The sequence below is a fragment of the Bubalus bubalis genome, chromosome 2, assembly GCF_019923935.1.
Source record: "Bubalus bubalis isolate 160015118507 breed Murrah chromosome 2, NDDB_SH_1, whole genome shotgun sequence".
Lineage (NCBI taxonomy): Eukaryota > Metazoa > Chordata > Mammalia > Artiodactyla > Bovidae > Bubalus > Bubalus bubalis.
In genome coordinates, this window is record NC_059158.1 from 69,069,997 (window position 1) to 70,187,287 (window position 1,117,291).

At 38.8% G+C, this 1,117,291-nt stretch overlaps 3 protein-coding genes, 4 long non-coding RNA genes, 3 other non-coding genes and 1 pseudogene across 37 annotated transcripts; 6 read left to right on the top strand and 5 right to left on the bottom strand.

Annotated features, from left to right (window-relative positions):
- Positions 1-16,659: 16,659 nt before the first annotated feature.
- Positions 16,660-32,216, bottom strand: LOC123330765. The gene is made up of 4 exons (XR_006546879.2): positions 31,564-32,216; positions 26,177-26,260; positions 17,723-17,841; positions 16,660-17,364 (listed from the first exon to the last, which is right to left on the bottom strand). It is a non-coding gene; the product is annotated as an uncharacterized LOC123330765 (long non-coding RNA).
- A 718-nt stretch (positions 32,217-32,934) lies between these two features.
- Positions 32,935-521,197, top strand: ZNF385B (zinc finger protein 385B). 6 transcript variants are annotated; one of them, XM_025274001.3, is made up of 11 exons: positions 32,935-33,056; positions 149,834-149,985; positions 150,685-151,005; positions 419,227-419,369; positions 440,230-440,268; positions 444,581-444,691; positions 483,075-483,237; positions 515,671-515,916; positions 516,944-517,122; positions 518,207-518,308; positions 519,705-521,197. In XM_025274001.3, the coding sequence occupies exons 3-11, from the start codon at positions 150,687-150,689 to the stop codon at positions 519,921-519,923; spliced, it is 1,521 nt and encodes a 506-aa protein (XP_025129786.1). In that variant the 5' UTR covers positions 32,935-33,056; positions 149,834-149,985; positions 150,685-150,686; the 3' UTR covers positions 519,924-521,197. The 6 variants fall into 6 exon arrangements, with proteins under 6 accessions (XP_025129786.1, XP_025129793.1, XP_025129794.1 ...); XM_025274008.3 differs by lacking the exon at positions 440,230-440,268; XM_025274009.3 differs by lacking the exons at positions 440,230-440,268; positions 444,581-444,691.
- On the bottom strand, positions 33,470-35,682 carry LOC123330764. The gene is made up of 3 exons (XR_006546878.1): positions 35,557-35,682; positions 33,945-34,173; positions 33,470-33,611 (listed from the first exon to the last, which is right to left on the bottom strand). It is a non-coding gene; the product is annotated as an uncharacterized LOC123330764 (long non-coding RNA).
- Positions 40,644-40,742, top strand: LOC112583074. Its single transcript, XR_003107430.3, has one exon. It is a non-coding gene; the product is annotated as a U8 small nucleolar RNA (small nucleolar RNA).
- Positions 284,428-406,453, bottom strand: LOC102401179 (annotated as a pseudogene).
- A 19,433-nt stretch (positions 521,198-540,630) lies between the features above and the next one.
- On the top strand, positions 540,631-685,561 carry LOC112581569. Of its 6 annotated transcripts, none has more exons than XR_006546887.1 (9): positions 540,631-540,923; positions 541,753-541,910; positions 547,257-547,384; positions 548,231-548,408; positions 627,682-627,906; positions 628,628-628,774; positions 642,011-642,072; positions 680,121-680,243; positions 685,501-685,561. It is a non-coding gene; the product is annotated as an uncharacterized LOC112581569 (long non-coding RNA). The 6 variants fall into 6 exon arrangements; XR_006546884.1 differs by having other exon boundaries at positions 540,909-541,039; XR_006546885.1 differs by lacking the exon at positions 541,753-541,910.
- LOC123330768 lies at positions 540,703-542,467 on the bottom strand. The gene is made up of 2 exons (XR_006546889.1): positions 541,106-542,467; positions 540,703-541,013 (listed from the first exon to the last, which is right to left on the bottom strand). It is a non-coding gene; the product is annotated as an uncharacterized LOC123330768 (long non-coding RNA).
- A 16,899-nt stretch (positions 685,562-702,460) lies between the features above and the next one.
- SESTD1 (SEC14 and spectrin domain containing 1) lies at positions 702,461-854,762 on the top strand. Of its 8 annotated transcripts, XM_044932899.2 has the most exons (19): positions 703,504-703,781; positions 705,303-705,362; positions 752,008-752,099; positions 755,990-756,098; positions 767,826-767,916; positions 775,688-775,801; positions 797,003-797,116; positions 798,236-798,333; positions 803,317-803,372; positions 806,394-806,605; positions 820,670-820,792; positions 828,957-829,151; positions 829,680-829,794; positions 831,253-831,412; positions 836,209-836,290; positions 837,005-837,127; positions 837,961-838,152; positions 840,827-840,948; positions 843,445-851,399. In XM_044932899.2, exons 2-19 carry the CDS (start codon positions 705,319-705,321, stop codon positions 843,572-843,574), a joined length of 2,172 nt encoding a protein of 723 aa, XP_044788834.1. In that variant the 5' UTR covers positions 703,504-703,781; positions 705,303-705,318; the 3' UTR covers positions 843,575-851,399. The 8 variants fall into 8 exon arrangements, with proteins under 8 accessions (XP_045019652.1, XP_006059652.1, XP_044788834.1 ...); XM_045163717.1 differs by lacking the exons at positions 703,504-703,781; positions 705,303-705,362 and adding an exon at positions 702,461-702,567; XM_006059590.4 differs by lacking the exons at positions 703,504-703,781; positions 705,303-705,362 and adding an exon at positions 702,463-703,299.
- On the bottom strand, positions 810,877-810,949 carry TRNAS-GGA. The gene has a single exon. It is a non-coding gene; the product is annotated as a tRNA-Ser (tRNA).
- Positions 854,763-879,126: 24,364 nt separating the features above from the next.
- CCDC141 (coiled-coil domain containing 141) lies at positions 879,127-1,092,817 on the top strand. 11 transcript variants are annotated; one of them, XM_044932921.2, is made up of 25 exons: positions 879,128-879,444; positions 881,797-881,919; positions 932,627-932,818; positions 936,460-936,568; positions 951,328-951,581; positions 970,898-971,014; positions 997,937-998,131; positions 1,015,441-1,015,613; positions 1,029,272-1,029,413; positions 1,031,495-1,031,614; positions 1,034,694-1,034,885; positions 1,040,346-1,040,525; positions 1,046,842-1,047,021; positions 1,047,592-1,047,717; positions 1,050,824-1,051,012; positions 1,052,267-1,052,446; positions 1,054,445-1,054,594; positions 1,066,152-1,066,292; positions 1,067,017-1,067,205; positions 1,068,554-1,068,737; positions 1,073,294-1,073,406; positions 1,078,366-1,078,482; positions 1,087,966-1,088,816; positions 1,090,957-1,091,041; positions 1,091,110-1,092,817. In XM_044932921.2, the coding sequence occupies exons 1-25, from the start codon at positions 879,343-879,345 to the stop codon at positions 1,091,131-1,091,133; spliced, it is 4,428 nt and encodes a 1,475-aa protein (XP_044788856.2). In that variant the 5' UTR covers positions 879,128-879,342; the 3' UTR covers positions 1,091,134-1,092,817. The 11 variants fall into 11 exon arrangements, with proteins under 11 accessions (XP_044788849.2, XP_044788855.2, XP_044788861.2 ...); XM_044932936.2 differs by having other exon boundaries at positions 879,129-879,444; positions 1,087,966-1,088,277; XM_044932914.2 differs by having other exon boundaries at positions 879,127-879,444; positions 1,078,369-1,078,482; positions 1,090,957-1,092,817.
- Positions 1,092,818-1,101,399: 8,582 nt separating this feature from the next.
- LOC112583169 lies at positions 1,101,400-1,101,503 on the top strand. The gene has a single exon (XR_003107512.1). It is a non-coding gene; the product is annotated as a U6 spliceosomal RNA (small nuclear RNA).
- Positions 1,101,504-1,117,291: the final 15,788 nt, after the last annotated feature.

Sequence of the window (1,117,291 nt, forward strand, 5' to 3'; positions counted from 1 at the left end):
GCCTTAACTGCTCCTCACCACACACATAGTATAATTTTGTTGTGTTGCTACAGGGGGTAATCAAGTGTGTCCTCCTTCCAACAATGGAAATGCTTACCATTGTTTCCTTATTCCAGTCTATGGATTTATCTGCATACTATTTGACATGCGTAATTGAAACGTTTATATATCTGCATGTTGCTTGTGAAAATGCAGTGCCACTGTCATTATATATCCCAGAGAGTTATTAAACTTTAATGAGCTTCAGTTAATGATAAATCTTATAGCCATAACATAAAATATGATGGTGAAGTAAGGCAATTATCTAGGTAATTTGGGAAAATGCACAGACGTACTTCACTTAATGCTTCTAGATATTTTTTAAATGTCCCTCTAGAATTTAATTTAAGATTTATACCACTGAGTGATTGGAGCGGGGCTGAATTTTAGCAACCCTATCCATGACTGCTTTTGTTCTAAACTGGCAATTAAATCACATGTATTGAAGGAAGCCTCTCTCATTTTACACGACTCTTTGGCTAAAGGTTGAAAGCCAGTAATCACTTCATAATGCTTATTCAATTCAACTCAAAAATATTGAGTTCTTAGCATCTTTGCTAGATACAGAGATTACTGAGTCTCTAGTTTCATGGAGTTTATGATCTAGTGAGGAACACTGAAATAATATAACTTATAATGTGATATATTCTAAAAGTAATGTCTAAACAATATTCCATGGGTATAAAGCAAGTAAAGTGATTTGCTCTGAGAAGTCTTTGTAGAAAATGTAGCTTTTAAGGCTAGCCTTAAAGGATGAGGTGGTTTTTCAATAGGCAAAGATGTTGGGGGTTAATTTTCTGAAGAAAGAATACAGAGAGAGGAAAACACAAGACGTCCTTGGAGAATTGTGAAATGTCCTGTGGGACTAAAACCTAGGCTATGGGAATATGGTATTTGGAAATATGATCTGGGACCAGAATTATAGGGTTTGGCAACATAAGACAAAACTGAACCTTCCTAATTGGCTGTGATAGCTGGGGAAAGGTTTTGAACGTAGATGGTTCCGTTTAAGGAAGGTAACTCTTAGACCAGTTTGTGGGATTAGAAGGGACAGAAACTGGAGTGTTGGAGATCAAACAGAAGACTCTTGCGCTTGCCTAATGAGAAGCAAATGAGGCTCTGAATTGTGTAGGAGCAATGGGAATGGAAAGAGAGGGTGGTTTCTAGATTTTACCAGGGTAGGATTGTGATAACCTAGTGACAGACGGGGTAGCACGGGAGTAGGGGTGATGCAGAAACCTCCCACATTTATGCAGAGGAAGAGAAAGAAATATGATAAGGAGCAAGTTTGGAGGAAAGCTCCACAGTATCTCAGAAACCAGATGAGGAGAGGATTTCAAGAAGGAGGGCAACAGAAACAAATGATTCAGGGAAATACAGTTAAGACTGAGATAAAGAAGTATGTCGATTTAACAATCAGAAAGTTGCTGTTAGTTTTTATTAAGGTGATGAAATTGGAAACCAATAAAGGAGAGTTGTTATCTTGGAGGAAACAAGAGTAGAGAATTATTTTTTGAGAAGAGGTGAAGTGTAAAGGGGAGAGGAGTATCTCTTTGGGGAGAACAAGATTGGAAAGGAAATTGTATTAGAATAAGGAAAGCTGATTCTAAGGAGAATTGGTGAGCCCCAGTGAGCTATGTCTCTCAGCATTCATGTCCTTGTGTGGTCTCTTCTCCTCAAATCTGGGATGGCCTCGTGACCAACAGAATGTGATGTCCTTGGATAGGCTTCCAAGTCCAGGAATTAAGGAGACCTGGCATCTTCTGCTTTTAGACACTGGAGAAGCCAGCCTGCTGTGTAAGAGGTCTGAATCCGAAACCATCCTGCTGGGCGGGAAGCCCACACTATCCACGTGAAAATGTCAAAAGGGCAGAGAGAGATGTCCAGCCAGCTGACGCACCAGACGTAAGTGTAGAAGCCATCTGGGGATTTCCTGCCCCAGAAGACGCCACAGGGATCACTGAGCACCCCTGCTCTGCTCAAACTAGACTTGTGCGTAAGTAAATGACTGGCTATTTTAAGCCACTAAAGTTTGTGAGTGATTATTATGCAACAATAAATGACTGCAACAGGTGGCTTTTTTTTTCCCCTTTAATGTTAGAGAGGTTTGAGAGATGGAATAAGGCCCTAAAGAAGATGAAAGGAGACAGGATCAAGTGGAAGAATTGATCTTGGAAGTGAATGAAGACATTGCTTTTTTGAGGCAGAAAGAGTTGAGGAAAGGATGGGTAAAATTAAAGTTTGACATGAATGGGAAGGAAATGGGACCAATTCAAGTTAGACAGTGAGGTATCATGTTGAGAATGAGGACTGAATGAGGGGGCTGAGCGCTAAAGAAGGGGAGAAGAAGTTTCACTGTAATGGGAACAGGATTTATCCTGGCAGGAGTAGACCAGGGGCAGACTTATGGGTGCCCTGGTGAATGTGGTGGTCATGAGCTTGTAATGAGGCCAAGAGGTTTGTGGTATTTTGTACCCACCCTTACTGAGATTGTCTTCCATCAGCAATCAAAAAGCGTACTGTCTAGGTGGGTAGAAGTTTATTTACTTTAGAAGATTTTGGACGCTACTTGTAAACAAATGGAAATTTTCTTTATTTGTTTACAATAATTGTAAACAAATGGAAAAAAATTAGAATTTGTTTCAAGTGTTTTCAAATCTTTTTGAGACCCTCCCACTTTTATAAAAGAATCCATGGACCTGTTGCAAATGATATTTCCATTTGCAATACCGGAAATGACTTCATTAACAATTGCTGAATCATACACCTGAGACTACAGACAATGCTATTTATACTAAAGAAATGTACGCATCTGTTTTAGCTTCCTGGCCTATTTTCATGCTTCCATCCATTTGGATTTCTGTCCCATATGTTGTCCTCGGCACTCTGTCTAAACCTGCTGTCTAGTTATAGTTCAAAAAACAAAAAAGCTGCTGTTCCAAATGGGACTTTATTTCAGTAGGGGGCTGTACTTTCTTTTAAGCGATTACTTAACTGACAGATACTGTGAAGCTTAATTAGTCAGTTTTAAAAGCTCTCTGTGATGGCAGAAAAAAAAAAAAAAGATTAGTTCTTATATCCTTGAATTGTACAGAGTGACTCTTCTTTGTAACTCCTTATACAAAAGGTAAACCACTGGAGGGATTTGGAATAAGGTTGGTTGTAGAAGCCAAAGTTAAATGAGCCGATGACGTTGAGACACTAAAAAGGAGTTTATGACGTGCCATAAAGTCTCCTTGCTTCCACTTCCTCCCTCAGCTTGATTTGACCCCCAGAGACTCCCTCTTCCCTGACCTCTCATTCCCCTAAGCCTCAAATTCATGGTTGGCTTTGAACTTCTGATCCTACTTATTCTTGTGCTAGGACCTAACTGTGTCGTTTCTCTCAGTTCTAGCTGTTCAGCCTGACTTAGTGACCCACTGCAATCAAAGGGCCTGGAGTTTGACACTTTGACATCCCTCCCACTGACTAGATTGTGCCTGCACAGTAAGGAAAGAACTTGCCACGATGCAACATCCACTGACCTGTGCCAGGCAATGCCTAGTGTTATGGTTGACCAGAGAGGTTACCCAGTGGCATTCAGGTAATTCTAACAGCTACTAAAATAGGTTTGTTCACCAGAAAATTTCAAGCAGGCCCTTTAAAATATGATAAGATAATGTGGGTTGTCATGTCAGGGTTGCTAATTAAAGTTCCAGACATTCAGTGAGAAGATCTAAGTTAGCATTCATGGTTCTTTCAATCATTAGCTGGGAAGCAATTTAGGACTCCTTTATGTTCATATCTATATGCTGGAAGTTAATACATATTAGGACAAGCATGGACTCACTGCTAAATGAATATCAGGCTGAAGGAAATTGAGGTTATAGTCCGTGGTATGTACCATTGACAAGTAAAATAAGTATTTCAACTGAAACAAAAATACATTTTTGCTATCCCAGTCAAACTACATGCTAAATAGATTGGGAAGGAGAAAATAGAATCAAACAAATCTATGGATTGGAGACAGGATTGGCATCAACATAACCAGGGAAATTCAAGCCAGATTGGAGATGTGCTGAAAACCAAATTTTCTAAAGGCCCTGGAGACTTTGGCATATAGTATTGAGCAGTTAAATTCTAGAGCTGTTTCATTTGTGCCAGCTACTTACCATCACCAACATCAAACTTACATAACGACACTGCAGTTTTACTGCTGAAAATGAACTGTTTTTGGCTTGAAAATGTGGAGAAGGTAAATGGCAAAAAGAGATCTGAACTGCTGTGCAGAAAGCTAAAGGGAAACATTTATAGGAGGAGGCTTGAGCATAAAGAACTTCCCAAAGACATTTGACAGAACGATTTCCATGTAAGGGATTGCCATTACCTGGTTTGAAACAACAGACTAAGGAAACTCATTTCATATGAGGCCTTCCAAAACAATAATTAGGAACAAGATGTCCCAAAGATCATAATGAAAAGAATGATGATCATAGAAAGCCACAGAAAGACAGATATTTCCTGTTACCTGATATAAAAACTTTCATACAATGCTTTTCATACAACGATTGCCGTGGATACTGCTATTTGCCACCTTGATGCCCTCTTCAGGGCTGAGGTGTTCTTCTCCTCAGCTGTGTGGGACACTGGCTGCTGTTAGCTTATAGCTGATTACCCAACCCTCTGCTAAGAAAGCTGTCTTTCTCCAGGTCATGCTCCCTTCCTGGTGCAACCTGTATCTACTGACTGTCCGTTAGTGGGTACAAAGGCCTGGGCCCCTGGTCCCGATTCAGGACAACCCTGAAGGACCATCACACTTTCAAAGCTCCATTGGAGGACAACAGGGGGCCTCCCTTCACATTGCTTCTCACTGTTCTGTTACCCTGCTTTCCTCCTTCTCTAACAGGGGTTCTTCCAAAGAGCTCTCCTCAGTAAACCTCTTCCAGTCACATCTCTGCCTTAGAGTCTCTTTCTCCAGGAATCCATGATGATTGGATGAGGCTAATCTGATATCAACACTGTGTTGGCAAATTGCCAACATATGCTTGTTCCCAGCCTTCCTTTCCCCTATTCCTTGAAAGAGGAGTCAGATGTTGTTCATTTCATTTCTCCCCCTTCAGCCTACTCCAGACACCATACTTCTTTACAGAGTTTTGATAAAGTGGAACACAACCAGGTAAAGAAACAGAACAAAGCCAGTGCTCAGAAGATTCCTCTGCCTCCTTTTCCAGTCACTGCTGTCTATCAAAGATCCTCACTTCTTAACTTTGTACTCCTTGGGTTTTCCTGCTTTTTTGTAGTATATGTAACTGGATGCATAGCTCTATAACTTTTGTATCTGGTTTCTTTTACTATATGTTTTATTTGTATGACTCTTCCTTACTGTTGCATGTATTTGTAAGCCTTTCATTCTTATTGCATAGCATTCCATTGTACGAATATTTCACAACTTGCACATAATTCTTTTGGAAGCACTGTTACTATAACTGGTAAAAATCTAACTTCCATTGCTTTGTCTGAATCTCTAGGGCCAGTAGTTATGTACGGATGTGAGAGCTGGACCATAAGGAAGACCAAGTGCCAAAGAATTGATGCTTTCAAACTATGGTGCTGGAGAACACTCTTGAGAGTCCCTTGGACAGCAAGGAGATCAAGTTAGTCAGTCCCAAAGGAAATCAACCCTGAATGTTCTTTGGAAGGACTGATGCTGAAGCTCCAGTACTTTGGCCACCTGATGCAAAGAGCCAACTCATTAGAAAAGACTCTGATGCTGGGAAAGATTGAAGGGAAAAGGAGAAGCAGGGAGAACAGAGGAACCTGGCAAGTTGCAGTCCATGGGGTCACAAAGAGTGATACAGGACTTAGCGACTGCACAACAACAAAAACTGGGGCCAAACAGTGCTTTCTGAAGGGAGAGGCTACCTTTTCCCAGGCTTTGCATCCCTTCAATGCCAAAAAGCCATCCTGGCCCACTTTGATAGCACAGAGCTACACTGTTAACACAGGAGCTCCTAGCAGACATGTGACTACTGAATATTTGAAATGTGGCTGGTACAAATTGAGAAAAACATCTACTTCTCCTTCATTGACTATGCTAAAGCCTTTGTCTGTGTGGATCACAACAAATCGTAGAAAATTCTGAAAGAGATGGGACTACCAGACACCCTTACCTGCCTCCTAAGAAATCTGTATGCAGGTCAAGAAGCAACATTTAGAACTGGACATGGAACTAATTGGGAAAGGAGTATGTCAAGGCTGTATACTGTCACCCTGCTTATTTAACATATATGCAGAGTCCATCATGTGAAATGTTGGGTTGGATGAAGCACAAGCTAGAATCAAAACTGCTGGAAGAAATATCAATAACCTCAGATATGCAGATGACACCACCCTTATGGCAGAAAGTGAAGAAGAACTAAAGAGCCTCTTGATGAAAGTGAAAGAGGAGTGAAAAAGCTGGCTTAAATATCAACATTCAAAAACTAAGATCATGACATCCAGTCCCATCACATCATGGCAAAATAGATGGAGAAACAATGGAAACAGTGGCTAACTTTATTGTCTTGGGCTCCCAAATTACTGCAGATGGTGACTGCAGTCATGAAATTAAAAGATGCTTGCTCCTTGGAAGAAAAGCTATGACCAACCTAGACAACATATTAAAAAGCAGAGACATTACTTTGCTGACAAAATTCTGTCTAGTCAGAGCTATGGTTTTTTCCAGTAGTCACGTATGGATGTGAGAGTTGGACCATAAAGAAAGCTGAGTGCCAAAGAATTGATGCTTTTGAACTGTGGTGTTAGAGAAGACTCTTTAGAGTCCCTTGGACTACAGGGAGATCAAACCAGTCAATCCTAAAGGAAATCAATCCTGAATATTGGAAAAGCTCCAATACTTTGGCCACCTGATCTGAAGAACTGACTCATTGAAAAAGACCCTGATGCTGGGAAAGAGTGAAGGCAGAAGGAGAAAGGGGTGGCAGAGGATGAGATGGTTGGATGGTATCACTGACTCAATGGACATGAGTTTAAGCAAACTCTGTAAGTTGGTGATGGACAGGGAAGCCTGGCGTGTTGCAGTCCTTGGGGTCGCAAAGTGTCAGACACGACTGAGTGACTGAACTGACTGACAAATTGAGACGTGCTGTATGTGTAAAATACATATGAAATTTCAAAGATTTGGCATGAAAAAATAAAATATTTCAATAATTTTATATTACTTGTTGAAATATGATTTTGACTGAATGAAATACACTATTAGAATTAATTTTGCCTTCTTTTACTTTTAAAAATGTGGCTATTAGAAAAATCTAAGTTCCATGGATGCCTTTTATTATATTTTTATTGGGCTATAGGGATCCAGATCACTATCTTACACAGATAGCTTCATTACTTTTCTGCCTGAAGTCAGATGTTGGACCAAGTGCTTTTCCAAGTGTTTTTGTTCATAAAATTTCCAAAGGTCCAAGTGCCCATTGGAACCAGTACATGGATGCTCAAGTCCCATCAGCAATTTGAGGTCTGTCCAAGTGAGAACTAAAAAGCTTGCTGCCTTGGAATGTGAGGTCTGTGTCTATGCCTCGGTAGCCAACAAGCTTGGGTATTGCATTAAACACTGATACCACTTTAATTAAAAACGTGACAAAATGTTGATTATGAAAGCATACGAGGCTAAAAATCATGAGAGGCTCCACATTTCCTGCTTCCATAGGGAAACCAGTTCTCGCTTCAGTTCACACTGTTTATAGCTGCTGTTGGTTTATATGGAAAATGTGGCAGCTAAAGTTCAAACGATTTATATACGGCAATATAATTCATATGGAGTCATTTTGGAGGCCAGCTGAATAATGAGAATGTCAATTAATTTTAAAGTTTTCAACCACGTGTCTAGGTTTTATCATCCATAGACCGCATTTTAGATCAATTCCAAGAATTCAGATTAAGATGGTCCCACAAGTCCCACAGCAATAAAGAAATTAAGATGATCCTGCTGAAATAGGAATATAAAATGTAAGAATTTCTTTTAATGAAGATATGGTTCCTAAGAACTTTACTGAATTACACGTTCTACTTACACATGAAGTTTTATTTGGACTTACTGCTTTTAACCTGGAAGAATTCAGGACTGTTGAACATTTTACCAGGCAGATTTTAAAATTTCTCAGCACAGCTGAGTTTTCTTATTTTTAATGCACATCTTCCTATTCTTCTCCAGTGTCATTATTACTCACTGTTGGCAAATACATCCACATACTTCTCCTCTTTAAAGTCATAAGAGCTTTAAATTATTTAAAACCTATAGGAATATGACCTCTTGATTGTGTATTGTATTACGTTTCTAATCCCAAATTGCCTTAATCCTGTAATTAAAACTGGAGCAATTTAAATCATTGCACTGATGTTTTTGTGATTCTGTATTTTAATTGCATTTAAATGATGAATATTTGATGCTGTATATTTGTCAGGCAAATAGGAGTAAGCACTCCAATTTCCCCCAAAACACTTAGCTACAATTTAAAACTAGGAAAGCCTTGATTAAAAGAATTAAGAAATTAGACACAGCATGTGAATGTGTCCAAGGGGCAGATTCAAGAACTTCATTCTAAACATCTTTCTGAGAAAAAGAAAAACCATGCTGATTTCAGAAAGGATTAAAAATTGAACAGGCCTAGAGTTTTCATCAGGAAACGATCTGGTTTTAGAATTGCTATTATTTTTTAAGCTACTTTGGGGACTATTTTAGAAACAGCTCAGCTTCTGTGGAATGATCCTCTGAGTAAAGCACTGACTAGAATCTGTTTTTCTATCATTGGATCCTCACATAAAATCAGCCCCATTAAAGTCCCTCTCACATAATCTTGAGGAGGAATATAAAGCGTTTCTTGAGAGCAAGAACGCGAGGTGAGGAATGAATGTCCAGGGCACTCAGGGCTCGCCACCCACAGAGCAGCCTGCTGTGGTAATGAGTTCGCACAAGGCCGCTGAAGACAGCAGAGGATGCAGGCATTTGGCAGCCTTCTGCAGGCATGGAATGAATGTTGACACAGAATCCAGAAATGTTAGAGCTGGAAAGGGGCCTTAGAGATCACTGAATCCAACTCTCTTTGTGAGGAAGCTGAGGTCCAAAGGGGAGGTGACACGCTCAGTACTGATTCAAAGGCGTGCACACCACACACACACACACACACACACACTCACTCACCCACATGCTCACACACTGCTGGCCCTCTGTCCTCAGTAAATTCTCCCAGGGTGATAGTCTCGTCAGGAGAAGAGGGAGCTCTTCTCTTTATATTTGTATTTTATCTTATTTTTTCCCAGCTTCATCAAAGTCTGATTGACAAAAATTGTATATATGTTTCAGGTGTACAACATGATGTTTTGATATATGGATATGTTGTGAAATGACTACAGTCAAGCTACTTAACATGTCCATTAGCTCACATAGTTACTTTTCTGTGTGTGTGTGATGGGAATACTAAAGGTGTATTCTCTCAGCAAGTTTCAAGTACTCACTGTATTATTAACCGCAGTCACTATCCTGTCCATTAGGTCCGTAGACCTTATTCATCCTATAACTGAAAGTCTATATCCTTTGACTGGGGGGAATTTTTCATTTCTTCACCCCCAGTAACCATTCTGCTACTCTCTGAGTTTGACTTGTTTATATTTCACATATAAGTGAGATCACAAAATATTTGTCTATTTTTGTTAAGCATAGTTCAGTTAGTGTAATGTCCTCCAGGTTCATCCATGTTGTCACCAAATGACATGATTTCCTTCTTTCTTAAGGGTAGATAATGTTTTCTTATATATATGTTGTTGTTATTGTTCTGTAGCTCAGTCATGTCTGACTCTTTGCAACCCTATGGACTACAGCTTGCCAGGTTTCCCTGCCCTTCACCATCTCCTAGCCATCCAGCCATCTCATCCTCTGTCATCCCCTTCTCCTATATTCAATTTTTTCCAGGATCAGACCCACTGGATCTTTTCCAATGAGCCAGCTCTTCATATCAGGTGGCCAAAGTATCGGAGCTTCAGCTTCAACATCCATTCTTACAATGAACATTCAGGATTGATTTCCTTTAGGATTGATTGGTTTAATCCCCTTGCAATCCAAGGGACTTTTAAAAGTCTTCTCCATCACCATAGTTCAAAAGCATCAATAATCTTCTCTGTATATATGTTCCAGAGAATATTATTTTTGGTAAGGATGTAGAGAAAAGGAAAACCTTATAGACTGTTGGTAGAGATGTAAATTGGTACAGTCATTGTGGAAAATAGTATGGAGGTTCCTCAAAAAGTTAAAAATAAAACTACCATATGATCCAGCAATCCAACCTTTGGGTATATATACAAAAGAAATAAAATCACTTAGAGAGATATCTGCATTGTCATGCTCATTGCAGCATTATTCACAACAGCCACAGTATGACCACAATGTAAGTGTCTGTTGATAGAGGTGAGAATGCATTACATGGACCTGCACCCATCTTTGAAAAGTCACTCCTGAGAAATCCTTGAGGCATTTTTTCAGGTCCAGTGTTTTCGGTCTTGAGGGACAGGAGACAGCTCATTTATCTTAAGCCCACGGTTGTCAATAACGTGTCAGATGCAAAGAGAAGCACAAAGGACCTAGGTGGCATTCATGCCTCCTGCCTCCTTCTAGGTGTGCGTGTCTGCATCTGTATTGTCCCGCTCCTTACACACGTGCACACACAGAAAAGGAAGGCTTCACCAGGAGGGTGAGGTTGTTAACTTCAAGCAGGAGAATACTCCTATTTTATACTCTTGTCTGATTCCAAAGTGAAATATCCAGCCAAAAATATTCCACTCTATTTTGAAGTTTTGAAAGCCTTTGAGGTTCGCTTGAGAAGTCCAAGTTTCGGCCACCTATAGGGCCCTCTGCTGCGTTCACCTCTCCTGTCTCCCAAAGCGGCCCACCCTCATTCTCACTAGCAGTGTTTCTCAGCCTCGGCACTGTGGACGGACTCCTTGGGCCAAGTCAGTCTCTGTTGGGGGTGAGGTGGGGGGTGGGGCTGTCCTGAGCATTAGAGGATGTTTAGTGGCATTCCTGGCCTCTACCTCTAGATGCACCCCCTATCGGAGTCATACTAATGCAAACTGGCTCCATACATGGCCCCCACTCCAGACCCACTGCTCTAGTGTGATCATTCTGAGGGCAGGGGCTGACTGTACAATCTATAGTGTCTGCCTGCTCTTATCCCATCCTCAGGCACAGTACCTGGGCAACACCTTACAGAGGTCTGCAGCAAGGCCAGACCCTCTCCCTATGCACAGTGCGGAACTTAACAAGTTCCTATCCTGGTCGCTTGGCTGCCGCATTTTCCTGTAGTGTGCTTAGAATTTCTCTGAATGAAGATGCCCTTATTAAATACAAGAAGATTCTCCACAGAGCTGGGGAGTAGGGAAGATTGGAGCCCTGGCTGCCCTTCTCAGAGGATCCCCTGCTCTCTCGCCACTGGCGAGCACTTTTCTCCAAGGCTGAGCCCTGGCTCCCCAATAAAGGAGAGGTAGACTTCTTTTTGCCTAAGAGCCTAGCCTCTGATTGGCAGGGGCTGCCTCTGATTTTCAGGGGCTGCCTGCTGATGACACTTCCCTCCCAGAAGGCACAGTGTCCCCACGCCCCCGGTGCCATGGGTTACAAACGTGTCTCATGCTGAATGAGTTAGGGTTAGGGATGTGGCTTTGTTAAAGCGGTGTTGATTTCAGTCATCCTCCACAAATTATCCAGTTCTTTCTGAGCTAACTCCTTGGGTGAGAACAACAAGTTCACAAACCAATCGAGTTAAGAGGAGTGTGTGGGAACAGGAAAAGAGTGGGAGAAGCATTTTACACTTTATTAAAATAAAGATCTCAGCACCTCTTTTTTTCATACAAAAACAAAAAGCAATGCATATATACCTGCTTAAACTCTTCCTTCTTCTGGACCATTTCCTAGCAGCAAAGATGTATCATTTTATAGTTTTGTTTTTCTTTAACCTCAGAGTTTATGCTCAAATTCATAGGGCTGTTGGTAGGTTCGCAGGTATACAGATGAGAAAAATATCAGCAAGCAGAATATTTCTCCTCCTCTCTCCTTAATATCCTCCTTTATATGCTGGAACAGACCTTCGTGCTTACAAAGAGATTTGAGAGGCCATTCCAGGTGAGTGCAGTGAATAAATGGTAGAACAGAGGAACACCCACTGATACAAAGATGGGGCGGAAAAAACCCTACTTTCCAACATTGCTAAATCTGTTTGTTTAACTCAGTGCTTCTCCGGGAGCTAGAGCGCATTGCTGGGTCACAGAGAGGCTGCCATGGGGTCATGGATCCCGTGCCCAGAGGATGCTGCTTGTGGCATCTCCAAAGGCAGATGGTTGAACGGGATGAACCCTCTCCCTAATGCTGAATTCTGTTGCTAGCTGTGTTTCCCAGCTCCAGTCTTATGTCTGCTCTCTTGTCAGGAGGGAGATTAGATTCTGATTACTGACAGGTAAACTACAGTGTGTTTATAGTAAATGGAGATGGTGGAGCCCGAACTCTCAAGTTTTAAGGAATGTTAATGAATCTAAAGATGCGAAATGTTTTTTGAGAAAGAAAGAATTTTTCCTTTCAAAGCAGATATTCTGAATCCCAATTCTATAGAGTCATCCATGGCTAGGCTTCCCCCCCTTACAATTGAATGTGTATCCATTTTCCTGAGACAGAGTATATCTTTCATCTGATTCTACAAGATCCATAATTGATGAAAGGTTAAGAAGCACTGTTTCAGAGGCAGTCATGAAGGTGTTGTTTCTTTGTTTTGTCTAGAATTTTGACTTGTCTTTTGCTGGGTGTGTGGGTGTTTTGATATTGAATTTTCTGAGGCCAGATAGTTTCTATGATGTTTTCCTAGATGGTGAGCCAATTTGGGGTTGAAAGATCTCTGGAGATTCAACTCTTAACTGTAATTTATTTAGGTCTTATAGAAAGTTTTTCCATTCGAGTTTAACAGTGACTCTCTGTGTCAGATGATGTCAGGTTAAGAAAGGTCCTTGGCGGGAGGTGGCCGTGTGGTGGAGGGGCAGATGCACGTGGGGAGGAAGAAAACTAAATACTCGGGCTGCACCGTGCCTTTTGTACCTTTCCTTAAATATACCTGAGGTGATTGAGTTCATTCTTGTCCGTTAAGATTACTGCCCACATTTATCTTCCCTGGAAGAAATGTGACATCAAATGCTCTACCGAGAGCAAGGTGTGAGGAGGACTGAAGATCACAGGGGTGACTCCAGGCCTGGGAAACAGGACCCTGTCCTCCCGCACAGATGCCCTCGAGAACCAGTTTACTCCTCCAAATGCTGCGTCTTTTCATGAAGTCCTGAAACTGGGCTGGGGAGCGAGTTCATCTTCTCTTCTTTAAAAGGAGAGGCATTCCTCACTAATCCATTCTCTGATCTCAAGCCACAAGGGCTTCCTTACTGTTTTTAGACACCCCAGACATTTCCCAAAGATCAAGCAGCCAAATGGTTTAAGTGGCCCAGAAGCCCCTGTGTTTACATCTATCAAAGCACTTGTCATCTGTGTACCATAATCTATTTATAAGCTGACTGTTCTCTTCACCAGGTTAAACTCTGCAGGGGGAATGAAGATTATGTCTTTAACTCAGAGATGAGGCCTGGGACATATAGCAGATGCTCAATAAATGTGGAGAACAACGAGTGAATGAAAGGAAATACAAAAACACTAAGACCAGCTAGTAAGGCAGATGTGAATAGCCAATCACAGAATAAAGAATTTCTCTGTGAAGATGTATTTGCTATTATTCAAGAAATTTTATTTAAGAAATCCTCCGGAGAGTGATGAGCAGGGTAGGAAAGAAGTCTCTAAAGATATCTCTGGAAGCAAAATTCAGCAGGGAATGTAAGCTGCTTTGGATCAAGTGCAGACAGACGTGTCCAGGTAACAGAATGGGGCAGGGTCATTACAGGAGCCAGAGTGACAGGGGGATGAAAGTTCAGGGATGTGGCGAACGCAGACCATCTTGAAGCAGAGTGCTGAGTTATGGGAAGCAACAACTAGGGTGAGAGTCTTAGGAAAAACAGTGAGAGTGACTCCAGGTTGGTGTTCTGACAGCCCCACAGGTTCACAGTGGCTTCAGGCTTTTGCATGGGGCTTTGGATATGCCGTCTTTCTCAGCTACACAGTCGTTCTTCAACCCCAGTTGAAGCCACTGTGACCCGATAGAGCCTTGTTGGCACATTCTCTCCAACCAGTTTACTCTGTGGCCTCAACCATCTTCTAATTCAGTTTTGCAGTCCTCCAAAACTGGTTTTATCTAACCAAAATTTCATGACGATTTTATTATAAAAGCACAGCCACCAATTAGCACATTTACTTGCCCTGACTTTCCTCAGCACTATAGCTTTGCAAATGGCATTTCCTTTATGAAAGTATGGGGCTGTATCACTTTCTTTCTATAAAATTGTTACTTGTGTTTAAGAAGCTAGTACTTTTAACCCGGCTCTCTTGATAAAGAAACTATCTACCATATACAGAACCCCTATGATCAAAATTTAGAAATCAGAAGATGGGTATATCAATCAAGAAGTTTCTGACCCACTGCAGAAGGCTTTATTTTTTCCTTCATAGTCTTCTTCTAAGCTTTCTCTTTTCATTAAATCACAATGCCAGGCTAAGTCAGGGTCACGCTGTGCTTGTCATTGTGGTTTATAGATCAAATGAAAGCCAGTATTAATCATCTTGCTTGATTTTTGGAACCTATTAATTTCCCAAGAACAGTCCCCCCAATGACACAAGTCCTTTATTCTGTGATCTGACGTGGTGTCATTTGCCTTTCCTCCTCTTAGAGTAAAACTCAGAAAATGTTAGTTACATAAAATCATTTTAAAATTAATCTTTACTTTTCCACTGGCCAAGCAGATGAAAGCTCAGCTCAACAAAAGTCTACTTGGCTTCTATGTTCCTCAGGAATCTCTAGGTTTGGCCTCCTGACTAGAGAGAAACAGGAGTCCCTTTTTATTGTAAAGGATTTTCTGGAGAATAGATTAAGATATATTCTCATATCTAGGTTACTCGAATTTTTTGGTGATGAAAAAATTTTTTTAAGTTCTTCAGAGTCTTAAGGCTATCTAAAGAAAGGGATGCTTACAATAAAGTCCTCATGATATTAAAGTTCTTAGGAGAAACTGTGTATATGGTAGACCTTCCATAAATACTGTTTGGTGAATCAGTGGAGTTGAGGTTGGGACACGGTCTCTGTCCTCATCCTATCCCCAGAAAGAAGAGGATGGTTAAGGGGCAGGGGATACTCAGGTAAGGCCACAATACGTCCTGATTAGAACCATTGTGTAGCTAGATTAACACAGGGTCATTTTGTTAAAGCTTATTTCTGTATAGCATATCACCAGTGTATTCTCTGGTAACAGCATATGCACCCTTTGACTTGACTCCAAATAATGTAATTTAAGTAAAGATTGCATGTTGTGGCTTCAGAAATATATCAAATGTTTGTTCATTACAAGGTTAGTACAGGTGTTAAGCTGTAAAAAGAATTAAGTTACAACTAGACAAACAGGTTTGAAGTCTACAACTAGTATTTTTAACCCAAGGGCAATTCTGTATGCATACATTATCATATAAAGTCTAATTTATGGAAGTTGAGGTGACCGAGAACAAAATTAATCTAATTATGCACCTGGTTTTCATTTCAGCTTTTCTTTGCCTCTTTATTTACTGTTATGTTTAATGCCAGCTTCCGTTTTTAGCCTTAAGGGAGACCTGTAGAAGATACTTGTAACATCTGTAGCAATGGACAGAAGAGTGAATAATAATAGGAAATGTCTACGTGCCATCTGGTATAAACACAGATGTGTGTTTTCTTTAAAAATAACAACCCTGCACTCTAAATAAGGAAGATTTACAACACTCTACAGAAAGTGAAGAACCCATTCTTGAGTGGCTCTTAATTAACGAGAAGCTAACCTGCCTGTTAGTTGCCAGTTTACTTCTAAAACTGCCCTGGTAGGCACTGCTTCTTTCGCCTTTGGATTCTGAGCACAGAGGTCACGACACTCTCCAGCACTAATAGCAACACCAGACCAATTTTTTCATGCCAGGTATTACATTACTTTACATCTTCATGCACTTAATATGGTAAATCCCAAATTAGGATAGCTTGTGTTTCCTCTGAAACATCATCATGGAATTCAAAAGCTTCAGAGAAAAGGGTATAAAGTAGACTGAAGGAGATAAGGCATATTTTATGATATCACATAATTTTAATTCTTAACTATACAATAATCTCTACATAATAAGAGAAGATACTCTGTAAAACCAACAAAGCACATATAGGGAAGGTTGTCCTTTCTTTAAGCCATTATGCATTTAGTGCCAATAACAAATTTACCAAACCTACTTCATTTTGTGGAGAACTGAATTTGTGTTTTTGCTAGGCATCCCACACTTCTCAAATTCAGATGGGCCACCGTGTGTCTTAACATAATAAAAGGCTCAGGGGGTATGTCCTTTGAGAGATTGCTGACAAGTTAAATTTCTCCAGAAATGAAAGTGTAAATGTAGTTACAAATATTGGTATTTTGAGACCATCCCAAGGCAATGTGGAGGACTTCCAGGGGCACCTCTCTTTGAAAATCACCATATGATGAAATGTCTGATGAGCACGGAAAACAATAAAAAAGAATTATGAAATACCTTCTGTCGTGAATGTTCATAAGCTTCACCCCCCGAAGGAAAGGACAGGACCCAACCTCCATGGATGAAATGTATGCTTAGAAAGAAGCAGTCTCTGTTTTGAACTTCAAAATGTTACCTTTCGATGCAGTGAATCCATTTGGCTTGGCTAAAATAAATATAATATTTTCAGAGCCTCCTGGTTTTCTCCGTTTCTTTCTATGAAAAACAAATCAAATTGAAAAAGCACATTTTTGCTACTCGGGAATATTAGCCTTGGTTAAGAGCCATTATCTTTTGTCCTGTTTACTTCTGGCATTGTCACGATAGCAGATAAGTGACATACTGCAGCTTCAAGTTGTGCTTGTCACCTACAGGCGCAGTTTCTCTCTCGTATGGGAGCACAGGAAATCTGCTGGTACTTAAAATTCACAGCGAAGTTAGAAGACATTCAACAATAGCAAAAATTGGGTACTCAGTCTATAACCTATTGGCCTACTACTTTTTGTTGGCTGTTTTCTAACTCTGATTCTTTTCTAGGCTATTCTTCACTTGGTAGTTTCCTGTTATGTGCTCATTTGATGTATTCAGAATTGAGCTGTAAAACTGACCTTTTCTTCATTCTTGGATTGTCTCGAAAAAAAATGACACTAAAAAAAAAAACAAAACAAAAAGCTCACACAATTGGTCTCCATAGATAGAATCCATTTATCCTGTTGCTTTCAAGATGTAGTTTTCATTGTTTCAAGCACTTTTGACAAATGAGTGCTAGAGGAAAAGTGCTGACAATTTCAACTTTATTAGTTCAAATGTTATTTTCTCAGTTTCAAAAACTTATAGAGCTTATCTGGAAAATAAATGATGCAAGGCAGTTGTTACAGAATAATTACATAATTACAGATTTACTCTTAGAAAAAGGATAGCAAATTGCCCATGCATTACATTAAATGATATTAACTCCTTCTATATAATATAGTTAAGGCAAACCATATGCTGTTTGGAACTTACAGTGTGAGATTCACTTGTCTGTAGGCTCATCGTGACACTGCTCTGCTAGACTGGGGATAAATGAACTGGCTGGAGCAATAGGATCCACACATTATTGCTGAAGAGCATTGCCCTGTTGCCTAGGTAGATAAAGATTTGGAAGATGTAACAACTTCTAAACCAATGCACATGCGGTCAGTTACTAAGTTGTGTCCAGCTGTTTGCAACCCCATGGACTGTAGCCCACAGGCTCCTCTGTCCATGGGATCCTCCAGGCAAGAATACTGGAGTAGATTGCCAGTTCCTCCTCCAGGCGATTGTCCCAACCCAGGGATCAAACACATGTCTCCTATGTCTCTTGCATTGGCAGGCAATTCTTTACCTCTGAGCCACTGGGAAGACTCTAAACTGATGACAAAGTTATAAATATCAGGCAAGCACTACCAGGATTCCTAGCCTTGCAAGTAACTGTTAGAAATGGGGTAAGTTCTTTTAAACAAAGATTGCTGCCTGGCTGCAAATCTGAGAAGACAAGGTAACAAAATTTATGCCTATCATAGAGTGAGTGACTAGTGCCTGGTCTTGTAGAGTCATTACTGTGTGTGGACAGGACAAAAGCCAGTGGTTTTTCTTAAACTGGCTTTTCAGCTGGCTGCACAGACACTTTTGCTGATCCATTTTCTGGGTAAAAAATTATGACCCAGCACTCACCTATATGGGCTTCCCTGGTGGCTCAGTGGTAAAAGAATCTGCCTTCAGTGCAGCAGATATGGGAGATGTGGGTTTGATCCCTGCGTTGGGAAGATCCTCTAGAGAAGGGAATGGCAACCCACTCCAGTATTATCGCCTGAAAAATCCCATGTACTGAGGATCCTGGCAGGCTACAGTCTATACCATCCCAAAGGATAGGACACAACTGAAGCAACTGAGCACTTGCACACACATACACAAACACACACTCACCTACACGTATAAAACCATAAGGGTCATCGAAATAAAAGCTTATAAGCTGACACTTATTTTCTATTTTCAGCATATGCCATGGATGCACTCTACTTGAAATTATTCTTTTTGAAAGTATCAGATCAGATCAGTCGCTGAGTCATGTCTGACTCTTTGCGACCCCAGGAATCGCAGCACGCCAGGCCTCCCTGTCCATCACCAACTCCCGGAGTTCACTCAGACTCACGTCCATCGAGTCAGAGATGCCATCCAGCCATCTCATCCTCTGTCGTCCCCTTCTCCTCCTGCCCCCAATTCCTCCCAGCATCAGAGTCCCCTCCAATGAGTCAACTCTTCGCATGAGGTGGCCAAAGTACTGGAGTTTCAGCTTTAGCATCATTCCTTCCAAAGAAATCCCAGGGCTGATCTCCTTCAGAATGGACTGGTTGGATCTCCTTGAAGTCCAAGGGACTCTCAAGAGTCTTCTCCAACACCACAGTTCAAAAGCATCAATTCTTCGGCACTCAGCCTTCTTCACAGTCCAACTCTCACATCCATACATGACCACAGGAAAAACCATAGCCTTGACTAGACGAACATTTGTTGGCAAAGTAATGTCTCTGCTTTTGAATATGCTATCTAGGTTGGTCATAACTTTCCTTCCAAGGAGTAAGTGTCTTTTAATTTCATGGCTGCAGTCACCATCTGCAGTGATTTTGGAGCCCAGAAAAATAAAGTCTGACACTGTTTCCACTGTTTCCCCATCTATTTCCCATGAAGTGATGGGACCGGATGCCATGATCTTCGCTTTCTGAATGTTGAGCTTTAAGCCAACTTTTTCACTCTGCACTTTCACTTTCATCAAGAGGCTTTTTAGTTCCTCCCTAACTTTAAAAAAAAAAAATACCAAAAATGCAATTAGTGGCATCTCATTTACTCCCCACCGAAGGCAACTTTTGGACCTCAAGTGCATAGAGTTAATCATAATTCTGGGTTCATGAAAACTGTCATAATTGGCCCATTGAAGATTCATCCATCTATCTACCTACCTACCATATCCCAGTTGATCTATAGACTGAATATTGTACCAAATATAAAACATCAATTGCAAAGTTATTGTAATTGAGGCAGCATTTTAAAATGTCTATGGTAAGGAAAATTACTTGTTAATTGATCAGAGGAATAGAGCAGAAAAACTGAAATAGACTAGTACAACTTTTTGTGTATGTCAGAAGGGATATGGTGGATCACTGGGGAAAGGAAAGACAATTGAATCAATTGAGCTAGGAAAAAATATGCATCACCAACATTACCTGTACATGGATTAAGAACTTAAATGTCAAAAGCCTACTTAAAAACTTTTTGAAGAAAACATAGGCGGGTATTTTTCTAACCTCAGGTAGAGAAGTATTTCTTAAACAAGATATAGATGTAATAACCATAAAGGAGGAGACTGATAAATTTGACTACTCTAAAATTAAGAACATGTGCTCATCAGGTCATCTTTAAAAAAGATAGAAGACAAGCTAGGGAACGGGGTGGAAATATTTGCAGCTCACATAACTGACAAAGATCAGAATCAAAATCATGTGAAGCAGTCCTTCTAATTAAAATTGATAAACATGCCCCTTTCCTTCTAGTCTTTCCAGCTTTCCACTGATATCTCATTTTCCCCTGACTCTGATTCCCTCATCCAGCCAGCAACAACTAGATGTGGTCTGAATGAGTTGTTCATTTCTACCTCAGTGCCATTTCCTTCAGCTGGAATACGGCCGCCACCAGCTGGACCACTGACAGCCTATACACTTCCCTGAGCAAAGTCCATCACTCCCAAGAACCTTCCTTGATGATTCCAGCTCACCATCGCTTATTCCTTCAGAATTTACAGAGTCCATTTATACTTGGTTGCCTTACTTAAATGTATCTTTTTGGATTCTGATTTTTTGAGGTCCTTTTATCCTGTCAAAGTTTATACCTTTATACTTTCCCTGAATTTAAGAACTCTTGTCTTCCACTCTTCATGGCCTTCCTTCTGCCTGGCTTTTCCATCCCACAGCTTAGCACAATGCTGTGCACGTGATGGATACCCAGCAAGTGGCTGGCTGATTGAAAACATAAAGATTTTACTCAATTTCATCATAAGTCCTTCCAAAAAAAGAACAAAAGGTGGTTTTATCCAAGGAAATAAAAAGAAAAGACAGCAGTTCACACAAATAAAAGCCTAACAGGGATCTTAAACCAGTTATAGAGACATATGGAAGAGATCTTAAAATACCCATTTATGAAAAAATTGTGAAGGAGGAATAAAACAATGTAAGCAAGTCAAATTAAGGAAAAATTACATATTGGAGTAGAGAAAGAAAATAAGCAGCAAGTTTCAGAAAACACTTCGAATGGCAAATAAACGTTCAAATAGGATAGCAACAGATAAAAGTAAATGACTAGGCTAATTAGGACTATAAGCAAGCGATTGTTCAGAAGATAAAAACCCAGATGTGTTTATATCTCTTACTTTAGAAAAAGCAGGTGGAGAGCTACCTTTATCAGACAACATTTTTTTCCCCTGGGACAACAGATGTAGGCAGTTTAAAAAAAGTTACCTGCAAACAAATTAGATGAGACAGCAATTCTAGATAGGCTGTGTTCATAATTTTTTATAAGAAAAGAAGAAAGTGACGAATCATTCATTTAGATATTTTTAGACGGTACCAGGATCATAACAGTTTCAGAATGATTAGAATATAACAATGTGGGAATGAATCCATTAATTAAAGATCATATAGGTTGAGAAGGGGGCTTCCCTGGTGGCAGGCGGTAAAGTATCTGCCTGCAACGCCGGAGAATGGTGTTCAATCCCTGGGTCAGGAAGATCCCCTGGAGAAGGAAATGGCAACCCACTCTAGTATTCTTGCCTGGGGAAGAATTCCATGGACAGAGGAGCTTGGAAGTTTACAGTCCATGAGGTTGAGAAGAGTGACATGACTGAGTGACTAACACTTTATAGGCTGAGAAATCAACAATGAAATTAGTTTGAGTATTTAAGATGTTCCAATTTCTTTGATTACTTGAAAATATTTGAATAAAGGTGATTATTTGTAAATTGAAACTTTACTAAAGCATTATCTTTTAGTAGTGAAATATAATAAAAGGGGAGTTCATCTGCTCTTAAGCCTAGGGCTGTTGAGTTAGGCACCAAAAGATCTTATTGCCAAACTGGTTCAGGTATAAGGCACTTCCGTGACAGGAATCCTGAGGACAGCACTTCAGTAAAACCAGGCAACGTCTTTCCCATCCAGGTACCTAAGGTCAGCATGTATTTTGTGTTGAAACCTAGACAGCAACAATTACTGGGCAGTAATTCTATGCCTAGAGCTGCGTGACAAGCTGTCAAGTTAAGATAGTTAGAGAAAGAAAAAGGTTTTCAAACATTCTGCGTTCTCTATGGCACACAGTTGATTAATATAGATGCTTCCAGTCATCCATTAAGTCATCCACAGAAGGTATGGGGTTAAAGAAGCATGCCAGCTTTAGAATCTAACAATATGGGGTCAAGTCCAGGCTCTGTCATGTACTTGCTGGGTGATCCTGGACTGGTGGCTTTCTCTTCCTGAGCCTCATCTGATGAATGAGGGTGGGAGTTTGGGGTTGTGATGGAATATCTCTCTTTTAGGGTTATTGTGAGAATTAACTTTGAACATGCCTGTGAAAATATGTTTGCAATCATTAGCATCATCTTAAATTAGAAAAATCAAAGCACATGAGAACTGGAAATCCTTGAGATCTGGGAATCGATAAACCACTGATTTTATTGGAAGTGGAACTTTGAGGAGATAATGGATCTGACTGAGGAGAAGGTAAGAAAGTTTAAACAGCAACTGGACTCTATGTTTTCCAAGGAGGTTTTTGGGTATTTGCCTCCTGAAATAGATTAGACTTTGAAATCAGAGATATGTATCTTATTTACTTCTATATCCCTAACTCTAAACAGCGGAGAAGGCAATGGCACCCCACTCCAGTACTCTTGCCTGGAAAATCCCATGGGCGGAGGAGCCTGGTAGGCTGCAGTCCATGGGGTAGCTAAGAGTCAGACACGACTGAGCGACTTCACTTTTACTTTTCACTTGTATGCATTGGAGAAGGAAATGGCAACCCACTCCAGTGTTCTTGCCTGGAGAATCCCAGGGATGGGGGAGCCTGGTGGGCTGCCGTCTATGGGGTCGCACAGAGTCGGACACGACTGAAGTGACTTAGCATTAGCAACTCTAAACAGAGCTAAGTAGCAGGGTATCTTGTACACATAGTCACTTAAATTATTAAATGTATGTTGATGAAAAAGTAAAAATGAAAGAAGACAATAGCTTTAGGTGAAACAAAGTCAAGAAAATTAACCTTTCTGTTTCTTAGTTCTTTTTATTTTGAAAACAGGAACCCCATGAATACATTAATTGTAAGAAGGAAGTGTGAATAAAGTAGGAAAGATCAAATATTATCTCCAGTGATGGAGACAGGCGAAAGGAAATGAGATGAAGACTCTAGAGGGGATCACACTGAAGAAAGGAAGAGAAATTGGCATCAAGTGTGCATGGAGGAGGCCTTACCCCAGAGAGATAAATTTAGAGAAATTCTGAAGCGTTCCTTGTGGTGATGAAGAAAGTTGACATGCTCAAGTCGGAGGGTTTCTCCCTTCCAGGAATGCAAGAGTTAAGCTTCTCCTTCTGGATAAGAGAGTGGGTTTTGAAATGGTTGAATGTTCCGTAAGAATTTAGTATGAGATAAGTAATGGATAGTTGAAAAGGACCTGGTGTAAGGGTATCAGTATACCAGGAGTGATGAAAAGGAAGACTGGGTGTGAATTACAGGTTAGCAAAAATGGACCGGGAGGGCTTAGTGACTGGATATTTAGTTGTTATTATTGGTGTATATGCAGGGCAAGAGCGGTATGCTGGTGCCTTGCCCAATTTTCCCCTTGGATGGACCAACCCAAACATTATTTTTTTTCTTTCAATGGAAGAGGATAAGCAGGAAACCTGTGTGCAACTTAAAACTTGCTTAGAAGTAAGCTTTTGAAATAGAAATGAGGAAAATGTATATATAAATTTAGAATTGTGCTAAAGAAGAAATATTTCATAATTGGACCTCTAGAGGTAGCAGGGTTGTTTTGAGAACGAGTTCCCAGCAGTACAGAAGCTCATCTAGGTCAAAGGATGCAGTGATTGGATTAAAACAAATGAAATTTAACTTCATGATTCTTGGGATAAGCTTGAATGGCATTCTTGAGCATTATCATTGCTAAAAATGAGTGTATGCTACTTCATGCCCAGCCAACTAATTTTTGAAAAGCATTTATTACTTTTATAATAAGTTAATATGTGAATACTTTATGCTTATAAAATGTTTAGTTAATGTATAACAAGGCAATTTATTTTAGATTCCTCTGTTATTAGTTTTGATTACTCAGTCATGTCTGATTCTTTGTGACCCCATGGATTGTAGCCTGCCAGGCTCCTCCATCCATGGGATTTCCCAGGCAAGAATACTGGAGTGGGTTGCCATTCCCAATTTTTTCTTATTCAAAGTACAATGTAACAAACATCTTTGTACATGCTGCTTTGCTTGGATATGTCTCTAGAATAATGAAGGACCTCTGTGTTGAAGGATGAGCACACGAATCAGGTAGCTTCCTGAGAGGTTATATCAACTTACAGTACCATCAATGGTGCATGAGAGCAAGCATGGCTGTTTGATAGTCTCATATAACATGTAACCACATCTTTAGTATGATGTAGAGAATCAAAAGCAAACTCTTTGTCTCAGGCTTCTAAACAAGGAAAACTTAACACATTGAAAGGAAAATCAGATGGTACAAACCGCAAAATACAATAATGAAGATATATCCAAGTATATATTGTGTGACATATAATGTGCTTGAACTGTTGCGTCAACCATAACTTTTATAAATCAATTGCTACGGATGGGTTTTGCTTTTCCTTCAACCTTGCCATGCATTGACTTATCTTGCTTAGTTGTGATCATGCTATGTTACATTTCTTTTCTCCTTTCCTCTTTATAGCACAATCAATAATTTCTCATGTTACTAATACAAAGTCCTAACAAATATCATTAAAAATAACTGCATAATATTCCTTTAATGGGATATGTTTAACTACTCCCTTTAGGTTGTCTTCAGTTCTTCTTATCATTAGTAAGGCCCTGATAAACATTTTTTTTTTTTTTGTGGCTCATTTTCTCCACATTTAGCATTATTTCATTAAACTATAGTTCTAGATTAAAATTACCAAACCAACGGGAATAATCATTTTAAGAGTTTGATAAATATGACAAAACACTGCTTGTAGAAAAAGTTGCACCAATGCATAAGACATCCATTTCAACATACCTTTGCCATATTGCTTTACCTTTGTATAACCTCTGAAAAACAAGTAATCTGATGTTATGGGATGCTGTTTTAAATAAATGTTTTTAATTTTTAGTGAGCATGAACATTGCATATCCCTGCCCTTTGTCCACACAAAAATTGTCCCTTAATTTACCAAACTTGGTTATTGTTGGATAAACCTTTGCTGTGGGCTATGACCTGTGAATTACAGATTGTTTAGCAGCATTCCAGGCTTCCCAGGTGGCATTAGTGATAAAGAACCCACTTTTTGTCAATGCAGGAGATGCAAGAGACATGTGTCCGATCCCTGGGTTGGGAACATTCCCTGAAATAGGAAATGACAACCTGTTCCAGTATTCTTGTCTGGGAAATTCTATGGACAGAGGAGCCTGGCAGGCTACAGTCCGTGGGGCTGCAAAGAGTCAGACACGACTGAGCGACTAAGCACACACTAGCAGCACTCCTGTCCTCTACATACTAGATGCCCGCAACCCCCTAACTCATAACAACTAAAAATGTCTCCAGACACTGTGAATCATACAACTGGGAAAAAATCAGACCTTCTGAAGAATCTTATTTTTAGCAAATAAATGTTCAATAATGTAGTAAACTGCCTATTTAGTTGATCTGTTTTGGAAGTCCAAATGTTTGTATCTAAAGTGAGAAACCTTTACTCAAAAATATGAAGTAAGTGCAATGAGTTCAAGCTAGAGAGCAAAGTGTTAATAGGCTCATGGAGGTCAATTTAGAAGATTTCAAGATAGTGCTAAAGCAGAACAGATAAGGAAACAAAAGCAGCTCAGGGAATTTAATTCAACTGCCCAAGCTTGCTTTGCAAGTAACTGGGACTATAATAGAATTCAAGTCTTTTTTTTTTTCAAGCTAAAGTATAGTTGAGGTACTTGAAAGAATTCAAATCTTTCCACTCCTACTCATAATGTCCACACCCCACCCCCCACCCCCTGAATCTGTCTGCAATGTGGGAGACCTGGGTTTGACTCCTGGGTTGGGAAGATCCCCTGGAGAAGGGAAAGGCTACCCACTCCAGTATTCTGGCCAGGAGAATTCCATGGGCTGTACAGTCCATGGGGTCACAAAGAGTCCAACACAACTGAGTGAATTTCACCTTCACTTACTGAAATGATTGAGTGAAAGTGTGAATCTGGCTTCTTGAGCATCACTTCCTCTGTGCAGCAGAGAGTCAGGTCTTGCTCTTTGCACTGTGAATGTGAGAATAAGAATGGAAAATCACTGGCTGCATTCAAGCTTGCATAGAGTGCCTACAACTGGTTTGATTCAGTCCTAGGCAACCCCTAGGACTGGGGTTGGGGTGGGGGAGGGGGTGAATGCAAAATATCAGAAACAGTCTTGGGCTCTAAGAATCAGACAATAGTATGGAAAAGATAAGAGATAGCAACCATTTGCAAGGAGTTTGTTTAGAGAGGTTCAGATGGTTGTCCAAACCAGAAGGATATTGAGAGCTCAAAGACTACAATGTGTTTGGAATTTGGGAAGAAATAGGGTATTTCTCCTCAGCTCTCTCAATTCCTTTCCTGAAAATTTTCCTGCCTTAAGTTTCCTAAGCTGAAAATTGCTTCAGAAGATGGAGAGATGGCAGTTATAGTCAGTGAAAAGCAGAAATGAGAAACCGTTTACTCTGCACACAGATTTTGAGCTTCTCTTTGTAAGGAACTATATGTTAGGTCTTATACGGGACTACAGAGCAAGGAGGATATGATTTCTGCTCCCAGTGGAGCTTACAGTCGAATCAATACTTTTGATGAACCTCAAGAAGCAGCATATAAAGAGCTTTTTAAAGATAAGAAGAACTTGAACTAGAACTTTAGCTCTGCCAATGTGTGACCTTGTGTATATTGCAAATGTATGGTTTATTGCTCTTCCCATCTGTAAAATGACATCAATATTTCCCCCTTATAGGATTCTTACTACAATAAATGGGACAATGCGTTTATAGTATATGGGACACAGTATTCCTCAGTAAGCTCTGTGTTGGCTATTTAGACACTGAAGGCTTTTGAAAATTATTCTACACAGTAAGTTCAACACTCATAATTTATCTAAAATTATGACATAGGTTAAAGTCAGAAACTCGTGAAACCATTCAACTTTAAATCAAAAAGTTTTAATCATCAGGGAGCTTCCCCAGTTATCAGGTGGTTATGAGTTAAATGCACAAGGGCACGGATGAAAAGCTAAAACTAAGAAATAGATCAACGTTTTTGAAAGGAGTATCACATCTTCAGATTTACAAAAAGTGGAGGGAAATTATAATTGCAAATGCAGTCCAAAGAAGATTAATTATTTTATATCCATTTCAGAGCAAAGAGTCAAAGGGGAATATGTGCTAACTGAGGTAATAATCTTGCAACGTCATCAGGGAAGGATTTGGGAGTAACGTGAAGTCATGCAACCTTTATCTCGGGTCCCAAGGCAGTGCTGGATTAAGTTTCAGAGGGACAGATGCATAAGGAGAGTCACAGTTACTTCCTCAAATCTGGGGTTAGGGTGCAGGAGGAACACTTTTACAGTATAGATCACTTCTGGACATAAAAATGTTATTTCCTCAGAGAAGGGGGCACAGTGCCACAGCAAAGCACCAATCCCACTAGATATCAAGAAAATAAGCTTTTATGAGGAAAAGGTAAAAACAGACAGATCTTGGTCACACATAGGAAAAATAATTAATTTTAAAATATCAAGATAAATCATAATGTGCTCAATGTGAAAAGGGAGGATGCATATTAGTGAGAAAGGAATTTCAATACATGGCTATTCTCTGCTAAGAATATTCAGGTAGAAAAGAAAGATGAAAGGGAACTCAATCTTTAATTAAAAAATAATTGTAGGCTAAAAAGACAATTCTTTCTCACAGAATAGAACACTAGTGAGTCACATAAAACAATTCCCTAGAAGAGGGAGAAAAAAAGGCTAGCATATCTCCTCAAGGATGTCTGAGATTTAGCAATGAGTTTTATATCCCTTCTTCTAAAGGCAGATACTTCAATTAGATTTAAAAGATAATACAGTTAGGTTTAGAAATGGGATAAATGTAAAACACAAATTCACAATTCAGAAATAGCCTTAAGATTTTCATTTAAAACAACTTCCTCCACTTTTTTATACTCATTTTTTTAGATATAAATGTCTGGGTCAAATGTGGAATTTCTGCATGAAACCAATTCATTAGCCTTAAAGAGCTATCTGTCCCATCTCATATGTTTCATCAAATGTTTGAGAAAATGAGAATGAAAATTATCTGATAAAAACAACCTCAACATTTTGTGTTTCAACTCACTGTTATCTATCTTGAGTAGGCAGACATCTTAAGGTAAGTCACATCAGTGGTTTTGAACAAAAACAGAATTTTTTGTTGAACGTGAGTTGGAGCTTTTAAGAACAAATGTCACATTCATTCCATTAATTTCTGATAATATGTGGAAGCTGAAAGATTTTATGGTATTTGCAATATTCATGTACCTTTGTATATAAATATAATTTAGCAGCCTATTTTTTTAAAACATTGCATAATCTTCAATCTAGTTGTAAGTTGCTCTGAAAATCCCATATATATATATATACACACACACACACACACAAATATACAATTTTTCTGGTATTTCTAAGACATTTTAGATCTTATTGCCTAATATGGAGATAAATCTATTTACTTCCCAAATAGCAGTTAAAATAAATCACAATGAACATTTGTCAGGTGTTTTTATAGTTTGAAAAATACTTTCCTGTTTGCTTTGATCCTCAGGATAACTCCTAAGATGAAGATATATTTATTTTCCCACGTTACAGATGAGGAAATGGAAGGTTAGAAGGAATGAAGAATATCAGGCAGCTAGTGGGTCAGTACTAAGCCAGAGCTTAAGTCATACTCATTTAGCACTAGAACTTGTTCTATCTCCATTATATGACCCTGGAGCCACCTTCAAGTAGAGTTATCAGGAAAGATTCATAGTGGAGATTATTGAAGAGCTCAACAGGAGTTATAAGGCACTTTGAAGGAAAGTTTGCAGAATACCTCAAAAGCAGTAGAAGAAAAGCAAACTATGAGGAAGACAGTTCTCAACCAATGGTACCCGTGTAGTTTTCAGAGTGTTTCATATACATTACATCTTTACAGCAGCCCATTGAGACAAGGCTGTTATAACTAGCCCCGTCTTGTGTGCTCAATCATGTCTGACTTTTTGCAGCCCCATGGATGGTAGCTCGCCAGGCTCCTCTGTTCATGGAATTTTCCAGGCAAGAATCCTGGAGCAGAGGCTTCCCTGGTGGTCAGTGGTAAAGAATCTGCCTGCCAATGCAGGACCTACGGGTTCGATCCTGATCCAGGAAGGTCCTACATGCCACAGAACAACTAAGCCCAGGTGCCACATCTACTGAGCCTATGCTCTAAAGCCTGAAAGCCACAACTACTGAGCCTATGTGCCACAGCTCCTGAAGCCCACACAGCTAGAGCCTATGCTCTGCAACAGGAAAGGCACTGCAAGAAAGAGCAGCCCCTACTCACTGCACCAGAGAAAGGTCCGAGCAGCAGGGAAGACCCAGCACAGCCAAAATAAATGGCTAACATTATTAAAGAAGAAAAAAAGAATATTGGAGCAGATTGCCATCTCCTACTCCAGGGTATCTTCCTGACCCAGGGATTGAACCCACATCTCCTGCATTGGCAAGTAGCTTTTTTACCACTAGTACCACCTGGGAAGCCCTGTCTTATGGATGAAGAAACTAAGGTTTCTAGGTTTGAAAGTGAGAGCTGAATTTGGAATTTGAAACTTCTGGGCTTCCTTGGTGGCTCAGATGGTAAAAAATCTGCCCACGATACGGGAGACCTGGGTTCAATCCCTGGGTTGGGAAGATCTCTTGGAAAAGGGAATGGCAACCCACTCCAGTATTCCTGCCTGGAGAATTCCACGGACAGAGGAGCCTGGCGGGCTACAGTCCATGGGGTCGCAAAGAGTCGGACATGACTGAGTGACTAACACACACACACACTCTTCCTTCAGTTTTTTTGTGTGTCCATCATGTGGTTTTCAAAATACGGCCCCCAGTTCTGAGACCAGAAAATTGCTGATGGCTGCAAAGCAATCTCAATAAAATGTCTATAGGGCCTTGTTTTATAACATCTTATTTATTCATTTCTTAGAAAGTAAAACTATGTGATTGATGAAGTCTTCAAATGTGTTGATACATTTCTTGCTAATACCAAGTTCTGTATCCACTGGAAAGTATAGATTTATAAACAGTTAAAAGGAGTTTGTCTGCATAAGTTCATCAATGTATAGGAAGCAATGCATCACACACCTCATTGACACAAACAGTAGAAACAGGCTCAAATTAATCCCTTTCTGCTATATTTCTTCTCAAGGTTTAGGGACCACTTCTTGCTGCACAATCCCTCTGTGTTGCAGCTATCCTAGGGCTAACACTCTCTGAGTTGGTTTACTTCACTGCTGCCAGGAATGGGCAATAACGGTTCTAGGAAAATGATGGTGAGAGAGTTTGAGGATAGCAGGACCCCCTACATCAGATCTCACTGGAAAGGCATAGGCAATGCCAAGATATGCAGTAGGCACAAACATGCAATCAGAAAATCTCTAGAGAGCTGTTGTTTTTATGTATTTAAATCTTGTGTTTTTTTTTTTGTTTGTTTGTTTTTTTTTTTAGTTTACTGTTGTTTCCAGTTGAAGTACATTTCGAAAGGAGGCATTGCAATTATTTAGGCCAGAGGCCTAAATCCTGCTCTGGCTAAGGACATTAAGGCACAGCTTTTAGTTACGTCACAGGTGAAAAATTGAGAGTTATCTGTACATATTTTATGCTTCTTTCAGCTGTTGTTAGGAAATGCAGTCCTCAAACTGTTCTCCACCATAAGTCTTTGCTCTAGGTCTAGATTAAAAATAGACAGGGAGGAGAGAAGGATATCCTTGCAGTTTGCAGGACATAAAAAAGGCACATGCTGCTAAATTGCACAAACCGCAGGGAACACTTCTCACAGGTGTTCCATTCTGCAGAGGTTACTCATTTGCCTCCAAGTGCAATCTCAGGTGTTGGCTTAAGGTTTCAAAGGCCCCCTCCCCCTTGCCCTATGCTTGAGGTACCTGGAGACACCAATACTTATCTAGGCTCAGTAGAAACCACACTGTTCCCGGCTCTGAAGTGCAGGGCGTTGGAAACTGGGTGTTTTCCTCATGGAAGGCTTTTGCCTCTGGAATTTCCTGCCAGTCCCAGTTTGCCAGAACCCCACCTTACTGACCTTCAGGGACTCATGAAAGACTTGTTTTCTATATATCCTTCACAACAAGGAGAGACTTTACAACCATGATTTTGTAAGAATCAGTTTAAGGAATTAGCATAGCTCACCGTCTTCTGGGTTACAATGGTTTAATTTTGGTGCTGGCTTCCTGTTGCAATTTCAAATAGGGTAAAATTTTCAGAATAAACATACCAAATAAGTGCCTGCTCTTAGTAATGAGGAAGTGAGAATGCCTACCTGGACGTGAAGATATTTAGAATTCTAAAAATAGAAAAACTTCTGTCAGATCATGCTCCTTCTCACACTGGTACCTCAGGTTCCTGCAATAACCCTTAATTCCGAGGCAGGCATAAACCGCTCCTTAAAAGCTCGAAGATGATGCGCATGTGTGCTTGTCAAATCCCAAACCCACCCTGGAGAATAGCACTGATTTGACTGGACGTTCACATATTTACCCTGTGCTGTTACGCCAAGGCATTAACAGCTGCTGGCTTAATTATTGATGGAGTTAGTGTCAATCATCTGAGAAGAGAATTAAAGAATAATATTTTAAAATCATCTGGTCCAAAAAAGAAAAAAAAAATCTGTTGTAAAACACAACTCTCTTGTCATTTATTCCTCTTGAACTTCTCCAGCCAAAGGATTAATCTCAGAAAACCGCTCTTCTAAAATTATTTTTCCTATCCCCTTAAACGTTTTCTGTCCTAGCGCTCTCCCTTTCAGAACCCAGCACTTGCTATGTTCGCATTCTTTTCGCAAGATGCCCTACATCAGGGGAACCGATGATACTGTATAGTTTTGATAACTCTAGCACGGAAGAGAAATACAGAGGAGCAAGAGCCCCCCTTTTAAGAAAAGAGCCCTTTAGATCCGCGGCGAGCCTGCGATGACTTTAGCCCTGCGGGCCTTCCCGGCTCCGCCAAAAACGCGGAGGCTGCTCGGTGTGTCTTACAGCCGAGAGCAGGTCAAAGAGGGAAAACAAATAGTTGTTCTGATGATCTCCAAGAAGAGAGTTTCACTCTGGTAGTATTTGAAAGATCCCGGCCCCCACTCCCACCGCGCCGCTGGATGCCCCGGTTTTGGGACCTCTGCAGTTGTCAAGAAATTTTTTTCAGGGACCAGGGCCCCGAGGCCGAAAACCGCGAGGACCCCCCTCATCGGGACCGGGACTCCTCTCCCTCGCGGTGCGCGCACGCCTGGAAAGGCGGGATTTAAAGGCGGCGATGCTGCGGGAGACTCTGCAGTGTCAACGAACCCCCGAATGGTCCCGCCTTATTCGCCCCAGGGTGTGTGCCTCGCAAGTCCCCGCCTGGTGAACCGTCGCCAGCTCCGGTGCGCGGGAGAGGCGTTGGCGGGTCCGACCCCGGGGGTCCGCGGCCAGGCCGGACGCCCGGCGTCTGCCGAGCCAGGCCCGAGCCCAGCCCCGGCCCGGCGCGTTCCGCGGGCTCCGGGCACACGCCCCTCACCTGGGCGAGGCAGGGCGCGCAGGCGCTCAGCGCGGGGGCCGCGGCGGGAGCCTCAGCCCCGCGCCCGCCCGAGTTGGACAGTTCCGGGGCCGCACCCGGCCGAGCTGTCGCTGCCGCCGCCTGGGCTGCCGCAGACCGCGGGAGAGCGTCTGCGCGAAGCCCCAGCGCAGCCCCGGCGGGACCGCCGCCGCCGCCCGAGAGCGAGCAACAGCTTCTGGGCTGGAAGAGCCACTGCCCCCACGCACCAGCGGCCCGCGCGCGAAGGTAAGCTCCGGGCGCCCAGCCCAGCCGGGCCGGGAGCCCCCCGAACGGGCACCGCCTTCCCACGGGTCCCCGCCCGCCTCCACTGGGCGAGCCGGCACCTGGGCGCGCCGCCCGAGGGAAGGGCCGCCGGGAGCCCCCCTCCCGATGGAGTTTGCACTTTGTCCCGCGGTCCCACTTGTAGAGGAGGATGCCCAGCCGCCGCTTGCCTGGGCTGTAGGCTGAGGCTCCAGTGAGCTTCTGGAGTTAGGACTGGGTCGTGGAAGCCGGAGGAGTGGAGGCGTCCCCAGTGTGGGCTCTTGGGCTCCAGTGCACCCAGACGGAAGGAGGATGGAGCAGGGCAGAGGAGAGCACCCTTCTGTGGTTAGCCGCAGTGCCTCCGCCACCTGGGCTGGACGCCTCTCCCTTTAGTACAGGGAAATGGGTAGTTTGGGGACAGAGGTGTGGGAGGAAGATAGCAATTGAAGCTTGGGATCCAGAAAGAGTTCTCCAGATGAATGAAGGTGAAATGGGGGCGGCGAAGCAGAAGGTCTCCAAAGTTTGTACTTGCTGGGAGCCCTAGGAAGAGTGGGGGTGGGGAGGTTCGGTTACCAAGCTGTAGGTGAAGGTGTCAGCACGGGATGGGAGGACACTGTGGGACTGCGGAAGGGACAAGGAGAAGGGGAGGGGGAGGACCATCTGCTTTGCCACGGTTGTTTGCGGGGACCCGTGGGGAGAAGGAGAGCTGGCAGGACCCTGATTCCCTGACTCCTTCCACAGGCTCTGGAGGACATACAGTTTTTATGATGAACCTGGTGGTGGGGTGGGCGGGGATGCTGTGGTCCTTCAAGGAAAATAAATTGCCTTCAAGCCCCTACGCCCATAAATGCAAAATAAACAGTTTTGGAATACCCTCAAAAGTTCTTGGATTAGGGAATGCGTCTTCATTTTCTTCATTTTCATGCAGAAATGTGGTTTGCAGTTCTCTTTGGTTTTGCTTTGCTCAAGAGCATCTCACCAAGGTGAATGCAAACTTAGTTAAGATGTGGCAAAAGATGCTCAAACAGAAGAAATAAAACATTTGTGTTGCAGGGCCCAGCTTAAAGCTTAGAAACTGGCAGCTACAGAATAGTGCAAGAAGCTGTAAAAAAAAAAAAATGCATTTGTCAAATTAAAAAGGAGGGTTTTTCACAAAGTAAACTATGTGTTAGATAAAGGATTTGGCTGGAAAGAACTCCCTTGAGTATTTCAGGGCCCAATTTCTCAGGTTTTCAGAGTCCTTTCGTCTAATTTTGATGCCATATGTGCAGTGAGTGTATGGGCTACCTCTTCTCTTCCCTGTAACAGATAAATGCCCTTAGCATGCAAATAGGCATTGAAAGTTACGTTGTTACCTTAGGTTCTTAAGGTGTAAAAAATATTTGACTAAAGTGTTGGCTGCAGTTCAAATTTTATATTCTTATAAATCAAGTATTTGTAGATTTATAATTTACACTCCTACTAGTTTCCAGAAGTGATTTGAGGAAGCTTGGAATGAAAACCACAAATCAAAAAGCTGTTCTTATAGATCTGCTTGACCTCCCTTGGGTACATTTGTAGTAAAAACACGTTTGAGAAGGTGAATTCTCCTAATAAAGTAAAAATTACTGTTCTCTCTGGAGCCATCCTCGTGATATAAATGTTTTGCAGTATAATTCCTTATGTATTCCATTTGCATTGTATTGTTTTACATTATGTAAGTGATGATCTCTTTAAAGAAATTTAATAACCATTAAGTAGCATCTATATTAAAATAATGTTGATATTTTGCAGTATTTTACCAATATATAGATTCACATAGCAAACAGAAAAAAAAAAGAACAGTGAATTTTATGTGTTCCTCTTGAATTGAGGCAATCAAGGGAGGTGTCTCCTCTACAGTCAAACCAGAGAAGGAACTGTCGTTAGTACTTGTCACCCAAACATGGCCAATTAGTGAGACCTGTCAGCAGTTGGAGGGTAACTGTATAAAGTGCAACTATTATTTGAGGATTTATTAAAGTATATCAGGTGTTCTCAGCACTTTTTTTCCTCTCATTCTGGTGACCTGGCTCGGAGACAAGAAAACCAAAAAAAAAATCCTCCAAAACAAACACAATTCCAAAAGGTGAAATGTCTACATAGATAATGCTTTGTGGAGCTCCCACCATGGAAGAATATAAAATCCATGGACTACCTCCCCAGCTTTAGATTTTTTTTTTCTTCCAGCTGAGTTTAAAGATATCATTGCTCAGTTTTAAACAGGAACAATTTATATTTTAAAAAAATGAGCAATGAGTTTACTTCTCACTGGAGTGACTGCTTTATTTGTGAAAATCTTTGTTCACAGAAATAAAGAGCAAAATTGGCTTTCTGCTGTGCCTATAAAATCCCATGTCTTTGAAGAGCTAAAGAGGGAGGAGAGTTTGTCCCACTGCTTATTATTTGCTTCTGGGTTTTTATTGGGACCCCCCCACCACCCCACCATTTCACTATATTTTATCACCTTCCCGACTCCGTCTCTGTTCCTGAGCGTCTCACACAGACTTTTTATCCTCCTTTTTCTGTTTTTTTCTTCTGCAGATTTTTCTTGATCTTCTTTTCCGTATAGATGACCTCTTTTTACTCTTTTGCATGTGACTTTTTATTCAGTGGTGTCCTCTTATTAGTGCTAGGTTATTTCCACTTTCTCTCCTAAATTTCATATTGACATTTGAACCACCCAGGTGGGGCCTTTATATTATTCTCAGGTGCTTCAAATCTAACAGGTGTAGCTCTAATCAACATGGTTCTCCTTACATGAACAAGGGTGACTCTGTCAATTTCTATACTTCTCAGTCACCTAGAACCTTTCCAATTTATTTTCTTCCCATACATAATTCACAGACAAATGCGGTCTCCACGATGCCTCGCAATGCCAACTTCTCTACCTTTTTATTGCCACTGTGACTGTCTTTGTTCAGACTTCACTTATCTCCTTCTAGAGACTACCAGGATGTCTTCCTGACTAGTTTCCCGTCTCCAGCCTCTCTCATTTTCAATCCATTTTACACTCGGTTTGCAGAATAAGCTCCTTAAAGCAGAGCCAAGCTCAGTCACTGGCTAATAAACTTCTCTACCAAGTGATATATAAACCTCTCTCTTGTCTGACATTTCAGGTCATTTGCAGTCTAGCCCCAGAGTAGCTCCACATTTTTTACTTTGATCTCATAGATTCATTCATTATTTAATTTATTCAGTAGATATTTGAGTACTGACTACATGCCAGGCAGAGCTATAGGTAATAATTTTAGAAGCAATACAGTATACCTTGTATATTGCTCAGTGATATGCTTCATATTTTATTTTTCACTGGTGGGGTCCACTGTAAGAATATCTTACGTGGTTGATAAGGGGCCCCGGTAATCCCACTGGCCTCCCTTCCCTTAGTCTCTGAGGCATCATCACAGACTCGTGAGTCTCTGTGAAGTAATTGGAGAATCCCTTTCTAGATGAAGGCAGTGTTCCCTCAGTACACAGCCATCTTCTGAGTTCTGCATCTTTGCTTGTGCTGTTTTTCTGCCTGAAACAGACCTTTCCGCTTCCCCATTACCATTTCCATCTGTCAGAGAGCCCGTGCAATTGCTACATGGTTCCTGATCTCCCTCTAAACTTCAGCTTCTGCTCTTCCAAACCTAGTTACACTTTGCTTGGTCTCCCCTTGGAGCACAAGTCCTGGTCTTCCTTAGGCGCAAGCCTTTTTGTTTTCTGCCCTAAGGGCATCAGGCTAACCATACCTGGCCTCAATCCTTCATTTCCAGAAAAACCCAGCTCAGGGGGCCGCAACAAATAATTTAGTCAGATTGATGTCTGCTTGGCTACTTAGTTCTTTAGTCCGTCTTCTGCCTGTAACAGTTGTTTGTTTTTTATGCGTCAGTTTGCTTCTTACAGTAGAGCCAGTGCTTTGCAAACTTAAATATGCGTCTAAATCATGAGGGGATCTAATTAAAATGCAGCTTTTGGTTCAGCAGATTTGGCAGGGCCGAGAGGCTGCATATCGACACATTTCTCGATGATATTGAAAGAGCTGATCCTCAAATCACACTTTGAGTAGCAAGGTAGTAGTTCATGCTTCCTGAGTTTGGGGGTTTCTGGCCCTCCCTCCCTGCCAAGTGATTTTGCTGCAGCTACTGTTTGCTTTGATATTAGATGATTTTGAAAATACTTTAGGTCTCGCCATGCTTCTCATAGCTGAATGGAAGGTGCCACTATTCCCTTGTATTTCCCCCTTATTGTGTTGATAAAATGTCACGGTGGCTAGTTCTCCCTATTTTATTTTTTCTGGCCAGTTCCTTTGCTTTGTTATATATTTCTTCTCATTTTCCATTGTTTTCAGCTTATGCCTGTTCTCCTTTCTCATTCCGCTATGCTTTTTATTGTTGTTGTTCCTTTGCTCTCCCTGGTGCTTGAAATTCTCCTTGGATGCCTTGGCTGACTCCCTGCCCCAACTGTTTTCCAACTGCTTCCAATTTTTTTTTTTTTTTTCCTATGAAAGGAGCACTGACACAGGGGGGCAGATTCCAGCTCTTGGTCTGCCTTTACTGCTCACACGAGACGTTGGCAAAGCTGTTTCTTTCTGGACTCCTCCCTGTGGATGGACTGTGTGGGTTACACAGCTTCCTAGGTCTGCTTCAGCACCAGATGCCATGTGGGATCCTCACGTGGGGCAGAAGCGCAGGTTGAGGGAGGAAATAAGGATATTCTGGTGATGCTGGTGCTGGTGCCTGCTCCCAGCCAGTGTTTCTGTTCCAGATAAACAATTTGAACTTGTGTCGTTCTCTCACTACTCAGAGAAAGACTCATATTAAGAAAATAACTATTCTCTGGCCTTTGCTAATCCAGTTGTTTTCAACTGTGGCTTCACACTAAACGGAGAAGTCCTTGAAAAAAAAAAGTACTGGCGTTCTTAGCCTACCTCAAGGGAATGATTTAATTTATCAGTATTTTTTTTTTTAAGTCTCCCCAAGTGATTCCAATCTGCAGCCTGGGTGGAGAACTACAGGATCTGAGGGCAGTGAGGAGTGGCGCTCAAGAACATAGCGTCGTGCTGAGTCAAACCCTGGCTTTGTTCCTCACCAGCTTTGAGAGCGTGGGAATGTTACTTAAACTCAGGTCCTTGATTTCTGGATCTGTGAAGTGGGTTGACTTGGTTCTTGTGAGGAATATGTGAGAGTCAGAGCTGCAGTACTGTGTGATTGTGGTGGCTTGTCATGCCAGTTATTCTATTACTTTTCTATCTGTTGAATCACTAAGGGTCAGTCATCTTGCCTTAACAGTTAATACTCTCACCCTCTGCTCAACTTTAGGATACTCAGCACAGTATAATCACTTTGAAAGGAAATTTATGAGCATATTTTTCAGAAGTGGAAAAAAATACAGCAGAAGGCATACATATTAATAAAACCAACCACTTTTTTATATTTGATGCATTTGGTATGCCACATCAACTGTATGATCTCATAAATAGTAGAGCTGAACTAAAATACATACAAACTGATACAAAAAGATGACCAGGCTTTCATACATACTTCCTGAAAAATGACTTAGCCCTTTAATAAAGACAGTTCTATCATCAACAAATAGAAAGGATTGAATATCATGAGTCTTAGAGAGCATTTTATTTTAGAAATAAATATGAATGTGCTAAACGTTTACATGTCTAAGTTTATAATGCAAAATGAAATTTAAAAATAAAAGCACACACAGAGAGAGCCTGTCTTATGCAAGCTGAAGCTAGTCAACTTTTTCTTCTCTTTTTGGCTGAGATTCTGAAATAGCCAGAATATACTGTTGTGTCATCAGCCAATCAAAATTGGACATAACCAATATTAATTGAGAACCTATATCCCCCCTTTTTTCCTGGACACATCTGAAAATAAATGGGGTATTCACTAGTTCCAGTGGGCCTGGCATAGGGACTCAATCATGAATATCAGCAGTGGTTAGGCTAATGGACTTTGGGTTTGAAAGAGATGTAGATGGGTACTATTTTTCATCTTTTTCTCTTGGAATAGAATGTTTTATCTCTGCATTATTTGCTTTTTGATCAGTAAGAGCATTTTTCAATGAAATCTTCACTAATGTTTATTCTCCATGTTGTCATTGTACTTTAGAAAATAACACAAGTTAGAAGATACTATGAAATTTTTAAAAGAACTTTTGAGTCACTCTAGGGAAAGGACCATTGTGAGAAATGATTAGCTAATTCTTTTAAATCTTTGTTTTAATATACTCATGTTAAAATTGTATAAAATTCTACATAGAGTTGTGATTTTTGATGTGTGTTAAAGTATTTGGTCTATTACATATGGTATTCAGAATCTATAGACCTGGACTCTTAGTCAACTTAAACTGTTCACTAATCATTAGAGTTCAGATTCTAATTCATCTCAGGCTTAATACATTGCTATTTCTGTGAAATATTAGGGATGTGGAAATGACTACTGTTCAGTCAGAGAAAATTATTGTGTGTCTTGGGTTAAAAGGAATTTTTTTGCAATATTTATCCTTGATAAATTAGAGAAGTGAGACCTGTATAGAATCTAGGAAATTTAAAATCTGAGCCTAGGAAAGATAAAGGTTACAAATAAAGGTAGAAAACTTATGCTGATATTAACACTAGAATTTAAATTTCACCCAGAAATTGTGTGGACTCTATGATGTCCTTCCATTTGATACTTTCAGTTCAGTTCAGTTGCTTAGTCGTGTCCAACCCTGAGCGACCCCATGGACTGCAGCACGCCAGGCTTCTCTGTCCATCACTAACTCCTGGAGCTTATTTAAACTCATGTTCATCGAGCTGGTGATGCCATCCAACCATCTCATCCTTTGTCATCCCCTTCTCCTCCTGCCTTCAATCTTTCCCAGAATCAGATGGCCAAAGTATTGGAGCTTCAGCTTTAGCATCAGTCCTTCCAATGAATATTCAGGACTGATTTCCTTTAGGATGGACTGGTTGGATCTCCTTGCAGTCCAAGGGACTCTCAAGAGTCTTCTCCAACACCACAGTTCAAAAGCATCAATTATTTGGCACTTGGGTTTCTTTCTAATCTAACTCTCACATCCATGCATGACTGCTGGAAAAACCATAGCTTTGACTAGACAGACCTTTGTTGGCAAAGTAATGTCTCTGCTTTTAATATGCTGTTTAGGTTGGGCATAGCTTTTCTTCTAAGGAGCAAGCGTCTTTTAATTTCAGGGCTGCAGTCACCAGCTGCAGTAATTTTGGAGCCCAAGAAAAGAAATTCTCTCACTGTTTCCATTGTTTCCCTATGTATTTGGCATGAAGTGATGGGACCAGATGCCATGATCTTCATTTTCTGAATGTTGAGCTTTAAGCCAACTTTTTCACTCTCCTCTTTCACTTTCATCAAGAGGCTCTTTAGTTCTTCTTTACTTTCTGCCATAAAGGTGGTGTCATCTGCATATCTGAGGTTATTGATATTTCGCCCAGCAATCTTGATTCCAGCCTGTGCTTCATCCAGCCCCAGCATTTCTCATGATGTGCTCTGCATGTAAGTTAAATAAGCACCAGGTAGAATATAAGTTAAATAAGCGTCAGGTAGGATAATCCTTACCTGTTCCTCCTCTTGGAGGGCAGAATAGAATGTTATTTGATACTTTAGAGGTGGGAAAGCTCCCTCGCAGTCTTAGGGAGAGGTATTATCTTGTATGTCATGAAAATTATGGTACTGAGAATAGGAATAGCATAAAATGCTATTGGTTGTGTATACCTAAACATACCTGTATATAAGCACCAGTATATTTTGGTTATATATATATGAGATGATTTTACCTTAATCAGTTGGTTGTTATGCATGGTCTTGAATAATATTTGGAGATGCTGATGATTAAACAAAGCTTCCCACCCTTGTTACACTATTGAAGGTGGGGGGTAGTCTAGCACAATGGTTAAGTTCAGCTTCTGGAGTCAGGCTTTGTGAACGCAAATTCCAGCTTCTCCAGTCATTAGCTGTGTGATTTTTGACCAAGTTAATCAACGTATCTGTGCTTTAGTTTCCCAAGTCTAGGAGACAATAAAGGAAACTTTAAAGGGATTATTGTCAGGTAAAAATGGGATAATACACATAACACACTTAGCAAAGTTCTTTGCTACAGAACTACATGAAGTTCTACAGCACTCACAAAGCTAGCCATTATTATAAATTATAGAGTTTAATATTAATATCAACTACTTCATAGATACACTAATTTCTTTGCCAAGAGAATTTTTGCGACTCTGATTTTTGAGCCTTCTGTTTGAAACTGACTTCTTATTTTTAAAATTATATATGTCTTTGTTCACTTGTCTATTTTTCCTTGTTGACTTTAGGAGAACAATGAAATGGAAGGGAGAACAGAGGTGGAATTGTAAGCACTACAGGAACTCTTGAAATCATGTAACCGTGTGAAATGCAGGCAGATTTTTAACAGCAAAATATATAACTTGGGTTTTAGATTTTTGGAAAGACCAAGTGACTTAAAACGTTGCTTCTGCATGAATGTGCTTTGTGAACCCTGTATGCATGTATAAACCTGGAATGTTTGGAAGTGACCCAAATCAGACCGAGATCCAGGTACAGGAGCCAGGTTATGTAACCAGTGTCTGTGTAACCAGGGCGGACTCATTCAAGGACAGTCTCTTCTCAGGCACCCGAGTTGTAGTTGAATAGTCACCTGGATCCTCCTAGGTTCACAGACATTGATTTTAAGACCTGAATTGGATTTTCTGTATTGGAATTTAGACAACAAAATAATTAGCAAGAAAAAGACATAATTGGTGAACTACATAGCCTTACCGAAGAGTTTAAGTCTGTATATACCTAATTACTACATGTATGATTCTTCATGCTCAGTCTCACTTCCACAGAAATAAGTGTCAGGACTCAGAATGTGGAAGGTAAAATCTTAGTCTTGTTTCAGGACTTGTTTCAGGACTGATTTCCTTTAGGATGGACTGGTTGGATCTCCTTGCAGTCCAAGGGACTCTCAAGAGTCTTCTCCAACACCACAGTTCAAAAGCATCAATTATTTGGCACTCAGGTTTCTTTATAGTCCAACTCTCACATCCATACATGACTAAAAAACCATAACTTTGACTAGACAGACCTTTGTTGGCAAAGTAATGTTTCTGCTTTTTAATATGCTGTCTATGTTGGTCATAGCTTTTCTTCCAAGGAGCAAGCCCAACATGTAGCCACCAGGCTGGTCCTAAGACCTCTCTATTGCAGTGACTTTTGGACTTCTAGCATGAAAGAAAGCCTGGAGAGCTTGCAAAAAATGCAGATTCCTGGAATTCATCCTTGAAGTTTCTGACTCAGAAGTCGGAGGGTAGGATCCAGGAATACAAATATTTTTTTAAGTTGAAGTGCAGTTAATTTACAATGTTATATTAATTTCAAGTATACATCAAAGCGATTCAGTTTATATATATATATATATATATAATATACACACACATATTTTTTTTTCAGATTCTTATATAAGATATTGAGTATAGTTCCCTATGCTATACAGTAGATCCTTATTGTTTACCTGTTTTACATATAGTAGTGTGTATATATTAATCCCAAACTCTTGAATCTAAACTTTTTATCCAAATATTTTATAAGAATCACAGTTGACTCACAGACCACACTTGGAAATCAGTACTACTTTTCTAGAGGAGCACTAGTTTCAACCTGGGATGCATATCAGAATTACTGTGGCTCTAAGTGAAGTCCAGTGCAATATGCTCAGCTCTGTCCCTCCACGCTGCATTAACCATTGCTGTGAGCCATCCGTGTGGAGTCTGTCATGTGTGAATTCTAGAGAACCAGGCTGTGTTCTCTCATCGGCTACCTACTGGCCTTTACCCACAGGTTTTCATCCACTGTGATTCTCCATGGTGATATGGACCACTGGCAACCACCTCAGTATCCCTGTGAGCTCACTTGTAATAATCAGATTCCAGGGTCCAAACGTAACCCTCCAAAGTCCAAAAAGAAATGATGGGAGGTAAGGTGCTGGAGCCAGAATTTCTCCCCTGTTCCCCAGATGACAGTCGTGCTTTGGTGGAGTTCTCTAGCCAGGTCTCTATGGCGCTCCAGACAACCCCAGGGGCTGTGGTAACCACCTGGAGTGTGGTGACCGTGTGGTCGATACAGAGACCACCACGACTGCTGAATGTCAGCAGTCTCTCTCCCCTTGCACAGCTCCAGGCCTCTCCCTTCTTTGCCTCCTGGGAATGCCGCTTCCCTTGTCCTTGTGGTTTTCTGGTGGGAAACACAGGCTCCTTCTCTCTGGTCTCTTCTTGTCCACCACCCTCTTCCACAACTGCCAGGTAGAGGCCAGATGACTATGCCAAGTATGCGGACGTGATGGCACATGTTCAAACTACCGGACAAGGGCCCCTGTAAGCCCTTTATACCCTTGAAGTCTTTCTTGCCTCCTTGTATAGAGCTTACCTAAGTAAGGTTTAAATTTGTTGAGAATTCCACAGGCTCTCGGATCTACTGTCTTCTTCTTACACTGCATTGGCAAAGGAACAGTATAACGTACCCTTGGCTGGCAGGGGGATGAGGCAATCTGGTCTTTAGAAATATCTGATTTTTTTGAAATGTTTCTGAATTATCAAGAATTAAAGCAAGAAAAATGTTTACTGTGTTTGGGTAGTAGTTTTGAGTCTTCAGTGTGTGTACTTCAATAGACCCATTTAAAAATGCAAATTATAGAATGTTTTAATGTTGCTGTATAAAATAATAAAGAAACTGTATAAAATAGTGAAAGGAGGGAGGGGGCATATGTATACCTATGGCTAATTCATATTGCTGTATGACAGAAACCAGCACCATATTGCAAAGCAACTATCCTCTAATTAAAAATAAATAAATTTTTAGAAAGTGACATTAAAGATGATGAACAACTCTATTGCTGGTTATTTTAAAAGCCAGCAATAGTGTTCTGTCTTGTTAAATAGCTTTTTAATTTTAATTTTATTTATTTAATTTTTGGCTGTGCTGGGTCTTCGTTGCTTCAGACTTTCTCTGTTTGCAGCGAGCAGGGGCTACTCCTTGTGCAGTTTGGGCTTCTCATTGTAGTTCCACAACAAGTTCTCTTATTGTGGAACATGAGCTCTGGGGCTTCAGTGGTTGTGGCACATGGGCTCTGTAGCTGCCGCACACAGGCTTAGTTGCTCCTCAGCCTGTGTGATCTTCCTGGATCAAACCCACCTACTCTGCATTGGCAGGCATATTCTTAATCGCTGGGCCACCAGGGAAGTCCCAAATAACCTGTTTTTTGTTTGTTTGTTTGTTTGTTTTAGAAAAACAAAATCTATAGAACCCCAGGGAGTGATTGAGGGTTAGGTTTAACATCTTCTCATTGCAAGATCGTGTTATGATGGAGCCCTGCATCCAGCCTGACGCAGCGCTCCTAGATGACCACTTCTTTCCTCAACGATAGGACAAGCTCACTGGTAACTTAAGGGAGCAAGGTTTGTTGAAGGTGAGTGATTGGCGAAAAGATATACCTACCTGGAAAATGATATCACCAAAGTAGATGAGAAAGGGAATTATGCGTATGGGAGAGCGCAGTGTTATAGGTCTTCTCCAGAGGTAATTATTGGTCTTCTGGCAGTTTATTTTCTAACACTAGGGGAAAAGAATTAACAGGTAACCTCTGAACTGTTCCGTCTGGCTAATCGTGGTGGTTGTTGGAGAGGCGCTCCCTCTGCATGATGGAGTTTTAACTGTCTCTGGGGCGCGTGCTTAGTTGGGAAGGTGGTGCCGCACCGAGGCCTCTCAGACTAGCCCAGTTCTTTCTGTCAGGTTCTTATGAGGACACTAGGAGCACGATTTCAGCACTGGTGAAGCCACTCTCAGCAGCCCAGCATGAAGAAAGGCACGGAGCAGAATCTCTGTGAGCCCCTCGCCCCACCCCCATGACCGCTGTTTCCCAACCTCCTTTAGCGCCGGCTGGCTCCAGAATAGGCGGCTTTGAACAAACTTGGCGGCTGTCTGCAAACACTTGAAGGGATGACGTGCACAGAGTAGATTCATTGTTCCAAAGTTCCAGCAGCCACGACCAGATTCAGTGGGCAGGACGGTAAGGAGGCAGGTTTGAAATTAACACGGGAAGAACTTTCCAAGGATTCCAACTGTCCCGTAATGGCCTTGAAGTGTCATGCTCGCTCCAGCTGTCAGTGTGCAGTGGGTGAGAAGACCAGCCACCAGAAACAACAACAACAAAAAAATGGGAACGTCTTTGGTGGTCCAGTGGCTAAGACTCTGTGCTTCCGGTGCAGGGGGCATGGGTTCGATTCCTAGTCAAGGAACTAGGTCTCACATGCCTCAACTAAGAGTTCATACGTTACAAGTAAAAAGATCCCACGTGCTGCAGCTAAGACCCACTTGCCATTATGAACATTGAGGATTTCATGTGCTGCAGCTAAGACCCAGCACAGCCAAATAAGTAAATAAAAGACATACCTAAGGGTAGCTGCAAGGAGCATTTTTTTTAAAAAGAAAGAAACAGCAGTAAAGGAGATCTGGCACTGCACGGAAACTGGAATGGGTTGATCACTGCCATCAGTACCCTTCTTGGCACTATTGATAAACCATTTAACTATAGGCAGTGGAGGGGGACATATAAGAAAAAAGGTAGAAGAGATGGGAAAGAATCGTTACGATGTCTTTTTGCCCCAGATTATTAAGCACATTACTTGTATTGAGCATCTGCTATGTGCCAGGGCTTCCCTGGTGGCTCAGCTGGTAAAGAATCCACCTGCAATGCTGGAGACCTTCATTCAACCCCTCGGGTTGGGAAGATCCCCTGGAGAAGGGAAGAGCTACATACTTCAGTAGTCTGGCTTGGAGAATTCCATGGGCTCTGTAGTCCATGGGGTCACCAAGAGTCGGACTCCACTGAGAGACTTTCACTTTCACCATGTGCCAGAACACTGTATCATTTAAGAGCCAAAAGGCCCAAGATCCCTGTGTGTCCCCTCTTAGCTAGAGTTCTGCAATTGTTTTTCTGCCTCTCACGTGAAGGTCAAGCCCTGTGGTCATCCTCAGTGACTTCCCATGGGCTGCCCTGAGTACTCAGCATATCTGAGCTAAACTCCTTGATGATCTTTTCATGTTCTCATATCGTATTTTCTGTGTCTCTCGTGGTGCTTGCAACATTAGATTTTAACAGTCAGTTTGTACTGATTGTATTGATTTTTTCCTCACTAGACAGTAAGCTCTTTGAAAGCAGATCCTTAGTCATCCAATTAATGACTGATTATCTAGAAATAGTGAATTCTAGTATCTGTTGACTGAGTATTTGATTACTCCTCTTATTTCATCCTGTTCCCAAAAGAAATATCTAGGAGGAATTTTATCCTCAAGTTAAGGACCTAAGAGGAAAAATACCAGAATACGCTTGATTCTCCTGGCCCTTCCTTTCCAGTTCTAATCACATCCTAAGTGCCTATCCCATTCATTCTATTCCAGGGGAAGAGCAGAAGGTACTAAAGAGAATGAGGTAGAAAAATATGCCCAAGATTAGAGATGGGGAAAATCACTTTTTGTGTAACTCCTATATCAACTCAACTATGTGTATTGCCTTCAGCAGCACTAGCGGTAGGTAGGATGGGGAGAAAATCCTGCTCCTGATGTTAACCGGCTGTGTGACCCAGCACTAGTCCTGTGACCACCTTGCTATTTCTTCTCAGTAAAATGAAGAGTTTGCCCAGGCAGTTTTCAGGGGCTCATTCTGGTCCATGCCTGCACGCAAAGTTGCTTCAGTTGTGCTCTGACTCTTTGAGACCCAGTGGCCTGTAGCCCGCCAGGCTCCGCTGTCCATGGGATTCTCCAGGCAAGAATGCTGGAGTGGGCTGCCATGCTGTCCGCCAGGGGATCTTCCCGACCCAGGGATCGAACCCCTGTCTCCTGCATTGCAGGTGGGTTCTCGACCACTAGTGCCACCTGGGAAGCCCCTATTCCACTCCAATACACTGTAAATCATAATGTCTTTTCCCTTCCAAGGTTTTCTGAAGTTCTTTTCCTCTTCATAGTATTCTCCTGAATAATCAAGAATACAGAATGATATTGATGAAAAACAATATTGAGAGAGCTGACGCATCTAAATTGAATCCCTGCTGTGTGACTTTGGGCAAATTATAATCATCTCCAAGCTGAAGATTCGTGTCCTATAAAATAGGCATGCTATTCTACATTTCCTAGGATTGCAGGACTCAGTGAAATAATGGATATGAAGTGCTGATTCTATACCACAAACATAACGAGCTCTTGGAAGATGATAGTAGTTCTTATTCGAAAGTAGCCACCTCTCTTTCTTCCTCTTCTGTCCAACCCCTGAAAGATACCCACACACAAGTCCTAAAGAAGTTACTGGGCATAGGTTTTCTGTGTGTGTGTGTGTGTGTGTTCCTAAGCATCATTTCTCTTCCGTCTAGAATTAGTAGAGGACGGTCAAGGTCCCTTCCTGCTGGGGCAGCCTGCTCCTACGTGTATAATGGCCAAATGAATAACCCATTTCACAGTGATGGGGAATATATTTATTTTAACATTTGCATAGAAGACAGGAATGTTGCTGGAATTAGGTGTGGGGTCAGCTATCGTAATATCAGGTATAATATCACACTCAGGTTGAGATTCTTTTATTTTAAAAAGCTTTGACTGAGCAACAGTGACACAGCAGCTCCAAAGTCTGACAATAAAGAGACACCTTATAAAAATTTATGAAGTTCAGGTTGTAAAAAACAAACCACACACAGCGAGCAGTAGCATTTCTTATTAAAATAATTTTAAGTTCGTTGTCTTCATGTCGCCTATAATAGAAGCTTGTGCCATGGCTAGATACCTCAACAGCCTGTAAACTTTTATATGGGCTTTTGAAAAGGGATGATAGTTTTATGAGATATGATTTTCTCATCTCACCAAATTAGATTATTTGAGATAGTGTCCCAGGATGTAAAATTTCAATCCTGAGTAAATCTGTACCTCAGAGACTCTGTGCAGCCTGCTAGCAGAGTGGAAATGGAGTGTAATAAATCTGCCCTGATCCCATTTCTCTCCACACAGCCCCATAATTCATTCTCTGCTTGGTACCCATGACCACTTTTTCACGGCTAATCGGTCTGTATTCAGGCTGGCTTCTCTCAAGTGCAGGGTGCATGCATGCTGTCGCTCAGTCGTGTCCGATTCTTTGTGATTCCATGGACTGTAGCTCCCCAGGCTCCTCTGTCCATGGGATTCTCCAGGCAAGAATACTGGAGCGGGTTGCCATGTCCTCCTCCAGGGGATCTTTCCAACTCAGGGATCAAACCCGTATCTCTTACATCTCCTGCACTGGGAGGTGGGTTCTTTACCACTAGCGCCACCTCAAGTCCAGTACCTCCTCCTCGATCCAGACTGCATCTCTCTCTCGGCATGCTCTACCACTTCTGGGTGTTTTTCGAGAGCCGTGTGCCATCAGGAGCCCAAGATGTTCCTAATCGTGCTCTGGCTATAAGGTGGCCTGTTTGTTTACAGTATACTTTTTAATTTTATTCTTCTAGTGTTTTTGGCTGTGCTGGGTCTTCATCGCTGTTGGACTTTTCTCTAGTTGTAGCAAGCAGGGGCTACCGTCTAGTTGCTTTATGTGGACTTCTCAGTAGAGCAACTTCTCTTGTTGCAAAGCATGAGCTCTAGGGTGCGAGGGCTTCAGTAGCTGTGGCACATGGGTTCAGTAGTTGTGACTCCTGGGTCCTACAGGCTCAGTAGCTGTGGCTCATGGGCGTGGTTGCTCCGTAGTGTGTGGGATCTTCCCAGATCAGGGATCAAACCTGTGTCTCCTGCATTGTCAGGCAGATTCTTTACCACTGAGCCACCAGGGAAGCCCTGCTGCAATATACTTTCAAAAAGATATTCTGTTTAAAATAGATTAAAATAGATAACATCTCTGAGGACACCTCAGAGATGGGTCCAGTAGGTCCAGTGAGTATTTCAGCTGGGCTTTCCTGAGTCTTCTCCGAGGGGACGGAGGAGCTGCGACTAACACAGCTGGTTTCTTTATTCCGGTCCCTTCCACCTCATCTATGAGGAATGCCTCTCCATCACTCCCAGGCTGTCTCTCTTTCCTTCACCTCAGCATTGTATTGGTTCAGTGGCACCACCATCAAATGCTGCTGCAAAACCAAGAATGGCTGCAGGTAACTTTTAAGGAGCTTAGGAAAAAAAAAATGTGTAGGAAAATTTCCTCCAAGGTGGAGTTGAGGTTATCAGATTGAACTGGGAATTAAGCACATCATTTCCAGTCCCGATTCCACTCTTAATTATTTTTGTGATATTGACCAAGGGATTTATTTTCATTGGCCCTCACTTCTGTCATGTATAAAACAAGCAGTAGCAACGGCACCTTTTAGGAGAGAAAATTCTATGAATTATAAATTATACAGACATGGAAAATTGTCTTCTCTTCCTCCCTACAATTTAACAACTTATTGTTACAAGATTATGTTAATGGACCTGGGACTTTGGGAGAAGAGTTATCAAGGGCATTATGCCACCCCGCAGGATGTAGGTTGAGCGTCACTCAGAAGTGAGGTTGTATAGAAGGCTGGTTCACAGTTGTAACAGCCTGGACAAGGAGCAGGGATCTAGAGTAGCAGTTTGATGCAGGATACAAAAATCGAATGCTCTGTGGGACAGGAAACTGGCGACGTCAATGGCATCCAGTTTGTTAGTTTTAGGGGAAGAGTTATCTTCATGTCCTTCAGTGATTTTTAAAGACAGTTCATCACGGAGCTCCTTAAACTTTTTTTTCAGAATGCTTTCACCTGAATGTATTCATTCACCTTCTCTTCAACTCTTGAATTTGTTAATAGCCTCTATTTCTTTCTTTTTTTCAGTTACAAACATATATATATATATTTCCAGGTTATTTTCCATTATAGGTTATTATAAGATATTGAACACTGTTCCTTGTGTTATACAGTAAATGCTGTTGTTTATCTATTTCTTGTCTAGCTTCATAGGGGAGGAAGCTGAAGCCCTGAGAAAAGCACAGCGTGGTCCCGCCCGGTAGAGGAGGAGCCGCACAGGGCAGTCAGCGAGGACAGGGCTCCCAGAGGCTTCAGGTTGGGCCGTCGACCAGCAGCCTTACTCAGATCTGCTGAACCTGAATCTCCGTCTTAAACCTCTGGTTTGCTGCATTTGCACATTAAAGTCGGAGAAGGACAGTCATGAACTGTAATCTTCCTGTCTACCGAAAGTTCTTTTTTAGCTCCCCGCTTCTGAACCCGGCACAGGCCCTCAGGGTTCATGGAGAAGCCAATCGATAAAGGGAGAAGCATGCCCAAGGTGCCATGGGACAGCTTCCTGGATTTTATATGTGAAATAAAATAGAGGTATTTAGCCCTCACCGTCATTTTGAGGGCTTATTTAGACAAATATAAATAGATAAGCAGGATATGAAATACTTATATTTCAGTTTAAGGCTTTCTAAGTTGGTCCCTGAGCAAACTCCCTTCTAATACCTTATATCTACAGAGTCCCATGTGAAAGTATGTAAATATAACAGGACAAGTAAGCAGCATATCTGATTAGACATCTGAGTGATTAGAGTGATTTAAGTTAAATCTTGTATCTCTGTCTCTAAAATGACTATAGGATTCTAAAGCTGTTAGACCGCCTAGTTTCCAAATTCTGGAAATAGCCATTCTAGATGTTTTACAAGAATATGGCTTTAAAGTGCAAACATCAGAGTAACCGATTAACACCAAATTTGGGAAATAAACATGTTCTCATTACTGTTTTGGTAGTCAGCAAGTCATTAACTCATCCAAGAAGATGACTTTCCACAGTCAAATAAAAGAATGTATTTAGTTTCAACTGAGTGCAGTCAATGGAGAAGATACTGTCTAAGAGGAAAATCTTTGAGCTCTTCTCTTTGTCTTTCACCATCTTGCAAAAGAACCGCTGACTTTGAAAAAGTCCTGCCAGGCACACGACATGACAACTCTTGATACTGCCAAGATAATTGAATGGGGCAGATGAGAGTGAGTCATTTGTTCTGAGATATCCAGGACCAACCACCTTAACATTTTTTGAATTCTGGGGCACCGTCATAAATATGGGATAATGGATGCCTCAGTTCTTGCGTTCCTCAGGAGGTCTCTAGGATTACCCCCCACAGGGAAACTCTTGCCAGTTCCCTAGTGTGACCATCTGAAAGGGTCACTTGTGCACATGTTACATCATTCATGGAAGCCTAGGAAATGGAACAGGGCTGTAAATCTTTACAAATCTGATGTGAAAGATATGGTGTGTGTGATCCATATAGTTCTTTTATGTGAGAGGCAGATGTGACATGCCCTTTGTGTGATGGCTTTATCTTTGATTCCTGTCCCTGTCATTTTTTGTGGCACTTGCTCCCAGCTTTACAGGTAGAATGACATTGTTGTTTTGGCTGGAGTATGCTGGGTTGACAGCCTTCGCTGACTGCAGCCCCTCCCCTGCTGAGATTTCCTATCTCTTGAGGCTGGCATTATATTATGCCACAGTATGCAGCCCTGGTTCCTTTATTATTTTTGTTTTTCTCTCTTACCTGTCTTATATTCTCTCTCATCGTTCTTTAGATTGCATGGTACCCAGTCAGATAATGTGACTCCCCAAAGAAATAGACTCTATGTCAGTCAGTGGCTGCCAGAGCATACCGTTCATGTAGACAAAAATATTCTATAATAGACATCCTAGTTTATTCCTTGAGAGTTTCAAAATATTACCACCTTTAAGGGTGTTAGGGTGGTTTCTAGATTGAGATAATCAGAGTGGAGATAATTAATCATGTGTGGTGTTGGAGTAGTTAGTATACTTTTGACATAAAAAAGGAATATCTCAGGTGTATAGATATTGTACATGTCACTAAAAGAAGGTTATAAAGAAAGACTGTGGAATATATGTCTTCAATATGGTTCTTCAAGTTGAATAGTTTACAGACTCTCTCATTCGTGAGAGTTATAATTTTACCCAGTGCTGTTTGTATTTGGAGTATTCTTTGTTATCACATTTTTATTTAAATTCTGAGAGTGAAAAGGCTTGGCATAAATAGTGTTACATTCTTTAAGACCATAATTGAACATCCTGTACATGTTTGCATGCTAAGTCGCTTCAGTCGTGTCTGACTCTTTGCAACCCTATGGACCCTAGCCTGCCAGGCTCTTCTGTCCATGGGATTCTCCAGGCAAAATTACTGGAGTGGGTTGCCATGCCCTCCTCCAGGGCTGTACGTGTTTACATGCCTGTGAAGTCATATTGATTCTTTGTCCTTTCTCCCCTCACTTCTTTGCACTGCTGCTGCTAAGTCACTTTAGTCGTGTCTGACTCTTTGTGACCCCCATGGACTATAGCCTACCAGGATCCTCTTTCCATGGGATTCTCCAGGCACGAATACTAGAGTGGGTTGCTGTTTCCTTGTCCTCTTTGCACTGATATTAAGCCATATAGTTTGATCTTCTTATTCAAACCATTCCTTTAACTGAATAATTATGATGTTTTCACCTTGGTTTGCTTCCTTTTTCTTCTTTCCCTCCTTTTTTTTTTTTTTTTTTTTTAAAGAAATTCACTTTATATTCTATGTAGGAATAACAATAGCTATAGCAACCAGAGGCCGGAGTCTGCTTTACTTTGTGTGATAGCTTTTAAGCACTTTACATGCACTATTTTGCTTAACACCAAGAAAGGCACTAGCATCATCCCCATTTTACAGATGATGAAACTCATGCTTAGAATTCCAGGAACTTTTCTAGGTCATAAGGCTCGTGACTGATAGAACATGGTCTTGAATCCAGGCCTCAGTGACTCTAGAATCTACCTTCTTTATGACAACCATAATGCAAGAGCAGAAAGGAAATCAAAAATCATCTAGTTCAAATTATTCTTTACGCAGATGAAGAAATAGGTCAAGAGAGGTTACATGCCCCACGCTAGGTCATACAGCTAGCAAGTGAAAGAGGCAGCTTCAGTTGGTGTCCATTTTCAAGGAGGCTATGTAAGCATATTCCACTCTATCTGATAGGATAGCTTGGACCACGTCCTCTCTGGACCAATGCACGGTAGCAAGGAGTATGGGCTCACTGATCAGAATGGTTCAACGTGGCTGCTCCCTCATGCTCCTCTTGCTGCCGGGTTAAGAGGAGTCCTTACAGCTGGGAAGATACATAAATAGTATCACTGTTTATGTTGTCTTCTAGGCTGTAAGCCTGTTTCTAGCCAGATTCCCTCAAAGTCAGGAAGCAAGTCCCCACTAAGGAATATTCTATGTTATTAGGACCCCCCCTTCTCCATTCTGGGCTTCCTAGGTGGTGCTAGTGCTAACGAACCTTCCTGCCAATACAGGAGACATAATGGGATGCCAATTCGATCCCTGGGTTGGAAAGATCCCCTGGAGGAGGAAATGGCAACCCACTCTAGAATACTTGCCTGGAGAATCCCATGGACAGAGGAGCCTGGCAGGTTACCGTCCATGGGGTCGCGAGCAGTCGGACATGACTGAGGCGACTTAGCATGCGCTTCTCCATTCAAAGCAGAGCAAATCCAGGGGCAAACCAATCTGCCTTCGTTGTTCTTTGCTCAGTCCACCCTCCATGCCCTGCCTCTAGGTTGAAGGTAGATTGAGTTTGACAGATGGAAAACCAGCAGCAGTCCTGAGACTGGCTGCCAAATGGGACAGAAGAGGCAGTGATCTGATGGGTTGTGGCATTAAACTGAAAGTGTAGAACATCGATGCACAAATGAAGGCAATGAATGGTGACCCTCTGAGGAAAGAGTGCTATTTTTCACTACTGAAGGAACCATCTTGAAGGTTTGGAAAAGGGAAAAGACAGCTACTGGGTAAGGTATTGCTTTCTAGATCATGATTTAACTTGTAGAAGGGTCTTCAGCATAGATGTGTGTCCCAGTTGGACTTGTTTTTAACAGTATATTTTTCTGACCACAAAACTAAACTGATTCAAGAAAAGTATGAGGAAAGAAGTTGCGATTCACTGAGACACACATCTAGATGGAATGGTGGTTCACTTGATCCATTGGTGGATCACTTGTTTTACTCTAGACATACATTTCCCTTCCCTTTCCAGACCTCTGTGCTGTCTTTGCCTCAGGGCACAGTTGTACAGTAGAAAGCAGAAGTTGCCCAAACTAGAGGAGAGACTGGCTCCAGTGTTCTAAAAGCTCTTAGAAGGGACTAGATCCTCTAAGGAAGAGTGTAGGGACCTTGGGAAAGGATAAGCAGGACAATGTAAAAGAACAGAAAAAGAGAGGTTGATTTCTAAGGTTAGTGGGTTCAATGCTCTGTTTTTTTTTTTTTTTTTTTTTTTTGGAGCACTCCAGGACTTTGTAGTGGAATTTGATCATAGGGAAGCTAAGTATTTTCCTTGCTGTGTGCTGTATTTAGTTGCTCACTCATGTCCAACTCTTTGAGACCCCTTAGACTGTAGCCTGCCAGGCTTCTCTGTCCATGGGGATTCTCCAGGCAAGAATACTGAAGTGGATTGCCATGCTCTCCTCCAAGGGATCTTCCCAACCCGGGGATCGAACCCAGGTCTTGTGCATTGCAGGCAAATTCTTTACTGCCTGAGCCACCAGGGAAGCCCAAGGTATTTTCCTTACCAGCCTTATAAGGAATCCTGAAGTATGTGAAGCAGGTCCCCCAGCACCAGAGTTCTTGAGTGAAAGTGAAAATGAAGTCGCCCAGTCGTGTGTGTCTCTTTGCGACCCCATGGACTGTAGCCTATCAGGCTCCTCCGTCCATGGGATTTTCCAGGCAAGAGTGCTGGAGTGGATTGCCATTTCCTTCTCCAGGTGGTTTTCCTGACCCAGGAATTGAACCCGGGTCTCCTGCATTGCGGGCAGATGCTTTACCGTCTGAGCCACCAGGGAAACCCATGAGACTTCTTTCAAAAATGCAAATCTAAGCATGTTTCCCAGAAAAAAGTTCCTTCAGTGACTTCCTGTCTGTAGGAGACGCAGAAAATTATTCCAGGCAGTCAAAATTGCCTGTGTAAAACTATGAAGTTGATGGCACATGTACTCTGCACAGGTGACTTTCTTCATCTGGATAGCAAGGTTGTTGAGCAGCTGGAGGGATGGGCGAGGGCCTTCATGGGTGGTCTTGACTGCCATCTGGTGGAGTCTCCATAGGCCAGTGTTTTCAAATGTTTTCTTAGGAGCATACATAATTTTTAATATAATACAAATCTTGCACAGAAACCATGAACTCTCAAGCCATGCCCTCCCCTACATAGCCTTGAACTCTTGAGGTGTCTCTGTGTGACCATGACTATGGATAATTGGGAACCCAGTATCTGATCAGATTTGGGATTTAAAATGATGACCATAATGGTGGTATGAATATGCATCGAGCGGTAGAGATGGAGAATGTCAGACTGGATGCAAAGAAACCAAGGTAGTGAGAAGAAATTTGTGAATGCAAATCGGTAGGTCCAGTGGTTAAGACTCTGTGTTCCTGAAGCAGGGGGCCAGGGTTTGATCCTTTGTCAGGGAATTACATCCCACATGCTGCAACTGAGACCTGGCACAGCCAAACAAATAAATAAAAATAAATTAAAAAAAACAAATTGGAAATGTAAAAATAGCTTCATTTACCTATGAATTTCAGCTTTTATTGTGAACCTTATTTGATTTGATGGTCGAAATTTAGTTTTAATTCATGGTTACTCTCCTACTCTGAATTAGATCAAATTTCAGGGGAGTGTTTTTATACATAATAAAAACCACTTCTTACTCAATGCTTAATTATGGAGAGAGCAGGACTTTTAATCATTTCACGCATTTAATTACTGTAGTAATCCTGTATAACCTGTACCATTATTATCTCTATCTTATGTATTAGGTCTATAAAATTGAGCACTTTGCCAGAGTCAAATAGCTCTTAATGATTAGAGCTAGGAGTGGAACCCGGAGAAGGCAATGGCACCCCACTCCAGTGTTCTTGCCTGGAGAATCCCAGGGATGGGGAAGCCTGGTGGGCCGCCATCTATGGGGTCGCACAGAGTCAGGCATGACTGAAGCAACTTAGCAGCAGCGGCAGCAGGAGTGGAACCCAGACAGCCTGCCTCCTAGGGTGTGCCAGTATCTTTGTTCTTAACCAGTGAAGTTATGATGTGGAAGCATCCATGGGGAGGGTGCCATTTTGTCCTTGAGTATGATCAGTCCTCTCTGGCAACTCTTGCTGTTGCATGAGTTGCATTTTTCCTTCATCCCATCTGGTTCTCGGACATCATTCATGCAGGTTGCTCTGGATCTTCCGGAAGGATTCATCCAGCTATTCACAATCTGTACCACACTTGTAAGAGACTCGTTGAGGCTGTCTAGGACTGCATCTACTGAGAGCAGTGGTCTCAACTGCAGTTTTGCCCCCAGGGACATTTGGCAGGGCCTGGAAACGTTGTTGGTTGCCCAAACTGAGGGTGGGGATTACATTCCTGGAATCTAGTGGGTAGAGGCCAGGGATGCTAATAAACATCCCACCATACACAGGACAGTCCCCACAACAAAGAATTAGTGGGGACAAAATGTTCATAGTACCAAGGTTGAGAAACTGCAGCATAGATGTGAAATTACATTTCAGCCATTTCGTTTAAAGTCATGCTTTATTCCCAACCCTCCATCTTCCCAGTAAGGCATAGACTCCCTTGGTTCTTAGGTCCTCCAAACCTTCTGTGTCTGTTGTGACTTTCCCCTCCACCATGGCTCAGTTTGGGGTTGTTAAGTGGGCTGGGACGTGGCCCCCTTTTCAGGTACCCACTTAAGTTGAAACACTCTGCTTACCTTTTGGCTGTTTCCCTCTCCCTTCCTTTTATCTAGTCTGAATGTAAGAAGTTTTGCTCTTATTCATCATATTTTTCCAAATCTGTTGCCCATGAGTTCCCCTAACATTTGAAACAAACTGTGAGAATTGATTACCTTTTCCTCTGCTTTATGCTGTGTGATCTCTGTCCTGGGGGCAATAAATACAGAAAAGTCAGCAGGCTGAATGAAATTTTACAGAAATGCAAGGAAAACCTTCGTTTGTCCATGTCAGCATTTTGCAGTCTATATTCTGAGGTATCCCACTGTCCCTGGAGAGAAGTCACTAGATTTTTTATGAAAAGGAAGAACTAATGCATGTATTCCCTCCTCTCTAAGAATCCACACGTGGGTATAAACAAACCATTTACATTTGTTTATTCCACAACTTCCACAAAGCATTTCACCAGAAAGCTTTTCTTTTTCATGAAGTCCCTAAGAACGGCTTACATAATTTTGAGAAGTGCTAGTCTGTGTGATAAGTGTGACCTTTATCTCAAAGCATTGGTGGAGAAAAGAGGACAGTCCTAGAGATGTTAGAAGTTAGACTCAACAAGACTTGATAAATGAATGGTCCTGGGAGGTAAAGAAGCAGGAGAAATCATTGAGAGAATGATAGAAATTTCAAGACTGAAGGAACAAATTTTGTATCATTCTTTATATATCACCAAGTACTAGGCACCAGAGATTTTAAAAAGTGCAAATCACAAAATGACAGTCCTGGACTTATCTCCCTCCTGAATTCCTGTAATGGCTTTCTAAATGGTCCCCTACATTTCTTTCAGCGTGTCTTCTAATCTCAACATCACAAAATGACCAAAGGAGCCTTTCTAAACACAGATGTAATCATGGCATTGCTCTGATCAAAAAACCTCTATGACTCAGTTTTGCACAGAGACAACCCAGATTCCTTTTCATAGTGTTCAGAGGCCCTTGTTAAAATCTTCTTGAATATGGATTTACCATGGAGTGGTGAGAAATGAGCAGCAGCTCTTATTAAACAGATCTTGCCTTGCACAGCCAGTACCTATGTGCTGTGTGCTTTTGGGGACTCTGGGGGACAAGGCAGGCTGTCCTGGGGCCCTTGCATCTGCTCCTGCCTCATGTGGATGCCTCACTTCTGTATGTTTTATACATCTATCATGAAAAGTGAAAGTGAAAGTCGTTCAGTTGTGTCTGACTCTTTGCAACCCCATGGACTCTATAGTCCATGGAATTCTCCAGGCCAGAAGACTGGAGTGGGTAGCCTTTCCTTTTCCAGGGGATCGTCCCAACCCAGAGATCGCACCCAGGTCTCCTGCATTGCAGGCGGATTCTTTACCAACTGAGCTATCAGGGAAGCCCTATAAATATATCATAATTTAATCTTAGAGTGGGAGCATGTGTGTTCCCGTCTCTGCCCATGTGGGAGTCTTCTCTTTGTCCCTCCAGATCCACTTTCACCCTTATTCACTTGTTTCTCTACACTGGGAGGCTGACCTGAGTGGACTGAATCTATGGTATCCCTTGGCTTTCTGTCTTACAGTTGGGCTTTGTTAGTGGAAAATCCCAACAGGAGACAGGAGAGAGGGAGTAGAGTGACATGAGAGTGCACATCCCCTGGATCCCTCTCTCAAGGGCCCCACAGTCTGGCTGTGTCCTGTGCTGGCCAGTGCTTCTCTCCAGGCGGTCTACCCCATGGTCTTCCTCTCCAGGCTGGGGAAGCTGCTCTCTCCCTGGTGGGGGTAACATCCCTTCTGCTTTAACTCCTGCTTCCTGCATATCCTTATGGTTCCACTATGCCCAGATTATATACTTATAAGTAGTCCCTTAAAAGTGAATCTTCTTCAAATATTTTCCCAAACTAAAAGGTGCATTTCTGTCCCATTGGGACCCTAATTGATGCAGTTGACCATCTGAAACACTTAGATTTTTGAGTGTCTGTGAATGGTAAAGATTTACGTGGTAAGGAATTAGACAAAGACATATCATAAAATGTCCATTTTTTGTATTTTACCTCATCATTTCAAATGGTACCATAAATTATAAAATGGAATATTAAATTTAAAAGTAACTTTGAATAAGGATAATATTCATTTTCTGGTCAAGAAAGGCCATTTCTTTTTTAAAATTTATTTATTTTTTATTGAAGGATAATTGCTTTACAGAATTTTGCTGTTTTCTGTCAAACCTCAACATGAGTCAGCCATAGGTATACATATATCCCCTCCCTTTTGGACCTCCCTCCCATCTCCCTCCCCATAGCACCCCTCTAGGTTGGTACAGAGCCCCTGTGTGAGTTTCCTGAGCTGTACAGCAAATTCCCGTTGACTATCTATTTTACACATGGTAATGTAAGTTTCCATGTTACTCTTTCTATACATCTTACCCTCTCCCTGTGTCCATGAGTCTATTTTCTATGTCTGTTTTTCCGTTATTGCCCTGTAAATAAATTCTTCAGTTCCATTTTTCGAGATTCTGTATATATGCATTAGAATACAGTGTTTATCTTTCTCTTTCTGACTCACTTCACTCTGTGTAATAGGTTCTAGGTTCATCCACCTCTGACTCAAATGCATTCCTTTTTGTGGCTGAGTAATATTCCATTGTGTATATGTACCACACCTTCTTTATCCAGTCATCTGTCGATGGTCATCTAGGTTGCTTCCATGTTCTAGCTATTATAGTGCTGCAATGAACAATGGGATGCATGTGTCTTTTTCAATTTTGGTTTCCTCAGGGTATATGCCTAGGAGTGGGATTCCTGGGCATATGGTGGTTTTATTCCTAGTTTTTTAAGGAATCTCCATACTGTCTTCCATAGTGGCTGTATCCATTTACATTCCCACTAACAGTGCAAGAGCGTTCCCTTTACTCCACAGCCTCCCCGGCATTTATTGTTTGTAGACTTTTTGATGATGGCCATTCTGACCAGTGTGAGGTGATATCTCATTGTGGTTTTGCTTTGCATTTCTCTGATAATGAACGATGTTGAGCATCTTTTCATGTGTTTGTTAGCCATCTGTATGTCTTCTTTGGAGAAATGTCTGTTTAGGTCTTTTTCCCACTGTTTGATTGGGTTGTTTGTTTTTCTGGTATTGAGTTGTTGAGCTGCTTGTATATTTTGGAAATTAATGCTTTGTCAGTTGTTTCATTTGCTATCATTTTCTCCTATTCTGAGGGTTGTCTTTTCACCTTGCTTATAGTTTTCTTTGCTGTGCAAAAAGCATTTAAGTTTAATCAGGTCCCACTTGAAATTTAGTTTTATTTTTATTTCCGTTACTCTAGGAGGTGGGTTATATAGGATCTTGCTTTGATTTATGTCATCGAGTGTTCTGCCTATGTTTTCCTCTAAGAGTTTTATAGTTTCTGGTCTTCCATTTAGGTCTTTAATCCATTTTGAGTTTATCTTTGTGTATGGTGTTAGGAAGTGTTCTGATTTCATTCTTTTACATGTAGCTGTCCAGTTTTTCCAGCACCATTTATTGAAGAGGCTGTCTTTGCCCCATTATATATTCTTGCCTCTTTTGTCAAAAATAAGGTACCCATAGGTGCATGGGTTTATTTATGGGCTTTCTATCTTGTTCCATTGGTCTATATTTCTGTTTTTGTGCCAGTACCATACTGCCTTGATGACTGTAGCTTTGTAGTATAATCTGAAGTCAGGAAGGTTGATTCCTCCAGCTCCATTCTTCTTTTTCAAGACTGCTTTGGCTATTTGGGGTCTTTTGTATTTCAATATGAATTGTGAAATTTTTTGTTCTAGTTCTGTGAAAAAGGCCATGGGTAATTTGATAGGGATCACATTGAATCTGTAGATTATTCCTAGATATTTAATTCTTTTTTGTTGCAATGTTGAATGGGATTGATTCCTTAATTTCCCTTTCTAATTTTACATTGTTAGTAAATAGAAATGCAAGTGATTTCTGTGTATTGATTTTGTATCCTGCAACTTTGCAAAATTCACTGATTAGCTCTAGTAATTTTCTGATACTATCTTTAGGGTTTTCAATGTACAGTATCATGTCATCTGTGAACAGTGAGAGCTTTACTTCTTTTCCAATCTAGATTCCTTTTATTTCTTTTTCTTCTCTGAGTGCTGCAGCTAGGACTTCCAGAACTATGTTGAATAATAGTGGCAAAAATGGACACCCTCATCTTATTTCTGATCTTAGAGGGAATGCTTTCGATTTTTTACCATTGAGAATAATGTTTGCTGTGTGTGTGTGTGATAGCCGCTCAGTCATGTTCGACTGTTTGTGACCCCATGGACTATATAGCCTGCTAGGCTCCTCTGTCCATGAATTCTCCAGGCAAGAATACTGGAGTGGGTTGCCATTTCCTTCTCCGAATGTTTGCTGTAGGCTTATCATATATGGCCTTTACTATGTTGCAGTAGGTTCCTTCTATGCCCATTTTTTGAAGTTTTAATCATAAATGGGTGCTGAATTTTGTCAAAGGCTTTTTTTGCATCTATTGAGATTATCATATAGTTTTTATCTTTTGATTTGTTAATATGGTGTATCACATTGATTGATTTCTGTATATTGAAGAATCCTTGCGTCCGTGGAATAAACCCAACTAGATCATGGTGTATGAGTTTTTTGATGTGTTGCTGAATTCTGTTTGCTAAAATTTTGTTGAGGATTTTTGCATCTATGTTCATCAGTGATATTGGCCTGTAGTTTTCTTTTTTTGTGTTGTCTTTGTCTGGTTTTGGTGACAGGGTGATGGTGGCCTCATAGAATGAGTTTTGAAGTGTTCCTTCCTCTGAAATTTTTTGAAAGCATTTTAGAAGGATAGGCATTAGCTCTTCTCTAAATGTTTGAAAGAATTGTTCTGTGAAGCCATCTGGTCTTGGGTTTTTCTTTTTTTGGAGATTTTTGATCACAGCTTCAATTTCAGTGCTTGTAATTGGGTATTTCTTCCTGGTTCAGTCTTGGAAGAGTGAACTTTTCTAAGGATCTGTCCATTTCTTCCAGGTTATCTGTTTTATTGCCATATAGTTGTTCATAATAGTCTCTTATAATCCTTTGTATTTTTGCGTTGTCTGTTGTAACCTCCCCTTTTTCATTTCTAATTTTGTTGATTTGATTCTTCTCTCTCTTTTTCTTGATGAGTCTGGCTAAAGGTTTGTCAATTTTGTTTATCTTCTCCAAGAACCAGCTTTTAGTTTTATTAATCTTTACTGTTGTTTCTTTCATTTCTTTTTCATTTATTTCTGCTCAGATCTTTTTGATTTCTTTCCTTCTATTGATTTTGGGGTTTTTCTGTTTTTCTTTTTCCAGTTGTTTTAGGTGTAAAGTTAGGCTGTCTATTCAATGTTTCTCTTGTTTCTTGAGGTAGGATTGTATTGCTATAAACTTCCCTCTTAGAACTGCTTTTGCTGCATCCCATAGGTTTTGAGTTGTCATTTTTTTCATTGTCATTTGTTTCTAGAAATTTTTTGATTTCCCTTTTGATATCTTCAGTACCCTGTTGGTTATTTAGAAATGTGTTGTTCAGTCTCCATGTATTTGTGTTTCTTACACTTTTTTTCCTATAATTGGTATCTAGTTTCATAGCATTATGGTCCCAGAAGATGCTTGATATGATTTCAGTTTTCTTAAATTTACTGAGGTTTGATTTGTGACCCAAGATGTGGTCTGTCCTGGAGAATGTTCCATGTGCACTTGAGAATAAGGTGTATTCTTCTGGATTTGGATGGAATGTTCTGAAGATATCAATGAAATCGATCTCATCTCATGTATCATTTAAGACTTGTGTTTCTTTATTTTCTGTTTTGATGATCTGTCCATTGGTGTGAGTGGGGTGTTAAAGTCTCCTACTATTATTGTGTGACTGTCCATTTCTCCTTTTATGTCTGTTAGTGTTTGTCTTATGTATTGAGGTGCTCCTATGTTGGGTGCATATGTTTACAATTGTTATGTCTTCCTCTTGGGTTGATCCCTTGATCATTATGAAATGTCCTTCTTATCTCTTGTAATCTTTATTTTAAGGTCTATTTTGTCTGACATGAGGATTGCTACTCCAGCTTTCTTTTGCTTCCCATTTGCATGGAGTATATTTTTCCATCCTCTCACTTTCAGTTTGTATGTGTCTTGAGGTCTGAAGTGGGTTTCTTGTAGACAGCATATATATAGGTATTGTTTTTGTAGCCATTCAGCCAGTCTGTGTCTTTTGGTTGGAGCATTTAATCTATTTACATTTAAAGTAATTATTGATATATGTGTTCCTATTGCCATTTTTTTAATTGTTTGGGATTGATTTTGTAGATCTCTTTTCTTCTCTTGTATTTCTTGACTATGTAAGTCCCTTTAACATTTGTTGTAAAGCTGATTTGGTGGTACTGAATTCTCTTAACTTTTGCTTGTGTGTTGAATGACATCCTTCCAGGGTACAGTAATCTTGGTTGTAGATTTTCCCTTTTCCATACTTTAAATATATCCTGCCATTCCCTTCTGGCCTGCAGAGTTTCTGCTGAAAGATCAGCTGTTAAGTGTATGAAGTTTTCCTTGTATGTCACTTGTTGTTTCTTCCTTGCTGCTTTTAACAATCTTTCTTTGTGTTTCAGTTCATTTCAGTTCAGTCACTCAGTCATGTCTGACTCTTTGCAACCGCATGGACTGCAGCATGCCAGGGCTCCCTGTCTGTCACCAACTCCCAGAGTTTACTCAAACTCATGTCCATTGAGTCGGTGATGCCATCCAACCATCTCATCCTCTGTTGTCCCCTTCTCCTCCTGCCTTCAATCTTTCCCCACATAAGGGTCTTTTCAAATGAGTCCGTTCTTCGCATCAGGTGGCCAAAATGTTGGAGTTTCAGCTTCAGCATCAGTCCTTCCAATGAACATTCAGAACTGATTTCCTTTAGGATGGACTGGTTTAGTTTTTGTTAGTTTGATTAGTATGTGTTTTGGTGTGTTTCTCCTTGGGTTTATCCTGTATGGGACTCTTTGTGCCTCTTGGACTTGATTGACTATTTCCTTTTCCATGTTGGGGAAATTTTCACCTATAATCTCTTCAAAAATTTTCTCATACCCTTTTTTTTTCTCTTCTTCTTCTGGGACCCCTATAATTCGAATGTTGGTGCATTTGATATGGTCCCAGAAGTCTCTGAGACTGTCCTCAGTTCTTTTCATTCTTTTACTTTTTCTGTTCTTCAGAAGTTATTTCTAACATTTTATCTTCCAGCTCACTGATTCTTTCTTCTGCTTCAGATATTCTGCTATTGATTCCTTCTAGAGTATTTTTAATTTCAGTAATTGTGTTTTTTGCTTCTGTATGTTTATTCTTTAACTCTTCTCAGTCTTTGTTAATTGATTCTTGCATTTCCTCCATTTTTTTTTCAATGTTTTGATCATTTTTACTATCATTATTGTGAATTCTTTTGCAGGTAGTTTGCCTATTTCCTCTTCATTTATTTGGACTTCTGTTTTTCTCATTTGTTCCTTCATTTGTGCAGTATTTCTCTGCCTTTTCTTTTCTTTTCTTTTTAGCTTATTGTTTGAAATCTCCTTTTCCCAGTCTTCAAGAAAAGTTGAATTCTTTCCTTGAAGAAGGTTGAATTCTTTCTTCCTTTTGGTTTCTGCCCTCCTAAGGTTGGTCCAGTGGTTTGTGTGAGCTTCCTATAGGGTGAGATTTGTGCTGAGTTTTCATTTGTTTGTTTGTTTTTCCTCTGATGGGCAAGGCTGAGTGAAGTGGTAATCCTGTGTACAAACCCTGATGGTTTGGTTTGTATTTTTGTTTTGTTTGTTGTTTAGATGAGGCATCCTGCACAGGGTGCTGCTGGTAGTTGGGTGATGCTGGGTCTTTTTTTTTTTTCTTTTACATTTTTTTTTATTTTTATTTTATTTTTAAACTTGACAATATTGTATTAGTTTTGCCAAATCTCGAAATGAGTCCGCCACAGGTATACCTGTGTTCCCCATCCTGAACCCTCCTCCCTCCTGCCTCCCCATACCATCCCTCTGGGTCGTCCCAGTGCACCAGCCCCAAGCATCCAGTATTGTGCATCGAACCTGGACTGGCGACTCGTTTCATACATGATATTATACATGTTTCAATGCCATTCTCCCAAATCTCCCCACCCTCTCCCTCTCCCACAGAGTCCATAAGACTGATCTATACATCAGTGTCTCTTTTGCTGTCTCGAACACAGGGTTATTGTTACCATCTTTCTAAATTCCATATATATGCATTAGTATACTGTATTGGTGTTTTTCTTTCTGGCTTACTTCACTCTGTATAATAGGCTCCAGTTTCATCCACCTCATTAGAACTGATTCAAATGTATTCTTTTTAATGGCTGAGTAATACTGCATTGTGTATATGTACCATAGCTTTCTTATCCATTCATCTGCTGATGGACATCTAGGTTGCTTCCATGTCCTGGCTATTATAAACAGTGCTGTGATGAACATTGGGGTACACGTGTCTCTTTCCCTTCTGGTTTCCTCAGTGTGTATGCTCAGCAGTGGGATTGCTGGATCATAAGGCAGTTTTATTTCCAGTTTTTTAAGGAATCTCCACACTGTTCTCCATAGTGGCTGTACTAGTTTGCATTCCCACCAACAGTGTAAGAGGGTTCCCTTTTCTCCACACCCTCTCCAGCATTTATTGCTTGTAGACTTTTGGATCGCAGCCATTGTGACTGGCGTGAAATGGTACCTCATAGTGGTTTTGATTTGCATTTCTCTGATAATGAGTGATGTTGAGCATCTTTTCATGTGTTTGTTAGCCATCTGGATGTCTTCTTTGGAGAAATGTCTATTTAGTTCTTTGGCCCATTTTTTGATTGGGTCATTTATTTTTCTGGAGTTGAGCTGCAAGAGTTGCTTGTATATTTTTGAGATTAGTTGTTTGTCAGTTGCTTCATTTGCTATTATTTTCTCCCATTCTGAAGGCTGCCTTTTCACCTTGCTAATAGTTTCCTTTGTTGTGCAGAAGCTTTTAAGTTTAATTAGGTCCCATTTTATTTTTGCTTTTCTTTCCAATATTCTGGGAGGTGGGTCATAGAGGATCCTGCTGTGATGTATGTCAGAGAGTGTTTTGCCTATGTTCTCCTCTAGTTTTATAGTTTCTGGTCTTTCGTTGAGATCTTTAATCCATTTTGAGTTTATTTTTGTGTACGGTGTTAGAAAGTGTTCTAGTTTCATTCTTTTACAAGTGGTTGACCAGTTTTCGATGCTGGGTCTTGTATTTAAGTGGTTTCTTTTGTGTGAGTTCTCATATCTGATACTCCCTAGGGTTAGTTCTCTGGTAGTCTAGGCTCTTGGAGTCAGTGCTCCCACTCCAAAGGCTCAGGGCTTGATCTAGTTGAAGACTTTTCCTGCCTCATTCTCTGTTCTCCTCAAAGACAGCGATTTTTCTGAAGCTGTTATTGTTTCATTCCTTTTTGAACCTCCCATCTTCAGACTTCCTCAAGAAAGGCCATTTCTTTTGTGACTTATTGTGTGGAAAAATTTCCATTTCATTGGCTAATGATTTTCCATAAAAGTTAATGGACAAGAGCTTTGAGTTGGTTTGGGTGGTGGGAAAAACTCCATCTACACATGGTTCTCTCTGGTGAGGTCCACAGGGTTAGGTGTGTTGAAAGGTTAATAGTGGCAACAGAGGTAAGAATCTTTAGATGGCTCAGTGACTATAGCTTTGGCAGCTGGTCTTTAATGAGCCCACCCGCACCCCCCAGATTTTCAAGTAAAAGAATCTTTTAACTGACTGCAAGGTAAGCAGTTCTCTTCTAGAGTCAGGGGAGAATCTTCTCTAGGAGAAGGAGTCTTCATGAAGAATCCAGGTAGAAATGTCATTTCTAGAAAGCCTTCCTCCTCCAGTTGGTTTATAGTACACTGTGTTCTTTAAATTAGGGCAGAATATGTTGCACTGAAGCTAAAAAGGACTTCAGTGTGAAATTCGCAAAGAACAGCAAAATGCTATTTTTTCTATTTACAATAATAACTTATATTTAGTTCAGTCTGTTTCTTTTTGGTTAATATTCTTTGAAGCAAAAACATGTATACATAAATATGTGTGTGTTTATATATATATATATATATATATACTTTAAAGGTAAGTTTATATAAGTTAATTTTACTTTCCATAATTTAGCCATGAAAAAAAAATCAAATTACTGATTCTTTGTTAGGAAAGAGTGAATAGTGCTCAAATGTGATAGACTAGAGATATCTTGAAGCTCCCAGTATTCTTGTTTGCTATTTTTTGCTTGTAGATCTAGCCATATAGATATTTATACATCTATCTATATATAGCTTTACATCCCATGGAAGCATGTGCTTTTCTTTTCCTGAGGAATCTTCTTTTGAAAATGGCAGAGCAATAAGCATTTCCTTTGTAGTTGCAGACGGGATGGGACCTTATGAATTATAACAGTGATGCTGGGGTGAGGAGTAGCAAAGAATACTTGCCACACTTTCCATGTGATCAGAAGTGAGGTACTCCATATACTTGAAGACTGAGGTGAAAAAGACGCACTATTGTGCAAGCAGGGTTTGCTGTGAGGTTTTTCTTGTTTTGTACATACTGAAGTACCAATGTTGTTGTAATTAGTGGTTCATGGTGGAGCATAAGATTAGAAAAGATCCAAGTAATCTTTTGAATATGTTGTCCAAGCTACGTTTTTCTTTCTTCCTTTTTGGTGCTTATTTGATCACAGAGAGAAATGTGTATCATGTTATTTGGAAAGAGGATTGAAAAACAGGTACAGCTGTGAAACCTCGAACTGTATACCTCATCAGTTCCCACCTGTTTGCCTCTGTATTCACAGAGGGAAACTTTTTTTTCTACTCTGGGACTTGAATAGGAAATATTGGAGATTTATATTGTTAAAGAATTAGTAAATAAACTGTTGGTCTATTTAACATTTTAGTTTCTTTTAGCTGTGATTCTGAAGTAGACTTAAAAGTTGGCAAAGTCCTAATCATAATGCAAGACTGTCAAAAAGTACCTTATTTTTATAGGTTTTAAATTATTGTACTGATAGAAGGTTAGTACCTTTCTTCTTTTAAAAACTGTAGCCTACTATTTATACCTGACTGTGCTGTCTCAGTGTGTTAGAGCTGAAGGTCTATTTTATAACCATGAAGATCTTTAAAAGTAGGAAAATAGTCTTGATGTTTATCACAGTGGTTAAGTAAGATAGTGAGATTTTTTCTAATGTGGAAGTTCTCTGTTGTAAGGAATGCAAATGTAAAATGCATAAAACTTGAACACCCTCACCGTTTAGGTGAAGCTGTGTATTTGGAGGAGGGAAAACCACTGTAAGCCATGTGTCTCTTCAGGTTCTACTCTCAGAATGGCTTCTGACTTGTTTAGTGACCTTGGCCATCGTGGTCTAACTCCATTTTCATTTTCCCTCTTGACACATGGAATTTCTTTATACTAACCTGCTTTCCCTGAACATACTTTGGAGGAAAGATGTTGTATAAATATCAATTAACAATAATATTGCTTATCTCAGGAGTGAACTTCAATCTGAAATGAGAATGCAATTCACTGGTATTTTCTGACCTTGTAATCCTTACCAAAAAAAAAATAAATAAATAAAATCTAAGTATATTTTAATGAAGTACTCCGGATAAATGAAAGTTCATTACCATATAAGACTTACATTCAATATGGAGTTTTTTAAATATGAAAATTTGTTATAGGAAGTTGGCAGCTTGAAAATCCTTGCTTTATTACTTAGCAAATGATTCAGGGTTTCATCATATTTATTGTCAATCTCAGTTTTTGGGTACCTAGGAATTCAAAATTATATGCTCAGCTGACCCTTTAATTAGCTCTCATTCTGTCTTACATGATTTATAGCCTGGTGGCTCACATATAAAAATGATGTATGATTTAATGAAGTGAAAAGGCAGAATAGATTCCCACCTTCAATTGTTTAATGATCTCCTCTGGCTGGTGACTAGAGTGCTGTGGACAGATGAAGCAGCAGTTACATCCCCTCATTCATTTATCCTTGCAAGGACTGGAAGATTCATTTCTGCTATGATATGTGATTGCTTGCAAATATTCTTATGTTTCATTAGAAAGCAAGAGCATTGATTCAGGTATCTTGAATTAGTCTTAAGAGAAATATGAGAGAGGCTATCAACTCAAATTTTCATTTTGCATTTTTATTTTATTGCTCTAAATGCAGATACTGTGGGGAAGGAATACAGTGTTTAATCCACAGGGTTGTGCAGTGTGTTAGCACCACCGGTCCATTAAGTCCCTAAGTGTTTATGGAGTACACTAGGTACTGATAGAGGCCCTGGGTTACAGCAGTAGCCAGGAGAGATGAGGCTGCTTCATGGGAGGATGGCTAACAAACCAATAAATAAATGCATAAGTATGATCATTTCTAACTTGTGCCATGGGGTGAGTGAATGCAGAGAAACTTTAAAAAGATGCTCTCAGGGTGCATGCAGGGAGTGCAGGGTCACCCTAGAGCTGGTGATGGCGGGAAGGATGCTCCGGCTAAGACCTGCATGATACGATGTTTACAGCGCATGAGGGTCTGGAGGCAGCGCTCCTGAGCAGGGAGCACGGAGAACACAAGTCCAAGGAGTAGGGAGCTCGGTGGTCATGAGGAATAGAAAAAGGGAAGTAGGGATGAGGAACATGTACATGAGCAGGAGAAGTAGGAGCTGAGAACTGAAGGGGGCAGGTGGTGCAGGGCCCGGCAGGGCACAGTAAGGAAGGCCCTGCGTTCCAGCAAGTGTCACACTCCGAAGGCTCTTCTGAGGTTCTCCCAGCCTCTGTGCTCACCAGCACCCCACAGGCACTGTCGTGCCCCTGTTATTTCTGCATACCCCAAGAAGACGTGGTCCTACTTGAATAACAGAGTATAGACTTCTGGGGTCAAAGCATGTAGCAAAGTATCCCATTAAATACATTAAGGATTCCCACCCTCTCCCAATAATTTTTTATTTTGAAAAATTGCAATATGCAGAAAAGTTGCAAAACCACTCATGTAGAGTCACCGGTTGGCAGTAATTTGTCACTTTCACTTTATCCCTTTCTCTTTGTGTGCACACTTGGGTTTTGTTTGGTTTGCTGAAGCATTTCAATGTTTGTTGGGGACATTATAACTTTTCACCATGAACTTAAATACTTCAGCATCTATCTGATCATGTCCAAGAAATTTAACAATATAATACTTTTACCTACTATGTAGCCTATATTGAAAATTTTCAGATTGTTCCAATCATGGCCTTTGTAGCTGATTTTTAGAACAGTATCGATATTTTTGAAGAGTATAAGCCAGTTCTTCAGAATCTCTCTCAATTGGATTTGTCTGGTGTTTCCTCATGATTAGATTCAGGTTAAATATATTTGTCGAGAATGCTCCATAGGTGTGTATCAAGTGGCTCATGATGGTGGTTTGTCCTAATGTTGATGACATCAAACTCAATCACTGGTAAAGGTGTCTCTGCCAGATTTCTGCACTGTAAGGGTATCTTTTCCCTTTGCAATCAATAAGTAATCTGTGGCAAGATACTTTGAGACTCTATGACTATCTTGTTTCCTAATTGCCTTTCACTTAATGATATTAGCATCTTCAGATGCATCTTTCTCGAACTGGTTGTTACTATGGTGATTGTGAAAATGATGACTTTCTCTTGTTCATTCTATAGTCATTAGTTGGCTTCTGTAAAGAAAACTTTTCCTCCTCCTATCCCCATTAAAAAAAAAAATCAGTATGGATTCCAGGATTTTTTTTTTTTTAAATCACATTATAATCCAGTCATGTCATTAGACATCTTGATGCTATAATTGTCCCAAATTTAACTAGTGATCGCCCCTTCAAGCTAACAATTTTGATCCATTTTTGAGTACTTTTTTTTTCTCCAGTATAGAAACAGATTTTAGGCAATACTTTGTGCATTTTCTTCCCTAGACTAAGAATCAGTGATTTCTCCCAAATGTCCTGGTTTATTTTAGTGGAGAATGATATTTAGAAACCGGTATCTTGGAACTAGACGTGTTTATTGCTACCAGCGTATCATTGTTTTCAGAGGGAGGGTGTTTTTGCTTCTGGAAGCATTCAGTGGACAGAGCTAGTAGATACATGCAGAGAATCGTAAGTTCTTACTAATACCTTGAATTCCAATCCAACATGACAGCATATTTTCTCCTTCTCCCATTCTGTTTCTGTATCTCCTTTCTCCCACAGAGAAATTCCTGGTTCCCAACAATATCAATGTATTAATATTTACTAATTTGTAGTTACATTAACCCCTTCCCCCAAATTTTAAAATTGTGATATCAATCCCAGTACCAGCAATAAACTCATTAAGTCCAAGGTCATGCCACTCTTCTTTTTGCCCACAGAAAATATATCATTGAGGATGTAAGTCATATACTGCATTCAGAAGTTACCTCCATTCTTTCGTATGGTTATCTTGTCTGTCTGACATACAATTAGATTTATTTGTGTTTCAAACCAAATTCAGTTTCTTCCATCCTTATTTAAATTTAAATTATTAATATATAAAGCATTAACATGGTTTAAAAGTCAAAACTGTATAGAAAGATGTATTCAGTACTTCCAAGCTTTAAAAACACCATTAGTCATCTTTAACTTTAAGCTCTTATGAGACAGCAGGGTAGGTACTTACCATTAGTAAATAGGGCAGCTTCATCAATGTGACATAATGGGCATCGATACACTCAGAGAACTTTAAAGGACCATGCAATAATAATTCTTCTTGCTTTGATTCTAGCATTAGTACTTTCCCCTCTTGTTAATCTTCTAACTTTATAGCTGAGAATTATATATATATATTTTTATCAGGATACCGTGTGTGTGTCTGTGTCTGTGTGTGTGTGAGAGAGAGAGAGAGAGAGAGAGAATATTGATGTGTGTGTTTTCATTGTTTTTTTTTTTTTTTTTTTTTTGGTAGTCATCTTCTATAGAGCAGTGGTTTTCATGTGTCTTATTTGTGAGGTCTAAAATAGTTGCAAAGAAAAAGAAAAAGATCATTTTATTTATATGATTCTCCTTTGTGTTCTCCTGAAATACTTAAAATATGAGCACATTTGGGGAAACAAAAGGGTGAAAAAGTGAAAAGGGTATGTTCAATTGGGTCTAAATTAATTAAAATTACACCAAGTGGTTGTTTAATATTTTTGTACATATATGTAAATATACATGTATATTTCAGTTTTTTGTCCAGCGTGATATACTTAGAGAAATGTGAAATAATGGATTGTACAGACTTTAGAGAAGCCGTATAGTAACTTTGAAAAACTTTTTATATAACATTGTTATTTGGGGCCCAAGCCAGAGAAACTTCAAATGAATAAAAAGTTTCTTGTTGAAGGTAATGGCAGCAAAATCACTTCTCTTGGCATGGTTTGTTTACTCATGAAACAAAAATTAATTGCAATTATGTCTTGAATATTTTCTCTCAGCATATCTGTAATTCTTGGATGCTTTGATTATTAGTGTTGAGTGTGATGGTCATCATAAAATGTATATTTGACAATTTAGGTGAGCAATTTCAGTGTTAGCCCACAGAACATGTACTTCCTGGCATCTTGTGGAGTGGATTGGGTTTGAATTAGCAGTCTTTCAGAAGTGGAGCGCTGGGTTGCTTGGGGTCTCCTTTTGTTTTTCTGATTTGCTAATCTAAAGTCCAATCGGTGATAAAGACAGGAGGTCCCAGAATGGCATGATTTCCTCTCCTAAAAATTAATCAATTTTAAAAGCCCACAAAACTTCCTCTTATCCAAATTTCACTTTTGAAAGGTTTATGTATATTAAAAGATTCGAATACTGACTCTGGAAGGGTTAAGCTCCTTTCAGCCATTTATACTGTAGTCTGATTCATTTTAATCTGTTTATTTTCCTTCTAAATCCTAGAGGAGCTGCAGCAAGACTGCAGTTTTAGAAGAAGAGGTGAATATCTTGTAGCACCTAGGGAACTTCAAGGACTATCCTGGGAGGAATGCCCCGTGAGGTGTGGAAATGAAGAGGGGCAGGGATTTGGCAGTGGAGGGGTAGAGTGCATTGTTACGAGGAGGGAGATTCCTTTGTAAACATAGCACAGGCCAGAATTTTTTTTCTATTTTTCAGTTTTGCACAGGGGCCTGGTTATCCAGAATCCAGCAGGAACTGATCTTCCTACTACAGACACAGTGTAATTAATCTGACTATTCTGCTCCTTTGAGATTTGCCTATGGAAAGAGGCTATTCCACCGAACCTCAGATCCACCTCTGGATGCTGCTACACTAAGGCAGGCTTGCCTAAATTGAGATGAAACTCTATGCTAACTGCTAAGTCACTTCAGTCGTGTCCAACTCTGTGCGACCCCATAGACGGCAGCCCACCAGGCTCCCCGGTCTATCATAATTTCTTCATGCCTTATGACTGAGTTTTTCCATCAGAAGAATTAATAATCTTCAAGGTCACATGTACATGAATCAGAGCACTAGAAGGTACCCAGAGATTTTCATTATTAATCTCTTTAAGTCCAGTTCCCAAGAGACAGACATGTTTGGCACAGGAGTGACAGGGCTTGGACCACAATTCAGGTCTCTCCCCTCTCAGCCCAGGGCTTACTTCCTTGCCCACACACCTATGATTTACTGTAACTGAACTGACCTCTCTTTTTCTCTTGAAAGGAACATTTGAGGAAATTTCTGGGCCATGAAAGCATTGGTATCTGCTTTCAAGAAAGACTACTTGTAGAAAATTAGAGATCATAGTTTCATTTTATGCAAGTATGGTTAAGTATATGTAGGTCACAGGTTTTTTTTTAAAAAAATACACACAATTTAGATGATAAGCCCATTTTTTACCCTGTGTTTTTTCACATGACCTAATCTGATAAATTTGGAAACTTGGGTGCACATTCATATAATTTCATTGCCTCTTCCCTTTGCAGTAAAATGTGAAGTAGCCCTGTGGTTAAGAGTGCACAGTGGGATGTGTGCCTGCTCACCGTTTACTAGCTATGTGAACTGGAAAAGCTCCTCCTTCCTTATTTGAAAAACCAGGGTAACAGTACATATCTCATCAGGTTATGTGAGGATTACATTAGAAAATGCATAAAATGTATAGCATAGTGCCTGGCACTTTGTAAATGTAAAATAACTGTTATTCACTACTGCCGCCATCATCGTCATTATTCTCATTATTATTATTATTATTATTGACAGTGCCTGGAAAAGAAAGTCTGTACAGACCAGGCCTCTTAAATTCAGGACTCAAGTGCTATTCTCTTGTTTTCTATTTCATCATGTCATACTATATTTTCAGATATTTAAACTGCATTAAAGCTTAAATCAGTTCATTTAATTTTCTTCTATCAACAGACTATTTTTATAAAGTTTTAGGCTTATAGAAAAATCAAGGAGAAATTAGAGTTCCCTAAATATACTTTCACTCCTCAGTTTCCCCATTCCTAACACCTTGCATTTGTATGGTATATTTCTTACAATTGATAAGCCAATATTGATACATTACTATTAACTAAGGTTCATAGTATACATTAGGGTTGACAGTTTGTATTGTACTGTTCTATGGGTTTTGCCAAATGCATATTGTTATCCACCTTTGCCATATCAAATATAATAGTTACACTGACCTAAAAATCTTCTGTGCTCTACCAATTCATCTCTCTCTCCCCTTCCCAACCACTGAAAACCACTGATTTTTTTTTACTGTTTCCATAGTTTTGCCTTTTCTAGAATATCTTATAGTTGGAGTCATAGAATATGTGGCCTTTTCAGACTATTTTTTTTTCCCATTTAACAGTATTCATTTAAAATTCCTGCATGTCTTTTTGTGGCTTAGTAGCACATTTCTTTTTGTTGCCAAATAATACTCCATTGTGTGGATATGCCCCAGTTTCTTTATCCATTCACTAATTGAAAGACATCTTAGTTGTGTCCAAGTTTTGGCAATTATGCATAAAGCTGCTACAATCATCTATATACAGGTTTTGGGGTGAACATAAGTTTTCAACTTATTTGGGCAAATACCCAGAAGCACAAATACTGCATCATATGGTAAGACTGTGTTTGACTGTGCAAGAACTGTCTGTGTTTTTCAGTAGCTTACCATTTTATATCGGAGAAGGCAATGGCACCCCACTCCAGCACTCTTGCCTGGAAAATCCCATGGATGGAGGAGCCTGGTAGGCTGCAGTCCATGGGGTCGCTAAGAGTCGGATACTGGCAATGAATGAGAGTTCCTATCGTTCTACATCCTCACCAGCATTTGATATTGTCAGTGTTCCAGATCTGGCCATTCTAATAGGTATCTTGTAGTTTTAATTTGCAATTCCCTGGTTACATATGCTGTGGAGCATCATTTCATATTCGTATTTGCCATCCGTATATCTTCTTGGTTGAGAGTGTCTATTCAGATCTTTTACCCTTTTTTAAATTGTGTTGTTTCTTATTGTTGAGTTTTAAGAGAGTTTTTAGTACATTTTAGATACAAATTCTTTATTAGATAAGTGTTTTGCAAATATTTTCTCCCAATCCGTGACTTGCTTTTTATTCCCTTAACAGTATTTTCACAGAGAAGACTTTTTTTTCAGTTCGATGAAGTTCCACTTATCAGGTTTTTCCCTCAAGGATCCTGCTTCTGGTGCTGCATCTAAGAACTACCGTCAAATCCGTGATCACTGGGATTTTCTCTTATCTGCTAGAAGTCTCATTGTTCTGTGATTTACAGTTACATCTATGATACCTTTTGAGTTAATTTTTGTGAAAGGTATCATCTAGATTTATTTTTTTAACATGGATTTCCAGTTGCTAGTTCATTTAATTTTTCTCTAGTAAGTAAATTATCATTATTCCTAAGAAATATATTTTAATCACTGAAAACCAGGGAGAATATTTTATTCCTTTTCAGCAAACAGTCTCTTAACCTATCTGGAGCAATATTATCAACAATACAGAATTGTTTATCAGCGAAGTGTTTTGGTATTTGGTCTTTTATTATATTTTAGGATGCTTTGGAAAGACAATGGAATGGTGCATATGATTTAAAGCTGGTTGTATTTCTTAAGTAAAACCTAGTTATTCAATAGAATGTTTGTATAGTTATTGTTGAAGTGCTTTCACTCTTTTGCAACTTCTTCTTTTTTTTTTTTTTAATCTATTTATCTTTTGAGTTACTGGTTTGGGGATTGTTGAAATGCCTCCCACCTTCCCTCCCTCCCTTTTCTTCTTTCCTTCCTGCTCTCACCTTCCCTTTCTTCCTCTTCCCCGTCCTTTCTCTTTCTTTCGTTCTAAGTCGCTGTACTCGGCTAACACGCCTTAACATCATCTGACATTATTGATCCTAGGAATAAAAACGTGAGATGATCACTGGGAAAAATTCCAGGCACAGAGTCCAGACAATCCACAAAACCCATATATTTCAAATCATGCAAGCTTTGTGAAACATTTTCAGAAATATAGTTGCCAGTGATTTGGTTATGTAGGCCCATTTAAAGGACAGGTTTTCAAGTACTTGATGTGTTTTTAAAACTCTCAGACTTCATGAAAACTAAGAGCCATTTCTTCTCCAAATGTTTCCTCTTAGGTTCTTTTCTACCTTCTTTTTAGCATTACTGTAGCCACTCACAGTATGATGGTTTGCTTAATGTTAAAGAAATCATCTGAAAGATAAAATTAAATAAAGGGTTTATTCTTTTTAAAATTTTACTTAAACTGCAAAGTAGAAATAGGTTTATGTTGTACTTTTAATAAAGAGTTTTTAGTGAGAAGGCCTTTGTTCCTAAATGGAATGTGGTATGATGGTATGATGCACTCACAGTGAAAGAATTAATAATCAATTTAATAAATAATGTTTGCATTTGGTCCAGCTGTGGATGTATTTTTACTCTGTTCTTTTGTGATTTCCTACCTAGACCTATCTTAAATATGCTTTGTTTGAAAGTATCTATGTTACAAACAATAAGTATATAAGTCAGACCTGGCAATTCCACAAGTGTATGTACCTTTGTCTCCAGTACATAGGGTGTTCATTGTAGCATCATTTGTAGTAGAGTGAACTGAAAAGTACTCAAATGTCAATTTATAGTAGACTAGATAAATAAGCTGTGAGGTATTCATAGAATACCATAGATCAATAGAAATGAATGATTTATAAATACACACAACAAAATCAACAAAACTCACAAAAGAATAAATACTGCATAATTTCACTTTTAGGAAGCTTAAAAACAGGCACATCTAACAGGCTGTTAATAAATTAAGGGTGGCTTGAAGCATTTATCAGGCTCTCAGAGTGTGCATGCATGCTTGGCTGTGTTCAACTCTGCGACCCCATGGACTCTAGTCCTCTAGACGCCTCTATCTTTGGAGTTCTCCAGGCAAGAATCCTGTAATAGGTTGCCATTTCCTTCCCAGGGGATCTTCCCAACACTAGAGTCAAACTGCATTTCCTGCATTGGCCGGTGGGTTCTTTACCACTGAGCCACCTGGGAAGCCCCACTTATGGTATGCTGTATCATTTTATCACCTTAATTAGATGTCTCTCTATTAGCTTTTCATATCAATAAAGGTAGGGTGAGTTTCCAATTTGTGTTGTCCACTGTAGTGCTTCGAACATGAGGGGAACATAATAAGTGTTGAATGGTTGAAGGATTTGAATGTTTTGAATTGATCCATAAACCAGAAGTCAACTAAAATTTTCTTTGATGTATATCTTATGAATTTCTAGCTTCAAAATTTACCTTTCTTATTGCATTATTTATAGATACAAGAGCAGTTGATATTTATTTTTAGTATACAATTTTTGAGTAGGTGCTAGCCAGTGAGAGGAATCAAGGCAGAGATTTTATTCTCAATAATTTTTAAAGTGGATTAAAACAAAACAAAACTAACCATCAGCTTATTGTAGATACGGATCTCTTGTTTGCATTGGAGAAATATTTTGCAGCTGACCCCCTGTTTTAAGGAAGGGTGCTGCATATTCTAAAGGCACCTTGCAAGAGTATTTTTGCTTTTCAGCAGAGCTCTCCGTAGAACCTTTGCTTCGTAGAGATGGTTGGGGCTGGGGAATGGATGTCTGAGTATTTTAGCAGGAGTGAAATCAGTCATCAAGTTAGAGTTGAAGTGCCATCTTTTTGTTGTTGTTAACAAGCCTGTCTTTCACATCCAACCCTGAAGAAAACCCAGGAGTACATCAAAGCCCTTGCCTGTTTTGTTGTTATATTTGTGGCTTCACAGAGTTGCATTAAGAGCTAGTGTGCTATCAGCCTTGGTGGAAACACTCTTTCCCTTCCTAATGCCTTTAGAAAACATTATTCCCATATTAATTTAAACATTGAACTCTATTCCTGTGAGACAATTCCAAACTCCAAACTCTGTCATATGTGAGGGTGGTAGCTACCTTTTGGATAGCTGGGTTTTGTTCTTCAGTTACTTCTTTATCTACCTATCCTTTACTAACTTTAGGCTCGCATTTCCAGGTCATGTGACTGACTCACAGAGACAAGGTAAAATTTAGAAAGGAACGTTCCCCCAAATGTAGTCTCACTGAAGTCTCACAAAGCTGTGAGAGGAGATGGCATCGGGATTTTGACAGTGAATTCTGGGATCCAGGGAGGAAGGGGATGAAAAAAAAGAAGTGAAAAAAAAGAAAGTTGGGCTGGCAGATGGTGAAAGCCGTGCGTTAAGGAAGGGACGGAATGTCGCCTTCAGTTGCACTTTATCCCCCGCTCCCCTGCACTTCCTTGAAAATGACAGCAGATCTCAAAAGGCTCCTGGGAAGGCAGGACTGGACTACAGTGTAATAAAATGGCAAAGGGCTCATTTCAGAATGGTTTGGTGAGTCATCTTGTGGGGACTTCTGCTTTAAAACATCATTACCGTTTAACTGATAAAGTATGGCTAACTAATCTGAGCTTCAAGATTAACTCTCATGTGATTTAGAAGAGGAAATAAGATGCGTTTTAAGCTTTCTTTATTGTTTTAGAATAGTAGGAGTAGTTTATTTTTTTAATCTACATTCTTTAGAAGGAAAAGAATTGTGTTTTTGTAATAACATATGTTAGGCTAGCAAAACAGCGCTTGAACTGATGCTCAAAACTTCCAAATACTTATTTTTAGACTAATTTAAACTAGTGAATTTAAAATTTATTTTAACTTCCATCACTTCAATTTTTTTTTTTTTTTTTTAAAGAGGAAAAAATGAATAGCTAACCATCAGAGACTGGACTGGCTTTGCTTTTGTAAATGGGGGATTAGGATTTGTCTGTCCTATAAAGGACACACAGCATTTAGATTAAGCATAATCTGATTGTATTGCAATACAAAGGCCATTCAAGACAGCTCAGTGTCCAGCGTCTGTAAATACCATATGACCACTGACTGGTCTGGGGAAGGATATTAATAGAAAGATAATGATGAGTTTTAATCCAGATCCCTAAAGCACAGCAGTTGTGGCTGAAAATGAGTTTCCTTTCAGACTTTAGAAGTGATGCTGTATTTCTAACAACATGATAAATTGAAGTCTTTTTTCCTTTTTTAACTCCCACAAAGAATGCCTATTTAACTTTACTGTTATTTAATTAGGTAGTTTTCTTGTCCCAGATTTCTTTAGAATATAATATAGATGTTTGACTTTTATTTAAAATTAAACTGACTATATAATTTATTATCCAGAGCAGGACATATGGAGGATAAAAGTGGGTATTATTAATAGTTACCCAGGGAAAAGGCATAAACCAGGATTCTTCTGGGTAAATCAGCATGGATGACCACCCTACTTAAAAGTCATATTTTTTAACTTTTATTTTATATCCTCCAATAAAATTGTAAAATCACAATTAGGGTATTAGAGAACCAAATGTCCTTTCCAAATGTCATTCAAAATGTATGGTTCTTTAGTAGTGAAAAAAAAGAATATAAAATAAACAATAACAAAAAGCAAAATATGGGTCTGTGGTCACAATCAGTTTCTCTAAATGTGAAACTTGCTTAAATCTGATGCATAAACTGTATTTTCTTCTCACTTTGTGATTCTCAAGTGTATTGTTTAGCAAGCACATACTCATCATTTATACTCTGTATGTTTGTGTTTCACTGATATCACTATTCATATTTCACCTATGGTATGGAGACTGTCTATGGTACAACAGACTGGTTCCAAATAGGGAAAGGAGTACGTCAAGGCTGTGTATTGTCACCCTGCTTATTTAACTTATATGCAGAGTACATCATGAGAAACGCTGGGCTGGATGAAGCACAAGCTGGAATCAAGGAGAACTATCAATAACCTTAGATATGCAGATGACACCACCCTTATGGCAGAAAGTGAAGAAGAACTAAAGAGCCTCTTGATGAACGTGAAAGAGGAGAGTGAAAAAGTTGGCTTAAAGCTCAACATTCAGAAAACGAAGATCATGGCATCCGGTCCCATCACTTCATGGGAAATAGATGGGGAAACAGTGGAAACAGTGACAGACTTTATTTTTTGGGGCTCCAAAATCACTGCAGATAGTGACTGCAGACATGAAATTAAAAGATGCTTGGCCCTTGGAAGGAAAGTTATAACCAACCTAGACAGCATATTAAAAAGCAGAGACATTACTTTGCCAGCAAAGGTCCATCTAGTCAAGGCTATGGTTTTTCCAGTAGTCATATATAGATGTGAGAGTTGGACTATAAAGAAAGCTGAGTGCTGAAGAATTGATGCTTTTGGACTGTGGTGTTGGAGAAGACTTTGACAGTCCCTTGGACTGTGAGGAGATACAACCAGTCCATCCTAAAGGAAATCAGTCCTGAATATTCATTGGAAGAAATGATGCTGAAGCTGAAACTCCAATACTTTGGCCACCTGATGCAAAGAGCTGACTCATTTGAAAAGACCCTGATACTGGGAAAGATTGAAGACAGGAGGAGAAGGGGATGACAGAGGATGAGATGGTTGGATGGTATCACTGACTCAATGGACATGAGTTTGAGTAAGCTCCGGGAATTGGTGATGGACAGGGAGGCCTGATGTGCTGCAGTCCATAGGGTTGCAGAGTTGGATATGACTGAGCAACTGAATTGAACTGAACTGACAGAGACTGTCATGCTGTTCTGTGTAGGATAAGAAGAACTTGATAACTATGAAAGATTTAATTTTAGAGTCAACATTTGTTGGTTGACTCTTCTCTCTTCCAAACACAGTGCCCCTAGTTCCCTAACCATAAAGTTTGATTAACATAGACCAAAGTAGAGCTCTACATCAGCTTCCAAAAAGGGCCTTGATTAGCTTAAACAATCAGTGTTTCCCATCCCATTAGCCACATTGTTATCATTATTTTTATTAGTGATCCTCTCATGGCGCAGGCATGAACAACTGGATTGGGTACTGGCATTTTAACTGAGCTACTGGAAACAGACTCTGACTTTCCTACTAGAAGTAATTGAAGCTGTAGCTTTAGGAGGTACTGCAGATCCTCTGAATATCAGATCAAGCCTTAGAGTGAGTACAACACCCTAAAGTGCTGATGTAAACACAGTATTAGTGATATTGTTCAGCTTCTGGATAAAGCCAAATTCTGTCCCTGGGGTTTTTGGTCCCAGAAAGCAATAACTTTTCTTTGTAGAAAATAATTCTTGCTGCAGTAACTTTTATTAATAACTTCCGTTGCTTAAGAAGTTGGAGTTGGAGTTTCAGTTACTTGCAACCAAAGGCTTCCTAACTAATACTAGATTTAAAGTTAATTGAAAACCATTTAATTTGCAAATATTTGGGACCATTAGTTGAGAAGAGGACTGGCAGGCTATTTTTGTGATTGATATAGGAAGGTCTTTGAGTCTGCATATTGGTTTAGGGAAGAAGAGACAAGATGAAGAGTGAAAACTGCAAGAAAAATTGCCCTAGTCAGGATAATTCAGTACAAAGAGAAACAATGGGAACAAAGAGAAAGGCGTGTTACAAGGAGAAAGGAGTGTTAAGAAAAATGTTACAGACATACTTGATAGTGAACCAATTTTGACAAAAAGCTAAGAAGTAGTTAAAAATTGAACTCACCTTTGCGGCTTTGGGTGGCCTAGACAAGATAGTCAGATATAAAAGGTGTAGTCCCTCATCTTTTTATCTGTAATTAGCAAGTCCCTCATCTTTTTATCTGTAATTGTGAAGTGTTAGTTGCTCAGTCGGGCCCGACTCTTTGGGACCTCATGGACTGCAGCCCACCAGGCTCCTCTGTTCATGGGATTTTCCATGCAAGGATACTGGAATGGTTTGCCATTTCCTTCTCCAGGGGGTCCTCCCAACCAAGGGATCAAACCTGGGTCTCCTGCACTGCAGGCAGATTCTCTACAGACGGAGCTACAAGAGAAGCCCCTTTATCTGTAATTAAAATTCACCTATTTGTGAGGCTTGCCCTGCAGCCGTGCAATGGAGCATTGCAGTTGTATCCAGTATTCTATGGTAACTGAAGAATTTGATTTGTGGGGACAAGATCCAGGCAGAAGAATGGGTTTTACTCTCGTTACCTCAACTACTTTATCTCTCTTATGAAGTCAACGTTAGTAAATTGAAATACTTCTTTGGCTAGGGCTTTATGACCAGTGCACAGTTATCTTTTGATTCACTGTGAATTTTGAGTTCTTGAACACTAGATTATTTTTATTGTCTTTTTTTTTCCCCTTCCCAAATGGAGAGAACCCATCTGTAGAGGAAATTTTCCATATACAGGCTAGAACTTGCTTTTTCCTCTTCTTCTAACATTATGTAACCACAAAACTTCACAGTCCTTTTCTCAGAGACTTTTTACCAAAAGTCTAAGATTGGTGTCATGCTTTATAGATAATAGATGGTTTGCTCCTAGAAGTCTAGAATTCCTATTTTGATGTGTTCATTTTTGTGTGCAAGAGAATAATCATTTAGAATGGAAAACATATTCCAATGACCTGATCTTTTTAAGGATTAATGATTTGGGATCTTTGGGCTCTTACTTCAGGAGAAGGTGTCTAGCACTCTGTTGTATATTAATAGCCATGTGGTATTCACTTGTGAGCTTCAATTATTGATTAAAGTTAAAAAAACTACAAAAGTTGGGTTCAGTAGGTAGAAATGACATTCAGAACACAAATATCCTTCGTGACTTAAGAATGGTACCTTCCATGAGTACAGGACTCCACCAATGTCTATGTTGCTGCTTCTGCTAATTAGGATTACACTAATGAGACAGAATATGTTTCCATGTTACTCGATCCATTTATTCCTCCCTCTCCTTCCTCCCTGCTCCCCACCATGTCTGTCAGTCTGTTCTATATGTCTGCCTGAATGAGACAGAATATTTTGATTTCCATCAATATCTCTATGCTATTTTTGGACTTTAAAGTACAGTGCCAAAAGAAAGTGGTTTTCCATGGTAGTCTGTTGCCTTTATTGAAAAGCTAGTTTTGAATAAACTGGTATCCAGATCTCTTAATAACTATGAATCATGCAATGGCCTCACACTTGGAAGATACATGATTAACAGGAGTGACAGGCAATCCTCTTTGAGGAAGGGACATAAGAAAGACGGAGAAGGACAAAATCGTATTGACCCACCCTCCTACACTGTCCTTAGTGAATCACTGTGCTCAGTCAATTTTTATTTAACTCATTTGTTGTTGTTTACTCAGTCATCTCCAGCTCTTCTGTGACCCCATGGATTATAGCCCTCAGCTCCTCTGTCCGTGGGATTGTCCAGGCAAGAGTATTGGAGTGGGTTGCCACTTCCTTTTTACAGGGGATCTTCTCGACTCAAGGATGGAACCCACATTTCCTGCATTGCCGGAGGATTCTTTACTGCTTAGTCATTGGGAAAGCATATAATATGCATTTCATAAATCCATTGTTTAGGAAATTTTCTTTCATGGCAACCCAGAATATTAACTACTTAATAGAATCATATAGGCTTCTTTGGAGGTGACCATTTTCCTCAAAAAGAGGAATTTAATATGTGTACTGCTGTTATTTTTCTACAGGAAACCTGTATTATCCAGCAGAACGTAGTGAATTTTGAGCATATGTTATCAGTGATGAATTATCTCAGCTTCATCTCTTTGGACACAATAGAGGCACTGTTTTTTCCTTGCAGTCTGTTTTGTCACTCCCGTCAGATTAATGAATTATGAACTATGCCATTTCATTAGGATAGTAAGAATTAAGAGAAGATGTTTTCCTTGGGGACTTCTGCTTGGAATATATCATTAATCATATTCTATAAGAACTATAGTTACGGCTGAACTGAGAAGGCTAGCTTATCTGACACATACCCAGGGGGAAAACAAGTTGTCATTTAGTCTATCTCAGCTAAAGTATATCTTAATAAAATTCCTGGTTAAGGAATGACATCTTAAAATTGCTCTTTATTTCTATCTCTGTCAGGGGGCTGAAGAATCATGTGTGAAGCTGTGACATGTTCTCACAAAAAGTAGAAGTCATTTGACAAGAGTATTGTTTTTAGAGTGGTTTTTAAGTCAAGGGGTATAAGATGTAAAAATAACTGGCCACTGAGTTGGAGACTTTGCTTATTTTCTCAGTGGTCCTGACCCTGTTCACCCTCCTAAACTCCCCATTCTTCTTTGGTGGAGGAAACACAAAAACCTAACAGGATATTTTAAATGATTAACATGAAGATTTCTAATATTAAATAGCATTAAATTACCCCAAATTTTATTAATCTTATTAATTACCCCAATTATCCCATGAGGATCTTATTAATTACCCCAAATGACTCAGCTTGTGGTCATTGCTTTAAACGATAGATGGAAAAAGAAGGAGGGTGTTCCAGGGGGTGAGAATGGTATTCTCTGACGAGCTGGAGTTGGATCTACTTGCCAGTTATGGCACCATGCAGGAGCTTCCAGCAAAGATGAACAGTCTTTCATTCAATAAGTACTTTGAGTGAAAAAGAAAAAAAAATGTAGAAATCTTGTGCTAAAAGTTCTGTTTAAGATCTTCTATTTGTTTTGATAGATTGGACTGAAGTGCACAAATAGGAAATTTTGTATTTATTTCTAGGTTGCGCGCCTGCTAAGTTGCTTCAGTCGAGTCTGACTCTTCGGCTCCTCTGTCCATGGGATTCTCCAGGCAAGAATACTGGAGTGGGTTGCCATTCCCTCCTCCAGGGGAATCTTCCTGACCCAGTGATCAAAACCCAAGTCTCTCATATCTCCTGCATTGACAGGAGGTTCTTTACCACTAACACCATGTGGGAAGCCCAATTTCTAGGTTAGAAATATGAAAAGAGACATGGGTTAATAAATTGAGGCTTATCAATGGCTAATCATATCATTAAGGTTTTAATATTTTAGATGGAGCTGCTGCTGCTGCTACTAAGTCACTTCAGTCGTGTCCAACCCTGTGCGACCCCATAGACGGCAGCCCACCAGGCTCCCCCGTCCCTGGGATTCTCCAGGCAAGAATACTGGAGTGGGTTGCCATTTCCTCTCCAATGCATGAAAGTGAAAAGTGAAAGTGAAGTCGCTCAGTCGTGTCTGACTCTTAGCGACCCCATGGCTGCAGCCTATCAGGCTCCTCCATCCATGGGATTTTCCAGGCAAGAGTACTGGAGTGGGGTGCCATTTAGATGGAGACTCCCCCTCAATTCACAAAACTCTTTTCCAAACTTAAAATATTCACAGAATAAGAAAACATTCCCCTATATCAAAGAAAAAATTAAAAACACAACTACAGACTTTTAAGAAAGTAATTAAAAAAGAAAATTGTGCATCGGTTATGCTGTAAGCCAAAAACATATTTATAGATAATTTCATAAAACCTAAGAAATTTTGAAAATATATGAGTGAAACATTTAACTCTAGATATTTGGGAGGGGAAAGTCTGGAAGCAGAGACAATAATAAACTGAAATTATTCAGTAAAAATAAATTACTAATAAATAAAAACATAGAATTTAATGTCAGAAAACAGGGAAATAGTAGCATTGGTGAATCTAAGACTTAAAATCAAACAATGAAATAAATGTTTAGTCAATGGAGTAAAAAGGAGTGAGTGAGAAAAACAAATAAATACATTTAAGAATAATGAAAAGACAGTGACTACAGTCCAAAGAGATTAAGAGTTATGCCAATACCCTGTGTAACTTTATACAGATATACTTGAAAATCTTGGTGAAGCTTTCTGCATATTAATTCTCATTAACAAAATCAAAGCTACATAGTAAAGTGGAAAAGATACTTTAAGTAAATATTATAGAAAAATATCAAAGTTTTTATAACATAGCTCTTGCACCTCAGGAAAACACATTAGTGGAAAATTTTGAGTGATATATAAACATACTTACACACATTCACATACATATAATTCACATACATATACAGGTATTTATTCTCTCAGGATGTTTGAAAAGTCTAGAGACATGAAGTAAACTTGTTTTCAACAATATGCTAGTTACACTTAAAAAAATATTTTCAGTACGTTTTTCCTTAACCTCTAGATACATTTTCAGGGTAAGTACCTGAAGCAACATGTCTAATTGTTAATTTGAAAACAGTACAATTAGTATACTACAGAGTATCCATACATCTGTAAACACAGGCAAAAATAGTAGATTAATAGAATCTCAGAAATTTTGGCTGCTGTTGACAAAACATTCCTATTTTCCGTTTTTTCCCGGGAAGGGGAGGCCAAAATTATTTTTTGAAAAGCGTCTGAGCATCTCATATTTCTCCTTTCCAGGGGGACTACTAAAGAACCTTTGGATTTTACCCTCAGAGAGAGCATTAAGTTAGGTTGCCCAAGAGAGAATGAGCTTTTGAGACCTGAAAGAATCTGAAGGGTCCCACCTTAGAGTTATGGGTTATGAAACAGAAAGGAAAGTGACAGGGGTCCACTCTTGCTCCCATGGGGGAAATCCTCAGAGGTGATAAGACCTTGCTGGGTGATGGCTAGATGATGTGGTGGAGGGGGAAGTGGTATCACGAGGGAGGCCATTGTGTTTTAGGCACTTAGAGATGCCAGGATCTACACTGGCATGGAAGGAGTGCAGCTCACCTGCCTTTGTCTTTGAGATTTATGTGTGTGTGTTAGTCGCTCAGTCATGGCCGACTCTTTGCAACCCCATGGACTGAAGCCCACCAGGCTTCTCTGTCCATGGAATTCTCCAGGCAAGAATACTAGAGTGGGTTGCCATTCCCTTCTCCAGAGGAACTTCCCAACCCAGGGATCGAACTGTGGTCTCCTGCATCGCAGGCAGATTCTGCAGCCCCTGCATAGCCACAGGAAAGTCTGTGGTTTAGACACCAGCATCTCAATAGTGTGCACATAGAATGAAAGCCTTCATTTCAGTTCAGTTCAGTCACTCAGTCATGTCAGACTCTTTGCAACCCCATGAATCGCAGCATGCCAGGCCTCCCTGTCCATCACCAAATCCCGGAGTTTACTCAAACTCATGTCCATCAAGCCAGTGATGCCATCCAACCATCTCATCCTCTGTCATCCCCTCCTCCTCCCACCTTCAATCTTTCCCAGAATCAGGGTCTTTTCAAATGAGTCAGCTCTTCGCATGAGGTGGCCAAAGTATTGGAGTTTCAGCTTCAACATCAGTCCTTCCAATGAACACTTAGGACTGACCTTTAGGATGGACTGGTTGGATCTCCTTGCAGTCCAAGGGACTCTCAAGAGTCTTCTCCAACACCACAGTTCAAAAGCATCAATTTTTCAGTGCTCAGCTTTCTTTATGGTTCAACTCTCACATCCATACATGACTAATGGAAAAACCATAGCCTTGACTAGATAGACCTTTGTTGGCAAAGTAATGTCTCTGCTTTTTAATATGCTGTCTACGTTGGTCATAACTTTCCTTCCAAGGAGTAAGCCCATCCATAAATTTGCTGAATTTCTTGGTGCTCTTGTAAGACCAGGGCAGGAAGAAGTATGAAATAACAAATATTGTTAGTAAATACCTACTTGGAACTAGGCTTTATTTGATTGAGAAAAATAAAACAATGTGGCATTAGATGACATTAGATCATGGAGACAATTTTTACATGTGTGTGCGTGTATTTATAAATGTGCATATAGTTATGTAGTGTGTGTATGAGATGCTGGCAGAAAACGCACTGAAATAGTAGCTGAGTTCTAAAAAGGAAACCTACCTTTGTTACCTTTCATCTACTGAAGAACTGAAATCTTGGGGAAGAGCAGTTCCCCTGGATGAGTTTGATGTTCTTCCGGGTTTATCTCGGGATGTTTGAGACCTGACAAACATGAGGCCAGAGTTGAAGATGAAACATTTCTATCTTTTCCATTGGCCTGTGTGTGTATGTCCCCTTCCAGTCAGCCCTGGGGAGCCAGGCAGAGTGAACTGACCTGAAGCGTGCTGGGCTAATCAAAATTCAGTAATAACCCAGCATACTGCGTCAGTGCTATGTGGTACCCAGTTTTAAACGTTGAAATATTTCTGGCAAGGGTGCATTTTATGTTTACGTATAAAACGCTAACATACTACCAAGGGATTTCATTGTGACCATTCAGAAATAATTTATCTGTTAAACCCTAATTTAAAATAAAGTGATGTTTAATCAAGAGACATTAATCAATTGTTATACGGATTTAAAGAGCCATTAAGGGAAGGAAAAATTAGTTCATTATATTGGGTTATTTTAAACGGAAAGAAAAATAGCACTCTGTTAGCTTATAAAGTGGTAATGTTTAAAATGACTGAATTTTTCATGTCTTTCCACTAGATTGTTTTAGGATATTCTTCACATCTAATTTCTATTAATTTAGACATTTGAAGGTACCTGCCCTTATGTAAAAAAGTTTTATCTGTGCTTTCATGATTTTAGGAAAATATTTCTATTACACAGTATATAAGGAAATGAAAAGATTCTAGTTCTTCCTGCCTATCACACACACTCACATACTCACACATACTCATTTATTCTGCCACACATGTATACCATTCTTTCCTTGCCTCCCATATACATTTGCTTCCTCGGGCACAAACAGACATTCATGCTCAGGTAGATAAACACATACATTTTCTTTCTCTTGCTTGGTGGACACATGTATACATAGTCTCCTTTTTTTGCTCAGGCCAAAAGGTACACAGACATATCGGTTCAGTTCAGTTCAGTCGCTCAGTCGTGTCTGACTCCTTGTGACCCCATGAACCACAGCACGCCAGGCCTCCCTGTCCATCACCAACTCCCAGAGTTAACTCAAACTCATGTCCATTGAGTCGGTGATGCCATCCAACCATCTCATCCTCTGTCATCCCCTTCTCCTCCTGCCCTCAATCTTTCCCAGCATCAGAGTCTTTTCAAATGAGTCAGCTCTTCTCATCTGGTGGCCAAAGTATTGGAGTTTCAGCTTCAACATCAGTCCTTCCAATGAACACCCAGGACTGATCTCGTTTAGGATGGACTGGTCGGATCTCCTTGCATTCCAAGGCACTCCCAAGAGTCTTCTCCAACACCTCAGTTCAAAAGCATCAATTCTTCAGTGCTCAGCTTTCTTTATAGTCCAACTGTCACATCCATACATGACCACTGGAAAAACCATAGCCTTGACTAGACGGACCTTTGTTGACACAGTAATGTCTCTGCTTTTCAATATGCTGTCTAGGTTGGTCATAACTTTCCTTCCAAGGAGTAAGCGTCTTTTAATTTCATGGCTGCAATCACCATCTGACATATAGACCCGTTCAAATTCACATGCACATATATACATACACAAATACAGGGTAATGCTTGTGTATATATATAGTTAAGCTCTCATTCTCTTTCTCTCCACTGCTAATGTCTGACTTTTCTGTCTTCAGTTTATATTCTCTTGATCTTTGACTTAGATGTGGGTGACTCAAACCAATTACTTCACATAATTGCATTTGGAGTGAGACTGATGATTTTGATATGGGCTGATTTTTATTATTTGCATGTAAGTTTAAGAGAAGGCACTTCATGAACTTACTGTGATTTCACATGCAAAAGTGAATATTGAGGAGATTATGTAAGTAGATGAGAAAATTGCCTTTCATACATATTTCTTTTTTTTTTCATACATATTTCTTGAGTCGACAGGGTCAGATGAGAAGCTGGCAAAGAATATATCATGAAATTCAAGAAACAACTTTTTATTTTGCTGTGTTGAAGGGAAATGTTCTTTCTGTGCACTTTGTACTACTTTTTATTATTTTCAGCAATTGTGATAGTTGACCAATTATTAAATAATGTGCAACCAAATAGGAAAAAAAATTAGTATTTTGATGGAAAACTGAATGGAAAGGTGGGAAGTTGACTTGTCATTTTGACATTGAGAGCTTTCTGTTTGTGAATCTAGAAGGACAGATATGTGTCATTATGCTTTCAACAGAGTTGGAAATGCCCACTGTTCTTCACAGCGAAGGCTTCATTTTTGTGCGTAAAAGATTGGAAAGTGCCATCTGGGACACATCATATGTTCATGTTTCTCCAAGAGAATCTGGAAATTATACTTCTGAGATTTTGTTACTAATGAAGAAGAGAAAGAAAAAGAAAATCTTCCATAAATTATACCTGGTCCATTTCTTGTAAAAATGGAAATCAGAGAATGACAAATAGAGTATAATATATTATATCTGGGGTTCCCTGGTGGCTAAGTTGGTAAAGAATCTGCCTGCAGTGCAGGAGACCTGGGTTCATCCCTGGGTTTGGAAGATCCCGTGGAGGAAGGCATGGCAACCCACTCTAGTATTCTGGCCTGGAGAATTCTCATGGACAGAGGAGCCTGGCAGGCTGCAGTCCATGGGGTCACAAAGAGTTGGACATGACTAAGTGACTAAGCACAGCACAGCACATATATCTGGAAGGTATCAGTATTTCATATTTAAAAAATATGAAATTTCATATTTAAAAAGTATGAACTTTTATTTAGATATGTATTAATATTTTGTTTGGTCACTTTCTTGGTATTGGTAGTTAGATAAGAAACATTTGGGAAAATGTGCCTTGGACAGACATTGAACTTGTACTTGGGGACGTTCTTACTTAGTATGGTCTTTTGAGAAATTATTCATCTCCCATATAGAAACCTAAGCAGAGGGAAGTACCTCTTGCTCTCTGCCTCTCTTTCCCCATTCAGACTGGCAAACTCTCCTTGACCATGCCAATAACTTCCTTTTTAAAAAAGTTACACCAGCTTGGTTCCTGTTATTTACAACTAAGAACCCTGAGTTACATAGAAAATTTCAGAGTGAAATCCTTAATTTCCTATTTCAGCACCCAGTACAGTAACCTGGCACATAGTTGGTATTAAAAAATACTTTATTCACTGCTTCATCTAAATATTCAGATATTTATGAACACCTGCTACATAATAGGCCTTGAGATTATCATAGTAAATAAAACAAATATATCTGGTTCTGAGGCTTTTATTTGGGTGTGAAAATAGACAAATACTCAAATGCATATTAGGTGGGTATGTGTGCTATGGAAAAAAATACATTAAAGTAAATAAAGCAAGATGGGGGATGGGTTGCTAGGCTTTTCTATAGGGCAGTCATGGAAGACCTCTCAGAGGAGGCCTTCCTTCTCAGAGGCTGATGTGGGGACTCCTGGGAAAACCTGGGAAAAGAGTGCTCCAAATAGAAGGAATAGCAGATGCAAATACTCAGAGGGTGAATAGCAGAAAGATGCTTGGCATGTTAAGTGAAGGAGAGAAATGTGGAAGATTGAAGGTCTGTAGACATTTGCAGGGGTTTGGTAGACCTTGGACTTTATGGCCTTAGTCATAAGGATTTTAGTTTTTACTTTCAAAGAAATGGGGAATCATCAGAGAATTGTGAGCAGAGGAGAGGTATGATCTGATGTTCATGTTTTAAAGAATCACTCTGGTTACTATGGGGAGAACAGACTGAGGGGGTTAGGAGATGAGAGAGAATGTTCCTTGGGAAACCAAGGCATTCCAGGTAAAAGACCTGCTTGAACTAGAATGAAATTGGTGAGATATGATCAGATCCTGGTATGATTTGAAAATAGAGTAAATAGGATTTGTAGATCTATTAGTAGAAGGCAAAAAGATGGAGACCCTAATGATGACTTCTAAGTTTTTAGCTTGAACAACTAGACAAATGGAATTTACGTTTAGTTAAATGGGCAAGTAATTGGGGATAAAGAATAATTTGGAATTTGCTTGTGGACAACTTGATAGAGGTTTATGTAGAATAAGCAGGTCTGCATGAGTTTGAAGTTCAGGTAAATGATTGAGTGTGTGTAATTTAATATATAGGTAAGTTGTTGGTGTATGAAAAGTGCTTAAAGCCAAGAACCTGCATGGGATTATCCTGCAAATGAGTGCATAAAGGGAAGAGGCACAAAGTTTGAGCCTTGGAGCACTTTAATATTTTCAAAGTCTATGAAAGGTTAACCCTTACAGTAGAAATAAGGGAATGTGGTGTCCTACAAGCCAATGAATTATAATTTTTAAGAATGAGGATTTCCTAAATGTGTCATAGGCTTCCCTGGTGCTCAGATGGTAAAGAATCTGCCTGCAATGCGGGAGACCTGGTTTTAATCCCTGGGTCAGGAAGATCCCCTGGAGAAGAGAATGGCTACCCACTCCAATATTTTTGCCTGGAGAATTACTTGGACAGAGGAGCCTAGTGGGCTATATAGTTCATAGCATCACAAAGAGTCAGACATGACTGAGTGACTAACACTTCGCAGCCCTATGGACTGTAACCTCCCAGGCTCCTCTGTCCATGGAATTCTCCAGGCCAGAATACTGGAATCAGTAGCTGTTCCCTTCTTCAGGGGATCTTTCCAACCCAGGGATTGAACCCAGGTCTCCTACATTACAGGTGGATTCTTTAAGGTCTGAGCTACCTGGAAAGCCCAAGAATACTGGAGTGGGTAGCCTATCCCTTCTCCAGCAGATCTTCCTGACCCAGGAATCAAACCAGGGTCTCCTGCATTGCAGGTGGGCTCTTTACCAGCTGAGCTACCAGGGAACCCCCTGAATGTGTCATAAACTGATAAAATGTCAAACAACCTGAGGACTGTGAATTGATCACTGAATTTGCAAATGTGCAGGGCATTCGTGATTTGGTTGGTTAAGGGCTTATTGCTGTTCAGTTGCTCAGTCGTGTCTGACTCTTTATGACCCTATGGACTGCAGCACACCAGGCTTCTCTGTCCTTCACTATTTCCTGGAGTTTGCTCAAACTTCTGTCTGTTGAGTCAGTGATGCTACCTAACCATCTCATCTTCTGTTGCCCCCTTCTCCTCCTGCCCTCCATCTTTCCTCACATCAGGTGGCCAAAGTATTGGAGCTTCAGCTTCAGCATCAGTCCTTCTGGTGAATATTCAGGCCTGATTTCCTTGCTGTTCAAGGGACTTTCGAGTCTTCTCCAGCACCACAATTCAAAAGCATCACTTCTTCAGTGCTCAGCCTTCTTTATGGTCAAGCTCTCACATCTGTACATGACTACTGGAAAAATGATTGCTTTGACTATATGGACCTTTGTTGGAAAAGTGATGTCTCTACTTTTTAATACTCAGTCTAGGTTTTTCACAGCTTTCCTTCCAAGGAGCAATTGTCTTTTAATTACATGACTGCAGTCACTGTCTGCAGTGATTTTGGAGCCCAAGAAAAGAAAATCTATCACTGTTTCTACTTCTTCCCCTGTTTGCCATGAAGTGATGGGACCAGATGCCATAATCTTAGTTTTTTGAATGTTAAGTTTTGAGTGATATTAAATGGATAACAAAATCAGAATCAATCAGTGAAGATATAGCATGCTGCTGCTGCTGCTGCTAAGTCGCTTCAGTCGTGTCCGACTCTGTGCAACCCCATAGATGGCAGCCCACCAGGCTCCCCCCGTCCCTGGGATTCTCCAGGCAAGAACACTGGAGTGGGTTGCCATTTCCTTCTCCAATGCATGAAAGTGAAAAGTGAAAGTGAAGTCGCTCAGTCGTGTCTGACTCTTAGCGACCCCATAAACTGCAGGGGCTCCTCCGTTAATAGATTTTTTTTCTCTGATGAACAAATAGAACTAAATAATTTGATGATCACAGCACGTTTTTAGGTATTCACAGAAATACCAGGGCAGTTCTTCTCACTATTTTTAATTAGCTCCCTCTCCCCTTGTGCTTTCATAACCCTTATCATTCTTCTCAAGGAGGGCATGGCAACCCATGGCGGTATTCTTGCCTGGAGAATCCCGTGGACAGAGAAGCCTGGTCCATTGGGTTGAAAAGAATTGGACATGACTGAAGTGACTTAGCATGCACGCATGCATGCATCATTCATCTCAAGTTCCCTAACCACCTTCCATCCATTTCAGTTTCAGTTTATGAGCTTGCCTTGTGCTTCACTTAGGTGGTCACAGTCCCTGAATGTTCTTTCCCTGTTCCCTGCTTGTAAGTCCATTTGTCTTTGCTCCAGTCGGGTAATTCTTCCTGACAAGCATCAGTACAAAGATGCTTCTCTTAGGTAATTCTCTTCACCTATAGTGAAGTCGCTCAGTTGTGTCTGACTTTTAGCGACCCCGTGAACTGTAGCCCGCCAGGCTCCTCTGTCCATGGGATTCTCCAGGCAAGAATACTGGAGTGGGTTGCCATTTCCTTCTCCAGGGGATCTTCCAACCCAGGGATAGGTCCCTCCCTATATGGATCCTTATAGCATCCATCCCCTTCTTTTAGACCTTCATTCTCTCCTTCTCTCTACCACTTCTTACAGCTCATAAATCTTTGTTCATAGTTTTTCCATCTCAAAAATACCGGGCATTGTCAAGTTTATGGTTTCACCTAGCTTGATAAAAACAGGAGATGTATTATAAAGTATTTTGGAAATAAGGAAATGAAGAAAATAATAATCACTGGTAATCTGACTTCTCAGAGGAGATCATCATGTGTGTTTACATTCTGTTTTTCTATATGTGTTTTTGCTGATTAGAATCCAAAAAATATATAAAATCTTCCTTTTTATTTGCCCAATGATGTATTTTAAGACTTTCTACATGCCATTAAACCAGTTTGAGAGATAACTACTTTAAGTAGCTAGAGTATTCAATACTATGGTTATGTTGTGATTTATATATTCATTATTTTCTTGGATTTTTTTACCTAGTTTCTATTTTTGATATAAATAAAATAAAGGTGAATATCTTTGTACATAAATTTTGTACTGCATTTCAAATTACCTTCAAGGCTAGAGTGTAAAAGAAACTGGGGCATCAAAGGATATACTCTGTTTTATGACTCTTGTTAGATATTGCCAAATTGTTTTTAAAAAATGATTCTGTCCATTTATATGTCTACTGGGAAGTTTAAGTGCCTGTGTCCTCAGATTCTTTTCAACTTTCAGGACATTTGAACAACTTATTTGTGAAACAGTCTTTGCTAATTGAGTAGCTTAATAAATGTTACCTCATTTCTTAAACTTTGAATACTAGTGAGGTGAAAATCACTTTTTAATGTTTACATTAGTGATTTTTTTTCTTCTATGACATTTTCTTTCATATTCTTTGCTTAATTTCCATTCCCAACCTTGGAATTTTGGTAGTTTTTTGTTGATTCATATGACTTATCATACTGATGCTATAAATTACCTGTCATATTTGCTGCAGTATTTTTTTCTAATTTTTTGCCTTTTACTTGTATGCTTTTATTCAAGTGCATAAATTAAATCATAATTTATGATTTAATGCAAAATAAATGTATAATTAAATCATTTAATTAAATTAAATAATTAATTTAGTTAAATAAATGTCAGAAGATAAGAGCCAAACAGACCCAAGTAGATTTAAGAATTTGGTTTATGTTCAAGGTATTTAATTCATAGGGAATAAATATCTAAATTTGGTGGTAAACATTGTTGGAATTTTTCTCATACTTCATAAATTTCATGTAACCTACAGATTCAAAAATTAAAAACACACACAAAAAACATAGGATCATGTGAAAGTTGAAATTTATATAATCATGAAGTAGTGATGATCCATGTAAGCATGACAATAAAGGTAGAAACCAGCAGGGTAAATATTTTAAAATGTGACTAATTTGAAACCTGGCACTTGGCAAAAAAAATTAACAAAGATAAAATACAAATGACAAACAGGCAAAGTTATATATAACTATATTGAAACTATTAATTTTTAAAATATTTTTGGAGTACTCTGTTAACAAATCAATAGAAAGATTCCAGGTAGGACCTCGATCAAAGAACATAAAGGGATAACTTAGAAAAGAAGAAATACTGATAAACCATGACTGATACATTAAAAAAAAATTCAAGTTCACTAATTTTCAAGGAAAGTAAAATAAATGCATAGATATAATATTTGAAAATATATAAATTTAGTTTGCTTTCTAGTACTTTCAGAATATGAGTTACCCTCTGAGCCAGAGTCATCTATTAATTAAAAGAATTTTTACATCATTAAAAACAGTAGAAGAAAAAAAGATTTCCAAAGTTGGCTTTTTTTTGTTAGTTTTCTTTTTTTTTATTCTATTTTTTAACTTTACAATATTGTATTGCTTTTGCCATATATCAAAATGAATCCGCCACAGGTATACATGTGTTTGAAGCCAGATAGTTGAAAGAGGAAAATTTTGTTTGTTTTTAATTCCAAAAAGTTTCCTTTTAATGGAATGAGATATATTAAAACCATTTCAAATGGATGACAATAAGCATCAATATTGTCACAGAAAGTTCTGTTCAGTACAAAAATGAAAAACTTTAAATTACAAAACAGCTGTGATCCCACTTGTACAGTAGTAAAAAAGAAAGTCTCACATAAAAATATAGAATCTCACTAAAAATATAAAAAACATTCTCTAAAATGTAGCAGCACTTTCCCTGGATGGTGAGGAGAATCAACAAGCTTTCTTGTTTATCTTTTTCATGTATTTTTGTATTTCTGAATTTCCCACATATTACTTTTATGATTATAAAATAAAGATATTTACATTTTGGAAAAAACCTGCCCTTCTGTTTTTAGTCATTTTTCTCTATACTTTGTTTTTAATTTAAATAAATAGTGACCTTTCTTTGAAGTATTTTTTTTTAACTTTTGCTGTCTGAAATTTATTTAATATATTGGAGTGACACTATAAATCCTTCTAAGTAGCCAGTATTCTAAATAGCTGAGTAACTGTTTTAGTACCGTGTATTAGGTAATTATTGATTTTACTGATGCTCCCCTAATCAAAGATCACTAACTTCTATTCCATGTTATGTATTTGGAGATAGTTCTGATCCATTAATCTGGCTGTCTGTTCTTGTGATATTATCTCACTCTCTTAATTATTATTTTTTTACATTCACTGTGTCTTAATACAGATAGGACACATCTTGCTACTTTTTTCTGGAACATTCTTACATACGTGTTTTACCAGATTATTTTATTTTGTTTTCTTTTCCCTTAGTATTTTATATCTTAAAAAAATTTTTTATTGAAGTATAGTTGCTTTCCAATGTTGTTAGTTTTCTGCTGTACAGCAAAGTGAATCAGTTATAAATATACATCAATCCACTCTTTTTTAGGTTTCCTTCCCATTTAGGTCACCACAGAGCACTGAGTAGAGTTCCCTGTGCTCTACAGTAGATTCTCATTAGTTATCTATTTTATCAATAGTATATTCCAATCTCCCACCCCATGCATGCCATGTTCCACTCCCTCCCTTAGTAACTATAAGCTTATTCTCTACATACTAGGAGCTTAAAATTCATTTCCACATGCTTTTTAATCAAATGTATACTTAATAAATGACTTCTTTTTCTTGAAAATTCAAAGCCATGATTCTGAATCATCATAAATACTGTAGCCTTCATGATTGATTCTTTGCTCATGTTGTAAGTAGCTCTTGATTATTAGGTTTTCTAAAATTTCTATGACAAATTTGTATTTTCCCCCCACATTTTAATAAAACTTCCAGATGTTATATCTATGCCTTTTTAAACAGGTCCCATCTGTAGCAGTCTGGGATTTCATATGATTAATTTTTTTAGCACTCTTGAGTATAATAAGACTAAATGACTTCTTTGCTTTGTATTTTCTTACTCTTGGACTTTTTAATGTATGTTTCCTTCCTTGACCATGTTTTCATGCGATTTAAATTGCTATTTTAATGGCTGGTAAGCGTGGTGTTACAGTGTTTGCATGGGGATACCTCAGTGACAAGAAATACAAAGATAGAAAAGAGTTTTTCTGAAATCTTGAGTTATCTTCCTGAGACAAATCTGCTTGTGTGTCATATTTTAAAATCTGTTGATCTCAGAATTTGTAACTAGATCACTGTGTATTCTAGAATTTAGATGATAGGAACGAAATGTGCAGAGTAATAGGCCAGTAAACTCATAGCTAAACACAAGCACCTTTTTTTTTTTTTTTTTTTTTAAATCCCTGAGCTCTTTAGCTTTTGGTGTTCCAGAGGCCTTAATACATAGTTTGACAGTTGATCTATTTGATTTAAATTATTAACCCTAAATGTTTTCTCTTCTTGTGCCCTTTCTTGTGGAAGAAAAACTACCAACACCATAAAAAGATGGTGAAACATATTTTATTCTTGTAAATATTTCACCTGCTATTATCTGTCCTGTCGTATTTTGCCAGGTGAGGACAAAGACATTGCTGATATTTTCATAAACATTTTGCCACTCATTTTATTTTCTTGTTAATTATAATACATATCTTACTTTGTTGTTTTGTGTAAAACTATGTTATTTCTATAGTAGAAACACTTTATTTTGTTAAATGTCTAAAGGGAGGCAGGATCCAGGAATGTTTAAGGACCTAGACTCAGAGCCATAGTTGCTCCTATAAAGCAATGCATTTCTCAAAAAAGGACTTTGATGAAATATATGTGAATCACCTGTTTTGCTATTTACTTTTGGAATGGTCTCTGTTATGCCACATTTCATTTGTCTGTGTATTTTTATTATGTGATACTTTAAATGTAGAAACAAGTATACAAACTAGTTTACCACCCTGCACCTGCCACCAATTTTATTAAATCTAAACACATTTGCCTTAGTTTTTTTAAAGCCAGCATTACATTACAGATATAGTTGAAATTACTGTGTGCCCTTGACTCATCTCTTTCTCCCCAGAGGTAACCATGCCTTGGAATTTAGCATTGGTCATCTCCATTCATCATTGTGTACTTTACTAAATACTCATACCTCATTCAAGAACATATATGATATTCTTCATGTTCAGTTCAGTCTCTTGGTCGTGTCTGACTCCTTGTGACCCTATGGACTGCACCATGCCAGGATTTCCTGTTCATCACCAACTCCCAGAACTTGCTCAAACTCATGTGCATTGAGTCAGTGATGCCATTCAACCATCTCATCCACTGTCAACCCCTTCTCCACCTGCCCTCAATCTTTCCCAGCATCAGGGTCTTTTCCAATGAGTCAGTTCTTCCCACAAGGTAGCCAAAAGTTTTGGAGCTTCAGCTTTAGCATCAGTCCTTCCAATGAATATTCAGGATTGATTTCCTTTAGGATTGACTGGTTTCATCTCCTTGCAGTCCAAGGGACTCTCAAGAGTCTTCTCCAACACCACAGTTCAAAAGCATCAATTCCTCAGTGCTCAGCTTTCTTTATGGTCCAACTTTCACATCCACACATGACTACTGGAAAAACCATAGCTTTGACTAGACGGACCTTTGTTGGCAAAGTAATGTCTCTGCTTTTTAATACGCTGTCTAGATTTGTCATAGCTTTTCTACAAGGAGCAAGCGTCTTTAATTTCATGGCTGCAGTCACCATATGCAGCGATTTTGGAGCCCAAGAAGATAAAGTCTGCCACTGTTTCCCCATCTATTTGCCATGAAGTGATGGGACCAGATGCCATGATCTTAGTTTTCTGAATGTTGAGTTTTAAACCAACTTTTTCACTCTCCTCTCACTTTCATCAAGAGGCTCTTTAGTTCCTCTTTGCTTTCTGCCATAAGGGTGGTGTCATATGCGTATTTAAGGTTATTGATGTTTCTCCCAGCAATCTTGATTCCACCTTCTGCTTCATCCAGTCTGGCATTTCTCATGATGTACTCTGCATCTAAGTTAAATAAGCAGGGTGACAATATATAGCCTTGATGCACTCCTTTCCCAATTTGGAACCAGTCCATTGTTCCACGTCTGGTATTTTAACTGTTGCTTCTTGACCTGCATTCAGGTTTCTCAGGAGGCAGGTAAGATGGTCTAGTATTCCCATCTCTTGAAGAATTTTCCACAGTTTGTTGTGATCCACACAGTCAAAGGCTTTAGTGTAGTCAGTGAAGCAAATGTTTTTCTGGAATTCCTTTGCTTTTTCTATGATCCAGTGGATGTTTGCAATTTGTTCTCTGGTTCTTCTGCCTTTTCTAAATCCAGCTTGAACATCTGGAAGTTCTTGGTTCACATACTGTTGAATCATAGCTGGGAGAATTTTGAGCATTACTTTGCTAGCATGTGAGATGAATGCAATTGTGTGGTAGTTTGAGCATTCTTTGGCATTGCCTTTCTTTGGGATTGGAATGAAAACTGACCTCTCCCAGTCCTGTGGCCACTGCTGAATTTTCCAATTTGATTTAGGTCATACCTGACTGGTCTAATGGTTTTCCCTACTTTCTTCAATTTAAGTCTGAATTATGCAATAAGTAGTTCATGATTTGAGTCATAGTCAGCTCCTGGTCTTGTTTTTGTTGACCATATAGAGCTTCTCCATCTTCAGCTGCAAACCATATAATCAATCTGATTTCACTATTGATCATCTGGTCATGTCCATGTGTAGAGTCATCTCTTGTGTTGTGGAAGAGGATGTTTGCTATGACCAGTGCATTCTGGGAAAACTCTGTTAAGCCTTTGCCCTGCTTCATTTTGTACTCCAAGGTCAAACTTGCTTGATACTCCAGGTATCTCTTGACTACCTACTTTTGCATTTCAGTTCCCTACGATGAAAAGGATATCTTTTTTGGTGTTAGCTTTAGAAGGTTTGTAGGTCTTCATAGAACCATTCAACTTAAGCTTCATCAGCATTAGTGGTTGGGGCAATGACTTGGATTACTGTGATATTGAATGGTTTGCCTTGGAAACGAACAGAGATCATTCTGTCATTTTGGGGATTGCACCCAAGTACTACATTTCGGACTCTTTTGTTGACTATGGGGGCTACTCCATTTCTTGTAAGGGATTCTTGCCCACAGTAGTAGATATAATGGTCATCTGAGTTAAATTCACCCATTCCAGTCCATTTTAGTTTGCTGATTCCTAGAATGTCGATGTTCACTCTTGCCATCTCCTATTTGACCACTTTGATTTACCTTTATTCATGGACCTATCATTCCAGGTTCCTAGGCAATATTGCTCTTTATCGAGCTTTACTTTTGTCACCAGTCACATCCACAATTGGATGTTGTTTTCACTTTGGCTTAGCCTCCTCATACTTTCTGGAGCTGTTTCTCCACTCTTCTCCAGTAGCATATTGGGTACCTACCGACCTGGGGAGTTCATCTTTCAGTGTCCTATCTTTTTGCTTTTTCATATAGTTCATGGGGTTCTCTATGGCAACTAAATATATTCTTGCCAGGTTCTCAAGGCAAGAATACTGAACTGGTTTGCCTTGCCCTTCTACAGTGGACCACGTTTTGTCAGAACTCTCCACCATGATTTATATGAAAGCAGTTCACCACATCATTCTTCAGCTTCATTTTAAATTTAATATTATCTTCAGATTTTCTCTTATGAAGCTAGTACTTCTAATTTATTCCTCTCAACTGCTGAACAGTATTCCATTTTATGACTATCCCAAATTTTATGGATGGAGATAAATCTGTGTATATATTTGCTATTACAAACATGATTGAAATGGACATTTCTCTACTTATTTCCTTGGCAAATATTTTCTCTACCATACATATCTAGAAGTGAAACTGCTATATCATAGAAAATACACATCTTCCATTTTAGTAGATATTGGCAAATGCCCCGAAAGTGTTTGCACAAATTTATAAGCCCTCTAGAAGATTAAGTCACTACTGCTCCATATCCTCATAGTGCTTATTGTTGTCAGACTTTTAAATAGTTGCTCTTCTGCATATAGTGTGAAATGGTATGTTGCAAGTTTGTATGGCCCTGATGACTAGCAAGATGGATTGAGCACCTTTTCATATGTCATATATTTAGGGGCAATAATAACATGGTTAAGACCTGAAAGTTAGGTCCAGATGACTTGGATTTGGGTCCTAACTCTTCTGGGTGACCTTGGGCTCATTACCATTTTGTGTCTTATTGGTACAATTGGGATAATAATCATACCCACATCATGGGGTTGTTCTGAATTGATACGTGAGAATCTCTCACAGCTGTGTCCAGCCTAAATAAGGATGATGATGTTGAAATAAAACAGCATGGAGACGTGATAAGTGTAGTTCAAAGAATTTGATTACATTAACTGTCAGGTTGCATAATTGAAAGGTTAATGGCTCTAATCAGCCTGATTATGGAAAGATTGGAATGGAAAAATTCTGGAGCTTGGGGGACATCCCCTTCTCTTCATCTTCTTGATTCACTCACACTATCCTCTTCCTCTTCAGGAGATAACTTTAGCTCAGAGTCCAGATCGAGGATGAGGAGCCAATTACCAAGCATGTAACATCCAATTTTTTAAAAAAGTGATGGATGTGTTATCTTGGAGTTTTATTGGATTATGTAGTTGACCATTTGTGTTTCCCTTATGCAAGCTGCTTTATTATCTTTCCCATGTTGTATTGGGTTATTTGCTTTTTCTGATTAATTAGCAGTTCTCTATATTTTGAACACTAATTCTGACAAATTTCTTTTCCCAATCTCTGATTTGTCTGTCAACTTTATGATATATTTTTTATTTGTTTACACAGATTTTTAAAGATTCGGTGTGATTAAGTGGAGCAATTATTTCCATAATGATTTATATTTTTCTCAGACAGTAAAGTCTCTGCCTACAATGTGGGAGACCTGGGTTCGATTCCTGGGTCTGAAGATCCTCTGGAGAAGGAAATGGCAATCCACTCCAGCACTCTTGCCTGGAAAATCCCATGGACGGAGGAGCCTGATAGGCTACAGTCCATGGTGTTGCAAAGAGTTGGACACGACTGAGTGACTTCACTTTCACTTTTATAGCTAGTTTGAGGTTTTTCCCTCCATAAACAATTGCTAAGGACATTCTCCTGTATTTTATTCTGTTATGAAGGTTTTGTCCTTCATAACAAAATTCTCTCTGGAATTTATTTTTGTGTCTAGTAAAAGTTGGAAAGCTAATCGTCAATCACTGCTTATGTCTAGTTTCAGTGGTCTCTTTGTCTGGCCATGATCTAAAATGATAGTCTCTTGGTTACTATGTATTTATAATAGTGGAAGTAAGAGGAGGAGGAGCAGGAAGAAGAGCAGGAGGAACAGTGGGCTCAGTTAACCAGTCTTACCATTCTCTGTGCTTTGCATGTATTGACTCATTTAATCCTTAACAGAGCCCCATGCAGTGAGTGACTCTCGTGATCTCCATTTTATCTTTAAGGAAACTGAGTCACAGACAAGTTAAGTGACTTGCCACAAAAATGTGTAGGTGGAATTCAAACCCACTGAAGCTGAAATCAAAACACAGGCCACCTGCTTCTGACTCCATATTTATAACCACCTTCTTGCCCAGCTTCCAAAACACCGTGTTGGCTGATAAAACAAGTTCCCTCTCCTCCTTGTTCTTAAAAAATAAACAGGGGAAGTCTTGGCTGACTTTGGCCACTTTCTCTGTTTCCTTTGTTTTTATTTTCTTTTTCTTTCAATTATCAGAAGAATATGGTATATACACAGGGTTCTAGGTAGAAATTATAATAGTAAATCATCTGATCATTATTTTGAGGGTACCAAAATTATAATGCTACCTTTCTATAACTTACTTCAAATCACAAAGGGTTAGAGATGGCCAAGATGACAGGCTGGGGTTGACTTTTGAATTTACACCTTTGTTTTAGTGATTGTAAATTGTTCCTTTTCTTGGAATTTATTCTGGAAAAAAAAAAAAAAGATTTTTCCTTAAGGCCATAGTTACTAGTCTTGAGACTCTCAATAGAGGAAACCAATATAAAAATAAATGATTACAATACAAATTGACAATTTGTTAAATTACAGAATAGAATTATGAGAGCTTAACCCAAGAAATAGCTGTCTAGGAGTTTAATGAATGATGTTTTGATGTTTCTGTAATAAACAACCTGTATTATTGATATAATAAAACAAAAACACAGTGGCTTGAAACCACTTTATTGTCATTTCAAGCCACTACAATTTGTTATTTTATGATTTCTTATGTTTCACTGGGCTTACTAAGCTCAGCTGGGAACATGGTGAGGCCTAGGCCTTCAGTTTTCTGGGGCTTGACTGGGCTGGACCACCTAACATGGCTCATTCACATGGCTGAGGGTTCACCTGGCATCAGCTGGGAGCTAAGCTGGGATACTAAACAGCGTGCCTTGGTCCCCCTCTGCAACATCTCCGTGTGGCATGGGCTTCTCATAGCATGGTGGCAGCGTTCCCAGAGCAGGAGGAAAAGGCCTGGGTTTGAGAGCTCCGGTATGTTCTTCTACCATATTCTAGATTCCAAGCCAGTCCTAGTGTAAACGCAGACTCAAAAGTAGGGCATTGAATCAGCCACCCTTAATGTGAGAAGTTGCATAAGCATACAAAGCTAGAGGAATTGTCGGAGGCCCCCTCTGGAGACTATCAACCAGAGAGGCCTTGCTCAGAAAAGGAAATTTATGCTGAATTTTTAGGGAGGAGGGAGCCTTTATCAGGGAGAATTAGAGGAAGAAAATCCACAGAAGGTAAGAGTAGAGACATGAAAGAGTATGTATGGATAGAATTTTTGTGCTGTGGAGTTATAAGGGATAAAATTGGTAAGGTGTGTTAGAAATAAGAAAATAATAACTAAAATTCATGAAGAGGTTATGGTACGCCAGGCACATCTCAAGGATCTTTGAATGACTTATTTATCCTCATGACAACCCTGTGAAGTCAGGAGTACTACTACCTTAATTTTAAGATAGCTTGCACGTTGTCATATATCCTGTAAACATTAGAGCTAAATTTAAACACAGGTGGTGTCATTAGAGATTACCCTCTCAACCACCATACCTGTAAATTATTTTTAAAAATGTGTGTGACATATTGTATGTTGTCTCCCATAGATTGTATATATCATATTAAGAGAATTGGGTTATAAGTGAGAAACCAGAGTGTGATCCCACTGGTATTTAAATTGCTGTATTTCTAACACTGGTCCAGATGTCTCAGAAGCAGTTGAGTCTAGGAGTTCCTCAGATGTTGATAGTGCTCCATGGTTTCAGGAGGTCTAGGTCAAGCAGAGAGGCCTTCTCTCATCTTAGGTGTATCTTTTGGTAATACCAAAGGTGGTCTTGGTGGGAAAGCTGAGCCCAGCAAAGCAGTGGTCACACACTCGATGGTCAGAGCCTTGAAGTCTTTGAATGAAATTCACAGAGAGAAGGAAGAAGTGGAAACAGAAAGAGACCAATGGCAGAGAGAAACAGAGACGGCAATAAGTGGAGTAAGGATTAGCAGACTCAGGGTGATTATCTTGTTTTCATTGCTCTTTTGAATCCCAAATGACTTTCCAGTTTTGAACTAATTTTTGTCCCTCGAAGCTTGAGCTTGGACATCATTCCTGAATATTCATTGGAAGGACTGATGCTGAAGTGAAACTCCAATACTTTGACCACCTGACATGAAGAACTGACTCATTGGAAAAGACCCTGATGCTGGGAGGGATTGAAGGCAGGAGGAGAAGGGGATGACAGAGGATGTAATGGCTGGATGGCATCACTGACTCAATGGACATGAGTTTGGGCAGGCTCCAGGAATTGGTGATGGACAGGGAGGCCTGGTGTGCTGTAGTCCATGAGGGTCACAAAGAGTTGAACACGACTGAGCGACTAAACTGAAATGAAACTTGAGCTGAATGGTTCCTAGGTTTCTGTACCATTCAACTGAATGGTGGGAAAACACCTATCTTCCTAATTTTTGAATACAGCTTATAGTCAATCCCTATTACGTGACATAACCCAAGTGAACCTCTATTCTTATAATCAAAAGAGCCCAACTAACACCACTAGACCATTCAGGTATGACCTAAATCAAATCCCTTATGATTATACAGTGGAAGTGAGAAATAGATTTAAGGGCCTAGATCTGATAGATAGAGTGCCTGATGAACAATGGAATGAGGTTTGTGACATTGTACAGGAGACAGGGATTAAGGCCATCCCCATAGAAAAGAAATGCAAAAAAGCAGAATGGCTGTCTGGGGAGGCCTTACAAATAGCTGTGAAAAGAAGAGAAGTGAAAGGCAAAGGAGAAAAGGAAAGATATAAACATCTGAATGCACAGTTCCAAAGAATAGCAAGAAGAGATAAGAAAGCCTTCTTCAGCAATCAATGCAAAGAAATAGAGGAAAACAAGAGAATGGGAAAGACTAGAGATCTCTTCAAGAAAATCAGAGATACCAAAGGAACATTTCATGCAAAGATGGGCTCGATAAAGGACAGAAATGGTATGGACCTAACAGAAGCAGAAGATATTAAGAAGAGGTGGCAAGAATACACAGAAGAACTGTACAAAAAAGATCTTCACGACCCAGATAATCATGATGGTGTGATCACTGACCTAGAGCTAGACATCCTGGAATGTGAAGTCAAGTGGGCCTTAGAAAGCATCACTATGAACAAAGCTAGTGGAGGTGATAGAATTCCAGTTGAGCTATTCCAAATCCTGAAAGATGATGCTGTGAAAGTGCTGCACTCAATATGCCAGCAAATTTGGAAAACGCAGCAGTGGCCACAGGACTGGAAAAGGTCAGTTTTCATTCCAATCCCAAAGAAAGGCAATGCCAAAGAATGCTCAAACTATTGCACAATTGCACTCATCTCACACACTAGTAAAATAATGCTCAAAATTCTCCAAGCCAGGCTTCAGCAATAGTGAACCGTGAACTTCCTGATGTTCAAGCTGATTTTAGAAAAGGCAGAGGAACCAGAGATCAAATTGCCAACATCCACTGGATCATGGAAAAAGCAAGAAACATCTATTTCTGCTTTATTGACTATGCCAAAGCCTTTGACTGTGTGGATCACAATAAACTGTGGAAAATTCTGAAAGAGATGGGAATACCAGACCACCTGATCAAATTTGTATGCAGGTCAGGCAGCAACAGTTAGAACTGGACATGGAACAACAGACTGGTTCCAAATAGGAAAAGGAGTACGTCAAGGCTGTATATTGTCACCCTGTTTATTTAACTTACATGCAGAGTACATCATGAGAAACGCTGGACTGGAAGAAACACAAGCTGGAATCAAGATTGCTGGGAGAAACATCAATAACCTCAGATATGCAGATGACACCACCCTTATGGCAGAAAGTGAAGAGGAACTAAAAAGCCTCTTGAAAGTGAAAGTGAAAGTGGAGAGTGAAAAAGTTGGGTTAAAGCTCAACATTCAGAAAACGAAGATCATGGCATCTGGTCCCATCACTTCATGGGAAATAGATGGTGGAACAGTGGAAACAGTGTCACACTTTATTTTTCTGGGCTCCAAAATCACTGCAGATGGTGACTGCAGCCATGAAATTAAAAGACACTTACTCCTTGGAAGGAAAGTTATGACCAACCTAGATAGCATATTCAAAAGCAGAGACATTACTTTGCCAACAAAGATTCATCTAGTCAAGGATATGGTTTTCCCTTTGGTCATGTATGGATGTGAGAGTTGGACTGTGAAGAAGGCTGAGTGCTGAAGAATTGATGCTTTTGAACTGTGGTGTTGGAGAAGACTCTTGAGAGTCCCTTGGACTGCAAGGAGATCCAACCAGTCCATTCTGAAGTAGATCAGCCCTGGGATTTCTTTGGAAGGAATGATGCTAAAGCTGAAACTCCAGTACTTTGGCCACCTTATGCGAAGAGTTGACTCATTGGAATAGACTCTGATGCTGGGAGGGATTGGGGCAGGAGGAAAAGGGGACGACAGAGGATGAGATGGCTGGATGGCATCACTGACTTGATGGATGTGAGTCTGAGTGAACTCCGAGAGTTGGTGATGGACAGGGAGGCCTGGCGTGCTGCGATTCATGGGGTCGCAAAGAGTCGGACATGACTGAGCGACTGATCTGATCTGATCTGATCTGAACATGGATATTTAGTTTTTATCAGATGCTCTCTTACTGGTTATTTTTTTGAGGATCGAGACTGACTGTATTTACATCAGGACTGTCCTTTATACAGTATCTAGACCAAAGCTTTGCACTCATTAAATGCTAAAAAGTTGATACTTGATCCTTTTTTCTGTCCATTGGGATTTTGAATATGTTTGTTGTTCATGGGGTCATGATGATCTCTAAATTATCATATATAGTTTATAAAACTTGTGAGATTTATGCTTCCCTCTCTGAACTGCTCCATTCATTAGAACAAAGCATTTGTCTAAACACAATTTGAGTTTTAAAAATAATTTCAAACAAACAGCTGATGTTTTATCTTTTTTTATATTTAGGGAGATCTTTAAGTATCAGGCAGACACATTCATGTACTGGTAGAATGTTCTCGACAGCCTATCACCACTGTAGGTGGAAAGACTAGCCACTTTGTAAGTTCATTAACAGCATGTTGATTTTTTTTTCTATTTTTTGTTAAGTAAGATAAAATATTATTTCAAAAATGTTCATTCTTACTAACTATGTATTACCTTAGCAGACAAATGTCCTGTGTCACAAAAATGGATATTCTGAACATCATAGATCCTGATTAACAACACAAACTCTGGGTCCAGATACCTTGAATTTAAATCCTAGGAAAATCATGCATGGCTTTGGGAAAGTCACTTAAACTCTTGTGATCACAGTTTCTTCATCTTAAAATGAGGATGATAAAAGTATCTCCCTCACAAGAATATTCCAAAAATTGAATAAGTTAATACATGTGAGGTACTTATATCAGTACCAGCACATGATCATAAGACTTAGATACTGTGTTGTTGTTTTGTTATTCACTCTTAGTTTTTAAGGCTAAAAAAGGCTTTTTCATTTTAGCTCTCTTTTACAGTAGGTTGATCTGTCAGAACTTTTGGATGGCAGTAATAAAAGCAGAATCACAAACCTCCTAATAAGCAGTGTTGTATAGTAGAGAACACTATTTCTGGCCTCTTTGCCTGGGACCAGTCATTTGTCAGATTTGCAAGTTGTAAGCAGGGTAGTTTGAATCCATATGATTCAGCTTCACAACGGCTCTACTTTCCAAAGTGTCAGAGGTGACATGATGGCAAAACACGCTAGGGAGGACTTGTGGAAATACTTGAGGACTGATTTTGTGAGGTTTAATTTGTGCTAAAAATTCATCAACACATCTCCAGGAAGGCAAATCCTCCCAAGACATATGGAGACTGTTTTAAGATTGGTTTCATGATTCTCATTGGGACTGTTTTAATTTTATCATTGGCCACTTCAAAAGGAGGAGAGAAATGTAAGGTAAATAAACTAAAATAAGTCCTTCTGTTAAGATGTAGAAAGCAGAATGCCAATTTGAGAGGGGAAGGAATTAATGTAGTAAATTGAACTAGAGACATTAACAGAAGGGCTTAGGGAGAGGTGAAGTTACGGAATGTAGCATGAAAGAAAAAATGGATGATTTAAAAGGATGAATTACATAAAGAAACATTCCCAACAGGATGCATAAGGAAGGGTGTGAAGAGAGCTGCATATTTTAGAGACTGGAATAAGCAGTACATATTTGGAGGGTCTTGGAGTATATAAAGAGATCTGCTTAGCATGGCAGCCAGCTGCTCACCTCTCATGAAAGGAAATAAGAAATGTGCTTCAGCTGAAATGTAAGGGATTTTGGTTTGACTTTCTAAACAATGTTTTCTAACGATTGTTAAACGTTGATCTGAATTGTATTATCTCAACGCTGGTAATACTGAAAAATGGCTTAACTGCTAATCATGCAGAGATGTTTCCTTGCAAAGACAAAGTGTGGATCCAGGACTTCTTATTAGCTGCAATTTTGTTTGCTTTGTGTTTTAGCGTTTCAGAGAAGTTTCTTGCTTCAAGCTTGCAATCTTCTCTTGGACTCTTTTCCCCCACCACTCTTACCTTTTGTATTTTTCACATGCTCTATAATTTTGTGTATCACCATTTCCATGCCTTAGTTTCTATACAGTGCTGTGATTTTGTTGTGACTGCATTAGATGGCTTCCTCTTGCATAAATGATATACCTGCCTCCTAAATACCTTCTGAAAGTGGGATGTGTAACCGATGCTCATTTTTTTTTTTATTCCACAAATTGTTATGTATGAATCCTGGAGGTTCAAAGTTGAATGAGGCATAATTTCTATCCTGTTGGGATTTACTGTGTAGGAAGTTGAAGACAGACATAACTCCAGTTAAAATTCAAGAAGTGACGTAACAGAAACTTGACACAGAGGAAGGAGTTAAGAGCTCTGCCTTGGGAAGATGTGTCTATCAACAGATATACCTGTAAGGCACGTTGCAGGGAGAATCTTGAGGGGAAGTTACTGGGGCATGTGTCACTGGGAAATTGACAGACCAGCCCTGATCTGCAGGGATCAAATGGCCACTCCTTTGATAAGTGATCACTCCTCTGTTGGCGGCTGCTTCCTAGGTATTAACCATGCAGGAGAAAGTCCAAATTTGGGGAGACTAGTACCTGTGTCTGTCGCTTTACTTCCCGAAGATATTTTGAGATTAAAATAGGTGATAAATGCAAAAGCATCTAGCAAAACTAGGCACTTAAGAAATGTACATTTAATGAGTTTCTTCAACAAGAGAAACCCATTGTCAGTGGTATGGGGGAAAAGTAGAGGGAGCACATTTCTCAATTAATACAGGCTTTGGAGATGTAACAACCAGATGTAATCTGTAGATTTTACTTGATCCTAATTTAAACATAGCAACTCTAAGATAATATTATGAAGCAATAGGGAAAATGTTGATTAAGAACCAGGTAGCATATAAAATCAAAATGCTTACTGGCAGTTTTGCTGGGGTGAAAGTGCTACTGTGGTTATGTGAGATGTCCATCCTTTTTAGAGATGTATGCTGAAGTGAGATTTGCTTTAAATAGATTCCACAAAGAACTGAAGGGGGAGTGCTATAAATATAGCGACCCATGGACTGTAGCCTACTACACTCCTCCATCCATGGGATTTTCCAGGCAAGAGTACTGGAGTGGGTTGCCATTTCCTTCTCCAGAGGATCTTCCCTACCCAGGGATTGAACCCGAGTCTCCCGCGTTGTAGGTAGATGCTTTAACCATCTGAGCTACCAGGGAAGTCGATAAATATAGCAGGTTCTTGATGTTGTTAAATCTGGTTGATGGAAATGTGGAGGCTCATTGACCTATTACCACTGTTTTTGTGTATGTTTGGAAATTTCATAACTAATTCCACTGTCCTCTTTCCCCCAGTCAGCTCTTCATTGTTTAGACATGATTGGCAGCATGCAGGATTTAAGTGAAAAGAGGAAAATAACATCTAACCTGGAAGTTTAGAGCTAAAAAAAATTATATACAATATTGTTTTTAAAAATGTTAACATATTAACTTAGGCATAACCCTTCTTGAGCACCGCATAAGGTAGATTGCTGTTTGAAAGGAGAGAGGCAGATTTCTCTCACTTCAATTATAAATAGGAACCATCCTCAGAGTTCATTGACAGGAATGAATGATTTCAGTGAGTAGGATTTGTAATGACCAAAAAAAGCAACTACAAACATAGTTGATTTTTAATACAGTATCACAATCTCCTATTTATTCCTGTTGCTTTATCATTTGCTGAATAACATTCAAAAGGTTAAACCATATAATTTTCTCTATTTAATGAGAAAAGTTTTACAAGTTTAAGAGAAAAACTGATTCATTTTAGTGTTTTATTTTCCCTTAACACAAAATGTACATATATTTCCTTTCCAACTTAGATAATGTAAGAGCTTTGAAGATGAATTTTCAAAAATAAATTTCTATCTGAAGATGTATTTCCTATATTGAATAATCAGAGTTGGAATTAACAGTCACTTGAGATTAACAGATTGCCTTTTTAAAAAATATTTTATCTGTTTTCAGAGTTTCAGCTCTTGGGTGTCAGATTAAAATTCTGAATCATGTTTGATTCCTCTCAGAATTGAATGTCAAATCCAAAGACAGATATTTATAACAGCATTCTGTTCAGGCAAAAAGTCAGTTTTCAGGCTGCAACATGGATGCTTATAAAGCTCTTATTCACAATTGGGTGTTGTGATCATTTTAAACAAACAAATTAAAGCTTTAAGATTGAATTTTAGTAAACCAGGCATTTAATTTCCTGTTTTATTATGCTTTTACATTTGCAGAGTGCTGGGTGGTTTATATTGCATTGAAATAATTATTTCTTTCTCACAACAACATTACCACACTGGTGCTACTATTTCTGCTTGACTGATAATACTATTGAAATTCTAAGTGGTGAAGTGACTTGTCCTAAGTCATCCAGCTAGTTAGCAGCTTAAATAAAACTTCTATGCATTTTTTTCTGGTTCCAAATTTTTCCATTATAAAATTCCTGTTCTAAATGTCTACAAACAAGAATCTGGTTAAAAAAATAACTTACATGGATTATAGAGCTCCTTATAAATATTTCAATATTTTATTAATGGGATATGTCTTCTTACAAATGCCAAGAGGACTGAAGCGAATTCATGTACTAATTTTCAGCAGATTTTTATACGAAGAAATACAACACTGGCTCAAACAGAAACAGCCAGCTTTTAAGAGAAATAGCTTTATAATTATTCCTTTTTAATATTGACACCTTAAGTGAGGGTATAAGGTATGCTTGTAAGACTGATCTTACTTTTAAACATGAAACAGGATGCCTTTTCACTAGACTACCATGCTGAATCTTGTGTGTGACAGTAACATAATCATTACATTATTTTTAGGCAGCATATGCAGTTGTTTAAATCTCATAAGTTAGGAAAAGAATAAGTTTCAGGAGCTGTCGGAGAAGGCAATGGCACCCCACTCCAGTACTCTTGCCTGGAAAATCCCATGGACAGAGGAGCATGGTAGGCTGCAGTCCATGGGGTTGCTAAGAGTCGGACAGACTGAGTGACTTCACTTTCACTTTTCACTTTCATGCATTGGAGAAGGAAATGGCAACCCACTCCAGTGTTCTTGCCTGGAGAATCCCAGGGACGGGGGAGCCTGATGGGCTGCCATCTATGGGGTCAACAGAGTTGAACATGACTGACGTGACTTAGTAGTAGTAGTAGGAGCTGTTGAGTGAAATAAAGATGGTAGATGTATACACAGTATCTGGAGTAGGAAATGACAACCCACTCCAGTATTCTTGCCTGGAAAATTTCATGGAGAGAGGAGTCTGATGGGCTGCAGTCCATGGGGGTCACAAAGAGTTGGACACGACGGAGTACACACACAAAAACACACACACACACAGAGTATAGCACCATTATCATTCTTCTAAGAGAGAGGTATATTTGCTTATTGGAGAAGGAAATGACAACCCACTCCAGTATTCTTGCCTGGAGAAGTCCGTGGACAGGAGAGCCTGGTGGTTTGCAGTCCATGGGGTCGCAGAGAGTCGGACACTACGGTGTGACTAACACACAATATTTGCTTATATTAAAAATAGAATGGAGACATTATTAAATATAAAATATTACTGTAAAGGAAGAAGGGGACAAGTATATAGGTTAAAATTTCCTGAATATACATTTTTTATGGATATGATCTTGGAACAATATAAGTATTTTCAATAATTATAAAACACAATTAAATATAAGAAATAATCCCTAGAAGTCAAAAGCAAAGTGAAATACCCTAATTGTAACAAATTTGTGGCATAGCCACATAGAAGAACTTCCTACAACTTTAAACCACAGTAATTTTACTATATATACCTATAGATACATATTTTAATAACAAAATACATGCAGAAATTATTTATTGTGAATATATTGCTCAGTTCAGTTCAATTGCTCAGTTGGGTCCGACTCTTTGCAAGTCCATGAACTGCAGCATGCCAGGCTTCCCTGTTCATTGCCAACTCCCAAAGCCTGATCAAACTCATGTTCATCAAGTCAGTGATGCCATCCAACCTTATCATCCTCTGTTGTCCCCTTTTCCTCCTGCCTCAATCTTTTTCCATCAGGGTCTTTTCAAATAAGTCAGTTCTTCACATCAGGTGGCCAAACTATTGGAGTTTCAACTTCAACATCAGTCCTTCCAATGAACACCCAGGACTGATCTCCTTTAGGATGGACTGGTTAGATCTCCTTGCAGTCCAAGGGACTCTCAGGAGTCTTCTCCAACAACCACAGTTCAAAAGCATCAGTTCTTCTGTGCTCAGCTTTCTTTATAGTCCAAAACTCATATCCATACATGACCACTGGAAAAACCATAGCTTTGACCAGGTGGACCTTTATTGGCAAAGTGATGTCTCTGCTTTTTAACATGCTGTCTAGGTTGGTCATAGCTTTTCTTCCAAGGAGGAAGCATCTTTTAATTTCATGGCTGCGGTCACCATTTGCAGTGATTTTGGAGGTCAAAAATGTATCTCATTGTTTCCATTGTTTCCCTATCTATATACTATGAAGTGATGGGAACAAATGCCATGATTTTACTTTTCTGTATGTTGAGTTTTAAGCCAACTTTTTTACTCTCTTTCACTTTCATCAAGAGGACCCTCAGTTCTTCTTTGCTTTCTGCCATAAGGATGGTGTCATCTGCATATCTGAGGTTATTGATCTTTCTCTCGGCAATCTTAATTCCATCTTGTGCTTCATCCACCCCAACATTTTGCATAATGTACTCTGCATATAAGTTAAATAAGCAGGGTGACAGTATACACCCTTGACATACTCCTTTCCCAATTTGGAAACAATCTGTTGTTCCATGTCCAGTTCTAACTGTTGCTTCTTGACCTGCATACAGATTTCTCAGGAGGCAGGTCAGGTGGTCTGGTATTCACATCTCTTTCAGAATTTTCCACAGTTTGTTGTGATGCACACAGTCAAAGGCTTTGGCATAGTCAATAAAGCAGAAGCAGATGTTTTTCTGGAATGCTCTTGCTTTTTCAATGATCCAGCAGATGTTGGCAATTTGATCTCTGGTTCCTCTGCCTTTTCTAAATCCAGCTTGAACATCTGGAAGTTTATAGCTCACATACTGTTGAAGCCTGGCTGGGAGAATTTTGAGCATTAGTTTGCTAGTTTATGAGATGAGTGCAATTGTGTGGTAATTTGAGCATTCTTTGGCATTGCCTTTCTTTGGGATTGGAATGAAAACTGACCTCTTCCAGTCCTGTGGCCACTGCTGAGTTTTCCAAAATTGCTGGCTTATTGGGTACAGCACTTTAATAGCATCGTCTTTTAGGATTTGAAATAGCTCAACTGGAATTCCATTACCTCCACTATCTTTATTTGTAGTGATGCTTCCTAAGGCCCACTTGACTTCGCATTCCAGGATGTCTGGTTCTAGGTGAGTGATCACACCATCATGGTTATCTGGGTCATGATGATCTTTTTTGTATAGTTCTTCTGTGTATTCCAGCTCTTCTTTTTTTTTTTTTTCTTTTTTTCTTTTTCAGCTTTTTATTTGTGATTTGTTGCAATTTCCTCTCTCCCTCCAATGAATATTCATTTTTGTACCTATTTTGTATTTTTTTTTTCCCTAAGAGGGCTCTTAAAGTTAATTAAACTTCAGGTCACTCAAAACCTGGATGCCAGCCCTTTATTAATAGGTGCAGAAACTCAGCCACCCATAGCTCTACAAGATGTAGGAATTCTGTTCCCAAGCAGGCTGTGCAGTTTCAAGGGAACTCACTGCTGACTCCTCCACACCTCTCTGCCCAGACTCACAGGTCTTTGGTCCTCCTCTGAGATGCCCTTCTATTCTCACCCTCATTCTGCCACTGCTTCTTCCAGCTCTTCTTAATACCTTCTACTTCTGTTAAATACATACCGTTTCTGTCCTTTATTGTGCCCATCTTTGCATGAAATGTTCCCTTGGTATGCCTAATTTTTTTGATGAGATCTCTAGTCTTTCACATTCTATTGTTTTCCTCTATTTCTTTGCATTGATTACTGAGGAAGGCTTTCTTATCTCTTCATGCTCTATATTGGAACTTGCATTCTAATGGTACATCTTTCCTTTTCTCCTTTGCCTTTTGCTTCTCTTCTTTTCTCAGATATTTGTAAGGCCTCCTTGCCAACTATTTTGCCTTTTTGCATTTCTTTTTCCTGGGGATGTTCTTGATCCCTGCTTCCTGTACAGTGTCATAAACCTCCATCCATAGTTCTTCAGGCACTGTCTATCAGATCTAATCCCTTGAATATATTTGTCACGTCCACTGTATAATTGTAAGGGATTTGATTTAGGTCATACCTGAATGGTCTAGTGGATTTCTCTACTTTATTCAATTTAAGTCTGAATTTGGCAATCAGGAGTTCATGATTTGAGCCACAGTAGACTCCCAGTCTTGTTTTTGCTGACTGTGTAGAACTTCTCCATCTTTAGCTGCAAAGTATATAATCAATCTGATTTTGGTATTGACCATCTGTTGATGTCCATGTGTAGAGTCTTCTCTTGTGTTGTTGGAAGAGGGTATTTGCTATGACCAGTGCATTCTCTTGGCAAAACTCTGTTAGCTTTTGCCCTGCTTCATTTTGTACTCCAAGGCCAAATTTGCCTATTACTCCAGGTATCTCTTGAATTCTGATTTTTGCATTCCAGTCCCCTATGATGAAAAAGACGTCTTTTTTTTGGTGTTAGTTCTAGAAGGTCTTGTAGGTCTTCATAGAACCGTTCAATTTCAGCTTCTTCAGTATTAGTGGCTGGGGAATTGACTTGGATTACTGTGAAACTGAATGGTTTGCCTTGGAAACGAACAGAGATCATTTTGTCATTTTTGAGATTGCACCCAAGTACTGCATTTAAGACTCTTTTGTTGACTATGAAGGCTACTCCATTACCTCTAAGGGATTCTCGCCCACAGTAGTATATATAATGATCATCTTAATTAAATTAGCCTATTCCAGTCCATTTTAGTTTACTGATTTCAGTTCAGGTCAGTTCAGTTGCTCAGTCATGTCTGACTCTTTGTGATCCCCATGAACTGGAGCATGCCAGGCCTCCCTGTCCATCACCATCTCCTGGAGTTTACTTAAATCCATGTCCATTGAGTCGGTGATGCCATCCAGCCATCTCTGTCGTCCCCTTCTCCTCCTGCCCCCAATCCCTTCCAGCATCAGGGTCTTTTCCAATGAGTCAATTCTTGCATGAGGTGGCCAAAGTATTGGAGTTTCAGCTTCAGCATCACTCCCTCCAATGAACACCCAGGACTGATCTCCTTTAGAATGGACTGATTGGATCTCCTTGAAGTCCAAGGGACTCTCAAGAGTCTTCTCCAACACCACAGTTCAAAAACATCAATTCTTTGGCGCTCAGCTTTCTTCACAGTCCAACTCTCACATCCATACATGACTGGAAAACATAGCCTTGACTAGACGGACCTTTGTTGGCAAAGTAATGTCTCTGCTTTTTAGTATGCTATCTATGTTGGTCATAACTTTCCTTCCAAGGAGTAAGCATCTTTTAATTTCATGGCTTCAGTCACCATCGGCAGTGATTTTGGAGCCCCAAAACATAAAGTCTGACACTGTTTCTACTGTTTCCCCATTTGTTTCCCATGAAGTGATGGGACCAGATGCCATAATCTTAGTTTTCTGAATGTTGAGCTTTAGGCCAACTTTTTCACTCTCCTCTTTCATTTTCATCAAGAGGCTCTTTAATTCCTCTTCACTTTCTGCCATAAGGGTGGTGTCATCTGCATATCTGAGGTTATTAATATTTCTCCTGGCAATCTTGATTCCAGCTTGTGCTTCTTCCAGCCCAGCGTTTCTCATGATGTACTCTGCATATAAGTTAAATAAGCAGTGTGACAATATACAGCCTTGATGTACTCCTTTTCCTATTTGGAACCAGTCTGTTGTTCCATGTCCAGTTCTAACTGTTGCTTCCTGACCTGCATATAGATTTCTCAAGAGGCAGGTCAGGTGGTCTGGTATTCCCATCTCTTTCAGAATTTTCCAGTTTCTTGTGATCCACACAGCCAAAGGCTTTGGCATAGTCAATAAAGCAGAAATAGATGTTTTTCTGATTTAGAAGGGGGCGAAATCACATGTAGAATCAAACCCTATGCCTGCCAGAGATGCTCAGAGCCCTCAAACAAAAGTTGTGCTCACCAGGACCCAGAGACCCCACAGAGACTGAGCCATACTTGCCTTTGAGTGTTTGAGTGTCTCCTGTGGAGCTACTGGTCAGCAGTAGCCTTCCACAGGGGCAGGGACTCTGCGTTCAGCAGACCTGGGTTTCACAGCATGTGGCATAAGCCCTCTTGGAGGAGGTCACCATTAACCCTACCATAGATCCACTGAACAGATGACCCACAAACTGTGTAACAATTATAATAAATAAATTCTTGCACTGTTAGGAAAGCTCTAGGACCCAAACCAACCTGGAGGTCTGGCAAAGGGACTGAGAACCCCAAGGGAATTTACCTTTGGAGGCCAGTGGGTTTTGATTATAGAACTTACACAGGAATGGTGAAACAGACTCTTGGAGGGCACAAACAAAAGTTTGTGCATACAAGGAACCAGGAGAAAGGGGCAGTGACCCATGAGAGACTGGCCCAGACTTGCCTGTGAGTGTTCAGGATTCTCCTGCAGAGATGTGGATCGGCGGCGGCCTGCTGCAGGGTCAGGGGCACTGAGTGATGCAGTGAGTACACGGGCCCTTTTGAAGGAGGTTGCCATTATCTTCATTAGCTCCACCATAGTTTGGTCTCAGGTCAAACAATAGGGAGGGAGCACAGCCCTTCCCATCAACAGAAAATTGGGTTAAAGATTTACTGAGCACAGCCCTGCCCATCAGAACAGGACCCAGTTTGCCCCACAGTCAATGTCTTCTATCTGGAAGCTTCCATAAGCCTCTTATCCTTATTCAGCAGAGGGCAGACAGAATGAAAACCACAATCACAAAAAATGAATCAAACTAATCACATGGACCACAGCCTTGTCTAACTCAATGAAACTATGAGCCATGCCACATAGTGCCACCTAAGATGGACGGGTCATGGTGGAGAGTTCTGACAGAAAGTGGTCCACTGGAGAAGGAAATGGCAAAGCACTTCAGCATTCTTGCCTTGAGAACCTCGTGAACATTATCAAAAGGCAAAAAGATATGACACTGAAAGATGAACTGCCCAGTTTGGTAGGCTCCCAATATGCTACTGGAGGAGAGTAGAGAAATAACTCCAGAAAGAATGAAGAGACAGAGCCAAAGCAAAAACAATTACCAGTTGTGGATATGAGTGGTGATGGAATTAAAGTTTGGTGCTGTAAAGAACACTATTTCATAGGAACCAGGAGTGTTAGGTCCATGATTCAAGGTAAATTGGAAGTGGTCAAACAGGAGATGGAGAGAGTGAACATCGACATTTTAGGAATCAGTGAACTAGACTCACTGAACTAAAATGGACTGGAATGGGGAAATTTAATTCAGAATCAGTTGCAGTGTATGGACTTTATTCAGATACAGATTCAACGACAACAGCAAAAACCTGTTGGGGAAAAAAAAACATGCATATGGCAATTGGGGAACTCTGAATGTTGGCTGGATATTCGATGATATTACAGAATTATTAATTTTAAAAGTGTGATAACAGTAGTGTTATATTTTTTAATCCACATTTTTTAGAGACGTACTAAAATATTTATGGATGAAATGATATTATTTTAGAGATTTGCTTCAAAATAATCTTGGAGGGGGAGAAATGGCAGTGAGTACAGATGAAATGCAAGATGATAATTTTCAAAATTGAGGGTGAACTATAACATTCTCTCTACTTTTGTGTATGCTTAAAATTTTTTAACAATAAGATAAAAAAGGAATGTCACTTAAGATCAATCTCAGAGATCATATTGTCGTAATAAGTGCTCATTCCTGTGAAATGATTAGTAAGAAGGGCCTCAGGTTAGGGATATTTTTTTACCCCATTCTCCAAAATGCACATACATTCACATGATAGGATGTACTCACGCGGTGCTGTGCTAAGTTGCTTCAGTTGTGTCTGACTCTGCGACCCCGTTAACCTTAATACCAAGTTATGTGACAGACAGCTGTTCCAGTCAGTTTGCATGTATTTTTTTTTTTTTTTGCTCCATATTTACCAGAATTTTATGAGGAAATTCTGCTGTCTTCATTTTTCAGATCATGCTAAGAGATCAAATATTTTAAACCAAGACACAGCTAGTAGAGGAAAGAGCCAGGCTTGCAATGCATCCCTTTTGGCTTTCTATATCAGCATGCTCCCCCTACTCTGTTCAGTCTGAGCAGATAACAGGAATGGAGATTTTGAATGACAGTGTCTGCTGTTATCTTTTTTTCCATTTTCTAGATCAGCATTTTTTTTTTTTAAACCCAATTTCAAATCTTTTGCATTTTAGCTAAATAAGAGACTCAAAAGCTAGTCAGCCTGCTCAAAGGCAATCCTAGCCACAATTTGGATCTTTAATTAATAAATGAATCTTCAATTAATTCAATTATTGAGGCAAGCTGTTCCCCTTCCCCCCAAGATGGGAACAAGCACAATTTTGGCTTAATATTCTTAGTCAGTTGCTCCAAGGCAGTTTTCCCTGGTGTGGGGGTATGAACGGTATGCTGCTGTTAGGGAAGGATGGTACAGTGCGTCCAAAGGTGAGACCTCATTATCATGCATGTATGCAAAGGAGAGGGGACCAGTGGCAGAGAAGACGTGGCATTTTCAGTACTAAGAAATGAAAATAGCCCCTGGATAAAACTCTGATTTCACCAGGGCAATGGCTCCCTCATCTAGGATCCAGGGGAGCTTTTAAAATCTTTTTAAAAGGTGAATGCTCAGGTCATCTCTAGATTGTCAGAAGGTTTTGCATAAGCCATCTGTTGATGAGTAAATTAAAACCTCAAGTGAGTAAAATCCTCTCCATTACTTGGAGCAATTATAAAATTTGTGATCATTGAAGCTTTATTGGTAAAGTAGCAGCCCAGCACAATGACAAAATAAGTTTTTATGCTTCAAGCAGATCAATGACTAATTCCAGACACAATGAGTAAGACATCTTTTATCTCTCACTTCACTGAAATGGAGGCAGCTTAGACGTTATTCCTGAAACTCATAATACATATGAAATATGTAGTAAAGCAATCCTTTAAGGATGGTAAAAGAGATACTAGGAAGTTCGATTCCTAGTTGACCAATAAATATTTAGAAATTTACTACAAATTACCTCAAGATTGGTATAAGAGTACATGCCCTTCAAAACTTAAAATTAGTTTTCCCCCCCTTTTTTGTGAGTGGATTACCTTATACCACCAGGAGGGATAGCTAAGTTAGACCCTTCATAGCTTCAGTTTCATGGGGAAAACAGGGAAATAAGTCAGCATGGTGTATAGTAGTCTGTTATTTGATTCAAATCTAAAATTTACCTTTATGCCTGGAGACACTTCTGACTTTACTATATAGTTGTTGAATAGCTTCCTCGTATATGGAAGGTCATAGATATTTTCAGTTAAATTAGGAACTTACTCTGTCAATCCAAGTTGCTATCACCACTGCTCTTTCATTTCAAAACATTATGTAATAACAATCCAAATTAGAAACAAATTGAAATTGGTTGACTCATAGGATATAAAAAATGATAAAAGAAGGAAAACTGAAATTTTCTTCTAGATATTTAAACATATCTAAACTTTTAAAATTAGTTGCACTTTATAATCTTGAGAGAGAAGCTGTAGCTTTATACAAGATTTATATTTTTCCCTATATATGAATACTCTACATAAGGTTTAGCACACACACCATAATGCAACCATACATAGTGAAAATACACCAACACCTTATAAAACTCACCACCACAGTTAATCACAACATTCTTATCTACCCCCACTCCATTTTTGCCTGTAGGAACTGGATCTTACCGTCCATACATTGAAAAATGATGGAAACCATCTGGGGTGAAGTCCCTCCTGTGCCTCTGACATTTTCCAGCAGTTCTCTGTATCCACATCTTCCTTCAAAGGGCTTTTCTTCCCTCTATAGCTTTCTCTGAAGAAGGGCATGGCAATCCACTCCAGTACTCTTGCCTGAGAATCCCATGGACAGAGGAGCTTGGCAACCTATAGTCCATGGGGTTGCAAAGAGTCAGACATGACTGAGCAACTGAGCAGGCAAGCGTACCTTTCTCATCCACTGTATTCTACATCCCATCTCTACCTCCTCCTCCTAGAAACTCACTGCCATAGTTACCTTTCTCTTTTTAAACTATAGGTTCTTTGTATTCTATCTTAAAAGTCATTCAAGTTTCTTCTTTCTACAAAACAGATTCAATTGTCCCTAATGGCCTCCTCCTCTCTTAGAATCTTTTGATGTGAGCTCTATAACTATTCCCTCTTAGTCTTTATTCTCTCATTCATTTCTTTTTAAAAGCCCTCTCCACATGTAATCTTTCCATTACATGCTTTCATGACTCTTATCTTGGCTGTATCTTTACCCTTCACTTCTCTCTGTGTTTTATGTCATTTTTTTCTCCTTTACATCTGATCAGATCCTGACTAGTAGCATTTCCATGTCATCCAAGAAAACTTGAAGTCAGCTTGATCCTTCTTTCCTCTATTCTGGTTTCAGATTCAAAATATTAATATCTTGGCCTAAAATTGTAGACAAAGTGTGTTGGGTTTTTCCCCTCCATACAATTTTAAATTTCTTAAGACTATGGCTTATACTTCTCTCCTCCACCCCTACTCCCAACAGATCTAGAGAAATACTGAGAGTCTAATAGTTATTAAATATTAGAGGTGTATTCTTTGGGGGAGAAAAACTCACTTCAGTGGCAGGTGAATGACAGCATTTCAGAGCTATTGACCTACGAATATGCAACTATTTTATTAGCATTCTCTTCATTATATGCTCATTGACCCTTTTCATGGTATACAGCATTTTATTAGGTAATACAGTTTTTGTAATAAGGTTTTATAAATTTTAGACACCTCCAGAAATTGAAAATCTGTTTACAAATTGAGCCATGGCCTAGATACATTTTTAGACCTAAACAACACAGGCATGGATGCATAAATAGTAAGTATCGTCTAGTTAACTGTATAAACACAAGTGAAGATTGGGTGGGCATGATGGTGAGATGTCACTTACAGGATGGTATTGAGTTGAGCAAGCTCCAGAAAATGATGAAGATCAGGGAAGCCTGGCTTGCTGCTGTCCATGGGGTGACAAAGAGTCAGACACGACTGAGCGACTGACAACAATAATTGAGTTAACCAGACTGATTTCTCTGGGGAGACGATTTCAAGTTTCTTCTGACTTACAATTATACAAACTGAAGACTGGCCCAGTAAGAACAGCTTGAGTTCAGGATCAGAGACAGAAGGCGCAGAAAGGCAGAGTGGAGATAAATCCAGAGATGCAGGTTTAAACTAGGAAACAGGTTCAATCCAAGATTTGGTTCTTCCCTCATCAAACTAAGTTATTGTTGTATCTATAAATATATTATGTGATTTGCTTGTATGATAGCTAGCATTGGCATAATGGTTACACTTCTCATTTTGAGTTTTAAAATGGAAAGTAAAATCATCACATGTGCAAAACACTACTTTCTTCCTATTTTCTGAATTGTTCTCCCTCACTCCCCACCCCCAACATTTCCACCACCCTTTCTTTTCACCTTATCATCCACCCCAGTTACCTGCCATCGTGGCTATTGACGACCAACTCTTATGCTGTAGCTGGATTCCTTGGTACAGTTCAGTGTCCCTGGGTTGTTCGGTATTGGTGGAGGAGGAGGGTTGGAGTTGAGAAAATGTGTTCCAGATACATAGCCTGCTGCTGCTGCTAAGTTGCTTCAGTCGTGTCCGCCTCTGTGCGACCCGACAGAGGGCAGCCCACCAGGCTCCCCCGTCCCTGGGATTCTCCAGGCAAGAATCCTGGAGTGGGTTGCCATTTCCTTCTCCAATGCATGAAAGTGAAAAGTGAAAGGGAAGTCGCTCAGTCGTGTCTGACTCTCAGCGACCCCATGGACTGCAGCCTACCAGGCTCCTCCGTCCATGGGATTTTCCAGGCGAGAGTACTGGAGTGGGGTGCCATTGCCTTCTCTGGATACAAACCTAGTTTCTGCTAAAATGGGAGCTCCCAATCAGTGTTTCTCAACACGTGGTCCTTAGAACACCTGCATCAGAATCACTTAAAAATGCAGATTCTGGGACATGCCCCAGGCCTTATTTCATTTATGTCAATGAGAATCAGCCGGAGAATCTACATTTTAAGCAAATATGCCAGATGAGTCTTACAGAAACTGAAATTTGAAACTTTCTGGGACATGTTTTCATCTTCCTATCTTCTTTCCTATATTTCTTCCTCTTTTATTTTTTTACCCCCCGCCCCCAATCTCATTTAACAAGACAGTGTGCATATGGTGTAAAATTTTTCAGCTATTAATTGCATTATATCCCTTGTCAGGTTATTTGCACCTTTCAGGGTTTCATTTTTCTCTTATGTAAAAAGAAAGTTGCCTACTTCTCCATTCACTGCTTAGAATAAATTATCAAAATGGCATTAACCACTTGGTAAAGACAGACACACAAATAGTAACTATGATAGAAATAATTAGAGTTGCAGAACTCCCTCTTTATTAAGAACAAGATGCAGTAATGTTGGTGTATGGCTTATAACAGAAGGTAAGTTATTCTAGGGCAGGACTAAGGTAAAGTGAAGACACTTGCCTTGGATGCAGACTTTAAGTTTTAAGGGGACCCAGAAGTTCAGCAATCAAGATAAATATTTTATTTCAACATTTCAAAAAAATCAAAGTTAATTAAAAAAATACACAGTTAACAAAATACCAAATTTTAAGTAAAGATCAGTATCATGATATTTCCTTTTGCATTTGGGTCTATATGGCTTGCCATGGCAATGTTACTGACCTAAAATATTGCATTAAAACATTGTTTATGTTGATTATTCAGTTTTTTTATGCCTCCTTAAATTTAACATCTGAGGCAAGTGCCTCATTCCACCTCACTGTGGTCCTGGCCCTGGCTTATCTCTAAGCTGAGCCGTTTCAATGTTTAATTAATTAAAACAGAAAAGTCCATTTTTATCTACTTTCTGCAAAAATCTCCATTTAAACTTTTAAATGACATTTTTACAAATACTCTATTGTTGATACAAATATTGGGAAATGTCCAGATTTTGAAAATGTCATTATAGATGTCAGGGATTCAGATAAGTCTCAGAAAGAAACTTCCTTTTGTAAATAACAGTGTCACCTAAAGATTCTAAGAGGTAAAAGAAGAATTAACAAGACTATAAATCTAGTGTTTGAGGCTCATTTGTTCTTCACATGAACACTAGAAAACTAGGAGTCAACAAAAAAGGAAAAACGTTCAAATACATCAGAGTTGGCCTGGCAAAACAAGGGATTGTGAAAGGGGATTTTTGTATAATTAAATGTCAGTTTGCATTTTGAAATATTGCCGGCTGCCTCCCACTCAATCACCAAGTGAGAAGAGCGGGAATAGTCTGTGAAACCCAGAACTGAGAGCCGCACTTGGCTTCTCTATGAGGGGTGAGCTGCAGGTTGGAAGGGTCAGAGCACATCATTTTTCCCAAGGCAGTACAGTATTGCCAGTAAATTCAGTTGGACATTATAATTTCCCATTTTAAGAAGAATAAATAGCAGTAGCCAAGATGAAGTTGTGTAAAGTTCTGGATTTTAGAAGATGGAGAAATTTTAGAGGTCATCTAGTTCATTCTCCTCCCTTTACAGAAGAGGAATCTGATGCCCAGGCAAATGAGTGGCTTCTCAAGGTTACTCAACTATCAAGTGACTGATGGAGCTGTCACTTTCTTCCACACGATGCTGGGAGCAATTGTTAGGCTGAGAAACAGGGGAATGGTGCAACAGAGAGTGGTACTGGTCTCCTGTTTCTTGTACATTAGTGGCTTAGAAATCGTTGGGGGAAGAGTGGAAGGAGAGAGTGTGACAAATTAACAGAGTAGCACTACCATGTGCAAAATAGATAGCTAGTGGGAAGCTGCTGTCACACAGGGAGTTCAACTCCGTGTTCTGTGATGACCTACAGGGGTAGGATGTGGGGTGGAGTGGGAGCAAGACTCAAGAGGGAGGGGATATATGTATACTTATAGCAGGTCAGGAAGCAACAGTTAGAACTGGACGTGGAACAACAAACTGGTTCCAAATAGGAAAAGGAGTACGTCAAGGCTGTATACTGTCACCCTGCTAATTTAACTTGTATGCAGAGTACATCATGAGAAACGCTGGGCTGGATGAAGCACAAGCTGGAATCAAGATTGCTGGGAGAAATATCAACAACCTCAGATATGCAGATGACACCACCCTTATGGCAGAAAGTGAAGAGGAACTCAAAAGCCTCTTGATGAAAGTGAAAGAGGAGAGTGAAAAAGTTGGCTTAAAGCTCAACATTCAGAACACTAAGATTATGGCATCTGGTCCCATCACTTCATGGGAAACAGATGGGGAAACAGTGGAAACAGTGTCAGACTTTATTTTTTTGGGCTCCAAAATCACTGCCGATGGTGATTGCAGCTGTGAAATTAAGACGCTTACTCCTTGGAAGGAAAGTTATGACCAACCTAGATAGCATATTAAAAAGCAGAGACATTACTTTGCCAACAAAGGTCCGTCTAGTCAAGGCTATGGTTTTTCCAGTGGTCATGTATGGATGTGAGAATTGGACTGTGAAGAAAGCTGAGCACCAAAGAAATGATGCTTTTGAACTGTGGTGTTGGAGAAGACTCTTGAGAGTCCCTTGGACTGCAAGGAGATCCAACCAGTCCATCCTAAAGGAGATCAGTCCTGGGTGTTCTTTGGAAGGACTGATGCTGAAGCTGAAACTCCAGTACTTTGGCTACCTCATGAGAAGAGTTGACTCATTGGAAAAGACCCTGATGCTGGGAGGGATTGGGGGCAGGAGGAGAAGGGGACGACAGAGAATGAGATGGTTGGATGGCATCACTGACTCAATGGACATGAGTTTGGGTAAACTGCAGGAGTTGGTGATGGACAGGGAGGCCTGGCGTGTTGCAATTCATGGGGTCGCAAATAGTTGGACACGACTGAGCGACTGAACTGAACTGATAGCTGATTCACATTACTGTACAGCAGAAATTAACACAACCTTGTAAAGCAGTTATACTCCAATTAAGTAATCCAGAAAGAAAAACACCAGTACAGTATACTAATGCATATATATGGAATTTAGAAAGATGGTAACAATAACCCTGTATGCGAGACAGCAAAAGAGACACAGATATATAGAACAGTCTTTTGGACTCTGTGGCGGGGGGTGGGGGGGGATGATTTGGGAGAATGGCATTGAAACATGTATAATATCATATAAGAAATGAATTTCCAGTCCAGGTTCAATGCAGGATACAGAATGCTTGGGGCTGGTGCACTGGGATGACCCAGAAGGATGGTATGGGGAGGGAGGTAGGAGGGGTGTTCAGGACTGGGAACACGTATACACCCGAGGCAGATTCATGTTGATGTATGGCAAAACCAATACAGTATTGTAAAGTTGTATTTATTGCAATACAATATTAGCCTCCAATTAAAATTTTAAAAAATCTAAAAAAAATAAATTAGAAAAAGAAAAAAGCCAACCCCCCACCAAAATAAAAGACAGTTGTAAAAAACAAGGCTTTACACCTGATGTCATGGGACTCTGAAGTGGGGGAGACATCCTTGTATAAATGCTCAGGACCAGCTGAACATGTAAGTTTCTTAGTATTCCAAGAAATACTTTATTTCTTTCTTCCCCATTCTTCCAATTATACAAATGCCAAATTTATTGAATTAGAGTCTACAGGGATAGAGCTTGGACACAGGGATTTGGAAACACACTCCCCAGGTGTTTTTGATGTTAGGCTGCATTAAACATAGTGGTATTAGAGATTCATTTCTTTTTGACAAATATATCTTTATCATCCAATAGCAACTTAGAATTAATTCAAGGGAAGGCTTGAATGAGGATGCAAAATGAAGCATAAGAGTCCTAGAAAACAGTTTATAAAAGGCAAAACAGGGGAATTCTTCAAAAGCAAATACTGACTTTTCAGTTTTGTTCAGTCAGTGTAAGAATGGGAGGAGCTTAGATCCATTATTAGCAGTCCTACAAGGAATTTTCTTTCTCTGTTCATAATCAGACTAAGCTTCTGAATGCCCCACTTCGAGCTACTTGAGAATCTTATTTATATGATTTTATTGTCATGAAGCATAATACTACTTTATTTATCATCATGGAGTGGTTTCAAGAAAAAAAAATTAGTTTTTATCTTTATTCCAAACTCAGATGTAGAGAGTTGAATTAATCACCCTCAAGTCACAGCATATAATATTTATTCCTGGATCCTGAGAGGCTCCTTTATTGTATTTATTTCTTTTGTTTCCATTTCCCCTCTTCCTGTCACCAAAAAGGCATACATTCTTCTGTGTTTGGCCTGAGTCCTTTTAAAACTGTTCCACCATACTATGAATATATAGCTTTCTGTTTTAGTATATCTTACATTCCTCAACTGGGTCATTGAGGTGAGAGAAGAAAGAAGAGCTTATTAGATGCTCCAATACATCTTTCAACAGACAGACATATATGAGGATTATTGGATGCTGCCTTTCAAAATATTTATACCCTCCTTTAATATTACTTCTGTGTGTAATACCATATGAGTTTCACTTGTTGATGTGAACATAGTGCTCCAAGAATTCACATGAGCAGTTCTCATCTAGCCTAGGTGGTTGGTTCCTACCCTGCATTGCCCCAGATTGCCAGATACTTATGAATCAAAAATACCTAGTACTCATGTATGTAGTTTGAAAACATGAAGTTGGTCTACATCCTGATGTAGTCACCAGTAAATAAAAGTGTATTTGAGTGGCTATACAAACTGTATGCTGGCTGTTCTTTTTTGAGTCTTTCATGGTTGTCAATCAGAGTGATTTTAACAACTTCGTAACTTTGAAATTAAGAATCCATCCTGCTACAATCATCAAGACAGTGTCATACTGGCACAGAAACAAAACTATAGATCAATGAAACAAGACATAAAGCCCAGAGATAAATCTACGCATGTATGGGCATCGTATCTTTGACAAAGGAGGCAAGAATATACAATAAAGAAAAGATATTCTCTTAAATAAGGGGTGCTGGGAAAACTAGACAGCTACATGTAAAAGAATAAAATTAGAACACTTCTTAACACCATACACAAAGATAAACTCAAAATGGATTAAAGACCTAAATGTAAGACCAGAACTATAGAACTCTTAGAGGAAAACATAAACAGAACACTTCATGACATAAATCACAGGAAGATCCTTTATGACCCACCTTCTAGAGTAATGGAGATGAAAACAAAAATAAACAAGTGGGACCTAATTAAACTTAAAAGTTTTGCACAGCAAAGGAAACTATAAACAAGGTGAAAAGACAATCCTTAGAATGAGAAAAAATAATATCAAATGGAACAACTGACAAAGGAATAATTTCCAAAATACGTAAGCAGCTCATGCAACTCAATACCAGAAAAACAAATAATCCAATCAAAAAGTGGGCAGAGGACCTAAAGAGACATTTCTCCAAAGAAGACATACAGATGGCTAATAAACACATGAAAAGATGATTTAACATCGCTCATTATTAGAGAAATGCAATTCCAAACTACAGTGAGATACCACCTCACACCAGTCAGAATGACCATCATCCAAAATCTACAAACAATAAATGCTGGAGAGGGTGTGGAGAAAAGGGAACCCTCTTGCACTGTTGGTGGGAATGTAAATTGATACAGCCACTATGGAGAACTGTATGGAGATTCCTTAAAAACTAGGAATAAATCTACCATGTGACCCCACATTCCCACTATTGGGCATATACCCTGAGGGAAACTGTAATTGAAAAAGACACATGTACCCCACTGTCCACTGCAGTACTATTTACAATAGCTAGGACATGGAAGCCACCTAGATGTCCATTGACAGATGAATGGAAAATGAAGCTTTGGTACATGTATACAATGGAATATTACTCAACCTTAAAAAGCAATGCACTTGATGACGTGGATGAACCTAGAACCTATTATACAGAGTGAAGTAAGTCAGAAAAAGAAAAACAAGCATTATATTTGAAACATACGTACGTAATCTAGAAAGATGGTACTAATAAGCCTATTTGGAGGATAGCCATGGAGACACATGGAGAAAGCAATGGCAACCTACTTCAGTACTCTCGCCTGGAGCATCCCATGGGTGGAGGAGCCTGGTGGGCTGCAGTCCATGGGGTCGCTGGGAGTCGGACACAACTGAGCGACTTCACTTTCACTTTTCCCTTTCACACATTGGAGAAGGAAATGGCACCCCACTCCAGTGTTCTTGCCTGGAGAATTCCAGGGACGGGGGAGCCTGGTGGGCTGCTGTCTCTGGGGTCGCACAAAGTCAGACACGACTGGAGCGACTTAGCAGCAGCAACAGCAGCAATGGAGACACAGACATAGAGAACAGGCTTGTGGACACGAAAAGGGGAAGAAGACAGTGGGGTGAATGGAGAGAGTAGCATGGAAACATACACACTACCATATGTAAAATAGGTACTCAGTGGGAATTTGTTATATGACTTAGGAAGCTGAAACCAGTACTCTGTAACAACCTAGAGGGGTGGGATGGGGTGGGAGATGGGAGGGAGGTTCAAGAGGAGGGGCATGTGTATACCTTTGCCTGGTTCATGTTGATGTATGGTGGAAACCAACACAATATTGTAAAGCAATTACCCTTCAATTTAAAAACTCCATCTAAAAATAGTTTGGGGAATGTACTGCATGAAAATTTTATAGAGTAAAATTAGCAATTACGCTTGGGGGCAACTAATAAATTTGGTTTTCACTATTTTTCTAGTTTTTCCTTAGAATAGAATTAAGTCAAAGCTACCCTTTCTTTCAGGGGGAAAGGGAGAATATAAAGATTTTAAATGTCATCAAATGTAACATAAGAAGCAGTGGAGATATTTGGCAAAGAAACACTGTAAAAAATCAATTTTAAAAGGGCAAAAGACCATTTAAAAGAAAATCAATATGGAAAGAACAGGTAGTCAGAAGTAACAATAGATTAAAAGTTCAAGCAAAATCAACTTTCTTGCCATCAGAATGTTATTCTGCACATTTCTTTTCTAGGTCATCTTTACCTGCCTTCTCTGTTTTATATCAATTCCAACTAGTAATGGGGTGATAACATTATGAACCTGGACATTCCTACTCCATTTAAAACCTGAAGAGTTGGTCTTGCTCCCAGCAACATCAGGACACTGATTTTTCAACAGGACATTTTTTCCTTTTCACTTATGAGTAGTTTCTGGCTTTGACTCTCACAATCAAAATCTGACAATCTTGATTGCTCTGATATTTGAGTCTTTGTGGTCTGTTCTTCTCATCATGGTCTTTTATAAACCTGACTTTCTTCTCAGTAATTGGGTCATCTTCTTCCTATGGTACCTTTGGGATTAATTTCTCCAGCAGGGCTTGCAAGGTCATTTCCTGGCAGCCATATCACACCCACCGAAGCTATCAGCTTTGGATCTTGATCTGGTGTTCTAAGTTCTTAATGGAGCTTTGGGATTGCTATTTTCTTTTCATGTTACTCTTAAGTCTGTTATGTTCTCTGTGTGCTTTGTCCCAATACAACACAATCCCTTGTCTAAATCTATCTTTGTTCCCTATTAGTGGCGGTAGCTTGTAGGTTAGCTACAAGGGCAAGATAAGAACCTGTCAAAAGACCAGATACAATTACTCAGGGAAAGTACTAGCTTCAAACTCACCAGTGTCTCCATATTAATTATTACTTATGCGTGTGTGTGTGTGTGTGTGTGTATACACACATAGAGAATTGAATTTTCAAATATTCCAGACTAAATTTTAAAATATATCAGAAGATAAAAATTAAAATCACATTATTGTCAAAAGTTATACTTTCTGATGTTCAAAAGCAATCATCAGGGTCGGAATCTTAAAGTTTATATTCTCTCTAATTTTGAGTACTCACAGATGTGAAAGCTGCATCTGCTACACAATTAATGCAACTTCTTTGACTTTTTGAAATTAAAAATGATACCTAAGCTTTGCTCAGTGCATTAATTATAGCAGCATTCCTTTATCTGACAGTTGTTCAGGGTTTCACAGCAGTTCATCTTTTGGCTTTCAGAACAGTCATTGGAACACATCTCTAGTATCCAGATTTTGTAGTTGAAAAGAGAATTGTTTGGTAAAGCTCAATGGAGGTTGTTTACTGGATGTGTGTTCTACTTCTCTAGAGAAAGAAAGGGAAGCTGGGCAGCTCTGCCCTCCTGTCTCTGGCAAGATTACACTGGAGTGGCCTCCAAAACAGAGCCCAGTCCCTCTCAACAAGTTGAAGAGAAGGATGGTTCATCACCAAGGTCTTTAGGAACAAATGTTTTACTGATGTTTAGCAAGAACCTTTCTTGCTTTACCTCCTCCTCTTCCTTGACTTTCAATGTAACCACCTAATAGCGGCCACAGCCATTGACACAATTGTCATGTATGCCCTTACCTATATTAAGAGAAATCGTACTGGTTTTTAGGCTTCTTTTGTTCTTTCTTCTTTTATGTATCCTGCTTAAAATGATGACACCTACAAAATCATTTTTAAAAATTAAGAACTTCTGTAATGTTGGCCTGGGAAGGATTTTTCTAAGCAAAAGACAATGATCATAAATGAAAAGATGAGTAGATTTGATGACATGAAAAATAAAAACTTAAGCACATTTGAAAATCATCATAGACCAAATGAAAAGATAAGTTAAATGGAAAAGTATTTGCAATATATGAGAGAGAGAGTTATGAGAGAGTCATTTCCTAGGCAGGTTGATAAGGAGTCTAGGGTTCCCCAAGGAGAGAGGGGTCTGGAATTCTCAAGGAGGAAGAAAGGACAAACTTTTTTTTCCTCTACATTCCTTAGGATTATATAACAATAATGTATCCTGCCTGAGGACAGTCTCTGGATTAAACCTTCTAGCTAATTCTGTTGTCTTAAAATGTAAATTATGGGAGTAGGTCTGGTGAGGTCATTACAACCTCCAGACATTCTTTGGATTCATTGGAGAGTATATAACTTCATTGTTAACACTAGCAAGTGGGTACTCTTTCTGCCCCCTTCTGATGCCTATGTCAGAAGCTTTCTCTATCTCCTTTATACTTTAATTAAAACTTTATTACACAAAAGCTCTGAGCGATCAAGCCTCATCTCGGGCCCCGGATTGAATTCTTCTCCTCTGGGGGCCAAGAATCCCGGTGTTTTCGTGTGATTCAACAACAACCTTTCAGTTAGTTTGTTTAATATACAAGAATATCTTTTAAAACCAGTGAACTTCCATTGAAAAAGAAAAAAGGAAAGGTCATGAATAGGAAATTTACAAATAAAAGCTATAATACATGATTAATATGTGTATGAAACACTGCCCAATTATGCTAGTAATCACATAAGTGCATTTGAGAACATGCTGTGCTTATCAAATGGACTAAGAGTTGTTTAAACAGCTTTCTAGGTGCTGTTGAGGGTGCAGGGAAATAGACATTGTCATGCACTATTGAGAGAAATTTGAATTGGTAAAGCTTATTTAGAAGTCAAATTGGCAATACATAGAAGCGCACCAGCTGCGATGGACTGCGCAGAAGCATGGCCGAGAGGAGCTACCCCTCGTCCAAAGTCAGAGGCGGTGGCCGGGAGGAGTTACCCCACGTCCAAGGTCAGGGGTGGTGGCCGAAAGTGCCAGGCTGTGACGGTGCAGGAGCTGCTGAGAGAAGCTACCCCGTGTCCGAGGTCAGGGGCGGCAGCCAAGAGAAGCAGCCCCATGTCCAAGGAGCAGTGGCTGCGTGGGTGCAGGAGGGCCGAGAAGAGCTACTCCACTTTCAAGGTCAGGAGGGGTGGCCAGCGAGGAGATACCCCCTCGTCCAAGGTAAGGAGCAGTGGCTGTGCTTTGCTGGAGCAGCCATGAAGAGATACCCCATGTCCAAGGTAAGAGAAACCCAAGTAAGACAGTAGGTGTTGCAAGAGGGCATCAGAGGGAAGACACACTGAAACCATAATCACAGAAAACTAGTCAATCTAATCACACTAGGACCACAGCCTTGTCTAACTCAATGAAACTAAGCAATGCCCTGTGGGGCCACCCAAGATGGGTGAGTCATGGTGGAGAGGTCTGACAGAATGTGGTCCACTGGAGAAGGAAATGGCAAACCACTTCAGTATTCTTCCCTTGAGAACACCATGAACAGTATGAAAAGGCAAAATGATAGGATACTGAAAGAGGAACTCCCCAGGTCAGTAGGTGCCCAATATGCTACTGGAGATCAGTGGAGAAATAACTCCAGAAAGAATGAAAGGATGGAGCCAAAACAAAAACAATACCCAGTTGTGGATGTGACTGGTGATAGAAATAAGGTCCGATGCTGTAAAGAGCAATATTGCATAGGAACCTGGAATGTTAGGTCCCTAAATCAAGACAAATTGGAAGTGATCAAACAGGAGATGGCAAGAGTGAACGTCGACATTCTAGGAATCAGCAAACTAAAATAGACTGGAATGAGTGAATTTAACTCAGTTGACCATTATATCTACTACTGTGGGCAGGAATCCCTCAGAAGAAATGGAATAACCATCATGGTCAACAAAAGAATCTGAAATGCAGTACTTGGATGCAATCTCATAAATGACAAAATGATCTCTGTTCCTTTCCAAGGAAAATCATTCAATAACACAGTAATCCAAGTCTATGCCCCAACCAGTAATGCTGAAGAAGCTGAAGTTGAACAGTTCTATGAAGACCTACAAGACCTTTTAGAACTAACACCCCAAAAAGATGTCCTTTTCATTATAGGGGACTGGAATGCAAAAGTAGGAAATCAAGAAACATCTGGGGTAACAAGCAAATTTGGCCTTGGAATATGGAATGAAGCAGGGCAAAGGCTAATAGAGTTTTGCCAAGAGAACGCACTGGTCATAGCAAACACCCTCTTCCAACAACACAAGAGAAGATTCTACTCATGGACATCACCAGATGGTCAACACTAAAATCAGATTGATTATGTTCCTTGCAGCCAAAGATGGAGAGGCTCTATACAGTCAACAAAAACAAGACCGGGAGCTGACTGTAGCTCAGATCATGAACTCCTTATTGCCAAATTCAGACTTAAATTGAAGGAAGTAGGGAAAACCACTAGACCATTCAGGAATGACCTAAATCAAATTCCTTATGATTATACAGTGGAAATGAGGAATAGATTTAAGGGACTAGATCTGATAGAGTGCCTGATGATCTATGGACTGAGGTTCATGACATTGTACAGGAGACAGGGATCAAGACCATCCCCATGGAAAAGAAATGCAAAAGAGCAAAATGGCTGTCTGGGGAGGCCTTACAAATAGCTGTGAAAAGAAGAGAAGCAAAAAGCAAAGGAGAAAAGGAAAGATATAACCATCTGAATGCAGAGTTCCAAAGAATAGCAAGAAGAGATAAGAAAGCCTTCATCAGAGATCAATTCAAAGATATAGAGGAAAACAACAGAATAGGAAAGACTAGAGATCTCTTCAAGAAAACTAGAGATACCAAGGGAACATTTCATGCCAAGATGGGCTCGATAAAGGACAGAAATGGTATGGACCTAACAGAAGCAGAAGATATTAAGAAGAGGTGGCAAGAATACACAGAAGAACTGTACAAAAAAGATCTTCATGACCAAGATAGTCACGATGGTGTGATCGCTCACCTTGAGCCAGATATCCTAGAATGTGAAGGCAAGTGGGCCCTAGAAAGCATCACCACAAACAAAGCTAGTGGGGGTGATGGAATTCCAGTTAAGCTATTCCAAATCCTGAAAGATGATGCTGTGAAAGTGCTGCACTCAATATTCCAGCAAATTTGGAAAACTCAGCAGTGGCCACAGGACTGGAAAAGGTCAGTTTCATTCCAATCCCAAAGAAAGGCAATGCCAAAGAATGCTCAAACTACCGCACAATTGCGCTCATCTCACACGGTAGTACAGTAATGCTCAAAATTCTTCAAGCCAGGCTTCAGGAATACATGAACCATGAACTTCCAGATGTTCAAGCTGGTTTTAGAAAAGGCAGAGGAACCAGAGATCAAATTGCTAACATCTGTTGGATCCTCCAAAAAGCAAGAAAGTTCCAGAAAGTCATCTATTTCTGCTTTATTGACTATGCCAAAGCCTTTGACTGTGTGGATCACAATAAACTGTGGAAAATTCTGGAAGAGATGGGAATATCAGACTGCCTGACCTGCCTCTTGAGAAACTTGTATGCAGATCAGGAAGCAACAGTTAGAACTGGACATGGAACAACAGACTGGTTCCAAATAGGAAAAGGAGTATGTCAAGGATGTATATTGTCACCCTGCTTATTTAATTTCTATGCAGAGTACATCGTGAGAAACGCTGGCCTGGAAGAATCACAAGCTGGAATCACGATTGCCGGGAGAAATATCAATAACCTCAGATATGCAGATGACACCACCCTTATGGCAGAAAGTGAAGAGGAACTAAAAAGCCTCTTGTTGAAAGTGAAAGAGGAGAGTGAAAACGTTGGCTTAAAGCTCAACATTCAGAAAACTAAGATCATGGGATCTAGTCCCATCATTTCATGGGAAATAGATGGGGAAACGGTGGCAGACTATTTTGGGGGGCTCCAAAATCACTGCAGATGGTGATTGCAGCAATGAAATTAAAAGATGCTTACTCCTTGGAAGGAAAGTTATGACCAACCTAGACAGTATATTAAAAAGAAGAGACATTACTTTGCCAACAAAGGTCCATCTAGTCAAGGCTATGGTTTTTCCTGTGGTCATGTATGGATGTGAGAGTTGGACTGTGAAGAAAGCTGAGTGCTGAAGAATTGATGCTTTTGAACTGTGGTGTTGGAGAAGACTCTTGAGAGTCCCTTGGATCATGAGGAGATCCAACCAGTCCATCCTAAAGGAGATCAGTCCTGGGTGTTCTTTGGAAGGACTGATGCTAAAGCTGAAACTTCAATACTTTGGCCAACTGATGTGAAGAGTTGACTCATTGGAAAAGACCCTGATGTTGGGAGGGATTGGGGGCATGAGGAGAAGGGGACGACAGAAGATGAGATGGCTGGATGGCATCTCCGACTCAGTGGACATGAGTTTGAGTGAACTCTGGTTGTTGGTAATGAATAGGGAGGCCTGGTGTGCTGTAATTCATGGGGTCGCAAAGAGTCGGACACAACTGAGTGACTGAACTGAACTGAACTGAATCAAAAATGGACTTGGGAACTCTGCTTCCTAAGGAAATAACCATGGATATGCATAAAGACACAGATTTTAAAAAGGCATGTTTAACATAGTTTAAAAAAAAAAAGTGAAAAAAACTGTCATACCACCATCCATAGGTTCCAGGGGAAATGAAATGGTTCCAGTGATTCTTAATTCCCTAGAATTTGAAAGTGTTTGCAAGAAATGGCTACAAAGGCCTTAGGGGTACTTTAGATTCCCTGGTCATACTCTTGTCCTTATATCTCAGGAATGAGACTCCAGTTTGGCTAAATTATCTCTGTAGGGGGAATATTTTGCTGTCATTAGGACTGATATTAAATAAAAATGTTTAATGCAGAGAAAAATGTTTATGATCTATTAAATGGAGAAGCAAGTTATAAATCGTGTACAGTAATCACGTTTTTCTAAATATTTAGATAGATTTTTAAAAATCTAGGGTAGTGTACTCTAAAATGCAAATCTCTGGTGGTGGGTGTGAGGGAACTTTAATTTTCCTTCTTCTTATGATATTTCTCAAAAATTCTGTGTTGATCATATTACCTTTAAAAACATTAACTGAAATAGATATACAACTCAGAACATATTATAAATGTATAGCTTGATGAATTTATATATACAGCTGGTTACACACCTGTGTAACCAGTACTGAGCTAAAGACAGAACCGTTGGTCCATTTTGTATTCACTTTAAGGCCTTCACCTCTTTCCTCACCACCACTAACACCTCCAAAGTGATGACTACCTTGACTTCTAACAGCATGGATTAGTTCTACGTGGTTTTGTACTTCGTATAGAGAGATGAAATCATACTAGTTAGACTTTTGATCTGGCTTCCTTTGCTCATTATCATATTGAGATACATCCTTCTTGTTGCATGTAATTGTAAATCATTAATTCTCATTGCCATATGTTATTCCTTTGTGGGAATTAATATATTCTCCAAGCTTCCCTGGTGGCTCAGATGATAAAGAATCCACCTGCAATGAGGGAGACATGGGTCCCATCCCTGGGTTGGGAAGATCTCTTGGAGGAGGAGGGCATGGAAACCCACTCCAGTATTCTTGCCTGGAGAACCCCCATGAGTGGAGGAGGCTGGTGGGCTACAGTCCATGGGGTTGCAAAGAGTCAGACATGACTGAGTGACTAAGCACAGCACATTCCTTCGTGGGAATTAATGTAATACAATGTATTTACTCATTATATTCTTGATGAGCATTTGTATACTTTTTAAATTTAGGCCTATTATAAATAGTGCTTCTAGGAAGGAACATTTTAATGAATATTGTACATTTGGTGAACGTATCTGTATATTTCTGTTGGATATATACCTGCAAGTAGAACTGCTGGATCTTAGGGGTCGCTAAGAGTCAGACACGACTGAGCAACTTCACTTTCACTTTTCACTTTCATGCATTGGAGAAGGAAAGGGCAACCCTCTCCAGTGTTCTTGCCTGGAGAATCCCAGGGACGGGGGAGCCTGGTGGGCTGCCATCTATGGGGTCGCACAGAGTCGGACACGACTGAAGCGACTTAGCAGCAGCAGCAGCAGCAGACTATGCTTATGCCCAGCTTTAGTAGATACTAGCAGTTTTCCAAAGTAGTTGTACTAGCCTGTGCGGGAGCCCTTTAGGAGAAGTTCCTCAGTTTGCCATAGCTCCTCAGGTCTCTTGGGTGTGAGCCCCATTGGTCTTCAAAGCCAGATGTTTTGGAGGCTTGTCTACCAAATGCTGATCCTAAAAGTTGGAGTGCCTGATACAGGGTATGAATCTTTAACTCCGAGCTCTGTGTTTTGAGTTCGCTCTTCATTGTACGTTGCTGTACCTGCCTGTGACGAGATTGAATCTCTACCATTTCTACTCGATTTGTTGTCCTTTTCGTCTTGTTTGCCCAATGTGAAGGGGTTGCTCTGCTGATAAGATCATTTTCAGAGGGAATTGTCCCATATGTAGCTATAGATTCAGTTTGTCCATAGGAGAAGTAAGTTAAGGATCTTCCTAAAAGATGAAGTTATTAAGTGCTGCACTCAATATGCCAGCAAATTTGGAAGACTCAGCAGTGGCCACAGGACTAGAAAAGGTCAATTTTCATTCCAATCCCAAAGAAAGGCAATGCCAAAGAGTGAATGTTCAAACTACTGCACAATTGCACTCGTCTCACATGCTAGCAATAGCAAAGTAATGCTCAAAATTCTCCAAGCCAGGCTTCAACAGTACATGAACCATGAACTTCCAGATGGTCAAGCTGTATTTAGAAAAGGCAGAGGAACCAGATATCAAATTGTCAACATCTGTTGGATCATAGAAAAGGCAAGAGTGTTCCAAGAAAAATCTACTTCTGCTTTATTGACTATGCTAAAGCCTTTGACTGTGTGGATCACAACAAACTGTGGAAAATTCTTCAAGAGATGTGAATACCAGACCACCTGACCTGCCTCCTGAGAAACCTGTATGCAGGTCAAGAAGCAACAGTTAGAACTGGACATGGAACAATGGACTGGTTCCAAATAGGGAAAGGAGTTCATCAAGGCTGTATATTGTCACCCAGCTTATTTAACTTATATGCAGAGTACATCATGCAGAATGATGGGCTGGATGAAGCACAAGTTGGAATCAACATTGCCAGGAGAAATGCCAATAACTTCAGATATGCAGACGACACCACCTGTATGGCAGAAAGTTAAGAAGAACTGAAGATCCTCTTGGTGAAAGACAAAGAGGAGAGTGAAAAATGTTGGCTTAAAATTCAACATTCAGAAAACTAACATAATGGCATCTGGTCCCATCATTTCATGACAAATAGATGGGGAAATAACAGAAACAGTGAGAAACTTTATTTCCTAGGGCTCCAAAATCACTGCAGATGGTGACTTCAGCCCTGAAATTAAAAGACACTTGCTCCTTGGAAGAAAAGTTATGACCAACCTACACAGCATATTAAAAAGCAGAGACATTACTTTGCCAACAAAGGTCCATCTAGTCGAAGCTATGGTCTTTCCAGTAGTCATGTATGGATGTGAGAGTTGGACTATAAAGAAAGCTGAGCGCTGAAGAATTGATGCTTTTGAACTGTGGTATTGGAGAAGACTCTTGAGAGTCCCTTGGACATCCAACCAGTCAATTCTAAAGGAAATAAGTCTTGAATATTCATTAGAAGTACTGATGCTTCAAGCTGAAACTAATACTTTGGCCTCCTGATGCAAAGTACTGACTCATTGGAAAAGACCCTGATGCCGGGAAAGATTGAAGGCAGGAGGAGTAGGGGACAACAGAGGATGAGATGTTTGGATGGCATCACTGACTTGATGGACATGAGTCTGAGCAAGCTCTGGGAGTTGGTGATGGACAGGGAAGCCAGTGTGTTGTAATCCATGGGGTCTCAAAGAGTTGGACACAACTGAGTGACTGAACTAAACTGAAGGCGATTTTGAACCAGATATTTTTAATACAGATCAGGGTTTAGAACCATGGAGTTATCCTTGGCACCAATCACTCTCTTGTTCCCCAGTCGCATTCAAGCAATCACCAGGTCCTCTTGATTTTTTTTCTCAAGGTTTTTGAATCTATCCACTTATCCCCTCTGGGGTCACCATCAGTATCCACCAACCATTTTCTCTTGAATGATTTCTCAATGTATCCATATTCATGTGACCACCTCCTTACTTTGCACCACATCTTGTATCCACTCTGAAGGCCAAGTGATCTTTTCACAAGGCAAATCTGTTCATCCCAGTCCTCTAGTTTAAAATGCTCTGCCCCTTCCCTAGACCAGCACCTCTGTTTGCTGTGCAAGGATTCTCTTTACCTGGCCCCAGCTTAGCTCATTTCATCCCCCCCCTCGCTCTTTCTGCTCTAGATGGACTGGGCTGCTTCAGTTTGTCACACCTGCCATATTTCCTCCTTCTTCTGGACCTTTGCACTTGCGATCTCCTTTATCTGGAATGTTCTTCCATTTATTCCTGTTCGTCTTTTAGTTCTTACCTCAGACATTACCTCCTCTGAGACTGCATGGACCAGGGCAGTTCCCTATTAAAGATGTTAACTGCACTGTTTCTCTTCTCTGTACCAGAGGGGGGAAATTTAACTCTTTGTTAATCAATATGTATGTAAATATAGTCAATCTAAGAGCTCAGCTTTTAACATATTTACATATTTGAATAAGTGTCTGTTATCCAACCATAGCTCTTTGAAACCAATATATGCATTTTAAAAGGCTGGAAATAAACAACAAAGGTAGTTCACCTTGAATGATAAGAATGTGGAAGATTTTCTCCCAGTCTTTTCTGATCTTTGTTTTTTCCAAAATTTTTAGAATTGATGTAACTTACTTTTAATGGGTGAAAAGTGCAATAAATTTAAAACTGTCTAGATAGTACGTATAGAGATTATGACTGGAAAGGAACTGCCGTGTGTTATGTGGTCCCTTTAATTTTACTCTACACCCTCCCATGTGGCAAAAGCCAGAGAATACCATTCTAGCTTGTAAGCTTTTTAAGATGACCTGAGAGTTCAATGAATGGAGATATTTCTTTCGTGATGGGCAGGTCTGACTCATGTTGGGTCATCTCTTGAATTGCTTGCATTCCCTTCCATTTCTGGATGGTGTCTTGGCAAGAATCTCGAGGAGCCAGGAGAGCTGCTTCCAGCTTCATGCACAGACTCAGATGTTGAGCTGCTGGAATGATTCCAAGGACTGCTCAGGAAAATGTTTAAGGTAGCATTCCTGCCCTGGCAATGCCAGGGGAGGAATGGGGCTGCAATGTCTGCCTTTGCCCAGGTCATTGTGATTTGAAGTTCCCTCTCCTGAGTTCTGTTGCTGTCTCAGGCCAGACAGAAGGAGAATGGAATCCAGGCTTTCTCACTATAAAGACTGTGTAGCCAAGTCAATAAGTACTTCTCTCTCTAGAGCTTGAAATGTATACCTTTTCGTGCATCAGTTCAGTTCAGTTCAGTCACTCAGTCGGGTCCAACTCTTGGGACCCCGTGAACCGCAGCACTCTAGGCCTCCCTGTCCATCACCAACTACTGGAGTTCACCCAAACCCATGTCCATTGAGTCGGTGATGCCATCCAACCATCTCATCCTCTGTTGTGCCCTTCTCCTCCTGCCCTCAATCTTTCCCAGCATCAGGGTCTTTTCAAATGAGTCAGCTCTTTGTGTCAGGTGGCCAAAGTATTGGAGTTTCAGCTTCAACATCAGTCCTTCCAATGAACACCCAGGACTGATCTCCTTTAGGATGGACTAGTTGGATCTCCTTGCAGTCCAAGGGACTCTCAAGAGTCTTCTCCAAAACCACAGTTCAAAAGCATCATTTCTTTGGTGCTCAGCTTTCTTTATAGTCCAGCTCTCACATCCATACATGACTACTGGAAAAACCATAGCCTTGACTAGATGGACCTTTGTTGGCAAAGCAATGTCTCTTCTTTTTAATATACTGTCTAGGTTGGTCATAACTTTCCTTCCAAGGAGTAAGCATCTTTTAATTTAATGGCTGCAATCACCATCTCCAGTGATTTTGGAGCCCAGGAAAATAAAGTCAGCCACTGTTTCCCATCTATTTGCCATGAAGTGATGGGACCAGATGCCATGATCTTAGTTTTCTGAACTTTAAACTTAGTTTTCTTGAGCTTTAAGCCAACTTTCTCACTATCCTCTTTCACTTTCATCCAGAGCCTCTTTAGTTCTTTGCTTTGTGCCATAAGGGTGGTGTCATCTGCATATCTGAGATTATTGATATTTCTTCTGGCAATCTTGATTGCATCTTGTGCTTCCTCCAGGCCAGTGTTTCTCATGATGTACTCTGCAAATAAGTTAAATAAGCAGGGTGACAACATACAGCCTTGACGAACTGCTTTCCCTATTTGGAACAGTCTGTTGTTCCATGTCTAGTTCTAACTGTTGCTTCTTGAGCTGCATACAGATTTCTCAAGAGGCATGTCAGGTGGTCTGGTATTCCCATCTCTTTCAGAATTTTCCACAGTTTATTGTGATCCACACAGTCAAAGGCATTGGCATAGTCCATAAAGCAGAAATAGATGTTTTTCTGGAACTCTTCTGCTTTTTCGACGATCCAGTGGATTTTGACAATTTGATCTCTGGTTCCTCTGCCTTTTCTAAAACTGGTTTGAACATCTGGAAGTTCATGGTTCACGTATTGCTGAAGCCTGGCTTGGAGAATTTTGAGCATTACTTTACTAGTGTCTGAGACCAGTGCAATTGTGTGGTAGTTTGAGCATTCTTTGGCATTGCCTTTCTTTGGGATTGGAGTGAAAACTGACCTTTTCCAATCCTCTGGCCCCTGCTGAGTTTTCTAATTTTGCTGACATATTGAGTGCAGCACTTTCATAGCATCATCTTTCAGGATTTGAAATAGCTCAACTGGAATTCCATCACCTCCACTAGCTTTGTTCGTAGTGATGCCTTCTAAGGCCCACTTGACTTCACATTCCAGGATGTCTGGCTCTAGGTCAGTGATCACACCACCCTGATTATCTTGGTTGTGAAGATCTTTTTTATACAGTTCTTCTGTGTATTCTTGCCACCTCTTCTTAATATCTTCTGCTTCTGTTAGGTCCCTACCATTTCTGTCCTTTATCGAGCCCATCTTTGCATGAAATATTCCCTTGGTATGTCTAATTTTCTTGAAGAGATCTCTAGTCTTTCTCATTCTATTGTTTTCCTCTATTTCTTTGCATTGATCGCTGAGGAAGGCTTTTTAATCTCTCCTTGCTATTCTTTGGAACTCTGCATTCAGATGCTTATATCTTTCCTTTTCTCCTTTGCTTTTCGCTTCTCTTCTTTTCACAGGTATTTGTAAGGCCTCCTCAGATGGCCATTTTGCCTTTTTTCATTTCTTTTTCTTGGGGATGTTCTTGATCCCTGTCTCCTGTACAGTGTCATGAACCTCCATCCATAGTTCATCAGGCACTCTATCTGTCAGATCTAGTCCCTTAAATCTATTTCTCACTTCCACTGTATAATCATAAGGGATTTGATTTAGGTCATTCCTGAATGGTCTAGTGGTTTTCCCTACTTTCTTCAATTTAAGTCTGAATTTGGCAATAAGGAGTTCATGATCTGAGCCATAGTCAGCTCCCGGTCTTGTTTTTGCTGACTGTATAGAGCTTCTCCATCTTTGGCTGCAAAGAACATAATCAATCTGATTTTAGTGTTGGCCATCTGGTGATGTCCATGTGTAGAGTCTCCTCTTGTGTTGGTGCATCACCAAAAACCAAATGTTAAAATCAGTCTTTCCCTAAGGTTAAAGCCCAATACCCTCATTCAAAATGACTTTTGAGATATGGAAGCAGAAAATTGTATCACTTAATGACTTTAAGTATTAGTGAACTACTATCTCTTTGAGGTAATAATTTTGATCTCTCCAACCTAGAGTTTGAACTCAAGTCTCCTGCATTGCAGGCAGGTCTTTGCCAGCTGAGCCACAAGGAAAGCCCAAGAATACTGGAGTGGGTAGCCTATCCCTTCTCCAGCAGATCTTCCCAACCCAGGAGTTGAACCAGATTCTTCTGCATTGTGGGTAAATTCTTTCCCAGCTGAGCTATCAGGGAAGCCCATCATATAATAAATTTAAATATTATTTAATTATTATCTCCTTGAGGTAATAGTTTTGAGGTAACAATGCTGGCCTTTTGCTTTATTCTCAGAAAGTGAGAAGAATCCAAAGTAGGATTTTTTTCCCAAAATGATTCATTCCCTAATGGAATTAAATAAATAAAAGCTAAATATTGTGCTTAAAGATGATTAGTTTTACATCATGAAAGCAAATACAGCACATATCTACAAAGTTTAGAATCATGATATAATCTAATTTCTATCATTATTTGATTTATCAGATAATAAATATTTATACCTCCAAATAAGTACGTATTCTTATTGTTCATATTGTTCTTATTGTTCATATTCTTATTGTACATATTCTATATTTTTATAGAACTAGTGCTGGATTTAGTTGTCAATTTCTCTATTTAACTGATTGAAATATTTCAGTAATTATTTTTGTATAAAATTAACAGTTTCATTATTAACACTAATTATTGTAACTTTTTATTCTTGCAATAAGAAACATGCATTTTTTACTTCTGATAGAATCTCAGTGTATTAAGCATATAAGGATATTTTCAATTCTAGTTTCATTTGAAATGCAAATATATATATTTGGAATTGATCTTCTGGCACTAAGAGTAAAATACAATCCTTGTTCTCATTATTGACATTGTGATACTATTTGTGCATAATGGTAACTTGAACATCTCAGAAGATTAGTGATGTCAGCAAAGATATTGATCTACATAGACATACAACTATTGGGTCTTCTAAAAGCCAAGACCAGTTTAAGTAGCAGGTCTTGTTTGAAGCTGTACTTCAGCTGAATTAATCATAGCAACTCTTTCATTTTACTAAAGGTTTATGGAGCATCTTCTAAGTGCTAGGCTTCTAGCTGGTTTAAGATACAGCAATAATGAATGAGCATAAACTAACCTTGTTTTACTTAACTTTAGGTAACTCAAATGCCCCAGTCTATTTACCCTTCACATTAGCTTATCCAAAATAGTTCAAATCTCTACTCTACTTGGGGTAAGAATTCCAGTATTTTACCAGCTTGCCCTTCTTGCATGATTTTTTTTTGAATTCCTGAGATATCCCAAGCTAGTGGTTAATTGACATCTTAACTAGCTGTCTGGTTCTAGACCATGCATCATTCTTTTACCAGTCACTGACATCCTTAAGCCCCTTGCTGCTGTTCTCCCATGGATGTCTTTAACCTCAGGTGTCATTCCAGACTCTCACACAATTTCCTCATCAGCTGTGATGTTTGCATGATTTCACTGATGACTTCAGATTTTTTTTTTTAAATGCAACACAGATAGAGAATTTGACAGTTGTTCCTGGATATTAAAATTCTCTGAGTTCACAGACCAAAGCCCTCCATAGGCATTCTCTCTTGTTCAGCCTTCTCTGCCTAGTCTCGGGCTTGTCTCTGTCTCAGGAATCAGTTTACCTCCCCACAAATGGAACATCTGAAACAAGTTTCTCATACCTGCGTACAGGTCCCCTGTTCCCCAGGCCCAGAGACAGTCACAGGCTGTATCTACTTCCTGCTCCCATCAATCTTGTAGTAAGACTCACAGTGGAACAATATTTTCCTTTTGTGGTAATCCTACCCTTCAAAGAAGTGTGGTCTCTCCATAAAATATTCATGACAAGAGCAGTAAGCAGTACTTTCCCTAAAGATGAGCTTATGAACCTGAGATGATCCCCAGTTCGGTATAGTGCAACAGTATAGTACAATTTGAAATTCAGCAATCTCAGGCCATTCTTGTTTCTAAGGTAAGATGTATTTACATTCTTCCTGTGGCCTCCAGTCTTTACCTCTGAATCAGCTGCTTTTTGTTTAAATGTATTACAAAAGACAATTGGATAGCTACACAGGTTAGGGCCAGTTTTAGAGAAAGTTGTTAAGTATAAAATTTCCTGACATGCTGCATCTTGGTTATTTAAAAATCACTTTTTAATTGCAACCCACTCCAGTATTCTTGCCTGGAAAATCCCATGGACGGAGGAGCCTGGTAGGCTACAGTCCATGGGCTCGCAGAGAGTCAGACACTACTGAGTGACTTCACTTCACTTTTAGATAGTCACTGACTATCCCATCAAGGCTTCCACGATGGCTCAGCAGCAAAGAATCTGCCTGCAGTGCAGGAGACGCAGGATGCGGCATGGGTTTGATCCCTGGGTTGAGAAGATCCCCTGGAGGAAGAAATGACAACCCACTCCAGTATTCTTGCTTGGAAATTCCATGGACAGAGGAGCCTGGTGGGCTACAGTCCATAAAGTTGCAAAGAGTCGGACACGACCAAAGCGACTGATCATGCACACGCGACTATCCCATCCTGTCTTTTCCCCCAAAGCAGTAACTCAAGGAACAACTTTCTTATTCCTTGTCCTGTACCAAAATATCTTACTCTGTCATGGATGTTAAATGCTTGGACAGCTAACCTGATAAAATAGTACAAAAAAGACATAGAATACTTGGTCTGATTGTCTTGGCCTCTCTCACCTTCCGTGCAAGCCTGCTAAACTATCCAGAACAGAGCACTGCCCACAGCTGTTTAAAATTGGATAGCTCTCAAGGTCCTTCTCCCCTATGCAAGTGAAGCATGTAATTTAAGATAGTCTGATAAAAACACTTTAAAATAGAAAGTGGGATTTTTTTTCTTTTCTTTTACTTAAACTATTACCTTCCCCTTAGCCCAAAAGATGACATTATAAATGTTTTCACCACACGTAGCTCAGAAATTATATCATCTCAGACCAAAAGTAGATGCTGAGACTCTGATATCTTGCTTCAATACTCCCTCTAGGTCCTTTTTCCCAAACCTCTGGAATTAAATATATTCTGGTTGCAAGTGGCTGTTAACAGGGGCTGAACTTATTTTTCTCCTAAGAGGGAAGAAGTGTGGTGAAGCCAGCACAGGACTAATCAACTGGGACTTGATGGACAGAATGCACACTCTACCCCCAGGCATTGTGTCCTCCCTAGAGCGGTCCACAGACATGGTGTTGGAGGCTTGGGAGATGGTCTGTAAATGAGAAAGTAAAGTAGGGATCAAAGTTATGCAGTGTTCTGGCATTATGCAGAGGTTACAAGGGAATTCTAGAACAGCCATTTATTTCATTTTAAAGGTACCTTTCTTGCCACTTAAAACATATGTAAATAAATCTAAAGCACAACTTATTTCTTGGACAAATGACAATCAGAAAGCATTGGTATCTTTTATAATACAAAGAAGTCATTTTTTAGATTTCAGATTTAAAAGGGAGCATATGATGTATGTCCTGTTTCTGTGAAATACCATGCGTTAATTAGGAACATGGGCAAGTCCACCGACCTCCAGATAAGTTAAACTTTCAGATGGAAGTGTCATCATTCCCCAGCTGAGTCAAAGATATTCATTGCTTGAGGTGAAATTTAACACTTAGATTTCAATGATTCAATGAAATGATGCCTGACCTCACTTGGCAGAGTTAAAAAGTTATTGGTTTTCCTTATGTTTTACAATAGATTAGTTTTCTAAGCAAGGCATAATATTTTAATGACAAGTTTATTTTCAAAATTATTTTTTTTTATCATTTAGTTCAGTAATTCTTATGATAAATTTTGATATTTTAGGACAGGGTACAAAGTAATATGTTTGAACATAACTTTTATATGGCACTAATATTTTCTAAAGTTTTATGTGGAAAACGGCTTTGTGACACCATAGCATTTTTGATTTAAGGACTAAAGCAAAAAATATTGATATATGGGCAATTCAAATCACATTTCAGTTATAACGGAATTATTTTTTGTAACTCAGTTATAGGAATTGCTTAAACCTGATTTTTGTGTAGTCTGAATAGATTTTAAGGAAGAAAATGGTCTATTTGGAGAGCTGAAAGGAATAGATTCATTTGGAAAGTTTTGTGAAATAGAGTTCCTTAAATTGGTGGCATCAGGGTAAAGTATTTATGAACCAAAGAGGTTTGACACATCAAAATTAGTAACATTTTAACAGTTCTCTGAAGGTTATGGTTTGGCATATGGTATAATGCATATGCTGCTAAGTCACTTCAGTCGTGTCCGACTCTGTGCGACCCCATAGACGGCAGCCCACCAGGCTCCCCTGTCCCTGGGATTCTCAAGGCAATAACACTGGAGTGGGAAAGTGAAGTCTCTCAGTCGTATCTGAAAGGTGTGTGAGTGTAAAGAAGTTCTTGGCATACTGTTTACATGGAATCAATATCTCTGTGGTCATACCTTGAACTATAATTTATTTTCTGAATTTTAAACATTTAACTGGTGAATGCTCCAAACATGGACTAGTTTTTAGTTGCTTCCCCCTAGAGCTGCAAGCCAAATTGGATCCATCAGCTGCTTAGACCAGTATCTTGGGAGTTTTTCCCACAGGCAGACTCCCTCACAAGCTATGATCCTCCCTTTGTCTGAACACTTCATCCCTCATAGCACGCTAAGGTCCACCTCAGCCATTTCTTTTTCATGGATACCCCTTTCCCTTAGTTTTTGCCCAAATATTCTTGAATATTGTTCTTCTCTTTCCTCTATGAGAGTATCTTTTTCTTTATTTTAGTTGAGAACCGAAAACATTGTAATAGTCACACTGATATGTACAAAACACGGGTAATATTGGTATTAACTAAAAGGAAAAAATTGCATATGTTAAAGTGGAACTGAACAAAATAAAAAGCCAAGGCTATCTTCATTACCCAAGGTTCTTTAGGTACGGGAAAGGCTCCTTTAAAATCTTTACTTAGATTATAATTTATCATTTTATCCTTATCTAGATAAATGAAAATCAGCACTTAAACCAAATTTTATCTTAGTCTGTTTTACTTTTTTCTATTTTTCAATTATTGGATTACCATATATCATATTTCTATTATTTTGTATTTCAGATGTTCTGCATTTCAGCCTCATCAAAGACTAAATTGATGTTTATGGGCTAATCTGGACACCTAAAAACAATTTGTTTCACTTCATCTATAAGAAAATATGTTCAAATTCTCACTGGCTGACTTATAAAGGGGCTTTTGGAATACAACCCAATGTAAGTTTCAGACATAATGTGTGTTAGCCTTTGTTGTTCACCTCCTCCCCAAGTTAGAGCATGTATTTGTTGGCAGGTGTGGAGGGGTGTGTGTGTACTATATATGCCTCTGTGTCTACACATATCCTTTCTGACAGTATGGATTCATAGCATCCTTTATCCTTTCCTTAAACAGGTATTTGAATGTCTGTTATGTGAAAGGTGCAGTTCTAGGCCCAAGGGATATCCAGAAATGAGGTTTATGCCCCGCCACCCCCAGAGTTCACACTCTGTTGGGGAAACAAACTTAAACCAAATAAGTGCACACATACATATGAAGTGCACAGGGTGAGAGGTGTTCTGCAGGGGGGTCACATAGCACATGTAGCCAGGAATCTGCTTATTTCCAGGGTCAGATAACTTTCCCGGAGAGAGTAATGCACCAGCTAAGGTTTCTGGGTAGGCAGGAGTTAAAAGGGCAAAAGAGTTGAGAGGTGATGGGAGAAGGAGACAAGGATGGAGAGGAAAATGCTCCAGACAGAGGGAGCACATGTGCAAAGATCATGTCTGCTCAGTTAACTACTTTGGGTGATTTTTCCCAAGCATGACTAATGAGTAGCTGGGATACTTTAGCTTAAACCATACCATGAAAACTAATCATAATCATGCTAGAAAATAAGAAGGCATCTATTTTACAAGCATTTGTACTTTTTTTTTAAGGTATGAAGTATTCCTTAAGCCCTGACAACTACTCTGAAGATGGAATTATGAATATGGCAAATTTTCTAAGGGGCTTTGAAGAAAAAGGGATAAAGAACGACAGGCCTGAGGACCAGCTGAGTAAAGAGAAAAAGAAAATTCTCTTCTCCTTCTGTGAGGTGTGCAACATCCAGCTAAACTCTGCAGCCCAGGCCCAGGTCCATTACAATGGCAAATCTCACCGCAAGCGAGTCAAGCAGCTGAGTGATGGACAGCCCTCATCCCCAGCCCAGGGCTCCGGGCCGCCACCCCCAGCCAGCCCCAGTACCCACACCAGCACAGGTAGGTAGGGGCTTGGGGCCCCATTTCCTGCTGGGAGAAATGCTTCCACTCTAGAAAATGAAGGATTTAGAGCATGGCTTATCTTTCACCTTAAAACTACCGCCACAATGCATATTCTTCTTCCTACAGGTAAAATCCAAGAGCTGTTTGTTACTTCTCAGAATACATTTTAAAATTGCTATTAATCTATATTATACTAGGCACAAATATATAATATATATATATATACACACACATACACACAAATATATATATACACACACACTCAATTTGTATGTTGGATTGTAGGCTTCATTTTATATCTCCATAGTATGAAAAATTTCCTTGACATATTTTGAAATGTGTTTCAAATGGATGGTGATGTCCATTTTTTCTCCTCTCTGCAAAATGAGGCTTTCTTTCGTCTCCTTCCTCTGCTTTCCATTGAGTAGCATACTATTAGATTGTATATAAAAAGCTGCAGCTTTATTTATAACAGCCTGCGATGCAGGAAAGGAACATCATCTTGTGTGCTACAAGCCTTATATTCTTTTTGGGAGTTGGCAGAAGCATGCTGGCCGTGTTCTAACAATGGGAACAGGCATTGCCAAAACCAGCAAGGCTTACCTCTGAGGTCCAGTGCCATGGCAAGCTCTTTCCCTCCTCTTGCCTCTCACCCTTTCCTGTGGGCTGGGCAGAGGTGGAGGCTTAGGGATTTTCTCATTCCTGAATCTGCCCAGATTTCTTCACAGTCTTACAAATCCTTTGTCCTCAGGCAAGGCTGCCTCCTCCCCATTGCTGGTCTTTGGGTAGCCTCATGTGTGACACAGCTAAAGAAAATGTGAAGTGTACTGTTTTCCATGGTGAAGATTTCTACAGAAAGTAGGTACCCTCCACAGGATTACCTGGGAGGCCAGAATAATCCTCCTCCTAAAAGTGGGAGAAAGCTCCAAATTCCTCTCTAGCGAGTGTTTGCTTTGGTAATGAGGCTTCAACTTGAAGAGAGGTGCTGGGGTACCGCCCTTTGTTGGAATTTCACCTGGTGCTGTTACATAGTGTTTGATTTCATGAAGTTATATCATGATCCACATTGAGCTCCAGCAAAAATGGCTTGTGTGTGTGTTTGCTGTAAAGTAATCCGTTTTGTATTTGGAGCTAAACCTAACTGCTATTTACCCAGTATACGATTTAATTTCATTATTTTCCTCAGTCAATATTTATCATATTGTGAAAGAACTTATAGGAACGTACAGGATTACACATTTATTATAATGTGCTGTGCTTAGTTGCTCAGTCGTGTCTGACTCTTTGTGACCCCCATGAACTGTAGCCCACCAGGCTCCTCTGTCCATAGGGATTCTCCAGGCAAGAATATTAGAGTGGGTTGCCATGCCCTCCTCCAGGGGATCTTCCCAACCCAGGGATCAAATCCAGGTCTCCCATACTGCAGGTGGAACCTTTACCATTTGAGCCACCAGGAAAGCCCCTTATTATAATTGGGAAAGATTACTTTTCTGTTTTCTATTTACTTATTATGATGATAATTTTTATAAGTATTTGCAGATGCATTAATGTATCTGTACTTACTTATTAAAAATATAGTTGGTATTGTTGAAGCTGAAACTCCAATACTTTGGCCACCTGAAGCGAAGAGCTGACTCATTGGAAAAGACCCTGATGCTGGGAAAGATTGAGGGCAGGAGGAGAAGGGGACAACAAAGGATGAGAAGGTTAGATGGCATCACCGACTCAAAGGACATGAGTTTGAGTAAACTCCAGGAGTTGGTGATGGACAGGGAGGCCTGGCGTGCTGCGGTTCATGGGGCAAAGAGTTGGACATGACTGAGTGACTGAACTGAACTGAACTGAGGGTAAAAACTGATGACTCTCTTGTATCTAAATCAGAGGGTAAATAACCCTGAATCCAATATCTATGTTTAAATGAGAGTTAACCTGTGGTTTCTAAAAGACGTAATATTAGTAGATAACATTCATGGAACATTTTCTGTGGAGTATATTTTGTCCCTAAGATAAGAACCTTATAGGAATTTTCTCATTTAATCTTCTCATGAACCCTGAGGTAGGTACTAAGATTATTCCTAATTTATAGAATAGGAACAGAGGTGCAGAGATAAAATTTATTCAGGTTTTTACAGCATGGAAATGGAAGATCAGAGTTCCAACCATATTTAAGGAATAGTGAGGCCATAATTCTTCATCACTACTTTGCTGCTGTCTTCTACCACGTGATAAACTCAAATTAAATTCAGACCCATGTGCTGTAATATATTTGTGGTCACAAATGGTTACTATCATGGTAAACTACCTCTCTAATGGGTTTTGAAAACAGATATTTAAAGCTCCAATTCATGAATTTTTCCATCTTTCTCTCATGCTAATGAAATTATCCAGCTGATATAAAATACATTTAGTTAAGACGTGTACAGATTATGGATAATATTCTATAAATAAAACATAGCTCATTATCTAGTATAACACAGTATATTAATATATAGTAAAATGGGTGAGAAAATGAGATAGCTTTTCAAGTTTTACATAGGCAGAAAGGAGTGTTTTCATTTACTGATAATATAGTCAGTGATTCAGAAGACTTGGGTTTAGCATGTGATGAAGGCAAGTCACTTAACATCTGAAATTGGTTAGCATTAATCCTTCCATCTGAAAAAAAGTGAGGATAATAATGTCTCCTCTTTGAAATAGAAATTGGACATAGATGTATGTACAAAGATGATTATGATGCTCTATAATTCAAAAATACAAACTGTATCCTGAATGTCTAATAGAAAAAAGGTTAAATACATATTATTACATTATAAGATGATTGGTAGAAGCCATAGTCATTAAAAGTCATATTTAATGTAACCCAGTGAAAGGGGAAACTGCCCATGGTCTCATGCCAAGTGAAACAACAGGCTGTAGAGTGGCATATACCTTAGTGCTGCTGTGTGTGCACATTATTGTTTAGAGTCTCAACTCAATGAAGAGCAAGCCTGGCATGGTTTATTTCCAGGCCCTTTCCTCAGCTTTGACCAATTGACTATCTGTTTCCCACTGGAATTATGGAGGTGTGGGGGAGGTGGCCTTGCCCTACAGCCTTGACAAAGTTGTGGGCTATTCTTGGTGCACGCGTGCGTGCATGTGTAGTTGCTCAGTCGTGTCCGACTCTTTGTGACCACATGGACTGCCGCCCTCCAGGCTACTCATCTAGGTAATTGCTATTCTGGTCGTGGGTCACAGATGCTCCTCGCAGAACCTGTGGGTGAAGAGCTCCCTTCGGTCCCATAGACATGGGGAGTCCCTGAGATTTAGCTGTATCTTCTATCTTACCTTAAGTTGGTAGCAAAAGACTATTCCCCCACTGTGTGTGGCTCTTTCTCTCACACTGAGTTATCCCTGGCAAGGTTGTATCCTCCTCTGTCATCTGTGTGCCAGTTCTTGGGACTTGAGGTCGTGGGCAGAATCCACCTGACAACTAACATTCTTCTTCAAAACCTAGAGCTACTGGGGCCCAGGCAGGTAGAGGTGGAGTAGCTAGAGGTGGGGGGCTTCTCTCCACATTTCTCTTACCTTTTCAGGTAGCACAGGGGAAGCTGGCAAGTCCACTGCCAAATCAGGTACTTCATCAGGGAACAAAATGCCAAGCTCCCCTTTGTGCTCGTCTCTTGGCTTTAGGGACTTACACTTATCCCTCAAAAAGAAAAGATACACTGGAGTCCTAATCCCTAGTACTTCAGGATGTGACCTTATTTGGAGATAGAAATCTTTACAAAGGAAATTAAATTAAAACAAGTTCATTAGTGTTGACTCTAATCCAGTATGACTGGTGTCCTTATAAAAAGGGGAAATCTGGGTTGAGAGACAGGTGCATACATAGGGAAGATGATGTGAAAACACAGGGAGAAGGGAATCTTCTTCACACTGAGGGGCCTGGAACCGGCCCTTCCGTCAACAAGAACCCATCCTGCAGTACCTTCATTTTAGATTCCTGGCCTCCAGAACTGTGAGATGATAAATCTGTATTGTTGAGCCACCCAGTCTGTGGTACTTTGTTAAAACAGCCCAAGCAGATTAACACAGGGAGGAAAACAGAAGCATGTCTCTTCCCCAGAGGAGAGTTGTACACATAGCCTTCCAACAACTGTTAACTTCAAAGGAAGCTTCCTCTTCCCTCTGTTGCTCTTGTTATGGTTTTGGGGTTGGCAAGTTAGGTGTGGGGTGCACAGGGTGGCTAGCTGGGACCTGAGCCATTTTTCTGAATAAGAGGTGACTGACCCTCAACCACTGGCCGTTCTTTCACTAAATTTAGAATTTAGTGTGTTCCTTTTGGAAGAATAGGAAGATGCTTAAAGTGTACCTAAAACTATTTTAGAACACTCTGGGCTACAGAAGGAAGAATTAGAGGGGAAGCAAAAGAGCTTAAATAACTTTGTGTGAGAAGGATCCCTACGCCTTTTCCCTTCCAGAACCAAGGAGAGGTGGAAATAAGAGAGAACCACAGATAACTCTTGGTTTTGGACAAAATAGTTTCAGGCTTCTGTCCCTCCAATGGTCCACAAAGACTGGTGTTCCTGGTCCCTAGCAAGGTGAGCAGATGGACCTGAAGCAGTCTTCTGACTGCCTGTGAGTTTAGTGAGCCCAGAGGCTGCTGGATGAGCCTGGGAACCACAGAGGAGCTCCTGAGAGGAGCAAGGAAGCAGCTTTTCCAGCGTCTGAGATTGGAGTAGTGGCAGTGGAATGTTTTCCACGTGCCATGAGCAAAGTGCAGGCCTACCTGAAGGCCCCTCATAGTTGTTAACAAGGGAACACCCTCACAGGGCCAGAAGATAAATACCAGACAGAAAGCAAAATCTCTCAGCAGATGCCTGTGTGCAGAAGTGACAACTAGGCCATAACCTCTCCTATCTGAGCCTTCGCACTATGTAATCCTCTAAGCACCCTCTGTTCCCGACTCCAAATCCAGATGGGACTTCCGGGAAAGAGGTACCCGATACTGCCTGAGAGTCAGTTTCTGTTACCACATGTGATAAGTTTTGTAAGAAAGTGAAAACCCCATGGACTGTAGCCTACCAGGCTCCTCCATCCATGGGAGTTTCCAGGCAAGAGTACTGGAGTGGGTTGCCATTTCCTTCTCCAAATCTTCCCAACCCAGGGATCGAACCTGGGTCTCCTGCATTGTAGGCAGACGCTTTACCATCTGAGCCACCAGGCAATTTATCATTAGCTGGTTTACATTTAAAGGTTGACCAAAGGAAGTTTTTCAAATAGAAAGGACATGATAAAAGAATAAACCTTAGAGCTTCAGGAAGGAAGAAATGACTGAAAAAGCAGAAATAAACATTGTAAAGCAATTATACGTCAATAAAAATTAAACAAACAAAAAGCAAAAATATAGGCACATACAATAACTGTATCAGTAAGGGTTCTCCATAGAAGCAGAATCAATAGGGTGTGTGTGTGTGTGTGTGTGTGTGTGTGTGTATGTATGTGTATGTGTGCACACATACATATATAAGAATATTTATTAAAGGAATTGGCTCAAGTGATCATGGAGGCTGACAAGTCCCAAGATGCACAATCAAAAAGCGAGAGACCCAATAGGTCTGATGGTGTAGTTCCAGTCCAAAAACTGGCAGGCTTGAGATCAGGAAAAACTGCTGTTTCAGTTTAAGTTGGAAGGCAAGAAAAAATTGATAGCCCAGGTTGAAGGCAGTCAGGCATGAGGAATTCCCTCTTACTCAGGGGAGGGTCAGCCTTTTGTCCTATTCAGGCCTGCAACTGACTGGATGAGACCCATCCATAAAGAAGGAGGAATTTGTTTTACTCAGTCTATAGATTCAAATGTGAAATTCAACATGAATTGTAGTAATATCATTTTAGATCTATCTCCTAGAGTAATGGAAATAAAAACAAAAATAAACAAATGGGACCTAATTAAACTTAAAAGCTTTTGCATAGCAAAGGAAACCATAAATAAAATGAAAAGACAACCTACAGAATGGGTTGCAAATGATGTGATTGATAAGGGATTAATTTCCAAAATAGCTCATACAGCTCAGTTAAAAAACAAAACAAAACAAATAACCCAATCAAAACATGGGCAGAAGACCTAAATAGACATTTCTTAAAGAAAACATACAGATGACAAAAAGACATATGAAGAGATGCTAAACCTCACTGATTATTAGAGAAATGTAAATCAAAGCTACCTCACACCAGTCAGGATGGCCATCATCAAAAAGTTTGCAAATAATAAATATCAGAGAAGACATGGAGAGAAAGGAACCCTCCTATACTGTTGGTAGAAATGTGTATTAGTACAACCATGATGGAGAACATTATGGAGGTTCCTTAAAAAACTAAAAATAAAGCTACCATATGATACTGCAGTCTCATTCATGGACATATATCTGGAGAAAACCATAATTTGAAAAGATACATGCACCTCAGTGTTCATTGCAGCATTGTTTATGGCAGCCAAGACATGGAGGCAAACTAAAAGTTTCAGGTGATTGTGCTGTTACACGATACCTGAAATTTACATGATATTGTAATCAGCTATACTTTAATAAAAAATTTAAAAAATTATATTCAGTACAGCCTTAATTTTAAAATAACTGATTCTTTTAAAAAATATGGCTAGCCTCAAGTTTCTTGTGTTTATTTCTCCAACATTTTGAGATAACGTTAACTTTTTTAGACAAAAAGAAGTCATGGAGAACTACTTTCACATTTTTTTCATAATTCTAGGTCTTTCCATAAGTTCCCAAAGGGAATCCATTGGATAAATCTCAGTCTAATTCCATGTTTTGTTTTGTTTTTAATTTGGGGAATTATTTTTTTCTAAGCTACTCCCTATGTTCTCTTTTCTCTGCTTAAAATTAATGCAAATGTGGACTTGTTTAATAATCCTTCAAAATTCATCAATCAACAGATTTGTGGGTAGTATATTTTACTGAAGGTTTGAAATCATGATGGAATTGGGTAGATATAGTATTATTAAATCATTTATATAACAAATCAATAAGAATTTATGCAGTTACATATGCATACACATATGAGTGTATATATGTTCATCCTAACTAAAGACATTCCTATAATGAAAATTTCTTATTTGTTAGCTTTTTCCAACATATTTCATGAGCCTTCTTTATTACTCTGTGATTCCTCTGTCATCGTGGTAAACACTAACTGCACAATGCAAGGAAATACAATCTGTTATGCAAGTCCCTTCATATAATTCTTGTTCAAAATGCTTCAGTGTTCTTCATTGCTTTCAGAATAAAATCTACATCTTACCTAACACAATGCGAAATTCATCCAAAGACAAACTCACAGAAATAACGTTTGACCAAATATCTGGGCATACTGTGACCCAGTCACATAAAATTAATCCTCACATTATTGTTTTCCTCATAAGCTTCTTAAATCATGTTTGATGACTGAAACAAAACTGATGATGCTCAATAAATTAATAATTAAAAGTGGGTAAATTAAAGGAGCCTAATGGAAGTAAAGTTTCTATACTTTCATTTGAAGTAGTTAAATGGTGATATTGATAGGTTGTCATAATTACAGGTATTAAAATACCCATACTTATGATGGGTTGTAATATAATCAACCAGTATGAAAATTTTAGAAAGCAATACAGTCAGAGAGAATATAAATAAATTAAGGTGGAGTCCTAAAAAATGTTCAAATAACCCACAGGATGACCAAAAAAAAAAAAAAAAAAAAAACCAAGAAACATAAATGAGAACCAGAGGACATGAATAGAAAACAAATAATAAGATGTCAGACTTCACACTAACATATGAATAATTACTTTATTATTTTTTTTAATTTATTTATTTTAATTAGAGGCTAATTACTTTACAATATTGTATTGGTTTTACCATACATCAACATGAATAATTACTTTAAACCCAGCTATATGCTGCTACAAGAAACTCACTTTACAGCCAATGATGTAAGTAGGCTGAAAGTAAAATAATGGAAAAGAATATGCCATGCAAACAGTAATTTTAAAAAGGCAGAATTACCTATATTAATATGTGATAAGGTAGACTTCAGAGCAAAGAAAAGTACTAGCCACAAAGGTAGATATTACTTTGTGATAAAAGATTCAATCTGGTAGGAAGATATAATGATTCTAAATGTTCATATACCAAACAAAAGTTATAAAAATACTTGAAACAAAAACTTATAGAGCTGAAAGAAGAAATGCATAAATCCTCAACTGAAGACTTCAACACCTCTCTCACAACAACTGATAGAATTACTAGAAAGAAAATCATCAAGGGTATATAAGATCTGAACAACTCGACTAACCAACAGCATCTAATTAATTTATATAGCACTCTCAGTTCAGTTCCCAACAATAATAGAATACATTTTTTAAACCTCAAATTCCCATGGATTATTCACCAATAGACACCATATTCTGGGCCATAAGACAAACCTTAACATATTGAAAAGAACTGTAATCATGCACAGTATGTTCCCTGTCCATAATGAAATTAAACTGGAAATCTATAATAGAAAACCAACAGGAAAATTAAACAACATATTTCTTAAGTAATTCATGAGTGAAAGAATAAGACCCAAAGGAAATAAAATTATTTAAAATAATTTAAAAATATTTAATAAAAATTTTTGAAAATTAAAAACATTTTTAAATATAAAAAATATTAGGATGTTAATAAAGTAGCATTGAGAGGGAAATTTATAGTGCTCAATGCTTATTTTAGAAAATGAGAGAAGGGCTCCAATAAGTAAGCCTCTATTGTAAGGACCTAGAAAAGAAGAGAAAATATATCCCAAAGCAAGTAGAAAGAAATGATAAAAATCAAGAGCAGAAACCTCTGAAGTGAAAATAAGAGAGCGTCAGAGAAAAATCAATAAAACAAAAAATTGGCTCTTTGAAAAAGGTCAATGAAGTTTACAAGCCTCTAATAAGACTGACGGAAGAAGGCGATGGCACCCCACTCCAGCGCTCTTGCCTGGAAAATCCCACGGACGGAGGAGCCTGGTGGCCTGCAGTCCATGGGGTCGCGAAGAGTCATATGTGACTGAGCGACTTCACTTTCACTTTTCACTTTCATGCATTGGAGAAGGAAATGGCAACCCACTCCAGGATTCTTGCCTGGAGAATCCCAGGGACAGGGGAGACTGATGGGCTACCGTCTATGGGGTCTCACAGAGTTGGACACGACTGAAGCGACTTAGCAGCAGCAGCAATAAGGCTGACAAAGATGAAAATGAAAGAAAACACAGAATAGATGATATTACTACAGAATCTGCAGCTGTAGGATTCATAATTACAAAGCTCCCCAAAGGAAAGTTCTAGATCCACATGGATTTACTGGAAAATCATACTAAAATCCTACCTTTAAATAAAAGAACACCAATTATGCACAGTTTCTTTCAGAAAATAGAAGAGGAATAAACACTTCCCAATTTATTTTATGAGCAGAATTACCCTGATATCAAAACCAGACAAATAAAATATAGAAAAAGAAAACTACAGACTAGTATCTCTGATGAACTTAGACTGAAAAATTCTCAACAAAATATAAACAAACTGAATCCATCAATGCATAAATATAATTGTTTACCATGACCAAGTGAGATTTATTCTACATGTGCATGACTGGTTCAACATTCGAAACTCAACAAATATGAAATACCATATCAACAGCTAAATAAGAAAATCATGTGGTTATATTGATTGTTGCAGTAAAAGCATTTGAGAAAACCCAACTCATTTTTGATAAAAACTCTCAGCAAGTTAAGAACAGAGGGGAATTGCCTCAATTTAATAAAAAACATTTACAAAAAGTCACAGCTAACATCATTTTTATGGTGAAAGATGGTTTTTTTCCTGAGATCAAGAGCAAGGTAATGATGTCCACTTACCCTTCTTTTATTCACCTTAGTACCTGAAATTCTGGGCACCATAGTAAGGCAAGAAAAAAATAAAAGACATACAGATTGGAAAGGAAGAAATAAATTTTTCTCTCTTTGCAGATGACATGATGGTCTATATATAAATGCCAAAGAATCTATGAAAGTTTACATGATAGACAACTAATAAAAACCAGTTGCATGTCTTTGTATATCACTAAAAATGAACATATAAAAACTTAAAAGTACAGTATCATTTATAATCACCCCCCAAATAAAATACCAGTACTTAGATATATACTTAAAAAAAAAATGTACAGAATCCATGTGCTGAAAATCACAAAATATTAGGAAAAAGAAATCAAAGACCTAAATGAGTAGAGAAATATACCATGTTCATGGATTGGAAAACTCACCATAGTTAAAGTGGCAGTTCTCCCTAAGTTGATCTATATGTTTCATGCACTTTCTATCAGAACCCAGCAGGATTTATTGTAGACACAGGAGAGCTTAACCTAAAATAATATAGCAAAGCACAGCTGTACAGCTAAAACAATCTTGACAAAGAAAGAAAGTAGGAAAAAACCTCTGTCCAATATCAAGGCTTACTGTATAGCTGAAGTAATCAAAAGAGTGGTGGGGTTTTTTTGGTTGTTTACTTTGTTTTGTGGAGGAATAGGATCTTTCCTGGTGGCTCAAATGGTAAAGAATATGCCTATGATGCAGGAGACCCAGGTTCGATCCCTGGGTCAGGAAGTTCCCCTGGAGAAGTAAATGACAGAGCACTCCAGTATACTTGCCTGGAGAATTCCCAGGACAGAGGAGCCTGGTGGGCTACAGTCCAGGGGGGTGCAGAGAGTCGGACATGATGGAGCGACTAATACATACATATACTGTGGAGTTATAGACACGTAGATCAATGGAAAAAACAAAAGTACAGAACCCAGAACTGTAGATCAACACAGATATGCTCGATTGACTCTTGACAATTCAAAATCAATTCAATGAAGGAAAAATAGTCTTTTCAACAAATGATGCTGGAGCAATAGCACATCTATAAGCAAAACAAAAACAACTCCTAAGACAAACATTTACACCATATATAAAAATTAACCAAAATGGATCATAGATTTAAAGTAAAGCATAAAAATATCAAAACTTTTACAGAAAAAATGGAAGAAGTTCTCTGGGACCTAGGGTTAGTCAAAGAGTTGTGACTTGATACCAAAAGCATGATCCAAAAAAGGGAAATTGATTAATTAGACTTCATTCAGAATTAAGAACTTCTGCTTGGTAAAATACCATGGGAAGATAGTGAAAATATAAGCTACAGATGGTAGAAAATATTCGCAAACTGCACATCCAACAAAGGATCTAGTCACATGAAGAACTCTCAAAACACAACAGTTGGGGGGGGGCGGGGGGGGAAGGCAATCCAATAAGAAAATGGGCAAAAGATAGGAAGACAAAGTTCACTGAAGATTAACAGATAGAAATAAGTGCATGAAAAGCTGTTCAACAGCATTAGTCATCAACGGAAGTGTGAAAATAAAACTACTAGATGAATAATAAACTATTGATACTTGCAACAACTTGGATGAATCTCGAGGGAATTACGCTAGTGAAAAAAATCAATCGCACAAATTTATCAGTACATACTATGAATGCATTTATTTGTATAACATTCTTGGCATGACAAAAGTTTAAAGGATAATTAGTGCTTCCTGAGTGTTATGGCTTCCCTTCCCTGATGGAGGGAAATGGATATGATTATAAAAGGTCAACGTGAGGGATCCTGTGGTGGTGGATTCAGGAATCTACACAGGTGATAAACACACACATATACATACACACATACACATGAATACAAATTGTTGTTGCTCAGTCCCTCAGTCATGTCTGACTCTTTGAGACACCAAGGACTGCAGCATGCCTGGCTTCCTTGTCCTTTACCATCTTCTGGAGCTTGCTCACACTCATGTCCATTGAATCGGTGATGCCACCCAACTATCTCATCTTCTGTTGTCCCCTTCTCCTGCCTTCCATCTTTCTCAGCATCAGGGTCTTTTCCAATGAGTCAATCTTTGCATCAGGTGGTCAAAGTATTGGAGTTTCAGCTTTAGCATCAGTCCTTGCAATGAACACCCAGGACTGATCTCCTTTAGAATGGAGTGGTTGGATCTCCTTGCAGTCCAGGGACTCTCAAGAGTCTTCTCCAACACCACAGTTTGAAAGCATTAATTCTTCAGCACTCAGCCTTCTTAATGGTCCAATTCTCATATCCATACATGACTACTGGAAAAATAATAGCTTTGATTAGACAGACCTTTGTTGGCAAAGTCATGTCTCTTCTTTTTAATATTCTGTCTAGGTTGGTCATAGCTTTTCTTCCAAGGAGCAAGCGTCTTTTAATTTCATGGCTGCAGTCACCATGTGCAGTGATTCTGGAGCCCCCCAAAATAAAGTTTCTCACTCTTTCCATTGTTTCTCCATCTATTTGCCATGAAGTGATGGGACTGGATGCCATGATCTTCATTTTTTGAATGTTGAGTTTTAAGCTGGCTTTTTCATTCTCCTCTTTCACTTTCATCAAGAGGCTATTTAGTTCCTCTTTGCTTTCTGCCGTGAGGGTGGTGTCTTCTGCATATCTGAAGTTATTGATATTTCTCCCAGCAATCTTGATTCTAGCTTGTGCTTCATCCAGCTTGGCCTTTCACATGATGTACTCTGCATGTAAGTTAAATAAGCAGAGTGACAATATACAGCCTTGATGTACTCCTTTCCAAATTTTGAACTATTTTTACTTGAAGTAAAACTGGGGAAATCTGCATAGGATTGGTAGATTGTATCCATGTCAGCATCCTGATTGTGATGTTATTCTAAAGTTTTATAAAATTTTACATTCAGTGGTAGTGAGACAAAATGCTCAAAGGAACTCCCTGTATTATTTCATATAACAGCATATGAATCTTTAATTATCTCAATAAAAATTTCAGTTAAAAATTGTAATAAAGATATTACAATTCTAGTAGTATCATCAGACATAATAATGAACACAGATTTTGGGGGGTTTATTTTTAAAAATTATCAAGTAGCTACAGAGATTAATAAAATACAATCCCTTAAGTGTCAAGAGAGGTCAGATAAGGGAATGACAATGTGATATGCTGAGAACAATGACGATCTACAGATAATGTAAATGTGGCACAGAGAAAGGAATGGTCAACTTTGTAACAATCAGAGAAGGCTTCCTAGAGGATGTGATATTTGCAGTAAATTTTATAAAATGAGTTTCAGGTTATTCAAGGAAAAACAGCATTCCAGGTAGAGAGGGCAGCAATGTGAGTGCATATTGGGTGAGCTATAAATAGTTTTTTATTATTGGAATGAAGTATGTGTAGGGGGAAGGAAGGAACACCCATCTGGCAAAGTATAAAATAGTTGAAACAGGGAGAAGAGTCATCCTTGTCGTGTGGGGTCAGAGGCATAGGAAAAACATAGTTGCCCAAACACACATGTAAAGAAATCAGGGACAACTGGTGGAATTCAGAGCTTTTCTGAGTTCTCTTTTTATCCCACTCTGGTTTACATCAACCAGAAGCTTTCCCAACAAGTTCAGATATCCTAGCTTAGGTGTCATTTCCCCAGGACCTGCTGAATGCACAGACACCTTCCCAATGTCAGACAAAATTGACCACCTTTATTTCCTGTCCAGAGTGGCTAGTGACCCTCATCCTGCCCTCTGCTGTCAAAGACTGAGACCTGTTCTTCATCCTGAGTGCCCATCGCTGTAATATTTCCTCTACCATCTCTATTCCAGTCACCATTCTCATCCTCTGAGGTGAATCTGAACTTAAGAAATATAAGTATGTTGATGCATTGATAACTGATCGTTTAACCCAGTGATTCTCGAGTTTTAGCATGCATCAGAATTACCTGGACAGTGTGTTCTAATGCGGGATGCTGGGCTCCATCTGTAGAGTTCCTGATTCAGTAGGCTGGGGATGGAGCCTGAGAACTTGCATTTCTAACAAGTTCCCAGATGATACGGAAGCTACTTGTCCAAAATCACACTCTCAGAACACTAACCCAACAAGGAGGATTTACACCCAGAAACGCAGCTTCTTACTTTAAATAAATTTGTAATTGGGAAATGGTCAGAAAAGAGAAAGGTGGCCTCTTCGTTCCTTGTCTTTCTCTGGGGCATCCACTCACCCATGGGAAAAAGAGGGATGATGTCATAGAAATAGAGTGATGTACCCCACCAACCCCTCAACCAATCTCCACCCCTCACTGGGAGTTGTCTGAGTAACTCTGTGCCTCCTCCAGTATCATAAAAACAGTGACGGCAGCCTAAAAGACTGCAGTTAGGTGGGCGAATGCAGCTATGTCAGATACTTATGCCAGATACTGTGCTAAGGAGGTTATGTCAGTTGAAGCCTCTCAACAGATTTTCAAGGAAGACGCTTATTATAATGGACAATGCAAACCAGGAATAAAGAGGTTGGGTAGTAGCCAAAAGAGGCAAGGCTGGAACTTGGAACAAGACAGCCTGATTCTTCACCATGGTGTTACTGCCTCTCATCTATGGAGATCAGCTGCTGCTGCTGCTGCTAAGTCGCTTCAGTCGTGTCCGACTCTGTGCGACCCCATAGACGGCAGCCCACCAGGCTCCACTGTCCCTGGGATTCTCCAGGCAAGAACACTGGAGTGGGTTGCCATTTCCTTCTCCAATGCATGAAAGTGAAAAGTGAAAGTGAAGTTGCTCAGTTGTGTCCGACTCTTAGCGACCCCATGGACTGCAGCCCACCAGGCTCCTCCATCCATGGAATTTTCCAGGCAAGAGTACTGGAGTGGGGTGCCATTGCCTTCTCCAGCTGAACTGGGCAGAATTAGCCTAGCATGTGCTCATAGGTTACTCCTGCTCAGAGAATTTACCTGATGTGCAAGTTCAGTCAGAAAATAGGGGCCCTATGTTCTCTCTGGCTGCATCCTGTCTGTGTGGTAAGGCTGGGTTTCACTGTTCAGAGGACTTCCCTCCTTCTCATTCACTGATACATGAGACTCTGACACTCTCCCCTTTCCAGTTGTTGTTTGGTCACTAAGTTGCGTCCGACTCATGGCGACCTCATGGACTGCAGTATGCTAGGCTTTCCTTCACCATCTCCTGGAGTTTCCGCAAATTCATGTCCACTGAGTTGGTGATATCATCCAATAATCTCATCTCCATTTGCAAATTAGAAGTGAGTAAATCACCAGATAGACTAATAAACGTTAACTTCACATTCTATTCTCCTTGTGTCCGTGGGGAGGGTATGTGTCTGTCATGGAGAATCCAGTTGCCCCAAAGATTATGTTGGGGAGGATTGATTTCATTCTGGTGCTTTAAGAATCCATATTTCCTCAGAATGGCAAGGGATTCTCTCTTAGGGGGTGACCTGTGATCCTGCCTTTGACAATGGATGGTACCTGTGAGATCAGACCAAAACACGGAGGTTCTGCTGAATTGTGGGTAGAGAGACACACCAGTACTTGATCTGAGGTGCACTGGAGATAGAGTTATCAAGAAAAGATTGAAATAATGGCTTTAGGCCTCACAACCAACAAGACAAATATGAACATCTTCATGTTCTGTCAGTTCAGTCACTCAGTCGTGTCTGACTCTTTGCGACCCCATGAATCGCAGCACGCCACGCCTCCCAGTACATCACCAACTCCCAGAGTTTACCCAAACTCATGTCTATCAAGTTGGTGATGCCATCCAACCATCTCATCTTCTGTCATCCCCTTCTCCTCCTGCTCAATCCCTCCCAGCATCAGGGTCTTTTCAAATGAGTCTGCTCTTCGCATGAGGTGGCCAAAGTATTGGAGTTTCAGCTTCAGCATCAGTCCTTCCAATGAACACCCAGGACTGATCTCCTTTAGGATGGACTGGTTGGATCTCCTTGCAGTCCATGGGACTCACAAGAGTCTTCTCCAACACCACAGTTCAAGAGCATCAATTCTTCAGTGCTCAGCTTTCTTTATAGTCCAACTCTTGCATCCATATGACCACTGGAAAAACCATAGCCTTGACTAGATGGACCTTTGTTGGCAAAGTAATGACTCTGCTTTTTAATATGCTATCTAGGTTGGTCATAACTTTCCTTACAAGAAGCAAGTGTCTTTTAATTTCATGGCTGCAATCACCATTGGCAGTGATTTTGGAGCCCCCAAAAATAAAGTCAGCCACTGTTTCCCCATCTATTTCCCATGAAGTGATGGGACCAGATGCCATGATTTCATTTTCTGAATGTTGAGCTTTAAGCCAATTTTTTTATTCTCCTCTTTCACTATTATCAAGAGACATTTTAGTTCCTCTTCATTTTCTGCCATAAGGGTGGTGCCATCTGCATATATGAGATTATTGATATTTCTCCTGGAAATCTTGATTCCAGCTTATGCTTCTTCCAGCCCAACATTTCTCATGATGTACTCTGCATATAAGTGAAATAAGCAGGATGACAATATACAGCCTTGATGTACTCCTTTTCCTATTTGGAACCAGTCTGTTGTTCCATGTCCAGTTCTAACTGTTGCTGCCTGACCTGCATATAGGTTTCTCAAGAGGCAGGTCAGGTGGTCTGGTATTCCCATCTCTTTCAGAATTTTCCACAGTTTATTGTGATCCACACAGTCAAAGGCTTTTGGCATAGTAAATAAAGCAGAAATAGATGGTTTTCTGGAACTCTCTTGCTTTTTTTGGTGATCCAGCGGGTGTTGGCAATTTGATCTCTGGTTCCTCTGCCTTTTCTAAAACAAGCTTGAACATCTGGAAGTTCACAGTTCACGTATCACTGAAGCCTGGCTTGGAGAATTTTAAGCATTACTTTACTAGTGTGTGAGATGAGTGCAATTGTGTGGTAGTTTGAGCATTCTTTGGCATTGCCTTTCTTTGGGATTGGAATGAAAACGGACCTTTTCCAGTCCTGTGGCCACTGCTGAGTTTCCCAAACTTGCGGGCACATTAGTGCAACACTTTCACAGCATCATCTTTCAGGATCTGAAATAGCTCAGCTGGAATTCCATCACCTCCACTGGCTTTGTTCGTAGTGATGATTTCCAAGGCCCACTTGACTTCACATTCCAGGATATCTGGCTCTAGGTGAGTGATCACACCATCGTGATTATCTGGGTCGTGAAGATCTTTTTTGTACAGTTCTTCTGTGTATTCTTACCACCTCTTCTTAATATCTTCTGCTTCTGTTAGGACCATAGCATTACTATCCTTCATCGAGCCCATCGTTGCATGAAATGTTCCCTTGGTATCTCTAATTTTCTTGAAGAGATCTCTAGTCTTTCCCATTCTGTTGTTTTCCTCTATTTCTTTGCATTGGTTGCTGAGGAAGGCTTTCTTACCTCTCCTTGCTATTCTTTGGAACTCGGCATTCAGATGCTTATATCTTTCCTTTTCTCCTTTGCTTTTTACTTCCCTTCTTTTCACAGCTATTTGTAAGGCCTGCTCAGACAGCCATTTTGCTTTTTTGCATTTCTTTTCCATGGGAATGGTCTTGATCCCTGTCTCCTGTACAATGTCACTAACCTCCGTCCATAGTTCATCTTGCAGTCTGTCTATCAGATCTAGTCCCTTAAATCTATTTCTCGCTTCTACTGTTTAATCATAAGGGATTTGATTTAAGTCTTACCTGAATGGTCTACTGGTTTTCCCTACTTTCTTCAATTTAAGTCTGAATTTGGCAATAAGGAGTTCATCTGAGACACAGTCAGCTCCCAGTCTTGTTTTTGCTGATTGTATAGAGCTTTTCCATCTTTGGCTGCAAAGAATATAATCAATCTGATTTTAGTGTTGACCATCTGGTGATGTCCATGTGTAGAGTCTTCTCTTGTGTTATTGGAAGAGGGTGTTTGCTATGACCAGTGCATTCTCTTGGCAAAACTCTATTAGCCTTTGCCCCGCTTCATTCTGTACTCCACGGCCAAATTTGCCTGTTACTCCAGGTTTTTCTTGACTTCTACTTTTGCATTCCAGTCCCCAATAATAAAAAAGACATCTGTTTTGATGTTAGTTCTAAAAGGTCTTCTAAGTTCATAGAACCATTCAATTTCAGCTTCTTCAGCATTACTGGTTGGGGCAAAGGCTTGGATTACTGTGATATAGAATGGTTTGCCTTGGAAACTAACAGAGATCATTCTGCCGTTTTTGAGATTGCATCCAAGTACTGCATTTTGGACTCTTTTGTTGAGCATGATGGCTTCTCCATTTCTTCTGAGGGATTCCCGCCCGCAGTAGTAGATATAATGGTCATCTGTGTTAAATTCATCCATTCCAGTCCATTTTAGTTCACTGATTCCTAGAATGTTGATATTCACTCTTGCCATCTCATGTTTGAGAACTTCTAATTTGCCTTGATTCATGGACCTGACATTCCAGGTTCCTATGCAATATTGCTCTTTACAGCATCGGACCTTGCTTCTATCACCAGTCACATCCACAACTGGGTATTGTTTTTGCTTTGGCTCCATCCCTTCATTCTTTCTGGAGTTATTTCTCCACTGATCTCCAGTAGCATATTGGGCCCCTACTGACCTGGGGAGTTCCTCTTTCAGTATCCTATCATTTTGCCTTTTCATACTGTTCATGGGGTTCTCAAGGCAAGAATACTGAAGAGGCCATTTCCTTCTCCAGTGGACCACATTCTGTCAGACCACATCCTCATGTTACAGATAAGTAAATCCAGAGGGAGAGAGATCTGGAGCCTTTTCCTAAGGCCACACAAAAAGATTCAAACTGTAAGATCCATCTCTCTTTCTACATTACCTCTTGTCATTTTTTTACAGCAAATTTTTCACAAACTAAAAATGAAAAGAATTCAGCACTATTTTCTTATCATCAGTGTTTACTTCCCCCCTGTTGTTTACTAACTAAAATGCCCATTTTCTCTCCCACCTTCAATTAAGTCCCAAAGAATTTCTACTCTCATTTAAGGTTAAGCTTTTAAGACTAGACAGGAGTTAGTCAAGCAAAGAGAGTGGGGAGAAGTGATTCAAAGGGAGTAAAGAGAATGTTTAGAATCATAAATTGAGAAAAAGCTTGACATGTGTGAAAAGCTGAGATGTGCCTGAAATTGAGTGTTAGGATTAGAAAGAAAGGTCAGAGGTTTGGGGCAGATTGCAAGAAGACTTTATCATTATTATTATTATTATTATTATTATTTTACATTTAAAAACTTTAATCATGATTCTGGGGGCCAGAGACCGGGGCTGGTTTGGCTCGGTGGTTCTCACCTGGGACTCACTGGAGGCTGCAGGAGCTGACACACCACCTGGGTTTGGTGGCCTCAGATGGCCTCAGCACATGTCCAGCAGTTGATGCTGGCTGCAGGCTGGGTCCCTCTCATCAGCAGACCCTTCTCTTGGAGGTTAGGCTAGGCTTTATCACACGTAGGTCTCAGAGTCACACTGCCGGATAGCTAGAGTGGAAGCTGCAACCACAGGGTTCTTTTGGTCAAAACCAGTCACAAGGCCACAGCAGATTCAACTGGTAGAAAGGAGACTCTGCCTCTTGGTCTGAGAGGTGGCATCTTTCATCTGGCTGAACTGAGTAGATTTTAAGTTGAGGATGCTGTGGGGGCCGAGGGGAGAGTGTCAGGATGGATTTTATAACAGGACGTGGAGGTAATGGTTTGGAGGTGGAAATGGAGGGCAAGGTCTGAAAATGGGTTGCCAGCTGGAGCATTTTGTACTGTGTTCTTTTCTTTGCTGCCATATTCTGTGCTTCTCTTTGATGCTTCCAGGAGCTTCGATTGTTTTTTTTTGTTTTTTTGTTTTTTTTTCCTTTCCTTCTTTTTTTCCAAAGAGAATTTATTTTTAATCTGAGAGGAAGTTATTTTAGCCATAAAATATAAGAAAGACTAAACAAAGAATGTGTAAAACGTAGGCCCTGTGCGCTTGTTATTGATGATCCCTTACTCTCATTGCTGTCTACATTCAAGAAACAGCTTCTAGGGTCAGCGCACTGGGATAGGTATCATGACTATTACTATGTGTGTGTGGGCTTTTAAAGTACATAAGTCACATTTCTTACACTGAAGCGCATACATACTTAAAATGTAAAATTTATCCTCAAAAGCATTTTCTCAGACGTTGTTGAACTTTGGAAATTAAACTCAAATCTGTAACACTCTAGAATTACCACAAGATGGTGCCACAAGTATACTGAAAATAAGATATTTGCCTTATTCCTCATCCCAGCACATTTGCTGGAACTTATCAATGAATATGGAAAGCGAAGTACAAAGAGATGAGGATGTACGTGGGTCGGGACATGCTCATTGGACAGACATTTTTTTTTTTTTGAGCATCTTCTGTGCTTTAGGTAGAATCTGTAGGAGGAATCAGGGTGTGTGTGTGTGAGAGAGAGAGAAATGGAGGAAGGGGTAGGGGAGATTTTTATCCAATTTTCAGAAATTAAACAGACTACTTAAGTATCTTAATCTCTTTGTCTGTAAAAAATTGCAATCTATTTTAAAAGATATTAACTACAAACATAAAGTGTTGTGTGATAGATGCAGAGATAGGATTAGATTCATCAATATGATAATATCTTTTACTTTTGCAGTAGAAATATATGGTTTTGAATACGTTCCTTTTCTTCATTTTTGATGAATCAGTGTGCCATTTATAACTTAACTATGAAATCTTTTGCAAAATGTAAGTGCCGTAGTGAATGTATATCAAATTATCAGTGTGTCCATGAGTATCAGTGAGTTTCTGTCAATAAATGCACTAGGTAGATAAAGCATTTTGGTGTGTAGGTAGGTGGGTTAATTATTTTCAATGCACCTATTTCCTTAGACCTTTTAGTTATAAGTCCATAAAATCTTTTCATGGAGGAATTACTGTGTAACTCATTTATTAGATAGAGCCCATGTAATTTCTATAGTTTTGCAGGAAGGGACAGACTTGGAAGGGGAAAAAGTCTTGGTCAAACTATCACAAATGAGATCATTGAAAATAGAGCATATGATTTCTTTGGTATAAATCCCAGATTCTTATGAGAGAGTACAGGAATTATCTCTTGGAATAATTCAGACCCAATGATGACGCAGTAGAGAGAATATTTATCTATTTTTCTGACTCTTTGTCTTATCCAGTATTGATCAGTATAAGTTTCTAAGAATTTTGCAAAATTGTAATTCTTCCAAACAAGAATAGAGTTAGTGGCCCATATCTGTACTCCCCAGGTAAATTCAATTGAGTTTTATATTGCAGGACTTATTGAGGTAGAAATTGCTTATGAGTGAGAGTACAGCAATTTGGAATAGGATGAAGGCTCAAGGTATAATTCCAGACCTCCAAAATGTTTTGAGATAGAGCCTAGCCATTACAGATTGTGTCAGAAATCTAGAACTATACCTCAGGTTACCTTTAAAAGTCCTTATAAAACAGTTCTATATTCTGTACATGTGGTATAAGAAATGTTAAAGAAGGATGTCGATTATATAAGTACAGAGCCCTAAGGAATTGATATGTAAAGGAGTTTGGAACTTTTTTAAAAAAAGAATTAATAGGAGTGATTGGCCCTATTTTAGTGAAGGACAGTCTTTTGCTTTAAGAATACTTTGAACTATGAACTTTTACATGTATCATATTTATTAACAGACAACTTGTTTTACATCATCTTGGGTTTCAGTCCTTAAGTAATTAAGATTTAAAATTTTTAGATTTTGAAATTTAAAGACTGTCATGCTAAGTCTGGGTGGCTGAGTGATCTGAATCATCAAAGGCACCCTAAATATGGGTGTCTCACAATAGAATACATTTATGATCTATTTTAGCTTATCTAAGGAGAAAGGTTTTCAGTAGCTGGCTCAATAGGAACTAAAGTTATTGAGTTCAGATTCTCACTGGGGGATGAGCGTATGGTCACCCTGACTGACGGCCTTTCTTCACACAGATGTTCTCCTTTCATAGCTTGTTGGCATCAGAGCCAAGGAGGCTGTTGGACATTGTTCCAGGCTAGACAACCTTGTACAATGGTACCGCTGACCACGGGGGTGCTGTTCCTCCTCGGTCATCACAGGTTTTCTAGATCCGGTTCTTAAGGCGAGTTGAGAAACATGTTTGCACTTCTCCTGATCGCATGAGGAGTCTGGAGGAACTGGGTGGTCTGGGTATAGTATTTTTTAGGGGCTGCATATGATGGCATTTTCCATCACGTTGGCCCCCTTCATTTCAAGAGATTGTCTCTGGTGAGCCTGTCCTGCAAGCTCAGAGATGTTGGCCCACAGATTCTTAAAAGTTTTTCTTTTCTTATGTGGACATGATGTAAAGAGATGTTGACTTTATTCCTGGGCAGTTACTGGCTCCAAATAATCAGTTACTTTTAGAAATTGCAAGGATTTCATCATACCACCAGGGCACTATTTTGGTTGCTAAAGAAGGATTTGGCCAAATTATGTGGTACTGTCAGAAATGAATAAATGCTATTGCCTTTTTTCACAGGCACATGACTTGGGATCGTATTCTAGATACTAACATTAGAGCCACATATTCCATTATACTTTGTATAGTGAATAGGAAGACCATTTTTCTCCCAAACACCCTTAGGATTCCTCCCCACTGCAAGTCTGGTTCCCAAAAAGGCACTCAGGAAAGGCTTTTATTTGAGGGGGTAACTATAGTTTTGGAGGACTTCCCAGGTGGTGCTAGTGGTAAAAAACCTGCCTACCAATGCAGGAGACATAAGAGACACGGGTTTGATCCCTGGGTCAGGAAGATCCCCTGGAGGAGGGTTTGGTGACCCACTCCATTATTCTTACCTTGAGACTCCTAAGAACAGAGGAGCCTGGAGGGCTACAGTCCAAATGGTCACAAAGAGTCAAGACACGACTGAAGCGACTTAGTAGCACACACCTATAGTTGTTAATTTTTTAAAAATAAAAGTTGTATATATTTAAGGTGTTCAACATAATGATTGGATAAACACATAGTGAAGTGATTACTACGGTCAAGCTAATTAAATATATTTGTCTCTTCATATATCGCTTCTTTTGTGTGTAATGGGAGCACCTGAAATCTAGCTTTCAGCAAATTTCCAGTTCATTTGACCCTTGAACACTATAGGTCTGAACTGCATAGGCCCACTGATGTTGTTCAGTTGCTCAGTCGTGTCTGACTTTGTGACCCCATGGACTGCAGTACGCCAGGCTTCCCTGTCCATCACCAACTCCCAGAGCTTCCTCAAACTCATGACCATTGAGTCGGTGATGCCATCCATCCATCTCATCCTCTGTCGTCCCCTTCTCCTCCTGCTTTTGATCTTAGCATCAGGGTCTTTTCCAGTGAGTCAGCTCTTCGCATCAGGTGGCCAAATTATTGGAGCTTCAGCTTCAGCATTAGGCCTTCCAATGAATATTCAGGATTGATTTCCTTTAGGATTGACTGGTTTGATCTCCTTGCAGTCCACTTATACGCAGGATCTTTTTGCTAGTAAACCCTACAGTACTAGACAATCTGCAATTAGTTGAGTCTGTGGATACAGAGAAACTGAATATGAGGAGCCTTGAATATGGAGGAGCTTCAGATAAGGAAGACCGACTATATAAATTATATTTGGGTTTTCCACTGTGAGGAGGGTCAGACTCCTCTCCCTGGCAATGTTCAAGGATCAGTTGTGTTCAATACAGTATTATTTCCATCATCATGCTGTACATTAGAACTCTAGACTTGTCCTTCCTATGTGTTATAACTGAAACTTTTTATTTTTTGAAGAGATCTCATAGAAGATGATGAATATTCTGTAGGTCTAAAGTCTTAAGTCCAGTGTCAATGCTTTGCTGTGTTAATACTCTTCAGTTTACTTAGTATAAAAAAGTCTCTATTTGAGAAATAGACTCATAGGAAAACTCCAAGTAAACACAACATAATATTCATGTGTCTTAAGAATCTATTTTTTAAATGGGCTTTAATGTTATGCAGTTTGAATATAGATTGTAGAGTGTTACTTTTTTTCTGTAAGTGACTTTAAGGAACTCCTATCCCAAATAGTGTATAAAATAAAATATGGACCTTTACTTCAGAAGATAAAGCTTATTTTTTTTGTTTGTTGTTTTTTCTGACATTCTCACATGTGATGTTTAATACTGTGGATGTTTTGTTTTGGGGTACAATGAGAAAAGGGTGAGATAAACCAACATCTTATGCCTCATTCTGAAAACACATTTTCCTTTTAAAATTTCCTTTTGAAAATTATAAAGTATTATGTCAAGTTCCTTTCACATTACTGAGTATAGAGTAGGTGATCAATGAGTGGTTGGTTATCATCGTTTTATTTCATAATTTCTTGGCACAGTAATTCTGAATGGCTTCTTCTTGCCTTCTGTTCCCACGTTCTAGTTTTGTTGTCTTGCATTATAGCGACATCTCTGCTCCCCTTTGTGTCTCAGTCTTAATAGCACCTTCTCGTATTTTTTCCTTATCCTGTTAAAGCAGTACTCATCTCCAAATCTCTTGCCTGAGCCAGAAAATACTGCTGAGGTACCACTTTCCAACCCATAACCTTCTAGTAGTTTAGGTGAACATTTGTACACATCCATAATCTCTTACCTGCAGTTCCCCAAAACTAAGAAACTCTGAAAATTAGAAGGTTTTGTAATTTATACTGATGGCAAATCCTGACCTGAACTGATGTGAGGTTAACAGTAGTCTTTATTTATCCTGTCTAGTATTAATATGCACATATTGTGCTGCAGAATTGTTATTATGTCTGATTATAGACTGTTGCCCTCTACTCTACTGGAGTATTATATAATTCACAGTAAAGCAGAGTGTTATCTTTATAAAATCTGAAAGCATTTGAATTCTGAAATGCATCTGGCACTAGGGGTTTTAGATAAGGGACTGAGGACCTATAATTAAATATTTTGGTTTTTATTTTAAGCTATTTTCTTACTACCAGGGAGTTGCATGTATTATAATAATAATATGAGTTCTAGGGACACAATATCTCATAGACTATCTTCTAAGACAAGAAAAGTACAGAATACCAGAGAGAGATGACATGAAATCATTTCTGAATCAGTGATACCCAATGCCATTTCTCATAGTCCATTCAGTTGTTGTCCTAGGGGATTCATGAGACACTAAATGAATGGAATTCAGGCGGCAAAAGTGATCATAAAGATTTAGTACATTTTCTCCCCCTTCAACACACACGTGCATCTCCATTCATATATGTCTGTCACTATTTTCAAGGAAGAACATGCAGCTGGTGTCCTGTCAGGAGTCAATTCCACACTAGGGACATGAGACTACTCATGGGAGTTTAATGTTTAATGTTGCTCCAGCAGCTGTGTTCTGTAAATATGTGCTGTGGCGTAGTTTTTATTTTTATACAGATGTTTTAGATTAGATACTACTAAATATATCTACACCTAAGAGCTGTGAGTATTATAACAATTGAATGCAGTTATCTGTAGAAGATCTGCAAATCAGGAATTGCACTTACTAGATCCTGATTTGCTCTGCCTTAGAGTCTCAATGAGAACCTAAAACTCATTTTTAAAAATTTGAATAGAACCTTAAATATGTGCTTTGTCAATGCTGCCTACTAGGAATTTCTCCCAGTCATTTTAATTATTTTTTTGATAGATGTTTTATGTCCCTTTTACTTTGCACTTTGCATGCACATGTCAAAGCTCTGTATTTTGTTATCTCAAATCATTGCTGCTATTTTCTGGGATTTAGCCACCTTGTGCCTTTTTAAAACTATGTCAACTGGCTCTTGCATCTTATATTTTACTAATAAAAGAGGAAGGCTGGTGAAAGGTAAAGGTATAAATTTGAGGGTGGCTGGGTTAGGGATGTATGGATTTAATGAGCTGTAGATTTAAAAAACGTAATAAGCAATGACAGACTATGGGGTTAAAAATATTCTCTACCTTGTACGTATATTTTCTCATTACACAGACTAAATATATTTAAATGTTTATTGTTTAAAAATTCATCTTGGAGTAAAATTGATAGTATTTTGCCCTGGCATAACCCTGCACATTTTTACTATTATTATTTTAATTTAGGGACAGGCACTCGGGGGTTAATGGATATTTAACTTGCTTTTTAACGACATCTGTGTCAAATATATTAAAAAAATTTTTTTGTTACAGTTGTAATAGCCTCTAGTGATTTCATTTGTCTGTAGAAAAGTCCCAGGGATCTACAGCTATTTTGTTTTTTTGTAGCTTTTATGATAGGTCCTTATAATATAGACTACTGATTTCTTCTCTGTATTTTGCTCATTGTTGAAAAGCCAGAGCTATTTTTAACATTTACACAATTGCAATAGACGATTTCTTCATTCCACAAGGTTTGGTGCTAAATCTGTGGAGCCTTTCATAATCATATCCTTTTCGTGGTTTGCTTGAATTTGATCACAGTGGCTGATTTCATGCATTGATAATGAAGGCTTAGGTTGCCTGTTTCTCGGCATAAACCCACCTCAGACTTGCAGGTTGACAGTGCTTCTGGTTGCAGCACGCATGGAGATACAGAATTGAAATTGCTCTGTTTTCTTTACAAATGACTCAGAGTGTGCTTGTCCTTCCCTAAAACGTTGCCAGCGTGTAAAGGATTTTCAATGAGCAGTGCAATAAGCCGGCATCTGGGAAGGTTTGGAGCCGCACTGATAGAGCGTGGTGCTGTCGCACAGATCATCGGGGCTGGAGCCGAGTCTCCGTAGCCCCGTGTTACACTGGTCACATCCTGGAAGTTTTGTTTATCCAGCTTGGTGGTTCTTGAAGCTGGTGAAAGCCCTGCCAAGATGTGGAGTGGACTTCCTAGCAGAGGTGAGCATTTTTATTCTAAAACTTGGACGTTGGGCTCTGGGGTGTCAGCAGATTCTTTTGAATGCTGTGTTGAATCCTGTGGAGTTGTCAGTTGTTTATCATGTCGTGCTGACAGATCTGAAGGGGTAGCAGTGAAGAGCCATATATATGATTCTATAATTTGGGGGGAAGTAACTCCTTAAATGGATGTAACAGTGTTCTTTTTATTCTGTGCTAGCTGTTTGCCGAGGACATCTTACCCGTAGGTGACTTCCTTTGCATTTTAAACATTCGGAACAAGTCAGTGATATTATGTTATTTGCTGTCATTACTAAAAGTAGGCAATTAGCAGTGTTATTATGTACTTCAGTTGTAGATAATAAGGCTATGAACTAAATGTACTTTGTAGAATCTTTGATGTGAAAAATGTATAGCAGGAAACATCGGATATTTATGAGATAACTAAGAAAGTAAGTGAAATAGATTGCATGCTGGAGTTGACACCTTGTTAAGCTTGACATTATTAATAATTAAAAGTTATGACCTGTCATGCACTGGACAATCTAAAGTAATTGATTTTCAGAGATGTTATATTCAATGAGAGGAGGAGAAAATTAGCAGCATTTCTTCATAAAGCATGTTTTAATTAGATGTGACATTTTAAATGTAGCAGATTTTATCATTTAAATGTAAATAAAGGGCTGACACTCATGTGAGGAGTTAAATGAGTAGATAATCACGCCGAGACAGGTCTGATGTGGCTTTATCAGTATAGAGTATTTGAACACCAGCCTGATAAGGGCAAACTCAAAGTTAGCTTCCAAGTAGATGGAGTCCTCTTGCTTAGGCTCTTCTAAACTCTAATTCCTATGTGATGAGAAGCTGTTTCTAAAGAAGAAAGGACTGTGACAGTTATGATGTATTCAATAGCAGTATGCTTATTAAGTGCCTGTTTAGTATGTTAGGTCTGCAGAGAAATCTATTTTTATTTGATTGGAAGCTAGCATGGCCCATGGGGTATACATATATGTGTGTGTGTGTGTTCCTGCTAAATTTATTCAAGGCAGCTGTTTTATAGCTTTCAGCTCTAAAGTTATAGATAAGTGTGTATTTGTTTGACGGAAGATTCGAGAACCCCGTTTACTGCCAGTACATGTAAAGCTTGGCTAAGCACACACATCAGGAGCAAACCGTTTGTGTTCGCCAATCTGTCTCAGCAAGTCCCAGGGCCACTATCTTGCTTGAAGCCACTGTGTGCTTTTGAAAGCATGAAATTAGTTTTATACTGAGCACATGGTTTCTCATTTAGCAGCTCTTTTTATGGTAATGGTCAATTTATGGTTCACTGCCAGGATTTCGGTGTTCTGTCAAAGCTGATAGCTTCTGCTAAGGTGTCTCTAGGAGATAAATTTTTGTGAAGCAGAGGGAGGGGAAGACCTCATTAGACTCTCAAGAAGAGACTCTTACCTTCAACCCAGTCTACCTTCTAGAATGCATTGTCATTCCTCCAAAGTTCCTTTATGCTGTTTGATCCAGGACCTACAGATTTAAAGTTGCTAACATTTACCACTTTGTACCTTACTTGACATGTGACATCAAAATGGCCATGTTCCGAAATGTAAAGTATTTGTTCATCTTTTCTCAATGCATTTGTAGAAAACCACTCTATTAGTGCTGACTATATCGTGTCATTCATCATTAGGCTTATCTGCTTCTTTGTTAACACATTCTAGAGCACTGTGGGAGAGGGTAAGGCTTTTATATATTTTATAGTTGATATAAACTACCCATACTTCATTATACATATATGTGCTATGAAGAGGTTTAGTTAAGGAACAAAATTACATTGTCTGAAGATACATTAAAATGTTAAAAAAAATATCTTCTTTCATACAACTGCCTCATCTTAAACAGCAAAAGTTCTCAGATGCTAAAATTATAGAAATATTAAAAATAGTTTTTGTTCTCACAGAGTGATAAAAGATGAAATGTATAAGCAAATATTGTGAGAATGATTTCCTTAGCATTTTCTTTCCATCAGAAAATAACCCTTGTTGAAAGTTTTGCTGGTAATAATGCATTTAGAAACAGAGGTGATCAAAATTAACTACTAAGACATTTAATAAAATGTTTATTCTTGGGTTTATTCTTTGCATGGTAGAAATAAAGCTAAACAGGTAAATTTGGATACATTGAAATGGAGCTATTATACTTTTTCTTTCATTTGATTTTGACCATGGAACTGCAAATGCTTTTAATATCTTGCACTTCCTGATTTTCTTTTCTTGTTAATCCTTGGATCATTGCCTAGGTTAAGTGATCTCACATGATTAAGGATTCAAGATAAAGTGTTATTTATTGAAATGCAGGGACATATTATGTGCCATTACAATTAGATTTTCTGTTTTTAGATGAAGCCTAATTTTAAACTGTTTTTCTTCTGTCCTTTTGGGAATGTCATGTCACAAGTCATCATCAGATAGTCAAGGGTATTTCATTTTAGATTTTGACTTACAAATAAGTCTTATATTTCTCACTTCCCCAAAGCCCATGAAACAAATTGGGTTTGTGAGTTGAGAATTAGAAGGTTAAAAGGGCATTGAGATTTTTTTCTCTGAAATTCCTGATGATGTAATGTGTTTAGTACACGAAACCTTTAAAGATGTTTTAGAACGTCAGAATTCTCTTAGAATAGTGAAATTTGTCATATTACACAGATCATGGAAAATTCATTAGAGGAAGTGAAGGATAATTTAGCATATCTGCCTGGAGTCTTAGTAGCAATTTCTCTTCACAAGAAGGATTTAGAAAGTTATGATGAGTTATGATGAATCTCAGTGATGTACCTGCATCTTTTCACTTTTCTATCAAGAGATAGCAATCTGGAATTTCCTTTAGCAGATTTTAAAAATGATTAGTTATGAAATACAGCAGATGAAGTCAGCCTTCAAGTACTCTTCAAGTTCATTGAGTTTTCCTGTTGTATACATTCAGTAATTAGTTTGGACTATCTATATACTCTGATTTCCCTGGTGGCTCAGTGGTAAAGAATCCACCTGCCAATGCAGGAGATGTGGGTTCAATCCCTGGGTCAGGGAAGAGCCCCTGGAGGAGGAAATGGCAACCTTCCCCAGTATTCTTCTTTGGGAAATCCCATAGATGGAGGAGGAGCCTGGTGGGCCACAGTCCATGGGGTCACAAAAGAGTTAGACATGACTTAGCAACTAAACAACAAATCTATATACTCTGTTGTTTATTTTGAGGTATGTTGCTGTGGTGATGAATAATTTTTAATATAAGTATGTCCCATAAAATATTTAGGACATACATGTGCTACAAATTATTTGTTGTTTAGCTGAAATGCAAATTTGAGTTACTGCCCTGTATTTATTGGAGAAGGAAATGGCAGCCCACTCCAGTATTCTTGTCTAGAGAATCCTGTGGACGGAGGATCCTGGTGGGCTGCTGTCCTTAGGGTCACACAGAGTCGGACACGACTGAAGCAACATTGCATGCATGCATTCATTGGAGAAGGAAATGGCAACCCACTCCAGTATTCTTGCCTGGAGAATCCCAGGGACAGAGGAGCCTGGCAGGCTGCCGTCTATGGGGTTGCACGGAGTCGGACGCGACTGAAGCGACTTAGCAGCAGCAGCAGCAGCCCTGTATTTAATATGGGAACCCTACCTGGTTCTATATAAGAAGTTGAGTTTCTAATTATTACCTGGAAAACTGGGTCTGAAGCTCTAAAGCTCAAGTGGAGGTTTCTCTTTTCTGTAAAAGCAATCAGTTTCTACAGTTAGAGTTTATGCCAGGAAACTCCTATAATAAAGTTTCTGTTTGAGAAACTTCAAATGGTATAAAAAATAGGATTGTTGGAGCAGAAATCATGAGTAAGGCTATGAAAGCTTGTCATTACTGAGATAAAATAATAAAGATAGCACATTGAATAATAGCTGTCAGTAAGATTTTAAATAAATAACGAGAATTGTACAATTAATTTCTGATTGTTGAAATCCTTTGCCAACCAGGACATTTTCAGGATTTTCTCACTCAACAGGTTTGAGATACTTATAAATTAATTTTATTTTGTTGCATAATGAGAGGTCCCCCCTTCAAGGCCCTTCCACCCTCCATCTGAATTTTATTCTGTATTAATTGTCCTTTTGATTTTAAGGCTCATATTTTGGACTGCTATTTCCTAGGTTTCTCAGGGAAGCAGTGTATCTTGAAAACTTGACTTAGAAGGATCCTTGGATTATTCAATGTACCAAAGCTGAGTAAAATAGAATAAACATAATATTTATTGTGTACCTACTATATGCCTTATACAATATCAAAATATTTATAGGCAGGTTTTATTGAATTCTTATTACAACTTTATATTAGTGCACTATCCATTGTACAGATGCTGAATTATTTATCAAAAATCCTACTCCCAGCCTAGAGTTATTCTATCTCAGCTCTGAATGTCACTCTTACATAGCTGGGCAACCTCCCTAGAGGAGAATAAAGGCTCATCTTGCTAGATCTCACCTAAGACTGTATTGCAAAATTCTCTCTGTTCACTTAGCCTTTTCCATTACTTTTCTTCTCTCTTTTCACTTCTTAATATCTCCCTTCCCCTACCACTATTTTTGTAAATATCCCCAACAGGAGTGACTAGACATCAGTATCTAATTTGATTCTCAAAATGAGAGAAAATATATGGAGAACTGAATCCTATATACTGTAACAGAATGTTGTGTTAGAATATCTTTCAGTTGCTTAGTCAGTAATGTAGAGGCAAATGTTCAGAATAATTTCTTCAAGCTACACTTTTTATACCCAGTCTAAGATGCCACCCCAGTTCTGTAGTCATGTGACATGTCAGACCAGGAAGCCTGTTTTGAGCCCAGATGGATCAGTTGAGTCTGAGAGCAATTAACACAGGTTTAGAAATGGATTAACACTACCAGCCCAATAAGGAACTGCTCAGTAAATCATATCTTCTTTCAGTTCAATGGTAACCCCCTCACCTCCATGATCTAGTTAATTTCTCAATGTCTATTGTCCTAGGACAAATTATATTTGACTTCCAATTTTTCATGCCTATTAATGGTATATGACTATTTCAATTTTGTTATTTTGGATATCAGAAGATAGTATTTTTGGCCTCCCATCATCAGTCTCTTTTCTACTTTTGCCTAGTCACAAATGTTACTGTAATGTTACACATTACTTCTAATTGTTTAGAATAATATTGGTGGCCTTTTCTGGCATCTAAACTGTACCATTTGGGAAAAGATTCTGATTCCTCCTTACCTTAAATATCATTCTATTCTTGGCTCCATATCAGCTCCAATGTCCTCCTACTTACGTCAGTCCTATTTGGCCGTGTGGTACTTTTGTTGACCAAATGCCAATGTGAATCAGTAATCTAAATTTCTATCACTAAATACCATCAAAAAACTTTTTTTTTCCTATGAAATTGTTCTCAAATTATTAGAAAAGGCACTGGTGGTTAAGTAAAAGTTGCCAGTAGTTTGGCAGACTCCATATCTATTAATTTCCTAAAAGATGATATTATTCAATAGCTGTATTTTCTTGGCACATGGCAGTTGAATAATAAATTCATGCCTCCCACAGGGAATGCCTATTCTGTCAGAGTGAGGAGACTTCTGTCTTATTTCATCCAGGGAGTCTGCAATACCACTGGGGCATTTAGCTGAACATCATTTTGCTGACATTTCAGAACTGGCGTGTGAATTTCACTTGGAGATCTATGGTAATTCTAGTTCTATTTTTTTCTCTGATTCATTCTTTGGTAGTGTTGATTTTTTACAAGATGATAGAGGAAATGGCTTTATATCTAGAAATGTTGTGTTTATTTCAGTAAGTTAAAGTGGTGTTTCTTCACTCAAGTTTTTTTTTTTTTTGGTGGGGGAGATACTGGGAAAGGGCGCCTGAGTTTTGAGTAATTTCAAAATATTCAGGAGGTAGCAAATTCAGAAATGAATCCACAGGGGCTTCTGTTTCTGATATCTGTGTGCATTTTATGTACTTCTATTATTGTACAATGGATAATACTGCATCCATAATAAATTAGTTAACTCTTGCTTAACTGGAGCTTTTGGATTTTGTACACTTGAGGTACACTTTTTTTTTTTTGAGGCAAGGAATATTACTTTATTCAGAAAGCCAATTGGCCAAGAAGATGGAAGACTAATATGTCAAAAAACCCCCATCTTATTGGGGTCAGGATGTCAGGTTCTTTTATAGAGAAGGAGAAGAGTTGAGGAAGTATCGTGTCTGGTGTCTGACTCTTGTGACCCTATTGGCTGTAGCCCACCAGGCTCCGTTGTCCATGAAATTATCTAGGCAAGAATACTAGAGTGAGGTGCCATTTCCTATTGCAGGGGATCCTCCCCACACAGGGATACAAAGTGCACCTCTGTGTCTCCTGCATCAGCAGGCAGATTCTTTACCATTGGGCCACCGGCGCCACAGTTGGGGCATTGTTGCAGGAATGAGCCAATTCTGACTCATAGATCTGTTTCTTTGACTTTAACCTTTGTTTTCCCCTGGAGAAGGAAATGTCAACCCACTCCAGAATTCTCGCCTGGAAAATCCCATGGACAGAGGCTACAGTCCATGGGGTCGCAAAGAGTCGGATACGACTGAGACACTTCACTTCACTTTTGTTATTATAGTGATGCATGGTGACCTGCCTCAGGGAACCTTGCCCCTCTGCCTGAAGAGATTAACACATTCCCTCCCTGAGGTTGGTCATTCCAGGAGATATTTGCAAGCTAATGTTTTTCACTTGGGCTTCCCTGGTGGCTCAGTCTGTAAAGAGCCCACCGGCAATTCAGTAGACCCAAGTTCAGTCAGGGTCAGGAAGATCCTCTGGAGAAGCCCATGGAGTACAAAAGAGTCACACAGGACAGCGCACGCATGCGCAACAATGATGCAACAATTCCCCGCTGTCAGTGTCTAAGTCACAATCTTGTGGTGACAGCTGGTTCCTCTAACTGCTTCATCGATGACTCTTTCTGGGAGTGCCTTCTGTTGGTGGCAGTGTTCCAAATGTTGAGATTTATTTTCCTTTGTTCCTATTTGGAAAGTGTCTACTTTACATCTGTAGACTTAGAAATATTGGACCTCAAACCTAGGAGGAAGCATCTCAAGGAATTTAGTGCTTTTCTATGTATGGGAAGATGGGAGAGTCAGGGCTCATTAAAATTATTTCCTTGGTATGAGGTTGGAAAGAATGATGCTAAAGCTGAAACTCCAGTACTTTGGCCACCTCATGCGAAGAGTTGACTCATTGGAAAAGACTGTGATGATGGGAGGGTTGAGGGTAGGAGGAGAAGGGGACGACAGAGGATGAGATGGCTGGATGGCATCACTGACTCGATGGACGTGAGTCTGGTGAACTCCGGGAGTTGGTGATGGACAGTGAGGCCTGGCGTGCTGCGATTCATGGGGTTGCAAAGAGTGGGACACGACTGAGTGACTGAACTGAACTAGTAAGAGGTACACAATCATCTTTATGCAAATAAGGAGAACAAGCAGTGGATGTCATGTGTACCCAATAGTTAGAAACCTTGTACTGGGTTGTGAATCATGCTTTAATTGGGGTAAGGAGAAACATGAATGGCTTGGAAATTATCTCTAACACCTATTTCTTGCTTCAGAACCTTTACATGTTTATACTCTTTTAATCTGTATAGCAACCCTCTAAGTAAGTACTATTATACCTATTTACAACTACAGAAACTGAAGTATGGAGAGGTTAGGTTACCTGCCCAAAGTCATGCAAATAACTCAGCTGGAATTTGAACCCAGGAAGCTGGACTCTAGAATCCATGCTTTTAACCATGTCCTAGACTAGCTTTTCTATAAGATATTTAACAAAATCTTTCTTGATGTCATTTTGTGAATAAAATAGAAAGCTGTTGTCTGAATAATAGTGTACTTTAGTGGATTTATAACTGCTTGAATGCCTGTACCCAAGTGTGCTGTGCTTAGTCGCTCAGTCATGTCTGACTCTTTGAGACCCTATGGACTGTAGCCTGTCAGGCACCTCTGTCTGTGAACCTGGCCAATATTAACTTAAAGTAAAGCTCCAGGACTCTGCAGTGACTTGGTGAGAACATTGGTTACCATGTCTTTAAATTTATGGATGATATAAAACTGATAGTAATAAAAACATAGGAAAATACAGTTAATATAAATCTTGATATCGAGGCCATGTCCCATACCATATACATTAGAATCTCTGACCGCAACCCAGAAATCAGTATTTTTAAAGCTCCCAAGGTGACTCTATAATAATGTGCAGACCTACTTAGAACCGTTGTTTTAAAAAGATGAACCAACTTCAACATGATCAGTTTCAACTACAGTACATGGAAAAGGGAGTGAAAAAAGATGTAGGAGATGTAAACTCATACAAAAGTCAAAACCATGATAGGATTACCCCCACCCCAATCTTAATGGTGTCTTGGGTAGGACTAGAAGAACTAGAGTATCTATAACAATGAAGTTTGCTCAACTGGCCAGAGCATGCCTGGAGTTTGAGAGAAATGAAGAGTTTAGGTGCTTTCATTTGAGAGGGACCACCATGGCCAAGGTGCACTGAATACTTTATCAGGGAGAAGAGATCATTAGAGGATTTACTGTATTAAAACATATGAATTATAGTTTTTAAATGAAGCTTTCAGGTAAAATTAAGATCAGTGAAATGGACTTTTCAGGAAGGAAGATTTTCACAAATGGACTTTTCAGGAAGGAAGATTTTCACTTGATATAAAGGACTTTACAATAGAGCTGTCTGAATATGAAGGGATTCCTTTTGGGTATATAGAATACATTCCTCATTGGTGATATTGAAGCAAAAAACACAGAATGTGACTCAGGTGTGTGATAAATGAGGATAAGGATTGGATGGATGGTTAATTTAGATGAGCTTCCAAATTCAGGCTGTATAGTTCAATGCCCATGTTTAAATTAATATATATGAGTGACCATTGGTTGATTGCATTAGTTCTGCATCTAAGAAGAGCAGCAGAGCACAGTGATAATGGAAGGAATTCCTGTGAGGTTCAAAGCCCAGTTTCACCACAGCTTAGCTGCATGAGTGTGGGTAAATTACTTCACTTTCCAAGCCTCGGTTTCCTGATCTTTAAAACAAGAATAATGATAAACTCTACTACATGGATTTGTAGTACAGATTGAGTGAGAATACTGTATATAGAGGCCTTTGCATGACAAGTTGAAGGAAAATAGGAGAAATATGAGATAATCAGAAGTTATTGTAGGAAAAGCTGAAAGGTTGCCTAGTGATGACTTTATGATTGGCATGTGGCAAGTGCTTTAATAAATGTAGTCCATTATTATTTACCAATTATTCTTTCCTGTGGTATAGCTGTCTTCTAGTAAAAATTAGGGTCTGAGAGATAAAACCTAAAGAAGGTGAATATTGGTGGGAGACAGTGATGAGAGTAGAGAGATCCAGATGGAGTAGCACAGCATAGAAGATTTTGGGTAGGTAGGTGCTACATGAAGAATTGGGATTGAGTGTGAAAGAAAGGGTTATTTTTAAAGGGAATCAGAGAACCTTATTGTTTATGACTCCTCATCTATTTCCATCCATTGTTTCATTTGGTCATTACCGTAACTCTGGGAAGTAGATAGTAGAAGTAGTATTTGCTCATCGTACTAATAATACATCAGAATCAACAAAAGGATAAGCAGCTTGCTAAAGAGAACAGAACTGAAAGCCAGACATAGACCTTCACTCCACAGCTTCTGTGCACCACACCAACTCCTTCTGTCTAGTTCTGTGTGGGCCCAGCCTGAACGTTTGCATTTCACTGAGAACTTACCAGTTGACTATAACCAATGTGTTGAGGTTTGGAAATTAAGGGAATGTGATCAGTGAGTTGAATTTAGTCCAGAGATAAAGTTTTAAAGCTTTCCTGTTGATTGGAAGACAGCTTCTAAAGGTTAGAATGATAATTAAAAAATCAAGTCGTAGCTTTACCAGTCAATGATGTTAACATTATTATCACATTTTATGGGATCTGAATACTTAAAGGACTTTCTGTGTAATATAATTAACTATCCTTAACACACCTCATACTAAAAGGTGAGCATCTTTAGCATGGTATAACAAATTCAACAGTTAATAGAAATCACCATGTATTAAATGTTGAATAGTTCAGTGAGTCGAGAGAGGAGAAAAGGTAGCAGACTAAAGTTTGTGCTTTGATTTCAAAAGAGCTAAACAATATCTGCAAAATGGACAGAGAGAAAATATGCTGACTTATTTTTTAGACAATGTTGTAAGTCCCCAAAACATTGTTGTATCAAGCAAGACAAAATTTTATAAACTATTCTGCATACTCTTATTTCAGTATGTAGATTATAAGCATAGATGTGCCAGTTAAAATAATTTTTCAACTAATCAGAACCTTTAATTATTAGCTGTAATTGCCACAGTTATGCTTCTTGCTGACTAAGGTGTTATGTTTATTATTCTTATCACAATTGAATATGTTTATAAAATGCAAAAATAGTTAAGGTACATTTCAGAAATAAGCTCTTTACCCAGAGTTAAGTATTTCTATATCTAAACAGTATACATGTTCTATTAATGTACTTACCACAATGTGTATTAATTATTATTTTAATCCAAACAGTAAACATGTTCTATTGTTGTACTTACCACAATGTATATTATTATTTTAATACAAACAGTATACATGTTCTATTGTTGTACTTACTACAGTGTATATTAATTATTATTTTAATGTCTTCCTTTTCTGCTGGACTGCCTTGGGGATAGGAACTATGTCCTAATTTAAGTAGTGACTCTCAGAGCAACACTTGGCACATAGTAAATAATATCCTTTCAACACTGATTAAAGGATAGGATAATTGAATACGGAATCTGTGAATTCTTGTGGCGAACTCTATAAATTACATGATATTGCTGCTCATAAAAATATTCATTCTTGAATTAAAATTACAGTGAGATACTATTTTTCTTACCTCTCAGATGGGCAAAATCAAACCTTATAATATCACAGTGAATTAGCAAGTATGAGGGCATGGGAACATTCTCATGCACTGGTGATTGAGGTGTAAGTTGGCTCCTGTATTTGCAGGGCCACGTGGCCATAACTGCCGAAACTTAAAATATACATATCTTTGGCCTATCAGTTCTACTACCCCAGATCTGTTCAGCATGTATGCTTGCATATGCATACAAAGATACACAGAGCAATACATTGTTTGCATGTATCTGTATACAAATACAAGATTTTATTGTAACATTATTTATAATAAGATAATACAGAAAAAAAAACCCAGTGGTAGGTGATGATAATTATGGTTCATCCATGTTGTTTGATATTGTCTTAGCCTGGGTACCATATAGACTGGCTAGCTTATGAAGAACAGAAATTTATTTCTCACAGTTTTAGAATCCCAAAGTCTGAGAAGAGGGTGCCAACAAGATTGAGTGAGGGCCCTCTTCCAGATCCCAGATTTCTCATTGTGTCTTCACATGGCAAAAAGGTGAGATCCCCGTTTCTTTTATAAGAACATGAATCCCATTCATGAGGACTCTACCCTCATGACCTAAGCACCTCCCAAAGGTTTCACCTTTGAATACCATCACACTAGGTGTTAGGATTTCAGCATATGAATTTTGGAATCACACAAACATTCAAAGCTTAGCAGATATTATGTAGTAATTTAAAATAAGGCACCTCTACCTACTGTATAGCATACGGAACTATATCTAATCTCCTGGGATAAAAGATAATGGAAAGGAATGTATATGTGTGCATAACAGAGTCACTTTGCTATACAGCAGAAATTAGCACAACATTGTCAATCAACTATACTTCAATTTTTAAAAATTAAATGAATAGAACAAAGTACATAGTAAAATAATTATTGATATGGAATAGTGTACAAATATAAGTAAAACAAGCAATATGTGTGAAAGATATGTGTGTGCTTCCCAGATGACATTGGTGGGAAAGAATGTGCCTGCCAGGGAAGGAGATGCAAAAGGCACCAGTCTGATCCCTGAGTCAGGAAGAGAAGAATGAAATGGCAGACCCACTCCAGTATCCTTGCCTGGAAAATTCCATGGAGAGAGGAGTCTGGTGGGCTATTGTTCATGGGATCACAAAGAGTCAGGCATGACTGAATGACTGAGCACACACATACATACATATACTTACAGAGGGTGGGAGGATAGAGCAAGGAGGAGGAAAGGAGGAAAAAGGAAGAGCGAAAAGAAAGATGAGATAAATGATTTCATGAGATAAATGATTGCATAGAGAGACTGCAGACTGAATTCAAAGTGGAATTACTTTTAACAATAGTCCCTTTTGTATGGTTTGAAGTAGACTTTATTATACCCTTTTGTACATTTGAACTGTTTAACATATATATAGTTTACTTTTGAGAATTAGAGATCTATTCATATAAAAATAAAAGATGGTAGAAGTGAAGGGGAAATGGAAGAGATATGATATGATCAGAAATTATCACAGTAAAAGCTTACAGGGCTGCCAGATGATGACTTCACGGTTTCTAGCTACAGTTATTGTGTGGGAAAAGATGTAAAGCAGGAGCCATTTCACCAAGTAATTGGATGATGATCCAGTATGTTGCCCTTCCCCTTAACCCCCAGTCAAGGTGAAAAATTGGTGTTTGGTCAAGTTCTGAGCAGGTATTGCATTGACTCTCTATGATTATTCCTAGTGCCTGACTGACGGTTTGTTTTTCCTTCCAGAACTTGCTAGAATACACTTCTCAAGGATTCATGCTTTGAACACAAATCACTTGAGTGTCCCTCTTATAAGATCCTTCCACACATCTTACTCCTGAGTGTTCATTTACAACACCAGGGCCTTATGGGATTTCAGCTTTGTGAAATAAAAACTTCAAAAATATCCCAATGCAAGTCACACAACCATATTAAAAGGAATGGAAGAGAGAGAAAGACCACTTTAAAATATTAGTAAGGCATGCCTTAAATCCCCAAATAACAGTATTCAGTGCTGCACTGAGCTAACCCTGTTTTGTAATGGGTTGGTTTTTAAATGTCATACGTTTTGTTCTCTGAGAAACTCACAACTCTGGGTGATCTTACCTTTGGCATTGAATACAAAGTCATGATAAAATGATAGGCAGTTTATTATGAATTCCCTTGCTTCTAGGGGTTTAATGCTGAATTTGAATGTTAATTTAACACATTTTCAAAATCCCAGCTGAGCTAAAGTGGGAGTGATTTTATCTTATATTCACTATCAGCTTGCAGAAATGTGGCATGACTTGATTAATATTGTGATCAGCCGACTATTGATTAGACATTTTTCCTTCTATCTTCTAGTTGGCCTAAATTTGGCTGTACTGCTACTTGCTAAAATATACTCTTAAAAAAAATAAAATATACTCTTGTTTTCATTTGAAGATGATACTACTGGATTTTCACAGAGCTGTAATATGTTGATCATATATATATATATAATGATCCACAGATAATGACTGGCATTTATGCATTGCCTACCCAAGATTAAGGGTAAAGTTTGTGTTTGTGAATCTATACTAGAGCCAATTAGACAACAGGAAGGCCATGATATTAGTCTCATTAGTCCATGCTCTAATTGGCTGAAATAGCTAGACACAATCCTAGTTGACCTATGCTAATATTCTATGAATTTTCATCTTTCTCTGTCTCATAAAAATTACAGCAGATACAGAGAAGGGAAAGATGAGTTCCAAACTCCACATTAGACAGTTTTAAGAAATTTAAAAACATATCCAAGAATCAGCATGGGGATGAGAATACTCAAACCACAAAAGCTGAGCATTTTTAAGAGGAAAGAGAGATCTTAATCCAAATAAGTAAGTTTCATTCCTCAATAGGCGTTATCTCCTTATGTAAATATTAGTGCCTAATGGTGGCCTGCTTGTGGTGTCTGGAGGTTAGGGTGGCTGGAATAACTTTCAGGAAATAGCATTTTGGAAATCAAGCAAGCTATTTGCAGAGGGCCAGGTGTCCAGGTCTCCATGCATCCCTAAGAATCAGTTGGGGAGCTTTTAAATAGTACCAATCCCCAGGCTCTGCCTTGATTAAATCAGAATCACTGGCATGGGGGTGTTTTTAAAAGCTCTTCAGTTTGTTTTTCTAAAGCTGTGAGAATCAGTCGTTAATGGGGTTTGTGCTCGACTGTGCAGGTAATGCAGTCTTTAAACAACGACCACGAATGAGTTAAATGTGAAGGGAATATTTAGAGTTTGTGATTTGGCATCAGGCTGTCACAGGTTCAAACCTTGACTCTTGACTCTCATTAGTTATGTGGGAATGTTCTATAACCTGTATAAAGTCAGTTTTTGTATCTGTAAAGTGTACCTCATCGGGCAGGAGTTAATGGTCAAATGAAGTCACTAATGCTTCAGAGCCTGGCACAATGCTTGAAAACGTGGTAATTGTGAAACAAATAAAAGCAGGGGTACACCCTTCTAAGTTTTTACTCTTGACTCTTTTGTACAAAATGGGAACAGCATTAGCCAGGTCCGAACATTACAGGTTGAAAGCAAATGGATGCATGTTTTCTTGAAGAAATGGATGTATTTTGGTTTCCTAAATGTATTTCTAAAAATTTATTTTAAATAGTAATGACTTCCATCCTAAAGTCCAAGTTACATTTTTACAGTAAAAAGAAGAGAAATGATCCAGTAGACTGAGTTATAAATATTGGTGCCTTAGGACATGCTGATTGTTGTGGGAAACCATGGGGTGGCGGGATTCTTTCAAACATAATTACACATTTGAATTTATTTGCTTCCCTTTTATCTTGTTATCATCCTCTTTCTTTTTGTAGCATCAAATTGTTTCTATTACTTCATACCAAACATCTTGTCTATAAATGACTTTCCTAAACATTTATTTACTCATTCAAGTGTTTATTCAATAGTATTTTTTAAGCATAAATTTTGACTTAATTCTTTTATCAGCATAAGGGGTGTATCCAACTGACAAATGAACTGGGTTGCAATAATTGATTTGTAAGTTAATTAGTAGCTTTCAAGTATTTTTTATTAGATTTAATATTTCAAATTAGGTCTGTGCTTGCAAGTCAGCTAAGCACTAAGTGGGTAAGAGGGGAGAGGAGATTATCAGAAGAATAACACATGATGTGCATAGGAAGAAGTGAAATTTAAACTAGTAATAGAAAGTAGTAAGGAAGAGGGACAGAAGGTAGGGTCCCAAAAGTCAAGGTGTGTACTTTAAGGTTTCTGTTATAGCAAGATCAGTATTTAACTGCTTTTCTAACCTTGAGTTTGCATGGAAGAAAGTCCTCTTGGAGCCTAGGAAACTAAGAGAAGAAGCTGTTTAAAATTCTTTATAGGTGATATTTATATGATATATCATCAAAACGGAACCCTTTTAAGAGTCATTAATGATTAAGCCAGAACCCAGGCATAAACTTGGGTTGCCTCATACTGGGATGTGTGGTCATTCTCATAAGAGTGTGGCCATTCTCATAAGAGTGTGGCCAAACTTAGAATTTTCCCAGTACAATTTTAAATAGATGAAACAAGAATCCAGATGTAGTTAGATTTAACAATTTAGAATTAACAATTTAAGCAGTCTTAACCTTGGAACACTTCAGTATTCAATCTCCTGCCTTCCTGATTGCTAATAGTTATGTGACCCTTTAGGAGATTAATTTGGGAGATTAGAGAAGACAAGTTTTCATATAAACACAATGTAACTTGAAAAATAAGAATGAAGTTGGATAAGGAAATGTACTGGTTAATATCTCTTAACTTGAAAACACAAGGCTTATCCTCTTGGTTTTTTATTCAGATGTTGTCCCTATAGTCTTGAAAAATGCTGAAAGGTTTACAACTGTTGACATATTTCATTTTTTAAGACCATTTTTCACTTTTAAGATGCTTTTCCCATGGAATTTCCAACTAGATTTGGTCTACCTCCAGCTATCTCAAACTGAGTTTAATCACCAGGAAAGTTCTATTGATTGTCAATGATGTTTGCTTGATTAATTCAGTTCTAGCTGTGTTGCCTTTTTACCTATGTCTTTCAGCATGTCCTAGAAAATTAAATGTTTCCTTTGGGATTTTCAGTGAATTTGAACTGAAAAGAAGGTTGTTTTCCTTTTTTTTTAGTAGAGAAGAATATTCTCATTAGTTTTCTTGAATCTAATTTTGACCCCAGTATATATATTTAAATGAACTACACTTTTTGAAGACATGTTTTAACTCCACTGTGTTTTTTAGGATTTAGTCTATTCTCTGTCTGATACTTGAAAGTGTTAACTACCTGAATCTTTTCAGAAGACATTGAGGGTTAGATTTAAGAAAAATTTGAAAACTATTTGTGCTACCCTTGTTTTAATGATCTTCAATAATTTTCTAACTTGATCTTTTATCAGGAATTTGTAAGTGGGTTTTAAAGATATAAATACATAAAATGATATGACTGTTTTTGAAGCATGCATGTTTAGTCACTCAGTGTGTCTGACTCTTTGCGACCCCATGGACTGTAGACTACCAGGCTCCTTTGTCCATGGGATTTACCAGGCAAGAATACTAGAGTGGGTTGCCATTTCCTTCTCCAGAGCATCTTCCTGACTCAGGGCTCCAACCCACATCTCCTGTGTCTTCTGCATTGGAGGTGAATTCTTTACTTGCTGAGCCATGGGGGAAGCCCATTTTTGAAGAGTATATATATCAATTGATTTCTTTCAGTCTTGCAATAAATTATCGTTGATCTTTTTGTTGTTGTTGCCCCAAAGTCTTTCCAATTGAGTTTACAGATGTTGTCTTTTGCAATTTGCTAACCAGTAATAAGGATTTCTGATGACATCAGTTTTGGGAGAAGAAAGTATGACATTTTGAGACCAGGTAACAGTAGACTTAAAACAAAATTATTTTAAAAAGTATTTATACATACAATAATGCTATTTTGTTTTGGGCAAAAAAATGATTGACTATAATAAAGATAAATTTTTAGTCTTAAGAAAAATTTATAAATGTGGCTCTTTCACACTGACTGCTCCCTTCTGTATGAAAGAGATCATCATGTGGTGAGAAAAAAACAGATGAGTGTTGAGTTTTTTGGAACCTTATCATGAGGCTGCTACCACTTGTCTGTGAGACCTTGGGTAAGTCGTATAACTCTCTGGGCTCCTAAGTTCTTCTCTCAACAATGAGAAGTTCAGGCTACATTTTTAATATCCTTTGGCTCAGTGATAAAGAATCCTCCTGCCAACTCGGGAGATAGAGGAGATGTGGGTTTGATCCCTGGTTTGATAAGATCCCCTGCAGGAGGAAATGACAACCCACTCCAGTATTCTTGCCTGGAAAATTCCATGGACAGGGGAGCCTGGTGTGCTATAATCCATGGGGTTGTCAAAGAGTCAGACGTGATGGAGCACACACACACACACACAAGAACTTAAGCTGGAAAAGCCTAAGGATATGTTTCATGTAACATTTCATTGCCAATTTTTTTACGCTTCACATAGATTTCTAAAGATTTACTGCATTTGTAGTTTTAAAAAAGAGAAGAAAATGTGTAATGTGTTTTCAGTTTCTCTAATGGGCTGCCCTAATAGCTCAGATGGTAAAGCATCCACCTGCAATGCAGGAGACCGGGATTCAGTCCCTTTGTTGGGAAGATTCCCTGGAGAAGGAAATGACGACCCACTCCAGTATTCTTGCCTGGAGAATTCCATTGACAGAGGAGTCTGGCGAGCTATAGTCTGTGGGATCACAAAGAGTCTGACATGACTGAATGACTCACACACATATACACAATATGTCTGCTGCTGCTAAGTTGCATCAGTTGTGTCCAATTTTGTGCGACCCCATAGATGGCAGCCCACTAGGCTCCACTGTCCCTGGGATTCTCCAGACAAGAACACTGGAGTGGGTTGCCACTTCCTTCAATGCATGAAAGTGAAAAGTGAAAGTGAAGTCACTCAGTCATGTCCGACTCTGCGCGACCCCATGGACTGCAGCCCCCCAGGCTCCTCTGTCCATGGGATTTTCCAGGCAAGAGTACTGGAGTGGGTTGCCATTGCCTTCTCCGCACAATATGTCTAGCTGCTCTAAAAATATGAATAATTAAGTGAAAGATTATTAGTCAGGGAGCTAAGTTGCAAGAGTTTAATCATGTGCATTTTGTTCAGGCAAATATCTCACTAATTTTTTTCTGAAAGAGTTAAGCATGACAAAAGAACATTTGCTCTCTGAGAAATGGGGATAAACAGTCTTTGTTTTAAGATCTAGAGCATTTATTGTGATTGCGATGTCCTTCAGAAATATCTTGAAGTGCCTGTATTGTATGTTGTCATCAATATGCAGGCATCTTACTACTAAATATCCTATTCTAGACTTCATAAAAAATGCCCCAGTGCTGTGATCAGTCACCCAGTGAAAACCTGCTGCCTCTAAGCTAGACTAAGCATCTGCTCACAAGTAAGATTTCCTCAGTGTTCAAAATAAATCTTTTTAGTCACTTTATGGTAGCTCTGATATGTTCCATATGGCTTAAATACGTTCATTTAGGTGTGACATGATGTTTTTCCATGATGGTTATTCAAATAAATTTTTATTTAGATGTGTTCATTGGTTACATTTTTAATCATATAATTCCCAATTTATCCTTGTTCTGCATGTAATTATAAATTTATGTAAACAATATATCTATGTAGAAAGACTACATGATGATAGTCTACTTCAGATCAGATCAGTTGCTCAGTTGTGTCCGACTCTTTGCGACCCCCCTACTTAGGTAGAGTATAAATATTTTTGAGTGGTGAGTATGATTAATCCTTCTGCCTCTGTTAGGTCCATATTGTTTCTGTCCTTTATTGTGCCCATCTTTGCATGAAATGTTCCCTTGGTATCACTAATTTTCTTGAAGAGATCTCTAGTCTTCCCCATTCTATTGTTTTCCTTTATTTCTTTGTATTGTTCCCTTATAAAGACTTTCTTATCTCTCCTTGTTATTCTTTGGAACTCCGCTTTCAGACGAGTATATCTTTCCTTTTCTCCTTGACCTCTTGCTTTTCTTCTTTTCTCAGCTATTTGTAAGGCCTCCTCAGACAACCATTTTCCCTTTTCCCATTTCTTTCTCTTGGGGATGGTTTTGACCACCACCTCCTGTACAATGTTATGAACCTCCGTCCATAGTTCTTCAGGCACTCTGTCTATCAGATCTAATCCCTTGAATCTATCTGTCACTTCCACTGTAAAATCGTAAGTGATTTGATTTGGGTCATACCTGAATGGCCAAGTGGTTTTCCCTACTTTCTTTAATTTAAATCTGAATTTTGCAATAAAAAGTTCTCGATCTGAGCCACAGTCAGCTCTCAGTCTTGTTTTTGTTGACTGTATAGAGCTTCTCCATCTTCATCTACAAAGAATATAATCAGTCTAATTTCGTTATTGACCATTTGGTAATGTCCTTGTGTAGAGTCATCTCTTGTGTTGTTGGAAGAGGGTGCTTGCTATGACCAGTGTGTTCTCTTGGCAAAACTTTGTTAGCCTTTGCCCTGCTTCATTTTGTACTGTAAGGCCAAACTTGCCTGTTACTTCAGATATCTCTTGACTTCCTGTTTTTGCATTTCAGTCCCCTATGATGAAAAGGACATCTATTTTTGGTGTTAGTTCTAGAAGGTCTTGTAGGTCATCATAGAATCATTCAACTTCAGCTTCTTCAGCCTTAGTATTGGGGCTTAGACTTGGATTACTGTGATATTGATTGGTTTGCCTTGGAAACAAACTGAGATCATTAGTTAGCATTACTCTGCTGACAAACGTCCATCTAGTCAAAGCTATGGTTTTTCCAGTAGTCATGAATGGATGTGAGAATTGGACTATAAAGAAAGCTGAGCATTGAAGAATTGATGCTTTTGAATTGTGGTGTTGGAGAAGGCTCTTGAGAGTCCCTTGGACTGCAAGGAGATCCAAGCAGTCCATCCTAAAGGAGATCAGTCCTGAATATTCATTGGAAGGACTGATGCTGAAGCTGAAACTCCAATCCTTTGGCCACCTGATGCGAAAAGCTGACTCATTAGAATAGACCCTGATGTTGGGGAAGATTGAAGGCAGGAGCAGAAGGGTATGGCAGAGGATGAGATGGTTGGATGACATCACTCAGTGGACATGAATTTGAGCAAACTCCGGGAGATGGTAAAGGACGTGGAAGCCTGGCATGCTGCAGTCCATGGGGCTGCAAAGAGTTGGAACCAACTGAGTGACTGAACAACAAATGATTAATCCTTAAAAGGCCAGAAGTAATTATTTAAAACTGTAGCAGTCATATATTTTCAGATATTATTTTCCCAATTATATAGGACCTTTCCCAAGAGTTTTATTATAAAATGGTTCATTCTGTAGGATCCTAATATTGCTTAGCTAACACAACTTTCCTTGAAAGTTCTGTGGACCAGAAAATAAATCATTTGTGTTTTACATTGTTTGGAATGTTAATTTTGGAAGGATAATAGGGATGAATATATTAAGTAGGATAATTCAAGTTAGAGTTTAATATATTTTGAATTTATAAAAGTAAAGTCATAGAAATTGAAGGATTACCTGAAAAATTTCTTTTGTTCTATACTCACCATCTTAACAGCTGTGATCTATTTTTAATGTTGAACATTTGTTCATTTCATTTGCACTGATCACTATAGCCTGAGTGTTCCATGAAACATACACATGAAACTTTATGGCCACCAGAAGATTAATATTTCAAAGTAGAATGGCATGCTTGTTTAAGTCACACATTGTGGGGTACACGGGCATGTTCTAGTCTTTATTTTGTATTGACTGTCTCAGTGTTCAATGTTCAGTTGACTTATTCAACCTCTCTGTGGTTTAATTTTTCACCCTTAAAGTGATAAAAATGATATCTGCTTTACAAAGCTTCCAGAGATGCTATGTTTATTACATAAAATGATGTCTGTGAAAGATATTTATAAAGCACAAAACAATATTTTACTAATATTATTTGTTCTTCCTTCTAATCATAATTGCAAGTCAATTATTAAATAGAAATATAGCCCATAATTTTCTGATATGCAGGAGTGTAATGCATGTTTTAAGAAGGTGAAGAGAGATAGTATTCTACCTCTTAGAACCCAAATGACGGTAACTAACATTGGGGCAATGAACCGACAAAATATTTTAATAAAGGAAAGATATAGAATATTATTTTAAGCTGACTTTCAATACCATTTCTTTAACTTATTTCATGCTTGTTGTAAAAAATGTTGAAAAGATTGCTGTGGAGAGAGAGTTTGAAATGACCATAGCCTTATCCACAAGAATACAAAAGTGGGAATTACAATTTAATTCTAGGGAGACAAGCAGGCATTATGACTATAAGATTTCATTTTAAGAACACAATACATCTTTGCCTATAGGTAGTATGCTATTGTCTAGATTATTCTTTCATTTTCAAACATTTGTACATAGATAAAAACTTATACATTTAGAAAAATCTAGAGTTCTTTATCTGAAACATCTGGTTAAATTGAAACATATTATAGTTCTTGCTATCAAATTTTGTTTTAGCCTTTTTCAAAGAATGTTCACAGTAATTTCGTGTTAAATTTCTGTGCTCCCAGTTGTCTGTTTTGCACCATTTCTTGTCAATTTCACACTGTAGAGCAGTGTGAAACTGACAGAGCTAAAGAAATGGAGGACATTATGACTACACACCAAAAATACATTGTGTAAAAAGCCAACACCCTAATTTATAGCAACCAGGGGAGGAAAAATGTTTAAAATCATCTTCTTATGTATGTGTATCTCAAAGGAAAATGGAAACGTGTATATGCTTACATACATATATGTACACATATGCATAAACACACATACACACAGACATTCACATATATGGTAGGTAATTTTAAGGTAACTGAATCTTTTGATATGGACTACCTGAAGTATGTCCTAGGAAAATGTATTTAAAGCAGTCTTTCATTTATGAGTAACCTTTTCACTGAAAATTGACAACTCTAGAGTAATTTCATTTGACATTTCTAAATACTTAGGTGTTTAGAAATTAGATTATTTGATTGAACATTATGCACTGAACCTTTAGTCACAGAAACCTTTTTTCCTTACCATACCAAAATTTTGAAAAATATGTTTGTATAGTTTGTGATGATAGGTAAAATTAAATACTCATTCTTTAAGTTTGATTAATGTTGCATAGTTTACTGTATACAGTAGTGATATGAATTCATTAATTAATATTAATATCATTAAATTAATTATTAAAATTTAACATTATTAAAAACAATATTAATTCATTGTAATATTCATTTGCTTACATATATTGTGAAAATTTCCTCAAATTATATATGTATATATGCCTACAAATAGTGACATAAATTTTGAATTCATTTTTAAGATATATGTTGACTGTTAAAGATATTAAATTTTTTAATGATTTAGAGTACAAAAATCTCAGGTTAAGAATTTTCTGTAAAAATAATACATTTTTATGCACAAGCACTGTTCTGTGTGTTAAGGACAATAGATACCGTCCCTTCCTCCCTTAACATCCCAGTTATGTCTAAGAAGAGTTATTTATTAGAATTTGGCTTAAAGGGTCAAAATAATTATTGGCCTTTAAGAAACAGCCTTCACTTTGATATTTCTGTTTGGAAAAGCATTGCCTTAGCCTCATCTGCTAGTCTTAAGCTGAAATATGTTTGAATAATGTTCATTAAGTATGATCTCTAATATTATAAATATTATGATGAATCAATTTATATGAATGCGTTTCTATTTTATAAAGTCTTAAACATTATTTTCTATATTTGTTAACTATTTTCAAGGCTTATTACTTAATGGAGAAAATTATAGAGTGATTCTACTGTGGTAGGTATTTCTATGAAGTAATCTAGATATATAAATATTTTTTTTTTTTCTTTTTTTTTTTTTTTTTAATTTTATTTTATTTTTAAACTTTACATAACTGTATTAGATTTGCCAAATATCAAAATGAATCCGCCACAGGTATACATGTGTTCCCCATCCTGAACCCTCCTCCCTCCTCCCTCCCCATTCCATCCCTCTGGGTCGTCCCAGTGCACCAGCCCAAGCATCCAGTATCGTGCATCGAATTGAGTGCTAATTCAATTGAGCCTTCAAAAAACTTTATATTATATAATTTATCTCATGATAACTAAATTAATATATATATTTGTTCAGTTTTCTCATGACTTAAAGTTGCATTTTTAATTTTCACTGAGACAAGATTACATTAATGGTCATGCTGCTGCTAAGTTGCTTCAGTCGTGTCCAACTCTGTGCGACCCCATAGACGGCAGCCCACTAGGTTCCTCTGTCCCTGGGATTCTCCAGGCAAGAATACTGGAGTGGGTTGCCATTTCCTTCTCCAATGCATAAAAGTGAGAAGTGAAAAGTGAAAGTGAAGTCGCTGAGTCGTGCTTGACTCTTAGCGACCCCATGGGCTAGAGCCTAAAAGGCTCCTCTGTCCATGGAATTTTCCAGGCAAGAGTACTGGAGTGGGGTGGCATTGCCTTCTCCAACTAATGGTCATGCTGCTGCTGCTGCTGCTAAGTCGCTTCAGTCGTGTCCGACTCTGTGCGACCCCATACACTGCAGCCCACCAGGCTCCCCCGTCCCTGGAATTCTCCCTGGAATTCTCCAGGCAAGAACACTGGAGTGGGCTGCCATTTCCTTCTCCAACTAATGGTCATAGAGTATATGGTCATAGAGTATACTAATTTTTCACATAATGTATAAGCAGTGACATTTGTGAGTCCTTGATTTTACTACTTTATTGTTTTGGTCTAAATTGATAACCAAGCAAAGAAACTTAGCTTAATTAATAAATTAAGGACATAGAGTATTTATAAATATAAAATATCTTCAAAATATATGTAAAACATAGATGTAGTTTTAAAAAAATACTCCCATATACCTATCACCTATTTCAGAAATAAAACCCTACCTCAGAAGCCCCCTACTTTTTTCTTACTTCCCAGAGGTAATTCTTCTCTGGAACTGTGTATTAACTATTACCTTGCTTTTCTTTATAATTTACTACTAAATATGTATATGACTTCAGAAGATGCTTATTTTTTTTATCTGTTACGTAATCTTCCACTAACATAGTTTCTGAATTTCATATTGTTTTGATATGTATCCATAGTTAATTCACCTTCAGTGCTTTTTTTTGTCTTCTTTTATATTCAACACTCCAATTTGTTTATCCATTCAACTGACGATGCACGTTTGGTTACCATCTTTCTCAGTTTACTTAGAAGCAGTACTGTTTTGAACATTTACATATATACAAATATACAGATTTGTCTAGGTTATATATTTATCTTCTGTAGGGTATGTTCTCTCCAGGAAGTGGAATTTAGGTTATATGAGGTTTGCATGCTCAACTTAAAATGATCATTTCTATGTTTTTTTTTTTTTCATGCTGAAGCACAAGAATAGTACCACATGCATAGTAGTCAATTACCATACATTAAATGAATGAATGAATGCCAAAGTAATTCCCTAAGTTGAGATATCAATTTATACTCCAGTCAAGAGAAAATGAGCATTCTATTGCATCACATCCTTGGCAACACTTGAGACTGACTTTTTAAAATTGTTGACAATCTGGTGGTTATGAAATGCTCTCCTATTGGGGATTTAATTTGCATATCCCTCATAACTAATGAGGTTGAACATCTATTCATGTTTATTGACCATTTATGTTTACTCTTTTGTGAAATACCTATTAATATTCAATGACCATTTGAGTTATTTAAATACTTATTTATTATAGTTATTCATGTGATATAGATACTAGGACTCCCTGTAGCTCAACGGTAAAGAATCTGCCTGCGATGCAGGAGACCAGGGTTCAATCCCTGGGTTGGGAAGTTCTTCTGGAGAAGGGAATGGCAATCCACTCAAGTATTCTTGCCTGGAGAATTCCATGGACAGAGAAGGCTGGTGGGCTACAGTCTGTGGCGTCACAAAGAGTCGGACACAACTGAGCGACTAACATACACACACAGATACTAATTCCTTTTCAGTTTTATATGTTGCAGATATAGTTTCAGTTTATAGCTTGAGTTTTCACTGGTTTTATCTCTTGAAAAAATCCTTAACTTTAATATAATCATATGTTTCTTTGCCTTTATGATTTGTGCTTTTAAAATTTTTCCCTACCCCAAGGTCATATAGGTTGTAAACATATTAATCTTCTGCAAATGTACATTTAGCTTTAAATCTTTTATCTACCTGGAATTGCTTTTACACAATCAACTTTATGCAGTTTTCTTTCTTCTATATAGATGACCAATTGTTCCAGAGTTCTCAGTGAATATTTTCTTTTCCTCACTAGTTTTTAATATCGATTGTGTTAAAAATCAAGTTAGTTTGTCTGTCCTTACCCCTACCCTGCACTATCTTAAAATCTACAGACTTCTAAAATGTATTTACAGCTGCCAAAAATCCCTCCTTACTTTTCTTCTTCAGGAATTATATCTGTCTTGGCCATTTGGCCTTCTGTACAACTGTTAAGCATAATCTTAATGGGATCTGGGAGGGAGTGCCTGGACAGCTTTAAGAACTTCTGCTGGAGATGTATTTGATGCTATCATGCGGACATGCTGTATTTCCTCTGCTGTATCTTTCTAAGTAAACCTGGTGGTATTAAAGACTTTTATGTCCTGTAAGTGTGAACATCAGTCTAAACCCAAGCTGATCATGTAGAGTTGGCATTGCAACCCATTTATCAGTAGCTTGGCTCATCCCTTCTTCTTGATGCTCAGATGGCAGTAAGATAACATTGTACTTCATCTGCCATTATGACCTCTGGAGAAAAGACAGTACAACATGCCACCTTAAGGAAAAGGATGTGAAATATTTATAATGGATATATAATGAAAAAGGAGGAGGAAAGCCTGCCTCTTTTATTTGGGTACAGTAAGGGTTGGCCAGAGGCTTCCCTGATGGCTCACTGGGTAAAGAATCTGCCTGCAATACAGAAGACAGAGACATGGGTTCAGTTCCTGGATTGGGAAGATCCCCTGGAGAATGGCATGGTAACCCACTCCAGTATTCTTGCCTGGAGAATCCCATGAACTGAAGAGCCTGGCGAGCTACAATCCATAGAGTAGCACATGCACACAAGGACTGGAAGAGACAGGCAGAGTTAGAGGAGGTCAGAGGTTTGTGAACATAATGGTTGCCTCCTTCTCATCTTGGTTGACTCATGGAATCAGAGTCATAGTGTTCAAATATGTAAATGGAAAAGTCAAAACAAGGGTCTTTTATCTTTGATTTCCTTTGAAACATGGGGTCAGATCATGGATGGAAACAGGAAGAGGAGACCCACTGGACTACACTGTATGTAGGCAACATGTAGAAGCCCAAGAAAGTGGAAGTGATGGACAGTGTGGTTACGTGTGAGAGCCACGCAGCCAGGAGTTCCTGGAAGTTCATGGTAAGCTGCTCAGTGAAGAAGATGCCTGAAGAATATTAGACCAGTTTTTAAAAAGGTACAGTTTTTAAAACACATTGAGTTGCAAAGTGTAAGTAAATTTGTAACCTTCCTAAATTTGTAATAGAATCATCTCCTGGTTCTGTTACTGTATGATTCTATGATTGATTATCTTTAAAATGAAAACAGTGATTTATAAAGAAACAATATACCAAAACAGTTATTTAAGAGTTAGAAATTCATAATCCTCAGTGTTTATTTTGATGATTTAGTGTGTAATGAAATGTAAAAGTACACTTAAGTATAACTCAAAGTACAGATGTTGGAATTGTTCTATAACAAGAAATATATATTTTTTGATCATAAAGTCAGGGACACACTTTTAAAATCTACTGTTCAAAACAAGTGAAGCTAAAAGTCTTATTATTTCAGAGTTAACATGCTGTGGATAAATAAAAATTTAGATAGATGCATTCTGCATTAAAAAACAATACCTTTTGTGTTAGTAAAGATTGTTCTTTAGAAATGCTTGCACTTCTTATCATATTATACTTAAAATATTGCTATAATAATGAAGTCTCATTAATTCAGCCTTTACTAATGAAGACATTATGAATGTCACTGGCTTAGCATAGCATAAACATTAGGCTACCTATCAAGAAACCTATTTACCAAGTAATTTAATAGCAAAAATAAGTCTTCAGATGACAGTATTAATCTGTGTGATGAAAAGTTGCTTTCAAGGATTTTGATACATGTATGCAAATAACTCGTGATAAATTAGACATTTAAAAGCATATTCAGTTAATGTCCTTTTAGGAACAGTGCTTTAACTGGAAGTTCTGAATAGTTGTGAAAATTTCTAATTTAATATAATCAAAGATTTGGTAGTACTGCTTCCCAGGCTCAGTGAAAAAGAATCTGCCTGCCAATGCAGGAGACACAAAAGACATGGGTTCGATTCCTGGGTCAGGAAGATCCTCTGGAGTAGGAAATGGCAACCCGCTCCAATGTTCTTGCTTGGAGAGTCCCATGGACAGAGGAGCCTGGTGGGCTACAGTCTATGGAGTTGCAATGAGTTGGACGTGACTGAGCCTGCATGCAAACTTCTCTTGATAGTACTGGTTTCACTTGGACATTCCTTTAGTCTGAATCAGTCATGGAAATGGCAACCCACCCTAGTATTGTTGCCTGGAGAAGTCCATGGACAGAGGAGCCTAGAGGGCTACAGTCCATGGGATTGCAGAGTCGGACATGACTAAAGCGACTTAGCATGCACAAATTAGTCTTGACCATGGTTTTATATTAACTATCTGAGAAAATTTCTAATTTTTTTCATAAACATCATATGTTTCCATACATTGGGCTTCCCAGGTGGCACTAGTGGTAAAGAACCAGCCTGCCAGAGCAGGAGACATAAGAAATGAGGGTTTGATCCCTAGATCAGGAAGATCCCCTGGAGTAGGAAATGGCAACCCACTCCAGTATTCTTGCCTGGAGAATCCCGTGGACAGAGGAGCCTGGTGGGCTGCAGTCATCCATTAAATGACTAAAATCTCACAGTTTGCTTGTTTCTTTTTTGGGTATGTGAACCAAATGAAAATTAATGGGGAAACATAAGTGACTCAAAGTAAATTAATAAATGAACTTTCATGAAATACTTAACCATGTAAAGGGCCACACAGTGACTAATTGACTCTGATTTACCATCTCTTGCTGGATCAGGGTTCACAGTCAGAGCAGCATAGTTTAATTCTGTTGGACTAATAAACTATTGAGCACTTCTGTGATTGGGCCCCGATCTAGAGCCTGGGCCTATAGAGATAAAATATGCCCTTTTGAGGCACCAACCGACCTTCATAGGGGGAAATTATAGTTGGCAACACTGATAATCTGAATCCAATGTGGAGTGCTAAGATGATGGTCCAGACTGGAGTCCGTGACACCACAGATAAAGGACTTAGGTGCATGTAATAAAATACTTAGATTATAAAGGGTTTTATGATTGATTAGTTTTGTTTCTTTTTTTTAATATTTTATTTTTTAACTTTACAATATTGTATTGGTTTTGCCATATATCAACATGCATCCACCACAGGTATACACGTGTTCCCCATCCTGAACCCTCCTCCCTCCTCCCTCCTCCCTCCTCATACCATCCCTCTGGGTCGTCCCAGTGCACCAGCCCCAAGCATCCAGTATCATTCATCGAACCTGGACTGGCGACTCGTTTCATATATGATATTATACATGTTTCAATGCCATTCTCCCAAATCATCCCACCCTCTCCCTCTCCCACAGAGTCCAAAAGACTGTTCTATACATCAGTGTCTCTTTTGCTGTCTCGTACACAGGGTTATTGTTACCATCTTTCTAAATTCCATATATATGTGTTAGTATACTGTATTGGTGTTTTTCTTTCTGGCTTACTTCACTCTGTATAATAGGCTCCAGTTTCATCCACCTCATTAGAACAGTTTCAAATGTATTCTTTTGAATGGCTGAGTAATACTCCATTGTGTATATGTACCACAGCTTTCTTATCCATTCAGTTTTGTTTCTAAAGCACAACGTGAGCCAGAAACAAATGGTTTCATGGAAAGTGACATCCTGGTTAGGATTGGGCCTTATCCTCTGCAGTAAATTTTCTATAGATTATTTTTCCTCTAAAGTTTAATGTTTTAGGTTACATAGCCATTGCTTACTTTTTCTAATTACAGAAGGAACACATGCTCCATCTTGAAAAACACAAAATAGTAAATAAAAATTTCTTGTAATTCTACTGTTCAGATCTAGCTGTTGTCAACATGCTGATGCATGTCATGTGTCTTCTCTAGTATTGGAGCAGGGATTTCAAACCTTTTATCTACATCTGTACTTGAGGACTGACTTTTTTTCCTTATTGATTTGCAAGAGTTCTTTATATATTATCTTTACTCTGTCAAGCATATATAAAATATAACCTTTCAGCTTGTCATTTGCATTCTGATTTTATATTTCTGTCTTATATATTTTATTTTAAATTTATGCTTTGATATTTCAATTTCATATAAGATATATGAAATTGAATTCTATTTTTTCATTTATGAAATTCTATATCTGGTGTTATATTTTACCACTCAATGACCACATAAATATCTCTCTATATTTTCTTCTGGTCATTATTTTTTACATGTAAAGCTTTAAATCACAAGGAATTAATTTTACTTTGGCTATGAGTTTGGTTTCTCTTTTCAGCACAATTGTTCAAGTAATCTTTGCTTTTCTCATTGATCTTAAATACTTCCTCTACCATATAATTTTATATTTTTGATTCTATTTGGGGGACTTCCAACTATTTTTCTTTGATATTTTGTCTGATAGCTGGTATTATGCATTTGAAAATTATGATATTTTCGCATAATTCACATATAGTCACATATGATATTTCACATAATTTCATATATCACAAAAATTATGATATTTTTTGTTGGATTAGAGAATATAGATACCCTATAGAAATGATTTGCAGTTAATAAGATTTGTATTTTATTCTGCCAGGCCTATTTTAGTATGAATTATTCTTTGTATTTTGTCTTATTTAAAATGTATTAGTTTAACACAATTACTAGTTTTGTGTGTGTGTGTTTTTCCCCCTCTCCTGAGTGCATGGTATTTTCATATTGATTATGTTATCAGATCTGAGAAATTGTCAAAATGATAGAGATGTTTATGAATTCATTGTTATTAAAATTTACATTTTGTATAGTTGCTACATAAAATCTGAAGCAAGCACTCTAATGTAGCAAAAGAAAGAATGTATCACTCAAATCTGTTTGGGTCCCTAAATGCTAAGATTCAATTCAGTAAGTAAGAAGGGAATTTATTATCTAACAACAGGGAGGAGTTAGGCAGGGTGCACAGCTGGCTCAAGAAGATCAAATAATGTTTTTAGCCTCTATCTCCCAGGAATGTTTTTAAATGCTTGTTTGATTCTCAAACAAGGTCTTTTCATGTAGGAAAAAGCTGATCGCAGCAGCCTCAAACTCCTTTTCTGTTTAGCAGCCCCAGTAGAAAGAAGATTTCTTTCCCTTAACAGCCATATATAAATCCTAGGAAATTCTCATTGGCCTCTCTTGAATTATGTGATCTTTTCTGCGTTCCATTGGCCTTTCATGGGTTACATAAGATCTGAACATCAGTAACTCTGAGTAGTAACATTGATTAGATCTTCTCTTAGGGATAGCCAGGCATGAATGACAGCCCCTGTAACTTGGCCTAGAATGGGGAAATCCCCCAAGTGACCTTAAGATACTCCAGTGGGGGTGGAAAAATATATAGACTCATAGGTAAGGTAGATTTGCTATGAACCCAGTGAAGCCTCAGCTTTAAAGCCTTTTATGTGCATGGACTCCTTCCAAAACTCTGGGACAGCCTTTCAGTATGGTCACATGAGCATATATTTTATGGATATTTTAACCACAGTCAGTTAAGAACACTGTTTTCTTCATCTCTTAACTTCCCTTCCATCTTCCCTTATGATAGGTGGCCCAGGAGTGGCCATACAGCATGTTTGGGATCTAGGTAAGGAGAAGTTGAGTTGGGGATACGTTATAGTTTAGGGGGATATATTTATGTGTTTCTTAGTCACCTCCTTGCATAACTAAATTATTGAGTAAAATAAATTAGCTATTGTGGTATAGCAATGACTTCTAAAAATACTCATATTGCATACTGGGCCAAATTGTTTGGTGGAGCAATATTACACTATGAATATCTCTTAAAGCAACACATTATATGTAAAATAGAAGGTTAAGTTTTAAATGTATAAAGGTAGAAGCTGGTTGGTAGAACAGTCTTTAGTCATCTGAAGTGCAGCTTTCAAATGGAGAATTTGGTTCTTAGCGTATACATACATACACACACATAACATATATGTATATATTCAATAATGCAGCCTATATGATTTTAACTGTATCATACAACTTATAAGCTATTGATAATTAAAATATTCATTTCAACAAATCATGCTAGAGGAATGACTTTTGTTTTTTAATTTGTAAAATGTAATCATTGTTATTTGAAGTAATCAGTGAATAAATACAGCCCCCAAATATAGTTTAGAAGTATTACAGATATATGTCAGGTGGTTAATTAATATAAATACTTTTTTTGTGAATATTGGTGATGGTAGAATTTGTTAGCTTTTCAAAATTTGGTTTTTGTTGTAATTTCTCTTCTCAGTCTAATACTTATTTCCATAGTTAATTTTATATTTTTAATTTTATATTCCTTTTCTTAAAGAGAATCTCCAACTTTGTGTGAGTTTCTGTCTCCATAAAACATGGATTGCAATCATAGCTACAGCACTCCACCATAGAGGGTATGATTTGAAATTATAAAGCATTAAAAAACACAACAGATACATAATGTCCCGTGCTCGTCTCTTTCCTACTCTCAAAATTATTTTTGTAAGCATAATGAGAATTAGGAAATGATTCAGTAAAAGTGAAGCAGACAACCTTTTCATGACATGGTAGATAATGCAATTCCTTTCAAATTTGTATCAGTTATGTCATTTTCCTACCCATTCTCCCCACCTCTCTCAATACCCACCCCTTCCCATCATCTAATCCATCTATTTCTTTGTCTTGGCAGAATAAGATAAAAGTGATGTTCTTAGGCAAAGGATAATATTTAAGGAAAATCTAAAGAAAATTGGTAATTTTCCCCTCAAAAGTTTTAAATTTTGTAAATATTTCTTTAACTCCATTCACTTTCATGGAGACAAAAATGGGAACTTCTTTGCTTTGAGGAAATAGGTGAAAGATCACTTGGAAGTAATCTTTTCTAATTGTATATAAATATTAATGCTTTTAGTCTATTTTTTTTAATATTGAGAGCCTAAAAATTTTTAACAGTTTGTACCTATTACTGTGCTGCATAACAAATCACCCCAAAACTTAGTAGCTTAATATACAGTAGTCATTTTAGTTCTGTCTCAGAGTTTTTAAGGGCTTCCCTTATAGCTCAGTTGGTAAAGAGTCTGCCTGCAACTCAGGAGACCCCATTTCGATTCCTGGGTCGGGAAAATCTGCTGGAGAAGGGGCAGGCTACCCACTCCAGTGTTCTTGGGCTTCCCTTGTGGCTCAGGTGGTAAACAATCCGCCTGCAATGTGGGAAATGTCAGTTCGATCCCTGGGTTGGGAAGATCCCCTGGAGAAGGGAAAGCCTACCCACTCCAGTATTCTGGCTGTATAGTCCATGGGGTCGCAAAGAGTTGAACACGACTGAGCAACTTTCACTTCACAGAATTTTTATGGTTCAGTAATTTGGGAAAAGCTTGGCTGGGCAGTTTGGCCTCATAGACTCTCATGTGGTTGCAATTAGGCAGTAACTGGAACTGGAGCAAATGGACATAGGCCGAGCATCTTTATGCGTCCATCAGTGTAGTCTCAAGGATTCTCGGCGTGGTCTCTTCAGGAGGACTAGTTTGGGCTTCCTCACTGCATGGCAGCCTTAGGGGAATCTCATTGTTTATGCTGTGGTTTAGGGGGCCAAGTCTAAGTGTTTTAGTTTTTATCTCATCTGTATCACCTTTTATGACATAGGCATTCATTGTCACTTGTTGTGTTCTATTGGTTAAAAGCAAGTCACAAACTCACCCAGAATCATAAGGAAGGGAATTAGGCTCTAGCTTTTGATGGGGGGATGGGAAGTTCCTAGAAGAGCATATGGAAGTAAAGATATCTTTGGAATACGTGATTTGCTATGCATTTTTATATAAATCAGATATATAATTTGTAGGCAGTATTTTAAGCATAGTCTAACTCAAGGATTTTTAATGCTCCCATTTTCTCAACAAAATATGGAGACTGTCCAGATGACCTTGCAATAGAACTATATTATGACATAAAATGGAAAAACAATCAAGGATTACATGTAGCTTTATAAGCATGTGAGATTTATTGAAGACATATTTCTTCATAACTGAGATTTTACAAATGGAAAAATATGACCTATTTAATTATTAAGACCATTATTCAAGCCCAAATGATACTTTCAGAATGCCTGTCCCCAAACCTAAACCTTCCCTATTTGTATGTTGTCACTGGAACACTGACTGGGCAGTTCTTTATATTAATTCTGTAGAGATAAAATTATGACTGTTCTCCCCAAATGACTATAAAGAAAGCTGAGCATCAAAGAATTGATGCTTTTGAACTGTGGTGTTGGAGAAGACTCTTGAGAGTCCCTTGAACTGCAGGGAGATTCAACCAGTCCATCCTAAAGGAAATCAGTCCTAAATATTCATTGGAAGGACTGGTGCTGAAGCTGAAACTCCAATACTTTGGCCACCTGATGTGAAGAACTGACTCACTGGAAAAGACCCTGATGCTGGGAAAGATTGAAGACGGAAGGAGAAGGGGATGACAGAGGATGAAATGGTTGGATGGCATCACCAACTCAATGGACATGAGTTTGAGTAAGCTCTGGGAGTTGGTGATGGACAGGAAAGCCTGGCGTACTGCAGTCCATGGGGTCACAAACAGTTGGATACACCTGAGCAACTGAACTGAACTAAACTATACATCACAAACATTACCCACTGAACTTAGCAAAATCATGGGTAATTAGGATTGATGGAGCAGTGTGTCAAAGTATCTGAGTTGATTCTTAGGCCTTGCATTGCATCATAAAGTATAGGGCACAGAATTCAACAATATTGAAAAGCAGACATAATGTGTGTGTGCCAGTTGCTCAGTTGTGTTGACTCTGTGCAACAGTATGGACTGCAGCCTGCCAGGCTTCTCTGTCCATGGGATTCTCCAGGCAAGAATACCGGAGTGGGTTGTCGTGCCCTCCTCCAGGGGATCTTCCCCACCTAGGGATCTAACCTAAGACTCTTATATTTACCTGCATTGGCAGATGGGGTCTTTACCACTAGCACCACCTGGGAAACCCAGACAAAATATGGGCATAAATTATTTAAATGTGCACACCACTGCAACATTTTTAGTGAAGGCAAGACAAAAGCGGAACAGTAATAATTAACTCATTATTTACCCATCATAAACTAAAAGGAGATTTTGCATATATCAACATCAATTTAGTGCATTATCATGCAGAACAGAGAAATTTTGTTTCTGTGTTCTAGCTTTTATGATGTGCAACTGTGAAAGACTCTGAACTAAATTATTTCAGAGAGTTCTAGGTGCCAGGAATACATTAGTTTTCATTCTTAACTCAAGGAACCAGCTATAAATGTGATTTTGGTCCTAATGTGTTCTTAGAAGTTCCCTCTGTTTAGAGCCATCTACAGTCCCCCTGCAAACACTTTACCTCCTTGTTAAAGAGGCATTATTGCATGGTTGAGAATAAAATAGATTGCTGTGTTCAAAGCCCTGATCCATCATCTACTTATTGGACATCCTTGAGTAAGTGACATAAAAGGTCTTTGCTTCAGTTTCCTTATACATAAAGTTGGAACACTTTTTATATGTAGCTAATATGGAAAATGTAAAATAGTCTTTACTTTATGACCTTGTCATGGAATCAGCTGAGATACTGTTACTAAAGTAACACGCATTGGCACATGTGCTTAATAAATGTTAATTATGATCACTGTTATTATTGTTACTTTAGCCACTCACTTCTTCCCTGATGCCTCCAGCCTCTCCTTTGCCTTATTCTTTCTAAGTTTAATCCTCATCAGGTTTGCTTGACGAGCCGTGGCTCCATGCAGGCCAGAGTAAACTGACTTGCCATTTCACTTGATTTTCCATGTTTAGCTCATTCAGTAAATCATCTGCCTGCAATGCAGGAGACCCAGGTTCAATTCCTAGGTTGGGAAGATCCCCTGGAGAAGAAAATGGCAATGCACTTCAGTATTCTTGTCTGGAGAATCCCATGGACAGAGGAGCTTGGCAGAAACAGTCCATGGGGTTGCAAGAGTCAGACACGACTTAGCGACTAAACCCAACCAACCAACCAACCAATGTATTTATCACTCTGTTCCTGTGACTTGGAACCTTTCCTGACATTACAAATATTTATCAAAGTGTGTTGTTTTTATAATGTCTATTCTGGAGGCTAGATTGTCAAGAAAATGAATACGTTTTAATCTTACCTAACGTAGGTAGGAACGACTAGAATTTTAAAAGATTCTTATACGTTGAGTGGGCCAACGTGAACATTTATGAATCAAATAAGAAACAGAGCCACACAGCTCAGGATTTTAGTAACCCTTAGAGAGGGCATGGCAACCCTCTCCAGTATTCTTGCCTAGAGAATCCCAAGGACAGAGGAGCCTGGTGGGCTGCAGTCCACAGAGTCACACAGAGTTGGACACGACTGAAGCAACTAAGCAGCAGCAGCAGCAGAGCTCATCTAGTCCCATCCCTCACCCAAATGGGGGCATTCCTTTTATAATATTTATTTATTCGGTTAGACAGTAATTAATATTTATCAAGCACCTATTCTGTGTCAAGCTCTCTGTGTTAGGCACTGAATTACCTGATAAGCAAATTTGAACTCTGTCTTCATAGAGCTTACAGTGAAATGGGTAAGATCAGTATTAATTAAATAGTAACATTTACTTTTTCACTGTGGAGGAGATGCTTAAGGAAAAATAAGAGTAAATGGCAGGAAGGATGGTTCTAATTGGGGGTGGGGGAGCAGTTATGGTGATCAGAGAAGAAGCTGGCTGAGATGAAAAATTAAATAGGAGTTAACTGGTTAAAGAAGGAAATGAGCATTTTAAACAAAGGCAGAGAGTGTAATGATGCATTTGAAGAGCTAAAAGAAGCCCACTGATGCTAGAGCCAAGAGGAGGCATCACAGGAATTAGAAAGCATGTTGAAGAGGTAGATATAGTTGAAGAACTACTTCTCTTTCTTCCAACCCTGTCATTCTGTTTCCCACTTCTGAAAATATAATGGATTAGGAGGGCAATAAGAGTTTATAGGGAGATCATTAGGAATACAATGTTTCCCAAATGTTAACGTTCATGTAAACCCCTGGAGAGGTCTTGTTAAAATGCAATCTGATGCATTATTTCCGGTTGGGGTTGAGAATGCGTTTCTAATAAACTCCAGTGATGCTGGTGCTTCTTGTTCAGAAATCTTTGAATAGTAAGGACTAGATAAAAAATATATACGTGTGTGTGTGTGTGTGTGTGTGTATTTTAATCTAGGTCCTTACTACTCAAAGATTTCTGAACAAGAAGCACCAGCATCACTTGGAGTCCACTCCAGTACTCTTGCCTGGCAAATCCCATGGACAGAGGAGCCTGGTAGGCTGCAGTCCATGGGGTCGCTAAGAGTCGGACCGACTGAACGTCTTCACTTTCACTTTTCCCTTTCATGCATTGGAGAAAGAAATGGCAACCCACTCCAGTGTTCTTGCCTGGAGAATCCCAGGGACGGGGAGCCTGGTGGGCTGCTGTCTATGGGGTCGCACAGAGTTGGACACAACTGAAGTGACTTAGCAGCATGCATATATATATATATGTATGTACATATATTGCTAATCACTGCATATATATATACACATACACACACACACACACACACACACACACACACATACACATATGCCTGCATGCTAAGTTGCTTCAGTTGTGTCCAACTCTTTGTGACCTCATGGACTGTAGCTTGCCAGGCTCCTCTGTCCATGGGATTCTCCAGGCAGGAATACTGGAGTACTGGAGCGGGTAGCCATTTAGTTAATAACTACAAAGACCTTGGAGGAGTATCAAGTTGGAGTTTTGCTTTGGCACTTTGAAGCTGGAGTGCTTTAGAAAGTTCCACATGGAAAAGTCACCTAGAAGTGATTCTATAGCTCAGTGAAGAGATCTGGACTGGAAATACAAACTTGAGTCACCAACACATAGACGACAAATTAAACCTTGTATGAAGATCTCCTAGGAAGGGGATATAGAGTGAAAAAAAATTAGGAGCCATGGATGTGAGCTTTTAAGAGCATGAACATTTACTAAGTAGTTTAATATGTTTATCTTCTACACCATTAGCATATTCTTCATGAAATGGTTTAAATGTTTAAAATAACATAGAATAATGTAATAACACCATGTACCTACCACACAGATTTTTTGTATATTAATATTCACCATATTTATTCATATATTCAAGAAATAAGACACCACTGGTAGACCTCACCCTGGAGGCAGACACTATTTTGAATTTGTTATTTGTTACTTTTATGTATATTTTTATACTTGAGATATGCGTGTATCTCCATCTGTCCATGCAACCATGAAATATATAGCATTGCTTTGCATGTTGTCAAATTTTATAAATGTTATTCATCATGGATTGAATATTTGTATGCCCCCCACCTCCCACCCCAAATTTATGTTGAAGCTCTAACCCCTAAGGTGATAGTAACAGGAGGTGGGGCTTTGGGGAAGGCATTTATTTTTAGATGAGATCATGAGGGTAGAGCGGCTATAATGGAATTAGTATCCTTAAAAGAAGACTGAGAGAATGCAAAGAAGAGGGCACGCACACAGCAAGATGGCAGCCAGCTACAAGCCAGGAATGGGACAGTCATCAAGAATTCAATCTGTAGCACCTTGATCTTGGTCTTCCTTGCCTCCAGAACTGTGAGAAATAAATGTTGCTTAAGCCTCCCACTCTATGGTGTTATGTATAGTCAGCCTGAGCTGTCTAAGACACTTGAGGTGCTGCTGTAACGAATTCCAAAAAATGTGGAAACAGCTTTGAAACTGGGTAATGGATAGAGGCTGGAAGACTTTTCAGGTGCATGCTAGGAAAAACAGAAGTTGCCATGAAGGGACTGCAAAAGGCAATTCTGGTAAGAGCTCAGAATAAGAGTTCAGAAAGAAAGAACTGAAGACATCTTCTTAGAAAATACCTACATAACCATGAACAGAATGTTGTTAGAAACTTCAGTGATGAAGCCTGACTTCTTCTGTTGAAGTCTCAGGTGGAAACCAGGAACATGTTATTGGACAGTGGAGGAAAAGCAACACTTGCTATAAACTGGCAAAGAACTTGTGTGAATCGTGTTAGTTCTACAGAGAACACGCAGGTGTACACACGTTTGTGTACAGAGAACAGGCAAGTGATGAAATTGGTTATTTAGCTGAGAAGATTCCTGAGAAAAGTATTGAAGGAGCAGCTTGATTCCTCCTAACTGCTGGGGGAAGAGAGAAATGTACGGAAGAAGACATTGCTAAGCAAAAAGGAATCAGAATTTAAAGATCTGGAAAATTCTCACCCTGCCCATATTGCAAAAAATGAGAACGTGTGTTTGGAAGAGAACACCAAGGCTGTGGCTGAGTGACCCTTTTATAAGGATATTAGCATGGGTGTGAAACATGGCCTAATCAGTCATTTCCACCATGACCAGGAATAGAAAATAAATTATCAGCAAAGACACTGCCACTTTGAACTAAAAGGGGAGGGGAAAGCAGGATGAACATAAGGAAGCCTGTCAATTTAGATCCTATAGGACCAAATCACGGAACTCTTGGTTGTGAACATTCACTAGTCTTCAAAACAAGGGGAAAATGATGCCAAAGGCAATTTACAGATCATCAGAGCTCCCTCTTCAGTTTCAAAACGGAAGCGGTCATGTTGGTTCCAACAGGCCAGGCAGGGGCCACTTGGCCACGCCCCCAGGGAGCACAGTCCCCGCCAGCGGGAGCCATGAGTGCAGTGCAGCTCCCACTGTAGTGGGTCCTGAAGGCAGAGCTGCTGCCCCATTAAGTCTAAAAGGCAGCGCATCAAACCAAAGAGGATTATTCTTGAGCATTAAGATCTGATGGCATTTACCTTGAGCACTTTTAGGCTTACTTGTGGTCCATCATCGCTTCTTTCTTTCCTGTTTCTCACACTTGGAATGTGAATGCCTATTATAGGCCTGTCCCATCACTGTATTTAGGAAACACTTAACTTGTCTAGTTTCACAGGTTCAGAGCTGGAGAGGAAATTTCCAAGGGGGTGAATCATCCCTCAGTCTCACCCACATCTGATTTCAGTGGTATTTAGATGAGACTTTGGACTTAGGCTTCAGCATTGATGTTGAAACTAGTTAAAACTCTTGGTTCTATTGGGGTGGAATGACTGTATTTCACATGCAAGAAGGACATGTATCTGAAAGAGACCAGGGAAAAATATTATAGATTGAATGTGTACCCTCAAAATTCATATACTGAAGCCCTTAACTCCTAATGTGATGGTATTTGGAAGTAGGGCCTTTGGGAGGTATTAACACAATATTATAGTTTTACTTCTGCAATTTTTTTTAATCAACCAATATTTTGTCTTTGAGGTGTAACTATGCTTGTACAGGTAACAGCAGTTATTATTTGCTATGTAGTATTTCATAGGAGAAGGCAATGGCACCCCACTCCAGTGCTCTTGCCTGGAGAATCCCATGGATGGAGGAGCCTGGTGGGCTGCAGTCCATGGGGTCGCTGGGAATCGGATACGACTGAGCGACTTCACTTTCACTTTTCACTTTCATGCATTGGAGAAGGAAATGGCAACCCACTCCAGTGTTCTTGCCTGGAGAATCCCAGGGACAGGGGAGCCTGGTGGGCTGCCATCTATGATGTCACACAGAGTCAGACACGACTGAAGTGACTTAGCATAGTATTTCATATGAGGTGCATACAATAATTTATATATCCATTCTTGTGTTGATGACAATTTAAATTATTCTCCTTTTTGCTACTGCAGCGAACCTGGCAATATGAATTCTTATGCATGTCTCCTTTTGCCCATATGAACTTTGTTTTTTCAGGTAGATGCATTAATTGTGAAATCAATAGAGAGAGTCTTGGCCAACATATAGGAAAAAATGAAATATTATAGAATAGGTGATATTAAGTATAATACATGTATTAATGTGATATAATACCGTTTCATGAAATTTTGGTTCACCCACCTATCAAGATCTTTTCTTTTCTGAGAAATCTGATTAACATTAAGCATTAAAATGCTGGTGGAAACAGCCACAACAGACAAAGAAGAAAGCAGATGCATAGGAGGGAGCTGGGGGTGGAAGTAGAAGGAAACAAATATCTTCCAGTAAGACAGGAAGGAAGGAAATATAGGTTTGGATGACAGTACATTTGTACTTAAATTGAAGACAGTAGGGAAAACCACTAGACCATAAAGGTATGACCTAAGTCAAATCCCTTACAATTATACAGTGGAAGTGACAAATAAATTCAAGGGATGAGATCTGATAAGAGTGCCTGAAGAACTATGGACAGAGGTTCATGACCTTGTACAGGAGACAGTGATCAAGACCATCCCCAAGGAAAAGAAATGTAAAAAGAGAAAATGTTTGTCTGAGGAGGACTTACAAATAGCTGAGAAAAGAACAGAGGCTAAAGGCAAAGGGGAAAAGGAAAGATATACCCATTGGAATGCAGAGTTCAAAAAAATAGCAGGAGAGATAAGAAAGCCTTCCTCAGTGATAAATGCAAAGACATAGAGAAGACAATAAAATGGGAAAGACTAGAGACCTCTTCAAGAAAATTAGAGATACCAAGGGAATATTTCATGCAAAGATGGCATGATAAAGGACAGAAATGATATGGAGCTAACAGAAGCAAAAGATATTAAGAAGAGGTGGCAAGAATACACAGAAGAACTGTACAAAAATATCTTAATGACCCAGATAACCACAATGGTGTGATCACTCACCTTGAGCCAGACATCCTGGAATGTGAAGTCAAGTGGGCCTTAGGAAGCATCACTACGAGCAAAGCTAGTGGAGGTGATAGAATTCCAGCTGAGCTATTTCAAATCCTAAAAGATGATGCTGTGAAAATGCTGCACTCAAGATGCCAGAAAATTTGGAAAACTCAGCAGTGGCCTCAGGACTGGAAAAGGTCAGTTTTCATTCCAATCCCAAAGAAAGGCAGTGCCAAAGAATGTTCAAACTACCGCACAATTGCTCATCTCATACAGTAGCAAAGAAATGCTCAAAATTCTCCAAGCCAGGCTTCAACAGTATGTGAACTGTGAACTTACAGATGTTCAAGCTGGACTTAGAAAAGGCAGAGGAGCCAGAGATCAAATTGCCAACATCCATTGGATCATAGAAAAAAGCAAGAGAGTTCCAGAAAAACATCTAGTTCTGCTTCATTGACTAGGCTAAAGCCTTTGAATGTGTGAATCACAACAATCTGTGGAAAATTCTTAAAGAGATGGGAATACCAGACACCTTACCTGCCTGCTGAGAAACCTGTATGCAGGTCAAGAAGCATACAACAGTTAAAACTGGACATGGAACAACAGACTGGGTCCAAATTGGAAAAGGAGTGCGTCAAGGCTGTATATTGTCACGTTGCTTATTTTACTTATATGCAGATTACACCATGCAAAATGCTGGGCTGGATGAAGCACAAGTTGGAATCAAGATTGCTGGGAGAAATATCAATAACCTCAGATGTGCAGATGATACCACCCTTACAGCAGAAAGTGAAGAGGAACTGAAGAGCCTCTTGATAAAAGTGAAAGAGGAAAATGAAAACCCTGCCTTAAAACTCAACATTCAGAAAACTAAGATCACTGGTATCTGGTCCCATCACTTCATGGCAAATAGATAGGGAAATAATGGAAACAGTAACAGACTTTATTTTTTGGACTCCAAAATCACTGCAGATGGTGACTGTAGCCATGAAATTAAAAGATGCTTGCTCCTTGGAAGAAAAGCTATGACCAACCTAGACAGCATATTAAAAAGCAGAGACATTACTTTGCCAAGAAAAGTCTTTCTAGTCAGAGCTATGGTTTTTTCAGTAGTCATGTATGAATGTGAGAGTTAGGCCATAAAGAAAGTTGAGCACTGAAGAATTGATGCTTGAACTGTGGTGTTGGAGAAGACTCTTGCAAATCCCTAGGACTGTAAGGAGATCAAAGCAGTCAATCCTAAAGGAAATCAACCCTGAATATTAATTGGGAAGACTGATGTTGAAACTCCAATACTCTGGCCACCTGATGTGAAGAACTGACTCATTGGAACAGACCCTGATGCTCGGCAAGATTGAAGGCAGGAGGCGAAGAGGATGGCAGCAGACGAGGTTGTTGGATGACATCACCAGCTTGATGGACATGAGTTTGAGCAAGCTCCAGGAGTTGGTGATGGACAGGGAAGCCTTGCATCCTGCAGACCATAGTGTTGCAAAGAGTCGGACATGACCGAGCAACTCAACTGAACTGAACATTTACAGGTGGGAGAGGGAAATGTCTAAGTTTTCTTTTGACATGTTCTCTTTTCTTTATGAAGTAAAATAAATGATATATGCTGGAAACTAGGATGCTAGTGGGGTAGATTTCTTGAGAAGAGTAAAATAGTCTTAAAGTTGCTAATGGAGAGAATAAAAGAGAAAACTTATTAAGCAAATGTAAAAGTTTACTAGGAAGTGTGAAAGTTGGGGATTGAAGACTTAGAATTATGGTTTTAATTATCAGCAGGAGGAAGAATGATTTTCTCTGTAATCATTTAGCAACCCAGGAGTAGGGAATGCAGATAGTTGAATTAATTTAAGATTAGAGTTTTTCTGGCAAAGACAACTGAAACAGTATATTAGTGGAAGTGTCAATGTTAATCAAGTGAAGTTAAGGTCACTTGGTAGTGTTCAACGCTTTGCGACCCAATGGACTATAGAGTCCATGGAATTCTCCAGGCCAGAATATTGAAGTGGGTAGCGTTTCCCTTCTCCAGGGGATCATCTCAACCCAGGGATTGAACCCAGGTCTCCCGCATTGTGGGAGGATTCTTGACCAGCTGAGCCACAAGGGAAGCCAAGAATACTGGAGTGGGTAGCCTATCCCTTCTCCAGCAGATCTTCCCGACCCAGGAATCAAACTAGGGTCTCCTGCATTGCAGGCATATTCTTTACCAACTGAGCTATCAGGGAAGCCCCAATGAAAGAATGGTGAAATTAGGAACTAAAAGGAGGATTCAGATCAGATCAGATCAGCCGCTCAGTCATGTCTGACTCTTTGCGACCCCATGAATCGCAGCACGCCAGGCCTCCCTGTCCATCACCAACTTTCGGAGTTCACTCAGACTCACGTCCATCGAGTCAGTGATGCCATCCAGCCATCTCATCCTCTGTCGTCCCCTTCTCCTCCTGCCCCCAATCCCTCCCAGCATCAGAGTCCCCTCCAATGAGTCAACTCTTCGCATGAGGTGGCCAAAGTACTGGAGTTTCAGCTTTAGCATCATTCCTTCCAAAGAAATCCCAGGGCTGATCTCCTTCAGAATGGACTGGTTGGATCTCCTTGCAGTCCAAGGGACTCTCAAGAGTCTTCTCGATTAGGCACCAGCAAAAAGAGGAAGAAAAGGAAATGAGAAAGACAAGAGAATGATGATCCATTTCAGGGGTCAGCAAACTTCCTTCTCTCTCTCTCTCTCTCTCTCTCTCTCTCTCTCTCTCTCTCTCTCTCTCTCTCTCTCTCCCTCCCTTCCTAACTATGGAATGGAAATTCTGGAAGGAAAAATAGAATAATAGAATGATTGAAGAGCAAGGCAAATAAACTCTATAGATTTAGGTCACAGAAAAGGGGAAAGCAGTAGTACAGGAATGAGAGTGAAGGAAAGAACAGGTGGCAGGAGGCGTTTCCTTTGTAGAGTGAACAGGGGTTAGGTGGCCATCAGTATTTTAAATAATTGGCACCAAGTGTCATCTGGTAGATAGAAAGGAACAGAATGCTCCTCTGAAAATACCGTATTCAATAATACCTGGAATGATGGCCCCATGTTGAAATTCCAGCCAGATGAGCTCACAGGCCATGGTGTTAGTTAATGCCCAGTATTCCAACCAAGTGTTACAAATTGACTACAGGCCCCGGTGGATAAGAGATTTCAGGCTTCCTCAGAGTACCTTTGGACCCTGGCATCTGCTTATTAGTCAATGACTCTACCAAGTCAAGGCTTCTTGGATGCTCAAGAAGCTAGAACCTGGAGGTCATCTGCATTCTATCTTCTATACTTCTCTCCATTCCTTTCTTGCATTCCCCTGGATGTCTGCCATCTAGTCTGGTAGGCTCTCTCCTTCAATCTGGTCCCCCAGAGTTGTCTCCTTTTTCATTCCTTCAAAATGTTTTAAAGTTTTTTCTTTTTTTCTCATAAAAAAGCCATACGTACTCATTGTAACATTAATTCAGATAACGTAGAAGGCATAATAAAGAATGTAAAATTATCTTAAATCTACAACCTAAAAGATTACTACTATTAACATATTACTATATGTCTTCACAGACTTTACACAGATAACTTTTAATTTAGTGAGGCCATGTAATATGTGTTCTCTTAAAATATATTACTTTCTAACAATATATCTTGGAACTTTTCTATCAACTTATCTAAGTCATATTTTAGTGCAGACTTAGTATTCTGTTATATGGATTTTCTCTGATTTATTATCCAATTCCATATTGTTGGATAGGGTTTCTATTTGTTTGTTACTATGTATAACAATGTAATGAACATCCTTACATAAGTGGCTTTCATAAAACAAAAATCTGATCATGTCATAATTTTGTGCTGGAAGTTCTCCATCCTATGACCTTTAGGATTAAATCCAAATGTTTAGCATGACAGAAGAGGGTCATTTTTAATCTGGTTTAAGCCAACTTGCCCTCCATCCTGATTTTTCAATACAGCTCTGCCTGGGTGCCCACAAAATATCTCCATCACAGTGTATTATTAGTGTGTTATTGACTTGTTCATCTTCCCAGTTGTGTAAACTCCATGAGGCACTGTGTGCTTTGCCCTCTGGGTAAAGTTAATGTATGCAGTCAATACTTGTTTGTTTGCCTGAAAGACTAAATGACTAGCATGCTTGTGTATTTCCTTTCTTCCTTTTCATTCCTCTTCACTGTAAGTATTTTCATGAGTATTCTCTTTTCTTTGTCAAAGTTTATATTTCTATTGATCTTGAAAATCATTGATTCATCCATTCCATTTCACAAAAGCTGACTGAATGCCTGTGTATGCCAGTTACTCTTACAGGTGATGGGAAGTAGTAAACAAAACCTCCTGGAATTTACATTACAATGAGGAAACACACACAAAATAGGGTAAATAAGTCAATTCTATGCTGTGTTAGAGTGGTAAGTGCTAAGAAGAGAAAATAACCTAGGGGAGGGGTTTTTGAAGTATGTGGATGTTGTGGGTGGTGAGGATGAGTATTGATATTGGTTAGATGGGAGGGAGAACCTGTCTCCTTAAAAAGGGAAGGAGCTAGTCACACTGTTTCTGGGGGAAGGAGCCTTCTAAGCTAAGGAAGGAGCAAGTGCAAAGGCCCTGAGGCAAGAACACACCAGACATATTTGAGGAGGAGCAAGGAGGCCAGTGATTCTGTCAGGAAGAACTAGAGGAAAATAGATGAGGTAAGAGTGGGAATAGCAAAGCAGATGGTCATGGCATTGTCTGAACTTCGGAATTTGCCCTGAATGAAAAGAGAAGAAGCCATGGGGTGGGGGGAGTGGGAGGGCTTTGTAATATGATTTGTTTTGCTTTCTGCCTCCTGTGTTGAAAACAGGCTGAAGGGGAACATTAGGTGGCTACTGCAATAATTCAGACAAATTGTTGTTTAGACAGAATGGTGACAGTGAGCGTTTAACAGTAAGTGATTAAATTGTGGATTTCTTTTGAATGTGGTTTGCTCATGGACAAGATATGGAATGTGAGAGAAAGAGCACAATCACAGATAACACCAAGATTTTCAATCTCTCAAAACATGAAACCAATAAAAAATCTATTCTATTGACCCAGCAAATTTGATTTTGTCCCATTGGCCTAATTTCAGACTCACACTTAACTCATCCTAGCTATGTTTAACTGAAATTGTCTCAGAGAGTTCTGTGTATGTGAACATTTTTGTGTTTATTTACATGGTGTCACTATAAATTAAGGAGACTCATTTGTATATGTGTGCCTTACAGGAACCAGTCTCATAATTTAATAAGCACATCACATACAATACCCAAATCCAGTTGTAATATTGATCATAAAATTTCTTGGAGCATGGTGCTCTAGTAATAAAATTTCCCTGAATTTTGCAAATGCATTTTCTTAGCACCTGGATCACTCTTCGGTAAATGAGTCCAGATGACTCTAAATGAATTAATAAATAAAGCAATCCTGCCTTTTACTCACAGATTTTCTAGTGACCTTGTTAGTAGTTATAAATGGCAGTAAAGTACTTACAATAAATCAATTGTTTTCTATTTTGATTTAATTATTCAAAGCAGTCACAGAGTTACAAATCTTAATATATTATTATCAGTTGATTTGCACTAGCATGAATTTTTAAATATTTGAATATGATATATGTACAAAATAATGACAAAAGTCTATTAATTCAGGGAGCATCACTTTTTCATAAAAATGTAAAAAATGTAAAAAGTCTCTTGAAACAGAAGACTGGTCTCTTTTAGACTGTTAGATACACCTGGAATTTGATCCTTTCTGCTCTCGTTTATAATGGCACCCCACTCCAGTACTCTTGCCTGGAAAATCCCATGGATGAGGGACCCTGGTAGGCTGTAGTCCACGGGGTCGCTAAGAATCGGACAGGACTGAGCGACTTCACTTTCACTTTTCACTTTCATGCACCAGAGAAGGAAATGGCAACCCGCTCCAGTGTTCTTGCCTGGAGAATCCTAGGGATGGGGGAGCCTGGTGGGCTTCCGTCTGTGGGGTCACACAGAGTCGGACACGACTGAAGTGACTTAGCAGCAGCAGCAGCTCTCGTTATTTGGCAAAACTAATACAATTATGTAAAGTTTAAAAATAAAATAAAATTAAAAAAAATAATAATCTTTAGGTCCAACAAAAAAAAATATAAAATAAACTAAGAATGCATCTCTAGGAGGCTGATGAAAGAATCTATTTTTTTTTAATCTGCCTAACTTCTTTTTATTTATTTATTTTAAATGAAACAAAGATGAATATTTTTAATGATAAAAGGTACAATTTCAAAAAGAAGATAAACATCATAAACCATTAGACACATTAACAACAAAGAAGCAAAGATTAATAAAGCAAAAATCAGAAGAAATAAAAGGGAAAAGAAAAAATATATAATCACAGTGAGACATGTTAATATTTCTCTGAGAATATTTTATCAAGTGCAGAAAAAATAAGGATAGGAGCATCTTGAATGATGTCATTAATAATTTATAATAGCTTTTATATTTAATTCATTAATCATATCCTACACAGATATTTTTAAAATTTTGTATCCATACATTGTTAGTAGATGTCCATAGGACATTTAGAAAAACTGACAAAAAGATAAACATTACTAAATTTCAAAAAGTAGAATTCTTTTTTGTATGTGTGATTGATTTATACAAATACATATATTATTTTTAAAATTATTTTCCATTATAGGTTATTATAAGATATTGACTATCATTCCCTGTGCTATACAGTAAACCTTTGTTGTTTGTTGCATATCTATTTTTTAAATTAGAAATCTAGCATTCTATTCATACTAAGTCAAACAAGTGGAATAAAACTGTCATGAATTTTTTAGTTAGGCAAAAATTCATAGGTTTTCTAAAATATATATATTATGTATATATGTGTATACAAAAGCTTTTCTATGCTTAATAAAGGCTTGAGAAAGAACATCAAATAGAAAAAAAAGAAGAGATGGAGAAATTGGAAAGCATACATTAAACGAGATGGGAGCACTGAATATGAAATAGAAAAAGTGAAACAAACTAGATAATAGTAAAAGATCCTCATATAGTCCAGTTGTTTTTAAACATAGCTGCTCATTAGAAATATATCTGGTGTGTGTGTTAGTCGCTCAGTCATGTCCGACTCTTTTGCGACCCCCTGTATTGCAGCCTGACAGGCTCCTCTGTCCAGGGGATTCTCCAGACAAGAATACTGGAGTGGGTTGCCATTTCCTTCTCCAAGAAATATATCTGGAGCTCTGGCAAAAAAAAAAAAAAAAAAAAAGCAATACCAGGACATTTGTATTTTTAAAAAATTCCAAGATAATTTTGATATGCTTAATGGATTTTATTTTTTTTTAATTTTATTTTATTTTTAAACTTTACAAAATTGTATTAGTTTTGCCAAATATCAAAATGAATCCGCCACAGATATACATGTGTTCCCCACCCTGAACCCTGCTCCCTCCTCCCTCCCCATACCATCCCTCTGGGTCATCCCAGTGCACTAGCCCCAAGCATCCAGTATCGTGCATCGAACCTGGACTGGCAACTCGTTTCATACATGATATTATACATGTTTCAATGCCATTCTCCCAAATCTTCCCACCCTCTCCCTCTCCAACAGAGTCCAAAAGACTGTTCTATACATCAGTGTCTCTTTTGCTGTCTCGTACACAGGGTTATTGTTACCATCTTTCTAAATTCCATATATATGCGTTAGTATACTGTATTGGTGATTTTCTTTCTGTCTTACTTCACTCTGTATAATAGGCTCCAGTTTCATCCACCTCATTAGAACTGATTCAAATGTATTCTTTTTAATGGCTGAGTAATACTCCATTGTGTATATGTACCACAGCTTTCTTATCCATTCATCTGCTTAATGGATTTTAAAAAGTGATTACAGATGTTTATATTAAATGGTAGTTTTTGTGATACAGAATTCTATAATTTTTCTGTTGACCAATCATTATACAATGGTATTGAGTAATAATTACATCATCACAGTAGTGAAAGATGTTGATCACTGTTCACAATCAATAGCCAGACCACAGAAAATGATAATTCCAATTACAAGCAATAATGGGAATATGATTAACCTAAGAATTTAAAATAATTACATACAATTTGGGGGGTCAAGAAGACTGATGTGGTAAGTGGAAGTGTATACAGGCACATGCTTTCATCTGCTCAGCCAGTTGTCTTTGGGTTGGTGCATTTAATCCATTGCATTTATGGTAATTATCAGTATGTATGACCCTCTGGTTTTTGCTTTGGCTCTATCCCTTCATTCTTTCTGGAGTTATTTCTCCACTGAACTCCAGTAGCATATTGGGCACCTACTGACCTGGGGAGTCCCTCTTTCAGTATCCTATCATTTTGCCTTTTCATACTGTTCATGGGGTTCTCAAGGCAAGCATACTGAAGTGGTTTGCCATTCCCTTCTCCAGTGGACCACATTCTGCCAGACCTCTCCACCATGACCTGCCCGTCTTGGGTAGCCCCACACAGCATGGCTTAGTTTCATTGAGTTAGACAAGGCTGTGGTCCGTGTGATCAGATTCACTAGTTTTCTGTGATTATGGTTTGTGTGTCTTCCCTCTGATGCCTCTCGCAACACCTACCCTCTTACCTGGGTTTCTTTTACCCTGGACGTGGGGTAGCTCTTCATGGCTGCTCCAGCAAAGCGCAGCCGCTGCTCCTTACCTTGGACGAGGGGTATCTCCTTGTATCTCCTCACCACTGCCCCTCCTGACCTTGAACATGGACTAGCTCCTCTCGGCCCTCCTGTGCCCACGCAGCCACTGCTCCTTGGACGTGGGGTTGCTCCTCTCGGCCACCGCCCCTGACCTCTGGCATGGGGTAGCTCCTCCCAGCCACCGCCCCTGACCTCAGACGTAGGGTAGCTCCTCCCGGCCACCGCCCCTGACCTCGGGTGAGGGGTAGCTCCTCTCGGCCACGCTGCTGCTGCGCTGTCCGTCACAGCAGGCGCGCTTCTGCTGCACTATTTCAAATCCTGGAAGATGATGCTGTGAAAGTGCTGCACTCAATATGCCAGCAAATTTGGAAAACTCAGCAGTGGACACAGGACTGGAAAAGGTCAGTTTTCATTCCAATCCCAAAGAAAGGCAATGCCAAAGAATGCTCAAACTACCTCATAATTGCACTCATCTCACATGCTAGTAAAGTAATGCTCAAAATTCTCTAAGCCAGGCTTCAGCAATACGTGAACCATGAACTTCCAGATGTTCAAGCTGGTTTTCAAAAAGGAACCAGAGATCAAATCGCCAACATCCGCTGGATCATCGAAAAAACAAGAGAGTTCCAGAAAAACATCTATTTCTGCTTTATTGACTATGCCAAAGCCTTTGATGTGTTGATCACAATAGACTATGGGAAATTATGAAAGAGATGGAAATACCAGACCACCTGTCCTGCCTCTTGAGAAATCTAATGGAGGTTAGGAAGCAACAGTTAGAACTGGACATAGAACAACAGACTGGTTCCAAATAGGAAAAGGAGTACGTCAAGGCTGTATATTGTCACCCTGCTTGTTTAACTTAGATGCAGAGTACATCATGAGAAATGCTGGGCTGGAAGAAGCATAAGCTGGAATCAAGATTGCCGGGAGAAATATCAATAACCTCAGATATGCAGATGACACCACCCTTATGGCAGAAAGTGAAGAGAAACTAAAAAGCCTCTTGTTGAAAGTGAAAGAGGAGAGTGAAAAAGTTGGCTTAAAGCTCAACATTCAGAACACTAAGATTATGGCATCTGGTCCCAACAGTTCATGGAAAATAGATGGGGAAACAGTGGAAACAGTGTCAGACTTTATTTTCTGGGGCTCCAAAATCACTGCAGATGGTGATTGCAGCCATGAAATTAAAAGACACTTACTCCTTGGAAAGGAAGTTATGACCAACCTAGATAGCATATTCAGAAGCAGTGACATTACTTTGCCAACAAAGATCCGTCTAGTCAAGGCTATGGTTTTTCCAGTGGTCATGTATGGATGTGAGAGTTGGACTATAAAGAAAGCTGAGCACCGAAGCATTGATGCTTTTGAACTGTGGTGTTGGAGAAGACTCTTGAGAGTCCCTTGGACTACAAGGAGATCCAACCAGTCCATTCTAATGGAGATCAGTCCTGGGTGTTCTTTGGAAGGACTGATGCTAAAGCTGAAACTCCAATACTTTGGCCACCTCATGCGAAGAGTTGACTCATTGGAAAAGACTGTGATGCTGGGAGGGATTGGGGGCAGGAGGAGAAGGGGACAACAGAGGATGAGATGGCTGGATGGAATCACCGACTAGATGGACATGAATTTGGGTGAACTCTGGGAGTTGGTGATGGACAGGGAGGCCTGGCATGCTGCAATTCATGGGGTCGCAAAGAGTTGGACACGACTGAGCAACTAAACTGAACTGATGATCCTATTGGGCTTTCTTGGTGGCTCAGATGGTAAAGAATCCGCCTGCAATGCCAAGACCTGAGCTTAATTTCTGGGTTGGGAAGATCCCCTAGAGAAGGGCTTGGCAACCCACTCCAGTATTCTTGCCTGGAGAATCCTTATGGATTGAGGAGCCTGGCTGGCTGCAGCCTATGGGGTCGCAAAGAGTCGGACACAACTGACTAAACACAGCACATGATACTATTACTGTTTTCTTAATTGTTTTGAGTTTACTTTGTGTAGTTCTTTTCCTTTGTGTTCTTGCCTTGAGAAGTTCCTTTAGCATTTGTTGTAAGGCTGATTTGGCGGTGCTGAATTCTCTTAACTTTTGCTTGTCTGGAAAGCTTTTGCTTTCTCCATCAAATCTGAAGGAGAGTCTTGCTGGGTAGAGTATTCTTCATTATGGGTTCTTCCCTTTCATCACTTTAAATATATGATGCCATTCCCTTCTGGCTTGTAGAGGTTCTCTTGAGAAATCAGCTGATAGCCTGATGGGAGTTCCCTTGTATGTTATTTGTCATTTTTCCTTTGTTGCTTTTAATATTTTATGTCTTTAATTTTTGTCTGTTTGATTACTATGTGTCTGAGTGTGTTCCTCTTTGACTTTATCCTGCCTGGGACTATGTGCTTCCTGGACTTGGTTGATTATTTCCTTTCCCATGTTAGGGAAGTTTTCATTTATTATCTCTTCAAATATTTTCTCAGGTCCTTTCTCTCTCTCTTCTCCTTCTGGGACCCCTATAATGTGAATGTTCATGCATTTAATGTTGTCACAGAGGACTCTTAGGCTGTCATTTCTTTTCATATATATTTATTTTTCTATATTCATTATATATTTATATTTCTATATTTTATATTTATATATTCATTAAATATTATATATTTCATATATATTTTCTTTTTTTCTATATTCTGTTCTGTGGCAGTCATTTCCACCATTCTGTCCTCCAGGTCATTTATCCATGCTTCTGCTTCAGTTATTCTGCTCTGGATTCCTTCTAGTGTATTATTCATCTCTGTTTGTTTGTTCTTTAGTCCTTGTAGGTCTTTCGTAAACATTTCCCGCATCTTCTCTATCCTTGTCTCCATTCTTTTTCCTGAATCATATTCACTATCATTATTCTGAATTCTTTTTCTGGAGATTGCCTATCTCCACTTCATTTAGTTGTTTTCCTGGGGTTTTATCTTATCCCTTCATCTGGGATGTAACTTTTTGCTTTTTCATGCCTATTAACTTTCTGTAATGAAAGTTTTGTTTTACTTGCTGTGGGGTTGTGGTTCTTCTTGCTTCTTCTGTCTGCCCTCTGATGGAGGAAGCTAAGAGGCTTGTATAAGCTTCCTGATGGGAGGGACCTGCAATGGGAAAAACCTGGGTCTTACTATGGTGGGCAGGGCCTTGCTCAGTAAAACTTTAATTAACTGCTGATGGGTGGGGTTGCACTCCCTGGTAGTTGTTTGGCCTGAGGCGACCCAGCCCTGGGGTCTATGGGCTCTATGGTCTGGTTAAGGGCGACCTCCAAGAGGGTTTACCTGAAAGGGACCTTCCCAGACAGCTACTGCCAGTCCCCCTGTCCCTGTGGTCAGCCCCTGCTGACCCACGCCTCTACAGGAAGCCCTCCAACACTAGCAGGTAGTTTTGGTTCAGTTTCCTGTGGAGTCACTGCACCTTTCCTCTGAGTCTTGGTGCATGCAAAGTTTTGTTTGTGCCCTCCAAGACTGGAGTCTCTGTTTCCCCCAGTCTTGTGGAAGTCTTATCATCAAGTCCCACTGGCCTGCAAGGTCAGATTCCCTGGGGATTCCTAGTCCCTTTGTCAGATCCCCAGTCTGGGAAGCCTGATGAGGGATTCAGAGCCTTCGCAACAGTGCGAGACTTCTTTGGTATTATTCTCCAGCCTGTGGGTCACCCACCCAGTGAGTATGGGATTTGATTTTATCATGATTATGCGCCTCCTACTGTCTTGCTGTAGCTTGTTCTTTGTCTTTTGACATGGGGTACCTTTTTTTGGTAGGTTCCGGCATCCTCCTGTCAAGGGATGTACAACAACTAGTTGTCGAAAGAATCTGTTTTTATTTGGAGCAGTGCCTGTTCCTTTCCGTGGGATACTTTTATAACAATACATGGAGGAGTAAAACATACACCCATTTTCTAGGTGATAGAATATCTACCTTGTATTTTTCCAGGTTTTTCTCAGTTTTGGCTTTCAACCTTGAGAAGTCATTTAGGTAGGACTGTGACTTAGCAACTATACAAGTTAAGAAACCCTTATATGAAATTCAGCAGTGAATTTCTTATAAAAATGTATGCTAAAAAATTATTAAGTTGCTAGTTACTCAATGGAAATGTCCACAGTGCCCAGCAGAGGCCATTGGCCTAAGATTGCAGAAATCTCAGACGTGTCTAACAAATGCCAGAGCTTGGAGAGAAGCAATGTGTACTGCCTTTTCCTCTAAAATCTTTTTATGAATAGATAAAACTAGAAAATGAAGATAAGTTACATGTGGAAAAACAATATTGGCATCTAAAACCGGTGGTTAAGTATGATCTGGCATCTCCAGTGACCTTGCATGAGATCGGAGTGACTTTGGCCAAATTTCTTAATCACTGTTTTACTTTCTTTGCACAGTGTATCAAATGGGGATAATAATTTGTTGCTACCTGATACAATTGCTATGAGGATTAAATGAATCAGTTCAGTTCAGTTCAGTCTCTCAGTCGTGTCTGACTCTGTGACCCCATGAATCGCAGCACGCCAGGCCTCCCTGTCCATCACCAACTCCCAGAGTTCACCTAAACCCACGTCAAGTCGGTGATGCCATCCAGCCATCCCATCCTCTGTCATCCCCTTTTCCTCCTGCCGCAATCCCTCCCAGCATCAGAGACTTTTCCAATGAGTCAACTCTTCACATCAGGTGGCCAAAATACTGGAGCTTCAGCTTTAGCATCATTCCTTCCAAAGAACATCCAGGACTGATCTCCTTTGGGATGGACTGGTTGGATCTCCTTGCAGTCCAAGGGACTTTCAAGAGTCTTCTCCAACACCACAGTTCAAAAGCATCAATTCTTCAGCGCTCAGCCTTCTTCGCAGTCCAACTCTCACATCCATACATGACCACAGGAAAAACCATAGCCTTGACTAGACAGACCTTTGTTGGCAAAGTAATGTCTCTGCTTTTGAATATGCTATCTAGGTTGGTCATAACTTTCCTTCCAAGGAGTAAGCGTCTTTTAATTTCATGGCTGCAATCACCATCTGCAGTGATTTTGGAGCCCCAAAAGGTAAAGTCTGACACTGTTTCCACTGTTTCCCTATCTATTTCCCATGAAGTGATGGGACTGGAGGCCATGATCTTAGCTTTCTCAATGTTGAGCTTTAAGCCAACATTTTCACTCTCCTCTTTCACTTTCATCAAAAGGCTTTTTAGTTCTTCTTCACTTTCTGCCATAAGGGTGGTGTCATCTGCATATATGAGGTTATTGATATTTCTCCCGGCAGTCTTGATTCCAGCTTGTGCTTCTTCCAGCCCAGCGTTTCTCATGATGTACTCTGCATATAAGTTAAATAAGCAGGGTGATGATATACAGCCTTGATGTCCCCTTTTTCCTATTTGGAACCAGTCTATTGTTCCATGTCCAGTTCTAACTGTTGCTTCCTGACCTGCATATAGATTTCTCAAGGGGCAGGTCAGGTGGTCTGGTATTCCCATCTCTTTCAGAATTTTTTTTTTTTTAGAGAAATGCAAATCAAAACTACAATGGGACATCACCAGACACCAATCAGAACTGCAATCATTAAAAAGTCTACATAGACGCTGGAGAAGGTGTAGAGAAAAGGGAACCTGGGAATGCAAATTGGTAAAACCACTATGGAGAACAATACAAAGGTTAATTAAAAAACTAAAAACAGAGTTACCATATGATCCAGCAATTCCACACTTGGGCATGTATCTGGAGAAAACTTAGTTCAAAAGGATACATACATCCCATTGCTCATTACAGCAGTATTTACAATAGCTAAGACATGGATCAACCTAAATGTCCATCAACAGATGAATGGATAAAGAAAATGTGGTACATGTATAATGGACTATGACTCAGCCATTAAAAAGAATGAAATAATGCCATTTGTAGCACCATGGATGGACCTGGATATTATCATAATAAGTGAAGTAAGTCAGGCAGAGAGAGACAGATATCATATGATATTGCTTATATGGGGAATCTAAAAGAAATGAAACAGATGAACTTATTTACAAACAAGAAAAAGACTCATAGTCTTAGAGAATCAACCATAAAGTTACCAGAGGGAAAGAGGGAGAGGGAAGGATACAGAGGGAGTTTGGGGTTGACATGCATACACTGCTATATTTAAAATAGATAACCAACAAGGACCTACTGTATACTGCAGGGACCTCTGCTCATATTCTGTAATAACCTAAATGGGAAAAGAATTTGGAAAAAGAATAGACATATGTATAACTGAATCACTTCGCTATCCACTTGAAACTAATGTAACATTGTTAATCAACTATGCTCCAATATAAAAAAAAATTTTTTTTAAGAACAACATCCAAGCTTAACATAGCCACAGACAGGAGAGCTACAGCAAGGACCAGTGGAAACCAAAGACCAAAGCAGCACCCCCATCCCTCACCGTTCTGGTCATGAAAGAACTTCATATTGTGAGATGACCCTTGGGGTAGGGGGTGCCCAATTAACTGAGATTAAATGTGCCACTATCTTGGAATGAGATTTAATTTTGCTTACCAAAATAAACATATGTGCCACTTTTTTTTTTTTTTTTTTTTTGCACAACTGATTTTGTAGGGTAAAACTCATGCTCACCTCACTACCTGTGTCCATTAACAGCTGTGAGTTAAGCCTTTGGCTTCTCTGCAGTACAGCTGGTGATTACAATGCAAGATCTCTACCAGTGCTAAGGTTTTAAGATGATGCTAGTCACAAAAATTTATGTGCTCTTTTCCTTTTTCAGTAAATTGAAACAATATTTGCGTGTGACTTGTACAGCTGAATTCTGTAAGAAATTAAATCACTAAAAAGAACTTGCTAACTAGAAACAATTTATATATGTGAAGAGAGCTTTCTGTTAATATTTTAATAAGGAAACATAGTTATTAGGAGACATAGATATCTTTTAATAAATCATGGCTATGGCGATAGATATGGTAAAAATTATTTATGTCACAAAGATTTTAAACTGGATATTAAAATAACCATAATATATATTAAAAATTCTTGAAGGCAATTATTATTTATCCAACTTTGGCATTGCAGAAAGGCAATTCCCCATCTGAGAGGACAGGATAACTTAGAGTAACACATAAATTCCAGGATCATTTATTCAAATCAAATATCCATTTTTACATCAAGGGCAACTACCTCTTCATAAAATAATAGTGTCATATATTATCTAGAAATGAATGTTACATATTTATAACTCTGGCTGGTAAATCCCAGTCATACTATTATTATGCCATTAAACTGGAAATAGAGAGAGTTGAAAAGAGGAGCGATCATAATAAACACACTTTATTCTGCACATAATACCTGAAATTCAATCTACTACAATTTCCAAATACCAGAAGTTTAATGTTTATGGTCTTCACCGAATAATTTTCTTTTCCTTTGACTAAAGTCAATAAAAAGTCATCTTTAAACTTTTCATTGAAGCTAGAAACCATTCCACTAAACTACAAGGTCATAAAGATTAGAATAAAATCAAGATCATCCTTATGCTGTCTGCAAGCTAATGCTTTAATGTGCTTCTTCTCCACCCCAAAACCAGTTTATTTAAATAATTTTACCATATTGAAGTTGATAAATGTCTCATGTTCATGCATTTTTACTTGCATGTTCATATTCATTTTAGAGTTATTTTAAGGAAAATAATGTTATCAAGCAACATTATAAATATGCTGGGAAGGCCTTTAGTTTTGGAAAAGACACCTTTAAAAACTTTTAATGTGGTAAGTATACATAAAAGTTACCATTTTAAAATGTATAGTTCAGTGGCATTGAGTACATTCACACTGTTGTACAATCATCAGTCTTTAGAACTTGTTTATCTTCCCAAACTGAAACTCAATATCCATTAAACTTCTATTTCCCTTACCCCTCTATGGAGCAAACAATTTTAAATAATATGTTTTTCAAAAACATACATTTGCAAGTTGGACTTATACTCTTAAGCAGAGACTTCAATTAAAAAGCTCTAGATTATGTCAAGCATCTGAATGCAGAGTTCCAAAGAATAGCAAGAAGAGATAAGAAAGCCGCCTTCAGCGATCAATGCAAAGAAATAGAGGAAAACAATAGAATGGGAAAGACCAGAGATCTCTTCAAGAAAATTAGAGATACCAAGGGAACATTTCATGCAAAGATGGGCATGATAAAGGACAGAAATGGTATGGACCTAACAGAAGCAGAAGATATTAAGAAGAGGTGGCAAGAATACACAGAAGAACTGTACAAAAAATATCTTCATGACCAAGATAATAACGATGGTGTGTTCACTCACCTAGAGCCAGACATCCTGGAATGTGAAGTCAAGTGGGCCTTAGAAAGCATCACTACAAACAAACAAAGCTAGTGGAGGTGATGGAATTCCAGTTGAGCTATTTCAAATCCTGAAAGATGATGCTGTGAAAGTGCTGCACTCAATATGCCATCAAATTTGGAGAAGAGTTGACTCATTGGAAAAGACTCTGATGTTGGGAGGGATTGGGGGCATGAGGAGAAGGGGACAACAGAGGATGAGATGGCTGGATGACATCACTGACTTGATGGACGTGAGTCTGAGTGAACTCCGGGAGTTGGTGATGGACAGGGAGGCCTGGTGTGCTGCGATTCATGGGGTCGCAAAGAGTCGGACGTGACTGAGAGACTGAACTGAACTGAACTGACTGAGATTATGTCCCACTCTTCAGAAGCAACTGAACACTGTCATCTGTTGGAATATGGCTGGCATTAGTACCTATGCTATTACAGACACATTGATTGATGTTATGTAAGCGACATATATTTTGGACTTGGGCTATGCAATTATTTTAAAACATCAGTGGAAAGACTACAAATATTATAGAATAGTAAGTTCTTACATGATTGAATAATTCTTGCTTTTAACAAAAGGTTCAGAATACATATGGGAAACACGAATATCAAACAGCATGTTGCATTTATATACCCACATGATAACCCTGATCTACTTAACAGGGAAGTGTTTTGTGTAATTGTCCTAAGGATGGCTATGGATTTATAAGGATCCTTCTGTGCTTTCATATACTATATACTCTATGCGCAGGTGATGACACACATTTGTGAACAGCGAGATACATAAAATGGTGTGTAAGTTGGGAAATTCTAGAATTAGCATTGAAATTAACTTAAAAATAAATGAGGTAGAAAGAATTGCTTTTAAAAGTCAGTGTTGCCGCTGCTGCTATTAAGTCGCTTCAGTTGTGTCTGACTCTGTGTGACCCCATAGACGGCAGCCCACCAGGCTCCCCCGTCCCTGGGATTCTCCAGGCAAGAACACTGGAGTGGGTTGCCATTTCCTTCTCCAGTGCATGAAAGTGAAAAGTGAAAGTGAATTCGTTCAGTCGTGTCCAACCCTCAGCGACCCCACGGACTACAGCCTTCCAGGCTCCTCTGTCCATGGGATTTTCCAGGCAGAAGTACTGGAGTGGGGTGCCATTGCCTTCTCCGATACCCTGAGGAAACCAAAATTGAAAAAGACACATGTATCCCATTGTTCATTGCAGCACTATTTCCAATATCCAGAACATGGAAGCCAGAGAAGGCAATGGCACCCCACTGCAGTACTCTTGCCTGGAAAATCCCATGGACGGAGGAGCCTGGTAGGCTGCAGTCCATGGGGTCGCTGAGGGTCAGACACGACTAAGCAACTTCACTTTCTGCCGGGGTCCAGCCCCGGCTGAGCCAGGGTATTCGAAGCGGGGACGGCGTCGGCGACCTATTTAATTATTTATTCATCAAAGATATAAAGAGTAATAGAATAAGGATAGCTCAGTGAGGAAATTCAGTGAAGAAAAGCAGCTGAAATAAAGATAGCTCAGTAGGAAAATTCAGTGGAGAAAAGAAGCTGAGTGGCTTGGTTTACGCGGAAAATCAATATAACCCGTGACACCAGGTTAGCTCTGACCACGGAGGCCACAGGCGCCCTCTCGAATAGCGGAAGGTGCCCCACCTTAGACACCTTCTCGAGTGGGTCTTAGAAGCCCAGGCAAATAAATGGTCGCAGAGGACATCCGCGCTCCAGATGGACACTCAGCTGGAAGTTAAAGGGAAGAATGACATGGGGAGACCAAATTTCAGTGAACAAGGCCCGCACTTTATTTTCCAAAGTAGTTTTTATACCTTAAGTTATGCATAGAGGATAATGGGGGAAGGGGTAGAGTCATGCAGCAAGCCAGGCTTTTTTCCTGTAAACTTATCATATGCAAAAGTTCAGGTGATAGACATCATCTTCTGGCCAGGAGGCCTGTTAACATTTTAAGAAACTTATCTTTCTCTAAAGGTGATTATTCCGAAGTCAGGCGCCAGCCTTCCAAAAAGCATTGGACAAAGCTGCATTTTACATTTCTATACACCCATTATATCAATCAATACACTGCCAAGGACACAGTAGGTAAGGAGTATGGAGACTTAGCAGCAAACATTGGCCCAACAAGTGAAAAACCCTTCACCAATACAATTTCTAATCAATCTTTTAACTACTCAAAGGAATCTGTGTTTAGGCAGTTTAGAACATCTCCTGCCTCTCACAGTTGGGAGGCTCTGAACAATCACATGTGGCCGGAAAAACCCATTCAGGCAGGCTAGAGGATTTCCAAAGGAGTTTGTAGGTTGAAACACTGTCACACCCAGGAATTATTAACTGGAGCTGTAAGCTAACTCTTTTTTCAGAGAGAGGTAGTGGGAGACAGCCCCCTGTAAAGTCAGAGGTGTAGGTGAAAGCACAAAGCAGAAAGTAGGCAGACTCTGGTTTTGGGGGTAGATGCTCGAGAATTTCCAGGGGGACTCCTGAGGCTCGATCCCGCCTTTGCGTATGCCGAGCCTCATTCCTCATGACCTTTGTCATGGGCGGAGTTCCTCACGCTGGCTCCAGGCAGTGATAGAATTCCAGTTGAGCTATTCCAGATCCTCACTCAATATGCAATATGCCGGCTCCCGGCAACTTTCACTTTTCACTTTCATGCATTGGAGAAGGAAATGGCAACCCACTCCAGGATTCTTGCCTGGAGAATCCCAGGGACGGGCGAGCCTGGTGGGCTGCCATCTATGGGGTCACACAGAGTCGGACATGACTGAAGTGACTTAGCAGCAGCAGCAGAACATAGAAGCAACCTAGATGTCCATTGACAGATGAATGGATAAAGAAGTGTGGTACATATACACAATGGAATATTACTCAACCATAAAAAGGAATGCATTTGAGTCAGTTCTGATGAGATGGATGAACCTAGAGCCTATTATACAGAGTGAAGTAAGTCAGAAAGAGAAAGAGAAATATTGTATTCTAATGCATGTATACAGAATCTAGAAAAATGGTAGTGAAGAATTTATTTTCAGGGCAGCAGTGGAGAAACAGACATAGACAACAGACTTATGGACAATGGGGAGAGGGAAGGAGAGGGTGAGATACATGGAGAAAGCAACATGGAAACTTACATTACCATATGTAAAATAGATAGCCAATGGGAATAGACAGCCAATGAGAATTTGCTGTATGTCTAGGAAACCCAAACAGGGGCTCTGAATCAACCTAGAGGGATGGCATGGGGAGGGAGATGGGAGGGAGGTTCAGAAGGGAGGGGATATATGTATACCTGTAGCTGATTCATGTTGAGGTTCGAACATGGGTTCGATCCCTGGGTCAGGAAGATCCTCTCGAAAAGGAAATGGCAACGCACTCCAGTACCCTTGCCTGGAAAATCCCATGGACGGAGGAGTGTGGTAGACTACAGTCCATGGGGTTGCAAAGAGTCGGATACGACTGAGCGACTTCACTTCACTTCATATAGCTGATTCATGTTGAGGTTTGACAGAAAACAACAAAATTCTGTAAAGCAATTATGTTTCAATTAAAAATAAATAAATTTAATTTTTAAAAATGAAAGAAAAAAAGTCAATGAGTAGAAAATAAACTAGATCTCACACACACAAAAAGTTACCATTTTAGGCAAAGAAACTTTGAAAAGGCCCCTGATTCTGATGACCTGACCAAACTGGAAGGAAGCATATAACTGTCTGCTGTAAGCAACCCTTCTCTGTTTTCATTTACTCTTCAAGTTCTACAGCCCATGACTATAAAGTGTAGCTTTGTATAATAAACAGATACTTGCTGACTGCATCCTTACAGGCCATATTTGTTCCACCCAATCCACATTCCACTGCTGGCATGTTACAGATCCCTTTCCACCAAAACTTTTCTGTGCCTGAGGTTACTGTACTCATTCACCCTGGCTTTTTCATCTTTACTTTCAAATTCAAACTGCCACATCAATATGCCGCAGGCCACAAACTCCCTGTCCCCATGCAAATTCTGCTCTTTTCTAGTGTGAGCTCTTGACCTTCAGGTTATATTTATATAACTGTGCCTACAAAATTTAGAAACCCTCAGTGATAATGGTAAATAGCAATCAGTTTTCATGGGATGCTGAATAAATTCAGTTTGAAGGAAGATGGGGCTGGGAAAGCAGACAGTGTGGCCTGGGTGGGTCTTCATGGTCATCATGAATCGTTTCTCTTGGCATCGTCTGATAGTGTGTCATGTTTATCTCATTTATGGTAACTGAAAAGAACTGCAACACTGGCCACTTTCTTCCCTTTTGAATATGTTACTAATACTGACAAGATTGCATGGCTCAAACCCTTTGAAAATCTCACATGCAGTTTAGAAATTCTCCCCATTTGACTTCTGACAGGATTTTACTCACTCATTGATGAAAATAACAGTACTGTGGTGTTGGAGAAGACTCTTGAGAGTCCCTTGGACTGCAAGGAGATCCAGCCAGTCCATTCTGAAGGAGATCAGCCCTGGAAGGAATGATGCTAAAGCTGAAACTCCAGTACTTTGGCCACCTCATGCGAAGAGTTGACTCATTGGAAAAGACCCTGATGCTGGGAGGGATTGGGGGCAGGAGGAGAAGGGGATGAACAGAGGATGAGATGGCTGGATGGCATCACTGACTCGATGGACAGTGAGTCTGAGTGAACTCCGGGAGTTGGTGATGGACAGGGAGGCCTGGCGTGCTGCGATTCATGGGGTCGCAAAGAGTCGGACACGACTGAGCGACTGAACTGAACTGAACTGAATAAAAGCCAGAGTAAAGATTCCCCTGGAATTATTTTTTTCATCTCTTCATATGCAATTTATATGTAAACTCAAGAGTTCCATTACATGCTTAGAAATAATAACAGTTAACATTTTTTTTAAAGTTTATGGCATTGAAATATGTATAATATCATATATGAAATGAGTCGCCAATCCAGGTTCAATGCATGATACTGGATGCTTGGGACTGGTGCACTGGGACGATCCAGAGGGTTGGTATGGGGAGGGAGGAGGGAGGAGGGAGGAGGGAGGAGGGCTCAGGATGGGGAACACATCCTGTATACCTGTGGCAGATTCATTTTGATATATGGCAAAACCAATACAATAGTGTAAAGTTAAATAAAATAAAATTAAGAGAAAAAAATAAACTAAAGTTTATAATATGCTAGGAGCTGTCCTAAGAGTTTTACATTAAACTATTATTTAATAGTTGGAAAATTCTGAAAGAGATGGGAATACCAGACCACCTGACCTGCCTCTTGAGAAATCTATATGCAGGTCAGGAAGCAACAGTTAGAACTGGACATGGAACAACAGACTGGTTCCAAATAGGAAAAGGAGTATGTCAAGGCTGTATATTGTCACCCTGCTTATTTAACTTAGATGCAGAGTACATCATGAGAAACGCTGGGCTGGAAGAAGCACAAGCTGGAATCAAGAGTGCTGGGAGAAATATCAATAACCTCAGATATGCAGATGACACCACCCTTATGGCAGAAAGTGAAGAGGAATGAAAAAGCCTCTTGATGAAAGTGAAAGAGGAGAGTGAAAAAGTTGGCTTAAAGCTCAACATTCAGAAAACCAAGATCATGGCATCTAGTCCCATCAGTTCATGGGAAATAGATGGGGAAACAGTGTCAGACTTTATTTTTTGGGGCTCCAAAATCACTGCAGATGGTGACTGCAGCCATGAAATTAAAAGACGCTTACTCCTTGGAAGGAAAGTTATGACCAACCTAGATAGCATATTCAAAAGCAGAGACATTACTTTGCCAACAAAGGTCCGTCTAGTCAAGGCTATGGTTTTTCCAGTGGTCATGTATGGATGTGAGAGTTGGACTGTGAAGAAAGCTGAGTGCCGAAGAATGGATGCTTTTGAACTGTGGTGTTGGAGAAGACTCTTGAGAGTCCCTTGGACTGCAAGGAGATCCAACCAGTCCATCCCAAAGGAGATCAGTCCTGGGTGTTCTTTGGAAAGACTGATGCTAAAGCTGAAACTCCAATACTTTGGCCACCTCATGCGAAGAGTTGACTCATTGGAAAAGACTCTATTGCTGGGAGGGATTAGGGGCAGGAGGAGAAGGGGACGATAGAGCATGAGATGGCTGGATGGCATCACCGACTTGATGGACATGAGTTTGGGTGAACTCCGGGAGTTGGTGATGGACAGGGAGGCCTGGCGTGCTGCAATTCATGGGGTCACAAAGAGTCGGACATGACTGAGGGACTGAACTGAACTTAATAATTAATGATGAGCATCTTTTCATGTGCCTCTTGGTTATCTGTATGTAGATCAATGGAACTTTACATTGTTCTTTGACTATTGCTGGCCACAGTTTCGTCTCTCTGAGGTTATATTAGGACCTGTAGATAGTTTCAGCACTGAGAATATTATCATTCCTAATAAAAGTCACACTGAACTTTCAAAGCCTGTATGTGGATTTTGAATTCCATTGGATTTCAGGCTTTATATGCATAGTTTGTATGTTGTAATGAAAACAGCTTCTTTCTATATTTTCTAAATTGAAAGTTTTTGAAAGTTTCACTATAGCTGAACTTATTTAAAGGGAGGGCCCTGGATTTGTGTGTGCCCTAAGCATATGCTTACCCTACTATAAAACACAGTACTGATGATCCAGGCTTATTGAAAAGTACAGAAACCATTGTGCATAATATTTCTAAATGAGTCAATTTTTTTCTAATTATCTGGAAATTCTTTCCTAACCACTTCATAGACTTTCAAGGGACTTGTGATCTATACTGTTACTGTGTACTGTGGTTTAGGTCCCAAACTTGGATTGGTAGTCAAGAAAGCGCCTAGCCTCACTAGGAATCGAAAGTTCAGAAGCTAGATGGAGCTCTAGCTCCAAGAACATCTCTGAGGTTAAAGGTTACTCAGATTGGGACTGCAATGGGTTTACAGGCACTCAGGTGACAAATGTTTTCCCCAGTGGTCTTAGCTTGGAAGGCATTTCAGAAGGTTACTCTGATTGCATCCCGGGTGGCTTCAGAGGCAAGCAAGGTTAAGGGTGAAGAGCTGGACGTCAAGTAGGGGTGCTATCAAGTCTACCCCTGGTACATCCCCACCCCATCTCGGTGGTAGAACCTGGAGGGACGCAGACGGTGCCTGTGTCGGTAAGGGACATGCTAAGTCTGACTGGGAAGGAAAATCTTTTGGTGTAAAGTCTGTCTACACCCCCATCTAGAGCAGGGAGGGACGCCTCCGGTAGAAAAACGGCACTGGTCGCTTTTTTTCTCTCTTATAGATGGGAGCTAACAATTCCAGCCTCACTCCTTTGAACTGTATCCTGAAAAACTGGGATAGATTTGATCCCCAGGGCTTAAAGGAGACACACCTGGTCTTCCTATGTGATGCTGCATGGCCACAGTATCCATTGGAGGATGGCGAACGGTGGCCAGTTGGAGGGTCTCTTAAGTATAATACTGTTCTACAATTAGACCAGTTCTGTAAGGAACAAGGGAAATGGGTAGAAGCAATGGCAACCCACTCCAGTACTCTTGCCTGGAAAATCCCATGAATGGAGGAGCCTGGTGGGCTGCAGTCCATGGGGTCGCTAAGAGTCGGGCACGACTGAGCGACTTCACTTTCACTTTTCACTTTCATGCACTGGAGAGGGAAATGGCAACCCACTCCAGTGTTCTTGCCTGGAGGATCCCAGGGACAGAGGAGCCTACTGGGCTGCCATCTATGGGGTCGCACAGAGTCGGACATGACTGAAGCTACTTAGGAGTAGCAGCAGCAGCCACTTTATTATTAGGATATAATTTTTGACTTGTGTTTTCAAACAGTGTCAGTGTAAGTGTGAAACTGATCAAATTATTTTACCAGTCCTTTGCTGGAAAGTGAGTTGGTCAGATAAGCTGGTAAGATGAGAGGTAGGTGACCGAACTCAAAATCATGAAGACTTACTCCTATGTTTTCTTTTAATAGTTTTTTTTTTTTAAAGTTTTGCTTATTCAACTATTAATTGCACTTCCTTCCACTCTCAAAATGTCCCTCAGATCAGATCAGATCAGTCGCTCAGTTGTGTCCGACTCTTTGCGACCCCATGAATCGCAGCACGCCAAAATGTCCCTAGTTGGATGGTAAATTATATGATCACCCTAGTCAGAGGTGCAGTCAATGAAACAGAGTAAAGCTCCCTGTCCTATGAGAATATTGTCACTCTAGCTGTGATCTCATCATTCCCTAGCACAGTCAGCCAACCCAGATCGTCCACATACAAAAGCAAGAATCATATGGCCTTCAAAAAATACAGAAAAAAGCAATTTTTTAAAAAAGATAGAATGAGTCATGGGGTAAGAAGATAAGCTAAAGCTCACAAATGTCTTCTTTCAAAAGTCTATAACTACTGTACTTTAAAAACTCTGAACTCCAATTTCTTTTCCATTCCTAAAATATTTTATTCAATTCCTGCTGTGGAAACACTGTGGCTATATGCCAACATGCTCAGTAGGATTTCTCTTAACTTTAAAATATCAATTCATGGGCAATTTTGTATTTTCTCTTAAATTAAATACATATTTTACAAGTGAATTTTATAACTTACTGGAATTGGTGACTAGTATTTGCACAGCCACTTCAGTGATATAAATCCAGGGTTTTAAAAAAAGCATTACTGAAACTAAGCTGAGGCTGTTCCACTTTCTTTATAGTCCAGCAATGAATCTGTCATCCCTTTACCAGTTTGTTGTTGTTCAGTCGCTAAGTTGTGTCTGACTCTTTGCAACCCCAAGGACTGCAGCATGCCAGGCCTCCCTGTCCCTCACTATCTCCTGGAATCTGCCCAAGTTTATGTTCATTGAATCGGTGATACCATCCAACCATCTCATGCTCTTTCTCCCTCTTCTTTTACCTTCAATCTTGCCCAGCATCAGGGTCTTTTTCAGTCAGCTGACTCTTAGCATCAGGTGGCCAAACTATTGGTGCTTCATCTTCAGCATCACTCCTTCCATTGAGTATTCAGGGTTGATTTCCTTTAGGATGAACTGATTTGATCTCCTTGCTGTCCAAGGGACTCTCAAGAGTCTTCTCCAGCACTACAGCTTGAAAGCATCCATTCTTCAGTGCTCTGCCTTCTTTATGGTTCAACTGTCACATCCATACATGACTACTGGAAAGGCCATAGCTTTGACTATATGCACCTCTGTTAGCAAAGTGATGTCTTTGCTTTTTAATATGCTGTCTAGGTTTTTCATAGGTTTGTCATTTTAAGGATACCACTTTAATCATCCTGAGCATAATGCGGTTTAAACCTGATAAAAGATCTGCATGGCTATGAGTTCACAAAGATTCATAGTAAACTCTTGTGTAAAATTTAATAATAATAATACTGAATTTGAACCTTAAGAAATTATTTTCTCTTGTATCTCTCTTAACAATTGGCTATTTCTTTGAGTTTCAATCCTTGAGTGTAACACTAAACTTCTATATTTTAATGTAAATGTGTCTATTAATCATTATCTTGATTTTTTAGCCCCCAAATATACTTGGGCCACTGATATTTATTTTCTTGACATTGCTCTTATAGGGAAAAACTGTAATGTATTTTAACTTCTGATTCCATAAAACTGAGTTATTTGAGAATTCAGCATATGGAAGAATTCTTTTTCTGCCTTTTAGTATCTTATTACTCCAAGACTAATACTATAGTCAGATAAAAACCTGGTTTCTCTACATTTGTCTGGCTTTGTTCCTTGTAGTAGAAGAAGCTATAATGACCAAATGTCTGTTTACCAAGACGGGCAGTTACTGCTTTGTTGGTCCTGTCTATCTTTCTGTACCTTGTGATTATTTCATAAGAATTATTTGGAATGACATTATATGTTTATCAGTTCCAAGAATAGCTCTGCAGAGCAGAACACGAATGTAAAAAAAAAGCCATTGGAACTCTGGATCATTTTTATTAGTTATTAAGCTCTGAGGACTCTGAAGTTGTAAAGTGCTTTTAAATTATTCATTAAGCATCTCTGTATCAGAAATAATTCATTACTGCATTACTCTCCCCATTTTCAAAATGAGTCAATTTATTTGGTCATATCAGCAGCCTGTAAAGGATGGAAGATCATAATTCATCTGTTCCTATTGCGCATGTACATAGGCGACAGTGGTATAGTTACTGAGACTGGAGGGGTTGTTTCTTCCTGCCACCCCACAGCAGTCATTCTGTGTACATAGTAGCTGATGCTAAAGCGTGACTTGCAAAAGACATGTGTGGGGTGGGCAGGATGAGAATCACTGCAGAGGTGAGCCTCTCTTCTTTCCGGCAGTTTGTGTCATTCTGTGGATATACCTTGGCAGAAACAAAGTTAGGAACCATTGCTCTTGGTTCAGTCTAATAAATAGAAACCAAATTATCTTCTTCAGATATCCCGGGAAGATATGGAAAGATCACACCTGACTAGAGGTGTTCTGATCCAGTGCTTCTCAAACCTAAAAAGGCAAATTCCGCTTCAGTACTCTCAGGCAGGGTCCAAGGGTGTGTTTGCTAACAAGCTCACGGGAAGTGGGATGCTGCTGATGCAGGAACCCCTCTGAGTGGCCAGGGCCTTGGTGGTCCAGGCTTACAGTGGCCCCTCAGGGGACTGGAGTTGAAGGAGAAAGAACAGGGCCTGTCATGGGAGGAGGCAAGAAGTCCCTCCTGTGAACAGAAAGAGCTACAGAGGAAGCTCCAGTGACCGCCGAGGAAGAGGCACTGAGCATACAGCACTGATACAGCCAGGAGCCCTGGAAAGATCTTCAAAGGTGAAGCAGACTTATTTGAGAGGAAGTCCCTCAGAAGGTTGCTAATGCCTGCAGAGGTGGATAAGAAAGATTATACAGCAGCATGAAAGACGACTTCAGCAAAACTTTTTGGATGGCATGTAGGAGAGAAATTGGTTTATCAAAAATACAGTACTATGTGTGAAAATACTTTGTGCAATGTAAAATGTTAGGGCATTTGGCATTAATTCTTAGTTGAGTCAACCGGCATGGAGCTGGGGATTTCAAGGGATACTGAGGAAAGAAGAGATTGTTGTGGTAGGGTCAGAGAATGGACAGCCAATTTTAAAGTGGATGAAGGGAGGAGAGGGGGTGGTTGTATGTGATAACAATATCTCTTGCTTAGAGAATAACTGGAGTCAGGGAGTTGAAAGGGACCTTAAATGTCCCTTGGATCAGCTCCTTCATTTAATATACGAGCAAACCTAGGTCTAGAAACAGAAGTGCACAAAAGTCACTTAGTAAGCAGAGCAGAGGCCCTTTGGGGGCTGCCAGACTTAGCTAAATTTAGATTTCAGATCAACAAAAATACTTTTTCGTATAAATATGTCCAAAGAGTACCTTAGGTCAGGTGTAATATTTGTGACATTCTTAAAAAAAATAATTGTTGTTGATCTGATATCCAAAGTTAAGTGGATATCCTATATTTTATCTGGAAACACAAGATTCATTGAAAATTCAGTACATTTTGGTAAACAGAGATATAGGAAAGATGAGGAAAATATATCAGTCTTGTGTTTAGAGTATACACTTCATCAGAGTGTGAGTTTCAGTGTGTTTTATTTCCTGGAGATTCCCCAGAGACTAGGTCAGTGCATAGCACTCAGCAAGTATTTATTGAATGAGTGAATAAAAGTATGGGAATGTTCCAAATATTGTGGCTTGTAGGATGCTTCACAAAAGAACATAACTCAGATTAAGACATTCTCTGTGGCCAACGTTTCACTTTTCCAGCAGAGCAGATCTTGAGCAAATGTCTCAAGAATGTTTGCTATGGAAAACATGGTATGAAAGAAAGATAAGATTGTGAAACAACTTTTGAGTCATATTAGGGTATGAAAGTTCTGTATCACTAGTTTATTAGAATTTTCAAGAGTAATTCCCAGGACTTTGATTAATTTAAAAATTTAAAGTGTGGGGTGTGACATAAATGGATCTGATTTGGAATGTATTTCTGAAAAAAATAAATACTTTGAAGCGCATTTTTCTCCAAAGAGAAGTGTGACAGAGGTATTGATTGCTGGATCTCGGCCACAGCATCTGTGCCAGCAGTGTGGATGCAGGTGCAGTTGAGCAGAATCATCTTCATCTAGTTCTAAATCAGGGCGGAAGGGACTGATCAGTTTTGCCCAGATTTAAGCACCTTTGATCAAACCACAATCTTGTTAGATTTCTTCAACTGAGACTTGAAGCAAATCTAATACAGTTATGTAAAGTTTAAAAATAAAATAATATTAAAAAAAAATAAAATTCATTTAATACTTAATATATTTCAGAATATTTTAATATTATTATGCCGTTAAAATTAAACTGTGCCTACACTGTTAAAAAAAAAAAAAAAAGAAAAGGAAATGAAGTATAAGAATAAGAAGAACAACTGTCATTTGTTGGAACCTATTATACAGAGTGAAGTCAGACAGACAGATACTATATATTAACACATATATATAGAATTTAGAAAGATGCTAGTGGTCATCCTACATGCGGGGCAGCAAAGGAGACACAGATGTAAAGAACAGACTTTGGACTCAGCAGGAGATGGAGAGGGTGGGATGATTTGAGAGAACACCCCTGAAACATGTACATTACCATATCTAAAATATGACCAGTGCAAGTTCAATGCATGACACAGGGGACCCAAAGCTGGTGCTCTGTGACAACCCAGAGGGAGAGGGTGGGGAGGGTGTTAGGGTTCAGGATGGGGGGGCACATGTATACCTGCGGTCAATTCATGTTGATATGGCAAAACCATCAAAGTATTGTCATTTTTCTCCAATTAAAATTAATTAATTAATCTAAAAATAAAAATAATTTACTGTGAAGAAGCTATTATGACCCCCATTTTTCAGATGTGAAAACTGAGGCATAGAAAAGTAAAGTAACTTAGCATAATAAGTGGTGAAAAGGGGTTTGAACCTAAGTCTCCCTCTTTGGTGTGATCATGCATATCAACTCATTCGAAGAATGAAGATTCCTGTGAACTATAATACTGGCTTATTTTACAAAAGAAAAATTCATCACTGACAATAATTACAAATAGATCATATTATCATGAATCTTACTGTATTAACATGAAGTTAATAAACACCCTCTAACCCAAGGTCATTGGTCCAGTGTTTCACTTCTGCTTTCATATTTTTCTCTCCTGCTCTGCCTTCTGCAGGAGGTTGATACACTCCTTCTGCATTTTCTCACTGTGCAGTTATTATCTTACCTGCATCTGTCAGATGGAGTCTGGGAAGGGAGCAGATGGTATACTCTAGCCAAGTAATTGAAGAGGGATTAATTAAGGGTGTACCTTCAAACGTATGGGCAGGCTTAAGAAAACCAACAGGAGAGCAGGACCAGGAAACAGCAACAATTGGAGTCACTTTCTGTCCCTGGGCCCTGAAGCAGCAGGGAAGGCAGCGGGTACCAGAAGCAGCTGCAGGAAGGGGACAGCCAACAGGTAAGGTGCTGCTGTCTTCCAGGAAGGACACAGCCAACCTGTTGCCACCAGAGGGGAGCAAAACCAAACATAGTCTAAGGTCAGAATAGACAAAGGAGCAAACCGCCGCTCTCCCTCTCTTCTTGCAGCCCAAGCTTTTGCTGGTTGCCAGCATTAACTCAACTCAGCCAGAAGCCTGAGGACAAGAGAGTCAGCAATGTAGCCCACAGACTCCCAGGACACAGAGCAGGGTGGAGAATGGAGCATGTTGGCTCTGGAAGGGCAGATGGAAAATACCCATTGCACAGCCCTTTCCTGCCTTGGTGACACAGCTCAGTAAGCTAACTTCCCTTCTCCTGCACTCTTGTTTTCCACGTCGCTTCCTTTGCTCTCCCAAGCTCTGTCTCCTGCAGTCACCGGCTCCGTCCACTGCTCTGCACTGGGGTGACTAGTGCTCAGTTCACGTTATCCTGGCACTGGGTCCAGTAGCCATGAAGCTCCTGGTGCTCCCAAGTCAGTCTCCAGGTGCACCAAGGGACATGTATTCTGAGGCCCAACCCACTAAAAGGTCCCTTCCTGGTTATCTGATTCTTTGGTTTTCTGATTTTACTTGTGAGGCCTTTCTTCCTTGTCACACCCATTGGCAAACTAGTTGTCTGCCTCTGGTTGCTCCAGAGTGTTGAGTTCTAAAGTTATTTTCCTCAAATGGCCACCCACTTAGGAGATCAAGTAGCCCCTGTCTCTATGCTGAGCTTGATTTCCTCTGGCATTTCTGCCCTTAGGAGCAGGGGAAGTTTTCAGTCCCTAGTATTTATTGCGCAGTAGAAGCCCATGACTCAGCAGTAAAGAATTCGGCTGCCGTGCAGGAGCCACAGGAGACACGGGTTCCATCCCTGGGTCTGGAAGATCCCATGGAGGAGAGCATGGCAGCCCACGCCAGTATTCTTGCCTGGAGAATCCCATGGATAGAGGAGCCTGGTGGACTACAGTCCAGGGGGACACAAAGAGTTAGACACGACTGAAGGGGCCTAGCCTGCATGCACACAGAAGCCACAACTCATTTGGCCCAGCCTCAGAGCACTGGCACTCAAAGGGCATGATCCAACAATGGGAGAGTCTTCTTTTCTCCTTCTTATTCTTCCCGTTCTTCTTTTTTAATTGAGGTGGTTACTTTCCTTGAGTATTCAGAAGATGATACATAAAACATTATTTCAGGAAATTCTCTCCCCACTTCATCTCCTTCCCCACCATCCTTCAGCTCCTCGAGTATGTTTTCTCTAAAGTCTTCCCCACACCCCTCCCCCAACTCTAACTCATGCATCTTCCTTCTTTCTTTCATTTCGAGACTACAAAATTCCCTGAGACCTTGCCTGGCAACAGAACCCTGCTCTGAGACAGAGAAGGAAAGAGAACTGAGCTGATAGAGGCAGAGCCTTGTTAGAAGATAGAGGATGAGAGAGGCTGCATGCACTCTTGACTAAATTCTCCTCCGCAGCTCTCAGATCGTGTTGGAGTGAGAACAGCGGCACTGAAAGGTGTCAAAAGTCTTTTAAACTTTTAACAACTTGATACTTGTGGCATATGTCTCACAACCAAAGTCACTTTCTACGTGTAATTTTTGCAGTGGCTGCCATCCATGGAGCACTTGCTCTTCACCAGGCATTTTACCAAGGATTTTAATATATTTATCTGTAATGTTCATACCAAATCTGTATGCGAGTCGGTCTCAGCCCCACTTTACAAATGAAGCTGAAATGCAGAGCCATGATCTGAACTAATGATGCCTCTAAAGCATGTATCCTTTTCATTAACAATCGTACTAAGCACCCAGCAGTTGGACAGCTGCTTCCACCAGTCCTGTACTATGATACACGCAGCGTTTTCAATCTTCACATACACCTGGTGAGTAGTAGTGTTGTTTGCACCGCTCTATGGTTGAGGACGGGCTTCCCCGCTAGCTCAGTGGTGAAGAATCCACCTGCAATGCCGGAGACATGGGTTTGATCCCTGTGTTGGGAAGATCCCCTGGAGAAGGAAATGGCAACCTGCTCCAGTATTCTCACCTGGGAAATCCCATGGACAGAGGAGCCCAGCAGGCTACAGTCCGTGGAGTCACGAAAGAGTCGGACACAACTTAGTGACTAAACAAAAGCAATGAATGAGGGTCAGAGAGGCTAAGGCACCCTATTGTCGTCACAGCTAGTGTTCATCAGAGTCACGATTTGAATCCAGGTGCATCAGACTCCAGATGTGTTCTTTTTATCATTGGTCTATAGTCCCGTGATGCCCGTTTTATAACATTGTATGACAGGAACATCTTCTATATTAATATAATAGCTTCTTAGCAAATTTCTGGAGAGTTAGGTGGAAAGAGGGGTGATATTTCTAAGAGGCGAGAAAGAATCAACTTGGCAGGACCTGCTGGGATATGGCCTGAAGCAGTGCAGGGCAGTCACTGAATGCTGGGGTGGAACAGTGCATTGCGTGCCAGTCAGCTTGAAATAGAGAAATCTGGAGTTCATGAGGTGAGTCTGGAGAATACAAATAGCGACTGATCCTATGAAACAGGAACCAAGGGACAGATTACAGTACTCAGATGTCTTAAATTGATGTTTATTAGTTAGCCCTTAAAAGGTAATCCTGTAATAGTCATCTTTCCTGAAGGGAGTCCCAATGGATTGGATTATTTCCTTTGTGATTGGTTCCCACTTAATGTAGGACTCAAGCAATAATAGATAGTCTTGATAGCTCTTAATTATGCCAAATTATATTGGAATGGGAAATGAAGGAAGTGTACTGGAACTAGTTTAAAATAGGGCTTTGATAGTTTTTGTGTTGATTCATCTGAAATGAATAAAAATGTGGAGATGTTTTGATAAAATTATACAAATTTTGGCATGACTAGTTGTCTCATGAAAATCAGCAATAAATAGTTGTGAAGTAATTCTCAGAAGCCCACAGATTAACTGTTCTACGGGCTTCAGGTAATTTTTTGTGTTGTATGTTTTCAAATAAAATATCAGTTGTGTTGGGTGAAAGCCATCCAGTCTTTAGCAAATTAAGATGAGTTTTAATGTTAAAATATAAATGTTCTATCTGTTGGGTGAATTCTGATATGATTTAGTGGAGTATTTTTTTCTTTCCTGTCTTTAGGGGAGGGCAAGTTGAGGAGATTGTGCTTTTGAGATCAAAGAAAGTTGTCCTACATTATACATTCAAAATATTGTCCTGCGTACCAACCGCCTCTTCTCCTACAGCCAGACTCTACAGGTGAAAAAGTTGAGACTCAGGGATAGAAGTGTGTAAAAGGGAATTTAACAGGAACCAAATCTTGAGCCTTCCTTTCCCCAAGTTAGTTTCTAATATAAACCCTGCTTTTTCCAGGCTAACATTTCTTCAGTGTTATCATGAATTTTTATCACATCTGAGGATCCATGCCGACCTCTCAGAGACCATGAAGTACCCTAGAAGCTCACAGTGTGAGGCAGTGTTTCGCCCTAAGACCATACCTTATTGGTGCTCTGGCTATGGGTGAAAAGTTCAGCTTCCTTGGTCCCAGAGGGGGCCTGTGGGATCAGAAACCTCTGAGGCTGGCAGGGGAGGAGAGGCGTCTCTCGCTGGAGCCACTGAAGGAAACGCCAACATGAACAGAACCGATGGTAACACAGTGAGAGGTGGAAACAGTAGTGCTGAAGAGGAGGAGAAGGGAATGTGAGGAGGAAGAATTCTCTGCTCCCTTTTCAATTACTAGAAGGCAACTAGGCGCTGCATCCTGTTGACCTCTGATGACAAATAGCTTAGCAGTACACACGATGATGCTGTGTGCAGGTCATACGGGTTATCTACATTTGGTTTGTTATCTACCAGATCTATTTCTTGATAAATACAGACTGCTATTCAAAAACGTGTTATGTTTAACATCAGAGGACAGACGAAATTTAAGCAATATAGGCTAAGCCTAAGTGCTTTAAATTGACTCATTTGTAGGTAGTGAAAGATTGTGCTGTCCACACAGTCAGGATGATTGCAGTTACTTCACTTGAAGTATATCGTCAATGAATGGGTATTGACTTCCATTTCTCCTTTTGCAGGATTATATAACCATTGCACTTTTAATTAGGAAGGCAATGATGCTGATACCAAGAAATTCAATGCAATGAACTTTTTATTATTAGAGATAAAAATTAATCCTGAATTCCTTTGGCCTTTTAATTGTTAACTGTGGAATCAGTCAAATGTGGAGGCTGAAGAAGCACCAAGGGATAATGTAATTGCAACTCTTCAAACAATTGTATCTGTCTGGAGAATGAAGATTGATGATCTGGAAAATAGATCTCATTGTTTCAATTGTAGAATTATGGGCTTGGCCAGTAGCTATTAAGAGAGATTCTCTGGGAAACTTTTTACCAAAAGGAAAAAGAAAGATACTTGTTAGATGAGGAAAATTTAATTCAGCCACTTTTCATTAAGCAAGGCCAAAAACTCTAATTCCCAAGTTCATAGTTGATGAGAGGCCCCAGAGCAGTAATTATCCATTTTTCAAGTTTTCTGATAGAAAGCTCTTCAATTAGATATAGACAAGGAGGAAATTATGGTAAAAGGAAGGGTATTTTATCCTTTCTAAAGAGCACTGGGAAAATAGAGACTGTATCACAATGTTAAGAGATAATCATATTAAATGGGTTAAGCACTTTGAATTGTCTTAAAAGATGTTAAATTACTTTCAGTATTACCATTCCATTTACAGTGCTTGAAATTTTAATTCAGAAAATAAACTTACATCCAGTATTCATTTATGTTTTCTAAATTCTCAGGGAGGATAGGATAGGTTGCCCTGGGCATCCTTGGACATCCTTTGGAAAAATAGGTCATTCTGTGTTGAAGTAGGTAGTGTGTTTTTTGTTCAAATTGACATTGAATCTTTGAAATGTGATTCAGTCTATTTGTCCATGCTGTTAGGAAGATCGATTAGTTGTCTCACTTGTCAATTCTAATGTGATTTGACAAGGATTGTTTGCATGGCCGTTGTTTTTTTCTGCCTTCCTCATTCATATATGGGGTAGATATAGGTATAAACGATTGACTTGGTATAGCCTGTAGGCAGTCATGGATTAATTTAAGTAAGAGGAAATGCCTCCTTCTTTGTTCAACCTTATAATGGTAACACATGAATATTTTATTTTACCATTTTAAAGTGGGAGAAGCTTAGAAAGTGAATCGAAGTGACCTCAGACTCCCATTTGTTTGTGGCATAGTGTTTCTTGTGATTTTCTGCTAAGCAGAGAGTGAAGATGTAACTGTTTACCTCAGCAGGGTAAATGGAAGCAGCTCTACAACCATGGTCCACCAGCTTGCTGAACTCTGAGTATATATCTGTCCAGGACTTATTTCAAGTCTGAGCACAAAGGTGATACAGAGCAGTTGGGATGCTTAGAAATAGTCCCTGGCCCTGTGTATGGTTTAAATCTGCTAATGTGCCAGAGTCCAGCTCCAGCAGCCAGGGATTCAACCTGAAGAGGTGAACGGTGTTGGCCAATGAGACAGCGTCTCAGTTTTCTTGGACTGCCTGTTTATTTCAAGTTTATATTCTCTTTTATACTTTTACAAAAACATTAGTCCAGAGGTTTGACATTTTCAGTTCCCCCTCTCCCAGATTTATTGTCTCCACAAATCATTGTTGCTCTTCAAACAGAGTTCCTGCTTCAGTGATTCTCCCTGAATCAGACTTATCATCTATCATCTACCTTCTCTAATGTGTCCTATAGTTAACTTGTGATGACATTGTAACTCATGCTACATTCCTCAGTTTACTACTTATCTTCCTAAATCCTGTTTGCCCCTAACATCCTGAGCTCAGTTCAGTTCAGTTCAGTCACTCAGTCGTGTCCGACTCTTTGCGACCCCATGAATTGCAGCACGCCAGGCCTCCCTGTCCGTCACCAACTCCCGGAGTTCACTCAGACTCATGTCCATCGAGTCAGTGATGCCATCCAGCCATCTCATCCTCTGTCGTCCCCTTCTCCTCCTGCCCCCAATCCCTCCCAGCATCAGAGACTTTTCCAATGAGTCAACTTTTTGCATGAGGTGGCCAAAGTACTGGAGTTTCAGCTTTAGCATCATTCCTTCCAAAGAAATCCCAGGGCTGATCTCCTTCAGAATGGACTGGTTGGACCTCCTTGCAGTCCAAGGGACTCTCAAGAGTCTTCTCCAACACCACAGTTCAAAAGCATCAATTCTTCGGTGCACAGCTTTCTTCATGGTCCAACTCTCACATTCATACAGGACCACTGGAAAAACCATAGCCTTGACTAGACGGACCTTTGTTGGCAAAGTAATGTCTCTGCTTTTGAATATGCCATCTAGGTTGGTCATAATGTTCCTTCCAAGGAGTAAGCGTCTTTTAATTTCATGGCTGTAGTCACCATCTGCAGTGAATTAGGAGCCCCCCAAAATAAAGTCTGACACTGTTTCCACTGTTTCCCCATCTATTTCCCATGAACTGATGGGACCAGATGCCATGATCTTGGTTTTCTGAATGTTGAGCTTTAAGCCAACTTTTTCACTCTCCACTTTCACTTTCATCAAGAGGCTTTTTCGTTCCTCTTCACTTTCTGCCATAAGGGTGGTGTCATCTGCATATCTGAGGTTATTGAGATTTCTCCCGGCAATCTTGATTCCAGCTTGTGCTTCTTCCAGCCCAGCATTTCTCATGAGGTGCTCTGCATCTAAGTTAAATAAGCAGAGTAACAATATACAGCCTTGACGTACTCCTTTTCCTATTTGGAGCCAGTCTGTTGTTCCATGTCTGGTTCTAATGTTGCTTCCTGACCTGCATAAAGGTTTCTCAAGAGGCAGGTCAGGTGGTCTGGTATTCCCATCTCTTTCAGAATTTTCCACAGTTTCTTGTGATCCACACAGTCAAAGGCTTTGGCATAGTCAGTAAAGCAGAAATAGATGTTTTTTCTGGAACTCTCTTGCTATTTCAATGATCCAGCGGATGTTGGCAATTTGATCTCTGGTTCCTCTGCCTTTTCTAAAACCAGCTTGAACATCTGGAAGTTCACGGTTCACGTATTGCTGAAGCCTGGCTTGGAGAATTTTGAGCATTACTTTACTAGCGTGTGAGATGAGTGCAATTGTGTGGTAGTTTGAGCATTCTTTGGCATTGCCTGTCTTTGGGATTGGAATGAAAACTGACCTTTTCCAGTCCTGTGGCCACTGCTGAGTTTTCCAAATGTGCTGGCATATTGAGTGCAGCACTTTCACAGCATCATCTTTCAGGATTTGAAATAGCTCAACTGGAATTCCATCACCTCCTCTAGCTTTGTTCGTAGTGATGCTTTCTAAGGCCCACTTGACTTCACATTCCAGGATGTCTGGCTCTAGGTGAGTGATCACACCATCGTGATTATCTTGGTCATGAAGATCTTTTTTGTACAGTTCCTCTGTGTATTCTTGCCACCTCTTCTTAATATCTTCTGCTTCTGTTAGGTCCATACCATTTCTGTCCTTTATCGAGCCCATCTGTGCATGAAGTGTTCCCTTGGTATCTCTAATTTTTTTGAAGAGATCTCTAGTCTTTCCCATTCTGCTGTTTTCCTCTATTTCTTTGCATTGATTGCTGAGGAAGGCTTTCTTACCTCTCCTTGCTATTCTTTGGAACTCTGCATTCAGATACTTATATCCTTCCTTTTCTCCTTTGCTTTTTGCTTCTCTTCTTTAACAGCTATTTGTAAGGCCTGCTCAGACAGCCATTTTGCTTTTTTGCATTTCTTTTCCATGGGAATGGTCTTGATCCCTGTCTCCTGAACAGTGTCAGAACCTCATTCCATAGTTCATCAGGCACTCTGTCTATCAGATCTAGTCCCTTAAATCTATTTCTCACTTCCACTGTATAATCATAAGGGATTTGATTTAGGTCATACCTGAATGGTCTAGTGGTTTTCCCTGCTTTCTTCAATTTCAGTCTGAATTTGGCAATAAGGAGTTCATGATCTGAGCCACAGTCAGCTCCCGGTCTTGTTTTTGTTGACTGTTTAGAGCTTCTCCATCTTTGGCTGCAAAGAATATGATCAGTCTGATTTCGGTGTTGACCATCTGGTGATGTCCATGTGTAGAGTCTCCTCTTGTGTTGTTGGAAGAGGGTGTTTGCTATGACCAGTGCATTTTCTTGGCAAAACTCTATTAGTCTTTGCCCTGCTTCATTCCGTGTTCCAAGGCCAAATTTGCCTGTTACTCCAGGTGTTTGTTGACTTCCTACTTTTGCATTCCAGTCCCCTATAATGAAAAGGACATCTTTTTGGGGTGTTAGTTCTAAAAGGTCTTGTAGGTCTTCATAGAACCGTTCAACTTCAGCTTCTTCAGCGTTACTGGTTGGGGCATAGACTTGGATTACTGTGATATTGAATGGTTTGCCTTGGAAACGAACAGAGATCATTCTATCGTTTTTGAGATTGCATCCAAGTACTGCATTTCGGACTCTTTTGTTGACCATGATGGGCTACTCCATTTCTTCTAAGGGATTCCTGCCCGCAGTAGTAGATATAATGGTCATCTGAGTTAAATTCACACATTGCAGTCCATTTCAGTTCGCTGATTCCTAGAATGTCAACATTCACTCTTGCCATCTCCTGTTTGACCACTTCCAATTTGCCTTGATTCATGGACCTGACATTCCAGGTTCCTATGCAATATAGCTCTTTACAGCATCAGACCTTGCTTCTATCACCAGTCACATCCACAGCTGGGTATTGTTTTTGCTTTGGCTCCATCCCTTCATTCTTTCTGGAGTTATTTCTCCACTGATCTCCAGTAGCATATTGGGCACCTACTGACCTGGGGAGATCCTCTTTCAGTATCCTCTCATTTTGCCTTTTCATACTGTTCATGGGGTTCTCAAGGCAAGCATACTGAAGTGGTTTGCCATTCCCTTCTCCAGTGGACCACATTCTGTCAGACCTCTCCCATCTGTCATGACCTGCCCGTCTTGGGTTGCCCCACATGGCATGGCTTAGTTTCATTGAGTTAGACAAGGCTGTGGTCCGTGTGATTAGATTGACTAGTTTTCTGTGATTATGGTTTCAGTGTGTCTGCCCTCTGATGCCCTCTTGCAATACCTACCATCTTACTTGGGTTTCTCTTACCTTGGACGTGGGGTGTCTCTTCACGGCTGCTCCAGCAAAGCGCAGCCACTGCTCCTTATCTTGGACGAGGGCTATCTCTTCACCACCACCCCTCCCGACCTTGAACATGGAATAGCTCCTCTAGGTCCTCCTGCACCGAGCAGCCACAGCTCCTTGGACGTGGGGTTGCTCTTCCCGGCCGCCGCCCCTGGCCTCGGGTGGGAGTAGCTCCTCTTGGTCGTTCCTGCGCTGTTGCAGCCTGGCACTCTAGGCCGCCACCCCTGACCTTGGATGTGGGGTAGCTCTTCTCGGTCGTGCTCTGGGCGCCATCGCAGCCGCCCACGCTCACTATCTCTTAAAAAGGCTGCTAGCTATAGTGTCTCTAAGAATTCCTAACTTCTTTAAGCTATAGTAAAATATGCTAACTTTACAACATTCCTTACATCTTTAACTTCTGTTTTAATTATTTCTAAGCCCTAAATTCCATAAACTCCTTTGCCATAAACACTCTCCTCACAAATAGGCTTCAGATAGCAATCCCTCCCACGGCCTCAAGCTACGGCCTATGTGCTCATCCTGGAACACTCTTTTGTAAAAGTCCTTGAACAAATGTCAATGATATACTTTATGAATTATTTTCTGAGCACAGCTGCAGAAGGCTTTGTGCCTTCTCATGCTCCTCTCAAGAACAATAAGCACCTTAATATTCCTTTTCAGTCAACTCAGCCGAGGAGAGGAAAAGACAAGTCAGAATTACAAGGCCTAACTCCTTCATCCCGGGTCCGTGCCTGCGAAATGAGGGGAGGAGGCAGGCGCCGTGCCTCCATTTTGTCAGTAATGCCTAACGCAGCTCCCGACCCTAATGGGGACTCCTGTTAGCAGACAGTGAAAGTGAATGGCTTGAAAACCAGAGTGTACATGCCTTATCATTATTATTAGACGGTCATAAGGTCGTGCCTCATGAAACATGAAAACTATTGTTTTTAAAATCTTGAACATTTATTTATTTTTATTTGTAATTGGTGGATAACTGCTTTACAATATTGTGTTGGTTTCTGCTGTACAACAATGTGACTCAGCTATAAGTATACATATATCCCCTCCCTCTTGAGCCTCCCCCCCAACCCCCCATCCCACCCTTCTAGGTCACCACAGAGCCCCGACATGAGTTCCCTGTGCTATACAGCAGCTTCTGCTAGCTAGCTATTTCACACACAGTAGTATGTATATATGTGTGTGTGTATGTATGTGTGTGTGTGTGTATATATATATATATATATATATGATCTTCCCTGGTGGCTCAGATGGTAAAGCGTCTGCCTACAATGCGGGAGACCTGGGTTCAATCCCTGGGCGGGAAGATCTCCTGAAGAAGGAAATGGCAACCTACTCCAGTATTCTTGCCTAGAAAATCCCATGGACGGAGGAACCTGGTTAGGCTACAGTCCATGGGGTAGCAAGGAGTCGGACATGACTGAGCGACTTCACTCACTCACTCACTCATATATATATATATATATATATATATATACACATATATATATGTATATGTATATGTGTGTGTATATATATATATATATATATATATATATATCAATGCTACTCTAAAATCTATAACATTTCTTGTTTTTAAGTTAAAAATAAGAAATGTCATATGAGAATGGTAGTAGAAGATGAAGAAGTTGGGGAACCTGGGAAAACTGGAAATTGATAAAGCACTTATAGCCTTAACATGGTTTATTCAGGGCATTCAGGATAAGGTAGCCACATTAAAAAAAGAAATGAACATTACTATTCTTTAATGGTAAAGTAATAAATATTTGTGGGGTTTTTTTTTGTTTGTTTGTTTTTTTACAAATCATGTGAGAAATAGAGAAATGAAAAGATAAGAAAATTAAACTGAAGCAACTACTCCAGCCATGCGGCTTCTACCACTCACAGGTGGCTGCCATTAGCCTCTGGTGCTTCCCATCTCATTCTGTGTGTGGCTGTGGGTGACATTTTTTTTTAATATGAAAATGGGATATTTTTGTACTTACTATTTGGAAGGTACTTTTAGTCTCAATTATTTGTCATTTTTTGTTTTACATTTTAAGTCATTGAAAGACATTCAAAAAGAGAGAATGAGAGAGAAGGCAGCTGAGATTCTGCACTGAAGCCTGCTTCTCCAGCACCTGGTTGCTCTCTACCACTGTAGGGAGGACTTTGCTTCCTGATCACGGGCCCATAGCCTCCAGCACATGAGCTCTGACCTTGGCTATGAACTTCAGAGACCCAAAGCATTGATTCAACCTCATGGGGGCAGTAGAGTTAATGATATGAAAAAAATAGGTAATAGGACTGGGGACCTCTTCCAAATGTGGGTATATTTTCTTCTTGAGTTGAGGACAATAAAAACTCAGTGAAATTATCACAAATCTTAAGGGCTAAAAAAGAGACTGTACAGATCTGTTCTGTAATCCATCTAAGTTCTAATAAATAGGCTTGTTCAGACATAGAGTTAAACCACAGTGAGAAAGCAGGAATGCTTCAGAATGTGGTAAAGGAACATGAAAACTATTGCTTGGATTTGGAATCAGAACACAAGGATTCAGAAGTAAAGGATAAAAGAGATCCATTTTTAATAAATAAAGGATGTTTTCTTTGTAGTTACAAGAATAGTAGGAAATAGAAAGAAACCAGGAGAAGGACACAAAGATCTAACAAATCATATTAGCCTTGTACGTGGAAATAGAGGGAAAAAATCATCCAATAAAGTGGGGCAGACGTTGAGAAATTCTGTTCTGAATCTGCTTATAGGGAGTGGAGTCACAAGAGGGAAGAGGGGGGTCAAGTCAGCTTCTGCTAGTGCAGGAAAAATATGTCAGCCTTTTCTGCTGTCATTGAAGTATTTCACCATGATGCCCTTGCTTGACCTTGTCCTGTATGCATCGATGTCCTTTGATAGCATCACAGGTAAAAGGTGACTGGTTGAGGTCGGCATTTGAATATTACTGATTTGCCCAGCCAAGTATCATTTCACAACAATTCTTCATTTACAGTGTTATTTTTAATGGCTCCAGAGTGTGCCATTTTGTTAATATACTATGAGTGATTTAGTATTCTTTTATTATTTGACATTTATGTTACAGCACATTTTTCACCATTATAAATTATGCCACAGCAAATGTCCTCATAGGTAAAGCTTTGAGTGTCACTGGTTACTTTCCTTGTATAACTGCTGTAAATTGAGTTAAGGCCTTAGGGAATGTGCATGTTAGGCTGTTAATACCACTTGCCAAACTTTCTTCCATAAAGTTTGTAGCAATGTACACTACCAACAAAAATGGAACTGCAACCATCTCCCACATTCAAGGGTGAGACTCTTAATACATCATCAGTTTTATAAACCTCCTGATTATGTATTTTCCAATAGTGTATATGAATTCAATTAAGTCATATGAACTTGTTTCCCTGATTCTCATTTTGATCAAAGGTATGCAATTTTAAAATACCTGCTAGAAGTTAGAGCAGTATTATGTGGTGATCAAAGAATATTTAAACTATACACAGTGATCATACTCATTGTTGTATTAGCAAAATATTCTAATCTACTTCTCTAACCATATCTAAAATATTTCTTTGTCTTTCATTCTTCTAATTGTATAACCACTAGATAGGAGGCTAGTAGTTCTTCCTTTCCTGAAGACTAGAAAAATCAAGTAGAGAACTTTAGAACATGGAGCCCCTGAACAGATCAGGCATATTACTACAGGTTAGTTTTAAAAGAGTATCTAAAACAATCCTATCCGCATTTGAAATTTCTATATTTAAGAAGGTATGACATATTTCATGTACATTAATTGATGTGGAAAAATATGAATAAGTAGAAGATGTTATCCTTCTGTTATTGACCTCAAAAAATGCATTAAAAAAAAAACAAAGAGGTATGGGAGAGAATAGCAATGGTAGTTTTGAAGACTTAAAATGAGTCTAGTGAGATTCAAATAAAAAATACAGTTATTTGAATCATATATTATTTATCATGTTATATATTATTTTAAATGACTACATGTGGAGTAGAAAGAGCAACAATCTTGTGATTAAGAACCAAAGTCTTAGACTGAACTCTGCCACCTTGTAAATATATGAACTAGGGAACAAAATTTAACCACCTCTGAATCACAGTTTATCCATCAATTTTAAAAAAGCATTTATTGCCTATCTCTCATAGGGTTGTGATGATTGTTCAGATACTAGATATGAAAATGTGTGTCCTGCTACATACTTGTAACATTACTTACTACTTTTAATAATTATAGCAGTTTGTCTTCTCTCAGGACCTCAAGACCTAACGTTTTAACACTCTAAAGTAAAAAGCAGGATAGATGAAGGGAAACAAAGGAAGAATATTAACAAAAGATGAATACTTCAAGAAAAATTATTGAGGTATCACATAGCTCAGAAGAGTTCAGAAAGTGTTTATCTTAATGAATTACAACAGTTAATACACTTAAGTAACTGCTCCCCAGACCAAGAAATAGAACGTTATCAGCACCCAGAAGGCCTCCTTGTGCTCATCTTGAAACAATAACCACCCCCTCCTTCCCAAAGATAACTGCCATCTGACTTCTAATAATATAGTTCAGTGATGCCTGTTTTTTAATTTTATAAATAGAATCATATTTTTAATATCAGACTTTTTTGAGATGTTGTGTGTAGTTATAATTGAGTCATCTTTGTTTCTGAAAGAGTATTCCACATTCCATATATACCAAAATTTATCTATTGAGAAATGTTTGAGTTGTTTCCAGTTTGAAACTATTACAAATAATACTACTATAAAGAAAAAAAGTCTCTATTAGACTGATATATACCCATGCATATGTACACACAGACTAATATCTTAATACATGCACGTACCCTCAGAGTAGAATTACTTGATCAAAAGGTATGCATGTGTTCAGCAATACAAGATTTCCTCACAAGTTTTTCCAAATCAAACAATTTAGTGTTTGAGAATCCTAGTTTTTCTACACCCTTACCAACATTTGGTACTGCTAGACTTTTATATAGCATGCTGGTCACCACATTATATATTAGATTGCCAGAATTTATTCATCTTATTACTGAAAGTTTATATATTTTGACCAATGTATCCCTATTTTTCCCACTCCCCAGCCCTTGATAATCATGATTCTATTCTCTGGTTCTATGAGATAGACTTTTTTAGATTGCATGTATAAATGAAATCATGCAGTATTTGCATTCTCTGTTGATTTCACTTAGCAACATGTCCTCCAGATTCATCCATGTTGTCATAAAGAGCAGGATTTCCTTCTTTTTTTTGTTGAGTGATTTTCCATTGGGTATATGTATATATATATATACACACATATGGGGTTTCCTAGGTGGTACTAGTGGTAAAGAAGCCACCTGCTAATGCAGGAGACTTAAGAAATGTGGGTTCGATCCCTGGGTCAGGAAGATCCCCTGGAGGAGGGCATGGCAACCCACTCCAGTATTCTTGCCTGGAGAATCCCATGGACAAGGGAGCCTGGTAGGCTACAGTCCATCAGGTCGCAAAGAGTCAGACACGACTGAAGCGACTTAGCACACACACATACTTTTATTTATCCATCCAGCCATTGATGGACACTTAAGTAGTTTCTATATCTTGGCTTTTGTGAATAATGCTGAAATAAAATGGGAGGGCAAATGTCTCTTTAAGATACTCACTTTACTGGTTTAATTTCCTTTGGTTATATACCCAGAAATGGGACTGCTGAATCGTGTTTTAACTTCTTGAGAAATCTCTATGTTAATTTCCATAATGGTTATACCAGTTCACCTTCCTACCACCAGTGTACAAGGGTTCCTGTTTCTCCACATCCTCACCAATATTTACTTCTTATCTTTTTGAAAATAACTATTCTAACAGATATTAGCTAATATCATTGTGGTTTTAATTTGCATTTCCCTGATGGTTGATGCTGTTGAGCTCCTTTTCATGTACCTGTTGGCCATTTGTATGTTTTTTTTAATATCTATTCAACTCTTTACTTATGTTTAATTCAGGTTATTTGTTTCTTTGCTATTGAGTCATAGAAGTTCCCTAAATATTTTTAATATTAACCTCTTATTGGATATATGGTTTGCAAATATTTTCTTCCATTCTGTAGGTTACCTTTTCTATTTTGTTGATTATTTTCTTTGCTGTGCAGTAAGTAGCTTTTCATTTTGATATAGTGCCACTTACTTATTTTAACTTTTGGTGCCTATGCTTTTGATGTCATCCAGAAAAATCATTGTCAAGGCCTATATCAAGTAACTTCGTTTTCTTCTTGGAGTTTTGTGGTTTCAAGTCTTATGTTTAAATCTTTAATTCTTTTTGAGTTGATTTTTATATACAGTGTAAAGGTCCAACTTCGTTTTTTGCACATGTGGATATTTCGTTTTCTCAGTACTGTTTATTAAAGAGACTATTCTTTCCCATTGTGTATTCTTGGTGCCTTTGTCATAGATTCTTTACCTTTATATGTGTGGTTTTATTTCTGGTCTTTCTACCCTGGTTCATTGGTCTGTGTGTGTCTTTTTATGCTAGTACCATACTGTTTTAATTATAATCTTTTTTCAAGTTAAGGAACTTTCATCTATCTATAGTTTACTAAGATTTCTTGTCAAGAATGGATGTTTTATTTTTTCAAATGCTTATATGAATATTATATTGGCTATAGATTTATTGTACATGACTTTTATTATGTTGAGATATGTTCCCTCTATATCCACTTTGATGAGAGTTTTTATCATGAATGGACATTGAATTTTGTCAAATGTATTTTTCTGCATCTCCTGAGATGTTCATGTGGTTTTGTCTTTCCTTTTGTTAATGTGATGTATCACAATGATTGATTTACGTATGTTGAACCATCCTTGTGTGACCCTGGAATGACTCCCAACTTGATCATGGTATATGATCCTTTTTATGTATTGCTGGATTCAGTTCGCTAAGGTTTTGTTGAGGATTTTTGCATCTACATTTACCAAAGATCTTGACCTATAATTTATTTTGGTAGTGGCTTTGATTTCGGTATCAAGGTGATGGTAGCTTCATAGAATGAATTTGAGAGTGTTCCCTCCTCTTCAGGTTTTTGGAATAAATATAAGTTACTTGCATGTTTGAAAGAATTCACCAGTGAAGCTGTTAGTCAGTCAGTCATGAACTTTTGTTTGCAGGGAGGTTTTTTACAGATTCTATTTCACTTCCAGTAATCAGTCTGTTCAAATGTTCTGTTTCTTCCTGATTCAGTTTTGGCAGCCTGAATGTTTCTAGAAACTTGTCCATATCTTCTAGGTTGTCCAGTTTGTTGGCGTATATCTGTTCATAGTATTCTCTTGTAATTTTTTGTATTTCTGTGATATCAGTGGTTATTTCTCCTCTTTCATTTCTTATTTTGTTTATTTGGGCCCTTCTCTAAATTTCTTGGTGAGGCTTGGCCCAGTTTTGTTTATCTTTTCAAAAAAGCAGCTCTTGGTTTTATTGATCATTTCTATTGTTTTCTATCTCTATTTTAATTATCTCCTCTCTGGTCTTTATTGTTTCCATCCTTCTTCTTTTTTCTAATTCTTTTAGATGGTAGTTTAGATTCTGTGAGATTTTCTGGTTTCTTGTAGAAGGACTTTATCACTGTGAATTTCCCTTTTAGAATCACTTTTGCTGCATACCATGGATTTTGAAAGGTTGTCTTTTCATTTTAATTTGTCTCAAGTTATTCTCTGATATCTTTATTTGATTTCATTGTTACCTATTGGGTTTTCAGTAGATTGTTGCTTGGTCTGCATGTATTTGTTCTTTTCCTGTTTTTCTTTCTGTGATTGATTTCTAGTTTCGTATGGTTTTGGTGAAAGAAAATACCTTCTCTGTTTTTGGTCCTCTCTCTCCCTTTCTCCTTTTCTGTCTGCTTCCTTTCTTGTTCATTTTTGTTCCATTTCTTCCACGTTCTATATATTTAACTACAGAAGATCGATATGTTAGCATCTATTAAATCTTTCAAAGTATTGAGAATAAAAAGAGAACAATTTCTAAACTTAAATAATTTATCATATAGTTGAGGGGGTGTAGGGTATATTCAAATTAGTAACTTTTTATACACAAGATTATTAAAGCTCAAGATCACATGGAAATGTGTGGACAAGTCTTATTTTGATGTAGAGACTGCTGCCAAGTCGCTTCAGTTGTGTCCGATTCCGTGCGACCCCATGGACTGCAGCCTACCAGGCTTCTCCGTCCATGGGATTCTCCAGGCAAGAACACTGGAGTGGGTTGCCATTTCCTTCTCCAATGCATGAAAGTGGAAAGTGAAAGTGAAGTTACTCAGTCGTGTCTGACTCTTAGCAACCCCATGGACTGCAGCCCACCAGGCTCCTCCATCCATGGGATTTTCCAGGCAACAGTACTAGAGTGGGGTGCCATTGCCTTCTCCCGATGTAGAGCATAGTTTCTATAAGAATGTGCAATTGGAAGTGTTCCTTAAAAACACATACCATAAACTACTTTAAGAGAGAGACTACAGCTGGTCAGAAAAGAAAGGTTTTGAAAATACTGTATTAGTTTGAATTAAAATCATGTTTTAGACAAAATAGCAGTGGTTAAAGAAAAATAAAAATATATTTCTTGTTAACTTAAACATAGCTTGTAGGTCATCCGTGTCTGGTACAGTATCCATGGTGTCAAGGAACCAGGCTCCTCCTTTCTTTTATGCTGACATCCCAACACACAGCTTTCACCTTGATGTCCTCTGTGGCCACTGGGGCATCCGTCAATATATCTATATCCCAGACAACGGGAAGAGAGAAGCAGAGTGACTTCCTCTCCCATTATGGAAATACCCAGAACTCTCACTTGATCTGGCTTTTTGTCCCATGGCCACACCTAGCTGCAAGAGAGGCTAGGGAAGGTAGACTTTTTTCCAGGTAGCCATGAACTTAGCTTAAAAAGTTTATATAGTCATAGGGATGAGTGCGTAAGCATGAAGAGGGTAGCCTAAGTGTGAGGAGAGTGATTCAAGCAGATACGTTTTGTATCTCATGTATCTAACACAGGAAAAGAACCTGCCACAAGAGGGGGCATTATATATAGGTTGCTTAACAGAGAAATCTAGCATTATTTAATTTTACTTTGTGAAACAGCTGATTTCTGAGTCATAGCCCCTTAGAAGAAAAAAAGCCTTCATCATCCTTGCTGTAGGACATTAATTCTGAACACTTTCTAGGTTTGTTCTTCTCGTGGTATGCATCTGCTTAGGTGAGTCTAGATTGCAACAGTTGAGAGTGCTTTACTACAAGGAATATATTTTGAGCTACAATTTCAGAAAATGAAGCAATTTTTTAAAAATAGCAAACTACATTTTAGAAGCTCCTCTAAAGTGGAATGAAAAAAAAAGAAATATCTTTGAGTTAGTCCATCTGGTTTTTGTTTGTTTCAATAGAAGAGAGAGTAAACAGATAAATTAAGGTACCAAGACACAATCTTGATCACTTCCCATTTTCAGTAGTAGGCTTGTCTCAGCCTTTCCCCCGTTCAACTTGTATCCAAGTCAGATTATAGGCAGTTAATATTATAGGTCTTCTGTTCGACTAAAAATGTTCGTTTGCTTCACTCATTTACCATTGTGACGCTGGAACTCTGAAAGAAAGCATTTTTACTTTCATGGTAACCAGTAAAAAAGCCTCATAAAGTTTCTCACAAAACTTTGAAAGTTAAAGTATATTCTCTATGAATGCTTTACATCATGATATTTGTGTTCCAATTATTTTATGTAGAATCAGTCCTTTAACTCCATTTCCTGGTTTATGGGAGAAGTTTGCAAAGAATATGTTTTTAATAGACTGTAATCAAACAGGCAACAGGGATCTCTGGCAAGTAGCTATTAACCGTATAGACAGAAACTTGGAGTGTGATGGTTTTAGACTTCCTGAGCTTCTTGATGCTATTTTAATACACTAAGAGTATAACCTAAATTTAGATCCTGCTGACTATTACCGGAGTGAAGTGCATACCTCTTTTGCAGACAATGCTAGATTTAGTCACCATGTATTTCTGTCAAGCTGGGAATGTAGTTTACAGCTCTCATCCCTTCTAAACACTTTAGTAAATATACATAAATATTTAATGACTGCTTTGATTTGCACCTGTTTATTTCAATTTTGTGATCTCTAAAGCAGTTATGTTGTCTTTCTGGTGGTCATGTCATTTTATTTGAATAAATCTGGCATTGAACTTAAAGTTAATATCTAAAGTGAAGTCCATGTTGCTCCCTAAATATTTCTGTAGTCTATAGTTTCTCAGCCTGAGCACCATTGGCATTTTGAGTCAGATAATTCTCTTATGGGGGGCTATCCTGTACATCCTAGGATGTTCAGCAGCGTCTCTGACCTGTACACATTACATGCTGGTAGTTCTTTCCTCCATCCCAGCTGTGACAACTAAAAATGTCTCAGTTCAGTTCAGTCGCTCAGTCGTGTTTGACTCTTTGTGACCCCATGAACTGCAGCACTCCAGGCCTCCCTGTCCATCACCAACTCCCAGAATTCACCCAAACTCACGTCCATCGAGTCGATGATGCCATCCAGCCATCTCATCCTCTGTCGTCCCCTTCTCCTCCTGCCCCCAATCCCTCCCAGCATCAGAGTCTTTTCCAATGAGTCAACTCTTCTCATGAGGTGGCCAAAGTACTGGAGTTTCAGCTTTAGCATCATTCCTTCCAAAGAACACCCAGGACTGATCTCCTTTAGAATGGACTGGTTGGATCTCCTTGCAGTCCAAGGGACTCTCAAGAGTCTTCTCCAACACCGCAGTTCAAAAGCATCAATTCTTCGGCACTCAGCTTTCTTCACAGTCCAACTCTTGCATCCATACATGACCACTGGAAAAACCATAGCCTTGACTAGATGGACCTTTGTTGGCAAAGTAATGTCTCTGCTTTTGAATATGCTTATCTAGGTTGGTCATAACTTTGCTTCCAAGGAGTAAGCGTCTTTTCATTTCATGACTGCAATCACCATCTGCAGTGATTTTGGAGCCCCCCAAAATAAAGTCTGACACTGTTTCCACTGTTTCCCCATCTATTTCCCATGAAGTGATGGGACCAGATGCCATGATCTTGGTTTTCTGAATGTTGAACTTTAAGCCAACTTTTTCACTCTCCTCTTTCCCTTTCATCAAGAGGATTTTTAGTTCCTCTTCCCCTTTCATCAAGAGGTTTTTTAGTTCCTTTTCACTTTCTGCCATAAGGGTGGTGTCATCTGCATATCTGAGGTTATTGAGATTTCTCCCGGCAATCTTGATTCCAGCTTGTGCTTCTTCCAGCCCAGCGTTTCTCATGATGTACTCTGCATCTAAGTTAAATAAGCAGGGTGACAATATACAGCCTTGACATACTCCTTTTCCTATTTGGAACCAGTCTGTTGTTCCATGTCCGGTTCTAACTGTTGCTTCCTGATCTGCATATAGGTTTCTTAAGAGGCAGGTTAGGTAGTCTGGTATTCCCATCTCGAAGAATTTTCCAGTTTATTGTGATCCACACAGTCAAAGTCTTTGGCATAGTCAGTAAAGCAGAAATAGATGTTTTTCTGGAACTCTCTTGCTTTTTCGATGATCTAGCTGATGTTGGCAATTTGATCTCTGGTTCCTCTGCCTTTTCTAAAACCAGTTTGAACATCTAAAAATGTCTAGACATTGCTAAATAGCCGCTGAGGAGTAAAATCATGCCCAGCTGAGGACCACTGCTCTTCATCTCCTTCACTGCTAGACAGTCCTCTGCTTATTTTCTAATTGGGTAGTTTTTGTTGTTGTTGATTTGTATGAGTGCTTTGTACTTTTTGGATATTAACCCCTTATTGGATATACGATTTGCAAATATGATCTCTCATTCAGCAGGTTGCTTTTTTCTTTTGATGATGTTTTCCTTTGTTGTATTAGTTTGGTATACGTTCATTTGTTTAATTTCCCTTTTGTTTCCCTTGCCTTTGGGGCACATCCACAAAAACAGAGCTAAGACCAATGTCAATTATAATTCTATATTTAAAGATATGGTTCCTCAAAAAAAGAAAAGAATTTCCCAGCCCTCTCTCCTTTTCTTTTTTCCTTTTCTCTTCTGCACTCCCTCTGTCCCTTTCTTTCTTCATTTCTTCCTTCATCATTCCACTTGTCTATATAAGATAATTGATAATTTAAATAAAATTCCACATCTACTCTTAGAAGAAAAAGAGTCTTTATAGTCACGTAGCTTCCTTCATTATACAAACGATATTCAACTAACAGCAGACACCAAGGCTATTCTTTACCTAAACTTTGAATTTTTCAGTGAGTGTAGCAACTAATTACAGTCCCCATGGACTGACTCCTTCTCTCCTTGGGATTTCCCAGGTGAGAATACTGGCGTAGGTTGCCATTCCCTTCTCCAGGAGGGCCCACATTCTTAACCCCTGTGTTCTGTTGTTCAAAATGAAGGTCGGATTTATGCTGGAGGAGTGATCAGAAGTTTTCATTCCTGAGAAAGCTGAATAAATTAAGAATGTTTGTTTTCTTCCCTTTATTCAATTTATCAAATTAAATATTGCCTTTCTCCAAGAAAAATGTGTGATTGAATGGATGCCTTTTCGGTGATATGCTTGCAAGAGGTGGTTATTACATTTTCAGGAATTTGGCAAGCCAGTTATTAAATACAGCATCGTTAACATTTAAATCATAGAAACATACACCAAATGAATTCTATTTAAGACAAAGGTTATAAATACTCAAAATTCACACTACTATATAATTTTTAAACTACATTTTCCTATTACCTGTGCTCTTGAGGGTGTTTACATCTGTGTGTGTATATGAAGGAAGTGCTATATAATGGTGTGCTGCTGAGTAGTCTTCCCAGTTCTACATTCAGTAATGCCCATCACATTGGCAGCTTGAAAGTAGCAATGGTGGGTTCTTGGCATCATGATTTGGTAAACACTACAAATAAGGCTTTCTTCCCCAGAGATCTAGTTATTTAGCATTTACTACACCATCCCCTTTATCGTTTCTTTAACAACATTTTTGCCTTGAGTTGATTTTAAGGAAAACTCTGTATTATATTGAGAGTTTAAATTGTATAGCAAAGATCTCTGGTGTCTAAATTATGTTAGTGCTGCAATACCTAATAAAGGGACTTTGAAAATGTTCATCAGTTTCTCATTAACATATTTGTTATTTCAGAAATTTGAGAATCCATCTTCATTTTAATAACCACTAAAAGAAATACCGTCCTTGTTTTTCATGATCTCCACTGAACCAATGGTTTTTGGTTTATCAAATTCAAATTTGTCACTCCAGAGTAAAAACCTATTTTCTCCCTCAATTTGCTGTAGATAGGAGCTACTGTAACATACAGGAAAAAGTCAAGACACTTGGATTCCACTCCTGTCTCAACCACTAAAAAGGTGACCGGGGCTTAGTGGTCTTGCCTCTCTGCATCTGAAATCACCTAGGCACTTTAAATACATTTTAAAAATGTCTACCACACAGAACTATCCTGTGAGAATCTCCAGGGGTAGAGCCTAGGTGTTGCTATGCTTTGAGATGCCCTTGAGATGGTTGTAACATACAACGGATTTAAAACCTGGTCAGAATATTTACAGAGAGGGCAAACTGCCTGTGATCATGGGTTCTGGCTGCAGGGCCAGAGCCCTTTCAAATTCCCTCTCTTCACTGTCCCAGCTGTGTAACCTCAGATACGTGACTTTCTGTCTCCATGCCTCAATTCCATCTTGTATAAAATTAGAGTAATATTATATTAGTAAATACAGGTAAACATTTAGAAAAGGATGTGGCACTGAAATGTTTGTGGCTGGTATTGTTCCTACAAAGAACACTTTCTTAGTAGTTCTATTTGTCATTTCCATGCTTGGTAATGTATAGCCATTTATATATTGGGTTGACCAAAAAGCTTATTTGGGTTTTTCCATTACAACACGCATACTTGCTCAGTTGCTTCAGCTGTGTCCAACTCTTTGTGACCCCATTGGCCCGGATGGAGGAGCCTGGCAGGCTGCAGTCCATGGGGTCGCTAGAGTAGGACACGACTGAGTGACTTCACTTTCACTTTTCACTTTCATGCATTGGAGAAGGAAATGGCAACCCACTCCAGTGCTCTTGCCTGGAGAATCCCAGGGACGGGGAAGCTGGTGGGCTGCCATCTATGGGATCGCACAGAGTCGGACACGACTGAAGTGACTTAGCAGCAGCAGGCCCTAGCCGGGCAAGCTCCTCTGTCCATGGGATTCTCCAGGCAAGAATACTGGAGTGGATTGCCATTTCCTCCTCCAGTCTTCCTGACCCAGGGATTAAACCCATATCACCTATGTCTCCTGCATTGCAAGTGGATTCTTTACCCACTGGGAAGGTTGCATTCTGAGCCACCTGGGAAGTTACAGTCTATGGAAAAACCCAAATGAACTTATTGACCAACCCAATACTTGAAGGCTATATTTTGATTTTCTTTCTTCTATACTTTTTATCTTTAATATTCTTCTCTAGCTTTTAATCATATTAATATTTCCCCTTCTAACTGTCCAAAATTTTTCATTTTTCCTGAAATTGGCAAATCCCAGACAAAGTAAAGTCCTTTAGATGGCTCAAAGCCATAGCTGAACAATAGCTGCTTTGTCGTTTTAATAAATCTTTTGAATTAAAGCATTTGTGTTGGCTGAAAATGATGTTTTCTTTACATTATAAAGAATAAAGCTTTGAGGTGGTAACAATAATTTTTATAGACCCCATTCCCAACAAGAACAGAACAAATACAGAAGAAGAAAAGACTTGTATTTGCTATAGGAACTGTGTGATAAAGATGAACAAGTAGTGAAAAATACTTCGATCAAATCTTTAAAAGTAAAACACAGGACAAAATATGTTTTCTCATCCATTCAGTTTAAGGAGAATCAATGACTAATTAGATGGAGAATAAAGGAAAAAGTCCTCCTGAATATGCTACTTTAGGAGCAAAATGCACTAGGAAAAACAGCCAGCAAGCAACATTTTGATACAGAAGAGTATCAGAACCATGGCAAACCAGACTACTCTCACTGGGTTTCCTTGGGTTCTTTTTTCCAATGTCTTTGATAGAGAACAGGGAAGAGGTGGCGAAAGTAGATACTATGAGCATCATCAAAAACTATTTGGACTGTATAGAACAGTCTTATGGACTCTGTGGGAGAGGGAGAGGGTGGGAAGATTTGGGAGAATGGCATTGAAACATGTAAAATATCATGTATGAAATGAGTTGCCAGTCCAGGTTCGATGCACGATACTGGATGCTTGGGGCTGGTGCACTGGGACGACCCAGAGGGATGGAATGGGGAGGGAGGAGGGAGGAGGGTTCAGGATGGGGAACACATGTATACCTGTGGCGGATTCATTTTGATATTTGGCAAAACTAATACAGTCATGTAAAGTTTAAAAATAAAATAAAATTAAAAAAAAAAACTATTTGGAAGTTGAAAATTGGAAAAGATCAGTTCAGTACTATGTTAACCCTCATATGATTTTATATTTAGAAGGTTGTAGAAATTATTAAATACCACCACGTCATTAAAAATTAATGACATAGGAATCAGTGCCCCAAATTGACTTACAGTTAGATGATCCTTCAGAGATCTAAGCAGAATTGAGTCTGTCACCTGTGACTGACTTTTGCTCTTTTCCTGTTGTGGTAAAAACTCAGTGCAGATCCATAAAAGGCTATTTCTCTCGGCCAGGATGTATTTGGTTGCAAGCGAGACTCAGGCTAACTTAAGAAAGAGGAGATTTGTTGTGAGGGTACAACTGCCAGTCTCAGGAAACACAAAGCCAATCATTGGAACAAACTGGAGCTCATGGAAACTGGTGTCAACTGGAAAAGATGGGGAACCATCTTTTCTCTCAGAGGCAATCTCTAACTCCCACTGGCTTCTGCCTTTTCAGCCCTTTATGCTGTCTTTTTTTTCTCTTTAGTTCTCTGTCCTTCATCACAAACTTAGGCTTGAGTATGACCCCAGCGAACCTGGTCTCCCACACTTATGTCACCAGTTTCTCATCTTCCCAACTCCTGACAATGGCTTGTCATGTTTTGAACCAGACCTCCAAAAATGTCTTTGATGATTAGCTGCCCCTAAATCAGTTATCTGGTCCTGGTTTATCCAGCTGTGGCTGGAATAGGATACAGTCATGTGACACTAAGGGGGTTCGTATTAGGCAGAAGAGGCTGGACTCCAGCAAGCATGCTTTGGAAACATGGAAACATGTTTTGTATTCGGCCTTAATTACGAAATGGGTTACCTAAGGCTTTTCCTGCTAAAGGTTGCAGTACATGTGCAGAACATGATTTCTGCAGACTCCTACTGGATAAAATGAGAAGTTAGAATTCTTCCTGATTTACCCTGTAGTTGTAGACTAATACAAGATTGTTCGAAATTATATAGGTATTTTTCTAAATCATTCACTTGAATCATAATATGATAAATGCTGAATGTTAATAGAAATGCCTAAAATTAAATTGAAAAAGAAATAGCGTATCATCTCTGAATCTCAGAATTTTTCTCTTTCTGGAAGACCCAAGGAAAAAAATTGAAATACTGCCAGTTATATTATGCAATTATATCTCAAATATGTTATATTTATACAATAAAAAAACATAAAACAAATCTTATTATGCAAGTTGCCCACTGAAAGACACAAAAAGATCTGCTGGTTTTCTTTGTAATATGAATAAAGGTTTAATATGGATAAATCTTTAAGAAAGATTATATATGATAGATGAATCTAGGTGGAGGAAAAAAACCAGGCATTTTTATCAGACATGGGAGTTTCTTTGTAAATTGTATAGATTAGCCTGTTTGGTGAGAGAAATATGTGATCAAATGAAAAAGAGCTTTGAGATCAGGATCAGGAACATTAGTCTAACGTAAGTTCCCTGAGAGCAGGGCTCCTATAGCCTCTGCACTCAGAACAGTGCTTTGGGCAGAAAGGTACTCAACAAAGGTTTGGAGGATGAATAAATATTCTTATGATTTTTCTCTCCACAAGCTATCTGACCTGTATTCAAAATTTCTAGACATTTGTTAAATCTTTCCTAGGATGGGGAACACATGTATACCTGTGGCAGATTCATTTTGATATTTGGCAAAACTAATACAATTATGTAAAGTTTAAAAATAAAATAAAAAAAAAACTGCATTTTATTTTTCCTTCTAAAACTGCTTTTATATTTTTTTACTTTTCAAAATTGAAGTATAGTTGATTTACAATGTTGTGTTGATTTCTATTGTATAGCAAAGTGACTCGGTTATACACATGTATACATTCTTTTTTATATTCTTTTCCATTATGGTTTATCCCAGGACACTGAATATAATTCCCTGTGCTATGCAATAGGACCTTATTGTCCATCCATTCTATATGTAATAGTTTGCATCTACTAACCCCAAATTCCCAGTCCATTCCCTCTCTCATCCTCCTTCCCCTTTGACAACCACAAGCCTCTTTTCTGTGTCTTTGAGTCTGTTTTTGCCTCATAGATAGATTCGTTTGTGTCATATTTCAGATTCCACATGTAAGAGATATGATGTAATATTTGTCTTTCTCTTTATGACTTAATTCATTAAGGATGATAATATCTAGTTTCATCCATGTTGCTGCAAATGGCAGTATCTCATTCCTTTTCATTGCTGAGTAGTATTCCAGTGTATGTATGCACCACCTCTTCTTTATCAGTTCATCTGCTGATGGACGTTTAGGTTGTCTCCATGTCTTGGCTATTGTGACCTAGTGCTGCTTTGAACACAGAGGTGCATGTATGTTTTTGAATTATAGTTTTGTCTGGGTATATGCTCAGGAATGAGATTACTGGATCATATGGTAATTGATCTGAGGAACCTCCATACTGTTTTCTATTTTAAAGCAAGTGGACTCAGCCCCTGGACAAAGCAGAATCCTTTATCTTTTCCTCATTAAAATGGTTTAGAGTTTATATATGTAAATTATATTGGAAAAGTATATTACTGATAAAAATATTTCTACAGCTAATTTAATAACAGGTCAGATGTGGGGAAGCCATACTCATTTGTCTCTAAAACTATATTTTAGCCATTTTGATTTCAGTGAATTCACCTTTTATAGAATGTTCTAAGTGGTTTTCAATCTTGTTTCCAAGGGCTTCCCTGGAGGCTCAGACGGTAATTTACGTCTGCCTGCAGCACGGGAGACCGGGGTTCGATCCCTGGGTTGGAAAGATCCCCTGGAGAAGGAAATGGCAACCCACTCCAGTACTCTTGCCTGGAAAATTCCATGGACTGAGGAGCCTGGTAGGCTACAGTCCATGGGGTCGCAAAGAGTCAGACACAACTGAGCGACTTCACTTTCTTTCACTGAGCGACTTCACTTTCTTCCAAACACTAACTGTAAGCAACTCTTGAAAGAGAGCAAAGCACATTGGTGATATTTATTTATTTATATTCTATGTTTATGGAGAACAGACCTTAAAATCCCTTTTGGTTTCATCTCCTGAAGTTAGATGTACCCAAACACTTTTTGTTTGCTGAACAATCATCTCATTTCAAAATTGTCCAACTTGTCCAAAGTTTTATGGTCTTGTCCATCTCTTTCCAAATATATGCTGTAGGTACACTAGAAAAAGTGCATTGTTCCCAGCTGGTGATCACTCACATGGGCTTAACAGTCACAGAGCATTTTGTTGCCCTAGGCAAACCCCATGGATGGAGGAGCTTGGTAGGCCGAAGTCCATGGGGTCGCGAAGAGTTGGATACAACTGAGCGACTTCACTTTCACTTTTCACTTTCATGCATTGGAGAAGGAAATGGCAACCTACTCCAGTGTTCTTGCCTGGAGAACCCCAGGGATGGCAGAGCCTGGTGGGCTGCCGTCTATGGGGTCACATAGAGTTGGACACAACTGAAGCGACTTAGCAGCAGCAGCAGCAGCAGGCAAACCCCACCTCTAAGAGGACAAGCTGCCTTTACATAAAAATAAGCTATGTAGGGTGGGCACCTATTAGGTAGGTAGAGAATTTTTTTTAAGGAAAAGAAAAAGTTGTGACATTTCTGATTTAACCATGGTGAAAACCTTGACAGATCTCAGGATACAGCTTAAGAAAATCTATGTGGTATTATTTAAACATCTGCTGTCTAATGTGAGAGGGGAGCAGGTGCTCTGTCTGGTAGCATCACTGATGATATCATAATTCTTTTGATGTTTCCAGTTGTGCAGAGATCTGATATGTCTGAACCATGTTAATTATTATATGTCACTATATTGTCATGGAAGTCTTCTGTGGACATTGATAGAGAATAAATAGTTTAATGAGAGCCATGTTATCTAAGGGCATATAAATCATTCCCTTCATATAAGTTAAACACTGGAGTAAAAATAGCAATGCTACTATAGTAGTTAAAAAGATTTAATGCCTTGGAAGAAATCATGTATGTAAGTGATTCTTACATACTATCCGTGGGCTGGATTCCTGCCATCACCTCTCTGCAGGCTCTTGACACTCATCTGTATGGATGCAGATACTACAGACCAAGACGTTGAATCACTGGGGAGTTCTGGGAATTGATGGCTCAAGCCTCTTATAAATATTGTATTACCATTACCCTCATTCCCTTTTCTCTTGCTTATTTCACTCCAATTACTATGCATTTGCACTGTTACAGTGATCAAGGAGAGCCTCCTGCGTGTGTTTAGTCCTGTGCTTGCCCTTACTCCAGTTGAATCAGAGGATCATTAAGACCCATAAGAAACTTGAGAACATAACTAGTTCTTGACATTAACTTACTATAAATTTTTAAAGAGAGATTATCTAAATTAGCTAGTTCTGCCTCCCTATTTTTAGAAATTATATACATTTTCTCTTTTGTAGTGAAATCCCTCCCACTGTAATGTTTAAGATGAAGGTTTTTTTTTTTTTCTTCTTTCAGTTTAGTACAAAAATGTAACAATACAGAAAAAAAAAAAAGTAAAATTTTCAATAAACCTGCAGTATTTAACATATTTTGGGGTATTTTCTTCTAGATGTGTTTCTATAGATATGCACATAAACATTCATATGCATGTGCAATATGCTTTTTTATTTACATGTGTGACATCTACTGTACATCCAGTTCTACATATTTTCTCCCACTTGTTATATAGTGAACATTTTCCTATGTCACTGAATATATTTTGTAATATTTCACACTATCAACATAACCATTCCTCTGCTATTGAGCTTTAAGACTGTTTCTATATGTTTGTGATTATATATAATGTAATGAACATCTTCATTAATACAGCAATTTTAATCATTTCTTCTTATTCTCTATTTCTCTTTTCTGGGAACATTCTGGATTCTGATACTCAGAACTCATATAATTCTGTAAATGTTCACTCTTTTCAAAGCAGTGCCAGTCTAGTTTGTAGTAATGATCTTTCATCTACAGAGAACTGTACTTGTAGAAAATTGCAAAGCTGATTAGGCTACAATTTTTCCTCAGTTAAGTATAATTTCATCAGAAATAATAGTAGTTAATGCCTTTAGGTAGTTTTAAGCAAAAAACTAAATATTACAAATGAATGCTACTGAAGAATTCTACATGTATTTTAGATACTACATATAAGAACTCTTGAATTAATACATAAGATGAACTTAATATTTAGCCTGATAGAAAATTCTGAAGTAATGGTGTAGTTCAAAGTAAATGATTGCTTTCAGATACTTTCATTCTCCCCTAAAGGAAACAAAAAGGAAAAATAAAAGTCTCTTCTGAAGAAAAAAAGATTCAAAGAGAAACAAAAGGACCACTGCCTTTTAAAACCACATTTACTTTTATTTAATCATGATTTATATTTTCAATTTTAAAAAAGAACTAATTTACATTCTCTGAAAATTGTTAGAGAAAAACTTTAACCCTGCTATCTTTATAGACTCATTTTATAGGGAGGGAGCCGGGAAGGGCTGGATCAGAAGGTTTATAACTTTGGGCAGTTGCTTATGCTTTCCTAGTATCCTCATCTGTGCAATGGTTGTTAAAAGAATTGAATGCAAAACACCTAAAAAAGTGCTTGACACATAACTGAATTTAGATAATGCTAGTTCGTTTTGTTCCCACTCTTAAATGATAATGACAGATTATTTCAAGAGGTGAGTTTTTAAAATGGTTTCTCTCCTTCAAATAACTTCATCAACTAATATATAAAAAAATAAATAAAACTGAGCTAGTAGGTGAATTCTTGCTATTTTACCATAAAATTATAAACTTACAGGCAATTTGAGAGATGATTACTAATACCACAAGCAGAAATGAAGTTAAAACTATAAAGTTAAGCAATTCTGATATCCCCAGGGTTATCCTAATTTCTTTGTGAATAGTGAGTTGGTCAAAAATAATTAAAACATTGACTTAAATGACTTAAATTTGTATAGCAATTTATGGTCTCAAATATTATCATATTTAGTTGGTTTGATTCTCACACAGGCAATATCACAGAAGCCCATGGGAGGTGAGTGACTGGCCCAAGGCCAAGCTAAATTAATTAATAATGAAGCTAGAATAAAAGATAACATGTTATTTCTATCTCTCGGTCCTGTTAACCATCAAGTAAAGAGAGAAGAGAAAAATCTAAACTAAAAGTGACAGATTATCTAAAAGTTAATGGAAGGGAAAATATTAAAAATCGTACTCCTAAATGGGACTTCATATTAAAAAACCAAAATGAAAATAAATGAGGCATGTATACATCTTAAAACCTAGAAAACATGTATCAAAATTAGTCAAAAGATGTTAGGAAGCAGACATTAATAAAAACAGAAGCAAATATTAGTGGAATAGAGTAAAGCAAGTATATATAAAAAAAGATGAAACAGCTACTTAAAATCTACTTAAATAGACAAATGCACAACCAACCTGATTAAAGAAACATTAAACAAGAACAAATATAAAACATCTGAGTTCTAACTTTCAAAAATAGTACCCCAACTACTACTCAGACTTCTGAAAAGTTAGCATGTACTTAGCATGCTAAGTACCTAGTAACAGGTAACATGCTGAGTACCTAGTAACAAGGACCTAGTAACACTGCCAATTTGTTTTGCTAAACCTGCTGTAATAAAGTACTACAGACTAGATGGCTTAAACAACAAAAATTTATCCTGTCACAGTCTTTGAGGCTAGAATTCTGAATTCAAGGTGTCAGAAGGGTGGGTTCCCTTCTGAGAGCTCAGAGGAAAGTATCTGTTTCAGGCGCCTCTCCTTGGCTGGCAGACGGCTGTCTGTCCCCTGTGTCTCTACAAAGTCTCTCTCCGTACCAGTCTGCATCCAAATTTCTCGGTTTTTATAAATACACCTGACATATTGGATGAACGCCCACCCTAGCAACCTCATCTTAACTTGATTACCTCTGGAAAGAATCTTCCTCCAAACAAGATCACATTTTGAGAAACTGGGCATTAGTATCTTCAAATATGAATGGAGGACTGGGAAGAGACATAATTCAAACCATCACAAATGTCTTTTATCTTGGGTTTATCAGTCATTCACTTTTATAAGGTTTTTTCCTAATAAAACTATGAAAGAGCCACACCCTTTTAAATGCTTTTGAATGTTATGTAATTTTAGAGCTAGGATGGACCATAGAAATCTATTCTAACCATACCTTTATTCTTTTATTAAGGAAACAGACTCACTGATATTGGGCAACTTTCAGTTCAGTTCAGTTCAGTTGCTCAGTCGTGTCCAACTCATTGTGACTGCATGGACGGCAGCATGACAGGCCTCCCTGTCCATCACCAACTCCTGGAGCTTGCGCAAACTCATGTCCATCAAGTCGGTGATGCCATCCAACCATCTCATCCTCTGTGGTCCCCTTCTCCTCCTGTCTTAAACCTTTCCCAGCATCAGGGTCTTCTGCAATGAGTCAGTTCTTTGTATAAGGTGGCCAAAATATTGGACTTTCAGCCTCAGCATCAGTCCTTCCAATGACTGTTCAGGACTGATTTCTTTAGGATGGACTGGTTGGATCTTCTTGCAGTCCAAGGGCCTCTCGAGTCTTCTCCAACAACACAGTTCAAAAACATCTTTTCTTCAGTGCTCAGCTTTCTTTATAGTCAAACTCTCACATCCATACATAACTACCGGAAAAACCACAGCTTTGACTAGACGGACCTTTGTCGGCAAAGTAATGTCTCTGCTTTTTAATATGCTGTCTAGGTTGGTCCTAACTTTTCTTCCAAGGAGCAAGCGTCTTTTAATTTCATGGCTATAGTCACCGTCTGCAGTGATTTTGGAGCCCCCCAAAATAAAGTCTCTCACCATTTCCATTGTTTCCCCATCTATTTGCCATGAAGTGATGGGACCAGGTGCCATGACCTTAGTTTTCTGAATGTTGAGTTTTAAGCCAACTTTTTCACTCTCATGTTTCACCATCAAGAGGCTCTTTAGTTCCTCTTTGCTTTCTGCTGTAAAGGTGGTATCTGAATATCTGAGGTTATTAATATTTCTCCCAGCAATCTTGATTCCAGCTTGTGCTTCATCCAGCCTGGCATTTCACATGATGTACTCTGCATATAAGTTAAATAAGCAGGGTGACAACATACATCCTTGATGTATCCTTCCCAATTTGGAACCAGTCTATTGTTCCATGTCAGGCTCTAACTGTTGCTTCTTGACCTGCATACAGATTTCTTAGGAGGCAGGTAAGGTGGTCTGGTATTCCCATCTCTTTAAGAATTTTCCAGTTTTTTGTGATCCACACAAAGGCTTTGGCCAATCAATAAATCAGAAATAGACATTTTTTCTGAACTCTCTTGCTTTTTCAATGATCTATCGGATGTTGGCAAATTGATCTCTGGCTCCTCTGCCTTCTCTTAATCCAGCTTAAACATCTGGAGTTCTCTGTTCATGAACTACTGAAGCCTGACTTGGAGAATTTTGAGCTTTACTTTATTAGCATGTGAGATTAGTGCAATTGTACAGTAGTTTGAACATTCTTTGGCATTGCCTTTTTTTGAGATTAGAATGAAAACTGACCTTTTCCAGTCCTGAGACCATTGCTGAGTTTTCCAAATTTGCTGGCATATTGAGTGCAGCACTTTCACAGCATTAGAATTTGATATAGCTCAACTGGGATTCCATCACCTCCACTACCTTTACAACTGGTCACTTTACAGTGACTAGTTTTACAACTAGTGACCAGCTTTAAAACTGCCAACATAACAGCTGGTCAGTTTCATCCTGGTTATTTTATCATTTCTTTCAAATGCTTCACACCACTGGAGGCTTATATAGAGACCCCACTCAGTACTGGGCCAGAGGTTGGAGTCTTATTGGAGATGTGGTGCTGCTGTGTATTTATCCTTCTTAGTATCATGCCCTCCTATCAAGCATTACTTGCTTTGTGTCTGGTCAGATGAGCATGCACCTTTGTTTCTGGCTTTTTCTCTTCTGCCTTCACAAAGGGCCATTGAGATACATATGCAGTTTGGTATTTCAGTTTTTAAAAGTTCCTGTGGGGATAAACTGTCACAGAGGCATCCATACGTAGCTTTACTCATTTAGGCAATACCCAAGGTTTATTGTAATTGATTTGGAATCAAAGGTAGCTTGCTTGCTTTTCAGAAATACATTATTACCACAAACATTTAAGAGTCCTCCAGTATTGCTATTCTTATTAAATTGCTATTTACTTAGAGGTGAAATGGTCAGTCTTCAGACCAAAGATATTTGAGTCAGTGGATCTCTGGTAGTCCCAGATATATGTGTTTTTAGCAGACATCCTGGGTGGTTCTTTAGGTTTTTCCACACCACATTTTGAATAACAACAACAAAAACCTGCTTTAAATCAACTTATTATTCATTAATTTGTAAATAGCTTCTCCCAAGAGTAATTGTTTTATTTCCAAATAATATCACATGTTATCAAACCTCAGATTTTCTTAATTTTTTTTTGACTGTACTCCTTGGCATGTGGAATTTCCCCCAACTGCAAATGGAACCTGTGTCTCCTGCAGTGGAAGCATGGAGTCTTACCTACTGGACCACCACAGAAGTCTAGATTGTCCATTCACATCATTACTTTACGTATCACTAGGAAAGAAAAAAAAATTTTTTTAATAACTAAGGACTTTATTTCAAACAAAAATTAAAAATAAAAAATTGAGAGCTATCTCCCTGGGTGTGGGGAAGGGATCAGGACAAGGAATTCCCCGAGGCTAGGCCAGTACCCTCAGACTAGAGGGGCCATGATCATTCCCTTCCTCACTTCTGGGATGGGGGACCTCAGCAAGTGCAGGACCCTATGCCAAAGCCCACCTACCCAGGGGAACTCGGACTAGGGCTCAGTCCCTGGGAGGGGACAGTCAGGCAGCAGCATGGCCAAAGGCCAGCCACAGGATCAAGTCCTAAGTACCAAGAACCTACGCTCTTCTCCTTCCTGGGACCCAGATTACATGCAGAGATGGCCTGTGGAAAGATCCTCTCGGACCCTGGTGGGGAGAAGCGAGGCCCCAGCGTCCCCCACATTTATCACTTCTGTCCCCTCTAGGGCAGTGAGTCCTGGAGTCCATCAGGTGGTAATACTGACACAGCTGGGGTGGCGGCAAGGAAGCCCCAGTCAGTCTGGACCCCATAGCTGGCTCTCCCCACCCGCCCTGGCAAGCTCTAGGGTTACCACATGAGCCTTTGTATGTTTTGCCTTCTGTTTCCCTTTGTGGATGGCCGGGTGGGTGGGCCTTCCTGGCTTAGGGTTTCTCCAAGGGCCTTCCCAGGGAGGGTCCCCTGAACCCCCACCCCTATTTGCGCTGGAGCCTGAGGAGGAGGGTGTCACATGATGCCGTTGGTGAGGCACTGGAAGCCTTCATAGAGTTTGGTGGTAATAGACCGCATGCCGCCGTCCAGCATCTGCTCCACCAGCAGCTGGAGCTGCTCCTCAGTCATGCTCACGTGGAACCTCTCCTTGAGGTTGCAGATGGTGCTGGAGCCATGGAAGCAAGGAAGCTGAGAACCTTGCTGCATGATCTCTACTACCTGCACCACCTTAGCCCTTTATTTCCGAGCTTTGATCAGCCCCTGCAGCATCAACATCTTGTAATAGTTGAACATGTTGCCATCCAGGCCGCCCATCACATCCACAAACTCTGTGGTCAGCTTAAAGGCCAATGTCTCAAAGCCCAGGTTTCAGAGTGAGCCTGGATAGGATGAAGCCAAAGTCGACGTGGATGATGTGGCCTTCTGCATCCAACAGGATGTTCCATTGTGTCTGTCCTTGACCTGCAGCAGGTAGCAGACCAAGCAGTAGCCAGTCCAACTCTGCACAGAATTGCGCTGGGATCTGAGGAATGCCTCTGTGGTGTAACTGCCATGCTCCTGGAGGAAGTAATCGAGCAGGGAGAGCTGTGACTGCTTCTTCACCTGGTGTATGGATACAGCGTTGTTGACCACTGGTTCAATCATGCTGCTGTCAGCCAAAATCACGAGAGTCTTATATGGCTTGATCTACAGGGCTACTCGCTCCTGTTCCCAAATGGACTGCGGTTGCTTTTAACACCTGGAAGGCCAACAGCTCCTGCCAAAGGTCATCCCCACACTTGACAATGACTGACAGGAGCCTCCAGCTGGGGAGAAGGCCATAGGGGGAACCCTCTCTAAGGCACCACGCTTTCTCCTGCCAGGGCTCTTTGAGAGCAACTGCAGAAGGGTCTTCTGGGTCTCGTTTGAAGGCTGTGGGGGTGTGAGCCAACTGCTCCCAAAGGCGCTGTCAGATGTTACCTGCTGCAATGAACACAGACTCCTTGCTTTCCTGGCTGGTGATGCTGTCCATGGAGAACTGGGAGATGTTGTCAGAGCTGTTGGTGTGCACTTCAGGGAGCCCCACCTGCAGCTCACCTATGTCATCCACCGGCCAGGCCTCATCATCGCTGTCATAGTTGGGCACAATGCTGAAGCTGCCTGCCCGCTGCTCGTGGGTGATGCCGCATTTGGGCAGGTTCTCTACAGATTGGGTGCTCCGAATTCGGTTCTCGGGGATCTGGGCGGGGACCCTAGATCTGTGGTGTCGAAGTTTTCACATTCGAGGACCTCCACATAGATCAGGTGGGGAGCCTTGTCCTTAGAGTTGAGGACGACAGCCTGGGTGTGGGGCATGCAGACCATGTGGTGGTCAAAGCCAGCAGTGGGCAGCCAGACTCCAGCGGGGAGCTTGTGGTTGAGCAGGGAGAGCTCTGAGATCCTCCGCTGTGTCTTCTGCTCCTTGGTGGGGAGCGTGGCCCTCCACTTGCCAGTCACCATCAGGAACTTGATGAATTCTCGCTCAGGAGCCAGTCTGATGGGGGAACTGAATGAATTATCAATACTCTCGATGCTGGAGGAGAGCTCCTTATCCTCATTCTCCACTTTAGGGTGGCTGGCTGTTCGTTTCAGGTTGCTGCTGAGATTTATGCTGGTGGTGGCATCTGACTTAGAGCACTGGCGGGTCCTTTTAGAGGGAGACAGCCCTGTGTCAGAGACTGGGCTCAAGGAGGGCCGCTCCCTCTTTTGGTGAGCCGGCTTCAGCTCATCTGAGAGGATCAGCTTCCATAGCTTGGTCCCACGGGAGCCCCCAGCAACAGCAACTGTAAATAAACTATGATGCAGAGTTTTAAAGAGATTCCCTCTGTACCTGTGAATTATTCACACTAGCAAATCACATTTAAATTTCTGTTCAGAGGGATTTGGTGATTCCGTCTAGCTTCAGCTGCATTTCTGGGCCTGTGATAGGCAAAACTTCACATGTACCATAGTTTCTTCCACTAGTGATTACCATTCTTATATCCTCTAATGGAATAAATGCTACTTTCCAAGAAAGTCTGAAGTTGCTGTCATTTCTCCAGTAATTAACATCTGCTTCACCAACAACAAATACACACACCACACCTGTTTGTATTTCATCTTTGTATGCAGTGACTTATTTTTAAAATTATAGTGTGCTTTTTAAAGCATTGGTTTAAAAAAATTATTTTTAAATGGCAAACTCAACATTTGATATCATTCAAAAATGATATCACTCAACTGAAGAGACAATATGAACAGCTGTGACCAAGTCCATGCAGACACTGACACTGAGTGTTGTGGGCGCTGCCCTCTGCATAGCTTCTGTAAGTTGTGATTAATTATAGACACATCCTGATTCAGAGCTGTGAAAATGTGCGGGTGAATAAGCCCTTGGAATCTATGTAATATAGTAATAAGCAATTCACACTGGAAATGTCTTCATGCTAGATTATAGGATAACATAATGAGCTAAAGCAATGGTTCTCAAAGTGTGGTCCCAGGACCAGAAACTTCAGCCTCGCCTGAGAATGTGCTATAATATAAATTCTCAGGCCCCACCCTAGACAGACTGAATCAGAAACTCTAGGGCTTGGGCCCAGCAGTCTGTTTTAACAAGCCCTTCAGGGAATTCTGGTGTCGCTCAAGCGTGACAGCCACTCGGTAAAAGTGAATGGAGTCTCAAGGGCAGGGAGAGAGTCTTCCTTCCACATTTATAGAAAAACGTTTATTAGTATAAACATACACACATGCATACACCTGTCCCTCTTGAAACTTAGTTTACCCCCTATGGGAATTAATATGCATAATCCTTCAGGTCACTACATCCAAATATATATATTTGATATATGCAAGGCCTACATTCTACAATGACCGAAGAACCCCAGATGTTAGTCTGTTGTATCATCATCATCCTTGACCACCTCTCCTTTTGTTCTCTTTATTCCTAGCTTTGTTTCCCATTTACCTCTTTCTCAGACACTCATTTTTCTTAAACTTTTCAGCCTATTTTAATCAAAATAAAAGTAGCTGATCATGTAAAAGTTGAATCCCAAAATTATCTTTAATAGGGAAATACAGAAACATGAATGAATACCAGGAAAACTTTACTGCTCAAGGATCTGGATCCCAGGAAGGTATACATAGTTTAATTTCTGTCCACTGTCATTATAATATGTAAAAAGAAATATCTGCTGCAGGATAATTTAAAAATAATTGCTAAAATGTGTAATATTTGGATGTATCATTTTATTTTCTACTTCAAAAAACATAGTCTCAGAAATCACATTCAACTTACTGGCTTTAGTGTTAGCTGGAGTGCAATGTATTCTTCTTTTGAGGTCAGATAGATTTTTCTGCTTTTAAATTGTTAATTCACAGCCAGTAGAAACATACAAAGAAATGAGATATTCCTTTGTTAAATATGCACTGCAATATCCTTATTGCTTTAAAACTGTAAGGTTTGTTCTCTCAAGAGAAACCTATTTCAGAAATAATTACCTTTGTATTGGAATCAAACAAACAATCTTTTGTGAAACTGAAATCTCATTGGAGGCTCAAGCTCATAACACCAAATAATAAAAATATTTGCATTCTCTGATTCTTGATGAGTGATATAATTTTAATATACAGTCTTCCCTAAAAACATGTATATTATACAGAGCTTATTTTGCCGCAGAATTTCTTTTTAGTTTAGAGTTAAATGTATTTTAAATTAAAAAAAAAAAAGCATTGGGGGAAAATTGGGTAGTTTGATTTTTTAAATATGATTTTATAAGCTTGTTTGCATGAGTTTCACTTGTTTTATTTGTTAATTTAGTAGAAAATGCTCCTCGGAATTTTAAAGAAATAGCATGATCAATTCAAAATTTATATCTCCAACCCAGTGAAATAACCTACTTTTCCATAATTTTTTTTGGCTCTGTGGGCTGAGGACGCAGCATCTACTGACAGTCTCTGCATTGTTTGTTAGTTTCCACCAAGGTCCACAGCGAGTGAGTGGAGTCAGTCCAGTACTCCAGCAGGCTTAGGATACAAGGAAGAGTTTGTGAGGGCTCCCACTCTCACTGTAATAAAACCTGTGGCAGATTAGCATACTTCTCAGCTCCTGATACCTTTATTATACAGAGTTTGCAGACTGGCTGAATTGACTACTGCTGAGAAACATGCTTCTAGGTAAGTAACAAGACTTACAAATGGTGTTTTTGTTTGAAAGTGATAGGCAATACATATGGAAGTATACTTGGTTTTAGCTGTAATTTTCCAGATTGGTACAGATTTCATACAGTGCTGAGCAATGCCATGATTAGTATTATCTGTCATCCTAGGATTTGGGATGATGAGGTTTGGCAATTTAGAATAGTGTTGTAAATGTGTGTCTAAGTTAAGGAGGCACTCATGACTCATGTAACTGTATGTTTTTGCTTCTATTAAGATAAGCACAACATTTGGGGGTTTAATCAGTAGTTGTTATAGACAACAGAGTCTTCATGAACTAAGTGCTAACATGACTTCTGGTTTAAAAACATACTGGACTTCCATGTGTTGTTAAAATGCTATGATGAGTCTTCTAGAAAGGGATGATTCTACATGATTGTTTTATTAATGTTTAAAATATATAGAAAATGCCTAGATTCTCAGCTATAAAATTAGTTTTAAGTAATAGAACATTGAAAAGGTAAAGTTTGTATGCTGCATCTGTTTAGTAATGTTCATAATTATATCTTATACAGTGTATTTTAAAATATAGCATTTGCATGCATTAGTCTTAAGGGAAATCTAGTAAAATCTTCCAAAGATCTGATATAGGAAGCTTTCTCAGAGGAGCATAATTAAGTTAGTAAGAATTTCTAAACTCTAAATTAGTAAGAATTTCATTGGTGGCTACATAAACATTTAAAAAATGTTTTATTGATAAAATACTTTATTGTCAAGTTAATATTGTGAAATACTGGCTGAATTTTGTGGCTTGGATTATTTCTTTGGAAAACAAACATTTTCCTAATAGAATATGTCAGTAAGTGTACAATGAGTAGAGGAATTTTCCAGTTAATAAAGGCTAAACAAACATCTGAAATCTCCAGGAAATTAAGTGAAAACATCTTTTATTGCAGTGGTTATACTTTGACCAGTTGCACACATTACTTCACATGTGAGAACAATTTCAGCCTTTATTTTGGAGCTACTCATACTATCACTATATAGGGATGTTTGATTATCCATTTGGTACATAGTAAGCATAATCATGTTAGTAGTTTAAAAGATAAATTATATTTCTCCTTTGTTGTCCATGTGTTTAAGATATTTAATTAGGTCAGTCTGCATGGAGAAGCTTATAATTGATGATGTATATTTAGGTCAATTTTTGCTATAATTTCAAGCCTATTTATTATCCTACTTGGTAACGGTGTACTGTTATGAAAAATTACTGGTCTAGGAATTAGGAGACCTAAGTTTGAGTTCTGGCTCATTAACATGGCTCCTAACCACTGTGTATCCTCCTCCATAAAATGATTTCTTAGAGCCTGACTATTTTTTTGCAATTCCACTTCTGCCTTCCTAGTTTTCATTAGCCTGTCTTGTCAGAGACTCTAATACAAAATGTAAAGTATGCTGAAAATTTTAAACAAGGACCATCCTTTCACATGGCCAGTCCTTTCAAATCATAAGGTCCAATGCCATGAATAGGGAATGGGTGATACAGACAATTTAGGACAATAGTCCCAGCCTCTGGGAAGTGTACCTGTGCTCCTGTGAAATAGCCGCCATTTTGTTTGTCATTTACAAGGGTAAACATATACACAAGTATATGTTTTACAACCCTCAAAGTCAGAAAATTCTAACCAATACCTGTCTTAAAGACATTTATTTTTTAAAAAATGATACTTCATTTGAAATCATCTGCACGAGTGGCTTCTCACATGCAAAATCTCAAAACATACTATACAGCATATTTATTACCTCTTCACTTGCCCAAGATTCCTCCATTTGATTGGATATTAAGTTTGCAGACATGAATCTTTCTGTCATTTCACTGAGATAATTTCACTGTGGCTAAAGTAGCAAAGCATGAGCTTCAGATGGCAGAAGTTTGACTTCTTCCCTCACTTGGTAAGTGGTTCAAGGAAAATCATCCATCCTTTCTGAACTCATTTCCTCTGAAAATGACAATACAAATGTTTATCTCATAGGATTGCTGGAGGAATTAAATCGGTAGTATTTATAAAGGATCGAGTATAGCATTTTAGCATTTAAGTTGGCAACCAATAAATGGTAGATAATTATTATTGTTGTCTTATTAAATTATCAACCATTGATTTCTATTTAGATTCACCATACTGTCTAGAGTTGCTGAAACTATATAGGTTTTATATGGTTATTTACTGCAGTGTTCCAACAAGACGAGTGAATTATTTTCCTGTGTGAATGTAGAGTCAACCAGAACTCACTCTAAATTATAGTTGTGAGCTATAATTACTTCAATGGTTAAGACCATTTTGGCCTCTGGGAGTGAAAAGTTATATTTGACAGTGCATGTGAAAGAAGTATTTGTGAATTCATCTCTGTCTGCTATTCATACCTGGGTTAAAATGAGCCATGGTGTCAAGAGGTTTCTTTGGAACGTTACACAAACTGTCTTGTTCCTGGCCACGTAGCAGTTGGGAATATGCAAACAGGCCTGAATGGGACCAAAGAGAAAATTCTTGTCAGGCAGGAAACCTAATGTTTACACATTAATCAATAAGGTGACGGTCACTAAGGTGGCTATGACTAAGATTTCTTGTTCATGATGAATGGAAGCTCGCATCTCTCCTTACAGTCCTTACTTCACATCAACATGTTCAACAGGACTGCACTGAAGCTCAGTGGTGACACAGGCATTCTGGCACCAGAGGCTCTCTGTCTCCCCTCCTCTCCCCGACTCCCCACCCCCGCCCCCTGCTCCAGTAAGGGAGGACCCTTACATTCACCTATCAGACTGGCTTTCTGCTTTTCTTTTTTTTTTTTAATTTTTTTTTTTACTTGGAGGCTAATTACTTTCCAATATGGTGGTGGTTTTCACCATGCATTGACATGAATCAGCCACGGGTGTACAGGTGTCCCCCCATCCTGAACTCCCCACCCACAACCCTCCCTACCCCATCCCTTTGGTTTGTCCCAGAGCCATCAGCTTTGAGTGCCCTGCTTCATGACTCGAACTTGCACTGGTCATCCATTTTACATACAGTAATATACATGTTTCAATGCTATTCTCTCATATCGTCCCACCCTTGCCTTTTCCCACATAGTCCAAAAGTCTCTTCTTTACATCTGTGTCTCTTTTGCTGTCTTGCATGTAGGGTCATCATTACTGTCTTTCTAAATTCCATATATATGTGTTGATATACTGCATTGCTGTTTCTCTTTCTGGCTTACTTCACTCTGTATAATAGGCTTCAGTTTCATCCACCTCATTAGAACTGACTCAAATGTGTTCTTTTTTATAGCTGAGTAATATTCCATTGTGTATATTTACCACAACTTCCTTATCCATTCATCTGCTGGTGGACATCTAGGTTGCTTCCATGTCCTGGCTATTGTAAACCGTGCTGCGATGAACATTGGGGTACATGTGTCTCTTTCAATTCTGGCTTCCTCAGTGTGTATGCCCAGCAGTGGAATTACTGGGTTGTATGGCAGTCTATTTCAAGTTTTTTAAGGAATCTCCACACTGTTCTCCATAGTGGCTGTACCAGTTTGCATTCCCACCAGCATTGTAGGAGGGTTCCCTTTTCTCCACATCCTCTCCAACATTTATTGTTTGTAGACTTTTTGATGGTGGCCATTCTGACCTGCGTGAGATGGTACCTCATTATGGTTTTGATTTGCATTTCTTTTTTAATGAGTGATGTTGAGCATCTTTTCATGTTTGTTGGCCATCTGAATGTCTTCTTTGGAGAAATGTCTGTTTAGTTCTTTGGCCCATTCTTTGATTGGGTCATTTATTTTTCTTGTATTGAGCTGCTGCTTGTATATTTTGGAGATTAATTCTTTGTCAGTTGTTTCATTTGCTATTATTTTCTCCCATTCTGAAGGCTGCCTTTTCACCTTGCTTTACACCTTCCTGCAGTGTGCAAAAGGTTTTAAGTTTAATTAGGTCCCGTTTGTTTATTTTTGTGTTTAGTTCAACGTTATTCTGGGAGGTGGGTCATAGAGAATCTTGCTGTTATTTATATCAGAGAGTGTTCTGCCTATGTTTTCCTCTAAGTTTTATAGTTTCTACTCTGGTCTTAACATTTAGACCTTTAATCCATTTTGAGTTTGTTTTTGTGTATGGTGTTAGAAAGTTTTCTAGTTTCATTCATTTCCAGGTGGTTGACCAGTTTTCCCAGCAACACTTTTTAAAGGGATTGTCTTTTCTCCATTGTATATTTTGGCTTTCTGTTCTTCTATTCACATTAAGGTATAAATGGCTCAACATAGTCTATGAGTTTGCATTTTAACTCACTGAAAAACTTCAAGCTAAAACTTTAAAACCCTAACCCCATGCAATGCTAAGTAATAGCTAGTGGGTTGAAAGATTTGGGATAAACAGATATAACCTCTAGATTAGCCATTCTCACTGCTCGCCAAGGGGCAAAAATTCATTCTCAGAAGCAAAAAAGTAAAAAAAAAAAATTGTACTACTTTTATGAAGTATTAATATAGTACATAAACAGACATGCAGTATATCTGTGGCATTAAAATTTCATGAAGCACCCCATTAAAGACAACATTGTAAATAAAACTCATTAAACAGGGGGAAAATGAAAAAAAAAAGTCTTGAGAAACAGTGCTCTAGGTGAAGATCTCAAAGGACTCCATAAGCCTGTAGAGTATGAATTTTATTGTATTCTTTTTTCTTTTTTTTTTTTTTAGTATAATGTAACTTATGTCTGGCTTAGTTCAGTTTAGTTGCTCAGTCGTATTCCACTCTTTGCAACCCCATGGACTACAGCACTCCAGGCTTCCCTGTCCAACACCAACTCTCAGAGCTTGCTCAAACTCATGCCCATGGAATCAGTGATGCCTTCCAGTCATCTCATCCTCTGTCGTCCCCTTCTCTTCCCACCTTCAATCTTTTCCAGCATCAGAGTCTTTTCTAATGACTCAGCTCTTTGTGTCAAGTGGTCAAAGTATTGGAACTTCAGCTTCAGCATCAGGCCTTCCAATGAATATTCAGGATTGATTTTCTTTAGGATTAACGGGTTGGATCTCCTTGCAGTTCAAGGGACTCTCAAGAGTCTTTTCCAACACCACAGTTCAAAAGCATCAATTCTTCAATGACCAGCTTTCTTTATGGTCCAGCTCTCACATCCATACATGACTAGTAGAAAAATCATAGCTTTGACTATACAGACCTTTGTCAGCAAAGTCTGGCTTAGTACTTATATTTGAAACTAGTATTTATGTTCTAGTAAGTCAAATACGAGAGTTCCAGAAAAACATCTATTTCTGCTTTATTGACTATGCCAAAGCCTTTGACTGTGTGGATCACAATAAACTGTGGAAAATTCTGAAAGAGATGGAAATACCAGACCACCTGACCTGCCTCTTGAGAAACCTGTATGCAGGTCAGGAAGCAACAGTTAGAACTGGAATTGGAACAACAGACTGGTTCCAAATAGGAAAAAGAATACATCAAGGCTGTATATTGTCACCCTGCTTATTTAGCTTATATGCAGAGTACATCATGAGAAACCCTGGGCTGGAAGAAGCACAAGCTGGAATCAAGAGTGCCGGGAGAAATATCAATAACCTCAGATATGCAGATGACACCACCCTTATGGCAGAAAGTGAAGAGGAGCTAAAGAGCCTCTTGATAAAAGTGAAAGAGGAGAGTGAAAAAGTTGGCTTAAAACTCAACATTCAGAAAACGAAGATCATGGCATCTGGTCCCATCACTTCATTGGAAATAGGTGGGGAAACAGCGGAAACAGTGGCAGACTTTATTTTTGGGGGCTCCAAAATCACTGCAGATGGTGACTGCAGCCATGAAATGAAAAGACGCTTATTCCTTGGAAGGAAAGTTATGACCAACCTAGATAGCATATTGAAAAGCAGAGACATTACTTTGCCAACAAAGGTCCATCTAGTCAAGGCTATGATTTTTCCAGCGATCATGTATGAATGTGAGAGTTGGACTGTGAAGAAGGCTGAGTGCCAAAGAATTGATGCTTTTGAACTGTGGTATTGGAGAAGACTCTTGAGAGTCCCTTGGACTGCAAGGAGATCCAACCAGTCCATTCTGAAGGAGATCATCCCTGGGATTTCTTTGGAAGGAATGATGCTAAAGCTGAAACTCCAGTACTTTGGCCACCTCATGAGAAGAGTTGACTCATTGGAAAAGACTCTGATGCTGGGAGCGATTGGGAGCAGAAGGAGAAGGGGACGACAGAGGATGAGATGGCTGGATGGCATCACTGACTCGATGGACATGAGTCTGAGTGAACTCCGGGAGTTGGTGATGGACAGGGAGGCCTGGCGTGCTGCGATTCATGGGGTCACAAAGAGTCAGACATGACTGAGCGACTGAACTGAACTGAAGTCAAATATGGTTATTTGTTGTAGCTTTTATTCTTTTTAATTATGAAAAAAAAATGAAGAGGAAAAGAAAAGAACAAAATGTGCTTGGATTTGAATTCCAGCTCCATCTCTTCTTTGTTCTATGACCCTTGGCAAATTGCATACCCTCTTTAAGCCTCAGTTTCCTTGTCTTTGAGCTTCCCTGGTGGCTCAAACTGGAAAGAACCTGCCTGCAATGCGGGAGACCTGGGTTCAATCCCTGGATTGGGAAGATCCCTGGGTTAGGAAGATCCCCTGGAGAAGGGAATGGCTACCCACTCTAGTACTCTTGCCTGGAGAATCCCATGGACAGAGGAGCCTGGTGGGCTCCAGTCCATGGGGTCACAAAGAGTCAGACATAACTGAGTGACTGACACTCTCACTTCCTTTGTCTTTAGCTAACTTGAAGTACAATGCCCACCTTGTGGAATTCCAGTATCATAAGGATTAATCGAATTAATGTACATAAAACCTTCAGCACATTGCCTAGGGAATAAATGCATGCCAATTAGTAGCTATAACTTTATGTGTTGTGCCTTTTTATGTCAATCACTGTCTTTTTAAATTATTATAGAAAGCATTTTTTTAAATTTAGGAGATAGAAGTATCATCATCCATAAAATGATATTTTTATCATTTGTCTTTTAACATTTGTCTTTCTGGGACAAATGTTAATACTATCTATAAAAAAAGCTAAACTTCTGGTTTTCCTTTAAACCAGTGACCACACCCATTGACATAAATCCAAACAAAATAAAATCTAAATTAAACTGTTTTTCTGTTTTACTCAGAGGCAGTCCTTTGCTAAACTAAACATTAACATCTCTAGATACTAATATAGTCTATGAAATGTAGAGTGATTCACTTCTCTGTCAGTTCTGTTGAAATATGTTTTCTTTTTAAATACTACATTGGACTTTCTCAGATGTAAATTCATTGTTTTATTTCCACTAATACCTGTAGAACTCAGTATATTTGAAATTCAGGTCTGTTTGTGATTTCATTTTTACGTGGAATATCATCATTCCCTTTCTCTGTGTGGTATTTGCTTTTAAGTATTCATTAACATGTATGGAATTATAGGATAGAGAAGTTAGTTGAAAGGATATAGAATCAGCCAGTGAGAATCAAACTTGAGAATTCATGCAGTGTTGGGTGAATTTCTGCATTGATATAACTCAGTGGAAGATTTTTGTTTCCTTTAAAGGAGGATCTACAATCCATTCTCTCTCCTTTCTCTCTTCTCTCTGTTCTCTCTTTCCAAAGTAGAGTTGTCCTGCTTTTGTGACCTGTTAAAATTTTTACCTGCTGACCTTATTCCCAGGTTACCTTGCTTTTATGTTGCAAGACTAATACTCACCTCTACAGATGGACAGCCAATGGAGAAGAAAGAAGGCTATCATTGTGATGTGGTGAGATAGGCTATATGAACAATTTGGAAATGCATGTACAGTCCCCCTTGCCTTTCAGGTTAACTTCTTTTAAGTTGGGGCTGGGTCAAAGATCCCCTGGAGAAGGGATATGCTACACACTCCAGTATTCTTGGGCTTCCCTTATGGCCCAGTTGGTAAAGAATCTGCCTGCAGTGTGGGAGACCTGGGTTCGATCCCTGGGTTGGGAAGATCCCCTGGAGAGGGGAAAGGCTACCCACTCCAGTATTCTGGCCTGGAGGATTCCATGGACTGTATAGCCCATGGGGTCACAAAGAGTTGGACATGACTTAGCAACTTTCACTTTCTTTTAAGGTAATTGATCTTGTCACCCATGTTTCCTCTTTTCTGTGAGAGAAGTCCTCTAATACAGAACAGTCATGTAGCAATGTTTTCCATTCCTGAGACTGGCTTTGTAATTCTTGGCTTTGACAGCAGAAAACACAAATGTGAGGATCCGAGAGTGCTTTAGGTGGACATCATGTTTCCACTAGCAGTGGAATTCAGAGAATATTGAAGATACAATTATTTAAAAGTCTTCCTAGCTTTCCAGGGAGCTAGAGAGAACAGGTAGGCAAACACCATATTTCAAAAGCATATGACAAATCAAAGAGCCTGATTTAAAATATATTGGGTCAGATTCCGTATCTATATGCTTTAAAAATCATATTCCCAAGAGAATTTTGGAAGAAGCTTTGATTTTAAAAAGCCATTAGGCTTCAAAGTTGATTTAAGAATATATATGTAATAGCATGGAAGTTCTGGTGCCCAACAGATATTCTCTAATCCATGTAGAATTATCTTAAGTCTACTTACTGCCATTCCAATGGAAAAGTCTGAGAGTTATCAAGACAGTAGGAGGCAAATATTTTGGCAGAAATGGTGAGATCTTAATATAGCTCTTTTGAGGAGTGACTAGTGAAATTTCCCCAAACCTAGACTTCTAAAAGTGACATTCCCAAGAAGTTAGAATAATCTTCACATATTTGGAACCACTGCATCATGAGGAATTAATAAGGCTTTTTCATGATCTCTGTTTCAGATAAGAGAGCCAAAGTGACTTAACCAAGATGTTTCATCCAGGAATGTTGCAATTAGAGCTCAATCCAGTTCTTCTTCCCATCCACTTTCTATGCTTACTATTAACTATGTTCCAGGTAGGGCAGGTAAGAGCCCTCACCCAAGGCTTCAGTCCACCTATGGTGAGAGGTCATGAAATGCCCCTTACTTCATCCCTTACATCACCAAATCCAAGGTCTTCTTCTGTAATCTGCTTGAACTTTAGCTGAACCAGATCCATTATATTTCTCTGTTAAAACTGTCCTTGTTTCCTCTTACTCATGTTAATTTCTCTGTTTCTTTCTATGGAAATATTTCAAAATAACTTGGAGAATCATCATCAATTATTTTCCATCCCTTCAGGAAGGTTAAAGTGGCCTTGGCCAATGTGGAGAAGTCACACAGGCCAGTCTGGATTTGTTCACTAGCAGGGATATTGTTGAAATTAGATAATGCTTGCCTTGCTGATCACATGCTGTGTTTTGAGCCTCTTGGGGTATTTTCATGTGGTAGGTGTAAATAGGGACAATTTGCTTTGATAATTGACTTGTGCCTAATATATTTGATCTAAGTCTCATGCAAAGGAAGATGGACCATAGTGTATCAATCAATAAATTCTGATTGAACACTGAAAGTGTAATCAATTGGTATTTTCAAAAAGAATTGAGCAAGGGACCTGTTTGCACAGGAGTGGTAAAGGTTTAAGGAGTCAACAGTAGATGTCAGGGTTCCTGCTGACCAAATGTAAGTGTCTGCGTTCTTGAAGAGGAAGGGGAGGTAATGGAGGTGTCTAAATTTGGTGGGCTAAGTTGGAGACAGAAAGGGAGACTGCTCAGTGAGAGTGGTTAGCATAGAAGGAAGCCTCTGCTAGAAAGCACGCAAGGAAGGAATACTCCAGTGTCTCCAATGTCTGACTCTCTTTTTCCCACACAGAATGGGCAACAAATAGAGAAAAGATCTGCAAGCACAGAACAAGCGGTACACATGGTCTTCTGAACTCATTTCAGAACATCTTCCCCACCCAGTATTTAATTTAAACAGCAATTTATGGGAATTTTCCTTTACTGTATCATATTCCTCTGTGCTTTCTATAATGTTCTAGACATTGATTGGTTTTTAAATTTTTATGTTAACTTGGGATCCTTAATGCACATGTAAACTATTGTGCTGTGCAGCCGTGGTGCATGGGGCTAGTGAGGGACTGAGATCTGTTTGCCCCTAAAAAGAAATCATGCCGACTTGTCGTGCTTTTGCATTCCTGACCATGCTTTTTTATGGCCTCCTGGTATTCTGTAGTGTCAGGAGGCATGTATCACAGCAGTGCATGTTCATAGCAGCTCCAGATCCTTGTTCTGAATTCTATTATTTTCATTCTTCTGTGCATTTAGGAAAGAGATAACCATTACTGTAGCCATTCACCCAATACATTTTTATTGAGCATTTATTATGCTCCTTAAAGGCCCTGAGGATATCAGGGTAAGCAAAGGATAAAAGGTTCCTTCCCTTAAGGAGTGTATGCCTCCGTTATTTTTCTAAACTAACTATTTGAGACCTTAGGAATTCTCTTAAGAATTGTTAATCTTCTGATGCTTTTGGAGGTGGTGATGGGAGACAGTTTCTGGTGCTTTGCTGAACTCTGAACTGTTGAGTTTACCAAGAAAATAAGTGAGGTGTTTATGGTACACTATTTAGTGGTGGTGTTCATACATTTAAAGAATAATTTCTGCGTATCTACTATATGCTAGTATATGTAGCAATTGAGAAATTAAGAAAATATCTCAGTGTCCAGAGTACTGCTCATCTAGTGGGAAGCAAATATGCAAATACCTGCAAATGGCACCGTGTCAAGGGCTGTGGGCCTAGCAAACAATTCCACAGTTTTGGATGAGAGTATCTATGAGAGTTGCCATAATAACCATAACGTCTAGTTTCCTGGCTGCTCAGGCAAGTCCTTTAAAGCCTCTCTGTTAGTAACTTGTGCTTTTATTTATAGAAATCCCATAGTACTGACTTGTAAAAGCAGCATTTCCCAGAATCCATGGGCACAAACTGTTCAACTCTTTGAAACACACATGAAACAGGTCCAGGCACAGTGTTAACACTGTTTCAGGATAAACCACGTGACTCAGAATTAGGAGGCTCGGTAGAAAGTACAGTTTTAGAGATCACTGAACATGTATTTTATATGAATAGCTTATACCTGTACTCTGGAAAAATACTCATTGAAATTGAAAAATGAAACCACATAATTTTTTTAAAATGCCCTAATAATGGTTGGCTTTATTTTTCTATTTTACCAGTTTAACCTTGGACTCTCTAGCAATATTGGTCATAGCTAGCCTTTGTCACGTTTCCAAATCTATACCTTAAAATGCTCGGTCTAAGCCAAGGTTAGCTGATCCTCTAACATGCTGAAAAAAAGAAGCTCAGAATTCTAGTTTTAATCTAAGACTGAAACTTTTTCCTGGCAGTACAGTTTTGGCATGCCCAATGAGGCTCTTCCTTTTTTTCTAAATGATTGAAAGAAACACTCCTATGAAACGATTTTTGTTGCTTCCTAACTCTTTTTTCCCACATTTTTTTAAAAAGCCCCTGATAAAGAGAAGAGAAACCAGTGTTAGCCACTTCCCACGAGGAGGACAGTCTTCAGGTTCCCCACAGTATTCACGGGGTGGGTTCATGTCTCAGTTCCTACTCTACCACCAGTCTGTGTGGTACCCTGCTGATGCTTTTGCACTTGAAGACCTTGGAGGCCCCTACAGAGCAGCAGTCACATCTTCCTTTATTAGCCTATAGATTTAAAGATCATATTTGAAGTTCTTATAAAGAGCAGTCTCAGGGGCTGTCTTATTGGGATTTTAGTTTTGTTTTTGTACTCATGTGTGACGAAAGGGGTTGAGTGGTTTATGTGGACTGTATAATATAGTGTGTCCATGAGTTTAGGAAAGAGTATAAACTTAATTTTATAGTATACATTAGCTACATTTAAAAATATTACACTCGGTGCACTTCTCTTCAGCCACATTTAAGGCAATGTACCTATAATGGAAGGCAATATGCCCAATTATTCATCTAAAAAAGTACAAATATTTTATTTTCTCTATGTTTATAAACTTTTTTGGACTTTTGTTAGTGTGTTTGTTGAGTAGCTTTTTTTATTTTTTAAAGATTAACCATTGCATTGCTTTACATTTATTAATAGATGGAGGTCCTTCACCAAAAAACACATTAATGAACATAGTGTTTCAAAATATAACTTACATAATATTTTTTAAAAAATTGATACTTAAAAATATTAAATCATTATGTTGTATACTGAAAACTAAAATGATGATATATGTCAATTATATTGCAATAAAATTGATAATAATAGTTAATAATTTTATCCTGTGTTAGTTACCTAACTTTGCAGAAAACCTGTATAATTTGACCCTTTTGCCAGATTTTCCTGAAATGGTAAAAAAAAATCTTAGGATAAAACATGTACTCTGAAGATATTAAAGTCAAAATAATTTAAGCAAGTCTATGTCTTTGTTGTATATTATGCAGCTAAATCACTGTGTGTATATTTGTGTTTTCATCCTTGAGTAATGTCAGTGGCAAAGGGTAATCAGTAGGCATTGTTTCCAAATGTTTGCCATTTTGATGCTGAAATCACTGTTATGCTGCTATTTTGCTTTAATCAATTCTTGTTTATACGTATGACTTTATCAGTTGTCCAGTGGATTTAATGCCTCTTAACTCTCTAGTAAGACAGGGAAAGGTTTAACTGTCAGTCAGGCAAGTCTTGTGCTGTGATGATACATCAAGTCAAAGAAAATTCGTAATGTTATATAGATAACCACAGAGTTTTTTGTGTCTTGATTTCTCACCTCTCTACTTTATTGATTTGTTTTTCTTCTACTTCTGATAAAGGCAATGAAATAGCTACCCTGTGTGGAATAAATGTGAGTTACTGATAGAGCCAAAAGACTGAAAGAAGCACAATGTCACTCTCAAAATGACAGCTTGTTACAGGATTCCTCTTTCAACAACAAAACCCCAAAGCCTTTGCACCAAGCTCAAGCAGGAAGGATAGCATGTTATGCTTTTAGCATTTAGCAGTATCTAGTAGTTGGGCTTTCATTCGTCTTCAAGCATCCCTTATTTTGAATAACGTATGTCACCTTCTCTCATATATGTTATTCTTTGTGAGTGCCCCTGAGTATGTTTTGCTCTTTGTAAAGCAAAACTTCTCTAAAGACAAGTGTCCTGAACTTGGAGCTTTGGATTAATAGAGCAAAATGTGAATCAGAATTTATTTCTTTTCTAATACTTAAAACACACTCCTTTTTTCCAAAACATATTACATACACGTAATCTCTCTGAGTAAGATTTCTCTGCGGCTTCTTTAGTTTTCTGAGTCTTCATAAAGAGGAACTTTGTTACTCTAAGCGTAGTCTACATATTACAGACATAACAGTAAACGCAGACCTTCTATACCTCAAAAAATGATGAAATCATCTATTATAGGTGAAATGCCTATGTATTTGAGTTTCTGCCTCATGCATTTATTCAGCAATATGCTAATAATTTGGAGAATGAAATGGCAACCCACTCCAGTTACTCTTGACTCTAGTACTCTTGTCCAAGGAGAATCCCTTGGACAGAGGAGCCTGGTGGGCTACAGTTCATGGGGTCACAGAGTCAGACATGACCGAGTGACTGACACACACACATGCTAATAATTGTCTGCTATGGACCAGGATTTGTGCTACATACTAAGTCTCCAGTGGTGCCATTTCTTTTCTCTTAGCCTTGCAAAATGGAAAGAAAGGATACTGGTATCTGGAAATGCAAACAGGTATTATGATTAGAATTATGTTTTTAAATTTATTTGGTACTGATTTTACTTAATTAAGCTGAACACTGAGATTTTTTAAAGTAAAACATTACATGGCAAAACAAGAATATAGAAAAGTATGCAATAAAAAGTAAAAAAAAAAAAAAAAAAAATTCCCCAAACCTCTAATCCTATTCCTTCAAACAAAGTTTGCTAAGGGATTTTGTGCTTTGTTTCAGAGTAAAACAAAGCAAAAAACTAAAATAAAACATGCACACACACAAACATATATACGTTTATGTATGTATGCATATATGTCTGCATGAACACAAATAGTATCATATGATACATTCTATACCTTAATACTTTTACTTAGTGTTATATCTAGTGTATGTCTTGTGGATTTTCCATAGAAGAATTTATATATTTACCTCTTTCTTTCTTTAAAGACAGTTTTTAAATTTTTAAACAAAATCAAATTTACAAAAATTTACAATATAGTACGAAGAACATTTTTTTAACTGATTTCCCTAGAATATCTTACTGTTTATTTACTGTAAAATACTACTCCTATATTGGCTTCTCTGGGGGCTCAGATGGTAAAGAATCCACCTGCAGTGCAGGAGACCCAGGTTCAATCGCTGGTTCTGGAAGATCCCCTGGAGAAGGGAATGACTACCGACTCCAGTATTCTTGCCTAGAGAATTCCATGGACAGAGAAGCTTGGCAAGCCACATACAGTTCATAGGGTCACAAATAGGCATGACTGAGTGACTGGGAAACTCAAATAGATGTACTCCTGTGTCTCCTCCTCATATACCATTAAGGTTTTGGCAGTTGTCCTAATATTGTGCTTTATTTCAACCTTTTTCACTTGATTTAGTTGCCATGTAGATTTGGTCTCCTGTCTGAAATAGTTAGAGGGCTTCCCTGGTGGCTCAGAGGTTAAAGTGTCTGCCTGCAATGTGGGAGACCTGGGTTCAATCCTGGGTCGGGAAGATCCTCTGGAGAAGGAAATGGCAACCCACTCCAGTATTCTTGCCTGGAGAATCCCATGGACAGAGGAGCCTAGTGGGCTATAGTCCACGAGGTTGCAAAGAGTCGAGCACGACTGAGCGACCTCACTTTCACTTTCTGAAATAGTTGCTCGGTGTTTTTGTGTTTTTTTTTTAATTTTCAAGATCTGATTCTTTTGAAGATTACTGGCCACTTTGGATTTTCTGATGCTTCCTCTTGATTAACTTCAGGTTCTAGGTCTTGTACAGGAATATCATGATATCAATGCTATCTTCCTCTAATTGTGTCCCGTCAAGTCTCAGATAATTTTAATTTCTTGCATCAGTGATGATGTTCTTAATAAGTACTGTCCAGGCAGTCTTTCCCACCATAAAGTACTCTTTTACCCTTTCCAACTAACAAGCCTTTTGTGGGGAGGTGCTTAAAAACCATAAAAAGTTCATTTCTTATCCGATTCTCCATGTACTCTTAGGTATCCATATAGGTCATGGTTTCCTAGTTTATCTAGTGAGTTACAGCCCTTACAATCATTTATTTTGATTCTCAGATTATCCCAAATCAGGCCAGAGGTGCTCTTTCAAGCTGACTCCTGTGTCCTTTTGACTTAGGAGATTTGTCATGTTTTTAACACCTCCTTGCTGCCTGGTATAGTAAAATATTTTGGGCTCATCTTATATTCCTTACTCTATCCCTTATGTTAGTCTTTTCTCAAGGAGTTCTGTTCCTTTCCAGTGGAGATTGGTATTAGAAACCCAGATCTGGGTACTAAATGAGCACTGCCTTTGGGGATGTTTCTGCTCTCAAGCCCTCTCAGTGGACAGTTCTAAGGACCATATAAATGTACACACACACACACACACATACATTTCCACTTATGTTTATATCTCCCCTTCCCTATTTGTAGCTCACGTGTCCAGTGAGAAATTGGCTCTCATCGTTCTTGCTGTATTTACATATCTGATCACTTCCTCTGTGTGTAATCCCTCTCTCGTTCTGCGCCCACCTGTCCCTCATGCAGATGCCTTCCTCAACCCACCTGGGCTCTGACCTACCACAGGGGGCTGCCAATCATCCCACCCCTACTCTTCCTGCCCATGTGAAAGTCCTCCTCACCCCAGTCACTCCCCGTGACCCGCCTCCTCCCCCCAGCAGGCTGGGGTTCATGCACCAGTGTAGATACCATCCTCGCCCACTCAGGCTACCACACTAGGTGCTGGGATGCTGCCATGGGGGAACCTTCATTACCCTACTGGGGCTTGACTTCCCATACCGGATAATCCCCGGCCACAGGAGCCTTGCTCACCTGTTCTGTTCTGACACCCTGTTCTGAGTTGCAAATTTCCCCCAGTCCCACTTTGATGCAGACTCTACCTTGCCCTGCCCCATCTAATAAAGTTCAAAAAAAAATTATTCAAGAAGGTGGAAGAGTAAATTTTTAAAAAATTATCTGCCAATATTTAAACTTAAATAACTATAAAGGAAGAATAAAAAATGTGATCACTAAATATTTTAGTTAATATTATAGACTATGTCACCTCTCTTCTCCGAGTCTATCCTTGCTCCTCCCCACCACATCTGTGATTACTGATGCTCTTATCCCATATTTTGTCTCTTTAATGTAGGTAGTCCTTAACTTACAAGCTTTATACAAACATTCATATACCTAAATATCTTCTTCTGGTTTCCTCCATCCCTGGCATCTCCTCAATCACATGTTCTTTCTTGTCTCCGGTATATTGAAGGAAACCTCACTTCAGTACCACAGCCACTAAAGTAGATTATAGTCCTCTTTGATCACCTCTTGTTGATTTAGAGCTCATACACATACACATATCTACTCACCTGACTGTGAATTAAGAGCATGTTTTTATATGTACTCATTTCACAAATTGGAGATTGTGATTTTAATTTTGCATGTTAGAGTATGTTTTATTATACCTAATACAGTGCCAGACCCTTAGGCTCAAAGGTCCTAGGGTGTTGCATGAAGCAAGTCGGGGTTTATTTTGGGGTCCTAGGATGAGGATGTGGGCTGTCAGCAGGAGCTCATTTATCAATGCATTTATTCAATGGATATTTATTGAACACCTCCTGTATTCAACCTACTGTTAAGTGTTTTTGGAATGGGGAGGGAGGAGGGAGGAGGGTTCAGGATGGGGAACACATGTATACCTGTGGCGGATTCATTTTGATATTTGGCAAAACTAATACAATTATGTAAAGTTTAAAAATAAAATAAAAAAAAAAAAAAAAAAGGATATGTTACAGGAAGTGGAACCCCTTTTCCAGGGTCTGGGCTTTTGTCTTAACACTTGGAAATGAATTGTGTGAGGAGACGCATGAGCTGACAAAGCAAGAGCCTTTACTGGGAAGGGGCACCCGGGCGGAGAGCAGTAGGGTAAGGGAACCCAGGAGAACTGTTCTGCCACATGGCTCGCAGTCTCAGATTTTATGGTGATGGGAGTCCAGGCTGTCTTTGGCCAATCATTCTGACTCAGAGTCCTTCCTGGTGGCTCATGCATTGCTCAGCCAAGATGGACGCCAGCGAGAAGGATTCTGGGAGGTACTAGGACACATAGTATCTCTTTTTGACCTTTCCCAAATTCTTCTGGTTGTTGGTGGCTTGTTAGTTCTATGTTCCTTACTATGACCTCCTGTTGTAAAATTAGTCCTGCAAATAGTTACTATGGTGCCTAGCCAGAGCAGGCAGTTTCAGTCAGTGTGTTTCCCCAACAGATACAAAGTTGAATATGACATCAGGTTAATGTTTTAAGATTGCTGGCAGCTTTGTGGGAGATGGAATACAGGACAGGAAGAAAAAGGCAGGAAAGCAGACCAGAGAAAACCACAGTAATCAGTGGGCAGGTGCTGACATGGGGTGGAGGCAGTGGGGTGGAAAGAGGGAGGGATGAGACCCAGTGTAGTTCTTAAACGTCTCAGAACTGGGATCCCTTTATCATGAAATGAAAACCTTTGCTCTTCTTCACAGAGAGAGGAATGTACGTGGGCATGAATACAAACAGTTTCACAAGGTCTGTCACGTGGTCTTCAGGAAGGCGGGGTGCAGGCCTGGGGCCTTAGAGTTCTCAGGAGATACTTGTGCAGCACTCCTGCTCTAAGGATCTTCAGCAAGGGGCTGAACCCAATTTGGGCTCCTGAACCCAATTCCAAAGTGTGTGCATGGAGGCGTCCCTCACAAACAATTCAGAGACACCAGCAGAATGTCCTGTAACTTAATTCAGGACACCTTATTCTGACACTGTCTACCCAGAGATAGCATCAGATCCCACTGGTTAACAGCTCAGTCCCACAAGACCACCCTCCACTTCAGATACTAATCACCAACCTAGGTTGTTACCTGTACTTCTGACCAGCTCGCTATAAACTGGAGGTTCCCACAGTCCCCTCTTTGGGTACGATTAATATGGTAGAATGGCTGACATAACTCAGAAAACTCGTTTATTCACTGGATTACCAATGTATTACAAAAAAATATTAAAGGATGTAAATCAAAATCCAGGTGAAGAGATACATAGGACAAGTTCAGTTCTGTTCAGTTCAGTCGCTCAGTGGTGACTGACTCTTTGCAACCCCATGGACTGCAGCATGCCAGGCCTCCCTAGCCCTCACCAACTCCCAGAGCTGATTCAAACTCATGTCTGTGATGCCATCCATCCATCCATCTCATCCTCTGTCATCCCCTTCTCCTCCCACCTTCAATCTTTCCCAGGATCAGGGTCTTTTCAAATGAGTCAGTTCTTCACGTCAGTTGGCCAAAGTATCAGAGTTTCAGCTTCAGCATCAGTCCTTCCAATGAATATTCAGGACTGATTTCCTTTAGGATGGACTGGTTTGATCTCCTTGCAGTCCAAGAGAACCTCAAAGTCTTCTCCAATGCCACAGTTCGGAAGAATCAATTCTTTGGCACTCAGCTTTCTCTATATTCCAATGCTCACATCTATACATGACTACTGGAAAACCATAGCTTTGACTAGACAGACATTTGTTGACAAAGTAACATCGCTGCTTTTCAATATGCTGTCGAGGTTGGTCACAACTTTTCTTCCAAGGAGCAAGTGTCTTTTAATTTCATGACTACAGTCACCATCTGCAATGACTTTGGAGTCCCCCAAAATAAATTCTGTCACCGTTTTCACTTTTTCCCCATCTGTTTGCCATGAACTGACAAATAGATGAGTCCAGATGCCATGATCTTAGTTTTCTGAATGTTGAGTTTTAAGCCAACTTTTTCACTCTCCTCTTTCACTTTCATCCAGAGCGTCTTTAGTTCTTCTTTGCTTTCTGCCATAAGGATGGTGTCATCAGTATATCTGGTTATTGATATTTCTCCCAGGAATCTTGATTCCAGCTTGTGCTTCATCCAGCTCAGTGTTTCTCGTGATGTACTCTGCATATAAGTTAAATAAGCATGATGACAATATGCAGCCTTCAAGTCCTCCTTTCCTGATTTGGAACCAGTCTGTTGTTCCATGTCCAGTTCTAACTGTTGCTTCCTGGCCTGCATACAGATTTCTCAAGAGGTAGGTCAGGTTGTCTGATGTTCTTTGTAAGTCTTAAAAAGAATCTTTTTAAGAATTTTCCACAGTTTGTGGTGATACCCAAAGTCAAAGGCTTTGGCATAGTTAGTTAAGCAGAAGTAGATGCTTTTCTGGCAATCTTGCTTTTTTGATGATCCAGTGGATGTTGGCAATTTGATCTCTGGTTCCTCTGCCTTTTCTAAAACCAGCTTGAACATATGGAAGTTCACAGTTCACATACTGTTGAAGCCTGGCTTGGAGAATTTTGATCAATTGTGCAGTAGTTTGAGCATTCTTTGACATTGCCTTTCTTTGGTATTGGAATGAAAACTAACCTTTTACAGTCCTGTGGCCACTGCTGAGTTTTCCAAATTTGCTGGAGCAGCGGCTGTGCTGTGCTGGGGCGACTTTGAGGAGATATCCCACGTCCAAGGGCAAAGGAGAAGCCCCAGCAAGACAGTAGGACAGGTGAAATTGATTTAGAATCAAACCCAATACCCTCCAAAGAGGCTTAGCGGGCTCAAACAAAACTTGTACGCACCAGGACCCAGACCCACAGACTGAGATATAGGACAAGGTCCCAAACAAAGTGGTTGCATGCTCAAGGAGCTTGTGGAGTTTGGCATGTGGAAGCATTCTGGTTCCCCAACCTAGAAGCTCCTCCTTTTGGATTTTCATGGAGGTTTCATAACACAGGCAAGATTAACTCATTGGCCACTGGTGATAGATTCAAACTCTAGAGACTTTCCCTTCTCCAAAAATCAAGGGGTGGGACTGAAAGTTCCAAACCGCTAACCACATGATTGAAGAAAGTAGGGAAAACCACTAGACAATTCAGGTATGGCCTAAGTCAAACCCATAAGATTATAAAGTGGAAGTCAGAAATAGATTTGAGGGATTAGATCTGATAGACAGAGTGCCTGAAGAACTATGGACAGAGGTTCATGACCTTGTACAGGAGACAGGGATCAAGACCATCCCCGAGAAAAAGAAATGCAAAAAAGCAAAATGGCTGGCTGAGGAGGACTTACAAATAGCTGTGAAAAGAAGAGAAGCAGAAAGCAAAGGAGAAAAGGAAAGATATAAGCATCTGAATGCAGAGTTCCAAAGAATACCAAGGAGAGATAAGACAGCTTTCCTCAGTGATCAGTGTAAAGAAATAGAGGAAAAAATAGAATGGGAAAAACTAGAGATCTCTTCAGGAAAAAATTAGAGATATCAAGGGAACAGTTCATGCAAAGATAGGCTCAATAAAGGACAGAAATGGTAGGGACCTAGCAGAAGCAGAAGATATTAAGAGGTGGCAAAAATACACAGAAGAGCTATCCAAAAAAGATCTTCATGACCCAGATAATCACAATGGTATGATCACTCACCTAGAGCCAGACATCCTGGAATGTGAAGTCAAGTGGGCCTTAGGAAGCATCACTACAAACAAAGCTAGTGGAGGTGATGGAATTCCAGTTGAGCTATTTCAAATCCTGAAAGATGATCCTGTGAAAGTGCTACACTCAATATGCCAGCAAATTTGGAAAACTCAGCAGTGGCCACAGGACTGGAAAAAGGCATTTTTCATTCTAATCCCAAAGGAAAGCAATGCCAAAGAATGGTCAAACTACCACACAGTTGCACTCATCTCACACGCTAGTAAAGTAATGCTCAAAATTCTCCAGGCCAGGCTTTAACAGTATGTGAACTGTGAACTTCCATATGTTCAAGCTGGTTTTAGAAAATACAGAGGAACCAGAGATCAAATTGCCAACATCCATTGGATCATCAAAAAAGCAAGAGAGTTCCAAAAAAGCATCTACTTCTGCTTAACTGACTATGCCAAAGCCTTTGACTCTGGGTATCACCACAAACTGTGGAAAATTCTTAAAAAAATGGGAATACCAGACAACCTGACTTACCTCTTGAGAAATCTGTATGCAGGCCAGGAAGCAACAGTTAGAACTGGACATGGAACAACAGACTGATTCCAAATCAGGAAAGGAGGACATCAAAGCTGTATATTGTCACCCTGCTTATTTAACTTATATGCAGAGTACATCATGAGAAACACTGGGCTGGATGAAGCACAAGCTGAAATCAAGGTTGCCGGGAGAAATATCAATAACCAGATATTCCACTGATACCACCCTTATGGCAGAAAGCAAAGAAGAACTAAAGAGGATCTGGATGAAAGTGAAAGAGGAGAGTGAAAAAGTTGGCTTAAAACTCAACATTCAGAAAACTAAGATCATGGCATCTGGTCCTATCAGTTCATGGCAAATAGATGGGGAAAAAATGAAAACGGTGACAGAATTTATTTGGGGGGCTCCAAAATCACTGCAGATAGTGACTGTAGCTATGAAATTAAAAGACACTTGCTCCTTGGAAGAAAAGTTATGACCAACTTAGATGGCACATTAAAAAGCAGAGACATTGCTTTGAAAACAAAGGTCCATTGCCGGGGTCCAGCCCCGGCTGATCCAGGGTATTCAAAGCAGGGACGGTGTCGGCGAGGATCAGGATACAATAGCTTCAATTAGATATTAATTAAAGATATAAAGAGTAATAGAATAAGGATAGCTCAGTAGGAAAATTCAGTGGAGAAAAGAGGCTGAGTAGCTTGGTTTACGCGGGAGACCAATAAAACTTCAAGACAAGAAGTTTTCACCACTTACGGAGGCCGCAGGCGTGCTTCCGTTCTCCCAAAGGAGAGGAGACACTGAGGCCTCCCCGGTCGGATCTTAGAAGCCCAGGCATAATTAGTAAGCATGGCGGGTTCCGCGCTCCAGATGGAGACTCAGCCAGGGTGAGAGAGAGAGCAACATGGGGAGACCAGTATTTCGAGAAACTGATCCCAATTCTTTATTTTCCATGGTCTACTTTTATACACTGAGATGTTATGCAAAAGTCATGCGGGGTCAGCAGTCCTGACTTTTATCAAAGTCAGGTGCTTCATACAAATGTATACAAAGGTCTTGGCCTGCTGACAATTTATGACCCTCTCCTTGTGACAGCGGTCAGTCAACCAGGACACTTATTTCTCCAGGGGTGATTATTCTTAAAACAGATTCCACTCAAATAAAGTTACATTCCTATAGGGTGAGGGTGTAGTGGGTTTTAGTTAAGGAAAGAATTTACTTAGCCTAAGGTCTAGCATGATTAATATCAAAGGTTAATACTTATTTCTTCTATATATTCATTAATGTGTGTAAGGGCAGGGGATATGGAGACTTAGCAACAAGCATTGGCTCAACAAATGAAAAACCCTTCACCAATACAATTTCTAATCAGCCCATTATACTTATACTAATAGTTTTCTAACTTTTCTAAGGAACCTGTTTTTAGAAGGTTTAAAGCATCTCGTGCCTCTCACGGTTGGGAGGCTGTGAGCAATCACATGTGGCCGGACAAACCTGTCAGGCAGGCTAGAGAACCTTCAGAGGAGTTTGTAGGTTAAAACACTCTTGTCATGCCCAGGACTTTTTATTAACTGGAGCTCTAGGTTAACTCCTCCTCCGAAAGAGGTGGTGGGGGACAGCCCCCAGTAAAGTCAGAGGTGAAGGTGAGAGCACAAAGTAGTAAAGTAGGCAGGCTCTGGTTATGGGGGTAGATGCTCGAGGATTTCCAGGGGGACTCCTGAGGCTTGATCCCGCCTTTGCGTATGTCGAGCCTTCTTCCTCATGACCTTTGCCACGGGCGGAGTGCCTCACTCTGGCCCCCAACAGTCCATCTAGTCTAGGCTATGGTTTTTCCATTAGTTATGTATGGATGTGAGAGTTGGACTATAAAGAAAGCTGAGCACCAAAGAATTGATTCTTTTGAATTGTGGTGTTGGAGAAGATCTTGAGAGTCCCTTGGACTGCAAGGAGATCAAACCAATCAATCCTAAAGGAAATCAGTCCTGAATATTTGTTGGAATGACTGATGCTGAAGCTGAAACTCCAATATTTTGGCCACGTGATGTGAAGAACTGACTCATTTGAAAAACATCATGAGAACTGCTGGACTGGAAGAAACACAAGCTGGAATCAAGATTGCCGGGAGAAATATCAATAACCTCAGATATGCAGATGACACCGCCCTTATGGCAGAAAGTGAAGAGGAACTAAAAAGCCTCTTGATGAAAGTGAAAGTGGAGAGTGAAAAAGTTGGCTTAAAGCTCAACATTCAGAAAACGAAGATCATGGCATCTGGTCCCATCACTTCATGGGAAATAGATAGGGAAACAGTGGGAACAGTGTCAGACTTTATTTTTCTGGGCTCCAAAATCACTACAGATGGTGACTGCAGCCATGAAATGAAAAGACGCTTACTCCTTGGAAGGAACATTATGACCAACCTAGATAGCATATTCAAAAGCAGAGACATTACTTTGCCAACAAAGGTCCGTCTAGTCAAGGCTATGGTTTTTCCAGCGGTCATGTATGGATGTGAGAGTTGGACTGTGAAGAAGGTTGAGCGCCGAAGAATGGATGCTTTTGAACTGTGGTGTTGGAGAAGACTCTTGAGAGTCCCCTGGACTGCAAGGAGATCCAACCAGTCCATTCTGAAGGAGATCAGCCCCGGGATTTCTTTGGAGGGAATGATGCTGAAGCTGAAACTCCAGTACTTTGGCCACCTCATGTGAAGAATTGACTCATTGGAAAAGACTCTGATGCTGGGAGGGATTGGGGGCAGGAGGAGAAGGGGACGACAGAGCATGAGATGGCTGGATGGCATCACCGACTCAATGGACGTGAGTTTGAGTGAACTCCGGGAGTTGGTGATGGACAGGGAGGCCTGGCGTGCTGCGATTCATGGAGTCGCAAAGAGTTGGACACGACTGAGTGACTCAACTGAACTGACCTGAACTGATGCTGGGAAAGATTGAAGGTGGGAGGAGAAGGGGATGCCTGAGGATTAGATGGTTGGATGGCATCACTGACTTAATGAGTTTGAGTAAACTCTGGGAGTTGGTGATGTACAGGGAGGCCTGGTGTGCTGCAGTCCATGGGGTCACAAAGAGTCGGACATGACTGAGCAACTGAACTGAACTACGTGATTGATTCCCCTGGCACCTGGCCCCCACCTATTGGTGCTTATCAAAGACCACCTTCTTTACAGCAACCCAGTTGCACTGGAAACGAGCTTATTAGGAATTAATCACAGACACCCATTTCACCTTTATGGGCTCTGAAGTATTTTCAAAGGACAAGAGAGCAATTTTTTTTTTTAATTTACGGAGCTTTATTAATTTGATGGTATCAATTCATGCATGATGTCCGATACAGGTTTGCTCTTCCCAGTAGATAAGTGGACATATAATGCCGTTGGTACTGCATGCAATCGAGCCATACATTGATATGGATCTGCCACGGGTATACATGTGTTCCCCATCCTGAACCCCCCTCCCACCTCCCTCCCCATCCCATCCCTCAGGTTCATCCCAGTGCACCAGCCCTGAGCATCCTGTCTCATGCATTGAACCTGGACTGGCAATTCATTTCACATATGATAATATACATGTTTCAATGCCATTCTCCCAAATCATTGTTATGCAAAGATGTTCCTCTTGTTCTCATAGCTCAGGAAATTCCGTGCAATTTGAGAGCTGTGAATCACAAACAGTGGATGAAGACCAAATATTGGGTTTGCCAAAAAGTTTGTAGAATGTTATGGAAAAAATTGATCAAACTTTTTGGCCAACCTAATATGTGAGAAATATATTTTGGCCATCTGAATGATCAATATAGTCACATTATATTGTGATTTGTTATGATCTGAAAGGAAGAGGGAGTTTCAACAGGTGAGGGTGGGGAATAAACAGATGGCATAAACAGTCTCCAGGCTTTTAGCACTTAATGGGTCTTCATGAACTGTGTTTGGAGAACTATTAAGACTTGAGTCTCAAAAGTGACTAGTACTCAGGAGCTATCTTAAAACTCTTCCTCTTATGTCATGATGTTCTGTTTGGGGGCAAATTATGCTCAGAGACTCAGATTGTCTTTGCCAATGATTTATTTAGCACAGGTTCACTGTGGGAATTGTAATTTCACAAGCCAATAACATGCAGGATAATGTCTCTTAAGAAACCAATAAAGAATTAACATACTCCAAAACAGTAAGAGATTAATCACACTATTGTTCCAGGCAAGGGGAAGATGAAAGGAATAGTGAGAAAAACAAAATTCAGTCAAGTAAATGTAAAGATCTAATTCCCTCTACCAGCTGATTCATGAATTGGGCCATATCCATCTAGCAACTAGAAGGATGCTTTGAGGGGTTGTACAAGATGGGAGGGTTTTGTAGGAAGAAGAACTGGGCGAATGAACTATTATCCAAGAAAAGAAAGGATTACTTTTAGGTCAGGACATTTTCTCTTGGGAGGACTGGGTGCAGCAAGTGTTTTATCATGCAGACGGCCTCTTCTTCCTGGGGGATGGAGAGGACCCTCATTGGTGCTGACCAGAAAATTTCAGACTGGTTGATTAAGATTGCATTTCTGGTGAAGGTTGAAACTGCAAGTAGGTTAGGTATTAAATCTAGGTTTGGTGTCATGGGCTTTTTTAGCACAAGTGACACCATTTTGGACCTGTGGTTTTTCTCTTTAACAGAATAAAATCCAGATTTACTGGAAGTAGATATTTCTACAAGTTTGTTTTCAGAAGAGTGGGCTTAGCTAACCCTGAGCTAATGTCCAGCAGCCTAGCAAGAAAATGAAAGTCTCTGGTTGCTAGAGCACATTACTGGGGAACAAAGACACTGGCAGGCAAAATATTCCCTTCTTGGAGCTACTATGGTTTCTACAACTGCTGGGCTAAGAGCCACCTTGCCCGGACCAAACACTCTTGAGGTGCAGGTCAAACCTCTTGGTGTTGAAAGCTTAAAAGTCCCCTGACCCCTGAGGAGGGTCCTTCCACCACCCATTCTTATCGATAAGCCCCCAGCAGTACTTGCCAATAGCTGAGCTTTTTTTTAAATTTATTTTTAATTGGAGAGCAATTGCTTTACAATGTTGTGTTGGTTTCTGCTGTACAGCAACTCAGATCAACCATAATTTTATATATATATACATATATATGTATATATATATATATGTGTGTGTATATATATTTATTTATTTATTTATTTATCTATCCCCTCTCTCTTGAGCCTCTGATTGCTTGTCTACAACAATAGATGCTAATAACAACATCCTGACACAGCTTCCTCAAGGTAAACAACTTCACTCTTAGAACAAACCAGTCTCATTCTTAGGTCAAAATGAAAAAAAGAAGTGGATTTGAAATCACAGTAAACAAATACTCAACAGATGGTGCTTATGAAACCCTTAGCATTTTGCCTGTTTGATACATAGACCTCAGTCAATATAAGTTGTTAACTATTATTAAGTACAACAAAATACATAAAAGACAATGAGATGTGTTAAGGTTCCCCCAGATTGTTAGAGGGTCATTTGGTAGGATAGCTCACCGGTATTACCAGTGTAAGATTTAGAACTAAAATCTGTTTAAGAGCCACCTTTAAAAAGTAGCATTTCTCACGCTGTCAGTTTTTCCATAGAAAGATTAGATGTCACAGTAAACATCTCCTAGAGGTAGCAGAAGTCATTAGAGCTGCCATGCTGAGCCACATTAAAATTGGAGAATCCTCCCATTTATTTTGTAGATTTTAGTTCAGTTCAGTTCAGTCACACAGTCGTGTCCGATTCTTTGCGACCCCATGGACTGCAGCACGCCAGGCCTCCCTGTCCATCACCAACTCCGGGAGTTTACTCAGATTCATGCCCATTGAGTTGGTGATGCCATTCAACCATCTTATTCTCTGTCTTCCCCTTCTCCCACCTTCAATCTTTCCCAGCATCAGGGTCTTTTCAAATGAGCCAGTTCTTTGCATCAGGTGTTCAAAATATTGGAGTTTTGGCTTCAGCATCAGTCGTTTCAATGAATATTCAGGAATGATTTCCTTTAGGATAGGCTGATTGGATCTCCTTGCAGTTCAAGGGACTCTCAAGAGTCTTCTCCAACACCACAGTTTGAAAGAATCAATTCTTTGGCACTTAGCTTTCTTTATAGTCTAACTCTCATATCCATATATGACTACTGGAAAAACCATAGCTTTGACTAGATGGATCTTTGTTGGCAAAGCAATGTCTCTGCTTTTGAATATGCTGTCTAGTTTGGTCATAACTTTTCCTCCAAGAAGTAAGCATCTTTTAATTTCATGTCTGAAATCACCATCTGTACTGATTATGGAGCCCCCAAAAATAAAGTCAGCCACAGTTTCCACTGTTTATCCATCTATTTGCCATGAAGTGATGGGAGCAGATGCCATGATCTTACTTTCCTGAATGTTGAGCTTTAAGCCAACTTTTAAACACTCCTTTCACTTTCATCAAGAGGCTCTTTAGTTCTTTTTCACTTTCTGCCATAGGGTGAGGTCATCTGCATATCTGACTTTATTGATTCCAGCTTGTGCTTCATCCAGCCCAGTGTTTCTTACAATGTACTCTGCATGTAAGTTAAATAAGCAGGGTGACAATATACAGCCTTGACGTCTTTTCCTGAATTGAAACCAATATGTTGTACCATGTCCAGTTCTAACTGTTGCTTCCTGACCTGTATACAGATTTCTCAGGAGGCAGGTCAGGTGGTCTGGTATTCCCATCTCTTTCAGAATTTTCCACAGTTTGTGGTGATACACAGAGTCAAAGGCTTTGGCATAGTCAATAAAGCAGAAGTAGATGTTTTTCTGGAACTCTCTTGCTTTTTCGATGATCCAACAGATGTTGGCAATTTGATCTCTGGTTCCTCTGTATTTTCTTTTCTTTCTTTTTTTTTTTTTTTGCTTTTTATTTTTTTTTAAATTTTATTTTATTTTTAAACTTTACAAAATTGTATTAGTTTTGCCAAATATCAAAATAAATCCGCCACAGGTATACATGTGTTCCCCATACTGAACCCTCCTCCCTCCCCATACCATCCCTCTGGGTCGTCCCAGTGCACCAGCCCCAAGCATCCAGTATCGTGCATCGAACCTGGACTGGCAACTCGTTTCATACATGATATTTTACATGTTTAAATGCCATTCTCCCAAATCCTCCCACCCTCTCCCTCTCCCACAGAGTCCATAAGACTGATCTATACATCAGTGTCTCTTTTGCTGTCTCGTACACAGGGTTATTGTTACCATCTTTCTAAATTCCATATATATGCATTAGTATACTGTATTGGTGTTTTTCTTTCTGGCTTACTTCACTCTGTATAGTAGGCTCCAGTTTCATCCACCTCATTAGAACTGATTCAAATGTATTCTTTTTAATGGCTGAGTAATACTCCATTGTGTATATGTACCACAGCTTTCTTATCCATTCATCTGCTGATGGGCATCTAGGTTGCTTCCATGTCCTGGCTATTATAAACAGTGCTGCAATGAACATTGGGGTACACGTGTCTCTTTCCCTTCTGGTTTCCTCAGTGTGTATGCCCAACAGTGGGATTGCTGGATCATAAGGCATGTCTATTTCCAGTTTTTTAAGGAATCTCCACACTGTTCTCCATAGTGGCTGTACTAGTTTGCATTCCCACCAACAGTGTAAGAGGGTTCCCTTTTCTCCACACCCTCTCCAGCATTTATTACTTGTAGACTTTTGGATCGCAGCCATTCTGACTGGTGTGAAATGGTACCTCACAGTGGTTTTGATTTGCATTTCTCTGATAATGAGTGATGTTGAGCGTCTTTTCATATGTTTGTTAGCCATCTGTATGTCTTCTTTGGAGAAATGTCTATTTAGTTCTTTGGCCCATTTTTTGATTGGGTCATTTATTTTTCTGGAGTTGAGCTGGAGGAGTTGCTTGTATATTCTCGAGATTAGTTGTTTGTCAGTTGCTTCATTTGCTATTATCTTCTCCCATTCTGAAGGCTGCCTTTTCACCTTGCTAATAGTTTCCTTTGATGTGCAGAAGCTTTTAAGGTTAATTAGGTCCCATTTGTTTATTTTTGCTTTTATTTCCAATATTCTGGGAGGTGGGTCATAGAGGATCCTGCTGTGATGTATGTCAGAGAGTGTTTTGCCTATGTTCTCCTCTAGAAGTTTTATAGTTTCTGGTCTTACGTTGAGATCTTTAATCCATTTTGAGTCTATTTTTGTGTACGGTGTTAGAAAGTGTTCTAGTTTCATTCTTTTACAAGTGGTTGACCAGAGTTCCCAGCACCACTTGTTAAAGAGATTGTCTTTAATCCATTGTATATTCTTGCCTCCTTTGTCAAAGATAAGGTGTCCATATGTGCGTGGATTTATCTCTGGGCTTTCTGTTTTGTTCCATTGATCTATATTTCTGTCTTTGTGCCAGTACCATACTGTCTTGATAACTGTGGCTTTGTAGTAGAGCCTAAAGTCTGGTAGGTTGATTCCTCCAGTTCCATTCTTCTTTCTCAAGATTGCTTTGGCTATTCGAGGTTTTTTGTATTTCCATACAAATTGTGAAATTATTTGTTCTAGCTCTGTGAAGAATATCGTTGGTAGCTTGATAGGGATTGCATTGAATCTATAGATTGCTTTGGGTAGTATACTCATTTTCACTATATTGATTCTTCCGATCCACGAACATGGTATATTTCTCCATCTATTAGTGTCCTCTTTGATTTCTTTCACCAGTGTTTTAGTTTTCTATATATAGGTCTTTAGTTTCTTTAGGTAGATATATTCCTAAGTATTTTATTCTTTCCGTTGCAATGGTGAATGGAATTGTTTCCTGAATTTCTCTTTCTGTTTTCTCATTATTAGTGTATAGGAATGCAAGGGATTTCTGTGTGTTGATTTTATATCTTGCAACTTTACTATAGTCATTGATTAGTTCTAGTAGTTTTCTGGTGGAGTCTTTAGGGTTTTCTATGTAGAGGATCATGTCATCTGCAAATAGTGAGAGTTTTACTTCTTCTTTTCCAATTTGGATTCCTTTTATTTCTTTTTCTGCTCTGATTGCTGTGGCCAAAACTTCCAAAACTATGTTGAATAGTAATGGTGAAAGTGGGCACCCTTGTCTTGTTCCTGACTTTAGAGGAAATGCTTTCAATTTTTCACCATTGAGGATAATGTTTGCTGTGGGTTTGTCATATATAGCTTTGATTATGTTGAGGTATGTTCCTTCTATTCCTGCTTTCTGGAGAGTTTTGATCATAAATGGATGTTGAATTTTGTCAAAGGCTTTCTCTGCATCTATGGAGATAATCATATAGTTTTTATTTTTCAATTTGTTAATGTGGTGTATTACATTGATTTATTTGTGGATATTGAAGAATCCTTGCATCCCTGGGATAAAGCCCACTTGGTCATGGTGTATGATCTTTTTAATGTGTTGTTGGATTCTGATTGCTAGAATTTTGTTAAGGATTTTTGCATCTATGTTCATCAGTGATAAAAGCAGTCCTAAGGGGAAAGTTCATAGCAATACAGGCATACCTCAAGAAACAAGAAAAAAGTCAAATAAATAACCTAACTCTACACCTAAAGCAACTAGAAAAGGAAGAAATGAAGAACCTCAGGGTTAGTAGAAGGAAAGAAATCTTAAAAATTAGAGCAGAAATAAATGCAAAAGAAACCATCGCAAAAATCAACAAAGCCAAAATCTGGTTCTTTGAAAGGATAAATAAAATTGACAAACCATTAGCCAGACTCATCAAGAAACAAAGGGAGAAAAATCAAATCAATAAAATTAGAAATGAAAATGGAGAGATCACAACAGACAACACAGAAATACAAAAGATCATAAGAGACTACTATCAACAATTATATGCCAATAAAATGGACAACGTGGAAGAAATGGACAAATTCTTAGAAAAGTACAACTTTCCAAAACTGGACCAGGAAGAAATAGAAAATCTTAACATACCCATCACAAGCATGGAAATTGAAATTGTAATCAAAAATCTTCCAGCAAACAAAAGCCCAGGTCCAGACGGCTTCGCAGCTGAATTCTACCAAAAATTTAGAGAAGAGCTAACACCTATCCTGCTCAAACTCTTCCAGAAAATTGCAGAGGATGGTAAACTTCCAAACTCATTCTATGAGGCCACCATCACCCTAATACCAAAACCTGACAAAGATTCCTCTGTATTTTCTAAAACCAGCTTGAATATATGGAAGTTCACAGTTCACGTATTGCTGAAACCCGGCTTGGAGAATTTTGAGCATTACTTTACTAGCGTGTGAGATGAGTGCAATTGTGCTGTAGGTTGAACATTCTTTGGCATTGTCTTTGGGGTTGGAATGAAAACTGACCTTTTCCAGTCCCGTGGCCAGTGCTGAGTTTTCCAAATCTGCTGGCATATTGAGTACAGCACTTTCACAGCATCATCTTTCAGGATTTGAAATAGCTCAACTGGAATTCCATCACCTCTACTAACTTTGTTCATAGTGATACTTATAAGGCCCCTTGACTTCACATTCCAGGATGTTTGGCTCTAGGTGGGTGATCATACCGTCGTGATAATCTGGCTTGTGAAGATCGTTTTTGTATAGCTCTTCTGTGTATTCTTGCCACCTCTTTTTAATATCTTCTGCTTCTGTTAGGTCCATACCATTTCTGTCCTTTATTGAACCCATCTTTACATGAAATGTTCCTTTGGTATCTCTCATTTTCTTGACAAGATCTCTAGTCTTTCCCATTCTATTGTTTTCCTCTATTTCTTTGCTTTGATCACTGAGGAGAGCTTTCTTATCTCTCCTTGCTATTCTTTGGAACTCTGCATTCAAATGCATATATCTTTCCTTTTCTCATTTGCTTTTTGTAGATTTAATAAAGTAATAATGTGGAATGTAGCCCATAGTGTTGTAAAATTTTTCACAAACTTCTCAGCCATTAAAATTATGACATCTTATTCTCTGATAGTAGTTATACAGAAAGATGACACTGTTTCAGATGAAACCATTCTCTTGACAGTAAATACTGATGGGAAATCATACTATATTTATTACATTTTTTTAAAATTGCATTAAAAAATCTGTGGTCTATATAAGCTGCGAAAGTATATACAAATTGAGACTTTAAGTCAGGAAGTGTAGATAGTGAGGTTCTAAATTACCATTTCAAACATATTATGAGAAAGATGCCAAAAGGGATAACTTTTAGGAAAATAAGACAAGAAATGTAGAGGATGGTGGAATCCATTAGTAATGAGTGAATTTGATCAGATGATGGGCTTGGGCTTTTTTCATGTTTTATTTTAGTCCAGTGTTCCAACCCTATCACCATAATCCAGGAAATGATAGGAATACAAAGTTGCCAAAATTTCTTTGGATAATTTGGCATCTGGATTTGAATTTTCATAATGGAAGTAAATCTTTCTCCAGAAATTATTTGAAATAGAAATCTCTCTTAAGTTTTGAAACATTTATGGCTTTTAGGATATAGGAAAAATGGCAGCTTTCCTGTTACATGCCTATTTGGTAAATATTGGGCATTGATAACTTAGATGTAGAGGTTCCTCTGCACAGCAGCTATGTCTGCATTTTGTGATCTGACTGTGAGCTCCATGATCATGCAACGATACCGCCTAACTAGTAAGACTGTTCTGAGATTTAAGTGAGAACTGAGTATAAATCTCTACACAGGTCCTGAAGATAGCAATCACTCAATAAAAGTTAACAGTTATTGTTACCTTCATCCCCTTCATCCAATGTTGGCAACACTAGCAAATAGATCTTCGTAGTATCTAGGGCAGTGGTAAAAGAATGGATTATATCTCCTTTCCTATACAGATGGTCCCTGACTTACTATGGTTCAATTTACGATTTTGACTTTATGAGGGTGCAAAAGCAGTAGACATTCAGTAGAAACTGTACTTTGAATTTTGATCTTTTCCCAGGCCAGTGATATGTGACACAGTAGTCTCTTGTGATGCAAGGCAGCAGCAGCAAGCCCCAGCTCCCCGTCAGCTACACAATCCCAAGGGTACACTAGCAATTCACTTACCGCCACTCTGTACGCATACAACCATTCTGTTCTTCACTTTCAGTTCATCAGTCCACAAATTACATGAGCTATTCAATTCTTTATTATAAAACAGGCTTTGTGTTAGATGATTTTGCCCAACCTTGGGCTAGTAGAAGTGTTCTGAACACGTTTAAGTTAGGCTAGGCCAAGCTATGATATTCAGTAGGTGAAGTGAATTAAATGCATTTCAACATACAATAAATTCAACTTATAAAGGGTTTATTGGGACATAACTTCATTATAAGTCAAGGAAGATCTATAATTAGAAGGAGAACTGGGAGCAAGCTCCAGGATTTTGGCTTTCATATTATTTTCATAAGAGCATGGGTATCGTCAGGAGAAATATTTGGGGGTGTAGAATCTTTTCAAAGAATCAAATTATATAAGCAGATTGCAAGTGGTTTCGGGATTTTGAGTTTTATAAATATATAAGGCTAACATTTATTGTCTTCTGTGAACTAACATTGCTTGTGCTGTAAGATTTTTTCTTTCATTTTTTTGAGTATTGCACTGTTTTATTTTTGTTTATTTAGGTAGAGTTGATTTACAATGTTGTGTTTAATTTCTGCTATATAGAAAAGCAACATTGTTATACATATATATGTTATTTTTCATATTCTTTTCCACTATGGCTTATCATATAATATTGAATATAGTCCCCTGTGCTATACAGTAGGATATTGTTTATTCATCCTATGTATATTGATTTGGATATGTTAATCCAAACTCCTGATTCTTTCTTTTTCCATCCCCTTTTCCCCTTGGCAGTCACAGGAATGTTCTCTATGTCTGTGAGTCTGTTTCTATTTTTTAGATATGTCTATTTGTGTTGTAGTTTAGATTCCATGTATAAGTGATACCATACGGTATTTGTCTTTCTCTTTCTGACTTCCTTCGTTTAGTATGATAACCTCTAGGCCCATCCATGTTGCTGCAAATGGAATTATTTTATCTTTTTATGGCTAATATTCCATTGTGATTCCAAACCACATCTTTATCTGTTCACCTGTCAAGGACATTTAGGTTGTTTCCATGTCTTGGCTCATGTAAGTAGTGCTGCGCTGAACATAGGGGTGTGTGTATGTTTTCAAATTATAGTTTGTTATATATGCCCAAGAGTAGGATTGATAGATCATATGGCAACTCTATTTTTAGATTTTGAAGACACTCCATACTGTTTTTCATAATGGCTGCACCAATTTACATTCCCATCAACAGTGTAAGAGGGTTCCCTTTTCTCCATACCCTCTCCAACATTATTTATAGACTGTTTAATGATGGCCATTCTGACAAGTGTGAGGTCATTCCTCATTGTAGTTTTTTTTTTTTTTTTTTTCACTTTTTATTTTGTATTGGGGTATAGCCGATTAACAATATGACAGTTTCAGGTGACCAGCAAAGGGGCTTAGCCATACATATATATCTCTCCATTCTGCACCCCCTCCAGGCTGTCACGTAACACCAAGCAGCGTTCCCTGCACTACACAGTAGTTCCTTGTTGGTTATCCGTTTTAAACATAGCAGCGTGTACTTGTCCATCCCAGACTCCCTAATTATCAGCCTACAAGTTTCTGTACAGTAGAGGAAACCATAAACAAAACAAAGACTGGGAGAAAATATGCAAATGATGAGACTAACATGGATTTAATTTCCAAAATATGCAAACAGCTCATACAACTCAGTAATAAAAATTCCAAACAACCCAATCAAAAAATGGGCAGAAGACCTCCATAGATAATTTTCCCAAGAAGACATACAGAAGGTCAATAGGCACATGAAAAGAAGCTCATCATTGCCAATTATTAGAGAAATGCAAATCAAAACCACATCATTGTATTTTTGATTTGCATTTCTCTAATAAACTGTACCATTGTTGTTTTGATTTTCATGCTATTGTGAGAAATACATTGATTTGACTGTAATTTCAGTGGGTCTTTTAACTATGAATGGTTTTGGTAACATCTGCATTAGTCATTTGAAGAATATTGGTTTCCTGAGATGTGTAGATCCTTCAAATGTAGATACATGTCTTTATATAATACTTAAAAAATCACATTTGTTAATATCATTATAAATTCCATCAGAAGTCTAAGTATTAGAAAGCTGTCAAGCTCACACTAGTAAATACTAGTTTTCAAAAAAATCTTACTTTTTTACTTGAAATCGTGAATTTTATAATTGGCAAAAAAATTCTATCAATTTTCCTTGAAGTAATAAGTTCATTTCATTTGTTATTAAGAAAATGTCTGCTAGATGGCCAAGTGTGAATAACTATAGTTTATCTGCCAGTCACTCTTTCAAATGAAATGATATTGTCTGAAAAAAGTGGCCAGTTCAGCTTGCAACTCAATCACCCAGAGGTGATTCTATGCATATTTTTCATTTTGTCACACAAGCTATTCAAAATCTTAACCAAAGGGTTGAGATCTAATAAAATTAACCAATTTTTACTGCTTTATCAAAGACATTCTCAAGATAATTTTTTTCTTTTTATTTCTTTCATTTTTTAAACTTTGAATGTATGCTCATGAAGATAAGAACCCCTGGTAGAGTTTGGTATCACTGTCTTTACTCATCAGCAAATTTACACACTATTTGCTGAAGTACCAGCAGTACAAATGTCAGTGAAGTGAAAAAGGCAGGAAAAAAAAAGTCTTAATGTTATTATGAAAACAGTTCTGACCTTACAGACCCCCAAATGTATTTTGGGACCCATAGTGTCTATAGACCATGCTTAGAGAGTTGCCAGTTAAATTATACTTCCTATTGGTTCAAAGAAGAATAACTGAGGTCATTATGGAATACAGTTTCTGTGAGGAGACAAAAAGAGGGATAGGATTGGCTTAGGCACAAAAAGACACGGGTGAAAGGGAAGAAACTTACTGACCTTTGGAAGGGAGGATAATGGGTCTCATGCCCTAGAGATCTTCAAAACAGAATCCTATTTTCTCTCTTACAACTTCTCTGATTTCACATATCTGAAGGTGGATGGCCAGATCAAATGATTTCTTGATGTTCCTCCAAATTAAATGTTATGATTTTGTGGTCCCAAAGAATGTGTAGCTTTTTTCAGACTAAAGTTTTTCATACCTCTGAAAACTCAATTTCATTCTAAATCAGTCTTCAGTTTTGTGTGGTTTCTTAGAGAGCTTTTTGCAAGATGCTGTTCTTAGTAACTTGCAGCTTAGAATCGAATCAAATTCTTTAAGATTGTCAGTGCTGCTAAGGGAGCCAGATGGTGCTCATGCGCATGCCCAGGATGAATGGAGGCCAATAGTCATTGACAGTTATGCCTTTTCTCACCTATGTTAAAAACATCTAAGGGAAGGGTGGCCTCTGATCACTATCCATTCTACTTGTGGCTCCTGGGATGAAAGTCTTGACCTTCATTTGGCTCACCAACTGCGAAGAACTGGAACATTCCCTGCAAAATACCTGGCAGGCCTAGCAGAGCAGTATTATATCACACACAGTCCATTCACATTTCCTCAGTTGTCCTGCTAATATCATTTATAGTCATTTTCTTTGTTTTTCAATCTAAGATCCAATCCAGGATTATACACTGTGTTAGTGTTCCTATCTCCTTATTCTTCTTTAAACAAAACAGATATCCAGCTTTCTTTGGTGGCGTTTGCTGTTCTACATCATGTTGATGTTTTAGGAAAGTTCAGTTAGTCTAGATGTTTTACAGAATGCCCTTCATTTTGGATTTGATTGTTTCCTTGTGATTAGATTCAGATTAAGAATTTTGGAAGACTTATCTTCCTAGGTGTTCTTCCCAGTGTCCTCAGGAGAACTAGGATCTCAGTGTACTCTATTACTGCCTATGTTAAGGTAAAGGTAGTGTCTGCACGATTTTTCTATTATAAAGCAACTTTTCCCCTTTTTAATCCAAATACAGTCTGCACGGGGATACTTTGAGATTGCATGAATAGTTCACTACCGACTTGTGAACCTAGTGGTTTTCGTATCCACTGATGATTGTTACCTGAATTCATTATTGCTATATGGTTGTGAAATTCTGGTTTTCCATTTCTGTCAATACTTTTACATTTATAAGTTGATTTTCTTTTTCTTCTCCTCCTTTGGATTAAAAAAATTTTAGGCATCACTATGTACTTATGAACATATTCTTTCAGTTCAGTATTATTATTATCTATTCTTCTTACCATTCCTTTGATACTCAGATTGTTCCAAATTTGAGTAATGGGAGCTCTTCAGAGTTGGGTGCTGTTTCTTTTTGATGTGTCCTCATCACTATGAACTCATTCTCAGTGGCACATCCAGACGCTTCAGGCTTGTATTTTCCTGTTCTGAGAGTCTTATTTCTTTTTAGAACTAGATCTAGTTCGAAACCCTAGATCTGGACATGAGGTTTTCTCATCAGCACAGGAGTAGCCTTACTTCTAGGCCTTTTCAGTAGATGCTAGAATGTTTACCAACTTTCACATCCATGCTCATGAGCACGCGCGCACGTGCACACACACACACACACACACACACACACACCCTTATATGTATATGGTACTGCCATAGCTATGCAGTGTAATGCTGCTATACTACTACGACTACCATTAATTTCATTCCAACCTCATTGGGTTCTTCCTCTCCTTCCCCCATTGTATATTTCTGTTTCTCTTTTCCCAAGTGAGAATCCTCACACCCCACAATACCAATGTATTTATGTACTTTTTTCTTCAGCCCCACAATGCCCAAAATTGTTTCAGATCTGCTGCATCAGTACCTCTAACCAACAACAAACTTCCTGTGGCATGTTCAAAATTCCCTACAGCTCTTTTTGTCCTTATAATATATGTCTATTTAGTCAGAATATTTTTACAAATCAGCTTTTATGTAAATTAGTTTTATTTTTTCTTCTCTTATCAACTTGATAAAAATTGATAAAACTTTTAAAAGTCAATAGAAGTTTAGGTTTACTTCTTTTTGTTAATATAATAGATTTAAGAATTTATTTTCCAGTGTTGTTAATACATTTTTGAATATACAGAAGCTAGTGTTTTAAACACTAAATTCAAATGTTACTAATGATATGCAAAATTTGGTCATCATATATAAGATCAGTTTAGAAACTAAAAGAGGAAAAGCATTAATATTCTTCTTTTTTGTAATAATAAGATTTAAATTTTTATTACGTCTAAAAGTTCAGGATCAAGAGAAGTTTTTTTCAAGTAGAGGAAACTGCAAGGCGGTATTGAGCAGGATTAAGAAATTGTATCCGGAATTAGATTGTCTGGGGACAAATCCTGGTCCCCACCCCACACTTACAACCAGGTTCTTTCCCTGTCTTGTATAAAATCAGGATTCTGCCAAGTGTAATACAAGGCACTTAGCTCAGAGTCTGATGAACAGTGCAAAAATGAGTATTACCTATGATTTTTCCGGTGCTGATGGTGATGCTGGTGTTCAGTTTGAAACAGTGTATTCTGGATATCCAGAGTTCCTAATACTAAATTTAAAGGCTTATGTTCTTGGTAATGGGTTTTCTTTTTTTTTTTTTTTTTTTGGTATTTTATTCCTTTCTCTCCGTAGTTTTGACACACAAGGAAAAGTTATGACTTAGCTAGAAGTTCTGGCCTTGGGAATGACCTTGTCCTTGTTTTGAAGTATCTGAAAAATAAAAATAAAGATTCCTCCTGCAAAACCCCGGTCGGTTGCTGCTGCTAGTCCTGGGGCGGAATGTCTGTCGGGATGCCCAGCTTTACTGTCACTATCATCACCAAGGCATCTGCCAGAGGACTCAGGGCTGAAAACTGCGAGGAAAGTCTTCAGTGTTCTATCTAATAATAGCTCTGGAAACTTTTATGAAATGCCTGCAGGCAACTCCCTGGCTTGAGAAGTACTGCATACTGTAACTAAAGCAAGTGCATTGTTTCTACTCTTGCTACTAGGTACACTGTAGTAGGAACCAAAATAATAACTAGAAATCATTTGTTACAACTTCTTATGTTTTACTTGTAGTACTCTTGGTTACTGCCAACAGTGGCTAGATATATTTCTGTAAACGACCTGTATTTTTAATCTGCAAACAGCTTCTTATAAACTAAAGATTTGTATAAACTACTGATTCCACCAGTGAAGAGTTTGGATAAGAGAAAAATGATAAGTGTTCACGTTCTCATCTAATTTTGTTTCTGTAATTTCATACTCATTTTCTAAAAGAGAGATCCCTCCTGATTGTTTAGACTTCAGGTTCTACAAAAGCTGATCTGCCCATTTCTCTACTAATATATAGTGTGATGGTGGTGATTTAGTTACTAAGTGATGTCTGACTCTTGTGATTCCATGGACTGTAGCCCACCAGGCTCCTCTGTCCATGAAATTCTCCAGGCAAGAATACTAGAGTCGGTTGCCATTCCCTTCTCCAAGAGATCTTCCCAACCCAGGAATTGAACTCGGGTCTCCTGCATTGCAAGCAGATTCTTTACCGACTGAGCCACCAGGAAAGCCCTCAGTTCAGTTCAGTTCAGTCACTCAGTCGTGTCTGACTCTTTGTGACCCCATGAATCACAGCACGCCAGGCCTCCCTGTCCATCACCAACTCCCGGAGTTCACTCAGACTCACGTCCATCGAGTCAGTGATGCCATCCAGCCATCTCATCCTCTGTCATCTCCTTCTCCTCCTGCCCCCAATCCCTCCCAGCATCAGAGTCTTTTCCAATGAGTCAACTCTTCACATGAGGTGGCCAAAGGACTGGAGTTTCAGCTTCAGCATCATTCCTTCCAAAGAACACCCAGGGCTGATCTCCTTCAGAATGGACTGGTTGGATCTCCTTGCAGTCCAAGGGACTCTCAAGAGTCTTCTACAACACCACAGTTCAAAAGCATCCATTCTTCGGTGCTCAGCCTTCTTCACAGTCCAACTCTCACATCCATACATGACCACAGGATAAACCATAGCCTTGACTAGACGGACCTTTGTTAGCAAAGTAACGTCTCTGCTTTTGAATATGCTATCTAGGTTGGTCATAACTTTCCTTCCAAGGAGTAAGCGTCTTTTAATTTCATGGCTGCAGTCACCATCTGCAGTGATTTTGGAAGCCAAAAAAATAAAGTCTGACACTGTTTCCCCTGTTTCCCCATCTATTTCCCATGAAGTGATGGGACCGCCCTAAATAAAATGTAATCTTATAAATATTCTCATTCACATTCTTAACTCATTATTCAATCAATGATTAGGTTATGGTAAAGATAAAATTGTATACATTTAACCTAATAGATCCTATAATAACGTGGCAACTTTTTCTCTAAGAAGTAAAATTTTTTATGCTGTCTGCCAGTTTTTTGTACTTCTTCTGTATCCCATGAGTGCTCAGAGTGTTCTGATTGAGAATTTCTCTTGAATGAGACAGAATCAGTTTATATGGCAGGCAGAACCATTTCCCACAATAAATAATCAAGCCCCTCAGAAAAATGTCTGTTTCTACAACTGGTGCAGGAAATGTACAAGAGCCTGGAATATACCAGAAAGCAAGGAAGCAATCAAAAATCTATGGGGTTATATTTAAAAAAAGATGTAATAGCTAATTTGGATGGATTTTTTAAAGTTGAATGAAATTATTATAACACATAAAATGTATTAAAATCCATGAGTACATTAATGATAGGAAAAAGTAAAATCCAAAAAGCTTGATCACTTTTTAAGGGTATGAGGGCATAAACTCATTCTAAACATTAGTTGATAAAGAGAAAGGAACAACCTATCCTGCCTTTCCTGACAAACTGTAATTCAGACTAGCATCTCTATGAACAAAGCTAGCAAACTTAGGAAATCCATAGTGATGGATTTCCAGTTGAGCTATTGCAAATCCTGAAAGATAATGCTGTGAAAGTGCTGCACTCAATATGCCAGCAAATTTGGAAAACTCAGCAGTGGCCACAGGACTGGAAAAGGTCAGTTTTCATTCCAATCCCAAAGAAAGGCAATGCCAAAGAATGCTCAAACTACTGCACAATTGCACTCATCTCACACGCTAGTAAAGTAACACTCAAAATGCTCCAAGCCAGGCTTTAGCAATACGTGACCCGTGAACTTCCAGATGTTCAAGCTGGTTTTAGAAAAGGCAGAGGAACCAGAGATCAAATTGCCAACATCTGCTGAATCATCGAAAAAGCAAGAGAGTTCCAGAAAAACATCTATTTCTACTTTATTGACTATGCCAAAGTCTTTGACTGTGTGGATCATCACAAACTGTGGAAAATTCTGAAAGAGATGGGAATACCAGACCACCTGACCTGCCTCTTGAAAAACCTATATGCAGGTCAGGAAGCAAGCAGTTAGAACTGGACATGGAACAACAGACTGGTTCCAAATAGGAAAAGGAAGACGTCAAGGCTATATGTTGTCACCCTGCTTATTTAACTTATATGCAGAGTACATCATGAGAAACGCTGGGCTGGAGGAAGCACAAAGCTGGAATCAAGATTGCCTGGAGAAATATCAATAACCTCAGATATGCAGATGACACCACCCTTACAGCAGAAAGTGAAGAAGGACTAAAGAGCCTCTTGATGAAAGTGAAAGAGGAGAGTGAAAAAGTAGGCTTAAAGCTCAACATTCAGAAAACTAAGATCATGGCATCCGGTCACATCACTTCATGGCAAATAGATGGGTAAAGAGTGGAAACAGTGGCTGACTTTATTTTTCTGGGCTCCAAAATCACTGCAGATGGTGATTGCAGCCATGAAATTAAAAGACGCTTACTCCTTGGAAGGAAAATTATGACCAACCTAGATAGCATATTCAAAAGCAGAGACATTACTTTGCCAACAAAGGTCCATCTAGTCAAGGCTATGGTTTTTCCAGTGGTCACGTATGGATGTGAGAGTTGGAATATAAAGAAAGCTGAGTACTTAAGAATTGATGTTTTTGAACTGTGGTGTTGGAGAAGACTCTTGAGAGTCCCTTGGACTGCAAGGAGATCCAACCAGTCCATCCTGAAGGAGATCAGTCCTGGGTGTTCATTGGAAGGACTGATGCTGAAGCTGAAACTGCAATACTTTGGCCACCTGATGCGAAGAGCTGACTCATTTGAAAAGACCCTGATGCTGGGAAAGACTGAGGGCAGGAGGAGAAGGTGATGACAGAGGATGAGATGGTTGGATGGCATCACCAACTCAATGGACATGGGTTTGGGTGGACTCCGGGAATTGGTGATGGACAGGGAGGCCCGGCGTGCTGCAGTTCATGGGGTTGCAAAGAGTTGTACACAACTGACTTAACTGAGCTGAACTGAATAGTTATGAGAAAAATGTCTGCTTTTTAGATGCATTTCAGTCAATAAATGCAGAAGGAAATAAAGAACTAAACCATTACTGTTTTGCAACCCCTACTGAAATAATGAATCTAGGGAATGATCATCAAAACTGCCTAAAACATTTGGTGAAGGGTTGATAGAGGATCTACCTAAGAGATGGATTAGACTGGGAACACCAAAACCCACTGATAATAAAAATAGAGATAGTAGATATTATGTACCTTCTAATGGTACATAGGAAGTGCACCATCCTACCCATGAAATATACTTGCCAAAGTGTAGAAAATGAATCTGTTCAAGCCTTTAAACCTAACTACCAATTTTTAAGAAATATAGAAGAGGAACATGTTATATTAAACCATGGAATCAATGAGCAAATTCCAAAATGTAAGATATTCTGTAGAACAAATGACTCAATTTTTATTATAAACAAACATCAAGAGAAAAAAGGCAGGTAAAACTATAAAAATTAAATTATTTAGCATATGGTGATGAATTAATATTTGGGAGACATTTCATCCATATGTAATATGTCAACTTCAGTTCTTGATTTGAACAAAGCAACTTTTTAAAATACAGCTTTGTGGCAATTGGAGAAACTTGAATGTAGACAAGAGTATTAGATAATATTAAGGAATTATGGACAATTTTAATGTATGATCATGGTATTATTAAAATGAACTTGTTTCACAGAGATACAAATGATGTGTTTATAAATATATGGCCCAGCAATCCCATTGCTGGGCATATACATATACACCAAGGAAACCAGAATTGAAAGAGACACATGTACCCCAATGTTCATCGCAGCACTGTTTACAATAGCCAGGACATAGAAGCAACCTAGATGCCCATCGGCAGATGATTGGATAAGAAAGCTGTGGTACATATACATAATGGAATATTTCCCAGCTATTAAAAAGAATGCATTTAAATCAGTTCTAATGAGGTGGATGACCCTGAAGCCTATTATACAGAGTGAAATAAGTCAGAAAGAAAAACACCAATACAGTATATTAACGCATATATATGGAATTTATAAAAATGGTAACAATGACCCTATATATGAGACAGCAAAAGAGACACAGATGTAAAGAACAGACTTTTAGACTCTGGGAGAAAGTGAGAGTGGGATGATTTGAGAGAATAACATTGAAACATGTATATTATCATATGTGAAATAGATCACCAGTCCAGACTTGATGCATGAGACTGGGTGCTCAGGGCTGGTGCACTGGGATGACCCAGAGGCATGGGATGGGGAGGGAGGTGGGAGGGAGGTTCAGGATGCAGAACACATGTACACCCATGTCTGATTCATGTCAATGTATGGCAAAAACCACTACAATATTGTAAACCAATTAGCCTTCAATTAAAATAAATAAATTTTTAAAAGTATATAATATCTGAGATTTATTTAAAAATAATATAGCTGGGGATGAAAAAGTGGAGAGTATAAATGATATAAAGTTGGTATATGTTGATTGTTGTTAAATCTGGATGTGGAGATTTTTTAAACCTTTCCCTGAAGTTTTTCCTTAATGGTAGGAAAATGTACACAGGAAATAAATGTGGGAAATATATACTGGAAGATATTATACCTATACTCTTATTGACTGTTTCAGAAAATGAAAAAACTGACCAATAGAATGACATTTGTGAAATATTAAATGTGTTACATACAGATAGTGGTGTGCTGGTAAATGGCTTTCTTCTAAAGAAGAAAACCCTGATTTGTAGTGTTGGCCAGTTTGCACAGTGTAAATCTGCCCATCGTGGCTGATTTCAAGCTATTGTGTAACATCACTGAATGTGGACTTTGAAAGAGATAAGTTGTCTCTATGGCCAGCTGCATGCCTCCCACTACTAGGATAGATGCCAGAAAAGCATTAGTTTCTGGAGTCAGACTCTCGGTCAGATGCCAACACGGACATGCACTGTCTGTGGTTATCTTACTAGTCTATCGGAGCCTGGGTTTCCCCTTTGTTAAATGAAGATGGTAATTCCTGCTGCATTCAGAAAAGAGATCACACATGTAATGGACCTGGTGCGGTTCCAGTTACACAGTGAGAGATCCTTCGTGTTATTATCCTTTCTTCTCTTCAAGCTAAAATAGAACAGAGGACTCCTGACTTGGGGTAGTTTCACAGTTTCCAAAGAAAGGAATGAAGCGGATCATCTTTTCAGAGGGCTTCCTGCCCAGAATTTCTATAATTAGTTAAAACTGCAGATTTCAGGTGCAGTGTCACAAACCTGCCGGAAGTTCACCAAGCTCTAATTTGGTTGAATATTATTAGGTAGGCTGGCAAGTTGATGTGACACAATCGTGACTAGAATAGAACTATCCGTTATAGGTAGTTCTGTCCACTGTAATCTGGCACTGCAGATCCATGGGAAGAATTAAGTATTATCTTAGAACTGGCATGGTAAAAAGTCTATAACCTGCTTAATCTTCTCTTAGGGAATGTTAAGACATCCTGAGATGCTTTGGCATGAATAAGCATAAGGGTTATGTTGGCAAATTGGAAATGTTTCCATTCACAATTTTGATGACTGTTTGTTATTAATAATAGTAGCATTTTACTTTCCAAAATCTTCATTTAAATTGGTGATTAACCATGGTATCAGTTACTGAAAGAGGAATTTTTCCATTGTTTCCTAAAATCCTAATTTTTTGTGTGTAGAGACCTAAGGTTAAGGTCATCACTGATTAGACAGTACTGATGCAGTTTTCAGAACTAGTGAATTATATGCATATATAAAAATCTTTTTTGAGTTCATTATAACAAAGGCTAGAGAGAAACTGAATTATGAATCAAGCCCATATTTAGAATGTGGAGACAAGAATACCAAAGGCATTTGAAATGAGATTTATGTGGGTAGGGTGATGTGTTTCTAATGGGAATACAACTTGGGGGTATGTTTTTCCCTCTGAAGGAGAGTTGCATGAATCATAACTTTACATTTTTCAGATTTCTGAGCAAATACTTATGAGATAAGAAGCAGTATATTGTATTATCCATCTGAAATGGACTCAGTCTCCTTTGATCTTGAAAAGAATAGTTTTCTTCCAGTAAATTAAAACCTTTGCCCCTTGGAAATTTGAACTTCCTCTTTGTTTAAAATAATGTTATTTATACTAAATTTAATTTAATAGATCATAATAAGAATGCTTTTAGAAATAAAATGGAACAAAATAGAGTAGAAAATAGTGTGTGAATAGTGTTCTCTGAAACTGAGGACTCCATTATATATGTGTGTGTGCCTAAATTCTAAGTCATGAAGTAAAATTTCTTTTTCAGTGTGCTGTGGTAAAAAAGAGAACATTTTTAAATGTTTTAAAATGTACAATAAAAAAATCCTGAAAATCAAATAATTCCTCTTATAGTACATATCAAAATTTATCTAGATTAACAGATCTTCTTGGAATGTTGCTGTTGCTTTAAATAGAGTCACCCTGGACTTAGTGGGGTCTGGGGCAGTTGTGACCCTGCCCGGGTCTCACTGGGAACAACACAGGTCAGTAAGGAGAGGGGAGTTGCGCTCTTGTGGGGGAGTGCTTATGGAGATGAACCTTCTGTCCGCTTTCATTTCTTTCTCTCTTAAGCGGGAAGGATACTATTACTTGGCCTGTCCATATATACACACATATACATGTATATATGTATATGTAATTTACTAAAGTAGAGTGCATTTATTATATTATAGTCTTGTGCACCAGACCTATTATCTCAATTAGATTTCAAGACTTATGAGGTCAGGAGTTTTGCCTTAAGCTTTCTTTACCTTCTCACCCAGCATGTGTCTTGCACACACAGTAGCAGATGCTTCCTAAGTAATAACTGTTAATAGTGGAAATGGCTAAAGTTCATCCTAACATGGTATTTGACCATATTTATTTATATGTTTATATATTTATTCATATTGTATCTTCCACAAAATGTACTGCAATTTATGGCATGAACAGAAAAATAGTGGCTGAATTATAAATTAAAAATCATATACCATATACACATTTGTAAATACATATTTATACACACACATACATATGCATTCTTATTATCATAAATGAAAGTAAAGTCAGAAGAAAAATGTAAATAATCAGACTCTCTGGGTTCCTTCATAATTCTCTCTTTGAACTTCATTCTTGCATCTGAACTACCCGGTTGGTGAAGTGAAAAAGAATGTATGTCATTTGCATGCATGCTCAGTCATGTCTGACTCTGGGACCCCATGGACTGTAGCCTGCCAGGCTCCTCTGTCCATGGGATTCTCCAGGTGAGAATACTGGAGTAGGTTGCCATTTCCCCCTCCAGGGCATCTTCTCAACCCAGGTATCAAACCTGCATTGTCAGACAGATTCTTTACCTCTGCAACCTGGGAAGCACCATGTCAGTTACTTAATTTTATTGTTAAAGAAAAAGAGACACCCTCAGAGGAGACAAAGGTTTCTTTGTATACACAAGAACATAACTAAAAGGCATTTCTCACATGAAGTTTCACATAGGAGACAATATGTGTAGGCTAGAAAATATCCACACCACCACTCCTAAAGAAACTGTGGTAATAGATTTTATTTCTGTTACTTCTGCTCCACCATAAAGATGGAGGGCTCAGTGATAAAACCCAGCAAAAGTTAAATCTGTAAAAAGATGGGAAAGTGTGGTCCAATAAGTTAATCTTTTTTCTGTTCTAAAGATATTTAGAATATTTATTTATAAGAAGATTATTTAAGCAGTCTCCCTGAGTAGCATTTACCCCAGACAGATTTTTTTAACTAGATGGGATTGTAGAGAGTGTACAATTACATTTTCTGGCAAACATGGAGCTCATAGGCAATTAGGGTTGTTGGCTGAAAAAAATCCATCTGCTTTAGAAAAAGTTATGATTAAGAGATCAAATCAATATTCTCTGATGGAAATTGGTAACTTTACCAAGGTTCTTATCTCGAGTCAGGCACTTCATCTCCACACAATAATGGGCTGTTCTGTGCAATGTTTTCAAGGCTGAAATCCACAGTATCATTCCAAAGTAGTTTCAAAATATGTGGGAATAGTTTTTGTCTACGCTTTGCTTGTTTTTTCTTTATGGCACTGCTAATCACCAGCTTTTGTTCAATCTAGCAGTAATATTATTTTGTTAGGCTTTGTGTATGTCACAGAGTCCTGTTAGTTTTCATACTAAAGTGGACAAGAAATCTGGAAGTGAATTTGAAACACCAAGGACCTAGTGTTTGGGGGCACCAAATAGGATTGTTAGAATGTTCAGATATTTATGAATCATCTACTTCATACAGTGGTAGAAGAATCATTTCTACAACTTAAAGTCCATAATAAACATTATCTCAAGTAGAGGTGGGCTGCAAACATGGGAGTAACAAGGAAGAGTTCAGGCAGCTCTGGGAGGACTCATATGAAACCTGTGATTAAACACAGGGGATGGAATAGAGGGAGTTAGACTGGGGCTTCCGAGCAGTTTGGGGAAGCAAAAGAATGGCGATAGGAATGAAAAAATATGTCTAGGAATGATCAGGGAAATGTTACTCCTCATTTACATGGAGGGAAAGTAGGCTCTTAAAAATGAGAGGTGGAAGAGTAAGGAAGAGATGATGAAATAGAATATCTTTGGGCTGGTTCTACTGAACCTAAGGAAAGGTCATTTTCAGGAAAACATGAAACAGCTACCAGACTGCCATTTTATTTTTTAAATATGGGTGCATGTGAATCATTTGGAAGGAAATAAAAGTTGTTTAATTGTGTATGGGGGAGGAGAAGTCTAACAGACAACTGTTTTGAAAAATTAAGTTTTTGACTCTAATTTGTTTTATAATAATCAGGGGACTTAGTTGCTAGTCATGAAACTGACTGTTTACAGCAGAAAAGAAACCTATTGGAAAAGCATCGTGGAGCTCACAGGCTTGCCACAAAGTCTGCAGAACCATGTTCAGGACAAATGGAAGAAGCTAGAAACAGAGCTTAGTTTCATGCCATGGAATCTACATGGTCTTAGCCTCAAAGAAGGCTAAGAAAATGAAAATCGGGCCTTTTGGGCTGTTAGTCCATTTGGGCTACTATAGCAGAAACACTTCAGACACTCCTTTCTCATAGTTCTAGAGGCTGGAAGTCTGAGATCAGAGTGCAAACATAGTAAGACTCTGGTGAGAGACCTCTTCTGGGCTGCAGACTGCAGATTTCTCCTTGTATCTTCACATGGCAGAGACCAGAGAGAGGAAGCAAGCTCTCCTGTGACCCTTATAAAACCTCCAGACCTGTTCATGAGGACTCTACTGCCATGACTTCATCTAATCCTAATTACTTCCCAAAGATCTTACCTACTGATCAGTTCAGTTCAGTTCAGTTGCTCAGTCATGTCTGACTCTTTGTGACCCCATGGACTGCAGCACACTAGGCTTCCAAGTCCATCAGCAGTTCTTAGAGCTTGCTCAAACTCATGTTCATCAAGTTGGTGATGCATCCAACCATCTCTCCTCTATCGTTCCCTTCTCCTCCTGCCTTCAATCTTTCCCAGCATCAGGGTCTTTTCCAATGAGTCAGTTCCTTGCATCAGGTGGCCAAAGTATTGAAGCTTCCACTTTAGCATCAGTCCTTCCAATGAATATTCAGGACTGATTTCCTTTAGGATCGACTGGTTTGATCTCGCAGTCCAAGGGACTCTCAAAAGTCTTCTCCAACACCACAGTTCAAAAGCATCAATTCTTTAGTGCTCAGCTTTCTTTATGGTCCAGCTCTCACATCCATACGTGACTACTAGAAAAACTATAACTTTGACTATACGGACATTTGACGATATGATACCTATTGATACCATTGCATTAAATGGTACAGTTTCAACATATGACTTTTGGAGTGACATAAACATTCAATCCATAGCAAGTGCTTATAGGGAAGAGCAAACTTTGCCTCCAGCCAACACTAGTAAGGTGTGAACTCCTCAAAGAGACATAAGGTTTAGATTCTGGGCTCCCTTATCCCCCTAGAGAAGACAACTGTACTAAATCTTTCAAACCCTCATATATTCTTGAGTTCTGGAATGGTTTTTACAGCTAAATTCTTCAGGTCACTCTAGAAAAGGCAACCCAATGAGTCTTGATTTTGTGGTCCAATTTAAAAGATGAGATTCAGACCTTCCCAGAATGTTGCCAATTTGAGGATCTAGTTAAGCCTCATGCATCACAACTTCTTGGTGTTGAGTGCCAATGTTTTACATTTTGACATCAAATTCCTTCTGTTGCTGGTGACTGTATTTTAAATGGAATAGTTGAAAATAAATCTAGATGTTTGGGGGTTTCCCATGTGTATGCCTGTCTGTGGACTCCCAGGGAAGCCCTTGACAGTGATGCTAGCGTGTAAAATGGCCCTTGCAGGCGCCAACTACATAGGCAGATGGCTCTTCATGGGTGCTCTGCCAGCCACCCAGTCCTTTGTACTGCTGCTCTTCTAGACCAGTCTTCCTTCTGCATCCTGTTAGTTGACATGCTAGTTACAGACAATCATGCCAGGCCACACTCTGGTGTGACAGTTACACAAGCAAGGACGTGGAAAAATTATCCTACCAGTTGTTTTCAAAAATTCTTATTCCTGTGTATGTAGTTTAAAATGATACAAGGTTCTGAAAATGCAGAATAAGAACATAAATAACTCCTGTAAAATTCTATAATATGGGGTTGGGGCCAAAATAACTTCTTTATTCCTCCTTAGGAGCATGCCCTCCCAAGTCTTTCTAGCCTAAATTTAGAAAGCAAGACTTATATTTGATTTTAGTGCCTCTCAGTTATTCCAGGATTTTTTTTTTTAAGGGATGTTTCAGCATCATTAATGCCACAAAGTATATGCTGCAAAAAGCTGGATTTCCTCTGCATGTCCTTGAAGATAAATCCAGGAAACTCTGTGGGCTTATTGTTTCAATCAGCCCAAGCTAGGCTGAAAGATGTCCGGGTGATGATACGTCTGATAGTGATGACCCTGAATAAGTTCCACGAAGGGTTTTTATATTACATTTTCTTTTTTTTTTCTTTTTTTTTTTTAATATTACTTTCATTAGTAGTTGCACATCTTGAGATCTGATTCATTCCTATCTGTGGGTCTTTGAGCTTCTACTTATTTGCATATGTGCTCAGAACCATGCTAATTTTATTTCAGCATTTTGTGTGTGTGTGTGTTAAGAGAAAACAAGCACATAGATTTTTGATAAGCAAATGTTGGCTCAACTGATGAGCTGTAGCTTGTAGCTAGAAAGTTACAGCTTAGTGTAAGTGGAGAAGCAAAAAACAGATAATTCAGTGATTTAAATCTTTTTCATGTATAATTTTATAGCTTCTGTAAGAGACAGAGAAACTAAATCACATATTGTCAAATTGAGAGTAACATTTGTCATGAAGCAAGTCTTTCTAACATTTTCATCTATGGCCTAAAATAAGATGGTAGGTTTTCATTTTATTTCTGAAGAGATTCTTGGAATTCCAGGTTCCACTGAAAAGTGAGATGGAGGGTATGAATTGGAGGTGATACAAAACAGAATCCCAAAGAGGAAACCAAGGAGCAAAACTCCATGTGGAGCTCTGTTCCTTGGCTGTCCTTCGCACTACATCTGTTGTAACTTCTTTTCCTCATCATTAGAAGGAAGTAAAAGAAGGAAGGGGAAGAGAAAGGGAGCTGGCAGTAGTGTGATGGCATCGGCTCTCACTCGCTTGGAAGAGCCAATTGTGTGCATCTCTTCCCACACTTACATTCAAGTAATATGTTGATAGCTTAAAATCAGCCATGGTGGAGATATTTAAATCAGAGAAACTGGCAATGCTGCCAATCAGGGCTCCGTCTCCCCCAAGAATAGCTTGTTAACATTTGCTAGCTTTCCTCTGGTGACCTGCTGTTGAAGGGAACATTATTCATCTCAACCTTACGATTATGATCACTTCCTGATTCTGACTTGTCTGTATACCTGCTATTTCTAACAACCTTGACTATAGTCTGTCTTACCCAGACCTTTGTGCACTAGAGATACGTAGGACTGGAATAAAGTGTTCCATTTAAAATTAGTTAGGATGGATCTGTTTCCTATGTTTTTACCTCGTTGAATTTCTCAATGCATTGTAAGTTATCTCTTCACACCTACTCATCTTTTTTTACTCTGTTTTCTATTATCCTGCCTTGATTAGTCTTCTCAGCATAGAAATGTAATGAAGTATTCAGATGCACAGTGCCTAGTTACTGTGATCCAAGCAAAGAGTATTATAGACTCAATTAGCAATCACTAATTGAATATCTCCTTTGCCTAAGACATCACAGATGTCTTAGACATTGTCAGAGAAAATAAGGCACAGTACCTAGATTCAAACATATAAAATCTAGGGAGAAAATCAGATATATATGTGTGTGTGTGTGTGTGTGTGTGTGTGTGTGTGTATACAGTTTAGACTAATGTAAAGAATAATGTTAAAGATGATATTAGAAAAGGCAAAGAAAAATGCAAGCCAGACCACAGAGACTAGAGATTATTTCTGACTGCAGAAATTAGAGAAGGCTTCATGGAGACAGAGACTTTTTTAACCATGTCTTAAAGAACTGATATGCATTTTAAAGCTCAGCTCTATTTATAGCTCTTATGAGCAGATGACTATAACATTCACACCAAAGTAATTTGTAAGTTAGTTCATGTTGTTTACCAATCTGCCAAAATTAGCTTACTGTCATGGGAGTCAGGAAAACTTAAAAATAAGATTTTAATGACATAGATGTATGGAATTGTTACTAGATTTAGCAGATGCCAATGCAGAAGATGCATTCTGGTTATCTGTGTGCCGTCCATAGGTTATATGCAGAGCACTGTTTATAGAAGGCCCTTAATAAAAGCTGCCAATTACTGAGGACCAGTTCACTTTAACATGTATGATATCATCAAAGACAAAAACCAGAAAAGTAAGAAAACTGATTTTATTCAGGCTACTGCAGTAGGGAGAGGACTCCAGATCAGAATATGTCTCTGCAGAGGGGTTTTCACTTAGTCTTTATAGGAAGGAACAGACGAGTTAGAGATGGGGGGAGAGACCATCGGGGTCTGCAGCCAGGGAAAATATCAGAATCTTAGAGGAATGGAAAATGTTTTTCTCTGTGTCTAGCCAGAGTCTAGGGGAAAGCAACTCTAATCTTAGCTAATCATTCATAAGTGTAGAACAAGAAATTGACTAGCCAAAACCTCATAGTTTACTACTCTGAAATACACTATTATCAGCATTTTTTAAATTCTTTTTATTTTTTAAATTTTATTTTTTTATTTATTTATTTTTTTAAACTTTACAATATTGTATTAGTTTTGCCAAATATTGAAATGAATCCGCCACAGGTATACCTATGTTCCCCATCCTGAAACCTCCTCTCTCCTCCCTCCCCATACCCTCCCTCTGGGTCGTCCCAGTGCACCAGCCCCAAGCATCCAGTATCGTGCATCGAACCTGGACTGGCGACTCGTTTCATACATGATATTATACATGTTTCAATGCCATTCTCTCAAATCTCCCCACCCTCTCCATCTCCCACAGAGTCCATAAGACTGATCTATACATCAGTGTCTCTTTTGCTGTCTCGTACACAGGGTTATTGTTACCATCTTTCTAAATTCCATATATATGCGTTAGTATACTGTATTGGTGTTTTTCTTTCTGGCTTACTTCACTCTGTATAATAGGCTCCTATTTTTAAACTTAACAAAATTGTATTAGTTTTGCCAAATATCGAAATGAATCCGCCACAGGAATACCTGTGTTCCCCATCCTGAACCCTCCTCCCTCCTCCCTCCCCATACCCTCCCTCTGGGTCGTCCCAGTGCACCAGCTCCAGGCATCCAGTATCATGCAGTATCGTGCATCGAACCTGGACTGGCAACTCGTTTCATACATGATATTATACATGTTTCAATGCCATTCTCCCAAATCCTCCCACCCTCTCCCTCTCCCACAGAGTCCATAAGACTGTTCTATACATCAGTGTCTCTTTTGCTGTCTCGTACACAGGGTTATTGTTAAAAATCAAAACTGACATTCAGAAAGATTGAGTGACTTGCCAAGGCTACATATCTGGTAAATAAAGAACCAGAACTTCATTCCATAGCTTTCTTTTGACTTTCCTTTTATTATGCTGCAATACACATTGTGCTCAATAAATGCTTTAATAGTAATTTCTAAGGTTAATGGAACTTTCACTTTTTTCTATATTTTCATTCGTACTATTTAGAATCTGTAGAGAATAGCCTTCAAAGAACCAGGTCTAAATGTTTAGAATTGATAAAAATCTGTTCAAAGTGATTCATAATAAGAGTGTGCCTCCTTCCCTATAAATAAATCTACCTTTCAAGTGAATGAGTAGAGAAAAATTTGAGATTATATCTGGTGGCTCAGATGGTAAAAAATCTGCCTGCAGTGCAGGAGACCCAGTTTTGATCCCTGGGTTGGAAAGATCCCCTGGAGAAGGGAATGGCAACCTACTCAAGGATTCTTGCCTGGAAAATCCCATGGACAGAGGAGCCTGGTGGACTATAGTCCATGGGGTCTCAAAGAGTCAGACATGACTGAGTGACTGACACTTTCACTTGCTGTGAATCAATGAGGTTATCACTGTTGTTTTTTCACTTCTGCTTTGTGGGGCCATAACAGTTTGAAGGAGGTGCTTCAAGAGCCTCACAGAGTTCTTGGCTGAATTGATGGTCAGGACAGAAATGAGGTAAAGCTTGGTTACCCAGCTTCTGCCAGAGTTCCCTTTGGGTTACACACATTGAACATCAGAGTAAAGGTCACTAAAAAACATAGTTAAAATGTGAAAACCAACTGACCTAATAGAATAAATTGCTTCTCTAAAACAAACGCTAAATATATGCTGTTCCTGGAAACCTATGGATCTCTTGAGTTTACTGGCTGTTGCCGGCTTCCTGGGCCCCTCACTGTGCTTTTCAGACTCACAGCAATGCACTGTTAAGATGCACCTGGAATGTTGCTGGCGCAGCAGGGGAATCTAACCTAGCCGGCCTGAATCATTTGGCATCTATTCCACGCTCAGATCATTGCAGTAATTATGAGTGTGATGTGATAATTTGCGGTTGAGTTTTGTCCTGGGGCCCAGCCATTCAGTTCTTCTTTTTTTTTCTTTTTTAAATGATGTTGTACTTTCATAATATCTTGTTGATAAACAGACCAGGTGCTGTTTCACAGTAGCTGCATGATATATTCTCTGAACAGCAAAGTACAAATTAAGCATAAAACAAAAGCCACTGCCCTTCTGGCTGCCCAGCCTTCGTGAGCATGGTTATTGTGACCGCTCTCGGTGGAAGTGAAGAATGAGCAGGTTACTTTTAGGGTCTGGGGACCAATGAAGCCAACATATTTAGGGGCCTTGTCATGGCTGGCAGTGAGAGTGTGGACTTTGTGACTTAGAGGCAAGAAACCCAAGTCCAGGCTTTCCTGTGCCCACCCACCCCTCTCCCGTTCCAGCATAACCTGGCCGTCCCCTGCCTCCTGAGCTGTTTGTAGAGCGGCTCAGGCAATGAAAGGAGATTCTATCATTAGTTTTGATTCCCTGTCATCTCCTGGGTTTAGGGGAAGAGTGCCATGGTCAGAGGAAGATAGCAAAATAAAAAATAAGGAGACAAATTGGCCAGAAGATACTGGAAAATAATAGAAAATACATATAGGAGCTATGAACTGTATTTATCCCCTGGAAAGCAAGTGAATTATTTGCGTGAGTCAAAATTTCTAAAAAAGGTATTTTGGCGGCATTGAATCTTAGGGAACTGGTTTAAAAGAAGTTGTGGACATGGAGAGACAGGAAATGATGTGACACTCAGGTCAGTGGAAGCTCCATGTACAAAAGCTTAAGGTAGGAATGAACCACAGATAATGAACCATGTACAAAAGCTTAAGGTAGGAATGAACCACAGACTATAGAAAGGTATGCTCAGATGATAAATATGTAGGCAAAAGTATAGACGTTGGCATCAGGAGAGCTAAATTTTAAATTTTGCTATTAAAATTATAATCATTGGTAAGCTGGTATCAGGCTTCCCAGATGGCTCAGAGGGTAAAGAATTTACGTGCAATGCAGGAGACACAGGAGATTCAGGTTTGATCCCTGGGTTGGGAAGATCCTCTGGAGGAGGAAAAGAGCAACCCACTCTGGTATTCTTGCCTGAAAAATCCCACAGACAGAGGAGCTTGGTGGGTTACAGTCCAAAGGATCACAAAAAAGTCAGACATAAGTAAGCACACACACACCTGAAATAAAAAGTCACTTTGCTTCCCTGGTGGCTCAGACAATAAAGAATCTGACTTCAATGCAGCAGAACTGGGTTTGATCCCTGGGTCAGAAAGATCCCCTGGAGACAGAAATGGCTACCCACTCCAGTATCCTTACCTGGAGAATTCCATGCACAGAGGCTGCAGTGCATGGTGTGGCAAAGAGTTGGACTTGACTGAGCGACTAACATTTACACTTACTGAAACTGGTATCAGCTTTCTAAGGCAAAGGTTAAAAATTTCTATGATTTTTCTTTGATAAGGTTCTCTGGAATTTACTGAGTATCAATAGGACTGCTCACTTTTGCAGGTTGGAGTGGCTAAATCTGAGGAATATTCAGTAAGCAAGAGGAAGAAATACGGTGGCTATTCCTGGTGGCTCAGACAATAAAGAATCTGCCTGCAATGCAGGAGACCTGGGTTTGATCCTTGGGTCAGGAAGATCCCCTGGAGAAGGGAATGGCAACCCACTCCAGTATTCTTGCCTGGAGAATCCCATGGACAGAGGAACCTGGCAGGCTACAGTCCATGGGGTCACAAACAGTTGGACATGGCTGAGTGGCTGACACACACAACGGGAGGAAGAAAAGAAAAAGAGAAAGAGAAAAATGTTTTATTAAGTCCTTGTCTCAGTCCATTAGGTCCACTATAGCAAAAGCACCCTTAGTTAGGTGGCTTTTAAACAGGAGGAATTTATTTCTCATAATTCTGGAGGCTGAGAAGTCCAGGATCCCTGGTGGACTCAGTGGCTGGGGAGGGTTCACTTCCTCACAGACTGGAGCCTCACAAGACAGAAAGGACTGGGGAGCTTCAGGAGTGGGGGTCTCTCTTATAAGGGCACTGATCCCAGTCAGGAGGGCGCTGTCTTCATGACCTAACCGCCCAAAGGCCCTACCTCCTTACACCCTCACCTTAGAGGCTAAGATTTCAAAATATGAATTTTGGGAAAGGAAGGACACACCATCTCATATATAGCAACCCTCCAGGTGATTTTCCCGGAGAAGGCAATGGCACCCCACTCCAGTACTCTTGCCTGGAAAATCCCATGGATGGAGGAGCCTGGAAGGCTGCAGTCCATGGGGTCGCTGAGGGTCGGGCACGACTGAGCGACTTCGCTTTCACTTTTCACTTTCATGCATTGGAGAAGGAAATGGCAACCCACTCCAGTGTTCTTGCCTGGAGAAGCCCAGGGATGGCGGAGCCTGGTGGGCTGCCATCTATGGGGTCTCACGGAGTCAGACACAACTGAAGCGACTTAGCAGCAGCAGCAGCAGCAGCAGCAGCAGGTGATTCTCCAAAGTTTGGAAACTACTGGCTTAAAGTATTTGTTTTGAATATGAAAAGAACTCCAGAAAGGAGAAGGTTGGTGGATTTCTCTCCTAAACCCCCTTTCTCAATGATTTACAATTCTCTGATGAGCTCTGGGAGAAACTGTCCCAACAGGTGCTATGCCTTTGACACATACAGATCTCTGTTTGAAAAAGAGAAGTGTGGCTTTGACCTTACAGAACAGCAGCTGCAGGAGCACCCAGCTGGGCTGCATCAGCACCACATCAGCCCCTGCCCTGGACGTACAAACTCAGGAATGATTTTTTAAAAACCAATTCTTAATCCAAGGCTCAGAAATGTTCTATTTGACAGAGTTTCAGACACCCAAATCGTTATGTACAAAATGAAAAAAAAACAAAACTAGTGATGCAGAACTTTAATAAAATTTAGTAAACATTTATTAAATGCATGGAGATAACTGGCAATTACAACCTTTAGGGGTCAAATAAATTTGACGGTAAAGATAACAGACACCGTGCTGAAAAGGGAAAAATAGAAATGTGAAGATGTTTGGCACTGGATGGGAGAAGAGCTAAGATACAGCTTTTTGTCAAGAGGATGGAACGTGAGAGATGAGAGTCATGGCAGTGGACAAGAGTCAGATGAGAGGAGGGGGAGTCCAGGGTGAGGCAGAAGAGTTACTATCCATGAAGAGGGATATCTTCCACTTGAAGTCATGGTCAGTTTTTTAATTTAAGCATTATAATAAAAATGGATTAATTAATTGATTGATTAACATGTGACTCTTAGAGCAAAACCAATACAATATTGTAAAGTAAAAAAAAAATAATAAAAAAAATAATAAAATATCAAAAAAAAGAGAAAATAGAGCTAAGAATAACTATGAAACATAGACATCCTTGCATTACTAATAGCTAACGGTTGGAGCTTTCATTATGTGCTAAGCACTGTACTAAGTATTCTCATTTGATTTTCACCACAATCCTAGGAAAGAGACACTGCTCTTACTATCTCATCACAAGAGGTGAGGAAGCTAAGGCTTTGGGCCAAAGTTGCACGGCTAATAACCAAGCCTCTAGGATTTGAACTCGAAAAGTTCTAATTCAGAATCTGAGCTCTTCACTACTCTGTTGTGTGTAATACAAGGAAAATGCATACATTCCCCAAGTTCTTGGGTCTTCAAGATGCCTCAGTGCTAGCCTGTTTGCATCCATCCTTTTTAAATAATTTTCTTGCAATTTTATGATTATAAAAGTAAAATATAATCATTGCATCCAACTCAAAAACTTTAAAAAGTATTTGAAAATATATATTAGTGTTGGTCCCATCACCTAGAGATTACTGACGTTAGCATAAGCTACTCTTGATTCTTGTGTTTATCATACCTGAAGCCAAAGAACTAGCTGGAGGGCCCTGTAAAAGGCAGTGAGCTCTGACCCAGACACTCTGATTCACTAGATCTGGGTAGGGTTAAGACTTGCCTATTTTTAAGAAATCCTCTCCCATGGTATTGTATAGTATATATAGTATAGTATAATCTCACTTCTAAAAATACTATTCTATACCTTCGATTTTAAAATACCCCTAAGTAGAACATCGTTTATTCTGTTTGCCTCTGAATTATTGAGTGCTTTTGTATTTCTCATCAAAACTATCTTTTAGAGACAGGAAGATAGCTAGTAGAGAAATGGTTCTCCAACCTCAGCATGCATTGTAAACACCTGAAGTATTTGTTAAAACACAGAGTTTCTGATGTAATGGGACTGGGATGGGGCTTCTATTAGTCAGGGTTCTCTCCAAAAAATAGAACCAATAGGATATATATGGATCTATTTGAGGAGATTTATTATAGGAATCGGCTCACAGAGGTATGGAGACTAAGAAGTCCCACTATCTGCCATCTTCAAGCTGGAAAACCAGGACAGCTGGTGATATAATTCAGTCCAAGTCTGAGAACCTGAGAACCAGGAGCTCTAGTGTCCGAGGGTAGGAGAGGATGAATGTCCCAGCTCAGGAAGAGAGAGAGAATGCTCCCTCCCTCCAGCTTTTGTTCTGTGCAGGCTCTCAACAGATTGGATGATGCCTGCCCATATTGGTGAAGGCAGATTTTCTTTACTCAGTCTGCTGATTCAAATGCTAATCTCTTGCAGAAACACGCTCACAGATACACCTCAAAATAATGTTTTGCCAGCTGACTGGGCTGGTGAAACATTACAGGGCTCCAAAATTTTCTAACAAATTCAAGCGTGATGCAAATGCCACTGGTTCAGGACCACACTTTGAGAACTACTGTAATAGAGAGTACTTCCAAACAAGAGTTCCTGGTTTAAAAAAAAACTGTCGTGGTCTCTGGAAATTCCTTAAAATTCAAGGGCAAGCATCTAACCTTGCCTGTTTAGAAACAAATTCAGTGACATATAGTAGCCTGCTTAGTATCACCCCATCAGGAATTCCATATATGAAAACTATTTAGCTGTTTCTGTGCCTCTATGACAACAGTAAAACTGTAACATGAGAATAATAATTGCTGAGGTTGTCAGCTAAAAAATCTTAAATGTCTAAATGACCGTTGGTAGCCACAGAAGGAACAGTCGGACAAGGACAGTTACATCCAATAATAGGCATCACACCTATCACTGAAGGCTAATGTCTGACATTTCTTAAGTAGGACAAATACCAGAGGAGGATGTTGATGCTACTGGCAGTTTTTATGAATTATACATGATGCACCATTTTGAAATTCGGTGGAAAACTGCCATTTACCCTCTCTAATAGAAGGCATTGTATGAAAAGTGAAGTACTGGGTGAGTAACCATGAGAAGCAACCAATATAATGGATCTGAAGCACACTTCTCTTTGCTCTCTAGCACCTAACAGAAGACAATCAGGCTTTAAAAGGAAGGCTGGCCTCTGGGAACCCAATAGCAGCTTTCCTGAACTGGATACCTCAGCACTGTCCATCCAGGCTTCCAAATCAGCAACCAGTTTCTGACACGTACCTCGTAGATCTCATGGCTTTTAGCTTTAACCCCTCGATGCTGGGGCAATATAAGTGTATATCTGTATTTGGCATTCAATATTGTCTTGGTCCATTTGAGCTGTTAAAATACCACAGAACACCATGTAACTTTTAGCAGTAAGACAAATTTATTTCTCACAGTTCTAGAAGCCAGGAAGTTCAGGGTCAAGGTGCTTGAAGATTTGGTGTCTGGTAAGAGCCATGTCCTAAATGGCTGTCTTTTTGCTATAATCTCACATGGTTGAAGGAGCTAGGAATGTCCCTGGGGTCCCTTTGATAAGGGTACTAATTCCATTCATGAGGGCTTTACCCTCATGACCTATTCACCTCCCAAAGGCCCCATCTCCTAACACTATTACCTGCATTCCAGGGTATATAAAATTCATTTGTCAGTAAAAAGAAATACAGAAAACCACTACCAAACAATGTAATCTACCCTAGAATTTTGCATGTTAAAATTAGAAATTTTTACCATAACTGGGAATTACTAAAGTCACCTGGGAGAATTCATTCATTTATTACTCAGTCAATAGATACCTATCGAGCACTTCTGATATCCCAGGCATTGTCATAGGTTCAGGGGATAAAACAATGAAAAGAGAGAGACAGAGAGACACAGCTTTGACCATCAAGGAGTGTCCTTTACAGTTGTGATGAGTTTTGTCTTACTCTATGTCTTCTAGTGGAGAAGGCGATGGCACCCCATTCCAGTACTCTTGCCTGGAAAATCCCATGGACAGAGGAGCGTGGTAGGCTGCAGTCCATGGGGTTGCTAGGAGTCAGACACGACTGAGCGACTTCCCTTTCACTTTTCACTTTCATGCATGGGAGAAGGAAATAGCAACCCACTCCAGTGTTCTTGCCTGGAGAACCCCAGGGACGGGGGAGCCTGGTGGGCTGCCGTCTATGGGGTCGCACAGAGTCGGACGAGACTGAAGCGACTTAGCAGCAGCGGCAGCAGCATGTCTTCTAGAACCTTGCTGTGTCAAGGACCAGCAATGCAGGTGGCACTTGAGAAGTGCTGAGAAACGCTGCTTCCCAGTCTACACCCCAAATCTCCCAACACGGAATCTGTATTTTATTTTACAAGATCCCCAGGTGATTTGTATCCACGTTAAAATTTGAGAATCACTGCTTTAGAAAACAGAGCCTGAGGCAAGGATTAAAGTTCTGATTTTATTTGAGAGTTCAAGCCCAGGGGAGCACAAGTAAGGGGAAAGGGAAGACAGGCAAGGGTGGCTGCAAAGCCATGGGGTGCCGGGCTGGCTGCTGAGTCTGGAAGGGGCACATCAGCCCAGTCAGCAGGTATTATAGGCTTACTTGGCATGTGCACGTGGAATTTCTTCTCCAGAAAGATTCACACGAGGATCCCTCCTGACTCTTGCGTACTTCTGATTGAGGTTCATGCTACTGGGCTTCCCAGGTGGTGCTAGTGGTAAAGGACCCACCTTCCCGCAACGGGAAGATCCCCTAGAGGAGGGCATCACAACCCACTCCAGTATTCTTGCCTGGAGAATCCCATGGACAGAGGAGCCTGATGGGCTATGGTCCATAGAGTCCCAAAGAGTCAGACACGACTGAAGTGATTTAGCATGCATGCACCCCTGGCAGGTGCCATGCCTGTACTTCTTGATTACAGTGTAGAAGCCTGAAAGTGGAGGCATGGAAGCAGACCAAGAAAGAGAAAAAAGAAAGGAGCGGTTGAGTTTTAATAAGACATGAAGTTGGTGTCTTAAGACAATGCATTTAGAAAATTCAGTAATAGAAGAGAATAGAAGTGACATTGTCAGTCAGGAGAAACACAGAAACTTGAATGTTGGAAGTTTGAATGTCAGATTTTGTCAGCATGAGTAACAGTTACTGAAGTCTTTTTTAATGTTTACTAGTCACTCTCTGCTTCCATGTTTTATGACCTTCTATTGCTCTGGCAGCACTCAGGATCTCCACGTACCTATTATTTTATTAGTTCCTTCCTCTCCCTGGATTTTTGGTCACTCTTCTCCACTTTTATTGATCCTTGTGGTTTGTTTATCAATACCTTCTGGGTCTCAAATGTTCAGGTCTGTTGCTTCTCATCCAGCATATTGGCCCACACCACATATATGTCTGTTTGATATCATTGTGCCCATATCCTAATCCTTGAACAAGCTATAAACCAAGTCTAAATAGAACCAAATAATCTGGGCCAGTAAATCTAGACTAGGTATCAAAGGAGAAACCACAGACCCCAGAGTAAGACAGACCCAAGACCCATGAGACACCCGGGTGCCTGGTGTACATGCTCTGGTAGGTGGTAGGTGTGTGCCTTCCATGAGTGCTCCCAGTATGGGAAGCTTTCATCCAGGTCAACCAGATTCTACTCTGCAACCTATAGAAACTGTGAAAATGTGGCCAGTACCTAAATGCCATAGGTAGTTATCCCCAAATAATGGAAATATAAGTTTTCATTTTTATCATTCCTTATGCTTTACAAAATTTCTCTGCTAAAGTTGTATTGCTGTTATAATAAGAAAGAAACTCAATTATTTTTATAAATTAATCTGTTTTGTCAAGGCAACTCTTTTAAGAACAGATTAACGAAAAACCAGAATGACACAGCAGCCATTAAATTTTAAATTATTTGAATATTTTATAGCCATTCAGTAAATGTCCTAAACTCCAGTCTAGAGTTTAAAGCAATCTAGATTCCACAGCTCTCAAAATCCAAAGGAGGAATGTCTTTTTCTCACCACAAAAAAGAAGAAATAGATGAAGACTCAGAGAGCAGAAATTGTCCTTTCTGAAGGCAATACTGAACTAATGAAGCATTTCTTAAATGTCTGTGACTCTCATGTACTGGTGAAAATACTGCCCAGTCCTACAGTAAGAAGAGCCTTAAAAAAAAGTCAGGGTGTGATGGTGGTCAGCACTAAAGTCCAAACACCTCTTAAGGAGGTGCCCAGTGTCCCAGGATACTCTTAACCGTTTTATTTGTTCTGTTGTGTTTTGTTTGTTTGTTTGAGCAAGAAGAGTCCTTATCAAATTTCTGCTTCACACTCTAACTTCAACTTATAGGCTCCACAATTAGCTGAAATATGCTTTCTACTAGTTGAACATTTGGTCAGTTTTGTTCAGCACATCAGAAGTAATTTTGTATACATGTAAACAAATATGATTGTGCTTAATTACTCAGTTGTATCCAACTCTTTGCAACCCCATGGACTGCAGTCTACCAGGCTCCTCTGTCCATGGGATTTTCCAGGCAAGTCTACTGGAGTGAGTTGCCATTTCCTTCTCCAGGGGCTCTTCCCAACCTGAGGATCAAACCCATGTCTCCCACAATGCAGGCAGATTCTTTACCAACTATGTAATCAGCAAAGCCCTTAACAGATATATTAGTTTATTTCTAAGAATTTATTGACTCCCAGCTACTACTTATACTTCTTATGCTATTATAAAAAAACTATCGTCTCTACTCAGACTTAACAAAATAATAGATCCTTATTTTGTAAAGGGGATTTACAAATCAGTTCAAAATTCATTGGTACTAAAAAGCCTCCTGACCCAAATATCAATGTTCTCTTTAGAAGATTTCACAGATCTTGAGCTGAAATTCCTGTGAAGAAGGAAAAGTTGGCTTTCTCACTGTTTTGCTGCCCTTGTTTCCTGGGACACTAGAGGCTTCGGGCCTCTAATACTGTTGATGTTTACTAGGTATAAACAGTTATTCCTCTTGAGAATACTATGCTTAAGGACATAAATTTGTAATGGCCATTTGTACTCCCTGTAATAATTAAGCTTATTTAATAATGTATGAAAATAAATGCATCTTAAGGGATAAGGAGTAGATTCCTGATTTTTCACATTGAACCAAATCACTCGATAAGTATTTATATAGGTACTTGCCAGTGCACACATTTTTTAAGCATTGGGACCAGCTGTCACCCTGGTTAAAAAATGGAGTATGATATCCCACCTTCATGCCTGACTGCCCATAAATACACTTCAAATCCAAGACCATTTCTTGGTCTCTTCCATTTGGGGGGGGGGGGGGGGGGGGGGGGGGGAAGAAGCTACTTAGTAACAATTGGTTGAGGAGGCCTTATAAATAGCTGAGAAGTGAAGACAAAGGAGAAAAGGAGAGATATACTCATCTGAATGCAGAGTTCCAAAGAATAGCAAGGAGAGATCTTCCCAAGTGAACAATGCAAAGAAACAGGAAAACAATAGAATGGGAAGGACTAAAGATCTCTTCAAGAAAATTAGAGGCACGAAGGGGACATTTCATGCAAAGATGGGCTCAATAAAGGACAGAAATGGTAGGGACCTAACAGAAGCAGAAGAGATTTAGGAGAGGAGGCAAGAATACACAGAAGAACTATGCAAAAAAGATCTTAATGACCTGGATAAACACAATGGTGTGATCACTTACCTGGTGCCAGACATTCTGGAATCTGAAGTCAAGTGGGCCTTAAGAAGGATCACTACAAACCAGGCTAGTGGAGAAGATGGGATTCTAGCTGAGCTATTTCAAATCCTGAAAGATGATGCTGTGAAAGTGCTGCACTCAATATGCCAACACATTTGGAAAACTCAGCACTGGTCACAGAACTGGAAAAGGTCAGTTTTCATTCCAATTCCAAAGAAAGGCAATGCCAAAGAATATTCAAACTACCAAGCGATTGCACTCATTTCACATACTAGCAAGGAAATGCTCAAAATTCTTCAAGGTAGGCTTTAACAATACATGAACCAAGAACTTCCAATGTACAAGCTAGACTTAGAAAAGTCAGAGGAACCAGAGATCAAATTGCCAACATCCTCTGGATCATAGAAAAAGCAATAGAATTCCAGAAAAACATCTGCTTCATTGACTATGCAAAATCCTTTGACTGTGTGGATCACAACAAACTGTGGAAAATTCTGAGAGATGAGAATACCAGACCACCTGACTGCCTCCTGAGAAATCTGTATGCAGGTCAAGAAGCAATAGTTAGAACCGGACATAGAACAACAGACTGGTTCCAAATTGGTAAAGGAGTACATCAAGGCTGTATATTGTCACCCTGCTTATTTAACTTATATGCAGACTACATCATATGAAATGCCAGGCTGGATGAAGCTCAAGCTGGAATAAAGAGTTCTGGGAGAAATATCAGTAACTTCAGATATGCAGATGATACCACCCTAATGGCAGAAAGTGAAGAGGAACTAAAAAGCTAAAGAGCCTCTTGATGAAGGTGAAAGAGGAGAGTGAAAAAGTTGGCTTAAAACTCAACATTCAGAAAACTTAGATCATGGCATCCAGTCCCATCACTTCATGGCAAATAGATGGGGAAACAATGGAAACAGTGACAGATTTTCTTGGGCTCCAAAATGACTGCAGTTGGTGACTGCAGCCGTGAAATTAAAAGATGCTTGCTCCTTGGAAGAAAAGGAATGTCAAACCTAGACAGCATATTAAAAAGCAGAGACGTTTTTTGCCAACTGAGGTCCATCTAGTTAGTGCTATGGTTTTTCCAATAGTCATGTATGGATGTGAAAGTTGGATCATAAAGATGGTTGAGAGCCAAAGAATTGATTCTTTTGAACTGTTGTGCTGGAGAAGACTCTTGAGAGTCCCTTGAAATGCAAGGAGATCAGACCAGTTAATCCTAAAGGAAATCAACCCTGAATATTCATTGGAAGGACTGATACTGAAGCTGAAGCTCCAATATTTTTGCCAGTTGATGCAAAGAACTGACTCATTGGAAAAGACCCTGATAATGGGAAAGATTGAAGGCAGGAGAAGGGGATGACAGAAGATGAGATGGTTGGTTGGCATCACTGACTCAGTGGACATGAGTTTGAGCAAGCTCTAGGAGATGCTGAAGGACAGGGAAGCCTGGTACACTGCAGTCCATGAGGTCATAAAGAGTCAGACACTACTTAGCAACTGCACAGCACTAGCAATTGGTGGTTCTAATGACATTTTAAGTTGTTTCATGTTTATAAAATATCTCTTCAATAGGTAGTTAAGTTGTTTTATAAACCAAAGCACTATGACAGATGAAAAAGCACAGGAAGAGTCTGTCTTGATGTCCTATTTTAATCAGAATTAAAAGAAAAAATAAAAGGAAAGTGGACACTGAAGAATTAAGAATCATAAAGTATTTCTAGCCTGCCTAAGAGTGGTAAGTAAAATAGTATGTGCTGGAATTAAAAGATTTACATATTTGAAATAACTATGTCTAACATGTCAAACTGAACTGAACATGTCAAAATAGATTGTATTTTTAAAAAATTAATACTGTGTGCTTTAAACATACTTCTGTCAGGCACTTGCCATGGGGAAGGGGCTTTGTTACATAAAAGATATAAAGAACACTTTCAACAGACATGGAGTTGGAAACAGAATATGATTACTTCTTAAAATATGCAATGTAGAAAACAAATCACTTCACAATTATGTACCTTATCCAAGAAGAAAATATTATTTCCCTTTTGCTGCAGAATATAAACTGCTTTGAATTGAGTTTTAAAATGGGTGCAGGCTCAGCGACATTTTACAATTTTAAATGTTAGAATACTCTTTGGAAATTTTGAGACATTCCCTCCAGTAACCACTTTGACAAGGAGAGCAGACAAGAAAAGTTTCCTCAAAAACAATCTTGCTGTTTTGCTGCTGCTAAGTCGCGTCAGTCATGTCCAACTCTGTGCGACCCCATGGACTGTAGCCTACCAGGCTCCTCCATCCATGGGAGTCTCCAGGCAAGAGTACTGGAGTGGGGTGCCATTGCCTTCTCCCTTGCTGTTCTACTTTGCAACAAATTAAAATATGTATAGAATAAACCCTATAGTATAGTTATATATTTTTCATATATAGAATAGTTGTAGTAATAAATTTTTACCACATATAATAATGTTTACTTTGTAAAAACTCTCTGGATGCTATGACTTACTGTAGGAGAAGCAGGCAACAGAGATTAGATGGTTGGGTGTCATCACTGACTCAATGGACATGAGTTTGAGCAAACTCTGGGAGATAGTGAAGGACAAGGAAGCCTGGTGTACTGCCGTCCCTGGGGTCACAAAGAGGTGGACACAACTGAGTGACTGAACAACAACAGCTAGTTTATTATTTGCATTTGAATTTATATGATGAACAGAATTCAAAAATTATTACCAACATAAATACTTCGTAGTTATAGGAAGAGTTGATGGAAGTGGATTCTAACTAGTTATTTCTTGTCAATTAATTCAAAATTTCTAGCTAATAGGGCAGTTCTTTTATTGGGATAGAATTACTTTTATTATTTCTTTCAGTTCTACCATTTATTTAGATTACATCTTTTTCCTACTCATAATTAACCCCTTCTTAGAAATCCACTTTTTTCATTTACATTTTTATAATCTGCCCTACACCTTTAGGATTTTTTTAATTTTTAAACTTAGAAGTCTCTGTGAGTTCACATTGATATCTCCCACAGTGTCAATCCTTAGAGAAAGCTTTCAATAAAAGAGTTCTGAATGGACTCATCTTTAAAATGGATCACAAATTACCAAAGAGGCATTTTCTGAAGAAAGACTTGCATTTAACCTCTGATAAATATTGGTGTATATTGTAGAATTTTTTTAAAAGAGAGTTGTTGTAGTTCAGGTAGGGAGGGAGTAAGGAAGAAGTACCGGACTAAGAAGAACTGAACTCCAGTAGGCTCCATCAGAAAATAGTCCTGTGAGCTTTCCCAAGTAACCAACTGCTGTTACCCCACCTTTACTTGGCCTCCTTCATGGGATTCTTACTTACAGTCGCATGAGATAATGTATGAGATCACACGTTGAGTACTAAAAAGTACCATAAAAATAGGCAGAATTATTACACTATGTCTTTTTTTTTTTTTTTTAATTTTATTTTATTTTTAAACTTTACATAACTGTATTAGATTTGCCAAATATCAAAATGAATCCGCCACAGGTTTGGCACACTGAACATTATAAAATAATATTGTCGTTCTAAGGTCCTTGGCCATTGCATTATGTTGGAATGGAAAAATTTTTTTTTTTAGAAAAATTGAGACCCTAGAAAAAAAATTTTTAAATAAAAGATCTAGGATTTACCAATGCTTATACTTTGATCGGTGGGCTTCCCTGGTGGCTCAGTGGTAAAGAATTCACCTGCCAGTGTAGGAGACACAGGTTTGATCCTTGGGTCAGAAAGATCCCTTGAAGAAGGAAAAGGCAACCCACTCCAGTATTCTTGCCTGGAAAATCCCGCGGACAGAGGAGCCTGGTGAGCTGTAGTCCATGGGGTTGCAAAAGAGTTGGAGACGACTTAGCTACTGCTGCTGCTGCTGCTGCATCACTTCAGTCGTGTCCAACTCTGTGCAACCCCATAGACAGCAGCCCGCCAGGCTCCTCTGTCCCTAGGATTCTCCAAGCAAGAATACTGGAGTGGGTTGCCATTTCCTTCTCCAATGCATGCACGCATGCGTGCTAAGTCGCTTCAGACATGTCTGACTCTGTGTGACCCCATGGACAGCAGCCCACCAGGCTCCTCTGTCCACGGGATTCTCCAGGCAAGAATACTGGAGTGGGTTGCCATTGCCTTCTCCGACTTAGCTACTAAACAACAACAAACTTTGAACTAGACTGCAGCATACCCAGATTGTTTTAGGAAGTTGCTTTGGAAGATTGTACTAACATCAGCTAACCCATACAGAGTATGTGCACTCTCTTAAGCCCTGGGTTGACAGCGTAGGGCACATTGTCTCATTTAATCCTCAATACCGCCCAATAAAGGTGGGCAGTATTATTGAATTCAATATGTAGGTGAGGAAATTGTAGCTTAGATAGACCAATGTGTTTAAGGCTATACAGATCAAAAGGTGCAGAACCAAACCTGACTCCACAATTGTTTTACTCCTGAGCCAATGCTCATTTGTTCTTTTTTGGCCTGGTAATGCTATTAGCTAATGCCCAATCAATTTTCTAGCAATCCAAATCCATGAGGAAGTAAATTAAATAGTAAGAATTATATTATTTAATATCAAATTAATTTGAAGATACCTAAGGAATCACATGGATCTTTAGAGGTAGTTAAGGGAAATTTTGGCATCTTTAAAATAAAGAGTTTTAAAAATAATAATGAGGAAAATTAAATAGCAAAATAAACTTATTTAATGAGTTATTGCTTAAGGCATGCCTGTTAGCAATACATGAATTTTCCAAATATGTAATTTATGTCATAATATCAGGATTTTGTTCTCTAATGTAACATTTGAATTATGATAACTTCCATTAAGAAAATAATAATACGCCAATTGAAAAATCATTCTGGTTTTCCAGACTCTCATATATTGGCAATATGCTTGATATTTTCTCTTGAAAAAGTGCAGAGTAGTTATCATTATAGAGAAGGCAAAAATTTCAATTTACAACTAGGTGGTCTAAAAGAGAAATGTATTCTAACATTTAAAATTGCAAGCCCAAGTTGGTAGCCAGGTGATTTGCTAAGTAGAATATTTATAATTATTGTAACACTTTTAAAAAATATTAAAAAGCTTGCATGTTTTATTTTGGCTAACGAGACTGAATACATAATTGTCCAATGTCTTAAAAATAAGCACATAAAAATGCCGTGATCCTAATTGCTCAATTTATTAGTGGACACTTTTAAGTATCGCATAAATATCTTCTCAGGATGTTTCCTAATGAAGTCTCAGTTTACAAAATAAAATTACTACTACTAAAGTGAGCCTAGGCAGTATGTCAGTGGAAGTAATCCTATAAATCCTTATATACAATACTTGTATTATATTTCTTCTTTGTTTTAGAACTTACTGTAAAGAGACAGTTTTATTGGTTGCTATAGACTTACGTATACCTCTCATCAATGTGATGAGAATTGTAGGTAAAAAAAAAAGTGGTAAAAATGGGAATCATTTTGATCCTGCCCATCAATCTGTTTCTTATTGACTCCTTGGACCTTGTCATCATAACAGATATAGCAGTTCATAGCTTTAAGTGGAGAAATAGATAATGAAAAAGCAAATTGTCCCAATAGCATATTTGAGAGAAAAGATGTTTAAAAACTTTTTTCTTTTGATTATGACATTTTAGTATAACAATATTGATGGCTCTGTTGATTCTAAGGGACCTTGTAGCAGTTGATCCCAAGAAACATTTGTAATGGATGTATTTCAATTAATACAACATGTCAAGTAACTCAGAATTATGCACATCTGTCATAACTGTGTCATAAATTCAAGTGGTGAATGCGAGTTTGAAGATTCTTCAAATCACTTAGATACAAGGCAAAATTACATTTCTACATCAGATTCTTTTTTTTTACATAATGCCAGAGCTTTTAAAAAAACAGAATAAGCAATATAAAACTGTTATCATACATAGATTTAGAAACTTTATGTACAACTTACGTTAGAAGTCAGAAAATTGTTTATTCCATACCTGTTATCTAGTTTCATAAAGGCTTAAAAATGGCCATCCTAGATAATAACCAAGAATTTTATACATGAAATGAATATTTTATTATTGCTTTGGGATAGTTTCAGAACTTACTTAGTGAACTTCAAAATCTTTTTCTTGCTTTATCTAGACTGAAACCTAACCCTTCCTCACCACAAAGTTATCAAATGAGTTGGCAGCATCCCCAAACCTAAATGTAGTTTCTAAATGTTGCCAAAGGATTATGCCCAGAATCTCTAATGCTCTCAGAGGACCGTAACACTGTGCTGTTTTATCTTGTGTATTCAAAGAAAATGGTGCTGACTGGAATACTCAAGTGGGTTATATGCCTTCGTTCATCCAAGAATGACTGTGTTTATAATTTACCTTCACCTTGTCATTTATTTTTTTTCTTTCTATCCACATACAGTCCTGAATCTTTTGAGAGACCTAGCTGCACTTCACCATTTCCTTCTCCAATGGGAGTTTAACTGCTGTTATTATGTAGGGACAGTGAAAGTTGGAAACATTTTCCCTAAATGGAATGTGGGTCTTTTCTATGAGAGTGGTATAATTCTGAAAACTTTTGTCGGGCATTCTCCACATGCTGGTTTCAGTGATGGAGAAGAAAAAGAAATAATACAAGATTGGTTCTTGCCTTAAAGTATCTCCTGGTATAGTCATCAAGATTGCTATAAAAACAAGCAGCATCCTACAAAACAAGAAATGCACGATAGTCACTTTAGTTAAGCAATTTAAATGGCTCTGCCCCTTTGTAGGAGAAGGCGATGGCACCCCACTCCAGCACTCTTGCCTGGAAAATCCCATGGACGGAGGAGCCTGGTGGGCCGCAGTCCATGGGGTCGCAAAGAGTCGGACAAGACAGAGCAACTTCACTTTCACTTTTCACTTTCATGCATTGGAGAAGGAAATGGCAACCCACTCCAGTGTTCTTGCCTGGAGAATCCCAGGGACGGGGGAGCCTGGTGGGCTGCCGTCTATGGGGTCACACAGAGTCGGACACAACTGAAGTGACTTATCAGCAGCAGCCCCTTTGTAGAACCAACATAAAAAATTATGTTACTGATGCTTTCAATTTAAAGGAGTATTCCTGGGCAAAGATTTGAGAGAGAAAATGTTTGATTTAAAAGATACAGAAATAGATACATAATTCACCAAACTCCCATATTCAGATAAATATTTTTCTGATTCAGAATAGCTACCTAAGGAAACTTTGCAATACTTCTTTGATTAGAACATTTTAAAATGTCCTCTGGTTGACTTTTCTTTAATTTCATATTAAAATAGTATGTTAAAGAAATGCCACAGAGTTTTCAAGTGCTGTTTTTGGTTTCTGATATGTGGAGTTAGTTTCTTTCTTGAGATCAATATTAGAGTTCAGAATAACAGATTGGATCTGTTATTCCTTGACCCTTAGGTTGGAAGGCATTCATTAGTGACACTGGCTGGGTCTTGCAATAAATCTACTCTAGGCTGGAAGATTGGCACAAATGAAGACAGATTCTGTTTAGAATTGTTTTCACTTAAGGTTTCTAATGAACCAGCAAACAGCACAACAAACGTGAGACTGAGATACAGGTCAGTGGAGACATTTTCTGATGCTTCCCCTTATCCAAAGAGGTCGGGGCAGTCCACACACCATGAGGAATCTGTTTAGACAGACCAGGTCAGAACTTCTCTCATAGGTTGTGAGGCTAGGAGAAGGATGTTTATCTGTCATGATAGCAGGAATTTCTTCCTGAATCACCATCATTTACTCTTTTTTTTTACTGAGTCATCAAACAGCTGCCGTCAGTCTTCAGAATGGTATTTAAATTTCCAAAGAGGCCACTTTGCTGAATTCTGTGGTTGATTTAAATCACTACCTGGATAGTTGTTTGTGGTTTAATAACTGAGTTGATTTTGTCATCCAAAGTAGTTATTGGATACCCAGTTTGGAGAAAATACTATACTGACATGTAATGCCATAATATTTAAATAATATAGAATCTCCTTTAGTGGAGGTATTTTAACAGAAAAGAAAGTTTAGGTAGAAAACAGTTCCATGCAAAACTATAAAAAGTATTCCTATTTTTTAATTATTTGGGGAAAATACTAGGTAGAGAAGTTTAAAAAGAATTGCTTTGAGTTCTGCCCATTAGTTTAGCTGCGACTAAGAAATTTTAGCTATTAGTTGAACTCAAACATCTGGATGTTCTGTCTTTGATAAGACAGCATGTAATATAATCTTATCAGGAATTCTCATTTCATTGCTATTAATTTTTGTTATTTTAAATACTTTCCATCCACATGTACTTGGCACTAAGATATATAAAGGAGTGAATACCTTAGGTTTTTTAAAATCAGAAAATCTGAGTTTAGTCTCAGCTTTGAAATAGCATAGTTTTGAGCAAGTCCCTTAACCTTCCTGGAGCTCAGTTTCTCAATTTATAAAGTGGGTATTTTTGGACCACAAACCAGTTTACCAGTAATTAGATCACTCAAGAGATTCTATAGAAGATAGACATGTAATAGCAAAGCGGTTGGTTGGAAAAGTCAAATACCATCTGTTACTCAAAAGGTCTAAATACCTGTTCATTCCTATGGAGGTGTTTCGTTATCTGTCAACACACACATGCACAGTAGTTGCTAATACAATTATTAAAACATTCTTTTACTCATTTACTTTCTACCTTTTGTCAAATAATGTGCTTCCCCATAATCCAGATAAACAATGATTCCTCGTATCTTTTAGAATTCTTCACAACAGTATTCTCAGGAATCATTTCCTTCTTTACACTCTAAATACTAAAGGCATTTAACATAAAAATCTATTTCTTATAGCAATGTGTACTCACTCACTCATTCTTGTCTGACTCTTTGCAACCCTTTGGACTATAGCCCTGCTAGTTTCTCTATCCATGGAATTTTCCAGGCAAGACTATCGAAGGAGTTGCCATTTCCTCCTCCAGGGGATCATCACTACCCAGGGATCAAACCCGTGTATCTTATATCTCCTGCATTGCCAACAGATTCTTTATTGCTAAGCCATCAGGGAAGCCCTGCTTATATCTATATGTCTTTTTTTTTTTTCCAAAATAAAGATTGTGAACCATAAGAATTAATAAACTCTTTTTAGAAGGATGAACACTAATTCTAAGCCTAGTTTTTCAAAGTGCCAAACAGCTCAATATTAGAAGATACCAGTTATTATGCAGACAGAGCCTTAAGTACATGGAATTCATTATGGCATTTATTACAACTTGAAGCTATTTTTACAAACCAAATTCAAAACTATGGTAATGTGTAATATCATGAGCTTCATAGTATAACAACTATTGGCATCTCTCATGAAAAAAATCAGCCAGTACTGCACCCAAGGTGCCATCACCAGGAACAGGTGAGTCAGTCATGGCAGAGGAGACAGTTGAGTTAGTTGTAGGCATGTCAAGAAAACAAGCTCATGGTAATGGATTTTAGATTTTGTTGTATTTTTAAGATATCTTCTTGAAAACATTGTAAGATTTACTGATATTATTTTGAGTTCTTATAATTTAGATTTATAGAATACCTTCCATCCTAAAGAATCTAATACAGTCTAAACAGAAGCACTTTACTAACCACATACTAGTTTGCAACAGGGTAATACTGCAGTTACCATGGCAACTACATTATAACTCTTTCTTTTACTAACTTGGATCTTTTTTTAAGATTCTCTCTTCGTACTGACATTTTCAGTGCTTGAGCTCTAGTGAAGATGATTTTTACCTTTTCACACTGTGAAAAGTTGAATTAATTTTTTCAAAGGGTTTTGTACTTGTTGAATTCTTTGTATCAGGATACTTAAATTTAGAACTTGCTGGTCAAATCAAGAAACAAAGGCACATGGGGGACTTCCCTGATAGTCTAGTGGCCAAGATTCCAGGCTCCCAATGCAGGAGGCCCAGGTTCGATCCCTGGTCCGGGAACTGGGTCGTACATGCTGCAGCTTGGGGTTCGCATGCCACAACTGCAGCTCCCGCAGGCTGCAATGAAGATCCTTAGTGCCGCAACTAACACCTAGCACACCAAATAAATACATAAATATTTTTTAAAAGGCTTATGAAGCAATAATGTTATCTAGTTTTTCCCCTAACTGTAAGACACAAACATAATATTTTTTAAAAATTATTTAAAAAAAAACCACAAACATGTTTTTTTAATGAAAAATTTCAGTGTGCCCAAGCTGTTGGGATTTAGTTTTTATCAAGAGGACCCATGAAAGACTGGCACAAAAATAGCTTTATACTAGTTGTGTGATAAGCTGAGATGAAGTGGCCACAGGAAAAGTAATGGAGGAAACATGAAAGGCTAATAGAAGCTTATTTTCAAGAGTGTAGTACTGACTTTTGCGAGATAACTGTGAAGGATACAGATTGACGTTGCATTTTCTGTCATCAGCATCATATTAAGCCATGCCCATATCCAGCATAGGTGCTAATGTATACATTTTATCTGTAAAATACAAACATAGTAGTACATGCTTTATAGCTACTACTACTGAACCATGTTAGTGTTGCTGCGCCGTTTAAGATAAGACGATGCACTGAACCCACAATAAAAATACTAAGCACCAGATGTGGTTAAAAACACAAGAACCAAGAAAAGTCAAGAACAAAACCCAAGGGAAATAGGATCTTTCTGAAAGGATAGATTAGGGTTTCCTGGGTGGATCTAGTGATAAAGAACCTGCCTGCCAATGTAGGAGACCTAAGAGATGTGAGTTCAATTCCTGGGTCAGGAATATCCCCTGGAAGAGGGGATAAAAATCCACTCCAGTATTCTTGCCTGGAGAATCCCATGGACAGAGGAACCTGGCAGGCTACAGTCCATAGGGTTGCAAAGAGTCAGACACGACTGAAGTGACTTAGTACAAAGGGATAGATTAGATGCCTGGAAATGGGGTACTGCCATTACAATTAAATGAAAATGTAGAAATGGAATTGGAATAAGAAAGTGGCTGGAGGTTGGAAGAATTTTGAGGAACATGATAGAAAAATCTTAGATTGCCTTGAACAGACTCTTAGAAATACGGACTTTGAAGATGTTGCTAGTGGGGGTACAGTAGGAAGTGAGAACATATTATTGGGAACTAGAAGACAGGAGATCTTTGTTATATAATGGCAAAGCTCAATGGAATTGTGCCCTCAGTTACATTAAAAACTTGTAAAAGGTGAGTAGGTACATCTTATTAAGGAGAATTCCGAGCAAAATGTTGAAGATGTGCCATGTTTCTTGCTGATTAAAGCAAAATGCAAGAAGAGAAATATAAGTTAAAAGAAGAACTTAAATAAAAAGGAACCAGGGCATGATGATTTGGGATATTCTCATCCTATTCAGATAAAAAAAAAAGCTAAAATTAAGGGATTACCTCTGAAAGCATGGCATATTTTAAAAAAAGGCCAAAGGTATGGCTATACCACCATATACAACCATCTTTGCTGTAACCTTTGAAAGATTAAAAGATCAGAGTGTTCAGTCATAAGAGATTAACGTTATACATCAGAGATCTTCTAGAAATCTGTTTGGTCCTCGGTCATCTCAACAAGAGCCAAAGATAGAGAAAGGATTATCTCAAAAAAATGTTGTGGATGTAGCTTCTTTCTAATGGAGAGAATTGCTGTGCCATCCACAAGAAATCCACAACGTTCTTAAGAAAATTATATCAGCAGAGACACTACCAATTTGCATGGAAAGAAACAAGAGAGTACAAAATGCAAAGAGGCTATTGGACTCCAAAATTATACCTATAGGAAGTAGGTTGATAAGACTGCAGTTGCACACATATGCTACTGTTCATGAAAAAGGGAGGATGACTCAGAGGGCAAAACCAGTAATCCAGGCACCAGAACTGAGAGCCTCTAGATAAGAAACTACATCTTGATTCTGGCCTTGTCAGATCCCGAGCACAGAATCCAGTCAAGCTCACGCAAACTTCTTACCTGTGGAACCATGAGATAATAAATAAGTGTTGTTCTAAGCCCATAAGTTTGTTGATAATTTGGTATGTAGCAATAGAAACCTAATACAGATATTAATCACTAGATTCTCTAAAAGATTCTAAAGAGTTTAGCTCATATAGTTCAAAAGAGAGGAAAAATGGTTCCTAGAGATTTTATGTATACTCCTAAACTATTTACAAAAGATTTGCTCTGAAAATGTCTTTTAAATGCTATACTATCTATATGGTTTCTATAGAAATGCAGTTTTTAAGCTTTCTAGGACGGAATAAAGGAAATTTACACAGCTGTTAAACAGCCCACAGTTTCCCACACAGAGGCCTAACTATTTAAACTAAAAAGGCCGAGGAAAGCTTTTTTACTTAAAAAAGCCAAATTCTTTGTTTTGAAAGTAGTAACAATGATCAGATAGTTAAAGGATGATTTTTCCTTTGAACTGTCCTAATTTCAGATTTAAATTTTTTTAAATGGTAGTTTTCACTTTTACAATATAAGTTCTCTGTTTAGTGATTAACGCTAAATGAAGGTAAAAATCAGGTTATTATTTTTCATTGACATTTATGTTATGCTTGTATAAAATGTGTTTTATTGTGAGATCATAAATCTGCAGTCTGTGAGTCATTTCTAACTTATAGTAAGAGTTCACCTTTATCACTTCAGACAAGGGCTTTGTATCACGGTTTAAATAAGATATTGTTGTCCTGAGATGAGAGTGCTACTTAACAAGCATGTTTTGGCATCGCACCTCCTCTTTATCTGAACTAGCTCAAAATAATGTCAAAAATAGTAATGTCAAAAATAACATCAAAAAATACTAATGTCAAAAATAACATCAGCTTACAATGGCCTTGCAGCAATGATGGCAGTTTTAGTAACTGAATCAACCGTAGGCCAAGTGCCAGTAGCTGGCTCAAGTCATATTTTAGGATATTATCTTCTGTGACTTACACTCAGAACACTGGGGCTTAGATGTGGGCAGTCACAAAGAAGACTAGAAGCCAGTGGTGGCGAACAGTCTCTCCCCTGCTGTACCATACACAAAAAAGTAGGTATGATAAAGTGTATGTTGATGAGATGACAATGACTAAGTGAGCAGAGCTGCCTTTGGAGAGCGGTGGACCCTTTACAATAGCTTTGAGCTCTATTCATTAATGAAACCTGACAATTAACCACCTCTTATTCTAATAGTTATTCAGATTTATTTGTGCTACTGCCAAATGAAGTTGAAATTAGAATTGCTTAATAACAATAATAAATAGACTACTAACCTATACTAGTAGGCAATGGGCTCAAAAGTAAATAAGAAGTAAGTCACTCAAGCAGCAAAGTGACTTTTTTTTAACCTTTACTTTCTTCTAGTAAATGGTCTTACTTTCTGTGGTCTTTTTGTCCTTTTTTGCCAGCTTTTTCTTTTCAAAGTTGAAATACATCTGGTTGTTTTACTTCCACCCTCCCTTTCCGTCATCACTTATATGACCTGGTAGTGGAAATTATATTTGGAGAAATGACAACTACACATGTGCTCTTTAACTTAATGATATTAGAAAGATTTTGAAGGCAGATTGCTATAACTAAGGTGACCATTTATCCCAGTTCGCTTAGGACAGTCCCAGTCTATGCCTATTAATAGCCTCTCCTTTCATTCTCAAAACTCTCCTGGTTTAAATGGTAAATTACATAGTCACCTAGCTGTAACTAAGCTGGGCTAAATGACGGTATATAAAAATGTATGAACTTAATAGTTGAAATTTTGGTAGAACCAAGTTATTAATAATAGCAAGGACAGAGTTGCCTTCCTTGGCACTGGGGTCTCTGTGTACTCTACAGAACTTTGTCATCTTTTAGGAGTGTTTTCAAGTATTTAAGCACTTTTTTCTTGTTTATATGCAAGAAAATTGAACTACCAGGTTCTTATAGAATTATAATAAATGAGAGGATATTTTTCCATTCAATAATTTTAAAAAATATTCCTAACAAAAATTCTTATTGAAATTATATTTTAGAAATATAAATGGAATTTTAATAAAGTGAAATCATGGATTTGAAAAAAATTTAGAGGACACTATCGTTGCTGATAATTTGGAGTGAAGAAAAAGTGTTTAAATGCAAAATATTTAAAATGCTACAGCAAACAGAATAAAATTAATAGAGTGGTGTCTTTTTCAGATAGTTTAATATTCTTTGTCATATATAATATTTGAAGGCTATTTTTGTTATGTTTCAGTGTTTATTATAGTTTAAAGAAAATGTTTCTTATCCCAGACAGGGCTTTCATTCCTACTAATAGCAAATAACTTATTTTTTATCATAATTTATAGTAACATTTTGGAGAAATTTAATTGAACCCAGACAAGTTATGTCCTTTGTCTCTCCATCTAATGATAACTATTTATGGTGAGTTGAATAAATAAAGCTTACTGCAAATAATTGATTTTAGGATCCCCATGTAGGTTGCAACAGACAGTATTCCCGTTTGAAGATTCACAATGTTTACTTAAAATATACTTAGTATAAGGTTTTAGGGAGTTTTGAGAGGGCATTAGAGTCTGCTACCAACAAAAATAAAGACATAGCGGAGTAAAATATCTGGTGATTAGACTGCCAAAACCCTTCCATAAGTAGTTTAGACATACAGCTTTCAGTTAGAGCCAACATACTTTCAGTTTAACATTTTGTTACCATGTTAATAATTAATGTAATGCAACAACCCCATCTGGACCATGAAATAATAAGACATAATTCCAAAGAATTTTATATTTTGTATGTGAAAAAATTATCCAACAATCTTACAGTGTACTTTCATTCAGTATTTTTTTCCCCAGTTACCAAATAGTAGCACTTTTCCAGGATGAAACTTGCTATGGGGTTCTGCTGCTGTAAGCTTAACAGGGAGTTAATCGCAATGTCATACTTCCATTCTCAGTTTTTTAATGAGGTATACTTATTGCCAAAGTAAAGCGTTCTATAAAAATGTGGAGATGGTGTAATGATTGTTATGATTGAATTGTGTGTTTTAGCCGTCCAACTTACTGAGACTATTAAATTACAGTGGCCAGTACTATACTTATGAGTTAATAAAATGGCAGTTATTTAAGGAAACAGGTTTTTTGGTTTGTTTTTTTTTTTCCTACGTAGACATTATGTTTGCCTGTATGAACAACTAGAGAATGTAGAGCGCTCTTAACTACATCACTGCTGGAAGGTCTACGTGTTTTCCAGAAAAAAAAAAAAAAAAAAGAAAAAGGGAGGAAGAGCAGGTAAAGAAAGAGAGATCTGCCAGCCTCAGATTTGCCTCATTTTTGAGAGCATTCATAACTGTTTATTCTTCATAAATGGAGTGTGCTCAGATTTCAGTGATTTAATTTTTGAAAAGATTCTGTTCCTACATAATTTTTAATCTCAAAATAACTAACCACACTACTGCTAACATGACTACATTTTCTCATTATGAAGCATGAGATAGGCTCTTGGACTTGTTTTCCACTGAGGATAAAGAAAAGAAGCTGCATGACACTTAGAGTCGCTGGAGCAGAAGGGACCTTGGGGTCCCTTATGGCCTTATGGAATAGACTTGGAGGGAGACCCTCAGCTTCAGCCTAACAGCTCTGATGCTTGATAAATCACTGAAGGGCTTTGCCTGTGCCTCAGTTTATCTATTAAGGATAATCAACGCATTCCATCATGTCCAATTTACGAGTACAAGAGAGAGAATCTATGTTAACCCCAAGGAGAACACATTCCTAGTGTAAAGTATACAGAACAACGGACAAGTCACAGCAGAAGGAGAAGGGCCAGTTGCTTTTATTCTCTACTCTGAAGCCATAGCAGGTGCTGAGGTCACCATTGGGCAGAACAGTCTTGAGGTGCTTCTAAGAAATTAACCCAGCTTAGAAGGGATTAAGTTAAAGGTTCACTAGGGGAGCAATTTTCTAGGGATGATCATTATACAAAGTCTTTTAAGAAGGTTTGTAGGAAAAGCATTAGCCAGCCCAATCCCCTGTATCCCACCGGGTTCTATCTGCTTGCTTGAGAGTCATGTCCCTCTAAGCACTTTAATTGCAGTCTGTATTTTCCTAGACAACAAAAGTATGTTCTACTCAAAGTAAAACATCTTCTAATAGAAATGTTCTCATTTTTCCTTAATCCAAGAACCACAGGGAAGCTGAAGAAATTTCATTTTAGAGCTACAGTATACAGATAATACAGAAAGGACTGAGTGAGCATTTTTTATTATATGGAACAAATAGGAAATATACAGTGAAAAGAATAAAAAAATACTAGCATAAAAATTCATATGATTACAAAAAGAGTTTCTAAGAGCTTGAATATATATAGATATATATGTGTCTGTATATATAGGTATAATTTATATTGAAATATTAAATATATAAAGTATATGTTCATATATTGTTTCTTGTGAGGAATGAGCCACTTTGGGACTGAGATGTTTTATCTTTGCAATAAGTAGCTGGATAATTAGAAACTCTCCAAAGTCTCAGTAAACCTTTACCTTCTAGGTTGTGGTTACCATCAGTCATCACAAGTGTGTGTGTCCGGTAAAGCATGTATCTAAAGTGAAAGCTGAAACCATCAAATGATATTTATGTAGTGGTAACCATGTAAAATTCTTCAAAGGGGACAGAAAGAGGATTTTAAAAGGAGAAATAAAGCTACTATTTATTGAGCACTACCACATTCTGGATGGAAAAATAATTGAGATAATAATAGCAACAGCAGTCACAGATAAAACAAGTAAATGGATGCAGGTAGAAGTCTCAGATGCCAGGCTTTGTGCTAAACACCCACGGATACATTGTCTCATATTATATCATGAAATATTAATAAATCCTAACATAATCCCCATCTTACAAATGAGAGACCTGAAACACAGATTCATTCATTTGCCAGACTCTCCTGAGGCTGTGAAGCTTGTGTTCAAACCCCAGCTGTCTGTCCTCAGAGTCTGTTCCCTCTCTCACTCAGTTCTGACAACCCTGGAATATGGCATCAGCTACTGATGTAGATATTAGTTTCCCTGTTTAGAGGAAGTTTAGGTGACTTCTCTAGGGTCACACACAGATTCTACCGCAAGGAAGTTAACCCAGCCCTTTTTAAACGTGTGCTTTCTGCTATACTAGTCTACATTTCCCCCTTTTAGAACTTTTGTCCTTATGGTGAAAGTTTAATGAATCTTGAATTAGATATCTGACTATATTTTATCTGCCTCCCAAAAGAAAAATCAGCAGATCAACACTAGCAATAAATATTTATATCACAGTAACATCTGTTTTTTGGTGTTTTTTTCCAAATTGGCCTGTTACATAGGTTTCCATAGGAATCAGTTCCTATCACTGACACAGGACAGTCTCACAATTCTAAACTTGCTTGCATTCCAGTGATTAAACAGATGATGTCTCAGTGACATTTTCCTGTTTGTTCATGGAGCTAGTAAGGTAGAGTAAGGCTTGGTTGATTATTTCTAAATTCTTGGACCCCATAGAAAACATTCTTTATGTATCAGATTCAGTTTCAGTGGAAATAAACAAATAGGAAATAGACATGTAATCTGGACTTTAATTGGGGTGGAAGAGAACTGCTATTTCTCTCCCCTTTTCTGGAGTGCTGGAAATTGCTATGGATTAAAGAAGTGCCAATACCACCTCCCATTTAGCCCACTTTAGAAATGTACACATGCTCTCTCTTTCTTTAATCTTCTCTTCTTTACTGGTCTCTTTTCCCTGTGGAATGTGTGTATTTGGGCAGCTCTGACTTCTTTGGATTTGATGGAAGAATGAACTGGAAGCTGGGTCATTCAGTGCTGGGCTGTCTGCTAATACAAGCAGAAATTAACACAGTTAGAGCAGACTCAAGCCCACTGTTCACTTCGTGTAAGCCATTGAGCAATTCGAGAGTAATGATAGTTTTTTATTTCCTCCTGGCATTAAGACTGAAGAGCAAACTAACAAGTAACAAGAAAATTCAAAATTAGAGCTGACATATCTTCCTTAATTTTCCCAAAAGTGTGAGTATGATTATTATTTAATGCTACTTTGTCCCTTAAATATAGGGTGTACCAGTCAACATATGAAATCGTTTTAGATAATAGAAGTTTGCCTGAAAGCTAAGACCAAAATACGAAAAATATACCAGAGTGGCTGAAAGTGGGGAGTTCTAAAATCCTGAAGTGCAGACTAACGCAGAGCTTTCTCTGAGATGCTAGGTAGGGTTTTTCAAGAGTTTCTGTCATTTTGTGACGCTTTCCTTCTTTGTCTACCCCTCAAGCTCAGCCCTACTGTATCATCACATTTTGCTGTTCAGATTCACCACCATTGATGGTGGGTCAGGAACATCATCCATGTGCAGAAAGGACAGTGCCCTATAACATTTATATGGAAAAGAAAAGAGGCTTCAGTCACTAGGCATGCTGAACTCAGAGCTGTCAAGCAAATTATGCCAGCCCAGGATGTCTGCTCAAAGAATCACTGGTGTGGCAGGTGATGAATGAGTGGTTTTCATGCCCTCAGGCTCCTTCCCAAGAGAGAGAGACTAAATTGGAAGATGATTTTAGGAATCATGGTGGGGAAGTCTGACAGAACTCAGATCCCACCTCTTATCTCTACATGCATAAGGAATGATGGCAGGACTGGGTCTCAACTTGTGGGATGTTCAATACAGAGATGAGAAAAACCATCTTCCTTATTCATTCTGCCTCTTTGAAATGAAAATTTGCTCAAACAGAACAAGATTTCTGATTTAAATCAGAAGCATTGTGGATCCAAAGAAAAGGGGCTGCAAAGTGCTCACCTTTCCAATGGTGGTTAGAGATGGGCATTGAGAAAATGGCACCCAGCTTTTGACCTCACCCCAGAAAGTCAGGGCTTCCCTCACAGCTCGGTTGGTGAAGAATCTGCCTGCAATGCAGGAGACCCAGGTTCAATTCTTGGGTCAGGAAGATCGCCTAGAGAAGGAAATGGCAACCTACTCCAGTATTCTTGCCTGGAGAATCCCATGGACAGAGGAGCCTGGCAGGCTACTGTCCATGGGGTAGCAAGAGTTGGACACGACTTAGCGACTACACCACCACCACCAGAAAGTCAAGTCTTATCGTGTTCAAGCCCCACCAGCTCCCAAAGGGATATGCAAGACCACTTTATCTTTTGAGAGAAAGCAAATATAGGGCAAGTTTGTTTTACTTCATATTAATAGATTTAGAAATGGAATTTATTATTAGAAGAACTAGACATTGAATATTCATTAGTACCCTTGATCCTCTTTTGAGCAGAAGACTTGAAAGAAAAGCTGGGTTTGGAAGGAATCTTTTTTAATCTTCTCTTTTTCCTGTGCTTTTGGGGCCAATGTTAAGTTCTGCCATCTGTAGAACATGTTCATTTTAAGTGTCTTACTTATAAGCTTCAGCTCTTTCAGGAAATTGTTTTTTGCTAATGTTACCTAAATGGCAGAAATTGGCTTTCATCTCACATCATCTCTGCATTATTAAAATGCAGCTTGTTGTGCAGAGTTTTAATGGGCTCTTTAGGGCCTTTACATATTAATGTTACATACTAAGAAACTATTAAAGCATTCCAAATAAAACATATTCACCAGTTAAATGTTCTGTTTTGTTTGTGATCATGAATGAAAAGGGCAAGCTCGTTATTTCCATGGCCATTTAGAAAAAAGTTGTCATCTAATACAAACTTAGTTTCCTCATATAAGGCAATGTAATCATATAATTCCAAGGAAGTCTAGAATTTATTTAGTAAATACAAACAAAAACAATTTCAAACTACTCTTGATTATTTTACTATGGAGTACTTACAGAAAATTCTTAATCTAAGACAAATTTTTCTTCTGTCAACAAGAAGAATGAGGGTAATCCTTAATTTTTCTTCAGCTGGTATGTACTTAGGGATTCTGAACACTTTAAAAATATGTAAATGATGTTAACTGATCAACCAGGTAGACAGGGCAGAGAGTAGGAAAGAAAATGAGAAAGAATACATCCCTTTAAAATTGTCTCACTTTCCTCTCTCAATCTGAAAGGAGTACCATTTTCTCATCAAATAATTACTCAAATATTTGGTATTAAAACATGGTTCAATAAAGGTAGAAACCTATAAATTTGGGCCCTGGGTACCTACTTTTTAAACAGATGACATGGTGTCCCAGTATAATGCTGAGAGCTCTAGTTTCAGTTCAGTTCAGTCGTTCAGTCGTGTCTGACTCTTTGCGACCCCATGAATCGCAGAACACCATGCCTCCCTGTCCATCACCAACTCCCTGAGTTCACCCAAACTCATGTGCATTGAGTTGGTGATGCCATCCAGCCAACTCATCCTCTGTCATCGCCTTCTCCACTGGCCCCCAATCCCTCCCAGCATCAGGGTCTTTTCCAATGAGTCAACTCTTCGCATGAGGTGGCCAAAGTATTGGCGTTTCAGCCTCAGCATCAGTCCTTCCAGTGAATATTCAGGGTTGATTTCCTTTATGATTGACTGGTTTGATCTCCTTGCTGTCCAAGGAACTCTCAAGTGTCTTCTCCAGCACCAGAGTTTGAAGGCATCAATTCTTTGGTGCTCAGCCTTTTTTATTGTCCAGTTTTCACATCCATACATGACTACTGGAAAAACCATAGCTTCGACTAGATGGAGCTTTGTTGGCAAAGTAATATCTCTGCTTTTTAATATGCTGTCAAGGTTTGACATTGCTTTTCTTCCAAGGAGTGAGTGTCTTTTAAATTCATGGCTGAAGTCACTGTCCACAGTGATTTTGGAGCCAAAGGAAGTCTGTCACTCTTTCCATTGCTTCCCCATCTATTTGCCATGAAGTGATGGGACCAGATGCTGTGATCTTCATTTTTTGAATATTGAGTTTTAGGCCAACTTTTTCACTCTCCTCTTTCACCTTGCAAATCTAATACAGTTATGTAAAGTTTAAAAATAAAATAAAATTAAAAAAAAAAAAAAAAGAGGCTCTTTAATTCTTCTTTGCTTTCTACCATAAGGGTGGCATAATCTGCATAGCTGAAGTTATTGATATTTCTCCTGGAAGTCTTTTTTTCAGCTTGTGCTTCATCCGGCCTGGCATTTTGCATGATGTACTCTGCATATAGGTTAAATAAGCAGAGTGACAATATACAGCCTTGACCTACCCCTTTCCCGATTTGGAACTAGTCTGTTGTTCCATGTCCTGTTCTAACTTGCTTCTTGACCTGCATACAGATTTCTCAGGAGGCAGGTAAGATGGTATGGAATTCCTATCTCTTTAAGAATTTTCCACAGTTTGTTCTGATCCACACAGTCAAAGGCTTTAGCGTAGTCAATGAAGAAGTAAATGTTTTTCTGGAATTCTATTGCTTTTTCTATGATCCAGAGGATGTTGGCAATTTGATCTCTGGCTCCTATGCCTTTTCTAAATCCAGCTTGTACATCTGGAAGTGCTTTGCTTAGTATGGCCATTTTAATAACATTGATTCCTCCGATCCAAGAGCATGGGATATCTTTCCATATCTTTGATCATTTTCAATTTCCTTTATTAGTGTTTCATAGTTCTCAGCATAGAAGTCTTTCACCTCCTTGGTCAAATTTATTCCTAAGTATTTTTATGTAATTTTTAAGGGATTTTTTTTTTTTTACTTTCCTTCTTTATATTTCACTTTTAAAGTAAAGAAATGCAACAGATTTCTGCACATTAATCTTATATCCTGCTAACTTGCTGAATTAGTTTATCAGTTTTAGCAGCTTTTGTTGAAGTCTTTAAGGTTTTCTCTATGTAGTATCATGTCATCTCTATATGGTAGAAGTTCCACCTCTTCTCTTCCAATTTGAATACCCTTTATTTCTGTTTCTTGTCTGACTGCTGCGGCTAGGATTTCCAATACTATATTGATAGACATGGTGAGAGTGAATATCCTTGTCTTATTCCAGATTTTAGTGGGGAGGCTTACAGCTTTTTATCATTGAGTATTATGTAGGCTATAGGTTTGTCATAAAGTTGAAATATGTTCCCACTATGCCTACTTTGGTAAGAACTTTTATCATGAATGGATGTTGAATTTTACCAAATACTTTTTCTGTATCTTGCAGTAAAGTGGTTTTGATAGTAATAACAGATATTTATGTAAGGTACAAGTTTTTGGTCTTGGGGTGGGTTACCGAAAGAAGAATAGTTAGTTCTGTCTGGGTTTAGGGGAAATAAAGGAGATTGACAAAGACTCTACAGAGAAGAACAGAACTGAACTTGAATATTATTTGACCTAAATAATAAATAATATAAATTTGAACTGAATTTGGATGTTAAACACCAGATGAACAAGATATAGAAGGTATAAGAGCACAGGACTATAGGACTAAATCAGCATAAAGCCTCAAGACCTACAGAGAGCCTGTGTGGGTAGAATTGCAAGCATGAGATAAAACATGCAAGAAATAGCTAGAACAAGTGGGAAAGGCTTTACTTGACACAAAAGTTTGGATTTTTATGAGAAGCCATGACAGTTTCAAGTAGAGTTTGTCAGCTGTTCATAAATGTGTTCTAGGAAGACCACTCTATTCAAATATGAAAAAGATTAGATGCAAGAAATCCACTTAGAAGGTTATGACAGAGGCACAGGGAGAGGTGATGAGAGTAGTGGCTATGGAGTGGAAGGGAAAAAACTAAGACATGAGGAAAGGGGTTTGTCTAAAATCACTGAATGGATGAAGGATGAAGAAAGAAGATGAAGGTCTCTATAATCCTGTTAGCTTTTGCCTCCTATGAGTCAGTTATTCAAGACTGCTAGGTCAAGACCTCTTGATTCAAAAGAAGATTTTCATAAACATACTTAATGTAAATATATTTTAGAGCTTGATAAAATGGCTTATTGTCTTGCTTTTAAACTATTAGAATCATTGTGTTTTTGAAGGGAACTTAATAATATTGGTGCCGAATGAGTAGGGTTTAAAAAATTGATTCTTTATTCAGAAGACATACCATAGACAAGTAAATGGGCACTGTTAAGTCACCCTGAATCATGTAGCATATTGTGAAAAGGCAAAAACAGTCCAGTTAAGTGCTCACATTCAGAAATTCTATGAGATAGCTTAATATGAATACCCAGGAGACTCAGAAAGCCAGAAACAAGAGCAGAGCCTGTAAGCAGCAGCCACAGCTGACCTGAAGTCAGAATTCATGCTGAAAACTCCTCCTACCCATCCCCACCCACCTTCCATTTGCTTTTGTTTTTTCAATGTTTGTCCCTTAGCAAATTTCTTGAGGGTATCTCTCCCTGATCCCACCCCATTCACTCCAGCCCACTGTAAGAACACACCTTGGTTCTCACAAAGGCTACCGTGTCTTCTCCATTGCCAGCTCCAGGCGAGTGTCTCCCTCCTCAGCCTACTTGATCTTTATGTCGTGATTATGAAATGCTCTCATTTTCCCTCTGTGACATCATGATCACCCTTGCTGTCACTCACCTCTGTCCACTTTGCCACTGTCGGGTCATGGGCTCCTCCTCCCTGGAACTCTACTCTCCCTGGGCCATTCATCCACATATACAACTTTTGTGTGTAGCTAGTGTCTCTTCTGGTCATGTCCTTATGTTCCAGAAACAAAAATCTAACTTTATACTAAACATCTTCACCTGTTTGTCCCTCAGGCAACTCAAATTTAACACATCCCAATGTGAACACCTTCTTCCTCAAATGTTTGCTTTTTCTGATTACAATCTCTCATCTTGTCATGACTACATCTCTGCATTCATCTGCTCGCGTTTAACCTGCTTGCCATGCTAAGCAGGTTAAACCTCATTTTTCTCACAGATATATTGTACTCTATAAATTCTGAGTCTTTGCACATGCTTAGAAGACCTTGTTACACATAACTAAATATATGCATTCAGTCATTTACTTTACCTGTCTTTTACTGAACATTCAAACCTCTGTGCAAGACGGACTTCCTCCAGAAAAATTTTTGACCTCAGGCCTCCATTATTAAATACCCATCTTTTGTAGTTTTATGGTGGATTATACTCTATTATAGCAGTTCTCAATTAGGGTGGGAGGGAGAAGGGTGGGAGTGGGAGGTAGGAGGGTAATTTTTTGTCCTTAGGGGACATTTGACAATGTCTAGAGGCAATGGCACCCCACTCCAGTACTCTTGCCTGGAACATCCCATGGACGGAGGAGCCTGGAAGGCTGCAGTCCATGGGGTCGCTGAGGGTCGGACACGACTGAGCGACTTCACTTTCACTTTTCACTTTGATGCATTGGAGAAGGAGATGGCAACCCACTCCAGTGTTCTTGCCTGGAGAATCCCAGGGACAGGGGAGCCTGGTGGGCTGCCGTCTATGGGGTCGCACAGAGTCGGACACGACTGAAGTGACTTAGCAGTAGCAGAGATACTTGGTTGTAATCAAGCACTGGGGTGCTCCCAGCACCTGGTGAGTAGAAGCCAGGATGCTGCTAAATAGCCTACGATGTAAAGCCCCTACAACAAAGAATCATTCAGTCCTAAATGTCAGTACTGCTGAGGATGAGAAAACCCATTGTATTGTACTTGCATACTATTTCTTTTTCTATTTCTCTCACTAAACTATAAGGTTTAGAGAAGAGGAATTGTGTCTTATCTGACATTGTACATACAATAGCTAATAGCTATATACAGGAGGTAAAAGCTTCTTGGCAAATGGTAAATGCTCAGTAAACCTAAGTGCATAAGCAGGTGGGAAAGATTGATGGATGGTTTGAATGGTGTCACATTCAGACCCAGAGAGAAAAACTACATATGTGGACCGAGGGCAATAGGTTCTGAGGTTATACTTCTAAAATAGCCTTGATGCCACTTCTGCTGTTTGAAGTCTGATCATGGAGAGCAGTAGGAGGGCTCAGACTATGCATTCATGTTTCTGTCTTGTTGCATATTTAAATAGATTTGATTTTACTTATTTAAATATTGTGCTATACTACTTGTTGAGTGAGATATAAAAATGTATATGTTTGTACCCATTACTAGCAACTGACATAGTTCTAGGTACCTACTGTAAGCAAGATGTTTTAGCATATTGTGGTGGGAGAATAGGGCTTGGTTTAAATTCTGGCTTAGTTTCAATACTGAGTTTTATATACCTAAGCAAGTGTAATAGTGTCATTTTCTCAGTTATAAGCATGGTGTTGTTTTGATAATCTCTTGGACTAAAGTCCTTGTTATGGAAAACATTTCCTTCTGCCTCTTCTAAAAACTACCTGTATTAGTTAGGAATTGCACTTCACTCTGATAGTAATGGCTTAGGAAGGTAGTTTATTTTTCTCCCACACAAAAGAAGTCTGGAGGTCTACAATCCAACATTTGTATTATGCCTCCAAAAATTCATTAAGGAAACCAGGCTCTTTTAGCTCAACATTTTGCCAGTCCTAAATATGGCCCTGGTACTTAGAATGTCTGCTAGAGCTCCACTCACCACTTCTGTTCTCCAGGCAGCAGTCTAGAGGGTAGGGTGAAGAAAGTCATGCCCTCTTTCTTTTAAGGAGCCTTCCAAAACACATTTCTGCTAACAGTAACAGTGTTCTTGTGTAAATTCCTTAAGACCTAGTATCTTAGAATTTAAAGGACAGAAATGTAGCATTTAAAGAGTTAATTTATCATTCTATAACATTATTTTACCACCTCCAAATTAGTATGTGTACATACATATGAATGTATTCCCAAATAAGTTTACTAGTTTTGATGCAGACATTTAGAAATGGAGATCATTAGTTCTGACATTCAAAACGTATTTAATTTTTTACAATCATATTATTTACTAAGAAAAGGGTAGAAACAGTGATGCCTCAGTAGCACTGAGCACACCTGGTGTCCAGAGCTGAATTTCTAAATACCTTCTCTAGGAAACAGAAGTAGGCGTCCTTGGAGATCAGCGTTAACATCACCAGGAATAAGTCATCACTATCATCTATTCCTTGATATGAAGTGATGAAAAGGACACTTTACCTCTGTGGTATTCTTTCAAGAAACTCATAACTCCAGATCAACCATGAAAAAAACATGTAAACAAACCCAAATTGAGGGAAATGTACAAAATACCAGTACTTCTCAAACTTTTCAAGTTCGAGATAAAAAAAAAAAAGAAAGAAATAAGAAAACTGTCAGGGACTAGAGGAGACTAAGGAAGCTTGTTAAGTAAAGGTAATGTATTTGGGGATTGTATTCTGGATGAGGAAAGAATATTAGTGCAATATAAACGAAGTCTGGACTTCTGTTAATAGAAATATACCAATATTTATTTCTCAGTTTTGACAAATGTACCATGTAATAAGGCGTTCATATTAGAGGAAGTTGGGTGAGGAATATACAGGAACCCTCTGTATTAACTTCATAATTTTTCTATAAAGTCAAATTTATTCCAAAATATAGTTTATTTTAAAAATACAAATTTCTGACACATATTGAAAGGCTGTCCTACTCACATGTATAGGACATTGTTCCCAGTATATTTGATTGAGTATATTTTCCAAGCTTGCATAGACTTTGTCTAGTTTGTTTTCTAAAATACCTGACATGGAGTAGGCACTCAATAATGCTTGTTAAGTGTTGAATGAATACAAGCATATTACCTTCTGAGAACAAATTTATGTGTTAGCCTAAGGATAACACTAGGGAAGAAAATGCACATCAAAAATCCCTCTCATCTGTTTCTGAGTCATTGTGATTTCCCAATGTATTATTTTGTAAATTATTAGGGCATTCTGATTAGCCCTCCACTGCACAGTCCAGGAATAGTTTGTTCCATTAGGAAAACAAGAGAGAAAGATCCTGGAGGGATTGGTAACTGTCAGGTTCTTTATTAGAAAAATAGAGGTTTGTGCCACAGATTCTAATTCAAGGAAACTGAAGCCTTTTTATAATCCTATGAGATTAATAGATCAGGTATTAGAAAGTGGCCAGTACTAATTTTCTATAGATTAATCATTTTATCTCTATTACTATAAAAAAAAAGTCTAATGAGTAAGGCACGTGATTAAAATCCTGGCCTCACCACTTCCTACGTATGTGATTATAAGAAAGTTTTAAAATCTCTCTAACCCTCAATCTCTAGTAAAAGTGAGGTAGTGTACCTCACAAAGTATATGTACAATCCTTTACTAATGAAAATACAAGATAGATTACTATAACAAATGCTCAAGAATACAGTGACTCTCACAAACCAGAGGCTTGTTTCTTCTTACCTAACAACCCATGAATGGAATAACAGCTTTTCGGAAACTCAGGCTACCCCATCTTTGTTGCTTAGCCACCTCTGATCTGCATTCCATTTTTTTTCTCCCCACATGTTCAACTTGCCCTGACTTCCACATTCCAGGTCACAGGAAGGAGAAACTGAAGGAAACATATCTTTCCTTCCAAGGTTGTGACCCGGAAGTTATCACTTCCACTTACATCTCATTGGGCAGAACCTAGTCATGTGGCCCCAGCTAACTGCAATGGAAGCTGGGAAATGTTTTCTTTTAGCTGGGAAGCAATTTGGCCAAACTAGTATTTTGTTATTGTGGAGACTGACAAGAAAATTAGCAGGGCCTGCCATAAGCACTTGGAGTAGTTCCTTACATGGAGTGAATGCTCTCCAAATGACATTCTCTTTAACTCATCTGAAAGAGGAGGAGAGTAAAAAGATAAGATAGGTGGCAACATTTTATCAACTATGACTTTTGCCATTAGTCAGAATTTAGGATGGACCTTTCTGGGAAGCTATGTTTGCATTTGAAAACTTGTTTATCTTCTTCAAATTAAGACACAGCTCCCAAGAAATGATTTATATTCATCCTAAGGAAAATAAGAGGCAGAATTATTTCAAAGTGTACTTGTTTTATATGTAATGGTCTCAGCTAGCTTTTCCTCTAGCTCAGGAAACTGAGAGATTAATTTAGGAACAGTGTCCTGGTGGAAAAAGAAAGATACAAAGTAGAATTATGTTACTTATTTTTATATAGAAATTATTTTATTTGTTCAGTTGTAATTTTGTTAATTGGAATTCTACATTCTACTTTTAGCATGGGTTCACTTTTAAACTTTTAACAATTTATACTTACAGATGTGGGACTGCATCTTTAGGAACTTTTTTTCCATTTTTCTATTGATTTAGTTTGATTGGTTTCCTAAGGATATTTATTTTAACATGCTAAACTTGGACAGTTTGGTTCCAGGCAACGCAGTTTATACAGAGCCCCATTCATGCTAAGCTTACCTAGGACATTCTTACATTCATGGGTTCAAAGTGTATGTTGTCAGACCCTCATGTGATCTCTCAGACCACACTGCTCTCCAGTTGGTACCTGGACACGGCTTGGTTGGCCCTGCCCTTGAGTTGACATCAGCAGTATGAAGGATGAACATGATACTGATGGGTTTGAGCTTGGGTTGCTATGAGAAAATGCTATAGCCACTTAAAAACAACAGCCATTTATTTCCCACAGTTCTGCAGACTAGAAAGTCCAAGGTCAAGGTTCCCACAGATTCTGTTTCTGGTGAGAACTCTCTTCCTGGCTTGTGAGTAGTTGCCTTCTCTGTGTGTCCTTCCAAGGCAGATAGATAGTGCTCTGGTGTTTACCCTTTGTTAGAAGGGGATCGGGGCTTCCTATGGCACTAGTGGGAAAGAACCTGCCTGCCAGTGCAGGAGACACAGAGACACTTGGGTTCAATCCCTGCTCGGGAGGATCCCCTGGAGGAGGGTGTGGCAACCCACTCCAGTATTCTTGCCTAGAGAATCCCCATGGACAGAGGAGTCTGGTGGGCTACAGTCCATGGGGTCACAAAGAGTCGGACAGAACTGAAGCAACTTAGCACAGCACGCATAAGGGCATCAGCCCTATTGGATTATGGCCCCACCTTTATGCCCTCATTTAACTATCACCTCTCCATAGGCCCTGTCTCCAACTATAGTCACACTGAGAAATAAAGCTTCAACATATGAATTTTGGGAGAATACAAGTATCAGTCCATAACACTGATCTCTCTTTCATTTATCATGACACATACAAAGGGTGAATGTTTTTTCAAATACTTGTCTTGTGTCATCCTAGGTTATCTACCTAAAATTTCCTATAGCAGAATAAAGATTGTTCCAGTGGCTTCCTTAAGTCTCTCTCTCTAATGAGATAACCAGTTTAATATCGGATTGGCACCACAAAATGCTTTAGGAGTTATAAAATGTTAAGATATTGCAATGTAATAAAATATTTACAAAGCACTCTACAAGGCACAAATTTCTTGCTTACATTAGTTCTTGAATCGTCATAGTAACTCTGTGAGAATGGTTGGAACATTTTATTGACTCTGTCTTATGTACTAGAAAATAGAAGTTTGGGGAAGTTCAGTGATTTTCCTAAGGTCTCAGAGCTAATAATTAATTGACACTGAGACTTTATTCCAGGCCTTCTCATTTATAGTCCACAGTAGGCCAAATAAAAGTTTGAATTTGGCTCTAGAGTCACTTAGATTTGGCTTCAATCCAAAATTTGTCACTTAATAACAGTAAGTTGGCAAGTTACTTAACTCACTAGAATACCTCAATCTTCTCTGTGACATGGAAATAAGAGAGTCCACCTCATAGGGTTCTAATGAAAATTAAATTATGTAATGCCCAGAAATCACTTAGCATAGCACCTGCTGCATAGAAAATTGTTCTAAATTGTTGATTATTATTTTTAAGCACACATTAAATCCTGTCGCATTGAATTTAACTCAAACCCGATTTATACATTTTACTAGACTTTAGAATAAAATGTTATTCAAACTATGTAGGCTATTGACTAATCTTGAAATACTTTACAAACTTATAAGTGTTAAAATTCATAATAAGGATTTTATTGAGGTGTGAGCATCTGAATTGTGACCTCAATATCTGTGTGTAAGGGGACAACAGAGGATGAGATGGGTGGGTGGCATCACCGACTGGATGGACATGAGTTTGAGCAAGCTCCAGGAGCTGGTGATGGACAGGGAAACCTGTAATGCTGCAGTCCATGGGGTCACAAAGAGTCGGACACGACTGAGCAACTGACCTGAACTGATACTTATTCTTGATTGGTCAAGCAACATATTAAAACAGTTAACAATTAGCAGATATTTTAAACTCTACCAGTTATACTTTAAACAAACCAGTGGGATGTTTTTAGTTATCTGACTTTGGTTTCAGGTCATTTGGTGCTCATTAATAAAGGGAACTGAGTTTGGAATTCTCATTTTTCATTTCACACCAGTAGTAGTCAATATAGTCTAATAACTGTGATCAGAGAAACATTCAAGAAGCAAAGATTTAGTTGCTTGAAATTTGCTGTACAGGAAAGTCAGATTATTTGTGATTATTCTCCACATTGTCCAGGATTTCATCCATTGAAATGTATACTTTTTTCTATTTGTCTTGATTCTACAAGCCTAAGGTAAGAAGTCATAATCACATCGACTTAGGTCAACCATATTGCCTGAAAGGTACTCCTCTAATATGCCCCGATTTTTCAAGTAATTTAATGTGTATATATGGGTAAATTAATAACACAAACTTTAATTTGTTCTGCCCATTAGTTCTGTTTCTCATGGACTAGGAATACAGAATAGGTAATTAGAGAATTTCATACATTTCTCTATTTAATATGTATGCATGTTTGTGGTTGTATGAGTATGGGAATGTTCTTGTTCAGATAATTAGTTCTAGTTAAAGTTTCATGCAGAAGGTCAAATAAGCTTTTCTCAAGTAGAAGAAAGTACACCAAACCAGGAGTTAACACAGTTAACAGTTGGAGCAAAGTCAATTAGCAATGTAAATGTCATTACCTCTGATTTGTGATCAGCTGAACAAACAGTGAAGGGCCAGTGTGACTTTCAGGCTTCAGGAACAGAATAAATGACTTCGAAATGTAAAACAACTGCTTTGCCTTGGGTACAAAGGTTAGTCAGTTCTGAATCATCTTGATTGAGAATTAATAATACTGATGCTTGAGTTCTTCCTAAATGGGTCTCAGTTCTGGTCAGGGCAACTATGAATACATGGATGAGTAAGGTGGATGAGAGCATGAAATTATTTTCTTTCTTTGCCTCATAGATGACCTCAGAGTGACTGTACACACAGACAGCCACACATCCCCCCATGGTTTTGATTTGAGAAAGCAAGATAGATAAACCTATGACATCAGCTTGTTTGTGTGTTCAATTGTCACAGTTTTAAGATATGGTTTAATCTGTGGTATGTACCCAGAAAGGATGTATGTAACTCACTCATTGCCCTTGTAACATATGCTCATTGTACTTTCCCTACTAGCTTCTTGAGAGCAGAGACCATGTCTTACTCAGGATGAACATGCAGCCTGGTTCATAGTAGATGCTTAAAGAGTGTTTGAGTGAATGTATAAATGGCTTTGAGCTTGTGAATGGAAGTTATGGTCCTTAAATTTGCAACATACATAAATAAAAACATAAAATGAAGAATATATCAGTGTGTATGGATGTGTATACATGCACAAACTTATACCATAGTCCAAGAATTGTCACTAGTTAAGCAATTAATATCTAAGGTGTTTAGCTAGCAATTACAACCTATCAATATGTAATTAAATAATGAAGCAGGAAAAAAATTTGAACTTGCTAGTTTCTTAATGTGATAACAATAGACATATGTCAGTTGAAAAACATTATGAGTGTTAAATATATCATCCCAAGAAAGTTGACAGAAATTCAAGCCCACTGACATATTTATTCATGACACAAGTTTTGGGGGTGTTTTTGGAAGAAAGACAGACTTAGTTCAAACCGCAAAGCAATTATTTTGTTTATTGTTTCCGCTACTGTGGTCAGAAATACTATTCATTTTAGTAATTTATGAGAAATACTGAAATCTAATTATCCACACATATGTTAAAAATCAATTATGGCTTTTCTCTGATATGAAGTTATAAAACTTATAAGGATTTAATAAACTCTTAAATTACCCTGATTCCCACCCCTCAAGATTAGTATTATAAATGAATACAGGTCTAGTTGCCACATTTTATACTAGAAATATACTGATGTAGCATGGGCAGAGAGACTATTTAAAGTAGACACCAGCTCTGTGTAATTAGACATTCACAGTTGTAGGTCTTACAGATGGAAAAAGAGCTACATTCATGTATACTTTGTGGTATATTATTAGAGAAACTCTATGTTTCACTGTGAAATTATGTGTCTTATATAGAATTAACTTTATATTATCTACTAAAATTAGAACTAGAAGTAGCTTAAATGGAAAAAAAATATTCTAATATCTCATCTGAGGAGAGAGCTTTGGCTTACTAATCCTGACCTTAAAAAACAGGATCCCTTTGGTCCAACGGGGAGTGAATAGCCTGCTCATTGTTTCATGGAGTGTTCTGAAGGCCTCAAAGTCTTAATTTTATTTTAGTAGCCCAATGGTATAAGACTTCTTCATGTCATATTTGTGCATTTATAGGTAATGATTAGTTTCTACTGCCTCAATATATTTTCATATGGACTTCTTATATCTCATATGAAGAATGCTTGAAGTCATCTGTTAAAGAGTTCTTCCTCAATTTCTTTTTCTCTGGCAAAAGGACAAGTCTTTATTACCACAAGCTTGTCTTAATACCTCCATCAGGAAGGCAAACATGCTAGTATAGCAGAGATTACTGGATCCAGTCAGTTGGATTTAATCTGTATTTGTTGAACTGCCAGAGTTTTTTAACCCATCATGGATATGGGATTGGAGCTGAGATCCAAACACCTTCTGCCTCCTGTCCTCTTCTCCAAGTTATAACTCTCTATTACTAACATTTCTTTGTCATTGATTGTCTCTGAAATCATTATATTTGAGTTTGGTGGTTGTTAAATATTTGTACAGAGCTATGTTGTACCTACCACGATTGTGGATGGACAGATAGATAGAGGCATGTTAGAGGACAGATAGATAGAGGTAGGTACGGTGATGTGGAATGAAGTGTTACAGGAACACAGTGGAAGGATACTTCACCCAGCCTTTCTTGTTCAAAGAGGGATTTCCTTTCTAAAAATGGATAGAAATACGCAGATTAAAGCGAAGAGAGCAAAGGGTCAGTGGGAGACAATCACACAGGTGAGAAATATTTAGCATGATGGATACAAAGGATGAGAAACAGACGTGTGTTGCTGATGTAATGTTTGAGACAGGCATGCTACAAAATGAAGCTCAGATGATAGAAGTCTCACCATGGAGGACCATTTAAGCCCTATTAGTGTAAATCACATGCGAAGGCAAAGGTCTATGGGCATAGAGATCCGTTGGTATTGTTCATGCCACAGTCCCAACATTGTCCATTGTTCTGACACACAGGTCCTGGTCCTCAGCAAGTATTTCTTAAATAGATGAACTTATAAAGATTTTAAGCAGAAGAGTTGTGTGTTTCAATTTATATTGTTCTGGCAGCAGCCTGGGAGATGGATCTAAGAAGAATAAAAGTGGAATGAAGGTGACTAGTAATGATGGGAAGAGGTGAGAGTCTGAACTAGAGTCAGAGATGAATTTGGTGGATTCGTATTGGAGGGCTGAACATCTAGGAGCTCGTGGTTGTGTGGCTGTGAGAAGAAAAGAAGAGATAAGAGGTAAGTGTTACCATAGAGAGGCCATCATTTAACTTGAAGAATATAAGGAGAGGAGTTGTTTAGGGGAAGAATCAAGTTCAAGTTTTTCTGAAAACCTATCATAATTCAGTTGTTTCAACTTTTACTTTAAAAATGAACCCAGGATGAAACTCTTACATGTTTTCAATGAAAATATGGTAGCTCTTAAACATTTTTAAATATCCTATGGGCATTACATTAGCATTAGATGGAGAACATAATCTGAAAACATGAACACTTCACCTTTAAAAATTTCTTTTTTATTTTAATGACACCAAAGCACTTTGATAAAACTAATTGCTACTTATTTTTCACACAGAAATTCTGGTAGAGAAATATGTTAATTCTGTCCTCTTTTTTCTGTTGTTTGTTTGTTTGGCATTATTCCCCTGGGTTGACCCCATAGAAGATGGGGGCGGAATCAGCTGCCACCTTGGAGCCTCACTCCCAGACAAGTGGCCTTTGAAAACTTCTCCACGTTGCATAGAAAAGGAACAATGCTTGGAGGCCAGGGAAAATTCCAAATGAACACCATTTCTATTTCTGTTTCTCAATCGGATTTTAACATTTGATGAGGAGCGAAACAAACTCACCAGAACAAAGAATCATCCTTCATTTGAACTTAAAGTTCAAATAACGTTAAGTTTAACTTGTACTCAGATGGTTAAAGGTATTGTTAAAATATATAATTCTTGTTCAGTGAAGGTTTGTAAGAAACATTTAATTTTTTTTTTTCTTACACTTTGGCACTAGCTCTCTTCCTCTTCTAAACAGGTCTTTTATTATCTCAGGATATTCCTTCAGGGGGCTTCCCAGGTGGCGCTAGTGTTAAAGAACCTGCCTACAAATGCAGAAGACATAAGAGACGTGGGTTCAATCCTTGGGTCGGGAAGATCCCCTGGAGGAGGAAATGGCAATCCACTCCAGTATTCTTGCCTGGAAAATCCCATGGACAGAGGAGCCTGGTGAGCTGCAGTCCGTGGGGTCACCAAGAGTCGGGCTGGACTGAGCATACACGTGCACATTCCTTTAGGATGAGTAACTTCATCCTCTCCCATTTCAGAGTAATCTCTCTCAGCCCAAATAAGTTTGGTTCTAGACATGGCTAAGGGGCATCCAGTTGGCAATAGCCAGTGGATATCTGGATATAAAGAGCTGAGGCTTGGGCAGAGGGGCTCTGAGTAGCAGTTATTGGCAGAGACAGTGCCCTGCGAGGCGAGGATGACCCAGTGAGAGGGTGTAGAGGGCCACCAGCAGAAAACCAATGGTAGAACACAAACATCCACATCCACAGAATCAGAAGAGGAAGAGGAAGCCTCAGAGAAAGGGCAACTTGAACAGAGAGACCAGAGGAGGCCAGGAGAGTCATGTCCCAGAAAGCAGAGCTAAAGAGAAGTTAAAGAAGGAAAGAGAGAGAGAGCAAGAGAAGCAAAGAGCTCTGGGCAAAATGCATTTCTCTCTCTTATCAACCTGCTTCCTTAACCTGCTTCCTGCACCATCCTCCATTCTTACCCAGCTCTTCTGCACCATAAAAGAAGATGATGGTTCTTTGTTGCTGTGCATATGTGTTAATGATTTCTGCCATGTGAAAAGAAATTTTCCACTATGTGCAAGTATAACTCTATATTAGCTCCTTTTAGTATCACTTCCATCTATTTTGTTTATAGGTTTTGTGGCTTTTAATGGTATTCTCCTGTAAGTAGCTATATAATTAATTTAACTCTAATGCGAGTGTTGCAATGGTTCTTATTTTTGTGGTTATCCAGCAGATTTTACCATTGTTTACTAAGGGATATTTTTCAGTCCACTCTGCTCCTTGTGCAGGACGAAACAGATAAATACATTGCTCAGAGCCAAATAGAAACAGTTTAGATTCTGCTTCTATGAACTTTCTGCTTTGTTGTTTGCACTAAGAGAACTCCTAACAATTTGAGAAGAGTAAACAGAGAAGTTCATTTTATTGTACCGCATTCTGAACAAGGACAATGTTGCGTGTCCAATTTGCATCAGTTTTGGTCTTTATTTTATCCACAAAAAGGTGCAGTGGTTTTTCCCTGAGTGGATTGTGGTGTAGCTATGTTCCATCCACTGCCTGATACAGTTTATATGTAGGATTAAAACCCCTTAACCTAGGCAAGGGTAGTATTTCTATGAAGGACCTTCGTTTTATTCATCTGTATTTGTGCCTTTGGGGCTTCCCTGGTGGCGCAGTGGTAAAGAATCTGCCTGCCAGTGCAGGAGATAGAGATAGTGGTAGTGAAGTCGCTCAGTCGTGTCCGACTCTTTGCGACCCCATGGACAGTAGCCAAGCAAGCTCCTCCATCCATGGGATTTTCCAGGCAAGAATACTGGAGTGGGCTGCCATTTCCTTCTCCAGCGGACCTTCCCAACCCAGGGTTTGAACCCGGGTCTCCTGCATTGCAGACAGACGCTTTACCATCTGAGCCACCAGGGAAGCCCTACCAGTGCAGGAGAGGCAGGTTCAATCCCTGGGTCAGGAAGATCCCCTGGAGAAGAAAATGGCAACCCACTTCAGTATTCTTGAAGGGAGAATCCCATGGACAGAGGAGCCTGGTGGGCTCAGTCCTTGAGGTCACAAAAGAGTCAGACACGACCGAGCAGCTAAACAACAAATTTGCACATATATCCTGGGGAAAGGCTTTGTGATCAATCTTAAAGATCATTAAAGTAAAGAAGTGATTTTTAAAATCATTCCTTTTGGTTTACAAGGACATAGGAGTAAAAAGTAAGTAAGATGGATCTGATAAGAATGTTATACTTTTTATCAAGTGAATGTTAGATTTCACTATAAACTTTCTTTTCTATGGCATTTGGTGAGTTTGTTTTGATTGTTTCTTTTCTGTCTGAAGAAAGTGAAACATAAAGAAATTAAATATTTTATCCAAAGTCATATAGACATTAGCTCTGAGTGACCTTGGTACTGCTGACACAGCTTGGTTTTCCTCCAAGCTTATTTAAAATATTGATGGAGCCCTTGAAAGCTTTCTCATTTGTTTTTCTTTTTTTTCCTTACATAGTATTGAGTTCTCTTTTTGTAACTTCAAAAATTCACACAGCACAGTTGTTAAAAAGTTCAAAATTAGCTTTCTTAAATTTGGCTTTAAACCTAAAATTTAGATTTTTAAAAAAGACCCAGCTATATGGCCTATGATATAGCTAATGAGTAATGAAGAGTAATATCCATTAGTACTGAGAAAACTGATATAATTTACTTTTAAGTTTTCTTTTTTTTTTTTTTTTTTCAAAAACTGAACCCATCATTTAGAGGTTGTTTGGTTTTGTTTATATTTCTCCTGATATCTGCTACCTTGGCAAAGGTTGGCATATCAACTTGACATTTATCCTTGCAAAAAATAAAAATAAAAATTATATTTTTTATCTGAGTGCTATTGCTTAAAATGTTTACTTCTGGTATTGATAGCCCATTATAAACTTGAAGATTGAGAAAAGACTTTAACTCAAATATAGTGATAAGGATTAATTCCTGGTGTAGATATACTATAAGTTGCATGTGTAAAGTCTGAGAAGATATATTAGGAAAGGATATGAATTAGTCATTGTCTCATTTTCTTTGTCTATAAAGGATCAACACTTACTGGGTTAACATCAATGTTTGAGGGCAACACCTTGAAATATTGACTAAATCTAAATCCTTGCCGTAACATTTGAGACAACCCCAAATCAAATATAATTATAGAAATTCAGACACATTGCCGTTTACTGAGTTGTCCTGGGCACTTTTATGATGGCTGACTATTTTAAACAAATGATTACCTTTGACAGAGGGAATATAAATGAGAGCCTCATTCAAGAATCTCCTTTTTCATGCCATAATTGGATACCAGACGATGTTCTGATAGGTCATACCAGATCACCAGTAAAGACAGGCAAGGGAAAATAGGAAGGAAAGCAGGTATGGAATCACACAAAGGGGAAAGAAGGACCAGGAAAGCTGAGAGAGAGCAGAGCGGCAACGAGGGGATCAAGCAAGCCTGCCCTGGCCTCCCATTCGTGAGGCCTCGGACAAGAATATAGATTGAGGCCCACCTATATCTATCATAAAGTTAAAGATCAGGCCATTGTGCTGCTAAATGAAGTATATTCTGTCCTCCTACCTTCACAAATGTATATGCATAAAAACCTGAGAAGACCAGGTATTATTTTAGAATTCCCGACGTGTCAAAGTTCTGTACCAGAACATGGGAGTATGAAGTGGCTCTGGAGTGTTCACGCCACAGTCCCCATGGCCAAGCTCCATCTACATTTCCTGAAAATGAATCTACATGTCCTTAAAGCAGCCATCCAGAGGCCACCTCGTGGGGCCCACATATTGTTGTCCATGACAGAGAGAGACACGGTGGGAAGTTGCTCCAAGGCCAGAGCGTGGATATAAGGAATCCCAGGTGCCCAGCGTGTGGCCTAGAAGAGGCAGTGGGAGAGCGTAGGCTCCATCTGGGCTCATCTCCTTGCCCCACAGACTTGGGAGAAGCATGGCCGGAGAGGTTGTGTCTGAGGCTGACGTAAGCAGGGGATGACCTGGATGTATTCCAGTACATATACTCCTGCTGTATACATCTGTGAGGGGGTAGCATTGGCAAGGACTATCTAATACTGTATTCTTAAAACTCCGTTCAAGTATATAAACATACTTTCAAGGTCATAGATACATATTTCCTACATAACCTTTTAATTGTCTATACAAGACCACGTGACTCTCTGTTCTGTTATATTCTGGGAAGCAGTTTAGTGCCTAAGAGCATAGTCTTTCAAGCTAAAACAAGGCTCTGAGTTGTGCGTTGGTTTGAATCCTGTGTTGTCCCTTTCCTGGTGTGGAGCCCTGGGCAGAATGCTTCATCTGCTGAGTAGAGGTAATAAAATCTTCCTCTAGGATCGTGGTGAAAGTACATGAGGTTAAAGTCTTTAAAAGGCTTAGATCAAGTAAGTGCTCAATAGATCACAGTGCTCTCATCATCGTCGTAATCACTGTCGTTATTTTTACAGCTGTTATTTCTTACAGTGTATAACTATTGAGATGACCTTGGGCAAGTCATGTAACCTCAGAACCTCAATTTCTTCATACATAAAATGAGGTCTTTGGAGCGGAGGATACCTAACGTTCTGTCTAGTTAAGACAAGGGACTTTTTGGAGTTCTTTCTTCTTCAGTTTACATTAAACCTGAACTTGACTTCCAGGCTACATTGTAAATTGTTAACAGATGCTATCTACTCTGCATATAATATCACGATATAAGCTATTTTAAATAGTCTGATATTGAAAATGTGAATCTTTTGTAAAATCTGCAAAACCCTGGATTCAGTGTATAGTTTATGAAACAAGTACTTATGATTCATTGTAGCATTCCTTTATTCACTGGCTCTTCTAGTACATTAAAAATCACATTTGATTTACAAAAGACATTGAGTTTGCCTGCAACTTTTCAGGAACATATGCAGATATTTTAAATCTCTTTGAATCACAGAAGCCTTTGAGAATTGATTAGCTCTGATTCCATTCTCCCAAAAAGGAGCATGGTTGCAAATATTTGCATATAATTTTTGGAGAGAGGGTCCATGGATCCTAATTTAAGAATCTCTGGCATAAAGCCAAAATAAGAACAAAGTGGAATGTGCTAAGGACATTGGAGGCATTTTTGAAATTGGACCTAAAGACACCTGGCCCTTTCCAGGATGAGAGCAAGAGAGGACTAACATTTATTGAAGGCATCCTCCATGACAGACACTGTGCTAAGCATTTTATGTGTGTTGTGTTGTTCTTCCCTTTCCAAATGTAAAAAAGATAGGTATTATTTCTGATGAGAAAATTGAGGTTCAGATAGTATGCAATTCTCCAAAGTCACATTGCTAGTAAGTAGCAGAAGCAAAATCTAAACTGGAGTCTGACTCTAAAGCTACTGGGCATGCTCATTTGCTTCAGTCGTGTCTGACTCTTTGCAACTCCATGGACTGTAGCCTGCCAGGCTCCACTGTCCATAGGATTTTCCTGACAAGAATACTGGAGTGGGTTGCTATGCTGTCCTCCAGGGGATCTTCCCAACCCAGAGATCAAACCTGTGTCTCCTGTGTCAGTGCATTGCACGTGGATTCTTGACCCACTGAGCTATCAGGGAAGCCCAGCACCGTGATAAAGGCCCTAAATTCCATCACATCTCTCCCCAAGCTCCTAAATCTTTTTGAAAGAGAAGATCACAAAAATGCAGAGATTTGTCTTCCTTGGTGAACGTGTTAGAAGGGAACTCCCTAAAACAGCTCCATGTTGACAGCCAATTCTTCCCTCTCCCATGCTTCTGTGCTGGCTCACTGGAGCTGGGCTGACTGGCAGGAGTGCTGCGCTGCTATTGAGAAGGGGTGGGGCCTGTGAAGAGCTGAGCATTCTCTTGACTGGATGTGACTCAAAAGTTCTGATCCCCTACGTGCCCCAGCAAAGGTTTCAGCTGACATCCTGTAAAAGAGTTGTCAGCCCAAGAGCAGAGAAGTGGCCTGTCAGGCTCAAAATGTCCCACTTGCCAAGTCTCACATGAGAAAAGTGAAGACAGGCCCCATTTGGAAAAGAAGAGCTGCTTTCCAAGAGATTTATTACATAAGGGTCATGTTGCAAAACATGTGCTGTGCTCAGGAGACTCAACTCCTCCTTGATTCATTCACATTTCACAAGATAGCTAATTAATCTCTTAAAAGCAGAGGGACTAGATGGCAGAATAAATGAAAGGCCTTGTATGAATGCCAAAACAACCTGAGGCTTATTGGAATCCTGCCTTGGTTCTATAACCTGGTGTTGAACTTTCTTCATAAACAGCCTGACCCTACACTGTACAGAAATCACTGAGATTTGTACACTTAAAATCTTTATGTATCAGGGTGAGATCTGTATCCTCATTTCTAACCTGTCAAAATAGAACATTCTTGGTAAGGTGAAAAGCACACTGGCAAATCCATTTTTGGTTTCAAGTCATTTTAAGATAGGCTGTCTTATCACCTCTGACTTCACAGTATGTCCTAGAAAATCATGCTGTTTTCACAGTGATACTAGAAGCACAATGAGATTTGGTATTTGATTTAGATTTTCCTTATGATTTTCCACATGATATGGAATTGCTTCATGAAATCACTTGCTGCTAAGCATTTCAGAACTTTATTTGGCAGTAATGAGAAAAAAAAACCTATAAAATGTTTGGGAGTGAAATGGGCATAGTTAGAAGTAGCTTCATCTAATATGTTATTTTTCTGACTTGGCATGTATGGTACAAGAGGTTTTCTACTAGTGTAAAGAAGGTACCTCCTCTTTACATCAGTGAAGCAGCATAGCTTAGAGGTTAAAATAGCAACTCTGGAACCAGACTCAGAGGGTCTGAGTCCCAGCTATGCTGCTCACCTGCTTTGTGACCTTAAGCGAGACACTTGAACTAGGATGGCTACCATTCTTCTCTCTTAACATCGTCTCCATATCAATCAGTGGGTCCCCTAATATTTGTGGACTGAAGATCCTTGTGTCCCAATAAATGGAATGTGTACCAAGTATTTGGTAGATTAAATAAATGCCATGTCTCATGCATATCCAACATATTCTTGCCAAATATATATCAGCCCTGTGGTGATCATGAAATACGGGCAGACCTTGTTTTATTGCACTTGGCTTTATTGTGCTTCAAACATAATATTGTTTTCACAAATTGAAGGTTTGTGGCAACCCTGTGTCAAGCAAGTCTGTCCATGCCATTTTCCCAATAGCATTTGCTTACTTGGTGTCTCTGTGCCACATTTTGGTACTTCTCACAATATTTCAATCTTCTTAAATTATTATTACGATTTATTATGATGACCTGTGATCAGTGATCTTTGATGTCACCACTCTGACTCACTGAAGGCCCAGGTGATGGTTTGCATTTTTTAGGAATAAAGTATTTTTATTTTTATTTATTTTGTGTGTGTGTGTGTGTAATAAAGTTTTATTAAAGTATAAAGGAGATAGAGAAAGCTTCTGACATAGGCATCAGAAGGGGGCAGAAAGAGTACCCGCTTGCTAGTGTTAACAATGAGGTTATATAATCCAAAGAATGTCTGGAGGTTGCAAAGACCTCATCAGACCCACTCCCATAATTTACATCTTAAGGTAACACTGTCCTCAGGCAAGATACATTCTTGTAAAGACCAGGTCTACTCCCATAATTAACATTTTAAGATAACAAAAGGTTGAATCCAAAGACTGTCCTTAGGCAGGATACATTATTGTTAAATAATCCTAAGGAATGTGGAGAAAGAAAAAAAGCTTGTCCTTTCTTCCTCCTTGAGAATTCCAGACCCCTCTTTCCTTGGGGACCTCTAGACTCCCTATCAACTTGCCTAGGAACTGACTCTCTCATTCCCCCCTTTTCTTTTAGGAGAATTATGTTGCCTAGGGAAAAGGGGCGTCGTTCTCATTCCATAACTACTTCCGAGCTGACAAGGGGCATTGTCCCTAAATTGGTGAGGCAACATATTCTCCTAATCCTTATATTGAGGATATCTGATCCAGGGGCCCCAAATAGTAGCTGGAGGAAGCTACAGCAGTAGCAGGAGTTTGAGCAACCATTTGTAACTTAAAAGCTTTCATGCGGCTAGAAACAAAGTATTTTTAATTAAGGTATATACATTGTTTCTTTAGACATAAGACTTTCACACTTAATAGACTAAATATTGTGTGAACATAACTTGTATATGCATTGGGGAACCAAAAATATCATGTGACTCACTTTATTGAGAAATTTGCTTTATTGTGGTAGCCTGGAGCTCAACCTCGGAGAAGGCAATGGCACCCCACTCCAGTACTCTTGCCTGGAAAATCCCATGGACGGAGGAGCCTCGTAGGCTGCAGTCCATCGGGTCGCTAGGAGTCGGACACGACTGTGTAACTTTCAAGTAGACAACCTGAGTGGCTTCACTTTCACTTTTCACTTGCATGCTTTGGAGAAGGAAATGGCAAGCCACTCCAGTGTTTTTGCCTGGAGAATCCCAGGGACGGGGGAGCCTGGTGGGCTGCCGTCTCTGGGGTCGCACAGAGTCAGACACGACTGAAGCGACTTAGCAGCAATAGCAGCAGGAGCTCAACCTGCTGTATCTCTGAAGAACGTCTGTGCCTTTATTTAAATGTTACTGACTTCATGATAGTACTGAATATAATCAATGAATACTAAGGGGAAAATGTGGTAATAATATGTGAGGAGTTCTTCAAACCATTTGGTTCTTGAAAAGTGTGATCATACTTGAAAAGGCTGGAGAAATATAGCCATTCATTCATTTAAGATATGTATTAGATGCCTACCACAGGCCTGGCACTGCTCTAGAAGCTGGGAATAGAGCCCCTAGAATACAGTTGTTGCTCTCACGGCGACTATATTCTAGTGAAAGGAGACACTGAACCAGAACCCAAATAGGATGAGATCATCTTAGAGACGTAAGTGAATGGAGTAAATAGAACAGAACAGCGTAACTGAGGGAAGGCCTTGCTGAAGTCCTCAGTCATGTCTCTGCTGCACTGAGACATAACTGAGTTGGAAGAAGAGAGCTCCACACTGAGAGAACAGAAGAGGTAGAAGCTTTGAGATAAGAATGAGTTTGCCATGTCTGGGAAAGAGAACGGAAGTTTAGAGATGGGGGAGAGGGGTGGTAAAGAGAGGTGATACAGGTTGGTTTTAGAAATAAATAGGGGCTTAATCGTACAGTAACTGCCGGCCATGGTAAGGTGTTTATTTTATTCATAGTGCAGTGAGGAACCATTATACACTAGGTAACACAATTTGAAGTTTTAAATATTTGTTTGGCTGTTGTGTAGAGAACCAAGTATAGGCATACCTAAGTTGTCTCAGAAAGATCTGTTAAGAGCCCTTAGTTGTAGTCCAGATAAATGTTGATGACTTGGACTAGAATGAGGCAGCAACATGTAGAAAGATTTGCAGTACATGCTGGAGGTAGGAGTAACAAAACTTGTTAATAGTTTGGATGTAGTTAGTGAGTGAAAGGAAGAACCAAGAAATCAAATGCAGTCAGCCCTCCATATCCCTGGGTTCCACATCTGTGGATTCAACCAACCACTGGTCAGAAATATTCTTAAAAAAAAAAAAATTACAGAAAGTTCCAAAAGCAGAATTTGAATTTGTTGTGGGCTGTCAACTATTTACATAGCATTTACATTGTTTTAGATTTTATAAGTAATCTAGAGATGATTCAACGGAGAAGGCAATGGCACCCCACTCCAGTACTCTTGCCTGGAAAATCCCTTGGATGGAGGAGTCTAGTAGACTGCAGTCCATGGGGTCACTAAGAGTTGGACACGACTGAGTGACTTCACTTTCACTTTTCACTTTCATGCATTGGAGAAGGAAATGGCAACCCACTCCAGTGTTCTTGCCTGGAGAATCCCAGGGACAGGGGAGCCTGGTGGGCTGCTGTCCATGGGGTCACACAGAGTCGCACACGACTAAAGCAACTTAGCAGGAGCAGCAGCAGAGATAATTCAAAGTTTACAGGAGGGTGTACATGCAGGTTATATGAAAATAGTACAGCATTATAAAGAGTACCCATGGATTTTGGTATCAAGCAGAGCAGGTACCAAGAGACAGCTATATTTTAAGGTCTTGCTAATGTCCTGTCTTCACAATGAAACTGTCTGCAGCCATTCTAACCCCTGTTTGTCTCTCCTTTCTGTATCACAGTTGTTTTTTTTGAGCTCATAATCAGCTCCAGGTGCCTAGGATACATTGTTGTTCAGTCACTAAGTCCTGTCCAACTCTTTGCGATCCCATGGACCGCACGCAGCACACCCATCTTCCCTGTCCTTCACCATCTCCTGGAGTTTGCTCAAACTCCTGTCTATTGAGTCAGTGATGCTATCTAACCATTTCTTCTTCTGCCGCCCCTTCTCCTTTTACCTTCAGTCTTTCCCAGCATCATTGTCCTTCCCAATGAGTCAGCTTTTCACATCAGGTGACCAAAATATTGGAACTTCACCTTCACCATCAGTCGTTCCAATGAATATTCACGGTTGACTTCTTTTAGGATTGACCAGTTTGATCTCCTTGTAAACAGAACAAAGACCCGTGCCCTGTATCTCTTCTGTACTTCTCTATCAGCGCTTGTAATTAACACTAAATGTTTTGTGTCTTTGCATTAGTCTAATTATTTAAGATACATTATTTTTGCTTTCCAAATAGATGGTCAACTTCTTAAGGACCAGGGACCCCAAGAACGTCTAGCTCAGTGCTGGAGGCAGCAAAAAGGAAGAGTGAAAATGTCTTTTTTCATAGGCAACTTCTTGTTTATAAGCTGCCTACTTTAAATAAATTTGTGGGAATCCAAAATTACCATTCAGATAATTGGAAAAGCAATCATTTTTCCATTAAAAAGGAATTATTTACTCACTCAAGAGTTAATTTAAAATAACTGACTCCCCTAATGAATGTAATTAAAAGTTTGTTAACAGGTCATTATGTATTTGTTAGGAGATGTGGTAAAGGAACTGAAGCTAGAGTATCAGGGGCCACAGTCAATTTTAAGTTATGTGAAATGAAGACAAAGGAGCTGAAATTTAGAGCTGTAAGTAAAAAAATAAGTTCTGATTTCTAAAACTTCAAGCGTATAGACAGATTTATAGAGAGGACTTCCATTTTCTAAATTTACAGTTTATAATTGACAGTTAAAATTTGTCTCGAACCAGATCACATTCATTCTAGCAATGAAGGCTAATCATTTGAATACACAAGAAAACAGGCTTTTGGTTACAGCTTTCTGAGTATAAGAATGAAACAAAATTCATGGTTTTCTATTTTGCATGGAATAATGAGCATTTTCATAAACACAGGAGAGTGACTGTTTTTCAAGACTCCTTATAATATTGATGGCATTGAGTCGCTATTGCTGGTGTAATATTCTAACACCTTTGTGGGTTAATCAGCCTTTTGAGAACTATCCCAGGAATCCAGTGACCATCTATCACTTTGTTTCTATGAAAAATGCTTCTGAGTTCTGGAATACTAACTTGAAACACAAGGTCAGGAACACACCCCAGTTATTAGGAGTCCTCTTATTTCTGTAATTTTCATAATCCATTTACTCTTTGGCGACCATAATAATTATCAATGAGAAAGAAAACTTTTAATCAGGTGGTATACCGTAGCACAGTTCTTATAATGAGAATGTAGGTATTCCTTTTACCTCATTCATTCATTTAACACATTTATTGAGTGCTTCTGTGGACAAGGAACTATAGGCAAACAGCAGTGAGTGAAGCCTGCTCTCTAACCAAGAAGAGCTTATAGCTCCTTGGGGAAGAAGACGCATGTACAATGCGTCTTAAATGTAGAATGTAGAATGTCTTAAATATCATTAGGAAAGTGTAGATGAAACATATTGCAGGTTCAGAGGAGAGCAAGATATTTTCCTCGTATGGAAGTGGGAAGACTTCCTGAAAGAGAGTATTTAAAACGCCACTTGAAAATGGAGAGGATTTGAAAGGGGACAGTGAAGAAAGGGCATCCGGGGAAGCATGGCAGCATAAACAAAGCAATGGAACTAAGAAAGTGTGTTTGTACAAGGCCAGTGCTTCATGCAGTGGACACTTCTGGAGCGATTACCAGGTATAAGACACTGCCTGAGGAGCCAGAGATAGAAAACTGGGACTTAGTGTTTGTCCTTAAAGAATAATTCAGTTTAACATTAAAAGTGTGAGTAAGGAATTGGTTTTCAGTTAAGCTTGAGGATGCCACTGAATGCTGAACTGAGGTGCTGGGATTGTATTCTGCAGCAATGGCTTTGGGGATGTTGATAATAATGCTTATTATTCACTAAGTCCTTCAGGGTTCTTTGCACTTTAAGAATTTACATGCATTATTCCTTCTGGTCTCCTCATGAGATATGATTACTCTTTTATTCCTACTTGTCAGCTGAGAAAACTGGGGCTTAGCCAGTTAATTCCTTTAATGTTGCCAGCTGGTAAGTAGCAGAGTAGGGATTTGAACAGGTGTATTGGATTTCAAAGCCCATAACTCACTGAATTGAGTCATGGAAGATATTTGAATAGAAAAATGATTGATTTGAACTACCCTTCTTAAGAATTCAGTTGACTTAGTGGGACCACAATGATTAAAGGATTGTACTAGTGAACAGCTTATGAGAACCTAAATGGAGGTATTAAGTAATGGGTATAAAAAGGGGAAGGAAGTGAGAGAGCTCATAAAGATAACTACTTAATTCAGAAGCAGTGAAGAGGAAAAAGTCAAATAGAGCCTCAAGTTTTAGCATCTGTGGTACCTGGAAGACTCATGGTGCCAGGCAGTGAAATAAAGACCACCAAAGGAGAGAAATCTCTTGGGGAGGTAATAGGGATTTGTGAAGTGAAGGAATAGTAAGAAAAAGAAAAAGTGAAAATGGAAGTGTAGGCTGCTCTAAAAGAAGTTAAAAATTAAGGGGAAAGAGAGTAGTTGGTAGACTAAGCAGCTAACAAGAATGAGGAACGTCTTTGTTTTCCTAAAGAATGGATTGACTAAAGAAAAATGGTGACTGATGAACTAAGACCTTGGAATTGCTGCAGCTGCATTAACTCAAGGGCACAAACAATGGGTTAGCAGATGAGGGATCCTTGGTGCCTCCTTCAGATTCATCCAGACCCTTCCAATCCTTTAGATCACCACTGAAACACTATCTCTGTGTTAATAAATAAGTCTGTATGTCTCCCATGGGCTTTCCTGGTGGCTCGGTGGTAAAGAATCCACCTGCCAAGCACGAGATATGTGTTTGATCCCTGGGCCGAGACGATCCCCTGGAGAAGGAAACAGCAGCCTCTCGAAGTATTCTCACCTGGGAAATTTCCATGGACAGAGGAGCCTGGCAGGCTACAGTCCAAGGGGTCACAAAAGAGTTGGACACTACTTGGTGACTAAACAATAATCTCTCCTATAGTTTTCCCTACAGAGGCTTAGATGTTCCTTATCTCTTTTTCCTGTTGCTTTTGGTACCTATGTGTATGGATCAGTGGATCTCAAACATCAGAGTGCTTCCAGATCACTTGGAGGGCTGGTTAGAACACAGATTGCTGGATCCCTCACCAAGAGTTTGTGACTCTGCAGGTCTGGGATGAAGTCAGGGTTTGCTCTGTTTACAAATTCTCAGATGATACTGATGTTGCTGATCTAGGGACCACATTTTATATTACTACTACTGAACTAAATTAAGGACCTGTGAGAGGTACAAATGAAGAATTTGGGGAACCTTACAGTGGACTAGAGTGCAAGATCTGGAAATGTTCTAGAAAAATACTCTTACAGGTATGATTTGTTGTTGTTCAGTCGTGTCTAACTCTTTGTGACCCCATGGACTGTAGCATGCCAGGCTTTCTTGTTCTTCACTATCTCCTGGAGTTTGCTGAAACTCATGTCTATTAAGTCAATAATACTATTCAACTATTTCATCCTCTGTCACCCCCTTCTCCTCCTGCCCTCAATCTTCCCCAGCATCAGTCTTTTCCAGTGAGTCGGCTTTTCACATCAGGTGGCCAAAGTATTGGAGCTTCAGCTTCAGCATCAGTCCTTCCAATGAATATTCAGGGTTGATTTCCTTTAGGATTGACTGGTTTGATCTCCTTGCAGTCCAAGGGACTCTCAAGAGTCTTCTCCAGCACCACAGTTGAAAAGGATCAATTCTTCAATGCTCAGCCTTCTTCATGGTGCAACTCTCACATCCATACCTGACTACTGGAAAAACCCTAGCTTTGGCTATAGGGACCTTTGTTGGCAAAGCGATTGTCTCTGCTTTTGAATACACTGTCAGGCATGATTTAAGATTAGGCAGAAAAAGAATGAAATATTTTGTTTAGCTTCATTAAAGAAAAATAATTTAAATGAAGCATCAACATAATTGCTACAAGTAAAGAGTTTTCTTTGGAGAGGTATATCATAAAATAAAAAATAAAGTGAAAACCACAGCAGTGACTATAATTTTATTTTAATCCTAAAGAACTAAGTATTATCTGAGTAAGAAGTCCACAATTATTATTTAGGAGAAAGTAAGTATAGGGCTAGCATACTGTGTTCCATTTAGAGTCCTATGTTGTTGTTATTCATAACAACTGAGGCCAAGAGATATGTGCCATTTCCAAGAGCTGGTTTGATAATTACCAACTTGATTGCCACGTCTAATTATTCCCTTGGGTTTACCTGTCCCTGATCGTTACCGTGCACATCTGACTCAAGTAGATACACCAAATCTCTGAATTTGGGTAGGTGTAATTTGTCCTGTACATCATTACTAAAGTATTCGCCATGGTTGGCAAATGTGCTACAAGTTGCACAATGAAAGGTGCAAAATCCTTCCTGACGTTTGCAAACATCAGTCATTTTTAGTTTCTTTCATTCAGCCAAACGCTCACTAAGCTAAGGAAACACTATCAATGACCATCACCTTGCTGCTGCTGCTAAGTCACTTCAGTCGTGTCCGACTCTGTGTGACCCCATCCCTGGGATTCTCTAGGCAAGAATACTGGAGTGGGTTGCCATTTCCTTCTCCAATGCATGAAAGTGAAAGTGAAGTTGCTCAGTCGTGTCCGACTCTTAGCGACCGCATGGACTGCAGCCTACCAGGCTCCTCTGTCCATGGGATTTTCCAGACGAGAGTACTGGAGTGGGGTGCCGAAGCAAAATAACCATTTGGTCATAGCCACACTGGGTAGCCTGGACATATCAGAAGCCTTATTCTTCTGATCGTATGGTCAGAGGTCACTAGAGGGAGAGTAGAGTTAGTTAGATATATGAATAAATATATCATTTTAGTTTCAAGCCTACACAACTGTTAGTTTCATTATGATAATTCTCCCATATAAGTGAAATTAGATTTTTGAGTTGAAATGCATAAATATCCCTATTAATGGCATCCACATCAAATTATCTGCTTTAGTCTTTTTAAATTATACACTGTGAATATTTAGTTTAAACCTAAAATTCCACAGAAAAGAAAACAAATTGTCTAGATCTAATGGTATGCAAATAAATTATTCAGGACTGGCAGAATATAAATAAAGTTCATATTTTGAGAACATTTTCCTTTTTTAAATAAAAAGCAATTTCAAAAAAAAGATTTAGTTGCCCACCTAGAAAAGAAAAAAAAACAAAAAACAGTCCTTTCAAGTCAAAGTGATACTAAAAATTCCAAATTGTTGCAATAAGTACATATTCTAAGAGAATTAAATTGCTTTGTTGGAAAGGATAGGTGGGTGTCAGCTTATTTGGTTTAATTTTTACCATAGCAGAGTGGTAGTTACTAAGTAGCTGGGAGATACTCAGAAAAATTACAGGAAAGAAAGTAAGTGTGAGTCTTTTAGGATATATTTGGTTCAGTGTCGTCAGAAGATAGTCTGCCCTCTCCCTGGAATCAAGTTGCAAACCTCAATAGTAATTAGAGCTAAGCGGCAATTACAGGACGTATGATTTGTCCAGACGCACTGTGTGTTGGCTGTTTCCTAGCACCATATTTCATGGGAGCACAGGTTGAAATGATGGAATTATTTCTCTCTCAGTCTACTACCTCTTACAGTGCTCGAGTGCAGAAGTGAAAGTGAATTGTAATCTTAAAAACCAAGGTAAGCATTGCCGACTGATCTGCCTTTACACCTTTGGGAACTTTTTCATGAAAAATATGGCCAAAAAATGTAAAACAGTTAAAACCAACTTTAGAAAAGGAAAAAATGTATCAGAGTAATGTGCTAATTTTGTGACTCCCCCAACCAACATCACCCTGGCATATCTAACTTGTTTTATTTAAATTGTTGTACAGGGTCACATTGATAAGTAAAATAAAGACGTGACAGACTTCCCACACTTCCTTTGTGCTGATGAACTATGCTTTCTTTTTCTTTTGATGTTGGTTTCACATTTTTACTAGGTAAAAATATGATCCATATTATGTTAGAACCCTTTCTCTCTCTCTTTCCTATTATCTTCAAGAAGTATATTTAAGCAGATGATTGTACATGCTCAAGAATTCACATTGCGATTGATAGAATAGTGTCTGGTAGCCTGTAATAAAATTGAGTAACGTGGGTGATTTGTATGTTGTCACAACATTTTTATGATAGGCACATTTCAAACTTTTAATGTTCCATCTCGTTTAAATATAAACTCAATGGCTTCATGCTTATTTAGACCATTGAGCATAGAAATCTCTCTGGAAACCAGGTAAGTTTAACTCCTCAGGAGGCACTGTTGTCTGTCATGAGAATAAATGTATTTTGTATGGATACAATAGACATTTGTGAAATTCTCCTTTTTGTTTTAATCTTACCACTTCAGTCTGCCTCACCTAAAAAATCCTTTTTCTTTCAGTTTCGTCATGTTTTCAACATGAATTAATACTACTATTAGGAAAGAGCTTAGAACCTCTTGGTGGGAGGAAGGTGTTTTTATCTCATTGTCCCCAGCGGGATTTCAAGTGGTTTGGGAAATAGTAAAAGACCATCAGCTTCTTTTATTCTACCTCACTGATAGATTAGGGGTATAAACACTGAGGGTTCCATAGACTCTTGCTAAAAAATGAGTGGATTAAGACCAACGTGCATTAATCTTTCCAAGGTCCTAGAGACTCTGTGTTATAGGAACTCTTAGTAGATACTATTGCTCAGTGTCCCTTTTGCTATTATGTTAGTACCTGGTTTGGGAAGAAAATTTTTTCTAGCTCTGGGTCCATAATTGACTTTGTTTTGTATATTTGCTTTGTCATGGAATTATTTATCCCTGAGGATCATTTTTTTCATCAGGAAAACATGGGATCATTGTAATCCATGTAACAGTTTATAAGTCTACTTGATATACTTAAAAGTACTTTGTCCCTCTCAATGAAAAGTTATAGTATTTGTATAACCCAAGGCACATGGTGAATTTCCATAAAAATGTATCATTAAATTCTGCGTTAGATTTAAGTTCTCAACTTGCGCCATTCTGTCATGTGGGTGGCAGATAATATCGTGTGAGCACATGTAAAAAAATCCTCAGTTGTTGCAACTGACACGACGGCTTTTGACATAGTTGGAGATACAGCCTTAATTGTTTTGTCTTGTTATGGACAAATTCATCCTGATATTGACAACATCTTGCTATTAATCTTTTGATTTATAGAAGCAAATATTGAAAATGAAATTAATGTGCTTCAGCTGCAAAATAAGGCAAATGACAAATTTTATGAGCTCTTTCTAGTTTTCTGGCAGTATTGCGGTGAAAGAGAGAGACAGATATGAGAGAGAGAGATAGGCACATACATACACAGAGACAGAGAAAATTTCAGAGACATTAGAGAGCTAAGAGAGATGATGTGAGAGGCAGAAGAGATAAACAGATGGGATGGGGGTGGCTGGAGTGACAGAGCAAAGTCAGAGAAGAGAACAACAGAGGAAGTGGGTGTTAGAGAAAAAACGAGACTCAAGTCAACCAAGGTTTGCAAATAGAGATTGTGCAATTGGGGAACTTTGGATTCTTTTGTCTTTTCTTTAACTAAAATTTCAACATGCTTTGTCGTATTGAATGCATGGAGCACCAGATCCATTTTTAGGAATGTTTACTTTCCATTTGTGTCCTTTAAAGCAAAGGGAGCTTTATAAGGCTGTTTGAAGTTCAGAAGCAACCAAGAGTCAAAACAAATATTCTTCTAAAAGAAAATATTTCCATTCCTTTGTTGCCTTAGAAAGCAAATCATTGAAAAGGAAAGTGATGAGTGCTGTAATTAAATTCCCTCCTTTCCATGTGGCTCCTTATTAAAAGAGCGTTATGTCTTTGACTTTTGGTGTTCACTGGGGGAGTGAGAAGGAGTCCTTTGGAAGCCAGAAAGAAATTCCAAAGAATGAAAGCAGTATAAAGGTACAGGATAAACATAATACCCAGGGACAGTCAGAGTCATTTACGATGAATCACTGCCAGTGCAGAAACTCCTTGGGCTCTCACCAGAGGACCTTATCTGATGCTGTTTTGCATATCACTTGTGCCCCAAAAGCTGCCTGCATGACTGTAGCAAGTAGCATCAATCTCTAGGATGTCCAGACAGTGGCACAGTTCCAAGAAATCAGGCCAGGGGTTTGCCATTCTGTTCAGTACTAGAGATGCTTTGGAGAGCGAGCATCCCCTGGGTCAGAGGATTCCCTGTGTTTCTCGGGATAAGGGTCTCTCCCAGTTGCCCAGCTCCTTTGTTTGAAGGACTGAGATGCCCTGCTTAATTAGGTTGTTCCTGCTCACTCAGTTTTGGCCTTGATCTCCTTCATTCTTTACAGATTTCTGCCAAATAATTGAAGATGACAAAGAAGTAAATCATTTTAGGGGTGAGATGTTGGGAAATTCCAAATACGGCATTGGTGCCAATTCTAGTCCACTTGGCAAAATTCAGCCAGACTTACCACTCTTCCTTCCCTGTCCAAATCCCCCTCATCCTTTTCCCTATGCTAACCTCACTGTTGCCACATTGCCCTGTTTCTGCTCACCCTATCCTTTGCACGGCCAGGTTTAGTCACCCCATACCGGTTTCCACAGGGATAGAACGGTGGCTTTCATAACTGCTTACACAGGTGGAATACTTATACCGCCAGGTGGAAGCCATCTCTTCTGCGCCTGGATAAAAATGGCTTCTGGCTGATAGAGGACCAAGAGTGGCCTCGTCCATGATGGTCACCATGATTATAATCCTCCACTAGAATTTTTTTTCTGAATTCTCTTCAGTGTATTATAATTATGGCAGCCATGACATGCATGCAAAAAGAGAACAAGATTTTAGTGCAGTTTTTACTGTTCTCTTTATTCCCAAATTGTGTTTTCTAGGGGCCTGTTAACTTTTTTTTTTTTTTTTTAATATGGTCACTGGGTTTTGAATAGCTTTGAAATGTTTGGTTAATAGTTAAGCTAAGGAAACCTTTTTTTTTTTTTCCTACCAAGGTGGAAGTAGAGAACACCGGCAGAACAAATATTAACTCTGTTTCTTTAAATCAAGCAAGCTTCTGGGAGAAAAATATCTTTTAAAAAGGGCAATTAAGTAAATCATTATTCTTTTCTTTTCCCCTCTTTGGCTCTTACATGTCCATAGCCTAAACACTGAATGCAAGAACTGAAATTCTCTGAAACTGGAGGGCAAAACGTTTTGTGTCCTGGAGCTATAGAATTTGTAGCAGCAGCTCGGTGTGTGGACCCTCCTGAGTTGCTGTTTGCAGCCCCTTCAGGTGGGCCCATCCTGCGAGCTGCAGAGGAGAGGCCTAAAGATAGAGCCAGAGGCCGCAAGGCCCCGCTGCTTTGATCTGTTCCAATAGAAGGTTAGTTGCCACTCTGGAAAAATGTGTCTTTTCAGACAGAATTTTTGTAGCAATTCTGCTAGAAATGCAGTATAAAAACCACCAGCAGAAATGTGTGTACCTCCTATATGAAGCTATTTTAATTAGTTATATTGATCCAAGCAGTATGATTTAAAGCATAGTTTGAATGGGTTTTGTTGTTCGCTTCTTTCCCACTCATTGGGAATATTAAAATAATTATTTAAAATTAGGTGTTGTAACCAATCTTCTGCTGCTCTTTAAAAGAGGAAGAAATGTTGGCTCTTGGCCACACTGGCTTTTCTCTTTCACTTAATTTCTTCCATTATTCATACTAATAAAGCCATTAAAATTAAAATCTCATTTAAAAATGAGTGCTTCTACATTTCAGTCTATATACAAAAACAAAACAGCCTGAATACTAATCTATTCTAATTTGTAAAAAATGTAAAGACTTCAGTATATGATTCCTGTACATCTTTGTACAGACAAATATTCAAAACAGTGTCTCTGGGCAATGAGCTCTAAATTCTACCATTAAACAGTTACCATGCTGGATTAATTGCTCCTAATCCCATTTTCCTCATATAAGATGAAGGATAGACTCCTAAATTGTTTCCTGCTAAGAATTTATGGAATATAGTTCCTCTAGAAATATTCAGCAGTTCGAGAAACATAAGTTGTCTTTCCTAGGAAAGTTTGTATTTTTAGGAAAGTTTCTAAAATAAGTCATATTGCCAGTAGGTCCCTAGCATGCCATAAAGGGAGAGCAAGGAGTTCCTTGGTATCCTGTAACCGAAAAAGGCATCAGACCTCATGAAAGCATCTTGACGCCATAGACAGGAGTCACTGGGCAAATGGAGCTCAGGACCATCTCTCTACGTCTTTTTTTGCCAGAAAATTTCGTCAGGCTACTGACCTCCCAATCCAGTCTCGACCTCAGACAATTTTAGTAAAGCCCTGTCTGGAGATAATTTTGGCTTCTCTAAAGACTTAGTAATTTAGGAATGAAGCATATGACATTCCCTTTTGATAAGTCAGGTGTATTAAAAACTATTTCAAAAAACTTGACAAAGCACCTGTCAGAACTCTGTTTTCCTTTGTGTTTCCTTTTTTGTGTGGTCAGGCTAATCATAGTGGGTTACAATGGAAGAGCACTATCACCTGGGCAAAACTTATTTAAGTTAGCTTAAGAAGACAATTGGTTTTTAAGACTTTTTTTTGTGAATTAGTTGTCTTCTTTACTTAAATTCTGTAGTTCTCAGATTTTTTGATACTGCTTTGAAAAAGGATTGCAGCTAATGAAGTATGTCACTCGTTTAATCAAATTATATTTTGTACTATGTAGTACATAAATCTTCCTGATTTTTTTTCAGTGTTTAAATATAAGATGTTCAGTGCATGGACAAAATACTCAGATATAAATGAACCACCCCGAGCTGTACGTCTTGTTTTGCTACACATCCAAAAAGCCATCCGTTGTATCTCAGTACAAGATTCATCATCTTGTGTAGAAGCTGGCGTATTACTGCTAAACCCAGAGGACGCTGTGGCTTAAAATCTATCATGATGTGGCTTCACTGCTGTTTTGTGATGCAGCACTTCATTATTGCTTATAAACTTCAAGGTGGTACTTAGAAGGATTTATTTTTAAACTCACCGTTCTGCCAGGATGCTGCTACTATTGAAGCACTTTGGAGGGAACCCTGAGCGGCCCCAAGGGAGATTCAGGCAGAAAACTGCCAACTGTCAGGATTTTAAAGACCCAGCGTTCTAAGATACACATTTTTTCTCTTTGGCATCACTGGATTCTATGTCAGTCTCCTCTCTCCACTTATGAAATTCATCAAGGAAGCATCGATATTAAAGGGAACTTTTATTTTCTCACAAACCATTTTGAGCAAAATCAAGCTGGTGGTAGAAAAAAATAACTAAAAAAAACTTATTTATCCTAAAAGTATACAGACTTGACAGTATTTGAAGATGTTCTTATTGAGGAATTTTTCCTGTATGTATCAAAGTAGTTTACTAAAATAACATTGAACACATTACTTTTTAAAAATTTCTATTGAAATGTAACATATACAAAAGTGCACATACTACAAATGTGCAGTTGAATGAATGTATACAGACATGCACACCTGGGAAACAGAACTACAAACCGAACATCTCCAGCATCCCCAAAGTCCCTTTCATGCTCCTATCCAGTCACCACACCCTAACCTCATCCTACTCTTCCTACAAGAGTAGCCAGGACTCTAACAAACAGCATAGACTAGTGTTGCCTGATTGTGTACTTTAAATAAATGCTACCATACAGCATGTTGATATGCTTCTTTATTTTAGTTCTTTTTCTCAGCATGACATTTACAAGGTTTATTTGTTGTTTCATATCACCATGTACCATTTTTTTCTAATTTTTTCTTATTGCTATATTCCATTATGTGAATGTTAGGTTATGTGAAGATACCAGAATCATTCTTTTTATTGTTAATGGGTTAATTGGTGAATTTTCAGTTTGGGACTATTATATACAGTATTGCTATGAATATTCTTGTACAGATCATTTCTATTAGGTATATACTTAGAATTGCTGAGCCATAGCGTAAGCGTGTATTCAGTTTTAGTAGACATTGCTAAATCATTTTTCAGCATAATTATAACAATTTACACATCAAATAAGAGTTCTAGTTGTACCATATCCTCCTCAGAACTTGATAATCTTCTTTCTTAATTGTAACCATTGAAACAATGGTTACAACAAACATTGAAACAATGGTTACAATGAGGTATGAATAAATATCTCATAGTTTAATGAATATCCCTAAGGTCAGGAAGCAACAGTTAGAACTGAACATGGAACAACAGACTGGTTCCAAATAGGAAAAGGAGGACGTCAAGGCTGTATATTGTCACCCTGCTTATTTAACTTATATGCAGAGTACATCATGAGAAACGCTGGGCTGGAAGAAGCACAAGCTGGAATCAAGATTGCTGGGAGAAATATCAATAACCTCAGATATGCAGATGACACCACCCTTATGGCAGAAAGTGAACAGGAACTAAAAAGCCTCTTGATGAAAGTGAAAGAGGAGAGTGAAAAAGTTGGCTTAAAGCTCAACATTCAGAAAACGAAGATCATGGCATCTGGTCCCATCACTTCATGGGAAATAGATGGGGAAACAGTGGAAACAGTGTCAGACTTTATTTTGGGGGGCTCCAAAATCACTGCAGATGGTGATTGCAGCCATGAAATTAAAAGATGCTTACTCCTTGGAAGGAAAGTTAGGACCCCTAGATAGCATATTCAAAGCAGAGACATTACTTTGCCAACAAAGGTCCGTCTAGTCAAGGTTATGGTTTTTCCAGTGGTCATGTATGGATGTGAGAGTTGGACTGTGAAGAAAGATGATCACCGAAGAATTGATGCTTTTGAACTGTGGTGTTGGAGAAGACTCTTGAGAGTCCCTTGGACTGCAAGGAGATCCAACCAGTCCATTCTAAAGGAATCAGCCCTGGGTGTTCTTTGGAAGGAATGATGCTAAAGCTGAAACTCCAGTACTTTGGCCATCTCATGCGAAGAGTTGACTCTTTGGAAAAGACTCTGATGCTGGGAGGGATTGGGGGCAGGAGGAGAAGGGGACGACAGAGGATGAGATGGCTGGATGGCATCACTGACTCGATGAACATGAGTCTGAATGAACTCCAGGAGTTGGTGACGGACAGGGAGGCCTGGCATGCTGCGATTCATGGGGTCGCAAAGAGTTGGACACGACTGAGTGACTGAAGTGAACTGAACTGAATGACTAATAAAGTCAGGTGCTTTTTGTATGTTTATAGGCTGTTTTAGTGTCTACTTTTGTGAAATGTCCATTCAAGTCTTATGCCCAGCTTTCCAACTGTGTTCTTTTTCTTACTGATCTATAGGAGTTCTTTATTCTAGATTCAAGTCTTTTGTCAAAATGTGTATATTGTCAATATTATCTCACACTCTCTGAATGGTCTTCCCATTCCCTTGATTGTGTCTTATCCTTACACTCTTATTCTTAATAAACTATACTTATCATGTTTTTCATTCATAATTATCACTTTTTTGTTTACTGTTTAAGAAACTTTTGCTTACTCCAAGGTCACAAAGATGTTCTGCTTTTCTCTTTACTGTTGACCTTCTGATCCAGAAACAGTAAGAATTCCTGAGTGCCTAAGCAAGTTTTAAATTTTAACACATATTTCTATGCTTTTTGTTTATGCGGTCCCTTTCACCATTCTCCCATACCCACCTCTCAAAATATTAACCATTCCTCAGGTTTATCTTAAGAGATAGTTCATCTATGGAAATATTTATGAACCCAGGTCCTAACCAGATCTAATTTCTTTCTCACTGGAGCCTCCTTAAAATTTTGTTAATAATATATGACCACTGACATATCTCGCCTTTTATAAGTATTGATGGATTTAACTGTTTATGCTCTCCAGAGATATGGCATAGTGTCAGAGGGATAGGAATGGTTCCTAACTACAGTAACTGAAGCTTAATGAACACTTGATTGGTGTTAGGCACAGGGTTAAGTCCCTTGTATAGAAGGATCTCCATTAGTTCTCCTACCAGTCCTTCAATGCAGGTATAGGGGTCTACAGAAATAAAATCACTTGTCTAAGGTCATATAGCAAGAAAATGGTAGACCTGAAAGTCATCAGTGCTCTCCTGAATAGATGCTTTTAGTGTATACAAAACAGCGTTGCCTAAAGGATTTGCCATAGTATCATGGTTATCCCAGACCCCTGTGAAAATAAAAAGGGTTGATTCATTCTCAAATTGAGGGGAGAAGCTATATCTCCCTAGACATTCATAGTACCTATTGGTGTATTAAAAACTCCAAAATGTTTTCTAGCAAAGAACCATTTCAGATTTTGTTGAAACCAGCATCTTCTCTATGTATTTGATGACAAGAATCTTTTCCACATAACTTTATAAATAGCCTACTTTTTGGAATAATGGCATGGGCTTTAGAGTTAAACAAACAAGAGTTTGGACTCTGGCCCTACCACATATTTAATGATCTTAATCACTCTAAGCCTTACCTTTCTCAACTGTATAATGGAGATAATAATGCCAACCTCATAGAGTTGTGTTATAATTTCATAAAATAAGGACCACAAATCACTAGAATAGTACCCAGCATAGAGTAGAATCTCATTAAAAGGTAGTTGTTATTTTTTTTTATTATCTCTTAGCAATTAAAATAAATTCTGACTCAATTTATACTTCCTATCAACATTATGCCTGTACAGTTGATCTTCTATAAGTATTTACTGAATTAAATAATGCTGTTATTTGGGGAAAGTTATTTTTAGATAAATGTGTGATGGACAGGGAAGCCTAGCATGCTGCAATCCATGGGGTTGCAAAGAATTGGACATGATTGAGTGACTGAACTGATAGAACATTAAAAAATCTTATATATTTTAGTTATTTCAGTATTAATACTACATTGAGCTCAAATAAAAGTTTTAAATAATTCCTAGATGCAAAGGAAATCCTAGATTTTAAATCTCATAGTTTGCTGATAAGATGTTTCTATCTACAACTAGAGAATGTGTCTATACAACTGAGATATCCTCAGATATTCAATTCTGTTACCATAGCATAGTAGTAAAAACAGAATTAAGTAGTCAACTTTCCTGGGTCTGAATCCTGGCTCCTTTTTGTACAAACTATGTGAGATTGGTCTTAACCTCTTTGTACCTCAGTTTCCCATCTATAAAATAGGGCTTAGTAACAGTAGTTTGTTTACTGGATTATTGTAAGTTCCTTTGTGAACATAGTTGTGCATATATTCATTTAATATACATTAAGTATATATTTAATAATATTAATATATAAGTGATATGTGATATGATATAAATACATAATTTTATATTGAGTATAATGAGTATATTGAGTAAATGAGTATATATGGATATGGTATACACTTATATGTAAAAACACATATGTAATGTGCTAAGGATAGTGCCTAGTATATACACTGTAAAAATGTGATCTCTGTTACTACGCTGTGTGGCCTTTTCAGAAGCAGAATCATTTATCAGTCACATACACTATTCACATTGTTCCCTCCTCCACCCTTTGTTTCTTGTTTTTCTTACATGGCAGAATGATAAAACAATGGAAATGATGAGGAAAGGAGAGGAGGAGCTGTTGATTGGTGATTGTCCTGGCAAAAGGGAAAATTACTCAACATAAGGGGCAACAAAGCTAGAAAGGAGATGAAAAGAAAAATCTGAGTTTAGTGGAAAATCTGAAATGCCGCTCATTTTAATTTCTTTAAAGAAATCTTTGTGAATTCTATAATCAACATTGTCTCTACCTAATAGATTTTTATAGTACATGAACTCTTTTATTTCAGTACTAAAGCAAACATACATATTGATAATAACGGCATCAGAGGGAACTCCTGCTACAGGTTACAGATGTAGATTTGATTTCATTCTGTATATGTTTCTCCATGCAGATCTTCTTTGTCTCTGGCATACCCTCTAAAAATTAGGTGTTTTGTTTGTTTGTATTTTGTTATATAAAGAAGAACCTCTAGCTAAAACCTGAAAAGACCTTCAGAGGTTTGTTTCTAAAGGTCAAAGATTAAAGCAGCATTTCCAGTATTACCTGGTCCTCAACTGAGCTTTTATTGTGCTGGATTAAAGCATAATCCATTGACATAATAAGGCGCCTATTATGTTACAGAGGCAGTAGTGAGTTGATTTTCACATATTATCGGTTTCACAGTACGATGAATACAACTTGGCTTTTACCATCAAAATGAAATTTATGAGAGAGAGCTAACTGCATTCTTATGGGAGAATATATGGATGTGCGGAATTTCTACAGTGAGAGTGGTGACTGTTAGATCTTTGGGGTGTTCAAAGGAATTTGATATAAATAAATGTATATTTATAGTGTGATATAAAAAGCCTTATTTTCAAATAAGGTGGATCCCTATTATGACTCGATTTATTATGATGTATGTAAGATTATATCCTAAACTTTGAGACAGAAATACACATAGGAAGTATTTTACATAAATGCCAAATTGTTGGTATAGTAGACAGTATTGGCTCTGTCCCATGAGAATAGCATCATAATAGGAACATTATACCACCCTTTGTGTTGAAATACCTGCTCATTATATTTTCAATCTTTTTGTTCCTCAGTGAGTCCTTGAGTTTTAGAAAAATTAAGCACTTTCTTGCAGGGTGCAATGCATTTTGGCCCAATTGCTGCTTGTGTCTCCCACTGACTTTTGGGCATCCTGAGGTGAGGAGAAATGTTTCCCAGCAATAGCAGCAGCAGCAAAATCTGGAATAAGATGACAGAGGGGTCAAAACTCAAACTAACTTGTGTAAAATGTGCAGTTTATTCTACTCATTTTCCATTTGCAGAAACATCCTTTGAAGCAATCAGTTTTGGTAAAGTGATATTCAAGAGCAGGTTTTAAAAGTGAAAACAGCAAGGTTGAGGTGAGGGAATTGATGAAAGCATAGTTAATATTTATTCAGAAGATCTACCAGTACTTTAAAACAATCTGTGTTTAACATGGCAAATGGTCTGTCATTAAAATGCTAATGAAATGGTAAACAACTGCTAAGTTTTTTATGCTAATGAATGGTGGCAGCTAAGTAGTTCTCAAGCCCTGTCTTTATCAGCACAGAGATTTGATGGGATAAGGGGGATCATTGTGCATTCTGACCTTTGTTGATGCAGCAATCTGTTTGTCAGGTTCCATGCTGCAGTCTATTTGATTTGAGTTTGTTAGTACAAAGTGACTCTTGCAGGCTCTCGGGGGCCATGTATCACTCTGTTATCAGAGCCACCATTGTGGGCTTAGAGAAAGCATTTTGCTTCCCTTTGCGAGACCCACAGTGGCAAAATAATTATACATTTGTTCATTGGGCATGTTAAAAGACAGAAGTCGACTGAGTAAATGTTGAAGATCTAATTGGTTTTATTGAACGATTCATGCATCAGACAGCATCCCCACAGTGAACAGGCAAAAGAACGGGAAGATTTTGCCAACCTAAAAATAACACACAATGTGAGAGTTGTGGGTTAACTTTTATTTGGGGCAAAATGAAGACTATAGCCCCGGAGACAGCGATTCGGATAGCTCTGAGAAACTACTTCAAAGAGGTATGGGGGAAAGTCGGTGTGTATGTCCTTTTGGTGAAGGGGGAGTGCATGCAGTCAAATAAATATTTTTTGCAGAAGGTTTCTACTAGTCATGAGGAATCAACATCACCATGAAGGATTTTAGTGCTTTTCTAGTTATGAGGAGATGCAAGAATTGGCCTTATAAAAAATCAGGTCCTGAAAATATCTGTCTGAAGACCTGTTCTGGCAGATTTTCTCAGAGCACAGAGCACGTCACTTCTACTCTCTACTCTGAGCTCCTTTCAGGGGGATGCTGCAAGTTAGCACCGACAGCCAGCACCTGATTTAATCCTTGTAGAGGAGGATGGCAAGTTCCAATGGCAAATGACAATTTGTAGTTGATGATTTTTAAAGGCATGGCAAGAAAAGCATAAACAAAAGGGATTATTTCAAACCTAAATAACCTATCTATGGGGGACAGAAGGGGTCTGTGTGAAAGATTACCACATCTGCCTTTGGTTGATGGAGAGGGCCCATGTGACCAGTTGCCTCACTGGTGCTCACCAGAAGATCCCACCTTAACTGGTTAGGATTACATTCTTGGGTAGGTTTACATTCCTAGGTTGTAACTGCAGTTAGGTTAGGTACTAGCACAAGTGACTCCATTTTAGGTCTTTTCTTTTTTAACAGGCAGCTATAAGTATACTGTATACTTTTATACTTTAGGCTTTTGACAACTATAATAGCTATAAATTGTAAAAGGCCATTGATCTAATATAAGAAATATCTGTCTTTCAACTTAGCTAAGATTTTGAAGCAAAGCTTTTAAGATAAATATTTTAGTAAATGCTTCTGTAGCATTTGACACATTGATATAATACATCATCTTGGATCTACAAGCTCTGAAGTTAGCAAGGAATGTAACATTACCTAATCAGAAGAATGATGCGTAATTAAATGCAAGGTGGTTATGTGAATGCCCGGTTGAGATCGAAGTATTTACTTTGTAGGGCCTTGCACATCACAGACAGTCAAATATATATCAAATAAAGAAGGAAATTTTTTTTAAGTGAAAAAAATATAGAGAGTATGTACTTTGACGTTAGGGGAAAAAAGAACATCTCTGTTTGATCTATACTTTTAGCTGATTCTCTTTTTGCTGAGTCCTACTCTATATTCCCTAATGCATGGATTGACCTAAAGACTTGCCATTAGGGATAAATGCTTTAGATGCCCTTCTCATTTTTCCTGTTTTTAGGATCAATGTAAATAAGGTATGACAGTCTTTTAACACTATTGCCAATAATGTTCTGCAATGATTTGAAAAATGATGCAGAGTTTATTAAGGAAATTCATTACCAAAAAAAAAAAAAAAAAAAATCACTGAAATAAAAATTTTAGCTATTCTGAGACACTATGAAAAAAGACTGATGGAAATTTTAATAGTCAGAGGATTTTCCCATGTTGTTCATTTCTCCTTGAAGTCAATGGGCAATTTTAGGCATGTAATTATTTGTGGTCCTATAGGACTTCCCTCGGAGAAGGCAATGGCACCCCACTCCAGTACTCTTGCCTGGAAAATCCCATGGATGGGGAAGTCTGGTGGGCTACAGTCCATGGGGTCTCTAAGAGTCGGACACGACTGAGCGACTTCCCTTTCACTTTTCACTTTCATGCATTGGAGAAGGAAATGGCAACCCACTCCAGTGTTCTTGCCTGGAGAATCCCAGGGATGGGGGAGCCCGGTGGGCTGCCGTCTATGGGGTCGCACAGAGTCAGACACGACTGAAGCGACTTAGCAGCAGCAGCAGCAGCAGCAGGACTTCCCTGGTAGCTCAGCTGATAAAGAATCTGCCTGCAATGCAGGAGACCCCGGTTCAATTCCTGGGTTGGGAATATGCCCTGGAGAAGGGATAGGCTATTCAGACCAGTATTCTTGGGCTTCCCTGGTGGCTCAGATGGTAAAAAATCTGCCCACAATGCGGGATACCTAGGTTCAATCCCTGGGTTGGGAAGAGTCCCTGGAAGAGGGCATGGCAACCCACCCAGTGTTCTTGCCTGGAGAATCTCCATGGACAGAGGAGCCTCGTGGGCTACAGTCCATGGAGTTCCAAAGAGTCAGACATGACTGAGTGACTAAGCACAGCACATTATCAGCATGTCAGAGAAAACTGGAACCTTCATACACTGCTGCTGCTGCTGCTAAGTTGCTTCAGTCGTGTCCAACTCTGTGTGACCCCAGAGATGGCAGCCCACCAGGCTCCCCCGTCCCTGGGATTCTCCAGGCAAGAACACTGGAGTGGGTTGCCATTTCCTTCTCCAATGCATGAAAGTGAAAAGTGAAAGTGAAGTCGCTCAGTCGTGTCCAACTCCTGGTGACCCCATGGACTGTAGCCTACCAGGCTCCTCCGTCCATGGGATTTTCCAGGCAAGAGTACTGGAGTGGGGTGCCATTGCCTTCTCCCATACACTGCTAGTGGTAGTATAAAATGGTTTGGCCATTTTTCAAGACAGCCTGAAAGTTCTCAAAATGTTAAACCATTTGACTATCATAAGACCCAACAATCCCCGGTTCCACTCTTAGATGTATATCTAAGTGAACTAAAAACATTGTCACACAAAAATTTATAAGCAAATGTTCATATCAGCATTATTCATAATGGCCCCAAAGTGGAAACAGCCCAAATATCCATCAACTGATGACTAAATAATAAAAAATGGTACATCTACAATAGAATATTATTAATCATTAAAAAGGAATGACATTCTGATACATGCTACAACATGAATGCATCTTAAAAGCATGCCAAGTAAAAGAAAATAGTCACAAAAGACCTCATATCATGTGATTTCATTTATGTGAAATGTCCAGAAAAGACAAATCTGTAGAGACAGAAAGTAGATCAGTGGCTACCAAGAGCTGGAGGCGTTGGGAGAAAGTGAGAGTGACTGCTAATAGATATGGAGTTTCTTTTAGGGATCATGAAAATCTAATATTGATTATGGTCCTGGTTGCACAGGACTCTGAATATCTGAAAATCATTAAATTGTGCACTCTAAGTGTGTGAATTTTATCTTCATATGCCTGTCATATTTTGTTTAAAAAGGGCATATCAGAGCCTGTCTCCCAGAGAGCCACCTGCACCAGCAGTTACTGATCTACAGTATGTAGAGACTACAGACTAAAGAAAAACATGTTACGGTGGAAAGGAGTGTTTTAAGTCTCCTACAGACAGGTTATACCAGCTATATAAAGACAACTAATACAATTGTTAAAGGGATAGTTACTAAAATAATACAAGGCTGATTAGAAATAAAAGATGAAATAAAAAATTTGGTTCCAACTCCTGTGTGTCCCTCCAAAACCCTGCCACATCATCACCCTGTTTGGATTCTCTAACTCTCCAGTGTCTAGACTAAGGACAACCTTCTAATTGTTTTTTTAGAGAACAAATTGTCCAAGTGATAACTTTCTTGGAAGTAGACCATAACTATGAGTCCAGGGTTTCTTCCTTGGGTGAAAACCCTATGCCTATCTCTGATTTGCATAAAACACTCCCACTGGCCAGTCAATAATTATGAACAATAAAGAGCATCCGGCTTCAAGAGGCTCCTCCCCTCCTCTCGCCTACATTTTTTGGCCAGTTGGAGGCAAGAGTTGAACAAGAGGATGATATTCTGCCCCACATGCCAGCAGGGTCTCTGTACTGTGTGTCTCAGCAGAGTCTGAGCAGCCCTGGCCTTTACCATAGGGAAGCATCCTGTATCACTGTCTTAGACATTGAGCAAGAAGACCCTTTTTAACAGTATTTTCTCCTCCTGTGCCATTTGCTGACTGCCAGCATAACTCTGTAGTGGTTTAGTTGCTAAGTCATGTCCAGTGACTTAGCATAACTCTTGCTTGCAGGTTGCAGCTCAGCGGTCTTCTTTTTGTGCTTTAAGTTGGGGAGGGAGATGGATGTGAGCAAGAGGTTACATTCATTTTTGTTTTGTTCTTGGCAGGCAGTACATGCCATACTACTACCCTTCCTGCTCTTGTGCGCACACCTACCCTGATGATGCAGCCTTCACTGGATATCAAACCGTTTATGTCATTTCCAGTGGACAGTAATTCTGCTGTTGGGCTCTTTCCAAATTTTAACACAGTGAGTACATGCATTTTTATTTTATTAATCTCCTCCTCAATCTCTTTCATTACAGTTGTGAATAAGCAGTAGATGTGACCTGTGCCCAAGTGTGTAATTTTATACCATATATTGGTTATACAACTCAGCTGTATTATGCAAGATAATGCTTCACCCATGAGAATTAGTCCAAACAAAGCCAGCATATTTACTTTACAAATATTTATTCAGGCAACTTTCACCTGTTGCTTTGTGCAATTTTGATAGACTTTTCAGGGACTTCAGAACCTATGTTATTTCTGGGATGCTGTTCCCATGCTCAGGAGCACAATTTAGAGATCTCAAGTCATATTGATTTTTTCCTTGCTAGTAGAAGGAAAAAAAAAGTGTATGTTTCAGCTCTCTGGGGACATTTTTATTTGGAAGATTTTTTTAGATAAAGACTCTTACACAAACAAAAATTTTATTTGGACGCTATCGTAGATTATGTGAATCTGAGGCTGTTAGTAAAAAGAAAAAATTCACTTTATATCTACAAGTTAGTTGTCCACGTGATAAATATTAGTGAATTACCTGTAATTGCCAATGTTCTTTATTCAGGGCAGCTAATCTTTTATCTGAATGAAAGACAGTTTTTATAGATATGCCATGTGGAGCATGACACCCTTCAACAATAGAATTCCGCCCAAAATCTGCCCATAGCCAACTTCTAAGCTTACAGTAAAAGAACAGGTTAACCAGTTCAGATAATTGCATAAATTATGTCTGTTCAGTCAATGAATACAGCCGGTTGGGGCATGATGGTCTACATGAATGATCCAGCATTGTAGAATAGAAGCTACCATCATCAAGAAAAAGAACTGCATTATCAGCATCACCAGACAGGGGACATCTGAAGCACTGCCAAATATTTCCTTCTGCAGATTTATCTTCTGTATGAAGTGAAAACAGCAACAGGACTTTTCCTCAAGGATTGTAAATAAAATCTGCTGACAGGCCTTCTGTCGTAACTTAGGCCTTCTAACGTAATTAAAGGGTCATTGGTCAGCCAGCTTTTTAAAGAGCACCGGCCTTGACTTAGCAAGTAAATGGTTGAATGTTTTCATCTTCTTGGGGTTTTTCAGACACAAGTCACACAATTTTTTTTAAAGGCCTAAAACGGTGAACACTGTTTCTGGTGAAGTGGAGCAGCTCAGTAAGATAAATCACCCCTGGCCTGCTCACATTAATCCATCAGGAGTGACCATGCCAAAGCAACACGTTGTGCCATTTTAGAGAATGAACTGAAGCATGCCTGTTCTATCCTCTGTCTAAACATGGGTGATGCATTCCAGGCATAATTGAATTAAGCTGTACTTCTGAAAACATTTATTAGATATTCGTGTTTTGATTACTGTACTTTTGAAAGACAGCATTTATAACCACTGCAGAAGTCCAGTCACTGTCAGAAAGCAGAATTGAAAATGTGAGTAAGCATAAATGTGTCCTATGGTGGTTTACCTCTCTGTATTTTTTTTTTTTTTAACACAAGTAGTCCTTATTTCAAAAATTCAAATAAAACATTAACGTTCAAAGCAAAATGTCAAAGTCACCATTCCTTATTGCTGTAGACACACTCCCTTTACTAGAGAAAAGTGCTCTCTGCAGCTGGCATGCATTCTTCCAGCCCCTTCTAGAAGTATGTTATTTACATATATAACAGGAACCTACTATCTAATTAGCGCTATTCTCTAAGTCACTTTTAGAGAACTTCTAAATGCCTTACATATACTTCTCTGTTTTTAATGGCTGTAAAGCAACAGTGGAAAGAATATTTTATAAGTTAAAAAAAAAAACAGCAGCCTTATAGTGGCTTGTTAATGTTGTGTAGGACTTACAGATGCACTGATGTTAGTCACAGTCGTGCCCAGCTCTTTGCAGCCCCATAGATCCCACCAGGCTTCTCTGTCCATGGGATTCTCCAGGCAAGAATACTGAGTGGATTGCCATGCCCTCCTCCAGGAGAATCTTCCGGACCCAGGGATCGAATTCAGGTCTCCTGCATTGCAGGCAGATTCTTTACCATCTGAGCTACCACAGCAATTAACCATATGATATATTAATATTTGGGAGGAGGCAATGGCACCCCACTCCAGTACTATTGCCTGCAAAATGCCATGGACGAAGGAGCCTGGTAAGCTGCAGTCCATGGGGTCACACAGAGTCGGACACGACTGAAGTGACTTAGCAGCAGCATGTTAATATTTGAGAAAATCCAAGGAATAATTCTACTAGTAGAATTTCATTGTTTTTTCTTCTTGCTGCTGCTACTGCTGCTAAGTCGCTTCAGTCGTGTCCGACTCTGTGCAACCCCATAGATGGCAGCCCACCATGCTCCCCCGTCTCTGGGATTCTCAAGGCAATCACACTGGAGTGGGTTACCATTTCCTTCTCCAACTTTCAAATGAAAGTATTTTTTCATGAAAGTGAAGAATATAGCAAAGAACTGCCTGATATAATCATTTTATTCTCTCTATATTATATCCAAGGCATTTATTGGATAGAGAGTTCTTCTGGTAATGTATTAAAAATTAAGTCATTTAATTTTTAAGTCAGACCCGCTATCATCTTGCAAAAAAAACTGAATTTATGGGATCATTGGGTTACCTATGATTTTTCACTGATTTGAAGTTTCAGTTACTCTGATCCTTTTCCTATGGTCTCTTCCATTCCAATGTCTAATTCACCCAACAAACTTCCCAGGGCAATTTCACAGAAGTCACTGTCCACACTTTCCTAGGAAAATAGTTTTACATCACTACTAATAATTATACTGGATTATTGTATTTTGAGGTGTTTTACATTCTTCGAAGGACTCAGAACATTTTAATCGACCATGATTATTATTCCTATTGTCTACATGAGGCAAAGGCATTAGTGAAGGAAGAACTGAGTCTTGAATTAGAATCTTCTAACTTCAAAATTGATGTTCTGGCTCTTCCGTGTCCTTGATTCTTTTGGTCCATGTCACCTCCCACCTCATTCAGTGTGAACAATGCTCAATCAGAAATCTTCTGTGCTCTTTTTGGCAGCTTGGTAGACAATTTTCAGCAGAATCATTAAGCAGAAAGAGGAAAGAATTTTTTTGAATGTGTAAAATAGACCTCTGCAAACAATATCTATGAAGCAGGATGTATTTTAAAAAGTTGTAATTTCTTATTAGCAAATTTTAAAAGTATATTCTACTCAGTAGTCTATGCGCTCTTTGAGAACCAACACGAATGCTACCATAATCACTTCATTTTTAAATCAAGAATAATATTAGTAAATATAAGAAATATATTTTAACCCATAACTATTATCAGAAGAATGAACACTGTACTCTGAGACCATAGCTGAAAGCTTTTTAAGTTCCAAGTTTTGCTATTTTCTCTAAGTGGATTTAAAATACATATGTGAAGTAATGATTTCCTCCTGTTTTTATAGTGGAGTAGGATACTGTTACACAATAAACACAGCAAGAATGAAATGGGATTCTGTCATACTGAAAGCAGAATAGGTGGCTATTCTATGCTAAATTGTGTGCAAAGAAGATGCATGCTTCACAGGATTCATTTAGTGGCCATCTTCCCTTACAACTGACAAAATCTCTCTCAGTGTTTATAGGTGAGAATAAGCAAAAGCTTCAAGAACACTTTTGGAGGAGAGTTCTGAGGAGACATGCTAGGGAAAATGGGGTTTGGCTCACTGATGTTTTGTGGTGGACTGTATGTCAAGGGTGCGTGTCTGGAGAATAAGGACGTTAACTCTGCTCTTCAGGAGTTGGACTTCACAGAGGGACTGTTTGAGCCTCTGACGGGTGAAAGACTGAGCAAACCAAAATGTAAATTTTTAAAGGTCTTGATCTTTTTATCTAAGTCCTGTTAGGCTTTCCCGCCAGGCAAGTCACCGAGGCTCACTTCCGCCATGCTACCCAACCTCCGTTTATTTGTCATTCAGGGCCCAACATAGATAGCACCTCCTTCACAGGAAACTTTCTATGACTCTTCCAGTCTGACTTAAGTGCCCATCCTCTGTAGTCCCAAGATCAGATCAGATCAGATCAGTCACTCAGTTGTGTCCAACTCTTTGCGACCCCATGAATCGCAGCACGCCAGGCCTCCCTGTCCATCACCAACTCCCGGAGTTCACTGAGACTCACGTCCATCGAGTCAGTAGTCCCAAAGTAACTCCCAATTGCACCATATTCTCCCTGATTAACCATCAGTCTTCACTGGATCGTCAAATTCTTGAGAACAGGGGCTATTTTTGTTTATCTTTGTATGCTTGGTGTCTTGCACAGCTGCTCAATAAAACTTTTTTGAAGGAAGGATAGAGGAAAGGGCGCTAGTTCCTCAGTTTTCAGTGTCCCTGGTACCCCACCTGGCAAAGGGAATTTCAGCATTTCTGAGCCCTAAGGACAAGGTGATAAGAGTAGGTGTTTACTTTTATTTTCCTGAGAATTGTCATCCTTTTTTAGTTTAAAAGGAGTAATTAGATATAAACTTTTCTCTAGCTATAGTTCTGGCTTTCTCTGTGTGGATGGTATGGAAACTCTACAAATATCAACTGCATTCTTTGTCCTAGGTCCTAGTCTTAGGAGCATTTAGTTTAAAATCAAGGTCATTAGTTATGGAATTAACATTCCATATGAAAACATAATATATGAACTAAGGAGTACTGGGTTTGGGGAAGGAGATAAACAAAAAATTAAAATAAGAGTACCATAGTGCCCAAGAAACTTATAAGAAATAGAATTAATAAGTAAGAAGAGGCAAGATAATATAATGCTGCTGCTGCTGCTAAGTCACTTCAGTCGTGTCTGACTCTGTGCGACCCCATAGACGGCAGCCCACCAGGCTCCCCTGTCCCTGGGATTCTCCAGGCAAGAACACTGGAGTGGGTTGCCATTTCCTTCTCAATGCATGAAAGTGAAAAGTGAAAGTGAAGTCGCTCAGTCATGTCTGACTCTTAGCGACCCCATGGACTGTAACCCACCAGGCTCCTCCATCCATGGGATTTTCCAGGCAAGAGTACTGGAGTGGGGTGCCGTTTCCTTTTCCAAGATAATATAATATCCCCCCCAAAAAAATAGATAAAGCTAAAATAGTTACTGAACTTTATAGTGTTCAAGAAAGGCCAGAAAGAATGAATTTTTGCATCCCAATAGAACTATTTTCTTTATTTTGTTATTCACTTTACTTCAATTTGCAAAGTACTTCATGGCCATCCTTTAATTTTTGTGCATGATTTTTTTTAGCTGCCAAATGTATATAATTATTTCTTCCTATTAGAATCAGAATCTCCCAATCATTTATTGTGGATTCCATTTTTATCTTCCTCTTACCTGGATAATACTTGGTATTTAATACTTGGTATTCTATACCTGGATAATACATGGTTATCCTTAATAAGCGACATCTTCAAATTTTAAATAAGTTGCATACTTACCATGATGGATCATGTCAACTTAATATGATAAAATAGGTCCATTTTGTAGGCATACCTATATACATGCTATTATCGACTGAATATGTCCTCCTCCCCAAATTCACATATTGAAGCTCTAACACCTGATAATACTTAGAAATTGGGCCTTTGAGAGATGATTAGTTAGATGAGGTCTTGAGGGTGGTGCCCTCATAATGTGATTAGTGCCCTTTTAGGTAGCGACACCAGAAAGCTATTCCTTTATCTACCATGTGAGAACATAGTGAAAAGGAAGCCATCTGCAAGCAGAAAGACAGCTCTTACCATAACCTGACTGTGCTGGTGGCCTTGATCTTGGGCTTTTAGCCTCCAAGATTGTGAGAAATTTATTTCTGTTGTTTCAGCCACCCAGTCCGTGGTATTTTGTTATGGCAGCTCAAGCAGACTAAGACACATATGCAGCCTATATATTGTTTTTGTTTTTGTTATTATTCATTTGCTAAATCATGTCCAACTTTTTCAAGTTTCTTTTTGACAGTCACATATTAGATATATGCACAGATATATTTGTGTGATGCTCCAGAGCTATAGCTATAATCAAGAGCCCCTGTAAGACCACAGTCGTCTGTCAGTTTCCCTACTGACTGGCAGTATTTTCCATGCCTGTTTATTTCAAATGTCTTTGTGAGTCCTGCCATGTTTTTGCATCTCCTCCAGGAAAGGATACGCGCAATGAGGGTCACTGATACTTTATTGCAAGAGGCTCAATTATCTTATTTTTGTGGAAAAAAATGGATTTTTATTACCTACCTTGAATTTATTTTTTTCCTGACTCATGAACAAACATGTGGAGAAGAAGAAAGATTATTTCTATTGTATAAAGTCCCAAATTGCTATATGATTCTTTGAACCATCCATAACAAGTTGTAGAATGAGAAATATGTTTACCATTTATTTTATCGTTCTAATTTCTTTGAGATTCTGGATCATTCATAGTTTGTGATTTCAACGACTATTTAAATTTTTTCTTTCTTTTAGTAGAAATAATCATATATTTATCAAGGAGGTCCAAAATAAAGAAATCAGGAATCAAACTCACATTCACTTTGCTGTGAACTCATGCCATGCTTCTCATGAGATGTTACTGTAAGGAAACCTGAAGTAAGCTAGAACATTCCATTTTTACCTGCCTTTAAAATCTATATCAATTTAATGAAGTCCTTAGATTGTGTTCAAATATCCCATGTCTCTTTTCACTCTTGAAATCCTTTTAGAATATATAGATATTATTGATATGGTATGTATATTTGCATGTATGCTTACATAATATGTGGCCATATATGTACTCTGTCCTTAATGAAATTATTTGTTCAAGGCATCCAGGAAAAAACATGCATTCACAACCACTTGTAGAATGTCTACATGTGCCAGTCTTTGTGCTAAGGAGGAGTAATAGTGAATAAGATAGAAGCTGCTTTCACTATCTGGTAGATATTACTTCTTCCTCTTGTTTAATTTGTCATCAGATAACAGAGGATTCTGCTTATAATGAATAGTGAAGTCAGTTGATAAAAGCTGCCAAGAAACATCAGGTTAAGACCTTGATGGACCTTTACAGGGTCAGGAATCACAAGGTTTCAGGAGCATGTGAAAAGAGGGACCCATAGTTCCACCATGCTGTGTCCTCTTTCGTGTCCCTTTCATTATCCTAGCCTCAACCTCACATGGCTCTGGAGCCTCATCTTCAGTGCTAGAGTTTCAAGGATTATGTGTACTTGGAGGGCACATCAGATTTTCTGGCAAGACAGATCTTCAGTCTTGGAGCTGTCCCAGGTCAGCATTTTTTAGAGTAGAGTCAACTTGGCAAAAGTGTCTGTGTCAGGCCCTCTTTTTAAAAAATGTGTCTTATTCTTAACTAATCTCCAGCTAAATCAAAGAAGAAACCAACAACAACCTTGTTCCTAGGTTCTTGCAGTGACCAAGCCTTTTTAATGCCTGTGGTAAAGTAGGAGAGCTTAATAAATATAAAATGTGGCAGAATATTATTGTACAAAACATTGCTTCCAGCCCAGAAACAGTATTTCTAAATCAGTTACTCTATAAACAATCATTGATGGTGGTGTTCCTTGAGAAACCTTTATCAAAAGCTTGGGAACCCATCAATAGCACAGACTTTTTTTTCTTCTCTCTAGATTCTTATATTCAGAATTAGATCTCAAATCTCTTTGGGGAAGGGAAAAACATGTTTTAGAATATTCTAATCCCTATATTTTTTATAGTGGCTTTTGAGGGTGCTAAAGATGAATTGGAGTGCTATTTAGCAATCGGTGAAGTTTCAACATCTTTGCGGAGATCAGTAGGGATCTTGGAAAAATACTTTTTTTCCCACAGGTTTAGCTGTCAATTTAAGTTTTCTTACCTTCCTTTGTATATTCTGATGCTTGAGACAACGTGAAAGAACATAAATTATGTGAATGATACCTTATTTTCATAGAATTCTAGTATCAGAGGGCTTTAGTGTATTTTAAAGGCATTCTACAATGAATTTTTTTTTTTTACTTTACAATATTGAATGAAATTTTTTTAACACACCTATGTTTAAAATAGGCTACATGTGTCTTTGTGGTACCCTTTTTGCGGAGCAGAAGGTTGTAGAATATAATCTAGTCTACTTATTTCTTCCTATAGACAGCTCTGCCAATGAAAAGAGGGCAAGTAAAAACTATCAGACAGGCAAGAGCTGGTTCTCCACCCTACGGTATCCTGAATTTAAATGTGTGTATTTCTCACAGGTTGTTCATATGGGGCATACTATTTAAAGTATCCAATAAATCCTCATGGCTCCTAACATCGGGCTTTGCAGGATATTCTATTCAGAAGATGAATTTGTCTTGTCAGTCTCGTAGGGACAGTTTCTAGAGCCAAGTGAAGATCTGAGAGGTAGAGCAGGAAATATATGTGTTCTCTTTCACAGGCTTGTGATTTACAGATAATTAGATATATACAGAAAGTCTCCAACAATTCAAAACTTGTATCTGGGTCTAATTTCTTTGTTTTCCTTATGTAGACATCAAGTTTCCATAATATGTAAAAGGGTTAATTGTCATGATAATCAAATCCACAAAATTTCCATTTCCAAAATGAGCTGAAGCTATTAGATGCTAAAATGATTACTAATAGCCATTATCACATGATACATACTTAAGTTTCAACTTTGAAGTACTTACCTTCTAAAGGAGTCAGTGGCATTCATTCATTTAGTCAGTCAGTCGGTCAGCATTGATATCCCACTTCCTCCCCAAAACCACTTGCAACATCCCCTCTGATCTGAGGAATAAGGCTTCTTGACATGTTCCAAAGTGAGTCTTCTAACAGTCCTGCCTGGCCTTGGACTCTACTTTGTGCCACCCTGGGGAGCAGGAACCAGAGTGGAGGGGAGAAAAAGGAAGAGCGGTCTATTTCATTACATAGGGAAGGAGCACTTGACAAGAGTCAGACCACCACAATGGACTTGTTTTCTTTGATCTTGAAAAAAGCAACTTGGTTCTACTTTTCCTCAATCTAAAACTAGGGGATGATTAATAACCTTCCTAGTCTATATCATGACATCATGAAAATTTGAGTTATTATATTTATGGAGTATTGAGGATATGACTGACAATTTAGAAAATTTCTGGAATTTAGTGAATGTGAAAAAATGGAAGCAATATAACATACCACCATCCTATTTTTAGTAATTTAAAATACCCATCAATTTCAAATGAGATGTTTATGAGGTGATTCCCAAACAGAAAAACTGTATTCTTATAAGTAATATAAATATTTTTATTAATATTTCTATCTCTTTGATCTCATCTTCTTAGCCAGTTACCTTAAACAAATCAAGATATGTTTATCCCTGGGGCTAGAATTGTGTATTAGAGCAATCCTAACTAAGGTCGATGCTAAGAATATGGCTGAGACCTCATTCGTGAGTTTTAAATTTACAGTCAGCTTGAAGAAGTCATGTCTGGCACTAAGCAGGTGCTCGATTTACGTTAGCTCGAATGATGTAAAAGTAGTGCAAGCTAAAGACCAGAATCACCTGACCTGAAAACAAGGAAGAGGAATAATGGATTTTGAGCAGTGCTGGGGAGAAGGTATATTGAGTGGAGGTTGGGAATAACCACAGCTAGTTTGGCTGGATTCCTTTTTTTCTCCATTTATCTTCAATAATATTTAGATTTTAAAGGCCACGTATAAAGATATTTTGAGCCCAAAAGCTTTGCACCTGTGACACATGGGCATTGACACCAAAGACACAAAGATGTTTTCTGCTATATTTTCACACTGCTCTAGACTTCCAAATATAGAACCTTTATTCTCACATTATTTATTCATCAAATTGATGTTAGTTAAAATGGAAAGTAAAAATATTTTAAACTCAAAATAGTCCACATGTTCATTTATCCTTCTTGTATTGATAAAGGAAGTATATTCTAAACATTCTTTGGATCTTTGACCGTTACAGAACTCTCTTCACCATACTGCCTTCTTTTTTTATTTAATTTGCCAATTTAATTTGAATTTAATTTGCCAGTCATGCGAGAAGAACCCATGCAACCTGTGCAGTAATACCTAATTGTAAATTCAGTGTGACATCTACTTGTAAACTCAAAGCTTCCTCAAAAATGACCAGTGGGTTTATACTCTATTCCCAAATATTATATAGCCCTTAAAGATATGTACATATGTATGAAAACTGTTCTTTCTTAGAATATAAACAGTAGCCTAAATAAAACTTTAAAAATATACAAGCCAAGATATTCTATCTCCATAGCTGTCAGGGATAGCAGAGAAATGTATCAATCTGTAGACTTCTGGGGCAGGAAGGGAGGGATTAGAACAGATACATTTTAAATCAGTTCCTTCATAAAAGAACTTTCTAGAAAGAGCCTATGGCACATAGCTCATCACTCCTTGTGCAATCAGACCCTTCATTGTCTTCTGAGAGAGCTGCTACTTCACAAGACCGGCCCCTTTAATGGATGAGTAGCCTCTGAAGAAGAATTGTGATAGCCAGATGTGGAGTTCTTTGAAGCTACACTTTCTGGGGAACCATCATTTTGGTTATAAGCAAGAGTAATATCAGAATTTCCTGGGAATCAGTCATCACAGGAAATTATCAGCAATTCATAGACTTTCCTTTTTGTATTTGCTTCAGCCTCAAGGATAATCACAAAAGATTATAGTCTGCATTTCGGCTTCCATATCACTGAAATATTCTTCTCTGCTGAGAACAATTGATTTCCAGAGGCCAGCTTTTAACCCCAGCTTCAGGAGGCCACTCAGGCTGCAATGGTTTGATAACCGCCAACAGTTGTTTCAGTGATATGGTTCTGATGTGAGGCAGAGATTCAGTGATTCCTGACTAATTATAAGAATCCTTTTAAATAAAGTGACATATCAACTTCTCGTGCTATTGGATATCATTATTTTTTTCCATTTTAATAAGTGTTAGAAGTTGAGGGAGACAGAAGGGTAAATAAAAATTTTCAAATGACTTGTGAAGATTTTGAAGCCAGCATCCTGAAAGACCGAATTTCAGAATGGAAAACAGAATAATTCAGAAATGTTTGTGAAAGTCTTCAGAGATAGATTAAAAATACCAGTGATTTTTGCTTCATATTAAGATTCTTCATGAACATTACGAAGGGATTTTGTGATTCATGACAACTTGCTATGTAATTCATATAGGTCTTCCTCCTTTGCTTGATTAGGAAATATTGATGCCATGTCCATGGTCAAAATGTAAGGACGTTTTTAACTGATTATTTTATTTTATTTGCATATTCATTTTTCTCTTACATATGATGCTCTTACTCTGAACACACGGGGACAGAAAAAACTTTCTTTATATTTGAAATAAATTTGGTGGATAAAATAGTTTTACGTAGAAGTAAATGTTCCTTCATTACAAATTCAAAACACTACATTTCCTTACAAATTCAAAAGAAAGGAAGGCAGTTCAGTTTAAACTACTTTTGGTGTTAAATGTAGCCTCCTTGCATCTCATAAAAATAACTATAAATCAAATGAATAAATATTAATGTCAAGCTGTACTTATTTAATAAAGTGATTATCACCCCAGAAAGCAGAGGAAGGCACTTTATTAAAATTCTTTATTTTAGTTTGCATGTATGGTGTATTTTGTATTATATAAATGCAGAGTTGAATCAAAATTTTTTTTTTGCTGAGGAGAGTAAATATGTATATACATATCCATCCATACAAAAAGGTACTAGCAAGATGACTGTATAATATATAATAGTTTTTATGTCACCCATCCACAAAACCACTCAGGGACCACTTTCCTAACTAAAGTCCTAAAATGTTAAGTGTGGCAGGTAAGCCTGCATGAAGAAGGACCAGTAGAATCAACATTGGTTTAGCCATGACATCCTTGGAAAGGAATGCGAGAAGGGAATGGATAAAATGCAAGATGCCCAGTTAAAGTTGATTTCCAGGTAAACAATGAAGTATTTTTAATATAAGAATATCCTGTGTAATATTTGGCACATCATTTATATTTTTAAAAAAAGGATTTTTATTTCAAGCTTGGTAACCAGAGCAGGAGATCTGGGTTCTGGTCTTAGCTGTAGAGGTTCAAGCAAGTTACTAAAATTCTCCAAATCTTTTCTCATTTTCAAGTGAGAAAGTTGGAGTAAAATAATACTGGTGAGACTGGGACCTCACCTACATGCTTTAACCAGACCTGTTTTCCATGTTTTATTATCCTGTGTTTCCAGTTAGGATTCTGTTTGGGGGTAGAGTGGGGGGAAGGTTCTGAAACTCAAAGCAAATTAAAAGTTTGAAAGTATAGATGCTCCCTGACATTTTACTGCTCTCCTGTGAGAGTGTGACATGGGACAGCCCACAGTGATGCTTAGGATTGGAACGTTCCAGATACGCTGCCTTGCATTGAGCCTTGTGGTCCTCGCCTGTCAGGCTCCTTCTGAGTGCAAGAGTAAGGAATGTGTTGGCCTCTATTTGGGGGAAAAAGCACTTCATTTCCACTTTGCTTTACAGAATGAATACATTCAAACAGGTCCAGATTTCTGATTTTGCAATTCTTCCAGCCTGGTGGGGTTTTCTTTTCATCTTCAGCCTTTTTAATTTGTGTCATGGACCTGTTTTGCCTCCGTGTCAGGAGGTATCTGATAGTTACTGAACATCCTTTCAAGCTTAGCTTTGACAGAAGGGTTTTGAAAGGATGTCAGTCAGTGCGTTTGGCTGTTGAGGAGGGATATTTGTTTTTAAATCAAGAAAGCTCATTATATCACTAGTCATTGAGAAAGGCCTTGTGATGTTTTTTTAGGCCATTTACCAGAAAAATAGGCAAATATATCACTATTATTTCATTCAGAGACTTAGCACCAGTAATTTTTTTTAATTGCATTTATAATCATGAGCAAGTATTGTTTGGTTATTTGTATGCCTTTTTTTAATAAGAATAAAAAGTTCTGCTTTCTTTTTTTTTAAGTTCTATTAAAAAAAAAAGATATTTCTCAGACTTATTTTTGGCCCTGAATTTTATGTTGCTGCTGCTGCTGCTAAGTCGCTTCAGTCGTGTCCGACTCTGTGCGATCCTAGAGATGGCAGCCCACCAGGCTCCCCTGTCCCTGGGATTCTCCAGGCAAGAACACTGGAGTGGGTTGCCATTTCCATCTCCAATGCATGAAAGTGAAAAGTGAAAGTGAAGTCGCTCAGTCATGTCCGACTCTTAGCGACCCCATGGACTGCAGCCTACCAGGCTCCTCCGTCCATGGGATTTTCCAGGCAAGAGTACTGGAGTGGGGTGCCATTGCCTTCTCTGGAATTTTATGTTATAGAAGCTTAATCCTTGAGCCAAGTTTGGAGTGTTCTCAAGCCACTATTTTAAAAAGAAAAGCAGGAAAGGCCGGAAGGCAGGTGACCATCTTCTATCTCGGATACCAGCCTGTTCTTCCAAACAAAGCTGGGTAGCTTCTTTCAATGTCCTGTGGAATAATCACTTCTCATAAGCTATCCTCAAGGAACCCCTATCTTGTTTAGTACTTTAACATCTATTGAAAACCTATTCTTTAGCCCAGATTCCTGAAATGGTTTATTTCTTGTTGTATTTCACCCTGAGGAGACAAAATAGTAAATAAAACATAGCTAACAGGTGACTTATTTATTTTAGTTTCTCTTGGTGAATCCAGTTGCTGTTCCCATAACTCTGAATGGTGTGTTTCTTTGGATAAGATAGTTCATTGTCAACTATGTATAATGTATACCTTGGGCTCTTTGTGGTTGTTGTTTGAAATATGAGTATACCTTATTGAGAAATATAAAGTATAATACTTTGAAGGTAGTAACTTTTCCACATAAAATATTAATGGCATTTGTCATCATTTCATTTCTTCTTCTGTGCTATTATAAAATTCAGAATAGAGCTAAATTCTTATTCATACTCTACGAGGTAGTTTTTCCTTTTTCTTAAATATTTTATAACTTTTCTCATAAATTCTCTCAACAGTGCATCTAATAATTTCATGGAAACTTTTTGTTACCTTGTCTTTGACAGTTGTTACTGAACTTTCAAATCTGTATGCATGCATTGGCCAAAAATTATTTTAGTTATAGGAACATGAGATAATAAGGATAAAATGAAAGCCTTTCAAGAACTTTCTTTGTGTCTTGATGGAAAAACACCTCTCTCTTCTCATGGTTTCTAGTCATGTCTAACCATTCATTTGTTCAAGAATGAAAACAAAGAAAAACACTGGATTTCCTTAAAAGACGTAATTTAGATCATTACCTAAATGCCATTTCCCTACATTGAAAGGAGCAGCTGAATTGGAATTGAGCATGGTCCAGGCTTCCTTAATACATCATATCAGCCAATTAGATTTTCCAAAATGCATTTTTAATCTGAATATGGGTACATACGCCATTGAATTTCAGTTCTTAAGTTTACTCATCTAATGTTTGAATAGAAACGTCAGCACCTGAAGCATTGCTGGGCATGTATGTGTCCATGCAATGAGGTATGAGTAAACCTTCAATTAAATCTCATACTCATTGCAGATGTAAATTGAAAGTCTTATTTGTTAAACTGAACTTTTGAAATGCTCTTTGAAGAGGCTTCTTAAATTACCCAGCGGCATAACTACAGCTTTGCTGCAACTCTCTTGATCCCTGGCAGTGTGGAAAATCACCAGGCATGCGGAGCCAGCCAGGAAAATGGAACATTTTACATTTGCACTGACCATATGATTGCAGACAAGGATCTACTGTCAGAGTTAGACATTCAGCTTCAGCAAGGTGCAGAGATGCCTTAGGGCATCTCCCATTAACAAAATAACTACTGTCTGGAAAAGAACTCAAAATTTATTCCTTCAACCTAGAACCATTTAAAAATTATCCACCAGAGTGTTAAGCTGGTTTACCACTAAGGAGAAGGAGATGGTAAAAACACCCATTCCTTTCCTTTTAGCTTTTTCACTTGTACCATTTGGAAACTCCAAAGTTCTAAAAGTGTTAACAATGTAAAACATTATTTTCTTGTAATACCTTCACAAAAAAACTGTTAGAGTTTAGCCAAAATATGTGTTGTTGTTCAGTCACTCAGTTGTGTCCGATTCTGCAACCCTATGAACTGTAGCACATCAGGCTTCCCTGTCCTTCATCTCCCAGAGATTGCTCAAACTCATGTCCACTGAGTCAGTGATGCCGTCCAACCATCTCACTGTTTTTCGTCCCCTTCTCCTCCTGCCTTCAATCTTTCCCAGCATCAGGGTCTTTTCCAAGGAGTCATTTCTACCCATCAGGTGGCCATAGTATTGGAGCTTCAGCTTCAGCATCAGTCCTTCTAATGAATATTCGGGACTGATTTCCTTTAGGACTGACTGATTTGATCTCCTTGTTGTAAGGGACTCTCAAGAGTCTTCTCCAACACTACAGTTTGAAAGCATCAATTCTTTGGCATTCAACTTTCTTTATGGTCCATCTCTCACATCTGTACATGACTACTGGAAAAACCATAGCTTTGACTCGATGGACCTTTGTTGGCAAAGTAACGTCTCTGCTTTTCAATATGCTGTCTAGGTTTGACATAGCTTTTCTTCCAAGGAGCAGGCATCTTTTAATTTCATGGCTGCAGTCCCCATCTGCAGTGATTAGGAGTAACTCGTGGTCATTTTGTTATTCACTAGGAAGTACCAGGCCAACCACACTGTACCAGAAACCCACGAGGAAGGTCTCCAGGTGAGATGCATCCATCACTTAGCTCTCGTCCTTAGAGAACTTCTGAAAGCAAATCACTGTAGTTTCCCTTTCTCTTTGAGGGTACGATGACAGTCATGGCTCTGAGATCCCGCTGTTGTCTTGGGACTTGGGAGCGGAAGAAAATTCTCTGTGGAGATCTCACAGATGGCTGTGAAAGCCAAAGAACATGTGCTTTGCCGTTTTCACCAGTTGTATGGTTCTGAATTCTGTATGAACTTCCCTAAATCATGGGATAATGTCCTTGTCCTTACATATTTGGTATGATTTTACATGTGAAATTATCAGAATCACAGTTGTATCAAGGCAGTGAAAATGTATTTAGGAATTATCCATGGTAAAATTGTGTTTCTTCCCCATTCTCCTGTTTTATTTTTTTCATAGTAAAACACTCTGAAAGTACCATAATTATAACTTTAGAAATACTTGTTCCCCTATCTGAAAGTAGAGAATTACTATAAAATCTTCCCTAAGTTGAAATGTAAAGTGAAGAAGCAGTTTCCTTAGGGACACATCTCGTTAATGGATGCGCAGAATAAATCCAGATAAAGCACAGAAGCCCAGACACAAGTCAGAGCTCGGGCAGCTGAGCGCTGAGATGCTGAGTGTAGTTCCTGGGGAAGGAGCTTAGTGGGGCTACTGTCCCTGCTTGAGATGCCCACTGCCTCTCTCTATAAAAGCGTTTCAAAAGAAATGCTAAACGCTATTTTCAATTTTCAGATTTTATCATAAAAGCAAAAATCCTGTTGGGATTTCTTTCAGTTAGTGAAAACAGGTACTAATACAGGTCTTTCTTAAAACCAAGTGGTGCAAAGCAAACTTTCAAAAGCAGGGAGTACCTGTATAGGCCTCCCTAGCTAGAATGTTGTATTTTTGAAGGCTTTCTCTACTGTATGTCCAGCTCCCAAAACAGTGCATGATGGTTATTTAATAAACTATTGTCAAATGAATCAATTTTCAAGAAAATACAGTGTGTGTGTGCAAACTAAAAATTATACATTTATAAAAGTGTGATGTGTTGGAAAGGAGCAAAAATTCCCAAGGACAGAAATGTCTACATTGATATGAAACACTTAATCTCTGAAAAGTTTGCATTTTTTTTGTTATCAGAGTGCTCTAGAAAGAGGACATTATTTTATGGCAGAAATAGACATCTCTAACATTCTATATATGTTTCTTTTTTTGTTCTTTTAGAAATGAAACCAAGGTGGAATTTCTCAAAAAAAACAAACTCTTAAAATGCAGTTTAGTTTACTTTCAAAATAGATCCCAGGGTGTTTTTTCCTTACTCTAGCCATCCTTTTCGTCATGGAATGTTGTTGTTCAGTCACTCAGTCGTGACTGACTCTTTGTGACCCCATGAACTGTCTGGGGGTCACTGTCTCCCTGAGTTTGCTCAAACTCATGTCCATTGAGTCAGTGATGCCATCCAACCACCTTATCTTCTGCGCCTCCTTCTCCTCTTGCCCTCAGTCTTTCCCAGCATCAGAGTCTTTTCTAACGAGTCAACTCTTCGCATCAGGTGGCCAAAGTATTGGAGCTTCAGCTTCAGCATCAGTCCTTCTAATGAATATTCAGGACTGATTTCCTTTAGGATGGACTGGTTTGATCTCCTTGCGGTCCAAGGCACTCTCAAGAGTCTTCTCCAGCACCATAATTCAAAAGCAAACTGTGTTATGGAATAGATAATTCTTATTTGATGAATTCCAGAGCTTTTCAAAGAGGGCCTAACAATATGGAATTTAAGTGAAAGATGTCAGACTGTCTAAATTCATTTTAAGGGGAAAAAGAAAGGAAAGAAAAAAAAAAATGTATTCTGGTCTATACTCTGGTTGCTTCCAGTCTCTGGACTGGCTCCACATTTTCTACAAGGAATGTTGACCACCACTAGGGAGGCTCTGGAAAGGGCCCTTAATTTCTGCAGCTATCAAAATACTGCTAATTGTCAACCAGCGTCAAAAACTGCAAAGGTCTACAACATTTTGATAAAATAGTAGTAGTAGTACTAGTAGTCGTAGTAATAGCTTTAGTGGGTCTGAGACTTAGATCAGTGTGACCTATTATTTTCTTAAGTGTGTTATTTTAGCCTTTATACCAATTCTGGTTGACTTTCTGGTGGAGTAATGGTATCCCTGTGGTACAAGAGCACAGCTGATTTTGTTTGCCAGTCACAGTGTGTGGTTTTAGCAAAGAACTAAATATGGCTCTGGGTTGAATCAACAGTCTGGGGAGAGTGCGGTGTGCCATTTGTCTTCCTTCCAGTGACACGGATAGCATTCGGGTGGACCCGTCAGGATGCTCAGGGCAGGAGAAGCAGCGACAGGACGGCACGTCTCAACTGTTACACATCCCAGATGCAAAAATGCAGGTCTCAAAAAAAAAAAAAAAAAAAAAAAATGCAGGTCTCAAAAAAAAAAAAAAAAAAATTGCAGGTCTCAAAAAAAAAAAATGCACGTCTCACAGCATGCTGTGCCAGGGTAACGTTCCATGGGGCTTATTTTTACTGAGACTTCTGATTTGAAATCCAAAGCAGTACTGAGTTGTGTAGTTGAAATAAGGCTGCCCATGATGTGTTTGTATTTCCTGATCTTTGAGAAAAGGAATTTGTCTTGCAGTAGTTGTGTCTGCTGTGTTTCTAATTAAGTTTTTAAGGATTTGAAACAAGTAGAACAGTAATAATAAAGGCATATGGTCAGAGTATTTAAATATAAAAGGCAAAACCTTTTTCGTAGTAACTTCATAGAAATAAATTGCTCTTCAGTGACATAAGCTATTTCTTTTAGAAGCGTCAGTTCCTGAATATTTGAAGTTCTAATGAGACCCTATTGTCTCATTCTTTTCCATAAATCCAATAATGGGAAAGGAAAGGATGAAAAATAGTCATTCTTTTTGTGCTCCTGTAATTTGACAATATTGCGATTAAAACACTGATCCTTTGCCAAACTTGTGGAAAGCCGTAAGTCACAAGGGTTTAGTAGCTGAGGTCTGCTTTGTAGCAAATCAAAGACAGGTGCAAAGGATGGCCGTCGCCTGCTCTGTGTGATCTCTAAGTATTTCTGGAGCTTTATTTTTTTTTCTGTATGCAAGCCCAACAGTTACAATGGGGAAAGAGAACAGGGCAGCCCCAATTTTTATTTATGGATTTCCTGAAGTAGCCCAAGAAGAAATGGGCTTATCCTTAGAAAGGCATATATTGGTCAGAAAGAAAAAAGCTGAGACTCACTTCTCCAGGAAACTTACTTAAACACCAAGCAGGCCTTCTGTGTAGCTTGACTGGCCTGCAGGGAATTCTAGAAACAGTCCTCCTTTCTTCGCAAATCTTAGCAGTGCTACATACGATGTCCATAACCCTGCTTGGTGGTCCGTTAGCGGGGAAGAGTAGGGGGAGAGACTCCTGCCTGAGTTTGAATCTTGACTTCAAACCTACAAACTCAAGGGTGACCAGTTATTAAGCTTCTCAAAGCTTCAGATTCGTCATTTGTAAAAGGAGGGTAACAGTGATATCTGTCTCACATGACGGTGGAGACTGCACGAGAGAATCCCTCAGTAGAGTTCCTGGCACATGCTAAGAGTTCTGTAAATCTAAGCTGCTCTTATTATGATGTTTATTATTATTCTTACAGCTTAAAGTATTAGTCATGCAGTCGTGTCTGACTCTTTGTGACCTCATGGACTGAAGCCCGCCAGGCTCCTCTATCCATGGGATTCTCCAGGCAAGAATATTGAAGTGGGCTGCCATTCTGTTCTCCAGGATAACAGCTTAGAGAAAAAAAATTAAAAGGCAAATAGAGCAGGAGTATAAACACATTGATGTCACTGTTAAAGGGAGGATCCTGGATGCTTAAAGTGTGAGAAAATTAGAAAAGGGGGAAAAAGTTCAAAGTAAGGGTGGGGCAAGAGGGGACAGACCTTCATGGGCCTTCTCTTGCCTCACTGATTTGCTTAATCATCACCCTTTTTCACTTTTACAATGTCCTTTCTTGGGTTTGGCTCATCCTACCACATCTAATTTGAGACAACATCTGGAACATATTAGACCTCCAGAATGTTTGTTGAATGACTGATCTTTAACTTTTTAAAGTCAAAAACCTGATTTCTGCTCCTGTTTAGTAGAAAAGCTAGTACTGCCTGCTAGACTGTATAAGTGTTTACCAAATGCTTCATAGAACATAGGTTAAAGCAGTTAGCTACGTTTAAGATGAAATGTCCTCATCTTCAAGAAGAGTATGGATACCCAGCCACATATGAGAAACCCTGGTATAATTCTTGAGCAGTCTTTTTTGCTATTTAATTAAGTAGTGCTTGGTTTGCTTCCCTACCCAGCCCCATGTGATGGCTGGTGAAGTCATTGTAAGACTCATTGTAAGTTCATACAATTTGAACTTCATCCCTTGAAAATTATTGAGATAGGTGAAAGGTTTGTAATTTTATTTTATTTGCCTAAAATTCCACCCAGGAAAATTATCTCGAATGTAAATGTCATCTAGTACTAAGTTATTTGTTCATGTCTTCCCTACCCTGGCTTCTTTGCCCTCCCCTAGACTTCATCCTGCCTTTAGTGAAGTGCTGTGGTGTGTTTTTTTCCCCTTGGCTAGGTTTTATTTGCAACTGCATGTGTTTTTATATGATTGCTTACACTGTGTGGATATAAATTACTTTTTGGAATAATCAGTGAAAGTAATGATCTTTTAAAAAAAAACTCATACAAATACAGATTTGTAGTTCCATAAACTTTGTGAATACCCCCAAAGATGCCTGTTTATTCTTATTTTGATATTGAAAATATAATAGATGGTGTGATAAGACTAGCTTCATGAATTCCTTTTATAAGTACTGTAATAAAATGGTTAATTTGTCCATACATACCCTCCAATTATCTCCTCAATTCCTGGCAACAGCCACAACCCAATCTTTCATTTTTATTGCCTACCAGTTAATTGCACTAATAGGTTTTACTTTTCATTTCTGCATGACTTTCATTATAAAAAGTGGCAAGTGCTAACTCTTGCTGCTTTTTAGTTAGTACATATTTCAGACTTTTTAATCAGAGATGAGCAAAGCAAATGGATTTTTTTTTTAATTTCATGTGAATATGCTTGCTAGCCTCAAAATTCCAGATGACTACTTCTGACTTTTACTCTTTTAGAAAAGAAGAGGCTTATTTGGGACCAATAAATTCTGCCAGGTAAGGAATATTGGTAGCTAGAGCTATGTGGTAGTTTGTTGTTTTTTTTTTTCTCTAGAAAAGCTCTTTTTAGTACTGTTTACCAGTGAATCAGTCTTCTCAATTCACAGACCGGTTTCTTGTGCAAAGTGAACTAACATGAGCTAATTTAATGAGTATTTAACAAGGCATTTGTTCATTTAAAAGTGATGTAAACATTTTAATAAAGGTGTTTGAAAATATTTGTGCATTTTTAATAATCAAATGTGAATGAAATCCAATTGAATCTTTAAAAATAAGAGTTTGTTTTATAATTTCAGTACCTTAAATAATTTTCCTGAGTACTCTACATATGAAATGATTATGATATAGATATATAGTATTGACTATACTAAATTGAATCATTTTCATTTATCATATTTTATGATTTATGAGAATGTTTTTATTCAGCCTGATTGTTTTATTCATCTTGAAAATTGGTGATTGGATAAAAGACTTGCCATTGATTTAGTTATACATATCTCTTTATGAAATATGAAATATCTCTGGTGGCTAAGACAGTTAAGAATCCACCTGCAATGCAGGAGATCTGGGTTCTATCCCTGGGTTGGGAAGATCCCCTGGAGGAGGGCATGGCAACCCACTCCAGTATTCTTGCCTGGAGAATCCCCAAGGACAGAGGAGCTTGTTGGGCTACAGTCCATGGGATCACAACGAGTCGAACATGACTGGGACTAAGGACAAATCATTATGATTAGAGAGAAATGAATTTGCATTAGGGGAAGAAAACATTTAAGTTGATATAAATTAACATTATAATTATTATTTTTACCTAATGTATACCTGTGGTGGATTCATTTTGATATTTGGCAAAACTAATACAGTTATGTAAAGTTTAAAAATAAAATAAATTAAAAAAATAAATAAATAAATAAAGTATTTTAGGAATACTACAAGAAAAAATTCAGGATTTTACTACTCTATACTTTAAAGAAAGAGAAAGATGTAAAAGCGTTTTCTATGTTGTTGCTAAATCTGGATCCTGCTGAAATGACCCAGATATTTGTAGTTACTGCGTGCTAAGTCACTTCAGCTGTGTCTGACTCTTTGCAACCCCATGGACTGTAGCCCGCCACACTCCTCTCTGTGGGATTTTACAGGCAAGAATGCTGGAGTGGGTTGCCATTTCCTTCTCCAGGGGATCTTCTCTACTCAGGGATCAAACCTGAATCTCTTACGTCTCCTGCATTGGCAGACAGATTCTTTACTACTAGCACAACCGATAGCCCTTCAGATGGCAAATACTGAAAATATCAGATAAGCAGTGTCTGTTTCAAAATATCGGATGAACTGGCAAGTTTCTTTCTTATACCATTTAAAGTCTTCTTTCAACTAAATTATGTCCTCCCAAGTGACCTATGAATAAGAAATATAATTATAGAATTCTATGATAAACGGGGGAAAAGAAACAAGATACAGAAAAAAAAAAAGTGGACTTTTTCTTGAAATACCTATAACAAAATAGAGAATCAAGTGGAAAATAGAGAAAATTTGTTCCAAGTGAGAAATATGAAAGATAAAATTTTCATGTGATTAGTAGTTAAGCCATTCAAAGGATGGAAAGAAAGCCAGAGTTAATGACAGATGCAAAGGAATCGAGCAAAAGGACTGTTTTATGAGGATAAATAGGATTATATGTATAAATTAGAGAAGTCGATTCTAGCTAATTTCTTGAAGGAACCTCTTTAGTTTGCTTCTCATGAAACAGATGGGTGGGAACTCATCTGCCTTTATATGGGGGTGCTTAGCCACAACTCACCTTTCAGGAAGAGAGCACTCAGCCTTGGGAACATAAACAGTATTTTCAGGTTATAGGGTATAAATATGAGATTTGAGTAGAATGCATTTGTATTAGGAGTCACTTGAAAAATTATGTAGGCAGCTAACAGTTTCAAAAATTCAAAGGGAATGTTTATATCCAAGGTTGTATTGGAAATCTCAACAGATATCTTGTTTTACTAAAAATTTGGAACTAGGTTTTTGTAGATGTATCTTTTGTCTATGTTTCTATATTGAAGTATGAGAACCACTAGGATGTGCAGATTTCTTTTAGATGATGGAAGTTTTAATTTTTAACTTTCAATATATTTTTTGAAGTGAAACTATGATTTCATAAGTATCATTGCTGCATTCTTAAAAAGTCTATTTTAATATGATTTAAATAAAAATGTTAGAATAATAATATATATAATAGTATACACATATTACAAAAATGATGAAATTGTTTTATTCTAGATAGTTTACATGTCACTAGATGTATTTTTTTAGAACCTTAGAACAGAAAATATCTCAATAAAATTATCTTATTTTCTTAGCTTTGCAAAATAGTGCAAAGTTTTCCATCCTGCCAATACAGATTGGCTGTTTTATTTTTAAGCCTGTCTAAAACTGTTTTGCCCAGAAAAGTCAATGGCACCCCACTTCAGTACTCTTGCCTGGAAAATCCCATGGACGGAGGCGCCTGATAGGCTGCAGTCCATGTGCTTGCGAGAAGTCCGACACGACTGAGCAACTTCCCTTTCACTTTCCACTTTAATGCATTGGAGAAGAAAATGGCAACCCAGTCCAGTGTTCTTGCCTGGAGAATCCCAGAGACAGAGGAGCCTGGTAGGAGGCCCTCTATGGAGTCTCACAGAGTCAGACACGACTGCAGCGACTTAGCAGCAGCAGCAGTAATAATCAGAAAGTTACAGGTTCATGTTTTGCAAATTGATGAGACTTAAGTATTTATACTGTGAGTATACTAAGGAAGTGGACTAGGGTTTAATTTTCTGATATTTTAAGATTTTTGCCTATAGAGGATTTTTTTTTAATTTTTGTTAAATGAATTTTAATACAATCAGTTTTGCTACAACCTTGAGCAAAACAAATCCCCAGATTTTCCAGTAATGATATTTTACATTAAATAGTTAAATGTAATACTCTTAACAGTTTTTTTTCCTCTTTTACTTTTTAAGTTATCATAAATAAAATTGACTTTTGGAGAATGCCCACGTCCTGTAAATTTCCATACATGTATAAGTTTGTGTAACCATCACTTCAGTCAAGGTATAAAATAATTCTATTACTCTCTTCTTTGAATTTCTAAGTGTTTCAAACCATATAACTTATCTTTATAGTAGGAATACATTATCCTAAACTTGTAGCAAAAAAAAAAAAAAAAAAAAAAACCTACTTTGCTATACTGTTCAATAAATCTGTGTTCCACTCTCCTTTCTAATGAATTTAAGTTCTTCTAATTGCTAATTGTACACTTGGTTGATTTATAGTCCTCATCAGGGATAGCATTCATTTTTCCTTTCTACCGAATATCATCAACTAATCCAGGCCTAAGCTCTAACCTCTGGAGATTTCCTAGATGATGGTATCAGTAGATCTGTCTTTGTTCACATTACATCTGTTGATAAGTTATGCTTTGTTCATCATCCGCATTGTTTTTTGAACTGCCAGTTGTCTGACGTTAATGCTGGATTATTATCTGGAGTACACAGGAGAATCACTGCTGCATTTCTTTTTATAGGCTCTGCAGATAGTGTTCTTTCTTTTTCCAAGTGTTTTCATGGCTTTGTGCCATGCTTTTTCTACACTATCATTGCATATTTCTCTATCTATGTATGGTACATGCAAACCAAAGAGAGCAAAGTCACAAGCTATAAGTCAAAACTTTCCTTGAATATTTAAACAAGTTTTGCACCTTAACCATTCCGTTATGGACATTTGAGTAGCATGCATTTCCAGTAAAATGAATATCTAGAGTCCATAAACAATAATAAATTATTTTAAAATAAAGATCAACATTTGTCTAACTGTCTGTAATATAAGTCTATCATTTATGACTTTACCACAGATAGAAAATTAAGAAATTTAAATATATCTGTAACAGTCATCACTGAGGTCATTTCAGACCATCTTAAGTATTATTACCTCACGTAGAGAAAACATTAACAAGTTAATTTTAACCCTGATATTTGGATCTTAAGTTTTCTTGTTCTATTAATCTTTTAAGGTTTTTCAAGGTTTCTTATATAAATATAAGATATCTTGAAATGTGATTCTCCTGTGATTGTTTTATGTGTGTTTTTATTTGAAAAAAATTTTTTTTGCTTTTAATTCTTGGAAATAAGCATATTACTAATGAATGAGATTCTTTATGATCCTTGTTTGGGAACTAAAAGATAAAAACCTCAAGGAATAATACAGCTACTTTTACTTGTACACACTATTGTCTGTCCTTTGAAGCTATAAATTGACTGTTTTGTCATTTGCTCCTCAGATGGATCCTGTGCAAAAAGCAGTCATTAACCACACATTTGGAGTGTCCATTCCCCCAAAGAAGAAACAAGTTATTTCTTGTAATGTCTGTCAGCTTCGCTTTAACTCGGATGTGAGTATCACCTTTTCATTGCTCTCTGTAGCCTGTCAGCTTGGAGTCTGATTGTTCTGAACGTGTACATCTCTTCATATTACATATTCTCTAGAAGCACATTTATTGTGCGCTGTCGGTGGCCCATTTATTTCAGTGTGCTCAATTTTAAAGGGATTCAGATTCAACATTAGAAACTTGAACCACAGAGTGGCTAATATCAAAAATCAAGAATTTCTCTATGCAATCAGTCTCATCTGTATCATTTTATACTTAATTCTACCAGTTATATTTACTTTTCAGAAATACTTGAATAGCAGAAAATATTTTTTAAAAGTTTAAAATGCAATGAAAATATGAAAAACTGCACTGAATGTTGAAGAAAACCATTGTTATTATTCTTGATAGCAAGTATCACATTTAAGTGTGTGTGCCAAATCATATTAAACACCGGAAAGAATAATTGATTGCACAGTTTATATTTTCTGGGAAGATAGAAATACAGGGAGAGCTTTGTAAAGTATCTTATCTGGCAAGCATAACCATCCTGTTTTAAAAAAATGATAATAAAAAGATACACATTAATATTTTTTGAAAGTCAATTTTAGAATGTACAAATAAAATAACAATATCACAATAAATAATATTAGAATGTTTATAATATTCAATTATCAAGTAAAGCCAATGACCAATGCAAATCTGAATCTGGCAACTATATATTATATGTGGTTTTTCCCAAGATATTTTACCATCAAAGTTATTTTGCAAAGAGTATGTTATTAGATTCATGAGTTTCAGAAATACTAAAATAGTAAATACCTTTCTTTGCATGTACCAGTAAATGATATTTTCATAATTCTATTTAGGAAACATAATGAAAATTATAGTCATTGGAAAAGAGGAGATATGCCTATCATGACTTATAAAAGTATATTTAATGAAATTTCAACCAAAAATCCAATGAATTTTTTTGGCACCTGATAAAATCTTTCTCAAATTCCATTTTCAAGAATTAAAATGTTCCCAAATAAATTGAGAGATATATAGTACCAATTCACTAGAAAATCTCGGTATTGTTAAGATGTCATTTCTTCCCCGATTGATCCATACACCTAACACAACTTCGATAAAAATCCTAGAAGGCTTTTTTTCATAGAAAATACGAATACATTTGTTAAATGTAACAGAAAAGGCCTATGATAGTCAAAATGTTTTTTAGGAAAGAGCAAAGTTTGAGTACTTATACTTTTTGATTTTAATACTTACCATAAAATCTATAGTAATCAAGACCATATGATTGGTGAGAGAGTAGTAGACACATTGATCAATAGAACAAAATAGACCCACACCTGTACCTGTCCAGTCAGTTGATCTTCAACAAAGTTGCAAAGATAGTTCAATGGAGAAAGGTCAGTCTTTGCAACAAATAGTGCAATTGGATATCTACGTGTAAATTTTTTTAAAAGAACCTTGTGTGCTATTTCCCACAAAATACAAAAATTAATTCAAATAGATCATATGCATAACTATAAACTTAAAACTCTAAAACTTCTAGAAAAAAAATGAGAAAATTTATGTGACCTTGAGTTAGACAAAGATTTTTTGTCTAAAAAAATATGAAATAAAAAATGTGAATTATAAAAATGCTCATTATTGGACTTCATCAAAATTAAAAATGTCTCCTCTTCAAATGACACTATTAAACTGTTAAGAAATTGAAAAGAAAAACTACAGACTGAGAGACAATATTTGTAAGACACATGCCTTGTATGCAGATATTTAAATAACTTACAATTCAACAATAAATAATAAATAGGCAAAAGATTTAAATAAGCACTTTACCATGACAGATAAATATGCAAAACAATTCTCAACATCATTAGCTGTTAGGGAAGCAAACCACAATCAGATACCACTATACTAATTAAAATGATAAAAATTAAACCAATTGATATTATCAAATGCAAAAATGAGGACCAACTGGAACTCTCATTAACTGTTGTTGGAAATAAAAGAGAGTGCAGATCTTTTAGAAAACAGTTTGATGGCTATTTATAAGAATTTTTATAAAGTGATAGATACATTTCTCATACAGCCCATCAATCCCACTTCGAGGAATTTATCCAAGAGAAATGAAAACAGGTGGCTCAGATGGTAAGTCTGCCTGCAATGTGGAAGACCCGGGTTCGATCCCTGGGTCGGAAAGATCCTCTGGAGAAGGAAATGGCAACTCGCTCCAGTATTCTTGCCTGGAAAATCTCATGGATGGAGCCTGGTAGGCTACAGTCCATGGGGTCGCAAAGAGTTGGACACGACTAAGCGACTTCACTTCATAGGAGCTTTATTCATAATTGCCCAAAACTGAAATTGATCCTAATGTCTATCAACTGATGATGAAATAAACTAAAATATAGCCCTACAATGGACTCAGCAGTGAAAGAAGTGATATACCAATGCCTCCCACAGTGTGGATGAATTTCAAAGGCAGTATGCTAAATAAAGTAAGTTACACACAAAAACGATACACTGTATGGTTACACTTATATAACTTTTTCCAAAGACAAAACTGTGGGGACAGAAATCTGACCCATAATTAATAGGGACTGAAGTTGGGGTTGAGAAATTCATCACCAAGGGGCATGAGAGAATTTTTTTGGGTGATGGAAATACTCTAAATCTTCGTTGCTGTGGGCGTTACAAAACTGTTTTGTTTTGTTTTGTTTTTTTCTTCAAAACTCATAGAACTCAATACCTAAAAAGAATTTTACTGTATGTAAAGTATACCTCAGTAAACCTGACTAGGAAAACAAAATCAATGTGATAGGAATCATGAAATATTTTGTAAATTGAAGACTAATTATAGAAACATACCTACTAGATATATTAAACTACAATATTGCTACTAGATTTAAGATGTAATAATTAAAGGAATTTTTTAAAGAAAAGACAGAATAAGAAATACTGAAAATAGATCCAAGTATATTTAACATTTTTGCCCAGTTATTATCCAAATTTATGTAGCCATGTAGGGAAATTAACATCTTTGTAACTTTACTAATATAAAATGAAAATGTTCACTACTCAACTGGCCACTGACAAAATGAATGCCCAGGTGAAGACATGCTCCATATTTAATTCTAGCATTCCCACTGCAGTGATGCCAGATGTTGAAGCATCTCATAATACAAAGCAAAGAGATTGTAAAGTAAAATTGCAAAAATCTTGCAAAAGATGCAGATTTTCATGAACTCATGATTGTCATGTTGGAGAACTGTTGAATACAAAGTCACTGACAAATGAGGATCTGCCTGTTAGAAGTATTAATTTAACAAGAGAAAAATTAAAAGGTTGATGATAGGCTGCTCAAAGTAAAATGTTTTAACTATTAAGTGAATAGTAAAAATTTTTGCAATTACGAATCCCTTGAATTAAAAAAAAGAAAACATTTATTTATGTGGTCCAAAAAGAAAAGTAATTTTAAAAGAATCATTGAAGAATATTGTTTCATCGTATTCCCATCCTCCCACTCTCCATGCCTTTCTCTCTCTGTCTATCATAACTACATTAATATTTCTTGCCTGTCTTTCCTGGGTTTGTTTATGCAGATATAACCAAGTATGAATATATACTCAATCTCCTTCCTTTTCTACATACAAGGTAGTATACTATTTATGCTTTACTTTTACCTTGCATTTTTCTAACATAACAATATATCCTGGAGAATTTTCCCTATCAGAACCTAGCAAGCCCCCTCACTGTTTTTTCATAGGTGTGATAGGCAAAGATGTCCACATCCTAGTCTCTGGACTCTCTTACTATATTACCTTGTAAGGCAAAGGGGAATTAAGGTAGTAAATGGAATTAAGAGCACTAATCAGCTGACCTGAAAATAACTGTCCTGGATTATCCCTCAGGCCCAAAGGCCCTTAAAGGTAGAAGAGGGAGGCAAAATAAAAGGTTAGAGTGACACGATGTAAGAACAAATTGAGTGGCCATTGTTTGTTTGAAGGTGAAAAAAGAGACCACATGCCAAGGAATGTGGAAAGTTTCTAGAAGTGAAAAGTCAAGGAAATTGACTCAGAGCCTCCAAAAGAGAATGCAGTCCTGCTGACACCTTGGTTTCAGCCCAATGAAACCCATGTTGGACTTCCAACCTCAAGAACTGTAAGATAATAAATATGTGTTGTTTAAGTCACTGAGTTTGTGGTAATTTTCTACAACAGCGATAGAATACTGATACAGTAGTCTATGTGTAGATGTTCCATGGTTTCTTTAACTAGTCCCTTATTGGTGGACACTTAGGTTTTTTCTTATCTTTGGAGTTAACATAGATTTTCATAACCAATACATGGCAGATCTTCAAAAGAGACGTGGGTTCAATCCCTGGGTCAGTAAGATACCCTGAAGAAGAAAATGGCAACACAGTCCAGTTTTCTTGCCTGGAGAATCTCATGGACAGAGGAGCCTGGCAGACTACTGTCCATGGGGACACAAAGAGTTGGACACGACTGAAGTGATTTTGCATAGCATGCTAATACATAAATTTGGGTCTCTTGCCTATAAGTCCACAACTCTCCCATTATCTTATGTTGCCCTAAAAATTAACTCATTTTCTTAGCACTTGCTGTGCTGTTTTATTTTATGCCAAGCACTATACATACTAGGGGCTTCCCTGGTAGCTCAGCTGGTAAAGAATCCGGCTGTGATTCAGGAGATCCCAGTTTGACTCCTGGGTTGGGAAGATCCCCTGGATAAGGGATAGGCTACCCCATCCAGTATTCTTGGACTTCCCTGGTGACTCAGATGGTAAAGAATTGCCTGCAATGCGGGAGACCTGGGTTCGATCTCCTGGGTTGGGAAGAATCCCTGGAGGAGGATACGGCTATCCACTCCAGTATTCTTACCTGGAGAATTCCATGGACAGAGGAGCCTGGTGGGCCACAGTCAGTGGGGTCGCAAAGAGTCAGACGTGACTAAGCACAGCACAGCATACATACTAGACTCCAGAATCCAACAGCAACTTTTACTAGTAAACAGGGTGCATGAAAGCTTTCAAGGATTAACCTTATTGGATCCTCTCAGAACATGTTCTGAATTTTCAGCTCTATATGTTCATTATTCTATACATAGAAATGCTGCACAGTGTAAAACATGGAAGTAAGAGTCCTTGAATGTGATTTAACCCCTAACTTTGAACTTTGATAAACCATTTCACCACTGTGTGCCTCAGTTTCCTCCTCTGTAGCATAACCTAAAATGGACTACATGGTCTTTGAGAGGATCATTCCAGCACAATGATTAAAAATCATTTCATGGTATTTCTTTAGAAGGACGGGATTTAAACACTTCCATCTTACAGGTGGAATGGCTAAGACCTAGAAAGAATGACTATGCACTTTATTTGTTATTTGTGTCATGGGTTGAGTGAGGGGAGGTATGTCAGTCTTCTTTCTACAGCCTAGAATTGCTCTGGGAGCAGATTCGTCTTTGACATGAGCTTCATTCAATGTCAGTAATTTTCTTTGTATTTGCTAACAGAGACATGGACAGATGTACCCATGAGCACGTGACCACTGGCTTTCTTGTCATCACTAAAGCTCTGTTGATAATGGAGAATGAAAGTAAATTTCTGAGTCATGCTTAGACTCTGGGCAGGAAAGCCACAAAGTCTGGATGGCAAATTCACAAGTGTGACATATACATGTTCTCAGTGTTTAGTAATGGTGCTATAATCTGCATAACTGAGCTCTGAAACTGAGCGTTCTTTATTTGGGGGAGAGTTTATTATTTTATAATTACCCTATTTACATTTTAATGTAAGAATTAAGAAGATGCTCATCCTTATTTTCTTTAATAACATTTCTAAATCAGCCTAAGACTGAATTGGCTTTCCTCTTCAGTGTAGAAAATATGTTTATTGAAAAATCTGGAAGGCAGATTTGCACAGTTAAACAGACTGCATTCTGCCATTCTCCATTACCCGTATAAACTGTACCAGGGCAGACTTCATGCATAAAAATTCAATGTGACCTAGTTTAAGTGTCCAGTAACCCCCTTTGTTCAGCTTTTATCATCTCGGTAGAACTCCACTGTTGGAAAGCAAAATGCTACAGCTTTATTTACACAATACAGCATTATGCAAATGAACAAGCATTAATCACAAACATTTCCCAAGTGAACCTTTGCAAATTGACACCATTAACTTTGCCAAGGGGCAGGTGTTGCAGTCCAGGAATAATATGTCTTTCCAACTGAGTCCTAGACATTTGCTCAAATGTGTACATCCCTATTTCTTCTTGACCACCTTTTCCCTGTGTAACATGGTTTAGGCTGAGCACTGAATGAAATTGTCCTGGGCTTGAATGCCCCCTTCTTCTCCAGTGAACAAGTACACTGCAACTCTAGTGTGGCTATAAATTGATAAGCTTAAATCTGAATCATTCCCATTAGCTGGGAAATATGTTTCTAGAGTTAAGCCTTGCCAGGGAAATAGGTCTTCCATATGTTCCATAGTCAGTTTTTAAAAAGACTCTCAAAATTATTGGACTTTTGGTTTTCATATGAAAAGCAAGAAACTAGAACTTTCAACAAAATCTTTTAAAATATTTTTGAGGCCGACATTTCTTTTTTGGCTACGTTGAAAGCTGGCAGATCCCAAATAATTTCTAATTTTCATATTAATTTTAACTTCTTAGAGAATAGTAGCAGAAGGATAAAGAAAACTGACCCTTAAAGAGATTTTTACATAAAATCAAGGCAACTTAATACTCTTGAATGCTTAAAAATAGAGATGATCTTCTTTTACTGTTGTTATTTCAGAGCAGAGTTAATCATAAATACCCTAAACATGTGACTGAGCCCTTTATACTTCATGGGCAAATCGAAATGAGAGCATAATGATCTTTTTAATCAAGTTTTATATACTCTAATTCAGGAACTGACCCTGAAATTTTGGTACTCAGCATTAATATCACAATTGATTAAGCATGAGATGCAGGGTCCCTAACTGCTAACCCCACTCATTTGGAGCTAACTCATTTGACTTTTTTAATTTACAGCATTACTTTTTGAATAGAATTATAAATCAAATCATCTATCATTCATTTTTATACAAATTTTACCTGTGGCTCCTCTAAGTTTTTACTTTTGTTATGTTGTTTTTGTCTTTGTTTTGGATTTTGATTATCTAGTATCTCCTCTCTCTCATTCTAGCCCACTGTTCTTTTCCCTTGCTGTGTTCTATTTCCTCATGTCTTAAGTCATAAGGAGATAGATGACCTCATGCCATTTCATTAATTTACATTAGACTGATAGGGTACAAATGGACAGAAAATTAAGGATTTGCTCAAAAGTTAAAATGGCAAGGTGACCAAGCGTTCGTGTGAACATTCCTGTAAGTGACCTGACTCTCTTATTCTTTACTATAAATACCTCTGAGATTTCAGGAAGTGCAATCATCCAACAATCACCCTCGCTTCATGTGTAATTGATACATCTGCAATGCTTCTTTGCTCTGCATTTTGCATCTCTGTCAATTTAGCAGTTTTCATTTGGACAAGGTTATTTAAATATGCTCTCCTGGGCCTTTCTGCCTGTATCTCTTTTTGAAATTTTAATCTTATGCCCACTTCCTGATTTCTTTAGCAGTTTATATAATACAGTACAAATTCTCTGTCTTGTATAAACAAACTGCCCCCATCTACCATCTGCCACTCAAGAGGCTTTAGTGTATTTTCTGCTGGAGGCCCTGGCATTCCCTGTCATCCAGCAGGGATTTCAGCAGTCATGAGATGAGGGAGAAAACAACGATTTCGGGTCCCATATAAATGCCCTTTCCACGTGCTCTTGGCTGACCCTCCATCTCCTTTGGCCCCCAGGCCTTACTGCATCTCTCCACCAGCTGCCAGGAGGCAGCAAGTCCCTACAGCAGCTGTGATTCCTTCCCTGGGAGGTCAGAGCAGCAGGGAGACAGGAACCCCTTACACACCTTCTTGGAAGACCTTTCTTGAAGCAACAGCGGAATAAGCACCCAACTGCAAGGGCACCTGCTTAAATTTTCTGAAGGATCAAGCTTTTTGTTTGAAAAATGCTCTTCTAGCGAACTTGCATTTCGCTCTTGGCTGCCTAGCTCTGGTTTTAACTCTAGAAATTCTGTCCGCAGTCATTCGTGTTTGTCTTTCCTCATCAAAACATGTTCTCTTGGCATCATGTCCCTCCTTCCTGTATTCTCTCTTCTATTCCTTTCTCCCTCTCCTCTAGCTCTTCTCTGGCACAAAGGTACAACAAATGCACTATTCTTTCCTTCTCTCCTGGACATAATGTCTTTATTAAGCTTTTTCAAGTTTAATAACTGGATTCATTGCTTTAAATTCTGAGGCACTTTTCACTTGGAAAGCCCCTAAAAGGTATTTTTTAAATTTATTTTTTAATTAAAGGATAATTGCTTTACAGAATTGTGTTCATTTCTGCCTAGAAGATAGTTTTGTTTAAAGTGTGTTGAACATAGTATTTAAATTCCAACCAGTGTAGTGTTTAAAACAATTTTTCCTATATTTCCTGAACTTTCAGGCCCTTTGATAACTGATATGTCAAGGAAAACCTTGAACAGTCATTTTCTAATATTTGGCCCTCTTTATCACCACTGGACTTCCTTGATAGCTCAGACAGTAAAGAATCTGCCTACAGTACAGGATACCTGGGTTCAATCCCTGGGTTGGAAAGATCCCCTGGAGAAGGGAATGACTACCCACTCCAGTATTCTTGCCTGGAGAATTTCATGGACAGAGTAGCCTGGCAGGCTACAGTCCATGAGGTCACAGAGTCAGACACAACTGAGCAAGTAGTGCACACATCACCACCATCAGATATGTCCAACAAATATCTACATATGTTAGGTCCACAGATCAACTTACCTCTTCCCCGCTCTCATACATACGTATACAGTCACTGCCTGCTCCCTATGCACACCTACTCCATTTCTCTTGAAGCCCTTGAGATGGACAACAGCTCCTTTAGTCTATTAATTTAGGCTATATTTATATAGTCACATATAAACTGAGTATACACAATTATGTATAAGTATATATGTGTAACTTGTGTTTTTTAAGAATCGATGCTGATAAAATGTGAGCAGCAGAGTTTTAAGAATACTGGAACTTAGCCTGCTAAGTTTCACCTATGCTAATAGTGGCCTTCCATTCAGAAATTAAATAAGCCATGGAAGGTGGTCCTCATAAAAAGTGAGTTTATGATGAAGGGATTTGGAGAAAGTCACACTCAAACTAAACTCTGCAGTTGGTCATTAAATAAAGAAATGATAATCTCATTGCTGGGTTGGAAAGTGAAAGCTAGTTGTAAAGTTTACATCTGCTGCTAAACAGTACAAATTATTAGATAAATGAATAATTGTATAAGTTTGAAAAACCAAGTGATTCTGTCAAGAAAGAAGGTACTGACGATGCAAAGAATCAATAGCATCAAATGGAAGTCTAGAAAATGATAGCCTGCTTTTGTCAAACATTTTACATTTTTCCCATAAATAAGACTATTTATTATTGATTCTAAGGTGTGGAGGGTAGTGAAGCAGATAGTAGGTAATTAAAAGCATAAATCTCAGGAGCTTGGGAAGGTAATTCTCGCTTTGCAGGCAGAGCTGCCAAAATGATGAACATTTTTTGCTTCAACATGACAGAAATATAGTGTGGTTACAGGGAGAAGGAACATAGTGAACTAAAAGTTTACTTCAATAGCTGCTGCTTAAGAAAGCTCTTTAAGAAATTTAGTCAGCCTTTTGGAGGCATATAGTAGTTACTTATTCATTTTTTTTAATTGCCTTAAATTAGCACTGTAACATTACCAAAATGTTATAGCCTTTCTCAGAACTACCTTATTATAAATGGGCGTTTGATCATTTAGAACTGATTTTAAATTCATCACTGAAAATAAAAGGAAGATCAGGATAAAGAGAATCTTTTATTTTTTTTTCTGGTTCTTTTTTATTATTATAAATTTATTTATTTTAATTGGAGGCTAATTACTTTACAGTATTGTATTGGTTTTGCCATATATCAACATGAATCCACCACGGGTATACACGTGTTCCCCATCTTGAACCCCCCTCCCACCTCCCTCCCCGTACCATCCCTCTGGGTCATCTCAGTGTACCAGCCCCAAGCATCCTGTATCCTGCATCGAACCTGGACTGGTGATCCATTTCATATATGATATTATACATGTTTCAATGCCATTCTCCCAAATCATCCCACCCTCGCCCTCTCCCACAGAGTCCAAAAGACTGTTCTATACATCTGTGTCTCTTTTGCTATCTTGCATACAGGGTTTTCGTTATCATCTTTCTAAATTCCATATGTATGTGTTAGTATACTGTATTGGTGTTTTTCTTTCTGGCTTACTTCACTCTGTATAATAGGCTCCAGTTTCATCCACCTCATTAGAACTGATTCAAATGTATTCTTTTTAATGGCTGAGTAATACTCCATTAAGTGAGCATTATGACTTACAAAGACTCATCAAAACATATATTTAACTAATGGGGAAATTATACAACAAATAATTCAATCATTTGGGGTGCTCTAAGAACATATAGGTGCCTTGTATGACATGTTACTTTAGAGATTTGTATGTGTTTAATAATATTCAAAGTTCTGATGACCTACTTAATATGATGTGAAGAACAGAAAATATGAAAGTTTTGACAAGGAAAGTACCAAAACTCACTGTCCCACATAAGAAAAAGTTTTCAACAGAAAAACATTAAGCTTCTGTTGCTTGTTGTTCAGTCCAACTCTTTGCAACCTCATGAACTGCAACATGCCAGGCTTCCCTGTACCTTCACCATCTCCCAGAGATTGCTCAAACTCATGTCCATTGAGTCAGTGATGCCATGCAACCATCTCATCCTCTGTCATCTCCTTATCCTGCCTTCAATCTTTCCCAGAATCAGGGTCTTTTCCTATGAGTCGGCTCTTCATATCAGATGGACCAAAGTATTGGAGCTTCAGTTTCAGCATTATACCTTCCAGTGAAAAATCAGGGTTGATTTCCTTTAGGATTGACTAGTTTAATCTCATGCTGTCCAAGGGACTCTCAAGAGTCTTCTCCATCATCAAAGCTCAAAATCTTCAATTCTTCAGCACTCAGCCTTTTTCATGGTCCAACTCTCACATCCATACATGACTACTGGAAAAACCAGTTTTGACTGTATGGACCTTTGCCAGAAAAGTGTGTCTCTATGTTTTGAATACTGTCTAGGTTTATCATAGCTTTTCTTCCAGGGAGCAAGCATCTTTTAATTTCATGGCTACAGTCACCATCTGCAGTGATTTTGGAAAACAAGAAAGTAAAATCTGTCACTGTTTCCATTGTTTCCCCGTCTATTTGACATGAAGTGATGAGACCAGATGTCATGATCTTAGTTTTCTGAATGCTGAATTTTAAGCCAGCTTTTTCACTCTCCTCTTTCACTTTCATCAAGAGGCTCTTTAGTTCCTCTTCATTTTCTGCCATCAGATCAGATCAGTCGCTCAGTCATGTCCAACTCTTTGTGACCCCATGAATTGCAGCACACCAGGCCTCCCTGTCCATCACCAACTCCCAGAGTTCACTGAGACTCACGTCCATCGAGTCAGTGATGCCATCCAGCCATCTCATCCTCTGTCATCCCCTTTTTCTCCTGCCCACAATCCCTCCCAGCATCAGGGTCTTTTCCAATGAGTCAACTCTTCGCATAAGGTGGCCAAAGTATTGGAGTTTCAGCTTTAGCATCATTTCCTCCAAAGAAATCCCGGGGCTGATCTCCTTCAGAATGGACTGGTTGGATCTCCTTGCAGTCCAAGGGACTCTCAAGAGTCTTCTCCAACACCACAGTTCAAAAGCATCAATTCTTCGGCACTCAGCCTTCTTCACAGTCCAACTCTCACATCCATACATGACCACAGGAAAAACCATAGCCTTGACTAGACGGACCTTTGTTGGCAAAGTAATGTCTCTGCTTTTGAATATGCTATCTAGGTTGGTCATAACTTTCCTTCCAAGGAGTAAGCGTCTTTTAATTTCATGGCCGCAGTCACCATCTGCAGTGATTTTGGAGCCCCAAAAAATAAAGTCTGACACTGTTTCCACTGTTTCCCCTCTATTTCCCATGAAGTGACTGGACTGGATGCCATGATCTTCGTTTTCTGAATGTTGAGTTTTAAGCCAACTTTTTCACTCTCCTCTTTCACTTTCATCAAGAGGCTCTTTAGTTCCTCTTCACTTTATGCCATAAGGGTGGTGTCATCTGCGTATCTGAGGTTATTGATATTTCTCCCGGCAATCTTGATTCCAGTTTGTGTTTCTTCCAGTCCAGTGTTTCTCATGATGTACTCTGCATATAAGTTAATTATCTGCATATCTGAGGTTATTAATATTTCTCCTAACAATCTCGATTCCAGCTTGTGCTTCATCCAGCCTGGCATTTTGCATGATGTATTTTGCATATAAGTTAAATGAGCAGAGTGACAATATACAGCCTTGACATACTCCTTTCCCAATTTGGAACCAGTTCATTGTTCCATGTCCGGTTCTAACTGTTGCTTCTTGACCAGCATATGGGTTTCTCAGGAGGCAGATAAAGTGGTCTAGTATTCTCACCTCTTTAAGAATTTTCCACAGTTTGTTGTGATCCACACAGCCAAAGGCTTTAATGTAGTCAATGAAGCAGAAGTAGAAGTTTTTCTGGAATTCTCTTTCTTTTTCTATGATCCAATGGATGTTGGCAATTTGATCTCTGGTTCCTCTGCCTTTTCTAAATCCAGTTTGAACATCTGCAAATTCTTGGTTCACATACTACTGAAGCCTAGCTTAGAGAATTTTGAGCATTACTTTGCTAGCATGTGAAATGAGTGCAATTGTACAGTAGTTTGCACATATTTTAGCATTTCCCTTCTTTGGGATTGGAATGAAGACTGACCATTTCCAGTCCTGTGGCCATTGCTGAGTTTTCCAAATTTTCTGGCATATTGAGTGCAGCACTTTCACAGCATCATCTTTTAGGATTTGAAATAGCTCAACTGGAATTCCATCACCTCCACACCTCCACTAGCTTTGTTCATAGTGATGCTTCCTAAGGCCCACTTGACTTCGCATTCCAGGATGTCTGTCTCTAGGTGAGTGATCACACCATCATGGTTATCTGGGTCATGAAGATCTTTTTTGTATAGTTCTTCTGTGTATTCTTGCCACCTCTTCTTAATAACCCTGCTTCTGTTAGGTCTATACCATTTCTATCCTTTATTGTGCCTGTCTTTGCATGAAATGTTCCCTTGGTATCTCTGATTTTATTGAAAAGATCTCTTGTCTTTCCCATTTTATTGTTTTCCTCTATTTCTTTGCATTGATCACTTAGGAAGGCTTTCTTAGCTCTTTGCTATTCTTTGGAAATATGCATTCAGATGTGTATATCTTTCCTTTTCTCCTTTGCCTTTCACTTCTGTTCTTAGCCCTCCTCAGATAACCATTTTGCCTTTTTGCATTTTTTTTCTTGGGGATGGTTTTGATCACCACCTCCTGTACAATATTACAAACCTCTGTTATAGTTCTTCAAGCACTCTATCAGATCTAATCCCTTGAATTTATTTATTACTTCTACTGTATAATTTTAAGGGATTTAATTCAGGTTATACCTGAATGGCCTAGTCATTTTCCCTACTTTCTTCAACTTAAGTCTGAACTTTGCAATAAGTTTGTGATCTAAGCCACAGTCAGCTCCCAGTCTTGTTTTTGCTGACTATGTGGAGTTTCTCCATCTTTGGCTGCATAGAATATAATCAATCTGATTTCAGATGGTATTGACCATCTGGTGATGTCCATGTGTAGAGTCTTCTCTTGCGTTGTTGGAAGAGGGTGTTTGCTATGACCAGTGCGTTCTCTTGGCAAAACTCTGTGAGCCTTTGCCCTGCTTCATTTTGTACTCCAAGGCCAGACTTTCCTGGACTCCAGGTATCTCTTGATTTCCTACTTTTGCATTCCAGTCTCCTATGATGAAAAGGACATCTTTTTTTGGCATTAGTTCTAGAAGATCCTGTAGGTCTTCATAGAAGTGTTCAACTTTACCTTCTTTGGCATTAGTGGTTAGGGCATAGACTTGTATTACTGTGATACTAAATGGCTTGCCTTGGAAACGAACAGAGATCATTCTGCCATTTTAGAAATTGCACCCAATGCTGCATTTTGGACTCTTTTGTTGACTTTGAGGGCTACTCCATTTCTCTAAGGGATTCATTAAATGTTGCTTAGCTGATCAAACATTAATAACACCTTTTAAAAAATATTATGGGTCTTCTTTTTTCCCTGTGTAAAATTCCTTTGTTAATAACTATTTTGACAAAAGTAAAAGATTTCTGAAACAATTTCCAAAGCATTTTATTGCTGATTTTTGTCATCTTCCCACTTTGGGGTTGGGGAAAACTTTGAAGGCTTGTGTATTTTTCTCTTTTTTTGGTACAGATTTCTTTAGTTAAGATTGGGTGTGGAATCCTTAACAATAAGATAATGTTTCACTCAATTTTTGTTGTTTAGATTCTTAAGCTAAAAAATATATGCAGCATACAATTGGAAATCAGATAGAATTTCTTGGCTGAATACCTGTAGGGTTCCTGAATGATTTAATTCCTGGTTTAAAGTTTATATTCAGGTGTTATTTAGTATGTGTTTGATTTCCCATAGCTTATCATTTGTATGCTTGAGTGGGCAATTGGCTATAATTTTCACAGTCTTTACAACAAGGAAAAAAAGCATTACTTATGTAAGACAGAAGCAGAAAAGCTGGATGTAACAAGAAATAATCTTGCCTACTCTATTGCTTTCAAGCAAGTGGATGAATTAATACAATTCAAAACATTGTGTGAAAGGGATAACTTTTAGCCACTTTTACTTCTCAAGCAACTTTTTAAATAAAGTGACAACATTTGCCCTGGAGGCTAGAGAATTTTAGATATGGTGAAAGTGAAAGTCGCTTAGTCGTGTCCGACTCTTTGGGACCCCATAGATATACAGTCCATGGAATTCTCCAGGCCAGAATACTGGAGTGGGTAGCCTTTCCCTTCTCCAGGGGATCTTCCCAACCAAGGATCAAACCCAGGTCTTCTGCATCACAGGCGGATTCTTTACCAGCTAAGCCACAAGGGAAGCCCTCTAGATATGATAGGTCAGCATTAAGATAATTTTTTGGAGTGTCGGGGGTAGGGTAGGCAGGAGTGCCTGACCAGCTATAAGGAGCTTTATGAAGCATGGCTAGTCGCTGGGGAGAAGATAGCATATGAAGAAGTATTGCTCTAGCCAATGTCTAAGATTTCAAGCTAGGAATTTTTGTTGAGAAAAAATAGTGTTGCTACTCAATTTAGTTCTTCAAGGAGAGTAAAGAAGCTGTCAAATTAGCCAGAGACAGAAGAAGAGGGTCAAAATAGTTCATGCCTAGAAAGGAAAATTCAAGAAATATAAGACAGGTTCCCTCTCTCATAGACCTGATTAGCTAGGGAAACAAAACAAATATACTTAGAAACCTTATTGAACTGTGTGGTGTTAACTGCTGTAAGGTGATATTAATATAAATTTAGGAAAGCAGACAGCACATAGGCTAGAAGTATCATGGGCAGAAAGCTAGCATTTGACAGATGCCTCTTCTTCCACCAGGCTCTATATCAGATTCTTTCCACATATATTATTTCTGTATTTGTACCGAGTGAGGTTCAAGGAGGAAATGAAACTGAAAGGCTTGAGAGATGGTCAGCATTTGACAAGGAGAGAATTGAAGAATTACTAAGTAGTAGAGCTGAAACAAATAGGGCTTCTTGAGGATGTGGTCTACGGATAGGCTGCAGGGGGTCCATGAACTGTGTAAAATTATGCACAATTTTGTCTGTCTGTGTATCTGAAACCGTAATCACTTAGAAAGATGTTGAAGTGATTGAATCTTCCATTTCCTGAGAGAAATGTTCCACAGCTTCCTTTGGCAACATGTTCTAGTATTTGATCATTTTTAGTATTTCGTCTTACCTAAATCTTTATTTAAAAAAAAAAAAAAAAAAAGAAAGAGAAAAAGAACCATGGTCTTTTTCCCCTCTCACTTTCGTTCTGTCTTCTAGGGTACATGGGAAACAAATGTGGTATTCACTACTCAGAAAATAGATCTCATGAACAAGAACTCCCAAGAATTCTTCATTCTGTTTAGGTTCTGATTTGGGGGGACTGAGAATATGATTCAGCTTTTATTTATGTGTATTTCCTTCAGGTATAATGTATTTCAGCTCTTATCAGTGGCATACCTAATATTTCTGACACCAAGAGCAGATCATTTTTAACATCTCCTCTATAGGACAAAGTCATTTTCAGAAATAATTGTGAAATTACATGAATAGTAAGAAAAACCAGGAAAGAAACTCAGAGACTTTTTATTAAAGTTTCAATACATTATTATACCACAAATATAACAGTATAAAAAGGGAAGAAAAGTAAAGGATTGATCCTTTTTAAGTATATTCATGTGTTTTTAAATGAGAGAAACATAAGCCTATATATTATTCTATCACAGAAATGATCATAACATTATAGTAACAAGTAAATTTTAATAAAATAAAAATTATATAAAAAGTACAATTTATGTACCCACTGACTTGTACCACTGATATTTTCTTCTTCATTCCTTAGTTTTAAAGCACAGAAGAACCTAAAAAGAAGCATGAATTTTTATTTCAAAGATATTAACAAAAGTCAGTAAAATCCATCACATAAAAGCAAAAATTTTTATTTACCAAACAGTAGTACATGTCATAGTTAGCACTCTCATCCTTAAAGTTCAAACACAAATAAAAATTCTAATCAGTCATGGAAAATGAGAGAATTGAAGAATTTCAAGTTCTGTTTTCTTTATCTTTAGTAATCACTGTGCTATCATTGTTTACTTCAAAATCTGTTATTGAAATGCTAAAATATGAGTGGCACAGAGCTTGCAAACTTAATTCTTAAGCATTAGGAATTTACTTTCAAAATGAGTAAGTATAGCAGAGCCATTGTGAATTGGGTATTTGATAATATAACTACAAGTTCTGTATATTAACTCCATGTAGTTAATTAAAAGACAAGTAAAAATATGTGCTACTTTTAAGTTTACATACATATTACTATAATTCAGCTATAATCACAACAATTGTTTAAAACAGACCAACACTTTTCTTTTCAGGGTAGAGTATTTTATTACTGTTTAGAATTACCACCTGTAATGATAATAAAAAGCAGACCTGTTTTCAGTTAGTTTTATTACTGTTTTCAAATTATCTACACACAGTTCAACTCCATATTTCCTGTGCTGAAATGGACATCTCCTCTCTCCCCTCCAATATACCATGTATGGCGTGTGTGCTAAGTTGCTTCAGTCATGTCTGACTTTTTGCACCCTAGGGACCATAGCCACCAGGCTCCTCTGTCCATGGGATTGTCCAGGCAAGAATATGGAGTGGGTTGCCATGCCCAACGCAGGGATCAAACCAGTGTCTTTTATGTCTCCTGCATTGGCAGGCGGATTCTTTACCGCTAGCGCCACCTGGGAAGCACAGACTCTAGTTAAACTTAGCATGGAGATAAAGTTGTGCTGATTTATACTTGTAATCTCCAAATAGTTTCCTTTTTTATCTTTAACAGTGCCCACTGCATATTCTCTGACATGTAGCTTTCATAATCTCTGACCTGTGAACTTGAGGCGACCTGGTTTTTGCTCTGGAAAGAAATAACATTCTATATTATTTGAAAAACACGTATGGAATCCTTTTTTTGTGATGATTTATTTGTTCATGTCATGAATTTTTGGCTTTTTCTTATACCATTTGAGAGGAATGGGAAAGACTAGATTTATTAAAGGGGACTTAGGTTATTAATTAGTTTTGTAAATTAAATCGCGTACGCCAAAAAAATAACCTATATGCACTTTTAAACTAAAAATACCAACAATCTCTTTTAAAGATCTAATTTATACAGATGGTCATAGAAAGGGGTATTCACTAACATCTGTAAATGTTTAGGAAATGATGGATGTCTCTATTTGTACAATGTCAAAAAGAATTACTGAATGTGCAGATATAGATTAAAAAATACAAAATTTGAATATCTGAAAGGCATTCTTTTCAAGCTAGTTTTCTGAAGATCTAGACATTGAATAATTGTTTTTTGCATAAATTTCCATTTTTATAAATGCAGTAAATTCTTATTAATTTGGACAACACTAATTAGGGATTTGTGATAATTCAGGTATGGGCTAAATTGTACTTTTGTTTGGTCCAAATTTGTTCTTCAAAGATAATGCAATTGAGTATTACAAAGAAGGATGAAGCATAGAGATTTAGAATACCAATAGAACCAATTCTTTCGTGATTATGTAAGCACTTTAAGGGCACTGATTAAAATGCAAACAATGATATAATTTAAAATAATTCTTATATACTTTAACACATCACCTAAGAATCTCTGGTAGCTAACAGCATTTCTTCCAAAATGTTCAACTTTTCTATTTTTTTTTTACCATTCATTATGCCCTTACCCAGATTATTCCACATTGTTGAGGTTTTTCCAAAATTATAATCATCTAGTAATACCTAATCCCATTCTCTTTTTTAAAAAGCAAATGATAGTTCTATGACTTGGTTAGTATTTTCCCAGGAACTCTTTTGAGTCAAGTGTTTGAACTTACATGCTATCTAGGTTTTATAGTTCAGACCAAATAAGCATTGTTTTGAAGGATGACTTATCCAGTTTAGTTACCTGCACTGATCAAATTGACTGAATGATCCATAAGTCACTGATTTTATGTTCTGACCTGGGGCAATCTTGATAAACAAGCAAGTGAGCCACTGTATATAAGAATTGTCTTTACAATAATTGTGGAATTACTCTGTTAGGAATCTGTTCATCAAGCAGCCAGATCCCAAAAATCATACCAACTGGTAACCCCTGCTTCAGTCCACAGTTTCTCACCATAGGCAGAAGTCAGTCAGGAATTTGAAGTAAGTTCGGTTCAGTTCAGCCGCTCAGTCGTGTCCAACTCTTTGCGACCCCATAGACGGCAGCACACCAGGCCTCCCTGTCTAACACCAACTCCCAGAGCCTGCTAAACTCATGTCCATTGATTCGGTGATGCCATCCAACCATCTCATCCTCTTCTCCTTCCTTCTTCAATCTCGCCTTCAATCTTTCCCAGGATCAGGGTCTTTACCAATGAGTCAGTTCTTCACATCAGGTGGCCAAAGGATTGTAGTTTCAGCTTCAGCATCAGTCCTTCCAATGAATATTCAGGACTGATTTCCTTTAGGATGAACTGGCTGGATCTCCTTGCAGTCCAAGGGACTCTCAAGAGTCTTCTTCAACACCACAGTTCAAAAGCATCAATCTTTCTTCTCCTCCCGCCTTCAATCTTTCCCAGGATCAGGGTCTTTACCAATGAGTCAGTTCTTCACATCAGGTGGCCAAAGGATTGTAGTTTCAGCTTCAGCATCAGTCCTTCCAATGAATATTCAGGACTGATTTCCTTTAGGATGAACTGGCTGGATCTCCTTGCAGTCCAAGGGACTCTCAAGAGTCTTCTTCAACACCACAGTTCAAAAGCATCAACTCTTCGGCGTTCAGCTTTCTTTATAGTCCAACTCTCGCATCCATACATGACCACTGGAAAAACCATAGCCTTGACTAGACGGACCTTTTATGGCAAAGTAATGTCTCTGCTTTTTAATATGCTGTCTAGGTTGGTCATAGCTTTTCTTCCAAGGAGCAAGCATCTTTTAATTTCATGGCTGCAGTCACCATCTGCAGTGATTTTGGAGTTCAAAAAAATAAAGTCTGTCACTGGTTCCATTGTTTCCTCATCTATTTGCCATGAAGTGGTGGGACCAGATGCCATGATCTTAATTTTCTGAATGTTCAGTTTTAATTGAAGTAAGTAGGAGATACTTATTTGATTATGACCACTCCTGATACCAAAAATCTTTACTCTCTTAGTCACTTAACATCCTCAGAATTCAGGTTTCTAACCAGTATTCACATCTTTAGTCCAGCTCTTATCACTCACCCCATTGTTGGCCAGCCTTCAGCCACAATGGCTTTCTTTTATTTTGTTAAAGCTGCAAAGCTACGTCTTCGCCCTCCCTTTTGGCCTAATCTTAATGAAAGTTGTTGTCTAGTGGTGGAAAACAATTATTATAAAATTTAATAATTTTTAAATTATGAGCAGTACTATAGAGAAGACCATCCAGAAAGTTAAGATGTGACCTAATCTGGGGGATCATGGAAGGCTCCTTAAGAATATAGTATTTGGGCTGTGTTCTGAAAGGTAAATAGGGATTAACTAGGAAAAGAGATAAGATTATAGGCATGTGCAAAAGACAATACTATGCTTCTACTCCAGCCACACACTCTTTCAGTTCCTCTGAGAAAAACAAAGAGCCTGCTGTCAAATGAAACTAGAGGTAGGTAGGGAGTAGGACATATAGGTCTTGAATATGATGATTTTAGATTTTCAACCAAGAACAGTGAAAAGATGTCAAGAATTTTAAACAGAGGAATGACATGTTAAGATTTGCATTTTTAAAATACCACTTTGGCCGCCGTGTGGAGAACAGATCGTAAGTGCGCAGGAAGGGGCCTTTGGGCGATCACTAAAGAGGCTGTTGCAGCAGTCCAGGTAAAAGATAATGGCAGTTGGGACCAAGGTGGTTGTCCTTGTTCAGTCACTCAGTCATGCCCGACTCTTTGCGACCCCATGGACTGCAGCATGCCAGGCTTCCCTGTCCTTCACATCTCTCGGAATTTGCTCAATCTCATGTCCATTGGGTAGGTGATGCCATCCAACCATCTCATCTTCTGTTGCCCCCTTCTCCTCTTGCCTTCAGCCTTTCCCAGCTTCAGGGTCTTTTTCTATGAGTTTGCTCTTTGCATCAGGTGGCCAAAGTATTGGAACTTCAGCTTCAGCATCAGTCCTTCCAATGAATATTCAGGACTGATGTCCTTTAGAATAGACTGGTTGGATCTCCTTGCTGTCCAAGGAACTCTCAAGAGTCTTCTCCAACACCACAATTCAAAAGCATCAATTCTTCAGTGCTCAGCCTTTGTTATTGTCCAACTCTTACATCCATACTTGACTACTGGAAAAAACCATAGCTTTGATTATACGGACTTTTGTAGGCAAAGTAATGTCTCTGGTTTTTAATACACTTTATAGGTTTGTCATTGCTTTTCTACCAAGTTGTGGTGTGATTGTATTTGAGATATTAAGAATTGTCTTGATTAGACAAGTATCAAGGAGGTAAAATCTATAGGACTTAGTGATTAAACGTGGAGTGGAGATAGAGTGTGACAATGAGAATGATCCCTAGGTTTGGCTCCTACAAAACATGTAGAGTGATGCCATTAGCAGAAAAGGAATGCTAGAAGGAGTAGGTGATTTTGGCAATAAAGCAGAAACAAATGATACAAGGAGTTTGATTTTGAACTTATGTCTAAAGTGCTTTGAGATATGATGGTGGATATGATTAATCTAGAGCTCAGGAGAGCAATCTGGACCAGAAACGTAGAAACCAGGAAATTATTGGTGTAGATCTAGATGCCTGGGAAAGTTGTATGGGTAAAACTGAATGGAATTAGACAGTAAAGTTTGGAATGAGAAGACAAGAAGGCTTAAAACTGAGCTTTGGGGTATAATAACAATTGAATGACTGGACAGGGGAAGATGAGCCTGCAAATTGTTCCCAAATGTAGATGAGGGAACACCAAACAAAGAGCTAAGTCAAAAGTGCCTTCCAGAAGTGAGAGATCAGGAGGGTCATGGATCACTGGTTGATCAAGCCAGGTGAGGAATAAACAATGTTCTTGGTTTAGGACTCAGGGCACTGGTGTCTTCGTGATGTCTGTTTCAGTGGATTGAGGTGGACTAGATTAGAGAAGAGAAATTGGAGATGCACCTACAATTAATTGAACAGATTTGTCTGCGAAAGGAAGCTGAAAGTTTGAAAAGCTCATGTTGAAAGTCAGTTGAGGGACAGTCTCTTCTGGGTTGGAGAGATCAGGCCTTGTTTAAAAATATGGATGGCAATGATAAGGATTTGGTTTGGGAAGGGGGAGTCCAGTATAAATATTAAAAAAGAGAAGGGGTGATAGACATTGAGGAAGGCAAAAGGAAACAGAATATCTAGACAGAGACTTGCCTTGATAGGAGAAATAGCTCCTTCTCTATTAAAGCTCTGACTGTTGGTTTATAGAACCTCCTGAGATTTGAAATCTGTGTGTTTAGGAACCCCATTTGTCTTTGACTTGCTGTGATAAGAACCTTCTAGTTACTCTACTGTGTTTGTTTTTTTTTCTTTTCCTAGGTCTTAGCTGGATCAGATTGTGCTAGAACAAAAGCCCTCAATGGCTTCTCATTAGCTACCTAATTAAGTATGGTGTTTGTTAGCTACCTTCCTACTATCTAGTATTTAAGACCCAAATAATAAGGCACTTGTCTTTCTAATAATTTTCCATTCCTGTTCCACACACATTGCACTCAAACTGAATTATTCACATTTCCCTAAACAAAAATTGATTTTCCATATATTTCTTTCCTTATAGCTTTATTATTAGTAGTATATATCTCTTGTCTTTGGAATTCTTTCCATTATTGAAGGCCCATCTCAAAACTCTTTCTTTTTGCAAACTTTAATACCATTTTATTAAGCCCCAGGAAAAGGTATGTGCACATTTTGTTGCCTGATTCCCAGAAATAGGTTTAGGAAAACAGATAATTATAATATATCCATAATGACAAATTAGGGTATAGAAAATAATTAGGAAATTTTTAAATGTCTGGTTTGATTGAATTAAAGCATTTTAAAATCATTTCTAGTTATAAAAAGAAGAAAAATAATCTTTTGAAGCATCTAATGCCTGTTTTTGCATCATGAGTGACAGGACAACTTTGAAAAGCAACCTATATATCTATAAATAAGGTACAGTTGAGATATCAGTTCAGTTCAATCACTCAGTGGTGTCCGACTCTTTGAGACCTGTGGACTGCAGCAACCCAGGCTTCCCTGTCCATCACCAACTCATGAAGCTTGCTCAAACTCATCCATCAAGTCAGTGATGCCATCTAGCCATCTCATCCTCTATCGTCCCCTTCCCCTCCTGCCCTCAATCTTTCTGAGCATCGGGGTCTTTTCCAGTGAGTCAGTTCTTTGCATCACCTGGTCAAAGTATTGGAGTTTCAGTTTCAGCATCAGTCCTTCCAATGAATATTCAGGACTGATTTCCTTTAGAATGGACTGGCTGGATCTCCTTGCAGTCCAAGGGACTCTCAAGAGTCTTGTCCAACACCACAGTTCAAAAGCATCAATTCTTCAGTGCTCAGCTTTCTTTATAGTCCAACTGTCACATCCATACATGACCACAGGAAAAACCATAGCCTTGACTAGACAGACCTTTGTCAGCAAAGTAATGTCTCTGCTTTTTAATATGCTGTCTAGGTTGATCATAACTTTTCTTCCAAGGAGCAAGTGTCTTTTAATTTCATGGCTACAGTCACCATCTGCATTGATTTTGGAACCCCAAAACATAAAGTTTGTCACTGTTTCCATTGTGTCCCCATATATTTGCCATAAAGTGACAGGACCAGATGCCATGATTTTAGTTTTCTGAATGTTGAGTTTTAGCCAGCTTTTTCACTCTCTTCTTTCACTTTCATCAAGAGGCTCTTTAGTTCCTCTTCACTTTCTGTCATAAGGGTGGGGTCATCTGCATATCTGAGGTTATTGATATTTCTCCTGGCAGTCTTGATTCCAGCTTGTGCTTCATCCAGCCCAACATTTCACATGATATACTCTTCATATAAGTTAAATAAGTAGGGTGACAATATACAGGCTTGACATACTCCTTTCCTGATTTGGAACCAGTCTGTTGTTCTATGTCCAGTTCTAACTGTTGCTTCTTGACCCACATACAGATTTCTCAGGAGGCAGGTAAGGTGACCTGGTATTCCTATCACTTCCCACAGTTTGTTGTGATCTACACAGTCAAAGGCCTTGGTGTAGTCAATAAAGCAGAAGTAGATGTTTTTTTGGAACTCTCTTGCTTTTTTGATGATCCAACCAATGTTGGCAATTTGCTCTCTGGTTCCTCTGCCTTTTCTAAATCCAGCTTGAACATCTGGAAGTTCATGATTCATGTACTGTTGAAGCCTGGCTTGGAGAATTTTGAGCATTACTTTGCTAGCATGTGAGATGAATGCAATTGTGCAGTAGTTTGAACATTCTTTGGCATTGCCTTTCTTTGGGAATTAGTAAACTAAAATGAACTGGCATGGGTGAATTTAACTCAGATGACCATTATATCTACTACTGTGGCAGGAATCCCTTAGAAGAAATGGAGTAGCCCTCATAGTCAACAAAAGAGTCCAAAATGCAATACTTGCGTGCAGTCACAGAAACAACAGAATGATCTCTGTTCATTTCCAAAGCAAGCCATTCAGTATCACAGTTCAGTTCAGTTCCGTTCAGTCACTCAGTCGTGTCCAACTCTTTGTGACCCTATGAATCACAGCATGCCAGGCCTCCCTGTCTGTCACCAACTCCCGGAGTTTACTCAAACTCATGTCCATCGAGTCGGTGATGCCATCCAGCCATCTCATCCTCTGTCACCCCCTAATCCAAGTCTATTCCCCAACGACTAATGCCGAAGAAGCTGAAGCTGAACAATTCTTGAAGACCTACAGACCTTCTAGAACTAATACCCAAAAAGGATATCCTTTTCATTATAGGGGACCAGAATTCAAAAGTAGGAAATCAAGAGATACCTGGAGTAACAGGCAAATTTGGCCTTGGAGTACAAAATGAAGCATGGCAAAGCCTAACAGAGTTTTGCCAAGAGAATGCCATAGCAAACACCCTGTTGCAACAACACAAGAGAAGACTCTACACATGGACATCACCAGATGGTCAACACTGAAATCAGATTGATTATATTCTTTGCAGCCACAGATGGAGAAGCTCTATACAGTCAGCAAAAACAAGACCTGGAGATGACTGTGGCTCAGATCATGAACTCCTTATTGCCAAATTCAGACTTAAATTGAAGAAAGTGGGGAAAACCACAAGACCATTCTTGTATGACCTAAATCAAATCCCCTACGATTATACAGTGGAAGTAACAAGTAGATTCAAGGGATTAGATCTGATAGAATGCCTGAAGAATTATGGACAGAGGTTCTTGACTTTGCTCAAGAGGAAGTGATCAAGACCATCCCCAAGATAAAGAAATGCAAAAAGGCAAAATGGTTGTCTGAGGAGGCCTTACAAATAGCTGTGGAAAGAAGAGAAGCAAAAGGCAAAGGAAAAAAAGGAAAGATATACCCATCTGAATGCAGAGTTCCAAAGAATAGCCAGGAGAGATAAGAAAGACTTCCTCAGTGATCAGTGCAAAGAAATAGAGGAAAACAATAGAAAGGGATAGACTAGAGATCTCTTCAAGAAAATTAATGATTCCAAGGGAACATTTCATGCAAAGTTGGGCACAATGAAGGACAGAAATGGTATGGACCTACCAGAAGCAGGGTTATTAAGAAGAGGTGGCAAGAATAAACAGAAGAACTATACAAAAAAGATCTTCATGACCCAAATAACCACAGTGGTGTGATAACTCCCTTAGAGACAGACATCCTGGAATGAGAAGTCAAGTGGGCCTTAGGAAGCATCACTACGAACAAAGCTAGTGGAGGTGATGGAATTCCAGCTGAGCTATGTCAAATCCTAAAAGATGATGCTGTGAAAGTGCTGCACTCAATATACCAGCAAATTTAGAAAACTCAACAGTGGCCATAGGACTGGAAAAGGTCAGTTTTCATCCCAATCCCAAAGAAAGGGAAGGCCAAATATCAGTTGAGATATATTATGGTTCATTCATATAAGGGGGTAAATATACACACTTATTTTAAAAATTAGAAAACTTTCTAATTAATGACTTTTTAAAAAATCTCTAAGATATATTGCTAAATAGAAAAAACAAAATGCAAAACAACATATGTGGTGTGTAGGCATTTGTCTAAAAATAGAAGAAAGGAAAAATACATACATATATATTTTCTTGATAGGCATGTCAGTTATCTCTGGCAGGATACACAAAGTGACAGCAATTAATTGCTAAGTCTGAAAGGTAGACTTTTCACTGTGTAGGTTCTTTTGTTTTATACTTTTCAACTGTGTGATTATATTACTTGGATAAAAAATAGATACAATTTAAATATAAAAAAATAAAGTAATAGCTAATTGGACAAAAATGAAATTCAGTAGAAATCATGGCTGATTCAAGTTCAAAGGATTGAAAAGAATAGAAAATCATCCTTTTAAAGCCTTTCTGATACTATATATATATATATATATATATATAATATTCAATTCAGAACTTTTTATTGAGTCTATACTATGTAGACAGCATATTCAAAAGCAGAGACATTACTTTGTCAACAAAGGTCCATCTAGTCAAGGCTATGGTTTTTCCAGTGGTTATGTATGGATGTGAGAGTTGGACTATAAAGAGGGCTGAGAGCAGAAGAATTGATGCTTTTGAACTGTGGTGTTGGAGAAGACTCTTGAGAGTCCCTTGAACTGCAAGAAGATCCAATCAGTCCATCCTAAGGGAAATCAGTCCTTGGTGTTCACTGGAAGGACTGATGTTGAAGCTGAAACTCCAATACTTTGGCCACCTGATGCAAAGAGCTGACTCATTTGAAAAGACCCTGATGCAGGGAAAGATTGAGGGCAGGAAGAGAAGGGAATGACAGAGGATGAGATGGTTGGATGGCATCACCTATTCAATGGACATGGGTTTGGGTGGATTCTGGGAGTTGGTGATGGACAGGGAGGCCTGGTGTGCTGCGGTTCATGGGGTCGCAAAGAGTTGTACACAACTGAGCGACTGAACTGAACTGATATCATGTAATAGGTGCTTCAGAAGATTCAAAGATGAGTAAGACACGGTTCACGTTGATCTTATCATATATGAACGACTTTTGTTGTGATTCTTATTGGTGAGCAGAACTTTTAAAACAATATTGCATGGCATCAGAAATGAAAGGCCACTTAGCATTCATTGATTATATTGAAATATTTTGGTATTTATCAATGAATCAAAAGTATGGGCATTTTTATTTTAGTTTTTCCTCTGGCAAACCAGTTTCTTATATGTGAGGAAGGTTGACCAGCTTAATCTGGAGTAGCAACTTCTAGCGCAATCTGATACTTTAATGTAAAAATAGCATTAACATGACTCAGGTTAGCTAAGTGACTACTAAAGATGTACAGTTTAATTATTTTCTCTTACTTGTATTTGTATGTTTTGAAAAGGGTATGGTATTAATCTTAATATTTACATATTTTACTTAATTTTAAATTATAAAATGTCTACTGGGCTTTAAAAATTGGTTTAGTGCTTTGGGATAGGGGTTTTACAAAAACCTATTTTGCAAAAGAGGTTTTCAATGACTAATGCTTGCTAAATAAATAATATATGAAACATATTATAAAACATCACTAAAGCCATTCTTCAGCCAATTTTCCAAGCATAGCATTTTCAAACTTATTTTCCCACTTTTGTCTACATTAAGGATATTATATACCAAATATAAGGAGACACATTGCAAATCCTAATTTTAAATTTATTTTGTATCATTTATGTAAATTTATTTAATATGTAAATGGAAGTAAATGTAATACCTTCTAGACTGATTAAAAATTAATGTGTGGAAGCCTGGGAGCCTAATTTAAAGGACCATCAGAAGACTTGAATTAGTTAGCTGTAGAGTCACAGCTTTAATGTGGAGACTTGAATTATATTGCATTACTTATTATTGAGTAACAAAAATCACTCTTAGAAAGCACACAGTGGCAATCCATTTCCTCAGTGAAAGATAGCAGCACTCTCAAACCCTTTAGGAACTTGGGATGTAACTCTGAAATCACTGTAAACTCTTCTTTATATTTCAAGGTAGTAGAAAATTATTAACTAAAATGTGCCAGTTTAATATAGAATTTGAAATTAGTTTGAGAGAAGTGGATAATTTTGAGAGCTTTGGGGTAAATCATAAAATAAGATACTCAAGAATATTAAGTAATTATTAGTAAATCCTTAATGTTTTATATTGTATTATAAAGATAGAAGATGATATCCATGTATTTCATAAAAATTCTAATATTTAGAAGTTCTAACAGATGAGGTCCTCTATGCAAAAGTCTTTGAGACAATTAGGTATTTTCATAAGTTATAAATGTTCCTGTTATTACATATTCAAGATTATGTTCATATATAGAGAGCTAATTTTCTCATTTGAGTATAATAACTCAGAGAATATGCTTCATCAGTATTCTGTGTGAAGTTCATGATTTACTCCCCTTACAATTTGGAAGAGAGGTTAAAGGCATATTTTGCCTGTGTTCATTTACTTCCATCTTGCCTTAGTTAAACCCTAGTGTACATACTAGGAGTTGGCACACACCTTATCATTAAATTGACTCAAATATTGACCCCCAGCCCAAAATACAAAGTAAATAAACCTTTCAAAATAGTAATGTAAATGAATCAGAGAGGTAAGCAGCCTTATTTTCTTAGGGTAAGCATCTCGGATACTTTTTGCTTAATTCTTAACTAAATTGTGATGATGTTAAAGAAATCGTGACATTAAATAAGACTCATTTTATTATCCATTATCTATATTGAAAAAAAAATTACCTAAACCTACTTCCAGGGCTTCCTGGTGTCTCAGACAGTAAAGAATCCACCTGCAATGCAGGAGACCTGGGTTCAATCCCTGGGTTGGGAAGATCCCAGGAGAAGGAAACAGCAACCCAGTCTAGTATTATTGCCTGGAGAATCCCATGGACAGAGGAGCCTGGCAGACTACAGTCCATTGGGGTCACAAAGAGTGAGACACAACTGAGCAACTAACACTTTCATTTTCACTTAAAACCTATTTCCATTAGGTTGATGGAGGGAAAAAAATCTTTTTCAAAATACAGTCTCTACAAGTGTACCCCAGTGTTCACTGCAGCACTGTTTACAGTAGCCAGGACAGGAAGCAACCTAGCTGTCCATCAGCAGACAAATGGATAAGAAAGCTGTGGTACATATACACAATGGAATATTTGGTTCAGTTCGGTTCAGTCGCTCAGTTGTGTCCGACTCTTTGCGACCCCATGAACTGCAACATGCCAGGCCTCCCTGTCCATCACCAACTCCCGGAGTTCACCCAAACTCAAGTCCATCGAATCGGTGATGCCATCCAACCATCTCATCCTCTGTCGTCCCCTTCTCCTCCTGCCCCCAATCCCTCCCAGCATCAGAGTCTTTTCCAATGGGGCAACTCTTCACATGAGGTGGCCAAAGTATTACAGTTTCAGCTTTAGCATCAGTCCTTCCAAAGAATAAGGCCCAGGACTGATCTCCTTTAGGATGGACTGGTTGGATCTCCTTGCAGTCCAAGGGACTCTCAGTAGTCTTCTCCAACACCACAGTTCAAAAGCATCAATTCTTCAGTGCTCAGCTTTCTTCATAGTCCAAGTTTCACATCCATACACGACAACTGGAAAAACCATAGCCTTGACCAGATGGACCTTTGTTGGCAAAGTAATGTCTCTGCTTTTGAATATGCTATCTAGGTTGGTCATAACTTTCCTTCCAAGGAGTAAGCGGCTTTTAATTTCATGGCTGCAATCACCATCTGCAGTGATTTTGAAGCCCCCCCCAAAAAAGTCTGACACTGTTTCCCCATCTATTTGCCATGAAGTGATGGGACCAGATGCCATGATCTTCGTTTTCTGAATGTTGAGCTTTAAGCCAACTTTTCCACTCTCCTCTTTCACTTTCATCAAGAGGCTTTTTAGTTCCTCTTCACTTTCTGCCATAAGGGTGGTGTCATCTGCATATCTAAGGTTATTGATATTTATCCCGGCAGTCTTGATTCCAGCTTGTGCTTCTTCCAGCCCAGCGTTCTCATGATGTACTCTGCATCTAAGTTAAATAAGTAGGGTGACAATATATAGCCTTGACGTACTCCTTTTCCTATTTGGAACCAGTCCGTTGTTCCATGTCCAGTTCTAACTGTTGCTTCCTGACCTGCATATAGGTTTCTCAAGAGGCAGGTCAGGTGGTCTGGTAGTCCCATCTCTTTCATAATTTTCCACAGTTTATTGTGATCCACACAGTCAAAGGCTTTGGCATAGTCAATAAAGCAGAAATATTACTCAGCTATTAAGAAGAATGCATTTGAATCAGTTCTAATGAAGTGGATGAAACTGGAGCCTATTATTACAGAGCTAAGTAAGTCAGAAAGAAATATACCAATACAGTATACTAACACATATATATGGAATTTAGAAAGATGGTAATGATGACCCTATATGCGAGACAGCGAAAGAGACACAGATGTAAAGAACAGACTTTTGGACTCTGTGGGAGAAGGCGGGGGTGGGATGATTTGAGAGAATAGCATTGAAACATGTATATTATCATATGTGAAATAGATTGCCAGTCCAGACTTGATGCATGAGACAGGGTGCTCAGGGCTGGTGCACTGGGATGACCCAGAGGCATGGGATGGGGAGGGAGGTAGGCGGGGGGTTCAGGATGGGGAACACATGTACACCCATGACTGATTCGTGTGAATGTATGGCAAAAACCACCACAATATTATAAGGTAATTCAGTTCAGTTCAGTTCAGTTGCTCAGTCGTGTCCGATTCTTTGCGACCCCGTGAACCGCAGCATGCCAGGCCTCCCTGTCCATCAACAACTGCCGGAGTCTACCCAAACCCATGTCCATTGAGTCGGTGATGCCATCCAGCCATCTCATCCTCTGTCGTCCCCTTCTCCTCCTGCCTTCAATCTTTCCCAGCATCAGGGTCTTTTCAAATGAGTCAGTTCTTTGCATCAGGCGGCCAAAGTATTGGAGTTTCAGCTTCAACATCAGTCCTTCCAATGAACACCCAGGGCTGATCTCCTTTAGAATGGACTGGTTGGATCTCCTTGCAGTCCAAGGGACTCTCAAGAGTCTTCTCCAACACCACAGTTCAAAAGCATCAATTTTTTGGCGCTCAGCTTTCTTCACAGTCCAACTCGCACATCCATACATGACTACTGGAAAAACCATAACCTCGACTAGATAGACCTTTGTTGGCAAAGTAATGTCTCTGCTTTTGAATATGCTATCTAGGTTGGTCATGACTTTCCTTCCAAGGAGTAAGCATCTTTTAATTTCATGGCTGCAGTCACCATCTGCAGTGATTTTGGAGCCCCCAAAAATAAAGTCAGCCACTGTTTCCACTGTTTCCCCATCTATTTGCCATGAAGTGATGGGACCAGATGCCATGATCTTAGTTTTCTGAGTGTTGAGCTTTAAGCCAACTTTTTCACTCTCTTCTTTCACTTTCAACAGAAAGCTTTTTAGTTCCTCTTCACTTTCTGCCATTTGGGTGGTGTCATCTGCATATCTGAGGTTATTGATATTTCTCCCGGCAATCTTGATTCCAGCTTCTGCTTCTTCCAGCCCAGCATTTTTCATGATGTACTCTGCATATAAGTTAAATAAGCCGGGTGACAATATACAGCCTTGATGTACTCCTTTTCCTAATTACTATAAAGTAATTAGCCTCCAATTAAAATAAATAAATTTAAAAAATATAGTCTCTATAATTTACAGTATTCATGATAGAATTAAGAAATTAATTTTCTGGGATGAACTTTACCTTGACCCATATATATGATTAAATTGTTTTCAAAAGGAGATTATTTTTAATTTTGGCCTACTTTGAAAGAAAGGAAATAACAGGAAGAGAGCAGAATTCAGCAAATGAAAGGATTTGGAGCTCAGATCACAATTGATATAGTCAGTCTCCAATAACTGTCTCTTTTATGCCCCATTCTACTCAACTCTAAACTGGAAATACAGAGTATAGTTGGATAATCAGGGGCAGAACTTTGGATTGCGGGGATCATCTAAATGTAATAATCTGCCTTCACATAGTTGAAATATAAAACTCACTGGAAAGATGAGGCCAATTTTTGTTCACTTGGAATTGTACATAAACAATTTTATTTAAAAGATTAAAGCCCCTTCTTTAAAAAGCCACTTTTCACTATATTCTAGGTAATTTTAAACTCAAACTTTTTTTTTTAATTCATCATGTAAATTCTGTTGTGGCTGTTAGGTCCATTTATAGCTTCTCCATATTTCAATGTGTAAAGTAATTCCACCAGTGAATTATGCACCAGAAGCCTGAACATCAGTACTCTTAGCTAAGAGAGTGCATTTGAAAAACTACCTTGAAGCCCACCAAAAATCTTAGCATTTTTAAGAAATGGCTTAATTTACCTATATGGAAAAGTTTGGAAAACATAAACAAATACATGTATAATGCTCATATATTCACATAGTGGCATTAAAAGCAGCTATAATCCAGCATCTCTACTTCTGTTTCGTGATATTTTGAAAGAATCTGAATTAGGCCCACAGGGAATCAGCAATCTAGAGTGTACATTATTTTCTTCCTGGAGTAACCACTTTTCTGTTTAATAATATAGAAATATTTGGAGTTGATGGCCTTTATACATATATACTACAAAGCCAGTAAATATGAAACACCATAGCCAGAGTTCTGGCCTTGAAGGAACCCAGAGGACCCTATTCACATTAAAGTCTGTGTGACGGTAGCCCCCCTCACCCCACCAGCATACACAGTGCACAGCGTGGCGACCCTGGACAGGCTATAGCCCCCTGGAGTGTTTCACTTAGCTATAACTTATGAATTAGCTAAGTCATTGCATCTTTTTAAGCTGAAAATCTCCTAATGGTTATAATTGTGTTTGGACTTTGTTTTCAACAAAGTAGAATGTAGATGAGGACTAAACAAAGTGAATATCAAAGCCAGTAGTACATCATTACTGATATTGCAGGCCTTAAAATTGCAAATATCAGCAGAAAGACTTATCTTTGGATTAAGTAAGCCTTTCTCTTGGGTGTATTTTATGTTTCTTATGTTGTATCATTGTCTCTGAGAGGATGTGATCTTATCAATGCAACAAATGTGCAAAAAAATAAAGCATTTTTAGAGTTGAATGTAGCATTATGTTAAAGCAAAGATTCAGGTAATTATCTAGCTGCTCCTGCTGCTACTGCTGCTAAGTCGCTTCAGTCGTGTCCGACTCTGTGCAACCCCACCAACGGAAGCCCACAAGGCTCCCCTGTCCCTGGGATTCTCCAGGCAAGAACAGGAGTGGGTTGCCATTTCCTGCTCCAATGCGTGAAAGTGAAAAGTGAAAGTGAAGTCGCTCAGTCGTGTCCTACTTTTAGCGACCCCATGGGCTGCAGCCTACCAGGCTCCTCCATCCATGGGATTTTCCAGGCAAGAGTACCGGAGTGAGGTGCTATTGCCTTCTCTGAATTATGTAGCTACTATTCAGTAAACTCTAATATATCTAACTATGGTATTTTAAGTGTCATGCTTTTATCTCAAATTATTAAATCTTCTATATAAATAATTTAGTTGTGCTTTGAGTATAGGATTATAGTTTGCCCCAGAGGATAAAATCTGTGATGTAAAAGCAACAACGTTCTTATAGCCATCTATATAAAAGATGCCTACAAGTAGAACATTGTTTTTTACTTGTAGAACACTATGCTATATTTTCTGTTTTACACTGGATAATAATGTTGGATGCGGCAGCCTTTCCCTGTTGTTCCTTTTATATGTCTGTGTTCTAGTGATACTGAAAAGCAGCTATGCCCAGGAAACGCTGCACAATTCACAGGACTTCACTTCCCCAGCACATGCTGGTCCCTCTACCTGAAATGCCTCTGCCTCCACACTGCCTCTTCAGAGCTCCACCCTAGAAGTAGGGCACAGCTCTGATATTCCTTCTCCTTGAAGCCTCCACAGTCCTCCTCCAATCCAAAGAGATTTACCTCTCCTCTGACTCCCAGACTTCTTTGTTCCAGTTTATCTTCCATTTTATAGTTTCACTCTCTGTTTGGGTTATAGTTATTTATATGTCCGTCTTTTCTTCCAACTACCATTCTTGTGAGCAAGGGGCCTTTGTTTTTAATCTTTCACAATGTCTAGCATATGGCAGGTGTAATTCCCTGTGGAATAATCAGGGTTTTTTTTTCCCCCTTGTTAGTTTAGGCTGTTTTATGGTAGTTTGTTTGACATCTGTTTTATTTGGCATTTTCGTATATAGAGTATATACATTTTTTTTCTGAAAAGTAACTGGCCTCTGCTACTTCCCAGCTAACACTGCTTGATGCATTGAAATCTAAGGTCTCAGAAAAATCAGATGCCAACAGTTTTAATGATACACTTTCTGTAATTAAGGGAACAGTTCCAATTACATTTTAAGATGCAAAACAATTGGGTCTCTTAGTAAATAAATAGTTGAGGACTTCCTCCAGTGACTTTACTCTGCTCCAGCCACCTGCCAGTTTGTGTTTGGGCTGTTCGTTCTGCCCAAATAAAACATAGTTCAGTGTCTTCTTTCAAGATCCTATCTACCTCTCTGAAATCCAAACTAGAAATAAGGTAAAAAACAGATATGGGAGCTCAGCGAATTATCGAATTTCTCATTATAGCATTTTTATTTGTAAAGTAATGCATTATCTCATTATTTATCTTTTTTCTTTGGACCAGTAGGGTCCTAAGAGAAGTGGAGATTTCAGAAAGTGAGGGGCCTTAGTAATAAAGATAGAGATGAATGGAAGGAAAAAAACATCCCAGGATGTCATCTCCTGTCCAAGCTATTCCTCTACCATTGGGTGGTCAGGTAGCTACTGGAGTGACCTCTGTAAGAGCCTAGATATCAGTGAATTCCTGTGTGAAAGTCAGTATGATGCTCTGGGTAACTCGCTGATTTTGACAATTCTTGGCAAGGGGTTTATTTGATTACTGCCAGTTTAGGGTGTATAGAAGTACTTTTGGAAGGGAATCAGAAAGCAAGCCATTAGTGCTAGACAAATAGGTTGCTGATTACTCGCTGAGGTATAAAATAAGTTCATTTGGTTAGCCAAGTCTCTCAGAAATGATACAAGAACCATTGCTGATCAGGCTTAATCGTCTTGCCTCATTCATAGGTTCTCTGGCTCTTGTCCTTGTTGCTTTCATTCCTCAATTAAGGCGATTCCCAGATAATGAAGTCAGGTTAATCATGTTGCTATTTAACAATGTCTCAGTTTCACTTGAAGATTTGCCCACGATTTAGAAGCTGTTGACACTTCAGATACAGTACTGAGGACAGCAAAGTGCTACTACCAAGAATATCACAGGGAATTGGAAAGATGCCAAGCATGAGTGAGTGGTGTCTGCCACTGTCTTAACTCGGGATCTTTCACAAACAGCAGCAAACAGAGGCTAAGAAGGCTTGTTTCGCTTTTCTTAAGGCCCCAGAACTCAAAAGGAAGGTGAATCACGGCTCAAGAGAGCTCTTTCTATCTTGGCATCCAGTGAGGTGTCACTTAGCTGGCTCTTTAATCCCAAGTGCTAATTGATGCTGTTAGCTTTCTGCAAGGGTGCCAGGAAATAATAATGAGGAAGTGACACTCCACTTATCTTGTGCTAGGAGGTTTTATTTAGAGAACTTGATGTTTCTTTAGCCAAAGGACACTAAAGTAACATCTCACTATTTAGTATACTTGGAAAGATGAATTAACTAGGCGGTCTCCTGATGTCTTGTAGAAATTGTTATATACCAAAGAAGCGGGCCTTTCTTAGCTACTCAACAGAAGGTTCAGGCCTAACGTACTATGTTAGTGTTGGTTTGGCCAAAAAGTTCGTTTGAGTTTTTCCATAGCATCATACATAAAAGTCCAAATGAACTTTTTCAATCCAATAAATTTATTTCCATGAATTAAGAAGATAGTCCCTACTCATAGAAACTTCTACTAAAGTATAATCCTTCACTTAGTCATTAAAAGCAGTGGGCTTTGTATGTAATTTTTTTACTTCTAATAAAATTATATTGTTAATTTAGTGTATGTGTATGTTTAAAATGAGGATACATAGTTATTTGGGCTCCTTTGGTGGCTCACCATTAAAGAATCTACCTGCCAACCAGGAGATGTGGGTTTGATCCCTGGGTCAGGAAGATCCCCTGGAGAAGAAAATGGCAACCCATTCCAGTATTCTTGCCTGGCAAATCCCATGGCAGAGGAGCCTGGTGGGCAAAAGAGTTGGACAAGACTTAGTGACTGAAGCAACAACAATAATGTATAGTTAAATAGGGGTACACGTGGACGCATTTCAGATCCACAAAGTGCCTTCTGTACCAACCTGTGTGACTTTTGATAAAGTATTTAACTTCTTGTGCCCAGTGTTCTATTTGTAAAGTCTTGATCAATAATTGTACCTACCTTACAGGGTATTATGATAATTATATGAGCAAACACACATAATACATTTAGAAATGTTCTTGGCAGAGGCTCAATAATATTGGTCATTGTTGTTATTTCTTCATGTTATCAATTTTTAGTTTTATTTGTGTATTTTCTTAATTTATGCCCACCCAACAGTATTTGCTGGATTTAACCATTCTCAGATGTTAATAAAACTTAATATTACACTTTTTCCTCCCTTAGGATTGGATTTTTTTCAACTTGACAGAGAACAGCATGAGAAGTCCTTGAGCAAACCAACTAAGAACAATGATAAGTCAATGATAGTCTAAAATAATATTTATGAAAACATATTCAGAAAGTTAGGGACTAAGTATAGTCAATTCAAATCTGTTGACCTTGGGGGATCCAGGTTATGTGCTAGGAAAATCACATGTATTTAGTTGAAATGTAGAAGTAAAACCTGACTCCTGTCCATTGCCACATCTACCTACACACATACACACACACACACACACACACACACACACTACCTATATTCTGCTTGCTGAGGAAAATGGATGAAAACATGAGTATTACCATCTTCAAACACACACAAGTGTATATAAGGAAAACTGAAGTTAAAAAAGTTATTATTTTAGGAATCTTCGAACAGAAACTTTTGCTTTCGCTTCTTATTTTATATAACAGGCTTATCAGCATCTTTACCTTTCTAACCAAGCTAATACACCATATAATATATGTTTTAGTTTGTTTATATTTTGGGGGTCTGTTTTAAATGAAATTAGAGCTGCTGCTGCTAAGTCGCGTCAGTCATGTCCAACTCTGTGCGACCCCATAGACGGCAGCTCACCAGGCTCCGCTGTCCCTGGGATTCTCCAGGCAAGAACATTGGAGTGGGTTGCCATTTCCTTCTCCAATGCATGAAAGTGAAAAAGGAAAGTGAAGTCGCTCAGTCGTGTCTGACTCCTAGCAACCCCGTGGACTGCAGCCCCCCAGGCTCCTCCGTCCATGGGATTTTCCAGGCAAGAGTACTGGAGTGGGGTGCCATTGCCTTCTCTGAAATTGGAGCAAATATACTTAATTCTTCAGTTAACATGTGTATTATACTAGAAGCCAAAAAGATAAAATCCTTGTTCTTTAGGTAGAGGAAAATTTTCCAAATATCAGCAAATTCACTAAATGTTTTCTTGTTTTTCCATAACTTGGTTTTTGTCTTTTGAAAATTTTTAATAATCACTTGCCTTGATCACTCTTCTTCTCTTTTTTTTTTTTTGATCTAGTATTGAAGTCACAGTTTCACCTATGCTTTGAGTATACGTGAATGTAGTACTAACTGCTTTGACTTCAGAATCACATCTGAGATCAGAAGCAAGCGTTGTCCCTAATTCCTTTGTGGCTTCTATTGTCTATTCTTAGAATTGGGGTCATCAGAATGACACGTTAAGCACATAGAGATGACTCCACCATGTATTGCCATTTCCACTCTCTAGCTGGTTGCTTTGTCACATCACTTGCTCTCAGAGCAGAGCCAAGAGAAATATAGGTGCAGGGAAGACAGATTTGTAGCTAAAAGGAAACTAAATGAAGTGGTCGTGTAAGGTCTTACCCGGGTAGGACACTCAAGGTGCTTGTTGCCGGCCAAACATTCAACAAGTAACCCCGATGGGCAGTGGTGGGAAGACATTAATGACAAAGTTCACCTTCATCCCAGTTTTGCCCTAACCCTTTTGTCCACTTGTATAATGTCTGGTTTTGAAAAACACAGGTCCTCTGTGTTGTATAAAAAAAGGTCTCAGTATGCAGAAATCTCTTAGATACTGGTCTGCTACTCATTAAATGCCAAAAACGTAGTTGAGTGCTGAGCTATAAATGTCTGTGGTGCCTATGACTGAATGTACTTTTTCCTGCATGATCATCCATTGTGGTGTTTGTAAGTAGCAAAACAATGAGCCTGATTTGTTCTCCTTTGTAGAGCCAGGCCGAGGCCCACTACAAAGGAAGTAAACATGCCAAGAAGGTCAAAGCACTAGAGGCAACGAAAAATAAACCCAAAATGGTTTCTTCCAAGGACAGCGCAAAGGCTAATCCCAGCTGCTCCATCACTCCAATCCCAGGCAACAACTCTGACAAATCAGGTCAATGACACTTTTTGTTCTTTACATTCTTTGTGTTCCTCCTGGTCCTCTGTCCCTACCTCGTTCTCTTCCCCTCCACTGTTGCATGTTACTCTCCATGATTCGTTTTTATATTATGAATATATTTCCTTCACAGGAAAGGTTATGTGTTTGCACGGAATCTAAGCATTTGATATGTTACCATTCCATGTTTTTAAATATATACCTTTAAGTATATATGTGTGTGTATAAAAAAATATATATATATATAATATATGCATGAAAATAAGTGGAAGCTTCTTGGTCACATTGTGTTTATACAAAAATCAAGAAATGGGTCTAAAATACTGAGTTTATTATTCCCCTCTATTCTTTTTATGTTTGGTTTTTGCAATGGATCTTTCAGCCAAGGAATTCTTAAACTTGTTTATTAACAGACATTTTTATATTTTCTTACCCCAGTGAAGAGGAGTTGAAGGGCAAGAGAGTCAAGTTTTTTGAGAGAGTAACACTATTAAGTGAATCTAGAAATGTGTCCAATAATAAAAGCTATTGATTTTTTAAGGTCTTTGCAGACTTCCCCTCAGAGTTATAAATGAACTCAAAGATTTTAAAGGAACTTTTCACAGTTATGAGCTGACTAAAAGAACTTTATATAATCGGAAATGGGCTACTCATGGAAGGGCCTCTTAAGAGTCTCTATTTCATAGTCCCAGTGAATCAGCAGTTTTTCTGAGTAGGTTCAAACTGAATGACTCAGGAAGAGGAGAAAAAAATTGTATTTCTAGTGGGTATGCCATGAAATGGGATGTTGAATAGGCTTCCACACGTTCACAGCCACCCGTCAGCACCCAAGATGGATGAGTCTCCTTGTTGCAGTGACCGTCTATGAAGGAAAGCTGAGAGAGGGGTCCTTTTCTCCTATGTTCGACTCTCTCTTTAGGCACCTCTCTGTTGTTGGAAGCACACAGACACACACTGCTCTTCTGATTTTCTTCTCCTCTCCAAATCATTATAGAATTTGAGGAGGAGACTTAAGAATGCTTTCCTGTGGTTGCCCAGGGGCTTGGGAGAAAAACAAATCCATTTGTAAAAGGAGGATTCAGAAAACCCTCGTCGGACAGAGACTATGTAAAAAGTGACCATTATTGGTGAGGTCCCATAGCTGCTGGTGCCCAAAGCTCTGAAGCCTGGAATGAATGAGCTGATTCAAACTTGGTGATAAAAGACTTTTGTTCTCTGTGTGATAGGATCACTAAATCGTGATACCTGATGAACAGATAATAAATACTAAATTACTACATCACACTTCTCCCCTTCCAAAGAACAAAACCTTTTTCTGCTTTTAGCAAGTTAATCTTTAACCCAGACTTATCAGTTGTTAGAGTCAAATATTATCTCCCGTTTATAAAACAGCAAGCCACAGTGAGGTCCACATTGCATCCGCTATCTGCCCAATGTTACCCAGTGTTTGGAAGACCAGGATCCGTCATCTCTGACTTCCTGCCTGATTTCATTTTCTACAGGATATTGTTGCCTCTATGAAATAATATTCTGAGAAAGGTTTTCTTACCTGACTTGTGCTACATATGCACAGAAGTCCTTATAAGCAAAATGATAAAAAGCAGTGGAGGTTATTGTCACTCCATTCCTTCAGCTTATTTAAGACTTTACAAATAATCATGTTTGCCTAGCGGGTAATAGGAACACACCAAGATCAAGTACAGTAGTGGTATAAACAAGGAAAGAGAACTGAGATCTAGAAGAACCCTAGGAGATGACAGTGGGGAGAGAAAAACAAATCTCAAGCCCAGAGTCTCTTCTCCAGTAGCTATGTGGTTGTCTTTAATCCTATATCCTCTGCTGCTTCTGCCACTCCCCTATGTACTCCCCAAAATACCTGTGGTCCAGCAGTATTGACCTCACTCACCATGTCATTGTCCAGACTTGGATTAGAAATCATGGAAGCTATATGTATTTGAGGGTTACCTCAGTTTTCCATGTTCTTCGTACTCAAAATCTTCATAAATTAGTAGGCAAGTCATTGGTTAGGTCATTCAAATTACTTTTTTGTTTCTCCATGTTTTAAATATTAATACTAGTGAAACATTTAATTTGTCCTATTATATCTATAAAAGCAATACCAAAGCTGTTGGAAAATGGCACTATTTAAAAATAAAGGTTATATTTGCTAAATAGATATATGGTTTTTTTTTTCCACCTTCAACTAAATGTTGGCTTCTAAGCAAGAATTTACACATATGTTTTGTACAATTTTCAAGTTAGAAAATTAGAAAGTTTGCCCAGATGGGAAATCTGGTCTAAATAATGTAATACAAAACCTATTGTTGACCACCTATTTCTAAATCCTTAAAAAGTTCCTTTTGTCATAACATTATTATGAGAGATGGTCATGACATTTTGGTAACTGGTTTTGATTTTGTTTAAAACCCCACTTACTTTAGGAGAATAGGAGACACAGGGACCACACCTTCATAAACAGTCTAAGTGGGTCACAGAGGGAAGGGGGAGGGAATAGGAAGGAGTGTGGTACTTAATTAACTGAAGTGTTTTATTTCAGACAACGCTGCCTCTAAGGAGTCAGCCAAAAAGGAGAGTAACAGTCACAGTGAGAAGTCATGGTTGACTGATAATTCTTACAAGACTGAAATTCACTAGCATTGATCTTTTTGTTTTGAATGAAGAGTTCCTATCAAGTGAGTTTAAGCAGTGTCTATGTGATTCTGAGATATTTGAGTAAAAAGGGAATATGCTAGTAACATGGTATCTCAGCTAGCATTTCAAAATCCAGGCATTCAGAGCATCCAAAAGATTTAGTAATTCAATTTCCTTTCTCATATTTTAGCATCAATAACTTAGCAATAGAGTATTGTCCAATGAGGGCAAATCCTGAGGAAGAGGAAATAGCCAACTTTTAAGGGAGGGAGCTTCTGGGAGTACAGCATCTGGGGATTCACTGAAAATCAGTCGAGAAAAAAATGTCATTTCAAAGAATCTGACAAGTATGGGACTGACAGATGATCTCACTTTACTCCCTGAGAACACAGATTATTTATTCTAAGCAGTGACCTAACAATCTTCTAAGAGCTAGAAAAGCCTTTTTACCTGCTATTTTAACAACTGGGGCAACCATTTTTTATGATGCATTTGGAGACATAATTTGATCATGTTGTGTCTGGATCTGAGATTTGTTATAATGAAACTATCAGATATAAAAAGTTCAGGGTATTATTGGAAGCTTTCTCTCTCTTCTTTTTTTCTTTCAAATCTGTAAAGAAAATGAGTTTAAACTACAGTAACAGGAATTTCATTTATTATAAGAAGCTCTGACCACATGATTGAAAAAAACTAAATATGTTTTATTTCAGGCAAGGATAGCTGTCCTATTCACTTTTTAGAAGTTAGAATAGAATTAAACATAAAATCCAAAGAAATAGCTTTCTAGTCGTCTAGGATCTATCCCCACTTTTCATGATGTATCAGTGGGAGTTCAAAACTTTGCAGGAGGGAGGATAAATGTGCTTTGGGAAAATTGGGGTCAAGACACAGCAAGCATTAGGCAGCTTCAGGAAGATGGCTAGAACATATTGGCCAGACACTCTACCCAAATTTCTCCCTGGAGTTCAAGTGTCATAATGCCATATGACAGTACCCTTCCCTGTGATAATATGCCCCATACATCACGTTGAATGCTCTTTGTGACAGCATTTAACCACTCGAATCAGACTCAAAAAACAGAGCCTTTGGAAAACCTTATTTTGTGAAAATAATGAAATATTTTGATAATTAACCTAGAGATAAAATATTGTGATAGTTCAATCTAATGGTCCATATGCCTAGTCTTTAGCACAAGATTTTTTTAATTAATTAGGTATCAAGATGGGGAAAATACACGTCTAACTCAAAGTATATAAAGCTATTTAAAGCTAAACAGCTTTTAATCAGTTGCTGTCTAAAAAGATGATAGCAGATAGAATGATTCAAAATGCTATAGATATATTTATAAATGCAATTAAGAGCAAAAGATGATGGAACCAACATGTTCTGCTTAAAATGTAACAATAGGAATACCTTGGGTTTGTTCAGTTTGTAAAATCCAGTCACATAACTATTTTTGTATGACCCCCTCAACAACCCTGTGACTGGTCAGGCTGAGACTAGTATCCCTCTTTCATACATGCACACAATAAACTCTATATCCGCTTATTCACTCAGCAAGTATTTATTATCTATGCTAACTAGCATAGTGCATCTATAACATTTGCCATTTCTAGGGTACAGCAATGAACAGAAAGACACTTTCTTGCTCCCAAGGAGCTTCCAAAGTAGTGGGGTTTTGTTCGTTTTACTGTATTGTCTCTTAGGACTACAGAGAAAAATAGCATACAGTAGCCACCTTCAAGCTGCTCCCAAAAATATGGCAGCATTGAAGGACCTGGGTCTTAGAAAAATGAAATGGCTTTGTGAGCTTGCACCACTCATATCCCAGTAGAGTCAGAGCAGGAACTTGGGGCTTCTGGTCCCATGCAGATTCCACTGTTCCCATTACTTCTAAACTTTCCTTACTTGGAAAAATTAATACAAGTGTCCCAGTGGGCAATGTCAGAAACCACTAACCCATTTTTTTAAGGACTATTGAGTAGGATTATGTATTACTTTTAAATTGTTTGCTATCTCGCGGTATTTTTCAGTAGGAGATGTGGCAGTGAAAGGGCCATTAAGGCTTTGTTTTATTGATAATCCTTCGTTTCTGTGCAATATGTTGTCTTTCATTTAACTGCAAGAGACCAAAGCTTTAGGAGTTAGAGATTTTTTCAAGGACAAGTTTGAATGGAAACACTCATTTCACGTAAATGACAAGTTGTTCTCAAAGCTCCTGCTTGACAGATGTTGACTTTATGTAACTGGAGGCAGACACACTCCTTGAGATAGAGGTCAGCAGAGGGCAAGAGCATCACCAATATGGCAGAGCCTTGGCTGCCTCCTCAGAGGTCCAGTGGATTTTCCTGAATGTTGTCCACAATTTCAGTAGCATTTGGATCACCCCTCTAAAAGATTTCCACTGGGCACAGAAACACTGTTTTGTTTATCCCCTATGTGTATGCGTGTGTGCAAGTCACTTCAGTCCTGTCTGACTCTTTGCAATCCTATGGACCATAGCCCACCAGCCTCCTCTGTCCATGGGGTTCTCCAGGCAAGAATAGTGGAGTGGGTTGCCATGCCCTCCTCCATGGGATCTTCCCAACCCAGGGACTGAACCCACGTCTCTTATGTCTCCTGCATTGGCAGGCCGATTCCTTACCACCAGCGCCACCTGGGAAGCCCTGTTTATCCTATACCCATGACCATAACATGGAGATAGAGATGACAGTACCAGAAAATACCTAAGAAGGAAGGAAAGAAGTGAGGACATCTCAAAACCTGTTTTAGTTTCCAGCATAATGTGCTTTTGCATGGTGGGAATTCCTCAGGTGTGAACCCAGAGCAGTTATCAACTAGTACATCAGTACGATTTGCCTGGAAAGGCTACAGTTCAGCTTTTTATGGTCATCCCATTACCTTATGAAACTGCATTTTTCAATTTTGCCGAAGAGTTTTTCTGCCAAAGATACAAATGGAGACCCTCGCCTCGTCATTTTTATGGGTTCCCCTGTGTGTTTCACAATTTTTATGTGTTGTTACAAATGGGGCTAAGTTTCCCAACTGACAGCTTCTCATTTCCACAGACTGCTGCAGGACTCCATTGATTAGCCAGCAAGGTCTTTGTAAATGCCTCTTTCCCCCATTTCTGTCTCTCACACCAAGACCTTGTGCTGTTGAGTAGAAGAAAATGATAGTTTTCTGCTTTGGCAGCATCTGTCATTTTTAGACAAGCGCCATCATAAATTTGGCATGCATCTACCCAAATTCAGGAGGCCAAGATTTAGTAGCCCTCATAAAATAATAGATTAACTATATTATGACAAACATCTTAAGGCTGAAATTCTGGGATACAATCATGTAGAACATAAATTGAGTCCCATCTGTCTAAAGAGAACAGACCATTATACTAAAGCTCATATTTCCATGAAATGTACATATATCATTAAGACGTTCAAAGTCAATTTAAAAAATGAAACTGCCTCCATCTTTGTCTGCGCACCTTGAATTTGACAGCACCATCCTGCCAGGCAAGGCTGATGACTCTTGTGTATTAGTCATCCTCTGGAAACTAACTTCTGAAACTTCTGAGCATTTTATATTGCTTTGAAGCAATACTGAGCACTTATTGTCAGGCTCTCCACTTCTGAAAGTTATTTCCTAGTGTTGCTCTAAGAAAATGAACCAAAAGTTAAGACCAACTTATGATTTACTGAGGATCTGTTAACTTATGACTTACTGGGGATATGTTATAAACCATTATTTTAAGGCTTATATCATTATTAAAAATTTTTCTCATCTTCAGACATTTATTTTAACTGGCATCATCTCTTTTGATTACATTTATTTACAACTTTTCTGCATCAAATAGATATTGAAATATAAAACAACTTTGTATGGACACTAAATTTTATAAATGTACAAACATAAATTCCTTCGAGATTTTAACAAAGATTATTACATTTTTATGACATTCAATTTATTTGTTTCGGGAAGAATTCTCTTACACTGACATATTTTCCTGAAATGAGTCAATCATGAAATAGAACTACTAAATAACTATTTGTAGATTCTGTGTGCAGAGCACTGGTTCTAGGTACTTTGGCGGATTCTGGGCAGTTCTGATGATGCTTATAGCCTGCTGCTGCTGCTGCTGCTGCTGCTAAGTCACTTCAGTCGTGTCCGACTCTGTGTGACCCCATAGACGGCAGCCCACCAGGCTCCCCCATCCCTGGGATTCTCCAGGCAAGAACACTGGAGTGGGTTCCCGTTTCCTTCTCCAATGCATGAAAGTGAAAAGGGAAAGTGAAGTCACTCAGTCGTGTCAGACTCTTTGCGACCCCATGGACTGCAGCCTACCAGGCTCCTCCGTCCACGGGATTTTCCAGGCAAGAGTACTGGAGTGGGGTGCCATTGCCTTCTCCGGCTTATAGCCTAGTGCCACACAAATTTAACTCTAGAGTTAAAAGTTTAGTGTTTTTCATAAAAACATTTCTAAAGTATTTTCCTTTTCCCTGACATCTTTCTCTGAGAATCAGGTTCACTCTCATGGACACTGGGCATAGTATTATGCAGTAATGGTTTGGTGCTCTCATTTCTATAGACCAGTATAACTCAATAAAACCTTCTATGGTGAAGAAGATGATCTGTAATCTGGGTTGTCCAACACGAGTGCCATGAACTATTCAGCTCTTGAAATGTGGTTTGTGCTCCTGAGGAGCTGCATATTTAATTTTATTTAAGTAGCCACATATGGCTACCATATTGCACAGCACATCTATAGACTGTGGTACTCTTTACTCTTTTGACTAGCTATGATTCTAGAGAAGGCATTCCATTCTCTGAGACTCTTTTTTCTCATTGGTAAAGTGGGAGTAATGCCCTCCCTACAATCAGTAGCGTTGTGTGAATCAAAGGAAATGATTGCAAAAGGACTTTGCAAAGTGTAAAGCATAATTAAAACTATTATTGGTGTTCTTACAGTTTTGGAGGGGTTGTTCGTTTGTTTTTGGTCCTCCTGTGGGGTCTTATTTCAGCTACTTTCAATGAGGTGACAGCTGGCCCTTGTGGTAGTCAGCTTTCATCATCTTTTATATGCTGCACCTAATATAGTATATTCTAGAAAACAGATAAAACAGATCCAAGCTTATTAGACTTATATGCAAAAAATAACTTTAACAGCAGTACAACTGATAATTAATGTATATCATTATATGCCTGGTTCAATTCAGTTCAGTCGCTCAGTCGTATCTGACTCTTTGCGACCCCATGGACTACAGAGCACCAGGCTTCTCCGTCCATCACCAACTCCCAGAGCCTGCTAAACTCATGTCCATTGAGTCAGTGATGCCATCCAACAATCTCATCCTGTGTCATCTCCTTCTCCTCCTGCCTTCAATCTTTCCTAGCATCAGGGTCTTTTCCAATGAGTCAGTTCTTCACATCAGTGGCCAAAATATTGGAGTTTCAGCTTTAGCATCAGTCTTTCCAATGAATCTTCAGGACTAACTTCCTTTAGGATGGACTGTTTGGATCTCCTTGCAGTCCAAGGGCCTCTCAAGAGTCTTCTCCAACACCACAGTTCAAAAGCATCAATTCTTTGATGCTCAGCTTTCTTTATAGTCCAACTCTCACATCCATACATGACTACTGGAAAAACCATAGCTTTGACTAGATGGGCCTTGGTCGGCAAAGTAGTATCTCTGCTTTTTAAAATGCTGTCTAGGTTGGTTATAGTTTTTCTTCCAAGGAGCAAGCGTCTTTTAATTTCATGGCTGCAGTCACCATCTGCAGTAATTTTGGAGCCAAAAAAAATAGTCTCTCACTGTTTCCATTGCTTCCCCATCATTTGCCATGAAGTGATGGGACCAGATGCCATGATCTTAGTTTTCTGAATGTTGAGTTTTAAGCCAACTTTTTCATCTCTTTAAGAATGAAACTGGAGCCTATTATACAGAGTGAAGTAAGCCAGAAAGAAAAACACCAATACAGTATACTAACACATATATATGGAATTTAGAAAGATGGTAACAATAACCCTGTGTACGAGACAGCAAAAGAGACACTGATGTATAGAACAGTCTTATGGACTCTGTGGGAGAGGGAGAGGGTGGGAAGATTTGGGAGAATGGCATTGAAACATGTAAAATATCATGTATGAAACGAGTTGCCAGTCCAGGTTCAATGCACAATACTGGATGCTTGGGGCTGGTGCACTGGGACGACCCAGAGGGATGGTATGGGGAGGGAGGAGGGAGGAGGGTTCAGGATGGGGAACACATGTATACCTGTGGCGGATTCATTTTGATATTTGGCAAAACTAATACAACTTTTTAAAGTTTAAAAAAAAATTATATATCAACTATACAATAAAATTTTTTAAAAAACTAAAAAAAAAGAAAAGAAAAGAATTTTCCACAGTTTGTTGTGATCTGCACAAAGTACCAATGTCTAAACATTTTATATAGATTATCTTATTTAATTATAAAAAATCCTTTGAGGGATACTAGAACATGAGGCCTAGAGAGGGGAAATAATGGCTCAGAGTCATTCAGATGAAAAGTAGTTTCAAGGTCTCACCCAGGTGATCCCTCAAATTCGCTACCATGATACACTGCCTTTAGATGAAGGTTCATGAACTTTCCTGTACATGCTTTTTGAAGACTGTTTGAAATTCTTTTTCACTGGGTCTGACATCTCAGAAATGTGTATTATTTCTTTCCCCATTCTATTTTACAACTGTTTTTTAAAAATCAATTTTTGAGTAGCTTTGGATAAAGATATATTAACCAAGGTATGATTCTTGAGTGCTTTTACCTACCTAGCATGTAGTAGAAAGAGCATAGGCTTGATTATTTCCACCTCTCACTGAATGTTTTACTCTGACTAAGTAATGTTCATTGACCTTCTCTTTCCCCATCTATAAAATGGGGGAGCTGATATCTACCTCCCATGATTGTTGTCAGAATACTGAGTCAATAAATGTGCCTGGCTCACTGAAGACACTGTCCTTTTGAGTTTATGACCACTTCACGCCATGCAACAGTGACCTACACTTACATCCGTTCATGTGCTTCTTTTATTGTTGTTATTGTTTAGTCTGACTCTTTGCAACCCCATGGACTGTAGCCTACCAGGCTCCTCTGTCCATGGGATTTCCCAAGCAAGAATACTGGAGTGGGTTGCCATTTCCTTCTCCAGGGGATCTTCCCAACCTAGGGATCAAACCCGAGTCTCACTGCAGGCAGATTCTTTACCACTAAGCCACAGCAAAGCACTTGATTTATTAGCTCAGTTCAATTATTTGCATTTTTGTCTTCATTCCAGGACATTAGGGTCTGATGAACCTGAACTCTCCCAGTGGGACATTTAAAGCTGTGGAAGGACCCGTCTTGCTCTTCTGTGCATATTTGTGTAATGCAGGAAATGTCTTCCTACTTGTCTCCCACTGGTTAACGTATCATCCATTATGTTCCCTGCGGATGCTGGCATTGCATCCTGCACACAGCAGTCACACAGTCAGCATATATTAGACTACTATCATTAAGAAGAATTTAATGGGGTAAGCTCTGGTACCCTCCCTAGAATATGAACAGGGCAGCAAGACACTGGCTAGCTCTCTCTCTTCATATTCAATAAGACGGATGCCCCACCTCCTAAGTCAACAGTCTGTTCTGTGTGTAGCTAGGGTATTAAAACAAGGGACAACCCAAAACAACTTCATTTATTGAGGGAGAAATTGGGTACTACTCGTGAAGCAGCAGCCCAGCCTGAAGCCCAGGTTGGCTACTGAGATGACAGGAGTAGGAGGGAACATGTAATCAGAAGGAGAAACATGGCCCTGCCTGACAAGTCCCTGATGGCATGTATGTCCGTAAATAAGGAGAAATTTGTCAGTCCATACATTTTATTTCTAACAGCTTGCATAATATTCTTAGTATTTAATTTTTTGTTTCTTGTAAGCTGTTAATATATTAATTACTAAGCCTCTAGAAATTATGTTCTTTTTCTTTTCAATATGAAATGACATAATTCTTGTCATAATAGAGATTATTTTATTCCTTGCTTTCAAATATTTGAACTTCAGATAGAGTCTTCAATGAATTTTGCCCATTTAACTAACAAAATGGCCATGTCTAAGGTAAAACAATTTGTCTTCCCTAGCACAATATCTTTGTCCTTAGTTCTCTGTTAACAAATAAAATATTTTCCTCAATGTGGAAATTAGTGTACTACATTTTGAGTTAAAGTTTTTTATGTTATCCTTTTCAACAAAAATTTTACCCCATTATTAACCAATCCAGTGATGACTATCTAGCAAATGTTATTTTAAGTACTTTGAAAAATCATTAGCAGATGTTCTATTTATGTTATTTATGGCATTTTAAATTGAGAGAATCCTTTTGGAAAGCAATGTCATAGAATAAATCAAGAACCATAAAAATGTTAATTCCAATAGGTGAATTAACTCCTCTTCCTGTAATTTATACTAAGGAAATAATCCTACATACAAAGCAAGAAAAATAAAATGATACACATGAAGACATTCATCACAGCATTAGTAAAAATTGAAAACAGTATGATCAGCTAGGGAAATTATTTTTAAAAAGTACTTACACCCCATAGAACATTATGCCGCTTTAAATAAAAGTAACAACATGAAACAAGAGTACAATACATTAAATCAAAAAGTTACAAAATATATTAAAGCATAAGTTACAGAATGGTTTTCTGGGGCATGTATTTACACATATTTATTGAGCTCCCATAGGTACCCAGCCTGACAGTACACACTGGATACATGATAGTGAACCAGGCCACTGTGGGCTTTGCCCTCATTAGAGCATATCAGCTGGAAGGGTAATACTGAACAGATGATGACAAGGTTGATAGAAAGAAAGGGATCTGATCTAGTCTAGGAATGAAGGAAGAGCTTAAGCAGGAGACTGAAGCTGTCTCTTGGAGAAGGCAATGGCACCCCACTCCAGTACTCTTGCCTGGAAAATCCCATGGACGGAGGAGCCTGGTAGGCTGCAGTCCATGTGGTCACTAAGAGTCAGAGAGGACTGAGCGACTTCACTTTGACTTTTCACTTTCATGCATTGGAGAAGGAAATGGCAACCCACCCTATTGTTCTTGCCTGGAGGATCCCATGGACAGAGGAGCCTGGTGGCTGCAGTCCATGGGGTCGCACAGAGTCGGACACGACTGAAGCGACTTAGCAGCAGCAGCAGAAGCTGTCTCTGTCTGTTGGGAGAGACACAGAGGCTCTGGTTAGGGGTGGAGGGAAGAGGATTCTCAGAAAAAGGACCAGTACTGCATACAATGGAAGATGTGAAAGACTGCCCTATGTAAACATCTGAGACAATGAAAGAACACTTGGGGACAAGAGAAGGAATTCAGGATGTTGGTGAGAAAGTAGTTGCAATGATGGCTAGGGACAGAAATGAAGGTGGTATGGGCATAATGAAGTCATGGGCCTAGACACAATGGTTCTTTTTCTAATCTTTTAATTTTTTATTTTATTATTAACTTATTTATTTGGCTGCTTTCAGGCTTAGTGTGGCATGCAGGATCTTTAGTTGCAGTATGCAAACTCTTAGTTGTAGCATGTGGGATCTAGTTCCCTTATCAGGGGTTGAACCCGGGCTCCCTGCATTGGGAGTGCAGAGTCTTAGCCACTGTATTCCTGTGGCTGACTAGTGAAGCCTGTTCTCTGAATGGTGTTTTTAAATCCATAAAATGAAATTGATAGTTTTACAAAGGAAACCACTTGTATTAAAATACCATTGTCAATGTTTGTTATGATACAGTAGTATACCAATAATGCATTAAATAAGATCTAACAGCTGGTCTCATATCTGCCATAATTTTGAAGTGTTGCTAAACAGTATTTAACCTTTCTATGACAACTGTAATATCTCATTTAAAAATACCTGACATGTGTGGGTGACAAAGGTAAATGTATTACCCAGACTGCTGTAGTTTGTTGCCTTCATTTATAATTGAAGGATATGGTGAATTTCAGTTAGAGATAAATGAAAATATCTATATCTTTTTGTCATCCAAGTTCATGGATCCTGAGAACTCATGGACCCCTTGGAAGTCCACAGACTCCAGGTTAAAAACTCCTGTTTAGTGTTTAAGAGGATTGTGGGTTTTTTTTTTTTTTTTCTCTCTCTCTCTCTGTTCTTCACATACCATATTCCTTGCAAAAGAATTTCTTCTAATGAGTTGATGCAGCGTCCTTGGTGGCTCAGTAGTAAAGAATCTGCCTGCAGTGCAGGAGACGCGGGTTTAAGATGCTGGTTCAAACCCTGGATGGGGAAGATGCCCTGGGGAAGGAAATGGCAACTTATTCCACTATTCTTGCTTGGGAAATCCCATGGACAGAGGAGCCTGGTGGACTACAGTCCATGGGGTTGCAAGAGTAGGATGCAACTTAGAGCTAAACCACCACCACAACCAATGACTTAATGAGGTTTATATACCTTGGGGCAAAGCTGGGCAAGAAAGAAACTCTTAGCCATTTGTTTTGTATTATAGTTGGGAAGCTCACAGTCTGCAGTACAATGTCATATCTCTTGCTCAATTTCATCATGGTCACAGTCATAAGCCCCCATGTTGCAGTACCCCTAAGCATGATGAGACACCCTAGACAAACCCCTTTAGAGATCAGGCTTCTTAAATCAATCTCACCTTTTTAAAGGAGACTTTCTTTGGTCGACAGACTTTTTCCTGCAACCTGTATGTCTGAAGTATAAAGCTGGTTTTGACAACTTTGCAATAAAGCAGCAGATTGAATTTAGGTACAAATGCTAGATTTGAAATGGAGAAGTATGATTGCCTTTTAGCGATGTATTTTTAAGGGGTTGGTAGTTTTCTTATACCTGGGCAGTCCAGCCCCTGAAAGTCTACACAGTCTCCTTAGGGCAGGCAGTACCCAGTTAAGTCCATGAAGAGTAAAAGCCTGTACCTATCTCTTGGAACAGCCTAAGGCAATAAACTTGTTGGCTGACAATGTTTTATACATTCTCTATTAGGTAAAGATATACATTTTAGGTGAGGACTCAGTTTCCTCAGTACCTCTCAGGCTGACCTTTCCATCATCAGCGTGCTCCTCACCCTGCCTGGAGCCTCAAAGCTAAGCCTAAAGTCTGCATCTAGAAAGGGAGAAGATGGGGGGAGGAGAATTCAAATATCCCCTTTGTACCTTGTGAATGTTTCCTCTGTGAAGGGCCATTAGTTTAGAAGAAAAAGAACCTGTTCCTCATCCCACCTAGAAAATTAGTTTTTAATCTTACTCCTGGCTTTTAAATCGCTACTGGACCTATTCCCCGAGGGATTTGATTTGAGTGACATGAGTTACTTATTCTGTTTTCCATAATAAAGCTGCCTCAGAAATAACTGTGTCACATCTCTTGGTGACAAATCAGAAAAGGGGCAATTTTTCAACCTGAAGAAGTCGAAATATGATTTCTCTCTTGTATAAGTCAAATGACTGGGAAACTATACAAAATAGGAGAAAGCTGTTCATTAGATTCAAGGTCTAGCAAATAAGCCCTCTTTTGTGCTCACTTAGAAGTGACAAGTTCACTATATCAGTGCCAGCTCATTGATACAGAGTGTAAGCTGCCAGCTTCCAACATGGAGATATTTGGAGATGCCACTGTTTTATCTGAGTGCGAGATTGGCAGCTTCTGCTCTCAAACAAAGTGGCACAAGGGACGATGGAGCAGGTGTCATATGGTGCTCAGACAAGGAGGGCAGTGACTATCATTTCACTGGGTCACAAAATCACTGAGGGGGGTGTAGCCCATTGGCCAGAACCTGATTGACACAGGCTTTCAAATGGAAAGGGCAGGGATGTCCTCAGTCACTATTGAGCCTGGCAGAAAATTACATCACAGGACCTGTTTTGAACTTATAAAATTAGCCACCTGACTGATGGGTCCTAAGTTACTTAAATACGCTTTTTTGTTTTTTAATCGTAAGTGCATGCACATTCCAATTCAGTAGAGTCACTTTTATTTATAGATAATTTCCCGTGCTTCCAGGATTAGTCTAAAGGCCAAGATATGAAAATTAGACATAAACACAGTTAATTAGGAATTAGCAAGCATCATAGTGATAAACCATGCTTGAAGAGACAAGATTTCTGGAATTTAGCTAGAGCCATGGTAACATGGCATTAGGTGGAAAGGGCCCGCAAGCATCATATTGACCCACTGTATAATATTTTAGTGCTATGAGAATTTCATAAACTAGCTTTCATTTCCATGTTGGTACTTAGCTTTTTGGTGTTTCTGAGCTTGTCATGCAAGTCCTTTACTTCGTTTTACATATCATAAGCCATATGGAAAATTCTATATGGCTTATTCTTTCCACTTTCAAAGTGGTCCAGCGATTCACCCTCAAGTGGAGCACTGAGATCAACATTTTCCAACGAGAAGTCTTGTGACTGTCTAAGCAGGTGAGCTAACTGGCAGGTGTTGTGAAATAAGTTGGACAATACTATACTACATGGGTAACCCTTGTGGACATTTGGAATTAGATCAAGTCCAAATGAGGCTCCTAGGTGGAGGAGGCACAAATGGGCGACTATAGGACTCAGAATATACTGGGTCAGTCTCAGGCCACCTGCTAAAGATGATGTGTCTTAGGGGTTTGGGTTGGTCATGAGTGGTATCCTCACTAGGATACAAAACCTGCATCTGATATCTAAAAGGGTGAGGAAAGTTAAATAATACCACAAGACATAGTACTTGGAATTTCTTAAAGAGCATTGTTGCATAAGTTTATCAATCATTTAATTGTTGATAACTCAGATGAGTATCAGTTCAGTTCAGTCACTCAGTCATGCCAGACTCTTTGTGACCCCATGAATCGCAGCACGCCAGGCCTCCCTGTCCATCACCAACTCCCGGAGTCCACCCAAACTCATATCCATTGAGTCAGTGATGCCATCTCATCCTCTGTCGTCCCCTTCTCCTCCTGACCTCAATCTTTCCCAGCATCAGGATCTTTTCAAATGGGTCAGCTCTTCACATAAGGTGGCCAAAGTATTGGAGTTTCACCTTCAACATCAGCCTTTCCAATGAACACCCAGGACTGATTCCTTTAGAATGGACTGGTTGGATCTCCTTGCAGTCCAAGGGACTCTTAAGAGTCTTCTCCAACACCACAGCTCAAAAGCATCAATTCTTTGGTGCTCAGCTCTCTTCACAGTCCAGCTCTCACATCCATACATGACCACTGGAAAAACCATAGCCTGGACTAGACGGACCTTTGTTGGCAAAGTAATGTCTCTGCTTTTTAGAATGCTGTCTAGGTTGGTCATAACTTTCCTTCCAAGGAGTAAGCGTTTTTTAATTTCATGGCTGCAGTCACCATCTGCAGTGATTTTGGAGCCCCAAAAAATGAAATCTGACACTGTTTCCACTGTTTCCCCATCTATTTCCCATGAAGTGATGGGACTGGATGCCATGATCTTCATTTTCTGAATGTTGAGCTTTAAGACAACTTTTTCACTCTCCACTTTCACTTTCATCAAGAGGCTTTTTAGTTCCTCTATTGAGTTAGATGAGTATAGTGAGATGATGTAATTTGTTACTGACTCCTTACGGTTACTGATTGGTCAGGTGGGTTGTTGGGCTACAAACCTCTGATGAGTTTCCAAACACAAAGAGCCCATGAGAAACCTTCCTGAGACCCAGACACCAGTTAAGTTGCAAAGAGGTCTGGCTATATTTTTGTGATATTTGTGTTTTCACATGTACTTTAGATTTTCTGGCAAAGGTACCTGCTTATTATTTATATGTAAGTTTGTGTAGGATTTGTAAAGATATATATGCATTGATATTTGATATGCATATATAAACATATATATATAACCTTTGGAAATAATTATTCAAGTACTTTACATAATCAATGGCTAAAATGTATTTATCCATTCTATCTATATTCATTTCACTAGTTATGATTTGGCTGTTAACTGTGGATTTTTCTAGTATTTTTACTTGTGAGGCTAGAAAACACTGCAATGAGTTAAATATTCCTTACCTCAACAAACTTATTGTCCACCTATGATTTTCTGAATATTGGACACAAAGATTAATTAAAACATTGTTCTAGAGCATAAGAATATCTCTATCCTGGTAATGAATTTAAGTGTAAAACATTGCAGTTAGTGTGAGATCAAAATATAATTATATGAAGAGGATTATGAGAACATAGAGCAGGGGTTGAGAGGGAAAGACTTGGAGAGTAGAGTGGAAGTAACAATATCTCTAAAGAAGTTTTATGATGATCCAAGGAGGATAAATGGGGGCCTGAAATGAGACAGTGGCAGATGGTAGATGCTGAATAAATGTCTATGGGATGAAAAGGTGAATAAGGCTGACAGAAGAGGTATTTAGGAGGTAGTATCAATAAATTTTGGTCATTCATTAAATGTAGAGGATAAAAGAGGGAAGAATTCAGGAGTCTTTGCTGACAATTCTAATATACAACTGTAAGGTCATCAGTTGATGTGGGCACTTCTTGGAAGGGTCCCTATGTGGAGCAGCTCATTCATTCAGTATCTGGCATGTTGAGTTGGAAATACCCAGAAATATATGTCCACAGACTATTAGGGAAAGGGAGGGGGGGCGGTTCATGAACCTGTAGAACTTTCACCTGTGGTTTTAGGAATCTCTATCAGTGTGGTAGAGGAAGTCATTGGAGTGAATTAGATTACATAATGCACAAAGAGGACAATAAATGACCTTGAATAATGCCAACACTTAGAGGCAGGCAGAAGAATAGGAACTGATGAACAAGCCCTGGAATGAGCTTTTGTTGAGGCTGAAGGAGAACCAGGCAAGGGCAGGGTAGTGGACATCAAGTGGGTAGAGCATTTCAGGAAGGAACTTGTATGCCCAGTGCAAGAGAATACTACAGAGAGACCATTGGCTTTTGCAGGTGGGTAAGGATGGCCAGGGAGAAAGGAATGGGAAAGAGCAACTGCACAGGACCACTGCAAGTTCAGTGCCAAAGAAAAGATAAATGGAAAGCGCCATGAGTGAACCAAGTCAGAGAATGGCTTTGGAACATGAAAATGTTAGCATTTTGTAAACAGAAAGAACCTAACAGAAACAAAATAGAGCTATAGGAAAGAGAGAAGAGATTTAAAAGATAGATAGTCCAGGTGGAAAGCACTTACCTTTCCTCAGAGATGCAAACAAAATAGGTACAGAGGGAAGAAACTGTAACATCAGTGGGAAATTCATCCAGCTGGGCCATTTTTCTCAGGAATGGAAGGCCAGACATTTGCTCATGAGAGATTTGCAGTATTGATAGAGGACTTAAGAAAAAGGGTAAAGCTGCCTTGGGCAAGCTGACTGGTTGTGTATATTTCCTTTGTAGAATCACTTGTTTTCCCACTTGTCTGATTTATTGACATGTTCTCCAGGTATATAACTTTTCTACTATATATGTTTCTAGTTAAGCAAATCTAATCTGTAAGTTCGGAGAAGGCAATGGCAAGCCACTCCAGTACTCTTGCCTAGAAAATCTCATGGATGGAGGAGCTTGGTAGGCTGCAGTCCATGGGGTCACTACTAGTCGGACACGACTGAGTGACTTCATTTTCACTTTTTACTTTCATGCATTGGAGAAGGAAATGGCAACCCACTCCAGTGTTCTTGCCTGGAGAATCCCAGGGACGGCAGAGCCTGGTGGGCTGCCATCTATGGGGTTGCACAGAATCAGACACAACTGAAGCGACTTAGCAGCAGCAGCAGCAGCAGCAATCTGTAAGTTTACAGAATTTAAAAATGTGTGTGTGGTTATTCCATTACCAAAAGAGCTCTACTTAAAAAAAAAAAATCTTTTAAATAGTGCATTCAAATTATTACTAGATTTTCCAAGATCTTTTTGCACGTCACCTTCTAAGAAAACATCTAATAAATAGAGGCAAACTGTTATATCCAAACATTATCTACAATGTAGGTCTTCTCTTCCTGCTCTTTTAACAGCTGCAGTCCTGTTAGACTACAAATGAATCCTCATTTCTTTGTGCATCTACCGATACAGTGATGATGCTCCAGCATCTGTACATCTCTAATTACATTTTGTTTTGCAAAGAACTCCAAGGTAACAAATTGGCTTCTTCATCTTGCAGTTCATATGCTGCTGCTTCCTCCCCTCCCTCACACATCCATTAACTGTCTTAATGGAATTCTATCTTAAACTTTAAAACGTGTCATCAGTTGGTGGTTTCTATCATCTGTACTGTGTCAGAGCATAGATAAGAAGTGGACAAGTGGGGCAGAGGCTTAAGAAGTCTTCTGCAGCACACGAGTTGACATACATACGGTCCGCCATGTTTCTTTGTCTGGTGCAGAGTCCCATGGGCTTTTCAGTTTCATTCCTCACAAGACCACACGAAGAAAGTAGGTCCTCTGACTGACACCCATTCATTTCTCATCATTGAGAAATGGATAAAATGAAGAGAATGATTTCAGAATTCTGTTTCAAAGTGAACTAATTTGCTTTCATGAGTGTTAAGCTATAATCCGGGCATTTATTTTGTTTTGTTTTGTTTTGTTTTTTTTTTTGAAATAAAAATGAGATGTTGGACAAGGCACTTGTGAAAACAGGAAACAGTATGACCAGCCATCCTTTCACTGCATGCTTCTGGTGCCTAATCTTTTTTGTGCAGAATCAAGTGTTAAAAGGGAAATTATTGTAAAAACTGACAAGCAGTATCCTTCAGTGACCTCAGAAAGCACAAAGTATGATTCTATTGAAATTGTAGTCTTCTTTTCCTGAGCACTTTTCTGAATTTGGAACTCCTTTGCTATTCTGGAAAGCTTGGCTTGGAAAGACATTGGTAGGTGTGAGTGAGCAAGGGCTCATAGTTTTTCAAAAACTCTCTGACAAATGGTAAATGACTGCACAATAAACAGAGAACCTGTTGCATTTTCACTGAAAGCAAAATTCATATATTAAAATTCTATCCAAAATTTAAGTCTTTTGAAGCCATAATGATAAAAATACTATGTAACTGAATGAATACTATTGCTCCTAAAAACTCATTGCTTTGGGGTCTGGGGTGTGAGCTGGCATTGTCCACTTGCAGTGCTTTACTTCCAAAGACTGGTTCACATTTTTTTTCAGTACTCATTTTTTCGGTACTCAACACAAGACACAGATTTAGATATCCACAGCCCTTAAATGTGAAACAGAGCATGACCTTGATCTCATTAACTGTGAATCACTTGAGCATAGGCCCCAAAACTATTAACTCTTCATCGTGTCTTCCGCCTGAAGCCCTTGCCTTACCTTTACAATCTTATTGTTTCTTAGAGCCCAAGGAGAAAATGATGGTATTTTGCACATGTTCAGATTAAGGCACCAATCACTTAAGTCACTTGCTTTAGGTTTATTCATCAGTAAACAGAACTAAAAATACCCAAGTTTTCCTGGCTGAGAGACCAGGAAGTTTGGTCACCCTCCTAAATACCATTATCTCTAATCTCAGTGAATGATACTACCCACCATTCACCAAGTGTTCATGCTGAAATCTTGGTAGTAATCCTTGATTCCTTTCTCTGATACCCTACATCTAATCAGCCAGTAAGTCTGGTTGTTTCTACCCATAAATATATCCTAAACATACTGCTCAATTCTCTACTACCACCCTGGTCCAAGCAACCATCGGCTCCCTTTTGGACAGCTCCAGTAGTCTCCTAACTCACCTCCCTGTGTTATCATTTCATAAATTCTTCTCCACATAGCAGTGAGAATGAGCCTAGGAAAACATGGCTCAGATCACCCCTCAGGAGACTCAGAAATCACACTTAGATCACATCCAAATTTCTCTCATGCTCTATCAGACTATATGGCCTCTGATCAGCTCCTTCACCTCACAGCCTGCATTCACTCTTCTCATTCACCTTGATCTTGCTCATTTCAAGGTTTTTGTACTTGCTATTCTTTCTTCCTGGAATGCTCTTCTTCCCAGAATTCCTGCTATTTTATTCAAGGGTCTGTCAATATTACCTCTTTAGACAGGCTTGAAATGACTCTATTACCATGCCATGCTTTATTTTTCATATATATATATATATATATATATATATACACACACACACACACACATTATACATATATATGCATATATATGTATATATTATACACATTTTTATATATGCTTATATATATATAATATAAACATGCTGTATACCGGCTTGTATGTATTTAACATACATTTTATAAATATATACACATGTAATAAAAGTATATGTGTATTTGTATAAATATATATATATATATATATATATATATATACACACACACACACACACACTTTTCTGGCTCCACCACTAGATAATTAATTTTATTGATTCAAAGATCTGGTCTTTTTACCTCTAACTTTAGTGCCTAGGATAATGTCACAGGTAGTCAATAATTATTAAATTAGGTGGATGGGTAGATGGTTATTTCCTTATGATGTATTCTTAGGTGGGACTCACTTGTAGAGTGGTGTGAACTTCACATCTGTCTCAGAATGGTTCTGCTGCTCCACATTTCAGTCAAGCAGGTATTATATCTTATCTTTCCCTCTCCGATAATCTTTAAATCTTTGCCATTTCTCAGTGGCAGAAAATATTTTTAGTTGTTATTTGTGCAACTTGATAAACCAATACATGTGTTATCAAAAACAAAAATGCAAGGACATTTTTACTTCACATAGAGCCTCAGAACCTTCTTGTGGCAGTCCATTAACGCTTCTGGGAAATTAGTCAAGAAGTAGAACTCAGAGAAGAAAACACAGGAGCAAAAGATATGCCTTTAAGAAGGTTTCCTAGGTTTCATGCAAATTTGCAACCTTAAAGAAACTTTATTAAAACAGACTTATTTGTCTGGTTCTCAGCAAATTTTGCCTATAATGTGCTATGCTTATATGGTATCATGTAACTAAGATATACAAAGATATTTCCATCCACTCACTTACCTTTATTCAACAATGTCAGGCCTTCAAAAAAGTATTACTGAGACTGAACATTCTTAATCTCTACTCCCTCAAAACAGAAGAGCAATAAGAAGCACTGGCTTAGGATTCAGAAGCCTGTAGTTGAATCCATGCTCTACCATTTTAGTAACTGGATGAATGTGGGAAGTTATTTAGTCTGTCTAAGACTTGGTTATTTTTTATTTATGAACAATTGTAATTATAACACAACATTAGAGAGAGGGAAGCATACCACTCTCTGGGGAGATAATCTATAATATATGTATCTGAAAAAGGACTCCTGTTCCTATAAATCATTAAGAAAAAAGCTTACAATCTATTTTTTTTTAATGAGGGAAATATTTGACCAAGCAATTCACAAAAGAAGATATACAATTAGCCTATAATATGCAAAGATGTTCCACATCATTAGTCACCCACCAGTACAGCTAAAGTCAAAAGGACTGAAAACAGTGATACTATTTCTTAGAGAGAATGTAGAACAATTGGAATTCTCATACATTGCTGGTAGAAATATAAATCAGTACTGCCATTTTGGAAAACTCTTAAGAATCTACTAAAGATAAATATATATGTAGAGAGATAGATAGAAAACATAAATGAGTATTTTTGGCTACCAAAAACATGTCTAAGAATGTTTATTGTAGCATTACTCAAAATAGCCAAAAATTGAAACATTTCAAATGCTCATTAATACTAACATAGATAAATAAACTATGGCATAGTCATACAATGAATACTATCCAACCATCAGAAAAAGTACAAACTTCTATAATATGTGCAACAATATGGGTGAATCTCAGACATAATGTTGTATGAAAGAAGACAAGTATAAAATAATATGTATTGGGCAATTCCATTTATATGAAGTTCGAAAACAGGCAAAACAGATCTAAGTTGATAGAGATGAGAATGGTGGTTATCTTTGAAGGCAAGGGGAGTATCAACTAATTGGGGATTCAATGGACCTTTCCACGGTGGTGGAAACATCCTATATCTCTATATCTTATATATTAATATCTTATATCTTGTGTATATCTTAGGTTAACATAAATGTATTTGTTCTTGTTGTTCAGTCACTAAGTCATATCCGACTATGTGACCCCGTGGACTGTAGCACACCAGGCCTCCCTGTACTGACTCCCCAAGTTTACCCAGATTCATGTCCATTGAGTCGGTGGTGCTATCCAACCATCTCATCCTCTGCCACCCTCTTCTTTTACTCTTTCTGGAGCTATTAGTAACTCTCCTCTGCTCTTCCCCCATAGTATATTGGACACCTGCCAACCCGGGGGCTCATCTTTCTGTGTTATATCTTTTTGCTTTTTTATACAGTTGATGGGGTTCTCACGGCAAGAAAACCGGAGTGGTTTGCCATTCCCTCCCCCAGTGGACCATGTTTTGTCAGAACTCTCCACCACGACCCATGCGTCTTAGGTGGCCCTGCACAGCATGGCTCATAGCTTCATTGAGTTATGCAAGCCCCTTCACCACGACAAGGCTGTGATCCATGAAGGGGACACAAATTTATACATAGGTATAAATTCATTAAACTTTGTGTACTTTACAGTGTATAAGTTATACCTCAATAAAAAAGAAATAAAAAGGTACAGATAGTTACCAGTATCTCATTAGAGGATATAAAAAATAAATGAGATAATGAACATAAGTTCTTACCATACTGCTTGGTCTATAGAGAGTATTCAACTAGTATTGGCTATTAATTTGTGATTATTATGGCTGCTTTTGCTATCACTCTAAGCTATAACTGCCAGGAACATCTACTAGATCATTTTTTGTTTGTTTTACATAAAAGTAAACTTCTTGAAATAAGGATTGAGCCTCTGAATTCAGCTTCTAAGAACACTGCTCCAACCAACTTAACAATATTAGTTACGTATACAGACATAGGAAACAAACTAATGGCTACCAAAGTGGAAAGAAAGGTGGGGGGATAAATGAGGAGTTTGAGATTAACACATACACACTACTACATGTAAAATAGACAACCAACAAGGACCTACTGTCTAACACAGGGAACTATGCTCAATATTTTGTAACATCCTATAAGGGAAAAGAATCTGAAAAAGAATAGATATATATGTAAGTATAACTAAATCACTTTGCTATACACCTGAAACTAACACAACCTTGTAAATCAACAAGCTTCTATATATATATATATATATATATTAATTATATATATTATATAATATATATATAGCCTATATATATATATGCTACCCAGAGGTAAAAGTATCTGCCTGCCAGTGCAGGAGACCTAGGAGACCTGGGTTCGATCCCTGGGTCAGGAAGATCCCCTGGAGTAGGAAATGACAACCCACTTCAGTATTCTTGCCTGGAAAATTCCAGGACAGCGGGACCTGGCAGGCTATAGTCCATAGCGTTGCAAAGAGTTAGACATGAATCAGCGACTGAGCACACAGATATGTATATATATTGGTTGTATATAAAAGGAGGCTTGTTATTATGGTAAAGTTTACTTATTTAGTGTAAAAATTTTAACTCCTAAAAATGCATTTAGCTCAAGAGTTTTGTTCCCTTTTAGAATTAAGGATTTTTTAAAAAATTACTTTGCAATGCAAATCATTAATTTTATGAAAACATATTCAACCTGTTTAGTATAAAAAGAAATGAAAATCAAATTGACAATGAGGTACTGTATTACATCTGTCATATTGGCAAAAAACAATGGATGCTTAGGCTGGTAAAGGTACAGGGAAGCCAGCAATTTCTTACAAAGCTCTAAGAGTATTAATTTGTATAACCATCTGGAGGGCAATTTGGCAATGTGCATCACAAGCTTTTTGTCTCAACAATTTCTCTTCAAAGTTTAGGTCCTGAGGAAACTATAATACAAGTATACAGAGCTGTCTGTACACAGTGCTATTTATTGAGTATATGCGAATTCAGTGGCATACAAACATGATTGCCTATATACTCTGTTGAATCTTCCTTTCTCATTCCTCAAAGGCACTGTCAGATATCAGAAGAAAGTCTGGTCTTACCTGCAACTTTAGGCTCTTATCCAACTGAACACTGCCTTCACCTGGCTCAGATTGGACCACGGGAAGAGGCATAGCTTGCCCTTTCCTTCTTCCCCATCATATCATTTCTGATTCTTGCCCTTTCCAATCTTTAGGGATGGGAGAAGGAATGGAAGGGAGGGCATACTCTGGTACTTAAGGACAACTATTGATCTCTTCTGCATGGTAGGTATCCAGATGCTTCTTAAAGACCATGAATAAGGTCTCCACGTGGTTCAATTCTTCCTCAGTCCTGACCACTAACGGTCCACTCCTCAGGCTCTTACTGCCAGGGTCCTAATGATCAGCCCTCTTGTGTCTGTACCAATAGCAAGGCTCAAGCCTGGCCACCTTTTCTCAGCTTCATCTCTGTCCAGCCTTCCTTTCCTCTACCTCACCTGGCATGAGCGACAGATCACCAAGGCCTAGAGTCGTTTGATGGGGGAATGAAATACCAATGTCCCCTTGTTACATGCATATCTAGCTCTACTTATTTGTCTGGATTCAGAAGCCTCCAACCAGACAAGAAACTTACAATGCCAGCAAGTCCTCCAATCCTTATACAGTCCAAGTGGTAGGTGATAGGGTGTTGGTAACAGGATAAGTCTACTATCTTTTTTTCAAATGCTACCAGTATGTGTCTGGGGGTTCTTTGAGGACTTTCTCTAAGGTACTGAATTACTTGACACCAGTTGCTTTCAGTTTGGGGTTGTGGGCTTCATTCCCAGGTAAAAGAATTCCTACTCAGTATCTTTTTAACAATAGTAAAAGTGCAAACCAGAAATAACCTAAATATCAAAAGATTTGTTAAATATAGTATATCCATGTAAGTATACATCATTTGGTGTTATAAATCATGATCTAATTCTATCTATATTTATTGAAATGGAAAGATATTCTTGATACATTGCTAAGCAACAAATGTTAATAATAGAACATTATGTTTCTGTCTATTCATGCTGCTGCTGCTGCTGCTGCGTCGCTTCAGTCGTGTCCGACTCTGTGCGACCCCATAGACGGCATCTCACCAGGCTCCCCCGTCCCTGGGATTCTCCAGGCAAGAACACTGGAGTGGGTTGCCATTTCCTTCTCCAACACATGAAAGTGAAAAGTGAAAGTGAAGTCGCTCAGTCATGTCCGACTCTTAGCGACCCCATGGACTGCAGCCTACCAGGCTCCTCCGTCCATGGGATTTTCCAGGCAAGAGTACTGGAGTGGGGTGCCATTGCTTTCTCTGCTGTCTATTCATATACACTATTATATACAATAATATGGAGTAAAAGATATCGAAGTATAACCATCCAAGTCAAGGATCAGCAAACTGCTACCTGCAGGCTAAATCTAGCCTGCTGCCTCTTTTTCTGAGTTTGTTCAATCACACATGCTGCTGCTGCTAAGTCACATCAGTCGTATCCGACTCTGTGCGACCCCACAGACGGCAGCCCACCAGGTTCCCCTGTCCCTGGGATTCTCCAGGCAAGAACACTGGAGTGGGTTGCCATAATCACATGTTCAGGTGGCTACTTTCCTGCTATTACAGCAAAGTTTAGCACAAGTTGAAACAGAGACTGTGTGGCCTAAAAGCCCACTATGTTTATTATCCGGTGCTTTACAGAAAAAAGTTTGTTGCCTTTTTTTTTTGATAATAGAATCATGGGCGATTTTAATTTTTTTTAATGTTTGTCTAACTTTATTTTCTATATCAAGCATTTATCATATAAAATACTGCATGTATCTGTTATTGCTATCTACTATCTGTTATTGAAGCCATTGACACCTGATTAGAAAAAAACTTTTATTTATAACATTAAACTCAAGAGTAAACCTTGTGTGAAATCAAAAGTTGATTATAGCTTCCAAAGTTCTACTTCAAAATAAGATCTACAATATAGTTAGAATATTATTTTGTTTTTAAAATCAAGACCTGTAAATGGACATGACTCTTCTAATATCTTCAACAGTATTAGTTTCTGAAAACTTTTTTTTTTTTTAATTTCAGAATTCTTACATGTTCTTTTCATCTTCCATGTCAGAGTATTTGTGCTCTGAGGCTGTACATAAGTAAAATAGTGTTAAGCTGGGTCAATTCGAGTAAAATTTTTGGAGTAAAAAAAATAGTGATACATAAATATTGAAAACTGATTTCTTTCACCTGGTTTATCAACTGGAAATTAAAACATTCCAAAAAGAGAGATTTCCAAAATGTTTTGAGCTTTGGAAAATAAGTAAATCAGAGTGGGACCTTTCAATAAAGCTACTTTGAAAAACTAAATTCATTTGGATGCATAAATTATGGATATTTGTTATAAAGGGCAATTCTGATGCAGCTCAGCAAATTTTACTTCAAAATCCTGCAGGATAAAACCTTAAGAAAGGAGTTTGAGTAATCAGGAAATAATTAAGACAGTCAGAAAACCTGCTAATTAACATTAGGTGAGGGAATACTTGAAACTGGAATTCATATTAACCAGAAGTTCCAGATGACATGCATCTTTATTAAAAGAAACAGAAGTAAACAGTTCATTAATTAAACTTTCAAATACACAAAATAAGAAGGCTGTAAAAATGTCAGTAAGGGAAGAGAAATAACACACTTTGATAAAAATATCTAACAATTAAAATGAGAATAATAAAATTAGGCTTTGATGCTTATAAGTATACATATCCAAAAAGAAAGTCAGAATTTAAACTATTGCATCAGAGACTTTCCTGCCGCACAATCCCCTGAATATGATGACACCATTTACACATTTCCAAAGTCAATATGTTCCTAATATTCTCAAAGTTTAAGACTCTGATCTATCTAGGGCATGCAAACTAAAACATAAATTATCTAAATGTGAACCGTGTAAATCTTAAACACTCCATAACTTTTTAAAAGGGAAACAGCTATCCATAGTATCTACTTTCAGAGAAGGTGATGGCACCCCACTCCAGTACTCTTGCCTGGAGAATCCCATGGACAGAGGAGCCTGGTGGGCTGCAGTCCATGGGGTCGCTAAGAGTCGGACCCGACTGAGCGACTTGACTTTCCACTTTCATGCATTGGAGAGGGAAATGGCAACCCACTCCAGTGTTCTTGCCTGGAGAATCCCAGGGACTGGGGAGTCTGGTGGGCTGCCATCTATGGGGTTGCACAGAGTCGGAGACGACTGACGCGACTTAGCAGCAGTATCTACTTTAATAGTTTTAAAATATTCTCTGCCTTCTGACTCAATCCATCCTTATATCTCCCATTACACCTGTTGCCCTTTTCTGTACTGACCTACCAGGTACTCACCAGGAAACTCCACGCTTTCCAACAGCTAAACATTCACTCACAATTCCACTTCTAACCATTCACTCCCTGCTCCTTTCCACTCCATTCCATGCTTATCTAAATCTGATCTTCAAAACTCATCTTCAAAACCTAGACAGAATGCCACTTCCTTAATGAAAAATTCATTCCTAACCAAACATGCTGCTGCTGTTAAGTCACTTCAGTCGTGTCTGACTCTGTGAGACCCCATAGACGGCAGCCCACCAGGCTCCCCCGTCCCTGGGATTCTTCAGGCAAGAACGCTGGAGTGGGTTGCCATTTCCTTCTCCAATTAACCAAACATAATTACTTTCAATTCTAGATTCTCATGCCTCTTGCCAGTTTCTGTCATAAATTAGAGATCTCTGAGTGAATTTCTTATATCCTCTGCTAAGCTATTACTTTTTTAAAGTCTGTGCTATGCTTGAAGTTCAGTTGCTCAGTCAGGTCCGACTCTTTTTGACTCCATGGACTGTAGCCCACCAGGCTCCTCTGTTCAGGGGGATTCTCCAGGCAAGAATACTGGAGTGGGTTGCCATGACCTCCTCCAGGGAATCTTCCCAACTCAGGGATCGAACTCAGGTCTCCCACATTGCAGGCAGATTCTTTATCATCTGAGCCACCAGCAAAGCCCAAGAATACTAAAGTGGGTAGCCTCTCCCTTCTCCAGTGGATCTTCCCGACCCAGGAATCAAACCAGGGTCTCCTGCATTGCAGGCAGATTCTTGACCAGATGAGCTACCAGGGAAGCTCTTTTTAAAGTCTGTACCTACTTTATTTATCAGAACTATGCTCTTCAGTAACTAACACATTGTCAGCAGTTAGCATATTATAAATATGCACTTGTTAATGAGTAAATGACCTCTTTTGAAAAGGAGATGTAAAAAGGAAATCTGTGTACTTTTTTCTTAAAGAAATAGGGACACAGAGGAAAAAGATATAGTTTTGTCCATCTTCTCAATGTACCTTGAATCAGATGATTGTTGAATACCATAAATATTTTTAAGGCAAACATGCTTTAAAACTAACCTATAATTGTAAAACAAAGAAACAGCTTTTTCACACCTCCAGGTGACTAATGTATGCCTCTTATAATGTTAATGCCACGTGAAGTCCTCTCTGTGCAGGAAGATTAATACATTACATGGTGAATAGTTACAGAAAAGATCATGCTCATTGATGCTACCTACTAATCTGTGGGGCATTTTTGAACATTAATGAGCCCCCATTGCCACATTTTTAAGGTAGAAATAATCTTTAGCCTTACGTTTTTCACAAGTTTGTTGTAAGAGATTAAAAGATAATATAAGTGATTGTACTTAGTAAATTATAAAGTTCTATGTAAGAATATAGGAGGGAAGTCAACATAAGGGAAATTAAAATAATATGAATAAAAGACAGAATGAGTGACGACTAAATGACTAAAACACGTCAGATTCTTTAGGAATTTATATAAATATTTTATGAATTGCTTGAAGCCAAGAAGGATTTTGCTACACGCAATAACTTAAGCTCCCATCACAAGAAACTGAGTAATACCATAGGAACAAATCTTAAAAGATTACTGAATTATTTCACTGCTTTGTATCATTCAGTCACTAAGTCATGTCTGACTCTATGCAGCCCCATGGACTGCAGCACACCAGGCTTCCCCGTCCTTCACTATCTCCTGGAGTTTGCTCCAGCTCATGTCCATTGAGTTGATGAAGCCAGGCAACCATCTCATCCTTTGTTGCCCCCCTTCTCCTCCTACCTTCAATCTTTCCCAGCATCAGTGTCTTTTCCAATGACTCTGCTCTTCACATCAGGTGACCAAAGTATTGGAGCTTCAGCATCAGTCCTTCCAGTGAATATTTAGTCCTGATTTCCTTTAGGATTGACTGGTTGATCTCCTTGCTGTCCAAGGGACTCTCAAGAATCTTCTCCAATACCACAGTTCAAAAGCATTGATTCTTTGGCACTCAGCCTTCTTTATGCCCCAACTCTCACACTGATACATGACTACTGGAAAAAGCATAGCTTTGACTCGATGGACCTTTGTTGGCAAAGTAATGTCTCTGCTTTTTCATATGCTGGTCAAGGTTTGTCATAGCTTTTCTTCCAAAGAGCAAGCATCTTTTAATTTCATGGCTTCAGTAACCATCCACATTGATTTTGGAGTCCAGGAAAATAAAGTCTGTCACTGTTTCCCCATCCATTTGCCATGAAGTGATGGGACTGGATGCTATGATCTTAGTTTTTTGAATGTTGAGTTTTAAGCCAGGTTTTTTCATTCTCTTTCACATTCATCAAGAGGCTCTTTAGTTCCTCTTCGCTTTCTGCCATTATTATCTGCATATCTGCTTTGTGAGTTCTAGAAAATTGCAAATTCAATCTGAGGGATCCTTATAGACAAGAGAATACCAGACTTGAAGTAATCTTCAATCTAACTTACTTACTATTACCATTTAGGAAGACTGATTTACTTCCTTCACTCATACTATTTGAGGTCAGTTTAGTAAAAGCCTGAGATCTTTTCCATCATACTTCGTGGTATCCTGAAGTTTTAATAAACTTTCTAAAAAGGACTAGAGATTGTGGAAACCAAGGATTAAAAGGGATCTGAGCATTCCTTTATTCCAAACACCACCCAGGTGTTGAAATTTATCTACAGTATCCCTGCTGTGTCTAGTCTTGACCTTGATGAATCCAACTCGGGAAAAGGGATGGAAATCAACTGCTGATCCCTAAATCAATTAAGCAGAAATACCATCTCCCCTCATTTTTGATGTGTGTGGAAGTGTTGGTTTGCCCCAAATACAGAAGAGACACCCAGAACCTTATCATTCCTTCATCCTTCCTTCCTTCCTTCTTGGTCATCCAAGTCCGTGGTACATGGTTAGGGCAATTACATAAATTTTCAGTTTTAATTCCCTTTCTCTCTTAATGAGAGTTTATCAGCATATCTACAGACATTTTCTAAGAGCAAGGCTCTACTAGGATTAAACTTGTGATGAATTTTGTATTTGCCTTAGAAGCTCCACCTTCTTTCTCAAAGGAGCCACTGAACAGAGTCTGTCTTGAATAACAAATGAACCCCAAAGTGTCAGACTCTGTTAAAGTCACTTTGACCCCTCTTATAGCCTGCACGTGGGCCTTGAGGATTATAAACATTAAGTAGCTACATGATCAAAATTCCAAGACATCTATAAATGATTTGGCTAATCCTCATACTGTGCTTGTGGTTAATGTCATTATTTAAAACTTATGATTCAGACTGGCAGTAGTTAATAAGTATAATGAGTAGAATCTTTGAATCTTTTATTTTGGGTAAACTGCATTGCTATTCAAAGAGCAGCAAAAACTTAACCAATCATAACCAAAATTAACTATGTTTCTTCCCTCCCCTCTGCCCTGTTCCCTAAGGTTAAAATTTTAACTTGGTATAAAAATTGAATTTTAACTTTATGTTCTCCATGTCATAATTAAAACATGAGTAGTCAAATGAAACTGCTATTGCATGTCTTATTTCATGTTACCATCATATCATTTAATCAGATTGGAAGGTAGCTGGTTTCCCTATATATTAAAGGGACAAAATTTATAACTCAGGGGTATCAGACAGAAAGTTACCTGCTGCAAGTGGGAGAACAAAGTCATGTTTCAGGAGTCATCATGACCTTGGAGTGATCTGATATGGGAACTGAAGCCATGGAGTTCTTTCTTCAATCAATCTCAACGAAAATCTGCACCACACACACACACACACACAAACTACATATAGAAAACAAACTTCTGCCTGCCAAAGGGAAAGGTGGGGGGTAGGGAAGAATAAATTAGGAGTTTGGGATTAACATATACACAAACTACCATAGATAAAAGAGATAAACAACAAGGATCTACTGTATGGCACAGGAAACTCTACTCAGTATTCTGTAATAACCTATATGGAAAAGAACCTGAAAAAGAATGGATATATGTGTATGTATAACTGAATCACTTTGCTGTATGCTGCTGCTGCTGCTAAGTCACTTCAGTCGTGTCCGACTCTGTGCGACCCCACAGACGGCAGCCCACCAGGCTCCCCCGTCCCTGGGATTCTCCAGGCAAGAACACTGGAGTGGGTTGCCATTTCCTTCTCCAGTGCATGAAAGTGAAAACTGAAAGTGAAGTCGCTCAGTCATGTCTGACCCTCAGTGACCCCATGGACTGCGGCCCACCAGGCTCCTCCATCCATGGGATTTTCCAGGCAAGAGTACTGGCGTGGGGTGCCACTTGCTATATACTTGAAACGAAAACAACATTGTAAATCAACTATACTCCAATATAAAATAAAATTTTTTCAAAAACTACTTGCAGAAATCAGATTTTTATTTTTAATTCCTTTATGTCAATTTGTCTGTCCTTATGGTATATGAGGCCTTAACATTGTCTCTGTGTGTCTCTCTTAGAAGAAAAAGGGAAGTTAAAAGGCAGCGTTTCCAATCAAGTATCAAGCTCTGAAGGTGGCTCATTTCTTCCCAAGCCTGGCACAGCAGCCCTGCCACCTGCAGCAGCCACTTCTCCCTCCAAGAGCACGAATGGCGCGCCTGGTACTGTTTCTGAATCAGAAGAAGAAAAAGCCAAAAAACTGCTTTATTGTTCACTGTGCAAAGTGGCTGTGAACTCCCTGTCACAGCTAGAGGCACACAACACAGGTTAGCAGCTACTGTTTGAATGTAAATAATGTTCATAACAAGATCCAGCTGTTCCCATCAGAACACCTTACCCTTTGTTGTTCAGACATTAGGTTTGTTCGGTCTTCTCTACTTTTTTGATTCCAAGGAGTGATTTTAAGAAAGTATGGTATAACAACTTTAGAAACAGCAAGGCAGAAGCAGCTTGGAGATAAAATTTGTTCTCTTCTTTACTTTCTCAAAAGCATCTAGTACTTCCCCAAACTCATTATGATGAAATGACAGAAATGAAGACAAATCTCTCTCTATGCACAAGGTTCACTGCAACACACTCCTAAGAGGAAAAAAAAAATGGAAGCAACCTAAAAGTCCCTCAGCAGGGAAATGTTGAACGAATTATAGTAACCCAGGATGATAGAATATATTACTCAGCCATTACAGTAAAATTACAAGAAAATATGATTTGATGTGTGAAGTTTTCAGGATATTTAATTTGCATGATCCCAATTTTGAAAATATATTTTTTTTAGTATACTAAAAAAAGAAACTGAAAAGAAATACACTAAAATTATAACAGTGGTTATCTCTGGGTGGTGAAAATAGAGGTAATGTTTATTTTCTTATACTTCTCTATATTTTCATATTCTCTTTATTATATACTCATGGTTTCCTTTTTTTTTTTTTCAATGAAAATATGTTAAATCTACGTGCATGCTAAGTCACTTCAGTCATGTCCAACTCTTTGCGACCGTAGGGACCTAGCCCATGAGGCTCCTCTGTCCATGGGATTCTCCAGGCAAGAATACTGGAATGGGTTGCCATGCCCTCCTCCAGGGGATCTTCCCAACCCAGGGATGGAACCTGAGTCTCCTGCATCTCCTGCATTGGCAGGCAGTTTCTTTACCACTAGCACCACCTGGGAAGCACCAGATTAGCATTAAAAAGGTCATTTCAAAAAGTTTTGGGAAATGCAACCTAAAGATAAACTTTTCAAGAGCTTCATATAGTTCTTAAATAGCTATTTACTATATGTTTCTTTCTGTCTTAGGATCAAAACACAAGACTATGGTTGAAGCTCGTAATGGGGCTGGTCCAATTAAGTCCTATCCAAGACCTGGATCAAGATTAAAGATGCAGAATGGCAGTAAGGGGTCAGGACTACAGAACAAGACATTTCATTGTGAAATCTGTGATGTTCACGTTAATTCAGAAATTCAACTCAAACAGGTAACGTACCCTGAATTAGAAGTCACTGTCGCTTGGGTATCCTTTTGACTGTATCCCTAGTCTATATTAATGGTTCTCACTGTGCTCACAGTTAAATTTCCTGACCTTATAGGATGCCTATGATATACAACATGCAAGTGCTATGTGGAAGAAAAAGCTAGTACTAAATATCTGTGCCTACTAATACTACAGGCTTCCCTGGTGGCTCAGATGGTAAATAATCTTCCTGCAATGAGGGAGACCCAAGTTTGATCTCTCTCTTGGGAAGATCCCCTAGAGGAGGGCATGGGAACCCATTCCAATATTCTTGCCAGAAGAATCCTGTGGACAGAGGAGCCTGGTGGGTTACAGTCCATGGGGTCGCCAAGAGTCGGACACAACTGAGCAACTAACGCTTTTACTTTTCACTTACTATTACCACATGTCAGATTCCAGGCTTGGTGTTAGAGACCAAGGAGCACCGCGGTCACTTGGAGCTTACAGCTGAACAGGGACTTCGAAGATAGTAGAGGTTCAGTCTGTCTTCCAAGGACCCAAAATCTGCTTAGGGAGACAGATTCATCAGTCGCTGTGGTGCATGCATGCCTGTTCAGTCCCATCCAACTCTTTGCAACCCTATGGACTGTAGCCCGCCAGGCTCCTCTGTCCATGGGATTCTCCAGGCAAGAAAACTGGAGTGGGTTGCCATGTCCTCCTCCAGGGGATCTTCCCAACCCAGGGATCAAACCTGTGTCTCTTACATCACCTACATTGGCAGGCATATTCTTTACCACTAGTGCCACCTGGGAAACCCCTAGTCACAGCGGTCATACCAGGCAAAGTTCAAGGAGTGCCACAGAGAAAGGAAAGGGAGAGAGGCGTTGCAATATAATGGGGAGCAAATCTTAATTCAGAGAGTGTGGTCATCTTACCCACACCACCACAGAACCAGGGACCTGGAACTGGGAATGGAGGAACCAGCTCTTCACCTGATCTCAGCATGTCCTATTTCCAGGAACCAGACATATTTTTCTGTCTAGGCAATACATTTTACATAGCATAAGATTCACACATCGATTCAGCTAATGCATCAAACTTTTTTCAGCACATTTCTAGCCGAAGGCATAAGGATCGAGTTGCTGGGAAGCCATTAAAGCCGAAATACAGCCCTTACAACAAACTCCAGCGGAGCCCAAGCATTTTAGCAGTAAGTTCACCTTGCCTGCTCACCTGTCTTGTGGGGCAGCCTTGCTGGGTAAGGAGGGTCTAGGGACTAATTGGTCCTGAAAGCGTTTTGACTTTAAATAGCCCTCATAGAGAGGAAATTTAGAAGGAACTCAGTCCCTTCTGTAGGACACCTTGAAGATAGATTGCTTAGAAGAAAGAAACTGAACCTGTATAAGGGCCAGTACCTTACTGTTCACGGGACCTTTTCTGAAGATTCCCTCCTTTAGCATATTTAGAAAAGTCAAGTCTTGGGAAGAAGGGCAGTGATGCCTGAGGAATCTTGGAGCATGTTAGGGGAAAGGGACTGCTTTCCAAAAACGAAGTGCATCTATTTAATATCCTCCTCCTTTCTGGGGTGTTTTTCTCTTTTTCCAGAAAGCACACGGGTTGTGTATATTCCTCTCTCTTTCCCTGTCTAGCAGGCATGTTGAGAGTCAGCCTGTCTTACCTGCTCTCAATATGTGCTATTTTCAGTTTCTTTGCAAAAATATCCATGGGTTCCACCAATAGATGTCATATAAATACCCAGATGGAAGGATTTCCTAGTCTCCCTGGGACTTAGCCCAATGTGGTGTTCCGTCTGAGGCTGAAAGCTGGGATTGGCCAGCTGGAGGTGATACTGACATTACCCCCAGCTTTTCCAAAGCTCCATGGATGCTGCAAGCAGGTGTTATGAGCATTAAGCAAATCCAGCTTGCAGAGCTCCTCCTGATTGCAAAAGAGACAGATTAAGAATTGATTTCTTACTTCACAGAAGAGTCCACCTGGGATTCCTTTTAAATAGAGAGAGTTTCTAGCCCACTTACAATCATTACCAATGACAACTCTGAGTTAGCTGCAGATTTTCAGGGAATAGTTTTTAAGTAGCCAGAGAGGTATAAACTGACTGTATCTTCTTGACTCCTCATGGGTCCCCAGTGTCCCGAACTCCAGTTACCTAAACCCAGTGCAGCTTTTTTAATGTGAGGTGAAGGGTAAGGCACATTCTCTTAAAAGCCTCATTGTGGGTTAAGACAAACCAGAATTTTGAATGGAGCTCCTCCACACTCTACACAGGAAACCTTCTGGGCATGTTTGGTTTTTCCTTGTGAGCAGCAGCATAAAATAGCTTCAGTATCTATTCATAGAGGCTTCCCACCCGCCCCCCAACCTAGTGCCCAGGGGCAAGGACCACCAGACAAAAGTTGAAATGTAAACAAATTATAGTTAAGGTATGCCAAGAGACTTTGAAACCAGCTTTGTGAAAATAATCTAGACAGGTCAAGATTTTTAAATTTTGACTTCTGAATGTTGGTTTTTACTTACGAAAATATATCAGCGCTGCCATCATTCAAAACTCTCTCCCCACCCCACTCCTGGTTTTCTCCCTCTCCTAGGCAAAACTTGCATTCCAGAAGGATATGATGAAGCCCCTGGCCCCGGCCTTCCTGTCCTCGCCCCTGGCGGCGGCGGCGGCCGTGTCCTCTGCGCTGTCTCTGCCGCCCCGGCCGTCGGCCTCGCTCTTCCAGGCTGCAGCCATCCCTCCCGCTCTGCTGAGGCCGGGCCACGGCCCCATCCGCGCGACCCCCGCCTCCATCCTCTTCGCCCCGTACTGATGTTCCTGATGTTCCGCAAGCCCCCAGACGGTTGAGGCAGTAGGGAAGTAGAGCAGGAAACCCAAAAAAGGATTCAGCAATTCGAGCATTTTGAGTTGCAGTGCCGCACCCAGCTGCAAAAGGCAGCATCTGACTCCAAAGAGAAAGTCACTGAGATTCAAAATTGTTTTTTGGGGGGCGCTCCTGTAATTTCGGAATCTGAGCAGCACAAGCTTTGTCTCCCTCTTTCCTCCCCCTGCCCTAACCCATTCAATTTGTGTATCTGAAATACTGAGTTTCTTGCAAATGTGTTTGTCAGAAAAAAATATATATGTGCATATATATATCATTCTCTGACAATTTTTCCATGGGTGTGATCTGGCTTAGAAACAATATGGAATATTTTCCTGACAGACTTGAAAAACTAGGGTCTTCCTCACACGTCTGTAAATAATCCTGGAATCCAACTGGGCACATTCTAGTGTGGAACAAAAATAGATGAACACAAGTGCTTGCTTGTGGATACCATCTTACCAACGGATCACCGCGTTTTCCTTCTGGGGTACTCTTGTTGACAGGGATCGTGTACTGTTTTAGACCCAAGTGCTGTTGTATCCTGTGTAGTACTAGATCTGTATTTCTTGTCTGAATTAACACTTTTAGTTGCTGTGTAAATGTTAGGAGGCAAAGTAGCTTTGAATTTTCTCTTTGAGAGAACAAAAGATAATGTATTTTCTTTGTTTTACATTTTATTTCGTGATATTTAAACAAAATAGAAAGCCATATAACATAGCTCTGATTACTACCTGTCTGCTATTTTTGTTTAACTTATTTTGGAGCTTCCTCACCAGTTTTGAGTTGCTAAGCAAATGTATACAAACAGAAAAAGAGCTTCCTAAATTGCACATTTTTGCACCTCTCGTGCACTCTGCAAGAAGACAATAAATCTATGTATTTCTATGTCATTATCTTCATTTTTAACCTGTTTTCATTTGTAATGATGCTACATAATTTTGTGGCTCCCTAATGCAATAATGTACAGACGATAAAAAAAAATTTATAATTGAACAATCTGTATTTCTGTTCACTGAATCTGTTGCAGGTTATGCTCCCATGCCCCCGTTTCTAAGCTGATATCAACAAGACTGGAATGTTTGTGATATCAGGGGCAAGAGGTATAAGACAGCAAAATAAAATGAACTCTTTTAGAGCATCTATATCTGCAATCTGTAAATGGTAAAATGTCTGTGTATTTTTTTAAATGTACCTTTTCAATAAAAGTACAAAAAATAAAATCTGTTTGTATTTTCAAAGTTATTTTCTCCTGAGACACCTCCAATTTGAACTCATCTGATGAAGGATTTTCAGTAGGTGTAAAGATTGCTTCTAATGTATTTAGCATTTTCACTTCTTATTTTCAGCATATTTATTTGTCATGTTTATTCATTACTGTTCACAGCATCTGCATGAAGTGAGACTTTACTGCTGTTTTCCCTCTGAATCTCTAAGAAGTTGGACCAGAGTTGTAAATGTGACCCAAAATCACAGTAGCAGCCTGCCAAAAATTTTGACATAGTTTTTAAACATTCCCTGAGTCTTCTAAATCCCAAACTCATCTTTTATTCAAGTCCAACACGATAATGATCTCCTTTTAGAGCAACTGATTCCACTCTCCCCTTTGACCTTCTCTAATCAGCCAACCCTTCTTTTCTTCCACTTCATTCCGTTTTTAAGTGTAAAGAGCAATACATCCTTGTTTTTTCTGGTTATCTGCTTAATGAGCTACTCTAATACATAGTGGCTTAAGATAAAACCATTTTATCATATCACAGTCTCGGGGGTCAGTAATTCTAGCAAGGCTCGGCTGGGCTGTTCTGTTCCTGAGTCCTCAATAAAAGATCCCTGGATAGTATTTGGCTGGTAGATGGGCTGGTATGGAGGCCAAAATAGCTTTGCTTGTATGTCTGCCTAGATGGAGGGACTGGGAAGCTAGACTCTACTGGAACAGTTCAAGGGCCTTTGGATGGTCTTCCCAGCTAAGTGGTCTCAGGTAGTTATCTAGTAATTCAGGGCTCCCAGAGAGAGCATTTGAAGAAGTTCTAGGTGGAAGTCAAAAGGCTTCTTATAAAATTGTCTCAAAATTCCCAGCATGTCACTTATGCTGCATTCTATTGATCAAGCAAGTCCCTGAGATCAATCTAGATTCAAAGGGAGGGAGATTATTCACTTTGAGAAAAGAATTTTTAGCCATCTTTAATCTACTAATCTGTTATAGAATTTTGAGGGAAGTGGTAGTAGCATGGTGATCCAACCAGTCCATCCTAAAGGAAATCAGTCCTGGGTGTTCATTGGAAGGACTGATGTTGAAGCTGAAACTCCAATACTTTGGCCACCTGATGCGAAGAGCTGACTCATTTGAAAAGACCCTGATGTTGGGAAAGATTGAAGGCAGGAGGAGAAGGGGACGACAGAGGATGCGATGGTTAGATGGCATCACCGACTCAATGGACATGAGTTTGGGTAAACTCAGGGAGTTGGTGATGGACAGGGAGGCCTGGTGTGCTGCAGTTCATGGGGACACAAAGAGTCGGACACAACTGAGCAACTGAACTGAAACTGAACTGGTAGTAGCTTTATAGCTATTGTTCTCAGTCATGTCTGACTCTCTGCGGCCCCATGGACTGTAGCCCGCCAGGCTCCTCTGTCCATGAAATTTTCCAGGCAAGAATACTGGAATGGGTTGCCACTTCCTACCAAGGGATCTTCCCAACCCAGGGATTGAAACCGCATCTCTTGTGCCTTCTGCATTGGTGGATTCTTTACCACTAATGCCACATTGTGGCTATTATAGATTCTGTTTTCCTCCATCTTAAGTCCAGACTGTATCAGTTTTTTAAGTTGAGAAAAATAGGGGTTGAAGTAGGAGCTAAATTCTCATTTCTAAGATATTAAGGCCAGTGGATGACTGTGCGGCTCTGAAATGTGGCAACAGACTTCCTCTATCAAAGAGTTATTCCACTGTTTGAAAATTGTTGACCTCAATATTCTAGACTTAAAATCAGGTCAGTGTTAGTGTCTATTAAGATTCCAGTTTTACATTCAGAATTTGAAAGTGAAAATGAAAGTTGCTCAGTCGTGTCAGACTCTTTACTATCACATGGACTATACAGTCCCTGGAATTCTCCAGTCCAGAATACTGGAGTGGGTAGCCTTTCCCTTCTCCAGGCGATCTATCCAACCCAAGGATCAAACCCAGGTCTCCCGCATTGCAGGCAGATTCTTCACCCGCTGAGCCACAGGGAAGCCCATTTTCAATATGACTTTTTCGAATTCTCACCATGGTAGTTGCATTAAACCTTTGTTGGACCCTCAGACATATTTTGAAGGAACTGTGTTTTAGTTCAAGTCTAGAGAAGCTTTTTTTTTAATAGACACCATTGACAATTACATTTCATTTCTCTTGTATCATTCTAAATCTCATTAAATCTTACCAATCCTCAAAAAATTTTAAATATCTACATACAAATAGACCTAGGAATTTACTGATTATTATAGAGTCTAAGTTTTTAAAAATCACCTCAGGCAGGAAGTATGAAAGCATAATAATTAATTTAAATGCAAAAGAAGCCAAGGATAGCTTCAAGCAATGATTTATAAAACACTATCAAGCAGATATATCTTATCATCCACCCTGATTCTGAGGTGGCAGAATGGATCAATCCTGAGGGGTATATTAATTTGAACTAGTACCCCTTCCTATGCCATTTCTAGTGGGAAAAGACTACTATTCTACCCCCTACTTATTCAGAAAGTTAAAAAATGTGCTGCTTACTCTGACATGGTCCACCTCTGGTCTCTATAGAATCTAAAAACTGGTCTCACATAGGATTGCCAGATAAAATATAAAAATACCTCATTAAATTTTCAGATAGGTAATGAATAATTTTTAGCATAAATTTTTATAATTTTTATTATGACATTACACATAGACTAGTATGTTCCACAAATAAGTATCTGGAACATATGTATACCAAACAATATTTGTTGTCTATCTGAAATTCATATTTAAGTGGACAGCTTGTATTTTTATTTGCTAAATCTGGCAACACTTGTCTCAGGAGTATTCCTCTTCTTCTCAAGTACCATAATTGTTCAGGAGAGAAGTGACCTCCTGGGTGTTAAAAGCTAAATGGTGAGATTCTTAAAGGCACACTGTGAAACGCAGTCACAAATAGACAGAGGAAGGAACTTGCGGTAAGTAAATGTCAATGATATATTGACATTGATAGGTCCAGGACAGGGGAATATGTAGCTGCAGATGCCTCTAACTTAAAGCTGTTTTGATACCTGTTTAACAAAATTAAAGTATTATGAAAACAAACAAAAAAATCCTTTTATATTATGCACAAAACATATCACCCTTGAGTTGTTCCTTCTCTGCCCTAAGAGAATTCTTATTTTCTGAAGCAGAAATGGTTGTGGTGGTGTAAATATTTCTCTCAGAAAGTGCTTTAAGGCAAATTACACTACAGTTAATGTAGCTGAGACAGAGAACCAAGGGATTCCCATTGGGGGGGGGGGGAAGGAGAAAGAACTGATAGAACATCAGGTAAAAATCCTGTTGTGCTGTCTCCTTTTGGGAGTCTAAATAGATTAACTGAGGAGAATGAGTCCGGGGGGGGGTGTTTTGAGGAATGGGTGCCCACTGCCTGAGCTGCCATCAGAGAAAGGGATCATGGCAAGAGAGGGAAGATGAGCAGGAACTCTTAATAGATAAGTCAGCATCAAGACATACACGTTTGGGACTTCCTGGTGGTCCAGTAGTTGACACTTTCTGAGCTTCCAAAGCAGGGACATGGATTCGATCCCTGGTTGGGGAACTAGGATCCTGCATGGCGCATGGCATGGCACCCAAAACAAAGAGCAACCAAAGAAACTCACATAAAGATATACCCCCTTGATAATCACAAGCATCTTCAGGTAACAGGCAGAAGAATTTCATTTCACCTCTCTAGGTCTGCTGTGTGGATTCTGGTCTCTGCTGATAGTTTTCTTTCTACCAGATATTTATTTTGTTAATCTGTTGGCTCTCAATTAATATTACAGGTGACATGGCCTCTCTGAGAAAATGCCAGTTTCTGGTACCTTGGTGGGTTGAGGAGAATATGAGTATTGCAAGAGAAAAGTCCACAGGGGATGCTCATCTTTGCCTCCTTCCTTCCTCCAGGTAATTAGCTCCCCAGGAGCATTCATCAGGGATATGATGCAGGTTTTCAGCAACTATGAAAAGGGACTGTCGGGAACTGCCCCGGTTTCTTTGGCTAAAATTTCTAAAGCCAGAATGAAAATATAATGTGTTCTTCTACTCCTCACTAAATGCTCAGACTATATCAAACCTCAGGTTGTCAGATCAATCCCTTCTGTGGATGCAATGAAAATATCTTTATGTCACATTATTCATTTTAAAGAAGTCACTTATCTACAGATGATTGGACAAGCTTGTCATTAAGCACCTGTTTTTCATTTTTATTATAGTAGAAAAGTAAAGTTAGACTAGAGGAGAATTAAAAAGAATAATACATATTCTGCACTCAAAAGACCTGAACTGAAGCTCTGGTCATTTCATGCACTCGTTAGTTCTATGACCTTATGTCAGAAAATTATCTTAAGTAATTTCCCAACACCTCAGTATTTCACATATATAAAACAGACATAATGATAACCAACTCACAGGGTAATTCTGAGAAGCAAATAAAATTAAACATGTAAAAATGTTTCTGTAAATTACAGTTTGCTAAACAAGGTTTCATAGTAAGTAGATAAATGAAATTAATTTTTTCACTTTAAATTTCTAAATTTTAATTAAGATTTTCTCAAATTAGCCAATTTTTGAGTTTTTAGTGTTAACCTAGACTCAGAGGAAAATACATCTGTAATGGAGAATAGCAAATCCATTCATTGTAAGTTGATGCTTTTATTCACAAGAGTATAATGCAAATAGAAATAGTACTAAAATAATAGAGCCAAAATAAATGCAAAGTGTTTATATATCACAGAGCTTGAAGTTTATAAATCTTGTATTCCGTATAACAAAAACAGAATTTCAGGTTGTAGAAAATTTATTAAAAAATTACTACTGTTACAAAAATAAGCTTATTTCTGATATAGAAAATTAAAAGACACTATAAGGAGGATTTAAACATGCAAGACAAATTAAAATATTTATAATAAATGTGACATATAATTTCATATCTTTATTATACAGAGAAGTCATAAAATGAAGTGAGGAAACTCTTTCAGAGAAGAAAGATGAGAAGTTCAATAGCAAAACAGGCAATAAGGCAACCCAGAAAAGGCAAAATATATACCAATGCTTATTAAATATGAAGAGATGTTTATCATCATTAAAAAATGAAAATTACATCAATATTTTTTTGATCTAGCATATTGACAAATTATAAATTCTCTAAACCTTATGTCAGTGAGAGTGGGGAAACAGATGCATTCATGCACTGTTTGTAGTAATAAAAATTGCTTTGACTTTTCTGGAATTATATGTATCATTATGTCAATTACCCATAATCTTGGGCCCAGGAATTCCATGTCCAAGGCTTTATTTTAGGACATTAACCCTGTAAATTTAAGAAGATTTGTGTCTACAGTGTTTCTTAATTGTTTGTTTATCAAGAGAAAGATATTCATAGTTTCATAGTTCAGGAACATGGGTAAGTTACAAACTTCAGTGAAACTCAACTCAAGGAAATTCTTTACATTTCAAAAACACTTTGCGCTCTGAAAGATACCAGCCTTCTTCATCTCCTCAAAATATCTGCCTCAGTAATTTCACTCAGATGAAAAATAATGGGATAATGATAGTTTAAGTCTGGTTCAACACAAATTTACAACCTTATTTATCAAGGCTGAAAATAGAAGACTATTAAAAATAGCTGAAGAAATAGCATGTGTCATAGTGCTTAATGTTACTGTAACTGTTGGTTAAGGCTTACATCTAAATCTGATGCAGAGTTCTTTTTTTTTTTTTGTATAGGCATTTCCATTACTCTGTGCCTTTTTTGTAACTTAGCCTTTCTGAGACTCGGTTTGCTAATCTGATTCTGAGTTCTTTAAATAGCATTGAAATTCTTTTTTCAGCTACCTGATATATAGAGAGTGGTGCTATGAGTCTGGAAGTATGTTTCAAAATAGCAGAAAAAAGTTCATTTATAGAGACGAGTAAATAAATTACAGAACTTACAGAGTGGGAAACCGCATAATGACATAATTCTATACTTATGAAAAGATGTTGATGATATGTGTCCTAATGGGGGAAATAAAAGGTTAGAACAACATGTTGAGTTTATCACATTTGCATTAAACTTTAAAACTATCTGTTCATTTGTATATATACTTGGAGAAATGTCTGATAAAAGAGTTATCCAGACTGATAGATATTACCCCTGAGTTGTAGATTTTCATGTGAATTTATATTTTATTCATAAGTTTTGGTAAATTTTTGCACTTTTTTTTACAAGGAACACATGTTGCTATTTCAGGATCATGTAAATATAATCAGTTACCCTGTTACAACCAAAATAGACCTCCACTATATAACGACAGAGGGACAATTTTAAAAGACCCCAAGAAATTATAATTGGAGAATAAATGCATAATAAATGTCAAATAAAAATAATGATAAAAAGCAAAAAAGGAGTTTTACCGTTACTTCAGATTTCTTTTCTGCCTTGAGAAAGACTATTTTGCTGACATATTGAGAAACTGTAATAAGATTACTTTAAAAAAGGAAACACCCAATAATTTTTTTAATTTTATTTTATTTTTAAACTTTACAATATTGTATTAGCTCTGCCAAACATCAAAATGAATCCGCCATAGGTACACCCGTGCCCCCATCCTGAACCCCCCTCCCTCCCCCCTCCCTACACCCTCCCCCTGGGTCGTCCCAGTGCACCAGCCCCAAGCATCCAGTATCGTGCATCGAACCTGGACTGGCAACTCGTTTCATATATGATATTATACATGTTTCAATGCCATTCTCCCAAATCTCCCCACCTTCTCCCTCTCCCGCAGAGTCCATAAGACTGATCTATACATCAGTGTCTCTTTTGCTGTCTCGTACAGAGGGTTATTGTTACCATCTTTCTAAATTCCATATATATGCGTTAGTATACTGTATTGGTGTTTTTCTTTCTGGCTTACTTCACTCTGTATAATAGGCTCCAGTTTCATCCACCTCATTAGAACTGATTCAAATGTATTCTTTTTAATGGCTGAGTAATACTCCATTGTGTATATGTACCACAGCTTTCTTATCCATTCATCTGCTGATGGGCATCTAGGTTGCTTCCATGTCCTGGCTATTATAAACAGTGCTGCGATGAACATTGGGGTACATGTGTCTCTTTCCCTTCTGGTTTCCTCAGTGTGTATGCCCAGCAGTGGGATTGCTGGATCATAAGGCAGTTCTATTTCCAGTTTTTTAAGGAATCTCCACACTGTTCTCCATAGTGGCTGTACTAGTTTGCATTCCCACCAACAGTGTAAGAGGGTTCCCTTTTCTCCACACCCTCTCCAGCATTTATTGCTTGTAGACCTTTGGATTGCAGCCAATCTGACTGGCGTGAAATGGTACCTCATAGTGGTTTTGATTTGCATTTCTCTGATAATGAGTGATGTTGAGCATCTTTTCATGTGTTTGTTAGCCATCTGGATGTCTTCTTTGGAGAAATGTCTATTTAGTTCTTTGGCCCATTTTTTTGATTGGGTCATTTATTTTTCTGGAGTTGAGCTGTAGGAGTTGCTTGTATATTTTTGAGATTAGTTGCTTGTTAATTTAAATAATGTAAATAGCCTCTTCAGATCTATGATTCTCAATGCCTCTCATATAGATTCTTCTCATCTATCTCATGTTCTAAGTTCTGTTGTTCAACCAATTCTGTCTTTTATTACTAAACACCAATTCTACGGCAATTGCATAAACAATGCCTAGATTCATGGCACCCCACTCCAGTACTCTTGCCTGGAAAATCCCATGGATGGAGGAGCCTGGTGGGCTGCAGTCCATGGGGTCGCTAAGAGTTGGACATGACTGAACGACTTCACTTTCACTTTTCACTTTCATGCATTGGAGAAGGAAATGGCAACCCACTCCAGTGTTCTTGCCTGGAGAATCCCAGAGATGGGGGAGCCTGGTGGGCTGCCGTCTATGGGGTCGCGCAGAGTCGGACATGACTGAAGCGACTTAGCAGCAGCAGCAGCAGCAGATTCATACAACTCCATGACATTATTATAAGATCAAAATGAATTCACCTTTCACTGTTGACTGGAAGTGCATTTTTATTATAAAATACATAATCTAGTCAATAGGCCACCAACTGAAAAAAGGCAGTCTCCTTTTTCCTTCTCTGAGATGACAGCCGTTTTAGGCATATCATCTGATGTTTCATCTTCTATAACTTAGGCAGAGGGGAAGAATCAAATGCATAAAAAGCGCAAACTACGTAAGAACTAAGAGCAAAGAGCTAGTAAAATTTCCTTGAAGAGCAGCTGACAGCATTTAACCTACAGAACCCAGAAGTTTTAAATGATAAAAGGATAATGTAAAACACAAACTCTCCTTCCTGTCAGGCGGTTGGAATCCCATGCAGGCACTTCCCTTAAGAGAATTCATTATTTGGATGCCAAAACCATTTCACTTTCCACTGCATATAAACTCATGGCACGTATGGGACTAAACGTTAAAAATCAAAGCTTGCATGATAAATAGGAAAACCATGTAGTGAAGGAACACGTTGCACTTTGATTTCTGTCTTTCTAAGATAGAGATCAGTAGGCTTCTCTGTGTAGCTCCAGGTAATAGAAGGCTCTCCTGAGGTGCATTGTCATTACTGATAGCTTGGAGTCAAGTTCACACCTTCTTTAAAACAAAACGCTGGCTTTAATTCTCACTCACAATTCACAACATGGCTGAGCCCATTTTAAATCAATATATTGAGCAGTTAAGCACTGAAATTGGTTTGAATACAGAACACCAAGCAAGAGTAGAAAAGTAGCACTGGTCTCAAGCCAGAAAGCAGTGCTTTTGTAATAGGGTGGTTGCTTTCTTTTGTTGTTGTTCAGTCACTCAGTCATGTCCGACCCTTTGCAGCCCCATGAACTGCAGCATGCCAGGCTTCCCTGTCCTTCACCATCTCCTGGCGTTTGCTCACACCCATGTCCATTGAGTCGGTGATGTCATCCAACCATCTCATTTTTTGTCATCCCCTTCTCCTCCTGCCTTCAATCTTTCCCAGCATTAGGGTCTTTTCCAATGAGTCAGCTCTTTGCATCAGGTGGCCAAAGTATTGGAGCTTCAGCATCAGTTCTTCCAATGAACATTCAGGGTTGACTTCCTTTAGGATCAACTTGTTTGATCTCCTTGCAGTCCAAGGGACTCTCAAGAGTCTTTGCCAACACCACAGTTCAAAAGCATCAATTCTTCGGTACTCAGCTTTATGGTCCAACTCTCACATCTGTACATGACTACTGGAAAGACCATAGCTTTGACTAGATGGACCTTTGCCGGCAAAGTGATGTCTCTGCTTTTTAATACACTGTCTAGGTTTATCAAACTTTTCTTCCAAAAAGCAAGTGTCTTTTAATTTCATGGCCACTTTGCTTTGTCTGTAGGAAAAAAATTTGAACTGACTGCTGAGCCTTCACTGAGGTACAAAGGACCACCTGGATCATGGATCCTCAAAGAGTAATGTTAGAAGAATCACCTGGAAAGTTTGTTAAAATGCATATTCCTGGGCACCACACCCCTCCCTCTAGAGAATATTATTCCAGAGGGCAGGAGTGATGCCCAGTAATCTGCATCTTAACAGGTACCCACTCCCACCCCACCCCCAGTGTAACATGGAGAAGATAGAAGACAGACAGGTTCATAACACTGAGAAAAGCATTATTGGCCTCAGGATACATATATGACTCATGGATCTAGGCAGTGTTGCATATCAAGTCCAGAAAAGTAAGTGTTAATCACTCGGTCTTGTCCAACTCTTTGTGACTCTTTGGACTTCAGTCTTCCAGCCTCCTCTGTCCATGGAATTTCCCAGGCAGGAATACTGGAGTGGGTTGCTATTTCCTTCTCCAGGGGATCTTCCCAACCCAGAGTTCGAACCTTGGTCTCCTGCATCACAGGTGATTCTTTACCATCTGAGCCAGATTAAAGCAATAAATATTTCCAAAGATTACACTGAGTAGACCAGACCTGTGGCTTCCCTGGTGGCTTGGACGGTAAAGAATCTGTCTGCAATACAGGAGACCTGGATTTGATCCCTAGGTTGGGTAGATACCCTAGAGAAGGGAATGGCTACCCACTCCAGTATTGCCTGGAGAATCCCATGGACCAGAGGAGCCTGGTGGGCTACAGCCCATAGGGTTACAAAGAGTTGAACATGACTGACTAACACTTCCACTTCTTTTCAGACCAGACTTCAGATTAAGACTCCAAGAGGACCATCTTCAAACAATCAAATACTTTTAATGAAACAAAGATTTTAAATGCCCTAGGAATCAATTCACTTGTTTTTCTCCTTGCAAACAAAAAAGCAAAACAAAACAGAAGTCATTTGTAATATGGAAGAGGACCTAGCGATTCAAGACAAATAAAGGAACCAAGTTACTTCTGATTTAAGAAGAGAAATAAGAGAAAAGAGGTTTTAGGTGTTTATGGAAGATTGTTCCTAGATCTTCAGTAGCAATTCTAGAAAAGTAAGAGGATATTTTAAGGTGGCTTTTAAAGAACAATCTCTAAAATTTATCCATTATTGTTGTGGACTAGGAAAAGCATGGCTTTAAGCAAACATAGGGGAATACTCTAGGATACATCTCAAGGAAACTCTATCCCTTGATACTAAAATTTAGCTAATATAATGCTTGACTTATAAACCAGGGGATAAGATGTCCAAATAAATTTATTTTTTACATATGCATATCTTAGTCCCTTCAGAACCACATTTTCTTGGTTTTATTTGAACTTTTGGATAGAACCTTTTCTAAAAGTTATAATCTATTGTCCTGCCTTCTTAAACATGATATATTGTCTGTAATATTTCCTTGATGATTCAAGCTCATCATTAAAGCCATCATTTGTGGCACATATGCAGAAGATGTCATATAGTTATGGAAAGAAAAATGGACAGAAATCAGAATCTCCAAATTCCAGTCCCCAGAGCCTACCCTTACTGGCACTTTATCTTAAGCAACTTTGAGACTCAATAACCTCATCTATAAAATGAGGATGATACTACTTGCCCTGCAAATATCAAAATGTATTGTGAAGACCTGATAAAAACAATAAATAATAAATGCTCAATGAATTTTTAGCTAATATATTGTTGACATGATAACCACTGCACACACCCAGGAAACAGATGAGGAAACAAAGCTCCAGAGATGAAGTAACTCACACATTCATCCCAGACAGCCTCCAAGATTGCTCACTACTTTCAGAGCTTTAGACTCCTCATCTAAATCCTGGGAACCATATGTAGCAACACAGGGCTTGTGAACTACTTACAGAAGTTCCTGCTGAGACATGACATCCGAGTAATAAAAATGGGGAAATGGATGGGAAAGATCTTTCAGTTTAATCTCCTGTAGCAGTCATTTATTGCTGATGTCAGACTCTGGAAAGACAGTGAAATTATAAGAACAGTTCCTGACTTCAGGTTACTTAAAATGCTGGGAAGCCGGGGGACGGTAGAGGGAGGAGTTGGTTTTGAAGACAACACTCGTGAACATTATTTCAGTGTATAATAAAAGCACATGGAAGACAATGAGCCCAGTGGGTGGGAGTGGCACATATGCAGAGTGAGTAGATGTCAAGGAAGACTTTCTGGAGAACAGGATAGCTAAAGTGGGGAAAAGAAAAAGCTTTCCGAAAAGAAGGAATGGTGTGAGCAAAGGCACAGAAGTGGGAAATACAGTGTATGGAGGGAATCGTGAGCAGGTCATAGAACCTGAACATGAGAAACATGGTAATAGTAATACTATTACTATTACTAAAAACCGGGTAATAGCTGGGAGACAGTTGTGGATCAGTCATGAAGAGCCTCATGCAGAAGTCTCAGTGAAGTCGTGTGGCCTGTGGTATCATTCGAGGATTTTAACTGGGAGTCATATGATCAGATTTGCATTTAGAGAGATCTTTTTGGTAGAAATATAAAGTATGGGTTAGAGAAGGCTATGTAGACCAGAGAGACAGTTATGTGGTCACAGGATGACCTGAACTAGGGCCTCAGTAATAAAAAATTATGAAATGCTCTGGACAGCAAAAAATGCTATGTGAAAACTAAGCAGCGGCAGCTTGACACTCCTGTGTTTTAAGCAACTCAAGAGCAAGAATAATGAAGCTGCAGCCAAGGTAAATACTCACTCCTACTCAATGAAAGGGTTCACCTTTGTCATCCCCATACATCCAGCATGGTACCTGGTACTAGTGAATCCCAATAAACACATGAATTATGGGCACCAAATCAGGGCTGCTGGATATGTAAAGCTATTTGCCTTCATCCTAAATAGTCCCCCAACTATCATATCCTCTGAGTTCCATTATTTACTTTTGTGATGTGTCATTTTCCTTAGTCACTCCTCTAAGTTTCTGTGAATGAAGAACCAGAGAAGCAAGACCAGTAGAACTGTGTGTAAAATAAGAACAGAGCTCACCGAGCAGCCTGAAGGATGCTCCCAGAAATAAAGTGTATTACAACCATTTTTAGTTTTTTGGCATATGTTTTAGCTGCTCAACTGCAGCATTTTTTTTCATTTTTCTTTTTTTTTACTTTCAGATGTTCCATAGTGTTTATAAGTTGAGGTTGTCAAGAAATGACTTCTGAAACATATAAACCACTATTGCACAATAGGAATAAATAATCATCTTCATTCTACAAGCCATGAGGTGCCAGACACTAGTGCTAAGAATACTAAAATAAAGAGAGTCTCACCAGGCCCTAAAGGAGCTTATTAAGCCCTTCAAGGAAAGTAAAAATTGGGTAGTAGATTCCTTTTCACATGTGCCTATTTATTTTAACTTGATTTATTTTGTTTCTGATAATACTGAAATGAATCAGGCTGAGGATCACCTGCTATGCTATGCTATGCTAAGTCGCTTCAGTCGTGTCTGACTCTGTGTGACCCCATAGACGGCAGCCCACCAGGCTCCCCCGTCCCTGGGATTTTCCAGGCAAGGAGGATCACCTGAGGAGCATTCAAAAAATAGCAAAGCCATGACATCATGACCCGTCCCTGGGATTCTCCAGGCAAGGAGGATCACCTGAGGAGCTTTCAAAAATAGCAAAGCCTTACATCAACTGAAGCAGAATGTAGGTGATGAGCCCTGGGCATTGACAGGAAAACAAACTCTCTAGGTGACCTGAATGAGAAGCCAGGTGTAGGTACACTATTATTAATTACTTATTATTATTAGATACATTAATTGATTACTAATTATTTAAAGCTAAAGAGGGACCACACCTATGACTGTGAGAGGAAATTAGTGTCCTGATCACTACTGAAGGCAAATGTATTTTGTACGTCTGAGGAACAACAAACAAAAAAACCAGCTTTCTAAGTGGGGGATGGAAGAATATTTGGTTAAGTGATGTATTTTTTTCCTTAATCAAACCATCATCTAACCCACTTAGGTATGGACCTACAGAGCGTTTGAGCTGTCATCTGGCACTATGTTCATGGAGATTTGGGGAGAAAACTGTTATCATTTACTGCCAAACTTCTGATGGAAAAGAATTAAACTCTGGAAGTAAACTTCCTAAAATTATTTATCTACATTAGAAATTCCTTAAGAGACACAGAATAATCTGTTAGACCGTTCATGCTAGAGTAAATAATATTAATTACTTAATTGCCCACAATCTACACAAATTCCTGTATGACTGACTCCAAAAATCCATGTAGGATATTGGGCTATATCATGATGATAATGAGGGTGGGGAAAGATGATCCCACATACTTAATAAATAATAACAATAAATAATAGCTAGAGACATGAATGCTTGAAAAGTCTTGGATGCTTCAGAACCATGGCATATGTTGAACAGTGTTTAGAAGGTTATAAATGATCTTTATCTGCTACAAGCTTGAATTTTGCCGGCCTTCATCTTTGGCTGCTGCTGCTGCTAAATGGCTTCAGTCGTGTCCGACCCATCGAGGGCAGCCCACCAGGCTCTTCCGTGTGCTAATGTCATCTAATTTCCCCTCTGAGATCTCATATGTCATTATGATCAGAATCTGTAAACTGAGCCAGATGGGGATCCTCACAGAGTCAAGTGCTCCTGCTACAGCTGAAGACGGCAACAGAACCAGAATCATATTTTCCATGACAGAGAGAAAAGAAGAGAGGCTCTCTCTAATTTCTCTTTCCTCCTTTTGAATTTTGCCCCACTTTGCTAGCCAAGTGGTGTGGCTTTCTTATTTAGGGGTGCCATTGATGAATACTAGCATGTGCTCCAACCATGAACATCTCAGAGAAAAAAGCATAGCTCCCTTTTCTGCATCTTTTACAACACTTACCAGAGCAAAGCTGGAAAACTTCCATTACAGGCAGAAAAGCAATCGTGTTCACCAAATTTCCCATTGCGTAGCTCTGCCTCAATTAGCCATTGAAGAGAGAAACCAGCAGGTAATGGAAGGCCTCCTGCACATGTTTTCATTGCTGCACACCTGGAAACTAAGCCCTGCCATCTGTGAGTGTGGAGGAGGTGAACCGGGTTTGCACAATAAGGTCAGTGGGTGTGACCAGCTGGGTAGAGCTGCAGCTCTGGGACTGACTTCTGAGGCCTGAAGTAGTGGCCCACAGCCCTCCACACTTGGAGTTCAATTCTCGTGGCCTGCTTACCCCTTCTCAGCATCTCAGAAAGTAGGTAAAATGCTGCTTGTTACAAGCAAACAGAGCGAGTGGAGCCAAGCTCTTAGGCAATGCGGAAACTTGATAGTTTAGAATGAGTCAAAACCCTTAAGGACAGGAGCAATCTGGCATTTAGGGGGGCCAGAAGTGAAGTCTGAGGAGCAAATGCTGCTTCAGCTGCAAGGGCTCCAAGGCTGGGAAGCCTGCCCAGTCCACACAGCCCCATTTTCAGGGCACTTCTGTCAAGAACGGGAGCAGTCTGGAGTGACTGCAGACATGCTCGGCTCCATTCGAAAGCGCAGTGGGAAACACTGACCCACCGTGTGCCCAGCGCAGCGCAGTTTTTAACTTCCTTCTCTGGGGAGCAGAGGGGAACCATGACAACAAACTGATGCAAAGGAAGAAGAAAGTCTGCAGTTTTGCTGCTCCCACAAGTAAGTGGGAGCTATCCCCAAAGACACTTAGAAGAAAATGGAATGTTCTAGGAAAGATATACAGGCCACTTGTTAATTAATTGAACCACTTTGGAGCAAAAAGAAAAAAAAAAAAAAAAGGAAACGTATGGAATAAAGTGTGAATCAACACATGTTAAAGAAGTATGAGGTTCCCCTGGAGATAAAACCTCCTCCCAAATGCCCTACTGGCTACCCTGGTCCCCTCCCGCCACCATGCTTAACCTGAGGGTACCCTCTCCTAGGTGAGGGCCATTCCCTTGCTTTAAGCCAGTGCACACAATCCCACTTGAGCTCAGTTTTAGGAGACCCAAGTTGCCTCTGAATGCTGGGACCTCCCCATCTCATTCGTATTCTTTGAACCATGCCTTCCACTGCAGCTTCTGCAGTTTAGTAAGTTCCCCCTGAACTTAACTGCAGGGATCATGAAAATGAAATGTTGCCATTTTATTTGGTTATTTTACCTCTTCCTGAGCAATGCAGATAGGCAGTAAAATTAATTAAATCAACACTCTCCATTACCACTCCTACTATTTCCCCAGAATAAGTTGTCACTCTCTCTAAGAGGTTTTTCACCCCCAAGGCTGTTTTAAAATGGTAATACAACCTCTACTACAAATGCAGGAGGACTGGCAATAAGATGTGCAAACTTACCTTTTCTAAATTTAATTAAACTCATGTAGCAAGGATGTCTTTCAGAACCATAGTCTTGAACATAGTCATATCTCATATTTGAGCGTGTTTAGAGAGTTTTGCAGGGGGTGAGGCGTGAGAAAAGTCTATTTGCAGAGCAGAGCAAACAGACTTCTCTCCCTGCAGCCTGCCTCAAGTGGAGGGGGCCTAAAGAGTCCCCTGGGAGGCTCTATGACACTCTAGAAGGGTGGGATGGGGAGGGAGATGGGAGGAAGTTTCAGGAGGGAGGGGACATGGGTGTACCTATGGCTGATTCTTGTTGATGTATGGCAAAAAACACACAAAATTATGTAAAGCAATTATCCTTCAATTAAAAAAATAAAGGGAAAAAAAAAGAGTCTTCTGGGAAAGAGGACAGAGCAATGGGGTAAGGAGTATAACCTTATAACAAAGTTTGGACAAGGGAGATAGTTCTTAGTCTTTCAGCTTCTGGACCCCTTTGAGGATCTGCTGAAAGTACTGGACCCTCTCCATAGAAAAAATTCCATTTGCCCCTACAACACTCAATTTCTTACACCATTCCAGAGGCATTCTCAGAGTCCTGAAAACCTATCTATGATTTCATGGACTCGGGGAGGCATTCCTTAAAATTCCTGCTTCTTGAGAATTGACCAAAAATGGCACTGCACCCAATACCCTATGCACTGGATGTAGGCCTGCTCTTGAGCAGAGGAGGCTAACCATCCTCAATTCTGTAACATGCTGGCCATCAAGTGACCCTGCTTTGACTTCCTGTGTCTGTATTTCATTCCAAGGGGAAAGTGTTTCACCCACTCCACCCTAGGCACTTGAAGGACAGCCACGAGCACTGGACTCTGTGCCCAGCAGAGATGCTATGGAAGTGCCACCCATGAGAGTGCCTACCAAAGTGTTATTGGCCCTCCCAAGTCCAGCCCTAACAGGGGGCCTCCTCCTCAGTGTCACTTGCATCAATAGAACCAGATGCAGTTTGGTTCAGAAGCACAGGACAGATTTACTCATTAATCAAAGAATAGAAAGGTATGAGCAAAGGCTTTCCTGACAGGACATGGATAGGGCTGCTTTATAGGGATCTGGAATGGGTGAATTTAACTCAGATGACCATTATATCTTCTACTGCGGCAGGAATCCCTCAGAAGAAGTGGAGTAGCCATCATGGCCAACAAAAGAGTCCGAAATGCAGTATTTGGATGCAATCTCAAAAACGACAGAATGATCTCTGTTCGTTTCCAAGGCAAACCATTCAATATCACATTAATCCAAGTCTATGCCCCAACCAGTAATGCTGAAGAAGCTGAAGTTGAAAGGTTCTATGAAAACCTACAAGACCTTTTAGAACTAACACCCCAAAAAGATGTCCTTTTCATTATAGGGGACTGGAATGCAAAAGTAGGAAGTCAACAAACACCTGGAGTAACAGGCAAATTTGGCCTTAGAATATGGAATGAAGCAGGGAAAGACTAATAGAGTTTTGCCAAGAAAATGCACTGGTCATAGGAAACACTCTCTTCCAACAACACAAGAGAAGACTCTATACATGGACATTGCCAGATGGCCAACACTGAAATCAGATTGATTATATTCTTTGCAGCCAAAAATGGAGAAGCTCTATACAGTCAGCAAAAACAAGACCAGGAGCTGACTGTGGCTCAGACCATGAACTCCTTATTGCCAAATTCAGACTTAAATTGAAGAAAGTAGGGAAAACCACTTGACCATTCAGGTATGACCTAAATCAAATCCCTTATGGTTATACAGTGGAAGTGAGAAATAGATTTAAGGGCCTAGATCTGATAAATAGAGTGCCTGATGAACTATGGAATGAGGTTCATGACATTGTACAGGAGACAGGGATCAAGACCATCCCCATGGAAAAGAAATGCAAAAAAGCAAAATGGCTGTCTGGGGAGGCCTTACAAATAGCTGTGAAAAGAAGAGAAGCGAAAAGCAAAGGAGAAAAGGAAAGATATAAGCATCTGTATGCAGAGTTCCAAAGAATAGCAAGAAGAGATAAGAAAGCCTTCAGTGATCAATGCAAAGAAATAGAGGAAAACAACAGAATGGGAAAGACTAGAGATCTCTTCAAGAAAATCAGAGATACCAAAGGAACATTTCATGCAAAGATGGGCTCGATAAAGGACAGAAATGGTATGGATCTAACAGAAGCAGAAGATATTAAGAAGAGATGGCAAGAATACACAGAAGAACTGTACAAAAAAGATCTTCATGACCCAGATAATCACAATGGTGTGATCACTGACCTAGAGCCAGACATCCTGGAATGTGAAGTCAAGTGGGCCTTAGAAAGCATCACTACGAACAAAGCTAGTGGAGGTGATAGAATTCCAGTTGAGCTATTCCAAATCCTGAAAGATGATGCTGTGAAAGTGCTGCACTCAATATGCCAGCAAATTTGGAAAACTCAGCAGTGGCCACAGGACTGGAAAAGGTCAGTTTTCATTCCAATCCCAAAGAAAGGCAATGCCAAAGAATGCTCAAATTACCGCACAATTGCACTCATCTCACACGCTAGTAAAGTAATGCTCAAAATTCTCCAAGCCAGGCTTCAGTAATATGTGAACCGTGAACTTCCTGATGTTCAAGCTGATTTTAGAAAAGGCAGAGGAACCAGAGATCAAATTGCCAACATCCACTGGATCATGGAAAAAGCAAGAGAGTTCCAGAAAAACATCTATTTCTGCTTTATTGACTATGCCAAAGCCTTTGACTGTGTGGATCACAATAAACTGTGGAAAATTATGAAAGAGATGGGAATACCAGACCACCTGACCTGCCTCTTGAGAAACCTATATGCAGGTCAGGAAGCAACAGTTAGAACTGGACATGGAACAACAGACTGGTTCCAAATAGGAAAAGGAGTACGTCAAGGCTGTATATTGTCACCCTGTTTATTTAACTTATATGCAGAGTACATCATGAGAAACGCTGGACTGGAAGAAACACAAGCTGGAATCAAGATTGCCGAGAGAAATATCAGTAACCTCAGATATGCAGATGACACCAGCCTTATGGCAGAAAGTGAAGAGGAACTCAAAAGCCTCTTGATGAAAGTGGAAGAGGAGAGTGAAAAAGTTGGCTTTAAGCTCAACATTCAGAAAATGAAGATCATGGTATCCGGTCCCATCATTTCATGGGAAATAGATGGGGAAACAGTGGAAACAGTGTCAGACTTTATTTTGGGGGGCTCCAAAATCACTGCAGATGGTGACTGCAGCCATGAAATGAAAAGACGTTTACTCCTTGGAAGGAAAGTTATGACCAACCTAGATAGCATATTCAAAAGCAGAGACATTACTTTGCCAACAAAGGTTCGTCTAGTCAAGGCTATGGTTTTTCCTGTGTTCATGTATGGATGTGAGAGTTGGACTGTGAAGAAGGCTGAGCGCTGAAGAATTGATGCTTTTGAACTGTGGTGTTGGAGAAGACTCTTGAGAGTCCCTTGGACTGCAAGGAGATCCAACCAGTCCATTCTGAAGGAGATCAGCCCTGGGATTTCTTTGGAAGGAATGATGCTAAAGCTGAAACTCCAGTACTTTGGCCAGCTCATGCGAAGAGTTGACTCATTGGAAAGACTCTGATGCTGGGAGGTATTTGGGGGCAAAGAGGAGAAGGGGACAACAGAGGATGAGATGGCTGGATGGCATCACCTACTCGATGGACGTGAGTCTGAGTGAACTCCGGGAGTTGGTGATGGACAGACAGGGAGGCCTGGCGTGCTGCTATTCATGGGGTCGCAAAGAGTCGGACACGACTGAGTGACTGATCTGATCTGATCTGGGCAGGCAGTGGGGAGAGTTCTCGCGGTACTAGCAGAGTTCTCGCCGGGCCAGCAGAGTTCTCGCAGGGCTAGCAGAGTTCTCGTGAGGTGACGGAGCTCTCGAGAGACAGGCACAGCTGTGCAGTTGGGTCCAGGTCTCAGCAGAGGGCAGGTCACCAACATCTTGAATTGAGGTATAGTGGGTGTCTTTTTCACACTGGGAACTTTAGCCCAAAGTTCTTGGGGCAAGGCCTCTGCATGCAGCACCTCGTGAGCAACTGAAACTAAATTAAGCACAAAGGGAAAAAAGGTTAGACACTTATTTTATTACCCAGATTCAATTTGTATTCCCTGAGAATTGTTAATGCTGCTTTACTGGTTATCTTGTCCTGCTCCTGATTTTTGAGGGGCGCCGAGTGGCACAGGTCCTTCTTCAGTAACTACTCCTTGCTGATTTGTGGGTAATAATAGTCCCCGGGTAGAGGAGCAAAACTTCTCCCCAGCTTCCTTTAGATGTGTTTGATTGTCATCAGGCCTCAGCCCTAACTGTTCACATCCCTGAGCAACCACCATTTGGAGTTTTATGGATTCTAAGCTTTTGGAGACCATTTAGCATGCATCGCCCAAATATTATCAAGAGAATAATGGTCATTAAGGGGCCCAGGAAGAGTAGAAACAAAGTGACGCTAGGGAGGGCCTGTTTTGCCCCGCTCCAGATTTATCCAGCCAGATTAGGCTGCTGGATTTCTGCTAGATAAGTGGCTTCTTCCAGTAGTCGGTACTTTATTTAATTAGGCCATGTAAGGAAAGAGCAAATTAGCCAATATGGCAGTGGTCAGGCTCTCTGGGTCCCTATCAGCTCAGCTCTTGACCCACGTTTTGTAAATAATGATTATGTAACAGCTGAGATCATTTGTAGCACTGCGCATAACCTAAATAAGCACCACCTGAAAAGCTCTTGTAATCAAGTTTAGGCGAGTCGCCTTAAGTCCGGTTGCCTAATTGTTGTTTCTGCTCTGTCAGCCATAGAGAGTAAAGCATGTCTGCCTTGCTGCTGTGAATAAAGAATATCTGCAGTTTCTACGTCTCCTCACATCTTCTTCCAGCTTCCACACTCTCGCCTTGCCTATCCTGGGTTCTGCCAACAGTGAGATACAGCAAGACGGGCCAGTTTCATTGAAGTACAAACAGCACTTTGTATTGGCTAATGTATAGATCCTCATCTGGTCAGCTGATCTAGGGCAATTTTGTTTTCCATGACAATCCTGAACAGTGAGTCAACAGACTTTTATAACGGATTGAAATCAAGACTAATTGGCCATTGTCTCCATGGGGGCTGTTACCTTTTTATGGTGACACGTGTTATATTTGTTTTCCTGGGCCAAGGTCACTAGCATGCCCATGAGTACAGTGATTCCTGAAAGGAGTACTGCTGCTCTTTTGGAACATTGTGGCTTCCCCTTTTTGTTAATGGTCTGATTGTAAACTTCAGTCAGCCTCGGATCTGGCCCCACTGTTCCAATGGTGATATAGCCCCTTTCCTTGGTATTGTCCAAGCATTGGGATACCCAGCCTCCTGTTGAGTTTGGGTGCTTACCTAAGAACATGTACTACTACTAAGCCACTTCAGTGGTGTCCAACTCTACGCAACCCCATAGACGGCAGCCCACCAGGCTCCCCCATCCCTGGGATTCTCCAGGCAAGAATACTGGAGTGGGTTGCCATTTCCTTCTCCAATACATGAAAGTGAAAAGTGAAAGTGAAGTCACTCAGTCATGTCCGACCCTCAGCGACCTCATGGACTGCAGTCTTCCAGGCTCCTCCATCCATGGGATTTTCCAGGCAAGAGTACTGGAGTGGGCTGCCATTGCCTTCTCCGAAGAACATGTAACCTTCTTATAAACCCACCAACCCTGTGCCATTAACTTGAGTTCTTGAAGGACTCGTATTCTGGCATTCTAACTACATATCTGGGGTCTTACTGGGACATCTAGATATCCTACTTAGCTGTGTTTTTCTCTTTTGGACTGTCTAAGTGTCATAACTGGGGCCACTTTTGACATCAGTCTATTTACAGTTTGGAACTTGGACATGGTTTCCATTGCAGGTTGCAAGTTGTACTGTCCAGTTGTAAGGGTAACGTTGCCTATCAGGTAGGATTGACACCAGGGTATGCAACAATTATTGAGTGGCTTTAAAGACCTGCAAATTTTTCCTAAAATTGAAGGTATCTAGGTGTGCCCTGATGCTGAGGCTCACTGCTGTGGTTGGGTTTATATTGGGATTGCCTGCTAGGAGGAGAGTAGTATTTAGTGCTTTATTTTCAGTTTTTGAGGTTCGTCTTAAATACAGTTCATCTGATGGTCCTTTCCTGTTTCAGGTTGGAAGTGATAGATCCAATAATCAGTGAAGTTCCATCCTTAAATATCCCTGGTCACACTTTTACTGGTTTTCTGCTTGGGGCATGAATCTACCATACATAAGTTCATATACACTTTACTTTTGATATTTTTTTTTTTAGGAATCAAAACTTTATGCAAATTATTACCTGCATTCCCACATTGAGCAAGGCAGTATTTTATGTGATTTTTAGAAGCTCAAATATGGGCCTAATGCCTCTGCGTTACCCCCTACACTTTTAGCTTTTATTGTTTTTTCTTTCTTTATTTTTAATTGAAGGATAATTACAATATCGTGTTGGTTTCTTCCATACGTCAACATGGATGAGCCATAGATATACATATGTCCCCTCTCTCTTGAGCCTCCCTTCCATCTCCTAGCTCATCCCACCACACTTAACTTTAACTTATCTCTTCGAGCTAACTACATGCAGAGTAGGGCAAACTGCGGGTAACTTAATTCAGTTTTCTTGAGTCTCCTGGCATAGCTTGGCTAAGGTTCATTTTAAGGTCTGATCATATCTCTCTACTAGGCTAAGTGCAAGGTCCATTTTATGCCCAGGGCACTTGTTATCTCCTTGGTCAGTTGGGACACAATGCTGGGCCATTATCACTTTGCAGAGCTCCTAGGAGCCCACAGTTGGATATGATCTCTTTTAGTAATGGCCTTAGCCACTTTGGCTGCAATTTCAGTTCTAGGGGGAGTGTTTCTACTCAACCTGAAAACATATGCAGGGGCAGCATCTTTCTACCTGAAGCTGCCTGATGATCCAGGCATGACAGTGAAATCAGCCTATCTTCCCCGGTATATGTCCCTCTGGTACGATTGGGCCTTGTCTGGGGGCTTCTGGGGGCCTGGTGTTAGGGTTATTCATTGTGTAGATGGGGACTGTGTCAACTCTCTGACTGATGATACTTTTAATGCCAGGAGTTACCATGACATCAACTAACCAATTATGTAAGGCTTCACTCCCTTAGTGAGTTCCTTGATGAGTTTTCCTGATGGCTTGATAAGCCACAGTTTGGGGAAAGAAGCATGGCTCATGTTTACTAAGTAGCCACACATGACCTCCTAGATCTCTACTGAAGCCCCGTTTGGGGACTTTGAACAACTGGATGGTCTGGCCTTCAAGGTATGAGGGGTAGTTGCGAGGTTAGCCATTCTAGGGCTTTGTTTCCCTTTATTAACTCTGCCATCCCCCTTGTGGTGATCCTTACAATTAATCACTGCCACCTTTTTTGGAAGCTGTGCTGCTTCTAAGAACTTCAATGTGCTCAAGCCATGTTTCACCTGTTTATTTTCACAGTAAGCATACCTCTGTCCTTTCAAATAGCCCTATGTATATGTAGAATGGCATACCAGGAGTCTTTATAAGCATTTAAGATCTTCCCTGCAATCAGCTACAAGGCTTGGGTGAGGGCTGTAAGTTTGGCCTTTTGAACAGAAGTCCCTGGGATTAGGTCGCGTGCTTCAACGACTTGGGCCTGGGAGGTGACTGTATATCCTGCCAGCCTTTTTTGCTCTCACAAAACTGGTTCCATCTGTGAATCATTCCTATTCAGTATTTCGGAGAGGCTCATTTCTTAGGCTGGGGCAATTGGAATAGATCACGTCGATGGTTTCTATACAATCATACTCTTGGGACCCCCATTTCTATGGGCAGAGGGGTGGCAAGATTTATCTTGTGACAGGTGTTTATAGTTGCCTCTAGGTTGTCTAAAAGCATAACCTGAACTTGAATCAACATTATGGAAAATAGCCATCCTGCTCCCTTAGAACTCACTAAAGCCTGAACCTGGTGGGGAGTCCATATAGTGACTGGCTAACCAGATGTTAACTTTTCAGCCTCTTTTATCAGGGCTATAGTAGCAGCTACTTCCCATAGGCAAGGAGGCCATCCTTTAGCAGTTTGACCTAAGTGTTTAAAGAAATAAGCACCACTCAAGTAAGCAGCCCCAGTTTTTGAGCTAATACCTCAAGGGCGATATACCTCAAGGCTAATACCCTTCTGTCTTGAATATAAAGGTCAAAGGGTTTAGCTAAATCTGGGGATGCCAGGGCAGGGACCTGAAGTAATTGCTTTTTCAATTCTTAAAAGACTCCTCTGCATTCTGAATTCCATTCAAAAGGATCATCATCTTTCCTTTCAACTTTTCATATAGAGACCTAACTATTAGATCACAGCTACAGATCCAGATGCAGAGAAAGCCGTCCACCCCCAGGGAACCCCTAAGCTGTCTACACATAGTTATGCCACCGCCATCTTGAATTGCTGCAGCCCTTCTGCACACGGCCCACTAAGCTGAAGTGTCAGGCACAATCATTTCCCACTAAGAACTCTGGTCTGAAGAGTGCTGTGTGCATGGCCTCTGCACACAGCACCCTAGGAGCAAGTGAAACTAGGCTAAGCATAAAGGGAAAAAAGGTTAGACTTTATCTTTATTCCTTGAATATTGTTAATAGGCTTTTCTGGTGGCAAAAGCCTTAGGAGGTGGGACTCAAGCACCGCACCAGTGAAAAGTGGGTATAAACACTTCAGTGATCTCATTTGTTCCCACAGGCTGGTGAGGCTGGGAACCTTCAAGTTATACCTAATAATTACATTCCTTAAATTATTATCTGGGGTTTGTTCCTGGAAAATGTGAGTCTAAAAGACAGGAACATTTCTGGAGTAAAGGGAAGCTTTCAAAACTCCACTTTATTGAACTAATTTATTTTTAGTGCTTGCATATTTAATACTGTCAAAATGATTAAAATAAGTATTGAAGGCAATCTTTGAAGGAGACATCTTTGAACACAACTCTCAGGAAGGAGATCTGTCGTGAGATAGATAAATGTTTTCAACTCCAGAATTCTGTGTGGGATTGGACACATAGGTGTGTAAGTGGTGAAAGTTGGAGAGGCAGTCACTTAATATGCAGACATTCATTCAAGTGTCAGAAAGTCATGGGGACTTGCTGAATCTTAGGAATAAATCTGCCCCTAAAAGAGTGTAATTGAGATGTTATTGTCTTTTTGCTACTATTTTAATTTATTTAACTCCCTACTCCAGTTTGCCATCATTTTTTTCTTTCAATGCACTGAACTATCTTAAGATAGCATTGGCAAAGCCAGAATTGCAACCCAATTATTAGAATCCACACTCTCAAAGTAATGGGGAAGGGTGATGCAGGGTGCTGACAGTATTGATGTCTAAAATAGAGCAAATTTAGCTTCTGCTTGAGTTCACCTGTGAACTTGAACAGAGTAGTTAACAAGGCCTGTTCCCTCAGATGCAAGAGGAGGGGCTCTGATAGATTATCTTAAATGAACCTTCTAACCATAGTCATGACTATAATACTTTGAATTTTATATGGATCTTTGATAGTCACACTGTATGGATCTTTGATAATTGCTTTCTCTCATTTAATCTAGCCTGATCAATAAGAACACAGGCTCTGGAATCAGACTGCCTGCTTGGGTTCAACTTTTGGCTGTACCTTTTACCAGCTGTGTGACCTAGGGCAAAGTAGTAACCTCTCTGTGCATCTTTCTTCATCTGTAAAATAGAAATGATAATTCTTCATATGACTGCTATGACGATTAAATGATTTGTCACATATAATAAGCTTAAAACCATGTTTGTTTGGTATAGCATAACTGCTCAATGAATATAGTGTTAATTGTATTTATTTTTAAATTTAATCCATAACTGGGTCAGTGCCTCCTTTTAATTTTTAGTTTTATTTCTTTCCTTTACTGTTTTATTATCCTTCTCTTGAGGGCTCTATTTTATCACTTGTGTAATTATTTAATATGGCTAATAAATTTGAGTTTGTAATAGCCAGCTTAATTGCATCTTTAGCTAAGGGCTGAGAGATAATTTGAAGCTGATACTTATTGTGATATCATTTGCAACTGTTCTTTTGTCCCATTTATACCACTCAAATGTCCATAATATCTTAAGTAGTTTATTTTGCTCATAAATAGAATCCAGCCAATAGATCAGCATATACATAGAACAAAGTCACTCTTCCATGAAAATGAAATTGCTGAGCACTTATAAAGTAACATTTAGGAGGTACTAAGAGTCCTACCTGAAAATAACTAACCACCTATAACCTCTAACCACCTCATCCTCTTGCCAGGGTCAGTGTTTCCTTCTGCATGGTCTGAAATACCTACCGTGGCTGTTTTGATGAACAAGGTATAAGTCACTCTTTGGAGCCACAAGAGAAGAACTACTTCTAGAAGTTACAAATATCTCACACACAGTGTAAGTTTACTTTTCAAGGCATTTTAATATAAATGTTCTCATGTGTATCTCCTAACCCTAACCCCTAACCCACACCCTAACCCGACATAGAACATGGTAGTATTATCACAATGTTACAAAGGTGGAAACAGAGAAGCTAAGAAAGTTTGCCATCAATTTGCTGAGCAACCTATAAGTAACCAGTATGATCTCCAGAGGGACTTAAAATAGAAGACCTAAATTTAAAAGAGCTAACAATTTAGCTTTGCTTCCTTGGAAGTTAGGAATTGCATTTAGAATTTCAGGATGTGCTGCATTAGTTACCTTGAAAAGTACAGAGAACCAACTATGGAGATCAGGAAACCAAAGACAGGTGAGTTTCAGAGGGGAGTTCAGATGAAGGAAGGTATCAATACATGATTCTGATGACGAAGATAGTCCACAATGAAGGTCTTCAGTAACCCAGAGCTATGACAGAAGAAGAGTCGAGGGAGGGTGGACCCTGACTTCAGGGTCAGATCTCCAGCCCACTCAAGATAGCAAAGTCAACAGCGGACAGTGTGTCCTGGCACCTGCCCTGTATCTCACACAGCCCACAAGGTTATAAAAGGAGGTTCTAGGTACTGATTTATACAGAAACTGAAATCTCTGTCCCCTTCTGACTAGAGGATCAGATAACAGCTTATTAATCATCAGAAAAACTTCCCTGATACTGTCTGTCATGATTAGTCTTGCATGTCGACTTGGCTAGATCACGGTACCCAGACACCTGATCAAACCCTCTGGATGTTTCAGTGAATGTGTTTTTTGGACAACAGCAACATTTAAATTGGTAGATTTTGTTAAAGCAGATTACTCTCCCTAAAGTAGGTCAACCTCATCTGGTGAGTTGAAGGCCTTAATAGAACAAAGACTGACCTCCCTCACCAAGAAGGAATTCTGCCAAAACACTGCCTTTGGACTCAGATTGCAGCTTTTTCCTGGCCTCCAGCCTGCCAGATTAAAGATATGGGACTTACCAAAGACCAAAAGCCTCCACAATCATGTAAGCCAGTTTCCTTAAAACCAATCTCTTTATATATTTTTTTAATTTTTTATTAATATTTATAGATTTATAGTCATGCACATCCTGTTGGTTCTATTTCTCTGCAGAATATCAATTAATACACTGATACACACTTTTGTATGTTTCAGAGCAAAATGGCTGCTTTCTCTGAAACCACTAAGCTTTAATATGTTTAAAACACAAGACCTTCTGTTATGTTGAGAGGCAATGTCATGCAAGGACCTAGCACATGGACTCTGGCTGGTTTGAATCCTGTTTCCATCATTTACTATAAATTGACAGCAATAACAACCTCTCTGGTCCTCAGTTGTTCTACCTGATAAAAACAGCTTCCACCTCATAGAATTTGTAAGGTGAAACATACATTCAAACTGATACATACAAAGCATTTAGTACAGAGTTGAGAACTTAATAAACTCTCAATAATACTAGCTATGATGTTTCTTGCTCTCCCTCTCTGGGGAATTCTTACTAAGTCAGGAATGAACAGGCCAAAGACTCAGATTCTGAAGAATTCCCTATTAAGCTGCTGTACAACATATTGTGTGATTTCCATGATGCCTCTGTTTCTCTGCTATAAAATGAAGTAAAACAGATGGGTTGTGAGTTGATGAGTCTATAAAGCCCTGTGAAGTCCTTAGATAAAAGGTGCCCCTGAGCATTGCTATCACATGGCAGGCAATTGAGTGTTATTATAGGGCAGGTTTTATATTTTTAATATATTTTAAATGGTTTTTTGGTCAACAGGAGTGAGGTAAACAAAGTGGTGTTAGAACAGAAACTCAGAAACAGTGGTATAATCACCTCTTGGCTTGTGCTACCTCTTTATATGCAATTCACCGCCCAAAGAGTTTGAAAGATAAAAAACCTAATTTTTCTGGGTTTACATTTTCTGGAATCTGACTCTGATAAACAAGGCCATGCCAAATCTTTTCTGTGACTTGGATAAGCTCAAGCATTTGTAAGTAAATCATAGAATATCTATTCACAGCTATTCACTTTTTAATAAGCATCGAGCTAGAATCAGCATCTTTTCTCAACTGAGCCATTTTTAGAGTATTTCAGAATTCCATGGGCTTCCCTGGTGGCTCAGACAGTAAACAAACTGCCTGCAATGCAGGAGACCTGAGTTCAGTCCCTGGGTTGTGACGGTCCTTTAGAGAAAGGAGTGGCTAGTCACTCTAGTATTCTTGCCTAGAAAATCCCATGGACAGATGAGCCTGGTGGGCTAAAGTCCATGGGGTCTCAAAGAATCAGACACGACTGAGCAACTAACACTTTTACTTTCACTTTCCAAAATTCCATAATACGTCCAAGGATACCAAACCTAATCTGTGAATTGCAAAGATAACCTACTTTAGTCACTAAAGGAAATATAAAAATAACCATAATATGTCCAATGTGTAATAGGTATTTCCAGAGGTAGATTGGTTTAGAACTACACCTGGATTTTAGTTCTGTTTCTAGCACTAAGTATGTGACCTTAGCAAATCACTAACCTGTTTTTGGGTTTTTGTTTGTTTGCTTGTAAAATATAGTAATATACAATTTATAAGATATTATGTGAAAAGAATCTAACCCAATGCCTGCTGCTGCTGCTGCTAAGTCGATTCAGTCATGTCCAACTCTGCACGACCCCATAGACGGCAGCCCACCAGGCTCCCCCGTCCCTGGGATTCTCCAGGCAAGAACACTGGAGTGGGTTGCCATTTCCTTCTCCAGTGCATGAAAGTGAAAAGTGAAAGTGAAGACACTCAGTTGTATCCGACTCAGCGACCCCATGGACTGCAGCCTACCAGGCTCCTCCGTCCATGGGGTTTTCCAGGCAGGAGTACTGGAGTGGGGTGCCATTGCCTTCTCCGCCCAATACCTGCTGCTGCTGCTGAGTCACTTCAGTCGTGTCCGACTCTGTGTGACCCCATAGACGGCAGCCCACCAGGCTCCCCTGTCCCTGGGATTCTCCAGGCAAGAACACTGGAGTGGGTTGCCATTTCCTTCTCCAATGCATGAAAGTAAAAAGTGAAAGTGAAGTTGCTCAGTCATGTATGACCCTCAGCGACCCCATGGACTGCAGCCTTCCAGGCTCCTCCATCCATGGGATTTTCCAAGCAAGAGTACTGGAGTAGGGCTGCCCAATGCCTAGCACTTATTAAATATTTCTTCTCCTATGGCCCTGTGGTGAAAACTCAGATAGCTTTGATGTGATTCAAGAGTCCTCAGTTTTTCATGTCATTTTCTTGAGGGTTAAACTGAGTTCACATAATATAAGAGAGTTATAATTTTGGTTGCTGCCCCCAAACATCCTAGCAGAATTAACAGGATTCTCTGAAACTGTTTTTTAACTCAAATTCCCCAGCTTCGAGTTTTATGTAGTAATGAGAATCAATGAGACCAAAAGCAGAACCCAGATAGCCTACTATTCCTGAACCCACTGCCAAGGATGGCAGACCAGGGCCTGAGACAATCAAACCCACAGCCTTCTGGTGTTCTCTGGAGGCTGCCAGTAGCATACTTCTTCATGCAAGGATCTTTAATCTCTGAAGGGCTATAAAGAGAAACTCAGAGCCTCGCTCTTACTTGTGTTATATATATATATATATAGTGTTCACCATCAGACACCAACATCCATTTTGCTTTTCTCATATAGAGGCATTATCTTTCTATGCTCATTAACTTTCTCTGCCTTGAGATGTCTGACTCCTTTAAAAGAATAATGTTAAATATTAGAAAGAAGGTCATAAAAACCAACTACCAGGGAAATGCAAATCAGAATCACAAGTTAACACTTCAGATTTTTAGGATGGCATGAATGCATACTTAGTCACTCAGACATGTCCAAGTCTTGCACAACTCTATGGACTGTAGCCAACCAGGCTCCTCTGTCCATGAAATTATCCAGGCAGGAATACGGGAGTGGGTTGCCATGCCCTCCTCCAGGGGATCCTCTCAACCTAGGGATCTAACCCAGGTCTTCCACATTGCAGGCAGATTCTTTGCCATCTGATCCACCAGGGAAGCCCAAGATTTCTGGATTTGGTAGTCTACCCCTTCTCCAGGGATCTTGCTGATGCAAGAATTGAACTGGGGTCTCCTGCATTGCAGGCAGATTCTTTACAGCTGAGCTACCAGGGAAGCCCTTTAGGATGGCTACTATATTTTAAAAACATAAATAAACACAGAATAACTAGTGTTGGTAAGGATATGGAGAAATTGGAACCCTAGTGCATTGCTGGTAAGAATGTAAAAGGGTACAGCCACTATGGAAAATGGTTTTTCTTCAAAAAATTGCATATAGCATTATCATGTCATCCAGCAATTATACTTCTGGGTATATACCCAAAGAACTGAAAGCAGGAACTTGAACAAATATCTGCACACCCATGCTTATATAGCAGCATTATTAACAATAGCCAAAAGGTTGAAACAACCTAAATGTCCATCAATGAGTAAATCAGTAAATAAAATGTGGTATATAATATAATGGAACATTATTCAAACTTAAAAATATAGGCAATTCTTTTTTTTAATTTATTTATTTTTTATTGAATAATAATTGCTTTACAGAATTTTGTTGTTTTCTGTCAAACCTCAACATGAATCAGCCATAGGTATACATATAACCCCTCCCTTTTGAACCTCCCTCCCATCTCCCTCCCCATCCCAGCCCTCTAGTTTGAAACAGAGCCCCTGTTTGAGTTTCCTGAGCCATGCAGCAAATTCTCGTTGGCTATCTATTTTACATATGGTAATATAAGATTCCGTGTTACTCTTTCCATACATCTCACCCTCTCCTCCCCTCACCCCATGTCCATAAGCCTATTCTCTATGTCTGTTTCTCCATTGTTGCCTTGTAAATAAATTCTTCAGTACCATTTTTCTAGATTCCATACAAATGCGTTAGAATACAATATTTATCTTTATCTTTCTGACTTACTTCACTCTGTATAATAAGTTCTAGGTTCATCCACCTCATTAGAACTGAATTGAATGAGTTCCTTTTTATGGCGGAGTAATATTCCATTATGTATATGTACCACAAGTTCTTTATCCATTCATTCGTTGTTGGTCATCTAGGTTGCTTCCATGTTCTAGCTATTGTAAATAGGGTAAACAATGGGATACATGTGTCTTTCAGTTTTGGTTTGATTCTCAGGGTATATGCCTAGGGGTGGGATTCTTGGGTCATGATGTGGTTTTATTTCTAGTTTTTCAAAGAATCTCCATACCTTCTTCCATAGTGACTGTATCAATTTACATTCCCACCAACAGTACTAGAATGTTCCCTTTTCTCCATACCCTCTGCAGCATTTATTGTTTGTAGACTTTTCAATGATGCCTGTTCTGACCAGTGTGAGGTGATATCTCATTGTAGTTTTAATTTGCATTTGTCTAATAATGAGCAATGTTGAGCATATTTTCATGTGTTTGTTAGCCATCTGTATGTCTTATTTGGAGAAACGTCTGTTTAGGTCTTTTTCCCACTTTTTGAATAAGTTGTTTGTTTCTCTGGTATTGAGTTGTATGAGCTGCTTATATATTTTGGAAATTAATGCTTTGTCAGTTGTTTCATTTGCTGTTATTTTCTCCCATTCCTTTGCTGTGCATAAGCTTTTAAGTTTAATCCAGTCCCACTTGTTTACTTTTGTTTTTATTTCTGTTACTCTAGGAGATGGATCATAGTAGATCTTGCTTTGATTTATGTCATCAAGTGTTCTGCCTATGTTTTCCTCTAAGTTTTATAGTTTCTGGTCTTACATTTAGGTCTTTAATCCATTTTGAGTTTATCTTTGTGTTTAATGTTAGGAAGTGTTATAGTTTCATTCTTTTACATATAACTGTCCAGCTTTCCCAGCACCATTTATTGAAGAGGCTGTCTTTGCCCCATTGTATATTCTTACCTCCTTTGTCAAAAATACGGTACCCATAGGTGCATGTGTTTATTTATGGGCTTTCTATCTTGTTCCATTGGTCTGTGTTTCTGTTTTTGTGCCAGTACCATACTGTCTTAATGACTGTAGCTTTGTAGTATAATCTGAAGTCAGGAAGGTTGATTCCTCCAGCTGCCTTCTTCTTTCTCAAGACTCCTTTAGCTATTCAGAGTCTTTTGTGTTTCCATATGAATTGTTAATTTTTTTATCTAGGTCTGTGAAAAATGGCATTGGTGATTTGATAGGGATCACATTGAATCTGTAGATTGCCTTTGGTAGTATAGTCATTTTTACAATATTGATTCTTCCTACCCAGGAATATGGAATATCTCTCCATCTGTTTATGCTGTCTTTGATTTCTTTCATTCAGTTCAGTTCAGTTGCTCAATCATGTCCAACTCTTTGTGACCCCATGAACCACAGCACGCCAGGCCTCCCTGTCCATCACCAACTCCCAGAGTTTACTCAAACTCATGTCCATTCAGTCGGTGATGCCATCCAACCATCTCATCCTCTGTTGTCCCCTTCTCCTCCTGCCTTCAATCCTTCCCAGCATCAGGGTCTTTTCAAATGAGTCAGCTCTTTGCATCAGGTGGCCAACATATTGGAGTTTCAGCTTCAACATCAGTCCTTCCAAAGAACACCCAGGACTGATTTTGTTTAGGATGGACTGGTTGGATCTCCTTGCAGTTCAAGCGACTCTCAACGGTCTTCTCCAACACCATAGTTCAAAAGCATCAATTCTTTCTTTCATTAATGTCATATAGTTTTCTGTGTACAGTTCTTTTGTCTCCATAGGTAGGTTTATTCCTAGATATCTAATTCTTTTTGTTGCAATGATGAATGGGATTGATTCCTGAATTTCTCTTTCTGATGTTTCATTGTTAGTATATAGAAATGCAAGTGATTTCTGTGTATTGATTTTGTATCTTGCAACTTTGCTAAATTCACTGATTAGCTCTAGTAATTTTTTGAGACTATCTTTAGAGTTTTATATGTACAGTATCATGTTGTCTGCAAACAGTGAGAGCTTTACTTCTTTTCTGATCTGGATTTCTTTTATTTCTTTTTCTTCTCTGATTGCTATAGCTAGGATTTCCAGAACTATGTTGCATAATAGTGGTGAAAATGGACACCCTTGTCTTGTTCCTGATCTTAGAGGGAATGCTTTCAGTTTTTCACCACTGAGAATAATGTTTGCTGTAGGCTTATCATACCTGGCCTTTACTATGTTGAGGTAGATTCCTTATATGCCCATTTTTCAAAGTGTTTTAATCATAAATGGGTGCTGAATTTTGTCAAAGGCTTTTTCTGCATCTAATAAGATTATCATGTGGTTTTTATCTATCAATTTGTTAATATGGAGTATCACATTGATTGATTTGCATTTATTGAAGAATCCTTGCATCCCTGGAATAAACCCAACTTGATCATGGTGTATGAGCTTTTCGATGTGTTGCTGAATTCTGTTTGCTAAAATTTTGTTGAGGACTTTTGCATCTATATTCATCAGTGGTATTGACCTGTACTTTTCTTTTTGTGTGTTGTCTTTGTCTGGTTTTGGTATCAGGATGATGGTGGCCTCGTAGAATGAGTTTGGATTGTTCCTCCCTCTGAAATTTTTTGAAAGTGTTTTAGAAGGATAAGCATTAAACTCTTCTTTAAATGTTTGATAGAATTCTCCTGTGAAGCCATCTGGTCCCGGGCTTTTGTTTTTTGGGAGATTTTTAATCACAGCTTCACATTCAGTGCTTGTAATTGGGTTGGTCATAATTTCTATTTCTTCCTGGTTAAGTTTTGGAAGATTGAACTTTTCTAAGAATCTGCCATTTTTTCCAGGTTATCTATTTTATTGCCATATAGTTGTTCGTAATAGTCTCTTATAATCCTTTGTATTTCTGCATGTCTGTTGTAACATCTCCTTTTTCATTTCTAATTTTGTTGATTTGATTCTTCTTTCTTTTTTTCTTAATGAGTCTGGCTAAAGGCTTGTCAATTTTGTTTATCTTCTCAAAGAACCAGCTTTTAGTTTTATTAATCTTTACTACTGTTTCTTTCATTTCTTTTTCATTTATTTCTGCTTGGATCATTATGATTTCTTTCCTTCTACTAATTTTGGGGTTTTTTTGTTCTTCTTTTTCCAGTTGTTTTAGGTGTAAAATTAGGTTGTCTATTCGATGTTTTTCTTGTTTCGTGAGGTAGGATGGTATTGCTATAAACTTCCCTCTTAGAACTGCTTTTTCTGCATCCCATAGGTTTTGATTGTCATTTGTTTCTAGAAATTTTTTGATTTCTCTTTTGATTTCTTCAGTAACCTGTTGGTTATTTAGAAATGTGTTATTTAATCTCCATGTGTTTGTGTTTCTTATAGTTTTTTCCTTTTAATTGATATCTAGTCTCATAGCATTGTGGTCAAAGAAGATGCTTGATACGATTTCAATTTTCTTAAATTTACTGAGGTTTGATTTGTGATCCAAAATTGGGTCTATCCGGGAGAATGTTCCATGTGCACTTGAGAAGAAGGTGTATTCTTCTGCATTTGGATGGAATTTCCTGAAGATATCAATAAGATCCATTTCATCTCATGTATCATTTAAGACTTGTGTTTCCTTATTAATTTTCTGTTTTGATGATCTGTCCATTGGTGTGAGTGGGATGTTAAAGTTTCCTACTATTATTGTGTGACTGTCAATTTCTTCATTTATGTCTGTTAGTATTTGTCTTATGTATTGAGGTGCTCCTATGTTGGGTGCATAGATATTTACAATTGTTATATCTTCCTCTTGGATTGATCCCTTGATCATTATGTAGTATCCTTCCTTATCTCTTGTAATCTTTTTTTTAATTTAAATTTATTTATTTTAATTAGAGGCTAATTACTTTACAATATTGTATTGGTTTTGCCATACATCAACATGAAATTTTAAGGTCTCTTTTGTCTGACATGAGGATTGCTACTCCAGCTTTCTTTTGCTTCCCATTTGCATGGAGTATGTTTTTCGATCCTCTCACTTTCAGTCTATATGTGTCTTGAGGTCTGAAGTGGGTTTCTTGTAGACAGCATATATATGGGTCTTGTTTTTATATTCATTCAGCCACTCTCTGTCTTTTGGTTGGAGCATTCAGTCTATTTACATTTAAAGTAATTATTGATGTATATGTTCCTATTGCCATTTTTGTAACTGTTTGGGGTTGATTTTGTAGATCTTTTTTTTTTTTTTTTTTTTTTTCTGTTGTATTTCTTGACTATATAAGTCCCTTTAACATTTGTTGTAAAGCTGATTTGGTGGTACTGAATTCTCTTAACTTTTGCTTGTTTGAAAAGCTTTTTATTTTTCTATAAATTTTGAATGAGATCCTTTCCAGGTACAGTAATCTTGGTTGTAGATTTTTCCTTTTCAGTACTTTAAATATATCCTGCCATTCCCTTCTGGCCTGCAGAGTTTCTGCTGAAAGATCAGCTGTTAAGCATATGGGGTTTCCCTTGTATGTTACTTGTTGCTTCTCCCTTGCTGCTTTTAATATTCTTTCTTTGTGTTTAGTCTTTGTCAGTTTGATTAGTATGTGTCTTGCATGTTTCTCCTTGGGTTTATATTGTATGGGACTCTTTGTGCCTCTTGGACTTGATTGACTATTTCCTTTTCCATGTTGGAGAAATTTTCACCTACAATCTCCTCAAAAATTTTTTTCATACCCTTTCCTTTTTTCTTCTTCTTCTGGGACCCCTATAAGTTGAATGTTGGTTCATTTGATATGGTCCCAGAGGTCTCTGAGACTGTCCTGAGTTCTTTTCATTCTTTTTACTTTATTCTGTTCTTCAGAAGTTATTTCCACCATTTTGTCTTCCAGCTCACTAATTTGTTCTTCTGCTTCAGATATTCTGCTATTGATTCCTTCTAGAGTATTTTTAACTTCAGTAACTGTGTTGTTTGTCTCTGTATGTTTATTCTTTAATTCTTCTAGGTCTTTTTTAATTGATTCTTGCATTTTCTCCATTATGTTTTCAAGGTGTTTTTTTTTTTTTTTATCATCTTTTCTATCATTATTCTGAACTCTTTTTCAGGTAGTTTGCATATTTCCTCTTCATTTATTTGGACTTCTGTATTTCTAGTTTGTTCCTTCATTTGTGTAGTATTTCTCTGCCTTTTCATTATTTTTTTAAACTTATGTTTGAGTTCTCCTTTTTCCAGCCTTCAAGGAAAGATTGAATTCTTTCTGTGAAGAAGGTTGAACTATTTCTTCCTTCTGGTTTCTGTCCTCCTAAGGTTGGTCCAGTGTTCTGTGTAAGCTTCCCAGGTGGTTTTGTTTGTGTGAGTTCTCTCTACTCCCTAGAGTTAGTTCTCTGGTAGTCTAGGGTCTTGGAGTCAGTGCTCCCACTCCAAAGCCTTGGGGCTTGATCTCTGGTCAGGAACAAAGATTCCACAAGTGGTTTGTTATGGCATTAAGTGAGATTTAAACAAATATCCAAAGTGAGAAACCAAAGATGAATGCCAGACAAATGGCAGTTACAAAATCAGGCAAATAATAATTAAAATAATGGAATATTCGCATATACATATACACCCATAAGCAAAATCAAAACAGTCCAACAAAAATAAAGTACAATGGGTTGACCTGGAAAACAAAGGAAACCAAAAATTAATATCTACCAGAACAAAACTAACTAAAGCACAAACTGGAAAACAAAACTAAAGCAAAGTGTCAGTTGGGAAATAAAGCAAAGAAAATAAAACTAACAAATATGTTGAGAGGAAAGGATAGAAAGAAAAGAAAGAAAAAAATAGATATGTAAAGTTAAATATTTGAGGTAGATGCAGAAGATTTATATACATTAAAGATTAACTGCAAGGGGAAAGAACAGTATGAAAAGCAAACAAAGGAATAAATGTAGAAAAAAATAATAGGTTTTAAAACTTAAAGAGAAAAACAAAAGAGGAAAACTCCACATAACTGCAAAAGCCCAATGTAGAGACAAGTTTCTAACAAAAATAAAAAATGTGACTGAGGAAAAAAAAGAAAAACTTAATCGGATTTCATAGTGCCAATAAAATCGACGACTAGAGGAGGGGAAGAGGAAAAAAGAAAAGAAAAATCCTAAAGATTCTACAGGACAAGTCAAAAAATAGGAATAGTAAATGTTTTTCTTGAGTCACTGCTTTCAGAGTCCTTTCCCTCGCTGGGAGTCACAGTCCACCTCACCTCCCTAGGATGCCCTCCAACACTCTGCTGATCTCAGGACCTGCTGTGGGGGCAGCTCAGATTCTAATCTGGTCCTACTCCTGTGTGTTCTTGCCTCCAATGTCCACAGCTATCATGACTAGTGCTTTCTCTTTTGTGGGTGCTCTCAATGACCTTTTATATATTCCACAGACACAGAGTCTGCCTAGTTGATCTTGTGGATTTAATCTGCAACTTATACAGCTGGTGGAAAGGTTTGAGGTCTTCTTTCTTAGCCAAACTGCCCCTGGGTTTCAATTGTGGTTTTATTTCCATCTCTACAATATGGGTTGTCCACTGGGGTTTGCTCCTGGGGCTGCCCTGGAGGACTTGGGTTTGCCCCTGTGAGGCAGGTGTGGAGGTGGTGCAGCTGCTTGAGTCATAGGGTTCTGGCAGCACCAGGTACTCAGGGGAGTTGGCAGCTGGGGAAGAAGGAAATATAGTGCTCTAGAAGGGTATGGCAACCAGTATTGACCAATACACTCCAATATTCCTGCCTGGAGAACCCCCCTCCCCAACAGAGAAGCCTGGCAAGCCACAGTCTACAGGGTCACAAAGAGTTGGACACGACCAAAGTGACCCTGCACACATAGACACAAGACATTGTTTGCCTGTGGCAGCTCTGTTCCAGTGACAGTTGAGCATGAAGGTGGCACAGCTGCTTGGCATGTGGGCACCCTAGTGGCGCCAAGTGTGCAGGGACATGGACTGCCTCTGTTGCAGGAATTATGGCCCTATCAGTCTTTTTTCCAGCTTCTTGTACCTGACAATCAGAAGGCCTCTTGGGCCAGTCTTTCTCTTTAGCTCTGTCCATTCAGGCACTTAGAGGGTTCCCTTGCCTGGGGTCCTTCTCTGTTGTTCGGTGTATCAGGCACACAGAGGGGCCCCCTGGCTGGGGTCCTACTGTATAGATTGGCACATCAGTCCTTTAAAGGGGCACCCTGGGTGGGACCCTACTCTGTAGTTCAGCGCGTCAGTCACTTAACGGAGAACCCTGGGTGGGGTCCTACTCTGTAGTTCAGTGCGTCAGACGTTTGATGGGCCAGCCTCTCTATTGTTCAGCTGCCTATGCTGGCATGTGGGGAGAGAGGCTATGGTGATGGATCCACCCCCTATGCATGACTCAGCAGTATTGCCTTGCTTCCATGGCTGCCTGGCGTTCCTCCACAGGCACTTCCCCCCAGAATCTCCTCCCCACATCCCCTCAGTCCCTCTCTCTGCAGTCAACAGCAGTCCTTGCTCTGGGATTGTTCCACTATCCCTAAACCCCAGCTCCCAGACACTGTGCCTTCCAGGGGACCAGCATTCCTGTCCCAGGTATGTATGGCTGCGGCAACTATCTGATTCTCATTCCATTTAGGCTGCCACAGATCAGCTGTTTCACTCTCAGCCTTAAATGTTTCTCCTCTGACTCAGACAACCGCCCTGATGTGGGGATCATACCCCCTCATTCAGTTCCCCTACCCACAGAGGGCAGGCCCAGTCCTAACACTCCTGTTTTTCCCCCTAGTTCCGTCATCCTACAAGTTTTGAGTGATGCTATATATTCTTTTCTATTGGTCAGGTACTCCTGTCTGCTCTCAGCTGGTGTTCTGCATGCACTTCTTTGTTTGAAGCTGTATTCCTGATGTATCCATGGAGAACAATGTACTCCATGTCCACCTGCTCCTTCACCATCTTGTTCTCTCCCAAAAAATATAGGCAATTCTGACACATGCCACAGCATGGATGAAATTTGAAGACATGCAAAGTGAAATAAACTAGTCATTCAGTTCAGTCACAGTCGTGTCTGACTCTTTGTGGCCCCATGGACTGCAGCATGCCAGGCTTCGCTGTCCATCACCAAATCCTGGAGCTTATTCAAATTCATGTCCGTAAAGTCGGTGATACCATCCAGCCATCTCATCCTCTATCGTCCCCTACTCCTCCTGCCTTCAATCTTTCCCAGCATCACGGTCTTTTCCAATGAGTCAGTTCTTCGCATGAGGTGGCCAAAGTATTGGAGTTTCAGCTTCAGCATCAGTCCTTCCAATGAATATTCAGGACTAACGTCCCTTAAGATTGACTAGTTGGATCTCCTTGCTGTCCAAGGGAAGAGTCTCTCAAGAGTCTCCTCCAAAACCACAGTTCAAAGCACCGATTCTTCAGCACTCAGCTTTCTTTATAGTCCAACTCTCACATCTATACATGACTACTGGAAAAACCACAAATTGACTAACGGACCTTTGTTGGCAAAGTAATGTCTCTGCTTTTTAATATGCTGTCTAGGTTGGTCATAGCTTTTCTTCCAAGGATCAAGCGTCTTTTAATTTCATGGCAGCAGTCACCATCTGCAGTGATTTTGGAGCCCCACAAAATAAAGTCTCTCACTGTTTCTGTTGTTTGCCCATCTATTTGGCATGAAGTGATGAGACCAGATGCCATGATCTTCGTTTTTTGAATGTTGAATTTTAAGCCAGCTTTTTCATTCTCCTTTTTCACTTTCATCAAGAGGCTCTTTAGTTCTTCTTCACTTTCTACCATAAGGATGGTGTCATCTGTGTATCTGAGGCTACTGATATTTCTCCCAGCAATCTTGATTCCAGCTTGTGCTTCATCCAGCTGGGCATTTTGTATGATGTACTCTGCATATAAGTTAAAGAAGCCGATTGACACTATACAGCCTTAATGTACTCCTTTCTCAATTTGGAACCAGTCTGTTGTAGCATGTCTGGTTCTAACTGTTGTTCCTTGACCAACAGTTAATAGTTAATAAACAGTTTGTAGTTAGTAAAGCAGAAGTAGATGTTTTTCTGGAATTCTCTTGCTTTTTCTATGATCCAATGGATGTTGGAAATTTGATCTCTGCCTTTTCTAAATCCAGCTTGAACATCTGGATGTTCTTGGTTCACGGACTGTTGAAATCTGGCTTGGAGAATTTTGAGCATTACCTTGCTAGCATGTGAAATGAGTGCCATTGTGCGGTAGTTTGAACATTCTTTGGCATTGCCTTTCTTTGGGATTGGAATGAAAACTGACCTTTTCCAGTCCTGTGGTCACTGCTGAGTTTTCCAAATTTGTTGGCATATTGAGTGCAGCACTTTCACAGCATCATCTTTTAGGATTTGCAATAGCTCAACTGGAACTCCATCACCTCCGCTAGCTTTGTTCATAGTGATGCTTCCTAAGGCCCACTTGACTTCACATTCCAGGTTGTCTGGCTCTAGGTGAGTGATCACACCATCTTGGTTATCTGGCTCATGAAGGTCTTTTTTGTATAGTTCTTCTGTGTATTCCCTGATGGTAAAGAGCCAGCTTGCAGTGTGGGAGACCTGGGTTCAATCCCTGGGTTGGGAAGATCCCCTGGAGAAAGAAATGGCAACCCACTCCAATATCCTTGCCTGGAAAATTCCATGGACTGAGAAGCTTGGCAGGCTATAGTCCGCGGGGTCACAAAGAGTTGGACACGACTGAGTGACTTAACTTTCTTTCTTTCTTCTTTTCTGTGTATTCTTGTCACCTCTTCTTAGTATCTTTTGCTTCTGTCAGATCCATATGTTTTCTGTCCTTTATTGTGCCCATCTCTGCATGAAATGTTCCCTTGGTATCACTAAATTTCTTGAAGGGATCTCTAGTCTTGCCCATTCTATTGTTTTTCTCTATTTCTTTGCATTGATCACTGAGGAAGGCTTTCTTAAGTCTCCTTGCTGTTCTTTGGAATTCTGCATTCAGATGGATATATCTTTTCTTTTCTCCTTTGCCTTTAGCTTCTCTTCTTTTCTCAGCTATTTGCAAAGCCTCCTCAGACAACCATTTTGCCATTTTTGCATTTCTTTATCTTGGGGATGGTCTTGATCACTGCCTCCTGTATAATGTCATGAACCTCCATCCATAGTTCTTCAGGTACTCTATTAGATCTAATCCTTTGAATCTATTTGTCACTTCCACTGTATAATTGTAAGGGATTTGATTTAGGTCATACCTGAATAGGTTCATACCTGAAGTCAAGTGGGCCTTAGGAAGCATCACTACAAACAAAGCTAGTGGAGGTGATGGAATTCCAGTTGAGCTATTCCAAATCCTAAAAGATGATGCTGTGAAAGTGCTGCATTCAATATGGCAGCAAATTTGGAAAATTCGGCAGGGGCCACAGGACTCGAAAAGGTCAGTTTTCATTCCAATCCCAAAGAAGGGCAATGCCAAAGAATGCTCAAACTACCACACAATTGCACTCATCTCACACACTAGTAAAATAATGCTCAAAATTCTCCAAGCCTGGCTTCAGCAATATGTGAACTGTGAACTTCCAGATGTTCAAGCTGGTTTTAGAAAGACAGAGGAACCAGAGATCAAATTGCCAACATCTGATGGATCATCAAAAAAGCAAGAGAGTTTCAGAAAAATATCTATTTCTGCTTTATTGACTATGCCAAAGCCTTTGACTATGTGGATCACAAGAAACTGTGGAAAATTCTTAAAGAGATGGGTATACCAGACCACCTGACCTGCCTCTTGAAAAACCTATATACAGATCAGGAAGCAACAGTTAGAACTGGACATGGAACAAGACTGGTTCCAAATAGGAAAAGGAGTATGTCAAGGCTGTATATTGTCATCCTGCTTATTTAACTTCTATGCAGAGTACATCATGAGAAATGCTGGGCTGGATGAAGCACAAGCTGGAATCAAGATTGCCAGGAGAAATATCAATAACCTCAGATATGCAGATGATACCACCCTTATGGAAGAAAGTGAAGAAGAACTAAGGAGCCTCTTGATGAAAGTGAAAGAGGAGAGTGAAAAAGTTGGCTTAAAGCTCAACATTCAGAGAACTAAGATCATGGCATCCAGTCCCATCACTTCATGGCAAATAGATGGGGAAACAGTGGCTGACTTTATTTTTGGGGGCTCCAAAATCACTGCAGATGGTGACTGCAGCCATGAAATTATAAGATGCTTACTCCTTGGAAGCAAAATTATGACCAACCTACACTGCATATTAAAAAGCAGAGACATTACTTTGCCAATAAAGGTCCGTCTAGTCAAGGCTATGGTTTTTCCAGTGGTCATGTATGGATGTGACAATTGGACTGTAAAGAAAGCTGAGTGCTTGTTTATAATAGCCAGGACATGGAAGCAACCTAGATGTCCATCAGCAGATGAATGGATAAGAAAGCTATGGTACATATACACAATGGAGTATTACTCAGCCATTAAAAAGAATACATTTGAATCAGTTCTAATGAGGTGGATGAAACTGGAGCCTATTATACAGAGTGAAGTAAGCCAGAAAGAAAAACACCAATACAGTATACTAACGCATATATATGGAATTTAGAAAGATGGTAACAATAACCCTGTGTACGAGACAGCAAAAGAGACACTGATGTATAGAACAGTCTTATGGACTCTGTGGGAGACGGAGAGGGTGGGAAGATTTGGGAGAATGGCATTGAAACATGTAAAATATCATGTATGAAACGAGTTGCCAGTCCAGGTTCGATGCACGATACTGGATGCTTGGGGCTGGTGCACTGGGACGACCCAGAGGGATGGAATGGGGAGGGAGGAGGGTGGAGGGTTCAGGATGGGGAACACATGTATACCTGTGGCGGATTCATTTTGATATTTGGCAAAACTAATACAATTATGTAAAGTTTAAAAATAAAATAAAATTTAAAAAATAAAAAAATTAAAAAAAATTAAAAAAAAAAAAAGATAGAAAGCTGAGTGCTAAAGAATTGATGCTTTTGAACTGTGGTGTTGGAGAAGACTCTTGAGAGTTCCTTGGACTGCAAGGAGATCCAACCAGTCCATCCTAGAGATCAGTCCTGGGTGTTCATTGGAAGGACTGATGTTGAAGCTGAAACTCCAATACTTTGGCCACCTGATGCAAAGAACTGACTCATTTGAAAAGACCCTTATGCTGGGAAAGATTGAGGGCAGGAGGAGAAGGGGATAACAGAGGATGAGATGGAGAAGGGGATGACAGAGGATGAGATGGTTGGATGGCATCACCAACTCAATGGACATGAGTTTGGGTAAACTCTGGGAGTTGGTGATGTATAGGGAGGCCTGGCGTGCTGCAGTTCATGGGGTCACAAAGAGTTGGACACGACTATGCATCTAACTGAACTGAACTAATTGTCTAGTGGTTTTACCTACTTTCTTCAATTTAAGTCTGAATTTAGCAATAAGGAGTTCATGATCTGAGCCAGTCATCTCCCAGTCTTGTTTTTGCTGACTCTATAGAGCTTCTCCATCTTTGTCTGCAAAAAATATATAATCAACCTGATTTCAGTATTGACCATCTGGTGATGTCCATGTGTAGAGTCATCTCTTGTGTTGTTGGAAAAGAATGTTTGCTATGACCAGTGCGTTCTCTTGGCACGACTCTCTTAGCCTTTGCCCTGCTTTATTTTTTACTCCAAGGCCAAACTTGGCCTGTTAACTCCAGGTATCTCTTGACTTCCTGTTTTTTCAAACCTGTCATAAAAGGACAAATACTGTATGATGCTACTCATAAGGTATTTAGAGTAGTAAAATTCAGAGACAGAAATTAGAATGGTGGTTGGAAGGGGCTAGGAGAGGGAAAACCAGGAATCATTATATAAAGGGTGCAGAGTTTCAGTTCTGCAAGATGAAAAAGGTTCTGGAAATGAACGGTGTTGATGGTTGCACAATAATGTGAATGTACTTAATGCCAACAAACTGTACACTTAAAATGGTAAGTTTTATGTTGTATGTTTTATCATAATTTCTTTAAAACATTAATTCATTTAAAATAATTTTTTGAAAAATTAGCCTACCAAGAACTATGAAAGAGTATAGGGAGTACTTTTTAACAAAATAGTAGATTTTAACACCTAGGAGAAATGAGTATTCTGTCCTTTGTTTGGACAAATGTGTGGGTATATACAGTGTGACAATATACATTGCCTTTCTATTATTTTTCTGTTTTATTTTTAAAAAGAGGAGCAGACCATTTTCTCAGCTTAATGGTAAGTGGGCAATGATCATTTTTAGTAGTTCCCTTTAGATCCTAAAATTTCCTCTGCCTCTTTTTTCCATTCAAGTAACCTCTCTGGAAAGATATAAAACCCATTCATACTGGGGGAAGATAACTCATCATAGTTTAATGTGAGTGACACTCTCCCCCTGGCAATAGAGGGGTAGATTTCAGCTAGCCTGAAAGAACTTAGCTAAAGGAATAGCATACTTACATTGTAATCTGAGCCTCCAGCCAGAGGATGAGAACGAGTGCAAGGGGTTTAATTTCATAAGGCACTTGACATCACACCATGTCACTATTCAGTTATGGCTGGTCAGGCTCTGAGTCATGGAAAATTTCTTTTAATGCTCTATCAATTGTATACCCTTAGTAAATTGAGATTAGGAACAATGTGATTTACATGCTTTTCCAAATTAGACCACATTAGTTCACTCACCAATTATATGCCAACTATGTGACCAAAACTATAATAGGCTGTAGACATTCAAAAATGATGCAACATAGTAATTTGTCCAAAAAGAACAGGAAAATTAGTCTAACATGAGATTGTTAATAACTATATATAAATGACCCCCTTTTCCCCTCTGCCAGAGCTGGCTTGGATGAGCCTCATAGTAGTATTGTGCGTGCTTTTATTATAGTATTTATTGACTCATATTTAAATTACATGTGCTCATGTCTGTCTTTTCCACTATACTATGGGTATGAAATGCATCAAAACATAATATGTTAGATTTGCATGTTAGAATGATCCTTCATATTTTCTGGTAAGTAGCTCTGTCTCATTATCCATTGTTGTGGAACAAATGACCTTAAAATTTAATGGCTTAAAGCAAGAATTTATTTTTCATGATCCTGTGAGTCAAGAATTTGGCATGGCTTAGTTATTTTGTTCTGCTTCACATGATGTCAGTTAGGGTTACTAATGTACCTGCGTTTAGCTGGGAACTGGGCCAGAGTTGGAACATCCAGAGATGCGCTCTCCTTCCCCAGGGCTTCTCTGACTGTGGTCACTAGTCATTCATTAGTCTAGCCTAGATGTCCTTGTAACATGGTGGCCGGACTCCAAGAAAAAGAAAGTAAAAGTTGCCAGAACACTTAAGACCTTGGCTCAGAGGTCCCAGAATATTCTTCCTACAACATCCTACTGGTAAGATTCAAGAGAGGGAAAATAAACTCAGCTTATTGATGTAAGAGGCAGCATGAGCATGCAAGAATGGGAGGAATTGTAGCCTGCTGTATTTGGAGGCTATGTGCCACAATAACATTTTAAAAACTCTCTTAATTACTATAAATACCTAGAAATACATAGTAATATATAAGAAACATCTATTAAATAATGATCTGAGCTCTCTACAAAGTATTGAAACCCTAGAGGCCAAAAATAAGGAAGGTACTGAAAAGTACTGTAATGATTCTAGTGCCATAGGGGAAAGGAATAATGAGTCCCAGCAACATGGAGCTTGGGTCTGATAACAACATGAACATAGGAGATAATGTCTGAGTTTCATCAAGGTAGGGAGTTGCAAGTGAGATCCCACAGAAAGCTGTGATTCGTGAAGGGCTTCACTCTCAGGATAGACCGGAAGATACCCATCCTCTAAGAGGATGGCAAAGTGGGTTTATTGTCTCTTCCTAGTATCTCCAAGGAATAAAATCTCTCCCAAGAGTTTTTAACTTCAGGCCAGCCCTAATATGAATTTGAGGTTAAACACATATTCTCTGTAATGTTCAGACACCCAGACAAGGAGTTTGAAAACAAAAGTGGTCCCTACCCAGTAACATCCTGAGGAATCTGGCATTAAAAGTTATAAAACCTCTATAAAAGGAAAAGTAAATAAACCAAGTTATATAGAATTCTTGCAGTTAAGGTTTTGTGGTATAGATCACGATCCAAACTTATAAACAGAGTAACAACAGACCCTGAGTGAGATTCAGCAAACAAATTTAAGGATAGGTAGAGACTTAAAAATAGACACCCTCAGAAAGATAGACTTTTTGAATACAGAAAGCAGAAGAAAAGGAGTCAAAATAAGAGAAAACTGAATGGATAAGTTACATAACAAATTAGATACAGTTGAATAAAAAACTAGTTAACTAGAAGATAGATTTCAGGACATTTCCTAGAACGTAGTATAGAGATATAAAGAATTTGAAAATGTGAAGAAAACATTTATACTTGTGGAATAGGATAAAAAATGTCAACATACATCTAAGGGTCCCAAAGGAAAGCTGTGGGAGGTAGGAAAGAAACAATATTTGAAGAGCTAAGGACAAAATTTGCACAATTGATGAAAGGTTTGTCTTCAGATTGAAAAAGCCCAGCAAGTTCTGAATAAGACAAAGTAAATATAAAACCCACTTGATTACAGTCCTTAGAATGGCCAAAATTGAAAAGACTGACAATATCAAATATTGACAAGGATGTGGAATAACTCAAAACCTTAAACAAAATGAAAAGACAAAGACAGAAGATACTTGCAATGCATACACCTAAAAAAAAAAACCTTACAAATTTCTACAAACCAATAAGTTTAAAAAAAGCAATGCCACTAAACAGGTAGTTTAGAGAAAATAACACTTGAATGATCCATAAGCATAAGAAAAGAAGGTATATATTTAATAATCAGAGAAAATAATTAAAATGTCAATAATATACACTTTGACAAAAAGAAATGTAACTCGACAGTTCTACTTATAAACAGAAATGTTGAGGAAAGGAGTGAAAAGTGCTAAAGAAAAATGTGTATCAGTGCAATTACTTTGGAGTGCAATTACTTTAAAGAGCAATTTGGCAACATGGGGTAAAGTGAAACATTTAGTTCCATTTTTAGGACTGTACTTTAGAAAAATTCTTAAATTTCCACAAGAAAATATGGGTCAGAATACAAGAACTGTCATATCACTAGTAAAAGTGAAAACTAACCTGAATATGACCATAAATTCTGGATAACCAAATTTTGGTACATTCAGATAATGAAATACTAAGTGACAAAAATTGAAATTGAAATGCTGAAATAATGACTGAAAGGGAAGCTTTGATATGATTAAATTAAAAAATACAATAGTCAATGAAATATGAAAGTTGAATATGTACAGTACGATAACATCTATGTATAATTTTTTAAATTTATGTTAATATGTTATGGCCACTTGATGCAAAGAATCAACTCATTGGAAATGACCTTGATTCCGGGAAAGAATGAGGGCAGCAGGAGAAGGAGGTGACAGGATGAGACAGTTGGCTAGGGTCATCAACTCCACGGACCTAAGTGTGAGCAAGCTCCAAGAGATAGTGAAGGTCAGGGAAGCCTGGCATGCTGTAGTCCATGGGGCCACATGGACTGTAGACACGACCGAGCAACTGAACAACCACCATAATGTGTTACAGAAAAAAATCCATTTACAATAAACATATGAAAACCAAAACAGGAAGGATAAGCACCAAATGTAGTGATCATTGGCGGTGGGGGGAGGTGGAATGGACAGGACTGGAGTAGAAGGAAGTACACAAGTGACTACTACCATATTTGCAAAGCTTTATTTCTTTTTTAAAAATAGCAAATTTGACAAGTTAAGATTTAGCAAAGCTTGATGGGTATATGCTGCTGCTGCTAAGTCACTTCAGTCGTGTCCGACTCTGTGTGACCCCATAAACGGCAGCCCACCAGGCTCCCCCGTCCCTGGGATTCTCCAGGCAAGAACACTGGAGTGGGTTGCCATTTCCTTCTCCAATGCATCAAAGTGAAAAGTGAAAGTATATAGGTTATACTATAAACTACTTTAGAATTCTTCAATGTTTGAACCGATTCATAAATTTTATATTTTTCTAAGATAAATTCTTCTGGAAGTCTAGGGGATATTTGGGAAGGGATGAGTCTGGAGGCAGGGAGAAAGCTAAGGAAGAACTGAATTATGCTGGGGCATTGAAAATGGAGAGCAGATCCTGGATGCAAGAGATGATTAAAAGCTGGTTTCACCAAAATTGTTCATTGCAGCCCTATTTACAATAGCTAGAACGTGGAAGCAACCTAGATGACCATCAACAGATGAATGGATAAAGAACTTGTGGTACATATACATAATGGAATATTGCTCAGCCATAAAAAGGAACTCATTCAAGTCGGTTCTAATGAGGTGGATGAACCTAGAACCTATTAGACAGAGTGAAGTAAGTCAGAAAGAGAAAGGTAAATATCATATTCTAATGCATATATATGGAATTTAGAAAAATGGTACTAAAAAATTTATTTACAAGGCAACAATGGAGAAACAGACATAAAGAATAGACTTATGGACCCAGGGAGAGGGGAGGAGAGAATGAGATGTATGGAAAGAGTAACCTGGAAACTTATATTACCATATTTAAAATAGATAGCCAACAGGAACTTGTTCTATGGCTCCGGAAACTCAAACAGGGGCTCTGTATCAACCTAGAGGGGTGGGATGGGGAGGGAGATGGGAGGGAGGTTCAAAAGAGGGGATATACATATATATATATGATTGATTCATGTTGAGGTTTGACAAAAACAACATAATTTTGTAAAGCAATTATCCTTCAATAAAAAAAAAACTTTTTAAGCTGGTTACAATATACTTGGTGACCAACTGAATATGAGTGCTGTAAAGACAGAGGGGATACTGGGATTGTGTTCAGTTCAGTTCAGTTGCTCAGTCATGTCTGACTCTTTGCAACCCCATGGACTGCAGCATGCCAGGCTTCCCTGTCCATCACCAACTCCCAGAGTTTACTCAAACTCATGTCCATTCAGTCGGTGATGTCATCCAACCATCTCATCCTCTGTCGTCCTCTTCTCCTCCTGCCCTCAATCTTTACCAGCATTATGGTCTTTTCCAATAAGTCAGCTCTTAGCATCAGGTGGCCAAAATATTGGAGTTTCAGCTTCATCATCAGTCCTTCCAATGAACATTTAGGACTGATTTCCTTTAGGATAGACTGGTTGGATATCCTTGCAGTCCAAGGGACTCTCAACAGTCTTCTCCAACACCACAGTTCAAGAGCATCAATTCTTCAGTGCTCAGCTTTCTTCACAGTCCAACTCTCACAACCATACATGACCACTGGAAAAACCATAGCCTTGACTACACGGACCTTTGTTGGCGAAGTAATGTCTCTGCTTTTGAATATGCTGTTTAGGTTGGTCACAACTTTTATTCCAAGGAGTAAGCATCTTTTAATTTAATGGCTGCAATCACCATCTGCAGTGATTTTGGAGCCAAAAAATAAATAAATAAAGTCTGACACTGTTTCTCCATCTGGTATGGGTCAGCAGTGGTCTGCCGCAGGGACAGGGGCTCTGGGTGTGGGTATGGCATAAGTCCTCTTGGAGGAGGCCACCATTAACCCCACCATAGAGCTGCCAGAACTTACATAGGCCTGGGAAATAGACTCTTGGAGGACGCAACAGAACCTTGTGCACTAGGACCAAGGAGGAAGGAACAGTGACCCCACAGGAGACTTGCCTGCGGGTGTCCGGGAGTCTCCGGTGAATGCGTGGGTCAGTGGTGACCTGCTGCAGGGTTGGGGGCACAGTCTATAGCACTACATGCATGGGATCTTTTGAGGGAGGTCACCATTCTTTTCATTACCTCCACCATAGCTTGGGATTGTGTCCATTCAGTTCAGTTGCTCAGTCGTGTCCGACTCTTTGCGACCCCATGAATCGCAGCACGCCAGGCCTCCCTGTCCATCACCAACTCCCGGAGTTCACTCAGACTCACGTCCATCGAGTCAGTGATGCCATCCAGCCATCTCATCCTCTGTCGTCCCCTTCTCCTCCTGCCCCCAATCCCTCCCAGCATCAGAGTCTTTTCCAATGAGTCAACTCTTCACATGAGGTGGCCAAAGTACTGGAGTTTCAGCTTCAGCATCATTCCTTCCAAAGAAATCCTAGGGCTGATCTCCTTTAGAATGGACTGGTTGGATCTGCTTGCAGTCCAAGGGACTCTCAAGAGTCTTCTACAACACCACAGTTCAAAAGCATCAATTCTTCCGCGCTCAGCCTTCTTCATAGTCCAACTCTCACATCCATACATGACCACAGGAAAAAGCATTGCCTTGACTAGATGGACCTTTGTTGGGAAAGTGATGTCTCTGCTTTTGAATATGCTATCTAGGTTGGTCATAACTTTCCTTCCAAGGAGTAAGCGTCTTTTAATTACATGGCTGCAATCACCATCTGCAGTGATTTTGGAGTCCCAAAAAATGAAGTCTGACACTGTTTCCACTGTTTCCCTATCTATTTCCCATGAAGTGATGGGACCGGATGCCATTATCTTTGTTTTCTGAATGTTGAGCTTTAAGCCAACTTTTTCACTCTCCACTTTCACTTTCATCAAGAGGCTTTTGAGTTCCTCTTCACTTTCTGCCATAAGGGTGGTGTCATCTGCATATCTGAGGTTATTGATATTTCTCCTTGCAATCTTGATTCCAGCTTGTGTTTCTTCCAGTCCAGCATTTCTCAGGATGTACTCTGCATATAAGTTAAATAAGCAGGGTGACATTATACAGCCTTGACATACTCCTTTTCCTATTTGGAAGCAGTCTGTTGTCCTATGCCCAGTTCTAACTGTTGCTTCCTGACCTGCATATAGGTTTCTCAAGAGGCAGGTCAGGTGGTCTGGTATCCCCATCTCTTTCAGAAATTTCCACAGTTTATTGTGATCCACACAGTCAAAGACTTTGGCATAGTCAATAAAGCAGAAATAGATGTTTTTCTGGAACTCTCTTGCTTTTTCCATGATCCAGCGGATGTTAGCAATTTGATCTCTGGTTCCTCTGCCTTTTCTAAAACTAGCTTGAACATCAGGAAGTTCATGGTTCACATATTGCTGAAGCCTGGCTTGGAGAATTTTGAGTATTACTTTACTAGCGTGTGAGATGAGTGCAATTGTGTGATAGTTTGAGCATTCTTTGGCATTGCCTTTCTTTGGGATTGGAATGAAAACTGACCTTTTCCAGTCCTGTGGCCACTGCAAAGTTTTCCAAATTTGCTGGCATATTGAGTGCAGCACTTTCACAGCATCATCTCTCAGGATTGGAAATAGCTCGACTGGAATTTCATCACCTCCACTAGCTTTGTTCGTAGTGATGCTTTCTAAGACCCACTTGACTTTACATTCCAGGATGTCTGCCTCTAGGTGAGTGATCACACCATCGTGATTATCTTGGTCGTGAAGATCTTTTTTGTACAGTTCTTCTGTGTATTCTTGCCATCTCTTCTTAATCTCTTCTGCTTCTGTTAGGTCCATACCATTTCTGTTCTTTATCGAGCCCATCTTTGCATGAAATGTTTCCTTGGTGTCTCTAATTCTCCTGAAGAGATCTCTAGTCTTTCCCATTCTGTTGTTTTCCTCTATTTCTTTGCATTGATCGCTGAGGAAGGCTTTCTTATCTCTTCTTGCTATTCTTTGGAACTCTGCATACAGATGCTTATATCTTTCCTTTTCTCCTTTGCTCTTCACTTCTCTTCTTTTCACAGCTATTTGTAAGGCCTCCCTAGACAGCCATTTTGCTTTTTTGCATTTCTTTTCCATGGGGATGGTCTTGATCCCTGTCTCCTGTACAATGTCACGAACCTCCATTCATAGTTCATCAGGCACTCTATCTATCAGATCTAGGCCCTTAAATCTATTTCTCACTTCCACTGTATAATCATAAGGGATTTGATTTAGGTCATACCTGAATGGTCTACTGGTTTTCCCTAGTTTTTTCAATTTAAGTCTGAATTTGGCAATAAGGAGTTCATGGTCTGAGCCACAGTCAGCTCCTGGTCTTGTTTTGGTTGACTGTATAGAGCTTCTCCATTTTTGGCTGCAAAGAATATAATCAATCTGATTTCGGTGTTGACCATCTGGTGATGTCCATGTATAGAGTCTTCTCTTGTGTTGTTGGAAGAGGGTGTTTCCTATGACCAGTGCATTTTCTTGGCAAAACTCTATTAGTCTTTGCCCTGCTTCATTCCATATTCCAAGGCCAAATTTGCCTGTTACTCCAGGTGTTTGTTGACTTCCTACTTTTGCATTCCAGTCCCCTATAATGAAAAGGACATCTTTTTTGGGTGTTAGTTCTAAAAGGTCTTGTAGGTCTTCATAGAACCGTTCAACTTCAGCTTCTTCAGGGTTACTGGTTGGGGCATAGACTTGGATTACTGTGATATTGAATGGGATTGTGTAGCTGCTACCAAAATGGGAATTTCTGAAGAAGGAGCCGGAGAACATTTGGGGAATAGTGCAATAAATTGGGACTTCCCTAGTGCCTCAGTGGTAAAGAATCTGACTACCAGTGCAGTAGATGTGGATTGGATCCCTGGTTCAGAAAGATGCCCTCCTGGTTCAGGAGAAGGAAATGACAAACACTCCAATGTTCTTTCCTGGGAAATCCCATGGACAGAGAAGCCTGGTAGGCTACAGTCCATGGGGTCACAAAGAGTTGGACACGACTTAGTGACTGAACACACACACACACAATAAACTGAGTTGGATATTTTGAGTCTGAGGTGTCAGTGAAGCATTCCAATGGAGAGTCACATATGTGGTTAGAATTGTGGGTTTGAAGTTCAAACAGAAAGTCCCTGGGCTTGAGATACAGAATTAGAAGTCATCATAAAAATGATAGTCAAGGTCACAAAAGTTCCAAATCTTCGGTGAGACTTGTATGATATTCCAGAAAAGTTCAGCTCTGTCTCATTGGCAGGCAGTTCCTGGTAAATGGAGGACATCAATTGTGCACAGGGGACAATGGGTTATCTACAAGACCTCTTCCATGTTTTAGACCTTTTTCTGGGCTGAGAGAAGCAAGGCACCCCTAAGTGGAGCATCCCCCAAATTCCAGGAAGAATCTGGTCTACGGGCTTTCTTCATCTGTGCTCGCCCTAAGGACACCAATGCCAAGAGCCAGGTCTGAAAGCAGCTTAACTTTTAGTAGCCCACATACATAGGAACTTCCCAGGTGGTGCAACTGGTAAAGAACCCACCTGCCAACGCAGGAGACATAAGAGACGTGGGTTTGAAACCTGGGAAGAGGCCCTGAAGCAGGAAATGGCAACCCACTCCAGTATTCTTGCCTGGAGAATTTCATGGATAGAGGAGCCTGGAGGGTTACAGTCCATAGAGTCACAAATAGTTAGACTCAACTGAAACGACTTAGCATGCATACATAGTAAAGCCAGGATGGAATCCATAGGCATCAGATAAGGAAAGGACGACATGGGGCCTGGATCTGTAGCTTCCAGGGCCAGTTCAGACATGCAACAAATGCAGTTACACAGAGCCCCACGCTCAGAAGTGCCCTGCACTTGCTGAAAAGCTCTGAATTCTTAGCAATTTTATCTTTGAATTTGTACTTTGCGAGTGAAGTTCAAAGAGACACTGGAGCAGAGGAGATAGATACAAGTGGGTCCACAGTACTTTGCCAACCATTTCCATATAGTATTAGTAACTATTATTAACCTTTCACAACAGATTTAACATGTACTGACTTTGGCTCTCACTCAACTCCCATGCATCCTAAGTCCACTAGAACTGCATGCTCGTTTTATCTTCATACATCCAAGACTGAATAAGTGGGTACTTTGACAGCCCCAAGAGTTCATGCTTTTCATTTGAACCAGAACTTGGTTCAGAGAAAGAAAGTAATGGGATTCTAGGAGACACAAATATATATATATTTTTTAAAAAGACCTATTACATTCTTATTCATGCCACTTAACTAGAAGCTACAACATACAAGAAAAGAAAGTCTAAGACAACCCAGAGTCCCTTTTCCTTTCAAGTCTTCCTTACTAATTAGTGAACGAAAGACAGTGAGTATTGATATAATGTGTGGGTAATAAGAAATGAATTAAGCAGTTTGTGATTTCAATTGTTCATGAAAGAACAAAATACATATTTAAGTATGAACTATAAAATATGATTCCACATATGAGTTTAAAACATAAAAATTGGCACTGTACAATATAATGATTAATGATAAAATTCATGCTAATAAATAAAAATTTTTATTTTTTACTTAGAATGATGATTATCCCTATTATGTCAAATAAGTAATAAAATACTTTTTAAAAGGGAAAGCTTTTATATCAGTACTTTCTTACACTTTTTTCCTCCTTTATGAACAACAGGATCTAAATTTTCATGTTGCACTAAGCCTTTTTTCCTTATTTATTTACTAATCCAGGGTTCTTTATCCTTCTACAATCACCCAGTTTCAACTTGTTACTGATGAACTGAAAAAGACAGAAGGAATATTCATAACCAAGTGAAAATGAAAGTCTCTCAGTTGTGTCCCACTCTTTGCGAGTCCATGGAATTCTCCAGGCCAGAATACTGGAGTAGACATTATAACACAAAATTAATTTCAAAATGCTAAAGTAATTGACATGTTTTAAAGAATGAGTTTGTTAAATGCCTTCACATTTACATTTTAAGATTATTCTAACAAGAATATGAACAGACCCTTTGATCTCGTACCCATAGTACACTTGAAAAATAAACAAAATACTTGGGGTGCTTCTGTTTCTGCCCTTTGGGTTGCGCCATCCCACCCCATCTACAGGTGTGTCCTGCCTCACACCTAGTGCAGGGATTAACAGAGAAACAACCTTCAGAACTCTCAGTCTAAAACTAACATCTGGTGAATTAAATACTGTGTCCCAGTTAAATTGTGGTTCTTTTCAGAAAGGGACGTTCAACCTATATGTTTATGTTCCTCTCTTTTTTCTTCCTCAGGTTTCTTGAATTCTTTCAGGATTCTTCTCCAGTACACCCCACCAACTCACAAACTTTGGAGCTGGGAGAAAAGGAACTTCCCAGGAAGCAGTCATGAAGCTGCAATCCTGGTGCCCTACAAGCCCTGTCTAGAAAGTTATTTGGTTGTTTCCTTAGAGTTGTTGTGCTTCCCTGGTGGCTCAGGCTGTAGAGAATCTGCCTGCAATGTGGCAGACCCAGGTTCAATCCCTGGGTCAGGAAGATCCCCTAGAGAAGGGAATGGCTACCCAGTCCAGTATTCTTGCCTGGAGAATCCCATGGACAGAGGAGCCTGGCGGGCTACAGGTCATGGGGTCACAAAGAGTAGGACATGACTGAGCGACTAACACTTTCACTTATAGGTCATGTTTCTCTTCACAGTTAAAACCAGCGTGGGACTGTTTTCCCATCTCCAAAGTTCTGGGCAGCCTGAGTGGTTAATGAATCTGTTCCACCCTCACGAGGGTTTGAAAGATGCCTCGTAAGGAGTGGAGAGGAAATTTACGATCCCCAGTGACCCATCTTGCCCCACTGTCAGCCTGATGGAGGCTGACACTATTTTCTGGGAGCCTCATGTCAAGTGTTGTTGTTTTTCAGTCGCTCAGTCGTGCTCGACTCTTTGTGACCCCATGCAACGCAGCACGCCAGGCTTCCCTGTCATGTCAAGTGGAGGGAAGGAAAACCAGCCTTATTTGTGCTCCAGAGTGCACTGTTGTTTGGATCCCAGTTCGTTTTCCTCATAGGCATTCAGAAACTTCAGAACTCCAAACATCACACTATTGCCCCCTGGTGGATGACGATGTAACAGTTTCTCCTTGCTAACACCTAGGTCGGGTATTTCTCTGAGCTTGGATATTCATTTGATATATGAATCTCAGTAAATGACCACCCTAACATATATACTCTCTCTAGAGCAGTAAAGTATTTTGCTGTAAATTGGGCAGTTTAGACTCTCACTTATCTGTCAATGTATCTTAATCATCAGGGTTTTCTACCACCATGTTTTTTATTGACGTTTCTATTGCCCACAGAAAGACCAACTCTCTAGTCCCTGGCAAGCTACTTGCAAAAATTTCTGAGCAGCAATTACTGGGGACAACAGCAACCACTGAGGGTCTAGAGGATCCTGTCCTCAGCAGTGAGACTGGCCAGAGACTTCACATTACAAGAGCAGTTCAGTCGCTGACCTCCTTAACCCTTACACGAATGACTCCCTTAAGAACTGGATGGTGGTGTTTGGGTAATAAAAAAATGAATATCCAAGTGTTTTGACTAAAGCCCACCCTCTACACCACTAGAATAAACCAGATACTAGAAAATTCTTATTTAAAAAATTGTTCTCCCTTATCTGATACAGGGTATCTACCCAAAACTACAGCAATGTCATTCTTAATGGAGAAATTTTAGAAATTTTCCTTGAAAAATCAGCATTGGGAAAAAGACAACTATAACTACTTACATTCAACGTGGTACTTCTGTTCTTGCACATTGGCATACCCCATCCTAGCCCACACGTATTTTGTTTATCCCATTCAGCAAGTAAAGGTAAAAAATTAAAAGATAAGGACTGTAAAAGAAGAAACCTATTTATTCACAGATGATATTAAAATATAAGAAGCTCTTAAATCATTCAAATTAATAAGAATATAGCAAAATGAATGGATAAAGAATCAATTGTTTTTCTGTATGCCACCAAAACCCAAAATTTTAGAAAGTGTGCATTTTTAGAAGAGACTAATTTTTGTAGCAATTAGTCTTTCAAACATATTAGACCTTTAAGCAATTAAGTACCTAGTAATTAATCTAATAAAGTATGTTTAAAACTTTCATGGAGAAAATTATAAAACTTTATTACAAATCATTAAAGAACATCTAAATAAGTAAAGAGGATACCTTAGTAGATAGGAAAACTCAAATCCTAAAGTCCCAACAGTATCTAACTAATGTATAGATTCCATTCATTACAAATTTCCCTAAAGATTTTTCTAGAAAGTTTTCAAATCTTAAAATTCCAAGGATAAGTCAAACCAGGGATCACCTAGATGTTCTAAGGAAAGGAGGAGAAAGGGAGGCAGTAGAAGACTTGCCATTTCAAAATTTATCAGGAAGCCAAAGAATGATTGGCAAATTGACAATGTAACAGAGAAGAGCCCAGAAAGAGACCTCTAACATATATTTGAAAGTGATGTGACAGATTTAGAACTGCAGATGACTGGGGAAGGAATAAACCATTCAGTAAATGGTACTGGGATGACTGGATATCCACTATAAAAGAAATTTTATCTCTACCTCTCAGTGCACACAAAAATCCATTAAAATGAATTAAAGACTTGAATGTGAAAGGTAATTAAGATAGACACGGTGAAATTGTATTCTTGCTTTGGGATTCAGTAATGATTTTAATCCAAAGGGCAGCCTAAGTCCAAAATCTCAGATGAGAGCTTTTAAAATGTAGTACAAATAAATCAAGGATCCCAAGGAAAAGCAGTCAAGATGCAATGTTACATTCAAGTAAATAGTTAGGAAATAAAAAGTAATTAAGCATCAGTTCAGTTCAGTCACTCAGTTGTGTCTGACTCTTTGCGACCCCATGAATCGCAGCACGCCAGGCCTCCCTGTCCATCACCAACTCCCAGAGTTCACTCAGACTCACATCCATCGAGTCAGTCATGCCATCCAGCCATCTCATCCTCTGTCATCCCCTTTTCCTCCTGCCCCCAATCCCTCCCAGCATCAGAGTCTTTTCCAATGAGTCAACTCTTCGCATGAGGTGGCCAAAGTACTGGAGTTTCAGCTTTAGCATCAGTCCTTCCAAAGAAATCCCAGGACTGATCTCCTTTAGAATGGACTGGTTGGATCTCCTTGCAGTCCATGGGACTCTCAAGAGTCTTCTCCAACGTGAAAAGTATACCAAAGTAGAGTGGCATTCCTAGGTCCACACAGTCTTCTTAGGTATCTTATAACTTCTTGAGAAAATCTTCCTTTTATTATAAAATAGTAACCTTCTTTTATGAATCTTAAACACATACAAAATGATACTATGTGAGGTGATAAATGTGCTAATTCGTGGTAATCATTTCACATTGTATATGCATATTAAATCATCACATTTTATACCTTTAAAAATCATATTGTACAACCAAATGCATAGATAAAATTATTTTTTTTTAACTAATAACCCTATTGGCCCTAAAAATAGATTTTGGTCTTAGTTTATTTAGTGTGACCCCATTACTTCACAGTAAAGAGATGGGAAAAAAGTGGAAACGGTGGCAGATTTTATTTTCTTAGGCTCCAAAATCACTGTGGATAGTGACTGCAGACATGGAATTAAAAGACACTTGCTCCTTGGAAGAAAAGCTATGACAAACCTAGACAGCAAATCAAAAAGCAGAGACATCACTTTGCCAATAAAGGTCTGTCTAGTCAAAGCTATGGTTTTTCCAGTAGTCATATACGGATGTGACAGTTGGACCATGAAGAAAGCTGAGCACTGAAGAATTGATACTTTTGAACTGTGGTGCTGGAGAAGACTTTTGAGAGTCCCTTGGACAGCAAGGAGATCGAACCAGGCAATCCTAAAGAAAATCAACCCTGAATAGTCACTGGAAGGACTGATGCTGAAGCTCCAGTCCTTTGGCCACCTGATGTAAAGACCTGACTCATTGGAAAAGACCCTGATGTTGGGGAAGATTGAAGGTGGGAGAAGAGGGTGACAGAGGATGAGATGGTTGGATGGTATCACCAACTCAATGGACATGAGTTTGAGTAAACTCCAGGAGACACTGAAGGACAGGGCTGCAGTCCATGGGGTGGCAAAGAGTCCACCATGATTTAGCAACTGAACGACAACAACAGAGTGTGATGCTGATATCACTAGTGTCCTTTCCTTCTGGATTTATTTGGTGTATTTTTTTCCATCCATTTACTTTCAACTTCCCTGTTTTATTTTGCCTCAGATGTGTCTCTTATAAGAGCATACATTTTAAAACTAAATCAAGAGCTCTAGCTTCTTAAATGGAGAAGGCGATGGCACCCCACTCCAGTACTCTTGCCTGGAAAATCCCATGGACGGAGGAGCCTGGTGGGCTGCAGTCCATGGGGTTGCTGGGAGTCGGACACGACTGAGCAACTTCACTTTCACTTTTCGCTTTCATGCATTGGAGAAGGAAATGGCAACCCACTCCAGTGTTCTTGCCTGGAGAATCCCAGGGACTGGGGAGCCTGGTAGGCTGCCATCTATGGGGTTGCACAGAGTCGGACACGACTGAAGCAACTTAGCAGCAGCAGCAGCTTCTTAAAAGTTATGCTATACAGTTCTTGCATTAACAGATACATTTGAATTTACTTCTGCCATCTTATTTTTTCTGTTACTCATGTTTTTTAGTTTTTGGTTTCTTTTTGTTTGTTTGTTTCTTCTCTCTCTCAAAATTTCTTTCTTGCAAAGAAAAGAAATCCTGTCACACTGATAACTGCCCCTCCATTTTGTTGTTATCTAGTATTTAAATTATTCTTTTCATTGTTGATTTCTAGTTGAAGATGTTTTAGAATTACTACTGTATTTGCTAACCATTGCTTCTTCATTCCGCTCCTTTTTGAGTTTAATTTCTTTCTCTTGAAATAGATTTTCTATGTATTTATTTCTCTTGAATGGTAGTTTAGCTGAGTGTGGAATTCTAGGCTGACAGTTCTCCTCAGAACTTTGAAAGTGTTGTTTCATCTTCTATCATTTTTTATTGCTGATGAGAACCTGCTGTCAACTTTTTATCTCTTTATGAATAATCTGTTTTCTCTCAGCTGAATTTTCTGTTTGTATTCTGTAGTTTCAAGATGTGTTTAAATGAATTTGTTCTATTCTGCTCACAACCTGGGTATATTTAATCTTGGGATATCATGTTTTTTATCACTTCAGAATAATTTTTAATATTCAATATGAAAGTGAAAATGCAAGTTGCTCAGTCATGTCCAACTCTTTGCAACCCCATGGACTTTACAGTCCATGGAATTGTCCAGGCCAGAATACCAGAGTGGGTAGCCTTTCCCTTCTCCAGGGGATTTTCCCAACCCAGGGATTGGACCCAGGTATCCCACATTGCAGGCGGATTCTTTACCAGCTGAGCCACAAGGGAAGCCCAAAATTCAATATAGTTGTACTTTATTCTATTCTCTATTTACCTTAGTTTCCATTTGATACTTTTCTCCCTTTCTGCTTCTATTTGAAAAATTTCCTTACGTTTCATCTCCAGATTACCATTATCACTTCACTTGTGTCTAACCTGATATTTTATTCCATGTTTTGAGTTTTCCATTTATATGGCTATGTTTTTAATTTCTAGATGTTGAAATTGGTTCTTTTTTTAAATTACAACCTCTTCTCTTTTTCATGATACCCGTATTCATGATAGTTCCAATTCCTTTTTTTAAAATCTCTTTATACAATTTGAATAATTCTATTTTAATTTTTTAGATTGTTCTATGTTGTCTGCAATTCTCATTTGTTGATGTTTACTCAGCTTATTTTCTGTGTGATGTGCGTTTCTTATTGTGAATTAATTTCCAGAGAAATTTTTATTGTTATTTTGGAGTTTCTTTTGTCATGAAAGTATCTTACAAAATAGTTTTATATCTGGTTCTCCTGAAATCCAACGGGTTTCAAAGATCCTAAATACAATGTTATGGCATTTCTATTTGTGAGTTCCTGAACCATGAAGTATTATAATTTATATTCCATGTCTGGGTGTGGTACAAGCTTAGAATTATCATTTCTCATGTATGCCTTTTCTTTTCCACTTGAGGTACTGGACAGTTAGAAACACCTTTACTATTTCACCTCAATCAGTGGGCAGCAGTTTGATCTTCTTTTCACAAATGGATCCGTTTATCCAAGGTCCAAACTTTACCCCGCAGTCTCAGTTGCATTTTCTGTATGTTCTCAGGACTGAGGCCACTCATGTTCCAACAGGTCAGTAGAAGCCAGCTGAAGGCTCCAGTTTCACTCCAGCCTTTGCTCACTGCTTTAACTTGTATTTTTTTTCCCTTCATGTCTGGCACCTGAAGACTTCCTTTTCTTTGTGTTGAGCTTGATTATATACTCACAAATTCTTAAAATGTACCTTTTTATGAGTTATATTATGGTGACTTGTCTATGTTAACTTAGTCCACAAAGTTGTTAAAAATATCACCAAAGAATTCCATTTTTTTTCTTTTTTTCCTTTTTAATTCTCATTCATTCTTATGGTGCTGCTAGTTTATCTTTAATTTTCCTTACAAAATAAGTAATGAATAGATAAAGGAACAAAGACTGATACAAAAAACCAAAATGTGCCCACTCTTCATCTTAAGAAAAAACTACTAATAAAGCGGAAGCTACCTGTGCACTTATCACTGATGGAATATCCTTCCTCCCTCCCAGAGGAAACCCCTTTCATGAATTTATGCTGACTGTTCACATGCTTTTCTTTGTTCCTTTAAATTCAGTTCAGTCTCAGATCAGATCAGATCAGTCGCTCAGTCGTGTCCAACTCTTTGTGACCCCATGAATCGCAGCACGTCAGGCCTCCCTGTCCATCACCAACTCCCGGAGTTCACTGAGACTCACATCCATCAAGTCAGTGATGCCATCCAGCCATCTCATCCTCTGTCGTCCCCTTCTCCTCCTGCCTCCAATCCCTCCCAGCATCAGAGTCTTTGCCAATGAGTCAACTCTTCGCATGAGGTGGCCAAAGTACTGGAGTTTCAGCTTTAGCATCATTCCTTCCAAAGAAATCCCAGGGCTGATTGCCTTCGGAATGGACTGGTTGGATCTCCTTGCAGACCAAGGGACTCAAGAGTCTTCTCCAACACCACAGTTCAAAAGCATCAATTCTTCGGTGCTCAGCCTTCTTCACAGTCCAACTCTCACATCCATACATGACCACAGGAAAAACCATTGCCTTGACTAGACGAACCTTTGTTGGCAAAGTAATGTCTCTGCTTTTGAATATGCTATTTAGGTTGGTCATAACTTTCCTTCCAAGGAGTAAGTGTCTTTTAATTTCATGGCTGCAGTCACCATCTGCAGTGATTTTGGAGCCCAGAAAAATAAAGTCTGACACTGTTTCCACAGTTCAGTCTCAGTCGTATCTAACTCTTTGCGACCTCAAGGACTGCAGCACGCCAGGCTTCCCTGTCCATCACCAACTCCCAGAGTTTACTCAAATTCATGTCCATCAAGTCGATGATGCCATCCAACCATCTCATCCTCTGTCGTCCCCTTCTCCTCCTGCCCTCAATCTTTCCTAGCACTGGGGTCTTTTCAATGAGTCAGTTCTTCGCATGAGGTGGCCAAAGTATTGGAGTTTCAGCTTCAACATCAGTCCTTCCAATGAACACTCAGGACTGATTTCCTTTGGGATGAGCTGGTTGGATCTCCTTGCAGTCCAAGGGACTCAAGAGTCTTCTCCAACACCACAGCTCAAAAGCATCAATTCTTTGGTGCTTGGCTTTCTTTATAGTCCAACAAACAATAGCTTTGACTACATGGACCGTTGTTGGCAAAGTCGTGTCTCTGCTTTTAAATATGCTGTCTAGATTGGTCATAGTTTTTCTTCCAAGGAGAAAGTGTCTTTTAATTTCATGGCAGGAGTCAGAATCTGAAATGATTTTGGAGCCCCAGAAAATGAAGTCTCTCACTGTTTCCATTGTTTCCCCATTGTTTGTTCCTTTACTACATACTTAAGTATCCCTAATGACAAAGTTGTGTGGATTTTAAGCTTAATATATGTGTGTATGTATATTAAGTTGCTGTTTTTGCTCAATTCTTTGTTTTCAGATTGTGTCATGTTAATATATATATAGTTCCATTTTATTAATTTTCACTGGTATGTAGTGTTCCTTTTTGTGACCATCACAATTTATGTTCACCGATATTGATGGATATTTATCTTTCCACTTTTTTGCCACTATCGACAATGTTGCTCTAAACATTTTTCTGTGTATGTTCACAAGACTTTCCATAGGACTAGCTGTGCTAAGCTATAGAGCCTTTGTCGTTCAGTCGCTCAGTCTTGTCTGACTTTGTAACCTCATGGACTGTAGTCCACCAGGCTCCTCTGTCCATGGGATTTTCCAGGCAAGAATATTGGACTCTCCAGGGGATCTCCCTGACCCAGGGACTTAACCCATGTCTCCTGGGTCTCCTGCATTGGCAAGTGGATTCTTCACTGCTGAACCACCAGGGAATCCATAGAATCCTTACATTTTTAGAATTATTAAACGTTGAAAATTTTTTTCAAAGTTATATAAAATTTACAGGTAGTGCGTCCTTTATGCACAATAAACACCAATTCTCTCTCACCTTTGCTTCCCTCCCAGTAGTTTCCACATGGACTGCAGACTTTCCCCAGATAATCTCTCCTACTCTCGAGCCCCAACCCCTAAGTCTCCACACAGCCTTGTCACCATCCTCCAAGTCTTCTACTTCTCCAGGCTGGAACCATCTAGCGTAGGAGGGGTACGTGGTCAGCTCTGCTCCCTCCAATTTTCCCTTGACTCTATGGTGGAAAATGTCACAACCACTAAATAAATGTGGTTTCCCTGCCTCCCCCCGCTGCTCCTTTCTGGCTCTTTTTATTAAAGGGAATTCTCTTGTGAATAAAATTATTCAAATTTTTACAGAAGTGACTTCCCAAATAAAATAGGTATATTAATCTACGTGTCCTCTTTGGTCTATTTTACATGTTCATTTCAACACATATTCTAAAGGAAATATCTATTTTTTGGTTCTGCACATGAAAAAATTTAGTCTAATCCCAAAATTCTGGGCCTCCTAGCTGACTTTCAGAAATTATATATGCCATGTGTGTATATATGATGGCATCACTGACTCAATGGACATGAGTTTGAGCAAGCTTTGGGAGTTTGTGATGGACAGGGTAGCCTGGCGTGCTGCAGTCCATGGGGTTGCAAAGAGTCAGACACGACTGAGCAACTGAAGTGACCTGATGTGTGAGGTGTGTGAAGTGACCTGAAGTGACCATATGTGTATTATACTAGATGGACTGTCTGTGATGTCCATTAGATTCTCAGAGAATTTCATGACCCTTTAATAATCATATAACCAACTTTTTGCTTATGGGATAAATGTCAGGTGCTTATGGATTAGGTCAGCTCCAGTGGAGCTGGATGGGCAGGAAGGTTCCTTAATACCTCTCCCTCACAGTAGAGCCCCCTTTCAGACTACTTGCAGACTACTGCATCTATTTATTCAAGGAAACACTATCAGTTCAGTTCAGTCACTCAGTCATGTCCGACTCTTTGTGATCCCATAATCGCAGCACACCAGGCCTCCCTGTCCATCACCATCTCCTGGAGTCCACTCAAACTCACGTCCATCACGTCGGTGATGCCATCCAGCCATCTCATCCTCTGTCATCCCCTTCTCCTCCTGCCCCCAATCCCTCCCAGCATCAGAGTCTTTTCCAAAGAGTCAACTCTTCACATGAGGTGGCCAAAGTACTGGAGTTTCAGCTTTAGCATCATTCCTTCCAAAGAACACCCAGGGCTGATCTCCTTTAGAATGGACTGGTAGGATTTCCTTGCAGTCCAAGGGACTCTCAAGAGTCTTCTCCAACACCACAGTTCAAAAGCATCAATTCTTCGGCGCTCAGCTTTCTTCACAGTCCAACTCTCTAATCCATACAAGACCACTGGAAAAATCATAGCCTTGACTAGATGGACCTTTCTTGGCAAAGTAATGTCTCTGCTTTTGAATATGCTATCTAGGTTGGTCATAACTTTCTTCCAAGGAGTAAGCGTCTTTTAATTTCATGGCTGCAGTCACCATCTGCAGTGATTTTGGAGCCCCCAAAAATAAAGTCTGACACTGTTTCCACTGTTTCCCCATATATTTCCCATGAAGTGATGGGACCCAATGCCATGATCTTCGTTTTCTGAATGTTGAGCTTTAAGCCAACTTTTTCACTCCCTTCTTTCACTTTCATCAAGAGGCTTTTTAGTTCCTCTTCACTTTCGGCCATAAACAACTATAGAACATAAATGAAACATATTTCTGCTCTATAATTTTAAATGTAAATTATAAATTAATAACCTTATCTGCCTTTGTCAGTTTTCTGGTAAAAACCACAGATACATAAAATATCTAATAAATGGACACTTCTATATGCTTCCTCTAGTCAACTGACATGATTATAAATGGTGAAACATTAACTCCTTTAAATATAATGTTCTGGAGATTTTTTTTTTTACATTTTTAATTAATTTAATTTTTTGCTGCCCCAGGTCTTCGTTGTGGCATGTGGGATCATCATTGCTGCATACAGGATCTTCACTGTGGCATGTATAATGACCAGGGATCAAACCTCTGCATTGGGAGTGTAGAGTCTTAACCACTGGACCACCAGGGAAGTCCCCTTAGGGTTTTTTTTTTTAATAATTATATATATATATATATATATATATATGGAATTTCAAATAAATTATTTAACATTATAGAAAATTTTTTAAACTTCAGCTGATTACTAAGTGTATGCCTTTTAACTTACTATAGAGAATGCATTTATAAAGATCTAACAAGTGTATTCATGGAACATGAGGCATGTAGCCACCCAAATTCATGGCTAAACCTCTCAATTGATAGAGTAAATTGCTGACAAAAGAAACATTTGTACTGGCCAAGCACTGTGGCTTGATTAAATTTGCTCTTTTATTTTATAAATCTGTTGTAAAGCCGTTAGAAGAGTTTTATTGCTCAAATTATGAGGCTAAGTCAGAGTGGCCTTTTAAATCTGTAAATTAATTAGAACTCTATTTCCAGAGCACTGAAAATATTCACCCCTTTCTTTCAAAGAATATATTTCCTTTCTCTATTACAAATAAAGTGTGGTTTAGATCTCAATTCCCCAAGTAGCCATCATTCTTGTGTATGCCCCTTGGATAGACCAGCAAATAAAAATTCCCTTCACTATTCATTTCTTGGCAGGTAAGAGAAGCATCTTATAAAAGAAATTAACCTTAATCAAAGCATTGTCTACATTCAAAATATGGCCTAGACACAAGTCAAAGAAAGAATGACCTATCTTTATTCTCTACTCAAAATTCATTTTCCTTCAGCATGAAAGTTCCATTGGCCCAGCATTTCTACTTTTTGCCATTGCTTTCTTCTTTCTACTACTTTATCAACACTTTCTTTTTGCTGTTGTTTAACTTTTATTTTGTATTGGAATAGGGCTTCCAAGGTGACTCAGGGGTAAAAAGAATCCAACTGCCAATGCAGGAGCCACAGGAGATGTAGTTTCGATCCCTGGGTCGGGAAGATCCCTGGGAGGAAGGCATGATAACCCACTGCAGTATTGTTGCCTGGAGAATCCCACGGACAGAGAGAAGCCTGGTGGACTACAGTCCATGGGGTCACAAAGAGCTGGACACGACTGAGCAACTAAGCAGTCACACATGCATAGTTGATTCATGATGCTGTGTTAGTTTCAAGTGTACAGCAAAGTAATTCAGTTATGTATATATACACACACATCCATTCTTTTTCAGTCTTTTCCCTTGTAGGTCAATACAGAGTACTGAATGGAGTTCACTATTCTATACAGTAGGTCCTTGGTAATTATCTATTTTATATATAGTAGTGTGTCTGTGTTAACCCAAATTCCTAAATTATCCCTCCTCCTCACTTTCCCCCTTTGGTAAACATACATTTGTTTCCTAAGCCTGTCAGTCTTTTTCTGTTTTGTAAATAAGTTCATTCATATCATTCTCTTTAGATTCCACCGATCACATGATATTTGTCTTCCTCCATATGACTTACTTCATTTAGTATGATATCTCTAGGTCCAGGCATGTTGCTGAAGATGGCATTATGTCATTCCTTTTATGGCCGGGTAATATCCCATTGTATATATGTACCACATCTTCCTTACCCATTCTTTCCATTGTATATATGTGCCACATCTTCCCTACCCATTCCTCTGGCAATGGACATTTAGGTTGCATCCATGTCTTGGCTATTGTAAATAATGCTGCAATAAACATTGGGGTACATGTGTATTTTTGAATCATAGTTTTCTCTGAATATATGCCCAAGAGTAGGACTGCTGGATCATAGGGTAGTTCTATTTTTAGTTTTGTAAGGAAACTGCATGATATTCTCTACTATGATTGTACCAATTTACATTACCATCAACAGCATAAGAGCGTTCACTTTTCTCCACACCCTCTCTAGCATTTACTGCTTGTACAATTTTTGATGATGGCCATTCTCACTGGTGTGAGGCAACCATTATTGTAGTTTTGATTTGCATTTCTCTAGTAATTAGTGACATTGAATATCTTTTCATGTGCTTTTGGTCTTCTATGTTTTCTTTGGATCCATGTCTATTTAGGTGTTCGGCCCATTTTTGATTGGATTGTTTGATAAAAACCTGCCAAAAGATAATGCCCACAATTTTAGAATCTTTTAGTCAGATTTTGTAATGTTTCACTCTTAAATAGGAATGTAAACTAAAAGATAACCAGATGGTTAAGACATTTCCAAAGTAAAACAAAAAAAAATTAAATTAAAATAAAACATTTTTTTAATTGTATAAAGAAAACAGTATGCAGAGAACAACGACAACAAAAACAACAACTGTAATTAGAATCTTCCAAAAATAAGAAATCAAGACACGCGTAAAACAACAAAGAATCATAAGAAAAAAGAAACAAAGACAAAAATACTGGAAATTATAAATATTATTATCAAAATTTGAGGAAGAGAAATATAAAGTAATTGAAAACTCTCAGAACCTTAAACAAGCAAAAACACTGAAAACATTTTAAAAAGAAGTAAATACAGCAGTTCAAGCTAGAAATGTCTATATCCAACAGAGATAAATTCCTGAGAGATCAGAGGAAACTGTGAAAGAAATACTCTAAGAAACAATATAAGAGTATTTCCTGCAATGGAAGGATATGAGTCTTCATTTTAAAGAGGTCACCAAACACATGGCACATTAAATGGAAAATGACTCACAACAATGCACCAGGAATAGAGAAGATAGTAAAAGTTTTCCATGTACAAACTTTGCTGCCAAGTCACTTCAGTCGTGTCCGACTCTGTGTGACCCCATAGACGGCAACCCACCAGGCTCCCCCATTCCTGGAATTCTCCAGGCAAAAACACTGCAGCGGGTTGCCATTTCCTTCTCCAATGCATGAAAGTGAAAAGACTTTGAGTCACATATAAAAGACTGGGGCCGAGAGTGGCATTGACTTCTCAATAGATAGCATCCTAAATTAAAAGACAATGGAGCAACACCTTCAGTGATGAAGCAAAATAATTTTCAGTCTCAAATTATCATTCAAAAATGAGAATAAGAATAAAGACAAATTCGGATATACAGAGGACAAGGCATTTTACCTTCCATGCTCTCTTTCAAAAATGAGTCACTGAAGAATGATACCCAGCCAAAAAAAAAAGGGGGGGTTGGGGGGACAAAATGAAAAAGAAGAAAATATGAACTATGCAGGGAAATGGAAACAATCAATAAAGCATCAAAGAGGACTCCCAGGTAACTGACCCTTCAGCACATACTGGCGTGAGAGAATAGAGACTGCAATCAAGTGTCTTCTGGAAAAAACTATTCAATAGCTTAGTTTTTGCTATGGAGCATTTTGGTTTGGGGCAGATACATAGGTAGCAAGTGCTACAAGTGAAAAATTTGACAGGGAAAAAAAACTGCTGCAAAATGGGAAAATGAATCACAGCATATGTTTTAGCTCTACAGTAAATGGTATTTATAAGGTTATAATGATTTTACACTAAATATTGATTTAATTTAAAATAGTAGCTTGTAAGAGAAGATGGGTAGGAGGAAGGTAGTATAACATCTGTCACAACAGGATGCCTAAAATTAATGACTTGAAGAAACAGGAGCATAAGTGTGTCATGTAGAAATATGGACTTAAGAACAGAAGAAACAGCTTAAAAAGTCAAAAGATTATATTTGAGTAGCAAATAATGAATGTTGGCCAGGGTCTTACTTTTCAAGTTTAATGGTACTTTTTTTATTTTTAAACCAACTGCATATATTATTGATTTTGACTTTCTCAGTAAATATTTTTAAAATAACAAGGTTTTAAAGCAAAATGATGCCCAGATCTTTTGATACCTATCTTGCTAACTTGAGCTTCATTTGTTTACTAGTGTTCTGGAGATGAGCCATGTTGTCGGACTCCTTTGGTTTATGGCTAAGCAAGCAAAATACTATTTAAAGACAAGATGCTTCTGTTGATTCCATCAGCGTAATCTATTTATGTCTCACTTAATTTCCTCTGGTCCTTTACTGAGTGTCTATGACAGGATTGTAATATAAGATTTGTACAGCTGCTGGCTCTGTTAGCAAAGCACTTGGTACCCCACAGTTATGAGGCCCTGAGAATTTGTTAGCTCCTTGAAGTCTTGTGGGTTTTTAGACTCACAAATCCTAAATGTAAGAAATTGTCAAAGTAATCTCCCATAGACCAGGAATTTAGGTCAGAAAATACTCCAAATCCCTCAGACAGAAAAAGCTATAAATCTTTTAGGTTTCTTTGGAGGGTCTGAAGAGAGGTGATGTATTTAAATCTGAGGATTACATGGCAAAAGTATATTAGCTTGGCAAATTCCTGCCATGATGCTACCCTCCTGGGGAGAGCAAGTCCATCTATGATACATTATATCTCTGGGAAAACACAAAACTGCTGATTCCTTTCCATTACCCTGGCCCCTTTCAAGGCTCCTCCAAAGCCTCTGCAGAAATATCCAGTTGCCTTGGGTAGAAAAAACAGACCAAAAAGATTTAGCCAAAAAGGTTATGAGATTGAAACTTTTTATCTTTTTACCTTCAACTCTTTGGTGATGGGGTATACTTTACATTCCTCATGGGTAAATCATTCACACCCTTCTGTGTGCCCATCCTCTCTGCCCAAGGTCAGAAAAAGGGATCTTCTTATTAAAAAAAAAAACAAACACACTTTATCTAACAGTAGATTATTCACATTAAATCTTCAGCATAACCCAGTTGTTAAACAGATAAACCAAAATATTTCTAAGGAGTAATCTGGCATTTCTCAGGGAATCTGCCAGATTCTGCTTCTCTGCACCCTAGCCTAGCATTCTCAGGGCAGAAGCTGGGTGGTCAAAGGGCTGGACAACTTTTATTTTCTGTCTCAGGGATCACTGAGTTTCAGTGCCTCATCTCTAACATCTTGGAAACTGAAACCTGGTTTTTATAAATTGTTTGTCTGTTTTTCTTTGATTTGTTCTTTCTTCCTTCTTTACTCCCCCCCCCCCCCCCCCCTTTTTTTTTTTTTTTTTTTTTTTTTTTCAGTTGTTTCAAACAGAGAATAAATCTGGCTGGAAGCAGAATTCCTTCTTTTGGTTTAGGCTTTCCTGATAGCGCAGCTGGTAAAGAATTCACCTGTAATGAATAAGACCCTGGTTTGGTCCCTGGGTCAGGAAGATCCCCTGGGGAAGGGATAGGCTACCCACTCCAGTATTCTTGAGCTTCCCTGGTGGCTCAGACGGTAAAGATTCCACCTGCAATGCGAGAGACCTGGGTTGAATCCCTGGGTTGGGAAGAGCCCCTGGAAGAGGGCATGGCAACCCACTCCTGTATTCTTGCCTGGAAAATCCCCATGGACAGAGGAGCCTGGCAGGCTACAGTTCATGCAGTAGCAAAGAATCGGACATGACTGAGTGACTTTCACTTCACTAAATATCTTGTAGGAAATCTCATCAAAGTGAGATTAAATAGCATGAAAAAGTGAAGGACCAAGACTGGTAGATTTCTGGTGAAACCTACCTGTTCTACATGAAATAAAAATTATGCATGTACTCAGGGCTTCCCTGGTGGCTCAGCTGGTAAAGAATCCACCCGCAGTGCGGAAGAACTGGGTTCGATTCCTGGGTTGGGAAGATCCCCTGGAGAAAGGAAAGGCTACCCACTCCAGTATTCTGGCCTGGAAAATTCCATGGACTGTATAGTCTATGGGGTCACAAAGAGTCAGATACAACTGAGCAACTTTCACTTTCAGTCAATGTTTATTTAAAATAATCATACTCTGAGACTTATCTTATCAAATTACATAATACGTAATATAATCTGAGTCTGGGTGACAGACAAGGCCTATGTGACTTGAAGCTATTTACTCATTTATTCATTCAACAACCAACAATTCAATCAATAAGTATTTATTGATCACCTAGCATATGCTGGGCTCTACTCAAGGTCCTGGGAATAAGGCAAAATAAAACAGGCTGTCAGATTCTTTGTGTTCACGTAGTTGACATAATAATGAGGAGATATGCAGAAAATACTCACATAGGGAAACAAATAAATAAGATCACTGCTGCTGCTGCTAAGTCGCTTCAGTCGTGTCCGACTCTGTGCGACCCCATAGACGGCAGCCCACCAGGTTCCCCCGTCCCTGGGATTCTTCAGGCAAGAACACTGGAGTGGGTTGCCATTTCTTTCTCCAATGCATGAAAGTGAAAAATGAAAGTGAAGTCGCTCAGTCGAGTCCAACTCTTAGCAACCCCATGGACTGCAGCGTTCCAGGCTCCTCCGTCCATGGGATTTTCCAGGCAAGAGTTCTGGAGTGGGATGCCATTGCCTTCTCCTAAGATCACTGCAGATAGTGTTAAGTGCCATGAAGAAGATGTAACAGTGCAGTGAGACAGAAAGTGACTGGTGGTAGGGATGAGAGGAAGTTCTACTTTGGCTGGCTCCTCAGGAAAGTCCTCTCTGAAGAGTTGGCATTTGAGTTTAGACTTGAAATACCAAAGGAAAAACCATGTGACAGTGTGGAATGGGTTAGAGATAAGGGAGATATTCCAAACAAAGGGAAGAGCAAATGCAGAAACCCCAGGAGGGGATAGAGCCATGTGCATTTGTGGGGTATAGCAAAGGCCAACGTGATTGGTGGCAGGGGAAGAGAGGAAGAGTGGTATGAGATGAGTCTAAGAGCTAGCAAGGAGGCCTCTTTGGCCATGGCAAGGCACTTGAAAATTACAGTCATTCCAACAGGAAACCAGTAGAAAGTTGTGGTATAATCAGATTTATGCTTTAAAAAATCAACTCTGGCTGCTGTGTGAGACCAGCAGGGTCCAAGTGAGATATGATGAAAGCCTAGACCACAATTGTATCATTGGAATAGATGAGAAGTGATCATGTTTAGAATATATTTTACAGATAGAGCTTATAGTACTTGATAAAGGATGGGTTGTGAGACATGAAAGAAAACCAGGATTCAGAAATGTTTGTGGCCTGACATACTGGCATGATGGAGGTAGCATTTTCTGAGTGGGGAAAATCTGGTGGATGAGCAGCCTTTTAGAAGTTGCCCAATGCCCAGATGAGTATATCAGTTTAGTAGTTGGATATGCAAGTTTGGAGCTGATGAGAGAGGCCCCAGTTAGAGAAAGAGATTTAGGGTAACTAGCACATTTGGAGATTGCCTACTGAAAAAACTATATAAAAAGAAGAGAACTGAGGACAAGGCTTAAGTCACTCCACTTTTAGAAATCAAGAGGAGAAGAAGCTGGGCCAGCTAAAGGCATTCAGAAATAGCAACAATTAAGGTGGAAAAAAAATTCCAAAAACAAAGTATTTCCAGAAAGAAGTGATGTTCATCTGTGGTAGGAGCCACAGAGAGATCAAATACCATGAAATCAGAGAAACAACCATTGAACTTGGCAAGATGGAAATTGTGATCTTGATATGAGTTACTCAGTGGAGTGGTGGGGAATTCAGACTAAGAAGTTAGAATGGAATAGTAAGAAAGCAGAAACAGTAAGTATAGAAATCCTGTTTGCTCTGGCTTTCATATCCCTCTACTTGAGGATCCAGACATATGTGCATTTTGTGTTTTAAATAAATTGTGTCCACAAGAAAGTCAGTCAGCTTGTGTCAGCCATCTCCAATGGTACCTTGTGCAACCTCTTTAGTAGATATTAAACTAAAAAAGAGTCTTGTTTAGAGTTCAAATATATAGGGTTTGGAAATTGAATGGAATCGTGTTTCTCTTATGAATGTCCTTTATTTAAAGTGCTGGAGTGTTTTTTCCAAATTTATTTCATTATTATTTTGTTTTTATTCAATACTTGATTCAATCAAAAGGTATATGTAATTGTATTATTTATATGTTAGAATTTATGAAGAAAATAAATACTCATGTGTCCTCCACCCAGTTTAAGAACTATATGGTTATTAATATTTTTGCATCTATAATAACTGAGATCCCCCCTCTGTCATTATCCTGACTTACCCTCTCCATACTGATGATTACTATCCCAAATTTAATTTTTCCCTTGATTAAAAAACTAGCTTTATCATATACATATATATCCCTAAACAACATATTATTTAATATTTAGTCGATCTCTGTGGGATATGGGAGTATTATAAGCCATTTTCCTTCGTAGAAATAGCAAGTTAGGTGACTGTATGATTTACCCAAGGCCAAGAAAACCAACTGAAACCAGGGCCAAATATAGTTACTCTTTCTTGATTCAGAACATGTGTACACGTGTGCTCAGTCGCTTCAATTGTGTCCAACACTTTGCGACCCTATGGATCATAGTCCCTCAGGCTCCTCTGTCCCGGGGATTCTCCAGGCAAAAATACTGGAATGAGTTGTCATGCCCTCCTCCAGAGGATCTTCCCGACTCAGTGATCAAAGCCGTGTTCCCTGTGTCTCCTGCATTGCAGGCAGATTCTTTAGCACTGAGCTACTGGAGAAACTCAATTCAGAACATGTCATGTTAATACTCACAAGAGCTAGTACTACAACAAAACGTCACAGTGGAAGAGTCATTCTTTCCAGCATAGTCCAAACACAACCTCAGAATCCTTTTACTCAATACATCAGGCATTCACTGCTAATTTCTTAGAGTTTTTAAAGAAAAGCTATATTTGATCAGAAAGTTCTGTTGAATAATAAGGAATACAATTATTAACCCCATTCCTAAGGGTGAGATTTCTAACTCATTTTAATATTTAAAATTATTTTTAATAACCAATTTATTTGATGTAAATCAACTCATATTGCAAGACGAGAATGATGTCTTTCTCTCATTTGAAAATCAGTAATAACATTTCACCTATGAGAATTTATATGCCCTAGTTTGCTAATGAAAGTAGTATTTCTATATTTTGTTGTAACAGAATTATAGAGTCTTAGTATTAAAAGTGAAAATATGCTATTCCTGCTCTTTTCATAGATGAGATTTCCTGACTTCAATTAGTAGACTTCACCACACCCAAGATTCTTTGACCTATCTATTCTCAGTCCAAGAGATTTAAGCTTTAATTCAATAGTTCAATTGATACATTCACCTTGAGGCAAATCTCTATGTTGTGTACTAGATGTAGTATTGGGTTTCTACATCATTCCCAAAATGAAACTGCTGCTTTATCCCCCAGCTCATGGGCATCCTTGTCTTACACATGGTCTCATCAATTTCTTCTGAAAATAGAACCCACTTTCCTATGGATAACCCATTATATATGATAACTGGAGGCCACATGACTTGTCCTGGCCAATGAAAAAAACTCTTGCCCCAGGAAAAAGTGCTTGGATCAAAAATGATTAAGTGACCCAAGGTTGGTTAATCTAACCCAACATGAAAGCTTTTCTATTAATAAAAGTGCTACCAAAAAAAAAAAAGATATTGTCTTTCTTTGAGAGGTTTTAAACTCATAAGATATGTGTTGTGAAGTAGTTAACAGCTAGGATATAAGTTTTCTAATGCTGACGGACATTCTGCCTGCCTTTGAGAGTCATTTGAGAGAAAATTTCCAAAAACTAGAAATATAGAACCTTTATAATATCATTGAAATTTCCTATCTTATCATGCCTAAAATTATTCTTGTTCTATGGACTTTTAGCTAAATAACCTAAAAGAATTTTTCCCTTCTATGGTTTGAGTGGAATTTCTTTTACTGTCACGGAAACAGCCATGGCTAATACATAAATTTGTACATGAAAATGGAATGTGGCAGGCAATAGGCCTTAAATTGAGGAGTTGACTGAGTCCAGGTGCAATGATATGTGGTCATGAAACAGTTGATTAAACTTGTGTGCGTTTTGTTTGGGGATATAAATCATGTGCTTACCCAGGCTGTAGCTTCTGGGACCTTTGTAAAAAAGATACCTGGGACTTCTGCTTCTGGCCACAATGAAATACTGTACACTGGAATTGTCCTCTTGCCTCATATAAATGAAAAATAAGAAAAGAAACAATACGTTTCATGCCTTGAACAGCAGGCAACAGAGGATAGTAATTCCAAAAGAAAAAAAAACTCAGTGAAGTAAATTGTAAGGCTGCTGTGGTATACTGCCTAGAGAGAGTTTCCAGGATGCGCTGTGGAGAGGGAGAAGAACCCAGCATTCTCCTGAGTTAGAAACCCAAAACGGGGTTCTCAGAGGCCAAGGAAGCTCGAGTTTTGGCAGAGCATTGGAGATAAGGAGAACTGCAATTAAAAAAGAGCTCCCCCCTGATACCAAAACTTCACCTGAGTCCTGATCATTATATGTATATGAGGAAATTCCCTAATGTCCTGAAAAAAGAAAAAAAAAAAACCTTAAGGGAGCAAGTAGACCCAGTGATAGGACCTTGCACCAAGAAGAGCTGGTGTCTCCTCCAGTCAGAGCAGACAAACGGCAAAACGCATGGGGCATCAGACATAATACTCAAAAAAACCCTGACCCACTAGTGGGAAAAATTTAGCCCTGAATTACATGCTAATCTGTTTCTACCTAATAGAGTTTAAAAACAAGCCTCTGAAGATGACAGTGTTACAACGTTCATCTATTAAAAATTAACCTGACCCAGTAAAATCAAGAATATTTTTAACTATATATATATGAATATTCAGCAGCCAGCAAAGTAAAATTTCATTCAGAGAAGCAGGAATAGGACCTTTAATAAACAGAAAATCAAGAAATCAATCAAAATGGAAACAGAAATGTCACAAATGATAGAATTAGTAAACATGAACGTGAAAATGACTGTCACATCTATGAGCTTCCCTGGTGGCTCAGTGGGTAAAGAATCCACCTGCAATGCAGGAGACACAAGAGACACAGGTTCAATCCCGGGGTTGGGAAGACACCCTGGAGAAGGAAATGGCCAGTATTTCCATGCCAGTATTTTTGCCTGGAAAATCCCACGAACAGAGGAGGCTTGTGGGCTATAGGCCAAAGGGTCACAAAGAGTCAGACACAACTGATGACTAAGCAGAGCACATCACAGCTATATTCCATTTGTTCACAAATGTAGTTCAGTTCAGTCGTTCAGTTGTCTCTGACTCTTTGCAACCCCATGAACCGTAGTACACCAGGCCTCCCTGTCCATCACCAACTCCCAGAGTCCACACAAACCCATGTCCATTGAGTTGGTGATGCCGTCTAACCATCTCATCCTCTGTCATCCCCTTCTCCTCCTGCCCTCAATCTTTCCCAGCATAAGGGTCTTTTCAAATGAGTCAGCTCTTCGCATTAGGTGGCCAAAGTATTGGAGTTTCAGCTTCAACATCAGTCCTACCAATGAACACCTAGGACTCATCTCCTTTAGGATGGAGTGGTTGGATCTCCTTGCAGTCCAAGGGACTCTCAAGAGTCTTCTCCAACACCACAGTTCAAAAGCATCAATTCTTCGGCACTCAGCTTTCTTCACAGTCCAACTCTCACATCCATACATGACTACTGGAAAAACCATAGCCTTGACTAGACGGACCTTTGTTGGCAAAGTACTGTCTCTGCTTTTTAATATGCTGTCACAAATGTAGAGAAAACATAAATATGTTAAGGGAAAACATGAAAGATATTACAATGAGCCAAACTGATCTTTTAGATATAAACAATACAGCATCAGAGATTAAACATACCTGAAAGAAATTGCAACCCAAAGTAATGTGACAAATAATACCTTTATATGGAATCAGTTTCCACCATTCTCCACATTAACTCCATTTCCTCATAATGTGCCCATTAGTAGTATCCACTATATTGAGTGTTTTAACAATTAAGTGAGCTAATAAATGTAACTCAAAGCAACCCTTCCCATCTAAAAATAACTCATTAATATTAGCTACTAATAATAGTGTAGGGGAGCAAAATTTGCCACCTCAAAGTGTTTCGCTCTGGCATGAGGATTAATTTAGACTGATTATTTTTAAAAAACAGAAGACTCAGAAAGTTTTTCTTGTTACCTCCCCCTTAACTGCCTAAAAGAATTTAAAGAGTCCCTTCTAGGAATAGAGTTATCATCAGAGAGAGCTATGAAAGATATGGACTAGATGTGGTTGGGAGAAAAACTTGGCAAGGTCCACTCTGTGTCCCATTGTCTCTACATGGCATAGTGAACATTTGTTTACCGAACATTTGTTTACCAATCATTTGCATTTCCATCTCCATGTGAATTACCTTCCTCACCTTTAAACTCTTAAACCACTACCCCAGCGTTTTTGTCTTTAGCTGAAGATGGTCTTTAAGGTGAGGGCTTTGGCCATGTTGGCAAGGGCAAGTTTCTCAGTTTTCCTGGGTCTTTCCCATGTATACATATTATTAAACTTGTTTTTTTCCTGTTAATCTGTCTCAGGTCAATTTAATTCTTCATCCATCTATAAGAACCTAGAAAGATAGAGGAAAATTTCTTCCTCTCTGACAACATAATATATCTTATTTACATATTTCCCCCAGTTGCTTTGCTGTGTTCCAACTCTCTTGATTTCTTAGCTACTATCTGCCTACTTAGACCAATTACCTATCATCATTCTCACCAACACCTCCATCTTGATTGAACTTCCTTTTGTCATTTGCAGCTAGATATGATAATAATGCTTATCCTTCCCAAAGGCCAGTCTAGTTTCTGCTTTTTTTCCTACTTGGTTTAGTCTGTCCTGCTGTTTATCAAATTCACTGTTCTCTCTCTGACAACAGGGAACCTTAAAAGTCATCCAATTCAATCACTAAAATTCCCATTGTGATAGGTATTATAAAGAGCTTATTTTATTTTTCTAAATTTAAAAGTTTATTTCAGGCAAGATACACTATGCACAAGTCAGTTTTGCAGTTGTTTTCTTTTTCACTGACATAATGAGTTTGACTAAACCCTGAAATACAAACTGCTCTATTTTAGTTTGTTATTTAATATTCATAATATATAACATATCAATAATATGTAAAATAGTGTATTACATAATTTAACTTTGCATGGTATTAAGTATCCAACGTCTACCTTGGATTTATAAATGTAAACTCTGCTAATGAAGAATAATAAGTTACTTACTCATTATTACTTACTCATAAGCTGTATACTTACAGCTATACTTTTTGAGCTAAAATTTTATGTGCCCAGAAAGATTTTTATATGGTATCTCATTTCATAATCACCACAACTCTGCATGTTACTTACTATTGATATCTCTATTTTATAGATGAGAAAATTAAGGTTGAGAAAGGTTAAGTGACATGAAAGTCACATATTCAGGAAGCTGGTGACCCTGGATTCCAATCTGTATCTTTCTGATGCAAAAACCTGAGTTCTTAAACACTCTGCTATATGGGACAAAAATGAGGTAAATACCTTGAATAGAACTAGTACTTTTTATTCCATTTTGAAAAATATGTTACTAAAGCACAAAATAGAAAGATCTGTAAGATTAAGGTTGAGAGAGTTCTGGAAATCTATAGATAGAAATAAATCCTGGAGAGAGAGGACAGCTATACTGTACCTTGAATCATCCATGAAGTCAAAACAAGTATGAGGGCTAACTGTAGTTAGAAATCAATTTTCCTTCTAGTTTTTCATAGTTTCTCTTTCCCCATACTTTAAAGTATCCTAATCTGCTCTCCTACTGTGACTTATTTCTGGTAATGTACAGTTGGAATAACAGCATCCTCGCACCTAGTGGGCTGTGTAGCAGTGCATGCTGGGAATAGTAAGGATCATGAGGAACTCTGGAGGTAGAACACAAGCCATCATCGCTTCAAAACGAAGACATCAGCTCTGCTGATGGTGGGAACTAACCAAAGGCAACAACATCAAAGCCACAGGAGCGCCTTCACATGTAAAAGCAAACTCAGTCAGTAGCAGACTAGCAGTGTACTTTGATGAGAAATAGTATGTTTTATTAAAGCAGCTTCTACTGTTTGTTAAAATGTATGCCTTCAACCATAAAATACACATTCATTTGTTTAGCCTGTAAACATGTACTTAGTATCTAGATAGGTACTATACTTTGTACAAGGATGCCTAGAAAGACATAGATAAAAGTCTGAGATCTTTAAATCTTTAGAGTCTAGTATAAAGATCAAATATGTAAATGATCTTTACATTTACAACTATACTTTTTGAGCTAAAATTTTACGTGCCAAGAAAGATTTTTATATGCTACTTCATTTCATAATCACAACTCTACATGCAAAACACTACCAGGAATATACCTACATTTAAACAAAATGGAGTGTATTATTTACCGCAGCAAGGGAGATCTCAACCTCACACCATGTGTAACAAAGGAGAGTCTTACAGGATGTTAGGGAGACTAGATATAGGATGTTGGCCATGTTCATTGAGGGGAAGACTCAGGGAATCAGGTGATTGTTCTGGATTGCATGCTGCCAAAAAAGGGAGCAATTCTATGGTTGGTTATCTTCATACTCTTTAGGAGCAGAAAGGAATGGAATGAGATTAAACCTATAATTGGTTAAGAAGCAGCAGCAAGTCACAGTAGCTGGGAAAGAGAGAGATGTGGCCATTTTTGTGTTTAACATGGTGGTGTTGTTTTTGTTTGTGCTTAGATGTGCTTATGGAGGGATCATGTTTTTGTTTCAACCCATTAAGTGGATTCGCCACAAAGTAACCTCAAACGATCCGGGTGTTCTGTGCAAAAGTTATGTTCAGCAGGAAAACACCATGGCCTGCTGGGGGATAAGGCTGGTTTTTTTCTTTCTCATTACTAACTTACACTATGCCTCTATAAGTGCTAAACTTGAGAAGAATATACAGATGTGGGAGTTAAAAGACTGATAAATTCTGCTTGCAAATGGATGTTCTTGAGAAAAGTGGTTAATGTGAACAGGGTCTTGAAGGATGCACAGGAATTTACTTGGTAAAAGAGAGGTCAGAGGTCATTTCCAAGCAGAAGCAAAATGTGCAGGCAGATGTGGGCACACGCAGCATGATGGGGAACTTTGAGCACTGCAGTATGCTAGAGTGAACTGAGTGGGTGAAATTGAGGTTGTCAGATGGCAGCAGTCAAGTCATGAAAAAGCCTGGACTTTATGCAGCTGGTACTATGGATCCATCAAAAATTATTTGAGTCAGAGAATACCATAATCAGATCTGAGTTTCAAAAGGGAGATTCTGGCAGCCATATGGAGAACAAACTAGTCTGAGGAAAGAAAAGGACAGCGACCAATTAGAACATCAGGTGAAGCAAGAAATGATGACTGCGTAAACTGAATCAGTAGCAATGAGAATGGAAGACATAAGGGACACAAGATACATGTCCAGCATAGAACGACCAGACTCAGAGACTGTATCCTCCACTAAAATATGGAGGATGCGTAAGGCAAGGAGTCGGGTGTAACTACCCAGCACTGTACACCTAACACTAGTACAATATCTGGCATGTGGTAGTTCCTCAATGAATGTTAGTTGAGTGAATAAACAAATTGTGAGAAATGGGTTGGGGAGGATATCAATGAAGGAGAAGCAGATACTTCTAGGTCATGGTGTTGGGTAAATGGTGACTTAATAAACTCAGCTAAAGGAGCATATTTTTGGAGGAAGAAATTAGTTTGATTTTGGACAAATGCACAAAGCAAAATAGTTACTCTTGGCTTTATAAAAATTCTTCAAGGAGTATTTTAAAGATGAAAATAACCTGAAGTGTGTTGATTAGCCAAATAAGAACCCAGAGTCCCAAAAGTATTACCATATGTTAAAAGAAGTTAATAAGTTCCTTCCTTGCTGAGAACTATCTTGCAGTAGATAAAAGTTCCAGACTTATTTATTATATTTGGTTACTAAAGCATCAGAATTGAAAAGTAATGGAAAATATAACTGGCTTATGAATGAAAAATTTTTCTTATCTTTATAATAGATTGGAGAAGGCAATGGCACCCCACTCCAGTACTCTTGCCTGGAAAATCCCATGGGCGGAGGAGCCTGGTGGGCTGCAATCCGTGGGGTTGCAAAGAGTCGGACACGACTGAGTGACTTCACTTTCACTTTTCACTTTCATGCATTGAAGAAGGAAATGGCAACCCACTCCAGAGTTCTTGCCTGGAGAATCCCAGGGACAGGGGAGCCTGGTGGGCTGCTGTCTATGGGGTCGCACAGAGTCGGACATGACTGAAGTGACTTAGCAGCAGCACCACCGCAATAGATTTTTTGAGCTTTATTAAGGTATAATTGACATACAATAAATTGCACAAATTTAAAATCTACAATTTGATGTGTTTAGAGATATTTATACATCTGTAAAATTGTCACCACAAATAAGATGAGTATACCCATCTCCTCCAAAAGTTTCTTTGATTCCATTGAAATCCCTCCCTCCCCGACTTCATCACTCCATCCCCCCAAACCCAGTCCCCAGGCAACCACTGATTTACTTTCTCTATATAGAGCAACTTTTAGAATTCAGTGCAGCTTTTAGAATTTTATGTAAATGAAATCCTACAGTATGTCCTCTTTTGTGTCTTACTTCTTTGACATTTACCCATGTTGCATGTATCAAAACTTCACTTATTTTTATTGCTGTGCACTATTTCATTGTGTGATATGCACACAATTTATAGATTCTCTTGTTGATGGACACTTAGGTTGTGTGATGGTTTTAAAATATGTCCACAAATTCTTTGACACTGTTGTCTTCAAGACATAGAGCCTAATTTCACTTTCCTTTCCAACGTGAACTGAATTTAGTGACTCATTTCTATTTAATAGAATAAAGCAGAAGTAATGGCCTATAGCTTTGGAAACTGGGTTTTATAAGAATTTTGGACTTCCACCTTCCTCTCTCTTGGATCACCTGCTCTGGGGGAAGCCAGTTGCCATGCTGTGAAGCAACTCAAACAGCCCTATAGAGAAACCTATGTAATAAGAAACTGTAGTCTTCTGACAACAGCCATAAGTAAGCCATGTTGGAAGCTAATCCAATTTCAGCCCAGACTTCAGATGACTGTAACCCCTTGACACTTTGGCTGCAACCTCACAGGTGACCCAGAACCAGAACTACCTGGTGAAGCTGCTCCCAAATTCCTGACCCACATAAACTGTGAGACAATAAATGTTTGTTGTTTGAAGTCACTAAAATTATGGGTATTCTGTTACATAGCAACAGGAAACTAATATAAGTTGTTTCAGCCTTGGGGCTATTGCAAGTCAAGCTGCTATGAATATTTGTATAGAAGCATTTGTGTGTGTATATACATATATATGTGAGCTTGTGCTCAGTCATGTGTGACTCTTTGTGACCCCATAAACTATAGCCCTCCTGGCTCCTCTGTCTATGGGATTATCTGGGCAAGAACACTGCAGTAAGTTGCCATTTTCCTCCTCCAGATATATATATATTTTTTTCATTTCTTTTGGTTTACTATATGTTTCACTACAATTGTTAATTTGTATTGTTTTCCATTCAAGTGTCAAGTTGACGCAACAAGTTTATAAGCTCCAGGTATTTATTTAATATTCTACACCATGCTCAGACCATGCTAATTGGCTAGTAAATGATCAATATTTTGAACTGAGATAAATTGAGAACAATAATAACTACTCAAATGACTTTCAGTGAAGAAGGGAGAAAGTGATTCAATGTTGTCGGTAGACATACTGACTGACCGCCCTTATTTTCACCTTGTGAAAAAATGCATTGATTTGCTTTAGGTCTAGGGAAAGGATGCAGTGTGGAGCCCATAAAAAAAATTTCAGTCCCAGGTGATGTGACTTCTAGTTTGAATGATACACATGAAATGGGGAAAATGAGTCTAACTTCATCCTGATGAAAATCTGAGGTGACGCCTTTCTGAAACCAGAAATAAAATGTACTTTATCACTTTGCCAGAGAGTTTCCTTTCTCTTTCAACTGCTTTTCAACCAGTCTAAGCTGTGCTTAAGGAAACTTACCATGGCATTGAGAATTTAGGTAAGATTTCTCTTCCAGCTCTCAGATACAGCAGGAGAGACCACCTATGTGGAATGCCTTTGTAATGCTCAAAAAGTTTCTACAAGTTGAGTTCCTTTATATGGCATGGAAGACACTGAGATTTTTTTAAAGGGTGGAAATGTAAGATTTGAAATAGCCAACTGCCAAAAAAAAAAAAGTATAGGGGCTGCTACCAAATTTAACCACAATGTACTGAATGACTGTGTTACTAGGAAGTGAGATTCACTCCATTGCAATTCTTGAGAGCTAGTAATAATGGGAACTTACAAAAAATATTCATGAGATTTTCTGTTTTGATTTTCTTGTCCTAATCTTGCTTCCATTCTGCCAAAAATTTGCCTAGGGGAGATTTAGAATTGTTAAAACAGAAATGGAAAGAGGAAAAAATAGTGTTACTATTCAGTTTTTGACACCAAAATTCAGCAAGATTTTTTAGTGCAAACAGTCTCTACACTGCTTTATCTCCTCTTTTAGAAAGCCAAGATTGATAATCCTAGTCATGGTGTTTTGTATAATGGAGTTGCCATCAACACAAGGAGAGGAAGATGGAGAAAACCAAACCCATTCTAGACCTGGCTGATCAGAAGTACTGTAGACAGTAGGAAGAAGAGGGAGCGAGAGAAGCATCAAGCCTGACACCCTCCCTGCCTCACAGACCCCTAGATTAGAAGAAAAAGACTTATTAATCACAGCAATAGCATTAACCAAAATTTCGGTATTTGCATAAACACCTCAAGCCTGAATGCCCACAGTGTGACAGGAATGGCCACCTCATTCCAGCAATGTAACTGACTGTGCTTCCAAGCTTAGGAAACCAGAATCCTTTATAATGGACAGTGGACCTGTCTGACCTTCACCCAGGAGATAAACATTGTCTTACTATCCCAGATGTACAAAGATGTATAACAACATGGAACCCATAGTGGACTGTGGACCAATAATCAGTACTTGACTGAAAAACAAACCTTCAAGATAGGCACATTTCATTCACTTTCCAGAGAATTAAAGTCAGGGTCAAAGAAGCGAAGGAATTCACACTAGGCCCCACAGTGGTACAGTTAGAATTTATACCCAAACCTGACTCCTTCCATGCCTTCTGCCTATCAAACCACTCCCAAGACCCATGCCTGATTATGGTCAATGTTTATGACAAGCCAAAAGTCATGATTGAATTCTTCCAGAGGAAAATTTATATCTTTTTACCATGTTCCCCAGGATGACAAACATTATTTCCTGAAAGATACTTCAGAAGAACTAAACCAAAACTTTATAAATGAATTTAGCATGCCTCCCCTAAATTAGATGTCTCTACAGTAGGACCCCAAATTTTACTTGTCATCAAAAGGCAGAGGGAAAAGAAAGAGCCGTTGTCCAGAGTGAAGGAATATCCTAGGAATCCAAATGGAGCATTTGTCTTTTCACAAAATCGAATTGCCACAAACCTGTGAAGAGTAGAAAAACCTATCCTGGAAGGATGGAAAAGAAGAGAGCATTTTGCTTTAACCTAGGCAGATTTTGTAAACTTGTTTCTAAGAGGGCTGCCATCAATTTCTTCCCTCCCTGTATACGTATTTCACTGCTCCTATTTCACTGCTCGCAAGGGAAGTGGTGTCTATTCCTCTTTTTCTACCCTCCCCCTTGAGTCTGAGCTGAACTTACTGAATTCTTTTATAGAAAAATGCAACAGGGACCTCCCTGGTTTCCAATGGCTAAGACTCTGGACTCCCAAAGCAGGGGGATGAAGTTTAATCCCAGGTCAGGGAACTATATCCCAAATGCTTCACCTAAGACCTGACACAGCCAAATAAATAAATAATTGTGTATGTATGGCTGAGTCCCTTTGCTACTCACTTGAAATTTTACAACATTGTGAATTGGCTATACCCCAATACAAAATAAGAAGTTTTAAAAAACAAATATAAAAAAGAAAAGTGCCGCAAAAATGACATTCCAGTACTTCTAAGACTAGGTCATAATAAGTGTTACAGCTTCTGTTCAGGTCTCTTGAAATACCTGCTCTGGGGAAAATGTAAAACGTCTGGCTACTCCAAGATTCTCATGCTGCAAGGAGGCACACACTGGCCTCATGTAGAGACAGATGCCCAGCCATCCACCCACTTCCAGCCATACCAGCCCATGAAGTGTTAGTTGCTCAGTTGTGTCTGACTCTTTGCAACCCCATGGACTGGGGCTTGCCAGGCTCTTCTGTCCATGGGATTGTCCAGACAAGAATACTGGAGTGGGTTGCCATTTTCTTCTCCATACCAGCCCATACACCAGTCATATAAGCTAAGGAACCATTGTTTACATTGTGAGTTGGAAGTTTAAAGGGGCAATTAAAACTTAAAAATGAATATTTTGCGAAGTTAATAAGATTATAGGGTTACATTTCCAATAATATTTGACGTCTCTGAAGTTGGTAAACTCATCATTCTAGGGTGGTACATCTCAACTAAGGGCTATTTGCCCTCCAGAGGACACTTGGCCATGTCTAGAGATATGTTTATTGTCACAACTGGGCTTAGGGGTGCTATTGGCTTCTAGTGGGTAGAGACTAGGGATGCTACTAAACATCTTAAGATGCACAGGACCAGTCCCCCGTAACACAGAATTTTCAAGCCCAAATTGTCAATAGTCCCAGAGCTCAAGAACTGTGTTCTAAGATACCACAGGCGATTACATTGAAAAAGTGGTTGGCAATACATTTCTCAAGCAAATATAACTTCTTACCTTTGAAGAGAAATGTTTCTTGTACAAAACAAAAGTTTAAATGTTTATGTCGATTGGAACGGGTGGGTTTGAGTCTGATTCATTAAGATATATTTTTTTCATGTATTTATTTGGCATTTTATATGCAATAGGCAATGTCCTAGGCACTGGGGATTTCAAAGTAAGTTCACTGCCTTCTCCGAGCTACTATCTAACTTGGAGATAGACTGGTCAACAATCACATTACCATAGGATAATTGTAGGACTAGATACTGGAAAACAGGACAAGGAACACTGAAGTCAGCAAAGAATTTAAAATTCAGTCACAGGAGAGAATTTAAAAGAAAAGAGCTCCGGGATGAAACTGTATGGCTAAGTAGAAATATTTTAGACTGGATGCTGGAGAGTAACAGACTTCATAGCAGGGACACCATGAAAAAGCATAGTTGGTGTACAAATCTAATTAGTTTTGGAAAATAAATTGTGATTTCTTTTAATAGTATATGGAACAATTAGGACTTAAATCATATCTAAAGTCATTACAGGCTTCTGAAATTTTGTTTGGAAAAAGTATGGCTGATAATATATATCTCCAAGGAGAAAATCAAGGAAAAGAAGTTCAGAATCGAACTTTCTTCATGGTCTAGAGAAATAAAAAGCATGAAAACAATATAGGATATGGCTAAGAAGAGATTTAAAGCATTGCATTAAAACGCTTTAAATCTTTTTAAGGACCCCAAACCAGCATTAAATGTAAGGGTACAGAATAAAGGAGCATTGCAACCAGCATGTAGGAAGCATTAGATGTAAAAGCACAGATTTAACTCTGGAAAATAAGTTTGCCTTTGTTGTTGTTAAATTCTTTTTCAGGTTGGAACAATCATTTTTAAAATTCCACTTAGAACCCAGGGGATCTTTATGATAAACAACCTAAAGCCTCTTATGCTATCACATGCCTTCAATTTCCTCACATTTTCCCTTTAGAGATACAAAAAACCCCCTGTGGACTTCAGAATATCTTAAGGACTTTAGTCATACAATATTCAATTTGAAGTGGTATCACTAGTACATTTTTATGATTCAAAAATCATATGCTATGACATTTTTAAATAGGCCCAAAGACTATCATCACATTTTTATAATCATTTGCTGCCGTGATGTATTCTAACACCCAAGAAAATGTACTCGATTTCAAAAGACACATTTCCCTTGGCAAAACACCTGTTTCAAAGTGGAACAAAGCTTCTTTCTTCACAGCATATTCTGAAAGCATGGAATATCCCTGAAGTGGTATATGATAAAGGGTTGTGGACTAACACAGAACCAACACCAGAAACCCACTGCAACCAGGTTGGCCCGGTTATGCTTAACTAGTAGGATCCAGGATCTCTCCCTAGGCACCAAGAAACCCTGTTTTTGAAAAATCGTTGTTATATAATGATTTCAAAGTAGGTAAGTGGGACTTATGCAAATAAAACTAGTACTTGAGTGTCCCAAATACAAAGTACATGATGTGATGATCTCTGCAGAAAGCAGAAACCAGATCATGCTCCAAAGAGTTCATCTAGATTCCTCAAAAATGTTTCTCAAAGTCTGGTTCTCAGACCACTTGCACTCATAAAATCTGGGTGCAAGACTTTATTAAAAGTTTCTTTTGTGCTGTCTCAGACCTAGTGGATAGGTATATTTAAGTTGATTCTTAGGCATGTTAAAGTTTAAGACCCATATCTTAATGTCAAAAGTCCAGAAAAAAGTTGCATAAGAAAGTTACTTATTTTGCATTGAATTCACTCAATATATATAAAATAATACTGAAAAAATGAATATTTGCTTCTTTAACTAATGGTATTAGAACCCCGCAGCACAGCGCTCCCACCCTCCCACCCCACCCTCATATGAAGGCCTTTTGTGTCCCCTGCCTCTTGTTTGTAGAAAAGCTGAAGTCTCCCAGGCCTCCTGAGTCCCAAAAGAGTAGACTCAAGCAATTAATAATTAGGACAATAGAGTCACAGTCTCTGTCTGATGCACATTCCTGAGCTGTTTTACAAATATTATAACTGCCACCAGAGGGAGAAAAATAACTGCATGATGACCAGACTGCAGCCATGACATCAGCTGCTCATCTTGAGCTGTACTGAATCTACAGCTAGAACAGTTCCAAGAACTGGGTTTTACAGAATGAGATTAACACTATTGCCCATAATAATTTCTGTCTTTTTTGAGCATCAAAATAACTCTAAGTTGCTCTGCCTATATATGTAAACGGGCAACTAAAACTGCCAGCAAAGAGATGCTACAGACCCATATCACAGCATCTTCCAGTCTAAAAGTAAGGCGCTATATGTCAGCGTGAAGAAATTACGGAAGATGAATCTTTGTCCATAGCCCCATAGTAATGGGATGGTGCTGACAAGTGGGGATTTGTAAGGAGTGTGCGTGCGCGTGCTCAGTTGTGTTTGCAACCCCATGGACTGTAACAGACTCCTCTGTCCATGGGATTTTCCAGGCAAGAATACTGGAGGAGTGGGTTCCCATTTCCTACTCCAGGGGATCTTCCCAACCCAGGGATCAAACCTGAGTCTCCTATGTCTCTTATGCCTCTTGCAGATTCTTCACCACTAGCGCCACCTGGGAAGCCCCTTGAAAGCAACATTTAGCAGGAAAGAGCTCTTTATGGGAAAGAGTTCTCTGCAGGAGAACCATTTGTTTTGTGACTTGAGCAAAGCTGTATTGTAACTAACCTTCAGCTTAGTTACAGGCACCCCCATGTTTCACTCATCTCTAACCCACGCACATCTTCCAAATCTTTCAATCATACAATACCTTGCCTGACTTTTCATTGATCAAAGAAGTAGAAATGAAGAATAAGTAATTAACAGATAATCAGACCTCTTCCCTAGCTTCCCCTTCCGTTACCTCACAAATTGTGTGGACAAGATGGCAGCTAAAGAAACATCATAAAAGACTGACAAGCTTGCACTCAGTAAAGGATGGTGATGACTTTGACCCCTTATTGCAATGATTCACTGAGATTACTTCTCTTTTCTCTTTAAAAACGTTCATGACTGAGCAGATTATCTGGAGTTCATTTTGAGGAACATGGAGTCCTCCTTCTTTGGAACACCTTCTTTCCAAACTGCTGGCTTTATGATTAAGAGCAGTGGTTTCTGTTTTCACTAGCACTTGCCTCTAGGATATTGATTTTCAAGCAACAAGCAGCCAGACCTCGGTTTGGTAACAATACTGAGTGTTATTAGCTATGTTTACACGATGGAACATCAACATTTGGCAGAGGGAAACAACTACTGATTCTTTGCTTAAGAAATAAAATATTTCATTATAACATTTGGCAAAGCCAGGAGCCATCATGGTGGGTTTTAATACTATTTCTTCAGTTCCCTTTAGAAGAGTTTGGTGGGGGTGTGTTTCTCTAGACAGAGAAATCTGATTCACAAATATGGTTCCTCTGGAAAACTTTTTTTTTCCTTTTAAAGTAGGAATGTGTCCTGACCCAGGAAAGGATTCTTGATTTAACTTGAGATCCAAAACAACCTGGGGTAACATCATTAAAAAGAGTAAAGTATGATATACTGACAGGATATTTTTCCAGACATGTGAGGTATCATATAAAAACACCAATCTTAAAAGCCATGCTCTCCTATAGGTCTTTTTATCATGCCCCATGACTCCTGGCAAGATGTTATTAATTCTTTGGGCAGCAGGGGTGCATAGTGAAAGGAATTTATATATTCATGACTGAATAAATGAAGTAGATTTCTCTTCCCTCCCAAACTCATTGTTACTGAAGTGGATTCCCGGAAGTGTTGATCCGTTGGTTAGCCAAAAATCTCTGGCTTCATGGATATACATAAGCTCGAACAGATTGTACTTAGTGCCAATTTGGGGTCATGAGAAAAATGAGTGAGCAGAAGAAACTGCAATGAGAAAAAGCCCCAAGAGAGCAGACATGAGGTAGAGACAGAGAAGAGACCACAAAGCCTCTGAAAGACTTAGGTTGATTTTCTAGCGCTAGTTGACATGAGACCCAGCTGAATGCCAGTAGGTGTTCTTGTGTTCCATGAGACCTCTGAGTAGCCCCATTCCCCTTTTGTTCCTTTGATGTGAGCTATTTATTGGGTCTCTGTTCTTACAACCTGGAAAAGAAAAATAGGGTCCCTTACAGAATATGATGAATAATTGTGTTACAAACTATTTACAATGGGAATCTGCCACTTTACTCTGCTTCATGAATAGCCTGGCCTCTCTGACCTATCTCCTGGGCCTTTTATCCACATTTTGTTGCTTTTCTTGTGGATAAGAATTACACAGAGAAGAAGGTATTTGAACTCAAATCACACTGTTTTAACTTGAGCAAATATTGTCTTTAATCAGTTGAACTCCCTTTAAGGAATGGAAACTAACATTTAAGTACAATTGCATGTGCAAAGATCTTTACATCATTAGTTCTTTAGTCCTCACGACTTTGTAAGGTTCAGACTCAGGGAGGTCTATTGGCTTGTTCAATGATCCAAGTTAGAAAATGTTAATGTTTACATTGTAATCTACGTCTCTATTTCTTAATTCAAAACTCTTTCAACGAGATGAGTGACTCACAAAATACAGTACGTTGATTAAATATATGCTATCCAAGATTATTTTAAATATATTATGAATAAATATTTTATAAAGTTACACATTTACTTTAATATATTAGAAAAATAATTAGAATCAGATCTTAGTGAATATATATATACATGTATATAGTAAATAATAGTACAGATGGCATGTATATATGACAAAAATCTTAAAGAGATGATTGAAATTTCAAACTTTCATCAAGTTCATATCAAGTTCCTGTGAAATTATAAACATCTTGAAAATCCATTCAAAAGTGATCCAGTGGCCATATTAAATTCAGATCTGGATGTAAACTAAATATGTCAGGAAAGAAGTCTGTCTCCATATTATGTTGAAATGGTTCATGTATAGAAAGCATTGTTGCATTTTTTTCAAAATTTCATTAGTGTCATTGCTATTAAAGATATTAAAATATAAAAATACAATATTTCTCTGCATCTAATACATGTGCATCAAAATTTTTGAGTAATAATATAAGCAAACATTATAAACTGTTCTAAAGTTTTAGCAGATATTAAAAACACTTAAGCATACACTCAACAACTTTGAACATTTTGAGAAGGGTTTCCAGGTAAATGATAAGACAGGGAGCTTCGTGACATTGTACAGGAGACAGAGATCAAGACCATCCCCATGGAAAAGAAATGCAAAAAAGCAAAATGGCTGTCTGGGGACAGCCTTACAAATAGCTGTGAAAAGAAGAGAAGCGAAAAGCAAAGGAGAAAAGGAAAGATACAAGCATCTGAATGCAGAGTTCCAAAGAATAGCAAGAAGAGATAAGAAAGCCTTCCTCAGCATTCAATGCAAAGAAATAGAGGAAAACAACAGAATGGGAAAGACTAGAGATCTCTTCAAGAAAATTAGAGATACCGAGGGAACATTTCATGCAAAGATGGGCTCGATAAAGGACAGAAATGGTGTGGACCTAACAGAAGCAGAAGATGTCAAGAAGAGGTGGCAAGAATACACAGAAGAACTGTACAAAAAAGATCTTCATGACCCAGATAATCACGATGGTGTGATCACTGACCTAGAGCCAGACATCCTGGAATGTGAAGTCAAGTGGACCTTAGAAAGCATCACTACAAACAAAGCTAGTGGAGGTGATGGAATTCCAGTTGAGCTATTTCAAATCCTGAAAGATGATGCTGTGAAAGTGCTGCACTCAATATGCCAGCAAATTTGGAAAACTCAGCAGTGGCCACAGGACTGGAAAAGGTCAGTTTTCATTCCAATCCCAAAGAAAGGCAATGCGAAAGAATGCTCAAACTACCACACAATTGCACTCATCTCACACACTAGTAAAGTAATGCTCAAAATTCTCCAAGCCAGTCTTCAGCAATACGTGAACCGTATACATGAACTTCCTCATGTTCAAGCTGGTTTTAGAAAAGGCAAAGGAACCAGAGATCAAATTGCTAACATCCGCTGGATCATGCAAAAAGCAAGAGAGTTCCAGAAAAACATCTATTTCTGCTTTATTGCCTATGCCAAAGCCTTTGGCTGTGTGGATCACAATAAACTGTGGAAAATTCTGAAAGAGATGGGAATACCAGACCACCTGACCTGCCTCTTGAGAAATCTGTATGCAGATCAGGAAACAACAGTTAGAACTGGACAGGGAACAACAGACTGGTTCCAAATAGGAAAAGGAGTACATCAAGGCTGTATATTGTCACCCTGCTTATTTAACTTAGATACAGAGTACATCATGAGAAACGCTGGACTGGAAGAAACACAAGCTGGAATCAAGATTGCTGGGAGAAATATCAATAACCTCAGATATGCAGATGACACCAGCCTTATGGCAGAAAGTGAAGAGGAACTAAAAAGCCTCTTGATGAAAGTGAAAGTGGAGAGTGAAAAAGTTGGCTTAAAGCTCAACATTCAGAAAACAAAGATCATGGCATCCGGTCCCATCACTTCATGGGAAATAGGGAAACAGTGGAAACAGGGTCAGACTTTATTTTTGGGGGCTCTAAAATCACTACAGATGGTGATTGCAGCCATGAAATTAAAAGACGCTTACTCCTTGGGAGGAAAGTTATGACCAACCTAGATAGCATATTCAAAAGCAGAGACATCACTTTGCCAACAAAGGTGCATCTAGTCAAGGCTATGCTTTTTCCTGTGGTCATGTATGGATGTGAGAGTTGGACTGTGAAGAAGGCTGAGCACCAAAGAATTGATGCTTTTGAACTGTGGTGTTGGAGAAGACTCTTGAGAGTCCCTTGGACTACAAGAAGATCCAACCAGTCCATTCTGAAGGCGATCAGCCCTGGGATTTCTTTGGAAGGAATGATGCTAAAGCTGAAACTCCAGTACTTTGGCCACCTTATGCGAAGAGTTGACTCATTGGAAAAGACTCTGATGCTGGGAGGGATTGGAGGCAGGAGGAGAAGGGGACGACAGAGGATGAGATGGCTGGATGGCATCACTGACTCAATGGACGTGAGTCTGAGTGAACTCCGGGAGTTGGTGATGGACAGGGAGGCCTTGCGTGCTGCGATTCATGGGATCGTAAAGAGTTGGACATGACTGAGCGACTGAACTAACTAACTAACTAATGTTATAATGAAGGTCAAGGGACTTCAACTTCTAAAGAAATATAATAATCCTTCAGTGATATGCCTGGTGTGTCATACTCAAATGATGAAATGGATCTGGGAAACTAAAATGACCAAGAAATCAAAATGGTTAGTTACCAAACTCTCTGAACACAAACCACAGGAACATTCTCAGCCAAATAGAATATCCTTCTCATATTAAGTCTGAATATCCTTCAGACTGAAATGTGCCATTAAGGGGATTTCTGACACTGAATACTTATAGATGCATGGGGGCCAGAGTATAGTGGCATAGGACTGGATTAAGAAGCAGTCCTGATTCTATTCTCCTAGTTCTATCCTCTATTGAGAGTCTTTGGGTAAAGCTTTCATCATCCGAAGTCTCCATTTCATTGTATCAGAAGCCATGAATAAAAATATCTATATGCTTAGGTCAAAAGATTATTGTTAAGGTTCATTTTACATTGTGATGTGCTACCTGGTAAGCAATGTTATAAAAAAAAAAAAGAAAAATAGTTTAAAAGAAGGCTTACATTTTCTTCCTTATAATGAGCTTTACTTGCCTTACTTTCTCCTATTGGTGTATTTCTTTTAAGAAGGGCAATTATTCTGGAACACAGAATAGCATTCAAAATTTGAAAGTTGGGAGAGTAGCACTGAAGCTTATACGTTATCATATGTAAAGTAGGCAAAAGCTTTTGACTGTGCAGATCATAACAAACTGCGGAACATTGTTAAAGTGATGGGAATACCACACCACCTTACATGTCTCCTAAAGCTGAGCGCCAAAGAATTGATGCTTTTGAACTGTGGTGATGGAGAAGACGCTTGACTGTCCCTTGGACTGCAAGGAGATCCAACCAGTCCATCCTAAAGGAAATTAGTTCTGAATATTCATTGGAAGGACTGGTGCTGAAGCTGAAACTCCAATACTTTGGCCACCTGATGTGAAGAACTGACTCACTGGAAAAGACCCTGATGCTGGGAAAGATTGAAGGCAGTAGGAGAAGGGACAATAGAGGATGAGATGGCTGGATGGCATCACCGACTCGATGGACATGAGTTTGAGTAAGCTCTGGGAGTTGGTGGTGGACAGGGAAGTCCGGCATGCTGCAGTCCATGGGGTCACAGAGAGTAGGACACGAACGAATGAGTGACTGAACTGAACTGAACTGAGAAACCTGTATGCGGGTCAAAAAGCAACAGAACCAGACATAGAACAGAGGACTGGCTCAAAATTGGGAGAGGAGTAAGACAAGGCTGTATCTCGTCACCCTGTTGATTTAACTTATATGCAGAGTACATCATATGAAAGGCCAGACTGGATGAATTACAAGCTGGAATCAAGATTGCCAGGAAAAATACCAACAACCTCAGATATGCAGATGATACCAGTCTACTGGCAGAAAGCAAAGAGGAACTAAAGAGCCTCTTGATGAGGGTGAAAGAGGAGAGTGAAAATGCTGGTTTAAAACTCAACATTTGAAAACCTAAGATCATGGCATCTGGTCCCATCATGTCATGGAAAAGCAGAAGGGGAAAAAGTAGAAACAGAGACAGATTTTAGTTACTTGGTTCCCAAAATCACCCCTGCAGTGAGTGCAGCCATGAAATTAAAAGATGGTTGCTCCTTGGAAAGAAAACTATGACAAACCTACACAGTGCATTGAAAAGCAAAGACATCACTTTACTGACAAAGGTCCATGTAGTCAAAGCTATGATTTTTCCAGTAGTCATGTACAGATGTGAGAGTTGGACCATAAAGAAGGCTAAGCACTGAGGAATTGATGATTTTGAACTGTGGTGCTGGAAAAGAGTTGAGAGTCCCTTGGACTGCAAGGAAATCAAAACAGTCAATCCTAAAGGAAATCAGTCCTGAATACTTATTGGAATGACTGATGCTGAAGCTCCAAAACTTTGGCCACCTGATGGGAAAAGCTGACTCATTAGAAAAGACCCTGTTGCTGGGAAAGATTGAGGGCATGAGGAGAAGGGGACAACAGAGGATAAGATGGTTGGATGTCATCACTGATTCAATGGACATGAATTTGAGCAAACCCCAGGAGATATTGAAGGGCAAAGAAGCCTGGCATGCTGCAGTTCACAGGGTTGCAAAGAGTTGCACATGAATTAGCAGCTACACAACAACAACAAAATAGATAGCTAGTGGGAAGTTTGCAACAGCCTGATGGGGTGGGTTGCGGTGAGAGGTGAGGAGAGGTTCAAGAGGGAGGAAATATATGTATTATGGCTGATTCTCATTGTTGTATGGAAGAAGCCAACACAATATTGTAAAATAATTATCCTCCAATTAAAAATAAATTTGTAAAAAATTTAAGGTTGGGGACATGTTTACAATGGGAGATAGGGAAATCCTATATTAAAGAAGGGATTGTTTTTTCAAAGACCCATTACAGCAGATTAGGTGGTTTACTGGATGAGATGGTCCAGCTTAAAAAACTGCACTTGGAATTCTAAGCAGAAATGTGTTTATCTTTCACAACATAGGCTCCACTAGCCTAGTGAACTATTTGAAGTAAGGAATTCATGCTCTGCATCTGGCTCATGCCAGTCATCACTAGCTAGTTTGAAAATGCTGCCTCTCCTTTCTTTTTATTGACAACGTGGATCTTGCTGAGGTTCTGAAAATCTGTGTAATTGTTTTGTTTTCTAAGTCCTCATAGAGTATTTTTTCAAGGTAATATCATTCTAGAAGAAGCTTTAATCAACAGGCTTGCCAAGTGAGATGGATGCTCAGTTACATGTAAATATAAAAGGACTTTTTTTTTCTGTTTAATTACCTTAGAAATAGTTCTGTATGCCTTGATAAACTGACTTCACTTTTACCTAAGATAAACACTGCCCTTGAAAATCACTTGATACCTTTTGCCCTTGGTTAGAAGTCAAATCTGATGAACATTTCTAAAAGCCATTTCTCTTTCAAATGACCTATGGAGGTTGCTTCCAGTACTGAGATTCTAAATTGCCTTTTATTTCTCGGTAATATGCTTCTGCTCCACTATATGGAAGAAATGTTGCTTATTATACCCTCTAGTGGTGATTGTGACATTCTTAAAAATATTTTTATTGCATTCTTTGGCCTTTTCCTATAAACTTGCTATATATTTACTTTAAAATATATGTATATGATTCTTTGACTTTATACTGTAAATTGTACAGTATAAAAGAAATTTATCAATCTATGCTGCTGCTGCTGCTGCTAAGTCACTTCAGTCGTATCTGACTCTGTGAGACCCCATAGACAGCAGCCCACCAGGCTCCCCTGTAAAGATACAAAAAATGTAAATCATTTGCATTACATTTAGTGTTTATAAATACATCACAAATAGGTTTATAGATTGATCCATTTTCCTCACATTTCATATACTGCAGTTTTATTCCAATTTTAAAAATATGTCTTATTCTTCTCTTCCATTTGGAATAGTCAGTAAGCAGTTATTCACACCACTGGAGGAAGTATATATAGACTTCTACATATCCCAAAATGTCATTATATTTTGGTTTAGAGTCCTTCTTTACTCATACTTAGTCATGAGTACATCTCATTTTCTAAGAATTCACAACATTTGAAATAAAATAAGGAAGCCACCCATGGAACTTCTGATTCTACAGGAACTAGGAATTTGTCACTCCTTCCTTTTTCACTCTGCATTCTCCACCCCAAGAAGGACAAGGGAACATTTTTTAAATAGAGGATAAATACACATTTTGAAAGAACATCTGCCAAGATTGTTGCTATGTCTCTGTCTACATTCTTCTCAGGTAAAAATTTAATTAGGTATTTTCTTCTAAACTTCTTGCTTTCAAATTCCTAATCAGTTACAGTCTGTATATAGATGATGAGAATAAAGACAGTTAAGAAAAATAAAGGAGACAAGCAGAACAGGTGGTTCTCAACAAAAACTTGAAATTAAGAGTTGTCTGCAACTGAGAGTAATCAAGAGATAACCATAAATTAAAATGACTTTAATAAATAGATAAAAATGTCTTGTTTCTGGATAAAAAAGACTCAGTATTTTTAGATATCAATTTTCCTAGATTAATCCATAAATTAATTGACAATCCAGTAGAATGTTAATATACTTTGATCAAAGTATATTTTGACCAAAGTATTTATGTATGTTTCTAAAGTTTATCTGAAAGAATATGCAAATGAAAATAGCGAAGAAGAGCAAAATTAAAATAAGGATACTAGAGGGAAGGACTAGATTTAATGTGTTTGAATACGATATGAAGCTGTAATAAAAAAAAGCATGTTATGAGCCTGCTAAAAGAGACGTGTATCAGTGGAATAGGAAAACAAACAGTGATATTTTAGTAAATGCTAATACTGACATTTTGAATCGGTGAACAAAGAAGGATTAAAACAACTATTTGGAGAAAAACTACAAAATCTTCCTTCTTTTCTCTTCACATCAAAATATATTCCCGTTAGATCTATGAGTTAAATTTTGAAAGACAAAATACTAGAAATAAATAAGAATTAGTATGTTAGTAAGTCTTGGAGTTAGGAAGGCATTTATAAGCATGTGAAACCCAGAGACCATAAAGAAAAATATCTGTAAATATACTACTGCATATATTTAAATGTTGGACTTATTCATTAAAATATTTCATAATTATAGTCAGAAGTCCAAAACTGGAGAAACATTAATGTTTGTGAAGACAAAGTGCTAATTTTCTAATTTACAAAGAGCTCTCTTATGTTACTAAGAGAAAGAAAACCCAATAGAAAAATTGGCAAAGTATGTAAATCAGAAAACCACAGATGAACAAATATAAATGAACAGAAATCAATGAAAAATCTTGCACCACCTCACTAATGAATACAGAAACAGAAATCTAAATAAGCTTAACAATCTCATCTGATCAACTGGGAAAAGATGAAAAGAGTTGGTAATACAGAATGTTTAACGTAGTGAATTTCGGCACTGTAGGTAGGAATGTAAATTAATATAATATTTTGGGGGGTAAAGTTGGCAATATTTATTACAATGTTTCTGACTCAGTTATTTCACTTCTACAATTTTAGGACTTTATTCTACAGAAATACTTCACATGAATATTCAGAGATATATGTATAAAGCTGTCTTTATATTATTAAAAAATGACCCAAATACCACTGTGGAAGAAAGTATAGCATGCCCTCCTAAAGATAAATAAATAAACATAGTAACTTAATATAACATGGTAATTTCACATGATCTAGCAATTCCACTTCTGGGCATATACCCAAAAAAAACATGAAAGCAGGGACTCAGATGCTTGTACACACATGTTCAAGCATTATTCTCAACTGCCAAAGGTAAAAACAATCCAAGTGTCCATCTGTGAATGGATAAATAAAATATATTACAGTTTGACCCTGAACAACACAGATTTGAATTGCCTGGGTCCATTTATCAGAGAAGGCAATGGCACCCCACTCCAGTACTCTTGCCTGGAAAATCCCATGGACAGAGGAGCCTGGTAGGCTGCAGTCCATGGGGTCGCGAAGAGTCGGACACGACTGAGCGACTTCACTTTCACTTTTCACTTTCATGCATTGGAGAAGGAAATGGCAACCCACTCCAGTGTTCTTGCCTGGGGAATCCCAGGGACGGGGGAGCCTGGTAGCTGCCGTCTATGGGGTCACACAGAGTCGGACACGACTGAAGTGACTTAGCAGCAGTAGCAGGGTCCATTTATACATGAATTTTTTTTCAGTAGTAAATACTGCAGTACTGCATGATCTGCGGTTGGTTAAATCTGTGGATGTGAAATGGCAATATGGAGGAAACTTGAATATCAGATCAGATCAGTGGCTCAGTCGTGTCCGACTCTTTGCGACCCCATGAATCGCAGCACGCCAGGCCTCCCTGTCCATCACCAACTCCCGGAGTTCACTGAGACTCACGAGGGCCAAATATAAGTTACACGTGGATTTTTGACTGCATATAGAGTGTTGCTACTTGGAATGATGTACAAAATGCATTGTGAAGTGAAATGAAGAAATAGAAGTGGAAATTGCATTATAGTTGTTTTATATATTTCTTTTATAAAATAATGATACATCCAGTTAACCAAGGGTAAGTCTATCTAAACTATATGATAGAAAAATCACCTTTGTGATTGTCTTCTTGGAAATATGGAGTCAGATTGCACTCTTGTACCTATGAGTTGGGTTTCCTGTAAGCAATGAATATTCTCTGCTGTCAATCATACTAGGAAGAGATTGATTCATCCAGGGACAGAAAATGGGGACATAGTGAGCAAGAATTAATTCGACTGAGATAAGGAAAAGATTTTCCTCCTTTCTCTGGGCTTGAGAATTGCCAGACTAGGAGCCCTGCCCTCTGCTCTATCATATGGAGACAATTTGATGACAAGTTAGGAAGGTGTCTTCTCTGGTGCCTCAGAGGGTAAAGCATCTGCCTGCAATGTGGGAGACCTGGGTTCGATCCCTGGGTCAGGAAGATCCCCTGGAGAAGGAAATGGCAACCCACTCTGGTACTTTTGCCTGGAAAATCCCATGGACAGAGAAGCCTGATAGGCTACAGTCCATGGGATCACAAAGAGTCAGACACAGCTGAGCAAATTCACTTCACTTCACTTCACTTCACTTAGGAAGGTGGTTCAACCCATAGAGGACCCAAAGAAGGCTGGACACGAGCTGTAGCAGCAATTTATTTTTCATATCGGACTTCCCTTCCATTTGTCCCTGTCCTTCTATAAGGTCAGCAGGCTGAAGAAAAATTATTGGAGAGGCTGTGTCCATGCTAGTGGACAGTGGTAACTGCCAAAGAGCTCCCATGTCCTGTGGAGTAAAGATGGTGAGTTTCATCTCCAGAGCAAAGAGGGGCAGTTTAACAGGAAGAGAGGACCAGAAGGGAAGAACCTCAGGGACATGTTCCTTAGAAGATGTTAGGTACCGAAAACCATTAGAAACATATGAGAAACAGTCTTTGCAGGAGATTCTTCTTCATCACTGAGAAACTTGGGGAGAGGTCCCACCATCAGGGTTTGGATTAGAATAATTTTAATCCAGATATTATCTTGGGTCTTTCTGACCTTTAAAGATGGTTCAACACCCAGCTTCAATGTCAAGTCCGGTAGATTTCAAAACTGTCCCAAAGGTTCTGTGAATTCAAGGGGATAAGGCAGGAAAGAAGGGACTTACAACTCATGGCTCCCTCTAGTGGGGATTCCCTCTGCTGCTGCTGCTAAGCCGCTTCAGTCGTGTCCGACTCTGTGTGACCCCATGGACGGCAGCCCACCAGGCTCCCCCATCCCTGGGATTCTCCAGGCAAGAACACTGGAGTGGGTTGCCATCTCCTTCTCCAATGCATGAAAGTGAAAAGTGAAAGTGAAGTCGCTCAGTCGTGTCCGACTCTTTGCAACTCCATGGACTGCAGCCTACCAGGCTCCTCTGTCCATGGGATTTTCTAGGCAAGAGTACTGGAGTGGCTTGCCATTGGACTCCCTCTACCTAGCCTCAACATGGCTTTGACACTCAGCCCCAGGACCTATTCTCACAAGGAAAGCTGATTCACACCAAGCATTCTGTGGATCTAACAATCTTTACTATACCACTGGGGGTCATGGAAGAGGTGGCATCACCACTGCATACAAATGACATGAAGCCCCCATGAGAGACCCTGGTCTCTGTGCTTCTTGGTACCTCAGCACCATGGATTCTCTTAACTCCTCCTCGTACATTCTCACAGTCTCCTTTCTCCTCCCCCTCATTTATTTCCTCCTGATTATTTCTTCTCCACTCTTCCCTCTGCCAATGTTTAAATGAAAAAAGAACTCCTCTCCTTGTCTCACACAGAGCAGTTCTTCCCTATTCTCTGTGTATCACATCTTGGCCAATCACTTTAAGGGTTCACCTTTCAACTCAGTCATTAATTAAGGTCTTAGGCATCTTTTCATGTGATTTTTGGCCATCAATATGTCTTCTCTGGAGAAATGTTTATTTAGCTCTTGTATCCATTTGTTGATTGAGTTGTTTGCTTTTTTGATATTGAGTGGCATGAGCTGTTTGTGTATATTAGAGATTAATCCCTTGTCAATTGCCTCATTTGCAAATATTTTTTCCCATTCTGTGGGTTATGCTTTTGTTTTGTTTATGATTTCCTTTGCCCTGTAAAAGCTTCTAAGTTTAATTAGGTCCCGTTTGTTTATTTTTGCTTTTATTTTCGTTACTCTAGGAGGTGGATTCAAAAAACATTGCTGCAATTAATGTCAAAGAGTATGCTGCCCATGTTTTTCTCTAATGGCTTTATAGTATCAAGTCTTACATTTAGGCCTTTAATGCATTTTGAGTTTATTTTTGTGTATGGTGTCAGAGAATGCTCAGATTTCATTCTGTTACATGTGGTTATCCAGTTTTTCCAGCACCACTTACTCAGTGTTAGTCACTCAGTCACATCCGACTTTTTGACCCTATGGAGTGTATTGCCTGCCAGGCTCCTCAGTCCATGGAATTCTCCAGGCAAGAATACTGGAGTGGGTAGCCATGCCCTTCTCCAAAGGTCTTTCTGACCCAGGTATCAAACCCAGGCCTCGTTCATTGCAGGCATTCTTTACCATCTGAACCAGAGACTGTTTTTTTCCATTGTATATTCTCACCTCCTTTGTCATAGATTAATTGATGGTGAGTATGTGGGTTTACTTCCAGGCTTTCTGTCCTGTTCTTGAATTTTCACAAAAAAAAGGATATATTTCTTTCCTCTGGAACTTCAGAAATCTACCTCTTGCCCTTGGGGAGCTCACAGTGCACAGAACGAAGGTATGAACCCCAGTGTGAAACAACTGATCAGTACAGCTTGTTTCACTAGCAATCCAAAGAACGGAGATGTCTAATTGCATTATCTGTGCTTGTCGAATTAATTTTATATGGCTGTGAAATATTTTCCAAGTGACAGTAGACCTACTTCCTGTCTCCCTAGAACCATAAGTTGCCAGAAGTTCCTAGTTTTGATGGATCTTCCTAATGGGATCCTTCTAATAAAACTGGCATTTGATTTTCTCTGTCATTCATGCTGCAATTTATTTTTTGTTAGGTTTTAATTGAAAACATCCACATATTTCCTCTGGAGTTATAATGCCAAGGAGCCGGTTATAGTAGTAGACATACTTTCCTGCTCATCCTGATAAGAAAATACAGGGAATTTTAATTCTACCTGTTTTTCCCCCTAGATTTAGAATGTAAATTCTTTCTACGTATTTATGAAACAAGACAAGCTGATAGCAAGAGCGGTACTCAGTAATTGGAAAGTCAGCTACTTTTTATCTCTTGGTTAAAAAGAGGAAGTAGGTCAGTTCTTTCTTAATATTATTAGCAAATACTATTTAGGATGATACATCATCATGCTGCTGCTGCTGCTTCTGCTGCTAAGTCGCTTCAGTCGTGTCCGACTCTGTGCGACCCCATAGATGGCAGCCCACCAGGCTCCTCTGTCCATGGGATTCTCCAGGCAAGAACACTGGAGTGGGTTGCCATTTCCTCCTCCAATGCATGAAAGTGAAAAGTCAAAGTGAAGTCGCTCAGTCGTGTCCAACTCTTAGCAACCCCATGGACTGCAGCCTACCAGGCTCATCTGTCCATGGGATTTTCCAGGCAAGAGTACTGGAGTGGGGTGCCATTGCCTTCTCCGATACATCATCATAGGATGATACAAATTACTAGGGGAAAGACATTGTAAAGTTGATTTTCAAGCAAGAGGCAATAGCTAACTTATTTTTCTTAAATATATTAAGAATGCAGTGACCAGTTTTTCAGTAATCAAAGTCTGAATCCTTTTTTGTTCAAACTAATTTTTTAATTAGTTTTTTTTTGATACCTTACCAAAAAAACTAACAAAAACTAAACTAACTCAGCAAGCCATTTTCACTACTCAGATCAAGCACCTGCTAGAAGGGTTTGTTCAGATGCATTTGTTGCTATTCAGTTGCTAAGTCGTGTCCATGCATCTGAACATATTTCAGCCATATACCACAAGTGTATGTGATGGAGAGAGAAATATAAATGTGAGAATAAAATATTTATGGCATGGAATTACTCATGCCCATTTGTTTATATAGCCTTCTGTGTGTGTTTCTATCACAGACGTGAAACTAAAATTCGAGTAGATCCCTCTGCATTTGAGTCTTCTGGTGAGGAAATTTAAATTGCCCATCTACTAATTTTTTTTGCATTTGAGATAAATCATGAGGTATTTATAAATATCATTTCAAAGGCTAAGAGATGGTATCTGTGTATTTGGCTTATTACTAAACCAAGAAGAAGTTTGTTTTAGAAGCAATATGATTCTCCAACAGCCTCCATGTTTGCATACATCAGAATTGATGGCAGTTTGGAAGCCAAATACAAAAGCAAACATTTCTCAGGAAGAACTACAATTTGCTGCCATCCATGTCTATCAAACTCTGGGTGAAACATTTCCGAAAACCTACTTCTCAGCCTTGATCCTAAATGGCTTAGAAGGCTGGTGACCTCATCCTTTGATGTTTAAAAAAGAAGGAAACTATATTTCAACCAAAGAGGCTAGAAAACATTAAAACTGCTCAAACTGGAAATTTCCACAACATCTGACAACCCACCAAAAGCCACTGAGACAAACATGCTCTCAAGTGCTGTCCTGCTTCCAGTTTCCTGTGCTTTCTGCAAGTACTTCAGTTTTTCAATCTGCTTCTGGAGAATGCTGGCCACTGTTTCAGGGGAAATGCTTCCGTGACTATTGTAACGAGCTGAATTCTTGCCCAGACCAGGGAGATCCTAGACACTAGCCTGTGGACAACTGCTGCAAGTGAAGTCAGGAATCTGATCCGCAGGAGCGGCTTTTAGGTCTGTCATTGTTTCAGAGTCCATGAGCTTTAAGACTGGGAATTAAAGCAAGAACACTAGAGGCTGAGTGCCTAACTCCTATCAGTGCCTAACCATCTTCAAAGATGCGAGAACTCAGCTCTGAGCACATTTTCAGTAGTTCTTTGCTTGCTGTTTCCACAATTAATGAACGCCCCTTTTGATTCTGCAGTTCTGTAAATCCGTGGATGATTTAACCTGAATCATGACCCTATTACTTGGTAGTTAAGAAGAATGACTACGAATAGAATAGACTCAGTAAAGTTGAGTCTCCCAAGGATATTTGTCAGTTATTGCGGATCCATTGGACTTCCATGGCTCTCAACCCTCAGTTGTTTATATTCCTGAAACATTTGAATCCTTTACGTGATCTATTTTCAGAATGCTGCTGCTAAGTCGCTTCAGTCGTGTCCGACTCTGTGCGACCCCATAGACGGCAGCCCACCAGGCTCCCCCGTCCCTGGGATTCTCCAGGCAAGAACACTGGAGTGGGTTGCCATTTCCTTCTCCAATTTTCAGAATAGATCAGCCAATTTAATTTGTAGTTACATTAGTTACATTGCAACCTGAACTTCGATTTTTGATGTCGCAACTCTTGGTAGACTCCTCTGGAAGATGATCATAATAATAACTAGCATTCGGTGAGCTCTTCCTATGTGGTAGCTCTTTTACAGCCATCATTTGTCACAGAAATTCTGGGAGACAGGCACTAATATTAGCCCCACTATACAGATGATTAAACAGAATCAGAGAGATTAAGTTACTATCCCAAGGTCACACAGTGGTTGAACTGAGACTTGAACCCAAGCAGTGTAACTGCAGAAACTGTATCTCTGTAAAAGTCAAGTAAGGTGTAATCCCCTGACCAGAATGTCTGGGAAAAAATTAAATGCTCCAAGTAGTAGGATGACTGAATAAATTATGGTTTACCCATGCAATGAAATATCAGGTAATAATAAAACAAAATAATAGTTTTATGAATATGCAATGGTATGAGAAAATGCTAAAATGTAACATTAAATGAAAAGGTGCTGCACAGTAAAATCTCAATTTTGTACTTAAGAAAAATAGATAATAGAATGCCAATGTTGATTATCTCTAGAAATTGGATGAAAGGTGATTTTAGTTTTTTCTTTATGCTTCTCTGTATCTTCTAAATTTTTGGAAGTGGCCATCATCAGGAAAGTGAGTTCAGTCATGTCTGACTCTTTGCAACCCCATGGACTATACAGTCCATGGAATTCTCCAGACCAGAAACTGGAGTGGGTAGCCACTCCTTCTCCAGGGGATCTTCCCAACCCTGTGGAAGTGGCCATATATTACCTTAAATTCCAAAAATTAAGGTATAGTGAAGCATGAAAATGTCTGAAATTCACTTCTTCTAATTTCTAGCATTGAAGAAAAAGGAGTCTGTTTCTGTTTTGTCTGAGACAGTGATGTCCACCTGTACCCAGACGTATGTGGCCTCTTATCCAGACCTTTGACTGGATTAGACTCCTTAATTTTCATAAGAAAATGTCAATTCTACCACCAGCTCAGCTGACACTGATAGATGTGTCCTTCATTGTCCTCATAGATTATCTATACTCGAGCATCTCTCCACAGAGGATAACCTTGAACTCTGCTGTCCCAGAGAGCTTGATTACTTTATATATGTTTATATATTATATTCATGTGTATTATTATATCTGAATATATATTATATATTCAGATAAAACTCCCAGATGGCCATATTGTCTATTTCTCTGGGACTTAACATTTTATCATTGATCCTTACATCTGTATCCTACAACCACCTTGCCGAGCTCCTCACAAAATTATGTTTGCTGAGCTGAGTTTAGCCCCAAAACCATGAGCTTGCAGTGAAGAATCTTATAAGTAAGAGCCCTATTGCATTAAATGTAGAAGAACTGTTGAAACAGTTGTTCACCATATCATTACACTATAAAAGGGAATTTTTCCTAAGTCAAAAGTCATCATGATCTTTCTAAGCAATAGATTTGTTTTAATCTTATGGACACTATAATGTGTATCATCAACTTAAAAATTACAGATCACAAATAAACCTCTGTCTTAGCTGCTGTAAAGTCCTGGGCCAGATACATGGTGTTCCTCCAACAAATGTCCAGATGCTTGTTTGTTGAACTGATCTCTGATTTTCTTCTGGCATTGACTTTCTCCTTTTTTTTTTTTTTTTTTCATTTTTATGTGCTCCTTCAAACCATATGAGGAAGGGGAGAGTAGAAATAAATGGATAGATAAATGAATTAAAGCAAATTTGTGTTGGAAACTTAAGGCTATGATTTCAAATCAGCACAATGAGCATGAGAGTTTTATTCCTTCATCTGTTTTCCTAGAACAATTTACAGAGATTCAAGAGTTGGTGACATGATGATGACATGGAAAATGGAAGATTTTCCCCACTGCTATTTGTTTTAAAGAAAAATGACAGAGGTCAAGTCCTGGGTTGATGTACTGCTCTGACAAGATCCACTGTGACACTGGGAACACCCTAACATGAACTGTTTTCTCAGGAAACAGGCCAACTGCTTTGATCTCAAGTGGACAAATCAGAAAGGCAGGTAGGAATGACTTGTTCCTCTGTAATTTTACAAGCTCAAATTCTACATTGCATCCAGTTGTTTCACAAGCTCCTGTACTTACAAACTTTCAACTTCAGAAAAGCGAACACAAAGCCCCAAATGAGAACAAAGGCGTGCAGGCTCTGCCTTCCCCACAACAACAGTCTGATCACTTGAGCAGAGCACTCTTGCTCCCGGTACCAATAAATTTACCTGCTCACACGTGAGAGAGCTTCTGCAGTTGCTTTCCCCATTACCTTGTCCTCGCAGGATTTCCATCATCTGTTGTTTTTTTCCATTCAGTCTTTAAGTAAGGTGTTTCACCTTCCCCTGGAGGCAGCACTTGATCTCTTTCTTTCCTGTAAACAGCAGTGTGGCCTGTCTTAACATTCTCTCCAGAACAATTTTTCCTCTCTAAAGTGCTGAGTCACTGAAGGGAGGAAGAGACATTCTGTGGGCAGCAGTAGTCAACTGAGAAAACAATCATTTCCCAGGACTTAAAGAGTGAGCAAATTCGAAAAGTGGGCAAGAAGTCTGTTCAGGGTGAAAGGTACAAAGTCCTTTTCACATAGTCTGTGGAAGATCATCTTTCATAAATGAAAAAGGTGTGAGTGGAAAATTCTTTTATTTTGCAGCAGCGGGGTAGTGCATCAGCCCTGGGCTGGGATTTCAGAGAGTTCTCTTGAGTTCTTAGCCTTCCTTCCTGGGCTCTGCCTTTCAGTTTTTCACCAGTTCAATGGGAAGATGACCTCTGCTCCTACTGCAAGAGAAGGGTACCGACAGACTGAGTGTATGGGAGTTCTGAGTTTTGGGACACCTGGATTTGACTGTTGATCTTCAAATATCCACTGCTTCAAAATCAGTCTAGGTACATTTGAACTTTTTATTTTGTATTTCTCAAAGGCTACTGAATTAAACTGTTTGAGAATGAAATGGGCAGGATATACAGGAAAATTCTGACACTATAAAGCTTTTAAAATGGAGACTGATGGCAATTTCTTGTGAATCAAAAATATCACAAAATAAAAACAGTTTAAAAATGATTATTAGCCCTACCCAAACTCAGGGTGGCTTCCCATACAGTAATGTGTGTGATATTTCCACAGCCTCCTTTTCAAACCTTGAGGCTGCTGCTGTTGCTAAGTCGCTTCAGTCGTGTCCAATTCTGTGCGACCCTAGATACGGCCTCCTACCAGGCTCCCCTGTCCCTGGGATTCTCCAGGCAAGAACACTGGAGTGGGTTGCCATTTCCTTCTCCAATGCATGAAAGTGAAAAGTGAAAGTGAAGTCGCTCAGTCTTGTCCGACTCTTAGAGACCTCATGGACTGCAGCCTACCAGGCTCCTCCATCCATGGATTTTCCAGGCGAGAGTACTGGAGTGGGGTGCCATTGCCTTCTCCGTTTCAAACCCTTCCCGTATCCAAATCATCACACAGCTACCATTTGAGTACATGGTCTCATTATAAATATATTATCTTACCCATCCTGGTTAGAACCATATGAGGTAGGTATAATTATCCCATATTTCCAATAGGAAAACTGAGGCTCATAAAAGTTAGGTAATTTGTCTAAAATTACGAGACAGTAGAAATGGATGCCTGGCCTAGCTGAACTCAAAGCCACTCTATTTCCACTGTTTGGCTGGCTAATCTGCTACACTGATCTCTGTCTAACTTCCTACTTGCACTCATTCTATGGAAAAAGTGTAAAGTTTGGAGCTGTATTCCTTAATCATTCACTGTATAACTGGTGATGGTACACAGCTGTCCAGGCTTTAATTTCCTCAGGTCTAAAATATGGATAACAATGCCTACCTAATGTTAAAACCATTAAATGAGATAATATATTTAAAACATGAGCCAGTATCTGGCTCATACTAGTTGCTTAATAAGTATAAGAATATGGCCATATCATCCTTTACTTACACTAAAATGCTCCAGTATTAAAATTCTTAAAAAAATAAAATTCTTTATATATGTTCTAGTTCCCCCACCCCCAAAAAAAAAAAAAATCTATGGCTCATATTCCTTTATAACCTCCTTGTGTCAGCATGCTATTGATTACATGTTCTGGAAACTAAATTTATGCTGAGTTAAACAGGAAGGAAATCAATTACCTCACATAGGTGGATGGTCAGGGCAGCCTTGAGGGCTGGCTGATTCAACAGTTGACAATGTCATTAAAGAGCTGGAATCTTTCTGCTCCATGATGGACAGAATCTGCTTCACCCTAAGGCTTGTTACCCTCCCTGGTGAAAAGGCCTATGGTTGCCTACAGTACCCAGAAGTAATCACATTTCATTTATATCTGAGAGGAAAGAAAGGCCATCTCACTATGGTTCTACAGCCGTCAATCAGCTAATCTTTCCTTGCTGAACCAGTCACTGGTAAAGGGAGGTGAATTTTCAGGATTGATTTGATTTATCACCTGAAGGGAAGTAGAATTTGTCCACTCCCCTCCCCAAATTTTATACTGTAAATCTCAGTGAGTGAAAGAACAAGCTTATTTATGAGTACAGGTGGAAACTCTAGTAATATCCAGAAAAGAGATGGTGAATTGTCACAGAAGTAAACTAAGTCTATTTGATTTCAGAGCCCAAAATGCCTCCATGCCATTGGTTATGCAGAAAGGAGTGGTAAGAATAAGCTCTTTAACACATTTTTGCTTTAGATCAATTCTGTTGTGACACTGATTAACTTAGACCTCTAAATATACTTCTCAAGGACGGATGACACAGACGAAAAACAGTACCCTTAACACATTATCTATAGCTGGTTCCCCACAAGATGATTTAGGTGGTACACATTTACCGCCTTAAATAACATTGAATTACAGAGGACTGAATCCTTCTGATACTATCAGAGCAAAAGCCAGTTTAATGCTCTGAGTCTTCAACACTTTCTAACAGGTGTAAATCTCCCTTTAACAAAGACAGGCTTAGAGCTTTGAAGGACATCACCTGGACTTTTAAACATTGTTTTGTCTTCCTTTCAAATAGTTTTTCAGTTACTTTGTATTTGTGATAAACAATATTGGTCCTGGGGCTTCCCTGGTGGCTCAGTGGTAAAGAAACCACCTGCCAATACAGGAGACAGGGGTTCGTTCCTGATCTGGGGTTCGTTCGAGATCCCACATGCCATGAAGCAACTAAACCCATGTGCCACAACTACTGAACTTGTGTTCTAGAGTCTGGGAGTCGCAACTACTGAGCCCACGTGCTACAATCGCTGAAGTCCTAAAGCCTGTGCTCTGCAACAAGAGAAGCCTCTGCAATGAGAAGCCCATTCACTGAAACTGGAGAGTAACCTCTGCTTTCAATAACTAAAGAAAAGCCTGTGCAGCAATGGAGACCCAGCACAGCCAAAAATGAACTAATTGATTTTTTAAAAATTGGTCTTTCCATTTTAGGTAATGATAATTAGGAAATAATATGAAATTTCCTTTGAAAGCAAATCTATTTAAAGAAAACAAAATCAAGCCAAAGAGTAATTAGTTTGGAGAAAGGATTATGCATGGATGTTAAAAATTATGAGGCAATATGTAGTGGTATACGAATAAGGAAAAAATATGAAAGTGTTTTGAGAAGACTAAAGCTTGAAAAGCATTTACCTGCAGTAACTAGGAATGATTACAAGAATAATTTAAATTCAAGACTGAAGAAATTGCTAGCACAGAGGGTAATTACTTTAGGAGCCACAAGAGGGCAGTGGATCAGTGGCTATAAAGCCAGTTTGGTCAGTATGTCTTCCTTACCCAAGCCCTTGTTCCTCAAAGTGTGGTCCACAGACCAGCAGCATAAACATCACCTGAGAGCTAATTGGAAAGGTAGTGTCTCTGGCCTCATCCCTGGACTACTGAATCAGCTATGCATTCTAATGAGATTCCTACTTAATTCTTATGCGCATTCAGTTCAGTTCAGTTGCTCTGTTGTGTCCAACTCTGCAACCCCATGGGCTGCAGCACGCCAGACTTCCCTGTCCATCACCAACTCCTGGAGCTTGTTCACATTCATGCCCATCGAATTGGTGAAGCCATCCAACCATCTCTTCCTGTCATCCCCCTCTTCTGGCTTCAATCTTTCCCTGCCTCAGGGTCTTTTCCAATGAGTCAGCTCTTCGCATCAAGTGGCCAAAGTATTGGAGCTTCAGCTTCGACATCAGTCCTTCCAAAGAACATTCAGGGTTGATTTCCTTTAGAATTGACTTGTTTGATTTCCTTGCAGTGCAAGGGACTCTCAAGAGTCTTCTCCAACACCACAGTTTAAAAGCATGGATTCTTTGGCACTCAGCCTTCTTTATGCACATTAGAGTTTGAAAAGTACTGACTTTGGCTCAGTTTTGGGTCTCTTTTGGCTACTCTTCCTGCTGTGGAACAGGGCTGACCTGGTTATAATTTTGAAGAAGTACATTTGCTATGGAGTCTACTATGATGTTGTCAGATTATTTATGTTTGAATCTCAGTTCCTTCTCTCACAGTAGCATTTGGGTGAAAAACTGCATTTCCAATACTTATAACATTTCTTTAATGAACAGATGCTCAACAAATGGATGGATAAATGAATAAACCATTCAGACACAGAGAAATCATATTTCCTAACAGTGTTTCTGTGTTCCTGCCATCCTTTATTTTGTCAGTTTAATGGAAGATGAGGGTTTATTTGTGTATTTTAGTGTCAACTGCTTTATATCTTTTTGTAATGAGACAGGAAGTAAATGTTCCCACATGTACACATATCTGTTCAAAGGTTTCTGGCACATTCGGATGAGCTTTCCCAGGGCTTTCCTCCATATTCTGATATCTGCTCCTGCTAATATAAGACCCTGGGTGTGCAAGCCATGTGCAGCTTGAGACAAGTAGAGTTTGAAAGAAAGGGTTCACATTCTGATCATGTTATAGGTTTCAGACCATCTAGGCCTTAGGGAAATTGAAGTAAAAGAATAAAACCCACTTGTGTTTCCTTGCCTAAAAATCAATAGGTTATTCCAGAAAAATATTAAAAATGACTTGTATACTTTGGGGAGTAGAGCTTTTAGTAAAATACTAAAAGAATACTTTCAGTATTTTCCCTTTTAATAGGTACAAGTGCAGGATATTGAGAAAGCAGTAGAATGCTTCAAAAAGTCTAAAATATAAGGCCTCTTGCCTCTATAGGCTTTGTGTGTTTTCCAATCATTCACCCACTACAAATCAATTTACAGTTGAATGGTTTCTCCATTAGTTCTGGTGCCAGAATATATTGAGAGGAAAGAGAAGTCTAATTGATGGGGTTATTCCTGGACTGAGGTGAAACTCCCAAGCTCCATCCTTGAAACTTTACAGAGTAACTAGCCAGCAACTCAAGAGGGAGGTTTTCATAACCCCAACCATAAAACCAGTGCATAAAACTGTCCCTACTATTAAAGCCTAAGTAATGTGGTACCGGAGAAGGCAATGGCACCCCACTCCAGTACTCTTGCCTGGAAAATCCCATGGATGGAGGAACCTGGTGGGCTGCCGTCTATGGGGTCGCACATAGTCAGACACAACTGAAGCGACTTAGCAGCAGTAGCAACAGCAATGTGGTACCCCTTCCTCCTTTCTAAAGCTGCAACCCTGTGATTTTTCTTTCATTTCATTTTTGCATTCATCCACTCATTCATTCAACAAATATTTTTGAGTACCTGCTAAATGCTAGGGATATAGAACAAAAAAGACAAAGTCTCTGCTCTGGGGAAACTGACATCTAGAATGCGAAAGAGGAGAGAGACAACAGCCAAAGAAACAAAGATTAATTCTATTAGTTACAGAAGAAGGAAAAGCGGGGTAATGTGATTGTACATGTGGAACATGTGCAAACTTAGAATGAACCAACAGGCAAAGACTCTGAGAATGTGACATTTGCTCCAAGACTGGAATGGGAGTTAGCAGAGCAAGCCTTGCTGGAAGAGTCTCCTAGTAGAAATCAGCTACAAAGAATTCCCAAGGCAAGAAGATCCTGTTCAGCATGTTTGAGGAAGAAAAAGAATATCAAACTATGTCTGTATCAAATCGATTAAGGTCAAGAGTGGTATGTATAAAAATATACTCACGAAAGTTCAATGAACAGATACATTTATGTATAGTGGAGGGTATAGGGAATGTGGAGATACTTGATAGCACAGTGTAATGAGCCCAGAAAGCCCAGGCTCTGCTGTGATTCTACTTGTTCATACTCCTGTGCTTAATTAGTGGTTGTAGGGAAATAAAGATGCTTTGCATTATTGGAGCTGGGTTGACTTGAATTTTGTTGATGCTCAGAAGTGGACCTATTGGAATAGTCTTCATCATGAGCCGCACTGGTGTCTTATCCTATCAATTTATGTTGTTACTTTGCACACTGAGTTATTTTGGAAGCTGCTCAATCATGGTGGCTCTTAAAGAGAAAACTGCAATATAAAATTCCAACCCACCCATGAAAAGTTTTGGATATTAAATTTTTGAGACCTATCAGTAACTGTTATAATTAGCTTCTGCTGAAAATCTGTATTTTTTCAGAGCATCATTACTCTTCATAATTAGTTCTATAATTTCCCCATAGAATATGATCCATTTTATCTGAAGTGCTAAAATCAAACACAAGTAGTTGATCACTGTCTATCTGTAATTTGCATTGCTCTTTATCCAAGAAAATATTAGTTTTTGTTAGCCAGATAGAGATCTATTATGAATGTCAATGTAACTTAATTAAAGCATAATATTAATCATAAGACTATCTTCCAGACTCAAATACTTCCTCAATGATGTTTACTTGTCTAGAACTTAGCTGATGAAATGCAAAAATAAAATTGGATAAAGGCATTTAGGTGAGTAGGGAGATTTAACAAAAGCCTTTCTTAATGAAAAAATAATGTAATAGAAAGTACAAAAAGAATTGTACCTACTAAATTACATTCAAAAGAATATGACAGTAAAATAAGTTGTTTTGCTCTTTATATCTAAACATTAAATAATATTTATTAAATTTCTGCATTTCATTGCAATGTTCTGTAAGTTAGTCAACAAGACATAGGTCATACCCTCTATTAGTTTTTGCAAATTTTATTCATTTTAAATTAAAATGCCTGAGATGTTTTAGGCATTAGAAAACGTTCTGCCATAATCACTATTTTTTGCATAATTTTAATGTATGTAATAGCGTAAAAAACTGAAGTGTATTCTCTATTAATGAGGGTGAGTGCAACTTCTTTGGGGAAAATTGTCCATTTCTTTAGAGAAATATTTTAATGGATCTCTGGTTATGCAAGATAAGGCCCAAAACTTGGTGCTAATGTGGTACTTTTGAGGTCGTGGGTGTATTCAGGTAATGAGGTATTACGGAGAGACAGTAATTCTCTCTGTAATTAAATAAAAGGCTGTCTTCCACAAATGTAAAGATTGTTATAGTAACTAATTTGGAACTTCCTGGCTGGGGTTGTAGTTGTCCTAGAAACAGAGTTGTCATCGTGAAACTAAAGAGGGAAAGAGAAAATTTAGATAATGAGAGGGGCCCCAACCATGAGAGAGACAGTGACGAGAGCACCCCACAGAGAACCATTTCCTAGCCATCCTCAGAGCATTCGGCACTTCTAGCAGCCTCCCGGACGAGGGCGGGAATTATGTATTAAAGGAAAGAATGCCTCCAGAAGGTAGGAGAAGTTTGTGTGCACTCCGATTGCACCCTAAATTGTGTCAGCTGAAATGCTTTTGGATGGAGACAGCAAAAAACCCCAACCCAAACTGAATTAAACAGTAAATGGGAATTTGGAGCTCAAAAGGCTAAATCTTCATCCAGAGATTGTGTGGGGGTTGAGGCAAGATTCAGGGTACAGGAACTTTCGCGAGATGGTTCTTCAAGTTCCTGCCTTCCTTCAGGTTGGCTGCTAGCCTCAGCTGCTGCTCCTCGTTCACACCCAAGGTAAGGGAAGAGGCAGGCTTCCCCAGCCACTTAACAAGACAAAGGTCATGTGCTGATCACCTAGGCCTGAGTTACGTGAACTAATAAAGGTGTCAAGGGAACAAGATTACTCCAATTGGTTTAGCTGCTGCTGCTGCTGCTGCTGAGTCGCTTCAGTCGTGTCCGACTCTGTGCGACCCCATAGACGGCATCTAACCAGGCTTCCCCATCCCTGGGATTCTCCAGGCAAGAACACTGGAGTGGGTTGCCATTTCCTTCTCCAATGCATGAAAGTGAAAAGTGAAAGTGAAGTTGCTCAGTCGTTCCGACTCGTAGCGACCCCATGGACTGCAACCTACCAGGCTCCTCTGTCCATGGATTTTCCAGGCAAGAGTACTGGAGTGGGGTGCCATTGCCTTCTCCAAATTGGTTTAGCTATATCAGGTCTAAGCCCTGTACCTGGAAATGGAGTCAAGCCTGAAAGAGAAAAGTGAAAGTCGCTCAACTGTTTCTGACTCTTTGCAATCCCATGGACGGTAGCCCGCCAGATTCCTCCGTCCATGGAATTCTCCAGGCAGGAATACTGGAGTGGGTAGCCATCCCCTTTCCCAGGGGATCTTCCTGACCCAGGGATTGAACCTGGTCTTTTGCATTGTAGGCAGATTCTTTACCATCTGAACCAACAGGGAAACCCAGGAGTCAAGCCTACTGAGGCAGAATAGTATTAAGGGAGCCAGGGAGGATGTTTGGAAGACAACTTTGGTATTCTTTATAAGATCTAACAAGCTTCCTGAACTTTGGCTTCTGGAAGAGTTTCAGGAATGAATTTTAGGTCCACTCAAATTTCGGTGACTAGTCAAGAAAGTTTAGTTTTAATTCTCTTTCCATAGCTGGTATATAATAAAATCATCTTAAATTTAACAATTCCATTTTCTCAGAGTTAAATAATACCAATTTAAGCTATAGTATTTTTTTTTAGTGAAATCTACTATACTTAGAACTATGTGTTAATGAGCAATTTGAAAGCATTTGAGAACCAGTAAACTCAAGAATTCTCATGAAGACAGCAGGTGGGTGCTGAAGAGTTTGACAGTCTTGGGACAGCACAGGGGGCTGGCTTCTCATCCCCACAGACAGAAGCTAAGGCACACTGCCCACATATACCAGCTGTACAGCCTGAAAAGGGAGCCCAGCTGGGGAGCTGCAAAGGAATCTCCAGGACTCCCTCTGGGCATCCTTGCACCCATACCTGGGGCTCTCCCAATGAAATAGCAAAGTCGGAGCAGCAGGAAGCCTCCCAGCAGTGCACAGCTGGAGTGATGCTTCAAGCAGCAAGCAATATTTTCCAGATGTAGAGATTCAGTGTGCTTAGAGATTTGCATGGGGACTATAGAGTAGCTGTCTGTTGCTGCTGACTAAAGAGCATACATATGTGGCTGGAGCCCTTCTAGACGTGAGTGAGAGGATTTGGTTTGTATTTGCTTTAGCACAGTGAAGAAAACTAAAGAATAATAAAGGTGAAGTTTTTAAGACTCAGGAGACCCTGGACTCGATAACAGGGGGCTGCTGCTGCTGCTGCTAAGTCGCTTCAGTCATGTCCAACTCTGTGCGACCCCATAAACGGCAGCCCACCAGGCTCCCCCGTCCCTGGGATTCTCCAGGCAAGAATTCTGGAGTGGGTCGCCATTTCCTCCTCCAATGCATGAAAGCAGGGGGAGATGGAGAATATTTCACTTTTGTGAAAGATCTCCTTTTGACTTACACTGAAATCTGGCCAATGCTCTCCTTCTAAAGTCTTCCGTGAACTACACCTGGTAGAAATTTATTGTCTATTTAGCAAGGTCTCCAAAGATTAAAGACATGAGTTTTTGCATTTTAAAGAATGTTAACTCCCTTGATTATGAACTCAGCCAGAAAAACAGGACAAAGTTGGGTGGCAAATGCATTATGTATGTGAGTTTGTTTTTAATTGATTGATTTGAATAATCTTCATCATGCTGGTTCATATTGACAGCACATGCTATTCTGTAGCTGCTGCTTTAAACCGTATTAGCCTTCTCTGAAAGAAAAGGAAATGGCAACCCACTCCAGTATTCTTGCCTAGAAAATCCTGTGGACAGAGGAGCCTGGTGCGCTGCTGTCCATGTGGTCACACAGAGTCGGACACAACTGAAGCGACTTAGCAGAAGCAGCAGCCTTTTCTGAAAGAAGTCAGTTTTTCACCTGACACCCTGACCTTTGACAGAAGAATAGACTGGGCTGTAAATTCATCTCAGCTGTTGCAGAGATTCTCTACTTCAAAAATGCCTGCCTTGCAGGTGCTAAAATCACTACCCATATTCCTCACAGCTTTGGAGAAGGCAATGGCACCCCACTCCAGTACTCTTGCCTGGAAAATCCCATGGACGGAGGAGCCTGGTAGGCTGCAGTCCATAGCGTCTCTAAGAGTCGGACACGACTGAGTGACTTCACTTTCACTTTTCACTTTCATGCATTGGAGAAGGAAATGGAAACCCACTCCAGTGTTCTTGCCTGGAGAATCCCAGGGACGGGGGAGCCTGGTGGGCTGCTGTCTGTGGGGTCGCACAGAGTTGGACATTGGACATGAGTGAAATGACTTAGCAGTAGCATACCTCACAGCTTAGAAGAATTAATTTTCTTTTAAGAAAATGAAGGCAACTTCTAAGAGTTGCCTTCTAAAATGCAAATATTACTAGCAAAATTCTTATATTTAGCCAACTCACATCTGGTTTATATAGAATGTCTCGAGTTTTCATTTGTTGTGTTACACATTCCATCTGGGGGTGGTACCTAAGATTTTTTTTCCCCCATTCTATCTGAATTCTTTATATTTGAGTTGTTCCTCCTTCCTATGGGCTTCCCTTGTGGCACAGCAGGTAAAGAATCTCCCTGAAATATGGGAGATCTGGGTTCAATCCCTGGGTTGGGAAGATCCCCTGGAGGAGGGCATGGCAACCCACTCCAGTATTCTGGCCTGGAGAATTCTATGGCCTGTATAGTCCATGGGGTTGCAAAGAGCCGGACGTGACTGAGCAAGTTTCACTTTCACTGCTTCCTATAGACTTGCCTGTAAAATTTTAACACACATTCACACACACCTGTTCATGCAATCAATCCCCTGAAGGGTGTGCCATAAAGCACCATTTTATACTGATGTAATTATAAACTCATTGATAACAGTCATGCATTTTAGCCCTCCTGAGATCAGTGTCACATCCTATTCTTGCTATTCTATTTTGCCATTTTCTAACAAGAACAATGTTACTCTGTTGCTAGGTAACCTTGGCAATTTTGTATGTAGCCCTCTACTTTCATCATTCTTCCCGCTTCCTTCTTGTGGTCAAAATATAATTGCTTTTCTTCTGAAACTTTTTTCCCATTCCTGGCTGCCATTGTCATCGGATAACTGTCATCCTGTTATTCTCACTATTGAATTCAGTGATGAGAAGCCACAATTTGCTCATCCTTCCACAGAATAGAAAATTGACATGTTCTTATGATGCATCTGTGTGCTTTCAGAGAAAGAGTTCCTCTCTTAGAGGTCACGCTCCAAACGAAGGCTTTCAGCACTTGGCAACCCTCCCTCTCTAATCTGCCTCCTCTTTACAACCCCTCTCATAATCCCTTTCTTTCAATAAGTAGGTTTGTGGCTAGAGTATGGTCATGTTTTGTGTACAGTGATTCCATTCTGACAGAAAGTGAAGTTATTTTGTAGATGCTTCACCATGAATGATGCTCAGTCTGTGAATTGATATACATCAGCAACAATAAAAATGGCAATAACTGTGACTTCAGCTGTGGGCCTATTGTGTGCCAGGCACTGCTCAGTGACTGATATACATTATCTGGTAAATCTCCATAAACTCGATGAGATACAATCACTCCTGTTGTGTAGATGAGGAAGCTGAGATGAAACTCAGGGAGCCCAGATCATATGCTTAGTGGGTAGCAGAACCAAGGTTTCTTCATCAACGATGTCATTGATTATGAGAAGTAACGTCAACTTAATAACAGCTTAAGTGTAGATGATAACTGGAAGATGAATCTTGAATTCAGAAATATTAAACTGGAAAAACATGCAGATTAGAACCAAGAAAATACTACACATATGTGTGTACTTAGACGCTCAGTTGTGTCTGACTCTTTGAGACCCCATGGACTGGAGCCAGCCAGGCTCCTCTGTCCATGGGGATTCTCCAGGCAAGAAAACTGGAGTGGATTGACATGCCCTCTTCCAGGAGATCTTCCCAACTCAGGGAAAGAACCCAGGTCTCCCACATTGCAGGCAGATTCTTTACTGTCTGAGCCACCAGGAAAGCCAAATATATATATGAGTGCATATATATATATATATATATGCATATATATATATACATATATATACACACACGTATATATCCCTGGAGTAGGACATGGCAACCCACTCCAGTATTCTTGCCTGCAGAATCCCTTGGACAGAGGAGCCTGGCTGGCTGCTGTCCATAGGGTAGCAAAGAGTCAGACACTCCTGAAGCCACTTAGCACACATAGTAAATATACACACGTGTATAATGTACTACCATTCTCTTGCTTACAAACTGGGATTTTCCCCCCCTAATTATTGTTCCAAGTAAATCACATAACAGTGTCATCTAATTTCATTGTTTCCCTCCCCCACACCTCCACTCCCATCTCCCTGCTACCATTTAATGGGGTTCTTTCCAATACATGCATGCCTAATGAGTATTTTTTAAGTTGTGAAGAGGTGCCTTTACAATTAGTAAATCTGGAGTCAACACCCACCTCTACCACGCGCCAAATAAATCACCTTAAGGAAGATAATTCTCTGACCTTATGCCTCTGGGTATATTTTGTTTATCCTTATCAAAGTTTTGATAGAGATGGATAAATCTATGTGAGTGGTTAAGTCTCCCACTAGCCATGATTTCTTTGATAACAAAGTCTTTCTTTTATTTATCCAGGTATTTCTCTATAGTATCTTGCGCACACTGAAGTAGGTATTCAATAAATATTTATTTAATCACATTCGTTAATATACTTCTTTTCCCCAAATGGTTAATCACAGCATGTTGGTATTATGAGAACTAATCAAGTAATTTGGGGAGACTTTTCCATATCTTCCCTAAGAAGTATCATCTCAGAGCTGTGTTTTTACTTGTCCCTTGAGGATTTGCTTCAAGAGGCAAAGACCCTGCCCTTTCTGAAACAAACCTGCCTTCTCAAAAGTTGGATTTCTACCTTCTTCCTTAAAGAAGAGAGAAGGCACAAATCAATGATGTAGAGAAAGGTTGAGCACAGAGTTAATTTTACTAAGCTTGACTCTTTAGTTAATTGACTTTTTAGAAAGTTTCATGGAATGAAAAGAATAGATTATGTCTGAGTTCTAGAAAAGACTTGAAATTTTATTTATCAAAATGGCGCATTAAAACCCTTTAAGAAAAAAAAAGTTTTAAGAAAATAGACATTTTCTTTTCCCCATTTTAAGAAAATAGCCAGTTCAAATGCGTAAATTAAGCCACATAAAATGTGGTAGGAGACATCTATTTCCTAGATGCTTCTACTTAGCCAGCAGTGAAATAAACGGAATAGCTTAATTGTGGCATTATTGTTTTGCAAAGGTGCCAGCCAACTAGAAGGAAAGAGATAGGAGATAAGCCTTTAAGTAGGTGACTAGTCATTTAATTTCCTTTGTCTTTTCTTTGTTTTCTATTACATTTCATCTCAGAGTTGTATATAAAATAAACCTAATTAAACTGAAAGAGAAAAGTAGAGAGATAGCCTGATTGACAAGTTGGGAGAAACGCTCTACTTTGAATCAGCATTAAAATAAAGACAAACTAGAAGAAGAACCTGAACATCAAGTATTTGTTTAAACTTTGGGCTTATGTTTTGAATGTTAGGTTTAGTGGAACGAATCAGTGATGTTTAGGTCATGCATCTCTGGATGATAGGAATGTGCATTTTCCTTGTTTTGATACCTAGATTCTCTGTTCCTTATTTGATAATTTACCTCTTATATCATTCTATTTCAACAATATCAATGTTCACAAATCCCAGCCATTACTAAAATGTAGCATTTCCTTCAAGGGCTATTAATTATCTCTTTCCATGGCAGACATTGTCTTTTATCTAATCAATGTTTTACCTATTTTGTGGGGGTTGTAAAATAAGTCTTTTTCCTTCCATTTTCAGGAATCATGTTTACATCCCAAGCACCAGACTGCCTTTCAGCATGATGATGCCCTTAAACTCAGGTTGGTAAATACATGGGTGGGTGCTATCAATCCTCAGCTCCACACCCAAAGCAAGCATCACTCATTGATCCTTCCTGTTCAGCCTGTTTTTAAACTTGGAATTCAATGCCACAAAACAGCATCTGCTACTAAAGCAATCTCAGCATAAATCTTTTTGCCAATCTATACTAGACATTAATCTATCCCCTTCCATTTCTATAATTTTTCTAAGTACTGTCTTCTTGACTAAATTGTTTTAGTATTCCTTCTCTACCTGATCAAATGTCTCCTGCCTTAATATATTTTCTCCTGAATTACAAAGTAATATTCATTTACTAGGACAAAGAGGATTCCTTCATGGAATTTCCAATAGAAATTCTAGTCTTGTGGTTTGTTTTGCACCTTGAAAGGAATGGGCAAAAGTTTAATCTAAGAATTTTGTAAGTGAAAACATGGAATGAGAAGTACAAGGTAAACATGCAGTCTTAGATCTTTCTATCCTTTGTATGTACCTGATTCATGCATTCTTAGAACATTTTGAAAGCAATCGAATCACTGTCCCTCTGATGTTCTTATAATGTGCTCATTGCTCAGGTCAGAATATATGGAAACTTCTTCAGAGTTCATTTAGCAATGATGCAAACCATGTAAATTTTCCCTCATAACAAATTGTGGTGGGAAAAGGACAAATATTTCCAGCACTTAATTTGGAGTTTTATATGTGTTCTTTTCCTCTACATCAATTTTATCAAAGTTCCAACTAGTTTTATTAATTTTGGCAAAGTCCAGCAGATCCTACTGGAATTGTTGCTGATTCTTTTCTTCCCTTCTTTTTTATTTTTTAAATTTTATTTTATTTTTAACTTTACAATATTGTATTGGTTTTGCCATATATCAAAATGAATCCGCCACAGGTATACACATGTTCCCCGCCCTGAACCCTCCTCCCTCCTCCCTCCCCATACCATCCCTCTGGGTCGTCCCAGTGCACCAGCCCCAAGCATCCAGTATCATGCATTGAACCTGGATTGGTGACTCATTTTATATATGATATTATACATGTTTCAATGCCATTCTCCCAAATCATCCCACCCTCTCCCTCTCCCACAGAGTCCAAAAGACTGTTCTATACATCAGTGTCTCTTTGGCTGTCTCGTATACAGGGTTATTGTTACCATCTTTCTAAATTCCATATATATGCATTAGTGTACTGTATTGGTGTTTTTCTTTCTGGCTTACTTCACTCTGTATAATAGGCTCCAGTTTCATCCACCTCATTAGAACTGATTCAAATGTATTCTTTTTAATGGCTGAGTAATACTCCATTGTGTATATGTACCACAGCTTTCTTATCCATTCATCTGCTGATGGACATCTAGGTTGCTTCCATGTCCTGGCTATTATAAACAGTGCTGTGATGAACATTGGGGTACACATGTCTCTTTCATTTCTCGTTTCCTCAGTGTGTATGCCCAGCAGTGGGATTGCTGGATCATAAGGCAGTTCTATTTCCAGTTTTTAAAGGAATCTCCACACTGTTCTCCATAGTGGCTGTACTAGTTTGCATTCCCACCAACAATGTAAGAGGGTTCCCTTTTCTCCACACCCTCTCCAGCATTTATTGCTTGTAGACTTTTGGATCGCAGCCATTCTGACTGGTGTGAAATGGTACCTCATAGTGGTTTTGATTTGCATTTCTCTGATAATGAGTGATGTTGAGCATCTTTTCATGTGTTTGTTAGCTATCTGTATGTCTTCTTTGGAGAAATGTCTATTTAGTTCTTTGGCCCATTTTTTGATTGGGTCATTTATTTTTCTGGAATTGAGCTGTAGGAGTTGCTTGTATATTTTTGAGATTAGTTGTTTGTTGCTTCATTTGCTATTATTTTCTCCCATTCTGAAGGCTGTCTTTTCACCTTGCTTATAGTTTCCTTTGTTGTGCAGAAGCTTTTAAGTTTAATTGGGTCCCATTTGTTTATTTTTGCTTTTATTTCCAATATTCTGGGAGGTGGGTCATAGAGGATCCTGCTGTGATGTATGTCAGAGAGTGTTTTGCCTATGTTCTCCTCTAGGAGTTTTATAGTTTCTGGTCTTACGTTGAGATCTTTAATCCATTTTGAGTTTATTTTTGTGTATGGTGTTAGAAAGTGTTCTAGTTTCATTCTTTTACAAGTGGTTGACCAGTTTTCCCAGCACCACTTGTTAAAGAGACTGTCTTTAATCCATTGTATATTCTTGCCTCCTTTGTCAAAGATAAGGTGTCCATAGGTGCGTGGATTTATCTCTGGGCTTTCTATTTTGTTCCATTGATCTATATTTCTGTCTTTGTGCCAGTACCATACTGTCTTGATGACTGTGGCTTTGTAGTAGAGCCTGAAGTAAGGCAGGTTGATTCCTCCAGTTCCTTTCTTCTTTCTCAAGATAGCTTTGGTTATTCGAGGTTTTTTGTATTTCCATACAAATTGTGAAATTATTTGTTCTAGCTCTGTGAAGAATACCGTTGTAGCTTGATAGGGATTGCATTGAATCTATAAATTGCTTTGGGTAGTATATTCATTTTCACTATATTGATTCTTCCAATCTATGAATATGGTATATTTCTCCATCTATTTGGGAAATAGATGGGAAAACAGTGGAAACAGTGTCAGACTTTATTTTTCTGGGCTCCAAAATCATTACAGATGGTGACTGCAGCTACAGATGGTGACTGCAGCCATGGAATTAAAAGACGCTTACTCCTTGGAAGGAAAGTTATGACCAACCTAGATAGCATATTCAAAAGCAGAGATGTTACTTTGCCAACAAAGGTTCATCTAGTCAAGGCTATGCTTTTTCCTGTGGTCATGTATGGATGTGAGAGTTGGACTGTGAAGAAAGCTGAGCACCAGAGAATTGATGCTTTTGAACTGTGGTGTTGGAGAAGACTCTTGAGAGTCCCTTGGACTGCAAGGAGATCCAACCAGTCCATTCTGAAGGAGATCAGCCCTGGGATTTCTTTGGAAGGAATGATGCTAAAGCTGAAACTCCAGTACTTTGGCCACCTCATGCAAAGAGTTGACACATTGGAAAAGACTCTGATGCTGGGAGGGACTGGGGGCAAGAGGAGAAGGGGATGACAGAGGATGAGATGGCTGGATGGCATCACTGACTTGATGGAGGTGAGTCTGGGTGAACTCCAGGAGTTGGTGATGGACAGGGAGGCCTGGCGTGCTGCAATTCATGGGGTCGCAAAGAGTCGGACATGACTGAGTGACTGATCTGATCTGATCTGATTAGTGTCCTCTTTGATTTCTTTCACCAGTGTTTTATAGTTTTCTATATAAAGGTCTTTAGTTTCTTTAGGTATATATATTCCTAAGTATTTTATTCTTTTCGTTGCAATGGGAATGGAATTGTTTCCTTAATTTCTCTTTCTGTTTTCTCATTATTAGTGTATAGGAATGCAAGGGATTTCTGGGTGTTGATTTTATATCCTGCAACTTTACTATATTCATTGATTAGCTCTAGTAATTTTCTGGTGGCGTCTTTAGGGTTTTCTACATAGAGGATCATGTCATCTGCAAATAGTGAGAGTTTTACTTCTTCTTTTCCAATTTGGATTCCTTTTATTTCTTTTTCTGCTCTGATTGCTGTGGCCAAAACTTCTAAAACTATGTTGAATAGTAATGGTGAAAGTGGGCACCCTTGTCTTGTTCCTGACTTTAGAGGAAATGCTTTCAATTTTTCACCATTGAGGATAATGTTTGCTGTGGGTTTGTCATATATAGCTTTTATTATGTTGAGATATGTTCCTTCTATTCCTGCTTTCTGGAGAGTTTTTATCATATATGGATGTTGAATTTTGTCAAAGGCTTTCTCTGCATCTATTGAGATAATCATATGGTTTTTATTTTTCAATTTGTTAATGTGGTGTATTACATTGATTGATTTGCAGATATTGAAGAATCCTTGCATCCCTGGGATAAAGCCCACTTGGTCATGGTGTATGATTTTTTTAATGTGTTGTTGGATTCTGATTGCTAGAATTTTGTTAAGGATTTTTGCATCTATGTTCATCAGTGATATTGGCCTGTAGTTTTCTTTTTTTGTGGCATCTTTGTCAGGTTTTGGTATGAGGGTGATGGTGGCCTCATAGAATGAGTTTGGAAGTTTACCTTCCTCTGCAATTTTCTGGAAGAGTTTGAGTAGGATAGGTGTTAGCTCTTCTCTAAATTTTTGGTAGAATTCAGCTGTGAAGCCGTCTGGACCTGGGCTTTTGTTTGCTGGAAGATTTTTGATTACAGTTTCAATTTCCGTGCTTGTGATGGGTCTGTTAAGATTTTCTATTTCTTCCTGGTGCAGTTTTGGAAAGTTGTACTTTTCTAAGAATTTGTCCATTTCTTCCACGTTGTCCATTTTATTGGCATATAATTGTTGATAGTAGTCTATTATGATCCTTTGTATTTCTGTGTTGTCTGTTGTGATCTCCGCATTTTCATTTCTAATTTTATTGATTTGATTTTTCTCCCTTTGTTTTTTCTTCCCTTCTTTCCTCCTTTCTTCCTTGTTTCCTTCCTTTCCTTCTTATTTTTATTGGGGTATGGTTGATTTACAATATTATATAAATTTCAAGTGTACAACATAGTGATTCACAATTTTTAAAGGTTATACTTCATGTATACTTATGTACTATATGTTGGCTATATTCTTTGTGTTGTATAATATATCCTGTAGCTTATTTAAGTAAAAGATGTATATCCAGGAAAATCTCAGTAAGATGTGGTCAAAATAGTGCTTTGAGTGGCCAATTACCATGTGATAAGCAGACCTGTCCTGTAACTATGTGGTTGGAAATCTAAATATGAAGTTCAGATAGAAATATGAGAGCTGAAAGTATAGCTTGATCACCTTCACATCCCTGCAGGAGATATGGACCACACCTATAAGTATTATGCTAAGATATAGAATGAGTAAGATTGAAGACAGAGAGAGTGTGTGTATGTTAAACATTGGGAAATGGCAACATCGTCATCTCAGAGTGAAATGTTTTCATAGGTAGATTAGCTCAGAGAAAGAGTCTGAGACGTGGTCTGAGAGGTAAGAAGAAAGGCTGTAGGCAATGGAGAAAGGGAACTCAAGGGAAAAAGAGTTCCAAGAAGGAGAAAGGGACTCACCCTATGAAAACATCTTTTTAATAGAAAACTTAATGTATAACAGGCTCAAATTGAGACTATAAAGAAAGGAAATACCAAAGAAAATAGGGACACTTATAGTTAGAATTGTGGGAAGCTGAGAAATTATTTATTGCAATGCATCCATTTTCATGAGAAATTGAAGGTAAAGTCATTTAATAAATATTCTTGGGGTGAATTCAGACGTTTTTATCTTTCCTTTTCTCCTTTGCTTTTCGCTTCTCTTCTTTTCACAGCTATTTGTAAGGCCTCCCCAGACAGCCATTTTGCTTTTTGCATTTCTTTTCTATGGGAATGGTCTTAATCCCTGTCTCCTGTACAGTGTCACGAACCTCATTCCATAGTTCATCAGGCACTCTATCTATCAGATCTAGGCCCTTAAATCTATTTCTCACGTCCACTGTATAATCATAAGGGATTTGATTTAGGTCATACCTGAATGGTCTAGTGGTTTTCCCTACTTTCTTCAATTTAAGTCTGAATTTGGCAATAAGGAGTTCATGGTCTGAGCCACAGTCAGCTCCTGGTCTTATTTTTGCTGACTGTACAGAGCTTGTCCATCTTTGGCTGCAAAGAATATAATCAATCTGATTTCGGTGTTGACCATCTGGTGATGTCCATGTACAGAGTCTTCTCTTGTGTTGTTGGAAGAGGGTGTTTGTTATGACCAGTGCATTTTCTTGGCAAAATTCTATTAGTCTTTGCCCTGCTTCATTCCATATTCCAAGGCCAAATTTGCCTGTTACTTCAGGTGTTTCTTGACTTCCTACTTTTCATTCCAGTCCCCTATAATGAAAAGGACATCTTTTTTGGGTGTTAGTTCTAAAAGGTCTTGTAGGTCTTCATAGAACCATTCAACTTCAGCTTCTTCAGCATTACTGGTTAGGGCATAGACTTGGATTACTGTAATATTGAATGGTTTGCCTTGGAAACAAACAGAGATCATTCTGTTGTTTTTGAGGTGCATCCAAGTACTGCATCTCGGACTCTTTTGTTGACCATGATGGCTACTCCATTTCTTCTGAGGGATTCCTGCCCGCAGTAGTAGATATAATGGTCATCTGAGTTAAATTCACCCATTCCAGTCCATTTCAGTTCGCTGATTCCTAGAATGTCGACATTCACTCTTGCCATCTCCTGTTTGACCACTTCCAATTTGCCTTGATTCATGGACCTGACATTCCAGGTTCCTATGCAATATTGCTCTTTACAGCATCAGACCTTGCTTCTATCACCAGTCACATCCACAGCTGGGTATTCATTTTGCTTTGGCTCCATCCCTTCATTCTTTCTGGAGTTATTTCTCCAATGATCTCCAATAGCATATTGGGCACCTACTGACCTGGGGAGTTCCTCTTTCATTATCCTATCATTTTGCCTTTTCATACTGTTCATGGGGTTCTCAAGGCAAGAATACTGAAGTGGTTTGCAATTCCCTTCTCCAGTGGACCACATTCTGTCAAATCTCTCCACCATGACCCGCCCGTCTTGGGTTGCCCCACAGCATGGCTTAGTTTCATTGAGTTAGACAAGACTGTGGTCCAAAGGATAGAAATGGTATGGACTTAACAGAAGCAGAAGATATTAAGAAGAGATGGCAAGAATACACAGAAGAACTGTACAAAAAAGATCTTCATGACCCAGATAATCACGATGGTGTGATCACTGACCTAGAGCCAGCCATCCTGGAATGTGAAGTCAAGTGGGCCTTAGAAAGCATCACTATGAACAAAGCTAGTGGAGGTGATGGAATTCCAGTTGAGCTATTCCAAATCCTGAAAGATGATGCTGTGAAAGTGCTGCACTCAATATGCCAGCAAATTTGGAAAACTCAGCAGTGACCACAGGACTGGAAAAGGTCAGTTTTCATTCCAGTCCCAAAGAAAGGCAATGCCAAAGAATGCTCAAACTACCACACAATTGCACTCATCTCACACACTAGTAAAGTAATGCTCAAAATTCTCCAAGCCAGGCTTCAGCTGTATGTGAACCGTGAACTTCCTGATGTTCAAGCCGGTTTTAGAAAAGGCAGAGGAACCAGAGATCAAATTGCTAACATCTGCTGGATCATGGAAAAAGCAAGAGAGTTCCAGAAAAACATCTATTTCTGCTTTATGGACTATGCCAAAGCCTTTGACTGTGTGGATCACAATAAACTGTGGAAAATTCTGAAAGAGATGGGAATACCAGAACACTTGATCTGCCTCTTGAGAAATTTGTATGCAGGTCAGGAAGCAACAGTTAGAACTGGACATGGAACAACAGACTGGTTCCAAATAGGAAAAGGAGTACGTCAAGGCTGTATATTGTCACCCTGTTTATTTAACTTATATGCAGAGTACATCATGAGAAACGCTGGACTGGAAGAAACACAAACTGGAATCAAGATTGCGGGAGAAATATCAATAACCTCAGATATGCAGATGACACCACCCTTATGGCAGAAAGTGAAGAGGAACTCATAAGCCTCTTTATGAAAGTGAAAGAGGAGAGTGAAAAAGTTGGCTTAAAGCATCTGGTCCCACCACTTCGTGGGAAATAGATGGGGAAACAGTGGAAACAGTGTCAGACTTTATTTTTCTGGGCTCCAAAATCATTACAGATGGTGACTGCAGCCATGAAATTAAAAGACGCTTACTCCTTGGAAGGAAAGTTATGACCAACCTAGATAGCATATTCAAAAGCAGAGGCATTACTTTTCCAACAAAGGTTCATCTAGTCAAGGCTATGGTTTTCCCTGTGGTCATGTATGGATGTGAGAGCTGGACTGTGAAGAAGGCTGAGCGCCGAAGAATTGATGCTTTTGAACTGTGGCGTTGGAGAAGACTCTTGAGAGTCCCTTGGACTGCAAGGAGATCCAACCAGTCCATTCTGAAGGAGATCAGCCCTGGGATTTCTTTGGAAGGAATGATGCTAAAGCTGAAACTCCAGTACTTTGGCCAGCTCATGCAAAGAGTTGACTCATTGGAAAAGACTCTGATGCTGGGAGGGATTGGAGGCAGGAGGAGAAGGGGATGACAGAGGATGAGATGGCTGGATGGCATCACTGACTCGATGGTCGTGAGTCTGGGTGAACTCCGGGAGTTGGTGATGGACAGGGAGGCCTGGCGTGCTGCGATTCATGGGGTCGCAAAGAGTCGGACATGACTGAGCGACTGATCTGATCTGATCTGGGCTGAATTATGAAAGCTTGGGACAGCTGCAGTGCAGATGGAAAAAAAGAGACAAGTAGGAATAAGCAGAAATATTTTAGAGAGCTTTGAAACCCAGGTAAGGCTAGAGACAAATTGCAGTGGCACCAATTATGTTGCTACACCAATTTCTCTAACAGCTCGGGGGCACACAACAGGCAAAGATCAGAATGAATTCATCCTTACTTATAACACACTGACTTCAAAAAATGGATTGAAGGGGCTTCCCTGATGGCCCAGTGGTAAAGAATCTGCCTGCCAGTGTAGGAGACACAGGTTCAATCCCTAGTCTGGGAAGATCCCACATGCCACGGAGCAACTAAGCCCATGCTCTGTAACTACAGAGCCTGTGCTCTAGAGCCCAGAACTACAACTACTGAAGCCCATGTGCCCTAGAGCCCGTGGTCCGCAGCAAGAGAAACCATGGCAGTGAGAGAAGCCCATCCACCGCACTGAAGAGCAGCTCCTATTCCTGCAGCAAGAAAAACCCAGCACAGCTAAATCAAATAAAAAATAATTTTAAAAAAATGGATTGGAAACCAGTTACAGCCAAAGTCAAAACTAAAATTCTATTCAAAAATATCAAAGAAGTATGGAGTATACTTTAAACTATAAATCAGGTAACCTGGATTCTATCACTGACTCTGCCACTAACTAGCTATGTGACTGACTAGGTTAAGTGACTAGCTTGCCTGCCCTTCACCTTTCTGGAACTTAAGGTAAGGTAAGGTAAGTCACTTCAGTCGTGTCTGACTCTGTGAGACCCCATAGACGGCAGCCCACCAGGCTCCCCCGTCCCTGGGATTCTCCAGGCAAGAACACTGGAGTGGGTTGCCATTTCCTTCTCCAATGCATGAAAGTGAAAAGTGAAAGTGAAGTCGCTCAGTCGTTCCAACTCTTAGCGACCCCATGGACTGCAGCCTACCAGGCTCCTCCGTCCATGGGATTTTCCAGGCAAGAATACTGGAGTAGGGTGCCATTGCCTTCTCCGGAACTTAACCCATCTATAATATGCAGAAGTAGAAATGATTAAAGTCTCTTAAAACTCCAAAGTCTGAGATCTATGTGTCTTTGTGATATTCATTTATTTACTTAACAACTATTAATTATCAATATGTGCCAAACACTGTTTAAGATATGGATTATAATAAGGAACAAGTTGTTGAGTTACATTCTAGAAGGAGAAATCAACAATAAACAAGTTAAATATATATAATTGAAAATAGTAACAGGTAAGATGAAAGGAAAAGAAAAATAAAATACAGTTGACCCTTGAACAACCTGTGGGTTAGAAGTGCTGACCCTCCTCACAGTTGAAAATCTGCGCATAACGTATAGTTGGCCCTCTGGATCCATAGTTCCTTTGTATCCTGGGTTCCTCTGCATCTGCAGATTCAACCAACCAGGCATTGTGTGGTACTGTTCTATTTACTATTGAAAAAAATTCTGTGTAAGTAAGAACTCACAATTTAAACCCCTGTTGTTCTTGTCAACTGCAAGGTGAATGGAAGGTAATCTGAGAGAAATAAGGGATAAACTATACAGGCAATGACACTTGAGCAGTTATACCAATGACAAGCCAGAGTCAGCCATACATATACTTAAGGGAATAAACACTCTAGGCTGAACAAGCAGCTAGTACGTAAGCCCTGAGTAGAACTGAGCTTAGTATATTTGGAGAATAAGAAGACCAAGTGTGCTTCACTCCCGTGATAGCCTTCCTCCAAATTCATAGAACTCCAGTCTAATCATGAGAAATATGAAACACTCAAATTGAGGGCCATGGGACATTTCACCAAACAGCTGACTTAGTTCACTTGCCCAGTCGTGTCTGACTGTTTGTGACCCCATGGACTGCAACACACCAGGCATCCCTGTCCTTCACTAACTCCCAGAGTTTACTCAAACTCACGTAGTAGTCTTGCTTGGAAAATCCCATGGATGGAGGAGCCTGGTAGGCTGCAGTCCATGGGGTTGCAAAGAGTCGGACACGACAGAGTGACTTCACTTTCACTTTTCACTTTCATGCATTGGAGAAGGAAATGGCAACCCACTCCAGTGTTCTTGCCTGGAGAATCCCAGGGATGGCAGAGCCTGGTGGGCTGCCATCTATGGGGTCGCACAGAGTCAGACTCAACAAGCGACTTAGCAGCAGTAGCAGCAGCATGTCTATTGAGTCGGTGATGCCATCCAACCATCTCATCCTCTGTCGTCCCCTTCTCCTCCCACCTTCAATCTTTCCCAGCATTAGGGTCTTTTCAAATGAGTCAGTTCTTCACATCAGGTGGCCAAAGTATTGGAGTTTCAGCTTCAGCATCAGTCCTTCCAATGAATATTCAGGACTGATTTCCTTTAGGATGTACTGGTTGGATCTCCTTGCAGTCCAAGGGACTTTCAAGAGTCTTCTCCAACACCACAGTTCAAGAGCATCAATTCTTCAGCATTCACTTTTCTTTATGGTCCAACTCTCATATCCATATATGACTACTGGAAAAAACCATAGCTTTGACTAGACGGACTTTGTTGACAAAGCAATGTTTCTGCTTGTTAATATGCTTTCTAGGTTGGTCATAACTTTTCTTCCAAGGAGCAAGCACCTTTTAATTTCATGGCTGCAGTCACCATCTGCAGTGATTTTGGACCCCCCCAAAATAAAGTCTGTCACTGTTTCTACTGTTTCCCCATCTATTTGCCATGAAGTGATGGGACCAGATGCCGTGATCTTAGTTTTCTGAATCTTAAGTTTTAAGCCAACTTTTTCACTCTCCACTTTCACTTTCATCAAGAGGCTCTTTGGTTCTTCACTTTCTGTCATAAGGATGGGGTCATCTGCATATCTGAGTTTATTGATATTTCTCCCAGCAATCTTGATTCCAGCTTGTGCTTCATCCAGTCCAGCATTTCTCATGATGTGATTTGCATATAACTTAAATAATCAGGTGACAATATACAGCCTTGACGTACTCTTTTTCCTATTTGGAACCAGTCTGTTGTTCCACATCCAGTTCTAACTGTTGCTTCTTGACCTGCATACAGATTTCTCAAGAGGCAGGTCAGATGTTCTGGTATTCCCGTCTCTTTAGAATTTCCTACAGTTTGTTGTGATCCACACACTCAAAGGCTTTGGCATAGTCAGTAAAGCAGAAATAGATGTTTTTCTGGAACTCTCTCACTTTTCCAATGATCCAACACCTGACTAACATTCTTTAAAAGTGTCAAAGTCATTAAAAGTCAGACAGGACTGTGAAAATATGTCTCAGATATATGTCAGAAAAGATTTGAGGAGACTGAGGTGATGTGATGACTAAATACAGGGTGATACTCTGGATAGGAGCCTGGAATAGAAACTGGTGAAATCTGAGTAAAGTCTGTAGTTTAGTAAAATAGTCTTGCATCAAGGTTGATTTCTCAGTTTTGATAAATGTATTAGGGTTATGTATAAGATGCTGACATTAGGAAATGCTGAGTGAAGTGTAGAGGAACTCTGTCTACTCTTTTTGCAACTCATCTGTAAATAAAGTATTTCAAAATAAATTTTTTAAGTTGACATATTAATAACTTATTTCTTGGCAATAAGACATGGAGGAATTAAAATATGTTGAGTATGACCCACAGTTCAAGAAACTAATAAAAATTTGAACTTTTCAATGAAAAAACAATTACTTGGATTGATAAGTATAGAAGCAGGGAAACCAGTTGGGTTATTCCTTATCCCATGTGAAAGATGAGGTGGCTTGAACATTAAAAGTATGGTCATAGTGAAGATGAAGGGACATCAATGAATTTGGGATATATTTTGGAGGTAGAACTGGGCAGGACTAGATGAAAGATTAGGCAGGAAGGGATTGTATAGTCAAGAGTTTTTGGTTTGGTTTGGTTTGGTTAAAATGCATGTCCTACAAACTCAACTCAAGCATAGTGCAGCCAAGTTGCTATGGATTGCTATTTATGCCTTCTGTCTGGCTTCTAATTCTTGGCAGCAAATGCTCTATGCCATTTCCTTTCTTTCTGCTTATCATAGTTCCTTGATTATTTTCACCCTAGAACTTGTTGTTATTCAGTTCATATCAGGCAGGTGAATAAACCAACTTCTTCCCATTTTAAAATTCTTGAACTAAATTCTAGAGATTTTAAATATTTAGTCCAATTATATTGTTTATAGAAGAGGAAACTGAAGCATCAAGAGCCCAAGTAGAATGCTTCCGTGATGGATCCAGAAATGATAGCCAATATTTTTATTGTCAGGCAAGACATACATTTCTCCTCCTTGAATTTACCTCAATACATCTCAACAGTTTTCTAGTCCTAGGTGCAGTAACTGGCACATCTGAATGCAGTAAAGCATCTTACCCTTAACCACTGAGACTGGAAAGTTGTCATTTTATACCACACCCAAAGCAACTGCTATGAACACTTGATATGTTTTTGTTAATATGGTTAAGAAATCTTTTGAAACTTTGAATTGGGCAATAAGAAGTATTTCATTACAAATGGTAGGAGATGCCTTGTTCTTATAGATTAGGAGCTCTCGTTTAGTCATGAGCCCATGAAGGGCAACATGTGACTCTGAAATTCCAGTGCCTCGCTCAGGGTAGATGTCCAAGAAATCCTTATTTCTTGATGGAAAGAAGAAATAGAATGGTTGCTGTTCAGTTTGCTACTTAGAAAAACACACTGCAGTTAGGACTCACAAATCTAGTTCTTGCCTGCCTTTCACTGGTTTAGTCTTCAGATTAACACTAATATTTTAGGTCATGTTGCTCATCTCCATGTTTCTTTGGTTAGTTCTACATAACAGTTTCCTCTCTTCCCTAAGTTTTGTAAAGTTAGGTATCTGTGTATCAAATTCTCTTATCCTTGATCTAGTAAGAGGCTTAATATCTAATCATTTTGTGAATCTGGAGATATATTTGAATATTAATACTAGTGCTAATTTATGAATTAAAAATTGAGAACTTTGTCTTTTATACAGGCATTAGAGAAATATCAGAAGTATTTAAGGAAACTACTTTACTATGTACATCATTTTCTATATTCTTTACAGGACTATATGGTTCAGTGATCTAAGCTTTGAGTATAAGAACTGACTTTTAAGTCTGTTTCTGAAGCTCATGCTGTATAATTGACTTCATCTGAAAAATGAAAAGTGACTCCTGTTGAATAGTTGATGTAATGGTGAACATTTCCAAAACCATCTGAAATATCATTTTAAATAGAAGATAAGAGGAAAATAGTCAAATTCCAATTGAGGAAACTATACTTAAGAGGATATCCTTTAAGGTAAAAGATGAAAATTTAGTATAAAACTTAAAGAGGAAAAAAATTTCTACTATTTATAGCAGTGTTTTTGAAATGTTCTGTAATGTCCAGAGAGATTAGACTCAGCCTTAAGGAAAATCTATTTAACTTAACAATAATTTAAAGTGATTTTTAAAATCTAAATGGGGAAAAACTCAAAGGAATAAGCAAAATATTCAAATTCAAGGAACCTATGTTTCCCTGACAACTTTTAGGAAAGTTACTTTATTTTCCTGTGATACATTGCACATCTGTAAAATTATTTGCCAGTAAGGACTTTAATAAAGGTAAGCTTCAGTGTCCGATAAAGTGTTTTGTGGAAAACTATGGAAATCTGGAATTTTAAATCTAACTTTCCTTTAGAAAGGAAATTAATATCCCACTGGAGACTAGATCAGTTTTTTATTGGCATGATCCTAGTCATAGCTAAGCCAGAAACGAAGAGAATTGAAACAATTAGACTCAACAAAGCAAATACAAAATATCTAATTGGAAGCATGCAAGGAAATTTATGATGTTTGAGATTTTTCCACTAGAATTAAACTCAAGATTTTTTGACTCCAAAACCACCAAGTCACACCTAATGGCTCCTTTACCACATAGGAACATGTGGAGCCCAGCCCAAATTCAAACTAGTCACTTTATACTCACACTTAATATGTATAGGAGTTTCCACTTTACAATTCATGGTAAAATCATAAAAGAGGAGCCAAGATTTTGCCACCACTGAGAAAGCATCTAGTTCTTAGCAAGCACCCACATGTGGTGTCTAGAGGCTGCTGCAAACCTTAAGTTCCCAGAGGTAAAGGGAGCAAATAAACCATCCATGGTTTGAAGTTCAGCCCCTGGTTTGTAGTTCAAACCATGCTCAAGAGATTTTTGAGTTAAACAATGGCTGAAGCAGAGTACAGAAGAGAGGAAAGGCTGGTCAAGAAGACAGACTCCAGAGTAATGACTAAAAGGGTTGTTTTCTACCATTTTTAAATTTTATAAATTTGAAAATTCAGTGTACAATTGAGCCTTGAACGACACGAGTTTGGACGGCATGGGCCCACTTACATGAGGGTTCTTTTTTCCATTAGTAGGCACTACATTTACCATTAGTGGGTACAATTATATAATTCACAGTTGATCGAACCCACAGATAAGGAGGGCAGACTATAAATTGCACTTGGATTTTCGAGTGGGCAGAGAGTCTGCACCTCTAACCCCTATGCTGTTGAAAGGTCAACTCTGCTTCATGGATACCAATGGCTTCTCTGACACTTGGAGAAATATCTTTGTAAGGTGGTAGCTAGAGGCCTTTAAGGGTTCCACTGATGGTTTTGAAGTAAGAACCAGATGATAATATTCTTTTAGTTTCAACTTGTGCTTTTCAGTGTGCATGGGCGAGAGTGGGTGGATGAAAATTTCATAGATGCTTTTGTATCATCTTACAGTTCTTCATTTTATGTGCTAAATTGTGGGAAAGCTGTTTGCAAACCAAATTATACTTTAAATGCACTCACTGAGCATGTTGAACAAAGAGATACAAGCATGTATTCGCCAGTAAAGTCAGCAATCACTCTGCAGTCTCCTTTGTGGGAATCTAGACATTCCTAATTGGGTTTGATTAAAGCTAGGTCCATGTGCCTTATTAAATTCTGCATTTGTGTAGAAATTTTACTTCTTTGATGGAAAATCGCTAATTACTTGGTCCAGTTCTCCTTTGAGGTTGCGATAGAAGCATTATTAATCCAATTTTGTTTCTATATATGATTAACATAAACCACTTTGACTCCAATGAAAGATAGTTATTTTCTCTCTATCATCCTGATACACGGTGAATACATATAAATAGGTGAATTAAAAACTGTCAAAAGCATGCCTATGAAATGAGATTTCTGTCTGCTAACACTGTGAAGTTCATTCTTTCCCAATAGGAATGAACAGAAACATTATGTTGAAAATATTTAGAGTATGTATGTATGTCATAGTATTAATATATGAGTTGTCAAAACTATGGCCTGCCAGTCAAATCCAGCCCGTCATTTGTTTTTGTATGGCTCACAAATGTGTCCATATACTTTTTAATGCTTGAGAAAATTTGACAGAAGAGTAATATTTTGTCACATATAAAAAAATTATATGAAATTTAAATTTAATTGTCCATAAAAATGTTTTGTTGGCATAGAGCCATTGTCCTTGTTTATATAATGTTTCCATGGCTGCTTTCATGCTACAAAAGTAGAAATGAATAATTTTGACAGAAACTGTATGACTCGTAAAACCTAAAATATTTACCAGCTGACCCTTTACCAAAAATGTTTGCTGAAACCTTATATATAATATGTGAGGTGATTTGCATCCCAATAGTAAATAGTCCAACAATGAAAAACAGTGTTCATGTTTGATTAAAATAAAATGTAAAATATAATAAAGTTGTCTGAGATTGAAATATGTTTAAATTATATAGACATAGAAAATCTAATATTCTAAAGAGAAAAGATACATGTTGAGATAGTAAGTGATTTAAAATGAAGTTAATTCACCTTTTAATAAAATAAAAATACTTTATAAATAGATGTGGATTGAATCTATATATCATTTTCATTTTGGAACACTTTAATTTATGATACAAATTTCTTTTAGCTGTAACTCAAGCAAAGGACAGAAAAAAATCAGTAAAGAAATAACTCCAAAATATGGAGAGAGAAATGATAATACAATCAGAAACCCAATTAGTGAGTTATAGTAGAGGAAACATATTTAGTTAAGTTATTAAATGCCTCCTGAATTTCATTCATCTACACAGTTTTTCATTCTTTGGTTCTATTTTGGAAGTGTTGGCATTCTTTTTGATGACTAAAGACTAAAGAAATAATTTTGTATTCTGCTAAGTGTAGAGGGATTTTACAGTGCTACCTGGATAATTGGTGTGATTCCTTAGCCTATTTAATGAGACTGACATTAGGCTGAGGCCACACTTGGGCTTCTGAAGAGCAGTATGAGATAACAGAGTTTAGAATTATATGTATTTTAATGCAAGGAAGGTTAGTGAATCAGGAGGGGAAATAAGATCACTTCTTGTTCATTGACTATACTTGCTTGAAAATAAATGTTAGCATTTCATCAGTCACACCATAACTGATCCTTTCGTTCTAAATGTCTTGTGCGTGTTCTGGTCTTTTGTTGTTGTTCAGTGGCTAAGTTGTGTCTGACTCTTTGCCCCCCAACAGACTGTGTCATGCCAGGCTTCCCTGTCCTCTACTATCTCCTGGAGTTGGCTCAAGTTCATATCCATTGAGCCAATGAGGCTATCTAACTGTCTCATCCTCTGCCACCCTCTTCTCCTTTTGCCTTCAGTCTTTCCCAGCATCAGGGTCTTTTCCAATGAGTCAGCTCTTTGCATCAGGTGGCCAAAGGATTGCAGCTTCAGCTTCAGCATCAGTCCTTCCAATGAATATTCAGGGTTGATTTCCTTTAGGATTGACTGGTTTGATCTCCTTGCAGTCCAAGGGACTCTCAAGAGTCTTCTCCAGCACAGTTCAAAAACATCAGTTCTTTGGCACTCAGCTTTCTTTATGGTCCAACTCTTACATCCATACATGACTACTGGCAAAACCACACCTTTGACTATACAGACCTTTGTCAGACAAGTGATATCTCTGCTTTTTAATATGCTGTCTAGGTTTGTCATAGCTTTCCATCCAAGGAGCAAACATCTTTTAATTTCATGGCTGCAGTCACCATCTGCAGTGATTTTGGAGCCCAAGAAAAATAAAATCTGTCACTGTTTCAACTCTTTCCCCCTTCTGTATGCCATGAAGTGATGGGGCCAGATGCCATGAACTTAGTTTTTTGAATGTTGAGTTTTAAGCCAGCCTTTTCACTCTTCTCTTTCACCCTTATCAAGAGGCTCTTTAGTTTCCCTTTGCTTTCTGCCATTACAGTGGTACCATCTGCACATCTGAAATTGTTGATATTTCTCCTGGCAATCTTGATTCCAGCTTGTGACTCATCCAGCCTGGTATTGTGCATGATGTACTCTTCATATACTTTAAATAAACTGGGTGACAGTATATTGCCTTGATGTACTCCTTTCCCCATTTGGAACCAGTCCATTATCCCATGTAAGGTTCAAATTGTTGCTTTTTGACCTGCATGCAGCTTTTTCAGGAGACAGGTAATATGGTCTAGTATTCCTGTCTCTTTAAGAATTTTCCACAGATTGCTGTGATCCACACAGTCAAAGGCTTTCTTGTAGTCAATGAAGCAGAAGTAGACATTTTTCTGGAACTCCCTTGCTTTCTGTATAATCCAACAAATGTTGGCAATTTGGTCTCTGGTTCCTCTGCCTTTTCTAAACCCAGCCTGTACATCTGGAAGTTCTTGGAATACATACTGTTGAATACTAGCTTGAAGGATTTTAAGCGTAACCTCACTAGCATGGGAAATGAGAGCACCTGTCCAGGAGTTTGAACATTCTTTGACACTGCCCTTTTCTGGTATTGAAACGAAAACTGACCTTTTCTGGTCTTCAGACATACTCAGATTACCTTCAATAATTTACAGTAAGGTAACATATGGCAATAGAGAACAGGACTCTCACTGAAGGAATAAGAGCAGTATCACAGGAGGGCCTCAAAGAGACAAGAGAGGCTTGGCTAACCAGAACACCCACAGTAACTAATATACTAATAAACAACAAATATACTAGTATATAAATAAGTATAACATGTAAATATTTACTAACAGGCAAACATATAATATGTAAGTATATAAAATATCAATATACATAAATATATTTAATATGCAAATATATTAAGCATGTGAAAATAATCTCTACCTGATTATATAATAAAAAAGACATTAAAAGAAAGCAAAAACAAAATAAATGTCAAAGTAATTTTGAAAATTAAATAGAATTATATAAATATCTAATATTTGAGATTATTATTCTTAAAACTTCAAAATGCACCTAGAATTAATTGCCTGCTCAATGCAGAAATCTTTCATTTACTTTACATTGCTGTTGTCAAATTGCTAAAAGTGTGTGCAAAAGTGTCCTCAAATTGGGTACTTCTGTTTCATAAAATTTGTTTAATGGCGTTAATATTTTATCTTCTTGCCTTGGTTTTGGCTTTGCTGTTGAAATCAATATTGCTTTTGATAATTCAGATCTTAGATCTTTTTCTAATTTCATACTAGTATTCCACAACATATACATCTTTTTCTCACTGTATTTTTCTCTTATAGAATTTGCAAAGATCTGTGAAAGTTGCTCGGTCATGTCTGACTCTTTGAGACCCCATGGACCATATAATCCATGGAATTCTCCAGGCCAGAATACTGGAGTGGGTAGCCTTTCCCTTCTCCAGGGGATCTTCCCAATCCAGTGATTGAACCCAGGTCTCCCACATTGCAGGTGGATTCTTTACCAGCTGAGCCACCAGGGTAGCCCAAGAATACTGGAGTGGGTAACCTATCCTTTCACCAGCAGATCTTCCCAACCCAGATATCAAACTGAGGTCTCCAGCATTGCAGGTGAATTATTTACCAACTGAGCTACCAGGGAAGCCCCTGTAGCTTATGGTAAATATTCTAACACCAATGAGCAAATAATTTGAGGCTTCCTGATGGTTCTATGGTAAAAGAATCTGCCTATAATACAGGAGACACGGGAGATTCAGTTTTGATCGCTGGGTCGGGAAGATCCCCTGGAGGAGGAAATGCAACCCACTCCAGTATTCTAGCCTGGAAAATCCCATGGACAGAAGAGCCTGGTGGACTACAGTCCAAAGGGTCCCAGGAGTCAGATATGACTGAGCGACTGAGCACAACAGCACATTTAAATAATTTAGCATTCAGATCTCCTAGCAAAGTTCATAACACTTCATTGGATTATGCATGAAAATTGCCAATTTAAGGACTCATTTTGCTTCCAAAACTTATTTTTTGGAATGCTATTCACAGAATTTTTATTGAGTGTACTATACACGTAAACTTCTTAATTTCTTTCTATTTGCAATAATAACTCATCATGAACAAGAAATGGGGTCACAGAAATACACTCACAACATAGCCACAGCAGCAAGCAGAGGTGACTGGCTGGATTGTAACCATGCCACTTCTGTATGTTCCTGTCCTATTCTTATGCTAACCTAAACCTTTGTTTCCTCATGTCAGCATTTCCTGTTCCTTTTATTCACCTTGACCTCACTGGCTTGTATGGATCCAATGATGTTTCCAGGTTGAGTTCTCTGCTTTAATTCTCACAGCATAATTGTAGTGCCTGTCCCTGTTTTCTCAGTTCTCAGGTGATTTTTCTTGGGACTCAGCATTAAGAAAAATACAGATTTCCTCAGAAATGCTGGGTAGGAATTTCCAGAAGGAAATATGAAATCAGCCAGTCTTCCTCTTTCTATTGATGCATCTTTATTGGACCTCATGACTTCCTTACTTAGGGCTTTCTGCTTGCCTTCACAATGTTTTCCTACTGGCCCAGCTCACATTGATTATCACCTCTTTGGGCTGTACTATTATCTCCAGGCTGTTCTTAGATCAGATGCTTATCTCTGGTCCAACTGGTTGCGACTTGGAAGAAATGGGGTCCAAGACCTATAAACTGCTGCCTCAGCTCCAGGTGAGCAGCAGGACGGTTTCCTCAAACACAGTTTGTAGGTAAACTGGGCTCAGTGAGTAATGGGTGTCATACCACCCCTGTGACTTGCCATAAGCTTCCTTTTAGGGAAAATACTGTCTGTAGACTTAAATAACAAAATGCCATTGCCTTGTGAAGACAGTTACATGAATTCCCTTGTAAATTCCCTTACCGTCTAGCTCTTTTTGTTGTTCAGCTCCTGTATACGTACTGAGGGCCAAACCCAAGGCAGAGCTTAATTTCTGTGCCAAATAAAAGAGAGGAGAAGGCACACAGGATTTGAGTATTTAGGGAGGGAAACCCAGAAGACGGGAACTAGAGAAGGTAAGGACAGTGTGAAGAGAAGGATGCAAGAAAGAGGAACTCTTCTTGGCAGCACAACAAAGGAAGGAACTTCAAAATCAACAAACAAAAAAAGCAAAAGTAGGAATTGAGTGTCTTGTTTTTGTCAGTGACAAACTCTCTTCTATTGGTTCATTTCCTTCCATTCTTTTCACTCTGTTTTTTTACTTTTTTTTAAAGTGAAAGTGAAGTCGTTCAGTCGTGTTCAACTCTTTACGACCTCGTGGACTGTAGCCCACCAGGCTCCTCCGTCCATGGGATTGTCCAGGCAAGAATACTGGAGTGGGTTGCCATTTCCTTCTTCAGGGCATCTTCCCGACCCAGGGATCAAACCCAGGTCTCCCACATTGCAGGCAGAGGCTTTAACCTCTGAGCCATCAAGATGATGTTAAAATGTAGACTTTTTGTTGTCCTCCAAAATCTCTTTTCTTTCTTCTATGGTGATAGAGCCCCTGACTTTTGGCTACACATATGGCCGTCTAGATTAGAAACACTTCCCACCTTTCCTTGCAGTGAGGAGGGGTCATTTGACAGACAGTTCAGGACGGAGGGATCTAAGCAGGAGGAAGAGTCATGTGACAACTTCTGGGAATCATGCCTCAGAGACAGCATGAGTGCACTCTCCTTTTATTCCCCTTCATCTCTTTCTTCATCCTACTGCCTGAGATAGAGACATTTCCACCTTCAGCTTTGAGGTTGAGTCCATGCATAGCAGAACAACAGCAGTAATATCTGTGTAGTCTCATAAATTATATACTAAAATATTATATATTATGCCATACCAGCCTTAAACAGCCAAATAGACTTTCATTTAACAGAAAAATCGGCTTCTACTTACTTTAACCCATGGTATTTAGAAGTTTCTTCACACACATTTGTACTTAAGTAATGTAGTTACATAGATTTTGCTATAATCCACCCTTTTCACTTAACAATGTATCATACATTTTTATTGCCAATATTGTTTGTAACTGCTATAGACTGAATGGCGGTGTCCCCCACAACTCATCTGCTGAAATCCTAACCCCAGTGTGATGCATTAAAAGGTGGGGCTTTGGGGATGTGATTAGGTCACAAGCAATTCTCATGAATGGGATTAGTGCCATTATAAAAGGGACCCCAGAGAGTGCCTTCACCACTTCCATCATTGACCTTGGTGGCATCTGGAATTGTGAGAAATAAATTTCTGATGTTTATAAACCATTCAATCTATAGTATTTTGTTATAGCAGCCTGAACAGATTAAGACAGTAATCATAATTTTTGATGGCTGTTTATAATTTCATCTCATAAATGTGCCACAGTTTATATAAGCAATTCCCCCTTATTAAATGTTTAAGTTGGCATTAATTAATTTATATATTTAGCTCTTAAAACGCCTTAGTTTTAATTCAATCATCCATACTAGAAACAATACTATATAGTACAAGATGAGGATAATTAATTTTATGGCTATCCAGTAACCATGATACTAATTATTTAATTTATTTCCCATCCCATTTAGATTTGTGCTGCTGCTGGTATCTGATATTAAATTCTGATATCATTGATTTCTGTTTTATTTATTCTGTTCCCTTAATCTATATATCCTTAGGCCAGTGCCCTATGTTAATTATCATACCTATAAAGCAACCTAACTACAAATATGTTAAAATACTTATGACTTCCTTTTTTCACTTGGGTCAATCTATTTTTACCCATGTGTCTTATAACCATGATATCCTTTTTAGAGCTGAGTCTGTTATTCAAAAACAATACTACTAATAGTGAAATCTTGCTTTGAAACAGCATTTATTTCTCAGCTCCTTCAAATGTATTGTTTCAGTTGAGTTCTATACAGAACTATTATGACATTCATTATTCAGATTACTCACATTCAACTACTCTGTCTCCAAAAATTTGAAACCAGAGGATTTTTAAAAAGAGGTTACAATCAGGCTCTCTGAAATTTTTCTGAAATGCTCCCAAGGAGACAGCTGTCCACTCCTCTGGCTGAGGCCCTCAGTGTTTGCTGCTGATTATTGATGATGTTCTGCAGTCAGGTCAGAGCCGGTTAGCCTCTTGCTAACTTTGGTTGCAGCTGTCTGCAGTCACGCTGAGCATGTGAGGTCCAGCAGCACAGACCATCAAAAAGCTGTTCTCTGCCTGCTTTAAAAATAAATCCCTATAAAGTAGAACAAGTAATTGATGTTTTGCAATTTTTCTACTTGGGGACTCGAATCAGATCTTAAGTTGATGAAGCATTAGTAGATCTGCTTAGAAAAGAAGTGAAAAGCTGTTGTTTGAATAATAAAACATGAGAGAGACGTTTTAAAAGATTTTCAGTCTGTACTGCTGACATCTGGATGATATACCATACTCAGAGTTCAATGGACTTCTCAGAATAGCATCTGTTATGTGCAAAGAGATATGGAAAGAATATATTCCATACTTTAAGTGCTTTAACTACCAATAAGATATGGTTCAAGTGTGATAAGGCAAGAAATTCAAGCAATTTCTAAGATCATGTATTTTTTAGAAAAGCTTAAGTGCCAACTAGATTAGCTTGGAAATGTTCCATAACTATACATCTATAAAAATGTGTTTTAAAATATTGTAAAGTTATAGCCACTCTAATCAGTAGCAAGAAAGTAAAATGGAAGACTTAAGAAGTGTTGTGCAGCTAACTTTGAGAAATTCCATAGAAATTAACTTTTACATTAAGGCAGCCCCAAACAGAAAAATGGATTATGTGGGGATAACAATCAGATTGGAAAGGAATCGTCAAGGGCATTCTTTGAGCCATGAAATAGTTGTAGCTTAAGTCAAGCTGCTTAATATACTTAATGTCAATATATTTATGCATATTATATATGCTTAGTCCTGTGCTTATATTATAAAGTCACAGGAACTTTATGAAAAAAAAAGCAAAAATAAGCAGTAGAAAGGTTGCTGTAAGTCAGTTTCCCAAGTTGGTTCCATCAGAACAAATTGCCACAGGATATGAGCACATGTGACATGAAAAAAGTGTTTCATGCTAATGTATCTAGAGAAATGCTAAAGTGAAAGAAAGTGAAGCTGCTTGGTCATGTCTTACTCTTTGCGACCCCATGGACTGTAATCGACCAGCCTCCTCTGTCCATGGGATTTTCCAGGCAAGAGTACTGGAGCGGGTTGCCGTTTCCTTCTCCAGGGGATCTTCCCAACCCAGGGATTGAACCTGAGTCTCCTGCATTGCAGGCAGACACTTTACCATCTGAGCCACCAGGGAAGCCCTAAGTGCCTATTTATATTGCTAAGCACATAGCTATATTGCAGGACTCCTCTGAGCCTTCAATAGTCCATGATAGATTGTGCACGTCAAAAAGAGTTTTAGGAGGCAACAATTTCCCAAACTTAATCTCTACTGAGGTGACCTATTTCAATCTCCTGGAACACTGGTTTGGAGAATGAATCTAAAATTTGGCAAAACTAATACAGTTATGTAAAGTTTAAAAATAAAATAAAATTAAAAAACAAACAAAAAAAAATAAAAAGAAACATGTAGTCATTCAGACATTTTTCCCCAAAAAGTCAAGCATGCCACGAGAACAAATGAAAACTTTCTTTGATACCTTGCAGACAGAAATTTTGGGACGCTGATTCTAGGAAATTGTGGAATAACTTTATAATATCCAAAGAGCATATAAAAATTAAAACAGAAAAAGGGAACTCAGGTTTCCATAATAAAGTAGTTCATTTTTTCCATTTGTAAAATTGAATTTTTAACCTCAGAAAGATCTTAAAATAACACATTTAGCCAATCATCTTATTTTACAGATGAGGAAATTGAGGCCCAGATCAGTAAAGTGGTTTGTCCAGGATTATTCAGTTAGTTAGAACTCTAGTGTGGGATGAGAGCTTGGTTCTGATTGCACTCATTTCATGTTCCCTTCGTCTGATAACTTCCACACAACAGGTCGGTTTTCTTTTTTTTTTTTTTTAATTAAAACACATAAAGAGAAAAATTAAAATTCTTTCTTTCAGTTCAGGTCAGTTCAGTCACTCAGTCATGTCTGACTTTTTGCGACCCCATGGACCGCAGCACACCAGGCTTCCCTGTCCATCACCAATTCCCAGAGCTTGCTCAAACTCATGTCCACTGAATCAGTGATGCCATCCAACCATCTCATCCTCTATCATCCCCTTCTCCTGCCTTCAATCTTTCCCAGCATCAGGGTCTTTTCCAAGGAGTCAGTTCTTGAATAAGGTGGCCAAAGTATTGGAGTTTCAGCTTCAGCATCAGTCCTTCCAATGAATATTAAGAACTAATTTCCTTTGGGATTGACTGGTCAGATCTCCTTTGCAGTCCAAGGGACTCTCAAGAGTCTTCTCCAACACCACAGTTCAAAAGCATCAATTCTTCAGTGCTCGGCTTTCTTTATGGTGCAACTCTCACATCATCACATGACTACTGCTGCTGCTGCTGCTAAGTTGCTTCAGTCGTGTCCGACTCTGTGCGAGCCCATAGACGGCAGCCCACCAGGCTCCCCCGTCCCTGGGATTCTCCAGGCAAGAACACTGGAGTGGGTTGCCATTTCCTTCTCCAATGCATGAAAGTGAAAAGTGAAAGGGAAGTCGCTCAGTCGTGTCCGACTCTTAGCAACCCCATGGACTGCAGCCTACCAGGCTCCTCCATCCATGGGATTTTCCAGGCAAGAGTACTGGAGTGGGGTGCCATTGCCTTCTCCGCACATGACTACTAGAAAAAGGAAAACTTTGACTATACAGACCTTTGTTGGCAAAATAATGTCTCTGCTTTTTAATATGCTGTCTAGGTTGGTCATAGCTTTTGTCCCAAGGAGCAAGCATCTTTTAATTTCATGGCTGCAGTCACCATCTGCAGTGATTTTGGAGCTCAAGAAAATAAAATTTGTCACTGTTCCCATTATTTCCCCATCTATTTGCCATGAAGTGATGGGACCAGATGCCATGATCTTAGTTTTTTGAATGTTAAGTTTTAAACTAGCTTTTTCACTCTCCTCTTTCACTTTCATCAAAGATGCTTTCTTTACTCAGTCCTTTATTCCACAGCTCTCTCCAGAGTTAATAGTTTTGTTGCCTTTTTATTTTGTGCCCAGGTTTCTGTACTTCTCTAATTTATCCAAAAGTATATTGTTCATCTGTAAATTTATTCAGTAAACATTCAGTGAGCACACACTCTATTCCAGCCATACACAGTTGAAGTTTCTGCTCTCAGATTGCTCAGTCTAATGTGAGAGATAGAACATTCTATGATAAATGCCATGACAGAAGCCAGATAAAAACTTAAGGACCACATTTCTTGAATTGTGAGAAGTAAAGAGAGATTTTCTAGAAGGGACGAAACCTTAACTGAATCTCTTTGGGGGCAGATAGGTGTAAGGTAGATAAATAATGGATGGTTGTTCTGAAAGCAACACAGCTAATGTAGGGAAAGTGTGTAGTGTGTCTGCTGATAGGAGTGTAGCAGGGAAATAAGTTTGGACACACAGAGAAACACCAGATCATGGAAGGCCTTGTATCCAATGCTAATGATCTGGATCTCACATGTTAGAAAGATCCAGCTGGCAGCAATGAAGAGAAAGGATTAGAGTGAAAGAAGGCAAGAGGCTATGGCAGGGGTCCAAGGAAAAAGTGATGAGGGCCTGAAATATGACATGCAAGTAAGAATAGAAAGAGAGCCTCTCCTCTCAAGAGAATGAATGTGGCCTGGAACTAGGAGACGAAAGTGCAAACAGAGAGTGGATTGGTGTGCAACTTGTCTTGGAGATGGCTATTGGACTAGATGATGTGGGCGTGGGCCCAGAGAAGGGGGAGTTGAAGATAACTTACAGTGCTGGCCTAAACATCGAAGTAGAATGGCCCTGATCTGAGTTACAGAAATAGGAGACAAGCAGGATTAGGAGAAAATGTTTGGACATGTTAAGTAAGACACTTAAGAGTGTGGCAAGTTGACAATTGGATATATGTGTGTTGGATGCAGAGGAGAGGTTTGGCCCAGAGATATTAATCTGGAAATCCTAAGTATATAGGATACGTACTGTGTTTAAGCTTATTAAATGGATGAGATTCTTTCCAGAGAACATGCACCGGAAAAAGAGTAAGTTCAAGATACAGAATATGGAGGGCAGGAAAAGAAGAAGGCACAACCGAGAAACCTAAGAATGAGCCAAGAGATGACAGTGATGTAGGATGAGAGCTGAAAGGTCTGTGGATGTATAAACTAAAAGCTCTGGAATTGAGGTATAAACAGGTGAAGAAAGCAGAGATTTAGGAAGTGCAGGAGAAAGGTACAATTCTGGAGTTGGCTGGGAAATAGGGAAAGATTCAAAGTGGTAGGGTCACACATAAAGTTGACTTTATGTGTCAACTTTATGTGTAGGCAGAAAATTGAGGAATTTTTCCCCCTGAAAATTATATTTTTTCCTCTATAAAATAGAAGCAAGTTTATTTTCTGAAACAAAGAGGGGGCATTGTACTTGAGAGGATTTAACTAGACTAGGGAAGAGTTACAGATAAATGTTGAGGGGAATGAATGAGGGAGTCATCCACAGTGGTCTCAGGGAATGACTGGCATGCACCATTAGTGGTCCAGCTAAAACGGAACTCCAAGATGCTAAGGGGGCACTGATTCATTCTTTTTATTTATTTATTTATTTGGCTGTAGGGTCTTAGCTGCAGTGCATGGGATCCTCCCTGGGGCTCATGGGTTTCTTTCCAGTTGTGGCACACAGGCTCAGTTGCCCCACAGCATATGGGATCTTCCCAGACCAGGGATTGGACCTGCATCCCCTGCATTGAAAAGTGGATTCTTATTGGTTCATTCTTTTCAAATGTATAAGAGACAAACATTGGCATTTAAGAAAAGAGCTCATTTTTATAGAGAACTGATGAGCTTCTGGACTAGTCTTCCTTTTGGTTAATTACCCACATCACAGGTAAGCCTGGACAATAGAGTCAAGCAATCATAACTCAAAACAGCACTATTCACTTGATACTCCTGTTACCTGAACTGTGGTCTGAGTGCAGAGCAGGAAGTATGTAGACTAAATCCTGTGAACTTGGAGATCAAAGTTAGCCAAGGGTCATAATCTCAGGATAATATATTTCATTGGATTGTGACATTATCTGATCAGATGATTGAAAGTTTTACTTTCCTTGTTGAATACTATAAACCTGAAAGTTAATCATGTGAAAATTATTTTCTGATAAGAAAGATTGTTTTGTTTTTTCAGCTGTAACTAGACTCCAAAATATAAAATGGAAACATAAAAGAATGTATTAAAGCTTTAGACATGATTACGTTTGTGGGGGAATTAAAGCAATGAAGAATAAGAAAGTCCACTTAAGGGGGAAACTTGAGACTAAATGAAAGAAATTTTCAAATAAGGCATTAATTATACTCCCATTAAAATAAGAATCTATTGTTTATTATTAATTTAAATAAACAATGTGTGTATATATATATATATATATAGGAGAAGGCAATGGCACCCCACTCCAGTACTCTTGCCTGGAAAATCCCATGAACGGAGGAGGCTGGTGGGCTGCAGTCCATGGGGTCGCTAAGAGTCAGAGACGACTGAGCGTCTTCACTTCACTTTTCACTTTCATGCATTGGAGAAGGAAATGGCAACCCACTCCAGCGTTCTTGCCTGGAGAATCCCAGGGACAGGGGAGCCTGGTGGACTGCTGTCTATGGGGTCGCACAGAGTCAGGACATGACTGAAGCGACTTAACATAGCATATATATATATACATATGTATATATATACACATCCTACTGCAACTTTGGGGATCTTAAAAAAGTTGAGATGAGAGGCCAGTTGCTTATGGGGCTGTAACACAGTGGCTTGAAAATCAATATTCATCTAAAAGACTATATAAGATAGCAGTTATGAGAACAGGCTGTGGGGTCAGATTGCCTGGGTTCACATTCTGTTCATCATTTCTAGAACAAGAACCTCGAACAAGTTATTGAATTTCTTTGTCATTCTGTTTTCTAATCTGTAAAATGTAATTTAAATAGCATATATCTCATTGGGTTTTATGGAAATTAAATAAGATAATCCATGATACTTTGTAAGTACTCGATAAATGCTAGAATAAACTTCTGAATTTTTTTCCAATTTCTGGACTAAACAATACAGATATTCTTATGGGATAGGAGATACATTTTCAAACAGATAAAATTTTAGAACATACATTGTTTATTAAAAAATATACTGTGAGCTATCAATGAGAGGCAAAAATCCTATTTCATTTAGTCATTCAATATTCAACAAATATTTATTGACTAGCTATTATGAATCAAATATATTCCAAATGTTTGGCACAGAGGATAAATCAGAGAGTAACAAAAACAAAAACAAACAAACAAAAAAACCCCCCAAATACCCCTGTTGTTATGGAGCTTAAATTCTATCTGGGAGAGATAGTAAATAAAAATTGAACACAGTAAATGAGTACTTTTAGAGTGTGTTGGAAGGTGATTAATATTATTAAAGTAAAAAACAATGTAGGGTATAGGGGATTATGAGTGGGGATTAGAAGATTGAGAACAAACAGGGAACAAAGGAAAGTTGTAATTTCAAGTAGAATTAAAAAATGGGGAGAGGAACTGAATATTTTTCCAAAGCAGACACACAAACAGCAAGCAGACATGAAAAGTTGCTCAGCATCACTAATCATCAAGGAAATGCAAATTAAGACCACAGTAAGATACTGCCTCACACTTATCAGGAGGACTATCATCAGAAAGACAGGAGATATATGTTGAAAGGATGTGGAGAAAAGGAAAGCTTTGTGCAGTATTGGTGGGGTTGTAAGTTGGTGCATCCACTATATGGAAAACAGTGTGGAGGGTCCCTGAAAGATCAAAAATAGAACTGCCATATGATCTAGCAATTTCACTTCTGGGCATTTGCCCCCCAAAGCACCAAAAACACTAGTACTAAAAGATATTTGCACTTTAGCACATATATGCAGCATCATTATAATAGCCAACCCAAGTGTCCATCCATAGGTGAATGGATAGAGAAGATGTGGAGCATGCTTGCACACACACACACACACACACACACACACACACAGGAATATTACTCAGCTATAAAAAATGAAATTTGCTGTTTGGGACGATACCGATGAATCTAGAGGATACTAGGTTAAGGAAAATTAGTCAGATAGAGAAAGACAAATATTTCATGATCTCACTTATAAGTGGGATCTAAAAACAAAACAGATAAACCAAAATGAAAATAGACTCATAGAGAGAACAAATAGGTGGTTGCCAGAAGAGAGGGGAATTGGAGAGTGGGCAAAGTAGGTCAAGGAGATGAAGGTGTACAAACTTCCAGTTGCATAATAAATAACTCATGGGGACGTAATATAAACATAAGTAATGTGTATGGTCTAAACTTACTACAGTGATCATTTCATAAAGTGTATGTGCATTCTCAGTCACCTCAGTCGTGTCTGACTCTCTGCGATCGCATGGACTGTAGCCCACCAGGCTCCTCTGTCCATGGAATTTCCCAGGCAAGAATACTGGAGTGGGTTGCCATTTCCTTCTCCAGGGGGTCTTCCTGACCCAGGGATCGAATCTGGGTCTCCTGTGGCTCTTGCATTGGCAGGCAGATTCTTTACCACTGAGCCACTAGGAAACTCCATTTCATAATGATTGTATGCAAATGTCAAATCATTATGGAGTATACCTGAAACTAAATAATATCAAATATCCACTTTATTCAATTTTTAAGATACCCAAAACTAAGCTCTATATAGCTTTTTAAAAAAATTAAGTAATCAGAGTATGTCTTATTGAAATGGTAACATTAAAAAGAAAAAAAACAAACAAACCATGAGAAAGTGAGCCTTGGGGATTATATGGATTGCTAGCAGTGCCAAAACAAAGTACCACAGACTAAGCCACTCAAACTACAGAAATTTATTTTCTCACAATTCAGGAGGTTAGAAGTCCAAGATCAAAGTGTCTGCAGAGTTGTTTTTTCTAGGCCTCTCTGCTCGGCTTATAGATGGCCATGTTCTCCCCACGCTCTGACATAGGCCTTCATTTGCCTGTGTCCAAATGTCCTCTCATGGGTGGATTAGTGTCCACCTTATTTGCCTCATTTTAACTTAATCAGGTCTTTAAAGGTCCTATCTCCAGTCACATTTTGAGGTACTTTAGGGGGCTAGGAGGCTTCCCAGGTGGCGCTAGTAGTAAAGAACCCACTTGCCAGTGCAGGAGACCTAAGAGAGGCGGGTTCAATCCCTGGGTTGGGAAGATCCCCTGGAGGAGGGCATGGAAACCTACCCCAGTATTCTTGCCTGGAGAATCCCTTGGGCAGACGAGCCTGGAGGGCTACAGTCCAGAGGGTCGCACCAAGTCAGACATGACTGAAGCGGCTTAGCGTGCACACATGCACGGGGCCTTAGAACTTAACACATGAATTTGAGAGAGACACAAATTCAGTCCATAGGAGGGATATTCCACAAAGGAAACAGCTAGTTCAAAGGCTCTAAAGTAGGGATTTACAAGAGGTCCTCGAGGAACAGCAGGGACCAGCATGGAGTGGAATGGGTGAGGGTGAGGGAAAGGCAGCTTGCGTGAGGCATTGCACACCATTTTAAGATCTTTGTGTGTTACTCTGAGTGAAATGGAAAATCGTGACCGCACTTCCAGTGAGATAGTGACACATTTACTTTATTTTTTTAATTAATTTATTTTTAAATTGAAGGATAATTGCTTTACAGAATTTTGTTGTTTTCTGTCAAACCTCAACATGAATCAGCCATAGGTATACATATATCCCCTCCCTTTTGAACCTTCCTCCCATCTCCCTCCCCATCGCACCCTTCTAGGTTGGTACAGAGCCCCTGTGTGAGTTTCCTGAGTCATACAGCAAATTCCTGTTGGCTATCTATTTTACATATGGTAATGTAAGTTTCCATGTTACTCTTTCCATACGTCTCACCCTCTCCTCCCCTCTCCCCATGTCCATAAGCCTATTCTCTATGTCTGTTTGACACATTTACTTTATATTCCAAGTCACCGGCTGCTGTGTTGAAAACAGACAATCAGGAATAAGAGGAGAAGGGTGACCAGCTGAAAGCCTCCACCATGAGCCAGAAGAGAGATGATGAGGCTCAGAGCAGGAGTACAGCAGTACGGATGGTGGGGAATGTCAGGATGCATTTTGATATTTGTAAATTCATTTATCAAGCACACATTGAGTGTCTTCTATTTGTCATGGCTGCCAATGGGGCAGAAATGGTCAGAAATGTGTCTAGAAAGATTCATAGGGAAAAATGAGGTATGAAAGGAAAAACTGAATTGCCTTCTTCAAAGAGAAGGAAATAAGAGACAGAAACACTTATAAAGATAGCAAAATGTAAAATCATTAAGTGGTTATTAAAAAGGTCTTTTAATTAAATGTCTATTTTATTCAATATCAAGAAATTTGTGTATAAGATGGTGGAGAATGCCATCCCAGTTCATTTAAGAGCTCTGTTCCATCTATTTTCCCTTACCTTCTCTCTACATTCCATGTAAAATAAGACTTGACCTTTACCCTTTTCATAATCCAGACATCTGGTTGCAGCATGTGGGGCATTTTTAAGGCACGAGAAGGGGAAGCGCTGATGTGAAACAAAGGGCAAGATGAAAAGGAGGGAAGAATGGGCGGGAGGAAAGAAACAAGGGAGGTTTGGTGAAGGGGATGGACAAACAAGACTCATCCCGCCCTCACGCCAGGGTCCACAAACAAGCAAGCAAACACTGACTTCAGATTGCATTTAATCAGGAACTAAACGGAAAGGGACGTAGCTGTTACAATCAGGGTTAACAACTACCGCACTTTAAAAGTATAATGTATTAATTTGCTAGGACAGCCATTACAAAGTACCACAGACTATATAATTAAACAAGAGAAATTCATTTTCTCTCAGTTCTGGAGGCTGGAAGTCTTAAGATCAAGATGCTGGCCAGGCTGACTTCCGGGCTTTGCTCTTTGGCTTGCAAGTGACTGTCTTACTGGGTCCTCATGTGGTGTTTCCTTTGACTCATGCATCTTTCGTGGCCTTCTGTGTGTCAAAACTGCCTCTTCTTATGAAGACACAATTCAGTCTGTGACAATACTTATGCAATTTCATTTAATATTTAAAAAATTCTTCATATATTCCTTTAATCCATATTGGAGTTTAAAACTTTAAAAAGAATGCAGAGAATGAGACGGTTAGATAACGTCACCGACCCAGTGGACATGAATTTGAACAAACTCTCAGAGATAGTGAAGGACAGAGGAGCCTAGCGTGCTGCAGTCCGTGGTGTTGCTAAGGGCTGGACATGACAGCAGCTGAACAACACCAGCAAAGCTTATTAATTAAATATACAGTAAAATAGTCTTTTTATTTTTTCTTGGCTTTATTTTTTTTTAATTTTATTTTATTTTTAAACTTTACAATATTGTATTAGTTTTGCCAAATATCGAAATGAATCCGCCACAGGTATACCTGTGTTCCCCATCCTGAACCCTCCTCCCTCCTCCCTCCCTATACCCTCCCTCTGGGTCGTCCCAGTGCACCAGCCCCAAGCATCCAGTATCGTGCATCGAACCTGGACTGGCGACTCGTTTCATACATGATATTATACAGGTTTCAATGCCATTCTCCCACATCTCCCCACCCTCTCCCTCTCCCACAGAGTCCATAAGACTGATCTATACATCAGTGTCTCTTTTGCTGTCTCGTACACAGGGTTATTGTTACCATCTTTCTAAATTCCATATATATGCATTAGTATACTGTATTGGTGTTTTTCTTTCTGGCTTACTTCACTCTGTATAAGAGGTTCCAGTTTCATCCACCTCATTAGAACTGATTTAAATGTATTCTTTTTAATGGCTGAGTAATACTCCATTGTGTATATATACCACAGCTTTATTATGCATTCATCTGCTGATGGGCATCTAGGTTGCTTCCATGTCCTGGCTATTATAAACAGTGCTGCAAATAGTCTTTAGTGGAGTTGCAGCAAATATACAATAAACATTATTTGAACTTACTACCTTTTCATCACTAGGAAACAGAAGTTTGATTAGCAAAATGAGCCTGATTCAGGCCATGTGTTATAACCATAGGTTTTTCAAGTAAAGTACTTAGGTTAATTAATACCTTCTATTATTCCCATAGAAAAGAAATTCAAAAAAGCAAAATGGCTGTCTGGGGAGGCCTTACAAATAGCTGTGAAAAGAAGAGAAGCGGAAAGCAAAGGAGAAAAGGAAAGATATAAATATCTGAATGCAGAGTTCCAAAGAATAGCAAGAAGAGATAAGAAAGCCTTCCTCAGTGATCAATGCAAAGAAATAGAGGACAACAACAAAATGGGAAAGACTAGGGATCTCTTCAAGAAAATCAGAGATACCAAAGGAATATTTCATGCAAAGATGAGCTCGATAAAGGACAGAAATGGTATGGACCTAACAGAAGCAGAAGATATTAAGAAGAGATGGCAAGAATACACAGAAGAACTGTACAAAAAAGATCTTCATGACCCAGATAATCACGATGGTGTGATCACTGACCTAGAGCCAGCCATCCTGGAATGTGAAGTCAAGTGGGCCTTAGAAAGCATCACTACGAACAAAGCTAGTGGAGGTGATGGAATTCCAGCTGAGCTATTTCAAATCCTGAAAGATGATGCTGTGAAAGTGCTGCACTCAATATGCCAGCAAATTTGGAAAACTCAGCAGTGGCCTCAGGACTGGAAAAGGTCAGTTTTCATTCCAATCCCAAAGAAAGGCAATGCCAAGGAATGCTCAAACTACCACACAATTGCACTCATCTCACACACTAGTAAAGTAATGCTCAAAATTCTCCAAGCCAGGCTTCAGCAATATGTGAACCATGAACTTCCTGATGTTCAAGCTGGTTTTAGAAAAGGCAGAGGAACCAGAGATCAAATTGCCAACATCCGCTGGATCATGGAAAAAGCAAGAGAGTTCCAGAAAAACATCTATTTCTGTTTTATGGACTATGCCAAAGCCTTTGACTGTGTGGATCACAATAAACTGTGGAAAATTCTGAAAGAGATGGGAATACCAGAACACCTGACCTGCCTCTTGAGAAATTTGTATGCAGTTCAGAAAGCAACAGTTAGAACTGGACATGGAACAACAGACTGGTTCCAAGTAGGAAAAGGAGTATGTCAAGGCTGTATATAGTCACCCTGTTTATTTAACTTCTATGCAGAGTACATCATGAGAAACGCTGAACTGGAAGAAACACAAGCTGGAATCAAGATTGCTGGGAGAAATATCAATAACCTCAGATATGCAGATGACACCACCCTTATGGCAGAAAGTGAAGAGGAACTCAAAAGCCTCTTGATGAAAGTGAAAGTGGAGAGTGAAAAAGTTGGCTTAAAGCTCAACATTCAGAAAACGAAGATCATGGCATCTGGTCGCATCACTTCATGGGAAATAGATGGGGAAACAGTGGAAACAGTGTCAGACTTTATTTTTCTGGTCTCCAAAATCACTACAGATGGTGACTGCAGGCATGAAATTAAAAGACTTTTACTCCTTGGAAGGAAAGTTATGACCAACCTAGATAGCATATTCAAAAGCAGAGACATTACTTTGCCAACAAAAGTTCATCTAGTCAAGGCTATGGTTTTTCCTGTGGTCATGTATGGATGTGAGAGTTGGACTGTGAAGAAGGCTGAGCGCCGAAGAATTGATGCTTTTGAACTGTGGTGTTGGAGAAGACTCTTGAGAGTCCCTTGGACTGCAAGGAGATCCAACCAGTCCATTCTGAAGGAGATCAGCCCTGGGATTTCTTTGGAAGGAATGATGCTAAAGCTGAAACTCCAGAACTTTGGCCACCTCATGCGAAGAGTTGACTCATTGGAAAAGACTGATGCTGGGAGGCATTGGGGGCAGGAGGAGAAGGGGATGACAGAAGATGAGATGGCTGCATGGCATCACTGACTTGATGGACGTGAGTCTCAGTGAACTCCGGGAGTTGGTGATGGACAGGGAGGCCTGGTGTGCTGCGATTCATGGGGTCGCAAAGAGTCAGACAGGACTGAGCAACTGATCTGATCTGATTGTTCTGTAAACAGAACAAAGATACAGAATATACTTTAAATCCACAATATTATATGTGAATACGTGTATAAATCATGGCAAACTAAATGCATAAATAATTCCTATCATGATACAGTGAGTTCAGTTAGATCTCATTTATTACGTGGTCTTAAGATAAAATGTTTCAGAAATAAAATTAAAAGAGAATTTTCTACATATTTGGTTTTAAAAATTCTTCACAGGTTGAGAATAATAATTATGTCTATATCAAAGATAGGCTGATAAACTAATTTGGAAGGATCTTAATTCTTTACTAAAACCAGAAGTAAAAAAAAAAAAAGCTCATTTAAAATACTGTGTGAAACCAATTCATATTTCTTATCATATTTCACTTTTTTGTGGAGCAGAAGAAACTATAATTTGGGCTAAGTTCTTAGGAATAGAAGTCAAAACATTTATTACATTTTATGGAAATAGAAATGTGTGTTTGAGTATTATATTTTCTAAAATTTTTTCTTTCAAGTACAAATAAATATTTATCTCTCCAAAAGGTACTGTTAATTTTCCTCTGCCCTTCTCTTTGAAGAAACCTATGGCTCACTGCAAAATCTGATGCTTTGACTTTGGAATTTCAGTCTCATAGCTATCCTGTGTCGGAGAAGGCAATGGCACCCCACTCCAGTACTCTTGCCTGGAAAATCCCATGGATGGAGGAGCCTGGTAGGCTGCAGTCCATGGGGTCGCAAAGAGTCAGATATGACTGAGTGACTTCACTTTCACTTTTCACTTTCATGCATTGGAGAAAGAAATGGCAACCCACTCCAGTGTTCTTGCCTGGAGAATCCCAGGGATGGCGGAGCCTGGTGGGCTGCTGTCTATGGGGTCGCACAGAGTCAGACACGACTGAAGCAACTTAGCAGGAGCAGCAGTAGCAGCAACTATCCTGCGTGCTTGTTTAAACACTTGTTTATAAAGATGTTTGGCTGCTACCATATGTTAACTTCACAGTGGGCAAAGCTGTCAGTCAGTTAGACTGCCCTATTTTTTTCCAGTCTATTTTTTCAAGTTGCAAATTCTAAATAAGTAGTCTGTTAAATTATTTCACATAATTTAAAAATAGCATGTCATTACCATCAACCACCAAGTAGAATGATTTAATTTTAAATCCCTTCTCCATTCACTTACTGAAGAAATGATTCTGTGATCAATTTGACCTTTCACCAGCATAATTGCCAAGTAATTAACAATGATAAATGATTACCATCTACATTTTAAGTAATCATTAAAGGATGGCATACACTTGGTACAAGCCAGGAACTGTTTTTCTACTTATTTCACCCATTCAGTGCATACTTTTGAAATGTCTATTATGTGCCAAAATCGTCCTCAAGTTTATTTTCCTAAGCTAAATGATAGAAATAAGTGATATATTAGAAGGTATTAAGTGGTACAGAAAATAATAAAAGTTGGAAAGGGGAACTTGGAATATGTATGTGAGATTTAGAGGGTACAATTATAAGTAGGATGCTCAGAAAAGATGAGTGAGATATGTGGGCTTCTGGAGGAGGTACAGCTGACCTACCATCCTGACTTGTCTGGGACTAATGGTTTCCCAGGATGCATCCTGTTGCTAAAACCAGGGCCGTCCCAGCCTAGGCAAACCAGACAATTGACTACCTGAGGTGTGTTCCAGATAGAGGAAGAAGACAAAGGTCCTGAGAGGAGGGCATGTCTGGCAGTTTCAGCGACTAGTAAGGAGGCCAGTGTGGCTAGAGAGATGAGTTCTGTCATGGGAAGGGATCTCATCGTTCAGGGCCTGGTCATGGATGCCATGCCACCTGAACCCACTCCTCAGCCTTGATGCACTCAACCCCAGATGCTGCTGATAGGCTTGCCCATGTTCTTTTCAGGGGTCTTGCCATCAGCTGTAAAGACTTGCCTCCTCCAAGTTGGTGTTTCTTTGAGGGAGCAGCCCATGACTAATGATAACTGGCTAAGATGGGACTACAATGGCCTGGCCCCCTGTCCTCAACCTGGCTCAACTCAGCCTAGACTTCCCCCTAAAATTGATTGAGGGCTCATCTGTAACCAACTGCAATTCAGCTTTTCCCTTCACCTCAGTTCCTTACCCTGGTGCCTCCAATGGTAAAGAATCTGCCTACAGTGCAGGAGATGCATGTTCGATCCCTGAGTAAGGAAGATGCCCTGGAGAGGAAAATGGCTACCCCTCCCATATTCTTGCCTGAGGAATCCCATGGACAGAGGAGTCTGGTGGGCTACAGTCCATGGGGTCACAAAGAGTCGAACACAACTAACAATTTCACTTTTCTTTTCAGTTCCTTACAGGTGGGTTTCCTGAGAGCACTCCTCAGTAAGCTTTCCAGCTGCGTCTGCATTGTAGTATCTGTGTCGAACAAACCCAAGCTAAGACGGGACTTGAAAGTGATTTTGAGAGACAGGTAAAACCTCTGAAGGCTTTTGAAAGAAACTGAAACTGGAAATAGTTTCTCTTCTCTCTCTCTCATTAGTCATAAAAGAGTACAGAACTTTCTTAGTTGCCTATTTCAGATTTTTCTTCTGAACTTTGTTGTGGTTATTGCAGAGGGTGGGAGAACTGGGCTATAACCCAAGTGGAAATTGTAGATTTGCTGAATGGTTGGCTTTCCCCCTTTGTTTCAACATGTGAGCAGTGGGAGGACCAACTCCTCAGCTGATGCAGAGAATCCATATATTCCTATAGATGAGTTACATCACACATTGAATTCCATTGTGTTGTTGGGACTGCGGTGGCTGTTTTAAATAAAGTAGGTACACCAAAGTGAAACAAGCAAAAGGGAAATCTTTGCCCTCAAGGATTTTATTCTACTCTCTCTGATCCACTTTATTGAAACTGTTCAATAATAAATGGCTTACTCCAGCATACCTCAGGACCTTAATTTCCTGCGGGGCCAGCAGTAGTAGGTTGTGGTTGGGGAGATGAGGAAATATCAAATGGGAAAACAATGATCTCCTTTCTAGTCACACACAGCCACTTAAATGTCCAGCTACCCAGGACATGTATTAGGTGTATTTATTATGTCCAGCATTTCATATTTCAGGCTTCACTGTAGAGTTTCTAGGCCAATAATAGGCTCCAAATTCATATTGCGTAGGAAAACAATGACTAGGAAAATATTAAGTAGATGGTAGCTCCATTCTTCATCTTGTGTATGAAGAGGCCCTTTGTCCCACAGTTCAAATGTTGTTTTTAACAAACTTGTTCAGTGTAAAAGTCTTCCTGACATATGAATTTTTCCTGAGGATGTGTGAATTTTCCATATGATTAAAATTTTTTAGAGATGGACTACGGTTAATTGTGTTTATGGTCTGTGTGTACAGTCTTAGCTATTCAGATTCAGAAATGAAAAAAAAAGGGATGTTTTGCTTGATAAACATTTATAAAGCTGTGAAAAGTACAGTTCTTTGAAAGTAGATCTGAATGTATTCCTGACTCTAAAACTGCTTCAGATGTGACAGGCCTTAGAGGGGAGAGGTCCTGTAACACAATGAAGTTCTAAAAAAATCAAGCAGGTTTTGAATGAATCTTTCACGTGCATTTTTAAAAAACAATTGTATTTATTTGTTTTTGACTGTGCTGCATTGTCATTGCTGTGCAGGCTTCCCTCTAGTTTGGGCAAGCGAGGGCCACTCTCTTGCGCTGCATGGGCTTCTCACTATGGGGTTTCTCTTGTTGCAGAGCGGGAGCTCTAGGGTGCATGAGTTTCATCAGTTATGGCTCCAGGGCTTATTTGCTCTGCAGCAAGTGGGAGCCTCCTGGATGAGGGATTGAACTTGTGTCTCCTGCATTGGCAGGCAGACTCTTTACCACTGAGTGACCAGGGAATCCCCTCTTCCACATGAATTGAATTTAAAAAGTGGGCGGTGGTGGGGACCCAACTGTGGATTCTGGGGCTCACTAAACAGATCTACAGTCTCTAATAAATCCCTTAATCCTTCAGAGCCTTGGCTACCTTATCAATTTAATAGGACTGGTTCCTACTCTGTCTGTCTCTAAGAGAGAACCCTAAGAGATGCAGATTCTATCCCTGGGTCAGAAAAATCCCCTGGAGGAGGACATGACTCCCCACTCCAGTATTCTTGCCTGGAGAATCCCAGGGACCAAGGAGCCTGGTGGGCTACAGTCCATAGGGTCGCAAAGAGTTATATACGACTGCAGCGACTTAGCATGTATGCCTGCTGTCTATCTCAGAACTGGGTACACGTATTCATAGATGTGAGCATGACTTGGAAACCATTCTTATTCCCATTATTTGCCTTATTAACCAACTACTTCAGCTGAAAATGATGATGTAGAAGGAAAGGCGAAGACAGGGTAATCCGTAGTTCTTTTCCTTTTTACTCCTTCCTTACATATCAGTACGCCCAGAGTACACAGTGGGGGAAGGATGCATGAGTATCAAGAAGTGAAGTAAAAACAGTTGAGTTAGCTTTGTGCAGTATTTCCACTGTCCTGTTAAGAATAGAATGTGCAAATTGTGTCATTTCTGTGATTCTGCATACATTAAATGCTCTATTTCTGTTTGAAACTGACATTGCACAACATAAGATGAATGGTAAAATGCACACTAATTATTAAAAGTTTTGATTTTTCTTTCTGTTGGATGATGTTAAATGTCAAACAAAAACATACAAATTAAAAGAGAGAGCAAGGGAAAAAAGGAAAAACTTTATTTTAGCAACCTTAATAGTACTTTTTTCCTGCTTTCCAACAAAGAATCCTTCATTTTTATTTTGCACTAGGCCCCACAAATTATGTAGCTGGCTTTCAGTATGTGTGTGTCTGTATGACAAAGAGAAAGAGAAGTAGGGAAAGATAAAGAGAGAAAGCACATATGCAAGTGTGTCCACTCAGAAGCTGTATATAAACCTACTATGTGCCAGGCATGTGCCTCTGTGTTAGGCTCTGATGCAGAAGTGAAGAACACAGACTACATTTAGCTGCTGGAGAGTGATGAACCAGATTTGACACTTGTTGAAATAACAGGAGAACCTTCAAGTGAAAACAGTCTAAAAAACAGCTGGCCATGTATGTGTGGTGTTTTTAAAAGACATGTAGGTAAACATATCAATTTGAAAGTCATTTGCATAGAACCTGGGTCTCCCGCATGGTAGTCAGATGGTTTACCGTCTGAGCCACCAGGGAAGTCATAGAAACAATAGATGTTATAATAACAGTGAAAAGATAAAACATATAAGGATAAACTTTAAAATAACTGTGTACCATTTACATGAAAAACACTACTGAAAGACACAAAAGAAGACTTTAAATCAAAAACATTCTATGTTCTTGATGGAAATAATCAGCATAATAAAAATGTCAAATCTTCCTAAATTAATCTGTAAATTAAACCTGATCCCAATCTGTATAACAATAAGAATGTTTAAATTTTAGAACTAGACAAGCTGATTCTAAACTTTCTATGTAAAAATACATAAGCAAGAATAAAGAGGAAAATTTCAGAAAACAAGGAAAATGAGAGAGGATTCCCTATTATATAAAAGTACTCCCTGTTTAAAAGTACACTAATTAAACTAGGTTGGAGCATGTTCATCAGTAAAACACAATAGAATGTCCAGAAATAGACCAAAAAATGCAAGGAAGTGATTTAAAAAAAAAACCCAGCATTTCAAATTAAGGAGGAAAGTAAAATTATTCAACAAATGGTTTTGCGGTGAGTGGATAGCAGTTGGGAAAAAATAAAACTTGGATTCCTACCTTACACTTGGCATGTAAATGAGTTCAAAATAGATCAAAGATCTAGACATAAAAATAAACCCATAAAAGTACAAATGTAAAACTTGGGAAATTTTGCTTTAAATATCAGCATGGGAAGGGTTTTACAAGTATAACATAAAACACAGAAGCCATAAAGCAATGATCGGTGAATTTGTTTCCATAATAATCAGAAATTTTATAGGAAACAAAACACAACATATCTAACACAAACTAAAATTTGAGAATATATGCAACACATATTAGAAGCAAATTCCTATAATTCGTAGGAAAAAAGGCCAACTATTCATACAAAATAGGAGTAAGGGGGGGAAAGGAATGAAAAAGTAGTTTATTAAGAAGGAAATACAAATTGCTCTTAAATGTATACCAATCCTCACCCAGTTATATACTACCTTAGAAGCTACATTTCACTTATCAGACTGGCGAAAAAAAAAAAAAAAATTATAATAGAGTTACCAAGCATTGCTGGAGGGGTTATAATTGGAATAACCTCAATAAAAGGCAGTCAGTTTCACAGGAGTCAGTTAAAATAACAAATGCACATACTCTTACTCTTCATAGAGAAAGCAAGGGAATTCCAGAAAATCCTCTACTTGGGCTTCATTAAATACACTAAAGCCTTTGACTGTATGGATCACAATAAACTGTGGAAAATTCAAAAAGAGATAGAAATACCAGACCACCTTACCTGTCTCCTGAGAAATCTGTATGCAGATCATGAAGCAACTGTTAGAACTGGACATGGAACAACAGACTGGTTCAAAATTGGGAAAATCAAAGCTATATATTGTCATCCTGTTTATTTAACTTATATGCAGAGTACATCATGCAAAATGCTAGGCTGGATGAATCCCAAGCTGGAATCTAGATTGCAGGGAGAAATATCAATAACCTCAGATATGCAGATGATACCACTGTAATGGAAGAAAGCAAAGAGAAACTAAAGAGCCTCTTGATGAGGATGAGAGAGGAGAGGGGAAAAGCTGGTTTAAAACTCAACACTCAAAAAACTAAGATCATGGCACAGTGACAGATATTATTTTCTTGGGCTCCAAAATCATTGAAGATTGTGATTGCAGCCATGAAATTAAAAGGCGTTTGCTCCTTGGAAGGAAAGCTATGACAAACCTAGACAGCATATTAAAAAGCAAAGACATTACTTTGCAAACAAAGGTCTGTCTACTCAAAGTTTTGGTTTTTCTAATAGTCATGTACAGATGTGAGAGCTGGACCATGAAGAAGGCTGAACACCGAAGAATCAATGTTTTTGAACTGTGGTGCTGGAGAAGACCCTTGAGAGTCCCTTGGACTGCAAGGAGATCCAACCAGTCAGACCTAAAGGAAATCATCCCTGAATATTCATTGAAAAGACTTATGCTAAAACTTCAGCTCCAATACTTTGGCCACCTGGATGGGGAAGGGGTTAATCATTGGGAAAGACCTTGATGCTGGGAAAGATTGAAGGCAGGAGAAGTGGGTGACAGAGCATAAGATAGTTGGACGGCATCATTGATACAATGGACATGGATTTGAGCAAATTCAGGGAGACAGTGAAAGCCAGAAAAGTCTGGCGTGCTGCCATCTGTGGGGTCCCGAAGAGTTAGACACAACTGAGTGACTGAACAGCAATACTCTTAGCAATTCTAGTCCTAAGTACCTATTCTGTAAGCACAAAATGATGTTTATAAAAGATTGTAGTATACTTAAAGCAGACTAAATGTTTAGCATTTGAAGACTGGTTTGAAAAATATATATTTAAATAATTAAATTCAATGTGTCTCATGTATACTGGTAAAAGATCTCCAAAATCTATTAAGTGCAAAAAGTAATGTGTAGAACAGGGTACACAGCATATTAACATGTGGGGGGAAATTATATGTATTATATATATAATATAATTATACATATTATAATTACAGGCTTTCCTGATGGCCCAGCAGTAAAATATCTGCCTGCAATGCAGGAGATGCACGAGACACAGGTTTGATCCCTGGGTCAGGAAGATTCCCTGGGTCAGGAAGATTCCCTGGAGGAGGAAATGGAAACCCACTCCAGTATTCTTGCCTGGAGAATCCCATGGAGAGAGGAGCCTGGTGGACTACAGTCCATATGTTGATAACACACACAGCCTATTCCGAGAAGGTTCTGCAAGAGACTATAATCATGGTTGCCTCCTAGGAGATAAATTGGATGAGTTTGGGTCAAGGAGAAAAATAGATTTTTTTTTCCCACTTAAAATTACTTTGTACTTTTGAATTTGATACTATGTACATTACTCAGAAAAAAAAAATGTAGATTAAGAGAGTCAATGTTTAAAACCAGTGAAAGATTTGAAATAGGTTAGATCTCTGAGTGTAACGATATTAACATAAGAAAGCAAAAGGCCGTGACAAATACCTATTTGAAGGAGGGAGATGTATCAGCTAGACACTATAGCAAAATGGACTAAGAAATAGAAAACAATAAAACAGTGTCACAGACAATGAAAGAATAGTGTTTGAAAAGGAAAAGATCTATATATTTAACTATAAAATAGCTATAATACTTTGTATATTAATATATGCAAAAAAGGATGGCGTATTAGAAAAGATCAGTATACTTAACATAGATCAAGAAAAAACAATATTCTAATAGAAAAATGATCAAAGAACATGAATGGATAATTCCTAAAACAAGAAAATACAAATTTCCAGTAAATGTATTAACTTGTAATTCTGGAAATTCAAATTAAACATAGAGGAAATGTTTGACTATACACTTAGAAAATTTTTCTTAAATTTAATGCAATTCTCAGTGCTAATGGAAACATCTACTGAGACACTTATTTGGAAAGCAGTTTGTCAATATGTATCAAGCAACTTTGTAATTGTTAACAAATTTGATACTGCAGTTTCTACTTCCAGGAATTTCTACCAAGGAAATAATCAGAGTGATATAATGCTAATGTTATTTTACAACATTATATCAGATGGCAAAACGGAAGTTAATCTCAATGTTCATCAGCGGGTCAATATTCTCGATGTCTCCTTCCTCCAGTTTTACAGCCTTCCAGTTAAGCCTCCTTCTTCCTGCTAGGGTGTTCTTTCTAAATTATACACATAGTAAAAAGAAGAAAAAAGAAGGAGGAGAATCCTTCAGCACTTTGTTGAATGCTGGTAACAGTCCAGACTCCTTGGAAAGTTTAGAGTCTTCTGTGATTTTGTATTGCTTTTCATTCTGGCCTTAATGGTCAACTTGTGTTTTCTGTCTCATGCAAACTGACCTGTTTTTAGTACCCTCGACTCACTTGAATGTTTAATGCTCATGTGTTTAGCCTGCCTTGAATGATGCCTGAGTCTGCACACAGTCACCTAATCAACATACACTGTCTTTCAAAAACTCAAGTGTAGAATCTTTCCTGATTCCCCTTCTCCTACTTCCAACCCCCTCCTCCCCCACCCCCACCAGACAGAAGTGATCACTCCCTCATTAGTGCTTTATTTCATTTTGTTGTGTGTCTTCTTTGATAAGTAAACTGTAAACCACTTGACATCAGAGAATTCTCTTTTTATTTTCAGGACCTAGTTTAACATTTGTAGATTTTAAAAAAAGAAGGGAATGAGTTATCAAATACTACATAGAGGGAAAAGAGGAAGAAAATTCATTGAATATAAGCAGTCATTGTTAACTCTGAAAGAACTGTTTCAGTTGATTAGCTGAAAGGCAGCAAGTAGTGAATGAATAGAGAACAAATAATCATTTCAAGTCTAGATGATTTCATTTTTTCCCAAGAGATTTATTATTGAATGGAAGGGGAAAGAAAGATAATAACTTAAAAAAATTATTTGAATTTTGTTTTTTATAAATAAATAGAAATGTAAGTACGTTTGCAGGCAAAGAAGAAGAAACTACAGCCAAATGAAAGTTCTGTCACATGGCAAGATTAGTCTGATATTAAAATACGAGTATAGTGAGTGACCAGAGAAGGCAATGGCACCCCACTCCAGTACTCTTGCCTGGAAAATCCCATGGACAGAGGAGCCTGGTAGGCTGCAGTCCATGGGGTCGCTGAGAGTCGGACACGACTGAGCGACTTCACTTTCACTTTTCACTTTCATACATTGGAGATGGAAATGGCAACCCACTGCAGTGTTCTTGCCTGGAGAATCCCAGGGACGGGGGAGCCTGGTGGGCTGCCATCTATGGGGTCACACAGAGTCGGACACAACTGAGGTGACTTAGTAGTAGTAGTATAGTGAGTGACTCCATAGTTTGTGCATTACATTTATTATTGGTAAGTAGGATGAGGAACTCTTGTTGGCTCTGTCATTTTCCCAACCCTACTCCCAGCCGCCCCCAAAGGAAGAACTACTAATCAGATCAGTCTAACATTTGATAGTACCAGTCAGGTTCAGAGTCAGTGATTATGAACCCTGCGGGTTTTATGTATCTTCTTGTCTACTTGGTGCTAGGTATGTGGAACAAACAAGCTTTCTCTTCCTTTCTTCCTAGCAATATCATATGACTATTTCTATATCTGTTAACCTTTTATATTTTCCATCTGCTTATCTTCTGTAAAATTTCTTCAGATCTGTCCTTTAAATTTACCAATATTTTTATTCCACTGTGCATAATATGTGTTTTAACTAATCAATTGAGACTTTTTTAACAGTTGTATTTTTAAAAATTTGTATTGGAATATAGCTGAATTATAATGTTGTGTTAGTTTCTGCTGTAGAGCAAAGTGAATCAGTTGTATGTATGCATGTACCTTTTTTTAAGATTCTTTTCCCACATAGGTTATTATAGAGCATTGCGTACAGTTCTATTTCTATCTCGTAAAGTTTTGTCTGTTTTTTTCCCCCCAAATGTTTCTGGTTTTAGATGTGAAGCCTCTGATTACTTACTCACCTTATTTATCATTTTTTAATTTTTCAACATGTTATAGTAAATTTTTTGTTTGTTCGGTAACATGAATATTTGAAACTTTTGGGAGACTAGATCTGATGTTTGCTGCTTCTGATTCTCTTATGCATTTGTTTGATTATATGTTTCTTATACTGATTGATTTAGTTGATATTAATTTGTGGGATTCTCAAAGTTTTAAACAAAAGATGTGTTTCTCCAAAAATCCTCTTCTGTGTCAAACCACATGTGCCACTGACCTGGGACCACTGGAACTCCTTTTTAGGTCTCCAGCTTCAGGAGAGAGCTGATCTCCTTTAGGTCCCTGTTTTGTCCCTAGGTTGCTCCTCTGGGTGCTGGCAACCAGCACCAGGTGCTGTGTTTTCTTTCCCCCATGTCCAGTGAACCCAGAAGTACATGACATCCCCCCTCCTGTTTTCTTGTAGACTCCTTCCAATCAAGCTTTCTCCCATCATTCTATCAAACCTGCTCTTCCTTGGGTTGCCAATAGCCTGGTTGTTGCTCATTACACCTGCCATTTCTCAGCCTCATCTCTGTTGCAGTAACAATTTTATGTGTCGCCTTCTCTGGGTCATAGTACCCAGATATTTGGTCACACATTTATTTAGATATTTTGATGAAAGCATTTTGGGAAAAGATTTACACTTAAATTGGTGGACTTTGAGTAAAGCAGATTGCCCTCCATAATGTGGGTGGGCTTCATCCATTCAGCTGAACCCCTGAACAGAGCAAAAGACTGACATTTCCCCCAACAAGAGGGATTCCATAGCGGAAGGCCCAGGGACTTGAACTGCTGCATCAATGCTGCTTGGGTCTCTAAATTATCAGTTCCCTCTGCAAATTTTGGACATGCCAAACTCTGTAATTGTATAAGCCAATTTTTTAAAAAACAAACACAATACTTAACATCTATCCTACCTATGGGTTCTCGTTCTCTGAAAACCCCAACTAATACACTCACCCTATTAATAGTATTAGATTGATTGGTCATTCTCCTCTTTTAAAAATATTTCTTTACTTGATTTCCATAATAATACATGCTCCTGATATATATATATATATATATATATATATTTTTTTTTTTTTTTAGAGCCTCGTGGTGGTTAAGTTTCCTTTGTTGATTTTGGCTCATCTTCCCAGTCTCTAAATGTTGGTGCTCCAGAATGGACAGCGGAGGCTTTAGATCTCTTCTCTACACTTGTTCTCATTAACTTCATCAAGTCTCACAGTTGTGACCTTACCTTTACACTGATATACCAACATATTCCAAATGTATGTTTCTAGTCCAGACCTCTTAACTCATATTTCCAGCTGCTTAATTCTAAATTTATGCTTATTATCTGATATGTATCTCAAAGTTAACATTTTCAAAACCAAATTATTAAGCACTCCTACCTTTCCATCCCCCTCAAGCCAAACTGCTTCTCCCTAAAATTTCTACATAGTAAATATAGAATATTACTGTTCTAATTGCTCAGGCCCCAAACCCATGAGTTATTGCTGGATTCTTTTCTTCCTAAACCCCTACATCTAATCTGTTGTGGAATCCTGGTGTCCTGCTTTTATCTTATAACCAGAATCTAACCACTACTTACCACCTGCTTTCCCCACACTGTGACAAGCCACAGTCATATCAGTCCCGAGTGTTGGGTAGGCCAAAAAAGTTTGCTTGGGTTTTTCCATCAGATATTACCAAAAAATCCAAAGGAACTCTTTTTTTTTTTCTTTTTTAAGATTTATTTATTTGTATGTATTTTTGGCTGTGCTGGATCTTTGTTGCTCTGGGATTTCTGTAGTTTCAGTGAGCAGGGGCTACTTTTGGTTGCTGTGTGCAGCTTCTCATTGCGGTGATTCTCTTGTTGCAGAGAGTGGACTCTACGAGCTGCTGCTGCTGCTGCTGCGTCGCTTCAGTCGTGTCTGACTCTGTGCGACCCCATAGACAGCAGCCCACCAGGCTCCCCCGTCCCTGGGATTCTCCAGGCAAGAATACTGGAGTGGACTGCCATTTCCTTCTCCAATGCATGAAAGTGGAAAGTGAAAGTCAAGTTGCTCAGTCGTGTCTGACTCTTAGCAACCCCATGGACTGCAGCCCACCAGGCTCCTCCGCCCATGGGATTTTCCAGGCAAGAGTACTGGAGTGGGGTGCCATTGCCTTCTCCGGGACTCTAGGTGCAGGCTTCAGTAGTTGTGGCACACAGGCTTAATTGCCCCATAGCATGTGGGATCTTCCCAGACCAGGGATGGAAGCCATGTCCCCGGCATTAGCAGGTAGATTCTTAACCACTGGGCCACCAGGGAAGCTGGAAAATCAACTTTTTAACAACATACAACAAAAAAACTCCCCAGTAAAGGAATACCTTCTAACTTATACATTATATCTTTCCTTTCCTCTCCTCCCTTCTCCCCCCAAAGGAACTTTTTGACCAACCCAGTAGTTCTGGTCTCTCAGCTGATCTCTGGGCTTATCCCTGTCCCTTCAAGGCACTCTACACTCAGCAGCCAGAATGAGTCTTTAAAAGTACAAACCCCACCTGTCACTCCTCTGCTCAAAATTTTGAAGCTTTTGCAATTTGCTCAAAGAGCCACAATCAATTCCCTGAAAGTCCCAGCACAATCTCCCTCTCACGTTATTCCCTTCCCTCTCTGCTCTGGCAGGTGCTTTGTTGTTTGTGCCGCTTGAAACGCTTTTCCTGCAGATTTCTGCAGTGCCCTCTTTCAACTTTTCCAGTCTTTCTTTCATGGCCACCTCCTTGGTGACACGCCTTCCTGGTTATCCATCTAAAATCCACCATATCTCCCATCCTCTCTTTGTCATCCTTCCTTTATTTTCCTCCATAGCATTCATCTAGCAACTACACATTTTACTTTATTTCGTCTGTCTGCCCTTCAACTAGAGCATCAGTTCAATGAGGATAAGAATTTTGCTTTATTCACTGCTGTATCCTCAGTTTCTAAATACCATCCCTCATAATAGGAGGCACTCAATAAATATTTGTTGAATGAATGAAAAATATTGCCGTAAATACCCATTCTTGGCAAAGGTATGGGGCAAGATGCAATCTGTCACATTTGGGGAGGTAAGTATAACTTGGTGCCATATTTTTAGAGGTTTTTCGTTCTGCAGTGAGCCGTTCACTCACAGTGAATACATTTGCACCTAGACCTGCTCAGCTTCTATCATTTTCATTACCTGCCTGGCCTGTGCAGTTGTTGCATTCGCCCCCCTCGGCCCACAGTTGTTTCTCATTTCCATCTTCCCTTAATTGACTGTCTCTCTGCTCAATTACATTCTTACATGTAGCCACAGTAAGAATACTCAAAATTCCTCAAGTAGCATGCTCTTTAGTGCCTCTTAGCCACTGTATATGGGGCTTCCTCAGTGGCTCAGTGGTAAAGAACCCACCTGCAATGCAGGAGACACAGGTTTGATCTCTGCGTCCAGAAGATCCTCTGGAGAAGGAAATGGCAACACACTCCAGTATGCTTGCCTGGGAAATCTCATGGACAGAGGAGCTGGCGGGTTACAGTCAGCTTTTGCAACCCTTTAGGGTTGCAAAGAATCAGACACAACTGAGCATGAGCCACTGAATTTGTTGTTTCTTCTGCTTTTTTTTTTTCTGTTTCCAGCCTAGACACTGCCCACTCTTTCTTCTAGACTTAGTTCAGGTGTCAAAGCCTCCTGAAGCATTCACTAGACACCTTGGCAGCGGCTCTTTTCTGGATCCGTATAACGTTTGTGTAGAATTTAATGATAACTCTAGCATGTGTTGCATTGCATTGAGATCTTGGTTGGGTTCCTGTCTCCCCGTGAGACTGTGCACAAACTTATGTTTTCAACCTCATCTCCAGGACTCTAAAGCAGGGTTGTTGCTGTTGTTCAATCGCTAAGTCTTGTCTGCCTTTTTGCGACTCCATGGGCTACAGCAAACCCGGCTTCCCTGTCCTTCCCTGAGGTTGGCACTACAGATTTGGTTGCCTGAAAAAACATCATTGAACTTTTCGCGTATTTCTGTTCATGCCCACCTTTTTTCCACCTAAAATGCTTGAAAGTTGCTTGTATGACATTAAAATGACCATGGAAGCATCTTAGCATAATTTCAATACAGATCAGATACCTAGGGTTGTTTCTCAGAAGCGTAAGCTGAGTGCCAGAAACGGCTCCTGTGCCAGATTTGCTGCCATACTTTGATTGAAAAAGTATAAACTGTAATTGTTTTCATCTTCAGAACAGTGATAAGATATCTTATCGGTATCTTACAGTAATCAGATTTATTGGCTTATTTGCATATTTTTATATAAATAGTTGACCAGTACTTTGGCCACCTCTTGCAAAGAGTTGACTCATTGGAAAAGACTCTGATGTTGGGAGGGATTGGGGGCAGGAGGAGAAGGGGACGACAGAGGATGAGATGGCTGGATGGCATCACTGACTCAATGGACGTGAGTTTGAGTGAACTCCAGGAGATGGTGATGGACAGGAAGGCCCGGCGTGCTGCGATTCATGGGGTCGCAAAGAGTTGGACACAACTGAGTGACTGAACTGAACTGATACAAAAAGTTAAGGTTTCAGAATAAAATGGTCAACTAGAATTGTGTGGCTCCCTTTCTTCAAGTCCCCAAAGGGAAACATGCCTTTTATTCTTTTCTTCTAAATCTAAGACAATATTAATGAGGCACGAACCTAGATTGTGTAACATGTTTTGAGCACTGATCCACAGTGCCGGAATCAAGTAACTCCACACCCTAAGAAGTGGCTGTAACCCAGGATGACACAATCTGTATTTGTCAACTTGCCAATTAAAAAAAAAAGAAATTGTTTAAAGGCCCTTTGTTATATAATAATGTTTTATTCAGAAGGAGAGCCAGAAGGAGAGGAAAAGTTGGATTGATACAAAAGGCAATTCTTTCCATTTCCCACTTTATCCCACAAGCAAATCAATCCTTTGCTTTAGTATTGCTAGTGCCTCCTCCAACTTTATGCAATGGGCCTTCTCCCAAGCTGCCATTCAGATGCTAAAGTCACAGCCGAGTTTCTCCACCTCTCCAGACCAACTGGACAGTAACAGAGTGGAAGGATCCTGGACAATGGCTGGAGATTATTTTTAAATGTGTTTTGTCCCTATTTTGTTCAAGAACACAGAATTAAAACACACACATACACAAGAAGCAAACACACAGGCAAGAGAGCCTTTTCTGATCATGGAAGAACTGAAACTCGGAGGGAACACTCTGGTCTCTGGCCTCAGATTTTGAGAGTCCAGAGCAAAACACATTACTTGATTGCTGAGGTAAATGTTGACGTTTGTAGTCAGGCTGATGACTGAAACACACTGAAAAACAAAAGTAAATCTTATGACTTGGACCAAGCTTGTTTTTAACATTCTTTTCTGTCTTACTAATAAGTAGGACCTAGCCCCATACTGAAATACCATGTAACGGAAACTAAAGAACTTTCTCCATAACTTAAATAATAATGCCATCTAAATGAGACCTGATTCTTTCACTATGCAGATTAAACTTGACAATCAAGTGCTTTTACCTCTTCAGCTTTGAATAAAATATTTTTAGATGTAAATTTTTTACCTTATAATGTACATAATAAGTAAAAATATTCTGAACAAGCAAAATTGTATTTTTCTATCCTAATCATGAATAATCATGAATCCTAAACATTCAAAAAACTAAGATCATGGCATCTGGTCCCATCACTTCATGGCAAATAGATGGGGAAACAGTGACAGACTTTCTTTTCTTGGGCTCCAAAATTACTGCAGATGGTGATTGCAGCCATGAAATTAAAAGACATTTGCTCCTTCAAAGAAAAGCTATGACCAACCTAGACAGCATATTAAAAAGCAGAGACATTACTTTGCCAACAAAGGTCCATCTAGTCAAAGCTATGGTTTTTCCAGTAGTCATGTGTGGTTGTGAGAGTTGGACCATAAAGAAAGCTGAGCGCCGAAGAATTGATGGTTTGGAACTGTGGTGCTGGAGAAGACTCTTGAGAGTCCCTTGGACTAAATCAGTCAATCATAAAGGAAATCAGTCCTGAATATTCATTGGAAGGACTGATGCTGAAGCTCCAATACTTTGGCCACCTGGCTAATACTTTGGCCATGTGAAGAACTGATTCATGGAAAAAGACCCTGATGCTGGGAAAGATTGAAGGCAGAAGGAGAAGGGGACAACTGAGGATGAGATGGTTGGATGGCATCACTGACTTGATGGACATGAGTTTGAGCAAGCTCCGGGAGCTGGTGATGGACAGGTAAGCCTGGCGTGCTGCAGTCCATGGGGTTGCAAAGAGTCAGACATGAACTGAACTGAATCATGAATAAACTGAAGAATTATTACAGGGTAGGGTTTTAAAGGTGCATCAACAAACCAGAAAATAAGGTACTTGAATGTGTTTTTAATATACAGTGATGAGACTAGAAGTGATTAACATTATAATTTAGTATTTGGGTGGGTAATAAGATATTTCACAAAAACTGCCCTTTTAGTCTGAGGTTTAGAGAAGCACACATCCTGCAGTGACTATTCTTTTTTGTCAGCCTGCTTCCCCATTCTCCCCTTTTACTGGTAAAGCCTCATCTTTTTTTGAAGGAGACTTCCTCCCATGATGGGAGCTGCCTGTGATGATACCCAGGCCTCCACCCTCTAGGAGGTTGTTCTACTGTTCAGTGTTTTACCATTCATATGACCCCAAATTTTCACCCCCCTGATATTATTCTACATGAACAATCCATCAGAAGGATGCCCACTCAGTGCAATAGTAGCTCTTCTCCTCGTAACCTAAAACAAACTAGTTTGAAGCTGTACAGACTGAAGACAGGCCAGAAAGAAACTGGATTGGGAGAAGGGGCTCTGAGAAAGATGTTGACTTTGATTTGGTTCCTGGTTCTGGCTCAGAAGTCCTCAGAAATGCTGTTCTTCTATCCGTGCCCTTAAGCTATACCCAGAAAATCCATCATGCCTCCACCCCAATCCAGTTCAGATTGGCTCTGATACTTGCAGCCAAAGAGTTCTGACACCTATTGGAGCGTATACTGTGCTGACATTTAATGGTACTGATCGGAAGGAAATTTATTGGACAGAACTATAAAAATTTCATAGCCAGTTTACTGTACTCTAGTATGGAATGTATTGTATATTGCCAGAAGCATTTAAAACAATTTGCCTTTAACTTGACCTCCTCTGTTAATTGCTATTACAAAGTTTATATTAATTAGGATTGACAGTAAATTGATTGCTAAAATTAGGGACTTTTCCTTCTGAAATTTTATTTCATTTTCTATTACTCAGAATACTTTGAAAGCACTATTGATATTCAAGAAATAAACTTGTATCACGCCTCAATTATGTACCACATCTATTTACACACATACAGATGGTATTGCACATATTCATACACTTTTAGCTTATAGCAGCTAGTAGTCCAGAGGCCTGGACTCTAGATGTTTCGTTAACTAAGTCTAGTATTAGGTATGTTGCTTAATTTGTCCAGGTCACAGGAAAATGAGGATGTTGGGACAGATGGGGCGGGGGTGGGGTGAGGGTGTCTTCCAGCTTTAAAATCCTAAGATCTCACTAGAAGAAGAAACAGTCCTATTAGAAAGAAAAAAACCTGCTGATTTCATAAAAAAAAAAAAAAATCACTTTTTACTCTTTCCTTTGGTCTGTTTACTAAAAACATTGTATGAAAGTGTCATTGGGGGAAAAAGTCCTACCTGGTACAAATGAATACAAACTATGCTGGCCTTGGAAAAAGTTCTGTTGTCTAAAGGACTCGAAATACATTGGCCTAGATGATGGACTAATAGGTGGCAAAACAAAACAAAACAAAGCAACAAACCAAAACAAACAAACAAACAACAACAACAAAAAACAACTCCACTCTTTAAAGTGTTATTTTTATAATTTCAGAAACATGAAAGTACATTTTTCAAAAGCCATATCTTTTTAACTTTCTCAGTAAAAGACAGAAGTCTTGCGCTTGGAATTAAACTGCCAAAAGCTGATGAAATAAGTACTCATAGGAGGAGGGAGGAGGGTTCAGGATAGGGAACACATGTATACCTGTGGCGGATTCATTTTGATATATGGCAAAACCAATACAATATTGTAAAGTTTAAAAATAAAATTAAATTAAATTAAAAGAAAAGAAAATTATTAAAGATCTTTCCTAAAAATTCACTCATGTATTAAATGTACATTATTAAAAATAAATGTTATATTCCTTTAGATTTAAAAATACAATACCTTGATAATTTTTCTAATATTGATTTTGAAATGCTAAATACTCCCAAAGGTAAGAGTTGCAGAATGAATACAAGCTCATTGCTACAACTCTGGCACCATCTCACAGCTTTGTGAGTGTGGTTTGTTAGGCAATTCTACTTGCAAGATATGGAAACTCAAACATGTGACCTCAGGGAATAGGGTGCTAAGGTTTGGTTCTTGTCTGTTGGGTTTGTGAAGAATACATATGTTAATAAGAAAAACTGAAATCTCAGCCATGATATTAGCTTTCCTTCCTAGGAATAACAGGAAGGTTCAACAACAAAGCCTCTTAGGAGGAGAGGGGTGCAGATTGAGTTGAGCTTTTTGGAACACAGAATTTGAAGGAGATTCAGAACCCAGTGTATCAGTAGGAATTTTGTGGATTTTAAGAGCCAGAGTTCTCATCCTGCTGGAACATCCCAATCACCTGAGGACTGTTTTAAAAAATACAGATTTAGAGGCCCCCTCTGCCAAGATCTGGTCCAATATACCTGGGAAAGTGATGGGAATGTTTTGTATTTAAAAAGACCCCAGCTAGAAATAGCTGAGAAAGGAAGAGAAGTAAAGGAGAAAAGGAAAGATATATACAATTGAATGCATCATTCCAGACAATAGCAAGGAGAGATAAGAAGGCCTTCCTAAGTGAACAGTGCAAAGAAATAGAGGAAAACAATAGAACAGGAAAAACTAGAGATCTCTTTAAGAAAACTGACAATATCAAGGGAACATTTCATGCAAGGATGGGCCTAATAAAAGACAGAAAAGGAAAGGACCTAATAAAAGCAGAAGATATTAACAGGAGGTAGCAAGAATACACAGAAGAACTGTGCAAGAAAGGTCTTAATGACCTGGATAACCACAATGGTGTGATCACTCACTTAGAGCCAGACATCCTGGAGTGTGAAGTCAAGTGGGCCTTAGGAAGCATTACTAACTCAGTATTGGCCACAGGACTGGAAAAAGGTCAGTTTTCATTCCAGTCCCAAGGAAAGGCATCTCCAAAGAATGTTCAAACTACTATACAGTTGCACTCATCTCACATGCTAGCAAGGTAATACTCAAAGTCCTTCAAGTTAGGCTTCAACAGAATGTGAACCAAGAACTTCCAGATGTACAAGCTGGATTTAGAAATGGCAGAGGAACCAGAGATCAAATTGCCAACATAGAAAAAGCAAAGGAATTGCAGAAAAACATCTGCTTCATTGACTACACTAAAGCTTTTGACTGTGTGGATCACAACAAACTGTGCAAGATTCTTAGAGATGGGAATACCAGACCACTTTACCTGTCTCCTGAGAAAATTGTATGCAGGTCAAGAAGGCACAGTTAGAATTGGACATGGAACAATGGACTGATTCAAAATTGGGAAAGGAGTACGTCAAGACTGCATATTGTCACCCTGCTTATTAACTTCTATGTAGAGTACATCATGTGAAATGCCAGGCTAGATGAAGCTGGAATCAAGATTGCCGGGAGAAATATCAACAATCTCAAAATGCAGATGATACCACTGTAATGGCAGAAAGTGAAGAGGAGTGGAAACTGTGACAGATTGTATTTTCTTGGGGTCCAAATCACTGTGGATGGTGACTGCAGCCATGAAATTAAGACTCTTGCTCCTTGGAAGGAAAGCTATGGCAAACCTAGACAGTGCATTAAAAAGCAGAGACATCACTTTGCCCACAAAGGTCCATATAGTCAAAGCTATGGTTTTTCCAGTAGTCATGTACATGAGTTGAACCATAAATAATGCTGACTGACAAAGAATTAATGCTTTTGATTGTGGTGCTGGAGAAGACTCTTGAGAGTCTCTTGGACAGCAGTGTATCCTAAAGGAAATCAACCCTGATATTCATTGTAAGGTCTGATACTGAAGCTCCAATACTTTGACCACTTGATACAAAGAGCAGACTCAATGGAAAAGACCATGAAGCTGAGAAAGACTGAGAGCAGGAGGAGGAGGGGGCAACAGACGATAAGATGGTTGGAAGGCATCACTAACTAAATGGACATAAGTTTGAGCAAACTCTGGGAGTTACTGAAGGACAGGGAAGCCTGGCCTGCTGGAGTCCATGGGGTTGCAAAGAAGATTTTGAATGCCCTGCTCTCTGGCTTGCCTAGTTTTGTCCTGCACTTGGTGTCTGCTTCCTGATTAGCACACTACCTGTTGACTCCCCCAGCTTCTTTACTAAGTGCTCAGTGCCTCACTTTCTTCAAGCCTTAGCTCCAGGAGAAGACTCTTGAGAGTCCCTTGGACTGCAAGGAGATGCAACCAGTACATTCTAAAGGAGATCAGCCCTGGGATTTCTTTGGAAGGAATGATGCTAAAGCTGAAACTCTAGTACTTTGGCCACCTCATGCGAAGAGCTGACTCATTGGAAAAGACTGATGCTGGGAGCGAGTGGGGGCAGGAGGAGAAGGGGACGACAGAGGATGAGATGGCTGGATGGCATCACTGACTTGATGGACGTGAGTTTGAGTGAACTCTGGGAGATGGTGATGGACAGGGAGGCCTGGCGTGCTGCGATTCATGGGGTCGCAAAGTATCGGACATGACTGAGTGACTGAACTGAACCGAACTGAACCTTCTACTGAGACTTTATTCCTGTGATAGAAAGTTGCACCCCAGCCTCTGGCACTTTCTAGTTCTCTCCCCTGCATGTTTATCCAACATTTGCCACATTCTAATACAGTGTTTGGAGAAGGCAATGGCAACCCACTCCAGTACTCTTGCCTGGAAAATCCCATGGACGAAGGAAGGAGCCTGGTAGGCTGCAGTCCATGGGGTCTCGAAGAGTCGAACACGACTGAGTGACTTCACTTTCACTTTTCACTTTCATGCATTGGAGAAGGAAATGGCAACCCACTCTAGTATTCTTGCCTGGACGGGGGAGCCTGGTGGGCTGGCGTCTACGGGGTCACACAGAGTCGGACACGACTGAAGCGACTTAGCTTAGCAGGAATACAGTGTTTGGTATTTTAATTTTTTTATTGCTGTCCCATCCACCAAAATGCATAATCCTTGCAGAATTTTTGTGTATTTTCTCCCTACATACAGTATTCCCAGCACCTAAAATAGGAAACTCTTGATAAATATTCCTTGTGCAAATGAGTGAACGGATGTGTGAATGGATGTTTTCTGCGTAGTCATTGGCTGATGTTATCTTCTGTTCACTGGAGATGTGTCAGTGCCCTTCTCACATGTGGCTACCCTCTCTGCCTCTTTTTGAATCCAGCTTCCCCAGTTGATTGTCTGATTGGACTGGTTTTTTGGATTGAGTTTTTTCCCAGGTCATTTTGAATGAGTGTGCATTGACTGTTTACAGGTCAGGTACCCTCCCAGGGGTAATCCACAGTGATTCAGGGATTACAGGGCAGGAAAGAGTACTGCCTGGGGCCATCCCTTCAACAGGGCCTGTGGGTGGAGCAGTTTCTCCAAGAAGCCTATTTTGAGGCAGTGAGTGTTCAGCAATTACCTGACTCAGCTGAGCTTCAGTGTAGGTCTGCCTTATCTCAGTGAGTTCTTCAGAAGTTCCAGAGAATGATGTTTGGGAAACATATGCACATAAAATACTAGCTTATAATGAAGCAAAATGAATGTGAGAAGTTATATAATTTTAGGGGAGAAGTTATATAATTTATAATTAAGTTGTAGGGGAGAAATTAGGATTTTAGGAACAAGTTGCTTAAAGTGCTTTGGGGATTCTCCCTGCCCCTCCACTCCTGAATGCCTTTCAAATGTTATTCTTATTTCACATTATTCTCTGTTTGGCAGGGGATCCTGATACATAACTTCCAAAGTGATATTTAAGATGAATACATGCAAAAGTGCACACTCAGTCTCCAAAAACAAATTGCACAAATTCAGTTTTGAGGAGTATGCTTAAATAGGTATGTATGTGTTAAAGTCCTAGAAAAGGTTTGAGTTTTTGTTTTTAGTTGGCAAAAAAGAACATGATATTTATGAATAGTGCAGGTTGGTAGAAAAATATAAATGTGATATCAAGTTGAATTTTGAAACATCATCATAAGAATGTATAAAGTTGTATTTCTCTCTTTTCTCTTTATACCTGGAAGGCTGGACTCAGTTCTAGATGCCACCTTTTAAGAGGCACTAGGGTATGTTTAGAGGTGAGTGTGTGGAGGAGATGCAAAGGGCATGTGCGTCAAGGCTGTGTGAGAAGGCACACCCTGTTTGCTGACTTAGGTGGTATAAAAGGTTATGTATGGAAGGGGAATTAGACTCTTCTGTACTCAGTACATCTAAGTACTACATTTACACTCACTGGATGTTTTAATTCAATTGTATTCCTATGAATGCTAATGATTTAACATGTTATTATTTTCCTCTTTTAAAGTCAAGCAAACTAATACTTGGAGCTGTTTTGTGCTTGTCCAAGGTCATACAGATGGAAGTTATAGAACTAGGACCTGACCACACTACTTCAGAGTTTAAATCCAGTGGTGTTTTCTGCTAATTCCATTGTTACCTACCAAGTTTACAGGGAGACACATTTCAGTTCAAAGTAGGGACTAGCAGGGCTGTTCAAGGATGAACACTATTGTGAGGTAGCAGTGGTTCCCTGTCATTCAGAGTTCAAGCATGTGCTGGATAGCTGCTTTGCAAGGATCCGGCTGTCCCTTCACTTTATAGATATATAAAGAAGGATATGTTTACCTTAACAAAATACTAAAAACGAATAGAGCCAAAGGAACTCCAGAGGTGAGGCCTAGTGGATTTAAGTGATTGAGCTATGTTCAATCTGTTGTCATTGGAAAATACATCACCCAAACACCAGCATTTATAGTCTAATGTGTTTCCTGTTGCAATAGTTGTCCTTTATCTAAAAACTGGGTCCCCACTGTTGTGGAACTAGTGGGTATGGAAAGAGGAAGGGCAGGGATGTTTGGTGACTTACTATAATAGATTGTTTGGCATGATCCTGCTTTATTAAAACAAGCAAAGAATGCTAGTGGTAGTGGGAGAGGGTTTGAAATGATAAACAGAGAATGCCATATGGTAAAGGAAAGAATACTGTGGAAGGTTAAGTAAGGAAGGCAGGGACTGTGGATTGCACTGTATTTCCCTCTTGTTGAGTAGATGCTCAACATGTATTTATCAGAATGAATAGTGACATCAGTACTTGAACAAATATTTAAAGAGAACTTTCCTAGTGCTGAGTATTGCTCCATGTCCAGGAGCCAAAAATGAACTAGACAAAAATCTATACCCTTTTAAGGAATTCCCAGTGTAGTAAGAAAAGACCACCAATCAAAGCAATAGGAAAAATAGAAAGCGCTAAGGATTATTGTAGAGAATAGATCAAAATTTCCATGAAAGCAGAAAGGAAAGAGTAATTCAGTGTAAGTGTGTCGGGTGAGGATGTGGTTGTGGAAAAAGAACAGGATGTCAGGGAAGACTCTAAGAGGAAAAGACGCACTATCTTTATTATCCTGAAGGACAGTAGACGTTCACTGGTTAAATGAGGGATGAATTTCAGATGGAGGAAAGCATATAAAGGCACAAAAATGGAGCCTGAACGTGAGATGTGGTGGGAATTAAAGCTGGAGTTGAAAAGGTCTGGGGATCAGATCATAAATGACCTTGGATATCACAGTAATTGCTTGAACCTGATTATCCACGTGACAAGCCTTTGAAAGACTTTAAAGCAGGAAGTTCTGTGTTTTTGAAGCATTCCTAGTGGTCCTTTGGAATAGAAGCAGAAACAGTTGACAAGGCTTGACCTAAAGGGTGGCAAAGAGGCTAAAGTCATGGAGACAGATTATCAGTCACAGAAGTAAGAGGAAATATTAATCCTTGGGACTTTCAATCAGAGAACTTTAGTAGAGAGATTTAGTTGCCTAGTTGTTGGAATGGTACTTTTTTTTTTTCCCCAGTGGAATTAGGTGATACTGAAGTGAGTGGCACAGTGAGTAATAAGTAAGGCCTGAGATTGGGACCACATGGCTGCCCTGAGCTTGTATTAGCTGATGACTCTCTTGAACTGAATTCAGGAAATGACATAAAAACAATTTGCGCAAGAAAACTGGAAGAACAAGGACTCTGAAGTCATTACATTTGGAGAAAAATAACTAGGGGTGGTGAAGATGGGCAAGTAGCCATTGTCAGAGGGCCATTTGTGGATAAATTCTGGACTGCCCAAAGGAAAGCTCCCCAAAGAAAACCAAATGCCCTGAATCCAGCCCTTTCTCACTACAACCCATTCCCTCCAACTGCCTTACCCTTCAGCTACATCACACGCCTCTGTGTGGGAGAGTCGTCTCCTGGCAGTGGGTACTTGGAACTAAAGGAATCCCAACAAACCTAGGATGACAGTGTCAGAATTTTGAAAATCTTGGATACCATATTCATATTTCCGTATGAGGGCAGAGACAACAAATGACTTGCGAGGCGTCAAGTGGTCGTGGGGGTGTCCTTCCTTAAGCCCAGGCTTCCCGACTCTAGGCCCAGTCCTCCTTCCACCACCCCGCGGTGCCTGTGGGCTTGGGAGGCGGGAGCTCCGCGCCTGGTAAGGATCACCGGGTGGGCCTGGTGGCGGGGGAGGCCCCCTCCTCGCCCAGCCCCCAACCCCCTCCTCGCCCAGCCCCCAACCCCCCCCCCCAGCCCCCACCCCCCCCCCCCCCACCCCCCCACCCCCCCCCCCACCCCCCCCAGCCCCCGCCCCCGCCCCAGCCCCAGCCCCGCCCCCTTCCCGTGCCGGGCGGGGTCGCCGCGCCGCCGCTCCCCGGGCGCGCGCTGGGCAGCGCGGACTCGGGTCGGGCCGAGGGTTCCGGGAGGTCTCGCCAGGCCGCCCGCGCCGCAGCCCCTGGCCTGACGCACAGAGGGGCTGGGACGCAGTTTGCCACGGGTGACCGGAGCCACCGCCGCCCGGGCCCGCTCCGCCCCCAGCCCGCCTTCCTCCCGCCTCGCCCTCCGCCTCCGCCCGCGCCTCACTCGCGTCCCCGCGTCCTTCCCACCGCCCCGGAGCCGCCGGCCCCCAGCGCCAGCCAGGTGAGTGTGGCCGCCGCGCGGCCCGGGCTGCCCGGGCGGGAGGACCGCGCAGGCCCCGGGGCCAGGCGGGGAGCGTGGGCGGGTGGAGGCGGCGGTGGGCCCAGCTTTCTAACCCTCGCGCGGCCGCGCGACTGCGGGAGGGGGGCCCCCGCCCCGTCGCCCCCGCCGCCACCGCAGACAAAGCGCCCGAGGTGGGAGTCCCGCGGGCACCCTTGCCTCCGCGCCGCCTGCCGGGTGCGGCCGCGGCCCGCCGAGTCTGGGCGGCCCGCGTCTCGCCTCCCGGGCGCCCTTGTTCATTTCTGGGTGAAAGGGACCCGAAACGTGCAACAGGTACGGGCGTTAATCATTATTTTCCGGCGGGTCCGGTCCGCCCTGCGTGCGGGGACCAGATGTGGCGGCCGGCTCCGGGGCGAGTCCCCGCGTCCAGCGCCCGCGGCTGGCTCCTTTGTGTGGCTGGTGACCGGCCCTGGCCGGCGGGTGGGGGACGCCGGCCAGAGACCCCCGGGCTGCAGGAGCCTTCTGGACGGCTCTCTTGGGGCGTGGGGGCTTGGCTTACCCCGGGTATGCTGGCCGGTAACATCCCTCCAGCCTTTGCAGGAGTCACAAAGGGAAGGGAGAGCGGGTTGGCAGGGATATCTGGATGTGTATTTATTTTTATATGTGAGGTAGACTTGTATTGGAAAGGAACCGCAGTCTGGCAGGCTCTTGAGGGTTTCTGTGGCATTTCACCCCGCGATGCACCATTTGGACATGGCAGCTGCTGCGACTCCCCCGTGGTTCTCCTCTTGGTGCTTTGACATCGTTCTTAAACAGACATCACCTGAGAAGTTGGAAATGCTGTTGAATAACTCGATACAGCTGTTTGACAGGTCTTCCGTCTCTTCACGTTTTGTCTGCGCCAAGTAAACCCACCGTGTATGCTAGCATAGGTTGGCAAACCCTCAAATTGAGATCACCGCTCAAAAATACCCCCATATTGGGAAATATTAACCTGTATGGTTTACTTTGGCTTGATGAACCTCATTTTCTTAGTTGTGAGAAACTTTTTTTTTTTTTTACCCCCAAAGAAAGAATCCAAAGTAAAGAACAATTTATCTTTGTTTACATACCTTGGGTCCTGCTGTTACCTAGCTGGTTTCATTGGTATGCTATTTTAGTATAACAATACTAAATGGAAGGAAAATATCTTCCTTTTGCTTTGAGCAATAAAATACTTCTTTGTTCTAGAACCAGGAAGCTTTTATACATAATACTTTGTGTGGCCAAAAGTTAGTGACTGTCTTTACCCCGTGACCAAATTCGTGAAAAAATACCCAAAGGACTTAGAAAGCATTACCCAGCTCTATAGATTGTTTTTATATTCCAAATTCCAGGAAATCATTTTGTTGTATATTTATTCAAACAAGCTAGACTAAATTTAACCTTAAAAATTGGGCCTACTCTGTAAATTCCCCAGCATTAGGGAATGAATTGACTGCATTTAAAGAATTTACCAAGCATTTTGATCTCTGTGTATAATAGTTGGAAGGAGCTGGTGATGGACCTAGAAATACGACAGCAGACTGCAGAACATGGAAACAGGTAGATCAAGCTTGCGAAATTCCATCTACTTGGGTTTTAGTTGATTGATGGGTATATCTGAAAGCTAAATGTCCACTAATTTAAAAACAAAATACTACATTTTGACCTATTTTTTAAAATGTACTGTATAAAGATTCCTTCACACTTGTCTCTACTCCCTAAAAACAAATGCTACTAATAAGGATTTTCTTTTGAAGAAATAAACTAATACCAAATTAATCTGATCTGTAAAAAGTTTTTCTGACATAATTAGTAGTTTCACTTTACTAAAACTACCATTCATCTGTGTAACATCTAACTTCAAAGAGCTTTTGTAGCTGTTACAAGCAACAGGAATAATCTCCTGAAAAAAGTAATGTCTTTACTATCAAAAAGTAGGAGAAACTTAAATTTCTACAATAGTTTTATTAAAATATAACTCATATACTGTAGAATTCACCCTTTTAACATGTACAATTCAGTGGTTTTAGTTTATTCATAAGGGAGTGCAAACATCATCACTAATCAAGGAGCATTTTCAACATCCTAACAGGAAAACCCTCACACCATTAATTGCCACTCCCATTCCCCCTCATTGACACTTGGCAGGCACGGTCTACTTTCTGTCTCTGTGGATTTGCTGACTTAGGACATTTCCTATAAATGGAATCACATAATACGTGTCCTTTTGTGTCTTTCACTAAGTGTAGTGTTTCCAGAGTTCATGCATATTATGCATGTATTAAGATACCTCCTTTTTATGGCTCAATAATATTCCACTGTATGGATATGCCACATTTTGTTTATCTGTTCATCAGTTGATGGAAATTTAGATTGTTTCCACTTCTTGGCTATTATGAGTAATGCTGCTATGACTTCATTTATAGGTTTTTGTGTGGACTTATGTTTTCAGTGATCTTGAGTATATAGTTAGATGTGGAGTTGCTTGGTTCTAAGGTAACTCTTAACTATTTGAGGAACTGCCAAATTATTTTCTGTAGTGACTTCATTGTACATTCTCATCATTAAAGTATGAGTGTTACACTTTCTCCAGCCTTGTTGTCTTTTTGATGATAGCTATTCCAGTGTGTGTGAGGTGGTATCTTACGGTTTTTGTTTGCATTTCTGTAATGGCTAATAATGTTGAGCATCTTTAAATTCTTATTGGCCATTTATATATCTTTGGAAAAAATGTTTGATTTATAATTTTTCAGTTTATGTTTTCACATGTATTTTTCCTCATTTAGTCTTTGAAATAACCCAGTTAAATAGGTTTACTCCTATTTTGCTGCTGGGACACTGAGGTTTAAAGAGGTTAAATAATTTGTTCATTTTTTAATCTTATGAAGTTAGTAAGAGTCAAGGTCTGAATGTATACTCAGATCTTCTGACTCTGCTTCCTGCATTCTTTCCACTTTATGAGGCATACAGAAGTTAAATTGTGTTTGCAGCTTTGCTTGGTTAATCATCGACAAGAGTAGGGGTAAAATAAATAAATCAATGAAACCAAACAACAAAAAGGAGGTGTTGCGTCCACACTGCCTCATGTTCTCCAGATTTTGTTATGCTTTTTAAAATAAATTCTTTGATTTCTCCTATCCTAATAAGGTAGATATCATTTCCATATTTTCTTTGGGGAAACAAACCTAAAAACAGCTTCTTAGTGGCACTGCTAAACCTAGAACTTGTTCACTGAGACATTGCACTTTCTGTTCCCCTGGAGCTTCCATGTTCTCTATTTTGCCACTAATTTATACCCTCTAACCATAGAGTAATTGAATAATTTCACAGTTTTCATAAACATGAAGTTATTTCTAGGTTACATTGAAATTAATTTTTATTTTTGAACAGGGCAGTTTGCCAGATTCACTTTGAAGTGTAGGATTACTAAGGTGTGTATTTCAGTTTTTATGTGTTACTTACTCTGAAATTCTTGTCTCCCTAGAGGGTAGGTAGAGGCCATATGTAATTTGTCTTTGCATATCCATTGTCTACCATTGTGCCCAGACATGTAAGAAGGACTCTAACCTTTGTTGGACGAATGAATACAAATATATTTTTTCCACTTGCCCCCCCACCAAAAAAAAGCCAATTAAAGTCATTCTTAGAATAAAGGCAGTACAAATTCTAAAGACTTTCTTATCCCTCGCGTATGACCTGAAAAATAATAAATGATAATTAAAACTTGACTTAAAACAGCACTATCTGATGGAAGAAAGTAAATGTTCAATGCTGGGCTTAAAAAAATTGGCTGCAGGTATCTGGAGGCAGGCACAAATGCTCAGTGCCCACACATAGGGTTATACCTTGCATGTGTGTTAGATAAATGAATGCCCAGTGAGTGAATAAAATAATTAGTTTTGACTGTGATAGCTAGAGGAGGTACGTCAAATGGCTATCAGGTCCTGCTTTTCATTTGTATATTTAAATTGTCAAATATGATACATGTTAATTATAAAAAATTCAAATAATATACAGGGGTATAGAGTAAAGGCCTTTCCTGGTGGCTCAGATGGTAAAGAATCCACCTGCAGTGTGGGAGACCTGGGTTCAATTCCTGGATGGGGAGAATCCCCTGGAGGCAGGCATGATAACCCACTCCAGTAATCTTGCCTGGAGAATCCTCACGGGCAGAGGAGCCTGGCGGGCTATAGTCAGTCCATGTGGTCACAAAGAGTCGGACATGACTGAGCAACTAAGCACGTGTAGAGTAAAAGGCAAAAATGTCACTTCACTATTTGTCCACATCCATTCCTTCACCCCAAAGACTACTCCTGTCACAGGTCACCTTGTTAGCAGTTTGGGGTTTATATTTCCAAATGTACACGTTTGCATTTATGTGTATCAGTTCAGTTCAGTCGCTCAGTCGTGTCCGACTCTTTGCGACCCCATGAATCGCAGCATGCCAGGCCTCCCCGTCCATCACCAACTCCCGGAGTTCACCCAAACTCTTGTCCATTGAGTCGGTGATGCCATCCAGCCATCTCATCCTCTGTCGTCCCCTTCTCCTCCTGCCCCCAATGCCTCCCAGCATCAGAGTCTTTTCCAATGAGTCAACTCTTCACATGAGGTGGCCAAAGTATTGCAGTTTCAGCTTTAGCATCAGTCCTTCTAAAGAACACCCAGGACTGATCTCCTTTAGGATGGACTGGTTGGATCTTGCAGTCCAAGGGACTTTCAAGAGTCTTCTCCAACACCACAGTTCAAAAGCATCAAGTCTTCGGTGCTCAGCTTTCTTCACAGTCCAGCTTTCACATCCATACATGACTACTGGAAGAAGCATAGCCTTGACTAGATGGACCTTTGTTGGCAAAGTAATGTCTCTGCTTTTGAATATGCTATCTAGGTTGGTCATAACTTTGCTTCCAGGGAACAAATGTCATTTAATTTCATGGCTGCAATCACCATCTGTAGTGATTTTGGAGCCCAGAAAAATAAAGTCTGCCACTGTTTCCACTGTTTTCCCATCTATTTCCCATGAAGTGATGGGACCAGATGCCATGATCCTAGTTTTCTGAATGTTGAGCTTTAAGCCAACTTTTTCACTCTCCTCTTTTACCTTCATTGAGATGCTTTTTTGTTCCTCTTCACTTTCTGCCATAAGGGTGGTGTCATCTGCATATCTGAGGTTATTGATATTTCTCCCGGCAATCTTGATTCCAGCTTGTGGTTCATCCAGCCCAGCATTTCTCATGACATACTGTGCATAGAAGTTAAATAAGCAGGGTGACAATATACAGCCTTGACGTACTCCTTTTCCTTTTTGGAACCAGTCTGTTGTTCCATGTCCAGTTCTAACTGTTGCTTCCTGACCTGCATACAGGTTCTCAAGAGGCAGGTCAGGTGTTCTGATATTCCCATCTCTTTCAGAATTTCCCACAGTTTATTGTGATCCACACAGTCAAAGGCTTTGGCATCAATAAAGCAGAAATAGATGTTTTTTTGGAACTCTCTTGCTTTTTTGATGATCCAGCAGATGTTGGCAATTTGATCACTGGTTCCTCTGCCTTTTCTAAAACCAGCTTGAACATCTGGAAGTTCACGGTTCATGTATTGCTGAAGCCTGGCTTGGAGAATTTTGAGCATTACTTTACTGGCGTGTGAGATGAGTATTTGTATGTACAAATACATATTTACTTACCCAGCCATACTTAGTACATGCACGTATATTCAGTGGTTTTTCTTACACAAAAGAGATCATACTACACATAGTTTTTCACTCAACCTATTAAAGACATTTGCATATGTGATCACAAAAGGTAAGCATAATATTTATGTTTCACTTTTAGTTTGCTTTTCTTGACTCATTTGGTATCAAGATTAAGCTAGTCTCTGAGCATGAATTGGGAAACTTTTTTTTCCTCTCTGCTCTGGAATATTTGCCCTATAAACATTTATTGACAATCACCTAACAGTCTTGCAGGGAGGCAAGAGAGCTCTAGGGCAACCTTTCTGTGATATTTTTCTGTTTTTATTATCAGGTTTTGGCCCTTATTTTCTGTTCCATTTTTGGTTAAAGAAGTCCTTCTCCCCAACCCCCTCTTCCCCCAGCTCTGATGAGTAAATTGACAAAAGCAAACACAAATGATTACATGAATCATTGCATGCAGGAGTATGTGTGCTTTTCTCTTAGAAAGATCCAAGGTAGAGTCCTGCTGTTAGTAATTGTATAACCTAAGCAACTTACCTTTTTAAAACTTGTTTCTTTATCTGTAAAATGGTGATAATCCCTATATCACAGAAATCTTAGAAGTATTAAATGAGATGTGAGCTAATATGTGAAAAATTTCAGTGGTTGAATGCAATAAGAATGAAAAAATTTATAATACTAACCTATAGCATGCTACACAAATGTAAATTTGTCACTGTGGTTATTATAAATTGTTTTAGCCTAATACAGATAAATTTAAGGAGACTAGATGATGGTGTTAGAGACAATTTCCACTAATACATTGGAAAGATCTATAAAAATTTCCAGGCCATTTAGAATTTAATTTTGGTAGACAGTTATTTCTAAACACTTGTATGCTTTTGAGGCAGGATAGTAGGAGAAAGTAGTAGACTAAATAGACCTGGATTAGTTTTGTATTATCACATGTGACTTTGATAAATTAATTTCTCTCAGTGAAACTGGATGAATGTACCTACTTTGCAGGGTGGTCATGAGGAAAGAGGTTAAGATAGTGCTTGGCATCTAATAGATGTACAACTGGTTAGTTTTTTCTTTGCATGTAATGAGTGCCCAACAGTGATGAACATGAAGTGTTGGGTGCTGCTATTTTAAGACTGCTTGATGTAGTGGCAAGAACCTTAGTCCCTAAATTAGAGCCTTGGTCCCTAAATTTAGCCTGTATATCACACTGACTAGGCATTGACCTTGGACAAGGCACCTGCTAAGCTTCTGTTTCCTTACCTGTAAGAAAAGAGCAAGAAAACTGACACTTACTGAGGACCTGTTTTACATACAGTGTACTAAAGTGAAAGTCGCTCAGTCACGTCCGACTCTTTGCAACCCCATGGACTGTGTAGTCCACGGAATTCTCCAGGCCAGAATACTGGAGTGGGTGGCCTTTCCCTTCTCCAGGGGATCTTCCCAACCCAGGGATCAAACCCAGGTCTCCCGCATTGCAGGCGGATTCTTGACCCTCTGAGTCATAAGGGCGTACAGTTTACTGAATAGATTACAAATAATATTTAATCCTCCCAATAATCTTATAGAGATTACTGTCATTTCTCAAGTTTTATAGGTGAAGAAACAAAGGCACAGGGATTAGACTTTCTGAGGTCCACTTGGTGGACTCCCCAACCCCTACCCCCAGTCCTGCCCACGTTCCTTCACTCATTACAGCTATTTCCTTCTGGGGTGGTAGGGTGTTCCCCTGCATACAGGGAATACCAAATGAGGAACTTTCTGCAAACTGAAATACTAGATGTATTAAAGAGCTAGGCCAGTGTAGGATGAAACTACTTATTTATTAATGATTTCCATTAATAAAATACAAACAGAATTGTTAATGTGTCCTAATGCCTCTGCTTAAGAATAGTAATTTAAGTTTTATAATACTTGCGTTGCTCATAATCGCTTTACCTAAATAATTTATTAGGCTTCATTCATTTCCAATTTGACCAGGTAAAGAAGAGTGGGTGGGGAGTAGTTGTAAAGGAGAAGATAACCGCTGTTTGATAGTGGCGTGTATGTCTGTATTTATGCATGGATGCATGTATGGAAGAATTGGGAAGTACAGTTCCCTGGCAGTTTGGCATTTACAGAAACTCCAGGTTCTTGGAAAGAAGTAGAGAGAATTTGCATTATAATTCATTGTCTGCTAGAGGACTTGCAGAGTCATTTAAAATATGAACCTGCCTTTCTCAGCTGGTTTGTAAAGAGCTATTGATTATATTCTTGAAAGATAGTAATGTCTTTCCTTTTATAGGAGTTGCCATTTTATTTGATAGATTCAGTGATATTGATTTGGCATTTCTGCAAGCCTTGTGCCAGGGATATGCAAAAGAAAAAATGATGTTGGAACATCACAAATAAATTGTGATTCAGTAATAGTATAGAAGGTTATAGAGATTATCTCTTGAGGCTTCAGATATCATTTTTATTCTATTTGGTAGGAGTGGGAATTCCTATGTTTAGATTAGAGAATTTTTCAGAGTGGGCTTGAATTGCACTTGGTAAATCTCACTGTTACTGAATGCTTGCTATTTTGCAGAATACGAAGCATTGTGGGCTGTGTAAGAGTTACCGAACATGGTTCTTGTCTTCAAAGAGTTTATATTTAGTCAGGGAGGCAGTGAAGGAGGAAACCAAGCAAAAGGACACAGAGTTCTTAAAGCTTGTATCTGCTCCTTGTAAAATCAGTTACGCTGCAGTGAGCTTTGGTGAGATGTCATAGATTCTAGTGGATACTGTAAGAAACACCCCAGCCCTTGAAAACTGATAGTTGTGTATCGTGTTCTTTCTCTGTATAGTTTTCTCTTTGCTTTGCAAAAATTACTGTTTGATCTTAGTACCAAGAATAGTTCCCCTTCTGAGTGCTTTTCTGTTTATCTCCTGAACTGGGGACTGGATTTTCCCTTAGGTGATGGCTGTTAGAAAGCCAGACCATATTTGTAGCCTACCCCAGAGCAGCCTTATAGATTTTATGCTGTATATTTTTTCAACTTTTTTCCTGGCATCATTTTTGGTGTTTTCCTTATTCTTTTCTACTATTTTATATCTATTGATTTTTTATAGTTCATGTATTCCTGTAAGTTTCATTAATCCTTTCAGAACAAAGTAGGAGTAAATGTAATAAATATATGTGAAATTCATGGAGGAACTTATCAAGGCAAACAAATCAATATGACAAATAGGTTTTATTTCATGGGCCTGCTGAGATTGATAATGATGGCTGCCTGGAGCCCTGCATTAAGAAGTATCAGTAGCTGGAGTCTGTTTCTGTTTTGTAAATAAGTGCATTTGTGTCATTTCTTTTTAGATTCCTCACATCAGCGATATTTCTCTTTCTCTGACTTCACTCTGTATAACAATCTCTAGGTCCATCAGTGTTGCTGCAGATGGCATTATTTCATTGTTTTTAATGGCTGAGTAATAGCCCATTGTATATGTGTACCACATATTCTTTATCCAGTCATCTGTTGATGGTCATTTAGGTTGATTCCATGTCCTGATTACTGTAAAGTGAAAAGTGAAGTCGCTCAGTCGTGTCCGACTCTTCGCGACCCCATGGACTATAGCCTACCAGGTTCCTCCATCCATGGGATTTTCCAGGCAAGAATACTGGAGTGGGTTGCCATTTCCTTCTCCAGGATTACTGTAAACAGTGCTGCATGAACATTGGGGTGCATGTATTCTTTCAGACGATGTTTTTCTTTGGGTATATACCTAGGGATTGCAGAACTATATGGTAGCTCTATTTTTAGTTTTTTTTTCTTTTTTAAGGAACCTCCATACTGTTCTCCATAGTGGGTGTACCAATTTACATTCCCACCAACAGTGTAGGAGGGTTGCCTTATCTCTATATGCTTTCCAGCATTTATTGTTTGCAGATTTTTGATGATGGTCATCCTGAAGGTGTGAGATGATAACTCCTCGTAGTTCTGATTTGCATTTCTTTAATAATTAGACTTGGGGATTCCTAGGTGGCACAGTGCTAAAGAATCCGTCTGTCAATGCAGGAGACACAAGAGGTGCAGGCTTATTTCCTGAGTCCGGAAGATCCCCTGGAGTAGGATATGGTACCCGCACTCCAGTATTCTTGCCTGGGAAATCCCACAGGCAGAGGAGCCTGGCAGGCTAGAGTTGGACACGACTGAGCAACTAAGCACCCAATAATCAGAGAACTGACTTAATGGTCGTGAGGTGGGGGAGGGGAAGATAGGGAGTTTGGGATTGACGTGTTCAGAGTGTTATGTTTAAAAATGGATAACCACCTATACGTACTGTATAGCATAGGAAACTGCTAAAATATTATGTAACAACATAAATGGGAAAATAATTTGAACAAAAATAGATACAAGTATAACTGAATCACTTTGCTGTACACCTGAAACTAACATAACATTGTTAATCAACTATACTCCAGTATAAAATGAGTGAATAAGCCCCGAACAAACAGGAAGCATTTACAAATGCAACAAAAAAATTTAAATACTTAGAATATAAAGTACATTCGTGATCTTATAACCAAAATTTTAAAGGCGAGTGGGAAAGGCTACTGGGTTCGTGCTGTCAGGCGTGTAGGAGTAGTGATGGCCTGAGTGCCTGTATTTGCATCTCTGTTACAAAGTGTACGGGGTGCTGAGGAGCTCAATAGGTGGGTGGCTTTGAAGTTTATAGCTTGGTTTTGCTAGGAGGGATGCGAAATTGGGGAAGAAGCTGACTTGTTGGGGTTGGTTTGGTTAGAATAAAATGTTTGCATAAAGGAGAAACGAGGCTGGTGGGAAAAGTGAGGACGGGGATGTGGGAAGCTTTAACTGGTAGATGGATGAGATCAGATGTTTTTAAATCTTCTAAAATTCTAATTATTCCCCTATGTTATTTCCAGGGCTTTGCCTGAGTTCAAGTCCATGTCATACTTGTAATTTTAAAAGTTAATTGAAAAAAAAAGTTAATTGAGTAGGTAATTCACTCGTTTCAAAATTTAAAAAGTGTAAGAGAACACAGTAAAAAGTCTTTTATTTCTGTTCCTCAGCTACTGAGCTCTCTCTACAAAGTCAACCATTGTTATTAGATTCTTATGTATCCTTCCAGAAATAGTTTTTGTATGTATATGCGCTTTCCCAACTGTTTTACACAAATGATATTTCTATACCTATGCGTATACTGCTCCTTCCATACTAGACACTCTATTCTTTACCTTAATCTTTCACTTCTTAGAGGGTTTTTTTTTTTTTTTTTTCATAGCAGTGCACAAAGAGCTTTATTCCTTCTTTTAAAAACATTTTTAAATTGACTGTTTTGGCCCCACTACTCCGCATGGTGTGAGGGATCTTAGTTGCCTGCCCAGGGGTGGAATTTGTGCCCCCTGCTGTGGAAGTGCAGAGTCTTAACCACTACACTGCTGGGGAAGTCCTTTGTTCCTTTTCTGTTTTAAATAAACTTTTTACTTTGGAATAATTTTAGACTTACAGAAAAATTGCAAAAAAGTTTCCATATACACCTCACCCAGTTTCATTTCCCTTTAATGCTGTCATCTTATTGTGGTACATAGTCAAAACTAAGAAACTGACGGTGTGTTACTGTTCACAGAGTTTATTAGATATCACCAGTTTTTCCATTATTTTTCTGTTCCATGATCCCATCCAGAATACTATAATTGCATTTAGTTGTCATCTCTCCTTAGTCTCCTCTGACAGCTTTTCAAAGCTTTTTATGACCTTGACAGTTTTTGGGAGTACTGGTCTTTAGACTGTCTCTTAACATGGGTTTGTCTGATGTTTTCCTCATTAGCATGGGGCTATGGACTTTTGGAAATACTGCAAAGTTGAGTTGTCTTACTCATGTCTCCGTGAGGGAGTACTACGTGATATTTACAAGACGTCACTGGTGGTGTTTAACTTGGATCCTTTGGCTATCGTAGTGTTTGCCAGATTTCTGCACTGTAAAATTGCTGTTTTTCCCTTTCAATTATAGGTGAATTACTAAGCTTTAGCCTACCCTCAAAGTGAGAGAGGGAATTAAAGGAACTAAAAAAAAAAAATGTAATATTCCTTTGGATGTGTTGAGAGAGTGTGTAATTTCCTCAGAACTGTCTCGCTGCAACAAAGATTTGAAACGGTGGACCAGTGTTACAGCAATGTTAGAGCTCAGAGTTTTATTCAGTAAACAAAGGATAGTATACCCTTGAGATGTGAGGGCAGGCCGACCCCAAAGGAGAGGCCCCAACTCATCTTGGCTCCCTCTTTTTTTATGTTTTGTCTCCTTCCCCCTGAGCCTGTCCTATGCAAATTAGGGCTAGCCAGGAAGGGGGTGTGCTTGTTTTACCTGAGGTTCTCACTCAGATCCACGGATTTTTCCTTTGTTCCCTTTTTTGGGCTTTTCCCTTTGTCTTTTAGCCACCACCATTTTGGACTCCTTTTTCCTACCTACCTAACAACAGATGGATGTATCCTATGGTCTGCTCTTCTCCTTGTTGATGTTTTAGGTTGGCCAAAAAGTTTGTTTGGGTTTTCCCATAACATCTTATGGGACGATGAGAACAAACTTTTTGCCCAACCCAGTATTTAGATGATTTAGTATATCGTAATAGTTATGAGAACAGGCTCTGGAGCTACACCGCCTAGGTTCAAGCCTTGGCTCACACTAGCTATGCCGTCTTGGGCTACTTTTATTTGGCTTCTTAGTTTTTCCATCTGTACGATATGAATGTTAATAGCACCTGCCTCAGGGTTGTTCCGAAGATTAAAGAGCATATGTGTTAAGTGCTTGGAACAGTGTTTGGTACTGTACTAAGTGCTAGATAATTTTTTGCTATCATCATTATTAATTTTTTTTGTTCTTATAATAATATTGCAATGAGTAACTTGTTATTTCAGTGCAGTGGTGGGACAGGCAAGTATACTATAAGATAAATCCCTAGAAATGAGTACTTGTGTTTGCAATTTTGATAGATATTGCCAAATTTCTCTCCATAGAGGTTGTACCATTCTGCACATTCACCCAGAATATATGAAAACATCTGTTTCTATCTCCCTTTTACCATATTATTTAATCTTTGCCAGTCCATTTTACAGGATATATTATGAATTCATTTGACCATCTTTTTGTTGTGAAACAACTTGTGCTCCGTTGACTAGGAAGTGATAAAAGTTGTTTGGAGGAAATATAGCAACTAGAAAAGGAGTATTTTGGCCCTGGGAGAGACTAGAGGAAGTACTGCTGTTGAAAGGTGGACAGTGTGTGAAGTAGAATACCACACGGCTGGCCTCTCTTCTGGTGTGACAGCAGGGTGTCTTGGTAATTGTTGTGGAAGGAATCACCATCTTACATTTGTAGCCAGTGATGAATGAAAGTGCACGGGTGGAGGTTGGAAGGAAAGACTATAGTTGCATTAAAATAAAATTGAAAGTTAATCTGACACATTGTTTTATGATATGCATGCTTATTGTATAATGATGGGGCAGAAATTAAAAGCAGGTCACACATATAATTGTAATTAACATGTTTTAGAGGCTTTTCTTTCTCAGTCTGTTCTTCAGTATGTAGTCATTGCTTGTTGGTAGTTTTTTCCTAATATCATGTATTGTGTACTCTTGTTTTTATTAAAATGCTTCCCCTTCCCCCACAACTGCAGTGTGAAAAACAGAAGTGTTAAATCTTAGCTTTACATGAGCTGGATGCGCTGTGCTGTGCTTAGTCGCTCAGTTGTGTCCAACTCTTTGCAACCCCATGGGGTGTAGCCTGCCAGGCTCCTCTGTCCATGGGGTTGTCCAGGCAAGAATACTGGATTGGGTTGCCATGCCCTCCCCTAGGGGATCTTCCCAACCCAGGGATCAAACCTAGGTCTCCCACGTTGCAGGCGGATTCTTTACTGTCTGAGCCACCAGGGAAGGCCTTACATGAGCTGGATAGGGGATGGTAGTGCCGTGATGGTCCTTAGCTGTTTTCCTTAGTTTGAGTTTCCTGTTTTGGAGTCCATCAGCCCAGCCTACCCATTCCAGATTAATAATTTCTTTACCTCTCATGCACTGGAGGCTGCTAGAACTCTGGGGTGTGAAAGCAGATTGCTGGGAGGTGGAGGGCAGGAGAAAATGACCACTGTTCTGAAAGAAAGAAGGGATATTAAACCAGGAGAAGGAAGTAGTGGACACCTTGAAAATGGAATCTGAATCATTGGAATTTGAGATTCTTGGACTCTGAATAATTAAGGTTAGTAGAGTGAGCAGGGCAAAGGGAGCTCAAGTAACCTGTTAACTCTTTTGACTCGGTTCCCCCAGGCATGTTGTCAGCCTTGATTCCATGATATCATAAGTCAGGAAGACTCAAGCAGTCTTCCTAGTGGCCTCTGCAAAATAAAAACAAAGCTCTCCAGCCCTCAGTCAGCCCAGGTCAACCGAAAGGTGAACATTTCTCCTGACTGCCTTAAACTGTAAACAAGGCTCTTGAAAGGCTGAGCTCAGTGCTTGCTGAAGTCCTTCACCGTGTTGGGGCAGCTGAAAGAGGCGGCCTCTGGAAGGAAGGATACCCGGGAATGTAGAGAAGTTGGAAGGCAGGAGAAAGGAACACTTAAAGGCAGCTGTGAAGACAGATGTGGATTGTTACAAGTTTCATTGGTCCTGGGTTATCTTTACTCAAAGACAAAAAAAGCTGTTAGAAATATTTTCTCCTTCTAGGCCAAGCAGCCAACAGACAGGCATCTTGAGTTGTGGTGAGATGGAAACTATTACTACTACTTAGAATTTGTATCCAGTTAACCTCCAGAATACCTAAAAACTCCATGATTAGGATGGGGAGTGATGCTTTAGGGCATCTGAATTAAACAGATGACAACACTTGGTCTACAGTTTAATTCTGTCTTAAACATACAATTTTTGTTAAAATCCCGTTTGAGTTAACCTTGTTTTGTACATTGCGATGATACTTAAATCTCTCAGTTACTTATACCTTAAGTGTGAAACATTTAAGCAGATGATTATTGCTTTTCTCATTAATACTTGACTGAGATCAGATAGAAAATAACAGTGTTGGTAGGACAGGCAATTTTATAATCTACATCTTTTGTCCTGGATCATGCTGGACATTGCAGTTGTTATCTTTGGGTGACATTTAACAGTTGAGTGTAGCTTGATGAAGTCAAGCACAGTGTTGGAGCCAGCCTAAGTCTGAGTTAGCACAGAGCCTGGCACTCCTTGAGAAGGCAATGGCAACCCATTCCAGTACTCTTGCCTGGAAAATCCCATGGATAGAGGAGCCTGGTGGGCTGCAGTCCATGGGGTTGCTAAGAGTTGGACATGACTGAGCGACTTCACTTTCACTTTCATGCATTGGAAAAGGAAATGGCAACCCACTCCAGTGTTCTTGCCTGGAGAATCCCAGGGACAGGGGAGCCTGGTGGGCTGCCGTCTATGGGGTCACACAGAGTTGGACACGACTGAAGCAACTTAGCAGCAACCATGGTTCATTTGTCAAAACTAGAAAATTAACATTGGTAGTGTTATTAATTATAGACTTTTTTCTGATATCACTCCATTTTCACCCCATGAATCGCAGCATGCCAGGCCTCCCTGTCCATCACCAACTCCCGGAGTTCACTCAAACTTGTGTCCATCGAGTCAGTGATGCCATCCAGCCATCTCATCCTCTGTCGTCCCTTCTCCTCCTGCCCCCAATCCCTCCCAGCATCAGAGTCTTTTCCAATGAGTCAACTCTTCGCATGACGTGACCAAAGTATTGCAGTTTCAGCTTTAGCATCATTCCTTCCAAAGAACACCCAGGGCTGATCTCCTTTAGAATGGACTGGTTGGATCTCCTTGCAGTCCAAGGGACTCTCAAGAGTCTTCTCCAACACCACAGTTCAAAAGCATCAATTCTTCTGCTCTCAGCTTTCTTCACAGTCCAACTCTCACATCCATACATGACCACTGGAAACACCGTAGCCTTGACTAGATAGACCTTTGTTGGCAAAGTGATGTCTCTGCTTTTTAATATGCTATCTAGGTTGGTCATAACTTTCCTTCCAAGGAGTAAGCGTCTTTTAATTTCATGGCTGCAATCACCATCTGCAGTGATTTTGGAGCCCCCAAAAATAAAGTCTGAAATTGTTTCCACTGTTTCCCCATCTATTTGCCATGAAGTGATGGGACCAGATGCCATGATCCTAGTAGAATGTTGAGCTTTAAGCCAACTTTTTCACTCTCCTCTTTCACTTTCCTCAAGAGACTTTTTATAGTTCCTCTTCACTTTCTACCATAAGGGTGGTGTCATCTGCATATCTGAGGTTATTGATATTTCTCCCGGCAATCTTGATTCCAGCTTGTGCTTCCTCCAGCCCAGCGTTTCTCATGATGTACTCTGCATAGAAGTTAAATAAACAGGGTGACAATATACAGCCTTGACGTATTCCTTTTCCTATTTGGAACCAGTCTGTTGTTGCATGTCCAGTTCTAACTGTTGCTTCCTGACCTGCATATAGGTTTCTCAAGAGGCAGGTCAGGTGGTCTGGTATTCCCCTCTCTTGAAGAATTTTCCACAGTTTATTGTGATCCACACAGTCAAAGGCTTTGGCGTAGTCAATAAAACAGAAATAGATGTTTTTCTGGAACTCTCTTGCTTTTTCCATGATCCAGCGGATGTTGGCAATTTGATCTCTGGTTCCTCTGCCTTTTCTAAAACCAGCTTGAACATCTGGAAGTTTATGGTTCACGTATTGCTGAAGCCTGGCTTGAAGAATTTTGAGCATTACTTTACTAGCGTGTGAGATGAGTGTAATTGTGTGGTAGGTTGAGCATTCTTTGGCATTGCCTTTCTTTGGGATTGGAATGAAAACTGACCTTTTCCAGTCCTGTGGCCACTGCTGAGTTTTCCAAACTTGCTGGCATATTGAGTGCAGCACTTTCACAGCATCATCTTTCAGGATTTGAAATAGCTCAACTGGAATTCCATCACCTCCACTAGCTTTGTTCATAGTGATGCTTTCTAAGGCCCACTTGACTTCACATTCCAGGATGTCTGGCTCAGGTGAGTGATCACACCATCATGATTATCTGGGTCGTGAAGATCATTTTTGTACAGTTCTGTGTATTCTTACCACCTCTTCTTAATATCTTCTGCTTCTGTTAGGTTCATACCATTTCTGTCCTTTATCGAGCCCATCTTTGCATGAAATGTTCCCTTGATATCTCTAATTTTCTTGAGGAGATCCCTAGTCTTTCCCATTCTGTTGTTTTCCTCTATTTCTTTGCATTGATCGCTGAGGAAGACTTTCTTATGTCTCCTAGATATTCTTTGGAACTCTGCATTAAGATGCTTATATCATTCCTTTTCTCCTTTGCTTTTCGCTTCTCTTCTTTTCACAGCTATTTGTAAGGCCTCCCCAGACAGCAATTTTGCTTTTTTGCATTTCTTTTCCATGGGGATGGTCTTAATCCCTGTCTCCTGTACAGTGTCAGGAACCTCAGTCCCTAGTTCATCAGGCACTCTATCAGATCTAGTCCCTTAAATCTATTTCTCACGTCCACTGTATAATCATAAGGGATTTGATTTAGGTCATACCTGAGTGGTCTAGTGGTTTTCCCTACTTTCTTCAATTTAAGTCTGAATTTGGTAATAAGGAGTTCATGATCTGAGCCACAGTCAGCTTCCAGTCTTGTTTTTGCTGACTGGTGCTTCTCCATCTATGGCTGCTATAGTTGTATAATAAATCTTGAAATCTGGTAGATTGATTCCTCCTGTTTTATTCTTTATAAGATTATTTTAGCTATTCTAGTTTGTTTACCTTTCTATATAAATTTTAGGATAATCTCTGTATCTACAAAGAATCTTAATGGGAAGGATTTTGTTAGAAAGTGCATGAAAACTCAGTATCAGTTGGCTTCCCCCATGGCTCAACTGGTAAAGAACCCACCTGCCAATGCAGGAGACACAAGAGGCTGGTTTCATCCCTGGGTTGGGAAGATCCCCTGGAGAAGGAAATGGCAACCACTCCAGTATTCTTGTCTGGAAAGTTCCACGGACAGAGGAGCCTGGCAGGCTATAGTCCATGAGGTCACAAAGAGTTGGACATGACTGAGCATGCACAGGCACAGTATCAATTTGGGGAGAATTGATATCTTTATGCGGAGAAGGCAATGGCACCCCACTCCAGTACTCTTGCCTGGAAAATCCCATGGACAGAGGAGCCTGGTAGGCTGCAGTCCATGGGGTCGCGAAGAGTCGAAATGAGCCACTTGACTTTCACTTTCATGCATTGGAGAAGGAAGTGGCAACCCACTCCAGTGTTCTTGCCTGGAGAGTCCCAGCAACGGCGCAGCCTGGTGGACTGCCGTCTATGGGGTTGCACAGAGTCGGACACAACTGAAGCGACTTAGCAGCAGCAGCAGATATCTTTATTGGGCTTCCCTTGTGGCTCAGCTGGTAGAGAATCTGCCTGCAGTACGGTTGGATCCCTGGGTTGGGAAGATCCCCTGGAGAAGGGAAAGGATAAAGGGATATCTTAATTATATTGAGTTGTCCAGTCAGTGAATAGTGGTAAATTTCTCCATGTCTTGTAGATCTTCTTTGATTTCTCTCATCAGTGTTCAGCATGAAAGTATTATATGTGTTTTTTTTTTCAGATTTATACCTAAGTATTCCATTTTGAGGGCTTCCCTGGTGGCTCAGAGGTTAAAGCCTCTGCCTCCAATGCAGGAGACCTGGGTTTGATCCCTGGATCGGGAAGATCCCCGGGAGAAGGAAATGGTAACCCACTCCAGTATTCTTGCCTGGAGAATCCCATGGACAGAGAAGCCTGGTAGGCTACAGTCCATGGGGTTGCAAAGAGTCGGACACAACTGAGCGACTTCACTGTACTATACACTATGCCATTTTGGGGGTCATTATAAATGGTGTTGTTTTTCAGTGTTCTGTGTTACTGCTAGTATATAGAATATAGTTGGTTTTTGTGTGTTAATCTTGTACCCCAGAACCTTGCTGGACTCATTTATTAGTCCTCGGAATTTTCAGTAGATTCCTTGGAATTTCCTACATAGATTCATCTTCAGAGAGGGGCAGTCTTTTTTCCTTTTTGATCTGAATGCTTTTTCTTTTTCTTGTCTTGCACTGATTGGAGCTTTCAGTGCAGTATTGAATAAGATTGGTGAGAGTAGGCATACTTGCCTTCTTCCTTATCTTAGGGAAGAACTTATTCAGTGTTCCTCCGTAAGTATGTTAGTTGTAAGTTTTATTGTATAAGCTCTTTATCAAGTTGAGTGTGTTCTGCTCTTTTCATCGTTTTTAGAGTTTTATCATGTATCATATTGAAATTTGCCAGTTGTGTTTCTTGCAACAATTGGTATGATTCTGTGATGTGTTCATGGTATTCCCTTATTCTTTTTGCTCTCTACAGTCTATAGTGATATTCCTGATTCACTCCTGATACAGGTAATTTGTGATTTTTCTGTTTTTGCTCATTTTTACTGTTTTTTAAAGTTTTTGGTCTTCTTTTGAGATATCTTCTTTTGAGCTTAGATTATTGATGGGATTTTTCCTCTTCTAATTTATGCATTTAATAATTTTCCCTTCAACACTTCTTTAGTGTGGTGTTCAGCGTTTTTGATACATTGTATTTTTGTTTTCATTTAGTTCAGTGTATTTTTTTTCTTTAATTTCCCTTGTGACTTCCTGTTGACCCCATGGGTTATTTAGAGATGTGTTGTGTAGTTTCCAAGTGGTCAAGAGTTTTCCTTTTATCTGTTATTTCCAGTTTGATGTCTGTTGTGATCAGAGAAGATATTAGGTTGTTAAAAAAGTAATTACAGTTTCCACCTGTGAATTTTAAATCTTGCAAACACATCTTTATTAATCGAAGTAGGAGCCATTATAATCAACACATTGTTCCCAATGAGAAATAAGTTTGTTTATTCTTGTAGCATAAAAATCTGTGCTTCAGGATTCCAGGAACTCTTGGAAAGTATTTTCTGCCTCCTGCTGGCTGTGGAAGCCTTTTTCCCTGCAAAAGTGTTGAGATGCTTGAAGAAGTGGTAGTCGGTTGGCTAGAGGTCAGGTTAATACGGCGAATGATGCAAAACTTCCTAGATTTATTATTTTGAAGCGTTGGTTGTGTGATGTGCTGTCCGACGTTCTGTTGAGGCCCATTCTCTTGATCAGTATTGGCTGCAGGTGTTGCAGTTTTTGGTGCATCTCATTGACTTGCTGAGCATACTCCTCAGATACTGTGGTATCGCTGGGATTCAGAAAGCTGTAGGGGATCAGAGTGGCACCAGACCACCAAACAGTAACCATGGTCTCTTTTTGGTGCAGGTTAGGCTTTGGGAAGTGCTTTGGAGGTTCTTGGTCCAGCCACCGAGCTTGTTGTCCCTGATTGTTGTATAAAATCCACTTTTCATCTCAGGTCACAATCGGATCGAGAAATAGTTCGTTATTGCATAGAATAAGAGAAGACAACTCTTCAAAACGATTTTTTGATTTGCAGTCAGCTCATTAGGCACCCACTTTTCATGCCTTTTCACTTTTCCAGTCTGCTTCACATGCTGAATGTCTGTAGAATGGTCAATGTTGAGTTCTTTGGCAACTTCTCATGTAGTTGGAAGAGGACCAGCTTTGATGATCCTCTGGGTTGTTGTCAACTTCCTAAGGCTGACCACTGTGCTCCTTACTTAACTTCAAGGCTCTCATCGTCTTTGCAAAACTTCTTGATCCAACACTGCACTATATGTTCTTTAGCAATTCCTGGACCAAATGTGTTATTGATGTTATAAGTTGTCTCTGCTGCTTACAACCCATTTTGAACTTCAATAAGAATATTACTGGAATTTGCTTTTTGTTAGCATCATTTCCCTAGTCTAAAATAAATATAAAATAGACATCAAGTAGTAAGTCATTAGCAAAAAAAGCAAGAAATGCACATTAAAATGATATATGACATAACCGCATTTATTTAAGAATGTATTTGAATCAAACAGCAAAATTCAACAATGCCAAATCGCAGTTACTTTTGCACCAACATAATACTTTGTGTGATTTCAGTTACATTTTAATTTGTTGGGATGTGTTCTGTGGCCCAGGATCTACATTAATACGGTTTATCTTAGTACACATTCCATACGGTTTTGGAAAGAGATATGTGTTCTGTTACTGTTTGGTGGAGTGTTCTGTACACGTGACTGAGTCCTGTTGGTTGGTAGTGCTGTTGAGTTCTGTAGCCTTGCTGAGTTCTCTCTAGTTCTACCCGTTGTTGAGAGAAGGATGTCAGTCGCCAACTAAGACGGTAGAGTTATCTGTCTTTTCAGTTCTTTTAGTTTTTGCTTCACATATTTTTTAATTCTTCAGTTGATACATTTAGGATTGTTGTGTCTTCTTGATGGATTGACTCTTTTGTCATTCAATAACATGCTTGTCCTTCTCTGATCATTTTCTTTGCTCCAAAGTCTACTTTATCTGATGCTAATATAGCAATTCCTGTTTTCCTTTGATTACTGTTTATATGATTTATCTTTTTCAGTCCTTTTACTTTCAGTCTGCCTTTATAGTTATATTTGAAGTGAGTTCCCTATAGACATACATAGTTCCTTGTAGACATCATATAGTTGGATCATGTTTTTTAATTCACTCTGCTAATATGTCTTAATATATTTAGGCTTTTATGTTTTATGTAGCTTTAGATTTATTAGGGCTTACGTATGCCATTTTATTTTTTGTTTTCTCTTTATCTCTGTATTTTTACTTTATTTCATTCTCTTTCTGTGGGTTAACATATTTTAGAATTCCATTTTGATTTATCTGTTGTGTTTTGGATTTATCTCTTTATATATTGGATGTTTGGTGTTTGTTATAGGTATTATAGATGCATAACTTATTACATTCTGCTGTTATGATTTTACCAGTGAAGTATTAAAACCTTAAATTCCTTTGTATCCCTGTACACCCTCCCTTTTATTATATAATTGTCTTAAAGTGTTTCCTGTATGTTCATTTAGAACATCAGATGGTTATAACTTTTCTTTCAACTATCAAGCATAATTTAGGAAACTCAAGAGGATAAGGAAAGCCTATTGTATCTACCCACATATACATATATGTATGTGTGTGTGTATTTTTTTTTTTTTATATTTGCCCTGCTGCATGGCATGTGGGATCCCTTGACAAGGGATCAAACCTTTGCCCCCTGCAGTGGAACCATAGAGTCTTAACAACTGGACTGCCAGGGAAATCCACTACCATAGTTTTGGTTACTATTTTCCCTTTCCTAATATTTGGAAGTTCCTTCTTTTATTATTTTCTTCTCTTCAGAGAACTTATTGTAGTTATTATCTTAGGGTTCATTTGTGGGGGATGAATTGGCTTAGTTTTTTCATATCAAAAGCTCTTGATTTCTTCCTCATGACTAAAGGACTTGTGACTTGGTGTGTACTTCTTTAGGTTTATCCACCTTAGGGTTCACTCAGCTTCTTGAACCTGTAGGTTTCTGTCTCTTGCCATATTTCTTCAAAGATTGGTTAGGCCAAAATTTTGTTGGGTTTTTCCATATCTTTCCAATCTTCCATGAGATTTCCATAAATTTCCATAAGATTATGGAAAAACCCAAACATACTTTTGGAAAAAGTACTTTATATATATAAAAAAAAAAAGTACTTTATGTAAAAGTACTTTCATACTTTATGGAAAAACCCAAACATACTTTTTGGGCAACCCAATACTATTTCAGTCACCTCTTGTCCCTTTTTTCCTTTACTTCTGGGATTCCAGTGACACAAATATCTTTTGTTGTAGTCCCACATATCCTTGAGGATCCCTTCATTTATTTTATATTCTGCTTTATTTCTGTTGTTAAGATTGGGTCATTTCTACTCTCTTCTAGTTTATTGATTCTTCCTTCTGTCCCCACCATTCTGCTTTGAGTCCATATACTTAGCTTTTTTATTCAGTTATTGTATTTTTCTGTTCTAAAATTTCTGTTCGGTTTTTTATATCTTCTATTTCTTTGCTGAGCTTTTCTGTTTCTTTTTTTGCAGCTTTCTGTTTTTCCATTACTTTTGTGCATAGTTGCTTGTTGAAGCCTTTTCCTCATGGCTGCTCTAAGATCTTTGTCAGATAATTCTGGCAGCTTTCCACGTGGCCTCCAGTGACACAGCAAGGATGAGGGGCACTGGAATACAGGGGCTCATTATGAGGTGACAGTCTTGAATCCCTCCTTGACCTTCCATGACACTAGTACTGAATATGCCTCATTACAGCCTGGGGAGGGTGGGAGCCTGGGCTTCCCATTCAGCCTTTGCTGGCATGAGTGGGGATGGGGTCATGGGTTTTTGCATAGTGGTTAGCTGGAGTAGTACTGTTATTGCCTAAAAGTTTTCTGTCTTACTAGACTGTCCCTACCTGGTCTTTTGGCTAAAGAGAACAGACTTTTTTGCGTTTCTTTTTGTCTTTGCCTGTTGATATTTCTACATTGTCAGATTTTCAGCTGTGAGTCTAAGATACATGGGGCAAAAAGAAAACTCAGAGATCTCACCATATGACTTGTTCCTCAGGTCTTGAGGTTTCTGGGCAGTCTTCCTTCTTCTCTTTACCTTTTACAGATTTCTAATAGTAGTTTTATGTGTAATGTTTGTAATGTCTAGGGCTTTCAATTGCCCTAGAAGAATAGAGGAAAGTACTTTATTCCATCGTCTTGGAAGTGAAACATCCTGTCATTTCTTTTTAAAAACTTGCAATGACTCCATTGCCTTTTATTTATTTTTTTTTCCATTGCCTTTTAGATGAATATTTAAGTTTCTTCTTTGGTCAGAGACCTTTCCAGTCCATACACAGTCATAGCTTTTCTTTCCATTTCCAACCACTCCTGTTTGTCTCCAGCACACCATCATATTGAATTCTCCCCTCCATTATAAACAGATTCTGCACCTACTGTTTTTATGCCAGGAAAGTGAAAGTATTAGTCACTCAGTCCTGTCTCGACGCTTTGTGACCCCTTGGACTGTAGCCAGGCTCCTCTGTCATTGGAATTTTCCAGGCAAGAATACTGGAGTTAGTAGCCATTCCCTTCACTAGGGGATCTTCCTGACCCAGGGATCAAACCCCAGTCTCCGATATTGCAGGCAGATTCTTTACCATCTGAGCCACCAGCAATGGCTTATACCATGGTCTTCACCAGTTTGTTCTCAACCTGAAATGCCCCAATCTTTCATCTCATGGCTACTTTGTAACTTGCAAACTCTGCTAGGTGGTTGACTGCATCATCAGTTCTTTGAGGATTTGAAGCTGGAATGATTATAAAACGTTGTATGTTCTATGTTATACTAATTATGTATTCCTTCTAAAGTAAGGTAATTGTTATGATTTTAATTGTTAAAAATATCTGCAACACCAGCAAATGATTGTGAGAGACTTACTCTTTGTTGAATAATGGACTTAAATAATTGGTATATTTTGAATGATGTTTCTTTTAAAATACAATATTATTAGTGCTGAATGATACTTTATATTTTAGTCTGTGTTAATAATTATAAAGACCTGGCCAATGGTTTTGAATTTTAGCTGCATATTATGGTCAGCTGGGGAGGTTTGTAAACCTTTTTCCTATGAACAAAGTCTGCTGCTGCTGCTGCTAAGTCGCTTCAGTCGTGTCCGACTCTGTGCGACCCCATGGACTGCAGCCTACCAGGCTCCTCCGTCCATGGGATTTTCCAGGCAAGAGTACTGGAGTGGGGTGCCATTGCCTACTCCAAAGTCTAGAGATTCTGATTCAGTTAGCTTGGAGTGGATATTTTTTAAAAGGTCCCATAGTGGTCCTAATACATAGCTGTGTTGAGAACCACTGGTCTGGTCTAGAATTAGATTATCAAAAAATATAAGTGGACGTCAGTGATTTCAGTCACTGTTAAGGTTTTGTCCTGGGATGTTTCCAGTTATGTAGCTTTGAACCTTGTCTTTCAGTGTTTTAACCTTAGCAGAGTTTTAAAAAGCATGTTGTATATCCTACAAATGACTCATGGATGTGATTACGGTATAAAACATTATATGAAATATCTAGTTTACAAAGAGAGGATGATACTTTGTGAAAATATTTCCTTAAGGCACTTAGAATTACTAGGTCTAAGATGTTTTTGAAGATTTAATTCACTTTTTTTTTTTTAAACAAAGGATTGTTTTAAGAACAGTGAGATAATGTAGCATCCTGTTATACAGTCCATTTAAACTAGAGTTGTTTGTTAAATTAATAGTATTAATCTGACTTTGAGTTTTTGGGTTTTTTTGGGGGGGGGATCAAACTAAGATACATAGAAAGAATATAGTATCTTAGCCTGATTGTAAACAAGGAATTTGTACTAGAACTGACAAATCAGACATTGGTAGTGATTGGGAAGCATAGCACTCTTGAATGTCCTATGTTAAAATTGATGTAGACATTTGACATTTAGGTAGTTAGTATGCTTGACTAAAATGGTTAACAGGGCTTTTAATTTCAATAATAAAAGTGGTTACAACTAAGGAAAAGAAAAGCAACTCAAAGGAAGGAAAAAAAAAAAGAGGTCAGTTAATAGAGAATACAGAGGAAAAAATAGGATCAAAGACAAGAATTCAATTAACTTTTGTGACAACAAAGCCTTTTCTCTGAGGAAGAAGAAATTAGGTGCTCTAGTTCATTCTTTATTTTAAGGACACTTACGCAGTTTGGCTTATTATGTATGACATCTATAAGAAGAATACAGGCCTTCCCTTGTAGCTCAGTCAATAAAGAATCTGCCTGCAGTGCAGGAGACCAGGGTTTGATCCCTGGATTGGGAAGATCCCCTGGAGAAGGAAACGGCAACCGACTCCAGTATCCTTGCCTGGAAAATCTCATGGACAGAGGAGCCTGGTGGGCTGCAGTCCATGGGGTCGCAAAGAGTTGGGCACGACTGAGTGACTAACACTTACTTACACTTACTCTATAAGAAGAATATCAAAAGAATTATAAAATAACATTGAGTTTTCTCCTACAGTTAGTAATTTATTAAGTAATAAATTTGCAGTTTCATATAGGAACTGGTGTGACTGAGGGCACTACTGCAAAAGAACTTATACTTTATTAAGTTAATTTAATGAATGATGGTGACGAAGTTATTGGTTCATTTTCAAATTAGTACCTGTCAGGTCTGTTTTTCTAAATGTAGTTTATTCTGTAAATGTAATGTCTTATTTAGTGTATATTTTAATGGGATCTAAGAATTATGAAGGAAAATAATGAAGGATTCTAGGATATCTAAGGGAAAATCAAGAGAAGATACTAGTCTTTATCATTATGCCAACAGTTCTAGAGGCTTGTTAATATCATTATACATATAGATTCACTTCAAAATCTATTTACCATGGTTGTATCTTGATTCTTTCTGGTAGGAAATAAAGATGCCAGCTCCCATGGACACTTGTCTGGTGAGCAGGCCTGGGGGACATCTTTGTACTCCTAAGCCCTGGGGGAGATTGAAGATTTATTCCTTATAGCCTGTTTCCATTTTTGGCATATATGTCTGATTACCAGTGCTTGTTATCCTTCCAGACTAACTCAGCCATTTGTCTTCCATTTACTGAGTTCCTTTGTGCTCTAGATGCTGTACTTGGTACTTGTAGAAAAGGGGTGGTTGCATAACAGAAAGTTAAACTGCCTCAGTCCCTGACATTCTGGAATATATACTTTTAGTAGATGTTAAATTTTATATTTGGAAATGCAGGCTATGATAGAAACATGTAGGAATGGCAAGGCAATCAAGGGTTGGTCACATGCTAGGTCTCCAATACAAAGTGATTGCTATTAGAAAAACCAGGAGGGTGAGGTATTGAAGACATCAGTAACAGTCATGATTTTGCATATTTGTACATGAGATTTTCTTCATGGAAGCTTTCACATGTATTATTATATGATTAAGGATCCATTTCTTAAGAAAGTAATTTTATTTATCCCTGTAATGTTTATATTGGAAAGGAGGACGAATGAACCAATCTTCTGTAATATTTTCCTTTAAACTTTCTGATAGAAAATTATGTAATTGGCTTAGTTTCATATCAGGAAAAGTAAGATTAGGCAGTGATTAGATTTTTTATAGAATTCAGTTTAAATCAGAAACTACTGCATTTAAAGCACTTTGACCAAAACGATATTTCTTGTACTTAAGTATTATAAAGTGAAACTATTTTTGGTTTTGTACTGTTTTATATCTATAACTTTATTTTAGTCACAGTTCATAACTTAAAAGGCTGTGAACAACATGTGTTCTTTATCATCAAACTACAGAAAAGAAAAAATTGGAAAATTGTGTCAGATTATTTGTTTTCCGGAGATGACTGCATAAAAGTTAAGTCTAGGGCTTGTTCTAATTTATATAACAAGCAAAAACATATGTCATCTCCCTGTGAAAGGTATATTAGTCTTAAAATTTCATTTTCTTTTTTTTTAGCTTTTACTTTTCAACATGTAGATAGAGACTTTCTTAACATTTCCTACTCTTGAGGACCTAGTCTAGTCTAAGTAGTTCAGCAAATAAATATGACTTGGTCCCTCTGTCAGTGAATCCCCACTCACCTCAGAATGGGAGTTCTACTCTGTGATAAGTGTAATAGAGATTTGCTGTTGTTCAGTCATAAGTAGTGTCCAGTTCTTTGCAGACCCCACAGACTTCATTACACCACACTGCTCTGTCCTCAGTTTGCTCAAATTCGTGTCTATTGAGTCGGTGATTGTGTCTAATCATCTCATCCTCTGCTGCCCTCTTCTCCTTTTGCCTTCAGTCTTTCCCAGCATCAGGATCTTTTCCATTGAGTCAGCTCTTCGCATCAGGTGGCCAAAGTATTGAAACTTCAGCTTCAGCATCAGTCCTTCTGATGAATATTCAGGGTTGATTTCCTTGAGGATTGACTGGTTTGATCTCCTTGCAATCCAAGGGACTCTCAAGAGTCTTCTCCAGCACCGCAGTTCAGAAGCATCAAGTCTTTGGTGCTCAGCCTTTTTTGTGGTCCAACTCTCACATCCAAACATGACTACTGGAAAAATCATAGTTTTGACTGTATGCACGTTTGTCAGCAAAGTGATGTCTGTGCTTTTTAATATACTGTCTAGGTTTGTCATAGCTTTCCTTCCAAGGAGCAAGTAAATGTCTTTGAATTCCATGGCTATAGTCGCCCTCCACAGTGATTCTGGAACCCAATAAAATGAATTCTTGGTGGAGCTATTAGTAATAGAGATATTATAGTATAAGATTAAATATTAGCACTAAGGAACCAGAGAGTGGTTATATCTTCACACTGTGTATTGTGTCAGGGAAGGTTTAACAGGGAAGGGAAGCTAAGATAAGGTTTAAAGAATAAATAGGAATTTCTTTGATTGGATAGATAAGGATATTTCAGCATAGAGAGCATATACCAAAGCACAAACAGTGCAAGTGCATTGCAGGTTCAAAGAACTGCATTTGCTTTCTTCCACGTGAGAAGGGCACAAAATAGAGAGGCAAGGGCATGATCTGCAGAAAACTTAAGTCTATGTAGAAGAGTTGCCATGGAGACCATTTAAGATTTAAAAGTAGAGAAGTGAGATGGAGAAGGCAATGGCACCCCACTCCAGTACTCTTGCCTGGAAAATCCCATGGGCAGAGGAGCCTGGTAGGCTGTGGTCCATTGGGTCGCGAAGAGTAAGACACGACTAAGCGACTTCACTTTGACTTTTCACTTTCCTGCATTGGAGAAGAAAATGGCAACCCACACCAGTACTCTTGCCTGGAGAATCCCAGGGTCAGCGGAGCCTGGTGGGTTGCCGTCTATAGGATCGCACAGAGTCGGACATGACTGAAGCGACTTAGCAGCAGCAGCAGTGAGGTGGTTTATTTTGCAAGTGTGTGAAAGTGGAGAGTGCAGAGTCAGGAAATCATTTAGAGGTTATATGATAATTCAATCAATAGTGCTGTTGAAAAGAAGAGGAGATGGATTCAGCAGATTATGTGGCCATTTGGATAGAGGTTATAAGAAGAGAAAAACCTCTCAGGTTTTTGGCTTTGGCTTTAATATGTGTGTGTGGGTGCACACATATGGTTGGGGAATAATGTAAAAAAGCATTATTATCAAATACTACTGTATTTTTACCCAAATAAAAATATTTAGGTAATTTCAAACTTGGAGAAAAGTTGCAAAAATAATTCAAAGAATTGCCATGTACTCTTTCTTCACCATAGATTCCCCAAGTGTTAACTTTTTGCCACAGTTGCTTTTCATAAAGCAATAAGTAGTTTTTTTTTTTTTTCTGGACCATTTGAGAGCAATTTGCAACTTTATGGCTCTTTGCCCCTAAATTCTTCAATTTACACTTTACAAAAAACAAGGATATTTTCTTACATAATCACAGTACCATCATCAAAATTGGGAAATTGACATTGATATAACACTATGTCAGTTTTATTAAAAATTTTTTGAATTTCTTAATGTCCTTTTGATTAAAAGAGAAAAAAACTTGTTTTCTGGGTAAATGGTTCAGTCTAGGATCATTTGTTGCTTTTAATTGCCATATCTCTTTAATCTCCTTTAATCTAGAACACTTCCTTGGTCTTTGTTTCTTGATAAAAAAATTTTTGAAGAATACAGTTTAATTATTTTGTAAAAAATATCCCACCATTTGGATTTGTCTGATGTCTCCTCCTGATTAGATTTAGGCTGTGCATTTTTGACTGGAATATTACACAGTTGAGAGCTTTGCAGGTGGCTCAGTGGTAAAGAATTCACCTGCTAATGCACGAGATGCAGATTTGATCTCCAGTTGAGAAGATCCCCTGGAGTAGGAAATGGCAACCCGCTGGAGTATTCTTGCCTGGAAAATTCCATATACAGAGGAGCCTGGTGGGGCTACACAGTCCATGGGGTTGCAAAGAGTCGAACATGACTGAGCAGTTGAGCATGAGCTACACAAGTGTATCAGCGTACAGTATCTGAAGGTCCGTACTATTGTTTCATTACTGGTAATGTAATTTTCAGTCACCTGGTGTGGTGTCCTCCAGGTTTTTCCACTAAAAAATCAGTTTTTTTCTTTGTAACTAATAGGCATCTTTTGGGGAAATACTTTGAGACTCTGTAAATACCCTGTGTCTCATAAAATCTTGCTTAATAATTTTAACAAATGACAATATTTTTTACCTGAATCATTCTATGTCCTTCTGATGTGTACTCATAAATCAAGATGTTTCAGGGTTCTTTTGTACTCTGTGCAGATTCCTGCCTTGGAATTTGCCATTTTTCAAGGAAGCTTGATTCTTTATAGTAGCAGTAGTAAATAGAAATCATGATCTAGACATTTGTGCTCATTGCTACTGAGAGGTCATAGATTTTAGGCCCCTGTTAGGATTTTCCAGAGGAACAGAACTCATAGGAAAGAGGTATAAGGAGATTTATCACCAGGAATTGGTTCATGTGATTAAATTGGCAAATCTAACCTGTAGGGTGAGCTGGCAGCTAAGAGACCCAGGGAGAACTAATGTTTGCTGGTCCATTGAACTAATGTTCCAAGGCCATTAGGCAAGAAGAGATGATGTTGCAAGTTAAGTCCAAAGGCAGTCTAATTGGAGAATTCTTTCATGTTAGGAGAGAGTCAATCTCTTTGTTCTGTTTAGGCCTTCAGCTGGTTGTATGAGGCCCACTGGTGATATGAAGGGCAGTCTGCTTTACATTATTGATTGAAATGTTAATCACATCTAAAAACATCCATGCAGAAACAAAATAATGTTTTATCAAACATCTGGCCACTCTGGGCCAATTGACACATAAAGTCAACTGTCAGAGCCTTCCCAGTGGGTAGAGCTAGGGGACACACATAGACATCCCCTATATTAAGTGAAAACTATGAGTACATACTACTTTTTTCCAGCCGTCATTATGAGGTTCATTGTAATCTCCCTCCCTGCTGCTACTGCTACTGCTGCTAAGTCGCTTCAGTCATGTCCGACTCTATGCGACCCCATAGATGGCAGCCCACCAGGCTTCCCCGTCCCTGGGATTCTCCAGGCAAGAATAATGGAGTGGGTTGCCATTTCCTTCTCCAATGCATGAAAGTGAAAAGTGAAAGGGAAGTCGCTCAGTCGTGTCCGACTCTAGCGACCCCATGGACTGTGGCCTACCAGGCTCCTCCATCCATGGGATTTTCCAGGCAAGAGTACTGGAGTGGGGTGCCATTGCCTTCTCCGAATCTCCCTCACTAGTTTCCATATTTGTAACTCCCTTCTTTGACAGTGAAAATTCTAGGTCCTGTTATCCACAATTTACTTACTTATTTGTTCCATCTTGGAATACACATCAAGCAATTCAGAATTGTTGATCTTTTTTTTTTTTTTTTAAATATTCATTTGGCTGTGTGAGGTTTAAGATTAGGGTTAGTTGTTGGGTCTCAGTTGCAGCACACAGGATCTTCATTGCAACTTGTGGGGTTTTTTGTTGCTGCCCATAGACTCTCTAGTTGTGGTGCAAGGGCTTAGTTGCTCAGAGGCATGTGGTAGTTCTCTGACCAGGGAGTGGACCACATCCTTTGCACTGCAGGGCAGATCCTTAACTACTGGACCACCAGGGAAGTCCCCAGAATTGCTTATCTTTAACACAGTGAAAAAACATTTATTGGAATTCAGTGTTCATTTGGGTGTTTTGTTTGTTTTCTTTATAACCTGAGAGTGTTTAGCCTTAAAGTTACTTGGATTAGTTCTCCCTGCCCCGTTTCCTCTGTAGTGTGATGGTCATCATTTCAAATGCCATTAGAGACATCTCTTTGTTCAGTTTCTCTTTTAGGGGGTTTTTTTCTGTCATTGTTATTAATTTTGTTACTGCTGCTGCTGCTGCTGCTAAGTCACTTCAGTCGTGTCCGACTCTGTGTGACCCCATAGACAGCAGCCCACCGGGCTCCCCCGTCCCTGGGATTCTCCAGGCAAGAACACTGGAGTGGGTTGCCATTTTCTTCTCCAATGCATGAAAGTGAAAAGTGAAAGTGAAGGCGCTCAGTCGTGTCCGACCGTCAGCGACCCCATGGACTGCAGCCCACCAGGCTCCTCCATCCATGGGATCTTCCAGGCAAGAGTACTGGAGTGGGGTGCCATTGCCTTCTCCAAATTTTGTTATTTGAGTATGCAAATTTAGAACTTATACACATTTAGAACTATACAGAAAGAGGGGTGTTAGTTTTCCCTCCATTCTCTTCTGCTCCTTTTCCAGTCCCCCATCCTTTCTACTCATTCTCTCTTCCTTCCCATAGGCAGTTAGTCTAAATTTGTCTTTGCACAAGATGAGCATGTACGTGTATATATTCTTCTTTTCTCTTTGTACAAAAAGTAGCACACTGCAGTTATTCTTTTGCACTTTGTTTCTTCCACTTAGACTGGGTATCTGTATTATTTCATGGGGATCTCCGTTCATTTTTAGAGTGTGACTGTTGTACGACTTCACTTTCACTTTTCACTTTCATGCATTGGAGAAGGAAATGGCAACCCACTCCACTGTTCTTGCCTGGAGAATCCCAGGGACGGGGGAGCCTTTTGGGTGCCGTCTGTGGGGTCGCACAGAGTCGGACACGACTGAAGCGACTTAGCAGGTAGCAGGTTGTATGGCTTTAACAACTGTTTACTTAGTTGTTCTTACACTGTGGAAGTTCATGTTATTTCTAACTGTATTTTCTAATGACAAGTAATATTGAAATGAATAATCTTGGAAAACGTGTTGAAAGTGTATCATCCCAGTTATTTTGTATATTTATGTTTTCTCCTTTTTTCCCCTGTATGTATTTTGTCTGTTTCCTTAATTTAAAGAAGTCTAAGGTTTTGATTTATTTAGAAATTACCTCATTAATTTCTTTTTTAATCTTTATTGTTTCTATCATTGTGTTTTGCTTTGGTTTATTGTTCTTGTTGAATGAGGAATTTATTTTTATTATTGTGAATGTTTATTTTAAATGTAATAGGTTTTCCTTTTTTCAGTGAATTAAATGTATAATTGTTTAGAAAATTATAATTTTGGTTTGTATTTTGCTGTGTCAATCAAAAGTTTTAATAGTAGACAATTAAAAATTTTTGGAGTGGAATGACCTTTTGTTTTTCGATTCTGTTAGTAATGTTTGATTTTATTAGACTTGTGATCTGCCTTTGCATTATTTCTTCCTCATTTCTTTGACAAGAGTATATGATTCCCTCCCCCTTTTTTTGGTCATTATTCAGATCCACCTGAGAATGAGTTTATTATCAAGGTATAAAGTTTGATGGGCTTTCCTGGTGGCTCACTGGTAAAGAATCTACCTGCCAATGCAGGAGACATGGGTTCCATCCCTGGGTTGGGAAGATCCCCTGGAGAAGGAAATGGTAACCCACTCCAGTATTCTTGGGTTGGGAAATCCCAGGGACAGAGGAGCCTGCAGGGCTACAGTCCAAGGAGTTGCAAAGAGTCAGAAATGACTTAGCAACTAAACAACACCAATAACAAAGTGTAATATATAAGATTTATCTTTTTATGTTATGTCAGTTGTTTGTATTCTCAACTAAACTCATGAGCGTTAGTTTTACATATTACTCAAGTTATTTTTCTGAGTTTTACTGCATTACTTGTAGTTTTTGCCTTTGAAGGTGGTTGCTGTGGTATTTGATGCGTAAGCATTCTTAATTTTATATTTTAATTGTATAATATGGCTGCTAACATTATATGTTTTTTTTTTGTCATGTTTCAGCTGCCTTTTTGACTTGAATTATTCAGTATCAGGATTACTACTTTTGCTTTTTTTTTCTCTTTCTTTTTTACTCTATTTTTTTTGATATGCCGTGGCCTCTCTTTAATTTTTAGTCTTTTTGATTTACTTTGTTTCAGGTTATCTTTTTTTTTTAATTGAGGTATGCTGCTGCTAAGTCACTTCAGTCATGTCCTACTCTGTGCGACCCCAGAGACGGCAGCCCACCAGGCTCCCCCGTCCCTGGGATTCTCCAGGCAAGAACACTGGAGTGGGTTGCCGTTTCCTTCTCCAATGCGTGAAAGTGAAAAGTGAAAGTGAAGTCACTCAGTCATGTCCAACTCTTAGCGAGCCCGTGAACTGCAGCCTACCAGGCTCCTCCATCCATGGTATTTTCCAGGCAAGAGTACTGGAGTGGGGTGCCATTGCCTTCTCCGTTAATTGAGGTATAGTTGATGTATAATATTATGTAAATTTTAGATGTAGAACAGTGAGTCACAATTTTTAAAGGTTATATTCCATTTATGGTTGTTAAAAAATAATGGTATAGTCTTTGTGCTATACAATATATCCTTGTAGCTTATTTTATACATAATAGTTTGTACCTTTTAATCCTCCACCCTTATTTTACCCCACCTTTCTTAGGTTATCTCTTGCATAAAGCATTAGTTCCTTTTTAGGAGCTGTATTAAAAAATGATTTTCTGTTAGTGATTGTTGAATTCGATCTGTTTTGTCATTGCATGTTATGTACTCTCGTGTGCATTGAGCCTGGCATGGGGTCATGAAGACTCAAACGCCACTGAGTGCGTTTCACGTGCATTGCTGTATTTTCTTTGTGATGTGCTTTACTTGCATTTCTGTTTTAAAAATGTCTTTGGACATTTTGGATTTTTTGTTTTTGTTATAGAAGCTACTTGTGTGCTTACTCCTTTTAAAAACACTCTCTTCCTTGTTTTCATGTTTAACTTTCTACTGTCCTTTATTTTAGTTTTTAATGGTGTGCTTTGATCCTTACCTTATTGCTGTTTCAGTAATCAATGAGTTTATTCTGTGCTTTTCTTTTTTTCTTTTCTCCCATGTTTTTAGTTGAACTATACCTAGTTTGCCTTCAAACCTAACCGCAGATTTGTTTTTGCACTTAGGTTTACAGTTAAATTTGTTAAATCCTCACTATCATCTTTGGCTGAAGTTTCCCAGTCACCTACTGGTTAGATCTATCTCAATTTTTAGTAGATTTTTAAAGAAGAGCTTGTGAACACAATTTCCCTGTTCTTACATATTTAAAGTTGTTTTTCTGTAGCCTTGACACTGGAAGGACAGCTCGGTTCACACTTTGTTTCCTTGCTTACAAATGTGGTCTTGTTCTTTATGTCGTTTTTTTGAGAAATCTGATCCCAGTCTTAATTTTCTTGCACTTACAAGTCATTCGATCCTTTTGTTTGAAATTCCTGGTTTTATTTTCCCTTTTATTTTTACAGTCTGAATAATTTCATTGTGATTGTTGTCTTGGAGTTCCCTGTAGCAGGTCAGTCTTCTACCTACTGGATTCTTTTATTATGTATTGTTGGGCCTTTTGTTTCTGAGACACTTTCATTTGGATTATAGGTTTAAATATTCTAATGTTTTGTTTTTCTTCTATTGGTACTCTAGTTACACATAATTATATCTTCTTTGTCTATCTTTCATTTCAAAAGCTTTCTGTTTTTTACTTCATCATGTCATTTTCAGTCTCCTCTTTTACTGTTTTCTTCAATGCCTTTTATAGGTTTTATTTGTATTTATTCTTGAGCACCTTGTGATTTGATCTTCAATTCTGATAGAATTTTATCTTCTTCACCTTTTTTTTCATTTCTGTTAGCTTTTGTTCATTCTGTTTTTCAGCTTTAAATTTGTGGTCCAAAGTGGTTTTTTTTTGTTGTTGTTGTATATCAAATTCGTGTTTAAGGAGATACAGTTGAGCCTGGAATGTTTATTAACGTTTTTTACTTTTTACTGATTTGGAGAGGTATTTTTCATCAGCATAATTGTTCTGATTTAATTTTGTAGTAGTTTTATATAGATGATGATTGCTCATGGTTCTGCATTTCTATAAGCAAGGCTGATGTCTTAGGGACTTAGGAGAATCCTACTTTAAGAATACTCCCTCTGTTACTGTTGCAAAGCGTGCTTTTTTCCCTCTGTCTTAGTTCCTCTTGTAGGGGAAAGGATTGTCCGTCCCTCAGTTTGCCTCGGTGTTCAGTTGATGGGTATCAAGGGAGATTCCTGGGAGTGGGGAGGCTCTTAGGAGGGAGTTCAGGAGGGTGATTGTCTTAGTTTTAGTCCCTGTAATTTTAAGGATTGAAGCCATTGTAATGAATGTAAGCTAAAAGGATTTATTGAAAGAATTCTGGGATTTCGCCTTATACAGAATGGCAGCTGGGCCCTCTTGAGGTATGAAGCCAGGGTGAGTGGTGAAGCCACCTGCTTAAGGTCACACAGCTAATAAGGAGCAGAGTTAGGATTTGACCCCAGCTCAGTCTGACTCTAGTTCTTCCTCATGATACCCTGCTGCCTCTGCTTGTTTTCAGGGCTTCCACACACACAGTGCAGAAGTCATTAAAAATGGGAAGTGGCTGCTTTGTTGCCTCCTTACCTAACTTTGTACTAGAAGTAGCGGGCAGTTCAAGAAAGCCCTTTTAAACTTACATCTTTTTTCTGTAAAGTAAATAATTGATATAGCTTCTCACTTTAAAAAAATTAATTTTGTATGTTGTGTGTCCCAACAGAAAAATAGTATTCTTTCTAATTGCTGTTGCCATCATCTCCCTTCCAGAATATAGTATTCGTTGATGGCAGACATGATATTGTTTCAATTATTAGAAATACTTGCTGTCAAAAGCTTCTTCTTTGGCTATCCAGAGGAGTCTGAAGTTTCTTCTGTGGTTGTTTTGTGGATTCTACAGATCAGATGATCTGCCAGGTGAGATGTGGATGCCAAGTCAGGAGCCATTTAAATATAGCAAAAAAGAACTAGGAATTGCGAAGTATTTTATAGATGTTAAAGGGAGAAGGTAAGGTGGAGGAGGGGCTGATGATGAATGCTGTGATTAAAGTGGTGATGCAACTTCCGAAAATGAAAAAGTGTTCATGTTAAATAGTAACTTTTCCCAAGTGTTGAAAATAGATAATGAAAACTCACTTGGACTATAAATGTAGTAAAGTCAAACAAGCCATTTCTAAAAGCCAAAATTAAGAGTTGGCTCAGCATAAAGAAGGCTTTATAAAATGCCTCTCTTCATTCATGATCCCGATGGGCCAGGCCCCAAGATGTTTCAGTAAAGGTCCCTGAACTATGTAATTTAATATTCTCTACAGAGCAAATGCATGCTCTGTTCATAGTGCTTTGTCAGGTAAAATTATTAAGCTTGTTTTTCCCTTGCTGCTTCTCCTCCTTCCTAATTATTCTGCCCAGTGACACCTAAATGAGAAAGCTGGCAGGACTGTAAGAAGGGAGTTTATTCAATGAATATTTATTGTGCGTTGGTCATGTGCCAGGCTTTGTCCTGGGCAAACAAGTAGACACATTCAAACGGCTGAGCTAGCTAATACCTACTTTAGATTTTAGAAGTAAGTTTTTTGGCTCTATTGACTGTATAGGTAAAACAAATTGTTATTAAATTTGAAATATGCTCTTATGTGTTAATATGTTATACGCAAAACCTTTGGACTCTCATTCTTTTCTGAGTCAAACAATATGGTAGTTAATTGAGTCTCCACCAAAGAGTTCTTCCTGTCTTCTGACCAGCCATTCTGTTCATCCATTACAGCAAATGCCTATTGTGGACATAAATTTTGCTTTTCTTAATAATTTAATTACTTATAAAAGAGTATGATACAGTGAGAGGGAGACTTCTGAATAAAATGCCTCCAGTCACAAAGTGAGACAGATGTATAGGGACAGGAAGTAAGTCTGCAGTGCCAACGCAGTGGTGAAAGTAGGCATTCTGCCTGCCTACCGTCTTCTTTTTATCTTCTGGTTATTGCATGTGTCAGAATTGGTCTCTTCCTCCTCAGCAGTCTTAGCTGGAGACCAAATACTCAGATCTTTCTACATGAAGAACTTTAGGATATGATGGTGAATATGTGAAAATTTTTTAAAATTATGGGTAGCCTGTTTCCTGTTTCTTGACTTTGAAATAAGGAAAATATTGCTGAATGTAAAAAAAGTTGTTAAGGATTGTGTCTTCCTCTTTTACAGTATTGGTATGTTTAAAGACTTAGTTTTCCTAATTGTATCTTGGACATTTTCACAGATGCAAGAGCAGAGAGAGCAGTAAAATGAACCGCTGTTTACCCGTTATCTGTTGACTTCAACAGTTGTCAATATGACCAGTCCTGCTCCATGCATATCCCCCTCCCCATCATTGATGCAGATCCCAGGCATACTGTGTTTGTAAATGTTAAAGTGTCATCAATAAAAGATAAGGCACTGTTTTTAATAGACATAAATTTACTGCCATTACATCTAAAAAAAATGAGCAGTTCTATTTGAGACATGCTGAAGACCCTCCTTACTCATATCATAATATAGGTCACTGTGTTAAGCAAGAGCGTGAGAAGTAATGGCACTTGGGCCTTGGATGCAGCGTTAGGTTTAAATGCCAGTTTTGCTGCTTTTTAACTGCATGAGCTTGGGCTGGTTAAGTTCTCTTCATCTCACTTAGCCTCAGTTTCCTTAGCTGTTAAATGGAAATAACAGTAATCCTAGTCTCAGAGTTGTGAGTTACAAATGAAGCAGTGAAGGTGAAGTGACTCGAATATTGTTTTACTATTATATATAGAACATTTTCAATAATACTAGTCATTGTTATTTTATTTGGAGATATAAGGAAATGTACCTTACCTAGGCTTCCCAGGTGGCTCAGTGGTAAAGAATCTGCCTGCCAGTGAAGGAGACGCAGGAGTTAATGGGATCAGTCCCTGGGTTGGGAAGATCCCCTGGAGTAGTAAGTGGCAACCCACTCCGGTATTTTTGCCTGTAGAGTCCCATGGACAGAGGAACCTGGCAGACTGCAGTCCATGGGGTTGCAGAGAGTTGGACACGACAGAGCGTGCATAAGGAAATATACAGATAACTAATTTCACATTCCACCTTTCAAGTGTAGGTGATGTTTTAAGGTGATTTGAATTCAGTGATCCTCTAAGACTCTGATTTTTATGGGATGCTGAAAAGTCTTAGTATTATTTTAATTCAGAGGCATATTTTACACTTTTCTCAAAAGCAGATGATTTGTTTTAGGACATATGATACTGTTGAAAGGAATAAGTATTAAATCTTTACTCAAATCTTGGATGTTTCTATGTATATTTGTATGAAAGCTTTGAGATACCCTAAGAGACCATTTTTTATTTTTAAAATTTTGTTCATTTATTTTGGTTACACTATATCTCCATTGTTTTCTGTAGTCTCAGCGAACAGGCGCTACTCTTCATCGCAGTGCTCAGGCTTCTCATTGCTGCGGCTTCTCGTGTTGCAGAGCACAGGCTTTAGGCGCACGGGCTTCAATACTTGCAGCATGTGGCTCAGTAGCTGTGGCTTGTGGGCTGCTGAGCACAGGCTCAGTCGTTGTGGCACAGGAACTTAGTTGCTTCGAAGTATGAGGGATCCTCCCGGACCAGAGATTGAACCTATGTTCCCTGCACTGGCAGGTGGATTCTTACCCACTGCGCCACCAGGGAAGTCCAAGAGACCAGTGTTTATAAATCTCCCCATAGCTTAAAAATAAAAATCAGATCTAAATGCCCTTTTGTAGTGCCAGTTTCCTTAAAGTGATAGTTTGGGCAACTGTAAAGTAAAAATGGTATCAGTATTATTGCTTACACTCTCCTTTCTCCCCTCTGTTGAATCCATTTAATCTTTTCTTATTTTACACCATCCAGAATGTACAATGTTGAAAGAAATTTGTCTTTGTAGCTGAAGTTCTTTCATAGCAGGGTATTCTAATTATAGTAAAAGTTGGGGATAAATTGTTCAGCATAAACAATTCAGTTCATAGACTTTCTGGAACAAATTGCTTACATATTTTTAGTTTTTATTTTTTAATACTTGAAGTGCACATCACTTTCATTCAGATTTTCCTGATTTATAAAATGTTCAATTCTGGTTTTTTAATTATTTTTTGATAGCTTTATTAAAGTAAAATTTATGGTCATAAAATTCACCCATCCAAAGGCTGCAATTCAGTGATTCTGTGACACATTTTTTTGACTAGGAGATTTTTGCAGGAACTAATGCCTGTGGCTGGTGATTTGTTATGAAAGTGAATATTGAAATGTCTGTGGTCAATAACGTTTGGGTAACAAAAGATGTAGTAATACATCTCTGATCAATAATACGTTAAAAGAGGTATAGAATCATCACTGCAATTTGATTTCACATTTCCGTCACCCCAAGAAAGAATCCTTGTGCCCATCACCGGTCATTCCCCATACCTAACCCAGATCCAGGCAACCATTAATTTGCTTTGTTTCTATGCATTTGCCTCTTTTGGATATTTCATATAAATGGAATCATACAATTTGTGACCTTTTGTCTCTGGCTTCTTCACTTAGCATAAGTTTTTTTTTTGCATAATGTTTTATGGTTCATCCATGTTGCATCATGTATCTATATTTCAGTCCTTTTTTAATTGCTGAGTAATCTTCTATTGTATGGATGTGCCTTATTTTGTTTATTCATTCAGAATTGATGGACATTTGAGTTGTTTTCATGTCTTTAGTGTTATGAATAATACTGCTGTGAACGTTTGTAAGTTTTTGTGGGGACATTTATTTTAAATTATTCACATATGTAGAAATAATGGTTCTCTGTTAATTCATGTATTTTTTTTTTAATTTTATTTTATTTTTAAACTTTACATAATTGTATTAGTTTTGCCAAATATCGAAATGAATCCGCCACAGGTATACATGTGTTCCCCATCCTGAACCCTCCTCCCTCCTCCCTCCCCATTCCATCCCTCTGGGTCGTCCCAGTGCACCAGCCCCAAGCATCCAGTATCGTGCATCGAACCTGGACTGGCAACTCGTTTCATACATGATATTTTACATGTTTCAATGCCATTCTCCCAAATCTTCCCACCCTCTCCCTCTCTCATGTATTTTTAATTTTGATTTTATTATGTGACAGTATAGAGGAGAGAAGCCCTGTGCAGGGTTTTAGGAGTCTGGGTTTCATGTTATTACTCAATGTGCTGTTCAGTGTTAGAACAGTGAATCTGTGTTTATAGATCTCAGTTTCTGCTCTAGATTGAATTTTTGTATCCTTCCCAAATTTCATATGTTGAAAACTAATCACCAGTGTGATAGTATTTGGGTAGGCCTGGAAAATCCCATGGACGGAGGAGCCTGATGGACTGCAGTCCATGGGGTTGCTAAGAGTCGGACACGACTGAGCGACTTCACTTTACTCTACTTTTTAGAAGGTGATTAGTACACTTCTAAGAGAAACCCCGGGGAGCTCCCTTGCCCTCCTACCAAGTAAGGACGTAGAGGATGGCCCCCCAAGAACCAGGAAGGGGCCCTCATCAGACACTGGATCTATCTGTGCCTTGATCTTGGACTTCTCAGACTCCAGAACCATGGGAGATAAATTCATTTATAAGCACCCACGTTATGGTATTTTTGTTTTAGCAGCCTGAATGAAACTGTGAAAAATAAATTTCTGTTGTTTATAAGCCATTCAATCTATGATATTTCTGTTATAACAGCCCGCATGTACTAAGACAGTTTCCTTATCAGTAAGGTGAAAAAGTTGAAGTAGATGCCCTCTATGGTTCTAATCATTGGTTCTAAATCTATTAGTTTTTGTCTGACCTTGGGCAAATTACTTAATTTCTCTGTGCCTCAATCTCGTCATCAGAAAAAATGGGGATATTAATGTAATTATGGCTTCCCTGGTGGCTCAGACGGTAAAGAATCAACCTGCAATGCATATAATTATGTTGTTTTGAGGGGGAAATTATGTTCTTGAAACTTGAAAAAAATGCCAAGATGTGTTAAGCTACTTGTAATATGTTTGTTCCCGTTTTAGTGTGTTGTACCAAGAAGGCCTCAGTGGGAATGCTTTGGCTGTGGCCTCTGTAGAGAATCAGTGGTAGAAAGCTAAATAGTGGCTGGTGGAGGAAGGAAAATGGAGCTGTTAATAATAGATGCCATTGAGTGCTTACCATTCTAGAGTATACTAAACACTGTACATGTATTAGCTCACCGAATCCTGGGTCTGGTGAGTTAGATTCAGTGACTATGCCCATGAAAGAAAAGTTAAGGAATTGTCCAAACCACCTAGCTAGTAAGTGGCTCCTGTGGTTACACCCTTGCCCTGGGGCATGATGTTTATCTCTGCACCAGACCGCCTTTCTGGGAGAACACCTCCCAGGGACAGAGTCCCATGGCAGAAAGGTGTTCAGTGGGGGAGGACTCTGCTTGGGAAAGATACCTAGTATTGCTAGCAGGCCTTCTGAGGGAAAAAGAGGTGCTCATCTTGTACATAGTTTTCCATATGTCTTGAGTTACTTGGCTGCATGTATAACTGTGATGTGACTGTTTAGTTACTGAACAAGTTAAGGGATTTGCAGTATGGTCAGTATTGTTTTTGTGTTTCTGGCTCAAAAATACATTGTTTTTTTTTTTTTTTTTTAATGGACTTTTTGTCTGATGGAAAATAACTTTCACATGTTCCACTGGCTTCTTTCTACTTGGATAATGCCATAATAATTTCCATTTTGTGAACAGTTTTCCATATCTTTAGTTAACTTAGGTTTTTTAAACTTTTGTTTTGTACTGTTATACATTTTTAACTTTTTTCCAGTGTGCTGTTTGATGTACCAAATATTTTCATTATATAAACAAAAATTAGGAACCTGATGATACTTTTATTCAGTCTGTTAGACAATTATATGCCTGAATTAGATTTAAAAGCCTGAGATTATCTCAATGAAAAGTATGTATGTCTTTGCTGAGTATAGAGTAGGAACACTTCTTTCTAGGATAAAGGTCAATAGAGAACAGATTTAATGATGACCCAGAGAAATTTTGAGATAAAGAGAGGATGGGATCTAGAAATATGATCTTGAGTTTGTTATCACGTGCTTCCCCTGATGATTGAGACAGACCTGTTCCACAGCAAGTGAACTCAGTGGACTCAACCATTGCCCTGGAGAAGGAAGTGGTCCAGGCTTCTTGAAGCTCAATCCGATACTCAGATGCAAAAGCTGTGCATGAAGAGAGTTCACTTCAGAGAGCTCTCGTATCAGGTAAAGACTCTCTAGCCATGGGGTACTCTAGAGCTGGGGATGCCAGAAATGTCTTTACTGGAATTCCATCAGCCTCATTCACTTCTCTAAAGTAGTATTCCTTTTGCTGCCCCGGTTTTGGCGAGGAAGGATTTACTTATAAATTAACACGGATAGGAAAAGCCAAAAATTTGAAAAAGTCATACAATAAAGGACCTTCTGAAACTGAACCTTCAAAAAATGAAGGTTTGCAGTTGCTAAGGACTTGGTAGACTAGCTCAAGAGGTGAGGAAGTCCTTAAAGAACTGAGTTCCCTTTTGCTTTTGAACATACGCATGTCTGGCTCCTGAGGAGAAGGGGCAGCAAGGGTGATGATGTAGGGGTACTTGCTTGCATTGTTTTTGAAAAGGGTTTTTAAGTGGCAGGCTATCATTACCATTAGCTTTAAATTTTTTGACATTTAAATGCAGTGTAGGACTTCTCATGTCCCATTGGACCTTTTCTGTAGAATTTTCTTGTCTTTTAAAGTAGGTTATGTTTTCATGGAAAACTTGGAACTTTTTCTGTTTCCTTCATCCCTTTCTTCTTTTCTCCCTCCCTCACGGAATAAACTCGGTTCTGACCCATCTATAAAAATGGTGTCAAACGAGGATACTTCAGGTTTCAATTTTATTTAGAAGAATTACTGTTTTGGATAGATCTGTACTGTTGTGAAAGTTAAGCATTTTATCATTTTCATTTGAAGTCTATCCCAAAGGCTTGGTTTTCTTTCAGAATTGTCAATGTTATTGTAAACCCAGATTAATAATCATACATTGGCACCTACAGTAACAAAAATGACACACGTTTTTAACTGTTGATCTGCTTTATTGATATATTTTTGTAAGGTTGAGTAATGTTTCCTTCTGCATAATTTTACATATGGATATGCAGGCGATGTGCCCAGCTGGGTAATACTTAGTACTTCTGTGTGTGCTTACTTGTTTTCATCTAAGGTTGCTCTTGCTTTGTAACAATAGTTGAAAGCATTTGTAATCTGAATTTAAGGACAACTATAGTATTTCTTCTGGAAATAGAAGGCGAAGGGAGCGAGCCTGCATTCTGATTTTGCTCATTGCCATTATGTGTCTACATGATGTAGACTCATTAGAGATGATTTAGTTAGCCTTCGGCTATCCTAATGGGTTTTCACTGGTTGTTAAAAATGCTCTTCGAAGAATAACTAAATTTTCCAAATAAACTGGTTGATTTATACTCAGTGAAAGAGGAGTTCCAGTGCACCCATTCATATCATCAATTACAATCTCTTATGAAGTGTAATTTGCCCAGTCTTGATTAAAAGGCCCGAAATGCTCTTTGCTGCTTAACACATCCTCTGCTGCCCTCTAACGGCTGCCCATTGGCAGAACCCATCGTGGTCCCCCTTACCGTCATAGACCTGCCTTTCTCCAGCGATTATGTAGCTGCTGGATCCCTGGGAAACTGTCCCAGTAGAAGAAGCTGAAGGAGCTGCTTTGAAGGAAAAGTGTGCACATGTGATCTGCGATCACACCACAAGGTGTGGATGGTCAGGTAGCTGTGATGATGTTAGGACTCCTAGGGTGTGTGTCTCACTTTACTGTAAGTCACATAACGTTTGTCCATTTGCTTGTTGATTCATCCATTCATCAATGAAATATATTATGAATGCCACGGATATCCAGAGCATCTTGCCTTGATTCACTCTAGTAGATGCTTATTGTAGATTTGTTAAATGAGTGAATGAGTGAATAAATAAATATGAAAATAAATAGGACAAGTCTCTCCTTTGGGGAGGCAAAATATCACTTTAACTACTTAGTTGCCCCAGCTTTCCTTTTTTTACCTCTTCAAGATCTTGAGAAAGATGTTCAAACTAGAAGACAGATACAAATTTCCATTGAAACCTAGTCTCTCTATATTTTTCAGAATTTCTCAGAATTCATCATCTCTAACTGTAGATGGGCTGTTTTCAGATAGGATTTATTTTGCACCCAGGAATGAGAATTTACTTTGATGTTTCTTGCTTTTGGTTGGTGGCAACATGCAGTCATGGTTGCACATTTTCCTGTATATTCACCACTCTCCAAGGCATCTCACCTGCTATGAACTGGCTTTCTGCTTCCTTTATGAATAATAAATTGTGACTTAATTTATCCAGATTGTTTTAAATACCATATATGAAATATGACATGTTTGTGTTAAGCACTTTGTGAATTGTTGGATTTTCTGCTATTTTTTTTGGCCTGCTTCACTTGACAAGTTTTTTTAAAAACTTACTTTCCTTGCCACTTTCCATTAACTCATATCAGGTATATGCCTGTCATTGACTTCATTCCTTGTTCAAGAAATATTTCACTCAGATATGTTTAGGTTCAATAAGTTTCTAGTGAAAAATCAGTGATCTGGATCTACCCACTGGAAAAAAGTAGGAGCAGATACCCCATATTTAACACTTACTGTGGTGATAGCAGTGGACAGTGATATTTTGCAGGATTTTCTCTTTATTTTGTTTTGTGTTGCATTAGCTGTGAAGATGTCTTGCTGAATAACCTGAACAATCTTTTTGGCCAACCTAATACGTTAACTATTTTATGAACTATATATAAGATAACTACAGATAGGCAGATTTGGTTTTTTTGTTTGTTTCTGATGACTGTGCTAAGGACTTGAAAAATCTTAAATGACTTCTGTAAAATTAAATGTAATTGGGACCAGTAGTACAGTAATCATGACTTTTCGTTACCCACCTCTTTTATGATAACAATGAAAGACTGATGGAAAGGAGACTCGAGAAGGGAGGAAGATATAAAAAGTGAACGTTACAGCTTTCATCTCTTTGACTGCTTCACATTTTATTCATCAGTTTGATCTTGGCCCACACATCCAAAACCTACATTTCTCATTACTTTAGATTACTTTTTCATCACTTTCAAGATGTTCTTTAGAGAAAAAGGCTGTTGGATTAAACGAAAATCAGTATTTTGCCATGCTGAGATGGTTTTGTGAAGTCATGGAAAGTTGAGATACTGCATCTATGTCTCAGGAGAGTGATGAAATGTACTATTGCTTCTGGATATTACAGTTTTCCAAGATAAATCTATACCAGAGATTGAACCATCTCCCTTTTGTGCTTTAAGTATGTGGAGAACACAGTGGTGCCAAATTTTGCACTTGTTGGCATAAAATTGATAACCTGACTTGCAAAGCTCACATAACACAGATTTACTCAAAGGGTCACCTTCAGCTATTATTTCTTACGCCTTAAGAATTCCAGATATTCTTTTTTTCTTGGGTACTGATTAATTGTTATTTTAAAGCTTTATGTATTTATCTCTGGCTGTGCTGGGTCTTCGTTGCTGCGTGTGGGCTCTCTAGCTAGGGTGAGTGGGGCCCGTTCTCTAGTTGTTGCAGGCGGCTTCCCGGCGCAGTGGTTTCTCTTGTTGCGGAAAATGGGCTTTAGGCACGTGGGCTCAGTAGTTGTGGCTCATGGGCTCTAGAGTGCTGGCTCATGAGCTATGGTGCACGGGCTTAGTTGTCCCACAGCATGTGGGATCTTCCTGGACCGAGGACTGAACCCGTGTCCCCTTCATTGACAGGCAGATTCTTTACCACTGAGCCACCAGGGAAGCCCTGATTTGTTGGGCTTTACTGTGACAAGGCTTAAAACGTCAGTGTTCATTCAGAATAGATAACAGCAGATTGTTGGGGGGGAACCCACAAAGAGCAATCGGTGGCATTGAGTGATTGCATATATGACCTACCAGACTCTAAGCTGCAGTTTTGCTTCCTGTACCGGTCAGGTTTCTCCATTGACTAAAAGAGAAGTCTGCTTTGATAACTTAAGCAGAAATGGATTTATTAGGAGAATGCTGTATAACTCACAGAATTTATGAGGCTCAGAAAAGTAGGAAGGACCCAAAGGTAGTTGAGAAGTTGTCTGTGCTTATCCCATAGGGAAAGTCTGGTTAGGAAGCCAGTTCTGTTGATAGTTCTATGACAGAAGTTGCTCCTGTAACTTCATTACTCCCTCATGTTTGAAATTCCTTTGTGAGGGCATCCCACTGACAGCCTCGATCAGCAGTTCTCTTTTTTCTAGGTTTCAGGGTGTCTGTGTGTTCAAAATTATTTTTTAAATAATTTTTAGTACGTCTTAATAATGGCTTTTCACGGCATTGACATTTGCACTGATGATACAAAAGCTAGACTCCGTCTTGTTCACTTGGCCAAATGTCACTGGACATTTTCAGGCCTGTTTTATTGGTAAGGTGATGATGTGATATGAGAACAGTGTTACTGGAACCAGATTCCCAGGATGTGAGTCCCAACATCTCCACTTAACTAGGTTTCAGATGTTGGGCCACATTTAACTTCTCTTAACTCCAGTTTACTTTTCTGTAAAATGGGATTAATAATACTTACTTTACGGAAATGTGAGGAGTAATCAAGTTAATACAAGTGAATTAGAACAGTGTATGCCTTGTAATAACCACTTGCTAAATGTTAGCATTCATAATCATTATTATCCAATGTTCACATCTGATCTTTGACAAGCTGGTCACAAGAGAAAGGAGCTTAGACATGAGCCTGAGCTGTCTGGTTCTTGTAGAGCTGAAGAAAAGCCTCATCAGATCAAGATACTGATCTAGAAACATGAAGTGCTACTATTTTAGGTTAAAAATGTAAAACATGAACTTTTCCCTCATTCTTCCTACTATTTGTATGTTAGCCTGGGCTGATGTAGACCAAAAATGAATGGCCAAATTGCAAACAAATATTCAAGGATAAAACTTGAAGAGAACATACCATGTTACTTTGACAACATGCTTTCTTTTGTAGGCAGGTGCCAATAGTAGTGACTTTTTTTTTAGTTGTATATGCAAAAGCTGTAAAATACTATTTCTTTTCAAAAGACTACATTTTTTTCCGGGCAAGGCTGTGACTTGAATTTTTAGCTTTAGCTGAAAGCACAGAGCTTGAAATGGAATAGGTTTATAGCAAGTCTTTGTTAAATAAGTAATGTTTTGGTTTTCCAGTACTTATAAAAGTTACATTTACACAATATTATAGTCTGTTAAGTGTGCAGTAACATGTCCAGAAAAACAATGTATGTGCCTTAATTAAAAATATTTTATTGCTGAAAACGGCTAACCATCATCTGAGCCTTCAGCAAATTGTAATCTTTTTGCAGTGATAACATCAAAGATCACTGATCACAGACCACCATTATAAATTAGTAATAGTGAGAAATAATAGTAATGGCGAGAAAATTTAGTAATAGTGAGAAACTTTGAAATGTTGCAGGAATTGCCAAAATGTGACACAGCAATCAGGAAATAAGCAAATCTTGTGGAAAAATGGCATCAATAGACTTGCTTAATACAGGGTTACCACAAGCGTTCAATTTGTAAAAAAATACAATAAAGTGAAGCATAATAAAAATGTATGCCTGTATATATTTCATAGAGTAATTATTGCTATGCAGTTGACATTTAACTTTCTGTGTTTTCAGAGAGGAAAATTTATTGGAGGAAGTTTACTGGAGTAAAATGGAGGCCTCAGTGATATTACCCATTCTGAAGAAAAAACTAGCTTTCCTTTCAGGTATGTTTCTTCTTAAAATTGAAAGTGTGTGATGTATAAACTTGCTTAATCTTTTTTCTTTGATAATGCAGAAATCTACTTCCTTTTTCTAGGAAAGTTCTGTCTTAAAGGTATTTCTGAGATACCTGTTACTCAGAATGGATAGCGGTGCAAGCCAGCTCTGTCACTTTTGGTGCTTGGCAGGCCAATTTTTATTCTGTTCTTTAATTTGATTAAAATGACCTCTATAAGGCAGATATCATGATGTCTCACTTCTCATACGAAAAATGAAATAATACAGGCTGAGAATAATTGACTAGCTAGCATCTGACTTACTGTTTCTGAAATACAGAGTAATTCATTTTTGTGATATCCTCTGTCCTAGCTTTTGTCTTCCATCTTTCTAGGAAGAAGAGTTATGAAATATGTTACATGGTTTTCTCTTTTTACTACTTTGACTTGGTTTATACAGGCTTGAGTTTACCTTCAGTTATTAACCCAAAGGCTGCATCAACAAAGAAGAGACAGAGAGAAGCTTTGGGATGTGTTACTAGTGTGAAGGCAGTGGTAACACTGGGTGTAGCAACCTCATGGAATTTCGGATCATTGAGTCCATTTGCACATGCTGTAGAGGAGGCACTGTGGCCCACCTGTTGAAGATTAGTTAAATTATTTATTTTGTTTTTTCTGTCTTATTCTCTTTCGGTTCTATCAGAATTGTCTTGATATTGAGACTACGATGTCCTTTTTCAATGTATATTGTATCTCTGTGATTGGCATGTTTTTCTAGTGTATGTTATAAAGGACAAAGATACTGAATTTCATTAGTAATATTGCTTCTCTAATATGTGTTTCTTTTTTAAAAAAATAAACTTCCTCCCTTATCAGTTGACACTTAGATGTTTTCTACATTTTTTTTTTATGATATTAATGGTGTTGTAGGAAGCATTCTTAACAGTTTGTGAGTTTTGTGCAAGTTCAGCAGTATAAATTCCTCCAAGTGGAAGTATTAAAGAGAATTGACATTTAAATTTGAGTTATATCTCGTCAGATTGCCCTTTAAGAATATTGTTTCAATTGTTATTTCTTTTCTCCCATTAGTGTATGAAAATAGAATAGACCCACAGACGTAAAAATAGACCCACAGATGTAAAAAACAAACTTGCAGTTACCAAAAGAGAAAGGGGAGGGAGAGGTTTGAAATTTGGAATTAATAGATACACACTACTATGTATGAAATACATAAAGACAGGCTCCTACTGTGTGGCCCAGGGAACTATAGTCAATATTTTAAAATAACTGTACTCTTGCCTGGAAAATCCCATGGACGGAGGAGCCTGGTGGGCTGCAGTTCATGGGGTCGCTAGGAGTCCGACACGACTGAAGCGACTTCACTTTCACTTTTCACTTTCATGCATTGGAGAAGGAAATGGCAACTCACTCCAGTGTTCTTGCCTGGAGAATCCCAGGGACGGGGGAGCCTTGTGGGCTGCCGTCTATGGGGTCTCACAGAGTCGGACATGACTGAAGCGACTTAGCAGCAGCATACGGGAAAATAATCTGAAAGAGAATAGATATATATGTATATAACTAAATCACTTGACTGTGTGTCTAAAACACTGTACATCAACTATATTTAAATTAAAAAAATGCTTATTTGCCCATACTGTTGCAAAAAAAAAAAATCTTTGTCAGTGATATTTTTGCATTCTTATTACACTTGCTCTGCAGCATTTGACCCTGGTTACCATACCCAACTTGCAAGGATTTTTCTTCTTGGCATCTGCCTTCTTTTGTATTTACACTGGTGATTATTTTATTGTCCCTTAGTGAAAGCTGAGGGCATAAGGTTAAATGTAGTGCTAAATGTTAGACCTGTCATCTGCAGGCAATTTCACAGTGGTTTAGAGTGCTGCACTTCAGATAGGAACCTTTTTGCAGATTTGGTTTAATGCAGGGATAAAGCTTAGCGGTTTTTGAGGAGCAGATGAAACTTTTCTGAACCCAGTACCTCTTTCCTGACTTTCTCTGCTGCTGCTGCTAAGTCACTTCAGTTGTGTCCGACTCTGCGACCCCATAGACAGCAGCCCATCAGGCTCCCCCATCCCTGGGATTCTCCAGGCAAGAACACTGGAGTGGGTTGCCATTTCCTTCTCCAAGGCATGGAAGTGAAAAGTGAAAGTGAAGTCGCTCAGTCGTGTCTGACTCTTAGCGACCCCATGGACTGCAGCCCACCAGGCTCCTCCGTCCATGGGATTTTCCAGGCAAGAGTACTGGAGTGGGTTGCCATTTCCTTCTCCAATGCAGGAAAGCGAAAAGTGAAAGTGAAGTCGCTCAGTTGTGTCCGACTCTTCACGACCCCATGGACTGCAGCCTACCAGGCTCCTCCATCCATGGGATTTTCCAGGCAAGAGTACTGGAGTGGGGTGCCATTGCTACTGACTGTTAATTATTTCAGTCAGTAATATTCAAGCTTTTTGAATAATAGATAAAAACTTTTCAAACCAACAAAGTCCTTCAGGGAATACAGTTTGAAAACTATGGGTGCAGTTCTTTTAAAAAAAAAAAGAAAAGAAAAAAACTAAACAAAAAACATATTCTAAACAAAAAAAACATTTGCAGTAAGGCACTATTGATTATCTATTAAGTTAACCGTTTGAAATTGCCGTTTATTGAGATTAAACAAAGTACTTGAATATCAGTAATTTATATGGTTAACCTGATAAAAGATCATTTATGGTTTGTACTTCGTAAATGGTATCCATGTTATTCATAGGATGGAGAAGGAAATGGCAGCCCACTCCAGTATTCCTGCTGGAGAATTCCATGGTCAGAGGAGCCTGGCAGACTATAGTCCATGGGGTTGCAAAGACATGCAAAGACACGGGGTCAGACATGACTCAGTGACTAACACTACACTTTATTCATAGGAATCATTTTTTTGTTTTTTTTTTTTATTTCACTTCTTTCAGTTTTTAGTGAAAGAGATCATATGAAATTGTTTCCTTTAGTATTTACTGGCTTTTACATTTCTAAAATTGTCATAAATGTCAGTTGGGTTAAAAGATGGACTTGAGTGTGAAAACCAGTCATGTGGGGAGCTTTGAAAGAAGCTATGTATATATAAAGTACTAGTTATGTTTTCATGTTTATGGAAATCAATGAGGACGTGAACGTCTATGAAATGCACATACACTCCACTTCCTGGCTTTCAGGCTTCTGTAAGCAGGTCCCGTACACTCTTCTCAGCTGGACAGTGCTTTCCCTTTATTGCCTCATGAACAGAGAATCCTATATGACCTTTGTGAGTTACCTCAGATCATTCCTTGTCACAGAATGCTCTTTTGGCTAGGTTTATAAATTCTGTCCATTTTTCTTAACTTTTTTAACTTTTCTATGTACCTTTATACATTTATTGTGGCTCTTATGTTCTCCAATTTCTAAATCCCTATTTATAATATTTTATATTTTGTACAGCACAGCCCAGCAGGCTGTCATATTTCATACTATTATCTCTTATGACTTAAAGTTTTTCTTCCTAGATTGATTAGAAATTTATTTTGTTTTACTTGTAAATGCTTACTGTGCTGGGCACACAATAGGTGTTTGATGAATTGATTACAATCAGGAGTACACTGAATGGAAGAAATTAAACAAAATGGTAATTGCTATGTTTAAGTTAAGACTTCATGGGTGAATTTTTTTCCTCTTATTTTTTTCTAAATTTTGTACAATTTTACTGCACTACTATAAGCATTTATAACATATAAAATAAACAGCCATTATATAGTTTTTTACTTATGTCTTAACCTTGAAATTGTTTTTGTAACTTTGAACTCAAGTATATATTATTCATTTAGTGCTTCAGTATCTCTTACATGTTAAATTTGCATGTTTTTTTTCTTTAATAGGAGGAAAGGACAGACGAAGTGGCCTCATTCTGACAATTCCATTATGCCTAGAACAGACAAATATGGATGAGCTGAGTGTCACCTTAGACTACCTACTCAGCATTCCAAGGTGACTCTAAAGGTGTCTTTTCTTAAAATTCAGTATGTTTTCATTTACTTACTAATGATTCCTGCCATTGTTAAACTGTAGTTTGTTGTCTTATTTGCTTTTATTATCAGTGAAATTATAGTCAAAACACGAGAATCAATACTATATAATGCCATAGCAGATGAAATAAAGACATTTTATATTCCTGGTGCACGGAATGATAACAGATTTCTAAAATGTATGTGCTGTTACCTTTTAAGGAATACGAGATTGAGCATCTGTCTATATACCATGTAATTTGAGAAAACTTAGAGAAGTGAATCTTGTATTTAGGAAGCCGTTTAGATATAACTGAGCCTCTGGTGGCTCAGACAGTAGAGTCTGCCTGCAGTGCAGGAGAGCTGAGTTTGATCCCTGTGTCGGGAAGATCCTCTGGAGAAGGCAGTGGCAACCCACTCCAGTATTCTTACCTGGAGAATCCCATGGACATGGGGTTGCAAAGTGTCAGACATGACTGAGCGACTTCACTTTCACTTTCTTTAGATATAACTATATAGATATAAATATATCTGTGTTTTTTAATATATTGGATGAAGGCTGTTTTGAGTTTAAAACGTTTTTTTTAAAATGCAAAAATGTTTATATTTTAATCCAAAGAGGTTGGATTTTTAATTTTTATATTTCTTAGGTGAAGACAAACGTTAACCCTTTGTATATGCTCGAGCCTGCCCGTCACAACAGCAGCAACAGACACACCCCTCCCCAGCTTCCCTTCCCACATGTGATATTTGGGGGCTGAAGTCGGACTGCACATTAGACTCATCTGGAGATTTTTTTCAAAATTTTTATGCCTGAGCATCCACCTCCAGAGAGTCTGATCCAGTTGTTCCTGGGAATCCTGCTTATCAGAAAAAAAATTCTTTTAAGTTTCCCAGACAATTCTTATATGCAGTCAGAGTTGCAAACCATTGCAGTAATGAGGGCAGATTTTTTATGTGTGTTTGTAGAATGTAGAGGTGGTAAAAGGAACAAAGTTATCTCTTAAATAATGCTGGTAAGCTTCAGATGCATTTTAAACATTTTAGTCAGAGCAGACAATTCTTTATATCTTTTTCCTGTACTTGAATTATTGACATAATAAATTATTTAATTTTAAACCACTTTGCAGAATACAAGGTTAAAATTGTGTTTTAGAACAGCTGACTTTAATCCCATCTGCTTCCAATATTGGTCTATAATGTAATGATTCTATTGCTGAATGTTTTTTCAGTATTAGAGGAACAGAGGTCTCCAGGTAAAAACTTTCAATTTTTTTGTTTTTGCTTTCTGGAAAGGAAAGTTATCAGACCTCACAATGGATTAGTACTAAATAACCTTGCTAATTCTCTGAGCTGCTGACTGCTAATTTGTATTATTCTTCATTAGATTGTGAACTGCTTTTTAGGTAAACAACACTGGTTAAACATATAACTGGCACATTATCAAAAAAAAAATTTATGGTTTCATAGGTGGTTAAAAATGCTGAGGGAACTTAGAGACCATCTGAACCAACTGCCTTATTTTTCCAGTTGAGGGGATTGAGACTCAGAAGTTAGTTACTTGCCCAGGATTACACAGTCAGTTAGCAGTAGAGCTGGGGTTAGAATCCGCAGTTCCTGACAGCAAGCCAGAGATCTTCATACTTCAAATGAATAGAATACAGTGTAGTTGCATCTTACCTGAGGTGAGGTTCTAAAGTATAGAATGTAATGCAAAAATTACTGATAGACAAAATCACCCTTGAAAAATGCCTAAGGAAGAATTAGAGACTTAGATGAAATATTATTTTGTGAACATGCTAGGTTTTCTTCCAGCATTGGAACATGTCATGGAGACTAAGTTCCAGAAGACACAGTTGGCTTGTGATTAGGTCTGTGATAAGAATGTGCATGCTGGTATATACTAGGATCACACTCAGCCTCCCAGGATGCTCATACTATACGAGGCACTGGGTAACTGAGGCTAAGGGACCAGCGGTTTCACTCATGTCGCCTGTCTGTTCACTCTGGGTGTGCAAACAAGAAGTACAGTAGAGGGCAAAATAGCCTACACTATTAAAACATTCTTTTTCTCTCTTTCATTCTTGTATAGGTATGGTGGCTCAGCGGTCAAGAATCCACCTGCCAGTGCAAGACACCCAGGTTTGATCCCTGGGTCGAGAAGATCCCCTGGAGAAGGAAATAGCAACCCATTCCAGTATTCTTGCCTGGGAAATCCCATAGACAGAGGAGCCTGGCAGCCTACTATTCATGGGGTCACATAGAGTCGGGCATGACTTTGAAACTAAACAACAATACATATAATACTGTGCATGCTGAGGCCCTTTAGTTGTGTCCAACTCTTTGTGACCCTATAGATCGTAGCCTGCCAGGCTTCTCTGTCTATGTGATTCTCCAGGCAAGAATATTGGAATGGGTTGCCCTGCCCTCCTCCAGGGCATCTTTCTGACCCAGGGATCAAACCCGTGTCTCTTAGTCTCTTGAACTGGCAGATGGGTTCTTTACCACTAGCTCTACCTGAGAAGCCCACGTATAATACTATTGCAGTGTAAATTATGAATCAGTTTCTGCATACATACACATACATACACCTGCCAGCTAACAGAGAAAATACAAGTTGAAATAAGGTGAAAGAATTTAATTTAGCAAGACAAAATAGAGATCTGGATACTTTATTTTTGATAATTGTTCTAAATTTTGACCTTCTCAAGTATTTGCAAATGGCTCTGAATTTTTAGCCTTCTGCTTTTCTGGACCAACCTCCTATAACTTTGGCTTTTAAAAAACGTAGTTGGCAACTTTAATCAGTACTTGCTATTTCATTAGTGAGCTCAAGTGCTTTCATTAGTGAGCTCAAGTGTTTTTGAGGTCTTCTTTGCAAGCCTGAAGAATAATTTATTAGGTGTAATCCTAAAAAGTGGTTCTTCTCCTTCAGAATGCCTACTATTCAAAACTACTTTTAAGTTGTGTTATGAGAAGTTTCAAATATACCGAAAAGTTGAAGGAACTGTGCAGTAAACGTCATTACGCCCATCACTCAGAAGCCTGCACCCAGTGTTGTGATACTTTATCATGTGTCTGTGTGTTGATCCATCCCTCTTTCCATCCCAGAACTGTTTTTAAGTTTACCCTATCAGATCAGGCTCAGCCTCGGGCTAGAAGGGTTTTCCTTTTTTTAGTATATCTGCATTTTTATGTGTGTGACTTGCTTGTTTCTCCAAGCCCCTGCTGTTAAAGTTTAGCTCCTTTCGATTGCTGATGTCTCCAGACAGCTTCAGCAATGTAATTAGCTAATGTGGCCTCTTCTTTATAGGAGATGTCCAAAAGGAGTCTGTCTTTGCAGTGAAAATGTTAGCATTTTGAATATTACTAAAAGTTATTTAAAAATGGAAAGGAACTATTCAGTTTCTTATCTATGAAAGTTAAAGTCGCTCAGTTGTGTCCAACTTCTTGTGACCCCATGACTATGCAGTCTATGGAATTCTCTAGGCCAGAATACTGGAGTGGGTAACCTTTCCCTTCTCCAGGGGATCTTCCCAAGCCAGGGACTGAACCCAGGTTTCCTGCATTGCAGGCAGATTCTTTACCAGCTGAGCCACAAGGGAAGCCCTTATCCATATTTTATGCTTATTTTATCGACCAGGGGCAGGGTGTGATACCTACCTATTTCAAATGGGTAACCCAGCACCGTTGAAAATGAGAACATTTCCTGATTCTTTGTCACACACAGTTTGGCCCTAAGCTTGTTTTTTTTGTTCCAGACTCTTGATCAGAGGGGCTGAGAAGAAAGGAGAGGTTCAGGTTAATCATTGACTTCCCAGGTGGCGTGGTGATAGAGAATCCACCTGCTAGTGTAGGAGACACAGGAGATGTGGATTGATCCCTGGGTTGGGAAGATCCCCCTGGAGGAGGCCGTGGCAACCTACTCTAGTGTTCTTGCCTAGAAAATTCATGGATAGAGGAGCCTGTCAGGCTTCAGTCCACAGGCTTGCTAAGAGTTGAACACAACCTAGCGACTGAGCACACAGTCATGACCTGAATATAAGTTTATGTTCAGGTCTGTGTGAAGTTCAAGACTAACTATTATTGCCCCATTTTCTAGAAAGGATTTTTAATGAAAAATAATATAGACTGAAACTGTTGGACCAACCTGAGTGCTAAGTTTTAGGAGAGATAAATGGAGTTTTTTATTTGTTTTTCCAGCAATTGCTGTACATTTTAAAAATAAACAACATGATCAGAAATTGAATCCATGATTCAGAAAGCATAATCAAATTCAAGATTCCCTTATGGAGGTAAAGACAAGACATATAAATTAATTTGCAAATCTTTTCATTAAAAAAGTAAATACAGAGATTAGCTTTATTTTATTTCTTTTTATATTTCAAAATTTTACATCAGAAGCATGTTTACTTTCAAAATATAAAATGAAATTTGTTTCAGTACTATTACACAAAGTATGATAATAGATATTGAGACTGCCTGTTCTCTAAAAGGGTTTCCCAGGTGACTTAGTGATAAACAATCCACCTGTAATACAGGAGACCTAGGTTCAGTCCCTGGCTGGGAAAGATCTCCTGGAGGAGGAAATGGCAACCCACCCCATATTCTTGACTAGAAAATTCCATAGACAGAGGAGCCTGGAGGGCTACAGTCCATGGGGTCACAGAGAGTCGGACATGACAAAGCCACTGAGCACGCATGCACATGTTTTAGAAACGTGTGACAAAACATATATATCAGTGTTTCTCAGCCACTTTTTGTTACTGTTGTCTTTGTGAGGAGCCCTTTTAAACAGTTTTTCCTATTCACTTCTACTTGATGTCATAGAGTTCACTGTTTAATCAGTTAGTTATTAGATTGCAAAGTTATGTTTTCTTTATCCCCATGTCCACAATGCCAATAAAAATGATTTGGATACTTTAGGTGTTTCTTATACGGATACTGAAGGAACCAACCAGAATGAAGTCATGGAAACTACCCAAAATACATCATGAAAGGAGCTATAACAGCTGGGTAGTTCTTACTTAGAATAGTGAAATTTTGATATTTGGCAAATCTAATACAGTTATGTAAAGTTTAAAAATAAAATAAAATTAAAAAAAAAAAAAAAAAAAAAAAAAAAGAATAGTGAAATTATAATTTGAATCCCATATAGGTAGTTTCACAATTGCCAGAATTCTATGGGCTGTATATTCTATGCATTCAGAATGAAAAAATATCTTTGGGCATTTTTATTCAAAGAAGATCTTACAGAGAATCTAAATTTACGAAAGAGTTAGAAGCTGAGGCTCACAACCTTTTCTGCTCATCCCTGCCTTCTCAGACTCCACTTCTACTGCAGTGGCCCCTTACAGAGCACTTAGAAGATGACTTGAATATGTAGGTAACACTGATTGGTCATTGGTTTGTCTTAGACTTTAGAAAGCTCAGTATAGTCTGCAAGTGTGCCTTGGATGGCTCTTCTCTATTTCTGTTTTTTTATGGGGCATGCTTCTAAGAAAGTTTGAGCCAATGCCTTCCTTTCCTCCTTAGCAAAAGCACTTCCGGCACATGAAGTATAATTGTGTTGACCTACTGTAGTTTAGTGGTCCGGACATGCTTTATGCTGTTGATGAGTGCTTTTTAAAGATTAATTTCATTCGTTCAATGACTATGTATTGAAAACTTATATTGTCCCATTTTAAAATATGAGAGCTAAGTTAGCATTTCCTTTCTTTGCCATGAATTTTTAAATGTGTTGTCTTTTCTGTTCCCTTATGCTTAAGTTCACGTCAAGGGATGGCTTAGGTGTCAGGCTGGGCTAGTACAGCAGGATGCAGGCTAATTTCTCTTATCTCCAGTCTCTCCCCCATTTGTACACAAGAGCAAAATTAATTTCGCCAAAACAACAGTTCTGTCATCCTTCTCAGTTTTCTAGACCTCCTCTTTCACACAATGAACTTTAATGCAATAGTCTGTTTATTTTGTTGATACAAAGTGCAGACATTGTTCACCATGCTTTGTGAAGACAAAAAAGACGATGACTGCACTCTCGGTGAGGGTCTTTCAGTCTTCTCAACTGCTCTGCCAAGACTTTGTGTGGTTTAACCCACCCTTTCAGTTCCTATTTCTTGAGTGTTTATTTGTCATGCAAGACACTTTTATAGCACTTGCATTAACTCAGTCTTCAACATAATGATATTATTTCTATTTCATACATGAAAAAATTGAGGGCAGAGAAATTAAGAAATTTTCCCAAATTGATGAGATTCCTTTGCTTATATTCCTCTTGCTCTGTTTCCTTTGTGTTAATTTTCATTAGCTGCTTATATAGGTATTTCCCAGAATCTGCCAGCATTTCTTCAGACTTACAGCACTTGCTGTTTCTGACTCTTTAGGCATTCAATCATAATGTGTTTGGTGATAATTCTTGAAATTTTCCATTTATTTGTCTTATATTTTAAAAAATTTCAAAGGCGTATGTTGCTTCCCTTGTAACATTAAAAAGGTAATGTCAGTGAACAGAGATTGGACACTAATTACAATACTTGCTCCCCACCTTTTCATCTTTCTAAATGATCTTAAGCTTCTTAATGGGAGAAACTGTCTTCTGTATTTTTTCATAGCCCTGTGCAATACCTCATACTTAGTGATCCATAGCCAGTGGATGTGGGTTTCTGCTCTTATCTGACCACTTCACTTTCTTCAGAGGTCTTTGTACTCAGGCTGACTGAGCATTCTCACAGCATCTTACGTTTTGTTGGAAAAATCAAACATGTAGAAGTTGCAGCTCAGTAGAAGCCATTTTGTTGGAAACAACTCTGTCTAGGCTCATCTTGCTTTCCTTTGAGAACACTAAATTTGAAATGGACCTGAGAATTTACTTATGGATGATAAAATTCATTAGTTTACTTATGGATGATTGGGATGCATATGTGAAAACAATATTCTGTACTTAAAGAAATAATAGATAACAGTAAGTCATTTAATTCTCATAACAGCCCTATTAGACGATCACTGTTTTCCTTGGCTTGCCCTGTCTTACATATAAGGGAACTGAGGCTTAGAAAGTGTGTGGAATTTAAGTATCTTGATCAAGAACCTGTAGCAAATTAGGATTTGGACCTGGTGGCCTAAGTAAAGCCTGTGTTTCTAGTCACTGTTGTATTCACCTCTGTTATAATCACAATGCCATTGCGATTGAAAACTCTAATAATGGTTTACATTTAGCCTGCATCTATTACAACTTAGAGTTGACATATAAAGATAACTGTGGTGAACCTAGTGGAACATAATGGAAATCTTTCAGATCTTTTTTGTTTTAACATTTTCTTTCAACCATGTATTCAAGCTACATTTAAAATCATAGCATTTTTCTAGCTCACAGGGAAATTGTTGGTCATCCAGTTATAGAATCATGGAATGTCAAGATTGGAAGGTACCTTAACAGTGATCTAGACCAACATCTTCTATCATCTAGACTAACACTTTACCCATACCTAAGTCCTCTCTATAGAAATGCTGCCAAGTAATTGCCCAGATTAATCTAATTCTGTAGAGTCACCATTTATAGAAGTTACCTTTCTGTTTCGCTCAAGTTTTGTTTTGTTTTTTTTTTGAAATTGAATTTTAGGTCTATTCTTCCTAATTGTAGAAAAACTCATTTATATTACAGAAAAAAGCTTCATCATACAAGGGTTTAATGAATGACTTGTCAAGAGTCACACAGAAATTAAGCTCATAAGTCTTCAGTCACTCAGTAAATACATGAGATCCTGTAATGAGTTCCTCATCTTTCTAGATGCTGAGGTAATGGGTGAACAGAGGCCCAGTCCTTGCGTGTATGGGCCTTTATGCGAATGATGAAATGACTATTATTCACAGTACATTGGCTGTCCATAAGTACTGGGGAACAGAGCATGAACGGAGTTGAGGGAGGGATGGAGTGGGGAGGAGTGTGTGGCAATATTGTACAAAAGATAACATTTTACCAGAGATGAGTGAAGTGAGGGCCAGGCTATATAGATAGCTGATGAAAGAGCATTTAAGAAAGACTGTTTAAGACAGAAGGAGCAGTAAGTGGAAAGAAGGACACTGAGGCATAGCAGGCTCAGTGTGTTGTGGGGTCAGTAAGGAGGGTCGTGTGGGTGGAGCAGTTTGAGAGAGGGCCAGAGTTCGGGGAGAACGTCCAGAGGGGCTGGAGTCAGACCTTAGAGGGCCTGATGAGAAAGAACCATTGTTATGTTCTCACCAAGGAGTGGTGTGTGTGGCTTCTGACATTTTTAGGGGCCCTCTGTATTTAAAGCATTGAGCTGGAAGCTTGCCAGATGTCAGTAAGACAATAATATCCTTGCTTTCTGGAAGCATGTTATCCAATGAAGATGAATTATAAACAAGCAATTATAAGAAAAGCATAAGTGAAATTAGTGCCATGGTGGAAGTATAAGCAGAGCTCTTTGAGTGGGAAAAAAAGGAGCCCTTGGTTGTAATCAAAGAAATTAGTAAAGAGCTACAGAATACTGACCCCAGAAAATCCACTGATAGTCTCTTTCTTTCCAAAGTGAATGAACTAGTTAAGGAGCCACTTCTCTTTTAAAAGCTGTTTTAATTCAGCCACCAGACCCTTGAAAGGCTCTAATGGAGTATGAACAACAAGGTAGGGTCTTAATAGATTTTTTTTTTTTGTATATTGCTCTTAAAACTATGAACATGTTAATAGCAGTATAGGAATTTACTAATACAGCACTTCAGCTACTCCAATACACCATTTGTAAGGGACATAATGTACTTCTAAATCTAAGTATATTCTCATTAAACACAGTTGAAACTATCAGTCCACTTGTAGGGTTGAAATTTAAAAAAAGAATTCCTTTCAAGTAGTTTGTAGTACCAGTTGGTCTTGCAGTTTTCAAATATGTAGTATCTTTGCATTGTGTGTATTTTCTTTATCTTGTAAAATGTGAGAAAATTATGATTAAGGCTGTTTTTAAGTACTCTAAAAGATAAATCTAGAGTATTTTATGCCCTTAAGTTCCTACAGATGGTATTTGCAAGCTTCATTACTTTGTCTTAGTATACAGATTAATTTATTGTGCTTTGAAATATAAATGTGTTTGTATAAAACTTGCTTGTTCAACAAATTGATTGTGCAACCTGTGCCTCAGAGATACAGATGCCAGTGACAGGAAAGTGCCAAATCATGAGGATGACACATTTTTCTTGGCTCCAGTCCTAACTAGGGAAGGCCCTTCACTGGGAAGCTCCACATGTCTTTAGCTCCCCTTCTTGCAAACTTCCATTCTGCACTGGTAGAGTCCCTGCCACTCCTCTGGTGACCCCTTGCTGACAGTTACTCTGTTAGGCTGGTCCTTCTAACGCTTGTATCCCCCCTCAGTCACAGTGGTCTTTCTTCCTGCCTGGTCCCACAGCTAGCAATTAGACAATCAGAGTTGCTTCCCCAGCAAGGCTTTATGTTGCCAATATGAAAGTGATCATTGTATTCCCTTACCCCACCCTTCAAGAGTGGTTAGTGGATCTTTTATTTTATAATGCAAAATCCAAGTCAAATACCTATCACTTTTTTAAAGTGTTTATTTCAGTGGTTTTTTGTTATTTTCACAGGATTGCATAACCATCACTCTACTACTAGAACATTGCCATCAACCCCAAAAGAAAACCTGTGCCCATTGGCAGTCACTCCTCATCCCGTTCTCCCCTCCTCCCAGCCCTTGGTAACCACTAATCTGCTTTCTGTCTCTATGGATTTACCCATTCTGGAAATTTCATATAAATGGAATCATCCAATATATGGACTTTTGGTCTGGCTTTCTTTTCACTTAGCATAATGTTTTCAAGGTTTATCCATGTTGTAGTACATATCAGCACTTCATTTCTTTTTATGATTGAATAATACTCTTATTGAATGGAGTAAGCAAAAACATTTTGTTTTTCCATTCATCAGTTTTTGAAGATTTGAGTTGTTTTGGATTTTGCTTCTTATGAATTGTACTGCTATGAACATCTATGGGCAACTGTTTTGTATGGACATGTGTTTGCATTTGCCTCACCTCTTGAACATTTCTCTCTTCTCTTTGAAAGCTCAGCTTCTGTCCCCACTTACTGAAGCACCTGTTCTTCTTCTGGGTCTTTAGCAATATTGTCCTCATTCCTGTGATCTTACTGTTTCTCAGTAGAATTGGATATCACTTCTCCAGTAATCCTATAGAGGTTAGTATGAGTGCTTGGAGAGAGTAAAGAGAATTAGTAAAATTCCATGGACTGTTGGATTTAAATCTCAGGAGAGGCCTCCTATTAACCTTTTCTGTAATGTAGGCAATTGGGATAACTTTGAATGGGGAGAAATTTCACTACCAAATCTTTGTTCTGCTAGGCAAATCTGCAGTTTCTTCCACTATATTAGAGGGAGGGCAGTTGAGATCCTTGCATTAAGCTGATTTTATAGTAAAACAAATAGTAATAATAATAAAGCTATATAGTTTTCCACTTATGATAGAGTTTTTCCATGTAGTTGTTGCATTTTACTAGGGCAGGCTCCTGGGAGGTGTTTAGTTGGTACTTGAATAATTCAGTATGATATATAGCAATAACACATTTTCCAGCACTCAAGATTTTCTGGTCAACGACTAAGAGGCAAAAGTAAGAACAGAGGTAGGTCCGATATGGTGTATTCGAGCTTTGAATTATTATATACACCAAATTTTCACCTCTTTAAGTTTCTCCCAAAGAACACAAGAACCTCATTTCCAATGGTTTAATAATCAGTTCAGTTCAGTAGCTCAGTCATGTCTGACTCTTTGCATCTCCATGGACTGCAGCACACCAGGCTTCTATGTCCTTCAGCAATTCCTGGAGCTTGCTCAAACTCGTGTCCATTGAGTCAATGATGCCATCCAGTCATCTCATCCTCTGTCATCCCCTTCTCCTCCTGCCTTCAATCTTTCTCAGCATCAGGTCTTTTCCAGTGAGTCAGTTCTTCGTATCAGGTGGCCAAAGTATTGGAGCTTTAGCATCAGTCCTTTCAATGAATATTCGGGGTTGATTTCCTTTAGGATTGACTGGTTTGATCTCCTTGCAGTCCAAGGGACTCTCAAAAGTCTTCTCCAACACCACAGTTCAAAAGCATCAATTCTTCGGCGCTCAGGTTTCCTTATGATCCAACTCTCACATCCATACATGACTCCTGGAAAAACGATAGCTTTGACTAGATGGACCTTTGTTGCCAAAGTAATGTTTCTTCTTTTTAAAGGTTTAATAATAGCTTACTTTATTTTCTACCTGATTTTGAAATATCAGTTCGCAACCTTATACTCTTGGCAGGAAGGAGAGATAAGAAGTACATCCACACTTGGCAGGCATCAGTTACCTATCACCGTGATCCCATTTTACAGATGAGGAGGTTGAGGGGCCAGTGAGGCTATTTGAATGTTGGTTCAGTTTTTTTCTCATATTAAGATGTTGAATTTACATGCTTTTAGAGTAATTTTCTCACCAGATTAGCTTATAAATTGCCGATGTTTCCTGAAGTGAGAAAAGTAAATTGCTTGAGAAAACTGAAAGGACACCCTGAAGAATTGTGTTGACCATGCAAACCAAATCAAGTGAAATTAATGCTGTGTCATGTATGACTCAGTGTAAGCTTTATTTACGATTTTGAAGAATAAAATAGGAAGCTTATTTTAATATACTCTGTAATTTTGTTTTGTTTCAGTGAGAAGTGTAAGGCTAGAGGATTTACCGTGATTGTGGATGGCAGAAAATCCCAGTGGAATGTGGTGAAAACAGTAGTCTTAATGCTACAGGTAATTTTATTTTTGGCTATCAGGAAACGGTTTTATTTTACAGCAACAGATTAGATGATAGTGGCAAATGCATTTCATTTATTGGACTTTGCCCAAGATTCTAAGCAGTGACTTTGTTCTGAAATGCACAGATCAGCGTTGAATTGTTCAGATTTTATCTTTATAGGTTTTGCTTGAGTAGTAAAATAAATTTCGGCCCTATTCTAAAGATAAGTAAATTACCAAAAATAATATGTTTAAGTAATTTAAGCATTGAAGCCAATGAGTTTCAAAATGTGAGGGCAGAGGTTATCAGACTCATCTGGGCGCTCTTGCATGCTGCAGTATTTGCATTATCCCACCTCAAGGAGGGAATAGGACTGGGTAAGTCTAAGCTGAGAATTCTGATAGGTTTCTCCCTTCTGTTTCCCTCTTTCCTCCAAGAATCATCAGGGTTCGTGATAGTCATATCTGTTTCTAATCTAGAAGAAATGTACTCAACTGTAGCTGTGTCCTTGGGGACTTCAGCAGCTCACAGACAAGCATTTCATAAACAGCTGTGGCTACAGAATCCCTGGTCTGGGTGGGTCCTAGTCTTTTGCTTATACTTCCTTGTGTTCCTCACAGAATGTTTCTGTAATCCCTTGCATGTAGTAGGTTCCTAGTAGTTATTTGTTGATTTATTATGAGAGTATTGAGGATATTGAGAAAAATACAACAATTGAGTGAGTAAAAGGGGACAGATTGCTCTCATATACCTGGGTTTCCTTAGAAGGGCTTGTATAGAAAGCTAAAGTTAAGTGAGTTAAAGAGATTATCTAATTTAAAATAAAGAAAGTGAAAAGGGCATTCCTGGCTGATTTAGTGATAGCTCAAAAATTAAGTGAATACAGTAAAAGGAGCTGATGGCAGGCTAGTTTGGGGAAGGTATTTTGGCTGTTACATGGAAGGTGAATATTCAATTAAGTATCAGTGATATTGAAAGAAAGATCAAGAATTTTAAATGACCTGGGACAAAGATGGTCACTACATAATGATCAAAGGATCAATCCAAGAAGAAGATATAACAATTATAAATATATATGCACCCAACACGGGAGCACCGCAGTATGTAAGACAAATGCTAACAATTATGAAAGGAGAAATTAACAATAACACAATAATAGTGGGAGACTTTAATACCCCACTCACACCTATGGATAGATCAACTAAACAAAAAATTAACAAGGAAACACAAACTTTAAACGATACAATAGACCAGTTAGACCTAATTGATATCTATAGGACATTTCATCCCAAAACAATGAATTTCACCTTTTTCTCAAGCGCACATGGAACCTTCTCCAGGATAGATCACATCCTGGGCCATAAAGCTACCCATGGTAAATTCAAAAAAATAGAAATCATTCCAAGCATCTTTTCTGACCACAATGCAGTAAGATTAGATCTCAATTACAGGAGAAAAACTATTAAAAATTCCAACATATGGAGGCTGAACAACACGCTGCTGAATAACCAACAAATCACAGAAGAAATCAAAAAAGAAATCAAAATTTGCATAGAAATGAATGAAAATGAAAACACAACAACCCAAAACCTGTGGGACACGGTAAAAGCAGTCCTAAGGGGAAAGTTCATAGCAATACAGGCACACTTCAAGAAACAAGAAAAAAGTCAAATAAATAACCTAACTCTACACCTAAAGCAACTAGAAAAGGAAGAAATGAAGAACCCCAGGGTTAGTAGAAGGAAAGAAATCTTAAAACTTAGAGCAGAAATAAATGCAAAAGAAACAAAAGAGATCATAGCAAAAATCAACAAAACCAAAAGCTGGTTTTTTGAAAGGATAAATAAAATTGACAAACCATTAGCCAGACTCATCAAGAAACAAAGGGAGAAAAATCAAATCAATAAAATTAGAAATGAAAATGGAGAGATCACAACAGACAACACAGAAATACAAAGGATCATAAGAGAGTACTATCAACAATTATATGCCAATAAAATGGACAACGTGGAAGAAATGGACAAATTCTTAGAAAAGTACAACTTTCCAAAACTCGACCAGGAAGAAATAGAAAATCTTAACAGACCCATCACAAGCACGGAAATTGAAACTGTAATCAAAAATCTTCCAGCAAACAAAAGCCCAGGTCCAGACGGCTTCACAGCTGAATTCTACCAAAAATTTAGAGAAGCGCTAACACCTATCCTACTCAAACTCTTCCAGAAAATTGCAGAGGATGGTAAACTTCCAAACTCATTCTATGAGGCCACCATCACCCTAATACCAAAACCTGACAAAGATGCCACAAAAAAAGAAAACTACAGGCCAATATCACTGATGAACATAGATGCAAAAATCCTTAACAAAATTCTAGCAATCAGAATCCAACAACACATTAAAAAGATCATACACCATGACCAAGTGGGCTTTATCCCAGGGATGCAAGGATTCTTCAATATCTGCAAATCAATCAGTGTAATACACCACATTAACAAATTGAAAAATAAAAACCATATGATTATCTCAATAGATGCAGAGAAAGCCTTTGACAAAATTCAACATCCATTTATGATCAAAACTCTCCAGAAAGCAGAAATAGAAGGAACATACCTCAACATAATAAAAGCTATATATGACAAACCCATAGCAAACATTATCCTCAATGGTGAAAAATTGAAAGCATTTCCTCTAAAGTCAGGAACAAGACAAGGGTGCCCACTTTCACCATTACTATTCAACATAGTTTTGGAAGTTTTGGCCACAGCAATCAGAGCAGAAAAAGAAATAAAAGGAATCCAAATTGGAAACGAAGAAGTAAAGCTCTCACTGTTTGCAGATGACATGATCCTCTACATAGAAAACCCTAAAGACTCCACCAGAAAATTACTAGAACTAATCAATGACTATAGTAAAGTTGCAGGATATAAAATCAACACCCAGAAATCCCTTGCATTCCTATACACTAATAATGAGAAAACAGAAAGAGAAATTAAGGAAACAATTCCATTCACCATTGCAACGGAAAGAATAAAATACTTAGGAATATATCTACCTAAAGAAACTAAAGACCTATATATAGAAAACTATAAAACACTGGTGAAAGAAATCAAAGAGGACACTAACAGATGGAGAAATATACCATGTTCATGGATTGGAAGAATCAATATAGTGAAAATGAGTATACTACCCAAAGCAATCTATAGATTCAATGCAATCCCTATCAAGCTACCAACAGCATTCTTCACAGAGCTAGAACAAATAATTTCACAATTTGTATGGAAAAACAAAAAACCTCGAATAGCCAAAGCGATCTTGAGAAAGAAGAATGGAACTGGAGGAATCAACCTACCAGACTTTAGGCTCTACTACAAAGCCACAGTTATCAAGACAGTATGGTACTGGCACAAAGACAGAAATATAGATCAATGGAACAAAATAGAAAGCCTAGAGATAAATCCAAGCACATATGGACGCCTTATCTTTGACAAAGGAGGCAAGAATATACAATGGATTAAAGACAAGCTCTTTAACAAGTGGTGCTGGGAAATCTGGTCAACCACTTGTAAAAGAATGAAACTAGAAAACTTTCTAACACCATACACAAAAATAAACTCAAAATGGATTAAAGATCTAAACGTAAGACCAGAAACTATAAAACTCCTAGAGGAAAACATAGGCAAAACACTCTCTGACATACATCACAGCAGGATCCTTTATGACCCACCTCCCAGAATATTGGAAATAAAAGCAAAAATAAACAAATGGGACCCAGTTAACCTTAAAAGCTTCTGCACATCAAAGGAAACTATTAGCAAGGTGAAAAGACAGCCTTCAGAATGGGAGAAGATAATAGCAAATGAAGCAACTGACAAACAACTAATCTCGAGAATATACAAGCAACTCCTACAGCTCAATTCCAGAAAAATAAATGACCCAATCAAAAAATGGGCCAAAGAACTAAATAGACATTTCTCCAAAGAAGACATACAGATAGCTAACAAACACATGAAAAGATGCTCAACATCACTCATTATCAGAGAAATGCAAATCAAAACCACTATGAGGTACCATTTCACACCAGTCAGAATGGCTGCGATCCAAAAGTCTACAAGTAATAAATGCTGGGGAGGGTGTGGAGAAAAGGGAACCCTCTTACACTGTTGGTGGGAATGCAAACTAGTACAGCCACTATGGAGAACAGTGTGGAGATTCCTTAAAAAACTGGAAATAGAACTGCCTTATGATCCAGTAATCCCACTGCTGGGCATACACACTGAGGAAACCAGAAGGGAAAGAGACACATGTACCCCAATGTTGATCACAGCACTGTTTATAATAGCCAGGACATGGAAGCAACCTAGATGTCCATCAGCAGATGAATGGATAAGAAAGTAGTGGTACATATACACAATGGAGTATTACTCAGCCATTAAAAAGAATACATTTGAATCAGTTCTAATGAGGTGGATGAAACTGGAGCCTATTATACAGAGTGAAGTAAGCCAGAAAGAAAAACACCAATACAGTATACTAACGCATATATATGGAATTTAGAAGGATGGTAACAATAACCCTGTGTACGAGACAGCAAAAGAGACACTGATGTATAGAACAGTCTTATGGACTCTGTGAGAAAGGGAGAGGGTGGGAAGATTTGGGAGAATGGCATTAAAACATGTAAAATATCATGTATGAAACGAGTTGCCAGTCCAGGTTCGATGCACGATACTGGATGCTTGGGGCTGGTGCACTGGGACGACCCAGAGGGATAGAATGGGGAGGGAGGAGGGAGGAGGGTTCAGGATGGGAAACACATGTATACCTGTGGCAGATTCATTTTGATATTTGGCAAAACTAATACAATTATGTAAAGTTTAAAAATAAAATAAAATTAAAAAAAAAAAAAAATAAATGACCTGGGAAATAATTAGTAGCTACTTTAGGGTTCTGTGGAAAGGAATATAATTTAAAATTTTAAATGACAACTAGGGAGAATGATTGTTAATGGATTATTTTTTGTTTAAGATAAAGAATTCTTCGGAAAAGAATCTCAAGGAATGGGTACTCATAATTTTAGTTTTAGTGCTTATTATGGTTCAGGTGCTATGTACTAAGCTTGTGATATAAATGATCTCGTTTAATTTCATCCTCACAAACTTGGGAAACAAGTTCTGTTATCCTCAGAAGTCTTCAAGGATTTTAAATAACTTAACCTATGTTCTTGTGGTGAACATGGGAGAAAATCACAGTTGGAACCTGGAGCAGCCTAACCCCCTTTTAAAGTGTATATTTAGCAATGGGATGTATCTGAGATGGTTCCCAAATTTTCTGCCCAGAACCTTATTCTTGATTGGTTGGCCTAAACCTTCATCATTAGACTCCCTCCTTTGGGTTGGAAAGGACATAGGCTCCAGTGGGTCAGTTTTTAAGGGAATGCAGATTCGTGTCCCATTAATAACTCTTTCTGTTAAATATATTCGCAGTGCTTTTAAATTGTAAACCTTGGAGATAATCTCTTCTCTGTACAAATTGTTAGAAACCCATTAATTATGACCTTGGGTTCTTCTGTTCAACTGTGTCACCAGTGAGCTGTTTGGGACTTGCTGTATGAACTGGACTTTGATCAGTGGCAGTTTTGAAGAACAATCAATGGATGATTTAATCCCCTCTTGTGATTTATTCTGATAGGTGTTTTAACAACTTTTGGATTTTGTTAATAGTTACATTTTCAGAAATTGCGATGGCTTGTTGTTTACTCCTCGTCAAATAGTTTCTTCATACAAAGTTTGTTATGTTGCTTTTATTTCAGAAGTTGCTGGAACCAGCTGTTTGGGAGCCCAGAGCTCTGCCTGTACAAATATTCTCTGACATGACTGGCTTGTTTTCTTTTGTTCCTAACAGCTTTAATACTCAATGATTTTGAATATTTGATTTCCATAGTCATTATATAAATAAACCTCATTCTACTCTAAATTTCCCACCCCCTCTGATACAAGTTTTGATAGCACTGAGTTTTTTTTTTTTTTTTTAACTTCATTCATAACCCAGTCATTGCAGGGGGCACTAGATTTGTGGCATGTCCAGTGAGATATTTAAATTGAAAGGTTTTCTGTTTTCCCCGATCAATAATAATAATACTTATTATCATATAGCATTATTATTATTCAATAGTGTTATGGTCTAGAACAGTGGTTGACCCCTAGAGCTTGTAAACAGAGTTTTGTTTACATATTGTTTATGGCAGCTTTCACACTATGTGGACAGAATAAAATAGTTGCAACAGAGACTGTATAGGCTTAAAAACCTAAAATATTTTTTTATCTGGATCTAGAGAAAGAATTTACTGACCCCCGGTCTAGAATGTTTGGAATGTTATGGTAAAACTTGAGAGTTAGACCGACCTGGTTTTTGTTCTAGTACTATTCCTTCAAACTCCGTTCCTTTAGACAAGTTACTTTAGTTCTCTCAAGCTCAGTTTATGCTTCTGTAAAATTGGAAGGATGAGATCCACTTGTTAATGTGAATTCATTTATTCAACAGAGACTCATGGAGTATCTTCTATATGCCAGGCACTGTCATAGGCCCTGGAGATACAGGAGTGCCATGACAGATGAGGTACCTGACCTTGGGAAGCCCATGTTCTGTCTGAGGAGTCAGACTATAAGCAGTTAGGCAAATTACTAAGTAATGTAACATCATATACTGATAAAGGCTATTTAGAGAAATAAATTGGTGAAAGGAGACTGAGTCAAATGTTGCTGCTTTACATAGGATGGTCAGAGAAAGTCTCTAAAGAGGAGGGACTATTTGAGTAGAATCCTAAATAAACTGAGAAAGTGCTCCTAGGTATAGGGCAAAGAGCATTCCAGGCCGAGGAAGCATCAAGGGTGTAGTCTTGAGCTGGGAACAGATTTGTCACATTCCAGGAGCAGCAAGAAGGTCAGCGTGGCTGTGGCAGAGGAGTGAGCTAAGAGGGAGAGGTGTATGATGAGGTCTGAGGTCATGGGGCTTTGAGCTGGGTGGGCTTCTTGGCTTTGCTAAGGGGTTTGAATTTTATTCTGAGTATGAAAAAATGCAAAACTGGGAGGCCTGCTAAGAAGGTTTCAACAAGCTGATTTGTTTGGGGATATTAACAATGTAGGTTGTAGAAATGGGTAGGTTTAATTAAGATATATTTTAAAAATAGACTCTATGGGACTTGCTGATAAGATATATATGGAATATATATTAGCTCAGTAAATGTTAATTTCCATTCTTTAGGTGATGATGTGAATAACTGTATCTAGCAAATGTGAAATTGTATTTGTGGAGGTTTAGCTTTGTCCTCTTCTTCAAGTTAATAATCATGTAGAATCTTGGCTTCTTTGTATAATGGTATAAGAAGCTTATTTGTTAGAAAATTGATTTACATTATTGGAAGACATTCTCTAAGATGATTGTGTTAGAAAAAATTTTTTTCATACCATAGAAAAGCCAAATTTAATAATTTCTCAACTAAAAATTATCTTGCAGTTTAAATATATTCCTATTAGAGATTCAGTAAAACACAAAAATAATTCACTTGTGCTGTCTTTAAACATTGTTTTCTGAATCAGCTTCTTTCAAATATTTCTTTATTGCCATGTGTATTTTGAAGTTTGCAGCATTTCTTGTATTTTATCACTTTAGTTATTTTCCAGAGGTCTCTTACTTACTCTGTTCAATCATGAATACCTAATAATTTACAACTTCAGTAAATTACTAACTCTACATGTATAATTTTTTCTCTTTTTTTGTATTTTATAGAATGTTGTTCCAGCTGAAGTGTCCCTTGTTTGTGTAGTGAAGCCAGATGAATTCTGGGATAAGAAAGTAACACATTTTTGTTTTTGGAAAGAAAAGGATAGACTTGGCTTTGAGGTAAATATACTCTATGAAAAAGCAGAAGTGTGCTATATCTTTAAAAACAGCATTTTGCTGGTATTATTTTGTTTGTTCAGCATTGGATACTATGCAGTGCTTACACAATGCTCAGCCTAAGTAATGATTAATATTTAGTCAGCATTCTTGTTGAATGAATTATTCGTTGTCAAGGCCACAAATGCTTTCTTGTTTTCATTTTTATTAATCTTTGTGAATTCTTTTGAATAAGTAGAACCTTTCCATTAAAAACATTTTTGGGAACTTTCCTGTTATTCCAGTGGTTAAGACTTTGTACTTTTTGATCCCTGGTTGGGGAACTGAGATCCCATAGGCTGTGCAACATGGCAAATAAATATATATATATATATATATATATATATATATATATATATAAAAAACACATTACCAAGAAGACATTTAGCTAATACTAGGAAATCCTAGGGAGAAGGCAATGGCACCCCACTCCAGTACTCTTGCCTGGCAAATCCCATGGACGGAGGAGCCTGGTGGGCTGCAGTCCATGGGGTCGCTAAGAGTTGGACACAACTGAATGACTTCACTTTCCCTTTTCACTTTCATGCATTGGAGAAGGAAATGGCAACCCACTCCAGTGTTCTTGCCTGGAGAATCCCAGGGATGGGGGAGCCTGGTGGGCTGCCGTCTATGGGGTCGCACAGAGTTGGACACGACTGATGCGACGCAGCAGCAGCAGCAGCAGGAAATCCTAGACATTTAGAAATTGAAGTCAGAGCCTGTTTGGTATGATGTCATAATTATTTCTTAGTATCTGGTTTGGTTTTGATATATAAAAAGTTCTTCATCCTTCCCTGTTTACAGTATGCTCTCCCTCTTACTTTTCTTGTGTGAAACTTCAGTTGACCCATGGACAGCATGGGTTTGAACTGCACAGGTCTGTTTACAAGTGGAGTTTTTCAATAAGCACCCGTCAGCCCTCCGTATTTTCAGGTTTAACGTGCACAGATAGAGAGGGCCATTCATTGTACTTGCCATTTTGTGAAAGGGACTTGAGCACCGCGGATTTTGGTGTCAGTGGAGTGTCCTAGAACCAGTCCCCTGTGGACACTGAGGGAAGGTTTACATATTATTATTGTGGGTCAGAAAGAAGTCTTAAGGTAGAATGCAAATTTAAACAATTCTGTCACATTTTCCTTCCACAGCCTCTTAATCGCAGCTTCCTAGTTGGAGAGTCCATAGATGTTAACCTTTACGTTAGCTAAAGTGTGGAAGCACTGAAGGGTGCCAAAGCCTAACCCAGCCCTGAAAAATCTAGAGCCTTGCAATGTTTCTAAGAGTCAGGCAATGAAGACACATTGTGGACTTTGCCATACTACAATAGTCATTTTTATTTTCAATAAAATCAATGTATTTTTGGTATGGAGGAAGTCTCCAAGGTGTCTAAGATTTAATGAAGTCTAGTTAAATTTTTTTTTTAAATGAGGTAGCCTGAAATATCTTAAAAATGTGTAACATTTTTCCTGCATTTTAAAGTTAAGTATAAGATTGATCCATTTTAGTATACAGTTCTGAGAGTTCTGAAAACGCAAGCTGGTCTGTAATCACCACAGTCAAGAAATCCAGGGAATATTACGTCAACTCCAAAAATTCTATCATGTTCTTTAGTCAACTCCTTCTTCCATCTTTAGTCCCTGACAACCACCGATCTGTTTTATGTTCTGTGTTTTTTTTTTCTTTTTCAGAATCCCATATAAGTAAAATGACAAAGTCTGTAGCATTTTAAATTTACTTCTTTCACATACATGTTTGCATTTGGGATTCATCTGTGTTGTTGGGTGTATTGGTGGTTCCTTTCTTATTGGTAGGTAGTAATCCACTGTGTAGATGTACCACAGTCTTTTATTCATTCCCTGATTGAAGGACATTTGGGATTGTGTTCAGGTTTTGGTGATTACAAATAATTACTGTAAATATTGTGTATAGGTCTTGTGTGAAATTTTTTTAAGAGATAAAATATCTAGGAGTGGGATGTTGGGTCATATGGTAAGTGTATGTTTATTTACTTTCTAAGAAACTTCCGAACCAGCAGTTTCAAGGTGGCTGTATCATTTTGCATTCCCATAAATTGTGTGAAGTCCCAGTTGCATCTTGGCAGCACTTAGTATTATCAGATTTTGTTTCTAAATTATAGTTACTCTAGTATGTGTCTAGATGTTTATCAGTATTGTTTTACTTTGCATTTCTCTAATGGTTAATGATGTGAGTATATTTTCAAGTACTCGTTAGCCATCCATATACTTTCTTTCATGATGTCTGTTCAGCTCTACTCATTTTTTAAAAAGTAATTAAGGCTTTTGAGCATTACGTATGTGTTTTGGATAGAAGTCCTTTGTCAGATATGCCGTATGCAAAAATTGCATCTCAGTTTGTTGTCTGCCTTTTCATTCTCAATAGCATTTTTAGAGAAGATTTTTAATTCTGATGAATCTGGATTTTAAATTTTTTCTTTTATGAATCAGGCTTTTGATATCATAGCTAAGAGATCTTTGCCTCAGCCAAGGTCACAAAGATTTTATGTTTTGTTTTAGATGTTGTATAATTTTAAGTTTTATATTTAGATCTGTGATCTATTTTGAGTTAATACTTGTGTGAATTATTGTCTGACATATATTTAATGACTTCTATTATTTTATGTTTGTTAAGATTTGGTTTTTGAGCCAGTAGATGCTCTCTTTGCTGATTTCCTCATGTGCCTGTATTCTCCATGCACTGTGCATGTGTATTCTGCTTCTGTGGGTGGTGTGATCTGCAGCCATCAAGATTGTTCATGGTGTTGTTCATGGGCTTTGTAGTGTTCTGTCTGCTTATTCTACCAATTACTGAAAGAGGAATATTACACTCTCCAACTATAATTGTGTGTTTATTTGTCCTGTCATTTCTCTTGGTTTTTGCTTTATGTATTTTGAAGTTCTTACTGAGGTGACTAGTTAAGATTTCATTATTAAATGTCCTTTTTTTTTTATCCATGATGATACATCTGGTTCTGAGGTACACATTGTCTGATACTACTGAAGCTATCCCAGCTTCTTTTCATTTACATTTACAGTGTGTTTTTTTTTTTTTTAATAGATTTAGTATAGTTGGGTCTTGTTTTCATATCCAATCTGACAGTCTCTGTCTTTTTAGTGGTTTGTAAGACCGTTTAAATTTAATTGTTAATATGTTTGGATTAAAATCTTCTATCTTGCTGGATTTTATGTAGTTTTTCTGCCTTATTTTGGATTATTTTTATAATTACATTTTATCTTCATTCAGTTCAGTTCAGTTCAATTCAGTCGCTCAGTCGTGTCCAACTCTTTGTGACCCCATGAATTGCAGCACGCTAGGTCTCCCTGTCCATAACCATCTCCTGGAGTTCACTCAGACTCATGTCCATCGAGTCGGTGATGCCATCCAGCCATCTCATCCTGTGTTGTCCCCTTCTCCTCCTGCCCCCAATCCCTCCCAGCATCAGAATCTTTTCCAGTGAGTCAACTCTTCGCGTGAGGTGACCAAAGTACTGGAGTTTCAGCTTTAGCATCATTCCTTCCAAAGAACACCCAGGGCTGATCTCCTTTAGAATGGACTGGTTGGATCTCCTTGCAGTCCAAAGGACTCTCAAGAGTCTTCTCCAACACCACAGTTCAAAAGCATCAATTCTTTGGCGCTCAGCCTTCTTCACAGTCCAACTCTTGCATCCATACATGACCACAGGAAAAACCATAGCCTTGACTAGACTGACCTTTGTTGGCAAAGTAATGTCTCTGCTTTTCAATATGCTATCTAGGTTGGTCATAACTTTTCTTCCAAGGAGTAAGCATCTTTTAATTTCATGGCTGCAGTTACCATCCGCAGTGGTTTTGGAGCCCCAAAAATAAAAGTCTGACACTGTTTCCACTGTTTCCCCATCTGTTTCCCATGAAGTGGTGGAACCAGATGCCATGATCTTCGTTTTCTGAATGTTGAGCTTTAAGCCAACTTTTCCACTCTCCTCTTTCACTTTCATCAAGAGGCTTTTTAGTTCCTCTTCACTTTCTGCCATAAGGATGGTGTTATCTGCTAGAATCCCATTACTTTCTTTCTCTGAACCAAGTTCTGGTTCAAATGATCCACATAGTCAAAGGCTTTGGCATAGTCAATAAAGCAGAAATAGATATTTTTCTGGAACTCGTGCTTTTTCGATGATCCAGCAGATGTTGGCAATTTGATCTCTGGTTCCTCTGCCTTTTCTAAAACCGGCTTGAACATCTGGAAGTTCATGGTTTATGTATTGCTGAAGCCTGGCTTGGAGAATTTTGAGCATTACTTTACTAGCGTGTGAGATGAGTGCAATTGTGCGGTAGTTTGAGCATTCTTTGGCATTGCCTTTCTTTGGGACTGGAATGAAAACTGACCTTTTCCAGTCCTGTGGTCACTGCTGAGTTTTCCAAATTTGCTGGCATAATGAGTGCAGCACTTTCACAGCATCATCTTTCAGGATTTGAAATAGCTCAACTGGAATTCCATCACCTCCACTAGCTTTGTTCGTAGTGATGCTTTCTAAGGCCCACTTGACTTCACATTCCAGGATGTCTGGCTGTAGGTCAGTGATCATACCATCGTGATTATCTTGGTGCTGAAGATCTTTTTTGTACAGTTCTTCTGTGTATTCTTGCCACTTCTTCTTAATGTCTTCTGCTTCTGTTAGGTCCACACCATTTCTGTCCTTTATCGAGCCCATCTTTGCATGAAATGTTCCCTTGGTATCTGTAATTTTCTTGAAGGGATCTCTAGTCTTTCCCATTTTGTTGTTTTCCTCTATTTCTTTGCATTGATCGCTGAGGAAGGCTTGTTTATCTCTTCTTGCTATTCTTTGGAACTCTGCATTCAGATGCTTATATCATTCCTTTTCTCCTTTGCTTTTCACTTCTCTTCTCTTCACAGCTATTTGTAAGGTCTCCCCAGACAGCCATTTTGCTTTTTTGCATTTCTTTTCCATGAGGATGGTCTTGATCCCTGTCTCCTGTACAGTGTCACGAACCTCAGTCCATAGTTCATCAGGCACTTATCTATCAGATCTAGTCCCTTAAATCTATTTCTCACTTCCACTGTATAATCATAAGGGATTTGATTTAGGTCATACCTGAATGGTCTAGTGGTTTTTCCCTACTTTCTTCAATTTACGTCTGAATTTGGCAACAAGGAACTCATGATCTGAGCCACAGTCAGCTTCCAGTCTTGTTTTTGCTGACTGTATAGAGCCTCTCCATCTTTGGCTGCAAAGAATATAATCAGTCTGATTTTGATGTTGACCATCTGGTGATGTCCAGATGTGTAGAGTCTTCTCTTGTGTTGTTGGAAGAGGGTGTTTGCTATGACCAGTGCATTCTCTTGGCAAAATTCTATTAGCCTTTGCCCTGGTTCATTCCATATTCCAAGACCAAATTTGCCTGTTACTCCAGGTGTTTCTTGACTTCCTACTTTTGCATTCCAGTCCCCTATAATGAAAAGGACATCTTTTTTGGGTGTTAGTTCTAAAAGGTCTTGTAGGTCCTCATAGAACCGTTCAACTTCAGCTTCTTCAGTGTTACTCGTTGGGACATAGACTTGGCTGGTAATTTATATCTCTTAATTTTTTCCAGTGGTTGCCCTGGGTTTTTCATATACATCTTTAATTCATGGAGTCTTATCTTCAAATAATATAGCATTTAACACTGGTAATCCCTTAGTACAGTATCTCTCTAACACTTTCCTCCATTGCTTTCATACATTTTACTTTCACTAGACTGTAAGCCCACAATATACTGCTACTATTTTTGCTATAATATCTTTATAACAATTAAAATTAAAAATTAATTTCATATGTCTTCAGTTGTGATATTTCCAGTATTACTCATTTCAGCTTTTTGGCTGGTGTAGTCCTTCCTTTAAACATATCTAACATCACAGGTCTGTTGGCTTTGAAGTTTCTTAGATTTTGTTTGCCTGAAAAAAAATGTTAATTTCTGTTTCAGGTTTGAAAATTATTTTCAGTTGGTATAATTTTTTTTCATTATTTGATTTTTTTTTTCTTTTAGCATGATAACAATATCACACCTTCTATAGCATATCTGTATCATTGCCTTCTCATTTCCTTGGTTTCTGAGAACTCTGCTGTTACTGTATCTTTGGTCTTCTGTAGGTTATATATCTTTTTTTTTTAATTTTATTTTATTTTTAAACCTGAAACACTGTATTAGTTTTGCCAAACATCAAAACGAATCCGCCACAGGTATACATACGCTCCCCATCCTGAACCCTCCTCCCTCCTCCCTCCCCACACCATCCCTCTGGGTAGTCCCAGTGCACCAGCCCCAAGCATCCAGTATCGTGTATCGAACCTGGACTGGCAACTTGTTTCATACATGGTATTACACATGTTAAATCTCCTTAGCCACCTTTAAAATTTTTGATTCATTTTTAATTTTCAGCAGTTTTATTTATTTATTTTTTAATTTTATTTTATTTTTAAACTTTACATAATTGTATTAGTGTTTTATTTGGTGTTAATTCTGTTGGTTGTTTGCTGTACTACTTGGGTCTCTGGTTTGACTTCTGCCATCAGTTTTGGAAAATTTAAGACATTTTCTTTTCAAATATTTCCTTTGCCTCATTTTATTTTCTACTCTTTCTAGAACTCCTATTGCATGTATGTTAGACGATATGAAAATTTCTCACCATTCTAGGTTGGTGTTCTATTTTATTTTTTTGTGTGTGTGTTTCAGTTTGGATATTTTCTGTTGATCTGTTTTCAAGTTCACTGCCTGCTTCCTTAGCTGTGTTGAGTCTGTTGATGAGCCATTGGTAAATGGACTTTATCTCTTTTATCAGGTTTTTGGTTTGTAGCATTTCTTCTGGATTCTTTCTGATGGTCTCTGTCTCTTTGCTGTAATCCCTGTCTGTTTTGCCTGTTGTCTTGCAGATCTTCCATGAGAACTTCAAGCATAAATAATAGTTATCTTAGTTCCTTAGCTAATAGTTGCAATATTTGGGTCTCTATTACTCTAGTTAGATTATTTGGTTTTTGTTCTTGGCAATATGTTTTTCCATTCTTGCTTTTTGTATGTTGCATGTTGGACATCTTGTTTAGGACAGTAAAGATTGAGATAAACTATGTTTGTGCCTGCACATGAGCCACTCTTGTTTTTGCTGGGCTCTTAGTGGGACAGGGGAGGGCTTGATTTAGTCTAGACAGGAGATGAACCGGCTTTGGCTTTGGCTGTTGCTCTTCTTTTCCTCAGGGGGTGACAGGCTTCAGACTCCTCTAGGGTTGGTGTTTGTTTCACCCTCCGCTGTAGATCTTTCCTTTGTGCCTGTGTCTCAGAAAAGGTTTCTCTTTGCGCATCCCTCAGCAATAGACTACTGTTACTTGTTACTCAGCGTTTGTCAGTGGTTCATTTTTTTCTTGTTCTGATTCAGCTTCGGTCTTAGGAACGCTTTGGGACCCAGGGTCTAGAGGGTCTAGGACCCACTTTCCCAGCTTTAGGAAGACTGGCAGTCTGGGTTCATAGTATATCCCTGCCTCCACTAGGATAGAGGGCCTTTCTTTCCCCTTCTTCCAGCTGCAGTGGGTTTTATTTGTGTTCTAAGGGCTTCCCAGGTGGCTCAGTGCTAAAGAATCCACCTGCCAAGAAGGAGAGGTGGGTTTGACCCCTGGATTGGAAAGGTCCCCTGAAGAAAGAAATGGCAACCCACTCCGGTATTCTTGCCTGGGAAATCCCATGGACAGAGGAGCCTGGTGGGCTTTGGTCTATGGGGTTGCAGAGAATCTGACACAATTGAGTGATTAAAAAACAAAACCGCAAAGGTCATCCTGTCTCACTGGCTTCCCTCAGCACCTGAAAGTTCTTGTCGCCTAGGGATGACAGAGTTGAGGAATCTGGGCTGTGCTTCAGCTTCCTGCCTTTCCCTTGGTGGTGCTGTCCCCTTCCCCCAGATCTTTTTTGTAATTTCTTACCTACCTACCCACCCACAATCTTTCTCATGAGTCTCTGAGAGGTCTGTGGAGAAGAATCTGCAGGTGCGTTTGAATTCTTCTTGTATCTTTGTTTCCAACAGGTTCAGTACCTTTATACAAACCACATTTGGCCTTTAGCAATTCATTGGAAAATTTGGCTGAATTCTTAATCTGACTTGTATCATACCTGGTATTTTCCCCAGGTAAGCAAGTGTTCCAGCTCCATTTGTCCTTGAAGGATGGTCTTTACTGGTTTTCCTGTGGACTTAACTCTATGATGTGTTTAAAAAATGTCATTTTCCAAATTAATTTGCATTACTTTGTTGTTCTTGTTAGGATTGGAGCAATGCTCTTTCCATCTTTCTACATATCCTAAGCAGAAGACAGATGTTTTGTTTTTCAGTGTTATCTGGCAAACTCTTGTCATGGGTTGATTTGACTGTGATGTAGACTTACTAGAAACTGTTCGCCAGCACTGTAAGCGAAGGCAGCCCTGGCTGTTGGATTATGTTAGAAAAGGTGTTAGCCTAATTGCTAGATGGAAAACTGCATCCCATGGGGGAGAGTCAAAAGTGTACTGAGGAAGATAGTAAAAGCTGAATGCATGTAGCCATGGTGAGCGAGGATTTCATTCAGGCAAGGAAGTCTGCCTTTTATGTCAGGGCCATGCTGGAAATGTTGCTCTGATGGCCTGCAAAGTGGACGGAGGCCAGTAGTTCAGAAGCTAACACTGTGGACACCAAGTAGGAGCAAAGATCCCTTTCATGAGGAACTTGTCACATCCTGCTTAAGTGAGGCATCTGCTTCGAAATGGTATGCCTAGTTGGGTTTCATGCTGTATGAATTTGTAATGGCTAAATACCTTGCATCTTGGAGGGTAAAATGGAAGACAGAGAATTCCTATCTGCCTTGGACTGATATCATAGATAGTTTAGTTTTAACTTAGTTTTAAAACTATGGTTTCGCAGCTTATTGTATCAGTATATTTCTTTCAGATATTGAAGAGATCCAGCTATTTTTCTAGCTGGATAAGTAAATAAGCACTAGACACTTATTTAAAAGCCTAATGTCCTAATGAGATGAGAGTAATTTCAAATGCTGGCTAATACACCACCGAACATAATCTGCTTTAAGGGGCAATTCAAAACCAGTCATTAAATGATACTTAGAACTGCGTATCATTATAGATGTTTGTTTGATTAACAGTTACTTTCCTTGATGTTATTTTGGATCATTTGAATTGTCATAATTGAGCTTATGTTTTTGTATATATTCTAAATACTCTTAAAAGAATAACTGTTAGAAGTACTGGTATTCCTACAAGCAAAAGTTTATGTTTTACCTTATTGGATTATTCATCGCAAAGATTTATTACCAGCTGTCCACAATATTCATCAAGTAAATATCCAATTGTCATTTTAATGACAGCCTGTTCCCATGATTTCATATTTTCCTGCCTATTATCCTTTCTATTTCTTTTTTCCTCTGGATGGCCTTCCTCTTGTTCAATTTCCTAGTGTTTTTCATCAGCCATTGAATATTCCTCATCTCAGGACATCTCATTGGTCATCTAAATATTTCTTTATATATCCTTCCTGTCTCTCTAACCTACCTGTTCATTTTCCTTTTTAGCAACTCAGATATTCCAGTGCTTTCTGACCTTCAGTAGCATTATACCTGGTGCTTTGGTACCTTTTGCTGGTTAGTTGATAGTATCTATATAGACTGTCTAATGACAAGGTAAAATTGAAGTAGTGCTGGCATTAATCTTAAATTGTGAAACTAATAATCAAAAGGATCTTATTTTCTCATTCTTTATTGTCATTCATGAGGTCAAAATTTTTTTTTTTCTTTTTACTGGTAATGTTAACCAGTAAGAGCAGTAATGTTAACCACCAGTAATGTTAACCACCATTCTAAGTTGTTTTCTTGTCTTATTTCTTCTATTACTGCATCTGATCCTTTTCTCTTTTTGAGGCCTTACCAGTGTTGGGCTCCAGGACCAGACTTCCTTCATGATTCTGTCAAGAATACCTCTGGTACCATCACTTCTGACTTCTTTCTAGTTTTTGCAGAAAATTATTTTCTTTAGTGAGAAAAATATTCCCCAGCCAACAGATACAACCAAGTACACACATTGAAATAGTATAACAGATAACATACACATGAGTCTGTATTAAGCACTCAGAGACACATTTTCATGTTAGATCTTGCACACACATTGTTAGCATGAATAAAATTTTAAAAGCATCTGAGTGCCTACAGAGTGAAAGGTTCGGTGTTAGATTCTTTGAGAATATTTTATTAGGGAAGGATAAGTATTTTAGTTATAGATGGAAGAGTGGGAGTAAAGGAGAAATAAATTTTGGGTCTTTCTGTAAATTATTCCAGAAAACCTTCATAAATGTTTGATTAAAAACCATATGATAAATACCCTTTTCCTCAAACTTGTTGAACAATGGTATGTGCTAGTTAGTAAAATATTGTGGTTTAGTTGTTTAATTTGTCTTATCTTAACCTCTCTCTACGGAGAAGGCAATGGCACCCCCCTCCAGTACTTTTGCCTGGAAAATCCCATGGACAGAGGAGCCTGGTAGGCTGCAGTCCATGGGGTTGCTAAGAGTCTGACACGACTGAGCGACTTCACTTTCACTTTTCACTTTCATTCATTGGAGAAGGAAATGGCAACCCACTCCAGTGTTCTTGCCTGGAGAATCCCAGGGGTGGTGGAGCCTGGTGGGCTGCTGTCTATGGGGTCGCACAGAGTCAGACACTGAAGCGACTTAGCAGCAGCAGCAGCAGCAACCTGTCTCTAACATATGTAAAATAAAGGAAAAAATATTTTAACTATTTTTAAAATGTTATGTTTTTATTTCCTTTGAAAGGACTTGGCAAAAGTTTGAAAAACTCACGTAGGTAGTATTTTTCCCTCCATCTTATGGTTCTTCCATTTTACTCTGGTTCACTTTGCACTTGTTACCAGCTGTCAGATTTCCCTGGAGATGTATCTAAAGTTTAAATTTCTGCTTATTAAAGTGATAACTACTTTAAATATAACCAATAACCCTTTTTGTTAAGATTTTAGTTATATCCATACATACTGAGATATTCATGGAGATGAAATATTTGAGGATAATTAACATTGCTTGTGCATACGGAATCGCTCAGTCATGCCTGCCTCTTTGCAACCCATGGACTGTAGCCCTCCAGGCTCCTCTGTTCGTGGGATTCTCCTGGCAGGAATACTGTAGTGGGTTGCCATTTCCTCCTACAGAGGATCTTAAAAATTAGGATATGATCCCCACCACATCCCTGAATAGATAAGATAAAGCATATGCTAAAGAGTGATTTTCATAAGGCTAAAGTCATGACACCCATGTAACCATAAAATAACCATAAGTGAAACACATCATGCAACTCATTAACTAATGAAGTTATTAGTAATTTGTGAGGTGTGGTTCAAAGAGCACTTGAGGAATTTAGGATTTTTATAGACAGATAAGATTGCCAAAATAGACACAATATTAGCTAATGTCCTAATCCATAAATTATAAACTTTGAGATTCTGTTACCCTACTGAATAGAAATTTATACTATTGAAATAGTATGTGTATAACATATAGTATCCACATGAATTTGTACTAAGCACACAGAGACACATTTTCATTTTAGATCTTCCACACATAAATAAAATTCTTTTAGCATAAATAAAATTTTTAAAAATCCACCGATCATACATTATTTGCATTTCTCTTGAACAAAATCTAAAATTTATCCCTTGTCCCTACCGAGGTTAGTACCTATTGATTAGTCCATAGACAGTCAGTTAAAGTCATGAGTCTAGCTCTGCGTGAATGAACGCCCAAGAATATCTTTTGCCCATTCCCTAAGATTTAGAAAGTGTTTCTGATATGTGAAGTACATTTTTAATATAATTATATTTTGTAAAATTTGAATTTGAACATTAGTGACATCAGTTCAGTTCAGTCTCTCAGCCGTGTTCAGCTCTTTGCGACCCCATGAACCACAGCACGCCAGGCTTCCCTGTCCATCACCAACTGCCAGAGTCTACCCAAACCCATGTCCATTGAGTCGGTGATGCCATCCAACCATCTCATCCTCTGTCATTCCCTTCTCCTCCTGCCCTCAGTCTTTCCCAGCATCAGGGTCTTTTCCAATGAGTCAGCTCTTCGCATGAGGTGGCCATAGTATTGGAGTTTCAGCTTCAACCTCAGTCCTTCCAGTGAACACCCAGGACTGATCTGCTTTAGGATGGACTGGTTGGATATCCTTGCAGTCCAGGGGACTCTCAAGAGTCTTCCTGAACATTCAAATCATTGCAGAATAATAGAAGCTTACTTTCTGAAATTTGATACTACTGATTTTAGTATCAGTCTCTCTCTAAGCTTTGTAATCCTAACCAAGACTAGTGGGTTGTTTTTTTTTTTAATGTTTTCCCATATTATTTTTCAAATTATTAAATGCTTAAAGGAAGAATTCATTTTTTAAAATTTCCCCTTTTCAAAAATATAAGCAGTTTCTTTTTCATTTAAAATGTTGCTGTTGTCCAGTTGCTCAGTTGTATATGACTCTTTGCAGCCCCATGAACAGCAGCATGCCAGGCTTCCTTATCTCCCTGAGTTTGTTCAAACCCATGCCCATTGAGTTGGTGATGCCATCCAACCATCTCATCCTCTGTCACCCCCTTCTCCTGCCCTCAGTCTTTCCCAGCATCAGGGTCTTCTCCAGTGAGTCGGCTCTTTGCATCAGGTGGCCAAAGTATTGGAGCTTCAGCTTTAACATCCATCCTTCCAGTGAATATTCAGGGTTAATTTCCTTTAGGATGACTGGCTTGATCTCTTTTGCTGTCCAAGACTCTCAAGAGTCTTCTTCAGCACCATAGTTCAAAAACATCAGTTCTGCGGCACTCAGCCTTCTTCATGGCCAACTCTGTACCTGACTACTGGAAAACCATACGGACCTTTGTCAGCAAAGTGACGTTTCTGCTTTGTAATAATACACTGTCTAGGTTTGTCGTAGCTTTTTTTCCAAAGAGCAGTCATCTTTTAATTTCATGGCTGCGGTCACCATACACAGTGATTTTAAAGCTCAAGAAAATAAAGTCTGTCACTGTTTGTATTTTTTTCCCCATTTATTTGCCTTGAAATGATGGGACTAGATGCCATGAACTTAGGTTTTAGAATGTTGAGTTCTAAGCCAGCTTTTTCACTCTTCTCTATCAACCTTTATCAAAGACTCTTTAGTTCCTTTTTGCTTTCTGCCATAAGGGTGATGTCATCTGTATATCTGAGGTTATTGATATTTCTTCTGGCAATCTTGATTCCAGCTTGAGCTTCATCCAGCCCAGAATTTCGCATGATGTACTCTGCATGTATGTTAAATAAACAGAGTGACAGTATACAGCTTTGATGTACACCTTTCCCAATAATACACTAGCTTTTTTTTTCTTTATATCTTTTGATCTCCTTAACGCATTTCTTCACACCCCACCCCACCTAGTAGTTCTCTGTACTTATGAGCTTGTTTTTGTTTGCCAACTTTCAAGATTCCCCATATGAGATGCTATTTATCTTTCTCCTTCTGACTTAGCCAGAAGGTAAAGAGGTTTTGGAGAAACTTCCATGCTGTTTTTATTTAAAAAAATTTTTTTGTTGTGTTGGTTTTTGCCATACAGTAAGGCAAATCAGCCATAATTATACATACATTCCCTCCATTTCCTCTCCTCCCCTCCCGCCTTCCCTCCCTCCAAGTCATCACAGAGCTTCAGACTGGGCTCCCTGTGCTACACAGCAACTCCTCACTAGCTGTCCATCTTACACCCAATAGTATATGTATATTGATGCCACTTTCTCCATTCGTCCCATTCTCTTCCTCCCCTACTGTGTCCACAAGTCTGTTCTCTGCCTGTGCATCTCCTTTCCTACCCTGAAAGTAGGTTCATCAATATAACTTTTCTAGATTACATATATATGTTAATATAGTATATTTGTTTTTCTCTTTCTGACCTACTTCACTATGATAACAGGCTCTAAGTTCATCCACCTCACTAGAACTGACTCAGATTTGTTCTTTTTTATAGTTGAGTAATATTTCACTGTATGATATGTACCAGATCATCTTTATCCATTCATCAGTTGATCAACGTCTAGGTTGCTTCCATGTCCTGGTGACTGTAAACAGCGCAGCTGTGATCATTGGAATACATGTGTCTTCTTTGTTTACGGCTTTCTCAGAGTATACGCCCAGTAGTGCAGTTGCTGGGTCATATGGCATTTATTCCTCATTTTTGAAGGAATCTCCATACTGTTCTCCATAATGGCTGTATGAGTTTACATTCCCACCAACAGTGTAGGACTGTTCCCTTTTCTCCACCTCCTCTCCAGCATTTATTGTTTGTAGATTTTTTGATGATGGCCATCTGACTGGTGTGAGGTGATACCTCACTGTTTCGATTTGCATTTCTCTAATAATTAGTGATGTTGAACACATTTTCATGTGTTTGCTGTCTGCCCATTTTTGAATTGGATGTTTGCTTTTTGCTGTTGAGTTCTGAGTTCTTTATACATTTTTGGATATTAGCTCCTTACCAGATACATGATTTCCAAGTACTGTCTTCCATTGAGTTTGCCTTTTCATTTTGTTGATGGTTCCTTTTGCTGTGCAGAAGCTTTTTAGTATGATGTAGTCCTACTTATTTATTTTTAGTTTTATTGCTTTTACTTTTAGTGTAAGATTAAAAAAAATCAATGCCAAGACCTCTGTCAAGTAGTTTACAGCCTGTATTTTCTTCTAGGGGTTTTAAGGTTCCAGGTCTTATGCTCAAATCTTTGAGCTCTTTTGAGTTAACTTAAGCTTAATTGAGTTTAAAATCTTTCTAATATTATCAATTGACTAGTTAGGTGGAAATCTGTCAGTCATTTGGAAATCTATCAGTCATTTAAGATTTATTAGTAAGCTGGAAATTATAAATGATATGGTTGTTTTACTGAAAAGAAACACTTGGCAATAACAGAAACTGTAAGGTTCACTGCTAGTTGTTACATATAACAACTTAATAAGGAGCATAAGAATGGTAATAATCCTAAAAATTTGACTCAGAGCAATTACCCTGATAAATAAATTATACTCATTTCACCAAAATTATTATTTCTTTATCATAATGTCTTTAGTACTCTAAAAATTATGGTAAAAAAAGATAGTATATAATGTGATTAGATCAAATTTGGATCTTCATTATGGGGACTGAAAGACTTTCTACACAGAGTGGTCTACCAGGCTAGGCTTACAAACCTGTACTCACATAATTGCTTAAAAGGAAATATAAAAAAGTATAAAAGTAAACCAGCTGAATTTTTTTTTTAGTATAAAAGTAAAATTTCAAAGATCAGGTTATAAAAATAATTTTCCCCCTGTTTGTGATGGCATAATACCACTTTTCATCCTAATTTATATGTAATTTTATCTAACATGAAAAGATAATTTTAAAGATGATTTACGATTCATTCTTTGTCTTACATAACTATTTTAAAATTAAAGATTATGAATTCCATTTGCGGATGAGAAAAGTCAAAACTGGTCTTTTTACTTTGGTATGTTAATATAGTATTATGAAGTTCACTTTGATGCAGTATTTTATAATTGTAATAGTTTAGTGAATTTTCTTTTTAAACTTAAAACAAACTCATTGCATATTATTTCTACATTATATTCTGGACAAAGCAATAAAATTCCTGTAGAATGATACAAGATTTTTGTAACTGGGAAGTGCTGATTTAGAGTGATTCAGTGGGTTATTTTCTGAAATGTTCCATTCCTCTGAGAATGGTATTAAGTATTTTTTGAAAAATGAAATGTCAAATTCATGGTTCCATCTTCTCCACAAGTAGGCATTGTTTGATTTTTAAGAAGACTTGCTTTTGAGCTAGCAAAATGGGTCTTTTTATTAATTAACCATTTTAGAGTAGATGAAAATGTCAATAGATATGGAAGTTTTTTAGATAATATAAAGAACTTTATAGATAATAAAGAACTGATAATAGTATGTTTAAATCAATGTTCTAATACTATTATGCACTTGTATCTTTTTGTGTGTTAATCACTCAGTCGTGTCTGACTTTTTTGTGACCCCATGCATCCAGCCCCGGTTGGATCCAGGGATTCTCTCAGGAGGATGGCGTCCGCGACTGAAAGAGATAGAGAAAAGGAAAGAATTTTGCAGTTAAGAAAATAGAGGAGAGAAAAGAGGCTGATATTCCTTGGTTTACGCAGAAAGCCAATAAAGCCCCAGCACGGGACTTGCTCTGTTCACGTATGCCGCAGGCGCCCTCTCGAATAGCTGAAGGTGCCCCACCTTAGGCACCTTCTCGAGTGGGTCTTAGAAGCCCAGGCAGGAAAGTGAATGCAGAGGGCCTCTGTGCTCCAGGGAATCAGCCTGAAAAGGAAAAGGAAAGAGAAAGAATGACATGGGGAGACCAAGCTTTGGTGAGCAAGGCCTGTAGCTTTATTTTCAAAGGGATCTTTTATACCCTAAGTTGTACATAGAAGGTAATAGTGGGTGCATAGTCATGCAAGGTCAGCAGTCCTTGACCCTTATTGAAACCAGGCTTTTTTTCTGCAAATTTATCAGATACAAAGGCTTTAGGTGATTTACCTGCTAACATTTTTCTTCTGATAAAGGTTAGTCAACCAGAAAAACTTATTTTCTCCAGAGGTGATTTTTCTTAAAGTTTGGTGCCACTCCCTGGAAGCACTAGATAGAGTTGCATTCCTATAGGGCAAAGGTGCAGTGGGGATAATCAAGGGAAGAATTTATTAGCTCAAGGGTCTAGGGTCATTGTTAACATTAAGGCTTCTACTTATATTTCTATATACCAACTATATTAATCAGTACACTCCCAGGGACACAGTGTGTAAGGGATATGGAAACTTGGCAGCAAGCATCAGCTCAACAAAGAATTCCTCTATTAGTTCTATTTTAACAATTTCTAACTCCCCGAGAGGCTCTGCATTGTTAGAAAGCCTCCTGTGCCTCTTGTGGTTGGGAGGCTGCGAACAATCACATGCGTAGCTGTAAGAGTCCAGAAACCTGCCAGGCGGGTTGGAAAGCTTTCTGAGGGATTTGAATTGGAACACACCTTATTATACCCTGGAGACTTATTAACTAGAGCTCTGAGTTGATTTTCTTACAGAGAAAAGTGATCGGGGATAGCCCCCCATGAATGTCAAAGGAGTTGGTGACTAAGTCATAAAATAGTAAGACTGATTCTGGTTTTGGGGTAGACACTCAGGCAGGTCCTGGGGGGGAGCCCCTTGAGTTCTGACTCACCTTGCCCATCAGAGCTCTCCTGCATGACCTTGTCATGGGTGGGGACTCCCGTGCTGGCTCCTGGCACCCATGGACTATAAACCTGCCAGGCTCCTCTGTCCATGGGATTATCCAGGCAGGAATACTGGAGTGGGTAGCCTTCCCTTCTTCCTGACTCAGGGACTGAACCCACGTCTCCTGCATTGCAAGTGGATTCTTTACTATCTGAGCTGCTAGGAGAGTCTGTGTCTTTTTGTGTCTTTTGTACTTTGTATTAGAATTTTCAGCAGTTGTATCATTATTTCTGTGTTTTAATATTTAGAGTCTTAGGGTAAAAAGGGGTCACACATAATACATGTGACCTCAATATGCTTTGAACTCTTATTTTCTAGTTTTCTTTTTAATTTTGGTGACCACGGCTTTGGAGGACTGAATTTTTGTTTAATTATTCTTATTTACCTCTTTGTCAGGTAATAAAACATCTCCCATAAGATAAAATGACTCCCTAATTTGCATTGTTTTATATTTTAACTTTTGTACAGGTTTGGTATATTAGTGATTTCTTTAAGAACTGTAAGAAAAGGGAATATAGGAAATTTTCCTAGTATAAATTTTTGTAATTTAAGAAGCTGCAGTGAATGGTTTTAGAGAAAATAACCTAGTGTAGGAATCCAAATTTGTTTTACCACATTGACTCCCAAATGTGTTCTTTTTTTTTTTTATATATAGATTATTTAGTTTCTAATCTGTTTCTATAATTTACTAGTGTCCAGAAATCTTTCTCTAAATGATTTCCGTTTTTAAAATTAGGGTTCAGTTCAGTTCAGTCGCTCAGTCATGTCTGACTCTTTGCGACCCCATGAATCGCAGCATGCCAGGCCTCCCTGTCCATCACCAGCTCCCAGAGTTCACTCAGACTCACGTCCATCGAGTCAGTGATGCCATCCAGCCATCTCATCCTCTGTCGTCCCCTTCTCCTCCTGCCCCCAATGCCTCCCAGCATCAGAGTCTTTTCCAATGAGTCAACTCTTCGCATAAGGTGGCCAAAGTACTGGAGTTTCAGCTTTAGTATCGTTCCTTCCAAGGAAATCCCAGGGCTGATCTCCTTCAGAATAGAATTAGCATTCTGATTTCATCTCAGACCTAAAGCCTCACTTCCCCACGCTCAGCCCTGAAAAATGTAGTATCATATTTTTGCTTGTGTATTTGAAATTACTATGTTTGTGAAATCCCATTCCTCTGTGATGGTTGCTGTCACTTAGAGTTCAGTTTGCTGTCTGTTAAAAGGTGATTTGTCCTCTTAGAAGCAGTTGTCTGTATAGTTCTTATGTTGCATTCTGGCAAGTGGTGTCATTTTCCAAAGGCAATTGAAAACAACACCAGCTGTGTGCTGAGAGGAAGGCTTCTCCTTCCTCCTTAGGATGCCACTCCTGACTCACTTGAAAAGATGATTCTTAGTTCCAAGCATTTTCATACAATAAGGTTCTTTCCTACTGTTGCAGGCTTCTCCTATAATGTTGTTTCCCTCATTCTTTTTGAAACGTATATTATGCAATAAAATAGAAACAGTTATGGCTGTTTTGCCAGCCTTATCTGCACTTTCTCCTCCCTCTCACCATCTCAATAAAAATGAGATTATTGCAGCGGAAATGGAGATATTTCACCATGGTAGATAGTTCTTTAAATTGTTAATTTGAAGTGATGGTAGTTTTGAGTCAGATCACCTGACTGTTTAAATCATTGTTTTTTTGTTGACTTTGTTTAGCTTTGAGTTGCCTTTGCTGTTGATACAATTTGGTATATCTACATAGCAGATCGACTGTTTTCACTTTGAACAGCCACCAATGAATTTTATAAGAATATGGATACTATAAAAATTTTTGTACTGATGGAGAAAATTTGTTTTATGCAAATTGCCATAATTATCATGTTCCTTTGTTTACATTTGTTTTGCATAAATAAAAATATCATAATAGCAGTAATCTTAGCCAACTATTTGAAAAATTATATCTAGTAAGAGATAGTATATTCTCAAATATATTTTATATCATGAAAGAAAGTGAATCTGTACTAGTTACATTTAAATTGATTTTTAGGAAAAACAAGAAATATTCAGAACTTATAAATTCGCAGAAAATAACTGCAATTTTCCCTTTGGCTTTTGTGGTTGTTAATTACTAAGTCGTGTCCTACTCTTTGCGACACCATGGACTGTAGCCCGCTAGGCTCCTCTCTCCATGGGATTTCCCAAGCAAGAATATTGGAGTGGGTTGCTATTTCCTTCTCCAGGGAATCTTCCTGACCCAGGGGTTGAACCCGCATCTCCTGTATTAGCAGGCAGATTCTTTACCACTCAGCCACCAAGGAAGTCCCTCCCTTTGGCTTATTAAACTTGAAATCTGTTGCTAATAAACTTGAAAGTATTTAGGAACTACAACTGCAAATGAACTTAGTGTATTCAGGTGTATATAGTGAGATTAACCAGAGTGGATAGAAGATGACAACTGCTGTCTTCACTGGCAAGATAGGTTATTTATTAGAGAAAAGGACCCAAGTTAAATGTATAGGATGACAACTCATGAGAAGTATGACCTCTTAGAGCTTAAAGAGACGTCATAGATAATTTAATGCAGCTGCCTTCTTTGGCACATGGATAAGCCTGGAGTGAATTCCTTTAGGTTGTCTTCTACAAGTCAGTGATTCGTGGCAGAGCTAGGACAGAAGCCTGGAATAATTGGCCCCTGGCTTAGTATCCTTCCAATTATCATATAATAATGTTTAACCTAGGAAAGGGATTTGAAATCATTTGGGATATCCTGGTAAAGCTTTTGGCCCTCTGTGCTACCATGACCAAAGAGAAAACATTTAGATTTAGTTAGAGTATTTTCAGTAAAGATTTTAGAAACAAAATGGAAAACTTTTAATCTACTTATTTTTATAAAAATGTGTAAAACTCTCTGGAATATTGTAGAAGTAAGCTATGGCTGATTCCTGTTGAGGTTTGACAGAAAGCAACAAAATTCTGTAAAGCAATTATCCTTCAATAAAAAAATAAATTTTAAAAAAAGCAAAAAAAAGAGCTCATTTACTTTGTAGAAGCATCTTATTCATCCTTATATTCCCAGCTCTAGAGTATGTCATTTCTAATAAATAATACTTCTAATAAATAAATGTAGTGTCCACTATGGAGAAGGAAATGGCAACCCACTCCAGTATTCTTGCCTGGAAAATCCTATGGGCGGAGGAGCCTGGCGGGCTACAGTCCATGGGGTCGCAGAGAGTCAGACACAAAACAGTGAATGTTGAACAAATGAAAAACATACCATTAAAAAGTTATAAGGGGTATATGATACCAATGTCTTAGGAGATATGTTTTCACTGTTTGAATATTGTGCCAAATAAAGGAAGATTGAGGGCAGGAGGAGAAGGGGTGACAGAAGATGAGATGGTTGGATGGCATCACCGACTCAATGGACATGAATTTGAGCAAACTCTGGGAGACAGTGAAGGACAGGGAAGCCTGGCGTGATGCAGTTCATGGGGTCACAAAGAGTCGGACACGACTTGGTTACTGAACAACAACAACTAAAGGGATTGATTTTTATACCAAGAAATTACTCATATTGATAAGATTTTAAAAATATTTAAACTGAGCTGCTAGTCTCTTTTTTTAAAATGAGATTTTAGAAATGGATTATGATAGCTCTTTTCTTAACATACTGACAGTTTATTGAATTGCTTTTAAATGCTGTTGTATTATTAAATATCTATATAATATTTAATCATGTTGGAAACAGTATTGGATATTACCTCCTCATCACTTTTCTTGACATTAATAGTGGCTCATTAAGTTGTTTTTTTTTCTTTTTTTTTACCTTTATAGGTTATTTTAGTATCTGCCAATAAATTGACTCGTTATATAGAGCCATGCCAGTTAACGGAAGATTTTGGTGGGAGCCTCACCTATGATCACATGGACTGGTTAAATAAGAGGCTGGTTGGTATATTACAATGAGATAACATGTTATTACATATAAATAAGACATTTTGATAGCTATTTCATTTTAATCCACTAAAAGGTAGATTGTTTTTCATTGTAAAAAACTAAAGAAATATAACATGTACCACGTGATAGCATTATGCTTGAAAGCAGACACTCTGGAGACAGACTCACAAGTGCTAACCATTACTGGTGTCATTAGCAGCAGTGCTAAAGTTGTAAATCTTTTGAGTTGAATAATACTAGCATAATTTCCTGAGAGATACACCATTTTCAGAGAAATATTTAGACATCAATTTGAGTTGAAAAGCAAGGTTAAGGTGTTTATTTCTGAAAATATATTTTCTTTCTCAGGACAGACTTTGGAAATCTGCTATTCTGTACACAAATACATTACTGCTTAATTGAACAGCTGGGGACTAAAAGAACAAATTTAAGTTAACTCTGTTCAGACTATATGCTAATGTTTTGGAGAACGATGAGTTAATGGATATTTCAGAATGGATAACCAGTTCTTTTTTCACCGTATTTTGAATAATGATATGAGACAAATAAGTGTCTATTTTGTTATAAACAGACTTGCCCAAATCCCTTTTTAGAAATATTTTAAGAAATCATGTTAAGATTATAACTAATTTATTCTCCTGCTACATGCTTGTACATAAAACTTTTAAACTGTTACAGTCAGAATGATTAATAGAATAACATAAAGAAATATTCTTTTAACTGAAAATAGAGGCTTAGAACTGGTCTAAATAATGTTCATATAGTGAAAATGATTGTTGGTACAGATGTTTCTTAAGGAAACGGGAATAAATATAAACTGATCTGATTGAGGAATAAAATAATTTTTTAGTGTATTTAAATTATAAAAATTCCTTATCCGTTAAAACTATTCACTGTTTTAGGAAGCAGTTTTGTCTTCTTAGTTGTAAGAAGTAGGTGGTTTTTGTCTTTTATACTGCTGGGCTCTAGTGATTGACTTATGGACTCTGATATCCAGAGCTGGAACCAGAATCCCGCCTGGATAATTATGTTGCTCTTTGTTGGAAATCCTTCTGTTCATATCAGCTTTTAAGGTTATTCTTAATATGTTAATAAAATCTCATACTGTAGGTTTTTGAGAAGTTTACAAAGGAATCTACATCATTATTAGATGAACTTGCATTGATTAACAATGGAAGTGATAAAGGAAATCAGCAAGAGAAAGAAAGGTAAGTGGCTTGTTGTTGTTCAGTCACTAAGCTTTTGTTTTTGTTTGTTTGTTTGTTTTTAGGTCACTGAGTCTTGTCTGACTCTGTGACCCCATGAACTGCAGCGCACCAGGCTTTCCTGTCCTTCAGGATCTCCGGGGGTTTTCTCAAATTCATGTCCATTGAGTTGGTGATGCCATCTGACAATCTCATCCTCTGTTGCCCCTTCTCCTCCTGCCCTCAATCTTTCCCAGCATCAGGGTCTTTTCTAGTGAGTCAGCCCTTTGCAACAGGTGGCCAAAGTATTGGAGCTTCAACATCAGTCCTTCCAATGAATATTCAAGGTTGATTTCCTTTAGGATTGACTGGTTTGATCTCTGCTGTCCAAGGGACTCTCAAGAGGCTTCTTCAGCACCACTATTCAAAAGCATCCATTCTTCAGCGCTCAGCCTTCATTATCGTCCAACTCTTAAATCTGTACCTGGCTACTGGAAAAAGCATGGCTCTGACTATATGGGCCTTTGTTGGCAAAGTGATGTCTCGGCTTTTTCATACCCTGTCTAGATTTATCATAGCTTCTCTTCCAAGGAGCTAACATCTTTTAATTTCATGGCTACAGTCACCATCTGCAGTGATTTTGGAGCCCAAGAATATAAAATCTATCACTTGTTTGCACTTTTCACTCATCTGTTTGCCATGAAGTGATGGAACTGGATGCCATGATCTTAATTTTTTGAATGTTGGGTTTTACACGAGTCTTTCACTTTGTTCTTTCACCCTCATCAAGAGGCTCTTTAGTTCCTCTTCACCTTCTGCCGTTAGAGTGGTATCATCTGTATATCTGAGGTTATTGATATTTCTCCTGGCAGTCTTAATTCCAGCTTGTGCTTCATCCAGTCTGCATTTCATATGATGTATTCTGCACATAAGTTAAATAAACAGGGTGACAGTATACAGCCTTGACATATTCCTTTCTCAACTTTGAACCAGTCCATTGTTCCATGTCCAGTTGTAACTGTTGCTTCTTGTCCTATATACAGGTTTCTCAGGAGACAGGTAAGGTAGTCTGGTATTCCCATCTCTTTAAGAATTTTTCAGTTTGTTGTGATCCACAGTCAAAGCTTTGCTATAGTCAAGGAAGCAAAAATAAGTGTTTTTCTGGAATTACTTGCTTTTTCTGTGATCCAGTGAAAGTGAAATCGCTTAGTCGTGTCCGACTCTTTGCTACCCCATGGACTGTAGCCCACCGGGCTCCTTACATCCATGGAGTTTTCTAGGCAAGAGTACTGGAGTGGATTGCCATTTCCTTCTCCAGGGGATCTTCCCGATCCGGGAATCAAACCTGGGTCTCCTGCATTGCAGGCAGACGCTTTACCGTCTGAGCCACCAGGGAGCCAGTAGATATTGGCAATTTGATCTCTTGATTCCTCTGCCTTTTCTAAATCCAGCTTGTACATCTGGAAGTTCTTGGTTCTGAGGCTTAACTTGAAGGATTTTGAGCATTACCTTGCTAGCATGTGAAATGAGCTCAATTATACGGTAGTTTGAACATTCTTTGGCATTGCCTTTCTTTGGGATTGAAATGAAAACTGACCTTTTCTAGTCCTGTAGCCACTGATGATTTTTACAAATTTTCTGACATATTGAGTGTAGCACTGTAACTGTATAATCTTTTAGGATTTGAAATAGCCCAGCTAGAATTCCATCACCTCCGTTAGCTTTGTTTATAGTGATTCCGCCTAAGGTCCACTTGACTTCACACTCCAGGATGTCTGGGTCTAGATGAGTGATCACACTATCATGGCTACCTGGGTCATTTAAACCTTTTTAGTATAGTTCTCTGTATTCTTGCCACTTCTTCTTAAACTCTTTTGCTTCTGTTAGGTACATAACGTTTCTGTCCTTTATTGTGCCCATCTTTGCATGAAATGTTCCCTTGGTATTTCCAGGTTTTGTTTTGTTTTGTTTTGTTTTGTTTTTTTTTAATTTTATTTTATTTTTAAACTTTACATAACTGTATTAGATTTGCCAAATATCAAAATTAATCCGCCACAGGTTTACATGTGTTCCCCATCCTGAACCCTCCTCCCTCCTCCCTCCCCATTCCATCCCTCTGGGTCGTCCCAGTGCACCAGCCCCAAGCATCCAGTATCGTGCATCGAACCTGGACTGGCAACTCATTTCATACATGATATTTTACATGTTTCAATGCCATTCTCCCAAATCTTCCCACCCTCTCCCTCTCCCACAGAGTCCATAAGACTGTTCTATGCATCAGTGTCTCTTTTGCTGTCTCGTACACAGGGTTATTGTTACCATCTTTCTAAAGAGAACTCTAGTCTTTCTCATTCTACTGTTTTCCTCTGTTTCTTTGCATTGTTCACTAGGAAGGATTTCTTAACTCTTCTTGCTATTCTCTGGAACTCTGCATTCAGTTTGGTATATCTTTCCCTTTCTCCTTTGCCTTTCACTTCTCTTCTTTTCTCAGCTATCTGTAAGGTCTCTGCAGACAACCACTTTGCCTTCTTGTATTTCTTTTTTGGGGGAAGGTTTTGGTCACCTCCTCCTATATAGTGTTACAAACCTCCATGCATAGTTCTTCAGTCACTCTGTCAGATCAAATCCTTGAATCTATTCATGCAATTACTTTATTTTCACAAAGCTATAAGTTATCTGTTAAAAGATAACCTCTGTTAATGCAAGCCAAGAGAACTAAGGTAAGCACATCTCCATCAAACTTAGCATACAAAAGTTGTGTTAAATTTATTTTTTAATTCTTGAGAATTTGATTACATGTAAAATTTATTGATTTGAATCCAGGTTTCTTTACAAAGAGTTTTTTGTTGAATAGAAATATACTTTTTTCTGACTCTGTGTATAATAATTTGCAAGAAATATTTTCAAACTGAAAGACTTACCTTCCTTTTTAGAGTTTTACTTTGCTTGTAAAGAGTACAGAAAAGCTTGCAGCTTGAAATAAAATCATTATAACCTTATTTAAATACATTAGCACTTAAATGCCTATCTTGTAGAACTCTTGTGTCCTTGTAAAATATTCATGAGTTCAGCTTGGGGAATTTATACTGTTTTATGACACTGGATGAAGTAATTGTTCATGTGTATTATCTAAATGTAACTACCTAGATGTATCATTTTAAGAGATTTCCATTGAACTTTTCAGCCTTAACAATTTGCAGACCAATTTCCTTTCCCCAGGTGAAAAGCACTGTAGGAAGCAAAGTAATCCTCAGTAATAAAGTAGTCACTAGACAGTAATTTTTCATTAGGAAATTTGAAAGGATCAACACTTACCTTGTCTGTCTCTTTTGAATCTGACCTTATAAATACAAAGAAACTTTGACAAAATGCATTGTTACTCTGTTAATCCAAAATAGTCACAGACCGATTAAGTGAGATAAGGTAGGACAGCTATCAGAAGGTCATAGTTTAATGCCAAATCTTGATTTAAAACAAAGTAAAACAAGTGGTTTGAATATAAGTCTAAAGTTAGAACTAACATTTAGTAACATTCCTACCTTAGAGACCATATAAAAATGTAAAAATTTTACATATATGTAAACATGTGAGTATGTGTATAGATATCTCACACACACGTGCTATGTAATTGAAAATATCACGCAAGTTACTTGACAAAAATTTGCCAAACCTCTTTATTTCTGAATAGTCTAACAATAAGTCTGATGTTTCTCGGAAACATGTTCTTTAGGAAAGACATCCTAAGAGGGTACTGGTAGAAAAAGAGTTCGTAGTCATAGAGTTTAGTGCTGTTTGTTTCCTTCTCTGGGAATCACTGTGAATATTCACAGAATACAGGCTTCCCAGGTAGTGCTAGTGGTGAAGAACCAGTAGAGGAGACAAGAGAGACGTGGTTTTGATCCCTGGGTGGGAAAGATCCTCTGGAGAAGGGAATGGCAGCCCACTCCATACTCTTGCCTGAAAAATTCCATGGACAGAGGAGCCTGGTAGTCACAAAGCTGAAGGACACAGCTGAAGCAACATAGCACGCATGCATGGGTTCTGAGAAAGTGTTGCAGTAAAGAAACCTGTTTAATTGCTTTCGTAAATTTTCCTGTACTTACGTGCCACTGGAACCCTGTTTTTTTCCTACCTAATAGTAATCTCCTTCAGTGCTTTGGGAAACACTAGGAAACCATGGCTTGTGACTGCAGAAAGTGTCAGATGAAATCTTGTATTTGCCAATCTCTTCCCAAGGAACTCAGGTGTTATTACATAGTCTCTTTTAAACTCCGTATAACAAAATCCCTCTTGGAAATTTTCATCACTTATTTCAGTCCTTAGGAAGCACCTGGGCTATACAAGAGGGGAAGCCCTAGATCAGCTGACAGAAGTGCAAGGTATAGAGCTAGACCTGTTACAGTAGCTAGGCCCCGGCTTTGACTTGCCATGCATCTCTCCTTTATCATCTCCACTGACCGTATATGTTTAAAAAATGAAGGCCATAGTTCAGCTGCAAATGAAATGTGATTAGTACAGGGAAGAGAGCACGTGTGCTAGGGGACACACATACGATTATCAGAGGCTATTTGCAACTCTCAGGGATCACTGTAGCTAAGAAACTTCTGACTGAAGGATGGCTGCATGCATGTTTTTAATGTTAATGTTCCTGGGTTTACTGTATAATGACAAATTTCAGTTTAAAGCACGTATCCAGTAGAAAATAACACAATGGATTCCTCTGATATACTTGAAATAATACTGTAGTTAATAGCAATAAATTGTAGCTTCCAAGTATTGTATTTTATGATTTATCACATAAATGTTTCTTTGGCTGCTAGTGTTTAATTATCTCTAATGGACTTCCTGATAGTTAAGAGAAATTAGCCTGGTAGGCCAATATACTTCAGATTTTCATACTTATATGTCCCTGTTTTGGTAAGTATATATAAAGGATTTCCTTAAGTTATATATTAATAAATAGAAATACATGTAGTTTTAAAAAATTACTCTTTTGGTGCTTGCCAGGTCTGTGGATTTAAACTTTCTTCCATCAGTTGATCCTGAAACTGTTCTTCAGACAGGTAAGATGAGACAACGTATTCATTACTGATAATCATAATCTATTAAATCAGCCATATATTAATCAGTAAGATAAACATGAATTGAGTACGTATTATGTTGTAGAAACTCAAGAAATTTTTCAAACTACTCTTTGGTTTAACCTACTACTACTACTAAGTCACTTCAGTCATGTCTGACTCTGTGCGACCCCATAGATGGCAGCCCACCAGGCTCCCCTGCCCCTGATTTAACCTAACAGTATATTAATATACTCTATAATATTAAAAATTATTAATAATTATCAGTTATCTTGAAATATTTGAATTTATTTATCTGTGACTTGAAGATAAAAACTTGTGTTTCATTGGGTTGCTATGAGGATTATTGAATATGGAATATGTTACTAACATTGTATTTTTATACATTTTCATATTTCATTCCTATAACAACTCCTAGAAAAAATAAGTATTATTTTCTCTATTTGTATTTGAGGAAGCCAGGGCTTATAGATATTAAAAAACTTGCTCAAGATGAAATGATTATTAAGTTCTGTCACCATAACACTAACAACAAGGTATAAATCCAAAGCCGCTTGTCGTGCTAGCCAGTCGTATGTGTAGAAGCATGTAGCACCAGCAGTGGCCTTGCGCGTGGTGTGTGTTCACTTGCACGTAGCTGCGTGATTTGTGTATTCCAGCCCAAATAGTAGTTCCACAAAGTCTGGAATGCGTTGGAATTGTTTCCAATGAAAATACCTTAATTTTATTTATAATGTATTTTTCTAGTAATAGGGCATACTTCTAGTCCTCTAGCAGGTAATGTTTTAAGCACTTGAAGTGCACTAACTCATTTATCCTTCACCACTCTTGTCATCCGAGTGTTAAGGTGGGGAAACTGAGGCAATAGGATTGGTGACTTACGCAGATTACACAATTGACAATGCTAAATTTGGTACTCCAGCCAAGGCAGTGTGGTTTCCACCTGTGGTCTTTGAAACCATTGTATAGTGCTGCTTCTGTAACGGAATTGATATCCACAAGGAAAACATTAAAGGTAGCAGTCATCAAAATAGAAAAAATAATAGGTATTCTGAACTTAATGACTTTAATGGATATATATATATGTAAAGAATGTATGTATATATATAGAAAGACTGCGTAAGTCTTTAAAACAGGTGTTTTTCCAATTATAAAGTGTGATAAAGAGTAAAGAAATAAATTCTGAATATCTTGATTGTATAGATTCAGTTCTCCTGAGTTTTTTTAGTATGATTTGGGTCTTACTTCCTGAAAGAACAAAGAAATAATTGTAATCTGAGTAACTGCATGTTTAGACGGTAAAATAGACTGTCAGTAAAAATATTGCTTTAGATTAAAAATACCTAATATGTTTATATTTAACGTTTTAAAAGTTGCTTAAGCCATTGAATTAAGACACCTGTTACATTTGTATTTTAGAATTATCTTTATATGTCACTGAATCCTTTTTGTTTGTTATTGGCTCATAAAGCAAAGATAGAAAATATAAAATGGAGACATTTAAAACAGTCTTGGATATTTTTCAGAAATTGGTAAAAACCTCTAAATCATAAGAAAAAATGTTTATATTATTTAAAGCCATTTAAATTTAGGACACTTTCTTTAATAAAATTGAAGAGGAAAGAATTTAAATGTCTATATTTTGGGCTTCTTAGTAATAATTATAGTTATATTATCCTAGAAAAACAATTTATAGTTTATTCGCTTTTAAAATTGTTAATATTATATGTATAGCTTTAGATGTTGCACATTCTATAATTTTAATTTCTTTTGCATGAGTTATTTTTCTTCATGAGGTTGCTATAATCAAAGAACTTTGAATTCAATTTTTACACTAGTATAGCCCCTCATGATTCACAGTTAATATGTTGTAGAGATTTATATAGAGATTATTTGAATATTATTTTGTACCAGTAGTGAAGACTTAGTCCCTTTAATCATTCATCTGTTACACACCAACATTTCTCTAAGGTTCTATGATTAAGGGTATGAATTAATACTGAAATCCTACAACATATTGCTTAGTATTGTTTAGTACCATCAGACAAACATGCTAGTTGGTACCATCAGACATGAAGTCCCAGATTGTAATTGTGCTCTGAAGGGAAAGAATGTTGGATGGCACAGTATCCTGAGCAGTGAATCCAATAATAACAAGAATGTGATAGAAAGATTGTTAGATCTAGAAAATATATATGCCATATGTATACTATATATTTACTATATAGTATGACGTGTATGGTATGTATGTATTTATGACACTGGTCTTCCCTGAGTTGCAGCGTGGTTGCATCCTGATAAACCCATCAGAAGTTGAAAATATCATGTCGAAATGCATTTAATACACCTAAAGTACCAAGCGTCATAGCTTAGTCTGGCCTACCTTAAACATGTTCAGAACACTTACATTACCCTACAGTTGGGTGAAATCATCTAAAGCAAAGCCCATTTTATAATACAGTGTTTAATAGCTCATATAATTTATTGAACAATGTACTGAAAGTGAGAAACAGAAGAGTTGTGCGAGTACAGAATGGTTGTCAGTATACCGGGTGTTTACCCTCATGATTGTGTAGCTGACTGCAAGCTGTGGCTCACTGCCTCTGCCCAGCATCACACAAGTATCGTACTGCATGTTGCTAGCCCAGAAAAAGAGAAAATTCAAAATTTGAAATATGGATTCAACTGAATGCAACATTGTAAAGTCAGAAAATTGTAAGTCAGACCATCACTAAGTCAAGGACTGTCTGTATATGATACAGTTATGATACAGAACATAGTGTATAGATAAACTAAATAGTGTATATCCATATGTGTATATATACATGCAGTTTTCCTGTTTATTTCTATATAAATTGAAAAATTGCTTTTTAGTACTTAAGACCTGTTAGGTAAACATAGGCAGGTATATTCTAAAAACAAGCGACTAAAATTGAGAAGATTGAGAAATAAGATTTGTATTTCTTTATGGATATTAATTGTAAGTATCTTTCATTTGTAAAGGGCATGAATTGTTATCCGAATTACAGCAGCGTCGATTTAATGGCTCAGATGGAGGGGTCTCATGGTCTCCTATGGATGATGAACTGCTTGCACAGCCACAGGTTATGAAATTATTAGATTCACTGCGAGAGCAGTATACCCGCTACCAGGAAGTTTGTAGGCAACGAAGTAAGCGTACACAGTTAGAAGAGATTCAGCAGAAGGTGATGCAGGTAAGTGTCTGTTTTGAATATATTAAATTTTTTTAAAAATCTAAATTGTTTTCTTTTGTAATTCCTACTCTGTACCCTGATTTTATACTAAGCCTTATTTACACTATATAGAGAGCTTTAGATATGTCAAACCAGACATTCAAACTATTTTTACAATTCAGTTCAGTTCAGTCGCTCGGTCGTGTCCGACTCTTTGTGACCCCATGAATCGCAGCACACCAGGCCTCCCTGTCCATCACCAACTCCCGGAGTTCACTCAGACTCACGTCCATCGAGTCAGTGATGCCATCCAGCCATCTCATCCTCTGTCGTCCCCTTCTCCTCCTGCCCCCAATCCCTCCCAGCATCAAGGTCTTTTCCAATGAGTCAACTCTTCGCATGAGGTGGCCAAAGTACTGGAGTTTCAGCTTCAGCATCATTCCTTCCAAAGAAATCCCAGGGCTGATCTCCTTCAGGATGGACTGATTGGATCTCCTTGCAGTCCAAGGGACTCTCAAAAGTCTTCTCCAGCACCACAGTTCAAAAGCATCAATTCTTCGGTGCTCAGCTTTCTTCACAGTCCAACTCTCACATCCATACATGACCACTGGAAAAACCATAGCCTTGACTAGATGGACCTTTGTTGGCAAAGTAATGTCTCTGCTCTTTAATATGCTGTCTAGATTGGTCATAGCTTTTCTTCCAAGGAGCAAGCGTCTTTTAATTTCATAGCTTCAGTCACCATCTGCAGTGATTTAGGAGTCCAAAAAATAAAAAAATAAAGTCCAAAAAAAATAAGGCTGTCACCATTTCCACTGTTTCCCCATCTATTTACCATGAAGTGATGGGACCAGATGCCATGATCTTAGTTTTCTGAATGTTGAGCTTAAAGCAACTTTTTCACTCTCCTCTTTCACTTTCATCAAGAGGCTCTTTAGTTCTTGTTCACTTTCTGCCATAAGGGTGAGGTCCTCTGCCTATCTGAGGTTATTGATATTTCTCCCAGCAATCTTGATTCTAGCTTGTGCTTCATCCAGCCCAGCATTTCTCATGATGTACTCTGCATAGAAATTAAATAAGCAGGGTGACAATATACAGCCTTGACACACTCCTTTCCCTATTTTGAACTAGTCTGTTGTTCGATGTCCAGTTCTAACTGTTCCTTCTTGACCTGCATACACATTTCTCAAGAGGCATTTCAGATGGTCTGGTATTTCCATCTCTTTAAGAATTTTCCATAGTTTATTGTGATCCACACAGTCAAAGGTTTTGGCATAGTCAATAAAGCAGAAGTAGATGTTTTTCTAGAACTCTCTTGCTTTCTCCATGATCCAGCAGATGTTGGCAATTTGATCTCTGGTTCCTCTTCCTTTTCCAAATCCAGCTTGAACATCTGGAAGTTCATGGTTCCATACTGTTGAAGACTGGCTTGGAGAATTTTGAGCATTGCTTTGTTAGCGTTTGAGATGACTGCAATTGTGCAGTAGTTTGAGCATTATTTAGCATTGCCTTTGTTTGGGATTGGAATGAAAACTGACCTTTTCCAGTCCTGTGGCCACTGCTGAGTTTTCCAAATTTGCTGGCATATTGGATGCAGCACTTTCACAGCAGCATCTTTTAGAATTTGAATTAGCTCAACTGGAACTCCATCACCTCTGCTACCTTTGTTCATAGTGATGCTTCCTAAGGCCCACTTGACTTCACATTCCAGGATGTCTGGCTCTGGGTTGGTGATCACACCATTGTGATTATCTGGGTCATGAAGATCTTTTTTGTATAGTTCTGTGTATTCTTGCCACCTCTTCTTATATCTTCTGCTTCTGTTAGGTCCATACCATTTCTGTCCTTTATTGGGCCCATCTTTGCATGAAATGTTCCCTTTGTATCTAATTTTCTTGAAGAGATCTCTAGACTTTCCCATTCTATTGTTTTCCTCTATTTTTTGCACTGATTGCTGAGAAAGGCTTTCTTATCTCTTCTTGCTATTCTTTGGAACTCTGCATTCAGATGCTTATATCTTTCCTTTTCTCCTTTGCCTTGCACTTCTCTTCTATTCACAGCTATTTGTAAGGCCTCCCCAGGCAGCCATTTTGCTTTTTTGCATTTCTTTTCCAAGGGGGTGGTCTTAATCCCTGTCTCCTGTACAGTGTCAGGAACCTCAGTCCCTAGTTCATCAGGCACTCTATCAGATCTAATCCCTTGAATCTATTTCCCACTTCCACTGTATAATCATAAGGGATTTGATTTAGGTCATACCTGAATGGTCTAGTGGTTTTCCCTACTTTCTTCAATTTAAGTCTGAATTTGGCAATGAGTTCATGATCTGTGCCACCGTCAGCTCCTGGTCTTGATTTTGCTGACTGTATAGAACTTGACCATCTTTGGCTGAAAAGCATATAATCAATTTGATTTCAGTATTGACCCTCTGGTCAATTAGTATTGACATTTAAATCATATTATTTCTACAGTGATGATGTTGAGCACTCAGGTTACTGTATCAGAATGAGCTTCAAAAATAACTAGGTATTCGGAACATCTGTTGTGGTCTTTGTAGTCTTGTAATAAATAACATTTTATTGTTCGCCGTGAATTTACTTTAAATTTCTAATAACATTGTTTTTTTTTTGTTGTTAATTTGGGCGTTATGAAGAGGTTTTCTGTCCTACTGAAATGGTGATGTGTGATATGTTAGCTGTAATATTATTTCGTTGCTGTATGGTACTGATAGAAAGCATAAAATGTATTTAATACTTAGAAAGTTTTATTTCTTTTTCAAATTGATTTTTGTAAGTAGGCTAAGAACACTAAAAATCAGTACTTAGGAAGATATTTCTGTATTTAGCCTACATTTTGGATTTTCATTTGCTGAATTATTAAGAAGTAAATCTTAAATTTTCCACTTTGACAATCCAGATTAGAAGTGTCCCAGTGTTTTTAATATGGATTCATTCATTAGATAAGTATTTGTTAAGTATTTATTATATAAAACACCTTGTGTTTTTTCTGAAGGATATAGATTTGGGTTTTGCTAGACTAAGTTTAAGAGGGGAGAGAGTGTTCGGTGTCCCGAGGAAGTGACTGCAGTGCTGTGGGTGTTCATAGGGTGGATCATTCCTCTGGTAGCAGGAGATCTGGTAAGACTTAGTGGAAAAAGGCAGTGCGTGAGTTTATCCCCAAGAATGGGTAACCTCTACTTTAAGTTTTAAAGGAGCATTGGCATCCTGTGGAGGAGAAAGGATCGCATTAGTAAATAATAACAGCATTAAATCCCAGGATCTGCTGAAGAAAAAGCCAGCCGTAGGTCCCAGGACGTGTTGGGCTGGTAATCATGAAGCATGGTCCATGAGCATGAGCCGAATCCCTGTTCCTCCATGTATTTGCTGTGAGATCCTGGTACATTTTCACGACCTGAACCTGTTTCACTTCCTTCTTTCTTTTTCCCCTTCCTCTCTCTCTTTCTCTTCCTTCTTTCTTTCACATATAAAACGGGGATAACAGGACCTCTTTTGAAAGTTTTGTTGAAAGAACCCAGCACTCAGCTAATGGTAGCTATTTCATTTATTCCCAGTGAACTAGATTCTAGTCTAGAATTCTCGTACAGCTGTTGGAAAACTTGTTCTGTGAAGGGCCAAATAGTAAATGTTTAGGCTGTTTGGTTCATACAGTTTTCTTGGAGCTATGGCTGTTTAACTGCTGTTGTAATGCATATTCATTATGCAAACAAATGTGTTTGGCTGTGCTCTAGTAAAACTTCATTTATAAGAACAACTGGGGACTTGCTTGACAGTCCAGTGGTTAAGACTCCGTGCTTCTAGTGCCCAGGGCACCGGTTTGATCCCTGGTCAAGGAACTAAGATCCTGCATGTCATGGGTGTGGCCAAAATGCAAGGAACTAAGGTCCTACATATCATGGATGTGGCCAAAATAAAAAATAGATAAAAAGTAAGATTAGATTATTAAAAAGTAAAAAGAAGTGGCAGGCTAGAATTGTCCTGCAGGCACTAGTTTGCTGACCCCTGACTAGAGCATTAGGGAATCACGGGGAAGAAGGCTTGAAAGGAAGGACAGAACTGGATCATGGACGATCTTGAATTCCAGGCAAAATGATTTAGGCTTTATATCATGATAATGACATACAAACTGAAGATTTCTGAAAGAAAGTGAAAGTGAAGTTGCTCAGTCATGTCCGACTCTTTTTGACCCCATGGACTGTAGTCTTCCAGGCTCCTCCCTCCATGGGATTCTCCAGGCAAGAGTACTGGAGTGGGTTGCCTTTTCCTTCTCCAGGGTATCTTCCCGACCCAGGGATTGAACCCAGGTCTCCTGCTTTCCAGGCAGACGCTTTAACCTCTGAGCCACCAGGAAAGTGTGTGTTAATTATATATAGCTTTTTCTATGTGATATATTCATAAATTAAAGATACCTTTTATTAAACTCAGATAAACTTTAGCTAAGTAGCTTGAGAGTAGCTTTGAAAACCTTAAAGATGGAATAGCATAGCGGTATAAAGTGCCCTGGTCACCTGGGTCTGCCTTCTTCTACCACATCCAAGTTGTTTGATCTTGGGAAGGATGTGTACTTCTCAGCGCCCTAGCTTCCTCCTCAGTAAACTGAGGAAAACAGCAACAGTGATAATAATACCTACTTAATAGGGCTGTTAACAGAGATTAAGAAGATTTAATAAGTGTTTAGTGCTTGGCACATAATGAGTTTTTATTAATAATAGCATTTTCTCACCTATTAAAAGAAAATGAGTATCTATTATACAGTAGTGTGACATTGTGCCCGGTGGAATGTAATGGTGAGTAAAAACAGACAGGGTCCCACTTTTTGGTACATGGTTACATAATTACAGAAATAATTGTAAAACTGCAACCATGCCAAGTCCCAAGGACAGTGAAGGGAGGAAGGTTGAGAAAGAAGACAGTATCAGAGATGAAGCATTTCTGACTTGCAGGACTTAATGGATGGTGGTGTCCTCTAGTTAGGGAACATTGGACAGGGCTTGGGTTTATGTGCAGAGGGAAAAGGTGTGGAAAATCATGAGTTTGATTTTAGACATGTTTAGTGTTCTTGCCTGGACAATGCCAGGGACGGGGGAGCCTAGTGGGCTGCCGTCTATGGGGTCGCACAGAGTCGGACAAGACTGAAGTGACTTAGCAGACATTTCAGGGGACTTTGAGACATCTAAGAAAAGATATATAAAGGTAGTCCCAAACAGCTCCAGAAATGAGAAATCTGGGCTTGTGTGTCATCTGTGTATGAATAGTAATTAAAACATTCATGGGGTGCGAGTTGTCCCAGAAAAGAGCTGAGTAGATGAGAGGAGGGCTTTTTAACTGAGCTTTGAGAAACTCCAGCATTTAATGACAAGATAGAGGAGCATATTCCTGAAGAGAAGGCAGTGAAGGATTGGTCAGAGATGAAGAAGAAAAGTATAAAGAGCTGTGTATCGTGAAAGAAGAAAATATGTCAGGGAAAGAGCTTGGAACCCTCTCAAATGCTGCTGAAAGGCCAGAATAAGAGGAAGACTTAACGCATCCACTAAGAATCCATAAGACCCAGGTTGTTGGTAAGGCAGCCCTGGCAGCGGCAGGGCCGGGAGCACTGGAGTGAACTCAGGTATGAGAGCGGGATGTGGTAGAGGAGACGCCGAGTGTAGAGAACTCATGCAGAATGTTTTCTCTGGAGGAAAGATGAGAAATAGAGCGATGACTAGAAGCGGGAGTGTGTTAATTAGCGAGGTGTGCTGTATGGAAACACGACAGACTAGCGGACTTGAGAAATTTGTTTTCTCTTTGTTCTAGAGGCTAACAGCCCAAGATCAGGGAGTTAGTAGTATTGATTCTACCTGAGGACCATGAGGGAATGATCTGTGCCAGGCCCCTCTCCTTGGCACGCTGTAGCCTTCTTCTCCGTTTCCTCTCATCATCTTTCCTCTATACCTGTCTCTGTTTGAACTTTGTCGCCTTTTAAGAACACCAATCAGATCAGGGCCCACTTTAATAACCTCATTTTAATTTAACTGCCTCTTTAAAGAACCCTGTCTTCAAATAAATATTCGTTACATCCTGAAGTACTGGGGCTTAGGACGTCAATGTATTGGCAGGGGGGCTTGAGGGCACAGTTCAGCCCCCAACTGGAATCAAGTGTAGTTTGTTTGTTTGTCTGTTTTTGTCATATGGAAAATTAAGAGGCTTAGTTTGGAGGAGGAAAGTTTCTGTTTGGAGGGAGGAGTTGAATATGCAAGAGGGAAAGAATTATTAATACTATCAAGTTTGTGACAAGGTGGAAGTGAATGGACTCCAAAGCAGAACTGAAGGGATTAGCTTTAGAATGGAAGAGAGAGAACTCCGTTGTAACAGGAGGGAAGTGGGTGGGATGAATTCAGAGTTGCCTCTGTGTATGTCAGGCATTAAGAAGATGGCTGAGTTCCTGAGTGATGAGGTGTGTTTTGTAAGGTAAGAGACAAACGTGATCTGCTTTGTGGTAGAGGTTTGGAGGCAGGGCAGGGTTGGAAAGGACAGTGGTTAAAGATGATTAGAGGTTTAAATGGAGTGGAAATGATTGAGAATTTTTTTTTTTTTTTTGGTGGAGATTGTAAGAGTGAAATTACCATGGAAGTATAGATGTGTTTTTAGGTAGTGTTGGCCTTAACTTTATGGTGGAAACTTTCTGGCCTGTTCCTGTGAATATGTGGCTGGCTGTTAACATGCAGGCACCAGAGAATGTGGGTGATGGGATTCCTCCAGCATTGTGCTTTGCTCTGTGGGATCAGGGGCAAAGGTGTTAGTGCATTTTTGAAATGATGGACCAGCTCAAATGGATAAAGAGTAAAGAAACTAGAGAAAAGAGATGAGGATTCTTAAAATGATGGTGATGATGGCAATGAGATTGTTGTTAAAAACAACCTCATTTCAATTCCGTTTTTTTTTAATGAGCATTACATGTAAATTAGAAAATTAATATTCATCACGTGATGTTTTCTACACTTTGTTTTTCACAGGTCACATTTTAGGGAAAGATCTATTTTTCTTGCCAAAATGATTACTTAAGTTTAGCTATTTAGTAACATACCATGTCAGCACACTCAGTATAAACTACCATCTTCAACCTTGCACATTTGGGGGAAATGAAATTTCTTGTTTATGTAAAAATAATCATAAAGTTGACTACCTCTGCTTATGTAAAATTAATGAAAGTTGACATTGTCCAGATTTCTTTTTTTAGTGACTTATCACTGAAAACAGAACATAATGAAAAAGAAACCAATAGCTGTAATAGATGAACTGTATGGTAGGTGTAGCCATTGCAGCTCTCCGTCACTTATTCTCCACAGTTCAGATTGGTAGCATCAGATTCACATGGATGCAGAAGTATTCTGTGTTGCTGCCACTACATTTTAAAATGAGATTTCACATGCTTCTGGATAGGAGGTGATACCACATCACTGAAATAAGCTATCGTTATTCTGATTATTGATTACGGCAGTAATTTTGACTAGCATTGCAAATATTTCTAGAATCATCCATGTGATTTTCTTCCTTTGTAGAAAGGAACCGTAGATGCAAATAGGCTACACTCTCAGTTGCATAAGTACACCGCTGGAGGCTGTGATCCCAGTTCTCTGTATTCTTTCTTCTGGGCAGAGGCTTCACATTTGCTTGATATGCTCTTCTGCCTGTTTTGACCTCACATACATCTAGAAATTCTCTCATGTGGTTTTTGGAAGTCAGCGTGGCTGGGAATAAATGTTAAATAGTCACATGCATTTTTGGCCTCTTCAGACACTTATCATGGTGGATTTTAAGAGCACATGTCCAAGGTTATACTTTGCGTATAAACGTAACCATTTGAGAGGTTACATTGATAAGGATTGTACATGAAACTGTGCTTGCTTTAATATTCATATCAACTGAGCAATAGGTCCTGATTGAAATGAAGTTTTACAAACCCATTTTGGCAAACCGCCATCATTAATGGATTTAAATACACTTGTTTACTGGGGCATCAACCTCAGTTTGCATTATTTTTATTAGAAATACTCATACATTTATGGTGTGCCTGTTACTGATGGTGCATTCTAAGGGAAATTACTTTCAGCATACATTAAAACTATATGTACATGTGACTGTGTAACTGAGTTTGTGTGTGTGTGTGCATGCCAAAGAGATGTCTTGGCTCTACTTAAAGTTTATTTTTAAATTTATGGCCCTTTGAAAGTTCTCTGCTGATGAGTTGTTTTTCCCCAGTTATCATGATTTATATTAACCTGCTTCTTTTGTTTCTAGAGTTTACATATTTTCTAGAGTTTTTAAGTTTAAATGTTTAATATTGTCTTAGGTTTTTAAAAATAATGTACATTTTAACATTAGTTAAAATTTTTGAGTTATTTTCATTCCATCCTTATTTTTTAGAATTTAGATATTTTCAGTGAAATAATTTACCACTTGTTTAAAATACTTAAATGCTATTATATAGCTTTTATATTCATAATACATCATAATAAATGAGAAGCAGATGAGTCCCCCCAAGTGAATGGAAACCTGTTTCAAAGTGTTTACATACACTTACTTAAAACTTACTCTCTTTTTTTTTTTTAGATTTATTTATTTAGGGGGAGAGTGTCATGGAGTCTTCATTGCCGTACTCGGTCTTCCTCTAGCTGCAGGGAGCAACAGCTACTCCTTGCTGTCGTGTGCGGCTGCTCACTGCAGTGGCTCCTCTCGTTGCAGACAAGGTCTGGGTGCACATGCCTCCGCAGTCGCAGCACGCGAGCTCAGCAGTCGCAGCTCACAGGCTCGAGAGTGTGGAGTTAGTAGTTGTGCTCAGGCTTAGTTGTTTTGTGGCACGTGGAGTCTTCCCGGACCAGGGATCGAACTGGTGTCCCTTGCATTGCAAGGCAGCTTTTTAACCACTGAACCACCAAGGAAGCCCAAAACTTTCTCTTCTTCTTTCCGTTTTTTAAAAGCATAGAATAAAACAGTTCAGGGATTTGCTTAAGAAATACATGGATTTTATTGTAAAAATGTAGATGTGAGACAAAGTTTATAAAGAGTGATAAACAGAAGGAACTTTTTCCTTCAGAACAAGTGAGAAAAGCAAAGAGACTAACACTGTTGATACCATCCTGTGTGCTCAAGTATCTCATGTACAATGACTGTAATCGTGACAACAGTCCTGTGCAGTAGGTAGCATTGACACGTCTTCGGTGTGATGGACCAGAGTCTTTCACCTCCTGGGGCAGAGCCAGAATTCAGATTTCAGAGTCATGTTCAGTGCTTTCTCCAGACTAAACTGCTTATCTGTCTCTCGTGAAAGAGTGATACTTTGCACAGGCTGGTGGACACAAACAGGAGCCTAGTACCCTGCCCCTTCAAAACCAGCTCATACAAAAGAGCAAAGCAGAGAAAGTGGAGATGTTGAGGAACATTGTATTCTAAAGAGCTTCTGCTGCTAGGGGTTTGCAGATGAATTTAGGACTCTGAAAGCATGAATTTAACAAAGAAAATCATGGCCGCAAGATTATTCCAGTGAGTCAAAAATAATACTTAAACTTTTTTGTTTTTGAGTTTTTGCTCTCTAGTACTAAAACCTTGTAGAAAAGGTGGAAGCTACGAATATATTAATATTTAAGATACTAGGACAAAAAAGGGGACAGGCACCAAAAGATAAATCCTGAAAGAATGGCATATTATTAGTAAGCAAACATTCACAATTTATTTATTCTAGTATTTAGAAACACACCTGAAGAGATTTTTCTTTTGAACTTGATGGAAGTATTTTAAAAGCGATAGTCAGCTATGTAGAGTGCAAAACCAGAAACAGAAAGCCTGGTTGGGAGGCTGCCACAGGGATCTCGGTAAGGCCTGAAGCAGGCTTAGATGCAGTTTTATTTTGAAAGTCAAAACAACAGGATTCTAAGGGTATCAGATACACAGGATATAACAGGAAAAAAAGGAGCAAAAAATGAGGGATTTTGGCTTGAGAATATTGCTCCACATTATAACTTTAAAATGTGTAATTTATAATAATGCTTTTTAAAGTTTTTTTATTATGTAGGAAGTTTCAAAATTAAAAAGAAATAACAAGAGTAATCACAAGAATATTGTTTTTATTTGGATTTGTTTGACATCCAGAAATCAACAGTGTAAGTTCAGACAAATCAGAAGCATCCAGGCCCTTGGAAATGAAAAACAACTCATTTTTAAAAATAGATCAAAAGAAAAATAAACAGTTCAGTAGAAAACGTAAGACCAAAATCATCAGCATGAGATGAATTTTGAAAGATGAAAAAGAGGTCAGGAAGAGAAGGGGCTCAAAGATTTCAGGCAGCAGGACAGCCCATATTAAAGCAAGACCAGTGAGAGAGCATAGCACCCTTGAGGAGCACTGGATGCACAGGGTGGGCTCAGGTGAAGGAGGAAATGGTGATGCATAGGCAAGGGCCCATTATCCATGACATCGTATGACATCGTATGCCATGCCAGCTAGCCACATTGCATCCTGAATGCTACACAGAGCCACACTGAGAGATTCCAACAAAGATGAGTATTCAGTCCACATGAAAAGATTTTTATTTAGTATGTTGTTCTGCTTTTCCCCTCTGGTTATTAACAAACAGTAAGTCTTACTCTTTCTTTTTTTAAACCAATCTATGTTAGAAAAATATAAAGTCAAAAAATAAATCACATCTACTTTGTTTCCAGAAAACTTTCCCCTAATTTTAGTCAAGTTAGTATCATACACCTAGGAATTTACCAACATTCTTATGCTCTAACTAGATTTTTTCTTAGTTACCATCTCTAACCCAGTTGTGTGATAAACATAAATGATTTCAAATTAAATGTAATCATTGCTACATTGTTTTGCTTGACTATTTACCCATCTCATCTCTTCCATTAAGGTTGAAGTAACTGAGGGCAAGAACCCCATTGCAAGAGTTCTTTTGGAAATGGCAAAAAATATTTTGGTTGTCAGATACTGTTTCTCCCAGAGCTCCTGTGTAGGTGTTTCTCAATAAATTGCACTAAGAATCTCAGAAAATAAAAATTATAAACAAATTAAAGCAATAGTATATATATGTTGTGAATGTTTATTTTCAGTTAAAACTTTCATGACTTGAATGTTTCATACAGATGTGTTTTAGAGAGTAATTTTATAATGTATTTATGTTAGCCGTTAACATTACAAGATCATTGGACCCAGGATGTCAATGAAAACATTTTCTAAGGAAACAATAGAGAGGATTGGAGAAAAATTCTGTTGCATAACTGCTGTATAACATTCATGTTTAAATTACTTAGATGCTCAACAGTAGAGAACTGGAGCTGTGAAAACAGGTGTAACAGTTATTTGATGTAGGACATTACCTGCTTAGCTCTTAGTGGTGTTGGTTGATTGGATGGTTTGGTTGGACAAATGAGAGACCAAGAGGGTGAGGCAGACAAGGAGGTTGGCCTTCTTAAGAAAGAGGTTTAGAGCCACTGAAAATTGTAACAACTATAGCCACATGAAAGTGAAGAGCCCAAGAGAGAAATTTCTTGTATTCTATGAGAATCAACTACAGCACTTAAATCTGGAGTAACACATGAAAATGAAATGCATGTGAAAAGTTAATGAAAGGAAATACACATGATTATTCCTCAGGTTGGGGTTGTTGTTATTGTTCAGTCACTCAGTCGTGTCTGACTCTTTGCAATCCCATGGACTGCAGCATGCCAGGCTTCCCTGTCCTTCACTAGATCCTGGAGTTTGTTCAAACTCATGTCCATTGAGTCGGTGATGCCTTCCAACCATCTCACCGTCTTCTCCTGCCTTCAGTCTTTCCCAGTATCTGGGTCTTTTCCAATGAATCACCTCTTCACATCAGGTGGCCAGAGTATTGGAGCTTCAGCATCAGTCCTTCCAATAAATATTCAGGACTGATTTTCTTTAGGATTGACTGGTTTGATCTCCATGCTGTCCAGGGGACTCTCAAGAGTCTTCTCTAGGACCACAGTTCAAAAGCATCACTTCTTCAGCACTCAGCCTTCTTTATCGTCCACCTCTCACATATGTTCCTGACTACTGGAAAAAGCATAGCTTTAACTAGATGGACCTGTTGGGCAAAGCGATGTCTCTGCCTTTTAATACCCTGTCTAGAATTGTCACAGCTTTTCTTGCAGGGAGCAAGTGTCTTTTAATTTCATGGCTTCAGTCACCATCCTCAGTGATTTTGGAGTCCCAAGAAAATAAAATCTGTCACTGTTTTCCATTTTTCTCCATCTGTTTACCATGAAGTGATGGTACAAGATGCCATGATCTTTGTTTTGTGAATGTTGAGTTTTAAGCCAGCTTTTTCACTCTCCTCTTTCACCTTCATCAAGAGTCTCTTTAGTTCCTCTTCATGTTCTGCCACAAGGCTGGTGTCATCTGCATATCTGAGGTTATTGGTATTTCTCCCGGCAGTCTTGATTTCAACTTGAGCTTCATCTAGCCTGGCATTTCACATGATGTACTCTGCATATAAGTTAAATAAGTAGGATGACAATATACAGCCCTGACGTACTCCTTTCCCAATTTTGAACCAGTCCGTTGTTCCATGTCTGGTCTGACTGTTGCTTCTTGACCTGCATACAGGTTTCTCAGGAGGCAGGTATGATGCGGTGCTTTTATATAATTATTAAAACTACATAAATTCTTAGATTTTAAAATAAATACATACTAGCCTTGTAGCAGCTATGGAATGCACTATAGGTCTGTGATTAGATAAGCCTGTCTCACTGAGTCTTTAGTATTACTTTGCTGTGTGTGTGTGTGCGTGCATGTGTGTGTGCATGCCTCTTAAGCATGTTTGACTCTTTGCAGAGATATCCTTATTCATTTCTGGGGAGCTATGCTAAGTTAAGATTTAGGACATAACCATATATCTGTTGTTGAATTCTGTTTTGAATTTAGCTTTCTAAATAATAATTTAGCTTGGTAGAGCTGGGTAATATTTTTTTCTGTTAGAATTACTTCACTGTGTCTATCTGGTTTTAGAATATATGTGTTTGTGGGTAGAGTAAAGAAAACCTGTTTTTCTTCTGCATGTGAATTTGATCGTCTTCTGCATGAGATTTTGATCTTAACTGTCTAGCTCTATTCTCTTGAAAACTTGATGAAAATTACAGTGTCAGCTGTGTTATTATGTCAGCAATATTGTTTGTAATAAAAATTATTCTGGATCTGGATTGGAAGATCTGTTAATAACTTGATGGAAGGCATAACTTTGCACATCTTTGATCTCAGTGACTTTTACAATGGGCATGACACTTGTGTGGTGTGAGGTTTTTATAGAGTGTGTCCCATATCTATCCCATATGGATCTCATCTCCTGAACTGATGGACTGCTTCAGGGACTTAGCAAAAGAGAAACACCCAGTGCTGCTCTTTTGGCAAACTGTAGTCCCCTCCCTATATCTTTCTGAGTAGTGGTGCCAGTGGGACTTTAGATGGTCTTTCAGACACCTAGAGTGTATTGCAGTAGTATAATTCTGTTTTTAATTTTCAAAGTGAGAAAAATATTTTATCTTTTTATCAGTTAATTCATTCTGTTTTTTCGATGTTTTGGAAAGAACTCTAGATGATGAGTCAAGACATGTGACTCTTAGTTACTAAATAATGAGTTCTATTACCTTGAACAAGTCACTTAATCTTTCTGAAAGTCACTTTTCTTATTAGATAAAAAATTTCACAAATGTCATTTTTGATGCCCCTTCCAATTTTAAATCCTGTAGTTCTCTGATTTTCTTATCATCATAAGTTAGTTTTTAATCCTATCTTATGGGAGCATCCCAGATTTTTTTAACTGGCAGATAATCAGGTAGCTGAAAGCCTACGATGCTCTGGTGTACATTTTATCAAATTTAAGTTTGGGAAAGTTGTCACATTATAGCTGTATAGTTCCTAAAGAAACATTTACTATATACAATAAAATACAATGTTCAATAAAATAGAATTTAAATTAAAAATATTTGAACTTTGGGAGGGGTAAACCAATTAGAATGAAAGCTTGAAAGGTTTTTGATTATTTTAAAATTTCATCTCCACTTCCATTCATAGGTTGTGAATTGGCTTGAAGGGCCTGGATCAGAGCAGCTGAGAGCCCAGTGGGGAATTGGAGACTCCATCCGGGCTTCCCAAGCCCTACAGCAGAAGCACGAAGAGATCGAGAGCCAGCACAGTGTGAGACGCTCTTTCCTCTGCAAGTTACAGTGCTGTCGCCAACGATACTTCATAGCGTGTGTGGTGCTGAGTGACAAGTCGCTATGTACTTCGGTTGAGGGTCATAAAGTACAGTATGGTTATCAAGCACATTGATAGCACTTGACCACTCTGTACATATTCATTAGATGTTTGGTTTCGGTTTTCAGTTTAGAAACACAATTCATGTGAAATTTTTAAAACTACAATAACAGAAGAAAGAGTCATAGTACATAGATAGAACCTTCATCTGTAGTCTTGAACTTTAAAAGTATTATCTCAGGAACAGGAGCTGTAAGTTAAATACAAATCATTGAACATTTTTTCTTCAGCATAAAAGGAAAAAAATCATGTTGGAACCTATGAAATGCATAAAATAGTTCCATTCAGTTCAGTTGCGCAGTCGTGTCCGACTGTTTGCGACCCCAGGAACTGCAGCACGCCAGGCTTCCCAGTCCATCACCAACTGCCAGAGTTTACCCAAACTCATGTCCACTGAGTCAGTGATGCCATCCAACTATCTGTTCCTCTGTCATCCCCTTCTCCTCCTGCCCTCAGTCTTTCCCAGCATCAGGGTCTTTTCCAATGAGTCAGTTCTTCCCATCAGGTGGCCAAAGTATTGGAGTTTCAGCTTCAGCATCAGTCCTTCCAATGAATATTCAGCACTGATTTCCTTTAGGATGGACTGGTTGGATCTCCTTGCAGTCCAAGGGACTCGCAAGAGTCTTCTCCAACACCACAGTTCAAAAGCATCAATTCTTCACCGGTCAGCGGTTCTTCACAGTCCAACTCTCACATCCACAAATGACCACTGGAAAAACCATAGCCTTGACTAGACGGATCTTTGTTGACACAGTAACATCTCTGATTTTTAATATGCTGTCTAGGTTGGTTATAACTTTCCTTCCAAGGAATAAGTGTCTTTTAACTGGCTGCAGTCACCATCTGCAGTGATTTTGGACCCCCCCCCCCCAAAAAATAAAGTCAGCCACTGTTTCCACTGTTTCCCCATCTATTTGCCATGATAGGACCAGATGCCATGATCTTAGTTTCTGAGTTTTAAGTCAACTTTTTCACTCTCCTCTTTCACTTTCATCAAGGGGCTCTTTAATTCTTCTTCACTTTCTGCCATAAGGGTGGTTTCATCTGCAAATATTTAGATTTTTCAATTATATAATTTTATTTTTAAGTCACTTTCATGTACTAATTAGGAACATTGCAAAGACAATATATATACTGTACTGCTGCTGCTAAGTCACTTCAGTCGTGTCCGACTCTGTGCGACCCCAGAGATGGCAGCCCACCAGGCTCCCCCGTCCCTGGGATTCTCCAGGCAAGAACACTGGAGTGGGTTGCCATTTCCTTCTCCAATGCATGAAAGTGAAAAGTGAAAGTGAAGTCGCTCAGTCGTGTCTGACTCCTAGCAACCCCATGGACTGCAGCCCACCAGGCCCCTCCGTCCATGGGATTATCCAGGCAAGAGTACTGGAGTAGGGTGCCCTTCCATATTCACAGGTTCTACATATATCTGAGGAGTCAACCAACCAGAGATCGAAAATACTAAGGAAAAAAAAAATCCTTAGTTATAAAAAGCAAAACTTGAATTGCAGTGTTTTAACCAGTAGGTGGCACTGCATTGTCACCTTGAGAACTGGTTGGTTGATGCAAGATGCAAAGATTAGCTTATGATGTTTAAGATGTTCTAATATTAAAAATTTTCTTTTCTCTTGGTAAATAAAAGCCAACACTTTAAAGGATATATTGGAATTGTTCAGGTCTTCCGAAACTGACAGATTTCTAGTATATTGATTGCTTAATATGGGTAGAAGTTGGAGAAACTTTTAATATGCCATTTTGGGTTAAAGCAATCTGTTAAACACTAAATTTTAGATTCTTTATAAAAGCATAATTCAGAAATAAAGCTAAAACAATCCCAAATCAATAATGATTTTCAGTACAAATATATGGAAAATTAAAATCCTACTAATACGTAGTTAAATCCTATTAGTAGTAAATATTAATTAACTACTAATATTAGTAGTAAAATCCTACTAATATGACAGAATGTGGTCCACTGGATAAGGGAATGGCAAACCACTTCAGTATTCTTGCCTTGAGAACCCCATGAACAGTATGAAAAGGCAAAATGATAGGATACTGAAAGAAGAACTCGCCAGGTCGGTAGGTGCCCAATATGCTACTGGAGATCAGTGGAGAAACAACTCCAGAAAGAATGAGGGGATGGAGCCAAAGCAAAAGCAATACCCAGTTGTGGATGTGACTGATGATAGAAGCAAGGTCCAATGCTGTAAAGAGCAATATTGCATAGGAACCTGGAATGTTAGCTCCATGAATCAGGGCAAATTGGAAGTGGTCAAAGAGGAAATCACAAGAGTGAATATCGACATTCTAGGAATCAGTGAGCTCAAATGGCCTGGAATGGGTGAATTTAACTCCGATGACCATTATATCTACTACTGTGGGCAGGAATCCCTTAGAAGAAATGGAGTAGCCATCATGGTCAACAAAATAGTCCGAAATTCAGTACTTGGATGCAATCTCAAAAATGACAGAATGATCTCTCTTCGTTTCCAAGGCAAAGATCACAGTAATCCAAGTCTATGCCCCAACCAGAACCCTGAAGAATCTGAAGTTGAACGGTTCTATAAAGACCTACAAGACCTTTTAGAACTAACATCCAAAAAAAGATGTCCTTTTCATTATAGAGGACTGGAATGCAAAAATAGGAAGTCAAGAAACACCTGGAGTAACAGGCAAATTTGGTCTTGGGATACAGAATGAAGCAGGGCAAAGGATAATAGAGTTTTGCCAAGAGAATGCACTGGTCATAGCAAACACCCTCTTCCAGCAACACAAGAGAAGACTCTACACATGGACATCACCAGATGGTCAACACAAAAATCAGATTGATTATCTTCTTTGCAGCCAAAGATGGAGACGCTCTATACAGTCAGCAAAAACAAGACCGGGAGCTGACTGTGGCTCAGATCATGAGCTCCTTATTGCCAAATTCAGACTTAAATTGAAGAAAGTAGGGAAAAACCACTAGACCATTCAGGTATGACCTAAATCAAATCTGTTATGATTATACAGTGGAAGTAAGAAATAGATTTAAGAGACTAGATCTGATAGACAGAGTGCCTGATGAACTATGGACGGAGCTTCGTGACATTGTACAGGAGACAGGGATCAAGACCATCCCCATGGAAAAGAAATGCAAAAAACCAAAATGGCTGTCTGGGGAGGCCTTACAAATAGCTGTGAAAAGAAGAGAAGCAAAAAGCAAAGGAGCAAAGGAAAGATATAAGCATCTGAATGCAGAGTTCCAAAGAATAGCAAGGAGAGATAAGAAAGCCTTCCTCAGCAATCAATGCAAAGAAATAGAGGAAAACAACAGAATGTGAAAGACTAGAGATCTCTTCAAGAAAATTAGAGATACCAAGGGAACATTTCATGCAAAGTTGGGCTCCTTAAGGGACAGAAATGGTAAGACCTAACAGAAGCAGAAGATATTAAGAAGAGGTGGCAAGAATACACAGAAGAACTATACGAAAAAGATCTTCACGACCCAGATAATCATGATGGTGTGATCATTGACCTAGAGCCAGACATCCTGGAGTGTGAAGTCAATTGGGCCTTAGAAAGCATCACTACGAACAAAGCTAGTGGAGGTGATGGAATTCCAGTTGAGCTATTTCAAATCCTGAAAGATGATGCTGTGAAAGTGCTGCACTCAATATGCCAGCAAATTTGGAAAACTCAGCAGTGGCCACAGGACTGGAAAAGGTCAGTTTTCCTTCCAATCCCAAAGAAGAGCAATGCCAAAGAACGTTCAAACTACCACACAGTTGCACTCATCTCACACGCTAGTAAAGTAATGCTCAAAATTCTCCAAGCCAGGCTTCAGCAATATGTGAACCGTGAACTTCCAGATGTTCAAGATGGCTTTAGAAAAGGCAGAGGAACCAGAGATCAAATTGCCAACATCCGCTGGATCATGGAAAAAGCAAGAGAGTTCGGGAAAACATCTGTTTCTGCTTTATTGACTATGCCAAAGCCTTTGACTGTGTGGATCACAATAAACTGTGGGAAATTCTAAAAGAGATGGGAATACCAGACCACCTGACCTGCCTCTTGAGAAATTTGTATGCAGGTCAGGAAGCAGCAGTTAGAACTGGACATGGAACAACACACTGGTTCCAAATAGGAAAAGGAGTACGTCAAGGCTGTATATTGTCACCCTGCTTATTTAACTTATATGCAGAGTACATCATGAGAAATGCTGGGCTGGAAGAAGCACAAGCTGGAATCAAGATTGCCGGGAGAAATATCAATAACCTCAGATATGCAGATGACACCACCCTTATGGCAGAAAGTGAAGAGGAACTCAAAAGCCTCTTGATGAAGGTGAAAGAAGAGAGTAAAAATGATGGCTTAAAGCTCAACATTCAGAAAACTAAGATCATGGCACCTGGCCCCATCACTTCTTGGCAAATAGATGGGGAAACAGTATCAGACTTTATTTTTCTGGGCTCCAAGATCACTGCAGATGGTGATTGCAGCCATGAAATTAAAAGACGCTTACCCCTTGGAAGGAAAGTTATGTCCAACCTAGATAGCATATTCAAACGCAGAGACATTGCTTTGCCAACAAAGGTCCATCTAGTCAAGGCTATGGTTTTTCCAGTGGTCATGTATGGATGTGAGAGTTGGACTATGAAGAAAGCTGAGCACCAAAGAATTGATGCTTTTGAACTGTGGTGTTGGAGAAGACTCTTGAGAGAGTCCCTTGGACTGCAAGGAGATCCAACCAGTCCATTCTAAAGGAGATCAGTCCTGGGTGTTCTTTGGAAGGACTGATGTTAAAGCTGAAACTCCAATACTTTGGCCACCTCATGCGAAGAATTGACTCACTGGAAAAGACTCTGATGCTGGGAGGGATTGAGGGCAAGAGGAGAAGGGGACGACAGAGGATGAGATGGCAGGATGGCATCACTGACTCGATGGACGTGAGTTTGTGTGAACTCCAGGAGTTGGTGATGGACAGGGAGGCCTGGTGTGCTGCGATTCACGGGGTTGCAGAGAGTTGGACACGACTGAGCGACTGAACTGAACTGAGTATGTAGTTCTTATCAAGGAGTGTCAATAAATTTTCTTAATTTTTGAATACTAGGTAAGCACAACAGAAAAATATAGAAGTGTATAGAAATGAGTGTATGATAACGACGTAAAATAAATTTTAAAGTTTTTTATTACAATCATAAACCTTATTTTAGCTTTTAATCCTGATGCTTGCCTCTGTTCTAGTATGTGAACACCCAAGATCATTTCTTACCTACTGTCTTAATCCAAATCTCATGTCTTGGAGGTGGTTTGTTTTTGTTTTTGTGTCGTGTATATATGTGTTTGAGGGTGGAAGGGCTATGAAATGATCATTTTCTATGCAGTTAAATGTTTGAGAGGTAGACCAGAGAAGGAGCATTTTGAATAAAATATATGTGTGTGATATATACACACACACACACACACACACACACGGCTGTGTATATATTTATTTATATGTGTGTTTATATATATAGGGATATATATAGTTATTTCTCTGTATCCACGGATGCCACATTCTCAGATATGGAGAATCAAGTATGAGACTTGAGCATCCGTTGATTTTGGAACCCCTGCACCAGTCCCACATGGATACAAGGGACAGCCGTATGAAGCAGGTTTTCTCGACCTTGGCATTATTAATTTATTTATTGATAAATCTTTGTTGCTTTGCCCTGCCTGCCAAAATAATGAAGGAATGTGTCTCATTCTGAGACCAGCCACTCCACTACAGTCTGCAGACCGCATTGCTTGTGCAAGGCTTTGCTATTGCAATTATCTCCTCTGTTTTCAGCTGGATTATTTCCATCGATGTACACAAATACTGTATTTTACATTAAAAACAAAATATATGCTCAAGATATGTGCATTTTAATATAAAGTAATATAATAAATAATATATAAATTAATATAAATTAACATTTTAAAAATCTTCCCTTTGGCTATACTCTATCTTCTCAATTCCCATTCTTTTTTTAATTCACTCTGATCAGGATTTATGTCCTTCCCACTCTTATCAGAATTTCAGTCCTTATCTTATTGGACCTCTCAGTAAATTTTAGTAAAGGTGACCACTTCTCCGTCCTGTTTTACTTCTTTCCTGAAACATGCAGCTCCTTTTTGGCCTCTTCTGCTCGATCTCTTTCCTCTCCTTGCCCTCTGAATTTAGGAGTGACCCAGGGTTCAGCTTTCCAAAGGCTCTTTTCTTCTGAACCAATACTGTTTGTGTTTGGATAATTTCATCTAGTCCCATGCCTTTAAATAACATCTTTTGGCTAATAGTTTGCAAATTAGTTGACCACTGCCAACAGTTTCATATCTTTCAACTTTACCAAATTCGTTGATGAGCTCTAGTGGTTTTCTGGTGGTGTCTTTAGGATATTCTGTGTAGAGTATCATGTCATCTGCAAAACGTGACACTTTTACTACTTCTTTTCCAATTTGGATTCTTTTATTTCTTTTTCTTCTCTGCTTGCTATGGCTAGGACTTCCAAAACTTTGCTGAATAAGAGCAGTGAGAATGAGCATCCTTGTCTTGCTCTTGATCTTAGAGGAAATGCTTTCAGCTTTTCACCATTGAATATGATGTTAGCTCTGGGTTTTTCCTTTGTGGTCTTTATTATGTTGAGGTTTGTCCCCTCTATGCCTACTTCCTCGAAAGTTTTTTTTTTTTTAATCATAAATGGATATCGAATTTCGTCAAAAGAATTTTCTGCATCAATTGAGATGATCATACGGTTTTTATTTTTTAATTTGTTGATGTGATGAATTGTACTGATTGATTTGTGGATACTGAAAAATCCTTGCACTCCTGGGATAAATGCCACTTGATCACAGTGTACAATCCGCTTAAAGTATTGGATTAGGCTTGCTAGTCATTTGTTGAGGGTTTTTTGTTTTTTGTTTTTTTTGCTTGTTTCAAAAGTAGGTCTTTTAAAATATTTTTATTGTATTTGATTTACAATGTTGTGTTAGTTTCTGCTGTACAACAAATTGAATCAGTTATACATATACATATATCTACTCTTTTTAAGTTTATTTTCCCATGTAGGCCATTATAGAGTGTTGAGTAGAGTTTCTGGAAATTTTTTTCTCATGAATGGATGCTGAATTTTATCCAAAGGTTTTTCAGCATCTGGTCTTCATTTTTGACAGGTGAATCTGATGGAGGAACAGAGTATGGCATGAGCCTAGGCTGTGCCTCTGACACAGTGTAGAAGTGAGGACAGGAGGCTCTTGAGTGCTAGACTCATGAGCTGAGAACATGCTGAGGCCAGTGGATGGGTGAACCGCATGGGGCTGTAGGAGCCAGCATACTAAAGGATGTGAGTGGGACAGTCAGTAACCAGTGGTCAGAGAGTGGGCTGTACAGTAGCACAGGATATTAATAACAGATTTGGTGTCTGCTGGAGGAGGTAGCTGAGGTGTAGCTGGGGGCAGGACAGGTGGAAGTAAGGGAGGGGGTCAAGGAGCTAAGAGTGCAGTGTTGGTCGGATGTCTGCACGGTGAAAGTCAGGAAGAAGGCTGACGCTGAGAGGAAGGCCGAGAAGTCTGCTGACTGAGATGAGGGCACGTGGCAGGAAAAGTTGGCAGGGTGGAGTCCAACAACATGCACTTCGCAGGAGATGTGGTTTTTGAGAGAAGGATGGAAGAAATGGTTTGGAAATAGGAGTGGGGCAGCCATCTCCCTCCGGGCTTGTGGTTGGTCACCTGTGGACACAGCAGCAGCGGTCAGCAGAGCGGCAGGGCTCACTGGTCTCTCTGAGGGTGATGGGTTCCACAGAGAACAGGAGAGAGAAGGGAACATTTAGAGGCCAGCCATGAGGAAATAGATTTTGCTGTTGGCAGGAGTTATTCCAGGGATCTCAGTGAAGGGATTTGAACACTGGGACTTTTTATCCTCAAATTATTTTGATTTAAAGAAATCTCATATATGTTACTTAGTATATCTGGAGATACTGTAAAATGTAGTGTGTTCTTCAGGAGCTGATTTGATCATTAATTTACAACGTCTCTATTACAGGAATGGTTTGCAGTTTATGTGGAACTGAATCAGCAAATTGCAGCCCTCTTAAATGCTGGGGATGAGGAAGATCTTGTGGAACTGAAGTCGCTCCAGCAACAACTTAGTGATGTTTGTTATCGACAGGCCAGTCAGCTGGAATTTAGGCAGAATCTGCTACAAGCAGCTCTTGAATTTCATGGTGTTGCCCAAGATGTAAGTGATTACTCTGATTGCTTTTCTTTGCTTCAGATTATCTGAGTACTTATCTGCACATCAGTTTTGCAGGTTTGCATGTCTCTTAATTATTTTTCTGGAACAGTAAAATTTACTGGTGGGGGAAACAAGATAGACCTTTTTGGTTTTTTTTTTTTTTTAATTTTATGTTACATTATTCTGCATGCAACTAAACTTTTTTTTTGTCTAAATAGAGTGTCCCAATGTAATTGCTAGATTTCGTTTGGATAGTTTTTTGATGTTCATGTTTTATAACATAGATAGAAATGAAAGTTTCAACACTTTTCTACATTCTGCTGACCTGGACATACTGTCTTCCTGGTGCATGCATCTATGTGTTCTGTCTTTCAGATAACGTGTATTCTAATTATGTGTCCTTGTCTTTTAACAGCAGAGTTTTTTCAAGTATAATCGTGGTAACTTCATTAGATACAAACCTCATTAATTATTAAACACTGTAGATGCTGATTATATCAGGGTTATCTCTTTGGTGTCCCTCTGCTTTAGTTGTCTCAGCAGTTGGATGGCTTATTAGGGATGTTGTGCGTAGATGTAGCACCAGCTGATGGAGCATCGATTCAGCAAACTTTAAAACTGCTTGAAGAGAAGCTGAAAAGTGTTGGTAAGCAGATTTTAAAAATGCTGAAACATAAGGGTTCTTTTTTTAAAAATATCATTACCATGGTTAGACAAGTCAACTTATACTGATCTAATTATAATCATGTACAGGGAACACAGGAGAAATTAGTATAAAAAGGTTTTATCCCCTTAAAGGGTGTAATTTGTGCTACAGTTCTTATCTTTCATTGGTGGTCCATCACCCTTCCTCCATAAGGCCTTGAGCCTTTCTTGTTTACCCAGCCGAATCTACAAGTGCTGTGTCTCGCATATTCTATGAGCAGTTACCAGTAGTGCATGCGTAACCTGTATTTAGCTGTGAAGTGTTCTGTGGTAAACCCTGTATGCCCCACATTGTGTTTTAATGCAATGATTTTTGTTGTTGCTGTACCCTAACCTTGTGAAAAGAAGAGCTGGTTTGGTTCCGTGCATTTGTTTCTCCAAACTGGGAACATTGCCGAGGTTACATACTCTCCAAGGAGAGGGTGGTTCAGTTTTATTAAGCTGGTACCCTTACTTGACAGCACAGCCTTTTGACTTTTACTACAAGTAGAAAATGCAGAGAGGTTTCCTAGGTCATGACCGGGAGAAGTGAATAGTGGCTGTGAGAATGGGGGTGGAGGGTGTGTGTACTGAGTGGGACATGGGACAAAGGAAAATGGAGTAGGAAGCAGAAACTTAAGGCAGTGATTTAGTGGGAAATGGTGGCATGTGACTGAACCAATTTAATTAATTTTGAAAAGGACTTGAGGGAATGGGTTTGAAAAATCATGTTTGTATTGGCATTTTACTTGCTTATAGTCTTTGTTATTTTAATGGATGATGTAATTACATGTTTAGTACCTAATTTGCCAAATGAAATTTATTTCAAAAATGTCACAAGTTTTCTTGAGCAATGTTTTCCCTTTAAAAATGCTAAAGGAATTCCAATGTACGTACCTAATTTAAAGTCTTACAAATACATCGTAAGTGTTGCTTCTTGTTGAGTATAAGCTGACAGCACCTATTTTCAACATGTTCAGTGTCCTTTTACAGTGAGAACACAGTGCTTGACTGTTTTAATGTCTTGTGGCTCTGATATATTTTTTGAACAAAGAATTTGCCTTCTATGTTCTCCTAAAAACTGAACTATGTAAAAATAGAAAGAATTGAAAATCTTACTCATCAAGACAGGAATTCTCACACTTTCTACTTGCAATTTTGAAAAGTAATTAGTTGTCTACGGAAGTTCACCTTTTAGAAATTCTCATTAGGGAGAATTTGAATGAGAGGGAGCTCCAATTTGAGCCACGTTTAAAAGGGTTTTATTGATTGAAATATTCAGAGGGCTCCAGACTAAAGTAGTTTAATGTACAAAGCTGTTATCCTAGCAATCCAAGTACAGTATCTGCTGAGAGGATTTAATTAAGGGAGGGAAAGCTTCCCTTGTTTAAGAGATTAAATCTGGTAACTTTTGTTTTAGATGTAGGATTGCAAGGTTTGCGTGAAAAAGGTCAAGGTCTTCTGGATCAGATCTCCAATCAGGCATCCTGGGCCTATGGAAAGGATGTAACCATTGAGAATAAGGAAAATGTGGACCACATACAAGGAGTGATGGAAGATATGCAGCTTAGAAAACAAAGGCAAAGTTTGACTATTCATGTTAATTTTTGCTGAGACAACATAGTATTTATTAAAATGAAAATTGATATGTTTTCCATACAAAGTAGAAATTCTTACCTGTTACATAGTAGGCATGTAGTAAGTTTTCGGTAAATGTAATGGTTATTGTGTATAATTGTACTAACAAATAATGGCAATTCATTCATATGATGGGTACCTTTCGCCTTTTTACTCAGTGATAAAAATTTCATTTCCATTCAAGTGCATCACATTCTTTATCCCCAGTATAGCCTGTGACTCATCTGTCTTTTAAGACTCTGGAGAATCTGGCGTTTCCATTTTCATTTAGGTTAGAGTTGCTGTTAAATTTATCATACATTGATCTGTTTCTTCATCTAAACCTCACACAAATTGTCACTCATCCATTGTTCTCATATTTGCTGTCGAAGGATTAGACAGTAAATTCTGGGTAAGGTAATGTTTAGTTTCATTTGTTATATGGTAGAACTAGAAATTTAAAGGGTTCTTTGAAAACTCAACTTGCAATAGCAATTGCAGGATATTGCAAAATAAAGGATTAAATTAATATATGTTAGTACATACAGACTATCATGGTTGTATGAAATTTTGGTACACTTAGAAATTTCAAGGGCATCAACAAAACCTGACAGAAACTTCCCTCTGCATCACAGAAAAAACAGTCATTAGATAGAGATTCCTTCTATCCTCATATCTGCAAACTTATCCATTACATTATTTTCATCAGAAGGATGAAAAAGCTCTGCTCTTATGAAAACTGTGTATCCCCATGTCTCCTCACTCAGTCAGTTCCAGCTCTTTAATCCCTGCCTTTCATTCAAATACTTTGTTACTGTTCAGTCCCCAGTCATGTCCAATTCTGTGACCCCATGGACTGCAGCACCCCAGGCTTCCCTATCCTTCATCATCTCCCAGAGCTTGCTCAGACTCATGTCCATTGAACTGGTGATGCCATCCAACCATCTTGTCCTCTGTCATCCCCTTCTCCTTGCATCTTTCCCAGCATCAGGGTCTTTTCCAGTGAGTTGGCTCTTAAGAGTCAGGTGGCCAAAGTATTGGAGTTTCAGCTTCAACATCAGTCCTTCCTATGAACATTCATGGTTGATTTCCTTTTAAGATTGACTGGTTTGATCTTCTTGCTTTGTCCAAGGGACTCTGAAGAGTCTCCTCCAACAGCATCAATTCTTCGGCACTCAGCTTTCTTTATGGTCCAACTCTCACATTCATACATGACTACTGGAAACACCATAGCTTTGACTAGACGGACCTTTGTGGCCGAAATCATTTCTCTGCTTTTTAATATAATGTCTAGGTTTGTCATAGCTTTTCTTCCAAGGAGCAACTGTCTTTTAATTTCATGGCTACACTCACCGTCTGGAGTGATTTTGGAGCCCAAGAATATAAAGTCTGTCGCTGTTTCCATTGTTTCTCCATCTTTTTGCCATGAACTGATGGGACCAGATGCCATGACCTTCATTTTTTGAATGTTGAGTTTTAAGCCAGCTTTTTCACTCTCCTTTTTTACCTTCATCAAGAGGCTCTTTAGTTTCTTTTTGCTTTCTGCCACAAGGGTGGTGCTATCTGCATACCTGAGGTTATTAATATTTGTCCTTGCAGTCTTGATTCCAGCTTGTGGTTCATCCAGCCTGACATTTTGCATGATGTACTCTGTATATAAGTTAAATCATCAGGGTGACAGTATACAGCCTTGACACACTCCTTTTCCAATTTTAAACCAGTCCATTGTTCTGTGTCTAGCTCTAACTGTTGCTTCTTGACCTGCATACAGGTTTCTCAGGAGACAGGTGAGGTGGTCTGGTATTCACTTTAAGGATTTTCCACAGTGTGTTGTGGTGTGCACAGTAAAGGATTTAGCGTAGTCAGTGAAGCAGAAGTAGATTTTTTTCTGTTGCTTCTTCTATGATCCAATGGATGTTGGCAGTTTGATCTCTGGTTCCTCTGCCTTTTCTAAATCCAGCTTGTACATCTGAAAGTTCTTGGTTCATGTACTGTTGAAGCTTTGCTTGGAGGGTTTTGAGCATGACCTTGCTTGCATGTGAAATGAGTGCAGTTGTGTGGTAGTTTGAACATTCTTTGGCATTGCCCTTCTTTGGGATTTGATTGAAAACTGACCTCTTCCAATCCTGTGGCCACTGCTGAGTTTTCCAAATTTGCTGGCATATTGAGTGCAGCACTTTTGTAGCATCATCTTTTAGGATTTGGAATAGTTCAGCTGAATTCCATCGCTTCTGCTAGCTTTGTTCATAGTGATTCTTCCTAAGGCCCATTTGACCTCTCACTCCAGGATGTCTGGCTCTAGGTGAGTGATCACACCATTGTGTTTATCTGGTCATAAAGACCTTTTTTGTACAGTTCCTCTGTGTATTCTTACCACCTCTTCTTAATACCTCTGCTTCTGTTAGGTCCATATCGTTTCTGTCCTTTCTAGTGCTCATCTTTGTGTGAAATTACCACCTCCTCTTCCAACTGTTCTTTCTCTGCCTTGAGCTCTCCTTCTTGACAGCTGTCATTGAATATCTAATCTGCATTCATACTTCCTCACTGTCTCCAGTTTACTTTTCAACCCTTCTTCGTCTGACCTCTCCCCTCACCACTTCACTGAACTTGCTCTTACTAATGTCATCAGTGACTGTACTTGCCACATTTAAATAAACCCTTCATCTTGCTCAAAATCCAGGGAATACTTTCGGTTCTGATGTTGCTTGACCACTCTGAATAGCATTAGGGACAACTGACATTTTTTTTTTTTTTTCTGTTTGAAACTCCCTGACAACTTTATATACATTAAAAACACCTTTATGATTCTCCTGGGCACTCTGTTTCTTCTTGGTTTTCTGCACTGATTTCTTGTCCTTTAGCTAATTTCACTGCTTTCAGGGTTTGTTCTGAGGCCAAATCCTCTTCTCACTCATTGTCGTCTCCCCGCACAGTTTCACCACTTTAATGACCTTCTTCAGTATCACCATGATTGAATAGTTACGGCTCTGACACAGATCCCTCCCCTATATTTTGGACCTGTAATTTCTCTTACCTACTGAGCATTTCCACCTGGGTGCCCCATACGATACTTAAAACTCACTTGTATGGATTGGAATCATTGTCCTCCAAACCTGGCTTTTCTCCTTTAGTTTCCTGTCCGAGTTAAAAATACCATCAGTTACCAAACTTGGGATTTGTCCAAAGGATTTACCAAAATCATTACTCTTTCTTGTCTCTTACAGCCTCATCAGATGCCCAAGTTCTGCTGTCTCTGAATCCTTTTTTCATGATCTTAGCTCTTACCTGCTTCCTTCCTTGCTCCTCAGCAGTCTGTTGTGCATGAGCGCCATCTTTGTAAAGTGCTCATCCAGTTACCTAACTTCTTGTGTGAACCCCTCTCAGTTACTTCCTGTTTCCTCAGATGAAGTTCAGTCTCCTTGGAATAGTGTAGGAGACCCTTCATAGCCCAGTCCTGTATAATCTTACCTCCTTTAACTTTCCTACAAAACCACACACTTATTTTCACTGTCCTGAATGCATCATGCGGTTTCAAGCATCCAGAGTACTTAGAATACTTCTTCCCTCATTTTCTGCCTAGTGTATTCCTACTTATTATTCAAGACTGTGGGGTACTTATCCTTGGAAGCCTTTTTAGATTTCTTAGGCAACTTTTTACTTGTTCCTCCCTATTCTCATATAGCTCCACATCAGTATTTATCACACTGTTTTTTTAAAAGTCCATCTTCCCAAGTGGGACCATCTTATTCTAACCAGTAAGTAGAAACCATGTCTTGTATTTTCAAGCACACTCTCCAGTACCTGAAAATATATGTTAAGTATGATACTGTCTTCATCATTGACGTGTCTTACCTTGTCTTTTAGCTTCAGATTTTAAAAATAAATCACTTCTCTTCAGTCCCTTGTAGGATTATTTAACCAAATTGCCCTTTAAAAATATAGATTGTGGTGAGGGCATTCTTGAAAAAAAAAATAGCCTGTGACAATGACTTAGCTATTGTTATCAAGCTTCCTTAAGAATATCAACTCTCGTGGAGCCCAGTGCCTCCTGGGTGGCTTGTCAGTGGTATTCAGTACTGCCATGAGATTCTCTCCTTCCCATCTGAAGTACATGGAATTGCATGGAAATGAAGGCGATGGATGGATCAGAGCTTAACTGATCAAGTCAGCTTAAAATTTTGATCTGTGTGTTATCCAGGGAGACCACATTAAAATCTAAGAATACTCTGAATTGTGTTTCTTTCTATCCAGAGATCAACAGAATTTTTTTTCTTTCTTAAAAGTATAGATGGGAGGTTTTTTTTTTTTTTTAATTCAAAATTAGCTATTACTCTGGTAATGTAATATAATGAAAAGCTTTAATTTTTTTTTTAAATTTCCTTGGAGCATCATTCTCTAAACTAGTATTTTAGAAACTTTATGTTTTTGTCTTTGAAGTTTGTTTAATGCTAATTGGCAGTTACTATTTCTTCAGGCTTTAGTGTACTCCTGTGTTTGTGCTTTGCTTCAGTATTTTCACAATCCATTCAATACTCAAGAGGGTTTATGATTTAGTATCTTTCAGGTATTTTGAGATTTTAATGGAACACCGATACAGATATCCTTAGAATTCTTGCAAACCAATACAAAATAGTTACAGTCTCCATAGTGTAAGACTAAGTATTTTAATATACTGTAAAATATGTGTGCAGATGGTGGTGTTATACTAGTTATCCACAAGACTGAAATGTTTCTCTAAATTCATGTTTGGGTTTATTAGATGTGAAGACATGGTAGATGTGCGAAGATTAAAGATGCTTCAGATGGTACAGTTGTTTAAATGTGAAGAAGATGCTGCCCAGGTAAAGATCAGTCAAGCCTATTATGTACTTGTCTTTACTTAGAAAATTGATTTCACCTAACTGTAAACAGAAGTGTTCTTTTCATGGTCCTAAGTAAATTCATTAAATCAGATTCTCATTTATCCTATTGCGGTAATAAAGTTTTATATTTCCAATAATCTTACTGGTCTCATTTGACTTACTTCTCAATGAAATGCTCTATTGAATAGCTAGAAATTGGAATTATTTATTATTGTGATTTGGTTGTCAGTTACATCCCAGGATGAAGGCTGGTGTAGTTTACTGCGTTTTAACCCACAAGAGGGTTTTGTAGCTAGATTAACAATTTGCTATTTTGCGTAGTCAATATCAAAAAACATAGTTACAACTTAACATAGAAGAAAGTTAGAATTTTAAGTTGTAACATTAAGTCTGTAATGCAATGCCAATAAGATCTATATTACATAGACACATGGATTTTATTCATATAAATCATGTGATGTTAATTTTAAATGAGTACTTCTCTTTAATAGGTCTTGTCTTTAGATTTTAAAATTTTAAGGAAGAGGAGAGATTATTAACTCATGTAGCTTGGCACTGAAATAAGCTATTACGTTTATAACAAATGGGTTAATTAATCACATGATAGTAATCTTTCTTTTTATTAATATGGTGTTTTGATATACAAGGTAAAAAGTTGTGACTCCAGGTTGACTGTGACTTATTTTCATTCAGGCAGTAGAATGGCTCAGTGAACTTCTGGATGCTCTTCTTAAGACACACACCAGATTGGGGGATGACGCTCAGGAAACGAAAGTTCTGCTGGAGAAGCATAGAAAATTTGTTGATGTTGCACAGGTGCAGAACTGGTTATTTTCCTTTTCTACAAGCTCAGTGTTAAAATAGTTTTCTACATGTTTGTAATGTAACTTAGCCCCCCAAGTCCAAGAAGGTTAGTTATATTAATCCAGAAATATAGAACTAAGAAAATGTCAGCTGATGAATCAAAACTAGCCTGTGTAAATTTGAGAGGGTTTAAGTTTTCCCGAATATAGGTTCTATAGCTCCCTCTGATTTATGATATATTAATATATTATGGTAATTTTAAGGCAGTAACTGTTCATTTGTAAAAGTTACTATGAAGTATAAGTTAATATCAGTAAATTAGAAACCCTAGTTTCTGTATCTCAACAGTGTCAGCGTTATAACAACATGGATTTTTTTTCATATGAATAGTATCTTATTTTCCCTAATTACTGAGTTCATGTTGTTAACAGTGTGGTTTCCTATGTGGAATATTAAGTGCCCCTTTCCACCCATTTGTTTTAATTAATGGGTGAGCAGATTTTTTTTAATTGATTTCTATCTTTTTTTTGGGGGGGTGGCTGGTGAAATTGAGCAGGCTGAGAGGAAAGCTTAACAAGAAATAAACTTAATAAAAATTAACTAGAAGTATTGCTTCCGCTTAATTATTTATGCATGCAGACAACTTGTAGTAGTAAGTGCCAGTGGACTCATTCATTACTGACTTCTAGCAGTGTTACTTAATTGCAGCTCCAGTCCTCCTGTTCACTTTCCTGCCCCTCTCTTTAGAATTCTGTTGTTATAACTTTGCGTTCGCTTTTCTTCTTCAGAGCACGTATGACTATAGAATTCCGTTGTCATAACTGCGTTCGCCTTCTCTTCTTCAGAGCACTTACGACTACGGCAGACAGCTGCTGCAGGCCACAGTGGTGCTGTGCCAGTCTTTGCGCTGCACCTCTCGGTCATCTGGGGATACGCTTCCTCGGCTGAACAGAGTGTGGAAGCAGTTCACAATCGCATCTGAAGAGAGGGTGCATAGGCTGGAGATGGCTATTGCCTTTCACTCAAATGCTGAAAAGGTTCGCTTTTTTAAAAAATGTAGTTTCAGTTGTGTTTGTTATGTATGTTTAAAATGTGTTTACCTTGTAATTTTATGATTAGTCTGTTCCTTTAAAATTTATATGCATTCCATTGTTTAAAGTTTGTTTAGGTATAACGTATTGTCTTGGAAAGTTCATCAGATTCTTGGTAAGCCATACCAGGGTTGGAGTACTGTGGTTAGAGGAACTGAAACCGTCCAGTAGTCTTTGCTCAGCACCATGTCTCTCCTCACCCGACCTGGTGCCCAGAATGTACTGTCTGTTCTTTTGGGTGTCATGACTCCCACTGTTTCATTATGCCAAGAAAGGAAACTTTGCGTTCTCAAATAGTACTAATTGTCATAAATTTTTTAAAAGGTCACTTTGTGATTTTAATTATCTTTTGAGACTCTCCAGCTAAAATTACAAGAATAAGGATAAAAATGAAACCTTTTTTTTTCATGTGTTATCTATAAAGAATCATTCTAGAATTTATTATTTAATGAATTCATTAATCCCAGAAACTAAAAAATTAATATGCGGTGTTTTATTTGGACAATTTTCAATTGAACCTTTTTCTCAACTGCACAGTGAAAATTGATAGCATCCAAGTCTTCTATTTCCATTCCAAAGAGGAGCCTTACTAAGTAGTTAACTTTGTTTTGATTTCTTAAAGATGAAAGTTTATATGTAGGGGATATTCAGTGCAAGTTAAGATATGAGAAACCTAAGATAGCCTTGGTCTGTAGGACAGAAGAGATACTGCCAGGAGCCTCAGGAATTAAGCAGTTTCTGTCTGTGTTATGCAGTACATCTCTTGGGAAATGTCCACATTAACTCTTACGGAGCCGGTTACTGAACTCTACAGGTCATTTTTTTAGTGTAAGATGGACCGACTGTTGATGAATGAAAGTATCCAAATGGCTTGACTTATTTATCTATTGATTGTTTCAGTGACAACATTTTATTGAACTGTACTACTAACATAGAAAAATGTGCAGCTCAAATGTTCTGCTCACTGAATTTTCAGAGTGAGGATGCCTGTGTAATCAGCGCGCTATTCAAATAACAGAATGTTACCAGCACCCAAGAGGCTGTTCCCCATCCTCTTTTAATCACACTGCTTCTGCTGCCCATCCCAGCGTGACCACTGGCCCAATCTCTTAACACCACTGATAATTTTTTAGGATACTACTCTTAAAATGTATCTGCAAAGACATTTAAAAATCTAGATCTCTTTAAGAAGTTATATAAGAATGAATATATATTAGTTGCTCGGTTGTGTCCGAGTCTTTGCGACCCCATGGACTGTAGCCTGCCAGGCTCCTATGTCCATGAATTATCCAGGCAAGAATACCAGAGTGGGTAGCCAATCCTTTCTCTAGGGAATCTTCCCAACCCAGGGATCGAACCTGGGTCTCCTGCATTGCAGGGGGACTGTTTACCATCTGAGCCACCAGGAAGCTCAAGAATGAATATGATTGAGAATTTTTTCATAGAATATTAATATTCCTATTTTTTCTGGTTCTTGGCCTTTATCATGCTTATAATAAACTCTGCTTAAGGTTATTTTATTATGTCAACTTATGTAAAACCTTTTGTTATTAGATGTTATTTTTCTCTTGGGTGAGTTCTGTTTCATACCAGCAAGCCACAACTATAAGCAAACTGCACAGCAAATTATAGTGATTAGGAAAATATTTAAATTAAATCTGGAATTGTATTATATGAAAATATCCTTTATGAGTAATGCCAAAATAAACATAATTGGATTCAGAAAAGTATGCAAACAAAGTTGCAAAAATAAATTATTTTTATTCTGTCTCAAATTTGCAGATTTTTTTTTTGGAGGTAAATTTTTAAAATTAGTATTATTGTTTTAAATCTGAAGTGTATCTTCGACTGATAGCACGTCTGCATTTGAGACTAGACACACTTCAGAAGCTCACTAAGCATGTGTACCTAGGGGCTACTATGTGGGTCTGTACTTACAGCCTTAACTATTACAAATCCCAGCAATTTTTTCTTTCTTTTGTACCATTTAAATTTAAATAGTGATAATTAAGGAAAAAATAATATCAAGGACTATAGAAATTCCAAATTTGAATTAAAACCATATCTATTTATATTTTGTTTTTTAGTTTATATCATGTAACTCAAGTCAGCAGATCTGTTTTTAAAATAACTGTAAAGTTTCTAGCTAGGGAATCACATTGTTATGTGTTTGTACTCTGAGTATATGTTATGTATTTATATATATTTTTTCATTTGTGAAGTTTGTAAGCTCTTTGAGGTCAAAATCTGTTTCTCATTCATATCCCAAGCCACTACATAAACATAAAGTGAGTATTCAATAAATAGTTACTTAATATATGAAAGAATATTACTTCTTAAGCACAGTTTCAGTTTAATTCCAAATAATAGTCTAGTATTTTTTTTTTTTTTTTTGGAAATCACTCTAGAACTCTTCTTATTCCAATTCTAATATTATTAGTGTGGGTTATGTGTTTGATTTTATTTGAATTTCTTGGGTCAGCTTTGTCAATCATCAGTCTTCTATGACATACATGAAGATTCTAGGAACAGAACAGAAACACCTTCAATCTACTAAATTTTAATGAACTTGGTTTCCTTCTGTGTCTCTTGATTGATGTTGCACTTTTATTTGTTGCAGATTTTACAAGACTGTCCAGAAGAGCCTGAAGCTATTAATGATGAGGAGCAGTTTGATGAAGTTGAAGCAGTTGGGAAATCACTTTTAGATAGACTAACTGTTCCTGTAGTTTATCCTGATGGGTATGCTGCATGTTCTTACAATTTGTGCTTTTATCAGTAAGGTCTTAAAGTAATATGAAGAGAAGAAAATCTGTTTCTAAAAAGTCCTTGTAAATTAGCTTTGGTTCACATCTTCAGTATCTGTAATAAATTAGTTTAAAATGAAAAGAAATCCCTACCGGGTTTTTAACAGTGATAGCAATTGGTACTTGCTGCTATCAAATGTATTGCCCTCGATAGCTTATTGCAGAAGAAAGATCATTGAGTAGGTTGACATACTGGGTTCTAGCCTTGACTGTGATGATAAGGAGTCAGGTAACTTAGAACTTCATTCAGGGAATGGATTGGTAGGGGAATGTTCAGTGTGCTCAAAATATATACCCAGCGCAAAGCTAAACATTTCACCTATAGGCTTTTGACCAAACAGTGCTAGGCCAATACGATTATTGTGATTTACAGATGAAGAAACTGAAGCTCAGAAAGATTAAGTAAGTTGTCAGGATATCACAGCTTCTAAGTGAAATTAGAACATAGTTTCAGGTCTGTCTGGCACCAAATCCATTCTCTTTTTCACTGTGCTATGTAGAGTCCTAATTTCTTAATTTGTAAAATGATGGGGTCATGATTTCCACATTCCTTTCCATTTCACATAGTTGATGATAAAAATAAGAATTAACCTCTTGCAAATAAATGGTCCAGTAAATGAATCATAGTAGCTTTATCCCCAGGGAGCTAGGTCTTCTCAAGGAAAACAGTTTGGTGGTAATTCAGAGGATATTTAATTCAAACAATAGAGAAACCAAACCACTGAATGTAACTATCCTTACATTGTAATATAGGGCTTTCCTGGTAGTTCAGTGGAATCCGCCTGCCAGGGCAAGAGACGTGTGTTCAGTCCCTGGGTTGGGAGGATCCTCTGGAGAAGGAAGTGGCAACCCACTTCAGTGTTCTTGCCTGGGAAATCCCATGGACAGAGGAGCCTGGTGGGCTAGTCCATGGGGTCACAAAGAGTCGGACACAACTGCGCAACTGAACAGAAACGCCAACACTGTAATGTAGTGTAGCAGGTTTGATTGTGGACTCTGGAGCCAGGTTTGTTGGGTTTAAATCTCAGCTCCACCACTTACTAGCTGTGACATCTTGGGCAAGCCACTTCACCTTTTCTGTGCCTCATTCCCTCATCTAAAAATAGGAATATATTTTCCATACCTCCTTGGGTTATGTGTGAGGGAGTTAAATGAGCTAAATGTATATAAACTACTTAAAACGATTATCTCACACATGATAAGTGCCACAGCTAATGTGTCATGAACTTCAAAGGATTATTTGGAATTGATATTGAGAAGATATAATGTTATTCATAGTCTATGCTTAGATAATCTCTAGTCATACCTAAACTTGAATAATCAGAAGTAGCTTTTAAAGTCGTGTGTATCTCCAGTGTATAAAAGAGAATAAAGTCTAACAGTTTTCTAAATCCAGCTGGTACCAGTGTTAGTAGGTTGGTCCATTTAGGACATCACTCCACCAAAACCTCATTCTGTGTTTCACAGCCAGTTGTCACAGAGTCAGTCTCATTCTACTCAAGTCCTCCCAGGAGCATCTCCCCCTGGTTCTTTCGCATGGGCTGCTTCTCCCATGTTCTACAAATAGTTCATGTGTCATTTTCGTTTTTAAAATGGAAGAGTCAGTTAGTGCTCTATTTTCAGATTTCACAACTTTAATGTTTGCAATTATTATTCCATTCCCTTTTCTATGGTAACTGTTTACTGTGTAAAATTTGGCAGTGGGCTTAGTCACATCTACCTTCTGTGCCATTCTCCTAGAACAATAAAGAAATAAGGTGGTCTCTCTGGATTCCCTGCTTGAAGACCCACGTTCAGATTCTGTTTTTTCCACTGTGTGATTGTAGTTCAGTCATTTGTTTTTCTAGGTCTTAGTTTTCTGATCTGAAAAGACAAAGCTAAACCAGATTATTTTCAACAACTCTTTGAGCTCTAAAAGATTCTATGACTCTGAATACTGTGTCTTGGCAAACAGGATAAAATTAAATGATTTTGCCTATTAATGTCCCAAATGATGGCTTAACATTAAGTGGATATTTTACTTGCCAGCTATATTAAACATCTGATGACCACAGTCCTTAGCACTGAAGTACTCACACAGACTTTATATTTATAGTGTATGCTGTGGCTCCCAAGCTGAAAGCAGAACGTTTTTGCTGTTGCACTGTTTATTTGTTGCATTGTTTGGTTTACTGAGATTATCAGAAGTTTACGGGATAGGATATTTATACCATTAATATATTTTTTTCCATTTTAAAAAATGTTTTATGCCATTTTAAAAAATGTTTCTCCTACCGAATTGCTACTCAAAGATAAACAGTATGGTCTGCAAATGAACTAACGGCATACCACGTAGGTAATTTTTATGGTAATTTTTGCTTCCTTTTGCATTCACTGCACAGTCAGTGGGTTTGTATTAATCTGATTGAGCTTTTTCTGTTTTGATTTTTAGAACTGAACAATATTTTGGGAGCCCAAGTGACATGGCTTCTACTGCAGAACACATCAGAGACAGGATGAAACTAGTTAGTCTCAAAAGGCAGCAGCTGAGACATCCAGAAATGATGACTACAGAGAGCTAATAGCTGCCTTCTTCCCAGAGACCTGCTGTTCATAGTCCCGCATGTCGTCAGCATACGCCAGCATTAGCTACAATACGTTAAGATGCGTTTCACAGCCAGGATAAGCCTCATTTCTTTCCATTACACATTTCTCTCCACATGTTAACACCTTGTCATTACCAAGGCAGAATTGTTTAACATGCTTTGAGATCATAGACTCCAAGTATCGTAAAAGAAGGAACTGTAAACATTGCACTGAAAACTTGCTTTAAAGCTTTACCTGACCTGTCAGTTTGTAGATGAACAACTGATAATAAGCTTTGAATGGTGCTAATAAGAGTTTAGAATTCTCTCTATAAAAAAATGGTTGCCCTTCCTCCCCAGGTGATGTAGTAAATTTAGACTATAGCTCAACTGTTATCAGTAGACAGTGATGTCCTCAAAATTTTGCTTTGTAATTCTCCTTCAAATTTGATTATTTTTATTGTGTCAGTATGAAGAAAAACCTTCAGATTTTTGATATATCATATTCATTAAAAGACATTTTCCTATTTGTATTGATAATGTATTAAAAGTTGTTTGTGCTTAATAAAAGGCTTCTTTTAAACACCTTATTTAATTTGGTGATTATATCCTGTTTCCAAACATGAGTGCCTTAATTAAAAGGGCATTCTTAGGCTTGTGAGGATGGTTTAATATTTGTTTTTTCATGTTGGTTGCATGTATTTTAGCCAGGAAATTCATATGTAAGCATGTATATATAATAAATAAGCATGTTTTATCAAAAAAAATTATTGTGAAGAAAAGTTTAGATGTTAGTGGAACACTCATTTTTCTCTTCTTCAACTTGAAAAATGTTATCCAAATTACTGTTCTGAAAATATTTTGTCTTTGGGAGAGGAGGGCTGGGAAAGGCATACATAGTTACTTAAATGTCATCCTCTATATCAGAGTAATCTTTCAGGAGCTAAAATAGCAATTGTTAATAACATTTAATTTGTCATGATAGACTAGATGCAAGATTCTGGTGTAGTATAATAACAAAAATTGTACACATCTTTTAGAAATTAAATATATAAAATGTTAATGCTTTTAAGTTTATATTGTTTAAATGGTAAAATACATATAATTTTGTGTTCATCTTTGTTTCAGAAAATGTTTTTGAGAAAGATTAAAGCAATTTTATAGTCTGTGATCAATACAAAATTATGCAAAGTATGCTCTTTTCTTTACATTGTCTACTGAAATGTCCATGTATCATACTTCCAGTGGAAAAAGCTCCTTCTGAGCCTGCTGGTTTTTGCAGCCTTCTTCACTGCCGGACTTCTTGCAGAAACCCATATCCACTGCCCCTGCATCCTCAGCACTCACTGCTCAGCGCCTTGCAGTCTGGCTTTCCAGAGCCCTGCAGTGTAGTGGTTTGCAGTGGGCTCCAGTTACTGAATGATTTTTTTTTTTTTCCACTTTGCATTCCTCTCTCCTTCTCTGCCTCTGCAGCATTCCTACCATGGAGCAGCCTCTCCTATGGTGTTTCCTCCCTTGACGATGTTATCTTCTGTTGTAACTCAGCGTAGTCACATAACTGTTATTTAAAATGCATCTACTAAAATGTGCTCTCTCAGATTCTGTCTTCGGAATGATTCTGGATGTATCCTGTCCTTAGGGTATCTTATTTTATCCCAGTGTCCTGTGTTATGTATCTGGTCCGAACGTCTCAACCTGTACTTTCAGCTACCTACTTGACATTTTTAGCTTAGGTGAAGTTATTTATCATATTTTTTTCACCTTTCTCAGAGTAATTTTGGTTTGAGATACAGTCTTTTTTAATGGACATGCCAGAAAATCTGGGGGCTACATTTAACTGCTCCCTTTAATGCTGCCACTGCTTCTGAGAACATCCAGAAAGGCTTTTTCTTAATCTGTTAATCCTTAGTCTTTTAGGGTCTAACTTCTATGAGTATGAGCGTTTGTGATTCTTCATTTCAGTCTTCATGACGGTGCTAACCACATGTTACAGTTGTTTATGTCTGTACCTGCTACACTAGGAGCTCTTTTGAGGGAAGGAAACTTGTGGGCCTGACTTCTCCTATTCCCAGCATTTTGCTCATGGCATAATAGTTACTCTGGAAAAGCCCCTGCTGCTGGGAAAGATTGAGGGCAGGAGAACGTGACAGAGGATGAGATGGTTGGATGGCATCGCTAACTCAATGGACATGAGTTTGAGCAAACTCGGGGAGATCCTGAAGGACAGGGAAGCCTGGCGTGCTGCAGTCTGTAGGGTCACAAAGAATCAGACATGCCGTAGCAACTGAACAATAGTTGCTCAGTTCCCCTGTATGTCTGTTGTAAGGGTTAGTAATAATTCCTCTTGTATTGTAGTCTGAAGTATGTTTTAAACAGATTTCCTAAAGTTAGAACTGACTGAGTGAATCTACTCATCAGGAAGTCATTTGATAGTTTTAGATACTTAGGTAATTGAGATAGTTGTACTCAATATCCCTCATACTGAATTTCACAGAATTTTTTATTTTTTATTAAGACTTTGCCAGAAAGGAACTGGGTTGTAAGTAAAGAGACTCTCTAATTCTACCGTCAGCTCCCCTACTTACTGTCAAATGAGTTAATTTTATGTGCCTTAATCTGCCCTGCCTACAGCAAGAGTGAGGTAAGGCATATCTGGAAATATTTGTGGTTTGAGTATTTCAAGTGAAGATGATTCTGCTTTTAACACATAGTAAATATTGTTGCTTTTCATTTGTAACTTTGCTCCTGCTTTCTATATGTGTATCCAAATACCCATAGACATAGTTATGAATGAAAACCAACAATGCCCTAATGTGATTTTTATTCATAGGATCATAGCTCACTAGAATACCTGTGAAGGAAGTGACTTCAATCTGTTTGAAAAGACAAGTTCTTTGTAATAAATTAACATTGGCCTGCAAATAAAGAACCATCTTTTTTAATTGGTACAATATAGGCTACAACTTGGGCTTCCCCTGTGGCTCAGCAATAAAGAATCTGCCTGTGATGCAGGAACCACAGGAGACATGGAGTTTGATCCCTGGGCCAGGAAGATCGCCTGGAGGAGGCATGGCAACCCACTCCAGTATTTTTGCCTGGAGAACCCCATGGACAGAGAAGCCAGGCAGGGCTACAGTCCATAGGTCGCAAAGAGGTAGACATGACTGAAACGACTTAGCACGCATGCTACAACTTTCACATCATCTTAACTCATCTCAGGGAGTTATTGAATGTTAATTAGGCTAGCTTAATTTTTTGTTTTGCTTTGAGTTTTTCTTTTGTCTTCATGTCATAAATTTGCTCCTGTGTAAGCTAAGTATCTATGGACAGTTTAGGCATCTATTCACACATGTCTAACCCAGCGAAATTATGATGTGAAGATGATAACTTCCTTTCAGATAAAATTGACGGTATTCCCAGTCTTCATTGTTGGTCACCTGATTCTCCCATGGTAACTCATGGGTGATAAAGTTGCTCAGTCTGCCAGCTAAGATGTTGGCAGTTCTAGGCTTCGTTGCTCTGTAGAGGATTGGATACTTCTCTCACGTCATAGGTCTTTACGTTGGCCAGTGCTCCGAAGCATTACCTGGTATTAACATGCTCGTTTCACTATCAGTTGATGTGTGGGGGTGTGCTATCTAGTGTATTATTGTTAGTGTATTCTCCTTAATGTGAACATGGCAGTTATTTTTCTGATAGTGCTGCGTAAATAATGTATATAAGCCCACTGGGACAAATGGCATGATTGTGAGATTAGTTGAACCTGTCTCTGTACTGGCTTTGTTTGAAGAAAGACTTCGTAATTCTCTACTACATTTTAAGTTCCTTGCCAGAGAGATTGGAAATTACTATGTACTTTTCCCACTCCCACGGGACCATGGTAAAATACTGTGGTTATCAAAAACTGAACATAACTGTAGTTGTTAAAATCGTCCCCATTCTTGAGTCTATTGAAAACGCTATAGGAAGTTAACATTGGTAAATATCAGTGACAAGAGATGTATGTTTGGGATATATTTGTTTAAACCTCAAAAGGAAAAATTATCTAGGATTAAGAAGGTGGACTAGAATATAGCTGACCAGTTAACCTAATTAGCAAAACTTAGCTAGAGTTAACTTTCAGTTCAAAATAAAGAGCTCGAGTTGGGTGTGGAAAATTTCGCTCCTGGTATATAGAGGGGCAGCAGTCACTTTGATGAGGGAAAAGGAAGTGCAGGTTTAACTCCTGACATTAGTTGACTTATGTGTGTGCTGCAGAAAATCTAGGTTTAGCCAAGAAACATAAATAATGGCAAGAATAGTACAGGAAAGGTTGTAAACTTAGGCTAAAATAAGAACTCTAGTGAATATAATGAAAAGAGGTGGAGTTTAGAATCTAACTTTAGAATCTGGCTTTGGCATTTACCAACCTGGGTGAAAAATCATGAAACTTCTCTGAACCTGTAAAATAGAGAAATCATATCAAGTAATTTTAAGAATGAAGTGTAATTATGTTAAAAGTCTGTTGAAAAATAAAATATTATTCAAAATGGAAGGATTATTATCTTTCCAGAATAGAATGGGGAGCGTTCTTTAATCGTGTTCTTGTCCCAAGCATGGGGTCTTGGGAGAAAGGGAACCTTGTCTGCTCACCTCCCAACACTCCCATTTCCCCTCCATTCGGTATACTGAAAACACTGAGGGTGGGGCCAGTGGGCTCTGCAGTAAACAGCAAGACTTTTAAACCTGACAGATTAACTCCGTTGTGGCAGGATGATAGGCCAGCCAGATGGAGGACACGGGAGGAGTATCCTCTACTTTGAGGTTAACAGGACATGAATACAATTCCATTGAAAAGTAAGAAAGTAAGTAAAAGTCCTACTCATGATCTTAGAGAGTCAGCACCAACCTGTAGAAACAGGAGCATGAATCTGACCACCATTGGTGCTGTTATGGTTAGAGAAGAGCAATCCTGGTAAACTTGGGCAGTGATAATAAGAGAAAAAGGCTATAATAGAGGCGGATGGAGCTACGGGTGCTTCATGAAACAGCATAAATACATGGGAATGTTTAATACTGAAAAAGGCTCATAGATATGATGCCGAGTAACGTGACTGTAATGTTTTTAAAGCAGACTTGAAAACATGACAAAACTAGTCCATGTGCTTGAGGAAAAGGCAGAGCCTGTGCTAGAACATGAACTTAGAGATCACAGGAAGAGCCAGAACCGGAACCACACACTGTGAAAGCAGTAGGCAAAATTATAAAAGAATCAAGGTTATTTTTGTTAGAAAATTTTTAGGAGGCAACACACATAATACCATAGGTAGTTATACAGAAATTCTTGTGCTGTGTGCTCAGTCGTGAAGTCATGTCCAACTCTTTGTGACCCTTTGGACTGTAGGCTGCCAGGCTCCTCTGTCCAAGGAATTTCCCAGGCAAGAATACTGGAGTGGGTTGCCATTTCCTTTCCCAGGGAATCTTCCCAACCAGGGATCAAACCCGCGACTCCTGTTTCTCCTGCATTGGCAGGTGGATTCTTTACCACTGAGTCACCATAACTAAAAATAGTTACCAGCTTTCAATATTAGAGTAGCATTGTTATGAATCTTAAGTCAGGCTTGTGGAATACTAAATATTTCTGACAAAAGGCTATAGGAGTCTGAAGCCATTCTTATCCTCTCGGTGTCCCCTTAGACATATTTACAAGTCAGATGCCATCTCTAGATGGTGTCTCTAAATGTGTCATTCTTGGAGAGACAGGAGAATGACTCAGGTGTCCTTCCGATTGACTGGCGGGGACCTGTTCACTATGATCAAGCCTCACATCGTGTTTTGGGTCTACACATCGTTTCTATTATAGTTACTCTGGTTCTTTTTTAGTTTTAAAAATCAGTAAAAATGTGCTTGATTTTCCCCTTTAGAATGTTTTTTTCATCTTAACTCTGTTAGTCTACACAACCAACAAATTTGCTCAGAATAACCATCAATGCATGTATCATTTTTATTAAAGTGTGAGGAGATGAAAAATCACCTTGACAAAGTCAGCATAGATCCAAGAACTGATTGCTTACCTCACACAGGAATATCCTTTCACAAGCTCTTAAGTTTCTAAGTTGACACTGTTGGGAAGAATTTATGAAATCAGTAATGAAATTCTCAGCAGCATTATTTTATAAGCAGTGTGCCCTGAATTTTTCCCCCAATATTTTATTATAAAATTTTTCAAGCATATAAAAAAGTTAAAATTTTATAGTATACTCACCACCTAGATGCTAGTTAGCATTAACTGTGCTTTGTCACATATCTATCCATCCATCAGTTCACCAATTCAGATTGTTTCAGATGCATTTTAAATTGAAGAAATCTACACACTTCCTACTGAATACTTCAGTCATTAGCTAGAATTCAGTATTTGCTTGCAGTTTTGTTTTTATTTAAAATTAGCATACAACGAATGTGTAAGTCTTAAGTGTGTATCTGCTGGGTTTTGGTAAATCCATACAGTGCTGTCAAAATATAAAATACTATTAAAAAAATTCCCATGTTGCCATTTCCAGTCAGTCCTCTACAACCACATCCTCCTCCACAGGCAGCCACTATTCTTTGTTCTACCTTAAATCGGATCTTGTGTTCTAGATCTTTGTGTAAATAGAGCCACACAGCATGTATCTTTCTTGAAGGCTTCTTCACTTGCCATGTTTTGAAAATTTATCCATGTGGTTGTGTGTATTCATAGTCAATTCCTTTTTTATTGCTGAGTAGTATTCCATTGTATGACTGTATTACAGTTTATTTATTCATTTTCCTATTTATAAATACCTGGGCTGTTTGCAGTACTGGCGATTATAAGTGAAGCTGCTATGGTTATTCTTAACATAAGTCTTATGTGAACGTAGGCTTTCATCTCTCTCGGGTGAATACCTAGGATTAGAATTTCTGTGTCATATGGTAGTTTTGAAAGAAACTTGCATATCTTTTTTTCAATGTGGTGTGCTGTGTCCTGATTTTCATATATTTTGAGTGTGTAGAAAACTGTAAACTATTTTTATGGCCCATAATCTGAAGTATTAGAAGTGGATTTGGAATAGAAATGGCATTCTTCACAGTTGGCAGTTAGTGTTGAAGGACACAAATGCCTGTCTGCCCAAAACAGCTCCCCAAATGGTACCTATCCCTGAAATTTCAGTGTAACTCTTTGAATGATTAAAGTACTTAGCCAAGCATGGTGATTATATTAGCTAGAAGAAACAGCATTGGTTTGTTACATTACTAACTTTTGCCACCCGTTTTTAGTAGGCAAAATAAGACTGATAATTGAACAGAAAAGATTCATTCTGTTCAATGGGGATGGAAGGGGTATTAAAGAACATGTCCTACTGGTTAGTCCCAGGTACGGCAGCGTGAAGAGAAGCATCTGGACGGAAAATCCCCCAAACGGTGGTCAAGAAACCAGAAAACGGGGTGGGGAGAATTCTACCTCAGAATTGTGCTTAGGAAGTAGATATGTTTTTGCAGGACATTTTAGCCTTTACAAATCAAATCATATTTTCAATATTGTCTTTTTATTCAGTACCACCCAGCTACAGTTATTTCGCACCCCTAGTGACTTTTATCTACTTTGTCTTACCCTTTCCACCTGTTCTGTTACATATAGCAGTTACCTGTATAAGCCTGTAAAATTATAATCATATGTACTTTTCCAGTGCTTGTGTTCAGAGATATTTATGTATGGTTCATTCAATCTTATTTGATTTTTAAGGGCTGGGATATTTGGCTTCTACTGTAAATCCTAATAATGTTCCACACACATTGTAAATGCAATAAAGATGTTAAAAACTAATTAATGGCAACAGATTTGATATGTATTTCTTTGATATGTTATCACTTTGGACAATAAATTTGGTTTCTGTTACTAATGATTTTTCATGACATCCAGAGAGAATTAAGTCATACTGGTCTCTATAAGATAATCTGATGAATTCTGCATTTTTTAAATCATTCAAATTAGATTTTTTTACATTACTTTTTTTTTCCCTATCAATAGTCTATAAAATATTTTATTAAGACAAAAATTCAACTCCTTTGTTCTGAAGTTATCTGGGGTCTTAGAAGACAGAGACTAAACACACTTTACCTGTGTGCCTCTTTCCCTTGTCAGACTACCATCCTGCCTTCCCACAGGCTTAGCACAGAAACTCAGGACTTTCTGTAAGTCCCACGTTGTCAGAAATTGTTGGGTTCTCATCACAATGGTAGTGGTTACATTTCCTTTGTTCCTACCAATAAGTCCATTTTTAAGACTGAAAGGGATAGAGTGTATTTGGGGTTGGGGAATGCATGTTAGAAGAAAGTTAGCTGTACTTCATATGACACATTCTTATTATGCTGTACATAATAGCAGCTCCAGAATGGCTGCCAGGAATTCATAGTTGCCAGAATTTGGAAGTTGACAAGCCTTGTTGGATGAAGTTAAGTGTATTTGAGTGATAGTTCAACATACGAGCAAGAGTCATATATATATATATATATATATATATATATAATATAAGTTCATTTTCCCAACTAGTGTCCACCCCGTCTCTAGATTTCCCTTTGGACACAATGGATTCACAAAGTTGTTCCACATTGTTCATAAAATCTACACAAAGGTATTCTCATGAACAAACTCTTAGGTGAAAGTTAAAAGGAGAGTAAGAAATACCCAGTTTTTGCTGGGACTGTAGAAGAGATAGTATCTAACAACAGCAACAGCAAAAAAGGTGGAAAAACTGAAAGTGAACAATAAGCAAAAAGCTAGTCTGTGACCATAATTAAGGAAAATATAATGGTTAGCAAACCATACTCCCATATTAAATAGTCTTGTACTGCACCAAAGCATAACTTACCTGGAAGTTTAACTTCCACTTAAAGTGTCTAATCTTGAAAAGATTTAATTATAAATATGTTTATAAGAGTAAAAAATTGAAACAACCCAAAGATTTGAATTAATTTATCTTGTAAGTTTAGAATACTATGTTGTTACAGAAATACATTTTTTGAAATTAAAATATTAGAAAGGTATTTATGGTATATTATTGAGTGGAAAAAGTTCCAAAACTATAGAAATGTTATAACCCATTTAAAAATAAAAATAACTATAGAACTTAAATAAGTTATATTTGAAATGTGGAACTGATAGATCATCATAATTTTCTTATGTTTGTTACTTTTCTGATTTTTCTCTTCAAATGGGTATTTTTAAAGATCTTCTAAATATAAAATGCCTAGCAAGTATATTCTGAAGTATCTGTTGCAACAATGTGAAGTAGGCAAAAATAGATATGAAAATCAGGGGGAATGGAATCTTTAAACTCAGTATACTCGTTATTTTCAAATGCTACAAAAAGTACATCTCACTGAAGTCTTAGTATCGGAGATATGTAGAAGATAACATCATGGATTTAAATACCTTAAGAATATGTGCATTAAAGTCTGCTTACATCCGTCTCTTCAGGTCTGTTTCAAGCAAGTTATTTTGTGTGGACAATGCTCCGTTTTAAGAATGGACAAGCAAAGAAAATACTCTGAAGATTTCAATAATAACTCTGTTGCTGCAGGTTGATACTAATGAAGCCATGCCTGTATTGGAAGGGTCACCTTTCTCTATCCCAGAATGCTGAGTTACTCCAAATCCCTCAAGATAAGTATCTATTCTTAGTCAAAATAAAGACTGGAAGAGAACATGAATGAGTCAACAGCAGACTTTACTATCTTTCTAACCCATTTTACTCTTTATCTAGAACACTCTCAGAATAGGACTGTTAGCTGTACCCACTTGTCTACACAGTTGAGTCTACAGGGGAGTCTGTAAGGGCAAGGCTTTCCTTAGAGTATTCTGTTAGAACTGGGGACACATTTTCCCATAAGAACGATTGAAATGCAATAGGTCTTCTTCAGCTACATTGTGGATTAATCAAGCTACTCAGTTCGATGACCTAGAAATTCAGTTAGTATTAATTTATCATTTGTTGCAAGTTGTGAACAACTGGCCTACGAACAGATTTTTAGAACATATTTATTAGTTGGAAACTAATTGTGGTCAACTGTCCTTTTTTGCTTTATTCCTTAAAATTCTGTTAAATATCAGAATAAAGTATAGTTACTGTTTTTAAATAGTATTTTAGGAAATAATAAAAATATTAAAACTAAAACTGCCCATAAAGCAGAAAATATACAGTTAATGTTTGATGCCCTCCCTTATCCTAACAATATTATATATCATTACTCAACTTTTATTTTCTGCTCTTTATAGTCATTGTAACATAAAAATGTCCCTTTATTAATTTTTCTAGTCAATAGCTGTGTAATATTCAATAATAAATAGATACCATAACTATTATTACTATTAGGTAAAATGTTTTACTTCATTCATTTTTCTCTTTCCTTCTTAATGCTTTGATAAATAATGCTACAGTGAATGTCCTTGTACTTAATTGTAACTGTGTCTACCCTTGAGATCGATTCCTTAAAGTAAAAATATTGGATTAGAATGTATCCATATTTTAAGATTTTTGATAGCTGTGACTAAATTGTTTTCCAGAAGCAAATGTATGCTTTGTGTCAAAAGTGTACATTTCATGGCTTTCCTTCTAGCATGAAGTATTATTTATAAAAAGTCTTTGCAAATTTTTGAAAAAAAGAAATTTATTTTGCATTTCTTTAACTGCCATGATGCTTAAAATAATTTAATAATTTGGTATTATTCATTGTGATGACTTGCCTGTGTTTGTTTGTTTTTTGTATTTTTCCTCTGGCATTTTAGCCTTTTTTTCTTATTTGTTCATAGAAAATTTTTATACAGGAAGGATAATAATTATATTGGAGCAGTATTGCTCCTAGTTTGTCACTTTTTAAAATCTTTATGAATTTTGATGATGTTAGTATGTTTATTTTTATGGTGAAATCTACTAACCAATCTTTTTGATTTCTTACATAGCCTCAACGCATAGAAAAATCCTCTCCTTCAGCTTAATTTTTTTTCCTCTTGTAAAGTTTTATTTTTCCCTTTTAAATTCAAAAGCAATTTTGATGCGCTATATGAGATAATGATCTAATCGGATGGATTTTCCCAAATATCAACTGCTGTCACCATTGCTTATTGAATAACCTGCCCCTCCCACTGACTTCTGATACTTGCGTGAAAATATATTGAGTTCTTAAGTTTCCTGGGTCTGCTTCTGAGCTTGCTGTTCTGTTCCATTGATTGGTATGTCTGTCTTTTGCCAGTCCCACACTGCCTTTAAGACTGCTTTCAAAACAAAAACCAGCAGTTCCTTGTAGGAGCATTACACAAATTAGCTCTTTCCTACTGAAAGAATATTTTTGTGACATAAGTTAATAAAACCCCTGGCTGAGTATAAGGTGTCAGCAAATTTAGTGGGGTGAAGATGAAGGGCTATATGCTTAAAGATGATTAAGACAAAAGAAGGAGGTAAGGGAAGAGTAGTGGCTGAAAAGTGTATTACTTGAATGGGCACAGTACACAAAATGGAGGGAGAAGATGGGATGCAGAATTCAGAGAATAAAAAGTATAAGATAAGAAGTGCAAAACTGCCAGAAAATAGTGAAAATGGAAGGGTAGGAGAAAAATGGAGAAACAAGATGAAGTTTTGCAAGAAGAGAATAATGGCTGTAGTATTATAGTATAAATATATGAAGTATGTTTGCAATAGTATATTTCTACCTCTAGTTACAATTGCTGGAGAAGGCAATGGCAACCCACTCCAGTACTCTTGCCTGGAGAATCCCGTGGACAGAGGAGCCTGGTAGGCTGCAGTCCATGGGGTCACTAGGAGTCGGACACGACTGAGCAACTTCACTTTCACTTTTCACTTTCATGCATTGGAGAAGGAAATGGCAACCCACTCCAGTGTTCTTGCCTGGAGAATCCCAGGGACGGGGGAGCCTGGTGGGCTGCCATCTATGGGGTCGCACAGAGTCGGACACGACTGAAGTGACTTAGCAGCAGCAGCAGCATATAAAATGTAAAATACAAAACAAGTCCCAACCCGTGGGGTAAATAGAGACGTACAGGAACAGCATGTTGTATCAACATTGATGACAGATGACTCAGACTGAGACAAGACCCAGGTCCTTAGACTGTCCTTAGAGAGCCAGTTCTCTCATGTGATCAGATTTATGGTAAAAAGAATTTGCAAGTGTAGAGCTTACTTGGATATACTTGAAATACTTGAAATTATTAATTTACAGTTGACCCTTGGAAAATGGGGGGGGTTAGGGGCACCAGCCTTCTGTTGCAGTTAAAATTCCACATGTAATTTTACAGTCAAACCTCCATATCCATAGTATCACCTCTGTGGATTCAACTAAGTGCTGATTTTGTAATATTATAATACATATTTATTGAAAAATCCACATGTAAGTGGACTCATGCAGTTCAAACCCATGTTGTTTATGGGTTAACTGTATAATTTTTCAATTTGTAAGTTTGCTGTGGAGTTATATAAGCTTTGACTCTACAGTTTAAAGCTGGTGGTTAGCAGTCTTGTTTTTGGTGTTGGATTGACATGAGTTAAACTTCATAAACCTTATAATTTTGCGTGTTTAGTGTATCTAGGTCAATTTCCATAATAAAATGAGATTAGTAATGGAAAATACTTTCTGAATACTGAATACTGAAAATGTTTCTCTGGTAGTTACATGAGATCATAAATTCTTTAAGAGGTAAGTTGACATATAAGCAGCACCCTATATTGAAAATTTTATCTGTAAACTTCCTGAATGCAAACTTCTTGAGGGCAGATACTCCACCTCCTTCCCTGACGTTTTGCTGTGCCAATATTAGTTTTTAACACATTTGATCCTTTAGAGCGCTTGTCTCTCAGGGATACAAGTATGATGATAGGAAAAGAGAGGCCACAACCCCAGGTTTGCTTTCTGCAGGCCCACTCTCTGAATGTAAAAATGCCATCTCTTCTTGTCAGGAGTCTCCTCGAAATGCAACTTCATCAAGAACGGGCTGTCGTTTAAGCTAGCATCAACTAACACATTAGGATAAGAGCCCTCTGATGTGGACTAATAACCAGTAAGGCCAGGAGTGGGTAGCACAGAGGCTAGGGGCCCATTGCAGGTGGTGGGCAAAGGAGACCAGAAAGGAACAGAGACTGTGAGGGTACAAAAATGAACCTGTATCTTTCAATTCCCCATGAGCTACTCTTATCTATTTTATTCTGCAAAATTTTCACATCCAAATGTACTTAGGAGGTGGAATTCTGTGAAGAGGGTCTAAATAAAATGCATCCTACTTATTCTTCTGGAGCATACCTTCTGAACCACAAACTTCCAATTCCTTAATCTCAACAATTTTTTTTAAAGAAATGAGTTTAAATTCCGGCTTGAGTTTGATTAAAATGTGCCTTTGCTTCAGCTTTGTTACTTACGCAGGCCTCCTGGCCATGAAGGAGGAAATTAAGGAAACTATTCAAATTAAGGAAACTATTATATAACTTGGATGTCTTCAAGCCTAACCACTCTGTGGATGCTAATGGCCAGTGTCACATTGCATTGAGTGGGTGAGTGAAAGTCACTCAGTCATGTCTGACTCTATGTGACCCTGTGGACTATACAATCCATGGAATTCTCCGCCGGGGTCCAGCCCCGGCTGATCCAGGGTATTCGAAGGAGAGACGGTGTAGGCGACCTATTTATTTATTTATTTATCAAAGATATAAAGAGTAATAGAATGAGGATAGCTCAGTAGGAAAATTCAGTGGAGAAAAGAAGCTGAGTAGCTTGGTGACACCAGGTTAGCTCTGACCACGGAGGCTGCAGGTGCCCTCTCAAATAGTGGAAGGTGCCCGACCTTAGACACCTTCTCAAGTGGGTTTTAGAAGCCCAGGCAAATAAATGGTTGCAGAGGATATCCGCGCTCCAGATGGAAACTCAGCCGGAGGTTAAGGGGAAGAATGACATGGGGAGACCAAGCGTTGGTGAGCAAGGCCCATAGCTTTATTTTCAACAGGGGCTTTTATACCCTAAGTTACACATAGAGGATAATAGGGGATGCAAAGTCAGCAGTCTTTGATCCTTATCAAAAACCAGGGTTTCTTTCCTGCAAATTTATCGTATACAAAGGGTTTAGGTGATTTACGTCATCTTCTGGCCAGAAGGCCTATAAACATTTTATGACTCTTGACCAAGACTTATCAACAAAGACTTATTTTTTCTAAGAGTAATTATTTTAAGGTTTGGCGCCATCTTCCGAAGATAAAATTGCATTCCTATAGGGCGGATGTATAATGGGTTTACAACAAAGGAAAGAATTTATTACCTTAAGGGTCTAAATTTACTAACACCAAGGCCACTACTTATTTTTTCTATATACCAACTATATTAATTAATACACATTCAAGGATACAATTCAGGGGATGTGAAAACTTGGCAACAAGCATTGGCTCATTAATGAAATCTTTTACTAGTTTTATTCTGACAGTTTCTAACTCTCTGAGAGGCTCTAAGCTATTTGAATATCTTAAGCTTCCTGTGCCTCTCGAGGCTGGGAGACTGTAAACAATCATATGCATAGCTGTAGGAGTCCGGGTAAACTTGTCAGGAGAGTTAGAGAGCCATCTGAGGGGTTTGGATTTAAGCACTCCTAGTTGCCCAGGAACTTTATTAATTGGAGCTGTAAGTTAACTCTTTGACAGAGAGAGTGAGATGGTGGTGGGGGACAGCCCCCATTAAAGTCAGAGGTGAGAGCACGAAGCAATAAAGTAGGCAGACTCTGGTTTTGGGGGGGTAGATGCTCGAGAATATCCGGGGGGACTCCTGAGGCTCGATCCTGCCTTTGCATATGTTGAGCCTCCTTCCTCATGACCTTTGTCACGAGTGGAATATCTCTCGCTGGCTCCCGGCAATTCTCTAGGCCAGAATTCTGGAGTGGATAGCCTTTTATTCTCCAGGGGATCTTCCCAACCCAGGGATCAAACCCAGATCTCCCACATTGCAGGCAGATTCTTTATCAGCTGAGCCACAAGAGAAGCCCAAGAATACTAGAGTTGGTAGCCTATCCCTTCTCCAGAGGATCTTCCTGACCCAGGAATCAAACCGGGGTCTCCTGCATTGCAGGCGGATCCTTTACCAGCTGAACTACCAAGGAAGCCCCGTCCAACCTCTTATTTCCCTGAAAATATGGAGGGGGCAGGCTGGTGCAGCAGAACCTCTAAATTCTGTGTAGGAGAAATGAGCCCCCCAAATACCTTTGGATATGAAAATCAATAGGGAATATGTTTAGGAAAGCTATAGAACTACAGGGAATGGAAAACTCGCTCTTAAATGACATACTTGCAGACTCACTCAACCTGAAAACCAGCAAAAAACCCATCAGGTGGAAAAGTACATAGATCATAGGTAAAAGGGATTCACTTACTAATCTTGAAGCATCTGCCAGAGAGGAAAGAACCAGTTGGGATGCTCCCTTTGGACTGAGACACTGGTGGGAGCCATTTTTTGTGACCCCAGGTTGTGTAATGTCAGCACTGGCTGGCAAAATAGTAAAATTCTCTCTCTAGCCTGTTAATGCCAGTGGGCATGCCACACTGAGGGCACCCCCCACATCTGCACCTCAGCTGGGCCTCACAGCCAGCCAAACAGTAGGCTTGCCCACCATCATGTGCGGTAGCGGTGGCTGGACCCTGCAGCTTGTCTGAGGTCCAGCCTCACTGACCAGGGCATCACACCAGTAGCTGTGTCTTCATTACAACAGGAAGGCACATAGAACCCGCAGAGAGGATGCCTGGTGTAAGTAGGATTGCACCTCTAAACCCTGAGGACATCTTCTAAATTAAGCCACTCCTTCAGGACTGGGAGAGATTGCTGATTTACCTAAATCAAAGGAGCAAACACACATTTAGGTAACATGAAAATACAGAGGAGTATTATCCAATAGAAAGAACAAGACAAAGCCTCAGAAAAAGACCTACATGAAATGGAAATAAGCAATCTACCTGATAAAGGATTCAAAGTAATGGTCATAAAGAGACTCACTGAACTCAAGAATGGATGAACACAGAACTACAACAGAGATAGAGAATATTGTTGTTCAGTTGCTTAATTGTGTCTGACTCTCTGCGACTCGATGGACTGCAGCACACCATGCTCCTATGTCCTCCACTATCTCCTGGAGTTTGCTCAAATTCATGTCCGTTGAGTTGGTGATGCTATCTAATCATCTCATTCTCTGCCGCCCCCTTCTCCTTTTGCCTTCAGTCTTTCCCAGCTTCAGAATCTTTTCTAGTGAGTTGGCTCTTCACATCAGGTGGTCAAAGTCTTGAAGCTTCAGCTTCAACACCAGTCCTTCCAATGAATATTCAGGGTTGATTTTCTTTAGGATTGACTAGTCTTTGCAGTGCAAGGGACGCTTAAGAGTCTTAGAAAATACAAAACAGAAGTTACAACTATCAGAAAGAGAAACAATTACATTTACAGTTGCATCAAAAAGAATAAAATACCTAAGAATACATTTAACCAAGGAGGTGAAAGACCTGTACACTGAAAACAATACAACATTGATGACAGAAATTGAAGATGACCAAAACAAATGGAGAGATTTCATGCTCCTGGATTGGAAGAATTGATACTATTAAAATGTCCATTCTACTCAAATCTGTAAATTAAATACAATCCCTATCAATATCCCAAGAGCATATTTCACAGAACTAGAATAAATCTAAAATTTGTATGGAACCACAAAAGATGCCAAATGGCCAAAACAATCCTGAGAAAGAATAAAACTAGGTATTATGCTCCCTGATTTCAAATTTTACTATATAACTATAGTAATCAAAATAGTCTGGTACTGGCACAAAAACAGACAGCTCAGTGGAACAGAATTGAGAACCCCAAAGAAACTCACACATTATGGATGATTTATGACAAAGGAGCAAAGAGCATACAATGAAGAAAGTTCGGTCTTTTCAATAAATGGCTTTAGGAAACTGGACAGCTACATGCAAAAGAATAAAACCTAGAAGCCTATCTTACACAATATACAAAAGTTAACTCAAAGTGGATTAAAGATTTGAATGTAGTACTTGAAATCATTAAATTCCTAGAAGAAAAACATAGGCAATAACCTCATTGACATCAGGCTTAGTGATGTTTTGTGGCTTCGACTCCAAAGGCAAGGGAAACAGAAATAAACAAATGATACTATATTAATGCTACTGGAGATCAGTGGATAAATAACTCCAGAAACAATGAAAGGATAGAGCCAAAGCAAAAACAACACCCAATTGTGGATGTGACTGATGATAGAAGCAAGGTCCAATGCTGTAAACAGCAATATTGCATAGGAACGTGGAATGTTAGGTCCATGAATCAAGGTAAATTGGAAGTGGTCAACCATGAGATGGCAAGAGTGACATTCTAGGCAAGAACGTCGACATTCTAGGAATTGGAATTAAGATGGACTGGAATGGGTGAGTTTAACTCAGATGACCATAATATCTACTACTGTGGGCAGGAATCCCTTAGAAGAAATGGAGTAGCCATCACAGTCAATAAAAGAGTCCAAAATGCAGTACTTGATGGAATCTCAAAAACGACACAATGATATCTGTTCGTTTCCAAGGCAAACCATTCAATATCATGGTAATCCAAGTCTATGCCCCAACCAGTAACACTGAAGAAGCTGAAGTTTAACAGTTCAGTGAAGACCTACAAGACCTTTTAGAACTAACACCCCAAAAAAGATGTCCTTTTCATTATAGGGACTGTAATGCAAAAGTAGGAAGTCGAGAAACACCTGGAGTAACAGGAAATTTGGCCTTGGGGTACAGAATGAAGTGAGGCAAAGGCTAATAGAGTTTTGCCAAGAGAACCCACTGGTCATAGCAAACACCCTCTTCCAACAACACAAGGGAAGACTCTACACATGGACATCACCAGATGGTCAACACAAAACTCCAATTGATTATATTCTTTGCAGCCAAAGATGGAGACGCTCTATACAGTCAGCAAAAACAAGACTAGGAGCTGAATGTGGCTCAGATCATGAACTCCTTATTGACAAATTCAGACTTAAATTGAAGAAAGTGGGGAAAACCACTAGGCCATTCAGGTATGACCTAAGTCAAATCCCTTATGATTATACAGTGGAAGTGAGAAATAGATTTAAGGGACTAGATCTGATAGAGTGCCTGATGAACTATGGATGGAGGTTTGTGTCATTGTATAGGAGACAGGAATCAAGACCATCCCAAAGAAAAATATAAAAAAGCAAAATGGCTGTCTGAGAAGGCTTTACAAATAGCTGTGTAAAGAAGAGAAGTGAAAAGCAAAGGAGAAAAGGAAAGATATACCCATTTGAATGCAGAGTTCCAAAGAATAGCAAGGAGAGATAAGAAAGCCTTCCTCTGTGATCAATGCAAAGAAATAAAAGAAAACAATAGAATGGGAAAGACTAGAGATCTCAAGAAAATGAGAGTTATGAAGGAAACATTTCATGCAAAGATGGGCACAATAAAGGACAGAAATGGTATGGACTTACTCCTTGGAAGGAAAGTTATGACCAACCTAGATAGCATATTAAAAAGTAGAGATATTACTTTGCCAACAAAGGTCCATCTAGTCAAGGCTATGCTTTTTCCAGTGGTCATGTATGGATGTGAGAGTTGCACTGTGAAGAAGGCTGAGCACCGAAGAATTGATGCTTTTGAACTGTGGTGTTTGAGAAGACTCTTGAGAGTCCCTTGGACTGCAAGGAGATCCAACCAGTCCATCCTAAAGGAGACCAGTCCTGGGTGTTCATTGGAAGGACTGATGCTGAGGCTGAAACTCCAATACTTTGGCCACCTCATGTGAAGAGTTGACTCATTGGAAAAGACTCTGATGCTGGAAAGGATTGGGGGCTGGAGAAGAAGGGAACAACAGAGGATGACATGGCTGGATGGCATCACTGACTCAATGGACATGGGTTTGGGTGGACTCCAGGAGTTGGTGATGGACAGGGAGGCCTGGCGTACTGCGATTCATGGGGTCACAAAAAGTTGGACATGACTGAGTGACTGAACTGAACTGAACAGAAGCAGAAGATATTAAGAAGAGGTGGCAAGAATACACAGAAGAAGAATAACTGTACAAAAAAGATCTTCACGACCCAGATAATCATGATGGTGTGATCACTCACCTAGAGCCAGACATCCTGGAATGTGAAGTGGGCCTCAGGAAGCATCACTACGAACAAAGCTAGTGGAGGTGATGGAATTCCAGTTGAGCTATTTCAAATCCTGAAAGATGATGCTGTGAAAGTGCTGCACTCAATATGTTAGCAAAGTTGGAAAGCTCATCAGTGGCCACAGGACTGGAAAAGGTCAGTTTTCATTCCAATCCCAAAGAAAGGCAGTGCCAAAGAATGCTCAAACTACCACACAATTGCACTCATCTCACACATTAGTAAAGTAACTCTCAAAATTCTCCAAGCCAGGCTTCAGCAATACGTGAACCACGAACTTCCAGATATTCAAGCTGGTTTTAGAAAAGGCAGAGGAACCAGAGATCAAATTGCCATCATCTGCTGGATCATCGAAAAAGGAAGAGAGGTCCAGAAAAACATCTGCTTTATTGACTATGCCAAAGCCTTTGACTGTGTGGATCACAATAAACTGTGGAAAATTCTTCAAGAGATGGGCATGCCAGACCACCTGACCTGCCTCTTGAGAAACCTGTGTGCAGGTCAGGAAGCAACAGTTAGAACTGGACATGGAAGAACAGACTGGTTCCAAATAGGGAAAGGAGTACATCAAGGCTGTATATTGTCACCCTGCTTTTTTAACTTATATGCAGAGTACATCATGTGAAATCCTGGGCTGGAAGAAGCACAAGCAGGAATCAAGATTGCCCGGAGAGATATCAATAACCTCAAATATGCAGATGACACCACCCTTATGCAGAAAATGAATAACTAAAGAGCCTCTTGTTGAAAGTGAAAGAGGAGAGTGAAAAAGTTGGCTTAAAGCTCAAAATTCAGAAAACTAAGATCATGGCATCCGGTCCCATCCCTTCATGGGAAATAGATGGGGAAACAGTGGAACAGTGACAGACTTTTTTTTTTTGGACTCCAAAATCACTGCAGATGGTCACTGCAGCCATGAAATTAAAAGATGCTTGCTCCTTGGAAGAAAAGCTATGACCATCCTAGATAGCATATTGAAAAGCAGAGACATTACTTTGCCAACAGAGGTCTGTCTAGTCAAAGCTACGGTTTTTCCAGTAGTCATGTATGGATGTGAGGGTTGGACTATAAAGAAAGCTGAGCACTGAAGAATTGATGCTTTTGAACTGTGGTGCTGGAGAAGACTCTTTGAGAGTTCCTTGGACTGCAAAGAGATCAAACCAGTTAATCCCAAAGGAAATCAGTCCTGAATATTCATTGGAAGGACTGATGCTGAAGCTGAAACTCCAGTACTTTGGCCACCTGATGCGAAGAACCAACTCATTGGAAAAGACCCTGATGATGGAAATGATCGAAAGCGGGAGGAGCAGGGGACGACAGAGGATGAAATAGTTGGATGGCATCACTGATGCAAGGGACATGAGTTTGAGTAGGCTCTGGGAATTGGAGATGAACAGGGAAGCCTGCTGTGCAGCAGTCCATGGGGTAACAAAGAGTCAAGCAACTGAACTGAACTGTGTTCATTGAAGACTCGTTTATAATAGTCAAAATATGGAAACAACCTAAGTGCTCATTGCTAGATGACTGGATAAAGAAGATGCGAGGTGTACACACATACCCAATGGAATACTACTTAGCCATAAAAATAATTAAATCCTACCATTTGCAACCACGTGAATGAAGTGAAGCAATGTGAAGTAAGTCATATGAAGAAAGACAAATACTATATCATTTCACTTATATGTAGGGTCTAACAAAGCAGGCAAGCATGCAAATAAAACTCAAATACAGAACTCAGATTAGTGGTTATCAGAGGGGAAGAGGTTTGTGGGGGTGGGCAAAATGGGTCTCACATTGAGAGATGCTACTTAGACTTGTGGTGATTGCTTTGAAATGTAAACATAATTAAAATGCTGCATACCTGAAACCTATGTAATAATAAAAAGTATGCATATAAGTGTAAAATCTCAATAAAATATTGACAAACTGAATTCAGTTCAGTTCAGTTGCTCAGTTGTGTCCAAGTCTTTGCTACCCCATGGACTGCAGCATGCCAGGCTTCCTTGTCCATCAGCAACTCCTGGAGCTTGCTCAAACTCATGTCCGTCAAGTTGGTGATGCCATCCAACCATCTAATCCTCTGTCGTCCCCTTCTCCTCCTGCCTTTAATCTTTCCCCAAATCAGGGTCTTTTCCAATGAGTCAGTTCTTCTCATCAGGTGTCCAAAGTATTGGAGCTTCAGCTTCAGCATCAGTCCTTCCAATGAATATTCAGGACTGATTTCCTTTAGGATGGACTGGTTTGATCTCCTTGCAGTCCAGGGAACTCTCAGAGTCTTCCCCAACACCACAGTTCAAAAGCATCGATTCTTTAGCACTCAGCTCTCTTTATGGGCCAATTCTAACATCCATATATAACAACTGGAAAAAGCGTAGCTTTGACTGTACGGAACTTGTTGGCAGAGGTCTTTAATATGCTGTCTAGGTTTGTCATAGCTTTTCTTCCAAGAAGCATCTTTGAATTTCGTGGCTGCAGTCACCATCTGCAGTGATTTTGGAGACAAAAAAATAAAGTCTGCCACTGTTTCCACTGTTTCCCTATCTATTTGCCATGAAGTGATGAGACCAGATGCCATGATCTTAGTTTGCTGAATGTTGAATTTTAAGCCAGCTTTTTCACTCTCCTCTCTCACTTTCATCAAGAGGCTGTTTAGTTCCTCTTCACTTTCTGCCATAAGGGTGGTGTCATCTGCATATCTGGGGTTATTGATATTTCTCCTGGCAATCTTGATTCCAGCTTGTGCTTCATCCAGCCCAGCATGAAGTGTAAAAAATGTAAGTATAAAATTTCTCAATAAAATATTGGCAAACTGAATTCAAGAGCACATTAAAAGGATCATATATCATGATCAAGCAGGGTTTATCTCTGGAATGCAAGCATCTCAACTTATGCAAATCAATAAATGCAATACACCACATTGATAGAATGAAATATAAGAATAATATGATTGTCTCAATAGATGCATAAAGTGTATTTGACAAAATACAACATCCTTTCTTGATAAAAGCTTTTAGCATTGAATATCAATGGGATATACCTTAACATAACAAAGACCATATATAACAATTCCACGGCTAACATAATCTGTAATTGGCAAGCAGATTCTTTACCACTGGCACCACTTGGGGAACACAGCATGATACTCAGTGGTGAAATATTGAAAACTTCTCTGTTAAATTCAAAATCAAGGCCAGGGTGCCAACTATCACTGCTCTTATTCAACATAGTACTGGAAGTCCGACCACAGCAATCAGGCAAGATGATGGAAAAAGAGAAAAGATTTCAATCGGAAAGGAAGAAGTAAAAATGTCTCTGTTGCAGATGACATGATCTTGTGTACAGCAAGTTACAATAACTCCACCCAAAACAAAAAAAAAAATAGAAGTAATCAACAAATTTAGTAAATTTGCATGATATAAAATCGGCATACAGAAATCAATTCCATTTCTATACTTGAGCAACAAAACATGAAAAATAATTCCATTTACAATTGCATCAAAGTAATAGTAAATTTAACCAAAGTGAAAGATTTTGGTTACACTGAAAACTGTAAGACTGAATGAAATTGAGATACAAACAAGTGGAAATATATCTGTGTTCATGTATTGGAAGAATCAATATTGTTAAAATGTCCATAATATGCAAAGCCCTCACTAGATATAGTGCAATCTCTATCAAAATTTTAATGGCTTATTTCATGGAAGTAGAACAAATCTAAAATTTGTAAAACTCCAAAAGACTCTGAATAACCAAAGCAATCCTGAGAAAGAAGAACAAACCCAGAGGCATCACATTTCCTCATTTCAAACTATACTATAAAGCTATAGTAATCAAACAGTAGACCAATAGAACAGAGTTGAGAGCCCAGAAATAAACTGTCCCATATATAATCAACACATATTTGACAAGGAAGCTAAGAAGATTCAGTGGGGAAGGATAGATAGTCTCCTTAATAGTTGAAAATTGAGATAACTATAGGCATAAAAATGAAGTTACACTCCTACCATATACGCCTCACAAAAGTTAACTCAAAATGGACTAAACAGTTAAGCATAAGACCCAAAACCATAAAAATACTAAGAAAACATAGGGAAAAGTCTCCTTAACATTGGTCTTGGCAATGATTTTTAGATATTGCACCAAAAAAAAAAAAATTAAGTGGGATGACATCAAAATGAAAAGTTTCTGCACAGCAAAACAAGCAACCAACAAAATAAAAAGCCTATGAAATGGGAGAAATTATACACGAAGCAAAATCTGATAAGTGGTTAATATACAAACTACATAAAGAACTCATACAGTTCAATAGCAAGACAAAAACTAACCCAATTAAAAAAATAGTGATATTGAATAGACATTTTTCCAAAGAAGACATACGATGGCCAGCAAGTACATGAAAATGTGCTTAGCATCTCTAATCATCAGGGGAATGCAACACAAAACCACAGTGAAATATCACCTCACACCTGTTAGAACAACCATCATCAAAAAGACGAGAGAGCAAGTGTTAGCAAGGATTTGGAGAAAAGTCCGTGTGCACCATTGGTGGAAATGAAAGTGATGCAGCTGATGAAAGATAGTATGGAGGCTCCTCAAAAAATTAAAAACAGAACTACCAAATGACTCAGCAATCCCACTTTGGATATAAAACTAAAGGAAATAAAAACCAGGATTTCACAGAGATCTTTACTCCCATATTTATTGTCTTACTATGAATAATAGCCAAAATCTGAGAACAACCTATGTGTCTGTCAATGGATGAAGGAATAAAGAAGACGTGGTATATAAATACACACACACACACACACACACACACACACACACACACACATGCACTTCAGTCGTGCCTGACTCTTTGCGACCCTACAGACTGTAGTCTGCCAGGCTCCTCTGTCCTTGGGATTCTCCAGACAAGAATACTGGAGTGGGTTGCCGTGCCCTCCTCCCCGGGATTTTCCTGACCCAGGTATTGAACCCACCTCTTATGTCTCTTGCACTGACAGGCGGGTTCTTTACCACTAGCACCACCTAGGAAGCCTGTATGTGTGTGTACACACACAGTATGTGTGTATTAATATTATTCAATGATGAGAAAGAAGGAAATCCTTTCATTTGCAACAACACGGATAGACCATGAGGGTATCATGTTAAGTGAAATAAGCCAGAGTAAGACAGATACTGTGTGATATCACTTATATGTGGAATCTTAAAAAAAAAAATCCAAATTCATAGAAACAGAGAACAGATGATAGTTACCAGGGACTGAAAGATAGCAACAATTGGTTAAATGGTACAAACTTCCACTAAGAACATGAATACATTCTGGAGATCTAATGTACAACATGGTAATTATGGTTAACAATATTATATACTTGAAAATTTCTTAAAAAGTAAATCTTGAATATTCTCAAAACAAAAGAGAAATGGTACTGATGTGATGTAATAAGAGTTGCTAGCTTTGGGTGTCATGGTAATTATTTTGTAATATGTAAGTACATTAACACATTGCAATTCTTAAATTTACACAGTATTATATGTCAAATATATCTCAGTAAGCCTGGAAAAAATACACAGAGTAGTAATATCTCTAAGCCTAAAATTTGTGATAACTCAAAGTATCTTTAAACATCTCCACAGAAATTTTAAATATTTTTTCCAAGGCACCTTTTAAAACCTATTAACACAATTTACTCCATAATATACCATTGGCAAGAAGAAGGAAGTGGCGGGTTAGTAATTTCAGAGATTAAACCAGAGTGTGGTAGATTAAAGAAGGTTGGAAATTATTAAAATATGTTCTTAAAAATTCATGGAAAGGCCAAAGTGAGTGGATTCAGATAGATATTCAGAGAGTCACCCTACATTTAAACTTGGTCTTATATGCCTTTATTTTAAATCTATTAAATTTTCTATCTTTCTAACATAATCCAAGGAAATAGCAAGTAAAGATAGACTGAATACTCAGCATCCTGGTAAAGTTAAAAATGAATACTAAATACAGCTATTTCCTTTCCCCATAAATTTTTTTTCTTAAGTATCAGTGAAGTACATGGAAAAAGAAAATCCAAGGAAATCACATCTTATTTTAAGTATTTACATTTACCTGTGTAAAGTATGGAGAAATGAATAAAATAGAATTACAAATCTGAGAAGTTGAAAGTACACAAAATAGATTTTAAACAGACCCGTTGGAAAGCAGATACTGTATTTCATGTTTTAGGTCCAAGAAAGATGAATATCAATGCATAATTCATATAAATGGCTATACAAACCATTAAACAATCTTACAATATATATTACTAGAAGAATTGATTTCCATTCTTCTATGTGATTAATCCTTAATAATGTGATTACATTTTAACAACAACAACCAAAAAAGAACTTTGACGGAAACTCAAATCAGTTTTATTGTCACATTAATTTACATCTGTGCAGAAAAATGTTCTAATGCTTTTTCACCTAGATTTGGAAAATTCTTTAAAAGGGATTTTGTTTCCGGCACATTTTAGTTTGGTGCATTTCCTGTGTTATATGACTTTGGTCAAATTGCTTCATGCGTGTATTTTATCTTTAGTTTTCTAACAGAGAAAGCTGAGGATAGAGATGTTACTTTGTACTTCTGTTGCCTTTTAAGGGTGCTTGGTATTCTGACTCAGAGAACTCTGTCCAGGAAATGCTCAACCTTTGTGGACCAGCTGAGTGATGGGTTTGTATGGACATCTGTATAATTTTTGATCTAACATTAGGGTAGAACTTACTGCCTGTGGCATTGGAGCAAGAGAGTAAGAGGGAAGTGAGTTCTAGACTCACTTGCTTCTTGAACTTGAATAAGCCACTTAACTTCTCTTGCCTCAATTCTCCAACACTTATGGCAGAATTAACAGTCCTGCCCTGACTCTAGTGCAATCATCCTTTTCTTATCCACAGGGGATTGCTTCCCGCACCTCCTGCGGATACCAAAATCTGCAGATGCTCAAGTCCCTTATATAAAATCTTCAGATATGGAGGGCCGACTGCACGAGGTTGTGGAGAGGTCCAACCAGATGAATTGGTTATATGTTTTACAAATCTAAAGGGAGCTAATGAGGATGGAGCTTATAAAAAAAATCAAGGCCTGTGCACCCTAGGTACTCAAGAAGCCTTAATGGTGAGGCCTTCAACTCGCCCCAGCAGAATTTAGACTACATAAATTGCTTTTTAAATCTGCCCTTTGTCAGGGTGGAATTTGTGATAGGAAACCGGTTTGCTTAGGGTGGTGTGAGCTGTCAGGGGTGGGGTGCAAATGACCTGCTCCTTTTGTTTCCATTTTTGATTTCCAGGTTTCTGTGAGTTTCTCTCATCTTGCTTCCTGTTTTTCCTGAAAGCCTGAGTATATGAATATCTTTTTTCCTGCAGGTGTTGGTAACTGCTTTATCCTTCCGGACATTCTCAGCAACCATTGCCTTTCATGTGGCTTCTAGGACTGCAGTGAATGATGTAGTAACAGAAACCAATATAACGATAGTGACGGACTTCTGTATGAGCCCTGGTGTGAGGCATTCTTACTTGGAATGAGGATGCAGATCTTAAAAACCATACAGTAAATTTTTAGAAACTCAGGCAACTGAACTTTTAAAAATATAATCTACAGGGGAATTCTGTTAACAGTGACTTTGTCATTAGTGAAAGTGAAAGTGTTGGTCACTCAGTTGTGTCCCGCTCTTTCTGACCCCATAGGCTGTAGCCCACCTCTGTCCATGTAGGCTCCTCTGTCCATAGAATTTTTCAGGCAAGAGTACCAGAATGGATTTTCTTCTCCAGGGGATCTTCCTGACCCAGGAATCAAACCCAGGCCTCCCACACTGCAGGCAGACTCTTTATGGTCTGAGCTACCAGGGAAGACTTTGTCATTAAACTGATAATCAATAAACTGCCAATATATGGTGAAACATCACCTCATACAACTGAGAAAGCCCATTTTAACAATATTTAAAAGAGTATTGTTACAGATAACAATCATCTGAACACATGTGTATTATGTATTTTATATATATACACACATTTAAATTCTTTATGTTTTAGTCTTTCTTAAAACATTTTTTTTAAACGTTCTCTTTTTAACTCTTTGCATACTTCCTGCTTTGAATCCATGGGTACTACCATTCTGTTTAGGGTATCTGATTTTTATGTCCTTGAATTTTGCCTTATGTTATTTTTCCTTCCTTGGCGGAATTATAGCTGCATGGAGAAGTGACAGGTCACTCTCAGTGTCACTGCTGGGCTCCCAAGCAGCTGGAAGGACTGCTGCTTTTTAGGCTTCCCCGGGGATTACTCTGAGCTGGAAATTCTCAGCCTCAACTGGAATTAAGCAACAGTGAGGACAAAACAAAAGGAGCGTAATTTTCCAAAATCAAGTTGACTAAGACTGCTGTCTTCTCATTTACTCACCCTCCCTTCTGAAGGGTAACTCTCTGGACTCTTCATTATGTTAACAAGAATTAGAGAAACTCTGCTATGTTGAAGCCTGGGTACACAGCTCAATGTAGGTAGAAAGCCTTATTAGTTTAAATTTTTAAAATAAACTTTGCACATAAAAGCTTTTCACTGATTAAAAAAAAAAAACTTTTCTGGCTTGAAGTATTATAGTATCTCCCACTGAGAAAAAAAGTTTTGCCAGAATGGTAATAGCCACATATTTGCTGATTATTTTAACTGCACTCTATACAAATATTTGACAGTTTTGCAGATCAAACATTGTTCTTTTGCCCTTCCATCACTAAGTCATATCTGACTCTCTGCTACCCCATGGACTGTAGCCAACTAGACTCCACTGTCCGTGGGGTTCTCCCGGCAAGAATATTGGAGTGGTTTGCCATTTCCTTCTCCAATATATTGTTCTAGATAGAGAATTTTAGGAAAATGTGTACATGATAATTGAACAGATATTGCTATCATTTCACACACTTGGTAAACCATGCCTTAAAATTATAGTAAATACAGCCATCTTTGATCTTTGATCAAGTTCAAATTTTCGAGCTTTCCCAAGTTTTGTTTTGCTTTTCTTTTCTTAGTACTTATAGAAGAAAATTTTACTGGATATTAAAGTTGCTTGTTTATAATTATTCTTCCAGGTCATATGGAGAGGCTAAGCATTATGTCATTAAATGTGTTAATTGTAAGGAAATCTATGGCAATCAATGTACACAGAGTGTAAAACTGTTAAAAAGAGTCATGATGTTTCTTAAGTAAGTCACAAGTGTCTATAAAGAAACATCCCAAAGGGGCATTGTATTGGCATTTGTGTTTGGGGTGCTATGGAATTCACCCCACCTCTGCTTCCACTCTTGACTCCTACCCTCTCCGTGAAGAGTTTTTTTAAACAACATTAAAGAAGTGTTAAGTCAAACGATGCCATTCTTTAGATGAAAACCTTGCAATTATGTCCCGTCTCAGACTGAAATCCAAAGTCCTTACCTGGGTGTGAGAGCAGGGTTGCCACATGGTTTATAATCCAAGCAGAACTCTTCAGAGAATGCAAGGGGCCACAGAGTAATTATGCCAGGGAAGCAGGCATAAAACATGATTATCCCAAGCAAGCCAGACCCTTACTTGGCAGATCTCATGTTCTATCAGCGTCCTCTTCCCTCAGTTCTCACTTAGCTCCAGCCACATTGACCTACTGAAAGGTTTTCAGCTATAACAAGCGTGGCCAGCTACCTGGAATGTTCTTTGCTGAGATGTCCTCATGCCATGCTCTTTTAGGCTTAATTCTTGCCTCTACTCAAATCTCATGTCTTCAGAAGTTTTCCTGACTCTCCTCCTGTTCACTCTCACCTTCTTACTGCCTTATTTTTCTTCATAACACTTATTACATCCTAACATAATTGTATATGTATTTTTGCTTGTGTTCTAACTGGTTGCGTCTCCCCCACCAGAAGGCAGGCTGCATCAATGGATGAACTTTATTTCACTTATTGCAGTGCGCCTGGCATCTGGAACAGTGCCTGACACCTACGAGTTGTTTAATCATACTCACTGAGTCAACAAATGAGTATCTACGTAGAAGAATAAGTTGACAGCTAGGATGGAAGCTTTTTTAAGAGCACACTTTAATTTACTTATGGTTATTAATTAAATGACAGTGCTTATAATCTAAGAAATAAATGAGAAGTGCCAGGGAGAATATTACATAATACAAATAATGAGTTGAGGAAGATTTTGTTGAAAGTGAATGATTAAAGATGGTATTCTAGAAATGCTGACTCACTGAAATTTTTTTACCATTTGATTATACTGACATATTTCCTCCCTGGTAATGCACATTTTATGTCTTTCTAAGGTATTTAATCCATCTGAGTTGCCTGCTGCTGCTGTTAAGTCGCTTCAGTCATGTCCGACTCTGTGCGACCCCATAGACGGCAGCCCACCAGGCTCCCCCGTCCCTGGGATTCTCCAGGCAAGAACACTGGAGTGGGTTGCCATTTCCTTCTCCAATGCATGAAAGTGAAAAGTGAAAGTGAAGTCGCTCAGTCGTGTCCGACCCTCAGCGACCCCATGGACTGCAGCCCACCAGGCTCCTCTGTCCTGGTATGTAGCAAATGCTCATAACTATTGGTTGAATGAGTAAATACTGAGTGAATGAATTGTATCAAAACGTGATTTGATCAGTCAGCCAATATTATAAGCACCAATTCTGTGTGGGGGTGTGTGTGTGTGTGTGTGCGTGCGTGTGCACTGTGTACTTAATTGCTCTGTTGGGTCTGACTCTTTGTGACCCCATGGGGTCACAAAGAGTCAGAAGCAACTGAGCAACTTCACTTTCACTTTTCACTTTCACACACACCACAGAATTGGTGCTTATAATATTGGCTGACTGATCAAATCACGTTTTGATACAATTCATTCACTCAGTATTTACTCATTCAACCAATAGTTATGAGCATTTGCTACATACCAGGACGGAGGAGCCTGGTGGGCTGCAGTCCATGGGGTCGCTGAGGGTCGGACACGACTGAGCGACTTCACTTTCACTTTTCACTTTCATGCATTGGAGAAGGAAATGGCAACCCACTCCAGTGTTTTTGCCTGGAGAATCCCAGGGATGGGGGAGCCTGGCGGGCTGCCGTCTATGGGGTCGCACAGAGTCGGACACGACAGAAGTGACTTAGCAGCAGCAGCAGACCGTAGACTGCCAGGCTCCTCTACCTATGGGGATTCTTCAGGGAAGAATACTGGAGTGGGTTGCTGTACCCTCCTCCAGGGGAATCTTCCCAACCTAGGGATCAAACCCCGGTCACCCACATTGCAGGCAGAAATTCTTTACCATCTGAGCCACCAGGTAAGCACCTCTGTGCCTAGTACTCTCCTCCATATATATAGCTATATATGTGTGTGTGTTGTATATTTTATATTATATTATATATTGTATATATTATATATACAACACACACATATATAGTATTTGCTAAATATCAAGTTCTCTTCTAAGTGCTTTGTGTAAAGCAACTGTTTTTAATCTCTGAGGTGGTCTGCAAAGATTTTGGAAAAAAAAAAAAAGTTAAGACTTAATTCCTTTATGTAAAGAGCCTTAAATCTAGTTAAGAAATAATACCAGTGGAGTGATGAAATAATTACAAAACAGTTCAAGTTTATAATACAAGCATAACATTATTAAATTGTAATTAAAATTGCGGTTGAGGGAAGGGGAATATATGCAGGCATTTCAACTTTTAAAAGGAATTGACAGTTTATCTTGGTCTTTAAGAGATGGGAGGAATTCATATAGATGAAGGGGAGAAGAGGATATTTCTGGATAGAACAACTGAGTTAACATGGAGAACAAAGATGATCTTTGAGGCCTGGGAATAATGGTATACGTTATTAGGTAGGTAGGAGGACAAGACCATAGATAACTTTCAAACCCAGAGAGAAAAAGTTAGACCTGAGGTGGATAAAATCAGTGAATCACTGTATGTGGATATGTGCATGCATGTGTGTATAAGTGTGTGAAATTTATAAAGTCATAAAAATAAGTCTTTGCAGCCATTAAATTATGTGGATTAAATGCAAATTACTCATCCCATTCCTGGCACATAACTAGCTATAATTAAACGGTAACTATTATTATTTACTGATAATAATAATAATAGAGAAAATTATGCCTTACATTTTTAATCTGGATAAGTAGACTTCTTCTGTGTTATTCATATTAAGTCTAATTTGTCTTTATAAACTTATATACAGTTTTATCAATAATAGCATTAAGACAAACGCTAAGAATGAGCAGACCCCACATATACTCCAGCAAAGAAAATGTGTCGTTCAAATGGCATCCTCATAGAGCTAAAAAATAATCATATAACAAAATTTTTATTACTATCAGTTACCTATATTTCATTAAAATGTGCTATTGGTCATTGTGGAAAATAGTGTGGTATTTCTTCAAAAAATTAAAAATAGAATTTCCATGTGATCTAGCAATTTTACTTTTGGGTATATACCCCAGATAATTAGAAAGCAGGGTCTCAATGCAATAATTTGTACACCCATGTTCATAGTAGCACTATTCACAAGAGATAGAATGTAGAAGCCACTCAAGTGGCTGAATGGATGAGCAAAACATGGAATATATATTCAAGAGAATATTATTTAGCCCTTAAGAGAAAATATGACATATGCTACAGCATGGATGCCCTGGAGAAGGAAATGGCACCCTCTCCAGTATTCTTGCCTGGAGAATCCCAGGGACAGAGGAGCCTGGCGGGCTACAGTCCATGGGGTCACAAGAGTTGGACACGACTGAGGGACTAAACCACCACCACCACCACCACCACAGCATGGATGAACCTTGAGAACATTATGCTAAGTAAAATCGGTGGAGGTTTAGTTGCTCAGTCGTGTCTAACTCTTGTGACCCCATGGACTATAGTAGTCAGCCAAGCTCTTCTGTCTATGGGATTCTCCAGGCAAGAATACTGGGGTGGGTTGCCATTTCCTTCTCCAAGTAAAATTAATCAGTCACAAAAAACAACTGCTATGAGATACTTGGTGTAGTCAAAATCATAGAGAAAGAAAGTAGAATGGTGGTTGCCAGAGGTTTTGGGGTGGTGTAGGGGATGGAATTATTGTCTAATGCGTATAGAGTTTCATTTTTTATAAGATTAAAAGAATTATGGAGATAGATGTTGGTGAAGGTTGCACAACACTATGAGTGTATTTAATATCGCTGAACTATACACTTAAAAATAGTTAAGATGGTAAATTTTGTTATGTGTATTTTACTACAATAAAAGAAAAATTGGGGGGGGGGGATGTGCTATTTGCAACTCTACAGAATCCAATCATAGCTTTTCGATTCCCCATGGAGGATTTTCCACTAAAATTCAGCTGGTAAGAAAACAAAAAAAAAAAAAACAGGCATTTCCCAGAGGGATAAACAGAGAAGGCATAATAACCTCAGCAAGATCCTCTATAAACTTCAAAGAATATGAGAATGCCTGTAAGGCTTTTTGTTTTGTTTTGTTTTATCCTGCTTTTTTGGTGATGATAGGGGAGGCAGAGTATAAACAAACTAGCTCAAAAGCTTTCAAAAAAACCCGTCTTATTATAGGGTAGCAATTTCTTGAATACAGTATATTTTATACTTAGTATTTTCCAAACTATTTCCCAGGGTTAATAATGCAGCTTATAATTAAATATTATGCCAGATGAAGAGACCTATACCAAGTTTCTAAATGAGCAAGATGTAGACGGAGAGGTCTAAACAAAAGAGCTTCCAAGGAAGAAAGACTAAGAAGTTGAAGAGGAAAGAAATAGAAAGCAGGGGAAGGGGAGAAAAAAGTGATTCAAGTCTTTTGAAGATGTTAAAGCCAAGAATTTGAATTAAAGGACATGTGTTAGAAACCACTTAAATTCATGCATGCGGTTTGCATTATTGCCCATGTCCACCAATGCAGAAAATATTTCCTATGCAGCACTTGGGGTCTGCTTAGAAAGATCATCTATACAAAGAAAGATACCATCACCTTCGCAGCTGAATGGCTGGATTAATCTTTTAACAAGGTCTTACGTATTTCTGATTCCTTTTGCCCTTAAGCCTTGGAATTAATCAGACTTTGATCCTAGTTCTCTCTCTTCCTCACCTGTCTCTTCCCTTTCCCTTCCCATGGGCCTGTGACTCTGCAGAGTCTGCACTGCCCTCCATACCCGTTACACAGTCATTCACCCGAAGTGGGGCTCTGTGAACATCAGCAGTCTTCTAACCATTGTCTAAGTAACCTATTTCCCCTTGCCTCCTGAGGGCCTTTATGCAACTTCTGACACACACTGAGTTTCTAACAGTAGATTAGCTTTGGGGGAAGGTGCTCTGTGTACTTTGGGTGCGCTGTTTGCTGTTGCGGTTTGCCGTGTACACAAAGGCTTAAGCAAGGCTGCTTTGGGCATTTTAGTTTAGGGTGTGGAGATTACGTGACACACTTGTCAACTCTTGATTTTTCTTGAGGGCAATTAGCTGAAAACTGGTTTCACTCAATTTGTTTTGGTTTGTTTGGACCAACTGTTTGCTCAAGCAAAAGGAGCCCGCCTTGAATACCGAGGCAGCCGCTACAAGAGAGGTCAGGATGGTTCTCTGCAAGCTCTCCATCTCTGCCATAGGATGAAACCATTTACAGTACTTCATGCATCATGGTGTCTTTTGGCATCTGCTCTCCTGAGCTTGCCCCAAATGCACCCTTTATGGCCTCTGCTGAAGTTCTGGAGCCCAGGAACTGGGGCCCGGGTGGTTTCCTTTTGCTGACCAGCAGGCAACTGGGTCATGCCCACATAACTGCCGAGCAGCCAGGACATGCTCTGGGAAGCAAAAATAATTGCCAAAACCAAAATATATGTAATAACACTATTTCCCCTTTGATTCAAGAATATCATCATGAACAAAGCCATGGTGCTGACTCAGCCTTCTGAATAATGAACCTGAACCTGACCATGCTTTTAAATTGAGCTAAGGGTTTAACTCGGAGAAGGCAATGGCACCCCACTCCAGTACTCTTGCCTGGAAAACCCCATGGACGGAGGAGCCTGGTGGGCTACAGTCCATGGGGTTGCAAAGAGTCAGACACGACTGAACAACTTCACTTTCACTTTTCACTTTCATGCATTGGAGAAGGAAATGGCAACCCACTCCAGTGTTCTTGCCTGGAGAATCCCAAGGATGGGGAAGCCTGGTGGGCTGGCATCTATGGGGTCACACAGAGTCAGACACGACTGAAGTGACTTAGCAGCAGCAGCAGCAAGGGTTTAACCAGCAAATGGACTCATTTAACTTGGTTTATTGCTATATCCTCCACTCTGGCTTCGGCCCAAAGATTTCCTATGGCTTCAGCAGCTCCAGAGTCAGTATCTCTGATGTGTTTGCATCTGACCTCTGACCTAAGCTTCAGTGTTATTTTCAGCTGTTCCTTGACAGGGAATCCAACAGCTGCTGTTTAATACCACAGACAACTTGTGACACACACTGAGTTTCTAGCAATAGGATTAATCTGTCGATCTTAGGCTCTGATTTAAGCCATCTATAATTTTCCTGCCCCAGGCGTGGCATGGGGGAGGGTTGGAAATAAAACCAAATCTGAAGTACAATGTTATTCTTTTTAAAAGAAAAGTAGCAAAATATACATTATGTTAACCTTTAATCAAAAATACAGGTCATGCCCCTGCTACAATTAAAAGTAATTGGAAAATGTATTACTTCCTAGTAGTCATGATATCTGAACTTGAAAATACTGTTCAGTGGAGTAGATAGTTGCAAAGAAATCCTGACATGCTGGATATCTATTGATAAATGCTCATTGAAATATTTTTAAAAGTCCCTAAGAAATTCGAGGCTCTGAGAAAAATGTGGCCATTTCACATAAACTTCATTTGACAAGAGGCAGTTTTAGAAAAGCAGATTAATCCAAAAATGTATTTCAAGCAATTTTGTGGCTTAGTCCCAGAATAAATACCAGAACTTGTTTTTAAAGTACATCTTTTGGAGTTTGCTTTGAATCTATACAGTGATGGTGAACTTTGAAACCAGCCAGTCATTAACCTGGGTATCAATCTTTTCAAGATTTTTTTAAGAAGACTTACAGACTTAAAAAAATCTTGAAAAGATTGATACCCAGGTTAATGACTGGCTGGTTTCAAAGTTCACCATCACTGTATAGATTCAATGGCTAAAGTATCTTGGGTTGTCAGGATGTAATTCTTTTTCCATTTGCTATCAAACATCAGCTGATAGGCAGAGAGCTAGAAGCTGCCCTCTGCGTTTAAGATAATGGCCAAAATAACAGGCGCTCAGTATTACCATACTAGGGGTGTGGCGATTCTCTCCCGTTCTTTCCTCTCTCTCTCATGATAAACTCAATGAGGTTGTCTATTTTTAACCTCCTGTTCTTTCCTTTTGGCAGAGTAATCAGTACGAGCGGAGCTCTTTCCCTGAATGAATCCAAGTAACCCCAGTGGTTGCCTTCTGAAATGAGAAGCAGCCACACATCTGCACAGAGGCTGTCCGACGTGTAAACTCTGGTTGTAACGCACCATGTCCAGCCAAGAGAGTCCTGCTGTGGAGTTTTCTACAACGACAGTTAGTTCAGTAGCTGTGCAGGCTGGGGACTCCAAAATCGTTATAGCTGTCATAAAGGTAAGCAGACAACTTCCTTTTATTCTCTGTGGCTGTAGGCTTCTTGCTCTGCTGATAATCCTAAGAAACATTCCACAAAATCAGCAGTACACAGCATATAGAAAATAACCTAGCAAGTACATCGTAATGCTTCTTTAAATTGGCAACTGAGAGGACCCTCTAAGTTTCAGCTAGTTGCTAGAGTTTCTCTTTCAGTTAGCCATAAAACATCTACAGCAGCTTGATTTTTCAGAAAAGCAATAACAAACCCTATTGTACACTTTCAGTTTGGTTTTTAAAGACAGAACATTTGTGACCACAGGTTCGTGATTGCTAGGCTTAAGAGTCCAGTGGACCTGTGAAATGTCTGTGATTTTTGAGAGTGGATGTGATGAAGGAGGCAAGAGATAAGGGGCGGCATTGTTTTCAGCGTGACGGAGCACAGGGAACTCCTAACAAGAGACAGGGACGCTTGCCCTCTGCAGCTCTGGTTTTGACATGGTGAAGGCACTAGTAAATCCTTGTCACACTGGTGAGAGAATGAAGACCCTACCAGGGAAGATGCGAAGGGCATGTGTCTAACTTGCCCTTAACCACAGGAAACTGAAGCCACTTGGGACTTAAAGGTTTCTGTATGTTTTATGTCAAGCAGTTTGCCCTTTGCAAAGATGAGCACACATCTTTAGGTTCAAGAATGTATGCATGATTTTATTCCCTATGAATATGTCCTATGAAAATTCCTGAAGCCTTTTGCCTGGATTTAGACAACTCACCACCTCAAGAATTCAGGGTTTAATGAAGGGAATCAGTGCTCACCAGCCTGTTACTTTCAAGACCCCGCCAGGCTAAACCGAATGAATTTTCTGGCCTTTTGTAAGAAGCATGGGCAATAAAGCCTGTTCAATTTCACTTAATTGCCGAAAATTTTATATTATTTTGAAAATTCGAAACAGGAAGGCAGTACTTGACACTGAACAAAATGATTCAGTCTAGAAGCACTGAAAGCACGGAATGCAAAGTGTTCCTACCAAGGCCGCTTGCCCAGGGCTCTTGAGACTTGGTCTCACAATAACAGGGCCTCTGCTGAGTCCCTTGACCTCTATTCTTTTCAAAGGCAATGGATGGATGTGGAAAAAAGCCAGAAGCAAAAGCAGCAAAACTGATAACTTGCATGTCATTTTATGATGCTCTGAGTAACTGCAATATCAGCAGTGAGGGAAAAAGAGGAAAAATTGCTGTTTTTTTTTTTTTAATTCACTTTTCTTTCCCTCAAATATGAAACATTTATTTGAGTAGGATGAGGAAGAATGCATATAGAATAAATGATAAAAGAATCAGGGCTAAATTGACAGTAAGAAAAAAAAAAACTAAAATTAGACTGGAAACTCTTAACTAAAACTGTTTTTAAGAAAGTTCCCTCCATCCTGCCTCCTCAGCTCCCTAAGTTCACTGCTGTGCTGTTTGAAATAAACTCCAAGCTGTTCAAAATGGAAAGTGTGTCTTAATAGAAGTGCTTGTGTCTGATTTATGTGGGCTTCTGGTTTCTAAACAGTCTCAGGGTACTAATGGTCTAGGATAGACATGTAGCTTTCTCATTTCTCCTCAGCAATTCACTTAGCCAAGAGCATGTGCCCGCTACTTCTTCCTCTTGCTGAATCGATATTGCTTCTTAAAAAAGCAATTCCTTAGGAAATGCAATAATGAATTACATCTTGGGGCAGGACACTGAAAGGGCCCTTCATGTGGAAAACAAGGTGAGTGCATTCAAATGGCAGTTGTCACACATCCAACTTCACTGATATTTTTGTACATGCTTTAGTGAATATTCAACAATAAAATTTGAAAAATATTATGTTTTAACTTTGAAATAAACTAAGAATCACTTGCTTCCTCTGCTCTTTATTCTTTCTGATTGATTCAGCAAGGTTAAAGACACTAATCAGCATAAATTACATTTATGAAACCTTTTCCGTTTGGTGAAGTTCACACCTTACTTGCTCAAATCACTATTTTTATAGAATTTTTTTTGAGCAAGAGAATGTAAACTTGTGTGTTATTCTATAATTTTTTACTATTCAATAATATATAACCTATTGTAAATGTTCCTCATTTGGTAACTTTTAATTTAAATCTAATATGCTAAGAGAAAAGAATTTATCCTATGAATGAAAAAAAGAAAAGCCAGGGCATGGATTTATGTTAGAACTGTTCTGTTCTAATTTAAGTAAGACCTATCTCTACAGAAAGGTTAAACTCTTCACAATGTAACTGGAAGCTCTGAAAAAAAAAAAAAAAAGGAAAGGAAAAGGAGAAGGGTGAAAGGGAAGGAGTAAGGGGAACTAAAAGTGCATTTTATTTCATTTTTATTTTTAGTGTGGCAAATGGGTACAGCTTCAGTTGGCTGAATCACAGCCCAATCTTCTAGAAATTGGAAGCAATCAAGATGAAACCAAAAAACTTCTTCATGATCATGAACTTCTTTTGGCCAAACTCAAGGTAAGATATTAGGATATGAAGCAGATACAAAATTAAGAAGAAATTAAAAGCTATTTCTTACACTTCCCCTTGATTCTCCCTTATGTCACTGACCTATGGCTATTTTAACTTCATGCCAGATAGATAATGGAAAAACACTATAGTTGAGCAAACACCAACATTGGAGAAAAGTAACAAGATTTTTTGTTTAAAACTATCCCTAATGTGATAGAAAATATGTAGTGATAATATTTTCACTGTGGATAAATAAGTACTTTCTTTTTTCCTGGCTGCCTCCATGAAAAAAATTCCATCATTTCCATTTCATGCAATGTACTGTCAAGCCACAACAACAGATCCAAACTTCTATTGTTAATGATACCTGCTGGCAAAAATAATTTAGAGGGTTTTTCCCTCTTGAACTATTGAAGAGATCTGATTTTATATTTATTATTAAGAGTTCTTGAAACCAAAGAATAGTTTTAATGAAGAGTTATTATTGCATATAGGTTGTGACTATTTAGTTAAGAGCCTAAAAACAATATTGGTTTGAGATTGCCAGATAAGATATCTAATCAGAGACAGGAATATAGTTTGTGGGGTCCAGCACAGAGTGAAAAGCAGAAAGAAGCTTTTTCTTGGCCTGTCACAGTGTTTTAAAAATCTGTTATTTAATGTCTGGCTCCTTCAGGCAGGGGAATACGTTGGGGTCAGTTCTGCTGCTGCTGCTGCTAAGTCGCTTCAGTCGTGTCTGACTCTGTGACCCCAGAGACGGCAGCCCACCAGGCTCCACCGTCCCTGGGATTCTCCAGGCAAGAACACTGGAGTGGGTTGCCATTTCCTTCTCCAGCCCTTCACAGACCCGGGGCCTCAGCCCCAGCTCAGTGTACAGGGTGTGGACCTCCCCAACCTTTCTGAGCTGTGCCCTGACACCTGCCAGGGCAGAGAGCAGAGGTCATGGAGCAGGGGCAGGGGAGCAGACAGGATAACAAAGAGTTTCTCTCCCCGGAGGGATGGACCACATGGTGAGTGAGGCTCCCATCCCTCAACACTTCCTCTGTTGCCATTGAACTTAACTTGCAGAACACACAGTCAAAGGTAAAATTGTTAAGAACTTCAAGACAGTAATAGGTAAAACATTAAACCCCAAGTAGTTTCTCCTTCTGAGAATGGAACCCAGTGCAGCAGTGAACCCTGTGAGTGATAACCCTCGTAGGCAAATGAGTGTCATTCCTAAAATCAAAGAGGCTGGATTCAGAAGTCTACAATGACTAGGTATTCTGTGTCATTAGCACTTTAATGTTACTTGCTTCTTTGAACGTCTAGGCTGGAATTTACACTTGCTTTCTAGATTTAGAGGCAGAGCTGATAGGCATCTGACAAGTACCAGCAGCAGTAGTAAAAGTAAAGGATAAATCAGACTGAGAAGTTAAAGAATTAGTACTGGAGCAGGAGGGTATTAGAGTCCAGAATTTATTCTCCTGTGTAGATAGCTCCTTGTCTTTCAAGGTAGAAATCCCTGGTGACCAGGAAGTCCTTCGTATATCTTAAAAAACACATGCTGATGTAAGCAGTCATTGAACCAGGGATCAAAAGACTAATTTTGCTTCCCTGGTGTCTCAGATGGTAAAGAATCTGCCTGTAATGCAGGAAACTTTGGTTCGATCCCTGGGTTGGGAAGATCTCCTGGAGAAGGTAATGGCTACCCACTCCAGTATTCTTGCCTGGAGAACCCCATGGACAGTGGAGCCTGGTGGGCTGCAGTCCCTACGGTTGCAGAGTCGAACATGACTGAGCGACTAAGCATGCACACACATGCCAATAGCTAGTTTAGTTTGGCTAACAATTCAAGGTTTTGCTGCTACAGAAAAAGCTCAATTTTATGACTTGTGGAAATGCAACACTTCCCTACAATTCTTGCTCGTCCACAGAGGTTTACTTTCTCAAGGTCTCCTGTGTCCCCAGCCCCTTCATACTTTCCTGCCAACTGTTTCTGAAGTCAACCCAGAAGCTGTATGTCTTCCCCAGGTCCTGCTAACCGTCCATGCCCAGCCAGCCCTTTCAGGTCCAGTGATGGGCTGTGCGTGGTGGGGAAGCTCACAGCAGCCTGGGTTTCTCGGGCTACCTCTTTCCTCCCAGCCCTATTCCTATCCAGACCTACAATTCCAGGGAGAATTCTTTCTTAAGCAGAGCAGTTCGTCTCTCCTTAACAATTGTGCTCAAATGTGCACACCTGAATCTACACAGGAGCACAGCTGGAAGAGGGTTTTCTATTAATGGGATTCATGCATAGAAGGTGCTTGTGATTCTCAGTTGTAAAGTCTTGTCCTTTAATGCCAGTCTTCTGGACCTTAGACTTTTATCTGTAAAGATGATTGGGAAAGGATGAATCAAAGGTTTGTATCTATTGTGGATCTTGTCTTGATGTGCAGTGGAATAGTGGAACCATTCTTCCTCTCTGCCTGTGGGTCTAAGAACATGAGGTCTTAAGTACAAAGACCTTTTGACTTCCTGCAGATCTCTAGCCATGACCTCTTAGTATCCATTTCCCGTAGCCTCTCCTAACCCAACAAACCAGCCACTTACCCCCAAGAAATTTTTAGTAGTAGCATCATCTTGGTTAAAAAAAAACCAAGGAATCTTAAGTCTGTTTCATATTTGCTGACAAAAGACTTTTTTAAATAAGAGCAACGTGAATTCCATATTGTAAATGGCTGGAATAACTTGATTTACCAGTTATTATGTTGTTAGGGTAGATACAATCTTAACCTGTAGCAGGAAATTGTTGTACCGAGTTATTTTTAATATAAGCTCTTTGAATGATAGGAACATTAGCAGTTCAATAAGCCAATAATATTTAATATTTAATGTTCACTCCAGTGTTTTCCCTATGCACAGGGCCCTGAGATTTGTTCTAATTATAAAGAAGAATGTACTATTAGGAGTATTGGGAGGGTGTAGGAGTTCTGTGCTGAGTCCACTCTGCTTTGGACAAAGTAGTTAGCCTTTCTGGTCTCAGGTTCTTTATTTGAAAAATTGTGATAGTAATTGATACCTTCAAACATCTAAAAAGGAAATCTGGGGGGGAAATGCAATGATTTACAGAAGTGCTTGCTGCCTTGAAAAGAAAAGTAGTTAATTATTCTGTTGATAATTAATATATCAGAGAAATTTGGGTATTTAATTTTATAGGGAAGCTATTTTCTGCCTTCCATTAAAATTATCTCAAATTCCAATAATTTAGACTAAAGGGAAAAATTCTGGTGACACAGAATTTGTTAGAGTGTTTCTAATGTTGGTAATGTCTATGCCCCAGAGACCTTATTTTCCTTTCAACAGAGTACTTAACCATTTCTATGGAGTGTCCAAAGAGAAATATTTCCCTAGTTTCAGTGGGGGAAAACATAAACATGTGGAGAAAATATTCATTCCCTAAAGGCGTCTAGATTCTCAACCCACACTCGATTATTATTTTAATGAGAAAGAAGGAATTCAGGAAAGGGAAGAGCAAAGTGTAAGCAGGTAACAAAGATCTGTCTGTGGCCCCTGTCAGCACCACATCCTCAGGTGGCTCAAGGAGGAAAGAAGGGTCAGAAATGCCTGAGGAATGTTTCTGAAACATTCTGCCCCTTATCATCTGACTTACTGCTAACTGCATTGCTATTGTGCAAAGGAATCACAACTGTGGTGTTGTTTAGTCGCTAAGTCACGACTAAGTCTTTTGTGACCCCATGGACTGTAGCCCACTAGGCTCCTCTGTCGGTGGTATTTCCCAGGGAAGAACACTGGAGTGGGTTGCCATTTCTTTCTCCAGGGCATCTTCTGACCCAGGGATTGAACCCACGTCTCCTGCATTGGCAAGTGGATTCTTTACCATCTGAGCCACCAGGAAAGCCCAACTACAAGAGCCAAGAAAACCTCTGGACCCTGGCTCCTGTATTTGTTTTTAATATATAATATTAGCATTCAGTGAAGAATGACCCTTTAAAATATAAAACATGAAAAAGTTCAAGTTTTCTAACTTGACTCATAAAACTATTGACTTCCTGATTCCAATTTCATTTCTGACCCAGTGAATGTTTATTTTTGTCCTATTTGTCTTTACTTAGTTAAAAATGAATAGTCAAAATATATTAGTAGTAGTAGTCCTACTAAAACTTATTTCTTAAATAAGGAATAGTGTGATTTTTCTCCTGTAAACTGCTATAAAATATGTAAATTCATATTTAGTGTGAATGAATCATTTAAAAAATTTTTGTGGTAAATTTGCAATTTCAACCGTCTTTTTCATTTTTTAAAATTTATCACTCATCAAGGACCTATGATGTATTTAGCATGGATAAAAAGAGAAAATGAAATATAAAGACATTAAAAAACTAATAGTTTAGTAAAAGAAATAAGACAATAACACTATTCTAATTAGAAGACAAAAGGTAATAAGTACTGCATGCATTTATTTATTATTTTTTTATTGGGGTATAGTTGCTTTACAATATTATGTTGTTTTCTGCTGTACAAAAGAGTGAATCGGCTATAAGTATACATATCTCCCTTCCCTCTGGACCTCCCTCCCACTGTCCCCACCCCCATCCCACCAATCTAGGTCATCAGAAAATGCAGAGCTGAGATCCCTGTGCCATGCAACAGGTTCTCACTAGCTAGCTATTTTACTACATGGTACCGTATATATGTCAGTCCCAATCTCCCTATTCATCCCACTTCCCACTTCCTCCCACCACATCCACCCATTTGTTCCCTATGTCTGTGTCTCTTTTCCTGCCCTGCAAATAGGTTCATCTGGACCATTTTTCTAGATTCCACATATATGCGTTAACATATGCTCTTTGTTTTTCTCTTTCTGACTGACTTCACTGTGTAAGACATCCATGTCCATCCATGTCTCCACAAATGACCCAATTTTGTTCTTTTTAATGGCTAAGTAATATTCACTGGGTATGTACACCACAGCTTTATCCATTCATCTGTCAACTATATTTAAATACAATTCAGTGGCATTAATTGTGTTCACAGTGTTGTGCATTACAGCTATCAACTTCCTACCCAAGTTTTCATCACCCCAAACAGAAACTCTGTACCTATTAAGCAAAGATTCCCACTCCCTTCCCTGGTTAATCTCTCTAATCTACTTTCTGCCCTTAAGAATTTGTCTATTTTAGGTATTTCATGTAAATAGAATCATATAATGTTTATCCCTTTGTGTCTGGCTTATTTCACTTACCATATGTTTTCAAGATTCATTCATGTAGCAGGTATCAGAATTTCATTCCTTTTTATGAATGAATAATATTTAAATATATGGATATGCCACATTTTATTTATTGATTCATCTGACTATGGACACTTGGGTTATTTACACTTTTCAGATATTGTAAATAATCCTACAGTGAACAGTGGTATACAGGTATCTGTTTGAATACCTGCTTTCAATTCTTTTGGAGTGGAATTGCTTGGTCGTTGGGCTTTTCTATGCTAACTCTTTGAGAAAACACCAAATGTTTTTCACAGTGGCTGTGCCATATTACATTCCCACCAGCAATGTGCAGTGTGTTCCAGTTTCTTCACATCATTGCTAAACTTGTTATTTTCTGTGTGTGTATTTGAGTGTGTTTAATTATAATCATCCTATTTGATGAAGCAGTATCTCAGGGTTGTTTTGATTTGTATTTCTCTAATGACTGATGATGTTAAACATCTTTTCATGTGCTTACTGAACAGTCGTATACCTTCTTTGGAGAAATGTCTTTGCCCACTTTTTAATTGGGGTGTTTGATTTTTGTTATTGAGTTATAAGAATTCTTTGCATATTCTGGATATAAATTCCTATAAAATTCTCATTATAGGATTTGCAGATATTTTCTCCCATTCTGTAGATTATCATTTAACTTTGTTCATGATGGTCTTTAATCATATATTTTAATAAAGTAAGACTGTGTGACTTGAATTATATATATTTACATGTTGAAAAAAATTTATAGGATGTGTGTTGTGAATGTGATAGAATGCTTTAGGACAGGGTTGGAAGAAGAATAACATATTTTACAAGATCTGTGTTATAGCAATGATTTACCCTAAATGTTTACTTCATATAGGAGACTTGTTTTCTCTCCTTTCTGTTTTCCTGTAAGACCCACAAGTTAGGAAATTCTTCTCTCTCAGAAATGTTGGAAAAATGCTTTTGGCCATGTCTCCTCTTCCTATAGGAGTGAGGGGTACTGTGTTAACAGTTGGTGAGACTAGGGCAAGTGTCCAGCATGGGGAAGCCAGCCTCAAGGGCTCTCTCTGCAGACCATGACTGCCTGTGGCTGCAGGTTCTCTACTCTTTCTGCCTCTGCTGATTTGGCCAGATGTCCCTGCATGGCAGAACAGGCCACAGTCTGGCCTACACAGAGCAGCCAAATACATGTCTATACTTCAGACCCAGTTCTCTACAGAGGCAGGTCCCAAGGACTAGGTTTTAAAGAAAATAGTAGAAAGTCAAATCAAACCTGTCCTCCAGTCCAGCTTTGCCAGTAACAACAGCAGATATTTTGATCCATATGCTTGGATTCAGATGTCTGTTTCTCAATTGATTTGGAATCTTGAGGGGAGAGAGGTGAAATTAATTGTCACCTTCCAAATTCCGGCACTTAACCTATCTGTGGTTTAAAGGAATCTGTGTTGTAGTGTTCTCTGCATGTAAAGTACCTGTCATAGTTTGCTGATCATTTTTACAAAGGTCATGGAAGCAATACGGACCCAGTGCAGGGTTCTTGGGGGAGTGGCAACTAGTGGGCGGTATGATTTCTCTTTTAGGCTTTTGAGAATAGAGGGCTTTTCCATTTAAAAAACAAAAATATTATTCTCACAACTAAGAAACAGCAAAACGTTCTAGTGACTCTCCCTGGCTGACATAGCACTTTCCTAGTAGTGTACAGGGTATTTCTTTTCCCAGACATTCAATTCCAGTGCACAGTATGGAGCTGTGGGGTGAAGTAGAATTTCTTTAGAATAGAAATAGAATAGAATAGAAATAGCATTCTTTGATTTTGAAAGTGCCATAGGCAATCTTATAAAATATTGTTTTTATGAGATAAGTTGGCTTAAGAGGCTAAAGAGTCTATGCCAATAGGCTTCTCAGACATGAAGTAAAGGCACATTAAGATTTGGGCTAAGCAGCCCATACTGGTTTGTCTATAGAATATGTCCATACTTAATGAAGTGTTGATTTGAGTTAATTTACTAGAGGGGAAGGAGTTCTATAAGGAGACATTTTTGTCAGCACAGAGACTGAAGAGTAAAAAAAATTGGCAAAGATACCCTCTATCTTGCCCGTGTCTTGGTTTAGCAGTCAAGGTTGGGCTCCTTGGGAGAAGCTGAAGGGTCCATGGGACATATGAAACAGTCATCATATTTCTCTGTGGCTGGGACACCAAGTGACACAGAGTCAGAAGGAATTGAAGCTTTTTCCACACTTCTGAAGGGAACAGAGAAGGGCTCGGTTATAGCAAATACTGATTTGACAACCCTGGAAGGACCCAATATTTGGCAAGATATAGTAGATTAAAGGTGACCATGATGTCTTTGGCACTCCTCCCATTGAGAAGTGGGGTCTAAGTTCATTCCCTTAAAACCGGGCAGACTCTGACTGCTTTGAGCAAATAAATATAGCATAGATGATGATGCGGTGCCAGTTTCCAGTCCAGTCTCAAGAGACTTTTACTTTTACTTCCTAAATAAATTCCAAATAGTAATGCCAAATAGTCACTCCTGGAACCTAACCTATTGAGTAAGTCGAGGAACATTACAGAGGGGCCCATGTGGAGACGAACTGAGTGTCCCAGCAGCAGCTCTGGCTGGCCAGTTGTGTGAGCGAGGCATCTGGAAATTGGTTCTCCAGACCTGGCTGGACTTCCAACCTGACCTCTACAGAGTGGGCACAAGTATTACCCACTTAGCCCAGCCTGAGAATTAATTGTGAGCAAAATAAATAATGTCGTTTTAGGTCTTCAGAATGTGCAGTGGTTTGTCACACAGCAATAGACAACTGGAACAGAGGGCAACAGCTGGCATCCTCTCAGGATTCTGAAGGCAACCCTCATGAATGGAAACAGACAGGCAGAAGAAGAGAAGAGTTTTCATGGGGAGACAGTTGAGAAGGAGAGCTAGGATTCTCTAAAATGAAAGATGGTATGATACTACTAATGATAGATAAAAAGAAAACTTTGAAGTTGGTGAATGATCTACTCTTAGAAAAACAAAAGCAGATTCAAAGATAGCTGGTATAATGCTAGTCTCTTTGACTTGAATTTGATACTCTTTCTTGATCAGGAGGAAAAAGTCTTTAGTTATAACTCAGCACACAGGGATGTGCGCAAAATATTATGGGTATATTGTGGAAGGAGTGACTAATTCTTCCAGGAAAACCAGGGGAAGCTTGACAGAGAAAGTGATATATGAGCTGTTTTGTAGGTGAGTATGAGTTTTCCAGACATCATTGGCCAATTTAAAGGACAAACAATGAACTAGAGGGAAAATACTTGCAATTTATATGACAACAAAAGGGTTATTATACTCCTTTATATTGATAAGAGAGACAAATAAATATAAATACTAGACTATTCACAGAAGAGAGACAAACTGCCAATAAGCATGTAAAAAGATGCTCAACATCAATAATGCTCTAAGAAATGAAACTAGATAATGATAAAAAGTAAATCATTCATTGTCTTACTTCCTGTTGTTCAGTTGCTAAGTCATGTCTGACTCTTTGTGACCCCATGGACTGTAAAATGCCAGGCTCTTCTATCCTCTACTGTATCCCAGAGTTTGCGCAAATTCATGTCCATTGAGTTGGTGATGCTGTCTAACCAACTCATCCTCTGCTGCCCCCTTCTCTGTCTATCCACTATTATAAGTTAAAATACTGGTAACATCTGGTAATGGTGAGAATGTGAGGAAAGCGGCATTCTATACTGTTGGTGAGAATCTGGATTATCAAAATTATTTTGGAAACTTGCAAGCATTAAAATGTAAAAGGCTCACATCCTGAGACTCAGCAACCTCACCTCTGGGAATCTATCCTTGGAAATAAAAACACTAGTAAAGATACAGATATGAAGTTGCTTTGTTATGATATTAAGCATCTTTTCACATGTTTCTGATAGAATAACTTAACTGGAAACAAAAAAATGTCCAACAATGGGGGAATGAAGTATAAGAAGATTATTTATGTTTCTTTTATACTGTAGGAGAGTATATTGAGCCCTAGGTATATTATTGCTGTGACATGGACAAACTCTTGAGTGTTTAAACCAGTGCTGGTTGGGCTTTACATTGTCGCCAACATATTCCTCTTTGAAAACTTGGTCAAAAGTCAGGATCATAACTAGCATTTTTGAGGTCATATACCTGTAGCTTCCAAGCTGTTACTTAGAAAGTAGTCCTCCTTTAAAATACAAATCTACAAACAAAATGTTTTTACAGAAAGTAGAACACATAGTCCTTAGTTATGAAAAAAAGGGTTTTGGTCTAAGATTTGGACTGAAAAGGCAGAATTCTGATGTTCAAGATATACAAGTGAGGGGTGGCCAAGGTTAGATGATAGCGCAGAATCTACTCACCCCCCACTCCCAATCTTCAATATACACCAAGTTAGATTAAATGTCAGGATAAAAATTTACCTTTTGCATTCTATTCAGATGATAACAGATACTTCTGCTCTGGAAAAAACATACTTAATCAAGAATGAGGGAATTTTGTTTTGTTTATTTAAGTCTACTATACTCCCACCTAATTAGCCTTAGCCATAATGCATCTTGTCTAAACAACAGACTTATTTTAGATTTACTTTAAGTATAAATGTGTAAAACTCAAGATGTTTTCAAATAACATGGCACTGTCATTCTCATGACAAGTCTAGCTATTACTCCTCAGGAGAATACGGCGAACTTCTGATTCTGTGGTTAGACCTATCCTTCAAATGATTAATACCTGAGTCCTCTATCTCCCACCTAACACATATTTGAAGTTCGGGGACTTGACTGAGATTAGAATTTTTGTCTTTAAAAAAAATGTCTTAAAATTGGATACTCATTCTATTTCCAGGAAAGATGGACTGAATACCCTCCACCCTGTCTCCATTAAATGCACCTATAAACCTGGCAGAATGTATGTGTGCTGAGGATGCTGAAAACGAGGGACTAGCACGTAGATTAGGGAAAGTGTCCAGAATTCCAAAGCTCACCAAGCCAACAGTGTTGTTGCTTTTCTTCCCTCTCTTCAGTATTACTCGGCTCAGATCAAAAGCAAATTTACATCCTGAAGAATGCATCAGATATGGACAGAAAAATTTTCAGAAAAGTCTTCTCTTTCAGATCTGACACCTAGAATGAGGACTTCTGTGAGTTAGAAATGGAGGAAATACCTTGATTTTTTTTTTTTTTTTTTTTTTTTTGCCTCATGTTTTCCTATTCTCTGTTCCAACCCAGGCAATTCCCGAGTGTTGGTAAAGATGGAGGCAGTAGGCAGGTGTCTAAATCTCTGAGAGAGGGGATCTTATCTCTGACCAAGGAACCGTGGTCCCCAGTTTAGTCACTCAGTTATGTCCAACTCTTTGTGATCCCATGGACTGCAGCATGCCAGGCTTTCCAGTGCATCACCAACTCCCAGAGCTTGCTCAACTCATGTCCATCAAGTCGGTGATGCCATCCAACCATCTCATCCTCTGTCGTCCCCTTCTCCTCCTGCGTTCAGTCTTTTCCAGTAACACTGTCTTTTCCAGTGAATCAGTTCTTCACATCAGGTAGCCAAAGTATTGGAGCTTCAGCATCAGTCCTTCCAATGAATATTCAGGATTGATTTCTTTTAGGATTGACTAGTTTGATCTCCTTGAAGTCCAAGGGACCCTCAAGAGTCTTTTCTAACACCACAGTTCAAAAGCATCAATTCTTTGGTGCTCAGCTTTCTTCATAGTCCAACTCTCATATCCATACATGAGTACTGGACAAGCCATAGCTTTGACTAGATGGACCTTTGTCAGCAAAGTAATGTCTCTGCTTTTTAATATGCTGTCTAGGGTTATCATAGCTTTTCTTCCAAGGAACAGGCATCTTTTAATTTCATGGCTGCAGTCCCCATCCACAGTAATTTTGGAGCCCAGGAAAATAAAGTTTCTCACTGTTTCCATTGTTTCCCCATCTATTTGCCATAAAATGATGGGACCAGATGCCATGATCTTAGTTTTTTGAATATTGAGTTTTTAGCCAGGTTTTTCAATCTTCTCTTTCACTTTCATCAAGAGGCTCTTTAGTTCTTCGCTTTCTGCCATTAGGGTCGATGTCATCTGCATATCTGAGGTTGTTGATATTTTTCCCAGCAATCTTGATTCCAGCTTGTGCTTCATCCAGCCTGGCATTTTGCATGATGTACTCTGGATGTAAATTAAATAAAGCAAGGTGATAGTGTACACCCTTGACATACTCTTTTCCCAGTTTGGAACCAGTCCATCGTTCCATGTCTGGTTCCAACTGTTGCTTATTGACCTGCATACAGGTTTCTCAGGAGGCAGGTAAGGTGATCTGGTATTCCCATCTCTTTAAGAATTTTCCAGTTTGTTGTGATCCACACAGTCAAAGGCTTTGGCGTAGTCAATAAGGCAGAGTAGATGTTTTTCTGGAATTCTCTTGCTTTTTGTATGATCCAACAGATGTTGGCAATTTGATCTCTGGTTCCTCTGCCTTTTTTAAATCCAGCTGGAAAATCTGGTAGTTCTCAGTTCATGTAATGTTGGAGCCTAGCTTGGAGAATTTTGAGCATTGCTCTGCTAATGTGTGAGATGAGTGCAATTGTATGGTAGTTTGAACATTCTTTGGTGTTGCCTTTCTTTGGGATTGGAATGAAAACTGACCTTTTCCAGTCCTGTGGTCCCAAAACTTGTCATAAATTCACATCCCTTTTTTCTTCCCTCTGTTCTCCCCACTGCTTGGTACTGCAGATACAGTGGTGGGAAGGAAATCAAAGCCCCAGGTTTCAGGCTAGAGGACCAGTAAGAGGGTGTCTGTGGTACATATTGCAGGCATGTGTCAAGCCGGTGAAATGGGAAGACAAAGAAGGTGAGAGAGCAGTCTCATGTTTCAGCTTGATATCTCATGTTAGATAGATGGCTGTCTGATTTTCTTAAAGAAATCCTAATTACTCTATGAGTAGAGAAGGAACTCTAAAGAACCATGAGCTGTCAGATTCAGTTTCACAGGACATGTTTTTTTACTTTAAGTTTCAGCTCAAAATATATCCCAAGTATTTATGTAATTGGAACTAGAGGAACCCAAACCACTGAAGGCTGTTGCTGACTGCTTTCTGAAAGCCTGAGATTTTTGATTCAGTGTTCCCATAAGCTATTTAACTTTTACTAATGTGTTAGACAGAAAACACTTCTTAGAGTAGCAATAAATAGAAATATATAATATAAACCACAAATGTAATCTCATGTAACTTATTTTTCCAGTTTTATTGAAAGTTAATTGATATGCATCACTATATAAATTTAAACCTTACAGCATGATAGTTTGATTTACATATATTGTAAAGTGATCATCACCATAGGTCAGCTAATATCTATCTTCTCATATAGGAACAATAAAAAAAAAAGAAAGAAAGGGAAGGGGAAAAAAATTATTGTGATGAGAACTGACTCTTTTAACTTTCCCCTATATTATGCAGCAGTGTTAGCTATAGACATTGGATTGTATATTACATCTTACAATTGTAAATTTGTACGTTTGAACCACCAGTTTCCCCTCTCCGCACCTTCTGCCTCTGATAACCATTGATCTGTTCTCTGTATCCATGAACTCAGTTTTTATTTGGTTTTTAGATTCCACATGTGAATGAGATCATGTAGTTTTGTCTTTCTCTGACTTATTTCACTTAGCATAATGCCTTCAAGGTTTGCTCATGTTGCAAATGGTGGAATTTGTTTTTTTAATGACTGAATACTATTCATTGTATGTATATACACAATTTCTTTATCCATTCATCCATCGATGGACACTTACATTGCTTCTATGTCGTGGCTATTGCAAATAATGCTGTTATGAACATGAAGGGCTGCAGATATCTTGTGAGTTACTGTTTTCACTTCCTTTGGTTATAGTCCCAGAAATGTATCATTCAGTAGTTTTATTTGCAACATTTTGAGGATCTTCCATTCTGTTTTCCATAGTGGCTGTACCAGTTTTCAATCCTACCAGCAGTGCACAAAGGTTCCCTTATCTCCACATCCATGCCAGCATTATTATCTCCTGACTTTTTGATGAGGGTCATTCTATCAGGTGTGAAGTGATATCTCAATGTGTTTTTTTTTTTTAATTTTATTTTATTTTTAAACATTACATAACCCTAATGACTAGTGAACATCTTTTCATATACCTGTTGACCTGTGATGATATTGAGCATCTTTTCATATGCCTGTTGACCTTTCAATATATTTTCTTTTGAGAAATGTCAATTCAGATCCTTTGCCCATTTTTAATTTTCTTTGCTATTGAATTGTAAGAGTTTTTATTCACTTTGGCTAGTAACCCTTTATCAGGTATATGATTTGAAAATATTATTTTCTCATTCCGTAGATTGTCTTTTCACTTTGTTGATGATCTCTTTGAAAAATTCAACACCCATTTATAATGAAAACTCTCCAGAAAGCAGGCATAGAAGGAACATACCTCAACATAATAAAAGCATATATGATAAACCCACAGAAAACACTATCCTCAAGTGAAAAAGTTGAAAGCATTTCCCCTAAAGTCAGGAACAAGACAAGGGTGCCCACTCTCATCACTACTATTCAACATAGTTTTGGAAGTTTTAGCCATAGCAATCAGAGCAGAAAAAGAAATAAAAGGAATCCAAATTGGAAAAGAAGAAATAAAACTCTCACTGTTTGCAGATGACATGATCCTCTACATAGAAAACCCTAAAGACTCCACCAGAAAATTACTAGAGCTAATCAATGAATATAGTACAGTTGCAGGATATAAAATTCATACACAGAAATCCCTTGCATTTCTATACACTAACAATGAGAAAACAGAAAGAAAAATTAAGGAAACAATTCCATTCACCATTGCAACGGAAAGAATAAAATACTTAGGAATATATCTACCTAAAGAAACAAAAGACCTATATATAGAAAACAATAAAACACTAATGAAAGAAATCAAAGAGGACACAAATAGATGGAGAAATATACCATGTTCATGGATTGGAAGAATCAATATAGTGAAAATGAGTATACTACCCAAAGCAATTTATAGATTCAATGCAATCCCTATCAAGCTACCAATGGTATTTTTCACAGAACTAGAACAAATAATTTCACAATTTGTATGGAAATACAAAAAACCTCGAATAGCCAAAGCAATCTTGAGAAAGAAGAATAGAACTGGAGGAATCAACCTGCCTGACTTCAGGCTATACTACAAAGCTACAGTTATCAAGACAGTATGGTACTGGCACAAAGACAGAAATATAGATCAATGGAACAAAATAGAAAGTTTAGAGATAAATCCACACACCTATGGACACCTTTGACAAAGGAGGCAACAATATACAATGGAGAAAAGACAATCTCTTTAACAAGTGGTGCTGGGAAAACTGGTCAACCACTTGTAAAAGAATGAAACTAGAACACTTTCTAACACCATACACAAAAATAAACTCAAAATGGATTAAAGATCTAAACATAAGACCAGAAACTATAAAACTCCTAGAGGAGAACATAGGCAAAACACTCTCCAACATATATCACAGCAGGATTCTCTATGACTCACCTCCCAGAGTAATGGAAATAAAAGCAAAAATAAACAAATGGGACCTAATTTAACTTAAAAGCTTTTGCACAACGAAGGAAACTATAAACAAGGTGAAAAGACAGCCTTCAGAATGGGAGAAAATAATAGCAAATGAAGCAACTGACAAAGAATTAATCTCAAAAATATACAAGCAACTCCTGCAGTTCAATTTCAGAAAAATAAATGACCCAACCAAAAAATGGGCCAAAGAACTAAACAGACATTTCTCCAAAGAAGATATACAGATGGATAGCAAACACATGAAAAGATGATCAACATCACTCATTATCAGAGAAATGCAAATCAAAACCACAATGAGGTACCATCTCACGCCGGTCAGAATGGCTGCTATCCAAAAATCTACAAACAATAAATGATGGAGAGGATGTGGAGAAATGGGAACCCTCTGACAATGTTGGTGGGAATGCAAGCTAGTACAGCCACTATGGAGAACAGTGCGGAGATGCCTTAAAAAACTGGAAATAGAACTGCCATATGACCCAGCAATCCCACTGCTGGGCATACACACCAAGGAAACCAGAATTGAAAGAGACACATGTACCCCAATGTTCATCGCAGCACTGTTTATAATAGCCAGGACATGGAAGCAACCTAGATGTCAATCAGCAGACGAATGGATAAGAAAGCTGTGGTACATATACACAATGGAATATTACTCAGCCATTGAAAAGAATACATTTGAATCAGTTCTAATGAGGTGGATGAAACTGGAGCCTATTATACAGAGTGAAGTAAGGCAAAGAAAAACACCAATACAGTATATTAACACATATATATGGAATTTAGAAAGATGTTAACGATAACCCTATATGTGAGACAGCAAAAGAGACACAGATGTATAGTACAGTCTATTGGACTCTGTGGGAGAAGGCAAGGGTGGGATCATCTGAGAGAATAGCATTGAAACATGTATATTATCATATGTGAAACAGATCTCCAGTCCAGGTTCAATACATGAGACAGGGTGCTCAGGATTGGTGCACTAGAATGACCCAGAGGGATGGGATAGGGAGGGAGGTGGGAGGGGGTTTCAGGCTGGGGAACACATGTACACCTATGGTTGATTCATGTCAATGTATGGCAAAAACCACTACAATATTGTAATTACCTTCCAATTAAAATAAATTAAATTTAAAAAAGAAGTGTTAATTTGGATCCTTTGCCCATTTTTAATTTCTTCCTTTTTTTTTTTTTTTTTGCTATTGAAATGTAAGAGCTTTTATTCATTTTGGCTATTAACCCTTTATCTGATATATGATTTGAAAATATTATTTTCTCATTCCATAGATTATCTTTTCACGCTGTTGATGATCTCTTTTGTTGTGCAGCAGCTTTTTGGTTTGATTTAGTCCCACTTGTTCATTTTTAATCTTGTTGCTTATGCTTTAGATGTTATACCCCCCAAAATTCTTACCAACACACATGTCAAGGAGCTTTGTTCCTATGTTTTCTATGAATTTCATGGTTTCAAGTCTTATATTTAAGTCTTTAATCCCTTTTCAGTTAACTTTTTTAAGTGGTGTAAGATACGGATTCAGTTTAATTCTTTTGCATATGAATATCCAATTATTCCAGCACCATTTATCGGACTATGTAATTTTAAATTTCCTATTAGCCTCATGTAGATTTTAGAGCATTAAATACTTACTTTAGAAAATGATGTCTCAAACCAACAATCTAGGTTTTTACCTTAAACAGGAAAAATAAGAACAAATTAAAAACTGAGGCAAGCAGACTGAAGCAAAAAATAAAGAGCAGAAATTAATGAAATTGACAACAGAAAAATAACAGAGAAATGAATGGTTCTTTGAAAAAGCCAGTAAAATTGATAAACCTCTAGCCCGACTGAGAAAGGTTAAAAGAAAGAAGATAAAAATTACCAGTATTAGGCATGAAAGAGGGGACATCACTCTAAACCTCACAAACATTAAAAATATAGTGTAGGAATACTAGGAACAACTCTGTGCACATCAGTTTAACAATTTAGATGAACCAATTCTTTGAAAGCTATAAATCACCAAAACTCATCCAACAATCTAAGTTTTTAAAAGTGAAGTTAATTTAGTAATACATCTAATTTATTCTAATATGTCTAAATTATTCAACATATAATCATAAAAACTATTAATGAGATATTTAAAGTTTTTTCATTAAATCTTTAAAATCCAGCATTTACATAATACTTATAGCACATCACAATTTGAACTAGCCACATTTAAAATGAGTAGTGGCTATCATATTAGACAGTGAAGATTTAGAGACTAAAGAAGATTAAATCTTCTGGGAATGAAAATACTTTATTTTTTAGCTCAGGAGAAGTCTGCTTATAACCAAACCAATGTATGCAAAAGTCTGAAAGAATGATTATGAGATGAGATTTCTTTCAGGTACAAAAATGAAAGAAAAGCATACCAAAATATTTCTAATAGCAAATTATTTTTGAGGGTGATTAATGAAGCAGTGTTATTAGATACTGTCACAGGAGTAGAAATATTTTTCCTAGTGTAATATTTTCAAAAATGTAGGTGTGTAATTGTGTTTGCACTTGTGCTTTTATTTTCATTTTTTAAGAAGGCAAAAATGTTAATTTTATTAATGTAAAGATGAATTAGAGAATATTGGTTAGTATGAATGCCAAAGTGGGTGATGGTGGTAACGCTCAGTTGTGTCCAACTCTTTGTGAACCCATGGACTGTAGGCTGCCAGGCTCCTCTATCCATGGAATTTTCCAGGCAAGAAGACTGGAATGGGTTGCCATTTCCTACTCCAGGGGATCTTACTGATGCAGGAATCAAACCCAGGTCTTCTGTGTCTCCTGCAGTGGCAGGCAGATTCTTTATCACTGCACCTACTGGGAAGCCAACGAGTGCCAAAGTAGGGACTATTAAATGAACTTTGAGTTATTCAAGATTCCCACCCAGTATCGGGCAGGAAAGACAGCTTTGACGAGCAGGAAAGAGCTAGTATTCTCAGCAGGCAGTTCTATTCCAAAAAGAAAAGGACAGTCAAGTATTGTAACTGAGCAAGAGGCATTATGGGGCTTTCCAGGACAGACTCTACAGTGTCCTCCACCTGCCTCTTGTTTGTAGAAAAGCTTTAGTTTCCCAAGCCTCCCCAGTCACAAAAGGCTGGCTCAAGAGTTAATGATGGAAAGAATGTCAATACATAGTAATGACAAAAAGTAGCATTGGGGTCAGGAGAACAGGAAAAGTTTAAACAGCAAATCATCCATATAGCAGTCACAGAATCTTTAGTTCCTCCATGAAGGACATAGATAACAATCTGATTCATATTCCTGAGTAATTTTACAGCTACTAAAACCCTACCAGATGGAAGAAGTTAATTGCCTGATGAGTACATGGCCCCCACATTGGCTAGAACCAGAAGATTGAGAATGTTAAACACCTGTGACTCCACCTCTGTACCCTCACATCAACCAATCAGAGTACTGTGCACAAGCACCATGAGCTCCCCTCCCTCACTTTGCCTCTAAACACTCTTCCCAGAAACCCATCTAGGAGTTCCATGTTTTGAGCATTAGCCGCTCGGTCTCTGCTGAGCCCTGCACTTTCCTTCACCACAACCAAGTGTCAGTAGAATGACTTTATTGCTCTCAGGACAGTGGACCAAAGTTTGATTCGGTAACATTGCACATGTGTTTTAGCTATTAGAATTGATTTTACTTGAAGGAGTAATTTCTTTAAAACAAATTACATAAGCATTTTGAAAGGATGAAATGAAAACTTTGTATTACTCTATTTTGAAAGATTGATGGTAGAAGGCAGTAATTAAATGGTGAATTGTCCAGTTGTGAGCTCTGGAAGTGTTATTGCATATTTCATTAATAATTTCATATGTATTTATAATTATGTTCATTGCTCAAATATTGCTCAGTGGACTTATATTTTGTTGCTTAGCAGTACTAATAATATAGGATACCAAATGCAATTCAGATTCTAAAGATAACTGAAAGGCTTCTGTTAACATGCCTTGGTTAATTTTGCTTAATGTTGGTTAACAGATCATTAAAGACTGTACCGGAGAAGGCGATGGCACCCCACTCCAGTACTCTTGCCTGGAAAATCCCATGGATGGAGGAGCCTGGTAGGCTGCAGTCCATGGGGTCGCTAAGAGTCAGACACGACTTCACTTTCACTTTCACTTTTCACTTTCATGCATTGGAAAAGGAAATGGCAACCCACTCCAGTGTTCTTGCCTGGAGAATCCCAGGGACAGCGGAGCCTGGTGGGCTGCCGTCTCTGGGGTCGCACAGAGTCGGACACGACTGAAGCGACTTAGCAGCAGCAGCAGCAGCAAAGACTGTGTATTTTGTTACTTTAGTGATGAATATAGAGAAAGGATATAGTTTTCATTAACATATTTATAAAACTTGGACCAACAAAGGATTTTTCTTTGTAATTCTTAATTCATTTATAAGTATATTATATATGAGTAGTTCACGCTCCAAGGTTCTCAGTCTGATGACTATTTCCAGGCCCCAAATTGAGGCAGTTCAGAAAGCCAAGAGAGGGAATGATACAGAAATGAACAGTCTCTACATGGGGCAGTTAGAGGTAGGCAGGCTTAAGTAGATGGTTCTCATCCTGACTGGCATAAGAATCTTAAAAAATAAAAGCGCATGGATTATATATGCAGGTCCCAAAACCCAAGTCTAGGGTATGCTGGGACACCTGTACATTTTTAAAAGATTTTGCAGTAATTCTGATACACAACAAGGAATAAGAAGCTCTGGCCCAAACTGGAAGAATAAAACAGCCACATTAAAAGGCTTGTGCCATCCAATGGAATAGGAAAAGGGCCAGCCAGGAAAGATTAGGGGCAGAATAATCAGGGTCTCATCACGAAAACTTGGGCAAATGGAAATTTCAAGACAGTATTTGATACTGTTGGAAGCAGCGGCGTGTCTGAGGAATGTGCCTTGGGATTTGACAGTGAGGAAGTTAGTATTGCTCTCTGAAACCTGTCTGGAATGCTCCCCTTTTATGCTGTTGACCACATCCTCTTCTGAGGCCCCTCTGTAATAACTTGTCACCTGCCTACCTCTACTATAGTATCCAATTCATGGAAAACCTGTCTGTTGCATTTTTGTCTTCATTAGACTGTGAACATGTTTCCACTTAGCCCTAGCACTGTGCGTAGATTATATATTCTATAAATGTTTGTAGAGTGAGTGAATAAATGAATGAGTGAATGAATGAATACATGTATCCATTACATAATTTCAGGGACCATTCATCTCTATGTAGGAAAAAAAAGCATGTAAGAAAGGACTATGGTAAAGAAAATAGTGATGGTTTATTATTTGTATACTGTACTCTTCTTACAACAGTTGGAGGTTTTTAAGACTTAGTTATTAATGTATAGAACATTTGGGCTTCTGAGAGAACATGCTGGAACTGATAAATTACTCATACTGTTGGTTTTTATGGTCTATGCCATTATTCCTCTTTTAACTGAGGAATGAGCTGGAGGATGAGTTTCCAAGTGAATTACTGGTATCTTTATTTCGGAATGCTAAGTCACCGTCTCCTGAGAAGCACTCCCTGGGCTCCAACTCCACACTGGGCCCATCTGTCTCCACTGGTTTCCTCTGAGCTTCTCAATCAGCACCTCTTTATTAAGTATTGTCTCACACTCTACTATGGTACTCGTTCAAGTGTGGGCTGTATAGATGTGTTAAAAGTGTTGCTTATGAGCATTTACACCAGAATCATCTTGGGTGCCTGTTAGCTCTATGTGGTAAGAGAGCTGGGTAGGGCAAGGGCAAGCCACACTTGCCACCTTCAGCCCAGTGGGCTTTCCTTCATCAGTTAGTCTCGCTTTTAAAATTGATTTGCTTAGTTTTTTTTTTTTTAACATACATATATATTTCTCTTAAGAGTTTAAGCCTCCTCTGGACAGAGATTGTGTCAGCATATATGAAGTTATTATCTAGATCATTTCTGTCTAAATTAGTTGTAAGAGTTTTGGAGCCAACTTATGATATAAGATAAACATAATACAGTGGGTTTTTATAGAGTACTTACTACATGTCAACCACTTTTAAAATTTTAATATTTCATATCAAGTATTACTAAATGTTTTAAAAGTATTAATTTGTTTAATCCTTAAAAATAATTCTGAGCAGTAAATTTTATGAGCGGTAATGTACCTTGCATGTGAGCATGAAGCTCTGCCTGCCTAGACATGAATCCCAGAGTTGCTCCATAGGTGTGTGACTCTGGAAGAGTTCCTTGCCCTCTCTCTGTCTCAGTTTCTTTCCCTGTAAATAATAATTAATACCTACCTAGTAAGGTGTGCACAAGTGAGTGAGAGTGAGTGAGTGAATTAGTGAGAGTGAATGAGTAAGTGAGGTCACTTCAGTCATGTCTGACTCTTTGCAACCCCATGGACTGTAGTCCACCAGGTTCCTCTGTCCATGGAATTCTCCAGGCAAGAATACTGGAATGGGTTGCCATGGCCTCCTCCAGGGCATCTTCACCACCCAGAGACCAAACCCATGTCTCTTATGTGTCCTGCATTGGCAAGCAGGTTCTTACCACTTGTGCCACCTCAGAAGCCCTCGTCATTGGTATGCTGGAGTTATAAGGATATCATGCCTCCACTGACCTAAAAGGAGCACTCTGTAATTTCTCATCAGTGTTACAGCCACGGGTCTTATAGGGTTTTCAGGAGTCCAGTTGTGGTAGCATCAGGATGACTCGGCTCCGCTGGACTAGACTCCCTGTCTTCTACGTTCCTGGCCCTGTGTTTGGCATTGCAGGGTGAGGAGACACAAAAGAAATGAAAGAGACATCCTTGGCCTCTGGAACCTTGTATAATAACACAGGGGGAAGTAACTGTAGGAGACCAATGAAGCCATGAAATAACAGTGATATAACATCATCAAGGCACTGGATGATTAGGTCCCCAGGTGAAAACTGAGGATAGTGAAAGTAGTATAGGCAAGTTCAGATGACAAGAGAAAGTGACTTAGCTGGAGTAGTTCTATGGAGAAGGTAGAATTTAAGGTCAACCTTGAAATACAGGGCTGTGGGAGTAACAGGTGTAAGAAGTTTCATTTCTGGAGCAGGGAAGAGAGCAAACTCTTTAAGACAAAAGTAGCTCTCTCTTTCCTCTACTTTGGCTTCATCCTGTGAACAATTGTTAGTTTAGTACTTGTATTTATTTATCCTTCTGTTTGGTACAAAAACTCCCCAATGTTTTAGCTTTCATCAAACCTTAGGGAATGTGTCATTTTCTTTGTTGTTATTCTGGTGTTTTATTCAAGCATGGTAGAATTCAAATTCTCCAGTAAAACACACAATGACATTCTTGATAAGCCTCCAGGACCCTTTTTCTCAGTCACATAAAAAGCTACAGATCTGAGGGGAAGGTAGTAAAATCTAAACAAATCCAAGGGTATCAACACATCCCTCAAACAACAGAAGCCCCCACTGATAATCTAATCCGTGCACCTGTAGATTACTTCAAATTATATTATTTACTTCATTTCACAAAGCAGACATAGAAGTCATTTATATGCAAATACTCAAGAAGAAAAAAATTTAAGAAAATGCATTTATGAAAAATTATGTTGTACACTTCTTTGAGTGCATTTAAAATCTGTTTTAAAATATAATCTTTATTGGGTCTCTACAAAAATCTTTTTTGTACAAAAATTGCTTTGCAGCAAATTGAAGAGAAGAAAATATCTGATTCTATTTACATTTAATTGTAAAGGAACTAAGTTGTAACTTTGAAAGGGAAAGGTTACTCTGGCATTTCCTTTGTGAGCAGATTTTATACTAAAATGAACCTTTTATGGGCCTTTAGTAAATGGCTCTGGTTTGACCAAAAAAAAAAAAAAAAAAAGCCTGCTTATTTTCTTGAATCTAAATCGACTGATTCAATGCAATGCCAGAGTTTTCCAAGTTACTTTTCTTAGTTTCATCTTTTTCTGTCATGGCTTATGTTGCTGACATTTCCTAGCAACAACAGAACCGTCTCATATTTTACTAATTTGGTTTTAGCACAGGAACCACTGAAAGTTAGAGTTGCCCTGAAGAATTCTTAACTGAACGAGGGCCGTGGTCAGTTTTCAGTTCGAGGCTATTTCCACCCTGAACAGCTGTGGCCCTCACGCTTTTCAGCAGCCCTTTTGCTGCAGCTCCTGTTTCCAACTGGAGGCCAACCAGACGTTGAGTTCCGCTATGTGTGCCAGCTGGGATGAGGGGCGGCCCTTACAGACAGGGCAGGATGATAGCATCATCAGATGGACGTGTGCAGCCGGGTTTTCACCGCTGGAATGAGGTGTGGCATGTTGCTTTTTCCTTGCATCAGAAAATATTTTGAGCCAGAAAGCCATTTTGTTTCCATACTGTATGTGTAAACTAAAAATTAAATTTAAGAAGTATGGTTTACAAAGGAGGGTATAACCTATGTTGATAATGAAGTAAAGGCATAAAGTACCCGTGAAAAGAAGTATGTGATTTCCAAATCATTTGTGATCTTACATTATCTTACATTTTGGCAGTCATTAGTAACGACTGATGACTAACAGTTACTAACCTTTATGGAAGAACAGTGGCCAAGTATTGTGCTAAACACTTTCCATGCATCATCTCATTTTATCCTTATGACAATATTATGAGAAACGCACAGTGCCCCTGGCAGCCACCAGGCTGTTTTCAGAGAGGTTTGATGACTTGCTCAGGGTGGATACTGGCTGAGCTGGGACTCCCACTCTGATTAAAATCCAGTTTGTGATGATCTTTCCACTGCACTGTATCCTGAGGTCTCCTGGCACAAGCTGAGCACTCAGGCCTTGTCCTGTCTGGAAGTGTACCCTTGATTTCACGAAAAGTGCCGTCACATCACAGCCAACAGTGAGGACGCCTTGGTCCCCGATGGGGAGGACAGACCTAAGTCTTGTCCAGTGCCGACAGGGAAGATTCTGGTGTGCACGTCCTTAGGGCCCCTGGTGAAGGCAGTGTGCATTGGCCAGAGAACACCTGGTGGGGAACATCACATAACTCACATGTACAGGGCTAAGGACAAAATTAAGTAAAAATATATTTTAGATTTTAGTTCTAAAGAACCTCATATGATTAGAGTAGGAGAACAAAATACAGCTTGTATTGAGACGTGCAAATGCTTTCTATGGAGTTCTTTGGATTCCAAGTGATAATAACGTATTATTATAATGTGATTATATTATAATGAAGTTACTTATAATAAAATAACACCAAGTGATTTTTCATGTCTTATCTAACCTTCTGTGAGAGAGACTAAGAGCTGTACTGATGTATTTGAACTATGCTTTTTCAACGTTTTAAAGTCAATATTATTATTTAAAAAATAGAATTTTATATTTTTAATATTGTTTTGTGCTTTAATGTTTCAAGTGATATAGTTAAAGTCTAACAAGACATTTTTTATTGATTGAGAACTTACATAAGCAACAGTTAGAATAACTGTGTGCCTGTACTTACTTGAGTAAATGAAACACAAGAGCAAGTGGACAGTTAAGGAGATAAAAAGAATGTTTTGATATGGGTTACTGCAATTCTCATGATCAGGGTCTGAGACTGGGCATCTTTTCATCTGTTACCATAAGTTATGACCTATATATGCTAAAGCAATAGATCTACTGTTTTATTTGTCTCATTCAACAGATTTTGACTGAATACATCAAGTATGCAAGCATTGATCTTGGAATTAAGCAGTGGACAAAGCTAACAATAGTCATTGCCCTTCTGAAACTTATAATCTAGTAGAGGAAGACTGCTAACATACAAGTAACATTAAAAATCAAATAGGGAGCAACAATATAGACCCAGATGCCTTGGAGAGCCTAGTATATGCTTGCTGTCATTAAGTTCCATACAATTTTACATATTTATAAAATTTTATTTTTATGTATTTTCAATTTTAACCAGTTTTAGAAATAATTTTAGGTTCACAGGAGTTTGCGAGGTTAGTTCCAAAAGGACCTGGGTATCCTTCATCCAGTTTCCTCCAATGGTTAGAACATACTCAATTATAATATAAAACCAGGAACTTGATATTGATACATTGTATTTGCAAAGTAGATACTACATCATTTTATCACATGTGTAGATTTAGTATAACCACTTATGCAATCAAAGACTTCCTTTATCACAGAGATCTCCCTCTGCTGTATCTTCTTCCAGGCACAACCCCTAAACCCTGGTAACCACAGATCTGTCTTCCATCACTATAAATTTCATTATCCAAGAATTTTATTTATATAAATGGAAGCATACAGTTTTGACTTTTTGCAATTGGCCTTTTTCACTCCTAAAACCCTCAAGATCCATCTAAGCTGCTCTATGTAACATAGCCTATCCTTTATTGCTAGGTAGCATTAGATAATATGAATGTACCCGTTTGTTTAATCATTCACCCACTCAGGCACATATTAGTTGTGTCCAGGTTTTGGATTTTACAAATTTAAAGCTATTATAAACATTCATGTACAGTCTTTGTTATGGATATAAGTTTTCAATTCACTGGGATGAATACTGAGTCCTATGGTAGTTCTACGTTTATTTTCATTTGAAAGTACCAGATTGTTTTCCACAGTGGCTGTTAACATTTTATGTTCTCACCAGCAGTGCTGAGAGATTCAATTTCTCTGCATCCTCACCAGCATTTAGTGTTGCATTACTTTTTTATTTTAGGTCTTCTGATGAGTGTCTTGCAGGTATTAAATTGTAGTCTCCTACTGTAGAGTAATCACTTTATTTTTGATATAAAGCAAGGTATGAAGTAAAGAAAATAGAGAAGGAAAACATGTAATAGTTGTGAGTAGCTTTGTCTACCTGAACACTACTAGAAGTGTTATGTAGTTAAATTAGAATTTCTGACACAAGAAAAGTATGATATTGAGTAATCTAAGTATACACAAGTGAAGCCTCAGTGTTGATAGGTCTTTATAACGAATATCTCCCTCTTACCATTAATGTTCTGCACATATAAAATCAAGGCTATGAGAGTCATTTATTTTTCTGAATATAAATATAACTCACTCATCAGTGGTATAGATCACAAATATGTTTTATCGATTCCTAAAGTCTCTAGGGAGACTCAGCCAGATGATAGAAATATTTGGGATATGTATTAAGTATTTGGATGTGTATGAAGAAATAGGATCCAAGAAGACTTTAATCTTAAAATGGCAAGTAGATAGAGCCATGTAAGCTGTGTAACATTGGCTCTGTAGACACAGTTATATTTTTGAATGAACAAATAATTGTTAACACTGACAAAGCACAAGTTTCTGACCTTGGAGCTGTGGGAGGCTAAAGGAAATAGGACATGGTCTGGCTTCTGGAAACTTATAATCTAACGGGAACTAGATTTTTTTTTTTAGTTCGGTTCAGTCGCTCAGTCGTGTCTGACTCTTTGCAACCCCATGAATCGCAGCACGCCAGGCCTCCCTGTCCATCACCAACTCCCGGAGTTCACTCAGACTCACATCCATCGAGTCAGTGAAGCCATCCAGCCATCTCATCCTCTGTCATCTCCTTCTCCTCCTGCCCCTAATCCCTCCCAACATCAGAGTCTTTTCCAATGAGTCAACTCTTCGCATGAGGTGGCCAAAGTACTGGAGTTTCAGAAATCCCAGGGCTGATCTCCTTCAGAATGGCTGGTTGGATCTCCTTGCAGTCCAAGGGACTCTCAAGAGTCTTCTCCAACACCACAGTTCAAAAGCATCAATTCTTCGGCACTCAGCTTTCTTCACAGTCCAACTCTCACATCCTTACATGACCTTTTTTTAATTTTTTTAAAATTAAGTTTCATTTATTTATTTTGGCTGTGCTGGGTCTTTGTTGCTGTTTGGATTTTTCTCTAGTTGAGGGAACAGGAGCTACACTCCAGTTACAGTACGCGGGCTTCTCATTGCCATGGCTTTTCTTGTTGAAGAGCAGAGGTTCTAGCATGTGTGGGTTTCAGTAGTTTCAGCTCCTGGGCTTTAGAGCATGGGCTCAATAGTTGTGGTGCATGGGCTTAGTTGTTCCAAGGCATATGGGATCTTCCCGGATCAAGTGTGGAACCCACGTCTCATGCATTGGCAGATGGATTCGTTACCACTGAGCCAGCAGGGAAGCCCTGGAAACTGGACTTTTATTTTTTTTTTGTAATGGCTTTTAAGGAATTATCATCTGAAAATAAATTTAATTCCCAGGACATGGATTTTATTTATTTTTGCTTTATAGAATCACTAGAAGTTTATTTTGTAGTTATATGTTTTTGAAATAAACTTTTCTCTCTGTCGTACCTCTGTGCAGTTGTGGTCAGCCATCACCAGCTTTCGTCTGATCATGTAATAAAGAAAATAATACCAAATGTCATGCACTAGGCTTTGTAAATCTACGGTCTTCATTGTGTCAATAAGCACACTGTTTAGTGCAGTTGTAGTTTCTTTTCCACGGTAGGATTTTCTTGATGAAGGAAGCATAATGTTGATTTCCATTATAGCAAAACTCCTTAGTGTGAGTCCAGGATACTTTCTTATCATTTCAATTGTGCCATCAGAACACGTTTCCTCAAAAAACTTGCATTTCAAAATATATTATTGACAATGCACTCCAATTTAATTTTCTACATTTCAGAGCTAGTGTGTTTATCAACAATCTAGCAGAAAAAAAGGAGTTCTTCCTTCATATCACCTTAATATTCACCTTGCACATGTAGTAAAACATTTACCATGTTAGCAGTATCTGCACAATAATTACACTTTAATAAGCAGATTTTCTAGCTTGAATTTGTTCTTTGAGTTGGCTTTCTGTATCATTAGCCAGTACCTGACTGTGTGGAGCTGAGGTGTCATTGGAAAGTACCTAACCTCCCTTCTTTAGTGCAAATTCATGAGCATTGGTAAGCAAACATCCTTTACTAATGTCTTAATGACTTTTTATAGAGTATCTTACTCTTCTAAACACACAAGGCTACTTTATGAGAAGACCAGGAATCACTATAATGGCATACGAAACTTCTGATTGTGTTGGCCTTTTAATTCGAAACTTTTTCAGAATCTGAATTTTAAGGCGCTGATGTTACTTTTTTGGCTATTTACCTTTTGTGGTAGCATCAACTTGAAAAAGTTGAAAAAAAAAATTGTACTGTCCTGTAGAACCCCCATGGCTGATTCATGTGAATGTATGGCAAAAACCACTACAATATTGTAAAGTAATTAGCCTCCAATTAAAATAAATAAATTTACCAAAAAGATCGATAAAAAGTTCTTGCTCTCATCTAGCTTATAATCTACAGAATTTAAAACTTGCTCTTTCACAGTTGTACTATAGAGTGAAATGCAATATCCAAATTAGAAAAGTGAAAATAAAGTGATGAAGGAGTCTGGGGACAGGGGCAATTGCTCTTGGCTGGGGTAAATAAAAGGGTTTCAATGGAGGCGGCAATATTGGAACTGGGGCGTGAAGCCTAACAGGCTGTGGAAATGGAAGTGTTAAGTAGTCTAGTTAGAAAGAGCAGCAAAGGACAAAATGAATCCTTGATGTTACTAGCAAGAGACTGACAAAGGTAATAAACTTAACAATCTACTATTCTTGAAAGTTTGCAAAAAGTTCATTTTTTGCTTTTAAGTATCCTCAATTAACTGCCTTCATTTTCGTGGTAAAATTAAGATTTTTTTTCCCTATGAACTAGAAACTGTTACCTGTATCCTACAGTCTGTATTACGGATAGACCCTGCAGTGTCAGGAAAACATATGCAGGATACGCCACATATATTTGCTCTTTTAGAAAATTGCTATTTAGGGAACCATTTAATGCTCCACTGAAGAGGAAATCCATAATCCTTTCTGTGTGTTTCATGGCACTTGAGGTATAATGTCCATAAAATATGCTCTACTTCAAACCAGCGATTTCAGAGCTACGTTTAAAAAGATAGAGTGCATTTTTCAAGTATCACAGAATGGCCCTGGTTTCCTATTCCTTTGGAACCTTTTAGCATCACTTTAAATAACCAGCTTTATGATGTTGGCCAGAGTATCTTTTTCTCAGATCCAATTCCAAAATACTTTCCTGAGTTTAATGACAAACCAAGTGGGAGAGGAAAACTTAAATTCAGCTGGCCTTGACCGAGTCCTCAGCAAACTATTTTTCATGGATTGCTCATCTTAGAAGCTCCATATCTCATTGTCAACACAAAGCCTGCTTACACTGTAAACTGGGCATTCCATTTTGTTCTGTTTAACAACTAGCTTAAAAAAAAAAAAAAAAGACTAAAGGAAACCAAAATATGTTATTACTGCTACTGTCAACTAAGTGTTTTTATTTGGTGACTGCCCTGAGCCTTCTTTAACCTGAGAATGGACTTTTAATATCTGAGATGTTTTTGTTTTAAAGTAAGGACAAGAAATTGATCTTTTTCTTTAGACTTTGTAAAACAAGTGTTTTTAAAACTTTTTTCACCTCAGATGGTGTCTAATATTTCTTTATGATGCTTCGTGTAACCCACATGCCATTTTCTTCTGATTTAAAGAAGACATGGGGTGAAAGGAGGGCTTTGTTATGCCCTGAAGCAGGTGATAGGGAATGAGGATGTAAAGAAGGGTTCGAGAAGACTCATGAGGTGAGGGCCCATGTGTTTCTAACTCCCCAGAAACACCCTGATAAAACAATTTGCTTCCAAATTAAGACATGAGTAGAACTGGAAGCTCATTTGTAGAATGGGCCCTCCAGTTTACAGGGAATGATGTGTCTCCTTAGCACAGCTAACACCATCAAAAGATAGAACTAGGGTCATTATTAATTTTTTTTTTTGCAAAGGTCAATTATTATTTCGATAGAAATAAAAAAGTAAGATGTGGGGAAAGTTGAACTTGTAGGTTGCTGGCAGGCACTTATTTTTGTTGTAAGTAATTATTAAATTCAGAGTGTTTGAATAAAATTAAAATTTTGATCATTGTAACCTTCAAGTATTTCTGCTGTGTAAAAATTGAAATTCTAAATGAATAAACAGATGCATTTTTATGGGTGTGCAACTACTTCTCAGCTCCTACTAGGGAGAAAAAAAAGAATTCTATCAGCATGGGGCCTGACATAGGGAACGCATTTTGCACTGAGGTTTGCCTGGGGGACAGTTCACCCTAACTTTACTGTTGCTAGCAGCTTCTTCCCTTTAGAAACAGAGAAGTCTCAACAGCTTAGAAAGTCCAACCTCCTCTGTTTCTGACCTTCCAACCTCAGCTGGAATTCAAACTATTTTCTATGAGGTAAAATTTAACTCATGCATCAGAAGAGATCAAAATATTAGTGTGTTCCCTCTCACTCACTGATTCATTCAGTAGTTAATGAAAACTAGATATGGGCAATAAAAGATGAGTGTGGTGGTTCCTGTACTCCAAAACTTACACAAAGAGAGGCCACTTAACGCATTTAACTTTTCCTTTTGAAAAACTTCAGTCCTACAGAAATCCTTCACCGAGATTTACTCATTGTTCACATTCTTCCATTAACATTGCAGTCTCTCTCTCTCCCCCTCTGTCCTCCACTCTCTTACTCTTGCCTTCTCACTCACTTTTTCTTTTTGAGGGAAGGAGGGAGCTACTTAAAGTTCAGTTTCAGACCTCAAAAGAGGAGCATTTTAACAAGTAAGTCCAGTAAGTTTAGAGAGGCTTCAGCAGAAATCTGTATAAAATATAAGGGAAAAGGAGAGTATAGGAAGGAATCAGGGCATCCTTTATAAGATTATTTTCCAGATGTAAGAGGTGTGGGTACCAGCTGAGCAGTACCAAGGGCTCAGAGCTGAGCCAAGGTGGGGCACTAGCAGAACAGTAAATAATTTTTCATCATTGGGCTTCAGGCAGGGGAGAAAGAAATTGAGAAATAGGTTCTGAGACAAATAGGAAGGGACAGGTAGGCAGTGGTCTGATCATGGTGAACCAGGTATGCCACAGAGAGGAGTTTTCTCTTTATCTTATGGTTGATGATTAATCATTGCTATGCTTTAGGTAGAGGGTAGCCTATGCCTTAAGTTAAAAGAACTATTAATACTATAAAAGAGAAATTATCAGGCTTCCTCATAAATCTAGTGACAGAAGTATTTTGCGAATTGATAAGCTTTGAATAGCTGTCCTGTTTTTCCATCCCCAGAAGAATGGGTATGTAGAAAAGCGCTTCTAAAACGTGGTTGTATATCATACTCAAGTGGGAAGTTTTGTTTTTTGTTTTTGTTTTTTTTTAAAGAAACATAGATTCCCCAGTTTTTTCACTCCAAATCAGTTGAGTCAGCAGTGGGGCCTGGGAACCTGCATTCTCCAAGATCTCCCCCAGGTGGCGCTGGTGCAGCCAGTTCACTGCTGAGGTTTGGTGGCATCGCTCAGTAGCGGGAGGATAAGGGAGGATTCCGATGTGTAGGGCTTTGCAAAGGGATCAGAACTGGTCAGTCCCCAAGATAGCTCTACCAAATGCTATGACAATACATCTGCCACACCAGCCTGCATTGTTCAAGATGCCCTGTCCTATGTCTCTTTGTGACCTTGGAAAATATCTCAAAGTCAGCCTCGTAATAGGCACTCCACAAATGTCTGATTAATGAGAATTGCTGAACCCAAATGTTAGCAAAGGAGACGTCTAGCAGTATGTTATGTATCATTGACCAAAACACTAAAATTACTAACTTATTAAAATCAATGAACTAGATAACCTAAAGCCCAGATATTTACTCAGACTTTTCAGCAACTCTAATTTTTTTTTAATCAAGACTCAGCCATTTTGATAAAATATCTGTTCTAAAGTAGATAACAGAAATAGGAGGTGACATCACTATTGTGTTCCCTTTGTGAACACTGCCACACTTGGACTTCATGGACTAAACTAAGAAAATGTATTCCCTGGGACTCCTTCCGAGTCACTTATCATTAGGGTGTAATTGTGACAGATAAGCTAAGTGATGACAGGTGGAGGTAATAATGATAGTTAATAATAATAAGTTAATAATAATAAGTGATGACAGGTGGAGGTAATAATGATAGTTAATAATAATAAGTTAATAATAATAAGTGATGACAGGTGGAGGTAATAATGATAGTTAATCCAGGCATATATTAAATAATGGAGATAGAAATCATTTAACACTGGTCTTAACAGTTATCCTATGATGTTTATTTCAGAAGTGTTTTGAAATGTGAAATATTTTGTCATCTTACTTAGTACATAGAGATAGTAGAACTGCACAATCGTTAATTAACATTTCCATTATAGATGTCAAAATCAAGATTCTTGTCAGACTTTAAACATTTGTCTTATTTCTGACCTCCAATGATTTAAAGTAAAACCGTTTTATTTAGACATTGTGGGTGTGGGGAGGGACTTGAAGAAGCAGTCAGAAAGTGGGTGTTGGGGGAAAAGAACTGATCTTCAGTGACTGACACTTCACTCTGTTCAAAAACCATATTTCAGAGTAATATGTTTTTAAGCTGTTTTTTTATTCTTTAACATTATGGTTTATTACAGGATATTTGACATAGTTCCCTGTGCTATACAGTGGGACCTGGCTGTTTATCCATTCTGTGTATATGGTTTGTGTCTGATAATCCCAAACTCCTAATTTATCCCTGTCCCACCCCTTTCCCTTTGGTAACTATAAAGTTGTTTTCTATGTCTGTGAGTCTGTTTCTGTTTTATAAATAAGTTCATTTGTGTCATATTTTAGATCCCACCTATAAGTAATATCATGTAGTATTTTACTTATTTCACTTAGTATCATAATCACTAGGTTCTCCCATGTTGGTACACATGGCATTATTGCATTCTTTCTTATGGCTGAGTAGTATTCTATTGTGTATAAATACACCACAGTTCTTTATTAATTCATCTGTTGATGGCCATCTAGGTTGTTTCCATGTCTTGACTATTATTAATATAAATAGTATTGTAAGTGAGCATTAGGCTACATGTATCTTTTCAAATTGTAGTTTTCTCCAGTTATATGCCCAGGAGTGGGATTGCTGGATCATATGATAACTCTATTTTTGTTTTTTAAGGAACCTCCATACTGCTCTCTTTAGTGGTCATACCATTTATATCCCTCCCACCACAATGTAGGAGGATTCCTTTTTCTCCACTCTCTCTCCAGCATTTGTTATTTGTAGACTTTTCAATGACAGCCATTCTGACCCGTGTGAGGTGGTACCTCATTTTAGTGTTTTAAATTTTATTTTTAATTGGAGGATAATTGCCTTCTAGTGTTGTGTTTCTGCCATACAGCAGTGTGAATCAGCCCCAAGTATGCATATGTCCCCTCCCTCTTGAATCTCCCCCTCCTCACTCCATCCCACCCTTCTAGGTTGTCGCAGAGCCCCAAGTTTAACTTCCTGTGATACACAGCAACTTCCCCACTAGCTAGCTCTTTTACATATGGTCATGCGTATGCTTTCCACGCTACTGTCTCAATTTGTCCCACCCTCTCCTTTTCCCACTGCGTCTACAAGTCCATTCTCTACATCTGTGTCTCTATTCTTGCCCTGCAGATAGGTTCATTGGTACAATTTTTCTAGATGCTTCTACATAGTAACAAGGTTTTGAAAGTGGCTAAATGATGCTGTTTATCATATATAGTTCTTTAGCTAACCCTCAGTTCAAAGATGGAGGTGATTTTAATGTGTCTCATGCATTCATTAAGTAAGTTCAGTTTGGCAAACCCATGAAAAATATGAACTAAATCTCTGAATGTGTTTACTCGTGTAAGTAGGAGGATAAGTCATCGCTGGATCAGGAATACAGTGATGTTGTCAAAGCTTTGTCTCTCCGTCTCTTGGGCAAATTCTCACACATTACTGGTAGGGTGGCCAATCAGCTACATTAGGCTCACATCCTAAGCTTAGTAATTATGGTGAAAGGTCTTTCCAGATAGCTCCCACAGGAAGCACTCTGGAAGAATCAGCTTTTTCCAGGCTTGAATCACCTTTCATCCCTGAATCAATCACGTTTTCATCCTTGAGCCTGTCAATCAATTCATAACTAGGGTGGGTTAGTCCTGTATCAGTGCCTTTGCTCATCAGTGGGTGAGGGGGCAGGGTTGGCCCTTCCTAAAATCACATATTGTGGGTTTCTCACATGAAATAAGGGTTCTGTTGGTGAGAAGAAAAGGGATATTGTTTTGGCAAAAAGAAAAGAAAAAATCAACATGCCTGCCATAGCAGCTTCATTTTCTCCTGAGTGTGTGTGTCTGAAAAGGAAGAAAAGGTGAAGTCTTCGATGGCAAAACCAAATTATGTCCTATCACTGAGAAAAAATAGATTTCTTCAATAGTATGGACAGTGCTTTTATTTTTGTATTTCAATAAGGACTTGGCTATTATGAGCCTCTTAAAACACAAAGTTTAATATTGAAATATGGTAGAAAACAAAGTTAAACATGTCACAATCAAAGTTCCTAGATTTCAGCTGCTTTTACCTTGTAAGTTATAAGTACTCAATAAATGCTGAGTGAATTAATGAATTACTGTATTGCAAAACCATGGAATTTGATGGGGCCTTAGAAGTCATCTAGTTAATCCCTTAGATGGCCGTGGACATCTGCAGTATCCTACAGAGTGGTCATTGAATACTATTTGGACAGTTTCATATGAAAACCCCCACTGATTTCCTCTTGGGGACTTCTTTGCCATATACTGACATCTTATAAAAGATTTAGAAGCTGATAACATTGAACAAAGGTGCATTCACATGGTTTAATTTCTTTTTTCTCTCCTGCTTTACCCCATAGATGTAAATGCAAATAACAAATTACAATTAAGTGATATCTCAAGTAATATTACCTGCAAATGAAACTCAGATAAACAAGCTGGACTTTATTCAGGGAAATTGGGGCAGAATTCTGGCCAAGGAATTGATATAAGGGAGACAGAGGAGAAGGCCACAGAGCTTTATTTCGGGTATAGATCCTTCAAGGGCAGCCTTGCAGCTGCCTAAGAGGGAGGCTCAATAATGACAATACTGGGTAGTTGATAGCTTGTGGGTTTCCTTGTGGCTGGTGGAAGTGTATTTTCTCTGGGGTTACAGAGAGGAGGGAAATGAGGTGTTGCCTCATCTGGAAGATAGGAAAGTGCAGAGTATCCCACAGAAGTATCTTGTGTTAAGAAACACACACTGTATTGAATCAGGGTAAGGATGGGAAACAAACATCCCATTCCTCTGTATTATTATTTGTTATCTCTGGTAACAAAAGTTCTTTATAGAGTGCAGTGTGCTGTGCTCGTTCATTGCAATATTACTTTTTTCTTATTGTCATATTTTTCCATAGATAAACCCTATATGTAAGCAATCTCTAAATACATCCCACTTTGGGGTTAACTTGTTTTGTTCTGTTTTTGACTTAAATAGATTATCCTAAAATATTCTCCAAATTTTTGTATGTTTGGTAATTTCACACTCTCAAGAAGCCAAAAGAAATTCTTCAGCTTTTAAAACTAGATTTTATGCGCTTCTCTACTTAGGATGTAATTTAGATTACCTGATAGAGAGCATGTGGTGTGTTTTCAAGAAAATATTAGAAAATTGATATTCAGATCTCATTTGTAGGCAACAAATTTCAGGTGATATCTTAATCCTGACTCTGAAATGTGATCTAATAACAAAAATGCTTGGCAGTAGAATTAGAATCAGATTAACAGTAAAATATAATATATATTAATTCAAAGACTGTTATATATAAACATAATCCACCCATCAGCAAATGGCAGTTCTTAACAAATTAGTCATTAGTATGAATTGTATGATGCGTTTTGAAACAAATTGGTCAGGACAGTTCTTAGCATTAGAAGAAATAGCAGGAGACCATTATAAACTTTGATTTAGAATGCATTTTATATCAGCATTGGAAATGTGGTTGTGAAAACGACAGAACATGTTTACTGTCACATATGTTTACTTCATTTTAGTGAGGCATAAAAAAGAATATGTTGATGTCTTCGTAGTCATTCATATAGCTCTCAGCCAAGAGGAACTACAAATCCCAGAATGCAACATTCCATTCTTAAACATAAATTTCCCACTCAGTTTGATGAGATAATAGGATTTACCATGAAGTCCAAAATGCTCACTTGAACTTTACTAAACATAGACCTTTGTCAGGTTTAGTACATTTCTATATTCAGTTTTAAGAAGCAAAATATTTGTACTGTCCACCTCATCTGTATATGTGATAAAATTATTTTCATACATTAAAAAAAATAGCTATTTCACCATAGTAAACTAGTGTAAAATTTAAGGACAAAATGATCAATTGAGAATTTTTCTGGAGGAGCAATTCTTTCTAAAATGTTCTAAAAACAATTCTTTCTAACATACTTGTTCTTTGGAAGCAGCTCCCTGTTATTTGGACTCAGATTTAAATATCTTATTCATATATTTTGGACTTTTATTAGTTCTGAAATTATTAGTGAAGGCTACAGTGATTGGCATTCATGTAGGCACTTCTAATTGGAAATCATTTTCTATTAAAAGTTTGAAGTCATTTTGTTTATTCCTGCAAGGACCTCAATATGTTCTCCATCCAATGTTTTTATAAGTATGCAAAAATCATACTAGTAATGTAACTAAAATAATAGCTCACATTTATTGAATGCTTGCTTTCTAGTCATTCATATAGCCTTCAGCCAACAGGAACTACAAATCCCAGAATGCAACATTCCCTTCTTAAACATGGATTTCAGACTCATTTCAGATATTTATTGAATGCTTACTATATACCAGGCACTGTACTAAGAGCTTTCATGGATTACTTTGTTCAATCTTCATAAAACCTTATAAGGTAGGTGGTATTATTGTTCCCATTTTACAATAGGCCAAGACTTAATGAGAAAAATTAGCTTATAAAATGTTCAGAGCTGCTAAAGTGGATCTAAAATGTGGACTGCAGCTTCTGTGTCTACCTCAAAATTTTCTTCATGAGCAAACCTTGTTTCCTCCTGTGAGAAGTAAATTTTTAAATTTCATCAAGAAATGTTAAAATAGACCGTTGAAATAATTATTCTAGAAGCAAGCACTGAGCAAAAAAATCTTCATGTCATTTTCCAGATTGACTAAATGCATCAATCAAATTATCGGAGTAATTGCTCAACTTTCACTTATGTTTACTGGCAGCATATACTTCATAGCTACTGTGACTCCACAAGAATAATATCAAGTAGTCTTTATGTTTGTGAAACATATCAGTTTGATGTGTTGTTGATGCTTCCTAGGAGCTTCACGCCATCCATTACCCTGTCCTTAACCTTCAACCTTCCTGCATCAAACTCTGGGATGACTTCATCTCTGGACTCTGTTACCACATCTGCCTCTATTCTTGAGGTTTCCTAATTTCCAGCTGTTTTGTTATCCAGCACATCTCTCCCCTTTTTAAACATACTCCCCCAATCTTTTTGGTTCAATCCTATGGTTTTTTTTCCCACCTGAAGCTTTCCCCACTTTTTACCTTCCCCAAGAGGTACCACCACAAGACTGAGTGGGCAGAAGTGCTTTCTTGCTGGTTGGAAGATACTGATCACACAGCTTGTCAGCAGGGAGCATCTCGAGCAGTTTGCTATCACTGCAGCTACGCATTTGACAGCTAGGTGCCTCCCCCAAGGCCCCGCTCATCATCCTGTGTCCTCTGTCACATTGTTTCTCAAATCGTGCTTCTCAGATCCCTAGGACTTCAGAGGTGCATTCTCAGAGATCCATGTGAATCTAAATTATTATAAGTTTTTAATGGGATGACTTAAGATATTTAAGTTGCTAAATTTCAGAGCTTACACTTGTATTTTTCATGTGGTGTCTCTGAAGGAGTAGTTTGACCTTTTTCTTTTTTTTAGTGGTTTTTCAAACTGGGAGTCCACAAACTTGTTGTTTTGGTGCGAATTCTCAAGATTGAGAAACACTGCTCTTCTATACTGAAAATGGGCCTGGCTACACATTCCTCATAATCCACTGTGTGCTTCCTATGAGTCTTGTACTCTGCTGTATACTGGGAGTTTAAAAAGTCCTGGTCCTCAGGGGTTAGTGGAAAGTCGGACATATAGAAAGACAGTCATTATATTGTAATGGTGCTAGTCAGTTGGTACAAACTTTTTAGAGAACAACTTTAGCAATTGAAAAGTGGTATAACCTTTAACCCAATCATTCCACTCTTAGGAATTTATTTTTTGGGAATAAGAAAGAGCCACAAGATTTATATGAAAGGATCAAGAAGTCAAATGAAATGAAGATTGTTGGAATTGACTCAGCCTGATATTTTTTACAATAATTAAAAATGGAGGCAAGGTTTAATACTTAACAATAGGAGGATACTTAAATTATGGCACCCCACTAATGGGTACTAGACAACCACTAAACACAATAATACTTTGCTCCAATACTTTGGCCACCTGACGGAAAGAGCCAACTCATTAGAAAAGACCCTGATGCTGGGTAAAATTGAAGGCAGGGGGAGAAGGGGAAGACAGATGGCATCACCAACTCAATGGACATGAGTTTGAGCAAACTCGAGGAGATGGTGAAGGACAGGGAAGCCTGGCATGCTGCAGTCCATGGGGTCACAGAGTTGGACACAACTGAGCAACTGAACAACAAAAACAACAAAACATAATAATTATAGAAAATATTGAAAGAACTCATAATGTTAAGCAGAAAAACAACACATAACTTTCTACATCAGAGGTGAGCAAACATTTTCTGGTAATAGGTCACATTGGTTAATATTTTAAACTTTGTGGGTCATATGAATTTGAGAGTTGAAACTATTAAAACTCTGCTATTTTAATGTGAAAACAACCACAGACTGTGCATAAAAATTGGGCATGGTTGTTTGTCAATAAAATTTTATTTCTGGACATTGAAATTTGAATTTTGTATAGTTTTCATGTGTCAGGAAATATCAATAGTAGTTTTAAATTTTTAATTTTTAATAGTAGCTTTAAATTTTTTTAAATAGTAGTTTTAAATAGTAGTATTTAAATTTTAAATATAATTTAAATATAAAGCCTCTTCTTAGCTTGCAGACCATGTGAAAACAGATGGCAGGCTGGATTTGGACTGTGGGCCATAGTTTTCTGATCTCTGATCTCTACTATATGATTTTAAGTGTGTGTGTGTGTGTGTGTGTGTGTGTGTAGGTAAAACCAAAAGAATATTAATGGTGGTTGCCTCTGGGTAGTGGGATTATAGGTTATTTTTTAAGTGATTTAAAAAATATTTTTACTCATTTTTAATATGAAATGACATTTTTGATAATAAGAAAAGTAAACAAAAAATTCACTATAATAATTGCTATAATAGTGGAAAGCACTTTAAAGAGGTAACTACCTCAGATTCATGGAGGCTGAGGGTGAGGAAAGGGTTGCTTAAAGAGTCAAAACTGAACAGTGTGTTGAAGGATGATGAAGAATTTCTCAAGCATGGTGAGTCACAGGAGAGAGAGAGAAGAGGGGACGGCAACAAGGAAAAGTGTTCTGGGCTGAGACTGGGAGGTTAGGCTGTGGGAAAGTTAGGGAACCACAAGAATGTCAGAAGGCTGGAGAGCAGTGTGAGGGAGTGAGCAGAGAGAAGATCAGAAAGAGAATCAGGCACCGAGGGTCTTACTTGCTGTGCTTACACTTTGCATTTTTATCTTAAAATCATTTGAAAGCCATTGAAAGATTGATAAGTTGCTAAAGGAAGTGGTCATATTTCTGATTTAGAAAGACCTACATGGCATCAGGGCAGAGAATGGATTGGGTAAGGGTGAGCTGGGAGGCAGGAAGACAAGTTGAGAGGCTGTTGTAGGAATCCATGTGAGAAGTGAGAGACTAAACCAGGGTAAGGCAGCGGGTGGGGGAGTGGAAACAGAGGAAGGAGAAAGTTTGAATGAAATATAGGATGTTGACTGATTAGATCTTGGAATTGAAGGAGATATGGAGGAGAGAGGAGTAAAAGTTGTCGTCCATGTTTCTGCCCCTGAAAGCCAGGTGAGTGGGAGATTTGGTGGAGAAGATGGCATGATCAGTTTTAGATGTCTTGAATATGAGAGAGTTTTGGGTGTTTGGGTGCAATTTTTCAATACAGTTTAAAAATCAGGAGAAACAAATTACATAGACAGTGGTTGTAGTAATAAGAACTTATGCACTCGCTTGGAGAGGAGTATTAAATAATAATTTTCTTTTTCTCTTCCCCTCCTTCCCTTGTGGCTTATGTAGAAACACAGTCTAATCAGTACCAGTGGTTCACTGTGATAGTCCAATCAGACTCTGGGCTCACTTGCCCTTGAGACCACATTAAACTTTTGTGAAGAAGTTGAGTATAATTTGAAAAAAGTCACACAAATGACTTTATTATAAGCGCCCTTGTCCTACCCCTGACACCTACTTGTTGAGTGAGAAGAAATGAGCAAAGACTGTGGTTTCCTGGAGCCTTGTGGCTCTACAACCTAGGAAGCTACCTGGAGGTAATTGGAAGCTGATCCCCTGGGTGGAGGGCAGGGAGAAACAAAGAGATGGACCGCTCCAGATGGCAGGTGGTAGGTTTACCAACCAAGGGAACTTATTTAGGAGGCTTGTCCTGGGCAGCCACACCCCTGTCTGCCAAATCTTAAAAGTTCGTATAGATTCTTTCACTGCGTTCAGTCATATGTTCCATCCAGATAGTCTCAACACCACATCACTATCTCAAAGCTGTGTCTGTGGGGGCAACTTCTGGAAGCCAGGAATGTTTACCTACTAAACATAGAGGAGGGAGTGAGGAGCCTCTAATTGCCTGGATCCAGCTTACAGGTCAACCACCAGGTCATGTCCTTTCAATGACCTCCCCTAATAGACACCCGAGAGTGAAAGTTAGAGTGTTAGTCACTCAGCCATGTCCAGCTCTTTGCAACCCCATGGACTGTAGCCCACCAGGCTCCTCTGTCCATGGAATTCTCCGGGCAAGAATACTGGAGTGGGTTGCCATTCCCTCCTCCAGGGGATCTTCCCAACCCAGGGATCGAACCTGGGTCTCCTGCATTGCAGGCAGATTCTTTACTGTCTAATCCAGCAGGGAAGCCCAACAGACACCTAGACATTTAAAAATTAGGCAGAGAAAGTGAGCCTGTAAAAGAGTGCCAAAGCATAGAAGGAAAATCAAAGTATACTTGTAGTTGATGGAAGAAAAAAAAATTTAAGGAGCACATAGCAGTATTAATCACAAACAAGTGATTGAATGATGATTATTTAGCATTGACAAATGTGAGGTCATTGTGGATCTATACAAGAATATGTCACTGGCATGGTGGGAATAGAAGCTATTTAGAAGTGAATTCAGAAGTAAATGAGGAATAAGAAAAAGCTGAAGCATCAAAGAAAGGAAAACAATACAATCCAAACTAGATGCTTCTCTCCTCAATTTTCAGATATATTACCACAGTTTGTATCATTTGATTAAGAGATGCTTGAAAAATTCTTGATGAATGGTTGAGAACGTGGATGAGTAAATATGCTCTTGAATAACATCAGGTTCCATTAGGTATTATCTGCTCTGAATCCTAGGAGTTGTTGAAAATATGATTGTATTGTGTTTGAACAAGTGACTGATTTTAGCTGTAATGGAGAATAAAGAGCCCCTTTCTATTCAAGTGAAATAACTTGCTGTAGATTCCTGTTGACTGAGGATGTTTTAAGTGCTGTGGGGATAATATATAAACATTTAAACTGTAAAACACTATACAAATTTTATTATTTGTACTGCAGTATTTTTACTGCACTAAAAAAATAAGACATGCAAAAATGAGATTTCTTCCCCTTTAAGTATGTTTTCCAATACTGATTTATCTTTTGACCTTACTGTTTTTGATAGTCTTCAACCTGGAAGAGCAGCTTCTCTTCAGTTAGGTAGGAAGTCCATCTATAGCCAACAGCAACATTGTGCATAACCACCCAGTCGTGTCTGACCCTTTGCTATATGCAATTTGCTTTAGTCCACCAGACTCCTCAGTCCATGGGATTTCCCAGGCAAGAATACAGGAGTGGGTCGCCATTTCCTTCTCCAGGGGATCTTTCTGACCTAGGGATCAAACCTGTGTCTCCCGTGTCTCCCACAGTTGAGAGAGGCCATTTGAAAAGATGGGGTGAAGGTGGGCTCACTTCAGGTGTTCAAAGTTATATCCTTCAAGGTTACCTGGATTTAATTTCCATGATACATTAATCCTATGAACGTTTTAAAAGAACTCTGCAAGTGTATATAAGGAGTGAGACATAGACTTGCAGGGTGTTGTCAAGGGTTTTCTTGACAACTATGGGAAATCCGGGATCTGTGGCACTCTAGGAAATGAGGAGGCAAAATTTGGGACCATCTAAGAACAGTTTTTTTCCAAAAACTATGGAAGGTTTCGCTCCTAAACTAAAGGAGCCCTGTTGGTCTAGAATGGGTCTGTGTTGCAGTTTCGTTAGACACTTGCTAAGGCTGATGTCAAATTGGAATAAGTGGCCTCTAAACTCTCTAACAGCCTGTGAAATAAAGTGAAATGATTTTCAAGAGAAAGTAATGGAACCTCTTAGACCTCTCACACATTCTATCACAAACATTTGTGTAAGGCATTCAGCGTTTCTCAGTAAGATTATTATGTGGGAGGGCAATTCTTCACTGAACTCCTTCCCCATAAATCACACACACACATGATGACAATTAGAAATGCCTTAACATGCCTGTTACTGGAGCTGTAAACATGAGTGAGTTACAACTTAGATCTCTTGTGTCTGTTTCACAGATTTGAAATCATCATCATTAACGTACATGGGTTGTATGACCTCTAGCCCTCTCCAGTAGAACTTCACTTGCCTTTTTGTTTCAGGCTACCAAACTGATAGATCCTATTCCTTGAGGGAAGAAAGAGGTAGTCTTCTTGAGGACTCAACATTAAAATAGAACAGTAAGAACTGAGTGGACTTCCTAACACTTTTACCAAAGTAGGGGAAGAAGTATCATAGAGATCCAAGTACTATGCATCAAACACCTGTAGGGTGGAATTTTGCTTTGTGTACAAATCAGCCTCCATTCCAGGAATCTTCCAGAAATAAACACCAAGTGGTTATTATCTTAGATTTTAGATCGGTATAGAAATGTCTCTATTCTATGAATCCTGCCTAGTTCACTCTGTCGAAATCCCCGTCTCCTCCATTATTTCCGATGGTGTTTGATAGGGGAACATTAACTGTACCTGGCCTTGATCCCAGAACCCCAAGACTGATCTGAATTTCAAGAGAATTTGGAGCAGATAGTTTTCTGCCAATCTTCAAGACAGATGTCAACTGGCTTGCTTGGAAAAATCCCAAGTGTAATTTTTACCAAATTAAACCCAGAAAGTTCTGCAAGAATGTTCCAGCCTTGGGATTACAGTGAATCAAACATTTTACAGTTCATACTGGAGGTCATGGGAAAATCCCAAGGAAATATAGAAAACCAGAACTGTAGTCCTTCAAGTTGCCTGTCCCCAAAACTCCTGTATTATTTGTTTACAAAGTGTCACGTCAGTGGGAAAAGAACAGTATTATGAGAAACCTACATGTATTTGATAAGGCTAAATATACTTCCAGAGGCAACCCCACTTTGATAGAGAAGTAGCCAACTTTCAGATTCATCTTACCACCTTCTTGTCAAACTTGAGAAATATCACTGAAAGTCTAAGTGTTCACTTGCTTTGCTCTGCTGCTAAGTCGCTTCAGTCGTATCCAACTCTGTGTGATCCCATAGATGGCAGTCCACCAGGCCCCGCCATCCCTGGGATTCTCCAGGCAAGAACACTGGAGTGGGTTGCCATTTCCTTCTCCAATGCATGAAAGTGAAAAATGAAAGTGAAAGTGAAGTCGCTCAGTTGTATCCGACTCTTAGCGACCCCGTGGACTGCAGCCTACCAGGCTCCTCCCTCCATGGAATTTTCCCGGCAAGAATACTGGAGTGGGTTGCCATTGCCTTCTCCTAGAATGAGTTTATTGCTCATTATTTCTTATTCCCTTCTGCATCTCTGTCATGAGATTGTCGAGTTTTTCTGCTTTTAGTTCTTTGTCATATAATTCAGTCTTTGTCATATGATTGCAGTATCTTAGAATTTAAAACTTCTAATTTAAGTCTTGAGCCATCATAAGTAGAAATTGAGGCCAAGTTATTCCATTTTAATGATAAAATATATAAAATGGAAAAAACATGGACAATATAAAGTTAGCCAGCCCTTGTCACATAAGGAGGAAACTAAGAAAGTACATTGTCACCCTGCTTATTTAACTTCTATGCAGAGTACATCATGAGAAATGCTGGGCTGGAAGAAGCACAAGCTGGAATCAAGATTGCAGGAGAAATATCAATAACCTCAGATATGCAGATGACACCACCCTTATGGCAGAAAGTGAAGAGGAACTCAAAAGCCTCTTGATGAAAGTGAAAGAGGAGAGTGAAAAAGTTGGCTTAAAACTCAACATTCAGAAAATGAAGATCATGGCATCCGGTCCCATCACTTCATGGGAAATAGATGGGGAAACAGTGGAAACAGTGTCAGACTTTATTTTTAGGGGCTCCAAAATCACCGCAGATGGTGATTGCAGCCATGAAATTAAAAGACGCTTACTCCTTGGGAGAAAGTTATGACCAACCTAGATAGCATATTCAAAAGCAGAGACATTACTTTGCCAACAAAGGTCCATCTAGTCAAGGCTATGGTTTTTCCAGTAGTCATGTATGGATGTGAGAGTTGGACTGTGAAGAAGGCTGAGCGCCGAAGAATTGATGCCTTTGAGCTGTGTTGTTGGAGAAGACTCTTGAGAGTCCCTTGGACTGCAAGGAGATCCAACCAGTCCATTCTGAAGGAGATCAGCCCTGGGATTTCTTTGGAAGGAATGATGCTAAAGCTGAAACTCCAGTACTTTGGCCATGTCATGTGAAGAGTTGACTCATTGGAAAAGACTCTGATGCTAGGAGGGATTGGGGGCAGGAGGAGAAGGGGATGACAGAGGATGAGATGGCTGGATGGCATCACTGACTCGATGGACGTGAGTCTGAGTGAACTCCGGGAGTTGGTGATGGACAGGGAGGCCTGGCGTGCTGCAGTTCATGGGGTCGTGAAGAGTCGGACACGACTGAGTGACTGAACTGAAGAAAGTACACACATTTGATCTAACTGTCCTGGCAATTTAGACAATCATATGTGTGGTTAGCCTAAATACCAAAGAGAGTGGAGTGGGCAAGTGTTCAATGGATGTCTCTGAAGAGTTAGTTCATTGGCATGTTCAACCCACTCTACCTGAGGGAAGTTTTGAATTAAGTATGAAATTGTCCAGCTCTTTGTTTCATTATGAATTTTATTGTCTTTATTAAGTATGAGAGAACCTTGAATGTCTAATGCATAACAAATAATTTTACATTTGTGAATCTACCTGGCTATGCTAGGGTAACAAGCAACCCCAATGTTTATTTGTAGCATTATTTACAATAGTCAAGAATTGAAATCAGCCTAAGTGTCCATCAACAGATGACTAGATAAAGAAGATGTGGTGTATATTTACAGTGGAATATTACTCACCCATAAAAGAGAATGAAATGTAGCCATTTGCAACAACATGCCCCTTTCTCTCTTTGTCCTGGGACCCCTGTAATGCAAACGTTTATACTCTCAATTTGTCCCAGAGCTTTCTTAAACTATCATTGTTGTTCTGATTTCCACTATTTTGTCTTTCAGCTTGTGTATGTGTTCTTCTGCATCACCTAATCTGTAGTTTATTCCCTCCAGTATATTATTTCAGTTATTGTATTCTTTAGCTCTTTTTTATATCAGTTTTATATTGATTGGTTCTTTTTTATATTTTTTTAACTTTGTTGAAATTCTTATTGTGTTCCTCCATTCTTTTTCTGAGTTTGGTGTGTGACTTTATGACTATTGCTTTGAACTATTTGGGCTTCTCTGGTGGCTCAGACATTAAAGGATCCGCCTGCCAATGCAGGAGACACAGGAGAAGTGGGTTCTATCCCTGAGTTGGGAAGATCCCTTGGAGAAGGAAATGACAACCCCTCTAGTATTCTTGCCTGGAGAATTCCATGGATTGAGGAGTCTGGCAGGTTACAATCCCTGGGGTCACAAGGAGTCAGACATGACTGAGCAACTAACAGTTCCACTTTGTACTTTTTATCAGGAAATTATTAGGCTGGTGCAAAAGTAATTGCAGTTTTACATTGTTGAACTTTGCCCTTTGATACTGGAATACATTCTTAAATGTGGTTATGTTATACATCATTTTATTTTATTTTTTTTATTTTTTTTTTTATTTTTTTAAATTTTATTTTATTTTTAAACTTTACATAACTGTATTAGATTTGCCAAATATCAAAATGAATCCGCCACAGGTATACATGTGTTCCCCATCCTGAGCCCTCCTCCCCCCTCCCTCCCCATTCCATCCCTCTGGGTCGTCCCAGTGCACCAGCCCCAAGCATCCAGTATCGTGCATTTTAAATGCTCATTTCTCACTTTTTTTATTTGCTAGTGACTTATTACTTGCTGTTTATTTTAGACTATATAAATGATATTAGACAAAAGGCAAATTTGAGTGATTTTTTTATTCAAGTTCAAAATGGGTTGTAAAGCAGCAGAAATAACCCGCAACATCAACAACGCATTTGATGCAGGAACTGCTAACGAACATACAGTGCAGTGGTGATTTAAGTTTTGCAAAGGAGACAATAGCCTTGAAGATGAGAAGTGCAGTGGCTGGTCATCAGAAAGTGACAGTGATGAATTAAGAGCAATCATTGAAGCTGATCCTCTTACAACTACACGAGAAGTTGCTGAAGAACTCAGTGTTGACCATTTTGTGCTAATTCATCATTTGAAGCAAATTGGAAAGTTGAAAAAGCTCAGTAAGTAGTTGCCTCATGAGCTGATCGAAAATCAAAAAATTTGTTGTTTTGAAGTGTTGTCTTTTCTTATTCTACACAACAATGAACCATTTTTTGATCGGATTGTGATGTGCATTGAAAAGTGGATTTTATATGACAACCTGCGATGTCCAGCTCTGGTTGGACTGAGAAGAAGCTCCAAAGCACTTCCTAAAACCAAGCTTACACCAAAAAAAGATCTGATGTTCAGTTTGGTGGTCTGCTGACAGTCTGATTCACTACAGCTTTCTGAATCCTGCAAAACCTGTTACATCTGAGAAATATGCCCAGCAAATCAATGAGATGCACTGAGAAATGCAATGCCTCTTGATCAACAGAATGGGCCCAATTCTTCTCCACAACAATGCCTGACTGTGCATCATACAACCAAAGCTTCAAAAGTTGAACGAATTGGGCTACAAAGTTGTGCTTCATCTGCCATATTCACCTGACCTCTTGTCAGCCAACTACCACTGCTTCAAGCATCTCAACAACTTTTTGCAGGGAAAATGTTTCCACAACCAACAGGAGGCAGAAAATGCTTTCCAAGAGTTCACCAATCCTGAAACATGGATTTTTATGCTACAGGAGTAAACAAATTTATTTCTCATCGGCAAAAATGTGTTGATTATAATGGTTCCTATTTTGATTAGTAAAGATGTGTTTGAGGCTAGTTAAAATGATTTAAAATTCATGGTCTGAAACCACGATTACTTGTGTATCAACCTAATACTTATCTCCATTTCATTAGGGTTTTTTCATTAGGATAAAACCCTGGGTTTTATCTTGTTCTTTCATTTGGAACAAATTCCTCATTTTAGTTTGGTTTTCTGTGTTTGTTTCTATGGGTTAGACAAAGCAGTTACTTCTCCCAATCTTGAAGGTATGATCTTGAGTAGGAGCATCAGTTCAGTTCAGTCACTCAGTCATGTCCAACTCTTTGCAACCCCATGGACTGCAGCACGCCAGGCCTCCCTGTCCTTCACCAACTCCCGGACCTTGCTCAAACCCATGTCCATCAAGTCAGTGATGCCATCCAGTCATCTCATCCTCTGTCATCCCCTTCTCCTCCCACCTTCAATCTTTCCCAACATCAGGGTCTTTTCCAATGAGTCAGTTCTTCACATCAGGTGGCCAAAGTACTGGAGTTTCAGTTTCAGGATCAGTCCTTCCAATGAATATTCAGGACTGATTTCCTTTAGGATTAACTTGTTTGATCTCCTTGCAGTCCAAGGAACTCTCAAGAAGTCTTCTCCAACACCACAGTTTTCAAAAGCATCAGTTCTTTGGCACTCAGCTTTCTTTATGGTCCAACTCTCACATCCATACATAACTACTGGAAAAACCATAGCTTTGAATAGATGGACCTTTGTCGGCAAAGTAATGTCTCTGCTTTTTAATATGCTGTCTAGGTTGGGCATAACTTTCCTTCATCTCCTATGTATTAATAGAACGCATGTACTGGACAACTTGGGCAGGCTGGCTAGAGCAACAGGCATTTTCAAACTTTTGCCTCTGCACTGAGACTCAAGTGAGTAAGTTAGCGTACAAGCCTCTTAAGAGTCTCATCTCTACATAAGCCCTGCTGGTTTTCAAAGTCAGTTAAGGGAGCCTTGTCCTACAGTACTGGTACCAAAGGCTGAGGTGCCCAACACGGGGCTCGAACCTCTTGCTCCTTAGGACCTTCGAATTGGTGATATCCCTTCCCACTTGTGGATCCCTGCACTGGTGGTATGTATACTGATACATTACATCCCTGCCACTTCTCTCCATCTTGATGTACTTTTCAAAATTTTCCTTAATTTTGGAAGAGCCGTTTATACTAGTCTTCAGATGTTTCTCAGAATGAGTTGTTCTATATGTAGTTGTAGTGTTGGTTTGTATGTGGGAGGACATGAGCTCAGGATCGTCCCACTCTGCCATCTTGTCCCACCTGTCAGATGTTTTTATATTTCATTTGGATTTTCAATGACTCAACCTTTAAAAAAATCAATTCTTATATTTATCTCTCATTTGTTATTTTTTGATTTTATATTTAATAAGTTAATCCCCTTTTATTTTGTCTTAATTTAGGAGTCTTTTTCTATAATTTAGACTTGAATGTTTAATGCATTTTTTCTTTCTTTCAAAAACAAAGTTGTCTAATGCTATGAATTTCATCTAAGCATAAAATATCTGTGTATCTTAAGTTTTAAACATAGTAGCCTCATTGTTATTTTTTTCTTCTAAATAGCCCGTATTTATAGCTTTTTCTTTATTTGATCTAGGAATTTTTCTTTAAAGTGTTTTCTTAACATTTCTAAGAGATTTCTTTTATCATCTGGTCTTTTGTTGTTTATTTCTACTTGTATTGCATTTTGGTCTGACTGGGTCTAGGTGGCGCCAGTGGTAAAGAACCCACCTGCCAGTGCAGGAGAGTTAAAAAACGTGGATCCAATCCCTGGGTCACGAATACCCACTGGAGAAGGGCATGGCCACCCACTCTGGTATTCTTGCCTGGAGAATCCCAGAGACAGAGGAGCCTGACGGGCTACAGTTCATAGGGTGTCAAAGAGTTGGACATGACTGAGGTGACTTAGCATGCAGGCACATACCTACTTTAAATATTTTAATGTCATAAATATAAACATCATGAGTGCCTTATTTCCCCTGTGAATTGTGAAATTTATCAATGTAAAGTATTGTTTTTTAATCACAGTGATTTTTGTTTTGATTTCTAATTTGTCTGAGATTAGCATTGCTAATTCTCCTTTATTTTTGTCTCTGCTAATATATCTCATCTCTTTATTTTAAGATTTTATATCTTTTTAGTTGAGGGATGACTCCAGCAAATATAAATTAGTTGAATTGTTTCCCCTTAATCTGATACTGTTTGCCTTTTAATTGAAAAAATTAACTCATTCATGTTTTGAGTGTTAACTGATATTTAATTATATTCCTATCGTTTTGTTTTGTGTGTCCTAATAAATGCATTCTTATTTACTTCGTTTTCTTTGTTGTATTATGCATCATCACATGTTTAGTTTCCTTTTCTGTTGACATTTTAGGATTTATTCATGTTACTGTTAATGTATTTTAAAATTGTGCCTTGATTTTGGTGCCAATATCAAGAATAGAGTAGGATCTGTGGGATCCTCCTCCTGTCCCCAAATGAGACAATTATGAAAGCACATGTTGCCCTTCATCTTCCACATTTTGTTCAAGCAATATGCAGTGTTGGTTACAGATATTCTAATTTTTACATTATGACTATTCACTTTCAAGAACTTACTCTTAACATTTACATTAAGCTTCACAAGCTTGTTAACAGTAACAACTATTTAGAATAAAAAGTTTTACTGGGTTCATTTCTCACAATTTTTTTTCATGATTACTCCTTTCTAGAAGTGTTTCAATTAGTTCTCTTTTTGTGAAATGTAAAGTTGGCATAGTATTCTGTACCCCTGTGTATGTAATCATGCATTTTTTTTTATAAATCTCTATGGTGTTTCAACAACATTCAAATGTGGATGCCTTTAGCCTGGCCATGCTCCCCATTTTACCACAGTCTCAACTGCTCTCTCCTGTATGCTCTACTACCTGCCTGCACAACAGTTTGTGTTTATAAATACTCTTCTGCTGCTGCTAAGTCGCTTCAGTCGTGTCCGACTCTGTGCGACCCCATAGATGGCAGCCCACCAGGCTCCCCCGTCCCTGGGATTCTCCAGGCAAGAACACTGGAGTGGGTTGCCATTTCCTTCTCCAATGCATGAAAGTGAAAAGTGAAAGTGAAGTCGCTCAGTCATGTCCGACTCTTCGCGACCCCGTGGACTGCAGCCCACCAGGCCCCTCCATCCATGGGATTTTCCAGGCCTTCCTAAACTACATATAATTTCAAAAATCTATGTGTTTAAAATATGATCCCAAGTTCTTACACGGAGTGACACTCTGCCTTTTTTTTTTTTTTATTCCTGGACTTAGGCTTTGGAAGATCGAGTATGGGAACTCCTGCAAGAAGCAGACAAGACTGCTGAAGAGAACAAAGATCAGAGTCAGGTCTATGATGCCATGGCCAAAACGCTGGGCGAAGCGTGGGCATCCCTGGTCTCCATGCTTGAGAGAAGGAGGGAACTTCTCAGACTGACCTCTGAATTTTTTGAAAATGCCTTGGAGGTTTGTTAAAAAAAGTTTCCCGTCTCCACTTCAGAGTAAATGGATGACACTCCTGAAAATCCTTTCTTTCTGAATAGACATTGCGATCAGATTTTTTTTTTAAACAGCAGAATAACCAAGTTATATACATTTAAATTTTGATGGTCAAAATAAAATTTTTAATATTTTGAATGTATACCTTCAAACAAAAGATAAGTGCAATTAATTAAAATGGACAAATGTTAAGTAAAAATGGGAATTTTTACCCATAAGCCATTTTGATATATTTATCTCTTTAGATAATAATAATATAATTACTAAATCAAGCAATTACCTCTGATTACAGGATTACTAGGAAATGCTGGTCTAACATGTTCTTGTTAACTAACAGTTGGAGGATGCAGTTTCTTCTGCTTTTTAAGATAAGGCAACTGTAGAATAGTCCATAGAATGTTTGACTTGTCGCCATAGCATATGATAGAGTACTCTCTAAGGCATGTAGTTGAATTTCCATAGTTTGAGCTCGTTAAAATATATGGAAGGAAAAAGTCCTGGACCTAAGAAGGTCATGATTTTTCTTGAATTCTGGAGTTTTTTTGAAGAACCCAATTTCAAAATGTGAGACTCAAAGAGCAGTTTCAAAGCAGGTGTTATATTTAGTGTAAGGTAGTTATTGGAAATGTCACTTTTAACTTCTCTGTCAAGTGGCAGGACATTCGTTTTGATGTGAGAGCACTGCTTCATTATGATAAAGCACTAGCTTTGAAAAATATGATATTTCCAAACTGAAAATTCAGGACTTAAATCCAAAATAATGAAAGAAAGAAGATTAGTATTAGAACATTAAAATTGAAGTAGACAGTCTCATGTATCATGAACTCGTTTAAAAGTTAAAAGGAGGAGCAGAAACCTTACTGTAACTTTCAAGGTTTGTTTTTCACAGTTTGAACAATGAAGTCCAACTCACAGATTATTTTGTGGAAAAGTCCCACCGATAATTTTCTTTCCTGAAAGGAAATAAACCAGGTGAAATACGCCTACAAGGGTCAAATTATAGACACATCTGATTCATTTTGTCTTAGTAGGTGAGGTATACGTATTAAGTGCCCTTGAAATTCAGGTTGCCTGAGCACAGGAAGTTATCTTTTTTCAAACATGAAGTCCAATATTTGTTTCTCACCGTGTAGGCGCATTAATACTAGCTGATTTTCTATATGATGAGAAATGACTTCCAGATAGTACCTGAAATAAAAGGAATTATGCTTTGTAAATCAACCCATGATTCAGCCCAGTACTCTGATTCCTGGTGAAAAGATGAAGTTTCTTATGTTATCCTTCTTCCAATTTTGTGAACCACTTCATACTTAGCTGATGGAAAACTCCCACATGATTTTCCCTGCCCCTTGTGTAAGCAAAACTAAGAATAGGGTCTTTGAAAAGTGTCCCCCTGTTGCCACTTCCATCCTATACTGACTGTAAAAAGAAGAAAAGTAGGGAAAAGAAAATATCCCTGAGACAAAGGTTAATATTAGAACATCGGGGAAGCTTTTTCTGAGAAAGGCATTATTTGTTTATTGGGTTGTCTTTTTAAAAAAGATGCCAAACAATAAGTTGAAATACAGATATAAGTTACACAGTGACTCCAAAATTTCTTGTAATGATTTACAGGGAAAACCAAATCACCTCCCAGGGTTTTGTTTTTCCTTTGAAATTTCTCTTCAAAGAATATCCTTATAATCAACTGTTAGAATGATTTAGAGATATAAACGATGTATAGATAGGATCCCTTTAGTGAACTATGTGCATGCAGAATTTCTTTAGAAATACAAAATAACCTGTTATTGCATGGTTGATGGTTAGTACAAGATGACTTCAGATTCACAAGCTTAACCATCATATAGGTTATTCTCTCCTGAAACACTGTTCTTCAGTTTGGGAGCACTGTCCCCAATTGACACTGGCTGATGTCTATCTGCTGGTTCTAACAGGATGGTGGAAGCCTTCTCTGTATTTCAGAAGGGGGCGTGCTTAGCAATTGCTCTCTCATCTTTCCATGCCATTTATAACTGGATTTTATATTGCTGTAATAATCAAACACAGTAGATCTTTAAATTGTCACATAAAAATATTAGATATCACTAAATCCAAAGACGAGAGTTTGGATAAAACTTGAAAAAGATGACAGGCACTGTGATAGGCTTTTGTATCTTTCTCACTGATACTTTTCTTTTATGAGTTTATTCTATACATCATCCAAAGGCGAATGTGTTGATTTGAATGCTCTCATAAATGGTAATAGTTTCCTTTGAACTTTCATGCTGAGATAAAAGAGTTATTTGTCTACTACTGTGGATATATTGTGGGCTTCCCAGGTGATGCAGTGGTACAAGAATCCATCTGCCAATGCAGGAGACACAAGAGACATGGGTTCCTTTCCTGGGTCAGGAAGATCCTCTGGAGGAGGAAATGTCAATCCACTCCAGTATTCTTGCCTGGGAAATCCCGTAGACAGAGGAGCCTCATGGGCTATAGTCCATGGGGTCCCAAAGAGTCAGACACATCACAGCTACTGAGCGTGAACACACACACAAACGCACATACACGCATACACTGTACTAGCATTACTGAGTATGTTTTGCTCTTTTCTAAAATTTGCTTCTCAGATTACTCCCCTGAGAATCTTGACATCACTTTGAGCATCTCCCTTTCATACTTCCTCTATGGAAAAATACAAAAAGAGAGGCTGGTCACGTTCCTTACCATTTACGGTGTCAAATAGCCGTTTCCTTTTTTTTTTTTCTTGAAGTAGAGGAGACATTTTCCATTTTCCGGTTTTCTTTTTTACTGCATCTAATTTCATTTTTATTTGTATAAAAGTACATAAAATCATTGATAAAAATGCAAACAAAATTACAAATTATAGATCTAAAAGCTTACCATTCCTCATTTGTCTCTAATCCTATTCCTTCTCATAAATATAACCCTTTGGTATGTATCTATTTGGACCACATATATTTCAATACAAATATATGTATTTTGCTTTGTATAAGAAATAGGATTAGACATCACTTCTCAGTCCTAAAATCAAGTGTAGAGATGGGATTAGACTATGTTCTGAGACTTACATTTTTAAATTCTACATCTAATTATTAAGGAAAAAATCAACTATGTATTTCAACCTCTTTAAGTGGATTTTTAAGTTAAATTTACTAATAACTATGTAGGTTACTGGCTACACAAACTTTTGTAGGTTTCTGTTAACAAACATTCTAGTTGTTCTTTGAGAAACCGCTTTAGAATGTTGACAGCAGCCGTATTTGTTACATGGGACACAATAATTTTACTTGAAAATTTCAATAGACATTAGAACAGTAACCAAATGGGTTTATTTCAGCATACATATGTATTTCCAGGTATTAAAGAAATGTAATTCAGACAGAGGAAAATTCTTATCTCGGCACTTTGCAAATTGACTACAGGGGCACAGAGACCTCATACAAACATGTGAGGCCGGGGCATGCTCACACAGACATACACATCATCCCAGCAACACACACACAATCGGCTAGGCCAATAATCCATGGAAGACATTTACACATAACTAAATGTGGCACTTCGGTTTTTATCTTTTCAAATGTGTTTCCCTTGTATTTCTGTTGTAGTTTGCCATTAAAATAGACCAAGCAGAAGATTTCCTCCAGAACACTCAGGAGTTTGAGAGTGCCGAGTCCTTGAAATCACTCCTTCAACTTCATGAACTTCATACCAAAGGCAAGAACTACCTGTCTTCCTCACATAAGCTTTTTTTTCCCTTAATATTTACCTATTTATTTTGGGTGCGCCGAGTCTGAATTGCGGCCTGTGGGATCTTTGATCTTTGTTGCAGCATGCAGGATCTTTAGTTGGGGCATGTGAACTCAGCTGTGACATGTGGGGTAGAGTTCCCTTGCCAGGAATGGAACCTGGGCCCCCTGCGTTGGGAGCCCTGAGTCTTGGCCACTGGACCACCAGGGAAGTCCTCTCACATAAGCTTTTCAAAGTTCTCAAGATGTGAATATGAGAATGCTCAGGCATGAGAGCATATTTTAAATTTACCTGCTTATGAATACCTCAACTTGTTCCAAGCAAGGGTATAAAGCTTTATTTTTGTCATCTTCTACAAGAAAGAACTGGTTGTAAATGATGCTAAGGGACGGTAGAAGACGAGCCTCTGGGAAGTTCAGTTATTCAGCCTGCTGGATCTTAGTTCCTGAGGAGGAGCCAATGCCACCCTGCTCATCTTTGCATCCTCAGCATCTAGTGAGGTGCCGGCCCTGGTGGATCATCATGAAATATTTCTTGGTTAAATAAATGGTTGAATTCAGTGATTGTTCCTTCTAAGGGTCAGTAAATGAAGATCGCCTTTTTAATAACAACTCCAGATAAGGAAAATTTCTTTCACTATTGCGGTTAAAAGAAATAGTGATTTTTTTTCAGATGAAAATCTAATAAAACACTATATAAAATTATTTTCAACTCCCCCTGAAGCAACTATAAAAACAGCCTAGTTGTTAACCAACAGTTTGTGTGTTAGACCTTTTCCACCAGAATTTGGGCTGGGCTAGAACTGAAGTAAGGAAGGAATTAGTGGAAGAATAGCTGTTTACTGTAATCTTTTTCTGTGAAAGCAGATTAGATAACAGGTAGGAACAATCACTTTTCTTCCTAATGGATTTTTCTCATTATTACTGCCAAATAGATCTGAGTACAAGTAGATGGCTTCCTGAACTCATTTGTCTCATTCTAACCCCATGGAAGGCCTCCCCAGACAGCCATTTTGCTTTTTTGCATTTCTTTTCCATAGGGATGATCTTGATCCCTATCTCCTGTACAATGTCATGAATCTCTGTGCATAGTTCATCAGGCATTCTATCTATCAGATCTAGTCCCTTAAAACTATTTCTCACTTCCACTGTATAATCATAAGGGATTTGATTTAGGTCATACCTGAATGGTCTAGTGGTTTTCCCTACTTTCTTCAATTTAAATCTGCATTTGGCAATAAGGAGTTCATGATCTGAGCCACAGTCAGCTCCTGGTCTTGTTTTTGCGGGCTGTATAGACCGTCTCCATCTTTGGCTGCAAAGAATATAATCAATCTGATTTCGATGTTGACCATCTGGTGATGTCCATGTGTAGAGTCTTCTCTTGTGTTGTTGGAAAAGAGTGTTTGCTATGACCAGTGCATTCTCTTGGCAAAACTCTATTAGTCTTTGCCCTGCTTCATTCCATATTCCAAGGCCAAACTTGCCTGTTACCCCAGGTGTTTCTTGACTTCCTACTTTTGCATTCCAGTCCCCTATAATGAAAAGGACATCTTTTTTGGGACATCTTTGTTAGTTCTAAAAGTTCTTGTAGGTCTTCATAGAACCGTTCAACTTCAGCTTCTTCAGTGTTACTGGTTGGGGTATAGACTTGGATTACTGTGATATTGAATGGTTTGCCTTGGAAACGAACAGAGATCATTCTGTTGTTTTTGAGGTTGCATCCAAGTACTGCATTTCAGACTCTTTTGTTGACCATGATGGCTACTCCATTTCTTCTAAGGGATTCCTGCCCACAGTAGTAGATATAATGGTCATCTGAGTTAAATTCACCCATTCCAGTCCATTTTAGTCCACTGATTCCTAGAATGTCAATGTTCACTCTTGCCATCTCCTGTTTGACCATTTCCAATTTGCTTTGATTCATGGACCTGACATTCCAGGTTCCTATGCAATATTGCTCTTTACAGCATCGGACCTTGCTTCTATCACCAGTCACATCCACAACTGGGTATTGTTTTTGCTTTGGCTCCATCCCTTCATTCTTTCTGGAGTTATTTCTCCACTGATCTCCAGTAGCATATTGGGCACCTACCGACCTGGGGAGTTCCTCTTTCAGTATCCTCTCATTTTGCCTTTTCATACTGTTCATGGGGTTCTCAAGGGAAGAATACTGAAGTGGTTTGCCATTCCCTTCTCCAGTGGACCACATTCTGTTAGACCTCTCCATCATGACCCACCTGTCTTGGGTGGCCCCACACAGCATGGCTTAGTTTCACTGAGTTAGACAAGGCTGTGGTCCATGTGATTAGTTGACTAGTTTTCTGTGATTATGGTTTCAGTGTGTCTGCCTTCTGATGCCCTCTCACAACACCTACCGTCTTACTTCGGTTTCTCTTACCTTGGACGTGGGGTATCTCTTCATGGCTGCTCCAGCAAAGCGCAGCTGCTACTCCTTAACTTGGACAAGGGGTATCTCCTCACCACTGCCCAATCTGACCTTGAACGTGGAGTAGCTCCTCTTGGCCCTCCTGCCCCCACACAGCCACTGCTCCTTGGACGTGGGGTTCCAAAGAATAGCAAGAAGGCATAAGAAAGCCTTCCTCAGCAATCAATGCAAAGAAATAGAGGAAAACAACATAATATGAAAGACTAGAGATATTTTCAAGAAAGTTAGAGATACCAAGGGAACATTTCGTGCAAAGATGGGCTCGATAAAGAACAGAAGTGATATGGACCTAACAGAAACAGAAGATATTAAGAAGAGGTGGCAAGAATACACAGAAGAACAGTACAAAATAGATCTTCACGACCAAGATAATTACAATGGTGTGATCACTCACCTAGAGCCAGACATCTTGGAATGTGAAGTCAAGTGGGCCTTAGAAAGCATCACTACGAACAAAGCTAGTGGAGGTGATAGAATTCCAGTTGAGCTATTTCAAATCCTGAAAGATGATGCTGTGAAAGTGCTGCACTCATCAGCCAGCAAATTTGGAAAACTCAGTAGTGGCCACAGGACTGGAAAAGGTCAGTTTTCATTCCAATCCCAAAGAAAGGCAATGCCAAAGAATGCTCAGACTACTGCAGAATTGCACTCATCTCACAGGCTAGTAAAGTAATGCTCAAAATTCTCCAAGCCAGGCTTCAGCAATACATGAACTGTGAACTTCCAGATGTTCAAGCTGGTTTTAGAAAAGGCAGAGGAACCAGGGATCAATTGCCAACATCTGCTGGATCATAGAAAAAGCAAGAGAGTTCCAGAAAAACATCTATTTCTGCTTTATTGACTATGTCAAAGCCTTCGACTGTGTGGATCACAATAAACTGGAAAATTCTGAAAGAGATGGGAATACCAGACCACCTGACCTGCCTCTTGAGAAACCTATATGCAAGTCAGGAAGCAAGAGTTAAAACTGGACACGGAACAACAGACTGGTTCCAAATAGGAAAAGCAGTACGTCAAGGCTGTATATTGTCACTCTGCTTATTTAACGTATATGCAAAGTACATCATGAGAAATGCTGGGCTGGAAGAAGCACAAGCTGGAATCAAGATTGCCGGGAGAAATATCAATAACCTCAGATATGCAGATGACACCACCCTTATGGCAGAAAGTGAAGAGGAACTAAAAAGCCTCTTGATGAAAGTGAAAGTGGAGAGTGAAAAAGTTGTCTTAAAGCTCAACATTCAGAAAATGAAGATCATGGCATCCGGTCCCATCACTTCATGTGAAATAGATGGGGAAACAGTGGAAACAGTCATCACTGCAGATGGTGACTGCAGCCATGAAATTAAAAGATGCTTACTCCTTGGAAGGAAAGTTATGACCAACCTAAATAGCATATTCAAAAGCAGAGACATTACTTTGCCAACAAAGGTCCGTCTAGTCAAGGCTATGGTTTTTCCAGTGGTCATGTATGGATGTGAGAGTTGGACTGTGAAGAAAGCTGAGCACCGAAGAATTGATGCTTTTGAACTGTGGTGTTGGAGAAGACTCTTGAGAGTCCCTTGGACTGCAAGGAGATCCTACCAATCCATTCCGAAGGAGATCAGTCCTAGGTGTTCTTTGGAAGGAATGATGCTAAAGCTGAAACTCCAGTACTTTGGCCACCTCATGCAAAGAGTTGACTTATTGGAAAAGACTCTGATGCTGGGAGGGATTGGGGGCAGGAGGAGAAGGGGATGACAGAGGATGAGATGGTTGGATGGCATCACCGACTCAATGGAGCTGAGTTTGAGTGAACTCTGGGTGTTGGTGATGGACAGGGAGGCCTGGCGTGCTACAATTCATGGGGTTGCAAAGAATCAGACACAACTGAGCAACTGAAGTGAACTGAACCCCATGGATAGAGGTGGCAGGCTGCAGTCCATGGGCTGCAAAAGAGTCGGACACAACTTAGCAACTAAACAGCAACAACAACTCCCCTTTTAGCTTCATAAACCTGATCATGCTGGATAGTGACAGAAGGTGTTTTTAAAACCACAAACAAATTTTGTATTTTTAACACCCTCCAAAGGAGCCTAGATGATGGATCATTATTTTTCTAAAACTCAAAGATTAAAAGACTCAGTCTTTCCTGTGTAAATGTTTTGAGATCCAACCACATATATGCATATAGTTGTAACAGGTTATTGTTCTATAGGACCTGTCACTAACAGGGGTTATAAATAGCATCAAAAGTATCAGTGTTAGACAGTGGCATGCCCATTTTTATACAGCAGCAGCAGTCTAGCTGAGCCTACATTGGGTAAACAGGGTCACCCAAAATTACTCTTAGGCTGGAAAGTGAATCGAATATTGGCCACTGAGATGGGTTCTGTGGCCTCAATTCAATCTTTATCCTACGAACATGATCATAATGCAGCAATTGTACCTCTGGAAACCTGACACTGACGGATGCTTTTGGTGAAGTGGTTTGGTACTAAGGCCATCATTTGACAGCATTTTCCAGAGGGACTGGAAGGGGAGGGGTTGTGGTGGAAGTAAGGGACTTTACCATAAACATTTGGGAAGAAACCAGAAGAGGGAGTGCCCTAATGCCATTGTTAGTGTTGGCTCCTTCAGTTACTGGGCTCTGTGGCTCAGTAAGCCATTTGTCACGGGGCACAAGCTGCTGTGTTTGGGGACTTAGGCTGCAAGGCCCTGACATCCAGCTGATGGTGGGACGGATGCCCTGCCTTCCAAGGGAGTCCACCAGACATCCTCTTACTCTAGAAATAATGGGTAACAGTGGTAGCAAAGATAAGAATCATAGTTTACTTTTGTGATGACAAAATATTCTTCCATTCTGGGGGCATGTTTATCATGACATTTTTGTGTTCCTTCTCTGTAACACTTTAAGCACCAAGATTGCAGGAGGCTCTCGTCAGGATATCTGGCTCCCACTTCCTATCTCCAAGGTAGCTTCAAGGGCTTTGTTTTCATAAAATGGGAGTTGGTGAAGTTTATTAATCAACTAATTCAGCGGGATATAATTAAGATGAGCTGATTTGAAATGCATATTCAAGGGCAAAACTCTCATTTTCAGTTAAGGACATTGTATCTTCTTAGTTTATTTAGGATGCAGTAATAAAATACCATGGATTAGGCAGCTTATCAACAGCAGAATTTTATTCCTCACAGTTCTGGAGGCTGGTTGTCTGAGATCAGGGTGATGGTATGGTTGAGTAAGGGCCCTCTTCTGGGTTATAGACTCCTCATTGTATTCTCACATGGTGGAAGGGGTTGGGGAGCTCCATGAGATCTCTTTTATAAGGACACTAATCCCATTCATGAGAGCTTCATCCTCAGGACCTATTCACCTCCCAAAAGTCCCATTTCCTAATATCAACACATTGAGCATTAGGATTTCAATATATGAATTTTAGGAAGGACACACATTCAGATCACATCAATATCTATTATCTTTAAATTTAGGGAAATAAATTACAGCTAGACTGTAATTTATAATAAATTATAATATTATAATATAATAAATAAATAATAAATTATAACAGGACTTCCCTGGTAGCTCAGTGGTAAGGAATCCACCTGAAAATGCAGGAGGTGCAAGTCTATCCCTGGATTGGGAAGATCCCCTGGAGAAGGAAATGGCAACCCACTCTAGTGTTCTTGCCTGGGTAGTTCCATGGGCAGAGGAGCCTGACGGGCTACAGTCCAAGGGGTGGCAAAAGTCAGACACGACTTGCAACCAAATAATAACATAATTATAGTTAGGAATTATCATAAGGTTCTGAGATGTTGATTAATTAGTAGCACAAAATGTGAATGTTAGGATGATGATAGTTAATAATATGACTGGAAAAACTACAATCAAACCTATCTCTAATATTCACTGTATTTAAATTTACTTCAAAACCTATACTTTTTTCTTCTCAGCAATGCTAAGGTTGTGTTGCATGTTGGAGACTTATTTCGTAGCATTTCAGACATTAGAACCAGGATGAATGCATGGAAGATTTTACCCTCTGGCAAGTTACGGAGGGTTAAGTTCATTCCCTCTACTATGTGACAGTCTTGGAAATAGTTGAAGACTAAGTGTCCTATGTAATCTTCTTTCATTTGGGTGAAGCATGCCTAGTTAAAGTTAAAGTCTTTCCACAAATAATTTCCAGACTGCTTACCAGCCTGGTTGCTCTCAATTCAGCAACACATAATTAAGCCAATATTTTCTGAACCCATGCCAGGTGAGAAACCCAGAGGCATGTGAAATGAAGAGTACCTGGCCTTTGTCATCAGGGAGCCTACAGATTAATGGAGGATGCATACATTTATTGGTGAATTTTGTTTTCTATGAGTTCTTCTGATTTACCACCCAGCATATTGTATATAATAATTTATTTCCCTATTTGTCTACATTACCAGATTATATGATTCTGGAGGAGTGGAATTAGTACATCTCAGAATGTCCAGGGTTTAGAATAAGATCCAACTCAAATGTTTATTGAGTGTTATTTGTATATAATCCCAATTTAAGACTCAGCACCATGATGTAAAAGTGAACAATAACTGTTGGTAAGAATGTAAATTGATACAGCCACTATGAAGAACAGTATGGAAATTCCTTAAAACACCAGGAATAGAACTACCATATGGCCCAACAATCCCAGTACTGGGTGTATACCCTGAAAAAACATAATTGAAAGAGATGCATGGACCCATGTTCATGGCAGCACTTTTTACAATAGCTAGGACTGGCACCCCTCTCCAGTACTCTTGCCTGGAAAATCCCATGGACGGAGGAGCCTGGTGGGCTGCAGTCCATGGGGTCGCTAAGAGTCGGACACAACTGAGTGACTTCACTTTCACTTTTCACTTTCATGCATTGGAGAAGGAAATGGCAACCCACTCCAGTGTTCTTGCCTGGAGAATCCCAGGGACGGGGGAACCTGATGGGCTGACGTCATGGGGTCACACAGAGTCGGACACGACTGAAGCGACTTAGCAGCAGCAGCAGCAGCAGGACATGGAAACAACCTAGATGTCCATTGACAGATGAATGGTAAAGAAATTATGGTACACATATACAATGAAATATTACCCAGCTATAAAAAAAGAACACATTTGAGTCAGTCCTAATGAATTGGATGAAATGGCACCCCACTCCAGTAGTCCTGCCTGGAAAATCCCATGGACGGAGGAGCCTGGTAGGCTGCAGTCCATGGTGTCGCTGAGAGTCGGACACGACTGAGCGACTTCACTTTCATTTTTCACTTTCATGCATTGGAGAAGGAAATGGCAACCCACTCCAGTGTTCTTGCTTTGAGAACCCCAGGGACGGGTGGGCTGCCGTCTCTGGGGTCGCACAGAGTCAGACACGACTGAAGCGACTTAGCAGCAGCAGCAGCAGCAGCAGCAGAGCCTATTATACAGAGTGAAATAAGTCAGAAAGAGAAAGACAAATATTGTCTTTACATTGAAGAGCTTACTATGATACTGTAAACAGTTACACACACACACACACACACACATACATATACACAGGAAGTATGGGCAGGTGGCAGGGTTTCCACATATTCCTTATGCTTTTCTTCCTTTCATTAACCAGCTCTTAGACACAAAATGTCAAAATGATGCTTTTTAAAAAGGGGAAAGACAAATATTAATGCATATGTATGGAATCTAGAAAGATGGTACTGATGAACCCATTTTCAGGGCAGCAATGGAGATACAGACATAGGTAACAGACTTATGGACCCAGTGGGGGAAGAAGGGGGTGGGGTGAAATGAGAGAGTAACATGGAAACATACATTACGATACAGTAATTATACATAGCAAGTGGGAGTTTGCTATGTGACACAGGGAACTTAACCCATGTTCTGGAACAATCTAGACGGGTGGGATGGGGTGGGAGGTGAAAAGGGGGTTCAGGCGGGAGGGGACATATGTATACCTGTGGCTGATTCATGTTAGTGTACAACAGAAACCACAATATTGTAAAGCAATTATCCTCCAGTAAGAAAACAACTTTTAAAAAATGAGCAATAAGGTACTACAGGGACATTAAAGAGGAGAAAATTGTTTCTAAGCTCTAAAGAATCACAATTGCACCCTCCAATTTTCCAATGGCCTTTTTATAATGGGCATAATGCCTAAAAAGCCTCCTTACAGGAACAATCGTATTATGACTTCCTTTATCTTAAATTTCTACATATATTTTAAATGTAGCTGAGATATAGGTACATTGTGGTCTATTATACTATTCAGTATTTTCTCTACATTTGTATAATTTAAAAATACTCATTGAATAAGTTTAAGAAACACTATCTCACTGAGTAACACTAAATATTTAAAAATACATTTGAAGGAAATATCACCCATGTTCTCAATGTAAGTTTAAGAAACACTATCTCATTGAGTAACACTGAATATTTAAAAATACATTTGAAAGAAATATCACCCAAGTTCTCAATGTCAAAATGTCAAGGCATCCCACCCTTGATGCTTTATAAAAAAAAAAAAAGCTCATTTGAATTTTAACAAGCTATAAATTCACTTTAACTGGTGTACACCCCTCACTGATCCATCTTGACTTTGTTATTTATACTTCATAATGACGTATTATTAGTATAATATATATTTCTTTGGAAGGAATGATGCTAAAGCTGAAACTCCAGCACTTTGGCCACCACATGCGAAGAGTTGACTCATTGGAAAAGACTCTGATGCTGGGAGGGATTGGGGGCAGGAGGAGAAGGGGACGACAGAGGATGAGATGGCTGGATGGCATCACTGACTCGATGGACGTGAGTCTGAGTGAACTCCGGGAGTTGGTGAGGGACAGGGAGGCCTGGCGTGCTGCGATTCATGGGGTCGCAAAGAGTTGGACACAACTGAGCGACTGATCTGATCTGATCTGATCTTATCTGATACTTTAATATTACTTTTTTAGATATAGTGACAATCAAAACAAATAACAATTTATTCAATATCTAGAAGGCTCATATCACAGGGTATTGTGTTGTAAGTAGGGTTTGTATATGCAGAAAAATACAATCTTTAAGTGCACTATAGAGATTTTATTTTTTGAAGGTCATGATATATCTAGACAGTTTACCCTTGAAAAATACTTCACTTTGTGTGATCAAATGTTAGAATAAACAGCTGGAAAACATAGTTAAGTTCAGATTAGTCACTCAGTTGTATCTGACTCTTTGTGACCCCATGGGCTGCAGCATGCCAGGCCTCCTTGTCCATCACCAACTCCTGGAGTTCACTCAAACTCATGTCCATTGAGTGAGTGATGCCATCCACCATCTCATCCTCTGTCGTCCCCTTCTCCTCCTGCCCTCAATCTTTCCCAGCATCAGAGTCTTTTCAATAAGTCAGCACTTAGCATCAGATGGCCAAATATTGGAGTTTCAGCTTCAACATCAGTCCTTCCAATGAACACTAAGGACTGATCTCCGTTAGGATAGACTGATTGCATCTCCTTGCAGTCCAAGGAACTCTCAAGTCTTCTCCAACAACACAGTTCAAAAGCATCAATTCTTTGACACTCAGCTTTCTTTATAGTCCAACTCTCACATCCATACATGACTACTGGAAAAACCGTAGTCTTGACTAGATGGACCTTTGTTGGCAAAGTAATGGCTCTGTTTTTTAATATGCTGTTTAGGTTGGTCATAACTTTCCTTCCAAGGAGCAAGTGTCTTTTAATTTCTTGGCTGCAGTCACCATCTGCAGTGATTTTGGAGCCCAGAAAAATAAAGTCAGCCAAGTTTCCACTGTTTCCCCATCTATTTTCCATGAAGTGATAGGACTGGATGTCATGATCTTCATTTTCTGAATGTTGAGCTTTAAGCCAACTTTTTCACTCTCCTTTTTCACTTTCATCAAAAGGCTCTTTAGTTCTTCTTCACTTTCTGCCATAAGGGTAGTGTCATCTGCATATCTGAGGTTATTGATATTTCTCCCGGCAATCTTGATTCCAGCTTGTGCTTCATCCAGCCCAGCGTTTCTCATGATGTACTCTGCATAGAAGTTAAATAAGCAGGGTGACAGTATACAGCCTTGACGTACTCCTTTTCCTATTTGGAACCAGTCTGTTGTTCCATGTCCAGTTCTAACTGTTGCTTCCTGACCTGCATACAGATTTCTCAAGAGGCAGGTCAGGTGGTCTGATATTCCCATCTCTTTGAGAATTTTCCACAGTTTCTTGTGATCCACACAGTTAAAGGCTTTGGCATAGTCAATAAAGCATAAATAGATGTTTTTCTGGAACTCTCTTGCTTTTTCGATGATCCAGTGGATGTTGACAATTTGATCTCTGGTTCCTCTGCCTTTTCTAAAACCAGCTTGAATATCTGGAATTTCACAGTTCTCATATTGTTGAAGCTTGACTTGGAGAATTGTGATCATTACTTTGCTAGCATGTGAGATGAGTGCAGTTGTGTGGTAGTTTGAGCATTCTTTGGCATTGCCTTTCTTAGTGATTGGAAAGAAAACTGACCTTTTCCAGTCCTGTGGCCACTGCTGAGTTTTCCAAATTTATGGGCATATTGAGTGTGGCACTTTCACAGCATCATCTTTTAGGATTTGAAATAGCTCAACTGGAATTCCATCACCTCTGTTAGGTTTGTTTGTAGTGATGCTTCCTAAGGCCCACTTTGCATTCTAGGATGTCTGGCTCTAGGTGAGTGAACACACCATCATGATTACATGGGTCATGAAGATCTTTTTTTTTTGTACAGTTTTTCTGTGTATTCTTGCCACCTCTTCTTAATATCTTCTGCTTCTGTTAGGTCCGAACCATTTCTGTCCTTTATTGAGCCCATCTTTGCATGAAATGTTCCCTTGGTATCCGTAATTTTCTTGACACGATCTCTAGTCTTTCCCATTCTTTTGTTTTCCTCTATTTCTTTGCACTGATCACTGAGGAAGGCTTTCTTATCTCTCCTTGCTATTCTTTTGAACTCATATTCAAATGGGTATATCTTTCCTTTTCTCCTTTGCTTTTCCCTTCTATTCTATTCACAGCTATTTGTAAGGCCTCCTCAGACAGCCATTTTGCTTTTTTGCATTTCTTTTTCTTGTGGATGGTCTTGTTCCCTGTCTCCTGTATGATGTCATGAACTTCCGTCCATAGTTTTCAGGTACTCTGTCTATCAGATCTAGTTCCTTAAATCTATTTCTCACTTCCACTGTATAATCATAAGGGATTTGATTTAGGTCATACCTGAATGGTCTAGTGGTTTTCCCTACTTTCTTCAATTTAAGTCTGCATTTGCCAATAAGGAGTTCATGATCTGAGCCACAGTCAGATCCCGGTCTTATTTTGCTGACTGTGTAGAGCTTCTCCATCTTTGGCTGCAAAGAAAATAATCAGTCTGATTTCATTGTTGGCCATCTGGTGATGTCCATATGTAGAGTCTTCTCTTGTGTTGGTGGAAGAGGGTGTTTGCTATGATCAGTGCATTCTCTTGGCAAAACTCTATTAGCCTTTGACCTGCTTCATTCCGTATTCCAAGGCCAAATTTGCCTGTTACTCCAGGTGTTTCTTGACTTCCTACTTTTGCATTCCAGTCCCCTATAATGAAAAGGACATCTTTTTTGGGTGTTAGTTCTAGAAGGTCTTGTAGGTCTTCATAGAACCGTTCAACTTCAGCTTCTTCATCATTACTGGTCAGGGCACAGACTTGGATTACTGTGATATTGAATGGTTTGCCTTGGAAATGAACAGAGATCATTCTGTCATTTATGAGATTGCATCCAAGTACTGCATTTCAGACTCTTTTGTTGACTATGATAGCTATTCCATTTCTTCTAAGGGATTCTTGCCCACAGTAGTAGATATATGGTCATCTGAGTTAAATTCACCCATTCCAGTCCATTTTAGTTCCCTGATTCCTAGAATGTCGAAGTTCACTCTTGCCATCTCCTGTTTGACCACTTCCAATTTGCCTTGATTCATGGACCTAACATTCTAAGTTCCTATGCAATATTGCTCTTTATAGCATCCTTTTTACTTCCATCACCAGTCCTATCCACAACTGGGTTTTGTTTTTGCTTTGACTCTGTCTCTCCCTTCTTTCTGAAGTTATTTCTCCACTGATCTCCAGTGGCATATTGGGCACCTACCGACCTGGGGAGTTCATCTTTCAGTGTCCTATCTTTTTGCCTCTTCATTACTGTTTGTGGAATTCTCAAGGCAAGAATACTGAAGTGGTTTGCCATTCCCTTCTCCAGTGGACCAGGTTTTGTTAGAACATACCCTGGAGAAGGAAAGGGCAACCCACTCCAGTACTCTTGCCTGGAAAATCGCATGGACGGAGGAGCCTGGTGGGCTATAGTCCATGGGGTCTCAAAGAGTCGGACACAACTGAGCGACTTCACTTTCAGGTAAGCTTTCTACAAAAATTATTGAATATCTCCCCAGTCACTACACTAGTGCTAAGGATACAGTCATGACCCCTGTCCCATATTGCATTGGAGCCTAGTGACAAAAGCAGACATTAGTCAACTAACCTGACATATAAATATAGAACTATAGCTGTGAAAAGAGCTGTGAATGAGAGGAACATTGTATTTGGGAACACTGAATAGGAAGATTTGTTCCAGTCTGATTTCTCCTTTGAGAAATTGAGCATTGACTAAACTTGAAGTATGCGTAGAGTAAACGTAGAGAAATAAGGGATGAGGAGAATGGTGTCCTTAGCCAAGAATGTAGGGAAAGCTTCTGAGGCAACAAGGAGTCAACTGTGTGTGAGGCAAAGAAGATATGGATGGAGGTAAAGAGATGAGACCATCCGAAAGGAAGATAGGGACCAGACCGTGCCATAACTGAAATATGTTAAGGGGTCTGTCCTTAATTCAAAGACAATGGGAAGCCATTGGGAGGGTGTGTGTGTGTGTGTGTGTGTGCGAGAGAGAGAGAGAGAGAGAGACATAGTGTGTTTGGAAGCAATCTTTCTGGCTAATATCTGGATTGGAGAGGAGATGCAATTAAGAGATGACTAAATAAATTCAGGGAACAGATGATACTTTCTGTTGTGGATATGGGCTTCCCAGGAGGCACAGTGTTAAAGAATCTGCCTGCCAAGGCAGGAGACACAGGATCTTCTTCCTCCCTGGGTCAGGAAGATCCCCTGGAGGAGGAAATGGCAACCCACTCCAGTATTCTTGCCTGGAGAATCCCATGGACAGAGGAGCCTGGCAGGCTACAGTCGATGGGGTCGCAAAGAGTCGGACTCTACTGAGCACATGTACACACAAGTTCAGGGAACAGATGATGCTTTCTGTACTGGGGATAGAGAAAAACAGACAGATGCAGGAGATAGAAGGTGAAATCGACAGGTCTCAGTAGAGATGGAATTAGGGTGAGGGGTATGTCATGATTGTCTGCTGGGTTTCTGACTGTGGAGAGTGGATAGTTTCCCAGTTGCTCTTCCAGTTGATCCCCAAGTGAGGCTGCTTTTGCAGTGCTGCTCTCAGCTCCCTCTTCTACACTCTCTCCTTTGGTGGCCCTTTAATTTTCAAGCTTTAGCTCCCATTTTGACAAGATGTTGCCCAAACCTAAAATGCTGTTTACTCCAGAGAGCACAAGTTGGTGGCCCATTTGCCAGAGAGCCATGCTTTGTTTATCCTTCAATATTCTTTTTAATTTTAAAATACAAATTATAAAACATTTAAAAATCAGAAACTTTTACATAAAAATCCATGTTTATAACTCTCTAAAATTTGGAAACCCTATCGACACTGAACCCGTATTCTCTCATGTCCACAGTTGATTGGCACTAGTGGCAGCTGATCCTGTGAGGCTAAGCACGTATTTTCCACTTTGCCATAGTCTCTGGCATCCGGGCACCTGGCCAGCACATCCACTGAGCTCTTGTTTGGTCACTGCAGGCATTGGCCTTGAAACCTCAGATTTAGTCCAATCACCTCAGGATGTAGAGTGTGCCAAGGAGAGTAGGTGCCTTCGTGAGCATCATACCACTAAAAACCAACTGAACCAGTGCTCAAATCTCAGAGTCTTTCCACTCCCTGTACCGATTTATACTAATGCTGAAAACTTCAGCCTCCAACACTTGGCAGTTGGCATCATAGCAATTGTTAGGCTGAGATATCTGACCAGTTGAATCAGAGGCATTTTACGTTTACGTATCTGAATTCCTTATTTTTAATAGAGGTTTACATATATTTTAAATCATATGAAAAGTCCAACTATTACTATATAAAAGCTTGCTCATATCACTGTTTTTTGTTGTTTTTTTCTCTCTAGAACTCTTAGAACGATCTCTAGCCCTTTTAAACAAAAGTCAAGAACTCACTGACTTCATAGAAAAAATCAAGAGTGATGGACCTAATGTAAATGCTGAGATGATTCAGGGAGCTCAAAACAGCTGCCTGAAGATCGACAGTCTCCTTGAACTTCTCCAAGACAGGAGGCGGCAACTAGACAAGTACCTGAAACAGCAGCAGCAGGAACTGAGTCAGGTTCTGCAGATGTGTCAGTGGGACCAGCAGGAAAGTCAGGTAACCCGAAGGGGCACTGATGTTATCCTGACCTTGGCTAACGAAATTGGCTTGTTATGTGGATGATCTGTTTCCTGGGACAGTTTTTCAGTTGTCATGGTCAAATCCTCTGGTCTTTGATCCAAAGTACCATGTTGTTTTCCCAAGCACGTAATATAAAAACAAAGATTGTATTTCTTCTTCTTATAATCCTCATTTTTTTAAATGGGAAGATATCCACTAGCAGTTTTGAAAGTGACTAGGTCCTATTGTTGGATTCTCTTTCTTGCTTCCATCCAGGTCACTACTTTTAGATACATTTTTTTGAAATTAGGAAATGTTCGTTGTGGTTTTCTTGAATGTTGGAGATGTGTGATGGTGCTGAATTGTAGTAGACTGTTGCTAATGCCAGTGAAAGTCTATCCGCCTGAAATAGAGATAATGTTCTTAGAGGAATATTCTGATACCAATGAAGAAATATAACCTTGGCCTATGGTTGGATGCTCAGTGGTTGGAGGGATTCGGGGTGGGAGGTTGATGAGTTGCAGGCTTGTTAGAGCTCACTACCCAGACTGTAGGCCCAGCACTGGTCATTCATCACTGTGCTTGCTGTATGTTCCTTGTGTCCCAATCACTTGAGAGCAAGAGTGGATACAGCTCTGTGCAAAACCCCAGCTCAAATAGGTAGGATATTTACTGCTGTGTTTAGAACTGCCCCAGTCCCATGCTTTAACCCATACAGATTAAGTGGAAGGAATTTTTAGGGAGAAATGATGTGGAAGGAGGTATCCTGGTCTAGATGCATAAGAAAGGGGTCTCTTCATATACTTTATATTATTGCTCCAGTCTAAATTGGAGAGATTAACATAGAGATGGTAACAAATATGAGTCCAGGAGAACTGGTTCTTCTTTAAAGCTGGAAAAACGAGGATTTAAATGACAGTTAACCTTTCAAGTAATACTTATTGAGCACCCACTCTTTGCTGTACTGCTGTGCTTAGTCGCTCAGTCATGTCTGACTGTTTGTGACCCCATGGACTGTAGTCTGCCAGGCCTACCTACTGTATACCAGATCCTACTGTAAGTACTGCGGATACACAACATACAAGATAGTCTTTTTCCTCTAGGAATTTTCCTTCAATGCATTTCCTTAGGAATTTTCCTGCTAATCCATTTTCTAATGCTTAACTGTCAATAACCTCAGCCCTATTGACAGTTGCTGCTAGGTAATTCCTTTGAGAGGCTGTCCTGGGCACTCTAGTGTGTTGAGCAACATTCTATCTATCAGATGCCAATAGAATATACTCTAATTGTAAAAACCAAAAAGGTCTCCAGACATTGCTAAATGTCCCCTGGGGGGCAAAATTACCCCCAGATGAGAACCACAGTTCTAGTACTTTTTGTTGCTATTGTTCAGTTGCGAAGTCATGTCTGACTCTTTGTGAGCCCATGGACTGTAGCCCTCCAGGCACCTCTGTCCATGAGATTTGCCATCTAGAATACTGAAGTGGGTTGCCATTTCCCCTTCCAGGGGTACGATAATAAACAAATGAACAATGACAAGTGCTATAAAGAAGATTAACTAGGGCAGTGAATTTTGCCTTTTGTTGATCTACTTTTAATCAGAGAAGGAATCATAGAAGGCCTCTCTGAGGAGGTGTCATAGGACGACCCAAATGCAGGCATCTCCAGACACATAGGCATCTTGCATTTCGTCACCTCCTCCTCTAAGTCACTATATATGTCTCAGCCCGTCTCCACTTTCAGCCCTTTTGCCTTGGCTACCATTTGCTGTCCTGCATCTGCTGTGCTTTGCCTGCTAAGCCACAGCCCTTCCCCAATTTAGTTCTTCCCCCACCACACCTTTACATGCTCATTACCCAGAATTCTTTTATCTAATGCAGTAGTCTTTAACTGAGAATTCTGGCACAGCAAGGGATTTCCTGGTGGCTCAGACAGTAAAGCGTTTGTCCACAATGCAGGAGACCCTGGAACAATCCCTGGGTCAGGAAGATCCTCTGGAGAAGGAAATGTTAACCCACTCCAGTATTCTTGCCTGGAAAATCCCAAGGGTGGAGAAGCCTGGTGGGCTACAGTCCATGGGGTCACACAGCATTGAGCACAACTCAATGACTAACACTTTCACTTTCACTTTCTGGCACAGCAAAGGAGAATTAATGCTCAGGACAAGAAAAAACATAAAGCTGTTTATCAGACAACCATTTCCAGAGTTCCTTGACCTCCCTATTCCATGACACTCTACCCCTCTCCTCTTTGGCCTTCTCTTTCTCCCCTAATCCTGACCTGAAGCCATGTTCCCAGAGATGCTGTTCACTTAAAAAGAAACTTATTTTCTTTCTATTGAATTCATAACGCCTAACCCCTAACTCTAGTGCTTCCAAGAATGCATTAAAAGCTCCTCTAACTTTATCATGTAGAGTAGTTTATCCCTTTTAAACTACAACCTCTTATCCAGAGACATTCTATCTGCAAAGAGGCTTTCAAAACACAGAACAGTTTCCCAAGAATGAAAAAGCAGCTACTGTAAGTTTTATTTATTTTTAAGGTAGTAATTTTGCCTTTCTGCTTTGAGACTATGACAATAATCATCCACTTATCCTCTGCAGTAAAAAATAAATAACCACATGAAGATTCAAAATGAACTATCTAATCTAGTCATGTGCTTAAGGGAAATCTAGATACCATGCCAACCCCAGAAAGCAGAAAGATGTCTTGATAACTAAAGTAAGAGATTACAGAAGGTTTTTGATTTGGTGAGTTGTTCTCTAACTTACATTGCTTCATATTTTGGGTACTTTTTGAGGGAGTGCTTTTTTAAATAGAATTTATTTATTAGAGAAGTTTTAGGTTCATAGCAAAATTGAACAGAAAGTACATGATATCCTCTGTTCCCACACATGCACAACCTCTCCCACTATCAACATCCCCCAACACAGTGGTATATTTGTTGTAATTGATGAACCTACACTGACACATTATTATCACTCCAAGTCCATAGTTTTCACTAGGGTTGACTCTTGGTGCAGTACATTCTATAGGTTTGGAAAAATATGTAATGACATATATCAACCATTTAGTACACAAAATATTCTGCTGCCCTAAGAATCATATATGCTGCACCTATTCATTCCACTCTGCCTAATCCTTGGCAAAAACTGATCTTTATACTGTCTCCATAGTTTTGCCTTTTCCAGAATGTCATATTACTGAAATTGTATAATATGTAACCATTTCAGATTGTCTTCTTTTGCTTATTAATATGCATTTAAGATTTATCCATTTTTTTTATGACTTGACAACTCATTTCTTTTTAGCGCTGAATAATATCCCATTGTCAGTCACCTACTGATGGATAACTTGGTTGCTTCTAAGCTTTGACCATTATGAATAAAGCTGTAATAAGTATTCCATGTGCAGGTTTTTGTATGGACATAAGTTTTTAATTCATTTGGGTAAATACCAAGGAACACAATTGCTAGATGATATATGCTAAGAGTATGTTTATAAGAAATGGCCAAACTGCCTTCCAAAGTGGCTGTACCACTTTCAACAGAGAGTTGCTGTTGTTCCATGTCCTTGTGAGCACTTGATGCTATCCGTGTCTTAGACTTTGGCCACTCTGATAGGAGCATAGCAGTATCTCATTGTTGTTTTAACAAGTCTAATCTTTAAATTGGAAATAATAACAATTCACAGACTTGTTCTAAGGATTGAATTCAATAACATGTGTAAAGCATGGAGCACAATGCCTACTATTTTAAAAGATGCTTAATAAATATTAGTTTTCTTGTCATCGCTGTTCTTGGATATACCTTACAACTTATGAATTTTTTCTCTTTTCATTTCTATTCATCCCCCTGAGTTTAGCGTTACTGTTGTTACATGTGTCTAAGTCTCTTAAAACTATTTAGTTTTTAGAGGCTGCCATAGGTATAGTAAGGCTTTAAGAATTCACAGTTGTGGTTACAAGAACCAGGCTTTCATTTAGACTCTACTCTTAATAGTCTAGAACCAAAATCAATTTAGTAATTATCTTAAGGATAAATTTTAAGTAAAACGGGTCTATTTCCAAAATATACAAATAACTCATACAGCTCGGTATCAAACAAAACAAAACAAGAAAACAACCCAATCAGAAAATAGGCTGAAGATCTAAATAGATATTTCTCCACAGAAGACATACATCTGGCCAACAGGTACATGAAAAGGTTCTTGCTCAGCATTGCTAATTATTAGAGAAATGCAGATCAAAACAACAGAGAGGTATCACCTCAAACAAGTCACAATGATTGTCACCAAAGAGTCTAAAAATAGTAAATAATGGAGAGGATATGGAGAAAAGGGAACCCTCCTACACTGTTGGTTGGAGTGTAAATTGGTTCAGCCACCATGGGGAACAATCTGGAGGGTCCTTAAAAAACTAAAAGCAGGGTTAACATGTGATCCAGCAATCCCACTCCTGGGCATGTATCTGGAACAAACTATGATTTGAAAAGATACATGCACCCCAGTGTTCATGTTGTTGTTCTGCCAGTAAGTCTTTGTGACCCGATGGACTGCCGCATGCCAGGTTTCCGTGTCCTTCACTATCTCATGGAGTTTGCTCAGATTCATGTCTATTGGGTCCTTGAAGCTATCCAACCATCTCATCCTCTGCTGCCCTCTTCTCCTTTTGCCTTCAGTCCTTCCCAGCATCAGGGTCTTTCCCAAAGAGTCAGTTCTTTGCATCAGGTGACCAAAATATTGGAGCTTCAACTTAAGCATCAGTACTTCCAATGAATATTCGGGGTTGATTTTCCTTTCAAACTGAATGGTTTGATTTCCTTGATGTCTAAAGGACTCTTAAGAATATCTTCTAGCACCACAATTTGAAGGCTCATCCTTCTTCAGTGCCCATCCTTCTTTATGGCCCAACTCTCACATCCGTACATGACTACTGGAAAAATCATAGCTTTGACTATATGGACCTTTGGGGGCAAAGTGATGTCTCTGCTTTTTAATACACTGTCTAGGTTTGTCATAGCTTTACTTCGAAGGAACAAGCATCTTTTAATTTTCTGGCTAAAGTCACCATTTGGCGTGATTTTAGAATCCAAGAAAATAACATCTGTTATTGTTTCCACTATTTCCCCATCTATTTGCCATGAAGTAATAGGACTTGTTGCTATGATCTTAGTTTTTTTTCATGTAGAATTTTAAGCCAGTTTTTTCACTCTCCTCTTTCACCTCATCAAGAGGCTCTTTAGGTCCTCTTCATTTCTGCCATTAGAGTGTTATCATCTGCCTATCTGAGGTTGTTGATATTTCTCCTGGCAATCTTGATTCCAACTGGTGATGCATTCTGGCTGCATTTCACATGGTGTACTCTTCGTGTAAGTTAACTAAGCAGAGTGACAATTTACAGACTTGTACTCCTTTCCCAATTTTGAACCAGTCCATTGTTGCATGTTCAGTTGTAACTGTTGCCTCTTGACCTGCATACAGGTTTCTCGGGAGACAGGTAAGGTAGTCTGGTATTCCCATGTCTTTAAGAATAGTCCACAGTTTGTTGTGATCCACACAAAGGCTTTAGCGTAGCCAGTGAAACAGAAGTAGATGTTTTTCTGAAATCCCCTTGCTTTTCCTATGATCCAGAGAATGTTGGCAATTTATCTCTGGTTCCTCTACTTTTTCTAAAGTCCACTTGTACGTCTGGCTGAAGCCTGGCTGGAAGGATTCTGAGCATAGCCTTCCTAGCATGTGAGATGAGCACAGTTGTACAGTAGTTTGTACATTCTTTGGCACTTCCCTTCTTAGGAATGGATGAAAATTGACCTTTTCCAGTCCTGTGACCACTGCTGAACTTTCCAAATTTGCTGACGTTTTGAGTGCAGCACTTTAAATTCATGATCTTTAAGCATTTGAAATAGCTTAGCTGGAATTCCATTATCTCCACTAGCCTTATTTGTAGTAATGCTTCCTAAAGCCCACTTGACTTCTGACTCCAGGATGTCAGGCTCTAGGTGAATGATGACCACACCATCGTGGCTATCTGGGTCATCAAGACCTTGTTTTGTATAGTTCTTCTGTGTATTCTTGCCACCTCTTTTTAATCTCTTCTGCTTCTGTTATATCCTTACCATTTCTGTCCTTTATCCTGCCCATCCTTCCATGAAATATTCCCTTGATTCTCTGATTTTCTTGAAGATCTCTAGTGTTTCCCATTCTATTTTTTCCCTCTATTTCTTTGCATTCTTTATTTAAGAACACCTTTTTATCTCTCCTTGCTATTCTCTGGAACTATACATTCAGTTTGTATATCTTCCCTTTCTCCCTTGCTTTTTGCTTCTCTTCTTTCCTCAGCTGTGTGTAAAGCCTCCTCAGACAACCACTTTGCCTTCATGCAGTTCTTTTTCTTTGGGATGGTTTTGATCATAGTGTTCATATCAGCACTATTTACAATAGCCAAGACATGGAAGCAACCTAAATGTCCATCAAAAGATGAATGGATAAAGATGTGGTATGTATAAACAATAGAATATTGCTCAGCCATAGAAAGAAGGAAATAATGCCATTTGCAGCACCGTGGATGGACCTGAAGATTATCATACATGTCTGAGGTAAGTCAGAGAAAGATAAATATCATATGATATCACTATATTTATAATCTACAAAAATGATATTAATGAGCCTGTCTACAAAACACAAATAAACCTATAGACAGCAAACTTATGGTTACCAAAGGGGAAGTAGGGGGAGGGATAAATTAGGGGTTTGGGATTAAAATATACACACTGCTATATGTAAAAGAGATAACCAGTAAGGACCTACTATATAGCACAAGGAATATATTCACTGTATTGTAATAACCTGTAAAGGAAAAAAACTAATATATATGCATATATATACATTTATAACTGATTATGTCTGTGTGTATATATAAATATATATATTGCTGTATATCTGAAACTTACACAACATTGTAAATCAACTATATTTCAATAAGAATTTTTATAAAAAGATCATGAGGGACTTTCCTGGCAGTCCAGTGGTTAAAACTCTGTGCTTCTACTGCAGGGATTATGGGTTTGATCCATGGTCAGGGAGCTAAGATCCCATGTGCCGTGTGTGTCCAAAAGAAAAAAAAAAAAAAAGATCATGAGACCAAAAAATAAATTTTTAAAGTATATCAATAAATAAATTAATACTTTCCTTACATATAAAATTTAAGACGCTTTGTCTTAAAATATCCCATGTTACGTTTTCTTTCACAAATACCAGTAGCAGCAGCTCAAGTATTTAATAATGGTCACTGTTGTTTCTTTGTGCTTTTATGATCACAGATCTTGGGACCAGCTTGCTCAGTTCAGTTCAGTCACTCAGTCATGTCCGACTTTTTGTGACCCCATGGACTGCAGCCCTCCAGGCTTCCCTGCCCATCACCAACTCCTGGAGCTTACTCAAACTCATGTCCATAGAGTTGGTGATTCCATCCAACCATCTCATCCTCAGTCATCCCCTTCTCCTCTCGCCTTCAATCTTTCCCATCCTCAGGGTCTTTTCCAGTGAGTCAGTTCTTTGCATCAGGTGGCCAAAGTATTGGAGCTTGTTGACTGCATTCGAATCCTGACTCTGCCATTTACCAGTTGAGTACCTGTGCAATTATTTAACCTCCCTGAGTTTTCTCATCAGGGAAACCCATCAAATGTCTTTTCTTATCTCAACCCATCAAATGAACCTTCTGTAAAATGTGAGGTAATAAAACGAGCTATTGTATGTCAAGTGCTAGAACAGTACCTGGTACATGGAAAATGCAATATTAGTATTAGCTTTTTTTATCATCACGTCTGAAAAGAACAGTGAAGACTCAATGCACTACCTGCTCCCCCAATCCTACTCATCTTTGCTCTCACAAAGATTGGTCTTGCATTAAAGGCTAAATTCATTATTTATTTTGCTTTCACAGGGTATGATCAAATAAGTCACTTTTATAATCTTAGCCATACTTGTTTAATGGAAACTCAATTAGCAATTCAAAAAAAATAGAATTATATTTTTCTGCTTATGATTTAATGTTTATCTATTAATGAGTTAAAACTATAGATTAGATTACTATCCATACAAATAATTGCAAATTAACATTTGACTTCTGCTGTGTTTTAGACTTTTATCCAAGCATGAGTATATCACAGGCACACATACATTTATTAAAGAAATAGCAAAACAAGCAAACAAAAACTAATAACCTGTGCATATTATCTGTTATCTTATTACCTAATACTCAAATTAAACATGTCCTAGACATAGTCTTGTGTCAAAAATACCATAGATAATTTTCATGTTGTATTTCACCCTCTGAATGTAGCACAATTTAATATCTTATTGATGTGGAAGTAGAGTCTCTTCAGTTTCTCACTATTATAAATAATAAGTGAGATTTACTATATTGATAATTATGTGAACAGGAAAGATTTTTAAATCCAGGTAGATAGAAGCATAATTATCTTACCTAAGTTTTCAAGTTTTTCCTGAATGGTCTATGTTAAAGTTTTGTTGAAGATACACTGAGGAAGATTAGCAGCAGGGACACCAAATTGAATGTGACTCTGTTAGTAATTTGAGTTCTATGATTGTCATGTTCCTGTTAGTAATTTGAGTTCTGTGATTGTCATGTTCCCGGATGAACTACCCCATAAAGCCTGGAACACTGGAACCACAGAGACACATGCTTCATTGGAGGGTAAAGATAATTTTGTCAGTTCTGTACTTTTTTTTAGGGAACACAGGAACTGTCAAACCTTCCATTAATAAAATATCAGCTTTGTCAATCATTTTAACCATGTAAGAAGAAGGAACATTAAATGGAGAATTAGAGCAAAGATTACTGATGAATAACAACGTGAGTGTCTGAATATCTAATGCATCTTCTCTCATAAGAGCCATTTAAAAGATGCATTTAATACTCCTCTGTTTCTAAGTGCTTATAACCTAATGCTTTTGAACTGTAATAGTTTAGCTAATTTCCTTTGGAAAAGAAATTAGGTGACCACAATGATGGCAACTTAAAATTTACATCAATTTCAGAAAAAAAGCAGATGAAGACCACATACTTTTTTCTATCTTAATTGGGATGTGATAGCCTGAAAAACGTAATCATAGCATGTCCTCTCTTTGTTTTTCAGATGTAAAAATGTGCACTTGTTTTACATTTAAAGATGAGTAGCTGACCTTTTTTCCCAACTCCAGCAGCATCTTATTTTGCAGATAATCTGCTTCATTAATGAGAATCAGAAGCAGCTTGGAGTATTTCGTGCATAATTAATTATCTTGGCAATAAGATTTATGAATGTAATTTTTCTCAATTGCTCCAATCAGGAATAAGTGAGACAAACAAATAAATTAAAACGAAGTTATTCATGGTCTTTTTGTGCAAGACACTATCAAGGACATCTAGGAGAATTAAATAAGACATAAAGGCAGATAATCTTTTTACTACCCAGATCACATATGGCTTACAAGATACCCATCTTTGTGGGAAGAAAAGTGGGTAATAGAATTCATATTTGGACGTTTTCTAAATTTGAGTACCACGTATATCATAATCACATGCAATAGGCAATTAAAATGACATCTGCAATGACAGTGTAAGCACGGCATCAGGGCACATGTCTTGTACCTGCTGGGCAACTATAAAACCCTGTGTGTGTGTCCACAGATGTATGCTGCTGCTGCTGCTAAGTCGCTTCAGTCATGTCCGACCGTGCGACCCCATAGATGGCAGCCCACCAGGCTCCCCCATCCCTGGGATTCTCCAGGCAAGAACACTGGAGTGGGTTGCCATTTCCTTCTCCAATGCATGCATGCATGCTAAGTTGCTTCAGTCGTGTCCGACTCTGTGCAACCCTGTGGACAGCAGCCCACCAGGCTCCTCCATCCACAGGATTCTCCAGGCAAGAACACTAGAGTGGGCTGCCATTTCTTTCTCCAACAGATGTGTGCACATACATGTATATTCTCCTTTAAATGATACTACCTTCTAACCAGGATTTAGACCTTGAATGGTTGACCAGCTTAAATTAATATGAACTAACAAAAAATTGCCTAGCTTAGTGGATACAACACAGTGAGGGTTTTAAAAAATCTTTGAATTTAGCTTAATTTTTTAAATTAAGTATAATTAATTTACAATGTTGTGTTAGTTTCAAGTGTACAGCAAGTGATTCAGTTTTATATATGTGTGTGTCTATGTATGTGCGTGTATATCTATATACATTCTTTTTCATTCTTTTCCATTACGTGTGTATGCTCAGTCATTCAATTGTGTCTGACTCTTTGTGACCCCCCATGGACTGTAGACCTCCAGGCTTCTCTGTCCATGGAATTTTCCAGGCAAGAATACTGGAATCGGTTGCCATTTCCAGTTAATGGGTTACTCCAAGGGATCTTCCCAACCCAGAGATTAAATCTGCATCTCTTGCATCTCCTTCATTGGCAGTCAGATTCTTCACCACTGTGCCACCTGGGAAGCCCTTTCCATTATAGATTGTTAAAAGATATTAAATGTATTCCCCTGTGCTAAACAAGTTTTTGATGGGGAACACATGTATACCTGTGGCGGATTCATTTTGATATTTGGCAAAACTAATACAATTTTGTAAAGTTTAAAAATAAAATAAAATTAATGCAATCACAATCAAAATGAAAAAAAAATCTTTGAATTTAGCTTAATTTTTTAAATTGAAGTATAGTTAATTTACAATGTTGTGTTAGTTTCAATTGTACAGCAAGTGATTCAGTTTTATATAGATGTGTGTCTATGTATGTGTGTGTGCATATAATGGAAAGGAAAGCCCTTTCCATTATAGATTGTTAAAACATATTAAATGTATTCCCCTGTGCTAAACAGGTAGGTCCTTGTTTACCTATTTCATATACAGTAGTGTGTATACGTTAATCCTGAACTCCTAATTTATCCACTCCCCTACTGTGAATATAGCATTTTGTCATTGGGTGACATAAGACCAAAATAAAGGTTGAATTAACTTATTAATGGATATGGTATCTGATAGTTTGGTCCAGTGACAGATATCCGTGACTTTCCAAACACTCATAGATTAAAATTTATCACAGAATTTTATTTTTAGCACATACACTATTTCTAGAATTCACTCTAAGTTATGCAAAATATCTTAGTGTTTGTAGGAAAAGCATGTGATTTTGAAAGCAATAGAACCCCCTCCTAATTAGAATGCATGTTCCCACTATTACTTTCAATGGCATTGCCTGTCAAATGTAGTAACAGAGGGACTCTGGTACAGAGGGTGTGGATAGCAATCCCAAATTTCACATTTACTTATGATATGGCTTTGGGCAAGTTACTCAGTCTCTGTGCCTCAGTTTCCTTTTCTATAAATTGGGAATAATAACAATATCTATTTATAAATTTGTTACAGAAATAAACAAGAGTATATACGTAAAAATTCTTGGAGCACCGCTTGATATATGTCAGTGCTCAATAAATGTCCACATGTTCAGCATATCACTACATCTTTTGATGATTACTTTCTGAGCTTTACTGGATAATCACTGAATTAGCCAGGTCCCATACCAGTTTTCTAAATCACTCAATAATCTTAGCTTTCTAAAATTATGTGGAGGGTGAATAAATGCCATTTCATGGCTTAGTATACAGACTATTTTATTCGAAAGCTCAACTTTGTTTGTAAAATTAGGTTAAAAATCAATTTTCCTCTCCCTTTCTCCACACTTTCACAATTTCTTTAGCTCATTTATACCTGTTGTAATTGATTACATTTTCATCAAACTTGGTTTTTGTCCTCAATATTCCGTTCAGTTGGACTGATGGCTTCACAGCATTTTAATTAGACACCATTACTTAAGGTTGGTAAGAGGATTGGGTGACATGCACTGTGACCAAATTACATTCTCACCCGTGATAAGACTGCTGACATAGCTGTTTCCTGTGTATGCTACCTAGAAAAAGCTCCGCATGGCTCCCATTGCATGCCTCTTTCCATTGTATATCCAGGTTAGCGGCCTCTCCTTAAGCTGTGTGCCTGGATCTTTCCAGCACCCTGAGCCCTTTTTTTCCCCCTGCCTCTGGTGCTGGAAACTGTTGGCTTTCCTTTTCTCAACACCACTGCTGCTCCATACCGTGCGGGGAGTAGAACTCAGTCTCCTCCATCCTCATGTACATGGTTCCCAGAGATACAAAGAAGCCTGGTTAATATTAGTGCTTTTTATAGGGTGACTCATAAGCAAACAAACTAAGCACACTTTAAAAGGATAAAACACACTTTAAAATGTAATAGTTGTTTATCTGTTTGTGTGATAGTTTCTGACTCTCCCTTTTTCCCGACAACCCAGCGTTTCGGCCAGAGCTTCAGTGTGAACTCCATCAGTTGCATGACCTAGGATCTGGGATGATAATATGAAAATGTCAAACTTCGGTCTTACTCCCAAGTAGACCTGTATGTTCTTCTCCCTTCTCTCTCTTTCTCTCTCTCTCTCTTTCTCTTTCTCATATGCACATATACAGCAAATGGCTCCCGATCATTTAGGGTGGGAACTAAATTGTACTGGGAAAATCACACCCTAGATATCTTAGGCAGAGATGCACATTACTCAGACACTGGGCTGGGTCTCTGTTTCCTTTCTTGAAAAATAGACTTCCTTCTGCTGCTGGTAGGATTCTTCTTAATGGCTCAGAGTTAATGCTAGAAATAGAATTTAGGTCCAGAAACTACCACTGTATTGATTTTATTTGTTGGATTAAATAGTTTCCACTGTTTAAGTAGTTGGAAGTTAAGAAACTGCCTAAACACAAACAAGAGTTGAGGGCCATCTTGGGAAAAGAAGAAGTCCTTAATGTCATTTTTCTTGAAATATAGATGTGACAAGAGAAGTGATACATTAACATAAGTCAAAATAATCAGAAGACAGATATGTTAGCACAAGTCAGAATAATTAAATACATAAAATTATGATTCCAGACAGGGAGATAGATTATCTGCGAAGCTGTTGAAGTAACAGAAATTTTGCCTCAAGACAAGCAATGTATTTTAGCTTTCCTACTGCCCATCAGTAGGGAATACTGGGATTTGATAATTTGTTGAGGAGATGCTAATGCCTTCCAGTTGACTTCAGTAATTCATGGAGGGCTTCCAAGTTCCACATAAGAAGATTGTGAGCTTTATGCTCCTAGAATCTGAGATGAAGTCCAAATAATAACAAGCCAATAATTAGATCAGTCCCAGAATACATCTCAAGCCACATTTTGGGCAGGAAATTCTTTCTTTCCCTGCTTCTGAGCCCTCAAATACAAACATCAAAGACAAAAATTTCATGCCATTTCCTTTTTCAGGGGGTCTTCCTGACCTAGCGATCGAATCTAGGTCTCTCGCATTGCAGGTGGATTCTTTACCATTTGAGCCACAAGGGAACCCCCCTCTAATATGTATTATCTCCTAATGGAGCTAATGGATATTTGAAGTCTGGTTATTGCCTAGCTATATACAGAGCACATTTGATGAGATTGCCTAATACAAAATAATAGCAACTGGTTTCCCTACTGTAAAAAAGGAAAAGAACAAAACCTTGTGGAAGCTAAAATGGTTGTTATAATACTACCATGTCTTCAGGATCAAACCAGACATTAGAACTGTCACCTGTGGCCATCAACCATAGCTGAAACCACCTTTTTTTTGATAATAGAAAGACTGTCAGAACATCTTGAGTTGAATAAGATATGTAATTGATGCCTTTTCCCTCCTTTATCAGTTTTTTGTTTCTAATAGTAGCTTGTTATTTGACAAAAACTGTTCTGCACGTGGAAAAGAAAATGAAAGGACTTTGGAGAGATTTTCATCTTCCCTTAAGCATTTCTGTTAAGATGTATGAATTGCTTATTGCTAGCATGGCTCCTCCAGCATAGTTTTAAACAAAGATCAAAAAAATAAGATCTGACTTTGGATTGTAGAACCAAGTACAGAAAAAGAGACCAGGAAAGTTTATGGTCATGTGATGCCTAGCTTTGAGTGTAGCAAAAGTTCACCTTCTTGTCACCTGAGTTGTTTGTCCTTGACAGAGCATTTTTCTATTGCTTTTGTTCCCAGTGTTTCAGTCCTGACTTTGGAGTGTGCTGTTGGGTAAGGGGATTCTCAGTTTATCCTCATCAGGCTCTTCCCCTGAGGCAGTGCTTCTGGCATGCCTGGCCCCCATGTCCGTTCTCTCTAACGTGGCGTTTCCATTGAGGCCCCGTGATTATTCACAGGACTTACTTCCATATTAGAATTAAACTCTGTAACTATAGTATTGCATTTTGGTTTTCTCTTAAGAACATTCATAAACATAGCCTAATAAGAACCATTCCCTCTTCTCTGGATTTCGGTTCTCCAGACAGATGTGGTGAAGGGAACTCTCTGACCACAGCCCTTCTGCCTCATGCTGTGGGACTCTCCTCTTGTTGCCTGTGTGACCTTGAATGACTTGCTTACCCTATTTATCTATTGAAAAAGCAACTGTCTCCTTTGTAGGAGGTGTAAAGATTGCTCGAGAAAATCCGAGACCTGCCTGGAATAATACCTGACCCTGATCTGGGAAGGCCCTGTCCACTCTCTTTCCTCATTCTTATCTCCCAGCAGGGCTCAAGGTGAGACTGTGTTATTCAATATTGCAAAAACTAGCCTTTCCTTGCCCAAAGCTGATAAGTTCAGTAGTGTTCTCTCCCAAACTTCCCACTCTTTCTGGTACATTCCTGCCTCAGTTCTGCTTAAGGCATCTTCAGTTCCCCAGACTGAAATGCTTACATCTCATCTAATCACATAAAAAAAAGTTGGGAAGAACCCATCTGTTACGTTACCTCTGCTTTCCTCAAAGCTGGTGTCTGAGCCCCCCTTTCCTTAGCCAATAAACTTCTTCAAAAGAGTCATTAGTTTTACTGCCTCACCCCTACTCAGTGACCCATTCATGTTTACCAACCAGTATCTCATCCCACTGTTCTCTTGATTCTGCTATTTTAAATTGTCTGTGATACTTAGTCCTTAGATCTACATTTAACAGATTAAGGATATTCTGAATACCCTTAAATTATAGAACCATCCAATAAGAAATACAATATAAGCCATAAATGTGATTTTTTAATTCTCTTAGCTACATTGAAAAGTGAAAAAAGGTAAAAAGCCATGTAAAAATGGGCTTCTCCGGTGGCACAATGATAAAGCATCTACCTGCGATACAGGAGACATAGATTCGATCCCTGGGTCAGGAAGATCCCCTGGAGGAGGGCATGGCACCCCACACCAGTATTCTTGCCTGGAGAATCCCATGGACAGAGGAGCCTGGCGGGCTACAGTTGATAGGGTCACAAAGAGTTGGACACAACTGAAGTGACTGAGCCTGCACACACACACACACGTAAAAAAGTGAAAAGCAAGAACACATTTTGTTTAATCCAACATATCTAAAATAGTAGTTCAGCATTGAAGCAATATTAACATTCTTAACAATATATTTTCATTATTTTTTATACTAACTATATGAAATCATTTGTGCATTTTATACTTAGAGCATATCTCAATTTGAGTTTGTCACATTCCAAGTACTCAATAGCCATGTGTGGTTAGTAGCTACTTGTTTAGGACAACGCAGGTCTGTACCATTTGACTGAGTTTTCCTGGTATCTCTATTTAACTTCCAAGGAACCCCTTGGTTTTTACTGAACATCCCTGATTGCTCTTTCTGTGCATCTTTGTTGATGTCCCTTCCTCTTCACTCTGTCTTCCTTCACCCTCTGGTAGGTGTTTCTTTCCAATCCCCACCTCCCCTCTGCAAAAAAATCTACCCCACTCCTTCTCCACCTTAGTTATACATCCTCTGAGCACTGAGTACTTAGAATCTCATGTCAGACAGGTGAGATGACCACAAACACATCACTTAGATCAATCTAAAAGGTAAGAACCGGGAAGAGAAAGGAACAATATTCTCATTTTCCCCCTTAGTCCATCATCACCCAGAACCAATGCCCGGTGCACACTGAATTTTTGTTCTTTCTTTCTTTCCACATGTTTCCAGCTCTCAACTCATGGTTTTTATCCTTTTGCAGGGCCCATGTTCAAAGAATGTCCTGATGCATCATTTAGTGTCCTTATCACTCAGGCTTTGGGATAACTGCTGATATAATCTAATGCTTATAAAAAATGTTCTTGGAGTATCTATGCAGCTGTCTGCAGTCGCTACGCACAGGATGATACAATGACTGATTTACATTATGGTTGACATGCTGTCAGTTATTTGGGTTGTCTAGCTTTTTCATCAGAAAGACTCAATCTATTCTGTGTGCATCTCACAGCACATAAAGTAAATCTGATCTAAGATGCTGCTCATGTGTGTGACTGCCTCATGATGAGATTTAACACCCCCATGATGAACCATTTTCTTCCGAGTGTTATGCCACTTCATTTTCAAGTTTCTTCCCAGGGTGCATTTAGGTAGTAAAAATGTATAGCCCTAGAGACTTGGTATGCTTTGTTAGGCAGGTGTATGACCAGGATATATGGAATACCACTGTAGATCTTGAACTACATTCTCTTATAGGAAATATGTATGGGCATGCCCAAAGGAGTAGTATCCTTTGGAGGTTAAAATAGTATTTGCCAAATCTAGGAGATGATGTCAGAAGATACCTTAAAAAATCAAAATAACTGACTCCTTCCTGGCATTCATCACGGTTGACATGTGTTAGATGACAAATCTTTGACTCACAAAATCGAACAGGATTATCTGAGGGATCAGACTTCTCACCTGTTTTTAGAGATTAGTGAGCACCTGTTTGCCCCCATGTTTTCTTCACTCAGATTCTGTATTAACTTTCCCTATTAAAGCATTCTTCAGATTTCTGAGTTCCTACTACTTTAGATAAAAATAGATGAAGCTCACTCCTGGCACTTAATAAAATAAAGGATTTCTGAAAGTTAGTTATATTCATGAGCCATTTTTCTTTGATAAAACCCTTAAATCATCCCTTTTTTTTGTTTTTATGCAGGCCTATAGCATCTTTTGTGAGATTTTTAATGCAATTTAATAAATTAATGTACAGATTTGGTAGCTCTTGATAAAATACTCTCCAAGGGTTCTAATATGCATGCAATACATATCATTTAGGTCTAATTTCTGGGCTGCCAGAAAGACAAACCACCTTCAGAGAGTTATAAACACATAAACATGGTACTTTAGATATAGGCACTGGCTAATGGCTGTATTATGCACAGAGTACCAAATATTCTGAAGAGAATGAGGCAGACTTCACATGGAAACTGCTTCAGGGTCACTATCAGTCTTTTCCTTGCACTGACACTAGCCTAAAATGCTGGTTAACAAGGGTTTCCTATTAGCAGAAAGCTGGAGAAACCCTCTTGCTGCCCACTTGACTGCTTATTCCATGCTGGAAAATGCTAAGTCTTGGTCTAGACAGCCAACACTTATACCAAGCATCTATATACTTGGTCTAGATCTATGCCAAGTATAGGTCTAGCTGTGTGATGTTATCAGCCCTGTAACAGTAATGGAGGGTATTATCCTATGTAATCCCTAACTTGACTTCTCTGTAGTGTGTACGTATGTGTGTGGGGGTGGGTATATGTTTATTGTGTGGACTTTCAGGACTTCAGGACTAACCTAGCTTTCTCCCTGGCCACATTCCTCCATGTTATAAAAATACAGATAAATCCTGAGGCTGCTGCAGTCAAGATAAAGTAGGCTGAAGAAAGACACAGTGTATATTCTGGACAATGCCCACCACTTTGAGTGGGCTGCTGGGATTCATTTCGCAAATGTGAAGTAATTTCCTCTGATGACCAAAGACTTTCTGTTACCTGACGATAACAACAGGGCACAGTGGAAAGAGCATGGACTTTGGAATAATATAGGTTTGGGGACAAATCCTAGCTCTGCCATTTACTATTGGCCCTGGATAAGTTGCTTAACCTCTGTTTATCTCTGCAAGGTCAATATAGTATCATACTTGTTACAGAGTTGTTGAGAGACAAAGAGATGATGCCCAGAAAACAGCTAGCAAACTATCTAGCTAGTGGGATCTTAGGAATCAGTAGCTACGATGTGATCATAAGAATAATGCTGTATAAGATTTGAGAGTAAAAATCCAACTCTCCTTTCACTGGGACAAGGAATCTGTATCCTGGAGCCACATGTTATTGGTCTCAGTTCAGTTCAGTCACTCAGTCGTGTCCAACTCTTTGAGACCCCATGGACTGCAGCACGCCAGGCTTCCCTGTCCTTCACCAACTCCCGGAGCTTGCTCAAACTCGTGTCTATTGAGTCAGTGATGCCATCCAACCATCTCATCCTGTGTTGTCCCCTTCTCCTCTTGCCTTCAGTCTTTCCCATCATCAGAGTCTTTTACAATGAATCAGTTCTTCACATCAGGTGGCCAAAGTATTGAAGCTTCAGCCTCAGCATCAGTCCTTCCAAAGAATATTCAGGACTGATTTCCTTTAGCACTGACTGGTTTATATTGCCTATCCCTTGTCTAGCAGATCTTCCCGACCCAGGAATCGAACTGGGGTCTCCTGCATTGCAGGTGTATTCTTTACCAACTGAGCTATCAGGGAATTTTTTTTATCAGTCTCATGTCAACTTATATGATCATTCTTAAAAAATGCAGCTTCTTTTATGTCTTTTATTTGTTGTTTAAACACTTGTAAGATGCGTACTGTAAATCAAGTCTAAGGGATTGTAAGTTATGTCCTTAGCTATTTATAAGGTCTATGGAACTTTAGTAGCTTCTCCATTCATTTTTTTGGATATAGATATTCAGGAGTTGTAGCAAACTAAGTATTTGTACATTGTCTTCTAATAGTAGAAATATAATTCTACAAATGCTATTTCATATCTTCACTTAACAATGTAACTATACTCAGATTGATCATCTTATACAGAAAAGAAGGTTTATAGTCTAAAAGAATGCATGGTTTATAGACTGTGTGGGATCTATTTTGGTTCTTGTTTGTTAGGAGATTTTGAATTTAAATTATTTTCTTCATGCTATGTGATCCAGTGAAATGATATGCTGTTTTTATAATTTGGGGGTATTATTTTGTTTTTTCTCTTAAGCATGTAGAGACTGAAATGAAGAAAAATGAAATGAAAAGATTGAAATGAAGAAAAAACCTGATCATATTAATGAAACACATGAGTTTATATTAAAAAAATTGAAGTAGTTTGTTTTAAAAACATGGAGAATTTTGATTCATTTATTCTAATATCTGAAATTTGACCTCTCTTTGTTGCTTCTTACCCAGGTCACATGTTGGTTTCAGAAAACTATAAGAGATTTAGAGGAACAAGGTCTAGGTACATCTCTTTCAGACAATGAGGAGCTTATTCATAAGCATGAGGAGCTGATAATAAAAGCAAAGGTAAGAGACTCATTAAAAAAAATAACTGAAAACTGCATGGACTTCTCTTGAATACACTTCTATGGGTAATATAGTGGAGTAGTAAAAACTGGTTTTGTATAATTTGCTTGCTGTTCGCATTTGTATTTTCCTTAACTTGTTTCATGTTCTTAGTTTTGCAAAAAGTAATTGCTACCAGTCAGGCAAGCACTTGGAGGTGCTTAGATGTGTAAAATGGAACCATCAAGCGTGGAGAGCAGGAGGAGCAGAACAACCTCTAGCAGTGTTCCTCTCGCCATTGAGTCTTTGTTGTTTGGAAATTGACTTATTTGTACATATGAGAGTCTGTAAAGATTTTCTAAGTTTTCTGGTGCTCCATTTTGATTAAAAAAAAAAAAAAAACCTGTTCTAGGTAAACACAATCTGCTGCTTCCTCTCCCACCACCCTTCCAAACCCATCCTCCCAAACATGTAAAAATGTATTGTTTTGACATCGTTATTTTCAACCATTGCCTAGTAGGGTTGGCCCGTTGTATTCCAGAGCTTCATGACTTAGCTGTACCTACAACTATCAACTACCCAAGATATTAATAACAGAAAGTTCTCTAAATCTTGAATACTGATTAAAGTATTCACTGTTTTCACTCTACTATAAATGGACTTTCAGAATATAAGCTCCTCCTTGTTTCAGACAAGTTGACTACTTCTTTTCAGGGTCCTGAGCCACTCAGGAGGCAGTTATAGATCTCATACAGAAGCTGAGTATTACTCCATGTACTCAGTGAGTAGTTTTTGGGCCAAACTGGTTTTGGAAACTGAGGCAGAGAAACCTCTTTTTCTAAAGCATCCTTGTAAATAAAGTTATTTTCTAAAAAAAAAAAAAAGAATGTTTTCTGGGAATTGCTGTTTTATTACTTCCTACGAAGCATTCCATATGTTGTAAGATTTTCCTTCAACTGTGGGCTGGCCTTTGGAACCCCTGATCTCAATGGCATCTTTAAAGACTTTCAAACATTGAATGTCTATTTAGAGATGAAAGCTCAAACATAACTTGTTGATAAAAATTGATGACAATGGTCATCAGTTTGTGACACTAGATAATCCAATGGCAAGATAACTGGTTATTCAAGACAGCAGAGGTCCCTGTGTCACGTGGGCTGAAAAAGACCCCGTCAGTGTAGATGCAGAAGGGGGAGTGACACTGTCCCAGGGTGACCCAGGATGGCCTTTCAGAGGAAGGGATTTGAGCAGATGAACGGAGTAACGATGGTTGGTTAGGCGAGGGTGATCATTCCTAAATAAGATAGAATAAGGGAAAACAATGATAGACCAATTTGTCTGTGATGAGAGTTAAAGGTCTTGGCAATGTTCAGTCCAGAGACAGTAGACCCAGGGCAACTGTTTCAGAGGCCATCCTTACCCATGGCTATTCCCTAGAGAAGACATGCTAACAGGGCGTGGTCTTTACAGAGAAGTAAACTTCGCTGTATGAAAAATACAAGAGTATTCTGAGGCCACAGAAGGTGGTCCTAGATAACCTTAAAACTCCTTTTAAGTTTTAGTTTTATAAAAGAGACAGGATTTAAATTACAGTAACTATTATGCTTATTAAATTTAAAGTAACATGAAAAACACGTTTTCAGAGATGGTTGAAATGATGGACTAGACTGGAAAAACAGCCACATTTCTTAAACATGGAGATAGCATCTTCGTCATCTTGGTATTCCCAGCACCTAGGACAGTGTCTGGTATTTAAAAAGGGTGTTTGATTCATGCCTGCTTTTTAAACCCTCTTTCCAGAAGAAAGAAACATCCTTTTAGTGCATTTCTGTGATTCTCTAGTGACTTTTAATAGTGACTTAGCCTCCTTTGACCTACCTAGCCATCCTTATCTTTATGTATTTATTTTTAAGTGTTTGGTCCTTAGTTACATAAACTCTAATTCATCTCAGGGTTGGCTTCTTGGTTTATTTTATTATTTTCCCTTAATCTTTATCTTCCCCACATCCCCATTCTCATAGGCATCTACTCTAACAGTCTATGTCTTTAGACATATTCCCATTCTTAAAATATATACAGAGTTACATGTTTTCAACCTGCATGAATTGTATTAAGGCATAGATTTCTTGTGTTTCCTTCCACCACACTGGTTGCTTCTAACTTACGTAATTCTTTGTGATCTTCACTAGGGTGATTGCTAGATACAGCATAACTTTCAAAAGTCCTGGAACATAGATACTGATGTCTTAATTCTACCCTTCATAATGTTGGTTGCCTTCCATTTCTTTATTCCTTACAATACTTGATCTTCTAGTCCACTGACCCTTCTACTGAACTCCTTGCTGGTCAACTCTTCTGTTGACTTCTTCACTTCAGCTGTTAGGTTTTTTATGACCAATCCCTCACACGGCTTCTGCTTCATAATTTTTTTTTTCCTGCTTCATCTATCTAATATCGTTCTTTATATCCTAATGTGTGCTTTATTCATATATTAAATTTTTGGTCTGTCCAGTGCATTACTTCTTGGTTCTCATACTCAGGTATTTCCGTGTGTAGTTTGTGCATCAGGTGTTATTTTCCCCTATGGGTTAATATTCCCTTGGGATATCAGCAGCTTCACCTGGTAAGGCATGGGAGGTGTGAAAGCCAATGTTCCAGCTTGTCCTTTTCTGGGTGAATTGGCTTCAGGGTACAAGGAGATGCCTCTGAGAGCTTGTTGTTAGTATTAGTGCTCTACCGTTTCTGGTTTGTGTCTGGATCCTTTACCCCAGACACACACAAAGGAGGGGACTCCTAGGAGGACCTCCCACTGATTGGACGCTGAACCCTGCTTTGTTTCAAAGACCCATTTCCCATATCCTTCCCAGCTTACCTGATGGAGAGTTGAAGAGGGCACACCAAGAAAGACTCAGGTTGCTTCTCTTTTATATATTAGCTGTCCACCTGTCAGAGTCCAGTCCTTTCCTGTTGATCTCCTCTGATTGGTACTGGGTTGGGGCTCTGATTTTCTTTCCTGAAAAGGTACATTGACAAACAATGACCAGGCAAGTGGGGAGAGAAAGCATCACACCGAGAAAGTTGTTCCCTAGAATATCTCCTGTCTAAGGCATCTGACCTTACACTACTCCAGAAAGCCATGTGGCCCTGACACTGAGAAATAACCCCTCAAGGAAGGTTCTTCTCTATAAACTTTACCTTTGCTTTGTCAGCCTTTTCAGTAAGGAAAAGCTACATAATTTGTAGGATCCAGTTTAAAATGGAAATATGGAAGCTTTTCTCAAAAAGTTACTGAGATTTCAATATAGCAGCAGCAGAGTATTAAACCAAGCATGGGGCCTTATAAACAAATGTTGCTGTGTGGCACAGGTCACTTAACCCATAATGCTGGTCCTGTTTACAACGTTCAGATTTTTGAAAGGACCTAGAGACCTTTGATTGGAGAAGGCAATGGCACCCCACTCCAGTACTCTTGCCTGGAGAATCCCAGGGATGGGGGAGCCTGGTGGGCTGCCGTCTCTGGGGTCGCACAGAGTCGGACACAACTGAAGCGACTTAGCAGCAGCAGCAGAGACATTTGCTGGCCAAACATTTTCCTTAGCCTTCTTTACTAACTCTTCCTACCTGTGCTAGCATGTTTTCTAAAAATAAAGATTAGTTATATATTAGTTATATATCGGGTTGCATTTACATAGGAAAAAACAAGTCTGAATTCCTGCTGTCATTCACTGTGCAGTCTTGGGTATACTTGACCTCTCTCAACCTCACCTTCCCCACCTGTAAGGAAGAGCCATGAATAATTCAATTAGAATATATTTGTGAAGGTGCCCCCATTTTAGTAGTGCCTCCAAAAATGTTTCCTCTCCCATCCATGGTGTAAACATCCAAATAATTTATATCTGTGGTTTTTAACGATGACATTCCTCATTCTTGGAGGAGGAATCCAATTTTTTATGTCCTTACACAGTAAGTAGAATATTACACTTGAATTTTCTTTTTCTTTTTCTTTTTTTTTTTTTTGAGTGTGGGTATAAGGATAAGAAGGGGGAGTGTTTCTTTCAAAGGAGATTTAACATAGACATAAGGCCTCAAGCTGCGGATTCATTAATGAACCACATATAGATAATCTGGTAACACAAAGGAAAGTAGGTGTTTCTGCTCCGACAGCTAAGTCAGACAGCAGTGAGTTGTTCTGTATTGCTTGTTAGTCTACTCAGTATTTTCCTTTTAAATAAACATTCAAAATTCCTCTCTCATTGCTTACTGGAATGCATTCAAATACAAAATATGACAACTTTCAAATCTTTTAATAAACTTTATTTATACTGTACTGAAAGAAATGAACTCAAAAAAATTCTAATACAACTTTTAACTGTGAGTAATTTTAACTATGAGTATTAAATTATACTTTCTTTAAACATGAAAAATATTTTCCTTTTACATATGGAACAGGTTAAGAAATAGCAGGCATGGATGATTATAAACCACCCTTTGGTTAAGCACCTTAAATATGCTTAGATTTTATCCTGTATCAGTTTGGTGCCTCAAGGCTTGAATTCAAAGTCTGGAGCTCAGAGTTGTTTGTAGGGGGTATTAAACTAATATATTAAGAAACACTTTGTTATTGTCTACTTTGAGAAGACATAAACATTCCTTCTTCTGTACATCAGAAATAATGTTTATCCAAGAACTGCCTTCAGCAACCAACATTTGCTTCTGTTGGGAGGAAACCTTTTCCAGTTTGGGTCCAGGGTTTAGGGCCCTGCAAATTAGCTGAAAATAGACAGATTAACAGGAGTAAAGACAAGATTTATTTTCACATAGTGTACATGGGAGGTTCCAGTAATGGAAAACTCATGAAATAGCCCAAAGTAAAGTTTTACAAAGATCAATTTTTCAAAAGAAAAGTTTTTAGGGCTTCAGTGGGAGAATATGGAAGATTTTATTTGGCTTCTTGATGGTAGATGAGCAGTCTGTCTTCTTCCTGGCTAGGGGTATCCCGAGGGAAGGTTTGTGGCAGCTGAACTCATACTTCCTGAGCACAGTGTCAGTCTTCTTTTAATCAGAAAACTGCCTGGGAAGGGGTCATTGGAAGCTGTATAGGAGGTTTCACTTAAGTTTAGGTGATACTTATTTCTGCGGCTGCTAAGTGTTTAGCTATCTTCAATTTAAAGTCATTTTCATACCACCATGGTGGACTATAAATCCCCAAATTTTATAGTGTCCACTCTTACTTCAGTTCAGGCTCTTTGCAGTTGGTACACATTAGAATTACTTTACACAAGGGCTTTGAAAAAATACTGGCATCTGGATCTCATGCCTGGAGATTTTATGTAGTTTGTTTGGGGGATCAGGATTTTAAAAAATTCACTACCAATCTTAAGATAATGATGTTTTTATCAAAAATGAAATCCAGATTTCCTGCTCCTTCTAAAAAATGGAAGACCTGGTAATGTCAAGTTCATCTTTTCACATAGACATAGCAACTCTTGGCTGGAGCCCAGCAATAGCTATTTCCTTTAGAAAGGAATGTGTGCTTCAGTTTGCCTTAGTCCCCACCATTCCTCATTGACCTCCTCTCCTGCCTTTGCTTCCGTTGTTTACATTATATACCTTCCCTTGTAAGCATTTGTGTTGGAGACCAGATGAGCAATGAGATACAATGTAAGTGGAGTAGTAGCTTAAACCAATTTGAATTTTAGATTACCTTGGAAAAAATCTGAATGATAAGAACGGAAGGAAGTGATGCTGAAGGCAAAAATGTCTCAGGAAACTTAAGTTTGAATGAGAATAATTGTAGGTGGGATATAATGTCTTTTGAGAGGGGAGTTATGAATGACTATTTTAAAGGCTTAAAGGAGACCACGTAAAGCCTTATGTAGGGTGTGGTTACTAGACAGCTGCATCTGGAAATCATTAGATGTGCAAAGTCTCAAGTTTGAGACACTGACTTAGAGAATTTTCCCATATATTTCATGTATGTTCATATTCTCATTAATTTTCATGTATGCATACTCAGTTGCTAAGTCATGTCTGTCTGTGACCTCATGGATGGTAGCCCACCAGATTCCTCTGTACATGGGATTATCCTAGCAAGAATACTGGAGCAGGTTGATATTTCCTTCCCCAGAGAATCTTCCTGACCCAGGGACCAAACCTGCATCTCCTGCATTGGCAGTCAGTTTCTTTACCACTGAGCCACCAGGAAACCCTTAATTTTCATAGGTGAGTATATATTATTGATAAAGTCCTTGATTACCAAATAGTCTTTGAAGTTTATAAGGGAAACAATCTGAAAATGGTATAAAGAAACATCATCTTCAATGTTTTAATATAGTAGAATTCACATTTCTCAACTTCAAGATTAAAACTGTCTTCCATGATTCATCATCTAATCCAATTTTCCAAGTTTACACAGTTTAGTAATAAAGTCATTGAAAATATTTTCCAGCTGTTGCTGAGTGATTTCATAAATTGGATTTGTGATCTTGGCCTCAATCAAGTTCCTTCAAATAATATTATTTGGAGATTTAAAAAAAATATCAGTGCTTAGGTCCCACAGAAAGTTTGTTAAGAGGAAAAAGTCAAGCTTAAAGCTACAAAATATTTATAACTATGAGATAAGGAAGTAAAGCAGAGTCTCTTGCAAACTTATTTGAATAATTTAAGCACATTATTGTCATCAATAGAACCACCTCAAGAATGTGGCTCCTTAAATCTATGTTTACTGTTTTATTTTTCTGACTACATAATACACTCTTATTTTGGAACAATTAGAAATACCTAAAACCAGTCCATCCTAAAGGAGATCAGTCCTGGGTGTTCATTGGAAGGACTGAGGTTGAAACTGAAATTCCAATACTTTGGCCACCTGATGCAAAGTGCTGACTCATTGGAAAAGACCCTGATGCTGGGAAAGATTGGGGGCAGGAGGAGAAGGGGACGACAGAGGATGAGATGGTTGGATGGCATCACTGACTCAACGGACATGGGTTTGGGTGGACTCTGGGAGTTGGTGATGGACAGAGAGGCCTGGCGTGCTGCGGTTCATGGGGTTGCAAAGAGTCGGACACGACTGAGCGACTGAACTGAACTGAAAACTAGAGAAAATTAAAATCACTCATAGTGTGTGTATGTAAATGTAAATGAGAAGGCAATATAAAACATATTAAAAAACTGAGTATTCCAAACTTGTATATGTATCTGTGCGTGTATACACTGTATGTGTGTCTATATGCAAAATTGTGTATCTGTTGTTTTGCAGTGTGGTTTTTTCAATTAACATTATCTCATAAGCATTTCTCTATTCAAATGCATATTTCAAGTATGCTTCTTAATGATTGTTTATTACTAAACTGTGTAGATACAGCATATATTATTGAGGTAGCAATGCATAGTATCTCAAAATATGGCCCTGGAGTGAATGGTACACTCGCAGGGCCTAGAGTTAAAGCCTAGCATTTCTGCTTACTTCTGATACACTCTGGGGCAAATTTCTAATATATGTGAACCCAAGTTCCCCCTTTTGTGAAAGAGGGTAATAACTGTACCTAATTCATGCAGGTGTTATATATTGAGTATTAGTTGTATTCTCATACACTAGTACTTAGCATGATGCCTCACACAAGCACAACATGATAAAAAAAGATGATAAAATAAATATAACAAAATCTTACCTTTAGTGACATTTAGTAAATTCACAATGTTGTGTAACTGTCCCATTATCTAGCTACAGAATATTTCAATGGCCCTAAAGAGGAACACCATACCCATTAAACAATTTATTCCTCTCTTCGCCTGCCCCTGATGATCATTAATCAACTTTCCATGGACTTACTTATTCTGGATATGTCATAAATGGAATCATACAAATGGCCTTTTGTGTCTGATTTCTTTGTTAGTATGTTTTCAAGGTCCATCCATATTGTAGCCTGTATTGATGCATTATTACTTTTTATGATGGAATAATCTACGGTATAAATATACTACATTTAATTTGTTGAGGAATCACTATGCTATTTTACATAGCAGCTGCACCGTTTTGTGTTCCCACCATCATGGGAACACATGTACAGTCCCCACCATGTACAGCGCTTTAAACTTCGCATCCTTGCCAAAACTTACTTTATGATCTTGTTCTTATGTTAAAAAAATTTTTTGCCTAGACATCCTAGTGTGTGTATGTGAAGTACTATCCAATTGCGGTATTTTTATTTGTATTTCCCTAATAGCTAATATGTGGTTCAGTGGTAAAGAATTGCCTGATAATGCAGGAGACATGGGTTTGATCCCTGGGTTGGGAAGATCCCCTGGAGAAGGGACTGGCAACCCACTCCAGTATTCTTACCTGGGAAATCCCATGGACAGAGGAGCTGGGCAGGCTACAGTCCATGGGGTCGCAAAAGAGTTGGATATGACTTAGTGACTAAACAACAAATAGCTAAAAACTCGTGATGTTGAAGATCTTTTCATGACCATTTGAATATCTTCTTTGAAGAAATGTTTATTCATCCCCTTTGCCTGGAGTGTGCTTTGATGAACAAAAGTTTTTAATTTTGAAAAGTCCAGGTTATCTATTTTTAATTTTCTTGCTTTTGCTTTTGATGTCAAAGCTATGAAACTATTGACAGATCCAAGGTCATGAAGATTTATTCCTGTGTTTTTTTTCTAATAATTTTGTGGCTTTAGCACTTACATTTAGGTTTTGCTCCATTTTGAGCTAATTTATATATATGATGTAAAGAAAGGGCCATTCTTTACATGCAGATATCGTTATTCCAGCACAATTTGTTGAAGAGACTATTCTTTCTCCATTGAATAGTCTTGGCACCCTTATTGAGACCGCTGCTGCTGCTGCTAAGTCACTTCGGTTGTGTCCGACTCTGTGCGACCCCATAGACGGCAGCCCACCAGGCTCTGCCGTCCCTGGGATTCTCCAGGAGAAGGCAATGGCACCCCACTCCAGTACTCTTGCCTAGAAAATCCCATGGATGGAGGAGCCTGGTAGGCTGCAGTCCATGGGGTCACTCCGAGTAGGACGCGAGTGAGCGACTTCACTTTCACTTTTCACTTTCACACAATGAAGAAGGCAGTGGCAACCCACTCCAGTGTTATTGAGACTAACTGGTCACAAATGCATAGTTTTATTTCTGAACTCTCACTTCTATTTCATTGACCTATATGTCTGCCCTTATGCCAGTGCCACACTGTTTTATTACTGTAGTTTTTATAGTAAGATTTGAAACTGAGTTCTCTAACTTTGTTCTTTTCAAAGATTGTTATGGTTATTCAGGGGTCTCTTGCTGTTCTACACGTTAGAATCTACTTTGCCATTCTTAAAAAAGAGTCCATTGCAATTCTAATAGGAATTTGTAGATAACTTTGAGAGTATTGTCTTTTTAACATTAGGTTTTCTAATCTGTGACCACAGGATACCTTTCCACTTATTTAGGTCTTCTTAACTTTTTCAGTAGTTGTTTGTTTTTTTCTAATCATTTTCAGCATATGGATCTTGCATCCCCTTAAATTTATTCTTAAGTGTTTTATTCTTTTTGATCCTATTGTAAATGAAAGTTTTTCTTCATTTCCTTTTCAAATTATTCATTTATAGTCTATAGAGGGACAGTGATTTTCGTGTGTTAATATTGTACCCTGAAACTCTGCTGAATTAATTTAATAGCTCTAATAGTTTTTCTTAGAACACCTTAAAATTTTCTATATATAAGGTCATATAATCTGTTAATTTCCCCTTCCATAATAATTTGTCTCTTGTCCATCTATCTAATGGTAAAAAGACTTTCTTTCACTGTATTTTAGACCACAGCTAAAACTAAAACTAAAGTATATTCATGAATTACCCAGGAATGTTAAAATGCATATTGTCATTCGTGAGATCTGGGCTAAGACTTGAGTATCTGCATTTCTAACAAATTTCAATGTAATATTGATGCTATCGGTCTCTGGACTACCCTTTGGGTGACACGTTATGAAGGAGAGAACTGCAGTAGAAAGAAAGGGAGTTTAAGTGATGGAGTTGAAGTATTGGGACATTGTAAGAACTTGAAAGATGTAAGTCTAAATAAATCTTTGTGTTTGTTTAGGTGTGGACATGATTTCTGAGCTTAAAAGCTGATTTATTTTTGTTGCTTGCATTTATTACTCCGGTAATTGAAGATCAAAAGAGAAGCATTTAAAATTTGATTGTTCCTTTTTAAAAATAGAAATCTTTCCACAGAAATAGCACTTTCCTGAACTATTTTGTACAAAAGGAGCTGCTTGTAGGTCTCTTAGGTGGTTCAGGAAGTGTGTAGAAATATCTAGAGTTCATATATTTATAGTTCCCAGGTGGTCCAAATTCTTTCAAAGCATTTCACAATCATTGTTAGCTGTTTTCTTCTCACTGTGGTATTTATTAACCTCAATAAAGAAGCTGACTATTCTTCTATTTGAACTTCAATTACATCCCCAAATTCTTTTACTGAAGGCATGCAAAAGAAATGGTATAACCACCTAAAAATATATTGCTTCAGTTAATCAGCTGACATCATCTCTGATGATTATAAGGAAAGTCTACAAAATGAAGAAGTGTTTGTTACTTTTATAATGTTCCATCTAATTTAAAAAATAAAATGGAGTCTGAATCGGAAAGGTCTCAAGGCAGAAATTAACTGAATCTTCAAACAGTAGAGACACCTGCATTAGTGCATTTCAGTTCCTCTGTCTTCATTTTAGTGAATAATTTGTTTTACTTGTCTGATTTTTTAATGAACTTCCCAATTAAAAGCAGATGTCATTTTTCACAGAACATAAATTAGAAACAATTTAATTACTAGCAGGCAAAATATGTATAAATAGTATTGAATTTGCCTGCAAGCATGGGGAAAATCTATAAAATGATGGGATTTTTCACTTTGTAACCATACGTGAGCCTTAACTTATGGGTTAATTTAAAGCTCAGTGAACTGTGTACTTTCATTTCCAAGGGAAATTTAACTGAGAAAGTTTCTCAGAAATGTTTATGCCCATCTAAGGGGATGAATTAAGAAAGCAAATAAAGAATATTGTACTCTATGATCACTAGGTTCAAACCTACCGGCTGTCACCTTCTTATGAAACCTTTACCAGCTCATTAAGTTTAAATGCTTAGAATTTTTTTCTGGTTTTTTTGGTTATGACTTTTATAAACATTCTTCCTGTATGTTCTTTTTTTTTCCCTTCTCCTCCTTCTCCTTGTCCTCCTCCTTCTTGTCTTTTGTCAGCCCTTAAATAAAAATTTCCACAAAGCATGGCTTCGTAAAGTTACTATTCTAACTCAAGGTAATGTTACTATCATAGTAATAATAATGAAGTTGAATCTATTTGAGGTGGACACCTGAGGAGCCATGTTATTATGTCTTAATATGTTGTTGTTTAGCTGCTCAGACATGTCCAACTCTTTTGCAACCACATGGACTATAAGCCCACCTAGCTCCTCTGTCCATGGGATTTCCCAGCCAAGAATGCTGGATTGGGTTACCATTTCCTTCTCCAGGGGATCTTCTTACCCAGGGATTGAACCTGCACCTCCAGCATTGGCAGGCAGATTCTTTACCACTGGAGCTGTCAGGGAAGCATGTCTTAATACAGTCACGCCTTAAATCGTTATAATCTTTCTGTGCTAACTTAGCATCCATTTGGAGATATTCAGTTCAGTGACCTTAGATTTCTGTGATATTCTTTACTCCAAAGGCCTTCACTTCACCTTTCCACTCCTGTGGCCACACTTGTTTTTATGGCGTTACCCAAAGTGCTCTCATCCTACTCTGCTTTCCTTTCACCATTTTTTGGTCTTCCCTCTTTATACCATTCAGCATGGAAAAAGGCTATTTGTAAGTAAATTCAGTCACCCATTTTCTCTTCTTCTCAAAGAAGAATCACCCATCTTCCTGCTTCTCAAAGAAGATGAAACAGTTAGTACACTTTTTCTGGGTTAGGTCTATTTAAAAAGTAAATGATCTATTATCATTCAACCTTATAAATTCTTTTCTTTGAAAGTGGGAAAGTGAAAGTTAGTCACTTAGTCGTGTTTGACTCTTTGATACCTGCTGGACTGTAATCTGCCAGGCTCCTCTGTCCATGGAATTTTTTGAGGCAAGAATACTGGAGTAGGTAGCCATTCCCTTCTCCAGGGGATCTTCCTGACCCAGGGATCAAACCCAGGTCTCCCGCATTACAGGCAGTTTCTTTACCATCTGAGCCACCAGGGAAGCACTTTATTAGCTGTTAATTCCCTGCTTTGTCCCCATAACAACCAGTTTGAATCTTTCAGTCTCTTAAAATTCTCATCCAGCCTTTACCTAACTTCACAGTCACTTAATCATACAAAGTGAAACCTCTTGATTCTTTTCTTCCCTGTTCTTTTTGTCTCTTATTCTACTTCTCTTCTCCAAATGTATTTCTCATTCCTCACTTTTCCAAATTTAAGCCTTTATCCATTCTTCTAAACCCCACCTTTCCAACCTCTTCATTTTGTATCTCTCTTCATTCTTAATACCTCATATTCAGTCACTCCTTCTCTTGTTTCTATTATATTTTAGTCTCTCACAAAATATAAAACAAGCATTGCTGCTCAGCCTTTATGACACTACTCCACCTTTTTGTGACTATTCTGATAGGTTGCATCAGGTCCACCAACATTTACACAGTGAAGTCCTAACCCCTGCTCTCTCAGAATGTGATTTTATTTGGAAATAGAGTTATTGCCTATGTAATTGGTTAAGATAAGGTTATTAGAGTGGGCCCTAATTCAATATGACTTATCAAAAGGGGAAATTTGAACACAGAGGCAGACATGCATAGAGAGAAGATGATATAAAGGGACAAAAGGAGAAGATAGCCATCTACATGGCCAAGAGAGATGCCTAAAACAGATTATATCCTCACAGCCCTGAGAAGGAACCAATACTGTTGACACCTTGATATCAGACTTCTAACAAAGGTCCATCTAGTCAAGGCTATGGTTTTTCCAGTGGTCATGTATGGATGTGAGAGTTGGACTATAAAGAAAGCTGAGTGCTGAAGAATTGATGCTTTTGAACTGTGGTGTTGGAGAAGACTCTTGAGAGTCCTGGACTGCAAGGAGATCCAACCAGTCCATCCTAAAGGAGATCAGACCTGGGTGTTCATTGGAAGGACTGAGGTTGAAGCTGAAACTCCAATACTTTGGCCACCTGATGTGAAGAGCTGACTCATTTGAAAAGACCCTGATGCTGGGAAAGATTGAGGGCAGGAGGAGAAGGGGATGACAGAGGATGAGATGGCTGCATGGCATCACTGATTCAATGGACATGGGTTTGGGTAAACTCCGGGAGTTGGTGATGGACAGGGAGGCTTGGCATGCTGTGGTTCATGGGGTCTCAAAGAGTCAGACAGGACTGAGCAACTGAACTGAATTGAACTGAACCTCCAGGACTGTGAGAGGATAAGTTTCTGTTGTTCAATTCACTGAGTTTTTTGTACACATGTCCTTCAGAATCCATGGAGCACTGGTTCTTCCAAGATACCCCTGCAGATACCAAAATCTATGGGTGCTTGAGTCTCTCAGTCAGCCCTCCATATCCATGGGATACCACATCCACAGAGTCAACCAACCACAGATCATAAACATACTAGTATGTGTACTGAAAAAAAATCTGTATATAAGCAGATCCTTGTAGTTCAAACCCATCCTACTCAAAGGTCAACTGTACTGTTACATGAACCCTAGAAAATGAATACAACTGCTTCATCTTCTGCTTCCCTTGACCTCCCCTCCCACTAATCCTTTATATGCATTAGGAAAAGCTGTTCTTTCTCAAGTAACAGATGGCTTGAAGCACTCTGTGCCCTTGGTGCCTGAGAATCCACCTTCTCTGGTTCTCCCATCTGTCTGTTGGCTCCTTCTAAACCTTTTCCAATGCCATCTCTTCTTCCATTCTCCCTTTACATATAATGCTTAAAATTTGGCTCTTTTTGTATTTCATATTGTGCTTGTATGAAGTTATCCAATCCCACAATGATAATATAGGGTTTATCTTAATGATTTCTGGACCTTTTAAAAGATCTCCAACTCTTATGCCTTTTCTTAACTCCAGTCTTCTTGTTAGAAGTTCCTGTGGAACTCAGTTTTATTGAGATATAACTGACACAAAATGGTAAGATATTTACACTGTTTATCATAATGATCTCTTACACGTACATAACATTGTGAAAAGATTCCCCCATCTAGTTAATTAACACATCCATCACCATATTTATCGTTGTTTTAATTATATAGTTTAATGTACTCTTAGCAAATTTCAGTTGTATAGTACAGTGTTAACTGTAGTCACCATGTTTTACATTAGATTCTCAGAACTTATTCATCTTATAGATGGAAGTTTGTTCTCTCTTACCATTGTCTCCTTATTTCCTCCTCCCCAGCCCATGGCGATCACTTTTCTACTCTATTTCTATGCGTTTGATGTTTTTAGACTCTGTATCTAAGTGATAAAGAGACTTAAAGTTTTTTTATTCTTATATGAATAATATAAGAGCATATGTCTAATAACAAAATAAATAACCCTTTTAGATTTGAGTTTTTCTCAGAACCTGTTTATAATTCCATAAAATATTCACAGTTTACATCTAATACCTCTGAGGGGTAAACAAAGTTCTGGGAAAAGAAAGTTATATTTGTTCCAAAACTAAATTGCTTTCATTCATTAATTCATTCACTCATTCATCCATGTGTTCATTTACCCATTTGTTCAGAACCTATCATGACATTTGGGCTTCCCTCATAGCTCAGTTGGTGAAGAGTCTGCCTGTAATGCAGGAGACCAGGGTTCGATTCCTGGATGGGGAGGATTCCTCTGGAGAGGGAAATGGCAATCCACTCCAGTATTCTTGCTGGAGAATCCCATGCTCAGAGGAGCCTGGCGGGCCACAGTCCATGGGGTCACAAGAGTTGGACACAACTTAGCGACTAAACCACCACGTTCAGTAAGTAACTGGGAACCCAGACTGAGAAAGACCTAGAGGAAAAACTCACAAGGGGACTTTTAGGGAATAATCGGAAAGGGTTAGGCACCTCTCACTCTGAATGAATTATCTGCAAAGTAAAGGGAAACAGTAAAGGGAAATTATATTGGTATGAACATTGTTTGATCGCAAAAAGTCCTGTTGCTTGTTACCTGTCACTATGCAATACTCTTGAAAACCAAATGGGTTGTATTCGTCAAGGGTTTTGCACCTTCTTTGTGCCGTTCCTGCTGTCTGGGATTGAGGCACGGCATCACTTAACCTTTATGGTAGCTGATTTTTGCACTCATTTTGCTTCTGCATTCCGAGAACAAGAAGAACCACTGGTTGTGTATGTCACCCACACATCTGCACATTTAAAAATGTATTTGAAGCTTCTGAGTATTTAGCTTCTTGTTGCTTTTTTAGGTTTGGGATCTTATTTTGCTTATAGGCAACTTGATATCTCTGTTTTTTCACAGTCCTTTTGGATAGACCGTTCTGGTCTAAAAGGCTTAGGGTATATTCGGGAGAAATCTGTGAGAGTATTTGCTAATGGAATGTGAGTTTGTGTGAGTGTATATCCATGCACACGTGTGTACATGTGTGTCTAAAGGTCAGTGGTGAGTACTGACTTCAGGAGCTTAAGCACATTCTTTCCAGAGAGGATCCAGAGGATGTCATAGACTGAATTTTTCTTCTTCACACTCAAAAATGTCTTCTGTCTAGCTTTGTACATTGCAGTTAAGGGCAATTCAGTCCTTTCAGTCACTCAGGTCAAAAGAGTCTTGTTTCTTCCTCTCACTCACAGGAAATCACCTGGGTCATGTCGTCCAAACAGATCTAGAATAGCCTATCATTTCTCATGACCTCCACTGTAGTCCTGGGGAATAACCCACCTCCATCTTTGCCTGGCTAATTGTAGTAGCTTCCTCAGGAATCACTGTGCATGCCTCCTTGCACCCCTCCACCCCCAAAGTATTCTCAAATGACAGCCCTGCGCTTATTTTATTTTTTAATTAAATCAGATCCTAAGCGCCAAGCCTTCCAACAGCTTCAACTTTTCTCAGAATAAAAGATTTCAGTGTTTACAAGCCCCTGCCTGTGGATCCCCCCACTCAGCACCCACTGTGCTTCTCTTCCTGCTTCCTCCGTGGGGTGCTCACTCTATCACCCTGCCTCCTTGCTGTTTCTCCAGCCCAGCAGGAAGACTCACACCTGAAAGCCTCCAGCTGTGCCCTCCACCTGGAAAATTGTTTGTCCAGAGACTCCCTTGGCTCATCCCCTCACTTCCTGCCTGCCTTTGCTCAATCTCACTACTTGAAAAGGCCCACCCTGACCACCGCATTTAACACTGCACACAGCTCCTGCTCTTCATAGCACCTGTCAGTCCCCTAACCTGCTCTGTGTGTCTTTATTCCACAGTGTGATCATCTTCAGACTAACTAGACAAGGCACTGATTTATCAAGTTTTGGGGTCATAGACAAAATAAAACATGTTACACCACCACCGTCACAAACATTGGAGCTCCCCTCTTACCCCACTACTTAATTCACTGGCCTGGATGGAGTATTTAGAAGAATTCTTGGCATAGAATAGGCCTGCCAAATACATATCTGAACAAATGACTGCCTCGTAATTTTTATTGCTTTTATAAATTTGATCTCTATTAGAAAAGATAATTGTCTATTGTTGCTATATAGGAATGTAATTGGTTTTCTTATATTGATCTTGTTCATAGCAACTAAGAGCCATTGTTCTTTCTAATCTAAATGTGATGTTCCTTGTGGGTAAAATGTATGGATTCCCCCTTCCCAACATAATCTATCTGATTTAGGAATATCTTCATAAGAAGCGAACATCAAAATAATTTGATGTTCGCCAATAATTCTCCCCGTAGTTGAATTGTGTGTTGAGATCCTGAAGATATCTCCAACAGATTCCCTAGAAAATTAAAATGTAAGTCTTTTGAAGACATTAATATAAACTGAGATCACCTCATCAGCCAGTGGCACACTCTGATTGTAGGCAAATTGTGTTAGATGAAAACAATTTGGCCAGCTAGACTTTATTAATTTTGATTTTAAAAATGGAAATATCAATACCCCCAATCTAGCTCTGCTCCTTACTTAATCAACTTGAAGAAAATGTGATTAAGAGGAACAAAAATCTAAGAAAAACAAGGACAAGACACTAAAGAAAAAATAATGATTCTCAGACAACACAAATCTTGGGACAATTTCTTCCTGACTTCCCGTGTAATTAAATTTTTATCTAAAAACTGTATTGAACCAAGGAAGAAGAAATAAATGTCTTTCTGCTCCAAATGTTATTTTGAAGATTTTGCTTATGAGTGTAATTTGTTTTGATTTTATTTGATTTAGAAAATTTATTCTGCCACACATCCTTTTGCTTCAGTCTTAGCAACAAGCACCCTTATCTGTGTAGCTGAACCACAGGCTCCACTTGGTGGCCAAGCACTGAACAGAATAAAGGAAACAAGAAACTTCCAAGCAATGTTTTTGGTTTTTTCTTCCTTGCATCTTTTGAAATATTTGAATGGACTGAGGAAAAAGGAAGCAGGAACTATTATTCAAAGATGACTTTGATGACATCTGTCATTTCTGCTGTAGACTGTCAGTCCTAATCCTGGTAAGATAATTATGGAAAATATAGCTAAAAACCCAAAATTTAATAAGACCTAAAATCCAGGAATTTGAAGCACAGCCAATTCACCATTGAATTCATTGAATTTATAGATGATTCACTAGAGAAGCAGAAACATGTATGAAATGGTGGCGGCTATTTTTGCACAGCAGGGAAGTAAGGCTCAGGAAAGCAAAATGCTCTGCTGGAGACCACTTACAAAGTTTGGAATAAAAAGTGTATTTTCATTTCTCCTCTCTTACCTGCAGTCTCTCCTCGAATCAATAGCTATGATTTCTGCCTTACAGCTGGGAGGTGAAACACCATACTTCTTTTTATCTCTAGGTGATACACAAAATCACAGCTTTCCCCTGTTTGCAATCTTTCTGTGTCTTTGCTGAAATGTACCACAGTGAGGTCAGAGTTCAGATGGTCTGTGGACACTGAACTCGATACTCATCCAAGAGCAAGATGACCCTTGCTTTTGTATAGGCCAGCTACAGATGCCCCGGAAAGGGGCATGAGAAGAAACTGTCACCCTGTTTGCAATCCAGCTCAGCACGATCAGAGACTTTCAGCTTTTCAAGGGCTCACTGCCGCTCTCCAAAAACATAAACATTTCTTCCGAAAAAATTTCCTGCTCAAAACAGACTTTCAAATATTCTCTGATTAAAATTGCCAGGTTTATTTTGTTTGTACCATCTGTTAATGCAATCATGTAAAGTTCTGTGATTTGATGTCAGTCGATGCTGAACCAAATGGGACTGTAGACTTAGAGACTGAATGAGAAATGAGCTGTATCTAATGAGATGTCCTCCGAGGTGGCCCTGCTGCCAGAGCTACTCATGAGCTGGACACGTGCTTCCGCCAGACGTGTGTGATGTGGGCCAGTCATCTCCACAACTGATAGTTTCTTAGTCGTTTACAGATATGCTCCCTGTCGTTTCTTGTCCCTCTTCTCCCACTTAAAAGTTACATTCTGAAGCCAAATTTATGAAATAGTTTACCACATGGTGTTGGGTCATTTACACTCACCCAGTCCACTTCATCAGGGAAGCTTTCATGTGAATAATAGCTTACTAAACCTATTGTGAGTATATTGTTTCTGTTCCATTGGAGTGGCTAATATTTTACTTTTAAAATTGGCTGGATAGTTTTTATACAAATCCATAATTTTATTTGGAAAGCTAACCTGGGACTGTTAAAAGAGGGAAGAGAAGAAATCATTTTTCCTTTCTTGTCTATCAGCACTAATCCTCTTAAAAGTACCCTTTCAATCAAGAGATCCAGGAAAAGCTCAATTTCCTCAGCAAATGGAATACTGAAAGGTACAGTTTAAAAGGGTTACTACTGTGAGTGAAAAAGGAAAATAATGGAGTGACCTGTGGAGACACCCTGAACCCAGGAACACAGAGTGCCACACAGATATGCACGTCCATCTGTCAAACTGAAAAGCCAAGGAAATGGCAGGCTTTGACTTTCTGCTGGTGGGGACTAGTACTGGAAATATTTTATTGCAAAGTGACTAAAACCCAGTCAGAAGTTTAACACTTATCAGGCAGGCAGCACTGGCTTAGAGAAAACGGACAACAGTGTTCTCCACTGGGCTCCTCCAGCCTGAACAAACAGGGATAACTAAGTTTTAAAATAGTGTGATGGATTCAGATGACTCAGGAAAGTTTTGTCTTGAAAAAAAAAAAGAAGAAAAATGGCTGGGGAAATACATTATCAGAATGGTATGGAAGCACATAAGAAACTGCCTATAGATTGCCCAAAGAAAACAGAACCAATTTTCTGAGAAGATTGAATAGAAATATTGAGTGAACCTGGCTTCATTTACTGCTATAGAGTTCATGTGAAAATGTAATTAAGAAGACTGGGGATAGAGAATAAGAAAAGATAGAAGGCACAAAATGGTCCTTTACAGTTCCCTTGGAAGGTCAGAGCCGCACATTATGAAGCACAAAGTTAAAGTCGGTTTGCAAAGACTTGGCTGTGCTCCAGAAGTCTCTCTTTAATGTTGTTTGCAAAATTTATACTAAAGGCAGATTTATGAACTCTGTTAGAGAACAAGTATTTCTCTTCTTATTCATAGAGAAGAGCTTTGTTATTTTGGTTCAGTTGCTAAGCAAAATATAGCTTGAGTTTGACTGTAAATTTTCAGCTATATATTTATTTATTTAGAAATAATAAGCCTTCTGATTTCAAATCAGAAGATCCCAGGGTCATATAAGGACTGTTGTCAGTTTCAAGGCCTAATCCAGACCTTATGGTTTCACCTCTGAAATTCTACGTTAATGTATTTAATCTTTTTGTGGTGTCAAAAGAACTTTTTGTCACCTCTCTGCAGAGCTGAAGCCTGGATACTGGTTGAGAAAGCAGGTTCTAGAGTCAAGCTAGCTGAATTTAAGTCCTGGCTCTTTCACTTACTGGGCTTTCCTTGTGGCTCAGCTGGTAAACAATCTGCCTGCAATGCAGGAGACCTGGGTTCAGTCCCTGGGTTGGGAAGATCCCCTGGAGAAGGGAAAGGCCACTCCACTATTCTGGCCTGGAGAATTCCAAGCACTGTATAGTCCATGGGGTCACAAAAAGTCAGACATGACTGAGGGACTTTCTTTCTTTCTTTCACTTACTAATGTTGACCTCAAGCAAGTTCTTAATCCTTCTGAGACTCAGTTATTCCATCTGTAAAATGGTGGTAATAATAGTTTCTACCTTGTTGGGGTATGGCAGAGATTACACAGATACAGAATGTAAAGCATTTAGCACAGTATTAGCACACAGCAAGAAGAATCAAGCCTACTCTCTTGTGGACAGTTAAGATACCAACACCAGGCTGAGCATGTAATGGATATAACCTACCTCTCCATATCCTAACCTCCTCTTCACTTTCCTTCCCTCTTGTTCTCTGGGCCTCCATCAGCTTCTCCATATTGGTTAAGTGGTCCTTCTCTAATGAGGACAGAAGATTTTGGTCAATGCCAATTTTTTGAAAGAATTATATCTTCATATATTAAGAATTTCTTACTTGAGTTCATTGAGGATGAATGTCCCACAGATCTTAAAACAGACAGAAAATGAAAGAATGGGTCCAAAGATAGGAAATGGGATTATTTCGTAGCAGGAGGAATTAGGACAAAACAAAAAAGGAAACAAAGATTTATGAAAGCAAGTGAACCCAAAGCTGGTTCAGCTGCTTTTAGCCACAACTACAGTGTTTCTCAATATTGTTCCAACTGGAGCATCAACCCCTGAAAGTGTTTCAAACCACATTTTACTCCAGGACCCTCAATGCATGTTCAGTTCAGTTCAGTTGCTCAGTCAAGTCTGACTGTTTGCAACCCCATGAACTGCAGCATGCCAGGCTTCCCTGTCCATCAACAACTCCCAGAGCTTACTCAAAACTCATGTCCATTGAGTCAATGATGCGATCCAACCATCTCATCCTCTGTCATCCCCTTCTCCTCCCGCCCTCAATCTTTCCCAGCAACAGGGTCTTTTCCAGTGAGTCAGTTCTTCGCATGAGGTGGCCAAAGTATTGGAGCTTCAGCTTCAGCATCAGTCCTTCCAATGAATATGGACTGATTTCCTCTAAGATGGACTGGTTGAATCTCCTTGCCATCCAAGGGACTCTCAAGAGTCTTCTCCAACACCACAGTTCAAAACCATCGATTCTTCAGTGCTCAGCTTTCTTTATGGTCCAACTCTCACATCCATACATGGCTACTGGAAAAACCATAGCTTTGACTAGATGGACCTTTGTTGGAAGAGTAATGTCTCTGTTTTTTAATATATTCTCTAAGTTGGTCATAACTTTTCTTCCAAGGAGCAAACATCTTTTAATTTCATGGCTGCAGTCAGCATCTGCAGTGATTTTGGAGCCCCCAAAAATAAAATCTTTCCCATTGTTTCCCCATCTATTTGCCATGAAGTGATAGAACCAGATGCCATGATCTTAGTTTTCTGAATGTTGAGCTTTAAGCCAACTTTGCACTCTTCTCTTTCACTTTTATCTAGAGGCTCTTTAGTTCTTCTTCACTTTCTGCCATAAGGGTGGTGTCATCTACATATCTGAGGTTATTGATATATCTCCCGGCAATCTTGATTGCAGCTTGTGCTTCATCCAGCCCAGCATTTCTCACGATGTACTCTGCATGTAAGTTAAATAAGCAAGGTGACAATATACAGCCTTGACGTACTCCTTTTCCTATTTGGAACCAATCTGTTGTTCTGTGTCCAGTTCTAACTGTTGCTTCCTGACCTGCATACAGATTTCTCAACAGGCAGGTCAGGTGGTCTGATATTCCCATCTCTTTGAGAATTTTCCACAGTTTCTTGTGATCCACGCAGTCAAAGGCTTTGGCATAGTCAATAAAGCAGAAGTAGATGTTTTTCTGGAACTCTCTTGCTTTTTCGATGATCCAACAGATGTTGGAAATTTGATCTCTGGTTCCTCTGCCTTTTCTAAATCCAGCTTAAACATCTGGAAGTTCATGGTTCACATGTTGAAGCCTGGCTTGGAGAATTTTGAGCATTACTTTGCTAGTGTGTGAGATGAGTACAATTGTGTGGTAGTTTGAACATTCTTTGGTACTGCCTTTCTTGGGGATTGGAATGAAATCTGACCTTTTCCAGTCTTGTGGCCACGGCTGAGTTTTCCAAATTTGCTGGCATATTGAGTGCAGCACTTTCACAGCATCATCTTTTAGGATTTGAAATAACTCAACTGGAATTTCATCACCTCCACTATCTTTGTTCATAGTGATGCTTCCTAAGGCCCACTTGACTTCACATTCCAGAATGTTTGGCTCTAGGTGAGTGATCATACCATCGTGATTATCTGGGTCAGGAAGATCTTTTTTGCATAGTTCTTCTTCTTGCCACTTCTTCTTAATATTCCACTTATGTTAGGTCCATACCATTTCTGTCCTTCATTGAGCCAATCTTTGCATTAAGTGTTCCCTTGGTATCCCTAATTTTCTTGAAGAGATCTCTAGTATTTCCCATTCTATTGTTTTCCTGTTTCTTTGCATTGATCACTGAGGAAGGCTTTCTTTTCTCTCCTTGCTATTCTTTGAAACTCTAAATTCAAATTGGTATATCTTTCCTTTTCTCCTTCGCTTTTCACTTCTCTTCTTTTCACAACTATTTATAAGGCCTCCTCAGACAGCCATTTTGCTTTTTTGCATTTCTTTTTTTGGGGGATGGTCTTGATCCCTGCCTCCTGTACATTGTCACAAACCTCCATCCATAATTCTCCAGGCACTGCCTATCAAATCTAATTCCTTGAATCTATTTGTCACTACCACTGTATAATCGCTTCCCTTGTAGCTCAGTCGGTAAAGAATCTGCCTGCAGTGCAGGAGACCTGTGTTCAATCCCTGGGTAAGGAGGATCCCCTGGAGAAGGAAATGGCAACCCACTCCAGCATTCTTGCCTGGAAAATCCCAAGGACAGAGGAGTCTGGAGGGCTGAAGTCCATGGGGTCACAAAGAGTTGGGCACGACTGAGTGACTAACCTTTACTGTATAATTGTAAGGGATTTGATTTAGGTCATACCTGAGTGGTCTAGTGGTTTTCCCTACTTTCTTCAATTTCAGTCTGAATTTGCCAATAAGGAGTATGATCTGAGCCACAGTCAGCTCCCGGTCTTGTTTTTGCTGATTATATAGAGCTTCTCCCTCTTTGGCTGCAATGAATATAATCAATCTGATTTTGGTGTTGACCATCTGGTGATGTCCATGTGTAGAGTCTTCTCTTATGTTGGTGAAAGAGGGTGTTTGCTATGACCAGTGCGTTCTCTTGGCAAAACTCTATTAGCCTTTGACCTGCTTCATTCTGTACTTCAAGGCCAAATTTGCCTGTTACTCCAGGTGTTTCTTGACTTCCTACTTTTGCATTCCAGTCCCCTATAATGAAAAGGACATCTTTTTTGGGTGTTAGTTCTAGAAGGTCTTGTAGGTCTTCATAGAACCATTTAACTTCAGCTTCTTCATCATTACTGGTCAGGGCATAGACTTGAATTACTGTGATATTGAATGGTTTGCCTTGGAAATGAACAGAGATCATTCTGTCGTTTTTGAGATTGCATCCAAGTACTGCATTTCAGACTCTTTTGTTGACTATGATGGCTACTCCATTTCTTGTAAGGGATTCTTGCCCACAGTAGTAGATATAATATATAATATATATAATAATATATATAACTCAGATATAGTCATCTGAGTTAAATTCACCCATTCCAGTCCATTTTAGTTTGCTGATTCTTAAAATGTCGGTGTTCACTCTTGCCATCTCCTCTTTGATCACTTCCAATTTGCCTTGATTCAGGGACCTAACATTCCAAGTTCCTATGCAGTATTGCTCTTTACAGCATTGGATTTTACTTCCATCACCAGTCGCATCCACAACTGGTTTTTGTTTTTGCTTTGACTCTGTCTCTACCTTCTTTCTGAAGTTACTTGTCCACTGATCTCCAGTAGCATATTGGGCACCTACCAACCTGGGGAGTTCATCTTTCAGTGTCCTATCTTTTTGCCTCTTCATTATTGTTCATGGAGTTCTCAAGGCAAGACTACTGAAGTGGTTAAGCCATTCCCTTCTCCAGTGGACCACATTTTGTTAGAACTCTCCACCATGGCCCATCCATCTTGGGTGGCCCTACATGGCATGGCTCATAGTTTCATTGAGTTAGACAAGGCTGTTGTCCACGTGATCAGATTGGTTAGTTTTCTGTGATTGTGGTTTTCATTCTGGCTGCCCTCGGATGGAGAAGGATAAGAGGCTTATGGAAGCTTCCTGATAGGAGAAACTGACCGAGGGGGAACCTGGGTCTTGTTCTGATGGTGGGGCCATGCTCAGTAAATCTTTAATCCAATTTTCTGTTGATGGGCAATGCAAGTTAACATTGTAAAAGTACCGAAAAGTGTTACAGTAAAGAAACGTGCTTTATTTTGTTTACCTCATGTTATTGACCAATACACAACACTGACCAATAACATTTGGAGAAAGCCTCTACTATTGTTATATTGGAACTAGGAAACAGGAATTCCCATAAATAATGAAAAACTTTAGGGCATTAATGAACCATGGTAAAATTGATGGGCAGAAAAGTGGGACTAATATTTAGTGAGTGCCTATTATGTGATCAAAAATTATGCTAACTGCTCTAGAAATATTTGCTTTTCCCAATAAGGTTAAGATAATTGTTTTTAAGTGGTAGGGATATTTACAGTGCTTTACAAAATAATGTCATGGCACATATTAGCAGTCCTTAAGTGGGGACAGATAGCTCTTAAAAGAAGAAGAGTTTTGAGAACTCATGTAGCCCATCTTCATGCCTAAGAGTGGTCATTTTGTACTCACTGAGAAATTTGAAGATTCTGAAGTCTCCTTCCCCTCAATTCCCTGGAATGTAGCATCGTATGCAGACCTATGAATAGTCCTAGTTCCGCCACTTACTGGATACATAACCTTGAATAACATACTCCTTTGAGCCTGTTTAAATACTAGGAAAATAATAGCGTGTAACCTAAGTTTGTGAAGGCTAATATTACAAACCATACCTTATAATTGGTAGTCAAAAAATTGCCATTCTGTTAATTTGCAGTACTTATTCTTGCATCCATTAATCAAAATATTTTTCTCTTGCACCGTTATTAGAAGAGGTTATATGGAGTCCATAAAATAATATGCACTATTTCTATTTCCAACTTCTACCAACTGTGATTTGAAATACTACAATTTTGTGTATGTATATTTGTGTGTTTGTAGAACCAGCATATATTTAATAATGTTAAGTATATGTAATATTACATAAAACAGCAGTTTATGTATTGTTAAAGGAAATAACTACATTTTAATTTTTCTTTATATTCCTAGCATGGTCCCAGGTACACAGTATTTAGCTGTCATGTGAAATGAATGAAAATAATGGTGGTAAATTGCACTAAAATTATGTTTTATACAATATAATATAACAAGTGTAATTTATTAACAGGACATTTTGCACTGCAGAGCTAGCCAGGATAGAGTCAGACTGTGGCTTTTAAAATTCATTGCTAATTTTTGATGCCTTAGCAAACAGCCTATGCTTACAGCTCAGTCTCAGCTGACATGGGTACCAGAAAATTCAGTGACAAGACTCCTATGTTGGAGATAAGCATTATTCTATGAAACTATATATGGCTTCAGTTCTTTTGCAAGAAATTTGAATTTCCCTTCTAATAGATTGAATGTTAATATTTTGGTGTACTTCAACTCTTTATTTTCTTTCTTCTCTGTTTACTGTTTTACCTTTAGTGTTTTTCACCCTCATGCAGTAGAAAGTAGAAAACTGCCTCTTTTCGCTTTTTGAAATGTTTAAAAATCATTGATCATGAAACATTGAGAGGTGAAGCCAGGGTCAGGAAGGAGAGAGTACTGCACAATAACAGCTATTAACTTTGTGGAAAAGAACAGATCTTGATTTCAGTTCTAAGTATAGGCAGATGCACAAACAATAGCCATAAATTATGAGATTTCCCTTCCTTTCTTGTGTGTATTTGCCTACATTTCCAGGGAGACTGAACTGTGGGAGAGAGAGGTCCTTATACTACTTAAGTGAATAAAAGGTAAAAATGAGTTAGAGATTGAAAAATGCTGGTATACCAAAAAATGACCATATTTGGGGTATATTTTCAGATAGTGTTAAGGGAAATGGCAGGTGACCTGAGTTCAGGGCAACTAGACCCTCCATCACGTAGAAGGCGATGGCACCCCACTCCAGTACTCTTGCCTGGAAAATCCCATGGGCGAAGGAGCCTGGTAGGCTGCAGTCCATGGGGTCGTGGAGAGTCGGACACGACTGAGTGACTTCACTTTCACTTTCCACTTTCATGCATTGGAGAAGGAAATGGCAACCCACTCCAGTGTTCTTGCCTGGAGAATCCCAGGGACAGAGGAGCCTGGTGGGCTGCCGTCTATGGGGTCGCACAGAGTCGGACATGACTGAAGCGACTTAACAGCAGCAGCAGCAGCAGCAGACCCTCCAGCACTCACACATCTCAGTTGACCTGCCCCTTTCTACTATCAACCCTCTTTTTTTTTAGCTTCTTTTCTGTGTCTCTTTTTAACCTACCGTGTTGTGGTACTCAAACCTAGAATGCAGCATTTACTGCTTTATGATCTGAAAATAATGACAAGTTTCTTATACGTTCAACACATCCCGTGGTCCTCTGGGCCTTACCCAAGATTGCCGTTTATTTTATGTGTGAAAGCAACTGAAGAGTGCTCTCTTGCAGGAATGGAATGCTGTGGTCGAGACGCTGAAGAGTGAGGCGCTGGGGCTTCTCCTCTCCAAGGAGCATGTGCAGAGCGAACACCTACAGCTCTCTAACCAGAAACTGAATCAGCTTCAAGAGGAGTTTAGTCAGCTCATGGAGGAAAGGAAAAGCTGGTTAAAAAAGGCAAATGAGTTTTTTAACAGCGCAAACAAGGTGAGTGTGAGGTGAAGTTGGTCTTTTCAGGTCAAAAGAGCAAACCAGTATGAGATCTGTTACGTCAGCAGGCTGGCGCACATCACAGAAGTCTCGGGTCCACATAGAGTTTCAGAGTTGACAGCAGCAAAAAGGAGCTTTTAAAATATATTCCCCTCCGTAACTAAAACTAAGAGACTCTGTGCTTTGACATGTAAAGCATCACTTAAAAAGATCACGATTTTATCTTAGTGCTCTCATTGGTCTGTTTGAAGTGGACACCTGTGTGCCAACATGGCAGTGTTTCTCCTGGAGGAAGGGAATTATAAAATATATCAAGGTTAAAAAAATAAAACCCTGAAACTTTTAACAAAAAAGTCTTCCCATTTTTAAAATCCTCTTTGATTTATCACACAATGATACACAAATATTGCAGGCTTTTGGCGTGCAATCATAGAGTTCTGCCTGACTGCCCTGCCTTGGTTTGTCTTAGATTGGAGTATAGTTGATTTACAGAACTGTGTTACTTTCAGTTGTACAGCAAAGTGATTCAGTTATACATACATATATTTTTTTTCCAGATTCTTTTCCCTTAGAGGTTATTAAAAAAATACTGAGTATAATTACCTGTGTTATACAGTAGGTCCTTATTGGTTATCTGTTTTATATATAATAGTGTGTATATGTTAATGCCAAAGTCCTAATTTATCCTCTGTTCCTTTGCAAATCAGCCAAAGGAAAATATTGTCTTAGATTCTTTCCAGGCCTTTTTGAGTGGAAGAAATACTATTTCTCTTGTTTGATTCTTTTAAAATTGATTGTAGCTGGTGGCTCTGAGTGGTAATGTTCATGTGCTCATGTCACTTGAGTATCTGAGGATGGCAATATTTTTTGAAAAATTTTCTGCCTTTCTCAATTGAACATATACCTTCAAATTGCCTTATTGGAATTAATACCTTAAATTTCACTGTTGTTTTTAAAACTGCTCAGTATGGCAGGAAATGAATGGGGAACCCCCAAAAGCTAGATATATTGTGATTTAAGGGCATGACATCAACAAACTGAATACAATGTCCTGGTAGATATGAAAATTGTTACTTAATTTTAAGTTTGTTTACTAGTAGGAAACATGGAAAGCATGCATAGTAAAGTTCCAAAATAGAGATGCTAGGATTATGGTAGGGACAACATGTTAAAGAAATATTTGTCAAATTATTTGTTGCTTTGGCTTTCTTTGTTTTAAGAGAAGAAACAGACATATTTTCTGGAGCTGTTGAGCTAAGTAAATGATAAGTGCTGGTTTGACTTCTTTTCAACAGTACTATTTTTGAATAAGAGATTTTTAAATTTCTTATTCTACAAATTATACTCTTATTCCACGAAATGAGTTGGTCATCTGCCAGTTAATTAATGCTGTTTCTAAGGAAAAGAATTATAGAACATTGGGCTACAATGAAACAAAGTTTCAGCACAAGCCCTTATACTTTATAGTCCTGCAAAAAGTAGAATTTCTTTCTGTCTCATTCTCACTCTCTTACTCCTACTTTCTCTGCTCTCATTATCTGGTAACTTGACAGGGAAAGTTTTCATCTTACCTTATTCCTGGGTCTTGAATAAGAAGGAATGATATCTTTTGCAATAGTAATTTTTAAATAATTGAAGAATAGAGTGGTTACTTTCTCAAGCTTATATAGTAATTCAGGTCAAATCCTAACAAATCCTATTTCTTAACCCCAAAGACTTGACTTCTAGATCCCATTTCATCGTTTGAATGCCACAGCATTGAAGTTATAATTAGTTCAATTGGGACTTATCCATACTAAGTTTATCCATACTATAGAATTCTCTATAGCCAAGTGGTACTTACGTGTAGAATTCCTTCTCCCTTCTCAAAGCATCAGGAAAATAATTTCAAACTCCAAATCTAAGGATTCAGTTTGAAAGATGATGGAAAATTTTTACCTTAGCAAAAATAGAAGCTGGAATTTAGAAAGTGGACGTTTAAATCATGATTCTTGAAGTGAATTATTTACCATATTATTAATAAGCAATAAATGGTTAAATAATGCATGAGCTTCCCAGGTGGCACAGTGATAAATAATCCACCTGCCAATGTAGGAGGCAAAAGAGACGTGGGTTCGATCCCTGGGTTGGGAAGATACCCTGGAGTAGGAAACAGCAACCCACTCTGGTATTCTTGCCTGGAAAATCCCTGGACAGAGGAGCCTGGCTGTAGGGTCACAAAGATTTGGACACCACTGAGCACAGGCACATGCTAGGCCCCAGCTTCTAAGATGAAATAATATAGTGAGTAAATCCATTTAAATTAAAGAAAGAGACTCTTCTCGAGACTCGTAAATGGTATTTTTCTTTCTGATTTATATTGTTGAGCCTCCAAATTTTATAAAACTCTTACCCTATTTTGGGGCATAGCACTCATAAATAACCCTAGTTAAAATAAAGCACTGGATTTAAGACATTATTATAATTTTTAAATCCCTTAAAATACTTTTTTCTAGTCTGAAAGTTTTGTTTTCACTATTACAGTTATATTTTCATTTTACATCATCAATTTATCTCTGAAGCATTGAGCTTTCCTTCTGAAAATTCACTTCATTGTGCCTTGAGTGCGCCGGGGTTTTTTGATTGTGGTTGTCTACATCCTTAATGAAGCCATGCTGCCAACAGCCGGGAGGAGTCTGAGGCTTTTTACACAACTTTGTAGCTAACATGTTTGCTTGCCACAGTTCGTGGATGCTCACAGAAGACTCATGACTTCTGAATCAGTTTTGAAAGACTTCACTACTCAAAGCCAAAGCAGTAACCAGAGTGTCAGAGGTCACATCAGTTCCCCAAATCCCCGTTTCTCCTCCAGAGGCAATGCAGATGGGGCCCTCTGAATGAGGGCATCACTGCAGGGGAGAATCCTAAACTTGGGGAATTAGCTGTTTTGTAACAAACAGTAAGCAACCCTGCTCTTTGTCTCAGGGGAGGACATTTCCTCAACCCTGGAGGTTGCAAATCCAACACTAAGAATAGCCCAGGTAAAGAGGGGCCAGTGTCAGAGTAAGTATCCATCTTACTTACACACAGTAAGATGGATAGAAGCAGTGGGGATTTGCCCCTCATATGCAAATCTGGATATTGGCACTGTGAAAAAAACAGGACATCAGGGCTTAAAAAAAAAAAGAAGAAGAAGAAGAAGAAACTTGGGTGGCTCAGCTGGTAAAGAATCCAGCTGCAATGCGGGAGACCTGGGTTCAATCCCTGGGTTTGAAGATTGGGTTGGGAAGATCCCCTGGAGAAGGGAACAGCTACCCACTCTAGTATTCTGGCCTGGAGAATTCCATGGACTGTTTAGTCCTTGGGGTTGCAAAGAGTCAGGACTGAGCAACTTTGACTTTCACTTTTCACTTTACCTCGAAAACCAGTTTCATGCTTGATAAGTGAAATCGTTTTTTAGCAAGCAACCTCTTGTTCCAAGTTTGTTAAAGCTAAGCCAATATTCTTTAACTTCTGTGTCAACTACCAGTGTGAAAAAATGTTAGTGCCATAGGTAGTATATCAATTAGTGAATGTGACAACTTGAGTGTTTTGCTCAGTAAAAAGCAAAATATATGATTTTTAAAATAACCTTTAAGTTTTTTGAATTTTGTTAAAAAGGAATGAATGTCATAATCTCATCTGTAGAATGGACTATTCTTAGTAAGTTTTCCATGTCATATTTATTCTTTTTTCATCCAGGTTTTTATCATGTGTATCTGGTATATTATGTTGCAGTCATCAGGAAACCCCCTCTTTTCTTCTTCTTTCCTCCTCTTGTCATCTGTCCCTCTCTCTACCAATTCTATCCATATTTAGGGATGTTCTTATTTACTAGAGAAAAGTCACAAAAGTTTTTTCAAATTGAAGTTGCTAAATAGGTAGGGTGGCAAATTTATGAGAACAATTACCCTTTATCTTTAGGGATTCATTTATTTAATAAATATTTATTGACCAGCTACTGTGTGTCATGCACTGTTCTAAATGCCGGGAATATAGCAGAGAATAAAACATGCAAAAAGTCTGTAAGCCAACGTAACTCCAATTTGTGAAATTCAGTTAAGTATAATCACCACCTAATTGTCCACATTAGTAAGAGTGCCCCATTACCTTTACTCTGCAGCTTCAGGAGTGACATTGATTTCCTGTTAATCCTGCAAGGGGTCAATGATTACCCAAGGCTCCAGAGTGTTTCTTACCTAGAGAATGTCTCTGGTCTTTGGTTTGAAGTGTGATGGTTTGTGCCTGGAAAGAGCAATAGGTGGCAATGTTGGCACACAGGCCCATAGCAATAGTGTTGCTACTGGTGTTTTTCTTTTTCTTTTTTTAAAATTATGCTTGTTGTTTAGTTGCTAAGTCGTGCGCGACTCTTTTGCAGCCCAGTCTATGGACTGTAGCTTACCAGACTTCTCCCTCCATGGGATTTCCCAGGCAAGAATATGGGAGTAGGTTGCCATTCCCTTCTCCAGGGAATCTTCCCAACCCAGGGATCAAACCTGCATCTCCTGCATTGCAGCAGATTCTACCACTGAGCCACTATTATAGTAATGTTATGTCATTTTCAAGTATACAACACAATGATTCAACCTTTTTGTAGATTCAGTTCAGTTCAGTTGCTCAGTTGTGTCCGACTCTTTGCGACCCCATGAATTGCAGCGTGCCAGGCCTCCCTGTCCATCACCAACACCCGGAGTTTACTCAAACTCATGTCCATCGAGTCCATGATGCCATCCAACCATCTCAACCTCTGTCGTCCCCTTCTCCTCCTGCCCCCAATCCCTCCCAGCATCAGAATCTTTTCCAATGAGTCAACTCTTTGCATGAGGTGGCCAAAGTACTGGAGTTTAAGCTTTAGCATCAGTCCCTCCAAATAACACCCAGGACTGATCTCCTTTAGAATGGACTGGTTGGATCTCCTTGCAGTCCAAGGGACTCTCAAGAGTCTTCTCAAACACCACAGTTCAAAAGCATCAATTCTTGGGTGCTCAGCTTTCTTCACAGTCCAACTCTCACATCCATACATGACCACTGGAAAAACCATAGCCTTGACTAGACAGACCTTTGTTGGCTTTTGAATATGCTGTCTAGGTTGGTCATAACTTTCCTTCCAAGGAGTAAGCATCTTTTAATTTTGTGGCTGCAATCACTGTCTTCAGTGATTTTGGAGCCCCCCAAAATAAAGTCTGGCACTGTTTCCACTGTTTCCCCATCTATTTCCCATGAAGTGATGGGACCAGATGCCATGATCTTCATTTTATGAATGTTGAGCTTTAAGCCAACTTTTTCACTCTCCTCTTTCACTTTCATCAAGAGGCTTGTAGATTATACTACATTTAAACTTATTACAAAACATGACTTTATTTCCCTGTGCTATACAATATACCTTTGTTGCTTATCTGTTTTATACCTGGTAGCTTGTATCTCTTCATCTCATATCCTGTCCTATGCATCCCCCTCTGTCTCTCCACTGGTAACCACTGGTTTTTTCCTCTGTGTCTATGAGTGTGTTTCTGCTTTGTTGTATACATTCCTTTGCTTAATATTTTAGATTTCACATATAAGTGATAGTACAGAGTATTTATCATTCACTGACTTATTTTACTAAGGATAGTACTCTCTGGGGCCATCCACATTGATGTAAATGCAGAATTTCATTCTTTTTTTGACTGAGTATATAATATGTATGTTTACACACCATGTCTTCTTGTTTCATTCAGCTGTTCATGGACATTTAGATTGCTTCTATATCTTGGCTATTGTAAATAATGCTGCTGTGAACATAGGGTTTTCAAAATAATGTTTTCATTTTCTTTGACTATATACCCCATGGATTGCTAGATCAGATGACAGTCCTATTTTTAGTTTTTCTGAAGACGCTCCATACGGTTTTTCATAATGGTTGCACTAGTTTACTTTCCCACTGACAGTGCACAAGGGGTCCCTTTTCTCTACCTCCTCACCAATGTTTGTTATTTGTGACCTTTTTGATGGTGGCCATTCTAACAGGTGTGAGGTGATGTCTCACTGTAGCTTTGATTTTCATTTCTCATGATTAGTGATGTTGAGCATCTTTCATGTGTCTGTTGGCCATCTGCATGCCTCCTTTGGAAAAAAAACTGTAGATTCAGATCTTTTGCCCATTTATTGTCAGTTTTTGATATTGACGTATCAGCTGATTACACATGTTATATATTAACCTCTTATCAATCATATAATTCCTAAATATTTTCTCTCATTCAGTACGTTGTCTTTTTATTGTGTCAATGGTCTCCTTTGCTGTGTAAAACTTTTTAAGCTTAATTAGGTCCCAATTTGTTTATTTTTTGCTTTTGTTTCCTTTGTCTTAGGAGACCAATACAAATATATATAGATATGTTGCTATGATTTATGTCAAAGAGTGTTCTGCCTGTGTTCTCTTCCAGGAGTTTTAAAGTCTCAGGTGATACCTTTAGGTCGTCTTTAATCCATTTGGGATTTATTTTTGTATATGGTATGAGGAAATGTTCTAATCTCATTCCTTTACATGTAGCTGTTTAGTTTTCCCAGCACTACTTAATGAAGAGACTATCTTTTATCTACTGTATATTCTTATCTCCATTGTTGTAGATTAATTGACCTTGGTGTGTGGGTTTATTTCTGGGCTCCCTGTTCTGTTCCATTGTTCTATTTATCTGTTTTTATGCTAGTACCATGCTATTTTGATTACTGTAGCTTTGTAATATATAGTCTAAAGTCAGGGAGCATGATATTTCTAGCTTTATTCTTTTTTTTTCCCCCTCAAGATTGCTTTGGCAATTCAGTGTCTTTGTGGTTTCATATAAATTTTAGGATTATTTGTTCTAGTTTTATGAAAAATTTAATGAGTACTTTGATCGCATTAAATCTGTAGATTACTTTGGGTAGTATGGATATTTTAATAATATTAATTCTTCCAACCTAAGGAGACATTATGTCTTTCCATTTCTTTGTAGCATCTTCAGTTTCCTTCATCAACTTTTATAGTTTTCAGTCTTGTGTATTATAGTCTTTAACCTCCTTGGTTAAGTTTATTCCTAAGTATTATATTTTATTCTTTTTGATACAGTTTTAAATGGGATTGTTTTCTTGCTTTCTCTTTCTGATAGTTCATCATTAATGTATAGAAAAGCAACAGATTTATGTGTATCAATTTTGTATTCTGAAATTTTACAAGTGCTAGTGACGTTTTTCATAACCGGATCCAAATGGAGACTGAGTCATGTAACTCAAGAATCAGAGATACTCTCTTATCATTTTAGAATTAGCTACTGCATTTGGTGAGGCTATTTGCTAAATTACTCAACAACAAATGCAAGTATGGGTTGATTGTCAACATTGGATGATAGCTGGTTGGACAAGAGTTTCTCTGGTTACCAAATGTTGCTAAGAGTTATGAGGACATGGCATGAAATATAAACATAACACTTATTATTATAATTCATCTTGATCTCTTCAAATTTTCATCTTTCATGATTACCTATCATGAAATAACATGCCAGATTATATTTCTGGCATGTTCACAAAAGAAGCTGTGGTTAATGTGTATTGATCACTCAAAATCTGTTTATCATTGTTAGGGAATGTGGTTTGAACCAGAAAGAGATAAATATGCATTTTCAAGAGTGGAATAATATAAGCCTATATTTATATGACAACGATGATTGACCCTAAAGCTGTAAAACATGACTGATGGGTCACAAAGTTTCATTCCTATGCTTTCCATTCCCAAGCATATGATTTCATTGGAAAAAGAAAGCAGGGGAGACTGAGGCCAAAGCCAAATGGTCTGGTTCTTGGGTCATCAGCCTAAAGGCACAGGTGAAGCAAAAGTTGGGGTGACTGGAGGAACACACTAGAAACACTTTGAAATGTAGTAATTTTCACAGCTTCTCCTGCTTCTGCCATCACTGCTGAAAAGTTGATATCTTTTTTTAAAGAATGATGTTGCTGTTTTAAGATATTTACAGCAATACAAAAAGTAATGCCTATAGCAGCATTATTGTTTCAGACAGAAGCCAAATAATTAAGCACTGAGTTTGGTTAATTTTTAAAAATTTATATACACACTGTTCTACCTTTTTCAATATAGATATGTTTTAGGCCAGATGTGAGAAACAATTAATTAAAATGGTCCAGTGTGGTACAGATTAAAAGAAGAAATGTATCCAAGTAGAAAATAAAAAAAAATATTATTCAGAAGAAATTTGCTGAAGTGATGGAAATGAATTCAAGAACTTAAGCTAATTGTCATTAGACATCAAGAATAGTGTAATTGCTTTCGGTTTCATAATTCTTAGCAACCTCTGATTTCTCACTTTCAGAACAACTTCCATTTCTCTTAGAAAAGCAACTTCCTTTTACTCCCTCCCTTCTTCCCCATTTGCATTCAGCTAGAAATGGCAACCCACTGCAGTATTCTTGCCTGGAAAATCCCATGGACGGAGGAACCTGGCAGGTTACAGTCCATGGGGTCGCAAAGAGTCGGACACGACTGAGCGACTTCAGTTCACTTTCACTTCAGTATGTTATGTACCCTGTATAACCCAGTGTTGTCATGCAGTATATGGATACTTGAGGTAAAGCAGTGAGAAATAAAATCCTTTTCTTCAAGACCCCGTCAGCCTCACTTGGAGGAGAGACAAGGAAGCAGAAGTGTTGTGTGCTGTGGGAGAAGCCATGATGGAGTAACCCTAGGGCAAGAGGGAACATAGACGAGATCCTTAACCTGACCCAGGGAAAGTGTCAAGCAAGGCTTCTCCAGAGGAGCTACCAGTGAGCTAAATTTGGAAGACTAGACATGAAGGGATTTGGGGAAGGCTACACAGTATAACACTGTGCCATGTTTGGGGAACCTAAGGTAATTTGTTTTGCCAAGAGTGTAGGGTATAAGCTGAGAGAAATGAGAGGCAAGGAGTAGAAGAGGCAAGGGTTAAGAGGTCTTGAATAGCAGGCTATGAAGTTTCTATCGTATGCTCCCTATGAGGGACAGGGAGGCCTGGCGTGCTGCAGTCCATGGGGTCACAAAGAGTTGCACACCCCTGGGTGACTGAAAAATAACAACAATTAGCATATGATTATTAAATATCTATCTAAAATAGAAAAGTTAATCAAAATCAAGGAACACCTTTAACATCTTAACATTTTTCATAAAAGCCCACAACTCAATCTATATTTAATAGTCTTATAATCGAGACATTCAGTTTTGTTGCCATTCACCCATGAATATCTTTCACAGCACTGCTATCAACTGACTTCTAAGGCATGGATGTATGCATAATTTTAGACTGTTGATCTCCTCCATTGGCAGTAAATACATTCTTACTGGTATTACAGATATTTCTGGATAGATTTACTTCCCTTTGCTAAATTATACTTCCTTCAGGGTAGGAAATGTCAATTTTGTGTTCACCAGGACACCCAGCACAGTGTCTTCCAGGTAGTACATGCTCAATAATTATTTGAATGATTAAAAGCAGCAGAATCTTAGAAAACATGGAGCTTCAAGGCGAACTAACTATATTACATTGTTCGTAAGAGATTGTTTTGATCCAAGTTAGTTGAGATTAGATCATTCTGAAAGATAAAAGCTTCGTTACTTTAATACACAGGAGCACAAATTTCAAGTTCAGTGTCTGTGTCATATCTGAGAAGGAAAGTAGTGAGGTAGTTCAACAATTATAACTAATACAATTATGTAAAGTTTAAAAATAAAATAAAATTTAAAAAATAAATAAATAAATAAACTATCAAAAAAAAAAAAGAAGAAGAAGACTTGCCATCACCCATGTCAACTCCTCTGAGAGGTCTTCAGGCAGCATTAATTGCTTATTTCTTATTATTCCCAAAGTATTTCTCTGTGCTCCTTAGAGATAGATTGTCTTAATCATCTTTGTCTGCCACCTAGTGTACAAAACAGTTTATTGAATAAATGAATAAACGGTTGACTATGTGATGAATCAATTTACATTTTGAACTTGAGTTTACTCTTTTCTAAAATGGTCTAACAATTCTTATCTACTTCAGGGAATATTCAGTAATGAAAGTTTTTAATATCAGTGATAAATGTAGAGAATCTTTGCAGGGGAGAATTGGAGTGTAAATAAATAAATGAAATTGCTGGGTATTAAGAGAATACTTAGAAGCATTTGCTAGGATGACACTTTTTTTTAATTTTATTTTATTTTTAAACTTTACATAATTGTATTAGTTTTGCCAAATATCAAAATGAATCCACCACAGGTATACATGTGTTCCCCATCCTGAACCCTCCTCCCTCCTCCCTCCCCATCCCATCCCTCTGGGTCGTCCCAGTGCACTAGCCCCAAGCATCCAGTATCATGTATCAAACCTGGACTGGCAACTCGTCATTGAAACATGTATAATATCATGTATGAAACGAGTTGCCAGTCTAGGATGACACTTTTGTAAAAGGATATAATGGATTTTGGAGCCAGGCTGCCTGGGCATGAGTCTAGTCTCAGACATTTGTCAGCTCTGTGACCTAGGGCAGTTACTTAACTTCTCTGTGCATCTGGCTTTCTAATCTGTAAAACAGAAATAATAATTATATGTATCTCACAAGAGTCTTTGCTTTACCTAAATGAGTTAATACGTGACTAGTGCACAGAGCAGCCAGGCACTCACTATGTGCTAGTCATCATTTGTCCTTGTGTGTGCGTTTAATACTGCACTTGCCACTCTAACACGGCCTCAAGTGCTTTTGCTCAGTTTCATACCTGCCGCTCATAGCAGAGTACATGCGCCATAGATTTCAATAAATATTTGTTGAATAAGTGAAAAAAATAAGTGCTTCGCACATTACAAATGGATGTATTCAATGTTAATATTCTAAAGATCATCCTAAAACCATCTAGGTCAATTTAGATAAAAAGAAATTATAAATCGTAAATCATAAATCATAAATTATAAATCGACTAGCTTGCTAATGTTCTACTTTGGGGTCTAGTTTATACATCTCTAAGATGGACTCATCTCAGAAAAAGTAAGAAATGGTCAATACGTAAAGTTCCTCGCCCAGCAGCAACAAACTTGAAGAGCCAGGAATAAGCCAGAGCAACAGTAGGAGGCAGCAAATATGGGGAGCTGACAATTATATCACCTTGTTGGCCCTGGCCTCCATGGCATTTGCAAGCTTGCACAAGGCCTGAATTAGGAATTAGCTTGCCAAACTGGGACCCACCAGAAGTTATCTCGGGTGATATTTAAGAAAAGGTGCTGACGCTTTGGTTTTATTATTTTTGTTTTAACTAAATGCAGAGGAAAATTGAATCTCTACAGATCAAGTGGAATTCAGTGCTCTGATCAGAAGCTAAATTTTGTATATAGGTTCTAACCAAACTCATTCTCCAGCCTTTGGATTCATGAAAGGAAATGTTCAGGGTTCCGCAAGTGTTTCTTCATTTTGTTTTGTTTGTTTTCATGTTGATTTCTCTTCAGATTAGTCAAGAAGTAAACAGTATTAAACATCTCTGTGAAACAACATGATATAAGAATTATGCTGATGATTCATGGTTCCTGCTCAACATAATTAATCTCATAGATATTTTTAAACGACTACAATGTGCCAAGTCTTGATATCATCTCTGTTTGATTTGGTGCAGCCTGCTTTGGATCCCGTGCTTAACAAGGGAAAAAGGAAAGATATTTATTAGCATCTTAGAGCACAGCCCAAGCAACTCCTTACTCTTTCCCAAGCCTGGGCCAAAAGAGATGATTCGTCTCCTCCTTGTCTTCTTAAGAACTGAGTGGTACCACGTAAAATAGGCAAAAAGAGCTAGAACCCAGAGGGAGAAAATGTTATCTTTGTGCTTATATCCTTGTTTATTCTAACCTACACAAAAACTGCTATTTGACCATCACACAAAAGGTTTGTAGAAAAAGGGAGATGTGAAGGAAAGAAAAACTAAATGTGAAATATTCATTCCAAAGGCATTTACGTGGAGGTCACACTGTTCTTGCCAGAAATAACCCATTCTGTACCATGTGTGCAACGGAGAGATTCTTTCCAGACTGGATCCAGTATATCAGGTTCCTTACAGATCTAGTAAATACACAAGCACTCGGTTCTATTCTGGGGGTAGTTTAAGTGAGAACAATGATACTCAGATCATTTTCTACATGGAAATAAGAGAAACGAGCTTTGCATATAATTCAGACAATTACAGACGTATTATCTTGAAAGACTTCTCCTCTTAAAATTAAGAAATTTAACTGTATTTGTGTTTATAGATTATCCCCATTAGGGTTAATTTAGGATTAAGGATAAGGAATAAACTCTCTTACAGCATATAGGAGGTTTTTGTCAATATGTTTGTTGGGCTCATGAAGGAAAAATAATCACTCACCTCCTTTCTACTGCTATAGTTCTGTGAAGTGAGATACACAGAGCAATTCATAAGTACTTTCCTGGCACTTTGATCTTTCTGGGAAAATGCTTTGGGAGAAAACCTGGCTATTTTAATTCAAAGTTAAACAACAACAACAAATGGATTATCCTGGTCCTTGATCTACCACCTCCTCCTTTAAGTGAATGTTTAGCTCTTCAGTTTATTTCTGTGCCATTAGGAAATGATCCTTTTATGATACCTTTAGGAATGGGGTGGAGTCATGTCACACATGCATTTAATGTACCAGTGGCTTTAGAGTCTAATTCCCATGAAGATGAGACCAGTGGCCAAGGATCTGAGAATAACAGCTGTTCAGTGGGGCCACGAGGAGAAAAAGTCACCCAGGGTGAGTAACAGGCAGCAGGTGGCTATGCTCTTCTTAGTGGTTTTTCAAAGATGTGTCTGATCAATCAAGATTTAAAGAACCAGCAAATATTTTTCAAGTACTTACTACACTTCCGCCATCAACCCCTCATTAAGTTTCATGTTTTCCTTTAATCCTCAGCACAATGACAAACGTGGTATGTGTTAAGATTATAACAGCTTAATTTTAAGATAGAATGGAGTTCAACTTGTAGGCAAGAAAAGGCACTTTTGAAGTCTCTATCCTTTCCCCATTCTCAGTAAGAACTTGAGAATTACCTTAAAGAATGACACGAATGTCCTGGTATCTAAGTATAGCTGTCTCATTCCTTCCTTTAGTTTGGCTCGGTGCCTCTTAGTCCTCGGTGTAAGTATGTATTACAGTGTGTGCGCTTAGAGTGCTTAGTCGCTCAGTCACATCCAACTCTTTGTGACCCCATGGACTGTATGCTGCCAGGCTCCTCAATCCATGGGGATTATCCAGGCAAGAATACTGGAGTGGGTTGCCATGCCGTCCTCCAGGGGATCTTCCCAACCCAGGGGTTGAAAGATCTTCCCAATCCAGGTCTCCTGCATTGCAGGTGAATGCTTTACCATCTGAGCCACCAGGGAAGCAAGCATACATTAAACTTTAAGCATGATTTAAGGGAGTTCATGATAATTTTGACTACACCAGATTTTTGCTTTAGGCACTGACTTTAAAACTAACCCTTGATTAATAAGAGAATCCACTTTATTCAAAATATGCAATAAAATTAAAAATACAAAACAAAATTCCAGAAACAGTGGTTATTAAATTAGTGGTGTTTCAGTGTTATGGAAAGATTGAGAGAGCAATTCAAATCTAACATCAGGAACTCGAGACATTTGGCTCTGTTGCTGATTGCAGGAAAGAAAAAGGATCAGATAAGAGAGAGTTCTTCAGGTTCAGAGTTTCTTTACTAAAGCTATCTTTCTTCTACAGTCCTAGAAACATAAGAGAAATTGTTCAATCTTTCTCTGTATCTTTTCTCATCTGTAAGAAGGAACAGTAGACACTATTTGCAAAAAGTAAGTTTTTAAATTCTACTTTTCCACCCAAAATTAATGGTCTTCTTGGAAATGCCCCTGTCTCATATACCTACCATAGAAATCCTTTTCTGCATGGCACCATAGTCCAGGATTTAAGAGCAGAGGCCTCAGGTCCAGACAGATTGAGTACAAATACTAAGTTTGTCCCTGGTACAAGTATGACTTTGTGAAATTTATTTAACTTCTCTGAGACACATTTTCCTCTGTCACCTAAGAAGGAAAATCTCTTGTTCCCTCGCATGGCTGTTAAGAACAATATGCCTGGAACTCAGCAGACATTCAAAAATATTTGTTGACTGACTGAAAAGTAATTGTGAAACACAAAATAGAGAAGAAATACATAGTTCTCATTAAACTATAGTGATTTTTTGTATTACTTCCTATCATCTACTAAATAAACAGGAATGAATTTGCCTTATACACTCTCAGTAAATGCAAAGAGCAAATTCAGAAGACATGAGGAAAGACATTGGTCAGAAAACAGAATGTGTATATGTGTACTCAGTCATGTCTTCCTCTTTGTGACCCCATGGACGGTAGCCCACCAGGCTCCTCTATCCACTGAATTTTCCAGGCAAGAATACTGGAGTGGGTTACCATTTCCTACTCCAGAGGACCTTCCCAAACCAGGGATCAAACCTGTGTCTCTTGCGTCTCCTGCATTGGCAGGCAGATTCTTGACCACTAGTGCTGATATTCTATTCTGGAAAAACATGTAAGAATATCAACATGTAAGTCGTATGAGAGTATTTGAGAGATTTCATTTGCTAATTCAAATTTTGTCCAGTTCCAATTCTGCCATTAAAATTCAATCCCTTTGGTGCGGAGAAAAGGGAATCCTCCTACACTGTTGGTGGGAATGTAAATAGGTGCAGTCACTATGAAAAACAGTATGGAGGTTCCTCAAAAAACCAAAAATAGAATTGCCATATGATCCAGTAATCTCATTCCTGGGCATATACCCAGACAAAACGATAATTCAAAGAGATATATGTACCCAAATGTTCACAGCAGCACTATTTTCAATAGCCAAGACATGGAAACAACCTAAATACCCATCAACAGAAGAATGGATAAAGAAGATGTGGGGTGTGCGTGTGTGTGTATGTGTGTATATGTGTATATATATGTATGTATGTATATTTGTATTTGTATATGTACGTGTGCATGTTTACTAAGTCGCTTCAGCCTTATGTGACTCTTTGTGACCCCATGAACTGTAGCCCACCAGGGTCCTCTGTCCATGGGGATTCTCCAGGCAAGAATACTGGAGTGGGTTTCCATGCCCTCCTCCAGGGGTTCTTCCTGACCCAGGAATCAAATCTGCATTTCTCATGCCTCCTGCATTGGCAGGCGAGTTCTTTCCCACTAGCGCCACCTGGGAAGCACCATGTATATGTATATACATGTATGTGTATATATATATACACACACACACACACAATGAAATACTACTGGGTCATAAAAAGAATGAAATAATGCCATTTACAACAATGTGGATGAACCTAGAGATAATCATACTGAGTGAAGTAAGTTAGACAAATACCATATGTTTTCACTTCTATGTGAAATCTAAACTATGACACAAATAAACATGTCAATAAAACAGAAACAGACTCACAGACATAGAAAACAGACTTGTGGTTGCCAGGGGGAAAGTGGTGGGGAAGGAGGGAAGGACTGGGGGTTTGGGATGCAAACCATTATGTAGAGAATGGTTAAACAACAAGGCCTTACTGTATATCACAGGAAACTATATTCAATATCCTGTGATAAACCCTGTGTTTATGTGTATCTGAATAATCTTGTTGTACATCAGAAATTAATATTGTAAATCAACTCTACTTCAATAAAGTTTTAAAAACTCTTTGATGGTGGCCAGACGCAGAGGCCTAGGTGCCGTGACACAGCTCCATGGTTGTAATCTCTACATTTGGCTTCAACGGTGTTCCCTCAGCATTAACCCAGCCTTGCTGCCCTCTCTGGCCTCTCTCAGGTCTCAGTGGTAGTTGACTCATGAGACCATTGCTCTCATTTCTCGCAAGTCTTCCACAGGATCTTCCCTGTTCACCTGGTTGCCGCCAGCTGAGCTTTCTGGCTTCCAGTGTAACAACCCAGGAAGGCTAGGCCCTTGCTGACCGTGGCCCAGTCAAGCTTGCTGTGGGATAGGAGTCTTCTTCAAAGTAATGTGGAGCAGCCTGTAAGGTGACTTTTTTCAGCAGAGTGAAAGGACAATGTGCAAAAGCTCCCTTGCTTTTCGCCAGCTCCTCAACTTACCTAACTCATCTCTTGCTCTCCAGGCCCAAGCTCGCAGATGGATACTTGTCAAGACCACAGCACTCTGATCTCTTTTTTCCTCATGTTGCCCTAGTCCTCTTTCACTGTTCGTACATCATATACTCCTCCTTCTCAGGGCCAACTAGGCCTTCATGGCCAAAAGCATAATTGCTCTCTGTCTTCACCCACTCTGTGTTAACTCTGTAAGCTTAATCTCCCATACTTGGTTGCTGATCTGCTATAATAACAAAGGAAAAAAATAAAGGAATTCAAAAATCCCCTCTCAAGACAGTATCTTGGTTTGCAAGGTGATGTTCTTCTTTTTTCCTGCATAAACCCACCAGGCTCCCCTGTCCCTGGGATTTTCCAGGCAAGAATACTGGAGTGCGTTGCCATTTCCTTCTCCAGTGCATGAAAGTGAAAAGTCAAAGTGAAGTCGCTCAGTCGTGTCCAACTCTTAGCTACCTCATGGACTGCAGCCTACCAGGCTCCTCCGTCCATGGGATTTTCCAGGCAAGAGTACTGGAGTGGGGTGCCATTTGCCTTCTCCGTTATGCATGTCAGAAGCTAAATATTATCTTGTCTTAGTCTTTGCACTGCTTCAGAACCAAATCTCAATCTCTGTAGACAGATGCCTTGGGTAGAGTAGGCAGAAGATCTTATACTCGGAAAGGCAAGAGTCAAAAGCCCCCAGATTTCTTGAATACTTCCCCCTGGTATTTCAGGTCCAAAGTGCAATTTATTGGGAATTTCTAAAAAGAATATTACAGAGATATTCAAGTTATGAAGTCTGCATAATATTTTGAAAACACCTCATTTGTTCATTGTATTCAGTATAGAATGTGGGAAATTAAACCTGGTTCTCCAAATTTTATACAGTTGTAACTGTGTCATATAGCTACATTTTCAATGTAAATCATTTTGGTAAATTTTACAGTGTTGACATTTATCTGTGCTGAACTAAACTATGACCAGTTTCCCTAAATGGAGCCTAAAAGCTATATGCTGTTTTCTAAGACTCAGATTGTTGTTTTTGGTTATGATCAAACCAATAAATTGAGCGGGCTGGTTTAATCTCTAGTATTTTGTGTACACATTGATGTAGACTTTACACTAGACAGGCAGAAAATGAAAGTATGTTTTCTTTGGCAGGCATTTGATGCACTTGGAAGAGTTGAAGCTTACCTTAAGCTCCTTAAATCAGAGGGTTTAAGTCTGCCTGTCTTGGCGGTGAGGCATGAGGAATTACACAGAGAAATTAAAGACTGCACAGCTGATGCTTTGCAGAAAGGACAAGCCTTGATCAGCCAACTAGCTTCCTGCAGGTAAGTGAAGTCTATTTCTTCCTCAGTGTAACAGGCTTTTTCACAGTTTCTACAGCCTGTTTAAAAAAATAAGTTGTATGATTATTTTTCCTCTGATGTTTTGCTGCATTGTGACATGGCGTAGAAGGATCTGTTGAATTTTGGTCAACCGTAATTCTGAACACAGCATTGCTCTTCCAGAAGTGAGGCTGTATTCTAACCTGAGGACCTGAAGGTGCTAACGCTTCCTTTCTGAGTTTCTGAAGAGGGAGGAAGGAAAGGAACAAAAGAAGAGACAGAGCTTTCCTTCTGTACACTTTTCACATCCTAGCATCTCCATGGGATTTCTTCCTTGCTTTTAATTCATAAGTCTTGAGTCTACCCTGTCCCTTTCTGGAAAAAGTAAAGTTCTAGAATTCCCTTTCATTTGTGACCTTGGTGGATCAACAAGAAAAACCCTAATTAAAAGATAACATTATTATTAACTAATAGTAATGACATTTTAAACAGTTGAGAGCCCACCACATGCCCAGCACTATCTCAACAGCTTTAGAAGCAGTATCTCATTAATCCTCACAGCAACTCTACAAGGTATACAATATACTATTAATATTCTCCTTTACAAGCAACTGAGACACAGAAAGATTAAGTAACTTGCAATCATGTAGCTGGTTAATTAGCGGCAGAGCCAGAATTTGAATCCGAATGCATGGATCCAAATTAATGGTCTAATGCATCCTAGACCTCTTGCTCTTAACCAGTGTGTTGGGGTGGGTTGTTTTTATGAGCACATTCAGTGAGTGTATCATTATGAGCTTAGAGTTGGGAGGGAATGAGGGCAGAGAAGGACCCTAAGTACAGAAAGATAATGCAGGAAGAATGTATGATCAAGAATAGAGATTGGAAGACAAAAGGGAACTGACAGAAAGAGCAGATGATGGAATGGATACTGGCTGGGAGGAATGATGGCAGGGCTTACATTTTGACATAGAGAGACACAAAGATTTATGCACATGGGATAAGCATGGCTTTTACCTTCCATATCCACAATCCCCTTGAAACTCAAGGACATTCAGTTTGAGGAACAATGAAATAGGTCAAAGATGGTAAAATTTTATTTTGTTTCTGTTTTAAACCCTCATTCTGCTCTATTTTAGATGTGTTTACACATGTTGATTTGGTAAGTTTGGGTTTAGGGTATTTTCTTCTCAAAAGATACTCTGAGGACTTCCCTGGTGGTCCAGTCATTAAGACTCTGTGCTGGAGGCATGGGTCTGACCCCTGGTCGGGGAAGTTCCACATGCCACATGGCCTAGCCAAAAAAAGAGAAGATAGTCTGAGTTCAGACAGATATATTTAACCAGGGCTTGTGATGGTTGTTACAGGACCATGCAAAGCCAAGATCAGAAATAATCCAAGATTTTCCAGCCAGAGCTAAAAAGCTGAGGTTATGAGAAGGATAAATGCTTCCACCTGTTAAAAATCTAACAGTAGCTGTAGTTTCTAAGTTTCCTTACTTTGGCTCCAAACCATGTATCGTGGTGTGTCCAGTTGGCTCCAGGAGCACAAAGGTACTCAGGTCTGGCCCCTATGGGTATGAGAGCTCCTTTCTCCCCTTCTCTGCTCAAGGCCTTCCAGAATGCATAAGTTTCTTGGACCTGACAGAAGGTATCCTATGGAATGCCTAGACTTGTGTCTGAACTCAAGGTAGCTGTTGGACATTGATCTGAGTCATGTGATGATGGAGCAAGTGGTGAAGTCTCCAGCTGTAATTGGGTCATGGTCCCATGTCAGTTTAGCAAGCAGTTCTCAGAGTGCAGACAGATTATATTTCTCTGTTCAGGCTGTTCTTTACTTGTGGTGCTTTCCCTGGCCTGGGGCACTTTCCTTTCACGTAGGGGTGGCTCAGGAGGCAGCTAAAGACCTCTCCCTAGATCTGAAGACTGTCACTGGTATGCTGTCCCAGAGATTCTAGGTGCCTTGGCTTCCCTGAAGTCTGATCTCGGTCTCCTCAAATCAGTAAGTCCTTTGGACTCTGTTTGGTTCCATTTCCCTGAGCTTTGGTCTGGAAATTATCTCCCAGGCAGCAGGTGAGGCAGATGTAAGGCTCACCCCATTCATTTCCCTCCTCTCAAGGATCACTGCCCTGTACTACTTGTCCTTCAGTGTCTGAGAAGCATTGGTTTATATGCTTTGTCTATTTTTCTAGCTTAAGGCATGAGGGTAAATCCAGTCACTGCTCCTTGATCCAAAACTGAAGTTTAGTGTTCAGTTTTGATGCTTAAGTCCTGGCACAGGAAAACTGGTCACAATTTATTACTGCTAGAGAGGGGAACGGCTACTCACTCCTGTATTCTGGCCTGGAGAATTCCATGGCCTGTATAGTCCACGGGGTCACAGAGTCAGACACAGCTGAGAGACCTTTACTTTTACTTTTTCAGACTTGATCCTGTTTGTTCTAATCAGTGATGCTTTATTTTCTATACTTAAATATAGAGAAGTGCTTCTGTTTTGCCCACAGTGTTCTAGTGACTCTTTTTGGCTATCCATTTTGTAATGGTCAACATGTTTATTTTTATTTACTTAGCTAGTCTCAGTCTTTTTGCCTTCTTTGCTTTTTCTAGTCTCTCTCTCTCTCTCTCTCTCTCTCTCTATATATATATATATATATATATATTTCCCCCCCTCCAAAGGGGCATCTATAGTTCTTTTCTTCAGACTGCAGACTGAATCTTAATAGAAGTAATAGTTAGCCACCATTTTAAGAAGCTTGAATTAATAGTTAAGTATCTGGATTAAAAAATAATAAGCAGTATAGTTTCTGTCAACATCCTAGATATATGAGCTTTCATACTAATTACAAGGTGTTGGTTGCCCTGAAATTTCACAATATTTTAAAATCAATACTATTTCCATTTTGCAGGAGGAACTGAAGGTAAAGAGCAATTAATATTTGGCAAAGAACATTCTGGAAATTCATTAGAAGCTGAATTGAAATGCATTAGAATCTCAGTTGCAAACCAGAGCCACACAGTTACTGACCTCAGTCCCATGCATTTGACTTGGGACTTGCTTCCCTTCCTCACGTAATGGTTTATCTGTTCAATGACCTGGGTCACCACCATGGGAGAGAAGCAGAACCTAAGAAGGAAATTTCCAGTTGCAGCCATGGCTGGCTTGAAACCGCAGCTTAGAATAATAGCAAGGGAAATTAACATGAATTCCCACCGAGAAAAGTATGTGTTGGTGAGCATCAGAGCGGCCTCCTAGACTTCTGAAGGCCCGCCACACTAGGACACAAAACACTAACATTCCTGCTATCAGGCACTTGGAAACTGGCGTGGATAAGAAGCTTAGAACTTAGTATCAAAGGAGCTTTATTTCATGCATTCTGAGAGCCAAAACAATGCCATGACTTTTAAACCTAACTTCTCTAAATGACCCTCAGTTTCCTCATCAGTAAAAATGAAGACACCCATTTTATAGAGACGTGTTTTTTTTTTCTTTTTTTCTTTTAAATCATATGCAGTAGCACCACTCTTGGTCCCCAGGGAGCACCCAATAAGCAGTTGGTTCATTTATTTATTTACCTTCTATACAAAGAGATTTAAAAGCAAAATACTAAGAGTTACATGATTGTTTCAAATGACTACAATGGAGTCAACTGCATCAAATCATATTCATTTTCACTAACTGGGGAAGGTTATATTAGAAACAGGGCAGATAAACACTTTTCTTGAGGAAATTAAAAGGCAAAATCTAGTACTGGGGCACTCAAGAATTTCAGAGACCCTTAGATCTTTTTTTTTTTTCCTGTTAGTTAATAAAACAGAACTTCAGAAGTTCACATTTATCTGTGATAAAGCTTCCCAGTAAATCTGAGAATTTTGTCATTATTTTTTCTGTAATTGCTATCTTATTAGGAACAGATCCACACTGTTTTTCTATCCTGGAATCAAATACCTTTGAAGCTGGGGCAGCCTCACAGAATCAGTGGTGGTTATTTACATGTTTCCTTGCATTTCTATTTCCTCCCTGCATTCAAGTGCTAATCCTGAGTCATTGTTAAATTGTTCATTATCTTTTCAGGGTGTGATATCTGTCACACAACCTAAATTCACTTTAATGTAAAAGGCACATGAGCACATTCGTTTGCATGTGTTAATAGCTATGATGCAAGTTACCTATGATGGAATCTGATAATGGTCACACCATACTTACAGAGAGGTTGAAAGTTCTGGATTCTGGCCTCTTCACCTCCTTTTAGGTCTTACTTGGCATCATCTCGGAGCACTGAGTTTAAAGATGGCCCAGAGGTGCCCTGCTCCCAAGCAGAATTCTGCATTTATTAAGCCACAGGAAGCTGTAGTGATTGGAAGTGCTGGTCAGAAATGCTGTATGAGGATGAAGTTTTCCATAATTTGCACAAAAATTGAGAACCTCCTTTTTTTTCTCTCAGTGAGCTCTCAGCTCAGAACCCTAAAACAAGGAAACCACAAACAAAAACATGAGACAAAATATGGACTGAGGGAAAATACTTGCAAATGATGAGACCAACCAAGGGCTTAATTTTCAAAATATACAAATAGCTCATATAATGCAACAATAACAACAAAAAATCTAACCGCAGTTGAAAAAATAGGCTGAAGAACTAGAGAAATGTTTCTCCAAAGAAGACATACAGATGGTCAGAAGGCACATGCAGAGATGCTCAATATCACTAATTGTTAGAGAAATACACACCAAAACTACAGTGAGATAGTACCTCACACCAGTCTGAATGGCCATCATTTTAAAAGTCTACAAATAACAAATGCTGGAGAGGCCGTGGAGAAAAGGGAAACCTTCTACAATGATGGTGAGAAGGTAATGTCCCACCAACAGCCACTATGGAAACTGTGTGGAGTTTTCTTAAGAAAACTAAAAATCGAGTTGCCATATGATCCAGAAATCCTACTTCTGGGCATATATCCAGATAAAACTATAATTCAGAAAGATACAGGACTCAAAAACATGGAAGCACCCAGTAAGACCAGGCTACCTTATTCAGTTTTCATTTAGCTTTTCCTGTTTGCTAAAATTAACTTCAGATTTACAAATAAACTTGCTTCTGAATTGACTCAGTTTCTGTTTCTGCATAAAAGACGGTTTCAGTTTTCATTCTATTTTGTTGTGGTGAATTGAAATTTATAACCCTCATCCTGACTAAACACTTTGGCATAACCTTCAGTATTGCCCTCTTGCTCTAACATTTATTGCTATTTATTTAATGTTAATTCTTCATATGTTTATTTTTTACAGAGAAATAAAAACAGGAATAAGTTAGGATTTTCCTCTTTCCAAGATTTTCATTTGTGTTGACAGCCCCTAGTTACCCTGATTGATACTGTGAATGATAATGAAGATTGGAGAGACCATGGTTCATTTAGTCACTCATTTTGTCATTGCCCAAATATTATTGCCTTTTGTAAATCAGATGCTCCCGAGTATCCAATGCAGAAGATGAAGTTCCTGCCTTCATGCTATTTATATTCTGGTGGGAAGAAATAGTCAACAGACCAATCAATAGATGAGATGCTCTTACACAGCGATGAGTACTATGAGAAAAATAAAAAGTGGAATGTGATAAAGAGTGACTGTGGGAGGGGACCATCTTAGACATTGTAGTCAGGGAAGGAGTCCCTGAAGAGAAAGAGCCATCAGGCAAATAGCTGGGAGATGAGAGGCCCCGCAAAATAGCAGCAAGACTGTAGCAGAAATAAGTACAGTTTTGCTGGAGGAGAGGGCGACAAGGGAAAAAGGCCTAAGACAAGATCAAAGAGTTAAGTGGGAGTTAGACTATGCCCAAATGCTCACTGGCAATAAAGGCAATGTTTGTGGGCTTTATCCACATTAACAAATTTCATCCTCAAACCACCCTATTATACAGGTACTTCTATTATCATTGTCCTGTTTTTTCAGGTGGGGAAGCTGCCTCAGAGAGGTTCATATAACTTGTCCTACCATCTGTCACACAGTAGAAGGGGTGGAGAGAGTGCAGGTCTGAACCACTTAGGTTGTTAGGTTGTTAGCTGTCTCCTCGCTTTCAACTTCAGTCACTAGCAACAAGCCTGGCCACTTAGTGAAGGTGGGTTTTTTTTGTTTGTTTGTTTAATTCTAGTGCATTTAAAATGTGCTCCATCTACCTTCTAGTTTCAACTCAAATCTCACCTTCCCTGTGAAGTTTTTCTTTCTTTCAGTTTATTTAAAACATTATTGAACATACATATATAAGCATCTCATATGACATACCAGCACTGGGCTTCAAGGACAGTCAAAGATGCATAAATCTGTTCCCGAGTCTCCAGAACCTTATTAATGGCCAGTCAGGGAATAAGACGTGAAGGGCGTATTCTTAGGCCTGAGGAAGCCTTGGGAACCTCTTCAGAGAAGAGAGACACTGTCCCAAGCTCCTGCGGTCAGGATGGGTGAAGTGAAGGAATGAGACTTGAAAGGGCCATTGTTGGATTTGATCATCTAAGATGAGTGAAGGGTCTACATCTTCCAACCAAGATGAACAGAATCAATACCCACCACACAATGCCTTTTAAATTCCTTTATATATGTTGGCTTTATCCAATAGTTTCACTTTTCACTCTGTGGTCTGCAGACTCATTCCTTAATTTTGACTTGTGATAGCATCATCTCTTCATCCAGACCATGACATCAGCTTGAGGTCAGCCCTTAAAGTCAACCATCAAGAAACCTCTTTTATGTTCCTTATCTCAATATTTACCTATTAGGTGACTTGATTTGAAATGTTAAGGGGCTGATGTGGCATAAAGCAAAGCTTATGTCAGGGAAAAAATATCGTAAAAGATCTTAAGTAAACACACAAAAATAAAATCCCTACCCACCATCAAACTAAAATCAACAACAACAACAGAGAAACAGAACCAGAATCCCTTTGTATCACAGAGTCATCCAAGATCTCACATCGTAGGAATTCTGCTAAGCATTTAAGAACTTGAAAGAACTTTTTTTTTTCAAGTCTGATGATATATTTAGATGGTAAATGTCAAATACTGAAAGGTGGGGAATTGCAAAGTTGAATTCTTATGACAGTGTTAACTCAGCCACTTTCCAAATATTTTCAAATCTATATTAAGTTGTTCTCTTTAGAGGTTGAGTAAATGTCATAACTGCAACCTGGACCTGTTACCGTTAAGACTTTGATAATTTTGAAACTCTTAGTATGGAAGGCACTAAAAGTTTACCCTTTCCATTAAATCTACGACTGATTAGATTAGGTTCTTAGAAAATATCTAGGAGTCACTAATTACGGCATGGATTTATTCATTGATAATGCTGTGATGTGACATAGTGATGATCCCAGAGTAAAAAGATTTGGAACTGCAGCATCTACCAAGGAAGGCTGACTAAACGGGCAGAAATCTGTGCTTTGGACCACTGAAGGAGAGTTCTCTCCAACGAGAGGGCTTAGAGAGAAAAGAACAAGGGAGAGATGTGCGTGGACATATTTAGGAATAAAATGCTTATCATGGTGCTGTTTATAATAGTGCAAACCTGAAAACCACCTACATATGTCCAGAAAATAGGGAAATGTTTGAATAGTTTAAGGGCAAGCCTAGTGTGGAATATTCTAATCCAATATCAAAAGAGTGTTTTTGAGAAATATTTGAAGACAGAGCATCCTCACAATATAATGTTGAGAGGGTAAAGCGGGATCCAAACCACACTGTAGTAACTTTGGAGGGAGAGGGGGGTGGAAAGGACTGCAGAGGGAGAAGCTTTTAGAAGGAAATACATTAAAATGTATGTTGCTATCTTCCAAATTATCTCAAATGAGAGTGTATATCTGTTTAGCTATTACTGTGCCCCTTTTACTTGAGGATATATTGTCATCAATTATGGAAGTGAAGTGAAGTGAAGTCGCTCAGTTGTGTCCAACTTTTTGCGACCCCATGGACTGCAGCCCACCAGGCTTCTCTGTCTATGGGATTTTCCAGGGAAGGGTACTAGAGTGGGTTGCCATTTCCTTCTCCAGGGGATCTTTCTGACCCAGGAATCAAACCTGGGTCTCCTGCATTGCAGGCAGATGCTTTACCCTCTGAGCCAACATGTTCTACAATTATCTCATTAATTATAAATTTTCTGTTTTTCTCTTTTCCTTCTTCCAGTAACTCCCCGTAGGAGAATCTTGGAGCCTCTCAGTCTGTCTCTTAACTTTCAGATTTTTCATTCCTTGATCACTTTGCATTGCATTCCCTCAAAAATGAATCAGATTAATTTTTCTCTTGTTAATTTTCCCTTTGTTTTCAACAATGGATTCTTCTGATTGTTTTCACAACTGTATTATTTTCACTCTTAGGATTTCTAGCTCCTTTTTCCTACCCAATCTTGTTTTATTTCTGACTGTTCTTGTTTCAGAGTTTTTGTTTCTTTATTATGGGTATTGGTTTTTCCTTTATCTATCTGGTAGTGTGAAACATCTGATTGCTGTACTTATTTTCATTTCAGACGGAGTACATTTAGCTTTTGACTGTTGGGTGTTTCTCCTTGGGATTCATTTTCCTCATGTGTTTTGAAATTGTAGATTGTCCTCTAGATGGAAAGTGTTTGTTGTTCAGCTTTATTGTCCTTGCTTTGTTCTCTCCTCTTTTCTCTTTCCTCCTGAGCAGCTTTGCAGTGACTTCTACCTGGACCTACAGGATCTCCAGTCCAGCAACTATCTTCTGCTGTCTGATTAGGGTCACCCAAGCTCCCATGGAGATACTGTGGCTCTCAGAGGTGCAGCCAGAAAACCAGGTTGGGGAGGAGTGGGGCTCCCTGACTGCCCAGCAGTGTCTGATTCCTACAGCAGCTAGCTGTAGTGTTTTCAATCTCCTTTTGTAAGGAGGGAAAACCCCATCGCTATTACTGATTTCTGCCCTTCACGGAGTGCATGCTTTGGTCTCTCTGTCCTCATAGAAATGAAACTTGTTAGCATCTCTGCATGGATCTGAACCCAAGAACCCTGTAGCTTCAGCCCCACTTACTACTTATGTTTCTTTATTGTCTTGTATGTATGAGAGATGTGTGTGGGTGTGATATCCGTGTGGTGGGCAGTGATTCAAAATGTATACAACTTAAGTCAGCAAAAAAAACAATTATTGTGAAAACATGCATTTCACTTCCTCAGTTGGAATGTCACTTTTTCAAAGTAGGGATGAAAACTAGAGAGGTGGTTGTTTCCTGCAAAATAAAGATGTTAAACATGAGTTCCTGTCAAGAGAAGTAGCAAGCTAAAGATAAGGAAGATAATTTTTTCCCATTTTCAAAGTATAATTTGTCCATAGACAATAAGAAAAATATGATCAGCTGATTCCTTCTGATGAGATAGAGTAAGCTGTCAAGTGCTTACCATCTGGTTCAGCTCCTAATCCAGATGGACTGCCAGTAGTAATTTATGAAAGGTCTGAAAGCAACTTGCTGCTCTTGGGAAAGAATCATTAAAACATATTAGCACTGAGATTTACTCCCTTTCCTCAGCCTCAGTTTGTAACAAATGCAAAGGTGTAGGGAAACAGCTTCCATATAGGAAATATAACAGTCTATTTTTGAGCCAGAAGTCAATATGTCTGTGCTCTCTAGAGGGAAAAATAATTTTTCTTTCCCCTTCCCTCACCTCTCCTGGCTTAATGAATAGGGGAGAAAATACTTCCATGGTGAAGTTTCTAACAAATGTCTAAAGAAGCCTTCAGTCTGTCATTCCTGAGCCTCTGTGATGCTTGAAGAAGTCAAAATCGATATCAAGAATAATCCAATATACCCCGTGTTCATACTACAGGCAGGAACCATTTAATCCATTCATAGAGTGCCTGAAGATCAAGCAGTATTTCCAATGTAAATTACAGAGCCACAGATTGTTAGGCTTAGAAAGCAGGTCCACTGGTCGCTTCTCTCCCACCCCATCAGGCAGCACCTGAGCAGTGTGTCCTGAGTCAAAACAAAATGCCCGGGGAACTTGCTTCTACTAAATTTCTTTTGTCCACCCACAGTTCTTGCCCCATCGCTTATTAACACTACTGTGAAGTAATACTGGGTGGCTAATGCAATTCTATTAATTTACTTTCAGTTCATGTAAGAATTGCTGGCAGAGTTTGAGGTCATATTTTTCCTTTGATCAAACATCTGCATTTCAGACTCTGAGGAAACTGGCAATAGGAAGGCTATACATGTTTTAAAATGTTTTGGAATGTTCAAAAGAAATGTCTGGAATCTTCACAAGAAAATATCTGGCATCAATTTTTCAAGTTTCCAGCTGAAAATGGTGGAATAGGGCGGTTATAATGTGCAGATTAGGTTTTCATCAAGGAGGAAAGGAGAGGAAACAGACCTGGGGTCAGGAGTGTGGCAGATAAAGGTTCCATTCAGAGGGAAGGGGTTAATGCCACACGTGACAGAGATGATCTAGCCGAGGACACAGAGGAAACAGGAGCTGGCCATCGCGAGCAAAATGATTGAGAACTTATACTAAAAAAGAGGTCTAAGCCACAAATAAGAGGGGTATGCACACGGGACAGGCAATTCAGCCTGACCCTATAAGACTTGAAACAGAGGAGAGAAGTACCCATGAACCTAACTGAATCCTAAACCATCAAAGAAGAGATTGGGCAGTTTTCGGATAGCCTAAAACTTCTATAACTAAGCAAAGGGCAACGTCATCCTTGTTTAAAAATTGTTGGAAACTGTTACTAGTGACATTTTTAATACAATAACTATCTGTGCATATATTTTTGTTCCTTAAATTTGTGTCTTCTCTTCCCTTAAATATTGATCAAAGTATATTTTATTTAATTTGAAAATATGCATTGATTTAATTCTTAACAAGGCTTTGTATTCAAGGTTGCAGAGGATAAATGAATGAAAAGAATATTGCCTTTTCCCTTAATTTATAGTGCAGTAGATACACAAGATAAGGTATAAATCACCACAAAATGAGACTGATTTCCTAGGTCATTGAAAAATAAAAATGAATGATCCATCCAAAGACAGAGAGAGAGAGACATTCTATTTGGCTCGTTATGATTCATCTAAATTAAAATTGTGAGTTGCTAAAAAGCAGTATTTTTACAGAAGAAATGCTTGATTTTCTTTTGTTTCCTGTTTCCATTCTCTGTGCCAGAGGGACCTTCAAGATGTGAATCTGAGCAAGATATCAGGCCCCTCTAGTGGCCACTTTGCAAACTACCGACAGACATTGAATTATCTGGTGAAGACTGCCAATTTCAAGAGTATGCCTGCCAGGCTTATCCTGCTTCCATCAACAGTCAGTTCAAGGGAAAGTGAAATTTTAAAAGAATGTAGTGCCCGCTTCCCACCATTGTATGTCAGGAACCCAGAAAAATTATTACCATGAGGTGGTAATGAATGTGGACTCAGATTAGATGAATAGGTTCAAATCCCAGCCCTGCCATTTAATAAATGTGACCTGGGTAAGTTGCTGAGTATTTCTGTACCTCACTTGGCTCATCTGCAAAATAGAGATAACAGTTATAGCCAGATTACAGGGTAGTTATGAGAATTAGAAGAGATTACTTAAAACATTAAAAATGGTGCCTTGTCGCCATAAATGGATTATTTTTAGAAAATGCTTTCCCATTTACTTTGACAAGCTTTACCTTCTGTATTCTCTGTACTTTCTTTCCACAGTACTTACTCACCTTTTCTATCTTTCTCATTCCAAATTTGCCTATTTTACAGAAAACTATAACATATAGGACACCTGGGATTTTAAGGACCTGTTTAGCATACAAAGTCTAAAATGTAGTCAAAATATGATTACTATTACCGATACACTACTTTTACAGAATTCGTGGATATGAAGAATGATTTCCTAAACTCTCCTGATTTCTTGATTATACTCTTTACTGTCTCTGAGTTATTAAAATGTGGAACAAGTTTTAATGTTGTGAAACACTATGTGTCAGGAATCAGATTTCTCCAAAATCAAGCTTCTCTGGGCCTCTGGTGGTCCCACAGGACACACTTGAATCCCATGTACACTTGACAAGATTCTCAAGCTGCCTGATGAGCCCTCAACTCTTTGGCAGCCTCATTGTCATTCCTGTGAAGTCGCTTTCCCTCTCAGGCATTTGGGATCCTGCCCTCATTTCATTACTAATTAAATTCATTTTTACAAAGCCATAAATTAATTATTTGAGGTAAAACTCCTGAATTCTGTATCTTGTTCCAAGATCTTTTTAAGCTCTGGGTAATTAAATGTAAGAGTTATCAGCTCATCTTCATGAGTATTGGAAGGAAATGACTGATGGGAAATTAAAGACTCCAGCTTCTTACATATTAGGAGAGGCTCTGTCTCAGCGATAGGTTGAACGCTGTAAAAGTGCTCATTGCATCAGCTGTGTCCTTTCGTTGTCTTGCGTTGCTGGTAAGCCTATGTTGGAAATGGTTTGGAAACTTGCTAGTGTGTCTTTAGACCATAGCAAAGGGGGTCCAACTCAAAGTTCATTTGTTGTTTTAAAGGCATTTTCATTTTGTGAACTGTCCTGTCACTTTTTCTCACAAGACCAGCCCTTGTGAGAAAATTATCAGTTCAGTTCAGTTCAGTCACTCAGTCGTGTCCGACTCTTTGCGACCCCATGAATCGCAGCACAACAGGCCTCCCTGTCCATCACCAACTCCCGGAGTTCATCCAGACTCACGTCCATCGAGTCAGTGATGCCATCCAGCCATCTCATCCTCTGTCGTCCCCTTCTCCTCCTGCCCCCAATCCCTCCCAGCATCAGAGTCTTTTCCAATGAGTCAACTCTTCTCATGAGGTGGCCAAAGGACTGGAGTTTTAGCTTTAGCATCAGTCCTTCCAAATAAATCCCAGGGCTGATCTCCTTCAGAATGGACTGGTTGGATCTCCTTGCAGTCCAAGAGACTCTCAAGAGTCTTCTCCAACACCACAGTTCAAAAGCATCAATTCTTCCGCACTCAGCTTTCTTCACAGTCCAACTCTCACATCCATACATGACCACAGGAAAAACCATAGCCTTGACTAGATGGACCTTTTTTGGCAAAGTAATTATACATGTGTATAATTAACAGGTACAAAATTATAATATGAGGCTTGGTTTCCTCTTATGAACATGTACATCAGATTCCTCATTATTTGTGATAGTTTCGTTTTCACCTAATGATTGCAGCCTTGAGTCTTCATAATCATTCAGAACCAAGACCTAATGTCACATGAATATTTTACCCTATTGGATCAGTCAGTGTTTTGTTAATTGGCTGATATACATTTCTATTCAAAGATCATCTTTAGATAAATGAAGCTTTCAAATAAACCCCCAGGAAAACTCTTGGCAGACATCCTGTGCTTTTTGCCATAGGGCTCTCAAAACATCTTAGAGAAATATTAAAAAGTGAATATTTAGGAAAGAAGATTAGACCTGGTTGCAAAAACGCATAACTCATATTTTCCCTCAGGACTGAGTTAAACAAAAGAACATCATTTGGTTTTGCTCTGTGCTGTACCAGGACTACAGCTTCTTAACTTGTATTATCCTGAAGCTTAATAACTTTTATCAAGTCATACTTATGGAAGATTCATCTTCCAGTGTTCCCTGTTCCTGGGGCTTCTCTATAAGGGTGGAGTGAACTAACAGCTGGCTTGTTCCATTCAGCTCTCGGGTGGCCGGTGTCTGTGAGATTATGGGCTGCCTCAGAAGACGGGTAGAACATCTGACTGAACAGTGTTCAGCGCACAAGGAATTTGCTCTTAAGAGACAGCAATTAACAGCCTTGGTGGAGGGCCACCTAAGAGAGGTAATTTCATCAAGTGTGTCCTCCTTCAGGTATAATGCTATTTAGATGCGGCCCCTTACCTGGTGGTGACAGATGATGGTATGGCGATGACAGCATGTGGGCCCATATGGTGGGAGGACAGGGCGTGTCTCCTTAGGATTCCCTTCATCCCACGTTAGGCTTTACATTCAAACAGAATGAAGCTGTAATTCACTACTACTCACCAACCATCCCTGTCCCAGGTTGCCAAAACTAGAAGCGTCATCCTTCCTGCCTCCCAGCCTCGAGCATGTTTACACAAAGGCAGCTCTTACTTTGCACAGAACTGTGTTAACTGTGTTCATTGAACCAGGTGCACAACTGGGATTGTGTTCTCCTTGATTCACATGGCTCTGTGCATGGCTTCTGTATGCATGCTTTGATTGTCATGGCACCATACGATAGAAGAACAGTGGATAATGCTTCCCTGGTGGCTCGGTGGTAAAGAATCCACCTGCCAGCAGAGGAGACACAGGTTCAATGCCTGGTCTGGGAAGATCCTTCCTTCCGCAGAGCAACTAAGCCCTGTGCACCACAACTATCGAGCCTGTGCTCTGGAGCCCAGGAGCCACAACTCCTGAGCCCATGTGCCCTAGAACCCCCCTCCACAGCAAGAGAAGCCACTGTAATGAGAAGCCCGCACACTGCAACCAGAAAGTAGCCCCCTCTCACTGCAACTAGAGAAAAGCCAGCATAGCGGTGAAGACCCAGTGCAGCCAAAAATAAATAAAAAAAAATTTTTTAAAGAACAGCAGGCTGATACCAAAAAAAAAAAAAAAAAAAAGATGAGTTTTACAGGTTCCGGGAATAAATTGACATTATCATAATTTATTGAACTAAGACAATGCAAAATACCAAGGCCACTCTGAATAAAACTAGACATGTAAAATCCTTTCTCCAAAGTGAATACAATGGTTTGAAGAATTTTATTTCCTATTTTCAAAAAAGAATGAAACCAGGCAGCTACTATTTGGCTAAATAAAAATTACTGGTCTATGGATGGAATTATAGCAAAACCTAGTATCTCAATGACATTAATGCTTATGAACCATGTTGCAAAGGCTGGGTCTCCAATTTTCAATGATTTTTTTTTTTTTTTTTTTTTTTTTTTGCCTCAATGGACTTACATGTCTGACTTACACAAATGGAATTAATAGACTTCACAGGAGAGGTCATTAAATAATCAAGTCTCTATCTATATTGCCTCCTCGCCTGTTATTGATCCAGAGATGGGAGTGTGAGCCTTGTTCTGATGCTTGGGTCCAGGGAGATTGCAAATATGGCGGCAGCTGTAGTGTTGCATTCCCTGGAGCCTGAGATTCAAGCTAATGCGGTAGAGGTGGATAAGACAGTAGAAACGCAAACAGCTATTGCTAATTGTCTTGCTACTGTGAAGTCAGAGCCAATTTGACTCTGGGAAGTATGGACTCTAGTCAGAGCAAGGCAGTAACTTGAATTGAATAGAACCCTTTACAGGTCACTATATTCATTTATCCTTGGTATATTGAAGTCACCCACATTCATCAATTAAGTCTCCTGAGCACGCTCCTGTGTTTTGTTATCACAAATATAGCAAGTGGTGCTGCCCTAGAGTCCTTCAGCCCTAAATAAAGTAATCCATAGAGTGATCTAATACTTGTGCTGAACTTCTGTTTCAAAATGTACCTGTAAATCGGGCTCCATTCAGCATATAGTGCATGATTGTGATTTAATGAACCAGAGAAGTTCATCTCTATTGATGTGTTGACAAGTGCATTATCCTTTCTAGGTAATATAGATAATTTTTAGAGAGTGTATATTGTTTCTGTTATCTCATTGCTATTAATAAGAGAAATATCTGTAAACATGTATCCTTTCTTGGTGGGTCAGTAATACTACCTCATATGAAGAGCAGCATTATTAAATATAAAATTCTGAAATATTTTAGACCATTTTTAGATTAAATTGATATATATTAAACTGTAATGGGAAAGTAGAGAGCAATATCTATCTTTCCTACACATATGCATGCATATATGCCAATATTTATTGCTAAGGCTGCAATATATTCTTTATTTCTGAAGGTTGAAATGTCCATTCAGAAAATCAGCACAATACTTTCCAATGCAATGGATGTCGGTTCCAGCCTTTCTGAATCAGAGAAGATTTTGAGTAAATATCTGGAACTAGATAAACAAGCTAAGGTAAATAAAATGAGAGTTATTATTATAGTTATGATTTTGTGAATATAATTTCTTTTCAGTAGCTATAAAACTTAATCCTAGCTCCCTTAAGGGCTGCGATTCTAAATTAGTATTATGGCAAATAATGAAACTCCGACTAGTAAATACAAATAAAAAAACTCCTACTAGTATGTGCATCTAAATTACTTATATGTGCATTTATTAGGGTGTTTGAGCTCACAGAAACTCAGCATTATAGCCTGGTATTAGACAGTCATTTGGCCCTCTTTCCTTGCCTGGGAAATGTTAGCAGCTCCTTCTGGGGGTTCCAGAGGAGGCAGGGAGAGTGCTTCTCTAAGGCTATTTGTAATTTTCTGCTAGAGTAAGTTGCAAAAGAAAATTACCAAAAGCAACATGCATTGATGCAGATTCCAGGAGGTTAAAAAAAAATCTTGTTTGCACACCCAGTGTTTAGAGACAGAAGATGCTCCCTCCTCTGTCTGAAATTTTCTCTAGCATCCTTTCACCCCTTTCGCATGGCACTTGGGTTCAAATATTCCTGCATAAAGTCCCCGCCTGCCCCAGCAGGTGGTTAGGAAGGTGGAACAAGTACCATGTCTGCAGGAAAACGGCCTCGCTATTCCATCATTTCTTTTTTTTTATTTATTTTTATTTTTTTTTCATAATCAACTGTATAATTTTTTTTTTTATTTTTTTAATTTTATTTTATTTTTAAACTTTACATAATTGTATTAGTTTTGCCAAATATCAAAATGAATCCGCCACAGATATACATGTGTTCCCCATCCTGAACCCTCCTCCCTCCTCCCTCCCCATTCCATCCCTCTGGGTCGTCCCAGTGCACCAGCCCCAAGCATCCAGTATCGTGCATCGAACCTGGACTGGCAACTCGTTTCATACATGATATTTTACATGTTTCAATGCCATTCTCCCAAATCTTCCCACCCTCTCCCTCTTTTTTTTTAATTTAATGTTTATTTTATGTTGGGGTATTATTGATTTACAATTTTGTGTTAGTTCTTGCTATACAGCAAAGTGCTATACGTGTGTGTGTGTGTGTGTATATATACATACACACATTCTTTTTCAGATTCTTTTCTCATATAGGTTATTACAGAATATTGAGTAGCATTCCCTGTGTATACAGTAGGTCCTTGTTGATTATCTATTTTATATATGGTAGTGTATATAAAAGTGTATATGTCAATCCCAATCTCCTAATTTATCCAAGTCTCCTTCACAAATAGCATCCCCACCCAAAACTCACAGATGAACCAATATTTAAGAGGGTGTTTTTAATTCATTATTTTTTTAGAAAAAACTTTTAAAATTCATTATTTAAAACGTCTAAAATGAAATACATGCCTGAAGTCAATTTCATTTTTTTTATTTTAAAAATATGAGCAAAAAGGAGGACATTTTATGGGGAGAAACTCCTCCATTTCCTTTTTCCCAGAGTAATCCGTGGGAGCAGCGCTTGTAAATGAAAGTTACCTTTGGTTAGTGGAGCATTTGGGAAGTGTATTAAATACAAGTGCAGGAGCAGTCCCTCCTGGTTGTAAATGAGGGTGTAGCTTCTCTCTTTCATGTTTGCTTGGATCCTAGCCTGGTCTCACAGTCTATGGCAATCATGTATGTAGTGCTTACCTCCTCATCCATTGACTCAGTGGTTAAATTTCATGTGCCAGAAATTACACTCAAGAGAAATCATATGAGAGCCACCCTAGGCAAGTCATATTCACTGACTCTTTAGATTATTCAGACCTCATCTGTACCGTATTCCCTACATGCATATATATGGAATTTAGAAACATGGTAACAATGACCCTATATGTGAGATAGCAAAAGAGACACAGATATAAAGAACAGACATTTGGACTCTGTGGGAGAAGGTGAGGGTGGGATGATGTAAGAGAATAACATTGTAATATGTATATTGCTGCTGCTGCTGCTGCTAAGTCAAATTCAGTCGTGTCCGACTCTGTGTGATCCCATAGACAGCAGCCCACCAGGCTCCCCCGTCCCTGGGATTCTCCAGGCAAGAACACTGGAGTGGGTTGCCATTTCCTTCTCCAATGCATGAAAGTGAAAAGTGAAAGTGAAGTCCCTCAGTTGTGTCCGACTCCTAGCGGCCCCATGGACTGCAGCCCACCAGGCCCCTCCGTCCATGGGATTTTCCAGGCAAGAACACTGGAGTGGGTTGCCATTTCCTTCTCCAATGCATGAAAGTGAAAAGTGAAAGTGAAGTCACTCAGTCGTGTCCAGCTGTTCATGACCGCATGGACTACAGCCTACCAGGCTCCTCTGTCCATGGGATTTTCCAGGCAAGAGTACTGGAGTGGGGTGCCATCACCTTCTCCGAATATGCATATTACCAGATGTGAAATAGATCACTAGTCCAGGTTCGATGCATGAGACAGGGCGCTCAGTGCCGGTGCACTGGGAGGACCTTGAGGGATGGGATGCAGAGGGAGGTGGGAGGGGGGTTCAGGATGGGGAACACATATACACCCATGGCTGATTCATGTGAATGTATGGCAAAAACTACTACAATATTGTAAAGTAATTAGCCTCCAAATAAAATAAATTAATTAGTTAAAAAATAAAAACTCATAAATGGAGATTTTTAAGGAGACTGAATAATTAACATGGAATTTTTTAAAATTAAAAAATGAGTAAACAGTTTCTATAAATTATCATCTCTTATACAATAAAATTGAGTACTTTCTAGAGCTATTGGTAAATTTCACAAAGCAATTATCATGTATAATTATTTTAATTATTTAAAAAATGCCTGTTTTATAACCTTTCATACTAAACAAACTTTGTCCTATCTCTACACACAAAAAAAGAATGTTCTAAATAAGAAGTATAGCTAATAGACTGAAAGAGTAATCGAGATGGTTTTCATTTAGTAGTGCCTTTTCTTGAATTTTGAAATGTGTGCCTTTTTTATTGAGGAGAGTTTTGGTACAAGTTCAATTAATAATCGTAATAGATGGCTGAACCGAAGGTAATGGAATGTGAGTGTTCACGATTCCCCTGTCAGCCGCTGACCCCCTGTGCTCGGCTTTCGTAGGAGACATCACATGAATTAGAAGCAGCTGCAAAACTCTTGACAGAGAAACATGATTTTGAACTTGATGAACTGGCATCGCTTTCTTCTAAAGCTAAATGGCTAGAGGAAGAATTAAACATATTTGGCCAAAGCATCAACTCCAGGTCACGAGTCCTGCAAACTTACGTGGCATTTCTAAAGTCATCGGAGGAGGTACAGAACCTATGGGCTGACCTCTTTGGCAACACGACAAAGAGGCTGTGTTGAAACACTTTTTACTATGGCCTGCCATTATTTACAATATTCTAAACATAAAACAAAATTATTTAAAAATCAGTCATTTTCTATTTTGAAGTAAGTCATCAATCTCTTCAAAATACCTAAGCAATGTGTGTGATTTGTTTGAAGTACACAGAATTGGAAATTATGGTCTGTTGAGTCTAGTCTCAGATCTGTCTTGTTTAATGCTTCTTAATAAGTTTCCTCTGAGAGCTTCTTAGGAAGCATTATTTTGACTGGTTTGTATTAAATAATCTGTAAAATTTCCTCTGGTAGACTAGCATTCCATCTCTCAAAGGTCCCAGCTTCTCGACGGTGGCATCAGTGATAGAAAAGTAATTAGCCTCCAGGTAAAATAAATTTATATTGAAAAGAAAACAAAAGACAAAAAAAAAAAAAAGAAAAGTGCTGGAGTCCCACCTCTTAACTCTGGTCCCAGTATACCCATGCTCCGTTGCTCAGTCGTGTCCAACTCTTTGTGGCCCCATGGACTGTAGTCTGCCAGGCTCCTCTGTCCATGGGATTTCCTGGTCAAGAATACTGGACCGGGTTTCCATTTGCTCCTCTGGGGGATCTTCCCAACCCAGGGGTCAAACCCGTGTCTTTTGGTTGGCAAGCAGAATCTTTGCCACTGAACCACCAGGGGAGCACCAGTGTGTACTCTCCTTTCAGGGAGAAGGCTGCTGCTTCAGTGGCAGGTAGAGCTCTGCAAAATCTGCTCAGGGGTGAAGTCACCAAAGGCAAGTAGCCTTCTCCTCCGGTCCCCTCACCACACTCACCCATGATCCTGTCTGCCCTCTTTGCCTCTTGCCTACTCTCGTTCTACAATAGTCTGAGTTCTCGCCATCTGAAGGAGGGCTGTGCCCAGGCCTTGGAAATCTCAGGGAACCACTGTCTCCTTTTCCACATCTTTCTTTATCCCGGATTTTTTTTTTTTCAATTTTCTTAACCTTGAACTCTCAGGATTTGGCAGAAGTGCTACAGCTGACAGGTTGTTCTGTTGATGAACATTTTCTCCAAACTTGCAATGGTGGAGAAGGTACAAAGAAGTACTTGCTCTGCATCTTCATTGCCAAAAATGTACCTTCTTAGTTTCTAGCTCAGCACTTGCTTCCACTGGCCATTCTGGCCTCTGGGGCCAGGGACTTGGTGATTAGGGCTGAAACCTCAGCTTTACAGACAGCACTTTCACAGAAGGACTCCCTGTCCTTTCATCTGCCTGGCTTTCACTCTATTTTCTCACCTGGCAGAGGCTCCTGTCCTCACCCTGGCAGGGCTTTCAGTCTGTCCAGCCTCCTCTCCCTTGGGCTTTCCTTCTTTCCTCACCAGCTTATTCAATTCCATTATACTCCCCCTACCCTCGCTTCCCTGGCTTCCACCGTAACTCTGCCAATTCCCAATTCTAAATCAATCCAACACTCTGTTTACTCTGCTTCTCTTTCCAAGCTTCCAGACGCTCCTGTGGAAAATCAAACAATTGTGCTGATTGGTGCTGTTACAAATTCAAGGGTCTTTTTCCTCAGCTGAGCACCCCTCCCCCGCTACCATATGCCTTCCAGTTGCTGCCCATTCAGTAGTGACGCTCAAGCTTCTTACCACAGTTTCCATTCCTAAATCTGCACCCTTACCTTGTATGTGACTGAAAAAAAAAAGAGTCCATTGAGCCAAATTGCCTTGTCTTCTATCAGCTTCCAAACCCATGGAGATATCCTCTCTTCCTCCACTGTCACCAATAAAGTGGGGTTTCCGCATGTGTCCCCCCATAACCAGCCCTCAGTACCTCCCTGTCTGCTCCCGAATCCTTCAGAATGTAGCTTCAGCATCCATTCTTGAATTTTGAAAATCTGCTTCTTATGTTTCTTCCCTCTCTTTCGTCTACAGTTCTCCCCGAGCAGTCCTGCCCTCACTACGGCTGCCACTCTATAGTCTTCTTTCCTTTCACATCTGGACTCATGGGATGGGAAGATGACGTTTCTTTCCTCTTCTTGTTGATCCTCTCCAATCCTCATCCCACTGCCACTTAGTTTATCCTTGGTTCAGCCTTGCCTTTTACCAACTCTTCACTCCATTGAAAACACTCTTATAAGCTTATTACTTGCTAGTTGACAGATGATATGGTGTATTTTCAGTCTTTATTCCACTTGATCTCTCTGCCATATTTGTTTAACCCAGTTACTCATACTTACCTCCTTTGACTTTATAAAGAAAAACAGATTTAATGAGGTATAATTTACATACCATAAAATTGCCTATTTTAGGATGTAGTGATTTTTAGTATTTATTTATAAAATTGTGCAAACATCAGTGCACTCCAGTTTTGGTATGTTTCCACCACCCCAAAAAGAGCCTATAAATACTTTTTGTCAGTCCTGGTTGCCAATCTCCCAGCCTCAGGCAAGCACTAATCTGCTTTCTGTTCCTATCAGTTCACTTCAGTTCAGTCACTCAGTCGTGTCCGATAGATTTGCCTTATTTGGATATTTCACATAACTGGGATAATCATCCTGTTTGCTTCTTTATCTGTTACTTCCTTTTCTTGATTCAATTCTCTGTTCCTGAAGTGTGGTGGGTCACAGACTTCTTGCCTGTGCTCTCTCTTTTGTGCATTCTACACACTCTCCCTACAAAAATCACCCCCAACCAACACACCTTTCGTTTTCAATGCATCAGTAACCCCAAAATTGGTTCTTCAGCCCCAACTCTTTTGAGCTCCAGGCCAATATTTTCAACTTCCAATTATACTAACTACCCACTGGTATTCTGTAGCCTCCTTAAAACTCAACAAAACAGAACTGGTTATCTTTTCTTCAAACGTGTTTCCTTCTGTATTTTGGCATTGGATTAATGAACCCACCATCTTTCAGAAGTCCTGTGTAGAAGTTCAAAGTCTGTTCTAATCCCTCTGTTAATGAGCACTTATTTGTATCAATACCTGAACTTTTAATTCCTGATTTTGTTTCATCCTTATAATATCCCTATATGTATTCACTATTATCCTCACTTTACAAATGAGAGAAATTGAAGCTCTGGGAAGTTAGACAGAACAGGTAGTAAACATCAGAGCTGAGGTTTAACCCCCAGTCTCCTCCCTTTTGTTTTTCCATATTCTGAAGGCCATGCTATCCCATATCTGTCTTTAGAGACGACCTATGAGATTTCTGAATTCCCCTCTTTGTACCAGCACCTCCTCAGTGCAGGTCCTCATTATCCTTGCTCAGGTTAAAGAAATTGTATCTGCCTGTTCTCTCTGCCTTCTGTAATTCTCCCCTTCGTGCCTTTCAAAAAACGATCATTCTAAAGCACATCTGATCATGTTACCTCCTAAAATTCAGGTAATATGACAAATATAATTTGTGACGCAAATTATAACTTTTACTCTCAAATGGATAATGTATTAAAGTTGATTATTAATTCACTTTAAAAAGAAAGTAGTCCATATTCAAGGGAATTCCTGTAATGACATCATGCTTACTTACATTCAAGGAGGTTTATTTCTGAGCAGTTAGGAAAGGAGGATGACTTAAAGTTTAGGTTTTGAGAATTTCACATAACTGACAGCCCATCAGATTGGCACCCCAGCCTGTAGCGCACAATGCCACTGAAGTACTGATGGTCGTCATGCTGATTTTGAGTCACTGTGAGAGCTGTCAGTTGTTTCAAGCTTACGAGAATGTGTCACATCATGTTGAGTAGAGTACCAAACATGTGGAAACCGGCTGGCTGGCTTTATCCCAACCCAATGATCATGCTTGCATCTTAACACTCAGCATGTGCTATCTGGACTTCACCCACACCGAGATCATTTATCCTGCTCTTAACCAGCCCATGTTTCACACTTGTACCTTCACACTCATTATTCCTTCCATCTGGAGCCCCCTTCTCCTGTTCGCTGCCACCCTGGACAATCTGAAAGACACAGATCAAGTGTTACTTCCATTGTGCTTTCCGGTTTCTTTAGATAGAGCTGGTGGTCCCTCCTCAGTGTGCCCAGAACATGGTGTGCATACTTGCCTTCGTGGTATAATAATTTGCTTATGGTTCTCTTTCTCCCAGAATTATCTTTGGGAGCCCAGGGAGATAGATGCTTAGTTCTTACTATGAAATCTTGGGAGACCCCCTGGAGGAGGTAGCATTTTAACTATCTCATGAAGGATAAGTAGGAGTTGAAAACTAAGAAAAGATCATTCTGGGCTGAGGAAATAAGCATCAGCAAAACAGAGGCATGAATAAATGGAATATGGGGAAAGAAGAGAGAAGTTCTGTGAGTGCCCTTTGCAGCGCTCATTAAATGAAGAACGATGTTAAAATCTTTAAAATATAGTGACTAACCACTGCTGAAATTCCGTACCTTCTTTAGATGGCTTTCAGTAGGTATGAACTCTTCGAGTCTTGTCCTGTTGGCTGTTAAACTGAAAGAAAGTGAAAGTTGCTCAGTCATGTCAGACTCTTTGCAATCCCACTGGCTGTGGCCCACCAGGCTCCTCTGTCCATAGAATTCTCCAGGCCAGAACACTGGAATGGGTAGCTATTCCCTTATCCAGGAGATCTTCCCAACCCAGGGATTAAACCCAGGTCTCCTGCATTGCAGGCAGATTCTTTACCATCTGAGCCACCAGGGAAGCCCATTGGCTATTAAGTATTATTCAAAATGCTTAAAAAATTGTGTCCAAATTTTTCTACTACTTCTATAATACCCGGTTTTGTGTTAATCTATAGTTCTACAGGCACATTTGATTTTATATAAACTCTGTCCAAAGACACTGATTTAAAATAATCTAGTACTGCTTACATTGGTTAGCCAATGAGAAAATATAATTCTAGGGAGGTGAAGTAACCTCAATAACATTTTCTCATGGAGGCAGTTTAATATTAATACATGTACAGAAAACTCATAATTATTAGTACTCTTTTGTTCTGGCTTATCACTGAGGAGAAGCAAGTCGTGATTTACTGATTATGAATAATTTTTTCACTGATTTACATTTCCTTTTAATTTGTAATCCTTGATTTTATATGTTTATCTTTCTTCTGAATTATAAAACTCAGCTCTAAAATGAAACCACATTGGTCTTTGACATAAATTGTCCCCAGTTGCAAAGCGTACACATGTACAGAACATAAATATGATTTTGGCTACAGTAACTAGGTCTTCTGGATAATAAACTTGTCAGCTCAATTTACTACCCAGTGGTAGTCAGTCTGGTCTGTCAACAACCTAAATAGATTTGTGTCTTTTCAGTAAGTTGACAGTACTTAATAATTATTTAAAGAATTCTGAAATGTAGGTTCCAAGTAAATTCTTATATAGGCTTTCACTGGAATCTAGTATTTTTCCCTTTAAAAATGTTTTGAAGTGTTCTTAACTTTCATTTATATTCTCTCTCTTTTTTTCAGGTAGAGAAGCAATGTCAGGGCCTAAAGGAGTTTTACCAAACTGATATCCTACGAAAGGAGGAGGGCGGTGCTGAAGCCAAGCATTGGTCTGACTCAGTGGAGAAGCAGTGGCAGCTATTTTTAAAGAGGAGTTTTTTAACGCATGACCTTGGGCTCGAGTTCCTTAATTTAATAAATATGGTAAGAACGACAGTAAATGAATCCTTCTTCAAGGATTACTTGTCAAAGTCAAGATCGTAAATTCAAAATTTCAACCGTCATTCAGCCAGGCTGGTTTAGGAAGTTCTTCCTAGCTTCATTCACCGCGAATAGTCCTGAAGCCCAGCATGTTTGTGCTTCTTTGGTCCTAGACCCCTTGTGAGTTTATCATGTGAAGGCTATTATATCTGTTAAGAAGAAAGAAGGACAATACTCTGAATGAAACATTGTTATTATTACACAGAGTCCTCAGAGGTTCACCCCAAAGTTCTGAGTTATGTTGAGAGCATGCAACAAGATTCTTACAAGATTTCCAGAGGCTGAAGATAACATATAGGATGAATCTTCATTTTGAAGAATATCTTATAACACCAGATTTTCATAGTGAAGCCCCATTGTACTTAGAAATGTACCCTAATTTTAGTTGTTAAGTTAGATTTGTAAAGTATACTAGAATACTTATATCAACTTCAGGCCCATTCACGACAGAACTCTTATTCTTAAAAGATGGTTAATCCACCTCTCCTTCAATACCTCAAGTATCTTCCTGTTAAAACAGTTTGTTTTATGTTACAAAATGCCAGCTTCTAGAAAGGTTTGTTTCTTTTTTTTTTTAATGTTAAGTTGAATGTCTCTTCATATCTGATTCTAACCCTCTATAGATCCACAGAGAAGAAAAATGTATTCATATTTCATCCCTCTTACACTCAAAAAATTTTCAAACCTGGAAAACAGTGGCAAAGTCTAATTTGAGTCTTCTCCAGCTAACTAGATATAAATCCTTTCTATTATTTAAGAGGTAGCTTTATTTTTTTCTTTATCCTAATCCTCCCTCCCAGAATTGTCCATGACCTATCAAAACCATTCATAATATGTAACCAAAAAGTAATGCAACACTTCAACACAAAGTGGACATCATTCTTTACCAATGAGAACTAAGATTAGACTAGTGCTTATAGCAATAATTTTACTTTATTGGTTCATATTAAGCTTGTGATGAAAGAAAACTGTAATCATATCACATTTTTTTTACTGCAATTCCTGCCAAGATGGGTCTTTCCCATTTTATATCCTTGTCACCTATTTATCTGTTTCATACAAATGTGAGCTTTTATATTTATTCCTTCTTTATATCACTTTGTTAGTTTTAACTCATGATTGCATCTTGTTAAACTAATTTTGTGCCTACTATCTACTACATTAGCCATCTCTCCTGGGTTTAATGTCATATATTAATAAGTAAGCCTCCCACGGCTGCAATTAGATCTTTTATAAAAGTGTCTGAGGGGCAGGTTGATACTCCAATCCATTAAGCAGTCAGTTGATAAACCAGTCTTTGAAACAATCATTGACACTCCCAGTAGTACTTTATTTTAACCAGCATTTCACAGTCTTTTTCTCAAGCCTCTATTGAAAGATGCTGCTAAAAGGAAGGTCTATCTACCCAGTATCCTATCAATTGTGTACTATAATTTGGCAAAAACTAGGTTGACTCCTGGTGATCTAAGGGTTCTTTCCGAAGTGCTCACAATCTGCTTGATCAGTGATGATTTTATTGCCCTGGTTTTCAGGATAAAGCCTATTGATCAGTAAATCGCATAGTCCAGCCTTTCCCCCATCTGAAAATCAGGGCATTTTTCTTTCTCTAATTTCCTAGCCCTTCTCCCATTTTCTGTAGATTTGCAAAGATGGCTGACATCTGCAGTTTTCTCAGAACTCTGACATGTGATGAATCTCAATCTGGAGCCCAGATTCATTTGAAACAGTCTCTAACTATTCTCATCTACTTTGAGCTACAATTTCTTATCTTGGTTGTTTCAAACTTCGTTGTTTAAAGACCATTCTTCTTAAACCTATATGGAGACAAAATATGCAATAAATAATTCTAATTCATCTAGCACTATCCTTAAGCATCAGTGAGGACCTGTTGAGTATTTTACCTATGTTCTTATATTTACTATAAAAAATGTTATTTTTTACTTGGAACATTTAGAACATATATTATCTGTCTATATCCATCTTTAAGATTTTTACTTTTTTCAGTATATTGTTATGTGTATTTCTTCACTGTGTACTTCTCTAATTTGCACTTAAAAAGAAATTTACATGTTTGCAAACTGCACTTTTCTTGGTCTAGCCTTTTTTGTACTATCTTCCTTTTGAGAAATTATATGTTTCAGTTCTGGAATTTCTAGTTGGTTCTATTTTTACTACGTTATATTGCCAGCAAAAATCTCTCTTGTATCCTCTCTTTCTCCATCTTTCTTGTGCTTTCATGACCATATTAATTATGGATATTTTAAAGTGTTTGTCAGCGAAGTCTAACATCTGGATCTGGAATTGTTTCTATTATCTACCTTTTCTCTTGTTTCTGGTTGTGCCATCCTGTCTTGGGATGATGAGTGAATATCTATTGAATGCTGGGCATTATGTATAAAAAATTGTGATTCCAGATGGTGTTATGTTTTTTCCCTAGGTAGGTATTGGTGGAAGATCACTTAAGCCAATCAGGAGCTGGTGAAGTTGAGTCTGGACTATAGTTCTGTCAAGGCTCCATCTATTCTGATGACCGTGGGCTCTCATTGTTTTCAAGTTGGAGCTTGGTACATTCTCTGAGTTCTGTCCGCCAGCAGGTCTCTAGCTTGAGGAGTCTTGCTGCTGCTGCTAAGTCATTTCAGTCGTGTCCAACTCTGTGTGACCCCAGAGACGGCAGCCCACTAGGCTCCCCCGTCCCTGGGATTCTCCAGGCAAGAACACTTTGGGGGACTGCTAAAAACCTCCACTCTGCTTTTCAGAGGCATTTGCTTGAGTTTTCTAATCTACTGCCCTGCCCTGTTCAGCCCCAGTATTTTGTCAGTGTTCTAAGATAAATATCAGCTGTGTGCTTGAACCCCCCCACCTCCACCAGTGTCTGTCAAAAGCTCTATTGGTTTCTCTATTGTTCCCCAGTAAAGCTTCATGATCGGCTTTACTGAGTGCACAGAATTGGGAAAAGGCCCTGGCTGCAGTAAGAGAGTTCACCACTCTCAGATTCATCCTTCCCTGGAGTCTTGGCCTCTTTAGTTCTTTTGGATTTTAAATAGATGCCTTCTGCACTTATTCCAGCTTTTCTAGTTGCTCTAGGTAGAAGCACTTCTCTGCCCCTGGCTACTCCATCCTACTCAGGAACAGAAGTCCTTTATTCCTTATTTAGAATGTTTAAGATCATATGGCCAGATTTTCATTTAAGATCTGCAGCAGGAATCCATTCAAAATTTTATTTTATATCTGTGTCTAAACTCTGATATTCAAAGGTCCATTCAGAGTTTTCAGAAATAGTGTTCATTTTACTACATAACTTGGTGGCCTTTTATCTTGACATTACAAACATGGTCACTTTAACTCAAGGTCCTTACCACTATCATGTGATAAATTACCCCTTACTGATAAGAATTAAGGTCTACATAATTCTTAATTTTATTAGTTCAGTGACATTCTGAGATAGAAAATTGTTGGTAAAGCAAGTCTAACACAATTTTTATTCTCTTCATATCTTTTGGACCATTAAGCTTTTAAACAAACATTAGTGCTGAAATGTGGTAACCAGTTTGGTGGTTAGGAAGGAAGAAGGCCAGCTGGCATTTTCTGCTGAGTGCTCTACTCTTGATTGTTGCCAAGGCTCAGATTTTTCAAGCTTGAAATGAAAAAAATTTTCAAATTCATCTAAATAACAGCAGAATGAGAAAAACTAATTTAGGGTAGAAATCTGGTAGACATCTTGATGAAAGTGCCAATTTACTAATTTATAGTGGCAAATAAAGAATGCTACCTGGGGTGCTGCCTGCCAGTTATCAAGATATCTGAAAAGCAAGATGTCAGAAGATCACTCGTTGTGTGTGAATCTACATGGAGAATGGAATATCTAGTGCCCTATTTAGACCACATGATGCCATATTTTTCAGTGACCTTATATAGAAGTATATGGATTGAGTAGTTAGTGTTTACTAACCAGACCTCAGGCAAAGTGTTTAATCTTTCCGAGTGGCCACAGTACTTACATTTGCCAAATGCATAAGCACTTTTCTTGAATCCTGGTAGCTAGGCATCAGCAAATCCTACCATAGCACTCTCTTTTCTGGGCCTCATTCAGAGCGTACACTCTTCAGATTATAGTTGTCATTGACATGCTACACATCCCAGTTTTCCATTAGATCATGTATTATGTAACATTTTTATTAATAGTTTCTTAATAATATGTTATACCCTATCTTTATTTATAGCATAGATAAAAATACGATTTACTTTAGGTATTGCTGTGGCTAATATCTTTCATAATATGTGTCTTGTTCATCACAGTTATAGAATACATCATTTTATTACTAGATTCCCAAATTCACTGGAGAAATCGCATATAGCACCTGCAGGCTTTTTTGCAATTAAATGACACTTTATAATGTCTACATTAATATAATTATGCAATATCAATATCATTTAAAATAATTTAAAAATAAGATGGCCTACCTATTATTTAAAATATCCTGTTACATATTCATGACACTATCTTCTAACTATTATCTAAAAAGTCTTTTGACTTTCAGATACACAGCTGTCATTGCCATTATAGAAATTCATGTACAGTTGCTCCTTAGAAATTCAAGGATTTCCTGAGAAGAGTTGGCCATAAAGCAGATTTTTGTTTTGCTAAACAAATATTCTTCTGCCTTTTTCAATGTTTGGACACTAAAACGGTACATGGTTTTACTCCTTGGCTCTCTTATACTTTTCCCTCTAATTGAATTTCCCATTATTTAAAACCATTGTTTAAAGGATTTCAAATCAGATAGCCAGAATATATGAAAGTTGGGAAGAGAAGTCTTGGAATTTAGATATTGTTCTTCTGGTATACAGTGTGTGTGTGTGTGTGTGTGTGTGTGTGCGCGCGCTCAGTCGTGTCTGACTCCCTGTGATCCCATGGCCTGTAGCCCACAAGACTCCTCTGTCCATGAGATTTTCCCCACAAGAATACTGGGTGAGTTGCCATTTTCTCCTCCAGGGGAATCTTCCTGACCCAGGGATTGAACTGTGTCTCCTGCATTGCCTGTATTGCAGGCAGATTCTTTACTGCTGAGCCACCAGGGTATAGAGACACAAATATAGAGATACAGTTGGCCTTCCATATCCAGGGCTTCCACATTCCTGGATTCAACCAACTTTGGATCAACACAGAACACTATCCAGAGTTGGTTGAAACCTGCAGGTATGGAAAGCCAACCATGGGACTTAAGCATCCACTGGTTTCAATGTTTAGGGCAAGTCCTGGAACCAGTACCCTCCTCCCATCCTGCCCACATGAATACCAAGGAACAACTGTATATAGATGCACATTTCAGATCTCATAAAAGGGAGTAACTTGAGGAACTTCTCACAAGAAAAACTTACAATAATTGTAGTGTATACAATGGGATACTACAAAAAGAAAAACCCAGAACAATTTTCCCCCTCATGGCCCCTAATACTGAGATATTGACATATTCCAATGTGTGTTAAAAGGTGGAATCCACTTCAAAATGTATTCATTAAAATAATCTCAGCTTCAAAATTTCTGTATCCCTGTGCTCATTCAGTCATCCTTTAAACCCTAGGGAATAAACAAATCTTAGAGGAGGGGACTGAAATGCCAGTGGAGCTGTGAACAACTAGCAAGCTCATGTCCAAGCATGTATTATGGGCTCCGAGAGCTCAGCCTGTGCACAGATCTTTCATGTCGTGGTCCATGTGCAGGTTGGAAAAGAATTTCCAGACATAAGGCAGAAGGAGAGGAAAATAAAGTTTATTAAAGTGGGAAATGCTGTTAGAACAGCAGGCTTGCTCAAGGGAGAACCAACATGAACATGGGTCCTTAGTCCATTTTTATACTCAGGGTACAAGGAGCGCGAAAGGGGTCTTGCAGGTCATTTGCTGATTGGATAAGGCACATATACTGGTGGGGGGAAGAGTAAGGCAAATACCTTCTTCCTGTGGGGTAGGAGGGGAGGCAGGTTATACTGCTCAGGAGGACCTGAAATCCTTTAATAGTTACAATGTGGGGGAGGGAAGGACGATAAGGGTCTGTTTTTTTTTCTATTCCTGCATTCCAAGACCATCCTTGTTTTTTTCTGTTCTTTTGTCCTTGGGACACCACATTTCAGACTTTTCTTGATGTCAGGACTGTGTTCTGCTTTGGCTATGATAAACCATTTGCCTCTTAAAATAATTGTATGCAAAACCATGTTTATTTCTTGGAAAATAAAAGCCATTACACAGGTTATTAATTCCACAGGCAAAAGAAAATGAAATATTAAATGTGAAAAATGAAGTACACATCATGGAGAACACTATGGAAAGCCAGAAGGCGGAAAGGGAAGAACTCAGCCACCTTCGGACAGCCTGGCAACTTAAAGCCGCTGCAAGCAAGCCCGTGAAACAGCAGTGGGCAGCATTCAAAGAGCAGCTTAGAAAGGTGAGGGAACATGCAGTGGGTTTTATTGAGACTTAAAAAGAAAGGCAATTCTGACGCATGCTGTAACATGGAGAAACCTTGGAAATGTAAGTGAGGTCAGCCAAGCACAAAAGGATAAATATTGGGATTCCACTTTTGTGAGGTAGCTCGAGTAGTCAAATTCAGGGAGACAGAAGGCAGAAGAGAGGTTATCAGAGGCTGAGGGAAGGGGGAAACGGAGGTTGGTGTCTATCTGGGACAGAGTTTCTGTTTGGGAAGATGAAAAAGTTCTGATGATGGATGGTGGTAATGATTGCACACCAAAGCTCATTAACTCCACTAACCTGCACATTTAAAAGTGGTTAAAATAGTAGATTTTTTGTTGTTGTTATGCATATATACTACAGTGAAAAGAGGGCTTGTGCTTTTATTCATTGGTGGTTTAGAACCAGAAGCTCACTCTAGGTAGTGAGTGTTTTCATGGCAGTTGCAAGGTTTGATGACACACCATGTCATCACTGGAATGATTATGATGTATTTGCTGGTGGTAACAGAGAAAACATATGCATAACTATCTAATGTCTATTTCAGACCATGCACAACTTAAAACTTCTTCAGGAAGCACTTATGCCTGTGTCTGCACTTGACCTTGGAGGGAGTCTCCAGACCATTTTAGGTCTACGGAAAAAATGGAATGAAATGAAGCCTCAGTTCCAGGTGAAGAAGCAAACTGATGACTTGGGTGAATGAAAAAGAATGAAAAGCTGTTCAGTTGAAGCTCACCTAATTAATTTTAACTGTCTGATGAATTACAATTTTTTAAAAAACAAAAGCATTGCTTTTCTAAAACTCCATGTGTCAGACACATTTTTCTTCCTTTTTAAATGCAATGTGTTATATTTGATGATATACAAACATTCAGGCTACAAAAGGTCCTTAATATATTCTTACCTTCAGTTCAGTTCAGTTCACTCGCTCAGTCGTGTCCGACTCTTTGTGACCCCATGAATCGCAGCACGCCAGGCCTCCCTGTCCATCACCAACTCCCAGAGTTCACTCAAACTCATGTCCATCTAGTTGGTGATGCCATCCAGCCATCTCATCCTCTGTCGTCCCCTTCTCCTCCTGCCCCCATTCCCTCCCAGCATCAGAGTCTTTTCCAATGAGTCAACTCTTTGCATGAGGTGGCCAAAGTACCAGAGTTTCAGCTTTAGCATCAGTCCTTCCAAAGAACACCCAGGACTGATCTCCTTTAGAATGGACTGATTGGATCTCCTTGCAGTCCAAGGGACTCTCAAGAGTCTTCTCCAACACCACAGTTCAAAAGCATCGATTCTTCGGCACTCAGCTTTCTTCACAGTCCAACTCTCACATCCATACATGACCACTGGAAAAACCATAGCCTTGACTAGACGGACCTTTGTTGGCAAAGTAATGTCTCTACTTTTGAATATGCTATCTAGGTTGGTCATAACTTTCCTTCCAAGAAGTAAGCATCTTTTAATTTCATGGCTGCAGTCACCATCTGCAGTGATTTTGGAGCCCAAAAAAATAAAGTCTGACACTGTTTCCACTGTTTACCCATCTATTTCCCATGAAGTGATGGGACCAGATGCCATGATCTTAGTTTTCTGAATGTTGAGCTTTAAGCCAACTTTTTCACTCTCCTCTTACCTTAGATTATTTTAATTTAAATTATTTCCTTGTTAATGTATTTATCATATATTTATTCTAATTCTTTTCCTAAAAGGTATAGATATGTTTTTGATTCAGAGATCTCAAGGCAAGGCTAGACCCTCTTTGACACAGAGGTTCTGCTGTCCTCTGTCACTGAAATTATCCCTGTGATGTCATTGTCCCCACCCACTGGAACCCCAGCCTTCTGCCACCATCCCAAGAATTTTGTTGTGCTCTCCCATTCTCCCTCTGAGAGCCCTCAGGGTGTGAGAGAAAAAACCATGAGTCATATTCCTAGGCCCTGATGGCTTCTGCATTCCTTAACCCCCACTTCCTGCCACTCCTGAGCCTGACACAATTGCTGGAAAAGTTTGCCAGTCATTTTATCCTCCTACCTGGATTCTGTTCTTTGCTGCAAACTTAAGATACCTGTGTTTCTGTTTGTCACTATTTTGCAAGTGTTGGATGTAAAGAATCCCAGGACTGGAAGTTTGAAGTTTCCTTTAGGGAATATCTAATTTATGTTCCTTTAAGACAAAGCTGGGGGCTTCTTGGGTGGGACAGTGGTAAAGAATCCCCTGCCAATTCAGAAGATGCAGGAGACATGGGTTTGATCCCTGGGTCGGGAAAGATCCCTGGGAGTAGGAAATGACAATGCCCTTCAGTATTCTTGCCTGAAAAATTCCATGGACAGAGGAGCCTGGCCGACTACAGTCCATGGGGTCACAAAGAGTCGAGCATGCACATGCACACATGTGTGCACACACACACAAGACAAGACAAAAGTGATGTAATACATAACCACCTCCCAACACACACACACACACCATTGCAGCCCACAGTGAACTCTTTCCTCCAAACTCCTAGAAAATTCTACTAGCCTGTTAGTTTCTTTGTTATACTCTGTGTCATATGTATCTGCATTTCATGTGTGCACACTCCCCTGCACATAAGCGTGTGTGTGTGTGTGTACAAATTCCTCTAAATCAGGAACTGTTATCCAGATTCTTTAGCTCTGTCACCGTGATGTGTATATATTTGATGTCCATGCACTTGATTTCAACTTGAATACCCTTACTAGGTCACTCTTCTGCAAATTATCTCCTTAGCTTAAATCATTTCCATTACTTTTATCCTTGCCATAAAATCCAACCCTGAAATCATAGTTAATGGCCATACCACCCTGAATGTGCCCAATCTCGTCTGAAATTATAGTGGCTTCCTCTCGGAACTGTCCGCCAGGATCTAGATTCCTATAAGGGCTATCGCGCTGGGTAAGAAAGAAGGTGGTTTGTCCCTCCCTACAAGTGCTGGCTATTTGTGGATTCTGGGATGACTGCTTTTATAGCAGCATAGCTACTATGGTCCTCAGCTGGTGGTTCATTCTGATCATTCTTTTATCCCAAAGGACAGATAATCCACCCAGTGTACTTTTATACTTGTCTTCTTGTGGTGTTCTTATCATACCACCTGATTCTAGTTTTATTAAACATCACAGATGGTCATGGCCTCATAGAGTATCTAGAATATATTTACTTAGCAGATGACTAGATGACTCTGGAGAAGGCAATGGCACCCCACTCCAGTACTCTTGCCTGGAAATCCCATGGACGGAGGAGCCTGGGAGGCTGCAGTCCATGGGGTCGCTAAGAGTCAGGCACGACTGAGCGACTTCACTTTTACTTTTCACTTTCATGCATTGGAGAAGGAAATGGCAACCCACTCCAGTGTTCTTGCCTGGAGAATCCCAGGGACAGAGGAGCCTAGTGGGCTGCCATCTATGGGGTCACTCAGAGTCAGACACGACTGAAGTGACTTAGCAGCAGCAGCAGATGACTCTATGCTATGTCATAGAAATATATGACTTTCCATTTTGCCCTCTAACTTTGAAACAGTTTTTTTGTGTTCTTTTTTTTAATTTAATTTAATGTTAATTTAAAATTTAAAAAATATATCTGAGAAGATTAGGATGGAATAATATATCCCTAGCATCACCCACAATGCCTGGATTTGCAGGGATGGGGGTGAGCCTCGCAATAAGTATTTGTTAACAAGTAAGAGAGTGATTTGTTATTGAGATCTTCATATGTCTGTTGTAAAGTAAAAAGCTCTCTAGAAGCTCATTTTATTGCTTTCAACTCTTCAGCAACTGAATGATGAGGTTCAGTATATTATAAGAGAGTCAGAAGAGTTAAATGGCAAAGGAGCACCTGTGAAAGAAAAGTCTCAACAGCTGAAGGACCTTATCCACTTCCATCAAAGCCTGAAACAGAGAATCCGAGATTACGAGGACATCCTATATAAGATTATCCAGTTCCACCAAGTCAGAGAAGAGGTAAGACTTACCATGGATGTCTGGAAGACTCTCAGTTTTAAACTATGAAATTAAAAATAAATGATTTTGTAATAAATAAAGGCCAGGTTGCTTATTTCTGATACTAGAAGCTTTCTGCAATCTGGCTCCTGACTTTTCTCGCACTGAGCCCCATCCCCCCAATCTACCAGCCAAACAGAGCTCTCCTTGGTCCCTCAAAGATGGCACCCACATTCCTTATTCCAAGCCCTGACTCTTGAGCTGCATTTATCTGTCAGGTCCTTCTCTCTCCTCTATACCACTTAAACCTTGTCCCTCCATCTAACAACCCTACCTTCCTTGGAGTGATTTCTCTTCTCTTCTAAATTCCTCGAACTCTCACTGTTTATTCCACACATCTGTCTTTTTTATATCTTGATTCTTAATTACTTTTGTTGCCCTAACAAAAGTTAGGGTAAAAGTAACTTAAGGTAGGGTATATGTAAGCAACAAAAGGCAGGGTATAAGCAACTAAAGGGAAGAAAACAAATTTTATAATTGCAGTGTCAGTAGAACTTCATAAATAATGGCTTCTCTTAACAGAAAATACCACTGAGCAGGTACACACAACAGAAAATAGAGGTGTATTGACATGCCTTGAAAATAGCCTCTGAATTTCGTCAAATCACAGGCCTACATCTTGCTAAAGTTTTAGGCTATGAACAGTGTTTTCTTCTTTAATAGAACTGACAATGTTAGTCCCTTAATTTTACTCTATTGACTTGCACCATTATAACATTTATTTGTCTATAACACTAATTTTAGATGGGCTTGTCAGCAGTGGACTAGCTAGTTAAATATGTTATAGAAAATGAGCATTTTTAAAAAATCTATCTTTGAGAAAGACAAAGGTATGTATGATATCACGTGTGGAATCTAAAATGTACAATAAAGTAGTGAATATAACAAAAAAAGAAGCAGTCTCACATATGTAGAGAACTAGTGGTTACCAGCGGGGAGAGGGAGGCGGGGAGGGGCAATATAGAGGTAGGGTATTAAGAGGTACAAACATTTAGGTATAAAATAAGCTACAAGGATATATTGTACAATTTAGGGAATATAGCCAATGTTTTATAATAACTATAAATGGAGTATAACCTTTAAAAATTGCGAATCGCTATATCGTACAACTGTCATTTACATAATACCATACATCAACTATACCTCTATTAAAAAAAGAAACTGTTTTCATAAAAATATGAAACCCAGGTTAATTGTTAATGGCCTGAATTCCAGCTGGGAAGACTCTTCAAATCAAGAGAACTGGAGTTTCCAGAACATGCAGAGGAAATGAACGATGCTCACGATGCCCAGGTCCTCCTGAGACGCTCTCGGGCAAAGCAGGCGCATATAGACCATCTGCATGACCTGGCTCTCTCCTTGGGGGTGGATGTCATCTCATCAGTGCAGCAGCCTGTAAGCAACTTAGACACTGTCATTTGCACCTGATATGGCTGGGAGTTGGGCTGTAATAGGAAAGAAACCGGGTGGACCACCTGGTATACGTTCAATTAAAAACTACAGTAAGCCATTGGGATACTTATTTGTGGTAAGTTTCTACCACGTCTAAAAAATGTTTTAAGGAGAAAAATAAATCTGATTTTAAAAGTCTTGTTTAATACATCTATTCTCATGCTCATTTAAAAGTTATAGAATTGCTATCTATAATGGCAGTTGGTTTTTCACATTTGAAATAAAGAGGAACTAAACTTTTAATTTTATTTATTTTAAATTGATACCCCAAATTGTAAACCTTTTAAGTATATACGGAGTGACTTGGCTATGTGAATCTACTCAAGTCTATGAGATTTAAGTACAGAGCAAGTTTTTCTGAAACAAATTTAGCAATAATTGAAATTTAGTCTAAGCGTGAGATATACACTTGATTTCAAAGACTTAATATGAAAGAGAAAACCTTACTAGTTTTTTTATATTTGGTTAAACAAACTATATTGTGAAAATTAACTTCACCAGTTTCTTTTTAATATGACTACTAGAAAATTTAAAATTATTCATGTGGCTCATGTTGTATTTCTGTTGGACAATGCTGCTTTAGCATGTCAGATCTGAAAGGTAGCCTTGAGATAGTAGACCCAGGATCTTCATCTTCAGATGAAGAGTCTGATCCCAGAGAAGCTACTTTATCCACAAAAACCCAGAGTAGAGGAGCCCAAGCACCTTGGCTCCACCCAGGCCTCTGGGCACCAGTCATTGGATCTGCTTTTTCCACTGGGCTGACCTTACCAAAGGAGCTTAAAAGAGATGGAAATAATTCCAGATTAAATTTTCCTAAATAACACATTGGGTTCTGATATAAAAATAAAACAAAAACTCCTTCTTCAAATTCTTAATTTGAGGATTTGAGGGAAGAAAAGATTGTGTTAATTCTATCCAATACATATAACATTAATAAAAACCATAATGGATAATTTTATTTTAAAGTTCATTTATGATATCTACTAAACTACGTTGTTGTTGTTCTTCAGTCACTTAGTCATGTCCGATTCTTTGTGACCCCATGGACTACAACACTCCAGGCTTCCCTGTCCTTCACTATCTCCTGGACTTTGCTCAGACTCATGAGCATTGAGTCGGTGATGCCATCCAGTCATCTTGTCCTCTGTCATCCCCTTCTCCTCCTGCCTTCAGTCTTTCCCAGAATCAGGGTTTTTTCCCAATGAGTCGACTCTTTGCATGAGGTGGCAAAAGTGTTGGAGCTTCAGCATCAGTCCTTCCAATGAATATTCAGGGTTGATTTCCTTTAGGATTGACTGGTTTGATCTCCCAAATTATATGGAATGCAGTAAATCTAAAGGATTTTTGTTAATCTGAAAGAAATACAAAATTTCTGTCACTGTTAATAGACTCTGTTTTCCCCAAGAAGGAGCTTTCTTTTAAAGAGTTTTGTTTCATTAGTAGATTTATTTTTAAAAGAAAAGAGCAAGGAAGACGTCTCACTTTGCACAAATAGTATAAATTGTTCTCCAATTCACGTCTGGCTTTAACTTCAGGAGCCCCTGCACAGAGTAGAGATGGGAGCACTTGCATAATGAACCTGAGGCTAACCTCAAATTGACAAGAAAATTACAGTGTAGAAGCCAAATGTTTCTAATGCATATTTTATGCCTTTTGAAGTAAAAATTATACCTTACATTGAATGGTGTCTCTGAGGCGTTGGGTATGATGAGCAACTCTTCAAAACTCAAGTTTCGAAACTAAAAATGTAAGTTTGTCTTTCACAACATTGGATATTGGTGTCTGGCTTCCTTCTGAAATCAAAGAAGTTTAAGGTAAATCAGGAGCTTATTTTCTTTATTGTCATTTATGAGTTTCACAATGCAGGTAAATAGCATGTTGTTCTCATTGCCATTTGGACCGTTCCCTTCATCACTTTCACTTCTCTCTCATTTTCAGAACTGCTCTAACGTTTCTGCAAAGAACCTGCAGCAACAGCTGGACATGCTTGAAGGGGACTGTCTGACCTGGCGAGCCCAGACTGAGGACCATGAGCGGGCCCTGACCCGCAGCCTGGAGTTCTGCATTACAAGGGATGAGATAGGCGAGGTGGGAACACACACACACACACACGCACACACACGTGCGTGCACACACATGCACACACACACACACACAATAAATCAGGAGACTTTCTTTTTACCCTTGACCTTTTAATCTACCAAGCAGTGGCCTCAGGGCTCAGAAAGGTTGAGTACAGAGTACACTTTAAACTCCCCAAACTGTTGATATCAGTATGTTGTCAGTGTATAGACCCTGGAATGTAGTATTACGGTTTTTTGCTTGCTCCTCCCCACCCACCCCAAACCCTTATAGCAGTAGTTTTGCTTGAGTGGATATAGCTCATCAGGGCAGAAGGGTGACACCTTCCCGGTGCAGCCAGCTCCAGCCTGCTGAGAGGCTATTTAAGTTCCACTGACTCATGATGAAGGGTCAGGGGAGCAAGCTTGTTGCCTCAGAGGTTACAAAGTATTATCACTAAAGTCAAGTGGCTGCTTTCATATTTACTCAAACCGAATGGCTTCTCTGGCAAAGCAACTCCTAGAGAAAAAGAAATAACAGGTGAAAGGTATCTTCATTTTTTTATTGTTTTTTATTGTTTGCCACTTTATTTTTTTAATTGAAGGATATTTGCTTTACAGAATTTTGTGGTTTTCTGTCATACATCAACAAGAATCAGCCATAGGTACACCCATGTTCCCTCCCTCCTGAACCTCCCTCCCATCTCCCTCCCCACCCCACCTTTCTAGATGCTCATAAAGCCCCTGTTTGAGTTCCCTGAGTCATACAGCAAATTCCCATCGGCTGTTTTACATATGGTATTATAAGTTTCCATGTTCCTCTCTCCATGCTGCTGCTGCTGCTGCTGCTAAGTCGCTTCAGTCGTGTCCGACTCTGTGCGACCCCATAGACGGCAGCCCACCAGGCTCCCCCGTCCCTGGGATTCTCTAGGCAAGAACACTGGAGTGGGTTGCCATTTCCTTCTCCAATGCATGAAAGTGAAAAGTGAAAGTGAAGTCGCTCAGTCATGTCCGACCTTCAGTGACCCCATGGACTGCAGCCCAACAGGCTTCTCCATCCATGGGATTTTCCAGGCAAGAGTACTGGAGTGGGGTGCCATTGCCTTCTCTGTCCTCTCTCCATACATCTCAATTCCACCTCCTCTCTCTCAATTCTACCCACCTGCCTCCCTAAGGCACACACTGAACTACAGCGCCACCCTCCCCTAGTGAAACTTTCCGTACAAAGGTTTACTTGTTTTAGGAGAAAAATAAAGGATAGCATGGGCCCCGGTTCCTTACTGGAACTGACAGCAGGACAGAAGGTACCATAATTCTAGACTTATCTCTTTTGAAAGCAAGACATAAGTCCATTAATCTCAAGCCCAAGTGAGTGGAGGGGAAAAGAAGTAGTAAAACTTCTTGATTGTTCTGCTTATGCCCAAGTTACACAATTTCAGCCCAGTGACTATCAACTGTTGTCAATATCAGAGCATAGACTGAAGTATGAGTAAACCTGGGTGGTCGTCAAGCCCTTTTTGGCCAAAGGCAAGTGCAAGAAAGGAGCAGGACTGGAAGGAAAGCAAGAGGGGGAGAGAGCAGGAGAGGGCGCTTGGATCCCATTCAGCAGGAGGGAAACCAGCATCACCGGATTTTCAGTGGAGCAATGTGCCACGGGACTGTGGAGTTTCTGCTCCCAGTATGTGTTCCAGGAGCCACTGTGGGCCAGAGACTCTTTATTCACTCAGAGTTAAACACCTGGTGTAGCCTGTCCTCTGAGTAGAATGGCCTCTTCCAGGTCACGTCCTGCAGTTAGCAACACTTCAGCCAGATCTTGTTAAGAAAAACAACCTTGATTCTCCCCAAGGCTGTAAAATTTAGATTCATAGTCATGGAAATAATTTTTTTACTACCTTCTCCTAAAATTGTTTTCTTTCTTCGCTTACATCTTCCTCCTCTTCCTTAAAAAAAAAAAAATGTGTAAACTTTTCTTGCTGAAAATCTGTCTCTACTGTGATGTTCAGCCCTATTTTATTGAAAGCAGAAGAGAGCAAGCTAAAGGTTATTCCTGGCTGCCTGCGGCTCAGCATCCCTCTTCCTGAAGCGCCATGGCCTTTTTGGACCTGGGTCTCCCCACAGTGGTTCAGGCCCTTCCCATAGTGGTTCTATTTACAGGCTGCCTCGTCATGACCCTGTGCTGGAAGCCAGCGGGCTGGGAAGACAGATGGCCCTTCCAGTCATAGCAAGGACGCCTGGGATTGCCTGTACCAGAACAAGAACGAGAAACCAGATACGTGTGGGTTTGATTTAGGAATCAGATATCCCTACAACATGTTCTTAAATATTAACAGAGTGATTCTTCTCATTTGCTTCTACTTCACATCCAACTCATGCTTGATACTAGTTACAGTTTCATGTTTAAAGGACCTTAAAAAGTTTTGGCCTGTCTCCTTTCTTTTCTTTTTTTCTCTATTGAATACAAAAGCATTTATTTTAACAAACTTTATATTTAAAATAGAATTTTAATCTGTCTACTCACAAAACCTAATTCAAAAACATGATGTATTTATCTCTCTGGCTGATTTGATGTTATTCCTTTACAAACAATATTCAATTTATAATTATTTTATGAAACTGTACTAAATGAAGTTTTTATTTTATCAGAGATCATTTCCCTTTCAGTTCAGTTCAGTTCAGTCACTCAGTCATGTCCGACTCATTGCGACCCCATGAATTGCAGCATGCCAGGCCTCCCTGTCCATCACCAGCTCCCGGAGTTCACCCAAACTCACGTCCATCGAGTTGGTGATGCCATCCAAAATTATTTTTTATTGAAGCATAGTTGATTTACAATGTTGTGTTAGTTTCTGCTGTACTAACTGAATCAGGTATACATATATATATATATATATATATATATATATATATACATACTCTTTTTTAGATTATGTTCCACTATAGGTCATTAAAGAGTGTTAAGGAGAGTTCCCAGTGCTATACAGTAGGTTCTTATTCAGGAATTAATATATTAAAATATTTATATAAAAGTTTGTTATAAGTCATATACAACTTTGAGATGAGAATATTTTAGCCCAACCTCTGTGATTATTTCTTTATTGATTAATTTATTTTAATTGGAGGCTATTACTTTACAATTTTGTGGTGGATTTGCCACACATTGACATGAATCAGCCACAGGTGTACATGTGTCCCCCCAGTTCCGAACACCACTTCCCCCTCCCTCCCCATCCCATCCCTCTGAGTTGTCCCAGTGCACCAGCTTTGAGTGCCCTGTATCATGCATCGAACTTGGACTGGCCATCTATTCACATATGGTAATATACATGTTTCAATGATATTCTCTCACGTCATCCCACCCTCACATTCTCCCACAGAGTCCAAAAGTCTGTTCTTTATGTCTGTGTCTCTTTTGCTGTCTTGTATATAGGGTCATCGTTACCATCTTTCTAGATTCCATATATATGCGTTAATATACTGTATTGTGGAGAAGGCAATGGCACCCCACTCCAGTACTCTTGCCTGGCAAATCCCATGGATGGAGGAGCCTGGTAGGCTGCAGTCCATGGGGTCACAAAGAGTCAGACACGACTGAGCGACTTCACTTTCACTTTTCACTTTCATGCATTGGAGAACGAAATAGCAACCCACTCCAGTGTTCTTGCCTGGAGAATCCCAGGGATGGCAGAGCCTGGTGGGCTGCCGTCCATGGGGTCGCACGGAGTCGGACATAACTGAAGCGACTTAGCAGCAGCAGCAGCAGCATACTGTATTGGTGTTTTTCTTTCTGACTTACTTCACTCTGTATAATAGACTCCAGTTTCATCTACCTCATTGGAACTGACTCAAATGCATTCTTTTTAATAGCTGAGTAATATTCTATTGTGTATATGTACCACAACTTTTTTATCCATTCTTCTGTCAGTGGACATCTAGGTTGCTTCCATGTCCTAGCTATTGTAAACAGTGCTGGGATTAACATTGGGGTACAGTGTCTCTTTCAATTCTGGTTTCCTCCATGCATATGCCCAGCAGTGGGATTGTTGGGTCATATGGCAGTTCTATTTCCAGTTTTTAAAGAAATATCCACACTGTTCTCCATAGTGGCTGTACTAGTTTGCATTCCTACCAACAATGTCAGAGGGTTCCCTTTTCTCCACACTCTCTCCAGCATTTATTGTTTGTAGACTTTTTGATAGCAGCCATTCTGACTGGTGTGAGATGGTATCTCATTATGGTTTTAATTTGCATTATCTCTTCCCTGGTGGCTCAGACGGTAAAGCCTCTGCCTTCAAGGCGGGAGACCCGAGTTCAATCCCTGGGTGGGAAGATCCCCTGGAGAAGGAAATGGCAACCCACTCCAGTACTCTTGCCTGGAAAGTTCCATGGACAGAGGAGCCTTGTAAGCTACAGTCCATGGGGTCGCAAAGAGTCAGACACGACTGAGCGACTTCACTTCTCTGATAATGAGGGATGTTGATCATCTTTTCATGTGATTTATTAGCCATCTGTACGTCTTTTTTGGAGAAATTAGTTCTTTGGCCCGTTTTTTTGATTGGGTCATTTATTTTTCTGGTATTGAGCTGCATGAGCTGCTTGGATATTTTTGAGATTAATTATTTGTCAATTGCTTCGTTTCCTATTATTTTCTTCCATTCTGAAGTCTGTCTTTTCACCTTGCTTTTAGTTTCTTTAGCTGTGCAAAAGCTTTTAAGTTTAATTAGGTCCCATTTATTTTTGCTTTTATTTCCATTTACTCTGGGAGGTGGGTCATAGAGGATCTTGCTGTGATTTATGTCAGAGAATGTTCTGCCTATGTTTTCCTCTAGGAGTTTAATAGTTTCTGGTCTTCAATTTAGATCTTTAATCCATTTTGAGTTTATTTTTGTGTATGGTGTTAGAAAGTGTTCTAGTTTCATTCTTTTACAGGTGGTTGACTAATTTTCCCAGCTGTTGCTAAGTCGCTTCAGTCATGTCCAACTCTGTGCAACCCCAGAGACAGCAGCCCACCAGGCTCCCCCATCCCTGGGATTCTCCAGGCAAGAGTACTGGAGTGGGTTGCCATTTCCTTCTCCAATGCATGAAAGTGAAAAGTGAAAGTGAAGTCGCTCAGTCGTGTCCAACTCCTAGCTACCCCATGGACTGCAGCCTACCAAGCTCCTCCGTCCATGGGATTTTCCAGGCAAGAGTACTGGAGTGGGTTGCCATTTCCTTCTCCAGGGGATCTTCCCAACCGAGGGATCAAACCCAGGTCTCCTGCACTGCAGGCAGATGCTTTACCATAAATCAATATATTACAATAATTTTTTTACATAAAAAAATATAGTCAGGTACCCCTTCAGAGAAGTAGACCGAGCATTTGATTTTTTTAGTTGATTTTGAAACTCAGTATTTTGCTTCCAATGCATTTAAAGTGCTTCTTGAAGTTTCACTGACTTTGAACTGTCTACTAAAAAACACAACCTTCATACTGCCAGATTTTGTGGAGGTTTTTTCCACTCATATATTTGTATGCATGAATGTTAAATCTCACTATACATTTTCTTGCCTGGCAGTATAAATAAGTTGTTAATACACAAAGCATTATAGATGTTCTTTGCCTTATTACATGACAGAACATCATCAGTTCCTTATTCTTTACACTTCTCTAGAAATTTAATAACTTAATATTAAACGTGTTTTCTTCTTGCAACCTGACCAAAAAATTTCCTTTACATTTACATTATGTTAATGGAAATTTGTCACTGGATTCTCATTATGGGTCACAAACAATTACCTTGCAGAGAAGAATAGTAATGACAGAATTGGATTGGTATTCATTTTCTCAAAGTAAATTTTGCAAACAGAAGTTTTCGTATAATTATGTTACTTCAGCCTGAAATTTTTACACTGTACCAACATCTTACCCATCAGGAAAGAAATGGAATATATATACACACACACACACATATTAATATATATGTATGTATGTTTGTATGTATTCCATATGTCATAGTTTCTTGTTCCAGTTACACAGATTCTTTTATTCTTCTGTCATTTAGTTCCAAGGAGATAAGGCAGATTAGCAGCAATAAGTTAGAATACAGGGATGCTGCTGCCATAGATACATACACAATGAATAACACTCGGTTCAGTTCAGTCGCTCAGTTGTGTCCGACTCTTTATGACTCCATGGACTGCAGCATGCCAGGCTTTCCTGTCCATCACCAACTCACAGAGTTTACCCAAACTCATGTCCACTGAGTCAGTGATGCCATCCAACCATCTCATCCTCTGTCGTCCCCTTTTCCTCCCACCTTCAATCTTTCCCAGCATCAGGGTCTTTTCAAATGTAGTGATTTTGGAGCCCCCAAAAATAAAGTCAGCCACTGTTTCCCCATCTATTTGCCATGAAGTGATGGGACTGGATGCCACGATCTTAGTTTTCTGAATGTTGAGCTTAGAGCCAAATTTTTCACTCTCCTCTTTCACTTTCATCAAGAGGCTCTTTAGTTCTTCTTTGCTTTCTGCCATAAGGGTGGTGTCATCTGCATATCTGACGTTATTGATATTTCTCCGGGCAATCTTGATTCCAGCTTGTGCTTCATCCAGCCCAGTGTTTCTCATGATGTACTCTGCATACACCTGACCTGCCTGACCTGCCTTTTGAGAAACCTGTATGCAGGTCAGGAAGCAACAGTTAGAACTGGACATGGAACAACAGACTGGTTCCAAATAGGAAAAGGAGTACGTCAAGGCTGTATATTATCACCCTGCTTATTTAACTTATATGCAGAGTACATCATGAGATGTACCAGTCCATCCTAAAGGAAATCAGTCCTGGTTGTTCATTGGAAGGACTGATGTTCAACCTGAAACTCCAATACTTTGGCCACCTGATGCAAAGAGCTGACTCATTTGAAAAAAAAAAAAAAAAAACCCTGATGTTGGGAAAGATTGAAGGCAGGAGTAGAAGGGGACGACAGAGGATGAGATTGTTAGATGGCATCACCAACTCAATGGATGTGAGTTTGGGTAAACTCTGGGAGTTGGTGATGGACAGGGAGGCCTGGCGTGTTGAGGTTCATGGGGTTGCAAAGAGTCAGACACTACTGAGCAACTGAACTAAACTGAACTCTACATATAAGTTAAATAAGCAGGGTGACAATATACAGCCTTGATGTTCTCCTTTCCTTACATTGTTGTTATTTAGTCTCTAAGTCATTTCGGACTCTGTGTGTCCCCATGGACTGTAGCCCATGAGGGTTGTCCGTCCATGGGATTTCCCAGGCAAGAATACTAGAGTGGGGTGCTGTTTCCTTCTCCAGGGGATCTTCCTGAACCAGGGATCAAACCCACGTCTCCTGCATTGGCACGCGGGTTCTTTACCACTGAGCCACCAGGGAAACCCTCTGACATTGTGTGTTTTTTGCTTTTGACAAATGACTATGGGCAGCCACCAACTGGCAGGAAAGAAAGCAGAAAAAGAGGGCATAGATGAGGCAGCACTATGGAATAGTGCAGTTAATTACTATTTTTCAAATTGATGATCTTAATTCATCATTTTAAGGAAAACCTAAATTATCATCATTCAACTAATATTACTCTGTGACTACTGTCTGCCAAGCCATAGAGCACAACAGTCCTTAGGAAACTAATAGTTTGGGCAACTTAAAGCCCAAGGGCCTTCACAATCACAACTGCTCATCACTAGGCCCCAGTGTGGGTCCATTTAGTTGGCATTTATAAGAGGATAGAAAAGACTATAATTTGTTCTGAAATGTCCATTCCATTGGGTTAAAATCTGTTGGAAGTTTGGTGTTTCACAGCTGCAAAACTACTCTTCTTACTGTAGAAGATAAAAAGCTGAACTTTTCAAATCATGGTTATCGTGTTCAGAAAATAAAATGTAAATATATTGTGAGCACACAAAACTTGCAGCACGGATGACTAGCTATTACTGAGAAATGCTGCCACCTGCAATTTAAAATGGAGCAATTGTCTCCTCTTTCCAAGCTGCCCCACTTTCTGCTTCTACAAGACTGGTCGTAAGCGCAGGAAGACAGTCATGTGGTTGCTGAACAGGAGGAGGCCAAGAAAGTCGGGTCCTGAAATCTCTCCAGAACTAAAGCTAAAGTTACCATTAATAGTTGTAGCTAGTCACTTGGGTTAAATTAGGAGTCTGGGACCACTTCATTTCAAATGAAGCCTCCCTGGGGTGTTATAACATTAGAGCCTTCTTCCTGTTACTGATAATGAGCATCAGAAAACTTTTTTTTTTTCTGGAGTAGGCAAAAATGGTGGGCAAAAAATAAAGCTCATGAAATGGACATTAAGAGACATGAACTACTTGTTTTGTATTTTTGCTTCTGGCTAGTCATGTGCCATAGTTCTAATGAAAGGCTTTTGTTTTAAAGACATTGTCTTAGTTTTAAAATGTCCCATGTCCCGCACGTAAAGTGGCCTTGCCAACAACAGACTCACAAATAATGCACCCTTGTGCCAAAGCAGCCTCAGCCAGCTTCGTCAAGACAAAATAAAATAGCAAGCCAGCCTCTTTGTTACCCATTTTGTTCCCTTTTGCTTCTTCCCTAAGAAGTTTTGTTTATGTCTAACCCTGAGAGAAGTTTTCTGCTCCCTGGGAAATTTGGTGAAGATGCTCATTATGTTAGTTTCAAAAGAACTGCAGTTTTAAGTCTTAATGATTTTTTTCCTAATTACAGCTATATTCTACAGCAACTATGGAGGAGCTGGACAAGTGGAAAGATAGGAAAATCACACTGTGCATTTGAAAAAGTATCTTTCTCCTGATTTTCTTAAGACTTTCAGAAATTTTATCAATACAAATTATAACAACATTTAAAGATTTTGAATAGGGTAAACTTATCCTTGCCCCAAGTTTTGGGTGGTTTTCCTTCTTTCTGTGCTCTGGTTGAGCAGTTGTCTTGGCCATCTCCACCATTCCCCATTGTTGATCAGCTAACTAAAGTTTAAAACAGCTGCATGCATGAACGGTGATACCACAGCCGAGCAACCATGGCATTCAGTTTTTAAAAAAAAAAAATACATATAAACAAGTTATATGGGTATTAGATGGGAAGTTAACTTTTCATATTAGAATGCACAGGTAAGAAAATTAGACATGGCTAGATTTTTTTCTGAAAATCTGGTTGCTGAAGGTAATTCATGCTTGCTGCCTTCAACTTGTATCTGCAATAGTCCTGAATTTGAGCTGGGAAAGATTCAGGATTTAAATGGATTTCCAGTGGGACCAAAAGAGAGAAGTGCCAGCAAGTTTGTCAAAGGAGATCATATGTCAGAAAGAAACTGATCCCATTTCACCATGAACATTCTTTGGCCTTATAAATCATCTTCAGTGAAAGTACGTACATTCTAAGGCAAACAGAAATAAAATTGCACTTATCATTTATCAGCCTCAAACTTCTTAATCCAAGGTAAACTTTAAATGTCATCACTTAGAATTAAAAGGGTAAGGCTCAGCCTTTCTTCATTTATCACATAGTTTTCAAATAGATGTTGATTTTTTTCCCATTTAAACAAGTGGGCATAACTCAGTGGTTATCAGGTTGATGACAGAGTCCCTCTTCCTTTGTCCAGACTGAAGTCTATAATATATGTTATGGTACAGTCATGGGAAAAAAAGAATATAAAATTTTTTTTTTCTGATGGATACATGTTAGTGACTGTACATATTTTTCCTTTCTTTTTATTTTACTTTATTTATTGTTATTACAAATAAAAATTGTATTTTTAACTGTAGTGAATGACACATCACATAAAATTTACCATCTTAACCCTTTTAGGAGTACTTATAAGTGATTTTAGGGCACTCACATTGTTGTACTACTATCTCTTCATATCTTAACCTCATAAAATTGTCCTCATTTGTGCTTTCCCACTAATATCAAAACACACACATTTTAACACATCCACTGTCAAAAAATTTAAATATGAATTGTTTATTTTGTAAACATATCAGCTGAATATTATCTTTTAAATATTTTTCTGAGTTCTATTGGAGGAATAGTTTTCAAATTTTGAAGTTATAATTCTTTCCATTCCTTTATAATATTATTGATTTATCAATTGGAATATTTTATGTGGTCTCTGTGCTTGTAGTTTAAAGCTAATGCTCAACACTTTTATTTATCATATAAATAACACTGATGAAGTATAGGTATAGCAAATGCAAAAATTGAATCAGTATAATAGTTTCCATGTATGCAATTAGGGCTTTATTGATTGCTCTTTTCAGAAAGCAGAGAAGGCAATGGCAACCCACTCCAGTGTTCTTGCCTGGAAAATCCCATGGACAGAGGAGCCTGGTGGGCTGCCATCTATGGGGTTGCACAGAGTAGGACATGACTGAAGCAACTTAGCAGCAGCATCAGTTTTCAGAAAGTGTTAAAGATCAAAGTTTTGTCTTTATAATATGCAGAATTTGAAATAAGAATTGAGAAGATGAGCATTTTCTCGGGCAGATAGTTTTTCTGCATTTTAAACCTAAAATCCAGCATGTGCACAACCTTTATTCCCTCCCAAATAATTTACTTGGTGTCACTGAAAAGAATTTTAATGTTTTCCTGACTTCTTGTCATAGCTCAAATTTATCAACCATGACATTGTTCATTCTTGGCTGTTAAATGCTCCCATATAATCTGAGATGCTTTATATTTTCTCTGTACTTCTCTTTGCTGACATTATGGAGTGAGTTTCCTGTCAATGTGTTTATCCTTCTTGAATCTGGAGAAGGGCCCAGAAAGCAGTGTGGTTAATTGAACTAGACTGCTTAGAATTTTGCTTCACCGATAGAGCTGAACTGTTTGTTTTTAAGAGAGTCATCATCTATGCCCTGTTTTCAGGGTGCAGCCACGTACTCTGTTCATGCACAAGTTAGCGTCGCCACCCTAGGCAACAACTGTCACTTTACATTCCATTTCTGAAGGCTCTCTGAAGTTAATGATTTATATCTAAGAAGTAAATCTCTTCTGGAAACTGTCCATGAGAAATAGTTTTTAATTGGATTTGAACAAATACAGCCCTTTTCCTACTGACTCTCATACTGGGTCTCCTTGTCTACCTCATTAATGTCCTCATTGGGCTAAATGTTAACACACCACTGACCTCTGCAACATGAACAGCTCCTGGGAGACTTAATAAGTTTATTCATGATAACTGTAAGAGCACTGGATATGGAAGGATCTGAGACAAATATTAGCACAGAGAGACTAGAATGAGTTGTAAAATAATGTCAAATAAATACAAATAAGAAAATTAGAGTTGTTAAAAATCTATCACATATTAAAATCATTCTTGTTTGAAGGCCAAAGGATGTTCTATAACTGTAATCCTAATTATAAATTACAAGTCAAAAAATACTAAGAACAATTTATAATTACCTACACTTGGGGAATATGTTTAAATTCACATTATATATTCACTTAGCAGACTTGCTTTCTATTTAAAATCACTCTGAATACATTTCAAAGGTTGTGAAGATTTTGAAGTACAGACATCTTGATTACTGCAAATGAATATCAATGTTCTCATTTTAAGGAAATCACCGGTTTCTTTTTATTGAACTGTAGCTCAAAGAATCATTCAAAGAAATAAAAAAGAAATTCAACAATTTGAAGTTTAATTACACTAAGAAAAATGAAAAAGCTCGAAATCTAAAAGCTCTCAAATACCAAATTCAACAAGTGGATATATATGCTGAAAAACTACAGGTAATGGAAGATACTTGTGTGTGTGTGTGTGTGTGTGTGTGTGTGTATGCTACAATTATTGCAAAATTATTTTGCATTTCAATTCTAAATGCCTAACCCTTAGGCTTTTTTTATACCATTAGAACTGAAAAGATAGTTTTAGTTTTTATAACAATTGGGTGCTTCATATAAAATAATAATTTATTGATTTATCTCTTGAAGCAGCTCTAGAATGATCTCTGCCAAACCTGTCCAGCCTCATTGCTCCCATTGTCCCTGCTACACACACACACACACACACACACACACCTCCTGTACATCCCTTTTTCTTTCCTTGCACCCACCTATATCAGAAGCTTCTTCCACTGTTGCTGCAGGCCCTAATACCTTTCCTGATTATTGCTTATGCTGGCTAATTTGATTGCTTTCTCAGGAGACAGTGAGCTGAGTACAATAAAATATTTGATTTTATGATTTTTTTCTTTTTTAAAAAATCGTAGCATTCTCAAACTATGGAATAGATCCTGGTATAGAGTAAATTTTCTCTATATTTGCTGAATGCTGAGTCAATAAACTATCTGAAAGGAAACCTATTCTTTCCAAAATGTGTTTTAATAATTATGATTTTAACATATTAAATGAAGGAAGCTGTAAAAGTTTTTCAAAGTTTTTCCCTCAATATTTAATTACTAACTAGCTGAGTAAATAAAAACTGACCGTCATTAATTTTTTTTTTTTTGCCCAGGCTTTGAAAAGGAAAATGGAAAAAGTTGAGAATAAAACTTCTTTCTTAAATTATCCAAATAATAAAGTGAATATCCTTTTGGAAGCCATGAGGGATTTGCAGAAGCATGTGGATGAATTTGACAAAGTTGTAACAGATTACAGGAAGAATTTGGACCTGACCGAGCATCTCCAGGAGTTGATAGAAGAGGTATTCTCTTCTTGTTGTCATGTTATCTGTATTGTAATTTTTAAAAAAATTTCTCTGTTGCTTAGAACAACACTGCATTAGCTATTACTGTCATTAAATTTGTGCATCATGCTCCTTTTCATGATTATATCTTTAGGATAATTTCCTAATGCAGAATTGCTGTACCAAAGGGATACATGTTACATGGTTTTGATTGTATTGTCCACTTGCTCTTTGGAAAGATTTTACTAATTTAACTCTTCTTACCAGCAACATACGAGAAATTCTCATTTCTCCACAACCTTGTCAACTCAAGATGTTTAATCATCATGGAGTTAATTATATTAACTGTTGGATATCTGCTAAAATAATCAATAATGACTTATTTCACAGAATTTGAGAATGTTTAGAGAGAAAGTTGCTAATTGGATTTTTCAGGTATAAAAATTCTTATTGGTATTATTTCATTTTTATCAAGAGGACAAATGGCAAAGTATACATAAATTATATGAAATTGGCAAGTTAAAGTCATTATTTGCACACTTCATAGTGAAGAAACTCTACACTTGAAGTTCTTGAGCATTTTTTGTAGCCCATAATTCTGAGTTACAAAACATCTCTCTTTCGCAGTAGTGCAATAGAGCTTTTAGATTTAACACCACATTAGGCGGATTGAAATAATCATTCTTCCATATCTGATGTATAGGTTTGCTGTACTTCTATGGCACTTATTTAAAGCCAACTCCTAACACTCATGTGTTTCTATTTCTCACTCAGCATAAGTGCTTCTGGCCTTGGTCAGACACATTTCTTTCATCACAGTTATTTATTTTTAGTGAGAAACTATCTCAATTCTCCACTATGCTTTGAAAATATGACTATTTTCTATCAAGAAAAGGTCAAATGCTATTCTTCAAATGATATTTCCTCCATCTACAGACTAAATCTTATTCCTAAAAGAATTTATTTGTTGGGGTGTTATTTGGGCAATACTTTATCCATATATTGTTAATGATTTCAATTAAATAGGCTGAATTTTGTGTGTTTGAGCTTTTTCTTACCTTTAGCTGATATTTGGATTCTTTTTAGTGCCATATGGTTTTTTTTTAGAATGCCTGTTCTTGTAAGTCTGCAACTTTTCTCTTAGGAATTATATTTCAGGCAAATCTAAGAAAGCAGAAAAATCAAATTGATTGCCATACTTTCTTATCTGACTCTGATTTCCAAGTGCAAAAGTATATGATCATGCTGTGATGTTTCGTTTCTTAGGACTTAAAAAGAGTTCACATTAATTTCCTCAGTGGGCAAAATGAAGAAATTTGGGAGGATAGTGTGTCTTTAATCTGTGATTTCTCCCATTTTAATCTAGTGTCACTTTTGGTATGAAGATGCAAGTGCCACGGTTGTAAGAGTTGGAAAGTATTCCACAGAGTGCAAGACCAAGGAAGCAGTGGAGATCCTCCACCAGCAGTTCAAAAAGTTTATCACACCCTCAGTGCCTCAGCAAGAAGAAAGGATCCAGGAGATCAGTGACCTCGCTCAGCGCTTATATGGTGAAGTCTCTGATAAGATACCCATTGATTCACCACTGGACAAATTTCTAGTGAACCTAGCAGACAGCAGAGCATGGCAAGCCCTCAGGGTCCTCACTACACCAGCCTATTCTGGGAAAAGGTTCACGATAAGAGCAAAAGTGAATAATAGGGAATAGAGGAAGGAACTCCTGGCTGCAGGAGATGAAAGCATGTGGATTTTTAATGACCATGTGTAAGCCCTCCTTCTCTCTTCCCTTTCTCCCCAATTAAAACCAGAATAGTACTCAGCTTATGTAGACAAAAATGAAATCTAATTTCGATTAGAGTGAGTCCTCAAAACTATACACAACTCCCATAGTCCTTGAAGTAGGTAGAAAGCTAAGTCTGAGGTCTCCAGCCCTCATGTTTCTATGAGGATTAAGGTTTGTGGATATAAGAAAGGGATGGAAGGTCTTCCCTTGTCTTCCTCTCATTTGTGGAATAAATAGTGCGTGTGTGCTCAGTCATGTCTGACTCTTTGCAACCCTAGGAACTGTAGCCCACCAGGCTCCTCTGCCCATGGGATTCTCCAGGTGAAAATACTGGAGTGGGTTGCCATTTCCTCCTCCAGGGGATCTTCCCAATGCAGGGATCAAACCCATGTCTCTGGTGTCTCCTGCACCGCAGGCAGATTCTTTACCATTGAGCCACCTGGGAAGCCCTGTGGAATAAATGGGAGAATTCAAATCATCATCTCACGGATTGTGCTTTCCTCTTCTCCATGACTGTTGGTCTGAAAAGCCTTTCCATGTGAAGAAGGCCCCCATTTAAAATGCCCATTCGAGGGTGACAGTCCTTGAGGGTGCAAGAAGAATAATTTCATGAATTTCTTGACACTGTTAACTACAAGGTTATTAACAAGAGTAATCCCTAGTGACAGGGCCTACCTAGCCCCAAAAGATGGAGCAACGGTGCTTCATTTGGCTGCCCACAGCTGCTGCCAGATGGATAGTCTCTCTTGTTACATGAAGCACTCACTCTCCATGGATAGCCATAAAAATTTGGCTATTGCATCTATTGCATTAGCTAATACTAAATTAATGAGAATGAATTAGTAATGATTTTCCAAAGGAAATGGTAAATACATAAAAATAATAAAATATGAATTGAAAAATTAAAGAAAACTAATGTTATGTTTCATTCCTACTGTATAAGTGTACTAAAAAATTTTGGAGGCACTCCACTCCCATGAAGTGGCTTATGTTTTCTTCAGTTATTATATTTTTACACTGTAGCATAATTACCTTTTCATTTGTCTGTCTTCTCAACTGAGCATAAGCTCCTTGAGGGTAAGAGAAACATATTTTATCACTAGGTTTAAGTGCCTATTGAAGTTCAGCACAAAGATCCCATAAAAGTTGCGATTATCCTCCTGTCTTGCAAAATCCCACTTTCTGCCTTGTTTCTATTCCTGGCCTTATCACCAACTGACATATTGTATGGTTATATGTGGTCATCTGGCTCTCCTTATTGGAGTATAAGCTCCTTGAGAAAAGGGATTTTGCCTGTTAATTCACTGCTTCATGGTACATACTAAGTGCCTAACAATTATTTGATGACTAAATGAATCATTGAATGAATAAATGAACAGCATGAGTTTTCATCTGTTCAGTTTGGAAGCTCTGCATTTTTTAGAATTTGCATCAGGTAAGATACTTAAGGAATAGTATATCATCTTGCATCATTATTGAACCTAGAATTTTAATACAAATAAATTTATCTCAAAACAATTTTTGAGTACCTATTACATACTTTGCTCAGTCGCTAAGCCATGTCTGACTCTTTGCTACCCTGTGGACTGCAGCACACCAAGCTTCCCTGTTGTTCACTATCTCCTGGAATTTCCTCAAACTCATGTCTATTGAGTCAGTGATGCCATCCAACCGTCTCATCCTCTGTCACCCACTTCTCCTCCTGCCCTCAATCAGGGTCTTTTCCAGTGAGTTAGTTCTTCACATCATGTGGCCAAAGTATTGGAGCTTCAGCTTCAGCAACAGTCCTGCCAATGAATATTCAGGGTTGATTTCCTTTAGGACTGACTGATTTTATCTCTTTTCTGTCCAAATGGACTCTCAAGAGTCTTCTCCATCACCACAGTTCAAAAGCTTCAATTCTTTGATGCTCAGTCTTCTTTATGGTCCAACTCTCACATCTGTACATGGCTACTGAAAAAACCATAGCTTTCATTATACAGACCTTGTCAGCAAAGTGATGTCTCTGCTTTTTGATATTCTGTCTAGGTTTGTCACAGCTTTTCTTCCAAGGAGCAAGCGTCTTTTAATTTCAAGGCTGCAGTCACTGTCTGCAGTGATTTTGGAGCCCAAGAAAATAAAGTTTGCCACTGTTTCCATTTTTCCCCATCAATTTACCATAAAGTGATGAGACTAGATGCCATGATCTTAGTTTTTTGAATGTTGAGTTTTAAGCCAGCTTTTTCACTCTCCTCTTTCACCTTTATCAAGAGGTTCTTTAGTTCCTCTTCACTTTCTGCCATTAGGTGATACTATGGAGCTGTGATTGATATAAAGACCTATACAACCCATTTCCATCATTCAGGAATCCACAGTCTGTGCCTAGAAGTCACAACATGGTAAATGCAGTGACAAAGGTCTAAAATGTGTGTTTGCTAGAACTGCCATAACAAAATACCATATACTGGGTAGCTTAAATCACAAAAACTAATTTCTTCAAAGTTCCAGAGGCTGGAAGTCTAAGATCAAGGGACTCAATGAGTTGGTTTTTACCAAGGCTTCTCTTTTCTTGCTCCCTCTTCACATAGGCATCCCTCTGTGCACAAGCACCCCAGGTTCTCTGATCTTCTCTTAAGAACACCAATCATAATGAATTGGCACCCCACCCTCGTGATGCCAATTTTTAACTTTATCTCCCTTTAAAGACCTCTTCTCCAAATAATGTTACATTCTGAGATACTGGAGGTTGAGTTTTCAATATATGAATTTTAGGTGGGACACCCTACTCCGGTACTCTTGCCTGGAGAATCCCATGGATGGAGGAGCCTGGTGGGCTGCAGTCCGTGGGGTTGCTGAGAGTCGGACACGACTGAGCGACTTCACTTTTACTTTTCACTTTCATGCATTGAAGAAGGAAATGGCAACCCACTCCAGTGTTCTTGACTGGAGAATCCCAGGGACGGGGGAGCCTGGTAGGCTGCGGTCTATGGGGTTGCGCAGAGTCAGACACGACTGAAGTGACTTCGCAGCAGCAGCAGCAGCAACAGCAGGTGGACACAATTCAGTCTATAACAATGTACAATACCATTTTAGTCTGAGCTGTGGAGTCCAGTAGTCCAGTTAAATCTCTGCTCTTTCAATTATTGTCTGGGTTACCTGAAGAGCTCTTTTGAGCCTGGGATTCCTCATTTGAACAATGCAGTAGAACCTTCTAGAGGAAGGTTTTGTTAGCTAATGCATATAAAGTGCCTATGCTATGCTATGCTAAGTCACTTCAGTTGTGTCCGACTCTGTGCGACCCCATAGATGTCAGCCCACCAGGCTCCCCCGTCCTTGGGATTCTCCAGGCAAGAACACTGGAGTGGGCTGCCATTTCCTTCTCCAATGCATGAAAGTGAAAAGTGAAAGTGAAGTCACTCAGTCGTGTCCGACTCTTAGCGACCCCATGGATTGCAGCCTAACAGGCTCCTCCATCCATGGGATTTTCCAAGCAAGAGTACTGGAGTGGGGTGCCATTGCCTTCTCTGTATAAAGTGCCTAGCCACAGGCAAATAAGATGCACTCACTACACAATAGATACTTGTATTATTACTCCAGTAGGGAGAGGAAAATCCAGTTGGGAAAGATGAAGAATATTTCCACTAAGTTCTTGACATTGGAGGTAGACCTTGAAGAGTGAGTAGGATTTATCCCCACAGAGACAGGGGTATGGGTACTCTTTCCCCATACAGGAAAGAATAGTCAGTGGCTGTTGGGATTTTGAGAGAAAAGTTGCTAGTTCAGTTTGGTCAGATATTAAGTATGTGAAGGAATTAGGGAGATATATTTTTGAGAGAGGCAGGTCGAAACCATATCACAGAGGGCCTTGACTGTATACTTTCTAAGTAGTGAAGAACAGCTGAATGTTTTGAAAAGGAGAAAAGAGGTTAGAGTGGAGCTTTATGAATATTAATATAGCAACACTATTTAGGTTACATAAGAGGGACGTGGTACAGCAAATGTAACCATTTTTCTAGAATACTTGGGTTTTCCAATAATGCTTTTGTCTATTCAACAAGTATTTAGTAAGTGCTTACTATCTGTAGGCCCAGTGTCAGACACTGGGATAAATTAATGGGATTAATTTATGGGATTTAGCCTGTGATTTTTTTTCTGCTAAGGATTTGACCTTTAAAAATGGTGTTTGTTTTTTTTTTTAATTTTATTTTATTTTTAAACTTTACATAACTGTATTAGATTTGCCAAATATCAAAATGAATCCGCCACAGGTATACATGTGTTCCCCATCCGCAATGGATAGCGCATTGGACTTCTAAAAATGGTTTTAACCCTTCTTCTCCCCAGGTTTTGAAGAAGGGCAGAAATATGCTGAGAAAATAGTGGCCAAACACAAAGAAGTTCTTGAATCTGTCACTGAATTATGTAGCTCTCTCACAGAGCTTGAAGAAAAGCTGAAGGTAATTTCTTCTTACTAGAATATGTATGTTTAAAAGATATAAATTAAAATGTCTGGATCAAGTGTCTTCTGATGCAAAGATGTTCTAATGCAAATTCTCAAGGGACATAACATGCACATTTGTTTCACAGCTTTCTAACATAATTACTTGGTTGTTTTTAATAGTTAATTCTGTTTCTTTCCCATCACTGTAGAGAAAAATGTTGCTGAGAATGAGGGTTAAGCACAAGTAAGGTGTCTCGTTTACATTTTCATGGATCATATCCTAATGGATAAATGTGTGCCATTAAAATCAAAGTCTGTATTGTTGTTGTTAAGTTGCTCAGTCAGTATCCTTATGTTTTCATTGATCAATAATGAACATAAGTTATTTTATTCTCTTCCAAATTGTGGCCCCAGAGAAAATAAAACTAATCTTCAGGTATTATAGTCATTGAACATTTAGCTTCATGGAAATATTGAACTAACGATTAGCATCTTTCATGGAATAATAAAATTGATGGTAAAAATAGGAAATATGTTTATGATCTGTCTAGGTAAAATCCAGTTAAAATAGAGAAATGTATGTATATACATACATACATACATACGTACCTATGTATGTATACACACATATGTATTTTTTTGTCTTTGTCGTTTCCAAGCTGATTTCATTAGTGCTTTTGTATTATTATTACACAAAAATTCTTTGCTTTCCATAAATGTTTTGCAATTATAATGCCACCAGTAATGTATGAATGCATCTTACATTTTATACTATCTTTTTCAACATTTTTCATTTCCTTCTCACCTTTACCCCAACCCCTGAGGATCTGTCTCTTCTCCTGACTTTTGAAACACAGCCCAAAAAATGATTGCTCTTTTTCACTCTTTGCTGCCGTCTACAGCATCTTTCCCATTTATGTTGTACATCTCCAAGTGAGCTCCACTTAAAACATATGCTCTCTTAAAGAGATTCCGCTTTCCAGCTTTTCATCTTCATGCTATTCTTCCTGAAAGCTGTTTCCATTCTCTGCCTCCTCCCACTTTCCCCCTTCCTCCCACATCCCCTGGAGTCAGAGTTGTGCCCTCTCTTTCTCATTCCCAACCTTCAACTGGATTCTCTTTTGCTAGTCAGGAGTCTCCTACTTAGTGACTGCTGCTAGATGATATTGCCAGTGTCATTTTTAAATTCAAAACACCTCCCTACAAACTCTTCTTTGCTTACCAAATGAAGTTCAGACTCAAGGTTTTCCAATGTTCTGGAACTGATTGTCTTTCCAAACCATTGTGTTTCTCCACTCATTGTTGGTTCCTACCTCAGCGGTCTCCTACCCCACACTCCCAGGTCTGCCTCTAAATTTTACAGTCATCCCTCATATCCACAGTTTTGCTTTCCTCAGTTTTGGGTACCTGAAGTCAACCTCAATCAGAAAATATTAAATGAAAAACTCCAAAAGTAAATATTTTTTATGTTTTAAATTATGAGAGGCCACATTCACGTAACTTTTATTACAATATATTGCTATACTTGTTATATTTTATTATCTTGTTATTAATCACTTACCCTACCTAATTTCAGAGAAGGCAATGGCACCCCACTCCAGTACTCTTGCCTGGAAAATCCCATGGACGGAGGAGCCTGGTGGGCTGCAGTCCATGGGGTCACGAAGAGTCAGACATGACTGAAGTGACTTCACTTTCACTTTTCACTTTCATGCATTGGAGAAGGAAATGGCACCACACTCCAGTGTTCTTGCCTGGAGAATCCCAGGGACAGGGGAGCCTGCTGGGCTGCCATCCATGGGGTTGCACAGAGCCGGACATGATGAAGCGACTTAGCAACAGCGGCAGCAGCTACCTAATTTATAAATTAAACTTTATCATGGATATGTATGTACTGGAAAAAAAAAGTAGTAACATGTACATAGTATTTTCTGCAGTTTCAGGCATCCACTGTGGGTCTTGGAATGTATCTTCTACACATAAAGGTGGACTAGTGTACTTCACACATACATGACCTTTCATCTCTCTTATCTAAATTGTTCTCTCAAGGCCAAACCCAAATATCACCTCCTGCACAATTCCTTCCTTAGCTGTGTCACTCCCTCTTTGATCTGCACCAGTGTTCCTTCCTACTATAATCATCGCATATATCTACCATGATCATCCAGCCACTCGCCTAGATTATAATGAGGAAATCCTGTTCAGTTCAGCATCCCACACAACATTTAACAATATGCTTTGCCTAAAATGGGTTTTCCATAAAGCTTTTGGCATTTATTGTAAACACCCAAAGGATTGGTACAGGAAAAAAAAAATCATTCAGTACCTCCAAAAAGTTTGATTTGGGTGGGTATAGAAATGAGGAAGGGCCTCTATGGCAAGAGAAACAGGCATCAGCATTGCCCTTAGGAGTTACAGCCTGAAGAAAATCCTGCCAAAGGATGCTAACACTTTCCAGATGTTTCTATGAGAGCATAAATGTCTGGGTTTTGTTTTTAAGGTTGACTCTCTGGCTCTCTTTTGCAGGAGTTCATGAAAAATGCAGGCCTGGAAATCCCTGTCAGGGTTAAAATAGTGATAATAATCCTTTCTCTTTGTGTAGAATTTTGATATTTACAGAGAATTTTCATAAATATTACCTCAGTGTTTTCCAAATAACCTTGTGATGGTAATGTTTAGATGTTGTTTTCCTTGTTTAAAAAATCATAGAGGGTATAAATGCTTTATTTGAGGACACACTCACTAGTGGTGGATCTGGAGTAGGATCTTAGTTATAATTCAAAATCTAGTATTCCTTCCACAACTGTCACTTTATTGTATTTTTTATTAAAGTATAGTTGATTTACAATATCATGTTATTTTCAGGTGGCACAGTGATTCAGATACACACACACACACACACACACATATTCCTTTTCAGATTCTTTTTCCTTATAGGTTGTTACAAACTATTGAGTAGAGTTCCCTGTGCTATACAGCAGGTCCTTGTTAGTTATTGATTTTATGTATAGTAATGTATATATGTTAATCCCAACCTTCTAATTTATAGCCCCCACTACCCTTTCTCCTTTGGTAACCATAAGTTTGCTTTGCATGTTTGTAAACCTCTTTCTGTTTTGTAAATAAGTTCATTTGTATAATTTTTTCCATATTCCACATATAAATGGTATCATATGATATTTGTCTTTCTCTGTCTGGTTTACTTCACTTAGTATGATAATCTCTAGGTCCATCCATGTTGCTGCAAATGGCATTATTTCATTCTTTTTGTGGCTAACATTCCACTGCATATATGTACCACATCTTATTTATCCATTCATCTGTCAGGGGCCATTTAGGTTGCTTCCATGTCTTGGCTATTGTAAATAGTTCTGTAATGAATGTTGGGGTGCATGTATCTTTTTGAATTATGGTTTTCTTAGGTTATATGCCCAGGAGTGGGATTGCTGGATCAATTGATATTTCTATTTTTAGTTTTTTAAGACCCCTCCATACTGTTCTCCATAGTGGTTGTACTAATTTGCATTCCACTTTGGAATTAGGTATAGAGTATATACCAAAGCAGAGTAATTTATCAAATAACATAAACCAGTGAAGGTTTAGAGTTGGAAGTAAGAGCTGAATCTCCCCAGTAAATGTCTGCCCAAATCCTTTAAGTTGATGTAACATGTACACTTTGAGAAGTATGCCTGTTTCTTTAAGGCCTAATGCCCATGTTCCAGGTGGTATAGAGTATCTTCTGTTGCCATAATCTTGTTCAGTAGCTAAGTCACATCCCTCTCTTTTTAACACTGTGAACTACAGCACACCAGGATTCCCTGTCCTTCACTATCTCCTGGAGTTTGCTCCAACTCATGTCCATTGAGTCAGTGATGCCACCCAACCATTTCATCCTCTGCCACCCGATTCTCATCTTGCCCTCAATCTCTGCCAGCATCAGGGTCTTTTCCAGTGAATTGGCTCTTCACATCAGGTGGCCAAAGTATTGGTGCTTCAGCTTCAGCATCAGTCCTTCCAATGAATATTCAGGGTTGATTTCTTTTAAGATTTAGTAGTTTGATCTTGCAGTTCAAGGGACTCTCTGGAGTCTTCTCCAGCACCACAGTTCAAGAGCATCAGTTTTTTGGTGCTCAGCCTTCTTTATAGTTCAACTCTCACATCCATACATGACTACTGGAAAAATCATAGCTTTGACTAAATGGACCTTTGTCGGCAAAATGATGTCTCTGCTTTTTAATACGCTGTCTAGGTTGGTCATAGCTTTTCTTTCAAGGAGCAAGTGTCTTTTAATTTCATGGCTGCAGTCACTGTCCACAGTGATTCTGGAGCCCAAGAAAATAATGTCTGTTGCTATTTCCACTGTTTCCCCATCTATTTGCCATGAATGGGACTGGATTCCGTGATCTTAGTTTTTTTAATGTTGAGTTTTAAGCCAGGTTTTTCACTGTCCTCTTTCACTTTCATCAAGAGGCTCTTTAGTTTCTCTTTACTTTCTGCCATTAGAATGGTATCATCTGCATATCTGAGGTTGTTGATATTTCTCCTGGCCATCTTTATTCCAGCTTGTGCTTCCTCCGGCCCAGTGTTTCTCATGAGGTACTCTGCATGTAAGTTAAATAAACAGGGTGACAATATACAGCCTTGATGTACTCCTTTTCCTATTTGGAGCCAGTCTGTTGTTCCATGTCCAGTTCTAACTGTTGCTTCTTGACCTGCATACAGGTTCCTCAGGAGGCAGGTAAGATATCTGGTATTCCCCTATTATAACAAGAACTTTCTTCCTACTGGACCTTTGAACAACCAGTTTTAATTGGCAGTGAACTTTTATCAGCAGAGGAGGTAGAAAGGGGAGTGAAACCTTGAAATAACTGTGTAAATCACTTCATGGGAGTATGCTAGCCTCTTGTGGGATACATTTGCTGAAAGACTGCCAACTTTACTGGCCCAGGCTCTCACTAATCTTCACTTTGTACAGCAGGGAGATGTTTTAAAGTTGAATCTGAATTTGGAAGACTTCCATGATGATTGCATTGACCTACTAAAAGAACCAGTGAGAAATAAGCAGACAATATTCAATGATGGAAGCAATAAGGTAAAGAAATCCATGTATCCTCAGATATTTGTTACTTTCACTACTTTTGTTTAGCATCATTGTGCATTGGAAAAAAAAATGAATTGAAGCCTTATTATCTTTCTGAATTCTCCAGTGTGGATGCGAGTGTATGTCCTTTCCCCTTCTTTTCTACTCATTACTTAGTCTTTCTTCTCTCACCTGCGCTTTTACCTCAGAGTCTCTCCCATTGAATACTGGAACCATAGCATTTCACAGTGGCATTGGGACAGTCAGTCAAACACCACACTATTGCCCCAAACTTTTGTTTCTCCCATCTTTAACTGCCTTTCTTGTTGATCTTTCAATCCCAACTTCAAATTTTACCTCTCCCTCTTTATCATACCACCAAGCTATGATTTTGTTGTTTTACACTACCCATTGGAAAACCTTAATACATGAAATTTGATTGTATCTCATTCGCATAGAATCTACTTCTAACATGATATTTCTAGGAATATGTACTAAAACATAGAATGCAACTGAAAGATAAACACTAAAGTATTTATAGAAATGTTAAATTATTTTAAAGTCTATGCATTGCACATAAGCATGTAGCAAAAACTGCAAATACTCACAAAATGCAAATGCATTTCAAGAGCATTATTTAAATCGCATCATTATGGAGTTTCAGTATAAGTTGTTCACTGTCTATTCATAGCTCCTGGACTATAATTAGCTCTTGATTTTATGCATTGCCAAGTTTGCTCCCAGTGTTTGTCTCTTTCCCAAGGAACTGAAGGGACAAGCAGAGTCAACATTATTCTCAACTGCTCCCAAATAAAATAAAATATACCTTTTGTGGCACGAGAGTCTGAAAAATCTCCCTACTTATTGCCGTCATCTCATGGAGAAAGATATCTTTTATTAAACTAAATATGGTATTTAGAACTTCCTTATAGGTCCTTTTATGCAGGTTAAATCTATGTCAAGGTCTCATGCAATTATACAACCACCAGGCAGCAAGTACCATATTAAGTAAACTGGGTTTTTTTTAGTGGGATGGCCTTGTAGCATTTAAATCCTGACTCCTCTCTGAGGCATAAGACAGCTGCCAAACCTTAGCTGGACTTCAGTCTTGTATCAGATGATCTTTGGTTACTCTGGTTGTCTAAATCAGGTTTTCTCAACCTCAGTACTATTGACATTTTGACCCTAAGAATTCTTTGTTGTGGGAGCTGTCCGGGTGCATTGTAGGGTGTTTAAGATCATCCCTGGCCTCTGTGGACTAAATGCCAGCAGTACCCACTCTCCAACTATTTGTGACAACCAAAAATTGTCTATGGAAATTATCAAAGTCCCCGCAGGAGCAAAATCAACTTTGACTGAGACCAACTAGTCGAAATAATAAAGAATAACATTAGATGCATCACATTTTCTTAACTAAGTTGCAAGAGATACTAAGTTCAACATCATATGATTTTTTTTCGATTCTACATTGTCAACAACATGTATCTGCTAAAATTAGAAACAAAAGCTATTGCTACTGAAACACACTCATTTATACTTGGTAAAAATGCCTTTTCTTGCTTTTCTTGGAAAAAAATCAAAGGAACAGATTCCTTTTATTTTTCACTGAGATTTATTTTCATTGAGAAATCATTTTTATTTTAATATAAATTAAAAGACATGATAGATCATCAGCTATTTAGGATAAAAGTGAAAATCCATGATTACAACTGTCAAGATCTCTCATTGACCTCATTTTGCATATGCATTCTGGCACAACTGGCAAAGTGAGAGGGTGGCAGTTAATTTTCTCTGATAAACAGTTCAATCATATTTACCCTCTTATTGTCTCTATCATTTGCGTTATAAGTCCAATGTAATGAGTTCCTAAAATGCCATGTGGGAAGACAACCAGAAGCACCAATAAAAAACTTATCTGGAAGTCACTGCATTCAATTCTAACACCCTTACACAATGTTATTTTTCTCCAAAACATTATTTGAGTCAGAAAGAACAATTCCACCAAACTATTACAAGAATGTATTCATCACAGGATTTTTTTCCTGGAGATAGTAAAGCGCTTCTCATTTTTCTGACTACAAAAATGCAGCTGGTGAAATTGGGCCATTCAGTAAATGCAGTGCCCATTGTACTGCTAACAGATCAGCGGTGGTGTTTTATTCCCTAAGGTGAGCTGCTGCTGCTGCTGCTGCTGCTAAGTCGCTTCAGTCATGTCCGACTCTGTGCGACCCCAGAGACGGCAGCCCACCAGGCTCCCCCGTCCCTGGGATTCTCCAGGCAAGAACACTGGAGCGGGTTGCCATTTCCTTCTCCAATGCAGGAAAGTGAAAAGTGAAAGTGAAGTCGCTCAGTTGTGCCCGACTCTTCGAGACCCCATGGGCTGCAGCCTACCAGGCTCCTCTGTCCATGGGATTTTTCCAGGCAAGAGTACTGGAGTGGGGTGCCATTGCCTTCTCCCCTAAAGTGAGCACTGAAGCTAAATCCACAGGAATATCTGCAAACCCCTAAGGTTAGGCAGAGGCACAGAGTATAAGAGCCTTGCCTAAAATCACAGAGCTATCTAAGACTTGAATTTACAGTCACAGAATTCTAGTACTAGAAAGAATTTAACAACTATCTGATCGAATCTCATTTTACAGTTGAGGAAACTGAGGCCAAAAGAGATGAAATATTTTGCCCTCCAGAAATCACAGAAAGTAGTGTCAGAACTGGGCTGGCTGGCAGCCCAGTTCTCCTGAATTTCAGCCATGTAACTTTTTTCACAAGACCAAAAGTGAGTTCTAAGAAACTGCTGCATACAAATATAATAAGTTATTATGTAATGATACTGTAGATTCCCATGCCAAATTTTTCCCACTTGCCATTCATCTGTTACATGATGATTAATAAAGGAGTAGCATGGAAGTACTTTCATAGCACAAAATTCAGGGGAGTGCTTTTATCAAAATGAGTGAGGACAGCCCCCGGGCCTTCATCCACTAATCCTGATCACCTGGTTGGAGGAGTAAGATGTTCCTGAGACACTTGCTTTGGCAAAAAAATGGAAAGGGCAAAAGTGTTCTTCACCACCTTTCTGTTCTCTCTTACCTGTCCTCCCCAAATTCTCAAAGGTACCAAGTTACCCCCTGACTGCTCAAATCCCCTTCCAAAGGCCTTTCCCAGAAATGCCTTTCATAGCCCAAACCCTGTGTTCAGTATCTTTCTTTATCCACTTCCCACTTACCTTCCTTAAATCTGATTTGTCCCAAGAGAAGGTTATCTATTGTGGAGATATTTTAGAAGATAAAGTCTTGTGGTGATCACTTAAATTTCCCACCTAGATGGCTTCCCACCCTATGGACCTGGACAATTGGTGCTATACATGTAGTTCAAAGGATATAATATATCCCCATTTTCTCTCTTCCAAGATGCTCACTTTGTTTGCCTACATGGTGAAGTGAAGAAGTGAAGTGAAGGGAGGTCGCTCAGTCGTGTCCAACTCTTTGGGACCCCACGGACTGTAGCCTACCAGGCTCCTCCATCCATGGGATTTTCCAGGCAAGAGTACTGGAGTGGGGTGCCAACATGGTAGTGATTATAAAGTCAAGTGATAATGTCCATCAGTGAAAATGAAAGTTCAGAAATCCTGACAGAGATAACATATGAGGCTATAGATTGAGGATTAAGTAAAAGTTAATTGCTCATTAGATATGAAAGTGTGGTGAGATCTTTGAGGGGAAGAGTGTAGAGAGAAAATTAGAGAACTTAAAGACAAGATCACAATCATTCATATATTTAGAAGATGAGGAAAAAAGGAATCAACAAAGACAAAATTGAGAATGAGCTATGTTTTGATGCAGTAAATCAGAGTTTCCCAGCCACTTTGTCAGAGCTCATCAGATTAATGCAAATATACCCTGTCTGTGCTGAGATACATGGATTTATCTACCTCTTTCTACTAATGGCAGTGAGTCCCTGGTGGCTTAGGTAGTAAAGAATTTGCCCACAGTGCCAGAAACTCGGGTTCGAACCCTGGGTTGGGAGGATCCCCTGGAAAAGGGAATGGCAACCCACTCCAGTATTCTTGTCTGGAGAACTCCACTGACAGAGGAGCCTGGTGGGCTAGAGTCCACGGGATTTTGAAGAGTTGGATGTGACTGAGCGACTACACTTTCACTTTTCTTTTCTACTAATGGCAAAACATGGCTTTATGGTGGATAAATGTTAAAAATAGCTGGTATATGTGAATGTTTGAAAACCATTTTTATAAAGGAAAACTAGTAGACCCAGGAAACAATAGCTTATTGAGTTCTAAAATGGATTTTTATAAAATTGCATAATGACTTTAAAACTGAAAGCTTATTTCAATTTGAGAATAAAGATAGAAGTGCCAAAAGCTAACATGATTTATGCAGAAAAACTTGTGTTAAACTCACCTTATTTTGCTTTCTGAGATGATTATTTAATAGAAAATTCTAGGTTTGTGCATAGACAAAATTTATTGTGATTTCAGAAAGTCACTTAATTAACACATTCACAATAACTCTCTTAAGGTAAGTGGAGAAATGTGAACTGAACGGGCATTCAGTCAGGTTATAGTTGTATCCAAGAGTGTTAAGTATTTCACCAGTATCAACCTGGAAGACAGTTTGCCTTGCCCTGGGGAGACAGCTTTGTACTAAACTCTGCAATGTTCAACAATTTTATCAATAGTTCAGTTCAGTTCAGTCACTCAGTCATGTCCGACTCTTTGTAACTCCATGGACTGCAGCATACCAGGCTTCCCTATCTATCACCAACTCCCAGAGCTTGCTCAAACTCACGTCCATTGTGTCGGTGATGCCATCCAACCATCTCATCCTCTGTTGTCCCCCTGTCCTCCTGCCTTCTACCTTTCCCAATATCAGGGTCTTTTCCAGTGAATTAGTTCTTTGCATCAGGTGGCCAAAGTATTGGAGCTTAAGCTTCAGCATCAGTCCTTCCAATGAATATTCAGGAATGATTTCCTTTAGAATTGACTGATCTCCTTGAAGTCCAAGGAACTCTCAAGAAGTCTTCTCCAACACCACAGTTCAAAAGCATCAATTCTTTGGCATTCAACCATCTTTATGGTCCAACTCCCACATCCATACATACTACTGGAAAAACTATAGCTTTGACTATGCAGACCATTGTTGGCAAAGTAATGTCTCTGCTTTTTAATATGCTGTCTAGGCTTGTCACAGCTTTTCTCCCAAGGAGCAAGCATCTTTTAATTTCATGGCTGCAGTCACCATCTGCTGTGATTTTGAAGCCCAAGAAAATAGTCTCTCACTGTTTCCATTGTTTCCCCATCTATTTGTCATGAAGTGATGTGACCAGATGCCATGATCTTAGTTTTTTTGAATGTTGACTTTTAAGCCAGGTTTTTCACTCTCCTCTTTCACTTTCATCAAGAGGCTCTTTAGTTCCTCTTCTCTTTCTGCCATAAGGGTGGTATCATCTGCATATCTAAGGCTATTGATATTCTCCCTGCAGTCTTGATTCCAATTGTGATTTATCCAGACTGGCATTTCACATGATGTACTCTGCATATAAGTTAAATAAGCTGTATGACAATATACAGCCTTGATATACTCCTTTACCCGTTTGGAACCAGTCTGTTGTTCCATGTCCAGTTCTAACTGTTGCTTCTTGACCTGCATGCAGGTTTTTCAGAAGGCAAGTAATGTAGTCTGGTATTCCCATCTCTTTAAGAATTTTCCACAGTTTATTGTGATCCACACAGTCAAAGGCTTTTGTGTAGTCAATGAAGCAGAAGTAGATGTTTTTTTTCTGGAATTCTCTTGCATTTTCTATGATCCAGTGGATGTTGGCAGTTTTGAACTCGGGTTTCTCTGCCTTTTCTAAATCCAGCTTGAACATGAAGTTCTCAATTCACGTACTGTTGAAGCCTAACTTGGAGAATTCTGAGACTCAAAACTGCAATTCAATAGTCCTGTATGATTCTTATGAAAACAAAAGAATTACTAATAAAGTCACTTTCATACAAACATAGCATATAGATCAAAGAGATGATGATTCCACCATTATGTATATTATATATGTATGTATATATATATGTATATGTATATATACATATATATACACTGTATATATATATATACACAGTATATATATACACTGTATATATATATGTGTATTAATATGTATGTGTATATATATATAACCAGTTAAGCTGGATTGGAAGTCAGGGGTGGGACATTCCTAGTGGGTTTCCCCAAATTTCATCTCTGATGAGACAGACTTGTCTTCCCAGTCACTTGGGTGCACAGCTAAACAACACAGGCTTCCCAAACAGAGGTTTCATGCCTTAGAACTAATGTGGATGCACCCACTTGGTGGAAGGCATATCCAAAATAGAGAGCCTCAGAGAGACAGAGCTGACCATGCCCAGTCTCTTCTTCCAAACCCACAGCTTCATAAGTCAGTTCCTTCCTAGGGGGAGTATGGAGTGAGGGGATGAGCCTGGAGTTTTACCCAAATTTTTCTCCTTAGCCTGTTGCATAGGCTGCCCAAAGAAGTCATTGAGAAGTTGCCTGTCCTCTGCATGACCCTCAGATTAACAAATGTGCTTGCTATCCTATGAAGTTATTCTTAACATGAATAAAGTATCAAATTCTTTCCCAGGAAATCAGTGTTTCAGGAAAAAGTATTCAAACAGGGGCTCTCAGAATGGCATTAGAGGAGATTCTTAGACTATTTTTGGATCAAAGTCACTGTGAAAAGGAAAATAAGCACTCCAGTTTCAGGAAGAGGTGGGAAGAAAGAGCTAAGCTTTCATAGGAAAACCAAAAGAAGGAGGGACATTCCCTATGAAATATGTGTTTATTTAGTAACTTTTTAATTGAAGTATAGTTGATTTACAATGCTGTGTTAATTTCTGCTGCACAACAAAGTGATTCAGTTATACATATATACATGTATCATTTCCATTATGGTTTATCATAGGGTAGGGAATATAGTTTCCTATATACAGGAGTACCTTATTATTTATTTGTTCTCTGTGTAAGAGCTTACATCTGATAAACCCCCTCCCAATCCATCTCTCCCCTAACTTCCCCCTACCGTGGCAACCACAAGTCTGTTCTCTATATCTGTGAGTCTCTTTCTGTTTCATAGATAAGTTCATTTGTGTCATATTTTAGATTCCACATGCAAGTGATATTGTATGGTATTTGTCTTTGTCTTTCTGATTTATTTCATTTAGTATGGCAAGGTTTCTAGGTCCATCCATGTTGTTTCAGATGGCATTATTTCACTCTTTTTTTAAATAGCTGATTATTCTTCTGTTGTATACATATGTACCACGTCTTCTTTATCCACTCCTCTGTTGATGGACACTTAGGTTGTTTCCATTTCTTTGCTATTTCCATGTCTTTGCTATTGTGAATAGTGCTGCTGTGTACATAGGGGTGTGTGCACCTTTTTAAATTAGAGTTTTGTCTGGCTGTATGCCGAGGAATGGGATTGCTGGATGATATGGTAATTCTGTCTTTAGTTTTCTGAGGTACCTCCATCCTGTTTTCCACCATAGCTGCACCACCTCACATTCCCACCAACAGTGTAGGAGAACTCTCTTTTCTCCACATCCTCTCCAGCATTTATTTTTTGTAGATTTCTTAACAACGGCCATTCTGACTGGTGGGAGGTGATAACTCTTTGTAGTTTTCATTTGCATTTCTCTAATAATTAGTGATGTTGAGCATCTTTTCCTGTGCCTATTGGCCATCTGTATGCCTTCTTTGGAGAACTATCTATTTATCCTTTGCCCATATTTTATTTGTTGCTTAGTTGTATGAGATCTGGTTTGTCATATTGTTTACAAATATTTTATCCCACTAGTAATTTTTTTTTAAAGAGAAAATCTTATAAGAACTTCTGGCTTTAGACTCAGGATTCAAATTTCTACTAAATGGCTGAAGGAAAACCACTTTTTCTCAACTGGGTTTATGCTTTCTCTGAAGATAGGTCATATCTGTAGAATAGTAGAAGGCACGTTGTTTTGCTTTTCATCTTCAACCTGAAAACACTGATTTCTCAAAAATCACTTGTATATGTCAGGAGTAGAACTGTGGGCTAAAACGAAGAACTCAAACCCAAAACAAAACACAGCTTTCTCATGTGCAAGTGGTGGTAACAAGACAAAAGCCAGTAACTGTTACATTAAGTAAAAATGCACCCCAAATGCTGTGGAAAGGCAAAGAAAGAAGTGGATATAGAACAAGCAGGTTGGGATAGATGAGATCTCTTTCAGCTTCAATGTTCTTTTGAGTCCATGCCAGAAAGGATATTTGAACCTCTTATCAAAACGGAGATGGACGTGGATAAGTGGAGAGAAATCCTAGAATAGAGTAAGTGAAATGGATCACTGTTTTTCTCAGTCTCCTGGCATGGCCTATGTTCCACATGGGGCAGAAGGACAAGTGGTGAGTGTTCCTCCACTGTCTTGGTGCGTTCTCCAGCAAAAGGCTGCAATGTGTGATTGTTCCCTTTGTATCTACTTCCCCACTAGGCTGGCATCTCCAAGAGGGAAGGCTTCTACCTAGTTTTACTCACCATTTATCTCTCCTGTGTCTAGCACAGAAGCCAGTATATAATAGGTGCTCAGTAGATATTTTTCTTTCTTTTTTTTTTAATTTTTTTATTATTATTTTTTTTTACTTTTCAATATTGTATTGGTTTTGCCATACATCAACATATTTTTCATTGTAAGAATAAAACTAAGGGTCTTTTAGAAAATAAGAACAGTCATTAAAAAATGGCTTTATCTATATGAGTTATCTACAGTTGTCAAATTCATAGAGACAGAAAATAGAAGGGGCTGAGAAGGGGAAAATGGGAGGTTAGTGTTTTATTGGTACAGAATTTCAATTTGTAAAGAGGAAAGGTTCTGGAGATGGATCATGGAGATAGTTGCATGACAACACAAATGTCCCTAATGCCACTGAACTGTACACTTAAAAATGGTTAAAATGGTAAATGTTAGATTGTGTGTATATTTTGCCACAATAATTTTTAAAAAACAGATGGCTTTCCTGAGAAAAAAGCAGGGTTATTCTTGGAGGATGTTGAGGATCACCTAAAAAGAAGCCTCTGATAAAAGTTTAGGAACCACATTCTATGACGTGCAGACAGATAAGTAAACCAAAGCAGAATTTGCTAGTGGAAGAAGACTCCTCAGACCATGACTTGAAAACATGGATCCAGTCCAACCCCATCATGAGAGATGAGAACCAGGGCTTTCTCTCCTCTATTTCGCAAGATCTGTCACCTCTCACTTAGCGGCTGGAGGTCAGTTTACCCATTCCTTGGTCATGGGACCGTCTACGCTCAGGTTCAGTGGACAAATGGTTTCAAGTTCTGTAAGGCTGGGGCCAGGGCCCCCAGCTGTCACTCACTGCAGGTCTTCTCAAGTTGTTTCTCAAGTTGGCTTTGTCAACATTAACTCGAAACTTTGGCTTTTCCATTTTGAAGGAGCAGGCCCAGCCAGCCCCCATCTTGGCCGTCAATGGAGCACGAAAGTGTCAGCTTCCACAGGGCGTGAAGCAGCTGGTCCCCGGCAAAGAGAGTGTCCAAGGCCTGCTTCTGCCCGTGGACATGCTTTCAGGAGAAGAATATGAGTGTGTTTCACCCGACGACATCTCCCTGCCTCCAGTCCCAGGAAGCCCCGATTCTCTCCTTGCTCCGTCTGACATGGAGCTGGAGGCGCGTGTCAGCCCATTCCCCCGCCATCACTTAAGCGGCCACCAGATGCAGACAGGGGCCAGCAGTCCAGGAGAGGCCCCGGTATCTGGCTTTCCTCCACCTGCTGCTTTTGCTGATGCTTGCAATGATAAGAGAGAAACGTTTTCAAGTCATTTTGAGAAGCCTTCCCCGCAGGTCCAAGCTGAGCCCCCATTAACATCCCAAGGATTTCTGGAAAAGAGTACTGCCTTCCACAAAATCAGTGCTCAACTTCCAGACAGCATGTGCAGTGAAGTGCATGACAGAGCTTCGCAACAGCACCCCCAGGCTCAGGGGCATTTGCTAGAAACACCAGAGAAAATGCATGCTGATAATAACGTCACTAAAACCCGAAATAGGCTGCATGCTTCCCAGGATGCATTCTCAGGCCTCGGGTTTCAGCCAGGGCCCAGCCAGGCCTGTCAGAGGCAAATGGTTCCCCGAGAAGAGATTATAAGTATACCAGCTAAGAACAGCATGGTCAGCCTAGCTGGCCAGGCCCCTAATTTCTCCAGGCTCCTGTCTAACGTAACTGTCATGGAAGGTTCTCCAGTGACTTTGGAAGTTGAAGTAACAGGATTTCCAGAGCCTACACTGACATGGTGGGTAGCCTATAATGACAAGCCATAAACAGAAACAAACTGAATCTCTTCTCTGAGCAAATCATTCTGTGTGCACTAACTTTAAAGTTTAGGGGAAGCTGGTTAATGTTCTACATCACTGCAGCTGTGCATGTTTCAATCTCACATCAAACCCCCAACTCTCATTTTTAGTAGCCACATGGCTAACACCCCTAAAAAGTAACCATATAAAATAGTAATTTAACCAAGTCCAAAAGCACTGCAACTTAGTTGCACCATTTTTTGGTATCAGTTTGACATTCCACATTTCTAAAGATTGTGGCTTGAACTTCTTTCCTTCTGTTTATTTCTACACAAGCATGAAATTTTCTTGGTTTAATAACCTGAATTCAGTGAAAAAAAAAAAGCATTTGGGTATTTCCCTTTTCTGTAATTTACCTGTTTCATCTTTTCCCTCTCGCAAGAGTCACACATGCCACTTTTCTAATATTGTTTATTTCACTAAGATTTCTTTTTATAAATTTCTTCAATGTTGAAGATGGAATAAAAATATTCCCTTCATAGTTGCTTCTATGATAGGCAATAAGCCAGCCCCTTTTTGAAAGGTGGCATAATAACTGAGCTGTGAACAATGTGGTTTTACTCTAGAGACATCATTATTTTTAGCCTATTTATTTTAATAAAAGTAAAACACAGAATACAGGTTTTAAATCATTGTTGTTATAAAAGCAGTTCTAACTTCCTTAACATGTGGGTTACTTTTAAACATTTAGAAGCTTTTCAACCTTAAATATATTTCTTTGAGGACAAAGTTACTAAAATGTGAGCACACATTTCTATTTATAAACTAAGTAAAATAGCATTTGTTTATCATAATGTTCAGTAGACAATAACAATTTCAATTACTGTGTTTGCCCATTGATGGTACTTGAAGTATGGATCAGTTATCTAAATAACTTATGAAAAAATGTTGGTCTCTCAGATTATTAAATGAAATTGCACTTGAATCACAGTGCAGCCATTTATGCTTTTTGTCTTATTTTGTTGTCTTTACAATTGCATGTTTTTTACAGATCAGGAACTTCGTATTTATGAATTTAATATCAGTAAATTCATTATTTAATATCATTATTTAATTCATTATTAAATATTAGTTTCACTCCCAAAAAAAAATGTTGTCTGAAGTGTTTCTTGTTTTTGTCCACACAAAAGATGGCTTGGTTAGCATTTATTGTTGAAGAACTACTGTGATATTGTGAAAAAAATATCTTGCCCTTGAATTTACAACAATTTTTCTCAGTTAACAACTGGCAAGCTGTCAGGGAATCAGTCTTAGGACACTCAGAAAAATGCAAAATCATCACTCAGGCACTGGGAATAGAAAGTGATTCAGGTTTGTCACCGCTTCTTGGATGGAACAACATGGGGAGAAATAAATAAGCAAGAATCTAGAGTGTGCAAAATAAATTATTTGCTTTATTCAGTGCTGCAGCTAAGTGCTCATATTCATAAGAAACTTTAAGAAATGTGTCATTAACAGTAACAATCCAATTGCATGAATGTCCTTTATAATTAGAAATCATTTTCTTCTAATGAAATTAATTCACAAAAATTAAATGAGCTCATCTTGCTAGCAAGTGCTATATCTGTACCTTCTTCTAAAGTGGCACATTGGTATTCTCCAGGGATCTTGCAGGATGAGTTTGATGGGGAAGAGTCTTGCTTCAGTAGCTCTAAGAAGTCACAAGCTGCTGTTTCATAGCAGCTGAAAGAATGACACAGGTCAAATAGAAGGTGCCATTTCCCACTGGGGGTAATTGTTGCCATGAGAAAATGACGGCCCAGTGTAACCAGATGGCCTGGTTTTGTTAAGAGGAGTTGGATATCTGAATTTTCATATGCAATATTCTAATTGTTAAATGTCAAAAAATTCAGTGTTTAAGAAACACAGTCTGAGTCCATCAAATACATCCTTGGCCACCAGTTGCCAACCACTGCTTGAAAGATAAACAGCCCCACTGGGTTTGTGGTTGCTGCAGAGTTCCTGCTAATGCTAGAAAATATTGCAGTAGCAATGGGCCCAATTGCAGTGTTTATTAGAACTTGGAAATGATGTGAATAAACCATGATCCTGACTTTAAAAATTGACTCTCTGCTTCAGGTACAAGAAGGGCCAGAAATTGTCTGCAGATGGGCGCTTGCAGGTTTTACACAAGGAGACGAGACACTTGGTGTTCATTCCGAAGGTATGCGAGGCAGATGCAGGCCTCTATGTGGCATGGGCCCAAAACCCTAGCGGCATTCTCTCTTCCAGTGTCATCCTCCACGTGACAGGTAACTGCAAGCCGCCCATCACGAGGATAAACTGGGTCATGCTGTGTGTCATCTATGTTACTGTGTCCCTGATGTACTGGCTACTCACACAGTAAGTGCAGGGTTGGCACCCGTGGATGTCATTCTCATGAGCCTAAAGGACAACAATACAGCTGTTTATTTTCCTGCATCTCCCGTTTAGCACCCCCCACCAAGTGTACTTCCAGTCTAGCCATATTGCTTTTTTGGCTAATGCCACAGCTCTGTGAAATAATCAAATTTTCTTTAGTGCTTTAATGTATTTGAAGAGCTTGGTAAATCATTAGCAGTGAATCAGGATACATCTTTGAATTCTAGAAAGAGATGTGTTTAGTGCAAAACCCAGTCAAATTATACTATCTTTATTCCCTCCTAATTTAAGAGCATGCAAACCAAGGTTTATATAGATATGCAGATGTGAGTTTTATTTCAAATCCAGTTGTTTCATAATCTGTTTTTAATTGTACTCATAAACATCTTCTTGTAGAATAAGAGTAGAAACGTTGAGCTAAAATTGTAACTTTCATTATTGCACAAGATGTCTTTCAATTTTGCTTTTCCTGTTTTGATCCCATTTATTGAAATATGTTCTATGTAGTTTCAATGTAGCCTACATTCCTGAGTCTGAGGATGGCACTGCAAATAGTCATTCCCCCTGTTGATCTCATGGGTTTGACATTGGAGAATAGATGGGCCGTCACCTTTAAATGGAGATTGAAACTTCCATCAGCTGTGTGTGTCACAGAGCAAGGTGGAGCATAGCTGCAGAGGTGGACCAGCAATACTCCGGTCCTCCCACTGACGTATTTTGGGCAGCCATGTGTATACAATTGTAACCAGCTCCTCCTGCTTCTAGTCTTGTCCTGCTGCTAACCATTTTTACAGCCATTATAGTGGTAAGGCATCTCAGTGCTCATTTTCCCATTTGGAAATGGGTTCATAGTCTACCTCTTGGGCAATTGATGGTTTTAATTTCATGTCTTGTAAAGATCTGAGAAATGGAAAGTGCTCTATGAAGGCTAAGGGTAATTATATACTTTCATGTCATTTGTCATCACACTGCCTCCTGCCCTCTATTTTTCCTTCACATATTTGTTTCTTTAGAATATTAAAAATTAAAACAGTGGAGTTAGTATGTGATTTTGAACTGTTTCCATGTAGGAAAATGATGTTTTCTGAATTGAAACTGAAATCCTTTCCAATTTCTTAAGACTATCTCTTTTTCAAAGATTTGAAAGTAAACTCAGGGGGATATATTTAGTATGATGTCAGAGAGAAAAAGTATATAATAGGATGACATAAGATGAAGTCTATCCTTTTCTTATAATTATCCCTGTAACATTGAAGAATGTTCTATGCCTTTCTGAAACATATTATTCAGAAAAGAGGATCATTATTTTAGTTCATTAAAAAAATATAAGCATGTATAGGAGAAGCATTTGTTTTTAGGTTTTAAATGTAGTCTCATCATGTTAGGGTAAAATCTATAGTTGAAAGAATATTCATTATAGATTTTTGATAGAGGGGAGGAATTAATTATGTTGCTATAAAGACTGTCTGCAAATAAAAATATTTAAATTTAATATATTCAAGTTTATGTTAAAAAGTTACTGGATGTTATCTGAAGATGTGAAATGTGTGGCTAAGTAAAAATATATGTGTGGCATATATTTTCTTGTGCTGTGTATTCAGTTTAATTAAAAAATTTAATCTCTTAATTTTCTTAAAAATTTTGACAGAAAACTATTAAACACTTAAATATGCAGAATCCCAGGGAATCCATAGTCTCTTAATTCACCTATCCTTTTTGTCCAGTTTCAAGTATTGTGAATATCTTGCCAAATTGCTGTTCTCATTTGAAGCTAAAGAGTAAAACCTACTTATGTCCAAAGAGGGCTGGCAGACCCAGGTAATAAAGTCTTATCTTACTCTGTCTCTATCTTGTTAATTTAGTGGGATCTCCCATCCCATTTTGTCAGTTTGGTTGAATTTTTTCAATAGGAGAAAATCAAACAAAAGTTTAATAACATGTGTACATCAGAGAGACCCAGAAAAACTGATTGATGCCAGCTTGGTTGAAATTTTGGTTTGAGGTTGTAAGGACCTGGGAATTACTGGTTTGCTTTACCTGTTGCATGCTAGCTATTGCTAATCCTTTGAGGAGCAGAATAGGATATACATATACCCATGGTGCATGACCAAATAAGGCATATAAAATCCCTGATATATTTGATTTATATATCAAACACAAGGTATATCTATCTATATATATAAGCTTTATATATATATATATATCTATATCTCACATGTTTTTATACATATATACATAGAGCTCAAATGTTGAAATAGAGCATTATGCTGATAGTCTTGTTATAGTTCCAGTAGTTGTGTCTGTCTGTCTTTTTATCTATCATCTATTCATCCATCCATCCATCTATTTATTAATATTTACCTATCTACCCACTTACCTACCTACGTATTTTTCCGGGTTACTCAGTACCTAGTAATCCCCACAGCAGTGAAGAATAGCTTGCTGTTCAGTTATTCTTCAGGCTATATTTTTATTTCAAATCCTTAAGTGTGATTATTCTTTTGGTTAAAATTTTTTCTTGATGAAAAATTCCCCTTATGAAAGTATGAACCAAAATTATTGGTTAAAAGTTAAGAAAAGCTTAGGAAATGGACATGATGTTTCTATGTTGAGATATATATATATATATATATATATATATATATATCTCAAATAGGTAAATAGGTATAAATCATATATATATATGATTTATATATATTAATATATAAATATATTGTCCAGTTTCAAGTATTGTGAATATCTTGCCAAATTGCTATTCTCATTTGAAGCTAAAGAGTAAAACCTACTTATGTCCAAAGAGGGCTGGCAGACCCAGGTAATAAAGTCTTATCTTACTCTGTCTCTATCTTGTTAATTTAGTGGGCTCTCCCATCCCATTTTGTCAGTTTGGTTGAATTTTTTTAATAGGAGAAAATCAAACAAAAGTTTAATAACGTGTACATCAGAGAGACATATATATATATATATATATGATTTATACCTATTTACTTCTAAATTCTGGACAGTTAGAAATATCAAAACACTTTTCAATAAGAAAATGAAAATGACAAAAAAATTTTAAAGAACCTATACTCGATACCTTGAAGAAATGCAATGCAAAATGTGTTTTGAGCTTCTGATAAGGCAAAATCATTTTTTCCTCTTTTTATTTCCTAACAAAAGGATGTATAAACATCTGATGGTAAAGTTTTTTTTGTTTTTTTTTTTTTACATTCAATTCCAGGACAAATTTACCGTAGGAATCCTCATATTTGAATCTTTACATATTCTATAATATCTAAAATATTTGGAGAAAGAAGCAGGAACATTTAGCTGATTCATTCAATAATGCTAACCATCACTTAAAACCAAGACACAGGCTTAAAATAAATTATTGCAAGAACTTCCTAACCACTTCATCCAAGTTTAAATTTCTTCAAGTGTCACACAAAGCCCTTCAGTACCTATGTTTCCATTCCTAGCCTCTGTTCCATCCCTTCCAACCCACACCAAGTGCTACCTAACTTCAGGTTGTACCCTATCCTGCTCTTACTTCTCTTCAGTCCTCCTTCCCAGAACTGCCTTACTGTGGTCCACCCAGCTTCATGTGGCTTAATTCCTGCTTATCCTTCCAGGTCCTTTTGAGACACAGCCTCCCCAGGAAGCCTTCTGACCCATCAAGTCCAGTATAGATGCTCCTGCCATGTGCCCTGTCATCATCCAAGCTGCCCTTGTCATGTCCCTTAATAGTTGGATAGGAATTGCATGAGTGGGCATCTGTCTCCTGGCTAGAGTGAGAGATGCTTATCAGCAGGATCTGTGACAGCCCCATTCATCATGTTCTCAGCACCTAAGGCATAGTCACACTCGATATTTTTTGAATTGTTGTCAGAGGTAAGAAAAGATAAGCCTAGCTTGTTTTTCCTTTTTCTTTTGGAGAGATGGATGGGAGAATGTAAAAAGACAAAGATGTTATTCATTTGCCTGATTATTATTTCCTGTTATGGAAATTAACCACTTAGAATCAGATTCTAACTGTGAAGTATACATAAAATACTCTCACCTAACCTATGAAACTTAAGAGAGAACCCTTCAGATCATCGGGCTTTCCTGGTAGCTCAGCTGGTAAGGAATCTGCCTGCAATGCAGGAGACCCTGGTTTGATTCCTGGGTTGGGAAGATGCCCTGGAGAAGGGATACTTACCCACTCCAGTATTCTTGGGCTTCTCTGGTGGTTCAGACAGTAAAGAATCTGCCTGCAATGTGGAGACTTGGGCTGTATCCCTGGATGGGAAGGTCCCTTGGAGGAGGGCATGGCAACCCACTCCAAGACTCTTGCCTGGAGATTTCCATAGACAGAGGAGTCTGGTGGGCTATTGTCCATGGAGTTGCAAAGAGTTGAACATGACAGAGCGACTAAGCACAGCACAGCTTCAGATCATCTAGACTGCACCCAAATTGAAACTTTAAACTTAAAAATCTGTGATGGCTCTAGTAGTCAAAATAATATTGAGGAAATAAAAGTCAAAATCCAGGATCATTTTCCCAGCATTTTAAAGTAGGTATCGGTCAGTTCAGTCGCTCAGTCATGGCTGACTCCTTGCGACCCCATGGACTGTAGCAATGCCAGGCTTCCCTGTCCATCACCAACTCCTCGAGCTTACTCAAACTCATGTCCATTGAGTTGGTGATGCCAGCCAACTATCTCATCTTCTCTCATCCCCTTCTCCTGCTTTCAGTTTTTCCCAGAATCAGGGTCCCTTCCAATAAGTCAGTTCTTCACATCAGGTGGCCAAAGTTTTGGAGTTTCAGCTTCAGCATCAGTCCTTCCAATGAAAACTCAGGACTGATCTCCTTTAGGATGGACTGGTTGGATCTCCTTGCAGTCCAAGGGACTCTCAAGAGTCTTCTCCAACACCACAGTTCAAAAGCATCAATTCTTCAGCGTTCAGCTTTCTTTATAGTCCAACTCTCACATCCATACATGACCACTGGAAAAACATAGCTTTGACTAGATGGACCTTTGCTGGCAATGCTTTGTTTTCCAATGGCCCTTTGGCCAGGCAGGCTCCTCAGTCCATGGAATTTTCCAGGCAAGAGTACTGGAGTAGGATGCCATTACCTTTTCCAGAGCATGATCCTGACTTGGGGATCAAACCCAGGTCTCTCACATTGCAGGTAGATACTTCACCCTCTGAAACCCAGGTCTCTCACATTGCAGGTAGATACTTCACCCTCTGAGCCACTGCTCCTGCTAAGTCGCTTCAGTCGTGTCCGACTCTGTGCGGCCCCATAGACGGCAGCCCACCAGGCTCCCCCGTCCCTGGGATTCTCCAGGCAGGAACACTGGAGTGGGTTGCCACTTCCTTCTCCACTCTGAGCCACTAGGGAAGCCCAAAGCAGATATAATCAGGTGTAAATCATCATTAGGTGTAAATGGAGAAGTTGGTCTCTCACCTCTCAATGACTAAGTCCAAACTGCCAAAACCAGGATTTATGTACATCTTAACAACACTGCACAAATCATCGGTATTTTATTGTGGCTGGGGCTCAATAATCTGATTGTGAACAGATCTAATTTAAAACTGACATTTCATTCATAAATGTAAATCTTAAAAAAAAAGCCAAATGCAAAAATTTAGATTATTTGAATTCAAAATGAAGGAAGGAAAAAATACTACTTCTTGTTCCCCGATATTTATTTTTATTCATGACCATTCCTTCCTAGAAATTGCCATCTGAAGCTTTTGACATTCCTGTGGTAGGTACAGTATTTCAAGTGTGTCCATGAAATAAGTTAGCTGAAACAAAATAAAATATCTCCTCCTAGTACACCCTGATATTGTGCGTGTCAATGCAAATGCCAAAGCATGACAGACTGTTTTCCATTTATAATAAGCAGAATCTTGAGCTGCATCAAAGAACCAAAAGATTTGCATTCCCTAAATGAAATAGTGTCCTGCTCAAAGCAACAGTAATTCATTTTCTCCACTCTCTTCTCATGAGATGAGATTTGAATGTTATCAGCTGTGTATGGATTCAGCCTCAATACGGAAAAGCACAAAGCTGCTGAATTTGGCTTTTCCCCAAGAATCTCCACACTGCTATTCCTTGTGTGGGTGAGAGTTTATATAACATAATGAACCACCCAAGCATTGGGGGTGGAAGTTGGATGCATGACACTCTTCCAGATGACCAAGTCTTTGATTCTGGAGTTTGAGTGTTTGGCCGGATAGCTCTACCTTCTGTTCAATAGAAATTTCATTTGTTTAAGCCAGGACTTGGCAAATCCAATTTTTTGGATCCTCTTTTTTAATGCCATAAAATTAATACCCTATCATCCTCAAAGAACAAGGGAACAGAAAAAATTGTATAGACATGGATGTTTGTGTGCATATATTTCCAATTAGCACAATAAAAATCTGGTGAAATTAAAACATATTTTAAACATAGGTGTAGCTGGAAAAATTGATGATTTTTTTAAACTAAAACAATAAGTACATAATTGGAAGTTTTCAGTTTGAATTCTGATGGCTTCCTGCTATGGCTCTTTTCCCATTTAGAACCCACTTAAATATCAATACTTATAAAATAATAGCTCCAGTACTGGCTAATGAAACAACCTTTTCCCTTTGTCATTCAGCAACTGTTATTTTCCAAAAACTTTATTGATTCAAACAATTACAAAATGGTATTTTCTTATATTAGCATTAAAGTATCATATAATGAAATTTTTTGAAGATGAAAATTCAAAATACCAAATAAAAAGGAAGCTTGCTGCTGCTGCTGCTACTGCTAAGTCGCTTCAGTCATGTACGACTCTGTGTGACCCCATAGATGGCAGCCCACCAGGCTCCCCTGTCCCTGGGATTCTCCAGGCAAGAATACTGGAGTGGGTTGCCATTTCCTTCTCCAATGGCAAATAATCTCTTTACTCTTATTATTTTAATAAAGAAAGAAGGCTACCTTTCTTTGTAACAAATATTATGCAGACCTCCATACACACAGGCTGTTGGCAAGCAGGGCAGCTGGAAGTGCAAAGTAGGAAACGAGGTACCTGGCAGGATCAGAAAGCTAAATGCCCATCTGCTCCAAAGGGTCTTTTCTAGCAGCCATTGCCATGCTTACCCTCAAAGGCCTACTTTTGATGCAAGTTAATGCAGCTCTCAAAGATGCCTCTTAAATGTGCATTTATTCATTTCTGTTCATTTTAAAGGAGTAGTAGAATTTCTCATCACATCCTGGTCTGGGTTATCAGATTAAATAAGAACATTTCCCCCACCAAAAAAAAAAAAAAAACCTCAACACATTCTTGTGAGGAAATGGGGTATGTGGGAACCTTATCTGCTGTTCCACTAAGTGTGGGGAATTAGAGGACCAGACAGGAGAAGAAACCAAACATCAGGATGGGAAAACTGAGTAAGCTTTGGATTTCATCCTCCCTCTCAGTATGAATTTCCTATGGATCTAGGAAATTTATGTGGGGACCTCCCTGAGAGGAAGTTAGAAGCCCCAGTAAAATGTGTCTGCGTGATGTTTTTGGTTACTGGATTAGAGTAACTGTATTGGTAGAAGTGTCAGGGTGAGCACTCAGTCCACAACTGATGCTCTCAAGAAGGCCATGACAGACGTGGAGACAGAGGAGACACATGAGGAAGTGGCGACAAGTGGTGACAGAAGCTGGTTGCTATGGTGCAGCTGCTGCAAGCCCTACAACACCAGAGGTGGACCCCACCTGAAGGGGAGGAGCAATGAGAAGTTCTTCCCTAGAGACTTCAGAGAGAGCCTGATCTTCCTAATGCCTTCATTTTGAACTTCTAGCCTTCAGAACTGAAAGAATAAATTTCTGTTGTTTTTAAAGCATCCAGTTTGTGGTATTGTCCTCCTTTAGTATACTTGAGGATTGGTTCCGGGACACCTCTTTCTTCCACAGATACCAAATGCTGAATCCCTTATGTAAAATAGCATTGTACCTTGGGACCTTCCTTTATCAGCAGGAAGTTACCTGCTGTGCATCAGCAGCTACTGAGAGCTGACTGTTCTTTGTTACAGCAACCCCAGGAAACCAATGCAAAATGTCTTAGAAAAATCCATTCAAGTTTTTCTCTGGGAATACTCACTAGTAGACATAACTAGCGTTTCCAATAAGCACTCCCAGATTGTGCTGGAAGGCCTCAGTTCTCTTCTTGATCTGGGCATCACCTTGGTATATTTCAGTCAGCCAGTAACTATTCATCCTCTAAATGAGCACTCTCCCCTAGGTACACCACAGTGTATTAAAACCAGACCAATGTTTTAACATAAAGCTACAAACCAATATTACTCATAAACATAAACACAAAAATTCTCAACACAATACTGTTAGGGGAAGCACACTGAATGAAACCGCCCGCCCTGGCCAGGCACCATAGTAACCATTTGCATGAGTTGTTTTATGACAGGAGATCCTGATAAGGAATACGGAACTAATAAGCCACCACCAACGGAAAGAGTTCGGGAAAGGCCTAAAAGAGACACCGCGTGTCCGTCCACTTCCCAGAATCCCCCTCGCCAGCATCCATCTTGGGTGGCGTGCACCACCAGGAAAGACTCTTAATTAGAATGATTGGTCAAAGACCACCCGGAAACTAATCCTATCACCATAAAACCCGAGACTGAGAGCCACGCAGCAGAGCAGTTCTCCTGGGTTCCATTACCCTACTGCTCTCCACCCGGGTGCCCTTTCCCAATAAAATCTCTTGCTTTGTCAGCACATGTATCTCCTTGGACAATTCATTACCGAGTGTTAGACAAGAGCCCAGTTTCGGGCCCTGGAAGGGGTCTGCCTTCCTGCAACAATACTAACAAATTGAATCCAACAGTGAACAAATAGACTTTCACATACAATGGGATTTTTTCCCCAGATATACAAAGCTGATCCAATACTCAAAAATCAATCAGTATAATCCACCACATCTACAGGCAAGAAAAGAAAAATCATATGATTATATCAATTGCTTCAGGAATAACATTGGAGAAAATTTAATACATGTTTATGATAATTTTTAAAAAACTCTTAAGAAAACTAGTAACAGAAGAAATTTCCTCAACTTGATAAAGAACATCTACAAAGAACATCTAACTAACATCATATTTAATGGTGAGAAACTCCTCCCCACCCCAAGACTGGGAAGAAGATAAGAACGTCCTCTCTCACAACTCTCATCCAACATTATCCTGGAAGTCTGACCTAGTAAATAAGACAAGAAAAGGAAATAGAAGTTCTGTAGATTGGAAAAGAAGAAATAATATGTTTTTGTTTATAGAAAACCTGATTTTGAATAAATATTAAATGAATATAGCAAGTTCACCAAAACCATTGTGCAGAAGGCCTGCACCAGTGGTATCCAGGAGAAAGGCAAGGAATTAACAATAAATGAATCACATTGAATCGGGCATCTTTAGAGATCAAGACCAAATATGGGCAATCTGAACTTGTCTCTTTTCCAAAAATTAATTACAGACATCATGGATACTCAGGATCTAGTTGCAACATCTCACACTTTATTTTTCTTGCAGCTTCCTGCATTACTTTGTGGGGGTTTGAGAGAGGTAAATTATTTGAAGTAGGCAGTGATCAATAGAACAAGGGAATATTTGATGTGGAACATATATCAAACTTTATCATTTTCTGCCATTGTCATTATTGGAGAAAGAAAAATAGACATTGTAATTATAGTGTTGTAGAGCTGAGCTTTCTCCAACGATAACATACTAATATTAGAACAAAAGCAGTCCTTTTAACCTCTGACATCAAATCCCAGAGTGGATGATTTATCAGTTGGTACTCTCTTGCACTGCAAGAGTGAATGTATTGCCCATGCCTGGATAAGTGCTTTTCCTATCAGCAAAGATGGACTCATGATAGCATGTTTCAAAGAATTCTTGATAGAAATTGGACCTAAAATATGTCAGCCATTATATTGTACTTTAAAAAGTAATTAGTTTCATAATGTCACATCTTGGTCAATTATAAAAAGATGGAATACAATTGACTACTTTGACACCTACGTCTAACTAGAAACTTCAATGCAACTAATCATTTTGTATTTTCTCAATGGTAACTATAAGTACTTTCTTCATTTCTATGTTCTTGAAGGTAATTTTTGGTCATATATACCACTTGTCTAAAAATACAATTGGGTGCTCGCTTCTGCAGCACATATACTAAAATTGTAACGATACAGAGATTAGCATGGCCCCTGCGCAAGGATGACATGCAAATTCATGAAGCATTCCATATTTTTATGACTCTGAGGGGTGGGATGGGGAGCGAGGTGGGAGGAGGGTTCAGGATGGGGGATACATGTACACCCATGGATGATTCATGCCAGTGTATGGCAAAAACCACTACAATATTGTAAAATAATTAGCATCCAATTAAATAAATTTTGAAAATACAATTGGAGAAAATTTACTGATGTACCACAAAGGCCAAGTGTTAAACTGTATTTTATCAAATTATTTATAAATTTAATCATATTAAAAACAGTGAAGCACTGTTATGTGTCTCCTCAGGACTTATAAATGGATATGCAAGCAAACCACTCAGTTTTTGCTCAAATCTATGGCAGCATATTATGTAATTGCACACAATGATTTACTATTACAGTTAAAAATGGATCACAAATCATGAACAATGACCCAGGCATCACAGAATGTACATGTGCAAGTCATGACAACAATCTAAGGTTACAGGCTGGTTTTCTTGACATATGAGTCCCATTCTTCTGTGCTCTGACTCTAAACCATCATAGGTAAAAATTCAATAAGTTATCGGGATGGTACCACCTCACAGAGAACTTCATAATTAGGAAAATATATATGGTTTCTTTAAATATAAGAAATTATTAGTTGGCTTAATCACAGTTTGTAGCTCAGTGTGTTACATGCCACTAATGTCATTGTGAATTAATAAAAATCTTTTCAAGAGTTTTGGTATGGGTTCTTATCCATATGAATTAGGTAATATGTAAATTTCCAGGTGATGTATGATATAATCAGATTAGAAAAACACCTCTTGTTAGTGGAACCAGTGCCATGAGGAACTGATGACCAAGAGTTAAAATAGGCATTTTTTATTTTAATGGTTGTGTAATACAGACATATATTTATGTGCATTTATTTTGTCTACTAAGGACCCATGGACTGTAGCCTACCATGCTCCTCCATCCATGGGATTTTCCAGGCAAGAATACTGGAGTGGGCTGCCTTTTCCTCCTCTGGGGATCTTCCCAACCCAGGGATCGAACCTGTGTCTCCCACACTGTAGTCAGATGCTTTACCATGTGAGCCACCAGGGAAGTTATATTTATGTGCATGATACAACAAAAAATACTCAGCTCAACTGCAATTTTTTAAATATATGATGAAAAACCAGTGTTTCCAAACACGATTCCCAGATTACTGATAAACAAGGAGAAATATTCTTTAGATTTATATACAAACATATGAACTCCAAATATAAATCCATTTAAATTCCTCCTAGATAGCAATGCAGAGACTTATTTCTAAATAGAACTTGGAAGTTACTTTTATTTAAATGTAATAACAATATCATAAGTCATGCTTGAGAAGCAGCAGGGTTTTTTTTAATCCATTGTCTATTATATTTGTGTCTTCTGTATAAAGTACTGAATGTGATTTCTTAAAGATGAATTTTTCTAGTTTATTCCTCAAGGTTATTAAAGCATGTATCATTACTACAGGAACAAATGTTTTATGTGTTCATATCTTTTTTATCCCTAAAGGTTTACACATGCAGATAATGAAATGTATATTATGTCTACTAAGTACCTGGAAACAGTATAGAATTTACTTGCCTGTTTCTCAGCTCCACTGGGAGTTCTTTGAAATGTAATTTAAAATTAAATTATTGTAAAGGTAATAACTTTAATATGATTTTCTCATTCACCTTTTGCAGGTAGGGGATATTTATTATCATATGAATATTGATTCATAAATGCTTTTAATGAATGCAGTTTCTCTAATTTAAGAGAGAAAAATTTCATTGTATTTAATATTTGATAGGAAATATACTTCTATTTAATATCCCATTGCAGAATAGTGATCTGTTTGTAACAGGACAGTGACCAAATTAAATGAAGACAGTTTTCTAAAGTCACATATACTGGTTTCTGTGGTATAGACTTTACCATGAGAAAGAAACTAGCTATTGAATTCATTTCTCCTGTACTTTCTCACCATGTCATTAATTTTAAAATAGGAAAAAGTTTAGAAGATATGATATAATAAAGAATTTGTTTGCCTATCACTAAATAACTGATTATATATGGCATAGATAATTTAACCCAATAGTCATATTAAATATTTTTTGGGTTCACAGAACTGTGAAGTTCATGGAAATTGAATTCCATGTTAGACACAAACAGGAAGTATTGTCTAAGGAGATATTGTCTATTTATTGATAGATGAGATGATAAAGACAAGATGTCAAATAATAGCTATAACAATATGATGAAATGACAGATGGATGGAGGATGGAAAACTGAAAGAGATGCAAACTCAGTTATGATTATATATTAATGTTCTTCTCTGTGATGTTGGTTGGAAAAAAACTGTATCTTCCTCCTAATTTGAAGTAAACCCACATAAATGTACATATGGAAACAGATCCATATATATCTACAAACTTGCATACAAAAGGATCTAATTGCATTTATATTCATAACAAGTGTCTTCTGAAAATCTTACAAAGAGTTGGTGTAGAAAGTCATCCCAAGCACCTTCATCTCTTTCCATATGACCATTCCACCAGAACTGAACTGACCCTGAGACTCATGGGCTAGCTTCGGGAAAAACTCCTCCAGTATAGCACACAGACCCTGTCATGTAAACATCTAAGGCTTAGCCTCTTCGAGCCAACCTGCAAACTTACAGAGAGGTAGAAAAGAGTCCTGTTTCTCCATTGTGTGTCCACACTTGGCAGCCCCTCCCCTTCATATTCAATTCTTTTGAAGTGAAGAGTTAACATAAAGTAGGAGGAGAATCTTAAAGAATAAACTACCATAAGTCATCACTTGATTTTATTTGGTGTGTCTTTTAGAGCCTTGCTATAGATATACCCATTTGAATGCAGAATTCCAAAGAATAGCAAAGAGAGATAAGAAAGCCTTCCTCAGTGATCAGTGCAAAGAAACAGAGGAAAACAATAGAATGGGAAAGACTAAAGATCTCTCCAAGAAAATTAGAATTCATTTCTACACATTTCATGCAAAGGAACATTTCATGCAAGGGAACATTTCATGCAAAGATGGTCTCAATAAAGGACAGAAATGCTATGGACATAACAAAAGCAGAAGCTATTAAGAAGAGGTGGCAGGAATACACAGAAGAACTCTACAAAATTTTTTTCATGACCCAGATAATCACAAGGGTGTGATCACTCACCTAGAGCCAGACATCCTGGAATGCAAAGTCAAGTGGGCCTTAGGAAGTATCACTATGAACAAAGCTAGTGGAGGTGATGGAATTCCAGTTGAGCTATTTCAAATCCTAAAAGATGATGCTGTGAAAGTGCTGCACTCAATATGCCAGCAAATTTGGAAAACACAGCAGTGGCCACAGGACTGAAAAAGGTCAGTTTTCTTTCCAATCCCTAAGAAAGGCAATGCCAAAGAATGCCCAAACTACAGCACAATTGCACTCATCTCACACACTAGTAAAGTAATGCTCAAAATTCTCCAAGCCAGGCTTCAACAATATGTGAACCATGAACTTCCAGATGTTCAAGCTGGTTTTAGAAAAGGCAGAGGAACCAGAGATCAAATTGCCAACATCTGCTGGATCATTGAAAAAACAAGGGAATCCAGAAAAACATCTATTACTACTTTACTGAATATGCCAAAGCCTTTGACTGGGTGGATGACAACAAACTGTGGAAAATTCTGAAAGAGATGGGAATACCAGACCACCTGACCTGCCTCCTGAGAAATCTGTATGCAGGTTAGAAAGCAACAGTTAGAACTGGACATGGAACAACAGACTGGTTCCAAATAGGAAAAGGAGTATGTCAAGGCTGTATATCGGCACCCTGCTTCTTTAACTTATATGCAGAGTACATCATGAGAAACGCTGGGCTGGATGAAGCACAAACTGGAATCAAGATTGCTGGGAGTAATATCAATAACCTCAGATATGCAGATGACACCACCCTTATGGCAGAAAGTGAAGAGGAACTAAAGAGTGTCTTGATGAAAGTGAAAGTGGAGAGTGAAAAAGTTGGCTTAAAGCTCAACATTCAGAGAACTAAGATCATGGCATCCGGTCCCATCACTTCATGTCAGACAGATGGGGAAATAGTGGCTGACTTTTATTTTAGGAGGCTCCAAAATCACTGCAGATGGTGATTGCAGCCATGAAATTAAAAGACGCTTGCTCCTTGGGAGAAAAGTTATGACCACGTACACAGCATATTAAAAAGCAGAGACATTACTTTGCCAACAAAGGTCCGTCTAGTCCAAGCTATGGTTTTTCCAGTAGTCTTGTATGGATTGAGAGTTGGACTATAAAGAAAACTGAGTGCCAAAGAATTGATGCTTTTGAACTGTGGTGTTGGAGAAGACTCTTAAAAGTCCCTTGGACTGCAAGGAGATCCAACCAGTCCATCCTAAAGGAGATCAGTCCTGAATATTCATTGGAAGGACTGATGTTGAAGTTGAAACTCCTATACTTTGGCCACCTAATGCGAAGAGCTGACTCATTTGAAAAGACCCTGATGCTGGGAAAGATTGAAGGCGGGAGGAGAAGGGGACCACAGAGGATGAGATGGTTGGATGGCATCAGCAACAAAATGGACATGAGTTTGAGTAAACTCTTGGAGTTCGCGATGGACAAGGAGGCCTGGCGTGCTTCAGTCCATGGCCTCGCAAAGAGTCAGACATGACTGAGCAACTGAACTGAACTGAATCTAGAATTGCCAAATGGCAATTTCAGATTAGATATGGAAAGTCATATCTATCACCAAATAGTTAAAATGAGAATGAAGTTTAGTTATAATTTGCTTATTTCTGACAATGCAGTATACAGCCAAGGTCATATAATTTAAATATTAATAATGCCAAATTTTAATATATTTGTCAATGTTATCAAAATAGCCATATTAACTTTGTACTGTGTTTGGCATCAAAAATATACTTTAATTCTTATAACATGAATAGCAAAATTTCCTTGTTAATGTCTGATTATAAAAATGGCAGCAATAAATGTTAAAAATATACTAAGACTTAGATTACTTTTACTGCAAAAAATTTAAGTGATCCCAGTATAACTGAAGTTTTTAGGTCACTTGAAATAGTATGCCCTGGGATTTCATTGCTAAATTTTCCAAAGGGCATTTAATGTTGGCATTGACTTGTTGGCTATTTACACTCATTGGTGGGGCATAGAACTCTGAATATAATTGCAAATGGTTTCTGATTTCCTACACCCATCCCCCACCAAAAGAATTTCTAAATGCTGAGAGTATTTTATCCATTCTGAGTAAATATTTGGCATATTTTCAAATAGACAAGTACTGGCCTTGTCTAATAATTTGCCTGACCTATTATGGCCCTCAAGGACTTTATTGACTAGCACTGTGGGCTTTAGAACACAGAATAGAACATATTCTTTTGGAATCTCTTTTGCAGAGTTCTTGGTGGCAGTGCCTAAAGCACACACATTGTCAAAACTCTTCGATTAAATATGTAAGCCCTCAACCTAATTAATTTTCAAAGAGGATTCTACAGATTCCAGGATGGTCCTTACCACTCTAACTTCTTTTACTGTTTATATTATAAAACTGGTCAAGCTATTTCAATATTCCTATGACAGTTTTGAATTTTTCCATTTTGAATATTATAAATTTGGAGCACAGATGTCACCAACATGAAGTTACTGCATACAAGGCTTGAAGTTGTTAAAAACCAAAGTTCCTCAAACTTTAATATGCATAAAAATGACCTGAGAGTCTTGCTAAGATGTAGATTCCAATTCAGTAGGTCTGGGGTGGAATCTGAGGCTCTTCATTTTCAACAAGGTCCTGGGTGATGCTGATGCTGCTGGTCCTTTATCAGTTCAGTTCAGTTCAGTCGCTCAGTCCTGTCCGACTCTTTGCGAGCCAATGGACTGCAACATGCCAGGCCTGCTGTCCATCACCAACTCCCAGAGTTTACTCAAACTCATGTCCATTGTGTTGCTGATGCCATCCAACCATCTCATTCTCTGTCATCTCCTTCTCCTCCCACCTTCAATCTTTCCCAGCATCAGGGTCTTTTCAAATGAGTCAGCTCTTCGCATCAGGTGGCCAAAGTATAGGAGTTTCAACTTCAACATCAGTCCTTCCAATGAATATTCAGGACTGATCTCCTTTAGGATGGACTGGTTGGATCTCCTTGCAGTCCAAGGGACTTTTAAGAGTCTTCTCCAACACCACAGTTCAAAAGCATCAATTCTTTGGCGCTCAGTTTTCTTTATAGTCCTACTCTCATATCCATACATGACTATTGGAAAAACCATAGCTTTGACTAGACGGACCTTTATTGGCAAAGTAATGTCTCTGCTTTTTAATATGCTGCCTATGTTGGTCATAACTTATCTCCCAGGAGTAAACATCTTTTGATTTCATGGCTGCAGTCACCATCTGCAGTGATTTTGGAGCCTCCTAAAATAAAAGTCAGCCACGATTTCCCCATCTGTCTGACATGAAGTGATGGGACCGGATGCCATGATCTTAGTTCTCTGAATGTTGAGCTTTAAGCCAACTTTTTCACTCTCCACTTTCACTTTCATCAAGACACTCTTTAGTTCCTCTTCACTTTCTGCCATAAGGGTGGTGTCATCTGCATATCTGAGGTTATTGATATTACTCCCAGCAATCTTGATTCCAGTTTGTGCTTCATCCAGCCCAGCGTTTCTCATGATGTACTCTGCATATAAGTTAAAGAAGCAGGGTGCCGATATACAGCCTTGACATACTCCTTTTCCTATTTGGAACCAGTCTGTTGTTCCATGTCCAGTTCTAACTGTTGCTTTCTAACCTGCATACAGATTTCTCAGGAGGCAGGTCAGGTGGTCTGGTATTCCCATCTCTTTCAGAATTTTCCACAGTTTGTTGTCATCCACCCAGTCAAAGGCTTTGGCATATTCAGTAAAGTAGTAATAGATGTTTTTCTGGAATTCCCTTTTTTGATGATCCAGCAGATGTTGGCAATTTGATCTCTGGTTCCTCTGCCTTTTCTAAAACCAGCTTGAACATCTGGAAGTTCATGGTTCACATATTGTTGAAGCCTGGCTTGGAGAATTTTGAGCATTACTTTACTAGTGTGTGAGATGAGTGCAATTGTGCTGTAGTTTGGGCATTCTTTGGCATTGCCTTTCTTAGGGATTGGAAAGAAAACTGACCTTTTTCAGTCCTGTGGCCACTGCTGTGTTTTCCAAATTTGCTGGCATATTGAGTGCAGCACTTTCACAGCATCATCTTTTAGGATTTGAAATAGCTCAACTGGAATTCCATCACCTCCACTAGCTTTGTTCATAGTGATACTTCCTAAGGCCCACTTGACTTTGCATTCCAGGATGTCTGGCTCTAGGTGAGTGATCACACCCTTGTGATTACCTGGGTCGTGAAAAAAATTTTTGTAGAGTTCTTCTGTGTATTCCTGCCACCTCTTCTTAATAGCTTCTGCTTTTGTTATGTCCATAGCATTTCTGTCCTTTATTGAGACCATCTTTGTATGAAACGTTCCCTTGGTATCTCTAATTTTCTTGAAGAGATCTCTAGTCTTTACCATTCTATTGTTTTCCTCTATTTCTTTGCACTGATTACTGAGGAAGGCTTTCTTATCTCTTCTTGCTATTCTTTGGAACTCTGCATTCAGATGTTTATATGTTTCCTTTTCTCCTTTGCTTTTTGCTTCTCTTCTTTTCACGGCTATTTGAAAGGCCTCCTCAGACAGCCATTTTGCTTTTTTGCATTTCTTTTTCTTGGGGATTGTCTTGACCCCTGTCTCCTGTACAATGTCATGAACCTCCGTCCATAGTTCATCAGGCACTTTATCTATCAGATGTAGTCCCTTAAATCTATTTCTCACTTCCACTGTATAATCATTAGGGATTTGATTTAGGTCATCTTGAACAGTCTAGTGGTTTTCCCTACTTTCTTTAATTTAAGTCTGAATTTGGCAATAGGGAGTTCATGATCTGAGCCACAGTCCACTCCCAGTCTTGTTTTTGCTGACTGTATAGAGCTTCTCCATCTTTGGCTGCAAAGAATATAATCAGTCTGATTTCGGTGTTGACCATCTGGTGATGTCCATATGTAGAGTCTTCTCTTGTATTGTTAGAAGAGGGTGTTTGCTATGACCAGTGTGTTCTCTTGGCAAAACTCTATTAGCCTTTGCCCTGCTTCATTCTGTACTCCAAGGCCAAATTTTCCTGTTACTCCAGGTGTTTCTTGACTTCCTACTTTTGCATTCCAGTCTCCTATAATGAAAAGGATATCTTTTTTGGGTGGTAGTTCTAGAAGGTCTTATAGGTCTTCATAGAACTGTTCAACTTCAGCTTCTTCAGCGTTACTGGTTGGGGCATAGACTTGGATTACTTGATATTGAATGGTTTGCCTTGGAAATGAACAGAGATCATTCTGTCATTTTTGAGACTGCATCCAAGTACTGCATTTTGGACTCTTTTGTTGACTATGATGGCTACTCCATTTCTTCTCAGGGGTTCCTGCCCACAGTAGTAGATATAATGGTCATCTGAGTTAAATTCACCCATTCCAGTCCATTTTAATTTGCTGATTCCTAGAATGTCAGCGTTCACTCTTGCCTTCTCCTGTTTGACCACTTCCAGTTTGCCTTGATTCATGGACCTAACATTCCAGGTTCCTATGCGGTATTGCTCTTTACAGCATTGGACCTTGCTTCTATCACCAGTCACATCCACAGCTGGGTGTTGTTTTTGCTCTGGCTCTGTCTCTACCTTCTTTCTGAAGTTATTTCTCCACTGATCTCCAGTAGCATATTGGGCATCTACTGACCTGGGGAGTTCATCTTTCAGTGTCCTATCTTTTTGCCTTTTCATACTGGGTATGAAGCAGACTTGGGTATGGCATAAGCTCTCTTGGAGGAGGTTGCTATTAACCCCACCATAGAGCTGCCAGAACTTACACAGGACTGGAAAATAGACTCTTGGAGGGCACAACAGAACCTTGTGCACCAGGACCCAGAAGAAAGGAGCAGTGACCCCACAGGAGACTGCCCCAGACTCGCCTGTGTGCGTCTGGGAGCATCTGGTGGAGGCGTGGGTCAGTGGTGACCCTCTGCAGGGTTGGCACTGAATATAGCACTACATGCATGGGATCTTTTGAGGTTGGTCAGCATGATCTTCATTACCTCCAAAGTTTGGCCCCAAGTAAATAGCAGGGAGAAAACACAGCTCCACCCATCAACAGAAAATTGGATTAATGATTTACTGAGCATGGCCCTGCCAATCAAACAAGACCCAGTTTACCCCTCAGTCAGTCTGTCCCACCAAGAAGCTTCCATAAGCCTCTTATCATTCTCCATCAGAGGGCAGACAGACTGAAAACCCCAATCACAGAAAACTAACCAATCTAATCACTTGGACCACAGCTTTGTCTAACTCAATGAACCTATGAACCATGCCCTGTAGGAGCACCCAAGACAAACTGGTCATGGTGGAGAATTCTGACAAAATGTGGTCCACTGGAGAAGGGAATGGCAAGTTCAGTTTAGTTCAGTCACTCAGTCGTGTATCTGCGACTCCATGAACTGCAACATGCCAGGCCTCCCTGTCCATCACCAACTCCTGGAGTCCACCCAAACCCATGTCCATCGAGTCAGTGATGCCATCCAACCATCTCATCCTCTGTCGTCCCCTCCTCCTCCTGCCCTCAATCTTTCCCAGCATCAGCGTCTTTTCCAATGAGTCAGCTCTTCGCATCAGGTGGCCAAAGTATAGGAGTTTCAGCTTCAACATCAGTCCTTCCAATGAACACCCAGGACTGATCTCTTTTAGAATGGACTGGTTGGATCTCCTTGCAGTCCAAGGGAGTCTCAAGAGTCTTCTCCAACACCACAGTTCAAAAGCATCAATTCTTCGGTGCTCAGCTTTCTTTATAGTCCAATTGCATATCCATACATGACCACTGGAAAAACCATAGCCTCAACTAGATGGACCTTTGTTGGCAAAGTAATGTCTCTGCTTTTAAATATGCTGTCTAGTTCATGGCTACAGTAACCATCTACAGTGATTTTGGAGCACAGAAAAATAAAGTCTGCCACTCTTTCCACTGTTTCCCCATCTATTTGCCATGAAGTGAAGGGACCAGATGCCATGATCTTAGTTTCGGAATGTTGAGCTTTAAGCCAACTTTTTCACTCTCCTCTTTCACTTTCATCAAGACACTCTTTAGTTCTTCTTCACTTTCTGCCATAAAGGTGGTGTCATCTGCATATCTGAGGTTATTGATATTTCTCCCAGCAGTCTTGATTCCAGCTTGTGCTTCATCCAGCCCAGCGTTTCTCATGATGTACTCTGCATATAAGTTAAAGAAGCAGGGTGACAATATACACCCTTGACGTACTCCTTTTCCTATTTGGAACCAGTCTGTTGTTCCATGTCCAGTTCTAACTGTTGCTTCCTGACCTGCATATAGGTTTCTCAAGAGGCAGGTCAGGAGGTCTGGTATTCCCATCTCTTTCAGAATTTTCCAGTTTATTGTGATCCACACCGTCAAAGGCTTTGGCATAGTCAATAAAGCTGAAATAGATGTTTTTCTGGAATTCCCTTGCTTTTTTGATGATCCAGCAGAAGTTGGCAATTTGATCTCTGGTTCCTCTGCCTTTTCTAAAACCAGCTTGAACATCTGGAAGTTCATGGTTCACATATTGTTGAAGCCTGGCTTGGAGAATTTTGAGCATTACTTTACTAGTGTGTGAGATGAGTGCAATTGTGCTGTAGTTTTGGCATTCTTCGGCATTGCCTTTCTTAGGGATTGGAATGAAACCTGACCCTTTCCAGTCCTGTGGTCACTGCTGAGTTTTCCAAATTTGCTGGCATATTGAGTGCAACACTTTCACAGCATCGTTTTTCAGGATTTGAAATAGCTCAACTGGAATTCTATCACCTCCACTAGCTTTATTCATAGTGATGCTTCCTAAGGCCCACTTGATTTCACATTCCAGGATGTCTGGCTCGAGGTGAGTGATCACACCATCGTGATTATCTGGGTGGTGAAGGGAATGGCAAACCACTTCAGTATTCTTGCCTTGAGAACCCCATGAACAGTATGAACAGTATGAAATTCTAGATTAGATATGTAGATATACTAGATGAGATAAAAGTAGATGATAAAACTCATGTTGTAGATAAAGTAGATGAGTTAAATTCAGCACATCTTTTGGTATTGCTCTGAGGAACCTAAAGGCATCAGAATCTTTTTTTTTAATATGATAAACATAGGCTTTTTGTTGAGGTTGTCATGTATCTTCTGACCAAGTTAATTGAAATCCTTGAATAGTGCTTATTAAAATAGTGGAACACTGATTTTATAAAATATAGCATGCATCTGAGCCTGTTTTAATCATCTTGCATTCAGATAGAAATAGAAATGTTTTAAAGCACTTGTTTTAAAGATATGGGCTATTCTGAATTACTCTTCTCAAATGTTACTGCTTTGAAGTGCCAAAGACCTAAATTCTAATCCTAGCTCTGCTACAGAAGAGCTCTGAGGATTTAGGCAACTAAAAATCTCTGTCCCTCATGTTCTTTGCCTGTGAATAATGATGGTATAAATTAAACCATCTCTAAGAGTGCTTCCAGCTCTCACTGATCTCTAAGGTGTATTAAACACACAAGTACATCCTTGGTTTTCTCATTAGAACAGACAGATGATATTACCAAGGACTTGATAGGTAGAGGCCAAATGATCGAGAGGCCAGCCAAGTTTTAGAATAAAATTTCAAGAAAAATTTTCTGGGAAGCAGAAGGCAAATAAGAACTTTCTTTGCTGGGAATAGGATACACTTGGAAGTCATCAAATATTCTCTTTATTCAACAGAGAAGAAAAGAAAAGAAATTACAGTAAGACTCCAAATAGAGTCAGTTAAAAACACAGTTAAAAAGCAGTCAGGCTCCTATTCAGTCCCTATAAGTCCCAGCCTCAATGCCCTCTAATGCAGAAATGCTGTTAGCAATCTATGACTCAGTTGAATGATAAAATAATTGAGAACATAGCACATAGTAACTATTGACAAATTATCCCTATGTTAGAGAAGAGAAAGTTAATTGGCATAGATGTTGTCAGTTTTCTGAAAAAATGCAACCTTATATGGCCATCGTCTTTGTATGGCGTGAATATGAAATCGAATAGTAGCATAATAGAACATAAAACGTCATTTGGACATGTTTAGCATGTGGAATCTTGACCTTCATAGATAGGTAACCTCAGAAGATTGTAACACTCAAAACACTGTTGTCAGTATGCCCACCCACACAATACCTGCTTTCAAGGAAAGGTCCATGTCAGTTTCAGGAATTACAAAAGTTTGGCTTTTATTATATTGAAATGAATCAAATTATTTTTCTATCATCTCTTTTGAAATAAGCTTGGCTTCTCTGATAGCTCAGCTGGTAAAGAATCTGCCTGCAATGCAGGAGACCCTGGTTCAATTCTGGGTCGGGAAGATCCGCTGGAGAAGGGATAGGCTACCCACTCCAGTATTCTTGGGCTTCCTTTGTGTCTCAGCTGGTAAAGAATCTGCCTGCAAAGTGGGAAACCTAGGTTTGATCCCTGGGTTGGAAAGATCCCCTGAAGAAGGGAAAGGCTACCCACTCCAGTATTCTGGCCTGGAGAATTCCATGGACTATACAGTCCATGAGGTCACAAAAAGTCGGACATGACTGAATGACTTTTACTTCACACGTTATATATATCTAATGTTTTCTTCTAAATGGTTCATGTATTTTTTTAATGTATCATTTGATTTCACTTTGATCTATTTTAGCTCTCATTCTCAGGGAGAAGCAACTCTGTTACAGTCATTTTTTTAAACAATATCTTTTTATTGCATTTAGAGTAATTGCAACTAGAACATTTCATAATTTTATTCTAGATTGAACTAAGTGAAAGTGAAAGTCACTCAGTCATATCCAACTCTGCCACCCCATGAACTGAGTCCATGGAATTCTCCAGGCCAGAATACTGGAGTGGGAAGCCTTTCCTTTCTCTGGGGATCTTCCCAACCCAGAGATCTAACCCAGGTTTCCCGCATTGCAGGCAGATTCTTTACCAGCTGAGTCACAGGGAAGCCCGAGAATACTGGAGTGGGTAGCCTATCCCTTCTCCAGGAGATCTTCCCAACCCAGGAGTTGAACTGGGGTCTTGTCTTCTGCATTGCAGGTGGATTCTTTATCAACTGAGCTATCATGGAAGTTAAGAGAAATTTAATTAAAGCCTGGACATAAATATTTTCAAGTGCTCAACATGTTCAGATATGATTTTCTTATATTTAAAGTTTCACAGGAAGAGATTATATGTTTAGTTAAGAGTACGGATTCATGTTGATATATGGCAAAACCAATACAATATTGTAAAGTTAAAAAAAAAGAGTACATATCTAAAAGGAAAATCTGATTTTGTGAAATTATACATTCTGGTTTTCAGAGCAAAGATAATCCTGACAGAGAAATTATCTGAGCATTGTCTACGGCCCCATTCCCTGCCCACCCCCATCACAAACAAGACCACACATGCACACACACACACACACACGTGTGCGCACACACACACACACACACACACATACACTCACTCACTCACCAGTGTGACCAGTGTGACCAAACGGTGGAGAATGAGGAGCAGGCACATAGTCACACAAGTCAGAGCCAAATAAGAAGAATAAAAATATCACATTAAGCTTTCAGAAGCACCAGTTTTCAAAGTGAGCCAGTAGACAGAGCAATAGCTTTATTTTCAAACACAAATGTCTTCAACTTTCTAATCAGTTGCCCTGTGATAGAACATAAACTGTAGTAAATCGTGACTTGATGTCTGGTTATGTATCCCATAAACGAGGGTGAGGGAGTATCATTAGTGTGCTTTACTTGATGAATATGCTTATGCAGATGCTTCATAAACAGATACAATAAATATATTCTACTGTGTCTTTTAATTTAATAGAAAACTTAAAAAAAAAAAACTAGTATGTACATTGACTGGAACATGTTCTACATGGAAACTGCATTTTTCTTGGGTTTTAAGAAGAGTGTTCCATAGCATATCTGTATTGTTACTGAAGTTCCTTAAAGATAAGGGAATGTGGTTTCATGGAATATTCCTCTAAGACTGAGTTTCTCAACCTTGGCATTACTAACATGTGGGGCCAGATACATCTTTGTCGTGGGGACAGTCTTGTGCATCATAGGATGTTCAGCAGGATCCCCAGCTTCTACACACTAGACACCGTTACCACATCCACCCTCAGGTGTGACAACCAAAATGTCTCCAAATATTAAATATGCCTAGCATTCTATCATCCTCAGCTGGGAACCAGTGGTCTAAAGCACAAGTTAGGGTCAAACTATGGTGCTTTGTTAGCAAAATTTAGAAAATAAAATCCAGCAATTAACATGGCCTTCACACAATAATTTTACTGGTATATCTTTATTTCACCTTTTCTTTTATCAGTTTTTGTTTAAGTGGATTACACTAACCTGAATAGATTAAAATGTTTTTAACAAATTTGTTATGAGAGCTGAAATTTCCAATATATCACCCCCACTCCCAGTATAATGATTATGTTCCATCAAATATGCCAAGTAGAAGCCCACAAAATTCATCAGATTAAAGTCCCACGTCCTCTGGGGTTTGAGAGGAGAATATAATTCTTTGGTAGAGAAGTTAGTGGGTGTCCATTTGCCTTCAAAGTTTACATGCACACTTCTAAATGTCATCAATATAATTCTGTTTAAGTCTGTGCCTATAGTATAGTCTCTAAGGATGTGACTTTTTAGTCTGTAAACCCTTAAATCCACCATTAAGCATCAAAATTTGTAGCTTGTCAAACAAAATTTGTTTCTTGTCAGTTCCTTCTCTCACCCTTCTATGTGAAGAAAACAGAATTTGACAAGATGACTATAGTCAAGAGTATTGACATAAAGTCACTTTAATGGTTTTTTTTTTTTTACTTTTGCTTTTGATTTTTCATTCAGGAAACCTATTGGTGGTTGATAGATATTAGAAACTGCAGTAAAAAGAAAATTGATGTTGCTTATAAATACTTCTGAAAATGAACACATTTAAAATATTCCGTGTGTGGCTTCTGTCAGCAATTGCAAATATCTTTGTATTTTTTAGTACTAGACAAAAATTCCAGCATCTCTAGAAAGTGTTGAACCTGCCTACCTCCAGGAAGGAGATTTGATTGCATACTAGTGCCTAGAATATTGGCTTATCAGTGTGACAAACATATATAACAGTAAGGCAAGATGTACATGGAAAGGGAGTATATGGGAACTCTCAATTCTTTCCTCCTTATATTTCTATAAACCCAAAACTTCTCTTTTAAAAAAAAAGTCTATTCAATTTTTAAAAGGCTCGGAAAACAAAAAGCGCTTTCCTAGTGGCTCAGTTGTAAAGAATCTGCCTGCCAAGCAGGAGAATCGGGTTCAATACCTGGGTCAGGAAGATCCCCTGGAGAAGGAAATGGCAACCCATTCCACTATCCTTGCCTGAGAAATCCCATGGACAGAGGAGCCTGGCAGGCTATAGTCCATGAGGTTGCCAAGGGTCAGACACCACTTAGCAACTGAGCATGCAGCAGGAAAAGAAAAAAAAAAAACACTAATTTTTGAAGAGATAAAAAAGTGAAATCTAATTAAATTGTGGTTCTTAGGTATAAGATGGAGTGATTGTTTTAAGCATTAGCCTTTACAGTTGTGACAGTTTAAAAATAAACAAACCTAGTAAGAGAAAAATATTGCAGGTCTCAAATATTTTGATTAACATAAT

Coding starts and splice junctions, on each gene's coding strand:
- ZNF385B (XM_025274001.3), top strand. CDS start 150,687: ATGAAGTATTCCTTAAGCCCTGACAACTACTCTGAAGATGGAATTATG. Junction 440,269..444,580: donor GGACCAATAAATTCTGCCAG/GTAAGGAATATT, acceptor TTTGCTCCTCAG/ATGGATCCTGTGCAAAAAGC. Junction 483,238..515,670: donor CAACAACTCTGACAAATCAG/GTCAATGACACT, acceptor TGTCTCTCTTAG/AAGAAAAAGGGAAGTTAAAA.
- SESTD1 (XM_044932899.2), top strand. CDS start 705,319: ATGGACCTAGAAATACGACAGCAGACTGCAGAACATGGAAACAG. Junction 798,334..803,316: donor AATCAGCAAGAGAAAGAAAG/GTAAGTGGCTTG, acceptor GGTGCTTGCCAG/GTCTGTGGATTTAAACTTTC. Junction 829,152..829,679: donor TTCATGGTGTTGCCCAAGAT/GTAAGTGATTAC, acceptor CCTCTGCTTTAG/TTGTCTCAGCAGTTGGATGG.
- CCDC141 (XM_006059586.4), top strand. CDS start 879,343: ATGTCCAGCCAAGAGAGTCCTGCTGTGGAGTTTTCTACAACGACAGTT. Junction 932,819..936,459: donor TTTTTGAAAATGCCTTGGAG/GTTTGTTAAAAA, acceptor TTTCTGTTGTAG/TTTGCCATTAAAATAGACCA. Junction 1,054,595..1,066,151: donor CAAGGGATGAGATAGGCGAG/GTGGGAACACAC, acceptor ATTGAACTGTAG/CTCAAAGAATCATTCAAAGA.